This window comes from Pleurodeles waltl, chromosome 4_2 (genome assembly GCF_031143425.1).
Source record: "Pleurodeles waltl isolate 20211129_DDA chromosome 4_2, aPleWal1.hap1.20221129, whole genome shotgun sequence".
NCBI classification, from domain to species: Eukaryota; Metazoa; Chordata; class Amphibia; order Caudata; family Salamandridae; genus Pleurodeles; species Pleurodeles waltl.
The window spans coordinates 142,386,050-143,539,482 of NC_090443.1; the positions used below are offsets into that span (position 1 = coordinate 142,386,050).

Sequence of the window (1,153,433 nt, forward strand, 5' to 3'; positions counted from 1 at the left end):
ACCCTCTTTGTTCCAAAGCTGTGAATTTCGATTCAAGTTTATTAATGGATTTGGCTAATGCATATATGAGGTCTAATTGCATTTCGAGCTCATCCGATTGCCAGGTGAGTGCATTTATTGCAGTTGTGAAAGTGGTATTGATTGATTGATGCCAGCAGGCCGGATTGATCTGTATCCATTCAAAGTTCCAGGATGCTTGCTCTTTCCTGGGCACTTGGTAAATCCATCTGGCTTGAGGTATAAGGTGAATAGTGTTGATTGTTGAAATAATTACTGTGCCTCTTTTCATTGTTGGGCCTCTGCCTGCCTTCTAGCTCAATAGGGGATTCGTGCTCAAAATTGTCCTGTCTGTCCTGACTTGGGATAGCAAGTTGACTTTCCTGGTTGGCATGTATCACCCAGTAGAGTTTGTGGCAGTTGGGCAGTGCAGAATGGAGTGTTGTGTTCTGTATTTTTTTAGCTGGCTGGAGGGCTGCGTCAACTGAATTCCTGGGCAAGGTGGCAATACTGCAGCCATGTTCGATTTGATTCTCATATCGTGTGTAGTCCTCTATTGTGTTATTTGTAGTGCTGTTGGATGATATTTCGATGATTGTGTCGCCCTTCAGCTGGACCGACCAATTGTATGGCGAAGCTTGGTTTTTTTTCTATGCACTATTCACTATTATGGCCTTCAGTTGAAGTGAATTTTTTTGGTGCCCTGTTAAAAAAAATCTAGGATTGATCTTTGAGCTGATCCACCCTGTTTTGTTGTTATTGCCTTGGTGCTGTTCCTATTTAGGCAGTTTTCTTTTGACGAATGATGGGTTTGCAGCAGTTTAGAGCGCTCCTTTAGACTGAAATAATTAAGCAGTTAGTTTTTACATAGGATCCGGTCTACGGGGAGCTGCGGGCCAGATTCCCAGGGCCTCCAAGACTGTATGCTGATTAGGCGTGGAACCCTTGGGGTCGCTACCCGGGTCTTCCCTCCGGGAGGTTTTTGAAAATCTCCTGTGCGGCCCCAGGTTGCGGATCTCTCTTGCCTTGGAGTGCCTTGCATTCAGTTCAGTTTGTCGACAGAAGGAAGCAGGTTCGATATTTTCCAGGTGTGTAATAGTAAGTGTGGCACTTTAAGTTGTTGCGAGAACCTTACTGAACTCAGCCTAGTGCCCCCTGATTTGGCCCCTGTCTTTGCGTTGGGAATTGCTCAGTTGTTGTACTGAGTTGTATTGAGTTGGGGCCGAGGCTTGAGACTTGGAATTAGGCAAGTGAATAACAGTTAAAGTATATTCCGTGACATATTGCATGATTTGATATGGTTTGGTGTACTTTTTTTTTATCTGGCGGCGTGTCAATTTTATGTCAAGAACAGAGGCTCCTATTATGCTTCTCTAACTTGCTTTATTTTAAATAGCAGCAGTCAAGAAAACTACAACTCCCATGGGGCTTAACAGTCTAAAAGCCAATGGGAGAAGAACAGAAAGGAACAGATGCCCCAATCACTATACACGGTGCTACGTAACCACAAAGCTTGTCTGCGATCAGCCCTCTTTCTTGCTGCTCGCAGTCAAGATAAGTGGTGTTTTTATTCTCTCTTACGTTGTTCATGATTATATGTTTATTTGTTTATATATATACGAGCACTTAATCGACTTTACGTTTAAATACTGTCATCTGCATGCGCTTTCCGTTCCTCGCAGCGTTCCTCCCAGCCCTTGGGTTTCGGGAGCTGCGCTCGCGCGCGTCTTGAGGCATTCTGCCTCCGCTTTCTGAACATTTTAAAACGAACGCTCCTTACCGCCGTGTGCCGTTTTTTTCTTTCCACACGCTCTTTCGGATTTCTGGAGCCTCGCCTGCTCTTCCTTGCTGTCGCTTTTTCACGAGTCAACCTTTCTTGATCTGGACACGCCTTAGGGGCGGGTATTTATCTTTTTTCTTCCCAATACTTCCTGGTTGTTTAACCCTTTCTGCAAGGGCTTTTTTCTCCCTGATACAATTGTATCGGTTTATTCCTGTACCATACCCTTTATTATGGATCCTCAGGATTCTTATCAACCAATATGGATGATTTTGGAACCCTCATTAATGAGGCTGTGGTCAAAGCTGTTTCAGCTTCCATGTTAAAAATGTCAAAACATTTTGAGACCACTGTTCAAAACATGGTCCACAAATCATTCCTGGCCCATTCTGCGGGGGATAGCAGAAAAAGAAAATCAAAGGATTTGTACATTCAAAAACCATCCGCTAGCTCTGTTTTGACAGGTGAAGCTTCTTCACCCATGGATGAGGACGAATTTCCTCCCAGGCCTCCTTCTCAGGAGGGGAATAATAATGTTTTCACTAAATGCAAATCTAAAGCTAAGCATTCTGTTACAGCGCCAAAACAAATTGTTATCTCCCACATTTCAGATACCGATGACGACGTCGGTGATGCAGATGAGGCAGATGATGCCTCTGATATATGGGGTTCACAGTCTCAGGCTTCCCCTGCTAAAAAGCCTAAGCTAAATGTTTCTGACCCGTTCTTTGCCAAAACCATTTTAGACGTGGATGGTAACCCCATGTTCGATCCATCACTCCTGCACCACCCTAACTCCACTGAGTGGTCTCCGTCTTCTCACGTGGGTAAATACATTGCTTCCAGGTTGAGAGTTCCTCTTGATAAGCAGACAAGGTCTAAATTGAGATCTGAATGCCCCAGACCATCACTTTTTTCCCATATTACAGCGCCCCCTACAATTGACGAATCTATCCTTACCTTTTTCTCCAAATTCGGAAAGGACCCCCGTAAGGGGGTAGACAAAGCCTGGTCAAATTGCCAGGACAAACTGCTGGATGTAGTGAGTCCCCTGGCTCGTATTCTAGATCTCGCTGAATCAGCAAAAATGGATGAGGCGGACATTGATCCGGCTGAGCTAACCTCACAGTCTGGTGCCACGTTATTGTCAAATCAGCAATGCATTGGTGCCAAAGGGCACTGCGGCCTTTCCAAGCAGTGCCACGGCCTTAATGCGTCGATTTGTAAAGAAAAACAGAGGCAGAGTGCTCTCTCAAGGCCCAGGACTGGATTGGCACCTTCTGAAAGGCCAGGACTCACAGAGGCAGAGTCCAGTACCTGAAGCAGGGTTAAAGGAAGACTTTGATGGCCCGACACTTCCAGAACAGGAGGCAAGCCAGGAACCCCTTGGAGTCACATGGCTGTCCAGAGAATGTAGAGAGCAAAGTACAGTCCGTCTCACTCCGAGGCAAGAGGCAGCAGGCCAACGCAGCAATGCAGCTGAGCAGAGTGGCAGTCCTTCCTCCTGGCAAAATGTCCTCAGATCCAGAAGTGTATAGATTTGGTGAGGTTTTGGGGTCCAGCACCTATACCCAGATGAGCCCTTGAAGTGGGGGAAGACTATAAAGAGAGGCCTTTGACGTGCACAAGGTTCATGCCCTTCCTCCCCTGGCTCCAGACACTCTTAAGCAGGTTATGCAGCTCTTTGTGTCCTGACAGACAAGCCCCATTCAGGTGTGTTAGCTCTTCCCTCTAGCCCAGGAAGGCCTATCAGCCTCGGTGATGGGCCGTCAGGATGTAAAGTCAGTTCAGGTCACAGATTAGCATTTTATGACATCTTACCATCTCTGAGCTCTTCTTGGTGTAGAATTGTCTTGTATTTCAGCTGGTTATCCATCACTACGTAGTCAGGGTGACAATGCAATCAGTGAATACTCCACTGCCTTTATTAAAAGCCCAGCAGACCCACCAATGTTTTGGCACTAGTGGTATGATGCCTTTTAGACATATTTAGGAGCCATTGTGGCATCTAGATTTAGACCAGAGAGGAGAAAATTGTTATTGCTCCACTCTTTAGGATTTAAGAGCAGATCTATATTTAAATGTCTGCCTGACATTCGAGTGGTGGCTGAAGAAGAACTTGATGTTTGCCAGGAGGCTACAAAGAAACTAGTCGAAAGATTTGATGAACTGCCAAGCTTGGTAGTTTGGAGACACAGTTTTTTAAGAGGGAGAAGAAAACGGATGAGGATGTTGGTGTTTACATTTCAGCCTTACGAAAGTTAGCAACAGAATGATACAGTTTATATAGTTTATATATTTTTATAACTGGGGACAATATATAGTATTTTTTGTTAAAAAAATGTTTTTGGTATTTTCATTATTCCTTTGCAAGACAAGTAGCCCCCAAGTTGACAAAGCAAGTCTCTGGTGTCCAAGCCAACCCAGACGGCGAACTCTGCTGCATCCCTGCCTTCAACCAGAGCTTGGTTGAGGATGCCAGTTCCTTCCTCGAGCAAAATGGAAGCAGAATAACTGAATGCACCAATGCATAGGAATATCTGCCCAAGTAAATCAGTGCTCACTGACCACAGGGCAAGGCTGGTGGGAAAACAAATGTGCTTCCCTAAGGTTTCCAGCCTGTTGAATTACCTATATGTCGGTATAATAGGGAATGCACTTGGCTAGACCATTGTTATTGAGGCCTGCATCACTAGTCTCTCAGGGGGCAGAGGCGGGAAAAGAAGGCTGGGTCTCCAGTCTCCTCGGGTGGGATGGTGAAAACGGACAATGAAATGGTGCACAGGAGTCCCTGTGCAAGGTCAGCCCGTGCCCCCAGAAGCACATTGGTAAGGGCTTCATTAAAGGGAAGCCAGCTCCAGGTTGAAGCGCCTCTGTCAAGACATTCGTCTTGACATCGACAACTGGCAGATAGAGATCGAGGACATCGGCATTACATTTGCAAAGGATGCACCTTCCTCCAAAACCTGGCACAGAGGGGAAACCATACGCCTACACCTTGGGAGGTATCCAGACCACTACCATCATCCAGTTCCTTCTACCAGTTATTATCTGGGTCCTCAGGGGACTATACTCCTACTCCTCATCACCTCCTTCAGGAAGGTAGGGGCCAGTGGGAAAGTCAAGAGGTTGTTGAAGCTGGACAGCACCTGCACAGACGTTGAGCTCAGCTGGCGCACAAGGCGAACCCGCTGACAGTGAGCCAACAGGGGCACTTCTCGGCTCTGTGAGTGACTCCAGAGGGAGTCAGTGGCCTAAAGATGATGTGCTCATTCTCAAAGTTCTTTAAGTTGTGGGGGAGTCACTCCGGCACTGGGAAACTCAGGGTAGCATAGAGTGGGCCCAAAGTCCATCTCCACAGGTGGAGAGCGGAAGCAGGGTGTGGATGCACAATGTCAAGAAGGTGAAGTGGAAGACCGCCTCGACTTTATGCTCTTTTTTTAATATAAACTTACCCTACCTCATTGAGTAGGTCCTGGAACAGGAAGACAACCATCCACGAGAACAGCTCTGGGATCAGTTTCAAGATCGCCCACAGGAACGATAACGGGACTGGGAGTGTCATGGAACCTTTTTCTTCTGAGCTGTCATGGGCTTCAGTGCTTGCTCACGGATCCCCTTCAGCACTTGATGCAGTCCTTCAAGTCGTGGCTCAACCCCAGACACCAGAGACAATGGAGGTCATACAAGTAAATTGGCCTTGACAATCCTCCCAAGCTTTGATTCCTGACGTTTTAGCCATGGACAAAATGTCATATGCACAATGAGTGCAAAGCTCAAAAATGTTGACAAAAAGTTCAAAACAAGTTGATCAAAAAGTGACCAAAGTAGGTCTACAGACCCACTATGTTGGTGCAGAACGAAAGTAACTGATGACAGTGTGCCAGGGTGGCATCTCAATAAGCATTGCAACATCACTTCTGATACAGACAACGCCAATGAGGAGCTATACAACACCACCTGCTGGTGTGCAAAGATACTGCTCAAGATTTTCTGGATCCAGTCTGATGCCTTGGGAATATTCTAATGTGAGGAATAAGCAGTCAGAAGTTGCTATCAGAAATGAATGGTGTGCCAGTTGATATTGAGGATTCACAGATCCAGTATGGGACACAATGCTCCATCCTTCTTTGGTTTGAGGAAGTACTTGGACTAGACCTGTTGACCCCTTTGGTGTACTGGTGCTTCCCCTGTCGTTCACTTGCTTAAGAATGAGCAAATCTCTTCCAGCAGATGTGGAAAGTAGTATTTGTTTATTTGGTGTGTTCATGGGGGTACATTTGTGGGTAGGTGATAAGCTCAATGGAGTAGCCCTGTAGGAGTGTGGATACCACCCATTTGCCTATTTTCACTGTCCCCTGTGCTGAACATTTAAGGGTAATCCTTCTGCCTCCCACTGAGCGTTGTGAAGAAGCTCAACGTGAACCAGAGCCTCAGCCACACCATTTAATTTAGCCATTAAACTGTTCTCCCTGAAACAACTAAGGTCGTCGGCTTTGTATTTGAAACAACTCCCGGGGCAGTTCGTTATTAGGAGACAGGCCTTGCTGAGTAAACTCTTTGTTCTGAATCTTCCAAGGCTGCTGAAGAGCATCCTGAGACCTAGTAGCGAACGAGCTGTAATTTTATCTCTTTTTAATCTGCTTGATACCTCATCTACATCTGGGCTTAAGATGTGGCACCCATTAACGGCAAGACAACCAATATTGTTGCACCTCTGATTGAAACCTGTAATTACACAGTAGGCATGGCGATGCAAAATCATGCTGGTATTTATTTGATTAGGCACGTCATTTGGATAGTGGGTGCCTTCTGTCGAATTTTTTTCTCTCGGAGGCAACATCCTTTCTCTTTCTGTACGTTTCTGGGAGATGTTGAAACAAATCCCACCTCTTCCAGAATGGGAGTAATAATACCTGCCGAGGAGTGCTTATAATTTGCTGATGCTTTTTTCCCTGCTGCATGTGATATTTTTTGTATCTGGACAGGGCACATCTGAGTGGCATTCTGAATCACATATCGGTTTTGAACAGTATGGACTACTGAGGCATCCGGACGCAAATGGCTCCTACTGTAGAATGAATCCTAAGAGGCAACTTTTTATATTTATAGGACTCTAGGGTTGCATTTACAAAGATCGTCATTAACAAGGGGAAATGCCGAACTCTTCTTTGTGTCCTGGACAATGTTACAATAAGGAAGTTGCTGTCGTCCTACTCTATGTTCAAGGCTGCATCATCTTGTGATGCAGATCTTTTAATTACTACTGCACAATAGGTAGATGTTTCATCTCAAGAAAATGTTGTAATGGGGAACTGTTGTAACGACTCATTGTCTGGCTCCACTAGTTATATAACACAAGCATCCTCTGTATGTGGGGCAAATTCCTAACCCTCTTGATTGCCCTTGTTCTCATCGGTGTTTGTGGTGGTGTAGATGGGAGAATATGGAATTCTGTCCAGTGGTGGGTAGATTTTCAGTAATGGACACTGTATGCCTTGCTCAATTGCTTTAGGATAGATTAGCATCTTTCACACCAGCAATAAACTCCACAGATGTGCTGAACAAGTTATTCACCTTCTGGATTGCCCTCTCTAGTGGATACTTCATACACACACAGATTCTTCTTCACCTTTACAATATCCCCACTAGAACAGACTGGATCCAGAGAATTCATCAGCAATGGTTCTGTGCGACAGCAGACGGTGATGTGCGACTCTGTGCTGACTCCATACCGCTACGTCAGTTTCTTTCAGCGCCTTCAGCCAAGGATCCAGAGCTCCACCTCATCCCTTGCCTTCAGGCATTTCCAAAATGCCTTTATAGGGTGCTGTGGAACGATGTCCCCAACAAAGATGACAAGATTTTTGTCTTTCTGGGTCCAACATACGGTCAAATTCATGAATGTTGTTCGGCAGCCTGGTTACAAGTTAAGGTGTAGGTAATTCAAATCATAAAAAGTGGTTTAACTAACTGGAAATTTACCTCACCAGCTCTGACTGACTACATCTTCTTATTTGAAGAGATCAAATAAAATATCAGATATCTATATCTAACATAGTTTAGATATTAATTTTCATACTCCGGGAGAAATATATATTGTTAATTGCCACTCATCCTATTAGTGAATACAAATACCATAATGAAACAGCTTAAAAAATATATGTCAAAGAAAATTATACCTGCAGTGGAATTAGCTGCATTTGGAGACTGTGCACCAAAGGAACTTGGAAACGTGAAAAAGTGGAGAGAAGTTTACCTGTAGCCTGCAGAATTCTATGCTACAAAGTTCTAATTATTCATTGTTGAAAGGGTAACCTCAACAGTGAGGAAGGTGGTCCAATTCTGGGGAAGGAAAATGTATTAACTTCTAATCCTAGATCTGGTTATGGTTATCTTCCCTGAATCCATAAGCAGTAATCAAACACCCCTGCAATTGCACAGGATCCACACATCATATTTTACAACATATTTTTCATACAGAATAAGCTTTAACAATATACATACAACATGCTTCCTAGAGGCAACAATCATTTTTTTGTATTTAAAAAATACACCCAAAGTACAACTCATTGTAACCAACACGGTTTTACAATATTTTTTAAATGATAAAAGGGACATTTAACCTCTGAGAGAGGCTGTAATCAGAGTATAAAACTGAACATGCAGCTTAGTGGGGAATGCAGATGCTTGTGCAGCTCCTCTTGTAATACAGATCACCTGAGAGCGATCTCAAAGGTCCTTTCCCGAGTTAGCATTGGAGTGTGGCCCCAATGCAAATAAGGGACTGCTTTGCACATGCACCATATTATAGGCCTAGAGAAAGCTGCAGTTAGGGGGCTAACTGAATGTGCGCCACAAAGTGGAGAATAGTCAATGTCACTCATTCTTGATACTGCCGCTTTAAAGGTGTTCCATGGACCCTGCACACATTCCCATACAGGTAGGTGCAATCATTCACTGAACCTACCCGCAGGGGATCCCTGACCCCCTTCAAGGCCATGTCTTTCCAGGCCATGTTGCTGCCTGCAAAGAAGGACAGACATCTTCAAACAACATGTTCAGCTTTCACTAATTTCCTGTTCCTATTTCAGTCACAGGTTCTCCCCTACACTGGGCACACAGACTTAGGTGTGCTTCGTAGCACAGAGTGGGAGAGTGCAGTAGGTAAGACTAATAAAGATGTAGCCCACAGACTGATATATATGACTTAGGTAATGCTAAAATAGGCTTTGGTTGTGAGTGTGTTCTTCAAAGATCGATAAGATGATGTTTTGTGTTATTCAGCTAATGTCAGGTGACCCATAACTATTTCTGAAAGGCAGTTGGCTATCAACTGCACATCAAATGAGCTTATAGCTTTTAATTCTTGGATAACAGGAAAAAAAGATGGGTTGCTGGTTCTTTCAATGGCTCCAATGGAAAAGGAAACGTACAACAAGGAAAGGAGGTGAGAGTGATCCTTGGTACATGACATGTCTGCTAAAGGGCTCTAGACCTACAAAGGACTAGTTCAATAGGGATTTTCAGGCTGTGGTAAATCAGATTCAGCAATGTAATGCAAGCAACATGCCTTGTGAGAAGTTTAAAACTTGGGGAGTAATAGCGTGTGTAAGAAATTTGGGTTCACTGTTTGAGGGGAGTGAAACCCTCCTCAACCAGCAACCACAATTCTACTCAGGGTAAAGGCACAAGCAAATTGTAAATTAACCTGTGCTCAACCCTTCACCAGTTGGGCCAGAGGAGTCAGGCTTAACTTAGAGGCAATGTGTAAAGCATTTGTGCAACACTCCAAACAGTAATTCAGTTAAAACACACCACAAAAGGAGCCTATAGAAGAGGTAGAAAAGTGGAGTAACTTTTAATAAATAAATGAAAATCCAAACAACAAAAATCCAATTAGTAGAACCAAAGTTACTGAATTTTAGAGGAAATTAGCAACACAAAGTGTAAAAGTGTCAAATGTGGATATCTGGCTGCGTCAGACCCGGACAGTCACAAGTTCAGCCCACCACAAAGGAGTGCGGGCCGGTTACAGAGACCCAGTTAGGCCCGCTGAGCAGGAGTACCTTCAATCCTGGTTTGCAAAGCGCTATGTGGATCCTCTTCAGAGACACATCGCGCAGCTGAAGCGATGCGCTGGATTCGAGATGTGGCGAGGCTGCGGTGCGAGGGCCTGCGTCGTCAAAGATCCCATAGACAGGGCTTGCAATGCAAAGAAGGGCATCGAACATGAGGCATACAGGCATGGCGATGCACCGCTTCCAAAGAACTGCAAGGCTGCAATGTTGACTCCTGAGTCGCCGTCAAAGCTGCTGTCGATGAGAGATGCAAGGCCTGCAACAACGATGCATTGGACAGAGGCAGTTCTGAAGGTGTTGCGAGTTGTGGCGGCACTGTGGGTCTTTGTGACTGTCCAATCCACACAGCAGAGGAGATTGTTGGTTCTGCTCGGAGTTACGCCGTGCAGCAGAGATGCATTGGTTCTGCTCTATCCACAAAGGCAGGTAAAAGCACCTTAAGTCCACTTCCAAGGGTCCAGGACTGGGGTTGCACTACTTAGCAGGGTAGACTCAGAGGTGGCAGAGTCCAGGTGTAGATGCAAGGTTGTTGGGAGCCTAATATGTCCCTGAGGCTTCAGATCACTAGGCAGAGGGCCAACCATCTAAACCTTGGAGTCACTCAGGGTTCAAGCAATGCAGGTCCAGCCCATCTCAGTCAGAAAAGAGGGCAGCAGGCAGGAGGCCGGCACAGCAAAGCATGAGCCCAGCAAAGTAGCAGTCCTTCAACAGCATACCAATCCTTCCTGGCACGCAGAGTATGCACAAGTCCAGAAGTATACTTGGGTGGTGGTGTCTGAGGTCCAGTATTTATACTCAGTGTGGGGGAGGGGGGGAAGATTCTAGAGGTTTCCCCAAGCAACCTTCCTTTCCTATCCTGGTTCCAGACTTAATACAGGGGGTATGCAGTCCTTTCTGTGGAGGCAGAACACAGCATACGCAGGTGTAAGTGAGGCTGTTCACAGCTCCTCTCTCCCATCCTGCCAGTGATGGCCCATCCAGGCACACCTAAGCTCCCTATTTTGTATTGCCTTTTAGAAAGAATACACAAAGCCCAAATGCTGGCAACACCCAGACCAGAGACAGACTAGAGGCACTAAATGGCTAAACCAAGAAAATGCCAAATTTCTAAAAGCAGCATTTTCAGAATTGAAATTTAAAATCCAACTTCACCATAAGTTAGGATTTTTAATTGTGATTCCCGAAACACTAAACATGAACTGCTTATCCCTTACAAACAGGAAATTACACTTATATAATGTAGTAAGGCAACTCCAGTGTTACCCTTTGAAAGCGATAGGCCTTGCAGTTTTGAGAACCAAACTTAACAGGGCATGTAAAACTTAAAAAAGTAGGTCATGAACTTTTAAGTACATTGCACCCTGCCCTCGGGGTGTCCAAGGATTACACCGAGGGTGACATATGTATTGAAAGGAAAGTTTGGGCCTGGCAAAACGTTTAAAACTGCACACAGGCTCTGCAATGGTGGGCCTGAAACATGTTTAAAGAGCTACTCAAATGGTACTCAAATGGGTGGCACTATCAGTACTACAGGTCCACTAGTGGCATTTAACTTACAGGTTCTGAGCGCATGTAGTGCCACTTTACTAGGGACTTATAAGTAAATTACATACACCAATTGGTTATAAGCCAAAGTTATTTTAGAGGAGAAAGCACAAGCACCTTAGCACTAGTTAGCAGTGATAAAGTGCGCAGAGTCCTAAGGCCAGCATAAACAAGGTCAGGAAAAAATGGAGGATTGCAAAAGGTTTGGAGGAAGGCCACAAAGCTGACAGGTCTAACAGAGTGGCTCACCATGTTCTAGCTGTAACAAAGTAAAAGAGCAAATTCTACCTGAGAAAGATATTTATTTAATGGAAAAGCAAATACATGATTAAACAGCAACCAAGTGAAAAGGTAACATGTTAATACATATAAAGTCTAAATTATTTTTTCATAATTTAAGGAACATGTGTGAACATATACATTGCTAAAAATAAACTCTAGTACCCAAACTAACAGAGTTAATCTTACCAATCATTGTTCAAAGCCACACTGAATAGATGCAACTTGAGAGGATACAGAACAAAAGTGTTATTTGCCTGTACTTTTAGTTTTTACCCTGTTTTGCTGTAGATTCACGTTTTGCACACTCCTGTCATCTAGTGTCGGGTGAAAATGCTGCAAGTTGTTTTTCTTCAAGATAAATGTTTTGTTTGAGGTGACTCATAATCCCTCCCCGAACGCACAACTCACCAGGACAAGACTGCACTTTACAATGTTGTCCCACTAAAGGAGGAGAGAAGGTATTTGGAGCACAGTGAAGCAGGATAGCATATGTGTACGGATGTGTAAAGAATATTATATTTATGCATATCTAGTAAGTGATTAACACAAGTGATAAACATGTGAAACAAACTTGAATTCACGGAAGTGGGAGCATGTCCATTTACAGCACTACAGGCTAAAAAACGATAAAGGTAAATAACCTTTTCTGTTTGTAGCATATGTAACTGTAGATCCCAAACTCTATGTACATTGAGCAGTAGTGTTTAATCCTTAAAACAGTAGATGGAAAGCAGATGTCTGCCAGAGGTATGTTTCTAAGGAGGGCCGTATGAGCCCCTTTTTGTGAGTGGAATGTGTTTTAGGTACAATTTAAAGTGTATATTTAGCTTAAGTGCACCACTATCTATCGTGCAAGCACTGACTTAGAAATAGGATTTCCGAATTGAGGTTTAGTGAAAGCGACAAATCTTTTTTTTTGTCTTAAAATGGATCCTGTATGATCACTCTAACATATAAATCCTCTTTTAACATCTTCCTAATAATGGACCGACGTGTGGAAATAAGACTAGTAATTTGACAGTTTGATTTAACTTTAAATTGGGAAACAACTTAGGCAAAAAGTGAGGGTTTGTCTTTTGCAAGACTTTGTGAACCAAATTAAAGGTTCCTCTACTAATATGGCTTATAATTCACTATTCTCTGCAAATAAGTAATTGTGAATAAATCCTACCTTTCATCAAACAAATGTAATTGACAAAATAGGAGGGCTCAAAGGAAGGCCACATTAGAATTAAAAAATCAATTTCCCCACGAAGGAACTGGTGAGGTTTTTGGTGGGACAACTTTTTTAAACCCTCCATGAACATCTTACCCACTGGAATCTTAAACAGATTAGTGCTGCCAACGCTGCATGTGGGCTGCTACAGCCGCAAAAAGTAGCTCATTGGACAAGTTACTTGCCTTCAATAATGCACTTTCTGGTGGATACTCTATGTAACTGCAGATTCCTCATTTAGTGACTATTCCCCCAGGCATTGGACTGGATCCAGAAAGTCGAAAGCAGTGCTCTTGCACCCCGGTAAGTGGCATGTGTGGCACTGCACTGACATAGTTCCCCTCTGGAAGTGACAGCCGGCGCCAGATACAAGTGTTCCTTAGGCACCCGCAAACGTCAGTAGATTTCTAAGGCTTGTCCATACTCTCAGATAGAACACATCAGCAAATTGGGTTGATCAGTGTACAGATCTTTTACGATGCAAAAGAGTCCATCCCATGGAATGAGGCAATGGGATGGTCAGTGAGGAATATGTAGTTACCTGCATAAACCACCAGTGTTACCGAAGATAAATATCTTGTTTTTCTGTTGGATTATTCTAACAGCAGATTCCTCAACTTGCGGATAGATACCAAAACAGTACCTCCCAAGGGGGTGAATATGTTGAACAGCTCCAACCAAAAAGTCGTGCAGGACTGAATGGGCAAATTTCCTATCCTGATGGACCTGACAGTCGAGGCAATAGTGCTTTGTGAATGCATGCACAAAATGCCCACCTAGCAGCTGGACATGTAGCCAAGACAGGCATGATAGTGCAGTAGTAGCAGCCTTGGCTTGATTGAAATGAGCTCTTAATCCTTCAGGAGGCTGCTACTTAAGTAGCACATAACATATTAGGCAGAGAACACTCCTTCTGGAGAGGTTATTTCCTGCACTGCCCTGACATTCTTTGCTCCTGAGAAACTTAAAAAGAGTTGACTGTCCATCCAATGGGTTTAGGAACAAGCAATGTAGAAACTGAAGTTTCTGTTAAGGTCCATCTGGTGGTGTATCTCCTCCTCTTTTGAAGGGTGAGGCAGGGCAAAGGAAGTCTGAAGGGTGACAGCATGCCCAACATGTAAAATTGGGAATGTCGGGTAAGCTGGCTGAACCAAAAGTGCAGCTCACTTGTGTGACAAGCTGATGTTTTCCTGACCAGAAAGGCTGTTTTCAGCATCAAGAGACGTACTGTACAACTGAGCATCAGTTCAAATGGGGTGCGCATTAGAAAAGTGAGCACCAAATTCAAGTCCCGCTGTGGCATAACAAAATGCTTTGACAGAAATGTATGCTGTAATGCCATTCCAGACTCTCATATCAAAAGGTAATTTAAACAAAAAAGGCAAACGAGAAAATAAATAGCCTTTAACAGTGCCCAGCACGAGTCCTTGCTGGGTGAAAGACATAACAAAACACTTTCGATAGCTTAGCTTCTAGTCGGTCAATCTAATAGGGGACGCAAGAAGCCTCAAGCTTGTGCCAGTGATCAGCATACAGCTGTTTCATGGACTGATGCCTAGTTGTTGTCATAAGGACATTAACGAGTTAGGGAGTAAGAGCAAAGGAGATGCAGGACCCTGTCCTATTGCTTCAACAATAGATCCTCCAGAAGAAGTAGCTTGATTAGAGGACAGATGTATATGCCCAGAACTTCTGAACTCTACACCTTCTCTGTGGTGACAAAAAGCTCAAGCCAGGGTTCCCCCCACTACTTTAAAATGCTCAGTCATACCCAAGTGTAACTGCCATACTAGATCCACAAGGGGTCGGCGACAGTTCATACAGGGTGTTTAGAGATCCTGCCACTGGTGTGGCACTTCCACAGCCTCCTGGAACAGGACACAAGACCCCACTTTTTGTTGTTGTTGTAGAACCACGTGGTAGTAGTGTTGTCTATGAGTGCCTGTACTACCCTTCCCCTGAAGCATGGCAGCAAGGCCTTTAGTTTCAAGCAAATCGCTTGTAGCTCCAACTAATTGCTAGAGAGGCAGGTTTGTTCTGGAGACTTGAGTCCATCTCTCTTAGATGGCCTACCCAACCCAGTAATGATGCATCAGTCAAAATCGTCAGCCCTGTGTGGACAAGGAAAAGAGTCTGCGACTAGCCTGGTTGCAGTCTAGGAGCTGCCGCTACAAATGTCTTTTAATCTCCTCGAAACCTGGATGGAATCTCATGAGGTGCCCTGTGGCTGTGCCCACTAGGAACTTAGGTCCCACTGCTGAGCCCCCCCATGTGCCCTCTGATGTGGCTGGCTAGTAGGATGCAGGAGGCCAACAGTCCCAGGAGCTTTAAGGTCATCCTCAATGAGATCGGGATCATAGCTCTGATGTACTAGAATCTCCTCTCCTAGGAGGAAAGCAGATAACTCAACCATATCAAGGATGGCTCTAATGAACGGAGCGTTTGCAAAGGAATCTGAGTCAGGTGTGACTTTGGCATGTTGGAAATGAACCTCAAAGACGGTCCAAGACGGTCCAAGACTGCCTGGGGAGAACCCACCTTCCACAGCCAAATGATGAGATATGGGAAGACTGGTACATCAGACCTCCAAACGTGCTTTGCACCACCGCCATTATTTCTGTGAACACCCAATGGCTACTGGTGAGGCAACAAGGAAGCACCCCAAACTAAAAATGCTCCTGGCCCCTTTGAACTGCAGATAAAGGGGGCCTACAGGATGGGAGTATGGAAACAAATGCCACCACAAAGTCTTCAGGGCTGCTTAGCATAGGCAAGCGTGAACATCTTGAACATATCCTTCTGTGGGAAGGTGCTGAGAGGACAGAGATCCAAAATAGGCACAAAGCCTTCAGTGCTTCTTTGGCATTAGGAAGTAGTAAGAGAAACACACAAATTCGTACTTTTGAGGCCAGAACCCGATCTATGGCTTCTTTGACCAAAAGAGCCTGCACTTCCTGCTGCAGAATGGAGGTGTTCTTTCCTCAGTCACGCACATAGGAGTGGAAAATGCGATGATGAAGAAAGAAATGGAAAGGCACAGCTTTTTTGGCAAGTTGAAGGATCCATGTGGACAAAAAGATGGCTTGCCAGGCTTGAATAAATGCTGGACCCTGACCCCTCCAAGGTGTTTGTGTGTGTCAAAAACTACACACTAAAGTTTTACGGTTGTAATTTTCGGAGGGGTGGGGAATGACCTGCAAGCTGTTCTTGGTGACCTGCACACTGTCTCTGGAAGCCATGGTCTAGACCACAAAATGGTTGAGACGATTGTTGTACTGCCAGAAGGAGTTAACGTTGGCAATACTGGAAACTCCTGTTGTAACCACAAAAGAAGTAAAACTGTTGGTCAAATTTCCTGATAAGAGCAGACAGCCCTAAGGAACATGTTGTGGCATGATTTTCCATAAACCATTCCAAAGCCAAGGATGCTTTCTCTCAGAGACGATAGTCATAAAATGGCATGTCCATTAATTATGCCTGGGCATCCTGGAGAAGCCCGCAGACCTCACCCAAATATGGCACTGAAGCACCACACCTATGGACATTGCCCGGCCCAAGCAGTCAGGTGTGTCGAGGCCAGACCTAATAAGGAATTTTGAAGCATCCTGGCAATCCTATATGGTTTGCGCTAAAGGTGCCTATAGGTCTTCCAGAACTGCATCCCATAAAGCATGACTGTGTTGGCCCATTAGCCAGCAAGCACTGATTGACCACAATGCAAGACTATCAGAAGACAAAATGTGCTTGACAAAGGTCCTAAAGTGTTTCGACTCACGGTCAAAAGGTTTAGTTGTAAATGTGTTAAGGTTGACTGCTGGTGGACGTCTGTGCCACTAGATTCTGTGGTGTAGGGTGCTGGGTCACTAAGTCAGGATCGCCCAGTGTCGGTCTATGGCCACAAGCTACTTGCCTATTAACTAGGAGCCCAGAGAACGACTTTGCGCAAGGGAGTATCCGTTAGTTTTTTGTTAAATGGCCCAGCAGGTGCCTGGCCAGGCTGAAGAACCTCCATGAGAACACTTGTTTTGACCTCCATTGTAGGGAGCTGCCAGTCAAGGACCTCTGCAGCCCTTCACATAACCATGCACTCTTCTCTCTGCCAGGACTAGGGGGGGAGAATAGTCCAGTGTCTGGGTAGGTGTCCAGTCAGACTACTGAAATCCTGTAATTTGGCTTATCAGCAGTCCTTATCAGGCGTGGTAAATTCGTCCCCCTCATCACAGTCTTTATAGTCAGAATCCGAGAAAAAGAGCTGATGTAAACAGTGAACTCTGCCATGAGGTAAAAAAGCAAGGTACTGGTGTCAGAAAGGTTGGCTATAGGCTGCACTCGGGTTAGATTGGAGTGCAGCATTGTTTCAGATGAAGTCGGCTCGGAGTCAGAAACCACTATAGGTAACGGCTCGTCTTCCAGCACTGCTGACGCTGATGTGAATGGAACCAGTGCAGGAGTGGTGATGGAACCAAAGTCAGCTGGAAGCCTGTACAGAAGCTCAAGTGGGTTCAAGAGGTCACAGATAGTTCTGAGGGTGAGCCTGTCAGCGGGCCCCCCAACTGGAGGCCTCTGCAGATCCTTTGGGCCTGAAACCAGAGGGAGCCAGAAATATGCCAAATATGCCTAGCATGACCTGTGTAATGGCCTCCATTTGCTGTGACACATCAGGCCCGCTTTTCCCTTCAAGAGCAGGATGATGTTGGTTTGGAGCCACACAAAGCCATCTACTGGTGCAAAAGAGTAATGCTTTAGAGTTTCCAGATCGAGTCTAATGTATGGGGGATTATTCACAAGGTGAGGAATCTGGGGTTAGAAGTATCCATCACATGGAGGTGTATGTTAGACCTGATTTGTGAAAATACCGTAAAAAAAATAAAAAATAAATGGAAGCCTGAGAGGTTGTGTCTTTCTTGAGACCGTAGAATACAAACCACTTCCATGTGGCAGAGTAACTCTCTAAATCTCTCGTAAGGGGCATATGTACCTCTAGCAAAATAAGCAAACACTCCTCAGTAAGTTGAAGTTAAGCAGATTCCAATCACAGAATTCAGTGCCTCGTGATCTGGGTGTAACAGTTAACCCTGGTGTTAAATTAGAAAGTCTGGACATTAGGGGTAGCATCTGGTGTGAGTGAATGGACATGTCCAAAAGCATGGATCTTTTAAAAAAAAATTTTTTATTAGTTGACTGATATTTGTCAAAACAGAGACAACAATAAGAAAGCTGCCCAGCGAACTGTATTACATAATGTCACCCTGTAAAGTCCCATATCAGGCGCCAAGCGGCCGCAGCCGCACCCAGAATGTTCAGTTATAAGTGCGGCATAAGTCTGTATCGTGCCCAGTCGACTTACTCCAGCAATATCTCGTACGGATATTCGGACAACACAGTAAATCAAAGTCCAGGGGCGAACAAGCAGAAATATGCATTCGTGGGCAAGAATAGCATAATCAACTGAGGTAAAAGAACACAGACTGAAATGGGAAGAGAGGGGGGTGGCAGGACAGTGAGCAAACCCCTCACAGCAGCCACAACGCCAAAGCGAGGCGACAGTGATCAAACGCCATGAGCGCAGCCGACCTATCAGCGACCAAGCAGTGTCACTGCAAAGACTCCAAAAATGAACGCAGCGGGCCCCATCTATCCCGCGGCTGGGAACCCCCAGGTACCAGCTCCCAGAAGACCTTCAATTGCTCATGGCAGAACGAAGTATCACGCAGCCAGTCTGAGCTACGGGGAGCCCGGCCGCGACCCCAGCACATTGCAACCCTTCGCTTCACCAGCAGCAGCAGGCCAACCAACCTCATATGTGCCAGAGGCACCTCGTCTACATAGCCTAGCAGCGCAAACCTGGGGGGAAAAAGGAAGCACCAATCCAGTCATCTCTTCAGTCATATGTATTACCTCCAAACAGTAAGCGTGAACGGCACCACAGAGCCACGCAAGATGCAGAAAATCAGCAACTGGGGCTTGACACCTCTCACAACTTGCATCCACGCGCAAGCCTATAGCGTGTAAGCCCTTCGGGGTATAATATAAGCGGTGCAGGAACTTAAAGTGTATGAGCCGTAATCTATAATTGGGCGACAAAGCTCACATGTGCGTACAGCACTTCCGCCATACCTCCTCCGAGATGGGCTCAACCACATCAACCACGCAGAAAGCTCTGGCAGCCTGAGCAGCTCCGCACCGCTGGACATGTAAACAGGAGTATAGCTTGGTAATAAGCTTTCGCGGCAACTGTGCCCGGAACAGCACCTCCAAAGCCTGACACACCGGAGGAGCCCCCGGAAGACAGGGGAAGCGCGCACGCAGCATCACACACACGCGCAGCACATATAACCTATGCAGCGCAGTGTCACGCCTATTCTCTAATATGGTCTCCGGGGATATCAATCGACCATCTTCAAACCAGTCTCCCAGCTCGGTTAGGCCAGAATCGCAAAGAAAGTCACAAAGCTTTACATCTCGAAACATTCTTTTCATCTGCGACATCCAGCACCGACATTTAGGGGAAAAAGAATACGTCCGCAAGGCTCCCAATAAGCGAGAGCGGCAGACAACGCCACGTCTCTACTTTATCCTCTAACCACACAGTAGCCTTGCCGTAATTAGCGCTCCAAAGGGTTCCCACTTCGCGACTCACCAGACACCCAGATAACGCACCGGGCCGTCCGCCCACTCAATCGGGTAACAGGAGGGAAACGCCACCGTCCCCGCAGTGAAGGGCATCACCACCGACAGACCAGTTGATCGTGATACCGGAAAAAGAACCAAAGCGGACCACCTCATCCAGGACCACATCTAAATTATTCCGTGGCTCACGCACATACAGTGCAATATCATCCGCATACAGAGAAATTAAAATGGGCCGCTGACGGAACGGCAGTCCCCACTCGTTGTGGTGCTGTCTCAGATATGCCGCAAGAGGCTCCATCGCAACAGCAGCGGGGAGAGAGGGCATCCCTAGCGTGTCCCTCGAGCCACCCGGAATGAGCCAGACACACAGCCGTTCAATCACAGTCTCGCAGTGGGTTCAGTGTACAACAGCCGGTTTAATTGGACAAAGCCTGCGCGCTCATGCCCACTCTATCAAGCAGCGCAAACATGTACTCCCACGCCAACGAGTCAAAGGCCTTGGAGGCTTCCAAAACTCCGCTGCCACATCACCCGCAGCATCAATCGTGCTCGTAATCGCAAAAAATGTGCGCAGATTATGAGACGTAGACCTACCGGGCACAAAACCTGACTGGTCCGGCAATACCGGTTTCGGAAGCAGCGGCTGCAACCGTGTGGCGATCATCTTAGCCAGGATTTTATTGTCAATATTAATCACAGAGAGCGGGCAGTACGAGTCGCAGCGGTGCGGATCCTTGCCTGGCTTGAGTATCGTGACTATCAGAGCCTCGTGAAGAGAAGGAGGAAGTACCCCAGTTTCCATAGCCTCCGCACAGACCTCCAGAAGATGAGGAGCCAATATATCAGCTTACTCTTTGTAAAACACCGGAGTCAACCCATCCAGACCTGGTGGACTTGTCTCCAGGGAAACCATGAATCGCTGTCTGTACCTCCTCAACCGAGAAGGGGGCATCAAAATAAGACCTGTGCGCTTTGTCAAACCAAAGCAAGGAGATCTCAGAAGTAATCCAGAGCTGCACTCACCTCCAGACCAATGGGCTCAGCATATAGATCCTCAAAGAATTTAGTGAAGACCCGTAGGACGCCCTCAGTCCCAGTCACTCGCTCACACTCAGCGCTATCTAACTAAGTAATGTAATTGCTGGCCCAGAGCCTATGCAGCATATGCGCCAGAGTGTGCCCGGCCGTCTCACCTTCGCAGTATCGCCACGCCCTGTCATGTCTCCCCATAAAACAAATCTCCCGAAGTGAGGCCTCCTCGTAGAGCGATACAGCGTCCCGAAGCAACGCCAACATAGCGCCCGACCAATCCACCACCAAGCGCCGCTCTAACGTCGAAATCTGCTCTTCCAAGTCCGCCAGTTCCCGCCGCAGGGCCTTTAACACACCATGTTGTTTCGCGAGACACACACCCTGGATCACTACCTTGAAGGCCTCCCACGGAGTGCCCGCCAAACTCACAGAACCAAGGTTCTCGTTGAAATAGTTGATGATGGCCTTGCGGACCTCCTCGCAAAATGCAGCATCCCTCAATGCCCCAGAAGGTAAGCACCACAGTCCCATTCACCCTGGCCCTCCAGGTACCGCCAGCACTAGCTTGACTGGCGAGTGATCTGACAGAGTTCGAGCTAAGTGTTCCATCGACAGTGTCCAAAGCTCTACATCCCTGGAGCCCAACCATCGATCTATGCGGGACCAACTATTGTGGGCGTAGTTAACGCACGTACGCTCACGAGCAGTCGAGTGTTTAGCCCTCCATATATCCACCAAAGCTCCCTCGACCATAACAGACAGAGCCCTAGCAGCGGCCACATGCTGCACCCTGGCAAGGCTTTCACGGTCTGCCGCTGAATCTAAAACCACGTTGAAATCCCCGCCCCAGATCACCGCGCCACTGCCCAGCGACTCGACCAGACGTCACACCTCACGAAAGAATTCAGGATCATCCGTGTTCGGGCCATATACTGTCCCCAGTCTGCAAGCTTTATCCAGCAGCGTGCCATGCATTAGGACGAATCAGCCGTTAGGATCTACGATAACTTTGAGTGTGCCACTGCAGTCCCTTACGGAGCAGGATCCCCACCCCCGTGAGTAGTGTGAAAACACCGCACAGTGACACTCTCCAATCCACCCAGCCTTTAGTCAGCGCTGCGTATCCGCCACCAAATGAGTTTCCTGCAACATACATATATCTATTTCCTGGCGCTTAACTTAAGCCAACATAAGCCACACCTTATGCCCATCATTCAAGCCTCGCACATTCCAAGTAAGACATCTGACCAAAGTCACACCTCCCGTAACCATACCCGCAGACTTATGAAATCGTAGCACGTCAGCAGCACCCCGCCCCGCCAGCCTGCCTCATGGGGAAAGGGAAGGAAGAGGAGAAAAAACAGAAGATGGAAAAAGACCCACGGAAAGAACATACACCCCCCCACCCACGCAGACCCTGCAACCGGTTCAAAGTAGATACACTACCCCCCTGCAGAACAGCAACCCCTAAGTCAACAAACATCAAGTATCTAGGACACATCCCTGAGGCGAGAGCCAAGCCATCCGTTCCGCAATCCCAAACAGGACTGAAGGAGGGAAAGGGCCAACAGCGCAATCAACAATTAAGCGACCCAAATGGTGGGATCTCGGTGTCTGTGTCACCCGCCACATAGAAAGAGGGAATCTCAATTAATAGCACCTCTACTCAGTTAATCATTGTCGCTTAAAGCTGCACTCTCAGTTCCAGGGCCGTTTGGTGCCGCCGCCACCACTCTTTTGGGCACGGTCTTGGCGAACTTAGCGGCAAGCTTTGGGTCTGTAAAAAACAGCTGTTTAACTCGGTGCTGCACCCTAAGCTTCACCGGGTACAGAAGCGAAAATCTGGCGTCAGTCTGGCTCAGGGTGTGTTTAATTGGCAATAATTCTCTGCGTGCAGCTTGCACACCAGGACTATAGTCCGGGAAAAACTTCAGCTCAGTGTTTCTGTAGTTCACACGCCTCCAATCCCTGGCCAATCTTAAAACAGTGTACCTATCCTTGTAGTTTAGCAAGCGGGCGATTATGGGATGTGGGAGAGTCCCAGAAGGGGGCCTGGGCCCCAAAGACCTGTGGGCCTGCTCCACCACCACCATCCGAGAGAGTTCTCCAGGGAAAAGTTCCGCCAACATGTCCTCAACAAAGTCTTCCATTCTGACCATGTCTATGGATTCCGGCAGGCCCACTATTCGAAGGTTATTGTGGCGCGACCTGGCCTCCAAATCTTCGTTTTTACTGCATATGACCTCCAGCACGCGCTCCATTCGGAGCAGCCGTTCCCGTTCGCCGTTCCGCTGATCCTCCAGCTCCGAGGTGCGCGTTTCCAGTTGATCAACCTGGGCATCAATGTCATGCACCCTGGCCTTAATTCGGTCCAGCTGCACAGTCAGGTGGTCAAGCTTAGCATCAATGCCTGCAAGGCTACCCTTGAGGTCAAGGAACATGGTCCTAACAGAGGAATCTGATGCACCCTCCTCACCAGGCTCCTCTCTGGTCAGCGGGGCCAGGGCGCCGCCTCTCCTTTTCCCACCATCGAAGGTAAGTTTGGCCTGTCGTTGCTCCGCCTTACCCATGTTCAAACCACTGTCAAAGCAGAAGCTGATGTCTGTAAGCCAGAGGCCAACACACCAAGAGCAGGTCCCAATGACTTCAAGATAAGGCGATTCAGCTCATTCGCCCACCAGATCCACATACAAGCCCACCAGGGCCCTCGGGCAAGCGACCCCATGCCCCGGAGCAGCCGCAGTCGCTGTCAATGCAGGTGAGTCCAAAGATGGGCAGCCCCATGGGCCATCCAGCGCCCAGCAGTCGAGGGGGTTAACGGGTCTCCAGCGGCTGCAGCCGACCGCGCAGATTCTTGGGCCCACCGACACAGGCACACGGCGGACAGCAACAACCGGGTCCGTGGAGTCTGGTCCAACAACGGCCCGACAAACCACAAGGGGCCTCAGGGCACAACGCAGCAATATCAGGTGCCGTTCACAAGAGGATAAATAAACTAACTCAGCCCGATGCCCAGCAGAGCCTCCCTACGTGGCGGCCATCTTGCTGGCAGGCCTAGCCACGCACCCCCCCCAAAAGCATGGATCTTACTTCAACCCCCTGAAAGACCTACTCATTAGTAGGGATATAGAAGTTCTTTTTCACAAGATTCCACAAACTGAAACCCTGCCAGTTGTGGAAGAGATTCTCTTGAACAAGAATGGGAACCTAGAACAAATCGCCACTTCATTCTTGTGTGTGCTTAATAAGCACTCAAGCAGTTTTATTACATTTGAAGGTTCCCTATTTCTCCAGGTCCACAGAATTCAACGGGGAGCACTCTCGCCTTAAGTACAGCTTGGCTGCATGCTCACAATTGTGAGCAGAAAAGTGTTCAACGTTAACAATCTGTTTAAAAACACAGATAAACACCTGGAAAAGGTACATAGATGCTGCCTTTGTTATATGGCAAGGCAAAATCAGTGAAGTTGAAAGCTGTATGGCTTGGATTAACACCGTCAATGCATACATTAATTTTATATATACTATAAGTGATCAGGAGTTGATTTTCTTTGTGTCGGAATCTTCCATGACAATGGATATCTAGCTTCAGATACCCATAACAAACTCACAGACAAGCACAACTTTATAAGATTTGACAGTTTCCATTTGCAACACTTCAGAAAATGTACCATTTGGCCACATCTAACGCTTACAAATTGGACTTTAAAATTCAAGCAGAACAACTCAGTGAAAAACTCAGTGCAAAAAATACTCTCAGACAATCATTAACAGAGCAATGAAGAGAGCTAGGGACAATTAAAGGGGGACTTTGCTAACCTCACACCCCAAACCAAGAAGGGACAGACTGACCTGTGTCACAACCTATAGCACCATACCATACCAAACAGAGTTAGCAGGGTAATTAAGAAGAACTGGCCCATCTTGAATTCTGAAAGCCTGAACCTAGAAAAAACATGTTCTTATACAGGAGAAAGAGAAATCTTAAAGACATGCTGGTACACACAAGACTAAAAGACCCCACCAGCACACCACAAACATTATGAGATTTGCCACCAGTGATGGGCCATTACCTTTGTGGGTCTTGTAGTAACTGTCACCTCGCTAGTGCCACTAAGGAGATTGCCTTTGGCACTACCTTTATCTGGTTCCTTAAGTGACATATAAACTGTCACTTGGCAAATGTAACATATATCATCACATGCCCAGGTAAATGGAGATGCAATTGAATGGAGAGTAGGAAGGTTAGAACACGTACTAGATAACATGAAAGAGGTAAAAAGAATACAACTAAAATGACCAATTGTTTCATAAATGCAGGTCACACAGTAAATCAAATGAGATAAGTTGTGCTTGAAAGGATTACTGGCACCACCATAAAAGACAAGATCCTCTGTATACTGTTTGAAAAACAACAGATAGGGGTGTACAGACTCCAGACACACAAGAATGGCGTAAACAATTACATAGCACAGATAGCAATGAAAAGACAATAAACCCTACACTAGACCACAATGCACCAGTCTCCTGATAACTCAAACGTGCTTCCCTGTCAATAAAACTTGCACCTGTCTCCAAAACAATCTGTAGTGCTTCCAAAACTGGTTCATCCATTTAAAGCCACTAGGTTCTCAAACCAACTCAATTCTATCTTTGCTTCCTTTCTCAATCTTCTGCTTTCACCCTCTGCAGCCTCAATAATGCAAAGGACATGGAAACACTCACTGCCTGTATTGATGAGGATAGTAAATCTATTAACCTCCCTAGATCTTGTAACGTGAATCACTCCTTCCTCAAAATATGCCGATTCTCTTCCTTTATCCTTTGCAGTTTCCTACCAGGCAATAATAACAGTAAATTCACAGTATATATTTCGAATCCCAAAAATTCCAAATTCTGCATAGAGTTCAATACTGATTTTTCCCTGTTCACAATGAAACAGAAACTTCAGGTCTCTCAGCTGTTGTTGCAAACTCTGCAACATTACCAAAATGTTGTCAAATAAATAATCATCCAAATTCCTCTCTCCCTTTGATAAGACACTACCGCGCTCAGCACTTTGGCGAAAAACCATGGTGCTGATGCAAGACCAAACGGAAGGCATAGAAACTGATAAAGCCAATTCTTCCTTCAGAATTACAGGAATGACTGACTGTTCCTCTACATTGGAATTGTAAAATATGCATCTTTTCAATCTAATTTTTTTATCAACCAGCGGTCCATTAAAAAAAAATATCTTAATAGAATCATAGCTTCCATCTTGACCTGCCCGTATACTAAAACCTTGTTTAGCTCTTAGATTTACCATGTCTCCAACCTCTGTCTTTTTCCACAAGAAAGAGTGTACTTTAAAAAATATCCTTGCCTTCACAATTGCTCCTTTTTCCAGCAATGACCTTACTTCTCCGTCCACTATCTTTTGTTCTTTCCTTAAAAATAATTCTCTTATTTCTCTTACCTAGAACAGTACTTTCAAAAATTCTATCTTTATCTTGTAGCCTTGTACTGTTTCATAAACCCAAGGATCCTGTAGAATACTTTCCCATAATTGGATGTAATGTTTCAATCGACCACCTACATTTTCTTGGAAATAATTCATAGGAGTCAGACTACTCGTCTTGCATTCCTGCACCTCCTTGACCTCATACCCTCTAGGTCTCTATTTACTTCCCCTCAGTTGATAAAAGGCCATTCCTGATTGATATTCTCTTCCTTCGCCTCTTTGACCGGAATGGAATTGGGACCACTGATATCTTCAGGCCCGCAAATGGTCCCCTTTAACCGGCCCTTCCAAAACACTACCTTAAAAAACTCTCCTCATATTATTCTGTGCCTTATCGAAGGCTGTGAAGGTAGAGGCGTATCTATTTAGGCTCTTAACCAAGTCTTCACCAAAGAGTTTCCCTCTAGGACTTTCACTTACTTCTTTCCCTGCTAAATCTCCTAGTTTGGGGTTTATTTTCATTAGAACCACTTTCCTTCTTTCTGCATTTAGGCCTGCGTTAGCACTACCCAAAAAGATTGGAGCCCTCAGACTCCATCCCTCAATAATTCTATATCAACTGTAATACCTTTTAGACTGGCTTCCTCTGCCATATCACTTACCTGTGCCCTGACTTAGCTTTTCTAATGAGAAACCTTCCCCTACCATCTTGTTTTCTGTGGCCACATCTTCTGCAAATAAATATGGTAGGGAGGCCCACGTTGGTTCCCTATTTTAGCTTTGTTTCATATTTTACACGTTTTAGCTGCATCGCTTTCAGCAGTGACATTTTACACACTTTGCTTGCATGATATTATTCTAGGAATAGATTGTACGAGTTGCTCATCTTAGCCTTTTCTTGGCATATAATCAGTACATTCTGTTCCAGGCTAGGAACATAGTACACAATTTCCTAGTGCTTCCACTGCCCATTCATGAGACAGCTTCTATCATCCATACATATCACTGCAACAGAGCTGTGCTTCTAACGTAGTGTTGCTTGTATTATATAAATGGTGCACTGACTCGGAAGGGACAGAGGGTGCACTCTAGCTGCGAACGTACCCAGACAAAGACTGTGTTCAACATGCATCTCTGCTGGTGCTAATCATCCAGCTGCCCATGAGGATTGCTACCCACACTACAGACTGACTACTGACGCAGTTTGCAGGTACAGGCTAAGGCTAATCCGTTCAGGTAGAGGGTACACAAAGTATGCTCTCATTACAGTCTAAGGGTTATGTAGGAATATCTAGAAATCATTTATCATGGTTGGGTTGTTCATTCTCTTTACCATGCTCGTAATGCTGGTTACTTTGCTTTGTTTCATCTGCCTAGTTATTGCAGCTAATTCTCTCTATGAAAGACTAAGATTGTTTCAATAAATGTATTGAAAAACATATCTAGTATCTCTCTTGAGTTTCACCTAGGCATGCATGAGTTATACAACAGAAGGGTTGAGATCTGTTTCCACGACTTCCTTGGGAGTCAGAGGACCATGTTCAGGTTGCCACAATTCCACTCCACCATGCTAGGGTTAGGGGTTTAGGTGAGGCACTGTGGGCTAGCCAGGAATTGGGCCTGGCAGCTCCGGATGGTGTGAATGGACATAATCCTCCACATTCTGAAGTTCTGTTGTCCTAATACGCAGTCCTATTACCTTAGTAGGAACCATATAACAATATCACTAGACCCTCGAAATAAATAAAAAAATAGCTGCCGTCCTCCTCAACTATCAACTGACAAAGCACTTCATACTTAAAAGACAGCTGCTCTGGGCGCGTCAACGCGTGCTCACAGTTCTTTTTTTACTTTGGTTAAAATCTTCCCAATCTAAAATGGATCCCAAATCTCACAAGAACGTTTTCTTTCAGTTCTTAATAGCCCTGCATGCAATAGAGTTAAGTGTGTGCCGCCTGATGCGCTAACAATGGCACACTACACCATCACAGTTACTCCTGTATGTGACAGAGGTAAGGGCTTAAGTGCATGTTGCTTCAAGCATTTTAATTCCACATTAAAATGGCTTACTCACGCCAAACAGTGTGCGTGCTGTGCCTTAAATTCGGAAACTCATCAAAACAAACTGAAAAAGGGGGCCCTCAAACATTTCTTTTAGCACTTGTTTCCAAATAAACCCTCGTACATAAGGAAAAAATGAAAATAAACAAAAAAAGTACCTGAATTCTCTCACACAGCGTCCATAAATAGGAAGCTTTCACAAACACTTAACTCCAAGGAATATAAGATTATTCTACAGAACAAAATGTTCAGGTACTTAACTGTCCCAGGAGCAGGACTTAAAAGAGGAAGAGCATTTCTTGAAGGGTGAATTTATGTGTTGGGAAAAGGTTCTATTCTTGGTTGTTGAAGTTATTGTGATGTTATGAAATTCTTTGAACTTCTGCGGGAGTGGAATTAAAAGCTTTAAAGCAGAACAATATAATCCAGGTCTTGTATTGAAATTCCAAGAAATACATTGCATCCAATTACCTTATTGAGAGGGTTTGGCCCATGCACTCCATTGCCCCGTTTATATGGAGTATACTGCCCCATGGTCATTGCTGCCCTTTTGATATACCACCGATGAACAAAAGTTTGCATGCTAATACTTGATTACACTGCCCCTTTCACAAAGATGGCAGATAAATCTCTGATTCTCCTACACATGACTCAGATTTTTTGTCATGAGTATACCTCGAAGATGAACTATGGGCAATCAGGTCTTTAAAAAAAAAAACAAAAAAAAAAAAACAAAGATGACTGAACATACAACATGAATCTAGGCCATAGGCAGAGAGGTGAGACGTCAGGCACCTAACAACGTTATCACACAATATCAGGTGTTGCGCTACCGCATAAGGAATGAGTCCCAAAAAGCAAGACCAGTGCACCAAATGGTAAGATGCAGGGGTGCCGATGGCAACAAGAAATATCCACTGACTGGAGCTCTTGAGGTAAGTAAGGCACAAACTGCTTGCCATATTACTGCATTTCAGATGGCTAAACTATTCATAAAAACTACTTCAGGCTGTCATTATTTTGTTTAATGTTATTATCTTTGATCATTCTCATGTTTCACATAGTATGTGACTACATACTATGTGAAACATGAGTCCCACCACCCACCATTTGGGGCTAGTGTATACCCCGAGTTGGGGTAAGTCTAATAAAAGAAAAATACAAATCTTCTACATTGAATTGTACTGTGTCGTCCGTGTCTGTTTGAGTGGGTGGCATTTTCACTATCACATTCTCTGAAGCATACAATGCCCACACGTTTGTAACGTGTCACAGATTTTATTCACAAAACAATAAGTTCTAATGATGTTATTTCTCTACCCTGCTACAACTGACGACAAGTGTGTCCTCTGCAATTGTGAGTTTGCATGTGTGTGCATGCTGTTTGACACATTTACACAAGAATCAGAAAAATAAACCGAATTATTAGTAATGTCTGCCTCATATTGAGTAGCGATATCTTTGTCCTTACTAAGGCAGCACTGAGTACAACTATTGTACTAATTGTTTTTAACCCTATAAGGGTGACCATTATTAAAAAAACGGTATGTATGGTGGCATCCTAGATAATTTAATTCCATCTCCTCTCATTCAATACCTAAGAGCCCCCACATCACTAGTGAAGTCCACCCTAATTCAGTCATTCACAGGGTGAGGGACCAATAAGGAAACATGGAACAAAGGTTTGTTGGTGAAGACCATTTTGTAACGTCAATGGTTATGTAAGCAGGGTTTTGACACTTGAATCTTGGGCTTAATTAACGCAGAGGAACCTTGCCGTTGTTAATTAACAAAAGCGTGGAGTACCATGGTTGTTTTGAGCAAGTGGGAGCGATCAGAACGAGCCTCGTGAATGTTTGCTTCACTTTCGTCACTAAATGCAATTTAAGTGGTAGTGGAATAAAGTGTAGGCAAATATCTCCGACAATCATCCACAGAACATGGACTACAGCAAGCTCATGTATGTGTCCTGGAGTCAAATATTGGTTATTTTGTGGGGTTGTAACATATAGAAAGTGGTCCGTCTCCCATTCGTGTATTGTTGATATGCACTGCTTAGCAGTCCCACAAAGTCATTGTTCACACTTAAAATGTGCTCTGCTAAGAGTTGTTTGTGTAAACGCAGTCCACTGGGGCGAATGAATTCCCGTTTCTGAAAATATTACTCTGCAGTTATTTATTTTCTGTGCGTTTTGCACACTGTCTTGTTGCGACTTTGCTTATAAAAAGCTTTGAGTGCTAGTTACACTACTCTGAGGAACGGATGCACATTTGTTGTTTCTGCATCCAGGCGCGTTGAAATGCCAGGTGTCTATATGAACTCGTCACCCTGCAAGGTAAGCATCCCTGGGAATGGTCACCTGCGGTTAAGGGTCAATAAATTATCTGTCCAATAACAATTTGTTGTTACACCGTTTTACTTTGTGTTCGACTGTGAGCAACACTAGGTCCTTCCACTAAACTGTCACCCGTGATAATTTCCTATACAAACACACCTGTAGCAGGCAAATATGAAGGCAAGCATTTACAACTATTGCAATGCAAGATGCCATTATTCTCCACAATTTCCTGAATATTCTCTCAGAAGGGACACCTGCAAAGGTGAATAATCCTTTGAAATGCCATTAGCCTGTCTTGGTTGGGATAGGTCTTTTAAGACACGGTGTTCAATATGGCTCACAGGAAGTGTTGTATTTTTTTTGTCAACAGAAATGAGATTTCTCCGCATTTATCGAAATTCCAATTATGTAGAAGCAACACCATGTGTTTAGTGTATGCTAGACATTTCTGTTGGCTACCACTATCTTCCAGCTGTCCAGATATGGTAAGCCATGAATGGCGCTGCGATGCAGGAGCTATGCACCCACCACTAGACATTTGATCTGGTAATGTGGACAACGTGACATTAACCTGAGGTTACGATGAAGCATCAGACAGATGGAAATATGTAAGAAGGCATCCTTGAGATAGAGGGCCATCGAATGATGATCTGAGTACAGCAGCGGAACAACATCTTGCATAGTGGTCATCTTGAAGTGCTCCGACGATAAGAAATAATCGTAATGTACCATCCTTTTTGGGAGTATGAATTATAGTGAGTATATGCTTTGGTGGAACAGGTTCTATTGCAGCCTTCTGAAGCACTGCCTCCGAGATTATTTCCTCCCACTGCAAAATGTATGTTATACTTCTCCCTACAGTTGTGCTAGCAGGGCACTAGGGGGGCAAGTGCTGTGAAGTCGTAGAACCTATCAAATAACTTTACTTCTGCTGCCCTCCCTGGGGACCCTGCACAGGAAGTCTTCTTTGGTGTATATCTTAGAGGTCTGGCCTTCCTGAAAGGAATGCTGCTGAAGGGTAGGGTGCCTCTGTTGCTACACCATAGGCACCGTCACTTGCCTGTTCGCATGAGTAACAGAACTGTCAGTTTGGGTTTGAAGTGTTCCCAGAGCCTCTGGTTTGTCTCTTTCACGATTTTCTATTGTGGTCAAAACAAATGTTAAATGTCAATTTCTGTGCTTCAAGGCAGAAGCCCGAAATTCGGACCCATTAATTTATTCAGAGCAGGACACAGTGTTGGCAGCATCTACAGTGCAGCAAATATTGGTGTCAAGGTATTATTTCACCTTCCGCCAGCAACTCCTTGCCTCTCCTCCGGAAGGCCTGTGGCAGGTATTTCACCAGTTGTTTAATCTCCTCTTGGTTGAAGCTGGTGAGGAGGGCCCCTGAGTTGGCAATGTGGTGTTGTGTTTGTGTTCCTAGAACCACTCTCTTGCACACTGCCTTAATTTTGTGGCTTTCCTTTTTCAGTGGCAGAGGTTTGCCAGTTCCTTTGGTTTTGTTTCTGGTAATGTGAACCACTACGAAGTTGGGTGGTAACTGCCCTCAGATGTACAAAGGGTCCTATTGAGCAATCTTATACTTTTTGGCCCTCCGGGTCTTAGAAATTTCAACTGAACAGTTGGTCACGCTTTTTCGCATGGACAAGAACATACATGATTTTTCAGTCTTAGCGAGTACTACCAGAAAATCATCTTCATTCTCTATCAAATGCAGCTTCACATAGTGGTGACCTGAAGCCTTCTGAATAACGACATGATATGCTGTGGTGCCATTCAGTGGTGAAACATTTACTGGATACGCCTCTGAAGATGGATCTTACCACGAGTCCACACTATAATCGCACCAGTGATCGTGTTCACCATCAACTGGAATAGGCGCATGAAAGAGACCACGAGGATGTAGCTCATGCTTGTGGTCAGAGGTGGCATACAGCGATGGCTGTTATTCAAGTGACTGTCCTAGTGGCTGCACTAGAGGGTTGGTGCCTCCAGGCCTGTGATTGTTTCATGAGAGACGGAAACTTAATATGTTTTCTCTGATAAAGCCTTATCATGAACTTCTTTTCTTATTTTGTCCTGCCCTAGCTTCTTCTGCAGGGCACAGACAAGTACCTCCTCTGTGTAAGAAGAATGTATACTTTCCTTATTAGGCATTCAGGTGAAGACGTTTGCACACCTGATGTTGACACAGGGATTGATGCCTGTGGCAAAGTAGACTTTGGAGCCGAAGAAGGTGATCTGGTGCATCAGGGACAAGATGGCTCTACCAGGCATCAAGGCTTGGAACCCTGTTGCCAATGTCTTTTCTGGAGCAGAGGTGGGCTGTTGATGCCCGAGCAGGATTGCAGAGAGAGGTCTGCATCAGCTACAGAGACCTCTTTGGCACAGTCTCGTGGTTTGAAGCCTGGCTCTCTCAAAGCTGATACTTACCCTGAGTTTGGGCTCCTGTTGAGGTTGGACCCTGGAGGAAATATCCTCCGAAAGGGTGAAATCCTTAGGTGCACTCTGTGTCCTGGATACAGCATTCAGTGCCAAGGGCAGTGGACCCTCACAGTCAGAGTCTGGTGAAGAAACAGTTTGGGGACACTGATCACTTTGGGCCCCTGGGATACCAGATGGACATCCTCTCTTCATCCTAGTATGTACTCTTGATGCCTGACTGCATCAATGGCTTGGGAAAGATTCAGCGCAGCATTTTGTAGTGATCCTTATGTTCCAAAATGATAGTGGACAATCTTGTTTTTGAAAGCCTAACAGGCCGAATAGTTTGATTCCACATGATCTCTGGGTAGGCAGACACTACAGACCATAGAGCAGTCAGACTATGCAAATTTGCTGTTGCACTTAGGGCAAAACAGGAAGGGTAAGTGCTTCATAACTCATCCCTTACGAGTCAGTCTCATATGACCTGGCCTTGAAGAAAACCCAGGTCCAGGTCAATTCCAAAGTGTGTTCTTTAAATCACTGAAAGTGATTAGGGTGTCCAATGGGTTTTCTACATAGATTGACTGTCCCAGAGCTCTGAAAAGCATGGCAGAACCACGAGGCTGAAAAGAAAAACAATCTAAAGTGGGGTAATTGTCCTGATACATTGTGGGTTTCAGAGAAAGATCACAAATCCCCTCAATATCGAAACTTTTACTATAATGAAATAGAACGTACAACATCTGCACCTAGCACAAGAGGCCGGAGTATCAAAAGAATGTGATGCTCAGCTAGACATGCTACAAACTTACAATTTAAGGGCATGTTTCACATGGATGTTTAGGATGCAAGAGCTTAATTAATTAAAACTGAACGCACTCTGCTAAAATTCCATTACATTATGTAGCTAGAAATACTTAAATTCGCGTAGAAATCACCATTCTTAACTTTATATTTTCAATATTAGCTGGGTCTGTTAATAACATTTAAATATGCATGAGTTTACCATATATGCAACTGCTCATCTAGGATTATAGTTTCTTTTCTCTGCAGCTTCTTCATTAACAGAATGATAATGGCCTGCAAATATAATAAGGTAACATGCAGCCTAGAAATCAAATGTACAGTCTTTGAGGGGCAGTTTAATACAGGGAGTGCAGAATTATTAGGCAAATTAGTATTTTGACCACATCATCCTCTTTATGCATGTTGTCTTACTCCAAGCTGTATAGGCTCGAAAGCCTACTACCAATTAAGCATATTAGGTGATGTGCATCTCTGTAATGAGAAGGGGTGTGGTCTAATGACATCAACACCCTATATCAGGTGTGCATAATTATTAGGCAACTTCCTTTCCTTTGGCAAAATGGGTCAAAAGAAGGACTTGACAGGCTCAGAAAAGTAAAAAATAGTGAGATATCTTGCAGAGGGATGCAGCACTCTTAAAATTGCCAAGCTTCTGAAGCGTGATCATCGAACAATCAAGCGTTTCATTCAAAATAGTCAACAGGGTCGCAAGAAGCGTGTGGAAAAACCAAGGCGCAAAATAACTGCCCATGAACTGAGAAAAGTCAAGCTTGCAGCTGCCACGATGCCACTTGCCACCAGTTTGGCCATATTTCAGAGCTGCAACATCACTGGAGTGCCCAAAAGCACAAGGTGTGCAATACTCAGAGACATGGCCAAGGTAAGAAAGGCTGAAAGACGACTACCACTGAACAAGACACACAAGCTGAAACGTCAAGACTGGGCCAAGAAATATCTCAAGACTGATTTTTCTAAGGTTTTATGGACTGATGAAATGAGAGTGAGTCTTGATGGGCCAGATGGATGGGCCCGTGGCTGGATTGGTAAAGGGCAGAGAGCTCCAGTCCGACTCAGACGCCAGCAAGGTGGAGGTGGAGTACTGGTTTGGGCTGGTATCATCAAAGATGAGCTTGTGGGGCCTTTTCGGGTTGAGGATGGAGTCAAGCTCAACTCCCAACCCTACTGCCAGTTCCTGGAAGACACCTTCTTCAAGCAGTGGTACAGGAAGAAGTCTGCATCCTTCAAGAAAAACATGATTTTCATGCAGGACAATGCTCCATCACACGCGTCCAAGTACTCCACAGCGTGGCTGGCAAGAAAGGGTATAAAAGAAGGAAATCTAATGACATGGCCTCCTTGTTCACCTGATCTGAACCCCATTGAGAACCTGTGGTCCATCATCAAATGTGAGATTTACAAGGAGGGAAAACAGTACACCTCTCTGAACAGTGTCTGGGAGGCTGTGGTTGCTGCTGCACGCAATGTTGATGGTGAACAGATCAAAACACTGACAGAATCCATGGATGGCAGGCTTTTGAGTGTCCTTGCAAAGAAAGGTGCCTATATTGGTCACTGATTTGTTTATGTTTTGTTTTTGAATGTCAGAAATGTATATTTGTGAATGTTGAGATGTTATATTGGTTTCACTGGTAATAATAAATAATTGAAATGGGTATATATTTTTTTTTGTTAAGTTGCCTAATAATTATGCACAGTAATAGTCACCTGTACACACAGATATCCCCCTAACATAGCTAAAACTAAAAATAAACTAAAAACTACTTCCAAAAATATTCAGCTTTGATATTAATGAGTTTTTTGGGTTCATTGAGAACATGGTTGTTGTTCAATAATAAAATTAATCCTCAAAAATACAACTTGCCTAATAATTCTGCACTCCCTGTATATACACGCAGGAAAAGTTCTAAATATTTGAAAAAATACTCATGAAAATTCATATGACTTTTATATTTGTTTCACAATCTTGACGAAGGGCTCATCGTACACCCAAAGTGTTGATCATGCTTAAAAAGAGTTTGGGAAATAAAATTCAAAACATGGGATAGGTATTTGGTGGCTCAAAAGAACAATCGTACAGAAAATAGTTACAGACATGCTTTAACGTGGATTTCTCAAGGAGGAGTGTCAACACAGTTCCCAACATTATAACCTCGATTATTTGCCCATGCTTGCATGGAGTCTGTATTTCTACTTCAGTTTACTAGCTGCAAACATGCATCCTTTCCATGCACTCACACACTGACTTCATCATACAATTCTTTACGGCACTGCACAGAAACACAGTAAACCAAAGAGATGTTCTTGTTATTAGTTTAATGTTACATTTGCAGCATAAATAAAAAGGCACAAAAATATTTTGTAAGATCGGTGACTGAAGGAACAAACTCACAAGTGCCAATTTTTCACACAGTACTGTGTTAGATTAGAGGATATGTGACACAAGTGAGTCTCTCCGGCCTTCTCTAATACAAGGCTAGTATCGGACGCCACAAAATAGTCCAATGCAGCAGTTGTGAGGGCCTGCTCACACGAGCACTTGGGTGACCTCGCTTCTCCGTTCTCTATTTTTTGCAAGTTGAACAAACCCTTACATTTTAGGCTTTACAGGAAGACAAGCTGATCAGTAACCAGTATAACACTCACCCTCTCTTTCCCGTTGGGTGGTGATACTATTCAGGATACTTCAATACTACAGATATAAGAGTTAGCTATGGTTTAAGAACCTAAATATGCTATGAATATATAGATTGATATATACAAATATCTACTTATCAATCTATACATAACCTGCTTTCACTTTTTATTTAACAACATAAGGAAGACTGCATTGTTCACCAGTCAATTTTGCAGAGCCACCCTCTAATGAACCAAAACATATACCCTTCTCTCTCCGATCCCAACCACCCCACCTGCTTGCTCACAGCAAGCATATTGCATTTATGCCACATGATTGGAGTACATGTATTTTGACTTTAACAGTTACTGAAATGGCAACAGGAGGAACATGATTTGATTCATACTTTTCTTCAACACGGAGATCACTATTAAACTTGTGAAAAAAACAGATCAAGTCTGCAATCTGCTGGGAAAAATATCAACAACCTAGTACCAAAAGACCTTTCATATAGAGGAGGTAAGTAAACTCAAATGGATAGTTTTCTGAAGAGTAGTCCGGAGTTTACATGGAAGACAAAAACGTTTTGCAAAATCACTAACAGGTAGAAAAAAAAACTAGATCTTTTAATCAATAAAAGGATGAATCCCTGAAACACATCAACAGGTCAGCTACACTGCATCCTTAGATTTCAGGTTGAAGAAGCCATCCCAGGCAAACTGTATTGTATGGTAAATGACAGCAAGCATAACTGTATCCTAGCAACTTAAATTATTTTGATTTTAAACAATACCCTACATTTAACTTTCTAGTTCTCACTTAGGCCATACGGAATGAACCGGAACAAGAAGACTAGAGCAAATAGGTTATCGTTTGACTAGTAGTTATGCAGAATTCACCAAAGCTAACTTCAAGCATGAGTAGATCTCATTTGGGATCTGCAGAATCTCTAATTTGGTTACACACTTTTCAGGCACCTCTATATTACCAGTCAAGTGAAATCCTCTGCCATTTCTACGCTGGGTACCAAAAGGAGTATGTGAAGAGCTGAAATAATGACTAACAGCAGGGGTTTGTGGCCATTTTGCATCCTGCCTCCCTGAAACAGGTACTTTGCAGGACTTTCCTTTCACCAATAACTATGGGTCTTCTAGTGCATTTGCACATAACCTGCAGCATACACTAGTATACAAAGGATCCCCATAAACACACCTTGTGCAGTGTACCACACTATTGTTCTGCAGCACTGTAGCAATCTGTTAGTCCCCACGCCACATCTTGTACCAATGGAAATATGAATGTCTACCAGCACCCATCTCTCATAATAAAAGAACAGAGACTATGGGGAGGAAAAGACTGTCACTTCGGAAGAGCTCTGAAGCTGGCTAGTTCGTGGCAACCAAAATTATCCCAGCAAAATGGTTACTTCTACTTCTCCCCATGCTCATTTGCAATGGTGACAAGGTATTTATCCATTTTACAACATGCAAAATTTTAACACTGCGGATGCCTTTGCATTTACGTGCTCACTAACAAATGCCTACACAATCTGTGAAACCGCTTCAAAGGTTTCATGTCTTCTTCTGTTTGACCCATATGCTGCAATTCTGCTCCCTAATAAGTGGGTTTCTTTTTTAACAAAGTCATTGAATCTAGTCATCAACCATAAACCTAAGATCCCATGATGGTAAGGGCTAAAAAGAGAGTTTCCAATGAGGGGTGTAGACAGAGGAAGGAGCAGCACATAATATGCATGTGGCTTTTTTTTAACTGCAGTCACTTCCCTCGGATGCTTAGCAACCTCTAAGCTCTTGCAGTCCAAGAACAATTTATTCAGGGCCACAAAGATAGGACAGGACTGCACCCCAACCCGAAACCTTTGCACAATGTTGTAGCAATTTTCCACTTGAAACAAACAACTGAGCTCCCCACCTTTTTTCCACAACCACAGTCTGTAGCAGAAAGGGCCATTCATACTCTGGACTTCAAAAGAGAGCTTATGTACTACATTGATAGAACTGTTTCAGAACGTCTACACAACGTTTTGTGGCCTTCGCCAAACCCCCAAGGGGCTGTGCCATCCCTAAATGCTCACACCCTGTGACCCCTAGAGCTCACGCAAGACAAAAAAAAAGGGTGCCAACATAGCCTTTTTTGGGTAACATACAGTTAACCAATACCTGCACGGCTGCTATTTGGTCAACACAACACACCTTCCCCGAGCATTACTGTGTGGATGTTCAAGCAAGTCAACAGCCTTTGCTTGCTAAGCGGTCTCAATAACACTTTTTTAAAAAGCTAAATCATATGCTTGCTGGCCAAAGCCACGGAAATACTGTGGTATAGTCAGTGCAGAGCATGTGTATCTACAGTCACACATGATACGAAATGAAAATGTTACTTACCCTGTAAGCATCTGTTCGAAGCGAGCAGTGCTGTAAATTCATATGCTGCCACCTTCCCCCCTTGCACTGTCTTCGACATGACACTCCATTTATGCCTAACAGAAAACAATCTGAGGTGTGCCAGGTTGCTGGTGTATTGGGGACAAAGAGTGGAATTACAATAGGTCTTGTGACTCAAACTTCTTCAAATAAAAAACAAGGTGCAAACATGCAGGCCCAACAATAGACGGAAGGAGTATGCAGAGCATGTGTATCTACAGCCAGACATGCTACTAATCAATGGAAACACATAAGAAGTAGGATGATACACTACTCTTAAGGCACGGATATGCTGTACTGCCAGCCATAGCTGCTAAGATGGCACTGCCCTTAAATGAGCAAGAACATTTTTCAAATAGAGTTTCAACCCTCCTTGGGCTAGACCACATAGTCAAGGGTGAAGTCACCAAACAGTGCGGACAATAAATGAAGAGTGGTTGCTAGTGTCCAAAAAAACCTGTTTGGAATTGGATATTGTTGGCAGCTGTGCGACAGTATAGGAAGCAGTTCCAAGAATGAAATGGACACAGTATGGGTGTCAAAGCAGCATCATCTAAAAAAAAAAATTGCCACTTTTGTAAAGGACCAAGAAGTTTTTGCGGTGCTTGAAGTATGCTCTAGTTCATTTAAGAACACAGAATTTGTGTGAAAAGTGAACATTTATCCTCACTGACTTAGCAAAGCTATCTGAAATGTGCCAAAACACCCTAAGAACAGTCTATTGCATTTCAGCTCAATGTTGAAAAGGTGAAAAGAACCCTGCTATGAGGCACTCTTCCACTTTATTAGCAGTTGTATGGAATCAATGTTGCGAATACAACTCTTTTGTGCCTTGGGCACCATGATGTACACTGCCTTGGACAGCTTTTTGGGACACACAATGGGGAGAGAAATCACTTTTTAAGTAATCTGGATGAAATCATAATTATTAGTGGCAATAATGACTCACAGGTATGAAGCATGCAATAACATCACACAAACAGATGGCCACTAGTTAACGGTTAAGAACCATTCCTTCCCTGGGAAGTCAAGAATCAATTTTCATAAAGCAAACTACGAAATATGTGTAAAGTAGGTCTGAGTCTATATACTTCGTGTCTCTAAATTTAAAACGCTTAAACTAGTCTCTCTTCTCAGTCCAAATACTGCCTCTTGAAATCAGATAGATGAGAAGAGGAACACAAAAAAGAACTCAATGTATTTTACATGTAAAAAAGAAGTAAAAGTGAAGTCAGTATCAAAACTGGCAGGACACAGCTACTTAATTTTTTTTTACAAAGTCTTAAGTGGTTGATGGCCTTCTCTACACAAGGAGTAACATGGGAAGTAAGTGTGTCTTGACAAAAACCTTATTTTGTTATAGTCAAAGACAATGAAAATAACCTTATAATAATGAAGAAACCAATGATTTTGATTAACAGTATATTTGTTTTATGAATTGGAAGATTAGAGAACCCTTTGGATAAGGGCTTGTAATAATGTGCACAATAAGACCAATGATTATTTGAACACATTTGCCTGCTAAAAGGGGGCTTTAGATGTGAAAGGGATAGTTTTAAGAAGAGGTCCATCAGGCCTTGACAAAAACATAAAATTATTCAGAGTTTAAAGACTATAAAGTAGCACAAAATGTGTCCACGGTGAAGGGCTAAGGCTAACTAGGTCACAATAAAAAGACTGTCATTTGAGAACAAGGATCAGGAAGCCTTCTAATATAAGATTTGGAGATCGTATTTAAAATGTCATAGTGACTGAATGCAATGTTTACATCCTGTGTTATGTGCTCTGAGTTATGTGTTAACTTCTGTTGAGTTTCTTTTGGATGACTTGTTAAATTGTGTAATATGTATGCTATTCTTTTAAATTAAATCCTATCTTGCTCACAAACTAATCACCCTAACATGCACTCTCACTGAACTGTACGGACCCATATATTCTCTCTCTGTTTTCCTATGAAACTATTCTGCAATGTGTTTTTGGGCTTTCTTACATAGAGTGGATATATTTAGTATTAAGTCACTGCTTTAGCTGATAAATTTTAACTTAGTTCTTAATTTTATATGTTTTAGTAATACCCAAATGAAAAAATAATCCTTTAGAGTTTAAAAAAATAAAAATAAAAATAACACAAAAAAATGTTCATGTTGTCATTTTTCATTCACTTATTTTGAATTATTATGACTGTGCCCTGAAAATTCTCTGTTAACTATCTACAATGAAGTCACAATGGAGTGACACAGGGTCATTGTAAGGAACAAGCAGCTGGATTCAGCCAGGTAGAGGGCCAGTAGGTCTACAAACTAAAACAAGCGTTTGCAACGCAATCGGTCTTGTATTTGCTCCTGTTAGAGCTATTGGCACTGTAAATTCCTAACTGGCCTTTTCTTATCACGCCAGTAAAAAATGAGAAGTAAAACATTAGTTGACAAAAGTGAGCAGATTCAAAGCACTATGTCCGCCATGAGCGTGAAGGAGAGCGACAAAAGGAAAAAGAAGTATGTTCACAATAAAATCTATCGGCAATCGTGCAATTATCCAAGTAGCAGGGCCAGTCTGCAAGGCAGCAACAAAACCTCCCCAAGGAGGAACAAACGTAAAGTATTTACCAATTATAACAAAGGATTTTTGAAAGGTAAGCCTGTGAACAAGTGAAAGTGATGGGTATGCAGTGGGTGTGGTTAAAAGCCCACAATACTAACAACAGGTCAAAGCGCTTGTGCGCTCGGCCTAAACACAAAGGGATGACTTGACGATTCTGATGAAGCAGCTCAACTCTGTGAGAGCAATAACAAGGCAATGGCCCAACAAACAGTTTCAAATACACATAATTATAAGGAAAGAAAACATTCTCTACATTACAGTCTGGTCATTTAGTACAATTTAATCTGGCTTTTCTGAGATACTGTTGTCCTACTGGTGTGTGTATTGATCAAGCAAAGACGCTTTACAGGAGTCAGCATCATCGATATTTAAGATGCCAGAAAGTCATAGGTCAAACACATGTAGAACTTAGAATAAGATAGTCTTCAACCCATTCTTAATCTGATTTAAAGAACCAGCCTGACTATTAGGAATATGGCAATTACTCCATTATGTGGCCCCGGTAATATAGAGATGTTTATGTTCTCATATACCTCTATTTATCCTAGGAAACAACCTCCCATTTGTAGAGCATATGAGGACCATTAGGGAACACGTACCTTTGCTCTGGATTTCCAGTGTGCAAGCTGTTCTTGATGGACTATCTTAAAAAACATCACAGAGAGGGCTGAAATTGACCTCATTCAAGAAACTAGGAGTCATTGGCATGTTCATAACGTGGGACTTACAAAGCCCCACCACTTTAAAACTTTCTCCACCCAGGCAACACCATTTTGGATTTCCCCATGAGACATTGCCAGTAAAGACAATGGCAAATAGTGCAAGTAAATATGACTGCAAAAACATTGTTAGCAAGCTTAGAAACAAACCAGAATCAATTCAATTAAAAAAAATCTGTGAGTTCTGAACCAAAGTCATTAAAGCAGCAGAAACTATATAAATATTTATCAAGGGCTGCAAAATATTGAACAGTCCCAATAAATCTAAGTGTTTGATTAGGATATATGCGATTAAGGTTTATGCCTAATATGATCAGTGAAAATTCCTTTTCTTGTAAGGGAACTGGGCTCAGTAATACAAATTGTAGGTTGTACTGGTTAGAGAACAAATATCTGTCTAAGACTGCGTGTTTTTTCCAGAGTTAGACAGCTCTATTTTTTATACGGAGCATATTTTGTAATTGAGACAGTAGATTTATGCGGCACAAGGATTTCACAGAACTTGTATTCAAAAACAGTTTGCTATATGTCACTAGCATTGAGTTAATTAAAAATCGTTTTTAATACAGTCAAAATAATGCACTGCAATCAGTGCTATAGTAAATATATGTAATGTGTAAAATGTACTGTTCACTGTTTATCGTAGTTGCCTGTGAGAAACAAATATTCAGAATCGGTCAGGAGGGCTTGGTAGCTTTATGAATATAGTGGTTAGTGATTGGTTGAATACATTTTAAGAGGTTCGTAGAATAAAATTGGTATTGGGCAGTGTTCTGGAAAACGGAGGAATTAAGGACTGGATTAATTGCTGTATGTGACGTGAAAACGTGTTTAATTTCAGACTGTTGCTTTTACTGACCGCTACACGTTATGCTAGGTTTTTCACCTAAAAAGAGGTAAAAACGTACTTTACTGTTCTGAAATGGATCCGAAAATAATGCTTCAGACTCAAAGGATGATTATTTGGGAAACCTGCCATATATGATCTAATGGGGAAAAATGATCACCTTCAAGGTCCATTTATCTTTTCTTAACACATTGTTGGACCTACAGTTTTGCTCAAATTGCATCCTTCCTAAAAAAAAAAAAGGGTGGCTTCTATTAAATGGGGAACTATCATGGAGTCACAGAACCGGCTTCTCATTTCTGTTGGCTCGACTACAATTAACTCTTATGAATACAACTTGACAAATGACTTTGCAGTTTTAAATTCAACAACTTCTGCTATTAGTAATGATGAAGTGCATCATAACCTGACCGGGAATGGTGGGAATTATGTTGGCAAGAAAGAGCCTAAAACGTTAACTGAGTTCCAACTTGGATAATCTGTATTCATTGCTACATCTGGTTTGCTCATCTTCCAGATTTACAGAAGACAGAACCTTGCAAAGGCTGAAAGGATGGTTGAACTGAACAGAATGCACAGAAGAGCAGGGATAACCCGAGGATCGGACTGGATGAGTGATCCATAGACCAGTTTGAGAAAGTGTAGCATTATCCAAAATCTTAGTCTCCAAATCCTGCTGGCATAGTAAACATAGATGCTTCCTTGGTTCCGGTGGAAGGTTCACGTATTGCTGAGTACGAGTAGTACTTTTAGTATCAGCTAAATATACAATAATATTATACCATTCCCAGAGACAAGAAGAAGTCTTGCATGTTTGTAGATCAGCAGAATTCTCACCATAACACGTTAAAAGGAGAAATATATAAAGTCCCTTTTCCTGCCAAGGCAGGCAACGAGGCTTAATCTTGCTCTCATGACGAGAAGAGGCTTTCCAGCTCTACTATGGACAAGCCTCAGAAAGAAGATGGGAAGAACAATATCTTGGCTCAGGTGAAAATCACAAAACTATTCAGAAGTACAAAGGGTGATGTAACAAGTACCACTTTGTTTATGTTTAAAAACGTCTAGAGTTCACCAAGGGAAGTGGGAGCAAATATTCCTCTTACATGATGTACTGTAAATAAAAGACTAATTCTCAGATTAAAAGAGTACAATTACAAAAAGTAAATGGCTGAAAATTAAGTTCTGAAAGCTGCCCACACAATGGCCTGATCTGACTAAGGATGGCATTTCCTAAAAGAAAGAAGCAAGTAATCGCTCAGGCAATATTTAATCACTGCATTCAACAAACATTTATCTTCTGAAATATAGTAAAAGTCACTTTTAGAGTATATGCAATTTTAATACATTCTTTACTTTTTAATGTTTTTAAGATCAGGTGGATTGAGTTAAACTCTTTCTGAGCAAAAAAAAAAAAAAAGTCGCCGTCCTCTCCAAAAATATCAGGTGTAATTGTTGGAATGCACTGATGCCAATCACCGCATTCTTTCTTTCTCCGGCGTTCTCAAGTGCACCAACTCGGGAAGACGATGGTTATTGCACCAACCTGACAGAGTCACACCTACTAGCCAAAGAAAAAATGACTGCACTGCAAATCATAATGATTATTCAGACTTCAAGGGAGTGAAAACAGGCAAGTACCAGTACCAAAGTAAAGCAACAGACATAAGGGTCAGGCCTTCAAAACTTCTCTCGTCACTGTTTGGTCCTAAGGCATGCAACTGGACTATTGTTAGGACTAAAAGAACATTTGGTGGCTTCAGAGATCTCTCCAAGCTCAAACGTTCCGATTAAAAAATAAAATAAAAAATGAAAGTAATGGAAAAAAATATTTTCCTGAAATAATCACACATCTGATAGACCTTGCGTGAAACAGAAGCTCTTATTTCACATATGGTAGTTACTGTAAAGCTTGGTATTTCACGTCGACAAGTGCTTTAGGATCACAAGAACTGCTTAAATTATTTTACAAAAAGCTATGAAAAAAACTTAAATCAACACCTTCTATTTGTTCTATTTGTTCCTCAAATGATAGCTGCTCATCAAAAATATTTTGGATTGATGTCCCAGAGGTAGCTCCACAGACAGAGAGCAGACATAAATGTCTCGCGTCAGTGGTTTGTTCCAAGAACAAGCGTTCCTTTCCATATTCCTCATCAACGAAGGGGCACATGATGAGAATACTGTTGGAACTTGTGATGAGATGCTTCAGGATAAGATTTTGCTGAGAAGAAACCTTGTAGAGTCCTCAAGTAACCTGTATAGAATGGATGGAGGGCAGACAAGGGTGACCATCTCGGTCTCTGAAAGCATTGTGACAACAAAGAAAGCATACTATTAATTCACACGGTACTCGAATGCTCTTAGGTGCAACTAGGTGCCACTAGCTTGGAGATATATTTGCTAACAGAATCAGTTTCCTGGACCAGTGTTGCAAAGCAAATTAAAACACGGTGCTGGAAAATAACATCAACAAAAAACAAGAAGATGTATTGAAAAAATTATATTTGGAAGGAGAACTCTCTGAAAATCTACAACTTCAGTCACCTGAATGAATAACAATACAATGCTACTGATTACCAATGAACTAGGCATTTTCGTCACATACAGATTCCAATCCTATGGAAATAGTGACGCACCACTGCACAAAATCAATTTAAAGACTTAGCATAGCTCACCAAAGGTCTAAAATGTATCCCTAATGATAAACTAACAAGTATATGTTCCTTTTGCAGCGTGGACACTATGGATTGTTACCCCTGTATTCAAATGTTTAAAATCAATTTAGATCATGTGTGAAATAATTTCAAACGTCCGTGCCCAACACTAAATATCAGGAACGTACAAAGCATGCGATCTGCAAGAGCATTTGCTCACAAACATTTATAATTACACCAGACAGCAGAATGGGGTTTTAATGCAGCGTACTGCTTGATAGGCAGTTGCATGCGATCCACTTACATCTTAATGATGAAATAAAAAGAATTCTCCACAATAAAGGCCATAAACATCTGCATGGAAAAAACAGACATAAATTCTGTCAATGATCCAATTTCTCAAATCTAAGGCAAGAAAATGCAAAGTTACTTGTATGCACACAAGTAAAATGGTTGATGGGGTAAATGTGTCTCATAAGGCAGTAAAGACGCTCAAACATATGGAAATGAACAATCGCCTTTATCTCCAAAAACATTACAACCGCTCTGTAGGCTATATTAAAATATAACTGTTGAAACATTTTTATTTTTAGTACTTTTACCACTGCTCATAAATCACACTAACAGTGACCTTTCTTCTAGTATTTGCAACACGTATAGCCTTTTCATCCCATTGTTACATATGTGTGCAAAACTAACGTTAAGTCTACATTTCTTATCTATGCCTAGATAAATTGAGTGGCTGGTTACTAGTAGCGAGAAAGCAGAAGTTAAATCGGGTATTTCATGGAAAATCCTATTTTACAGTTGCCCAGAACCTCCACATTTGTTTGTCAATCTATTAATACAGTAAGTATGTGACTTGCTCATTATATAGATGAACAAAAGGCTAAAAGATGCAGTGTTCTTTTCACAGGCATATCACAATTCTTTTCATTTATCACTTAAAAAAGAATGGTTGCAACCTTCACCAAATCTGAGAAGTTCCCCATGCATGCCTGCATAGTCTCTATACACCTATATGCATATGGAGACATAGAGATACACGCAATTTCTCTCTCCCACTGTCCCCATCTCTTTCTTTTCCCCTCCATCGTTTTCTCTCTCTTTTCTTGAAGTCTTTCAGTGGACTACTATAAAGAAATAAACAAACATATTATGCTATGGGGCCAATAAAGCATATGTTTTTAAAAATCCCAGATGAGCCTACGCGGATAACTAGCTACTTTGAACTGCAAAAAAACCTAATGGATGTACAGAAAAAGTGACGTTAGAAACATCTGACGCAATGCTAGCTAATGTGGGGTGGGGACAAGAGCAGTGAATCAAATCAGACTCTGCAGTTTAAAGTGACTTACAGAATAGAACAGAAGTGGAAATTCAAGATACGGCTTGTCCTCACTTTCACCAGTAAAAGTAGTTAGAGCTTTCATCCAGTGGTATAGATCAAGAGATATCATGGAGACAATGACAGTACTGGAGATGAGTTTGCTCCCTAAAACGGGTTCCATCTGTGTTCTTAAGCAACAAAAATATGCAACACAAAATGCCCTCAGGAACCTACAAAGTCACCTTTGTACGTCTCATTTACCAAGTTAATCAGAGTTGATAATGCCAAAACATACCTCACCACAGTCTAAGACAACAGAAATGTGAACGATTTGTTCAGCAAGAGCTTTACATGTCTATCGACTGAAGCTTATTAATCCTGGTAATGCCAACAAATGCCTCCATATAAGAACACTCAAATGATTTAAGAGAACAAGAAGTTACTATTGTTGGCAATAACCAAGATAGGAACCACTAAAAAACAGACTGTGACCAATTAGAAGGATCCGCAAATGTACTGTCCACCCATAATTACCAAAGCATTTAAAGCACGGTCCCCTTCATGTGCTACAATCATCAGTGCCTTCTTCCATTCACAAGCATGTCTTTAAAATATGCCATTGTTACCAAAAGAAAGACTAGACACACAAAAAAATCAAAAACCCATATGCTGCATGTAACTGAGGCTGTATCTATCTCCTGAAAAAATCAACAGAGATGATGAGCAAAAGCTGATAAAAACATCAGCAAATATGTATCCTAAAACCATTTACAGTTAAATTCTCTGACTCAAAGACTAGCAAAAGTAAAAGGAACAAGACCAATGCAGAAGACTCTACACAGAGACTCAGCAATGAGTAAGGGTAGGCTGATCATTAGCAGACAAACCCATTGAGGCATAATGAGGCTGCAAAACACAACCCACCGTCACTGACCAATCCAAGCTCTACCTGTGGACCTTAGACCTAGTAAGATTGCAAACCTTGTTGCTGATTTAAAGACCCACCTTCTTATGACGGAAGTGGCAAAGTTCTTCCTACACTACTGACAAGCAAAGAGTCCAACCAATATGTTACTCAGACCAAAAAGGAGATCCAGCACACCAATGTGGTTTACAAATAGCAATCTTAAGAAAATGGAAATCAAGGGTGAAATGTAGATCTACTGTAGGAGACCCACCTCCAACCAAAACACAAACTGAGCCTAGCGAAACACATAGTTGACAGTGCTAACTGCTGAATAGGTTCTACAAATGGTAGCTCAGCTGGATAGTGAGCACAGTAATAAAGCATCACAACTCTGCCCTACACCGATAAGGAGGATAAAGACATTTTGAACACAGACCAAGACATCTGCTAGGCCACCTTGAATGACGGCCACCTATTACTGTTTTAATGCAGTACTGTAGAATACAGAGCTAGGTGCTTTACCAAAGAATCCCAAATGTTCTGGAGACGAAATGAACCCTAAGCTTGAGAGATCTTGCTCTAGGGTAGCCAATCAGAGAAAGGTAAGTTGTTGCCCATTCAAGTAACCATCAAGCATGGTGTGAAATTTGTTATTCCAGCATAATCTCACATATTTTCCTGCATTTTGCGTTTTGTTGTTCCACGAAATTCTCAAAATTACACCATGCTGAGTAACTGAGATTTCATTAGGGTAAAAGTCCTACTGCAGCAGCACAGGCACAATTCAAATGAACAGAATGCGAGCCACTGCTCAAGTCTTGTGCGATTTTATAGCTTTTTGTAGGGCCAAGTGTGCCCTTGTACCCAAAATGAGCAAAGGGACATATTTTGCACTAAAACACAAAGTAAAATGCCGGATCCACATTTTGTAATTTTATGGCCATTTTGTGCATTTTTCACAAAAGGAATAACACACATTTTGCCCAGGCCTAGAAACAATGACTTTGTAGTAACGTCCCCTACTGAGCACATATAGTATTTAGGCACAGCATGTCACTAAAAGCATATGATATCCTGGATAATCTACTAATGTAAAACATGGTTTCACTCTACAGATCTGAAACTCGTGATATACTGTCTTCAAAGCCACCAGATATATATATATATATATATATGTATATATATATATAAAGCTGCCATTCTTGGAGATACTAGGGGTGGAGTCCAAGAGAAAAAAAATAGATAATTGGAGCGCAGATACATAATGCTACTGGTGTTAGATCCAAAGAAAGGGGTTTACATCTAAGGGCCACCACCCTAAAATAATGGGGTTATTTGAAAGGCAGTTTGGCCTGAGAAATGGGTGACCGCTTACCTATTTGCATAAAGCATACAGAAATGTTCAGGGTTGAACTATAAATAGGTTAGAGGTCCCCCATTTTTCAGGACAAACTGGCATATTTGTATTACGATAAGCCTAATAGTAATAAGGACGTGATTCATTGGTTCCCTCTATGTTCTAAAAGGCAGATAATCATGAAAATTGTTTCGTTCACATGGCCAGCAGTGGAATAATAAAAATGTTCGAATTGACACAAATATCAGCTAAAGAATTTATTTTGACAGTATTAAATAATTGTACAAACTACTGCCATTACTTGTTAAAGAATATATGTACTCAGTATTAAGGTTTTTATTTAGGTAGTTTCAGCACGATGTCTGTCTTTTATGGAAATCATCACGTGGTGTACTAATGAAGGGAATGGTGCTGCGTGACACGTGATCAAGTCCAAAATGTGGCCGAAACATGTCATGGTGGAGAAGCCCTGAACTAAATTAATCTGATAAGGTTAAAATGGCCCGTGCCTATTCAAACCTATGTCGGGAGAAGATATACAAGTTACTTATCCAGTAGACCTCTGTTTGTGGCATGTTGTGCTGTAGATTCACATGCTCTGAATTGTCCTGCCATTTAGTGTTAGGTCCGGAGTGTTAAGAGTTGTTTTTTCTTTGAAGAAGTTGACCACTACCCCTGCAGGCAGATGAGAAAGAGAGTGAAGGAAGTACAGAAAAAGATGTCCATGCAAAAGTATATAAATATATACAGAATATATACAAAGGTAATGCAACTGCAACAGCCATAGGTGTCTGGGGAGGAGGGAGGGCACATAGGAATCTACAGCACTACATGCCATGAACAGATGTCTACCGGGTAAGTAACATTTTCTGTTTGATGTGTGGCTGTAGATACACATGCTCTGCATAGACTGTAAAGCGGTCCCTCCAAAAAAGTGGTAGCTAGCCAGTGGGAGTTGCAGTTGTTTAGAACAGTGTTCAAGACAGCCTGTCCTACATTTGCCTGCTGTGTTGCTTGTACATCCACAAAATAATGTTTTGTGAATGTGTGAGGTGTAGACCAAGTAGCTTCTCTACAGAGAACAGCAAAAGGAATATTTCATAAAAATTCCATAATAGCAACCTTTTTCCTGGTGGAATGTGCTCTAGGAGTTTGCGGCAGCTGTCTTTTTGCCTTAGCATAACATGTTTGTATGCATTTTACAATCCATCTAGCTATAGCGTTTTTGAAATTGGATTGCCCTTCAATGGCAAGGCAGAAATTATAAAAACTTGTGCGGTTTTCGTAAACGGTTTTGTTCTGTCAATATAGTACAAGAGTGCTCTTTTAACATCTAAAATATAAAGCATTCTTTCTGCTATTGAATCTGGCTGTGGAAAAGACAGACAATGCAATGGTTTGACTGATATGAAACTGAGCTACTGCTTGTGTGAAGGACTACCTTATCTTAATGTATTTGAAAGAAAGGTTCTTCTGGAGTTAATGCCTGGAGCTCACTGACACATCTAAGTGATGTGATTGCAACCAGAAAAAGCTACCTTCCATGAAAGGAATAGAATAGGACATGAGTGAAGTGTAGCAAGCAGCAAATAATTTATTGGACAGACGCTTTAAAACACTGTGTTTGAACTGGCAGTAGCAAACAAAACGCTTCCATTTTGCTGCATAACATGCTCTAGATGTTGGTCTGCGAGCCTGCTTCAAAATTTCCATACATTCAGGAGGTGAAGTGAGATAATCAAATTCTATTACTTCAGGAGCCATATCACTAGGTTGAGCGATGTGGGGTCTGGGTGCCTGATCTGTTCACGGTCCTGTATGAGAAGATCCGGCCTGTAGGAGAGCTTCTCGTAAGGAACATGCGAGAGGTCCAAAAGTGTTGTGAACCAAGGTTGATGTGCCTTTGTGGGCCTACCAGTATCATAGTTAGTGATGTCTGTTGAGTTTGCGAAACAGAGACGGAATGACTGGGAGAGGTGGAAAGAGTTACCAAATATTCCTGACCAGTTCATCCATAGAGCAAAGTCCTTGGAGAAAGGGTGAAAGTATCTGGACGAAAAGTTTGGGCATTTTGTGTTTCCTGCTGTGGCAAAAAGATATATTTAAGGATTTCCGAAGGACATGTGGGTGGAGTTCCTATTCATGGACTACTTGTTGCAGCGTGTTGAGCAGGTCTGCAAAGTCGTTGTCAGTCCCTGTGAGATATTCTGCCAGTAGGTGAATGTGGTGTTGATGAGGCTACTACCATATTGTATGTGCCAGTTGTTATAACTGGAAGGATCACGTCTCCCCCTGTTTTTGTAGCTAATACACTGAAAGTCGTATTGTGTGTCCGGACAAGGACAACTTACTGTGAGAGGTGAGGAAGGAAAGCTTTGAGGGCTACAAAAACCGCTTGAAGCTCTAGATAAGTGATGTGCATGGAACAATGTGTGTAGTCCCAAAGACCCTGCACTGTAAAATTTTGAAGATGTGCCCTCAAACCTATCAAGGATGCATCTGTGGTCAGACTGAGTTCAGGTACAGGGTCTTGAAAAAGCCACCCTTTTAAGAGGTTGGTTGAGGTTCACCATTGCAGAGAGTGGTAAGTTTGGCGGTCTATCAACACTAGATCGTGAAGATGACCCTGTGACTGACATGAGGTACGATGGCAATGCAAGATGCCATCATCCCTAGGAGGCGCATAACAGTTTCAACAGTGGGAGTGCGAGTCTGTTGAAACTGAGGAAGAAGATGCTGGAAATTTTGTATCCGAGCTGCATTGGGGTATGCAAACCCCAATTTAGTATTTAGAATGTCCCCTAGAAATGGATAAATCTGAAGGGGTTGTAGATCAGATTTTACAAAGCTGAGGGTAAACCTAACTTTTTAAGAAGGTTCAATGTAATCTGTGTGTGGGACTGGCACTGTTGCAATGTACTGGCTTTGATAAACCATTCGTCCAGGTATGGGAAGATGTGAATCTTTTGTCGTATGAGATGTGCTGCAACCACTGCTAGGCATGTGGTGAATACCCTGGGAGCAGTTGTGACCCCAAAAGGTAGGACTTTGAACTGATAATGTTTTCCGGCAATCACAAATCTTAAATATTTGCAGTGTGCCGGAGGGCTGGGAATGTGGAAGTATGAATCTTTGGGGTCTAGATCTGTCATAAAATTTCACTTCCATGAAAAGTGACCAGGTGAAAGTGTTCTAAAGAATGTATTGTTTTAGGGGCCTGAGATCTAAGGTGGGTCTGAGTGACCCGTCCTTTTATGGAACAAGGAAATATAGTGAGTATACTCATTTTGTTTGATATTTGGAGGGAACAGGTTCTATAGCCCCCTTTGAAAGAACAGCTTGTACCTCTTCTTTGAGGAGAGTGAGGTGTTGTTGCGATAACCTGCAATAACCATGATGACTAATGGAGAGGACCCACTGGTCCAATGTTAATTGAGTTTAAAAGTCCTCAAGGAGTCCCCCAACTGGTGTTATATGGGGGTTGGCAATGTTGTGGAACCTTAGCCCCAAGAGTTGCTACCTCTGAAATTACCTCTGAATGCCCCTCTAAAACGGCCTCTGGTGTAAGAACTTGAGGCGTGTTTGTTTTGAGAGGTGGAAGGATCTGACAATGTTACTGATTTGTAACTCCCCCCATAGAGTGGACGATGAAAAAAATATCCTGCCTATGCTTGGGACTGAATAGCACCCATGGCCCTTGCAGTGCCCATGTCCTTTTTTTTGTTTTTTCAAGGTAGAATCAACCTGTGGACCAAAGAGGTGTTCTCTATTGAAGGGCATATTTAAAACTGCTTGCTGTACTTCTGGCTTAAAACCAGAGCACCTAAGCCATGCAGGTCTTTGAATTAGGACACTTGTGTTTATACCTCCATCCAGTCCACACCTAATAGAGTTGTTGGCAATGGTTTGCCCGTACGACACAATTTGTTGGCCACGCTTGCGATGCTCCTCTGGCAGTACCAAAATGGTGTCCATTCAATTGGGCTTACATTCTTTCCGGTGTCAAAAGTATTGAGGCCTAAAGGCCCGACGGGCCCCCGCCCCAAAGGTCGTACAGTCAAAAAAACGGAAGTAACGAGGCAGAATGGTCAATATGAGAGTTAGAAAACACAATTGAATGTGCAATACCCTCGAACAGAAAAGACGGAGGGAGAAGTCTCTGACTGAAACAAGTTGAAGACTGGGTGAAGAACTACATGTCCAAACCCAATGGCGGAGAGAAAACAATCCAACAAAGGATTTGATGCCCATGAGGGGTATCACAAGAAGGAGGAGTCACTCAATGCCATGACTCGGGGGGGGGGCAACTTATTAGAAGAAAAATACCTGTAACACTCAAGACCCAACACTAGATGGCAAGAGAATGTAGTGCACATTTGTATTTACAGATATATAAATCCGAGCCCTCTAAACACCCCAGAAATTGGTCAGGCCATGAACCATTTAACTATTGCAGTCCACCAAGCTATTGCTTGCAGCATCTTACAACAGATACTCAATTGCCAGCAGCTGTCAACATATCTAGGAGATAATGGAAGATGTGCCTCACCCTTGTAGAAAAAAATATGCAGAGACATGTAGGGAGAACGGCAGGAAAAGAGATTCATAAAGAGTAGGCCACATCCTGTATATATAAAGACAAAGAGGTGGTCCTCGTTATACTAGAAGCATCATTAGTGACCAAAAGGCAGCAAACTGACAATAAGTTGTCAACCACCTTTCAAGCATATGAAACAGATTGAAAGAATGTTAACATACAAGAATTACATTTTCAGACTAACACAGTAACTTGTAAAATGTAATGCACCAATAACTAATAAACACCAAATCCAGCCCTCCAGATTCAAGATGCTTCCATTCACAGCTTGGGAACACCATGTTGAAATTGTAAGTGCATATGCAAGACATCTTAGAGCCTGCTTATCTGACTTATCAAAGCTATGCAACAAAGCCATTCTTGAATCCCTCTGCGATTTAGCCTCTAATAAAAATCTGTGACATGCCATGTTTTTCCTGTCACAGGACTATTCCCTTGGGATATATACAACACCTGGATTCTCTTACCAAAAGGATGAAAGTTAACAAATACTTGACTGTTGAGCCTGGCGAAGCAAGCACATGGATTATAGATGGCAGCAGGTATGAAAAAAACAATATAGGTTTATATTATCAGCGATTTACAGTGTGATCAGTTGAAATGTAGGTCAGTGTAGTGCTCAATGAACAGCGTGATCAGGAGATATGCGGTCTACTTACAAAGACTAGGGACAGAGCATCCACAACAAAAATAATATAGTGAATTAATTGCCTGCTCAGAGATGTAGTCCAGCGGATGGTAGACTAAAGGGGGTCATGCAGCTTACCTCGAGGAGGTGCTAAAGGGGAGATGACCGTAGCCTCTAGTTTGCAATGAGAGATATACAGTCTCCAGTGGAGAGGATGTCCAAACAGAGATGCAGCAAAATGGAGTGTGTGCTAAGGTGGGCACAGCGTACAAAAAATCTCAAGGATGAGGGGAGCTCAGAAATTATTGCTTAGGAAGCGATCAGTCATGTGAGGGGGAGATAAGCTAGATATTCCCTAACTAACATCAGAGCTTCACCTGGAAACTAGTAAAATACAGGTGTAAACATTAATTGCAAAAAACAATTACTGCAACTTTAAGTCTGAAACTGATCATTATTAAACATGCATTTATACAGTATTTGGAACAAGCAAGCCTGATCCATCCTAAAGGCTCATCTTTATATGAAGGTAATCTTAAAAATGCATCTCCTTTAGCCCAAAACAGTCGTGCACTGCACACATAAATGATATTTCAGGTAGATGGAGCATGGCATGTCAATATCTATAGCCTGAGGGAAAGGGCAGGCACATAATGACATTGGGTCAAGTTAGTGTGCCTTTATGAGAAGTACTCTGTGGTTTCTGAGGCGAGTTAGTGCCTGAGTGCATGAATTTCATATTTTGAAACAATTATGTGAATGAATAAAAGATCATCTTTGCATAAGACAAAATAGTGCATAAGGCCTCTTTGTGGTGTGTCATTCAAACAATCAATCTTAGAAAGGCATTGTATATCTGGTCTTACCTGGATTTGCACAAATTACTTAGTATGGCTATTACGAGGTATCATCAGACAATACTAGAATAGTTAAATGAACTTGATTGCCTGTGAAAATAGTAAATGTTGATGTGAAGTGGCGAAATGTAACTTGAAAAGATGCAGTGGTTGAAAGGAAATAGCTTGAGTGTACTACACTCAGAGAGCACAATAAGGCAACATGTCATCTTTAGGCACATAATAAAATATTTAAAACCATAACTGGTGTGAATATGTAATAAGGTGTATGTCACATGAAATTATTTAACCAAGCAGGATACTAGAGAGACCACTTCCTACTTTGGTTTCCACCATATTTCTGAAGTCTCTAAAATGGTGTTAAACTTACCCCATCCAATTTGCCATGCTTCACATAGTGAGACAAATGCAGCAATACACAACTGTAGACTAAAACTACCTGCTCAAAAGTATACACTGCTCATGAGACTACAATTAGACCTTACAATAGAAAAACATGATGGTCTAAATTGATGTTAACTCATTAATGGTTGCTCCACTTCCCCCATGGGTTGGAAGACTGATCTTTCATTCCAACATAACCTCAGACATGGCATTCTTGGAAGAGGTAAATGGTAAAATTGATGGCGCTCACAACTTCCTGCACAACAATTTGAAGGTTAACAATGAAAAAATATGAAGACCTGAAAAAAGGGTGCAAAGTTCACATTGGCTTCAGAAGAACACCTGCTTTTTTTTTTTACAGAGACCTTCAGTCTAAGATATCTTCTCAGTTAAACTGCCAAAGTCTGCAGGCAGAAACAGTGACATATTAAGCTGGTTCTTCAGACTGCATGTGACTCACAGACTTCACCAACTTAAAACAAAATGCTTCTTTTCAAGTCGTTCAGGTCTTTTTTTTTTTTTAGCATTCACAAGTGCTTGTCAAGGGCATTCACACAATAACTGATGGAAGAAGCTGAACCATGAAAGCCGTGCTGCCAGCTGGATAGTGACAAGGGTAGAAGCTCTTCCTCCTCTCATTTTTCCATGATGAATGGTGGTAGTTTTCGCATTTCTAGTTCCTGTTCGGTCAGCACCAGTCCAGAAAGAGCAACCTGAATTCACCATGCCTAACTGTGAAGTCCCAGAGTACAATCCCCGCTCAAACCCTGAAAGATCTGCTGATGATCACAAAGGGTCTGGATGATGCTAAATGTTTCAAAGCCATTTTGAAGCCAACCCCATTTTAGGGAGTGTCTCATATGACAAACAAAATAAAAAAATAAAAAATTCCCCCCATTTTATTTCTCGGTGGGCTAAGAGCATATCCTCTGGCAGGAGCATTCATTTGACAACCTATGTCCGAATAGAGGCATGTAACCTGAGGAAGTGCTAAGGTAGACCAGTGGAAACAGACAGGTGTATGTAACAACACATAGGCAGTTGCAAGCCATAGACGGGGTTGGACAGTCACAAAGAACTGGTGGCTCTTGTTTTCTGTTTAGTCATGAAGTACACTTTCACATTTTAAAGACAATGTGAACTATGGGCTGAGAAGGAGGGTCCTCTCTTTGCACTGGCGGTGAACCATCAGAATAATAAGTAAGGAAAAATAAGCTGACAAGACCCACTCTGGTGAAAACATAAGACATCTTATCACCAGCCCTCTGTCTCCTCTACTGCAACCTCAACCCAATGTTGAAATGCACTGGACTACACAATCATTTTTGGTAAAGAATGCTCACCAAAAATGCTGTTTAGTTGTCAACTAATCGGGAGGAATTGCGCTGAAGGTAGTTTATAAACACTTTGGCAATAGAGGAGCTCCAATGGCAAGTTCTGCTTTCAGCTTCCTAGCTGCCTTCTAAAGAGCAAAAGTATCATTGCTTAAAGCAAGACAACAGTGGAAAAAAGTACAAGGTAGTTATTCAGAGAGACAAAGAGGGTGCACAAGCCACACAGAGGGACGCAAACATAACAAGTGTGCAGGTCAGCAATGGGTGTTTGAGATTAAGAGTGCCAAACAGACCTGGTGAAAGACTGTCACCATATAAGTTTAACAGGTAAGAATGTGAACATGTGAGAGGGTAAGAGCTAGAGAGTAGTCCGAAACCAGCAGCTGACTTAGTGTTATCATAAGGGATACCTGACGTTGACCCACCTCAAGTAACCTTTGAATGAAGTCTGTTCTTACTAATATAAATCCAGAACATGATGTCCACAAGTGAACTGCCAATCCCCTTCCAAACTGCAGTCACATAACATTTCAGAGGGTGTGTAAGTATCTATCTAAAAAGCTCCATAGCTGCCCTTAACTCACTTAAAATTGATGTATATATTTCCATATATAGCCCCATTGTCCAGAGGCTTCGTTATTCGATGTCTCTAAGGCAGCAAGTTGTCATTAATTAGTTCTATATCACATGACCAGGAACATCATCTGCCCGCAGACTGGGAGTGTGGAGACATGATGACGTGTGATTGTATGGGCAAGCTGAGTTCTGTCCTATGATTTGCCATCTGACTGAGGACGGAGGTGGCAACAGCTTCAGCAGCAGACCGGTGGCCATTAGAAGAGGCAGTAACTGAGCTGTGCTGGATGACTGGTGCAGGGGATCCTGTAGGCTCTGAGCTCTCCTTTGGACTTTCTGTTTATTAGGAAGAGAAAAAAAAAAAACGAAATTACCACACCTTCTCTTTTTTACTCCGCGCTCCCAAACACTGGAAATTTATCTTAAGACTAGTCATCAGCATCCACACCATGGGGGCCTTTACCAAATCATTCACCCTGCTGCCCACGCACAATGCAAAATTATAACCAGGGCAATGGGATTCATACAACAAGGAGGGACCAAGTTACGCAGCAAGAAAAGCAGCATATATTGGGACGGTTTTAGTTCAATACTTTGTCATTTTTAAATGTTAACACTGTATGGGGAAAAAAAAACTTTACCTCATTAGTACCAGTATAACACCAAAATTCAGCAACAAGAAACTGAACGGTGACTAGCCAACCTTTGTGAGGGGCCGTTCACTGTATGGCAAAACATGTAGCCACATTTTCAGTAACTTCTAATCTGTTAAAAACTTTTTTGGGTTAAAATATGCAAATTATGCAGATGATGGATTATGTGGACAATGCACCAAATGCATAATTATCCAGAACATCTGCACCAATAAAACAGGCCTGTAAGCCCAGGTCATTTTTGTCCATTGGTTTGCTGGATTAGTAAAGTGCTTGCTTGTGTTTGGTCTAATAGCTAAGGCAGAAAGTCTAAGCCTACTGGAGTAGATCACGATTTTTGCAGACAATGGGGACTCGCCTAGATAACCTTGTGTTTTCTTCTGCAAGGCAGTCACTGGACAGTCTTTGTGGGCCAGAAGCAATTGTTTCAGCTGAGCCACTTCATTCCTGAGAAGGGTAACTTCATTCTGAAACAGAAACAGAGAAGGTGGAAGTGAATATTGAGGGTGGAGTTGGTGTAGGCAAGAATTTACAATACGACTAAGAAAGCATACTTTTTCTGGTGTTACTTCAGATCACCGACTCACAAGTTCTGCAGTCAAGGTGAAAGAAAGCACTACAGAGCACCAAATACTTTCCTTTCCAAATTTCAGAACTTTTTTATAAACATTTTTAGGGAATGTAATGAGCAACTTCTTTTAATGTAATGCAGACCTGAAGCAACAGAGCAGAACTGGATACACTGCGTGCACTGCTAATGAATTCCAATCCCTACAACCATGCTTACCTTCTTACATGTTCAAACACCATTCAATAGAAGAAAAGCTAGCAGAACAGACAAAAAACACAAAGGCAACGAGCAGTAGTAGTTTACAATTTTGCACACAATGGGGCCGGGAAAGTGGACATGAATAAGGGTAGGAGAGTGACCAACAAAACACCTGCCATCCAGTCTCTGCCTACGCACATGAAGCTACAGCACCACATCTCGAAGGTTACAAGCACCGGTGAATACCCGACAAACAGGGGACCATGCACGAAGTTACAACTGGTTCACAGGTAACAGAGAAGCCACTCATTCCCACTCCATGCAAATAAAAATCAAACAGTTATGCCACAGATAGGGTAGCAGGCTTAAAATATTAGCAGAGAACCCAGCAAAAAGGGTTTTTATATATTGATATGCCTCAGGAACGAAGAAGATAGGGTGTCACGATAATGGGGACGATATTGAGGTGTCTCACTTTGTGTCAGGCTACAGAGAACAATATTACGAGGTTCACCAGTGCAGGGAATTTGCTGTGGGGAAACGTGCAGCACTGTTTTTCCCATGCTAACTTTAAGGAGAAGCCTGAAGCAACAGATGGATACAAAGCAGAGCGCTGAAGGGACAGGACAATAAGGGCACCTGAAGTTATTAAAACATTCATGCGAGCTGGAAGTGACCGGAAGAACAAAAGAAACAAGGAGGGTAGAGAAAAAGACCATGAGAAATGTGTGTGGTTGAAAGTTTCACATGGGTACTTCAATACATTAGGGAAATAGGGGATCTGGCTGCAAGTGAGAAGGATGTGGAACTGGAGACGTGAAGGGAAAGGAAACAGTTGATAACACAAGAGAAGCTGGGTGCTTGAAGAATAACGGCAACAGAAAGGTGAGAGGGTGATAAGCGGTGAGAAGGTGACAGAATAAAAGCATTAGAGAAATGGGAGGCAAAAGGTAGAGTCGGAGCATGGCACACCATAAAAATAAGGGAAGCTGAAGCACCGGAACAACAGGAGCACTAGGGGCAACATGAGCATTAGGGTATGATGAATGCACCAAGCAGCAAGAACAGCTGAAGAGATCACAGCAAAGAGAAGCTACAGGAACCAGAAAAAGAGGGAGAGCTGCAAGCATCAGAGCAAGTGGGGGAGCTAGTGACACTGGGTAGCATAAGTACCTGGTGAGACAACAGCAGAATGAGTTGTTGCCGGCAACAGAAGAAATGAGTTACTTACCTGTGACTATAGTACTATGCATTGGTATCTTTCATAGATTCACATGCTTGAATCATTCCCTGTAATCGGAGTGGGAGTCTGTATTATAATAAAGCAGTAAGTGTCATTATCATAAGCTATAATTGCAATGAATAGTCACTGCAATAGCTTATCTATGTCCTTTTAAAAAAAGGACCAAACTTGAACTATAATCAATCAGGCAACAGTGGTGCCCTGTAGAACACTCCCAAGAGAGGCTGAGTCCCTCAGATTTTCAAGCATAAATGTGAAAAGAATCATCTTTAGCTATATAAGGGGAGTCTCTCAGGGGAGAAGGGTGGGTCGCATGTGAACCTATGAAAGATACCAATACTGGAGAACCGTAGTTAAGGGTAGTAACTAATTTTCTTCTCCAGTATTGGATCTTTCATAGATTCACATGCTTGATTCAGAATAGTAAGCAGTTATTTTAAGTTAAAGATTGTAGTAATGTAATTACCCTTTGAGAATGGTGGGTAACATAATAAATATTGAGACATCTACAGTATATTACCATATATTTACATTGATGCAACACCGCCTGTCCTAAAGCTCCATCACTGCAGTGTGCCGATTCCAGGCAGTAGAGATACGTAAAAGTGTTTGTGTTCTTCCATGTTTCAGAACGTCCTATATTTTCCAACGGTAACCTGTAAACAGAGCAGCTGAGGTGGACATTGCTCTTGTGGAATGTGCCTTAGTCTTAACTAAGTGGTTTGCCAGCTTTTGAATGGCAAAACTGGATGGTAAAAGAAATCAATTTTGCAACAGTTGTTTTTTGTGACGGAAGCACATTGTTTGGATTGACCATACAAGACTAACAGTTGGTCAGAATTCCAAATTTGTTTAGAATGCTGCAAATACAATTTAAGACATGATTTAATGTCTACAGTATGGAGAGACCTTTCAGCTTGTGAAGAGGGATCTGAGAAAAAGGTATGAAGTATGATAGGTTTGGTAAGATGGAACCTTAGGAAGGGACCTTGGATTTGTCCCGAGAAGTACATAGTCCTCAGTGAACTGTAGGAAAGGCTCTAGTGTTGTGAAGGCTTGAAGTTCACTGACTCTTCTAGCAGACGTGAGAGCCAAAAATAATGCAACCTTCCATGTAAGGAACACAGTTCTGCTTTGTGGTTTTGTTTGAATGGTGGTTTCACAAGCTGGGAAAGAACCACATTGACATGCCAGGAGGAGCTCGTCTTGGAGGGAAAGCTCTGAATAACTCCTTCGTGAAATGATTGACTATTCTTGTAGAACAGAGGGATATAGATTGCAAAAAAAGTCTGTATCTTGAAATATCAGCATGGTGAACCTTGACAGATGCATGCACTAATCATGATCTAGCAAATGAAAGAAAGTAAGGTAGAAACTGCTCCTGTGACGCTTCCAGCGAATAAAGTTATGCTGTTGACACCATGAACAGAAATGTTTCAATTTCAATTTGTATGTTTTGTTTGTGGAGTCAGCTCTTGCTTTGGATTAGATATCCCTACAATATTGAGGAATGTCTACGTCTTTGAATTTTTTTAATTCAGGAGCCATACATTCAAATGAAGAGGTGGGATCCGGATGTAGGACCTAGTCCTTGTTCATGGTCAACAGTGCTTTTAGTGCTGAGAGGTGAATGGGTTTGGAGTCCGTAAGCAGAAGAAGCTCAGTGAACCAATGCTGTCAGGGCCACTGTGGATCAATGGGGATCAGCCAGAATGGTTCTATTTTTTCTTACAAAGTCTGGGAATGAAAGGAAATGGGTGAAAAGCGTATGCATAGATGCCTGACAATCTGATCGAAAACACATTCCCCCATGACCCTCTCTGCGGTTCCCAGCTTGCACAGAACATAATTTGCCCAATTGCTGGAATATGATGTTAAGCGCTGGTTGACTGAGCTCCCATTCGTGACAGGATCAACTGGTTCTGCTCAAGGTGTCCGCTAGGTTGTTGCTTATGCCTGGTAGATGTTCTGCTTTCATGGGTATCTGGTGTAGAAGAGACCATTTACATATTCTTTGCTCCTTCAGAGACACAATGGAAGACCTCGTACTTCCCGGCTTGCTGAGGTAATGCAAGCTGGTGGTGTCTGTCCGTATTAATACAGATGACCCTTGTATTCTTGGGAGGAAGGACTGAAGGGCTAGAAAAATCGATCTCAGTTCCAGGAAGTTTATGTGCATCTTGGATAGCGAGGGATTACATTAGGCACTTATTTAGAGATCTTCAAGATGGGCTCCCCCAGCCCTCTAAAGAAGCGTCTGTGGTGATTATGTATTTGGGAATCAGAGACATGAACGTTAGCCGTGAAGAGACATTCTTGGAGGCTTGCCACCAAGGAAGTGCAATTCTCAAAGTTGGAGTGATCCAAATGAGATAGTTGAATGAACCGGTCACTTGGACCTGTTGTTTGTCCAGCTCTTCTTGGATGGATCTCATTCTGAGACCGGTGCAGAGCAGCAAAAGAATGGCTGAGGAAATCATGCTGAGAAGCGACTTAAGATGGACAGAAGAGGACTCTTTTTTTAAAGATCATGTGCCAAAATCATGATGTTTCTTTGCCTTTCTGAGCACAAGAATGCTTTGTCCTCTAACATATCCTGGGTTGTTTCTAGAAAGGTTATCCTTGTTGAGGGCAAAAGAAGAGACATTTGGTAGTTGACCACGAGTGGCAGGAATTGAAACAATTGTCACCAGGTTGTTGTAGCCTTCAAAGCTACCTGAAAGGATGGTGCCTTTATGAGGCAGCTGTTGAGGTGTGAAGAAACTTCCAGGCCTTTCTTGTCTAGATGTGCTGCTACACGAGTGAGACATTTGGTGAAAATCCGGGGAGCTGATGTTAGTCCGAGGGGAAGAACTTTGAACTGATAATGAGTGAGTGTCTGCTACCGTAAAGCAGTGGAACTTTCTATGTCTGGGATGGATAGTGATGTGGAAGTACGCATCCTGCAAATCAAAGCTGGCCATACAATCTCCATGTTTGTGGAGTTGTAATATCTCTTGGAGAGTGACCATACAAAAGTGTTATTTTCTGCAGGTACTTGTTTAGTTTTCTAAGATCCAGAATGGGACACCATTCTCCCAATTTTTCCTTTACTAGGAAAAATAAATAATAACAGCCTGTTCCCTTCAGGGAGTGTGGGACTGTTTCTATGGCACCTTTGGTCAACATGGTTAACACCTCCTTCCTGAGCAGGATGAGATGGAATAGTGGTGCTCTTTGTGGTGGAATCGTACGTGGAATTGTGAACTCCAGAGTATGGCCATTTGATAAGATTGAGGACCCACTTGTCCGTTGTAATTTTCTGTCATTGTAGTTAATAACAAGAAATTCATGCTCCCAGAGAATCACATGCTAAGGGGGGGTGCAGCAGGCACTAAGATGTTGTCACTGTTTTCTGAAAGTGTCTCTTGACTTTTGGTTGGTTTTGCCATGGTTGGCCTTTTTAGTATTGCTTGTGGTGCATAACATGATTGGTGCTGCTGATAGGCAGGACAAAAGGACTGATAGGTCTGGTATGATTGGTAGCCTCCACAAAAGGACTCATTACCTCGTCTGCAGGCCAGTCTGAAAAGTGTTTTCCTGAACTGAAGCATACCCAACAACCTTGCAGTGACTGTCTGTTTGTAATGCCTGTAAAGCATCATCAATTTGCTTTCCAAATAACATGCTGCCATTATATGGAATGCCTACGATCTTGGCTGTAGTTCAGGACGGAATGTTATTGCTTTAAGCCAGCCCTGGCGTATGAAGACCGCTGACCCTGCGAGCTGACAAAACCTAAGGGTGCTAGGTCCATAGTGCAGTCAATTTCGGATCTGGCCCTCTCTCCCTCTAGTAATATTTTTCTTCCTTCTGGAGCGATGCCTGATCACATCTGGCGGTCATACCTACCCAGGACTACAGAGTTAGCAACACGTACAGTAGTGCCTGAGACGGTGGAAAATCTTATGCTGATATTATCAAGGCGCCTGCCCTTCTTGTCAGGTGGTGTTGAGATGGGTGCCAAAGGGTTCTTCGACAGGCGCTGAGCAGATTGTTTTATCACTGAGTCTGGCTTTGGGTGTCCTACCAAATATGCCAGAGAATCGTCAGGTTCCTTATATTTTTGTCAATCTTAGCAAGAACTGCAGTCACGGTAGCTGGTGTTTTCATTATTTGTATACCTTCCTCCCAAATATAAGCATTCATAGATATTGCCCTCACTGTCTTCATTGACTGCTCCTTGAAGTCATAGAGAAAGCAATCATATTGCTTGACTGATTTAAAGCTGAAATTTCGTAGCTGCCCTTTCCATTACTGTGTGAAAACCACCAATATCATCTGGTGGAGAGTCTATTGATGGAGGTGTTGGGGGGGAGATGGTGCAGGAATAAGGTACTCATCCCACTTATTTGCAGTTGACTGGGTGGCCTGAAGTCCCCCCTCTATCTGTCAACTTCGGAAGAAGATAGGTCCATCCCTTTGCAGTATGCCAATACTTGAAACCAGTGTAATCCTAGGTATAGGAGGCGGCACAGGAGGTGGAGATACCGAAGGTGATAAATGCCCAGGCGAGGGTGTTGCCACTGCAGGTGAAGGGAAATGTATGTGATAGGCCTATATCATTGCTTGCACTAAAGCATTCAGAAGTTGAATTTGCAGGTTCCCTATATTGTCTGGATTTGTCCCTGTACTGTTGGCAGTGATATGCCAGTTCATAATAAGCAGCCTCCTCCTCATCATGATATTTTACATGTAGCTGAGATGGGCTATGTGCTGGCTCAAAGGGCCGATCACAGCCATAAGATTCTTCCAAGTCCAATATCTGACTACGTGGTAAAGTAAAGATCTGTGTAGGATTCTGCATAAAATGTCTCGTTGATGGTGACAAACCCGGTGTGAGGAGTAGCATTGATCATTTCTTTGGTTTTGTCAATGGTGTCGTCAACAAGGCCTTCGTCAAGGGTGTCAAAGTCGGTCGCACTGCCGTCAATGATGACCATAACATCATCATCAACATCATCAACAACGAGGCTGTCGCCATCAATGCCGTGGATAGGGTCGTTGTCGTCGACGGTGCACAGCCATCATCGATGGTGCTGCTCTTGTCGAAGAGATGGAATAGAAGTATCCGTCGTCACCAGTGATTTTATTTTTGGCGTCGCCGATGATGCTTTCAATGGCGTTGCCATCGTCACTGAGGACTTTATGGCTAGTCTGATCTTTACCAAGACAGATTCTGAGGAGGATTTCGCAGGCCCAGACAGAAGATGGATTTGAAGGGTCAGATTTTACCACTGAAGGAACAGTACTTCGTTTTCCTTTCTGTGAGAAACCTTTGGAATACTCATGGTGTGTCTTTTTAAAGGCTTTTTTAGGTCTTTCTGGTGACCTTTCCTTCTTCTTAAAATTTTCCTGTGAAGTGGTGGAACTCTCACTGTCTTCCTCCTCAGAGACAACAATAGTATAGTATTACATTTTTGTAGTCACAATAACAACCTCCTCTCTCTATCCTTGAGGGTTTTTGATGAAAAATGCTCTGCAAATTTTGCATTCCTTTACCTTGCGTGGTGGATGCATGCAATAAATGCAGTCTTTATGAGGAGCTTAAAAATGTTGCCTTTTCCCACCACAAGTACGACAGAGCAGTAGACGTCTGGATATACCAAAACTGAGGAAAAGCGGAAGAAAACTCCATCTCACAGGATGTGCAGCAGAAAATCTGAGGGCCTCAGCCTCTTGGGAGTGTTCTACAGGGTACAGACATCTGACTGGTTATAATCCAAGTGTGGTCCTTTTTTTTTTTTCATTGCCATCATAGCCTATGGTTATGACACTTACTGCTTTATGATACTGTGGGACACCCACTACAACGACGGCGAATGATTCAAGCATGTAAAATCTATGACAGATCGTGTACTCGAGAACTGCATGGACGGCTGAAGGAGGCATAAGAGCATCAGGGTCAGGTGCTCGCAACAGATCAACATGGAGACCTGAAAGTCCCAGAGGCTGAAGCCTAATTATTAGAGATATAGGGACAAAGGCAAATTGTTTAACAAATAGCTAAAGAGAACAAGGGTGGCAAGGAGATAAGAAAACAGGTGGTGCACTACAGGAGCACCTACAGAGTGACACTGCAAACTAGAGGCACAATGAGAGAAGTTATGGGCCCAACAATCAGAGGTGGATTAGAGCACAGCTGCACATTAGACTTTTGATTAGCAATTGTAGCTTGGGCAGACAGCAAAAGAACAAAAGGATCATTATAGATTATAGACCTCTTCTGGGCAACACAGAACAGATTTGCTGTGCAATCAAGAAAGCACCAGACATATGATGTGATGCCTTGTGCCTCTTGTCAGGCTTAAGACCATATGAAACCATGTTCTCAAAATGGTCAGTACTCATTGAAGAGAGACGTGGAACATTTTAGAGATGCTGAAGCTCCCAAAGATACAGCTGCACAGGCCTGGGAATGCTAGGAACACTGGCAGTAATGCATCCAGAAAGTCCTGTGAAAAACTAAGAGAGCCTGAATAGAGCTTCAAACAGGGTACTATGTTGTAAACGTGAAGAAGTACTCTGCCTGCCGAACCCTCAGTCTGCCTGCCTCGTTTGGAGATGGGACCTTAAATATTCCATTGATGGAGCCCCCATTGGTTCTGTCAATGGAATACTTCCTCTAAAGGCCCAATAGAGTAGGTGCAGTCGGAGGAAAAACAATACACCACCATCTTAATTAGGATGGATGATGTAATAATAACTTTTTTCTGTCTGTCGCCACCAGCAAAAACCTGGCACTTGGTAAGGGACAGGCAAAAGAATGCTGACCCCTCACACCCTGGGAGAAAACTCCCAGGGGATGAGACACATTTTTTGTTTTTCAGACACAAACTCATGCTTTGGGGTTTATTTCTGAGAAACAGAAAAAGAAAAAAAAATATTAGGTTAAGAGCAGTCAATATCGATGGTGGCTATGCCCCACACTTATTGTGCTTAGAAAGGAACCGCCATGATGGTGGTTTTCTCGATGTACAGATATGACCACTGGGCAGCGGTCATCTCTAAGTATGGTGGATGATTGTCTGTCAGGATGGCAGGGGTAACGGCCTTCACTGTTCGACGGATCAGGCCTCAAGTCTATTTGCATCTTAGTTTCGTATGGGTGAATGACTGCCAGATGTCATCATTGCTCAAGATGACCATGACAACCGAGGTAACCATTAACTTTTTTGCACCCTCCAAAATGAATCCTGATGCTGTGATAGCCTTTAGGATGTCATGGGATCTCTTCTATAGATAAAGCTTCAGCAGAACCAAAGTGCTACCTGATTACTAAAGGATTTCTTAATGATCAACAGACAATGAAGACTGCCAACTTTATAATAAATTTGATGTTAAGACATGATCAGACAATGGTGCCTTTTCTCAATACAGTTGACATCCAGGATAACCACAGATGTTGTGCCGTGGTATATGCCCTGCAAATAGTGGCAAACTGCCACAACAGTGCATTGTGAGATGTGGTGCTTCTGAGGTTCTTAAAAGTACAGGCTTCTTTTTAACCTCTTTCAGTGTTAGCCAATTAAGCTGCATTTTCTCCTCATGCTTTGGTATAAAGAGAGCCTTTTCCATAATGGAGTGTTGAGCATTCAAAGGCTATGTAATAGCTTCAAATGTTTTGTTAACAGCATTCAGAAAGAAAATACATCGGACTGACTACATAGAGACTCTATAGAAAATTATTTTCAGTTATAAACATTCTTCAATTACATTTTTCTCAGATATTAAGTATTTTAAGGAAGGTGTTCTGGGGTCCACCCAGGCTGCGGGGAAATTACCAATGTTTATGACTATCAATGAAGATCCTATGATGTAAAATGGTTACCTACCTGTAGGAGCAGTTTTGCAGCTTAAAGAGTTTTATGTATTTGCATGTTGTGCATTATTAGAAAGCCTTGTGGTTGTATCCCTATTTTTTATTTTTGTGGGTGTCACTGTCTACCACTTGGTGCTACGTCCCACCGTGGATGACACATGTCATGGAATGTTTTTTGTTTTTTTTTTAGATCCTCTGCCTTGGCTTCTTTCTTCCTTGAGTGTAACTCATTTTCGTCCTTTTCATCTACCCTTGTCTGTTAAAAATATTTCTCATCTTTTTGGAGGACGGATGGTTGCATGTGACTCCAGAAAACTATCCAAGTTGCAAAACTACTCCTACAGGTAAGCATCCATTTAATTTGGATTCCGGTATCTTTTCAGGATTCACATGTGGTGCATCAACTTTATAACAAGTTTATCCTCCTGAGTGTTTAGGTTACAATGAGTTTGTATTTGCAAACATGCATTGTAACACTTTCTGTCCCACCTGTACTTTGTTGTTAGTGTGGGGCATCTATACAGCTGTGTTTGGTGATGATGTGAGTGGGCGATCATGAGGGTGCTCTGCTTACTATGCATAATGGAGACATTTCTGGGCACTCCACTGTTACTCCACTGTCTGAATGCATTCAATTTTGGGGTGTAGCACCGCCTTGTGGTTGGTGGTCTAGCTTTTCTTAACGACTCCAGGATTCAATCAGACAAAGGTAGGCATCCAAAATCTATGTCCTCAGGAGCAGTGGTTTGGAAACCTGCATACAGCTTTTTAGCATGTTGCATTTTCCAGTGTGGCGAAGTGCTCTGTTGATGGCGTTAAAGTGCTTCTGGTTATCATGTCTACCACTTCTTCTGTTTCAACTCCCACTCGTTCGAGGTGCTTGCTTGCTGTTCTTGGCTGATCTTTTGTGCCCTGAAGCAGGGCCTAACAAGGTAGGCACCAAGAATGATGCCAGACGCTATGAGCCTTTCCAAATAGCAAAATATATATTTGCTCTCCATTTAGTCTAACACAGTGAGACTGCATCTAGGCTGTCGCATCTGAAAAGCAGCTCACCAAATTCCCTCTGGTTTCTACATTACTTTCATCCGTGGAAATGGACAACTGGGTGTCATCGGCACAGGAAGTGATCTTAAACCACCAGACTCTGACAATACCCATCCATGGTGTCAGGTAGGTAAAAGTGGGACTTAAAAATGATCTTTGAGGGACACCAAAGTTGACCGCCACTGGCTTGGATATAAAGGAAGGTAGCTGGATAGCCTGAGACCTGTTGTTAAAAAAAGAACAAAACTATTGCACAGTAATGCAAACAGATTTCCTGCAGCATTTGTAGCAGCAGATGATGGGAAACTATCAAAAGCAGCTGACAGGTCTAAGGGGAAGAAGGCAGCGAGATGTGCCCTCATCCATCAGGACCCTGACGTTGTCCAACAGTGCTAGCAATGTGGATTCATTGCTATTCTTACCCCTCGGAAAGTTTAAGAGATCCAAAATGTTGTTGCTTTCCAACTAAGAGGTAAGCTGGAGACTGACTAATTTTCACAGCATCTTTGCAGGGTATAAGATAAATAGTGCCCTTTGTGGGCTCCACAGGTCCCGTATCTTTAGTTTGTCCATATAGACCAGCTACCTCACATATTAGGGTATCCCTTGTGACGATAACAGTGGGAGATGGGAGTTTCAATTGTCTCCCTCCTATAATAGTTCTCCTGTTAACCATAGTAACTCTCTGTGGACTGTTACAACCACTCAGTAATCTCAGCTTCTTTTTGTTTGTGACCACTGACTCTGTAGCCACTACTAAGGTTGGTTCATGAGCGGTCTTCCATAGTGAATTAGAGGTATGCAGGAAGCCACCATGCCCATCAACTTCCCAACTGTCCTCACTGGTTCTGTCAATGCCAAAATTAATTTATGGACAGGGAAGGTTTTGGCTTCTCTGGAACTTAGCTTTGCTCTCTGTGGGGTGGCAGAAGAGATTTTGAGATGTACTGTGAAACCTAGATGGTGTAGAGTTAGAAAGACAGTGTTTATACTGTGCTCACATTTTTACAAGTCTTAGACAGCCAGTTGCCTAAGCATGTGTAAACATGAAGCCCTTCCTCCATAAGTGAGTGTTCACAGGGCCAAATGTTTTGTAAATACCCTGGGTGGAAATTATATTAAAGATGGCACAAACTATGATATAGTAAGCTACCCTGTCTAGGATTAATGTCCGGAATTTCTTGCATCCACTGTTCATTGACACATAGGTATGCGTCCTTGAGGTTTATTGGGCCATGTAGTCTCCCTTTGGTATTTCTGGAATGACCTCTGGCGAACTGTCATCTTCACCTACGTGTTTAAGACTCTAAGGTCTAAAATGGATATTTGGGTCTCGTTTTGGTACTAGGAAGTATACAGAGTATACTCACTGATATACTATTCTTGCAGGAACTTTTTCTACAGTCATATAGGCACAATAGATCCTCTATCTCCTTTTTGGGGTGACTTTATTCCTCATTTCTGATTTTTCATGACACTAGTCTGATGTTTGGTGGTTGCTTTAAAAGTTTGGTAAGGTATCCATGTTGGATAATGTTTAGAAAACACTTGTTGGAGGGGATTGTACTCCATTGTCACAGTCAGCAAACCTAAGGTTCTGCCCCCAAATTGTGTTAGGTGCAGTTTGAACCCTGGTGTAAAGCCTCTTGCTGAAGGGCCCTGCTCCCCTCCAGGCTGATCCTCTACTTCGTGCTCTCTCATGCCAAGGTATGTTGGAATATTGGCACTGATTTGGAGTACCGTGGGAGGCATTTGGCTTGAAAAAATGAGTGGGGTCACTGTTGAATCAATTCCCTTGTGAAGGGTCTTTTACTTGGGGTTGGTGATCCCCTAAAAGGTCCTTTAAATTGAAGGGCTCCCAAGTATCTTGCAGGATTATAATCTTTCTTCATGTTCTGAAGATACTCGTCCAATGTGCTTCCCAACCGTGTATCTCCATTAAACGGCATATTGAAAACTGCTGCTTGGACTTCCTGATTGAAACCAGATACTGTTATCCAACATGTTTCCTCAAGGTGCTGCCTCTGCATAATTGACTATAGGCAGTGTCTGCCACATCCAACGCTGATTCCAAACATGTAAAAGCAATGGCCTTTCCCTCCATATCAAACTCTTAGCTTTTTTTTTTTTTTAATACTGGTCTGGTAGATGACCATCGAATTCCACTTTTTTTCTCCCATTGCCTATGTCCTTACCTTTTAAGTAACAAATCAATTGGCTATTTGCCACTTTGTTGCGGGGAAGCGTTAAATTTTTCTGCCCATCGTTACTACCCCCTTGCATTCCTTTTCAGGCAGGGGCCCCCATGCATGGAGGTGTGTTAGATCTTTTCCGAGCTGTGGTGCCAATAATGGAGTTCACCTTGACACCACCCCTAATGTAGGTTAGGTATTGTGATAAAGGTTTATACTTTGCTTTGACCTAGGGGGTCACTACTTTAGCAGGGCTGGTTCCTTAGAAGCTTTCCTTCCTAGATCCAGAATGCTAGGCTGCACTGGGTGGTAATGGATCTTCTTTCACAAGGCATTTGTGTCTACAAAAAAAAAAAGGAAAAAAAGAAAAAAAGAATTCTGTCTGATCCTCCTTTAACTTTACTCCTCAGCTCTTTTGATGACTGTACTGTATATGGCAATGCCATCAGGTAGAGAGGGCTTCTTCTAAAGAATGTGCTTGGATGTTCTGCAGTCGTCATCTATTGAGCCTTCCCGACAAAGAACTGGTGTTCAAAATGACCTATAGAGGCTTTCTTTTGTACTCCTAGATTTCTTCCTCTGCAGGTTTGGGAGTGGATGGGGCCCCAAGTTCTGTTGTTCTGACTGGGACCTTTTCTAGAAGAACTTTACCTCAAGGAGGAAGGCTAGGGTTTTTTTTTGTACACCTTTATGGAGTCAGTAAAAGCCTTTCTTTCATCGAAGCAATGTTTCCACTTCTTACTTGAGTCTTTGTTAGATGTCAAGCATAGATGGCCTCTTCTTCAGGGTTGGAGGCTCCATTTGCTGGACTTCCTCCTCCCTCTCATGCTGTCAACCAACTTTTGGAATAAATGATCTATTTGAGCGTTTGATATCTGCAGTGTCCTTGGTTTTGGATCCCTAAGACGCTTTGTGCTTGCACTTTTCTTTGACTGACAAAACATTCAGCGATGGGGTGGTTTTGGAGTGCTTTGACTAACTGTTTTTGCTTGCCGCCCAAACATGCTTGTGGTGTTGCCTGGTTCAACTATGGAAGATTCTCCCTGTGTCAGTTTACATCCCTCTGTGCTCTCCCTGTCATAGGAGACTAAAAGCTCTTCCCCGGGTGTGTGCTTCTTTGTTGGTGCAGAAGCCTTGCAGGCCATGGAACTAATGATCTTTCTATAGACTTTGTGACTGCACTTTTGGGAGAATTTGTGATGGCAGCCAGGGCAGAATGGGAAAGGGGTGTGTGCTACATACACTTTTTCATTCACTGTTCCACGCCATTAATGACCTCATGGGCCCCTTGAAAACTCTTCAGTGTCATTCAACATTTTCCATTGGTGTTGGTGAGCAGCGGAAGGTTTCTCCCATAAATTTGGAGTTCTAATGGTTTTCTTTCCAAACTTCCTTTGCTGCCTTTTGACCCACAGCTCCAATCTACGGTTCCAGATCCAACAGTGCAAAAAGCCAACCTAAAAATAGTGACCTCCTCACAAACCCATTGGCAGAACAAAAACATTAAAGGCGGTGAACAACTATTGGGGCCCTGCAGTCTCAGAGACAGCTTCAGGGAGCTTGATGACATTCAAAAAGTAAAATATTTCCAGTCCCTGCTGCTGACCTCTTCACAACACAAGATTGAATGGTGACCTGAAGAGCGCACAAACACCCAGATATAACATTTGCTTGTACTGAGAATAAAATACTGAATGTGGTGCAAAAAAGGAGTATGAGAGAAGCAGAGGAGTTTGTGAAAATCAAACAGAGCCTCTGTCCTCTAGCAGAGGGAGAAAGAAGTTCTAAGGTTTATCTAAAAAGCCTGATTGCAAAGGTATGTGACATTGTTTTGGGACATGAAGAAAACTAGTACATGATTACCAGAGAAGGCGAGAAGAAGAATACTGAGTCAAGAGTCTTTAAATAAAAAAATGAGCCTCAGAATGGATGGTTAAATGGCAAAAGCAAAGATACTATAACAGACTACTTGTGTGTATAAGCAGTATCTCAAGACAAAAGAGGTGAACATGCTTGCTGCAACCAAGAGTCAGTCGATGGCATAATACTGAATTAGCTGGAAGCACTGAATAAATGGATGAAGGCTGAGGAAAGAAACTTTGCTTACATGTGGTCCTAGCCCTCTGTCATGCATAATTTCTCCAACATCATTCTGAATTTGATTACCTTACATATGAGTAGGATCCCAGGAGCACCACAAAAAAGGAAACATTTCCAAAACCATTTTTTAAAATTATTTGTTAAAAAGTAGTGTGAATCAGACCATAAGCTATACATCTGGTTGAAAGTACTACTACACTACCTCTTTTAGAAGGCCAAAATTAGGGAACATATACCCTACAACAGGCTCGACACAGACAGTACCAAAATAAATCACTGCATCTGTGAGAAAACCAGAGCGTGCTAGCTGTCCCATCATGGAGTGCAAAATTTGTGATGTAGCAGTTTTTGAAGGAGTCTAATGCTAATAGTCTTTTGCAAATATTCTTAGAAAACAGGGAGGTATGAAGGTTCTTGGTGGATTTAGAGAAAATACCCATGAAAAAGGTATGACTACAGGAGAGCAACGTATCCTTTTATGTTAAGGGATTCTCTACGATATGATAAACAACTTTAATACAGCAGCAAGTTCAAACAAAAAAAGACTCATCCTCCAGGAATAGGGATCTATGGGCACTGGAGAAGAGATAACAATTACTGAATAGATAAACTATGCAAAGAAGCCTGCCCTGTCAGATTAGGAGTCCTGGAGTCAAGAGTGTATACATTAATGTATGGAAAAAGTGTGTACAGCCTGTCAGGTTGCTTCATTCGAAATATTTTGAATAGGCACATTTCTGCATAACACCTATAGTAGCTACTTTTCCACAAGCAGAATGAGCATTAAGCTTACCTGGAAGGGGTCTATTTGTGCCTTTTGTTAGCAAGTAATGACACAAAAACAATTCATCCAACTATGGTCTGCTTCAAAGAGGCCGAAACTGTGTGGAATGTAACAGAGTTTAATAATAACTATTCACATTGTCAGGTGGATTTGGTCTTACTGATTTAAAATTTCTAAACTCTTTACATCTAAAGCATAGGGTGCTCTTTGCACTGGAGAAGACTGATCTAGAAAAAGCAGAAAAGCGATCATCTGATTAATATGAAAGTCAAAAACTACTTTAGATAAAAAGGCAGGGTGGGTCCTTGAAGAACCTTTGTAGTGGTGAAAGATAAGACATGGCTCCTCTGCCCAGAGAGCTTGAAGCTCACTTAGCCTTCTGACCACAAGCTGGAGAATGCTTGGAAACAGGATAGGCTACTTTGCGGTAAGTAAATCAGAGATCTACCTGGTGCATTTGTCCAACTGTGAGATCCATCAACTTGGAAATTACAGTGTGAAACTCCAAAGAGGGGAGGGGGGTTCTTTACTGGTGGGGAAAACTTTCTCAACTCTTCTAGAAAAAGGATATCTGAGAAGGACTATTTTTTATAAGCAGGGATAAAGCTCAAACATACTCTTATGAAGAGAACCGAAGACCATAATTAGCTAAGAGAAAAAGACAAGGTAATACTGCCTCTTCTTGACAGGTTCCCAAGTCCACATACTTCTAGAGATTCAGTATGCATATCCTCTTCGATTTAAAACCAAATAAAGAGTGATTAGAGGGTCTCCTCCCTTCCTTTATAACTTTCAGTTGTCAGGAAGAGTCATGTGTCTGTAGGAACTCAAGAGCCAGGTCATCACATTCTGCGATTTAAGGCTGGGGCGCAATATCAAGCTTGACAACCTGAAAGCAGGATCAGTTTGAGCTCAAGTCTCATGTGAGGCTAAAGCGACAGGTGAATTAGGTCTGGGTATCACCCCTGATTAGGATAGTCCGAAGCTATACATATGAGTCTCATTTTGCACTGCTTCATTCTTATGATGACTGGGAAGCAGTGGTATAGGTGGAAAAGCATATGTGAATGTCTTCAACCAATCTATCAAGAGGGCACTGCTCGTGACTCTGGGCACCTGGATGAGAAGGTGTGGAATTTCAAGTTTTCCTTTGGGGCAAACAGATTCATTTCAGGAGTGCCTTAGTTAGAAGATGTTCTGAAACATGGGTCATCCAGGATCCATCCATGATGTTCCAGTACATCTGCTGAGTTTGTCTGCCTGTGGATTCTGTAGACCTTGAAGATGTATTGCCACTCGATAGATGTTCCTTAGTAGGGCCCAGTGCCAGATCCATTGTGAGTCCCTAGGCAGCACTCTGGATCCTGTAACCTCCTGCTAGTTGATATTATGAATACAGGTTATAGTGTCTGTTAAGATGACTACTTTTTCGCTGATAAAGAGGAAATTACTTTGGAGCTAGAAGGACTGATCTCAGCTTCAGCATATTAGCAGAATGTCACTGAAGGAGATCACATGCCCTGGGTTGAAAGATTTTCCATGTAAGCTCCCCAGCCCTTCGGCATTTGTAACAAGTGATGTCGAGGTTTTTGGGATGGAATTCTCTTCAGCATATTTGTTCTGCTGTACCACCACTCGAGAGACTGAATGGTTGAGTTTTTCAGACTGATTGACTAATCCCAGGGCCCCTTCGTTTGACAACACAATTTTCCCAGTATTCTTGTAATGGCTGCATATTCAGTCTGGCATTGCGAAAAAAGAAGGTGCATGGAGTAACGCAGTCCAGAAGAAATTACATCTGCCTAGTTGGTGGAGCTACTTTTGCTTTCAGAGAAGTTTCATATATAAGACTGACAGTATGACAGTCTTTCCTCTGAAGACCTTCGTCTTTCCTGAGTGAAGGATTGATTTGGATGGATTGATAAGAAGACCAAGGTTGTCAAGGAGGGCTAGAATGTTGCTCATGACCTGCGGGAAATGTGATGCTGAACTGCTTTTCACCAGTCACTCATTTAAGTATGGGTAAAGAAACACCCCCCTCCTAGGGCTGACATTATCCCAATCACAGATTTTGAGAAAACTGTTAGGGTTGACTTCATACTGAGAGGTAGGATTTGAAATTGGTAGTCAGAGGTGCCCACTTTAAAGTGCACGGATTTCTGATGTGCCTTGAAGATGGACATGTGAAAATAGGCATGCTGTAAGTTTATAGATGCCATCCAATCTTTTTGAAGATAAGGAAAAATTTGATGGAGAGCCAACATTTAAATTGTTTTCCTCTTCACCCATTTGTTGACATATTTGAGAATCAGCATGGGATAACATTCTAAGGGCCAGATGTATCAAAGGATTTTACCCATTCTGTGCCTATGGGAAAAAGCTTTCGTACATATGGCCCTAAGTTCTTCTTCTGGATCAAGAAATATCACAAGTAAATCCCTTTTTTCTGCTGGGGTTTACTGACTTTTTCTATCGATCTCTTGTTCTGCAGAGTTTCTACTTCTTGTTGTAGATGCTTCAAGTGTAGAAGTCTAGATGCCTTTGGAATGGAAACTGAAAAAGAACAGAATCAAATTTCCTGCGAGCTAGGGTGCTATATGGTGGTAGTAGAGTGAGGAATTCATTGTTTTGTAGGCAGGGCTTTGACCACAGCTGTGGAAGTTTGTGGACAGTCAAATTTTTTATGATTTTTGTCTTTGATAGGAAAACGTTACTTACCCTGTAAACAGCTGCTCTTAGCATGTAGTGCTGGAGATTCACAGGGTATTGATAGTCCTACAATCTATTGTTGGGCTTGGACATTTGCCAGTTGATACTCTTTGAAAGAAGGCTTACGAGTCACGTGATGCAGTGTTATTCCACCCTTACTAGGAAATGCGCAGGGGCACTGAGTCCATGTTAGAATATTTTCTGCACAGTGGGTGAGAGTAAGTATGGAGTAGCAAGCAAATGCAGTATGATGCACCCTGTGTACTCTGGAAGTAGTTAAATAACAGAAGAAGAGATGTACAAGCACAGCCGCACTTTTCTTGGGAAGTGAGAGGGTGCATGCAAGCCTAAAGCCCCACAAGCTATGAACAGATGCTAAGAGGGTAAGTGATATTTTGTGACACGCTCAACGGAGGACCGATCCACAGAACCAGGGGGTGGGGACAAGTCCCCCTTTTAAAAACCGATCAGCGCGCCAGCATCGCGGGACGCGCTCAACGGAGGACCGATCCACGGAACCAGGGGGCGGGGCCAAGTCCCCCTTTTAAGAACTGATCAGCGCGGCCGCATCGCGGGACGCGCTCAACGGAGGACCGATCCACGGAACCAGGGGGCGGGGCCAAGTCCCCCTTTTAAAAACTGATCAGCGCGCCCGCATCATGGGACGTGCCCGGGCGAAGTCCGGGCCAAGAGCGGGCCCGTCCTTCGCCCGTCAGCGCCCGGAAGAGGCTGGGCCACTTCTCTTAATTTTTTTTTTTTTTTGCGTTGTGCCTCTCAGCGGTGCTGAGTGAGTCTTTTTTTGCTATTCAGTATGGGAAAGCGTAAGGTCCGCTCTAGTCCTGAGCCAGCTTCAGCCAAGTCCAAAACCACTAAATCTAACAGAGCAACGCAAATTCATTCTAATTGTGTTTCTAGAGAAATTGATAACTTAATTGAGGAAGTGGAATCTATCCTTAAGGAAAAAGAGGGTAATGTCCGTAAGAGACTGAAACCAGGATCTTTACTCCCTTTTTTAACATCAGGCCCTAACAACTCTACTGATGCTCAGCTTTCAAAAACTTCAACCCAAGTCCCTGTTCTTTCCAGTTCGACTTGTTTGGCCAGTCCTTCTTCTCCGCCTGGTTCTGGTTCCAATTTGGATGTAACTTTTTTGGATCCCATCCTCAATGGGATTCCTTGCGCAAACCGGTTTTCTGTCCTGGATCAACCAGAATTGGCGGGTGCCAATCAGTTTTTGCCTCCTGTGCTTTCTAACCCCAATTGCGATCCTCAGATATCCTAACAATGGTTTCCAGTCTAAAACGTGAAGTTGGGGAGCTTAAGGGTCTACTGTTTGAGGACCTCAAACTCCTCAAAAAATCCGATATAACCCCTTGGTGTACTTTGATTCCAGTGTCAGCACAAGCTCCTCCCGCTCTGCCAGCTGATTCTCCACTGCTACAGGAAGTTGACAAGGGCCCCAGTCACAGACCTTATCATGGAAACCATTCAGCCCCGTTTCCAGCGAATTCGTTATCCTCTTCTCCTAATTTTGATCAATCTGTGGCCCGTCCTACCTACGCGTCCAATCAAAATTGTATTGACATGTGTAAGGTTCCCCAACTTACACACCATATGAGGGAAGATACTTCTTCTCTTATCAATAAGGTGTCATATTGGATTCACTACACTAGGGGTTGTGGCTCCATCATCCATGCTGATATTGTTTTTGCCACACGTCTGCGAGGTTGTTTAGGTGGGCGGGATATCATCAAACTCAACCTTGCCAACCCCACTTTAGTCAAGGGGCTTTTGCAGATGGAAGCTCGCAACCTGCTAAGAATGGATTCTGATATATTTTTTAGAGAAAGCCTGCCTGCTATGGGTCATAAGATCTTGTCTTCTCGTCCACCTAGGGTTAAGACAATTCCTTGCAATGTTCCTGTTGTCTCTTCCGGCTTGTTGTCTTTCCCTGGGGATGGGGCTGCCATGGTTTGCAACATCAAAGATGTTAATACTAGAGTCCCCGTTCCTCTAGGGGACACATCAGATGTGGATTGACTACGCCATCCCAATTCTTGCAAATACAGCGCTCCATACCCCCAGGCAGTGCCACTTCCAAGTCTTGTACTTGGTATGGGTGTCAATATTATAGGGGCTCCACCTTGCATCCCTAATGCGATTTCCAATCTAGCTTCTGATGTCAACTTTTGCACGCCTGTTTGTAGCACCACACCAGGGAAACTATTATCTTGGAATGTGGCTGGCATTAAGAGTAAACTATCTGACCCTGAGTGGGGGGCTTATGTTGAATCATTCTCTATATGTATGTTCCAGGAAACTTGGTCTACGGATTGTGTGTTCAGGCAAGGCTATTGCTGTTTCACCAAAAAGGCGATCCAGTCCCCTAGGGGAAGGGCGACTGGGGGACTATGTACTTGGGTCAAGCTGACTGAGGTGGGCAGGGTTAAGGAAATCACTGTCGACTCTTGTGATATCCTAGCAATAGCAATATCGCCAAACTTAGGCACTCCTGTGTTATGCATTAATATCTATAACAGACCAGGTCCCTCTAATTATCAGTCTGACACTATCCATTTGCTGTATAATCTTTTATCTGAACTCCATTTTAAATATTGTGTTATTATTGCAGGTGATCTCAATGTTCAAATTGAATTTGACTCAGCCTTCACTGAGGCTATTCAGGCAGAAGATGAGGTGTGGAATGTTCCCCCGCTTTTAAACCATTCAGTATTATGTACTCCTTCCCATAGGGTGTCGCAGATAATAGATTTAGTAGTAACATATGGTCTTCGCTTTGGAAATGGTCGATTTCCAAATGACAATCCTGTTAGACCCACCTTTTTCAGAGGCTCTTATAGTAGCATTCTGGATTACATCATTTTTGATCTTCAAGTTTGGCATTTTATAATTGATGTAGAGGTGGGTTCTCGGTGCACTAGTGACCATGCCCCTTTACAGATTGTATTTAACGCAACTCTCTTGAAAGGGCATGCTCCGCCTCATGTCCCGGATGCCTCCAAGGATCTGCTGGCCTTATCCAGCAATAGGCGCGTGTTGAGTTGACCTTCGTTTTTTAAATCTAATCTGCTCAATGATAAGCTTTGCGCCTTAGTTTCCTGTCACCAGCTCTTTGATGATCTTACTATATTATCTCCCTCAGAAGTTTTGTCTTCTCATGTGGCTTTTTTTGCGGATCTCAAGGAGCTTTTTATTAAATCTCCTACAACCCAAAAGAAATCCTCTGTATCTAATTGCAAATGGTTTGATAAGGAGTGTCGGGAGGCCAAGAGCCTTCAGTCTAAAGCTCTAAAGCTAAAGTGCCGGGACGCCATCCTACAAGCAAGAAGAAACTATGGCGGTCATTCTGACCCTGGCGGTCAAAGACCGCCAGGGCGGAGGACCGCGGGAGCACCGCCGACAGGCCGGCGGTGCTCCAATGGGGATTCCGACCGCGGCGGTAAAGCCGCGGTCGGACCGGCAACACTGGCGGGCTCCCGCCAGTGTACCGCCGCCCCATTGAATCCTCCAAGGCGGCGCAGCTTGCTGCGCCGCCGAGGGGATTCCGACCCCCCCTACCGCCATCCAGATCCCGGCGGTCCGACCGCCGGGATCCGGATGGCGGTAGGGGGGGTCGCGGGGCCCCTGGGGGCCCCTGCAGTGCCCATGCCACTGGCATGGGCATTGCAGGGGCCCCCGTAAGAGGGCCCCTAAATGTATTTCACTGTCTGCTGCGCAGACAGTGAAATACGCGACGGGTGCAACTGCACCCGTCGCACAGCTTCCACTCCGCCGGCTCGATTCCGAGCCGGCTTCATCGTGGAAGCCTCTTTCCCGCTGGGCTGGCGGGCGGCCTGAAGGCGACCGCCCGCCAGCCCAGCGGGAAAGTGGCGGGCGGCCTGAAGGCGACCGCCCGCCAGCCCAGCGGGAAAGTCAGAATTACCGCCGCGGTCTTTCGACCGCGGAACGGTAACCTGACGGCGGGACTTTGGCGGGCGGCCTCCGCCGCCCGCCAAGGTCAGAATGAGGGCCTATGTTTCTACATGCAAGGTATCTAAACTCAAACATGAGGAAAACCTATGGGAGCGCCTGGCGAAGGCGGCCAGTGCGCGTGATGCCAAACTTTTTTGGACTTTGGTTTCACGCAGAGATCCTGCCCTTTCATTTATTCCTGAGTGCCACATTGATGCAGAAACTTGGCTCTCCCATTTTGGGGAACTGTATGGATCATGCCCGGATCCGGACAATACATCTACGCCCTATATGGCGCCGAACTTTGGGGCCATTGCAACCTGGCGAATTTAGCAACGGCAGAAAACCAATTCTTGAAACGGTTGCTAAAAGTTCCCTCTAGCACTCCATCTTTGCCCATCCGAATGGATCTAAACCTTTTTTCTATCTCGCAGATTGCCGCCTTAAGGCCCTTGTTATTCTGGATCCGGCTTTAGTCAACAAACGCCCTCTCTCCATTTCGATGCGGGCTTCTTGAATTGGTGGGCCGTAATACTATCATCAAAACCAAATAGTGTGCTTATGTCAAACAATCCTTAATTCATCTTGGCTTAGGGTCCTATTGGTTGGATTCATCTTCCATCCCCAAAAATGCTGTGCAGTCATTGAAAGATGCTTTTTGGCACAATGTCCAGATTGTGCAATTTACTAAGATTGCCCCGTTGTCTATGTCTGATAGTTATTTATCAATCAAATGCCATTATGAATTTGAGCCCTTCATGGATGTAGCATTATCCCCATTTGCACGAGCTCTTTTTATCAGATTTAGAATAGGGTCGCTTCCTTTGTGCTCTTTAACGTACAAATGGCCTAGTTCCACCAGTAGATCCAAGTCCTGTCCGATGGGTTGTAAAAGTGAAGAGTCGGTCTCACATGTTCTTTTTCATTGCCATGCATACCACAAACAAAGAGCCCTTTGGATTGTTCCGCTTTGTAAATATATAGGTGCTAGGTCTTATCGTCATACTGAGAGAATTTTAAAATCAGACTCATCTGTCCAGATAGTTTTATCAGTGGCAAAATTTCTCGAATCTATCTGGCGTTTTAGATTAGCAATTTTAAAGAATAAGATTGGGTAGCTAATTTTTACACTTATTTATGTATATTTATTGATTCTTTGATGTTTGATTTTAGTACTTAACTTTTAGCACAAAGATACGGTCTTACTATATTATTGAGTATTTATGGACACAGGGAATTGGCCTCTTGTTGCGTGGAACCTTTTATTATTAGGGGACATATATTTTGATTATTATACCTGGATCTGAACTTCTCCTAACTTTTTGAATTTTCCATTGTGCTTATACTTCTAGTGTTTTTCTTAATTTCATTTTTTTTTTATGTATGTATTGTATTTTTATGGTGTTTTTACTTACCGAAATAAAGTTAAATGATGATGATGATGATATTTTGTGTTTGTAACACGTGTTGCTGTAGATAACGATGCTCTGCACAGCAGTATTCCCTACAAGTGGTGGCTAGAGTGTAGATGATGCAACTGTCTGAAATAAAATTCTTAGGACTGACTGGCAGGCGTTCATAGTCTGCTGGTGGGCTAAAATATCCACACAATAGTGAATAGTAAAGGTGTGTGGGGTTGACAAAGTGGCTGCCTTACATTTATCAGCCGTCAAGCTATTGCCAAGCAAGGCCATGGTCGCTGCTTTCTTGTGTACTGAGTGTGCCTTGTGTTAATAGGGATGGTTTTTTTTTTTAGTTTTATGGTTGCACGTTTGGATGCCCTTGACTATGAATTTGGCAATACTGAAGTTGTGAATAGGTTTGTCCTATTTGCAGGTTTTGCAAAGGCTGCCAATAACCGATCAGACCTACGGAAGGGCATGGCCCTGTTGATGTAATACATGAGAGTGTGTTTAACATCTATGGTGTGAAGGGCTCTCTCTGCTACGGAGTTAGTTGGGGGAAGAAGAAAGGCATTTCGATAGTCTGGTTGAGTGGAAAGGGGAAAGCACGCTAGGGAGGAAACTTTGTGTTGGTTTTGAGAACAACCCAGTCCTCGTGGGCCTGAATGGAAGGAGTGGGAGGGCCCGCATCTTACTATTCTACCTGAGAGATGCTGTGGCTATAAGAAAAACTACATTCCAGGAGAGGAGTTGTAAGGTGCAAGAATGCAAGCCGTTTAAGGGTAAGTGGGACTCTGTAAAGCAGGACATGTAGGAATTTGGCTCTGTATATACTATATAACAATGAGATTTAGTGTGCACAGTCCAGGGGTTCCCCAAGAGACTTGACAGAGGCAATAATAGATAATACTAATGCTCTACTTGTGGTAGTGTGGTCGAGAAGTTAGGCTTATCAGAGGGTAGTGTTAAGCATTTGTTGCACACACACAAGCAATAAGTGAAAACACACACTCAATGTCTTTAACTCCAGGCCAGTAGGTTTTTTATATAGACAAATATTGTTTTGTTAATTTATTTTTAGAACCATAAGATTCAGATTGAAGGTAAGTACATTAAATGAAAGGTGCTTTGCATAGTAAAACTTAGAACTTTGAACCAAAACAGCAATGTACAGTTTTTCATAAAATGGCTATAAGCTATTTTAAAAGTGGACACTGCAATTTTCAACAGTTCCTGGGGGAGTTCAGTACAGTTTAGTTATTACGGTAAGTAAAGCACTTACAAGTTGTCTCTGGGGCATAGGTAGCCCACTGTTGGGGGTTCAAGTTAACCCCACACACCCAGCACCAGCAACACAGGGTTGGTCAGGTGCAGAGATCAAAGAGGAGCCAAAATAACATGGGCGCCTATGGAGACAGGGGGTGCTCCGGTTCGGTCTGCTGGTAGGTAGGTACCCACGTCCTTGGAGGGCAGACAAGGGGGGTTTATTAGAGCAATGGGGGCGCAGGAGGGGGGAGCAAGTAGGCACACAACATACGCCCTCAGCGACACAGGGGCGGATGGATACAGTGGGCAAACAGGTCGTTGGGTGTTCAATAGGTTTCAATGGAGGGGCCCGGGGGCACTCAGATGCTGCAGGCAGGGCACGTGGGGGCTTCTCGGGCCACCCACCGACTGGGCAAGGGTGAGGGCCGCCTGCTGGTCACTGCTGCACCGATGGTCGGTTTCTCACAGGCCTGGAGGCTGCGGGTGCAGTGCTTCTTCAGAAGTCGGATATCTTCGTTCTGGACGGTCACGGTCAGGGGGGTCCCCGGGATTCCCTTTGCAGGCGTCGGGTGGACACGTCATCTGAGTCACCTGGGGATCCTCTCTGGGTCGTGGGTTTCTCTGGACACGGGCCAGGGGTGTTGTTTGAGAGTGGTGGGGACTCATGCTTCTGGAGTGAGGTGGGAGTCCCTTTAAAGATGGTTTCTTCTTTTCTTGGTTGGACAGGTCCTCTGTCCAAAGGAGTTCTTGATCCTTTTTAGTTGCAGGGCAGTCCTCTGAGTCGGCAGAGGTCGCTGATCCCGCAGGATGTGTCGCTGGTGCAGGTTCTTTGAAGTTAGGAGACAGGCCGGTAGGGCTGGGGCCAAAGCAGTTGTCGTCTTCCTTCTTCTCTGCGGGGTTTTTCAGCTAGGCAGTCCTTCTTTGTAGGTCATCAGGAATCTATAATCCTGAGTTCAGGGTTGCCCCTAAATATTGAATTTAGGGGTGTGTTAGGGTCACAGGGCAGAAGCCAATAGCTACAGTCCTTGGGGTGGCTACACCCTCCTTGAGCTCCCCCCCTTTGGGGAGGGGAGCATATCCTTAGCCCTATTGGGCTAAATCCTCCAAAACAAGATGGAGGATTTTCCAAGGAAGGGGTCACTTCAGCTCTGGTCACCTTTGGGATGGACCTGGCTGAGGGTGTGACTCCTCCTTGTTTTTCTCATTATCTCCCCGGACTTCCCGCCAAAAGTGGGGCTGTGTCCGGGGTGCGGGCATCTCCACTAGTTGGAGTGCACTGGGGCATTGTAACACGAAGCCTGAGCCTTTGAGACTCACTGCTAGGTTTTATGTGAAGCACCTCCACCCAGTGCAGGCTTTGTTTCTGGCCCCAGACAGCACAAAGGCTCTCATCCCAGGGGGTCAGAAACTCGTCTCTCAGTGGCAGGCTGGCACAGACCAGTCAGTCCTGCACTGAAGTATTCGGTAAAATATAGGGGGCATCTCTAAGATGCCCTTTGTGTGCATTTTTTAAAAATAAATCCATCACTGCCATCACTGTGGGTTTATTATTCTGAGAAGTTTGATGCCAAACTTCCCAGTGTTCAGTGTAGCCATTATGGAACTGTGGAGTTTGTTTTGACAAACTCTCAGACCATATACTTAATATGGCCACACTGTATTTACCATGTCTAAGAATGGACTTAGACGCTGTAAGGGCATGTTGCTCATGCAGCTATGCCCTCACCAGTGGTATAGAGCACCCTGCCTTAGGGCTTTAAGGCCTGCTAGAGGGGTGACTTACCTATGCCACAGGCAGTATTTTGTGTGCATGGCATCCTCAGGGGGATGCCATGTCGACTTTGCCTTTCTCTCCCCACCAACACACACAATCTGCAATGGCAGTGTGCATGTGTTAGGTGAGGGGTCCCTTAGGGTGGCACAACACATGCCTCAGCCCTTAGGGACCTTCCCTGGTCACAGGGCCCTTGGTACAACTAGCACCTTTTACAAGGGACTTATCTGTGTGCCAGGGGTGTGCCAATTGTGGAAACAATGGTACATTTTTAGTGAAAGAACACTGGTGCTGGAGCCTGGTTAGCAGGGTCCCAGCATACTCTCAGTCAAGTCAGCATCAATATCAGGCAAAAAGTGGGAGGGTAACTGCAACAAGGAGCCATTTTCCTACACTGTGGCTACAAGGAAAACTACATTCCACAAGAGAGGTTGTAAGGTGCAAGAATGCAAGCCATTTAAGGGTAAGGGGGACTCTGTAAGGCATGACAATTTTGAGGCCCTTCGTGAAGGCCTTAACCAAATGGATGCAAATATGGAGGAATGCTCCTGTTTCTGTACATATGTGGTCACAGCCATTAGGTGCAGCTGTACAGAAGAGTAGGCGAGGTCTGACTTTTGTAGATGGAGAAGTTAACAAAAAGGTGTCCTGGACACTGGGTTTAAGACGGTCCATGTTATTGGAGATGCGATATTGGAGGAACCTTTCCTATATGGAGCATAGTAGGCCTGCGTAGTAGGCATACAAGATTTTCACAGAATGTCTATGTATACTTTTGGGAGTCTGAACTTTAAAACCTCGGGTGCCAGATCACTAGATTGAGCTGCCTGCGACTGTGTTTCTTATCTGGTTTCGGTTGTGTGTCAGAAGGTGTGGCCTGTAAGGGAACTTCTCAGTGAGAGGAGCCATGCAGACCATAAAAGGTAGTACTAAGAGATTAAACTTGCTGAAACCCACGTGAGTGCTTTTACTCAGATCTGAACTGAGGTATAGCAACTGTTTGCAAGTGGGTCTCAAGGAAAAGGTGATACCCAGTCCACACACTGCCTTATAAGCTAGCCTTCCACAAACACTCCAGAAGAATGCTAGGTGAGATGTGTGAAAGGCAGTGAAACAGACGTCCTGTGGGGCTATGTGGCCGCCCCCCACCACTGTTCAATAAAATAACAATCACCTATGAGGGAGGATAATCTAAAAAAAGGTTCATGTTTCAAAGCCTATATAAAGCATTTGCAGCTAGAATGCAAGAGAGCTGAACACTGTACCCTTAGAAAATTTCATAGATGACTGGTACATTACATCAGGAACGTGTATTGTTATTCTCTGTAGTCTCTCCTGGCTTGTAAACAGGTAACGGAGGAGTTCTGTATACTAAAGAAGATATGGAGTAAACATTTTAACAGAGTACTAGTCATGTCCCATGAAAGTGTATTAACCCCCTTTGTGCTGTGAAGGTAACGGTTACGACAAGTGGCACATCACTGCCGGGCAGGGATGGCAGCGGAAGTGCTTCCTCTGCCTCCCCCCACCTTCCCTTGAGTCCAGGGTGGTGTGCTTCACATGCACCCCAAACCATTTTCTTACCACAATGACCTGCAAACCTCCAACTTTGCTTGAAAACACGCATTTTCCCTATATTTTTGTGATGGAACCTTATGGAATCCACAGGAATCCACCAAATTCCTACCTCCCAACACTGTCGAATTTATACCGAGAAAAATTCTGCATCACGTGTCAGCATAAAAACTGTTTTTTTCAAACTACCCTCTCAATTTTTTCATGTTTTTGTCCCTTTCCAGTCACAGGCACTTAGTGAGTTATCATTTTTATCAGGAGGGGAATGCAGGGTGGTCCTAAATTTGTGCTGGTGCGGTGATCCCATACAGAAATGCGAGGAAAATGTGATTTTTTTAAGATACATTCGAGGTTTACAGGGGTTTCTGGATAAGAAAACACTGGGGGATCAAAGCAAGTCACACCTCCCAGGACTCCCTCGGGTGTCTAGTGTCAGAAATGTTTTTTTTTTTTTTAGGTTTCTCTAGATGGCTGCTGAGCTAAGGACCAAAAACGCGGGTGCCCCCCTTGCAAAAACAAGTGTTTTTTTAATAGATAATTTTGAAGTGTCCATGTTGTGTTTTGGACCCTTCCCTGCCCCGGGAACTAAGCCCATCCACACAAGTGAGGTGCCATTTTCATCGGACAAATACTGGGTGGAAGGAAGTTTATGGCTCCCCTCAGATTCCAGAATGTTGCAGCACCGAAATATGAGGAAAAAGGGTTTTTAGCCAAATTTTGAGATTTGCAAAGGATTCTGGGTAACAGAACCCAGTGAGAGCCTCACAAGTCACCCCATCCTGGATTCCCCTAGGTGTCTAGTTTTCAGAAATGCACAGGTTTGGTAGGTTTTCCTAGTTCCCGGCTGAGCTAGAGGCCAAAATCCACTGCTAGGCACTTTGCAAAAAACATGTTAGCTTTCAATGTAAAAATGTGATGTGTCCATGTTGTGTTTTGGAGTGTTTCAAGTCGCAGGTACTAGGGTCTACCCACACAAGTGAGGTACCATTTTTATAGGGAGACTTGGGGGGGCGGGAACACAGAATAGAAGAACAAGTGTTATTGCCGATTGTTTTTCTCTACATTTTTTCCTTCCAAATCTAAGATAGTGTGTAAGAAAGAAGTCTATTTGAGAAAAGCCCTGTATTTCACATGCTAGTATAGGGACCCCCGAATTCAGAGATGTGCAAATACCCACTGCTTCTAAACTCCTTATGTTGTGCCTATTTTGGAAATACAAATGTATGCTTGATACCTATTTTATTTTTCACTCTATATTTTACCAAATTAATTGCTCTATACCTGGTATACAATGAAAACCCATTTCAAGGTGCAGCTCATTTATTGGCTCCTGGTACTTTGGGTTCCTGATGAACCTACAAGCCCTATTACAACCCTATATCTCTGCAACCAGAAGGGTCCAGCAGATGTAGTGGTATATTGCTTTAAAAAAATCTACCATAGTAGGAAAAGTTACAGAGGAAAAGGTAGACATAAATGGCTGTTTTTTTCAACTCAATTTCAATATTTTTTATTCAACTGTTACTTTCTATAGGAAAACCTTGGAGGATCTACACAAATTACCCCTTGCTGAATTCCGAATTTTGTCTCCTTTTCGGAAATGTTTAGCTGCCTGGGATCCACCATTGGTTTCACACCCATTTCTATCACTAACTGGAAGGAGGCTGAAAGCACCAAAAAAAGTAAAAATGGGATATGTCCCAGTAAAATGCCACTGTGTTACAAAAGTTGTTTTTCTGATTCAAGTCTGCCTGTTCCTGAAAGGTGGGAAGATGGTGATTTTTAGCACCGCAAGCCCTTTGTTGTTGCCATTTGCATGGACAAAAACATATGCTTTCTTCAGCAGCACTTTTTTCCCAAATAAACTACATTTTACTTGTAAACTCTGGGTACTTTAGAATGCCTAGGATGCTGGAAAAAAGGATGCAAATTTGGCTTGGATAGCTTATGTGGGCAAAACGTTATGAGGGCCTGAGTGCGAACTACCCAAATAGCCAAAAAAAAGGATTGGCACAGGAGAAGGTGGAAAAGGCCTGGCAGCGAAGTGGTTAAACTGCAGAATCCCATATAATGCGAGATACCATTACAGCTACTGATGTGGGGTAGGAGGACATTGTCCCCAATTTAAGAAGTCGACCTCATCCCACACCATCATTGTAGCCCGTATACAAGGCAAAGGCAAGAGGTCAGCCTTACTAATCTACAATGATATGATCATGCCGACAGACATATGGAAGAAGACTGGCTTGTACCAGGCAAGGTGCCAACGTGTAACACGTTCTGAACTCATTCTTACAGATTTGTGTTTATTTTAATTCTGCATTTAAGTTTTGTAAATTCTCAGAGCCTTTGATAGGGGTGATGGCTGGGCAACACCTCAACATCTAAGCCCTGTAACAGAGGGAAAGGTAACATTATCCCTGGTAAAGGAATTGCTCAAAGGGTCCTCTTCAATATTCAAACAGGTAAACACATATGCACACTATTGGCCTGTGCCACTGCAGGCAGCAGCTGACGGCAACAAATGGCAAAAATGTAGCTTATGAGATACTGATCATGACTTATAACAAGGCTGAAAGAACTGCTATCAGCAGGGTCCTCATGGCAATCGTACATCAAGAGTTATGGCTAGAAACATTATGACTCATGCAGTAGGCCAGGACTGGATAGTGAATGTTACTTTCACTTGGATAGTCCTGTTAAGCAATTCTAAAGACATTGTTCTATCTGAGTGTAAGAAAGGAAGATGCATGCCAGAACCTTATCAGCCAATGTCTAGTTGTCATAAAAACAAGACCACAACTACCAGCAATTAGCAGATAAACAGTCAATGGATTAAGATCCCCAGGCATAAGCATTAACATTGCTTTATTTGCATTTCTGATGACAAACACAAAGGATTGTTGCCAGCTACTAAGGTTGAGAATTAATCGTCTGATAGCACCAGGTGACGCTAGGGTGCTTTGTGATATTTTGCTTTGGCTTTGGGGATACCAATAACAATGCCCTTTGATTCTTCCTGTGGAGGAAGAGGATTTAATTTGCCTGTTAAACGCTCCCGTTGGGGTAAGCTAGCTTTTTCTTGTACTGAATCTCCTAAGGCTTCCTGCCACCGCAGCCTTGGCAATCTTCTCAGTTTCATTGCAAAATGGTGTCGTTCCTATTCATTTTGACTGGTGCTTCTATTTATTTTTACTCCTAGTCAGGAAACTTTACTTTTGTTTAAAAAATGAATGTTAAATTAAAAATCACTATCTTAAAAGGCATTTGAAACCTTGCAACCATAAGAGTTCAACAACAAAAAAATGTGTGCTTCTAGAAACCCTTTTGTCAGTACGCCCCTATGGTAAAATAGAGCTCTTTACTTCATTCTAATATTCGACCTACTTTATTGAGATTCTATGAGCCCCTTTCAAGATACAAAAATGTCACTGTAGCTCAGTTGCTCTTTTAAGATCTGGAGAGCTTTCTGCTGAATACTATGTACTACTATACACTGCCTAGTGATCCTGCTTGGCCCATTACTCACGCTCAGCTGAACATTCTGTGATGTTAATTCCTCTGCTTTCTTTTCTAGCGATGAGACCCATACTTTGCGCTTTTGTCGACAACGTGAGGCAGCAGCTCTGTTTCTCTCCAAGAAGCGCTGGCGACGTTCATCTGCATCTTCCTCAGTGACCCTTCTTCTTCTACCACCAGTGCTGGCTGTGGGCTGAGCTGGAGAGACCTGATTGTGGCAGGAAGATAAACATTATGGAGTTGCTGATGGAAGACTAGTGAAACCGCTTATAAGATAATTCATAATTCATGTTCCACTGAATGAGTGTGAGGTTTAACAGTAAAGCTGTAGAAGCGTAAACAAACGTTAAGAGACACAGACACTGAATACTGTAACACCATGTAGGAGAAGAGCATTAAGGCTGGATTTAAACAGAACCTTTAAATAATATGTTATATTAGTAGTCGAGGTGTACTTCAGACCTGTGGCTGTGCTGGGGATGGCGCATCAGGATGCTGCATCAAGACCTGGCCTTGCTCGGGATGATGGGTTATCATCGTACTCGCAGATGACATCATCATACCACCATTGAGAGTCGATGACACCTGCTGGTTTAGTGTTGCTTTAAGACGCTGTAATAACAGAGTATGTTATTAAAGGAAAACGACTATACTACTTAAGAGTGTTAAATATTCTCATTCCCATTTCCTAAATCTTCTAAGTGAATATTAACCACTTTCCACTATACTTCTAAAAATTCCTAATCTCATAAAATGAAACTGCAGACTGGTGGATGTCTAGGTGCTACCATGTTAGATGGTAATCAATATGCCGATATCTTCAAAGAGCATATGTGCCAGGTTACTGTACACATGAACCCAGTCAAAAACACTGTTGTGCGAGACTGTTAATCAATTTAGTGCTCTTGCTTTGATGTAGCCATCTTAAGACTTTTTTTCAGAAAATCGATCAAGACACCGATAACACATGTATTAAAAAGCATAGTGAAGTTTTGTATCAAGCATCACAAAGAAAATTTCCTACAACCTAATTTGCACAAAATACAAATGAAAATATTTCATATTAATACTAAAGATCAGCATACAATTCTCAGATAACATTTTTGAAAATGTATATTAATAAAGGAACTCATTGTGTGCTTATGATAATAATTCAAAGCTTGCATTCAACAACATACTTTGGCACTCAGCAGGCTACCACCATTGTATGCTGGGCTAGGTTAAATTTTAACTGTTGGCATATTCATTCCAAAACACATCAATTTTTATCCCCCTTACTTTTTCTAACCACCCAGGCATTTGGATACGAGTAGCCTTGATCCTGTATCGGTGTCCCTCACAAGCTACCTGAAATGCACATTCCAAAGGCTGCTACTCCTTTAATGTATTATAATACTGAAGTTCAATTTCTGTCTATCCCTTGGCCATGCTTTCCTTTGCATCCCATTCCATCTCCTTTTCTTGCATTTACACCTAATGACTGACATCTATTTACTTTTCTGCTGTCTGGTACCTTCTGTTTGCCACTTGTTCAATTTGCTAAGCATACACTGCTCTTCCGTCCACCAATGTGCCTTCTGTTGCACTTTCATTGTCCAACTGCTCTTACTAAGCTACTTTTTATTGAGCTTCAATTCCTAACCAGCTTTTTACTGCATTTCCAATAACCCATTACTCTTCTGTTTAATGTTTAATCCACAATGTACCTCTTGCTCCATTTCAGTATACCAAAACTCCCTTCTCTGCCTCACCCCAAGTCTTCTTGAATGGGTAAAAGGTAGTATGCTGAGTTAGCTAGATAAGTTTAATTCATGCACCAATTACTTTCGCAAGGAGACAGAATTAAGTTCTAACAAGAGCGGTGGCTAACTTGGGTCAGCAAGGACTTTATTCATGCCAGACTTTCAGGAAATAAGACATGGATGACATCGTCAAAGGACAAACGCTGATCACTGTGGCACATCACTCCAACAAATATTACAAGACAATGTGTACTAGCAGTATGGAGAATTAGGTGCTCCCTTTTGAATTTCCTATCAGCAGAGAACCAACATGTAAAGACTATGCAGAAAGTGACTATTTGGATAAAGAAATCCCTCCTAAACCAATCCCTTTTCAGTGAGTAACTTGCAGGTACAAAGTGGGTTAGGATGACGGGAAAATTAATGTTTCTCAAATGCTTCTATCACTTTTCTTAAGAACTCACCATTTTTGCATCTGAATGCAATGAAAAACCTGAAGGGGATATGTGGCCACCACCGCTGCTCATGATTGGAGGACCTGGAATCCCAGGAATGTTGGGCACCATGGACAAAGGCCTAGCCAGCTGCAAATATCAGAGACTGGGTTGAATGTTAAATAAGTTCAGATGTATTTACAATTTAACAACAATTCCACGCAGAAGAGTTTAAAATTCACTGTAATCCTATCAAAATAAAGAGGTACCAAGAAAAAACCTAGTACAAGATCATGAAAAATCATTTTAGATGTAAGTTTGCATTTCAATGGCTACATGCACCACAATACTGCCATCCCAACATCAACATCTAAGTTACACCCCCAAGTTAAAAGAGAAGCATTCATCCACATGTTATTCCCCATTTAGAGATATTGAGTAGTAAGTCAGACTATCTTTATCAATACAAAATTAGATGTGTGTTTTACACTTGTGAAGCCTGAGCAAGGGAATGGGGTAGCTATAATGTCCTCTCTAACATATTGCCGTGGTACAAAAACTGAAAAACTAGAAGTAGGGACAATTGTGTCCAATTCATCTAAACTGAAGGTCTCTTTCAATATCGGTGCAAACTGTGGCAAGTAAAACCACAGAAACAGTGCATAATTGAAGTTCCTAAGCCTCGTCATGTGGAATAACATTAACACATTATGCCCCATTCTCAGTTTTTACATTGGAATGTAGTGCAAATTGTGCAGCCCTTAAATATCATAGCCAGGGTTATCTGTAGTTTCCATGTGTGCAATTTGTGGACCACAATGAAGGCCTAGGAAAACAAAGAAAGGATATAACAAAGGATTAAGGGTGATAGTATATGGCATTTACGAATGGTGTGGGGAAGAGATTACAAAGCTGCCTAATGAGCCTCGGGGGACAGGTCATAAAGTAGGGTAGATCACAACAGGCCTTTGCCATCATCATATAAGACACTGGAACAAATCTGTCGAAACATGAATATGAAACACTGACATCCTTGAAAAATGACAAGCAAATTATAATCAGAACTACTGCCAAGAGAGGTTAACATCATTCTAAATTTTGTGGATTATAACACGGAAGTCAACAGCCAATTGAACAACCCTAGTTGCTATTGGAAGATACATCTACTGACTTACAGTAAATGAAAAGTAACTATAAAAATTTAAAAATGGTACCACAATGGGACATTTAATTATGACGCATACTTGTACTTAGAAAAAGAACATCCAATAATAACAGCAATATATTTCCTCCCAAAGATACATACCACCACCCCGGAGGCATATAATCTTGGACACAGGAGCTTTTACTCAGCATTTTTGACAATTTGTGGATAATTTCCCCTTACTTTGTTGCTACATTCCTGTCATTTACTAATGACATTCTGCTAAGAGAATTCGATATCCGCTGGGAAATTGGCTTTAAACTCATAACAATGGATACAAAGGCATTATACACATGTACAGCCCACAAAGATGATCTGGAGGTCATAGGCAGGGCAACTGCAATTATGCAGTTGTGGCGATCTTCGCATAATTACAGAGCTGCCGCATTTGCCACATAATCCATCATCTGCTGCATAATCTGCTGATTTTAACAAAATAAATTGTTTCTAGCTCAAACGGTTCAAAAGTCACTAAAAATGCAGCAATACGTATTGTCTCACAGAGGAAGGCTCTTTACAAAGCTGGACTGGTTACCTTTCTGTTGCTTATTGCTATATTTGGATGTTAAACTGACACTACAGGGGTGCAATAATGATGTTATATATATATATATATATACATATATATATATATTGCTGCGTTCGGACATAATTTACTTAACCTGCTGCATAATTTGGCTCTGTCCTGCCGCATAATTCCAGTGGCCCGGGACATAGGCAGTTTTCTCAACATCCGATAAGACAACTATATTATGCACAATGAGATGCTCTTGCCACTGGTGGTTGATGCAGAGGCAATGCATCCTGTAGGTGTAGTTTCATCAGAGCCATGTGCTAACACACTGAATGACACAGCTGCTTCATGTTAGAAGAAGAGGAGGCTGAGACATTGTCAGATCCATTTAAGATCTCTGGTTTGTAGCAGTGGAAATGTAGGGTTGCAGGCAAATTAAAAATGATTAGCCCCGAGTGGATCACACATCTTTTGGAGGCTCCCAGTTTCCTAAGGCGCCATTGCTGGGCTACATCAGGCCTGAAAAAAAGCACATAATTGCATAAGGAGTAGGAGGCAGGGCTCGTAATGTGGAGCTGCCTTTGTGGTTAGGATTGGGAAGCAATTACGGACAAACCAGCTGATTCCTTGTGAAAGCTCTATTGGAGGATGCTGTTGGATGACTCCATACCAACTGGAAATAGGATGGAAATGGTGCTCAGATTCTCAGAAAGCTGATTAACTGAGTATGCAGTAAGAACTTTATTTCAGGTGGGGTTATTATTGTACTTCAACCCCCAGACAAAGGAACTAGCCTGGTAATTCAGACTTCCTGTCCAATGAAACAAAGTGTTATACATAGCTAGATATAAGAAATACTGTCAACTACAGGACCGCAAACCAAAAATGCACCCGGATCATCAGAGTAACAAGGAATCTGTACTCAGACAAAATTAGAGATATCGCACGGAATTGTTGCAAGTATGTTGAAGAAACACACAGACAAGCAGAATGATTAGGAACAGGGCTTAATATGTGTTGATCATATAGACAAAGATCCCACCAGAAACAGATGTATTAGATGGTCAGCGCAGATCACCATAGCTCAACTGCCCTATAGGAAACCCTCATAATCTTGACATTCTGTGAAGTGTTAAGACTCTATTTAAAGGAAAAGCAGAACCCTGCCTTTTGTATTATTTCGTTTTGTTTTTTTTTAAATATAACTCGGCCTGTTGAATAACAACACTAATATTTCTAACCCAAATGGCACGCTGTTGCACATATATACCAGTGAGTGCCTATTATAGTGAGGTTCCCTCCAGGGGCCTGGTACTCAGAATGGACTCAATAAGAGTAGTCCATTGGTGACATAAAGAAAGGAAATTATTCAGCAAAGGAAGCAAAAAGCATCACCTAAAACTAATAAGGCAAGAAGCTGTTATCCCTTATTTTTGAAAAAGCAGAAAGTAGAGTCTCAACATGACGTCCAACATTTAAATATAGTTGAGGCTCCAGTGACACTGAAGAAGTGGAGGGAGGCTCTTTGGTATTCTGCTGCACAGGCTCTACCTTTTGCCTTCCCCTGTCTGATCCGTATATTTTGGTGAGGCAAGGGGAAGATGGAGGCAAAAGGTGTATTAGGACACTGTCATGTTAATAGCACCAAATACACATGGAACAATCTACTGAACTAGTTCAAATGAAAAGGTGTACAGACATCAGAAGGAAGACAGGAGATTTGGAAATTAGAACCTGCTGATCTAATCTCTGCTTTGTAGGTATTTCTATAAAAGCAAGTGAAACATCCACAAAATCTGAATTTACTCATCGGTGAAAATGAATGTTCTGCCTGAAATCAACGGTGACTTGAAAATTATAAGAGCAGGGTCCCTCCTGGCGCCTACTGGTAGCGTTAATACCCCTTTTAACGATCCTATTGACCTGTGCAGGCTTAAGGACTATAAACAAATTCTCCAGTGGGCTATCAAGTTACATTCTATCAAAACTATTAAAGGTTCTCACTTTCAGGTTTTCTCAGATATGATGTACGAAACCGCCAAACCAAGCAAGAGTTTAAGCTCTCATACAAGAACTTAGCTAAGCGGGAGCGTTACATACATTTTCCAATTAGTCAAACAAAAGGTTTGGTTTAAGCAAAAATTAAATTTCTCAAAAATCTCTACAGCCAGAGACTTTTCAAAGCAGTTTAAATATACTTCTGGATCCTGATCTACTATTTTGTGACTTTATATAGCGTAACATATGCAAAAGTGGCACTACAGATGCATTTAAGATTGAACGTGCACAGTGCTGGCTCTGTGTTAATGAGAACCAGATGCTGCCAAGTTAAAATATGGGGAGGGTCCCCCCTAGGTGGCAGTGGATCTTGTATCTGGAAAATGTTTTACAGGGGACAGGTGAGGTTAGCACATAAGGAAGGAAGGGTACACGTTGGTGAGTTAGGTAAACAAGTAATTATTGAATTTGCACACAGACGGCAAAGTATCTATAAGCACTTTTGATTATGGGTAGTATAAGTGCTGCAGCATTTGGAACTTTATTGAACGGAACAGATGATCTATGTACCTCGGGAATGGGTAGGAAGAGTACTGTAACACCTGTCACTTTAATGAAAATGACAACTCAGATCATCTTACAAAAAATATTTTATCAAACAACTTATGCATTTTGAATTAAGAAGAATGAGTATTGTAGCATTTGGCACTCTAGTACCAGACTTTAGTATTTTTTGTAAATTATATCAATCTTGAAGACCTTTTCATTTAATTCCAATGAGCTAAATAATAGGTGTACATGAATGGAGATATAATCAAGGATTGTTTAATCTAATCCTTCATTAATATTATTACAAGAAAAATTCCTGTTAACGTTTAAGAGACTTAGGGGGTCATTCTGACCCTGGCGGCGGCCACCGACCACGGGAGCACCGCCAACAGGCTGGCGGTGCTCCCGAGGGCATTCTGACCGCGGCGGTTCAGCCGCGGTCAGAAAGGGTAAACCGGCGGTCTCCCGCCAGTTTACCACTGCCCTTCAGAATCCTCCATGGCTGCGGAGCGCGCTCCGCAGCCATGGGGATTCTGACACCCCCTACCGCCATCCTGTTCCTGGCGGGTCTCCCGCCAGGAACAGGATGGCGGTAGGGGGTGCCGCGGGGCCCCTGGGGGCCCCTGCAGTGCCCATGCCCATGGCCCTGGGGGCCCATGCCCGTAAGAGGGCCCCGCAAAGTATTTCAGTGTCTACTAAGCAGACACTGAAATATGCGACGGGTGCAACTGCACCCGTCGCACCCCTGCAACTACGCCGGCTCAATTCTGAGCCGGCGTCCTCGTTGCAGGGGCATTTCCTCTGGGCCGGCGGGCGCTCTTTTGGAGAGCGCCCGCCGGCCCAGAGGAAATGTCTGAATGGCCGCCGCGGTCTTTTGACCGCGGTGCGGTCATTCAGCGGCGGTACCTTGGCGGACGGCCTCCGCCGTCCGCCAAGGTCAAAATGACCCCCTTAAACTTTAATGTTTAAATAATGGTTGCAGGAGTTTTATTTTCCAGTATCAGCCACTGGCCCCCGCAGCACATACATGGAGCTGCTCTAATCAAAAGCATAATACGTATAAAAAATCTGTATTATGATTTAGATCTATGAAGGGAATTGACTTTGGGTCAGTTATTCAATTGGCTTAAGACACCTGATTATCACCAACACGTATGCCCCTTTCGAGATTTCCACTTCCCCATTTAAAGATCTGTAATTAGCATTAGCACCATAGAGAAGGGGCATACTAATGAGATCAACTTTAATTTCATACGAGAACACACCATAAAGACTTCTAAAACCAAAAGGCAAAAACCTCTCCTTTTAGATTCAATCCATAATTTTATGTCAGGACCGGAGGCTCGGATTATGCATGTCCGTTTCCTTTAATTTATTTACCAACCCATAACAATAGTGTTAAACTCAAAGTCTACATATCCCACGAGTCTTTGCTGAAAACTCAGTACAACACAAACCATAGAGTACGTCCCATATATTCGTCTTCCTCTTTCTTAGCTGCTCAGCAGCCAGATAAACGCGTTTTCCTTCATGTCTTAGATATATTTGTGCTTGTTCAGGGAGGAGGTTAGTCTAAATAGTGTGTATTTCTTCCTTTAGTAGGTTATATGCGGTGCAGGATTCAGTGCATTATTCTAGCATCTTGTGGCTTTCCTGCAGCGCTCTTTCACATTACCCTGTACTAATTAGAGGATGCGTTGGGTGATCACTTGCTCGCTTTAAACTCAACAGTGGCTGTCAAACATTACCACTGTCCAACAAGCATTGGCACATACTACTGCTGCCTGTGAATTAGGAAAGGTTTTCCTTGTAGGGCACTACACATATGTGCCGCCTGATCGGCCATGGCAGGTATAGGCAATGACTACTGGGTGTCTGTGGAGGAGGAGCAGACACTCCTTCTCATCCACAAGGAGTTGGTGGATGCTACTGACACCTCTATACAGAGGGCGCTTTCTTCAGCCTTAGAGGTCCTTAGAAGGAAAATTACTGAGCTCACTGTACTCCACAGTATTCTACATCCAGATGGGGACAATAGGAAGCTTTCGTCTCCCAGTGACACTCAGGGAACCTCTAAGGGCATGGGCAAAGGCAGGCCAGCCAACAATGCTGAGGCGGTTTCAACAGCCTTCGATCTATTTGAAAGATTGTGTCAAGCCTTTCTGAAGCAGCGCCCCAACGCCCTAGACACTCAGGAGGATTCCCAACCTGGGTTTACCCACGATTAAGACTCCTATTAACCCCAGGTGATAGATGAAAATGCTGGGGAAAACTGACACCCCTGTTGGGGACTCTGGTGATGAACCAGGTCCTAGCGGACTGTGGTAACCAGAGGGTGGCGCCAAGAAACACAGGCTGGACTATAAGGGCAACCATACCACATAGGAGTCTGTGGGTGCACCGAACATGCTAAATCCAGAGGACATACATCACCCCTGATTTGTGAACTGGGATCCAGCTGATAAACAAGCATAGTATGTGGCCAGCTGCATTAGGATGGATAAAGAGGTACAGGAATGGATGAAGGTTGAGTGTGCTAGACCATCATTAGCCGGTAAGGTGCCTTGTGCACCTGAAAGTGACAATAGGATTGCCATGTTCCTCACCAAATTCATTAAGGATCCAAAGAAGGGCCTTGACTGATCCTGAAGGTCCAACCATGGTAAGTCGTCGATGTCGTGGGGCCCCTTACAATAATACTCAACATGGCAGAGGAGGCCTACGAATCAGGCAACATGATGGACCCTACAATTCCCTCAGGGTGGCTTCAGGTAGCCCTTTTGTACCCTAGGAAACGCCAACTGCACCTTGTCGACTGAACATAGGTGCTTGCTCCTCAAAGATCGACCCCAAGAAGGGCGAGCTGGCTACCACAGAATCTGGCCCAGTAGCTGACGGGGGTCTCTTTGGGGGAACGATTCATAAAGGATTTCTAGATAGGTCATCCTCTTATCCTCACTTGACAAGGCACAGCAGTCTATCCATAAGGCCTAAAGCCAAAAGGTTATTGTAGGGGCAAAAAGAGGTAGGGGGCACTCCTCTGGCCGAGCATACAATTCTAACCCCTGCAAGCTCCAAACCAGGTGCTTCATATCAAGAAAGTTCAGGGGCTTCGTCCCCTTCTGGGGCAATGGCAGAGATCGTAGAAGCAGAGAAGTCTTTCCAGAAGCCATTAATGCACAAGGGGGCACTACCGGCAAGCAATATACCTTTTCCCTACAAAAGGTGGGGGCAGGTTGCAGAGGTTTATTTACAATTGGATGCAACTAACTTGATTTGTGTGGGTACTCCAAACTATGAAGTGGTTTAACAGAGTTTCATGGCACACCTCATGTTTTCACCCTAGAACCCTGGTTTTCTCTGTGAAAGAAATGCAGTTAGTGGACCGGGAGGTGTCAGAGCTTCTCAAGAAGGAGCCTTTACCCCTTCTGTCCTCAACCCCAGAGGTCTCATGAGCAACATCTTCCTGGTGGAAAAGAAGGACAAGGGTTATTTACCTGTAAACAATCTGAAGGAGTTCAAAAAGGGGGTGGTGTATCGTCATTTCAAAATGGAGGGTATACACCTCCTGAGATATACTGCTACCCAATGATTGGTTAGTGAGACTGGATCTGAGGACGTCTAGCTCATTGTCAAGGTTTTTCCACCCGCAGACTTTCTGCAGTTCGAATGGGGGTGGGGGTGTGTGTGGATCTTCGAGCTCACTTGCCTTCCACTCAAGTCTGTCCTCCATGCCCTGGTGCTTCTCCAAAGTACTTTGGCGCACCATGGAATGGCTGTGCGCAAGGGCATGGAGGCTTCATTATCAACATACAAAAATCAGAATTTGTACCAGCCTAACAGCTAGTATTCTTGGACTTCTAGGTAGATACAGTGCAACAATCACTCCGCTTACCTCAGAAGAAGAGGCTCTTCATACTTGGCAGCCAAAAACGTTCCCTGCTCCATGCTCTTGATGATCGGCAACGTTTGGGCTGTATGCTATAGAAATGGCTTGGGTGGTACCTGTTACAAGGTGCTGGCAGACTTGACTAGGGACTTTTGGAATCATTGCCTACAACACAAACTGTCAGTGACAGCAGAATATCTACTGGGCAGACTCAACCAGATTGGGGATTGGCAATCCAGATATCTGAAGGACTCCAGTGCATGTAAATTTGGTGATTCCTCCCTCCTTCAGAGGATCATGGATCAATGGGGTCCATGTAAGTTAGATCTCCTCACCTCACGACTCAATCACCAGTTACCACCCTTCTTCAGTTGGCATCCAGACCCATAGCAGCCACCATAGGTTTCTTCCTACAGGACTGGAGCCAAACCGGGGGGTATGCGTTCCCTCCCTTCTTGTTGTTTGCCAGGCTCACAGCACTGGTTTGGCATCAGAAGGTGGAGGTGATCTTTGTGACACTGTTCTGGAAACCTCAAGTCTGGTATCCAGTTCTTCTGGGGCTTTCCATGGATTTTCCAATCCCACTTCCCTGGACTCCTCACCTTCTGCTGAACTCTCACGACAACTTGGACCTGTTGTTTCTCCTACTGATGACTTGGAAGATAACAGGGGACACTGGAAAGTCCAAGGCCTTTTGGCACAGACTGCATCTCTTATCAAAAGAGCATGGGTGATTCTACGATCAACCGTTATGGTTCAGCCTGGCGTAGGCGGTCATGCTAGTGTCCGCAAAGGAATCGCTATCCTGTTAGGGCAGATGTAGTCTATATAGTCAATTTCTTGTCTGAATTGTCTGGTGGTGAGTTAGCATATCGCACAATCAATGCATATAGGTCAGCGATTTCATCTGGTCATATGCCTGTTCATGACATACCGGTGGGAGAACACCCTCTGGTCTGTCAATGATTACGGGGTATTCGGTTGTCCATCCCACCTGAACTGTATTACTCCTCCCTCTGGGACATCAATGTGGTGCTGAGAATGCTGCGACCCTGGCAACATAAAAAACACTTATCACCCAAAGAACTAAAAGGTAAGCTGGTGATGTTATGTCTCATATCCTGGAAGAGAGTGTCTGATGTCCAGGCACTGGATATTACAGTGCTCAGGTTTTCCTGGATGGGGTATCTATCATTCACCATTTTCAGGAGAACCAAATCCAATACCAGAGCGGTCCATTATCCTGCTTTTCTTTTCCATCTGCCTGAGAGCTTACAAAGCCATAAGAGAAAAGCATCGACCACCGGGGACAGCCCAACTACTCACAGCTCATAAGCACCATTTTAAATTAGTTTCAGCAACTACTATCACCTGATGGGTGAGATGGGTTTTACAAGATGGCGGCACTGACAGCTTTTGGCGCTCATTCAACAAGAGGGGCTGTGGCATCAAAGGCCTTCTGTCTGGGGTGCCACTTAGAAGATATCCTTAGAGCAGCAAACTGGCCTTCTGACTCTATGTTTAAGACCTTTTACTGTAAGCCTGTCACGGGCAGGGCCTCACTGGTTGTCAGCCAGCTTTAAACTAACATAATCTGAGCCTTTGGTCCTGACATAGAATATAAAATGTTCTAGCTATTGTGAAGGAAAGGTTCTATTCTATTAAGGATACGGAGGCGAGCATTATCCCTCCCGATCTTGTCTCATCAGGTTACATTCCCTCAATACTATGAAGCTCGCAATGTTGAGGATAAGTATCTTTACTAATGGTTTGAATAGGTGATGATTTCATTGCAATGGATTGAGGACAATTGTGGTTAACTTGGTTGACGATCTACCATGATCCGAAACTTACCTTGTATGTCCTTTTTCTCTAGTATCAGAGAAAAAGCAAGAATGTTAATCGGAAGGTCTGGATAGAAGCTGTTTTGCACAAAGAAAGAGGCAGTGTTTTTCCTTGAAGACAAATATATGGGACATGCTCTATGGTTTAAGTTGCACTGAGTTTGCAGCAAAGACTCATGGGATATGTAGTCTTTGAATTTAATGTTATTAGGGGTTGCTGGGTAAATAAAAGGAAAGTGAAATGCATGATAATTGCCTCTGTGTCCTTAATGGAACTGAAACTTTCCTTCCCAATAGGTAGGAAATTTTATATTCAGCTGCCCAACGATTTGTTCCAGCTCTCAAATTCATTAGAATACACTGACCAACTATTCTTCCCCAATAGCTTTTCTAACCATTACACAGCAGAATTAAATGTTCTACCACTGAAAATGAATCTCAGTGAGAGGTGGATTGTCAATAAAATTGTTTTCAAAGAGGAAAATTGCATGAAAGGAATAGCAATTTGTATATTTGTTTTTAACTGTATGAACTAGTTAGGTGAAATGTCTGGGATGCTTTTAAAGATAAGCTGTAAGGTTGGACTATTTTGTACGAATCAGATAGAAGAAAAAAAGTGAAAGGAAAAAATACAGAAGGTCTGCCGAGATCACTTTAATTTGACTAATAAAACGTAAACAACACTTTTGGCTACTTTTATCACAAAGTAGTATCACACAGCTTAGTTTAATGTAGATTACATGAGGACACAGCGAAGAGGAGGATGAATTTTGACAGAAAGTAAAGAAACTATTTAAACAAAGGGAAATACCTCAAACCGCATCCCTTATGTTTAGTAGAACAATATGAATTTGTAACTCCAAAAAATGAAAATTTTGCATAATATCCTAATACTATTTCAATAACTGTAAATTTCCACTGAATGTCACTGAACAATTCACAAATGTGTAAACAAAGATTCTTTCCTATTTGCACAGATTTTCCAGACACCCAGGGGTGGCTGAGACTGGCAGAAGTATTTGTTTTATCTAGGTTTTTACTGTTTTTGTAGATGTAGCTGCTCAGGTTAGAATTCTCAACAAATTGCTCTGGCTTTCTAGGAAGGCTCTCCATGAACTTTTGACTGAAGCAGTGCAGTTGTCAGTAGACAGTATAAGTATTTGACAAATCTGCATATCTTGATTGTCAGCATCATGTTGCCAAGTGTGTTATTACCCTTGAGGTCTCTGGTAGTTACAAGTTTGTTCCTTTTTTTGCTCGGGCTATAGAAATACATTTTGTAGCAGCTAGAAGAAAAATACTACTTACCTGTAAGCATCTTTTTCTACCAGTAACAATGTAGATTGCCATGCTCTCTGTACTCGTAACTGATGGGCTGGATCGCTGCAAGGTGCACTGTGACTCTACCCTTAGCTGATAATGCATATGTGCACCAACTCCATATTAGACTGTTTGCTGAAGCTTTGGGCCTATCCCCAGAAATGATGTGTGCCAGTACAATACAGAACTAATTGAATGATCAGTTGCCTGATGGCAATATGAACGGAATACAGAGTTGCTTTACAGCATGCATTTCCCTTTGGGCAGGGCTGCTGCTCCCGCCTATGGAAGATACTGGAGCTTTTCTTCAATCCCCCCTTTTATGGTTCTATGCAGTGTTTTAGAAGAGCAAAGAATTCAGCAGTTTGTCATGGCATGACTGCAATCACTCCTATTTTCTCATCCACATTTTAGCTTTCCTCGTGGGTTGGTGGTGTAGCAGTGACACAAAGTTTCATAGCTTTAGAAACAACTAGTCTGCCCCTACATGTGATACAACATATGCTGGATTTTGCAGGCAAATGCAAATAACATTTTTGTTCCACAATCTAGCAGTGATCTCAAATATGTTGTGGTGTGGAAGCATTGCGCAATTTGACACTTACAATGCAGAGAAGTGTAAGTCTTCAATAAGAAACAAAATCTGCCACCTCTACCCATTGAGGTGTGAAGTCCATTACAGAACAGCATAGTATGCGCCCATCGCACTGGGAAGGACAGGTGCAATGGCTGTGTCATGGTCCTCTTGAGGTTGATTCAGATGCCCCGATTTTCTTTTTCTGTGGTCAATAATCAGGTTTGTAATCTTAGTAGTCCTCTCTGTACTCCAGTAGCAGCACACTCTGTGTTACCAGGGTAGGACTACACCTAGGTACCACTATCATCCAAAATGGGGAGACTGTATTTTCCTCTGTAGGTGGAAGACTCCTCCAGTGGTGTTTCTGGGTGTGTTTTTGTGGATATTATATATGTATGAGGCCTTCCTTGGAGATTGATGGGCCTTATTCACGTTTGGTGCTTCACCACTGGAGTACCACAGCCAAACTGTTAATGTACTCCAACTGGATATCCAAGTAACTCCTTCTAGGCACCTGAATCTATCAGAATGGGGGTGTGCAGTCTAGGCTTACTCAAAGAGGTGGAAAGGTCTAGAAACAGAGATATGGATAGACCCAATAAGTAAGAAGCAATAGTTCATTACTTTGGTAACACACTTTCTGGTAGAGACTATATGTAGCCACTGTTTTCTCACCTTTGAATATTCCCCGGGCATTAGACTGAAGCCAGAATGACTTTTGCAGTACCTCTGTGCATTGACAGGTAGGGCCGTGAGGCTCTGCACTGATGCTGTTCTGCATCAGAAATTACATGAGGATCATATATATGCACAAATCCCATGTGCTAACATCAGTTTCTTTTGAGACTGACCAGGGCCGCAGATGTAGAGCCCAAAAGTAAATTGTTGCAACCAGTTTGCAGATTCCTAGACTTGGCACTTTTAGCTGCAGATTCCTCACTCTATGAATAGGTACCAAAGCAAAATCTATTTTGTGGTGAGCTGTGAATGGATTAAAACCAGAATGACCAGCAGAACATAGCAGGCAAAAAGCCCTTCTCGACAGACCTGACTGTCCAGACAATGGTGCTTTGTGAATATTTGGAGGGCCGCCCACGTAGCCGCTTAGCAAATGTCTAGGACAGAGACTACGCTTGCTAATGCAGTAATAGCAGCTTTGGCCCTGCGCCAACACAAACAGAACTTCAGACAGTTTGTCTTGAAGTCAGTCAAACTGCTTAGCAGCACACAAGGCCACAAGCTTTTCCCAATGGCAGATGCCAACAGATTTGGTTGAGGGATACATGGCTGCTAAGATGACATTCACGACTTCGGGCAGAAGGTTGAAAGTATGTAACAGTTGCTGCTCACTCTATGCATTGAAATGTAGGTTTGCACAAGTATAGGTGCAGAACCCTGCCCTACTGCTGCAACAGGAGATCCTCCAAAAGAGGCAGGTTGATTGGATGCTCTTGCTTAGAAGTTCAGGACACCATACTCTCTGCCCTATCTGGGATCAATGGAATTAATTGGCCCCGGTCCGTCCTGATCTTCTTCAGAACTTAGAGGAGATGTATCGTCAGGAAGGCCTAATGGAGTCCCGTGCACCACTCTAAGTGGAACGCCCTTCCAAGTGAGAGATGACTTGAAAACTGCAATCCGCAAAAGTACTAACATGGCACATTCCCAGAGGCGGCAAAAAGAATGAGCCTGGATTCTCCTCGCTCCTTGGAAAGACCCTGCCCCACTAGAGAAGCAAAGCCTCTTGACCCCAGATCCACGACCCAACCTCACCCTGTTTGTTGCAGTACCACAAGATAGTGTTGTCCATGAGCACCTGCACTATCTTCCCTTTGATGATGGTGGGAAGGCTTTTAATGTCATTTGGATGGCTTGAAGCTCCAGAAGGTTGATATGGAGCTAGGCCCCCACCGAATACCAGGCATCCCTGATCTCCACTTGTCAGATAGCCTCTCCAACCCAGAAGCAATGCATCAAGTCTTCATTATGAGTTCCAGGAAGGTTAGCAAGAGGGGTCTGGCCGCTGACCATTCACCATTCGCCATTCTGCAGCCACCACTTCAAATCTGGTAAAATCTCCTCTGAAATCTGAACCAGATCAGAATGATCCTCAAGATGCTACAATCACTGGGACTTCAGACCACACTACAGAGCGCACATATGCCATTTGGTGTACTTACCCATCAGATGCAGCAGCCTCAGTCTCATCGAGATCAAGGACAGAGGTTAAAATATCAGGATCATAGCACAAATGTCCTGGACTCTCCACACACGAGGATAAGCGCAAAACGACACTGTGCCAAGAATGGCACTGGAGAAGGGGAGCATCTGTAAAGGAGTTAGGTGGGACTCTGGCACGCTGATAGTGAACCCCAATGATGTGAGTAAACTTGCCGTAGTCCAGAAGTGGGGGATGACTACCTGGGGCGAGCCTGATGTCTGCAGCCCATTGCCAAGGAAAGGGAAGACTGCACTGCTGATGATACATGAGGGGGCGAAACTGATGTGGCTGTCGTGGGGGAGCAAAAAAGCACAGGGAGCACACCCAGGCCCTGCTGTCTTTAAAGCACTCCAGGGACAAATCTGCTTTGTACAGAAGACAGGAACCGCAAAATGGCATGTCCATAAAGCTCACTAGAACGTCCCTAGAAAGCCCTGTGGAATGCAGTCAAGCATGTCTGTAAAGGACGACACTAGTGCCGAAAGCTCTCCCAAGCAAGTTGTTTATTCAGCAGATTGCGAGCGTGGCTGCATCACGGCCATCCAGCATAGTCTGTGAAAGGATAGCGCAGGCTTTCTCTGGAGCCATGATTAGAACCAGGGCCACCAAGTTCCATAAAACATGACTTGCATCCCAAGAGTCAACTGGTGTCACACAGAGCGAACAGCCAAACTTGTAGACAAAAAGATCGTTTTCCATTTCTTCCAGAGCTAAAGTGCTTATGCTCCTTCCCTAAAACATGGTCAAAGTGGTTTATACCCAATGGGAATATTTAATTTACTTTTAAATTCCTTGTACAGTGGTGTATTACATACCCAGGGCCTGTAAGTTAAATGCTGCCCATGAGCAGGCAGCACTTATTGTGCCACCCACCTAAGAAGCACTCCAAAACGTGTCCCAGGCCTTCCACTGTAGCCTGAATGCAGTTTCAAACTGCTATGTTGAGTTGGCATTTAACCCCTCTTGTCAAGCCCTAAACTCCCCTTTTATTACATATGTCACCCCTAAGGTAGGCCCTCGGAAGCCCATAGAGCAGGGTGCTGTGTAATTAGAAGGTAGGATATGTACTTTTAAGTTATGCGTCATGGTTGTGAAAAACTCCCAAATTTGATTTTCACTACTGTGAGGTCTAACCCTCCCATAGGATAACACTAGTCATTCCTTATTACATTTAATAAGCTGTATTTCGGTATTGAGCTGAGGAAGATTTATTATGTTTTGGTACCTATAGAATAGTAATGATATACCCTCTTTAAAAGTAAAGTCAGATTTTTCATTACATTTTTGAAAATGTCACTTTTAGAAAGATTGATTTTCCTGCCCTTAGATCTGGGTATGCAACTAGTCTTGGATCACATGACTGGGTGTAGCTGACCGACTTTGTGAATTCCTCCCAGACAGTCACAAAATAGTAGGATTAGCTAAACCTCAATGGGCCAACAACTGATGGGGGTGGGAGGGTCTGAGGCAAGCTGAGCACCTGATCACACTTGCACATAAATTGGCTGTGTTCTGTCTCCTCACAATAGGCCCAACAACCCTGTATTGTCACTGCAGCCAGCTTGGAGCCTGGGCAGGGGAGGGAAGGTGGGAAATCCCAAGAACTTCAAAGAACCTTTCCAGAAACGTCTACCATCTTCTAGAGGAAGGGCACCAGGGTATAGAAACAGGACCTTCAGACTCACTCTTGAGTTCACTACTGGTCCTGCGGAAAGACTCTTAGAGGACTGCCTACGCTGTACACTCTGCCAGACTGCTGCTGTACCAGGAAGAACTGTTTTGCTGCCAGAGCCTGCCGTAAACCCTCAGAGGTCAGCGCTGCTGCTGAGTCCTCCATCAACACATGCACCTAGGATTACCAGAAGTGACTCCAAGGGCCGGTTTGCTGGCCTCCTGTTCAGACCCACAGGGAGATAACAGGCTCAACCATCTTTAACCTGCGCCTGGACCCAGCCTGGGTGAGTCTTGAATCCCCAGAAGTCTCCATTGAACCCTGCACTCTTGGTTGTGCTGCCAAAGTGGCCAGATGGTCATTTTCCAAACCTGATTACATAATTTGGCCCAAAAGACCCCCAAGTACCATGGGGAGACTGAGATGAAATTGCTCACCTAACCACCTGAGGGGCATCACCAGTCGGATTAACTTTGTGGCTTCTCCCACTATGTTTTTTTCCGCAGCAGCAATTCTGTTTCAGTGGCCCTTCACAAAAGGGGTATCTGACCTCAAGGAACTGTCTTTGGCTACAGCCTTCTGCTTCATCCAACTGGAGATTTTCTACTTTTATTTTGACAACTTATTCTGAAGGTACAAATCTTCACCATGGCTTCGCTCCATGGACATTCGTCGACGCCGCCTCCTCCTTTGACATTCCTGCATCCTTGCCCTGCTGAACTTTTACCTTCTCAGATGCTGACCGGGCATAATCCACTTCTTGTATCCGAACCACGGTCCATCGCTGTCAGCTTTAACTTTCGACTATGACCTGGTGACGTGCACCCAAATGTCTGAGGTTGACGCTTTTATCTGGCAAGCACCATTTTGAACCGTAAACTTTAAAAATTCATAATTCCGGTTCGATTTTTGTTGTTTTTATGTTAAATCATGTATTAAAATTCACACAAATTTTCTAAATTGGTTTGGTTTTTTTCTTGTGTTTTCACTTTATTACTGTTTGTGTGCTGCATAAATACTTTGCACATTTTCTCCAAGTTAAGCCCAAGTGCTTTTTGTGCCAAGCTACCCAGGGTTAAGCACATGCTAATTTAGTGACTTTCTGTGGTTCACCCAGCAAGGAATTGTGTCTACTGCCTGGCCAGGGCTCACACCTCAGGCAACCAACAACCCAACTTCCCACAGGCCTGGAAAAGGTTTGGCACAGAACCCTAAAAGTGCATCTGTAATGTCCTCTTTAAATAGAGGGGGCCCAGGACTTGTAAGGCGTGGCTGAAGCACCTCCGTTAAAACACTGGTCTTTACTTACTGAGTAGAAAACTGAAGATCGAAGATCCACTGCCACCTGCCACACAAGCATAGCAAAGGAGAGGTGTTCTTCTGTGGCAGGGCCTGGAGATGAAACTAAACCACAGAGTTGGGGGAAAGTTTGTCCCCAACCTCATAGCTATCACAGTCTGTATCAAACAAATTCTGAAGAGCCTGAGCCCTGTAAGAGGGCAACGACACAGTATCAGAGTCAGAAGGTGATCCAAACGGCTGCAGCTTAGTCAAACCACACACATCTGGGGTCAATGTTAGGACAGTACTGTCTCAGTGTCAGACTGGGTTGGCCGTCCTTGTCCACAGTCAATGGCATCAGAAGATTTCCATTCTAGTGTGGATTGTGGCACCAGAGAGGGGTCTGGTACCAAAGTCGGTCAGGAGCCCTAATGGGATCCAGAGAGCCCAGCTGGTGCCAAAAGTGGTCCCATCAGTGGAAATCCTGTTGGGAGGCTTGTGGCATGTTGAGGCCCAAAAGTGCGCAGGAGGGAGCCGTTAACCTGCCAAAAAGCTGCAGCATCGCATCATGGATGTATGAGATTTGCTTCAGCATTACTGACAGCCTGAGAAATTCCATTTGCCATGGATCAGGGATCAGAATTAACTCTGAAATAGAGTGACTTCGGAAGCATGATCTGAAGGCACAATGATGCCCTTGGGCCTTCTCGGAGACTCAGTGTGGCAGAACAGGGCAGCGTATGGCTTGGACTTCTTGTTGAATTTGCCGGAGAATTTAGATCATGAAGATAATCTATTATTCGAGCATCCTTGAGAGAGAAACAGGGATCAACCTTTGGAACGATCTTGGAGTGGGGTCTTGGAGTGATTTGCTACAAAGAACTTCACTTTCTGGTCTTGAATGGCCTTGGTGTGAATCAAGACACAGTTACTGCAGGCTTTTGAGACTTTGCCTAACCTTAGGGACCACAGCCAAACCACATGTGAGTCAGTCATCAACATTTGTTTGCGACTTCATCAAAGGGCTTGAACCCTCTGGATGTCGGAGGTGATGTATTCCCTCGCGTACTGCATAATATTTTCTCAGACTGTTTTAGAAATTGGATAAATGAGACAAGGGGTAGCTCGGGATTCAGGTTGGTTGGCACAGAAGGAAAATAAATTATGCTTTGGGCACATGGATGGCACATACACAGGTCATCAGCGCAACCTGCTGGCGCACAGGGGTATTGCTGAAGATTTTCCAGATCCAGTCTGACACCTGGAAAATTATTCAAAAGGTGATTAATCTGCAGTAAGAAATGTCTATCAGATTGAAGATGTAACAAACACCATGAGCCAAATAGAAAAGAAAAAAAACAATGGCTATGCTAATTTGCTACATCTGGCACATTCCAAAAGTGCTTAGGTATTGTGAATGATGGAAGCCTCTCACAGACATCACTAAGCACATAGTTTATTTACAGATACCATTGAATGACGAGGTCCCTTACCGATATCACTGAATGCATCTGTACATGTGGACTGGGCAGGAAGGGCGTCGTCTGACCATTGGCAAGGTGCATGACCAATGGCATGGAGCTTCCTGGTGACCTGAAACACAGAGTAGATCTATTTTCAGAGGTACAAATAAACAACAGTACTAGAATTAATACAAGCAAATCCACACATTAACACTGCAATTCAGTCCTCCTTCACAGACATTGAGTACCTCAGCCTAAAGAAACACTGTAAATGAAGGAATGTGTGAATTTGTCTCTGCCATGGGCTGCATACCAGACAATTTTTCACCCTCTATGCTACTCTAAAAGAAACCAGCCCTATGCAATCAGTCTTGGTACTGACTTGACAGGAACAGTTCAGCCCGTGGGGCCTGGGCTGGTTCCTTCAGAAGAGGAACACAAGTAACCTAGATCAATGCTGTCCTTTGTCCACTGGGGCTATAGCTCAAGTGCTAGGGCATAGTGAGCATGATGGTCTGGAACAAGGCTCAGAACAATTATTAGTGGCTGATGTTAGTTTAAACATTTCACCTAACACACCGTTTGTGTACAGTACAGACTGTGAATGAAAAACCTGGGGCAGCAAACCTTTGGATTGATAATCTATCACCTGCAAGCCTCACACAGAAACAAGCCATAACCACGTTTACCAGTGATGGATTTGAAAAATCAAAGAAATCCTCAGATAACAGACGAACCAAGAGACTCACAAACTCAAAATCAGCCGGAATAAGGCACACATTATTGGCATACATAAATAATAATGAGCATATAAAACTATTTTAAAAAGATAACTGTGAGGGTAGAGGGAGTAGCCCTGGTGAAGAAAAAGATGGGTGCTTGGGTGCAAGTATCCATGCCTGGAATTCGTTCATCAGCAATATCTAAGGCTTCGGGTAGCAGACAAAAATGTCTGTGATTTAACCATCAGAAACCCAAGAGTAGAGTTTAAGCAACTTTGGCAGCTTTTTGACATCAGGCAAAGTGGGAGCATTGACATAAACCCACCCCAGCCGAACCCGGTAGATGCAGCAGGAGTGATTCAGGACCCAAAATCAAATAAAAAAAATATATTTATTCGGATCTTTCCTAAAGATCCATAAAAGAGCAAATGTACAAAGTTAATTAATAAGTTAAAAAGAAACATCAATAAATAGCAATAAGATCTATGTAAATAAGATGGTCATTACAGTAATTGGAACCTCTAAAATATGCATACCTGACCAAATAGTCGTTTGTCATCTGAAATATTATTTGCCGAAATGTCCATCAAAAAATAGCAAATGGGATATCTGTACATACGATGATCAGTAAAATAATTAAAACCTCTTAAAATTTGCATTCCTAATCGGATAGTCATTTGTTCATCCAAAAAATTATTTGCTGATGTGCAATTTTTTTAGCAAAGTGCTTAACAGTTAGAATCAAGATATTTCCTTTCTTTTATCGCTGCAGCAATAAATCTATAAATAACCATACATATCAAATGAGACTGGAGTAACTGCAGATTAAAAATAGCTTCCTTACACCTCCTAATATTTAGTGATTTAAGAAGTGGCATTAAATAGACCTTCCTCTGCTCTTTGTACAGCTTACAGAATAAAAACACATGCATTTGTGATTTTTCTGAACGCATATCACATGGACAGGGTATTAGGTCCCAATTGCGGTACACCTTAGGGGGATACACCACTAAAAAATGGGCCAGGCCCAGGCAAAACCTTTTCAGGAAAAATCTATTGTGCTGTGGACAGTTAAAAGATAGGGTTCAATTTTGTATGGTACATAAGGGAAGGTAAGCTATCACCATGGCTTTCCCCAAATCGTGCCTCTATCAGTAGCCAATTTCTCTTGAAATTCATTTTTTACTACTGGGATGTCCTGCTTGCCTAGGGCCCCAGGGTTAAAGAAAAAGTCTGATCTGTTAAGGCTGCTCAGGAACTCTTTAATGTACATAACCTAGGGCCATCTCTGTACACCATCCAGACTCATGCAGTACATAAGCAATGTCTGAGTAAGAGCTGCTTCCATCCTAGTCCAAACATACACCCAGAGGGTTAAAGGGGCTAACTTAATCAACTCCTCCAGAAAAGGGAGACCTAATTCTGCATGTGGAATTGTAGCGGGAACGCTATGTGAGAGTAAAAGTCGCAGAAATTTGTTTTCCCTTATTTGCAGAGATGATGCGCCCATATAGCCCCATACTCCAGCTCCATATCTGACCCCAATTTGTCATCAAACACAAGGTATTCATCGGGTGCCACAGTGCAGCGATTGCAGGTTTTAGTCTGTCAGTTTCTGAAACAAGGCTCAGGCAACATTTCTCAATATACTGCAGTGTCTCCTAACCAAGTTGGTGGCCACTAGGAAATCTCGCCGGAAGGCCAGAATAAAGAACGTACAATTAAAATTCACAGAACAGAATTTTCAAATTCCGCTCTTAATAATAAAAACACATTTGCTGGATTATTTGCAGAATCAGTGAAAATACTGAATATTCGTTATTACAAAACGATTTTGTGTCAACACAAAAGGGCGTCAGAATGCCTTAGATACGTGGCCTTAATCGTAGTACACAAGTAGTCAGTAAAGGATTCTGTGCTTAATCAAGGTTCGCTACTTCAAGGTGTTGCGAAGCTTCACTTGTATAGGTTTACAAATATTTCAAAAGTCATGAAATAAGATAAATGAGGCTAATCAACAAGGAGGCTTGGGGAAAAAGTGATCAGAATGAAGATTATTTAATAATAAAGTGGTCTAATTTAGCACAACTATGTAATTCTAATCAGTCAATATAGTCAACAGTTGAGGTCAAACGAGCGCGCTGAGGATGTTTTATATATATATGGAAACTGTCACTTGCCCAGTGTACATCTGTTCGTGGCATGTGGTGCTGCAGATTCACATGCTGTGTATATATCGCCATCTAGTGTTGGGCTTGAAGTGTTACAAGTCTTTTTTCAAGTCACAAGAGCAGGTGACTTCTCTCAGTGATAGTGCGCATGGGCATAGAGTCCTTTGTTAGATTGTTTTCCCGCGGGAGGGTTAAGTAAGGAGTGAAGAATTTTATATGTACAAAAACGTATATATATATAGTAAGTAAAAAAGATGTCCATGCAACGTATATACATAATAAAGTACAACAATGGCAACAGGCTTCCGGGGAGGAGGAAGGGCGCATGTAAATCTGCAGCACTACGTGCCACAAAAATATGTACACTGGGTAAGTGACATTTTCCGTTCAATGGCATGTGTAGCTGCAGGTACACATGCTGTGCATAGACTGAAAAACAGTCCCTCAGTGGCTAGTCTGTAGGAGTTGAAGTAGTTTGAAATAGTGTTTTAAGCACTGTTTGACCAACATTGGTTTGTTGTCAAGACAAGACATCAACATAGTAGTGTTTAGTAAAAGTGTGTAGTGTGGACCATGTGGCTGCTTTGCATATGTCTGCCATTGATATATTTCCTAAAAATGCCACTGAAGCTCCTTTCTAGTAGAATGTGCTTTAGGAGTTACTAATAGTTGCCTTTTAGCTTTAAGATAGCAGGTTTGAATACAATGTATTATCAATCTGGACAATCCTGGTTTGGAATGAAAATGTCACTTACCCAGTGTACATCTGTTCGTGGCATTGGTCGCTGCAGATTCACATGTTGTGCACAGTCCGCCATCTGGTGTTGGGTCGGAGTGTTACAAGTTGTTTTTCTTCGAAGAAGTCTTTTGAGTCACGAGACCAAGGGACTCCTCCTCTTTGCTTCCATTGCGCATGGGCGTCGGCTCCATCTTAGATTGTTTTCCCCGCAGAGGGTGAGGTAGGAGTTGTGTGTGTTAGTAATAGTGCCCATGCAATGGAATGAATAAGTATGTACAAATTAAGGTTAAGTAATATATATATATACAAATGTACAAATGTTGAAGATAACTTCCAACGGCTACAGGCTCCCGGGGAGGCGGGTGGGCACATGTGAATCTGCAGCGACCAATGCCTCGAACAGATGTACACTGGGTAAGTGACATTTTAAGTTCGATGGCATCTGTTGCTGCAGATACACATGTTGTGCATAGACTAGTAAGCAGTTATCTCCCCAAAAGCGGTGGCTCAGCCTGTAGGAGTGGAAGTAGTCTGAAACAAAGTTCTCAGTACGGCTTGACCTACTGTGGCTTGTTGTGCGGATAGCACGTCTACACAGTAGTGTTTAGTAAATGTGTGAGGCGTGGACCATGTGGCTGCCTTACATATTTCGTGCATAGGAATATTTCCTAGGAATGCCATGGTAGCGCCTTTTTTTCTGGTTGAGTGTGCCCTTGGTGTAATGGGCAGTTGTCTCTTTGCTTTAAGATAGCTGGTTTGGATGCACTTAACTATCCATCTGGCTATACCTTGTTTTGATATTGGGTTTCCTGTATGAGGTTTTTGAAATGCAATAAACAGTTGTTTTGTTTTCCTAACCTCCTTTGTTCTGTCGATGTAGTACATTAGTGCTCTTTTGACATCTAATGTATGTAGTGCCCTTTCAGCTACTGAGTCTGGCTGTGGGAAGAACACTGGTAACTCTACAGTTTGATTTAAGTGGAACGGTGAAATAACCTTTGGTAGGAATTTAGGATTGGTTCTTAGTACAACCTTATTTTTGTGTATTTGGATAAAAGGTTCTTGTATTGTAAACGCCTGAATTTCACTTACTCTTCTTAGAGATGTGATGGCAATGAGAAATGCAACTTTCCAGGTTAAGAATTGTATTTCGCAAGAATGCATGGGTTCAAAAGGTGGTCCCATGAGTCTTGTCAAGACGATGTTAAGGTTCCATGAAGGAACAGGTGGTGTTCTTGGTGGTATTATTCTTCTTAGGCCCTCCATAAATGCTTTAATGACGGGTATCCTAAACAGTGAAGTTGAATGGGTAATCTGCAGGTATGCAGATATTGCTGCAAGGTGTATTTTAATGGAAGAGAAGGCTAGATTTGACTTTTGTAAGTGTAGTAAGTATCCCACTACATCTTTTGGGGATGCGTGTAATGGATGAACTTGATTATTATGGCAGTAGCAAACAAACCTTTTCCATTTGCTTGCATAGCAGTGTCTAGTGGATGGTCTTCTAGCTTGTTTTATGACTTCCATACATTCTTGAGTGAGGTTTAAATGTCCGAATTCTAGGATTTCAGGAGCCAGATTGCTAGATTGAGCGATGCTGGGTTTGGATGCCTGATCTGCTGTTTGTGTTGTGTTAACAGATCTGGCCTGTTGGGTAACTTGACGTGTGGTACTACTGACAGGTCTAGTAGTGTTGTGTACCAAGGTTGTCTTGCCCATGTTGGTGCTATTAATATGAGTTTGAGTTTGTTTTGACTCAATTTGTTTACTAGATATGGAAGGAGAGGGAGAGGGGGAAAAGCGTATGCAAATTTCCCTGACCAGTTCATCCATAGGGCATTGCCTTGAGACTGTCTGTGTGGGTACCTGGATGCGAAGTTTTGGCATTTTGCGTTCTCTTTTGTTGCAAATAGGTCTATTTGCGGTGTACCCCAAAGTTTGAAGTAAGTGTTTAGGATTTGGGGGTGAATCTCCCATTCGTGGACCTGTTGGTGATCTCGAGAGAGATTGTCTGCTAGTTGATTTTGGATCCCTAGAATAAACTGTGCTATTAGGCGAATGTGGTTGTGAATTGCCCATTGCCATATCTTTTGTGCTAGGAGACATAGCTGTGTCGAGTGTGTTCCCCCTTGCTTGTTTAGGTAATACATTGTTGTCATATTGTCTGTTTTGACAAGAACGTATTTGTGGGTTATGATGGGTTGAAATGCTTTTAGCGCCAGGAATACTGCTAGTAATTCGAGGTGATTTATATGCAGTTTTGTTTGATGTACGTCCCATTGTCCTTGGATGCTGTGGTGATCGAGGTGTGCTCCCCACCCTGTCATGGAAGCATCTGTTGTTATTACGTATTGTGGCACTGGGTCTTGGAACGGCCGCCCTTTGTTTAAATTTGTACTGTTCCACCATAGAAGCGAGATGTATGTTTGGCGGTCTATCAACACCAGATCTAGAAGGTGACCCTGTGCATGTGACCATTGTGATCCTAGGCACTGTTGTAAGGGCCTCATGTGCAGTCTTGCGTTTGGGACAATGGCTATGCATGAGGACATCATGCCTAGGAGTTTTAAAACCACTTTTGCCTGTATTTTTTGTGTTGGATACATGGCCTGTATGACCTTGTGAACATTTTGAACCCTTTGTGGACTCGGAGTGGCTAATCCTTTTGTTGTGTTGATTACCGCTCCTAAGTAGTGCTGTATTTTGCACAGCACAATGTGTGATTTTTTGTAGTTGAGGGAGAACCCGAGTTTGTAGAGGGTTTGTATGACATACTCTGTGTGTTGTGAACACTTTGTTAGCGAGTTGATCTTGATTAGCCAATCGTCTAGATACGGGAATACGTGTATTTGCTGCCTTCTAATGTGTGCGGCTACTACTGCTAGGCATTTGGTAAATACTCTTGGTGCGGTCGTTATACCGAACGGTAAGACTTTGAATTGATAGTGTATTCCCTTGAATACAAACCTTAGGTATTTCCTGTGCGAAGGGTGTATCGGTATGTGGAAATACGCGTCTTTGAGATCTAAGGTTGTGATGTAATCTTGTTGCTTTAGCAGTGGTAACACCTCCTGTAGCGTGACCGTGTGAAAGTGGTCTGATTTGATGTAGGTGTTTAGTATTCTGAGATCTAAGATTGGCCTCAGTGTTTTGTCCTTTTTGGGTATTAGAAAGTACAGTGAATAGACTCCTGTGTTTATTTCTGTACATGGTACCAGTTCTATTGCTTCTTTTTGCAGTAGTGCTTGAACTTCTATTTCTAGGAGGTCTAAATGCTGTTTTGAAATTTTTTGTGTTTTTGGTGGGATATTTGGAGGAATCTGTAGAAATTCTATGCAATAACCATGTTGGATAATTGCTAAGACCCAAGTGTCTGTTGTTATATCCACCCACGATTGATAAAACTGACTTAGTCTTCCCCCCACTGGTGTTATGTGGAGGGGTTGAGTGACTTGTAAGTCACTGTTTGGTTGTTGGGGTTTTGGGGCTTTGAAATTTTCCCCGGTTTCTCGGGAATTGTCCCCCTCTGTACTGGCCCCGAAAACCTCCCCTTTGGTACTGTCCCTGGTAGGTAGACGGTGTTGATTGTGAGGTGCTGGCTTGTGTGGCCTGACCCCGAAACCCCCCTCTGAAGGTTGTTTTACGGAAGGTGCCGAAAGTGCCTCTGCTTTGCGGGGAGTAGAGCGCGCCCATGGCCTTGGCTGTGTCAGTGTCCTTTTTCAGCTTCTCAATCGCCGTGTCAACCTCTGGTCCGAACAATTGTTGTTCGTTGAACGGCATATTGAGTACTGCTTGCTGTATTTCTGGTTTAAAGCCAGACGTGCGTAACCATGCGTGCCTTCTGATGGTTACTGCAGTGTTTATTGTCCTTGCAGCTGTGTCCGCTGCATCCATAGAGGAGCGTATTTGGTTATTGGAGATGTTTTGTCCCTCCTCAACCACCTGTTTTGCCCGCTTTTGAAATTCTTTGGGTAGATGCTCGATGAGATGCTGCATCTCGTCCCAATGGGCTCTGTCATAACGCGCTAGGAGCGCCTGAGAGTTTGCGATGCGCCACTGGCTTGCAGCTTGTACAGCGACTCTTTTCCCAGCTGCGTCGAATTTTCGGCTTTCCTTATCCGGGGGTGGTGCATCGCCCGATGTGTGTGAATTGGCTCTTTTGCGATCTGCTCCTACCATGACTGAGTCTGGTGGCAGTTGAGAGGTGATAAAAGCAGGGTCTGTGGGAGGTGCGATATATTTTTTCTCTACCCTCGGAGTGATCGCTCTACTCTTGACAGGGTCTTTGAAGATTTGCTTCGCGTGCCTTAGCATTCCTGGAAGCATAGGCAGGCTTTGGTAGTTGCTATGGGTGGAGGAGAGGGTGTTAAAAAGGAAGTCATCCTCGACAGGTTCTGTGTGTAACGACACGTTGTGGAATTCTGCTGCCCTAGCTACCACCTGCGCATACGCTGTGCTGTCCTCAGGTGGTGAGGGCTTGGTAGGGTATGACTCTGGACTATTGTCTGACACTGGGGCGTCGTATAGGTCCCAAGCATCTTGGTCATCTTGGCTCATGGTGGTGTGAGCCGGTGAATGTGACGGAGTTTGTGCCGGTGATATCTGAGTTACAGGTGGAGGAGAGGGTGGCGGAGTTGCTTTCTTTGCCACCTTTGCTTGTGGTGTTAGTTGTTCAGTTTGGAACTCTAGTCTCCTTTTTCTCTTGATTGGTGGAAGAGTGCTAATCTTCCCTGTTCCACTCTGGATGAAGATTCTCTTTTGTGTATGGTCTACATCAGTAGTCTGTAACTCCTCTTCAAACCTGTGTTTACGCATTTGAGAGGACAATGATTGTTCCTCTGAATATGAGCCGGTAGTGGGTTTGGTTGCTGCTTGTTTTGGCACCGAAACTGTGTCTTTTTTTGTTTTCGGCTCCGAGGGGAATCTCTTCTTTTTCGGAGTCGAGCCTTCTCGGCGTCGATCATCCTCGGTGCCGCTGTTTCTGCGTCGAGCAGCGTCGGCTCCGCTTTCTCGGCGTCGATCTTTTTCGGCAACACTTTCTCGGTCCCGAGAATGTTGCGTGCCTGTGTCTCGACCCGAGTCGGACGTTCTGGGCACCAGTTCGGCCTTTTTCGGTGCCGATGGACGGTCACCTTTATGGGTTGAGCCATGGCCAGTTGGCAGTGGCGTCCCCTGGGCCTTGTCTGTTTTCTTGGGCTGTGTGCTTTTCGACGTCTTACTCACAGTTTCATCGACGTCGAATTCATCCGAGTCCGATTCATGGATGGAGAAGGCTTCCTCCTCTTCTCCTTGTTCCTCGAACTCTCGGTGTTCTGTCGGCGTGGACGCCATCTGTAATCTTCTGGCTCGACGGTCACGGAGCGTTTTTCGGGACCGGAACGCACGACAGGCCTCACAAGTTTCTTCTTTGTGCTCGGGTGACAGGCACAAGTTACAGACCAAATGTTGGTCCGTATATGGATATTTATTGTGGCATTTAGGACAGAATCGGAACGGGGTCCGTTCCATCGGTGTCGATGTTACACGCGGTCGGGCCGCCGACCAGGCCCCGACGGGGGATCGAAATTACCCCGAAGGGCTACCGGAGCTCTTCACGATTCGGTGTTGATTCTAACTATCCCGAGCGAAACAATACCGACGTAGTTTTTCGAAGTTTTGACTATCTTTCCGTCCAGAAACCCGGAGCGAAAAGGAACACGTCCGAACCCGAGGGCGGAAAAAAACCAATCTAAGATGGAGCCGACGCCCATGCGCAATGGAAGCAAAGAGGAGGAGTCCCTCGGTCTCGTGACTCGAAAGACTTCTTCGAAGAAAAACAACTTGTAACACTCCGACCCAACACCAGATGGCGGACTGTGCACAACATGTGTATCTGCAGCAACAGATGCCATCGAACATAGGATTACCCTTATGAGACTGTTGGGAAGCCACAAAAAATTGTGTAGATTTTCTAAAGACTTTCGTCCGGTCTATATAATACATGAGAGTTCTTTTGAGATCAAGAGTGTGAAGAGCTCTTTCAGCAACTGAATCTGGCTGTGGAAAGAAGACTGGCAATTCCACTGACTGAGTAATGTGAAATGGTGAAACCACTTTAGGTAAAAAGTTTGGATTTGTTCTAAGTACTATTTTGTATTTGTGTAATTATAAGAAGGGTTCTTATAAAGTGAATGCTTGAATTTCACTTACTCTTCTTAAGGAAGTAATTGCTACCAGGAAAGCAACCTTCCATGAGAAAAATTGAAGAGCGCAAGAATGCATGGGTTCAAATGGTGGACCCATAAGCCTGGTGAGCACAATTCCATGCAGGAGCTGGTAGAGCTGTAGATGGAATAACTTTTAAGAGCGTCCATAAAAGCTTTTATGACAGGAATTCTAAACAGAGAGGTATGTTGTCTGTTTTGAAGATAGGCTGATATTGCTGTTAAATTAATTTCAATAGATGAATATGCAAGATTTGCTTTCTGTAAATGAAGCAAACAACATACAATATCTTGTACTGATGCTTTAAGTGGATCAATGTTTTTAGGGTGGCAGTAATATACAAAACGTTTCCATTTATTTGCGTAACACTGCCTGGTTGTAGGTTTATGGGCTTGTTTTAGAATGTTCATACATTCTGATGGAAGCTTTAGGTATCCAAATTCTATGACCTCAGGAACCAAATCCCCAGGTTGAGCATACTGCGATTGGGATGCAGGATCTGACCCTTGTTTTGAGTCAATAGGTCTGGTCTGTTTGGGAGCTTGTGATGTGGTACTACCGACAGGTCCAACAAGTGTTGTGTACCAGTGTTGACGTGCCCACGAGCTATGAGTATCATAGTCAGGGAAGTGCGAGGGATCTTGTTGACCAGAAACAGAATTAACGGGAGAGGGGGAAAAGCAAAAGCAAATATACCTAACCAATTGAGCCATAGAGCATTGCCCTTGGATTGAGGGTGTGGGTATCGGGACGCAAAGTTTTGGCATTTTGCATTTTCGCTTGTTGCGAAAAGGTCCATGTTTGGTGTTCCCCCACATCTGAAAGTAATATTGAATTACTTGTGGGTGAATCTCCCATTTGTGTATTTGTTGCTGCGTCCTGATTAAGAGGTCCGCTAGCTGGTTGTGTATCCCTGGGATGTATTCCGCTAGCAGGTGAATGTGATTGTGAATTGCCCATTTCCAAATTGTTTGTGCTAGAAGGGACAACTGGAATGAGTATCCCCCTCAGTTTTTGTAGATTGTTGTCTGTCCTTATTAAGACTGTTTTTTATGATCTGTGATTGGAATGCTTTGATGGCTAAGAACAATGCCAGCAATAACAAGTGGTTTATGTCGTAAGTTTGCTGTATTGAGTCCCATTCCACCTGTACTGTAAGATTGTTGAGATGGGCTCCCCAACCTGTCATTGATGCATCTGTGGTGATTATGGTCTGTGGCACAGGGTCCTGAAATTGCCGCCCTTTTAATAAGTTGGTGTGATTCCACCACTTCAGAGATTTGTAAGTTTGGTGGTCCAACAACACTAGATCCTGTAGTTGACCCTGTGCCTGCAACCATTGTTGCGAGAGACACTGTTGCAATGGCCTCATGTTTAGATGTGCATTGGGCACTATTGCTATGCATGATGCCATCATTCCCAATAGCCTCAAGTCAAACCTTACTGTGTATGTTTGGTTGACCTGCAATTGGGATGTAAGAGTTTGAAACGCTTGGATTAGTTGTGGATTTGGGTAGGCTAATGCTTAGTGAGTGTTCAGCACTACTCCTAGATAAGGTTGAATTTGTGCTGGCTGAAGGTGAGATTTCTGGTAATTGATTGTGAACCCTAATTTGTGTAGGGTATCTATTGTGTATTGTGTGTGTTGTTTACAGTTCCGAATCGTGCTGGCTTTTTTTAACCAGTTGTCCAGATAAGGGAAGACATGTATGTACTGTCTTCTGAGGTATGCCACAACTACTGCTAGACATTTTGTGAATACCCTTGGTGGTGCTGTTACCCCAAGGGGTAGTACTTTGAATTGAGAGTGTTTGCCTGCTATTACAAACCTTAAATACTGGCGGTGTGCTGGATGTATAGGAATGTGGAAGTAAGCATCCTTTAGATCTTATGCTGTCATATAGTCTTGTTTTTGTAACAAGGGAATTACATCCTGTACAGTGACCATGTGGAAATGCTCTGACAGGATATATTGATTTAGATGTCTGAGATCGAGAATTGGTCTGAGAGTGCCATCCTTTTTTGGTATGAGGAAGTATATACCACTGTCCCATGTTGACTGATGGGAACCATCTCTATTAAATCCTTTAAGTAGAAGAGAATCTACCTCTCGTTTTAACAGAGCAATATGCTTGAGAGAAGGCCTGTATGAACAGGGTGTAGTGTTTGGTGGAGTGGAAATAAGTTCTGGGCAGTGCCCCACAAGTCACCCCATCTTGGATTCCCCTAGGTCTCTAGTTTTCAAAAATGCATAGGTCTGGTAGGTTTCCCTTGGTGCCGGCTGAGCTAGAGGCCAAAATCTACCGGTAGGCACTTTGCAAAAAAACACCTCTGTTTTCTGTCAAAAATTGTGATGTGTCCACGTTGTGTTTTGGGGCATTTCCTTTCGCAGGCGCTATGCCTATCCACACAAGTGCGGTATCATTTTTATTGGGAGACTTGGGGGAACGCTGGGTGGAAGGAAATTTGTGGCTCTTCTCAGATTCCAGAACTTTCTGTAACCGAAATGTGAGGCAAACGTGTTTTTTTTAGCCAAATTTTGAGATTTGCAAAGGAGTCTCGGTAACAGAACCTGGCCAGAGCCCCACAAGTTACCCCATCTTGGATTCGCCTAGGTCTCTAGTTTTCAAAAATGCACAGGTTTGGTAGGTTTCCCTAGGTGCTGGCTGAGCTAGAGGCCAAAATCTACAGGTAGGCACTTTGCAAAAAACACCTCTGTTTTCTTTCAAAAAAATGGGATGTGTCCACGTTGTGTTTTGGGGCATTTCCTGTCGCGGGCGCTAGGCCTACCCACACAAGTGAGGTATCATTTTTATCTTGAGACTTGGGGGAACATAGAATAGCAAAACAAGTGTTATTGCCCCTTGTCTTTCTCTACATTTTTTCCTTCCAATTATAAGAGTGTGTAAAAAAGACATCTATTTGATAAATGCCCTGTAATTCACATGCTAGTATGGTCACCCCTGAATTCATAGATGTGCAAATAACCACTGCTCCTTAACACCTTATCTAGGGCCCATTTTGGAAATATAAAGGTTTTCTTAATAGCTATCTTTCACTCTTTATATTTCAGCAAATGAATTGCTGTATACCCGGTATAGAATGAAAACCCACTGCAGGGTGCAGCTCATTTATTGGCTCTGGGTACCTAGGGTTCTTGATGAACCTACAAGCCCTATATATCCCCGCAACCAGAAGGGTCCCGCAGACGGAACGGTATATTGCTTTCAAAAATCTGACATTGCAGGAAAAAGTTACAGAGTAAAACGTAGAGGAAAATTGCTGTTTTTTTCACCTCAATTTCAATATTTATTTTTCCAGTTGTTATTTTCTGTAGGAAACCCTTGTAGGATCTACACAAATTACCCCTTGCTGAATTCAGAATTTTGTTTACTTTTCAGAAATGTTCAGGTTTCTGGTATCCAGCATTGGTTTCACGCCCATTTCTGTCACTGAATAGAAGGAGGCTGAAAGCACAAAAAAATCGTAAAAATGGGGTATGTCCCAGTAAAATGCCAAATTTGTGTTGAAAATTTGGGTTTTCCGATTCAAGCCTGCCTGTTCCCGAAAGCTGGGAAGCTGATGATTTTAGCACCACAAACCCTTTGTTGATGCCATTTTCAGGGAAAAAAAAAACACAAGCCTTCTTCTGCAGGCACTTTTTCCCATTTTTTTTTTTTTTTAAACTAAATTTTCACTGTATTTTGGCTAATTTCTTGGCCTCCTTCAGGGGAACCCACAAAGTCTGGGTACCTCTAGAATGTTGGAAAAAAAGGACGCAAATTTGGTTTGGCTAGCTTATGTGGACAAAAAGTTATGAGGGCCTAAGCGCGAACTGCCCCAAATAGCCAAAAAAAGCCTAGCACAGGAGGGGGAAAAGGCCTGGCGGCGAAGGGGTTAATTTATCAATGGTTGTATCCACCTCCGGTCCAAAGAGTTGCTGCTTATTAAAAGGCATGTTAAGGACCGCTTGTTGTATTTCAGGCTTAAAGCCTGAGGACCTCAGCCAAGCATGTCTCCTAATTGTCACGCTAGTGTTTTTTTCCCCTAGCTGCCGTATCAGCCGCATCTAGTGCTGATTGGATCGGATTATTAGCAATGGCTTGTCCTTCTTCCACTACTTGTTGTGCTCTTTTCTGGTGTTCCTTTGGGAGGTATTGCAGGAACTCCTGCATCTTGTCCCAATGTGCTCGGTCATACCTGGGTAAAAGAGCTTGGGAGTTAGCAATTCTCCACTGATTTGCAGCCTGAGTTGCTACTCTTTTGCCTGCCGCATCAAATTTGCGGCTTTCTTAATCATGGGGAGGGAGCATCCCCTATGGACTGGCTATTTTCCCGTTTTCTGGCTGCATGGACTACAATGGAATCTGGCGGTAACTGCTGTGAAATAAAGACTGGATCAGTTGGTGCCACTTTATATTTTCTATCTATTCAAAGTGTTAATACAACGGCCTTCATTGGTTCTTTGAAAATGTCATCGGCATGTTTTAACATACCCAGTAACATTGGCAAACATTGATATTGTTTGTGAGTTGAGGAAAGAGTGTTAAATATAGAAAATCATCTTCTATTGGCTCAGAGTGCATCTGTACACTGTGTTAGGCAGCCGCTCTGGAAATGACTTGATTATAGGCTGTGTTATCTTCAGGTGGAGATGGTCTTGTGGGATACAAATCAGGAACATTGGGTGGGACTGGGTCAAAGTCATACATATCCCATGGATCCATGTTGTAAATACTATCATATCACCCATAGAGTCCCCATGTGAAGAAGCATGAGATGGTGTGGGTGAAGTTGGTGGTGGTGGAGTATGAGGTGATGGAGAAGAGGGAAGATAAGGTGGATGCGGTGGAGAAAGCTGTACAGTCTTTGGCTTCTCTTTATGTTTAAAGATTTTTGCCGGTGAAGGGCCAGTATCCAGACTCTCCTGGAATGCTAGTTTCCTCTTTGTAATTGGAGGAGGAGAAGCAATAATCTTTCCAGTCTCTTTCTGGATTTGAATCCTCCTTTGTTTTTGGTCCATGACCTCAAGAATGGGTCTAATGTCTGTTTCATCTGCCTCCTGTTCTGAAGATGAAACCTGTTTTCTGCCCCCTAATGAATGCTCCGAAAACTTGGTGGCAGCATGCTTCATACTGGCTGAAAAAATGGTCTGTTCAGTAGGGGACAGAAGAGGGGCTTTGATGTTTTGACTCCGAAGAGGAGCGTGGATGTTTTGGCTCCGATGTGGTATGAAGCCCTCTCGGTTCCGAAGTGGAAGCCTCCATCATCCGACTCGATGCCAAAACAGGCGTGACAGTCTGTTCGTGGCAGTGAGTCTTGGCCTTTTCGGCACCCAACCCAAAGGTCGGTCAATGATCTGTTATTTTTGGGTCGAACCATGGCCAGCAAGCAGAGGTAGACCAAAGGCCTTCTGTGATTTCTTAGTTTGTTTTTGATGGGAAGGGGCTAGTGTACTCCCATACTGCGCCACAGGGAGTACCTGGCTGTCCTCATCTGCATCTCGTTCGGGGTCAGAGTCTCGAAATGAGACTGCAGTCTGTGCCTGTTCCTCACCAAAGATGTTGAGTGTTTGTTCGGTGGACTTCGATGCCATCTCTAACCACCTTGCTTTTCGATCCTGTAATGTCGTCTTTGATCAAAAGTACCGACTCACCTCGCAGGTCTCTTCTTTGTGGTCGGGAGAAAGGCAGAGGTTGCACACCGAAAGCTGATCAGTGTAGGGGAACTTGGCAGGGCACCGAGGACAGAATCAAAATGGAGTCCAATCCATAAGCCTTTGACGCAGTAGGCCCGAAAGGGACCGAGAAGGGCACAGGCACCCAAAAGGGTGTTTAATTGATCCAGACACTACAATCGGATCGAGTGTAGTCAGAAACGCGTTCGAACGATACCGACATTAAGGAAAAGGAAAGAAAAGTTCAGATAGTGCTGAACCGAAAGTACCGGAGCGAGAGGGAAGACGTCCGAACCAGACTGTGGACAGAAAATCATCCAAAGGACTCGATGCCACCCTCCATGCGCACTATCATTGAGAGGAGGAGCCACTCGATCTTGTGATTCGAAAAAAGCTTCTTTGAAGAAAAACAACTTGTAACACTCCGAGCCCAACACTAGATAGCGATATATGCACAGCATGTGTATCTGCCGCTACACGTGCCATCAAACACACACACACACACACACATATATATTATATATATATATATATATATATATGGTCTGTTCAAGCCTACGGCCGAAACGGGTTACCATGTTATTGAGCACCGAAAAATTTAATAAATGGAATACTAAGGATTTTGAATCTCATCCTGGTGGTGCAGCCTTATTTCTCTGTCTTGGATTGGAATTTTCAACCAGCCTCAGGCAAGAGAGGCTCCTGGAGGGTGTGTGTGTGTGTGTGTATATATATATATATATATATATAATATATATATATATATATATATATACACACACACACATACATAGCTAGTAATGTTCCAAAGGGCTCCAAGACTCTTACAAATTGGTAAAAAGTGTTACAATACACACACCCTTTGAAATATTAACTTTAGACATTATTCTGACAAAATGGTTGATAAAGACCACAAAGCAGAATTAACAAGGTCAAAAGCGGAACCACCTGTTTCAGACTTGCCTATATAAGGTACACCTGATTTTACGACCACAATGGATATGACAAAAAAAAAAAAAAAAACTTTCTGATGTACGAGATGAAAGTTAAACCCCCCCCCCCCAAAAAAAAAACAATACAGAAATTATGCAGTGGGACATAGCAGGCCTACGCTCCAATCAAATAAAAAAAACAAAGAAGAAAAATAAAAAACAGTCCAAAAGGGCAAAAAGATAGCCAACAGCAAATGCAGAATAAGTGACCTAGAGGATGAAACCACAAAAACTGAGAAATAGATTGAAATGTGATCAACATAAAATCCTGATACATACAGGAAGATTTTTCTGAGCTCAAGGACAGAAACAGAAGAGGGAACATTCTCCTTTTTGGGGATCTGAGGGAGCAGAGGATCAAATGAGCTGATATACTGCCTGTTAGGAACACTGGATCAATAAACATACATTGTGTTTGCTAAAGATTCTGATCTTAAGAGATCCTACAGAGCACTAACCCATCCAAAACAGTTTCCTCTCACTTTTGTTCCAGACAGATTATTTGTATCCTGCTAAGATACAGACATGTCTAAGCTGATTCTGGAACAGATCTGCAGATAAAAGGAAAATGTTACTTACCCTGTTTGCATCTGTTTGTGGCAGGTAGTGCTGCAGATTCACATGCTGTGGATACTCCTGCCATCTAGTGTTGGGCTCGGATGTGTGCAAGTTTTTTTTAATTTTTATTAAAAAGTCTTTCGAGTCACAACGTATAGTGACTTCACCTATTACTGGTAATGCGCATGGGCATCAGATGTCTATGAAGCACAGGCATACGGGAAAGATGAGTATGCAAAAGAAATAGTACATATAAAAGAGAATAAAGTATCTGCAAAATCGAAGGGAGTCCGGGAAGGAGGGAAGGCGGATGCAAATCTACAGCACTACCTACCTCAAACAGATGCTTACAGTGTAACACTGTCCGTTCATAGAATGTGTAGCTGTATATATACATGCTGTGCAAAGATGTACAGCAGTCCTCCCTTAAAGGGGTGGTTGGCACGAGGACACAGCAGAAGACTGAAAAATTATAAGTAATATATCCTGGCTAACTCTAGCTTCTTGGTGAGCCAAAACATCTGCACTGTAATGTTTAGTAAAAGTGTGGGGAGTAGACTAAATACAGATGTTGGCTACTGGAATATTACTTTGGAAAGCCAAAGAAGCCCCATTTTTATGGGTTGAGTGGGGCCTGAGAGGAACAGGCCAAGGTTTTTTGGCTTTAGCATAATAGGTCTTTATGCATTTGACCAGTCAACTGAACTAAGATCTGTTCTGTCTTTATGAATGGCTTAGTTCTATCAATGTAATAAACAAGCGCTCCATTGACATTTAATGTATGAACAGCTCACTCTGCTACAGACTCTGGGGGTAGGAATAACACTGAGTTCTAAAATTTGATTAAGAGGAGAAACTAGAGACTACCTTCGGAAGGAACTTGGGGGATGGGCTGAGGACTACTCTATTGTGGTCAACTTAGAAAAACATTTCTTCCAGGTTAACAACTGGAAGCTCACTGACACACCTGAGGGATGTGATAGTTACTAGGAAAGTTACCTCAGAGGAAAGAAACTGGAAGGCACATGAGTAGAGTGGCTTAAAAGGAGGTCCCAAAAAGCCTTGTGATAACAATATTGTCGCTCCACACCAGGGCTGGTGGCACCCTTGGCATAATGACCCACTTGAGTCCCCCCATAAAAGCCTTAGTAACAGGAACCCTGAAAAGGGAAGTGTGTAATCTGTCCTGCAAGTAAGCAGTGACAGATGCCAAATGAAGTCTGATGTAAGTGTATGCAAGCAGCATTTTGTCTGCTTCAAGTGGGTCAATATGTCTAGTAAGACAAAAGTGGCCATTTCCACTTAGCTGCGTAGTAGGCGCTTGTTCTGAGGGTCTCTTGAGGGACAGTACAGATTCTGAAGGGAGGTTGAGATACCTCAATTCTAGGACGTCAGGTGCCAAATTACAAAATTGAGCTGCCTGCGGTCGGGATGTCAGTGTGTGTCTTGATTCTTTTAGAGAAGATCTGGCTGTTTGGGCAGCTTCTCGAAAGGCACTAAAGACAGTTCTAGGACAGAGGTGAACTAGGGTTGCTTAGCCCAGATGAGGTTGAGGGTTGTCTGTCAAAACTTGCGAACAACAAATGCAAGAAGTGGGAGAAGAAGAAAACCATAGGAAAACATCCCTGAACAATTCATCCATAGTGCATGGCCCATAGACTGTGGGTGTAGGAAACTGGGAGTGATATCTAGACATTTTGCATTCTCTGCAGTGGCAAATAGGTTTATCTGGGGGAACCCTCAACATTAGAATTACGGTATGAAGAATTCAGGCAAGAGTTCCCACTTGTGAACTTATTGCTGCATCCTGCTGAGCAGGTCTGTGAAAGTTTTGTCCACCTCCAGCACCTGCTCTACCATTAGGTGCACTTTGTGATTTATCATCCATCATCAAGCGCCCTGAGCTAGAAAGAACAACTGCAGGGAGTGTGTCTCACCCTGTTTCTGTAAGTGAAGGCAGTTGTGTTGTCTGCCTGGACGGGTGTCACTTTGTTTTGAATGCGAGCAAGGAATGCCTTGAGGGATAGCTGGATGATCAGGCTCCCACACCCCTTTTCAAGTCAGCTCCTGACGGTGTGCCTCCCAACCAGTGAGCCAGGCATCTGTTGTGATGGGTATTTGCAACACTGGTCTAAGAAGAGCAGTCCTTGCAAGAGGTTGCTGGCATTCCACCACTGCAGAGACCAATGTGTTAGGGTCACAGATCAACACCAGACCCTCTCATTAACCCTTCATTTGTGTCCATGCTGATGAAAATCCCTCCTGCCCCAGATGCATGTGTAAGATGGTATGTGGGACTATAGAAATGCAATGTTTGGTAGATTTTGTGCAAGTTCAAGACAGTACCCCTTTACTATGATATCTAGAACCCATCGATTTAAGGTGGTCTCTGTTCAATGGGACAGAAGCACTTGCAATCTTCCCTCGACAAGTATTCTACGGTTGGGGGAAGGGTAACAGAGTCATTGTTTGGAAGATGCAAGCCCTTTGGGGGCTTCACACTTTACCCTGTCATTGTTGTTCTTATATCCTCCCTGTAATAAGACCAAGAGGGTGTTTGCTTCTTCTTTTGTCAGGGGTAAGACGTGGATGCTTTGGACTAGTGAACTTAGCTATACGGAGGGCAGTGAAAGGCAGATGGGTTCTGGAAGGCACCTATGGATTTGTCTGTGTCAGTCTCCTCCTTAATTCTTTCCAACATCTGAACAATTATGGACTGAAGAGATGTCCATCACTGAAAGGCAAGTTGACCAGATGTTGGGTTATCCCTGGTTTGAACCCAGACATACGCAGCCAGGTGAGTCTGCAAAGAAGAACACAGGTATTTACACTTCGAGTAGCGGTGTCAGCTGCATCTAGGGCGAATCGAATGTTAGTGTTGGATATGATCTTACCTTCTGCCACCAACTCCAGAACTCTCTTGCTATACTGGTCTGGGAGGTTTAGAACTTACTCCTCAATTTCATTCTAATGGGCCCTGACGCACCCAGATAGCAGGCCTACTGAAGTGCAATACACCAATGTGGGGCAGACTGTGCAGTGACAAATTTTCCTGCCCTATGAATCTTTTTACTTTCCTGGTCAGTCGTTGGGAGAGGGGGGCTCATTGCCTGTAGCCTGGGAATTAGACTTCTTCTGTGCAGTGTATACAACCAGGAGGATGGGTGGCAGTTGACTCCTGATGTAAGGTGGGTCTGAAGGAAATGCCTTGTATTTTTGATTTACAGATTTGATGATTCTTGTGTTTATCAGCTCCTTAAAATATTTGGAGCAGGCCTTAGCATAACCCTTAGCACAGACAAATACTGTAAAGACCTATAGCTGGAGGAGAGAGCCGCTATGAGGAAGTCATCCTCCTCAGGCTGCTTGCGCATTTCCACCTTGTGAAAAGTGGCTGCCCTTTGCCCTCTGGTGGGACGGTTTGGCTGGGTAGAGTCTGGGCCAGTATCCCTAGGGGGCTCCACGTCATAATCCTTCCAAGGATCATGGTGTGGATGAGTGTCATTTGACAGGTCATGTGGTTGATAGGGAGACCCTGGACTATCCCTCCCGATCTCCCTGGACAGACGAGAACCCTGAGATGAATGTGGCAAAGGGTCCACGGGCAGTAGTGGCAGAAGTGGTCTAGTAGGGAATGGTAGAGGATAAAAATTAGGATGAGGAGGAAGAGGACGAGGCAATGGAGTGAGAGTGATGATGAGGGGCGGCTGGTGGGAGAGGTTAGTACTCACTGCGACTGCCTTCGATGATGCACAGGTGACAGCTTGTCCATTCAGCGCTGGAGTGGGAAACTCTTTTCTGACAACAACTCCTCCATCTTGGCACTAGAGGCCTTTGTCTCTTGATGGCCCTCCGTAACCTGGTCTCCGAAGAGGTCAGGAGTGTAATTCTCTTGGTGGTGTGCCATTGACGCCGATACAATACAACGGGCTCAGCAGTTTTGTAGCATTACGAAAGGCGTGGCATAATGAACAGGAGCCCTCCTGGTGGTCAGGGGGCAAGAAAAGGTTACTGACTCAAAGATCTGTCCTATGGTATGAAGATCTGTCCTCAGGTATTTAGCACAAAGCTTCATACAGAACGGAATACAGTCCTTTCCATCACAGGGACATTCTTGTAGGCCAAGGTGGAGATAGACGTCTGAAGGGACCAGGCTGCGAAAGGGGTTCCGACTGTGGAGCTGAGAAGAATGAGATATGCAGCAGGTGGAACCAACGAGTGAGTGCAACTGCTATTTCTACTGACAAGGACCGGATCCGAGCAGACCCGGCGAGAACACCATTCACTGTCAAACCGGAGCTTGAAGGGACACGTCTGAACCCGACGGTAGAGCTGAGGTCCATGTGCATTACCAGTAAATAATTTGTTGCTTACCTGTAACTACGTTCCATAGATTCACATGCTTGAATCATTCCCCGTCATCAAAGTGGGAGTCCTGCAGTATCATAATAAGCAGTATATATCAGTATAATAGGCTGTAAAGGGAATACACAGTTTAGCTTAATAGCCGATCAATGCCTTTTTAAAATAAAGGACCAAAGTTGAACAATGATTAATCAGTTGACAGCAGCCTTTAGAACACTTCCAACAGATGCATCTTCCCTCAGATTTTCAAAGCACTAATGGGATAAACCTCACTGGCGAAGAAGGAGAGTGAGTCACATGTAAATCTATGAAAGATACCAATACTGGTGAACAAGAGTTACAGGTAATTAAATTCTTTCTCCAGTACTGGGATTTCTTTCATAGGTTCACATGCTTGAACCAGAATAGTTAGCAGTGCAGTATATATGAATCAAAATCACTTGTACATGATAGTGGATGGAGGGTACAACATTATTGATTATAATTGTAAAAGGCTCACATTATTTGAAAAGATGCTGAAGTTCTGCTTGACCAACAGCTGCATCAGTGGTCTGTGCTGAATCCAGACAGTACTGCTGGGCGAGTGTGCCTGCTCTTCCAGGTTGCAGCACGGCATTTATTTTCAATGGACACTCCAGCAAAAAAAGCCACTGCTGTGGCAATTGCTCTCGTAGAGTATGCTCTAGTATTTTGTCTTAAAGGCCTGCCCTCCTTAGAGTGGCAGAACTGGCTGAGGAAAATATCTTGTTATGGTGGATTTGGAGATTGGTCCACCTTTACTGTTGTTACCATAGGCCACAAAGAGTTGATCGGCATTATGAATATGCTTTGTTCGATGAAAGTAAAATTTTAAACATCTCTTGATATCAAGAGTATGAAGACTTTGTTCCGCTGGTGTTGAGGATAGAGGAAGAAAGTCTTAAGCATAACTGATTGATTTACATGAAAATCAGACAGAATCTTTGGTATGAACATACGATTAGTTCGTAGGATTACCATGGTATCTTTGAATTGCAAGAAAGGTGCTTTGATAATGAACACTTGTAGTTTGCTTACTCTTCTGGCTGAGGTAAGGGCAAGTAACAAAGACACCTTCCAGGTAAGAAACTTTAATTCAGCCCTGTGAACCGGTTCAAATGGACTTTTCATCCACTGAGATAATACAGTATTAAGTTGCCATGCAGTAGGCAGTGACTTTATTGGAGGATATCCTCTGAAAAGCCCATTAAGGAACTGGGTGATTAATCTGTGCGACCACAAGGAAGGAGATCCCAAAGTTTGCTTGTACCTAGACATTGCAGCCAAACGCACTCCGACAGAGTAATGTGATAGACTGGATTTGGACAGAGATAGCAGATATAGTAACACCTGTTCGGGAGGTGATGTAGTAGGATGTACGATAGATTTTTCTCATCAAGGACAAAAATTGTCTACGTTTTAGGCACCATTTTTTGTTGGTGGAATCAGCTCTAGCCTTCGCAAGAATATCCTGACAGTCTTCAGAAATATCTAGGTGGTGCAGCTCATGGTGCTCAGGAGCAAGGCAGATAAATGTACATAAATCGGGTCTGGATGAAGGACCTGCTGATTGTTCATTGACAATAAGTCTACTTGGGGCTTGAGTTGGATGTGTTTGTTCACTGACAACTTGAGAAGCTCCATAAACCAATGCTTTCCGGGACATCATGGATCAAGGAATATTGGCTGGCATGGTTCCTGTTTGATCTTTTGGAGAATCCTGGGAGTAAGAGGGATTAGGGGAAAAGCATAGGCATACATTCCAGACCATTGTATCGAAAGGGCATTGCCCCAGGATCCCATTTGAAGGAACCTGCTGGCATTTGTTCTCTTGCGAGATAGATCCAAGTTGGGTTTACCCCATTTGTGAAATATGGCATTTAGGACCAGCTGAGTTCAACTCCCATTTGTGACACTTTTTGGTCATTCTGCTCAAGGTGACTGCTAGAGTGGTATGTACTCCTGGGAAATGTTTTGCCCTTATGGTCACTTGACGAGTTAGTGACCACAGCCAGATAGTTTAAGCTTCTTGCGACAGAATCGTGGATCCTGTACCCCCGTTTGCTGAGGTAATGCATGCCCGTCGTGCTGTCTGTGCTTATTTACATGGAAGAATGCTTGAAGAGCTAGGAAGATTGCTCTGAGCTGGAGGAAGCTGACCTGCAGTTTTGATTACTCTGGGCTCCCCATCTTTCTAGAGAAGTGACTGTTGTAATAACGTATTCTGGAATGGGAGGTAGGAATGTTAGAACTACAGAGAGATTGCTACAGTTCATTCACCAGGGAAAGGCTGCTTGCATAACAATTGGTATTGATACAAGGTTGCCGAATTGTCCTTCCAGCTGGAGCTATTTTGCGTCCAGTTGTTTTTGGAAGGGTTGCATTTTGAGACGAGGATGAGGTATTAAGAGAATAACTGAAAACAGCAAGCCTAGTAGAGATTTGATCAAGTGAACTGAAACACACTTTCTTTTTGAAAGGGAGCAGGCCAAAAGGAAGATGTTACTTACCAGTAGACAGCTGTTCGTGGCAAGAAGAGCAGTAGATTCACATCCTGTGCATAAGCTCGCCATCTAGTGTTGGGGTTGGAGTAGTACAACTTGTCTTTGTTCTAAGAAAGTTATCAAGTCACGGAATCAAGAGACTCCTCCTCTCGGTAATACTGCGCATGAGCATTGAGTCCTTTGTTAGATTGTTTCTTGGTAGGCGGGAGTGTGAAGTAGTGAAAAATAGATAGTAGGATAGATAAGATGTCCATGCAATGTATTTACATATGTACATTATTTATATATAGGAGTAAATTGCAACGCCTACACACATTCGAGGAGGGAGGGCACATGAAAATCTACAGCACTACATGCCACAAACAGATGTCTACTGATAAGTAACATTTTCCGTTCGACGGCATGTGTAGCTGTAGATACACATGCTGTGCATAGACTGTAAAGCAGTCCCTCCATAAAGCGGTGGCTAGTGTGCAGGGGTTGCAATTGTTTGAAAAAGTGTTTTAAGTATAGCTTGTCCAACGTCTGCTTGTTGTCCTGAAAATACATCTACACAATAATGTTTTGTAAATTTGTGTGGTGTAGACCATTTTGCTGCTTTACAAATATCTGCTATAGGTATGTTACCTAAAATGCCACAGATGCACTTTTTTTCCTAGTGGAATATGCCCTAGGTGGTACAGGTATTCGTCGTTTAGCTTTAGTATAGCAAGTCTGAATGCATTCGACTATCCATCTGGCTATAGTTGTTTTAGATATAGGATCTCCTTTGTGTGGTAAGGAGAAAGCCACAAAAAGTTGTTTTGTTTTCCTAAAATGTTTTGTTGTCTTTATAGTAAATAAGAGATCTTTTAACATCTAGAGTACGTGGAGCTCTTTCTGCTACGGAATCTGGTAAGGGGGGGAATAACTGGCAATTCTATTGTTTGATTAATCTGAAATTGTGAATTCTTTTTTTTTTTTTTTTTTTTACTTTACTCTGTGCAAAAAGACCATAAAAGACATAAAATAAATAAATAACATACAAATTTCACAATCATAAAAATTTCTAAAAACGTTATTAATACATTTTCCGAACACCATAAGCAGCATATATAAAATTTAACACAGCCTGGATTATGTCCATATTTCCCAGATCATGTAAGTGGGAGTAAGCAAGCTGGCTAGTTCTAATACTGTTAGACTGAAATAGCGGACGTAAAAACCTTTTTCTTGGAGCAGCATATAAAGTGCAAAAAAGCATAAAGTGTAATGTACTCTGAGATGTCTTTCCATCGCAACAACAAGGGGGAAGGTTCTTAAACCAGGTTCCAGCAACTGGAAATGCTACCAGATAGTGTAAAGTATTTAGACGTAGTCTTGTGAGTAAAAACCTTTGTCGCTCATGATTAATAATGGTCAGATACAACTTTGGTTGAAGTTGTTGTATCTCACAACTCGTCCCTGGTCTCATTGTACTAGAGGCTGGGTCCATGTCCTGATTTTTCTGCCAGAATATGTCTTTAACCTTCTTGATGTCCTGTCGTGTTAGAGTATCTGGTTTGAGGAAAAAATCTCCTAATCCTAATGATAGGAGAGAGAGATAAACATATCTAAGCCAGGGTATATCTAGGAATCGTGACAGAAGGAGACAGTCCTGTATCACCTTTCTACATAGAAGCGCTTCAGGCTTAGTCCAGATTTTTACCCACAATATGAGAGGATGAAGTTTTATATAGCTAGATATGTATCTCAAACCTACTTCTTTATGACAGGACTTTACTGATGTAGATTGAGGGACTGATAATAACCTTCTTAAAAATTTATTTTCTATAATCTGGAGTCCTGTACATTCTGCAAGCCCCAAAACCCCAGCTCCAAATGTCGCGATAGAGAGACACTTAGAAGTGAAGACAGTCATCATTTCCTTAACAGGTTTATGCCGGAGTCTTCTTGCAAACCTAAAAACAGCTTCAATGGCTTTTTGGAATTGTATTGAACGTATATTAACTAAAAACTTCCAGTTAAAATCTACATCAATGGGGACCCACAGATACGTAAAATGTGGGACCTTAAGTATCTCATGCCCATCTAAAGTACATTTTTTCGTTTTTGCTAATTTAGGACCGGACTTTATAGCAAATGACTTAGTTCTGTTAATTTTAAGACCAAGGTTCTTCATAACAGTATTAAAAGCATTCAGTAAAATCTGAAGGCCATTTGCTGTCCTTGAAATTAGTACTGCATCATCCGCATATAAGAGTACAGGGATTGGAGAATTATTGATAACTGGGGAATCTTTCCCTAATTCACAAAGAAATTTCTCCAACCCATTTATATACAGGAGAAAGAGAAAGGGGGCAAGAACGCATCCCTGTCTAACCACTTTTTGTGAGGGGAATTTCTCTGTCAGACCTCCCTCCCGGGAGTAACGGACCCGAGCCTCTGTGCAGGCATGAAGTTTACTAAGTAATATGACTATATCTTTATCCACGCCCATACCCAGCATTACCTTCCACAATTTCTCCCTGCTAACTGTATCAAAGGCGCAGGACAGATCCATAAATGCTAAGTGTATACAGCCCCTTTTGGCTTTAGTATATTTCTGGACTATAAGGGTCAGATTGAGAGTTTGTTCAACTGTGCCCACCCCTGGGCGAAGGCCAAATTGTATTTCTGAGAGGGAGTGAGAATCAGTCGCCCATTCTTCTAATTTATTTAAAATCACTCGGCCTAAAATTTTAACTGAACTATCCAGTAAAGAGATTGGGCGATAGCACTGGGGGGGTCTGCCCTATCTCCCTTCTTAAAAATCGGGACGATGATCGCTTCTTTCCAAGAATCTACTAGAGGGCCTACCACAGCCGATCTCAGGACATTGGTTAGCAGTGGTCCTCAGAAATCTGGAAGTGCTTTATATAAGTCAGCAGGAATTCTGTCTGGGCCGGGGGCTTTCTCAGAGGGACTATTTTCAATTTCTTGTTTAACATCATCCACACTTATAATATTACTAAAAGCCAAACTTAGCTGATCATTTCCTGCAGGCTTCAGACAATTTAACATTTCTGATTGGATATTTATCTCTGTGGCGAAAGTTTTTTTTAAATAGTCCACCCAAGTCTTGGCTGGAATGACAGTGTCCATGGGCGTCTCATGTTTATCGCCCAATAGTAAAAAGTTAACCATCAATTCCTCCCACGCAGATTCACTTAGTTCGACTTTCCTTTTGGCAAGAACTTCTTTATAGTTTTTCCTAGCAATCTTAATTGCTTGTCGATCTTTGGGAAATGCATTGATAGTTTTTTTTAGCTTGCTTAAGGATGTGGTACATGCGTGGTTAAACCATCTTGGGCCATTGACTTTATTAGCACGTGGAGGCTGTAATTTCTCCGCCATATATTTTGTCAGAGAGGAGAATGCACAAATAATTTCATGGGGGGCCTTATCTTCATCCAAAGATGTCATAACATCTGGCCATTTATTCAAAAATAAATCTTAAAAAAAAATATTACTGTTTATCTTTCCCCATTTGATTGTGAGCCCTTTTTGGGATGAGAGCTTCATAGCAGGGTATCGCTTCCCTCTTCTTGAGTCACTTGTCAGATCTAAATTAATCACAATGGACAAGGGGTTATGATCACTAAAACACTAAATTCAGGGTCACCCTGAAATGTCCTGTAATGGGGGACAGTTCTCTAGAGTAAATTATATATTCAATAGTAGTATGAGTGCCCCCCCCTTACAAATGTTGGTATCCCTCTGATAGCTGGTGAAGGAAAAAAAAGAGAATTTACTGTTATCAAAGAATTAAGGGCGTTCCCATATGGGGAGTGTTTGAAGTGTTGAATGGGATTGTCATTCTCGTCCAGGAGTCCACAACAGTCAAAGAACTCTAACTCACACAGATGGGCATTAAAATCACCAACCCAGACTATTCTTAGGTCCTTTTTGCTGGAAATTGTTACCTTATGTATTAAGGTCTCCAGACTACTGACCACACTAATGTCCGAGTTATCAAAGGTGTTGTTATAGTAGTTGATCAGTAGCATATCGAATGGCTCTGCTAATTTCAGAGATAAGGCCAGAAAAAAAGGGGATATGGCCACAACACGTGCTTCCATCCCTCCAGCCTCCACAGATAAGAAGGTGGCCAGACCGCCCTTCGCTCTACCTGCGGGGGAGTTAGTTGCAGGAACACAATATGTGGTATAAACATTAATATGTGGTGGTTCTGTGAGCCAGGTCTCCTGATAACAGATAAAAAGATTTCCCATCACTAATTCTATCCAGTCAGGGTTTCTAATTTTTGATTTTAGACCTGCAACATTCCAGGAAATAATCCCTAGGGCTGTCATACCCTGTGTATCATGTATATCAGGGACTCCTTTAAATTCTAAGGGGGACTGTGGGAGTTCGTTTGTCTCCAAGGGGCCTTGCAAGGATGGCTCAGTTACTAATGGTCAATCTAACTGCTCTAGTGAGGTCAGGGGCTCATACCTATTAGACAATGTCAGGGGGGTTAGAGAGACCAAGGTTGCTGGGATTCTGATTCCCAGAATAGGTTGAATCAGGATAACATGGGTTTGATAACGGGGGGATACATTTAGTCAGACGTTGGACACTTATAAGCCCTACAAATGGTCTCATAGTTGAAAGGTGGTGATACAGAGCCTTGACAGTCCAGGGGGTCCTAAAGTTTATTGTAATACAGTCGCCAGGTGATGTTTTGGGGGATGAGCCAACCCAGGGTACCCTTCTTACGGTTAAAATGACCCTGTGGAAATCAACCCGCCCTCCCATGTGTTTTCCTACCCAATGAGTCACCTTATTTAACAGTGATATATGGGACTCGGGTGGGTGCTTTCCAGTATAGGGGCATTTTCCAGGATTAAAATATAGGGGGCACATGCCAATGGTATCCTTGGGTAGGCTACCTGAGTTCTTATAGTCTCCTGACCCACCAGGCCTTCCCGTTTGGTTGTACCCCACTGAGACTGTGAGTTTGTAGAATCCTGTAGTGCCTCTACGTTCAGGGGTTTTTGGGTTGGGTTCTGGGCAGGAGATATTCTAAAATGTTTATGCTGATGAATAGGCGGAGCTGGTAAACATTCAGGAATGGAGTGAATGTTCTGAGGTTCTGCCCTCGATGGTATAGGTTTTATATTTGTTATAGATTCAACCTTCTGCTCAAAAATGACCACTCTCTCCAAAACTGATGAGCACAGCTTTTTAATGTCTCTAAGTTGATCTTCAATTTGTAAAAAACAAGTTTTAATTGGATCCGAATTTTTACAGTCTTTTGGCTGTTTCCCTATATTTTTTTTTTTGGGGGGTTTAGAAAGACATTTACTCTTGATCTTTTTAGTTCCTGATAGGGACTCTCCAAAGCAATCCCTATCTACAGGGGATCCAACTTGGTTTATGGGGGTTACTGCCGTATGGGGGGGAATTATTTGCCTGGTTTTTTTGGGGGGTGGACTCTCTGGAGTTGTAGGAGTAATTAAATCAATTTCGGTTATTACACAAGGATTTCCTTTCTTAGTCTTACTCAATAGCGATGTTGCCGGCAGAGTCCTTCCCCCCCCCCCACCCTTTCCTGCTTTCTCAAGAGACGAGATTAGAGTAGCTTCTACTCTCCCTATCTCTGTCTCAATGGCACCCATTACAGACGTTAGGTAGCTTGTTATTAACCTTGGAGGGGGGGCCTCCTGAGTGGGTTCCCTTCCCCCATTGTCTCCCTTACATTTTCCCATTTGGGCAAGCTAATCCCTTTATCCAAAATAGGGCGCCGTATATTTCTTTAACGGATATATCAGACTCAATCCCCCTGATTGGGGGGAAAATAGAACCAAATTATACTCAGAGATCCTGCTTGGTTCAAATGTCCAGCCACAACCTTTTGCCACGCCGAACCCCCTGCAGTTGTAGGGCAGTAGGCCTGACTTACGCCTTGCGCGTGTTTCGCCTATGTCAGTCCTTGCGCAAGGCGGAAGCGCGTCCTTCAAATTAAAGGGCTCCTGCCCTCCTCCTTCACAGCGGCACCAAATTTGCGCGTTCCCGAAGACCCCCTTTTTTTTTTTTAAGGAATAATTGCCGGCACAGTACCTTCAGGCAGCCATGTACATTTAAGCTGCCTAATGCAGACGTCTTTAGATGGATGTCAGGGGGGTGGCCCTGCCCTGACTCTTACTGGCAATGACGGGCAAGGACGGGCCCGCCCTTTGCCCGGGCTTTGCCCGCGCGCGTCCCGCGACGGCGGGAGCGCTGTTTGAATTTAAAGGGCTCCTGCCCTGCTCACTGGTCCCCGGCACTTCAGACGCGCTTCCCGCGACGGCAGGACTGCTGTTTGAATTTAAAGGGCTCCTGCCCTGCTCACTGGTCCCCGGCACTTCAGACGCGCTTCCTTGCTCATTCAATTCTTCCGCAGCTTCAGGATATTTTTAGAGCAGAGCTCAAAATTGTGAAATTACTTTTGGAAGGAATTTTGGATTTGTTCTTAACACAATTTTTTCTTGATGAACTTGAAAGACATTTTCTTTCAAAGTTAGAGTCTGTAGCTCACTGTCTAAGGGAGGTGATAGCAATTAAAAAGGCTACTTTCCATGAGGGGAATTGTAGGGGACAGGTGTGACGTGGCTCAAACGGTGGAGCCATGAGTCTTGTGCGTACTTTGTTAAGATTCCAAGAAGGAGCTGGCGGAATTTTTAGTCCATCAATAAATGCTTTGATAACTGGAATTTTAAACAAAGAAATATGTTATCTATTTGGAAGATATGCAGCTATAGCTGCTAAATGTAAACAAATAGATGTGTAAGCTAAATTTGCTTTTTGAAAGCATAATAAATATTGTACAATGTCGCGTACTGTTGGTTTAAGAGGGTCAATATTTTTTGTTCAGGAAAATATTTAGATTTTGCTGCAAAGCACTATCTAGTTGTAGGTTTGCATGCTTGTTTAAGAATATCCATACATTCCTGTAAATTGTAAATATCCAAATTCTAGGACTTTGAGAGCCATATCACTAGGTTGAGTGATTTGGGATTTGGATGTCCTATTTGGCCCTGTTTTTGAGTCAAGAGATCTGGTTTCCTGGGAAGTTTCTGATGAGGAACAACTGAGAGTTCCAAAAGTGTTGTGTACGATGGTTTACGTGCCCATGTAGGAGCCACTAAGATCATGTTGAGGGAATATTGTTTTATCTTCCGGACTAGAACTGGTAAGAGTGGGAGAGGGGGAAAAGTGTAAACAAATATCCCTGACTAACTCATCCATAGAGCATTGCCCTTGGACTGAGGGTGTTGGTTCCTGGAGGCGAAGTTTCGGCATTTTTTGTTTTGATATGTTGCGGACAGATCTATTTGAGGTGTTTTCCACTTTTTGAATTACTGTTGAAGGACTTGTGGGTTGAGCTCCCACTTGTGTGTTTGTTGCTGCATCCTGCTTATTGGGTCTGCTAAATGGTTGTCTGCCCCTGTGAGATATTGTGCCACTATGTGAATGTGATGATGAATCACCCATTTCCATATGGTTTGTGCAAGATGGGATAGTTGATGAGACTGTGTCCCCTCCTGTTTTTGAAGATAGAGCTTTGCAGTTATGTTGTCTGTAGGTATCAACACTGTCTTGTGTTGCAATTGTGAAAGGAGTGTTTCATTGCCAAGAATATTGCTTGCGGTTCCAGGTAGCTGATATGAATAGATCAATGAGTATTGTCCCATATCCCCTGAATTGTGAGGTTGAGGAGATGAGCTCCTCAACTGTTTTTTGAGGCATCTGGTGTGAGAGTGATCTGAGGCACAGGGTCTACAATGGGCTGTCCTTTTATGAGGTTTGTGATATTCCACCAACGAACAGAGAGATAAGTCTTGCGGTCTAACAACACTAGATCTTACATTTGACCCTTTGCTTGAGATCATTAGACGAGAGATGTTGTTGAAGACAAAGCACACGAAGACTGGCATGAAGCACTATGGCAATGCAAGATGCGATCATTCCTAACAGTGTCATATCAGTTCTTATTGTGTATGGTCGATCCCGTTTTAATGTAGCAATTATTGTCTGAAAAGCTTGAATCCGGTCTGGGTTGGGAAATGCTATTCCAAATTGTGTACTGAGTATAGCTCCCAGATAGGGTTGTATTTGGAGAGGGTGCAGATGAGATTTGATGTAGTTTATGGTAAATCCCAGAGAGTGTAGGAGACAAATTGTGGTTTGAGTATGTTTTTGACACTGTGAGAATGAATTGGCTTTGATGAGCTAATCGTCCAAATACGGGAAAACATGAATTGGTTTTCTTCTGAGATGCAACCACTGCAAGGCATTTTGTGAATACTCTGGGACTAGTTGTGACTCCGAATGCTAATACTTTGAATTGGTAATGGCTTCCTGCCAATACAAATCTTAGGTATCTGCAGTGTGCAGGATGATCAGAAATGTGAAAGTAAGCATCCTTAAGGTCTAATGCGGTCATGAAGTAACCTAATTGTAATAGAGGAATAACATCCTGAAGAGTGACCATATGAAAATGTTCAAATAGGATGTACTGGGTTAAGGGTCTGAAATCTAATATGGGACAGAGACCCGTCTTTTTGGGAATTAGAAAATACAGTGAGTAAACTCCTGTTCCTTGGTATTGTAATGGCACTGATTCTATAGGCCCTTTTAGAAGAAGCAAATGTACTTCCTCTTTGAGAAGAGTAAGATGATCTTGTGAGAGTTTTTGAGTGTGAGGGGGTATGTTTGGTGGAGTGGAAATGAGCTTCAGATAATAACCATTTTGTATAATTTGAAGTACCCATTGATCTGTGGTAATCAGAGTCTATTGGGGGTAAAAGAGTTTTAACCTTGCTCGGACGCAGGGCTCGAAAAATCTACTCGACCACTTGCCATGGTGAGTTTTATTTGATGAGGTCCAGCGATTTTTAGATTCCCCTCGACCCTTCTGGCAGTGGACAAAGAACAAGTGTTGTGTTCAGTCAGAAACTGAATTAGCAATTAAGAAGCCTTTAAATCTTATCCTTGTCACATTTGACCTGTGTTTGGAGACAGAGGTCAAAAGTCAGTCTGTCTTCTTGTTATGCAAATACTTTTTCTTGTGACTGCAGAGTTCCAGGATTTTGTAAGGTGAACTGTTGGACCTATGTGAAATGAAAGGCTTTTGGTATCAGGTTTTTCCTAATACACAAAATTTATATAACTAAGTCAACTTTACAAACATTTTAAAATATATGTCAGTAGCTGTGAATGACCTTTTTTCTACTTGTGTGTGATGAAAAACATATTTTAATATAATTAAAAAAAACAACTCAGAACACTTTACTTGGTGATGTGCAAATGATAAATGTTTTCTGAAACCCAATATTTTACACTATATAGTTTTATCAGTCAAGCTGCAAGTTAGTGGGAAGGTTTTTGAACATTTCTTGGAAATTTACTGTCTGTAAATGACAGTGCACCACCAAATCATGCTTTAGTAATATTTAAAGTGAGAAACACTCCTGCCCTGATGGCAAAGCTATTAGTAAATTAAGAGACATGTTATGCATAGATCATGTGCACCTTGTAGGCTAGATTAATTATACATGGAGCAAACGTTTAATGTTTTTAATCAAACAAAAGAGGATTATTATTTTTTTTTTTTAAACAGCAGAAATGCTGAACTCACATATTTAAAGGTGCACTCATGTCAGAATGAGGAAAAAAGCGACTGTAAAATACAATATTTGCCTAGGATCACAAAATTTGAGACCCGTTTCCGGGTCATGTACATTACAGTTAGGTCAAGTAGATTATTCGAGCTACCCAACATGCAGGTCTAGTAACATTTTTATGATTTTTCGAGGCCTACTACAGGAGTGGTGTGTGTTAGTATTTATTTATTTTTATGAGAGGTGGGTTTAGTTTGATTTGTGGAATGTTGAGGATGACGTAAATCCTCTAATAAACCCTGTACAACGACAATTATCTGTGTGTGCTGGCTTGTAAGGCTCCCATAGCTTTAACAGTTTGATAATCTTTATTTAATTTTGTAAGTGTGGTATCCACTTATGAACCAAATAAATGCTCTTTATCAAAAGGCATGTTGAAAACTGCCTGCTGTACCTCCCGTTTAAATCCTGAACATCTGGGGCAGGCATGGCGCCTTATGATGACACTTGTGTTAATAATGCATGTTGCAGTATGAGCAGCATCAAGTGCACATCTAATTGAGTTGTTGGAAATTGTTTGTCCCTCATTTACAAATTCTACCCCTCTTTTACAGTGTTCTTCTGGTAGGTATTGTAAAATTTCCTCCATAGCATACCAGTGAGCTTTATCATATCTGGATTGCGAAACTTGTACATTTGCAATTCGCCAGTGATTGGCAGCTGACACTCTTTTTCCTGCTGCATCTAATTTCTTACTCTCTTTATCAGGAGGAGGTATGTCTCATGTTGACTGGGTATTAGCCCTTTCGTGTGCAGTGGAGGCAACAATAGAGTCTGGAGGGATTTGTGTTTTTATATATAAAGGATCATTGGGTGCAGCCTTGTACTTTTTTTGTTTGTTTTTTTAAATCAACTCTGGGAGTCATAACCCTTACCCTAACAGGCTCTTTAAACATTTATTCTGCATGTCGGAGCATGCCTGGAAGCATTGGAAGGAACTGACTTTCCATTTGTGTTGCACCAGGTGTGTCAAAAAAATAATCTTATTCCATTGGATCAGTGTACATAGGTACATTGTGAAATGCTGCTGCTCTAGATATAACCTGTTGGTATGATGTGGAATCCTCAGGTGGTGAAGGTCTAGCTGGGTAACGATCCAGCTCATTTGGTGTAATAGGATCTGGATCATACTCCTTCCATGGGTCCTGGTCATCTGATGCATCCCCTATATCTTGAGACCCACTAGGTGGTGAAGTAGGTGGTGTGAACCCTGAAGGAGGGGGAGATGTTGGTGGAGGAGTAAGTTGTGGAGAAGTACGTAAAGGTGGAGTAGATTGAGTATGAAAAGAAGTCTTTTATTTGGTAGTCTTCTTTGGAGGTGTAAAGGAATCAAGACTCTCTTGGAAAGTTAATTTCCTTTTTAAAGGTGGCGGAGGTGATGTTATAATCCGCCATGTTCCTTGTTGAATTTGAAGTCCGAACTGCCTAGCGTCCATAACTTCTAAAACTGATCCCACCTGTGATGTATGGTTTGTTATAGGCTGTCCAGAGTCACTGAAAGTCTTTTGTGATGTTTTTGGTTCCAAAGGTTTTCGTGGATGGAAAAATATTCGTGCAGAAACATTAGCTGTCTCTTTTTCAGTGGGCACTTTCCTTTTTGGGGCAATGGAACCAGTTTTATGGCCCCCTTGGACAACATGGCCAAAACTTTCTTCTGAAGATGAAGGTGAGAAGGGAGGAATTTCGTTGGTGGAGTTCCAGGTGGAATTTCATTAAACTCCAATGTGTTGCCTTTTTGATGAGATCTAGGACCCATGTGCCCTTAGTTATCTTGGACCAGTGAAAGAGCTACTGGGAAATTCTGGCACCCACTGGAGGAAAAAGTAGGAGTTCTAGCCAGAACATTGAGGTTGTCACTGTTTTCTAGTGATGTCTCTGGTGGAATTAGCCTGTATCCTTCTTAGCTGCTGTTTAGGATAGGCTGCTGAAGGTGGTGCTCCATATGGCTGATGTTGATACGCAGGCCAAAAGGGCTGCTAGTAGGATTGTGGTTGGCATCTCAAATATCCTCAATGGCATGAGTAAAATCGCAGTCACGTACATCACAAAAAGGTGTTTTAGGGAACTGGAGGGTTCCAAACGATCAAGCTGTCTTTGTGTCAGTCATTATGGCCTGCAGAGCGTCTTCAACATTTTTCCCAAATAAGGAATCGCCATTGAAATGCATATCAAGTATTTCTGTCTGCACAAGAACAGTTATGAGGCTCGGAAAGTTGTACCAGAATTGACTTTCAACCTTTTATCAATATTCTCCAATTGTCTGCCCTCCTTATGAGGTGGAGTAGTGATAGGGATGGAAGGATTTTCAGATCTGCATTGTGCAGCCTGAACAATGACTGAATCAGGTCTTGGATGTACGATTAAGCAGGCTGGTGAATGAGCTGGTGTTTTTTATTTTTTTGTCAATTCTGGGAAGAACGGCAGTGACAATCGTTGGTGTTTTCATGATTTTAACTCCTCTCCATATGTAGTCAACAATTGGTATTGCTCTGGCTGTTTTCTTGGATTGATCTTTAAAGTCATATAAAAAAAAAAAACAGTCACTCTGTTTAATAATAATGGGGAGTTGCAACCGCTTGGCTGCTCTCTTTATTAGCATATGAAACCCTCCAATATCTCCCAGTGGAGAATCTACTGGTTGTGACACCTGAGAAGGTGGAGGGTTAAGGTAATCATCCCATTCATTGGTGATGGTTTGATTGTCTGTGGTTTCAACTTGTCTGTCTCCATCATCATCAACATCATCATTAATAGAAGAAGGATTGTCTTGAAGAGGCAAGGCAATACTGGATTGCAAAGTCATCCTTGGGGTAGGAGGTGGAGGCAGATGTTCTAGACATTTAGGTGTTGGGGTCGCTTCTACTGGAGGTAATTGATGCGCTTCAGCTGGTGTTGGGAAGTGCCTGTAAGTCTTTAAGCATGCTTTGCAGGTATTGCATAAGGGTAGCCGGAACCTGAACCATGTCTGGTGGTGGTGGTGGAGGCACATGAGGATGATACTGTTTTGCATATCGATTCGTTTGATAAACAGGCTCATATTACTACTGCACCTTGTCTTCATCCTGATATTTCACGTGCAATTCAGAGGGGCTGTGAGCTGCACCAAACATTCCTCGATCATCATCCTCCAAGTCCTAAATATCCAGTATATGGTTAGGTATTAGTAGGGGTACTTCAGAAGGCGACATGAGAGAAAGATGCATATGGTGAAGCAAAACTGTTGTTGACGCCGTGGGCAATAGTAATGTTGATGGTCTCTTGTGTTTTTACTTTGCTAACGACGCGGAGGTTTTTTTTTTTTTTTTTTAAGGCTGAGCGGTCGACTGTAGTACTGATGCAGATGCGGTCATCAGTGGTGTAGGTACAGTCTTTGTCGACATTACTGTTGTAGTCGACGCAGTGATTTTCGTCAACACTGTGATGGTCATCATCATAGTTGATGAGGTAGTCTTTGTTGATATGGAAACTGTAGTCGACGACAGGATGGATGACGATGGTAAAGTCGTCATCCGGCTTCTGTCACTTCTGTTGTTTACAGTGGTTGTGTTACCATGGCCGATTTCTTTGTAGGCAATTGTGACTTCTTTTAGGCAGGTTCAGATAAAGATCTAGTCTTTCGAGAAATGCCTACAGAAGGAGTAGAGGCCTCGGATTTAGAGTCTGAGGAAACCTTTTTTGTTTTCCATAAATCCATGGTGGGTCTTTTTAAATGCTTTTTTTAAAAACTTTGTTAAGGGAACTCACTGTGAGACCTTTCCCTCTTTCTAGAGGTCTGTGAGGAGATGGAATTCTCACTACTTTCCTCCGCAGAAAGTACAATAGGTCTGGATTTAAGTTTCGGTATCCATCATTAAAGCCTTCCCTCATGGTCTTTGAGGGATTTTGTGGAAAAAGTTTTGAAAATTTTGCAGTCTCTCGCCTTGTGGGACGGTTGAAGGCAATATATACAATCCTTGTGACGATCTTCCGAATGGAACCTTTTCTTACCACAAGTGGCAAAAGGTCTGAAGAGTCCTTTCTTGACCAGATATGACATAGTGAAACAGAGAAATAGCTGTTTGAAGATGACCATATTTGGAAAATTCTGAGCAGAGCTCAGGGAGACTCCGTCAAACACGCCATGCAGTGAAAATCTGATGGAAGATGCCTCTGTTGGGAGTGTTCTAAAGAGTGCTCTTGCATGATTGGTCATTGTTCAACTTTGGTCCTTTAAAAAAAAAAAAAAGACAGACAGGCTATAAAGCTAAACTCTGTGTTCCCTTTATAGCCTATTATACTGCTATATACTGCTCATTATGAAATTGTGGGGCTCCCACTTCGACGACAGGGAATGATTCAGGTATGTGAATCTATCAAAGAAACCCCAATACTGGAGAATAGGTGAAGTCAGCACTAGATGGCAGGAGTCTGCACAGCATGTGTATCTACAGCTACGCATGCCACAAACATATTTCAAAGGAAGATTATAAGGTCAATAGCTTTCAAGACCACTCAAAAGATACTGTGCAAACTCAGAAAGGCTTTTTTGCACTATGTCTGAAGCCATGTAGTATAAACTTCACTTTGTCTTTTGCAGGGCTGAATCATTCTAAAATTGTACGCAAATACAAATCACATTTTCTAATAATTGCAAATACCTGTGATCATTCCTGGAAAATATCCAGGACTCAAACATGGACATATCCAATCCAAAAACATCAAACTAAGTGATACATGATTGTCCCTCAACCTATATGAACAAATTACTTCCCTCCAGTAATGCTCTCTCTGGTAGAGACTCTAGCTGCAAATTTCTCACTTCTCAATATTATCCAGACATCAGGCTAGGTCTGGAAGGCTTCACACCAAGGTCAATCAGCACTGTAAAACAGAGGCCATTCTGCTTTGGAAATGACGTGTGAAGTCTAAATAGGTGTCACTCCCACACTGATATCAGTTGTTTTCAAGACTGTTCGTGCCCCCAGACACAGAGGCTCAAAACTGAATACCTGTGACTAGTGTGCATATACCTAGGATTATGACTGTATTATTGGATACAGTGCAATAACAGAATGGAAGATTCGATGAGCAATCTGCGTCTAGAGTCTTTATCAGTAAGAGCGTTACCAAAGGTAAGATACTTGTTCTTCTAATAGGGATGTCTAGCCGCAGATTCCTCAACCTTGGAATGCATATCAAAGGAGTACCTAATTGGAGGTGAGGTGTGAATGGATTCAAACCAATAAGTCACGTACAAGCAAGCAGGGACATTGCCCTTTTCTGCGGGCCAGACTGTCTAGACAAGAGAGCTTCATGAACAAATGGAGGGACATCCACATAGTTACCTGGTAAACGTCTAGGACAGGGAATCCATGTACTAATGGGGCGGTAGCAGTTTTGGACCTGTTAGAAAAAGCACAAAGTCCTTCTAAAGTTTGTTTTAGCCAGTGACTACCAGATCTTAATGCAAAGCACAAATGCAGAGAAAGTCCTTTTCGCATAGTGTTGCCTTTTTTCGCTCCGGAGAACAAAGTGCTGATTGTCCACCCTGTGTTCTTTGGTCCGATCTATGTAGAAAATTGTGCCCTCATGGGTCCAAGCGACGGGTGCTTAGAAGGGTGATGCTGAGCATAGAACGAACTCCAGCAGGATGATAGATTGACAGATGCAGAATGATCTAACACCTTTCAGCAGAAAGGATGGCAGAGTCCACAGAACCAGTTTGTCTGGGAAGAAGGTGGTATACAGCGGGTTGATACGGAGAGTTTGAAGCTCATTCACATGCAGCACTAAAGTTATGATGATGGGAAATACTGTCTTGAGGGTGAGGAGCCTTAAGGGACAGATGTGAAGTGGCTGAAATGGGCATACATTAGAAAGTTGAGGTCCCACTGCGGCATGACAAGTGGAGTGGGAGAAAATAATTTTTAACATGGGTCTTGATCGCTGACCTGGCAGCCACAAAAAACTTGAAAGACCCAAACGTACACCAACTGTGCCTAGGACAAGGCCTTGCTCGGCTATGGACAAAATAAATAAACACTGAATAATTTGGCCTGAAGTGGGTCAATCTGCTGAGTATCGCATCAAGCTGCAAATCTGTCCCAACAACACGTGTATACAGTTTATGGCAAGGGATGCCTGGCTGCCAAGATGACATCCACCACCTTTGGTGGAAGGTCTTAGGTGCTCAGCTGTCACCGCTCAATCTACATGCATAAAGGTGTAGATTTAAAGGCCCAGATGCAGAACCCTGCCCAGCTACTGCAATGGCAGATCCTTCCAAAGGGACAAGCCTGATCTGAGAACAGATGCTCAAGAACAGGGGCATAATCCAGTGGGACTAGGATGACTTGGACCTAGTCATTCCTGATCTTCTTCAGTAGTCAGGGTAGGAGTGGTATTGGAAGGAAGGTGTACATGAGTCCAGAGTTCCACAGCAGAATGCTTCTCCAAGCGAGATTTGCCTTTGAAACTCCAATGCGCAGAGGTGCTGACATTGCACATTCTCAGCAGTGGCAAAGCAAAGTTTCTCCCAATTCATAGAAGATACCCTATGTCAACTCCTGGTGCAACTTCCATTCATGATTCGCTAGGCTCAGGCGGCCTGCCGGTGGTTGGCCATTAGGAAGGGGGTCTGTGACCCTATAAGCCCTATTTGATGCAATACCACATTGCGGTGGTGTTGTCCGTGAACACCTTTACTAGACCACCTCTGACAGATGAACAGCAAAGGGCCCTTAGCTCCAGAAGACTGATGTAGAACCAGGACTCACCAAAGGCTGATCTCCACCTGTGCTAGATGTCCAACTCAACCCAGAAGCAATGCATCGGTCACCCCTTTCAGCATGTTTGGGGTGGGGTGCTGGTCAAGGGGTCTGCTGCTGACACAATTGCGGTCCAGCAACCACCACTAATGATCCATTGCAGTCTCCTCTGATATCTCTATTTAGTCAGGGAGGTCCCTTTGATGTTTCTGTGACTTTAGATCCCACTGAAGAGCTTGAATATGCCACCTGGCGTGCTTGGCCAGCAGGATGCAGGAGGCCAGAAGTTTAAGGGTCGATCTTACTGAAATACAGGTTCGAATGAGAAAGATTGGGTGATAGTATGAATGTCCTGGGCATTCTTTCCTGGGTGAAATACACAAAATCAAACCTTGTCCGGAACTGCTCCAATAAAGGGGAGCATCTGGGAAGGAGTCCAGTCTTCTTTTGGCACGATGACAGCAAACCCCAAACATGACAGGAGGTTTGCTGTAGTCAAGAAATGATTAATAACTGCCTGAGGTGAGCCTGTCTCCAACAGCCAGTCCTCAAGGTGGAGGTAGACTGGCACCCTTGACATTTGAAGGTGTGCTGCGACCAAAAGGGAGCACAGCAACTGAAAATGTTCCTGTTCCACAAAGAACCGCAGGTAATGCCGGTGGGCTGGCAGGACAGGTATGCTGAAATAGACATACTTCAAGTCCAACGCTACAATTCAGTTTTCTACAATTCAGTCTATAAGGCATACAAGACCTGAGCCAGTGTGAGCATTTTTAAATTTTCCTTATGGAGGAAAGCATCTAGAGAGTGCAGGTCTAAAATATTCCAGAGGCCTTCATCTTTTTGAAAAATCTGGAAGATGCGGGAATAACAACCATGTCTTGCTGGCAGGGCAGGCACACTCTTGATAGCCCCTTCGGCCAAAAGGGCTTGCACGTCCTGCTCCAAAACGGAAAGATGGTCCTTAGTCAGTTGTTGAAGAGACTATGGAAGGTGCAGCCCTTCCAAACAATTTGCAAGACCCACTTGTCTGCCAACCAGGAAAAAAAGTGTTGGACCCTCCCCCCTAACGGGTGGTCATGCACCTCTAAGAACATGCTAAAGGAGTTTTATTGGTGGGTCTGCAGGGTGGGGGTAGTAGACTGGGTGGCCGCTGAACTTGGCCACGGGGATGTGGTCACCACGACCCCAAAACTATTGGGTGCATTCATTTGGGGAGGAGAGGGGGTGGTGGTTTTGGAGTGGAAGGTGCTGAGATAGAAAAGCAGTACGACCAGAGTATGGTGTTGCGCATTTTGTCGGCTGACTGGTGGACCAGAGCAAGGTCTGGCCCATGCCCCCGCTCTCCCACTCCCCCATTAATGTGTCTGTTATGGCCTTGTTGAATGGCAGGAGGGGCTCAGAAGACTTTGATCCAGCTGGAGAACTTCGTTCAATACATTTGTCTACCTCCAAGGTGGGGAGATGGAGATCACGGACTTCAGTGCCCTATATATTACCATGACACAGGAAGCAGACTTCTCTGAGGCTGGTTGGGGGGAGAGAAGGACCCTTTCACAGGAGGTATCAAGGCCATTAGCGTCCTGCCAGTCATCATAACAATTATCTTGATAGGGCTGAGCAAACTCATAACCCAAACATCATTGTTCGAGTCCATGCCACAACGTGAATGTAAGGTGTGCAGTCTTTCCTGAGGTGGTGGCAGAGCAATTGGTGGAAGCAGCGCCTTGACGTTGGGTGTAGCATCGGCTGAGGTCAGACCGCCACAGTCTCATAGCTAGACAATACTATAGGAATGTCCTCCTCTCACATCGATGAATTCAGCACCCCCGGGACGGCATGGACTGAGGTGCCAAAGGGTCTAGACTAGGGCAGTCAGTGCTGTAACAGACATGGAGGGCCTGCAGAAGCCAAGGGCAAATCTGACAGCAGTGCCCCTGGAGAAGTCTTTTTAAATCCTTGGGGCCCTAGGGCACTTCAGAGGAAGTCGGCAAGGATCCAAAGAGCTGGAGCATGGTTGTGCGGAACTCTAGGATCTGTGGCAGATGGCCCGGGAAACTATGGATGTGCCAGAATCAGCTCCGAAGCAGGTTGACTCTGGGAGAGAGATCTAGATCCATGGAGTCACCCCTGCACCTGCTCAGGGGAATGCGAGTGGCAAGAAGGGACAGAGTCTTGCTTTGATTCCTTTTTTATTTTAGACTTACCGGATGATTTGAATCGCAATGAAGATCGCCTTGTGAAAGGCTTTGTTGACTTCTGAAGGGGGGCTGAACCTTTGACCTCAACTTTGAATGGTCCCAGTGAAGAGTCATCTAACACTTGTTGATGTAAAGTTTAGCCTTACAGTTATGTGCAGCCTTTGGGTTCATCGATGTGTAGTCACTGCTTACCTTGGAGACAAGGCTTGACAACAGGCAACAAAGGCACACCTGATGAGGATATAACAGAGACATTTGCTTGCGACGGTCCCTACAGGGATTATAACTTGTCGCTTTAATCAGGAGACATTTCTTGCATACTGTTAGAATTCTGGAAAAATATCAAGACAAGATTAGGCCCCGAATTCGTGTCAGGAGGCGTAGAAAGATAGGAACTGACATGGGTGCACGAAAGTGGCACCTTTATAGTGTCTGCACGTAATTTCCGGAGCAGACCAGCTTTCGTAAAGAGCCATATAGTGCCACCTACTAATGTGAAGAGGTACTGCTGACAAGTTTCTGAACCCAGTCTGATACTTGAGATTATGCAAAAGGTAAGGAATCTGTGGCTAGAAGTCGCTATTCGAAAAGCTGTGCATTTCAGTAGGGTTTATGTGGATATATGACATTTGAAGCAATGCAGTAGTGACAACTGAGTGTACTTTGAATAGACATTCCCACAAATTCTTAACTACACTTTACAAAGCTAAATTTGTGCCAGATGATGATTTAAAGACATTCAAATAGGTCTTGGGTCTGCTTTAATACAATTCAAATTTTACTAAAGTTCAAATATTCTCTTGCAAATTAACTAGTCCTATACTGAATTGAGGCTGACTGAGGTTGCTATATATTGATGAATATCAGTCTATGTTTCATTATTGTTTTATATCAGTGTTATATACTACTGTTTTATAGATCTGAAAGCAAACAGCATTAGATTCTGCTTTTGCCTAGTTGGTTGTATGCTGACTGGATCTAAAGTTCTTAAAATCTATCTGCTTGCTTCTCAGACTGAAAAGTTTTGTCTCTTTAGAACGTAGCTATTTAGGAAATCTTCTTCAGTTATATGAATACAAAATATCTTACAGATACATTAGTTCAGTTGAGCAAACTTTTCCTGATTTTGTGTCTTGGATGAGAGGTGCAGGAATTAATGGGTACGCCAAGTACTGGCAGTTCACATGGACATAAAACTGTAATAGTGAGAGTAACGAGGCTACACCCGATCGCCAGCAGTGCAGTACATGAGAACCTGTCTATTACTATCAATAAAAATAGCAGAAAATCAGCATCTTCAATTGCAGAGAGAAGAAAAATAGAAACGACTACAAGAACTGGTCTTGGATAGCAATAGCCCTGGCTAAAGACTCAAGAGCCCCCCCGAAAATTAGATTTGACTGTGTAAAAAAGGATTCTCTACCTCATTCAGCTGCTGCCTCTGTGCACACCCCCTTTAAATCCATTTCTTTTGATAATGCTGATGGGGATCTTATACAAATGTTGTCATGGAACATAGCAGGTCTAGCTAGTAAGATGGAGTACAATGATTAGCTTGAATTTATCAGCCTATACGATATCTGCTGCTTTCAAGAAACTTGGGCTCTTAATGAAACATGTGCAAACGGTTTCCTGGGGGTTAATATTCTTGTTGATATTTTGAATGTATACATCCCGCCAGGCTGGTCTTTGGAGGTTCAGGCACTCTGGAATGATTGCTCCACGTGTATTGGAAGTGTTAAAAGGGATGTGTTAAATCGTGAATTGGAGGATAAGAGAAGGAAGATTTTGATGGTGGTTTGTGGTGATTTCAATACGCAACTCTGTGACACCATCAGTAATAGTGAAACCATGATGGAAGACCTTTGCTTACGAATCCCTGAGTCAGCTATGTCCTGCTTTAAGTTAAGAAAGGTTGAGGCATTTTCCGATTTCTTGCTAAATTGTCAACTTCGCATTTTATCAATGGATCACCATATCGGATAGCGTTGGTAAGACTACGTTCGATAATAGGAGACCTTCATCAGTAATTGATTATGTAAAGGTTAATGCAGAGACTTGGGAGTTTGTACATGATATGGTTGTGATCAATAGAGTGGAAAGTGACCATAATTCCTTGGTCCTTAGCATGAAGATGTGTCATGTAACGAAAGAATGTGTGATAAAACGGGCTGAGGGCAATTATGGGTGTAAGACTGTCCCATCCAACTGTAGAAAGAGAATTAGATGGAATGGCAAGAAGTATCTGCTAGAACATCTGCAGCTTGAACATATAGTGGTCAAGTACGGAGCACCAATCATAGATGCTCTGAGTAGGGATAAGGCTTTGATTCTAACCACATACAATGGGATGGCAAGCAAGCTGATGACCTTGTGGTCAAGGCCTGTAGTATCCAAAGTAGCTGATACTAATAAAGGAAAGTGGCTGGGAGATAAAGGCTGGTATGATGAGGAGTGTGCAAGGATGAAAAGAGTGTCCAACGCTTTAGTGCGTGCAACTGGACCCGCAGAAGCAAAGAAAAATTCAGAGATTGCAGAAGAGACTATAAGTGTTTGTTAGCCGCTAAGAAATTGTTGTTCCAGAAGGAACTATAGGCAGAATAGACAGAAGCTGCAGTCGAGAATAATACTAGAAAGTTCTGGTAACAAGGACGGGGAAGGGAATGGTAAACATTGTTGAAACTTGATTAAGCCCATCTGCTTGTTTTAATCATTTTAGTACCTTATATAGTATCCCCTCTCCGTTGGGTCTTCGGATTCTATGCTGATGGGAAACTCTTCCCCTCTTTTGCCCTAATGCGATTGAAATACTGATCCCTGAAGTGATCAGGACATTGGGTGCTATAATGAAGCATAAGGCCTTGATCTGGTGCTTCTGGATCTTTATCACGAGGCTCCTTACTGCTGGGTTAGCCTCCTCACTGAAGTGTTTAATGCAGCACTTGCAGGGAATGCTGTGCCTTCGTCCTGGCGTTCTGCCATCATCATCCCACTTTTCAGAAAGGGTGATCAAAGCTGTCCTGATAACTAAAGTCTTGCTTAATCGCTTACAGGGATGTGTTGATGACCAAGATATTATGAAAGATGTGCAAGCTGTTTTTTTGGTCCCGCATAGGCACTATTGATGAGACCATTAGCCTTTAATATGATCTCATATAAGGTCACAATAATCAGGAAGTCCTCGTTGCACTTGGTCTTTATAGACATGAAAGCATCCTTAGATTCAGTCGATAGGGATACATTATAGAGGTCATTGCTGATTTAGGGCCTGATGCTGCCTTAGTCAAAGCCCAACCGGCTCTACATTCAGATAACTCGGCCAGAGTGAGATACGGTCCGGGTGGAGAATGTACAGAACCTTTTCAGGTTGAAAAGGGTGTCCGGCAAGGTTGTGTGCTGACGCCATTACTTTTTAGTCTCTTCCTAAACAATGTGGTTGGCAATCTTTTGAAGGAGCAGTTGGATGTTACCATCATGGCTTTTAAGAGGGTCCCAAAATTAGTATTTGCCGATGATGCAGTGCTTGTTGCATGCACAGAAAATGCAATTCATAGGCCACTTAGTCGTTTTGTAAAGTATTGTGAGGAAAAATTGTTGGTTATTAATTGTAACAAGACGAGTATGGTCTTGCAGCCGTCTCCGAGTTTTAGGAAAAAAACAGTGACTAATAGAGCACTTCTTAACACCACTAAGCACTTAGGCTAGCTGGGTATAAGGTTTGCTGATAATTTAAATTGGGGCAGCCATGTGCGGAAGACAGCTACAGTTCTGAAGCAGGCAGCTGGGGCAATCCTAAAGTTCAGGCACAAGGCTGGAGGCAGAAGATTAAGCACTATCTTACAAATATATACCTAAATGGCAGTGGGAGCGGCGCTCTATGGGGCATAGCTCTTGGGGGAATGCAAACAGGATTTTGGGAGTACTCCGACAAGATGCCCATGGCCGGAGCCTGTTAGAGTTAGGCAGGAAACTGCGGACCACATTAAGGATCGGTACCGGAAACTTAAAAAGGTGAGGTTGTACCTGGAGCTTAGGCCTGAAACATTTGCAAGTTACTATTTTAATATTGTCCATGGTCCTGTTTCTACTGATTAGCTGGACCCGATGTACCCTGAAATGACGTGATCTCTGTATACAAAATATAGGCTGGGTATACTGCCAACAAGGGACTATTTAGCTTGCACTTGCAGGTTAGCAACTGGGCTACAGTGTTGTGATTGCAGCAGTGGAGAGATTGATAATAGTGCTCACTTTACTTTGTTATGCAAAAAAATGTGATTTGGATTGGCGTTGGTGGCTAAAACCCCTTTTCACAACCTCTGGGGCAAATTGTGCCGAAAAGGCTCTAGTACTTTGCTTTAGGCCTGGTAATATCAGTGGACATATTTCTGTGGTGTCATATTTGGGTCGCATTGCCCTGCCTAAGAGAACTCCCAGCTACGCTAGGTCTGATTGAATTATAAGAATCTTATAAGTTACTAGCTTTTTTTGATTGTGCACGGCAGGTCTAGCTAGTGCTATTGCTTTTTTAAGGGTGGGTCCTGGAGGCCTGTTTGTTGTAAGCATAAGCACTTTTTCTTCAATCCCCTTCTCAGGGCACCTTTGTACAATGGGAGTCAGCAATAGTATTTGGCATCTAATGTGCTGTTGCAATGCATAGATGATGGTACTGTATTTGTATATGTACTTTATTGGGTGGGACTTTATGAATTAGTTAACTGCTCTGTGAGTTGTTCGAAATTATTTCCCTGCTTACTGCACTTTTGAGCTACACTTTTTTTTATTTCTTTTAAATTTGCTAATTGTTTTTATCTTATTGTTTGCGTGTATTTCAGTTTTGTTTATTGCAAGGCTTGTGGCTGAAACAATAAACAATTTGATTTTGTGTTAAAAAATCATAAAAGTGTACAAAACCAACCAAATTCATAAGAAGGAAAAATGCTGCAAACACTATTATAAGACCTGATAAAATAAAACAATCATTGAGGCATAAGCAACTAATCAGGTCAAAAGGTAGGAACATGACAATAATGCAGAGTATGGATTGTGATAACTTTCCAAGATAAAACCATTACATGTGCAAAACATAATTCTCCCAGCCATCAGGATCCTTTTATCAAGAACGCAGAACTCCTGCTAAAAACAGTGACATAAAAACAAATATTACTCGATTAGAAAAGCTGCAAGTATGAAAATGCAGGCCTAACCTGTCTAAAATTCATAGAGCATAACAGAGGCATAATGAGTGCATGAAGAAGAGAACTGAATCGCGGGCAGATGAGCACAATGTGCTTAGTATCACAAACTGAAAGGATGTCGCACATGCACACTGGGAGATCTGAGCTTTTGTACCAGGCACAATTAAAAAACTGTCAACTAATGGAAAATGCCTAACCTAAAATAGGTCAATAGTCGTTGATGGTAAATGGACATCACCAACTGCAAATAAGGTTCAATGCAGGTACTGACTTGACCATAATGTACTCCTGGACAGACTGCTTGGTTAGGGAAGAGGCCTCCGCTGGGAGTCTGCTCAAGAAAGGCTCTTTCAAGATGTTTAACAATGGGGTCAGGGTCCAGAAAAAGCTACGGTCTTCCAAGCTCCTTAAAATTGGTCTTAATGTTGCGCAATGATGGGATGTGTAGCATCTTGTTCAGGCCCATACAGTCTCTGATAATGTGCCTGTCTAACATTAACTCCTTCTTCACCCATACCGAGAGCCAGAGTGAAAATGGGCGTAACTGTATGAAATCCGAGAGATATCCCATTCACATCACCTCATGAACAGTCACTGCAGGAGTACCTTGTGCAACACTTCTCATAAAGGTATCCTTCACAACCTGGAGTGGGGCAATTGTAGTATATTCTCAAATTTCGCAACCAAAACTAACAGTAGTAACACTTAGCTTTATGTATATGTCAAAAAGAATCTTTATCGGTTTTTGCCCCAATCACCGCAACAAATCCTCTAAGCTAAAAATAGCTCTCTTAAAATGGATTGTAAACCTGTTCATCAGAATGCCAATTAAGGCCGGAGTCTAATAAAATGCCCAAATAGGAAAAATGATCCACTTTACTCAAAATTTGACTGCTGGCTAAAAAATATCTTTGACCAATTGATCCATAGAGCATTGCCCTTGGATAGGAGATGTGGGTATCTGAATGCAAAGTTTTGGCATTTTGCATTTTCTCTTGTTGCAAATAGATCTATGTCTAGTGTTCCCCACTTTTGAAGGTACCTTTGAAGTACTTGGGAGTGAATCTCCCATTTGTGTATCTGTTGGTGGTTTCTGCTGAGGAGATCTGCCAACTGATTGTCTATCCCTGGAATGTATTGTGCTATTAAATGAGTTTGATTGTGAATTGCTCATTTCCAAATAGTTTGGGCTAGAAGGGACAGCTGAAATGAATGTGTCCCTCCCTGTTTGTTGAGATAATACATGGTTGTCATGCTGTCTGTTCTTATGAGAACATTCTTCTGTTTGACATCCCTTTGCCCTTGAATGGTCAGATTGTTTAGGTGAGCTCCCCAACCAAACACTGATGCATCTGTTGTAATTATGGTCTGAGGCACAGGGTTTTGAAACAACTGCCCCTTCATTATATTGCTGCGATTCCACCATTGAAGGGACATATGTGTTTGGCGGTCCATCAACACTACATCTTGAAGTTGACCGTGTGCTTGTAACTATTGTTGTACAAGGCACTGTTGTAAGGGCCTCATGTTTAATCTTGCATGTGGGACTATTGCTATGCAAGATGCCATCATTCTAAGAATTTTCATGATAAATATTACAGTGTATTGTTGATTTGGCTGTATTAGTGGTATTAAATTTTGGAAAGTTTGTATCGTTTGTATATTTGGATACGCTAGTTGAGTATTTAGGATAGCACCTAGGTACGGTTGAACTTGTGCTGGTTGAAGGTGTGACTTTTGGTAGTTTAGAGAGAACCCTAGTGTGTGCAGAGTTTCTATCACATAACAGGTGTGTTTTTGGCATTGTGTAAGATTGCTTGATTTTATTATCAATCGTCTAGATATGGAAAGACATGGATGTGTTGTCTTCTTAAGTAAGCCGCTACTACTGCTAGACACTTTGTGAACACTCTTGGAGCTGTTGTTATGCCAAATGGAAGCACCTTGAATCGGTAGTGTTTTCCTGATATGACAAACCTGAGGTATTTTCTGTGAGCTGGGTGGATGGGTATGTGGAAATACGCATCTTTGAGATCTAGAGCAGTCATAAAATCTTGTTTTTGCAGTAGTGAAATAACATCTTGCAGAGTTACCATGTGAAAATGCTCTGACAAGATGTATAGATTGAGGGGCCTGATGTCTAATATGGGCCTGAGTGTGCCATCTTTTTTGGGAATAAGGAAGTATAGTGACTACACTCCTGTTTCTTGTTGAGACTGTGGAACTAATTCTATTGCTTACTTTAACAGTAGAGATTGTACTTCTTGTTGTAACAGAACTGTGGGGGTCATTCTGACCCTGGCGGTAAATACCGCCAGGGCCGGGGTCGGCGGTAGCACCGCCAACAGGCTGGCGGTGCTCCGCCGGGCATTCTGACCGCGGCGGTACAGCCGCGGCCAGAAGCGGAAAGCCGGCGGTGTACCGCCGACTTTCCGCTGCCCATGGGAATCCGCCATGGCGGCGCAGCTTGCTGCGCCGCCATGGGGATTCTGACACCCCATACCGCCATCCTGTTCCTGGCGGTTCGCCCGCCAGGAACAGGATGGCGGTATGGGGTGTCGTGGGGCCCCTGGTGGCCCCTGCAGTGCCCATGCCAATGGCATGGGCACTGCAGGGGCCCCCGTAAGAGGGCCCCACAAAGAATTTCAGTGTCTGCTTTGCAGACACTGAAATTCGCGACGGGTGCAACTGCACCCATCGCACCTTCCCACTCCGCCGGCTCCATTCGGAGCCGGCTTCCTCGTGGGAAGGGTGTTTCCCACTGGGCTGGCGGGCGGACTTTTGGCGGTCGCCCGCCAGCCCAGTGGAAACCCAGAATGACCGCCGCGGTCTTTTGACCGCGGTACGGTCTTCTGGCGGTTCCCGCTTGGCGGGCGGCTCCCGCCGCCCGCCGAGCTTAGAATCAGGCCCTGTATGTTCAGGGGACAACTTGTGATATTGTGGTGGAATGTTGGGAAGGGTGGATATTAGTTCTAGGCAATAGCCATTTTGGATAATTGATAATACCCAGTTGTCTGTGGAAGGTTTTTGCCAATGAGAGTGGTTCAATTTCAGGCTCTTCCTCAGAAGTCTTATGAGATTCTCTCAGTTTTTTTGATAGGCCTTGTTCCTCTGTATTTTTTCGGCTCCGAAGTGTGTTGTTTTTTCGGTCCCAAAAAGGTAGTCGAAGGTCTCGGCTCCGAAGCTGATTGCTGAATTTGCGACTCCGAAGAATGGGCTCTTTTACTGGAGTCTGAAACTGTGCCTTTAACAGATTTACTCAACTCCGAAGTAGACGGAGGAGTGGCCTTTTTCGGCGCCGACCCCGAAGGACGGTCGCCAACAGTCTTCCAGCAGTAGTGTACCCAAGGCCTTTAAATGTTTTTTGTGCAGGGGTGTAGGGGCAGACGTACTCACAGGCTGGTGAGCTGTGATGGGTCTGTCGTCTTCAGACTCTTGTTCAGAGTCTGTCTCTCGGATAGAGACTGCTGTGTGCGCCTGCTCTTATTCCATTACGTCAAGATGTTCACTGCTTTTCGATGCCATTTCAAGTCTTCGGGCTCTGTGACCTCAGAGGGTCTTCTTTGATCGAAATGATCAGCAGGCCTCACAACCTTCCTCCCGATGGTCTGGAGAAAGGCACAAATTACAAACCAAGTGCTGGTCTGTATAGGGGTACTTTGCGTGGCACAGAGGGCAGAATCAGAATGGAGTCCGATCCATCAGGCTTCCCATGCGGTAGGCCTGAGTCAGGCGCATGCACCCCGAAGGCCGGAAAAAAAGAAGGTTCCGACTGTGCTACCGGTTCGATGCTAGATGAGAAACGCGATCAAAACTATACCAATGAATAAGAAGGTTTTCTGTGGTTTTCCGAATCAAAATCTCAGAGCGTAAGGAAACACGTCTGAACCCGACCACTGAAAGAAAACAATATAACAATGGAGTCGATGCCATGCACAATGGAACCGAGAAGAGGAGTCACTCGATCCCATGACTCCAAAAATACTTCTTCGAAGAAAAACAACTTGTAACACTCAGAGCTCAACACTTGCGGATAACTGAAAGTACCCATTGGTCTGTGGTGATATTGTGCCATTGGGAGTGGAAATGCTGCAGTCTGCCCCCCGCAGGAGATGTGTGGGGTTGTGGGATGCTTAGTAAGTCACTGTTTTGGTTGGGTAGATGACTTGTTTTGAGGCCTGGAATTTGTCTCTGGATCTAAAGTGTTGGCCTCTATAACAGCCTCTAAATCCCCCTCTCTGGTACTGCTGTTGTTGCCCTTGTTTAGACTGGGAGGTAGAAGCCTCTATGGAGTGTGGCTTAAATCCTCCTCTAAATTGCCGACTACGAAAGGAGCCTTTGTAAGGTGTTGTATATAAGACTCCCATTGCTTTAGCAGTGTCTGAGTCCTTCCTGAGTTTTTCTATTGCGCTGTCAACCTCAGGACCAACCAGGTGTTTTTTTTTTTTTCTTTTTCTTTTTTTTTTTTTTTTTTTTAAATCGAAGGGCATATTCAGTACTGCCTGTTGTATTTCTGTCTTGAATCCAGAAGAACGTAACCATGCGTGTCTGCGTATGGTGACATCAAGCAGTATTCACGCTTCTAGCTGCTGTATCTGCAGCATCAAGGGCAGACCGTATTTGGTTATTACTTATGGCCTGACCCTTCTCAACAATTTCTTGAGCTCTTCTTTGGTGCTCTTTTGGTAGGTGTTGTAGTAGCTCTTGCATCTCATCCCAATGGGCTGTATCATACCTTGCTAGCAAGGCTTGTGAGTCTGTAATTAGCCGTTGGTTAGCTGCTTGTGTAGCTAGCCTCTTTCCAGCAGGATAGAATTTCCTACTCTCTGTCAGGGGGTGGGGCATCCCCTGACGACTGACTATTGGCCCTTTTTCTAGTGGCAGTCACAACCACTGAGTCTGGAGGTACCTGTTGAGTAATGTAAGCAGGGTTTGTAGGTACAGGTTTATATTTTTTATCAATGCGCGGTGTTAAAACCCTAGCTTTAACCGGCTCAATGAATATCTCATCCGCATGTTTTATCATGCCAGGTAGCATTGGGAGGCACTGGTAACGTGAGTGCGTGGAGGATAAGGTATTAAAAAGGAAATCCTCTTCCAAAGGCTCACTGTACATAAGTACCCCGTGGTACGCTGCTGCCCTAGAAATGACCTGCGTGTATGCAGTAGTGTCTTCTGGTGGGGAAGGCTTGGGGTCATTAGCAGGTATAGGATCTGGCTCATACAGATCCCAAAGATCAACCCTACCACCATAAGAATGCGTTGTGAATTAGTTGGTGAAGGCAAATGTGGTGGACTAGTGGTGAAACAGAACGTTGTGGTGAATGCAGGGGAAAAGTATGCATAGGTAACGGCTTCTCCTTCAGTTTGAAAATCTTTGCTGGTGGTGGAGCAGTATCTAAATGTTCCTGAAAAGCCAACTTTCTCTTAGTCTGTAGAGGAGGTGTAGTAATAATTCTGCCAGTCTCTTTATGGATATGGATCCTTGATTGTCTCTCATCCATGATTTCAAGAATGGGTTGAATTTCTGTGTCCTCAGAAACAGAATCAGATGGTTTCGACAATTTAGAGGACTGTTTGTCATATGATTGAGAGCTCTGCTTAAGATGGCTCGCAAGTCCTTGTTCTTCTGAATAAGATGACTTTTTCGGCTCTGAAGACAATTTTTTCGGGCCCGAAAATCAAGCTGGTTGTTTCAGCTCCGAGGCAGGACGTCAAGGCTTCGACTCCTAAGAGTGTGGATGCCAGCTCGGTTCGGAAGTTGAGCTTTTGGTAGACTTGCTCGACTCCGGTATCGCAGGAGGTGTGGCATTTTTCAGCGCCAAACCTGAAGATCGGTCGACGAGTATTTTCTTGCGGGTTGAACCATGGCTCTCTGGCAGTGGTGCACCGAAGGCCTTCGGGGACTTTTTAGGAGTGGGCGTAGGGGCAGTTGTACTCACGTGCTGACCAGCAGTGACAAGTCTTTCTTCCTCCGAGTCTTCTTCGGAGTTGGTGTCTAAGATGGAAACTGCTGCCTGCACCTGTTCTTCCTCCATGGTGTCGGTATACTCTGTACTCTTCGACGCCATTTCCAGTCTTCAGGCTCTCCGGCCACGCAGTCTTCTTGGATTGAAACGATCAACAGGCCTCACAATCCTCTTCTTGGTGATCGGGAGAGAAACACATATTACATACGAGGTGTTGGTCTATGTATGGAAATTTTGCATGGCATCGGGGACAAAATCGAAATGGAGTCCCATCCATCAGGCTTTGACGTGGAAAGCCCGAACAGGCCAGAGTTGGACGCACGAGCCCAGAAGGGCGAAATTTGGTTTTCAACAGTACTATCGGTTCGACTATGGGTAGACACGCGATTGAAAGAATACCAAAGGTCAAAGAAAGTTATCTAAAGTTTCCGATTCAAAATCTCGGAGCGAGAGGAAACACGTCTGAACCTGAGAGCGGAAAAAAAATCTAAGAATGGAGTTGATGCACATGCGCATTGTGACTGAGAGGAGGAGTCACTCGATCCTGTGACTCCGAAAATACTTTTTCTTCGAAGAAAAACTTGTAACACTCCGAGCCCAACACTAGATGGGGGAAGCAATGCATAGCATGTGTATCTGCAGCTACACATGCCATCGAACATATATATATATGTATATATATACAAATGAATAATAATTGCACTAACATTATAAGCAATTGTAAAGCAAAATGAAAGTAAGTTAAATTGTAATGAGGCTCACCTTAATGAAATAGATGACGCAGAACAGCCTGTCCCACAACTGAATCGATGCTTTGTGCCGATCCAAACAGTAATGCTGCGCAAAAGAATGAGTAGTCTTCCACGTTGCAGCTTGGCATATCTTGTCTAAAGCGATGCACTGAAATAGAGCAGGAGTGGGTGAGATTGCTCTTGTAGAGTGTGCTTTAGGTCGGTTGGTTAGCTGTTTTCCAGCCTTTGTATGACAAAACTGAAAGGTGGATGCAATCCTTCGTCGACGATTGGGTCGATCTCACGGACTATTCCATCAATGGGAGATTTGTCTTTTTTCATGAAGTCAAATCTATGGTCTCACACACCCGCACTGATGAGATTGGAGTTTTTAAAATCAATGTCGATGATGTAATTGTCGACAAAGGTCTCATCGACGAGACAGTGATTGTGGTAGTCGTGGTAGATATGATCATCAACGGTAATGCTTTCAACTTAAATTCAAGTGGTACGTTTTTGAATGACGACAGCTCTGAAGGAGAACATTGACGGGTTTCCTTCTTGCGACGTGGAGAGGATAGCTGGGAGGAGGCTGACCCAGTAAAGGTTTTTGAAGGGTCTTTGTGGTGTGCTTTATGATGTTTTCTGCCCTCCTCAGACTGCCCCAGATCAGATGATCTAGACCTTTTTTGAGGCTTCGAGTCTACGTCATTCTCCTCACCTGAAGTACAAGATTTTGCATGCAACCAAATTAAAAGTCTTCTTTCTCTGTCCCTCAGAGTTTTAGTAGAGAAGGTGCGGCATATTTTGCAGTCCTTAAGCTGATGCCTGGGATGCAGGCAGTACAAACAATCCTTATGTGGATCAACCACATGGATCCTTTTCTTGCCACAGGTCTTACAAGGATGAAAAAGGCCTTTTTTGGAAGTATCAGATGTTTTCTGAGACCGAAAGTTGTTCTGACAGGAAAAAACTGAGCAGAGCTCAGGGAGACTCCCTTCACACGACGTGCGGTAGAAAATCTGAGGGAAAGAGCCTCTCTTGGGAGTGTTCTAGAGGGTGTCAGCGCCTGATTGGTCATGGGTCAAATTTGTTTTTGTTTTCCAAAAGAACATGGACAGGCTACATGTTTAAGTTTGCTAGCATTATAGCCTATGGTTATTTGTCACTTACTGATTTTCTAAGGTACCGTGGGGCTCCCACTTCGACGACGGGGATGATTCAAGCATGTGCATCTATGAAAGATCCAATACTGGATAACTATAACGTCTAGTAGTCTTGGGGCCAACCACAATATGGGACTTTTTAAAATTGGTGGCCAAGTCAATAAAACGATCTAAAAGACACTGGAGACTCTTTGCTATATGTGCTATTAAGACTGCGTCATCCACATATAAAAGTGTGGGGAGCGGTCTTTCACTCATCTTCAGGACATCACACCCTGACTCACATAAAACCTCCTCCAAGCAAAATACAAAAAAATAAGGAAAGGAGCCAAGATGCAGCTTTTGTGCTCTCCTCTATTTAGTTTAAAGGAATGTGTGCATTCACAGACAGGGCCGTACCTTACCAATGCCAAAAGGCTATCATGAAGAGCCCTCAAAAGAACAATAAAAGTCAGGCTGACCCCCATGGAACTCAGTTCGTCCCAGAGCTTGGATCTATTCACTCTATCAAAGGTCGAATAAAGGTCCTTGAAGGCCATATAAACCACACCCTCCTTGACTTTTGTATATTTAATTACTTACAAGAAGATGCACCGATTATGTTACTTACCCTATAAGCATCTGTTTGTCGCATGTAGTGCTGTAGATTCACATGTTCTGCATACGCCTGCCACCTATTGTTGGGACCAGATGTGTGCAAGTTGTTTTTCTTTGAAGAAGTCTCTCGAGTCTCGTGGTAAAGAGACTCCTCCTCTCGGTGATAATGAGCATGGGCACTGACTCCATTACTATTTTCCTGCAGTCGGGTGAGAATTGAGTGTAAGTGTACGAAAAAGATGTCCATGCATATGAAAGTATAAGAAAATACTGCAATGGCCACAGATGTCCAGGGAGGAAGGCGAGCGCATGTCAATCTTCAGCACTACATGCCACGGACAGATGGTTACATGGTAAGTAACTTAATCCGTTTGATGGAATGTGTGGCTGTAGCTACACATGCTCTGTACAGACTAAAGAAGCGCCCTCCACGAAGCGGTGGCTAACCTGTGGGTGTTGCAGTTGTCCTTTATATGTTGGTGTGCTAATACTTCCACTCAGTAATGTTTATTGAAAGTGTGTGGCTTGGACCATGTCGCTTCTTTACAAATGTCAGCTATTGGTATATTGCCCTGGAAAGCCATAGATGCTCCTATCTTACTGGTAGAGTGTGTTCCAGGAGGGATGGGCAAAGTTCTTTTAGCTTCGGCGTAACAATTCTTAATGTATTTAACTATCCATCTTGAAATGACTGCTTTAGATATCAGCTTACCTGTGTGAAGGGGCAAAAAGGCAACAAAGAGTTGCTTGATTTTACAGAACTCTTTAATTCTGTCGATATAGCACTTTAAACCTATTTTTACATCTGGTTGATGAAGGGCCCTTTCTGCAACTGAAAGAGGTTGCGAAATGAGAACTGGTAGTTCAACTGACTGGTTCAGATGGATAGTGGAAGCTACCTTTGGAAAGAATTTTGGGCTAGTTCAAAGGACTACCCTATCTCTGTATAGTTGGAGGAAAGCTGGAGCTCATTGACACGTCTAAGTGAAGTGACTGCTACTAAACTGGCTACCTTCCAGGATAGATATTGCAGAAGGCAGTTAAGCAAAGGTTCGAATGGTGGACCCATAAGTCTGGTAAGTACAACGTTGGGATTCCAGGCAGGGGTAACCCTGGGTGGAATTACTCGTTTAAGGCCTCCCATGAATGCCTTAATTATTAGTACTTCAAATAATGATAAATGTTGTCTATTTTGCAAATAGGCAGCTACTGCGGCTAAATGGAGGCGTACTGAAGTATACACTAGACCAGAGGTCTGCAAATGAAGTAAGAAACAATATGTTGAATACTTGCATCAAAAGGATCAATGTCTTTGTCAGCAGTAGAAAACAAATCTTTTCCACTTAGCAGCATAACATGCTCTGATTGACGGCCTATGTGCCTCTTTGGGAACGGTCATACATTCGGGGGGAGGCTGAGGTAACCAAACTATGACTTCAGGAGTCAAATTGCAAGGTTGAGTTCCTCGGGATTGGATGCCTCATTTCTCCATGGTTCTGAGTGAAGATCTGATCTGGGTTGAGGGAAAGCTTCATGTGAGGCACTACAGAGAGCTCGAGTAGTGTGGTGAACCATGGTTGTAGAGTCCAAGTGGGAGCTACAGAATGAGTGTGAGAGGCGTTTGCCTGAGCTTCTGAACAACACACGGAAGAAGAGGGATGGGTGGAAAAGCATAGGCAAATATCCCTGACTAGTTCCTCCATAGAGCATTGTCCTTGGACAGGGGGTGTGGGAGCCGGGAGGCGATATTTGGGCATTCTGTATTGTCTACCGTTGCAAACGAATCTATGAGGGGAAACCACCGCCTGTGAAAGTATGGGAGGAGGACTCAGGGATGGAGTTCCAATTCGTGGACTTGTTGCCTCATCCTGCTGAGGACGTAGGCAAAGTCATTGTCCACCCCGGGAGGTGTTCCACTAAATTGTCTTAAATAGGCATGATAACTGTGAGAGTGTATTCCCCCTGTTTCTGTAGGTAAAACAAGGCTGTTGTGTTGTCCATTCGGACCAAGACAACGTTGCCTGTCAGGTGAACTAGGAAAGCTTTCAATGCCAGATGAATGACTTGAAGCTCTAGGTAGTTGTTGTGTAGGACTTGGTGTTTGGAGTCCCGGAGCCCAAGAGTCCCTGGATTGTGAGGTCCTGTAGGTGAGCATCTCCTCCTGTGAGGGATACGTCCGCTGTGATAATGATCTGGGAACAGGGTCTGGGAGCGGCCGCCCCTTTGATATATTTTGTGCATTCCACCATTGCAGAGAGTGATGAGCGCAGCTGTGTACCAGCACTCGATCTTGTAACTGACCCTGTGGCTGACACCATTTGCTCGCCAAACATTCCTGCAGTGGGCGCATGTGTAGTCTTGCATGTCGTACTATTGCAATGAAAGATGCCATCAAGCCTAAAAGTTGCTGGACTGTTATGATTGTTTTGCCATGATTGGGATGAATCTGCTGCAGTAGGGTTGTGACGTTTTGAATCTCGAATGCATTCAAGTAGGCTAACCCTAACTGTGTGTTGAGTATAGCCCCTAAATATGGCTGAATCTATGAAGTTTGGAGGTGTAATTTTTGTATGTTGATGGTAAATCCCAGTCGATGAATGAGTAGAGTGGTCTGGGTGTGATGAGCCAGTCGTCGAGATATGGGAAGATATGAATGCTCTGTCTGCGCAGATGTGCTGCAACTACCTCCAGACACTTGGTGTACACATGAGGTGCAGTAGTGACCCCGAGTGGGAGCACTTTGAACTGGTAAGGTTTTTCTGTATAGTGAACCTGGTATATTTGCAGTGAGCTGGATGGATTGGAATGTGAAAGTGACCGTCCTTTAAGTCCAGTGCAGATATAAAGACGCCCAGTTGTAGCAGAGGCATCATCCTGTAAAGTTACCATTTGAAAGCGTTCCAATAGGATGTAACGATTTAGCGTTTGAAGTCAAAAATAGGCCAAAGTGATCTGTCTTTTTTGGGACTTAGAAAGTATACAGAGGATACTTGTGTGCCATACTGTTGAAGAGAGACAGGCTCTATGGACCCTTTGAGAAGAAGAGCCTGTACACTTCTTGTTTTAACAAATTTAATTGTTTTATGGAAAGTTTGTGTTTGCGAGATAGGATGTTTGGAGATGTTTTGATGAGCACCAGGCAATAAGCATGTTGGATAATGTCCAACACCCACTGGTCTGTTATGATTTTCCAAGAGGGAACAAATGCTGTAGACATCCTGACAAGTGTTAGATGGTCGGGGAGAATGAAAAGAGAGCCACTGTTTGGAAGTGGGAGGATGGCCCGAGTGGAGGCACCTTTTCCACGACCTTATGAGTTGTTTCTCCCATATGTGTCTCAGTAATATCCCCATGAAGGGGAGGTTTGATGCTGTTACCTACAAGAGGTGGTAGAGACATCTGATGTTGTTGCTTTGGTGCCCTGTTTGCATGTGGGGCACAGAAAGGACCCATAAGGAGTGGGAGGCTAAAGTGCCCCTATGGATTTGGCAACTTCTGTATCTTTTTTCAGTTTTCTTCTTGAGTTTTATCCACCTGGGGACCAAAGAGATGCTGTTGGTCAAAGGGAGCATTTAAAAGTCTGCTGCACTTCGGCTTAAAGCCAGATACGCTTAGCCAGACATGTCTACGCAATTGTATGCTTGTATTTATGCCCCTGGCAGCTGTTTCCCCTGTATCAAGGGCACATCCAATGGAATTGTTGGAGATCAGTTTACCCTCCTGAACAATTTGGTGGCCTCTTTTCTTGTACTCCTCAGGGAGATATTGGAAGAGTTCCTCCATTTCATCCCAATGGGCTCTGTTGTACCTTGCCAACAGCCCTTGTGTGTTGGCAATTCGCCAGAGGTTAGAAGTCTGTACTGCCACCCTTTTACCAGATGCATCAATGAGTTTAGACTCCTTATCACGTGGAGGAGCATCTGCTGATGTTTGAGAATTAGCCCTCTTACCGGCAATAAATACTACCCGCAAGTCTGGTGGAAGCTGGCCCTTGATGCAGGGAGGGTCTGATGGTGTTGCTTTGGATTTCTTATCCACCCTTGGTGTAATAATGCATGCACATACTGGATCTTTAAAGATCTCACCTTGCTGGCAGATCATCCCTTTTACCATTGGCAGATATTGGCATGCCCTAGTGGTAGAAGAAAGCACCTTGAAGAGAAAGTCATCATCTATAGGGTCTTTGTGTAATGGGACCTGGTGTTATGCAGCTGCCCTCACTATAAAATCTTGGAATGATGTTGCATCACCCAGGGGTGATGGCATAGCTGGGAAGAGGTCTGGGTCATATCTCAAGGGGGTCAACGTCACAAGTGTCCCATGGATTTGTGGGTGGCTGATCTATGTTACCTCCCCTTCCCTGATCTCCCGTGTAAGATTGTGGGGAGCCCTGTGGAGTAGCATCACCTATATCACTAAGTGAGTGATGTGGTGAAGGAAGTAGTTGTGGTGAGAAAGGTAGAGAAGGTGCAAGAGAAGCAGACAAAGGTCGCTGTAGAGGACTGGTGGCAATGCCCTTCTTTTTACGTGGCGTAGGTAGGTTAATGGTCTCCTCGAAAGAAAGCTGATGCTTTGATGGAATAGGCGTCGACTGCACTGCTTTGCCAAAATTTAGACGGTAGAAGGCTGAGTGTGGATTTTCATTTGCCTCGGATTGAGCCTCTCAGTCAGCCTACCAAGGCCTTTTGGCAGTGGTGGCTCAGGAGCCATAATTTTGGTTGGAAGCGAATGTCTTTTAGTAGGCTGGGCATGGGCATGGGTACTCATTGTGCACTATCCTGAAGGAAGGTCTTGGATCTGCATGCCAAACTCAATTTTGGAGTTCAGTTTGGAGTCTGGAATAGAAAGGGACTCTTCCGCTGAGTCCTCGTGTAGTTCTTTCTCCTGTTCGACATCATGGTGACTGATGATGTTGGGTGTCTCTTCCAGGACCTTGCACTGCATTTCATTCCAACAACCCCCACCCCACCAATCCAGCAACATTTATTGTGACTGAAAAGATTGATAGACTTCACAGTTCTCCTCATTGTGGTCGGGAGACAGACTGAGGATACGAACCTGATGTAGCTCGGTGTGCGGGTATTTTGGGTGTCAGATGGGACAGAACCGAAATGGAGCCTGTTCCATTAGCAACACATCGGTTAGTCAAATCCAATGAGATGAGAAAGAGGGCCTGAATGGGTGAGGCTAGAAGGCCGCGAGTGGAGAACGCCGGATCAACGGGTGACTATTTTCTTCTGCTTTCGAACGGTGAGTGTGGAGCGCAAAGGAAAACAGTACCGACAGGTGTAGAAGTTTACAACAGACCGAAGGGAGCCTGAAAACAGTCTTGAACTCGAGCACTGAAGAACAAGTGATGTCTATGCGGATTATCACCGACAAGAGGAGTCACTTTACCTTGTGACTTGAGACTTCTTTGAAGAAAAACAACTTGAACACATCCGGAACCAACACTAGATGGAAGGAGTATGCCGAGCATGTGTATTTACAGCCACACATGACATCGAACATTTAAATTCTGCTCCACTGTGACTCTACCCGGCCTGAGCCCATACTGAATATCTGACAGAATGTTATGCTTGTTGGCCCAGTCAGTGAGTCTCTCCAGGATCACCCTCCCTCTATCTCCTCCTCTGCGTCTACTATGAAGACTGGCCTACTGCAAGCAGGATCTGCTCTGTCTTCCTTCTTAAACGCAGGCACTATGACTAAGTGATGCCAACCTGTCAGCAGAGTGCCATGCACAGCAGGGTTAGGATGTTGAGTAAGAATGGGTGTCCACAGATAACTAAGGATTTAAACAGATACACCATCGGGGACCTCGTGCCTTACCCTGGAAGGGAGAGAATGGCATTCCTGGCTACTTTACAGAGAATCACTGGCCTTGTGGCCCCATGGGAGAATGACTGATCACACCCCGTGACCACGGTCACAGGGATGAGAAGTGATCATACCAGCCCTGCAAAGAAACTGTGAGGGCCTGATCTGAGCCCAACATTGTGCAACTGAACACCAGCTTTCAACAGGTCCTCCCACATTTCTTTCTTAAGGTCACTCTTTCTATCCCTGATGGACCTCCGGTATAACACCTTAAGTGTTTTTACCTCGGCTCAATTCCTGTGTTTCTTTTGGAAGGTTACTAACTTTCTTTGTGTGCCCTTGAGCAGTTCCTGTCAAACTATCTACATAAAGAAGGGGTTGGCGCCTGGATTGGTAGGGCATATTTAATGTACCTGGACAAGCGAGCATAAGCTGTCATGAGATAATTGTTTGAAGCAGCCTCATCAAGGCAGATCTGAACAACCCTCTGACAAGTGGACAACATGTCCATGTTAAAGGCCTCTGGGATGACCTTGGCCCACTTTAGTATGCACCCTTGATCTTTAGGAGAGACAGACTACCAGTAATAGGGTCCATGATCCACAGACTTCACAACCCATCGGAAAGTAGCCACAATGGGATTATCGCTATGTTCCATGTTAGCACCTTCAGGTTTCTATTAGTGCAGATAACTCCCTCGTGATCTGAGGTGCCAGTATCATGTCCCAGTCAGTCTAGATCATTAAGCCTGCTCACGGTATCATAACAATTGCTCAAAGCAAGTTTAGGTGACTGCCCCCAAGAGTTCACCTCCCCAGGTCCCAACCTCTGCCACCCGTTCCCTCGCCCCAAATTTAATGGTTTATAGAAAAAACCCTGTGGGTATGAGATGATTCTACTGGGAATGTCAGAGTTGGCTACAAGGTCTTTCCATATATAATCCAACCTCCCAAGACTGCAAATATTCACCACAATACAATCACCTTCACATGTTTCGGGGGAATTCCCAAACCAACCCACTCTCAGTGTCAAAATGATCTTGTCGAAGAGGAACTGTTTGATGCTAGGATTAACCCTCTGTGACAACCAGGGTCCAACCTTATTTTTTAGTTGCTGATGACTTTCCCCTTCATGCTGATTTAGGGGAGGGGGGTAGGGAACCTTGGCCAAAACCACAACATTTGTGATGGGTGCAGGAAGGAGTTGAATAATCACTTTGCAAGGTGACAAACCCGAAGTGGGCTTACCAGCAGTACCAGGCAACATCCCTCTCCCTGCTTTTCTGCCCTCTCTAGTTTTTTTTAACTAACAAATGTTACGAGGAGACCCCCTTTATGCATTCTGTCCGTGCGCCAAACCCCATATCACAAGCCAATTTCAAAGGAGCAGCCTGGTCCTGCAGTAATATGGAACTATCTTTGTCCTGCAAGCTGAAGGTGTCTGGCTGGGCATGACACTGACTGCACCCACAAAGTTTGTGACCAAAGTAAACTCGAAGGCAGTAACCAACAATCCCTTAGACATCATGGCATCTTTATATCAATTGTTCCTCTACCCTGGAAATTTCTTCGGTAAGCAAACCCACCACATTTTTCAACAATGATAAAATAGACATACTCGTTCTGGCCGCTTGTCCACCACATTTGAAGATTCCATCCTCCTCTTTCCCATACCACTGGGGCAGGAGTAGGTGCCAAACAGAACACAAAATTAGATCAACTGGTTTTGGTAGCCCCTCAAGAAAAAGACAAACAAAGCTGGACCGCTGTTGACAACACTCTGAGCCAGGCCTAAACACTGATCCCATGACCCCAAAAAAATAAAATAAAAAATAAAATAAAAAAAATAAGCATAAACTAAGGAGGGTGGCCCAGCCGCTTCCAGGTGATTATTGACGCAAGACAGGCCCGCCCTTGGCACGCAGTGCCAGAGAGCGTGGGAGCATTTGATGCACAGTAGGGGGCTCCCCCTCTTGCCTTGGTACAAACGTCTACCGAAAAGCTGACTTCTGGGGCTAGAGGCCCCCAAACACAAGGGATTTTGGTCCCACCTGTGGGAGAGCGTCTGCACTTTTGAAGTATAGTAGACTGCTCCTCCCCCCTTGCCTCTGTGTGTGTATATATATATATATATATATATATATATATATATATATATATATATATATATCACTTAATGTAAATGCCCTCAATGTCAGTGACTTAAAATTCTGGAACCCAATAAATGACTTACTAACCAATTTCCCCAATTGTGCAAAAATATTGCTCAATGTAGTTTCAACTTAGCACTGGATCGAATCTTAGACCTCCTATCTAGATTTAAAACCCACCCAACTCAATCACATAAACTAATTCACAAAATATGTGTCAAGTGTGATCTCAAGGATGAATGACGATTACAAGACCAGATGAAAGAGATTATGTTTTTCTCTTACCCACACCAGATACATTCCAGAATTAACTACCAACTAATCTCCAATTATAAGGTCTATGCCATCTTCAAATCAACTACAGAACCAAAAGAGATTTCTGATTGCTTGACTATTACGCTATCTACGACTAAAAAGAAGATAAAACAGAGTCCGAACCCAGAAATCCCACAAGACCCAAGACCCAAAATAAAAAGGCAATAAACAACGTCTTTAAAGAAAATCCAAAAGTCTATGGTACATAATTACGCTGGAACACTTGCAAGGCCACAATTTGTAAAACAACAAGAAGTATAAGAGCTTAAACGATGAAAGTATAAATTGGTAAGTTAAAACCACTAGAAGAAGACATTAAATAACAAGGAGTATAATTTAGGTCAGAAAAGAGCACCAAGGTAACTGACTTCCTGAATAACAAGAAATATGAATATAATTACATTTTGAGTACCAGAGCAGGACAATGGACAACCAATTGCATTTGATTACAGGCTGCATTTAAGATACACTCCTAGTACTGTATCTGCCGTATTACCTTCACAAGCAAAACAACAACTATGTTCTCTCAATTAAAGACGAAGATGCTATACCTCACTCAGACTCCCAGGAAAAATCAAGAATTGTCTTTGAATTTACTAAAGATTTATATGACGAAAATAAATCTATGAATCATGATGAGGGAATAAACTTTCTAAATATCATTAAACTAACCATACTTAAATAAGATCAAATAAGATTTTTTTAAAACATGAACTGGCTGTTTATTGAAAAGTAGGTATACAAAGTCATTAAAGACCTTTAAGAAGGAAAAGCAGTAGACCTCCAATTAGGTAGATAGCCCAATTACTAGGATGTAGGTATTACAAATATACAGGAAAAAAAGGAGTGATTACAATGACAACAGCAGAGGCAACAATAACGCTCATCCCCACTAATGGGAAAGATTTAAGTCTGCCTAAAAATTATAGGGCGATATCATTAATAAACTTTGATTGCAAACACAAACATACTTGCTATGCGACTGGAGGACATACTGCCCTCACTATGCTAAAGTGTTGGGATACTTCCTTAAGTATAAACCCAAGGTTCAACCCCTCAATATTTTCTGCAGGAGGAGTGTACCGGGAAATACTATTTTTGCCTGGAAAACAGACTTTAAAAATACCTAGGTCTTGAATTTAATGATGACCTAGGACAACCCCTGCTCACAATGAGAACTTTGCAATAAAAAAAAAATAATAATAATCGAAACCATTGATAAATCGTCTCAGAAACTGCTGGGATGGAAGTTAAAATGATCACTACCTCTATAATGAATGGGGAATGATAAGAAAGCACGCATTTCGCTAAAGTTAAGGTAACTCACAGAATTGGGGGAGTACACTTGGTAGAATTCAGGAAAAACAGAGGACTTTCTTATTTAATCAAGGCATTCACTGGTTTACACATGAAGGATTAACCCGAGGAGACCATTTATGGATAATCTTTTAATAAACTCAGCATTCCCCATTAACAAAGACAGTCCTGCTCTGCAAAATGCAATTATTGCTTGTACCAGAGAAACTATACTAACAACGAATTCCCAATTTTCAGAAATTAAACATAAATATTCCAACATAACTTGGTTCTTGTCAAATAAGAAGATTAATGTGTGCAAGCAGCACGCCTTTGGTGGAATATGGAGTAAGAGGAGAATGTTGCCTAAGAGAGAGTTTGGCTCTAGAGGGAGCTCTTTTGCAACTCTACAAGAAATCTCCAAAACTGCAATGAAGAGTTCTGAAACTTCCTGAAATTAAAGGTAACTATCTAAAAACATCCCTGTTTCCCTCGTCAGGATCCTTCAATTAAATTGTTAACAATTAAAGTTAAGAACGTGGTCACATTGAATACAAGGTTTATGCACTTTTTAAACCAACATTGTCCACCTTACTGAAACCCAGACAGAAAAAATTGTCTCCAGATTGGTCGATCGATAACAAGGCACCATTACCAAATAAAACGTGGTATAACATCCAGAAGGCCACTTATACTTATATTTAAAAAACAAATCACTATCACACAAAATTCTTACTTCTTCATAGGACTTTCTGGATACCTGATAAGTTCACAAAACCAGGTATCATGAATGGCAAAAGTTGTTGCCTCTGCAAATCCAATACAGGTGGCAACCACATTACCTCAATGATTCTGGGACAGTATCTATTCCTATAGTCAAGGTATTTTTAAATTCATTCCACCCATGAATTTTCCTGTATGCGTTTCTAGGACCTTCTCTACAGTAGTTAAAGTTAAGTCTACTTTAGAGAATAAAGGTTTGCTGTTGGTAGATCTATTTACTTTAGTATACTTACTTATCTGAACTCATCACACCAGACATCATATACTTAACAATGGCTGCCTGTGACTAGATGCATCACCTTCCAAGCAATGTGCATTGCACATCATGAAATTCAGGGCACTGGGCTCCTACACCTTCAACACATACACTGCACCATGGCTGAATCATGACTCAGTACCTCATGCACCCCCAAATGAACATCTCATATGAAGGAAAAACTACATTTAACAATCTTTCACCCACACTTGTGTAAATAACCAGATGCAAGTCTGAGAGCTTTGTTGCTGTGTCAGGAAAATGCAGTGTTATATAAATTCTACAATGGAATACAGTGGAAACATGACTCTGTGGAATTACAAACGAGACTTAATTCTAAAGCAAAAACAACAAAGCAATGATAGAATGATTGAATTAATCTAAGCCAATGGCAATCGCTCAGGCCGCATTCCAATCCATCGCTTTTTGTCCACTGTGCCACCTCAGTTTGGATCCAGTCATATGTAAAACAGTCTTGAACCTGCTTTTCATGGGAAAGGTCCAGCCCGAATTGCCAGGCCAGATCCTCCTTGAACCAAAATAAAAGCAACCTAGGAACGATTTTGCCCTAGTTAGGGCTCTTCAGCCAGGTATACCTTGGTTCTAGTGGCACAGTGAGCCCGGAACACACATCTAGGCATACCAGCACACTTATGGCAGCAAAAACAAGGTGATGAGTGGAATGCTTGAAATAATCTCAGCCACTAGCAATTACTCGGGCCACATCCCAATCCATTTTTTGCCCACTATGCTACCTCAGTTTGGACCAACCCATCCATCACCTTGTTGTTCTTAATTCTAAAGCAAGCATTTGCTTCTTCGTTGGTTGAGATCACTGTAGTATGCATGAGAGGATAGTAAGAGAACCTTGAGGAGTAGTGTAGAACTGGGTGAGGTCATAGAACTGTGAGGTAGGAGAGGAGGCTGTGAGTTGAGCTGGCAGTTGGATGCTGTTTGGATGGGACCTCTGTCATTGGAATAAACTCATATTGGATTACGTCTGTGGCAATCTTTCTTTCATCTTGGAGCAGCTTAAAGAACATTACACTGGCGACGAGGTGGGATCAGAGTTTTTTTTAACCCTGTGCCTCCATCATTCCATCGTAAAAAGGGGAACAGAGGTCTCAACAAGGAACAAGCAACAAGGAACAAAGAACGGTGAGCGTCTTTCCGCTTTCAAGGAAGTTTTACATGTTTTTTCTGTAAGCGCGTCCATTTAAAACAATTTTTGACGCTTTTTTGGCTGGAGCCGGCAGTTGGATGCGTGCCGGCTGTCTCGCGTCCATCGCCATGGAAACTGTTTAGCTCCAGGCGCGCGTCAGCTGAGCCGCGTGCATTCCATGAATATTTGGAGCATGCCGCGCGTCAGCTGTGCTGCGTGCGTTTCCAGGGAGATGTAATACGCACGCCACTCCGCTTTCTCGATGTGCATAAAACAGAAGCCGAAACTAGATATTGACTTCAACTGAACTGTGCGCCAGCTGCATCGTCTGTATTTTTTTATAGCTGTAGCTATAAGCGGAGTGTCTACTGGGTTCTACAAGGATCTAAGGAGTAACCTGACATGAAATTCCAGAGTGCAGTGAATACCACAAACAAAGCAGATAGTAGTCGGAAAGGGATAATAATTCACGATTTGCACTGTGAATTAGTAAACAAATTAGGAATACATTCCTAATTTGTGAGCCTTTGTTTTTCAACCGTGTTGTCCCAGTAAAAGACTTTTGGAGGCTGCTTTGGAAGCTGCAGTTTCTTTCAAACAGGAAGTTCTTCATGATGCAGAATGTCACTGCACCTTCTTTTTTTTTGGCCATGCCAGGAGAACCACCTATTAAATGGCAAAAGTGGAAGAAGGTTTTTGAGAGATATGCAAAGGTGTGTGCCGCATCTTTAAGCATTGAAAGGAAGACTGCGCTACTTTTACATAGTTTAGGTTCAGAGGGTCAGGAAGTGTTTGATAATCTTCCGGACATTTTTGATGAGAACCTAAATGAATATGAGATTTGCCTAGAAAAACTAGATAGACATTACATTCCAAAAATTAGTACTATACTAGAAAGATATCATTTTGGCAGGAGGAATCAAGAAGAGTGTGAAACTGTGGAAGGGTATGTTACAGCCCTTAGAAAATTGGCTTCATCTTGCAAGTTTGGACCTTTGTCAGAGGAGAGGATAAGAGATCAGTTTATGTTGGGCTGTAACATAGAAAGAGTTAGGGAGGAAATTTGGCAAAAGGATGATCCATCATTGGATGAAGTCTTAGTGTTAGCCAAGAAAATTGAACACTCACTGATGTGTGTTAAAACAATAAAGAAGGAAGAGGACAAGAGGGAAGAGGTACAACTGGTAAAGGACAAACGAGAGATTCCAGCAAAGCAGAATTATAGGAAGGAAAAGAGAACTATTTTTCAAGGGAAGTGTTTTCGTTGTGGCAAGCAGGGTCACATGGCGAATGATAAGAACTGCACGGCAATTAAGGTGGTTTGCAACTTGTGTAAAAAGAAAGGGCATTTTGCTAGTGTGTGCAAATCCAAAAATAGTGTATATGGTGTCAATAATGATTCAGACACCAATGATGGGGACGAATTCGAATGTGGCCAAATTGTCCTTCAGGTTGGAGGAGAGAGAAGAAAAGGACCTGTTGATGAAGTTTTGGTGGATGGGGAAAGAACTAAGGTTCTGTTCGATTCTGGAGCAAAGATAACCATCATTTCAAAAGAGTTGTATTTGGGAAAACTCAAAGACAAAGTAAAGTTATGTAAACCAGATATAACGCCTCATGCATATGGTGGACAACCTATTAAGCTGCATGGGTATTTTTGGGGTATACTTCAATATAAACACAAATATACTAATGCGAAGATTTATGTATCCAAAAAGGGTGACAGTGTTCTGAGTTGGTTCCATCAGAAAGATTTGGACGTGATACTTGATCCAAATAATGACCCCCCTGTAAAAATTAGAGATCAAGTGGGGGTGAATGAGATTGTGGAATCTGGAGGGGCTACTGCTCAACAAACCACAGGTAATGTTGATTTTGTGGAAAAACTCAAATTGAGAGTTCCTGTGATTTTTCAAAATAAACTGGGGTGTCTTCGACACTATGTGCATCATAGTCGCCTCAAAGAAGGAGCAAAACCAGTATGCAGCAAAGTTCGTGGTGTACCAGTAGCTTTGCGGGAAGAAATGAAATTGGAACTCGGGAGACTTCAGAAGGAAGGGATCATCGAAGAAGTCGAGGGAACTGAATGGTTGGCACCAGTGGTTGCAGCCAGGAAACCAAATGGGAGTCTTCGCTTATGTGTGGACTTGAGAGAGTTAAACAAACATGTGATTGTAGATAGATATCCTTTGCCAAACATTTCAGATATGTTGATGTTATTGCAAGGAGCAAAAGTGTTTTCTACAATAGATCTGACGTCGGCATATCATCAGATTAGATTAACTGAACAATCTAAAGATCTCACTGCTTTTATCACTCCATTTGGAACATTTAGGTACACCAGGTTACCATTTGGGTTGATATCTGCAGCCTCGGTCTTTCAAAGGATGTTGGAGAAAGTTTTGAAGGATTTGGAGGGTGTTAGAATTTACCAAGACAATGTCTTGGTATTTGGGAAAAATAGTTCTGAGCATGAAAGAAGAGTATTGGGAGTCTTGGAGAGGCTGGGAGAGTGTGGTTTGACCGTTAAAATGGAGAAGTGTAAATTTCAAAGGGACTCCATTGAGTATTTGGGACATACGATCACTGGAGCAGGTATATCACCAAAGAAAGAACTGGTAGATACCATTAAGAAGTTACAGTCACCACTTAATAAAGAGGAACTGATGAAGTTCATTGGGATGGCTGAGTATTATGGGAAGTTTATCAAGAATTTTGCGGAATTGTGTGTGAATATGAGGAGATTATTACGGAAAGGAGTAGAGTTTGTATGGAGTGAGGAGTGTGAAAGTGAATTTAAAGGAATTAAAGAGGAGTTAGTTAAGGCTCCCAAATTGAAGAATTTTAATCCTAATCTTTCATCAGTTTTGATCACTGATGCCAGTGCGAAAGGTCTTGGAGCTGTTCTGCAACAAGGTGATCATAAGTCTGAGCAAGTGGTTTTGTTTTTGTCGCGAGCTCTAAGAAATGCTGAGTTGAACTACTCAGTAATAGAGAAGGAAGCTTTAGCAGTACACTGGGCTGTGAAAAAGCTCAAGAACTTGCTGTGGGGCACCAAGTTTGAGGTTAGAACAGATCATAAACCCCTTTGTGAGATCTTTAAAAGGAAAGGAATTGATGCGATATCAAGTAGGATCACGAAGTGGGTAGTATCATTACAGGACTTTGATTTTGAGATGAGATACATTCCTGGAGCGCAAAATAGGGTGTCTGACACATTATCAAGGCTGGTACGCTTGACAAAAGATAACCAGTTGGCAGAAGGGAGTGAAGAGGATTTAGATGATGAGATGGTATGTGAAATTGAAGGAAGTGGGTTTGATGACAGTGTTGTGACTAAGGAGAGATGGAGGAGAGAATGTGAATTAGATTGCACAATGGTTGAAATACTTTCCTTGGTAGAGAGAGGTTGGAAAAACAGAAATGAAGGGAGTTTGGAGACGCAGAAGTTTTGGCATGTGAGAGGGGAATTGTCAAGTAGAGATGGTCTGTTGTTTAGGGGTACAAGACTAATTCCTCCCATCACGTTGAGACAGGAGCTTATTTCTCTTGCCCACTCGGGTCATCAAGGTGTTTCAAAAACCAAAGGAAGATTGCGTTTGACATACTGGTGGCCAGGAATGGACAGTCAGGTAGAGAGGATCATTAGAGAGTGTATGCAGTGTGTTATGAGCGAGAAATCTATCAAACCCAGGGTCCAACCCATGGAGATTAGAGATCGTCCCACTCAACCGTGGGAGGAAGTTGCGCTTGATATTTTAGGACCTATTCGTGGAGAGGGTTGTGATGTATATCTCCTCGTGCTGGTGGATGTTTTCTCAAGGTGGCCGGAGATTAAATTTACCAGGGGCATTGAGACAAAGCATGTCATTGGTTTTTTGAAAGAAGTGTTTGGCAGAGAGGGTTTTCCCAAAGTTATCCTCACTGACAATGGTGTGCAGTTGGTGTCGAGGGAGATGGAACAATTTTTAGCGGACTGTTCCATACGGCACGAGAAGTGTGCGTTTTATCATCCCGAAACCAACGGTATGGTAGAGCGTTTCAATAGGGTATTGAAGGAGACTATAGCGCTGGCCAAGGGTAGTGGATTGAATTGGAGGAAAGAAGTGACGAAAAGGGTTGAGGCTTATAGGGTCTCACCTCACTCCACTACAGGTAAAACACCATTTGAATTACTCAGAGCCAGACACCCTAATACCTTGTTGTCTCCCAGGTGGGTGAATGATATGGAGTCAAGGACAGGTGTGATTTTGTCAGATGGATGTTGGAGAGAGGGGGAGCAAAAGAAAATAGAAGCTCGGAAAAAGTATTTTGATTCAAGAAAGTCAACACAAACAACTAAAGTTAAAGTAGGTGATTGGGTACTTATTCGGGGACCTTTGAACAAAGGGAGAGGCATGAATAAGTCTAAGCCTATAAGAGTAGTTAAAGTGTTCAACAATGCGGTAAGAACAGAAGATTCTAAGATGTGGAATCTTAATCGGGTGGTGGTTCTCAGATGTAATAGGTTTAGGAACACTATTAATGATAGTTTGGTCAATTTTGTTAATTAGAACATATGTTGTAGCAATGTTATTTTCTTCATGCTTATTATTGAACAAATGTATATAGTAATTTTTGTTTAATTTTTAGTTATTAATGTTTGGTTTTTTATTTTTAGTTATTATTGTTAGTTGATAAAAGGGGGAGGTGTGTAGTATGCATGAGAGGATAGTAAGAGAACCTTGAGGAGTAGTGTAGAACTGGGTGAGGTCATAGAACTGTGAGGTAGGAGAGGAGGCTGTGAGTTGAGCTGGCAGTTGGATGCTGTTTGGATGGGACCTCTGTCATTGGAATAAACTCATATTGGATTACGTCTGTGGCAATCTTTCTTTCATCTTGGAGCAGCTTAAAGAACATTACAATCACCATAATTGGTTAAAACAAAACGATGATCCAAAGGTTATATAGAGTTTACTCAAACAGGTCCTTATGGAAATTAAATATGGATTAATCCACAAGAGGGCTCAAAGTTATCAAACTGTTGTCTTATTTAAGTAGCTGAAAATAAGACGTTGTTTTGCATGTCAGAAGATAAGGCTTAGGTTTTCACAGTTACTCATTCTTATAAATATACGCACAAGTACATATGCAAAATATGTATAATAAATAAAGCTCGGAAAGAAAGGCCTTTTGAGGGTTTGGTTAACTTTTCATACTCATATCTTTTACTGCCACGTCCGTTTCTCTAAAGAATTAGAGTGACTGCAGGTTTAAAAAACGGTGGGATATTTCCTTAAGTAGGTGCTGATGGGGAAGTGTTTTTACCACAATACTAACATTTTTAGATGAATGCAGCTCTATATTCAGAGGTGCATCCATGAGACATGTTCTTTTATCGAATAAATGTGGAAATACATTAGTTGCACTTCATTATTTTTATAGAACACAACTATGGCTAAAAAAAAAAAAAAAAAAATAAAAAAAAAAAAGAAATGAGCAAAAATAAACATGAACGAAAACATCTTGAAAATCTAAGAAAAAATAAAAATACCATAAATCTGCCGGCCCCACTGGAGGTAAGCGCAATGTTGGTATCCTATGAGAATGTGATCTCTAACACATATATACATGTAGAAGGCGTACTTTATCAGAGAAAACATTCAATCATTCTATGCCATAGTCCACTAGGATTTCTGAATCCACATTGGGTCATTGAAGTCAAACCATTATTTAAATGGGCAATACAATGTTAAATAGGCCAGTTACGAAAGCAAAACTGTTTTCCTTTGAAGTGACATCTGCTAGGGATTTCCCAGCTGTGCTACAAGATAATACTTTATTTTCGACGTGTTCAGGTAAGCACACACTTGTTTTTCAGAGTACACGTTTAAGGTCCTGTAATGGTAAATAGGGTTAGAGAATCATTAGTTTCAGAAATTGTTGCTGGACAAAAAATGAAAAGCAACCAGCCCGAACTGACTATCATTTCTAAGATGCTGACATTTTATTTATTTTTGGAATGCAGAGTCAGAATTTGGTTAGAGGCCATAGAAGAGTTTGTCTGATGAATCCAGGTCAAAATGAATCCCATTCATGCTTCCAGCCAAGAGGCTGAGGATACCAATATTGGCCTTTGGGCCAAATAGGTCTATTTGACAAAAATTCCATGTATTGAGGATATGAGTGAAGATCAGATTGATTTTATTTCCACTCATGAGGAGCATGGTAAAATCTACTTACAGTATATGCCCTGTTATCGCTTTCCACCTCCAGATGCAAAGCGATAAGAAAGATGTTCTTCTGAATATGTCACACTCCTAGCCAACAGCCCACAAGCTCTAATTCTGATCTCGGGAAGATTTGGGGGCCATAGGTCATCGTTTTTTAAATGTATGCATGTAAAGAAAATTTATGAAGCACACGCCTAACCAAGAGACATCAGAGCACTTTGTAAAGAATAACAAATACACAGAAACTACGTGGGGATGCTCATGCAGACCCTTTTACAACAGTCAAAATGAGGGCATCTTTTACAGAACCTTTTTCTGGTACTGCCTGCAGTGTAGGAATTACCAAGTAGGAAGGAGGGAAAGCAAGAATTACAAAACAGAAAAGCGCTGAGGCAAAAACGCAATGAACAATGTATAGGAGCATCAACCTTTATTACAAAATTGACTTCAAAACACTACTGTGAGCACTGATGCAACACATCTTTTAAAGTTCTAAAGATCTGGTGTAATACCCACATGTTTTGTGCATTGAGGCTTTGACGATCACTCAGACAAAACAAAGATAATTTCCTATTTGTTCAAAATGATGTTGAAAAGCTAAAAAAAAGTAATACTGGTACAAAAGATCTCTGGTGACAATGGCAAATACTGTGAATAACGTAAACTAAAGTGCTTTAGATACTTTAGTACTCTAGCTATATTTACTACTCTACTGGGTTTATTCTGTGATTTAGAAGCAGGGTCCTATTAATTGTCATGATGGACAATGCAGGGCAGTGTATGTGGTGCAGTTATGTATCTGTTTATTTTTTGAGTCAACAATTTTAAAATATTTGTTTTGACTGTTTTCTCATAATTACATAATTTGCACTGGGAGCTGTTCTACTAACAGAGACCAGAGGGAAAATGCCTATCTCCAACACTCGTGTGAAGATGCCTACCTGATTGCCTATGTGAAAAACAAAATCATCCATCTGTGTTTTGTGCCATCAGCTGTGGCTTTCTTCGACTTTAGAGCGACAATCTATTTGTCCAGTCAATGCAAAACCATGACTCCCTATAAAAAAAACTAACTGTATTCGGTGCAAGGTACATGGACTATGAGAGCAAACTGAGAAATACTTACTTTGGGCCAGTGTGGGGCAAGGGAGGTATGTGAGAAAACACCATTTATGCAAAATGATTCTGAGCTGCTCTTGTGCACCGGACCATTCAGCAAAACCTCTTCTTTTATTCTACCTAAACCCATTGGTCAGTCGTGGAATGCAGCCCCATCAGGAACCGTGCAAATTAAAGAACAGGCTAACGGCGACTATAATGAAAAATGCATTTAGCAAAACGAGCTCTCTGATACCATCATCAAAATGAAGAGGAGTGATTTGGTTTGCTGAGCGCATTAAGAGTGCCAAGTGCCCACAATAACTCATTAAGGCAGGAGACATGTCTCCAATCAAAGATGAATGGATCCCTTGCATTATTACGAGTGGCCCTTACATATTCAGAAGAGTCATTGGATTAAGTCCATACTAATCAATGTTAAAGCTGCATGAAAGTGTAAATAAGGTAGATGTACACTCACCATGCTGACATCACAAACACTGTGAACTAATGCACTCCCTTCTTTGAAAAAAATGTATATACAGTTATTGATTTTATCTACATGTAGTGGTCAAAGGAAGTAAAAGTACAAAACAGGTTATATCTCACCAAATTAATTTTCACATATCATCAAACACTGACGAAAGAGTGAAAACCAGCTTTTAGGACATAGCCTCATCAGTCCATCTCATTAACCTCTAGTTCGGATTTCTAACCATAGTACGTTCAGCAGAAACACCAGAATGGTGACTGTAAGAGAGACAAAGAAAAAACACACACACACACACTCACACTATATCAGTGTGCAGTGTGTGAAGACACTGAGGCTTCTCACTGTCAACGCCATCACTAAAGCCATCAATTGCCAATTCCTGCTTTCAAAGTACTGGCATGTTGTGTATTCATTGTGCACATCAAGAAGGGAACTCCACTTGCTGAAGATATGAAGTTGCTACTTCTCCAGTTTACTTTTTTGTTAGGTACTTTTGTCCATCTGAAAGTACCTAGTACTTTTCTGGCCAAGCCTGTCAAGTGCTCTAATTGCCAAGGGTGATAAACGCCTTGGCTCCATCGAAAGCAGGCTTTGTTGTGAAATCCATCCATTCAATGAAAGCAGTTCAGAAAATCCTGAACAGGTAGAGGGTAAGATCACATTTCCAAAACACCTAGCAGTAGCTATTGTTTCTGTGTTAACTATTGTCTTTGATTCAATAAATCCTGAAGGTTGGGAAAATATACTCTACGTGGTGGATCTGTACTATATGTGGATCTGTACCCCGGAGAACATGATCGAAGCAACATGGTACTGCAGACGAAATTTGCAGTCTAAAATGACCATTAGCAACGGAACAGGAAAAAAAAAAAACACTTTCATTGTATATAAATTGTAGGCCCATTTAAATCACCAAATGTAATGATGTCCTTTATAATTTGGATCAACTTACTATGCTAGGCACTGATGTACCACAGTATGGAAGTCCAGTGACAAACAAAATCCTGGGCGTCAAAAACAAGACACTCATGCGTAAATGGTGCTCCACTAATATACAAGCTACAGGAGCTCCAAAGCCACAGCATACATTAGAGGTGAGAAGAGCATTACTGTCTCGTTCCTATGGACACACTTACTGAACAATTTACCCTCATTCAGGTCAGTGGTCATGAAGGTAAATAGTTGAATGCTTTAACATCCACAAAAAAACAAAAACGCTACTCCATGCAGATTAAGAGGCACATAATGGAGTAAAGCAATTCTGAAGTGTTATATTGACTGGCGAGGTGCAAAGTGTGTTGGGTCCAGTTAAGCTAGTCTAGGTTTGATGCTAAGTTGTCTGGTACCAACTATTCTAACTCTATCCTTATTGTCAGTATTTTCAGGTTTTTAAGTGGTTGGTACCAGGCACTGAAGGCCGCATTCTTTCCAGTATACAGAAAAGTAGCCGTCAGGATCTCACTGAGTGAAGGGGCAAATTATTTGCTTATGGACCTCCCACCTGGGTATGTAGTTCTTACCAGACGCGGCACGTCCTTTAGGGCGGAGGGGCCAGACCCCCCCCCAACTTTTGCCCCTCATGAAGAGTGTCTGTCAGGCTGAACAAAGGTCAGCCAATGAGGGAAGGCAGCAGTCCCAACCCTCCTGGGCCCTCGAGGCTGAAGGTAAGTGTGTGTGATGTTTTAAAATGAATGGTGCATTTGTTCATGTTTGAATGTTACGAGTGTTGTTAATGGATGTGCAGGCGTGTGTGAAAGAATGATTGTGTGAACTTTTAAAATGAATGTTTGGTGCATGCGTGCATGTGTGTGAAAGAATGAGTGTGTGTCTGTGCGCTTCCTGCCTGCCCCCTCTCTCCTATAGCTGCCGGCCGCCACTGGTTCTTACTTAAACCTCTGTCCAAGCTTGGATATTGACAAAGAGGTATTCTGAGATATCAGATGTAGGAGCCCACAGTCATTGATACATAGTGTTGATTGGTAGCCAAAGATCATCTGGAAACTACCTTGGGTGATAATGCTTCTAATTCATCTGTGATCACCTTGAGTCCTTATCAACATGCTTCCTTTCCAGGTAGGATGGAAAATAACTTTGCTGCAACAATTCTTACCAGCAGCAAGACCCTGCACGTTATGGCTTAATAAAATATTGCCAATAGATGGGAGGCCAGTAAGTTTGTGCATTCCCTAAAAATGTCCTCCCTAAGCCCATCAAAGCTTTGGATCCTCAAACCCATCATACTCTTTTGTAGCTGCTTCAATCGCTTCCAACATGATCAGACGAATAAGCAGTTCACTACTTAAATTGTCTAGGGCAGTGTTTCTTAATCTTTTTAGAATCACAATCCATTTTTTAGAATTACTTTTGTGACCCACAAAGCTTTTATGGACACAAGATATATGATTTTGTTTTATTGTAACTAAAGAGTGGTGTGGTAGTGCAAATTCATTTATAAACAGCACATTTTCATTGAACTGGCCACTAAATTTGCACACATATACAGTTTTACTGATTAAACTATATTGCACACAAATGAAAATGTGTAGAAATCGGGTTTTACTGGATATTTATTATGTGTGCATCACCAAGTCAAGTGTTTGAATTGTTTTGATCCTATTAAAAACTTTGTTCCATCACACTTCAGAATAACAAAAACTTGCTTAATGTTGGCTTTCCTACCTGTTGAATGTGTACAGTTCAGTTACAGGAACTTACATTTTGTTGTGTTGCAAAAAAAAGGACATACAGGAGGAAGCCTTCTGCCCTCGAGTCAGTTCTTGCGTTCTAGCTCCAAGACGCTGGTAGGCAGCTGTGTGCTCCACAAATACGACAGATTGATCCTATAACCTTTTCATTCACACTCCCTGTACCCAGCAAGACTGTTACATTATTCACTTTACTTTTCTTTTTCTGACTTCAAAGTGAAAGGAGTTTGTAAACAGCAACACCCATGTTATAAAACATTGACCTCTGTCTTTGAAGCACAGCAATTGTGACTAGATAAATACAGTTTTTAAAGGCATCTTCATTTATTGCTTGGACTTTCACAATCCACCAAAAATCAGGTTTGGCAAACACTGCTCTAGGCTAATAAGATTGCGTTGTCCCGAGATATCAGATGATAGGCTTCAGAAGCATAGATTTGAGTAGTGGCCGACAAATAACAAGAGACCACCCTGCGTGACAAAACGCATTTGCTCCACCATTAAACATCCGGTTCAACTACAGAAGTGTTTCAGATTGGCAATTTGCATATAAGCATCACCCCATGCAAAATTGACACAGTTTCTTTCTTGTCTCTATCCACAACCTTGAAGACAGAATCTAACAAAAATCAAATGTTTGTAGATGCATAAATTGGGACCTGAAAAAGATTACATACAAAACGGGGAGTAAGGAGGACAATGCAGAGTCTGCCTTTTAACAGAATATTGATCAAAAAGAGCGTTACCAAAGGTACGTAATTTGTTCTCCTGATGAATACTTCTAACTGCAGAGTCCTCACATTTAGAATAGATATCAAATTAGAATCTCCCAAGGGATGGGCCAGTGGAATGGCTCAGATCAAAAAGTCCTGTAAGACGGATCAGGTAAAATGACCCTTTCGTTGGACCTGGAAGTCAAAGTAGAAGTGCTCTGAGAACGTGTAGACTGACCCCCATCATCGCAGCTTGACAGATGTCAAGGACAGGTATGCTATGTTCCAGCCCAGTGCAGCAGTCTTGGTCCAGGTGGAATAGGCCAGCAATCTGTCTGGAGGTTGCTTCTTGGCCAGAACACAGCAAATAAATCAGAGGACAATCCACCTCAAAAGAGTCCTTTTGTACACCGGCCTGCCTTTCTAGGCTGTTGAAAACCCCCAAAAAAGCTGATCATCCATCCGATGTACTTTGGTGCAAATGATGTAAAAGCTTAAATAGGGCTCAAAAAATCTACTTGACCACTCGCTATGGTGAGTTATAATTGATTCAGTCAAGCTATTTTTAGGATGTACTCGCCCCTTCTGGTGAGTAGACAAAGAACAGGTGTTCTGGTTCAGTCAGGAAGTGGAGGGGCATAAAAGATGCCTTTACATATTGCTCTTATGTCACATTTGCTCTGTGTTCACAGACAGAGGTCGAAAGTCAGTTTGTCTTACAATTAATTTCCCTTCTGACTGCAGAGTTACAGAACTCTGTAAGGTGAACTGTGTGACCTGCTGTGTAAAGTATGAAATAAAAGGATATAGGGTGTCAGGCTTTTCCTAACACACAACATTTAAATGACTAAGTCAACTGTACAAACATTTCAAAATATATTTCAGCAGTTGTTAAAGCCCAATTTTTTGTATTTCTGTGAGATGAAAAAATATTTTAACAGGATGAAAACAAATTAGAATACTTTACATGTTGATGTACAAAGGATATGTTTTCCGAAACACAATTTTCGCAGATTCTTAATACACTTTATCGTTTTATCAGTAAAGTTGCAAGTTAGGGGAAAGGTTTTTTGACATTTCATGGAAATTTACTGTGTGTAGATGACAATATGCTACCACATCATGATTTAGTAATATATTTCTTAAAAGTGAGTGTTTAAACAAACTGAGAATACTCCTGCCCTGAATGCAATGCTGTTAGGAAACTAAAAGCAAGTCATGGGTCATGTGTCCCCTATAGGTGGGCTCCATTCATGTGATACATGCAGCAAACAGTCTACTTAATCAAACAAAAGAGATTTTTTTTTGTACCCGAGAAACGCTGGGCTCACATATTTGAAGGTGCAATCATGCAAGAATGAAGAAAAAGGGGACTCTGTAAACTACTTGCCTAGAATCACACAATGAGAGACCCGTTTACTAGTCAAGTACATTACAGTTAGGTCGAGAAGATTATTTAAGTTACTTGACCTGCAGATCTAGTAATATTTTTATGATTTCTCAAGGCTTGTTACAGTTCTTTTGCGATCCAGTCAGTGGAGTCTCTCTTCCACTTTCAAAAGGTCAAATGGAGAAAAGAGTGCGATAGACTGGTCAATGTGAAAAGTAGTCACAACTTAGTAAAAGGCCATTCTTCTCCTCAACACTACAATAGCTGAGAAAAAGATTGTTAAAGGCAGCTGCATTGGAAGGGCTTGGAGTTCACTCAAATGGCAGGACGAAGTCACTGTGATCAGAACTACAGTCAGATGCTGGATAACTGTGCATTTGTTCAAATGGTGTGTGCATGAGCAAAGTGAGGAGTAAACTGTGATCCTACTGTGTCATCACAAAGGGTGATGGAGAAAATACATGATTCAAATCTTCTAGAAACCCAAGCACAATAGGTGATTTGAACAAGTATAGTTGGTCTGGCTAATGTAAAAACTCCTAAAGGGCCAACAGATAACCTTTAACTGTGCCCAATGCAAGTCATTGCTGGGTGATATATAACAGAATGGCATCTGACAGTTTGGTTTGCAATTGATCAGTATTGGGGGTGGCAGACAGGGTTACAAACATGTCCAGCGTCCCGGGTAGACAGAATTAGTAGAAGGGCACGTGGAAGTCAGGATTATCTCCTCAACTTGGTGAAGACGCCTGAATGCAGTTAACTACTGCTGCTCATTCTCCACACGTGGAGGTGCAGGTTCAAATGCAGGACTCTGCCCTGCTGCTGTGACAGGTGGTACTCCAGAAGCAGTAGCCTGATGGAAAGTTAGATGCTGATTCAAGCTTATTCCTGGGCACAACACTGAACTTGGACAGTCCTGGGCCACTAGGATGACTTGGGTGTGGTCATTCCTGATCTTCAGCATAAAGGGCAAGGGAGGCAGCAGCAGAAAGGTATATATGAGTCCAATGCTCAACTCTAACTGGAATGCCTCTCAGAGCCTTCTTGAAAATTCCAGTGCACTACATTTTTTGTTACTGCTCATGCTCCATGATGGCAAAATGATATAGCCACGGTTCTCTCCACTGTCTGATGATGCCCTGTGCCACTTCGGGATGTAACCACCATTCTGGATGTGGTGGGTGAGTGTGTCTGAACTGGAATGTAAAGATCCAATTTATAGAAAAATGTGATGTTCCGTAAGGTTTTCTAATCCAAATTGAGGGTAGAGACCAAGAGGAAAAGTATTCTTAGTAATTTGTATTTCACAGAGATAACCAAAGGTATCCTGTTCGGGATGCCAGATCCTCACTAACCTAGATGGGATGCTTCATCATTAGGTCCTGCTCCATGATGGTCGGTATGTGCAATTCCCAGTAGTCCTCTCAACCGGGGGCTCTTTGGTGAAGATATTTTTCTTGCCCTTAATGGGTTACAGTGAACCAGTGGTTATAGTGGGAAGTGAGTGCAGTGGGGAATATTAAAATTGCCTATAGATTTCCCTTATGTGCTTTGGTTATCCTTTGTTGGTAATCTATGGAAAGAGTAAAAACTAGTGTGGATCAATTAAACATCAGATATTCTTTGGTCCTTGTGTCTGGCCTACATGGTTCATGCTTTGCTGCCTCGCTGGGTCAAGTGGTGTTTTTGCAGGACTGAAATATATGTAACCCTACTATCTTTGTGAGGAGCCCAGTCACTGGCGTTGATTGCTTTGATCTGAAATGTGTAGGTGTAGAAACAAAGCCAAATCTGGGAACTCATTTGTACCAAAATGGTGGACCACTATTATAGTCAGGATCACTGTGGATGCAGGCACTCAGCACACTCTTAGTTTATTAACTAATTTTTGGTGTGCTCGCATTTCAAACTGCCCTGGTCCTCCTCTGCGTTGTCTGTAAATTGCATCATTGGGGACGACATGTGATGCTCCGATTAGCCCTCTCATTCTCCTTTCTGAATTTTGATGATCAAAGATTCCACCAGGTGGTTCACTACCAGGGAGAAACCCTTGTGCTCCCACCAACTTCAGAGACTAAGGCCCTCCTTTAGAACATGGCAGTCTGAACAGCCACGTCGGCGGTCATTACTCCCTCCCACCCCCCAGGAGCCCCTGCACTCCCCATGCACTTGGCATGGGAAGTGCAGGGGCCCACATGCACAGCCCGTTGCGCATTTCACTATCCAAATTACCCGCCGCACTGCTACATTGGCACCGGCTCCATTTGGAGCCGGCGTCAATGTTCAGGCCCTGTTTCCCGCTGCGCCGGCGGGCGGAAACACAGTTTAAGCCCACCAGCCCAGCGGGACGTTAATTATGTGGCAGGCGGGGGTCCTTCTGTCGACCATCAGTGCAGATCGATCGTAATAAGGGCCTAAGTGCCTCTTTGCACTTGAACCCAGGACACAACCCCACCCTGCTTGCTTCAGTACTACATGCGGTGGTGCTGTCGTGAGAATGTGAACAAGCTTCTCTTTGATAGATGGTAAAATGGCTTTCAGAGCCAGGCACATGGATCACAACTCCAACAAACTAATGTGGAGACTGGACTCTGCCAGGGACCAGAGTCCTCAAATCTCCACTGCTCCCACGTGATCCCAAGTCCTAGATGTGACATCTGTCCAGACCATCAGCTCTGGGTGGGGCATGTGTCTTCTGCTGGTCCAAACATGATTGAGCCACCACTGTGCCTCTTTTGCAGTCTACTCCGAAACATGAATGGAGGCATAGCTCACAAGTAAGATGTCAAGAGCCCCAGAGGCCTTAGAGCATCTCTCATCAAGACCCAGAACCAAGGTTGAAACATCAGGATCACTGACCAAAGGTACTGGCTTGGAGGGAAGCCCAGACACTGCAACATATCTAGGATGGCTCCAAAGAAAGAGCCTCAGCGAAAAAGTAAGGTCTCACATGGGCATGTTGACAGTGAATCCCATGTTAATGGTGAATGGAGGTTCACCATTATCTAAAGGTGTTCTACAAATGACTATGCAAGCACACAATCAACAGCCAGTCTTTGAGGTAGGGCAAAACTGGAATTACCAACCTCCAAAAGGTATGCTGCCACCACTGCCATCACTTTGTGAACACCCAAACTATTACAGCATGGCAGCTGTTGCAGCAGTGCCAGAGGACTGGAAAGTGCACTGTTCCTGCTGGCCTCTGCATTGTCTACTTCATCCCTACTCCTCACCCTAAAAGGACTACAAAGCATGTTGTGGGGCGGTGGAACTTGGTGTTGACAATACGTCAACCCTCTGGAGTAGCTGCGAAAGGGGTAAAGCAGTTGAGGGCACTGCCTCACAGGTGTAGAGAGGACTAAGGAACAATTTGTGGCGCAGCGCTCTTCAAGTGTTTCCAATGCTGAATTGTTCTTCTCACCAAACAGGCAAGACCCATCAGACTATGGGGGTCATTCCAACTTCGGCGGGCGGCGGAGGCCGCCCGCCAAAGTTCCCCCGCCAGAAGACCGTACCGCGGTCAAATGACCGCGGCGGTCATTCTGACTTTCCTGCTGGGCGGGCGGGCGACCGCCAAAAGGCCGCCCGCCCGCCCAGCGGGAAAGCCCCAGCAACGATGAAGCCGGCTCCGAATGGAGCCGGCGGAGTTGCTGGTGTGCGACGGGTGCAGTGGCACCCGTCGCGATTTTCAGTGTCTGCTTTGCAGACACTGAAAATCTTAATGGGGCCCTGTTAGGGGGCCCCTGCAGTGCCCATGCCAGTGGCATGGGCACTGCAGGGGCCCCCAGGGGCCCCACGACACTCGTTCCTGCCAGCCTCTTCCTGGCGGTGTAAACCGCCAGGAACAGGCTGGCGAGAAGGGGGTCGGAATCCCCATGGCGGCGCTGCTTGCAGCGCCGCCGTGGAGTATTCCCTGGGGCAGGGGAAAACCGGCGGGAAACCGCCGGTTTCCCTTTTCTGACCGCGGCTTTACCGCTGCGGTCAGAATTGCCCCTGAAGCACCGCCAGCCTGTTGGCGGTGCTTCCTCCGTCCCCGGCCCTGGCGGTCCATGACCGCCAGGGTCGGAATGACCCCCTATATGTCCATTAAAGAGACTTGCATGTCCCCAAGAAGCTTGTGGATTGGTTCTGAAGCATCACACTAGTGCAACTGCTCTTCTTAAACAGTTGGTATTGTCCACCCTAGACTGGTAGATGTACTTTTCAGCATTCTGACCATTTTGGATGGCTCAAGCCAGGATGGCCCAAAAATTTTCGTGGACTGCCGACAAGATCTCTGGGTGAGGGCCAGACATCTAGATGTCTAGATGGAGTAGTTGGGGTTCTGTGATGCATGACGCTTAAAGCACCTTAGAGTGTACACTCACACCTCAAAGGCACACAAGTCCTCATGCTCCTCCCTGCAACCCATGCCCCCCACGTGTCTCAAAGCCATACTCCCGAGAGGGATCTCCGACTGATCACAGGAGGCCCGACAAAACAAGATGCCCCATTTCGCAATTTAAAATCTGGCAGCTGGTGCATGCCCAATGCTCTGATCCTCTTCAATCTGAAATTCTGATATACTTAGGAATAACAAAGGTATACTCCTATTAGCCAGCACACTGTGTATGTTTGGGAGAGCCACTATCAGGGGTGCGGCTTAAGCTTAATTTTAGAACATGAACAGAGAAAATTGGTTCATATGAAAGATTTTGAAAGTAAGATGCTGTTACTGGAGCGAAAGACCATTTGCTGACCCAACAGAGGCCTGTCCTCGCCAGCTGCTCTTGGATAGAGGTTCACTGAGGCAGTTGTCTCCTAAGGAGGCCTGCCAGTGCATGAGGGAGTCCATACAGCATGCATAAGAGTGGGAAGCTACTATACCGGCTGGCAACTAGGAATATTTCGACTATAACAGTTCCTGAAATTCTCGACTCCTCAGAGATCCTTAGATTTACCTTGGTCAAGATTGCAGTGGCTTCGACGACTCCTATGCCAGGCTCTAAGCACCCCAGCATAGACTGTGCTCAAAGAAGGCTAATCCGACCATACTTGATATACCTCTATTGAGGCTAACACCCTCTCTGGCACTAGAGTTTGAGGATCCCCTCCTATTGGAGGAACTCCAGGAGGCTTTTCAGATATGAAAACTGGAAAGACACCTGATCAGATGGGTTTCCCCTTTAATATTTGCCCTCGAGCATTTGGTGAGGTCCTCTGCCCCTACTTGTTACACCTCTTCTTAAAGGCAATCTCCAAAGGCATGTTTCTGCCACAGTGGTGATGCCTAAGGAAGTCAAGCCACTGTCACACTCTTCCAGCTACCGCCAGATTTCCTTGATTAATACAGAATTTAAGATCTACTCCAAGATTCGAGCCAAATGCTTTCAATGATCCCTACCATTCTTAATACACCAAAATTAATGTGGCTTCATGCCCGGCCATAGTCCTCAGTACTGCATTTGCTGGATGCAAGGGGCTCCTGCCCACATTAGCTCCATCCAAGACCTGGTGTGCTGTGTTACTGATTGATTTTAAGAGTGCATTGGTCATGGGTATTGGGCGCATGGGATTTGGTCCGAAATTTCAGACCTACATAAAGCTCACAGCATAAGTTTGGGTAAATTGGGAGATGTCTAACCCAGTTCCTATCGGCAGAGGCACACAGCAGGGCTGCCCTCTCTCTCCATTCCTCTTTGCCCTCGGCCCTGAACTGCTGCGAGGCTTATCCACTGTGGTGCTCAAATGCAGGGGTGGAGGTAGTAAAGGGTCTGACTGAAGAGAGAATTGCGCACTACATGGACAATATTGTTCTTTTTCTTGCTGATCCACTGAGCTCAGGCCTTTGTGCCGTGGAAATTCTGAGTCGCTCCAGGCAGACTTTTGGGGTACAGGTGAACTGGAATAAATCTTTTCTAGTCCTACTACAAAGTAAACTTGAGACGGTTACCTGACCATCTCAGATGTCCCTTCCGGCAGCTGGGCGGCCCTTATCTGGGCATTTTCTTATCATGGGACCCTGACTTAGCCTGCAGCCTTAACCTGCCACCACCTGTAGCAAGGACGAAGAGCAACTTTCAGAGCTGGAGCCATCTCTCGCTTAATTTGCTAGGAAGAGAAACCCTATTTAAAATTATGTTATTGTCCTGCTTTTTATATATATCCTCCAGCACTTTCCAAAGTAGATACCTGCCCACTGGTTCAGGGTGCTTAATGTTCAAATTTGCACCTTTTTGTGTGTGGACCGTCCCCGTGTAACCCTGGACAAATGCCAGCAGATGGTTTACGACGATGGCCTGAGAATGGCAGACATCCGGATTTACAATAAAGCCTCCGTGTTTGAGGTAGTCAAGTGACTGGTTGACAGGTGGCTTGGATGACCCAATATATTGAGCTGAGCTCACCCACTTGGGCTTTGATAAAAATGGTGCTCTTCTATGGAGACTGGCTTCCCTGATGTGTGACAGCGGTGGTCTGGCGCTTTGTGTTATGCTTCCTTGACTGGGACTCGTCATACCCCACTGTGGATGAGCTCCACCACTCAGGATAGCTAAATTCTGTGGACTGAGATGAAAGTCGGGAACATGTGGCATGGTGCACACAAGTAATCCTTTCAGGAACTCCAGTCACAGTTTTCCCTCTAATGGTCACAATTTTGTAAATAATTAGGATTACAGAATGCTCTGAAAGCCACATATATGGCAGAACAGAGTTGCCATAGTACGACCCCATCGAGGTGCACCTCCTTACAAGCAGTTGGGGAAGGGACAAATCTTGTTAGTGGGTCACACACCAGAGATGTCTGAGACCCTGAAAGGGAGGTGGGAGGACTGGGTGGGACCCCTTGATGAGGTGGACTGTCAGGACACTCGTAAGGTCTCCTGGGAGCTAGCTATTTCTTCTACGTTGAAGCTAATCCTGCTGAAATACATGCATTACTAATTATTACACCCCCCCAGTGCTAATGGCAGGCAGGCAAAATACCACATTCACATGCTTCTGCTACTCTCAGGCAGACACAGATTGTTTTGTATATGATATGGAGTTGCCCCTCCATTTCCTGATTTTGGTACAGAATTATACAGACAATTACAAGGGTGCTGGACTGGCTAATAAACTTGAACCCCCGGGTTTAGCTTTTCGAAATGGTGCAGGAAATGGTGCAGGATCTGGGCCGGCCTTGCGGTAGGAGTGGCCACAATAGTTGCCAAGAGAGATACTGTGTGAAAGTGGAAATCCCTCCTAGGGACCCACCTTGGAGGAAGGGACACTGGGAGTGGGCTGGTGTGATAAAATGGAATGGCTGATCTATCAGGCAGGCACTTACCTGCAGAAACTCTAAAAGATATGGGTACCGTAGTGTGTGTTTCCTGGACTGGATGAGGACAGATACTGTATGTAATGTTTTAATAAACATGACTCTGGAAGAGTACGCTAATGAGGTAATACTCCAACAACTATCTGTGTATACTATCATTTTGAAAATTAATAAAACCTGGAGACGGGAAGTTGGAGTATTGCTGCCAAAGGCTGCTCAGGGTTAGACCACAGGCTCGGTGGGGGAGCACAGTGGGAGAGTCTGCCGCCTGCACCGGTTCAGAAGGCTCCCGAAGCACCAACTTGGAGGATGAAGATCAGTGGCACCCGGGTAACTTACCTCTTGAGGAGTGCTTTTTATGCTTCTTTCATCTGCTCAAGGATCTTAGAACCCATGCACAAGTCGAGCAGTGAAAATATATGCTATGTATTTCATACAACAAATATCACGTAAACTATGATAGTCTCTTCAAAATTCAAAAATGTGTATTTCTATAACATGGATAGTTTGACATTAATAGGGCACATTATGGCATTGCACTGAGAAGTACTTATTAAAAGTGACAGTTTATACAACTTGTGGTCTGAACTCACATATTTGAAAGTGATTTAATGCATGATAGTGACAAATAAAGTTTTAATGAAGTAAAATATTTGCCAAGATCACACAATTTAAGTGGGGAAGCAGCGATTTATCCAGGTGCTCTGTTTTCACTTTGTTCAAAACAGCCAGCAAATGGGTATCTATTTCTCGTTCCTTATGGGAAGGCTTGTTTTTACATCTTATTGCAGTTTATAAATATAACATGAGCTCGGAGCACTTTACACAAGCACCAGTTACATTACGTAAGGTCATATTCATTATTTATGGAAATGGAGAGGTTAAGTGATTTGTCCAGGTTCACATGATGTTGAGCTGATGCATAGACTTGAACCTGGTTCCCTAGTTCCACAATAAGAAGGTCTGACTGTAACACCACATAATAGGTAGAGGGAGGGAGACAGGCTGAATCCACATGAGAGCTCAGCTCATTATGGGCTCGGGGTTCCAACAGGACCTCGAACTGAGCCAGAGCTAGGCTTCAAGCTCTGGCCTGGCTCGAGCTTTCAGTGGCTCGCCCACCTCTGACAAAATAGTTGAACACATTAATACCAGTAGAATTTATGTGCAATTTTGGCTTCAAAATGTAAGCCAGTGTGCAAGAACGAACACATTTTGAAAAATGTCCTTTGAATCACATAAAAGTATAGGTAGCCCGAAATTTAGAAGGATACAAACTATCACTAGAATCAGTAACTTTAACACATTGAAAAATGCATAAGGTTCCTTCATACCTATTTTTCATTAATTAGATTCTGGCCTATGAATTGCTGCATGCTCAGTACACAGTGACAAATTATTATAAGCTGCAGCTTAATTAGCTCTGGGTAATGAAAATGTCACTTACCCAGTGTACATCTGTTCGTGGCATCAGTCGCAGTAGATTCGCATGTTCTGCAATAGCTCGCCATCTGGTGTTGGGCCGGAGTGTTACAAGTTGTTTTTCTTCGAAGAAGTCTTTCGAGTCACGGGACCGAGTGACTCCTCCTTTTGTCTCCATTGCGCATGGGCGTCGACTCCATCTTCGATTGTTTTTCCCCGCAGAGGGTGAGGTAGGAGTTGAATTGTAGTAATAGTGCCCATGCAATGGAGTGACTAAGTATGCACCTATTTAAGGTTGAGATGATACATATAGAAATAATTGAAGGTAACTTCCAAACTGCTACAGGCTCCCGGGGAGGCGGGTGGGCACATGCGAATCTACTGCGACTGATGCCACGAACAGATGTACACTGGGTAAGTGACATTTTCAGTTCGATGGCATCTGTCGCTGTAGATACGCATGTTCTGCATAGACTAGTAAGCAGTTATTTCCCCAAAAGCGGTGGATCAGCCTGTAGGAGTGGAAGTAGTCTGAAATAATGTCCTTAATACGGCTTGACCTACTGTGGCTTGTTGTGCGGAGAACACGTCTACACAGTAGTGCTTGGTGAATGTGTGAGGCGTAGACCATGTGGCTGCCTTACAAATCTCTTGCATTGGGATGTTTCCTAGAAAGGCCATGGTAGCACCTTTCTTTCTGGTTGAGTGTGCCCTTGGTGTAATGGGCAGCTGTCGTTTAGCTTTAAGGTAGCAGATTTGGATGCATTTAACTATCCATCTGGCTATACCTTGTTTTGAAATTGGGTTTCCTGCGTGAGGTTTTTGAAATGCAATAAAGAGTTGTTTAGTCTTTCTGATGTTTTTTGTTCTGTCAATGTAATACATTAATGCTCTTTTGACATCTAATGTATGTAGTGCCCTTTCAGCTACGGTATCTGGCTGTGGAAAGAACACTGGAAGTTCCACTGTTTGATTTAGATGGAACGGTGAAATAACCTTTGGCAAAAATTTAGGATTGGTCCTTAGGACGACTTTATTTTTGTGTAGTTGTATAAAAGGTTCCTGTATAGTAAACGCCTGAATCTCGCTTACTCTTCTCAGGGAAGTAATGGCGATGAGAAATGCCACCTTCCAGGTTAGGAACTGTATGTCGCAGGAGTGCATGGGTTCAAAAGGTGGACCCATAAGTCTAGTTAGGACAACATTTAGGTTCCATGAAGGAACAGGTGGTGTTGTTGGTGGTATAATTCTCCTAAGGCCCTCCATGAATGCTTTAATGACTGGTATTTTATATAGGGAAGTTGAATAGGTAGTCTGCAGGTATGCAGATATTGCTGCAAGGTGAATCTTAATGGAAGAGAAAGCTAGGTTAGATTTTTGTAAGTGAAGCAAGTAACCCACTACATGTTCTGGAGTTGTGTGTAATGGTTGTATTTGATTAATATGGCAGTAGCAAACAAACCTCTTCCATTTACTTGCATAGCAGTGCCTGGTGGATGGCCTTCTTGCTTGTTTTATGACTTCCATACATTCTTGGGTAAGTTGTAAGTGCCCGAATTCTAGGATTTCAGGAGCCAGATTGCTAGATTCAGCGATGCTGGATCTGGGTGTCTGATCTTTTGGTTGTGCTGTGTCAACAGATCTGGCCTGTTGGGCAATTTGATGCAGGGTACCACTGATAGGTCTAGCAGCGTTGTGTACCAGGGTTGCCTTGCCCAAGTTGGTGCTATCAATATGAGTTTGAGTTTGCTTTGACTGAGTTTGTTTACCAGGTAAGGAAGGAGAGGGAGAGGAGGAAAAGCGTAAGCAAATATCCCTGACCAGTTCATCCATAGGGCATTGCCTTGGGATTGTTTGTGTGGGTACCTGGATGCGAAGTTTTGGCATTTTGCGTTCTCCCTTGTCGCAAACAAGTCTATCTGAGGTGTTCCCCAGAGTTTGAAATAAGTGTTCAGAATTTGGGGGTGAATTTCCCATTCGTGGACCTGTTGGTGATCTCGAGAGAGATTGTCTGCGAGTTGATTTTGTATCCCTGGTATAAACTGTGCAATTAGGCGAATTTGGTTGTGAATTGCCCAATGCCAAATTTTTTGTGCTAGCAGGCTTAACTGCGTGGAGTGCGTCCCTCCCTGCTTGTTTAGATAATACATTGTTGTCATGTTGTCTGTTTTGACGAGAATGTATTTGTGAACTATTATTGGTTGGAAAGCTTTTAGTGCTTGAAAAACTGCTAGCAGTTCTAGGTGATTGATATGCAGTTTTGTTTGATGTACGTTCCATTGTCCTTGTATGCTGTGTTGATTGAGGTGTGCTCCCCACCCTGTCATGGAAGCATCTGTTGTTATTACGTATTGTGGCACTGGGTCTTGGAAAGGCCGCCCCTTGTTTAAATTTATGTTGTTCCACCACAGAAGCGAGAGGTAAGTTTGGCGGTCTATTAACACCAGATCTAGAAGGTGACCCTGTGCTTGAGACCACTGTGATGCTAGGCATTGTTGTAAGGGCCTCATGTGCAGTCTTGCGTTTGGGACAATGGCTATGCATGATGACATCATGCCTAGGAGTTGTAATACCATCTTTGCCTGTATCTTTTGTGTTGGATACATGCGTTGTATGATGGTGTTGAAATTTTGAATTCTTTGTGGACTTGGAGTGGCTACTCCCTTTGATGTGTTTATTATGGCTCCCAGGTATTGTTGTACCTTGCGTGGCAGAATTTTGGATTTTGTGAAATTGACGGTGAACCCGAGTTTGAAGAGGGTTTGTATGATCTGATTTGTGTGATTTGAGCACTGTATGAACGAATGGGCCTTGATTAGCCAGTCGTCCAAATATGGGAACACATGTATTTGCTGCCTTCTTATGTGTGCAGCGACTACCGCTAGACATTTGGTAAAGACTCTTGGTGCGGTTGTTAATCCGAAAGGCAGTACCTTGAATTGGTAATGTATTCCTTTGAATACAAACCTTAGGTATTTCCTGTGAGATGGGTGTATTGGTATATGGAAATAAGCATCCTTGAGGTCTAAAGTTGCCATGTAGTCGTGTAGTTTTAGCAATGGCAATACTTCTTGTAGTGTGACCATGTGGAAGTGGTCTGATTTGATGAAAGTGTTCACTACTCTGAGGTCTAGGATTGGTCTCAGCGTTTTGTCCTTCTTTGGTATCAGAAAGTACAGTGAGTAAACTCCTGTGTTTATTTGTGTGTTTGGCACTAATTCGATTGCATTCTTTTGCAATAGTGCCTGCACTTCTATCTCCAGGAGATTGGAATGGTGTGTTGTTAAATTTTGTGCTTTTGGTGGTATGTTTGGAGGGAATTGTAGAAATTCTATGGAATAACCATGTTGGATAATTGCTAGAACCCAAGTGTCTGTAGTGATTTCCTCCCATGCTTTGTAGTAATGACCTATTCTTCCCCCCACTGGTGTTGTGTGGAGGGGGTGAGTGACATGTGAGTCATTGTTTAGTAGTAGGGGTTTTGGGGCTTTGAAATCTCCCTCTATTTCTAGGGAATTGCCCTCCTCTATATTGTCCCCGAAAACCTCCTCTATACTGTCCCTGGTAAGTGGACGGTGTTGCTTGTGAGGAGCTGGCTTGTGTGCTTTGACCCCGAAACCCCCCTCGAAAGGGCGTTTTACGGAATGTGCTGTAATTCCCTCTGCTCTGCGGGGAGTAGAGTGCGCCCATGGCTTTGGCAGTGTCCGTATCTTTTTTGAGTTTCTCAATCGCTGTGTCCACTTCTGGACCGAACAGTTCTTTTTCATTAAAAGGCATATTGAGAACTGCTTGTTGAATCTCTGGTTTAAATCCAGACGTTCGGAGCCATGCATGCCGTCTGATAGTTACAGATGTATTAATTGTCCGTGCAGCTGTATCTGCAGCGTCCATGGAGGAACGTATCTGGTTGTTGGAGATGGTCTGTCCCTCCTCAACCACTTGTTTCGCCCTATTTTGGAAGTCCTTGGGCAGATGTTCAATGAGATGTTGCATCTCGTCCCAGTGGGCTCTGTCATAGCGCGCAAGTAGTGCCTGGGAGTTCGCGATGCGCCACTGGTTTGCAGCTTGTGCTGCGACTCTTTTACCAGCTGCATCGAACTTGCGGCTTTCTTTATCTGGGGGTGGTGCATCTCCAGATGTGTGAGAGTTGGCCCTTTTCCTAGCTGCTCCTACAACAACAGAGTCTGGTGGCAGCTGTGTAGTGATGAAAACCGGGTCCGTAGGAGGCGGCTTATACTTCTTTTCCACCCGTGGTGTGATTGCCCTACTTTTGACCGGCTCCTTAAATATGTCTTTTGCGTGCCGGAGCATACCAGGGAGCATAGGCAGGCTTTGGTAGGAGCTGTGGGTGGAGGAGAGTGTGTTGAACAAGAAATCATCCTCGACCTGTTCTGAGTGGAGGCTTACGTTATGAAATTGTGCTGCTCTAGCCACCACCTGAGAGTACGCGGTGCTGTCTTCTGGTGGAGATGGCTTTGTAGGGTAGGCCTCCGGGCTGTTATCTGACACTGGGGCGTCGTATAGGTCCCATGCGTCCTGATCTTGGTCACCCTGGCTCATGGTGGTGTGAGCTGGGGAGTGAGATGGAGTTTGTGCTGGTGAAACGTTAATCACGGGCGGAGGAGAGGGTGGTGGTGTAATTCTTTTAACCACTTTTGGTTGTGGTGCTTGTTCCGTCTGGAACTCCAACCTTCTCTTTCTCCTAATGGGGGGAAGGGTGCTTATTTTTCCTGTCCCCTGCTGAATGAAGATACGCTTTTGCGTATGGTCCACATCAGTTGCTTGTAGCTCTTCCTCAAACCTATGCTTTTGCATTTGGGAGGTTAGCGAGTGCTCTTCTGTATAAGAGCCTGAAGCTGGGTCGCTTGCAGTTTGTTTCGGCGTTGAAACTTTGTCTGCGTGTTTTTTCGGCTCCGAGGTGACTTTTTTCCTTTTCGGGGCCGAAACCTCTCGGCGTCGATCTGTTTCGGTGCCGCTGTCTCGGCGTCGAGCCGTGTCCACACCGGTATCTCGGTGTCGAGGCTTGTCTCCAGCACTTTCTCGGTCCCGAGAAGGCTGCGTGCCGGTGTCTCGACCGGAGTCGGACGATCTCGGCACTGTTTTGGCCTTTTTCGGTGCAGACGGTCGGTCACCGAATTTATGGGTCGAGCCATGGCCTGGTGGCAGTGGCGTCCCCTGGGCCTTGTAAATGTTTCTCTGTGTGTTTTTCGACGTCTTACTCACGGTTCGTGTATCGTCGAATCCTTCGGAGTCTGAGTCTTGGATCGAGAAGGTACCTTCTTCTTCCTGTTCCTCGAACTCCCGTTGGGCTGTCGGTGCGGACGCCATTTGAAGTCTTCTGGCTCGACGGTCTCGGAGTGTTTTTCGGGACCGGAACGCACGACAGGCCTCGCAGGTGTCTTCGCTGTGCTCAGGTGACAGGCACAGGTTGCAGACCAAGTGTTGGTCTGTGTAGGGGTATTTATTGTGGCATTTGGGGCAGAAACGAAACGGGGTCCGTTCCATCGGCGTTCTTCAGCACGCGGTCGGGCCGACCAGGCCCCGACGGAGGATCGAAAAACTACCCCGAAGGGCACCGGAGCTCTTCGATCTTCGATGCGGTGTGGAATCTAAGTACGCCGATCCCGAACGCAACAATACCGACGAAAATCTTCCGAAATTAGCTAATTTTCCGTTCCGAAACTCGGAGCGACAGGAACACGTCCGAACCCGATGGCGGAAAAAAAACAATCGAAGATGGAGTCGACGCCCATGCGCAATGGAGACAAAAGGAGGAGTCACTCGGTCCCGTGACTCGAAAGACTTCTTCGAAGAAAAACAACTTGTAACACTCCGGCCCAACACCAGATGGCGAGCTATTGCAGAACATGCGTATCTACAGCGACAGATGCCATCGAACAGTGTGTTTTGGACAACCAACAAATACTATCTATACAATATAACCCTGCAACCAGGGAGGATTAAATCGGTCTTCAGGACAATAAAATACTGAGGAAAACTTTGACACCAACTGCTATTTGTTTCTACTCGATTTCATTATTGTTTTTATTTCAACGATTAGTTTCTTTTGGAAAAACATGAACAATCTACTCAAAGGACTGCTTGCTGTCTAGTCACAAGAAACATAGCTTTCTGGGTTCACCCATGGGTGTCACATTAGTTTCCACAACAAACTACAAGTAGGTTAAAACCACAAAAAATAGGAAAATGGACCACCAGAGAGAAAAATGCAATGGTGGTAAAAAAAATGCTTTTCAGTTACAACTCTGATTAATTTTGAAAGGTGGAAATATGTGGATCTTAGCACTGCAAACATTTTGTTGATACCTTTTTTAGAAAAAAAAACAAAAAAAAACACTCTCTTATGTAGCTATCAGAGGAGGTGGACTTTGGAGGAGGCGACGCTGGGTCGACCCTGAGAGCTTTGTCGGCAGCCTTTAAGGAGTCAGACTTGACCGCAGCCTCCTGATGTATTACCAGCCGGGGCTTAGACACAAGAGGAGCCCTGTACTGCGATAGACTGTGGGACCGAGGTGAGTCGCTTGACTCTGCTACTTTGCACCGCCGCCCCATACAGTCTGCTACCCCCATTGATTGAGAGACATTTACCTGTAGTCTGGAGTCTCCTGGGGAGACACGTTTATTAGGCCAAGTGGCCCCTCTGCAGAGGGAGAAGGTGTGACACAGGTGGGGCAACTGCCCAGGCCTCCACTTGACAACTTTGACCTGTGGCGGGGACCCTGACTCACCGCCACACACATGAGCCAGGGAACTACTTGAGAATTTGCTGCTCCCCTCTGCTTACGGTCTCACGCAGTGCTTTATAACCCTGCCAGAACCCGGGGCCTTGGACAAGACAGGGCAACTAGCTGCAGGGACGGAGAGGAGTGTGTGGCCTACCTAGTGGGCCGCGTGAGCAGACCCTGACGGAGAGACATGAACATTAACTAGGGTGAACACTGGGGCTGCTTCTCCCACTTGATGCTCTTGATACTTGGCCCCCCTGTCTGTGTGGTGTTTTTGGCTCCTCTCTCTCAAGAGCCGCTGTCTGACGAAGGCCTGACAGCAGCTGCAGACGAGACTCTGGTCTCCTTGCTCGTGGCACACCAACTATGTGTTTCCAACCCCCACCCCCCACTCCCCGGTAGTGCCCCAACCAATGCACTTGTCCTCCTACAAGAAGTACTGTGTATTTCCATTTCTGTTCTTGTACAGGGGTGGGTGGTGGTACAACCTGCTGCCCTGGGGGCTGATGTATTCTTACGCACTTCAATCACTGACAGGGTCCCCTCTGGCCAAGGGCGCTGTCCAGCACTTCTACTGCCCCCCTCTGTAAATCATGCCACATAACAAACCTGCCAAAGAGATGACTGTGACTTTGCTTTGGAACAAACAGGCCATGGGGAAACAGGAGAGGAAAGTTCCAAACCAGGATAAACAGGATGTGGCCCTCACACAGGACTATATGACATAATTCCTCCAAGAAATTTGCTCAAAGATCAGCTCCCTCAAATGTGACCTCAATCCTGTATCACAGACATCAAGAGGGACGTAACTGAAACAGGAGAACAGTTGGACGACTTACAGCGCACAGTGAATGCCAGATTGGAGGACCAGGAGATGCTTTGGAGGCAAATGACAGCCCTGGAGGAGCAACACATCAAACTTCAAACAGGAGGACCTTGAAAACCACAGCTGCCACAACAAAATCCACATATGAGGAATGCCAAAGAGAGCAAAGGGAACAGACATTATGGTGTTTACGGAGACATTCATCCTGTCCATAAGGGGCAAAGCCTATCTTCCCCCGCCAATCCTTGAATGGGTGGACAAAGTGGCATCTGCCTCAGGCAGCTCCCATGCAGTACCTGACATCCTGACATACGTCTACTACTTCACAGAAAGAGAAGCTATTCTTCGGGCAGCATGGAAGAAATCCGCACAGGAATTTCAAGGACACACCTTACAGCTATATAAAGACCTTTCTCCCACCACACTGCAGCGCAAGAGAGACTTTCAAACACCTCCGCTATGACAAAGACCCAAATTAGTCCGTGCCCCAGGAAGTGAAGCAAGATATAATCCAACATCTCCGAAGTATGGATATACCCTTAGCCACTGGCTCCATCTCGAGGGCTTGGCAGCACCCTGGCAGGGAGCTCTTGCTCTGCAGGTCCTGCTGCATGCCTGGCAACTGTCCACATACTGCGATGGTGCTGGGGGTGGGGGGTTCCTCTAATGACTTGCTGTGCTACATCCTGGTCCTTATCCAATGGTCTCCCCCTCCAGTCTGGTTCCCGAGAGGGTAAGCCCTCCTGTCAGATGCAGACACTGCAATGCCAATCTCCGTGGGTACCGAACACACAAGTTGGACCCGGTTGGTCTGCATATGTTGTTGAGTTCTATTTGTCTTTTTTTCTTTTCAGGTCTAGTAATGTAACCACGGACTATGGTGGATATGTACAATTAACCTTACACATTCAACAGCCTATCCCCGCCCTCAGGTGGGACATGTTTTTGCTGAAGTTTGCACCCCAGTGCATACTGTAGCCTTGCCCGCCTAAACCCTGGCATCTATAACTAGGGGCATCAAACTGCTGTCCCTTAATATATGCAGCCTTAACTCCCCGAACAAACGGAAACAGGTCTGGGGATACAACTTGCTACATGAGCCTGATCTATTTTTCTTATAGGAGGCCCATCTCCGAGGCACTGAATGTCCCATTCAAAATACCCTATACGCCACTGGGCATACACATTCTAAAACACATGGGATGGGTATACTATGCAAACTAGTCTTGGGCCACCACATTACTAAACTACTTCGGGACAGGGAAGGTCGCTTTTAGGGTCAAGCGCAAAGTGTTCTGTCCCTGGTGTAATCTCTCTCTGTGCTTTTAACCACACCCATGTCAAGCCCATCTGTTTGGTTGGTTCTTGGCCTTGCCTCCATGTTTTCAGTATGGTTTCTGGACTACTTTTTCTCTTTATTTCGTAGGCAGCGTGATCTCTCTGGGCAGTAGTTTAGTGCTTTGCATGACATCGACCCTGTTACATGGATAACTGCTCTTTTGCCGATACGTCTCACTGCGAGTGAACTTCTGTTTCCTTGCAGGAAAAGTCAGGTTAGGAGTTTACAATGCTAATAGCTTTAACTCAAGAAAACACGAGACCCATTGCATTGCAAATGCTCGTTTAACATTGCACTTGTTTTGTAGTGCACACAGACTCACTATGCTTAACATCTAAGCCCCTTACACAGCGCAAGATGCTTATGTTTGTCGCACAGTGAGGGAACAACTTCAGGGGATTGCGGGTGACATAACAGTAGGAGGGGACTTCAAACTGGTCTGGGACTCAGCAATGTACCAACACTACGGAACATACCTGGGCTCAGGGGGCCATGTTCGCCCAACTAAAAAGGGAGATCACAGCCTTATTGATATATGGTGTTACACACACACCTAGACTTGCGGGATTATTCCTTATATTCCCATGTCCACATCACCTATTCTGGAATAGACTACATCTTTGTCACACATTCTCTACTCCACACCCTTGAGGCTGCCAAGATAGTTGATATTTCAACACAAGGTCACACCCACATTGAGATGAAGTGGTCCTACGCTGCCTCCTCCAAGGGAAGGTCAATACTATGGCACCTTCTGCCACGGCTCCTCCGTGACCCCGACTGGTATAGAAGAAGGAAAATGTTACTTACCCAGAAAGCATTTCTTTGTGGCATGCAGTGCTGTAGATGCACATGCCCTGCATACTTCCACCAATTCGGTGTTGGGTCAGGAAGGTCGCAAGTTTCTTTTCTTCTAAAAGTCTCTCGAATCATGAGGGATAGTGGCTCCTCCTTTAGTATGCAATGTGCATGATTCCTCAACTCCATGTTTAGATCGTTTTCCCGTGGGGTGATGGATTGTAACGCAAAGGTAAGCAAATAAAAAGATAATTTGTTGTAATGTGTATTTATGTACTGTAACAGACACAGGTGACTGGGGAGGCGGGTGGGTGCATGTGAATCTACGCCACTACATGCTGCAAACAGATGCTTACTGGGTAAGTAACATTTTCCATTTGATGGCATGTGTGGCTGTAGATACACATGCTCTGCACAGACTGTAAAGCAGTGACTCCATAAAAGTGGTGGCTAACCTGTGGATGTTACAATATTCTGAAATGGAGTGTGCAGCACTGCCTGTTCTACATTAGCTTGTTGGCGTGCTAAAACATCCACACAATAATGTTTAGTGAAAGTGTGTGGCATTGACCAAGTAGCTGCCTTACAAATGTCAGCTATGTTACCTAGAAATGCCATAGACGCAACTTTCTTACGTGTTGAATGTGCTCTGTGGTAATAGGTAGTGGCCTTTTGATTTTTGCATAGCAAGTCTGAATGCATTTAACAATCCATCCAGCTACACTAGATTTAATAATAATAACTTTAATTCGGTATGAAAAAAATTCATCCATTACAATAAATAATCTCCAATACATTTGTTAAAATTAGCAATAAAACCATAAATAATAAGAACACCCATCAAGAATAAAAACATATATAACCACATGCATAGAGACGATAAAATAGAAAGATTAATTCTAAAAACTCTACATTGTTACGCCAAGTAATAGCTCCCTTCAGGAATGATCCCAGCCCCTTCCACACCAATACATCTGAGGCCATCTGCAGCCACATAAAAGCAGGACGATATTGCACAAAACCCTTGGGCCTTAGGAGAGGTAATAAAAAACGAGTTCTGAATGGTGCATAAAAAACACAAAACAAAGTAAAATGGGGCAAGGTCTGTTGGGACACCCCATCACAGGGGCAGGGTCTAATACATTTGTCCCCATACTGACCTAACGGGAAACACAAATTACATCTGATGATCCCCAAACGGAAACGGGTTATGAAAGACCTTTCCCTCACATCCTTTATCTCTAAGAGATAGCGCTCAGGACCTACCCACATCTTTAACATAATGAAATCCCTGATCTATTTTTTCCCTAAGGCCTCCCCCTCCCGCCTGTTCTTCTGGATTCTTAAAATATTTTCCTTAACCCATTTCTTATCACACCTGGTCAGGCCTTCAGGATAATCAACCAAATCAGGCCGCCCCAAATCACGAGCCATCTTCCTTATGTATATCAACCAGGGAATATTCTTTACATTGTCACAAGCCAGACAATCCTTTAAGATATCCCTATTCAGAGTGGCATGTTCGTTAGTCCAAATTGAGATCCATAGCAGAAGGGGAGCCAACTGAATAGTGTCCTGGACAAACTCAAGCTCCAGCTCCAAATGAAGGCTAAAACCAGGGATATTTTGTCCAACTCCCAATAGCCTTCTACAGAACCGATTTTCTTCCACCGTAAGGGCTCGGGAGTCCCCATACCCCCAAAGTGCAGCACCATACAGCAGGACGGGGAGGCATTTCCGCCTATAAATTTCAAGCAAAGGCTTGATGGGTTTACTACCTACCCTTACAGCAAAGTCAAAAGTTGCGCCAACTGCTGAATGAAAAAGCGCACCCCTTCTGGCAATACAAGGTTTCCAAGATCCTTTCTCATCAAAAATAATCCCTAGGTATGGAAACTCATGGACCCTACTGATAATTTGATCCTCCACCCTTAGCTCCCCCTCCCTACTCAGGGGTCTTCCACACACCAAAAAATGAGATTTCTTAAAATTGACCTCTAAACCCAAAGCTGACATAAAGGAGGCATAAGCTCTAACTATTTCCCGGAGACCATTCATAGTACGGGCCATGAGGACTGCGTCATCCGCGTACGTTAGCACAGGGATATCAGTAACATTCACCTTTGGAACATCCCTACAATGTTTCATCAGAAAATCAGACAATCCATTTGTATATAGACGAAACAAAGTAGGAGCCAGGACACACCCCTGTCGCACACCCCTTGAGAGCTTAAAAGCCTCTGAGCATTCCCCATTCGACCCCACCCTCATATTTGCAACCGTCCCAGAATGTAGATATCGGAGCAACTCTACAATATTAGGATCCAACCCTAGCTGATTTAATCTTTCCCATAATATAGACCGGTTCACCTTATCAAAGGCACAGCTAAGATCCATAAAAGCAAGATAGAGCGTACCTTTCCTAGCCTGCGTGTATTTGCCGATCAGCATCAGTAGGTTGAGACATTGATCTCGCGTGCAAAGGCCTTCCCTAAAACCATACTGGTCCTGGCTTAAGATATCATTCCCTATCATCCAGGACTCCAGACGCCTTAAAATAATCCGTCCCAGAATCTTCACCGAAGAGTCCAGTAGAGAAATAGGGCGGTAGGACTTAGGATCATTTCGGTCGCCCTTTTTAAACACTGGGACAACACATGCCAGTCTCCAAGAGGCAGGGGTACCCACAGTAACTGCTGCATTAAGGACATTTAAATTACTAGATTTAGTAATAGTGTTACCTTTACGTGGTGGAGAAAAAGCAACTAAGGAAAATGTCACTTACCCAGTGTACATCTGTTCATGGCATTAGTCGCTGCAGATTCACATGCTGTGCATAGTCCGCCGTCTGGTGACTCGAAAAGACTTCTTCGAAGACAAACAACTTGTAACACTCCGACCCAACACCAGACGGCGGACTATGCACAGCATGTGTATCTGCAGCTACACATGCCACCGAACAAATTGTTTTGTCTTCCTAAAAGTTTTAGTTCTATCAATACAGAACATAAGCGATCTTTTCACGTCTAACGTGTGGCGGTCTTTCTCAGCTATTTAATCAGGCTGTGGGAAAAAAAACCAGCAATTCAATAGTTTGATTGATATGAAATTGAGACACATCTTTGGTAAAATGTTTGGGTTACTACGAAGCACCACTTTATCCTTATGTACCTGAAAAAAGGGTTCTTGTAATGTTAATGCCTGAAGCTCACTTGCAGGTGTCAGGGAGGTGATTGCAACAAAAAAGGCTACTTTCCACAAAATAAACTGTAAAAGACATGAGTGCAATGGTTCAAAGGGTGGTCCCATAAGTCTGGTGAGTACTATATTCAGGTTCCAGTAAGGAACTGGAGGTAGTTTTGGTGGTATTACACTTTTTAGTCCCTTCATAAAAGCCTTTATGACAGGGTTTCTAAAATGAGAAGACTATTGTCTGATAAATGTAATCTTATAGAGGTATAGGCTAAATTTGGTTTTTGCCAATGAAGAAGGTACAAAACAATATTTTGTGTAGACACTTGAAAAGGGTCCTAGTTTTGAGAAATACAATGGTGAACAAAACACTTCCACTTTGCTGCATAACATGCTCTAGTAGTTGGTTTGAGTGCTTCTTTAAGAATGTCCATATATTCCTGAGGTAAATTTGAATACCCAAATTCTATGACTTTAGGAGCCAAATTGCAGGATTCAAGTCTTAAGGATTTGGGTTTCTGATGTGGCCTATGTTCTGAGTGAGACAGTCCTGGTCTAGGGGAAGCTTCATGTGTGGGACTACTGATAGATCCAGTAGCGTGGTGAACCATGGTTGTCTTGCCCATGTGGGTGCCACTAGTATCTTTGTGAGAGAGGTTTGCCTCAGTTTCAGAACCACATATGGAAGAGGTGGAAAAGCATAGGCAAATACCCCTGACCAGTTCATCCACAGAGCATTCATTGCCCTTGGACTAAGAGTGTGGAATCCTGGAGGCTAAGTTTGGGCATTTTGCATTTTCTTTTCCTGCATATAGATCTGATTGGAACACCCCATTTTTGGAAGTAGAGTTGGAGGACTCTGGGGTGGAGTTCCCATTCGCAGACTTGTTGCTGCTGAGGAGGTCGGCAAAATTGTTGTATGACCCTGGTAGGTGTTCCACTAACAGGTAAATGTTGTAATGAATGGCCCAGTGCAAAGTTGTTTGTGCAAGGCCACACAACTGTAGTGAGTGCCATCCGCATTTCTGCAGATAAAACATGGTTGTCATGTGTCTGTGTGGATGATGACATTGTTTCTGAGAAGTGTGACAAAGGCTTTGAGTGCTAGATAAAAAGCTAGCAACCCCAGATAGTCGTGCAAAAGTCTGTGCAAATGATCCCAAAGACCTTCTACTGTAAGGTTTCGAGGATGAGCACCCCATCCCATCTGGGAAGCGTCTTGTCAGAATGACTTGTGGAACAGGGTATATAAATGGCTGCCCTTTGGAAAGATTTGTTTTGTTCCACCACTGCAGAGAGGGAAAGGTGTGGTTGTCTACCAAACCTAGATCCTCCAAATGACCCTGTGCTTCAGACCATTGGTGTGACAGGTATTCATGCAGCGGAAGCATGTGAAGGCGTGAACGTGGTATTATTGCAATGCAAGAGGCTATCATTCCAAGAAGCTTCATGAGTGATTTCACTGTGACCCGTTGATTGGGCGAAAGTGAAGAAGCTGGGACTGAAAGTTTTGTATCCTTGTTGCATTTGGATAAGATGTTCCCAGGTGTGCATTGATTATAGCCCCATGGTAAGGCTGTACTTATAGTGGGGTATGATGGGATTTCTGGAAATTGATTCAAGACTGGTGAAGCAGGTCTATTGTGGCTTGAATGCGGTTGAGACATTGGTGAAGAGAGGTGGCTCTGATGAGCCAGTTGTCTAGGTATGGATGCAAATGAATCTTTTGCCTGCGTAGGTAAGCTGCTACTACTGCCAGGCATTTTGTAGACATTCTTGGTGTTGTGGTGACCCCGAACTGAAGCACCTTAAACTGATAATGTTACCCTTGAATGACAAATCTGAGAGATTTGTGATGCCCTGGGGTATAAGAATATGAAAGAAGGTGTCCTTTAGATCGGGTGCCGATAGAAAGTCGCCTTGTAGTATAAAAGGTAGCAAATCCTGCAGTGTGACCATATGAAAATGTACTGATAGGATGTAATGGTTTAAGGGCCTGAGATCTAGGATGGGTCTTAGTGGGCCGTCCTTTTTGGGTTATGAAAAAATGAAGGGAGTACACTCCAGTTCCTAGTTGTTGAATAGATACTGGATCTATTGACCCTTTGAGAAGCAAAGACTGTACCTCTTATGGGAGAAGAACTATGTGATCCTGTGAAAGAGTGGGACGACGAGGTAGTATGTTTGGAGGTGTGGAACTCTCCAGGCAATAACCATGTTGGATAATATCCAACACCCATTGATCTGTTGTAATTTGTTGCCAATTTTGTAGGAAGAACTGAAGGCGCCCTCCCACAGGTGTTAAGTAATCGGTGGGAAGCTGTAGAGTCACTGTTTGGAGACAGTGGCAAATGCTCTGGGGGAAGACGTTTTATTTCTACCTCTAACCATTTCCCATATAGGATCCTCTGTAAAATCCTGTTAGAAGATGCACGTGATTGACTTATTATATGTGGTGATGTCTCACCTGCTACAGGTTTAGAGGGTGGTTTATTTTGCGTTTTGCAAAAAGTAGCACAAGAGGAAAGAAGCTGTAGTGCTCCCACAGACTTAAACACTTTGTTGTCCTTTTTCATCTTTTCTAGCGCCTTCTCTACTTGTGGCCCGAAAAGATGTTCTTCGTCAAGTCGAACATTTAGGATTGTCTGCTGCACCTCTTGTTTCAACCCAGAAATACGCACATATGCATGCTGGCATGATAAAATACTAGTATTAATATCGGACTGCTGAATCAGCCGAGTCTGACACACCTCGAATGGCATTATTTGAAATTAGCTGTCTTCATTAAAGATTTCTGGTCTCTTTTTCCTATGTTCCTCTGGGAGGTATTGGAGTAACCGCTCAATTTTTTCCCAGTGGGCATGATCATATCTAGCTACAAGCCCCTGGGTACTGGCAATACCCCAGTGAACTGCTGCTTGAGCAGCTACACGCTTACCAGATGCGTCAATAAGCTTACTCTGCTTGTAAGGAGGTGGTGCTTCCTGAGAAGCTTGTGAGTTGGCTCTCTTTCTAGCATTGGAGACAACCAAAGAGTCTGCTGGAAATTGACTCTTAATGTATATTGGATCTAAGGGAGAAGCCTTGTATTTTTCTCCACTCTTGGAGATATAATGCAAGCTTTAGCTGAATCCGATAAATTTCATCCACATGTCTTAGCATTGTCATAAGCATAGGGAGATATTGTGTGGATCTATGAGAGGCAGTTAGTGTCTCAAATTAGAACTCATTCTCTATAGGATCTTTGTGGCGGGGTACCTGGTGAGGTGTAGCTGCCCTCCCCACTAACTCCTGAAAAATGTAGTGTCCTCAGGTGTTGAAGGTCTAACTGGATCGATTTTTACATCAGTATAGGTGTAGGTGTCAACATCCTACTGAGACCACGGGTCTATGTCCTCTGGCAAATGTGATGTGTCATCACCAGTGTCCTGAATATTGTGATATGCGAGCAGTGATCCTTGTGGAGATGTATCTAATGGGTCCCCTGTAGAGTGTTGAAGAAAAGAGGTTTGTGGCGGTTGAGGAGTAATTGGTTGCTGAGATGTGGGCAGAGGGGTTTGAATCTCCTCTAACTCCTTGCCCACTCTTTTCTGTTTAATTTGAGGCTCAGGTGTGTCTACAGCCTCCTCAAAAGTGACCTGTCACTTAGAAGGAGTGGAAACATACTTTTCCAGTATGTAGCTGGATTTGTAGTTGATACTATTTGGCTTGGAGCTGTTGCTTTATCTTGTGAAGAACTGGCTATGGCAGTGTTTTTGGTTTCAAACAAAAATTCGGTGCGGAAGGGGGTTTGATTTTTGATGACGAAGTTGTTGGTGCTGAAGCAGTCTTTTTGGTGCCAAAGTAGTGGGCACTGATTGTGATGTTGAGAGTTTCGGTGTTGAAGCCAAAGACAAGGCTAAAGACGGAAGTGGTGCTTTCGATTTATGTTTCGTGTCAAGTCTGAGGGTGGGGTACCCAAACAGGTTTTCGATGCCTGCCATGGCCAGAAAGCTGTAGCGGCTTGATTACTTTCACTTCTGAAGTTAGTCTTTTGGGTAGAGCCGGGGGTTATTTACTAACTGCCTGTTGACCCAGAGAGTTCTCCTGCATTTCTAGAGTCATTTTGGCCTTCAAATCTGAATCTTGAATCGAAAATGCCTCTTCTTCAGCAGCTGATGCATCTTGAATCTCCTGCTCCGTGTCCAACATGATGTCTTGGATACCGAAAAAGTCAGGAGTTTCCACCAATTCTTGCCCCTGCATTTATCGATGACAAGCTCTTCGGTCTCGCAAAGTCTTCTTCAACCAGAACGACTGACATACCTCACAGTCTTCTTCTCGATGTTCCAGTGACAGGCAGAGGTCACACACCTGATGGTGATCGGTCAGAGGGAATTTGGGTACGCTTCTGGCCCGCAGGCTAGGCGAGGCGCAGACTAGGTCGCACATCGTCAAACTCCAGAGGTTGGACGGGGGCTGGGAGATCGCAGAAAGCGATAATAGGAGGGGAAATCCATGCCATTATGTCAGGGAGGATGTACCCCAAACATTCATTAGTTATTACCTGGCAGCATACGACAGGACTCCGCTTTAGCCCAGTTGTGAAAGACTTAGACACACCAAACACACTGGAGGAAATCTGTGCAGCTCTTCAGGCTCTTCCACTTGGTAAAACACCTAAGTTGGATGGCATCCCTGTCAGCTTTTACTGATCGTTTCTTCCCAAACTAGGGGAACACGTGACACAGCTGTTTAACTCCTTCACACAGACCACTGGTCTGACTCCCTCCATGGCTGCAGCGGAAATTTCCTTAATCCATAATTGGGTAAAAACCCAACACTATGCTTGTCCTACCGCCCTATTAAACACTGACACAAACCTTTACACCAATTTCTTGTCCATTAGGCTCGACAGCTACCTTCCCAGTCTTATTGGCCCTGATCAGGTGGGATTCATCCATCACCGGCAGGGAGCAGATGATGTGTGTGGTGTGGCACACCTGGTGGAAAAAGTGCACTGTCCCAGATCCCGGCAGGCCTTCTCTCACTGGATGCAGAGAAGGCTTTCGACAAATGGAACTGGGCCTTTCCCCATTTTGTGCTGACCTAAGTCAGGCTAGGCCCCAATATGATCCCCATGACCATGGCATCCTACGTGGCTCCTGTTGCCACTGTTCGGATCCATGGCCGCACTACATAACCGATTTCCATTGATAGGGGCACCAGACAAGGTTGTTCTCGGTCACCACTTTTATTTGCCCTTGGGGTATAGCCGCTGGCTCTTACTAACCGTCGAACCAAGGAACTATGTGGCATTCCTTTTGGAGCTCCGATACAGAAGGTCAATTTCATTTGCCGATGACCTGCTCCTTACTCTGACGCACCAAGCCACCTCACTCCCGGCCATGGTATCTTGTCTTGATACCTTCGCAGCAACCTCAGGTTTTAAAGTAAAAGTGGTCAAATCGAGCATACTCAACCTGATATCCCATAACCTGATGTGCCCTTGCTGCAGGGCTTATCGGCCTTTGACTGGGGCGATTAGATATCTGGGCCTTACTCTGACACCACACTCACTATCTGGATGGCTGCGAATTCTGTGCCAGGACTGGAGGCTGGGATTATGCTTCGTTTTCTTCACTTAATTTTTTTAAGTATTAACCAACCACATTTCCCAGAACCACAGGGAAATTGGTAAAAACAAAGAACAGACAACATAGTCCAGTCAGTCAAATCTGCCAATCAGGAGCCAGGATCCTCCATACTGTCCCATCTCTATCTTGGAAATCCTCTTTCTTTGCTGCTCACAGCCAAGCTAAGTACTAGATTTCCTTCTTCTTATGCTGTGCAGTAATATTATTGATTTTGTGCACTGTTTGGGTGTAGAGTTGTGTGTCGCGGTACAGCTTTGCGCTCTTACGCAACAGTAATTATTGGTCTTTGGTGTTGCAGAGTGCAGTAGGCCCCTCCCACCACTAGGTTTCTATGTTTCACGGCACACGATTTTTAGATTCCTGTCAGGATCCAGAATCACGTGCCGATTGCCTGTGCCAGACCCTAGAGAGTGACGCACTCAATTTGTGAGGGTGTGTACAGGTTTTGAAGCCTGAAATTACATTAGATGCCTTGTGGGGTCTGTATTGTGTTGCAGGTCTTCCTGCATTGTGGGGACACGCTCCCACATGGCAGAGTTACCCTTAATTAGTTGTATTTCCGAGAGAGGGTAATGTCCCCGGGACTTGGACCCCTACTGGAGTGTAGCTCTGCCCAAAATTAATTTGCTGCTCTGACACTGCTTGAAGGCTCTCTTCCCTCTTCTTTCCTGGTCTCTGATTATTGCACCGTAAGAGCGCTTCTACTGTGTGTACCGAGGAGTGTGGTACCCTATTCACCCTAATGCTAAGAGCATGTCAGATCAAAGGGAGGTGCAGTGGGACGAGGATCCCGGGCGCTGTTTCCCGGGACAAGGAATTTTATGGATCAAATCTGTTTATTGATATTTTGGATTAAGGAAAAGAAAAAGAAACAAGGTACACAGCTATGCGCCTACAACCTTACAGTCTGGCAGCGTAGGTGGCTCTCCTTTCATACAATTTAAGACGAGTTTTGGCAGAGAGTGTTGCTATAATCTGTATCTTATGTGCAGTATTACCAGACAGTCAACAATCAACAAGAACAATTAGCAAAAAAAGAGAGAAGTAGCTCCCCCCTGTCGTCACGCCGTGATTCCTTTACTTTCCACCCCACGGGCATCCAGCCCAGTTGTCCACTAGCCCCCAGGATCTAGAGCCCAAACTAAAGGGTGTGGCTGTTCATGTGAGGGTCACACGTCCTGCAGCAGACGCAGGGTCTTTAAGTATGCAGGGCAAGTACGTTTGTTAAATTCAGTGGACAGAATCTGCATAAAGGGTCCCCACAAAGCGGCCGTTTCTTCTGCTCGCAGTCCGGCCTCCGGAGATAATTTCTCCATCGCTAGAATGAACCAGAGTTTATGGAGCCATGAGGTGTAGCTCGGATCCTTGTCCGTGCCCCACAGGGCTAAAATTGTCTGATGCGCCGCACTGAGGGCAAGGGCAATCTGATTTCCTCTCAAGGAACGTAGGGGGAAGGTCAGAGGATTGGGCAGGCCCAGAATAGTATATGTTGGAAATCTGGGGATCTCTGTGTGGAATACTCTATTTCATCTAGGATGTTGCTCCAGTATCTTTTCAGCTTGGGACAGTGCCATAGCAGGTGTGTGAGTGTGCCCATGTTTCCGCACCCCCTCCAGCAAAGCTCAGATTTAGTGAGATCCCACGCATGTATTCTCGCAGGGGTATAGTACCAATAGGTTGCTACCTTAAGGCTGTTTCAGTACCTGGTATGTTGTGAGCTGTGTGATGTGCCCTGTAGTGTATTTCTTCCCACTCCTCTTCTGTTAGGTCGCTCTCCACCTCGCCCTCCCACCTTCTCTGTCCTTTAGATTTGGGGAATGGTGTGCCTGCTTGAAGATGCTTATAGATTTCAGAGATCAGCCACTTGTCATCTTTTTTGGTCAATAGCCATTTCTCCAATGCTGTGAGTGTTCTCGCTACAAGAGGTTTGACCGTTGGTTGGAGCACCCAGTGTTTGACATGGTAATATGTCAATCTGTCTGCCTCTGTTAGCCCATATGCCTCTTTTAGGCGTTCAAAGGGTATTATGCCCTCTGTGTCGAATAGACTCGCCACCCTGCTACAACCCCCATCATGCTATCGCTGAAAGCCCTCGGATTTTAGGCCAGGGGTGAAGTCGGGATTATTGCAAATTGGAGTCATTGGGGAGGGGAAGGTCGTCAGGCTGTTTCTGGTAGCCACCGTGTCCCATACCCTGAGAGTCGCGCCAGTGATAGGTGAAGAGTATAACCCTGTCGCTCTATGTCTGCGCCGCAGCCAGGGTTCCTTCCAAATATGGGACCCCGTGAAGGCTTGGTCCATGAAGCACCAGTGTTTCCCAGTTAACGGACGGCTCCACTCCAGCATGAAACGTAACTGAGCTGCTTGATAGTACTTCATGAGGCATGGGACTGGCATCCCCCCCTCCACTTTAGGGAGGTATAATGTGTGGGGCGAGATGCGTGCAGGTTTCCGGTCCCATATTAATTTTAATATCGCTGTCTGAAGCGTAGCTATGGTGTTAGGTAGTGGGGCAAGGGGGGGGTGTTTAGAACAGATAGCGTATGTGCGGCAAGATTGTCATCTTTATTGCAGCAATTCTGCAGAACCAAGAAAATTTATGTTTTCCCCAAGTCTCCAGGTCCTTTAGTGCCGCCTTGGAAAGGACAGCATAGTTCATATGGGCTGTTTTTGTGGCCGTCGTTGCTAGGTCAATGCCAAGGTACGGGACGTGCGAGGATGTCCAGATAAAGGGGAATCTGGAGCGCAGTTGCTCCTCGTGCTCAGGAAGGACCGACAGGTTCAGAATTTGAGATTTCTATGCATTCACTTTGAAGCCTGAATTGGAACCGAATGTGTGTAAAGAGTAAGTGAGCGCTGGGAGTGAGACCACAGGCTCTGACAGGGTAAGGATCACATCAGTATAGAGACTAATAAGGTGGTAGTCGCCCCCAATTTTTATGCCTGTTATAAGGGGTTTAGCTCGCAGTCTTTGTGTCAGAGGCTCCATGTAGAGAGCGAATGGAAGCGGGGAAAGCAGACAGCTCTGTCTCGTTCCTCGCCTTATCGGAAATGGCAGTGACAACGTGCCAGTGATTCGGACCGCTGCCCTGGGTTCTTGATAAACACACTTTATCCACATCAGGAGCATCGGTCCGACCCCTAAGTGCTCCAACACCTGGAAGAGATAGGGCCAATGCACCCTGTCAAACACCATCTCCGCGTCAATAGTAAGGAGGAGTGCCTCCCTGCGTGATCTGTGCGTTTTGTCTATAAGATGTAAGAGTCGCTTTGTGTTGTCTCCACATTGTCGATGTGGTATAAAACCCACCTGATCAGGGCCAATAAGCCCGGGCAAATAAGGGTTGAAGCGTTGTGCTAAGATGCTGGTGAAGAGCTAGGCATCTATGTTAAGAAGAGAGATGGGTCGGTGCGATCCACATTCCTCCGGGTTTGTGAATTACAGTGATGATCGCATTTAGCATGCTGGGGGCAACCATTTTGGTCTCTGTGAAAGAGTTGAAGTCTCGTGTGAGTATTGGGGCCAGCTCAGGACAGAAGGTTTTATAGAAAAGGGGGGTGTAGCCATCCCAACCTTAAGATGGGAAATAGCTGAAATCACTTCTTCTATCCGGATTGGTTTGTCAAAGAGAGCTGCGTCCTTTTCCAAGAGTGGGGTAATTGTGTAGTCAGCGAGGTACGCAGAGGGATCGAGAGCGATCGCATTGTCTGCAGCGTATAGCTCACTGTCGAATTCTGAAAATGCTTCCGCAATTTGCGTATCATTGAGCGCCTCACCTCGAGAGGGGGAGCGCACCATCTTGATGGTGTTAGCATGGCGTTGTGCCCTTAATTTGTGGGCAAGAAGTTTCCCGCAGCGATTGCCCCGATGTAGTATTTATGTTTGAGCCGTGCTATAGCATACTCGGCCTGATCCCAGTCTAATCTTTTCAGCTGGAGGCGAATTTTCTCTAGTTCCCGCCAAACTCTTGGAACTCCCGTGTGTTTGTGGGAGCGCTCCAGTGCAGCCACCCTCTGCTCAAGCAACGCTCTCTGTTCTCTCCGGGCCTAGTTTTTCTTTGTCGAGATTGAAATCACCTCTCTGCGTACTACTACCTTGAGTGCCTCCCAGAGTGTCTCCAGATGGGCGAGCCCATCATCATTTCGGCTAAGGTAGTCTATAATCGTCTGTCGCACCGCATCTACGACATCCCAAGACTGCAAGATCGTGTCCCGAAAACCCCTGCCAGGACCCGGCTGAGGTTGAATCGGGCTGTTAAAGTTATAGGAGCATGGTCCGCTAGAGCTCGGGGCTCTATCGTGGTATCCTGGACCCAGGATCGGAACTCAGAAGAGGTCAGAAAATAACCTATGCGTGTATAAGTCTTTGTGGCAGCCGAGTAAAACGAATAGCCCTGAAAGTTTGGATGAGCCTTACGCCATATATCCTCTAAATCGCAGTCTGCAAGCCCCTGCAAACCTGCAAGAGTAAGAGCCCCCGTCTGCCCGTGTCGTTGCCCTGACCTCTCTAGATCATTGGCCATAACAAGATTGAAGTCACCCCCCAACGAGTATAGCTCTGTCGGGGTGATTAGCCTCGAATATAGAGCCTGTTTCATGAATGCTTCTTGCTGAGTGTTAGGTGCATAAATGTTAGCTATTGTGAAATGGAATGAGTCTATTTGCACTCTGTAGGCAAGATATCTGCCATTAAGCTCATGAATCTTGGCGATTAATTTCCCAGGGTATGTTTAGAAACCAAAATCCCCCCCCCCCTATGTTTAGTGGGAACTGAAGACCAGTACTGTTGGGGAAACCTTTTGGTATGTGTCTTTGGCCAGCAGGCGTGTCTCTTGAGGTAGTCATATATGGCTTTCTGACTGCTCAAGATAAGAGAGAATCACCAGTCTTTTCGAGGGATTATTAAGGCCTCAGACATTGCGGCTTAGGCACTTAAATGTCGTGTGTATGAATGTGGGGTATAAAGCAGTGGTATCTGAGCTCTGTGAGTAAGCCGGGCTCGGGGCAGCCCTGGGTGGAGTGTGCGTGTGGAGGTTTATAGGCCTATGTGCCAGAAGGTGATTCTTGCGGGGGGAGCATTTTGTTACTAACAAAACGGCACAACAGGTGCTCATCTAACAACGGCCAAGTCCTCTATAGGAAGTCCAAGAGAACGCAAGGTTTGTTACAAGAAGTCGGGGATATCTCGTAAAGTCTAAGTGCGGCGTCCAGAGGCCCCACCGCCCGGGCCCCACTCCAGCACCCTTCAACCCCGGGCTCACAGGGAGGCCCGCAGGTGTCCCCATCAGCGTCTGGCAGCTGACAGTGGCTATGGGCTTGCCCCGGTAGCAATCGTGTTCAAAACAGATTGTCTCTTGAGAGCTCTCTCCGTGGAAGACGGCCGCGGCGGTCTCCGTTTCCGTTCCTTTCGCCGCCATCCAAGGTGACTTTCGGGGGGCCCCCCCAGGGGACTTTGCCCTTTGCTCTGTCTCCTCCAGATTTAGGCTCCGTCGGGCCTTGTGAGGCGATTTCACCTGCTGCGTCTGGTCCCCCCATCGGAATATAAGTCGGAAGGGGTGACCCCAGTTGCAAGGTGTGGAGTTGGCCCGGAGGTAGTCTGTGATGGGCTTGAGTTCCCTACGCCTCTGCAGTGTAAGCAGAGAGGTCCGAGTAGAGCAGTAAGGTGTGCCCTCTAAACTGGATCTGGGGTAGATTCCGCACCTTTTGGAGGATATCTTTGGTCACAAAATTGTGAACACACGTTAGGATGTCGGGAGGGCGCACCCCAGTGCCTCCTGGTCGGCCCGCTCTGTGGACCTGGTCCAATATGATCTCCTGCTTACTTTCTGGGCCCAGGAGTGAGCGAAACAAAGCCGTAGCATACTCTCTGATGTCTTCTCCTTCAGCTCCATGAGGAGCCCCTCTAATGCGTATATTGTGGTGATGGGAGCGATTTTCCAGGTCCTCAGTCGCGATCTGCTGTTGCTCCTGTTGTTCGCGCAGGCGAATGATCTCCTGTTGAAGTTGTTTGACTTCATCACCTCTGGATATCTCGTTGCTCTCTATACTGGACATTCTTTCCCCTAACGAGGTAAGATCAGCGCGTAGCTCACTCACCTCCTGGAAGAAATCCTTACTTAGCTCCTGAAGATCCGTCCTCAGAGAGTTGAATAAGGAGGTGAGGAATCCCTTTATAACTCGTGCTGCCCTGTCGTCCTTCGCATCTCCCTTTTCTGCCAGCCCCTGTGTCTGGGCGTCAGCATCGACGTGTTTGCCCTGCGATGGGTGGGATCAAGTCAACATCTCCCGGACTGACTGATCTCTCTTTGGTTTGGTGGAGGCCATCGCCCCCCGGAGCTCACGGTGGGGTTCCCACTCCGATTCCCGTGGGAGGGCAGCCCCCTGACAAGCTCTAATATTGTGCACTGCCGCGGGCCGATCGATCCCGCCGAGCTCTCGCCTCCCGCTGCGCTGTACTCTAGTCACCGGGACCGCGGGTAAACAGTTTTCAATGGGGCCAGGAGGGCCCAGCACTCCCCGCACCTCCTCTTGAGGACCTTCCTGGGGCCCACATCCAGGGCCATAAGCCTTTCTGAGGGCAGGGGGGCTGGAGCCATGCAACGCAGCCTTGCGAGCCAGACCCCGCCCCCTGTCCCATTACCTCCGCGGCCCGGTCTGTGCCGCTGGCTCCTGCTCCTCGGGCTCCTCTTCAGCGCTGCCGGGCCAGAGTCCTCTCGTCGTGGTCTCATCCCGCCACGTGGGAAGCGGATGTTCGGCCCACATGTGCCTCGGGACTCTCCGCCGGCCCGGCCAGGCGCAGCTCCTCCGCCGGTTCCGCCTCAGCGCTGGACCGTTCCGCTCGGCCCCCTGGGGTCGCGGCAGCGATCTGAAGCATTCAGGAGCGATCAAAGCAGGGGGCCCTGGGCCGCTATGCCATTTCTCCAGGCCTAGGCGGCGGAGCACTACCAGACGCGTTTGTTTAAGCAGCCATCTTGGCCACGCCCCCGGGACAAGGAATTGTAGGACACGTTTGATGCGTCTATTTACAGAGCAGTGGGGGAGGCAATGGTCTCCATGGAGCAACACCTGGCGCAACAAATTGCGCAGCAATGTGCTAAGTGGGCTCAGAACCTGACAGATCCTGTGAGGCATGTCAGGATAACCTCTTGGATGCCCTTGGCCTCATGACTATGATCATGGATATGACAGAAGATACCCAAGCTTTCGGTGCCCTTATTTCCCCAGAGACTCTCTGTAGTTGGGCTCAGGGTGCAGTATTTTTTCTGGGCAACGCCAACTGCACACTCTTTACCGAGCCGAGACCCTCGTTTCTCATCAAGGTTAATCCCAAATTGGGGGATTTAGCAGATTCTGAAGCCGGGGCTGTGGCTCAAGGGAGACTGCGCCCGTCTGCGCCCAGAGCCCAGAAATGCTGCCCTTTCTACTGCATACAGGTTAATCTACTTTCCCTCACAGCTTTACGCGCTTAAAGGGGAAGGGTCCGGCCTATCCTTCTCAGTACCCCCTGGGTCCCATGCTTCTCCCTCTTGCCCAGCCTGTCCTAGTGCCTCCACGGCTGTCTTACCCCCCACCTCCCCCCCTCCACAATTGAGCAAAATATTACTTCTCAATTTTCGCTCTTTACCTGCGCATTCCCTTTACATCTATACCCTCATAGAAGATCTCTTCCCCGACGCTCTGTTTCTTACTGAAACCTGGTTAGGCAGTGACTCAGCTGTTGATATCTGCAACTCCCTACCCCCCACCTACTCTATGGTGCATGTAGATCGACCCAATGGAAGAGGTGGTGGCATAGCCATTATCCACAAAAATACCTTTCGGTGTATCACTTATCCCTCTGATATTTTGGACTGTGAAAGCTTAACTTTTTCTCTCTATCTTTCCCCCACTTTTACCTTTTCCGGTATGCTTCTTTACCGACCCCCAGGGCCATGCACTCGCTTTTTAGATTCCTTGCCAGAAGCCGCAGCTAGTCTTATCTGTAAATCCCCTAATTTTACTATTCTTGGGGATTTCAGCATCCACCTTGATAACGAAAACTGTCTGCATGCCAGGTCCTTACTTGCCACTCTCTCTGCGCTTGATTTAACTCAACACGCAATTGGACCCACTCACACCAAAGGCCATACGCTGGACCTCTTATTTAGTAATCTCCCTGTTCTCACTACTCTGCCGTCCTTGCCTCTAACCTGGACAGATCATTGTCTTTTATCTTTCTCTTTCCCTTATAAGGCCACGCTAGACATGCAGTCCATCTCTTTAACCTCTGGCCGTACCTGGTCAAAATTGGCTCTTAGAGAATGGCGTGCTGCTCTCCAGACCTCCTTTGGGGTCAGCAGCCCCTCCACCTCAGCAGACTTATTTAATGAGCGGATCTCCTCTTCTTTGGATGCTATTCTGCCCATCAAATCAAGATCTAACAAGCCCTCCCATAAGGCTAAACCTTGGTTTTCTCCTCTTCTATCAGAACTAAGAAAAAAGTGCAAAAAGTTTGAAAGATCTTGGAGAAAGAACTACAATCCCACTGATAGAGAAATATATAGGCAATCTATCAGACTCTACCACCAAGATATTAAAGCCGCCCAGTCCTCATACTATGGGACAAAAATAGAAAACTCCTCCTGCTCACAAAAGGAAATTTTTCAGATTTATCAAGATTTAACCACAACCGCTATGCCCCCCCACCCCCCCCCCACAGAGCCCTCCATTGAACACAGTAACCTCTTGGCATCCCATTTCAATGACAAAGTCATTAAGATATACTCTGGGTTCTCTTCTTCTCCTTCCCCAGAGACACTAGAGCACCAAACAACTGATCCTTCCCCCTTCGGAAGTATATTAATTGCCTTTTCACCCCTCACTGATACTGCTACTACCAATCTTCTTCTTCAAATTAAATCAGGCTCCCCCCTAGACCCCGCCCCTCCTTCCATTCTCTCGCGGGTTTCAGATATTATTGCCCCTCCCCTTACAAAAATACTGAATCATTCCCTATCCTCAGGTTCTCTTCCCCCACTTTTTAAGCATGTCATTATTAAGCCTCTTTTAAAAAAGCCGAAATTGGACCCATCTCTGCTGGAAAATTACAGACCTATTGCTCTCCTCCCCCTTTCAACAAAAATCTTGGAGAAACATGTTAACTACCAATTAACCAGCTACTTAGAGAGCCACGAACTTCTCCACCCCACTCAAATGGGCTTCCGAGCCCATCATAGCACAGAGTCAGCCCTCCTCACAGTGACGGAGTAAGCTCTGCAGCTTCTGGACCAAGGGGCTCATGTAGCCGTGATTCTGCTTGATCTTAGCGCAGCTTTTGATACGGTGGATCATAACCTTCTTTGCTGTAGGCTCTCTCAATTAGGGATAGGAGGCTTAGCATTGTCCTGGCTGTCCGCTTTTGTCAAAAGTAGATCTTTTCAAGTTCTGGATCGAGCCTACTTTTCCGATACCTTTCCATTGACCTGTGGAGTTCCTCAGGGCTCCTCCCTGAGTCCAACCCTCTTTAATGTCTATCTATCCCCGCTGGCTAATGTGATCGCTCCCTACAATCTATCTTTGGTCACCTATGCCGACGATTCTCAACTGGTGGTATCACTATCTAGTTCTGGGGACTCGTCGGCGGCCAACCTTTCGTGCTGTATGAAAGACATTGGAAGCTGGATGGTCCAGTCTAAGCTTAAGTTTAATGATGGAAAGTCAGAAGTCATTGTACTGGGCAATGCCCCCCCAGCCGCTCCCCTCTCATTGCACTCAGAGGCTTTCAATAATCTTCCTCCGCTTAAGGACCAGGTAAAAAGCCTTGGTTTTTGGCTGGACTCTCGCCTGACCATGGACTATCAAGCAAGAAAAGTCTCTTCTACTTGCTTTGGTATTTTAAGAGTCCTTAGGAAGATCTTTAATCTTCTCCCCCCTACGGCTAGAAGAATCCTCGTTCAAACTCTGATCCTCTCCCGTCTGGACTATGGGAACTCACTGTTTCTTAGCGCCCCGGCCTATGTCATAAAAAAGCTGCAGATAGTCCAGAATGCAGCTGCTAGGCTTCTCATCAATCTTCCCAGACATTTATCTGCGACGCCTGCTCTTGCAACGCTTCACTGGCTCCCTATTAAGCAGCGCACCCATTTCAAAGCCTTATACATTGTTCACAGAGCCCTTCAAGATAAGGGTCCGATGTTCTTTAGAAAGCGGCTATATCTCTATGCCCCCTCGCGAAGTCTGAGGTCCTCTTCCTCCCGACATGTGACCGTCCTGCGGTCTAAGAGAGCCTGGGGTTCCAACTCCTTTTCCACCAAGGCCGCTCGATTCTGGAACAATCTCCCCTCTGAACTTCGTTTTGAACCCTCAGAGCAGCTTTTTAGAAAGAAACTCAAAACCATTCTTTTTTGTAGATAACTCTCTGAATTCCTCCTGCTGCTAGCACCGGTCATGTCTGGTTAGCGCTGGGATGCCTTAGGGTAACTACGCGCTTTATAAATCCTTAAAACTAAACTAAAACTAAACTGTTTGGAGAGCCTTTTTATTATGCAGCTTAGAACATTTTTAAATACTTTTAGATCATTAATAAGTTACATAACCTTTTTCATCCTGGCAAAAGAATAGGTTCATTTCGTGAAAGGAAATTTCAGCAAAGCTGGCAATGTTCCTCTGTTTGATATCGTGTAGAAGGGTTTTTGACATTAGAGCCCTGGATATCACTCAATCAATCAATCAATCAGAGAATTTATAAAGCGCACTATGTACCCGTCAGGGTTTCGAGGCGCTGGGGGGGGGGGGGGGGTGCTGCTAGCATTCGAAGAGCCAAGTCTTGAGGAGTCTCCTGAAGGTGAGGAGGTCCTGGGTCTGGCGTAGTGAGGTGGGGAGAGAGTTCCAGGTCTTGGCGGCGAGGAAGGAGAAGGATCTGCCGCCAGAGGTCTTGCGCTGGATTCGGGGGACGATGGCGAGGGCGAGGTTGGCAGAGCGGAGTTGACGTGTGGGGGCGTAGAAGTTGAGTCTGGTGTTGAGGTAGGTGGGTCCGGTGTTGTGTAGCGCCTTGTGGGTGAGGAGTTTGAAGGTGATCCTTTTTTCCACGGGGAGCCAGTGGAGGTCCACCAGGTGGAGGGAGATGTGACATCAGCGGGGTATGTCGAGGATCAGGCGGGCGGATGCGTTCTGGATGCGCTGGAGTCGTTTGATGTCTTTCGTTGGGATGCCTGTGTAGAGTGCGTTGCCGTAGTCAAGTCTGCTACTGCGTCTTTCTGGTTCCTGTTGGAATCCACTTGAAGATCCTGCGGAGCATGCAGAGGGTGTTGAAACAGGAGGAGGAGACGGCGTTGACCTGTTTGGACATGGTGAGAGCGGAGTCAAGGATGAAGCCGAGGTTTCTTGCGTGGCTGGCAGGGGTGGGTGGGGGGCCGAGGGCTGTGGGCCACCAGGAGTCGTTCCAGGCCGAGGGGGTGCGTCCGAGGATGAGGACTTCCGTCTTGTCGGAGTTGAGCTTCAGGCGGCTGTTGTTCATCCACTCGGCGATGGATTTCAGTCCCTCGTGGAGGTTGGTTTTGGCGGTGAGCGGGTCTTTGGTCAGGGAGAGGACGAGCTGGGTGTCGTCGGCGTAGGAGATGATGCTGAGGTTGTGTTGACGGGCCAATTGTGCGAGGGGGGCCATGTAGACGTTGAACAGCGTCGGGCTAAGAGAGGAGCCTTGGGGGACGCCGCATATGAGGTTGGTGGCTTTGGAGCGGAAAGGGGAGAGTCGGACTCTCTGGGTTCTGTCGGAGAGGAAGGATGAGATCCAGTTGAGGGCTTTGTCTTGGATGCCGGCTTCTTGGAGACAGGTTAGTAGGGTGCGGTGGCATACTGTGTCGAAAGCGGCTGATAGGTCGAGGAGGATGAGGGCTGAGGTTTCGCCGTTGTCCATTTGTTGTCTGATGTCATCTGTGGAGGCAAGGAGTGCGGTCTCAGTGCTGTGGTTTCGTCTGAATCCAGATTGAGAGGGGTCTAGGATGGAGTTGTCTTCTAGGAAGTGGGCGAGCTGTGCGTTGACGATCTTCTCGATGACTTTCGCTGGAAAAGGGAGGAGAGAGATCGGCCGGAAAAGTTTTTGAGATCGTTGGGGTCAGCCTTGGGTTTCTTGAGGAGCGGTTGGATTTCTGCGTGCTTCCAGCTGTCCGGGAAGGTGGCGGTGTTGAAGGAGAGGTTGATGATCTTGCGGAGTTTGGGTGCAATGATGGCGTCGGCTTTGTTGAATACGTGATGTGGGCACGGGTCCGTGGGAGAGCCTGAGTGGATGGAATTCATGGTTGTGAGGGTTCCGGCGTCGTCTACTTGGGTCCAGGCGGTGAGGTGGTAGGCGTGGGAGGAGTCGTCGGGGTGGGGTCTGGCGGAGGTGTGGTGTTGAAGCTGTCGTGGATGGCTGTGATTTTCTGGTGGAAGAAGGTGGAGAGGTCGTCGCAGAGTTTTTGGGAGGGAGGGACGTCGTTGATGTTGACGTTAGGGTTGGAGAGTTCCTTCACGATGCCGAAGAGTTTTTTACAGTCGTGGGCGTTGTTGTTGAGGCGTTCTGTGAAGTGGGTGCGATTGGCGAGTCGGATCCGTTGGTGGTGATCACGGTTGGCGTCCTTGAGGGTAGCGAGGTTGTCGGGTGTGCGCTCGAGGATCCATTTCTTCTTGAGTTTCTGGCAGGTGCGTTTGGAGGTGGTCAGTTCGTCTGTGAACCAGGCTGTTTTTTTCTTTTCTTGGTTGGCGGTGGGTTTCTTGAGTGGAGCTAAGGTGTTGGCGCAGTCGGGGATCCATTGATGGAGGTTGATGGCGGCGGCGCTCGGGTCGGTGGGGTCGGGTGGTGGGTTTTTGACGAGGGAGCTGGTTAGTTGGTCTTCGGTGACTTTTCCCCAGCGGCGGTGAGGCGGTAGAGGGATGCGGTGGTGTTCGGTGTTTTTCTTGAAGGTAAAATGGACGCAGTGATGGTCGGTCCAGTGGAGTTCGGAGGTGTGGCTGAAAGAGATGTGGTTGCTTGAGGTGAAGAGGGGGTCAAGTGTGTGTCCGGCGATGTGGGTGGGAGCGTTGACCAGTTGACGGAGTCCGAGGTTGAGGAGGTTGGTGGTCAGTGATGCGGAGTTGGCGAGTTTTTTCTCCTTTTACGATTAGAAGACGTACTAATTGTAATACTAGGGTTTTTAAGTACCCAGCTTTTCCCGAGTCTCCTATGCAATGTGCGGTGCAGTGCTTAAAAGTCTATGAGGAGATGTCAGCGGGGTTTTGGCCTCCAGGAGAGGGACAGCTCCTTATTGCTCTTCAGAAACATCACAAGGTGGTTTTGTCACCCACTATTGCACACTGGGTGCAATAGGTCATGCAGGAGGCTTGCACACACCTTTAAGAGGTTTGGGGCCTATTTTGCTAGGGGGGGTCGATGGCCTCCAATGCTTTCAGTCAAAGTGCACGACTAGAGGACATTATGAATTCAACTGATTGGTCCTTAGATTCAACCTTCAAGAGGTTCTATTTTAAGCCTAATCTAGATATGGCTAATTTAGTGGCAATTAAGTTTAAAAACTAGCATTTCTGAGCCTCTGGTCCCGAAATAAAAAAATAAAATTTCCAAGCTAAAGTAACTGAAAGTTATAATTCTATTAAGTTCTCGGAGGCGAGGATTATCCCACCAGAGGATAAATGGTCAGGGACACCCTCATCATGACTAGTAGGTAATGAACTTCTCTTTATGTTTTATGCAATTTGTTCCTATTTACATAATATTAGCTGTTGGATTTCTCTTTGCATGTAGATGTCTCAATAATCCTTGATGGTTGCTTTCTTCTTTTGAGTCCAATTCTAGTACTGATTTAATGTCTTTGTTCCACGCATGGATACTGGAAAGCAGGATGTGTAGGAGAAGACTAATGGCATGACTCGCACAATGAAAGAGGATTTCCAGGACAGAGAGATGGGACAATACGGAGGACCTTGGCTCCTGACTGACGGATGGGACTGACAGGACTATGTTGTCTGTTCTTTGTTTTTACCAATTTCCCTGTGGTTCAACGAAATGTGGTTTGCGAATACTTAAAAAAATGGATGCTGTAAAAATAAAGTGAAGAAAGTGAAGCATAATCCTCACCTCTGAGTCCATAATAGAATTGAACCTTTCAGTTACAATAGCTAGGGAATTTTTCATTGACTGCCGCTCTGCCGCTTTATCCTGGAGGAGGACGTTGGAGGTCTTTGTATGTTTTATTGGTTGGGGCGGGTTAATATGAACAAGATGAATATCTTTCCACAAGACCTATACTTCTTTCAGACTCTCTTACACTAATCCTACAGAACAATATCATGCAGCTTCAATGCAACCTGTACGCCTTTAAATGGAACGGGAAGCGACCCCGAATCTCTACCATGCTCTTGATGCAATCCTGTGACAGAGGGGGCTGGCTTAAACTAACCTCTCGGAGTATTGCTGGGCAGCTCAAAAGCGATTCATCTCCACATGAGTTGCATGAGAGTAAAAGCCACTGGCTCCCCAAGCATGCTCGACCCCGCAGCACCTATGTCGCTACCCTGACCAAGACGGTTTAAGATATGTGGGATAAATTGGTGCTGATAAAGGGACTGATCACCTTCCCCTTGCCTAATACTCTGATCTCCATTAACTCAGACTTTGCCCCTGCCCAGTCACAACATGCTTTCCGCGACTCGACAGACAGGGACTTTAGGATGCTTCTTGAGTCCTACTATTGAATCCTTTGACCAATGTAAGGCAGAATATCACCTATCCGAAACTGCTAGGCTGTAATATCTTCAATCACAGCATTGCGCGTTTCACCCCTCAGTTTACCCTGAGGTCATTCACCCCTACACTCTGTTCGAGACCCTGGATTAGTCATACGGTGGCTCGAAGGAGCTTATTTCTAACACATATCGCACACTGCAACTTTTGACATTTCCCAGTATGCACCTCTACTAAACACTAGAACACGGAGACCCCCAAGGAAATGTATGACTAAACAGTGGGACACATTGTGGGGTGACATGCCTAAACATCCAGTAGCCTCCCCTTAAGGAAAATAGCTTACAAGCTTATGTTGCAATGGTACTATATGCTCTCCCGCCTATCGGTCATTTACCAAGAAGTGTCAGCCCTTTGCTGGCACTGTGGGCTAGAGAGAGGCGATCTTTCACACATTAGGTGGGCCTGCACCCTCATCAACACCTTTTGGAAGGAGGTTTTTAGCCACATAAAAGTTGGCGTGGGTTATCCTATCCCTGCCATTTGTCTTACAATCATACTTGGACCGCGACCCATCAACCTTGCAGCCATGACACGTTGACTGGGTGCTCATTAGCTACATTGCTCAAGCTTGGGGAAAAAATGACCCCTCCCTCAACAGTGCAGTGGTTTGCCACCTGTGGAATGTGATGGTAATGGAACAACTTTCCCAAATATTGAAAAAAAATGACCCCTCCCCTCAATAGTGCAGTGGTTTGCCACCTGTGGCATGTGATGGTAATGGAAAAACTTTCCCCGAAATTGCCAGGTACGGATGCTAAATTCCGAAGAATATGTCCGCCCCTTCTAAACTAACTTTCACGCAAAGATCTTATTTGCTTCAACCTGCCAAAATAGAGCACTGGAGCTCTTCCTTTGATCTCTTGTGGAACAGACTTTCTTACTCTCTTGCATGCAACCTCCTTGATTAAGGTGCCCATAAGAATATGTCCCATCATGCGACAGGCCCCCAACCACTTCACTATATCCTCCACTTTGATCTGACCAATGTTTTTTTCTGGTTCCTATTAGGTTTGTTTCCTCTCTCTGCGGCTTCCAATTTTTCCCATTCCCTTCCTCTCTATACAGAGTGACTATTGGAATCAATACATGGACTACTGGATGGTTGAGGGAGTGTGCTCTCTTTACATTTCTATGTGACGCTTAGCTTGCATGTATGCTTTCAACTATAAGTTACTGCCATAATTATTTTGTCATTATGTCAGTTGCACCTTGTGCCCAATGCCTTTCCTGTAGTAATTACAAATTTCAATAAAGTGATTTAAAATGAGAAAAAAGTTCTAAACACTTAAGCCCAAAGTGCCCCAAACAGCACAAAAGGCGCTCAGCACTAAGGTGTGATAAGCCTCAGCAGCTATAGGGTCAACGACAAAGTGTTGTAATAGTCTCTGTATCACATGAAGTGTAATTAAGGGCATACCTTTTATAAAGAATATCTGAATTATTACCTGCATGCATATCTCATAAATCACTGGACTGTATAACAGTGTGCACAAGTTAGCACCAAATTCCATGGTGACTTACAAATGCTTTCATTTCCAAGTGTTCCATTGAATTGCCCTTTACTGTCTGTAGCTTGTTATCACAAACTGCTCAAATATGTGTTAAAACCATGTAATAGGCTGCATGCACCTTATTCCAGTTTGTAATATGCTGGAGTCTTAATATTTCGCAAATGTTTCATAGTACATAACACCCTCTAGATTAATATAAAAAATGAGCAGACATAACTTTGGCATACAAATTGCTATGTAAAGCAAAGCATGCACTGCTTCCTTACCCGAGCTGCCTGTTTGAAGGAGGTGCCTGAGTGATGACGGATGTGGGAGATGGTAGGGTTGGCTGTAGTGGATCATACCCTAAGTGTAGTGGCAGTGACCCTGGACGCACGATGGTTGGGGTTGGAGTGGAATTTAGAACTGGCTTTGAATGTTGTGCCTGTAGAGGATTAAAAAGAATGAAAATGTAAAATTTAACAGTAACCTGCCATTTTTGGACATGCAAACAGGTTAAGAAGACTGTTGGTCACTTGGAATACCCGTGCCCAAATTTGGAACTCTAAATCACAATTTAACTTTAATGTAAGTGCCAGTTGGGCTATGCAACAGACAAGGAAATTTTATTTACTTACATTCTGAGAAATGCATCATGGATATTCTCTGTGAAATCATAAACAGCAGAACTATACTTAAGAGGATGTAACCTATCATGTACCCACAATCCAAACCCAGGAAGGTGCATCATTCGGGAACATCTCTTATAACTCTTTTGTTGCGCAATCTCAGGCCACAATCTCCTAATAAAATCCCTAAGTTCATTTTTCTACTAAAGGATGTACGCAACCATCTTATGATTGGGGGCATGAAAGTCGTTTTTCGCTCCCGCAAGTGCCTTCCCCAAACATAATTTAAACTCTTTCAGGCCTTGTCTCCATCCTCCTGAACCTTCCTCTTTCAGTTATAATAATTTATAAAGTAAAACCTTCTTGTTTCTAATGTATCTTTCACACACTGACTGTTACTACAGTTAACTTTCATTTCAACTTCCCCTCTAAAGAAATAGAAGACTGCAATATTAAACAGCCCTAAAAGTCTTCCCCTTTGACTGCCAGAATATCATACATCACAAAAACTGCCCATGCCAAGTGTACTCTAGGCCACAAATACTGAAGGCCCCATATTATTCCAAAAGGTGATCAGTTTTACATCTCACCAATCTCTTGTTCCTTACTGTTATCCTTTAAAATTACACACATATGGTGTGTCATATTGCTTTGGTATCAAAGCCTCTCAACTACCAATAAGGTGCAGCTTGGTCTCAAGCAAGACTATTTACACACTGTAGGATGGAGCCCTATTGCACTTGCTACTCTCCTGCACTAGCCTGAGGAAGAGTACTGCACTAGCAAGACATACATATAAATGCACAAATATCAAGCAAAACAGGCAATCTTGCACCTCCTTTGGAGTTATGGCCACACTCTACTTAAGTGATCCATTTCATATACACAGCATATAGCAGTGTCATTCTGCATCTAACCATTATCAGTATAGCTTCACTGATAGCTAAACATACCTTTTCCTCAAATTCTGGTGACCTCGGGCTGGATATGGGGCTGTCGGGAGGTGAAGTATCCACATCAACTGGATCTTCCTCTTTTATTTTAATGTCTGGAGTTGAAGGTAAAGACATATCCAGGGGGCCTGTGCTCTGCAATGGCAAGCAGATCTAGTTTTAGTGCTCAGCAGCTCATTGAGTCCACACTTTTCATTCTCTCCTTAGTGATTTGTTCTGGCAAGAACCCGATGGACGCCAATCCCTTCATCGAGACAAACAATCAAGACAAAGGTAGAAGAACGAGTTACTTACCTTCGGTAACGACTTTTCTGGTGGATACATTAGCTACCTGTGGATTCCTCACCTCATGAATACTCCCATGGCGCCAGCATTCGACGGAAATCTTCTTACTAGTCTCTGCACGTCGACGAGGACGTCACTGTCTCGCACGCGACGCCGTCTGACGTCATACAGGCAATAAGAGGTCCTCGACGACGTGCAGACGTCAGTACCAATCATTTTTTACGTGCATGAGAACAACCAGGCAATGCAATGAAAGAGCAAGGCAACATCCATTATATTGTAAAAATACACCATACACCACATTGTACGAATAACTGTAAATCTTTTTATGTACACATATATATATATATATATATATATATATATATATATATATATATATATAAAACTCTCTCTTTTCAAAATATATACACACACCAAGTATATACATAAAAATATATACACATATACATATATATATATATAAATATATTATATATACATCTATTGCACCCTCAAAGACCAAGAGGAGCGCACTCAAGGATTACTTGGCAAGACCATAAAGGCAACGGGGAGGCGGGTGGGACCGTGAGGAATCCACAGGTAGCTAATGTATCCACCAGAAAAGTCGTTACCGAAGGTAAGTAACTCGTTCTTCTGATGGATACAACTACCTGTGGATTCCTCACCTCATGAATAGAGTCCCAAAGCAGTACCACGCCCGGCGGTGGGTGCCTAAATGGTCAAACCAAGAAATCCTGCAGCACTGACCGTGCAAAATGACCGTCCCTTCTAACCTCAGAATCTAAACAGTAATGTTTTGCAAAAGTGTGAAGGGACGACCAAGTTGCGGCCTTGCAGATGTCGACCACAGGAACACCTCTGGCTAAGGCCGAAGTGGCCGACTTAGCTCTGGTGGAATGAGCTCTAATGCCCTCAGGAGGATCCTTCTTTGCCAAAGAGTAACATATTTTAATGCAAAGAACAACCCACCTGGATAGTGTTCTCTTGTGGACTGCCTTTCCTCTCCTCTTGCCCACGTATCCAATAAACAGCTGATCCTCCAGCCTGAAATCCCTTGTTCTATCGATAAAGAAGCTCAACGCTCTCTTTGGGTCCAGACGGTGCAGTCTTTCTTCCTCTTTGGAAGGATGAGGCGGAGGATAGAACGTGGACAAAGTAATTGCCTGAGCCAAATGGAAGGGTGAAACAACCTTCGGGAGGAAAGCAGCCTTGGTCCTCAACACCACCTTATCCCCATAAAAAGTTGTATAAGGGGGTTTTACTGATAAGGCCTGCAACTCACTCACTCTCCTTGCTGATGTTATAGCTATCAGGAAGACTGTTTTTAAAACCAAATACCTCAAGGGGCAAGAATGCATAGGTTCAAAAGGGGACCCCATAAGGAAAGTCAGGACTAAGGACAAATCCCATTGCGGCATAACGAATGGCTTTGGAGGATATTGATTTAGAAGACCTTTCAAGAATCTGATAACAATAGGGGATTTAAATAAAGATGGTTGGTCTGGAAGACATATGAAGGCTGACAAGGCCGATAAATAACCTTTAATGGTAGCCACTGCACAACCTTTCTGCGCCAGAGATAGAGCAAAAGACAAAACGTCCGATAGATGAGCATGTAAAGGATCAATCTGCCTCTCTCCACACCACGCAACAAATTTAGACCACCTATTAGCGTAGATAGATTTAGTGGAGTGTCGCCTGGCCGCTAATATAACATCCACTACCTCAGGCGGGAGAGAGAAGGAACTCAGGTTGCCCCGTTCAATCTCCAGGCATGTAGGTGCAGACTCTGGAGGTTGGGGTGTAGAACCTGCCCCTGCGACTGTGAGAGGAGGTCTGCCCTGAAAGGGAGACGGAGCGGCGGGCACGTTGAGAGTTGGAGAAGGTCGGAGTACCACACCCTCCTTGGCCAATCCGGAGCTATTAAGATTACTAGAGCCCGGTCTTGGCGAATCTTCCTTAATACTCGAGGAATCAAGGGTATGGGAGGAAACGCGTAAAGCAACTGGCCGCACCAGGTCATTTGAAACGCGTCCCCCAACGCTTCCTGCATCGGATACTGAAGGCTGCAGAACAACGGACAATGCGCGTTCTCTCGAGTGGCGAACAGATCTACCCGAGGAAACCCCCACTTCTGGAAGATTAAACGGACTTGATCTGGATGGAGACGCCACTCGTGGTCTGCCGAGAAGTGGCGACTGAGACTGTCCGCACGCACGTTCAAAACTCCGGCCAGATGGTTTGCTATCAAGCAAATCCGATGGTCCTTTGCCCAGGACCATAGTCGAAGAGCTTCTCTGCAGAGAAGGTACGACCCCACTCCTCCCTGCTTGTTTATGTACCACATCGTGGTAGTATTGTCCGTTAGGACCTGTACCGACTGACCACGAAGGGAAGGGAGGAAGGCCTTGAGAGCCAGACGTACAGCCCGTAACTCTAACAGATTGATGTGAAAAATCTGTTCCTCTGGAGACCAAAGACCTTTGATCTCCAGATCCCCCAGATGAGCTCCCCACCCTAGAGTGGAAGCATCCGTTATGACTGTGGCCACTGGTGGCGACTGCTGGAACGGCTTTCCTTGTGAAAGATTGTTGCTTGCAATCCACCACTTCAAATCCACAGCAGCATCTCTGGAGATCTTGACAGTACCCTCTAGATCCCCTCTGTGTTGAGACCACTGCCTTCGGAGGCACCACTGAAGAGCCCTCATGTGCCAGCGAGCATGCGTGACCAACAGAATGCAGGAGGCAAAAAGACCGAGCAGACGAAGGACCTTGAGGACTGGAACTACCGCTCCATTTCGAAACATTGGAACCAAATCCTGAATATCTTGAATCCGCTGAGGCGGAGGAAAGGCCCGACCCAATGTTGTATCCAGTACTGCCCCTATGAACAGGAGGCGCTGAGAGGGCTCTAGGTGAGATTTGGGCTCGTTCACCGAAAAGCCCAGGTCGAACAACAACTGGGTTGTTGACTGCAGATGACGCAACACAAGCTCCGGGGACTTGGCTTTGATCAACCAATCGTCCAAGTAAGGGAATACTGCTATCCCCTTCCTTCTGAGCTCTGCCGCAACCACCGACATCACCTTCGTGAAGACTCGAGGTGCTGAAGTAAGACCAAACGGAAGGACCGCAAACTGGTAGTGTTGCGATCCCACCACAAACCGGAGATACTTCCTGTGTGACTTGAGTATCGGGATATGAAAGTAAGCATCCTGCAAGTCGACAGACACCATCCAGTCTTCCATGTTCAACGCCAAAAGCACCTGTGCTAGGGTCAGCATCTTGAACTTTTCCTGCTTGAGGAACCAATTCAAGATCCTCAGGTCCAGAATTGGTCTCAAACGACCATCCTTCTTGGGAATCAGGAAATACCTTGAGTAAACTCCTTGACCCCTTTCCTGCTCCGGGACCAACTCCACCGCGCCCTTTAAAAGGAGGACTTCTACCTCCTGTTCTAGCAACAGGAGATGTTCTTGTGAACAATACGAAGGGCGGGGCGGGATGAGGGGCGGAAACTCCCGAAAGGGAAGGGTGTAGCCTTTTCCCACAACACTGAGAACCCAAGTGTCCGACGTAACAGTCTCCCATTTGGTGAGAAAATGCTGTAATCTTCCCCCTACAGGAGAGGAGTGAGTGGGAAATGGTGGAAGCCTAAGGCTGCTTCCCCTGCTGCACCCCGCCAGAGGATGAGGAAGAGGCAGAGTGCTGCTGAGTAGCTCCCCTGGTGCGGACCCTACCCCTCCCCCTAAAAGATCTATAGGGATGGGAAGAGGCAGGTTGCTGATATCTTCCCCGAAAGGAAGAGGAGGAAGAGCCACGCCCAAATCCACGAAACCTCCTGAAGAATCTGGAAGAGGCCGTGGAAGAAGGAGCTTGGAGTCCCAACGACTTAGCCGTGGCCCTGCTCTCCTTAAACCGTTCCAAGGCCGAATCAGCCTTAGCCCCAAACAGTTTGTCCCCATCAAACGGGAGATCCAACAATGTGGACTGTACATCTGCCGAAAAGCCCGAGTTACGGAGCCAGGCCTGTCTCCTTTCCACCACAGTTGTGCCCATTGCTCTGGCTACCGAGTCGGTGGTATCCAGTCCCGTCTGGATAATTTGGGTCGCAGCAGCCTGGGCATCAGAGACAAGATCCAAAAGACCCTGGGGAAGCTCTGTAAACGAAGAGGAGATGTCATCCATCAGAGCATGAATATACCTCCCCAGGATACAGGTTGCATTGGTGGCTTTTAATGCCAGACTGCAGGACGAAAAAATCTTCTTCGACTGCGCCTCCAGCTTTTTTGAATCTCTGTCCCCAGGCACCGTCGGAAAAGAACCAGGCGCTGACTTGGACGAACAGGAGGCCTGCACAACCAAGCTCTCCGGCGTAGGGTGCCTAGATAGGAAACCAGGATCAGTTGGAGCCGTCCGATACCTCCTGGCCACGGCTCTGTGAACTGCTGGGGAAGATGCCGGCTTCTTCCACACCTCTAAAACCGGATCCAGCAGAGCGTCATTAAAAGGTAATAGAGGCTCCGCCGCGGCTGAGGCCGGATGCAACACCTCTGTCAAAAGGTTTTGTTTCGCCTCCACCACCGGCAAAGGCAGGTCCAAAAAACTAGCTGCCTTCCGTACCACTGTATGAAAGGAAGCAGCTTCCTCGGTATATTCCCCCGGGGACGAAAGGTCCCACTCAGGGGAAGTGTCCAGCCCACTGGCCGACTCCAGTCCACGCAGCCCATCACCCGAGTCCTCTAGCTCTCCTTCCTCTAGGGCTCGTTGTTACTCCTGCTCTTCTAGTACCCGGAGAGCACGCCTCCTTGAATGCAGTCGTTGCTCAATCCGCGGAGTCGACAATACCTCCGCCGAAGTCGGAGATCGACGCCGATCTTCTGAAGCCACCGACGCCGCATCCGGCGCCACAGGTAACTTCGGCGCCGACTGAAGAGCAGTTGAAACGGATGGACCCACCGGAGTCACAGGCCGAAATCTCGACGTCGACGGGATGGAAATCCCTGGGGCCAATCCTTCCGAAGCCACCGGAGCGGCCACCGGCGCCGACACTGGCGCCGAGCCCACGTTCCCAAACGGGAGAAAGGGCATAAAGGGTGCTGGCCGAAGAGGCGCAGGATCACCCAAAGAAAAGGCCAAAGGCCCAGCCGGAGAACCCCCTGGAGCCATCTGTTGGAAGATGGCATACATCGCATTCAAGAATGCGGAACTATCGGCTCCAGGGGTGGGAAAAGCCGGATACTGGGGTGCCTGCGCCGGAGAAAACACTTGAGGCTCCAATACCTCAATCACCGACGCCTGTCCAGGCGAAGTTGGAGACGCCGGAGAGGGCAACGGCGTCGAAGGATGCAGCGTCACCGTGGGGCTGACCTCCCATGTCCTTCGGCGCCGATCCGGAGACCTGGAACGAGCCTCCCTTGAATGACGCCGAGATTCTCTACGGCGCCGGGAGTCTCGATGACGCCGATGTCTTGGAGAAGACTTTTTCTTGTGATGCTTCTCCTTTGACTTGGCCATAAACAGCTTCGCCTCGCGTTCTTTAAGGGCCTTCGGATTCATGTGCTGACATGAATCACAAGTCGAGACGTCGTGGTCGGAGCTCAAACACCAAAGGCAATCGGAATGAGGATCCGTCACCGACATCTTGCCTCCACACTCACGACAAGGCTTAAATCCAGACTTTCTCTGCGACATTATTTCCACAGAGAAAGAGTACGCAGCAAGATATACACTGTAACCGCAAGAGTAACAGTTGCTCCCTCGAAGATAACCGTTTCGAATGCACGGAAAAAAGGGAACTGACGTCTGCACGTCGTCGAGGACCTCTTATTGCCTGTATGACGTCAGACGGCGTCGCGTGCGAGACAGTGACGTCCTCGTCGACGTGCAGAGACTAGTAAGAAGATTTCCGTCGAATGCTGGCGCCATGGGAGTATTCATGAGGTGAGGAATCCACAGGTAGTTGTATCCATCAGAAAGAGGAAATTTTACTTACCCAGTAAGCATTTGTTTGTGGCATGTAGTGCTGTAGATTCACATGCTCTGCCATCTAGTGTTGGGTCTGGAAGGTTGCAAGTTGTTATTGTTTGAAAAGTCTTTCAAATCACGAGGTAGTGACTCTTCCTCTTGCTGGTAATGCACATGGGCATCAACTCCATCATCAGATTGTTTTCTCACAGGCAGGTTTATGATTGGAGTGTAGTGAAAGATAATGTAAATGAAATGTCCATGCGTATAAATGTGTAGAAGAGACTACTACAGCCACAGGTGTCTGGGGAGGCAGGTGGTTGCATGTGAATCTACAGCACTACATGCCAAAAACAGACGCCTACTGGGTAACATTTTCTGTTTGATGGTATGCGTGGCTGTAGATACACATGCTCTGCATTGACTGTGAAACAGTGCCTCACAAAAAGTGGCGGCTAACCTGTGGGTGATGTAGTATTTTGGAATAGAGTACGCAGCACTGCCTGACCTACATTAGGTTGTTGGCATGCTAGAACATCCACACAGTAATGTTTAATGAAACTGTGTGGTGTAGCCCATGTAGCTGCTTTACATATGTCAGCTATGGGAATGCTATCTAAAAAAGCCATAGAGGCACCATTTTTACGAGTTGAATGTGCTCTAGGGGGAATAGGTAATGGCCTTTTGGCTTCTGCATAGCAAGTCTGGATACATTTGACAATCCATCTTGCTGTATTGGATTTAGTAACAGGGTTGCCTTTGTGTGGTGGAGAAAAGGCAATAAAAAGTTGTTTTAACTTCAAGATTTTAGTCCTATCAATATAGAACATAAGCGCTGTTTTAACATCTAATGTACGTAGGGCTCTTTCAGAAACAGAACTGGGTTGAGAAAAAAGACTGGCAATTCAATCGCTTGATTACGATGAAATTGAGATACCACTTTTGGTAAAACTTTTGGGTTGGTACGAAGAACTGCTTTATCTTTATGTATTTGGAAAAATAAGGTTCTTGTAAGGTTAATGCCTGGAGTTCACCGACATGCATGAGGAAGCGTATTCCAACTAAGAATACCAAATTCCATGACCGAAACTGTAAAGGACATAAAAGTAGTGACTCAAATGGTGGGGGTATAGTGAGGAACACATTAAGGTTCCAAGAAAGCACTGGTGGTAATCTTGGTAGAATTATTCTTTTAAGCTCTATCATAAAAGCTTCAATAACATGAATTCTGAAAAGAGTAGAATGTGATCTGTTCAGAAGATAAGCTGCTATAGCTGCTAAGTGTAACCTTATGGAAGTGTATGCTAAGTTTGCCTTCTGTAAACGAAGAAGGTACATAGTGATATTTTGCATTTATACTTGGAAGGGTCCCAACTTTGAGCAATGTAATAGTGTACAAAATGTTTCAGTTTTGCTGCATAGCATGCTCCAGTAGTTGGTCTACATGCTTTCTCAAGAATATCTATACATTCTTGCGGTATGTTTAGATAACCAAGTTCTATGACCTCGGGAGCCAAATTGCAAGATTCAACTCCTTAAGATCTGGGTGTCTGATTTGACCATGGAAGGTCCAAGTTGAGGGGATGCTTTTCATGTGGCACTACTGATAGGGCTAACAGAGTGGTGAACCATAGTTATCTGGCCAATGTGGGTGCCTCTAGAATGAGTGTGAGAGAAGTTTGCCTCAGTTTCCAAACCAGAATCGGAATGAGGGAGAGGTGGAAAAGCATAGGCAAATATTCCTGACCAGCACATCCATAGAGAATTACCCTTGGCCTGAGGGTGTAGGATCCTGGAGGTGAAGTGTGAGCATTTTGCATTTTCTTTTCTTGCAAAAAAGGTCTATGTCTGGAAATCTTCACTTTTGAATGTATAGTTTAAGGACATGGGGTGGAAATCCAATCTTGTTGCCGCATACTGCTGAGGAGGTCTGCAAAATTGTTGTGTGTTCCTGGGAATGTGATCTACTAACAGGTATATGTTGTGACTGATGGCCCAATGCCAAATTGTCTGCAAAAGGAGAGACAGCTGTAGAGAATGTGTCCCCACCCCTGATTTTGCACAAAGTACATGGCTGTCATGTAAATGCGTACGAAAACTATCTTGTTGGTGAGATGAATTACAAAGGCTTTGAGTGACAAGAGAACAGCTAGTAACAAGATAGTTGATGTTCAGAGTCCTAAAGAACCTTAGTTGTGAGATCCTGGAGATGAGCACCCCATCCTGTCTGAGAGGCGACCATTGTCAGAATGATCTTGGGAACAGGGTCAAGGAATGGCCGCCCATTTAAAAGGCTGGTTTTGTTTCACCACTGCAGAAAGCGAAAGGTGAGGCTGTCTACTAACACTAGATCCTCTAAGCACTTCTGTGCCTGAGACCATTGGCGCGCTAAAACATTTTTGAAACCGGCACATGTGAAGGCGGAATGTGGTAAGATTACAATGGAAGAAGTCATCATTCCTAGGAGTTTCATGACTGATTTTACTGTGACTGGGTAATTGGGACGAAAGTGAGGTAGGCTATTCCCAACTGTGTGTTGAGGCCAGATAGGGTTGTACCTGAAGTGGATTCAGATGTGACTTTTGAAAACTGACAGTGAAGCCTGATTGATGAAGCAACTTATTGTGGTTTAAGTATGATGCAAACCTTGTTTGAGATTGCTAGCTTTGATGAACCGATCCTCTAGGTATGGCTAGACAAGAATTTTCCACCTGTGCAAGTGAGCTGCTGTGACAGCGAGGCATTATGTCAACACCCATGGAGCTGTTGGGACCATGAAGGGGAGCACTTTGAATTAGTAGTGTTGTTCTTCTATCACAAACCTGAGATATTTGAATTGTGCTGGGTGTATGGGATTGTGAAAATAGGCATCCTTTAAATCCAGTGCCGATAAAGTCGTCCTGTTGTAGCAATGGGATCATATCTTGAAGTGTGACCCTGTGAAAGCATTCTGATATGATGTAATGAATTAAAGGCCTGAGATGTAGGATAGGTATTGAGGGCTCGTCCTTTTTGGGTATGAGAAAATATGGCGAATATACCCCTGTTTAGAATTGGTTCAATAGCTCCTTTTGACAGTAAAGCCTGCACTTGCTGTTTGAGGAGTGTGGGATGGTCTTGTGAAGGTTTGTGAGGTGTGGACTTGAGCTCCAGACAATAACAATATCCAACACCCATTGATCTGTGTTTTTTTTTGTGCCAATTTTGGAAAAATAACTGAAGGCGTCCCCCTACAGGTGTTTGGTAATAGGAGGGAAGGTGGAGTGAGTCACTGCTTGGTGGCAGTGGAAGAGGTTCGAGGGGAGGGTGCTTCTCCTCTACCTCTGCAGTTATTCCCTCTATAGGAGCCCTTGTATAATCCTCTTTGGGAGGATGTGTCAGGTTGACCTTTACTGTATGGTAGTGAAGTTTCTGAAGTAGAGGTCTTAGAGGCTGATTAAAACTGAGGGCTGCGAAAAGTACCACGCGAGGCAGGGAGTTGGAGCGCCCCCATGGATATTGCCACTTTGCTGTCTTCTACATCTTCTCTAGCGCCTGATCTACTTGTGGGCCGAAAAAGTGTTCTTTATTAAATTGTACATTTATGATTGTGTGCTGTATCTCCTGCTTAAAACCTGAAATGTGCAGCCACGCATGTCGGAATAAAAGGACAGTAGTCTTTATTCCTCTCGCTGCTGTCAGCTGAGTCTAAAGCACAGCGGATGGAATTGTTGGATATGAATTGCCCCTCACTAACAATTTCCTGGCATCTTTTCCTGTGCTCCTCTAGGAGGTACTGGAGAAGTTTCTCCATTACATCCCAGTGGGCATGATTGTTTTGGCAACTAGACCTTGGGTATTGGTGATAGGCCAGTGATAGGCCGCCTAAGCAGAAACACGCTTGCCAGAAGCCTCAATGAGTTTGCTCTCCTTATCAGTAAGCGGTGCATCATTAGCAGCTTGTGAATTAGGCCTTGTCCAGGCATTAGATACCACTAAAGAGTCAGCAGGTATGTGAACTTTAATAAAACCTGTCATCTGTATGACTCAACATACCTTTAAGCATGGGTACATATTGAGTGGTAAGTGTTTCAAAAAGAAAATCGTCTTCAATGGGCTCTTTGTGAAGAGGCACTTGATGGTATTTGACTGTCCTCCCAATCAGTTGTTGACAAGAAGTTGTATCATCTGGTGGGGATGGTCTAGCTAGGTCTACCTCCGTGTCAGTGTCAATATATATATGTCCACATCATATTGAGACCAAGGGTCTGTGTCTGAGTGAAAAGGCATATTGCCATTCCCTGTGTCCTGGGTGTCATGTGGGTAGATGTCAAGGGGGTTATCTTGAGATGGTGGAGGAGAAAGAGTATGTGGTGGTGGAGGAGTGGTTGTTGGTGGTGATGTAGGCAGAAGTGGGTGGATCTCAAAAGATTCTTTCTCCATTCTCTTTTGTTTGGAGGCGTAGGTGGTTCCAGAGCCTCGTCAAAGAAAGTTATCGCTTTGAAGGAGCACTAATGACAGCTTTGACCAGCACTCTCCCCATTTGTGGTTGTATATGCCATTGTGAGGCTTGGGGGATGTTCTCGACTCTGAGGCTCCAGGGATAGTGAGTTTTTTTGGGGGGGCCGAGGCACTCTTAGGTCTCAGTTCCAAAGTTGTCGGTGCCAAAGCAGGGAGTCCTTTTGGTGGCGAAAGTCAGTGCTGAATGGGAAGTGAAAGCTTTCGGTGCCTAGGTTGATGGCATTCGGCTCGGTAACAAAGTTAAAGGCTTTTGATTTGGTTTCGGTATCGAGACCGATGGCAAGGCATTCGATTGAGCCTTTTGATGCCTTTCATGGCCCGAGGGCAGTGGCAGCCTAATAGCCTTCACTTCCATGCTTGTGGGCTTTTAGGTCAGAGCAGTGGGAGTTTTACTCACTGTTGGTTGAACTTGAGGAATTTCATGCATCTCAAAAGTTATGTCGGATTCAGAGTCTGAATCTTAGATGGAAAAATCCTCCTCTTCAGCAGCTGAAGTCTTAGGAAGTTCCTACTCTTGTTCGTTGTCAGACACAATGTCTTGGAGTCCGAAAATATCTGGTGTGTCCTTGACTTCTTGCCTCTGCATTTCTCTGTGGCGTGCTCTCAGATCCCGCAGAGTCTCTTTCGACCGGAAAGACTGACAGCCCTTACAGTCCTCTTCTTCTACAACAGGCAGAGGTTGCAGACCTGGTGTTGATCGGTCCTCTGAAATTTCAAGTGACACTTCGGACAGAAACGTGTCCGTTCCATTTGGAATTCATTCTCCAAGGTTTGGCTTGGAGAAAATGGCGGCCCTGAGGGCCTCAATTGAGGCTTGTCGATTAAGATTTTCTTAAGTCCTGGAATGCAAAAAAACAGAATGGCACGTTTGATTAACAATACTGACAAACTGGAAAGGTTTACAGAATGGAAGAGGCCTAGGATGGTCTTGGACCGAGCTTGGTGAAAACACGACCAAACCAGACGGAAGAAAACAATCTAATGATGGATTCGATGCCCATGTGCATTACCAGCAAGAGGAGAAGTCACTGTACCTCGTGCCTCAAAAGACTTTTCAAAGAAAAACAACTTTCAACCTTTCGGACCAAACACTAGTTGGCAGAAGTATGCAGAGCATGTAAATCTACAGCCACGAAGCCATCAAACATTCTAGTTCTATCCAAGATGGAAAATTCAGAGGAGAGGTAGCAAAAGCCCTATGCCCAAACAAAAGAAACGTAGTTTAATTATTTTGTTTGTTACACATCACAAATAGTGCAGGGCTTTAATCATCGAGTTCCTTCCGTCTAGGATCGTACTGGATCTACGAAGCTATAACAATCCAGTGTCTAACCCTGCTAAATAATTCCCACATGAAAATGTTTAAGGGCAATTTTGTATACTAGTGTACTGAGTGTTTTTATCTTTACAAGGCCCTCTTTGGCAAACAAAACATGAACCGGTTTGCTCCATATCATGGTTCTGCTACCTTATTTCTGTGAGGTCTTGAAATCCCAAACCTCAATTCTTTTATTCTGTGCTTCCTTCTGACTAAGCTATAACATTTACATAGGTCCCATGTTATCCCACTAGCTAGCATTAACAATGCTTTAATTTTTTTCCACTATTAGACCACAGCCTTTTTCTGACAGCTTCCTGCAGTAGATGTTTGATGCTTGGTTTCAATGCACATTAGGCACTGCCAATTTCTTTCAATTTCCAATTAATACATTATTTCTAAAAAAAAAAACACATTGCAACATCTTCTCTCTGCTTTCTGTAATGCTGTTGTATGGTCTCTGCATTTCCCTATATGGTTTCCAAATGACTTATGCTTCTTGCTCAATTACTAGTATTTTAATTGGCGAGACTGTCAATGTGCCATCCCAAAAAACATAAGGATGTATTCCTGCAAAATTCATCAGAGAACTGTGCAATTACTTTATCATGTTTTGCTCAAGTGTCACTGAGGTTTTTCCTAATGAAATACCCTTGTCAATTACTGTATGAACAGTCTAATATTTGCAATATGCACCATCGAGTAGACCTAAGGACCTGTATCTAGAAAGGCTCATTTTCTGTCCTAGTAGTCCATACTATGGTAAAACGCTGGAAGATCTAGGGTTAGATTTTTCCTCTATACCATTTCTGCTCCTCAGTCTCTCGTCTATTCATGCCTCTACAGCAATTTGATTCTGCAACAGTACAACAACAGTATAGTGCGTTTCTGTTTAAACAATTTATACATGAATTTCCACCTCCTAGTTGTATTCCTTTTTCCCTGTATTATATATTACGTTCCAGTCCAATCTGAATGCCTGTCACATATTGAGGATTCCTGTCTTGAATAGCAGGCAGAAAGCTATGACATGTTTATTCTCAGTGGCCTCGAAGCTCCAATTCAAACTCTATGGATTGTTTTACACACCTGCTAACACGGGGCCCAAGTTCCCTCTTATATAAAAAAAAAAAAAAGAATTTTTGACTAGGACTGTGCGAACTTTGCACAATTAGCTTTCGCACACGCATGTAAAATTTCAGCAAAATTACACAAAATGCAAACTCAGCATTTTGTGCATTATTTTAGCGAGAAATGCTTCCGCATGATAATTTTTAACAGCATGCATTTGGAGGAGAAAATACAACATAAAAACAAAAATACAGAGCACATCGTGTTTTGTTGCATATAAGCCTGCACATTTTATTTTTAAAGCGAACTGTGCATTTCGATGTAAATTGTTTTTACTAAGATTCGCACTCAATTACACAAAGTAGTGAAATGACGTAATTTCCAAAAAATTCATATAAGAAGCATGAGGCTAAATTGCACAAATTACGCAGCATAATTTAGATTTCATCCAGGCCTAATTTAAACCAGGTAAACGAAATCTCTGGGCCCTGCCTTAAAGGGAAATAGTTAAAACAAGGACAGCAATTGCACAAGCAACCTACTTTTAATTGAATTAGGATCTCAGCAGTAGTAGCACAATTCACTTAATGAAACAGCTAGACTTCCCGCTGAACACAGCGTTTCAAAGAAGCTACTAGCATGAAAGGTCAGTAAGCCAAAATGCTCACCACTAAAGTCTGAATCCTGAAAAGGGCAACTACGACCCTCTTCCCGCCCCCTCCCGCCCCCATCCATTTAATGACAGTACAAAGAGTAATATTACCATTTACAGTTTTTCAAAACAGCAAAACGTAGGCCTTAAGTGCCGTTTAAAAACATATTACTACCTCCCTCTACCTCACCCCCACCTGCCAGACTCTTTTCCTTTCTGCCCTAAGCAAGCTGCGGCATGTGTGAAGGTCACCAGTGCTATTAGATGTGTGAGATGATCATGTGTACAGGAAAAATGTGTACACATTGTTTCTGCAGGTGTGAAAGTTGGTGCTGCCAGTGTCCTTGTGACAACCCATCTTGTGTGGGTATGTCTGTATGCATGTGCAATTTAGTTTTAGTCAGCGAGCCTGTATGTAACTATAATTATAGGAAAGGAACCTGTAAAGGTTTAACAATGTATTTAGATCTAAAAAGGTCTTTGTAAATGTAAGCACAACATACATGTGTACGTATGACCATGCAAAAAACATGTTACTTAACGTGTAGTTATATGTTCGTAGCCTGCAGTGCTGCAGATTCACGTGCCCTTGAGTTGAGCTCTGACATTTGCAAGCTTTGTTTCTTCAGAGAAAGTTTTTTTGAGTCATAAGATGCTCTGTGACTCCTACCTTAGCTGATATTGCACTTAGGCACCGGCTCTATGTTCAATTGTTTTACTAACAACGGGTGAGAGTAGTATGAAATGTTGAATAGAGAAAGTATGATGTGCATGTGAAGAGGTTTGTATTTAGTAAATTATGAGATCTGTAATTTAAACATTAGAGGCTACAAACTGATGCTTACAAGTAACATTTTCCATTCGTAGCAAGTATTGCTGTACATTCACAAGCTCTGCATGGACTGTAAAGCAGTACTCCCTACAAGCAGTGGTTAGTATGTGGATGATGAAGGTGCCTGAAATAGCGCCCTGGGGACTGTTTGGCCAACCAATGCCTGTTGTCTGGCTATAGTGTCTGCACAGTAACATAATTGGGGTAACAGGTAGAGGTCTTTTAGCTTTATGATAGTACACTTGGATACATTTAACTATTCACTTGTCGATGATAGATATGGATAATGGCTTCCCTTGTGAGATTTGGCAAAGACTATGATCAATTGGTCAGCTTTGCAAAAGGGATTGGCCCTGAAACATAGTCCATGAGGGTCAGTTTGACATATAGTGTGTGGAGGGCTCTTTCTGCTAACAGTCTGGCTGAGGTAAAGACTGGGAGCTCCATGCTTTGATTTAGATCAAAGGGGAAACCATTCTGAAAGGGAACTCTGGGTTTGTTTTTATACTTATGAATCTGAATGAAGGGCTCTTGGAGTGTGAGAGCATGCAGCTCACTAATATACTTGAGAGATACCCTAGCTACAAGAAAAGGTAGCTTCCAGGAAAGGTACTGTTGAGCGCAAGAGTGCAAAAGCTGAAAAGGGGTCCAATAAGCCTAGTGAGAACTACTGTATGGCTCAGACCAGTGCAGGTTAAATCTAGGGGTATGCCCCACTCGAGGCACTTCATGAAGGATTCAGCTACTAGTAGGCAGAGAAGGGAGGAATGTTTGCGATACTGCATGTCACGGGCTATGGCTGTTAAATGGAGCCTTATGAAATTGTAGGCCAGTGTGACATTTGCAACTGAAGTAAGTAACGGATGATATCCTGGCCACCAGGTTTCAGGGAATCCAGGTGTTTAAGGATGCATGCAATAATGGAAAATGTCTGCCACTCTGCTGCACAGCACAACTCCTGTAGGATGCCCATGCATTCTTGTGATGGATACCAGTAGATACACTCTAGGACCACAGATGCCTAATTGCAGATTGAGATGTTTCAGGCGTGTGGAGTAACAGGGCTCTCTCACCTGGGTGGGGGGTGTGAGAATGAGGGTCTTGGAATTCTGATGCATGTTCGGGACAATGAAAGGAGTGTAAGAGGTGGAAAAGCACAGGCAATGACCTGGCTAGTTCATTCGTAGTGCACTGTCCCTGGACTGTGGGGTGCTCTGTGGATTACCTAATGATACGTCACCTCTGCCAGTAATGACCGGGACAGTGGGTACTGCCCTGTTTCTATAGGTAGTACATGGCTGTCATGTTGTCTGTTTTGATTTAATACTACCTTGTCCTGGTTGAGAGGAAATAAGGTGCTGAGGGCAAGATATATGGCCACGGACATCTTCGTAATTGATACTGTGCCCTGGTGATGAGGGGCCCACAGTGCCTGTATGGTCACTTGGTCAAAGTGCGCCCCCTGACGACTTGAGAGGCGCCCGTGATGGTGTCTTGTGGAAGGGGTTTGAGGAAGGACCTGCTCAGCAGCAGAGTGTTGCTGTTTCACCATTGCAGAGAGTGATGGGACCTTGCGCTTACCAATACCAGATCTTCCCAGTGACCCTCCAGTTGTGGCCAATGAGCCGAGAGACACTATGGGAGCGGGTCCATGTAGAGCCAGGCATGAGGTACTATGACAATACAGGAAACCAATATTGCCCAGCAAGTGCATAAAAGTTCGGACTATTTGACTGAAAAAGAAGTATGAGCTTCTGGAAGGCACACAGTATGTACTGCTCGAACAGTCAAGGCTTGAGGTGTCTCCTGAAGGTAAGTAGGTCCTGTGTCTGTTGCAGGTGGGTGGGAAGAGTGTTCCACGTCTTGGCGGCGAGGAGGGATAACGATCTGCCGCCGGTGGACATTCTGTAGATGTGTGGGATGGTGGTGGAGGCAAGTTCAGTGGAGCGAAGCTGTTGGGTCGGGTGTAGAAGGAGAGCTGTCTGTTGGGGTATTCTGGTCCGGTGTAGTGCAGTGCCTTGTGAGCGTGAGTAAGGAGTTTGAACGTGATTCTCTTGTTGATGCAGAGCCAGTGCAGGTCTCTCAGGTGGGCTGTGAAGTGGCTGGGGATGTCCAGGATGAGGCGTACGGAGGCGCTGAATGTACAATGAGCTCCCAGCAGCAGCGTAACCAGCCTTCAGTTGAGTTTGCACTCTTTGAAAAAAGCAAATGAACTTTTATAGCCACTCTTGAGTGCTGGCTATGGGTTCACACTCAGTGAGAACAGAGAAATAATGGTCAACATTGATGAAACTGTATTGAACATATTAATGAAATAAAGATTTGTCTGGTGAGAATGTAAAAGGAACAAAAAGAATGAGCCACTAATGGTGTTCTCAGCTGATTTGACTCCTGAATTTCTCGCTGCCAAAATAAGATCACAGAATGCTGTAAAATCAACAGGAACCATTTAAAGAAATGTCAGTAAAGATTTAGATTTTGGATTTATTGATAGATTTTGTGCCGTCTCAGAGCTACGCAAATCATGGGAGTCAACAAGAACGTCTGATGTTGTATTAACATTTATTTTTTACATCATTGTTTAATATTAGCAAAACTGTTAGAAACCAAAGTACTTGAGTTCGGAACAGAAGCTGACAACATTGATGACAGCTTTGAAGATATAAGCTAATAAGTGGAAGACAATCCGATGAACGGATAGGCTTATGCTGTGCAAATGTACTATCTTTTCCAAGTCATGTTTTATTAATACATCACGGCAAAAAGGAATCTCTGTTACACATGATGACTGCCAATGCAATCTATGACAAGTGCAAAAGTAGAGAGTTGATAACTTAAATGATTGGGACTGGGGTATCAACAGGATATAATGACATAGTATTGAGTAGGAACCTGTTAGCAGCTCATGCTGTAAAATCTTGTAGATCCGACAGCACACCACTTCCAAGTCACTTTACCAGGAAGGGATTTACAATTGCTGCCTGTGACAATTTTGATCTTGAAGACAGCTCTTCTTTGTCAGTAATTTCCAGCACACAATACTGCTGTGGTGCTTTTCAAGATTGAACCAATGAAGGAGATGTTATAAAACATTATGGCCTGATTACAACTTTGGAGGAGGTGTTAATCCGTCCCAAAAGTGACGGTAAAGTGACGGATATACCACCAGCCGTATTACGAGTCCATTATAACCTATGGAACTCGTAATACGGCTGGTGGTATATCCGTCACATTTGGGACGGATTAACACCTCCTCCAAAGTTGTAATCAGGCCCTAAGTGTCAGCTGTAGGCATAAATAAACAAAGCTGCAAATTTATAACCCAACTGCCTTGCTAATGGGAGCAAAATCACTACAAGCCATTAACAAGTACCAGTCTATCAGAAAGGATTTCTTCACCCTTATGCTGCGGTTCACAAAGCTGATTTGACTGAATTAGTCATATTGCTTATTTGGTGCGGAGTGAAGGATGAAGAAAAGTCAGTTCCTCCGTGGGCTGGAATTAATATCTGATCTCCCAGAACACCATCCCACTGAAGAAGGTTGGGTTTTTACAAGTAACACCATCTCCAGTCAGAAAGTATACAACAGTATACACAGCTTCAACAAATTTCCAAAATGTGCGTGCTCAGCTTGAAGATCAGCCTATTCTACCAATTTTCTGCGATGAAGGTGTTTTCCATATTGCAGATGACATTTATATGAGAAACCAGTAGAATCTGATTATCTTTATCCAATGATGGGTGATGTCCACATGACAAAAGTTGTGTTGTGGTGCACAGGAAGTTATCTCCGTGGATGTGGCATAGACAATGTACTTATTAAGGCTGAAATCTTTGGAAGAAAAACTGTCCAGTCAGTATTGAGCAGAACTCATATTTGTTTGTTACAAGGTATGCTCATCGTATCTGAGGCTATAGATACATTGCGTTGGAATGCTTTCTGGAACAAGAATGACAAATTAGGTTTTGCATATTTTATCTCAGGAGTGAACAAGGCACATGGTGCACTTCATCCAAAAGACAATGCAAAGCCAGGCAATGTTCAATAAGCTCAGCTCAAAATCAGCAAACTAAGTTTGTAGAGTTTGTCAAAGAATCTGAAGAAAAATCAGAACTTTGCAAGTACAGGGAAATGTTTTACACAATATCTCTAGTGAAAAACTTGGTACATGCTCATCGAGCTGCATGTGAAGACTGTGGAGTTACTGATTATTGTATATACAGGTTCAATTGCATTAACTACCTGAGATATGGGTCCTGGTATTTTTTAAAAGAGTGAAGAGGCCAGAGGTGGAAAAACCATGCCTCTACAGACAATTAAACTAAAGACATTTTGTGGTGAAAGACAGAGATGGAAGGTTTAATGCTGTGGCTCCAGATATGAAACTGTAACAGACGATCCAGAGATCAGAGAAAAGCTCCAGGGGAATTGTTGGTCAGACAGGTAAAAGTGATTATGTTGCTCCGTAGCAGCTAATTTACCATGAAGTCCTTACTATATGCAATGTTTTCAGAGAGATTATGAATTCAAAATTAATGGATCATTGTGAAACTGTTCCACCCCACAAACCTGTGCGAGAGAGGGGAACGTTTTAGTAAACATGTTGACCACCTTCTTCATTTCATGCAACAACAAGCAAACCACTGAACCTGTGCGACTAAGCAACTTCATGACCAAACAATATGTGGATAACGATATAAAGACACATCTATTAGATGCCTGGAACATGGATCTAAACTATATGCAGAACTGAAGCAGGAGAGATTTGTACAGAAAGAGAAAAAGCTATCTGACAATCACTAAAGTTAAACTTCCACACTTTAGTTGGCATAGTAAGAGTTTCGTCCAACCAGCCACTACAAAACAGGTTACAAAAAAAAAAAAAAAAAAAACTTTCGCACGCACATAGAGAGATGGATGTAGCAAAAGAAAGGGGTGAATTTATCAAGGACATTCTGTCGCATGATGTTCTTCCAACAATCGCATCATTTGATGGAGATGCTGCAACCAAACCAATAAAGCACAAACTCGTACAAGAGCTCGAAAAAAAAAACACTTTAACCTGAAGAATTTCAATTAAAAAACTACTGTTGTTGTGGACTATATGTCACAATTGTGAATGGTCAAGATTTAATCCATGCAAAACTTCGGAGAGGTCATTCAGACTATTCTAATGATATTCTACAGCAAGTGGAAGCATTTTGATAGCTCCTGCATGCTGGAAGCAGAGTGTTTACTTTTACCTGGCGGGAGCTGTCACAGCTCTTGACAAGCAAAAGCAAACAGCTATCTCCCAAGGGTGAACACCTTTGGAGATAGCAGGAGCCGGCCCTGGGGGACGGTGGTCCCCAGGGCCATATATGTCTCCAAGAGGGGGACTCCAAAGCCCCCCTCCTTTGTTCTGCACAGGTCGAATCCAGGAAGGTGGTGGTCCCCAGGGCCAAATATGGCCAGGGAGGGGGAGGCCACCTGCTCCCCCCCTCAATATTGGCATTAGCCTCCAGGAGGTGGTGATCCCCGAGGCATTATTAAGCCCTTGGAGGGGGGCCTGTGAGCCCCCCTCAATTTTTTAAAATAAAAACGCATGCCACCAGGACCTGGCCGACCCGGGGACTACAATTAAAGCAAGCCTGGGAGACCGCACTTTTAAAAAAAAATTGAATTCATGCTGATATTCATGAATAGTCATGAATTTCGCACTGAATTATAAACAAATGCTTTTGTTGCCCTGGTGGGGTTCCAGGGGAACCCCAAGTCCAAGGTTAGGGGGTTGGGGTATTTATACCCTGCCCTTTTTTCTTTTATTTTGCGTTTGTTTGGGGGAGGACTTGGCAGCCATTTTGGGACTCAGCCAACGCTTCCTGGTTGAAGTATTGGCAGCCAATCAAATCTGTGTACAAGATCAGGACTATTTGTGAATTATTCGCGCTTCTAGATATAAAAATTTGGATTTTCTTTAAACTCTCAAAAACTACTGAGTGTATTTACACCAAAAAAGAAAAAGAGTGCTTTCTAGACCAATAACTACCTTTCTGCCAAAACTGATGTAATTCCATCCAACAGTTTGTGCTGCAGTCGCGTCTAAAATCCCTATGGGAATTAACACGGGAAACACACTTTTTTGCCCTCTCCCCACTTTTCTCAACCCCCGCTTGACGGATCAACCCAAAACCTTCCATGCACAAGACCCAACCAGACACTTCTTTTTGGAAAATGTCATGATGATTCATCAGACGATGCCAAGTCAAAAATCGCTTTTTCTATGGAAACTAGGTCCTAACTATAACTACCTTCTCGTGACTGCCAGTAGGGGATATAGATATACAAATATTTATGTGTGGGTTTGTCTGTATAAATGTATATAAAAATTAGTTTTTTAGTTCCCATTCCACCTCTGCCTGTCCCTCCACTTTGACTTATCCCAAAGCGTTCTGACTACTGTGGACTCTAAAACTTTCTTCCAAAATGTTCCCTCCTCCTATCTATTTCATCCAACTAACAGGCACATACGTCCACCACTCCCAATATCATATCACATCTACCCTTTATTCATTCACCTCAATTAATCTATCCCTATTCATAACATTACACTAAATGTGTGAGCTAGCAAGGGAACAAACTTAAATTTACCACAGTTAATCCAACAAGGGAAAAGGAATCACATGTTACTGATTTATTACCTATTCATATCTTTACAACCGTGGGTTGTGGAGTATCGTGCTACCCATCACTAAGTGCTTCAACAGCTCATCAAGGGTAAAAAGCACTATATAAATACAATTTTTGTTGCAAAGCCAGTTTCAGTAATGCTCCAGGAACCCACACAGTAATTATTAGAAAATGCAAGCACAAAAGCTCACGTAGCAAGACAATCTTCAGCAAAGAATGATGCTTGACGAAAGCAGTGGCAACTGCTATGAATCTGGTGGAGGGAGCGAAAACACCCTGGGAATAGGGTCCCTTGTAACATAACAACCTAGCAATGCAGTGCATCAATAAACAGAAACAAATTCCTTTGCCATAACCTTTACAACACCATAGCACAAATACCTACAATGCAGCAAAGAAACTCTAGCATTTAAAAAACTGAAAAGCTCTACTGATGCCAACCTTGTGAAACATCCTTGCTACAGGGGAGTATCACACCAATTGAAAAAAGTCAAAAGTCAAAGTATGGTTAAGGTGGAATTGAAAGACCACCTTGGGTTAAAATGTGCTCTCTTCATTAGTGTCTGGCATTTTAGTAGTATCTGGGTCCTCGCTGACAGCTTCTTACACACATTACAATAATCGAAAGGGGATACCTAGCGATTATGCAGGGTGGTAGGTTAAAAACTAAATTAAAGGCCAGAAGCAGGCCAAGTCATATAAGGAAAAAAGATGTAAAAATGTAATACAATTCTTTAATTTTAATAAAACTAATATCAATCATTTCCAATTTCCTGAGACATTAAAACTATGTACCGGTCACAACACCACCACGACTGCTTTCTTAGATCAGACTGATAATGGAACCTCGATTTTATGCTGATAAGTGTGTTAGTTAAAAGGATGCAAATCCTCCTCCGTACTAGTTGGCATGTCTCATCAGGCTGCTTCTCATAAAGGACATAAGACCGTGATGAGACTTTGCAAATCTCTTTCCTCTAAATACGTTAATGACAGTAGGGGTTCTGTCATTTATGTAATGACCTAGCGTTAAAATTGTGCTGAGGTTGGTACAGTGACTTTATTCTTTGCTTTACACTCACTGGATTACAACAAATTTGAGAAAGTTTGATTAAGACTCTTTCTACATTTCAACATTTTGCCAACATAGTTGTACCTATTACGGTAAAAGGTGTTCCTTGGGACAAAAGGCCATTACTTATTTTCATTTTTATTTAACAATGCTAGTGTGAATAATAAGGGGACAGTTATAACAGGAACTAATTTCAGGTCCTGGTGCTTGAAACGGGAACCGAACATGTATGCCCGTATTCCATATAAAAACACATGTATTAAGGACATTTTCATCAGCTGTTGTATGTGCCAGGGAGGACCCATTTTGTCCCATTTCCACACTTCTGGTATCCCCGTCGCCAGCTAAAATGGAAAGTGCATAGGTGATCATGATCAGGAGCAGGGAAAGAAGCCAAACAAAGTCTGGATGATGGAAACAAACCCAGACCCAACAGCCTTAAAGAAATGTACAATCCCCGTAGTGCTCAAGGTGTTAAATATTCTGAAGACCAGCTCTCCAAAGTGCTTTGGGAAGTTGATATTTAATAGGGATTGGATCTGAGCTGATGATCTAACTATCTGGACAGCATACGTCTCTCAGGCCAATGTCAACACCACTTGCTTTTGGAACTGCAGCGCCTTTGGCCTGCTCAGCTTGTCATAATTTACATTAGTAGTATCAAAGTGAGGCCACATTTTTGCTACTCTTATATCTCTTGTGTGTATGAAGGAGGGGGGGGGAATAGAATATGTCCGCAACAAGTTGCAATTTGAGAAACGGAAAATTGTGTAGGCAATTCCTGGTCTCATTTCGCAGCAGTTCTGATTGTTCAGGACCACATATCTTCCTTTCGAAAGTACATAAAATGCTGGATGAATCAAAGGGATGGGAGTCCCCTTAAAAAAGCATGCCAAGTTTACGATCCCGCGTTGTGGAAACCGTGAAGAGACACCTGTTTGCAGATCACTGAATGACTAACAGTAGTCTCACATTTGCTTCCGCTCAGAAAGACCTCTGTTTTGCTGTTCAGACATTTGAACTCGAAAGGCAACTCCTACTCTTCTTTAATGTAGCTATCTCCTAGCTGCCCGCACCCGCCCACAGCAAAATGTTTCAAACATTTTGTGAAACATAAGATGGAAATTGGCAGATTTATAACGCCATGTATGAGCCATATTGTTGTAGGACTTTCTGCTACAGTGAACGGCAGCTTTTCTAACTTCTCAGTTTTGAACATGGTGTAACTCGCTTCCTCTTTAGCAGTTATCACTGGCTCCCTGGACAAATTAAAAGCAGAAAACAAGTCCCTACTGTTAATGTATTTCCATGGGAGGCAGCTATTTTTCAGAATCTGTAACATCCAATCCAACTGCATGATGGCGCGCAGCTGACTCTGTCCATCATGTAAGAGGGAGAGGGCATTCTGAATGATATCTATTGCACAAGACCCTATGTTATTAAGTGTATATATTCTGGTGGAGAGAATATTCATGCCAGTATCGACAACAGCAAAAGCCTTTTCCATAGTTTCCTTATCTATCTGCCCTAAACGTGCAGCTGCTTCAATTTGAGAAAGCTTCCATATTTCATTGTATATGTAATAAAGAAATCCTTTAGAGTGTTGATTTCTTGGACCTAGCAGGAAATCTTGCAAGTCTACTTCCTCTGATAGGAAACTAAGATATTCTCTGACTGGTAGTGAGGTGTTTGTGCTTAACCATTGTTGGCACAGTTTACCCACACTGTATGTGGTAACTATACCAGAGTGTTGACCCGAGACATTGTGAGGGTCTGGCTGGCTTATCATGAAACCCCGAGGAATTTTCAAAATGCGCCTGGCACCCATTTGTGTATCTTGGCCACAATAACCACCCGCCTGGACTTGAAAGTGTAGAATTATAGGTACCATCCTGAACCCAAGCATCCAGTTCTTCCTCTGTGACATTTACAAGTTTTTGTCAATCGGTAAATTTGGTTGGTGTGGGGATACTGGACACATTTATTTCCTTTATTTTTGCTAACCCTAGGCAGGATGTTGGTTGAACTGTCATGTCATTTGGGCAGGAATAAGGCATGCTCTAAACAAAAATTCCCTACCCCTAATTTGACAATTTTGTGTTCCCAATACACTTTTCACATCAGTGGTGCTCTTCAGGTATTCATTACCTTCAACAGCATGACGGGAAAGAAAGGAACCTAGAGTAATTTGGTGTATGTTAGCAAAATCTTCCTCATTTTAGAAGGTGGTAATTTGAAATAATATGACTCTGTATTTGTAGTGCATTGCCCAGAAAAGTATGCAAATTTGTCTATATATGTTTTGGGGCGCCCCACATATGGAGTTGAACAGTGTTCCCACTGTGTGTAATTAAATACTGATCTATGTCTAGGTGCAGATAGTAAGTTCCCCAATGATTATAGCAGAACATTTCCCAATAATTCACTGTGTTCATGTATACATCATCACTGTCAAATACAATGTAATCCTGCAGCTCAGCAAGCACAGAATCAACTGTTAACATCCCAGTTAACAGAAACAATAACGTGTAATTACATCAGTCATTAATAATTTGAATACATATGGAATTTGGATAAACTCAGTAGGCATGTAAATAGCAAAGGGAACTTTATCGCAAACACCCCCATCTGGTATTGGTACTGCCAAAATGTTCACAAGGGATAAGTCTCTTCGGACCTTATGTGAGAAGAGATATCTTGTTAGAACTTCATCCACTGGCACGACAGGAGAGCGTTCAGGAACATAATGATCATTTATCAAGAGAAAGAAAACAGTCACAAAACCAATGCATAACAGAAAGGCAAGCAATGGCAGAAATAGCCACAGGTAATACCATGGATAAACCAAATACTTATTTTTAAGCCATATGTACAGCTTACATGTCTGCGAAACAGTTTCAGTTGCAGATGAAGTTGAAGGAAAGTCATTAAGGTCGATAAAATAACCAGAAGCAGTCTCTGGAGCCAGTGCATTACTGGTGGATGAATCCACTTAGCGTGGAGGTTCATAGTAGACAGTGCTGTACGGTTGTGTTGAATTGGAGTAGAAAACACCCACATCTTGGTCAGTTCTTGTTGGTGAAGTGGTAGCAGGGATTATCTCATTCTCCACCCTCCCCATGATCGAGGAGGCATTTGTACCTCTGTTGTACATGGTGGTATATTCAGAACTGCTGTTTCTTCTTTGAAGAGGTATATCCTGTTGGGTAGTGAGAGGGGACCAGCGACTACCTAAGGGACCTCTGGGACTACTGAGCAGGATCGGCACCATGATGCAATATGATGTCGATGGAGACAAATCTGTTCCCTTTGGAATCTGGCAGCAGTGGTAGAATGACAATTCTGGTGCCTTGTATTCCCAGAACTGGAACCGGTGCTCTGTAAGATGGGCCAAATTCCTTCTTCACAGCAATCATCTCACAAACCAGATCCTCAACTTTATGAATCCAGCCTGTAGAAGTTGTTGGCAAATCCCTTATTCCTAAGGTGTCAGCAGTGGCAGATGAATTATCACAAAATTGCTGAAGCTCCTGTAAGACAGTGAGATGTTCATTTATGACAAAAGGTGCGTCTGCTGCCACCATACCAGGGCCATCTAGATCTGGGACATACATAGGTCTCCCAAAGAGGACCAATGCGTCCTCCCAAGGACCATCTTGGAAGATTATTCAGTGCACTCTGGAACCCATATAGGTGATGAAGCCAACTGCGGCATGAACCTAATATTCTAGCTGTTAAGGTCTCCTTCAGGTAACAACTTCTCCTCTCCAAAACAGAATTACCCTGAGGATAATACGGAGAAGAGTAATGGAGCCCAACACTCATCGCCCTCATGGAGTCTCTGAATGCCCGAGAGGCAAAAGCAGGGCCCTGGTCCGAGTGGAATGCTGCAACCGCATACGTACCAATAAAGACCAGCAAGTCTTTTTTAACAGTGTGAGCGTCACCCAACCACTGAGGCCATACCCACAGGAATCTAGAACAAGAATCAACAGGGACTAAGATGTATTTGTATGCACCACCAGGTTGTAAGTGACCACAATGGTCCAGGTACACACACTGTAGTGGCCTACTGGACACTAAGAGGGATGTCTGCGGTGGGGGTTTGATTTTGGAGCCCTTTATTTTGCTGGCAAATATTGCAGCAAAGGACCTATTGCCTGGTCTGATTGTATAGACCCAGCCACCAGAAGCGTTTCTGTGAAAGTGATATTGCGGCTGTGACACCAGCATAAGCAGATGTGGCGCCCTCATGTGCTGCTTTAATGAGATCTAATCACTGGTCCTGGTTGGGGGATCACTCAATCTCCAACCCCAGGAATTGTTGCAAACGCAACATTCTGTACACTGATGTGGTAGAAATATTTTGTAGGGTATGCTTCTGGAAGAGACTTTTCTTCAGCTTCATTATCCAATCTCGTGTGAGAACAAGTCACTGCAGCAACAGAAGCCATAGCTACTTCGGATTTGGTTGCTTCATCAGCCAAGGTGTTTCCTATAACGTGTACTCCTACACGTCGATGGCCCAATGTATGACTACATGAGCAGCTGGTAGCTTTTCCTTAGGATCAGCCACCCTCCCTCACAGAGTTCTGTTTAATGGTGTTTCCCTTTGAGTCTCTGAACTCGTTCAACAGGCAATGATTCACATAAACATTGTAGAACTGGACCCAATAATACGAATCACATACACTCAATCTGAGCTGTTCTGGATCCATATGTTCCAGTGCCAGGATATGAAGTTTAAGCTCAGCCAACTGAGCTGTGCAGACCCCTAGGGTCTGCGTGTAGGTATTCTGCGGGTGGAATACACCATCCTTCATCAGTCCGCTATCGGCTGCGCAAGCAGCTGAGCATTGATGTTTGGTACCTATATCTAGTTGTGCTAAACCATCAGTGTAAATGACAGCTTGATATTTGTCAAGTGGCAAGATGTTTAGAGGTGCAGGGTATTCCTGTTCATACTGAAGAAATTCTTCCGTTTGAGATCTTGGATCTAAGTTGCAATCAACATCAGTGGCAGTAAGGGAGGTTGCCTAATGAACCCAATGTGGATGTAATTCTTAAGCGTTAGGAACGCTTGCTTTGGTGACAGCCTCTAAGGCTGGCACTGGGGTAACTACAACAATGCATTTCCCTTGGACCAGTGGCCTCTCCTTGATGACAGCCATCTGTACAGCTTTTTTTCTGTGGGTGCAAAGCGTTGTTCTGCGATGGAGTATAAATGTGATTTGTATGCTATGGGTAATGGCACCGTCAATTATTCTGGTGACCAAATTTGTTTTGTTGTTTCATATGTGTAAGTGTTTTACTTCTAGCATGTCTTGCTGATATCTTCTAAGGATGCGTATGTGTTCAACTGTCCAGAGTCTGCCTGAGAAATATGAGCAAATTAAATCATACAGTGGTTTGATGCATTGTGCATAATCTGTAATGTAAGTTCTGCCAACGTTAAAGAAACCAAGTAATGACTGCAGTTTCTTAATAGTGTTTGGAGTTGAGCACATTTTTCTAAAAAGTGCGGGCCAGGCTCTCATTTAGGATAGCTCATATCCCAGGAACAATACACTGTGAAAGTCTTTTTTTAGGTTTCTTGACAGTGAACTTGTAACTAAGGCTGCGAATCTTAAAACAATCCGATCGATCCTGGCAAGATGAATGGTAAGATCGTCATCTGTGAGATAGAGGTCATCCACATAGGACAATGCCTCTGGATCAATATCATGCAATACTGATGTTACACTGACAGAAAACAACCCTGGGCTGGTCTTATAGCCCTGGGGCAAACAACAGAATCGTTTTTGTGAGCCAAATGAGAAAGCACTCGGGTCCCAACTTTCATGAGCTCAATGTTGGCTGAAAAAACGTTAGAAATGTCCAATGTTGTTTTGTATTTTTTTATGCACTATGTTGTTAATTAGTGAGGTGCTGTGTGCGTTTTGTATTGCCTGTGTGTGTGTATAGCTGTTTAAATGTCTGTAATCTAAGACTATTCTATATGAATGGTCTGGTTTTGCAACAGGGAAAAAGAGGTTATTCACTGCAAAGACAGTCTCTATTACTCCCTTGTACTTGAGGCTAGAGAGGATCTCCCTCACTGGAGATTTAGCCTTGTGTTTAACATAATATTGAGGTTGAGGCTGTAGAGGAGACCTAATTGGTATTACATGGTAGGGGGGAGCCCTTATCCCACCCTACATTGTTGCAGTATATTGCAGGTGCTTCCGGAACAAGATCAGAGAAAGAAAGCAAAATTACATCTTGCCCATGTGGGAGCTTACAGACATGTTTGGGTGGCCAGTCTCTTTCTGCCAAAAGGATATCACAATTAAGGTCATCCCAAAAAATTACACTAATAGTGAGCTCTATGCCTCCCTCAGTTTGGATATTTAAATCATAAACCCTGTCAGGTGGGAGAACACGCCTGTCCACAGTCTCAACTGCAAGAAAGTCATTAGTTGCTGTTGCATCCAAATGATCTTTCAGACTCTGGTGACATATCCTTACTTCTGCAGCGTTGTCCATCAGGGTCACTGCCCACATCTTGTTCTTCAGGAATGTTCTCAAGTTTGCTGGCATGTTTAATTGAAATTGCTGCCACCTTTTTCTTTTTAAATTGTGGCTTTTGTTGTGTGGATTTTTTTCCTGTCTGAAGAGCACCGTAATTCTTTCTTCTGTTTCACGTAGTCTGGACGTTGCTCTGACCGGCCCACTCTCTCACTACATCTATCTCGTGTGTCCTGAAAAGAACGCGAATCAATATATCTTTCACGAGCCATTAAAGTTTCTCTATTTCTGAGATTATATTTCCTTTCGGTGTTCCCCAGTTGCGGAGTGTCTGCTGTCTGACTTAATCTATCTTTATTTTGTTTTTGTTTATCCCAGCGTTTTGAAGAACCTACTAGTGCTTGTTTAGTACTGTCCTTACGGATGGTACTCTGAGTTTCAGGCTTCTTCAGCTTGACTCCCAAACTATCCTCATCCTATACTAGTGTAGGTGTTGGAAATAATTTTTGGTAGTTGGCGCTCCTGTTTCAACTGTGGAAACTCCCAGAGTCCTTTAATGTTACTGAGTAATACTGAGGAGACTGTGTCAAAGTTATGCATACGTTTCACCCCAAATCTAGGGATGGAGCAACCCAGTGCTCATTTTGAATTTGTTTTAACACTTCCGGTAAGTTTGTAAGTGTCAGGGTACCATGTTTGGTAGTGTTAATTGCAGTGAAATACCGTACCCCATGTGGGGCAGTCATCCACTGAGGGAGCTATCACAAATGGCAAGCACAATGGGGGAATTCTATGCTTATGTTGGGGTCCCATAAGGGAAACACTGCTTCCAGCTGGTTACTTTTTTGTGCTACCCAGAACGGAATCTTCTCACATTCCGTGGGCGCTTTGCCCATGATAGAATGTACTGTTTGTGGGTTAATCCCAGTAACGGCCAATTGGTGATCATCTGGTGCAGCCCGTGCGGGGGCGGTGTTTAAGGTCTGCATAGCGATTTATACTGATCGTCTGTAAAGTTGTACCTGCTCATTGTGAAGTGTGCGTACATAAGCCATTTGCATAGCCTGTAGGCCAGGATGTGGGGATGTATGTGGCAAACATGGGCCAAGTTGGTCTGTCATTACTTAAGGGACCTAATCTCACAGGTTGTATTACATGCGGTAGGGCACCACTGAACCAATTTTGATGTTTTTGTTAGGAAAAGGGTATCTCTACCGGTAAGCTTGGTACTGCTGCGGTACGTTGGTCACTTTATATGTGTGTAATGTATGTGTTCGGTCACCTTTTTCAGGAATAGTGACCCAGGAACAGAATGTTTCTCTTTGGTAAACTGCATGAATTCCAAGATAAATGTGACTTCCCCACCCTCATCTGTAAATCCATGGACTTCTAGATGTTGTGTTTATGAGTGTCTGTCATTCTCTGAAATGTCTATGGCGTTAGCCATGTTGAATAATGAATGCAGAGATGGAACACAAAATGGGGAGAAGTCCTTTTAGGAGTTCCAGCTTGAACAACCTAAAGCCTTGTTAAGCACTCCCTATTCAGCTGAGGAAGATTGTCCCTAAGACCACAGACGTCTATGTATAATGGTACTTAGGGTACCTGCTGTGTGTGAGATGGTGATACTTGGGTATCCGTAAATTAGTCCAAAACACCATAGTTGGTGGCGCCATGTTGTAGTTGGACTCTCGCTCCTAGACGTGACTGCTGGTTTAGGGATGACAGCACTTTTGTTTGTAGACGACTAAGTCACTCCTACAACAAGTCGCAACTGTTGGCCCAACTCTCCTGGCTCACAAGCAGTACCTCACCAAAAACCTAAACAGTAAAAGGTGATTTCTGGCAGCCTCAATCATGGATTCTAGACTGCAACATCTAAGGGGAGTTGAGGTGCAACGGAAGTTGCCCTTTTGTCTTGTTAGCTATCAGTCTCAGTCACACACAGGCAATGAAGGAGATGCAGGAAAGTTTTCAATACATTTATTGAAAGCACTGCAATCTACGGTAAAACGCATGAGCTGCGATGATTAGGATAACAAACAATAAAAGAAACAGACTCTGTGGTGACACAAAGGCTGATTTCAGGAGCAAGGTGACGCGCAGTGTAGATGGCATCTGTAAGGAATCTCTCTGATAACCTTGTCTGTGTGACATGTATTTATACAGATCATGTAGGACACCTGGCGAAGGTATGTTCCCAAACAATTGATGAGGAGGCAGACTTGTGGCAGCAATTATGTAAACAATCCCCAACAAGTACACTATGTTCCTGTCACACGTAAGTGTGAAAGGGACATGATCTGAATACCTACGTACATCACTTTATTATGACACTGAAAGTGATGCCATCACAGAGTGGCACTGATAAGGCAAATTAAAACATTTCTATAGCTATAAACAACGGCAGACATCTTAAAAGAAATAATAAAATAAATGGACTAAAACAGAGCACCCTAAGTGGGTTAAAAGTCACTAAGCTAATCTCCTGAGTCCCAATAAAAACTAAGATGGGTTCACTACACTGGGACTGGACTGGCCCGCTTCCCGTGAAGAGTTTTCCACACCTTCGTCTTTGCGCTCTCTACCTTACTAGAAGCACAATTGAAGAGGGGCTGGTGGGAATACACTGCACTGTTCTTGGACTTTGGTCGCCTGCCTGTACCATGAACTTCAGTCTGTGATCTTGCTCCTAATGAGGTGGATAAGGGTGTCCAATTAGTTGGACAGAATTGGTTGCATTGGACACCTGGAGGAGGAAAGTGCTTGTTGGGGCAATGAATGGTGAGTGGACCTGTTTTTTTGCACGATTGTGTTCTCCCCAGACTATCAGTCTGATACCAGGACAGAGGTAGTGTAGACTTTTAAAGTATGAATAAGGCACACTACAGATCACCTGCACTGTTTTGCAAACTTTGATTAGGGACTGTATATGAAGCAAAAGTGCATGCACGATATTCAAGCAGCAGTTTCCTGTCTGTGAGGCTTCTTGTTGATGTTCCTCGTTTTCACGTTTCATCAGATTCTAACGCAACTCTATATGGGATATTAGCATGGCCGCCCACATTTCATGGTCAGCAATGTTTTTATCTAGTTAGCTGGGGGAATCGAGTGTTCTGTTTACAAATATAGTCTTTTCTGCACCCTTGGGAAATATTCTACATTTCTGTGTTATGATACAGAACCCATTTGGTTTGTTTCCTTTTGAGTGTTCTTCTCAGGCTCCCTTCCCTCAGTGTAGTGATACTTCTCACAACAGTTAGCACGTAGGCTGGCTCCAGGCAGGCGTGCCCATAAAATGAGCACATTGAAGTGCAAGATCTGTGTCCCTGGCTGTCATGAACCTTTCTGAAGCAGCAATTACGAACAAATAAAAGGCAAGACTGGCCTTCCTCACCTTTAAAAACAGAATCTATAGTTCCACGGTTTAGTATCTACTAAATAGCAGACGTAAGGAATAACTTATCAGTACCACACTGACAATGTTAAAGATAGTGTTGTCTACATCCCCCTATCTTCATTGTCTGGGTCTCCACCTTGCAGCCTCAGGTATGCAGGCAATATACTCCCACTGTCCAGAAAGCTATACTCGGCCTAGTCTTGTGACTCACAACAAAAGGGCCATCCAAAATGGATACAATTCGCTTTCTTAACTAACATTGAGAGCCATTCTTTAAGGGTGAACATTAGAAGGTATTCATTCCAGTGTTTCAAGGAACAAGGTTGTCCAAGAGAAGACCTACCACTGGAGTGGAATATGACATTGGGGAGCTGAAGAATGCTTCCTGTGCCTCTTATGCGCCATTTTGAAAGCTCTCTTCATCCATGAAAAGAATTTGGTTCAAGATTTTACCCCTCAAATGTGAGCCGAAGATTGACCTGGTATGAGACCTAGAGTAACGCTGCTTATCATGGTGCTCATCTTGAGCATGCCCAATGAAATGTTTAGCGATCTGCTTTCTAATGCCCTAGGGGCCCAGTAGGTGTCATGCATGGTTGAAGGGCACAACAAAAGCCCTACAACTTTTGCAGAGACATTTCTCCTTGATTAAGGCTACAAAAATAACTTTTTTTTCCCACAAAAAAACATTCCCATAAGCACTTATCCAGATCTGTGTTTAAGGGTGTGGAAAAAGTAAGAGACGTCTGCGCTGTGTGGGGTGGGACTTGTTTGACATAGTGGCATCACGTCTTCAATGGTTTCTGTTGTGGGAAAGCCTTTGTGGCACCACTTGCCAGTGGATAAAAGCTCTTGCAATGTTTCCAGCCACAGTATGGCGCACGGAGGGCTCTCAGAGGTGAGGAATCTGCAGGTAGAAGAATCCATCAGGGTCATACATTTGCTATAAGATGCACACATTATAGATCTCTTAGAATTACAAACTATCTCCATTTGCGGGTTTATAAGGCTTTAAAAGAACATTGGTGCACTCAATTAAACTCTGATCACTTTAAGTCCTATGCCAAAATTTCCCATCAGGTCGGCAGTGGGTTAAGAATTCTCCAGACTTGGTTGACAACTATGGAGCAATGAAAATTTGGTTGAAGGATCCACATTCAGTCGTGGAGTTACTAATTTCCACACTGGGCATACCGCACTTCGGGCAATTGAGACCATTAGGTCTTGTTGCCCTTGAAGATTTGCTCAATTTGAAGTTACAGAAAGAGAAGGGTGATACATACATTAATAGACAGCCTGCAGGAGTTAACCCTACCTTAAAAAGAGAGAGTACATGTGGTGATATCTGAAAGATTGAATGTCTCCAAGACAATCATGTACGGTTTTTTAATTCCTCAGGTTTCTGCAATAAAAATATTGGTTTCAATAGTATGCTCTTCTGCTAGAGCTCAACTGAATGAGAACTGATGCAAGATTAAGAGAACCCGCCTCATGATGAGACGTCCTGCACTGTATTCCTTATATGCTGTTAGAAATGGGAAAAAAACAAGGTATATAGTTAAGAGCTCCGAATTAAGCAGGTAGGTCTCTGCCTTGGACAATATACCCTTGTAGTAGTAAAAAAACATTGAAAGGAGTACATCTACCACTTGAAGAATCCAGTGATATAAACTTTGTGGAAGTCTTGTGTAAGGGAGTCCCAACTTACACCAAAGAGGATATGCCCACAGCAGTCTAAACAATCTGAACATCCAGAGGGGTCACGTTCTAAGATGGCCCATGTCTCAATAACCATTGCAAAGTTATACCCTGCAGACTCCCAGTTGGCTCCACCTAAATACTTGAATCCATCTGGCCAAAGATTAGGAAAATAACTCTGGAATTAAAGAATGAGACCATCAGAAATGGTACTTCATATAAAAATGTATTTGCTTCTACTGGAAAATAAAAACATTTCATAGTTGCATTACACAACCATAGTATCTGATGTAAATACAAGGCCTTCATCCTTGATGCAAATGTAAACTATCAAGATCGAAATTAAGAGTATTCTTCCACGTCTATAATCTTTTTTATCCTATCTCATTCTGATACTCACGTCACTCCTTACTGTGTGAATTTTCAATTTCAGTGGACCATTTGAAAACTAATTTATTGAAAAAATGCGGACCAAGATAAATATCTTACATCTGACTGGCAAAGAAGACTTGTTAAAGTGGGAGTGCCTACATTTAAACATTAAATTCTACCTAATTCTAGTTAATTTCAATTAAATGGGGTACATTTCTACAATATCTGCAATTTATTTGTGGAACGAATAAATACAACAAACTCTTACTAACAGAGTCATTAAATTGCACTTTTCAATCAAGGATGTACCAGGTAAATAATAATTCATAATCAAAGTAAATAGGCCATACAGGGACCAAACTGCTTACATTTAGCTATAACATATACTGTGTATGTCAGTAATTTTATGAAAATTTATACTTCTGAATAATAATAAACTTCTTAGCAATAACAGTAAAGTTAATGTGATAATATCTGTTTAGTTAGAACATAATTAACAAATTACAATTTGTAACAACCCTTAAAGATAAAAGCAGGCAGAAGTAAAACCAATTCGGTCAGGACCGGAGGCAAGGATTATGCTCATATTTCTTCACTTTATTTATACAGCAGCCTTTAAGAAACAACTACCTTTCCCTGGAAACCATAGGGAAAGAAAACACAACCAATCAGAAGACAGCCATGTCATATAGTCCATCATCTCTTTTCATGCTCCCTTTCTTCGCTGCACAGTAGCCATGACTTGTGTTTTTCATTCTCTCCTCATTTACTGCAGTGTTCGGTAATTTTGGGGGCTTTATAGGTGTTTTTCAAGGTCAAATGTGATTGTTTAATGTTTGTGAATACTAACGTTGCTTTCTTTTCAGACGACTGCAGGCGCGCGTCGTAGCACTCCTCACACAGCTTGTAATCTTTTCCGGTGCCACAGGTGCGTGGTTTCACCTTCTGGCCTCTAGAGGCCGCTCAGTGTCAATGAAGCATCTCCTCGGCCTTCGCAAACAACACAGACCATTTCTGTGGTCACAGGGACGCTGCCTCACATTGCTGTGCCTTGGCCTGTTGTAGGTGTTCCCTCCCAGCCTGGAAGCTTCTATGCTCTGTTCTGGGGTCTAGAATCGAGCGCACTCATAGAAACACTCTGGTTTTCCTCCTAGCGGTGACCACCATGCCCGAAGGGTCGGGTATGCAAAATTGACCCTGTGCTTGTAAATATTGGTGGGCAGACGTGTCTGCGGGCTGGGTCAGGCCTGATTACAGGATTGTAAAGGCTTATTTGTATCAGTGGGGTATATGCCCTTTGTTTCAGGCAGTGTGTACATTTGAGCTTTAAGCTTTTTGCAAAGGCTGCTTGGAAGTCTTGTTCAGGCAATTCAATCTTTTCTGCTGTTCTGTCAAGTCCTTCGGGCACCGCTGGAACCGGCACAGGCTGTTTACCCTTTGAATATGTTATACGGTGTGGTCCCATTTTTGTCCTGAGCCTTTGACTCTCTATATTAAGCTAGACTGCCTAGTGCCATACTTCTCTGCCATGCTGCAAGCAGAAGTTGACTATATGGAAAAGGAGGCTGTGTCCTTCCTTCCTTTTGATGGTGATTTTTGCGAGGCAGTAAACGCCTCCATATAGCAGGCTCTATCCTTGGCATCCCATGAAAGAAAAATTGAGATGCTGGCTGAGGCGCAGCAAAAGAGGGTTCCCCTTCAAGCGCCTTAAGCGCCCTGCTGACCAGGGAGTTGATAGACACTTTTGAGTGTCTAAGTAAAGCTTTCCTACAAGCGCAACCGCAGACACCAACACCGGATCCACTGGTTTTGCCTCCTTCAACCCCCTTACTACTTGGGGATGACAATTCTCAAGGTGACTCTGATGGGGATGCACGTCTTTCCATGCCTTGGCGCCCCTCAGCGGACGACGCTCCAACTCCTTCCACTCGTTCAACTGCCCTGGACTACCTAGAAGCGGATATGCGAGACCCAGATGATCGCCTTTATCCTAGATCTTCCATGTGGTCTCCTAATGAGAAGGTAGCGACCTATGGGACAGGGACGCTTCGCAAACCATTAGACAAAGACGTCAGAGCCCGCCTGCAGGCAGAATGTCCCCACCCCTTCGTGGAAGGCTAGGTGGCCCTCACTCCAGAGATTGAAGAGCGCATGGCTACTTTCTTGACAGTGCATATTAGGGACCCCAAGAAGGGCATAGATCGCTCTTGGCGGTCTTGCCAAGATAAGCTGTTGGATCTGACGGGGCGATAAACATTTGAGATATTGCTGAAGAAGCCAAGCAATCTATCGAGCTCATATCTCCTGAGGTTCTGTCTGGCTGGGCCAAGAGAGCAGTACTATTGTTGGGCAACGCAAATTGTGTGCTCCCTGTGGAGAGACAATGGTCTCTCTTGATTAAAGTGGCCCCAAGCCTTGGGGACCTGGCGATTTCGGAAGCAGGCTGCTTGGCGCATGGAGAGTTGTTCAGGAACCTCTTTATAAAGGAGCTAGGCAAGTCTGCAGCCACATTTAATTCATTGGATAAAGCCCCGGCATCTATTGAAAAGATTAGATCCCCCATCTCCCACTCTTCCCCCTCCCCCCCCAAATGCACACCCACACACACCCCAAAGATTTTTGCTGACGCAGGATGTGGCACGAGGCGCTCGTTCATCTGCTTTGCTTCCAAGGCTCTGCAAAGTTTGGTAACTTCTACCCCTCCCAACGATTCCATTGCTTACGCGGGGGCATGGGAGGTGGACGTGCCCAAGGATGTGCACAAGATAAGAACTCTCTGTTCTTCCCAACTGAAAGTGGGAGGAAGATTGGCTCGGTTTGCAGATTTTGAGGGATGTTCCGATGCGTAGGCCCTTCAGAAAATCCAGGGTTTTTGGCTGGAGTTCATGGGACCCCCTTTCAAGCCTGCTATCCTCACTCTCTGTTTTTTTTTTTCCCTAAAAGTGTGACTACTCTCATAAACCTGGAGTAACAGAACTTTAAAAAAAGGGACGATAGTGCCTTCCGTCCTTAATCAATCTGGTTTTGTAAGCAACATCTTTCTTGTGGAAAAGAGGGATTGGGGTCAACGTCCAGTGCTCAGGTGTCAACAAATGGCTAGTCTATTGCCATTCAAGGTGGTTTCTTCTCCTACCATAGCCCGTTGGATAAAATATGTCATGCAAGAGGCAGATATTGACACGTCAATGTTTGGCGCACACTCAACATGAGGTGCTATGGCTTCCAAATCTTTTTTGTCGTGGGCCCGCCTCGAAGAAATAGTGAATACGGCCAATTGGTCATCACAGTTCACATTTAAGACATTTTATTTCAAATCTGTAGTTAACATGGCTACTTTGGTTGTAAATAACCTTCGAACGATCATAATCCTCACCTCCTGTCCGGACATAGAATAAAAAATGTCCTAACTAACGTAACGTAAAATTTCAATTCTATTAAGGACACAGAGGTGAGGATTATTTTCAGCCAATTAAGGTTGATTTTGTTCCCTCCCCGTTATGTTTTCTTAAGAGTGACGAAGATTGGAAGTTTTTTCTCTTACGGATAAGTATGGGTAGATTTCCTGTAAAGATAATGTTTAGTGGTTACTGTCATGTTTTTGGTGAAATTGTACATACACAAGGGGTTCTGTAGGTTATTTCTAATGATGTTGCATACAACCTGAATTTGATGTTTATATTAAGAGAGACGCTGTTGAGTGAGTTAAATTTTATATATTAGGGAACACGCATCTAAGCAAAAATGAGTCGAAGTTGGAAGTAGATTTGACTGTGGATTGTAGCTCTCGCACTAAGAAAGAGGGCGTGGAAAGAGATGAAGTACTATATTACATGGGTGTCTTCTGATTGGTGCTGATGTTTTTTTCCCTATGGTTTTCTGGGAAAGGTAGTTGTTTATTAAAGGCTGCTGTATAAAGAAAGTGAAGAAAGAGGAGCATAATCCTCGCCTCCATGCATGTCCATAATGGGATTAAAACTTTCTGTTACAATAGTTGGGAAATTCTTTATTCAACCATAATAAACCTATCAGGTACTGAAAGTAAGTACTACAAACATAAAACTGGTGTAGGCATTGGAATGAGCGGAGCAAAACATATTGACAAAACAAGAATTTAAACTACCAATTGAGAACAAGTGTATATTTTAAATAAACTGATGGTACTTACACTATTCTAATGATCCTCTATATTTTCCTCCACCTGCTTTTTCTATTTTTCTGTTCTTTTGAAACTGTTTTTAGGTCAGGCGTGGGAGCTATTTGACCTGTTGTAAGTGTTGTGGAATTTTACCCACGCCCATCACTTTAATTAGTTCCTTGGCTTGCCTTTCAAAAATCACTTGATGCAATTGGTAAATGCTTTACGTTTGTCCCACTTTGAGGCTGTTTTCGTCACGACTTGCAGACTGCGCCGGTTACATGGATTATTTCATGATTTTCCGATATACTTCACTGGGCAAACTGTTTTTTTTGTCTCTCCCCTTCCTGCTGCATGGCGGCCATGGCACTCGCAGCGTGAACAGGCACAACAGCGTGAACTCGATCTGCGGTATTGAAGTGCTAGTCATATTGTTCACAGTTACCTAATCAGAATAATTTCTTGTGGCTCTCCCTTTAAAACACTTGAAATTGGTAAATGCTTTACATAAAACAGAAATCCTCAAAGCGAAAGGGGCTCTTCCGGCACAGCGGGAGAGCCAATATTACAATATTCACTGCACTCAGGAAACTCGCCCCATAATGCTTTGCAGGGCATTACTTTTACAAAACTCAGTCTGTGGTGGTTGTAGGACAATAGGACCACCATCAAAATGTTCACAACAACGTGCTCTTTCTGTCTGCATCATCTTTGGGTCCCCACACTAGGTTAGTGGGGAACCCAAAATAATAATCCCTCCCACCATTCAGTGTCTGTTTAAGCTCTCTCATAGCTAGAATTTTTGTTTTACAGTTCGGTATAGCTTGTGTTTTAAGGGCCTTGTTTGTAATATCATTGCTATAGGACTGCTATTCTTGAAAATGTGTAATGCACTATCCTCTCTAGGGGCTAAATATGTGGTAGCTCTGCATTATTTACTGCAATTTTCTTTTTGTGGGGTTATGCCCTCTAGGGGCTAGTTCTATAGTTCCATGACCATATCTCTTACATATGCTATTTTCATTGCGGTGTCCTCTACAGGCTGTCATATCAACATGTTAAAATATTTGTGGCACGGAAAATTGTCCCACAATGCTTTGAAGGACATTACTTTTACAAAACATTTTTGCTCATAACTCAGTCTGTGGAGGTCCTAGGACAATGGGACCACCTTCTAAACTTTGACCACAATGTGCTCTTTCGGTCAACATCATTTCTCGGTCCCCACACTATGTTAGTGGGGACTCCAAATTAATAACCCCTTTCACCATTCATTCTCCTTTTAAGCTTTCTTATGGTTGGAACAGCTGAGAGAAATTGTGTTTAATGGGTCTTGTTTGTAATATCGTTGCCTTAGTCCTGCTGGCCTTAGAAATGTGTAATGCACTATGCCTTTTAGGGGCTAAATATATAGTTACGCTGCATTACTTTCTCTCATTTATTTTATGTGATTATGCTCTGAAAGGGCTGATGGTATGGTTACATGACCATGTTTCTTCCAAATGCTTTTGTTATTGTGGCATCCCCTAGAGGCTGTTCTGAGCATTGCAGTCAACATACTATAATATCTGCGGCACAAAAACTCGCACCATAATGCTTTGCAGGGCACTACTTTTACAAAACAATTTTTCTAGTAACTCAGCCTTTGGTGGGTCCTAGGACAATGAGATCACCTTCAAAACACTCAATCTACATCATTTCTGCATACCCACACTAGGTTAGTGGGGACCCCAAAGTAATAACTCCTCCCACCATTCAGTGTCTTTTAAGCTTTCTTTTGTTTTACAGCAGAGAGAAGTTTTGTTTTAAAGGCCTTGTTTGTAATATCAGTGCAGTAGGCCTCCTAGTCCTAAAAATGCCTTCTAGGGGATAAGTATATGGTTACACTGCATTATTTTCTCCTGTTTTTTTTCATGGGGTTATCCTCTCTAGGGGCTAAAAATATGGCTTCATGACCATGTTTCCTACAAATTATATTTTTGCTATGGTGCCCTACAGGGACTGTTTTGAGCATTACAGTCTAATACAAAACGTTTATTTTTGATAAAGGTTTATATGATAATTGTATATGTTTTAATAATCTCTCCTTATTACAAATATGACCATATTTCAGGCCAACTTAACATCCTTATTACATTATGACAGTTTGAACACTCATGATATGTTTGGGTGACTCTTTTAGTTTACTTCTCCTCTGTGGCTGTCTTGTGTCTTTTCTGTGGAAATTGTGTCAGCCAGTCAGCATCTCTGATGTTTGGATGGTGACAGTGGTATTCTACTGGAATTAGCATGGCAGATTTAAATTAAGATGCTTAATGACAACATTTCTATTTTTTTGCTGCACATAGAGGAAGAAGGCAAATTAAAGTGCTTTAGTTATATGCAGGACTACTGGAATAATATGGCAGGAAAAGAAAAAAATATGATGCAGGGTTGACCAATTTATGTGGCAAGAAAAGTCCAGTTATGAATATACAATGTCAATAGCTCTAACTCAAGCAAATGTGAGACCTATTCCATTCTGAAATGCTTATGTATTTAAATGCACAATCTCTGTAATGTACTTGCTGAAAAGACTAAAGAGTCTTACCACTAGCTAACTCTGTATCATAAAATAATATATATTTATATGAAGCACCAACAAATTTAGATAGTGGCCAAAACGTGTCAGCAGACATAGTAGGGTTTCTTTTATGCCAGATTTTGGAACTATAATTTAGGACAGGCCCTCAGGAGGCTTTTTCTTGGCCATCTTAAAACAGAGAACTATCCACTTAGAAAGGGTCAGTCCCTGAACTGCTCTTCCCTTGTTTGGATGACAAATCCAACAAAGAGTTGGTCCTCCACCCTGAGCTTCTTAGTCCGATTGTTAAACAAGTTAAAGGCACTTTTTGGGGTTCAATCGTTGGGGCCTCCCCTCCTTAGGGCAGAGATCTTCCAATGTTTTTGCTCTGAGCCTTAGTAAGCAAATTGTTTTGAAGTCAGACCCACCTCCAAACTTTTATGGCAAGGATTGGTGGAGCAGGAGGGACAGGGCTGAATGCAGGGGCAGCAATTCTGAGATCATTTCAGAAGGACTTTTTTGTAGCTCATAATCCACACTAAAGGAGACATAAAACAACAAATGCATAAAACAAAACCAGTAATTGACCTAAAAATACTGCTCCTCGTAACTGGGTTGTTGTTAGCCCCACATACTACTGGGCCGCAATGCAACTATACCTGATGCAATAATGATATGTGAGGCCCTGAGCAGTAGGATATCATGTCTGCCCTCTTCACCTCTTTTCCACAATGCCCAACCATCACTCTTCTTAAACCAGACTCTTCACATGCTGTCCCCCTTTTTCCCCCACAAGGGTCTCCTTGTCCCTAATGCTAGAAAGGAAATTAAGCCCCCATGCCCTTCTTTTGATGTAAGGCTGTCATAATTGTGCTGCAGTGCCATTTCACCTGCTTGACCAATGATAGGTACTGTCTTCCAAAGTCTCCTCTACCCTTTGATAAAACCAGAGCTCCCATCTTGCCGCATCCGTCTCTGCTGTCATCTCTCTAGTCTAAAGGCTAAACTGATGGCCTCCTGAAGGCTAAACTGAGGTGCCTCTTCTTCAATATTTCTCTTCCTTGAGCTACTGGTCTGAGGCCCTTAGAATCACTGAAGCTATACCTGTGCACTGGACCCCAATGGAAGCAAAGAAGAATAGTGAAACAGCCATGACTGGGGTTCAAGTGGTGGATCCTCATAGTGCTGGGCCCTGGTGCCACTGTACCTGCAGCACCAATGCTACATCCTTCCACTTTGTGTATAAAAAAAAAATGTAAGGGTGAGTTGGGCTCTAATGCTAGCGGGGACAAAGGCATCCCCACTCCACTTTTTCATAGTAAGACAGCCATAATTGGGGTACAGTGACCACTTACACCCTTGGCTCCAAGTCGTACTGCACTAATGGCAGTGATGTCCCTTTGCAAAAAACTAACCATAATGCCCCTTCCTTGGGGACATCTCTCTGAAGAAGCCATTTGTGTCCATCTATTCTTCTTGGCTAGATCCTGCATGCTATCAATGGGTCTTGCTTCCTTCTCCTGGGCCATTACTCTGAGGCCCCAGAAGTCCAGATGATTAGGGCTGGGCATCTGAATGAAACCCTGTTGGCCTCCTCCCTGCCACCCCCTGGACTCACCTTTAACAAAACCAGCTGTCCCTTAAGGTTTAATGCTGACCTTAAGGTGTCTCTGTCTGAAAGTAAGGGGAGGCAGAAGTGGGGTACAGAGAGCTAAAGAGGAAACTGGTCTTCTCACCAGTCACTTAAAGCTTCACAGTGACAGATATTTATTCTTTTTAAGAGGTACGTTAGGGGTGTTATCAGATGGGTAACAAAGTCACAAAAATGTTCGTACCAGGTACAATCTGATTACTTATTGCTAAAATATATATTTTGAAAGCACCTTTTTTTGTTTACCTCAAACACTACATTATTTTGTAGCAGCCTAGCTTCTTATATGTCTAACACTATCTCAAAATAATGACTTGCATACTCCCACGGTTTTCTGTCACAGGCTGGGTCCTCTTTGTACTAAAAATATGCAAGTCACTAGTCTCCACTGCGCCAACTCTGATTCAAATCTGTGCATCTTTGGACTCAGTCACAGACATCTGCATTGAGTATTAACCCCTTCGCTGCCAGGTCTTTTCCCCCTCAGGTGCCAAGTCTTTTTTGGCTACTTGAGGCACTTCGCGCTTGGTCCCTCATAACTTAGTCCACATAAGCTACCCACTCCAAATTTGTGTTCTTTTTTCCCCAACATCCTAGGGATTCTCGAGGTACCCAGAGTTTGTGGGTTCCCCTGGAGGAGACCAAAAAATTAGATAAAATACAACAAAAATTAAGTTTTTAAAAAAATAAATAGGAAAAAGGGCTGCAGAAGAAGGCTTGTGGTTTTCCCCCTCAAAATAGCATCAACAAGGGATTTGCAGTGCTAAAATCACCAGCTTACAGGAACAGGCAGACTTGAATTAGAAAACCACATTTTTCAACACAATTTTGGCATTTTACTGGGACATACTCTGTTTTTCCTATTTTTTGTGCTTTCAGCCTCCTTCCAGTTAGTGACACAAATGGGTGCAAAACCAATGCTGGATCCCGGTAGCTAAACATTTCTAAAAAGTAGACAACATTCTAAATACTACAAGGGGTCATTTGTGTAGATCCTACAAGGTTTTCCTACAGAAAATAACAGCTGAAACAAAAACAAAAATATATTGAAATTGAGGTAAAAAAAGCAGCCATTTTTCTCCACATTTTACTCGTATTATTCCTGCGATCTTAGATTTTTTAAAGCAATATACCGTTATGTCTGCTGGTCTCTTCTGGTTGTGGGGATATATAGGGCTTGTAGGTTCATCAAGAACTCTAGGTACCCGGAGCCAATTAAGAAGCTGCACCTTGCAATGGGTTTTCGTTGTAAACTTTGTATGCAGCAATTCATTTGGTGAAATATAAAGAGTGAAAAATAGGTATCAAGAAAACCTTTGTATTTCCAAAATGGGCACAAGATAAGGCGTTGAGAAGCAGTAGTTATTTGCACATCTCTGAATTCCAGGGTCCCCATAATAGCATGTGAATTACAGGTCATTTCTCAAATAGAAGTCTTTTTTACACACTGTCTTAGATTTGGAAAATAAAAATGTAGAGAAAGACAAGGGGCAATAACAATTGTTCTGCTATTCTGTGTTCCCCCAAGTCACACAATAAAAATGGTACCTCACTTGTGTGGGTAGGCCTAATGCCCACAAGAGGAAACACAACATGTACACATCACATTTTTACATTGAAATCGGACATGTTTTTTAGGAAAGTGCCTAGCTGTGGATTTTGGCCTCTAGCTCAGCCGGCACCTACGAAAACCTACCAAACCTGTAAAAAATGTTAAACTAGACATCTAGGGGAATCCAAGATGGGGTGACTTGTGGGGCTGTCACCAGGGTCTGTTACCCAGAATCCTTTGCAAACCTCAAAATTTGGCAAAAAAAAACACTTTCCTCACATTTCGGTGGCATAAAGTTCTGGAATCTGAGAAGAGCCACACATTTCCTTCCACCCAGCATTCCCCCCCAGTCTCCCGATAAACATTGTACATCATTTGTGTGGATAGGCCTAGTGCCTGCAACAAGAAATGCTCCCAAATCACTACGTCGACACAATGAAATTATCAAATACAAAACAACCTGTTTTTGTTGGGGGTGGGGAGGAGTGGGGGGGCTGCTTTTTTGGTCCTGGGCTCAGCAGCCATCTAGGGAAACCTACCAAACTCAGACATTTCTGAAAACTAGACATCCGAGGGAGTCCAGGGAGGTGTGACTTGCGTGGATCCCCCAGTGTTTTCTTACCCAGAATCCCCAGCAAACTCAAATTTAGCTTAAAAAAAATAAAAATCAAATTTTCCCCACATTTCTGTGTGAGATTACTGCACCAGCACAAATTTCCTACCACCCAACGTGCTGCCCCTCAGTATCCCAATAAAAAGGATACCTCACTTGTGTAAATGGGTCAAGTGCCTGTGACAGGGAAGAGCCAAAAACATGTTGAAAATGAGGGGGAACCAAAGCGGGTCCAAAAAGGCAGTTTGGAAAAAAATGTTTTTAGGCCGACAAAAGGGGCAGAATTTAGATCAGTATAGATGCGACTATACTGGGTGGTAGGAATTTTGTGGATTCCTGCAGATTCCAGAAGGTTCCATTACAAAAATGAGGGGAAAATGTGTGATTTTAAGCAAAGTTGGAGTTTTGCAGGGCATTGTGGTTAGGAAAATGGTGCGGGGTGCATGTGAAGCACACCACTCTGGACTCACCCAGATGTTTGGGTTTTCAGATGTGTCTAGGTCTCGTAGATTTTTCTACATGGCAGCGTCTCAAAGTCCAAAAAGTGCAGCCCTCACCATTCCAAGTGGGACGATTTTGAAAGTCAGACAAGCTCTCATGGCCTAAATGTAAAACCAAAATCCAAAATAATCAAATGTCCTCATGCTTGCCGCTGGGATAAGATCTTTTAGTGTGCGGTGGGAGAGCTGAAAGACTGTTACCCCCCTTAGTTGGGGTGAGGGCATAACCATACCCATACTGGTTGGTAGCCACCACCCCACTATTTTCTTTTTTCTTTTTAATTTCCTGGCATCTAGTAGGCTTTTTGCCCCCTTCTCTCCCCCTCCCAAATAATCAAATGTCCTCTTGCTTGCCGCTGGGATAAGATCTTTTAGTGTGCGGTGGGAGAGCTGAAAGACTGTTACCCCTCTTAGTTGGGGTGAGGGCATAACCATACCCATACTGGTTGGTAGCAACCACCCCACTATTTTCTTTTTAATTTCCCGGCATCTAGTAGGCTTTTTGACCCCTTCTCCACCCCCCCGAGTGGATCAGGGGTAACTTCCCCATCTTCCCACCAGTGGGCAGATCAACTTTGTCCCTATTTATCTGGGGTGGGGGTATGGCCATACATCCACCCTCTTTTTTTTCTACCTGGTGTCAGGTGGGCTTTCAGCCCCCCTGGGGGGGACATATAAGCCTTACAAAAGTAGGCTGATCTGCCCCCGCCTAAAAGAAATTTGCCCCCCCAGAGGAACGACCCTTGCCTAAGGGGTCTCTCACCTTTTTTTAAATTGTCGCAAAAAAAATACCCTGGTGTCTAGTGGTTTCTGCCCCCCCTTGGGGCAGATTTGCCTAATAAAAATAGGCTTATCTGCCCCCAAGGGGGGCAGAAATGGCCTAAAAACAATCCCCCCCCATCCCCCCCGCCTAAGGGGTCGAACCCCCTCAATATTAAAAAAAAAAAAATAATAATCCCTGGTGCCCTCAATAAAATTCATTCATTTTTCATTCAAGCTGTGAGTGCATTAGTGTACATTATTTTATATGCAATTACCTGAAGGATAAAAGCAACAAGATACTTGCAGAATATTTTCCTCTTTTTTTGCCACTTTGACCCTGTCAATACACTCATTTTCACACAACTGCATGGTGCACAGATCACAGTTCCCATACTTTTTATGCACTTCTAGAGCTGCTTGTAAATGAAGACAGCCTGGATAAGCGCTAAATAAACAAAGGTATTGCTTCCTAGCCATTTGCATTTATAAGTACTTGCAGAGGCATTAGGGGCCACGGACCCCCACAGTGGTGCGCCCCCCAACTGGAAGACCTCTGTCTTAGATGGAGAATGATTCATACTCCTTAGTCGTACAGAGTATGAGAAACTGGCCTACATGGAAGGGCACATCACTTTCGGAAGAAAGGATGGTAGAGTCTAACTATCAATTTGTCAGGGAATAAGTAGGCTGCATTAACATCACCTGCAGTTCACTGATGTCATAAAAAGAAGTGATTTTAATTATGAATATGGTCTTAAAGTTTAGCAACCTCAAACAGCAACTGTGCATGGCTTAAAAAAGCATGCACGTTAAGAAACTGAGCAATAAGTCAAGGCCCCACTGCAGCATAATAAAGGGGTAAAATGTAAGTAAGTGCTTTAAAAAAACACTACACCACAATCGGTGATTTGAAATGGGAGGACTTATCAGGCAAATGCAGAAAGGCTGAAAGTAGTCTTTAACGCTATTCATATCAAAGCCTTACTTGGGCAAAAACAGAAAAAAACAAGCATCTGCAATGCAGTGGATCTCGCATTTGCTCGAGTTAGAGCTATTTGCGTTGTAAATTCCTAACTGAAATTTTCTTGCCACATATATTGAAATGGAAAAATAAAACAGTTGCCATTAGCAAGTCAATTCAAAGCGACAAGGCTGCCATTAGCGTGAGCGCGCAAGTTATTAGTTCCCTGCATGAATGTCTAGAAAGAATCTTGCCTGGTATGAAACGCAAACCGAAACCGTAAAAGGGGGCATCACACACTGTAACAGGAGGAAGCGTGACGTGGTGTGATGGCCACCAAAAATGTTCAATTAGTGAAATCGCCTCGGAGGGAAATCAACACACAAAGGAGGGACATTTCACAAAAGGCATCAATAAAAATGAAGCATTTAAAACAAGCACAGTAACGAATGAATAGCAAGAGTGTGTGTGGTTAAAAGCCTGGAGAGATTAGAATATGTCAGAGCGCTTGCACGGTGACTCTAAGAAGGAAGAACATCCGAAAGTTTCGACTCTGGTGAACTGACCAGGCAGACCTCAAACTACGATGCAAACTTTCCCACTAGCCAAAAGTGAAAGACTTTGTGGACAAGCAACATGTGGCCCAAAATCACATCCATCACTTTGAAATGCACGTCAAAGCTACTCAACTGGTTTTATTTACCTTTTTACTTTCCGCTGCATGACCAATATGGTATCAACAATTTACAAGAACAAAACAGATAAGTGTGAGGATTTGAGTGTATTAAACGAACCCTTACTGTGAATCCTTACTTTGTAAAACACTTGCAAAACTGTCTAGGGTCCCATCAGGCTCGTTTGCAAAACCTTTAGCACAACATGGGTAGCTGTGGCCTGGAGCAGCAAGGCTTAAACAAAGGAACTAGTGTAAAGCATTTAGAAGCACCAAACAATGAAATAAGGAAGTTGCACAACATAAAAGAAATCCGACAGCAATTTCTAAAAATAGATTATATTTTAATGAATTTTTAGAGCTCAAGATTAGCAAAATCTACTGGCGGGATCAGGAGATAAAGATTTTCAAAGGAAATGTAAATCCCAGTTCAACCACAAACATGCAATGCCATCTGTAAAGTTTGGAAACTTTTGGAAAGTTTGAAAAAGTTGTGTTAAGCTACTCCAGTCCGATTGGGGCGACCAAATCCGTCTCGGGGAGAAGGGCGGGCACGAAGGAGTATTTAGACAGTTACCTGGCCACCAAAGCGCTCATCAGACTTTGTCTGAATATTAGAGCATTAACACTATAGAATTTAATAGAGTGGTCCTGGTGCTGAGGAGGCAAAAGATGGAGGAGGCTCCAGGATGCTATCTGAGCTGTTCGGTTGACTGGGGTGGCCTTGCTGTTACTCCCCAGTCAATGGATGAGGTGGGGCAACTTTAGCCACAGAGGTCCTCAAAGTCCTCTTTCAATCAGTATAAAGCCAGTTGTTGCTGTGCTACTGTTAGGTGTACACAGCAAGTCCTTCAGTATCTTTGGTGGAGGCTTGTGTCCCCTGGGGGTGACCAATTCAGACTAAAACACTCCTGGGTCAGGCAGACTCGTCTTTTGGCCGTCGAAGATCAGTCACTCGGGGCGCCCAGCAGCTGGTGGTGACGATTCAAAGAATGTGGCCACCAACTTGCCAGATGAGGCTTCTTCAGCTTTCACAGTGCTGGTGCTGGTTTCAAGGCGACCAGCAGACTGACCCCTGAAGTCAATTCTTTGGTCAGTGGCTCAGGATCATCTTTCCCTCGAGCCAGGAGCCACAGGCACAGACCTCTCTTTCCTAGCCCAAGCTGAAGCAGCTGTAGTCCAGCATACGGTGAAGCCTCTCTTGCATAGTCCAGGGATCAGAACGGCAGCCCTTCAGTCCTTTTTCCTGTTCCGGCGTGATCTGAGGCTCAGGGTGCCATATTTATGCCCAGAAAGTTCCCTGGATGGATGATGCGGTCAGTAGCCACTGGGCTACCAGGATCCCTCCCACCCTGTGACGACTTCCTGCTATATGTGGCACCTAGTAATCCCAGAGTGCACTACTTTGGCAAATCACAAGATGTCTGAACCCTACATTTGATGTTAGGATCTTGGTATCCCACTCTAGAGGTGTGGCTATCTGTGGGTTACACAGCTACAGGAAAAGCAGCAGCAGCTCCCTCCCTTCCTTTGTTCCTGCCGCCAACCTGTCTACCTGAACAAAGGGGCAACTTCTCAGGAGTGTAATTGTCACTCGCCCACCAAAGGCGTTTTTGCCTTCGAAGCTCCCCCTTTTGGGCTAACACCGTCAGTGGTTTCCTGCAGGGCAGAGGTAATACCTCCCTCTGTACCAGGCTACCATTGTTCCTAAGCCTGGATGTTGTTCACAATACTCCTCTGGAGGGCAGAAAGCGGTCTCGTGGCCAGCAACTGTGTGAGGCCACTGGACAAACTGGGCTGCAGAGTGGCAGCTCTTAAAAAGTTGCTTTACTATAAAAGTGACACTAAATTCGACTTCGGCATCAAGTTGGGTATAATGCCACAATACATTTGATAACTTAAAGTATCAATTTTAATAGTCCCATTCAGAATTAGCCAGTCTGAGGTGGCCAGCTGGTAACTCTTAGCCAATGAGGCTACTCCCTGGTAACTCTGTGTTAGCCAATGAGGCTATTAACTTTTCCACAGCAAAACGACAATTTGGAAGTGTTGTTGTCAGGACAGATTAAAAAGCATATTTCCTACTTAATATATAGCTCTCTGTCTCAGGGCTCCATAGGCCTTCCTTATGGGAGGTTTACATGTATTGTTAAGGGAAGTGGGGGTTTTGTCATTGGTTTAAATGGCAAAGCCGAACTAGCAAGTTAAAACTGCTCTTGCAGGCTGCAGTGAAAGGCTGTGTGCCATTTTGTATCTGGTCCCATGCAGGATGCAGACCTCGGGGAGGGGGGCGGCGAGAGGGGGAAGGGTGGGGGACACTGTTTCACATGCCCTTAGTACCATATACTATGGAAATATAGATAAATCAACTTGTGGTAATTGGGGGTAGCCAATTCAACATATACTTTGTAAGGGGTTAGAACACTGACACTGTTGTCTGGTAAACAGGCCTCAGTGCACGCTCAGATTTGAAAAAGCAACAGAATCAGTCCAAAACTTTGGGGATGCTCATGCAAAAAGGGGCATTTCCTTACAAATGAAGGTAAAAAGATATTACTTAGGTAGAATCATATGACGAACAAGAAAACCAAATGGAATTAAATTCCAGAAGTAATCAAACATATCCATTTCAGCTAGAGCTCACACACAAAATGACTGCTAAAATGTAAGGCAAAGAAAAATATGAGTAAATTACTTTGCATTCATTTGAAGGAGAGGAGGGCTTGGAAGTGCAATAGCATTGGAAAGGCAGGTTTAAAATAATAGAAGAGTGGAGAGGAGGTAAGAGACTAACAGGCTATATTTGATGAACAAGAAGAAAGCACGGAAGAGCAACAGAATTAAAAGGGCAAGAATAAATAGTCAGAAGAGCTTAGTGCAGAAAATACAAGGGAGGAAGGAGGAAAGTAAAACACTAGTGGTTGATTGGTGCTGACATGGTAGAACAATCACTGTAGAAAGGACAAAAGAATGGAAATGGGTAAAAAAATTGTGACAGAAGAACCCCACTAGTCTTTGTGTATCCTTATATCTATTATGCTGAACTACTGGAGAGGAAATCTGTAGAGAAAACCAACAGAAGAAGAGGTAATGGACATTTGATCTAATAGAACATGAATGTAAGAGGATAGGTAGTCAAGAAGCAAATCGTGCTGCAAGGAAGGAGCTAATGATACAGGTGAAACTGATAAAGATGCTGATTTGATTTTTTTAGTGCATCTGATGGCTTTTGCCAACAAATTAAAAACAGTTGGGGCAGCCCGAAGAAAGACTAATTTGTAGTCCAGTGATTCAAGTACTTCTTGGCTTCCAGCTGAACAGTACATTTCCTCCTTTAACCTCTTAGATCTCTACAAGTCATTGTGCAGGTATTCAGACATTTTTTAATCAAATGCTTTGTTATTAATGCATGCTGCTTTCAATTGAATTCTTGCTTCTAGGGGAAGCCCATGCGTTTCTCTTAGAACAGGGGTTATATGGTCAAATTTGTACCAGAGATACGTCTGCTGTTGAGTAACAAACTGTTTTTTAACGCTCCGCATGGTTTTTGACACTACAATCAGAGATGAATGGCCAAAGCCAAAATAAGGCACTACTAAAGGATAACCAGCATGTCCAAAGGAGAAAGAAATGTTTTATTTTTATCACAGATTGTGCTGAGTTGATCTGGCTGCAGAAGCTATGTGTGCCACATTAGATGACATGGTTAGCTGGTTTTCCAGTCAGATGTCCAGTGTAGGGCTAGGTAGTAATCAAGTCAACACACTTGTTAAGGTCACTGGTTTGAGAGTTGGGATGAGTATCGGGGAAACTGTACTCTTGATGTTCATTTTTTGATCAAGTGTGGTAATTTTTGATGGTCCGCTCAAGTTCCACATATGGAGGTGTCACTTGTGGTTATGGAACCCTGCCCCACTGTTAGGACAACAGATCCACCCATGAGGTAGATGAAGAGGAGGGCAGATGTGCAGACTCAACAAGTCAGAATACCAGATTCACCAATCCCATTTCAGGGCTGAATTGAACTTAATCCCTCCTGACCTTCTCCAGAACTTTTGGAAGCAGTGGCAGAAACACAGGAGAAATGAGTTCAACAAAATGTCGAACATATATCCCAGGAGGAGGCCCTGAGATGGATGTTCTATGCACAAAAAGCTCTAGCAGAGGCATGCCTGACTGGGCAAAGACCCGTTCAACTACCTCTGGATGAAGATAATACTAGATTACATCTGCTGAGCTAGTCTGCCCTGGTATTCAGATATCTTGCCAGATGGTTGACAGTCAGGAAAATGTCCTGAATGTCAGTTAGTGTCACAGTCCTGGAGCTCTTAAGCACAACACAGATCCCACACCACCTAATTGGAGCCACATTGTTTGCCAGAACCTAAACTGTTCTGAACCTGATGGGAGACAGGAAGGCTTTGGAGGCCAGTTGGATGGCACACAGCTCCTCAAGATTAATGTGTTACCTTTGTTCCATCGGATACCAAGTAGTCTCCCAAGCCCACAGACAATCCATCCATCACCTCCATGATGTTTGAATGGTGAAGGGATTTAGTCTTGCTGTAAGTCAAGCTGGCATCTATCATTCACCACTGAAGGTCTTGGGCTGCCTGCCTGACAAAGGGGTATAGTGCATAAAGCAACCTCAGTGCTGACCCCATTTAAGGTGGAGCTTCCACTGCAGAATTGCATGTACCAACGTGCATTTGACACTAGAATAATATATTTGGCCAGGAGACCAAGAAGCCTCATAGTCATAAGGGCTGAAACCCAGCAATGCGTCCATATATCGAGATCATAACCTGAATGTTGAAGACTCACTGTGGGGCAGAAAGTCTTTGAAAGACCTATAAAGGGAATCTTCTGCACTGGCCAAAGGTAGGATTTTAGCTTGTTGACCGAGAACCCTAATGAGACTGTCGGCAGGCACGCCTGCAATTAACTGTGGTGAGCCCACCTTTGAAGCTAATCATCGAGGTACAGGAATACATGAGCTCTCAATCTGTGAAAATGAACCACAAAAACTTCCACTGCTTTCAAGAACACTTGGAGAAGGACAGTGTGCTGGATGTGTTCCTGAATCCACACGGAAATTAGGTAAATGCCTATGGAGTTGTTGGATGGGATGTATGAGTCCTGTAGCTCCAAAGATATCTTTTAATCCTGAGGGTGCTGAGCAGAGAGCTCCTGGGTTAAAGTTAGCATTTTTCATTTATTCTTCTTAGGGAAGGTATTCAGAAACTGAAGCTCCAGAATTGGTTGTAGTCCACTGTCCTCCTTCAGCACTAGAGGAAGTCCAGCTGGAGTTCCCAGAAGATCTACGGGGCTAAAGGTTGCTCCAGGGGGAGTGCAGAAAAGAACCAATACTGCGTGGCAGTCCAAAGATACATTAGTTTGAAGTATGTTATTTTTTTTTTTTTTTTTTTTTAATCAAATCGACTTTCTCATAGACTTCACTGGTAAAGTAAATAATAAGCTGATTCACCAAAGATAAATAAAAAAAAAACAACCAGGTTAGAACTTGGTGAACACAGGCAGATTTGACTATGGTGCCTATCTGCCACACTCCTACACTCAAACCACAACTTGGCACAATTCTTAACTTTCTGCCAAGCACCCACACTTCTTGGTTGTGTGTTACTGTTTTTTTCCAGCACACTGAAGACTTACAAGTGCTGAGGCATGAATCATTTGGGCCACCATGGCTCTCTTTAAACTCTATTTTCAGATTTTAAAGATGCATTTTGCTTTTACTGTATTAATGGGGATACAGCTAATTCTCTTTTCACAGGGGAACAGTCATTTAACATCTGAAGCCAATGCAACACCAGTTAGCCATCACTGGGGTCAGTGATGAGAGATATTAAACACATTTCTTACAATGTCCTCTAAATATCTCTATTGTCAGGGAGCCTTTATCAACCCAATACAGAAATAAGACTGGTCACCGGCTTTCAGATGTGAAGCAATGCTCTTGACATATTCTAGGAAGGATCAACTTAAAGAATGTTTTGCCAATGGCTGCCTGACAACTGTCTCTGAACTACTATTAGTGGAAATACATAGAGTACTTCTACTGACTATGCCTTGTACTGTAAACTACCTATACCACCTACACAAAAAAATTGCAGATTCTAATTTTCTATACAGTTAGAAAACATCCTATTGCCAAACAAGCAAAGCAAGTAAAAGTGGATAGTAACTTTTACACTTATGTATCCCTTGGCATTTATTTAGTGCAAAAAGAGCAACGGAAAGCTGTTCATTAGGTGAGGGGTTGAAAGACGATCAAGAACATGTGCATCAAGTAAGAAGTAGAAAACATAATTTGTTAGGTACGGGGAGGTTACATAATTTACTTAGAAACACAGAATTAAGTCAAGCTTTAAAGCCAGGATTCAACTTAGGGACTCAAGGTTGGCAGCTCAAGCCACTAGACTAGGCCCCCTCAGATTACAAAAACTCCTCTCAAACTGTACAGTTTTGCCATATTAACAAATAATCGACCAATTTAGTACAAGCTGTTCTAGTAAAATTACAAAAAACATAAAATGCAGTGTCATTTCAATTGCTGAATTTTCACCAGGGTGTAAATCTTGTTTTGCAGCAAATGCCTATCCTTTAGAGATGGTGAGCATATTCAACTCTAATCCTGGTCAACAAATTTTGCTTGTAGATGATATTTAAACACTAGAAGTAAGGTTCTGAGCTCTCAACATGATTGACAACAATGAAGGACCTGACTGAGGTTTTCCCAAGCTCAGTAAACCTTCTTAATAGGTACCTACTCTCGAAAAACGTATTTTCAACTTAGATCTTATTACACTTTCAAGTATTATTGGATCTAGCACGTAGCTCAGAAAAGGTAAATCAGAATAACCTTTTTCAGAATAACACACTAATAAGATTTTGTGCTGAGCATACGCCTTCAGACATCCGTGAAAAATGTCCCCAATATAAACACTGCACACGGTTAGACCAAATGGAACTGCACTAGGGATCGGAGCCAGTTAATTTTATCCTCCAGATATAAAATGCCTAATTCAAAAACGTTATGACAAATCAAATGAGATGTACTAGCGGAGATTTCAATCATTTATATTAAAAAATCAATAAAGTGAACACGTATTGAACCTGACAAAAGTGAAAAGGATATGGATAGGGTAGCTGGAGTAGACTACACATGATCATTTAAGAAAAAAAAAAAAAGGTTACCATCAAAAAATGTAAACTCTGACCCCACCTGACTTTGGGTGCTTGAGCGTAATGTTTCTTACTGCAGGTGTAGTTTTGCAGCTTGAAGAATGTTCTGGATTCACATGCTGTGCATTATTCCGCCAACTAGTTGTTGTGTCTGGAATTTTTACTATTTCACTAAATTGTTTAGTCTGCCTTCTTTTTCTATTGTTGTTTAGTGGTGAGCGCTGATGAAACCTCCATTTGGTATCTCCTTGTGATGTCGTACTTCCTCTGGATGTTCCAACCTTAGGCAGCCATCATCAGATTCTTTTTTCCCTTCTTCCTTCTATCTTCTTGGTGGAGGAGGGTGGGTCACTTGTGAATCAAGACAATTCTTCAAGCTACAAAACTATACCTACAGGTAAGAAAGATGTTTTGCAGTGTGAATCTTTTCTGGATTCACATGCTGTGCATTGATTTTAAAGCAGTTTTAACTACTCTGGTGGCTGGGTTGAAGACAGGCACTGACTCGTAAACAGATGCTTTAGCACCCTTTGTCCAACCTGAGTTTCCTTGTTCATCTGAAGATTTACTGTAATAGAGTATTTAACATAAAAGCAATGATTGCACCCTTTTTCCGTGTTGAGTGTGCTCCAGGTGCTATTGTTAATGCTTCACCTGCATTGCTGTGACATAACTGAATTATTTGTGCAATCCATCCTGCAAATGTGATTTTTGTAACTGGTTTCCCCAAGTAGCTCTTTGAGAAAGATACAAACAATTGCTTAGTTTTCCTGAAAGGTTTTGATCTTTCAATATATAATGGAGTATCTTGCAGCCAATGTATGCAATATTCTTTCAGCGGGTTTTTGGATTTTGAAAAACTTGAACCTTGAATAGATTGGTTTAATGCGAAACTGTGACACCACCTTTGATGTCAACTTTGGTTCTTGTGACAATTCTGTCCTTGAGAATTTGAAAATAGGGTTCTTGAATTGTGAGTGCCTGTGACTCACTAACCCTGCAAAGGGAAGTAATAGCTACTAAAAAGGCTGTCTTTAGAGTTAGCATCTCTAAAGTAGCTTTGTGTTATGGCTCAAAGGGTTTCTTAATTTTAGGTTCCATGTGGGTACTGCTACCCTTCTTGGTGGTGCTATCATTTTAGCACCCTCTAAGAATCCCTTCACCACTTGTGCTGTGAAAAACCTTCTTTCCATGTGACCTCATGTACAGGCCACTATTGCAGCCAAATGAACCTTTAAGGTTGCATATGCAAAACCCTCTTGTAAAAGGTGTGTTAAATATTTTAACAATGTCTTTTCCCGTGTGATCTTCTTGCTCACACACCAAAGTGCATATTTTTCCCATTTTACCATATAACACTTCCTAGTTATTTGTTTTCTAGCTTCCCTTAATGCTGCCATTGTATTTTCTGGTAACTTCATGTGTCCGAATTCTACGTCATCAGGAGCCAAGCCATTAGTTTGAAATATTCTGGTTCTAGGTGCAGTACCTTTACCCATTTCCACTTACAGCAGATCCTGTTTTAGTATTGTCTAAAAATGTCCTTGACCTAATTGTTCTATCTCTGAGTATCAAGTTTGTTATACCCACTGCAGAACAATTAAAATCAAAGTCATCAAAGTTAGACTCCTTTTGCATTTGTTGATGGCCCTGTGTAACAGTGGAATTGGGGGAAAAGAGAATCCAAATGTTACTGACCAATTTATCAAAAGGGCATTCCCCAGAGACTAAGGGTGTGGCTGAGTGGAGGCAAAGTTTTGGCATTTTGCGTACAAAGGTGTTGCAAACAGATCTATTGTTGGTGTACCCCAATTTTGGAAAATCTTTTGCACCACTTTCTGATTGAGCTCCCATTCGTTGGTGCATGAGGCCTGCCTGCTCAGTCTGTCTGGCTCGCAATTGTCTTTTCCTGGCAGATGTATCACTTGAATGTCCATGCTCCTCTGAATTGCCAATTTCCAGAGTTGAGCTAGCCTGGAGAGGGGTGGAAATTCTGTCTCCCCTTGTTTGTTGATGTAAAACATAGTTGTTGTATTGTCTGTTCAAATGAATGCTGTCTTTCATTGAAGCTTTCAATGCTAGAAAGACAGTCTAACTCCAGGATAATGATGTGCTGGACAGCATCCTGATTCCTCAGGATTCCTCGTATTTTCAGACAGTCCAGGTGAGCTCCCTATCCTATATGTGAGGGGTCTGTGGTCACAGTTACTGAAAGCATTGGTAACAGAATTTTTTTCCTTTGTAATGTTTTCTCTGTTGAACCACCCAATATTCTATTGAACCTTCGATGTGGGGGTGGAGCCAAGCCGGCACCCAACATGACCGTGCGGCGTTGAAGCTCTGGCAAAAGGACTCCCTGAGCCCATCGGAAGAGCGCCTCTGCTTCATCAACCCAATGTGGTGTGATCATCAGAGGTAGATGGGGGCAGCGGGAGGGCTGCTGCGGAGCCATAGCGCCTGGGAGGGCCGTCAGAACATCGGCTTGCTGCTGTGGCTCCCGGTCCTGGCGTAGGCCCTGAAGCAATAGGTGCCGCGGGCCTGGTGCTGGGGCTTCTTGGCCACACGGCGGTGAATTGGTGCTGCACAGCCTGTGCTTTTTACATCCTGGGTCTCCGCTCCACTTCGCGCATACAACTGCATGCCTTTTGGGGTGGTGGGCCTGGTTACTGCAGGACCACCCCCGATTCCCCAGTGGAGCCCTCTTTGCCCTATGACAACGGCGATCTGACCTGAAAAAAGCACCTGGGGTCTACTATCGGCAGTGGCCTCACTAGAAGGATCTCCAGGGGTGCCCTTGTGTAAGTGCTGGGCGGTGACTAACATGGGATGCGGGGACCACAAACAACGCAAGCTGCTATTTGAAAAAAAGATTTTTTTAAAATTGCACGCCCTCACATCGACAGAAACCGAAAAAACTCATGGCAGAGGCAAGGACTGGGGCCATGCCATGGACCATCTTGAAGGACTCGGTCGCCGTAACATCAGAACTGCAGGGGTTGCGGAGACCACAGGTACTGGCTGTCTGGGTACCTTTGTGGAGACATTACTATGGACTTCTGGGGCGCCCAAACTTCATTGCCACATTTGTGGTGGAACGAGCCCACTGCTCCATTGGCCCTCGGCCTGTCCCAAGAGCGCCACTGCGTCCCATGATCGCCAGGCTGTTGAACTTCAAGGATCGTGACACTGCGCTGTAGCTGGTGCGAGAAAAGTGCCCACTACAACATTCTATAGTGCAACCCCAGCTTGAACAGCATCGCCTTGGGTTCATTGAACTTGTGCCAGGTCTACTGACAGAGACATTCCTTGATATTGCACCCAGCCAGACTCAGGGTTCATGATGATGCCAAATCCCATTTTGTCGATAACCCAACTAAAGCCTTGTCGTTCTGCAAGAAATATACCAAGGAACACGCTCCTGGCACAACGTTCCAGAGTGTGGGAGTGGGGTGGGGTGGGGGTTCTGGGTTTTGCTGATGACATTGCTATTTGGGTTCTTGTTCTTTCTCTGACCCATGGTGACCGACCACGCCCCTCCTTACACGTTCATCCACTAATATCCCGATAATGCACACTGCACTGGGGACCTCCACCACGCAATCCATCATATTAATTTCCTGGAATATCAGGGGCCTTAACAACCCCGGTAAGGGCAAGCAGGTGTTGCACTATTTAAATAGGCATGGAGCTGCAAACGCCTTTCTACAGGAGACTCACCTTGCCTCCAGGTCCACCTATACCTTTGCCGCTCAATGGGGCACTCATCGTTTTTTTCTAGTTACAGCTGCTACTCCCACAGGGTCTGTATAATGATACACAAAAGTGTCCCTTTCAACCTCATCTGTACTGTTGCTGACACGGAAAGTCGATACATTTTTGTAGAAGGCACATTAGCGGGACACAGGTTATTGTTGGTCAACGTTTAGACCCCAAATACAGATGTTTTTTTTCCCAACACATTATGGACCCAGTTGGCCCGCACGGAATCGGACTGCATCATTTTAGGTGGGACTTTAACATGATCTAGGACCCAACGTGTGACACCACAGCCGAGACCTTAATGTTACAACCCGAATCACTACGCACCCTGCAACATCTCTGTGACGTCTACCAGCTGTGTGACCCATGGTGCTTGCGACAGCAGACGCCGCTGGCCTACACTCACTATTCAGGTCCATGCGACACGAACATGCATAGATTTTTGGCTGGTGTCTCTAGCGGTGTCCACATGGGTGGCTACTGTTATGCACCTAACACACATTATCGTATCACTCCCCGGTGACCCGACCTGTTTCATTCCCCACCCGGGGGCGCGGGAACATCTTTGGCACCCTCCAGGATGCAGTGTTGCGCTCTGAACTGCAGGTGGCAATTAAGGAGTACTTTGCTCTGAATGTAGGAACTGTCTCTACACACGCTAAATTCTGGGAAGTCTTTAAGGCGAACACAGAGGCATATGCATAGCTACTCACAATGGCGTGCTACAAAATATACGTACTAGCAAAATGTGAGTTGAGGCCACTCTCCGAACCTTAGACCAGACTGATGTGTGCGGTGATGCTAGTCTGGGTCTGAGAAGGCGCTGTGCCCTAATGGAGGAGGACCGGGACCTCGCAGACTGTGAGATTCCCTACCTCGGGAGGTATTTTACTGCCCGCCGTTATGGCGAGGGTGATGATCCTCCTCTCCCCCCACTGCGTGGCGACACATACACGAGCTTTGGGCAGATGAAGGGATGAAAGGGGGGTTGGGTTTGTGCACAGAGTGGGCACACGGGAAGTGCAATCTGAGCTTTTAGGGTGCTATACCGCATTGTATGACAGTCGGCAGGGCTGGGACATGTCACTCCTATCACAATATCTAGAGGAGGTGGCCATGGTTTGGCTTACTTCAGTACAGCAACAATTCATCAGTGAACCGTTTACCTGCGAGGAGATTATGCAGGCCATAGATGCCCTGAATGCCTCTAAAGCTAGCGCGCTACATGGTTTCACTGGCGATTTATATAAAACGTATGAACACATTCTAGTCCTGCATCTTCTAGAAGTGTACAGTGAGGCTCTCGCATGGGGTGTATTGCCTCAGACACTGCAAGAGGCAGTTATCACACTCTTGTCTAAGCTGGCTAAAGATCCCCGATATTGTAGCTCCGACTCACCAATTTCACTGCTGAACTTTGATACTAAGATCCTGGCAAAGTTCCTGGCCGCCAGCCTCTCCTTGCTAGTGGACAGCATCATTTCCCTGTTGCAGTCCGGGTTGGTTTCCTATTGCTATACAGATATCAATCTTTGTACGCTGTTCGCAGTGTTTTATAGGATTTCCGCCTCTATACCCGTTGGGGCGTCCTGTTGGATGCTGAGAAAGCGTTACTCTCTCAAATGGCCCTTCCTTTTTGACACTTTGAACAAACTGGGACTTACTTGCGTCTTTACCTGCCTGATCAAATTACTATATACTGCCCCTACCGCCAGGGTACGGGTAAATGGCACCATAACCTCTCCATTCTGTATTTCTAGGGGGACTTGACAAGGCTCCCTCTGTCCCCCCTGCTTTTTTATAATGGCAGTGAACCCTCTGGGTCGACGACTGCAAGAAAATCATATTCATAGAGGACTGTGATTTCGGAGTGGGCCGCTGCTGGTCTCACTATATGCTTATGACATTCTGCTGTTCGTCGGCCGCCCTGAGGTAAATCTTGATCTTGTTTTGCAGGAGGCTATCATTTTGGTGCTCTCTCAGAGCTGTGGATAAATTGGGTAAAATCAGAGCTCTTTCCACTCAGATGCCATAGTCCCATTCTGCTTGCAATATCCGTCGAAAATGGTGTGAAGACACAGTTAAGTATCTGGACATATACGTCCACCATGATAAAGATCAGTTTATTCGCCTCAACTATAAGCCAGCGGTGGAGAAGCTTGCAGTGCAAATTGGTCACTGGATTAATTTGCATATTTCCCAAGCGGGCCGCATTGCTATAATCAAAAGAGTTGTGCTTTTTATATCTCGCTTTTTATATCTCTTTGTGAACATCCCTATCCCTTCGACAAATTCCTTTTTTGAAACTCTACGACAACTCTTCCCACAACTTATTTGGGTGGATAAACGCATAAGGATTTGATGGGACACATTGGTGCGCTTCCCTATGAAAGGGGCTGCTTCGGGCTGCCCCATTTTCATTTTGTATTACCTTGTCACACAGTGTAGTTTTTCCTTCCACTAGTACCACCCCGATGTGCACCTGCAATATATTATCCCGGAGAAATATCTGGTGTTCTCTGCGCTGTTACGCACACTGCTCCCACAGGGGTACCTCATGGCACCCACAGATATACAGACGGTCTTCACTGCCTGCTGGGCCTGGCGCAGACTGGCCGGCAGGCTCCATGGAGGATGCCTGTATTCACTCACATTGCCCTTGGCTTATAGCCCTTGGTTTCCACTTACATTTAAGGGACGAGTTAAACATACTCTGACAGCCATCTCTTTGCACACCATGGGGGATCTGTTCCCAATTGGGCACCGCTTCTCTAGAACGGAGGATACACACTTTATGGCAGCGAGCCCTATGGACCACTTTGTACTTAGTCTATTACAGAGTAGTCTGCGCGCTCACCTTCCCACCTAGCCGCTTGTGCCTAAGACCTCTCCTGCTGTGGCAGTTTGGATCCATAGCCTTATATATTGTGACAACTAGTGAATTATATGCCTCACTCCAGTCCCAAACGTCCCATCTCCAAAATATTTGGCAGCCTTTGTGAGATATCCTGGTGTAGCACCCTGGCCAATTGGGGCGGGAGGCTGATGGGCAGTGAATGAAACTGAATCGTGATGCTGTAGCAGACTGATGCCAAATTGTTATTATAGTAAACTCCTATGTGATCTCTGTTTGGGAACTAGTAGAAAGAGGCATGCCCCCGCACCCCCTTGGCTAAGTCACTGTACATACCTCTGTAACACCTGTTACTGACTAATGTCATTCCTTCTCTTTCCTTATGAGCCCGATATTTCATCGTGTGACAAGGACTGTGCGTGTCTTGTGTGTCATGTTTTCTTCTTGTTCAGAAAACTAAATAAATAAAGTTGTAAAAAAATAAATTAAAAAAAAACAACCTTTTGTGTGAAAAATACTAGATCTTCCCAACTCCCTCTCGCTTGAGACCATTGATTCTGAAGCCACTTCTGGATTGGTCTCATATGAAATTTCACATATGGGATCAAGGGAATGCTTGATGCCATCTTTCCCAGTCATTTCCCCGACAGTCCTCGCTTTCAGAGCTTGCCCCGTCCAGTAACGGAGAATCTCCTCAAAAAGAGGTAATACCTTTCCCTGTATTGAATTCAATCTTGCTCCCAAGAAAACCTTCTCCTGTTCTGCAGATGACTTCTCTATTGTTAGAAATGGTGTTTCTAGTTGACAGTGGTTTGCACCCTGTCCAAGTAGCAAATCTCACTCTAGTCAGGGTAAGGGAGCTACACACCCAAGATAACTCCTGCTCATCACCTTGGTAGCTTGGCCAGAGCAGTCAGGCTTATCTCGGAGACAATGTGTAAAGTATGTGTACACACACATACAGTAACACAGTCGCAGCACCACAAAAGTACTCCACACCAGTTTATAAAAATAGCCAATATTTATCTTAGTTAAACAAGACCAAAACAACAAAAATATTACATACATAAGCAAAGATATGATTTTTTGAATAGATTAAATCTCAGTAAAGTGCTTAGAAACACAGTAGCTCCAACTAGGTCTATCATGATGTTTGACCGAGTCGCTTCCAACAGTCCAAGCCCTTGAAGAACCCATGGAAGCAACGTCCAATCCTTTCACTCCCAGGACAGAAGCAGCAAGCAGCAGGCCAGCACAGCAAAGCACCAAGCGAAATGTCAGCCCCCCCTACACCATCTAGCTCTTCTTCCTGGCAGAAAGTCCTCTTTTTTGTCCTCTAACTTTGTGGTGTCAGAGGTCCAGTACTTATATCCATTTCTGCCTTTGAAGTAGGAAAACTTCAAAGAAAAGTCTTTGTGGTACACAAGACCCTGACTTTCCCTCTCTGGCCCCAGACACACTCCAGGGGGTTGGAGACTGCTTTGTGTAAGGACAGACAGCACTATTCAGGTGCAAGTGTCAGCTCTTCCCACCACTGTAGCTCAGGAACACCCATCAGGATAAGCAGGGCACACCTCAGCTCCCTTTGTGTGACTGTCTAGAGTGAATTCATAAACAGCCCAACTGTCATCCTGACTCAGACGTGTATTACACAGCCAGGTAAAGGCACAGAATGGTTAAGGAAGACAATGCCCACTTTCGATGCAAATCCCATCGAGCGGCCTTGGCTCTACTTAGGGGTGATTTCCATGCAGTAAAAGGGAAGGTTTGGCCCTGGCAAGTGGGTGCAGTTGCCAGGACCAAATGGCAGTTTATCACTGCACACACAGCCACTGCAATGGCAGATCTGAGACATGTATGGAGGGCTACTCCTGTGGGTGGCACAATCAGTGCTTTAGGCCTATTACTAGCATTTGATTTACAGGCCCTGGGCGCACCTGGTGCACTATACTGTAGTGGATCCTATTTAGATTTAATGGGAATTGGGAGTTTAGCTCAGCCTTCTGGCTTGCAGGCCTGTGCCCCCATCAAATTGTGACTTTTAATTTACTTAAGACTATTTATTTAATTATTTCTTTCAAATTGGCTGCTATGTTTATAGTTAGTAAAATGCTTTGATTTTAAGTTATCAGTGCCCCTCTGTAAAGTTATCACTATTAGGGTCAAATTTAAGTGAGATACGTAGGTATTCACATCATGTCCCTTTCCCACTTGCGTTCGACAGGAACATAATGTACTTTGGGACGGAATTGCTTATATAACTGATGCACTAAGCATGCCTCCTTATCTACTGTGTGAACATACCTGCGACAGAGGTTATCAGAGGGATTCCTTCTAGATGCTATGAATGCCACCTAAGCTGCACATTGCCTTGATGCAGACCCAGCCTTCGTGTCACCACTGAGTCTGACCTAGAGACCTCATTTCAAGGTAACAAGGGGTGGAGGCTGCTTCTCATGGCCCTGGTACTGACAGATTAGGCTTATCGGACCTAGCTCTCTTTAGGTTAGGGATTAGGTTCTCCATGCTTGTGTTTTAGGGATATTTTACATTTCACGTTTATTGCAATATGGTGGGGGTCTTTGCATTCACGACTCATCTTTACACCATTCTGCTTCTTGCATTGTTCATTATTCTAATCATTGCAGCTCATGCATTTGACAATAGGTTGCAGTCATTTTAATAAACCTTTTAAAAAAAACTTACTGTGTCTTCTTCATTGCCTGTGTGTGACTGAAACGTATTGCTCATGTGAGAACAGGGTACTCTCCATTTAACGACGACTGCCCTGAGATGTTGCACTCTAAAGTCCATGCAGAAAGGCTGCCAGAAATCACCTCGTTTTGTTTGGGTTTTTGGTGATGTACTGCTTGTGAGCAGGGAGGGCTGGGCTGACAGTTGTGACTTGGTGTAGGATTGGCCTAGTCACCTACAAACAAAAGTGCTGTCATCCCTAAACCAGCAGCCTTGCTTACGAGCAAGAGCCCATCTACGACAATACTGGGGACTTACTGGTGAATCAAATAAGCCAATCATGGATAAACCAATTACCAATACCACTTAGACAGGGAGCATTTGCACTTTAGCACTGGTCAGCAGTGGTAGAGTTCCCAGTGTCCTAAAGCCAGCAAAAACGAACTGCAGCACACAGTCAAAAACAGGAGATCTGAGGCAAAACGTTCGGGGATAATTCTGCAAAAAAGAGCCATTTTTAACATCTAGAGTTTATAGTGTCTTCATCACCATTACAATATCCTGCTTGCATTTTTGGTAAGAGTGTGCTCTTACTAACCAATCATCGAGGAACGGATATACATGTATACCCATTCTGAGATGTGCTGCCACTGCAACTAGACACTTTGTGAATACTCTTGTTGCGTACTTTACTCCGAAGGCAAGTACCTTGAATAGATACTATTTTATGTTTACCACAAACCTTAGGCACTTTGTGCTTTGCATTCATTGGTATGTGCACGTAAACAACCTTTAAGACTATAGTTGCTATATAATTTCCTTTTTGCAACTGTGGAATTACTTCCTGCAAAGTTGTCATTCTGAACTTGTGTCTTTGTAAACTTGTTGATGAACATGAGATCTAGGGCTGGATGCAGGGGTCCGTCTACCTTTGGTATTAGAAAATATGCTGAGTAATTTCCCTTGTTGATTTCTTGTATAGGCACCTGTTCTATTGCTTGTTTAACAATCCTTTGACCTCCTTAAGAAGTCTAACTGTTTACTCCCTTGAATGAATCTTCTTTGGACCTCTTGTTGCAAGGAATTTCTAGTTCCATGCAATACCTGAATTGTACTGTGTATAGGACCCATTTGCTTGAAGTTATCTTCCTCCACTCCTGAAGAAGGTTTTCTAATCTTCCACCTACTAGTGCGTTGGGATGGTATTCTGATTGTTTGCAGTTTCTTGTCTCTGATGATATTTGTGAAGTTCTTGTTGATGTAATGCAGTCATTTATTAGCGGGAGTTGTACCTCCTCTAGCTAGTTGTCCTCTTCCTCTGGCTCTTCCTCAGAAGGAGTTTCTTCCTTGCTGATGGTACTGCCAGCTTTGTTGTGATGGAGAGGTCTGAGTACCACTGAGGAAGCCTTGAGGCAAACTGACAAGCTGGAATGTACCTCTAGAGGCTGGCCTGCTTGCAGAGAAAGACCCCATTCAAATTCCTCCCTGAACTATAATGCCCCCATAAAAATATCGGTTTCATTGTCCTTTTTTAGTTGGTTGAGGCTTTCATCATCTAAGTTCCCAAACAGCTGTCCATTAAAAGAGGTATTTATTATTTTTGCTTGAACTTTGGGCTTGAGGCCAGAAATTGTCAGACATGAGTGACGCCTCAGAGTAACCTCCATCATTAATTGGCTACTAGATGTGTCCGTCGCATCCAGAGCGATTTTAAGCAAGTGATTACTATGTTTTTACCACTCTTTACCAGATGTGCTGCCCTCTTCTTATACTCTTCTAGGTGATGCTTCATTAATTCTCCTATCCCAATGCTGATATATATGTCTGTTAAGCAAACCATTTGAATTTGCAATGTGCCACTGGTTTGCCACACTCTGCCCATAAGTTCCATTCTTTTACTTTATTTATAGGGGTGGCCCGAAGTCGAGGGGATGTTTGTCCGAAGTCGTGGGGATGTTTACCCGAAGTCGAGGAGATGTTCGCCCTCTTTCTTGCAGTGGAAGTTATAATAGAATCAGCAGGAAAAGTACCTTAAATGTACGCTGGGTCTTTTGAAGAAAAACTTGTATTTTTTCCTCAGAGTGACTGCCCTGCAGGTAGTTGGTCCTTTAAAGGCTTCTCTGCCTTGATCGAGAATACTTGTAGCATGGGCAGATACTGGTATCTTCCCTGGCTTGGCAGCAGTGTCTCTAAAAGTAAAAATGAGTGGGGCTCATCCTCCTCCAGTTGTACATTAAACTTGTCTGCTACATTTTCACTGACAATATTATACATGCCAATATCATCTGGGGGTGAGGGTTTTAATGGATAAGTCTCTACTTTCTCCTCAGGTGAACCCCCTTCAAGATACACTCTAAGCCAAGATTGTTTTTCCAGTGATCGTAACCTTCAATGGTAAGACGGGAAACAAAAGCATCTGAGTATATCCGTTTTGTATTTGTTAGCAAAATCTTCCTAATTTTTGAGGGAGGCAATTTGATAAATATGACTCAGAATTTCTTGTGTCAAGCCCAGAAAAATAAGTGAATTTTTCTAAATAACTTTTTGGGCTCACTACTGGTGGCGCTGAACAATGTACCCACTGTGTGTAATTAAATACCGGTCTATGTCTAGTTGCACGGTGCAGGTAGTAATGTCCCCAATTATTGTAGCAGAATATTTCCCCATAATTTATTGTATTTACATATACATCATAACTTTCAAATACTGAATAGTCCTTCATTTCAGTTAACAAAGAATCAACTGGCTGGACTTCCCAATCATCAGATACATCACTGGGTGTGATAACATCTGTCATGGATATTTTGAATACATATAGAATTTGAATAACTTCAGTAGGCCCGTATATTTCAAAAGGAACCTTGTCCCACACAATCCCATCAGAAATGGGTACTGCTGAAATGTTCACCGGGGATAAGTCTCTAAGGACCTTGTGTGAGGAATGATGTGGGGTTAAAACTTCATCTACTGACGCTACAATTGTGCGTTCAGTAATGTAATCACCATTTATAAGTAAGAAACAAACAGTCACAAAACCAATCCATAGAAATAAGGTAAAAAATGTTAGGCATAACCATAAATAGTTCCTGGGATATATCAAGTAGTTCGCTTTAAGCCATAGATATTGCTTGCTTGTCTTTGAATCATTTTCAGTCGCTTGAGTGGATGAGTCTGAGGAAAAGTCATCAATGTCGATGAAGTAACCAGAGCCAGTTTCTGCAAAAACAGGAGCAAGTGCAGTACTTGTAGATGTGTTCACTTCACGTGGAGGCTCATAGTAAATAGTGCCATCAGTCTGTGTTGTATTGGTGTCTAAGACGGCCAATTCTTGGCAACATGTTGTCGTGAAAGTGGTGACTGGAAGCAGCAAGAGCTCATTCTCCGCCCTCTCTATGGTCGAGGAGGAATTTATAGCATTGTAGGACATTGTAGCATAGTCCATACTAGTGTTGGTCACTCTTTTCTGAAGAGGAATGTCCTGTTGGGTAGTGAGAGGGAATCGGGAACCACCCAAGGGACCTCTGGTTCTACTGTGCAGGATCGGCCACATGGTGTAGTTTGACATTGTCAACTGAAATGAATCTGTTTCCTTGGGAACCAGGTAACGGTGGTAATATTACAGTTCTGGTACCTTGTATTCCCAAGACTGAGACTGGTGCTCTGTAGGATGGACCGACTTCCTTCTTTACAGCAATCTTTTCACAAACCAGATCCCCAACTTTAGGAATCCAGCCAGTGGAAGTTGTTGGAATATCCCTTATTCCTAAAGTGGCAGCACTGGTGGATGATTTATCATCTCAAATTGTTGAAGCTCCTGTAAGACAGTGACATGTTCATTTATGTCAAAAGGTGTTTCTGCTGCCACCATACCAGAACCATCAAGATCTGGGACATACATAGGTATCCCAAAGAGAACCTCATAGGGAGTTCATCCACCCAAGGACCATCTTGGCAGATTCTTCAGTGCCCTCTGGACCCCATATAGGTGATGAAGCCAGCTGCGGCCAGAACCTAATACTCTAGTTGTTAAGGACTGCTTTGGATCACGGTTAAGCCTCTCCACGACCGAATTTCCCTCGGGATGGTATGGTGAGTAATAATGGAGTTCAACACCGATCGTCCCCATGGTGTCCCTGAATGCCTTAGAGGCAAATGCAGGGCCCTGGTCTGAGTGGAATGTTGCAACCACATATGTACTATGATAAAGATCAGCAAACATTTTATAACAGTTCGAGCGTCAGCTGACCACTGCGGCCGTACCCACAGAAATCTAGAACAAGAATCTACATCGACTAGGATGTATTTGTCTGCACCATCTGGTTGGAGTGGACCACAGTGGTCCAGGTACACACATTGTAATGGTCTACTGAGATGTCTGAGGTGGGCGTTATTAGAGCCCTTTATTTGCTGGCAAATGTCACAACAAAGGATGTATTGCTTTGTCTGTTTGTAGAGGCCTGGCCACCAGAATCTTTTCTGCAAGAGTGTTACTGTGGCCGAAATGCCAGCATGAGCAGAAGCGACACCCTCATGCGCTGCTTTCACTAGATCTAATTTCTGGTCTTCGTTGGAGAATGCTCGATCTCCAACCCCAGAAAGTATTGCATAAGCAACATTCTGTGCACTGATGTGGTAGGAGTATTTCGTAGGGTATCCTTTCGGGAGAGACTTGCCATCAGCCGAAGCTTTCACAGCAGTCATTATTTCATTATCCAATCTCGTATGGGAACGAGGGGCTGCAGCCACAGAAGCCGTAGCTACTGCGGATTTGGTTGCTTCATCAGCCAAAGTATTACTGATAACGTGTACTCCTGCATGTTGATGGCCCAATGTATGTACTACATGGATGCACGGCAGCTTATCCTTAAGATCAGCCACCCTCCCCCACAATGTCTTGTGTTTATGGTGTTCCCTTTAGAATCTCTAAACCTGTCCAGTTTCCAAAGATAATCATTGTAAGACTGAACACAGTAATATGAATCACAGACTATCAGTCTTCCTGTCTCCGTTTTTTCTAGCGCTAAAATAAGGGCTTTGAGTTTGGCTAACTGAGGTGTGCAGTCCCCTAGGGTCTGCGTGTAGGTATTATGAGGGTGGAAGACTCCATCCTTCATCACTCCCCTCACGGCTACACAAGCGGCTGAGTATTGATGTTTGGTACCTATAGCTGGTTGGGCTGAACAATCAGTATAAATGACAGTATCATAGTTGTCTAAAGGTAAAAGATGTAGAGGAGCGGGGCACTCTTGTTCATATTGGAGAAATTCTTGTGTCTGAAGCTTCGGATCAAAAATATAATCAACATCAGAAGCTGTCAGAGAGGTCGCCCACTGAATCCAGCGTGGTGTAATGCTTTAGTGTTAGGAACGCTTGCTTTGGTGACAGCATCTAGTGCTTGCACCGGGATAACGACAATGATGCGTTTCCCCTGGGCAAGTGATCTCTCTTTTATGACAGCCATCTGAACTACATTTAGAATTTTTTCTATGGGTGCAAAGCGTTGCTCTGCCTTGGAGTATAAATGTGATTCATATGCTATGGGCACCGTGTCATCCTCATTGAAGGTGACATATGTAAACCCAAGAGCACCAGCAATTATTCTGATGACCAAATTCTTTTTATTGCCACGGGTGTGTAAGTGTTTAGCTTCTAGCATGTCCTGCTGCAAATCCCTAAGGATGCGCGTGTGTTCAACTGTCCAGTGTCTGCTAGAAAAATCTGGATGTATTAAGTCATGTAGTGGCTTGATATGTTGTGCATAGTCTGGAATGTATGTTCTGACAAAATTAAAGAAACCAAGTAAAGACTGTAGTTTCCGTAGTGTATTTGGTGGGTGTAGTTGTGCATATTTCTCTAGGAAGTGCAGGCCAGGCTCTTTCCTTCGTTTGATAGCTCATATCCCAGGAACAATGCACTGAGAAAGGCGATCTTGCTTCTCTTGAAGTTGAATTTATAACCGACTTATGCAAACCCCCAAATTATTTGCTCGACCCTCACAAGATGAATGTTCAGGTCATTGTCTGTGAGATAAATGTCGTCCACATTGTATAACTCCTCAGGATCAATATCATGTAATATTGATGTTACTTGAGCTGAGAACAGCCCTGGACTCTTCTTATAGCCCTGGGGTAAACGACAAAAGCGTTTTTGTGAGCCAAATGAGAATGCACTCAGGTCCTGACTCTCTTCTGCTAAATTCTGGCAGAGGAACTCATTGGTAAATGTCCAACATTGTTTTATATTTTTTGCGCACTATGTTATTTATCAGTGCCGTGCTATGTGAATTTTGTATCGCATATGTACATGTATGACTGTTTAAGTGTCTGTAATCTAAGACTATTCTATAAGAATGGTCTGGCTTTGCAACCAGGAATAATGGATTATTTACTGCAGAGGCGCAAGGCTCAATTACCCCCTGATATTCTAGCTGAGTGAGGATTTCCCTCACTGGAGCTTTAGCCTCATGTTTGACTGGATATTGTGTCTGGGGCTAGGGTGTAGACCTGATGGGTATTATATGACATGGAGAGTCCATGTCCCAACCTACATGATTGTGATATAATGCAGGTGCCTGTGCTAGAGCCCAACTAACAGTGTAGGCTTCCTTTTTCGCCTCTGGAACAAGATTAGAGAAAGAAGGCAAAATGACATTTTCCCCATGTGAGAGCTTACGGACGTGTTCGGGCAGTCAATCTCTTTCGGCCAATAGGATGTCACAATTAAGTTCATCCCAAAAGATCACACCGATGGTGTGTTCCACGTCTCCCTCTATTTGGATCTTTAGATCAAAAAGTCTATTTGGTGGGAGTACGTGCCCGTCCGCCGTTTCAACAGCAACAAAATCACTAGTTGCTGTCGCATCCAGATGTTCTTTCAGACTCTGGCGACATATCGTGACATCTGCTGCGCTGTCTAGCAGTGTCACTGCCCACGTCTTGTTCTTCAGCAGTGTTCTGAAGTGTACTGGCATTTTTAAGCATTAATGCTGCCACCTCTTTCTTTTTAAACTGTGGCTTTTGTTGCAAAGTCTTCTCTTCTTTTTTGACTGTAGCGAGTCTTTCTTTTGTTTTATGTATTCAGGACGTCAGTCAGGACGGCCCCTCTCACTACGCCTATCCGGAGCATCCTGAAAGAAACAAGAGGGACGTGAATCAGTATATCTATCAGGAGTTCTAATATTCTCTGTATTTCTGAAAGTATATCTCCTTTCAGAGTTCTCTGGACGTGGAGAGTCTGCTCTCTGCTTCTGTCTTCCCAAATTGTTCTGGCTTTTCCCAGCGCTTTTTTGAATCCTCCTGTGTCTGTTTCGTACCTTCCTTAGGGGTGGAACACTGTACATCCAATTTCTTTGGCTTGGTTCCAAGACTATCCCGTCCTATACTAATATTGGTATCGGAAATCATTTGTGGTAGCTGTCTCTCTTGATCCAAATGTGGAGTTTCTCTGAGATGCTGGCTTATAGCCAGTGCTACCACTTCCCCTTTAATGATACTGAGTATTATCGAAGATACTGCGCCAAAATTACGCAACAATTTCATCCCCAAATCTAGGGCAGGTGTTGCCCCATGCTCATTCTGTATTTGTTTTAGCACCTCTGTTAAATTGGCAAGTGTTGGGGTACCATGTGTGGTAGTATATAATGCAGCGAAGACTGTACCCCTTGTGGAACAGTCATCCACCGAGGGAACCATCCCAAAGGGCAAGCACATTGTGAGAATTCTATGTTTCTCCTGTGGTCCCGTATTGGGAACACAGCTTCCAGCTGATTTGTTTTCTGGGCTATCCAATAAGGTATTTTGTCCTGCTCTATGGGTACTTTACCCATAATAGTATGCACTGTCTGTGGATTAATCCCAGTAGGCAATTGGTATCCAGCAGGTGCTGGTGATGCTGGACGCGGTGTTGTGTTCAAAGTCCGCATTACGAACTGAACAAGTATTCTATATAATGTTATAATTTCATTATATAAATTTTGCAGATCTGCTACTTGCTAATTTTTTATGTCTGGGTGAGGTGTGTATGTGAAAAACATAGGCCACGTGGGTCCGTCATTACTTAAAGGACCTAATCTCACTCCTTGTATTACATGCGGTAGGGTGCCTTCAAACCACTTCTGATGCTGATTCTTGATAGGTGAGCGGTATTTCATGGTACTGGTATGCTTGGTACCGTTGAGGTACATTAGCAATTGTATATGTGTGAAATGTAAGTGTTCTGCGGTCTTCCTCCGGAAAGGTGACCCAAGATAAAAAAAATTCTGTTTGGTAAGCTTCATTAGCTTCTACTATAAAAGTCACTTCCCCGCCATCTTCTCTAATCCCATGCGCTACTAGGTGTAATGTTAATGCTTGTCTAGCATTCTCCGGAATATCTAAGAAGTTAGCCATATTTGTGAAAATGGGTGAAGAGATGGAACACCAAGTGGGGAGTATATTCCTTTTATGAGTTTGAGCCTAATTAGGTGTTCCCTGTTCAGCTGAGGAAGGATTTCCCAAAGACCACTGGCGTCTCCGTATAATGGTACATAGGGTACCTGTCGTCTGTGAGACTGTGATAGTCGGGTACCCGTAAATTAGTGCCTAAACACCATTGTTGGTGGCGCCATGTCGTAGTTTGGACTCTTGCTCTGGGCAAAACTGCTGGTTCAAGTACTTATATTTGTAGGCGACTATGCCTAGCCTACAACAAGTTGCAACTGTAGTCCCAAACCTTCCGGCTCACTAGCAGTACCTCACCAAAAAGCCAAACAGTTAAAGATGATTTGTGGCAGCTTTTAAGCATGGACTCAGAAGTATGACATCTCAGGGAATGTCGTGGTTTAAACGGAGATTACCCCTTTCTCACAGATGTATCATGTCTCAACCAAAACAGGCAATAATGAAGATGCAGTAATATTTCAATAGTTTTTATTTAATACAATGCGGTAAATTGCATGGGCTGCAATGATTAGGACAATGAATAGTGCAAGCAATAGAATTGTAAAGACGAGAGTCATGATTATGAAGACCCCCACCATCTTGCGTTAGCATGGAAAGACAAAGTGTATAATATGTCCTAGTACCCTATTGTAATATGCCTAACCTTCTACCTAGAGGAGAGCTGGGTATGTTACACCTAATCTGCCAATGCCATGTCCCTGGAAGGAACCCCCAACCCTTGTTACCTTGGAATGAGGTCTAGAGCTCAGACTTCAGAAGAACACGAAGTCCAGGTCAGCGTCAAGGCAACGTGCAGCATCGATAGCAGCGATGGTATCTGGTCGGAATCCCTCTGATTATCTGTCTAAAGTGTGATGCTTTTATACAGATCTACTTGGACCCCTGACGTAGGTTGTTCCAAAACAATAGATAACGCCGCATGCTTGGGACTGTAATTTCTAATGTGAGCACCTTCAGTTTGTTTGCCTTTGTCGCATGAGTTGATGCCTTAGCGCGGTGACATTGATAACATAACTCTAAACAAAAGGGCCTAACTATAAACAAGGCAGCCATCTTAGAAGAATTAATTAAATAAATGGTCTAAGACAGAGCAAGCTAAGTAGGTTAAAAGTCACTAGGTGACGGGGGCACGAGTCTGCAATCCAAAGGCTAAGCTAACTCCTGTTATCCCATTGAAACAAACTAGGATTCACTACAGTTCCTCCCCCAATATTAATACTCTCCGATCGCACAGCTTAATTTATCCCACAAGCTGAGGCTGTATGCACGAGGTGCAGTATGGTCAATGCTGGTTTCCTGCATGAGGCACCGTCCTTGACTATTGGGATCAAGTGTGCCAGACACTGTGGACAATGACAGGCGTTACTTTTATCCCTGATTCACTAACAGCGTTGTTGGGGGCCACTGCAGATGCGCCGAAGAAAGCTAGATGAGTTGTTAGCATGGCCCTGTTATTGACAAAAAGACAGGTTGCTATGTTATGGTTGAGTAAAGTGGTTTCCAAGGTGGGGGGCCGGGTACTGGATAGAACATATTGCAGAGGCCAGATGGACATATATATACATTGAAGGTGTACACCTCAAATAAAGTCCTATGGACTTCTGGAACCCTCTATGCTCCCATTTACTTTCAAAGGATCCATTAAGAGACCTTCTGAGCTAAATATTGTAGTAAAACATAGACCTTGCTGTATAAAGTGACCTAGTGAGAGATGGCAGACTTTGATAATTTTTGTGGCATTCTGAAAACATATCTAACTGACATGCTGTGGCCCAATTATGCTATTACTGCTTGATATGTCTCTCCCTTTTTCATGGATAATGCTGTATTTTTAATTTTTTCTATATTTATTAAAAAGTTTAAAAAAAGACATTTGGGTACTGGAAACTTTAAACAAGAATGAAGACACACCAAGTTCTTCTATATAACTGGACCGTCAAACACAATTTTCCAAACTTTTTCAGGAGCTTTAATAAGGCTGTGGTGTGGCAGCACGCAAGAGCATTTCACCCACATGTATCTAAGAACGGTCACTGTTGTATAATGTATTCTTTGAAGAAGTAAATCTGAAGCTCAAGATTTCAAGACAGTTATTTTTCAAATAATGCTAGTTTGGTAAATTTGTAGCCAAAGTTAGCATGATAATGTTTGAATATTACACACACAAATCTTGGATCATAATGAAAGGTTGATATTCTACTTCAAGTTTTAAGTAAGTTAAAGCGGTTATTCGTAACTATATGAATATTTTCCAAATGATCAATAAATAATAATAATGTCTACTCCTAGAAGGCTTGAAGAATATTGTCACAACCAGCCATGGTTCAACAAAACAGAACAAACCTATGTTTAGCCTGTACTAGACTCCCACCAGACTAACTTTAGGAACTCCCCGAAATGTATTTAATGTTGGGACCTAAATAATATATGTTGTCTGCTTCAAAATGGTCATGATAAATTTTAGGCTAACACTACTACATGGCTTTGCCACACGACAGTTATTTAGTTGGTACTCACCCCTGTAATTACTTTTTTGGTATATTGAAAAAAATGCTTAGGAGGCTTGAAGCATTTATAGCAATCGTCACAACAATCAGTCAAACTGTAGCTGCTCAAGACTGAATGAAATCAACAGCATCTGCTGGTACCAGACCTACTGAGACTGCTTTGTGTTTAATTTTGATGAGGCATTCTATCACTTACTCAAAAAACAGGTGCCTATCATCAAATGCAATTGTTAAATGGAGTAAAAATGGAGTATGAAGTTTCATTCTTGCCAAAGCCTTACATTAACCGGGACCTCCTGTTGCACTGCCGGGGGGGAGAGGTCCATACCCAAACATTAATGACAATCTCTTATAATGATTTCAATAACGATAAGTGCACTAATAAATAAATATACAAGAGACCATCCCTGCATCAATTACATTATTGTAAAATAAATTGTACTTGGGAATCATTTTTGTGCTTTCTTTACTTTTTCCATATCTCTGAGTGAATATAATTGTACTATTTCTGTCATATTTTTAATTTGAAAAATAGCTAAGCATCGAAGGTAACTTAAGTGAATTCCACTAATTTCAGTTGGTTCCCAATGCAGGTGCCCCATCTCTTCTCCATTTTTTTTAAGTTTTTTCTAACTGACATTCCACCCAGCACAGAGCTATCCTTATCAACTGATTGACTTTTGATCAACCACTGATACTCTTGGGTTAAATATTATCTTGTCTTTGCTGAACCTTTGCTGAAGGCAAAGGGAGTGGGCTGCAATTCTTTTGCAAATTGGAGTGGTGGGGGGGAATAGGCCACATTACGGTTCTTGCCTGTCCTACTGTTGGTCAGCTGCAGTGACATATCTGTGATTGAAACAAGTTCTCGTAACAGATGCAAACCTGGTAAGCTGCTGGGTATACAAAATTAGAAATATAAGTAATTTTAAAAACAAAGGCAGCTACAGACAATATAAGCCATGCAAAACAGAAAGTGGGCTTAGTTACGCAAAAAGATCACTTGCATGGAAACACCTCCATAGTTTTAATTTAACAATTTTTTAATACGTTTTCTGTTCCACCACAACTTGTTTCAATTAACATTTTGAAAAGGGAGAGAGACAAATGTAAAAGTGTCTGGCTCGACAGCCGACAAACTGGCCATGCTCCCAGATATAATGGCATCTTTCTTACAGATACAAAGGCTGGCGGCAAAATAAGACCAAGCAAAACCGCAACACAGAAGGTAGGATCACCAAAGGATCAGGCAAGAGATGCCTCACATCTGCAGAAGAAGATCAGTGAAGAACCCACAAAAAATGAGGAAGAAACCAGGGCAAACAACTCTGTTGAATCAGAGTTCATCTAGAACACCGATCGCCATGAATCTGGTCCCAGGCAAACTAACCAAAAGGCAATGCAAGCGGGCAAGAAAGAGAAAGCACAAGCAGACAAAACCAATGGAGCAAGATTCTAAAGATATTTATCCAGTGGTCATGTCATTGAAAGTAGTAAACTCAAGTCGGACAAACCACTTACCAATACATCTCTGGCCGATGCAATCAAAAGAGGGGGTTCATCTCCAGCCTTGCCCCCCACCCCGATCCCCACCAAGATTGACAAAAGAACTTTCTGAGATCCGCCAAAATCAGTTAAATTGGTTCAGGACCCAAGGCCAGCCAACTTGCACACAAAGCAGAGCACTGGTATCGACAACATGCCCAGCAACTTAAGAAAACCACAGGAGATCACTAGGTCAATCAAAGAGAACAACAATTCAAGTGTAAACTTCAGTAAAAGTCCATTGAGATCATACAAAAATATCAAAAGTGGAGAACATACAGAAAATCTGGGCAACATCTACCGGATCAACCCTTCAGTATAATTATGGAGCAACATCAATTAACAGAAATTCAATATGAATTACGACAAATGGGCACAGCCAGGCTTGCATCATAAAAAAATTGGAGGCACCCACCAAAACACAATCTACAAGACTGGGGCAGCAAGTAAGCCACGGTGAAAGCCATAGTGAAGTTAGCCGGGACCAAGCACGGCCCCTCCACTATAACCCAGATACGCGTGGTCAAGACACAGTGCATAAGAAACATCTACTAGACCCATACAGGTTAGTTTCACCCAGTAGCTCCAAGCACAGTCAAACCAAGCTCCTTTTCCATCCTGAATACCCCTCACAAGGAGCACATGAAGTGCTGAACAGAGAAAACCTGCTAAAACTATTTAGGGAGATACCAGAACTAGGAAGTATACGATCATTAGACTTTTTAGCAGTAGACTTTCGGCCAGCAGATATTTGGCAACAGCCCAAACTAATGCTGACAACCTGGAAATCCAATAATATTAGTTGAAGCTTGGGTAATCATGTTGAAAAGATCACAGCCTCCCAAATATCCATACCCCCTGCTGAAAAGGCTAGGTCAGACTCTACCCCTCTCAACCAAAGACCCAGAGTCAAAATCGGTCCTGAGGGATGCAAGAAGTTTCTCACCAGACCGGTCGGCAAGACTGGAAGCAGACTCTCAAATGGGTAGACACTGCCAAATGAACCACAGACAGACGGAAATAGATAATCAGGATTGATCCTGGATTCTCGTGATCCTTGATACCTGTCGCTCTAGAGGAAATCTCGCAGCCAAAAGGAAGTATCATTTTAACAAATGCAAACCCACACAAAGTAAAACAGGAGCACATTAACATTTGGCTCATGGAATGTCCATGGTTTGGAGCTATGCCGCAAGACCAGGAGACAATAGCCTTTCTCCAAAAATTTGGCTTAATATTACTCCAGGACACGTGGAGTTTAACACCCACTCCTTTAGATGGATTTCTGGGACATCATATACCAGCAGTAAAAAATGCAATCCATGGACACCCAAAGAGGGGCATTTGCATCTCCAGAACCTACATGTGAATGTCCGAAGTCATTGAGTTGGGAGTATATTGGCTCCATGGAATAAAACTGATTTGCAAAACAGATGCAGGCAAGTTGGGAGTTGTTCATAATGAATATATACATCCATCCAGACAATGCAAGACAAAAATAAAGGTTTGAGCTATTAATGCATACAATAAAGTTATGGCAAAACCTGTTTCAGGTGGTGCCTATGCCCATCTCAGGGGATTCCCATACACACTCCTATAATCATTGGACCAGGAAATCCACAAGGCATAGGAAAAACAAGGGCTCTATATAAGTGGCTAATCTGCTAAAATTGTTAGAGGACCAGGAGTTGATGATCTTAACGGAAATTCAAGGGCTGACTGCCTGGCACTTTTTCAAGCAACAAGTTACAATCTACAACAGACGACACCTTTGTCAGCCCTGAAAACTGCCCCAGGGTATCCTTGTTCAAAATTCAAGCATGCCCTGAAAGCGATCACTTTCCACAGCTTATAAGTATCGAGTTAACACTGCAAAAAAATGGAGCAACTTGTGATCTAATTCAGGGACATGGAAGCCATGGTTTAAAAATACTGAGATGGCGAGGAGGAACCACAGAACAAATAATACATATGGTTTATCAACATGGGCTCATTCAAGGGGGAACCAAAGTAGAGCACAGATTCCAAACATGGTTAGATTTAATTAAGGTGCTACAAATAGGTTTTTCAGTAAAATATGATTAAAGGCCCAATGCTGCATGTAATCTTAAAGGGGGAGGAGGGTTCAATCCCTGGTTCAATAAAGCATTACGAGATAGCAAAATAAATGAAGCAAGGTAAACCAGAAGATTGGCATTAGAAGGTAAAAAAGGTGTGATAATAGAGCACCGCTGAGTTTAGTGAGAAAAGCATATTTCACATCTCAAGAAAGACTTCAAGAGTGGGAAGCTAATTTGCAGACAGCTTCCAATAACATGTTACTCCAACTAATATATATAGCACAAGAGGATTATGAAAAATATAGGCATGAAGTGGATACTCTTAACAAATAGAAGAGGCCAAGTGGGGCGATATCTCAATGAAAAACTACGACATCCTTAATAAAATCATTGACCAATATGAAGCGGATATTATCCAGAGAAAAAGTAGGAAATTTAGACAAGATCTTACAAATACCAACTTGGCAGAGTGTACACTTTTGGTAGGAAATACAACAATATTAAGACATAAAATTGAATTACAGCACTACATAGCTGCTCTGAAACATTACCTTCATCAGAGATAGAATCACAGGAAGAAATTGAAAAAAGACAACCAAGTAGACCAACAGTAAATTTTAACGAATCAGAAGACACCCCCTAGGAATGGCACAAGACAGTCGTACAAAACCACCAGGTTCTACAACACAAAAGACAAATGTATGAGGTATACAAACACAAGCTCGCCGCAAGGAAGCCAGGCACAAAGATCAAACAAAGAACTGATTGTCAATCTATCTGATAAAATTTTATCGACACCTCAAATTGATATCCTGACCAAGGGCCCTTCATTCTGCCCCAATCACTGCTGGGACCTAGTGCAAACTTAAACAGATCTGTTTAAATTCACCCGAAAACTAAAACTTAAATCCTACTTTTCTACTTTAGAACTAAGAAAAAATGTATCCTTTCAACAACATATCTTGAGTGACTTTACAACTACTTAGCAATCTCTCTAGAACTGAGGAGCAAGAACAATCACTCACCGAAATAGCCAATGAACTCAATATTGACACATCATTTCATAAACAATCCAATTTACCAATTAAATCAACTTTTACACCTATATTACCCTCAGGCAACTCAATTGATTTGTTCTTTACAGCTATGATGGAAGATCTTGACCAAGAATCCCGAAAATATGTCAAAAAACAGAAATATCTTCCCTTCAATACCAATTCTAAACAAAGAAAGGCAATTTCGAGAATTACAAGAAGACAATACAATCCGTATAAAAGAAGCAGTTAAGGGAGGCAACATCGCCATCCTAAATAAAAGTGATTATCTTCAAGAAGTCTATCAACAAATAAATGACACTATTTGTTATAAACACCTCTTATGTAATCCTACAAAGGAGGTTCAAACCAAACTCAAGGAATTACTGGACTATTGGTGCTCGAGAGAAATTCTCACCCCGAAGAGAGAAATTTCTTATTTATTGAACATCCAACGACTCCTACCCTATAACTTTTACCTAAAATACACGGGGGGCGCCCAAGGGGGGACCCATTATTTCAGGCATTAATTCTATTTGTTCTAACTTGGGTATTTTCATAGATTCTGAACTACAACCTTTTATGAAGCATCTACCTTCTTTTATCAAAGATATACTACAGAAACTCCAAAATATTGGCTGGCAACCTGACTACATACTCACAACTATAGATGTGGTCAGTCTCTATACTTCTATTAAACACCATAATGGGATTGAAGCAGTTCGGAGGTATTTATCAACACGATCAGTACACCTACTTGAAAGAAATGAAATGATCATCGATATGCTGTCCTTCTGTCCCACAAATATATTTTTTCCTTTGAAAGGACAATACTTTCTCCAATTACAAGGTACATCGATGGGAGCTCGCTTCGCTCCACCGTATGCCTGCATCCTGATGGGTGCAGTCGAACGACACTGGCTCTGGAACGAAGACCTGGAACATCTCTCACAACATAATATCTTCTGGGGTCGTTACATTGATGATATCCTTCTCATTTGGCAAGGCACAGAGTCACTTCTTCAGCATTTTCTTAACTCCCTTACACCTAACAAATGGAATATTGAAGTGACCTACCAAATTTCAAGAACAACACTTCACTATCTGGACCTTACTTTGTATTTTGATAACACCACACTACATACCCGCTTTCATAGAAAAAGTACAGCAGCTAAATCCATCCTACATGCATCAAGCTGCCATCCACATAGCACAATTTGCAATATACCCACAGGAGAATTCAGACTGGCTAGACTCAATTGTAGCAATTGGGATGACTGAGACAGTATCCTCTAAAATCTCTGAATGTCTTTCTATAAGAGGATATAATCCCTCCAGCTTGAAAAACACCAAGGAACACTTTGCTAAAACAGATCGTACTACAATCCTTAACAAGAACAAAACAACTACTCAGACTATTCCCATCCGCTTTATTATATGTTATCACAACGGTCAACAACATATTCGAAAATGACTTCACACAGACTGGTATCTACTCAATAAAAATCCCTCCATTACTCAGCATATCTCTCCTGTTCCACAGATGGGCTTTAAAAGAGCTCCGAACCTTCGAGATAAACTACGCTTTTCCTTTTATCAAGAAAAGACAACATTCAATACCACATGAGATCTCAGTCTGGTTTCTACACCTGCACAAACTGTTCCATCTGTAAACTTAGTTTGACAAAATCCAAAAGTATTTCAATCAATGATCAACAATTCAAGATACGTGATTTTATCAACTGCGATAGCACTAACACAGTTTATCTTATCATGGTTTATCTAGGAAGCACAACTAGAGCACTCAAAATACGAATACAGGAACACTCCCGTAATATACAGAAGGATGACCTAAGATTTCCATTGGTTGAACATTTTGTTAAATAGCTCCCTCATATACGATCATATATTCTCTGTGGCCTAATTAAAATCAAACAACATCCATGGGGAGGCAACCTTGAACTCAAATTGCGACAAAATGAAAGCAAACTTATCATTCGCTTTGATACGTCCGACAAGGCCTCAATAAGGATCCAGAATGGCCTTACTGGATTCATTGGTGAACTATATCTGTATCAATTAGTTATAATAGCTATATCGTAAATGTTTCTATTTTCATGTTTCCTAAGTAGCTCAAATGTTCTTACCATAACATTGTCAACACATAGGACGTCACATGTGTTTCTTCAAATATAACAAATTGAGGTTTAACATCATCTACCAGTGTTTTATATATATATAAGCATGACGCAATCATGCTACTGCACATTCTTAAGAGTTCGCCTTGGGGAATACATCACATTTTATCAATATCAATTTTACTTATTACAACATGCTAAAACATAGTTAAATATTACGATCTATTTTGCCATGTTCAGTTACCTACTGTTTTCCCAGGCTATTATTATTTTCATTCTATACAGACTTATGAGACTATATCCTCATTTTTGACATAATTTTTTAATTCATTTGGATCCTTCATTCTTGTTGTCGTCAAATACAAGGCGTTTCATCTTGATATTCAATTATATACATGACTGTTTAAACATGGCCGACATAACACAAACTAATCATATGAGCCACATTGGGATTAAGTAAATAGAAGTAGGACCTCATGCTTTACTATTTCATTACAATTAAAGAAGATTACTGCATATTTTTTTTTACACAATAAGAGGCCGTAACTCTGTTTAAGGACTAATCCAGAGACGAACATGATCAATTAAATATGGCCGACACAATTTTATATACTTTCTCCAGTCTCATTGGGGTCAAGGAAATAGCAGTAGCACCTCATCTCCTTCTGTTTAAATAAGAAAAACAGGAAAAGGACTTCTTGAAGCTATCTCACCCAATGTGGCGCCCGACTAGGACACCGCGTAAGTGATCATAGGATTAATCCCGAGACATCCTTTACCATAAAACCGGTAATCGATCCATCCTGGGACATTCTATAACCTATTTTTAATAAGACTAAACATATCTACAAGGCCGAGTTGACTATTTTTCTTGTATATTTCTATAAATTCGTTTTCAAATATGAACTGTCGACAAAAACGTTGTACACTGCATATATCCTAACTTCTCAATGTCTTCTACATTTCACCCTTAAAAATGTGCCTCTATATTTCTATATGTGTATTTAGATAAACATGTACTAGGCTTTGTGTCTTCCTATAGATTTATGATAACATTTTCTGCTGTGTCTAAATAATAACACAGGAAATACCATAAGAGTCATGTTTCCTTTACATCATCCCTGCATCAGGTATTAATGTTATTGAAGGCTATGCCAAACCTATTATGTCTTACTCTCGCAGGCCATGTTATCTATACAAATGGAAAGATACGTCATCCAAGATGCACTTAACCTGATTCAACAGGGATTGTGCTCTGAGACCTCTTTTACTCTGTACTATCCTACTGTGTATAACATAATATTATTTTTGCTTGCCTTGTGATTATAGAAAAGTGAGACCCTCATTTAGTTGTTTTATTTGACTTGATATAATAAGTTCCTCTTTGACTTCTTGCTATAGGATTTGATATACTGAAACATTATTCCTATGTTCTTCCACCCTGTTGATATGGATAAATTGTACAATTTATGAAATGTTTGATGATTTGTATACAAAATCTTCTTACCATAAGGTTATATTACATCTATTACCTATATGTGCAAACATCTGACTATGAGAATGCATACTTATGATTTACTGTTTCTACTTAGGTTAATCGCAATGATTTAAAAATTGACTCTTTATGAGGAACAATATTAGCTATGATATTTCTTCACTATAATTACTATCAGATATTATTGACTAATCCCTATCAATACGCAAACAGTAATGGGATAGAAATCTTAACCTTTTTTTGCCAGCACCAATCATGTCTCTAAAAATGTCAGTTCTATGAGCATGAACCTTGAATATCTATTGCCATGAACACTTATTTACTGCTTCTTTCACCGTATTGGGTTAGGCTACGGGACTATCGCTTGAATAATGATCTCTATTTAAAGATTAGAATACTTTTCATCTTTCTTTCCTTTATCACTACACTGTACTAATGGGCTATTGTTTGTTAGTTTCTTTACTTCACACAATAATCTATTATCCTGACTGTTTCACTACTTGATTTTACTACTATTTATTATTTGCAGCCTTGAAAAAGCCCCGGGTGAATTTACCACCGGGGGCTAAACACTTGCCGGTTGTTTTTCTTCATATTCTTAAGAGATCTTCATTGAACAAGATTTTAACAAATGTTCTTAATGTTCAAGCCAAATTGCCATTAATAAATGCACTTAAACTGAACGTGTTGATTCAATGCATCATTTATTATAAACTGAGGCACTACTGTAACCTTGACATTTCATAAAAGTGGGTTCTCTACGTTTTTGGATCTCCATTTCTGATTTGGGGTGAACTGGTCCATACCCCTATTGACAACCCACTAATTGGCAGACAATTGGGCATTTTCGAGGAAGGGAGAAATGGACCTTCTCAACTCTGCATTTTGAATACTAAAAAGAATGTTTGAGGGGAAAAAAGAGATATCTGGATGAGCTGAGGGCCAGTAAATAACCTAATAGCAAAAACCTTTAGAGTTTAACATATGCCTTAATGAAGGGTGAGAATTAGCACTATAATGTAGGAATAGCAGAAGAGATGTAGATAGCACATGTGCAAGATCTGGAGAGAGTAACAGAAGCAAGCTTAATAAATGTTAAACAACTGGAGGGGCTCAGGGAGCAGCTGGCCCTAATGGGCTACCAAATGCACTGTTCAAACAAAATGTGTGATTCTGGGCTGAGTACTAGCGTCTATTTTTAATTTCATCTACACTTGAAACATTGTGCCAACATCCTGGAATCTTCAAAAATGGAAGTCAGTCATCGCCAGATAATTACACGTTAAGGTGTGGAAGCCAAAATCTAGGCCTCTTGCATAGCACAAGTCCTCCTAGCATGGTCAGAGGAGAAACATTTAATAACGAAAACCCAAACAGGGTTTAGGCCCGGCATTGGAATATCAACCAATCTGGCAACTCGGTTTTCTGAAGGAAAATGCAATAAGGAGGAAATCAAGGCTATTTGCCTGTTGTGTAGACCTCAAGACAGCATTTGACCGAGTCTTGCATGACCACTTATTGGGCAAAATTGGAAAGATGGGGTATGCCAGGAAACATGCTTAAGGCAATAATTGCCCTATATTCCGACACGTGGGCCCAGGTAAAAATCAGAGATGGCAGCAGACTGACTACGAAAATAATTACTAGCAAGGGCCTGAAACAAGGGTATGTTTTGGCACCAAGCTTATAAAACCCTTACTTAGCCGACATGAATAGTTACCTGAAAAAAGCCAACAGGCATTCTCCAATTTTGGCAAACAAAGTAAGTGTATGTCTACAGTACGCAGACGATACAGCCATTCTGAGTCAAACAGCAATCGGCCTGCAAAGATTGATCAGTGCACTGGCAAGCTATATTGACCAACCAGGTTTGGAGCTGAACTTGAGGAAAATCAAAATTGGGTGGTTAATGGACTCAAAATATAAGGCACACAAGTTGTTCCTCGAAGGTAAGCAGGTGGTGTCGGTACAATCATATAAATATTTGAGCAAGCGCCTTGGGCCCAACCTATCATGTAGAAACCACTTCAAGTATATACAAGCAACAGCCAGACTCTGACATTTGCATTCAAACTACTGAAAAAATATCAGAAAGGTGCATCATATAATAATTTTTTAACCGTGATGGCAGCTCAACTGTTATTGTCATCAACGTATGTCTTGAAAATACCAGGGCAAGGAAACAACCATTTAAAATCAATTGCACGTAAGGGCCTATAAAGCGGTTTTCAATCTCCCAAAAGCCTTCTCAGCGGCCCAGGCCTGTTTGGAATTTGGCCTCCAAAATCTGAAAAATCAATGCCTCAAATCCTTTGTGAAACTGTGTTGGTGGCTTAGAGCTGCAGCGCAAGGAGCCCTAAGTAAACTTTTCAGAGTGGAGATAAAAGCTCAATTAGAGCAAAAATGCATGAACTCATGGGGTTCGTAGTTAGAAAGAGCTCTAACTGCATTAGAGGTTCAAGAAGCATGGGGCAGCAATGCAGCTTTTGCAAAGAAATTCAATTACTCATCAAAAAGACGATCTTTCACGCAAGACAAGATTACAATGGCAAAACGTTTTGAACCGCCAGGAAAAGGCTGGCGGTACGGGGAGGCGCGGGCCCCGTGCAGCTTTTCACTGTCTGCTATGCAGACAGTGAAAAGCTCGATGGGTGCAACAGCACCCGTCGCACGGCCGCAACACCGCCGGCTCCATTTGGAGACGGCTCCTGTGTTGTGGCCGAGATCCCCGCTGGGCCGTGGGCGGAAGGACCCAGAGGTGAGGATTCTCTGACCCGAGGGTCCCACAACGATCCTCTCCAGACAGATGGAAATGAGCACAGGGCCAGGTGAAAGCCTTCATATTAAGTTAATCGGCGGCTCTTGAAAAAAGCCGACGTAGAACGTGGTCAAGATTATGTTCAGAATTGTATTGTTAAAGCTGCTTTTGATGGTGAAGTATAACAATTGTTGAAAATGATCAGTTGCATGCACAATCTTATACGAAACAGTAATGCTCTTCCTTTATTTTAAGGTAATGATACTTGCAAGCAGTTATAGCATATGGGTGGTCTGGGCTAGCTGCAGGAAAAAAGAGGAATACAGAGGATGACAACAGACTATTATGGACACTAGTGAACTGTGATTGGCTGTTTTTCACTTGTGATTTTTACCTAGTTCTTCAAGAAATGTAGTTTGTTATCACTGCTAAATGGCTAATGAAAAGAAAATGATGAAGACAGTACAGCGTAATTTTTGCATCCTTGAAAATACTGTAAAACAAGCTATATTTAGAGGGCTTATATTTCTCACTTCTGGTGAAACCACACTGAGTAAACTTAGAACCCTCTCCACTGACCCCGCAATCACCAACTGTAAAGTAGTCAACATCTTAAGTACCCTCTAACACCCCACACCCTTCAAATATATATCCTTTACAGTGGTTTGACAGCACAATGTTGTTGTTAATAAGCTTTGTGCAGAGCTCGGTTAGTAAAAGAAAAGGGAAGCCAGCCTTGCATTTAGAGTGTGGAAGCTGCCGACACAGCCTCTTGCCTTTTTCCCATCCTCGTCATCGATTCCTTTCTTGAACTCCGTATCGAAGGAGCCTGCCAGCTCATTGAACAGCCCCACCTCCTCGCAGTTCTTCAGGAAGCGGGTCGGCGTTGGAGTCTGGTCTATGGCAAGAAGCATGCAAAGAAACAAGAGACGATGAGAGCATGGACAATGGTCTCAGGATAAGCAGCCAGTACAACTGTAGTCTTGAAAGTCAAACAGCAAAGCGCTGATTCGGTCATTTGTTTGAAATATTACAAATACTTAGCAAAAGCCTGCAAGAATCTTCTGTGGCACAGAGACTGCGCACTTGTTTCCTCTAAACGCTAAATTTTCAGCTAAAGAAAATCTTGAAATAGTGGAAATGTTCTTTCTCTTAATCTCACAATTATAAAAAAATTTTTAACATTGCTTAAACGTTCTGAATACTTGCTTAACGTTAAAGTGTTGGATCTAAAAATGCACACTAATCTTAAATTGCCTCCCATACACCAGCAGAATCGTGACAGGTTTGAAAATGCAGTCAACTTTGAATGTTTGTGTGATTTGTAACATTTATAACACGCACACATGCCATTGAGGCCACTCCAGGGTGCTGAAACTTCAAGATTTCAAACAATATGATACTATAACCTAAGTAAAGAATACACTACTGCAGGAAAAAAATGTGCTTTACAGGCAAGCACAAAGGCACCCTAATCGCCCAGAGACGCAATTGAAGCAGCTTTTAAAATTTGGGGATCTAAGGTTGAAGATAACTTCTGCTCATGCTCACCTCACGCAAAGGTTACTCAGCGCTAACGGTTGGGTACTTGAGCAGGTCCCAGACCAGCTCTCCCCTGCTGCTGAATTGCTCTCTGTCTCGTTTTCACTGCGTTCTTCTTCCTTCCCCCCATTTTTCCGAGTGCTTTCTCCAGCCTTTTGCCCTGTTTTCACTGCTTTCTTCTTCCTTTCCCGTTTTTCCGAGTACTTTCTCCTGCTTTTTGCCATATTCATTGCTTTTTCCTTTCTTCCCCCCGTTATTCTGATTGCTTTCTTCTGCTTTTTGCTGTATTCACTGCTTTCTCATTCCTTTCCCCCCGTTTGTCTGAGTGCTTTCTCCTGCTTTTTACCTTGTTTTTTCTGTTCATCCTTTTTCCCTATTGCCGCTTCTGCCTGCCACCAGTTTTCTGGCCCAGCACCACCCACTGACTCCCAGCTGCTGCACTGCTCTCTCCTTTTTGCCTAATTTTCACTGCATTCCCCTCACCTCACCCAGTTTTTCTGAGTGCTTTCTCCTCCTTTTTGCCCTGTTTTCACTGCTTTCTCCTTCCTTTCCCCCATTTAATGAGTGCTTCCTTCTTTGTTTCCACCGTTTTTCTGAGTGCTTTCTACTGCTGTTTGCCTTGCCTTTTCTCTTCTCATTCGTTTTTCCTCATTGCCGCTTCTGCCTGCCCCCTGTTTTCTGGCACTGTCTAGCCCCACTCGCCACCTCCCAGGACCCCTCCGTCCTCCCAGGACCTACTTAATGGAGGAAGCAGCGTGGCCATGCCAAATGCAACCCCATCTACGTCATCTGCTCCTGGACCGCACCCAGCACCAGAACCTGTGGCTCTTCCACCCCATGAAGATACACCGCCGCTGATCTCAGAGCCCTCGACCCCCAGACACACCAACAACCACTGCTGCCGCACATCCCCACGTACCACCAGAGGACCGTTCTCGTGCTAACACTGCCGCCTCACCTTCTGCACCAAAGCAACAAATGACAGCAGCAACACTGCAAACGACATCAGGGGGTGGGTGCTGCTACTGCTCTAGTCTTGAGTAGTTTTCTGAAGGAAAGAAGGTCCTGGGTCTGTCGTAGATCCGGCGGGAGGGTGTTCCAGGTCTTGGCGGCGAGGTACGAGAATGATCTGCCGCCGGAAGATTTGCATCGGATGCGGGGGACGGAGGCGAGGGCTAGGTTAGCGGAGCAGAGATGCCGGGTGGGGGTGTAGAAGCTGAGTCTGTTGTTCAGGTATGATGGTCCGGTGTTATGGAGTGCCTTGTGTGCGTGGGTGAGGAGCTTGAAGGTGATCCTCTTGTTGACAGGGAGCCAGTAAAGATCTCTTAGGTGGGGGGTGATGTGGCAGTGGCGAGGGATGTTGAGGATGAGTCGGGCGGAGATGTTTTGGAGGAGTTTGGATGAGATACCGGTGTAGAGGGCGTTGCCGTAGTCAAGTCTGTTGCTGACGAGGGCCTGGGTTACTGTTTTTCTTGTTTCTGTTGGGATCCATTTGTAAATTCTGCTAAGCATGCAGAGGGTGTTGTAGCAGGAGGAGGAGATGGCGCTGACCTGCTTTGACATGGAGAGGGAGGAGTCGAGGGTGAAGCCCAGGTTTCGTGCGCTGTCGGTGGGCGTCGGTGGGGGACCCAGCGTGGACGGCCACCATGAGTTGTCCCAGGCGGAGGGGGTGCGCCCAAGGATGAGGACCTCTGTTTTGTCCGAGTTCAGTTTTAGCCGGCTGTCTCTCATCCAGTCGGCGATGGCTTTTAGTCCCTCGTGGAGGTTAGTTTTGGCGGTGTGCGGGTCCTTGGTGAAGGAGAGGATGAGTTGGGTGTTGTCGGCGTAGGAGATGATGTTGAGGTTGTGCTGACGGGCCACTTGTGTGAGGGGGGGGGCATGTAGATGTTGAACAGCGTCGGGCTGAGGGATGAGCCCTGGGGTACGCCGCAGATGATGTTTAAGGCTTTAGATTGGTATGGGGGGAGGCGGACTCTTTGGGTTCTGCCGGTGAGGAAGGATGCGGTCCCTTCGAGGGCCTGGTCCTGGATTCCTGCTGCGTGGAGGCGGAATTTTAGGGTGTGGTGACATACGGTGTCAAAGGCGGCTGATAGGTCTAGGAGGATGAGGGCTGATGTTTCTCCATTGTCGAGGTGGCTTCTGATGTCGGAAGGAAACTCCTCACCACGCATGACACCATCTCCATCATGGCATGTGCACTCAGGAATACCCACGGATCATTGAGCCCCCACCAGGTCTTCAACCTCGGAAGCAAGCCAATCAGCGACGAGCATAGGAAGGTCCTTAATACCTCCATCACATCGGCCTCCTTCCCGCAGGACTGGAAACAAGCTGATGTAAGGCCCCTCCGGAAAAAAAACATCTGCCGACCCAGCCGAATTGGAGAACTACCCACCTATCTCCCTGCTCCCCTACAAAACAAAAGCCCTCAAGAAAGCAAACAACCAGGAACACACCCAACTCATAGAAGACCATAACCTCCTGCACCATTCCGAATCTGGATTTAGAGCCAACCACAAAACCGAGACAGCCCTGATTGCAGCCACAGATTACATCAGAGCCCTGCTGGACCATGGGTAAACAGCAGCCTTTATCCTCCTGGACCTGGTCGCCACCCTTTGAGACATTCTGCCACCACATCCTGATCAACAGACTCCACCACATCGGGATTAAAGCAAACACCCTCAAATGGATCACCTTGTATCTCACCAGCAGAATCTAAAGCATCCATCTCCCACTGTTCACTTCAGAGCCCAAGATCATCTTCTGTGGAGTCCCCCAAGAATCATCCCTCAGCCCGACCCTCTTCAACACCAACATGATACTCATCCCATATGAGAGGCATCCGTGTTTATTGTCACAGATGGAGTTGGTTTTGTAAAAGGTCTTCCCTGTATAATGTTTTCTCTGTTCCACCATGTAATTTCCTCTTGTACCTTCTGCGTGAGAACTACTAGATCTTCTCATCTCCCCACTGTCTGTGACCATTGATTTTGAAGCCACTCCGGGATGGTTCTCATGTTAAGTCTTGCATATGAGATTAACAGAATGCATGATGCCATCTTTCCCAATACTTTTGCCACCGTCCTCGCTGTCAAAGCTTGTTCCTTGTAGTAATGGTGAATCTTTTCCAGAAGGGATTGTGTTCTCTTCTCGTTGGGGAAGGGTTTCCCATGCATTGAGTTTAACCTTGCCCCCAAGAAAATCTTTTTCCCTTTCTGGCACTGGATAAGACTTTTCTTTGTTCAATGAGAAACCTACTGTGTACAGTGTCTTCATTACCCATTCAATGCCCTGTTTGCATCTTTGGTATGTGTTTACTTTTATTAACCTGTTGTCGACATATATTCCCATTCTTCTAAGCTGCACAGCTGCTGCTACTAGGAATTTTGTAAACACTCTTAGTGCAGATTTTATTCCAAATGTCAAGACTGAATTGAAAGTATATTCCATCAACCTCAAACCTTAGGCATTTCTTGTACTTTGCATTATTTAGGATGTGCAAGAAGGCGTCCTTTAAGTCTATGGTTGCCATGTAATCCCCTTCTTGTAGTTGAGGTATGACTTCCTGTAAGATTGTCACATTGAATCGAAGGTTTTATGAACATGTTTAGGAACCTGAGGTCTAATATCGGGTGTAACGATCCATCTCCCTTTGGAATTAAGAAACATGTTGAGTAATGAAAATGTCACTTACCCAGTGTACATCTGTTCGTGGCATCAGTCGCTGAGATTCACATGGTATGCATGAGCTCGCCATCTGGTGTTGGGTCGGAGTGTTACAAGTTGTTTTTCTTCGAAGAAGTGTTTTCGAGTCACGGGACCGAGTGACTCCACCTTCTGTGCTCATTGCGCATGGGCGTCGACTCCATCTTCGATTGTTTTCCCCGCAGAGGGTGAGGTAGGAGTTGTACTATAGTAATAGTGCCCGCGCAATGAAAAATGTAAGTATGTACCTATTAAAGGATTAAGTAATATATATACAAATGTACAAAATTGAAGGTAACTTCTGAACTGCTACAGGCTTCCGGGGAGGTGGGTGGGTCCATGTGAATCTCAGCGACTGATGCCACGAACAGATGTACACTGGGTAAGTGACATTTTCAGTTCGATGGCATCTGTCGCTGTAGATACACATGGTATGCATAGACTAGTAAGCAGTTAGTTCCCCATAAGCGGTGGTTTAGCCTGTAGGAGTAGAAGTTGTCTGAAATAGAGTTCTTAATACAGCTTGACCTACTGTAGCTTGTTGTGCGGATAGCACATCTATACAGTAGTGTTTGGTGAATGTGTGAGGCGTAGACCAAGTGGCTGCCTTACATATTTCTTGCATTGGGATGTTTCCTAAAAAGGCCATTGAAGCACCTTTTTTCCTTGTTGAATGTGCCCTGGGAGTAATGGGCAGTTGTCTTTTTGCTTTAAGGTAGCAGATTTGGATGCATTTAACTATCCATCTGGCTATACCTTGTTTTGATATTGGGTTACCTGCATGAGGTTTTTGGAATGCAATAAATAGCTGTTTAGTTTTTCTGATGTTCTTCGTTCTGTCAATGTAGTACATTAATGCTCTTTTGACATCTAATGTATGTAGTGCTCTTTCAGCCACAGAATCTGGCTGTGGGAAGAATACTGGTAGTTCTACCGTTTGATTTAGATGGAATGGAGAAATAACTTTTGGTAAAAATTTTGGATTAGGTCGTAGGACGACCTTATTTTTATGTATTTGTATAAAAGGCTCTTGTGTTGTGAACGCTTGAATTTCACTTACTCTTCTTAGAGATGTAATGGCGATGAGAAAGGCAACTTTCCAGGTGAGGAATTGTATTCCGCAAGAGTGCATGGGTTCGAAGGGTGGGCCCATGAGTCTTGTTAGAACCACGTTTAGGTTCCATGAAGGAACAGGTGGTGTTCTTGGTGGTATAATTCTTTTAAGCCCTTCTATGAATGCTTTGATAACTGGTATCCTATACAAGGAAGTTGAATATGTAGTTTGCAGGTATGCAGATATTGCTGCAAGGTGTATTTTAATAGAAGAGAAGGCTAGCTTTGCTTTTTGTAAATGGAGCAAGTAATTTACTATATGTTTTGGAGTTGCCTCTAGTGGTTGTATCTGATTATGATGGCAGTACCAAACAAATCTTTTCCACTTACTTGCGTAGCAGTGTCTAGTGGATGGCCTTCTGGCCTGCTTTATGACTTCCATACACTCTTGGCTAAGTTGTAAGTGCCCGAATTCTAGGATTTCAGGAGCCAGATTGCTAGATTCAGCGATGCTGGGTCCGGGTGTCTGATCTGTTGGTTGTGTTGCGTTAACAGATCTGGTTTGTTGGGCAGTTTGATGTGTGGTACTACAGACAGATCTAGCAGTGTTGTGTACCAGGGTTGTCTTGCCCACGTTGGTGCTATTAAAATGAGTTTGAGTTTGTTTTGACTCAATTTGTTTACTAGGTAAGGAAGGAGAGGGAGAGGAGGAAAAGCGTAAGCAAATATTCCTGACCAGTTCATCCATAGGGCATTGCCTTGGGATTGCTTGTGTGGGTATCTGGACGCGAAGTTTTGGCATTTTGCGTTCTCTTTTGTTGCAAATAAGTCTATTTGTGGTGTTCCCCATAGTGTGAAGTAGGTGTTCAGAATTTGTGGGTGGATTTCCCATTCGTGGACTTGCTGGTGATCTCGAGAGAGATTGTCTGCCAGCTGATTCTGGATCCCCGGAATAAACTGTGCTATTAGACCAATTTGATGGTGGATTGCCCACTTCCATATTTTTTGAGCTAACAAGCTTAACTGCGTTGAATGTGTTCCTCCTTGTTTGTTTAGATAATACATCGTTGTCATGTTGTCTGTTTTGACAAGGATGTATTTGTGGGTTATGATTGGTTGGAAAGCTTTTAGTGCTTGAAAAACTGCTAATAATTCTAGATGATTTATATGCAGTTTTGTTTGATGTATGTTCCATTGTCCTCTTATGTTGTGTTGATTGAGATGTGCTCCCCACCCTGTCATGGAAGCATCTGTTGTTATTACGTACTGTGGCACTGGGTCTTGGAAAGGCCGCCCTATGTTTAAATTTATACTGTTCCACCATAGAAGCGATAGGTAAGTTTGGCGGTCTAGCAACACCAGATCTAGAAGGTGACCCTGTGCTTGAGACCACTGTGAGGCTAGGCACTGTTGTAAGGGCCTCATGTGCAGTCTTGCGTTTGGGACAATGGCTATGCATGAGGACATCATGCCTAGGAGCTGTAGTATTGTTCTTGCTTGTATTGTTTGGTTTGGAGACATGTGTTGAATGACCCTGTTGAAATTGTGGATCCTTTGTGGAGTTGGCGTTGCTACTCCTTTTGTCGTGTCTATTATGGCTCCTAGATATTGCTGTACTTTGCTTGGCAGAATGTTTGATTTTGCAAAGTTGACGGTGAACCCTAGATTGTAGAGGGTTTGTATGACTTGATTTGTGTGGTTTGAGCATTGTGTGAGCGAACTGGTTTTGATTAGCCAGTCGTCTAGATACGGGAACACATGTATTTGCTGCCTTCTGATGTGTGCAGCGACTACTGCTAGGCACTTTGTGAATACTCTTGGAGCGGTTGTTAAACCAAAAGGCAATACCTTGAATTGGTAATGTATTCCTTTGAATACAAACCTTAGATATTTCCTGTGTGATTGATGGATTGGTATATGGAAATATGCGTCCTTGAGGTCTAGGGTTGTCATGTAGTCGTGTTTTCTGAGCAATGGTAACACTTCTTGTAGTGTGACCATGTGAAAGTGGTCTGATTTGATGAATGTGTTTACTACCCTGAGGTCTAGAATTGGTCTCAGTGTTTCGTCCTTTTTTGGTATCAAGAAGTACAGTGAATAAACTCCTGTGTTTATTTGTGTGCTTGGTACTAATTCTATTGCATTTTTTTGCAGTAGTGCTTGAACTTCTATCTCTAGAAGTTGTGAATGGTATTTTGATAAATTTTGTGATTTTGGTGGTATGTCTGGAGGGAATTGCATGAATTCTATGCAATAACCATGTTGGATAATTGCTAGGACCCATGTATCTGTAGTTATTTTGTCCCATGCTTCGTAATATTGATGTATCCTCCCCCCCACTGGTGTTGTGTGGGAGGGGTGAGTGACGTGTGAGTCACTGCTTGTTGGTAGTGGTTTTGGGGCTTTGAAATCTTCCTCTATTTCTAGGAAATTGCCCCCCTCTATACTGGCCCCGAAAACCTCCCCTGTACTGTCCCTGGTAGGTGGGCGGTGCGGACTGTGAGGTGCTAGCTTGTGTGGCCTGACCCCGAAACCCTCCTCTAAAAGGTGTTTTGCGGAAGGTGTTATAAGATCCTCTGCTCTGCGGGGAGTAGAGTGCGCCCATGGCCTTGGCAGTGTCAGTGTCCTTCTTGAGCTTTTCTATAGCTGTGTCGACCTCCGGACCGAACAGAAGTTTCTCGTTTACTGGCATGTTAAGCACTGCCTGCTGGATTTCTGGCTTGAATCCAGACGTTCTGAGCCATGCGTGCCTACGGATGGTAACCGACGTATTAATGGTTCTTGCGGCCGTGTCTGCTGCATCCATGGAGGAGCGTATTTGATTGTTGGAAATGTTTTGACCCTCCTCAACAACCTGTTTTGCTCTTTTTTGCAGATCTTTTGGGAGATGTTCAATGAGATGCTGCATCTCATCCCAGTGGGCTCTGTCGTATCGCGCTAGCAGCGCTTGTGAATTTGCGATGCGCCACTGGTTTGCTGCTTGGACAGCAACCCTCTTCCCGGCTGCATCGAACTTCCTACTTTCTTTATCTGGGGGAGGTGCATCCCCAGAAGTGTGTGAGTTTGCCCGTTTTCTGGCAGCCCCTACCACCACAGAGTCTGGTGGCAGCTGAGAGGTGATGAAGACAGGGTCCGTAGGAGGCGCCTTATACTTTTTGTCCACCCTAGGCGTCACTGCCCTACTTTTAACTGGCTCCTTGAAAATGTCCTTTGCATGGCGTAGCATGCCTGGGAGCATCGGCAGGCTTTGGTAGGAGCTGTGGGTTGAGGAGAGGGTGTTAAATAAAAAATCATCCTCTACTTGTTCCGAGTGTAGTTCCACATTATGGAATAGAGCTGCTCTAGCCACCACTTGTGAGTAGGCTGTGCTGTCTTCCGGTGGTGATGGCCTAGTTGGGTATGTGTCTGGGCTGTTATCAGACACTGGTGCGTCGTACAAGTCCCACGCATCCTGATCTTGGTCGTCGTGGCTCATGGCGGTGTGAGCTGGCGAATGTGACGGGGTGTAAGTTGGCGAAGCCGGAGTTACAGGTGGAGGCGAGGGAGGAGGTGTTACCTTTTGTGTTGTTTGTTGCTGAGGAGTAAACTGAAGCGTTCTCTTTCGTTTGACAGGTGGAAGGGTACTGATCTTCCCAGTCCCCTGCTGAATAAAGATACGCTTTTGCGTGTGATCCACGTCAGTGGATTGCAGTTCTTGTTCAAATCTATGTTTCTTCATTTGAGAAGACATAGAATGCTCTTCGGTATAGGAGCCAGAAACAGGGTCTGATGTCGCTTTTTTCGGCTCCGAAAGCCCTGTCGATTGTTTTTTCGGCTCCGAGGTAACCTTCCTCTTTTTCTGTGCCGAAAATTCTTGGCCTCTATGGTCTTCGGCGCCACTGTCTCGGCGTCGATCGGTGTCGACACCGAACTCTCGGTGTCGATGCTTCTGTTTAGCACTCTCTCGGTCCCGAGGAGGCTGCGTGTCGGTGTCTCGACCGAAGTCGGACGATCTCGACACTGAATGGGCCTTTTTCGGTGCCGATTGTTGGTCACCGAGAATTTGGGTGGAGCCATGGCCGGTTGGCAGTGGCGTCCCCTGGGCCTTCTTTCCTTTTTTAAGGTTTGATCTCGACGTCTTACTCACAGTTCTTGTAGAGTGTAGCTCGTCGGAGTCTGAATCCTGGATGGAAAAGGATTCCTCCTGTTCTTCTTCTGTCTCGAACTGTCGACGCTCTTTTGGCGTGGACGCCATCTGCAGTCTTCTCGCTCGACGGTCGCGCAGAGTTTTTCGGGACCGGAACGCCCGACAGGCCTCGCAGGATTCTTCACTGTGCTCGGGTGACAGGCACAGATTACAGACCGAGTGTAGGTCTGTATAAGGATATTTGTTGTGGCATTCGGGGCAGAATCGAAACGGGGTCCGATCCATCGGCGTTGTCCTCCACGCGGTCGGGCCGACTAGGCCCCGACGGGGTGCCGAAATCTACCCCGAAGGGCACCGAAGCGCTTCGATGTTCAACGCGTCGTCGTATGTGTCTATCTCTAACCGGATCGCAACGATACCGTCGAAAATCTTCCGTCTTCAGCTATCTTTCCGTTCCGAAACTCGGAGCGACATGAACACGTCCGAACCCGATGGCGGAAAGAAAACAATCGAAGATGGAGTCGACGCCCATGCGCAATGAGCACAGAAGGTGGAGTCACTCGGTCCCGTGACTCGAAAACACTTCTTCGAAGAAAAACAACTTGTAACACTCCGACCCAACACCAGATGGCGAGCTCATGCATACCATGTGTATCTACAGCGACAGATGCCATCGAACTTGCTGATTTCCTGTTTTGGGACTAGTTATATTGCCCTTTTGTCCAATAAGCCTTTGACCTCCTTGAAGACAAGAGCCATTTCCTCTTTTGAGTGTATCTTCTTCTGTGGCCCCTTTATTGGAAGAAATTTGACTAGTTATATGCAATGACCAAATTGAATTGTGTTTATGGTGCATTTGTCTGAAGTTATTTTCTTCCACTTCTGGAGAAAGTCTTAACCTTCCACCAACTGGGATGCAGTGTTTGAAGTTTAATTAAATCTTCTTTTCTTTCACTGAAAGTTTTTGTGAAAGTCTTGCAATTCTTGTGCAGTCACATATTTGAGGGGGTTGCACCTCCTTTGTTTATTTGTTCTCTCCTTCTGGTTTTTCCTCAAAAGTAACGATGCCCCTGTTGCTGATACTGCCAGCTTTGTTGAGCTGTGGTAGTTTGGGCACCACTCTAGAAGCTTTCATAAGAGCTCGCAGCCTTTAGGTTACCGCTTGAGGTTGGTTGTCATGTCGCAAACGCTCCTCTTCGTAATACACCTCGAAACTGCTGGGCGCCCATGGACTTTGCTGTTTTGTTGACTTTTTTTTGTTTTTTTTTTAGCTTTTTGGACTTTCGTCCACTGAGCTTCTGAACAATGGTTGTCCATTGAAGGGGGTGTTTAAGATATTCGCCTGGACTTCTGGCTTAAAACCCGATATTCTGAGACATGAGTGTCGCCGTAGTGTGATCCTCATCATCTGGTGACTAGATGTGTCTGTTGCGTCCTAAGCAGATTTTAAACATGTATTAGCAATGTTTTTTCTGTTTCAGCAAGATGTGCTGCCCTTTTCCTACACTTATCAGGGAGCTGTTTTAACAGTGCTCCCATCTCCTCCCAATGCTGATGAGCAAGACTAGTGATTAGTGCATTCGAACTTGCACTGCACCAGTGGTTTGCAGCACTAAGTTCCATTCTGTGTTCCATGAGTTCTATCCTCGTGCTCTCCTTTTATGGTGGAGGCCCTGAGGTTGAGGGGATGTTAGCCCTCTTTCTGGCTGTTGCGATTATGGAGTCCGCAGGGACAGTGTCTTTTATATGTGCACGGCCCTTGGAGGAATATTATATTTTGTTTCAGTCCTTGGAGTCACAGCTCTACAAGTGGCTAGTTCCTTATAAGCTTCCCTTCCACTGGTCGAGGATGCTTGGGAACCTGGGTAAAAACTGGCTCCTTGCCTGACTTGGCAGCAATGTTTCCAGTAGGAAGCATGATTGGGGTTTATTCTCCTCGATCTGTACATTAAATGTCAGCTTGATTCTTTGTGACCAGATTGTACGATCTAATGTCATGTGGAAGGGAGGGCTTTGATGGGTAAGACTCTACACCCTCTTCAGGTGAGTCTGCCTCTACGTCTTCTCATTGCTGATCAATGTATTCATCTTCCTCTGAAGCATGATACATTCCAGTTTGATCTTCTTCCTCACAGAAACGCTCTTCTTCGAGGTTCTCGTGTGAGTGGAGGCTGTATTTCCTCAACTTCCATCTCAGATGTGCGTTTTGGATCCGAAGTCTTGAGAAATTCTGAATTCTTTGAGGCTTTCGTCAAATTCCGTCTTTCTTTGCAGAAGTGCAGACATTTCGGCCTCAAGTCTTTTCTTCTTTCTTACTGTCTTTGTTTTCAATGTTGAAACCTCTTTCAACAATGATTCAGTTGTCGATCCTCCGTGACCGGCTCTGGACTGTTGCACTTTCGATGTCAACGTGTCTTTTTCCCCAGCAGAGTCCCCCTTGAGGGCTCTGTGAGACTACATTTTGTAGTTGCTGCCTACGGGTGGCATGTGTTTCAACCCAGAGGCCCCCTTGCGTGTTCGCAAGTCTGTTTTTTCGACTCAGAAGTGTTAGAGGCATGCCCAGTCTCTCTCACCTCTGACTTTCAGCTCTTTTTAGACGCCTGCTCCCCTACATTGATGATCTTCCGATCACCCACTGATGTTTTGCCTTTTGCTCCCTCTGCAACGTTGCTGTCATCGTCGCTTAACACCCCCAAATGTATGAGAGACAGTGTGGACTACTGGCCCTGTAACGTGTGGTGGGCCATCCTCTGTCTCGGTCTTACTTTCAAGGTCTTAAGCGCAAACATGGTGCAGGCAATGCAATCCTCACTCCAATGTTTGAGTGAAAGGCAGAGATACACACCGGATGTTTATCCTTTTGGGTGTACTTATAGTGACAATTTTTGCAAAACTGGAATGACGTTATCTCCATTACTCTGAGTATGAGGTCCCCTGAACGGTCATTCTCACTGCTCCATCTGTCGAAAAAAACGTGCTCTCTGTAACTTCCATTTTCGGCAGCTCCGTGTCGACGATCTGTCCCAGTTAGATTAACTTTGCACTGAAAATCTTCCAATTTTTTTCCAATATTTTTCCCTTGTGTCGGAGACCTCTCGGCAAACATCCATCGCCAACATTGGGGAAAAAAGAATCTGTAGATGGTGACCAACAGTGGGAACATCTGGAGGAAGCTAGGCAATTACACAAGGAGACACCAAATGGTGGCTCCCTCAACGCCCACCAACAAATAAAAAAATAAAAAGAGAAGGACTACAAAACAGTGGATAATTCCGGACCCAACCACTGGATGACGGAGTATCACGTTGCAAAACAAACATTCAAATTTTTTTCAACAAAATATTCCCTGCCTGAAACAGATCAAACTTTTGCAAAAATCTTGAAACCAGTGCAAAGTATGCACCAGTTGCTTACCTGTAGAAATGTTAGTCTAATTGTAGCATAAGGATTAGAATTACACCTCTAAACCCCTCATTACAAGTGGCCTGTTAAGCCCACCAGCAGTGGGAGTTGACTTAGCCCTCTGAATTATAAATTTTATGTCAAGACCGGAGGCTCCTATTATGCATTCTTTTCTAGCTTTAATAAAATAGCAGCAGTCAAAAAACTACACTTCCCAAGAGGCTTAGTAACATGCTAACCAATGGGAAGAAAAAACTTAGGCACCAGAAGCACCAATAGGCAGATCCCAAGGACCATAGAGTACAAAGTTGACTGCAAGCAGCCCTCTTTTCTTGCTGCTCGCAGTCAAGATAAGTACTCCATTATTACTGTTCCATGCATTTTCCAATGTTTTCTGACTATTTTATATGTTATATTGCTATTCTGCTTTTGGTTACTGAGCGCTCGCTCTCTTAGTTGTGTCTTCAATTTTATCTGCGCTGCTAGTGTCCCGAAGGGGCGCGGCTTCCAGTCTCTGCCCCCAGGCCTCATCTAGATTCTGCCTCTCGCCTCAGGGGAGTATCTATTCATTTTTCTTCCTGAAGTGAACTGTTTACTTACCAAAGCTCTCATTTATTATTTTCTCTAGTTTCACTATGGAATCTGATAGCTTCCCTTTGATGCCTGAGTTAAATGAGGATGGGGAGTCCTTTAAACAAGGTCTAAATGTTTTCATCCAGTCATCTGTGGAACAAGCCTTACAGGCTTCTATGGCAAAAATTTCAAAAAATATTGAATGTTCTGTAAAAAATCTGGTGTATAATGCTTTACTGGCCCATTCTGCGGAGGAAAGCAGAAAATGAAAATCGGCTCCATTAATCTCTAAGAAAATTCTTTCCTCAGGCGCACAAACGACTAGTGAGGTTTCCTCACACCAGACTGAGGACTTGAATCCTCCCAGACCTCCTTGCAAGGAGGGGAATTCTTCAAAAAATGGTACGGACTCTGTGCCTTCCAAATGTAAAGCGAAATCAAAAAATACAAGCTTGCATCAAAAATTTTAATTTCCAACATATTAGACACCGATAATGATGACGATAATGATGATGACATGGATGACGCTGATCAGTATGCTTTCTCGGGTGATAATTTTCCATCTTATTCTCCTCCTCCTAAAAAGACCAAACTTTCCTCTTTCGAGTCAACCTCCACCATTATGGATGCAGATGGGGTCCCTATGTTCAATCCTTCTCTCATCCATCACCCAAACTCCACCGAATGGTTTCCTTCTACCCATGTGGGAGAGTATATTTCCTCTCGTCTTCGGCTTCCGTTAGACAAGCAAACTCGCTCTAAGCTCAAGTCTGAATGTCCTAGACCTGTTCTATCATCTAATATCACCGCCACTCCTGCCATTGATCAATCTCTTATAACCTTTTTTACTAAGTTCGGCAAGGATCCCTGCAAAGGGGTTGACAAAGTCTGGACAACTTGTCAGGACAAACTACTCAATGTTGTAGGGCCCTTGGCCTGCATTTTTGACTTGGCTGAATCGGCCAGACTCGAGGATACTCCTATCGATCCTATGGACCTTTCCCTTTGGATACAGAGAGCCTTTTGCCTCTTGAGAAATGCCAATTCGGCTATTATTCATGAAAGAAGGAAAGGTTTACTCCTCAAACTGGACCCCAAACTTGCAACTCTCGATCCCGGTTTCCAGGCTTATGGTAAGCTCTTTGGGGATTCTTTTATCAAAGACCTCCGCAGATACGTCACTACTTTCTCTTCTATACACAAAGCCCAACAGTCTTTAAAAAAGATCTTCAGCCAACGTGTTTTTGCACGGGCCGGTAGAGGCAGGAGCCGCTTTACCGGAGGCACCTACCGCAACCAAGGTCCTAGAGGCTCCTTCAACAACGATCAAGACTTCAAGCCACAGTTTTACCCCCAGAGATGCAGAGGTTTCCACGGCCGCGGCCAAAGATATTCCAGATCAAACAACTCTCAAGGTAAGCCAGTTTTCTTGCCTTCCCGTGGGAGGTCGGCTTCAATTCTTCCTCCCAAAGTGGCGTGCAATTACTTCAGACCCGTGGGTATTAAACACAATTCAGGGTTATCTAAGAGTTTCATTCTCCTCCTTTTCAAACCTTTCTCCCTCCTCCTCCAAAAGTTTCTGCCGAAATGTCCGCTCTCATTGCAACCGAAGTACAGTTGCTCATTTGCAAAAATGCTATCCAACCGTCTCTTCCCAATCCGTCGGGCTTTTTAAGTTCTTTATTCCTAGTCCAAAAGAAAAACAAAAAGTTAAGACCGGTAATCAATCTCAAATCTTTCAACCAATTTGTGATTTATCGCCACTTCAAGATGGAAACTATCATCCATCTCAGGGATATTTTACTTTAAAACGATTGCTTAGTAAGACTAGACCTTCAGGATGCTTACCTTACTATTCCTATTCACCCTTCTCACAGAAAATCTTTACAATTTCAATGGCTCTCAAAAACGTATCCCCTTTCTTTTCTACCTTTTGGGCTTTCTTCAGCCCCCTGGTGTTTTACAAAGGTAATGAAACCAGACGTTGCCCATCTCAGATCTCTCGGTATCAGGCTTATAATCTATCTCGACGATATTCTCCTCATGCACCAAAATGTTCAGTCTCTTCACGCCCAACGTCAGTTAACAAGCTCTCTTCTTACAGAGCTCGGCTTCATCATAAACTTGGACAAATCTATGGTAACCCCCTCTCAACAATTAAAATTCCTGGGTTTCCTCATCAACTCCTGTACAGCTACTCTTCACCTTCCCCCCTCAAAAGTGATTTCAATCAAACAAGAACTTATGCACACCCTTCACAAAGACACCATTTCTCTCAGATCCCTAGCAAGGATAGTCGGTCTTTCTTCCTCTATTCAGGCAATATTCCTGGGTCCTCTCCATTATCGAGCCCTCCAGCGATTAAAAACTTCTCCATCCTCGCAAAGGTCTCGCCTTCGCCGATTTTATTTCTCTAGATTCAGAATCTTGTTTAGAGATTCAATGGTGGATACACCATTTAGACACTTGGAACGGCAAGACCATCTTCCCCTCTGCGCCCGATCTTGTATTAGAATCCGATGCAAGCCTCACGGGCTGGGGCTCCCACTGTGGACCAATATCGACTGGCGGTACATGGTCCGCAGAGGAGTCCAAATTGCACATAAACTGTTTGGAGACGCTTGCAGGTTCCTTTGCGATTAAAAGTTTCACAAAAGACAAAGTCAAATGTTCTATCCTCCTACGCATGGACAACGTTTCGGCGGTCCGATACATAAACCATCTTGGGGGTACCAAATCAAAACCTTTGGCTCTTTTAGCAAAAAGTATTTGGGAGTTCTGTCTCATTCACAAGTTTTCTCTCCTAGCAGAATATCTCCCAGGATCCAAAAACTCCATTCAGATTGGCACTCCCGACATCTCAAAGATTACAGCAATTGGAAACTTCATCCTTCAATATTTCAAAAACTTCTGAACAAATGGAGTCCTTTTCATATCGATCTATTTGCTTCGCGTCTCAATGCTCAGTTACCCCTCTTCTTCAGCTGGCGCCCGATCCTCTAACTTTGGCAACAGATGCGTTTCTACAAGATTGGTACTCAGCAACCAACTATACCTTCCCTCCTTTTGTATTAATCAACGGAGTACTATCTTAAGCCAGACGCCAGAATGCCTCTTTAGTCCTTGTCACCCCCTTCTGGAAGTCTCAGGTCTGGTTTCCCCTTCTTCTCGAGTTGTCCATGGATTTTCCTCTACTTCTCCCTCCGTTCCCTTCTCTTCTTCTAGATCCATCGGGTTCTCCTCACAACCTGATTCTCAACAAATCCCTAACTCTTTCAGCTTGGAAGGTTTCAGGTTCTCCCAACAAACCGCTTCTATTTCGACAGAAGCTTCAGAATTCATTAACAATGCTTGGGCTCCCGGCACAAGAAAAGCATACAAATCAGCTTGGTCTCTTTGGACAAGCTGGTGTGTGGGAAAATGTATCAATCCCTTTTCAACGGATCTAAACTTTATTACTAAATTTTGGCGGCGGAAGCCAGTGCGGGTAAATCCTATAAAACTATAAATCTTTATAGATCCGCTATCTCTATGCATCACTAATGTATCAATGGCAAACCAGTGGGGCAGCATCCCCTTATCTGCCACCTTCTAAAGGGAGTTAAACTTGCCAAACCTCCTGCATCGAAATATTCTTTCCTTTGGGATGTCTCAATGGTTCTAAATTTGTTCCTTTCTTGGCCCGAGAACTCGGATCTATCATTGAAAATGCTTTCTGCTAAATTGACTGTTGTTGTGCCTCATTTCTATCAAACGTGTGTCTGATTTAAAATCTTTACTTGTTTCCTCTCACCAGATTAGGCCTACAGGTGTTTTATTCCACATTACTAAACGCACAAAAAACAACTTGCATACTGTTTTTTACCCTTTCTTTCCTAACAAACCTAAACTCTGTGTGGGTCTTTGTCTAAAATAATATGAGAAACTGTTAACCTCAGAATGTCCTCCCTCCCTCAGCTTCTGATCTCGTTCCATAAACCCCATAAACCAGTTTCTTCGGCTACCTTAGCTCGCTGGGTTAAATGGGTCATGTCCCAGGCGGGTATTAATATTTCAATCTTTGGGGCTCATTCCTCCAGGGGTGCCATGGCTTCCAAGGCCTTTGCTTTGGGTTCCAGCTTAGAGGACATTCTGAGGTCGGCCGATTGGTCTAATGATAATGTTTTCAAAATGTTCTATTGTAAACCTGTTAGATCTGCTACTTATCTGGTGGTTGATATGCTTTAAACTAGCATAATCGGAGTCTACATAAAATGTATATTTTCCTAGTAATTTATGAAGAAAAGTCCTAATTTTATTAAAGACACGGAGGCGAGTATTATCCCACCGCTCTCTACTAATATGTTTCTCTATTCCCTCCCTGCCAATCCAGCACTACCCTCCTGCTCCGGATGATGCCAGGCTTCTTCCATTTGCTTCTCCCATCTCTACTCCGCTGGTCTCCCGGAATTATCTCCTACATGACTCTTCAATTCCTTCAAGTTATGCCTGGATTGTTTCCTGTTGCCAAGACTTGTATTCTTTTATCCCCGCAATGGCTATTATTGGTTCTATTTTTCCTTTGTTTCATGACTCTATGTGAACTGCTCACTCAGGAAAAGAGGGGTGCTTGCAGTCAACATTGTACTCTATGGTCCTTGGAATCTGCCCATTGGTGTTTCTGGTGCCTACACTTTTCTTCCCATTGGTTAGCATGCTGCTAAGCCTCTTGGGAAGTGTAGTTTCTTGACTGCTGCTATTTTATTAAAGCTAGAAATGAATGCATGATACTCGCCTCCGTGTCTTTAATAAAATTAAGGCTTTCCTTCATAAATTACTAGGAAAATCTACATTTTGCAAACAGCTCTTGGGTATTTCACCCAGATTTCACCTGATGCAAGCTGCTGAAATCTCAGGATAGAATGTCAGGAAAAACAGGAGAATCACAGCAGGCATTTCTTTCTTTGGGGATGGTTCTTTTTTGTAAGGTACCTGATCTTTAGGCAAGATTTTAAAGAAACTGCAATTCCTAATTACCTTTTAACAAAGTAGTCTTTCCAATTCATCATCCTGGCAATAAAAAGTTTTCAATTAAATAATTGTCACAAATTGTAGATAAAAAAATATTCATATCTCAGATTAAGACCTTCACAAATTGTCAGAGTTCTGCTTTTCTAGCTCATGTGACCGTTCGCAGAGTATGTACTTGGCAGATGTGTGCTCAATTGAACAAAGAGTCTTCTGTTATGTACAGGGTAGAATCTGGCTTGTTTAGGTGCCAAGCAACTGGCATGTGGCACGAACAGAGCTTCTGCTCACTGTTTTACGAAAATATTTACGGCTTCCCTGGACTGCTTTCTGGTTAAAAAAAAAAAAGCACAGGAAAAATAAAGTTATATTACATCAATGTGAAAATTACCAGCTGGGAATGACTAGGCAGAAAGGAAAGACTCAGTTTAGCTATACTACGAAGCAGGTCTACTACTACATATAGATTCAATCATCAGGTTGTTGTTGTTTGTCAGTTGTTGACGATGACCAAGGACATCACGTTGAGGAGGTTGACTGAGTGCGGTGTGTCTGGCTGTGGCTGATCAGTCCGATGCGGGCTCGGAAAGCTCTGCCGCACATCAAGCACAAGTGGTATGCTGGGCTGGTTGGCAAAGAGGTGCCTAGGGGTTTGCGCAGCTCACGCTTCTTCTGCACCTCTGCAGTGCTGCTCTGCTTGTAGGAGGTAGCTCCTTTGCTGCTGCAGCTTCGCTGGGGGGGTGGGCTTGCACTAGGGTTTCCCAGAAGTCTGGGTCACTGCCAAAGCTCTTCAGAGAGACTTTCAGCGTGTCCTTGAAGTGCTTTTTCTGCCTATTTCTTTCTGCTTTGGAAACCTCTCCACAATGGCATTTCATTCTTTAATCCCAACCATCATGATTTCTGACTTTTGTATTTATGCCACTAAGCAGACACAGCCATAACTAATGATGGACTGGTTTTCCCTAAAAGCTCAAGTGTGAACTGCTATTATCTGATGTCTGGGATAATTGGCCATCCATCAAAAGCCCAAGAGAGCTTTCAGCGGAAACACTATCAACTCAAGTGGTAAATGACATAGCTATGCATCAGTTATGTCTGTTGTAGTGCCGTTAAGATATTTACCTCCAATGCTGTCACCTTTAACACGCTGTGAGAGACGCAAATAAACCTAAAACCGAAGGAATGTTAAAGTAAAAACCATCACCTGAAATGTCATCAAGGTTGGTGGCTCCGACTTCAGGGCTTGAAGCATAATTGGGGTCAGGCCATCATGCCTCAATCTTTGAGATAATGCTCTATTATAATTTTACATAGCTTCATCCTTCAGCCCTACCACTGAACAGTTTTGTTTTGGTTCAGACAAAGATGACACGTGGGTGCACTTGCGAGCCACTACCTAGGAGTGACTCCTTCACAGCTTTACTTGCCAGCAACAAATAGTCATGGTGAATATAGGAGAAGTGAAGAAGCAAAGGAAAAGCACTAAAGGGAGAAGATGAGGAGGGAGACTAAAGATGGGAGCCCACAGTGAACTATACAAGTCTTATTGGACCAGTCCTGGCCTAATATGTAATCAACTCTGAACCAACATGCAAGCCATCCTTTATATTAATTTGGTTGATGGCATACGAGTGGTATTATATTTTCAGGGCTGGTTCTCCTTCTTAGTTATGCTAAGGCGATACACAGGAAAAGGACCAAAAAAACGGCATCATTTAACATCCCATTGGATTTTCTGTTAAACCAGCCCGCAGGGAAAAAAAACTAAACAAAAAAAAAAAAAAAAACTTTGGCAAGTTTGACCAGCCTGTCGTTACCATATGCTGCAAGAAAGCAAATACACTGGGTTATGCATAAATAATGGCATTTTCCCAAGCAGTGTATGCAAGTACTTCAGTCAGCCAGAGTCTATTTTCAGAGACATGCTGGTTCTTTAATGGCTTGATTCATTTGAAACGTATGCACATAGAAATAAACAATAGATTTGGCCTCGGACCACTTTGTTTTTTAGTGGAACTCTAATGGTGGGGTGAAAAATTGGGGTTATATAGGCGCTCAGGATCATAAATGGCATAAATTTAATTCAAATAAACATGAAAGCAGAGAAAGCAAGGGTGCCAGCACAAGGGAACACACCCATCCCTTACAGGTTTAAATAACCCAACAAACAATAGTACATAGTGCGGCACACCTAACAGAAACTTATTATAAATAATCAGTAGATCATTAGAAAGAGTCCAGCATCAACTTTTAATACATGTTTGAAAAGTCCATTCTTATTCAGTGCTTTGAATAGTTGTTCCTCATTGGTGTACACATGTCTCTATAATGGTACAACTCAAGCCGTGTTTGGCAACATCTCCATAATGGTACAACTCAAGCCAACACGTGTTTCGTCTTGGGAAAACTCCAATCCAATCCCAAACGACTTCTTCAGGGCTAAAATTGTAAATGTATTCATTGAGTTAGCAACCAAAATACTAGAACTTAGTCCTTGAAAGTCTCAAAAAAGAGATTTAGTAAGAAACTCTTATTAGAGCCTAAACAAAATGGCCGAAGTGTTAACCGCATAGTGTCTCGTGTCTTACAGAAATACCCCAAAGGCGTGGAATGGGAACCGAAGAAATAGAAATAGGTATATCTACCCGCAGGTACATAAAACGTGTGTATACAACTGAAAAAGCATGCTATATGGTCGATAGAACAACAACCACTGGCGTGCACTGGCCACAAGTTCAAATATTCATGCGAGAAGACACCACTGTGTTCATTATCATGCAATAACACTTAGAAGTCATACCTCCTAATCCTCAAAAGGTTGACCCACTTCAACCGTCAACAAACAAAGTCCATGAAATGCGAACTGGTAAGTAAGTGGTGGACTGGAATCCTATAGGCAGTGTATGCACACATTCAAGGCTAAATAATGCAAAATAAAAAAACAAAGAATAATGCTAATCCTTGCACAAAAAGTCCTCAAATTAAAATAGCGAGTTTAGGATGAATTGAGCTATGGCTATTGTTTTCGGAATCTCAGTTCAGAGCCTGTTTTTGCTTCCCAAGTTTGGGTTTATTGTGTATTTTCCACTCGTAGGGGCGTTTTGGATTATTATCTTGCTTATATTTTATATTCTTTAAATAATGGCTTTCATTTAGTGAACTTTGTTATTTTTATGGCTTTTTGGATTCCTAATTTTTGGTCTAACCATGATAACACAGCCGGCTAACAATGGTGCTCTCCCCTGCCTTGTTTAGAGGTTACTCCGACTCCCGTAACTAATGACAGTCTGTTTTTTAGTTTTATGATGTTGTGTGCGTGTTTTCCGTTAGTCCGTTTTCCATTTTTATGACATCCCGTATACAATTTAAACTTGCGGTGCATTTTTACTTCCGGGTCTTAGACGCTAGGCTCGGGAGTCGCGCACTCGCGTTTTTCTGCTTCTCACCGTGAGAGAGTTGCGTACTCGCATCTCTCTGTTCCTTTTATGTTGGTTTGTGGGGCACACTTCAATTTCATTTCGGATGCGGTGAGTACTGGTGTTTCTGTGATTGTTGCATTAAGATATTTGTCTTGTAGGATATAATAATAATTTCGGCAACCTAATAGCCTTTACTTACGACATAGTTTAAGTGATGGTTCAACACTCAAGATGTTCCTTTTATACATATTTATACTTGAGATCAGTAGTATGAGACATTTGGAGTTTGGTCTTGGTCCAATATTATTTCTTAACGTGGTGTTCAGACTACTGTAAGATGTTTGCTATCTAATTATATTCATTCTGTTTGATTTCACGCTAGATCTGGAGGTTTAACAAAGGCTGGTGTACCTGATATTCACTGATTCATGGATCCGACACTTTCACTGATATGTGAAATCGTACCTTTAAGGATATAAACCCTGTGAAAATAGGTAATCATAAGTGTAGCACTGTAGACTCATTTTTAATTTGAGGACTTTTTGTGCAAGGATTAGCATTATTCTTTGTTTTTTTATTTTGCATTATTTAGCCTTGAATGTGTGCATACACTGCCTATAGGATTCCAGTCCACCGCTTACTTACCAGTTCGCATTTCATGGACTTTGTTTGTTGACGGTTGAAGTGGGTCAACCTTTTGAGGATTAGGAGGTATGACTTCTAAGTGTTATTGCATGATAATGAACACAGTGGTGTCTTCTCGCATGAATATTTGAACTTGTGGCCAGTGCACGCCAGTGGTTGTTGTTCTATCGACCATATAGCATGCTTTTTCAGTTGTATACACACTTTTTATGTACCTGCGGGTAGATATACCTATTTCTATTTCTTCGGTTCCCATTCCACGCCTTTGGGGTATTTCTGTAAGACACGAGACACTATGCGGTTAACACTTCGGCCATTTGGTTTAGGCTCTAATAAGAGTTTCTTACTAAATCTCTTTTTTGAGACTTTCAAGGACTAAGTTCTAGTATTTTGGTTGCTAACTCAATGAATACATTTACAATTTTAGCCCTGAAGAAGTCGTTTGGGATTGGATTGGAGTTTTCCCAAGACGAAACACGTGTTGGCTTGAGTTGTACCATTATGGAGATGTTGCCAAACACGGCTTGAGTTGTACCATTATAGAGACATGTGTACACCAATGAGGAACAACTATTCAAAGCACTGAATAAGAATGGACTTTTCAAACATGTATTAAAAGTTGATGCTGGACTCTTTCTAATGATCTACTGATTATTTATAATAAGTTTCTGTTAGGTGTGCCGCACTATGTACCACTTTGTTTTTTAGAGATGACTCCGAATTAAGCATTACGCTAAAAACGCTTTTAATTCAGTAACACTGCAAGATGTCACTGCCACAATACACACCACTTTTCATTCAATGTGTATGATGATATAGTTGTTCATGGACTCAAAAGGGAGACCTGTAAACTTGGAACATTACTCCTTAAACTCTCAACATGGAGTTGGCCATCTTTCTGGGTGATACTTTCTCTTGGATCTTTCAAGACACCTGATTCTCTAAAAGAAGGTAGGATTCCAAACTTTTTTCATACATGCAGTTAGCTTTGCCGGCCATACTCTAAGCATGGTGTGTGTTTTATATGTAATAATGAACTGTGAAAAACAATGTTTTAAAATACCAAAGTCCACGTTCACCATCATACAATTAAAGATTCCAATTAAAATACTGATGTCCTAGTTGCCATTCATTCAGAAAAATCCTCAAATTACTGTTATGGATAAGACCCAGAGAACATAAAGAACCACAAAGTGAAGGGGTTGCGCACAAATTAAACAGCATTAAAGGAATTGCATTTTCAATCTGAAGGCCTCCTTGCCTATCTGGGACTATTCAGATACTCTGAAAGACTCAAATAACCTTAATTTTAATTCCACTTCATTCTCCTGGCTGCAGACCATTACAGGCCCCATTGTGACCTATTCATGTGCATTTGCCTCCAGAACAGTGACATAGCCAAATCAAGAGTCGTTGATTAGGATAATATCACTGACACCACAGCATTCTCCAGTTCATCATACTCAGGTTTTCCGCACACACCTAGGAGCCACAAGCAATGCAGATCACATGCGGTATCATTTTTGAGGTCTTGTTCATCTGATGAGGAGAACAGATCTTCATAAATACCCACTCTGCCTGCAGACTGTCCAGCCAAGGTGTCTCCAGTGGATGATATAACCACTCTTCAAGAAGTTCTGGAAAAAGGAGCATCAAATTTAAATATTCCTGTGCAAGCACTGTAGATAACTGTGCCTCTAATTAGGGAGACCCTTCAATGTTAGGGAACATCAAGACTCCTCGTTTCATTGGTACCACTTTTCTTAGAGTTGAACAAGGAGACATTTTTAAACACTGGCCACTGTTAAAGCGGCAACATTATGGCTGCTCAAGAAAAAAATAAGCCTCCTCAACAAGATCCAGATTTTTTCAAGTCAGACCTCAAGTCCCATTGCTGTTATTTTGTTGTCAGTTAGGAGATATACATCAGGTCCCAAACCTCCCACTACACTTGAAACTAAGACAGGCAGATGGATACAGCTGGGAGAAAATTTGGAGGCTACAGCAGAGATTTTTGGGAGGGTCTAAAATCTTTACTGAAGACCTATGGAGTTCTCATACAAAAGACTGCAAGGAAATGGTATGCAAATGTTCATTAGTGTCCTCTCGGGTCATTAGTGCAAAAAATCAGCGGAATTGCCAGCTCTTCTAGTATTGCCTTTGAGTCAGTTTGTGTCCTGCTTTCTGGTTGTACATCACAACCCAGATAGTTGTCTTCCTTTGAGAGTTCAATACCCTCTCTGGTGCTATCAGCAACAGCATGGCCAAAGATATCCCCGTCAGCAGCATGGTCTTACAACAAGATGGTTCAGACAGAGGCTTCAAACACTTTGAGGCGCCGGCCCTCTAGCAACCACCGGTGATGCCTCAAGGACCCAACTATCTTTTTTTCACTTCAATGAGGGAGTGGTATCTTTACAGCTGGAAGAGTGGAAGCATCACAAAAAAGAAGTGGGTGCTGACTATAGTAAAACATTGCTAATCTCTCTTCTACAGGGCAATACCACCGCTGATTCCACCAGAGTCAATCTGAAGGGTTTAATTAGTCACTCCAAGAAAGGAAACCTCCATACAAGTGTACAATCAAACCCTTCTCAGGAACATAAAAGGGAAAGGAGAACTAAAGATATATGCTGGTTCAGAAAAAAAGCACAAAGAGAAAGTTCAGACCAATACTGAACCTACGCAGGGTCAACAAGTGGATTAAAACGGAAACACTTGATATGTTAGCCCCACTTCACATTTTCCTTCACCTTAATCAAAGTGACTGGATGTGCACTATAGATCTATAAGACATCTACTTTCACATTCCAAAATCAAGAAGGCACAAAAAAGTACCTAACATATGTAGGAAAATCAGAATTCCAGTACACCGTACTTAAGTTTGGTCAAAATGTGCCCCTCAAACGTTTTTAAAATGGATTGCAATACTACCACTACTCCTTTGAGGGCAAGGAAAGAACTGTTTCTTACCTATAATCCCAGTTTCTCTCACAGTAATCTCTATTGAAGTCATAAGCACTAAATAGTTCCCAGAGGGGATCCCAAAGCATTTCTTTACATTATATCTTCTTAAGTGTAGATGTTCAGGAAGGCCTGTAGAAGCATTTACAACATGAACATTGTGCAGCCTATAAGGAAGGCTATATTGGCCAATTTCTTCAGAATGCTTTAAAAAACGTTTGAGAATACCCACGTATATGTAGATTTAAAGCCAAATAGAATGCTTATGTCTGTTTCACGAACCTAATTTTTTTTTCAAGAGAAAGATGATGCAAAAGAGGGCAGTGTAGCCCTATAGGCTGCCATTATGTAAGTTTAAAACAGTGTCTGTGTCTTTAAGGGTCCAGGGACCATCAGTATCCCATCATACCCAGAAAGTGGCAGTTGCTTTAATTCTTTTTCCCCGGATCCTGATGACATGATCTTGGAGCCCTGAGCTTGTCTTTTGGCTTTTTCTCTTCACTAATCTTACAGATTTTTGTGACAACTGTTTTAGTCGACGGTTTTCAACTACCGCTTTCATTTTCTGTCTTTTTTCTGACAGTAATTTGTGGTATTTAGACAAATAAAACGCCATTGTTATTTAACAAGTGTCCTGCCTTTGGAAGAAAAAAGGCAAAGATAGACCCTCACGTTGCCTGCATCATCTGCCTTCATAGAAGCCATGTTCCTGACAAATGCCAGCACCGCTGGACATTCTCCAGACATACCTTGAAGGAAAGGGAGAAAATTAGTCTCCATGGCATGTAAGAGTGATGCAGGTAACAGGTGCAGTCTGAAAGTGGGACATTAGGAGAACAAGGAGAACTTTAGTCATCTACCACGGCTCTTCCACCTTTCTTCTGAGGACTCCAGGTGGGAGAGATCCAAAAAGAGAAGTACAGGCCAAAAACAATGTTGTTCCAGGTCAACGTCGGGAGGACTGGCGTCAAGAGAAGGTACAGCTCCAACTTGTTCTCGAATGATGGCTGGGTCAAAGAGGAAGCGAAGATCGATGTTGCAGGTAACTACACCATCAAGGCATAAGGAGTTCGACATCGAGACAGAGAAGAAAGTCAAAGTTTGTGTCAACATCTAGACATAGTAGAAGGTCAACGTTGAGAAATAGTGTGTGAGCAATCAGGAAGAAATGTCATCTTGTACTGAGGACTTTAAATCCAACAGCACATCAAATCTCAGTCTTCTATGGTTGTTGGTTTCTTGCACCCTTAGCCTCACGACCAGCTCCGACAACCACTCTCCCGGTATGGAACACCTCCACTTCTAGATTCAGATCAACCCGAACACCATCCTCAGCGGCACCATTATCTAGAGACCCCCTCGGACTCTGCCCCCCAAATCAGCAAATACATAGCTGACTTAATAGCACCCCACACCCTCACCTCAATGGACTACACCCTCTTCATCAATCTCAATTTCCACCTAGACAACCCTACCAGTTAGAACACCTCATCCCTCCTAGAGAACCTTGCCACCCTCGGTCTCAAACAACTGGTCAACTCCCCTACCCACTCAGCAGGACACACCCTTGACCCAGTCTTCTCTGCTGGCAACATCTCCATCTCACACACCTCCGAACTACACTGGACCGACCAACACTGCATCCACTTATTCACCAAGAACACCCGACGCCTACACTCTCACCCCAACCCCCACAGAAACTGGAGCAGGGTCTCCAAACCCCAACTCACTGAAGCCCTCTGCCACGCCCCACCACCGGACACCACGGACGTCAACACCTCAGCCCGCAACCTCCACTAATGGATCTCTGACTGCGCTAACACTCTGGCTCTCCTCAGGAAACCCCCAACACTCAACACCACAAGAAAAGCAGCTGGTTCTCCCCGGACTTCCAAGAATTCATGCGCACCTAGAGATGACTCGAGTGAAAGAGGAGGAGCAGCAAAAACACAGAAGACCACAAACCCTTCAAAACCCCCATCACCTCGCAACCACCACCTCATCAGAATGGCAAGAAAATCGGCCATTCAGGAATGCATCAACGCCTGCAACAGCAAGAAGCTCTTCACTGTGGTAAACAAAATTCACCAAACCCAGCATGGGCACCGCAGACATCTCACCCTCCCAAGACCACTGCAACAACCTCAAGACCCACCCACCTCGCCCAGAGCCAGCGCACCCAAAGACCCCACCCCCCTGCCAACTCTCCACCACTGGACCCCCTCACCTCAGAAGACACCCTCAAGACCATAAAATCAATCCACTCAGGGGCACCATCGGACCCTTGCCCGCACCGCATCTTCAACCGAGCCAGCGCACCAACGCCCCCTTACTGTGCTGCGCCATCAACTGCTCCATTGAGGCTGCCACCTTCCCAGAAGACTGGAAACACACAGAGATCAACCCTCTAATGAAGAAGCTTTTGGCCGACCCGATGGACCTGAAAAATATAAACTATCTTGTGCTCCCATACCTAGCCAAAATCATCGAGAAGGCCATCAACGCCCAGCTCACCGAATTCATCGAGACCAACCACATCATGGACCCCTCACAATCCAGATTCAGGAGCAACCACAGTACCAAGACCACACTCCTTGCAGCCACTGATGACATCTACACCTTCAACTGCGGCAAAACAGCAGCCCTCATCTTACTGGACCTCTCCGCCACCTTCGACACTTACTCTCGCACCATCCTCTGCACCATACTACATGACGCCAGCATCCGCAGCAAAGTCCTTGAGTGGATCCACTCCTTTCTCACCGGCCAAATCCAGAGAGTCAGGCACCCAGCATTCAACTAGAAAACAATGGAGACCAGTTATGGCATCCCCCAGGGCTCCTCCCTGAGCCCCACCCTCTTGAACATCTACATGACCCACTCACTAACATCGTCAGACACCATGGTCTCAACATCCTCTCCTACACTGACGACACCCAGCAGATTCTTTCCCTCACCGATGAACTATCAACAGCCAAGAACAACTTTTACAACTGAATTAAGGAAGTTGCCGCATGGGTGAAAGACAACTATCTCAAGCTCAACGCCAACAAGACTGAGGTCCTCATCCTGGGCTCCACCCCCTCCGCCTGGGACAACTCCTGGTGAACTGGAGCTCCTGGGCCCCTCTCACCCACTGCCCACGCATGCAACTCAGCATCATCCTCGGCTCCTCGCTCTCAATGTCCCACTAAGTCAATTGTCTCATCATCGTGCTTCCACACACTTCACATGCTCCAAAAGATCCTGAAATGGATCCCCATCGAGGCAAGAAAAACAGTCACCCAGGCACTTGTTAGCAGCAAGCTTGACTAGGGCTTGACTAGGGCAGCGCATTCTATGTTGGCATCACCAGGAAACACCTAGCAAGCCTCCAGAGAACCCAGAACGGCAAAGCTAGACTCATCCTGGACATCCTCCGCTACAACCACATCACCACACACCTGAGACACCTCCACTGGCTTCCGCTCAACAAAAGAACCACCTTCAAGTTCCTCACACAAGCATACAAGGCCCTACACAACATCGGGCCCACCTACCTTAACCACAGCCTCTCCTTCTACACACCAACCAGACAGCTCTGTTCCGCCCAACTAGCCCTCACCTCTCCCCAAGGATCCGTAATAAATTAGCTGGAGGAAGATCCTTCTGCTACCTTGCTGCACAGACCTGGAACGCGCTGCCTCTCCACCTTAGGCAATCCCCCTTGATAATCCAGTTCAGGAAGGACCTCAAGACCTGGTTCTTCAACTGTTCTGAATCCTTCCCCAAAGGGTGTGGAGACCCTTCGGGTGATAAGCTACGCTTTATAAATACCTAATTGATTGACTACATTTCCATTGTCCTGATTGAATCCAAGGCTGCATTTGAGACCTCTCCAGCAGTGTCTGGAAAGTCAATGGTCTCACAAGAACATTGTTTGGGACAACAAACTCCATTGATATCTGCAAGGCAATCTATCAGATAGTGGCGCAAAAGAGCAAACATACCTCAAGCAGTCGCTTTACAACTGGAACCTCCAATTCAACCTATTGTTTCAGATGTACCTTTCTCAGGATTGTGATGGTCATCTGGGAACTCTGCCTGTTAAAGAGCAGGATGACATTTTTAAGCTTTTATAACTCAAGTATTTCAGGCTGCACTTTTCCTCATTACTTAGACATGTAGGTAAGCAGCAGCCTGTGTCACTGGGTGCTATAATGTACTTTTGAGATGGTCTTATGGTATTACACACGGTTACACTTCAAAAAATCTTAATTTCAATATGCTTTTTGACAGTGCTTTGCAAAATACGGACATATGCTCTGAGGTCCCGGCAAGCAGCATGGAATTATTTTAATGTTTATGACCATCAATAAGGATCCTACAGTGCAGAACCTAAAAAAAATAATCAAAGGGAATAGTATGAAAGCTAGAGCCTTAATCAATCTATCAAACGAACATTCTAGAGGCACCCCAGAGTCTTTCCCTTTATCAATAAAGGAATGTCTTGTTTTAGCACTTCCTGTCTTGATGAAAACAGGATGCACCAGTGCTTGAAAAGGAGGCTACAACTTTTTGGTTTAAGTTCCCATTCAATATAGGACTCCAGCTGTGACTGATATAAATTACAAGTCACATTCTTCTCCTGCTACATGTTCTGTCTTTAGGAACACCTTTCTCTGTAACGCCTTGGGCCACAGCACCTGCCACTTTTGTGAGCTTGACTTAAGTAAAATCATCCATTTCACAACAGTACACTGTTGTGGTGGTATCCATCCAGATTAATGCCTTTTTGGTCAAAATACACTTCTTGCACGGAAGATACTGTTTAGTTACAGTGGTCTTGAGTACAATTTAGTTTTGATTTTGTCTCAATTTACCTACTAAATGAACCCCAGCCAAACTGCAGTACATCTTGCTGGGGAAGCATCTGTTACCATAGTCACTTATAATGATAAGTCCTTTAATTTTGCCTTTCATTAAAATGTTAGCAACATGGATAAGTCACTATCAACTGTCAAAACTGGTAGATGTTCTTCACGCCTCACAATTGTACCTATTGATTACCTAGACATTCTAAGAGAAGTTGGCAGAGCGTGCCGTTTTTGTCACTTCTAATGCACCTAAAAGCACACTGTGGATAATACTTTTACAAGGGTAGCAGACAGCAAAATGGCACCCAGGAATCCTCAAGGCTAGCCCGAGAAACTGTGACCAGCCTTGAAGTGGTGGGGGTAGTTTACTTTCTTTCTGGTTAGCAGGGATTAGCATACTTTCCCCTTCTAAAGGCGATAAAGGCAAATTGTGGGTCATACCTTCACAATGGGAAAGGTCAGCAGGATGGACCAATTGCCTAGGATTCAGCAAGACTGTCCTGAGGCATTGGAAATGGCCTAAATATGGTAGGGGGTGGTTTGGGTTTTAATGGCTGCCAGGACACAGCATGGTTTTATCTTCTACTGCTGATAAGGGCAGATTGCAGATCATATGTACGCAGTGTGAAGGGTCAGTAAGATGCAATAAAGGTTTGCAGTACAAAGTTTAAGGGGTTGTGCAAGGGACTGACACACTCAGGTTTTGCACAAGGCAGACCTCTGGAGCTTGTGCTGAGGACAATAGTTTTGGTTATGCAGAGCTGTAGGAAGAGAGGATTGTGAACAGAGTGCCACACCATGTGGTGCTCAAGATTTGGGGTCTTGAAAGTGATACTCACTGCAGTGGTCATCTGTACAGTCAGAGGTGTAGATGTGCAAAAAAGCTTAAAGGATGCAAGATGGGATGACTGCTGCTGCTTCTTCTGAGCATTCTTCCTCTGCCTGTCAGGTGCTTCCACCCTCTCCCGACTTTTAGAGGCTAATCCAGCACAATTCTCCATGCCTCTAACGTCCTTCTATGCTGTCAGCAGGGAGTCACCACTCTCCCTGGTAGATTCTGTGTCCTAAGCTGCTTTGGTCATGAGATCTAGAATGCCAACACATGGCTTGGTTCCACCAATGGCAGTTTCAGGAAATGCATTGACCACAACAGCAGCTGCAGCACTCTTAAGTGCATCTTCATCCCACCCCCTTCAAGATGAGTCTTTCCTGGCCTTGCCCTGCTTTGCTACTTAGTACTGAGCTTGAGAGAGTGAGCAGGAAGCTGGCAGGTGTTTGAATCTGTCCTGTTTCTAAGCGTTCTGTTTTTGCAGTGAACTTGCAGAAGGCCTGCCTTTCTTTGGACTTAATAGTGGATCCAGACTCAATGGAAGATTGTGAGGACAACAGTGACATCACTATGATCATGGACTCCATAAATAAAGACTGCTTCCGCACAGGCCCAAATTCTGAGGATCACAAAGACCCCAGCCGGAGTCTGGCAGACAACCCCGACGATCTTGATATTCTGAACAGATGGGCTCGTACACCTGTGACTTTGATACTTGGGGTGACATCACTGCCATCACTGAGGAAAATGTGCGAGATGAGAAAGTGTTTTACTGACATTTGAAAAGACAAGGTAATAATGGGAAAAAACGTTGATGGAATCGTGTGGTGGCCTACAAATGAGTAAACTGTTCTTCTTCCTGAGCTGTGTGATTGATGGAAAAGGTGGAAATTAGAACTCCTAAATATAGTCAAGGATAGAAACATCTAACATGGTAATAAAGGTGTAACCGGTCCTCCTCAGCTTACCACATAGCTAAAAGTAAAGACCATACCCTATTTCAAAAACCTGCTTCTGATCAAATGTTTTCCTCCCTTTTCTTGAATATGTTCCACCAATCTTTTCACCTACCACCCTGCAGAACACTTCGGTATCACCATGCTTTTAGGCTGGTGAGTGTATCCTTCCACTTCTGACGCCGGAGAGCAATTTTTCTCTTTGCATGTTTCTAGACCATTTCTGCTCTAGAAGCAGATAGGAGTTATCCTTGAATCCCACCTCCTCCACTGTCACAATCTCTCTATTTCCTCATTCTCTTTCACTTTGTGTACGATAAGGCTTTTTGTGCCTGCTGCTATTGCTCTGTCAGTGCTGTAAAACTGGTTAGCAAACATGGCCTAGGGGAGAAGAGTGACCACTTAACCATAAAACTGCGGGTCTGTCTCTTATACTTCATCATCCACCACACTGCTATACTCTGGGTCCAATAACACGCCAACTGCACCTCAGTCGTCATCAAGTACAACTTGGAAACACTTTCCACATAGGATCAAAAGAAAGACAACATCCTTCCAACCAACACCCTGTAGAGTGTAGTATGCTACCTATGCACACAAGTACTTCAGTGCCCCATACAAGGGTAATAAGCACTATATAAATGATGCAATACTACATATGTGAGAATATTTATGTAGGGACTCAGAGAGCACCTGGGCTTTTGTATCTGGGAATGAGCGGGTGTTTGAAAGTATTTCTACTAGAAAGCCACAATAACTTTGGGTTTCTCAATCTCTGCTTTTTCTTTTTTGCATAAAACATCACATTCTTGTAAACCAAACAAAGCACTTCCATTAAAAGGCTTGTTAGTGCAAAAACCTGGACTGCATGAACCCTCAAGTTCTCAGCAAAGTTTATCTCCTCAGCACAACGTGAGTAGTTGTGTTTAGTGGAGGCTATTTGTCCTCTATAGCATATGGTAACCAGTCTGGTAGCTTATCTTTTAGTTGAAAACCTTGTCCTGTTGAAGCCATAGCGTTTTATTAACACAAATGCCCAAAAAGCCTATACTTGTCTTGTAGGACAGGGGTACTTGAATATGGATTAATCGACTTGGAAGCATATTCAAAATGCTTTGGATCCTAGGATGCAGTGTCTGCTTTCCTTTCCATCCTTCAAACCAAATGGTTTTATAGCAACAGGAGTAGGGAAAATACATTTTGTGGCTCTGCAAATTTTTCCAGTCTATGTTGAAATGAATCAAGCACATATGTAATTTTGTTGCTTCCAGATGCCGTCTCTGACGAGATCCTATGTAGTGTTGTTTTTTGTTACCGCTTATCTCTGTTCAAGTGTGTTGGTCCCAATCTGATCCTCTGGAGACATAGCCATTGACATCAAATGTTCCAAAGCACAGAGTATCTGCCCTGTAATCACCCCAGAGTGTTTAGGTAAATGCACCTTAGAAGTGGACATTCCATAACCCAAATAATCTTCAGGATTCTCTGCAACTTTGTCCACACCAGGGTCCTTAAGGAATAAGTGTGTCTGATAGTGGCATAATACACAAAAAAAAGTATTTTCCATAAGCTCAGAATATACAATGGTAAGGCTTGAACACAGTTGCTGTTGATTTTTTTTTACATCCTTGATGTGTCAAGCATGGGCATATTAGCATCAACATTACTGGGCTTCAGCAATAAAAGGTAAAGCATCAATAGCTCCTGGTGTTTTTTCTTTTATTTAATGTTGGCTGAGGTCAACAAGTTTGTCAATTTGGAGGTTACCAGCATAATCGGAGCACTAGTGTTGGAGGTAACAGCACAGAACAATTGTGGTTTTGGAACTGGCATTGTCTACATCTTGTGTAAGGTAATCATAACCAGCGACAAATATCTGCTTTAATTTGGAAATCACAAACATGAGTCTGTATCCATGGAACGTTGGTTTCTAGGCTCTTAATCACTCAACCTGCCCCCAGACTGGTCTTCAGTAGATATTTATGTTGTGTTTTATATGTTGGCCTAATTGATTCTACGGCACTACCCGGAGGGGAGGATTATGCTCTTCTTTCTTAATTTATTAAACCAGCAGCCATATCAAAACAACATAACATATTTCATTTCCCATACACCAAGGGAAAATGAAGATAAAAGTTCAACATCCAAAGGGACGCAAGGGTATGTCATTATCCATTATTGTCCCTTCTCTCTTTTTCTCTTACTTTGCTGCTCCACAGCAGAGTGCAAGCTTAGTGACGGGACTATGGTTCGGTCTGCTTTTCTTTGGGCCATATTTTACTGTTTTTGGTGTACTTTGACAGCGCTTCTGCTTTACAGTCTCCACTTTGGGTTGCAGTGGGCCACTTCTCACAACCCCCATGGATCAGGGAGTGCTCGGACTTCCCCTACACTGCTGAGTGCCTCCGTCCGCAGTGCAGGGTGAGAATCACTGTTGGACTCATCCAGCCTGGTGTCATGACGCCCGTGGGGTCCGTACATTCCTTTCTAGCCATTTCACATGCCACTTACTGTGCAGACATGGCCCAGGTGGTGTAGCAGTGCCCAGTGGATCCGAGGGTAAGTGGTGTCTGTAGAGGCCTGTAGCCTCGTTTTCTGGGTATAAAACCAGTGTTCATTGTAGTTCTCTGTTACCCACATATTTACTGGGTTCCCCCAGCCATCCTAATTAAGTGGGGTACCACTTCCTTTTCATTCCTGTTCAGCATGTTGACATACTTACCCTCCTGGCCCATAAAAGAATATGAGGACTACTAAAACAAAGAGGAGATCTCCTACTTCCCAGTCACAGATGAGTTCTGTAACACGGTTGATGCCTCCACACACAAGGCGGTATCTGTCACTGAGGAACCCCTGGAGAAGAAACTACTTGAGATGGCGATGAGGTAAAAAGGTTCAGTACCTTATTGATATCCCAAAGGACCAAGTGCCTCAGTTCTGGCAGAAGAGACAAATGAATACCCATGAGCAACTTCTTCACCAGGGGATGTTCCCCGACTGAGAGACCTCCCACTAGAGCATGGCCAGCAGAAATCAAACACTGAACGATATTGACCTATCTGTAGGCCATTCTATCCGAAGACAATGAAGCCATAAAGTTTAAGATATTAACAACGTCCTTCCCCACAGGATCCAAGCCTTGTTGCTGGCATCGACCCAACTATTGAGCCCACGCCGATCTGTAGAGCTTGACAGTACTGTCCGCCCAGGCTCAGGAAAGGAGATCTGCAGAGCCTCTCGAAAGACCCGAAGCTTGCCATCAAGACCTGTGATTCTCCATACCATAATCTGAGTGGTCTTATTTGTCACAATGTGATGAGGATTCCCATAGGGATCGCTGACGAGAGCTGGATCTAGGGGTAGAAGGATTGGAAAATCACAAGAAAGGTCCATCAGAACCGGAATTCATGCTTGTGACTTCCACATTGGAGTCACTACCACCAGATCTGCTACCTGTATGCATGTTTGCTCTGCCAGTCTCATTATCATGGCAAAAGGAGGAAAGGCATAACCATTCCCCACTGACCAATCCTACAGGAAAATGTTGGTCACCACAGTGCCAGGATCTGGCTTCCAACTAAAGTACCAGGGGAGTTGGTGATCGAGCCTGGATTCAAAGAGGTCTGTCGTAAACCGTCCCCACCGGGCTGAGAGGGCTAGAAATATGGCCAAAAGAAATTTCCATAGGTTTGTGTCCCAGTGGTGTCGCGATTGCCAATCTGCAATTTGATTGCCAGTCCCTGGGAGGTATTTCGCCATCACCAAAACCTGGTGCTCGAAGCCATACTCCCAAAGATTCTTGGCCAGATCCGAAAGGGCCCTGGAACAGTTACCCACTAGATGATTGATGTAACCGACTGCCACTACATTGTCCATCTTCACAAGGATGGAACATTGTGCACGGTCCTTGGTCCAGCACCTCACCACAGAAGAACCTGCCATCAGTTCCAAATTGATATGCTGGGACTGTTCTGTGGTGGACCATCCACTGCCGGTGGTGAATTCCATACAGTGCGTGCCCCAACCAGTGCCACTGTCATCAGATTCAATCACGAGGTCCGGTTGGGAGCTGAAGATGGTGTGCCCGTTCCAGGCCTCCATATGGGAAAGCCACCATCATAGTTCTTCCTTGGCTTTCTCTCAGGGAGGAATGCATTGGGAGTGCGGGAGGCCACAGAGCAGATGAGATGGAATTGGTGCTGCATCTTGCTGAGCAGGCCTGCAAAGTCGTTGTCTGTTCCTGAGAGATACTTTGCCACTAGGTGAAGGTGATTGTGAAAAGCCCATTGCTATATTGTTTGAAAGAGACGTGACAATTGGAGTGAGCGTGTCCCCCCCTTGCTTCTGAAGGTAGTACATCACCGTCATATTATCTGTGAGGACTAGGACAATTTTATGGGAGAGGTGATGAAGAAATGCTTTCAGGGCTCGAAATACTACCTGAAGCTCTAGGAAGTTTACGTGCAGCGATGTCTAGGATCCCAATGCCCTGTACTGAGAGATCTCAAAGGTGAGCGCTCCAGCTGGTGTGTGAGGCGTCTGTTGTCAGAATGATGTGAGGCACGGGGTCTAGGAAAGGCTTCCCTTTCAACAGGTTGATGGTGTTCCACCATTGCAGAGAGCAGTGATTATGGCGGTCTAACACAACTAGATCTTCACAGTGACCCTGTGATTGAGTCCACTGACGAGACAGTCACTGCTGTAGGGAACGCTTGTGGAGGCTGGCATGGGGAATGAAGGCAAAGCAGGAGTCAATCATCCCTAACAGGCGCATCACAGTCTTGACTGTGTATGATGAGTTCTCTTAAAACTGAGGGAGGAGAGACTAAAAGTTGTGAATATGAGCCAGATTGGGTAATGCATTTCCCAACGGTGCATTGAGTATAGCTCCCAGATAGGGCCGTATCTGGAGAGGCTGAAATAGGAATTTGAGAAAGTTGAGTGTAAAACCTAAGCTGTGCAGAAGGTCCATTGTCATCTGAGTGTGGTGTTGGCATTGTGACAACGTGCTGGTTTTGATGAGCCAGTCGTCTAGGTAAGGGAATACGTGTACATTTTGTCTCATAAGATATGCTGCTACTACTGCTAAGCACTTTGTGAATACCCTTGGAGCTGTGGTGACTCCGAAAGGAAGAGCCTTGAATTGGTAGTGTACTCCCACAATCATGAATCTGAAATATTTGCAAGGTGAATGGGGATATCGAAGTAGGTGTCCATGAGATCTATGGCGGTCACAAAATCATCCTGTTGTAAAAGGGGGATAACGTCTTGAAGAGTGACCATATGAAAAGTGTTCTGAAAGATTATAGTGGTTTAAGAGCCTTCGGTCCAGAATGGGCCTGAGAGAGCCTCCTTTTTTAGGAATAATGAAGTATAGAAAGTATACTTTTGTTCCTTGGTATTGTAGTGGAACCGGCTTGATGGCACCTTTGAGAAGAAGGGATTGTCGCTCTTGTTTGAAAAGAAGGTGTTCTTGAGAAAGCCTATGATAAGGGGGAATATTTGGAGGATTCGTAATGAGCTCCAGATAGTAACCATATTGGGTAATGGAGAGAACCCATTGGTCCAAACTGATGTTGACCCATTATATGGATATTCTGAAGGTGTCCCCCATCCCCCAATGTGTGTGGTGTGGGAAGACCTAGGTAATCTCTGTTTAGATGCTGATGTAGAGGTGCGCGTGGTGGCGCCTGTGAGGAGGAACTAGAAGGCTGTCTTACCTGAGATGTGGAGGTCTGAGGTTGTGGGTTTGTAACCACCTCTGAATGTGGGCAACAAAAAGTATCTCTTTGGGAAGGGGAATGTCTTGTTTCAGCTTCCCAATGGAGGAGTCCTCTTGAGGGTCGAAAAGATGTTACTTACCGGTTCCTTAAAAATGTCTGCATGATGAAGCATGCCAGGGAACTTGGGGAGGAACTAGATGTCCTTATGTGTAGACAATAAGGTATCAAAAAGAAAGTCCTGTTCAATGGGTTCCTGTAAAGCTCACCATTGTAGAAGGAGGCTGCTCGAGCAATTAATTGTTGGTAGAATGTAGCATCCTCTTGCAGTCAAGGTTGTGCTGGATACAGGTCTGGATCTGTGGAGATCAGGGTCATATGCATGCTGGATCTGTGTCCTGTTGTGTCTCACCCACATCCTCCCCAATCATTAATGGGGAACCCTGTGGTATTAAATCTCCCACAGTAGGAGAGGCAGGTGAATGAGGAGGGGAGGAGGGTGGAGGAGAGGGAGGTGGTGTTGGAGGAGGAGGAAAAGGCTTGTGAATAATGGTAGCCTCATCCTTGGCCTTCTTTGGAGGTGATGATATGTCCAGGGCCTCCTGAAAAGATAATCTCCGCTTGAAGGTAACAGGGGGGAAGCAATGATGTGCCCTGTACCCTCCTGCTGTGGAGTCGGCACTGACAAATATCCATGGTCTCCAAATTGGTTTCAACAAGAGATGGTGTGGCAGAATATTGGCTAGAGTCTTTCGACTCTGAAGAGGCTGATTCCCTTGTTTTCGGGACCAAGCTTTTGGTTGGTGCCTTTTCGTCAATACTGAAGCGGATGTGGTACTTGGTGCCGAACCAGAAAGCAGGGTATCCAAGCCTGTTTTACGGAGCCAACCAGGGCCTGGTGGAAGTGACGGTCCAGCGACCTCGGAAGGGGGCATTTTTTAGAAGTCTCAGAGGGGGCAGGAGGGGCCACGGTACTCACAGGGTGCGCCGATGTCACCTTGTAGTTTTCGATATCCGACTGGACGTCTGAATCCTGGATGGAACAAGACTCCTGTTCCAGCTCCTCCCCAGAGATGTCCAGCGTGTCTTCCAGAGTCTTGTGCGCCATCTGATGCCGACAAGCTCCACGGTGTCGAAGGGTCTTTTTCGATCAGAATGATCTGTAGGTGTCGGAGGTGGGTTCTTGATGGTCTGGGGAGAGGCACAGGTTGCACACCAAAAGTTGGTGAGTGTGTGGGAATTGAGAGTGGCACTGAGGACAGAAGCGAAACGGCATCTGTTCCATCAGCACAGTGTATTGGTCAGTGCCATGCACTAAGACAGGCCGAACAGGCGAGGACGCCCTGAAGAGCATTCAGTCGGTTCTGAGACCTACGGAGTGAGAAGCATGTGAGAATGTGAGAAAACGCAACCAAGAACAATAATGTCAATGGAGTAAAGATAGAAGAAGGTTTCGAACTCAGAGTGAGGGGAAGACAGAGCAAAGAGACACACGTCCGAAACCGACGGTGAAGAGAAAATCTAACAAGGGAGTCGCTGCCCATGCACAGTATCACTGAGGAGGAGTCACTCGATCCAGTGACTTGAAAATGCTTCTTCGAAGAAAAATAACTTGCAACATTACAAACCCAACACTACATGGCAGGAGTATGCAAAGCATGTGTATCTACAGCCACACATGCTACTGAACAAAGTTTCTGATGGGGTCAAATCTTAGCATTTGGTATTCGAGTAATTGGCACAAGGAACCAGGCAAGGGGAATGCCATTTTCAAGCAATGCCTATTACTTCCTTACCTGGTCTTACAACAGATGACTGAAAGCCTTCACAAAGACTTGTTGCAAAAAAGCCAGAGATCTACATAGGCAAAGTCTTTGCTGAAATTGTTAAGTATGTGGACAAACTTCAACATTAGTAAATGAAGGCCTAGGAAAGATAACAACTTGAGAGCTACAGCAGAGTTGGATCCCATGTTAGCTTTAGGCCGTTTAATCGGAAAAGAGGTTAGTATTGACAGTTATTATGCATGCTGTACGGAAGGAGAATGATAAGAAATAAAAACAAACAACATGGCAAGAAAGTGTGGGGGCAGTAAAAGGGTGTTCAGATGAGGGATAATAAACCATATCCTCCCTCCTCTGTCATGATGTTACACTAGCTCCTTAAGACCAGTAATTATTTGAGGGTGTCAAATATGTCAGGTGCCGCATGCAACTCATCTACCTCATGAGAATGAGCTTGGCACAGGTGATATTATTAGCTGTTATTACAGGAAAAGTAGAGCAATGACAGATGGCTGAACTAGCTACTAAGTGTTTGACCACGGAGAGATGCATGCTGTTCAAGAAGAGTATTGAGGAAAAATTAACTCTGCAAGAGAGGAGGGACAGCCTGTAAACATTCATGTCCAGACATAAATGGTGGAGTTGACTGAAACGACAAGGTTGAGAAGGGGAGACACTCTAGGACACTAGCCAGTTAGATGAGAATAATCATAAAGTTTGCAACCAGTGCACTGAGAAGATACATTACAGATACACTTTGTAACACTTGTTTCCAGTTCTGTTTGCCAACAAATGAGGTTGTAGCATGAAGTAACCCACATTAAACTTTGTGGTCCTTATTCTCCTGAAACACAAGTTATTTCATGTTCAGATTATAGTGTGTGTTTCAGACTGACATCTAGAAAGGTAAATGAGTACACCATTGTTGTGGAGGTATTGTTCTGTAGATATTTTAGCCATGCTTTAGACACGTTATTTTAGCAAACTAGGCATGCCATTGTGCACTTTAGCCCATTTACATTTTATTCAGCATTGCTTTATTTGTCTAGCATTAGCCACATTTGTGGTGGTGTTTTATTTTATCTGTTTTTTCTTTCGCCTAGGAAAGCATTACGTTCTTAGCACTGCATTAATTTCACTTTGTGCTTTCCTCAAGGCTGCAGTCAGATAGGGTTGCTGACAAAAGCGGTACGCTGTGTCTCCGACATTCACAGAAACATACACATCCTTACGTGGGGTCATTTTCCTAGAACATCAACTGTTTTATTATAAAACACATCTTAGTCCCATACACGTTAGGAGATTCCAACCAGATGACCACAACTGCATGCTGATTGCTTAACGTCTTCGCTACAGTTGCTTGCTTAGACTGCGGAATCCCTAGCCTACAAGGGAACGTGTCTTTCTAGACAACAGGATTCCTTGCTCAGGTATGGGGATGTCTTCCCAGGGGGGGTGGGGGGGAGGGGGTGTAGGACTGAAGGACGGATTAGGTCTTATCACGCTGTGCTCTAAAATAGATTAGGTAGGAAATCCATATATTATTCCTTGTGACAGTATCGTGGAACTGTTTTGGGGTTTCACTCTCTTTGTCACAATTTTCCTTCTGGTGTGTTTTATCATTCTAGTTATTGCAATACATGCAATTTTATCCAAGATGCTGTTAATTCAATAATCCCTATTGAACTATACTCTGCTTCTGTTTGTCTTTGCCTGTGTGACACCAAGCTAACTGAGAGAAAGGGATGAGATCTGATCAACCACGATTTCCCTGAGGAGTCCTCTCTGTCATGCGCCCGGTTGCCACAATCATCCCCGCCCTCGGGTGGAGGTGAGGCACTGCTAGTTGGCCGGAAAGCCCAGATTGGGTCAACATGCGTCACATGGTTTATGATCGCGCCCAGTATCCCACACAATTCAGGTGATTCTGCCACCCTAATCCAGTAGTCTCATTAGGATAATGAGAACCTGCGCAACAGTATGAGATAGCCATTCAGAACAAACATTGTGTCTTTAACGGCTACCAGTATGGTTGAAATCAAATACTTACACATTCAGGTTTATTTATTTATTAATCAAAAGGGAATCAAAATATACTTCGTAAAATTAAATTCTTCCAGTGTGTCATCAGTGGTAACTGGTTCCTGGACCTTATGGTGGCTGTCAGCATTGCTATAGAGGCTCTAAAAAGACTGGCAGTATATGACGGGAAGGGCAAGAACTGTTTCTCATATCAGCAGAAAAGAACATACCTGCTATGATCACCGAGTCTGTGCGGGCAGGGCCGAACTTCAAGGTCATCTCATGTTTGTGTTTATGAACTGCAAGGTGGTCCTCATTCGTAAACCTCTAAAAAAAAAAAAAAAAAAAAAAAAAAAAAAAGAAAGGCAGAGAAAGTTATCAACTGACCATTCCAAAGTGGCTGTTCACACCGATATGCAGCTGGCCTCGGCTGGAGTATGAAAGTGAGGCAGAACATAAAATCAATGCATGGAAATGACTTTTTCGTCTTTATAGGACACTTCCTACACACAGCTGTAGTTTCTTCATACGGGTGAGGGAGCATCCCACTCAATCCCTCAATTCCCCCCCCCCCTAAGTGTTAAAAATAAAATGGCAATGAAATGATTTCATTGCCATTTTATTTTTAACCAGGAAGCACCATAGCTGCAAGCCCGTCCCCAAACCAGGAGGGAATGTCCACTGCTGCCAGTTTGCAGCATTGAGGACTGCAGTAGTCATGGCCAGACACTTCAAACTGTGCATGTCACTTTGGCCGGCTGTCTTGTGCTGGCCAAAGTGACATGCACCAATTGAAGCTCTCCACCCAGCCGTCTCAGACAGCTGGGTGGAGTGTCAGGCTAACTCCCCTCCATCAAATCCTGGGGCTGCTCTCATGCTAGTTGACAGCATGAGAGCAGTGTCTTGATTGGTTGTTGGGTGGGGGGGTGGTCTTTGTTCCACAGCCTTCGGAAGAACAGCAAGGAGGATGCGGAGTCTGCAGTTAAGTACAATTAAATTTTGAGTAAAATAAAATGCATAATGCATGTACTTTAGTTGGGGTTTGTTTTATTTTGGAGGGAAGGGTTGTTTTTATTTGGGCTTTTGAATGAGGGTTTGTTTAGTATGGGCTGTTGTAGGGAAGGAAACTATGTTTGCTTTTTTGGAGATGGTGAGCCACTTCACTCGCCCCACCACTTTCAAAGGTCACCAGACGCTCCTGCCTACACAAACCCCTGAAGGAATTAAACACTAACACTAGCTGCTGGCTGACAAATGCTGAAGTCGGCACTGCAGAAATACTGCAATCTAAACCGCCAACCCTGAAAGTCCAGTGCTGGCAGGACAGGTACAGTAATCCGATTATCCACAGCACAGGCAGACTACAGAACTGCCTTTAGGTCTACATCCTTGTAAAAGGTCTCAGTCAACAAACCAAAAATACGTCCCTTGGCACAAAGAGTTGAACAATATACACCATGCAGGCCTAAGGATTGATAGCGAACCCCACATTGCAGAGTACACTCTAAAGTAAGTGTTAAAATAAAGGGTGAATGGAAACTCAAGAACAAAAGCCACACAAATACAGGTGGCCGTGGGGCACCATCCAAAATACGGTGACAAAAAAAATCCTATTCATAAAGGGCGAGAGGGACCTCTATGTAGCCGCAAGGCAACAGAGCGCTCTACACAATGTCTCAGGCAAACACATAAATATTGAGAAATTGGAGTGGTGGCTAGACTGAGAGCAGAACTGAACTGTTTCAAAACTGTAAACAGCTCAGTAACATAATGAACAAAGTATACTGAGTCACAGAAAACGGGGCAGGGGACTTCTCCATCCTGCTAAGCTTATCAATTTACAGCATTGGCATACCACATTAAGACAACTTCAGGACAGGTGGTTACAGGTGAAGGAAGCATCTTCCTTGTGCTAGTCCAAAGACCAAGAAAGTGGAAACATGGTGGGAGTCAGTACTATTAATTCCTCACACTGGTGGCACAATCCTGCTGCGCGATGGATGCTTTGTTCCATTTTCCTCAATTGTTTACAAGTCCATTGGTTATAGATGGTGGTTAAAAAGTAAAAATGGGGTTGCAACCTATACAGCCACTCCAGACTTTGCCTAATCTGGCTTCTGCAGAAAGCCTACATCAGGGCCTACCAATACTGCCAATTTATCCACCTAGCAGCAGTACAAGATACAGGCCTTCAAATCCACCGGACATCAGCACTGCCTTTCTGAAGTCATGGAAGCATGCACACTTACTGAGAACATGTTTCGCATAACCCCTCAACAATGCAGCTCACAAAAGACTCAAGGCTTATAAAACAATACCTGTACAACACAAACATTGTACTACCATGTAGAATAAAAGGCAAGCTACACAAAGCCAACAAAGGAACAGCCTTCCTTCCCTCAACTCAGACAACCAAAACAATACTCTGCATGGATACGGTCACACGAAAGAACTCCGACAAAACAGAGATCCTCATCATGGGACCTTCCTTCCCAGCCTGGGGTGAATCCTGGTAGCCCTCAACACTCGGCAGGCCCCCCACCCCCACAGACCACGCACGTAACCTCTGCATCATCCTCATCAACTCAACCCTCACCATGACCAGACAGGTGAACTCCATCGCCTCAACCTGCTTCCACACCCTCAGACTCCAACCATCTGCTGAAAAACCGTGACACACGCACTAATCACGAGCAGACTTGACTACAGCAACACCTTCTATGACAGAACCACCAAGAAGAACCTGAGCAAGCTGCAACAAATTCAGAACGCCGCCGCCAGACTCATCCTAAACATTCCCTGTCAAAAGCACATCACAGAGCACCTGAAAAACCTCCACTGGCTCAAAGTCGAGAAGAGGATCAATTTATAACTCCTCATGCACGCCTACAGAGCCCTCCACGACAGCACACCCAGCTACCTCAACCATCACATCACCAGGTACTCCCCTTCCAGACCTCTCAGCAGTCACTTGCCAACATACTCCGCATAAAGAAGTCCTCGGCTGGAAGAAGATCTTTTATATGCTTGGCAGCAAAAGGGTGGAACACCTTACCCCTTCATCTCAGACAGTCACCATGGCTGCCTCAGTTCAGCAACAACCTCAAAACCTGGCTCTTCAACTGATCAAGGACACACTCCTCAGCGCCTTGAGACCCTATGGGTTAGTAGTGCGCCTTAAAAACACATGACTAATCGAGCTGCCTCAAAACACCACCACACTGCCTCTGGATTCCCCATGCAGCAATTTCCACAATACCAGCACAGAACATAAGGCTACTGCATGGACTTACGATCTCCCACCAGACCCCTAAAAGACAAGACACACAAATTTATACCAAAAAGCCCCATAAAATAAATCCTCTAACACAATAGAATGTCAAAACTAGTAGCTTTGACAATGCTTGTGAGTCACCTGGGGTCTATACTTGATTGGCGAATTCTGCAAATGAGCACTATTTAATGGCAAAGGCAGATGCGGAGTACTGATTTTGCACATACCCCACAAAGTGTTATTACCTATCATCTTTTTGATCCACCAGGTGGAGCCCTGTACATCACAATGCTAACTGGTGAGGCACGGTGTGCTATTCATGAGCAAGATGACATGGCATCACATCCCCGAGGCATTGTCCACCTAGTGCATCTGTGCAACTTCTACCTCTACCAATTGCCGTCTTTGGGCACTGCTAGGCAGCACTGACTAAGTCATTGTACCAAAGCTAAGCCTTTGTGCCAAAATCTGACACTACAGAGAAGCCATCAACATCCCCGGTGCCCAAAAGGCCAGGGGACTCCCTTTTAAAAAATTCATGATTTTTACTTGAAAAACGTAGAGCTGGTAGGACAGGGATACTTCATCTTTCCTCACAGGATGGCAGAGAACTCTATAATGCATTTATTTTCCAGTGCCACTCGTGCTCAGATTCATCCAAAAGTGTTTCAAAGGAGGGATCTATTAGCTGTGTCTGTCAGTACACTAAACAAGCACTTGCAATGCAATGGGTCTCCATTTGCTCAAGTTACAGCTAATAGCGTTGTAAATTCCTAACTGGATTTTTCTTGACACTTAAATTGAAAATGAAAAGTAAAACAGTACACATAAGCAAGCCGATTCAAAGCGCCATGGCCTCCATGAGTGAGAAGGAGCGACAAAAAAAGAAAAATAAGTTTGCTCGCAGTCAAACCTATCGGCAGTCATGCAATTATCCATGTTACAGGGGCAGTCTGCAGGGCAGTAACAAAACCGCCCCAAGGAGGGACAAAAGTAAAGCATTTCCCAATGATAAAGGATTTTTGATAGCAAGTCCACGACCAAGTGAAAGTGATGGGAGTGCAGTGGACGTGGTTAAAGGCCCACAATACTTACAACAGGTCAAAGCGCTTGTGCGCTCAACCTAAAAAGGAAGGGAAGTTACTGTCTGCAGGGCGCTATGATGTCCAAGTCTTGGGACACTGTTATTCCAATCAGAACATGCTGCTGTTTCAAAATCACTGTCCAATACTCAGGAAAAACCCTTTGCTTCTCTCTTTTCTGTCTTCCTTTTCTCACTAATCAGGCAGGCAGTAGTTTAGTCTACCCTCATCATTATTAAAGTTTATCTACAGTCCCTTTTTCCAATAACTATGTAAGAAGAAAGTCAGACACAAATGTTACTCCCTTTGACTCTTCCAATCAATGCTCTCTCTCTAAAGTGTAGGTGTTGTCTAAAACTTAAAAAGGTGCTCACAATGATTCAACAGGGATCACGACCTGACCCACAGAAGGTGAGTCACTCCATCAAATCTTATGTCAAGAGGTATAGGAAGCATAGTCTTATTCTTACAAAACAGGGCTTCCAGCATAGGTCCGCGAGGGCCAGATGCACATAATATTTCCTGGATATCCACCTAAAATTAAATTAACAGTGAAACTATTAGGGCTTATTTATATAGTGTTTATTCTGAAAGACCGGCATAAATCCAGCTTTCCTTGAATCGCTCTAGGAACCTCTGCTGTAAGCTCTCTCCCATTCTTAGCTTGTTGATGTCAAGCAAACTAGTGGCAGAACAGTGCCTGCTTTTTATAGTTGCTCAACCAGAGCATTTATTACCCTAAACCCTGCACGTGGACTTGCTTCACATAAACTTCTTTTTCTTCGGAGGATGTGTATTGCCGCTTAAATCCTTCACTGCGGAGGCAATTGCTATTTGTTAATCGAGGAGTAATGAAAATTGGAGATACTAGGAAGAACAGTCACCCACAAGGTCACTTTAGCCGGCTCTTACACACTGGCACTTTCTATTTCTTATAGTGTTGGTATATGCCACAAAACTGAAAAGACAGGAAGAGGAGAAGACAATAAGTATCAGAACAACTTGATGAAAAGAATGTTTGCACTGGTGGAAACTTCAAGAACTTAAAGTCCAAAAATATATTTATTAGTGGTTTTATATAGCACGGACAATGCCCCTCTGGGCACTAAGTAGCTTTACACAGATATGAAAAATACCAAGAGAAATATTCAAAAAGCTGAGTTACACTAATTAAGCTTCAATTCGTGCAATGAGCTCAGATAAACCTCTTGAGAGCTGTACATTAGCTACAGATAGAATTATAATTTCAGAAAACATTTAATATCTGTATGGAGTCAATAGACAATCCGATGACAACTAGCAGCAAGTCACAAGTGGAACTGTTGTCAAACAGCCTGCATTCGAGTTCTCTTAGCTTCTCGCATGATGGATTTTTCCTGCAAGGAGGAATGGAATCCTATACGTTAAGTACACCCCCTGAGAGAGACTGCTTTTGGATTTCCAGTTAAAGCGTCTTGCCACTCTGAAGAGACTGATGGCCTCCGGAAATGGGTAGTTTTAGGGCTAGGTAATTCTTAGTTTAATAATGCACTATTTTATGAAGACCCAGATTAAATAAACGCCTGGTTTTGATAAAAAAAAAAAGTCCACGCTGCTAACCTACAGCTAAAGAGACATGCAAGGGTTAACACAGACTTCGCTCTGGTGGCGTGCAAAAAAAAAAAAATAATAATTAATGCAAGATCGCTCTTCCTTCCTGAAGAACAGCTTAATTTTCTTTAAGTGAAAGAAACTAATAAAGGAGACGTACTGTTCAATCAAACCTGGATTTATAGTGACATGGTGCCAAGACCGCCAATATGGTGATGATGACATGGTGCTGGAGTTCCCACTCATACAGTGAGGCTGTATGACCCCTGGGTATGAATGTCAGTGTTCGGTGATACACCAGACACATATCCCAGATAATATTTCCTTTGCACATGTCCAATATCAGCAACAGAGCAGATGAGAGTGAAGATTCTGTTTAGGTTTGTTAAAAGAGGTTGTAACAGGGTCTTTGTAGCTCATTACCACAGCAGAGCTGACAAATGGAAGAAAACATTTAAAACTAAAAAGATCACCCAGAACGGTAGTAAGTTTATATGGAGGGATGTATCTGATCTGCCACACAAAGTGTTTATGGGGAGAATTTAGCAGTGTGCCCGACCATTTCGTCTGAGTTCTGATGAGTGGATATGACTGAAATCTTAATGCTGTGTTAAGTCAGAAAAGGCTTCCAACAGGTGCTTGAGAGAACTTGTGCAAATTTTAAGGACAGAAACAGATGACTGGACGGAGATTGGCTTGGGATAGCTGCCTAACACCAATTTTGAATTCTTGGCCTGGAGAAGATGCAAATATTGTGACTGCATCTTTGCATGGGGACCACCAAGATACAAGGCACCTGCAGTAATCAGAAACTGCTAGCATTACCCGGCTGTCAAGGTGGTGTTCTTTTGAAAGGACAATACTATATTGCTGGGCAGGAGGTGGCTGAGGGAGGAGATGGAACTTAGGGTGCTAGAGTGGATATGGAGGTTGGGGGAGGAGAGATGGCTGAAAGGAGCTTTTTGAAAAGTGAAATCCAGAAAACAGACAACAAACGGCCTCATTCTTGATGGGATACTATAATATTGTGTGCAGTTCAGAGTTAACTCAAGTTATAAAAAGGTCCCGGGCAGATTGTTCTGTTAACTTCCATGACATGCTGGGTTAGTAGTGCACTTTCTGTTGCTACAAAAGAACAAGTTACTTACCTTTGGTAATGCATTATCTGGTAGAGACTATCTAGCTGCAGATTCCTCACCTATTCGCATGCGTCAGACTGGATCTGGAAATTCTTTGAGCAATTCCCCTTGCACACTGGTCATTTGGTTTGTTTGGCTACAAGTGGTGTCATCTGCATCAGAAGTGACAAGCACTGTACCTATATAAAGCCACCTTGGCACACTGACCTCAGTTCTTTGAGTATTTGTTTTCTACACCAGACGCCCACAGCCAAGCTGAGGGAGAGTGTGCATGGTGCCAAAAGTGAGGCACAGGAGGTTCTCTTCATCTGGAGAAATCAGCCAGCAGAAAGGAAGGATGGTAGGGTTGATAAGAAATCTACAGCTGGACAGAGCCTCTACCAGCTAAAGATAAGTAACTTGTTCATCTGATAAAGACTTTCAGATGCAGATTCCTTATTTTAGAAGAAATACCAAAGTAATATCTCTCTCGGGAGGTGGGTCTGTGGATTGTTTCATACAAAGAAGTCTTGGAAGACCAAATAGGTAATCTCACCAGGTCTGACTTTTGCTGCAGTAGTGTTAGGCAAATGTGTGCAGTGATGCCCACCTAGCCGCCTGTCAGATGTCCAAGACTGGGACTCCTATAGGTAATGCAGCTGTTGCAGCTGTAGCTCTGGCAGAGTGAGCTCTTAAGCCTTCAGGGGGCTATTTCGTGGGCACTGAACATCAGATTTTTATACAGAGGATGATCCATTGAGAGATGGTTATCTTTTGAAATGCCTTTTCTTTCTTTACCCATGGAAATGGAATGAAGAGTTGGCCGTCCACTCGGAAATCTTTGGTGTGATCAATATAGAAGAAAAACGCTCTTTTTGGATCCAGGCGGTGGAGTCTCTTCTTTCTTTTTTGTTTTGTTTTGAAGGATGAGGAGGGAGAAAAAAATAAGGTAGCAGGTGTGATATTTTGCTCGATATGAAAAGGTATCAACACCACTGGTAAAACAGGATGCTTGAATCCTCAAACCCAGTTGGTCTGGGAAAATGAACTGTAGGAAGAGTTAACTAAGAGTTCTTGTTACTTGCTAACCCTCCTGGCAGGTGGCATCGCCTAAAGGAAGGCCGTTTTAAGAGTTATGACCCACAGAGGCTAGCCACTTCCCCCTCCCAAAAGGGGAACACATGAGGAAGGAAAGAACTACATTTAAGTCCCACTAGGGCATAATGAAAGGTGTGGGAGGAAACCAATGCAGTAAACCTTTAAGGAATCTAGTCACAAAAGGTGAATTGAACAGCAACCACAGAAAGGCAGAAATGGAGGACAGATATCCCTTGAGATTGTCCAAAGAAAACCCTTGCAAGGCCAGGAAAAGAACAAACAAGAGAACTTCAGTCAAGGGTGCAGACAGAGGATCAACTGATTTACACGTATACCAAGCCACAAATTTGGCCCATTCGAAAGCAAAAATAAATTTAGTGGAGGAACACCTGGCTGCCAGGTTGACATAACAATTCAGGAGGGAGATCAAACATCCTTAACTGTTGCTGCTCAATCACCCGTCATGAAGATGGAGAGTGGACAGTTTTGGGTGCAGTACCCTGCCCACCTTCCTGTGACTGAAGATTCTTCCGAAGAGGCAGCATGACTGGAGGACAGATACTAATGCTCACGAGTCCAGGACACTATACTCTATGTGCCAAGTCCAGAGCCACTTGGATGACTTGGATTCAGTCGTTCATAGTCTTCGTGAGAACTCTGGATAGGAGTGGTATCGGAGGAAAGGCGTACAGGAGTCCAGAGCACCACTAATGACCAAATGTGTCTGAGAGCGAGTGCCACCATGGAAACTCTAGGGCAAAGAAGTACTGACATTGTATGCTATCTGCGGTGGAAAATAGATCTAACCAAGGATCTCCCGTATCTTAGAAGAGACATTACACCACCTCTGGATGGTGATGGAATTTGTGAGTTCCTGGGTATAGAAGGTTGATTTTGTCCACTCTGGCGTTCAGAGAAACCACCAGGTGCTGATCCACCAAGGAAAGGCCCGGATGTTCCAGCCATGTCCAAAGGCACAAGGCCTTCTGGTAAAGGGCCCACAACCCCACCCCGCCCTGTTTGCTGCAGTACCACATGGCAGAGGTGAACCCTTGTGCTAACCTTCCCCTGATTGAGGTAATTCAGGCTTTCAATGCCGGTCAGATTGCTCTCAGTTTCAAGAGACTGATGTGGAGCTGAGACTCTTCTAGAAACCAGAGTCCTCTGACCTCCACCTCTCCAAGGTGGCTGCACCACCCAACAAGCCCACTATGAACTCGGGGTAAAGAAGAGAGAGAGGTCTAGCTCTGAACCAGTCCCGGCCCATAAGCCACCACTGCAGGTCTGTTGCAGTTGCCACCGTTATGTGGACCAGGTTGGAGAGATTTCACTGATGCTGTGCCCACTGGATCTTTCGATCCCACTGCAAAGTCTGCATATGGCAATGAACATGTTTTACCAACAGGATGCATGAGAAGATTGGACCCAGCAGCCTCCGAGTCAGCCTCAAGAAATCCTAGATAGGGGCTGAAACATCACAACCATAGCCCGAAAATCCTGAACTCACCGTTCCAGGGGATAACCCCAAAACTGCACTGTATCCAGAGTACCACCAGTGAAAGCGAGTGTCTGAAAGGGAGCCAGGGGTGACTTTAGCATCCATCACTTTTTTTTGCACGAAGAAGGTAGTGGGAATAGCAGCCACAACCTACTTTTGATGCAGGCACCCTCTTGATGGCCCTTTAGCCAGAAGGGCCATCGAGAGGGTGCCTGCATCAAAACGCCAGTGCTGCCTGTTGCAAGAGGCAAGGTGGTCCTCCATGAACTGACCTGGAGATGGAGGGAGTGACGGGCAGAGTTTGTTGGAATGGAATGGATTCACCCGACGGGACTATCTGAAGCACCCATTTGTCTGATACTATGTCCCTCCATTAGTGCAGATGGTGAGGGTTGAGGGAAGCGGGCTGGGCGAACCTATGGCTGTGGGCTCAAAAGGCTTATGGGGCTCTGTCTCCAATTCACACCTTGATGGCCTGGTCAGAGCTGGAAGCAACATCGGTCTAGCTTCGTATTGGAGCCAGGAATCACGATGGGTTCTGCACCACTGATAGGTGGCACTGGAATGCCCCCCCCCCCCCAAGTGGTTGTGATGTCGCAGTAGGAGCCGATCCACCAACTGAACCTAAGAGTTTAACTGGTGCAGAAAGTGAACTCACCAGCAGAGTGAACCTAGTTTCTGACAACAGCTGCACAGGCACCACCAGGTTGGGATTTGTGGTGTCAGTCCCTCGCATCATCTGAGGAATGGAAGCAACACAGAGAAGTCGAAGAGCGCTTTAACTTTTTGGCCTTCTTATGGGACTTACCTGAAGAAGTCCTGGAATGGGACGAAGATCTATGCAAGCAACTCCAGGAGCAGTCCCAAGACCTCCCAAGTGAGCAGGACCCAGAGCAGCACCATCACATGACGAGCAGTCTTAAGTTTCATAGCCCACTCGCATGGTCTTCGGTTTAATTGACTTTCACTCATGACACCAGGTGATCTTTTTCAAGACACCACAGACAAAGTGGGGTCTGTCACCGACATTTGTCGGTGGCAGGCTCCACAAGGCTTGAACCCAGTGGGTTTCTTCAGAGACAGTGACACAATGTCACAAAAAAGGCACATTAGTTGTTAGACAAAAATGTCTAAGTCAGTCAAAAAGTGACTGAGGGGAGTCTCGATCAGAGGGGATGGCGTGAAGAAAGAACTGACGTCAGTGAGCAGTGTGACGCTCACATAGGCATTGCACAGGTCACTTCTAGAGTGGGCCGTGCACAAATTAAACACAGAGTCTAACTACACCACCTACCAGTGCACAAGGGCAACTGCTCAAAAACATTCTGTATCCAATCTGACACCTAGGTATGTTCTAAGGTAGGAAATCTGCAGCCAAATAGTATTTTAAAAGTCAGGATTATTTTAAAGAGTTAAATGACTGTAGTAAGGATGAACAAAATCATCTTATATTGAGAGGGCTGGTCCCCCATCCTGAAAAAAGGTCCTTATTGAAAAGCGAGAATGTAAAAAAATAAAAATAAAAAATACTGCAATGTCTAGTCACCATTGCAAGAGGGGGTAGTAAAAACCCAGAATGGCCAAATCCTGTTTTCCAGTGTGATGTGCACAGGGCTCTTGAGAAGTTGTGAGCGTACAGCAAGGTCACAGGCCATGCATGCCCTGTGGGCAGAACCTGCAGGGAAAAACAGAATCTTAATGGGCTAGAGTTGGGCAAACCAATAAAGCACTAAAAGCCTGTACACAAGTCAATCCCTGAAACTCTTTGCCATGTAAGTCATGCAACAAACAAAGTAGAAGATGATAAAATCTCTTTAAGAATTAAAAAAGCAGATTGTTTTTAAAAAGCGAAAGCGTTGACATTAATAAGTCATGCTTCCATGTGCAGTGGAGGTTTCTCTTGTTAGTATTCCTCCCCATGTTTGTGGGAGGCATAAGTCCCCCCCTTTACAGCAATGCCTCTCACAAACCTACTGCTGCTCATGTTGCGCCACCAGTAACCACTGTGGCTAGTGGGTCTATCCCCGGGGCATAATTTACACAAATATTTATATGTGTATACACACAACCAACTATACATACATTTACAAACTTAGTGGCAGACGTGTGTGTGTAATATATATATATATATATATATATATATATATATATAAAAATAATCTCCTCAGGGGCCCTCCCCAAGGGAAAAACGCATTCCTCAAAAACAATATGGGCCCACCAGGGGGTCAGCCAGTTCAATTTGATGTATTTAGTGAGACCTGTAGTGTTTGTATTCATAGTTGGTATTTAATCTCCTTCATGCGATGAATATGTGTGGCTGGTGCTTGGTTGGGCATGTGTGTGGACTGGCGCTTGGCAGGTGGTGTGTGAGTGCTGGTCCTTGGTTGGCAGTATGTGAGGACTGGTAATGGCTGGCAGTGTGCATGGACTGGCGCTTAACTGGCAGTGTGCGTGGACAAGTGCTTGGTTGGCGGTATGTGAGGGCTGGAAGTGTGCATGGACTGGCGCTTGACTGGCAGTGTGGCCTGGTGCTTGGCTGGCGGTGTGTGAGAGCTGGTATTTGGCTGGTGGTGTGTGTGTGTGTAGTGACTTGCTGCTGGTCACTCAACACACACTGCCAGCCAAACACCAGTCTACACACTCAGTCAGCTGCCAGGCGGTGTGATTTCTGTGTCAGTCCTGCATGCGTATGAAAGTGATGGGCCATGAATGGCTCTGTTTGTTGATGTGGGTGTTGTAATGTGCTGGGCCCGCAGCTGGCGGTGTGAATGGTGTTGTGTATGTTGTGTGTGAAAGGTGTGTAAATGGAATGTAAAGCAGCTGGTGCCTTGTTGTGGCTTTACACCTACAAGCTGTGAGTCATTGGTTGTTTTTTCAGTTTCAATTATCAACAGTGTATTTTGTTTTTGTGAAAGCTCTTGTTAATACAATTTACATTTTGAATCTTCAACTCGCCCTTGTAACAAATCCAACCAATATGTGTGTGAACTTGAAAAATAGATGGTTGTGCAGTAATATTTGTCTTTTCTGTCTTTCTCTGCCACGGTGAACAGTATCTCTAGGGAAAATCTACCAACTCTAGATATTTTTGTGAACGAGACACCAGGGGACTCAAGGGTGTCTCTCGTTGATCCCACAAAGCACTGGAATCGGCTGGGAGCCTCAAACTTCCTGCAACCCAGTTTTTCCACATATCCCCTGATACAAATGATACCTCACCTCGGTTGAGTGGGCCTATTGTCCGCTAAAGTGCAGGATCCAAGACACAATGTGGCAACATCAAAAAAGGGGTAGCTGCAGTTTTTGGGCATGAGTTTAGCGGCCACCCAGGAAACCCTACCAAACTCGGGCATTTCTGAAAACTAGACACCCAGGGTAGTACAGGGCGATGTGTCTCTCGTGGATCTCAAAGTTCCTTACACTTAATGCCTGCAATTTACATTCTCCTTGCATTTCTGTGCCATATTCTTCCAGAATCAGAAGGAATTCACAAAATTCCTACCACTCAGCGTTTCACCACTTGTCCCAATAAAAATGCTGCCCCACTTGCAAGGCTGAGCTTAGTGCCCACGACAAGAACGGATCAAACTAACATCAATGGGACACTAATGGACCTTGGTTTGATCTAGTCTGTCGTGGGCACTAGGCCTACCCACAGAAGTAAGGTACCATTTTTATTGGGAGACTTGGGGAATGACGGTGGACGGATGTTTATGGCTCCCTGCAGATTCCAGAACTTTCCATCACAGAAATATGAGGATGTGTTTTTTTTAACTTAAATTTGAGGTTGGCAAGAGATTCTGGGTTAAGTTAGCCCACCCTGCATATAAATAGGTGTCTAGTTTTCAAAAATGTACAGGTTGGCTCGGTTTCCCCAAGGTGCCGGCTGAGCTAGGTTCTAAAATCAAGAGCTAGCCACATTGGAAAAAAGGGTCAGTTTTCATTGAAAAAAATGTGATGTGCCCATGTTGCTTTTTGGGCCATTTCCTTCGCGGGCACGAGGCCTACCCACACAAGCGAGGTACCATTTTTATCACAAGACTTGTGGGAACATAAAATTGTAGAAAATTTGTTAGCACCAGTTCGATTTTGCTGCATGTGTGCCTTCCAAATGTAAGCCAGCATGTGTGCCTTCCAAATGTAAGCCAGTGTGTAAGAAAGATTCTACTTTGAAACATACCCTCTAAATCATATGCTAGTAAAGATACCCATAAATTCAGTGATGTACAAAAAAGAAAAACAGCTCCTAAACTCTATATCTTGCACTCATTTCAGAAATACATAGCTTTCCATGTCACCCATTTTTCACTCTGCCTATTTCGCTATACAAAGTGCTCTATACTCTGTACTTAATGAAAAAACATTGTACAGAGTAGCTCAGTTAACTCTGGGTACCTTGGGTTTCTGGGGAACCTACAAACCCTATATATCACTGCAACCAGAAGGATTAAGCAGACATAATGGTATATTGCTTTTGTAAACTGGCTATCGTGACAAATTTACAGATAAAAATGTTATCACAAATGCCACTTTTTTCCTACTCGTTTTCATTATTTCTTTACTTCAACAGTTATTGTTAGGAAAGCCTTACGGGATTGACACATTACCCTTTGTTGAATTTGGAATTTTGACTACTTTTCAGCAATCTACAGCTTTTCTTGGTCACCCATGTGTTTTACACTGGTTTCCACCACAACTGGAAGGTGGTTTAGGGCACAAAAAAATAGGAAAAAGGGACTATCTCTTAGAAAAATGTGATAACTGCGGTAAGAAATTAGATTTTATGATTCAGTTCTGCATGTTCCTGAAAATTGGGAAGATGAGGACTTTAGTACAGCAAACGGTTTGTGGATGACATTTTTAGGAAAAAACCCAGACACTTATCAGAAGCACTTTTCCCCTATTTTTCTCAAAAATCTCAAACTTTTGCTATATTTTGCTTTTTTTCGTCTGTCCCTCCAGAGAAATCCACAAACCCTGGTTACCTTTAGAATCCCAAGGATTTTGGAAAAAAAGGACACACATTTGGCTGTAAACCTTAGGTTGAAAAGAAGTTATGGAACCCTAATTTAGAACTACCCCAAATATCCAGCAGGGAGGAATAGAGAGGAGAAGGTCCAGCAGCTAAGTGGTTAAATAACCAGTATGTTTCTACTAGGCCAGGCTGCGGGAAGCAGACTCCGATTCCATCCACTGCTCAGAAAGGCAGGGGGAGTGCTGCACATGGTCTCTGTCTGCAAGCGTTTACTGTTTTATAAAAGGCAGTCTGGGACGCCTGCCATCTGTGGCATTGACCAAGCCACAAAAATGTACCACATTTCTTCCTGGTTTCCTCTGGGCCCGTCTGCGTGGGTGTTAGCTGCTCGCGGGTGCAAGCAAAAACACAAAGTTCATGTCTGATGAGTATTTTGCACAGTTTACAAGAGCAAAACAATCTGTGCCTGCGCAATGGACGTTGGTCACAGAGAACATATACGTTTATTCCATAAACATATGCAACGAAACAAAAGAACGGTTGAATACAAAGGTTTTCTCCAACTACACCTACTAAATTGTTTCTTTTCTGTTTTTTTAAGCTCATAAGTGCTGGCAAGCAGCCATCTCCACTACTGCTTCATATCCATCCCCGCCAGTAGACTTCACAAAAGATCTGCACACTAAAATGCAGCTAAAATGTGTCTATGTACTTCATTAACGGCATATATTTCACTACTGTTAGGGGCACTGGAATTACGTGATTCTGCTGCGCTCTCGGCAGGATATGCCGAGTTTGCCACACAATCCATCATTATCTGCTGCATAATCTGCAGATTTTAACAAAAAAAAATCGCTGTTTCTAGCTCAAACGGATCAAAAGTTGCTAAAAAAATAAATAATAACTCGGTAATACGTGTTACTGCACAGTTGAAGGCCCTTCACAAAGGTCGACTGGTCTTCTTTCAGTTCCTTATAGCTGTATTTGAGTGTCAGATTGGTTCTGAAGAGGTGAAATCTTTGCCCAGATACTATTAACGTCAGTGCTTTAAATGGGACGGTACTGTCCGGTACTGAGTGCAGTCACTTGTTTATGTTGAGAGGGAGAGTACCGGCACTTCTTTAAAAAAAAAAAAATAAAAAAACTAATACTTTTCACTGGAGAGTACCGCCACTTCTCAGAAACAAGCAGGCACTCTTGTTCAGAGTACCTGCACTTCTATTTTTCCATTTCAGGCACTGATTAAGGAGTAAAAAAAAAAAACGCAAAATGAGATAATACTATTAAACAATGTACCGCATAACTTGGTCCTTCCCTGTGGCTTAAGTCCAGTGGACCTGCCTACTGTACATCCAGAACACACAGCTATGCCCTTACAAGCTACTATCACCCAGTGGCGTTCCAGTACTGAGGCCGAAGACCAGTATACTGCGGAAGTACGGCCCTTAGACAGTAAATAAAAGTCGAGACGCACACTTTACAAATATGGAGAGCATGTGTCATGTTCCTCTACTTGCCAGTCCTCACACTACGAACCTTCCAATATTCCAGGCGTAGTAAAGCATGGAATTGATACAGTACACACACTACAAACGACGCTGCCGAGTCCTCTTGTCTAATAAAAATACCGGGCCTTCATCCACTGCACCACAAGAATAGGAATCCATATACACCTGTTTCAATTCTGGTACTTCGTTCCATTGTGCCACCCCGTTAAAACAAAGAACACTGAGCCGCTTTGTATGGTTACTTGAAAATGAGCCTTTGTAGTTGAAAGTATTAGCGGCCAGTATATGTAAGGTCCTATACCTCACAATCAGCTCTGAATTACCATTTCTCCCAAACACCACACCACAAGAGTAGTGGTTTGCAGGAGAACAGTTGAATAATCATTGGATTTGCAGAAAACATGCTTAGATCTCACTATTTTACAAGTAGGCCCTTTCAATTCCGACAGCAGGGCAACAGATTACCTTTCGAAAATGGGGAACGGCATCCGTTTATGCCATGCCAGGACGAGTCACACATTTTACCTGGATTTGCAACTCAGCATCTGCTTTTGAAAAGGCATCCACCGCATAACGTTCGGAAATTGTATATTCTGCAACCCGAATAGCTACCTAACACCCTTTAGACATACGGACACATTTCTGCAAACCATGGTAGTTACCCTTCTTACAGTGGAGTGGGCATAGGCCCCTATGGGGAGCCTAGCCTCTTGTGTGTCAAAGTAACAGACAATACAGGACACAATCCAAGGACAAATGGTAGCTTTGGGTCTTTTCCTACCATTCGCATTCCTAGACATGCTGCAAATAGCCACGAAAAGTCCCAATTCTTGGAAAAATCCAACAAGGCTCCTGCAGACCCCATCTGTGGCCAAAGGGCAGAAAGGAGCTACAAGGACCTAACCATAGCGTTGAGTTAACTCCCTTTCATACTATTGGGGATCATGGGATTTTAAAGACTAAACGGGGTTACGCCCCCACTCATGAATATCACAATATATCACTAGAAAATCCCTAGGTCTGTAGCCAGAATGGAAAAAGGCAAAAGAGGAAAGTCAATGAAAAGTGTATCAGTTATGTGGCCTAGCTGTGAAAGGGTATCCCCCCCTTCATAGAAGGGATTCTCCCACTCACCTAGAGGTGGCATGCTTCATCATAGGGAACCTCTTCACACTGTGACAACACAAATTACACTTCAGGATACAAACCCTTCCTCTAGGAGAGGGGAGCTCTTATGGATGTTTTCAAGAGGTTTTTACAACCTATGTTGGAGAACATGGTGTGGTGTGGATGGCAAAGTATTAACTAGTGTGTAAAAAAAACAAACGAATGTAAAGAAGAAAGCAGTGGAGTGCCTTAAAACAAACTCAAGAGTATGCAAACAGTTTTATTTATGCATCTCTGGGTCAGGATTAAAACCATGAAAGCACAGGATCAATACCTCAGCCTGTTCTTGTTTAATAAAAAAAAGGTCGCCTTGTTTCTGTCTTTCACCCTCAACAGAGGTGTGGCGGCTTTCTTCAGGACCTAACATAAATTTCAGCCCTGCTGTGAACTAGAAAACAAGAGAACCAATCAGTGTACTATAGTGTACTCAACACAGTCCAGTGGCTCCTCGCTGTCATCAAAAAGTATGGCGCGGTTACTGGAGTCCACTGGCAGAACCCGTTGTTAGTCGGGTTGAATACCTCACCTCAGGCCTGTCGAGGAGCTCAGGGGTGCAGTTCACCTCTGACACGCTGCATTGGTATACATGCTTGTACATGCATCTATGATGGTGTGTCTTCAGCAATTGGGCCCTTCAGGGAGTTCTGCTTTGGCAGAGATGTGGCTCCTCTTCCCAGCATCAGGAGCGGCAGTACCAGTCTTTTGAGCACACTTGAGCAGACTGCCAATTGGCATAGTGATCTTGCAAAAGCCTTGGTGGAGTTACCAACACAAAAATAAGTTAAGTAGAGAAGCCCCTCACATTTCAGGTTGGTCCTGTCTTCGATCTCTATGGTAGTCTGCTTTCTTTGGGTGTTCACTACAATGAGAACACGCTAAGCTTCTACCTCATGAGCAATCTTGCTTCCTGCATGGCCAGGCACTCCCTTTCTCAGCAGGCAGACAGGCCTCTAGGCACTATAGGCAGAACCGCAGCTACTCCAACAAAAAGTGCTGACTTCTGCTGACGTTCCCTAACCTCTGGAAGGCTGGCAGTCAGGCATACATCAAGCACGTTCGCAGAACAGCTCTCTGAGTACTTTGGGCAGAGCATTTCCATCATTGGTCAAAAAGAACTTGGAATGATTCACTGATGCTGGAGTCTCAAGCTCTGAAATGACTACTGATGCTGAAGATTAACAGATAGGGTCAACTTATGAGTTCAATTATGATGGCGACAAACTGTGGCTATATTGAAATTCTGGTATGCATAGACTGTTTATGATTTGGTTACATTATGGTACTATCATGTGTTGGGAACCACTGTAATGCTCCTCTTGATAAGCTAATTTTGATATATATTTCTACCTGTGCAAGTAACTCTCCTTAGAGGTTGGTACCTGAAGGGCCTTATATGTTTTGCACTGTATTGTTTTTATTTGGTTCTATTTGTATAAACTCAATAAAAAGAGCTCATTAAAAAACAAAAAGAACTTGGACTGGAACTAAGGTGGGGTGGATTGGACAATAGCTTTATTGCACATTTTCCAGATAAGGCACATGGGCTCATTATCTAAGATTTCAGAACTGGTTTGGGGGGGGTTTCCCTTTCAGGTGCAATTTTATTTTTGTTACTCAGGCACAGTCTTTGCACAAAGTGATGGCTCCCACAAGAAGTAGCAAGGGGACTGGTTGTAAAAACTAATAATCAGACATGGGCATAACAAAGTGTGAGATTTCTGCAACTGGCTGTCATGAGCCATCCTGAAGCAGCAATCAAAGAGGGACAAAAGGGTAGGTCCTGCCTAGAAGGTTCTTCACCATTCACAAGAGAACTGCAGTCCCACTCCTCACTTCTACCATTCACCAAATAGCAGTGCTCAGGAAGAACTATAAAGCAGCCTTTTGCTAGTGAGGTGCTCATAGATTTTTAAAGAAAAGCCATGTCTCCATTTTCCTTCCCTGGATATCAGCACAAGGTTCTTGATGTGCACAGTAGACTACACAGAAAAAGGTCTAATCACACCAAAGATTCAGAAAACACAATAGGCTTTCAACATCAATTTATGAATCGAACACTGGGCATGGAGAGTAGTCATGTGGAAGGGAAGGGATCTAGGCACAGAGGCCTAGATCCCTTCCTGGTAGGTGGCCTGTTCTGTGTGCGACTCTTCATGTCACAGAACAGGCCCTCTACCAGGAAGGGATCTAGGCCTCTGTGCCCACAAACGAGACACTAGGGCCAAACAAAATGCAGCTGAGCACGTCGATGTAGGGTGACAGAGTGGACAGCATCTTCATGTTGCTTCCTGCTAGACAGAATGGGCACTTTGTCCCAAAGAAGCTACCATAGGTATAGAGGTCCCTCCTTCTGTTTCATGCCTTACAGTGTCAGAGGAGGGTGAGGGGAACATATGGGGCTTTGTAGGACAAGGAGAGCAGGTCCTCTTTTGGTGTCTGTACTTATATCAAGGATCAAAGGAACAATGGAGTTATTTGGAGTCTATTTGTTCAGGTGTGATATTACGAACTGCAACTTACCTTTGCGGATTTTCTGCAAGGGTCAGACCATGATTCAGAGTTAGCTTTTGGGGCAAGAGATATTAAGCTGTATCAGCTTTCAGGTTACAGAGTTATCATTAAATGTCCATCTTCCCATGCTTTCTAATTGCACTCCAGCAGCCTGACATTTAAGCTCACTACTGTCTTTCCCTCTATAGGTTTTGCTTGTCGATAGCACATGCTCTGTCGTTGTGAGACTTATTGTTTACTGTAAGAGGCTTGGAGTCCAGCCATTCCATATCGTTCATTGGCTTCACTGTTACTCTTATTTTCTGCCTCCTAACTGGCCAGTGCTTGCTGATCTCAATTCCTGTTTTTTTGTTTGAAGCATGAAGTACTGATTGACTTAGGTTGATTAGTGTCCTTAAGCTGTTCGTCCACTGCTCACTGTTTTCCAGGTACTATTTGTTTTGTCCTCAACCGCCACTGCTTATTCTTCTTTAACCATACCCCCGCACTTTGTCCGTGTTGCTTCTTACTCTCCTACACGATACCCTTGTCTGTGTTGCTTCTTTCCTCCCACTGTCCAAGTTGCTTCTTCCCTGACACATTTCACCCTCTTTTTGTCTTTCTTTTCCCCACCCTTAACCATTTAAAAAAAAAAATTGTAATGGCTGCACCATTTTTTTTTTTTTTTTTTACAGGCCTGCTGTTTTTTTTCTAACAACATTTAGACGTACTACACAGCCACGCTGGTATGTAACATGGCTAAAACAGACTGGCAATGACAATGGCAAACCTAATAGCTTTTGCATAGACAAGACTGATTGGCTTTACCAAGGCTTCTTTTCTTTACCGCCTTTACTCTGCTCCTTGCTAGCGGAGTCAAGCTGATGGTCAGCGGGTCAGTCTAGTGATTAGCGTTTAACTGACTCCCCAGCCAGTCACCACTATTAGCCTGGAATCCTTCTGGCAGTCTACTGCTCGGCCTCTTAAAAGGGTTGTGGTGTTCACTTGTCTGCTTGTGTTTTCACGTTTGCACCAGAGTAAATAAACTGGTGCTGATGTCAGTGCTGCTCTTAAGCGCTGATTTTGAACTCTTTATCACTTGACAATCAGTGATCATTAGGACTCAGGCACTATGATATAATTCTGTAGCAGGCAAATGTATGTCAGATATGGCGTGGAATAAATTATACAGTTTGCAACTTCCTTCACGAATGTATTTGTGTCTATGGGTTTTTATCAACTTCTTCATGTTGAGCTGGGAAACCTTGCTTTGTTCAAATGTTTTACCACGTTTTACTGCGATATTAGGAGATAAATGGGGGAAGACCGGTTTTAAATTGAACTGCCTGACTTCATGGTGAGGTTGGTTCGTCTATCAGAGAACCTGGGGTATCTTCATTTCATTTAACATTTAATGCAATCATTATAATGCAATCATCTATTGTAAACGTCACAGCACTATTGGGTAACTTTTTTTGTATTATGGTGTCATCTTGAAACGTTTTCCCTCTCACAAGCATAGCTCGAAATAGCATGTGATTTTGTTTACACTAAAAAATTCCCCGCAAATTCATGTTGATATATGTCAAGGCTAGGTGTGATCAGGGCAGGGCACAAAGCTCTATTCCACAGCATATTTTGCTTCTTAGTTCTTTCTTGTCACAGACTACCTTTCATGGCTTGGCAGTTTTTAGGTTGAAGCCTACCAGACAGCTGCTCTTAGCTGTCTGGTTTGCTAATGACATCTTGGGGTCATTCTGAAAGCTTCTCTGGGAAGTCATTCCACCCATTGCTTACCATTTGCTTTGTGATGTGTAACTCACATTTGCTTGTTTTCTATTTGCTGGCTTTTTTTTTTTAGGCTCTCCAGCTTGAATTAGTCCCTCCCGTGGAGCATACCCTGTTTACTGTATCCTTCCATGAGTGCTCGCTTACTATGAACAGGCCTTTAAATCTTGTTCTCCACAACACTCCACGCCCCTCTACAACACACTCCTCTACGCCACTAACTTTTAGCCATACTTAACAGCATCCACACTGGTGTACAACAGGGCTAAAACACATTTGCAACGCATATAGCTCTCCCGCAGGTGAGACCTATTGGCTTTCCAAATACCGGTTTAATTTTGGCTGTTGCATCTTTATTCTTAGTGTGTGCAGTTACTAGGGTAGCACAGCTCACCTGATATTACAGAGAAAAAACGTTACTACAGTTGCCATTTTATTTGCCCCCTGCCACCCACCCACACCAGCAGGGATGATGTTCAGTGGGTTTGTGATATGGACTCAGGATTGTTGTGGTCAATAGCAGGAAGGAGCTGGGAAATCCCCAGGCCCTTTTCACACCGTGCTAGTAAGATGGCTTAGTAGGGAAACACAAATATCTTAGAGATCTGTGGGAAGCTTACATTACACAATAAATATGGCATCTCCTTGTTGAAAGAATTACATTTCGTAGGGACAATTACTAAAGGAATTGCATTCATTCTTTTCTTAACTGCAGAATGCTACCATTCTGCATAGAATTTGTGATAGCTGTAGCGAGGTGCAGGGGGAGTCGTTGTGAGAATATATATTATATATATATATATATATTTATATTTATTTATTTAGTTTACCCTGTGGCACTTCCCACTGGGTAGTCATAATTAGGACCTAATTTTCACAGGAAAAGCTTTTTTTTGGTTTGCTTAGGACTTTGGTGCCGCTTGGCGTACATTCGATAAAACATAAAAAAAAAAAAAAAGGGTCTCATCCACCTCAGCTCCTTTCTGGAATGTTTCGGAATGATCCATCAAGTGGGGGTCATGAAAAAGAGGTGGGGGAGGGGGCGGTCCCCAAACACGTTTTCCCCATCATCTTTCCACTGGAAAATTTAACAGATACCACAAAAACTGCTGAACAGAATTATAGGAGACTGAGCTGGGCAAATGTGAAGACTGTCCTTGGTCTCACTCTGACATGACGAAAATATTAGGATGGTAACCCAGGTTAAGTTAAGGAACTGTAAAGAGATAAAGTGGATTGGTGCTGATGCCACCTTTGGACAGTTTCAGCTTTTTTTGTAAGGATTCCAGTAGTTTGGTGAACTTGCGGCTGACACCTGGATCGCCTTTAGGCTAACCCAAACTGAGCAATCGATTAACTTGTGACACAGTTTTATCCACAAAAGAGTTGTCAAAATCATTTATACTGTGTCACGTATGCTAAGATCACCGATGACCTCAAGGGCTAGGCGTAGCAGGATTCACATACAGTCAGGCACTTGGGACATCACGCAAGTGATATCCCTGTTCCAATACCATCTCAAAAACACATGGTGCAAAATGTATTCACTCCCTCAAAAATAAAGCCTAGGAAAGGAACTCTTTCTTGTCTCTTAGAAAAATCTGAAAAGCTACAGACTCTGAAAAAAGACATCATGGTGTGCACCGCTACCCTCATATTCGTTATCACATGCGCTGGTGAGGCATTTTTGAAATCAATTTAATAGCCGTCCTTACAGTTCCCACCCTGAGTCTGACTTGCCAAACTAAATGGAACAAAGAGACTAACATACACAGGATATTTGTGATTAACAAGCTGTAGTTATTTTGCTGGTTCGGACCTTAGAGATAGATTCCTTTAAGGTTAGGACCATCTTGTGGCCGAAATACTGCTTTCACCCCACTATGACTGACAAGAAAGCTGCAGTGGGATGTTCCCAGCAAGCATTTTTGCTGCATGAGCTATATAAAAGGACACTGTAAATTTCATAAAACCTTTATACATATGTATAGCAAGTTGCTTATTTCCGTCACTTAATCTCACCGCTGTATCATTCACCACCCTTCAACGCTGTTCAACGTACCCGACCATACCACATAGCAAAAAGAAACACTCCTGCTTCAATGCAATGTAATTAACAAGCATTTGCAATGCAATAGGTCTTGCATTGGCTTGAGTTAGAGCTTTTGTCGTTGTAAATGCATAACTGGACTTTTCTTGCCACATATATTGGTCAACCCTGCTGCATAATTTGGTCCTCTCTGCCACATAATTCCAGTGACCCACCATATAACTAAAGTACTTCCATTTACCTTCTTCCTCTATCTGCAGCAAAAAAATGAATATACTGCCATTATTTATCACATTTGTTTATATTATTTTGGGGTCCTCCTAACGTAGTCTGGGGACTCATATGACCTAGGCAGAAAGAACAGGTCGTGCAGAGAGTTATGGGCAAAAATGTTTTGAAAAAGGAATTCCATGCAAACCGAGTGCAGTGAATATTGTAGTATCTTAACTCTAATGCTCAGAACAGCCCCTAGAGGACACCATAATAAAAACAACATTTCTAAGAAACATGGTCATGTAACCTATAGTCAACCCCTAGGGGGCATAACGACATAAAAGCAAAATGGCAGAAAGTAATTCAGTGTGGCCACATATGCAGCCACTATGGGGCGCACTGCCTTACACATTTTCAGGCCGAGTGCAATACTATTACAAACAAGGCATTTAAAACGCAAACTACTCTCAGCTGTAAAACAAAAGTTCCAGCCAGGAGAGAGCTTAAAAAGACACAATGTTGGGAGAGGTTACTATTTTGGGGTCCCTCCAACCTAATGTGAGAACCCAGAGATGGCATATATAGTGTGTGTGGTGCTGAACGCTTTGGTGGTGGTCCCATTGTCGTAGGACCACTACGGAGGGAGTTATGTGCAAAAATGTTGTGAGAAAGAAATGTCCATCCAAAGCATTATAGGGTGAATTTCCTGAGTGCAGTGAATATTGTAGGATTGTCTTTCCAGCTGTGCCAGGAGAGCCGCTTTGAGGATTTGTGTATTTATTTTTGTAGTAAGTGCTCCAGTTTGTATATTTTTCAACTGCTTAACTTGTAAAGTGGTCATCATGTAACGTGCTCCACTGATGAAGGTTGCACTATATGAAACTTCATGTAGTCATGTAAGGTGCTTCTTCGATGGAGTTTGTGGGCATGGTTAAAGCCCGCAGAGTAGATCACAACAGGTCGAAGAGCAGCGCTTGCACGCGAAGCTCAACCAGAAAAAATAAAATAGAAATAAGAAGGGTTCACTCTCCACATCTTCCTCATCTCTCCTTCTTACTAGCACCACAGCACTCCTCTCCACCCTGCTGTCATTTTCAGGAATGGGCAAGTGCCCAGGGCCCACATTTACCGAGGGGCCACGTGGAAAAGTGAAAGTTCTCTACATCTTGCCTCTAGATAACCCTTACTTTTTGGAGCTACTATAAAGACATATTTCAATTGTTTTTGTTTGACCGTGACTCTGAAAGTTTTTTTTTCATGTCATGTCAGCGTGAACAGGCATAAAATGGGTAAAACTTTTTTTTAAAAAAAATCTAAGTTGTTCGGAGCAGGGCCCCAAAAGTATTTGTTGCTCTTGGGCGCAAAATTCCTTAAGATGAGTTGGTACATCTCAAACCTATTCTGCATCAGCCCCACCATTCCTGTGGGAAACCCATCTGTAAGGTAATTCCTAGTCCTGCCTAGCAAACTTCATTGTAAAAATCCAACCAGTTTAAACACAGTGATTGGCCACAGTCCAGGCCACAGAATCTGCACAGGGTGCACTGTCACCGTGGGCTTTTCACATCAGAAAATGCTCCTCAACTTCGGAACGACGTTTGACACCGATCGCGTGCTCGTTCATCTCTGGTGCCCGTCAAATAAGAAACAGCAATTTCAACCATAACCTCTACCCCAAGATCCAAAAGTACTGCTAACACAAGCCTGCGCGGTAGTGAAACGCAGCTCCGTGTTTACTTAATGAGTCACGCTTCCTGCTTCGAATGGTCAATGGCTTATGAATGAATCACTGCTCAATCACATCCCCTCCGCGGAGACTCGTCTGGCCAGCCCTCTTGAAAGTAGTGTAAAGGACACAAACATCTGCTCATGCATGGCTTCTGGCAGAGCCATGTCATACATAACCGCAAGTGCAGACATCAGTGGTATACAACAGTACGTGTCCACATGCATGCTGCACTCCAGGCCTGTAGTATCGTACTGCTTGTATGCAGCTTTACATGAAAGCCTGGTGTGCTTCAGACCAGCTCTTAGAAGATTCCTTCCAGGTTCCATTAACCAGGCCAGCAACGGTTTTATTGAGCCAGCAAGTAAGAGTACGTGTATTTCGGATCTATCAATCCAATGAGCGTACTAACGTAATATAATACAATATCGCCTTCACTATTTAAGTATTCAAACAGTTGATCATGATGTCTGTCCATGTACATACGGCTACAACAACACAGGAGCACAAGAGCGAGTGTGGGCACGAATTAAGGATTTTATGCCTGCTTCGACATTTGCGTATCACTCTTGGTAAAGAATACATGCGTCCCCCCGACCCCCCACCGACCAACATCCATTATCCTGTATCCATGACTTTTGAGTGCCTCTCACAATTCACATATCTACATCTGGAAGATGACAAGGCAGTGCACGGCGTTCGTATAGGCCTTCAATGGCATGAACCCGGCATCCCTCAACTGATACACTAGTACTACACACGCTTCAGCATCCAAGACTGAGTGCCATGTCCTTGTAGGGTTTGTCCACTTAAAAGGACAACTGGATATGTCACCAAAGAGACCAATCTTCACCTTGACCACCATCCTTGTGCAGGAATGAGTTAGCAGGGAGTTGGTGTGGCCCGTCCTCCAACTTCCTCCTCACTGTGACCTGGCATGCTCTTTCAGTAAATTGCAAAAGAAAGAAATCACGCCAGACACAGAGTCCATCTTCACTTGGGCCGAGCCTGCAAGTACATGCGCTAGCGAACGTGTCTCGCTTGTGTACAGCAAAGAGCTTGGAGCCCGATTGTCGCTCACAATTTGTTGTCTTGCATGGCATGCTTCTTTACTGCCTCATGATTCGTCACTGCAGGCCTGGCATCATATCAGTTCCTCTCTGTGAAGGGGCCAAACACTGATTGATTCAACTTAATCAGTGCCCGTCCACTGCTCCCGACATGACTGAGGTAATATTTTGTACTTTTTAATTTCTTGTGCACTGCAAACATAAATCATGTGACTGGCAAAAATGTGCAGCGCAGGACAAAAGATACCAAAGCTTACTTTTCATAGCTAAATTTCTTTTACTTTGCCAAGTCGTCTTTTCTCACTTTCCACTCTTTATTTTGCTTTTACTCATGGGCGTTCTTTGCGAAAGATGACTATTATCTTGTTCTAAATACTGCAATGCCACATTGTTTCTTTATTATGTGTAATTTATGAAATTATGCTTTAACACATAATTGTGCAGTACACCCCAATCCACCCCATTATAGTCTGCCCCATTACAATCCACCCCACTTTACCCCCACACCAGTCCACCCCACTCAAATCCAAACCACTCACCCCAATCCAACCCACTCCACACCAATCCTCCCAACGACTTCAATCTAAGCTGCCCCACTCCAATTAGCCCCACTCCAATCCAAAACAATCTGTTCTACTCCAATCCAAAACAATATGTTCCACCTCAATCCTAAACAATATGTCCCACTGCTGTCCAAAACAACCTGCCCCACTCCTATCCATTTCAATTTGCCCCACTCCAATCTGCCACACTTTAATTCAAAACAACCTGCATCACTCCACCCTGCCCTACTCCAATACCCAACAACCCCCCTCCAATCCAAACCACCCTACTCCAATCAAACCTATCCTATTCCAATCCAATTCACTCTAACCCAGCCCAGCCTAGTACAATCTACCCCAGTCCAATTCAATCCAATCCAGCCCAGTCCAATCTACCCCACTCCAATCCACCTCGCCCCAATCCAACCCACTACACAATCCAATCCACCCCAATCCAGTCCAATAAACCCCACTCTAGTCCAGTCCAATCCACTCCAATCTGCCCACCACACCCCAGTGCTATCCACCCTCCAGTCCAATCCATCCCAATCCTACCCACCCTACTCCAATCTAACCCACCAACTCAAATCAGACCCACTGTAATCTAAACCATCCTGTTTTATCAAACCCACCCTACTCCAATTCAATCCACCTCACTCCAATCCACCCACACCACCCGTCCATCCCACTCCAATACAATCCACACTAATCCACCTTATGTCAATCCAATCCACCCCACTCCAAGACACCTTAATCGACCCCAAGCTTCAATCCAGTCCACTCTCTTCAATCAATAAACCCGCCACACACAAATCCAATCCAATCCTCTCTTCTCCACTCCAGTTCCATGCCCCCCTCTAATCCAACCCACCACTATCCAACACACACAATCAAATCCCCCCACTCCAATCCAATCCACCTCATCCCAATATGATCCACCTAAATCCAATGCACCCCTCCAATCCAATACACCTCACTCCAATCCACTCCAGTAAATCTACTCCATCCAAATCTACCCCAGTTCACCCCATTTCAATCCAATCCACCCCACTCCAATCCAATCTGATCCGCCCACCCCACTCCAATCCAATCCAATCTGATCCGCACACCCCACTCCAATCCAATCCAATCCAATCTGCCCACCCCACTCCAATCCAATCCAATCCGATCCGCCCACCCCACTCCAATCCAATCCGATCCACCCACCCCACTCCAATCCAATCCGATCCGCCCACCCCACTCCAATCCAATCCGATCCGCCCACCCCACTCCAATCCGATCCAATCCGATCCGCCCACCCCACTCCAATCCGATCCGATCCAATCCAATCCAATCCACCCCACCCAATTCAATCCTATCCAATCCAATCCAATCCGCCCCACCCCAATCCTATCCAATCCGCCCCACCCCAATCCTATCCAATCCGCCCCACCCCAATCCAATCCGCCCCACTCCAATCCTATCCAATCCAATCCACCCCACCCCACTCCAATCCAATCTAATCCTATCCTATCCTATCCAATCCGCCCCACCCCATCCCACTCCACTCCACTCCACTCCACTCCAATCCTATCCTATCCAATCCGCCCCACCCCACTCCAATCCAATCCAATCCAATGCGCCCCATCCCACCCCACTCCAATCCAATCCTATCCAATCCAATCCGCCCCACTCCAATCCAATCCTATCCAATCCAATCCGCCCCACCCCAATCCTATCCAATCCTATCCAATCCAATCCGCCCCACCCCAATCCTATCCAATCCAATCCAATCCAATCCGCCCCACCCCACTCCAATCCAATCCAATCCGCCCCACCCCACTCCAATCCAATCCAATCCGCCCCATCCACCCCACTCCAATCCAATCCTATCCAATCCAATGCGATCCGCCCCACTCCAATCCAATCCGCCCCACCCCACTCCAATCCGCCCCACCCCACTCCAATCCAATCCGATCCGCCCCAATCCAATCCTATCCGATCCGCCCCAATCCAATCCTATCCGATCCGCCCCAATCCAATCCTATCCGATCCGCCCCAATCCAATCCAATCCGATCCGCCCCAATCCAATCCAATCCAATCCGCCCCAATCCAATCCAATCCAATCCGCCCCAAACCAATCCAATCCAATCCGCCCCACTCCAATCCAATCCAATCCGCCCCGCCCCACTCCAATCCAATCCGCCCGCCCCACTCCAATCCAATCCAATCCGTCCCACCCCAATCCGCCCCACCCCACTCCAATCCAATCCAATCCAATCCGCCCCACCCCAATCCAATCCGCCCCACCCCAATCCAATCCGCCCCACCCCACTCCAATCCGCCCCACCCCACTCCAATCCGCCCCACCCCACTCCAATCCGCCCCACCCCACTCCAATCCTATCCAATCCAATCCAATCCACTTTATGTCAATCCAATCCACCCCACTCCAAGACACCTTAATCGACCCCAAGCTTCAATCCAGTCCACTCTCTTCAATCAATCCACCCGCCACACACAAATCCAATCCAATCCTCTCTTCTCCACTCCAGTCCCATGCCCCCCTCTAATCCAACCCACCACTATCCAACACACACAATCAAATCCCCCCCACTCCAATCCAATCCACCTCATTCCAATATGATCCACCTAAATCCAATGCACCCCTCCAATCCAATACACCTCACTCCAATCCACTCCAGTAAATCCACTCGACCCAAATCTACCTCAGTTCACCCCTTTCCAATCCAATCCGCCCCACTCCAATCCAATCCGATCCGCCCCACTCCAATCCAATCCGATCCGCCCCACCCCACCCCACTCCAATCCGCCCCACCCCACTCCAATCCAATCCGCCCCACCCCACTCCAATCTGCCCCACCCCACACCAATCCAATCCGATCCACCCCACCCCACTCCAATCCAATCCGCCCCACCCCAATCCAATCGCCCCACCCCAATCCAATCCGCTCCGCCCCACTCTAATCCACTCCAATCCAATCCAATCCAATCCGCCCCACTCCAATCCAATCCGCCCCACTCCAATCCAATCCGCCCCACTCCAATCCAATCCGCCCCACTCCAATCCAATCCGCCCCACTCCAATCCAATCCGCCCCACTCCAATCCAATCCGCCCCACTCCAATCCAATCCGCCCCACTCCAATCCAATCCGCCCCACTCCAATCCGCCCCACTCCAATCCAATCCGCCCCACTCCAATCCGCCCCACTCCAATCCAATCCGCCCCACTCCAATCCAATCCGCCCCACTCCAATCCAATCCGCCCCACTCCAATCCAATCCGCCCCACTCCAATCCAATCCGCCCCACTCCAATCCAATCCGCCCCACTCCAATCCAATCCGCCCCACTCCAATCCAATCCGCCCCACTCCAATCCAATCCGCCCCACTCCAATCCAATCCGCCTCACTCCAATCCAATCCGCCTCACTCCAATCCAATCCGCCTCACTCCAATCCAATCCGCCTCACTCCAATCCAATCCGCCTCACTCCAATCCAATCCGCCTCACTCCAATCCAATCCGCCTCACTCCAATCCAATCCGCCTCACTCCAATCCAATCCGCCTCACTCCAATCCAATCCGCCTCACTCCAATCCAATCCAATCCTATCCAATCCAATCCAATCCGCCCCACTCCACTCCAATCCTATCCTATCCAATCCGCCCCACCCCACTCCAATCCTATCCAATCCGCCCCACCCCAATCCTATCCAATCCAATCCGCCCCACTCCAATCCAATCCTATCCTATCCAATCCAATCCAATCCAATCCGCCCCACTCCAATCCAATCCTATCCTATCCAATCCAATCCAATCCGCCCCACCCCACTCCAATCCAATCCTATCCTATCCAATCCGCCCCACCCCACTCCAATCCAATCCTATCCTATCCTATCCGCCCCACTCCTATCCAATCCAATCCGCCCCACCCCACTCCAATCCAATCCAATCCGCCCCATCCCACCCCACTCCAATCCTATCCAATCCAATCCGCCCCATCCCACCCCACTCCAATCCTATCCAATCCAATCCGCCCCATCCCACCCCACCCCACTCCAATCCTATCCAATCCAATCCGCCCCACTCCAATCCAATCCTATCCAATCCAATCCGCCCCACTCCAATCCAATCCTATCCAATCCAATCCGCCCCACCCCACTCCAATCCAATCCAATCCGCCCCACCCCACTCCAATCCAATCCTATCCAATCCGCCCCACCCACCCCACTCCAATCCAATCCTATCCAATCCGCCCCACCCACCCCACTCCAATCCAATCCTATCCAATCCGCCCCATCCACCCCACTTCAATCCAATCCAATCCGCCCCACCCCACCCCACTCCAATCCAATCCAATCCGCCCCACCCCACCCCACCCCACTGCAATCCGCCCCACCCCACTCCAATCCGCCCCACCCCACTCCAATCCAATCCAAACCGCCCCACCCCACTCCAATCCAAACCGCCCCACCCCACTCCAATCCAAACCGCCCCACCCCACTCCAATCCAAACCGCCCCACCCCACTCCAATCCAAACCGCCCCACCCCACTCCAATCCAAACCGCCCCACCCCACTCCAATCCAAACCGCCCCACCCCACTCCAATCCAAACCGCCCCACCCCACTCCAATCCAAACCGCCCCACCCCACTCCAATCCAAACCGCCCCACCCCACTCCAATCCAATCCGCCCCACCCCACTCCAATCCAATCCGCCCCACCCCACTCCAATCCAATCCGCCCCACCCCACTCCAATCCAATCCGCCCCACTCCAATCCAATCCGCCCCACCCCAATCCAATCCGCCCCACCTCACTCCAATCCAATCCAATCCGCCCCACCCCAATCCAATCCGCCCCACCCTAATCCGCCCCATCCCACCCCACTCCAATCCTATCCAATCCAATCCGCCCCACTCCAATCCGCCCCACCCCACTCCAATCCAATCCGCCCCACCCCACCCCAATCCAATCCAATCCTATCCAATCCGCCCCACCCCAATCCAATCCAATCCTATCCAATCCGCCCCACCCCACTCCAATCCAATCCAATCCGCCCCACCCCACTCCAATCCGCCCCACCCCACTCCAATCCGCCCCACCCCACTCCAATCCAATCCAATCTGCCCCACCCAACTCCAATCCAATCTGCCCCACCCAACTCCAATCCAATCCGCCCCACCCAACTCCAATCCTATCCTATCCTATCCAATCAAATCCACCCACTTCAATCCAATCCACCTCATTCCAATATGATCCACCTAAATCCAATGCACCCCTCCAATCCAATACACCTCACTCCAATCCACTCCAGTAAATCCACTCCACCCAAATCTACCCCAGTTCACCCCATTTCAATCCAATCCACCCCACTCCAATCTAATCCGCCCCACCCCACTCCAATCCAATCCAATCCGCCCCACCCCACTCCAATCCAATCCAATCCGCCCCGCCCCACTCCAATCCAATCCAATCCGCCCCACCCCACTCCTATCCAATCCAATCCGCCCCACCCCACTCCTATCCAATCCAATCCGCCCCACCCCACTCCTATCCAATCCTATCCAATCCGCCCCACCCCACTCCAATCCAATCCAATCCTATCCAATCCGCCCCACCCCACTCCAATCCAATCCAATCCGCCCCACCCCACTCCACTCCAATCCAATCCGCCCCACCCCACTCCGATCCAATCCGCCCCACCCCAATCCGATCCAATCCGCCCCACCCCAATCCGATCCAATCCGCCCCACCCCAATCCGATCCAATCCGCCCCACCCACTCCGATCCAATCCGCCCCACCCCACCCCGATCCAATCCGCCCCACCCCACCCCGATCCAATCCGCCCCGCCCCACCCCGATCCAATCCGCCCCACCCCACTCCGATCCAATCCGCCCCACCCCACTCCGATCCAATCCGCCCCACCCCGATCCAATCCGCCCCACCCCACTCCGATCCAATCTGCCCCACCCCTATCCAATCCAATCCGCCCCACCCCACTCCTATCCAATCCAATCCGCCCCACCCCACTCCTATCCAATCCAATCTGCCCCACCCCACTCCTATCCAATCCAATCCAATCCGCCCCACCTCACTCCAATCCAATCCGATCTGCCCCACCCCACACCAATCCAATCCGATCCACCCTACCCCACTCCAATCCGATCCGATCCGCCCCACTCCAATCCGCCCCACTCCAATCCAATCCACTCCAATCCAATCCGCCCCACCCCACTCCAATCCAATCCGCCCCACCCCAATCCAATCCGCCCCACCCCAATCCAATCCGACCCACCCCAATCCAATCCGACCCACCCCAATCCAATCCGACCCACCCCACCCCAATCCAATCCGCCCCACCCCAATCCAATCCAATCCGCCCCACCCCAATCCAATCCGCCCCACCCCAATCCGCCCCACCCCACCCCACTCCAATCCAATCCTATCCAATCCACCCCACCCTGATCCGATCCGCCTCACTCCGATCCGATCCACTCCAATCCGCCCCACCCCACTCCAATCCAATCCAATCCGCCCCAACCCACTCCAATCCAATCCACCCCACCCCACTCCAATCCAATCCAATCCACCCCACCCCAATCCAATCCAATCCTATCCAATCCAATCCAATCCACCCCAATTCTATCCTATCCTATCCAATCCACCCCACCCCACTCCAATCCAATCCTATCCAATCCAATCCACCCCACCCCACTCCAATCCGTCCCACCCCACTCCAATCCGCCCCACCCCAATCCAATCCTATCCTATCCTATCCAATCCAATCCGCCCCACCCCACTCCAATCCTATCCTATCCTATCCTATCCAATCCTATCCTATCCTATCCAATCCGCCCCACCCCACCCCACTCCAATCCAATCCTATCCAATCTGCCCCACCCCACTCCTATCCTATCCTATCCTATCCACCCCACTCCAATCCTATCCTATCCTATCCTATCCTATCCAATCCGCCCCACCCCACTCCAATCCAATCCTATCCTATCCTATCCAATCCAATCCGCCCCACCCCAATCCAATCCTATCCTATCCTATCCAATCCAATCTGCCACTCCAATCCTATCCAATCCGCCCCACCACACTCCAATTCTATCCAATCCGCTCCACCCCACCCCAGTCCAATCCAATCCAATCCAATCCGCCCCACCCCACCCCAGTCCAATCCAATCCAATCCAATCCGCCCCACCCCACCCCAGTCCAATCCAATCCAATCCAATCCAATCCGCCCCACCCCACCCCAATCCAATCCGCCCCACCCCAGTCCAATCCAATCCAATCCGCCCCACCCCAGTCCAATCCAATCCGCAACACCCCACCCCGCCCCAGTCCAATCGAATCCAATCAAATCCACCCCACTCCAATCCTATCCAATCCTATCCAATCCACCCCACTCCGATCCAATCCAATCCTATCCAATCCTCCCCACTCAGATCCAATCCAATCCTATCCAATCCACCCCACTCCAATCCGATCCACTCCGATCCACTCCGATCCACTCCGATCCAACCCACTCCAATCCACTCCAATCCAATCCAACCCACTCCGATCCAATCCAATCCAATCCACTCAGATCCAATCCAATCCACTCCGATCCAATCCAATCCTATCCAATCAACCCCACTCCGATCCAATCCGATCCAATCCGATCCGATCCGATCCAATCCGATCCAATCCGATCCAATCCGATCCGATCCGATCCAATCCGATCCAATCCGATCCAACCCGATCCAATCCGATCCAACCCGATCCAACCCGATCCGATCCAACCCAACCCACTCCGATCCAATCCACTCTGATCCAATCCAATCCAACCCACTCCGATCCAATCCAATCCAATCCACTCAGATCCAATCCAACCCACTCCGATCCAATCCAATCCAATCCACCCAGATCCAATCCAATCCAACCCACTACGATCCAATCCAACCCACTACGATCCAATCCAATCCACTCTGATCCAATCCAACCCACTCCGATCCAATCCAACCCACTCCGATCCAATCCAACCCACTCCGATCCAATCCAACCCACTCCGATCCAATCCAATCCAACCCACTCAGATCCAATCCAATCCAACCCACTACGATCCAATCCAATCCAACCCACTCCAATTCAACCCACTCCGATCCGATCCAATCCAACCCACTCCGATCCGATCCAATCCAACCCACTCCGATCCGATCCAATCCAACCCACTCCGATCCAACCCAATCCAACCCACTCCGATCCAATCCAACCCACTCCGATCCAATCCAACCCACTCCGATCCAATCCAACCCACTCCGATCCAATCCAACCCACTCCGATCCAATCCAACCCACTCCGATCCAACCCAATCCAACCCACCCCATTCCATTTCAATCCACCCCACCCCACTGCCTCAATCCACTCCAACCCACTCCACCCCACTATACGACACTTTCTGCCACTGAACTACTAAACTCTACTCCTCCTACTCCACTTTATGACATTCTAACAAATCCACCCCACTCCAATCCAATCCTATCCTATCCTATCCAATCCAATCCGCCCCACCCCACTCCAATCCAATCCTATCCTATGCTATCCAATCCAATCCGCCCCACCGCACTCCAATCCTTTCCTATCCTATCCAATCCGCCCCACCGCACTCCAATTCTATCCAATCTGCCCCACCGCACTCCAATCCTATCCAATCCAATCCGCCCCACCCCACCCCAGTCCAATCCAATCCAATCCAATCCACCCCACCCCGTCCAATCCAATCCAATCCAATCCGCCCCACCCCAATCCAATCCGCAACACCCCACCCCGCCCCAGTCCAATCGAATCCAATCCAATCCAATCCACCCCACTCCAATCCAATCCGATCCGATCCAATCCAATCCGATCCGATCCAATCCAATCCGATCCGATCCAATCCGATCCAATCCGATCCGATCCAATCCGATCCGATCCGATCCAACCCACTCCGATCCGATCCAACCCACTCCGATCCAACCCACTCCGATCCAACCCACTCCGATCCAACCCACTCCGATCCAACCCACTCCGATCCAACCCACTCCGATCCAACCCACTCCGATCCAACCCACTCCGATCCAATCCACTCCGATCCAACCCAATCCAACCCACTCCGATCCAACCCAATCCAACCCAATCCAACCCACTCCGATCCAACCCAATCCAACCCAATCCAACCCAACCCAATCCGATCCAACCCAATCCAACCCACTCCAATCCAACCCAATCCAACCCACTTCAATCCAATCTGCCCCACTCCAATCCAATCCGCCCCACACCAATCCAATCCAATCCGCCCCACTCCAATCCAATCCAATCCGCCTCACTCCAATCCAATCCAATCCAATCCGCCCCACTACAATCCAATCCGATCCAATCCAACCCACTCCGATCCAATCCAATCCAACCCACTACAATCCAATCCAACCCACTCCAATTCAACCCACTCCGATCCAATCCAACCCACTCCAATCCGATCCAATCCAACCCACTCCGATCCAATCCAACCCACTCCGATCCAATCCAATCCGCCTCACTCCAATCCAATCCAATCCAATCCGCCTCACTCCAATCCAATCCAATCCAATCCGCCCCACTACAATCCAATCCAATCCAACCCACTCCGATCCAATCCAATCCAACCCACTACAATCCAATCCAACCCACTCCAATTCAACCCACTCCGATCCAATCCAACCCACTCCAATCCGATCCAATCCAACCCACTCCGATCCAACCCAATCCAACCCACTCCGATCCAACCCAATCCAACCCACTCCGATCCAACCCAATCCAACCCACTCCGATCCAATCCAACCCACTCTGATCCAACCCAATCCAACCCACCCCATTCCATTTCAATCCACCCCACCCCCTCAATCCACTCCAACCCACTCCACCCCACTATACGACACTTTCTGCCACTGAACTACTAAACTCTACTCCTCCTACTCCACTTTATGACATTCTAACAAATCCACCCCACTCCAATCCTATCCTATCCTATCCAATCCAATCCAATCCGCCCCACCCCACTCCAATCCAATCCAATCCTATCCTATGCTATCCAATCCAATCCGCCCCACCGCACTCCAATCCTATCCTATCCAATCCGCCCCACCGCACTCCAATTCTATCCAATCTGCCCCACCGCACTCCAATCCTATCCAGTCCAATCCGCCCCACCCCACCCCAGTCCAATCCAGTCCAATCCACCCCACCCCAGTCCAATCCAGTCCAATCCACCCCACCCCCGTCCAATCCAATCCAATCCAATCCGCCCCACCCCAGTCCAATCCAATCAGCAACACCCCACCCCGCCCCAGTCCAATCGAATCCAATCCAATCCGCCCCAATCCAATCCAATCTGCCCCACTCCAATCCAATCCAATCTGCCCCACTCCAATCCAATCCAATCTGCCCCACTCCAATCCAATCCAATCCGCCCCACTCCAATCCAATCCAATCCGCCCCACTCAGATCCAATCCAATCCGCCCCACTCAGATCCAATCCAATCCAACCCACTCCGATCCAACCCACTCCGATCCAACCCAATCCAACCCACCCCAATCCAACCCACTCCGATCCAATCCAACCCAATCCAACCCACTCCGATCCAATCCAACCCAATCCAACCCACTCCGATCCAATCCAACCCAACCCAACCCACTCCGATCCAATCCAATCCAACCCAACCCACTCCGATCCAATCCAATCCAATCCAATCCAACCCACTCCGATCCAACCCACTCCGATCCAATCCAATCCAATCCGATCCAATCCAATCGGATCGGATTCAATCCGATCCGATTCAATCCGATCCGATTCAATCCGATCCGATTCAATCCGATCCGATTCAATCCGATCCGACCCGATCCGATCCAACCCACTCCGATCCAACCCACTCCGATCCAACCCACTCCGATCCAACCCACTCTGATCCAACCCACTCTGATCCAACCCACTCCGATCCAACCCACTCCGATCCAACCCACTCCGATCCAACCCACTCCGATCCAACCCACTCCGATCCAACCCACTCCGATCCAACCCACTCCGATCCAACCCACTCCGATCCAACCCACTCCGATCCAACCCACTCCGATCCAACCCACTCCGATCCAATCCAACCCAATCCAACCCACTCCGATCCAATCCAACCCAATCCAACCCACTCCGATCCAATCCAACCCAATCCAACCCACTCCGATCCAATCCAACCCAATCCAACCCACTCCGATCCAATCCAACCCAACCCAACCCACTCCGATCCAATCCAATCCAATCCAATCCAATCCAATCCAATCCAACCCACTCCGATCCAATCCAATCCAATCCGATCCGATTCAATCCGATCCGATTCAATCCGATCCGATTCAATCCGATCCGATTCAATCCGATCCGATTCAATCCGATCCAACCCACTCCGATCCAACCCACTCCGATCCAACCCACTCCGATCCAACCCACTCCGATCCAACCCACTCCGATCCAACCCACTCCGATCCAACCCACTCCGATCCAACCCACTCCGATCCAATCCAATCCAATCCGATCCAATCCAATCCAATCCGATCCAACCCACTCCGATCCAATCCAATCCAATCCGATCCAATCCAATCCAATCCAATCCAATCCAATCCAATCCAATCCAATCCAATCCAATCCAACCCACTCCGATCCAATCCAATCCAATCCGATCCAACCCACTCCACTCCGATCCAATCCAACCCACTCCACTTCGACCCAATCCAATCCACCCCACTCCGACCCAATCCAATCCACCCCACTCCGACCCAATCCAATCCACCCCACTCCGACCCAATCCAATCCACCCCACTCCGACCCAATCCAATCCACCCCACTCCGACCCAATCCAATCCACCCCACTCCGACCCAATCCAATCCACCCCACTCCGACCCAATCCAATCCACCCCACTCCGACCCAATCCAATCCACCCCACTCCGACCCAATCCAATCCACCCCACTCCGACCCAATCCAATCCACCCCACTCCGACCCAATCCAATCCACCCCACTCCGACCCAATCCAATCCACCCCACTCCGACCCAATCCACCCCACTCCGACCCAATCCACCCCACTCCGACCCAATCCACCCCACTCCGACCCAATCCACCCCACTCCGACCCAATCCACCCCACTCCGACCCAATCCACCCCACTCCGACCCAATCCACCCCACTCCGACCCAATCCACCCCACTCCGACCCAATCCACCCCACTCCGACCCAATCCATCCTAACCTACCCTACCCCATCCCAGTGCAATCCACTACAATCCAACCCATCCATCCATCCTACACCACTCCAACCCACCCCAATCCTCTCCACCCCATCACTCCAATCCATCACACTACTCCAATCCACCTATTCTATCACAATCCAGTCCACCCCACTCCAATCCATCCATCCTCTCAAATCTATCTAGCTCACGCCACTCCAATCCACCCTACCCCCAATCCATCTCCACCCATCCACACCCCTCAAATCCAGCAAATCCAAACCACCCCACTCCAACCTGATCCACCCCAACCCACCACACTCCAATCCACCCCAACCCAACCCAGGCATATCACTCCAATCTAATCCACCCCACTCACATCCACTCCAACCCCATTCACCCCATTCCATTTCAATCCACCCCACCCCGATGCCTCAATCCACTCCAACCCACTCCACCCCACTATACGACACTCTCTGCCACTGAACTACTAAACTCTACTCCTCCTACTCCACTTTATGACATTCTAACAAATCCACTCTGCAACACTCTACTTCCCCGCTCCACCCCACTAACATTTAGACATGCTGAACAACTCATTGCCAAAGCCAATAGCTCCTGCATAGGTGAGATCTATTGGCTTGGTCAATGCTTGATTTTATCTTGCTTTGGATTTTTACTGCCAAAACATTAAAAAACGTAAAAAGCACTGCTTAAGAAAATGTTGCTAATGATTTGGTTGGAGTCTACAACTTATAGAATTGATTTTGTACCTGATGGAGGTAGTGTGAAGGTCTGGGCAGCCCTCGTGCTATAGAGATGACGACACAGACACTGCTTCTAAAGGTGCTAAACTGGCCCAGGGCATGTGCACCCGGCTTTTTTTCATTAGCAGTCGCCATGTCATGCGTGACTACTGTGTTGGATGGGTATGGGGTGGATGTAAAGTCAGCCCTTGGGGAGTGGCTGGAAATAGCTAAGTATCTGGCAGGACTCTACGTGTAGTTCTTGCTGAGTCTGTACCAGACTTGGGCTTCTCCAACAAGTAGCTCCTGAGCTACTGGAAGCTCTCCAGCTAGCTTTATGCAGCTCATCAACTAAATCAGAAGCTGGAGAGGAGCCAAGATGGTGACTGGGATGGACGGCTAGTGCGAGCACTCCATCCCGGATCCGCTACAAACATCCTGCAGGACGCCCCCGGGGTGACGGGGGCGCGGTAGCAGCCTCGGTTCGACCGGCAACTCTCGGCGGAACCCGGAACCGACGGGGGGGGAGCTTCCAGCCCGAACTCTCCTTCCGGACTGGGAGCCGGAGTACGGAGCGCCCGCCATTTTGGGACTGCGGAGGCGGAGAGCGCTGCCCGGGGCTACGGGATGCGAGTGTTCGGCACGGAGAGCTGCCGCGGGACCTCCTGCGCAACATAGGAGAACGCGGTGCTCTGGAGCCGGGGAGTGCCTACCGCCTGGAGCTGCCGCTGGTGAGAGAGTTGCGGCCCGGCCCCTCCCTCTGCATCGGGGATTGGAGCACCATCTTGGGGCCGATAAGACTACAGGCGGCGCCCGGAGTCCCGGGGCGCGGGTGACCGGCCTGCGGGACGAGGGGTCGCCACGGGGATCCCCGCATCTGTTTAAAGCCCGTGAAAAAAATTTAAAAAGAATACAAACAAACAAAAGTAAGTGTCGCCCTGGACTCGGGGGGGTGCTCCCCTCCCGGAGCTGGGGAGGATGCGGCCGCTGCGGTGCCGGGGTGCCTCGGTTGGAGCGGGCGGGGACGGGCCCCCTGTCGACCCCCGCGGCACCCGGGAAGCGCTATTTCTGAATAGGCAGAATTGCCTGTCTGAGGCGGGCGCAGACGCCTAAAGACCCGCTCCCCTCCGGGCTGACGGATTGTCCTACATAGCGGGGTGCGACGACAAGAGGGGGCTTGGAAAATCTGCTGTGGCCTACCAACCACAGGTGAGACAGAGAGGCCGGGCCTGCGTCTCCCCTCTCCCTTCCCCTCCCCCTCCCCCTCCCCCCCCCCTGCTCCTGCACCCTCCCCACCCCCCCTGGTGGGGCGCCCCACTTGGCGCCGGACCCGCCTTGGACGTGCGCTAGTGCGGGGGGACCAGTGGGAACGGACCAAGACACTGGAGGAACAAAGGCTGGCACAACTAGCTTCCAGCCAGTATGGACCAGACTCTTCCCCTCTGCATCGGGGGCAACTGAGACCAGGCGGCCCCCCCAGCGCCCCGAAAGCCAGCAGGGGAGGGCTATGAATATCAGGCTCGCAAACTAGTTCCAACTAAAGCCTGCCCCCTGGCATGAGACCTGGCGACAAGGGACCATAAACTGAGCCAGCGAAGAGGGACAAAAGGGGGGGGAAGCCTGCCACAATTGAACACCGAGGAGTGCCTTATTGTGACCCGCAACACCCCCTACCGAATGAACACAATGGCGGGCAGGCTGAAATCAGCCAAGAATCAAGACCGAACCACACAAGGCCCAGCGGCCACCGACCAACAGCCAAATCCGACTCTACAAACGCTGGAGAGCACACTTGCGTCACAATCCGCGCAATTGGAGAGGGTACTACAAGCGATAATGGACACTAAGACCTCCTTGGAAAGTAGAATAGACGTGGTATCGCACGCCCTGAACCTACTTCGCGTGGATCACCGCAAGCTATCGGAAAGAGTCAAAACAGTGGAGGAGGGGCTGACCGAGTTATCTCCCACGACCCAGGATAACCAAAAACAGATCCAACGCATGGATGCGGAATTGAAGGTGCTATGGAAACGAGCGGAAGAAGCTGAGAGTAGATCGCGCCGGAATAATATTCGCTTCCTGGGGTTTCCCGAAAATATGCAACAACAAAGCATGGAAATATCCCTAGAACAATGGCTAATCAAAGAGGTGCTAGGCGGGGCCTCATCCAAGTTATTCACTGTGGAAAGGGTGCACAGAATCCCGGGAAGGCCCCCGCTCCCTGGTCAACCACCCAGACCATTGATCGCCAGATTCTTAAACTTCCGGGACAGAGATGCAATTCTACAACAGTTCCGCAACAAAGGCCCATTCAATTACGAGGAAGCAATCATCAATGCATATCCAGATTTCACCCAAGAGGTGCAAAGAAAACGCAACTCATATATCAAGGTCAAACAACGCCTGCGTGAAATCAACATTAAATACGCATTACTCTTTCCTGCCAAGCTGAGAATGATAGCAGATGATCGCACCCACATATTTAACTCCCCAGAAGACGCGTGGACATGGTTACACGCCAAAGGCCTTGCGCGCATGACCGACGAAGCGGAGGGGGAGAAGAATGGTTGACCTCGGCATCAAGGAAACTATCCAAAAGGCGCACTAGGGTCCAGCCGTTTGCCCAACAGGTAGCGGAAGAAAGAGCAAAAGTCCTGAAAGAAACCCCTCTACTGACACGGAACAACTTTGAAGTAATCAGGGAACTACCTGAAATCAACTCGGACTCGGACACGACCAGCTCTGTTTCTACTATAATAGATGACTCAAAAGGGCCGAAGGTCACCCCCAGAGCGACTGATGATCTGATCACATCCAATAACACCATTTTTGTTCTGTTACTCTGGGGAGATGTGGCCGGACGTTCCGGAGGTCCCAGGAGCGATGCGGATCCCCGGAGAAGCAGCATCCTTTTTAAAAAATGTGTATCTTTTGCATAAATTCATCCTTGCCTGGCGGGGCTGCGGGTTGGGTGGTGGCAGGGCGTGGGGAGGGGACCAGGGGGTGACACACACTCCGGGGGCGGCCACCCGTATTAGCAGACACAGTCTACGGTCTGATGTGAGCCCCACAAATGAGCCACATTAGACTGTCATGATAACACCACCATGGTTATCCAGCAGGATACAGGTTTTTCTATATATATACGAGTTAAGTAGTTTCACATTAATAGATAAGAGTGTGAGGGGATTAGTTGGGGGGGAGGGAAGTAGTAAATTAATAGAAACACACACTATAGATCCATCACAAATATGCAAGCACTGCTGGGATAGGCAAACATACTCAATGGCACTATCAGAGGGACAACTCATCGGAAGACCAACGAGCAAGATTGAGGCATACAAACAGACCCACCCCAGGCTTTCTCATGACACCACAAACTAACCGCAACAGTAATCAATACGACATAATGACATGGAATGTGAGGGGTATGGGCACAAGAAATAAAAGAGCTTGCATTCACGCACGCCTCAAGCGACTGGGAACACACATTGCTATCCTCCAAGAGACACACTTACAGGAACCAGACTTGCAGGAGCTTCGTGCGAAGTGGGGCGGACAACTGGTAGGCACAACATACTCCGCGTTCGCACAGGGAGTATTGATATGGATTGCAGGTAGAGTCCCATTTCACCAAACAGCATATAGAGTAGACTCAGGAGGTAATTTGTGGTGATGGAGGGCCAGCTAGATGGTAGACAACTTTCAATAGTAGGTATATACGCCCCAAATGGTGGCACAGTGGGATTCTTGGGCACCCTCACACCGGCATTACTAACAAACCCATCAGCTCCGGCAGTTTGGGGCAGGGATTTCAACAGTATACCAGACACCACTTTGGACAGATCCAGCGGTCAAGCGAGCGCAGTAGCAAGGAGAAAAATCATAAACCCACTGCAACATTGGGCGGGCGACCTGAGGCTTTACGACATATGGCGCACAAGACACCCCCTCCAAAGGGAATACTCATTCTACTCAGCACCTCATAGAACACATACTAGAATAGATATGGTGTGGGGCACCCAGGACATAGCCGCCTTGGTAACTGGAACGGAATACCTAGCGAAGACACTTTCAGACCACTCACCGTTGAGAATATCACTAGGCTGGGGCAGGAGCCGACGGGAGATCCCAACCTGGCGTTTACAAGTAGATGCGCTTCAGGACCCGGCATTTGTGGACACGTTAAACACCACATTACGACAGTATTGGGAAACAAATGATCTAACTGCAAACTCACGCGCCGTGGAATGGGACGCACATAAAGCAGTGATCAGAGGGCAGTGCATCAATACAAGCTGGGGAGTAAGGCGCACACTTCACACTGAAATTAATAAAATTGAAAAGGATCTAAGATCAGCAGAAATAGCAACTGCACGGGGGAAACCCCCTACACAACATTAAAAGCAACCCGCATAAAATATAACGAAGCAGACAGTAGACTTCAGTGTCACGACTACAACTATCACTTAATGCGCTTGCAAACGGAGGGCGACAGGTCGGGTAAAATGCTGGCTTGGTTACTGTGAGAGGACAGACAGCATTCTCCCATCGGCACCATCCGGGTTGATGCTCACACCACGGCCACCACACAGGTAGAGATAAATGAAAAATTCTGAGACTACTACAGGAATTTATACACCAAGTGCACTTCGTGCACGGCTACACAATTTGAGTCTTTCCTAAGGGGCTCCCCCTTGCCGCAATTATCCCAAGTAGACAGGGACACACTAGAAGCCCCCCTCACAGCGGGGGAAATAGACCTAGCTCTATCACAGATGCCCAGGAATAAATTGCCTGGAATAGATGGCCTCCCAATAGAGTATTACTCCACATTCTCGCCCCGCTTGAAACCCCAACTACTGAAGGTGTTCGAGGAAGCCTGGACCACTGAATTGCTGCCCCCTTCCCAGACGGAGGCCATGATAGTGGTACTCCCCAAACCGGGCCGCGACCCCACGGACATCAAATCCTATACACCACTCTCACTTCTGAATTTAGACTGTAAGATATTGGGTAAAATACTGGCCAATAGACTCGCTCCCATCATTCATACCCTAATCCATGAAGACCAGAAGGGCTTCATCCCGAAGAGAAACACTTTTTTAAATATCCGAAGACTCTTGAGTGTAATAGGGGATACCCCCCTGAAGCATATGACGAAATGGTGATGTCATTAGATATCGAAAAGGCGTTCGATACGCTGGAGTGGGATTTCCTCTTGACTACAATGAGACAGATGGGAATAGGTCCTAACTATGTGCGCTGGGTCCGTACACTATACTCCAACCCGCAAGCCAGAGTGAAAATGGGTGTAGTGATCTCTGTCAGTTTTCCCGTATCAAGAGGCACGAGACAGGGCTGCCCTCTCTCCCCACTATTGTTTGCGATCGCAATGGAGCCACTAGCAGCCAAAGTGCGCTCCATGGCAGATAAATGGGGAATATCAAGAACGGAACATACCACGCAATCTCGCTATATGCAGATGATGCTCTTACATATACTCGGAAGGGCACGGAGTCGTTACCCTCTATAATGACATTCCTAGCGGAGTTCGGTAGGATATCTGGCCTAGCAGTAAACTGGGACAAATCGTGTGTGTTCCCACTGTCTAGATGGCCACTAGTAAGGCAGGAGGTGGCACCACGCGGGCACCTGAAATGGTGCTTTGAAACATTTAAATATTTGGGGGTTCACATATACCACAGCACGGAAGACCTCAGAGATGGTAACCTGGGGAGAGCACTAGCCTCCATAAAGGGATCTTTACGCTTCTGGAACAAACTACCTATTTCCCCACCGGGCAGGGTAGCGATCGCAAACATGCTGATTTTGCCTAGGTTACTATATTACTTTGCGGCATTGCCAAACATCCTTCCACGCAGCTTTTTTAGCAATCTAAACACAATGCTGCTGCAGCTCATGTGGGGGGGTAGCAGAGCACGGGTGGCACTATCCACACTGCAACTACCGGTGGACTTGGGTGGACTGGGGGCCCCCAACTTCGAGCTTTACTATGCAGCGGCGCAACTACAGTGGCTGCAGCTGTGGTTCCACAGACCGACGGCTGCTGAGTCTGTATGGATGCAGAATCAGATAAAAGGAGCTCACCTGTTAACATGGCTGGCAAATAAATACCCCAAAAGTGAATCCACCAACCCATTACTGGTTGTGGCACATGCATGCTGGGTGAGGTATGTCCAGAAGGGGCACGGGGTAGTCCCATACACCCCGTATGTCCCACTGGAGTATCTCCTTGACCAGCAGACACCAACGTTGCACTCGTCTCGAGTGTGGTCAGAGGCGGGAATACGGCTGGTGGGTGACTATTTTGAATATGTCAAACTAATGCCATTTGAGGCCATCCAAGCCCTTACGGATGTGAACCCTGGTCAATTTTTTATCGTATCGCACTATATGCCACGTAATAAAAAAAACTTGGGGAACAGGAGCCCTAGAACCAGAGACGTCCCCCACAATACACCACATACTACAGGACGACACCCAAACAAAAGCAATCTATAGGCTATACAAAATACTTAGCAAATCTCCAAAACCCTACTTAGAAAGAGCCAGGGAGAGGTGGAACACTGTTCACCCTGTCCCGATACCCCAAGAAGACTGGCTGAAAGTACTGACTCACGCCCGGGGGATATCAAGGAACCCCAGATTCCGCTATACCCAGTTCAACTTTATACACCAAACGTATCTGTCACCGGCCAGACTGAAACGCATGTTCCCCGACACAGCACCGACATGCCCTAGATGCACGGAATCAGCTGACCACTTTTATCACATGGTCTGGGAATGCCCCCGGGTGCAAATAGAATGGAACAGGGTGGTGAAGGTGCTATCAGACTGGACGGGACTAGAGCTGGAAGCGGACCCCAGATCTTGCTTATTGGGAGTGAGGACAAGGGCAAAAAAACATAGACTTCTACACAAATTTGTAGACCTAGCCTACGTGATGTATAAAAGGCTGATAGAAATGCACTTGAAAGCACCTAACGTCCGGGACCAGAAATCCTAGCACACCCTCACATTGAGGTGGGCCAGCACAGAACACTAGGTGCTCATAAAACTGACACGAGAAGGCCAGACACACACGGGGTGCGACACCTGGGAAACACTGGTATCCAAACTCGAAGCAAAAAACAACGACAAACCTCCATGAAGGGGTCCTTATACCACTTAAACCACATTCACCAGGAACTTAACCAGTCGCAACAGCAAAGGTTATGACAAAGACCAGAACACTGCGATGAAGTGCGTACCCCCACACCCCTAAAAAGGGGTCAACCCTTGTGAGCACACCGACATAGGAGCATTAGTAAAAACACCGGGCACACCAAGTACTCCCACTGCCTACTGTTAACGAGCGCAAGAATGTACACCTTAAGTCCCCACTGGGGTGCGATCATAAACAGTAGATGTCCCATAGCAACCACATGGGGAGCCTCTCTGATAACCAACACAAGCCCAACATTATGAGCAACGCAGCAGAAAAAATAATATTGTAAGTGATAAATGGCTAGTTAAGTGTGTAAATGGGGGGGTTTGGTTGTTTAAACGAAATATTAACCAGATAAATGTGATCCTGTAGTATCTCCGACCAACGCTTGTATTGTGTATCTGCTATGTAAAACCAATAAAAAATAAATAAAAAAGAATAAACTAAATCAGAAGCTCTTGCATGGCTGAATTGTTTGGATATCAAAACTAAAAGTGTGCATTCCAGACAAAATGGCGTATATTTTCAGAACGTATTAGCAGATCTTGGAAGGAAAATGGCTGAACTTCCAAAATGTATTTAAAGCGGATACTTGAGTGATATATTGTGTGCGTTGGTGGAGAATTTTCATTAATATTAGTATTGTGGTGCCAGAACACTTAAGCTATGGCTCTTACTTATTACACATACAAAAGGCATCCCAAACTAACAAAGCTTTGTTTTGTTTGCTACTAATAGCAGTTAGTGGTATGGGCCCCTTCCCAAAGAACTCCCACCACCTTTTTAGTCACCCGTACCCCACAGATATTCACTGTCCTTGGGATGGAGTATGGCATTCCTGAAGGACTGTAAGGAGAGGCCTGAAGTGATGCTCCCCCCTTTCACCACAGATGGTGCAGGGGTCCTGAGCTACGCTCATACTAGCTATCTTGCTTGATTAACTGAGGTGTCCAACGCTAGTAATCTGGCAGATGGTATTTAGATTAATGTGGCCACTATTACAATGCTAATATTAGAGGTTGGGATTATTTTCATTGAACATATGTAGCTCTTATTACAGAAAAGATTGGAAACCCCCTAAAGATTAAGCATGTGCATGAACAGTAAGTTGTACGTAATGAGATAGTGCACGCAGACACTGGCATGTGTGCACAATAGGATTAGGAGTATTTAAGGAAAATGCTAAAAACAAAACATTTACTGAAAAAAAAAAAAATCACATCCACAAAAACAGCTGGTTGACTGTAACGGGGGCAGCTAAGACTGGCATTCATCCAGTTTGCAGTCAGGAAAACTGGACCAACAGCTGAGGGCGGCTCTCCGGTATAGCACGCAGCATTGCAGGGGCTGGCGACACCACCCCAGAAACAGGTGTGGGGAACTATAAGCCAATTAAGTGTATATAGCAAAGAGCATCCCTCCTGGCTTCGTCTGATCCATATTTTTCCCGGTCCCTTCGTACCGTTCTATCCAGGTCTCCATGGAAGGTGCACCCAGGACATGATCAGCAGCGTGAAGGCACCTCAAAAAAATCTTACAGGAAATGTTAATGCATATCTTACACCCTGGTTTCCTTTTCACCCTCTCTCAATGTTGCCAAGCAGCTTGCTCAGATTTTACATCACTTGTGAAAACAAAAGTTACTTCGCTTTGGTAATGATCTTTCTGATGGATAAAGTACCAGCTAATTTCTCACCTTTTGAATATCCCAAGCACCAGACTGAATCAGGAAACTTTCCAAAATATCTCCATGCCAAACTTTCCAATAGATCTCCATGCCAGTAGTGAACACAGGTTCCATTTCTTCGCCAGAAGGGGCAACATCGTGACATTACTAGAACCATATAGCACCCGTACCAGGACACTAGCATCAGTTTACCATCTACATTTTACTCAACTTCAAAGGTAAGGATTAGAGCACAAAGAGATAGGTGCAGTACGATCTCTAAAAACAGAACCTCATCAAAATGGTAGACTTTTAAATAACTAGCCATGAATTTGGGGAGGAAGATGTGGTTGGTGAGAACTCTGTAGGTAGATAACAGTATCAACCACAAAGATTCTAACTTTTTATTCTGAGGGATACTTCTACTTGCAGATTCCTCACCTTTTGAATAGATTCCCCAAGTAGCAGCCCACCAGGAGCTGGGTTGAATCGCTGGATAAACTAAGACATCCTGGAGGACCGAGCACGCAAATTGACCTTTCCTCCGACCGTCTGAGTCTAAAAAGTAAGGCTTTACAAAGGTATGGTGAGAAGCCCAAGCTGCTCTTTGCAGATTTTTAAAATGGGAATCGCCTTGCCAGGACTGAAACAGAAGATTTCACTCTTGTGCAGTGAGCTCTGATATCCTCTGGTGGTTCTTTGTGACCCAGGACATAGTATCTTTTATTGCATAAGATGATCCACCTTGATAACATTTTCTACTGTATGGCATTGCTTTTCATGTTGCCAGAGTAACCTACGAACAGTGGACGTCGACCTGGAACTCTTTGATGGGATCCAGCCTATGAAGCCTTTATTCCTCTTTAGAAGAATGCAAAGGAGAAAAGAATGTGGGTAAGGTAGTAGACTTTCCTATATGATTGAGAGTAGCCACATTAGGCAGGAAAGCAGCCCTGGTTCTAATCACCAACTTGCTGGGGAAGAAGGTAGTGAAGGTACTTCCATAACACCAACTTTAACTTCAGAGCCACAACCAACTCACAGACTCAGAGTACAGACTCTAGCGTCTCACCAACAGTGTGATTACCAGCAATGCCAAAGATTTCAAAGCTTCTCTAAAGACTTCTGCTTTTGAGGCCGACAGCAAGACTTAAGACTTTCAATATTAACAGCCCCAAGCCAACCCATTATGCCGCAAACATTGAGGGCGTGGCAAAGGTAAAAGTCAATCTTTACCTCTCCCTCCACTCTCATCCTCCTCTTCAGCCAAGGCAGGGTAACAGCTCTAATCCTTTTTATATTGGAACACAGAGAGCCAGTCGGATATTCCTATCCACAAGCCTGGCGGGACGTCACTTCGAAACAATGGGCCTTGTAGGTTCCAGAAAGGGTAGTTTGCCCTACCATTCCAGCAGGCACCCATAACCATTACCACTGCTATGCTCCCCTTCGCTCCTGGACGCCCACCTTCCGATATTTCAGCAAGGAGCAGAGATCAGACTACAAAAAGAAGAGGTGGAACTGGTGCTGGAGCAGGAACGGGGCCAGAGGTGCTATTCAGGTACTTCCTGGTACCAAAAATGGAAGACGGTCTTGTCCGATCCTCGCACTAAGCATTCTGAAAAGGTTCCTGTGAAAGGACAAGTTCAAAATTCTGTCCCTATTACAAGTGTTACTTGAACTGAAAGCGGGTGACTGAATGCTGTCTGTCAACCTACAGGATTGGTCATATACCAATACCAATTATGCAGTTGCTTCACGGAGGGATCAGCAGATTACTAGTTCATGGTACTGTTTGGTCCGACTTCAGCTCCAGGTGTCTTTACTAAGATGATGGCGGTAGTTGCTACCCTTCTCAAATACAAAGGATCCTAGTGCTCCTTTCCTTAGAGGTCTGGCTCTTCAAAGCAGAGTCCGCTGAGATGATGAAACACCAGCATGCACAGTGGCTCGCCTGCCGACTTGGGCTTTTGCGTCAACAAGGCCAAATCTCATGTAATGCTCTCTTAGCGCATCCTGTTTGTAAGGGCAGTAATGGATACTACATTGCAATGTGCCTTTTCACCTCCTCAGAGAAAACAAGATATTCAGGTATGATTCCAATGTTTCACAACAGAGCACAAGTTTCAGGCATGATGGTCTTGTGCTTGCCAGGTCTATTAGCTTCCTCCCTTTTGCTGGTAACACACACACACATTGACAGAAGGGCCCTCCCCAATGGTGCCTGCGCAAGCAGTGGTCTCAACATGATGAAAATCTTTGGTGCTCCATCAGAATCTTCGGGGACACTACAGGGAATCTGACATGGTGGAGTGTGGAAGACAACCTGGTACATGGGAAGCGATTCCAGCCACCACTGGCAATGACAACGGTCATCAGGGATGCTTTCACCTTCTGGTAGGAAGCTCATCTGGAAAACCTGGAAACCAGAGGCCTCTGGTCTTCAGAAGAGTAGTTGTTGCACACCAATCTGCTAGAACTATGGGCAATTCGACTCGTGCTCAAAGCCTTCCTCCCACTCATTTGCAGTCACTTTGTCCAGGTCTTGACAGACATGACCGCAATGTGGTACATTAACCACATTAACAACCAGGGGGGTGTAAGGTTGCATCCTCTGAGTCGAGAAGCACTACAGCTTTGGTGTTGAGTGCACCAGCATCAGATCTGGCTGGGGTTATGAAAGTCTGAGTACTTAGTATTAGCTGGATTAACCCTGCTGACCACAAGTGGCGACTTCATCCAGACATGGTCCAATACATCTTCAACCTTTGGGGCACGCCTCAGATGGACCACTTTAACCAAGAACAACAAAGTTCAGTGCCCAGTGATCTGTGCCTTCCGGTATAGGCTGAAGACAGCCTTTTGGAGGGGGGGGGGGGGGGGGGGACCTGAAGGGTAGGGTGGGGTGGGAGACAGATTTTGCTAGAAGTGGAACTTTACGCTTGACTACACTTTTCCTCCATATACTGGATTCCTCAGGTGCTGAGGGTGATTCACTTCAACATGGCCCAAGTTATCTTAATAGCCCCGGGCTGGTCACGTAGGGTGTGGTATATAGACTTGCTGCATCTCTTCTTGTGCCCCAGACATACACTTCATCTCCCATACTGGGTAGACCCTCTCTTGTAGTCGAGGGGGCAGACATTGCACCCCAAACTACAGAACCTCCAGCTTCATGACTGGGGATTGAGCAGACACTCAACCAAAACGGAATACCGAGGGAGCTGGAGTAGGTTTGTTCAACAATGCACTGGGCACAGTGGAAGGCTACTTATCCTCCCAATAAGCCTTTCTCTGTGGGACAAGGTACTTACCTTCGGTAATGCCTGATCTGGTAGAGACCATATCAAGCTGCAGATTCCTTTTCTTTGAATTCTCCCCAGGAGTCAGACTGGGTCAACAAGATTTTTGTGAGCAGCACCCCTGAGCGCATGTGAGTGGTGTTAATCGGCTCTTCATCCACCATCTACATCGTCCACAACAGATACCACATTGCGGGCCCTATATAAGCGCCACCCAAATGCGCTATGAGTTTTTTTTAACAACTTTCCACGCCACAAGTACAGAACCATGAAGAACACAAACTACTGGTGTGTCAAAACTAAGTCGCTGAAAGGGGAGTCCTTGCCCCTAGAAACCAGTTCGAAGAGCGGGGAGGATGGGTGGGTCAGTAAGGAATCTGCAGCTAGATATAGACTCTAAAATAAGGTGCTACCAAAGGTAACAAACTTGTCCGCCTGATAAAGTCTTCTAGCTGCAGATTCCTTACCTTTGAATAGGTGCCGTGAAATACCATCCACGGAGGTGGGTCTGTGAACCAGGTTCGGACTAGAGAGTCCTGCAGGACTGAATAGGCAAAGTGCCCATTCCTTTGGACCTGACCGTCCAGGCAGTAGAGTTTGATAAATGTGTGCAGAGACGCCCATGTTGCTGCCTGACAGATGTCAAGTACTGGAATTACTCATGCTAGTGCAGTAGTTGCACCTTTAGCTCTGGTAGAATAAGCGTGCAAACATTTAGGGGGTTACTCTTTGGTCAGTGCGGAGCATATCTTAATGCAAAGTATGACCCATCTGGAGAACGTCTGCTTCTGCACTGCCTGACCTTTCTTAGCTAACAAAGAGGTGGTCATCCACCCAGGACTTTTTTGTATGATAAAGGTAGAATGCCAATGATCTGTCAGGTTCAGTGCGGTGAAGTCTCTCCTCTTCCTTAAAAGGATGTTGGGGATGGGGGTGTAAAAAGTAGGCAAGGTGAAGGATTGGCCTACATGAAAAGGAGTGACCACTTTAGGCAGAAAAGAGGCCCTAGCGCTAAGCACCACTTTGTCAGAACTGATGGAAAAGTAGGGAGGCTTAGATGATAAGGCCTAACGCTCACTCACGCTGCAGACAGCTGTAATTGCCACAAGGAAAGCTGTTTTCAAGGTGAGAAGCCTGAGAGGTCAATTGTGGAGAGGCTTAAAAGGAGCGCACAACAAAAAGGTCAGAACCAATTTCAGAATCCATCGGGCATAATGAATGGGGTTGGAGATAAAAGATGTTGTAAGACCTTTAAGGCAGCAGGTTCTCTGACTTCAAAGAAGAGGTCTGAAAGGGCTGAGGTGAATGATGTGGGAACTTATCTTTTGAGGATAGGCACCATTTGGACTACTGGTGTTGCTTCTTTCTATGCTTTTTCTTTGAGGATTTGTATGTTGGTGGTGACGTCAGCAACCTCATCCTGTGCCTCAACTTATGTTTGGCTCGATGGTAGTCCTGCGCCACAAAGAACTTGGCCTCCTGCACCATTATGGCCTTGGGGTGCTTGCTTCTGCATGTGGTACAGGCACTGGCCCGGCCCTAGGCACCACATCATCACCTTCAAATATGCCTCATTTATCGAGAGCAATCTGCTACCACTCAACCATACAGATTTTAATTAGAACATTAAAGAAGTGTGCCACCCATTTTTACATATTGTGATAAAACATACATATTTTCCTAGAAAAATAAATGCCTGCGAACTCTGCATTAATGTTGTTGTTGTTGGACAAAAATTATTTGTAGTATTTGCAAATTCTATGTCAGGAGCAGGGAGGTGACCGTTGTCTTCCTTTGCATTTATTTCAACACCATCAGTAGCACATTAAAACTCAAAGCTATGTTTCCCATGAGCGACAGGGAAAACGTTATTTCCAAACACAAAATCACTTAACAATATGCCTCTCGAAATCCCGTGTGCATTTGGGTTTTTATATTTCTACTGTATTGCCAAGTTTGCTGGATTTACATACCAATTTTTTTTGTTTTTGTTTCATGTGACCACGCACTTGCAGTCCTGCGTGGGCAATTTCACCAGAGGTGGCTCGAGAACACATGCACTGTGAAACCCTTGATTGCCCTGCTGGCACCACACAGGTATCAAAGGAAGAAACTACAGACACTGAGTCGCTCCTTGAGGAGTCTGAACGATGAAATTCAAGAGATATTTCTAATTGCAAATACTAAATAACATTGGCAGACCTTTATACAGCCCTGCCTGTAGCAAGATGCTTCCTGGTGGAGGCCAGTACTATAACTGCAGAAGACATTCAAGATACAGCCAAGACACAGAAAGAGCCACATACATATAGCACTGCATTTGTGCCCATGCCAGCTCAGACACCATGAGTACCCTGTTCTTAGTTTCCATGTGTCTAGGGCCTAAAACATGTCCTGCTAACCGTTCAGAGGGATCACCATAACAGGTAAAGTGACTGTTGCCAAGGGAAAAGAGAGAAGCAAACCAATGATGTTGTCACTTTTGAGAGGCTCAAGGAGGCTGGACTGGTGCAAGCCGATTTGTATCAGACCACTCCAGACACCCTAGGGAAGCTAGGAGTAGGCACCTGCAAAATCTAACCCACTTCTGGAGGTCGTCATTCAGTCATATGACAGGCCTGATGCAGACTAATCTTATGGAAGTTCAGACTGGATATGGATCATTCCAGATTGTGATGGCCAACAACTGACCTTAAACAAAACAAGACCGACAAATCATTGGAACCGAATGCGAAGTGACCGCTAGACATGCTTGATCCAGAAGACATCTACGAACTCCATTTGGCAGAATGGTCCATGGAGAACACTTAACAATATATGTGTTGGGATTCACCTTGGGAAACTAATAGACAAAGTCGTCCGTGGGTGACTAGGGAGAGGAGTGCTATGACCAACACTGAAAAGGAAAGTTGCTTTGATACTAGAGAAAGACAGACGTATGCAACTTTCTTAGCCAAGTTTGTCAAAGAAGGACTTTGACAGATCTTGGCAAGATACACTTCACAACTTTACTGGTCAATTAACCATACTGAACATGCCGAAAAAGAGAATGCATCTAGTATGTATCTAGTACTGCCACACCATCTAAAACAACAACTGCAACTAGTTATCACTGCTCCAGTAGCTTGATTTTGTCTTCAGCGAGTCCAAGATAGCACTGATTCCTTTTTTAAATATGACATTTCTGGAGATCGAGATGGACTCTGAACAGGTGGAGCCAACGCTACAGGCATGGATGATTTCCTCCTGTCTTGGATTAATAATGAATTTTAGACCAGCACAAAGCTATCAGACAAAACATCCATGTCATTATTTCTACTGTCTTGAAGGAGAGTGTTATATGTCAGAGACCTAGACATCTCAGGACAAATGTTTACCCTGGACACTGTCACCTTCAAGATTAACAGAAGGAAAAAGACTAATACCAAGGCGATTTCTTAACCAGCTTTCAGGAATTGTCCTCGGTGGGTCAGATGGGTGATGCAGGAGGCCAGAGTTTTGTCTTGGAGTGCATCTGGAAGATATCATCAACCCAGCCAACTGACTGTCTCTTTTGTTGCAAGTAGCTTTTAACTAATGTTATCCACGCCTCTAACCCTAACACAGAATGAAAAAAATCCTAGGGAGTTTAAGAACATCAAGATGAGGATTATCCCACCCAGATAAATTCTGGGGAAATTTAGAATGGGACACCCACCCATTAAGACATTTCAGAGTAATTAAAATATATGAATGATATGGCACCACTGTTGTTTTAATAAAGGAGCTAATTTTTATTTTAATGATATGTGATTGCTTCTCCAGATAGGAAGTTTAGTGTCTAAAGGTATTTTTTAATATTGTGGCTTAGGATCGAAACAAAAACAAGATTGAGAAGGAAAGTTATTTTTGGAAGAGAGGATGATGCCGCAAGAGGATACATAAGATATTGTCACAAACCTTGGCGGGCATTTTTTTTAGGTGATTGGTTGTCTGGAACTACAATGACGTTCCATATGTTGATAAAGAATATAATTTTGAATTTGAATACGTTACCGCTCCTGTGAAGGAAGCATAATCCGTGCCTCAGATAAATCTACATGAATGCATTACTATATTACCTTGTATCAACAACTTCTAGTTCTACTGCCAGAGAAGAATTCAGCAAGAGTGAACATTTCAGGTAGGTCATGTATGTGACACTCATACCTCAATTAAGGTAACACCCCCTCCGCAGGAGTGCCACAAGCAAGCTAATGACAGGATCTATAAAAACTACCATATCACACCACATCTAAAAGAGGAAAAATCAGGATTTTGTGGTTAGAAGTGTCCATCAGGCGTTTCAGGGTGTTTGCTAATTGGACCACTGAGAAACTATGGCAAACAGAAGGCTTACCTAAGTAAAGTTAACAGACTGTAGCATCTTTGCCCAATGTCTGTAATTTGCAACCAGAGCTCATATAAAAGACTTGAGACCAAGAGTTTCCTAAATTAGCTAAAAGTGCCTGAATTTTTACGCACTGTTTTATGTTGCCTATACGTTCAAAGGTTAGAGTACAACACCCTAGTTCATGAGCGCTATAATTGTTTTTTGGGGTCGTGTCATACAATGAACTGTTCTACTTTTTGGCACATACATTAAGTCACAGTTTAGACTGAAGATATTATTGTAATTCTCGTACAGTATTTTAGTTCTAAACCATCTCCCAGCACCTGCATTAAGCCTTGATTACTCGATTCACTCCCATGGGAGAGGAAAGTATACAACGGAGTTAACGTGTTTATCCGTCTGTAATGCCACTGGGACATCAGTGATAAACTACAGCTATCAACACAGCTACGGCTAGAACCACTGACTGGCCGAGCAAACACAAAACAGGAGTCTAATGGGTTGCCAAAGATTTCCGCCATAAGGATTTGCAGCATCAATTGTGTCGATCGGGTTCTTACCTCAAACGTAACGCTACAAAAAACAAACTAATAATTGTCCTTCACTACCAGAAGTGGGAAATTTCCTAAACAGTTTGGCTGGACGGGTAAAATACTTAATCATGTGTCAAACAGTTCATCCACCTAATTTAACCTTAACGCTGCACAGCATTTTTTATTCCAGGTATTGGTTTTAAATTAATTTTTTATCTAGTACAAGAATTTAGACTGGATCAGTGGAGGGAGACAGATTAAAGCCATAAAACTAGGCAAGACTATCTGGGGCTCATAAAAATCCAGATCTTCAACTTGTTCCGTCCTTATGCCCCCTTCCACCCACCCCACATTCAGCCCATCACCTTTATATGATAAACTAATCATTTTTTGACCAAAAGGCACATAAATACTCTCCCGAACCCGACATATAAAAAAGGAGACAGGTGAAGGTTTGAAGTCCAGACAATTATATCCGTCGCTATAAAAACCTCATCTACTGAGCCCCCAAAATAAACCTTCTGTCGGCAATGGATCAGGGACATATAATTCTTCACACTGGATTGATTACTGTTTATGACCTAGAAGTTTGACTTTAAAAATTTTAACTGAACTTTTAGAAGTACTGAAATATGTGTTCCTGGCAACAGATCAATCGGAAAGAGAAACACCCACCGCTTCAGTTATCGCGGGTATTTTTCAGGTGTGGCCTAGAGACAGCACTGGCTTTCTTGTCAGAGTCATGTAATAAAATAATAAATAAACAATACATACCTATATAGCAATAGAAGTTCTTCTTGTCAGCCCTTTTCAACGACTGGTCTGTTTAAATGTTATTCTTCATTTGGTTCTGCCCACCACGACGCACATCCTTAGGCGATGGGCCTGCAGCTTCAGCCACTGGCTCTTTTGCACTGTGAGTTGACTGCATTTGCTATTGGACATGGACTTTAGAACCAAGGACGGTAGACCAATACTTTACCAGTATATTTTTATTTCCATTCTTTGACCTTTAACTCGTCATTGTGTGTTTAAACTATATTTTCTGATTACAGTTTTTGTAACTGTTTTAAATACATTTACATGCTGGGAACCATATGGTCCTTTTCTACTAACATTATACCCAACAGATATTGTATTTTTTGGAATTTAACCTTTTTACTGCAAACATGTGACCATTGTGCTTGGGGAACAGTATGTTTATTTACTTGTTTTGGTGGGTGGAGGCATATACTTGCATAAAAATACAATAAATTAAAAAAAAAAAAAAAACATTGCAGCAGCTTCTAAAGGCTGGAGGATTTTCCAATGCTTGTTTTAATTCTGAGGAGAGGAAAAAAAGAACAGAGAAACCGGCTACATGTGCACACCTTAACGCGGAGCACCCATCGCTAGTGATGAACACTTCAGAGATAACAAGTCCATCTCTTGACAGAATAATTAGTTGGTTTTGGTAAAGAAACAGGTGCTCAAATACCCTGAACACCTGCATGCTGATCAAAAGGTGTGTCTTGCCTCAAGAGTGAAAACAGTCCCACGCACAATACTAGTTATACATCCCAAAGCAGTGCATGTTCATGAGAAGACAGAGTGCTCAGACATTCTAACTCCTCATGCTCCCACAAAGAGTAAGCCTAGTGCTAGGAGAGGGTAAAGTGTACATGGATCACTTCCACACCATCTCCTTGTTCAAAACATGTCTAAACTCAATTGCCAAGTACCATGCTCATCCCAAGTCCCAATGCAGTGTGTGCCAAGCAGTGGAGACAGTTCACATACATTTCACAAGTCTCAAACTCTAAGGCATGGCTAGCATTAGGTAAGGACAATGCACTGGCACTCTGGACATGTACAAAAATCATGGCCAGGCAAAAACCCGGGGCTTTGGGATCATGAACAATTTACTACACACGTCCTAATGCAGACCTAGAAACACGAGAGGATGCAGTATTCAGGCACTAAATTAATCACCAGAAATTGTACAATGTCTAGATTCAGGAGAGAATCAAGTGCACATGAAACATCCCCATCACCTCCCCATGTACACAGCCTGCCTCGGTTCAGGAAAGGTTCTAGTGCTCTGACATAGCATGCCCATATCCGCCACATTTATAGTACATGCAGACTCAAGTGGATCAGAGGGTGCTCAGGAATCAAGTTGATCACAAACCCACAATCATCCATAGAATCAGTGTTAATACTTAGGGCTCAGGCAACATATTTAGCTAGTTTTCAAGTATGAGGAAGACAACAACTCAGGAAAGTATTAATGTACTAAGTTCATTTTCGCCCCCTACAAAGCATGTCTTAATTCACAAGTAAATCCAGTGTTCATGTAGTACTGCCCATCTCCTACTTACACAAAAAGCACACTTTACCCAAGAAAAAAACATCGTGCCCATGCTTGCAATGCCGCTCTTCTGCTGATGTACAAAGAATGTCAACTAGGGAGGAGCAAATGATTGAGAGCTCAGGCACCGAGCTCATCTCCTACCACGTACAAATCATGTACATATCATGCCTAGAATCTGAGTGCGATCAGTGTTCTTAGGGTCTGTGTGTAAAATTCTGTAGTTTCTTTATTGTTTTTATTTTTGTGAGATTATGGTATCCTATTTTACTTGGCTCAAGCCCTTCCCTGTCCTTTACCGCTGTCTCTCCAAACGTGATTAACTTAGGTGGTATTGACGTGGTCGGACGACTGAAGAAAAATGTCCTTTAAAGTCCAGTGTACCCTGAATAATGGTCTGGTTGAGGGAAGTTTGAGAAAACGGATTTTATCCTCAATTTGCGTAAGGATGCTGCCATCTCACATCATAATTTGAATTTGGCTGTCTAATTAGTAGAGACAAACCCAAGGCCTTTGTTGAGCACTTGTATTTCCCCTTCTGTAAGTCTCTCAGTGGAGAGGTTAACCACTCCATTTGAGTTTCGCTCATCCCTGGTTGTGGTTCCTCCGATTTGCAGCTTGTTCTGACACCCTCCGAGTCTTGTTCTTCCCAGTGTACCTTTCTGTTCCCTGTTTTCCTCTCCAACCTCTAAAAAAGCACGACTTGCCTGAAAAAAGGACACTGGAGGTGGTGGAGGCCCGTAGGTATTTGGTCAAAAATACACGCTGTGGGGTGATATAGGTTGAAAATATTGGTTCCTGATCCTCCTATCTCTGCGATTTTAGAGTTTGTTTTTCATACTACTGTTGGAGCTGACACTGGTCCAGCCGTCGGACTCTAAATTAGACATCCAGACTATGAAGGGGCGTGATCATTTCTCTCTCAAAAAAAGCTCAGATATGACAGGCCTTGCTTTGTGGCCCTATACTTTGGGGGTCCCATGGTTTTGTGTGTTTTTTGTTTGCTTATTTTTCCCTCCGTTCACCTGCCTGAGTACAGCAAGCATGGCGGGAACGTGCACCGCACCTCGGGAACTACATTTATCATGAGGCAACAGGACGTGCGAGCAAATTCCCACATCCGAGCTTCTTTTATAGACCGCCATTACCTCTATCTTGCGGGCAAAACATGGAAACGTGGCATAAGGAGGTCCTGAAGGTGACAGGGCACCCTTGACAGAGTGAGTGTTTACACCGTCCCATTGTGGTGCAATAGTGCTAAGCATGAGGACGGCTGTTTGAACAGTCTGCCTTTTATTTTTCGTCCATTGTCTACTGCAGGTTCCGTGGGACCCTCTGGATGATTTATTTAACGTCTTCCCTACCACGACACAGCAGAGTGGGACTACAAAAGCATGGCCCCCATCCCCTTCCTCCAAAGTGACAAAACAAGATTATGAGTGTATTGCACATCACGATCTGCAGCACTGCTCACTGTGTAGCACCCATATGCTTCATTTGCTATATGTTGTCCTGTATGTATGACCTACCGAAGGAATGCAAGTACATCCAGACTCCCTCTGGATTACTGGCTGCAGTGTGGTCACTACAATGGATACTGTGCTATGGGCATGGAATGCTTGATACCAACACTGTTTGTTGTCATTTATTCCGAAATACAGACAAATACGTTGCAAGGATTGGGCGGGTAGCCCGATTTGTTTCATGTTTTATGTGTTACATGTATCTGTATGTTCTGACAGAATTGGTTAGTAAAACGGACTGATTTCAAATAATAGTATTTCCGGGACAGAGGAAGTGTAGCCCTGATGAAAGTCCAGGACCACATAAGCCATTAAAATAGGAATAAAACATGTCGACAATAGAGAGGGTAGTGTAGCTCCAGAGCTACTAGTAGCTCACCAGCTACCTCTAAGAAGCTCTTGTGTGATCAACCCGGACTACTAAATTAGAAGTGCCTGCTTGGTCAAATTGACATACATTTCCCAAAACTGAAACACGTGCGTTTGAGATGAAAATGTGGGAAGTTTCAGCAATCATGAGCTCATGTGTGAAGAAAATGATTGGATTTCCAAAATATATGGAAATGTGATCCTTGAGTAATAAATTATAAGGCACTGGGCAAACATATTACTAATATTATTACTTTTGTGCCATGGCCATTGCAGCCACGTTTATCATGTATTAAATAAGTAGAGGTGTCATTCCATACAGAGAAACCCTTCACATTACTATTGGCAACCATGCCTGGTGTACTGAGGTGACCAATGCTCGTAATGTTGCATGGGGTGGCCACTAACGTAATCTTGTCTGATATGAGCATTATTAGCACAATATTAATATTAGTAGTTTGGTATTATTTTCATTGAAGGGAAGTAGCTCATATCAGAACAAGCACTGCCAAAGTCAATAGGTCCCGCCTATACAAGAGCGATTTTCAATGTGTTTGTGCCATGTTGTGCACCAGTGTGGCTGCTGTTCAACATAGCTAAAAGTTAGTGGGGTGGAGTGCTCTTGAGCGGAGTTGGGGGGGATAGGAGTAGAATGTTGTAGACTGGATTTGTTTCAGTTACGTGTCGTGGAGTAGAGTTAAGTGGTTCAGTGGCAGATAGTGTTGTAGAATGCAGTGGCATAGAGTGGAAAAGTACAGAGTGGAATAGTGCAGACTAGAGTGGTGCAGAGTTCAGTGGCAGAAAGTGCACTGCTTCTGGGTAAAGTGTCAGTGAGGTGTGGAGTACAGTGGCGCAGACAGCAGTATCGTACAGTACAGTACAGTGACAGAGTAGAGTGCAGTAACAAAATGAAGTTGTGGAGATTTCATTGGCGTAAGTGCAGTGGTTAAGAGTAGAGTGGTATAGAGTGCAGTTGCATAGTAGAGTATAGAGGCATAGAGTGCAGTGACAGAGTGAAATAGAATGCAGAGTGCAGTGTTGTAAACTACATTGTTTCAAAGCAGAGTGAAATGGTGTAGAGTGGAGTGGTGAAGGATAGAGTGCAGTTGTGTAGAGTGGCAAAGAATGTAATGGCGTGGAGTAAAGTGTTGTAGAGTGCAGGGGCGGAGAGTACAGTGGTGCAGAGTAGATTCGAGAGGCTTACAGTGGACTGGCGTAGAGTGCAGGGGCATAGTGTTCAGTGTTACAGAGTAAAGTGCATTGCGTAGTGCTTATTGGCATAAAGTGCAGTGGTGTAGAGTGCTGTGTTGCAGAGTAGCATAGAGTACAATGCCTAGAGTGGAGCTGTGCAGAGTAAACTGGTGTGGTCTAGACTGGAGGGGTGTAGTATGCAGTGAAGAGTGCAGTGATGAGGAGTAGCAAAGAGGGCATTGGCATAGAGTGGCACAGGGTACAGTAGAGCGATGTAGAGTAGAGAGGTGTACAGGGAGTGCAGAATTATTAGGCAAGTTGTATTTTTGAGGATTAATTTTATTATTGAACAACAACCATGTTCTCAATGAACCCAAAAAACTCATTAATATCAAAACTGAATATTTTTGGAAGTAGTTTTTAGTTTGTTTTTAGTTTTAGCTATGTTAGGGGGATATCTGTGTGTGCAGCTGACTATCACTGTGCATAATTATTAGGCAACTTAACAAAAAAAAATATATACCCATTTCAATTATTTATCATTACCAGTGAAACCAATATAACATCTCAACATTCACAAATATACATTTCTGACATTCAAAAACAAAACAAAAACAAATCAGTGACCAATATAGCCACCTTTCTTTGCAAGGACACTCAAAAGCCTGCCATCCATGGATTCTGTCAGTGTTTTGATCTGTTCACCATCAACATTGCGTGCAGCAGCAACCACAGCCTCCCAGACACTGTTCAGAGAGGTGTACTGTTTTCCTTCCTTGTAAATCTCACATTTGATGATGGACCACAGGTTCTCAATGGGGTTCAGATCAGGTGAACAAGGAGGCCATGTCATTAGATTTCCTTCTTTTATACCCTTTCTTGCCAGCCACGCTGTGGAGTACTTGGACGCGTGTGATGGAGCATTGTCCTGCATGAAAATCATGTTTTTCTTGAAGGATGCAGACTTCTTCCTGTACCACTGCTTGAAGAAGGTGTCTTCCAGGAACTGGCAGTAGGACTGGGAGTTGAGCTTGACTCCATCCTCAACCCGAAAAGGCCCCACAAGCTCATCTTTGATGATACCAGCCCAAACCAGTACTCCACCTCCACCTTGCTGGCGTCTGAGTCGGACTGGAGCTCTCTGCCCTTTACCAATCCAGCCACGGGCCCATCCATCTGGCCCATCAAGACTCACTCTCATTTCATCAGTCCATAAAACCTTAGAAAAATCAGTCTTGAGATATTTCTTGGCCCAGTCTTGACGTTTCAGCTTGTGTGTCTTGTTCAGTGGTGGTCGTCTTTCAGGCTTTCTTACCTTGGCCATGTCTCTGAGTATTGCACACTTTGTGCTTTTGGGCACTCCAGTGATGTTGCAGCTCTGAAATATGGCCAAACTGGTGGCAAGTGGCATCGTGGCAGATGCACGCTTGACTTTTCTCAGTTCATAGGCAGTTATTTTGCGCCTTGGTTTTTCCACACGCTTCTTGCGACCCTGTTGACTATTTTGAATGAAACGCTTGATTGTTCGATGATCACGCTTCAGAAGCTTTGCAATTTTAAGAGTGCTGCATCCCTCTGCAAGATATCTCACTATTTTTGACTTTTCTGAGCCTGTCAAGTCCTTCTTTTGACCCATTTTGCCAAAGGAAAGGAAGTTGCCTAATAATTATGCACACCTGATATAGGGTGTTGATGTCATTAGACCAAACCCCTTCTCATTACAGAGATGCACATCACCTAATATGCTTAATTGGTAGTAGGCTTTCGAGCCTATACAGCTTGGAGTAAGACAACATGCATAAAGAGGATGATGTGGTCAAAATACTCATTTGCCTAATAATTCTGCACTCCCTGTATAGTGAAGTGGCATAGAGTGAGTGGCATAGAGTGGAGAGGTGCAGAGTGCAGTGGAGGGGGTGCAGAGTAGTGTGGAGTGGTGCATAGTGGAGTGTTCATGGTGTGGTAGCACACAGCAATTAAAAAACACACTGACTAATAAAACTATACAGTGCACAGACAAAAATGTGTGGAAACTGCATCACCTAGATTAATCCGTTTTGACCATACTGAAGTATGTTTCCAACACAGTTCAGAAATAAAAAAAATAAGTGCTTCATTTGTTCATTCCCAATTCTGATATATTCTGAAATACTGTTAGAAACTGGATCTCTGGTTGGCAGCGGTATGTACCCTGTCCAAAGTAGGGACCACAATTCTAGTAAGGGCAAGTCAAATAACACAACATAAATTGGTCTGTGCTCACCCTCTGGTAGCTTGGTGCAGAGCAGGCAGGCCTCACTTAGAAGGCAATGTGTAAAGTACTTGTGCAACACATACACAATTACCTCATAAGACACACCACAGAAAAAGACTTCACACGGATGTAGAAAAATAAAGCTTGTTTATCTAGTTAGTTTTAAGTTCAGCATAATACAGATCTAATTCACACAGAGTGAAGTATAGACTTTGTAGACTCATAAAAGCAAGGTTAAAGAGTAAATGTAATAGATCAAAGAGGTGGTGCCGGGGACTCCTCAGCACCGGTGTACAATGTCCTGATGGACTCTGGTTCTGTCTTGGTTGCGCTCCTCTTGGGGAGTGGTGTGCGGCTAGGCTGGGCATAGCCACTAAGTTTGACTGAACAGTGAGCGGCGAAGGTAAGCAAGGCCGCACCAGAAGGTTACCAGGTGTAAGCAACAAAGGTTGACGAAGCCGCTCGGGGTGAATTTGAAAGTAGAGAGCAGCAAAGTTTGAACAAAAGCTGCTCGGGTTGAAGTTGAAAGTGGGCAGCAAGTGAGAGCAGGGTCAATCTGGGCAGGTCACAAATGCGAGTGGTGAAGTTTAACAAAAGCCGATCGGGTTGAAATTGAAGGTGAGCGGCAGAGGAAAGCAGGGCCACTCCGGGCACGTTACAGATGTGAGAGGCGAAGTTTGGCAAAAGCCGCTCAAATTTAAATTTAAGGTGAGCGGCAAAGGAAAGAGAAGCTGCTTGGAGTCACCCTGGGTTTGGAGGACGAGTCTTGGACTATTGGGCAGAGATCAGCAGGCCGCAGGGCGGCACAGCAAAGCAGTGCAGCAGTTCCTGAGAGCAGTCAATCCTGGCAGAGTGACAATCCTGACACACAGCAGTTTTTACTCAAGCAACATTTTCTTGAGTCCAGAAGTGTACTGATTTTAAGGGGGAGGGGAGGGGGGGTTGGGGACCCAGTACTTATACTAAAAAGTGACTTTGATGTGGGGGGTGAAGTGCACAGGTCCACCTTTCAGGTCAGCCTCGGCTGGAGACTATCAGTGGGAGGTAATGAGCCACTCTGTGTGGACTCTAGACACTACCCTTTGGGGTGTAAATGTGAGCCCTTCCCAACCTTCTCCCCAGGAAGACCCAGTATGCAGATGCATGCAGATGCAGTTTAGTATCCTATGTTGAGTGTGTCTGAAGGAAATGCACAAGCATAGTTGTCACCTAGCCCAAGCCAGAAGTGAACTGGAATTAGGCTGTGGGCACAAAGGCAGTGAGTGCAGAGAAATGCCTACTTTCTAAAAGTGGCATTTCTAGAATAGTAATAATAAATCTGACTTTAACAGTAAAGAGGATTTATTATCACCATCCCAATCGTACTAAACATGATGCAGTAACTCCTATCAGATCTGGAGGTACATCTTAAAGGTATTATAAGGAATTCCTAATGCTGGCCTATGAGAGGAGCAGGCCTCACAGTAAAGAAAAACAACTTTAGGGAGTTTTTCATTACCAGGACATGAGAACTTTAAAGTGTATGTCCTGCCTTTTGCTTACATGGCACCCTGCCCTATGAGCTACTTAGGGCCTACCTTAGGAGTGACATAAGTAAGAAAAGGCGAGTTCTGGGGTTGGCAACAAGTTTTAAGTGCCAAGTCAGAGTGGCAGTTAGACTGCACACACAGACCTTCCAGTGGCAGGCTTGAGTCGGGTTTACAGGGATACTTAAGCGGTTGGCACAATCAGTGCTGCAGGTCCACTAATAGCACTTACTTTACAGGCCCTGGGTATATGGTACACCACTCTACAAGAGACTTAGAGGTAAATTAAATATGCCAGTTCTGGATACACCAATGTTACAATGTTTTAGGGGAGAAGCACATGCACCTTAGCAATGATCAGCATTGGTAAACTGCTCAGAGTCCCAAGGCCAACAAAAAAGTACAGCAACAAGCGTTGTCATGTGGTAGAAAAAAACTCTTTCCACCCCCAGTATCCATCAAGATTGTCACATAAATCCTCTGGTTTTGAAGTCAGAGAAATAAAAGTAAACACGGGCGCTTGGAAGACAGCGCCTGACTTGAGACCCTGATCTTTGAATGCACAGCAAATGTGATAAGTATAAGATTTGAAGACCTGTTAACAAAAATGTAATTCATGGAAGGATGCAGAAAACACAGCTTAGACAACAGGAGAGACAACCTGAACCTGGATAGCCTAAAGCAAATAGAGCCAGCAAATTGGAGGAGAAAATGTGAGTTACATACCACAAAGCCAATGGTAATCAACGGGCGGAGAGCATTCCTAGATCAACTTTCCTGAAAGTCGCTAAGATGAGCTATCTGTAAGCTGCGACCTAAAAAAGGTTGGGGCCCCTGGTGTGGGGCTATCATTTCCCCATAAACACCCCTCATTAACTGAACTTTTTAATCATACCAGGAACACCACCAATAAAAGGATAGCTGGGTGTTCAGAGGTATTTGTTTTATTAATTAGAAGACCCCAGTAGGAGATTATTCAACGTGCTCCCTTGAAAATGGTTGAGCCAATGATGAAGCATACCACTAATACAATGGGTGAGGGTCTAACAAAGAAAAGTATTGTAGTTTTCTTATAGGGTCAAACATTCCTCATTTATTAAAAATATATATTTTCCATAGTAAGGGAAACAATAGGGTTGCCAGACACAGGCAACAAATACTGTAGGGTACCTGTGGGAGGACTTATCCAACAATCCTCCTCTAGCCCCTATGTTTATCAACTAGGTAATATTGATGTAGGGATACTTTCATGCCTGACTCTGATTAGTTGCTTTACTACTTAGATGTTTAACTGCCAACCAGTATGACTAATACAAGCAAGGCTGGAGTAGAGGGGAAGATTAACAAGTTGCTGTTACTGTAAGGATGTTAAGTATGCGCAGAGATTATAATATTGTAAAAGCTTTCTGATTCTTTTGACATTTATGTTGAATGGAAAAATTACAAATCAGAACTTTCCCACAAGGACAGAAGCGAGGATAGTGGGCCTGGATCCAATGAGTAGATTTCAGAGAATAATCTCTCTAATCCGTTTATCAATTTGTGGTCAGCCTATCAGCCTGAACAGCTGAACTTTTGCCATATGCATAGACAGCTACTCGTAATCGCAGCTTAACGTTTTAAAATAAATTTGTCTGAAAAGCCCATTTTACTTAACCCTCAAAAATACAAAGATGGTAGGAGACCTTGCACAGATATAACCCTTTTCACAGAATAATTTCAACACTGCTCTTTCAAGGAATCCAGATGCTGACCTGTCCCAGAATATGGCAGTATTTGGACAGTTCATTTCGCTGAGAAGATCCCAGAAAGTATCCTGTAAAATGTATTTCCAACTGTAACTCTGGTTTAACATAGATAAGAATGAGTAGATAATAGATTCAAAGAAGACACCCAGACTGGAGAACTATGGCTGAATGTAAGAAAATGTATTTTTTCCATCATGAAGTCTTAAATAATATTCATAAACATTAAAATAAATAGAAGGTTCAGCTCTCAATTTCAGAGACGGACAGACGGGAGAAAAGATGAGAAAAAGGTGAGAATCCAATTATGCTAACTAATAGCACAGGGAGGTCCACTTTAGGAATTACAGTTAATGCAGAATGGTTGTGTGAAGGTTGCGACCAACCTCCAAACAGTGCTTGCAAACTTTAGAGATAATGTCATTTCCTATAAAGACAGCAGCTTATGTTTTACCTCTTGTGAATTTGGCACTACGTTTTGGTAACAGGACATAATGTCAATGGACTACGTTATAATTGCTAAATCAGTAAGAATAGAGCAACATTTCACAATTAGTTGCTCTAATTTCTGTGTTTTATGCAATCTCTCTGTTGGAAAGTTAAAGAAGAATGAAAGCAACAAAATGGTATAATTACAGGGAAAATCAGACCTTCAGAAAGAAGCATGGGCGAGTTCTTGAAAACTATATACCGTGGTGGGATACTAAACACATCAAATACCAATATCCCCTATGGGGAACTGCTGTGACTTAATAGAAATTATAGTAATGAGGTTCTGTATTAAAAAAGAGAAAAAACGAGCCTCTGAATGTTTCAAGAGGAAAGGATACACCCATAGAGACTAACACAAACTCTGGACCTGTTAAAAAGATTACTAGAAAAGGACAACTGGGAAATAAAACTGAAATCCATTGAATGCAAGGTAACTGCATCAGATGTATAACAGTCCAGGGTGCAGAAAAAGAACATTTAAAGAATTCTCAAAATACAATTGGAAATACTGAAACTGGATAAAGATATGGAACGTTATAAAAGACTCCCTCAAATCAAATTTAAGAAACCAGATACCCTACAAAAGATTTTAAGCCCCAGTGATACTATTACATATCTGAAAATAGACCATCTGGAAACTTGCTACTTAGTTTACCAAAAGGGTGTTACAGATGTAACTCCTGCATTTTATGTAAATGGGTACCAAATGCAACACAATCTATCGGCAACTCTAATATACACACAAATTTCACTTTGAAGATTTTATCAATTACAAACACATTGCATCGATCCAAGAATGGATGTTATAAACAATATGTTGGATCCTCCACAAGAATGATAAAGTAAAGGCAGCGGGCCATCAGATTAACAATAGTGATACTTAGCCACTGATTTTAATAATCAGCATAAACTGGAGCAGCTAAAGAACTTAAAATTACTGGAAACCTTCCATGTCAAGATAACAAAAGACATGAAGGAGACATAGTAAAATGTCAATGACAAAAAAGTGACAAGGCAGATAGGAAATTTACAAGGGGAAAAACAAAGCTTGAATATTGAAAATGAACCGCAAGCACTGCTGTGATAGTCACAACAAAGGAGAAGTGACTCACATGCATATTTGTTCCAAAAAAGAAAATAACACAGCAGGGGAACTAACAATGAGAAATAATTGTCAGATTTTCGAAACTCACTGTGGTATTTCTAGCTGCAGGTGAGTCGTACCAAATGGTCTTGTGGGCTCTGGTTGATATGTCATTTTGGAGTGCCAGTACCAGACGATAAGTACTTGAACTAAATCATAATATAAAAAGATAATCCTGAAAAAGACAGAGTTCCTTTATAGACATCTTGCAAATTTAGGATATACAACTCCTTTTTATACTGTATCCGAGTAAAAAAATATTTTCAGCTTTCATATGTGGAAACACTAATGGTTTTTACATTCTAACCTTGCACTGTTGTGTGGACCTCTTCGACCTGCATTGGCCACCCCTATTTTTAACTTCATTTTACATTTGCATACTTTATTAGTTTTAGCTAAGCTGCTGTTAACAATGACATTTACACGCATTTCTTGCATGACAATGTTCTAGGAATCTGTGGTACAAGCTACTTGTTTAGTTAGCCTTTGCATAACATGCAATCTGTACTTTCTATTCAAGGCTAGGAACACCATACACGATTTCCTAATTCTTATGCTGCCCGTTAAGGAGACGGCATCCATCTTCTAGACACAGCACTGCATCAGAGCTGTGCTTCCAACACTGTTTGGCCTTATCTTATAAACGGTGCACGGACTGCAAGGGAGAGAGGGCATTCCAGTCATAACCATCCTGGGGCGCATGCTGTGCAACATGCAGTTTTGTGGGCGTGAATCTACCAGCCTCCTGCAAGGATTGCCATCTACATTGCAGGCCGACACTGGACACTGTTTCCAGGTATGGGGTTGGGCTGATATCTTAGATGGGGCAAAGCAGAAGGGTACACCCACTATGCTCTCAGCATATTTTAGGGGTAGGTAGAAACTTCTAGAACCAAGTTCACCATGGTGGGAGTGTTTATCTTCTTTACCATGTTTGCAATGCTGATTACTTTGCTTTGTTTCCACTGTCTAATCATCGCAGCTCACTCTCTATATGCCAGGCTGCGACTGTTTCAATAAATGTACTGAAAACATATCTCTCATCTGTATCTCGCCTTGGCATGCATGAGTAATACCACAAAAGGGTAAGATCAGTTTCTACTACTTCTCTGGGGAGTCAGTGTCATCTTCTGGTTGCTATAATCACATTCAACCCCAGTAGGTTTAGGGTTAGGGTGAGGCACTGTGAGCTAGCCAGGAGTTGTCCCGACTGATACTGATGGTGTGGATGGTCTCAGTCTCCCACATTCTGAAATTCTGCTGTCCTAAATACACAGTCCTATTATCTGAGTAGGAACTGTATAAGAGCACATGGCAAAGGTAATATAATGGCAGTTGTGATGTTACTTGAATGAACAGGATCTAGGTTTCAATCTTCTACCTACTGGTAGTGTTTTAATTAATACCTCTTACTTTAACGTCAATTAGTACCTAGGCCCGTGGTTCTTCACCTGTGGTCCGTTAACATCTTGGGGTCTGCAAAGCCTACTTACAGAGTCCATGACTGGTTAGACAATTAAATAATTAACAGATTAATAAAGCGCACATAAATAAAAAATAATAAAATGGAGGGGAGACATTAAGCTGAATCAAATTCAACTTGATTTGTGGGAGCAGTGCAAGTGAATCTAAGAAAAATTAGTATGGATGATGAGTGGCCGCAATTGAATTAAGAAAAGCTCCAACCTTTCCATTAACATTCAAATTTACTTTTTTTGTCTTTTATATTTGTTTGTGTATTATTTTGTGATCCAAATAATCAAAAATGTGTAGATTGTGGGTCCCTGGCTTTTAGTAATGACTTGATGGAAGTTCCTGGAGTAGAATAACAATTTAGTGGAAGTCCATGGGTTCCAGTAGTGTTTAATTGGGGTTCCACAGAATTCAAAAGGTTAAGAACCACTGATCTAGGCCACTTAAAGCTGTTTTAACTGTGTAAAGTTGGCTGTAGAGTTATAAGGCAACTGTTGGAAGTATTACCCTTTGAACGTGGAGTTTGGTTTTTCAATTAATGCCTCATGTGGTTGGTTCAAAACTGGTCAGTGTGTACTTATATTTTAAAATAGGCTTTAGATATTATATCCAATAAAATAAACAAGTTTCAAACAAAGAAGCTGCAGTGTTTGAAGCATTTCAAAGACACCAGTGTCAATGTATGATGTAAATCATAGCTCAAATCAAATTTGTGTTTATGTTATAAAATGGCTGCAGTTCCAAGGTGTAGCTACTTTCTATGTCACATAAAACATTATCTCAATATAATGTTTGGTCTAAAAGAGTTGGGGTGTTCCTTTCTGATTTGATAAATGACCGACGACTAACAAACATAAGTCCACTGGTATGGTAAAACGGCAGCGCTATCAGACGCTGAAGTGGCAAGTACATACGCCGTCGTTACTCACTTCCCGGACTCTACGGTTAGAAAGAGACAGGGTCTATTTAGACTTTTTCGTGTGTCTGCATGTCCCATACTGGGGAGCATGCATTTTGGAATTTGAAGTCACTACGCATAAGGAACACCCGGTTTTGATTTGGAAGGAACATGTTCCAGTACTTTGGATCTTTTTACTTTTGTCAGAATTTTTTCATCGTGTGGATGTCTAACTGAACACCATCAGCCACTCTTCTCTAAAAAGTGTATCTAGAGCCTTGAAAAAGTCCGAGAGGACGAAACACGTGTTGGCTGTTTTGTTGCTCATCTATACCTGTTCATTCTGAGGAGTCAGTTTGTTATTGTAACCTGCTATACACTTTCTCATATGTGGACTCAAACATCTTTGAACTATGATTCAACGACCGATCATTGAGGATTAAACGTTTCCACACTAAATCACCCGACTTTTGGACTCTTTTGTTTGGAGTGCCCTGGTTGCTCTTTTCTTAGATAAGTCCACTTCCCTAGTCATCTGTCTGTATAACAAGTTATTTTTAAAAAAACGATAAAGCTGAGGTCTCTGTGGCGCTCTGTTAAAAAAAAAAAAAAAAAAGCGCAACAGTTTAATCTTCAGACAACAGGTTCAAACCAAAGACAACTTTACTTTGACATACTTTTCATGTCAGGTTATTTGGTTTGCTACGTTAATTATTTCCTTATTGAAGGTTTGCTCTAAACCTATAGAGATAAATCTCAAAACATATTTTCTTTAAATCGAAACAGCTACTGGAGGGCTACCAAGCTTCTATAACTTCCCAGCCGTTTTTTACACTGAAGAGCAGGCAGCATAAATAGGTGGCAAGAAATTACAGTGCCTCACAGTATGAGGACAATTCACTTGAAGAACGACTGCCTCTACTGGCAGCTAAGAAGTGCGAAGCTAAGTCCTAGTAGCCTGATCTGTATGAACTATCAGATTGACATAAAGCATTCAATATGCATTTCCTAAATGTACATACCATAGGCTTATCATTTTGCCATACGCATAACAATCTTTACTTATGGGTAAAAAACTGAAAAGACTCTCAGAACTCCTACATTACGCATTCATTAGATGTGAAGGGTGTAAAATACTGAAAAGCTGGTACTTTGCAAATTGATTAAGTATCATCTTTCCCACAGATCTAGACGAAATACAGCTGCATAGATGTTATACAATTTCTGTTTTATTTTAGTCTACCATGTTTGAATACACTCATTTGAAGGCTTGGGAGGAAGCATAGAGAATTTTAATTAGAAGACCAAATAGGAGGACATCATTATTAAGCCCAATATTTAAAGAATGTTTACTGATTTATTCTTGTTATGAAAATTGATTGTTATACATTTTCAGATTCTATGTAGCCCTAAATCATACAGTAATGTTAGTTTTAGTGGTTTCCCCTTCTTTAAGAAATATAGGATTAGGTGATTGAATTCATTAATGGGCATTGATTCACCTAAATATTGTTAGCTGCTCTGTCAGTCCTTTTGAGCTGGCAAATATCACATATATATAATATGTTCAAAATAGAATGCAGTGGTAATTTGGTGCATTTTATGTGTCAATGAGGAGAGCAGCTGTGGACAAAGGAATTATAACATATTTACTCATTTTGAATTTTCCTTGTCCTTTGTTATATGAGTGTTATCATTACTTCAATTGGATGTTTACTGCCTAATCATCCAAGCAGACCTGAGGAAGGAGGTATTCAATACTGGGAAACACATTAGGAGCTCCGAAGGCTGAAAATATGAGTTCACACCAAAGTTATGTCAGATAATGTCCCATAAGACTGCGTCTTAAATAAACAGCAAAGCTGCAATGGCGGTTGTGATATTTGTCACAGTAGAATGGATGTTAGAACTTGACCAATAACACTTTGTGACAACTGCAATTCAGCATTGTGTGGCAAATGTAATTGAGCACTGTGTGGTCATTATTTTTTAGTCAATACAATGCTGTACAATTGGTTATGTTTCACAAATAGAATGAAAACCAAGCTTTTGTCTGCTGTATTCTTTGACTGATCTGAATATTATTGCAGTCTTGGCAATGTGGTGCTCCCCAATAAAACGACTGCCTAAGGGAACCCTGAATCACTTAAAAGTTAGGATTAGCTGGGATACCGATTGGTGGATGTGACCCTGGGGTGGATCATAGTTAGGTGGTTTCGTTTGCACTGTGCTTGTGAAATCTCTTGTTAAAAACAAAAAACAAAAAACAAAAAACAAAAATTAAAAGGGACTTGCAGCCCGCAAATTATTTACCATTGGTTGGCTTCCAGGTCCCTCTTGTTTCCTTGTTTCTGACTGGTCAGTGCCACTTGCTCCTGCTTCCTGACAAGAATTCTGGGACATGTCTGCCATGGAGCATCAACCTAGTACAGCTTCCTGTTAGCGACCAGTGTCCTTTCACTGATTGCAGGCTCCTGCAGTTTTTTTTTTTTGTTTTTTTTTTTTACTTTTGGACATGCACTCTCGAAAAGTGCATGACTCTGGAGTCAGCCTTCCGCTCTTTCATGTTGCTTCCCCCACACCCTGCTGTCTGCTGTTGGTGCCTCCTTCCTCCTCTAAACCCACCTACCAACCCCCTCTACCGCACATCCCTTGTGTTGTTGAGCTTGGTATTTTAATTTTACCAGCAGATGTTGCCTTGCAGTTTCCCACCTAACGGGTGCAAGAGAAGCCAATTGTTAGTGGTGAAGGAAAAGTTACATACCTGAAGTCCTAGTTCTGCATTGTATGCATCTTTACTGAAGTCATAAACATTGAATAATTCCCCACAGCCTGCACAGACCCCGGAACACCTTCTTTAATACATAGTTACACTTTAGGAAAATGAGACTGAAGAATGTTCGTCACTGAAAAGAAATTTCCATAAGGTCTCAGTGTAGTCTGTCAGCAATGTATTTTTCTTCTGAATGCTGCAGAAGAATAGTTGAAAACTCTAACATAGCCTCTGCATGCACAACCCTTTGTAATGGAAAAAGACTGCCTGTGTACAAACAGAAAAATTAGAAAATGCACCCCAAAAGGCTACCACTCATAGGAGCTAAAAAAAAAAAATGAAAAAAAAGCCTTTACCTTTAAGAACCTCAGAAGCACCCTGTCCCACAATGCTGGCAGTTTGCCTGTGAGTGGCAGTTCTTTTTCAAAGTAAGTACACAGTACATATGATCTGACAACTGCGCAGGAGGAATTGTCATTTACGACTTCAATGAAAATACCTATAAAGCAGAACTAGGACTACAGGTATGTAACTTTTCCCTCTGCAAAGTAGGCTGTCTGGTATGTGGATGGGGAAAATTTCTTATGAGCTTCAGCTGTAATAGTCACACTATAGTGAACTAACACCTCAAGCCGAAAACTTGGAACTATTTAAACAGATTACTCAGCGTTTCGTGCCCAAACTTTGCTTCAGCCTGAGTGTCTGTTCTAGACAATAGTGTCTTGTAAAGGTATGCACAGATCTACAAGTAGCTGCCTTATAGATATCTAAGATTGGAACCTGTCTGGCCCAAGCTGCAGCTGCTGCCTTCTCTCTAGTAGAGTGAGCTTTAGGTTTGCCTGGCAAAGGTTTATTAGGATTCTGGTAGCAGAAAGAAATACACAAAACTATCCATCTTGCTATACCTTATTTCTAAGCAGTTAAGCCTGGTCTTAAAAGAGCCACAAATCATAAAAAAAGAAGGTGGTAGGACTTCCTTATCCCTGAAGCAATGGCTCTAAAAAAGGCCGTTTTCATGACAAATGTTGTAATGTTGACTCATGGATAGGTTCGAATAGTGAGCGCATCAGCTTTGATAGAACCGGGATTAATTCCCAGGGAGAGGGTGGTCTCCTAACTGGAGGAAAAGCTAATGTGCACTTTGTTCAGATCCAGTCTTCCCAACAATAAGTTCTTTGAGCCACTGAATCTCTAGGCAAATCTGTAATGGTCTCATGAAGCATGAAGAGTTGTGCATTTGGGACTATGAATATGCAGGATGCCACTGGTCCCAGAAGGGATGCTTTGTGACGGACAGCTGGTTTGACTTGATGCATTAACTGTGCACATTTTGACTGAATTGATAACACTCTCTCCTCTGAAGGTATCACTTTTTCTTTTTGTGTATCTCTTGTTGCACCTAAAAACATGAAACACTGAGCTGGTGTGGAGAGCAATTTCTGTGCACTGATTTGTTAGCCCAGCTTTGATAATAGGGTTGTTGTGAAGTCTTTCTTTGCTTTGCAGAGGGACTCTGCCTTAATTAGCCAGTCGTCTGGGTATGGGTACAGAAAATGCCTTTCTTTCTTAAATGTGTTGCTACCACTGCCATGCATTTGGAGAAAGTTTGGGGCTGACTTGAGGCCGAAAGGAAGCACAGCATATTGATACTGATCTGTTACCACTAGGAATCTTAGAAATTGTCTGTGATGGCGAGTTATAGTAATATGGAAATATGCATCTTGAAGATCCACTGCAAGGACATATTCTTTTTTTCTTATGTGTAGGTAATATTTAATGAAGGTATGGCATCCTGAATTTTTCTTTTCTGATATATCGGTTGAGGAGTCTGAGATCCAGAATAGGCCAAAACTGCTTGGACAGACTTTTCTTTTGGACTAGAGAGTACCTCGAGTAGAAACCTTTGTTGACCTGATTTGAAAGTACTCTTTCTATTGCTCTTTTTTGTAGTAAAGCAGATGTCTCGTTGGGGGGTGGACCCCCTTTTTTGATAGCAACTTTGATATGGCCTTTGAGACTGCTGCTGTTGTTGCGGATTTTAGTAAGGGCATCTAGAGGTGTGAACCCTATGGTTATAAAACCATTTGTCCAAAGATCTGTATTGCTATTTGAAGGCTTTCTTTTGCTCTTGAAGGCCTACAGCCTTCAATGTTTTGGTCTCATTTTTCTTTCTGATCATCTCTTGTCAGTTTGTTTGCCAAATATAGAGGAACCAGAGGAAGGCAAATAAGCGATTTTCAACTGAGCTTCCAACTCTGATGATGTTCGAAACAAGGAAATGCCATGACAGAATGATGTGGCCGAGAGCTCAACAAACTCCACTGCTTTGCCCTTAGAAAATCCAGATCCTGTTGCGGAGGTCTGTTTTTTGTTTTTTTTGTTTTAGGAGCCATGGCATAGTAGACGTCATTGTGACCCAACTAAGGAAGAACTGGATTAGTGTTATTCTTGGCTGCAGTTTGCAAGATCTTCAAAACTGCTGGTTGAGGCGTATCCACAGTAATATTTAGCTTCATGGCACCCCTTATTAACGATCCTGAAAAGAGATATAGTCCACTAGGGAAATCCTAGCAAGAGACTGAGAAGGAGAAGTTGGAGTATAGGACAAAATTGAGGTGCTCTGTCAGAAGGTGTCCTTGGTGGCGGAGTTCTAATTGGCAATGAAGGGTTCCCTTTTCCAATAAGCAACATGGATGTGTCTTTTGAAAACCTTTCCACTGGAGACAGATTCAAAGGGCGTAAAGAAAGGATCGTCCACTAGTATTAAGCATCTTATAGGTGGAAGCATAATGTCCAACTGAGCCAACGCAGTCTCTGACTGTCGAGAGACAGATGAATGTGTGGAAGGAGACCTGGACTATTCTAGAGAAGATAGGCTGACCTGAGGTCCCCTTGATGTAGAGAGAGAGGTGTGATCGATGTTGTGCAAGACTTCTTTGCTGGAACCAGCGTCTTCAATAGGGAATGTTGTCTTTTTGATGTCGAATAAGTCTTCATCTAACATCGACTGAACAGTGGGCTCTCGATGTTGATCAGAGAATTTTCAACGCTGACCAAGAGTGTGACGCTGGTGAAGGTGGCGCAGTCACAGTCTTCAGTGTTGCCTAGGTGATGACAATCTCAGTGCCGACTTGGATGCCGAGCGGTGAGGATGGCATGTCCACATTGACTCTTCCATAGATTGCAAACAAGACGGGCCAAAACTCTCGACTATGACGTCAATGTTCTTGATATCGGTGAACAGCACTGCTGCTGATGTCCAGAAGGAGATTTTCGGTCTTTAGGTATGGACTCCCCCAGAGGGACATCTAATTTCCAACTCTTTTCCACAAAATGGTGAGAGGATGATCTATCCATTCTTTTTATTCGCTTTTCATCTGCCTTCATATCTAACATCAAATCACAGTCTGATGCCCTCTCTGTTCTCAAGCATCCTCTTTGACCTTTGATGTTTTTGGATAAAGCTCACATTCTTTTGTGCAGTTTGAAAGTGAAAGACACCTCACACAGACATTATGAGCATCAGAGGTGGTCAGCTTCTTTCTTCCACACAATGGGCATTTGGTGAAAAGAGAAGGCATTCTAACTAAATAATACTGTCAGAATACAAAAAAAGAATTTACTTGACAAAAGGAATGATTAATTGTCGAGTACAATATTTTTAACAAGTGTTGAATTCCAAGAGAAAATATTTTAGAGGTACAAAACACACCTGAGGTGTTCACAGATCCTGCCTGAAGGAGCTGGAAAAAAGAACTGATGCTCACAGGCAAACTGCTACTACAATAGATAGTGGGATAGGGTGCTTCTGAGGTTCTTAAATGTATAGCCTTTTATTTTTAGCTCATATACGTGAAAGCTCATCAGGCATGCAGGCAGCCTTCTTCAATGACAAAGGGTATGCATTCAGAGGTTATGTCAGAGTTTTTTTTTTAACAATTCTCCCACAGCATTCAGAAGGAAAACTGATCGCTGACTGACTACACTGAGACTTTATGGAACATTATTTTCAGTGATGAACATTCTTTAATTCCATTTTCCTAAATTGTAAATGTATATTAAAGAAGGTGTTCCGGGTCTGCACAGGCTGTGTGGAATTATTCCATGTTTATGACTATCAATGAAGATCCTACAAACTTAAATTTCCACCAATGCTGGGGAAATGGCCCTCCTCTTTTTCAGAGCCTCTCTGCTGTATTGCTTTTAGTGCTGTCGGCCTCCGGATGGGTGAAGGCACATTACATGCTCTACTGTTAAAGCTGAGAGGAAGGCAGGCTTCAACTGGCACTGCGTGCATATGGTTGCACTCATTTGCCTCACAAATGCCTTTGGCCTGTAGCTGAAGCTCTTGTAACCCAACCCTCTCTGTTCCCCACTCTGAGATGGAGCCGGGGATACTGTATTACATCGCTTCGGTTTCAGATGGATGAAAAGTCGCTTAAGCACTAAAGGAATTGAGGTTGTGGAGGACTGTTTCTTTGGCAGCTGGCTCACACAAAGTCAGAGTCAAGAACAAACAGTTTCAGGCCAGTAGAGGGAGAACAGTACCTCCTAGTTCCTATATAAGGGCTGCAAACTGGCCAGGTGGTGCATGGCAAATTGCCACTTTTTGTACGGTTTTCACAAGTTACGTACGTCATCGCATTGCATCTTTTTGCATTTCTTGTTTTGCTCGCTTCCCCGATTCAGGTTCCCCCTGTTTCTGGTTACCTTAACTTTTTTCCTCTGTTTGAGTCCAGCACTCCATAATCCTTAGGCAAACTGGTTTCATGGATAAAGTTGCTTCGCCCAACCTCACTTTTCTTCATCGACATTTCAAACTTCTACTGTTATTCCTCTGTATGCTTCTGAATCTCTGGTTGTTTCCTGGTGTCTTTGGGGCTTGTTATTGCCATCTACTCCAAAGAATCAGGTTTACTCCATAGTCAGGGGTGTGGAATTTATTAAAATATCTACTTGTCCAAGGGACAGGTTGCTTCTCAAATCTACTTGTCCTGTAAAAAGATCTACTTGTCCCTTTGGTACCATGTAGTGTGGCAACAAATTATGGCAGCAATTAATAGCCTCTCTGATTATGCCAGGGCTACTACCATAGTAGGGCTTGAATACTTGGAGTTTCAATCCCTACTGTAGCAATTTCCTTATTTTGCCACCTTTCTGCAGATCTGCATACTGGGGCTGGAGGAAGCAGTAAGCAATAGTTCCAGGGCTGGAATGCCTTTGAGTCTGCAAACCTACTAACCTGCATGTTATAAAGATTTTTACCAGCTTCTCTCTAATATTTTCCCATAATAAGAAAGGTTGGACATTTACTCATGACAATGGCAGAATTAGAACTTCTTCCAGGGTTGGGAAGAAAGTGGCTGGAGGGAAAATGAACTTGCAAATGCTCAATAGATTTTCACATGAGCAAATCTACACATCGTATTTACCCACGCTAAAATACAGTTCACAAATATTTTATAGGGGTACGACATATACCATGGGTGCACTTTTGTGACTTTCTTTAAGAATTTGGGGCCACAAGTAGGTAGGTTCAGATTTGTGACCTGCAAATTGCGAGTCGCAAATCCGAATGTAGGATGGTGTCCTTGACACCATCTGTGATTCGCAAGGGCTTCGCAAATGCCCACATCATGAATAATCATGAGGTGGGTCGCAATTTGCGACCCCCTCACGAATGGTGGCCTGCTGGAGACAGCAGACCACCATGTCTGTGACTGCTTTTCAATAAAGCAGTTTTTTTTGTAATGCAGCCCGTTTTCCTTAAAGGAAAACGAGATGCATAACAAGAACGAAAAATGAAACGTTTTCGTTTCATTTTTTCAGAGAAAGTAGTGGTCCACAGGACCACTGCTTGCTCTGAAAAAATGTTTACAGTGACATTCACAATGGGAAAGGGGTCCCATGGGGATCCCTTCCCTTTTGCGAAAGTGTTAGCACCCATTTGACATTTCAAACTCCAGACTCACTCAGGGCAGGTGCTGTGCTGACGGGCCCCCTGGAGGGCGGCTGCGGGGCCTTTGTTATGCCGCTGGTGGCAACGTGTGCTTTAAGAGTTCAAAAACTTTTTGGGGGGGTTTTGCCAATGTTTGTTACAATGTTGAGGGCCTGGTAGCTCCCACAACAATAAAGTGTTACAAAAGCCATGTCAAAACAAGACACGCATTGATGAAACTAAAAGACTTATAAAAATATGTCAGATTAGTTGGCTTTGTCAGTGTTTGTTTATTTTCATGCTTCCCATAATCGTGTTGAAAATGGTTACACTGATTTTCCATTAGAAATATTTTTGGGAAATACTAGCATGCATCAACACATTTTACTAAATGACACTTCATTTGCATATAATCAGAGAGCATTCTGGGAGCATTATACTTAGCCTCTTAGCCTAAACTTTTCAAACATGTGTGTACACGTTTTTTTTTTTTGTACTGGAACCAACGTCAGTAGTGAAGTGTGACCTTAAAACATTTATTTACAGCACGCACCCTAATAATGAAGGCTTTCAAATAATGAACCATAAATACAAGTTCGAACAGCATTATCTTTTGGAAACACATTACCTCAACTGCAGAGAGTTCAACTCTCTGTAAACAGACAGCCAAAGGGTTTGTGCTGCAGGGGGTTGGGCCTACTTGTCCCAAGGACAAAGTAAACATAAAAACTTGTTGCCCTTGACCACAAACAAGATGTCCCGGGCGATAGGAATTCCACATCCCTGATAGTGCCCTCAAACCATGTTTGTACTTTCATGTGTGCTACCCATATATATTTACTGTCATTGTCACACTTACTACAGGGGCTTCCATCCCTTCTCAGAGATCACTCAGTACAATCGCATCCACTCCAGACATGCAGGCAGGCTCTCCTGTAATGTGTCCTCATATCCCTCTTTCTCTGTTTCACACTGATCTGGGAGGGTGCTCTAACGATACCATCTCTCTGGAAGCCCACAGAAAGAGTGGCAAATATAACATTTCCTAGCTATTGTGAAGGAAAGTTTCAGTTCTATTAAGGACATGGAGACGAGAATTATGCTTAACTTTTTTTAATTTCCACTCAGCAGTCTTAATAAACAAAACATTAACGTATCAAAGACTACAAAGCCCAAAGGGTTTTTGCTGCAGTGAAAACAACTTCAGAAATATAGTCCCATAAATAAAGCCATCCAGGACCACACTTCCTTTTTCTTCGAGTGTGCTTGCTGATCCCGGTGCTTTTCAAAAGGCCTGTTTTTGATCCAATCCTAAGAAGGAAAAACAAAATTTAAAAAAACAGAAGAAAACCAATTCTGGAAACCCATAACCAGGAATCATGAAGCACTACCAATCAAACAGAATCGACAAGAAGCAGAGCACACATTGACACGCTAGAACATCCAACACTGTATACCTATTCCCCAATTTGGACTGCCAGGAGGGTGAACAAATAAGGAGAATGTTCGGGAGGGATAATTATTGCCTCCATGTGCTTAATAGAACTGAAACTTTCCTTCATAATTGCTAGGAAATTTCACATTCTATATCAGGACTGGAGGCTCAGATTATGCTAGTTTAAAGATGATTAACGAGAAGAGCAGCCGTGGTGGGAAGTGGCTTGAAATAAAAAGTTTTAAAGGGATAGTCTGAAGACCAATCAGCTGCTCTGGTAAGATCTTCTAAATTCCCTCTTAGAGAAAAAGTTTTCAAAGCCATGGCACCCCTAGTAGAGTGAGCGCCAAAAGAGGATGTATCAATCCCCGATTCTTTGAGAACCCATCACACCCAACAGTGACACTGGTTTAAATGGTTTACTGAGAGAAATTAACAATTGAGCTTTCCCAGGCGGGCAATACTCTTCGTCGTGGTCTTGTATGCTCTCTAACAACGGACCACACAAGTTAGGATGGTCAGGAAACAAGGTGCAATGAACCACCTGGTATTGGATTTGGTTTGTCCCAAGACCGTAAAAGGAGACTCCTTCCAGAGTAAACATATGTGCTGTGACATCCAAAGCAGGAACATCTGACACTCGTTTGCAGGAGATTAAACATAATAACATAGCCAACTTACCAGAAAGCTCCTTGCAAGAGAGGTACTGACTGTCCTGCCAAGATTGAAGGGTTTGTAACACTACAATAACATCCCAGAGTGTGGAGTATCACGGCTCTAGTGGGATCGATAACCGAATGCCTCTGAGGAGACAACACACCAAAGCGTGTTCCCCTATAGGGGCATCATGAAGGGGAACGTGGGTCGCAGAAATAGTGGCTCTCCATGAGTTTATTGTATGATATGCCAGCCCTTTGTCCGCCAACTCGGAGAGGGAACTGACCACCTGGACTACATCTGCCCCCACGGGATCCAAATCCCATTGCGAACACCAGCATAACCATCTACGCCAGGCAGAGCCATATCGCTTAACTGTAGAGTCAGACCAAGCTCATTTGATAAGGGATGTAGCACATGTGCCGAAAGGCCTAGGACATCCCAACAACCCCTGTAATCTTCCACACCATCAGACTGAGATTGCCTTCCTGAACCAGCTGATATGAGTTGCCGTGTGGATTCTTCAGCATCTTAAGGGTCTGGGGGAGTTGGACTGGAGAAGCCATAGGAAGTTCCAGAAGAACTGGAAACCAGGGTTGAGATCTCCAGAGCTGTGTCACCAGGATCACCTCCACTTTGTCATCTGACCGAGGTCTACAGTCTGGTTTAATTGAAAAGGGGGGAAATGCATAACCCCGAAACTGGGACCAATTCTGTAGAAAATCATTGGTCGTCTCTGTCAAAGGGTCAGGCTGCCAACTAAAAAAAAAAAAAAATCAGGGTAGTTGGTTGTTGAGGTGGGACACAAACAGGTCCTCTTGACAGGGGCCCCACCAGGCCATGATCTGATATCCAACTGCCAGTTGCTGTAGTCCTTCAGATGGTGAGATTGCCAATCTGCCGACTGATTCAGACTCTCTGGAAGATATTCCGCCGTCACCGACAGGTTGTGTTGGAGACAGTAGTTCTAGAAATCCTTGGCCAAGTCTGCCAGAACCTTGGATCGCATGCCCCCCCACATACAATTAATACATCTTACTGCAGAGACGTTGTTCATCTTCAGAATGATGGGCCTGCCAGAAGCTCCAAACAGGTGATATGTTAAGATTGTTCTGACCATTGACCTCCTGTGGTAATATCCCCACAGAGAGCGCCCCATCCCTGCCGACTGGCATCAGACTCTATGACTAGATCTGGAGCGGCCCCAAAAATGGCTATGGCCATTCCAGGCATGCATGTGATCAAGACACAAATGAAGCTCTGTGCGAGCGTCCAGGCAGAGGGAGATCTTCTGGGCACAGGAGAACCTGAATGGATGTCAACAGGAGGCCCACTATCCTGACAAGGTGGCGTAGAGAAATCTCTCTGTCCAGCATTCTCCACAGCTCCCTGCTAATCAACACCATTTTCTATTGGGGAAGACGAAGGAACTGTTGCACCGTGTCTATTTAGAACCCCAGGAAAAGCATTTGTTAGACCAAGTCTTGCAGGAGGGTTTTGGTTGAATCCGGGTGCTGGAGGTGGGTCTCCCTATTCCAATGCACCAGGAGAATATAGTCTTAATAAAAGATGAGTCTGACTCCTCTGGCCAGCAGCCATTCCATAAGCGGTCTCATCACCTTGGTGAAACACCAAGGTTGAGGACAGTCCAAAGAGAAGGCATGTGAATTTGTAAACCTGACCGCGCAATTCAAATTGAAGGAACCGTCTCTGAGGCAGAAGATGGGCAAGGTGAGGTAGGAACCTTTTAGGTTGAGTAGCACTAAACACTTGTTGGGTATAAGGATGTCCCTGAGGAGGTCAATACTTGCCATTTTGAAATGGCGATACACCACCCACCCGCTGAAAGACTTGAGGATGATAATAGGTCGGAAGCCATTGTCTCTTCTCGACAAGAAAAGTTTTACTCACAAACTCTCTCTGGAAGAACATCGAGTGGGCTATTGCACCTTTCCTAAGAAGCTTGGTCTCTTAATGATCCACCACCTGTGAGTCTTCCCTTGAAAACACCATAGGTCGTTAATACGCATTTTGGACTGGGGTCCCGTAAAGTTCTATGTGAAAACCTTGAATGGTTTGGAGGACCCAAGCATCCCCTGTGATAAAGGTCTACTTCTGGGTGAACCACTTAAGTCTCTCTTCTACCACACAAGGGAAAGAAGTGGTATAGCTTACCAGAGACAACTCCGGGTGCGTTGCTTGATCCACGATATTGTCCTCTGTTGCCACGTCCTCTGCTGCATCCTCGTGAGGGGTAGAAACCTCCGAAGGCTTCTGATCCTGCCACTGCATGGATCTCTTTGTCTGTGGCCTTTAGGGGTTTGTGAGGGAGCGGCTGGAGGAGCGCCATCTACCTCTTCTGTCCCTGGCAAAAATTTGCTGGTTGACATTTTTTTTTAACTAGATTGCTGTGCCTTATCCAGAGAGGAAAAGGTATTGACAAAGTGGGTAAGCTCCTCAATAAGGGGATCGCCAAAAAGACCCCCTTTTGCGACAGGACCCCCTCCTCCGTAGAGGCCAATTCGCCCAAACGGGGCTCCGTTTTAATCGACAGAGCCTCTCCTCTCCATGGAGAGGGCGCAGTTTGCACTGCCCAGAAAACACAAGGCACACTGGGCCCATACGGAACGGACTGTGGGGTCTATGAGGTTACCTGACTCAATGGCATCTTCCGCCATATCAAGGATCTTTTCAAGAGTTCCCAGGATATCCAGGACCTTATCCTGGAAAGCCCTCCAGGATAAATCAAGACCTTTTTTAGGGTCTTTAATGAAGTTGGCAATAAAAGTCGGCATCTTGGAATTAATCTCTGATTTGGAGGTGTCTTCATTGACCAGAGAAGGCCTTGGGCATTCCGCCCTCAGGTGGCCTGGTACATCTTGGTCCATGGGCTCGCGAATACGGCCGACAATATACTGTGCCACCTTTTCTGCTGGAACCCAATCTGCTGAGCGAGGATGGTAAACGTCTTCGGGGTTGAGCATCCCCAGCACGCCAGTGTGCTTGTCAGCCTCATCCAAAACATCGTCCAGCCTGACTCTCTTGGCACCGCCTTCTAACAGTCATTATTTACTCAGGTCCGGCTCATCCCCAGAGTCCCTATTAGGGTTGTCTGAGTCCTGCCCGGCATTGTCATCTGTCCCACAGGGGAACAGGAATTGTCTGCGGGGGTAAACATAGGCTGGGTAGACACTCGCCGTTCTCAGGTGTCTTTTCAGAAAGGCCAAGCGAAACTGCTCAAAAGCATAGGAAAAGGGAGTTGGTGCTTTTGCACTGGCATCCGGTATAGCAGAGTTCGAGGGCCCCTGCAGATTGACAGACAGCAGCAGCCTTAAGACTTTCCCCGCTGGGTGTGTAAAGAAACTTCAGACTGCCAGACCAAGCAGTTGCTGACTCAGGGGCTGTAAGGCTTTAACAACCACACACTTTAACAATGCATCAATTACATCCGCCAACTCCTCATCAATAAGTAGGAAGGAATGGGTCTCTTCCACCAATTCTCAACTTTTATTCTGATTGGTCATCTTAGGTATAGTGTATTACAGTCCAGGAGGAGGAAGAAAAACCCCTTGGGCAGGTCTGATTTAACAATTAGATTTACTAAAGCCAATGCTTATTTGCTAGATGCCAGTCAAGTTGCACTAGCAAAACACTCTTGGTTTTGCCAAGGCGTATTGGCAAGAAAACGGAGAGGAAAAAACAAATATCTGCCCTCTAAATAGTAATACGCAGGTAGAAAGTCTTGCTCCGCTAAGGAACCGCTTAACTGGCGCGCTTAATGGGCTTAGAGAGTGAAGGGAGGGGAACTCCGTGGACTGGCGCGCGATTGCAGCTGAAAACAGATGGAGTCAGCATTGACGCGTCAGCCCCGGAAATCGAGGAATGTCAGGGATGTGAGAGGGGCATGTGTCTTGCTTTGCAGAGCCGCGTGCTTCCCACGCCCTCAGGCAGTCGTCGAATGACACCGCCACTGATTGATAGCACCAGTCAAAGAGCGGCCCGCTTCAAGCGCAGCACGTGCCCCTGGGCCGTCCTGTCAGAGAAGAGAAATGCCCAGAGGCACTCCGGCAGCCTCAGCAAAGCTGCCGGTCGCTCGGAGCAATGCGCAGAGGTTGCTGTTGTTCAAAGGACAATGGCCTTCGATCTCATGATAGGGAGCGTGGCTCCCGTAACAGAAGCGGGAGAGAAGGTACTCAAACAGTTTAACAGAATTTACGATTAAAACACCCAATAAACCACAACAATGCGAAAGGGTACACATTTACTTATATGCAAGCTTTCTGCAATACAAAATACACGTTAAAAAAAAAAAGGAGAAAGGCAGTTATCTGTCTGCTGAGCAGCTAAGAAAGAGGAAGTGCGGTCCTGGATGGCTAAATTTATGGGACTGTATCTCTATGGTTGTTTTCACTGCAGCAAAGACCTTTGGGCTTTGTAGTCTTTGACTCGTTAATGTTTTATTATTTAAGGCTGCTGAGTGGAAATTAAATAAAGAGTTAAGCATAATCCAAGCCTCCGGTCCTGACATACAATTATCGTCTGACTCCAGAACCCACCCCTCCCTCCTGACAGTCTGGATTTAATTCTTGGAACATCAGGGATCTTGTGGTGAAGGCATTGCCATGGATGTTGACTAAGTGAAGGCACCCGTATCCACAGTGGTTGCTGGTGGAACCGGGGGTTGACCGCCTTTATTTTTCACAGAAGGGCCAGCTTATCTCTCAACTGAGTACCATCTTTATCATTTAGCTTTTTGCATAGGATCTCTTGACATACAACTTACTGCACATTGACGTGAGAATTTAGAAAATGCACTCTGATTGTTCCTCCAAAAAGGTTATTCCACTGCAAGATAGCCAGCATGCTGGCTACAAAATTAGCTGGGGAGTAAATTAAAAGATTTTCAACCAAATACATTTTACAGGTTGGAACTGAAATTGGTTTTGCTGAAGTGTCAACTCTAGGCACCTTTTTATTAACAGATAATTTTCAGACATTCGTATTTTATTATTGAAATGGTGATCACCGAAAGACGCAGGGGTATTCTTATCTTTGCGAATATCAAAAAAGATTTCCTTATCGACAAGTCTATTTTACAAAAACCACCAGGACTAACTCATGTGGCTACCTTGAACACGAGGTTAAGGACTACATCCTGCAAAAGCTTCTTTAACTCTTGCAATGTGGACATTTTATGTCTCAATAACAAATTATTATTTGGAAAGAGCAGCATTGGAGATGCACAGATTTATTCAGCTGGCGATAAATGTCCAAGAAGCCAGCCAGGCAGGGTGAGGATCTTATACACTATGCATTGCTAATGTAGAAGGTGGAGCTCTTCTAGTGTATCAAAATTGTGAGTTTCTTGTGCCACAAATACATAAAATCACAAAAAGTCACGAAAATTATTAAGTCTACCGCCACAAAACCCAAGAGTAAGGCAATTTTGTCTTATGTGTACCCATGGCCTAAAAAACAGATATGTATACTGGCAACAGCACACTGCTCTTCTACAGGGAACCATGTTCCTTTTAACATTTGATCTAAATACAAACTGTTTCCATACTCAAAATATGGGAGGAAAGCAATTTAAACCAGAAAAACCCTCTGCCAATATCACAATGACGATACACCACTGCACTACTTAGAGATGTGGGGTCAGGTTTTCTTTAAAACGCACAAACATTCATACGTCCTTGAAACCAGTACTTCAGGCTCAGACATTCAAATTTCATTTCAATATGAGGGCTACTTGTAACTCCTAGATCACATCATCTTTAATATCAAATACCTCTATTCTTGCATTACAAACATAGAAAAAGGACTGAGAAGGCTGGAAAAGAGGTAATTTTGAGTTTTTTTTATATGAAAGGACTGACTAAATGTTGCAGTGCTGGCTTACTGTCAACTCTTTCACTAATGCTTCGTGGCGTGGTCCTCCCCAGTTAGCTGCAGCTCATTCACTTTCAGAATATCACCAAGTGACGTTCCAGCTCCAGGTATAGACGTCAACCAACTCTTATTTTTTGCGGTTTTACAATATTCTCATAATGATGGCCAGGATTGTTTTTTCGACCTACGTTTTAGCTAAGATTGGTCGAAGCCTTTGCTATCACTGATCACATAATGCTGTCACTGTAAAAACAAATGGCAGTAAATTATTCTGCCACAGTGGGAAGTAAGAGTACATCTTTGAAGTGGACAGTTTTTATTCTAAAAATCTGGAGTCAAGGACTCATATGTTACCAATGGTTAATTTGTAAATAAAAAGGTGCCGGTGCCCAAAGCCCTCCTCAAACATGCGGCTGATGCAATTAAATGTGTGAACACATAATAAGCAGCGTAATCCTGAAGCCATCTCGGGCCTCTTCAATCCATATAAAGCCACTCCCTGCCCCTTTAGCTCACTCTTGCAGCTTTCTACTTTCTCCCTTTGTGACACTTTTTCGTTCATCCCTTCCTCCGTCTTTCCCATGTGTCTTTTACTCGCAGCAAATACTTGAGGCAGAAGAATAAGCCCCGGGCCACAAAAATAAGTGCCGGTGCTCAGCACCGGAAACAACAAGCACAAATTAAGCACTGTATGTTACCTCCTCACGGTCATCTTTATAGGTTAGGAAAAGTGCCCATAACACCATATTTAAGTCAGGCCTAGACTCCAATACACTGCTGTTTACCCTTGACCAAACTGTTATCAGTGCTATATTGTTACGAGGAGATAGTTCGCTATTAAGCCACAAAGTCTGAAAATCCTCCTGCATGACTTGGTGAGCCTATCTGATACAGATTAAAGCTATGGTCAGTCAAAATGAGATTGCTTACAACGGAACGTTAAATGCACGGAAAAGAATGAATCATACACGCCCACAAATGAAAGCAAGCTCAGACGTAGCTTAAGCAAACCGCTATGCAGTCAAGGCACAGGTTGCAACTGTAACTAAAATATGTGTTCACCCTTCAATTGTGCAGCTGACTGTCCTAACGTGCCAGAACAAATCTCAAATGCCCAATACGGTTACCTACTTGAAAATGAGCAAAAGCTTAAGCAAGAATATTATAAAGGTTTGCCCTGTCCATACCTTTACGTACTAACATAGTTAATTAATTGTATGAGTAATTCATGCTGACATAGTTGTAAGAGACTTAGGGCCTGATTCTAACTTTGGAGGACGGTGTTAAACTGTCCCAAAAGTGGCGGATATACCACCTACCGTATTACGAGTCCATTATATCCTATGGAACTCGTAATACGGTAGGTGGTATATCCGCCACTTTTGGGACGGTTTAACACCGTCCTCCAAAGTTAGAATCAGGCCCATAATTTTTAACTGCTTTGGCTCAGTATTGTGTTCCGTGTTCTCAGATTAAATAGACCGTGTTAATCTTTTTTTTGTGTGAGGTTTGCTCTTCAGAAAATAAAAATAAATAACTGCGTGAGCATGGCATGGGTCCTGGTTAACAAAGGATGTGTTTTTTCACTGTCTTGAGGTTAGGCACTGCCATAACATACAGTTCAGGAGTCCCCAGATGCTTGAGAAGCAAAACTTCTTTCTCTTGGAACTTTCAAAATTCAGGTTGGCCATAGCCAGCAACTATTAATTTGCTGGACTGCTGAATCGACATGGAACACCTTGCCAGCATCCTTCGGAAACTGTTTATTCTCTTGCATTTCACCTAAGGCTGCTGTTTCTTCAACATAGACCCTTACTACTAACTCTTCAATCACAGCCTAACCCAGTAAACGTTTCTATCAGTGGCCTGTAGATCTCTTTAGTTCTGTTGACCATTAATATGCTCTCTGACTGTCCCTTTATTCTTCTCAGAATACTACACAGACCCATCAATTTGGTTGGAAGTGATATAAAATACCCTTAAACGTTTGACCTTCTTTGCGCTATGCAAGTCTCACTTAAACAGAGCTTTATAGACAGAAAGACATTTTCATCTAAAATGTTCCAAAGATACCCTAGTGGACTTGATCTAACTGCTGATTTAGGGGCCTATGGTCTTGTCTCAAATCCAGCTCCTTAAATATATTGTGATTATGAACAAATCACTTCATCTCCTAGTCCCTGGATTTATAAATGTGCTACACAATAAAAGTGTATACAGTGCTCGTTAGTAATGTTCTAATTAACTGAAACCTGGCCTTCATCTGCACCATCTCCTGTGAATGCACAAACATATGCATCTTCCAACATATCTTCCTCAAGATAGGAGTCATGAAAGTGAAGTGCTCTGTTGCCCCTTGTATCGAGGTTTATACGAATATGTGACTTAACAACTAAGTCCTAAACGACGATAGCCTAAACCACAGTAGTGGTTCAGGCAAGTAGTGGTTTAGACCTCGTTCTTCAGGATATTTTCGGGTTTTTATAACCTAGGTAATCTGTGAAATATTATACCAGTGTGTCGAATGTGAAAACCTATGCCCGTCTGTCAAGTCACGAGGAATCTAAAATCTTACTTTGAAACGTCTTGGACCTCAAGTGCTTCTGTGGGATTTGCAAGCAATTTTTGATTTAAACACTTTGTTATACTAACTTGCGAGTATATTAATCTGGTCAGGAGGGGAGCATTACCAAAGTAACACTTTGTTACAAAATAGAACCTTTGTAATTTGGGCATTCCAACAAAGAACTTCGGAAAGACAGGGCTCACAGATTACTGATAAAACATATAGGATAGTTCACAGTATTACAGGGCAACAGAGGTGGGCATTGTCAAAAAGATCAATAAATATTTAAATCATACTACTTTTTTATATTAATTTTAAATTGTTTTTATGCTTTTTTTTCTTTTTAGAAAACATAAAACAATTGATTTTGGGAATAACATACCCGGTCTTTGGTAGTCACATTTTACATCGATGGACACTTTCTCCAGACCACACTGTGGCCCAGCCTATGCAGTCACATTGCACCTTCGCCTCTTGTTAATCCACAGGTAGGATCCCAGCTCTACAATCACCTCTATTAAAAGAATGAGTCAACATCTGTATTCAGCGATACCACCAAGTCTTAATTATGTGTCCCTTGCCCTTCCAAGCTCAATCCGTAGTGTTCAAGTCACCACCCTCCCAACTTCCCCGCATCCCCTAGACCTTCTTGAGCATCCCCAGCTGGTGGGACTACTCATTCTGCTTCCATACCCATGTTCATACCCGTGGTGCACGCTTTTGAATGGATGCTATGGCGATTGCCTCGTCTTAGCCATGCCCTTTTTTGCTACAATGAAGCCCAGACTGCATAAAAACAGGTTGGCCGTGGTGAGATACACTCCACATGGTATCCCCTGTAGGATGAACTGCAACATTATTGGAATAGTAGTGTTTAATACTGTTTTTAGCTCTCCAACAATTTTGGACCAGTAGTCAGCAATGAGGGGACACCCCTAGAGAGTGGGTAAAAAGGTGTGTTCAGCTACCTTGCACTTAAAATCGCACTCCTTGAACTGGTGAGGCTAAAAGATCTGTATAATCTTAGACAAGATGGCCATCTGTGTTCTCAAGAGCAGTTTGTCTAGACAAAAGGAGATGCAGGGCAGATGTGCTGTGACTGAAGCTCGTTCATGCAATGGGCCAATGTAATTGCAATGAGGAAAACAGTCTTCAAAATCAAGAGACACACCGACCCGCTATTTATTGGCTCTAGCGGCACGCCAATGGAGAGGCAAAGAGGGAGTTGCAAACAGTGATAGACTGTTGCAGCATACAGCATAGTAGATTGTTGTAGACTGGCGTGGAAGAAGACGACCGGAGTAGCTTGGAAGGGCAAAGAGTGGTGTGTTGTGGGGTGGATTAGATTTGAGTGTAGTAGAGTTCCATGCGGTAGAGCAGAATGGGGTGGAGAGGTGCACAGTTGAGTGACAGAGTGAAATGTCAGAGTTCAGTGGAGTAGCTTGTTGTGGAGTAGAGTGTCGCGTCACAGAATCAAGTATAGTGTTGTAGAATCAAGTGACGTGACGTGACGTAGAGTGTAAGGGCACAGAGTGGAGAACAATGTTGTAGTGTGGAGTGGTGTCGAGTATAACAGAATAGTATAGAGTATGCATTGTGTGGTTGCACACTGCCATTACAGACAGCACATTTTCAACTGAAATAACAATTACAACTGCAGAGACATACAGATTTACTGATAAAAGTACAGAGTGCACAAACAAAGTGTGCCAATGTCATCACCTAGTGTACTGATCTATTTTATTCGTATTACAATATCTGTTTTCACCACCCTTCAGAATCACAAAAAATGTACTTGATTTGTGCTTTTATAATTCTAATATACTCCGGAATATCTGCACAGTTCACTGATACACATTTAAATTGTGTTGTGTGCAAGAAAAAATCCTTTGTTTTAACAGCACAATTGTCATATATACCCTCTCACTTTGAAATTCACAGATAAGTAAATACCAAGTTCCCTTGGAAGACAGAGCCTGACATTTGACATTTCTCTTTGAAAGCACAGCAAATGTGACAAGAACAAGATTTAAAGGTCTGTTTATAGAAAGGAAGCACATGTGGAAGAATACAGTAAATAGGTTAAGCTTCACAGGAGGGGCGATCTCAAGCTGGACAGCCTAAAACAAGGCCAGCAAATAGAAAGCAAGAAAATGTGAATTACAAAAATCAAATCCAATGGTAAGCAATGGGTTGAATGCTTTCCCAGGGAGGATTTCAGAATCTCCCTAAGATGTTGTCAGCAAACCAGACACCTAGTCTGGAAAATGTAAGATGGCCGAAAGGGCTGACAAACTATAAAAGTGCCCACTGCAAGGAAGTGATGAGCCTAAGACAAAAAAAAAAGAAAGAACAATTAACCCCTTCGCTGCCAGGCCTTTTCCCCTCAGGTGGCAGGCCTTTTTTTTGGGCTATTTGGGGCAGTTTGCGCTTAGGTCCTCATAACTTTGTCCACATAAGCTACCCATGCCAAATTTGCGTCCTTTTTTCCCCAACATCCTAGGGATTCCCCAGAAGGAGACCAAGAAATTAACCAAAATGCAAGGAAAATTTAGTTTTTTCAAACAAATGGGAAAAAAGGGCTTCAGAAGAAGGATTGTGGTTTTTTCACTGAAAAAGGCATCAACAAAGGGTTTGTGGTGCTAAAATCACCAGCTTCTCAGCTTTCAGAAACAGGCAGACTTGAATCAGAAAACCCAATTTTTCACACAATGTTGGCATTTTTCTGGGACATACCCCATTTTTACTTCCAGTTATTGACAGAAATGGTAGTGAACTCAATGCTGGATCCCAGACAGCTAAACATTTCTGAAAAGTAGACAAAATTCTGAATTCAGCAAGGGGTAAATTGGGTAGATCCTACAAGGTTTTCTTACAGACACAGCTGAAATAAAAAAATATTAAAACTGAGGTGAGAAAAACAGCCATTTTTCTTAACGTTTTACTCTGTAACTTTTTCCTGCAATGTCAGATTTTTGAAAGCAATATACCCTTAGGTCTGCTGGACTCTTCTGGTTGTGGGGATATATAGGGTTTGTAGGTCCATCAAGAACCCTAGGTACCCAGAGCCAATAAATGAGCTGCACCTTGCAATATGTTTTCATTTTATACCGGGTATACAGCAATTCATTTGCGGAGATATAAAGAGTGAAAAATAGGTATCAAGAAAACCTTTGTATTTCCAAAATGGGCCGAAGATAAGGTTTTGAGAAGCAGTGGTTATTTGCACAACTCTGAATTCTGGGGTGCCCATAGTACCTTGTGGATTACAGGGCATTTCTCAAATAGACTTCGTTTTTGCACGTCTTACATTTGGAAGGACAAAATGTAGAGAAAGACAAGGTGTAATAACACTTGTTTTGCTATTTTGTGTTCTCCCAAGTCTCCAGATAAAAATGGTACCTCACTTGCGTGGGCAGGCCTAATGCTTGCGAGAGGAAACACAACATGGACTGCGCTAGCACTTACCCCATGGGCCCCTGTCTGGATGTAACGGTTACGTCCTGGGCACCCAAGAGGTGCGGTCCAGGACGTAACCGCGCTTGGAATGTAAAGGGTCAGACTTGTGGTTCTACTAAACCACAAACTTGTCCCATCACCCAGCATATATGGACTTAGTAGCGAGGCATCTGGCGATGAGGATGTCATCCACTACTTCTGGCAGCCAGTCAAACACAGTCAACTGCTGCCACTCAATCTACACCACTGAGGTGCAGACTGCATTGATTCAGGTGGAGGACCTTATGCTGTTGCCAAGATAGAAGGTCATACTGAAGTGGCAGCCACATCGAATGGTTGCTCATGCCTAGAAGCTCCGGGTACCACACTCTCCTTACTCAATCCAGAGCAGTAGAATGAATTGGGTCTGGTCGTTCCTGAACCTTTTTCAGAACTCAAGGCGCGAGAGGCAAAGACAGAAAGGCGTATAGGAGTCCGGAGTTCCATTCCAGCCAGAACTGACTTCCTAGTAAGGGTTATTGCAGAAATTCCAATGTGCGAAACTTTGACGCTCTCGACTGTGACAAAAAAAGAAAAATCATGTCATGGTCATCTCACTGTTGTAACACATCCTGCGCTACCTTGGAATGTAGTTGCCATTCATAATCAGTCAGATTCATGTTTTGATCTCACCAGCTCTGGCATTCAAAGGCACTGCCGTGGTTGGCGATCAGAAAGTGGCCCTGATGCTCGGCACAACACTAGAGTTTTAGAGCTACCCGACATGAGTCCCAGGACCCCTCTCTGCCCTGCTGCTTCCAGTACACATTGTGATGGTGTTGTTCATGAGAATCTGCACCAGTCTCCCTCTAAATGGGTGAGGAAGGGAGCAAGTAACTGGCCAAATATGGTTGAGGATCCACCTCTGCAGTTTGTGGGCAGTCTCTTACGAGATACAAGGGGTATCTGATATATTCTTTTGGTGCTGGGCCCACTGGAATTTTAGATTCAATTGCAGAGCCAACATATGCCATTTGGCATAGTCGACAAGGAGGATGCAGGTGGCTGAAAGGCCAAGAAGCCTCAGAGCTCCTCTCATCAAGATCTAGAACTGCAGCTGAACAATCAGAATCACAGCTCGAATGTCCTGGACATGCTGCAGTGGAGGGAAGGCGATGAACTGTATTGCATCCAGACCAGCTGCAATAAAACAAGGCTTCTGCATAGGAGTTAGGTGAACTTAGGCTCATTCATCCTTTCAGTCTTTTGGAGGTGGTCTACAACTCACTGTGGCAACACTCACTCAGCAGCCAGTTGTTGAGGTAGGGGAAGATTTGATATCCCAAACCTCCAAAGATGGGCAGTGACCACTGCCATCGCTTTTGTGAACAACCAAGGTGCACGGGTAAAAAAAAAAAAAAAAAAAAAAAAAACTGTAAACTTCGCACTTGTATAGCGCACTACTCACCCGTTAGGGTCTCAAGGCGCTGTACGCATACCACTGTGGAACCCCTCCTGGCTTTTCCCTGTGAGACACCCCCAGGGTGAAGCCAGGCATCCAAGCGCTGTCAGGGCCGTTGTGGAGATTAAGCAAGCTACTGCCCAGAGTTACAGAGTGGGACCCATTAATTAGATTAGGCACTGAGGCGAGAATTATCTTGTCCAAGGGAATTGAGCCCAAGACCTGCCTAGGCGGGAATTGAACCCTGGTCCCAGGCCAGATCTCTGCATCAGGGTCTGCTGCAAACTAAAAATGCTCTTGGCCTACACTGAACAGCAGGTATTGTCTGTGGGGCTGTAGGTGGGGTATATGAAAATGCATAGATCGACCTCAATGTGAGGCTTCTCAACGGGAATATGTGTTTTCCAAGCACATCAATCCTCTTAGACTCCCACCTCCCCCCCCCCCAAGGAGTCATGGGAAACTAGGGTTCACCTTGCTGGTTGACACCTACACAACCAAATGCTTTGGGGTAGGAAGTTTAGTAAGAAAAACAGGGTCACCAGCCACAGGTCTGTGCATCTGGCTATCTGCTAATTCACCAGCAAGAAAAATAGGGCTTAGACTAGGTGCTCATTGAGATGTGAGTGAGGGCCTCCCTAAAAGGGAGCAAGGACTCAGATGTGTCTGGTCCAGGATGTAAGATTTCCCATAAGGACATATTTGTCTTAGTCTCAAAAGAAGGCAGATATAAGTCGAAGACCTCAGCTGCTGGTCACATTACCACTGCAAAAGATAGACTCTCTTCTGTTAGTGGTCCAAATAACAAGTTCAAGTCTGTGTTAGCGAAAGTATCAAGCCCACCGCCCTCTTGCAAGTCCATGTGAAAGCTGTCATTATAGTGAGATGGTAGTTCAACCCAATCCCCACCACTGTCATCTCTAAGAGGTGATATTCTTCAGTTAGAATTGTACACAAAAAAGAAAATGGCGTCCCTTAGGACGTATCCGCCCTAGTAGAAGCACAACACCGGAGACAGTCTGTATGGCAATCAAATGTTGTGAGAAATGAGGCTGCTGGTTGACTGGGGTGTGAACCCGGGTTATGCAACAGCTACAAGTTTTAAGGTGCAACCTAAGTGGGTGGCACACTAAGTGCTGCAGGCCCATTGGTAGCATTTAATTTACAGGCCATGGGTATATGGTATACCACTCTACAAGGGACTTGCATGTAAATTAAATATGCCAATCAGATATATGCCAACCAAACCATGTTTATGGGAGTGAGAACATGCACGTTAACACTGGTTAGCAATGGGAAAGTGCACAGAGTCCTAAGGGTAACAGAGCAGAAATCCATACAAAATGGAGGCAAACAGGCATAAGGTTTGTGGAAAACCCACCCCAAGACTGACAGGTTGACTAACTGAGCTTTAGTAATTTCTTATCATAACACCAGTCGGGGTTTGGCAGAAGTTGGTTTGGGCTTAGAGACTGGAACAAGCACCAGACCTTCCTCCAGCACTTGTGACAATGGTACTGGCATCAACAATGGCAGGACCTGCAGAGGTTAACACAACGGTGGAAAGTCTGTACTGGAGTCTTTAAGAAGACTGTAAAAGGTCTAAGGGGCTCAAAATTCAGATCCACCTGTAGTAACACAACTAAGGGTCATTGAGGGACCCTGGGATTCAAGGATTACCGGAGGGAGTCCGAAAAATGCTAGGTATCTGCAGTATAGCATCACACTGCTGAGCTCCTCGTCCCATAATATAATAACTGCAACTCAGTGGTCATCACAGACAATTTGGCAACCCTTCCCACACAGGATCAATACACACAAGAATTTTTTTTAAAAAAAATCCAACCACACACCCAACAGTGTATATGCTGCCCCATGTAGGCTGGCCGTCCTGCACTCCACAGTGGGGCAGTACATGCTATATAAATGGTATAATTCAATAAAATATCAACTCAGAAAAAAACACAGATTTATTATTTTTTTTAATTAGTGCAGAAAGGAAAGGTCTCAAACAGCCATGCAACGCTGACTGGAACACATCCTAATTTCCTTTTAATACAAGTATTATGATAACTTACCCTCACCACATTCACAGCAGAACTCTCAACATTAAGAGGTTTTATTTTTGGGAGGGGTTTAAATTAACCTCTGCCTCTAGCCACCCGCTGACCTTTTTCAAAGAACCCCATTTGCTGGTTTCCACAGTAACTGAAGGCAACTGATCGAGCCAAACAAGAGCAGCGACTAAAGTTTGCTGCCAAAAGCATGCTGAAGTATTTCAGGTTTCATAAAGTACAATATTGCATTTCCCACTGATTAACTTGTGTCAAATATATTGAATCACAACAAAAAAATATTAAGAATCACATACGCAAAACCTAATACATTTACCAATGCTTGTTTGCATCTATTCTTTCCTTTTTGTAATCTTTGTTGAATGTGGCACTGTATTAGGATGTTGTGCACTATACTGAAGTCCTTCAGCATCAATATTTGGTGTTAGTCAGTCTTACCTCTAAATCTGTGACCGTCCTGGTTATGAAAATATAGTCACCCTATTCCAGTGCTTTAACTAATATGTCGGTGTAGTGGGAAGGGGGGAGGGAGGAGGACAAACAAAACAAAAGAAAGACCTTCTGGTTGCCAACTGTCAAAAGTCTGAGCTGCTAGTTTGTCTTCTCATTGGACAATACTTTAAACAACATAAAATTGCACTTGACCCGTGTTCGCATAGTTTTGCTTTAGCGTGTCTGCTTAGAATGTAAATACAGAATCAAAGTAAAATAATAAAAGAAAGAAAAACAGCCCAGAGAGAGATACAAGGCAGTGCAAAAAAGCAACAAAATAAAGCAAAATGTTAGTTATCCCAGTTCATAGAAATTTACCAGAACTTCTCTAAAACCCATTTTGAAGAAAGCCTGGATGTCATCCTGGTGGTTCCGATCAGGAGCAAAGCTTTTCAGCAGCGACGGGAAGTGACATTTATCTACTAATGGGTACATGACGATGCAATGAAACCGCTGTTATGGTTCAATTTGTCTACTAGAAAAACAGCAACTGTTCCCCTTCGCCAATCCCGACCGAAGAAAACATTGCGGGCACACTTTCGGTAGTCGGGATGTAAGAGAGGAGGAGGATAGAGGCAACAGAGAGGAAACATGACAGAGTACAAGAGGATCGCGACCCTGGAAAGGGGAAGAGCGTGATACACAGGATACAGAAATGCCGAGGCAATTTCGTGCCCAGACAGTACGACTGCAGCTGCAGTTGTGAAGGTGCAGCTCATCTGAAGTTTTTTCTGTTCCCTCTGCTGCCCTTTCCATTTTCTGTCTAGAGAACATACGTTTGAACCCTATAAAGTATGAAGGTGGTACATCACCTAACTAGGAAGTCTGATCTTTATACTGGTTTCTGCTGAGTCGCTTCCATGTGTGGACACAAGAAAAGGTCTTGGAAAAAGAACTGCTCTACATGTGAGTTGGTACTCATGCTTTACACCTAGAGTTCTTCCTTTTTTTGTGAGGTGAGAAATCACCAAGTCGTCAAACTAATTACTCTTTTTTTTTTTTCTTCAAGCATCGCCTCCTCTCTACATAAGCAACAGATTACCTATATCTCTCTCCTTTTATGCCCTACATATGTGTGGCTGTTAATAAATCTATTCACCTCTTGCTGGAATAAACATACACTTAAGTACACTTATATGATTAAATTTCAGCGCTTTTGCATATTTCTTCTCTCCTCCACCCCAGTTAGTTGCAGGAGAAAAACACAATCATTCATCCCTTTGTGCAGTAATTTCACCCCAGATTTGTCACAAACAGCATGTACTTTCTCAGTGGGAGCTGCCAAGAAGCAGTTTTCAATCAATCAATCAAGTGGATTTATATAGCGTGACTAATCACCAGAGAGGGTATTCAGGGGCTTGAGGGTGCTGATGGTTCAGGTGGCTCAGTCGAACAGCTAGGTCTTGAGTTTTCTCCGGAATTCCAGTAAAGGTGTCCAAAGCGGTGTCCAAAGCTGCAGCTGGAGGTCGTTTCAGGATTTGGCCATGATGCAGAAGGAGTGTCCTCCGCTGTTGCTTCAGTGGATGCGAGGGGTGCAGGAGAAGGAGAGCAAAAGCAAGGCACAGCATAGTTGTCTGTTAGGGTGGTGAAAACTTAAGTGATGACTGACGCAGGCTGGTCTTTGGATGTGCAGTGCTTTGTAGGCAAGGATCATCAGCTTGAATTGGCACCTCTCTTGAAGAGGGAGCAAATGGAGTTATCTGATGTGGGGGGTGATGTGGGTCCATCTGGGGAGGTTGAGGATGAGTCTGGCAGTGGAGTTCTGTATGGTCTGGAGTGTCTGCAAAAGGTGTGTGGTGATCCCAGAGTAGAGTGCATTGCTATAGTCTAATCGTCTGGTGGTTATGGCTTGAGTGACGGTACATATGGTGTTCAGGGAGAGCCACTGAAGACTTTTTATAATATGCAAAGTGTGTGAAAGCAGGCAGAGACAACTGATTTGATCTGGGACTTTATGGTCAGTTTGCTGTCCAGCATTATACAGGGGTTTCTGGCGTGGCCAGTCAGATTGGGTGATGATCCTAGTTCCAAGGGCCACCAGGAGTCTTTCCAAGGTGTGGTGGCATGCCCAATATCAGCACTTCTATATTGCCCATATTAAGCTACAGGCAGTTGTCCTTAATCCAGTTGGCGATGCTCGTTATGCAACTGTGGAAGTTGGTTCTTGTGCTGGCGGAATCTTCTGAGAGCGAGACGATGTGCTGGGTGTGATCTTCTTAGGATATGATGCTTAGTCTGTGGGATCTGATGGTGGCGAAGGGTGGGAGGATTCATGTAGGTATTGAAGAGGGTGGGGCTGATCTAGGATCCTTGAGGGACTCTACAGATGTCCTCAGGTTCGGAGGTGAATGGAGGTAGGCGGAACTTCTGCGCACTTCCGGTGAGGAAGGAGGCGATTCATTTGAGGGCATTTCCTTGAATACCGATGTGATGCAGTTTTCTGATCAGGGTGTAATGAAATACTGTGTCAAAGGCTCCTGAGAAGTCAAGGAGAGTCAGAGCAGCTGTTTCTCCCCAGTTGAGGAGGGCTCTGATGTCATCTGCAGCTATGATCAAGGCAGTCTTGTGCTGTGGTTGAGGTGGAATCCAGATTCGGAGGGGACAAGGAGAAGGCGCTGCTTCATATTTTTCATAAGTTGTCGGTTGATAGCTTTTTCCAGGGCTTTGGTGGAGAAAGGGATAAGGAGATGGAGCAGTAGTTTTTGAGTTTTCTTGGTTGGCAGTAGGTTTCTTGAGAAATGGTTTGTCTTCTGCATGTTTCCAGAAAAATGGGAAAAGTGGCCATGGCAAGTGAGGAGTTGAAGAGAGTGGTGAGCTTGTTGCTAATCCTGCAGCCTCAGAGGTTGTAAATGTGGTGCTGGCAGGGGTCCATGAGGGTCCGTGGGGGCTCCTAAGTGAACAGAATTTATGATGGTGTCCCTTGGGGGGGGAGGGCTGAGCGGGTCCCATGACGTAAGTCGGTGGTCCGTGTTGATTTTGGTGAGTGTGAAAGTGAAGGAAGTCTGAGGGCTTGGGCTGGGGTTTAAACTTCTTATAGGTGGTGGTAATCTTGTTGTGGGGAAAAAGTTGGGAAGTCCGTCACATAGTTCTTGGGAGGGGTTGACGCTGTATTCAGTTGCTGCAGGGTTGCCAAACTTTGACAGTGTTGAGAAGCTCTTTGCTGAGTCTGGAAATTGACTCAATGTGGTAGGCTAGGGCTTTCCTCTTTGTAGTTGGTGGTAGAGGCTGAGGACGGTATCAAAGGGGGTCCTGTATGAGGTGTCCTTGCTTATGCCCCATCTTCTTTCCAGGTGCTTGCAGTGGCGTTTTACTGTTCTCAGTTCCTTGGTGTATCATGCCTGCCTGGCAGATCTCCTGTGTGTCTGCGGGTCTGGATGGAAGCAATGGTTTTGATGCAGTTGGTGATCCAGCAGATGACGTTTTTGACAGCTTGGTCCAGGCTTGATGCAGTGTTAGTGCACGATGTGTTGAGGGCATTAGCCCATTGGCTCTCTGATACTTTGCTCCAGCTGTGGTGTGGGGGGGGGGGGATGGGGGGGAGGGCACGGAGTGGCTTGGCAATGGAGGTGAGGGAGCTGGAGATGTTGAAGTGGTCGGGCCAGGTGAGTTTGGTGACATGGCTGTACATGGCCTGGTTGCTGAAGGTAAAGATGGGGTCAAGCGTGGGTCCTGCATGGTAGGTTGGCTCAGTGACGAGTTGGGTAAGTCGGATGTAATTCATGATGTCGAGGAAACTAGCGGTGTTGCTGTCACTGAGGTCATTGAGGTGGAAGTTGGTGTTCCATGATCTGGATGGTGTTGTCTGTCTCGGGGATGATCCTTTGTGATTGATGACGATACCTCCTCAGGGTTTGTTTGTGTGTCCTTGCTGTGATCTTGTATCCGTTAAGTTATCCTGTGGCAGTGCCACAGGTGTGAGCCAGGTCTCAGTAAGGAAGATGACATGGGAGATGAGGGTGGTATGAGGTCCCAGATCTCTGTGGCTTGTTCGCAACGTAAGTGTGTGTTGAGAAGGAGGCAGGCATGTTGTTGTGAAGTAGGTGTGTTATGTTGGTTGGTTCATGTAGGGGTGGATGGCATGTTGGTGGGCAATCTGATGATGCAGGAGAAGGAGCTCTGGATGCAGGAGAATTGTCCTATCGTAGATTGAGAGGAGGTGCGGTAGCAGTGGTTGTCATGGCATCTGTGGGACAGGGCTCGGAGTTTGGTGCCAGTGTAGCTGCGGGGTGTAGGCGAGCTAGGGTTACTGGTGCTGGGCACAATCCAGGTGCAGACAGGTGTGCTGCTGGCATGCCAAAGATCTGCACATGTCTGCTACGCTGCCACGCTGTAGCCCCTATCAAGTAGGTCTTGGGAGGAGGGACAGGGGCTTGGTGGCTATGGGAGGCGCTAGCAGTAGGCAGGAAACTGGCAGCAGCATAACAAGTGGGAGAAAAAGGAGGGAAAAAGGGAGAAAAAGAAGGGAAAAAATGAGGCACAGAAAGGCACAAAAGAGAAAGGCACTAAGTCAAAGACCAGACGAAGGAAAAAATGAAGTAGAAGGAGGGCAAGAATCTGGCTGATCCAGGGCTGACAGGAAGAGAGAGAGAGAGAGAGAGAAAAGGGCCTGGGTCCTGCTAATTACATCTTAAAATACATCAAAGCCTTCCTCTTGAACAGAATTTAAGCATCAACTCTTGGTTTTGGTGACTGCTCTTTCTCTCGGAAATAGTTATGGTGTCTGGAAACCAGAACATCAAACACACAAAAGGTGATGGGAGAAATACTTGCACTAAGTTTAACCACAGGCAATCGCTCAGGGTAGCGTTCCAACCCAGTTGTTCTTTTGCCTACAATGCCACCTAAGTTTATCACTCAGCCTATAAATCGGGACACTGCTTCACTAGGAACAGTCCAGCAGAAACCTCCAGCCCTGGCCATCCCTGAACCATACACAACCAAACCAGGACCGGTTTCACTCTGATTGGTGCTAGTCAGTTGGCTGTAGGTTGACTCCAGTCAAGGTGAGCACAGGGACCACCTATGGGCATACCTTCGCAACTTAGGACAAAAGAACGATGGGTTGTAATGCTACTTCGAGCAACTGCCATGGATTAGACTTCTCGCAAGCAGTCATACTATAACCTTTTGTTTCTTTCCTGTGCCACCCTAAGTGGCAAGGGTATGCCCAGACGTCAGTTCATTCTCACTGTGCCACTGGAACATAGTTACACTCGACTGACCAACCTTAATCAGGATGAAACTGGTCTGGAATTGTTTTTGTTACGGTTCTGATTTGGATGTTCAGTCCCAGCAAGCTACATACTATGGACACTTCTTGACATCTCACAATGACAATCAGAAACGGGATGATATTACCAAAGTCTATCCCGTCAAATCGTTCAACCTTACTCTCCCTTACCTATGCCTGCTGAGGACCATACACTTTAACCGGTTCTGTGCCTTGGACGAGATGATCTCGTCCAAGGCTACAGTTCCCCTGTGCCTTGGACGAGATCATCTCGTCCATGGCACAGGGGAACTTGGGGGGGCATTAGCGTGCCCCCGTGCATCCCCCTTCCCCCCCCAAGTCGGGATGGAAGGGGAAGACCTTCTCCTTCCACCCCCGACCCCCCCCACACCCCCCCCTGTGACGTCAGCGCGCGAGCGCACGCTGATTTGTCACAGGGGCCTCCCTAGTCGCGCTGGAAGCTCTGCTTCCAGCGCGATTGAAAAAGAAATGCAAAAGCATTTCTTTTTCAATGACTTGGGAGGCCCGGAGGGGCTTCAAAGGGAAGGAAAAGTATTTCCTTCCCTTTGAAGTCCCTCCAAGGGTTTCAAAAGCCGGATTGCTTGCAATCCGGCTTTTGAAACCCCACTAGACACCAGGGATTTTTTTTTTTTTATTGAAACTGACCAAAGGGAGCGACCCCTTGGGCAAGGGTCGCTCCCAGGGGGGGCATTTTTTTGAGAAGGCCTTTTCTGCCCCCAGGGGGGGCAGAAACCTCTAGGCACCAGGGACCATTTTTTTTTTATGTTTCAATTCTTTTTTTTTGGGTGGGGAGCGACCCCTTAGGCAAGGGTCGCTCCCCTTGGGGGAAAATTATATTTTGGCCATTTCTGCCCCCCTTGGGGGCAGATTGGCGTATTTTGATGAGGCCAATTTGCCCCCAAGGGGGGTAGAAACCACTAGACACCAGGGATTTTTTTTTATTTTTATTGTTATCGACAAAAGGGAGCGACCCCTTGGGCAAGGGTCGCTCCCAGGGGGGGCATATTTTCAGGAAGGCCTTTTCTGCCCCCCTGGGGGCGGATCGGCCTACTATTAGGCCGATCTCCCCCAGGGGGGGCAGAAACCTCTAGGCACCAGGGACCATTTTTTTTTTTTTTTTTTTATGTTTCATTTTTTTTTTTTTTGGTGGGGAGCGACCCCTTAGGCAAGGGTCGCTCCCCTTGGGGGAAAATTATATTTTGGCCATTTCTGCCCCCCTTGGGGGCAGATTGGCCTATTTTGATGAGGCCAATCTGCCCCCAAGGGGGGTAGAAACCACTAGACACCAGGGAGTTTTTTCTTTGCGTGAATTTCACGCAAAGGGAGTGACCCCTTAGGCAAGGGTCGCTCCCTGGGGGGGGAGGGCAATTTATTTTAGGCCATTTCTGCCCCCCCTGGGGGCAGTTTGGCCTATTATTAGGCCGAACTGCCCCCAGGGGGGGGGGGGGGGGGCAGAACCCTCTAGGCGCCAGGGCAATTGTTTTTTGTGTGTTTTTTTTTTTTTTTTGTTTCTTTTTTTAGAGATGGGGAGCGATCCATCAGGCAAGGGTCGCTCCCCTGGGGGGCAAATTGTATTTAGACCATTTCTGCCCCCCTGGGGGCAGATTGGCCGATTTTATGTCAATCTGCCCCCAAGTGGGCAGAAACCACTAGGCACCGGGGATTTGTTTTTTGGCGCCAATGTCACGCAGGGGGAGCGACCCCGTAGGCAAGGGTCGCTCCCGGGGGCGGGGGGGCAAATTTATTTTATGCCATTTCTGCCCCCCCCCTGGGGGCAGTTCGGCCTATTATTAGGCCGAACTGCCCCCAGGGGGGGCAGAACCCTCAGGGCACCAGGGCAAATTTTTTTGTTTTTTTTTTTTTTTGTTTGTTTGTTTTTTTCGAGATGGGGAGCGACCCATCAGGCAAGGGTCGCTCCCCTGGGGGGCAAATTGTATTTAGGCCATTTCTGCCCCCCTTGGGGCAGATTGGCCGATTTTAGGTCAATCTGAAACCACTAGGCACCTGGGATTTGTTTTTTGGCGCCAATGTCACGCAGGGGGAGCGACCCCGTAGGCAAGGGTCGCTCCCGGGGGCGGGGGTGGGGGCTGGGGGGGGCAAAATTTTAGGCCATTTCTGCCCCCCCTGGGGGCAGTTCGGCCTATTATTAGGCCGAACTGCCCCCAGGGGGGGGGCAGAACCCTCAGGGCACCAGGGCCAATTTTTTTGTTGTGTTTTTTTTTTGTTTGTTTGTTTTTTTCGAGATGGGGAGCGACCCATCAGGCAAGGGTCGCTCCCCTGGGGGGCAAATTGTATTTAGGCCATTTCTGCCTCCCTTAGGGGCAGATTGGCCGATTTTAGGTCAATCTGCCCCCAAGGGGGCAGAAACCACTAGGCACCTGGGATTTGTTTTTTGGCGCCAATGTCATGCAGGGGGAGCGACCCCGTAGGCAGGGGTTGTTCCCGGGCAGGGGCAGGGGGGGCTTGGGGGGTCAAATTTATTTTAGGGCATTTCTGCCCCCCCCCCCCTCCCGGGGCCGGCTGAGCTAGAGGCCAAACTCCACAGGTAGGCACTTTGCAAAAAACACCTCTGTTTTCTGTGAAAAAATATGTTCTGTCCACGTTGTGTTTTGGGCCATTTCCTTTCGTGGGCGCTAGGCCTACCCACAGAAGTGAGGTACCATTTTTATCGAGAGACTTAGGGGAATGCTGGGTGGAAGGAAATTTGTGGCTCCTCTCAGATTCCAGAACTTTCTGCCACAGAAATGTGAGGAACATGTGTTTTTTTAGCCAAATTTTGAGGTTTGCAAAGGATTCTGGGTAACAGAACCTGGTCCGAGCCCCGCAAGTCACCCCTCCTTGGATTCCCCTAGGTCTCTAGTGTTCAGAAATGCACAGGTTTGGTAGGTTTCCCTAGGTGCCGGCTGAGCTAGAGGCCAAAATCTACAGGTAGGCACTTCGCAAAAAACACCTCTGTTTCCTTCCAAAACTTTTGATGTGTCCACGTTGCGCTTTGGGGTGTTTCCTGTCACGGGCGCTAGGCCTACCCACGCAAGTGAGGTATCATTTTTATCAGGAGACTTGGGGGAACGCTGAGTGGAAGGAAATTTGTGGCTCCTCTCAGATTCCAGAACTTTCTGCCACAGAAATGTGAGGAACATGTGTTTTTTCAGCCAAATTTTGAGGTTTGCAAAGGATTCTGGGTAACAGAACCTGGTCCGAGCCCCGCAAGTCACCCCTCCTTGGATTCCCCTAGGTCTCTAGTTTTCAGAAATGCACAGGTTTGGTAGGTTTCCCTAGGTGCCGGCTGAGCTAGAGGCCAAAATCTACAGGTAGGCACTTCGCAAAAAACACCTCTGTTTTCTTCCAAAATTTTGGATGTGTCCACGTTGCGCTTTGGGGTGTTTCCTGTCGCGGGCGCTAGGCCTACCCATGCAAGTGAGGTATCATTTTTATCGGGAGTCTTGGGGGAACGCTGAGTGGAAGGAAATTTGTGGCTCCTCTCTGATTCCAGAACTTTCTGCCACAGAAATGTGAGGAACATGTGTTTTTTTAGCCAAATTTTGAGGTTTGCAAAGGATTCTGGGTAACAGAACCTGGTCCAAGCCCCGCAAGTCACCCCTCCTTGGATTCCCCTAGGTCTCTAGTGTTCAGAAATGCACAGGTTTGGTAGGTTTCCCTAGGTGCCGGCTGAGCTAGAGGCCAAAATCTACAGGTAGGCACTTCGCAAAAAACACCTCTGTTTTCTTCCAAAATTTTTGATGTGTCCACGTTGCGCTTTGGGGTGTTTCCTGTCGCTGGCGCTAGGCCTACCCACACAAGTGAGGTATCATTTTTATCGGGAGACTTGGGGGAACGCTGGGTGGAAGGAAATTTGTGGCTCCTCTCAGATTCCAGAACTTTCTGCCACAGAAATGTGAGGAACATGTGTTTTTTTAGCCAAATTTTGAAGTTTGCAAAGGATTCTGGGTAAAAGAACCTGGTCCGAGCCCCGCAAGTCACCCCTCCTTGGATTCCCCTAGGTCTCTAGTGTTCAGAAATGCACAGGTTTGGTAGGTTTCCCTAGGTGCCGGCTGAGCTAGAGGCCAAAATCTACAGGTAGGCACTTCGCAAAAAACACCTCTGTTTTCTTCCAAAATTTTGGATGTGTCCACGTTGCGCTTTGGGGTGTTTCCTGTCGCGGGCGCTAGGCCTACCCACGCAAGTGAGGTATCATTTTTATCGGGAGACTTGGGGGAACGCTGAGTGGAAGGAAATTTGTGGCTCCTCTCAGATTCCAGAACTTTCTGCCACAGAAATGTGAGGAACATGTGTTTTTTTAGCCAAATTGAGGTTTGCAAAGGATTCTGGGTAACAGAACCTGGTCCGAGCCCCGCAAGTCACCCTTCCTTGGATTCCCCTAGGTCTCTAGTTTTCAGAAATGCACAGGTTTGGTAGGTTTCCCTAGGTGCCGGCTGAGCTAGAGGCCAAAATCTACAGGTAGGCACTTCGCAAAAAACACCTCTGTTTTCTTCCAAAATTTTTGATGTGTCCACGTTGCGCTTTGGGGTGTTTCCTGTCGCCGGCGCTAGGCCTACCCACACAAGTGAGGTATCATTTATATCGGGAGACTTGGGGGAAAGCTGGGTGGAAGGAAATTTGTGGCTCCTCTCAGATTCCAGAACTTTCTGCCACAGAAATGTGAGGAACATGTGTTTTTTTAGCCAAATTTTGAGGTTTGCAAAGGATTCTGGGTAACAGAACCTGGTCCGAGCCCCGCAAGTCACCCCTCCTTGGATTCCCCTAGGTCTCTAGTTTTCAGAAATGCACAGGTTTGGTAGATTTCCCTAGGTGCCGGCTGAGCTAGAGGCCAAAATCTACAGGTAGACACTTCGCAAAAAACACCTCTGTTTTCTTTCAAAAAAATCTGATGTGTCCACGTTGCGTTTTGGGGCGTTTCCTGTCGCGGGCGCTAGGCCTACCCACACAAGTGAGGTATCATTTTTATCGGGAGACTTGGGGGAACATAGATTAGCAAAACAAGTGCTATTGCCCCTTGTCTTTCTCTACATTTTTTCCTTCCAAATATAGGAGAGTGTGTAAAAAAGACATCTATTTGAGAAATTCCCTATAATTCACATGCTAGTATGGTCACCCCGGAATTCAGAGATGTGCAAATAATCACTGCTCCTCAGCACCTTATCTTGTGCCCTTTTTGGAAATGCAAAGGTTTTCTTGATAGCAATTTTTTACTCTTTATATTTCAGCAAATGAATTGCTGTATACCCGGTATAGAATGAAAACGCACTGCAGGGTGCAGCTCATTTATTGGCTCTGGGTTCCTCGGGTTCTTGATGAACCTACAAGCCCTATATATCCCCGCAACCAGAGGAGTCCAGCGGACGTAACAGTATATTGCTTACAATAATCTGACATTGCAGGGAAAAGTTACAGAGTAAAACGTAGAGAAAAATTGATGTTTTTTTCACCTCAATTTCAATATTTTTCTTTTTCAGCTGTTATTTTCTGTAGGAAACCCTTGTAGGATCTACACAAATGACCCCTTGCTGAATTCAGAATTTTGGCTACTTTTCAGAAATGGTTAGGTTTCTGGGATCCAGCATTGGTTTCATGCCCATTCCTGTCACTGACTGGAAGGAGGCTGAAAGCACAAAAAATTGCAAAAATGGGGTATGCCCCAGTAAAATGCCAAAATTGTGTTGAAAAATTGGGTTTTCTGATTCAAGTCTGCCTGTTCCTGAAAGCTAGGAAGCTGCTGAGTTTAGCACTGCAAACCCTTTGTTGATGCCATTTTCAGGGGGAAATCCACAAGCCTTCTTCTGCAGCCACTTTTTTCAATTTTTTTGAAAAAAACGAAATTTTCATTGTATTTTGGCCAATTTCTTGGCCTCCTTCAAGGGAACCCACAAAGTCTGGGTACCTCTAGAATCCCTAGGATGTTGAAAAAAAAGGACGCAAATTTGGCTTGGTTAGCTTATGTGGACAAAAAGTTATGAGGGCCTAAGCGCAAACTGCCCCAAATAGGCAAACAAAGGCCTGGCACAGGAGGGGGAAAAGGCCTGGCAGCGAAGGGGTTAAACAAAATATTACAATGGATGGTCAGTGAAGTAACCAGCTACTTGGACTAAGATCATTAAAGACACCATAAAGGGACTTGCAGACCTTCTCAAAGCTGGCAGCTTACTGAAAAGCCATAAACTGCATGCCACTCTCTCTCACTTCTGCATTCATCACATTGCTATGCTCCGAGTCCCATAATACGATAACTGCATCTCGGTGGTCATCACAAATGGCTTGTAAACACTTCCCACATAGAATCAGAACAAAGAAAACACACTTCCATCCACACACCCCGCGTGGGGTATAGTTACCCATGTAGGCAAGCTTACCAGCACTCCACTTAGTGGTAGTAAGCCCTAAAGAAATGCTGCACTACACGTCAGTGGAGAAGGGCTCACTGAATAGGGAATAGCACCAACATGGGAAAGTCATGCAACAAAAAGGTAGAGGGGGAAGGGCAGGTATTATTGAAAACAATGGCAGGAGTGCAATATGCGAACTGGTTACAGGAAAAGGCACAAGAAATTTATAAGGAGAGGAACACAGCACTGTAAATGTATGCAACATGGGAAATGTAGACGGAGATGAACACGAATAAGGGAGTGGAGGGAGAAGAATACAACACAAAATCAAAGAGTAGGACTTTTTAGGTTAAAAAAAACGCAGCTCAGAAATGGATGTGGACGTGTGAAAAGTACCCCACAGGAAGTCACGGGAGAGCCATGTGAAATGACCCGGGAAGAGAAATGAGGCACATAAAGCAGAAGATAAATGACAAGGTGGAAAGGTACACAACACAAAGAAGAATATAAGTGCACAGAAGAAGAAAGTAACGAGAAGCACTTGGAGAGGAAGGGGGGCTGAGGGGAACTTATATCGTATATGCGAAAGGCACAATGAGAGAATAATAGCAGGACAAAATGGTGTAACGGTTTAGATGAAGAACACGATGCATTGTGAAACCGAGTCAAAAACAGAAGTACAAGTTAGTTGGGTATGTGAAGGAAAAGTGAGTCCAATTGTGGATTTGGAAAGTGGTAGAGCATGGCGAGCATGAGAACAAAGTGGAAAATAGAAACAAACTGTCAAGAAGAAGAAAAGCAGAAGAGAGGTGTAGGAGGCTGGACTGGCTTGTAGTGAGTACCAAGGGGTACTTGCACCTTGCACCAGGCCCAGTTATCCCTTATTAGTGTATAGGGTGTCTAGCAGCTTAGGCTGATAGATAATGGTAGCTTAGCAGAGCAGCTTAGGCTGAACTAGGAGACGTGTGAAGCTACTACAGTACCACTTAGTGTCATATGCACAATATCATAAGAAAACACAATACACAGTTATACTAAAAATAAAGGTACTTTATTTTTATGACAATATGCCAAAGTATCTTAGAGTGTACCCTCAGTGAGAGGATAGGAAATATACACAAGATATATATACACAATAGCAAAAATATGCAGTATAGTCTTAGAAAACAGTGCAAACAATGTATAGTTACAATAGGATGCAATGGGGACACATAGGGATAGGGGCAACACAAACTATATACTCCAAAAGTGGAATGCGAACCACAAATGGACCCCAAATCTATGTGACCTTGTAGAGGGTCGCTGGGACTATTAGAAAATAGTGAGAGTTAGAAAAATAACCCTCCCCAAGACCCTGAAAAGTGAGTGCAAAGTGCACTAAAGTTCCCCTAAGGACAAAGAAGTTGTGTTAGAGGAATAATGCAGGAAAGACACAAACCAACAATGCAACAACGATGGATTTCCAATCTAGGGTACCTGTGGAACAAGGGGACCAAGTCCAAAAGTCACAAGCAAGTCGGAGATGGGCATATGCCCAGGAAATGCCAGCTGTGGATGCAAAGAAGCTTCTACTGGACAGAAGAAGCTGAGGTTTCTGCAGGAACGAAAAGGGTTAGAGACTTCCCCTGTGGTGGACGGATCCCTCTCGCCGTGGAGAGTTGTGCAGAAGTGTTTTCCCGCCGAAAGAACGCCAACAAGCCTTGCTAGCTGCAAATCGTGCGGTTAGCGTTTTTGGATGCTGCTGTGGCCCAGGAGGGACCAGGAGGTCGCAAATTGGACCAGGAGGTAGAGGGGACGTCGAGCAAGACAAGGAGCCCTCTTAGCAGCAGGTAGCACCCGGAGAAGTGCCAGAAACAGGCACTACGAGGATGCGTGAAACGGTGCTCACCCGAAGTTGCACAAAGAAGTCCCACATCGCCGGAGAACAACTTAGGAGGTCGTGCAATGCAGGTTAGAGTGCCGTGGACCCAGGCTGGACTGTGCACAAAGGATTTCCGCCGTAAGTGCACGGAGGCCGGAGTAGCTGCAAAAGTCGCGGTTCCCAGCAATGCAGTCTAGCGAGGTGAGGCAAGGACTTACCTCCACCAAACTTGGACTGAAGAGTCACTGGACTGTGGGGGCCACTTGGACAGAGTTGCTGGATTCGAGGGACCTCGCTCGTCGTGCTGAGAGGAGACCCAAGGGACCGGTAATGCAGCTTTTTGGTGCCTGCGGTTGCAGGGGGACGATTCCGTCGACCCACGGGAGATTTCTTCGGAGCTTCTAGTGCAGAGAGGAGGCAGACTACCCCCACAGCATGCACCACCAGGAAAACAGTCGAGAAGGCGGCAGGATCAGCGTTACAGAGTTGCAGTAGTCGTCTTTGCTACTATGTTGCAGTTTTGCAGGCTTCCAGCGTGGTCAGCAGTCGATTCCTTGGTAGAAGGTGAAGCGAGAGATGCAGAGGAACTCGGATGAGCTCTTGCATTCGTTATCTAAAGTTTCCCCAGAGACAGAGACCCTAAATAGCCAGAAAAGAGGGTTTGGCTACCTAGGAGAGAGGATAGGCTAGCAACACCTGAAGGAGCCTATCAGAAGGAGTCTCTGACGTCACCTGGTGGCACTGGCCACTCAGAGCAGTCCAGTGTGCCAGCAGCACCTCTGTTTCCAAGATGGCAGAGGTCTGGAGCACACTGGAGGAGCTCTGGACACCTCCCAGGGGAGGTGCAGGTCAGGGGAGTGGTCACTCCCCTTTCCTTTGTCCAGTTTCGCGCCAGAGCAGGGCTAAGGGTTCCCCTGAACCGGTGTAGACTGGCTTATGCAGAATTGGGCACATCTGTGCCCAAGAAAGCATTTCCAGAGGCTGGGGGAGGCTACTCCTCCCCTGCCTTCACACCATTTTCCAAAGGGAGAGGGTGTAACACCCTCTCTCAGAGGAAGTCCTTTGTTCTGCCATCCTGGGCCAGGCCTGGCTGGACCCCAGGAGGGCAGATGCCTGTCTGAGGGGTTGGCAGCAGCTGCAGTGAAACCCCGGGAAAGGCAGTTTGGCAGTACCAGGGTCTGTGCTACAGACCACTGGGATCATGGGATTGTGCCAACTATGCCAGGATGGCATAGAGGGGGCAATTCCATGATCATAGACATGTTACATGGCCATATTCGGAGTTACCATTGTGAAGCTACATATAGGTAGTGACCTATATGTAGTGCACGCGTGTAATGGTGTCCCCGCACTCACAAAGTCCGGGGAATTGGCCCTGAACAATGTGGGGGCACCTTGGCTAGTGCCAGGGTGCCCTCACACTAAGTAACTTTGCACCTAGCCTTTACCAGGTAAAGGTTAGACATATAGGTGACTTATAAGTTGCTTAAGTGCAGTGTAAAATGGCTGTGAAATAACGTGGACGTTATTTCACTCAGGCTGCAGTGGCAGGCCTGTGTAAGAATTGTCAGAGCTCCCTATGGGTGGCAAAAGAAATGCTGCAGCCCATAGGGGTCTCCTGGAACCCCAATACCCTGGGTACCTTAGTACCATATACTAGGGAATTATAAGGGTGTTCCAGTAAGCCAATGTAAATTGGTAAAATTGGTCACTAGCCTGTTAGTGACAATTTTGAAAGAAATGAGAGAGCATAACCACTGAGGTTCTGATTAGCAGAGCCTCAGTGAGACAGTTAGGCACTACACAGGGAACACACACATATAGGCCACAAACTTATGAGCACTGGGGTCCTGACTAGCAGGGTCCCAGTGACACATAAACATACTGAAAACATAGGGTTTTCACTATGAGCACTGGGCCCTGGCTAGCAGGATCCCAGTGAGACAGTGAAAACACCCTGGCATACACTCATAAACAGGCCAAAAGTGGGGGTAACAAGGCTAGAAAGAGGCTACTTTCTCACAAGAGGCATGTGACACGGATTCATGAAAAATGTGTTGGTAAGACGATCACTTCTAGCATTAGAAACCTAGTGGCTTCAGAGTAGCAAGATCAAACAAACAGAACACTGCAGAAAAGGGACACAAAGAAAACATATTTCAAACGCATCTCTCACCTTAATTTTCACATTCTATCTGTTACACTCCAAAAAGAAAGCAAAAACCTCATTCGTGAATTCTAAATTCTTCTCTTTTCCAGTATCAAGACGGTAGCTAGATGAGTAGAAAGCAGTGCTTAATGTGTGCTTGTTGTTTCCGGTGCTGAGCACCGGCACTTATTTTTGAGGGCCGGTACTTATTCTTCTGCCTCAACCATTTGCTGCGAGCAAAAGACATGTGGGAAAGACGGAGGAAGAGAAAAACGAAAAAGAGTCACAAAGCTAGAACGCAGAAAGCTGCAAGAGTGAGCTGAAGGGGCAGGGAGTGGCTTTATATGGATTGAAGAGGCACAAGATGGCTTTAGGATTAGGCCTCATCAGTATCCTGTGCTCGCACATTTAATTGCAGCAGCCGCATGTTTAAGAGGAAGGCACGCGGCACCGGCACCTTGCCATCTACAAATCAAGCACTGGTAGAAAGTGCACACTTAAATGCAATAATGTCGTTAGAAACCAACAGAGCAGCGCAATGGTACTTTGAGAACCACTGATTCCCAAGAGGATGTAACCAAATAAAACAAAGCAGGCAGCAGAGATGACGAGAGATGCACTTCGTCTTAATACGATGCTTCTACAATGATTGTTTAATACAGGTATGCGTTACAACGAGTCTCGGGTCCTTAGCCCTTCTCTGTCGCATAAGAAGTACTTTAAAACATGTTATGAGGACGTAACTGCGCGTGCTTATTGATTTATAAGCGACAGTCGCTGTTTTTCTTACGAAGTCCAGATAACAAAGGAAAACAGCATCCAGAGAAAAATGGCTAGTAATAACTTGAACTCTGGTTTTTAGGAAAGGAACAAAAATCAACGACCTTCAGCATAAGCGTCTGATATGTGGAAGGGCGGATGGACGGGTTTTGCAAAATCACTTTTAGGTCTCAGCTGTGTTGTCTGGGACGCCCACCATAGCACAGCCCGCTGCTGGGAAGTGATCATGTACCAACTCCTAAAATAACAGCCATTAAAGGCCTAGCAACCACAACATGTTTACGTATCCACGCACAGCGTGCAGGCTGTGGCAGGTAGCAAGCTCGGCAAATCTATTTTGAGGGAGCGCTCCTCTTCACCTACCATTCAGCATCACTAGAAGACCATTGCTAATTCGAGTATCTGCCTGGCAACATAAGAGGAGTGGGAGGGAAGGAAGGTGAGAGGAAAATACTTCAAGGGTCAGTCACAGTTTGTTTTTCTTCTAGTCAAACACAGACTAAAGTATTCACTACGGTGAGATGCCACCACTACCTCCACCCACCTAATGTAGAAAGCTTAGTGTTAGTTCAAAATGAAGATGAAGTAGGTGTAGGAAAAACAAGGACTCAAAGAAAAGCTTCTAACTCTGACTTTAAAAAAAAGTGTGTGACAAATCAAATTAGATTACACAGAAAAAAGGAGTATATTCTTAGGGGTAAGAAACGCTTCCCAAATTTGGTAGGAGTCGGGGAGAGCGGTCCAACTGACAAGAGCTTCAGCACCACCAATTCTAAGAAGTGTCAGGACCTGGAAACTTGACTGGGTGTGCAAACAAGCACACTGGAGCCCTGGAACCCACGTTCCATGCCGAATACGTCTCAAGTACACAATCGCACTCGAATTTAAATGTTTCGCAGTTTCCCAAATGAAGGACTAGTGGAGTAAAAACGTAAAAAACTGCCACTACTTCACTGACATTACCTGTACCCTCCGTCCCCCCAAAATCAATATGGTTTGAAATGTTATCGTTGCTACTGGGTGATGTTGCTTGACCACTTCTATTAGCTTTGGAGAACAGAGTCAACTCACAGGCAAGGGGGCTTGGGATGACAATTTAAACTAGGGACTGAGTAAACTGCAAAGAATGCCAAATGTACATTTCACCCAACTAACCCTGCAGAAGGGGTCCCAACAAAAAATGTTATTCTAATGGTTTTCTTCTATTTTAATAGAATCTTCTTTCTCTATCTGTTTTAATTAGAATTTGGAACTTCCCAGAAATTCACAAGGATTCAGAAGTTTATAAAAAAACATTACGTTTCCGGAAAAGGCTCTTCATCATTTTATGTAATCATACATTGGAAATTTAAGGTAGATCTCTTTTCCATGACCTAGAGAACCATTTGTTTCGATGACATTTCCATTTGATTTTGAAAAACAATCTCACGCATGTTTCCTTTGGAGAAGGGGTGGAATTATAGCTTTACACACAAGCTTTCTGCAGTTTCTAGCCGGTGGGGAAGGACTGTTTCCTTTGGGGCTGGGCAAAAATAATTTGTATAGGTGAGATCTCTTTAAATAATCGTACACAAAATCTAATGAAACAATGAAACGGGGTGCTACATAAAGGAACTGCCAGTAAAACAAGCAGTGGCAAAGATAATAGGGCTTGTCTATGGGAGAACTATTGGCTTTGTAAATTAATTTTAGCCATGTTGTACAGCAGCACAGCAGTACAGCTCCTTTGCATCACGGCTGAAAGTTAGGGGAAAAAAGTGCTATGACGCGCCAGTGCGGACCACGAGGGGCAGTGATCAGTTTTCTTAATATGGGATTATTCTCTGCCTTAACAACAAAAAAATATTCACAGTATGGTCGAGCTGAGGTGGGGGTGACTTTAGGGATCAGGTGTGAATAGAGGAAAAGGGAGGTGAATGTGAGTTGGGGGGTTCAGGAATGGAAGGAGTTAAAGGGAGGTGATGGTGGCTGGGAAAGGTGACTTGAGGGTTTGGGGTAGGTACAGGTAAAGGGAGGTGGCGATTACTTCAGGGTTCACTGGTAGGTAGAGGTAAATGGAGGTGAAGGCGGCTTGTGGGTTCAGTGGTGGGAAGAGGTGAAAGGGAAGTAAGTGACTTGAGGGTTCAGGAATGGGCAGAGGTAAAGGGAGGTGAGGTTGACGAAGAATCAGGGGTGGGTAGAGTTAAAGGGAGGTGAGGGACTTTATTGCTCATTGGTGGGTAGAGGGAAAAAAAGGTGAGGGTGGCTTCAGGAATCATAATGGGTAAAGGGAGGAGAAGGTGACTTGAGGGTTCAGGGGTGGATAGAAGTGCAGGGAGATTAGGTGACTTTAGGGTTACCTGGTGGGTAGAAGTAAAGGGAGGTGAGGGTGACTAGTGAGCCGGACTTTAAGGTTCAGGGGTGGGCAGTGGTAAAGAGGGGTGTGGTGTTCAGTGTTAGATAAAGGGAGGTGAGGATGACTTGAGGGTTCGGGTGGGTAGAAGTTAAGCTAGGTTAAGTGACTTAATAGGGGTACGTAGAGTTAAAGGGAGGGGAGGGTGACTAGTGAGCTGGACTTTATGGTTCAGGGGTGGAAAGACGCAAAAGGGGGGTGGGGTGACTTGAGGGTTTAGGGTTAGGTAAAGTGAGGTAAGGGTGACTTGAGGGTTCGGTGGTAGAAGCAAAGGGAGGTGAGGGTAACAAGGTTTCAGGGGTGGGCAGAGGTAAAAGGAGGTGAGGGTGGCTGGTGAGGGTGACTTGAGGGTTCGCTAGTAGGTAGAGGTAAATGGAGATGAGTGTGGCTTGTGGCATTAGGTAAAAGCGAGGCAGGGGTGACTTGAGGGTTTAGGGGAAGTAAGAGGTAAAAAGGAGTTGAAGGTGATTTGAGTGTTCATGAGCGGACAAAGGTAAACTGAGGTGAGGGTGACTAGAGGTTTCAGAGGTAAAGGGAGTGGATGGTGACTTGAAGGTTCAGTGGTGGAAAGAAATAAAGGAGACCAGGATGATGAGGGTTTGGGGGAACAGAGATAAAGGGAGGCAAGGGTGATTTTAGGATTCAGTGATGAGTAGCGGTAAAGCGAGGTAAGCATGATTTTATGGGTTTAGGTGGGTAGAAATACAACAAGGCAAAGGTGAACTTAGGTCGCAGGAGTGGATAAAGGTTAAACCTAAACCTTCTGAAATTACTGTATCTTTTACCATGAATAAAAACATCCTCTAAATTATAAAACAGGAAACCAACAAATAGGTAGGTAATTAAGACACAGCGTCAAACATTAATTCAGAAGAAACATATACTGTCTGGCAACTGCCTTAAAGGGAGTAAGTTTACGGCTTCATCATCAATAAAAGAGACAGCAGCTGAAATGCGTATTTTGGAAATTGGCCACATGCCACAACGTTTCTTAATTGCTAGCTGTTTGCATTCAGCTGTAGGAAATACTGGGAATTTCGACATTCAAGTCTCATGGTTTAAAATTGGATTGCAAGCACAAGAAAATAAAAAGTACCACAATCTGAGGGGAAGCAGGGCGGAAGAATACTAATCAAAACATTACTCAGTACTTAGTTCATTCTCCAGCGAAGAAAACAAACACACGAGAAGAAGTTACACCGACATGCACTGACTCGTGCCCACCAATTAAAAGGAAGAAAATAACAAAATGATGCCCACCAATGGTAAGCAATGGGCAGGCTGAAAGCCCCTTTTTAGAGTTAAAAAAAAAGAAAAATAATTAGTCGCAAACTCTGACCCAGGAAAGACCTAAAAAAAGATCATACGATTGCATCACTATGCCAGGCTGTTTACACAAATTAGAGCTAAGAGTAACCGGCAGAAAACAAGAGAGTAGTGTTAGCCACTTAATCCCTGCTTAATTCTGAGCTATGGAGCATTAAATATGTTCACTTCAGCAAGTCTCAGAGGTAAAGCTAACATGGCAGAATGGCTTTAAGCTAGGTATGGTTGCCCTAAGATGTCTAGACAAGCAGAATGAGGTGTTCTATACCTCCCAAGGTAACATATAAGAATATAGGTCAGAAGAAAAATAACCTAAATGAGAAAAGAAAAAACAACAAAAGTATCACTTCGAGAAGGGTTATTGGTAGACTGAAAAAGGAGAAACTTCTAATACCACGATAGAAAGCATCCATACAAATATGGTCTAATGAAAATCCCTACAAACCCTAACAACTCTAAAATTATGTTAAAAGAGACAACATTAAAGATATAAAGAAAACATATGAAATGGTTACATGAGAAAGATTCCACTTGAAATGACACAGTTGGGAATGGGTGGGAGACTAACATCTGCTCTGGCGCTCTAGGGAAAAAAAGTAAATTAGAACAGGAGGAAGATGCAGATAATTGGTCCAGGTGTAATAATAAAAACGTGATAAATATCTCTAATTGGCAAAGCATACAAAAGTGGCATCCTATCTGATATGCAAATCCTCAATGCTTGTATGTATCCCAATTGTAGGTAAATCTTTATTTCATTATCATCCATGGATACATTTAACATGTTAGATACATAGGGCTCATCAGGACAATTTAGGCTGCATAAGCAGGGCAGACGCCAAGAAAAATAATAATTTCTTCATTTTAAGTAGAAAAGAAATACATCTTTGCTCCACCTAATAACAGTCAAATATTTTGACTGAAGTCTTCACCAGTACCATAATATAGGATATCTGCAACACCACAAGAGGAGGAAAAAATACTATTACAGAGAACCTGTTCCACTAGACTCATAAAATTGGCCGGCACCCCTACGTTATGTGGGAAAACAAGTCTGTTTTTTTGTTAAAGGCAACTGAGGCATTAAAGGTTCAACTGTGTATAGAGAAGACAAAACAACAAAAACTGAATGAATATCAACAATAAGTGATGTAGATGAACAAGTTACTTATATTTACTAATGCTCTTTATGGCGGATACTCTATCAACCCACACATTCCTCACCTTTACAATTTCCCCAGTTGCCAAACACAAAACGGTCACAGCAACCACTCCTGTGTACCAACGGATGTTATTATAGGCTCTCCAGTGACCTTATGCCACCCAAGGAAGTGACTACATTGACCAGTATATAGGTACCTTCCCTGCACACTGATGACCGTTTTTCCTAGAATGTTTGAAATTGTGAACGTTTTAGAATGAGACAGTGTGCAAAATCTACTTTGGTACATTTTTAACATCCGAAAACCCACTACACAGAACGGAAAGGAGGGAGGGAGGGTAGAAAGGAATTAGTGGCAAGACTGTATCCACCAGAAACAGCATTACTAACTTGTCCTTCTGATGGATATTTCTAACCGCAAATTACTCACCTTCTGAATAGAAACCTAAGTAGTTCCTCTGAAAAGGCAGATGATCTGAGGATTAGGTTTATATAGGGAGTTCAGGCAAAAAGTGGGCACAAAGACCCTCCTTGCGGGACTGATTATCGAGCCAATAATGCCTACTGAAGGGGTGGTAAAATGTCCATGTTGCAGCCTGACAGATTTCTAAGACGTGAAGCTCTCTAGCCAATCTAATCATGGTGGATTTGATCTACGTAGAAGGCGCTATGGCTCTCAGGAAGCTCCTCTGCTGGGAAATGATTAACAAAGTATGGGAGGGTAAACAAAAAGGTCAAGGGGGCTGACAAAAATGTTATAAAAAATTATGTGTCCACTGCAAAACCTTGCTGTGCTAAACACAAAACAAATATCAAAAGATCAACCAGTTTGCCTAGGAGAATGTCAACTTGACTGACTCCACACTAGACCATCAACTTCACACAACTAGCTGAATAAAGATATTTGGTAGTTGAATACCCAGCCACAATAATATTATTAATTACATTGGTGGGGAGTTCTAGCTTATTCAGTTGAAGAAGTTCAAGCTCCATGCATGGAGGTCTTAGTTGGGGTGATTCGGGTAGAGGACTTCGCCCTATTGATCAGACCGACAATCCTCCCAAAGAGGCTGAATGACCAATTGGAAAAGCTCAGGATTAAGAGACTGGAACACCACATTCGCCTGGCCCTATTCTGGGGCTATCAGAAAGATCTGAGCCCCATCTTTGCAGACCTTCTTCAGAACTTGGAGAAAGAGAGGTGGGGGTGGAAAGCAGTACATGAAACTGCAGCCCCACTGCAGGCAGAATGAGTCTCCCATGCAGCAGTTGATATACTGTGCACTCTTGACAGTGGTAAAAAGATATAGCGAGGGCACTTCCTAGTGAGCGAAGACACCTTGAACCCTTTCCAGGTGGAGAGGTCATTTGTGGTATACCAGATTCAGAGCTCAACTGCCCTGGCATCCAGTAAGTCTGCCAAATGGATTGCAGTCATAGCACCCCAGGGAAGTCCAACCACTTCCTCAACTGCTGCATCTGCTGTGTAAGGGCCCCAACCCTGCACAGCCCTGCTTTTTGCAGGACCACATAGTGTCACGTTGTCAATCAAGACCTGAATCAGATTCCCACTGATGAAGGAAGACCTTTTGAGTCACTCTAATGGTGGGAAACTCCAGCTAGCTGAAGTGATTCTTTTGCTCTGAGTCAAAGGCCCCTTTCACAGATGACTGTCCCAACCCAGAGACAATGCATATCACTTCTGTGAGCTCTTGGTCGGGCAGAGCAAAAGGGCACATTGGTATCCGAGAATTACCACTGGAGGTCGCAGACTGTCAAAATACAAATGTTACTTAAAATGCAGTCCCAGTCTTCAGCCAACTGCAGGCATAGATTCTACTGCACAGCTTGCATATGCTATCGGATGAGATGGACCAATAGAATGAACATGCCAAGGAGATCAAAAAGGCTCACAACCTTATGCAATGGGGCACAGGAATGAGCCTGAAACATGTCCCAGACTCCCTGTGGGGTGGAAAGGCTTTGCAAGCACCATGCCCTGGATGGTCCCTGTGAAAGGAATCCCCTGTGTAGTCTACAGGTGGGAGTTCAGCTCATTGATGTGAAACCCCAGGGAAGACAGAAGGCTGACAGTTGTCTGCAGAAGATCAGTGGCAAACAATAACAAACCTACTTTCAGCTTCCAGTCGTGAAGGTGTGGTAGTACATGTATTCCCAACCTGGCACACCCATCGTCTTTGTAAACACCTAAGGGGCTAGTGTGAGAGTGAAAGGCAGGTTGATGAAGAGTTCCCACACCATCACAAACTGAAGGAGTATCTGAGGAACTGCAGGTTTGGAAAATAAAAACACAAACAAGGAAGTTCCAGGAATCCACCCAGTTGCCTGGATCAATGGCAAGAAAATCTGTGTCTAGGTCAACATCTTGATCTTGTCCTTCAAAACGAAGGTTTTAAGAAGATGAAGGTCTAATGTTTTTCTGAGACCTGTGTTCTTTATGGGGACCAAAATATGAACGGAGTAACACCCCTGACTTTCTCGGTTTCTGGGGGCCCAGCTAAGGCACCGTGGGCCAGCACAGAACAAATGTCAAGTGCCAGAGTGGAGGCATGATCTGGTTAATTCTGAACAGAAACGTCTAGTACATATGAGGGCAGAAGTGAAAGGGAAGCTGTATCCCCCGCTGAACATTACAAAGCACCCACTGGTCTTAACTTAAGAATGCCTGCTGGGCAGGATAACATTTATTCATGCCCCTTCAGGTTGCATTTGATATTAGTAGGGGCAATGAAAGCGGCTTAGCCCGAGCTACGGCAAGAGAAATGAAGGAAGATGACTGTTGTTCATGATTGGGTCTACAGCCTTTGGTGTCACAGGATCCTTTTGCCACATGAAAGGGCTGTGTTGGATGCTGTAGGAGTTGCAAAGCCTGCTTCTGACCACAAGTGTATCTTCCGAACTTTCAGTATTGCTGATGAAATTGCTGCGCCATGAGAGAGCTAATCTAAAGAGCGGATCACAGCACAGCTGACCTTAAAGCGCTCCAGTGCACAGTGAGCCTTAAATTAAAAAAAAAAAAAAAGGCCTGGAAGTGTCAAATGGCATACCAATAAGTAAAGCCTGTATGCCATCAGAAAATGTGGTGCCATGCTTGTAGAAGTGATGCCTTATCACAACACTGGTGCCCATCGCATACCCTCACAAGATGTTGAGTCCAGGCCAACCTGCAAGTCTTATTTAGCTGTGTCCTATCCATCTTAGACAGTCTGAATGAAGATGTTCCTGCATTTTCAGGGATGACTGGTAAGCCTACGCTGGCCATAAACCACAAGGCATGTGTACGGTGTCACAGAAGGTAGGCAGTGTTTAAGGAGCACAGCACCAAACTGAAAAGCCAGTTCCTACTGGGGTAAGTCCATGACATATAGCCGCCAGGCAATTTACAGGGAGAGTTGAACACAGCTTAGACCAGGCCTTCATCAATATTTCACTAAAGCCTCACTGAAAAGCAGCAAGGATTTGGCAGTGGTAGGACCGAGACAAAAGAGGGTCCCTGAAGCAAACATAGTAGCTCAACCAGGGAAATGAAAGGTAAAGCTGAAGAAAGAATAAAGAGCTACTCTAGAATTACACTTTATACATAGATACACTCCGAAGGATCACAATATAACAATATTCATCTTATAATGTATGTCAACAATTATTTAGTGGCTCTATGTCCAATCCAGGGCTACATCAATATCATAGCCTTCACTTCAACAAATCTCATTTCACAAAAGCATAAAATAATGTTGTCAATATTTTATTACATAATATCACATACACTAAACAATAATATATATAGCAATATACAAAAATACATAAAAAAATTATATATAGTGTGATGTATTATTAATATATATATATATATATATATATATATATATATATATATATATATATATATATATATATATATATATATATATGGAAAATGTCACTTACCCAGTGTACATCTGTTCGTGGCATGAGACGCTGCAGATTCACATGCTGTGCACATACCGCTATCTAGTGTTGGGCTCGGAGTGTTACAAGTTGTTTTTCTTCTAAGAAGTCTTTTCGAGTCACGAGATCGAGGGACTCCTCCCCTTTCGGCTTCATTGCACATGGGCGTCGACTTCATCTTACATTGTTTTCCCCGCAGAGGGTGAGGTAGGAGTTGTGTATTATAGTAATAGTGCCCATGCAATGGAGTAAATATGTATGTACATAATGTGGTTTAAAGTGATATATTTACAAATTTACAAACGTTCAAGATCAACTTCGAAACGGCTACAGGCTCCCGGGGAGGCGGGTGGGCGCATGTGAATCTGCAGCGTCTCATTCCACGAACAGATGTACACTGGGTAAGTGACATTTTCCGTTCGATGACATGTGTAGCTGCAGATACACATGCTGTGCATAGACTAGTAAGCAGTTATCTCCCCAAAAGCGGTGGTTCAGCCTGTAGGAGTTGAAGTTGTTTGAAATAAAGTTCATAGTACTGCTTGTCCTACTGTGGCTTGTTGTGTTGTTAACACATCCACGCAGTAATGTTTGGTAAACATATGAGGCGTAGACCATGTGGCTGCCTTACATATTTCAGTCATTGGAATGTTTCCTAGAAAGGCCATAGTAGCACCTTTCTTCCTAGTTGAATGTGCCTTTGGTGTTATAGGCAGTTCTCTTTTTGCTTTGAGATAACAGGTTTGAATACATTTAACTATCCATCTGGCAATGCCTTGTTTGGATATTGGATTCCCTGTATGAGGTTTTTGAAAAGCAACGAACAGTTGTTTTGTTTTCCGTATTTGTTTTGTTCTATCAATGTAGTATATTAAAGCTCTTTTGATGTCTAAAGTATGTAGTGCTCTTTCAGCTACAGAATCTGGTTCTGGAAAGAACACTGGTAGTTCTACAGTTTGATTTAAGTGAAACTGTGATATGACTTTTGGTATGAACTTTGGATTAGTTTGTAAAACTACTTTATGCTTGTGTATTTGAATAAAGGGTTCTTGTATGGTAAATGCCTGTATTTCACTTACTCTTCTTAGAGACGTGATGGCAATGAGAAACGCAACTTTCCACGTTAAATATTGTATCTCACATGAGTGCATGGGATCAAACGGTGGACGCATGAGCCGTGTTAAGACAATGATGAGTTTCCACGAAGGAACTGGTGGTGTTCTTGGTGGTATAATTCTTTTTAGGCCCTCCATAAAAGCCTTTATGACTGGGATCCTAAAGAGTGAAGTCGAATGCGTAATTTGCAGATAAGCTGAAATTGCGGTGAGATGTATTTTAATGGATGAAAAAGCTAGCTTTGACTTTTGTAAGTGCAGTAAGCAGCTTATGATGTCTTTTGCAGATGCGTGTAAGGGTTGAATTTGATTATTATGGCAGTAATAAACAAATCGTTTCCATTTATTTGCATAGCAATGTCTTGTTGTAGGTTTTCTAGCTTGTTTTATGACCTCCATGGATTCATGTGAAAGGTTTAGATGTCCGAATTCTAAGATTTCAGGAGCCAAATTGCTGGATTCAGTGATGCAGGATTTGGGTGTCTGATCTGTGGTTTGTGTTGAGTTAACAGATCTGGTCTGTTTGGCAGTTTGACATGAGGCACTACTGAAAGGTCTAGTAGTGTTGTGTACGAGGGTTGTCTTGCCCAAGTTGGTGCTATTAGTATGAGTTTGAGTTTGTTTTGACTCAATTTGTTTACTAGATATGGAAGGAGTGGGAGAGGGGGAAAAGCGTATGCAAATATCCCTGACCAACTCATCCATAACGCATTGCCCTGAGACTGATCCTGTGGGTACCTGGATGCGAAGTTTTGGCATTTTGCGTTTTCTTTTGTTGCAAATAGATCTATTTGTGGTGTTCCCCATCTTTGGAAGTAAGTGTTTAGTATTTGGGGTTGAATCTCCCATTCGTGGATCTGTTGGTGATCCCGAGAGAGATTGTCTGCTAACTGGTTCTGAATTCCTGGAATGAACTGCGCTATTAGGCGAATGTGGTTGCGAATCGCCCAATGCCAAATTTTTTGTGCTAGGAGACACAACTGTGTTGAGTGTGTTCCTCCCTGTTTGTTTAGATAATACATTGTTGTTATATTGTCTGTTTTGACAAGAATGTGTTTGTGTGTTATTATCGGTTGAAAAGCTTTCAACGCGAGAAATACTGCCAGTAATTCTAAGTGATTTATGTGAAACTGTCTCTGTTGAGGGTCCCATTGTCCTTGTATGCTGTGTTGGTTGAGGTGTGCTCCCCACCCTATCATGGAGGCATCCGTTGTTATTACGTGTTGAGGCACTGGGTCTTGGAAAGGCCGCCCTTTGTTTAAATTTATAGTGTTCCACCATTGAAGCGAGGTGTATGTTTGGCGGTCTATCAACACTAGATCTTGAAGTTGACCCTGTGCCTGTGACCATTGTGATGCTAGGCATTGTTGTAAAGGCGGCATGTGCAATCTTGCGTTTGGGACAATGGCTATGCATGAGGACATCATGCCTAGTAGTTTCATCACTATTTTGACCTGTACCTTTTGTTTTGGGTGCATGGCCTGTATTACATTGTGAAATGCTTGTACCCTTTGTGGACTTGGAGTGGCAATCCCTTTTGTTGTGTTGATTGTTGCTCCTAAGTATTGTTGTACTTGACACGGTTGAAGGTGTGACTTGTTGTAGTTGAGTGAGAAACCTAGTTTGTGAAGGGTTTCTATGACATACTTTGTGTGTTGTGAGCACCGTTCCTGCGTGTTGGTTTTTATTAACCAATCGTCTAGGTACGGGAACACATGTATTTGCTGACTTCTGATATGAGCAGCCACTACTGCCAGGCATTTTGTAAAAACTCTTGGCGCAGTTGTTATCCCGAATGGCAACACTTTGAATTGGTAATGTACCCCTTGGAATACAAACCTTAAGTACTTTCTGTGTGAAGGATGTATTGGTATTTGGAAGTACGCATCCTTTAGGTCTAATGTTGTCATGTAATCTTGTTGTTTGAGCAATGGGATTACGTCCTGCAGTGTCACCATGTGAAAGTGATCTGATTTGATGTAGATATTTAATGTTCTAAGATCTAATATAGGTCTTAGAGTTTTGTCTTTTTTGGGTATGAGAAAGTACAGTGAGTAGACTCCTCTTCCTCTCTGATGAATTGGTACTAACTCTATTGCATGTTTTTGCAACAACGCCTGAACTTCTATTTGTAGAAGATTTATGTGTTGTTTTGGCATGTTGTGTTTTCTCGGTGGGACATTTGGAGGGAATTTTAGAAATTCTATGCAATAACCATGCTGAATAATGGCTAGGACCCACGTGTCTGTTGTTATTTCCTCCCAGTTTTTGTAGAACTTGGTTAGTCTCCCCCCCACTGGTGTTGTGTGTTGGGGATTTGTGACATGTAAGTCACTGTTTGTTTTGTGGAGTTTTGGGACTTTGGAACTTCCCTCTATTCTTTTGGAATTGTCCCCCTCTATATTGCCCCCGAAAACTTCCCCGCTGATATTGGCTTTGATAAGTGGGCCTTGCTTGTGATGTTGTGGCTTCTGTAGGTTGACCTCGAAACCCCCCTCTAAATTGTGTCTTGCGAAATGTGCCTCTGCTCTGTGGGGAGTAGAGTGCGCCCATGGCTTTTGCCGTATCAGTGTCTTTTTTAAGTTTCTCAATAGCCGTGTCCACCTCCGGCCCAAACAACTGCTGTTCATTAAAAGGCATATTCAGCACGGCTTGTTGTATTTCCGGCTTGAATCCTGACGTACGCAACCATGTGTGTCTCCTTATTGTTACTGCAGTATTTACTGTTCTTGCAGCTTTATCTGCTGCATCCATTGCTGACCGTATCTGATTATTTGAGATACTTTGTACTTCCTCCACCACTTGTTGTGCCCTTTTCTGGAACTCTTTGGGTAAGTGTTCTATGAAATGCTGCATTTCGTCCCAATGAGCTCTATCGTATCTTGCCAGAAGTGCTTGTGAGTTGGCAATGCGCCACTGGTTTGCTGCTTGTGCTGCAACTCTTTTCCCCGCAGCGTCGAATTTGTGACTCTCCTTGTCTGGAGGTGGAGCGTCTCCCTAGGTGTGAGAGTTTGCTCTCTTGCGAGCTGCCCCAACAACCACAGAGTCTGGTGTTAATTGCTGCGTAATATAAACAGGGTCTGTTGGCGGTGGCTTGTACTTTTTCTCCACCCTTGGAGTTATTGCCCTGCCTTTCACAGGATCCTGAAATACTTGTTTGGAGTGTTTTAGCATTCCAGGGAGCATAGGTAAGCTTTGGTATTGGCTATGAGTGGAGGATAGTGTATTAAACAAAAAGTCATCCTCAATCGGTTCTGCATGCAAGGTGACGTTATGAAAAGCAGCTGCTCTTGAGACCACCTGCGTGTAGGATGTACTGTCTTCAGGTGGCGACGGTCTCGCAGGGTAACAGGCTGGGCTGTTATCTAATACCGGAGCATCATAAAGGTCCCATGCGTTGGGATCATCTTGACTCATTGCAGTCTGAGTCGGGGATTGCATCAGTGGTGGAGTGGCTACCGGTGATGTGTGCATTGATGGTGGTGGAGATGGTGGCGGAGTTGTTTGTCTTGCAACCTTTGCCTGTGGGTGCTTGTCCTTTTCTTGAAAGGCAAGTCTTCTTTTCATTTTAATTGGGGGAAGAGTGCTTATCTTCCCTGTGTCCTTTTGAATGTGGAGCCTCCTTTGAGTGTAGTCTGGCTCCATTGATTCAAGTTCTTGTCCGAACTTATGTCCTTGCATTTGGGAGGACAACCCCTGTTCCTCTTTCGGTTCCGAGGCTGGATGTTTCGTAATCGAAACCTTTGGTTCGCCTTTTTGGGCTCCGACGAAACCTTCTTTATTTTCGGCGTTGTGGTGTCTCGGTGCCGACCCATTTCGGTGCCACTGTCTCGGTGCCGAACTTGCTCGGAGCCGCTGTCTCGGGCCCGAGATTGCTGTGTGCCGGTATCTCGACCGGAGTCGGATGACTTCGACACAAGCGTGCCCTTTTTCGGTGCCGATGATCGGTCACCTAATTTTCGGGTTAAGCCATGGCCTGTTGGCGGTGGCGTCCCCTGGGCTTTTGTGGTCTTCTTATGAGTTTTATGTTTCGACGTCTTACTCACAGTTTTCGGCGTTTCTTCGGGATCAAGCTCGTCTGAATCCGACTCCTGAATGGAGAAGGTTTCTTCTTCCTCCTCGAAACGCCCTTGTCCTGTCGGCACCGACGCCATCTGCAGTCTTCTAGCTCTTCGGTCTCTTAATGTCTTCCTCGACCGAAACGCTCGACAGGCTTCACAAGTATCTTCCTTGTGCTCTGGAGACAAACACAAGTTTCAGACCAGGTGCTGATCTGTATACGGATACTTGTTGTGTTGTAACATTTTGGGCAGAAGCGGAATGGGGTCCGTTCCATCAGCCTTGAAGAGACACGTGGCTGGGCCGACCAGGCCCCGACGGGGGAATCGAAAAAACCCCGAAGGGCCACCGGAGATCTTCAAAAGTCGGTGTCGATCTGTTGTAACTAACCCGATACCGAACGCAAACAATACCGACGATTTTTCCAAAATTCTAACTAACTTTCCGACCGAAACACGGAGCGAAAAGGAACACGTCCGAACCCGATGGCGGAAAAAAAACAATCTAAGATGGAGTCGACGCCCATGCGCAATGGAGCTGAAAGGGGAGGAGTCCCTCGATCTCGTGACTCGAAAAGACTTCTTTGAAGAAAAACAACTTGTAACACTCCGAGCCCAACACTAGATGGCGGGATGTGCACAGCATGTGTATCTGCAGCTACACATGCCATCGAACATATATATATATACACACACACACACATATACAAGGAGCTGTAAGATCTAATATCACAATATTCTTATACAACACTCCAAGAACATAGTAGGAACCAAGGGCCTATGCGCGTCGTTTCGGGGATACTCTGGTAGGGATGCCACCTTCATCAGGGCCGTTCCTAAACTTGTGTTCAAAAGTGGATACAGGCTCCATAGGGAGGACATATATGTTGAACGAAGTGCCAATTTTTTTATATATGCCACATTAGGTGAAGATATCTGTAGGAATATCTAGATAAGCATTGTAATAGGGAGTAGACGGTCTTCCAAGTGAAGGGAAAGAGACTGCTTGGCATACGCCATATAGTCCAAGCTAATATTCCAAGTATTGGGTTACCTCTATTACTAGATGGCTCATTGTGGACAGAAAACTTCTATAACCCACTGTTATAATTTATAGCCGTCACTCCGGCACATGCGTCAGCTGTATTATTCGTGAAAGAGGATGAACAAACACACGTCTTCCTGGTAAACAGTAGGTAGTAGGACCAGGGTGCAATATTTAGGTCAGTAGGTTTGCCCGGCCTCTATTGCTGGCAACTGAAGATCCAAACTCCCTGCTGCTTTGAGGAATACTACTGCAAAGGAAAAGCAGGCAGTGGGGCCCTGATGGAAAGTCAAATTATGTCTCAGGGGACTTATCTAGCACACTAGCAAATTTAGGTCAGCATCTGTGTAATGACCGGGAAGTAAACTGTCCACCTTGTTTTATCTTTATGCTCATTATGAGGAAAATCTTGAAGTTTTTGAATGGCATCAGAATCTGATCCCAGCAAGACATGTCAGCTACAACAGAACTGGCATCAAGGAAGAGACAGAGGTACATCATAAGACAGAAGCTATACCTTGGAAATGTTGCAAGGAGACATGGGCCTGGTGTGGCCAGAAGTCGGCTCTGGATCGCAGATTAGCATCAGATCCTGAGCATGCTGCCAATGGAGTCTGGACTGACATCAGAGCTATCAGAATAGCTTTGCTTTCTGGTGCAGCAGTGAAGTTATGAATAGGCACCTGTAGGAAACTGTCCAGAAGCCCAAAGGAGTCAATCAGCACTGTGAAACTGGTTTGGAAATCGTCAAAAAAGCAACAAATTTGGGAGCAGAGCTCCGGATCCATCTGAAAAGGCACAGAAAGGACCTGACATCAGCGTGCAGAGGTGATGCTTACATACAGCTTCATTACGTCACTTCTGCGGTGGTGTCCTGAACAGCATGATGCCACCTAGAGGCATCCAGGAGCACTCCTATTAAAAAAAATCTCAAGATCCAATCTAGCGCCTGGGGGATATTTTAAAATGAGGACTCTGCGATTAGAAGTTTTCATCAGAAAATTACTGCCTTGTTTAGCAGTGTTTTTTTGTCACTAGTGATATAGTAACAATTTAACATGAACTCCACAATAAAAAATACTATCTAAACGCTGATTACTTTTAATGTAATACTTTTAAATGGAATTTAAAATAACAGTAAATGAGCATAGACTTTAAAATTCAACAAATTTGAATTCCTGATATTCTTTTGTAGTACACAACTAGAAGCAATACAGGACACCCATCTTGAATAAGGGCTTTAGACATGTGAGTCAATATACACCAACCACATTATGCAGTTGCTTACAACAATTGCTTTCTTAGCTTCAAGGTGGATCACCTCACACCCTGAATACAAAATGCTCTCATTTCACCTTGAGTGTTTCAAAACCAAGCTGCCACCCAAACCTACAGCAACAACTCTTTCTTGGATTTCTCAAGATTAAATGGGTCAACTGTTCAATATAGACAATTCTTTATCTGCCCTATGACAAATCAATTTGAAAAAAACATACAGCGAGAACAGACCTGAATTTGGCTAGGGCTGCATTAGGCATATATTTGGTCTCATTTTCATGACTGAACAATGGAATGGTTAGTGGGTTTTTCTGCTTTGCTCTGCTGACCGACCTCCTACTTGTTTCTTCAGACAGAACTTATCTTCAAACACCTATACAATCAACCTTGGAAACATCATAACGAAAATCCTTACATTCAGAAGGCAACGTCCAAGGCAATAAGAAGTGCAATGATAGCCTGCACAGCAAATAGCATGAACAGACAAGTATGTGCTACCTCCCATGTTTGTATAGCAGAGTACTTACATCTCACCTGAATTACTTAAGGTCTTTATCTGCTGGTCCTCTCAAGTCCTCTCTTTCCCTTATAAAGACTATGCTGGAGACAAACAACTCAATCATATAAAAAAATGTTTCCCGTTACCACCATCTTAAGCAGTTAACCGCTGCTATTTCTGGTGGCAATGTTGAAAAATTAAGGGCACATCCCTCGACTTACAAAGTCGTTTCTTTGGACCATTACAAGGGAAACTGACCAGCTATATATAGATGGTTTAGGGCTACCAGAAGCAGGGCCATCCAAATACTAGAAACACTTAAATTCCATCAAATGTACAACCCTGCCTTCACAGCATTGTCATTATCTGTCTTGAACACTCTCCAAATAATACTCAATTGGGAGCAGTTATTGCCGAGACTTTCAATCATATAAAAACATTGCTGGATGCCTCCGGTTTTCAGTAATGTATATCAATTACCTTTCAGTTTGTAAACCAAGTATCGATCAGTTTAGAAAATTGATTTGAACTGTTTTATACTACGTTTTCTTCTACTGTACTACAAAATATGGTGTGTGTGTGGCATTTTTAATACAGTTACCATGCATCAAGCTTAAAAGCTCCTTGCACTCAGTTATAAATGTACTTTAAAACAATATCCGAAAATTAAAACTATAAAACATCAGCAGCCTTATGCTCTGGCCTTAGGACCTAATCTTGCCTGAAACAGAATCAGCTCTTATTTCAAGGCATATCCCAATTCACAGCTGCGGCTTGTCTGTATCAGCTAAAGAGCTCTGTCCCCCAACCTTTTTCAAGACAAGAAGTGACGCTGTCAGGCTGAACAACGGTCAGCCTGACAGACTCTTCTGGTTCAGGTTGGGCAGTCAGGATCTTGACATGCGCTAAATGTGCATGCCCCTGGCTCCCTGAGCTGAACTTTGTCAGGATGAAGAAGTCACAGCTCCTGTGGGCTTGACCTCCTCAGCCTGACACAGGTGCAGCAAGGCCCTTCCCTTCCTAATGAGGGGGTAGCATCACAGGTTGCCTCAGACCTGGGTGCTTCCATTTTATGCCCTGAAGTGACAATCAGTCATACCTCGTCACAGATCTCACTGACCCAATCCCACTCTGTGCAAAACTGGGACTGCTGCCTTACCTTGTTGGCTGACCTTAGGTCAGCCAACAAGGGAAGGCAGCTGTCCCAACCCTCCTGAGACCTCCGAGGCTTCCCCTGTCAGAGCTGCTGATGTTGAGTAAGTTTTATGGGTTTTTTCTGTGTTTGGTGCACGCATGTATTAATTTAAGTGTATTTGTGTGTGTGTGTGTGTGCGCGCATGTTTGTGTGCGCGTCACAAACTTACCAACACTACTTTAAAAAACTAGCCAGATCAAAGCACTCACCTGTCCACAACCGGGGGCGCTGCACAGGAAAGGTCTGTCATCCCCCATGTTTCACAAGAACAGTAACTGCTGCTGCAAAAAATAAAAAACAACATCAAATGAAGGGGAAGTGATAGAAATTAAACAAGGTTCAGAACATAAAATCACAATACTACATTGAATATGTATATATATATTACTTATGAGCATATCCCAAATAACGGCTGAAAAATACCACCAAGTCCCTCTGCTGTACCAGTTTCCAAGCCACTGCAGCACATTAATACCCTATTTAGTCTCACGCTCAACTTCCCAACAACTCTCGCCACTATTTGTGAGTGCTCAAATTTCTCATGTTCATGTGTGTGTTCCTCATCTAATACAGGCTTTTTAGGGTTGAGCCTGTGAGTGCATGCGCAAGCACATGTATCTTGCTTATGAGACACTATTGCTTACAAAAAGGACTAGGAGCCCTCGCATTGTTTACCATTTGTTGGCTGCAGTGTCCCTCTTCGTTGCAGCCACCTCATCTGGCCAGAGCTGGCCAAATGTAATTTCTGATCCTTTCTGTGAGCGGGGACCAAGCACAGATTAATCAAATGTAATCAGTGCCCGTCGGCTGCCCCCAATGTGATGGTACTATTTCTTTCACCCTATGCAAATCTGACCCAATCCAAACGTAATGGAGCACTCTACATTAGCACTAGTTACATTAGAAACGCTTCCGGCCGCACTGTCAGCCATCAGATGCATAAGCCTTTATATGAAGCCAAGACTGAAAACACTGAGTTGTCCTTATCAGCAGCTGACCCTGATGTACATGCCAATGTAAAAAGATACTATGGTACAATAATTGGCTAATAGAGCCCGGTTTTCAATAATGGGTGAAGCACAATTCAATGCCTCCCATATAAATTGCACTGGGCATTGGGACACGTGAGAAGCATGATCAACTTGAACCACAAAAGCCATGCAAAAAATAATGTCAATGAATATGTATGATTGAAGTACTATTTCTTCCTTCTCCTCCCACCCATCCTTTCATTTTTTGCCACCTTTACATTGATGCAACTGTAATCAAACATGTTTTTAAAAATGGAACATTGGTAAGGATATCCAGTTCCTTTCCATCTGCTTGTGTAAAGTTTAATTACTTATTGCTAAAATAATTAAATTTTTTGTTTGCAATCCATGCTGACTTTCCATTTTTTATTCTCTTATGTGCTGCTCATGTGCGGAAACCACTGAGGAGATTTGTGCCTGCAAAGCAAACGACCTCATACATTAGGGTGCTGTGCGCTATAAGGATGTTTCAAACAAGTAATTAAAAAATTGGTGCCAATGGTATAGCTCCTCGCATATGTGACAGTATTCACTTTTCACTTCCAGTCGCTGGTCACAGCCTGGTTTATTTTATATCGTTTAACTGTGCTTTCCCGCCCGTAGAAACTCTCCCTGGAGGAGGGCAGTCCTGTCCCGTAGATACGTATTTGCGGAGTAATCTATATTTGCTTGTGACTTTTGTCTTTTTTATTCTGAAGTATGCCAGAGGTTAGTAGCTTGAGTGAATTGGACCCTTTTTTCCATCGTGTTTTTTTTGCTATCGTAGTACACAGTTAAACACCTTGCGTCAGACAGCATCGGCCCAGCGCAAGAGTGATTTAATTTTCTCTGCATTTGCATTTTGTGGCCATTTGGCGGATATTCAGTAAAGAGTAATGGGCAAAATATGGAGGTAATTGCACTCGGAATTTTAAAAACTGGGATGGAAATTGACCAAATACATCCAAGCACTGTGTATCCGTATATGATAAAACCGCCATGTGGAAAGATTACAAATTGTGCCTTGTGAAGTAAGAACATCTAATTTATTTCCGTTTACTTTTCCTTCGCATTTTACGACAAATATCAGGATGCCAAGGTAACCCGCTCCTCTCACATGGCACGTGACCCTTAAGATGTTCTTAATACGCGAGGGCGGCCCCAGTTTATCTCATTTACTGAACGCAGTTCTGGATTTTCTCTGTAAATCGGCTAATCTGATGCAATTTACCTGTGACTTTAGTATGGCTAATGGTGAAGTTAGAAAAAAGTGCTATGACATTATCGCGTTTTTTTGCTAACTTTATTTATAACCATTCTGCACAGCCATGCTGCTGTATGACATGGGTAAAATACACTGAAAAGCTAATAGCTCTCCCATAGGTGAGACCTATCGGCTTTGCCAATGCTTGTTATTGATAGGACACTCACGTCTAATTTTATGATGGCATCAAATATCCTCATCTAATTCAGGCTTTTTATTTATATTCTGGGACACCTACTTTTACTTTTATAATGACACCAAAGGGACTACAAACCAAAACATCAAAGGGAATGGAATAGATGGCATACTCCGAGATCACCACTATTACTCACTCTCTTACATTGCGCTTTTTAGATGGATGTTGCCTTATTGAAACTGAATAAAAAATAAAGTAAATTCAATTCGTAAGTCCTTGTTCTAAGGCTTCTTTCTTTGTGTTTCCAATATGTGAAGCATTCTAACCCAGCACTCACTGGTTATTAGCCCATACCCTACAAGGCTTAATACTGTGAAACTACAAGGTGAAGACCGAAGACAACGGAAAGGTAAGCTCAACTAACACCGCAGCTGCTCAGCAATCTTCAACTGTTCTCCAAGTCAGAAATGTCTACACTTGTAGTAACCTTTGAAATGGTCGAAACACTTCAAAGGGTACAACACTCCACAACTTTGCTCATCTATGCTTCCTTCCCACGGTAAATTATATCTGCACTAACAATGGCTAGTAACAGACCTGTGCTTGTCTCTTTCGGTGCCAGCACCCACCCCAGAAACCTGTAATCAGTCATTACTCTATCACAGCTTGAAAGGAAACAAGTAGGGCGGTGGTAATAATGATGCAGAACATTAACTTGTGTGATACACATGAGGCATGTTCCCAGCTAAACGCATTAGCCAATGTCACAACAGACAGATAACTAAGGGAAAATATAATAAAACACAGCTAAGGGTTAAAAACGATGTCTATGGAATCAAACTTGTAAATTAAGCTTTGAGAGCTCAGTCATGCATTTATTCACAATTGAATGCATGAGCTATAAACAAATCCAGGAGAAAAAATATTAAACCACACTCTTAAAACTAGTGAACACAAATAAGGAACTGCCCAGTAATAACATATTTGTTCAGAAATAACGTCAGTTTTTAAAAAAAATCTATAATCTCCAAAAAACATTGACCATATTAAACTGGCAACAAATATCATCCAATCTCCGACACCCAAACAAACCATCTCTTATGTGGTAGCGTTGATGTGTATTAGGCATTGAAATACGCTATCTGATTGGTAGTAGGCGCCCAAAAATAAAACACAAAACCTCTTGCAAGCTTGATTTACTCATTCAAGAAGCATCCAATCAGGTAGCTTAATTCCACATTAGGTCCCACACACTGAAATAATTATAAATGTCAAATCTCAAATACGTATAAATCACAGGAAGCAATATATAAACAAACAACAGGAATTTCCATACACAGAATCCTATGTAGAGGAAGGACTGTAACAAATCGAAAGCCAGCATCACTCACAACAAATAATCAATCAGGAACCAACAGGAAACTAATCAGAAAGTGAATGGAAGTCCCACCTAAAGGAAGAATTAAGAGTCAACCCAAAGTTACCACCCAAGCCAAAGAAAGAGCTACAAAAAGTCAATCCATAGCCAGTACCATTAACTAGAAGCAATAAAATATGAAGCAACATGGCTACTGCAGACAAAGGATTCTTAGCAAACAATCCTGAATCAGTGCCACTCTCTTTTAGTAACCAGCCTACAACCACAAACAGGACTAGAAAGAGTCGATCTCGAGCATGCACCCTATTGCCTAAAAACAGCCAATCAGGAAGCAACTGGAAGCATACTCCTGCAGGAGTTTCCACCTACACGAAGTCCTATACAGAGCCAATCCCAGACTAGCATGACTACCTAATAACAAAAAAGAAAAAAACTCCAGCCCAGGAGGTGGGTGATAAAGAACCAATCCCAAAACTGCAGCACTAAGTAGAAGCAACACATCAGGAAGCAAACTCTTCATATAGGAAGGACAACATCAAACCAATGTCACACCATCACCAGTCTTTAGAAGAAACCAATCAGAAGCAACCAATCAGGAGCATATTTCCATTTAATTTCACCTAGCACAAAGTCCTGCTCACAGGAAGTAATAAAAAAAAAAGACAATCCCAAAGCAGAACTAACACATGGAGCAACCAATTATAAAACACAAAATGCCCATCCACAAGGACACTATTACACACTAAATTCTAAAAATAGGTATTCCCAATCCATCATCACCACTATAATTAAAGGATGAAGAAGGATGCTGTAGTGTGGTTAGTTTTACGTATTCTTTGCGCTTTAGCTTCAGGCTTTATGCCTTTGTGCATTTTGCCCTGAATATATTTTATTCATTTGCTGACAGCTTAGAGCCTCTGTGCACTCTGCTCTACATGCTTTTTATTAGGCTTCGTACTGTTATTTTTCAAATAGCCAGTTCTACGGTGTTGTTTTTTATTCATATCACACTGTTTTGCCTACTTCAGCACTGGAGTTCTCCATAACATATTTACTCTGTGCTTCAGTCAAGGATACAGTCTGGTACATTGCCGATAGACGTGGTAAGAGTTTAGACTTGGCATTCCTGCGTAGGGACATTTTGTGATCACGATGACATGTTAGTTATAAAATCACTTCCTTGTCCCAATACACGCAAGAGGGAGATTCCGACCAGGGAACCACAACTTGACGCTGACTGCCTCGTTGCAGATGCTGAACCAAGATCACAGGCCTTTGCTCAGGTATGAGTGTGTCCGTCTCCCTAGTGATACAGAAAGGCAAGCTGAAAGCTTAACATGCTGTGCTCTAAATAGAACAAGCAGAGGGAGAGTAGAAACGGTTAGGAATTATGATAGCTTTATTTCTATGTTTTACTCTCCTGGTTACTATATCAATCCTACTATGTTGTATTGTTCTGGTTATTGCGGCTCACGCCTTAATATCTAAAATACAGTCGTTTTATTAAAACATTATATAAAACTTATACTGTCTTTGTCATTTGTATATGAGACCATATTGTGAATGAGAGAGTTGGTTTGGATCTGAGTGACCACGACTTCCCTGAGAAGTTCCAAAGATGTCATGCGCTCGGCTGCCCAATCATTTCTTCCCCGTGGGAGAAATGAGGCACTGCTAGTTAGCCGGAGCAACAACCGGATTTAGGGTGACAGAGTTCCTTACACGTGGGTCAGACTCAGTCCCCCACACCGTTATCGATCCTGCTGCCTAGAAATCCAGTAGTCTCATTTAGGATAATGAGAGCCCACGCGACATGGCGCCGCCAATGTTTGGTCTGGCTCTAATGATTAGGTCCGATTGCCTCTCTTGGTCTCATATATATTTTGACTCTTCGGTTCCGTATACGGAGACGTCCGTGGGGCTGAGGGTTTCCGCCGCCACGGCATAGGTGCTTCCTATTTCTTAGTGGTCGGTTGTTCAAGCTTGAACTTTAAAGGACAAAACCCCGATATTGGTGTGCCTTCTCTGACCTGCAGCCGTTTTTTATGAAATGGCGAATCCTAATGTAGTGAACATAGCAATTAATATGCGACATCCGCTCACAGGACATCTATTGACACATGGACTGACAGTCCAGGGGGGTCCAGTCACTTTTGTGGTGGACGCCCATGCAGCCTATAGAACGGAACTTTTTTATTCTTGGGTCGCTTTTCCAGCAGTGGATGGGGGAACAAATACTTTTCACGAATACACAGTTGCGAATGCCCCTGGACAATACAGGGCTTACGCTTATTTAGAAATACCTCTATCTTATCAAGAACACCATAATTGGCTTGATGGCGCCCTCCCACACACAATAGCACAAGTAAGGTTAGGTCCACTGAGTAATGATGGTCCTACCTGGCCTTTATTGGCTGCATATACACCACATCCTGCGGTTGCTCAAATGGCAGTGGTTGAAGTTCGTCGTTTATATACAGAATTAATGGCTACATATAGACGATTAGTTCAGTTTGTGATGCAGACATTAAATACGAATGCAGCGCGTGCTGCTCCAGCGCACCCACAGGCGGTGGTTCCGGGTCTTAATCCGGCCACTGTACACTCAGTTATGGGTAAAGCACCGGCTAAACGAGAGGAGACTCCGTTTTGGCTGGCGCAAAAAATTAATACGCTGGAAGCAGTATTTCCCCATACGGGACCTCAGGATAAACATAGAATTTTGACGATGTGTTTGCCGTACGGGATACACCGACATTAGCTAATTTACCGGACGTACTTAAGCAGATACAGGAAGAATATGGGGCTGCCCCTGCCTTGGATTTGGGCATGCAGTTGCTGGGCAATTTTGCCACAGTTTCTTCTATTATTTTGAGTAATCTCAAAGGAGAGGCAGTAGCACTAGCAGTGCGTATGCGTCTTCGGGATGTTCCGCTGCTTCAACAGGAGCGGGAGCTTCCGAGAATAATAGCGGAAACATATTCTAGTATTGGTCGTGATATCCTAGGGGCTAGACCACAAAAACCCCAGTTACAGGGTAAAAATAATAAAGATCATGCTAAACAGCAACAACCTGAGGGTTCGAAAAAGCGCTGGGAAAAGAAACAGCAAACACCTAAGAAGGATGATGGGCAGTCTCCGCAACCGGAGACCCCACAGAATAAGTATAATCTCAGGAATAGGGATACTTTGAAGACGCCTGATAGATATCAATATACTGATACACGCCAATCTCGTTCCTTTCAGGACTCCTCGGAAAAGAGAAGTGAGAGAGGTGGGCGGTCAGAGCGGAGGACGGAGTACGTGAAACCGAGACAGGATTCACAACGCTCAGCGGAGGTTTCTATTAAACAAGAAGAGAAACCACTGCAACAGAAACAGCAATTCAAAAAGAAGAAAGTGGCAGCTGTCTCAGTTAGACATGCCGCTCAAGAAGAGAGTTCTCTTGACGAACAAGACATGGGCGTTAGCACTGTTAGACAGCGCGGCAGAGGTCACAATAGTTCGCCGGAGTCTTCTAGAGCATCTGGAGGTGAAAGCAACTGATGACTTCATACAAGTCGAGACGGCGGATATGCGAGTCTCTGATCCTGATAGAGTATATGAAGTAACTCTGCGATTGGAAGGGGACATTGACCGTGTTATAAACGCCATTTTTTGGGACCATGTGGTAAAATCATATGATGTTCTGTTGGCCGAACAAGATTGGCCACCTGACTTTGTTCGCGACTGTCCAGTTGGGGAGGAGGTTATTACACCTTCCTTCTCACCACTTGTTCCGAGAGAACTCGCGGAGTCCTATAGTAAATCATGGGCTCTAGCACAGGCTCCCGCCTTGTATAGAAATAACGTGGGGTGGGACAGACAATCACCTTATCATGTAATACCGATAAAGGGCGAACCTCAGCCACAACCGCAATATCCTATCAAATTTGAAGCTAGGGCATCGGTTAGGAAAATTCTTACTGAATTGGAGTATCAGGGTGTTATTGAGCCCTGTGTCTTGCCGATGAATAATCCCTTGTTTCCGGTTGCTAAACCGGACCATTCATATAGGATAGTGGTGGATTACCGACATTTGAATAGTCATACACGCACATATGCAATACAGAATTCACATAGCTCAGCGCTTATGAATAATATAGTGCGTAAAAAATACAAAACAACATTGGATATCTCGAATGGATTTTTCTGCCAGAATATAGCGCCCGAGAGTCGGGACTATACCTGTTTCAGTGCGTTTGGCTCTCAGAAAATTTTTTGTCGTTTGCCTCAGGGGTATAAGAATAGCCCAGGACTGTTTTCGGCTCGTGTAACTGAAATGCTGCATGAGTTCGACCCTGAAGCATTATCATATGTTGATGACATATATCTGACAGATGATGAGATTCTGCAACATCTAAGGCGTGTATCGCGCATTGTTGTGGGATTTGCTGATATTGGCTATAAGTTCAATTTTAAGAAATCAAAGATTGCTTTCCTCAGCGTCATTTTCCTGGGATATGAGTTGTCGAGTGAGGGCAAGAGCTTAGTGCCACATTTTTTGGAGAAATGTGCTTTATTGCAGCCTCCTAATACGGTTCGGAAGCTCCAGTCATTGTTGGGGTTTCTGAATTTTGGCAGAACTTACATTCCTGAGTATGCAACGCGTATACAACCATTATACGAGTTGATTCGCCCGAGTTTTTCGAGTAAACTTTGGACGGTTGAACATACACACATACTGCGAGAATTACAGAGTGATCTTTTAGCAGTTAAACACTTACACACTCGGGACAATAAGACACATTTAGTGATCAGGGTAATACCTGGGGCTGTTGGGTTTACTTATGTCACCTTTAATGAAGGGGAGACTGTCCCGATTGCATACAAATCTCACTTGTATTCTGCTGCAGAGCAACGTTTTGCACAAACTGAGAAAATTCTCACTGCAGTACAGATGGCTGTTATTAAAGAAAGACCGCTGGCCCAGGGTCAACGCACTGTTGTCGTTTCCCCGGTTCCGGCCTTAGAGGCTGTTACTAAAGCGAGTGTTCCTAATTCGAAGGCTCGATGGATACAATGGGCTACGTCTTTGACAGCCACTGATGTAGATTATGTATTTGACCCTAAACTGCAGACTCAAGAATTTCTTCAATACGAAATAGAATACCCTGTTCCTGCTGGTACATTACCTATTGACCAATATGAAGTGGTCATGTATACTGATGGCTCTGCGCAACCAGCGGTTGGGACTAAACAACAATATTCTGCTGCATGTGCGGTGGTGAGCGGCACTATGGAGGGGGAAGTGTTCTGCCCCCGACATACTTATACTAAAACCTTGGGAGATTGCACGGCACAGCTGGCTGAGCTCAAAGCTCTATTGTTAGCGTTGGAGCACGCGGATCCGGCACTTTTAACCTTGCTGGTCTGTGACTCCTACTACTGTGTGCAGTCTTTCAACGAATATTTACACTATTGGAAGATGAATGGGTTCAGAGATTCTAAAGGCAACACCATTAAGCATAAAATGTTGTGGGGTAAGGTTGCGGATCTAAAGGAAACGCTTCCTAATGTCCATGTTGTGCATACACTTGGACACCAGCGCGTTGGAATACACGTTGCTGGGAATACTTTGGCTGATGAAGCCGCGAAATCGGCAGTGGCTGTCGCCACAGTAGCCGCAGTGACTCGTTCGAGTTCAAAACCAGACACAGAAATTTCAGCTGCCATAAAGGCTACGGCTGATGGCACGCCTTTTCCTAAAGGATTTCCTTCGAAATATAGTTACTGCTTGAATGGTGCGCTACATGCTACTGTTACAATTCCAGGCATTGGTGTACGTGAAATTCCCAATAAAATTGAGAGACCTCGATTGATTTCTGCAGCACATGAGGGGGTGGCTTCTGCACATGCTGGGGTGGCTGCCACAATTTCACTTTTACAGGCTTGTTACTGGTGGCCTGGTCTCTATAAAGAGACGAAACAGTATGTCCTTTGTTGTGACATTTGTCAACAAATTAAGACATCGTCGGCTAGACGCCCGCAGCAGACGCCCCTTCTGATTTCAAACAAACCATTACAGTGTGTGTACTTGGATCATTGTGGTCCGCTGACACCAGATAGTGCATACAAATATATATTGGTTGCGGTAGATTCGTGCTCCAGATTTGTATGGGTATGGCCACAGCGCTCGGCTGACGCTCGGACTGTTATTAAAGATTTGCGTATCTTTGTCGATACATTTGCAGTTGCGGCTTTTCATTCGGACCAGGGCCCTGCTTTTGCCTCTAAGGCATTCAGGGACACCATGGCTTCGTTGGGGGTCCAACTCCAATTCTCGTCTCCATTTCATCCCGAGGGAAATTCTGTCGTGGAGCGTTTAAATCGTGATTTAAAGCAATCCTTAACAGCCAGGGTTATAGGTACGGGTCATAGTTGGCTAGCCCACCTGTATGGAGTACAGAGAGCACTTAATAACTTGCCTAGAAGGTCACTGGGGGGTCGTACTTCATATGAGTGCCTGTTCGGAACACGAATGTATGTTCCTGATCTAGATGGTCCTGGTGTGGAGGCGGCAGATACGCCCTTTGACATAAATGATCGTGTCACTGTTTTGCAGGATTTACAACAATTTCGTGAAGATAACTCTTCTGCGAGTGCTGCCTCCTCTGGAATTAAGGATGAGCCAGTGACACCTACTGGTTGGATACCCAGGATTGGGGATCTGGTGCGTGAAAAGGTCGCAGTTAAAAAAGAATTTGGTCCTTCTTATCGAGAACCTGTCTCTGTGTTAGGGGTAAGCGGCACGAGAACTGTGATTTTACCGCCGCTGCGAGGGGCCAAAGGAAATCGCTTTGTTTCCATTGATAATGTCAAGTTACAACATGTGGCCGATTCTGCACAGCAGACCAAGAGGGACACCCAGTAGTTCCGGAATCCCTCTCACTACTGGGGATGAGGTCCCGATGCAGGTGATTTTCACCGACACTGTTTCCTCTCCGAGCTTGGGGAGGGTGGATGATGATCTTGCGATCGTTCCACCGACGGCGATTAATATGGAATCTTGTGATCAAATTGCTGTACGTTCTACTGATGTTTCTGAACATGTGGTTTATAGCGTGCCACGGCGGGAGCCTCCGTCTGCTTCTTCGTTCAGAGTTGCACCTTTTGCTAGAACTGCTTCTGGCTGCTTCAACGACGCTGATAATGATGGGTCCGGCTCCTCGTCTTCGATGTCTTCTGTCCACGGTCCACAACGGCTGCTGGGATAGCTTAAACGAACATATTTTGTTTTTCCTTGGAACTATTTTTGGCTATTTTTGGCCGTGATGACTATATTATTATGGTTGGGATTTGTGGTTACTTTTTTCTGATAGTACATGGTCATTTTCTTCCTGATCGATCTGACATTGAGCACGTGGAGACTGTGTTGAAACCACATTTTTCGTCTCATATGGTTCGAAGAGACTTGTCCACAGTGAACATTTCTGCTATACCAGTTCCGGATGGAATTGTGTGGGATAAAGTAATGTTTGATATATATGGTCCCACTGAATTGATTCAAATACCGTATGTCCTCAAATTATCAATGAATGATATTGTTATACCTGGCATTGTTTCTGATGATTGGGATGTGAAGACAGTAGATTCTATGCTAACGGATTTGCAATATTATACTGTCTATGACGATGAAGATGCTTACCAGTTTAGAGATAATCATGGTGACATGTTTTGTTACAACTATTATGGACACCACTTTATTCATAAAGCTAGTAGCCCTAAGTCCATGTTTAATTACGTGCAATGGGAACATTGCTCGACTCCTCCACAAGGGAGTTCAAAAACGTATTATGACAAATTTGCATATTTTACGGGGCATGATCCACGTAATGCTAGGTCCTACTATTTTAAAGTTACACCGTATTCTAATAAGCAAATGACCGATACTAAATTACTGTATTCTAATTTGTTTGTATCTAAACGGTCGGTCGAGGGATATGAATACTGGTTCAAAACTGTTGACTTTAAAAGTGTTTGGGGTACGAAAAATTGGCAAATGCGAGGCAGGGACACGTTATTTAGAGCATGTATTATCCCTGTACAGATGATTTTCCTCAATGACACAGTACAACAGACTAGCTGTTTGGGCTTAGCAACGATTAAGGAGTTAACTTTGCCTAGTATACCTGTCCCTTCTAAATTAACAAATTGGCAGCACTATGTGAATGCTACTTTCAGTGACTTTACACATTGGGTCCAGAATGGTACACTTAACACTTCATCGTTACATCCAGGCGGGTGGTTATTATGGCCTGTAGACACTAATATGTGTCATCAACGTTTTGTCACCTCTTCAGGGGGGTTCAGGACTAGTAGGGCAGACCCTCGTTACGTTTCACCAGAACATGCTGATATTATAACTACGTACAGTGTGGGGAAGCTTTGTCAGCAATGGTTGAAGTCCTCCACGCTGGATGCAGTTAAGTCACATCTCATGTTACTGTCTAATAATACTGATTTACAAGATTTTTTGTCAGGTCCCAGAGTACCACGGAAGAAAAGGTTCTTATACGAGGTTTATAATGAGATTTGGAAGCTTTCACAACAAGAGGCTGCAGCCCGGTTGAGGCAGATTGATCAAGAAAATCTGATGCAGACCTTGTCTGTTGTTGATAATGGCATGCATACCCTTTCTGAACGTGTTTACACGATTGACAGCATTGTTTCCTCTGCCATTGACATTATTAAATCGGACATGTCTTCTTTATATCATGGGCAGAGTCAGACGCGGTCCATCATGCAGCTGGGTTGGACTCTTCAGACCTTGAAGGCGGGTCGCGTTCCATGGCAGCACGTTCGTGCCAGAGAGATCTTTATCTCTTTTAATTTGACTCGTCAACAACAACTGATGGCTAAAAAGGAAGCGACATATGTTATGTTAAATATTGAAAAATTAGAGAAACTGCCTTTCACGGTAGCTGAGATTCCGTCAGCTGAATGGTTGATCCATGGGGTTATTAATTTGCCTATCTCTACTTTGCAATTTACTTCGTGTTTGAAGCACATTCCGGTGGGTAGATATGAACTATTGGGAGACAGTTACATACACGAGGTGTGGGACCTTCCCTTTCAGTACAGATGTGTTAATGGTTTGAAGGAGGTTTTTCTTAGCGGCAGCGAATGCGAAGCTTCTGTCAGCCATTCAATGGTTTGTAAACAGCTGTCCTTGCACGGTGCGTGTAACGCTTCGATTGCTAACTTAGCTTGTTATCTGAAGGGAGTTCCAGTCCCGGTTATTAAAAACACTTTCCAGGTGCTTTCTAACGGCAGTTACATTGTTCTTAACAGCGAACGCTGCTGTGGCATGCGTGCCGGAATAGTTTACATCGTCGTTGTCAACAAGGCCGTTACGTGCTGCGGGAATGTGTTGTTTCCCCCCACTCAAATTAGGGAGGTAGCGGACATCTGGCCTCATATTGCTACTTCCAAGGTTGATTTCGACAAGTTCAGTCGGCTAAAAGCTTTATTGTTTCAAAAGCATGTGGCCCTTACATCTGCTAGCGAGACCTACGCACTTCAGGTGGCAAGGTCATCGGCGGAGATACAGTCCCTTTTGAATACTAACTTTCCGACTCACTTCGGTGAACTTGTGGGACGTATATTTAATGCATCCAGCACTTCTGGTATTGCAAATTTTTTCAAAGTCGTTGGTATTGGTTTTGCTCATACCTTCTCTTCCATATTCGGTTTGATACCTTCGGCTATACATTCTATTTTCGGAAGCATTTTTGGGGGTTTCCCGATTACTTTGGCTTTATTGGCTGGAGTCTTGCTGTTATTGCTGTTTTTTCGCAATGGCTGTCCCGTCACGACGAGATCCTGTACTGCTGCTCCCATCAGCGCAGCTGTGTCGTGAACGCATGATGCAGCATTTTGGAGCAACACTCCTGGGACATTTGGAGTACGACTGGTCTCTGTCATTCAGACCGGTTTTGGATTGTGTGCAACCCGTGTTTCGATGCCTTTGGTGCTCGTTTGAACATGCACTGGCTCTCTGTCTCTCATTGCAGCGCCATCCAATGGTCGATACTGATCTGTTGATGTTCCCGATTAGGGCTCATTCCCAGACTTGTGCACTACGGATGCGCTTGCTTCGTGAGGCAGTCTATGAGATTCCCTTCCTGGAGGAAGATGGTATTGTCTCTTTCATAGGCCCTGCACGGGGTGCCGCCCTGAATGGTTTTGGGGCTTTGGATCACACCTGCTCCATGGTACTTTGTGGCATGGATCTTCCGATATTGACATATATCGAAGTGGAGGAACTCCTGCGTTCTATTGCTTCTATCTGACGATTGGAATTTTACAAAATTGACACTATATTGAATTTGGTTTTATGACCATATGTTATCTAAATTTATGACTTTGTTGTCTTCTCACCTTGTCGAAATACTTGTTTTAGGTATTGTTTATATTTAGGGCATCCTTTTATATTATTGGAACCACTTGCTACCGACAAGGGGAGGGTGTAGTGTGGTTAGTTTTACGTTTTCTTTGCGCTTTAGCTTCAGGCTTTAGGCCTTTGTGCATTTTTTTTTAGGAATTTCCACTCACAAAAGGCCACCACTAGGAGTAACTAATCAAGGAGCAAAAGAAGTACCGCCCATAATGTTTGTGGCAGGCAAGAACAAAAAGATTCACTGGTATGACATCAATTATATCTGACATAGACATCAACTACTTAGAGAACAGCCTCTTCCACCATTTAAGTCTGGCTGTGAAAAGCCTAATTCAATGTAAATCCCATGACCATATAGTCTGTCTTGAACATAAAGAAAAATAAAGATGTTCTCAAGTAAAAGAACAGTTGACTATAGTGAAGTTGACTGATCACGCCCCACCTCAACTCACCAGATGCTCATGTCCCTCAGATTCTACAGTTAGCACCCTCTACTTCAAAACAAAACACACTAAAAAGTCACAGGCAGGTTGCTACCACTTTTCTACAAAGTCAAACCATGTGTTGCACAAGTCAAACTGCAGTAGTAAGTGATACGCATGTTTGAGATATCTGTCCATAAAAGTCCATAAACTATCATTAAGTGAGCTAAAAACTTAAGGTCCTCCCTTAAGGTTAGGGAAGGAGCCCAAACCGGTCAAACACAAGTTGAGAAATGGGACATTTAGTATTTGGAAAATTTGGAGAAAGAATTGGATGTATTGTGTAGCAGGGGCATAATTGAACCTGTTGAATCGTCAGTATGGTTGCCACAGTTAGTGGTGACTTGTAAACATAATGATACGTTAAAGGTCAGTGTGTATCTTTGTTATCTCAATAAAGAGATATGGGCGGATTTACATCTCTTATCCAACATCAGTGAGTTGTTGGCAAGTCTGTGAGAGGCAAAGTGGTTCTCGAAGTTAGTGTTGGCTTCCACTTATCTCCAAAGTGAACATGAACCTTAATCAAGACACCTTACAGCATTTGTATCGCCATTTGGAGTGTACCAATATTGTTGAATGCCCTTTGGTTAGGACTGGGCAGCATTGGCACTGCAAAGAGTAATGTGTAACATGCTAAAAAGTATTAAAGGGTTGTTCATTTTCCAAGATAATGTTCTTTTTTATGCAGCAAACAGAAATGCATGATAAAATTATAGATGAAGTGTTGAAGAGGTTCCAATGTACGGTGTGATACTTAGAAGAGATAAGTGTGTAGTTTGAAAAACAAAATGTTGATTAGGTGGGTCATTTAGATTCGGGAGAAGGATTGAGCCTAAAGCCAATTTAGTCAAGAGTATTAAAGGAAGCCAAACCCCCTGTGAACAAAACAGTACTGAAGCCTTTCTAGGTATGCATGAATGTTTTTACCTCATTTATACAGGAAAATGCATCATGATTGAGACCTCTTATCCATTTGTTGGCAAAAGGAGTTGCGTTTGCCTGGAATACAGAGCATCAGCAGATTTTTGAGTTGGTAAAACGCAATTGGTTTCCCCCAGAGCAAAACAATATGTCACAGATTTATTTCATATATTGACAGCAGACACAAGCAATGTTGGGCTACGCAATGTTTTTACTCAAAAGAAAGATGAATACATAAGTACTACTAGATATGCTTCACCGATACGGTCTAATGCAAAAATACAGATGCGGTCATTGAGAAGGCGTTATAAGCCTGCTGGTGGCTGAGCATGAAATTTTGGAATTATTTGTAGGGCAAGAGATTTGTGATTCAAACGGATTACAAACCACTAATTATTTTTCAGGGAGATGAATGTACAAGGATTTACCCCAAGAAGAGCCACACACTGAAAAGCAATTGCAGTTCAGTTTCGTGTCTAAATATATCCCCAGTGGAAAAAATGTATGCACAGATTATTTACTTCATTTTTTACTAGATTCTGGGGAATCCATGGATAGTAGTAACAAAGAGGATTTGGAGAACTGCATAATTGTGTTAGTTGACATACCATAGATGGGTGCATTCGCAAAAGAAGAAGGAAGACTAGGGATCAGGTTTAAGACAAAGATACCCCTATATGCTAGTATGAAAAGTCAGGTTGGCCAAGGAACATCGGAATTGGCTTACAGACCTTTGCAAAGGTAGCAGATGAGTTGACAGCAGACGATGGATTGTTGTTGAGGGGTAACAAGTTTGTACCTCTCATATCTCTTACAAATACCATAATTGTACAGGCGCATGGTAGGCATTTAGGCTCCACAATGATGAACGTTGCCTTTTTGGTGGCCTTCTATGGACAAGGAGATTGATCAAACTATAAGGGAGTGTGTAATCTGTTCAAACGTTGGTAAAACTATGAAAGTTAGAACTCCCCCCTTGTGTCCCTTTGATTAACTGTCTTCAAGATGGAAGAAATTAGGTTTAAGAAATCCAATAGGGTATGCAGTTCCTGTAGGGTTAAAAAAAAGAAGGGGGGGGCAAAGAAGGTTGACAGGGAGCTGAGAAATCAGATCAGAGTATATGATAGCTCAGAAGCAAGAGCCCTCATACACCCTAATGGGTGCCATGCATCATCCTCGGGCAGCTCCTTGCTGGGCAGGCGCTGCAATTCCCAATGGAGCCCTCGAGGGGGCTCTTTGCTGGAGACACTTATTGAATAAGATGCCGATCAACTTTCTAGTGACTGTTGGCGTAGAGGCTGTCTATACCAACATCCCGCAGGATGCGACTCTGGAGGTGATAGAGAGCACTCTTATTTTCAAAGATTAGTCATCACCCACACCCCATCAGCTTTATTGCTGTACGCGCGACTGACTGTCAAAGATTTTGTTTTCCAATTTGGGGACCAATTATACCACAAGACCCAGGACACTTCTATGGGAAGCATATTTGCGCCACGTTTGGCCTGCCTGTCTGCGTATGGCAAATTTTGAAAAGGAGAATATTTTTGTATTAACAGCTCTTACATAACTAACATTCTCGTATGGCGTTGCTACATAGATGATATTTTGGTATTCCGGCAAGGAGACGTGGAGGAATGTGATAACTTTTGAACCCTTTCTTAAAACGGACGAGAAACATTTGAGAGTCTTCCCTTTCCTGACCTATACATTACTGTCACAGAATGGAAACAGATGATTGAGGCACCTATAAAAAGCCAACTGAATGCAGCTGTTACTCCAGTATAATAGCCATCATCGCAAATCTGTTTTGTTCTTTTATTCCAAGTCACTTTTTAGACATTCCCAGATACACTACATGCTATTACGACTTGGCTTTATGTGATTGGGGATGTACAAGTGTGATGTTAGCAAAAAAATACCCAATCACCAGTAGATTAGGTTTTTCAGTCCTGAAGAATTGCCTTGATCGACAGCGACAACCATTGGCAAGAAACATGTCGATCTTCATTTATACTATTTCGTGAGCTGCATAGGACCATTCCACATTCTGTCACACACTATTTCCAATCATAACAAGAGGCCCATCAGATTAAATTAGGCAGAGTACCTATTAGCTTTTTTTAATTCACATTACACCAATCTACACCCGGAGCACCTCCAATCGCCAATCACACTGCCATCTTATTCTAAAAAGGCCTCTGGCAAAGAGCCCCTTCGAGAGGTCTGTTGGGCACTGCAGCACCAGCCCAGCGAGGAGCAGCCCATGATGAAGCATGACACCCATTAGGGTGTGGGAGGACTCCTGCGTTAGAAATTAGGTATAGACTCTGTGGGTCCATTTAATTTTTTGCTATCTAATTCCCATTTTGCTTTGATCATTAAGGACTATTATAGTAAATGGCTAGAAGTGGAATTTGTGAATGAGGTCACATCTAAAGTAACTGTAGTTTACCCAAACAACGTATCTTTTTAAGGAACGTTTTCCTGCTATTTTGGTATCAGATGATGGAGTGCAGTTTGTAATTTTGAAGGCCAGTAGTATCAAACAAGACTTCCCTGTATCACCATCAAACTAATGGTTTAATGAAACAGATGGAACGGATGGAACAAATCCATTATCTATTAGCATTCACCTAAGTAATGCTGATATATCTATGTTGTGGTTTTATCATCCTACCCCACACTCTTCTACTTTTGTACCTACTACTTTTATTTCAAACCCTTGCATAATCCTTTCACCCCTCAGAAAAAAAGAAAGAAAGCGGAAAGAAATGGAGAGATTGCGATGAGTAGGTGATCAGGTTGGCTAGTGGGGTTCATCAGGGGGAGGGAAAGTCTAGTGTATCCTGGGAAAAATGCAGACTTTGTAGGAGAGGGAGGGCTGAATCTTCAAAACCTAGAACAATATTTTAGCAATGTTGAAATACAAGTAGCATATGAGTGGTCGCTAAGAGAAATCAAACACACTGGTGCACAACTCTGAAATACTTTGCCCTAGAAATTCTGAGCTGGGTGTGCTGCCCTGTACCTACTGACCAAGCAACATCTATTTTGGGTTTGGGACCATAAGCAGTTTTTGGCATGACAAAGGTGGACCACGTACATTTTATCAGCAGCCAAACAAACAATACTGTTACACTGTAAACACCTCCTTTCCCTCTCTTCAACAGACTAGGTGGCAAGAAGTTTGTGAATACCAATTGCCATGATATTTTTTCTATGACTTCCACAAGCGACACAAATCTGGAAAAAAAACTGGAAGCCATTGATTGACCACTTGAGAAGTGGGTCTTCAGTGTTATTGTGTCCTGGATATTTAAGAGCACTGACACTTTCCTGAGACTCATGAATGACTATAACTTCAAGGAAAGGTAATATGAAGTGCTGTGTAAATGGCATTTTCACACTGAATGCCTCTTGTAATACAAAAGAAATGCAATGTGATCAGACTGAAAGAATTATAACTCATGGGGTTCAGGCGGACGGAGGATCCTGAGACTACATACTTGTCAAGACGCTGTATATATGTTATATTGGAAACAATGTATCTGTTCTTTGGAATTTTATGTGTAAAATCAATAAATGTTTAGGGAAACAAATATCCTTCTAGCCAAAATAATGACGTTAAAAACTGAGAAACTGATTATAAACTGGCTAGGCCTTGAAAATTGGATCTCTTAACACTCTTGACTCCATACGCAGCTATTCTAAAAGGCATAATTTTCAACTTCACAAAATCAGGCAATATTTTGGCCATGTATGAGAACCCCATTGTTGTAGTGGGAGTACCACGGCACCATAATAAAGGAGTATGTATCATTACCTTAGGCCATGATGGCAATGAACCATCACTTTAATAGCTGATCTATGCCCTTTTTCAAAAAGAACCAAACATGAAACATAACCAATCAGGCGACAGCACCCTGTAAAGTACAACCAAGAGAGGCTGAGTCCCCCAGATTTTCAAGCACAAGTGAGAATAACATCATCTTGCACTACAAGGGGAGCCTCTCTGGAGGAGGGTGGGTCGTTTGTGAATCTATGAAAGGTACCAATACTGGAGAACTGTAGTTACAGGTAAGAAACTCATTTTCTTCTCTAATATTGGATTTTTCATGGATTCACATGCTTGAATCAGAATAGCGAGCTGTTATTGTCTGTAAACACTGTAGTAAATTAAGTACCCTTTGAGAGTGGCGGGTTAACAACTCAATACATATCTATATCTAAATGAAAATGTCACTTACCCAGTGTACATCTGTTCGTGGCATTAGTCGCTGCAGATTCACATGTTTGGCACAGTCCGCTGCCTGGTGTTGGGCTCGGAGTATTACAAGTTGTTTTTCTTCGAAGAAGTCTTTTTGGTCACGGGACCGAAGGACTCCTCCCTCTTTGGCTCCATTGCGCATGGGCGTCGACTCCATCTTAGATTGTTTTCCCCGCAGAGGGTGAGGATGGAGTTGTTTGGTATAAATAGTGCCCATGCAATGGAGTGAATATGTATGTATGATAAGAGTTTCTAAAAATTATTTACAAATGTTCAGATGTTTAAGGTTTATGATCTACTTCTAAACGGCTACAGGCTTCCCGGGGAGGTGGGAGGGTACATGTGAATCTGCAGCGACTAATGCCACGAACAGATGTACACTGGGTAAGTGACATTTTCAGTTCGATGGCATATGTTGCTGCAGATACACATGTTTGGCATAGACTGTAAAGCAGTTACCTCCCCTAAAAGCGGTGGTTTAGCCTGTAGGAGTTGAAGTAGTTTGGAATAATGTTCTTAGTACAGCTTGGCCCACTGTAGCTTGTTGTGCATTTAGTACGTCTACACAGTAGTGTTTAGTAAACGTATGAGGCGTAGACCAGGTTGCAGCCTTACATATTTCGCTCATAGGAATGTTTCCTAGAAAGGCCATTGTAGCACCTTTCTTTCTGGTTGAGTGTGCCTTTGGTGTAATAGGCAATTCTCTTTTGGCTTTAAGATAGCATGTTTGAATGCACCTGACTATCCATCTAGCAATGCCTTGTTTAGAGATTGGATTTCCTATGTGTGGTTTTTGAAAAGCTATGAACAGTTGTTTTGTTTTCCTGATTAGCTTTGTTCTGTCAATGTAATACATTAGTGCTCTTTTGATGTCCAATGTATGTAGTGCCCTTTCAGCCACAGAATTTGGTTGTGGGAAGAACACTGGCAATTCTACTGTTTGATTTAAATGGAATGGTGAGATTACTTTTGGCAGAAATTTAGGATTTGTTCTTAGAACTATTTTATTGTTGTGTATTTGAATAAATGGTTCTTGTATGGTAAATGCCTGTATTTCACTTACTCTTCTGAGGGATGTGATTGCAATGAGAAATGCGACCTTCCAGGTTAGATATTGCATTTCACAGGAATGCATGGGTTCGAAAGGGGGACCCATGAGTCTTGTTAAGACGATGTTAAGGTTCCATGAAGGAACTGGTGGTGTTCTTGGTGGTATAATTCTTTTTAGCCCTTCCATGAATGCTTTAATAACTGGTATTCTAAATAGAGACGATGAATGAGTAGTTTGTAGGTAAGCAGATATAGCTGCGAGGTGTATTTTTATAGATGAAAAAGCGAGATTCGCTTTTTGCAAATGTAGTAAGTATCCTACTATGTCTTTAGTAGAGGCATGTACTGGTTGTATTTGATTGGCATGGCAGTAGTAAACAAATCTTTTCCACTTAGATGCATAGCAGTGTCTAGTGGAAGGTTTTCTAGCTTGTTTTATGACCTCCATGCATTCTTGTGTGAGGTCCAAGTGTCCAAATTCTAGGATTTCAGGAGCCAAATTGCCAGATTCAATGATGCTGGGTTTGGATGTCTGATCTGTTGTTTGTGTTGTGTTAACAGATCTGGCCTGTTGGGTAGTTTGACATGCGGTACTAGTGAAAGGTCTAGTAGAGTTGTATACCAAGGTTGTCTTGCCCATGTGGGTGCTATCAGTATGAGTTTGAGTTGGTTTTGACTCAACTTGTTTACTAGATATGGAAGGAGAGGGAGAGGGGGAAAAGCGTACGCAAATATCCCTGACCAATTCATCCATAGAGCATTGCCTTGTGATTCGCGGTGTGGGTACCTGGATGCGAAGTTTTGGCATTTTGAGTTTTCTCTTGTTGCGAACAAATCTATCTGGGGTGTTCCCCAAATTTGAAAGTACTTGTTCAGAACTTGGGGGTGAATTTCCCATTCGTGGACTTGTTGGTGGTCTCGCGAAAGGTTGTCTGCTAGTTGGTTTTGTATTCCTGGAATAAATTGTGCTATTAGGCGAATGTTGTTGTGAATCGCCCACTGCCAAATTTTTTGTGTTAGGAGGCACAATTGTGTTGAGTGTGTTCCTCCTTGTTTGTTTAGATAATACATTGTTGTCATGTTGTCTGTTTTGACAAGAATGTATTTGTGTGTTATTATGGGTTGGAAGGCTTTTAACGCTAGAAATACTGCCAACAGTTCTAGGTAATTGATATGAAGTTTTGTTTCGTGTATATCCCATTGTCCTTGAATGCTGTGGTGATTGAGGTGTGCTCCCCACCCTGTCATGGAAGCATCTGTTGTTATAACGTATTGAGGCACTGGGTCCTGAAATGTCCGCCCTTTGTTTAAATTTTTGCTGTTCCACCATAGAAGCGAGAGGTATGTTTGGCGGTCTACCAACACCAGATTTTGAAGTTGACCCTGTGCCTGTGACCATTGTGATGCTAGACACTGTTGTAAGGGTCGCATGTGTAGTCTTGCGTTTGGGACAATGGCTATGCATGATGACATCATGCCTAGAAGTTTTAGCACAAGTTTTGCTTGTATCTTTTGGTTTGGAAACATAGCACTTATTAGCTTGTGGAATGCTTGCACTCTTTGTGGACTTGGAGTGGCAATTCCTTTTGATGTGTTGATGGTTGCTCCTAGATATTGTTGTGTTTGACACGGTTCTAGGTGTGATTTTGTGTAGTTGATGGAAAACCCCAGTTTGTGAAGGGTTTGTATGACAAAGGTGGTGTCGTTTGCGCATTTTTTTACTGTGTTGGTTTTGATTAGCCAGTCGTCTAGGTAAGGGAACACATGTATCTGTTGTCTCCTGATGTGTGCTGCTACTACTGCTAGACATTTTGTGAACACTCTTGGTGCAGTTGTTATTCCGAATGGCAACACCTTGAATTGGTAATGTATTCCTTTGAATACGAACCGTAGGTACTTTCTGTGAGAAGGGTGTATTGGTATATGAAAGTACGCATCCTTTAGGTCTAATGTGGTCATGTAATCTTGCTGTTTGAGCAGTGGAATGATGTCTTGTAGTGTGACCATGTGAAAATGGTCCGATATGATGTAGGTATTTAGTGTCCTGAGATCTAATATTGGTCTTAATGTTTCGTCTCTTTTTGGAATTAGAAAGTACAGGGAGTAAACTCCTGTGTTTTTTTGTTGTACTGGTACTAATTCTATTGCATCCTTTTGCAGTAGTGCTTGAACTTCTAGTCCTAAAAGTTCTAAATGATGTTGTGACATTTTGCGTGTTTTGGGGGGGATGTTTGGTGGGAAGTTGTGGAATTCTATGCAATAGCCATGTTGGATTATTGCTAATACCCAATTGTCTGTTGTAATCTGTTGCCAAGCTTGGTAGAATTGGCTTAGTCTTCCCCCCACTGGTGTTGAGTGAAGGGGTTACGTGACTTGAAAGTCACTGTTTAGGTGGAGGTGTTTTTGGAGTCTGGAATCTTCCCCTACTCCTTGGGAATTGACCCCCCCGATATCCCCTGAAACCACCCCTTTGGAAGGAACCCTGATATGGTGTGGTTCTTGATTGTTGGCTGGTGGTGTCTGTGGGTTGGCCACGAAACCCCCCTCTAAATGGAGTTTTTCTGAAAGAGCCTCTGCTCTGCGGGGAGTAGAGTGCGCCCATGGCTTTGGCCGTGTCTGTGTCCTTTTTAAGTTTTCCAATGGCTGTATCCACTTCCGAGCCAAACAGTTGTTTCTCGTTGAAGGGCATATTAAGGACAGCCTGCTGGATTTCAGGTTTGAAGCCTGAAGTGCGTAGCCAAGCGTGTCTCCTTATGGTGACAGCAGTGTTGACTGTTCTTGCTGCAGTATCGGCTGCGTCTAGTGAAGAGCGGATTTGATTGTTTGAGATCGTTTGTCCCTCTTCCACTATTTGCTGCGCCCTTTTTTGGTATTCCTGGGGAAGATGGTCTACGAGAAGTTGCATCTCGTCCCAGTGTGCGCGGTCATATCTGGCCAGCAGCGCTTGTGAATTTGCGATGCGCCACTGGTTGGCTGCCTGTGACGCCACTCTTTTCCCTGCCGCGTCAAATTTTCTGCTTTCTTTGTCCGGAGGTGGGGCGTCGCCAGATGTATGTGAATTTGCTCTTTTGCGAGCTGCCCCTACTACCACAGAGTCGGGTGGTAACTGTGAAGTAATAAACACTGGGTCTGTGGGTGGTGGTTTGTATTTCTTATCCACCCTTGGGGTGATGGCTCTTGATTTTACGGGCTCCTCAAAAATTTGTTTTGCGTGCCGTAACATCCCTGGTAGCATTGGGAGACATTGATATTGGCTATGTGTAGCCGAGAGGGTGTTAAATAAGAAATCATCCTCTATAGGATCGGAATGCAGTTGGACATTGTGGAAGTCTGCAGCCCTAGCCACCAGTTGCGAGTATGAGGTACTGTCCTCTGGCGGTGACGGCTTTGTGGGGTATGACTTGGGATCATTGTCCGGCACTGGGGTGTCATACAGGTCCCAAGCGTCTTGATCCTGATCGTCATGACTTATGGTAGTTTGCGCTGGTGAGTGCATTTGTGGCGGTGTTTGTGCCGGCGATGCCTGTGGAGGAGAGGGCGGAGGCGTGACTTTTTTAACCACTTTGGCTTGTGGTTGTGTGTCATCCTTTGGAAGTCCGATCTTTCTTTTCCTCATGATTGGGGGAAGGGTTGATATCTTCCCTGTATCTTGCTGGATGCACAGTCTCTTTTGTGTGTAGTCCGATTCTACACTTTGGAGCTCTTGTCCAAATTTGTGCATTTGGCCACTTAGTCCTTGTTCCTCTGAGTAGGATGAAGGTGTGGTATTTTTCGGCGCCGAGAGAGAATGTTTTTTCGGTTTCGGCACCGACAGAATTTTTGTTCCTTTCGGCACGGATTCTCGGTGCCGATGTCTTTCGGTGCCGGTATCTTGTTTTTGTCTCTCGGAGCCGCTTTCTCGGCTCCGAGGTTGCTCCATGGCGGTCCCTCGACCGGAGTCGGGTGTCTTCGCTATGGGCGTGCCCTTTTTCGGCCCCTTCGACGGGTCGCCTGATTTATGGGTCGAGCCATGGCCTGTTGGCAGTGGCGTCCCCTGGGCTTTTGGTTTGTCGATGGATTTACTTTTCGACGTCTTACTCACAGTTTGTTGCTGTTGTTCGACGTCGGAGTCTCCGGATTCTGATTCCGGAACCGAGAATGTTTCCTCTTCGTCGTCGAAACGTTGTTTTGTCGACGTGGACGCCATTTGGTGACGCCTGGCTCTTCGGTCCCGGAGTGTTTTTCTGGACCGGAAGGCTCGACAGGCTTCACAGGTATCCTCCTTGTGCTCGGGGGACAAGCACAAGTTACAGACCAAGTGCTGATCTGTATAAGGATACTTACTGTGACATTTTGGGCAGAAACGAAACGGGGTCCGTTCCATCGGCTTCGATGTCGCACGCGGTCGGGCCGACCAGGCCCCGATGGGGGATCGAAACTGCCCCAAAGTCTTCCGATGATCGGTGTCGATGTACCTAACTATCCCGATACCGAACGGAACAATACCGACGCTTTCTTCCGAGATTCTGACTAACTTTCCGAACCGAAACACGGAGCGAAAAGGAATACGTCCGAACCCGACAGCGGAAAAAAAACAATCTAAGATGGAGTCGACGCCCATGCGCAATGGAGCCAAAGAGGGAGGAGTCCTTCGGTCCCGTGACCAAAAAGACTTCTTCGAAGAAAAACAACTTGTAATACTCCGAGCCCAACACCAGGCAGCGGACTGTGCCAAACATGTGTATCTGCAGCAACATATGCCATCGAACGTATAATTACTCTATATATGATTAAACAATCATGTAGAATACAACAACCTTATATGAATCTAAACATAAAGATCATTAAACTCCTCCACGATCTGAGGCTCACATTATTGGAACAAATGACCTAACACCACTTGACCTACCGCTGCATCACTGCAGTGCGCCAATTCCAGAGAGTAGTGCTGCATGAATGTGTAGGTGCTCTTCCACCTCACAGCACGGCATATCTTTTCCAATGGAACGCCTACAAACAGAGCAACCGAAGTGGACACTGCCCTTGTTGAATGCACCCGTGCCTTGACTGTAAGTGGTTTGCCAGCTTTTGAATGGCATAACTGGATAGTAGCAGAAATCAATTGTGCAATAGTTGCTTTTGTGACTGAAACACCCTATTGGGATTGTCTATACAACACTAAGAGGTGATCAGTTATCAATATTTGATTAGCACAATGTAAAAAGGATTTAAGACATTGTTTGCTGTGCAGAGTATGGAGAGGCCTTTCAGCTGGTGAAGTGGGAATTTGGGGAAAAAGTACAAAGTATGATCGGCTCTTTGAGATGAATCTGAGACTGAACCTTGGGAATGAAACTCAGATTTATTCTGAGAAGCACACAATCATCAGTGAAACGTAGAAAAGGCTCTTGTATTGTGAAAGCCTGTATTTTATTTCACTGACTCTTCTAGCCGAAGTGACAGCCAAAAGGCATCCGACTTTCCAGCCTAAGAAACATTAGGTCTACTTTGTGGATGGGTTCGAATGGGGGTTTCCAGTTGAGAGAGAACTATATTGAGATGATTTCTGGCAGAGGAACTCGTACTGAAGGGAAAGTTCTGAACAATCCCTTCATGAATTGTTTGATTATTCTTGTGAAATGGAGGGGGAAAGAGAGAGAGTGTGAGGAACGTCTGTACTGTGAGATTGCTGCAAGGTGAATCTTGACAGATGCATGCATTAATCCTGATCTAGCCAGCAACATAAAATAAGGCAGAATCAGCTTCGGTGATGCTTCCAATGTATGTGGTTATCACAAACAGAATTGTTTTCATTTCAACTTGTATGTTTGTTTGTGGATTCAGTTCTTGCCTTCGATAGGATATCCCTGCAGTCCTGAGGAATGTTCAGGTCTTTGAACTTGTAGAATTCAGGAGCCATGCACACAGGTGGAAGAGGCTGGTTCCGTATGTAGGACCTGGCTCATGGTCAACAGTACTCGCCCTGTTGGGAAGTGAATATGATTGAATTACGACAGCAGGAGAAGCTCTGGAAAGCAGTGTTGCCTGGCCCACCTGGGAACAATCAGGATGACGCAACAGAGTTCTATTTTCATTTTGTAGAGAACGTTCAGAATGATAGGGAAGGAGGGGGAGAGCATATGCATGAATCCCGGACCATCTGATCAAAAAGGCATTCCTCCATGACACTGGGAGCGGGTACTAACTGGTGTAGAAGTGGCATTTGGTGTTCCTGCCTGTCACGAATAGATTAGATCCAATGCTGGTTTGCCCAAACGTGAGAATATATTATCCAGCTAAGCTTGATCTAGTTCGAACTCATGGCAACGGTCTTTGGTTCTGCTGAGTGTGTCTGCTAAGGTGTTGCTTACTCAGACACATGCTCAGTTCTCAGAGATATTTTGTGGGTTGTGAGCCAATTCCACAGATCCTGAGCTTCTTGGGAGGGCGTTAATCACAGTGTACCTCCTTGCTTGTTGATGTAGTGCATGCTGGTGGTATTGTCAGTACGAACCAGCATCAAAGAACCTGCTATCCTTGGAAGAAAGGCTTGCAGGGTGAAAAAGAAGGCTTTCAGTTCTAGTCTGTTGATATGCCTGATCTTTTGGAGCGCATAACACTTCCCCTTGAATCTGCAGGTCCTGCAGGTGACCACCCCAGCCTTGCATGGAGCATCTGTCATTATGGCGAATTCCGGTATCCTGAGGCAAAAGGCCTCGCCTTTCGAAAGGTGATAGGTCTGAGATCACCACAGTAGCGTTTCCATCGTTTTTGGAGTGATGGTTATGATTTCCTTAAATTACCCTTTTCCTTGGATCCACTGTATTTGGAACTCCTCCTCCAATGGTCATATTTTCAGGCGTGCAAGAGGTGCTAGATTGATTGCGGAGGACACCAAGCCCAGCAGAGACTTGTACCGACGCATTGAAGTGGACTTTCTTTTTGAGGGTTTGACTGCCAGATTTCTTAGTCTTTGTTGTCTGTCTTTAGAAAGATAAGCCTTTTTCTGGATTGCATCTAGATGGGATCCTAGGAATATTATGCTTTGATCTGGAATAGTTGCTGATTTCCGGAAATTGACAGTGAGACCCGGCTTGCGAAATAACATGAAACAAGCTTTTGTGGCTCTGGATGCTTGCAACGGTGTAGCAGACAATCGTCCAGGTAGGGAAAAACCTGATGACATTGATTTCAGAGAGTGGCTACCACCGGTGCCAGGCACTTAGTGAAGATGTAAGGCGCTGACCTGAGACCCAATTCAAGGACTCTGAATTGGAACTGGGTAGCGGCTATGGTGAAGCGAAGAGATCTTCAGTGTTTGGGATGTATAGGGATGTGGAAATATGCATCCTGCAAGTCGAGAGTTGTCAAAGTCTCTGTGGTTTAGGAGAGGCAGGACATCTGAAAGAGTGACCATCCGAAATGATTGCTTGCATAAGAATTTGTTCAATTTCCTTAGGTTTAGAGTGGGCCTCTATTCCCCTGTTTTCTTTCTTGTAAGGAAGACGTGGGAATAGAAGCCTATGCCATTCTGTGAAAATTTTACTTTCTTGATTGCTCCCTTGGCAAGAATGCAGAGGGCTTTGTTTTCCATTAAGTGAAGACAAGGGGGATACACTCCCTTTGGAGGATTGTTTGGTGGTCTCTGTACAAATTCCACAGTATGGCCATCGGTGACCGGGTCCAAAACCCATTTGTCTTATGTTTTAGCTCTCAACTGACAGAGGTAATTGGCAATATTCACACCCACGAGATAGGAAAAAGTGGATGTAGCTGGCACCTGGTGTAGGCCACTGTTTACAAACTGTGTCTCAATACTGGGAGGGTTGCTTCCATTAAGAGTCTTGTTCAGAATAGGCTGCTCCAGGAGGCTGGCGGTATGTCTGTTGGTAGGAACGTCTGTAGTTAGATTGGAAGGGCTGGTATTGTTGGGAGTATTGATATACCCTTCTGTATGTTGTAAATCCTTTTCACAAGCCCTCAAAAAGGGCAACTTTTTTAACTGAAGAGTGCCAAGGGACTTACCAATATCTGTGTCTGTATTTATTGCTATTAGTGCATCATCAATACGATTCCCAAACAGGGTTTCCCCGTCGTAGGCCATACATAAAATCTTAGATTCTACTTCCGGCCTAAAGGATGTGGCTTTTAGCCAACCTGGATGTCTCAAGACCGCTGCCCTCGCCAGTTGACAAAAGCCTGTGGAGGCGATGACCACTGCACAGTCTATAATTTCATAGGAAGTACAATCACCCTCCTGCAAAATTGACTTTGCTTCCGCTTTCTTGTCCTCAGGCACTAGGCCGATGAGGCTGCTGATATTGAACCACATCTGCCAAATGTATCATAGCTTGAGAGTTGGCTGCTCAAACAGTGATAGCAGACATGGCGGAGAATCTTTTCCCTATATTATCCAAGCACCTCCCTTCTTTGTCTGGTGGTGCAGAGATGGGTGTGGAAGGATTCTTGGAGCGATGTTGCACTGCTTGTGAAGTCACAGAATCTGGCTTGGGATGACTTGTGAGGCAAGAAGGGGAATCCTGCCTATATTTTTTTTAGATACGCGAGGTCGCACTTCTGCCACTGTAGCCATGTTCTTCATGATTTTAATTCCCTCCTCCAAGACAAGATATACTCAACTATGGGGATCACTCTAACGTCCTTTATTATTCTTTGAAGTAACAGAGAAAACAGTCTGACTGCTTAACAGAGGGTGGGAAGTGGAATCTTGTAGCGGAATAGTCCTTTAAATTGTGAAAGCCCCCAATGTTCAATAGCGGAGAAACTGAAAGGTGTGGCGGTGGAGGCCACGGTGTGGAGATAAGGTAATCATCTCACTCATACCATAGAGGTTGAGGTTCCGGGATCTCACCTTCTTCTCTTTCATCTTCTGACGAGGATGGTTCATCCCTTGGTGGTGCCAATATGTTGGACGCGGGTGTCATCTTGTGCATGATAGGTGAAGGAATGTGTCTCGGAGTAGCAGGAGAGGCAGGGTGAGGTGGTATTACTGGATGCTACTGCGGAGGTTCAAGGAACCTTTTCCTGTAACCTTGCAGCATAGTCTGCAAATCCTGGAAGACCAAATGGGCACCTGTATATCATCATGGCTGGGTTGTGGATGAATGCGATATTGATAGTGCTCATAATGCCTTTTTGAGGGAGGGTCTTACTAATGATGACAATATTGATCTTCTTCCACGTCGTCATCCTGGCACTTGACCTGGAGTTCTAATGGGCTGTGTGTTTCCCCAAAAGGCTCGTCATTGTCAGAATCTTCCAGATCTAATAGGAGAGTTGGGGGAAAAGGTGAAACCTTGCTAGGAGAGGTTACCTCGAGTGTTAGAGTTGTTCTTGTCTCCTTTGTAATTTTTTTATCATTGTCAGTGATGTCATCGACGATGTTGAGATGAACGTCATCCCTGTGAATGCTGGAGTCTCGTCAGCAGTAATGTCAATGTCAATTGAGTCTTCGTGGATGACAGTATCCTCGTCAACGGCTGTCGTCATCGTCTTCGTAGACGAGGCAGTGGTGACCATCAACTATGCTGCTGTTGACGGTGATATTGCCATTGACGCAGTTTTGAAAGGAGTTTTATTCCTCCTCATCGATGGACCTGTACACTGAGTCTGCTGATGTTCCCCAGTCTTCACAGTTGAAGTGCTGGGTTGAGAAGAGGCCTCCTCTGCTGGGATATGTTTTCTTTTCCTCTGTCCAGATCCACCTTTGCGTTCTTCTTCATTCTTGTCTGGGTCTTGCTTAATCTTCTTCCAAAGTCCTGCTATTGGTTAGGGGGAAAACCAGGTACTTACCTCTGCTCTCCTGGTCGTTGGGGGTCACTCTGGTACTCACCTCTGGGGGTTCCTAGTTCCTCCAGCTCCCCTCTACTGATTCCTCTTTCTTGGTTGGGGGATTGCCTTTCACTTTCCACTCTTTTAGTATATGGTTTGGCCCTCCCCCAGGGTACTCACTGTTTACTATTGCCTTTACCAATGTGTAGGAGGCTGGCCTGGAAGTGACTTCATTGCCATAATAGCCTATGGTAATGATATATACTGCTTTATTATGGTACCGTGGGACTCCCTTTTTGACAACGAGGAATGATTCAAGCATGTGAATCTCTAAAATATCCAATACAGGCGAAACCTGTATATCATTATCATCCTTGTCCAAGGAAGGGATCAAGACTGTTTGCCCTCTGTCACGCTTCATCTCTTTGGTTTAACTCAATTTTAGTCTGGGTCTTTAGTTTAGAGAAAGAGAATGTGGTGCCTATAGGGGGAGTCTGGCCATTTCTAATTATTATTTATTGTATTCTCCCTGCCACAGTACTTCCCACACTTAAATTGAGAAATGAAAAAAATCTACTTGTATAAAAAAAAGCGGTTCAGCATGACTGCTATGGGTGTTAAAAACAAACCCACACCCTGTTACAGTGCTGCAAAAGTTCAAATGTTAAGTAAAAAATGCCATCAAAAAAGTCTGGTTAAGCAGAATTTTTCCTGCACAATGACAAATCGAACAGTCCCAACCTATTCCAAATGTCATAAAGAAAAAAAATATAGTAATTTAAAAGAATCTAGGAGAGAAATAATATAACCTCAGTAGCTTCGCAACAGTACTAGACACCCGAATCTTAGGTTGGACAGATACCGCAACTTCTCAATGGCAGTGAACAAGCAAATCTACGTGGGATCTAAAAGCACAGGAACATTATTTTTCATTATATCTTTTCTTACGTGATATACCTATTAAATACACTATCCAAAGGGTTTCTACGCATAGATTTTTATAAATTTCAGTCTCCAAGGATCTGGAACCAGGCTAAAAAATTAAAAAACTTCAAAATAAATAATTTGAAGAAGGCTGCATCAAAGCTAATGAAAATAAACCAAATAATTATGTTTTGTAATAAAGGGAACGTGTGTTGCACAGATGCTGGGTTTAAATATTTGAACAGGATCTAGAGGAAATAAACTTGCACCACTTACCTCCTTGTGCCTTAAAGGTAATTATTTTTTAGCTCAACTTTGTACCGGTCTGTTGACATACCCGTTCTGTACAATAACAATACTTAAGCGGGCTTTGGGTTAGCCCACTGCTTAACAATGGTTAGCTTTATTGTCAATTTCCTTTGCTTGTTTCTTATTTAATGGTTTTCCTTCCTCTTCTTATGTTTGTCCCTCACATGGAGTGTAGCTTCTTTACCATCCTTCTGACTGGATGACTAGTCTCCTTCCAAGGCAGATATCAGCAAACTAGATTTAAAGACTTACTGGCTGTTGTTTAAACACCTCCTTGCAAACAGAATGAAGTAGCAGACAGCAGTGTCATGATGCATATGTCTGCATGCACGTCACCGCACCTTTGTTTCCCCGGGACGATGCCAAACGTGCAAAAAGTATTGGCAAAGCAGATAGATCTAAAAAGGCGAGTTCGATTGGTTTTCCTGCAATACCCACATGGGGAGTGCATGAATTCTTGGTCTTCACCGCCCACCCCTCAAATTAAGTTTAAAGATACAAAGTGGAGCATTACTAATACTACAGGGTCCGAAATGGGGTGTAGCTCACATCCACACCTTCTTTGTACTGCTCTGCGCCCTCGCTCAACCAGTCCTGCTCAGATCCCCCATCACCCGATCTCTTCAGCTGCTTCTCGACACTCAGAGGTGTTGGCTAGCTCTCCTTCTGCTCTGCTCCCTCACCCTGTTTTATTATTTTTTGTGAAGGCCTGACCGATGCAATTTTCTACCGGTCCGATCCTTAGTCTATCAGCACTTTTGAACACTTAACAAAAAAAAAATACTGCTCAAAGATGGTTATCTGAGATCTTGGCTATTTTTTTTTTTATGACATTTATTTCACAATTCCAAGGAGGCGTCAAAAGACATACGTCAACGGGTGTGGAGACACACGCACACATACATCACAAAACGGCCAGGCATTTTTTCTCCAGCATATGCGTCCTTACCTTGCTCCAAAAGCTCTAAGAAAATGGCTGAGTCTGTGCTGTTACTGCTTACGTAAATCCAAATTATTGTCACTAAAGAATATTTTTAGGTGGGTACATCCTTACCAAGCATGTCACAAAAGCCAGTCAATCTTAGGCAATATTATCAATTCTGTTTTATGTTGCTGAAGAGGTGGCATACGGCTGAAAGGTGAGCTATCCATACCTTTAAAAGGGCCCGTCTTCCAAAAATGCCTAATCATACATCCACCGAACAGATGTGAAGGAGGTAAACGAATGTGTTTCTCTACGGCTCAGACTGATACCAGCCCAAGTGCACGCACTCTAGAGTGATGCGATGCTTTTCACATGAATGCTGTGCAGTCAAGCACAACTATCGAGCTCAGGGATCTTGTCAATTCTTGAACGCCCACGAACTCAGGAATTACTCGTGTACTTAACGAGCACTGACCTGAAACGTACCAACTGAACTACTCACCTGAGTTACAGTGTGCCCACCTTGCTTAAGGATTCAACTTCACAAATGCAAAATAGACTAAAGACAAAATATCTGCTCTGTTGACATTCTTGCAGGCGCAGCAGACACGTTTTTGCCGAGAGAAAGGCTGCGCTTGATCACGGACTTTTCTGCTGTTATAGGAAAGGTAGAAAATGTGACATGTGTCTGCTGTGTGCGGATGGATGTCGGTTCATATACCGTCTAACACCAGTGCTTATACTTCACCCAATCATATCGTAGTTACGACCCTAATACGAGTGCTAACGTCTGCGTGGCACAGGGGCCTCACATTTGCAGTGGCAACATTGGAGAATGTAGGTGTCTTTGGAGCTGGGGAATCGCACGCGCGCGTGCCAGTGCTCAGTTCTGAGCAGTGGTGCCAGCAGTGACATTTTTTTGTCTCTGCAGATAGGCTGAGATGAATGATTACTGTGTCTTTCATTATGATGGGCATACAGTTTAAGAATGTGCAAATGTTTGCCATTAATAGAGGCATGCACACACTGGCAACACCCTATTATGCAACCTTAGGAGGTTAACAAATTCCTTTCAGATACAGATTTTGCCTACTGTAAGGCATAAGTGCTATCAGTGGTCACGAAATCATGGCATTTATCAAACTTTGTTCAGTAAAGTTTCCAGGAAAAGAATGGCTGATTAAGCGCAAGAGCTTTCATGTAGTCAACTGTAATTGTTAATCTGTCTATACATTGACAGGTCACTGTTTAGAATTATTCTTCATGATTTAATCGTAAAAGTATATTAAATTGCATTTCTGTAGTGTAGAAGATCTATGGAGATGTATGAGACCTTATAATTTGCATCGTTTTATTAAAGCTGGCGTAATAAACATCAGTAAAACCTAAAACTTCAATTAATTGTGTGAACAAGTTAGGTGCAGAAGTGGTGAAGTTTACGTATGATACCATGGATATGCAGTTTTTATTCAGGTACTGAAAAAACAGCTTTCATTTTGATAATTCAACATCTCTTTTACACACTGGCATTCAGAGTGTAACAATGTTCACAGTGTATCATGTTTTTCTATCAAATGCATCCGACGTGCAATCTACCCCCTTTCAGCATTTCACTGAGTTTATCAGTTGATTGCCTCCAAGAACAAAGCTAAAAAGAACCAACTAATATCCCTTTTTAACTTTGCATATAACTACTAAGTGGCCCACTATCACGTGTGAAACCTTCACAAATTCCTGCTTTCCAGGCAGCAGCATGTTACATAAATGAACCTGTGGTTTTAACACTACAAGTAAGATCCAAAAATGCAGTTGTGCCTCCCAAAAAGCCACGGACACCAGTAACGCATGCTGGGCGTCTTGAAAGCTGTTCTTTCACACTTCACTGAGTGCTCTTCAGTTCTCACTTTGCTGGTCCACCTACGTTCCCAAAGCTAAGGCAGTGTCAGCTCTAAGGAGCAGCAGTAAGATATTTGTCTTCAAAGAATCCAAGAAGTGAAGACTGTCTAGAGGGTCTAAGGTAACATGCTCGCCAATAAAACAAACATGAGCAAAGCCAAAAGCAATAGGTCTCATCTTTGCAAGAGCTATTTAGTTGCCGTTGTATTTTAGATATATTGTTCATCAGCGTGGCTGCTGCTCAGGAGTTGAGTGTTACAAAGTAAAGTGTACTGGCATAGAGTGTGTTGGCAGGGTGGAGTGGAGTTGTGCATAGCAGTTTGGAATGGCCTAGACCGGAGTGGTGTACAGTGAAGTGGTGTAGAGTGGCGAAGAGTGCATTGGTGTACAGTGGTACAGAGAGGTGTAGCTTGAAGTGGCATGGAGTCCAGTGGAGTGGTGCAGTGGCGCAGAGTGATGTAAAGTGGAGTGGTGCAAAGTAGAGTGGAATGATGTAGAATAGAGTGCACTGGTGTGGAGTGGCATAAAGCAGAGTACACACTTACCCCCCATCTAGACACTAGCAATTACTCTTTTTTAAAAATTGGTGGGGCTGGCAGGTATGGCCAGTTGCCGCCTCAACCCGATGGGGCACATTGGGGCAATTACCCCCCCCCAGTCTAAGGCATCTTATCCCAATGGCAATTGAAAGGCTATTTGATTTTTTTGGGTGTAGTTTTAACAGATGAGGCCAGGAGAGTGTGGCTAACTTCCAGTATCTTCCCACTTGTAATGGTGAGCAGCTGCAAGTTTTGGGCTTGGCTAGGATGCCATCTTGAAAAATCTACTCGACCAAGACAGTTCTGAAAACTGGACATCTGGGGTAGTCCAGGGTGGTGTCCTTCGCATTCATCCCACACCATTTTCATACCCACAATGCCCTGCAAACCTCAAATGTTGATTAAAAACACATATTTTCCTCACATTTCCGTGATGGAAACGTCTGGAATCCAGAGGAATCCATAAAATTCCTACCACCCAGCATTGCCCCACTTCTGCCAATAAAAATGCTGTGCCACTTGTGTGTTTGGGCCTAGTGTCAGAGACAGGAACCGATCCAACCAATGTCAATAGGTGGCCCCACGCATGGACTCTCATTGCTTCTTTGAGAAAACCATGATGGATCTACACAAATTACCACTTGCTAAACTCAGAATTTTGTCTAGTTTTCATAAATGTTTAGCTCTCAGGGATCTACTATGGGTTTCACACCTGTTTCCACCACAAACTGGAATAAGGTTGAAAGCACAAAAAATAGGGACCATGGGCTATCTCCCAGTAAAATGCCAAAACTGTGTTCGAAAATTTGGTTTTATGAATCAAGTCATGCCTTTTCCTGAGAGATGGGAGGAATGTGATTGTAGCACTGTAAACATTTCGTTGATGCTGTTTGCAGGGAAAAAAACTGACTTTCTTCTGCAGCACTTTTTTGCATTCCCCCACCCTTAAAAAAACAAAACGCAGCTATATTTTGGCTAATTTCTTGGTTCCCTCCAAGGGAGTCCAAAAACTCTGGGTACCATTCCTACTAGGTTTGATAATAAGGACGCAAATCTGACATGGGTAGCTTTTGTGGACAAAAAGTTATGGAGGCCTAAACGTGAACCACCCCAAATAGCCCACAAAAAAAGGCTTAGCACATTGTGGGGGGGTGGGGCTAGTAGCAAAGGTGTTAAAGTGCCAATGTGCAAAAAGCATTTAAAGACCACTCCCAAAAGAGATTTCATACCGCTCCCATTATAGCCGCTTGTAGACCTATAATGTGCACTTAGTATAAAGACAAAGAAGCAGAATTTGTCCACCCACAGGAACTAACATACTGCACTATCTTTGGAAAGTCCCTCTTATCGTTAAGTATGAACGTACACTTCCAGCCTAATGCGACTAGGAACTTGCCATTAGGCAAACGTAGTCTACGAGTGTTACATGAATCAGTCGTAACAAATATACATTAATGGCATTCATGATTCATACTATAAAGGATAGCAATATTCAAGCAATGAATGTGTATTTTAGGAGATAGAAATATTTTATATAATAAAGGTGCAAGAGTAATAAAGTGCCTGAAATAAACACTTCAAAGTGTCACGACAGTTAAAGTGCTAACGTGTGAGTTCATCCTAAAAGCATATACAAATAATATTATTTGATACGAGGAATAGCAGGAGCATCAATAAAAATATTACATCCTGACAAAGTTAGCAGCTCCCCCAACCCGCAGGACATACCTGCACCATACCTAATAAAGATGTAAGCGATATATGTTTAATTCATTAATACACAAATATCCAAGGGGTTCAGCCCCAATACAGACCCATTCTTGGCTATTAACTTTAAAATTATGGGGTGCCTAGCTCCTATGATAGGACATCTAACTGTGCCCATCCAGCAATGTACCTTTTTGTGCTGCCAACCTTCTGGGCGTACGTTTCGTCAAAAATGTCCATCCTTTTTAGTTAATCTAGCCAAATCTAAAATCATTGGAACCATAATCGACCCCAGTATTGTCATAATAAAAAAACTAGCTACTGCTAGAGATGCAGCAATAAAATATTAAGAATATTTATACAACTTGGAAGTTTAACCAGATGCATAAAAAAAACTAAAATTGCTTCAGACTGGATTGTTGCATGTAAGCAGTCACTCAAAGCTTGAAAACCTTTACCAAAATTGTGACAGTTTGAGACATTAAACCATTTTATGCAGTCAATTCCCTTCATCATTTTGTACACATCTAAAGCACTGATTTGGGACGGACAGAAACATTTTATGTATTGCCAGCGGACTATAGTATGCCATCCACCTTGCTAAAAAATTAAAGTTAGCTGCTCTGAGAAATTTATACCCTAGCACAGAAATATGGCCCCATTATCTGCATGACAACAAACATCCAAAATCCCTAACTATTTTACTTAGATATTCCCCAATCAGAAAATAGTATGAATATTTCTGAGGAGCCCTGTACCTGTTCCCTATCCCCATCCCCATCAATTGAGTATATATCATAGTTTCACGAGGGTTTCAATAGATTGGCTCATTTTTCTGCAAGTGGCTGCTCAAATCCTCTAATCTGCACAAAAATATGTCAGAACCTATAGTACTCTACGGCATTGTTGAACTTCCTCCCAAGTTAGAATCCTAACTTCAAAACAGAAATCGCCCAATTAGATACCCTTGGGAATTCCAAAACCTACATACCGCTTTTGAGATTGGAAATCCTAAAGCCTGGGAATCCTGTAGCCTTAGCAAACAATGGCGAGATGGTACTTGTCTTTCTCTGAAGAAGTTCTACACCCCATTGAATTTCCTCCAGCACCTTGCATCTTGTTCTTCTTTGGAAATCTTGCCATCTTTAAAAAAAAAAGAAATTTGCCTTTTGACTCTAGCACCATTTTTTCCTAGAAAAAGCCCACCCTCTACCTTGCCACCTCTAACCATAATACCAAACCATGCAGCCTGGTAGTACAAGAATAGGTCAGGCAAGGTCAGCCCACCCTTTTATCGAGCTGAAGAATTGAATACCTAACCCTTGAGTCTTTATCCTTCCATAGAAACTTGACTATAGGAGAGTCTAACTCCTTAAAAAAGCCTTGACATTGACAGGAATATTTGCGGGGAAGAAGGTTAAATTTTTTTTTACTAAAAATAAAATGTGAGCAAAATTGACATTTTGAATTAACTTACCTCTTCCAATTATTGTAAGAGGCAGGAGCGACCATCTAGTCAGGAGACATTTCATATTCTTTAGCATCTTTGTATATTTCATTTTAAACAGCTCAGTGTAATTGTTAGTCACATAGACCCCCCAAGACAGCAAATTGGGCGGCTGCTTATATACCGACCTACTAAATCGAAAGGTAAAACCGATGGCTGGGCATTCAAAAGAAGTGCCTAAGTTTTGCCTTGACTAACCTTATTGCCACCTACCTTTTTATTGTCGTGAAAAATATTGAAAGCCCCTTCGATATTTGTCCTGTCTGCTTTTAGGTTCAAAATCATATAGAATGCAAACAATTTGAGCTTGGACATGCATTGAAAAGGGCGAACAATAGTATCTGCACCACAAATTCTAGCTGCAATGGATCAATGAACAAGGTAAAAAGTTTAGGTGACAGTGGACACACCCAGACGGTTGCCCCACGTAATTTAAAGTGTTCCAGCTATCTTTGCAATAACTATAATTCGAGCTCAGCCCCTTGATATACATTTCCAAGCATATCCACCCTGCCTTCTGGAAATCCAAACCTGGCAAGTGCAAAAAACAAGGCATTCCAGTTGAGAAGACAGAATGCTTTCTTTTCATTGAGCATTACAATAGCAGCATCTTCTTGACTAAAAAGGAAATCTATTGCCTTTACCAAATAATTGGTATTCGTCGCCATTGTTCTATATGGCAAAAAATAATTCTTATCACTATGAACCAGTCTACTCAGCTGCAACTATGCTTGATGCCCAAATCCTTGCAAATAACTTACAGTCTGCATTGAGCAGGCTTATTGGGCAATATGATTTTGTACTCTACGATGGTTAATCCTTTTAAAAATAGGTTACTACCACTGACTCTTTAAAAGGTAGGTGGAATATTCACCCCCCCTTAATTCTATTTAATCATTGCACCAAATGAGGCAGAAGCTCTTTCTGAGACATCTTGTAAACCTCGATTGGCATTCCATCGCTACCACTAGCTTTAGCGTTGGGTATCATTTGCAGAGCAAGGGCAGCCTCTCAGACAGAAATGACCCCCTGTGACGTCTCTAACTGAATATCTGTCAAAAGTGGGACCTTAATAAGTCTAAAAAAAAAATAAAAAAAAACTTTTCCAGACCTGATCTAGGGATTGCCTTGATGTTTTCATAAATGTTTTTATAATGCTGAAAAAATAGTTGAGCAATTTTAATAATACGTGACAATTCCTGCTTAAGGCGCATCGAGCAAGTCAATAAACTACCTATCAACTGAATTTCCACATACTGTTCTTGCTGGAAAGTTCATGAGTTATTATTCTCTTCCAAAACAAAGAAGTCCTTTAATTTCTGCTTAACCTGATGAAACTTTTTTTTTGCCTAGCTCCTTCACCTGTCCCTGGCCTGGCTAAAGCATTTGAGCACTATCGAGGGTTGCCTGCAACTCACAAATTTGGGCCTTTCAAAGCCTGTTCTGCTTTGATTTAAATGCAATCACTTGGCCCCGAAAAGTTGCCTCAAAAGTATCCCATACCGTAAAGCGTAAGGTAGTATTTTGATTAACTTAAAAACACTCTCAAATATTTGCATTTCAACCAGTCAGACCTAACTTGCAAAGAGAGTTCTGTCAAACTGCCAGTTCCAAGGTAATACATATTACCGAATGGTCTAAAAAGGCATTAGCCCAAATATCCATAATGCCCCAGCTTAGAGTTTCTGCTACCAAGAAAAAATGTAATTGTGAAGCCGTATTATATCGATGAGAGGCACATGTAAATGGTGTCTAATCTGGGTGATCCAAACAACGAGGATCCAGCAAATTCAAATCATACCTCACAGAATCAAGAACCGAAGCGGTTTTAGGCTTTTGTTGCTTCTTCATTCTATAAACTGAAGTCTCCACCCCATATCAAGGGAACTTACACTCCCATTGCTTTAGCAAACAGTTCCTCTACAGGGTGAATTCATCTTTGCGAAGGGCCATAACAACTGAGAAAATTCAAAGAAGTAGTTTGCACCCGGACTTTCAACCATATCTACCATCCCTGTTGGTCGCTTTTTACTTTTCACCTTTCAATCTACTGATCTTGAAAGAAATATTGCTACCCTCCGCACAGCCAGCCCTGCTGAAGCGGAAAAAAAAAGTGTGCGTACTTCTTGGTTATATGAAGTTTTGGATTGTTATCTTCGAGAAGGGTGTCCTGCAGAAAAATAACTTCTGGGTCGGATGAAGATAGCCAATATATTATTGCCCCATATGTCTATTTAAAAAGCCATTCCCATTGCACAATACTACACCTATCTTACACATTTTATTTGTTTTGTCTAAGCATTAGGCCCTCTCTAAATCTAACTGCCTGATAAGCTGGATACACCAATCCAATTGCGCTCTCAGACAAACCTTTTCTGCTTGTTTTAAGGTCTATATAGAACCCCTGATGGTGTGCTCTTTTACAAATATAATCCATGCCATGTGCAACCCCTCTCATCACCCCTAACAACCCCCACTGCGCACCTACCCCTGAAAGATGAATGGCCAATCTAACCCCCAACCATCCCTTCCTAATTTGGGTGCTCTGGTATAGCACCCAGACACGCTCCAAAAAGAGAGAAGAGCCTCCCCTCCCCTACGCTACTTCCTCAAACCATAATTTACATAACATAGCCTGAATTCAAAAAGAGCCACCAAACATAACAGCGAAAATATTTACATAAATCTTTACATCTCTCTTCAGGTCTGGACCATTTTCAATAAGCTCTGAGCCTCTTCAAGAGATGAACAAAGAAAAAAAATTGTCCTTTAGACAATGCTTTCAGTTTTGACTGTTCAACTAGAGAGGCCTGGGCTCCAGGCCAGGCCAAGCCTCAATACCTTAAATTGTCCCACCAGGCCAATAAAGTCTCTGTCTACACGCTGAAGCTACTGACATATTGAGGATCCTCAAATCTGAACTTTCTCTGCCAACATGAATGACTTCTTTTGGATAAAGTTGGTGAGGATCAGTTCCTTTATTCTACAGACCGCGTTCACAATGACTGTACGAGGACACTTTGCTTTCGTTGACCTCTTGGCAGGAATCCGATGGGCCCTCATAATATATTGCAACATATTCTAATGATTACTTGTGCTCTGGCTTCTCCGGTAGCCCCACAAAGCGATGGTTCTACCTCCTTATGTCATTTCCCATGTCATCAATTTTGTTCTGTGATTCAAGTAGCCTTTTCCGAGTATTACTTATCTCCCTTTCCCAGACGAGAGAGCGATCCTCCAGCTCTGACATTCTTTGTTCAAGCTCTTACAAATGCACTGAAATTTGACACTTGACCGCCTCTATTTTACCGAGTCTCTCCTGGTGTGCTGCGATTTCCTTAGTCTTGAGTGTCTTTTATCTCTTGTACTTCACACAATGTAGTCTCTAAAAGGGATGGCGGATGGTCTACCCCACCCTGCACTCTGTTTTCGGGCCTCTAGAGAGTTGCCTCTAGTCTGGATGATAGATCTGAGCAGCATCCTCTCGTCTAGCTCTACCCTCAGGCTACGTTGTACGTTCAAAGACTGGCCCTCTAATGACTGAATATTAACTTGTTTTGCTAGATTTGCACCCATCGTTAACTCCTCTGGTACATGATCTTGGGTCTCTTATCTTCCTGTCTCAGTAACTGGGTCAACAGCAGAGAAAAAGTCTGTCACACTTTTTAATTTTTTGGCAAAAAGTAAATAGTCCTTCTTGGCAGCCCTGGAGCTGCTTTAAAAATTTGGGCCTTCCTGGGCCTGTACCTGAAGAGCCCCTTCGTCTACTACATGTTTCCAAATTGCTGCTGCAGCTTCCATTTGGCCACAAGATCGGGCAGGAGAGTTTGCGGCTACCTGTGTTAGACCCTCATTAATTTGATTTATATCTGCACCAGTGGTACGCTCGCCGAGTCATCACTGCCCTCAGCCAGCTGCACTAGAAGTTCAATAGACAACGTCAATTTTGCCATAGTAGAACACTGAAGATTGTTGGCAGCTTTCTCTCTTCGCTGTGCAGTAGTGTGCCAGCATCCTTTTAGTCTGCTGGAGCGGAGACTTTAAATTGGTGGCTGAGTTTTGGGGCCCTTGCCACGCAGCTGCTGCATATTCCACCAGTTACTTCACAGAGAAAAGTGGTTCAGAGCAAGAAGGCACAAACTGGCCAGAAACAGGCAAGCGGTTGATAATGGTGTGAGGCAGGCAGGAGCCCAAACCAGTGACACTCAACTGGGAGTCAGGACCCACGCTACACAAGCCTGGCGAGGTGTGCTTCACTTAGAGCCTACGATATACCCGGCGGCTTACCTGCATAACGTATAGCACTCCGCACCTGGCACCTCCAAACAGCACGCACCTCTCCAGCACTGCACTCGTTGTGGCTTACTTCACGCTCGGTCCCAGTGTCCCCCTCTGCCCATCCGCCTACAAACTGAAGGCGAGAAGGCCTTCCCACATGAATGTGGTTGTCTTCTTGGCCTCTGACCCGGAAGATGACACTGCAAGTAGCGAGGGGGGCAGTCCCTGGAGTGCATCTACCAGCGGATCATGTTGAGTTCGCCCACCGGCAGTTCATCTAAATGTCATGTGGTAGAAAAAACATATTTCCTACCCCCAGTATCCAGCAACACTGTCACATAAATCCTCTCACTCAGAGAAAGAAAAGTAAACAAGCGCCTTTGGAAGACAGCACCTGACATTTGACCACGGCATCTGAATGCACAGCAAATGTGACAAGATAAAAACAAGATTTAAAGGCCTGTTTACAGAAAAGAAGTTAATGGAAGCCTAGAGTAAACAGGGTTAAGGCAACAGGAGGAACAAACTGCACCTGGAGAGCCTAAAGCAAATAAAGCCAGCAAATAGAAAGCCAGAAAATGTGAGTTACAGAGCCAATGGTAATTAATGGGCGGAATGCATTCCTCGGTCAACGTTCAGAAAGTCCCCAAGATGTCTTTAGCAAATTAGTAAACCTGGTAAGCTGCGACCTAAAAACACAGACCAAGTTCCAGCAGCAGGGAAAAGCCAGAAGCTGTGCTGCCTAGATAAACCATGTACAACCATTGAAGTCATACGATTCCTCCCAGAAATCCTCTCAGGGAACTGACTGCCTTCACCTCCGCCTCCTCCTATTTCCAGTCCACTTCATAGAATAAACACACACATTTTCTCCATTCATTTTCTATAGGGATTTTGAAAAGCGATTGCATCTAAAATACCAGACGGAATGTCACCAAATTTGCCAGAAAGGTAAGTCTGGGCCCAGAAAGCGACCTGGTTTGTTTTCGTGTAAATCCATTCAGTAATGTTTGAGAAATTAAGGGAAAAACTAATTTGTATATATAGGGACACAAAGGATTTGCAACCCCTCCTTAACTTTTGAAGAGATCTGATTGGCTGTCAACACTTGAACCAGACAGTGTTGACAGCCATCTTGGGGGCTCGGTAGCGAGTCACAGAAAAAAATGTATTAAAAAAAAAAAAGTGCAGGCTCCCACGCTTTGCGTTTAGTGAGACCCCGGGTGGGCCAAGTCCTGAAAGCACTCTTATTTTGTGTGTGGGGACCTCTCCTGGCAGCCCAGAGGACCACCACCTTCCCAGGGAAAAAAATGGAAATGATTTACGGTGCAGGTGTGGCTTGGAGATGCACTTCATTCTTTGACAGTGGAACCTGTCAAACAGGATTGGCTGTCAAAAACCGAAGCTTTCCTCTCTGTCCCCTTTAAGTGTGCAGGGGGCAGAGATGAAATGCTCCAGCAAGCAGGGCGCTGCAGCTTAAAGCAGCTCCTTGCGTGCTGAAGCAATGGCACCACAAGGTAAGCCAGATAGCCCATGAAAGGCATTTTGAACATTTAAAAAAAAATAAGTATGAAGGGACTGCGAGGGAGCCACTGAGGTCTCCCTCGGTTTGCCCGATAACCCAAAAGAGCTTAAAAAAAAAAAAAGAAAACAATTGCTCAGTGTAAAGGTCGCAGCCAGACTCACTTACCTCTTTTTTTATTTATTTTTTATTTAAAGTACAATTATCTTAATCTTTCAAAATGACAGATGCATTTGTTATTAAATTGCACAGAAATATCTCATTTAAGGTAGATCATACATTAAAATAAAAAAATCTCTCTTTTTCAATCAATTAACGGTAAGTCGTGCCCTTGTCGTGCACTGCTAATGACCCCACAAATTGTGGCACTCATGACATATTTGATAACATCATTAATAATATCAATTTTATATATGCAGTAACATTTATGATGAAAAACTGCATGGTGGGCGTGCGAGTTACTTTAGGGCATGAGTCACAGTTACTCGAGGTAACTATAACTAGTGAATTTCTATGGTTTCTTTTGTTTAAAACGTGAGCCTAACTATAACGTCCCTGTAACATTTGTTTTTTTAAGTGAAAATATATTTCCACTGTGGGAGGGGAAACAAAGGTTACAGGGACGTTCTAGTTCAGTTCTGAATTTACTCGTACAAAACCATAGAAATTCAGCAGTTATAGTTTGAGTTCTTTCAAGTAACTATATCTCGCGCCCTAAAGTAACTATAACTCACGCCTGGTGACGCAAAATTATTTTAACCCCATAATTCGCTCCTAAAAACACACCTATATCACACCCCTGGGGTCACCTTCACCTTGACACCTTATGCTAGTTTCAATTAGGATTTTCACCCCTGGGGTCCGTGTCCCCTGAAATAAAATGGCAGCCGCAACTTTCTAGTCAGGTTGTGATCAGCCAATTACAGCACTTCTTTTCGCAGGTGCATTCCTGAAAATTCACTAATTTCTGCGAAATAATTGTGAAGTTGCCACGGCCAAAGATATACAAATTTGGATTTCCCTAAATTATTCAAAAACTACTTAAAGGATTTACACTAAATAAGTGAAAGCACAATCTGCGTACCGAAAGCTAGCTTTCTGCAGATTTGGTGTAATTCTGTCCGGCGGTTCGGGCTGTAGTCGTGTCTAAAGGTTCTATGGGAATTAAAGTGAGAACTGCAACTTTTTTTTTTTTACCCTTCCCTTTTTCCCAGAGCACCCCAAAACTTTCCGTGTGCAACAAGAATCACTGCAACACTTTTTTTGCAAAATTTTGTGAAGGTCTGTCAAACGGCGCCAAAGATATTGGAAAGTCATAAACGTTTCTATCGAAACATGGTCCTAAATATAACTATCTAGTGGCGACTGCCACTAGGATAGACAGATATATATAAATAAATATATATATATACACACACACACACACACACACACTTTGACGAACCGTCACAAACTAAAAAAAAAAAAAAAAAGTTCCTCCACCTCAGCTTCTTCCTCGAACGTTTAAGGTTCAAGGGTGGTGCATCGAGCAGGGGTTGGGTAAAACAGGCCAGCTCACTCCACAAAAAAACAGGTAAAGACTGCCTATAGCATGGCATTATTTATGTAACAAGGCTTGAGTAGCTGGAGGAACTTGGTTGGACACAGACTGAACACCTTGTGCAGGATAGGTTACCCTTTCATCTGTGGTTCATAGTCAGCATGAACTCAGCTACCCATGAAGCGTGTGGTACAGGTTCAATGTTGCAAATAACACAAGTTTGCTTTACCTATGGGAGTTGTGTGTATGATAGCAGTAAAGAGGCTTCATATTAATCTGAGCTATTTTGCAGTAATGTTCATAGATCTACTGGTATACCCATTTAAACAGCAATGTGTACAAAAGAAGCTTGAATGAGGTCAGTGGTGTCACCAATGTAATATGAGATGTCACTGGTGATGTCAAGCGTGATGTCATACGTGAGGTCATAAGCACTGCATCAGCGGGTGCACAAGTTATAGTTAGAGTTGCTACCTACAGATGGTGAATTTATGTGATCCAGGGGTCTCTCACCAACCTTTTCTGTAGCAAAAGCTACTTATGTTTAATGAAACTCATCCAAACCTATGACTGTTATTAGTATTTTAATACTGACCACATCAGACAAGTTAACATGTTTGCGTCAAATATACACTTTTTAGTTTTTGAGGGCTGGGCTGCGCACAGGAGAGCTACGTATAGGTAGACTAGTAGCTCACTCGCTACTCATTGGAAACACCTGAGAAATATACCTAACTATGTTACTTTAACTTTTGTTTTTTACAGTGGAAAAAAAAAACTTCAAACGGAAACCTCTAGAAGCTTCTCACACTACAAAAGAAGGCTCAGGTATAAATAATGGGCCTCAGACAACAACCCCCAGTACACTTCTGGATCTGTGGAGACTTTACCCGAAGAAGGACTTCTGTGCTGCTGAAAGGACTGCCATTCTGCTGGACTGCTGCTCTGCTGTGCTGACCTGATCAGCCCTCTTGCCTGGGTGAGAAGGACTGAATCTGCAACTGTTGAAAAAGGACCCCAGAGTGACTCAGAGAGCTAGTTGGCTGGTCTCAAGGTTACAGCCTCTTGGACAGAAGGCTCCAACAACCTTCAACAAAGCACCTGGACTCTGCCATCTGCCAGTCCTACCTGGCAAGTGGTGCCACCCAGTCTTAGACCCTTCAAAGTGGGCCTAAAGGTGCTCCGCTCAGCCTATCTGTGGATCCATCAGAGCCGATGCATCCCCACTGCTGTGCAGCGGAATCCTGAGCAGAACCGACGCATAGCCTCTGCTGCAGGGATTCTCTCCGCACAAGAACTCTGCATTGGTCTCGCAGAACCACTGCTGTGCAAAAACTCCCCAAAGCAGGCCCTCACATCACAAATCTCTCGTCGATAGCAGCCCTGATGACGATGCAGGCTCTCTCATCACGGCCTTGCAGCTCTTCAGAGCCAACAAATTGCCCAGGCTGCGCAAACATCCTCGATGCCAGACTTTGCATCACAAGCCTTCATCAACAGGATCCTCAATATGGAAACAGGACCTCACATCTAAACTCTGCAGCCCCTTGGAAATGACACATACTCAATGAGGACCTCACAACACTCTGCAATCAGGAGTTAATATATTGTTTTTCAGCAGACTTAACTGGGTCCCCGTAGAAGATCTGAGCTCCATCACAGTCAGCCTGAACTTGTGACTTTGCCTAGTTCAGCACAACCAAACACCAACAGTTGGCACTTTGTGCTTGTTGGCACTATTTTCACTGAAACCTTTAAAATTGTACATCTCCGGTTCTATTTTGGTCTTATTTTAATTGTTGAAGATTAGTATTTTTCTAATCTGGTGTGGGATCCCTTTTATGGTGTATTTTAATTTTATTACTGGCTGAAGTGTATCACTAATACTTTACACATTGCCTCTAAGTTAAGCCTCACTGTTCTGCACCAAGCTACCAGGAGGTTGTGCAGAGGTTTATGTAGGGTGTGCTTTTGATTTCACCCTGACAAGGATTGTGGTTTCTGGTTGAGGAGGGTTTCGACCCCTTCAACCGGCAACCTAAAATCTTACAACTTAACAATAAATGTTTGGACAAACCACATCGCTGGCCCTCAAGGGTTCTTAAGTTAGCAACGGGTTCACAACAGCATGCTGTTTGTATCACATAAACTAACTAGGAGCATAATCACTGATATATAACTAAAGTATAGAGGCCACATTTAATTTTATTACAGCAGTACACCATAACTAACAAGATAAAACACTGCCTATTGTTTTAATGATTGTAACAATGACTCGACAGAGGAAAGCAACTCCAAGAGTCACAGGACCGAGCTGGTGTGACTATCTCAAGCCATAACAATTCTTTAGTTCATGGTTCTGGTTAAAAACCACTGCGTACAACTCCCATACAATAAAGCAGCATAGATCAAACCTATTTGCAGGTGCGCAGAGTAATTTGTTACTTATTACTACTTCTGGGGAACTGGCATCAAGACCCACTTAACGCTTCACCTCTTGGAGTCATGGTCACTCCCCATACTCCTGTTTTGGTGTTTATATTACAGAAAATGCAGGGTTCTGTGAAATATTTTCCTTATCTGCAAAAAGTACAGCATAATGAAAGACTCTGGAGAGCTCCAACGCTGCCAACTGATTATTTAGTAAGGAAAAGTTGAGCCATTCCTCATTGTTTAATTAGCAGTCTATGTGTGAACGCAAAACAAAACCATAACACTACACGTAATCAAAACAAACTGTCTGCTCTGTCTTGCTGGCAGTAGCTTAAACCATCTCAGAGGTTAGCCCTGCCTGTGCTTAAACAAACCCTCTGTTCATGAAAACTGAACAGCCTAACTGCAGTCAGCACCCACTGTTAGCTCTGCCTTGCTATCAAAGATTTGATGCTGTAAGCGGCATATGTTTAAGAAAGCAAAGTATTTCATTTGAAACCATGTATCATTAGCTATATAATTTGATAGTTTTCTCTTCATTTATGTTAAGAAACTATAACTTGTTGCCTAAAGCTACTTTCCAGCAAAAGTTATAGTTTATTGAGATAAGTATAATAATAAGTATAACTATACCGAATTTCTATGGTTTTGTGCATGTAAATTTGGAACCCAACAATAACATACCTGTAACCTTTGGTTTTCAGTGAATTTTTAAGGAGTTTTTGCATTTGTATTTCATAATCCCTCAGCTCTGGTGCTGGGGTCTGAGAGACCCTGCCAGGGCAAAAAAACATTTTAAAAAATTGCAGGAAATTTGTGGCGACGTAACTATACCTTGCAGCCTTCCAGCGTGTTTTAAACAACAACTAGAGAGCTAACAATCTTACTTATGACAAAAGTGTGGTACACCAGATGCCATTTTGATTGAATCAAACTGGTAAAACATAACACATTTAATTTAGAAAGGAACAAAATGAGGGGTTGATTTTGTCACAGAAAGTATGGTTAGTGCTGTAGAAAGAAAAATTAGGACACTTTAAGTGAGTTCTCAAATAACCTCCTCTTGTATTTCAGTGAAAGATTCTGATATGCAGACTGTAACATGCACTTTCAACACCAGCAGCAGACTGCCAGTTAAATCGCAGGTGATCAGCAGCTTACTACAGTGTTCTAATGAGCAACCACACTGCTAACATTCTGAATTTATGCCAAAAGTGTAGCACATCCAAATGCTATTTTGATGGAATCAAAGTGGAAAACTAAAAGCATTTTCTTCCTGAGGTTACTGCAGTAAATGAGGAAATTAGGGCATTTCATAGCAAGTAAGTCTCCCAAGATGGACACACAAGAAAAAAAGAGCCCATATGCAGCCCAGCTATAGCCCAATGACAGAAGAGTGCAAAATAACCAATTGTTTTGCTTTTTTGCAGTTTTATATAGTGCAGATGACACCCAAAGGTATTGGAGTGCTTTGCATGAGCATCAGATACACTATACGAGGATACATTCATTCTGGTTTTAGGCATGGAGAGCTTAAGTAATTTGTCGCGCTGACGCCGAAACTCAAACCTGGTTCCTCAGTTGCAAAGTCTGCCGCTTTGCCGTTAATGCCACATCATCTCCCCAAAGTGTTACAAATAACCAAGTGATCAACTGGATTAAAAAAACAAAAATAGCAAATAATTTAAATGTGCTTGCCGCTATTGAGAACTCAGAAAATATCTCTCCATTTCAGTTTTTTAGAGCACTAACCATAATTTCTATGAGAATAAGACCCTCTAATTTTTTTTTTAAATAATTCCTAAAGGAAATGCTTTAGGGATTACAGTTTTGATTACATCAAGCTGACATCAGGTGTGCCACCCTATAAATATAGAATGTTAGCAATCTAGTTGCTCAATAGAATCTTCTGGGGAGGCAGAGGCCAGGGGCACAGACTCGGATAATTGAAGGCAGGAAGGAGGGTGCAGAGGCAACAATCTGACCATGATGGGCAGACTGGAAGGGCATTGGCAGCACAACGGACCATGGAGGGCAGGGAAAAGGGGGGACAGAGGCAACTAAAAAAACATGCAGGACAGGCAAGAGAGGCAGTGGCAGTACAAACAACCATGGCAACATACACGATTCAGACAGGAGACTACCAATGTTTTTATGCCGAAAAAGGGATTTATTTGATTTGTCTCCTGCCTAAAATCTCCTCTTGTTCACTGTACGTCAATGGGGAAAATCAATTCCCTAGGTTTTTTTGTACAAAATCTCCCTCTTATCAAGTTGAAAATGTTGGCAAATATGGTACACTGAATCACGGAGGGCAGAAAGCATGAGGTAGGGACATGGTAAGAGAGGGCAGGGGCACCAAACTGACCTTACTGGGCAGGCATCAGGGGTTGCGGCAACCCAATACACCACACATGGCAAGAGAGATGGCAGTGCAGCTCAACGGACCATGGAAAGCAAAGGAAGGGGACAGAGTCATGCACATGGACAACAGAGAGCAGAGGGGAAACAGGCAAGGGCAGCAATCTGACCTGACCGGACAGACAGGAGGGACAATTTCAGCATTATGGATCATGAAGGGAAAGAGGAAGGGGGCAGGTGCAAGACAGCGGACCAGACAAGGCAAGATGGCAGGGGTAGGGGACTGCAGATGAAAAACAGAGGGCAGGAGGCAAAGGGGCAGTAGCAGCAAGCTGACAGTGGAGGGCAGGCAGGATGGGCATTGGAAGCACAACACACCATGGAGAGAAAAAGAGAGACTATAATGGTACTACACACAGACAACGGAGGGAAGGTGGAAGGAGGTTCAGAGGCAGTAGGCTGAACAAACAGGGAGGTGGAGGGGCTGTGGCAGCACAAAAGACCAAGCATGGCAAGTGGGAGGGTTAGTGGCAGCACAACAGCACAACAGCCATGGTGGGCACAAAGGATCATGGAGGACAGAAGTGAGGGGTAGGGGATGGGCACAGACAGGAGAAGGCAGACAGGAGGAGCAGTTGCAGCACAACAGAGCATAGAGGGCAGAAGAGAGCGGCAGCAAAATGTACCATGGAAGATAGGAGGGAGGGGAAAGGGGCATGGAATTTAGACCTGTGGGGTGAAGGGGGGAGGAGCAGGCAGCAGCCATCTGACCATGCTGGGGAGGCGGGAAGTTCAGTGGCAGCTCAACAGAACACTCAGTAGATAGGAGGGACAGTGGCAGGTCCATGGAACATGGTGGGCAAAAAGGAGTGAGTAGGAGCATGCACGCAGTCTTCAGAGAGCAGAGGGAAGAGGGGCACAGGCAGCAAGGTAATCACAGAGGCTAAGCATGATGGCAATGATGGGGCATAGAATTGGGCAATGGAGGGCAGGAGGAGGAGTGGGCAGGGACACAAAGTTAAATGATAGGCAGTGGCGGCACATCAGACCATATAGGGCAGGAGGGAGGGGGCCCGTGCACAGACTCGGATAACAGAGGGTAAGGAGGAGGTGGATGGTCAGCAAACTAACTGTTCAGGGCAGGTGGGAAGGGCAGTAGCAGAACAACGGCCTCACAGGGCTGTAATGAGGCAGCACAGGCATGGACAATTGATGGCAAAGAGGAGGAGGGGTAGGAGCAGCAAGCTTGACTGGGGCAGCACAATGCCAGGCCAGGTCCTGCATTCAACACCCCCACCTCATCATTCATTACGATGGGCATCTAACTTAACATAAAAAAAATAAAAAAAAACGTAGAAATTCACTAAAGATAACCAAAGGTTACATGGGCGTTCTAGCTAGGTTTAGATTTCACACGCAAAAAAAAAAAACATAGAACTTCAGCTGTTATATCGCTATTTCAAGTAACTATAACTTGTGTACTAAGGTAACTATAACTCACACCCTCACCATGTACTAATTACCCCAGATATTACATCACTCATGACATCTTCTATGACATCTTTGATATCACTGTAACATTTGCAGTAAAATTATTGGTTAAAAAAAATCTGTGCATGGGGAGGGTGTGAGCTATAGTTTCTTGAGATAAGTAGAACTGCAACAGCTGAATTTCTATGGTTTTGTGCGTGTGTGTTCTGGTTCCCTCTCTCTCTATCAGCAATAACCGTATTGCAAAGGGATTCACCAACAAAAGATTTTGGTAGAGTACCTAAAAGGAGGAGGCTGGCTAAAGATTCTAGCAAGAGACAACAGCCCCATACTCAACTCAATACACAACCTACAAGAATGACGCAGGACAAAGCCTCTAGTAGGAGACAGTGCAGTCAATATTCAGTTTGTTTTTACCTACTGAAAGGCATCTTTTCCTTTAGAAACTCAACTATAAGTCAAAATGAATGGTCTTCCCTGATTCAATTTGTCTGAGAGGCGGTTTAGCACTGGACAGGAATGCAAAGACTGCTCATTTGAGAATGAGACTGTAAACAAAACAAGAGAAATAGATGAAAGTGTGTGATTTATATGGAATTCAGAAAATAAACTCAAAGACGGTCAAGTTTAGCTTCAAGAAAAATTAAATGTTTGCCAAATTATAACCTGTGACTCTCAGTTTGTCTAGAACACATAACTGCAATTACAGTTAGGGCAACTTACTTTTCTTTTTAAAGTCATATATGTTATCCTACAAGTGGACATTTCTCATTCTGACCTTAAAGTCAGGAAAATAATAATTACTAGGCCAATGTTATGAGGTTTTAGAGGACAAGAGTACTTTGAATTAAAACTATTTTTAGTATCACAACGCCACACAAGGTACATTAAATATCTTCATAGTGGCAGGACACCCACTGAACCAGCATGACCCAGTTACTCCCACAAGAGTCCTGCGGAAGCACAGGGGGCCTTGCACTGGCTGCTCTAGAGTGCATCAAGAGATCAGAAAAACTTTTTTTTTTTTAAACTAAGGGGGGTGTCAGTGTTTGTGGTGGATTGGTCACATACGGGCAGTTGGCCCTGGATCTACTCATGCCAAGCAGTGCAGCCATCCTTATGGAGTGCATGGCAGAAGGCTGTGCGCAGCATATGGTGGCAGCCCAGAGGGACTAAACCCACACTGCTTCTGGCTCTCTAGTAACTATAACTCACTCCCTCACCTTCCACTGCTCACATATTACAATATTCAGGACATGTTCTATGACATCATTGATACCATTACTGATGATAACTAAAATGACATAATTGATGACAACACTATGCACGACATGGCAGAAGTTTTATTTTTTCAGTAAACAATCCCTCTTGAATTGCTGTGTATTTTTTTGTTTAAAATGTTACGTTAAAACTCACATATTCACTTAACTATAACTTCACTCTAACCTTTGTTTTTTTCTGTTAAAATCCATAGCACGTAATTAGCCTGAGCCCTGGTGGTAAGTGAGACTGTGCTTGTTCAAAGTTATATATATGGTGTTCGGTTTACAAATTACTAAAACTTGGGGTTCTACTCCATGTTAAACAAGGTAAAGGCTGAATGCACCTGACGTAGGCTACAGCGGTATGTTTGTAAGTAAATTGAGGCTTAAGGCCAAAACCTGTTAAAAAAAAAAAATCTGTTCTGCTGCTGACAACAGATTACCCTCAGCGGAGATCAGCCCACGTGCCCAAGGTAAACAGTTATAATCTAGTGATACAAATAAATGCTACGCAGCGAGGATGTTTTATAAGGTGTAGATGTTTATTTCCAGAAGAATGCTGCAGCAATATACATTGCTGAATAATGTATGAGTGTTTCATGTAGAGGTGGTTTATCTCACACTGGCTTTGTAATACCAGCTCTAAGGAAGTATGCCACTGTGGATATCTCAGCAATGGGTGCAGTGTATTTTATTAAACCAATGAGGGTTGTATCTAGGGCCAGACATAGGGTGTCTTGTGCGTGGCAAATGTATACATGTCAACCTCTTAACTTAGAATTCAGGGTCACCAGGTCTTCAAGAGGGTAATTCTAATAAGGTAAATAAAAATAAGAGTCCAGAAGTGTAGCATATTGAATAGCGCCATATCCTAAAGGACAGGGTCACAATGATTGCAAGAGATTATCAATGATATCATCTGAGATGTCATCTAACATCTCATAATTGAATTATTATGATAGGTCATGAGCACTGCATGACAAGGGTGCACGTTAAGGTTTGTTCTGTAACCTATAACTGGTGAACTTCAGAGTTTTTCATTAATTTTTATCTAATTACAAAACAAACAAATATAAGATAACTTTAACCTTTGTTTTTCATAGAATGTATGTTATTTTACATCATTTTCAGCCAACTTACCTGCTGTGGACAACAGTCTGCCAACCCACTGCAGATGGCTAATGGCCGTGCATATAGGGGAACTGGCCAAAGGCCTTGCCTCTGGCCAGGCCTCTACATGAAGATGCTCTATGTAAGCTTCAAGAGGTTCAGAAGCCACATATTTCTACGGGCCATTTGTGCCACGTTTTAATGGGATGGGAAAGAGGGCTTATCTTAATACCTTCTCAGCATAGGGCTTGTTATGATATTTCTTAAAATCCATTATTTATGCTATAAGAGTAAGCGGAGTAATGCCTGGGAAAAGGATGACGTTATTGCATATCCAGAGTAGTTGAGAGCTCAGTTTACAATTAATGTATCCCGGACGGCTTCTAGCACTACTACAGTGCTAGGACCATGATCCAGAAATATCCAACGTATTTGAAAAACAAGTTGTTTTAATATCTAGATTTCAATCTCAGCGATTCAGGAGTATGTTTCTTAATTTGTCATCCAGGTATGCATTCTGATCTTATGTCTTAAATAAATTAAAACATTAGAGAATGGAGTAGAAAAATAATCTGCTTAAATGGAAGGCAACGTCTTTGTGCATCACTTTAATTTATGTGTGGGCTCTTGCTCTGTTTGACCAATGATGATGATTCTTTTATTAAGAAAAATAAGATTAGCTCAAACATGGCTGACACTGGGCACACTGGATAAATATAACAAGCACTGGCAAATCCAATAGGTTGCACCTAAGCAGAATCTGTTGACTTTGTCAATGTGTTTTTTACATGTTGCACATCAGTGAGATACACAACAAACAAAGCAGGCAGAAGGCGGGGTGTGGTGGGGGAACCAAAACTAAGGGCAAGGTTAAGGAGAGGGACTACAGAGATTTGCATGTAATAAGAGTGCATCTCAAAAAGTAACAAAAGCGTACGTGCAGAAGTCTGCGGCCAGTGCAAGGACACTGGCCAAAGCCAGGAAGCTGCACAAGTCCAAGCTCCACTGCAGGGACGAAATCTTGAAGTCTAGGAGGAAGCTGGAGTTAAGGAGGAGGTACTGACCCATAAGAAACAAAGAAACTAAAGTGACGTGGGGGCCAACAGATAGTAAGTAAAAATAAGTAATGGGTAACTGAAAGCCCCCTTTGAGATTTTGTTCTCTTTACAAGTTTACACAAACACAGCGCTGAAACCTAAAAAACAGCCCTTCAGACCCTAACCAGGTTCACAAACAGACAAAAAAACAGCTATAGTCACCCTTCTGCCTTTTTGACATCAGCACCTTCCCCAAGTGAGGGCTCCGAATACCACCTTCCAGACCTGAAGGAAGTGCAGCTCAAGGTGAAGGGATCTACTCAGAACCTCCCCAAGCAAGAGCTGTCCTTTCACGTACCATGCAAATTAAGGGTAGGTCAACCGATGAATATCTGTCTGCTCCACCATTCAGTGAAAGATGCTTATAGACATTGATAAGATGAAGATCTACACTGTCAATATAAAACCACCAATCATTAAAAAAAAAAAAAAAAAAATCCACGTCTGTGCAGAGTGAAACAAAAACAATGGCACAGAGTGAACGGCATCTGAATGGGGCCAGCTCCTTCTTGCAGGGAGAACCTGTGCCTGAGGGCACCATGAACTGTCATTCTTGAACCCCTTCAGGTTAGCATTATTACAGTCTCCAGCATGGCAGCACTTACCTCACTCCTCAGTTTGTGACTTGCATTGGCACCACTCACATGTCACGGTCAACAAAAACCATGGGCTTGAAATCTCGCATGTTGCCCTCTTTAGACAAAACAATGGCTGGCTGCAAGGCTCGCCGTGGCCACGTCAGAGAGGAGAAGAGAGTCTTCCTTGAAGTTAAACCAATGCACTTAGGCTACACATCCATTTATTTAACAATGCATGTCTGAGACCGCCAACCAGACCTGTAAATGAGAACATTACCACCATACAACCCTAAGGTTGAACACAACTGCAAATTAGTAACAATGAGAGGTGCAAGTACTTGTGGTGTGGGCACTAACATTCAGGATGCCAGAATAAAATATACCATCTTTAAGCAAGGGGAGAGGTGGGGGTTAGCCTTGAAATCCCACTTCAAATAGAGGCAGTGTTTTAGTGATGTCTGGGTGTCTTTTATAGTCAACGTCCCTGCAGCATCCCTGGTAATGCTACTCAACAGCCAAGGAGAGCCACTAGTCCACACAGTGCTTATATCCACACCCATGATAGTAGCACCAGATTCATAAGCTCACACCCTCCATTGTAAAGAAGCATTCCATGAGCACTAGATAGCAACAAGCTGCAGGGACTACTACAAAAGTCTTTCAGCCATTCATCTCTCCAAGGCCTATTGGACGAGAAGAACCAACACCACCCATCAATTAAGCACTCAGTTTGCAGTGTGAATTTTACTACTGTATAAGGCCGTAAACTAGCCTTATTTCAATAATTAAATCCAATGTAACACACCAAACCGTAATTTGGGCTTCTAGCAGGTCAAAGGTGAGGTGGCTTCCAACTGGTAATACAGATTTTTGTTAGCTGACAATTGTGGTACTTTTTATTATTTTCAAAGCACACCAGCCTACCGTAGAAAACCACATGCTGGTTAACTCAAAACAGGCTAAATATTTTATTTTCGGTGTCAAAAGCTGTATTTAAGAGGCAAGACCTTGCACTCACAAATTATGAAATCAAGAACACACAAATCAAAGTTTGTTGTAACAAAATTATTTACCATTACATTGTGCTTATAGGCCATGAAAATGAGCAATGAAAAATACTTCCACTAAAGGGCACCGTTACCCCCAAAGGGGGAATCCTAAAGCATCCCTCCAGTGCAAGGACACTGACTGCAGAGACAGGAACCTATACGCTCCATGGACAAACTGGAAGAACCGAAGAGAAAGTGAAAGCATCAGGAGGGCCTGACCAATGAGAAGCAAGGAAAGAAGAGCAACGTGGGATCCAACCAGTGGTAAATAACGTTAAGTATGGGGTGTTTTTAGCGCTTTCTTTTCTTTGTTCGCAAGAGATTTTGCAAAGGCAGTGCACATGCTATCTAGGCGATACCTAAACATTGATATTCATTTACTTATCTAACTTATTTAACATATAAATAAATCTCTACTAAAGGACCATGTTTCATTTATGTCAAATTGTGGGTAGGAATTAATTAGACTCTGCTTACATGTTCTAGCTATAAACAATAAACATTATAAGCACCTCTTTCATAGATGTATTCTCACTATATATGTGATGAAAATTATTTAAACTCCAAGTGGCAGTGCTAGGACTGTTTTGATGACCCATGGTTGTGGGTGCTTGCCACATCAGTATTATTCATTAGCTTTGCGGCTTGATAGTGCTGTTATGTCACTCGACCTATTTGTGATTTATGGGCCCTATCTACCAAATAAATATAGAAGTACAGGTGAGTTACATTTACAACAGAATACACTTTTACATTTGTGTTGAATTCACCAACATTCCCAGTAGCATATCAAGTGGGCTCCTATTCCTACTGTGCAGTACTAAGTGCAGAAATCCACACAGGGGGAATGAAGCCTCATGTCCAAATGCACATTTTTTAGGTCTTGCCTACCATCCAGCTTTAAACTGTCTATTTGCAGTAGACCTCTTGTTGACCATCCCAGAAACGTACAGTGGACTTAGAGCCCAGGAACTGCTTACCAGTGGTTAGCTTTGCTGTCACTCATGTGCTTATTCAATGGCTTGCCCTCCCTCTTCTTCCATTTGTCATTCGCTAGAGCATAGCGTTTGCCATCCTTTTGACTGGACAATTGTATACTTCTACTGCTCACATGAGTGCACTGCTTTTCTAGCTCTCTCCCTCACGTGCTGCTCCCAAAAACACCCACCTATGTACTCAATATTGCTCCCTCATCCCTCCTCCAAAGCTCGTCCATTGCTTTCCGCACCATTCCCTAGCTTTTCTTTTTTATTACTTTGTTTTAACCCCGCCCAACCCCTCCCCCCGGGCTCAGCCTCAAAAGCCTCTGTTGCTCCTTCATCCACTCCCTGCTGCTTCTTACCCATCTACGCCCCCACCCACTTTTATGTTGCTCCCCGAGTCCTTTGTGGTCCTATGCAATTTCTTTTTTTTTCCACACACAAAGCCGAGCAGCTGTCAACGATCTCAAGGGTGAAACATGTCACATTGAGTGGATGAGTTCTGTGTCACTTTCAAGAGTTAACTAAGCAAGCTTACATGGTATTGTGCTGGTACATTTACTCAAGAGAGAAGCATCAACCAGCACTCCTCTACTATCTAGGAGCAGAAAATTCTTTAGTTAGCACTACTGGCACGATCACAAGACGTGTTCATGTTCTCAGGACTCTTAACTTACATATAACGGAGGTATAGGCTCTGAGGAATTACAGACCATTCGCAAATGCACATTTGTTTCCTTTTTCCCCACAGGTAAGAATCTTTAACTCTGCAGAGAAACCCCTTTACCTACATGTCATGTACGTTTGTATCAGACTAAGACATCCAACAGTACCAAAAATGGCAAACTGCTGAAGACACTTGAAGCTTTCACTCCTATTCCCAGTTTTAGGAGTGGCTGATTGCTTCTGCATAGCTTCCCATCACAATCATCTTTAGTCTCAGCTACACTGTCTGTTGAATAGACATTGTTTCTAATATACAGAGTGGGCTTGCCAGTCCCTGCTCATGATTGGATGGCTTTGTTGTGTCTCGCACTTCTCTGCTTTTGATTCGATGCTTCCCTTCCAATTCATGTGTTTGTCCCACCAAGAAGTATTTTGGTCTTAGTGTTCCAACAGGCTGACTTTCATCCTTCCAATGCCGACCTTGGTTGCATTCAGGACACTCTTTTATTTCAAAGAGTGCTTGCAGTAAACAGAGTGCTCGTCTCTTGCTGTATTTCCTGTGTGCAGCTGGCCCCTTCCCTTTCCCTGGACTTCCCTCTTCTTGTTGATTGCTCAATTCCCCCTCCTCCCATCAGTTGTTTCCCCACCTTTCCCAACCCACTCCTTTTTTAAGTCAGAGCCTACCAGACAGTGCAGCAGTCTGGGTTGCAAAGACATCCTGTGACATTATGAAAACTTCCAGAGGAACTCATTCCACCCAGTGATACAATTAGCTTTGTGGTTTGGAACTCATACTTGCTTGCTTTCGGTTTGCTGGCTTTATTTGTTTTAGGATTTCCAGCTGCAGTTAGCCCGTCCCGTGGAGTATATCATTGCTCCTTCTATTCTTCCATGAGTGCTCACTTTCTGCAAACAGGCTTTTACATTTTGTTCTGATCTTGTCACATTTGATGTTCATTCAAAGACCGAGGACAATTGTCAGGCTCTGCCTTCCAGGGAGCTTGATGTTTACTTTGCTTTCATTGATCAAAGTGAGTGGATTTACAATCCTGCTGACTACTCGCCTGAGAGGAAAGGCTGTAGGATGTTATTTTTTCTAGCACACAACAACATTGTGAGCAAGTGAAATATGACATGTAATTCTAAAGTGTGGAGGAAACATTTTATTAAGATCAAAACAAATCAGTACACTTGGTGATGCTATTTCTACACATTATCGTTTGTGCACTGTATAGTTTTATCAGTAAATTTGTGCATGCAAATGTAATAGTCATTTCAATTGAAAATGTTTTGTCTGTCATAGATAGGTTTTTTTCTCATCTTAGCTCACAAAAGAAAAATTGTCATTTATGAGCTAAGATGAGAAAAAAATACTCTGTAAAAAATGTTTATTGTATGATTAATTAAAATCTTACAAAGAAGAATCTTCAGATAATAGCAGTTTACGATTAATCAATGATTAACGAAAAATTAAAATAACATTTACATTACAATAGAAAGTGCAAGGGGTCACCAAGTCAGAGTCTGATCAAATTGTGAGAGCGGGCGCAGGTAAGGATATATGTCCAACAAATCTTGTACTGCAGCCTTTAAAAATGGGCACTGCCTTAAAACCTCACATGTTGAAATGATATAAGTGCAATGTAGGCATAAGTACAGCAAAGACTAGCCAACTTTTCTACTTGCATCCAGCAGGTTTTTTAGTTGATGGATGAATTTTATAAATTTTGCAAAATCAGTGAGTTCTTTCATAGTAAAAACAAATTCTTTGCTTGTGCGCACGTCCTTATGCCTTGCCTTAAAAAGAGAGGTTTGAGCAAAGTGCAATCCTCAGAGCTGGGCAATAGCAGAGGAGATGGCTAAACAACTCAAATTTATACCCCAAAAGCCTGCAATTGGTTATCATGGAGAGGGATTGCCATTTTGCGTTCATCTCTTTAATCCTCAGAGCCATGATCCTTGCGGTCATGATTCGCGACAAGCAGACTTTTCCAACCGCACACTTTAAATATGGCTGCACTGCCAGCCGATGCGGGCTAGACTTGTAGGATGGTTCCAGGGCAGCTACCACAGGAGAAGTATTTAGTTTAGCAAGATCTGTTGTCATTGAAATGTGTCTAATCTGCTTCTTCAGAGCCGCTTTGAGTACGGGTTGCACGAGAAGCAGCGAATCTAAGGCTGACTGGTTAATGTGTAAGGATTGCAATGAGGCACCTAGAAAATTCGACCAGGGATTATTGCTTAGGGTGAAGGCACAGCAAATTGCTGATTTCAATGCATTAGGTGGAACTGTGGCAACCTTATAATAGTACTTTAGAAAAGCACCCACTTGGACCCACTTCTGACTTTCTAGTCCCAGCTCTAATCTTACTAGGCAAGCTCTTATATACTGTGGGAGCTTAAACACACTTTTATAGGCTTTAACTTGAAGTTGGTCTGCTCAATTAGTAAACTGCCCTGGAAACGCTTTGTGATCGTAATTTAATGCTGGCATATGAGAAGTTGCAAGCACACGTCGAATGGGAAATGAAGAAGGGCTCTAGATCAAGGTGTTCAACTAACACACTCTTGCAATTATCAAATCAGCCTTAGTTTTAAGATGGCAGAGGTGAACTGTGGCCCTGCTGTTCGCTGTCAGCCACACCCCTAAGTAGTTGTACGACTTTGCCCCAGTGATATTCAAGGGGCCCATAGACCAATAATGACTCAGGGTTTTACAGGCTTTCCCAAAGGCAACTATCTTTATTTTAAAAGCATTTGCCGCCATCTTATTTGCTTTGTTGTAATTATGAAGAGCAGATGGTGCTTTTTGAAGTCCTACTCTAGAGTGATCCAGCAAGACAATGTCATCAGCGTACTGTAGAGGTTTTGTGTTTGCGGTATACAGATTAAAGAGGAGCGGGGCAAGGACACATCCTTGCTTCAGGCCTTTGTCCGGAGAGATCTTCCTGCTTAAGGTAGTTGTAGACAGCTTTACACTTACCCAAGTCTCTGTGTAAAGTAGCTCTATCAACCTTAACAGATTACTGGGTAAACCCCCACCCTGGAGTTTTGCCCATAAATGTTTTCTGTCAACAGAATCAAATGTTGTGCAACAGTCCACAAAGCAAGCTTAGAGTGGTGGGGACTTTTTATTAGAGGTGTAATGCATTAAATAAGAAAGGGCCACTATATTGTCTGTTGTCTCTGCTTTTTCCCTGAACCTTGTTTGACAAGCAGGATTTATATTATTAACTTCTGTTCAGCATTCCAGCTCTTTTAATAGCAGAGAGGCAACGACTTTAGCCTCAATATCAAGAAGGGAGATGAGGTGATCGTTTGCCAGATCTCGTCTATCCCCTTTCTTATGAATCGAATGTAGGATGGAGCCCCTCCAACTCTTTGGAACCAATTGGGATAGAAAGAATGCATTGTACAAAGTTGAAAGAGTAGCTGACCACAAGGTGGTATCATCTTTGAACAAGTAGGCAGGGATGCTGTTGGGCTCAGGCGCACCTGAAGCCCTTATTTTTTTTTTAAAGACAAGGCGTAACATCTGTGGCCGTAAGAGCAGCTACAACGAGTTGTTGCTGCACTTGTTAGCTCCCCTGGTTCCTTGTACTAGCAGGGGAAAATGTGTTATTTATGTATGACTTGCATGGTGTATCCAGTTTTCCTCATTGATCGTACTGGCTTGCGGGCCCACTTGATTTGTCCTCTTTTTAATGAACCTCCATAGGCCCCCATTTTATGTGACATATGGCCTGCAGATGCTCAACTCCATTTGAGAAACCAATGGTCAGCAAGGTGTCCAGCAAGCTCCAAAGGCGAATAGTGGCTGTGTACTACAATGGTGCGCACTTCCAAAAAAGTCCTTGCTAGTATATAAATACAAAACAGTCAATGATATCGAAACCTGAGCAAATAAGTTATGAGGAGTGCCAGGGTAGTTCCACACCCAGCCACAGGGTGTGTAGGTTGTGATCCAAATGGTCCACAATGGATAAATGAAGTTGAGAGAACCACGGCACATCCAATTATTTCAAATATTTGTCCTTTAATCTTCTTTAGTTATTCATTGAAACAAACATCCGCTACAGTGTTCCATGTACAAACAGCCGACACATGTTTCGTCGTAATGACTTTTTCAGGCTTGTTGATATAGTATATGGTATTTAAATTGTGCCAAATCATGTCCATTTTGTGTCATTCAAAGTAGAAAATCCTTTCCATATATGAGGGTCTTTCGTTTTGTGTTCCGGGGTACACCTTAGAACTAAGTCAAAGGTCGTACCTGGACCATGATAAGTCCAAACGTAGTCCGTTTTAGCTCGTAAGTCACTTCGAGTAAGTATCCAGCAAGGCCAGGCACGCACTCAGCTCAATACAGAGAGGTAAGTGGTCACTAGCCTCAATTTTGGGAATTTCAAAGGACTTCAAATACTTGAAGAGATCCGATGAGACGAAGATGAAGTCAAGAGTGCTTGGATAATTTACATCAGGGGAGTCCTCTTCCCGAGTATGTTGAATAGAAACCAAGCTGTGCCCAGCAAGGAAGCTTTGCAGTAGCTTTGTTGGTGGACACACTGGGTGACCGTCAGCTGCGGCCATTCCAAGGGACTTGAGATTAAAATCACCATAGAGAATAACACTGTACCCAGGATGATCACACAATACCCCCTTCTCGGTCTTCGGCTAAATGACACATTTTCTCCAGCCTCCCTGGTCCCAAAAAAATGGGGTATAGGTTTTATTAATAGAATTCTTATTGCATGATCTTTAGTTCTTTTGCCCTCTAGCTTGATTGACAGAAACATGTAATTGTCACCTACAAGTGTTGTTTTTAAGTCAAGGCCAATATTAAGGTAGTTCAAAAGGCCACCAAATGGTGTCCCTAAGATATTTCTCTTTATCGCTGCCTTGTGAATTTCAATAAATACAGTAATTACCAAAGGGTTCATGAGTCATGTTTCTTGCACACAAAGTATGTTAGCGTCCATTATAAGCAAGTTAGCTGGAGTTACCTTAAGTCTAGGTAGGCCAACTACATTCCATGAGATAATTTGTAGATGGGGCCTTGCTTTAAACACTCATTTGGAAGTGCTAGGAGTAGTGAAGGGAGTCGCTGGTTAAGACAGATGGCAGCCATTTCCAATCTGGCACTCTAGGGGCCAGATGTATCAAAGGGTTTTTCCCATTCTGTGTCAATGGGAAAATGTGTTCGTACATATGGCCATAGATTCCTTAAAGGAACTTTACCTAGAGGTGCCTCAAGATGTTTTACAGGATCAAGTTATGCCGGTATTGAGGCTAGGCAAAGTAGATGTAAAATCCTGCACATCTCTTATAACATTGTGTGTTTGAGCTTGAGAATCTAAAGGGGTCTTTTGTTTTTTTAAGTGGAAACAGGTACTTGTGGGGACCTTTTCTATAAATCCCTATGCCCCATTCTTCTAAAGTCAACTTATTTGATATAATTTGCTCAGCCAATTGGGGTGTTCGAATGGACAACATTGTAACTTCTCTTCGATCCTCTGGCAGAGTTCTGAATGCAATGCTCAAGATATCCTCCGATTTTATTGTAACTGATTAAAGGAGTGCTGAAAGAAGAGTCCGAATAAGTTAGACAGTTCAACATATTGAGGTTGCCTTCAGTTTCATATTGTGGCATTAGTACAAGTTTGACAAGCGTTGAGTGATCAACGATTTCACTGGAATGATCAGCCTTTGGTTGCATGTCACTGAAACGCCTATTGCTTGAAAAAAATACTCCCTTTTTCACAGCCACCCACCTCACTCCCATGCTTTAACTTTTTCCTGTAAAGATTTGCATAGAACATGGCCTGTGAAACCTTAGCTGATTATGCTAAGGAAAGATAAATTTGATCATTCATGGTGTCCCAAGTTAAAGGCAAATCATGAAAGCGTTTATTCATGGAGAGTCCAGCTAAACCATAACTACTAAATGGTGACTGCCAATGTGAAATATACATATCACTATTTAACTGAACATCTACCCATTGTCTGACTCTTAACTGTACAACACTCTACTGCTTTAGCACCACTCTTATCAAAGAGATGCTATTAAAATAAGAAAATGTATTTAATTTAATTGTGAGCCATTACACAATAATGACGTTAGATAATGTGGTAAAAAGTAATTATTTAGTAACAACAACAAATGACTAGATATGAGTTTCCCAGAGTTTGTCTAAGTAATTGCATATGAATGTACTAATATCAAAGTACTGAAATGCAAACAGCTGTACCATTGAAGTTAAGATGGTACATAATATTTCCTCATGTTTATGAGTGTAATGAAAACCTACCAATGGTTACACACCTTTTGTTAATTTAAAAGAGAGGCGAATACATTAGAGAGACTTAAGAAAATGTAATTTAAAAAGAGGTGCTTGTCTATAAAGTATAACGAAAATGGTCTGGACCAGTACCCATGTGTATGGTGAAACTTATGTTTTGTGATCGCTGCAGTCATTTGGGCCAGGTTTTGTGTCATACAGATGGCTCTAGCAATCTCCCTAGTCTTAAGATATAAAAACAATACATTAAAAATAAATATATACTAACATAGATGGGTTATGTTAATCCTATTCATTCTCTGGCTGTTTAACTGTCCTTCCCATTTTGCTTCCTCCCAGTACAACATAAAGCATGGGGCAATGGTCTGCCCACTTCATCCATTCACAATCTTGAACTGCGAAAGACAACATTTTCCATTGTCACACTCACACACACACACACATATCTGCCTATAAATAGGGCAGTGAGAGGGCTGCTGGATCTAAACTTTGCCAATGCTTTTCTTCTCATCATGCTTAGTATTGTTAATTTATATTAGTCATCCTTGTGTTTTTAAACTATGCTTCAGGCTACAGTAATACAAAGTCAATAAATAATGTTCGTTGCACCATGCAGAATCACAGTCCCATGTAATGTGTATATAAACTAAAACAAATTTAAAAAAGGGTTGCATACCTGTTTTAAGTACACTTACCTCCTAGGAAGCACTGCTACTGTCATTTCTAATTTAGATTTTAATGTATGCATATGGGTGCCAAGTTTTAACAGCAGCATGTTTTTTTCTTTTTAGTTTTGGGGTGTATAGTTGCAACAACACTTAGAAAATTACACCTGCTTGCACAGGCTAAGCCTAGTTTGTCAAAGCTTCTTGTAAATGGGTGGAGAGAAATAGTAGCCACACTGCACCATAGATTGCCTTCGACCTTCCAGCAAGCAATCACAATGAAGAGGGGAGGAGTTGACACCTCCAATCAGATAGCATGATCCCCACCTCTGCCACACCAAATATCTACCACGTTAGAACCTAGTACTATACAAGGCCTTCCAAACTAGACGTATAAGCAGGCACAACTACACCAGTATGGGTAGATTAAAAATATTAAATGTAATGGGCACACACTAGACCCAAGGACAAGTTTTTTCCTAGAGTCATGAAGTGCTGAAGCTATAACAACGTTTGCTCTCTTTTCTGAAGACCAGAAGGCATCTTTCGAGTATTATTGCTCAAGATGCCCCTGAAGAATTTCCTCCTGCAGAAATACTAATTTCACTTCAGTAAGTCAGTACACAGGCAATCACTTGCAAAACCAATAGGGATGGCTTGCATTTTATGCCACAAGTAACAAAAAGAAAAATGTTCGGATGCAGTGAACACAAATCGAAGAATATTCTATGTGCAGTGCATCTGAGATAAAATGTTAGTGTGTGATGAATCGAGTGTCTTAGTGTTACAAAATAGTACTTGTTGTACTGGAATGCAAGCTAGCCATTTGAAGTGTAATGATATACCAAGCAACCAATAGTATGAGGTAAAAGAAAATACTCCCGTGGGCAGAGCCCATACAGCTTAAAGAACTGATAACAAGTGGTACCTTGACAATTGCTATTTTTCTTCAGCCGTATCACGGACCATGAGAAACCAGCAATCTTACAGCAGATCTCTAGGGAGTTCAATTGTTGAAAAAACAACAGAGCAAGCCGACATTGTTTGCATTTCGTCGAAAGACCATAGCAAGGGCAGTTTATCAAACCGATCACCAATTGTTGACAACTGGAAAAGTGAATAAACGATGAAAAATATCTAACAAAGCGTGTCAGAACATACCTACGCTGTCTATTATGAACGGCAGTGAAGTACGACTGAACACCGTCTGTAACCAGTGTCACTCGTTTTTTTGATAACTCTAGATTGGCACTTTCACTGGAAAGTCTTTGGTCATTAAAGACGGACAAACAGTGATTTATTTTCAAGTCTCTTCTGCTCACATTAAGTAAAACATTGGGTGAATCGAAATATTCAGGATGCTCCAGATTCACGCAGAAGAGTATAACAAACTTAAAACAGGTGAAAGCGCCAGAATAGATCAACTTTGGGCAATCTTTCTAAATCATACCGTTTAAAATAGTAAAATCATTGGTCCAAACCTTGTGCCACAATCAAGTAAAAAAGAAGCCCTTAATTCTGTGTGACAAACAAAAGTGGAACAGGTGCATGGGGCGGCTAGTAGTTACTTAAAAAATGTTTTCTCTAGTATCTGGAGCTGGCTGACATTTTTGAAGACCCAGATGCCCACCTCATGGAGGGCTAGAGATGCACATTTGGAGTTAGAGATAGTTCAAATTTCTCTAACTGGCTTGTCAACTAGCTCACTGGCAAATTTAAAGAGTGCAGAGACAGCTTTGTTCAAATACCAATATAGGCCACGGTCATCAAATAAAATACCAAGATAACAGAAGGTCCAAGTGAGACCTAACTTATCCGAAAATTGCAGCACTTCTGCAAGTGCCTCCTGCACTTCATTACAAACGGTTTCTCTACATTGATGGACAAACCAAGATCAGACATAAAATCTACAAAACCATTAAGTAACTGCTGCAGACCCCGTATAGTTCGGAACATGAGCACAGCATTGTCGGGATAAAACAGATATGCTATGGGTTTGTGGCCAATCTGGGTGGGGGGGGGATCCCTATGAGAACTGCACAGGACAGTCTGTAAGCTGTGATATACAGGGTAAATAATAGGGGTGCAAGCACACATTCCTGTCTAGCCCACCTCCCAAAGTCTAAAGTGCAGGTGCATTCACCTTTAAGGCAATAACATGGCTTTTCCTTCAGAATATAAGTCTGTGAGGAAAGCTATGATCGAGGGATCTACCCCCATCTCTGATAAAATAACTAATAATTTGCAGTGCAGAACAGTGTCGAAGGGGCACGATAAATCTACAAAAACTAGAACTTCATGAGTGCCAATAAGTAAATTAATGTTTGATCCTGTTCTACAGTCCCCAAACCTTTGCGAAATCCACACTGGAGGTCCGATAATATATTGTTGGTCTCAGCCCACTCTTCCAGATGATTCAGCAAAATTCTCCGGGCCACACTGACCATAGAGTCAAGAAGTTAAATGGGACAATAACCGGCACCATCAGCACAGTCGCCTTCATAAGGATAGGTACACTTACAGCCTCCGACCAAGTTTTAGAGAACACCCGAACGAAAACAAGTCCATAAAACCTTGGTTATAATAGGACCCCACAAGAGGATATTTGCCTTAAACAGGTGAATGGGAATTCCATCCAGGCCAGGGGATGTGCGTCCTTTACTTTCTGTTATAGCCCTATTGACTTAGTCCAAAGAGAAACACAGACTACTGGAATCATGGGTCACAAACTCCATGGGGGTGTTATTAGACCCAGAAGACGGTTGGATTGAATTAGAGAACATCTTGAAAAAATGAGTAATCGACTCTGACTTGTTGACTGCCAGCTCTACGTTGGGAGCAGATTTGTCCTTTGAAAAGGGCCATTAATAACCCACCATAAGGCTCAAGTGTCTTTGGACGAACTAACTTTGATCAAAGAATCCCAAGCCAAGGTTTTTATTCACTTCTTCTTATTTTTTTTAATGCTAAATTATAGGCTGATCTGCACCTTCTCAACTCCAAGGGACAGCAAGGTGACTTATGGAAAGCTAACAGAAGAGGTTTGTGGGCTTTTGAACAGTTACTGTGAAACCACTTAGGCCTTTCGTGAATTAGCTTGGGGCGGTGATCTAGTTAAAGTGGCTTTAATGGCTCTCCCGTAATCAAAAGAAAAGCGGAGTTGGTGTCAGTATTGCTAGAGGAAATATCCAGACATATATTGAAGGCATCCATTGAGCAGTAACCAGCTTTTCAAGAAAATCGCCCAAGTTTGTAGTGGACCACCTCAATGAGATACCACTGTGGCCTGTTAGAGCAGAATATCAATAATATGTTTCACATGGATATTTCTGTGGCTGTACTCCAACCTGAGAGAGATTAACAGAGGGAAATGAGATCACTCTCTCAAATTTTAAGGGAGGCCAACTGACAATTGACAGAACATAAAATACAATAGATAACAGAGTTATGCCCACCCCCAAAGTAGGTAGGATTAAAATAGACAGTGGGGGAAAACAAAAAAAAACAAAAAATGACTGAACCTTAACTTCATTCCATTTAATCTCAACCCATAACCACTGTAGAAAAACTAGTTTCATCATCGTTGTTTAGGTTAACCATGCCACAAATCTCCTGGGCTGGAGAAGGACATAGTTGAATGTTAAGAACACTCCCCAAAACAACAGATTTTGTCAAGATCCTGTTCAAGCTGGGACGGGACCAAATTGGTTTCGAGGACAGGAATATTATTATAAAAATCACAACAATGAGATTTAGATTAGGGATGAGAACACAAACAATCAAATAATATATTGAAATTGAATCAACTCTAAATGTAAGATAGGGCAGTCGGTTGGAATGCAAATGGACAAATCCCCCTTTATATACCCTTTGTTAAGGGTACAGGAAGCTGCGTCCTTTATTGCGGCTGTGAAGGGCAACTGGACGCAGTAGTGGCCTCACTGCACTGTAGTGCGGAAGATGCAGAAGGGTGCCCGAGGTGTAACAATGTCCATTACATGAGATTCATGAGATTCCCTGAAAGAGCAGAGGGCCTGAGTGTGGAACTCTTCATAGAGCAAAGGCTTACCAACACTGTGCTTGGGGACTGCGTTCCCAAATGCTTCTCGATAGGAAGAGTAAACAGAATTCCGGGCACACCACCTATTCCTGGTGCTCCTCCCAGACCGCTTATTGCCTACCTTCCAAATTACAGAGATCAGGACCTGGTGCTCCAAATTTTTAGGACTAAATGGCCCTGGAACTTCGAGGAGGTCCACATCACAGCCTACCCTGACTTCACTGCAGAAGTTCAAAAGATGTGGAGCTCGTACATCTATGTTAAACAACGATTTTGTGACCGAAACATAAAGTACGTCCTTATGTTCCCGGCAAAGCTGTGGGTGGAAGATGGTGCAAAAACTCACCTTTTTTGCCACAACCGAGGATGTCTAGACGTGGAGCTATGCCAAAGGCCTGGTCCAACCATCACAAGAGGAAATCGCAACAAAGAGGGGGGAGGGGGGGTCCGCCCGCCCCCAGTGCAGGTGCTGCAATGGGTCCAGGGCGAAACATACCAGGGCCCAGGTTGCAGAGGAACAAGCCAAAGCCTTGCTCGAAACTACTCAATACACGGCAAACCCTTTCACAGGGCTCCACGTGCAACACACATCGGAAAAAGTATCAGATGCGGTGAAATGCAGTGCATCAACTATTGATTCTATTGAGGGCCTCATGATCACACCCCACGCAGCTGATGATCTCTAGGAACCTAACTAGGTGCCTGTTTCAAATGGATGCCCTGACACAGCTCTGCATACCCAATATTGGGACTCAAACACTACTGATCTTCATCGGGATGCAATCGCTGGTCGATAACCCCTGTGCATACACAAGTGCAAATAGCTGGGGGAACAGTTATACTGCCGCCCATGCCCTAACACGGGCTCCTGCTGAACTTGTGGAAAGCCACTGTAATCTCCTGTACTCACACTCACGATGGAGTCCCCGCTACCTGGAAGAAGCTGTTAACCAAGAGGGTGCTGGATGGGGTGAGTTCATATATCCTACAGGCTGAAACCACATCTCATGTTGGCAAATTCGCCCCCCCTCCCGATAGATTACTGAATGGACAAGTACAATCCTACTCATGATTATAATTATATTGCTAGTCATTTTGTGATGATTGATGATAGGCCTGTTAGCCATCAGCCTGTAAGGTTACTTTTAAGAATTATTCTTTTCCGTGTTATATGTTTTCTGATGTGGATTTAGAGCAGGAGGAGGGTTTGGTGGGGGAGGGGGATGGAGGGAGGCGGTATCTCCAAGTTTAGTACATACACGGGGAAGCCGAAGGGGTGCTCAAGAGGGGCACGATTTCTTGTATCCATTCATTACCAAAACTTTAAAAATTATGTGCGCCCAGTTTAACACATTCACAACACATTATAATGTCCTAACATGAAATGTGAGGGGCATGGCGAAATATGACAAACGTCATTGGGTGCATGCTTACCTTATGCACCACCACACACATATAGCTATACTACAAGAGACCAATCTCACAAGTACAGAACTTAAAAACTTAGAACCAGATGGAAAGGTCAAGTATACGGTACTGGTGTATTGGCGTATGCAGAAGGAGAGCTAATTTTGGTGACTCCATTAGTTCCATACAATTAGATGGGCTACAATTAACATTAGCAGGGATATATGAATCCAACACGGGACAGAGGGGGGTTCCTAAACACGCTCACACCTGGCCTCTTCGACTACCTAGCTGCGGTCTATGGGGAGGTGATTTTAACTGCACACTGGACATAGACCTGGATAGATCCCACCGGCCTGTACTATGGGCACTAAGCAGCAAAACATCTCAAGGGTTTGATTCCAAAAGGGCAAACAGAGGACTTGTCGATCTTTGGCGCATCAGACACCCATCTGAGCAGGAATATTCCTTTTAATTCCCTGTCCTTGATTTACACATTAGAATAGATCTGTTCCTAGGCCCAGCACAACTGGCGCAGAGAATGATGAGGTCGGAATATCTAGTCTGCACCCTGTCCGATAACTGCACATTGTGGGGAGTGTTGCAGTGGGGCAGACCATACACAAGCGTGCCAACGTGGTGCCTCCAAACTGAAGCACTCTCTTCAACTCCCCCCTTTTCTGCAAGAACTGGACGAGTGCGTGACTCAACACTTTGAACATTATAAAGAAACTACCTCCCTTTGTTCCATTGAATGGGACACTCACAGAGTGATGGTACGTGGTAATTGTCTGTCGCCAACATGGGGAGTTAGGCGTCCGCTTTGCCGCGAGCTGAGTACTTTAGAAAAAGAGGTGGTGGTGTGTACCACCAGCACTGATAGCCTTCGTACCCTTCAGAAAGCACACAGCCACCAATATACGTTTGTGCAGACATGACTAAAGCACTAAGTAACTAAGTGACCCAACAACACGAGGGTGACCGTGCAAGTAGGCTGCTGGCGTGGTTGGTTCGGGCGGACCACACCGTACCCCAATCTGAGCTATTAGGTTAGACCTGTGGTATTCAAACTTTCTTTATGTTCTGCCTCCCGTCTCCCATCCCCCACCCCCACCTCCTCATGTCTAACCCTATTTAAACATTGCAGTGAAGTTCTGTTACTGTTTTCAAAATGCAATCAAATACATGATGCCAAACATATTATTCTGCTCAGGCAGGCTTTACTAACGTGTCAAAGTATTCACAGCGTGATTATTAGCAGCTCTGGGGAGGGGAGAAGAGTGTATTTGGAGTCCCTTTCCTTTTGACATCTACTGCCAGCTTGGATATAAATAACAAAACATTTTGGTGATGGCCCATTACAGAGTGGTTTACTGCTGCTCAGTTTATTCAGCTTAAAACAAAGCCCTGTTATTAGCATAAATACTTTGTTCGGCTGAAGCCTAGCACTCCCTTTGTGTTCACTTGAGGCCCCCCTGGGAAGTCCCGCCCCCCCAGTTTGAAGACCCATGGGTTACACAATGGCAAAGTGATTAACACACTCTGAACACCACCTTCGGAGATTATTACCAAACAATATATTAGGCAGGCCCAGCCCTCACCTCTGGTGACTGCGTCATTTAACTGTGTTCATAGAAACACTCCCACTGACCCGACTTACCCCACTACACAAATATGACCTGAACAAGCCAACTCTGCTGGAGGACGTTTGCACTGCGATGGGACAGCTAACCAAGTCATGGATGGCCTTCCAGCAGAATACTACTCTGCACACCCTACCCAGCCACTGCTGGAGGTGTTTAAGGAGGCAAAGGCATGTGGCCAACTTCCGGACTCTCAGCGTGAGGCGTTAATAGTGATCTTGCCCAAACCCAGCCAAACCCACTCGACATGCGCTCTTATAGACCGTTATCCCTACTGAACTTAGACTGCAAAGTGCTGGGACGTACTAGCAAATAGACTTCTTCCCCTGATGGGTCAGTTAATTCACGAGGATCAATCGGGCTTTATTCCCAGTCATAGCACGTTCATAAACATCAGAAACCTCCAATGACTGCTCCGTGACAATGCACATGAAGACCAGGGAAGAGTAGCGGTGTCATTAGACACAGAAAAAGATTATGGCACCCTCAGCTGAAAGTTTCTCACAGAGACTCTGCGTTATATGGGCTTTGGCCTGGGATTCTTGGGTTGCATACACACCCTATGCTTCAATCCAGTAGCCCAAGTGAAAACAGGGCACATAATCTCTGACAGCTTACCGATACACAGAGGCACTGGGCAAGGGTGCCCGCTTTCACCATTATTCCCGATGGAGCCACTGGCATCCACCTTACGTCTACACATGCAACAGTGGGGGTGAATCCCAGACCTAAACATGCATCACATGATATCTCTACATGCCGATGATGCATTAATATACCTGCACATTCACACGCCCTCCATGCCAGAGGTCATGACGTTATTGGACTCCTTTGGTGCGATTTTGGGACTCAAGGTAAACTGGTAGGAATCCTGCATATTCCCCTTAGCCCAAATACCAGAGCAACTATCCTTCCAACTTTTCGTTTGCAATGGTGTCATGATACTTTTGTTAGAATTCATTTTGAATTGCTTCGTTTCTTTTACACGTGTAAATTTGAGCTTTTGTTGTCTCTGAACGCACTGTCTATCACATATGTTATCTTATGTATATTTGTTTAGGTAAAATAAGCCTGGTTCCACGCCATAGGCTTGCAGCTGGTTTCTTTCCCTAACTGGGGCACTGTACTCATTATAATTGTGTGTTCAAATGACTAACTGACCTCGGCTGTGGTATTTTGGGGAGGGAAAGGCTGATATCTATACCTTTGAACCACGTAATCCTTTGAAGGGTCTCAAGAATGTGGGGAGTCAGGCAGCTGCAGAAGGGAGGCAAGGACAAAGCTGGGAATGGAACCAGTGTGTGGAAACTGATTAACTCCTTAAAATATCTGTATGACGTATATCATTATTTACACATTTTATGTATCCTTTGATGTATGAGTATAAATATCACTGTTAAACGCTTTATGCTAGCACACTTTACTTCGGGCCTACCTGTCCTCTTTGCTGCAGCAAAAATAAACAGACCTTTGGTCATTGATTTTTCACTCCGGCTCTCCGTGTCAAAACTCCTTTGTAAATGCATTTGTAAGTATCTGCAAATATGTGCATTTGACAAATTTGGCGCCCGAACAGGGACCTTCCAGTGGATATCTTCAGTAGCTCTGTCACGAGACGTGCTGCCAGTGGGGGGACGCCGTTCCGGAGGTGTAGATTCCAGGGGCCCCTGCACAAAGACTTAGTTTCAAAAGCAGCTGCATCTTATCCACCGGGCAGGCCTCTCCCCGCTTTCTCATGATGTCCCAGCGAAGTCCCTGAAACATCGGTGTTTATCTTGACTGATTAGTCTGACACGGGCGGCCGGAGAGAAATCCAGGAAAAAGCAGATAGTCAGGTAAGACTGTTCCTCGCTGGCTATTTGTCTGCTTTAACTTGCATTTGAGAGAATAATTGTTTTTGGATAACTTATCATTTTTGGGAATGATTAGTTCTTGGTAAATTTGCATTTGTACAAGGTACCATTTGACAATTTGTATTACACGTGTTTTTCTTGTTTGAGTAATTTGCCCAGGCCTGGAGCAATTTGTAAGTTGGTAAATATTTGAAAAAAGGGTTTTTTTTTCTTCTTCGGTGCACATTTGAAAAAGGTTTTCTTTGGTGCACATTTGAACAAGGGTTTCTTTGGTACATGTTGCATTTTGAAATTTGGTGTGTGTTGTCTTTTGAAAATTTAAAAGGTTAGATATGGGAAATAAGAAATGTTGGCAAGGGTTATGTCTTTGTTTTCGCCGAAATCATGTGCCACGTTTAGATAAAAAGCAACCGATCCCAAAAGAGGGAACACCAGGGTGGGACATGTTAAAGGATTATGGTTTAGAGAACAATTTGTATAATAGTATATGGCGCAGATATACTAGACATTGTCCTGACCTCCAGTGGCCAGAGGATGGGTCTTTTGATTTAAAGAAACTAACCTACCTACAGGAATGTTTGTTTCATAAAAAGGCTAGACAACATATGTTTGAGGTGTACAGAAAATGGGAAATGGAAGCCAATAAAAGAAAAATTAAATCAGATAAACTGATAGAGAGGGAAAATAGGAGAACCATCATGCAAAAGGCCGCCCTTTATCACCAGTCCCAAACCCAGAAAGGGATTGAATCTGAAGATAGAGTCCATAGGGCTCAGGTGGAGGGAAGTTATGTATCAAAGCCAACAGAAACCAAACATGCATTAGAGGAAGATGAGGTAATGCTACAGCTATTAGATAATAGCCCTACTGCACCTCCACCTTACACACCCCCTGCAGTAGCCCAACCTATCATGGGGGCACAGCAACAGCAGCAAGGGCAAGGGCACAATTTGGGAAATCCAGGTGCACCACTACAGCAGCATGTGCCACAACCACCACAGCCTCTAGCCCAAGCTACCCCAATAGCCCAAGTCCTAATCCCTCCGCCACCTGCCCCACCACTACCAGCCAGCACTGCAAGGTTACCAATAATGTCCCCTGCCCCTAATACCCCAAATGGACAACGCCGACAGTGCAGAGCCACACACTCACTTTCACCCATATGGAGCACACCTATTAAGTCGATTTCGCCCCCTAGTACCCGTTCCACTATTGGGGATGGGGAAAAACAGGTTATCAAGAATCAGTCAGAGAACTGGATGTCACATCCTATTTACACCCACACCGATATTATGGACACAATACAACAGATGTCACATTTTGGACAGCAATTAGCACTACAGTATATGATTGAAAAATTGGAGAGGGATTGGAAGTCTTGTATTACAGATTCTACCCCTCTCCCTTATGAACAAGAATTATACCAATTATGGCGGGACAGTGTGGCTTGTATTCTTGATAGTAACAGCATAAATGAGGGAGTACGCATTTGTGTCATAGCCAGGGAAGATGTTCTCAATGTATATGACAAGGGGTACCCATGAGGGAAGTGCACCCTGATATGCCCACTGCAGCTGCAGTCGCAGCAGCAGCTGCCGCCGGACGACCAGCTCCCGTGCCGGTGGCCCAATTTGTTCATATACCATGGAAAAGGGAGGAGGTAATGGCTATAAAGAAAGACTTGCCAGACCCTCGAAAGAATCCAGCTGGATTCTATCGGGACCTTAGAACTGCCATTTCCACCACAACCATGACACTCAAAGACATTGACTATTTTTTTGGTGTTTTATTGGGTCCTGAAGTTTGGCATAAAATTAGAAGAGTAGATGATGCACCTACTTTGGGAAATACATGGGGGGGTTTAGAAGCACGAGAAGCACAAAGGGCACCAGGAACCCTGCCGCATCAGGATATTTTAGATTTACCTAACCGGATATTGACTAAGTTAGAAACTGTTATACCTCTTCAGACTGTGGATTGGGGAAAACTTGCCACTTATAAACAGAAAATAGGTGAAGATGTCCCAGATTATTTTACTAGAATTGAACAAGCTTTCATAGATTTTAGCGGTCAAGACCTCGCCACCGTAACAGGTGTCACACTATTTGTAGAACGCTTTGTTAATGGCCTTCTACCTGAAATATCACAAAAATTAAAAGCAACAGAGAGTTCGTGGATGACGAAGGGACAGGCAGAGATTTTGCAGATGGCGCAATACTATGAAAGCAGGTACAAGGAAGAATTAGAAAAGAATGAGAAGTCAGTAAAAGAATTGAAGAAAAAGGTATTATTACAGCAGGCATACCCTCAGCGGGATACAACCCCTCAGCAAAGGGGTGGCCCACCAAGGGGACGGGGAAGGGGTCGAGGCCGAGGTGCATCTGCACCACCCCAAGACCGCCGATTAAATATCAACCAATGTGCCTACTGTAAGCAGGATGGACATTGGCGTGATACTTGCCCATTACTGGAAGGAAGACAAAGTATGTCACTTCATAGAGGGAACGCGGCAGGTAATGCACGAGGACGAGGAAGAGGTAGAACTGATCAGAATTCGCAGAATGAGAATCAGGTCCCGCGTAACACTAATATTTTTGACAATGCATTTGAACGACAATATTATGCTGATGATTTCTTTTCTGAATCCTACAATTATTAGGACAGCCACAGACAGGGCCAGGGGCGAGTAAGTATTCCTGTAGATCAAAATGGTCCCTACATTGATGTAAAAATCGAAGGAGAGGGCCATAAGTTTCTTCTAGATACTGGTGCCACCAGAACATCTATTGCACATTCTGCAGTCCCCGGGGCTCCCCTGTCTGGGCTTCATACCACATCAATTGGGATTTCTGGAATCCCCGTGGTGAGCCCCATCTCAACACCTATAAGAGTAACTGTAGGCCCATTTACAGTACACACGCCACTCTCTTTAACATCAGGTTGCAATGAAAACTTGTTTGCATTAGATTTGTTAAAGAAATTAAATGCAGTTATTCACTGTTCAATGGATGGTGTCTATGTAACTATGGATAGTGTTTCCCCAACTCGGTGCATGTTCTCACAGGAATACGACTTACCCCCAGAGCTAAAGGAAATAGACCCTCGCTTATGGGCCAAAGGCAAGAATGATGTAGGCATTATGGATATCGACCCTATTGTAATAAAAATCAAACCAGGTGCCCGGTTACCTCGTGTTCCTCAATACAAATTACCTAAATCAAGCGAAAAAGGGCTCAAGGCAGTCATATCTGATCTTGTGCATGCAGGTGTCATAAAGGAAATAGTGAGCAGCCCATGTAACAGTCCAATCCTTCCTGTTGTAAAGAAACGAAATGATGCTAATAGATTAGATGGTGAGCAATCATTTACTGATAACACAGTATATCGATTAGTTATTGATCTCCGAGAAATTAATAAAATAGTAATTCCCCAGTTTCCCGTGGTCCCAGACATGAATAGTCTTTTCACCATGATTCCACCCTCTGCGTGTTTTTTCACCGTAATCGATTTGAAGAATGCGTTTTTTAGCATTCCAATTGCCGAAGAATCTCAATATTTGTTTAGCTTCGCGATTTTTGGTAGATCATTCGCGATGACAAGAATTCCACAGGGATTTGTTGAGTCCCCGAGCATATATAGTCAATGTCTTAAACGTCAATTAGACCAATTCAATCCACCTTCAGGCTCTGCATTGTTGCAGTACATTGATGATATTTTAATTGCCTCAGATTCCATGACACAATGTAAGACTGATACTGTTGCATTATTACATCATTTAGCACCTCTGGGCCATAAGGTGTCCCTTCCAAAATTGCAGTATTGTAGAGAGGAGGTCACCTATCTAGGACACCTCCTCTCTAAGGAGGGAAGGAGATTACATCCAGACAGAATTAAACTGGTTCATACAATGACTGCACCACGCACCCCTTCTGAAGTCCGAGCATTTTTGGGATTTACATCCTTTTGCAGACAGTGGATTCCAAATTTTTCACTTATAGCAAAACCATTGACTGCTCTGACACTTTCAGATGTGCCCTCTCCTGTACCTTGGACTGACAAATGTGAGGAGGCTTTTCAAGATTTAAAAAAGGCGATGTGCTCTGCTCCTGTATTGGGTAATCCGGATTACAGCAAACCATTTGTTTTATTTGTGCATGAAAAGCATGGCTGTACATTGTCTGTTTTGACACAGGACCAAGGTGGGAGACAACGCCCTTGTGCATACTTCTCTTCCACCTTGGACACTGTGGCGCAAGCTTTGCCTACTTGTCTTAGAGGAGTGGCTTCTGCAGCAGCTGCGGTGAAACAAAGTGAAGGGTTTGTTGGTGGCAATCCGCTCACTGTGATGGTTCCTCATGCCGTTGATATTTTGTTAAACAAGACACAGACGCAGCACCTCACCAGTGCTCGTCTAACGGGTTACGAATTAACATTGTTCAGTCCAAATATTACTTTGAAGCGGTGCAATGTCTTGAACCCAGCTACGTTACTACCCCTCCCTCAGGACAATGTGGAATTTGATCATAATTGCATTTTTGCCACTGAGGAAGAAACCAAGGGACGGGTAGACTTAACAGACACTCCCCTATCTGACCCACAGGGAGAGCTGTTTGTAGATGGGTCTTGCTTCAAGTTACCAGATGGTACGACCACTGCAGCCTATGCCGTCACCACAGTCAAAACAGTGGTTGAATCTCATAGAATCCCGCAAAATACGGCACAGGCTGCAGAATTAATTGCCCTCACCAGAGCTTGTGAAATAAGTGAACATCTTAGTGTTAACATCTACACTGATAGCCAATATGCGTTTGGAGTAGCTCATAATTTTGGGCGACTCTGGGCGAATAGAGGCTTTATCACGTCACATGGCACTACCATTCAGCATGGCAACTTGATTGTGACACTTTTGAATGCTCTCAGCCTGCCCCGTCAGGTCGCAATCATTAAGTGTAGTGCCCACAAAAAAATTACTGATGATATAGGACGAGGAAATGCTTTTGCAGATGCTACAGCGAAAGCAACAGCACGAGCACCAGTTGACAATGCATATGTTGAGAGTAGCATCAAGGGAGAGCCCCAGAACGAAGTATTAGAAAATACCATGCAGTGTGTGAGAGATATTCAAGCAGAAGCAACAGCAGAGGAAAGGGAACAGTGGGAGAAGAACGGTAGACTAGACAGTGAGGGTTGTTACACAGATGACACAGACAGAAGAAGATGGATGTTACCTAATTGTTATGTACACGCTATGGTTACTATGGCCCACAGTCCTGCACACATCAGTGCCCAAGGCATCAAGACAACTTTGGACCATGTTTGGAGTAATCCTCTGATATCCAAAGCTGCTAATAACCTGGTTAAAAGTTGTATGGTGTGTGCAGTGCACAATGCAGGAAAAGGGACCCCTACGCCCCCTGGCCACTTTGCCCCTCCTGATCTCCCCTTTGAAGCTATACAGATGGATTTTATCCACATGGAACCGTGTAACAAACTGAAATACGTGTTAGTGGTAGTATGCATGTTTTCAAAATGGATAGAGGCCTACCCATTAAAAGACAATGGTGCCCTCTCTACCGCCAAAATATTACTAAAAGAATATTTTCCTAGATACGCATTGCCACGATTAGTCTGGAGTGACAATGGCAGTCATTTTTCTAATGAGGTAATGGAGAAGGTCTGTACCGCCCTGAACATCAAACATCGATTTCATGCTGCAAATCACCCACAATCAGCGGGCCTTGTAGAAAGGTATAATTACACCTTGAAGAGCAAAATAGCTAAGATTTGTGCTGAGACCAACTTAAAATGGCCAGATGCTTTGCCCCTAGCATTAATGTCCATCAGGATGACTGCCAGTAGCAAGTCACGATTATCCCCCTATGAAGTTGTCATGGGGAGGCCAGCCAATATCTGGGGGGTACCACGACCAAAGAAGCTTTCTGAAGTGCAATATCCTTTGTTTGTAGATTACTGTAAACAATTGACTAAAGATTTGCGTTTGATCCACCAACAGGTCAAGGCCAGCCTACCGACTCCTCTTGAAGGCCCTGGTCACCCTTTTAAGCCAGGGGATTGGCTTATGACAAAGAAATTTCAAACAACCAACAGTCTTCAGCCCAGGTGGCGGGGGCCAGCCCAGGTACTGCTTGCAACACAGACAGCGGTGAAAGTGGAAGGAAGGAAACACTGGATACATGCTAGCCACTGTAAGCGTGCACCAATTCCACTACAAAGTACTCTAACAGCAGAATTACCATTGTCTCCTGGTTACAGAAAAGTAGGGAGACAGGAAACACCTCCACAGGTTTCAAGTGCTACTTCTGCTCCTGAGGTGACACAGCTGCCCAGTGACGAAGAGTTACTGTTTGAAGATCAACAAACTCATCGATACAACCTGCGTCCTCGCCCATCTAAATGAACAGAATTTTGAAGGTGCGTAAGGTGGTGACCCCTACGAAAAGCTACATTTACATCACCCTGATAGCTCCTAGCTTGGAACTGCAAACTGAGGTCTTTTCTGAATGGCCAAGGAATCCTTTGCTCAGCAGAATACGGCACGCTTGCCTTCATGAAATACAGTTCCCCGCTTTCACCGCCATTTCCGATGCTATTGATGTACCAGCATTAAAACGAGCTATCCTCACTGTTGTTACGCACACTTTGGGCGACGAGGTTGTAAATGACTGTGATGACTAAATTTCCAGCATGAACAGGAACACGGGTGACTAGCCTGTGCAACGACACCAGAACATTGGTCAGAACAATTGTCTCAACGAGAACACAAGTATAGTGGGATGCAGCTTGTGCAACGCTATTCAAGCAGTGGGTAAATGGAGTTAACAGTTCTGTGACTGGCGAGAAAAAAACAAGTACCAGTTCTACGGAAGCGGCCAGCCATTAGGGTTGGTGCGGTTTGTAGTCCCAGCGGTAAAAAAAAAAGGTGCCCTTTTTCTGTTTAATACCCAAGCACATCACTGATCTGGTTGAAAATTGCTGGCCTCCGCCCTCATTTTTGCTGAGACACTGAACGAAACTGACAAACTATACTGAAGACGAACTTTGAAGTATCGCGACTTACTCACTGGGAGTTGAGACTCACCAGGAGTTAAAACTTGAAAAGGAGAAGATAAGGGACCTAGGATCAAGCCAACATCTATTGTCCTGTATTTGAAAAAACTTGTTCATGGACCAACCGGTGCAGCCTAACTGCTAGAGTGGAAAGCACGGCGGTGCTGAACCCTAGTGGGTGTGAACATTGAAGGAAAATTTACTTATCTGTATCTATACGTATATGATTATTAGTATAGTGATATCAATATTTTGCATTTACATATTTGGTAATTGTGTGGGTATATTTTTGAACACGCGTAGGCGGTTGAGACGAGTAAAACGGTATCATAGAAAGGTTGTAGGACCAAGGAGGAGAGCACAATAAAATTATGAAAATATATCCATTTGGCAGGACAAATATCCCTCTAGAGAATAGGGAAGAGTGGCCTTATAACTATTTCTACAAAACAATAATGAAGTACCTAGTGACCCTTATGTTAATATGTATAATGTCCAGTGGTGTTGCATCATTGTTGCAAAATCCTACCTTACATCCATTGATAAAGGTTCATGGAAAATTAGCGGAGACATTAAGTCTCACTGACTGCTGGATTTGCCGGCACTTGTCTAGACACCCCGAGGATCCTATAGGCCTTTATGAAGTACCAGTATCACCAAGCGAATATGAAAGAGGGGAAGTGTGTCTTGTACCAAATACCACTTGGAGATGTGACCAACAAGAATATCAATGGTACCCTAGGTGTGCGGTGCTCCCTAATACCCAGGCAGAATACAAGCTCTCCCCGATGCCTGGAGAGAATGCCACACTTAAAATGTTTCCCATATGTTTTGGTACCTATTTTTATGGGCAAAACCCTGAGGCAAAATACATGGGAAAGATCCCTCCTGAACAGTGTGTTTACACTTTGTTATTTGATATAAAAACAGGGAATTGGGATCTTGAAGGAGAGGAGAAAATAGACAGAAATTGGACAGCGTTAATTAATGGGACTCATCAAAATTACACTGTAAATTATTGGAACCTGACTGTGGGAGAAAATGAGATTCTAGTAGATCCAGAAGGATTGTTATATGATCCCTCCAGAGAACAAGATAGAAATGGGAAAAATTCACCTGTAATATTGTCCCGGGTTTTCCTTGGCCCCCTCTGGACGGCTAGATGTTCATATGTTGCACCCTGGGCAAATGTATCATTGCTAAATACAATCTGGGAAGATTACAAATATTGCAATAATTCTGAGCATGACACCCCAGAGGGTGTAGGATTGCCCCGAATAAAATACAGTATTATAAATTCACAAATCCAGGGAGGCATGTACTTCGTATGTGGAAGAACTGCATATAAAGTACTACCTCTAAACTGGGAAGGGATATGTTCACTGGCATATTTGGCACCCAACATTACTGTGATATCAAATATATCATCTTCCCAGCCCCTTAACATGGGGAGTTTTGCACATAGGTACAAACGAGGGACACCCATACTGGAGGAGCGAAAGAACTGGGTATTTCAAGTATTACATGTTCTTATTCCCGGATTTGGAATTTTCGATTTACAACTGGCAATGATGAATATGTCAGCTGAATTAGCCATTGCATTTAATGCCACCAGAGAGGCCATAGGAAGTATACAGATAGAGATAAACTCTGCAGCCCAATTGGCGATACAAAATCGGCTTGCCCTAGACTTGATTACAGTACAACAAGGAGGAGTATGTGTTTTAATCCAACATCAGTACCAGCAAAAGTGCTGTTATTTTGTCAACAAGTCATCAGAGATAGAATTGGATATTGGGAAAATAAAAGAAGCAGTACAGGTATTTGAAAAGGGGGGCCAATATGAAGGAGGCGATTGGAGTTTATCATGGTTATGGTCTTGGTTTGGGGGGTGGGGCTGGTTGTTTAAAGACATACTTTTTATAATAATAGCTATTGTATTAAGTTGTTTATTAGTACAGTGCTTACCTGCTCTTTGTTCCTGTTTAAAATTGTGTAAACTTCCGCCAGTGAAAATACTAGAAACCAATCGAGCTATGATGCAGAGAGAAGAGGTAAATTCCCTAATGGCTATTGACCCCACTATCCTCACTACAGATACTGGTTGCTCATACCCATCGGTTGTTTATGTCCCCATGAATGCAAATTTCAATGAAGTAGGAGTAAAATTCAACATATATGAGGAAATTTAGAACTATTCAAAACGTTTATTATGTTCAGAAGAAAAAAAACTCAAAAAGGGTCGATTGTTAGAATTCATTTTGAATTGCTTCGTTTCTTTTACACGTGTAAATTTGAGCTTTTGTTGTCTCTGAACGCACTGTCTATCACATATGTTATCTTATGTATATTTGTTTAGGTAAAATAAGCCTGGTTCCACGCCATAGGCTTGCAGCTGGTTTCTTTCCCTAACTGGGGCACTGTACTCATTATAATTGTGTGTTCAAATGACTAACTGACCTCGGCTGTGGTATTTTGGGGAGGGAAAGGCTGATATCTATACCTTTGAACCACGTAATCCTTTGAAGGGTCTCAAGAATGTGGGGAGTCAGGCAGCTGCAGAAGGGAGGCAAGGACAAAGCTGGGAATGGAACCAGTGTGTGGAAACTGATTAACTCCTTAAAATATCTGTATGACGTATATCATTATTTACACATTTTATGTATCCTTTGATGTATGAGTATAAATATCACTGTTAAACGCTTTATGCTAGCACACTTTACTTCGGGCCTGGGATGCCAGTGGTAAACCTGTCCTCTTTGCTGCAGCAAAAATAAACAGACCTTTGGTCATTGATTTTTCACTCCGGCTCTCCGTGTCAAAACTCCTTTGTAAATGCATTTGTAAGTATCTGCAAATATGTGCATTTGACACTTTCAAATACCCTGGGATACAAATATATCACTCTACGATCGACCTCAAGGAGGGCAACTTAGATCAAGTTGTTTGCTACATTCGAGGCTCAGTGTCCTTCTGGTGCTCGTTGTTGCTGTCACCCCTGGGTCAAGTGGCAATGGCTAAGATACTCATACTTCCCAGGCTACTATAGTTTTTTGCGGCACTACCAGTATTACTTCCGAGAGCCTTTTTTATTACACTTAATAGCCTAATGTTGGAACTACTTTGGGAGAAAGTCCGAGCCAAGCTGCCTTATCTACAACACAAAACTATATTATGCCGCAGCATAATTGCAATGGCCCCCATGGTGTCAGGAGGATCCTCCACACAAGGAAAAATCTTCCCTGACAGACTTGGCCTTTCCCATACATACACCCGGTTGACTGACCGGACCTGCCCCCCTCCCTATTGCAGGGAACTAATCTGATGGAGACGGCCCACGCCAGTTAACGCAAATTCATACATGGTAAATCTCCTGCCTGTCTGGTATTTATATTTACTTTTTTAAAGTTTAGTAGGTGTGTCCTGGAGTGTAAAATGCAATCAATTGTTTCAGTAAGTCCAAATGTTTGTGTGACATAATTAAAAAAAATAAAAAAATAACACCTGGCAATGCTCCAAGGTATGATACGCAATCTGTTTTAGTTTAAGAATTAATTCAAAGTTTTTTTTTTTTAATTAAGTAACACAATGCCCCAAAACTGCTCCTGATCTTTAAGACTCAAGTGCACCAGGAATGATCCCGGTGGCCGTATGAAAAATAATGGCCCAGAGTGGACTGTTTTTAGACAACTTCATTTTCCTGTCGCTCAAAAGTTCAACTTCATTGAACCCTCACAAATGCTGCCAACGAGTGCAAGCGTTATATGCTTGGGAATGGTGTTGAAGGGCCTAGTGAAATACTAGCACAACACATTCCTTGCTCACCCTCTGATCAGGTTCCATAAACATCCAGTCTAAGAACCACACTTGTATGACATGACCTCTCCCTAATAAATCTATCTACATTAACACCACTGGATATATTCTGATCAGTTACTCTGGTTGTAGATGCCTAGCTCCTCTGTTTTTTAGTTCTATGGATGAAGTGATTTGTATAGTTGAATGCCCAGAGAATAGCATATATTTGGAAAGTGAGCGAGAGATACAAACATTTCAATTTGATTCATTCAAGCACATTTAAAGAATGAATTAATATATACACAAATCTGCATCCCCAGTTCCGTCTTACTGCAAAGTAGTTTATATACTTCCGAGAAACAACTTTTCACCCTGTGCACTCTTTTTTTATGAAAGAGTGTTAATCTGTTCTTCCTTATGGAGTACAGTACGGAGACGCACTTGTCAAAAATAAATAAATTACCTACGGGATTGTTTACTAACCAGCGATAAATGAACGTGCTTCAACAATTTAGAAATTAATCGCTTCAATCGCTTCATTAATCGCTATTGTGGTCACAGTCCTTGCATCGGATTAGTCAGATACCCATGCTCCCCTTCTTTAGTGCTTTTCCACCTCCAGTTACCAAAGTAAAAAATATGGGAGCCATGGTGGGACACTGATCAGAAGCGTTCAATGTGATCAAGACAAGTTTCATTAACGTGAGAACCATCAAACAATTATTTTCTTATCTTCCAGAGCTGAAAGGGAAAAGCCAAATATCTAGTTTCCCAGCTGGAGAAGATGCAGAACGCTGCAGTGTGGCGCCTTTAAATTATCAGACTTGGCCATGCATTCCAAGTAATCCAATCTCTTAAATGGCTTCATGTCTGGGATAGAATCCAGTTTCAGTCACTCTATAGGGTGTTAAGAAGATCAATAACCATATTCTTCGCTTTCAGAAACGTATTTTGTGCTAACCCAGAAGAACCACCAAACTCAGGTTATCGTTGGCACAATAAGAAAATCACTTATCTTCGGGGCAAGAGACTGCAAAGCACTCTTTTTTAAAAGCTTATACGTACTAGTTTAAAAATAATTCCGTGCAGCAAGCATCAGATGCTTTATTGTTAAGGGGTCACCATGGCAGAGAAAGTGGTGCATAATTAAGAGACTCCTACAAAATGTAAGTCCACAATAATCAATAATGAACACTTCTCCTCTTCCCGGTCCCTCGACTTCCCCCCAACCCTTCTGATAACCAAGACAAAAATCATTTTGTAAAGAGAATAATGCTCTTGGAGCAACACTATCATGTAAATACTGATTTGGCCTTTTACACATTTAAATGAGAGCTGAAAGGCGTGAACAACTGACGAAAGTCGAAACTGTCATTTATGGAAGGTGCTAGTGCTGCTTTAAAATACAAGATATCAAATGAGTAAAAATCACAACAACAACAAAAATAGGCATTCAGGTTCCGTCAACTTCCTGGTTCACAGACTCACTCTGTCATGTACAATGAATGGCCTTAGGTAAGTAAAAATCACTTCCCTCTTGTAAAAGAAACCGGTTCTCCTGGTCTGGTGCAGCAGAGTGAAAAACTTGAAATAAGTACATCCAGGTAATATTTCAACTTATAATGGCAACACAGATAGTCTGTCTACGTCCTTGTTTCAGAAACCCACATAATGCCTATAACTGCATTGCTCTAAATAGACATCCAGGGTTTTGGCCGCAGCAGACTTTAAAGTATGGCACACACATATTCACAATAAAACACGAAAATACAAAATGTAATAACTGGGACCTTTACGAGGCAACATCATGATGTAAGCTGCTCTTTAAACACCTCTGGTTACCTTTAGTGGAAGATTTTGCTGTGGTTTACACCACAAAGAAAACTGTAGTCAGATGTAAGAACGTTACATTCATTTAATGTTAGTCGCTTTTCTGGGTAGTAAAAGAAAACAAACTTACAGACAGAAGACGACTTTGGGCATTAGTGAATCTGGTTGGCTTGCAATTTCTTTTGGTTCGAAAATGTCCTCATTACCAAAGTACCACAAATTTATATCCATGAACCCTCTGGAAAAAACTCAATGAAAATCGCCATCTAATCAGTGCAACTTTGGAAAATTAATCAAAATGTTTTGTTTTCCTGTATGCACCACCTGCAAAGGTATACTTCTGGATGGTCTGCCAGAAGATGCAAACAAATGACAAAAAAAAAATGGTCTGCCCGAAGCTGATCTGGCACGCACTGCATCACCTGAGATAACTTCGGTTATTTAATTGATTTTTAAAATAGTTGCTTCTGGGCTCATCCATGTTCAAAATGTATGATTATGGTTTCAACAATCTCCATTCCCAACCATCGTCTCCTCTATTGTAAAATGTGTGCTAATATCTTTTCCCCCTGTGTCTACACTGACAAGTTTTCATGTCTTCCCCTTTGGAGAGTGTCAAACAACAATTTCTCGTGCAAATATTCTGGCAAAACATCACATGGTGTTTGGCCAGTGCAGTGGCCTATTAGTTCCGACATTCAGTACTTTAAGGAAGTGAGATCACCCAAACCTAATTCATTCTAGCTACTCCTGCTGCACACAGGATTAGACCCACTAAACACAACCACTACATATAAGCGCAGTGAACCAAGGGCCAGATGTACCAAAGGGTTTTTCCCATTCTGTGTCAATGGGAAAATGTGTTCGTACATATGGCCCCAAGTGTTTTATTATCCCAAAAAACAAGATTCAACAGTAGTGGTCATCTTTTTCTTGTTCAGGGCTGGCGGTTTCATGATATTTCAATATAAAAAATGCTAGACTTTGTCCAATTTGCTCTCACTGTGTGAGACTGGCCTAACAAAAGCTGCCATAAAATATACTCAATACTCCCAGACAGGTAATCACACTGAAATACCATATCAGTTTTGGCACGATCCCTCGTTCACTTCCTTCCCCTCTATCCATTCACTCTCCTATTCTCCCACCACCTAAAAACAAAGACCACTGCTTGTTTGAGTCCTAAAATAGAACATTCATAATTGTAGACCACTTGTGTCCACCATATCCTCAGGAAAACGTGTATGCTAAAACTAAAACTTTCGCAGCTTACATTCAAACAGATTGCTCCAAAGTCGCAGCTCCTTTTAGAAGACTATGACACGCTTTAAAGAGACTGTAGAGTGCTGCAGTTCTGTCTCCACAGGATCACCAGAGTCACATAAGCAAATCTTTTTTAGATTTAAAAAATGAAACAGAGAAACTGTAAGAAAGAAGATCCTCTACCTTCTTGCACCAGAAGCAGCAGAAAAAGGTAAACAGAGTCCTCCATATCAGACAATAAACCAACGCACAGATCCAATGCCTGGTGCTCAGCGGATGGAGGTTCTTCTGGGAGAGATCAATATTGGCATTTGATGACGAACTGCAATCATTACCTACACTTGTCACAAAATCTACTTCTAGTCAATGAGGACAAGTAGCCAATTCCCAATGACGAGCTGCAACTGGTTTGAAGCTGTACTAATGTAGATCTCCACTACACTATGAAGCTAATGACTCTTCAGATGATTCATCTATCATCTGCCTGAACGGTGGTAAAGGTTTGAGAAACTGCTAGATTTCTACCATCAGGAAGACGTCACGAGGACTACAATACATCAACTATTTTGATTTCAAATGGCCACCTTCAGTCAGGAAAGTGGGATATAGGAATGTCGAAAAAAGCAGCTGGCAGTTTAGACGGTAGGCTTTATTTATTGAGAACCTGTACATCATAAATCCTGTTTCCTCTTTCCCGTTTACTGCACCAACACAACAAACAAGCATACCTCATTACCAATAAGCTGATTTTCAGAGCACCACTTTTTTTCCAGTTACTACAAACAGACATTTTGTTCAAGGCTCACAGAGCAGTCCCACACCCCACTATTATGAATACAATGTAGAAAACTAGTACTTGAAGCAGCGGAAAAAGGGAAAGGCTGAATTTCCCATAAATATACACTGTGAATATGAGAATAGTTTGTAGGATTCATTTGTCTAGCAATATTCAAACATTACTGCCTCTCTTCTTATGTGTGCTGCACCCGAAGCCTGGGTGCACCACACTATTGCCACAGTACAAGAGGCAAGATCCTACTTGTCCAGCATGGCATTTGAAGAACAAGCTTCTTTAACAAGCATTGGAAAAGCCATGGGTGTCGTATATGCAAAAGCTGTTGGCCTTTCCAATATGTTTTACCTATGTTGCACAACAGTGTGGCTGCTTTTCAGTATGGCTAAAAGTTATTGGGGTAATAGTGAGTGGAGTGTCATGCAACAGAGTAGAGTGCAGTGGTGTAGAGTGCAGTGGTGTGGAGTGTAGAGTGGAGTGGCGTGCAGTGATGTACAGTAGATTGGCTTAAAGTGCAGTGGCATAGAGTGTATTGGTTTTGAGTAAAGTGGTGTAGAGTGCATTGGTGTTGAAGGAGCGACATAGAATAGAGTGGCATATAGTGCAGTGAGGTGGAGTGACGCAGGGTAGATTGTAGTGGCGCAGAGTGGAATGGTGCTGAGTGGAATAGAGGTGTACAGTGCAGTGGCATGGAGTAGTGTGTCAGAGTGCTGTGGTGCTGAGTAGGTTAGAGCTGATTGGCATAAAGTGAAGTGGCAAGGAGTGCAGTAGTGCACAGTAGAGTAGGGTGGGGTAGAGTGCATTGGCATAGACTATAATGGTTTATATTAGAGAGGCACTGACTGAAGTGGCATAGAGTGGAGTAGAGTGCAGTGATGCAGTGTGGAGTGGCATAGTGTGGAGTAGTGCAGAGTAGACTGCAGTGGCGTGGAGTAGAGTGGAATGGGGTAAAGTAGAGTATGCATGGTGTGGAAGTGCACAGCTATTACAGACATTTTCAAGTGAAATGGCCATCACATTTGCACAGACATACAGTTTTACTCATAAACGGTATACTGTGCATTAACAAAAATATGTGGAAATGTCATAAGCTAGTTTATGGACTTCTTTGATGATATTGACATTTGTTTCCACTGCACTTCAGAATTTCTAAAAAGGCTTCATTTGTCCTTTCGCTATTCTTGAAACCCTGCACAGTTCACTTACAGATATTAGTTTTCCTAGCAGAGAACAAAATGTAAATATCGTACAGAACACCCTTGGTAGCCAGCTAGGAAAACAAATCCCATAGCCTTCCTGTCTTATGTGGGTACCCACATAAATCCTTTCACTTTGAAGTCACAGAAAGAGAATTAAAACACCAAGCACCCTGGAAGATGAAGACCTACACTTGACCTTTATTTCTAAATGCAAAGCAAATGGGACAAGATAAGAAGATTTAAAGACCTGTTTACAGAAATTCAGTAATGGTGGAAGAAAACAGTAAATAGGGTTTGGGCATGGGAGGTGATTAACTCAAGCTGGAGAGCCTAAAACAAATAAAGCCAGCAAATAGAAATCAAGCAAATTTCGGTTACAGACCACAAAGACAATGGTAAGCCGAGGGCAGATGCCTGGTAAGCCGAGGGCAGATGCCTGGTAAGCCGAGGGCAGATGCCTGGTACGCCTCGACCTAAAATGCACAGTTGTGAGGCCAAAACATTGACACTTGCCTTTTTCAGCATTCTACTGAACCCACGAGATTTTTTTTTAGTTTTAGTCTGTTCAACAACTACATATTGAGAGACTGAACAAGGCTGCAGGTCCAGATGTCATAGTAGGAAAGTACCTCTGCATTTCCTTTCAATAATGCAGGTTTTGAACATAGGTATTAGAACACTTACTCGAGATCCCACAGCTAACATGTGGGAATCTTGGATTTAACTTTACTCACAAATTAGTTTAAGGCTGGCCAGACTCTTTGAAGAAGGTGGCAAGGTTGGGTCCATGAGAGCATCAGCACAGTACATGATTTCTGACCATATTCCATTTCTCCCAAGTCCAGGTGGGGGAGATGCTGTTTCTGTATCCATACGCCAGAGGCAGATTATGTAAAATTTCTGGAATAACTTTAGAAGTTGTAGACAGGTTCTTAACTGCAGTTACAGAGTGAGGGGTTACTTGCTTCTATCACAGAGCCCTTTACAGCTGCCACTACAATACATGGGTACAATAGGAAACTATTTTGCTGGGTCTTTAGGACCAACAGAGCTGGAAATATGTAGGACTGCCAAAATCCTTAAACTGAACAGGGCAAAAACTAAGTCTTCAACTATAAAAATAAAGTATTACTGGAACTGTTTTACTAGAGAGATTAATATTTCTGGCACAGTGTGCTTCTGGGCGACTTAGATTTTATCCAGGCACAAATGTTCTTCTATAGATCAACTAAACGTTTGCAGAAGAAGTCTAAAGGCATTAGGTATAAAATCTGAATCTACAGCGGGGTATGCCAAAGCTTTCAAGCTCCAAAGATGTAAACTACTTGACTTTGGACCAAGCCTCATCTGTCTTCCTATGAAAGGCTTATACTGTTTAATAGCTCACACTCGTCATACTGTGGAGATGCTTGATGCCATGCTGAATCAATGAACTAAAGGCTTACCACTCTCAACTGGGAGATGGGTCACAGGAAGGGCTTCTTTAAACCTTGAACATGAGATATGCCTGCCAACGTGTGTGAAACGTTTGGATGAGGAGCCCTACCCTTTAGAACTCCCCCACACTTAGCACTAAATATGAAGAAAATATTTTGCTGTGCTAGACCCTGCTTTCTGTACATGTTTAGGCTTTGGCCTCTGAAGAGCTATGTCTGTTTATTATACACACTTCTTACTCCCTAGTGTGACTGATCAAGATTTCCTTGCACAAAACCAATAAAAGGAACGTGGTTGGTTTGGTCGTTGTAGTTAGCACATTGTAGAAGGTTTTATGCAATTGCTAGATGATGAAATATTTGGAATTATAGAAGAAACCACAGCACACTGAGCTGCAAGGTAAGCGCATTGGAGCCCCAAATCCATTAACAGAATAGCAGATCAAAAAGGCAAAAGTTTTCCTTACGTGGACTTTAATGTTAATTCACAAAGCAGAGGAAGAAGAAACAGGAACACAAGACAGCCAGCAGAGTGGTTTCCTACAACTTTTGAGCAGGGCATAAACTACATAGGCAGACTGTTAGAATATTTTTTTATTTACCCAAGAGTAGGTGTTTTCTCTCAGAATTGGGCTATATGCCCTTAAAGACACAGGAAAGTTACTACATGAAAAAAACTCCAACGTTGAAAGAAATTGCTCACACCAGCACTACTACAGTTCAAAGTGTAATAAAAATGGGTTGCTTTATTACATGTAAGACTCCTGGGGCCAAGGGCATGAGTAACAGTAAAAAGAAGGTGAAGCATAGCTCCTACAAGTCTGTCAGTACACATCCAAAGATAGGCCTGACACAGTATGTGGATTGGATAAGTTCTCAAATAATTCCTCATTCCAGCAAAAACGTCCTAAGACAGACTCTTGGGTTTATAACACACTGAAATTCCTTTATATTTTTGAAGCAGAACTTTTCATGCAATTAAAAACCCAAGTTCATTCGTAACCATTATATAATGTATAATGGGAAGTACATCAGCAACCATCAGATGCACAAGGTGTGAAGGCCAGTTCACACCCTGACATATATGCTTGCATATTCTAAAAGAATTTGAATTATGGTAGCTTTAATGACTTTTCTAACAAAATTGTCATATACTGATAGCAACATCATTTCATCGATGAGTGAAGAGGAATGTGCTGTTTCAGAGAAAACAGCAGCTAAATGTTTGATAGGAGCATCATTTTTGAAACATATAGCACCTTGAAGAGCTTGACAACTTTCTAAGCTGATGGCAGCAGCTTCAGATGGCCTCGTTCTTACTGATGAATCACACTAATCCTCTTGGGGTGGTGTCCACATGGCTAGGTGGGTGATAGCATTACCGGCCCTCCACTGTCCCTGCACTGAGATAGATATTTCCTGATTATTAAACAGCAACATTTAGCATTTGAAGATTTTCTTTAAGGGAGATGATTTACCCCCGTTAGAATTAGCAAATCGAAGTTCTATCTACACTGTAGTTCCTTTTTTAGTGGCAGGGCAACAAAAAACCTCACGGGCGACTGCCTGATAAGGACAAGCTGCAGCATTCAAAATCGTAGCACTTCGTACTGTGCAGAAAACCAACTACACAATTCGGGACTAGGAAAAGCTACACAAAAGCAATGCATGGGTCACGCACTTCTGACCCGAAACAGGCTAGAATTCCACAGTCATAAACTCTTATCTACGAACCTAGAGAGGCCTCCTATCCTACGCTTCTGCTATCCACAAATTTTAATTTCAAGCTTTACAGTATACCGCACATTATGTCAATGAAACCGCTGCTGGGACTTCACACTATTTAACACAACATAGTGCTCTTTTCTAAATCATGCAGGGAAAGCACCAATTCCAACTGACCTCACCATCTCAGGTTTTATGCAAACAGTTAAGCCTTCTCTACTTGTCCCCCTGACTTCTCGAAGAGGTCTTTGCTTCACTGCATTTTAAATCATGCAACTGAAAAGCCAATAGGAGTAACTTAACATGACAGAGCATGGAAACTCGGACCAGCAAAATTCCACGTGAAAGCATATTAAAGAAAGAGAAAGGCTTTGGCAATGCTTGGTGGTGGTTATATTGTTCGTAGTCATTGTGGGTAGTGGTGAAAGTGGCAGAGGTATCTGTGGTGGCATGGTTATGAAGGCAATGCTTTTGGTGGCACTGATGGTGGTAGTGTAGACTGTTGTATGGTATGGGTGGATGTAGAATTTGTGGTAGCCTGTGTTTGTCAACCCTATCTCCTTTTATGAAATGGGTTTTAGGCCTATAGAACAAGTTACTTACCTTCGGTAACGAGGTATCTAGAGATTCTATCTAGCCGCAGATTCCTTACCTTAGAATTCCCTGGCGTCCGCTTCTAATCCAGAATTTCTTCTGCGCGCGCCGTCTGGCGCCGTCGTTCGGATCCACATGCGTCGTCAGCGTCATTGGAGCCGTCTATGACGTCACGGTTGTCTATATAGACGCCGTCTCGGCGCGCGTACGTCAGTTCTTTTCCCACAACTTTCCACGCCAGAAGCGCAGTCATGGAAGAACCAGCAGTTATGGTTTTTACCTCTTTATTTGAATGTTTGAAGTAAAAATTCTTTCATGCCTTTAAGCAAGGCAAAAATGCCAAAATCATATACATATCTGTATAAAACAATATCCGCAGAGCGGGGAGGCTTGGGTGGGTGTAAGGAATCTGCAGCTAGATAGAGTCTCTACCAGATACCTCGTTACCGAAGGTAAGTAACTTGTTCATCTGATAGAGACTTCTAGCTGCAGCTTCCTTACCTTAGAATAGATACCCAAGCTATAACCCCTGGCGGTGGGTCTGAAGGAGATTTTTATATCAGGAAGTCCTGCAAGACAGAACGGGCAAAATGCCCCTCTCTTCTCACCTGGCTATCCAGGCAGTAGTGTTTTGCAAACGTATGCAAGGAAGCCCACGTTGTAGCCTGACAGATGTCCACCACAGGTACACCACGTGCTAACGCAGTGGTAGCAGCTTTCCCCCCTAGTAGAATGAGCTCTCAAGCCCTCAGGAGGCTGCTTCTTTGCCAAAGCGTAGCAGATCTTTATACGGAGAACGAACCAGCGCAAAATGGATCATTTCTGTACTGACCGACCCTTCTTTGCACCAACGTACCCCACAAAGAGTTGGTCGTCCACCCGGAACTCTTTAGTGCGGTCAAGATAGAACAATAACGCTCTTTTTGGGTCCAGTCGATGGAGACGCTCCTCTTCCTTAGAGGGATGCAGTGGTGCAAAGAAGGTGGGCAAGGTGATACTTTGACCCAGATGGAAAGGGGTCACCACCTTGGGGAGGAAAGAGGCACGAGTTCTGAGAACCACTTTTTCAGGAAAGATTGTGAGATACCGCGGTTTTGATGACAAAGCCTGTAGCTCACTCACTCTTTTGGCAGATGTAATTGCCACCAAAAAGGCTGTCTTAATAGTGAGCAGCGAAGAGGACAGTTATGTAAGGGTTCGAAGGGAGCACACATAAGGAAGGTAAGAACTAGATTAAGGTCCCACTGGGGCATAACGAAAGGCACAGGGGGGGACAAATGCACAAGCCCTTTCAAAAATCTCTGTACTATAGGTGATTTAAACAAAGATGGTTCATCGGGCAACTAAAGAAAGGCCGATAAGGCAGCAAGATAGCCCTTGAGAGTCCCTAAGGAGGAAGCCTGCTGGGCGAGAGACAATACAAACAAAAGGATATTAGACAAAGAAGAAAGAGGACCAATAGACCTCTCTGTACAATATGAAACAAAACATTTCCAACGGCAGGCATAGATCGACTTAGAAGAGGGACGCCTGGCTGCCAGAATGACATCACATACCTCGGGAGGGAGGTCATAAACCATCAACTGTCGCCGCTCAATCTCCACGCATGAAGGCGCAGATTTGACAGGTTCGGGTGGAGAACCTTCCCCTGCTGCTGCGACAGAAGATCCTCCCGAAGAGGCAGCCTGATTGGAGGAACAATGCTCATTTTGAGAAGCTCTGGATACCAAGCTCTCCGTGCCCAATCCGGAGCCACTAGAATTATCTGGGCCCAGTCGTTCTTGATTTTCTTGAGAATTATGGGCAGAAGTGGTATAGGCGGAAAGGCGTACAGGAGACCTGAACTCCACTCGCGACGAAAAGCGTGGCCTAGCGATAGCCCCCTTGGAAATTCCAACTCGCAAAACTGCTGACATTGCGCATTCTCTACAGAGGCGAACAGATCTAATCAAGGCTCTCCCCACTGCTGAAAGAGTCCTTGCGCCACCTCCGGATGGAGACACCATTCGTGATCCCCTAAGCATTTTCGGCTGAGCTCGTCCGCCCTGGCGTTCAGAGAACCTGCCAGGTGTTGAACCACCAGGGTTATGCCTGTGGTTATGCCCGCAGGTAACACCCGTGGGCTGGCAGGATAGGAATGTGGAAATACACATCCTGCAAATCTAACGCTACCATCCAGTCTCCTTGGTCTAGGGCAGACAAAACCTGAGCAAGAGTGAGCATCTTGAATTTCTCCTTCTTGAAGAAGAGATTGACATCCCTTAAATCCAAGATAGGGCAAAGGCCTTTGTTCTTTTTGGGAATCAGAAAGTAGCGGGAGTAACAACCACTGCTTACTTCTGATATCGGGACTCTTTCTATGGCTCCCTTGGCCAAGAGAGCCGTAACTTCCTTGCGGAGCAAAACCGATGGTCCTCCATCAGCCATTCCTTTGTCGGAGGGATAGAGGGAGGGAAAGACTGGAAGGGAAGGGAGTAGCACTTCCGTATGATCTGCAGGATCACTTGTCCGTTGTGATGGAAAGCCAGTGAGGGAGATGAAAATGAATCCTCCCTCCAACTGGACGGACGTGATCCTGCAGAACCACGCTAGGAGGGCTTGGGCGCAGTGGAGGGGGGCTGTGTGGCGGCCGACCTCTGGCCAGATCCTCTGGGTCTGATGGTACCACGACCACGTCCTCTTCTGGGATGTTGTGAAGACTGAAGACGGTGGCTAAACTGTGGTTGGCGTGGTACCACGCCCCTTCCGAAGCCTCGAAAGGGGCAAAAGACAGACTGCTGTCGTACTGACGCTGAAAGGCCCAAGGATCTGGCCGTAGCTCGAGAATCCTTGAACCTCTCAAGCGCAGAGTCTTCCTTTTCGCCAAAAAGGCGGGAGCCATCAAAGGGCATGTCCATCAAGCTGGACTGGACATCCCCTGGGAAACCAGTTGAACGCAGCCAGGCGTGGTGACGTAGGGCTACTGATGATGAAATCGCTCTGCCCAGCGAGTCGGTCGTGTCCAAACCACACCTGATCGTAAACTTGGCTGCATCTCTCCCATCCTTGACAGCCTGGGTGAGAGTGTGCCTCCGGGACCTGGGGCAGCACCTGTGCCACCGTATCCCATAAAGTATGGGAATAACGGCCCAATAGGCAAGAGGTGTTTACGGACCTCAATGCCTGGCTGGTGGAAGAAAACATCTTCCCAAGCTGGTCCAGCCTCTTGGATTCCCTATCCGGGGAAGCGGAAGGGAAGGTACCACGGGAAGGAGAGGCTTGGACAACCAAGCTCTCCGGAGTGGGGTGCTGAGTGAGGAATGTAGGGTGGCTCGGAGCGGGTCTATGGTGGCGGCCGACCGTCCTATTCACAGGAGCCCCTGTACTGGGTTTGGACCATGTACCCAGAAGGACGTCTGTAAGAGCCTCATTGAAGGGCAACATCGGCTCTGATGTTGTCACCCCCGGCTGAAGCACTTCTGTCAGGATATTCGTCCTGACTGGCACCGTAGGCAAATCTAGGTCCAAGACCTCAGCTGCCCTACGCACCACCATAGCAAATGAAGCACCCTCCTCCGTGGCCACATTAGGAGGAGAGAGCATTCCAGTATCTGGAGACGTGTCCAGTCCACTGGCCTCCCCTAGATCCTCATACCAGCCCTGTTGTAGACCACATTCTAAAGGGTCCTCAGACCCCTCCCATTCCTCTCCTACGTCTGGCTGATCTAAATAATGCTCAGACAATGATCTGGGCCGAACTGGCTCCGTCGAAGTCGACGTCGTACGACGTCGCTCCGGATCATCTGGAGTAAGGATGGGGCTACCACCGGTGGGCGCCGGAATTGTCAATGTCGGAACCGGCGCCGAAGGAGGCCGACTGTGTGAGACCGGCACCGGTTCGGATCAGATATCGGATCCTGGGGTCCCCAACGGTGCCGAGGCCGAAGCTGCCGGCGGCGAATCCGAAGGGGCCCCTGCTGACCCCGCGGACCCAATGACCCCTCCACGGGTGCAGCCCACTCAAAAACGAGACGCATGGCCTCATAAAATTCTTTTATTTGAGCGGGGTCGATCTGGTCCCCGGAAAGGGGGGGGAGACGCGGAGTCGGCCATGGCGACGGCCATGCAGAACCGCACTCAGAAAATCGATGTTCCACAGACTCCTCGTCGGCCAACGGGCATGGCGACAACGAAGTCCGCTTGGACTTCTGCTTCTTCTTGTGCCTCTTACCTTCAGATGAGCTCGAATGCGAGGAATAGGACTTGGGGCTCTGGGAGCGGTGCTGCGACCTCCTCCCAACGCAGGACCGTGACCTCCGCGGAGTCGCGCCGACCGAGGATGAATGCCGGGCCGCAAGAAGCTTGAGGGATCTCTCCCTCAAGGCCTTCGGAGCCATGGCCCGACAGTCGGAGCACGAGGTGGAATCGAGGTCCTTCTCCAGGCACCAAAGACAAACACGGTGCAGGTCTGTCACCGACATGGTGCGATGACACACCACACGGCTTGAACCCTGTCTTTCTCGAAGACATGACTTCAAACAGTAAAAAAAAAGCCTCGACAAACCGTTGAAGAAGGGTATCTCTTTCCGGAACCACGCTGTAACCGGCACAGAAGAAAAAGAACTGACGTACGTGCACCGAGACGGCGTCTATATAGACAATCGTGACGTCATAGACGGCTTCAACGATGCTGACGAAGCACGAGGAGCTGGTCGGCGCACACAGATCCGAACGACGACGCCCGACGGCGCGCGTAAGGTGCTGCTCAGAAAAAATTCCAGATTCGATGCGGACGCCAGGGAATTCTAAGGTAAGGAAACTGCAGCTAGAAGTCTCTATCAGATTGTTACATTCCAGATATTATTTTGGTTTTGCCACCGTTAATATATATGTAAATGTAATGAAGATGCATATGTGTCACATTTTTGAATTGTAAAACAGCCATTGAGAGTTGACATTTTTCCCCACTCTCTTGAGAGCAACAGAGAGACTCTAAACTAGGTACATGGGTCTGTGTGAAACTGGTCCAAAACAACATACAATTCCTAAAGACCTTTAGCAATCAGAGATGCACATCCAAAACCCTACTAGTCAGACTTTATACTGCCAATTTGGTTAGAGAATTACAGAGAAACTTGATATTTTCCACCAAAACCTCTGTTCAGTCCACCTAATGGCTTTACAGCATACTAACAAATCTGTCATACTGGACTGTAGACATACAGGCCTCCACAATGACCACCCCTTCATACAGACCTTCAAAATGACCCTATCAATGGAAGCTTCATAACACACGAATTGTAACCTCCTCACAGCTAAACATCTCAGAATGTGACTGCAAACGCATTTAAAAGAGAGTGTTGAATGCATGGAATATAAGAACTGTATGTTCGTCCACTTGGGTATCTAGCTGGAAGAGCAAAGGAATAAAAAGTGTCATAAGTCATGACTTCAGAGTAAGGAAGTGATTGTGATGTTTCCTTTCAGAAGAGTGTGTGACAAATGTATCTCCCAAACCGAGGCAAATGTTCATGTTCTCAACCCTGATGCAAGCACTCACATATGGGCATGTAGCCTCTTCCAGTATGTTGTCAAAGTAGCTTGATCATGACCAGTGTTTGTTTCACCTGTCATTCAGTGTTTAACTTGCTGGGTTCCTACAGCAAAGTACAACCAACACAGAGTTGAATCTCTATTGGCAATCTCTTTCAAGTATCTAATTTTCTTTATAACTACGTTTGTTTTTTACTTCACTGCATTGAGTCTGCACCCTTAAAGGTGAGAATTTGGTAGTTAATTGCGGGAGTGGGAAGGAGGCATAAACAATTAATCATCTTTTTCCACGAGCAATGATTACAGACCCTGGAAGTAAATGCTGTGTGTGAGACATATTTGGTATAACAACTTAGTGCAATTATAAGGCACTGGTGTAGCTTTTTGTCAGCCCAAAGAGACCCTGAAGAGTTTGAGGGTTAAAAGATTACAAAATGTTCCATCTGGTTATTTGTCTGCATGATCAAAATGTAAGCTCTACACGGCACTATCTAAAGCTAGGAGCCACATATTAACTTGTTTTTTATCTCTACTTCCCTTGGTTGAGTTTCTTAATTCATAGGTCACATTTAATTCGGCGTTGGTTATACGTTTTGTAAAATAAGACCCAATATATATAATCTGCTTTTGCGGGCTCTCGTATTTGAACGTAGATACTGAGACAGGCATTCCTTTTACCTACGGACTTTTCATACATTAAGACAACACGTTTCTCCTGGAGTAGTCAAGATAGCTTGTCACTTGCGAAACTTGTTTAGTTTTTTTATGTGCTCAATAATTAGCTTTCTAAAATCAGCAAGCATGTCCATGAAAATAGTTCAGAAACGTAAGTGTTTGTGGTGAAATTTCCATTATAGGTTGATTAGTTATATGTCTATTACTGCAGATCTGAGAGTCCTATGGTAGAGCTGGAGAATTTTAACGTGTTTTAATTATATTGACAGTTGGAGTACTAACTGCTGTTTGCTTTTTAAACTGGCGTGCCAACTGGTCAATTGTTTAAATGTCTACTTGGTATAAAGATTTAATCTTAACTGTTTTGTAAACTGAATTCACTTCTATAACGAACTAGTACAGAAGTTGGTGAAATTTAAAGTATTTTACTTAATCAATAAAAAATTTATTCATTCATAGTACCTAGTCATGCACCATGCACAATGAGCCAGACAACTTCGGCGTCTCTTCAATCATTACGAATATGAGAGAAGGATCCTACCAAAGACGCACTGCACATAGCTCAATCACTGGTTGAATTTAAATGGCATGAAACTTTCAGTTTTGCTGTACTACAATGGGTAAACATAAAAACATCTCTGTGTTTCAAATGGAACATGTGCACATCAAAAGAAAATCTATGAGAAATAAGGGCCCTAGATTCACTAAACAGCCCGGCAGAAGCCAAATGACAATAATGTAAATAAAAGTTAGGCAGAGTAGCCACAAAATCCGAAGATCACGCCTGCAGACCCAGCTGACATGCACCAGACACCTCAAGACTGGCCATGCAGCGCTCTCTAATGAGCAGGGAAAAACAGGAAAGTTTCACTAATTCAGTGAATAGTTTTATGGGTGATAAATCAGATTGTGTCATGATAGGGTGTGACAAAGTCTGATTACATTAGAGGCTTGGAGACTGAAGGTAATTCTAGTCAAGGTATTTTTAAGCTGATCCTTCTTTTTTCAGAGACTCTCACGGATAGATGTTGAAAAGCTAAAAAAAAAAAAAAAAAATTATTACTGTGCTTGTCAGCATGGTGCAGTATTTTCTTGACCATCACTTGGCTGAAGCACCCTTTTTCACCGAGGTCCACATGATATTTTTAGGTCTGGTAGGAACGTGCGACTGTCTGTGTACCTATTATTACCATTTTTAAAAATATATGAAGATTGAGCTTTGGCTCCACGTCGGAGAGCATTTCTCTTTCATCTCGTTTTGTTGGTGTATCATGTATCATTCCACCTGCTTTGGAATATTTGCACTGGAATGCACGAGGGCTTTTTTCCCCACATCTCACAAGTACACAGTCCCCATCACATATTAAGTTGTTTATCTCCTAAATGCATTTCTTGCAGAAAGCATTTTTTCACCGTAGGATGTGTATTTCTGTAAATGTTTTAGCAAGGACTGAAGCTGCAACACAGACCTAATGACTTGCTAGCACTGCTTAGACTTGTAATGTGTATGGAAACGGTGTTGTCTTTGGTGAAAAGTGATTCCGTTTTAAAAGTGGAAGCTAGTTGGTTTCACTTAGAACCATAATATTCGTCGCACAAGGTGTTTCCAGAGCCCCAGTCATTTAATTGTTAAAAACGGACTCGTAATTTGCAAGTTAGTTTGTTTAGTAGCACTTGACACTTATTGCGGACCCCTACACTTAATGAGGATCCCACAGAGTCCCTCGCACAACTAATATTCTCTGATACTAATTAATCAACTGGTACTTTTTTCTATTCAAAAAATTACAACTTGGAAATCTATCCAGCCCATTTTACTCGCCCCGTTTCCTCAGAAGGTAACCCCAACACAGCTTCACATGCAAATAATGACCAATACTCTCCTCTAAGATTACCAGTCAAGTCAGGGCATATTGCTACACAACAGCAGGCACCGACTTTCACACGTTACTTCGCCAGCCTGCAGGAAAATATCCGAAACTACCAAGCCTCTGGTTGCACACTTAACTCTGTGTTTCTGCCTGTAGTTCACAAATCGGCACATAACCCCAGGCCTATGAAAGGCGCACCGTGGTCACAAGGGTAAAACAAAATACTCAGAATAAAATATTACATAAGATATCGACAACTGAAATGCGGACCCACTTGACACAACAGGACGAGTGATGTCGGTATACAGAAGACTGACTTGCCTTGACAACTAAATCTGCAACCTTTTATTATTAAATAAATGCAAGACAACTTTGTCTACTGGTATGCCCTACATCAAAAAATTTAAACTTAACCCCTAAGTCACAAGAGAATGGCTGGGTGAGGCCAGCCATTGATGAACTCTGCTCTAAACTCAGAAATAGTTGAAAGTTTTAATCTAGAGTGCCCATTTTGGGAATCATTAGCTGCAAGTATGCAGCAGTGCTCCTATATCCAGAATAAGCTAAAGTATTTGAACTTGCTTTCAGACATTTTGACCAATTTGATCGCTAACATCTATGAAACTTACTGAGGAGTCACAAAAGGAACAATTTCCAGTGGATTCTGCAACATTCTAGCTTTCTAATATCTCCTTATCAAATTCTTCTCGGACGTCTGGTGCACTAAAATTCATCTCAGGAAGACAGCAGGAGGGCGAAACGTCCCTCAGTCATAGGTAGAACAGGAACAACAACATGTAGGAGGAATCCCACTCAATTTGTATTGAGGCAGACCTTTAATTTATACTCCATACCTGCATATCATGGAGGCTTCCCGGTGTCCCTTGAATTCTAGAAGTGGTGTGCTCAACAGCTCTTTTTTCCTAAACGCCAGTTCTTTTCAGCAACAAGGAAAATTCTTGTCTGCCATTTTTCTCTTAACTCACACATCTAATAATAGTACAATTATACACCCTTCTCAAGTGTCAGGATGGACCAATATATTATTTTTGCTACTCTCCTACTGTAGTTCAGCCAAAAATCTACTAGCCAGAAAGGAAATTCTGACAGTCTGACAAACTTTTCTCCAACAATAAGATAACAAGTCTGGGAGTTCCTAAGACTTACATAACACCAAAAGTCACATTCATATCTGTATTAAGTTAATGTTGTTAAAAATCCCTACTTTATATACCCATTTCTTGTAGAAAATCACTCAATGGTGTCCTACGCACAGTATCCTTTGTAAAAAAAAAAAAAAAAAAAAAAAGATTTTGCTAGTCTTGGCAAATCAAGTTAATTTATATGCACAGACAAGCAAACAGAAAAGACAAACAGAGAGACAACGGAGTCTTTCAAATTCAATTCCAATGAGTGAAAAAAACACTAACTGGAGGTCAGTAAAATTATTTCTTTACTCTGAAATCATTTTGTGATATGGGGATTAAGAAAAACTAAAATTTTTAATGACTCACCAAAAACAATATAATACATCTCTTTAACAGAAGAGGCACTTGCTAATTCAATTTATAGCTGTTTTTTTCATAATCATCATTCCTCACTCTCGCTCTTTTAAGTGCGCGGTCCCTGCAGACTTAATTTGTGCTGACATAATCAACCATCAATCATATTATCAAGAGCGGAATCAATTATTCTGCTGATAGACCCTTAAGCCCCCCACTACCAGACATTATGCACTGTGAAGTGCAAAAAAGGCTTTCATATGAAAAATAAAATGTGAAGGTATAATAACGTTTTAATTTAAAAGCATCTCAGTTTTGTATCAATAAAAATAAGTGTCACATTGCAAGTACCATGCAAACATGTACATTGTTATCAGAGAACTTAACGCAATTCAACTTCTCGCTTGTTTCTGTAACAAATGTAATGTTATAAAGAAGATACATTTGGAGGCATGGGGGTGTTGTAGCTTGGTGCCAGCTTGACGGGAAGACGCCTAGTCTCTTCGCTCTAGAGGGAGACTCAGCGTTTGACACAGTCTGGGAGGTCAGGCTGAAAATGCTGTCAGAGGTGGCATGAGAGGACCCCGTACACAGGTGTCAAATGCGGAGCCAGGAGCTGGGGCCGTTGGAGCTTTGAAAAGAGGTTTGGCCACCTGGCCCGGACCTTCCTGGGTCTGAGGGCTGGGCCATGGTGGTCGGCGTGGCCCGCGTTGACAAGAGGAGGGGGACCGGTGCTGTGGAGGACTAGTACAGGGCACTTGAGGACGTGAAGTGCCCTCCCTTCCGGTGAGAAGGACACTGCTGCTGGGCCTGGGCTGCAATCAAGCAAGCCCCCAGAGTGGCCTTGAGAAACAGGCGGGCCTTGGGCCCTGATCCAAGAGACCAGATCTCAGAGGTGGGAGATGTAGGGGGACAAACGATCTAGCAGATTAAAAGGTAACAGTGATGCTGTCCCTGTTTAAACGTCATTCATTTTGAGCATTAAACACTTTAGAACCATGGGGACTGAAAAACAAATGAATTTTAAAGGGACTGCTGACTTAAATTCAGCACGTCTCTTTTCCCGAAACCAAACACGCAATGCCCATTACACTAAAAGGGCATCAGATCCCGTGTCCCAACCTCCTCTTGTGTAATAACAGAGGCTGCTGCAGCTTCAATCACACAGAGGATTCTTATCTAAGGTATGTGTGGGACTCAAGTACTTCACAGGTCATTCAAAGGCCTTTCAAAAGTAGAGAAGGCATTGTGTTTTAATTGTTTCTTGTAACCCCTGTGGTCTCATTTCAGCCCACTTGCAAGGTGTCAGTTAAAGACTTAGTGGGGAAGAATAAATAGGGAAGAATGGTTCTATTCGCATACCTCCCCCCATCGACAATTACACAGCAATAGTACCTTGTCACACTCTTAAATATTACAAAGGAGAGGTTACACATGTTTCCTTTAAAACATAAATGAGCAGGACAGTTACATTATATTATAATATCAGCACTTCTACGGCACTTTCCTAACCCTTCTGAGTCGTAAGGAGCTATAACCAAATACTAATGGCAGAATATAAATGTTAATGACTTGAAAGAAAAATTCTTAGCACCTTGAAACCATGACCTAATACACTATTTACACAGAATCTTTAATAAAAAAAAGTAATCTTCATGTCACCAGGCTCAATAAATTTTATTATTTAATGGCTCAGCCCTTCAGATCCATCCACTCTTCTCATTCCAGGTAATTGTTGCATTTAGCGAAGTGTATTGTGGGTGTTATAGGCCCTGTTGCACTATAAAGTGCATGTCACATTTTTCTACTACGAAAACTACTTTGCAGGTAATTGAGTAAACCTACAGGCCTTTCAACTACATGATGCACTGGGTTTGTACCTCTGAAGTTTGGTAGCCTTCATCTCATACCAAAATAGTCCACACAAGCCACTGGGCACTTAAACACTCCTATCCATCCATATATTTGAATCAATCAAAAACAAACTATCCTGCTCCCCCTTTCACCTCAAATGTATGCATAAGAGCAGCGAAACCACATGGTAAGGCCACAGCTCTGATCCCCACAAACAGATATGCAATCTTTGGGCATTAAATAGTACTAATGAGGTGAAACCTTTGGCCATGCAGGGCTAGGATTTTAAAAAAAGGAAATGTAATGAATTAATACCATCACAAAAAGTGTACTACTATGCAGCACAATTTGCTTTTTACTGCTGAATAATTTAGTCAAGGCTTTCACACATTTTGGTCCTCCCTGATCTGTGGAAAATTCATTCCTTTGAGAGTAAATCTCGGGTGGTTAAAATAGAGGTGGGTGAGACAAAAATTAACAGGGCAATCATACTCTGAGCCAAAGGTCTGGCTTTGCTTTTAGAGTCCGTGCATGAGCTGAGCCCTGAAAATGTTTGCCATGAAAATCATACACCGAACAGCACTTAAAATATGATAAAGTATCTTCAAAATATTTTTTTTTTATTGTGTTAACATTTGTAAGTTTTGAAATTGATATGTCCCATTATAGCACTGCACAGCGTTATTAAGATTATATTTTTAAACAGGAACTTAAAACTATTATGTCCTAATAGTTATTATGTGAATCCTTTATGCAACCCACATTCTTATAAAATAGAGCAACATCATAGTCTATTAAATAAAACACGATAGGTTTTGTACAGCGGATACTCTAAACTCTTGAACCTGAAGGTGCCTTCATATGCAATAGTGAAGAAAAAGGAAGTTAGACTAAAAAAAAAAAAAAATAAGTATTTGCCTAAGATCAAACAATTTGGTTTAGCAGGGAATCCATGATTAATCCATATTTTCTGTTTCACTTTGTACAAATCAGCCACTAAACTAGTTTTTTTTTCCCTTTTCACTTTAAATGTCAATGTTGTGTTTTTACCTTTTTCTGTATGCAGGGAGAGAGAGGGAGACAGGCAGAAAATCACATGAAAGTTCAGCTTGTTATGGGTTCGAAGTTCCAACGAGACTCCCATCTTAACGAGGGACAGTCTAATGGAGAGGTACACCATGCAGATAGTCCAGATGATCCTTATTGGCTTACCATGCTTAAATTAATAATCCCAAATGCTCTGTGTGGTAGTGTGAGCGAGCAGATTAGGTTTATTAGAGGGTAGTGTTAAGCATTTATTGAACACAGAATCAATAAACAAGGCACACACTCAAGAAGAAATGTAAGACCAATTTAGAAAAATAACATATTTTAAATGAATTTAGACACCTAGATCTTCCCGATCAGGTAAGTGCTTTTTGAGTAAGTGATATTTAAAAATACAGAAATCACAGCTGTCACATTGAGTCATGAGCCTCAAATGCAATAATCTTATCCTATGGGAGTAACATACACTGCATAGGGTCACTTACAATTGACTTACGGGACTATTCCTCTGGACTTAAGTAGGATCTAAGGTCCAAGAAAGCACCAGCAGATCAAGTTTACCTGCCATGGTATGTTCGGGTGCGTAGGTGCTTCCAGTGGTGGCAGCTTCAAACACTAAAAGTCAATGGGGAAAAGTACCTGTAAGAAAAGGGCTACAAGTGGGGACCAGTAGGGCAAAGACCAAGGGAGGGTTCGGGTCTGGAGGGTCAGGACCACAGAGACACCCTCAGTTTCAAAGGACTCAAGCTGGGGGCTCGGGTGCCTAGGTGTTTTGTCGTGCGGGTCGGCAAGTTTAAGGCTCTCACAGTTCTAGGTGGACATGCAGATGAGGGGATTAGAAACACTGCAAGATAACATCTGGCATGTACCTGGCCTCTCTCAAAGTCCCTCAATGTGTAGGTATGGCTTGGCGGTGGTGTTGTTCGGACTGAACAGAAATAAGCCTTGGTGCTTGCAACTGGCTGTGATACCCCGAATACTGGTGCAGGGAGGCTCTGGGCATGCTCAGTGTCTCAAAGACTGGATGGGTCAAAGGGCTCACCTACTGGACGATCAGGATCCTCCTCCTGGTCAGTGGTTCCCTGAGTAGATCCGATGGTCAGCCAAAAGGAAGGACAGGCATTTGTGGTTGGTGCCCGCTGGCACAAGAAAGTGGCTCCTCTGCTCCAAGGAAGATGCTGACTGGTTGGCAAAACGCTGGCAGGCCTTCAAGACTTTGGGAGGATGCACAGCTGCAGGACAAGTCAGGTCTTTGAAATTGTCAGGACAGGAGCAGGAGGGCAGGGTTTGGCGCCAAAGTATATCATTTTTTCACAGTTCTTGCGCTAGTCGGCTCTTCTTTGTCCTTCTTCGTCTTCTTGTAATCCAATGAATCTAAGTTCCTGGTGTCAGGGGGCCTCAAAAATACTGAATGTAGGGGTCTTCAGGGGAGTGTAGGGTAGTAGCCTATGGACTACTTACCCCTGTGGTGACTACACCACCTATATGACCACTTTCTGTGGGGAGTTGGAATAATGCTGTGCTTGAGTTCCAAGTTCCACCAAAAACAAGACGGTGGAACCCTTCTTTCGTGGAGCACATCAGGTAACCCACCTTAGGGTTGTGCCTAACCTGGTAGTGCAACATGCCTAATGCATAGCTAATTTCCTACCTGTCCTGGTGCCAAATGTGAACCATTGAAGGGAGAGATAAAACTAGTGTCCTACCTTCCTAGATATCGTGCTGTTCTACTCTCACAGATTGATGCTGGAAAGCAACTTTGGTTACTTTGCATCAAAGGTTACAAATTTGCCCCTCAATGTTTAAATGCTTACAGTGCTTTCAAAAATATTTCTTGTAGCATAACACATTTGGACTGCGCCTAGTGCAAACCTTTCCAGGACTGATAACAACCTCAGATTGCCTTTAAAAAAAGAATAACTGACAACAGGAAGCTTTAAATCATTCAATGAATTAAAGCCTGTACTGGCTCCAAAAAAACCTTAGATTTGCTTATTAACCAAGCATCATTCATAAGCATCTTGTTCTGCATATTTAACTATACTGAATTTCTGTGAGCATCTCACAGGTCGGTGCCACATTTCTCATTGTTTTAGGCATCTCGCGATGTAGGGTACTCTGTGTCTCACACAGCAAGCTTTATGCATTTGTATGACCTGTCACACACTGCATCTCGTTTTTGCAAACGTGTTACAGCATCTTTTATGAAGGCATTTCACATACCAGCCTTTATTTATCTTTCTCTTTCACATCAGGTTTTTCACATTTATAAAGCTTCTATTTCCAATACGCACACAGTGCCTCATTTCATGAGAATCTCCTACATAAGGAATGTTTTATTTCTTGTTTGTCTGTGTCTTCAGATACACAGTGTGTGAGCACTTTGCACTCATGGCATCTATCTGCACTCATTCTTCCCTCAGATTAGGCAGCATCAGTTTAAAGATTTTTTTATTGTGCTTTATATTTGTGCTGCATTGAGTGCAGAAAGTGCCTCGATTTTCACCTTCCAGCCACTGGAGGAAAAGCAACACACTTAAGCTGTTTATAGGAGTATATTCACTCCTCCTCCCACATCTGTGCAATGCTAAAGCAAATGGCAGCAGAGGTATATGGTGAAAATATGACTGACCATGAGCACATAGTTTTTCAACAGGGAAGTTGGGAATAATAATAATTCTTCCTGGTTAAACATTGCCCACAGCACTGCAGTTACAGTGGGGGTAGGTTCTGATGTGCCCAGAGATTGCCATTGTGGCAAATGCCACTGCTGGAAGCCTGTGCAGACTTGATTTCAATGCTTATTACATCATACTTTTATTAAAAAACGAAGAAGCTGGGATTAGAAATCTTATAGTTATTTGACTAAAACTTACACCGGACTACAGTTAGTGGTGTCCTGCTGTCTGCTAATGTCAGTGAATTGCCAACTGGTCAAGGGTTTTTTGTTTTGGTAGCACTGTTTCTAAATGCTTTCAGTCTTTGACATGCAGATTGTTAAGATTCTTCTAAAGACCTGGAGTAGTAGGTGGCCACTGAATGACAGATACTGTAAAAAAAATTGGGATTTTGATTGAGTGGGATGAAAAAAATTCTCAAGCAACAACCACAATCCTGGTCACAGTGAGCCTCAAAAGTCACTAACGTAATTTGTGCTTAACCGTCTGGCAGCCTGGCACAAAATCAGTCAGGCTTAACTTACAGGTACTGTGCTAAGTATTTAAGTAGCACACAAGCAGTAATAAAATAACAACATAACACATGAAAAAATCCACACCATTTTAGAAAATAAAGTAACATTTAATAAATAAAACGAGACCAATATGACAAACCTTGCAATCAGTAGAACCGAAGATATGCTATTTTAAAGGTTTAAATGAAAATAGCATCATGAAGCAGAAAGCCCTAACTGTGGGTATGTGGTCGCTAGACTAGGACAAATTAATAAATTCAGGCTAACCACAATGGAGTGCAGGTTGGATACAGGGACCAAGTTAGACCCACTGAAAAAGGTCACCTTCTCAAAGTCATGCAGGCAGAGTTCAAAACATCAAGTTTTCACAATAGGAGCTAAACAAATGCCATGGGTCCATGCTTGCCTTGCTTTTCTAAGCGGAACTTCTACATCTGCGTTTTTCCGTAAATGCCCTTTCTAATCTCCGCACCTTCAGCTTTTTGCTCCCACACTCTTGATCGTACCAAGTGTTTTTATTTGACTTATTTGCTTCTCCCTTCATCTTGCACTCAAAGGCCGTTTTCAATTTTACTTTCAAGCAGCCTACTATTAACTCTATTGCTCCATCATATCCCCTGAACATATCATTGGGGTCTTCCTCTACCTATCCTTAGGTCTCTATACTTTAATAAAAATGTATTAAGCGTTTTTAGGCTACTTTCCGTAATACAGGTCGTTATCCTACGTGGGTAATCCACCTATAGTGTCAGCACTTTTTCTCTTTTTATTTGGGCATTAATTTCTGACCCAATTGTTAACTGTAGGGGTCAATGATCACTGCCCTCTAACTGCACAATACTGAAATCTTCCACTTCTCTAAAGTGGTAGATGTTTATAAAGGCATAATCAATGGGCCATATTTGATAGCCTATTCGAAAGGTTTGCTTTGTTTTATGTCATCTGACTCAATCTTACATAAGCTTAGACACATGGCCATGACTTCTAGCAGGTGTGAGCGATTCAAGGGTTTTAACTTCTACCGACTTTTCTTCCCCAAGGTTCCAAATATACCCATCTATTCACCCTTCTTCCTACACATTCCTTCAGCCTCCCACCTTCGGGCCGGCAGACCTATAGTGGCGAGGCTCCTGAACCTCAGAGACAAAGACACAGCACTACGAGACACTAAACATTCACAGACTACACACTGTCAGTTCAGTGACAGCAGGCCAGCTTTTTGGAAGTAAAGCATAAACTGAGGGAGGCACGATTTGTCTACTCACTACTGTTCCCTGCAAATCTTAAGGTGACTGTGAATCACCAGACTTACTTTTTCAGAGAGCAGCCATAAGCCTGGGACTGGGTGGAGCGGAAGCAGTATGTGCTCTCAAGGTCAGGGCCTACTTATGGAGACTGGCCCTCATTGCCATCCAGGGCCAAACACAAGAGGCAGAGATTGCGGAAGCATGCTGTGCTAACCGCTGGTGGCCCGTCCCCAATGCAGTCGTGGAAGGAGCATGTGCTGGCTTTAGAGACAGCAGCTGAGGTTTAGGCCAAGGAGGGACCTCCTGTCATGGACGCCTCAGGAGAGGACATTTTCAGGGTGCAAGTCGGATTCTAATGCCACCTCAGGTGTCCTTCCCAGAGTCATATCGCAAACTGCTGATGACACTGCTTGATGTTACCTATATATGGTGGGTGTCTTCTCATCCACCCCCCAGTCCCTGTTGGAGGGTCATAGGGGCTTGTCTATTGCACCTGTTTTCTGGCCCGCAATAAGGGGATGCCTTGTGTCTGCCTAGATGCTACAGTTCTCCATCCTGAATACTTGCCACTGGGTCTTCCCTCCCCAAATGACCTTGGGAGATTGAGTTTGCTGCACTGTTGGCCCACTGAGTCACAATTCCTTACACCCCCGCACCATACACCCACCCACCAACACACACACACCCCACCCCATCCCACCCCTGCGCCCCGCCTGTTTATGCCTGTGCCTGATAGCCAAGCACACGTGTGGTGCCTAGATGCCCCACATTTGATTTAATGACAGTTCACTGTTTGGGCAGACAGATGTCACTCTGCCACCCGGAGGATGGGAGTAGGTTTTACTCTTTCATTATTGCTCTTGAGCCTTATGCATTGTGCACTGTGCATTCTTTTGGGGGTTGGAGGGGGGGGGGACTGACAGTAAACTATGCATGTACAGAGTAGAGGCCCCCTCCTATGTTGCAGCCCTCCCCTTCCCATACACACTAGCAGTCCCTACTAAATGTCTAGGTTGTAATTCGCAACAGAATGTCCGGGTATTGGTACTGTTTAAATGCGTCATTCTATTCATCAGTACATTAAGAGTCTGGAAGCTCATATTGCTTTCCTTCAATAAACACAAGCCAATAAGCCAAGGGAGAGGAGGCTAAGCTCCAAAGACGTTTGAAGGGACGCTGCTACAGTACAGTTTTTTCGGGTTATGCAAGGGGAGCCCTGATTTGGGTGCGTCTGTCGCTTTTCAGAGTGCAGTGTTTTTTGTTTTTTTTTGTCCTCATTTCGTCACCCACGCTTTGGTTGAGAGGAAAAAGGCAATGGCCAAGGCAAATAGTAGTATGTCTCCAGGTATGCGATCCACACCTCTATTGGGCCGCCCCACCTGTTCTATTTATTGCTCTTTTCTCAATCGACTGCCATCAACCAAGTCTTATTATTTTCTTCGAGACCTGATAGTAACCAAAGCGGCACCCAATAGGATGAGGGGAGTTCTAATCATTGGACTTAAGTTTCAAGAGGAGGAGACCAAACAAAAAAAACGACCAAACACAAATTTTATGAACTACTGATAAACATTTTCCCAGTCCACCCAAAAGTTGTCTCTTCTAGTAGAAGGACCTCGTTGTTCCATTTTGCACAGTCGATTTACAGATATTTGCCAGTCCTGAACAAGGGGGGGCCAGAGGGTCCACCCATTTACGACATATTTCTCGTCTAGCTAAAAGCATTAATACAAACAACAAGTGCTCCTGATGTACTGACATTCAATGGTAATTTATACCCTGTTCACCAACCCCAAACACCACCATAGAAAGATTTATTTTTAAGTTTACATTAAAGATTACCTTTAGGATGCTTCCTATATCCTCCCAATATTTCATCAGCTTTGAACACTGCCAAAACATGTGAACGTCATCCGCCTTGTCTTCCCCACACCGCGGACAGTTTTTCTTAACTTTCCCAATAGCTGTTAATATAGCCGGTGTCCAATAAACCCTATGTAGTGTGAACAAATGGTTTTTCTTCAACCCTGCAGGTTTAATAGTAAACCACAGTTCTGAAAAAGACCTTTGCCACAATGCTGTAATATCTAGGGTTGGGAAAATCCCCCCCCACTTCAACAAGGGAAGGGATGCACCATTCTCTATAGTTTCCAACAAAGCATGATACCACAAAGCAACTTCTTTTTTAATGACTATCTGGTTTAATTTCCCTTCCCATAAGCTCCTCCCTATTTCTCCTATTCGTCGAGATTTCACCCAACTAGATATCTGGAAATACTTGAATTTTGAGACTGTCCCTCCAGTACCCTCCTGAAAAGCAGACCAGCTTAACAATTCCAATCCTTCAATAATCTGACCCCATCTGATCATCCCACTCGCTCTCAGAGGAATTGATAGTTTGTCGATAAGACATTCAGGGGTACCGGGTGAATCCCAGATGGGAGCAGAACTACAATAATAAGGTATCTCTAACACCTTCCGAAAATACATCTAAACATTACATGCCTGTCTGGGGAGCTTCAAACGTACCTTCTTGAAGTACTTTGGGTGTCCAAATTTATATAAAAAATGGTCTGCTCCTTCCTCAAGATTTGCTGTCAAAGCTCTCCAGACCGGATCATACTCTGACTTCTTGTTCAATAACATTCTGGTATTTTTAAGTTGAAAAGCCAAATAATACCTAAAAAAGTCTGGAGACGCGATACCCCCCCACTCTTTCTTTCTGCTCATCTTTTTCCAAGAAATCCTTACTCCCTTGGAAGCCCATACAAACGAGGATAGATCTCCCTGTAGTTTTTTAAACCAGCTCCCCTTAAACTCTAGTGGAATTGTATTAAATAAAAAGGTTAATTTTGGAAGAATACACATTTTCAAGATATTAGATCTTCCAATTATAGAAAGTGGAAGAGCAGCCCACGCCTTTAGCAGTTTTTTAGTTTCCCTGTAAGTTATGTCAAAATTTAGTTTAGCTACATCATTAAGATCAGTTGTTAATCGAATTCCCAAATATTTGATCTCTTGTTTACCTAAGGGAGAAGCATAAGCCAAGTTCCAACACATAATTTCCGTCTTTTCTGTATTTATACTGTAACCAGAAAATCTACCAAATTGTTCCATCAATGTGTTGACCATAGGTAAAGTAGTCCTGACATCGCTAGTATATAGCATAAGATCATCAGCATATAACGCTACTTTCTTTTCCCAGCCCCCGACCCGAAATGGGGGAATGTTCTTACAAGACCGCAATAAAATTGCCAAAGGTTCAATATATAAATTGAAAAGCAAGGGAGATAATGGACACCCTTGTCGCGTGCCCCGCCAGATCCCGAATTCCTGTGATAGTTGGCCATTAACCAAGACTCTCGCAGAGGGGCATCTATACAGTTCCCTTACGGCCCTAACAAAAGGAATTCCCAAGCCCCCTTTTTCCAACACAACCCTCAAGAAAGACCAGTTAACACGATCAAAGGCTTTCGCTGCATCAAAAGTCAGAATCGCTAATGGAGCCTTTTCTTGTTCCGCCAGGTCCACTGCAGCGAATAGTTCGTGAGTTACCTCGTGGAGTTGCCTACCCTTCATAAAACCCTTTTGATCCAAATGGATCAGATTACCTATGGCTTTCCCCAATCTCCTAGATAAAATCCCTGTATACAATTTGTAATCCGCATTCAACAAGGAAATGGGTCTATAGGATGAACAAGACATTGAGTCCTTACCTGGCTTTAACAATAAACAGATTGTCGCTTCTCTCCAGGATTTAGGTATCTGCGCCCCTTCTACCAGCATAGAGTTAAATAATTCTAATAGAAATGGAATAAGTTCTTCCCCCAAAACCTTATATAATTCACTAGGTAGATTATCTGGGCCACCTGCCTTTCCTTTTTTCAAAGCTTTTATGCCTTCAACAAGCTCAGCCTCATTTATCTTACAATTCAATGAAAGCTTTGCTGATTCCTCTAAGACTGGGAGATGCGCTTTTTCCAAGAATGCTCTGATCGACTCCTCTGAATTTACCAAGCTTTCTGAATAATTTCTTGAAAAAAGGATACAAATGCCCCCTCAATCTCTTCTTGCTCCACACAGATCTGATTTGTAAGATCTGATTTAACTGATAAAATATGCCTCTTAGAAAGGTCCGACTTAACCTTCCAAGCTAACAGTTTACTACAACCTTCTCCATATTCATAAATCAAATCAAATCAAATCAAATCATTAACATTTATAAAGCGCGCTACTCACCCGTGCGGGTCTCAAGCCGCTAGGGGAAAAAGGGGGGGTTATCGCTGTTCGAACAGCCAGGTCTTTAGGAGTCTCCGGAAAGCGGAGTGGTCCTGGGTGGTCCTGAGGCTGGTGGGGAGGGAGTTCCAGGTCTTGGCCGCCAGGAAGGAGAAAGATCTCCCACCCGCCGTGGAGCGGCGGATGCGAGGGACAGCAGCGAGTGCGAGGCCAGAGGAGCGGAGGAGGCGGGTGGGGACGTAGAAGCTGAGGCGTCTGTTGAGGTATTCCGGTCCCTTGTCGTAGAGGGCTTTGTGTGCGTGGGTGAGAAGTCGGAAGGTGATCCTTTTGCTGACAGGGAGCCAATGCAGGTGTCTCAGGTGTGCGGAGATGTGGCTGCTGCAGGGTATGTCAAGGATGATGCGGGCCGAGGCGTTTTGAATGCGTTGCAGGCGATTTTGGAGTTTGGCTGTGGTCCCGGCATAGAGGGTGTTGCCGTAGTCCAGGCGGCTCGTGACGAGGGCGTGGGTCACGGTTTTTCTGGTGTCGGCGGGGATCCAGCGGAAGATCTTGCGGAGCATGCGGAGGGTGAGGAAGCAGGCGGAGGACACGGCGTTGACTTGCTTGGTCATGGTGAGAAGAGGGTCCAAGATGAAGCCGAGGTTGCGGGCGTGGTCTGTGGGGGTCGGTGCGGTGCCGAGGGCCGTGGGCCACCAGGAGTCGTCCCAGGCGGACGGGGTGTTGCCGAGGATGAGGACTTCCGTTTTTTCAGAGTTCAGCTTTAGGCGGCTGAGCCTCATCCAATCTGCGACGTCCTTCATACCCTCTTGTAGGTTGGTCTTGGCTCTGGCGGGATCCTTGGTGAGGGAGAGTATAAGTTGGGTGTCGTCGGCGTAGGAGGTGATGATGATGTTGTGCTTGTGTACGATGTTGGCGAGGGGGCTCATGTAGACATTGAAGAGTGTCGGGCTGAGTGAGGAGCCTTGGGGTACGCCGCAGATGATCTCGGTGGGTTCTGAGCGAAACGGAGGGAGGTAAACTCTTTGGGAACGGTTTGAGAGGAAGCCAGGGCCTGGCCTTGGATCCCGGTGGAGCGGAGGCGGGTGATTAGGGTGCGGTGACAGACGGTGTCAAAGGCAGCCGAGAGGTCGAGCAGAATGAGGGCGACTGTTTCACCGTTGTCCATCAGGGTTCTGATGTCGTCAGTGACTGAGATGAGGGCGGTTTCAGTGCTGTGGTTGGTTCGGAATCCGGTTTGTGAGGGGTCGAGCAGGTTGTTGTCTTCCAGGAAGGTGGTCAGCTGTTTGTTGACGGTCTACTCTATTACTTTGGCTGGGAAAGGCAGAAGAGAGATGGGCGGAAGTTTTTTAGGTCGCTCGGGTCAGCCGTAGGTTTCTTTAGTAGGGCCTTGACTTCGGCGTGTTTCCAGCATTCGGGGAAGGTAGCAGAAGAAAAAGAAGAGTTGATGACGGTCTGGAGGTGCGGGGCGATGATGTCGTCAGCTTTGTTAAAGATGAAGTGCGGGGCAGGGGTCCGAAGGGGCGCCGGAGTGGATAGAGTTCATGATGGATTTGGTTTCTTCCGTGTTGATGTGGGACCAGTTGTTGAGGGTGATGGCCGTGGATGCCGGTTCGGTGGTGTATGGTTGGGTCTGGTGTCCGAAGCTGTCGTGGAGGTCGCTAATCTTGCGATGGAAGAAAGTGGCGAGGGATTCGCACAGATCCTGTGAGGGCGTGACGGCGTTGGCGCTGGGGTTGGAGAACTCCTTGACGATGCTGAAGAGTTCTCTGCTGTTGTGTCTGTTTTTGTCCAGTCTGTCGGTGAAAAAGTTCCTTTTGGCAGCGCGGATCAGGTGGTGGTGTTCGCGGGTAGCGTTCTTGAGGGCGGTCATGTTGTCAGCGGTGCGGTCCTTGCGTCAGGCTTTCTCAAGGGCGCGACAAGTTTTCTTTGATTCTTTGAGGGTGTCAGAGAACCAGAGAGGTTTTTTGGTGTTGGTCTGTCGATGCGTGCGTTTGAGGGGAGCAAGGATGTCTGCGCAGTTGGAGATCCAGTTTGCGAGGTTGAGGGCTGCGTCGTTGGGGTCGGTGGTGAGGGTGGGTTGGTTGGCGGCGAGTGCGGAGAAGAGCTGCTCTTCGGGGATCTTGTTCCACTGTCGACGAGGGATGGGTTGGGTGCGGAGGTGGCGGGTCTCGCGTCGGAATGTGAAGTGGACGCAGCTGTGGTCGGTCCAGTGTAGGGCGGAGGCGTGGCTGAAGAAGACGTGTTTGCTGGCGGAGAAGATGGGGTCAAGCGTGTGTCCGGAGATGTGGGTGGCGGTGTTCACCAGTTGTTTGAGGCCGAGGTTGGCGAGGTTGTCGAGCAGGGTGGTGGTGTTGGGGTCGTGGTTTTGTTCCAGATGGAAGTTGAGGTCACCTTGGAGGATGTAGTCTGGCGAGGCGAGGGCGTGCGGGGAGATGAAGTCGGCGATGGCGTCGCTGAAAGGGGCGCGTGGGCCGGGAGGACGGTAGACGAGGGATCCTCTGAGGGTGGTCCTCGGATCGGTGCGAATCTGAAAATGCAGGTGTTCAGCGGCGAGAGCGGTGTCTTCGGTGGAGGTGGTGACGCTGATGGAGTCTTTGAAGACGATGGCGATACCTCCTCCTACCTGGTTGGTACGGTCTTTTCTGGAGATCTTGTAGCCTTCGGGGATGGCAGTGGCGATGTCAGTGGCTGAGGAGGCGTTCATCCAGGTCTCCGTGATGAAGGCGACGTCCGGTGCTATGGAGTCCAGGAGGTCCCAGAGTTCAATGGCGTGTTTGTGGACGGAGCGAGCGTTGACTAGGATGCACTTGAGGTGGTTGATGGCGCGTGGGCTTGTGGTCGTGGTTGTTGCGTAGTGGAAGGTGCGTTTGCAGGAGTTGAAGGCGAAGGGTCCATGGGTGCGTTTGGGGTGAGCTTGGAAGCAGGTGTTGGAGCGTCCTGGGTTGAGGCCGTGGAGGGTGGTGGGGTCGTAGCGGGGCAGCGGGGCTTGGGAGAGCTGGGGACCAGGGGTCGTGGCGCAGGGCGCGGGCCAGGCGCAGACGGGCTTGCCTCTGGCGCGCTCCGGCGCGCTCGCGCAGTGGCCGCCATATGAGGTAGGGGGGGGGGGGGGGAAGGGGTCAGGTGGGGGCGAATGGGAGCTGGGGGGCGGGGGCGTGCAGGAGGTCGCGGCGGGAAAGCGCGAGGGAGGGGGGGGACAGGTAGAGTGAGAAGAGCTGGAGGAGGGGGGTTTAAGGGTGGAGGGGGGTGAGTGTTAGGAGGTTTAGGAGATAAGGGAGAAAGATAGGAGTAGGGTTGAGAAGATAGGGGAGGGGGGGTTGTAGAGGTGGGTGAGGGTGAGAGGTAGAGTGAGAGGATAGGAAGATAGGTAATAGAGGGGGTGAGGGAGGGGGGGAGAGATAGAGAAATAGATAGAGAAAATAGATAGGGAAATCGATAGATAGGGAAATAGATAGAGAGATAGGAAGATAGGAGGAGGTGGAGAGTGAGGGAGTTAGATAGTGGGATAGAGAGATAGAGAGATAGGTAGATAGGAGGAGTGAGGGAGGTAGATAGTGAACGGGTTAGATAGGAGAGATAGAGAGGGGGATGCGAGTGGGGGAGGGGGATGAGGCAGGAGCAGGAGGGCAAGCGCGGGGAGAAGAGGACGGAGGAGGCAGAAGAGCCGAAGACAAGAAGAGCCGAAGACAAGAAGAACAGAAGAACAGAAGATCAGAAGACCGGAAGGAGAGAAGAAAGGAAGATCAGAAGACCGGAAGGAGAGAAGAAAGGAAGACCGGAAGAACACAGAAGAACACAGAAGAACACAGAAGAAGATACAGAAAAACGAAGAACAGAGGGCAGAAGACCACAGAAGAAGATGAGGAAGAAGAGAAGAAGAGTGAAGACGGGGGAAAGAAGAGTACAGAAGAAGATTACAGACGAGGAGCAAGGAGAAAGAACAGAAGAACAGAGAAGAAGAAAAGAAGAAAAGAATCAGGAGAGAGGGTGAGTAGCGCGGGGCAGAGCGAGGGGCTGGGAGGGGGGGGGTACTTACTGTGAGGTGGGTCTCAGGAACTCAGGAACTCAGGAACCTGGAGGAGCTGCAGCGGCAGGGGGAGCGACCTACCCTTGGGTCAAGGGTCGCTACCACTGTCGCGCAGCGGCCGCCATATGAGGTAGGAGGGGGGGGAGGGGTCAGGTGGGGGCGAATGGGAGCAGGGGGGCGGGGCGTGCAGGAGGTCGCGGTGGGAAAGCGCGAGGGAGGGGGGACAGGTAGAGTGAGAAGAGCTGGGGGAGGGGGGTTTAAGGGTGGAGGGGGGTGAGTGTTAGGAGGTTTAGGAGATAAGGGAGAAAGGTAGGAGTAGGGTTGAGAAGATAGGGGAGGGGGGGTTGTAGAGGTGGGTGAAAGGTAGAGTGAGAGGATAGGAAGATAGGTAATAGAGGGGGTGAGGGAGGGGGGGAGAGATAGAGAAATAGATAGAGAAAATAGATAGGGAAATCGATAGATAGGGAAATAGATAGAGAGATAGGAAGATAGGAGGAGGTGGAGAGTGAGGGAGTTAGATAGTGGGATAGAGAGATATAGAGATAGAGGGATAGAGAGATAGGTAGATAGGAGGAGTGAGGGAGGTAGATAGTGAACGGGTTAGATAGGAGAGATAGAGAGGGGGATGCGAGTGGGGGAGGGGGATGAGGCAGGAGCAGGAGGGCAGGCGCGGGGAGAAGAGGACGGAGGAGGCAGAAGAGCCGAAGACAAGAAGAACAGAAGAACAGAAGAACAGAAGAACAGAAGAACAGAAGAACAGAAGAACAGAAGAACAGAAGAACAGAAGAACAGAAGAACAGAAGAACAGAAGAACAGAAGAACAGAAGAACAGAAGAACAGAAGAACAGAAGAACAGATGACCGGAAGGAGAGAAGAAAGGAAGATCAGAAGACCGGAAGGAGAGAAGAAAGGAAGACCGGAAGAACACAGAAGAACATAGAAGAACACAGAAGAAGATACAGAATAACGAAGAACAGAGGGCAGAAGACCACAGAAGAAGATGAGGAAGAAGAGAAGAAGAGTGAAGACAGGGGAAAGAAGAGTACAGAAGAAGATTACAGGCGAGGAGCGAGGAGGAAGAACAGAAGAACAGAGAAGAAGAAAAGAAGAAAAGAAGAAAAGAAGCAGGAGAGAGGGTGAGTAGCGCGGGGCAGAGCGAGAGGCTTGGGGGGGGGTACTTACTGTGAGGTGGGTCTCAGGAATTCAGGAACCTGGAGGAGCTGCAGCGGCAGCGACCTACCCTTGGGTCAAGGGTCGCTGCACATTCGCTGCACATTCATAGTGTGCAAATCGACTACTTTCCCACTTTAACCTGTTGCGCTTCTCCAAAAAAGCATCTAAATCAATCCGAACCTTTTCCTCTTGGCGTATGAGCTCCTCTAATAAATCATCCTTCCCTTCCAGTCGTGCATTATGCATTAAAACTTGAAGAGTTTTTAAAGATAATTCCATATCTCCCAGCTTTTCCTTTTCTTTACGATGCTTATATATTGCCAGGCTCACAAGCCTCCCTCTAATATAAGCCTTAAACGCGTCCCAAACACACCGTAAACTTGCTGTTCCTTGATTTAAGTAGAAAAAGTCTCTTGTATCCTTTTTTAACACCTCTACTATTGAGTCATCTAAAAGTAAAGCGCGATTGATTGTACTCCTAATACCCTTACTTACGACCCTGATATCCAAGTGTAGTTTTACAGCAGAGTGATGCGAAAGGTGTGCTGGGTTATGGGCTACCTTTCTCACCTCTAGAGTGCAGTGGTTGAGACTGATCCGGAGGGCCATTATGATTTTGTGGAAGGCATGTTGGAGGGCATGGAGGTCTTGCTTGGGTATGCATACTTACCAAATACTTCACAGGCACCTTGCCTGGCCCAGGTATCACTGGGGTTAACCAGATGGGAGCAGTTACCTTGGCTATAATTGTGTGTTGAAACCTGCATTGGACAGGTCACACCCACCACTTCCACACTGCCACTACATGTACCGCTACTTACCTGTCACGGTTGCTGGCACACTGTTTTTGATAGTTGGAGGGCACTGTACCCGGATGCCAGAGAATACTCATAACTCTCCACCCCATGATCTACATGTCTGACTAGATTGCTTCTATGTCATGCTCCTCTTCGGCTCGGGGTCACGAATGGCATACTTGTGAAACCCTGTCAGATTACTGTCCGTTAGTACTGCATATGGAGTAGGGGTAACAGACACTGCCAGTGCACACCTGGTGCCTGTGGCCCTGGAGGACCAAGTCGTCTGTGAAACAATTTGCAATACCCTAATTACTTACATCGCTGAGAATAGTGAAACAGCGCTCAAGACAGTCGTAAGGGGCCAATGTACACACACAGTAATCAGAGCATGGGGTGAGATAATCTGAGCCATCTTGCCGTTAGAATCCTCTTTAGGAGGCCATGAGGAGGCTGCATTAGTGGAACTGAAAGACAAGAGAGCATCATGCCCGTCTACTTGAACCCTTACGATGTATGGACTATAGGGCATATTAGGCAAGACGCCACAAGAAAGGAGATAAGCCAGGTAAGTCTGTTGGCATGGCTTTTGCAGTGTGCAATAGATATAGAGCCGATCCTGGCCATTCGTATTTCTCCATTATCGGTTAACACTCAGGAGGTGTGGCACAATGCTTTTTCGGGCCCTGTACAATTTGGTGTTAGCGCAGTGCCAGCATAGTATGACAAACTTTCTGGAGACTGTTACACTGCTGGTGTAGGAGGTCCGAAGAGCACTAAGGGATTCGCCCAATCATAAAAGACTAGGCCTTTATGGATTACCAATTGAATTCTATAAAATGTATGGGGCTCTGTCAGTCCCTAAACTCTTGGAGGTCTATACCGAGGCCCTTGAGAAGCAATGCTCCCACCCGCTTTGCATGAGGCACTTTTGGTATCCCTTCTAAAGCCAGGTCGAGTCCCTTTGGAGGTATCTTCTTACAGATCATTATCACTGATGAGCAGTGACTATAAAATACTTAGTAAGATTCTGGCAAACAGACTGCTGGGGCACATGCCAGGATTAATCCGCCCTGATCAAAATGGATTCACATGGAGCAGATTCAAGACTCTCAATGTCTGGAGACTGCATGGAATGTTACATGAGGCTCCCCTGCAGTGGAGCTATGCAATGTGTCTGGTGCTGGACAGGGAGAAGGCTTTTGACACATTGATGTGGTCCTATATGTTTGAGGTCTTGAAAAAACTGGGTATCAAGGGCAGAATGCTGCAAGTGATACAATTGCCTCACGCACCACCTACAGCAAGGTGTTAGGATTTGCCACTATATTTTTGCATCTCTGCCAGCGGAAAAGGGTACCCACCAGGGCTATCCACTTTACCCAACCTCTTTGCCCTGGCATTAGAGACCCTTGCGCAGCGACTTCAGCAGGCTGATCGGAAATGTGACGCATGCAGTCTCATTATATGCAGACGATGTACTGGTGTACATCAGAGATAACTGTGTTGGAATTGAGAAAGTTGTAAGAACACTAGAGGACTTCAAGATTACACCAGAACTAGGAGTGCATTTGAATAAGACCTGCCTTTTGCCTCTCAGTCAGGACTGTGTTCCACATCCCCTAGCTACTGGCGACAGAGTGATTAGCTAGGAGCCCCCCACCTTTCGTTCCCTAAGCATAAATACATACTACTCAACTCAGGATAATTTGGATGGCAACCTCACAAGGGTGATATCCTCCTTGCTGCCACAGATAGCTTTTTGGTTCTCTCTCCTGTTGACTGTATAGGGCCGTATTGCACTACTGAAAATAGTTCTGCTTAATTTATCAATTTGCCTTTCTCCTCCCTTGCAGCACCTTTTAAACACTGAATACGACAACATGGCCAAGTTAAAACTGTCAACGGAGAAGGGCGGGCCTTGTATGCGCTGGAAATACAGGTTATGTGCCTTCAAACTGATATAGGCAGGGAGGGCTTGACACTTTGGGAAATCGGCAGGAGTGAGTACAATGGGAGATTTATTTCATGATAGAGCCGGGATCCCCTTTGACCTTCTACCTCTGCAGACCCACATACTAGCCAGGTAGCTTCTGACATTTAGGCAGCTCTGGAGAACTGTGGAAGTTAAGTGGAATATTAACTGGGAGCCAGATGCGCACCCACTAATGCCAGTCCTATACACCATGGGAAGCAGACAGAGGTTGATCAGATAGTTACATAGGGCCATCCCACTACACAGCGTGCGACCCACAGACTCCGCTTTGACAATTATGGGAGAAGGATGTGGGACCTGTGCTGACACAGGTGTGGGATTGACTCTTGCCGTAGCCCAGGAAGGTCTCTTATAATGCCCACTTCCACCATATTCAGTTTAATATATTACACAGGGTAACTCCAGCTAGCTTAAACAAGATGTTCCTCACTGGTTCTCAGGAGTGTCCTCAGTGCCAGGTTCCAGTGGCGGATACGTTATGTATGTTTTGGTGCTGTCCACTGGTATGGGCATTATGGGAGGAGGACTAAGTCATACTTGGAGGTTACGGCCCAGGAGGCCTTGAAGTACATTTTGAGTTGCATGATGGGCCTCTTTAAGCACCACAGATCAGGTGGTGCCACTAATCGCCATATAGACATGCCCTTGTTACTTGATAACAGGAAGGTTACGATGCATTGGAAGTCAGCGATATTATCGGAAGTGAAATCATGTCGCAATGTGACAATACAGTGGGGCATGGCGGAGGCAACTGCTTTGTGCCACAAACAAATAAGGGGTTTAGGAAAGGAACCCACAGCAGGGGAATGAGAAGTGTTGTTTGCTGCCTCTCTCGATTCCTGCTGATTCTGAGGGGGCAGTATCATTAGCCCAACAATATATCTGACAACTGAATGAGTGGTGTCAAGGATACCTCCTTTTTATGCCACTTAGTGTCCCCCACCCCCCCCAATCCACCAATGCCTTACCCTCATTCCTCTACATCCTTTCTGACTGTGGGTGTGTTCTAACTCACACTGTAAAGCTGGAACTCCAATTTATTTACTGGTGGATTTTTCTTTTTTAGACTCCTGTTTACTTTTATTATTTTGTTTATTGTTTGATATGCTATCAAATGCCTGGATGAAAATCCGTAATGCTACCACTGATCGAAGTGTAAAAGTCAGTTAGAAATTTTGATGCTGTTCCAACGCTGTTGATATGCAAATTGTAAAAACTCAATGAAGATGTAAAAAAAAAAAAAAACATCTATGCCATTATTAGTTTTTGTTGCCACCTTTCGGGGCCTCATAAGTCACTTCTTCAGGAAGAACAAATTGTTTTGTTTTTTAAAGCTGCAGTACACCTTGCAGTTCTTTAAAAAAAAAAAAAAAGAAAAATCGGCATGCACCATTTACCATAGCTGAGAGAAGTCTCTTATTAGCTATAGAGTCATTTAAAAAAAAAAATTGTCAACAATTTAGAAATGGTATTGTCCAGAATCGCTCTAAAGAACAAGTTACTTACCTTTGGTAACACATTATCTGGTAAAGACAACATCTGGACGAAGATTTCTTACTTTAGGTGCAAGACTATATCAGGAAACTCCTCCCCCTCAAAAGCACGTCTGTGCATCGGAAGAGAGTCATGCGACTCTGTACCGTCATCGACTACCGGATGTGACATCAATGGAGTCCATATAACCTCCTCTCCGACGCGCGTCAGTTTGTTCTATGACTATTTTTCCACGCAAAACATGGAGCCATATATAGAAATTGCTTATCGAAACAGTGTGCTAAAATAAAACACACCCTTCTGTCAAATAGTCACTGAATTCTCAATTCAGAATATGAATTTCTATAACGAAATCTTTGAGACAAAAGAGGACTCAGTTCGCAGTGCGGAGAGGGCTGTTAAGGAATCTGAGGCTAGATCTTTCCTCTACAAGATAATGCACTGCCAAAGGTAAGTAACTCCTTCATCTGCTAAAGACAGTCATACTAACCCCGGAGGAGGGACTGCAAACTAAGATCATTAAAAAGTCTCCAAGTAGAACAAAACTGGTCTAGAGCATGAGAAAAAGACTGGACATTCATAATTATTTAGGTGAGCAATAACATACTCAACAACATAAAAGCTAGTGGAAAGAATTACAGGTAAATAAAACAATAAGGCATTAAAAAACATGGGAATACAATTATCCATGTTAATATGACAAATGTTTGTCACAAGCGACCCAACAATAGGAATATAAACACTATTCACTCCCTTAATGAGATCCGAACCTATGCATGCTCATCCCATAAGAACTGGTGAAAAGACCACAGTAATACAAATCACAAAGACACTGAAAGCATGGGGATAACGTTACCCATTATAGTAGGACTATTTTGCCAAATGACCCTATGAATATAAACTCATTTTGCTTGTATATCCAGGCCTGAACTGCATGTTTGATACTTGTGAAATATAGATCCGCTGGTCATGCCACTGAACAATACCTCTTTGCCATGTTTGGTCAGACCCGTTTTGGAAAAAGAAAAAAAAAAAACACAGAGAAAGGTCCATCTCCCATGGATAAAGCATCAAAAAAGCTCTCTTAAAAATAAGTTGATTACAACAGTAGCAACTACCAGCATAAAACCAGGAAACTCAACTAGAGATAATACAAATATCTCCAGGATATGTCTTTATATCCATATTGACACAGGAGTAAAATAATTAAATAGCTATGTACTAATAAGAGTAAGCTATAACTTACAGATACAAAAATAAAGCCAAGTAATCATTAGACCATACCGATACAATAGTAGGGGGCCTATAATGGACTCCATACCACTTAGGAAATTAATAGCCATCCAAATCCACAGAGTAATACAAATTGCCTGAGACACTGCCATCAAGCATAGAAGAATATATATGTATATATATATATATTATTTTTTTCTCCACCAAATGACACAAGGTCAAACTCGGCACACACACAGGAAACCTTGCGTTTGAAGAATTTATTCTTCCAAAAGAGAAAAGAAACCCAACGCATTTCAACAACCAAAGGTCTTGATCACGGTGAATGAGTGATCCATTTACCACTCGATTTATACTTTTTCCTATTGTCTGCCATTATGCAGCATTCTGGGAAATGTAGTTATAACCACCTTTTTGTTATTCTATACATTTACTCCTATAACAAATCCAATAAAAAACTTCTATCCCACATACAACAGTGATAAATCAAAGCATACATTTTACAAATATTAAAACAAGAAAAAAAAATATTATTATTAAACTATTGACCTTGTCTTTTTTTTTGGCATACAAAAAACAACCTTTTTTTTGTATTATAGGTATTTTCTGTAAAGTTTTTCCATGTCTCAGAAATTGGAAACAAGGAGGACAAAAGGAGAAGAGAAGGAAGAAAAAAGAGGAAAGAAGAAGGATGAAAGAAGAAAGAAGGGAGAAGAAAATTGATTTATACAAGTTTGTGTGGAAATTAAAATTGGCTAAGCACGTTACCAAAATGAACAATATTAACTCAACAGGACAAATGAAAGAGAATGGTGAACGGAATGTCACACTGGAATCAATGGAAGAAAGTTGGAAATTAAACATGATAACTGAGCAAAAATTTGATTTGAAAACGGCCTATGATCTATCACACAATCTGGAGGATGATATGATGTCGGAAACACAAGTACTTTCGACATTGGGCATTGACTATGAACAACGGGAGAGTACTAATTTCAAACCCAGATCCAAATTTTGTCCAGTTTTAGCACCGGGAAATAAGATTGATATGTTTCACGATTTGTTTGTGATGGATTTGTAAAAAATAAAATATGATGGAAATAAAAGAGCACAAGAGAATTTAACAAAGGAACAATGAGATGACTTGAAGGTTTTGATGGTAAACCAAGAAATAGTGATAAAACCGGCGGACAAAGGAGGAAATATTGTGATTTGGGATAAAAGCGACTATTTAGAGGAGGCCTATAAACAACTTGGAGAAGAAACTAATTATCGGAGATTGACAAACAATCCCATGAACACTTTAGTTTTGGAATTAAATCAAAAGTTGGAGAAGTGGTGTGCAGATGGTCTAATCAGTAGAGATGAACTAAATTTTATGAGAAATGATAATCCGATGTTACCCACTTTGTATTTTCTACCAAAAATCCATAAGACTTTGCACAAACCTCAAGGAAGACCGATTATCTCTAGCTGTGGCTCATTATATGAGAAAGTATCTGAATATGTGGATCACTTTCTGGCGCCAATGGTAACAGATCTTAACTCATATATTAAAGACTCAGGCGACTTTATAATATGCTTGGAAGGCATAACATGGCAGGAGAACTATATATTAATCACCATTGATGTTGTGTCTTTATATACACCTCAATATCACATTATGTAGGTATAAAAGCGGTGAAATATTTTTTACAGAGAAATATTCACCTTTTGAAACATTCGGAAATGTTAGCAGAAATTACAGAAATATGTCTGCATAACAATATTTTCATTTTCAACCATGATATTTACCAACAAACTTGTGGGACAGCTATGGGAGTATCATTTCCTCCAAGCTATGCAAATGTAACCATGGGATGGTGGGAAAAGTCCATAGCTTGGGGAGAAGAAAACAAATGTTACCTGGGACATGTCCCAGTGTGGTTGAAGTACATAGACGATCTATTTATAATTTGGTGTGGTACTGAGGAAATGTTTGTGAAGTTCTTTGATAAATTAAATAGCAATGACATAGGACTCCAATTCACATACAAAATGAGTAAGGTCTCTATAGAAGTCCCGGATGTTGAGGTATACATTGAAGGCAACTCACTGCAAACAACTCTGTATCGAAAACCAACAACTACAAATAGTATCTTGCACGGCTCAAGTTTTCATCCTAGGTTACTCGTTAAGAGTATTCCATATGGAGAGTTTATTAGGATAAAAATAAATTGTTCCAATGTAGATGATATGGAGTCGAAGTACCAGGAAATGGAACTTAGGTTCTTATCCAGAGGATACAAGATCAGAGATATAAAGCAAGGAAAACAAAAAGCAAGACAGAAATGTAGAAAGGACATTTTGGTACAAACATGTAACCAGAAGAGAAAAGAACAAGATAATAAGATACGCTTGATCTTGGATTATAGCAAGGAACACACACAAATCTTGAACATTTTGAATAGACATTGGCATTTGATTAAAAAAGACATAGACATTGGTCAAAAAGTAGATGAATGTCCAAATATAACGTACAGGAAAGTACCATTGTTACAGGATAAGTTAGTGAAAAGTCATTTTGAACTACCATTGACATCTAATTGGCTGTCAGCCTCACAAAAGGGCTTCTTCTGTTGCAACAAATGTAAAGCATTTAGAATTGGCAGCAACAGAAAACAAATAGTAGATCCCCATGGCAGAGCCTTTACAATTGACGAAAGAATCACATGCGATACTACATTTGTAGTATACGTGACAGAATGTTTCTGTGGCATGAGGTATGTGAGCAGTACTATTTGTCCCTTGAAAAAACGAATTTTAGAACACAAAAGAGCAGTTTAAGATGGCAACAGCAATTATGCAATGACTAAACATCTGAGAAATCATGTGGGAGCAAATTGGCTACACAGGAGTTTCTCTGGTATAGCGGTGGTAAAGAAACATGAGAGAGGAGGCACGACAGAGTTCTAAAGCTGCGATGCCTAGAATCAAGGCTGATAGTCAGATTACGGACTAAGTTCATATATGGGATTAATGGGGACGAAGAACTTTACTGTCATCTTTAAGTTGTGTTAGATTCTAAATACATGCAGAAAGGCAATGGTCCATGCATATTATTGTGTGTGGAATTAGGACTAGCAACTACATGAATATATAGATACTGATACATATGGAGATGAATATGCCTCATAGTATAGACACTGTTAAGAGCGGTCTAGGGAAAGTGGGATAGGGGTATGTGGGATAGAAGTTTTTTATTGGATTTGTTATAGGAGTAAATATATAGAATGACAAAAAGGTGTTTATAACTACATTTCCCAGAATGCTGCATAATGGCAGACAATAGGAAAAAGTATAAATGTATAAATTGAGTGGTAAATGGATCACTCATTCACCGTGATCAAGACCTTCGGTGGGTGAAACGCGTTGGTGAAGTTTGGGTTTCTTTTCTCTTTTGGAAGTATAAATTCTTCAAACACAAGGTTTCCTGTGTGTGCCGTGTTTGACCTTGTGTCATTTGGTGGAGAAAGTAATTACAGGGTTGGCCCATCCCTGACACGAGCACCGACTTAATGGAGCGTGCTTTGATTGGGGCCATTTGGAGAAAACAAATATATATATATATATATATATATATATATAATGTCACTTACCCAGTGTACATCTGTTTGTGGCATTAGTCGCTGCAGATTCACATGCTGTGCACATCCCGCCATCTGGTGTTGGGCTCGGAGTGTTATAAGTTGTTTTTCTTCGAAGAAGTCTTTTCGAGTCACGAGATCGAGGGACTCCTCCCATTTCGGCTCCATTGCGCATGGGCGTCGACTCCATCTTAGATTGTTTTCCCCCGCAGAGAGTGAGGTAGGAGTTGTATATGCTAGTAATAGTGCCCATGCAATGGAGTGAATACGTATGTACATAATGTAGTTTAAAGTAATATATATATTTACAAATATACAGATGTTCAAGATCAACTTCTAAACGGCTACAGGCTCCAGGGGAGGCGGGTGGGCGCATGTGAATCTGCAGCGACTAATGCCACGAACAGATGTACACTGGGTAAGTGACATTTTCCGTTCGGTAGCATGTGTAGCTGCAGATACACATGCTGTGCATAGACTAGTAAGCAGTTATCTCCCCAAAAGCGGTGGTTCAGCCTGTAGGAGTTGAAGTTGTCTGAAACAATGTTCGTAGTACTGCTTGGCCTACTGTGGCTTGCTGTGTTGTTAGCACATCTACACAGTAGTGTTTGGTAAATGTATGAGGCGTAGACCATGTAGCTGCCTTACATATTTCTGTTATTGGAATATTTCCTAGAAAGGCCATGGTAGCACCTTTCTTTCTAGTTGAGTGTGCCTTTGGTTTAATAGGCAGTTCTCTTTTTGCTTTAAGATAACAGGTTTGAATGCACTGAACTATCCATCTAGCAATGCCTTGCTTAGAAATTGGATTTCCTGTATGAGGTTTTTGGAAAGCAATAAATAATTGTTTTGTTTTGCGAATTATTTTTGTTCTGTCAATGTAGTACATTAACGCTCTTTTGATGTCTAATGTATGTAGTGCTCTTTCAGCTACGGAGTCTGGCTGTGGGAAGAACACTGGTAATTCTACTGTTTGATTTAAGTGGAACGGTGATATGACTTTTGGTAAAAAATTTGGATTTGTTCGTAGAACTACTTTATGCTTGTGTATCTGAATAAATGGTTCTTGTATGGTAAATGCTTGAATCTCACTTACTCTTCTTAAAGATGTGATGGCAATTAAAAATGCAACTTTACATGTTAAGTATTGCATTTCACAAGAGTGCATGGGCTCAAAAGGTGGACCCATGAGTCGTGTTAAGACAATGTTGAGGTTCCATGAAGGAACTGGTGGTGTTATTGGTGGAATAATTCTCTTTAGACCTTCCATAAATGCTTTTATGACTGGTATTCTAAATAGAGAAGTTGAGTGCGTAATTTGCAGGTAAGCTGAAATTGCTGTAAGATGTATTTTAATGGAAGAAAAAGCTAGCTTTGATTTTTGCAAATGTAGTAAGTATCCTACGATGTCTTTGGCAGATGCGTGTAAGGGTTGAATTTGATTATTATGGCAGTAATAAACAAATCTTTTCCACTTATTTGCATAGCAATGTCTAGTGGTAGGTTTCCTAGCTTGTTTTATGACCTCCATACATTCCTGTGTAAGGTCTAAATGTCCGAACTCTAGGACTTCAGGAGCCAGATTGCTAGATTCAGCGATGCTGGATTTGGGTGTCTGATCTGTTGTTTGTGTTGCGTTAACAGATCTGGTATGTTTGGTAGTTTGACATGAGGCACTACTGAGAGGTCTAGTAGTGTTGTGTACCAAGGTTGCCTTGCCCATGTTGGTGCTATTAGTATAAGTTTGAGTTTGTTTTGACTCAGCTTGTTTACTAGATATGGAAGGAGTGGGAGAGGGGGAAAAGCGTAAGCAAATATCCCTGACCAACTCATCCATAACGCCTTGCCCTGAGACTGATCTTGTGGGTACCTGGATGCGAAGTTTTGGCATTTTGCGTTTTCCTTTGTTGCAAATAGATCTATTTGTGGTGTTCCCCAACTCTGGAAGTAAGTATTCAGTATTTGGGGGTGAATCTCCCATTCGTGGATCTGTTGGTGATCCCGAGAAAGATTGTCTGCTAGCTGGTTCTGAATTCCTGGAATAAATTGTGCTATTAGGCGAATGTGGTTGTGAATCGCCCAATGCCATATTTTCTGTGCCAGGAGACACAACTGTGTTGAGTGTGTGCCTCCCTGTTTGTTTAGGTAATACATCGTTGTCATGTTGTCTGTTTTGACAAGAATGTGTTTGTAGCTTATTATGGGTTGAAATGCTTTCAGCGCTAGAAATACTGCCAATAGTTCTAAGTGATTTATGTGAAACTGTTTTTGGTGAGTGTCCCATTGTCCTTGGATGCTGTATTGATTGAGGTGTGCTCCCCACCCTATCATGGAGGCATCTGTTGTTATTACATATTGTGGCACTGGGTCTTGGAAAGGCCGCCCTTGGTTTAAATTTATATTGTTCCACCATTGAAGCGAGGTGTATGTTTGGCGGTCTACCAACACCAGATCTAGAATTTGACCCTGTGCCTGTGACCACTGTGATGCTAGGCACTGTTGTAAGGGCCGCATGTGCAACCTTGCGTTTGGGACAATGGCTATGCATGAGGACATCATGCCTAAGAGTTTCATCACCATTTTGACTTGTATTTTTTTATTTGGATACATAGCCTGTATTACATTGTGAAATGCCTGAACTCTTTGTGGACTTGGAGTGGCAATCCCTTTTGCTGTGTTGATTGTCGCCCCTAAGTATTGCTGTGTTTGACACGGCAGAAGGTGTGACTTTGTGTAGTTGATTGTGAAACCTAGTTTGTGGAGGGTTTCTATGACATACTCTGTGTGTTGTGAACACTTTTCTAGCGTGTTGGTTTTGATTAACCAATCGTCTAGGTACGGGAACACATGTATTTGCTGCCTTCTGATATGTGCAGCTACGACTGCTAGGCACTTTGTAAAAACTCTTGGCGCAGTTGTTATTCCGAATGGCAACACCTTTAATTGGTAATGTATCCCTTGGAATACAAACCTTAAGTACTTTCTGTGTGAAGGATGTATCGGTATATGGAAATATGCATCCTTTAGGTCTAGTGTTGTCATGTAGTCTTGTTGTTTGAGTAGTGGGATTACGTCTTGTAATGTCACCATGTGAAAGTGATCTGATTTGATGTAGGTATTTAATGTTCGGAGATCTAATATAGGTCTCAGAGTCTTGTCTTTTTTGGGTATGAGAAAGTACAGAGAGTAAACTCCTGTTGCTTTCTGGTGTTCTGGTACTAATTCTATTGCTTCTTTTAGTAGTAATGCCTGAACTTCTAGTCCTAGAAGATTTATATGTTCTTTTGACATATTGTGTGTTTTCGGTGGTACGTCTGGAGGGAATTTGAGAAATTCTATGCAATAACCATGCTGGATAATTGCCAGTACCCAAGTGTCTGTTGTTATCTCCTCCCAATGTTTGTAAAATAGTCTTAGTCTCCCCCCCACAGGTGTTATGTGTTGGGGATGTGTGACTTGGAAGTCACTGTTTGTTTTGAGGGGTTTTGGGGCTTTGGAACTTCCCTCTATTTTTTTGGAATTGTGCCCCTCTATATTGCCCCCGAAAACTTCCCCGCTGGTATTGGCTTTGATAAGTGGGCCTTTCTTGTGAGGTTGTGGCCTCTGTAGGTTGACCTCGAAACCCTCCCCTAAATGGTGTCTTGCGAAATGTGCCTCTGCTTTGTGGGGAGTAGAGTGCGCCCATGGCTTTTGCGGTATCAGTATCTTTTTTGAGTTTTTCAATAGCAGTGTCGACTTCCGGCCCAAACAACTGCTGTTCATTAAAGGGCATATTCAGCACGGCTTGTTGTATTTCCGGCTTGAATCCTGACGTACGCAACCATGCGTGTCTCCTTATTGTTATTGCAGTATTTACTGTCCTTGCAGCTGTATCTGCTGCGTCCATTGATTACCGTATCTGATTATTGGAGATACTTTGTCTTTCTTCTACCACTTGTTGTGCCCTTTTCTGGAACTCTTTGGGTAAGTGTTCTATGAAATGCTGCATTTCGTCCCAATGAGCTCTATCGTATCTTGCCAAAAGTGCTTGTGAATTGGCAATACGCCATTGGTTTGCTGCTTGTGCTGCAACTCTTTTACCCGCAGCATCGAATTTGCGACTCTCCTTGTCTGGAGGTGGTGCATCTCCCGAGGTATGAGAGTTTGCTCTCTTGCGAGCTGCCCCAACAACCACAGAATCTGGTGTTAATTGCTGCGTAATATAAACAGGGTCTGTTGGTGGTGGCTTGTACTTTTTTTCCACCCTTGGAGTTATGGCTCTGCCTTTAACAGGATCCTGAAATATTTGTTTTGAATGTTTTAGCATTCCCGGGAGCATAGGTAAGCTTTGGTATTGGCTATGAGTGGAGGAGAGTGTATTAAATAAAAAGTCATCCTCAATTGGTTCTGAATGCAAGGTGACGTTATGAAACGCAGCTGCCCTTGAGACCACCTGCGTGTAGGATGTACTGTCTTCAGGTGGCGACGGCCTTGTAGGGTAACAGTCTGGGCTGTTATCTGATACAGGAGCATCATAAAGGTCCCATGCATCAGGATCATCTTGACTCATTGCAGTATGAGTCGGGGATTGCATCAGTGGTGGAGTGGCTACCGGTGATGTGTGCATTGATGGTGGTGGAGATGGTGGTGGAGTTGTTTGTCTTGCCACCTTTGCCTGTGGCGGCTTGTCCTTTTCTTGAAAGGCAAGTCTTCTTTTCATCTTAATTGGGGGAAGAGTGCTTATCTTCCCTGTGTCTTTTTGAATGTGGAGCCTTCTTTGAGTGTAGTCTGGCTCAACAGATTGAAGTTCCTCTCCGGACTTATGTCCTTGCATCTGGGAGGACAATCCCTGTTCCTCTGTGTAGGAACTTGTTTTCGGTTCCGAGGCTGGATGTTTCGGAATCGAAATCTTTTCGGTCGCCTTTTTGGGCTCTGAGGCAACCTTCTTTATTTTCGGCGTCGTGGTGTCTCGGTGCCGAACCATTTCGGTGCCACTGTCTCAGTGCTGAATCTGTTCGGAGCCGCTGTCTCGGGCCCGAGATAGCTGTGTGGCGGTATCTCGACCGGAGTCGGATGACTTCGCCACATGCATGCCCTTTTTCGGTGCCGATGATCGGTCACCTATTTTTCGGGTTAAGCCATGGCCTGTTGGCGGTGGCGTCCCCTGGGCTTTTGTTGTCTTCTCGTGAGTTTTATGTTTCGACGTCTTACTCACGGTTTTTGGCGTTTCTTCGGGATCGAGCTCGTCCGAGTCCGATTCATGGATGGAGAAGCTTTCTTCTTCCTCTTCGAAACGCCCTTGTCCTGTCGGCGCTGACGCCATCTGCAGTCTTCTTGCTCTTCGGTCTCTTAATGTCTTCCTCGACCGAAACGCTCGACAGGCTTCACAGGTATCCTCCTTGTGCTCTGGAGACAGACACAAGTTACAGACCAGATGCTGATCTGTATATGGATACTTGTTATGACATTTTGGGCAGAAGCGGAATGGGGTCCATTCCATCAGCCTTGAAGAAAGGTGGCCGGGCTGACCAGGCCCCGACTGGGTGATCGAAAAAAACCCGAAGGGCCACCGGAGCTCTTCAAAAGTCGGTGTCGATCTGTTATAACTAACCCGATACCGAACGCAAACAATACCGACGATTTTTCCGAGATTCTAACTAACTTTCCGACCCAAAACACGGAGTGAAAAGGAACACGTCCAAACCCGATGGCGGAAAAAAAACAATCTAAGATGGAGTCGACGCCCATGCGCAATGGAGCCGAAATGGGAGGAGTCCCTCGATCTCGTGACTCGAAAAGACTTCTTCGAAGAAAAACAACTTGTAACACTCCGAGCCCAACACCAGATGGCGGGATGTGCACAGCATGTGTATCTACAGCTACACATGCCACCGAACATATATATATATATATATATATATATATATATATATATATATATATATATATATATATAAATTTAACAACATGAAATGGATTTACTGGTCTGAATAAACAATTCAGTTGCATGGAGTGCGAGCGTTTGAATTTCGTTTGTGAAACATTAGAATGGGTCCTGCGCCCATATTCGAGCACCAAGACCTTACTACAGATAATCTAAAAAAAGGTCTCCCATACTTAATCCGGAGAATTTAAAGTATTTAATTATAAAAAGAATCCGACTGATTTTGAATATTCCATCTATGGAAAACAGTCAATGTGTAACCCCGAACTACCAACAACCAAAGTCAGTTGATTAATGACAAAATTTGACAACATTCAGCGCCTTGAGACCTGTACTGGTGATTTGCTGCGCTTTACAAATACTGGATTTATTTGTCATTTAGAAGAGCAACAATTCCTTAGTACAGTAGTAAAATTCTACAAAAAAAGTTATGTGGCAAACACCTACTTCTCTCACAAACATATATGAACCTCTCCATAGAGAAAAAAAAGGCACACTATGAGAGGGAAAGTTTCTTCAGAAAAGCAGGAAATCTTAAGTAAAAAGCCAAAGCGCCATAACGACCCCTGAAGAGTCAAGAATATTAAGCACTTTGCACAACAGAATGAATAGACTCTATTGATAGATTCTCTCCTTCAAGACCTCTAAAAGCATGTCATAATCCTAGAAAAAACGTAACAATAATGTACGAAGAACATATATAAACCAACAAATGTCTATAGAAAGGTATAGAATAGCAACCAAACAGTAATGGCTATATGACAAAACATTAAGAACAGAAACAAGTGTCTTAAGGCTCACAAGACAATAACCTTCTGATGTACAATATCCTAAATCTAGCAAAATTAGAGAACTTTTACTAATCAAAGATAGGTAATGTCATGCACCAATCAAACATTATGCACGTACCAAAGGTAAATTTAAGACCCATCCAAAAGAATAATGAAGGTCACAACTGACCTTTCAAAACAAATTTTGAGACAAAAATCCTTAATGGGGTATAATCCCATCAATGGAATATCATTCTGCTGATGAACATCTCACAAATACCACATAGAAGTAAAAGAGACACTTCAATATAATAACAATGATTTATAAGAGGTGTATTTAAGTACACTCTTTTATCAGACGGTAAATAATACACTGAGACTCCCCTGGAGCTGCTAATATCAATACTTCCCTATAAGAGATACCAAGTCTCGTAAGTTAGAAAATATAACTCCATACAGAGGGGAGAACCCTGTACCCGAGAGAGAGAGAGAGAGAGAATGTGTGTGTGTGTGTGTGAGAGTGTGTGTGTGTGTGTGTGAGAAAGTGTGAGAGTGTGTGTGTGTGTGAGAGAGTGTGTGTGTGTGAGTGTGTGAGAGAGAGAGAGTGTGAGAGAGAGTGTGAGAGTGTGTGTGTGTGTGAGAGAGAGAGTGTGAGAGAGAGTGTGAGAGTGTGAGTGTGAGAGAGTGTGAGTGTGTGTGTGAGTGTAAACACCACTAAGAAAGTTGTCTGGAAGCGGCAGGCATGAAAACTCCCATAGGGTCGTATGGTAATATACGCCGCAAGGAGAGCAAAACGACAATAACCGGTTACTGACAATATAAGCATGACTAATTCTTGCAGACAGCAGGAACAACCACAACCGGTGCTATCATTAGGTGGAATAGGTAAAGGAAAGAAAAACCTCACGGTCCTGTCAAAGCATGGCTCACCGATGAGAAAAGGCAAATACAAATTACCCCCATGTAAACCAGTATGGGAGGAACTTGCTATTCAGTGTATGGAGGTACATAGCTAGCTTGCTGCTCCACTCCATTGCAAAAACGTCTCAAAGCAGGGTCAGCATGTGCACCGAATAAATGGGCACCAATAAAAGGCATGTCAATTAAAGTGGCTTGAACAGTCAGACAATCCAGAGGTACGTAACCAGGCACGGCGTAGTAGTGCCACTTAAGAGGCCATGGTCCGACCCACAGAGTCAATGGTATCCATAACACAACAAAAGAGTAATTTAGCAGTCTGCTCGCCATCTCAGAGCAATCGGGCTAGATCATTCCGGGTTTCATCCGGCAGTGATGGCAAGATGCATTCTAATGTCCCGCAATTAACCCCTTCTGTGCCCAGGACGTAATGGTTGCGTCCTGAGGCACAGTGCTCGTGTGCCCAGGACGTAACCATTACGTCCTGGGCACAGAGCCCAGAGGGAGCGCTAGTTCCCCCCACCACCCCAAGGCAGGGATGGGAGGGGAAGCCCTTCCCCTTCCACCCCCCCCCCGTGACGTCACCGCGCGATCGCGCCTCCTCCATCACCCAAGAAATGCAAAAGCATTTCTCTTCCGATCACGTAGAGGAGGCCGAGAGACTTCAAAGGGAAGGAAAGTTATTTCCTTCCCTTTGAAGTCTCTCTCAGCGTTTTGGCAGCCGGATTGCAAGCAATCCGGCTGTCCAAATGCCCACTAGATACCAGCCACATTTTATTTTGTTAAATGAAATTGGCATGAGGGAGCAACCCCTTGCGCAGGCGACGCTCCTGGGGGTGGGGGGTGGGGGGGGGCTTTTTTTTTTTTTTTAAAGGCCTTTTCTGCCCCCCCCGGGGGCAGATCGGCCTATAATTAGGCCCAACCATGGTCAATAGGAGTCTCCACGCTAGGGTTCCCATTGTCATGGTCTGATACCTTTCTGGCGCAACACTAGGCCCTGCCACGCAAGTAGGGTACTGTTTTTAATGACACAAGGGGGAAATGCTGGGTTGTAGGAATTTTGTAGATTCCTGCATATTGCGGAAGTTTCCATCACAGAAATGTATGGAAAATGTGTGATTTCAGGCAAAGATGGAGGCTTGCAGGGCAGTGGGGGGGGGGGGAAAATACCTTGTAAACTGTTTGCCTGCTCCTCAAGACAAGCTTGTATAGCCAGTTGTACAGCCAAAGCAACAGGCTTAGGGGAGACACTGACCTCTACTGCTACCGGAACTTAGCAGGAGCCGAGCATGCAGTCCTCGCAGTAAATGTGCACTGTCTCCCGGCACACCTGTTGGGTGCACACATTTTTAATATGGCCAAGCTTTAGTGAACACATGTCAATAGCAACCTTAATTAGGTGGTAATCGCATCATAAACAACCATGGAAAGAACGTAGAAAACCACTTATCTTAATGCAGAGCAGAAAAGAAAGAGGAAAGTTTAATTCTTATTGACTGCTGTGTCTTGAATTTTAATAAACAGCAAAGAAGGAGAGGCATAATCCGAAGCCTCCGGTTCGGACATAGAATTTCCTATGCAGGGGCATAAACGGGGCCACTTGTTCTTGTCATATGGCCGACTGATCATTTCTACTGATCTGCTTCTTGTGCATGAAAGTGTTTTTGTGGTTGTGTCTGTAAGTGCATGTGTGAATTTAATCATATACGATAAGCCCAGATGCACTGGTTTTGTCAGCCCTTATTTTAATTTCTTTTAACTTTGATGCCTACAAACCATGTACAAAGGCAGCATTTATGACCTGGGTAAGTGAAATTTTTGAATCTGGGTTACTGTGACATGCTTTTTTGGAGTGGTGTGCCTATCTTTATTTCTTAGTGTGTTTGGCATTTTGATGCTACTAGAGCCAACTTAATGCTTGATTTTTTTCCGGCACTGAAGTGGTAAACTGCATCCCATCTGATTGCCGTGCAAAGAGCTAGAAGTAGAATACAGTGTGTTGCCATTGGTGTGCTATACATTCCTTGGAGATGCAAGTACGATCGACTCTCCTCCCATTCTACCGCCACCCCACAGCCCCCATTCCTCCCACTGCACCCTCAGTCCCTGGTGGCTAGTAGTGTTGCATTTTGAAGAATCAATACCTAATTTCGAGGCAATAGTTAACATTTTTGTCATCCACGTCCTGTAAAATGACCATCAGAGCCCCTGCATCCCCTTCCCGACACATTCCATTGCTGCCTTGATAAAGACTTGTACTTTTTTTTTTTTTTTTTGTAGGTCACTGTTCGGTTCTCTGGAAGAACCTTTTAAGAGAGTAAATACTTTTTATCACTGAATAAGAAAAGTGTTATTTCCTTTTAACTTGCAGGCAAAATAACGATTTTAGAGAAGGTTTCCACAGCAAATTTGTGTGTAATTTGAGGTAGTTTTCCTTTGGTGATAGAAATGCATATGCAATAGCGGCTTTCTTCAAAGTATATCTTCCTGACTTGTGGCCTGTCTACTATGCAACACCATCTGTCCTGTTGCCAATGACATGTAGTGGACTTGCGGTGCGCAGATTGCCTAGTAATAGTTGGCATTATTGTCACCCTCATTTGCTTATTTCTTATACAGTGACTTGCCTTCCTCTATTTTTAGGTGGGCTCTGCTGAGCATAGCTTTTTTAATGACCAAAAGCTTTAGATTTGATGATTTGTATCCATACACTGCTTACATTCAGGTAGCTATTTGTTTCTTTTTCATTGCGCACGCAGTGAGAGTGCATGTGTTTTCTGCCTCTCACTAATGTGATGTTCTCCTGCCCAGATGCCCCCTCACATGTTGTGCCCCACCTCTTCCAGCATGTCTGTAAAAGCACAAGAAGAAGGATATTTGTGTTGGTGTGTGGCTGAAAAGCAGACTTTAAGTTCAGGGTTGTTTTTGGCAATTCCATCTATTGCATGAAAGTATAAGGTTTGGTACACAAAGGCTTTTATTGTGCTGGGCATCTGTTGCTTTTACTCTACTGATGTCATAGGCAGATGGTGTACTTAGTAGGACACTTCACCCGGAGGCCATAAATTTAGTCCCCGAGCTACTGCAGATGACCAAATGGCTGAATTCTCTGGAAAGTAAATTAGGCCTTCACATTCAGAGACTTCTTTATTCTTTTTAAATTCTGTCCAGAGTGAAACATGTTTGAAAATATTTGAAAATTAATTGGTGCTATATATATATATATAAAAGGTAAAACATTGAATTCACTGTACAGTTTTGTGATAGCTTATTGTTTTGGCTTACATTTGAAAGGCACAAATGCAGCAAACTATAATTGGTAATAACAAATGTTCTACTATTCTATGCTTGCACAAGTATCCAGGTGAAAATGGTACCTCACTTGTGTGGGTAGTCCTAGTGCCCATGACAAGAAAAGGCCCAAACGCAACTTGGAAGCAGCACATTTTTCCAACTAAAACAGATCCCCGTTTTCCGATGTGGGTAGCTCTAGATTTTGGACCCTAACTCGGCTGGCACCTTTGGAAACCTAGCCAACCTGTACAGTTTTGAAAGCTAGACAACTAGGGGAATCCAGGGTGGTCTGACTTGCATGACTCTCACCACACTTTTTTACCCAGAATCCATTGGAAACCTCAAACTTTGACTTAAAAAAACAAATTTTCCTCACATTTCTGTGTGGAAAGTTCTGGAATCTGCGGGGAGCCACAAACTTTGTTCCACCGGGCATTCCCCCAAGTCTCCCAATAAAAATTATACCTAACTTGGGTGGGTAGACCTCGTGCCTGCAACAGGAAATAGGTCAAGATGCAACATGGATGCAGCACATTTTTCCAGCGAAAACTAACCCTCTTTTTCTGATGTGATTATCTCTAGATTTTGGACCTTAGCTCATCAGGCACCTTAGAAAACCTAGCCAGCTTGTGTATATTTGAAAACTAGACACCTCTGGGAATCCAGGATGGCATGACTTGCTTGGCTCTGATCCTCCTGTGCCTCTCATGACAGAACTTCTACTCCTGGTTTGTCCCCCGTATTAATGAACATCTCTTGGATATTAGATTGATATTAGATTGTTAAAAAGCACCAGCACTGCCACTCATTACAAGTTAGCATGGCAGATAGACATCTGATGATGCATTCTACCAAGACCAGGAAGTCTTACTCGTGTCAGAAGACATTGTGCATGCACTAGACGCCTTCGTTGCCCAGTCCATAAGCAGAGCCCTAGCAGTGACGCAGCAGCCCATCACCAGAGAGTTAAAAAGGTACGCCTTGACAGTGGCCCTCCTATGGCCCAACTACTCCTATGCCATATAAGGAGGGACAATCCCCTCAGACTTCTGAAAGGCCCCATGCAGCTACCATGGTCTGCTTATCCCGGTCCCTCTCCGCAGACGTCAATTACACTGCGCAGCCTTCCACCGGTGCTCAGACCACCACCAGCCCCCATGACATTTATGACCACTCACGCTACCCTCCCTCCGACTCTGATGATGACTTCACCCGCCCCCAGAAGCTATGCCGCTGCTCCACTGACTGTCACCAACCTGCCACCTCCTTAAATAAGATTTCCTAAAAATGCCATTTTACAAGGACCGGCAGGTTTGGAGGTCCCCTGTCCAGACAAGCCTTTTCACAAAGCCCTCAGACCAGTTACAACGCCTCAGGCAGAGGCTTACAGAGGTCGTAATCGATTCCACAGAGGGGGCTTCGCTCCCAGGCCTCCTACACCTAAGGCTCCAACACTCAAACTAAGCCTGATCCAACCCTTCTCAGTGATACTAGGGGGCAGAACCAGGCACTTTCTGACCAATTGGAACTTAGTGACATCCGGCATTTGGGTGCCAAAAACAATAGAGGTTCAAGATGGAATTTTAAAAAAAATTCCCGCACCCAATCCATTTTTCCCTTTATTCAACAAGAGAAACCAACTCTTATCCAAGGATGCACAGGGATGTGGAATTCCTGTCACCCGACGCCTGTGACCTATTGTTTGGGGTCAAGGGCAACAAGATTTCATGGTTTTTTTTGTCCTTGGGACAAGTAGGCCCAGCCCTCTGCAGCACAAAACCTTTGGCTGACAGTTTACAGAGAAGGGAACTGTTGCAGTTGAGGTAATATGTGTGTCCATATATATGTCAATATTGTTCAAACTTGTATTTATAATTCATTAATTAAAAGCCTTCATTATTAGGGTAAGCGCTGTAAATAAACATTTTAAGGTCACACTGCACAACTGACAGTGGTTCCAATAAAAAAATAAAAAAAAATAAAAAGTGTACACACATTTGAAAAGTTTAACAATGTGAGGCGAAATATAATGCGCCACGAATGTTCTCTGATTAGATGAAAATGTTGGCAGAAGCGTTTATGGAAGTGACGATTCTTTGTTTAAAAAAAAAAATGATCAGAAAAAAAAGCACGTAGAATAAAAAACGTTTCGCTACTAAGACATTTTAGGTGCTATTTCTTAAAAGTGTCATTTTGTAAAATGTGTTGATACATGCTAATATTTCCAAAAATATTCCTAATGGAAAAATCAGTGTAACCGTTTTCAACAAGATTATGGGAAACATGAAAATAAACAAGCATTGGCAAAGCCAACCGATCGGACATTTTTTTTGTGAGAAAAGCACCTGCCCTGAGTGAGGTGGGGGGGGGGGCGCACTTCCAGTTTCGTAACACCACTGATTGTCACAGTGGTTCATGGCACTGAACAAAACTACTTTGTGTGCTAATATGCTCCTTGTGGAAGAGCAGAATATGATCACTCACAGTAAAGCCAGCTAATAGAGACAGAAATAGAAGTTTCATAAACTCAAAAACTTTGTCAATGCCAGACCTAATTAGGGACCCAATTCCTAAAGAAAGTCATAAAAGTGCATCCATAGTAGATGTCTTTGAAATAGTGGTTTTCATGAATTCACAAGAACTTATGTAAGTAGACCAGGAAATCATACTCCTAGAAAATATTTGTGAACTGTATTTTAGCAAGAGCAAATAGGAATGTGTAGATTAGCTCATGTGAAACAATGTTCAGCATTTACAAGTCCCTCCAACCACTTTTTTTTTTACCCAACCTTGGAAGAAGTTTCACTTCTGTCCTTTTAAGGAGTACATTTTCAACCTTTCTCAGTATTGCAAAATATTAGAGAAGATCTGGTTAAAACCCCTAAAACATGTAAGTTAGTAGGTTTGCACAGACTCAAAAGGGCACGTCAACACTAACTATTGCTTACCACTACTTACAGCCCCAGTATCTAAATCTAAATCTGCAGAAAGGTGGCACAATAAGGAAATTGATAGTATTCAAACCCCGCTATTTTATCAGCCCTGACACAACCAGAGAGGTGATTATCAGTGCTCTTATATAACGGGATTGCTGCCATAATTTGTCGTCGCACTACATGGTACCAAAAGAACAAGTGGATTTTTTTACAGGACAAGCAGATTTGTATAACAACCTGTCCCGGGGACAAGTGGATATTTTATTAGATCCCACACCCCTGCATACTTAACTGTGAGGCACTGCAAACCCCTGGATGAATGGGTATGCAATCGCCTGCAGGCAAAGGCCCCCCCAAACCACCCCCCCCCCTCAATCCCTGGAAGGCAAAGTGGCCCTCATCTTCAAAGTCAATCTCCAGATGGCTGCCTTCCTAACCAAATATATCAGGGATCCCAAAAAAGGGATTGAACATTCATGGCAGTCAAGACAAACTGCTTGACTTTGCCGGACCTCTGACTAAAATCCTTGACATGGCTGAGGACACTAAAGCCGAGGATCACTCATCTCCCCAGACATCCCAACGGGCCATTATATTCCTGGGTAAAGCTAACTGCGCCCTCACCACAGAGCGGTGTTGGTCATTCCTGATTAAGATTTATCCCAAATTGGGTGATTTGGCCACTTCGGACGATGAACTAGATGCACAAGGCCTTTTTGGTGAGCCCTTCATAAACAAATTGAGGAAATTTGTGGCAACATGTAACTCACAAGACAAGGTCCAGTCATCAGTCAAAAAGATCATCAACCCTCTGGTCTTCTCTGGGGCTGGCCATGGTAAAGGGTGCTTGGCCAGCTGATTCCAACATCAAACTCCTTTCAGAGGTCAAACGTCCAAACAAGGACAGTGGCAGGACAAGACCAGGTTTGGGGGGCCTCTACCCTACTAAAGGTTGCCTCCACCACAGAGGCTCCCAGAGGCCAACCCAGACAAGAATTCTCCAACAGCTCCTCTCACTGTGAGTATTTTCCCTTTGTCCCACGTAAGCTTAGGGGGCAGGTTGACAAATTTTGCACACATCGGAAGGACGGTGACGTCCAATGCTTTGGCCCCTCAAACAGGTCAGTGTTTCCGCATAGAGTTCTACGGGTCTCCGGTTCAACCCTCCTCCCCCCACACCCATGAAGTTTTCCGATGAGGATGCCACTCTGGTAGATATGGAGGTGACAGACCTCCCTTCCAAGGGAGCTATCGCCCCTTCAGTCCCTCACCCAAGAGGTTTCATCAGCAATCTTTTCCTGGGGGAAAAACAAGACAGTGGTCATAAACCTCAGGGAATTCAACGAGAGGTTGGCCTTTCGCCACTTCAAGATGGAGGTCATCCATCTTTGGCGCGATCTTCTTTGCCCCAACCATTGGCTGATGCATCTGGATATCAAAAACACATTCTTAACAGAGTTTATTTAACTGCCACACCAGCACTTCCTGCGTTTCTTCTGGTGCCAACAAACGCTCAAGTTCACTGCGCTTCTATTTCGGGCTGTCCTCTGCTGTGCTTCACCAAGGTTCTACAGCCCCTGGTAGAACACCTCCAAGCTTGGGTATACATATTTTAATATACCTGGACAATCTCCTCCTCATGGAAAGCCCAGGCAACCTGAAGGATGATCTCCAGCTACCAGTCAACTGCTCCAATCCCTGGGTTTCATCATCAACAAGAAAAATAAAATTGGTTTTATCCCCGACTCAAGTCTATAACCTTCTTCGGCATTGTGGTGGACTCGGTCTGACCAAACTTGAGCCTCCCTTCCCCAAAGGTGGCCAAAAATAAGGCCTATGCTACAGCGCCCACTGGCCACACAGTCCACTTTCCTGTGACAAATTGCAAGGGTAGTAGGCCTCTTTCTTCATTCATTCATGCTATTTTTCCAGGGCCTCATGCACTACAGGGCTCTTCAACACCTGAATATTTCCCACCTCAGGAAAGGCCTCTCGTACTTTCAGAAAGTTCCCCTGTCCGACGAGGCAAAGGAGGAAATTCGCTGGTGGTTGGCTCATATGGCAGCCTGAAATGGTCAGGCAATCTTCAGTTCACAACCAGACTTGGTCATACAGTCTGACGCCAGTGGCTCAGGCTGGGGGCAAGGTGTGGAGAACTCTCCACAGGTGGAAGATGGTCTGATCAAGAACAAGCTCTTCACATCAACTGCCTAGAGTTACAGGTGGGATCCTTAGCAGTGAAATGCTGTACCACGGAGAAGGCTCAGTGTTGCTTTCTCCTCAAAATGGACAATGTAGCAGTGGTCTGTTACATCAAATGTCTAGAGGGTACCTAATCCAAAAACCTTTTGGACCTAGCTGAGAATTTCTGGGAATACTGCCTCAAGAATCACATATCAGACATGGCCAACCAACACCCCAGTTCAGTCAACCTGATAGCCAAGACTGGCAGTCACAATATCCCCAAGATCTCAGCCTTTGGAGGATGGATCAATTTGTGTTTCAAGCACTACAATCCAGATGGGGTGCATTTCACTGTGGATCGGTTTACTTCTCAGCTGGATCACCAACTGTAGATGTATTTCAGCTGGAGAGCAGATCCCAATGCTGTGGCAATGGATGGCTTCTAGCGCTACTTGGCAACAGAGGTGGGATATGCCTTTCCACCATTCTCCATGATTATGAGACTGCCCAGGTCTGGACACAACAAGAAGATGGAGAAGTAGTAAGCCCCCGTAGAAGTCTCAAGTTTGGTGCCTAGTTCTAATGGAACTTTCTTGGGATTTTCCAATCCATCTACACCTTTGTCTGGGTCTCCAAAGAGTTCCTGCAGGCAATCATCACAATCTGCTTTTGGAAGCTTCTCTGCGGCTTATGGCACAGAGGATTATCGGGGACAATGGAAAGTCTCAGGACTTTCAAGCCAGGCTGCAGACTTACACATAAAGGATGGGTTGGTGTCACAGGAGGCACCAGGATTCCTGTGGGGACAGGAATTCTCTATTACCTGAATTTTCTGACCTCCCTCACCTCCATGGATCTGGCATACAAATCGGTCCACACCTTCCAATCAGCTCTCTCAGCAGGGCATGCCCCGATTGAAAGCCATTTAATGGGCTAAAATCTGTTGGTTCAGAAACTGCTCAGAAGCATTCAACTAAAACTGCTTCTCAAGCTGCGGGATTCAGTACTTTGGCATGTCAACACAGTGCTTCACCTATTTCTCTCCTGGTCACAGAACAAGTTTTTTCCCCGGAAGGAACTGTCCACCAAATTAACAACCCTGCTATGTTTGGTCTCTTGCAGACGAATATTAGATGTCAGAGCTCTGGACATCATGGACAGGATCTTTACCTCGGACATGGTTAACTTCCACATTACTAGACGAACAAAGACCAAATCTCATATTGTCTCATACCAGCCATTTTCAGAGTCTCCCAAATTATGCGTGTTGCGATATATACAGGCCCTTGAAGCCATGACAGGGTAACTTTACCCCACAGGAGAACAACAACTCCTTATAGCCACCTGAAAGCCACACAGGGGAGTTTCCTTCCCTACGATTGTGAAATGAGTAAGATGGGCAATGCAGGAAGCCAGCAGCGACACAAAGATGTTTAGGGCACGCTCCATCAGGGGATAGATGGCATCTAAAGCTTTTACCTTGGGGGCATGCTTAGAAGGCATCCTAAACGCAGTTGGTCATCAGACTCTATGTTCAAACTATTTAATTTTAAGACACTGTGCAGCGTGGCGGCCCTGATGGTAGACAAGTTTGGAAAGTAGTATAATCTCAGACTCCGATCCTGAAATAGGATGTAAAATTTCCTAGCTTCCGTAATGGCAAGATTCAGTTCTATTAAGGACACAAAGGGGAGGATTACATGCCTGCGTGTCAAAGATCAGCCGTCTCACCCAGTATGAAGAACCCTGTCTATGCAGAGAGGATGTTGTCAAGTTCTCAGAGTAAGTAACCCATGTGAACAACGTGTTATGAATTACTGTTTTATGTAATAACGATGTGGATGTTAAAAACGCTATTTTAGATAGTTTAGTCAGTGGTTTGTCCCGTTGAGGGAAGGACTTTGACTCAATGATCTACCATATTCCACACAAGCGGAGTTGACAAAACAAGACTAGACTGGATGGACTTTTGCTGATGTTGCACGAAAATAAGAGGTGTATGTGGGGGGGGGAGCCAACAAAGGGCTATGAATTGGCCATTACATGCTAAATGGATGGGCTGTTAGTTTCCTATTTTCCACAGATTCATTGGATTTGTAGTTTTTTCTTCTAAAGTTAAATACGGCTGCTGTAAATAAAATTGAAGAAAGTCAAAGCATAATCCTCCATGTCCTTAAAATAATTGAAACTTTCTGCTAAAGAAGCTAGGAAATTTTACATTATCTCTGAATATGAATTAACACGTTGTACTAAAGAGCTGGTGACACGTTGCGGGAGAGGAGCTAGAAAAGATATTGAAGGAACATTGAAAACAGTTACTATAGTATCTAGACACTATGGAAAGTAATTACATATAAACCTGATCATGCCTATTAGGCCAATTGCCCAGATTGAAAAGCCTATGGGACGACTGGTGGCCTTGCCTTCATCATGGTCAAATGCTGAACTGCCATGTCATAGAAATCACTCCCCACACGGAACTTAGCCAAGTAGTTGGTGGATAGAACAACAAAAAGGTCAAAGTGGAAACTAAGTCTACTGCTGTGCCATCTTGAATGAATAGAAAACCAATATTGAATAACAATTAGGATGTATCCATGCCAGCACTTGCTACAAAAGTGTGATATGGCAGCATGATCAAGCTAATCAAACAAGTTACTTTCCTTCGGTAACCCATAATCTGGTGGAGACTAACTGCAGATTCCTCATCTTTGAATTTTCCCACGCATGACATTGGATCCGAAAACTTTTGCATGAGCAGTACCCCATGCGCCGTTGGGTGGCTTTATTCAGTTCGATGCGGCGCCGGAAGTGACGTTGCGGTCACCTATAAAGGCGCCGGCCAAGCATGCGGACGTCAGATATTTTTTGCGGCTTTTCACGCTAGGAGCACAGAGCCATGAAGTGAACCGACATGTGTGTCCAAACTAGGAACCCGAATCGGGGAACCGACAGATCCGTCCCCAGAGTGGGGGCAATCTGCAGCTAGATATAGTCTCTACCAGATAATGCGTTACCAAAGGTAAGTAACTTATTCATCTGATAGAGACTTTGAGCTGCAAATTCCTTTACTTTGAATAGATTCCCAAGCCATATCATCTTGAAGTGGGCTGCAGTCAAATTTAACTAGAATAAAAAGTCCTGCGAGACCAAACGGGTGAAATGCGGACCTGAATGTCCAGGCAGTAGTGTTTCGCAAACGTGTGGCGGGATGCCCACATTGCTGCCTGGCAGATGTCCAGGACTGGGACTCCACAAGTAAACGTAGAGGTTAAAGATTTTCCCCAGGTGGAATCGCCCCTTAAGCCCTCAGGAGGTTGCTTTTTAGGAAGGGCGTAGCAGATCTTGATACAGAGAACAACCCAGCGTGAACTGGTTTGTTTCTGTACTGCCCGACCTTTTTTCATACCAACAAATCCCACAAATAGTTGGTCGTCCCACCCGGAACTCTTCTGTGCGGTCAAAATAAAACGACAACGCTTTTTCAGGCCCAGGTGGCAGAGTCACTCCTATTCTTTAGGAGGAATGTGGAGGAGTGCAAAAGACGGGCAGGATGACAGATTGTCCCAAATGAAATGAGGTCACCACTTTCGGTAAGAAAGAGGCCCTGGTGTAAAGCACCACTTTGTCTGGTAACACAAAGAGATAAGGAGACTTGGATGATAAAGCCTGCAGCTCACTCACCAGCACGCCAGATGTAATTCCCACTAAGAAGGCAGTCTTATTGGTAAGCAGCAGGAGAGGACAGTTGTGCAGCAGCTCAAAGGGAGCACAGATAAGGGTAGGTGAGAACTAAGTTCAGACCCCACTGAGGCATGATAAAAAATGAAAGAGGAAACATATGTACACGCCCTTTAAGAAACCTACTTACAATAGGAGACCTAAATAAAGAGGGTTGGTCAGGCAGCTGCATGAAAGTGGACAGAGCAGAGAAATAACCATTAAGACTGCCCAGAGCAGAGCCCGGCTGGGCAAGGGTAAGCATGAAGAGAAGACTATGAGAAAGAGAGTTGATAGACTTTTCTGTACATATATTAAAAATATTTGCCAAAGGCCGTTGTATACCGATTTGGTGGAGGGCGGCCTGGCCGCCAAGATAACTTAACAGACTTCGGGAGGAAGGTCAAAAGCTATCAACTGTCGCCGCTCAATCTTCACACAAGGAGGCGCAGAGTTGACATGTTTGGTTGGAAGAACTGCCCCTGCTGCTGCAATAGAAGATCATCCCAAAAGGGGCAGCCTGAACGGAGGATCGATGCTCACTTTCAGAGCTCGGGATACCAGACCCAGTCCGGAGCCACAAGGATAACTTGGGGGCAGTCTCTCCTGATGTTCTTGAGAACTCTGGGAAGAAGTGGGATGGGCGGAAAGGCGTACAGGAGGCCTGAACTCCATTAGAGCCTAAAAGGGTCTCTGAGCGATTGCTGAATTAAAAAACGCCAACGCACAATACTGCTGACATTGCGTGTTCTCTTAGAAGGCACAGAGATTTAACCAAGTCTCTCTCCACTGCTGAAAGAATCCTTGCACTACCTCCGAACGGAGATGTCACTCCTGATCCACTAGGCATTGATGGCTGAGTTTGTCTGCCCTGGCGTTCAAACCTGCAAGGTGTTGAACCACCAGATTTATACCCTGCTGTTCCAGCCATGCCCAAAGCCAAGAGTTACTACCACATGGCGGTGGTATTGTCTGTGAACACCTGCAATAACTTGAAATGCTTTTCAATGCTAGCCAAATCGCCCAGAGCTCCAGCAAGTTGATGTGGAGTCTGGTTTCCGCCAGAGTCCTCTGATCTCCACCTCTCCCAGATGGGTGCCCCATCCCAGAAGTGACGCATCTGTTACTACTGTCAGATCTGACTGGTTCAAAGGCAGATTCCTCTGCCTTCCCCAATCGCAGTTCGTGAGCCAGCACTACAGGTCTTTTGCAGTTCCCTCTGAGATCTGGACCACGTCAGAGAGATTTCCAGGATGTTGCGCCCACTGGAACTTCAGGTCCCACTGGGGAGCCCACATATGCCATCTGGCATGTTTTACCACCAGGATGCTGGAGACCATGGGCCCAGCAGCCTCAGAGCCATTCTCACCGAAATCCAGAATAGAGGCCAAACATCAGTATCATAACGTGAATATCTTTGACTCGCTGACCGGGTGGAAAAGCCCAAAACTGCATTGTGTCCAGAACAGCTCCAATGAAAGGGACCATCTGAGGAGGAGTCAGGTGTGACTTTGAGATTTTATAGTGAACCCCAGCAAATTCAGGAGGTTTGCCGTAGTCTGGATGTGGGAGACGACAGCCAGTGGTGTGCTTGCCTTCAACAGCCAGTGGTCAAGGTAGGAGGAAGACTGAAACCCCTAACCTGCGACTACCACCATCACCTTGGTGAACACCTATGGGGCAATGGTAGGGCCAAAAGGGTAGCACAGTCAACTGGAAGTGTTTGTTGCCTACCTTGAACCACAGGAAATGCCCGTGGCCAGGCGGGATGAGGATGTGAAAATACGCAACCTGCAAATCCTGGCTACCAGCCAGTATTCTTGGTCATGGGCAGACAAGACTTTTTGAAGAAGAGATTGACAGTTTGTAGGTCTAGAATAGGGCGAAGGCCCTTGTTCTTTATGGGACTCAGAAAATAGAAGGAATAACAACCACTGCCTACTTATCACATCGGAACCCTTTCTATAGCCTCCTTGGCCCAGAGAGCTGTTACTTTCTCTCGGAGAAAGGTCAAATGATCGTCCACCAGCCAGCCATTCTTGAGATGGCAGTATAGGGGGAGGAAAAAATGGAAAGGGAAGAAGCTGCCCTTCTGAAAGATCTGCTAGACCCATCTGTCTTATGTTATGGACTGCCAGTGGAGGAGAGGATGTTGGATTTTCTTTCCAACTGGGCACCCATGGTCTTACAGAACCCAATCTAGGAGGGCTTGGAGGCTGCAGCTGCTGGGGGAGGACGACTTATGGCTACTAGACCCACGGGTCGGAATTCACAGAACCCACGTCCTCGCATAGCTTGGGAAACTTGCGCAGGACGGTGGCTGGGATAGGGTTGGTGCAGTGGCACGCCCCTTCCATATCCACCAAAGGGGCGAAAGTCAGACTGGGGTGGGGTCTAGCTGAGACGGCCAAGGACTTGACCGTAGCCTGCGAGTTCTTGAAGAGCTCCAGAGAAAAGTCTGTCTTCTTTCTGAAGAGACAAGTCCCATCGAAGGGCATGTACACGAGGTTGGCCTGGACATTCCCAGAAAAGACAGATGTTCTCAGCTGGGCACGGCATCGTAAGGCCACCATCGATTAAACCGCTCAGCAGAGGGTCAGTCGTACCCAAACCACACCTAATGGTGAACTTTGCTGCGTCCCTCCAGTCTTTCCCTGCTTAGGAAAGGATGACTCTGGTCTCCTTCGGGACCTGTAGCAGCACTTGAGCAACAATATCCCATAGTGAATGGGAGCAGCAGCCCAAAAGGCATGCAGTGTTCACCGCCCGCAATGCCAGTCTGGCAGAAGAAAACATTTTCTCCCCAATTGTGCCCAGCCTCTCGGATTCCCCGTCTGGTGGGTGCGCAGGGAACGTGCAATGGAAAGTTGAAGCTTAGACAACCAAGCTCTGAGATGTGAGCTGTTAACTGAGGAAATTAAGACTACCGAGGTCAAAGCGATGGCAGCAGGCAATTGTCATGTCTAGGGAAGCCCCTGTTCTGGGTTTGGACCAAGTTCCCAGAAGGACATCTATTAGTGCTTCATTAAAGGGCAATAGGGGTTTGGATGAGGACGCCCCAGGCTGAAGCACTTTGGTCAAGTGGATAGTCTTGACCGTCACCGTGGGCAGTTTGAGTTTTTGCATAAGACCCTCCCTCCTCCGTAGCAGCAGTATGGAGAGAGAAAGCAAACCAGTATCTAAGGAGTTGTACAGTCCACTGGCATTTTCCAGCTTCTCATACCAGTCCAAAGCCACACTAAGGGTGTATATCTGGTGTTCTAAATGGTCCACAGTTCCCTCCCCACTCTTCTCCCATGCCAGGCTGTTCCACAAAGTGCTCAGGCAATGACCTAGGACCTATGGGCCCTACTGGTGATGGACTCAATAGTCGGGAATCAAAATGGGGCTGGGGATGGAGACGCCGTGGACATCGGGAGCATCAGTGCAAGGATTGGCACCAGAGAAGGTCACGTTACCAAGACTGGTGCTGATCCGGATCTGTGATCCAATCCATGAGACCCCATCGGAGCAGAGGCCATAACCGTCAGTGTAGAATCTTATGGGACCTCCTTTGATCCCGAAGGGCCCGAAGGCGCTCTGAAGGGGTCTGCATGCTCAAATATTCAGTGCATGGCCTCACAGAATTCCCTAAGTTGAGGGGGGGGGGGGTCGAATCTGGCAACAGCTCTGAGGAACCGTGCCTGGAACACACATGTTCCCCACTCGTTGCGTCAGCCGACAGACGAGGTGAAGTCGAAGTCCGTCTGGAGTTTCTTTTTGTGTCTCTTCTCCGAGTGTCCAGAGAACCTCGAGTGGGACGAAGAGAATATGGGGCCCCTAGAACGGGTTCGCACCCTTCTTCTCGATCGAGACCGAGATCTCTGAGGAGTCAGGCTTAGTGGAGTAGACTGCCAGCCTGCAAGCCGCTTTAGGGACCACTCCTTTGAAAGCCTTCTCCAGATCAGCGCTTACGGCATGGAAAGAAAATAACTGATGTCCGCGTGCCTGGGTGCAGGGAAAGTCCTGGAGTTTGTGAGGCCCCAGGCAGAATTGGAACATGCAAGGCCCCTCTAAGATGTGGCATCCCAGTAAAGGCTATCAATTGAACATTCATTTCCTGGAATTGTGAAGAAGATTTGCAAGAAACTACTCACCTAGTGTGGTAAATAGCTAAAGATATAGGGGGTTATTACAACTTTGGAGGAGGTGTTAATCCGTCCCAAAAGTGACGGTAAAGTGACGGATATACCACCAGCCGTATTACAAGTCCATTATATCCTATGGAACTCGTAATATGGCTGGTGGTATATCCATCACATTTGGGACGGATTAACACCTCCTCCAAAGTTGTAATAACCCCCATAATAAGTAATCCTAATAAAATAAGTATTTATATTTTAAAGCTGTATTATGTGGAAATATACTACATTAATCAAACTGGCTGAAAAATCTAGGCCTAGGTCTCTCCGAAACCGATAACTCTAATTGTTTCCAGATTAGGAAATGATTAAAATTCCAAGTCCGATTGACCGAGAACCATACAGCAGGGCTTCAAGTAACTCCACAGCCTCCCTTTAAGCAACTGAAGTTCAAGATGAGGCATTTGGTTTTTAGCAGGCATGGGGAATTAACATAAACGTTTATGTGCTAGATTGGATGAGTGACTTTCAAGGGATGAAGCAAACAGAAAGCACAGATTCCAAAAAAAAGAGAGGAGACAACACAAATGTCATATACAGGTGAGGTGGCTAACATATTGGCATTCTGCACACAAAGAGCTGGCTGGCCGTGAGTGCACGGTCAAATTGGGGTAGCATGGTGACCAAAATAACAATGGATTTAACCCAGGTTTTTGCCTGGGTTGAGTGTTTGAAAAAGTTTCAGCACCCCGCCCAGCTTCCTTTTGTGCTGCGAAAGTTGCCATAAGTGGCCAGGGTATGTCCAGACGTCGGTCCCTTGCTTACTGTGCCACTGGATTCAAGCTAGCCTGGCTGATGAGGGTGATACTCTGAAACTGGTTCCAGGATAAACGTTTCAGGTCCAGGAAGGACCTGACCTGGCAGTTCGTGCTGGACAGTTCCCATGAGGAGCAGGGTCAAGACTGATTTGCATATGGCTGGGTCCAAACTAGGGTGGCATGGTGAGCAAAAGAACGATGGATTTAACCCAGATCTGTGCCTGGGGGTGAGCTTTTGAAAAAGTTTCAGCACTCCATCCATCATGCTTTAGTGTCGCTGCACGGTCAGACTGCATTCACCTACGTTAAGGATGCAGCAGCCTTTTTGGTTGTGTAATAAAGGCCAAGTCAGCCTAGCAAGGAGCCAGTTTATCCACAGCAATAAAAACAATCATTCTATCAGCTGGCCCCAGCCAAAGGACAATTAGTTAATTATGGATTCCACACCTTTCTTACCCAAGCCTAGCCCCTTCCATGGGCCTCACAGCACTTAAGTCTTGGAGGCTGGACTACTGTCCATTATCACTTTGCAGGACACTTTGCACACAGATATTTTAAGATGTTTGCTAGGTATTCCGGAACTATTAGTGACAGAACACATTTTTTGCTATTTCATTCCACAATCACCTGCTGTACATCAGTCGCTTTGGAAAGCACAGCTACGCTGGCTGGATAAGCTGATTATCGAGTATGAGAAATATGTCATACTCTATTTGAGGTCCAATACCTTCATCACCTCATGAAGAAAGTTTTGACTGTTCATTATTGCCACCTTTGGAGAGGCAAGTTTCTAAAAGGAGTAACTCTTAACCAAATGAAATAGTCAGCTGTGAAACTGCAATCGTAAACAGCGGTATCCTCCACAGATGCTGTCACTTAAATCATCTATTGTTTGACCCAAGTAAAGATCTCACAATATAGTTCTGCCTTTCTCCTATTACAGAAATATATTGTGGGACTTACGAGAGAAAGGTAGCAAAGAGGTGTCAGAAGATGCAGAGAGGTTATGAGCCTGCTGAGTGTTTTTTGAGCAGAGGAACAACCAGAGTTTGTTTAGTTTTTAAATAGGTAGGAATATCGGATGAGGCAGGCAAGAAATTGCAAAGGGAGTTTAGGACAAGAGTTACGATCTCCAGTCAGGACGGTCCCACTGGGAGGAAGATTTACCAGAAAGGTCAAGATGAGTAATAGAGTACACAGACAACAGGCTGAAATACAGCAGACACATTGAAGATGTTTCAAGATCACAACCCTTTGTAAAGGACGTTACATGCACCTCAGAACTAAGACATGTTTTTACATGTTGTTACAGGAAAATAAAGATAGGGAACTGTAAACTTCAACAGAAGGCTCAATGGCCTTAGCAGCACACACTGGTTTTTGCAGATTCTGCCCACTTACATCCACCTCTCTCCCCTTCAAGCTCTACTTTTCACCTCATCTCTTGCCCACCCTATTGCCTACTCTTACTGGTTCAGCCCCCTTTTATATCCACTTAACTCCTGCATTATCTCCTGTTCACTTTACTCTCACCCAGCATCTTACATTCTCCATTCGATTCTATCACTCTTGCATCCATCTTTACCCTCAATCCTCTACTCCTGTCCTCCCATTTTCCACCCAGCCTCTCACCTTCTCTTGACTCAATGTTTTTTTTTTAACTGGGTCTCCACCCTTTACATCAGTCTCTCTCTTTTCCACAGCCTCTTCTTGCTGGTTCCGCCCCTTACCTTGACTTCTTGCCTCCATATGCTGCAGTGTACCACTCTTCTCACCCTAGCCTCTTACCTTATTTTAGCTGTTCCTTTTCTTTACATTCATCTCTCCCCTTCCAGACTCACTTACTTTGAACGTTTTTATATTTTTACATGGATTCTGCCCCTCCCAACGTTAATCTTTTTTGCACGCTATTATAGGTGGGCAAGCCACTGAAAACTCGAATCAGATGCCTGGCTCTGCTCAGCTCAAGGTCCTCTTGGAACCTCGAGCCCAAAATGAGCCAAGCTTTCACAGGAGGCGATGTAGCCTAGTGTCACAGCTGCCCATTAAACATCAATGGGAGCCAGGCTTCAATCGCGGTCAGTATCCTGTTAATTCCAGGTAAATCTGTGTGGTGGAAAATAATTACTGCAGTCTGGGTCTGTTGTGAAGCACTCTTATGTCCATGGCCAACATTTGTGCTATATAAACCTATCAAAATACAATGTGGACGCTCTCCGTCACACAGACTCTAGGCTTATCCGCCAAGAATTAAAGATGAAGTATTAAGCTTTAATGCCATAAAGAGATACCATTGTAGTGGCCGACTTGCACAGCGAGAAACTAGAATATCTACGCTCAAACCTGGCTTCCCTGCTTGACCAAATTGTGTGATACTAGGAAAATACTTTATTTCATCAATCTCCATTTTGTTCATTACCACCCATCATAGCACATTCAAATACATGCAGTTAGGGTGTGTGCTCTACAACACCTCCTTGTGTTTAAAGAATATAATGTTGCTGCATACTGAATTAGAATATAGCCCATACAAAGGGTGCACATGAACTCCGACTGTCCTCTTAGTCAGGGCCACTGGCATTATTTGATTTTGTGGTCGCTGCGTTTTCCTCATGATTATGGATTTGTCATATTTGTTACACAAGCCACCTATTGCATAGTCAGCAGCTTTTTAAAAAAAAAAATTGTGTTTAGAGCTCAAATGTTATTAAAAAAACAGCACTTGTTGCTGTACTGTGGAAAAGACTTCACAAAGGTTAACTAGTCATCTTTCTGTTGCCTACTGCTGTACTGGGGTGACTGATAAAATTATTAGGTAATACTATCACAAAATGTGCCCTGTTATGCCACATAATTTGTCTTTTCTTGCAACATAGTTTAGTAAACCCTACAACCTAATTTGGTCTTTTCTTGCCACATAATTCGTGCGGCCCTGCTTTTAGTTCACTAATGCCACCATTATAATCAGGACAGGGATAGCAGAGTTCTCAGTTCACGTTTAAAAACTCTCACTTTTACTAAATATATGTAAATGCAGTGATTTAGTCACATGTACTAAGGTAAATAACTTTTCTATGTTAAAGAAATGTTTTTGTTTTTTTGTTTTGTTTTTTTATACTGATGTGGGCCCCTACGTTCTGAGCAGGAGCGAGCGCTGGACAGCTGCCCACATGGCCCTTGCCAAGCGCCGAGCCTGCTTGGGTGGCACCTATGTAGGTGACCTTTATGTCACTTCTGGCGCCAACGATACCACGCAGAACTGAACAAAGCCACCCGACAGCGCCCAGGGGTACTGCTCACACAAAAGTTTCTGATCCAGTCGGAAGCCTGGGAAATAATCAAAGGTAAGGAATGTGCAGCTAGATGTCTGCTACCAGATATGAACTGTAGTAGTGACTGGAATGCTCATTTGATCTTTTTGATTAAATTTGCCAATAAACAAAGATTAAGAGATTTGTGAAATGTTATAGGTTCTCAATTGTGGTCCATATGTGCCTCTAGATTCCCTGTCATATACCTCGAAGAAGCCACTGAAGCAGGGATGAATTTTTAAGTATCATAATCATTATCCAAAATGTTGCCATCTTTAACATGCCCAGAGTTATATCACATGGTATATCAAAATTTTCACGCTTGGACCATTGTGCTAAATGGAAATTTTTTTCACATTACATCTTATTATGTGTTGTCGTGAACTTAATAACTTATTGTCATTGCTATAGTGGATGGCCTTGTAAAATCTGATTACATGACTATACTATTTCAAAACGCTAGTAAATATCAACTTGAAAGAAACATCAAGTAATCTAATAGTCATGATACTTTAACCACTGCCAGCCATACAGTAATCTTTACTACTGGTTAAGAAGCTTGATTCCCGACAATCCTGGCTGCATCCTACCCACAGTACTGAGCATTGTACCAGGCCAATAGTTACTTTGTTTACTAGACCATAATAGCCAAGCCCTCATTGGATTCATTTTAAGAGCTTGGTAAAATCATTCAAAACCCCTCCTTTTCTGGAACCTTTGCTTTTTAAATCAATGATGGTTTGAAGGATTGTAGTGAAGCAAAAAAAGTGTGATTTCGTGCCTTGTTTGCAACTCCAAAGCCCTGTGCTTCGCCACAACCTATGAGTGGGAATTCATCAGTGGATCGTCTCGAGCAAGTGAGTGATGCAGCAAAGTGAATTCGTCACATAGGTTCCAAGTCACTTTGTCCACATCCAGCCAAATGACAAGAAACACAAGTCCAGAGCACTGAAAATTACAAGTACCATGTTTAAAAAAAATAATTACACCAATGTTTAAGTACTTGCTATCTATAAAATTGTTGCAGGTAATGTTCCAGTATACTGAAACAATGCGTTGCATTTATGTAGCGCTTCTGTGATGAGCAACTTTACAAGGTGTTCATTATTATTCAGAATTCTCATCCTTTTCTAGCCCATCCAGCGTGAAGCTTGAATAAGCGCATTAGAAGATACATGTGTGATGTGGCTAACAAACATAGTGCACTGCTTTAGGCCCCGCTGTTCAATAACCAATGTAAAGAAAACGGAACGATCAAAATGAAACATGCAAACAGCTTTCAACAGTAAGGTACCATTAAAGTACTTGTAAGCTGTAACCTCACCTTTCATTCACTAAAACCACCGGCTCTGTCAGTGGTCTAAACCTTCTGTATACTGGAAACACTTCCCCAAACTAAACAACGTACTGAAAAGCTAAGGCATAATCTCAAGCCACGCTGCCAGACTCCAGCGACTGGACAGAGGCGAGACTTGAACTTTCCAAGCAAAACAGAGACAATGAGAAGGGAGTTTAAGAGAGAGAGCGAGAGAGACGACGAGAAGGGAGTGTAAGAAAGAGAGAGAGAGAACGAGAAGGGAGTGTAAGAAAGAGAGAGAGAGAGACAAAGAGAAGGGAGTGTAAGATAGGGAGACAAAGAAGAGATTGTGAGAGAGAGGGAAACAAAGGGAGTGTGTGAGAGAGAGAGCGAGAGAGAGATATTTCCAGGCGTGTTAAGGCCAGCTCTGGTCAAGACGTAAGGAGCCGTGAAGTGCATCACAGACTGCACAAAGCCATTAACAAAAACTACAGCGCACTGCACACAAAGCCATCAACAGAAACCACACAAGACAGGCATGCTTCCTCAAATGGTTTCTGAAACCACCGTATGACACAGCGTCTTTCAGTTTCACATTGGGGGCTAGTTCCCACTACAACAGATATTTTCTCAAAATCGATAAAGTGATAGTTCCCTGAGGCATTTAGCATGTTGTATTAACTAAGTTAGCTATAAATATACTGTTCTGAAGAATGTCTTGCTCTAGAAGATTACGAACCCATGTGGAAAGCAAAAAATCTTGTAAAGAACACTAGCACTGACAAAGGCAGTATGTTTTTTTGACTCCCAGCTTCCTGTTGTTGAGTTTTTACCTGAGATCCTCTGAACATCTCTTATTTGATCTCTGGGTATTTGCAGAATTCTTGCAGATCATTCAGAGGGTTGATGGAAATGTCCTATCTGCCTTTTCGAATTTTCAAAACTCTTTATCAACTATTGCCGGATGGGTGAACAGAAATTCAGTAAAACTAATTTTTAGTAAGACAGAGGTCCTTAACGTAGAGGTCCTATCACACATTTCTTGTACAGTTGGTGGCATTCCAGTCTTGATGATACCCTTAATCCTATCACAACTGTCCACAATCTGACCCTATTGTTTTACCAGTCTCACACCCTGGCGCCCAATATGAAATCGGTATCTCGGTCTACGTTTTTATGACTCAAGGATACGCTGGATGATTCTGCCACTTTTTCCAATATAGTCATCAGAGTGGTAATTGGCTCCCCTTGAATTAAAAACTCGGAATGGCCTATGGGGCAGTCGGGCAATGCCTGAAAGGCTGATCTCACAGGTCAGCATGTGGGCCGTTTTTTAGCTGTTTGTGGGGCTGGTTTATGGTGCTGGACTGTTTTTTATTGTTAATTTCCCAGACAGTGCAAACGTTGCCTGTACAAACCTCAGATGCATACAGTCGTCTATATCTCGCGGAACACTTATACAGCATGTCTTTAAAAATTCAAAACTGCCCCAATTAGCAGACATAGTGCTGGAATTTGCATGGTTTACAAACACTAGGAGTGGGCAGAACTTGTAGAGTTATATAAAAACTTCGCAAGCTTCTGTGAGCAGGCAGAAACGCCTTGCTGCGTTGATTTTTAGCGCCGGGACCTTGTTCTGTACTGGGAAATCAGTGTGAGCTGCACCAGGCTTTGCGCCAAAGGGTGCTGCTGCCTAAGAGATGCCATCCTACACCCACACACTGCACTAGGGGATGCCAATTCCCGCTCGCCCACTTTCTGTTGGTGAACTGCGTGCAAGGAAAAACTCCACCATGCGGCGGAATTTGTCCGGAACTCCCTCCGCAAACTCCTTGGAGGAGCGGAATTAATCACTCCAACCCTATTAAATACCAAAAATAAATACATGAATGTAATGAAAATCTTTTTTCACAATTTTCTCTATTACATCAAGAAACTGTGCAGGAATCCCAAAAACACAGAACAGGAGTGGTGTCATTACCTTACTGGCACAGAATAAGAACAGCACATGAAGCTGACTCGCAAACCCTACGCACACACACAAACCAGGTATATATGTGCAACAGCAAGCTTCCCTGATACACAGTACAGATAGCAGCAATGCATGCATCCCCAACGCTGAAGCATAGAACTAACAGCAGCAGTTCAATCTTCTCTCACAAAGACACATGACTGGTACATCACCAATTTAATGATCTCCCACGCAAAACTAGTACAGGTTTGGCGTGGACAAGAAGCAGCAGAAACCAGAAAGGCTCTACTTCAGAGATGCGGTCCTATAACTGTGTAAGTGACAGTGCTCAGCCAATTCGAGCTCCAACTCTGTCTCTGCCATATTGCAGAAGAGGGACATCTCACTTTACCCTCATGCACCTAAGTTCCGACCCAAATGTTTTTTTCAGTGTGAAAAACACATAAATAAGCAACAACTACAAAACTGCAGTTGCATCAGGCTAGAGGCAAAACAACTATGAGATGCACACAGAAGGAATGATTACAGCCCATTCTCTTCATTTGGCATTTATAGTCGAAGGGATTGTTGCTGCTCACTGGCAACACATGGCATACTAAAAACTTAATTTGGAACGAAGCACAAAAGAGTTCATTTGGCATTCAAAAGTTGACCAAAGCATATGAAAAGAACATATAATGATAAGACACAGATACATCAGCCTTAGAAAGGCACACAATCCACTCCTTTTTCAGATATTCTTGCATGTTAAAAAACCTTTTGCATACTAGGCTCTGGATGAGGTGATCAAGGGTCTGAGCTGTTGACTGCTGTATGTCCTGGGTCCTCATCATATGATTATAGTTTCTAGGGAAATCTCGAGCTCAGTTAACTAACGTGCTAAACTGTTGATTACCAATAAACTTTCTAGCATTAAGCACTATTGTAACAGATTAAAAACATCGAATTTCTTCCGTCGTCATCTCTGCTACATCAAGAAAGGTGTCACATAGAAATTGTCAAATGGACCGTGGAGTACTTTCAAGGAATATATCACATTAAAATGCGCAACCTAAATATGGCACATGTAAATAGGTTGTAAAATACTCTAAGAAAAAAAAACATCGTTTCCCCTCGTTCATTATGATGATATTAGGGGTTTGCAAAAACGCTCACATTTTAAACACATTTAAGGTTTACAAAAGCTCCATTAGTCGATCGTGGGTTTGCAGTCTTGGACTTAACACTGACCGTAACAAATTCCTTGTCTAGTTAGGATGCTTCAGTAGTTCAACCATTGAAAATAATGCAGCTCTGCTCTTCTGCTTATGACTCAATTTTCTAATTTTTACGTTGACAATTTCAGTTTTTTTGTACTCTGCTGTATGTTTGAGGCCAATGGTTGCTGCATGCAATCAGCTCTTTCCCAGAAATATTTTGTATGCTAAAAGAACTGCAAAGCAGAGTTTTTCAATTATTGTTAGAGATTAACTTACATAAAACATTATCAGTAGGCCATGTATACAGCAACCTTCGCACCAGCATAACGTAAAACTATTGAGCAACTTTTTGAGAGTATGCAGCAAATGTTTTTAGGCTCCTTTAAATTTCCCAACCTGGGGCCGTCTCATGTTATCCCAATGCAATAGTGTCTGTACAAGCTCCTCGAGTTTGTTAACCCAAGCCCTACAAGAGTAGGGCACACCTTCTGCTCAGAACTCCTCCCTGGCGGGTCCCCCTTCTTGCTGCCAGTGGGTCAACTCAGCTAGGTCTCACAGTTCAGCCACTTGCTCAAGTGTAGGTGCCGGGGCGCCCCCTCGAGTTCAGCCTCCTCGTAGACTGCGGGAACTTCTCGGGATTCCTGCGCCCTTAGCCCTTTTTCTTGGTAGTCATCTGGGCCACTATTTGAGGCTCCAGGTCTGTCTGATAACTCTGTCTGGCTGCCATGGACCGAGAGGTCACGCATGCCCGCAGGGATGTGGAATTCCTATCGCCCGATGCCCGGGACATCTTGTTTGGGGTCAAGGGCAACAAGTTTTTATGTTTACTTTGTCCTTGGGACAAGTAGGCCCAACCCTCTGCAGCACAAACCCTTTGGCTGCCTGTTTACAGAGAGTGGAACTCTCTGCAGTTGAGGTAATGTGTTTCCAAAAAGATAATGCTGTTCGAACTTGTATTTATGGTTCATTATTTGAAAGCCTTCATGATTAGGGTGAGTGCTGTAAATAAATGTTTTAAGGTCACACTTCACTACTGACGTTGGTTCCAGTACAAAAAAAACAAACGTGTATACACATGTTTGAAAAGTTTAGGCTATGAGGCTAAGTATAATGCTCCCAGAATGCTCTCTGATTAGATGCAAATGAAGTGTCATTTAGTAAAATGTGTTGATGCATGCTAGTATTTCCCAAAACTATTTCTAATGGAAAATCAGTGTAACCATTTTCAACACGAATATGGGAAGCATGAAAATAAACAAACACTGACAAAGCCAACTGGTCTGACATATTTTTATAAGTCTTTTAGTTTCATCAATGCGTGTCTTGTTTTGACATGGCTTTTGTAACACTTTATTGTTGTGGGAGCTACCAGGCCCTCTACATTGTAACAAACACTGGCAAAAAAAAACAAAAAAGTTTTTGAACTCTAAAAGCACACGTTGCCACCAGTGGCATAACAAAGGCCCCGCAGCCGCCCTCCAGGGGGCCCCTTCAGCACAGCACCTGGCCTGAGTGAGTCTGGAGAGGGGGCTCCTCCATGTTCTTTGCAAAGGGGCACCCTCCAGTTTCGTTACGTCACTGATTGCCACTGTAGTTCCTGACACTGAACAAAACTACTTTGTGTGCCAATATGCTCCTTGTGGAAGAGCAGAATGCGATCACTCACAGTAAAGCCAGCCGAAAGAGAGAGAAATAGAAGTTTAATAAAAACAAAATGTCTTTGTTAACACCAGACCTAATTAGGGACCAAGACCCACATGTAGGTAGCTTTTTGCATGTCACAAACAGCGACTTTCGCTGCTTGCGACGTGCAAAAAGCACATTGCAATGCACAAACCCAGTTATGAGATTCAGTACCCTGGTTACCGAATCGCAAAACGGGTTTGCGACTCGCAATTAGGAAGGGGTGTTCCCTTCTTAATTGCGACTCGCAGTGCAATGTAGGATTGTTTTATGACCGCGGGCGCAAACCAATCGCAGTTTGCACCCATTTCAAATGGGTGCTAACAATTTCGCAAAAGGAAAGGGGTCCCCATGGGACCCCTTCCCCATTGTGAATGTCACTGTAAAAAAAAATTCAGAGCAGGACCACTGCCTGCTCTGAAAAAATGAAACTAAAACGTTTCATTTTTCGTTTTTGTAATGCATCTCGTTTTCCTTTAAGGAAGCAGCCACAGACATGGTGGTCTGCTGTCTCCAGCAGGCCACCATCCCTGTGAGGGCCGCTATTCGCAAGGGGGTCGCAAATTGCGACCCACCTCATGATTATTCACTAGGTGGGCATTTGCGAAGCGCTTGCGAATCACAGATGGTGTCAGGGACACCATCCTACATTCGGATTTGCGACTCGCAAATTGCGAGTCAGTCTGACTCGCAATTTGCGGGTCGCAAATCTGAACCTACCTACATGTGGCCCCAAATTCTTAAAGTCACAAAAGTGCACCCATGGTATATGTCGTACCCCTATAAAATATTTGTGAACTGTATTTTAGCATGGGTAAATACGCATGTGTAGATTTGCTCATGTGAAAATCTATTGAGAATTTGCAAGTTCATTTTCCCTCCGGCCACTTTCTTCCCAACCCTGGAAGAAGTTCTAATTCTGCAATTGTCAGGAGTAAATGTCCAACCTTTCTTATTATGGGAAAATATTAGAGAGAAGCTGGTGAAAATCTTTAAAACATGCAGGTTAGTAGGTTTGCAGACTCAAAGGCATTCTAGCGCTGGAACTATTGCTTACTGCTTCCTCCAGCACCAGTATGCAGATCTGCAGAAAGGTGGCAAAATAAGGAAACTGCTACAGTAGGGATTGAAACTGCAAGTATTCAAGCCCTACTATGGTAGTAGCCTTGGCATAATAAGAGAGGCTATTATCTGAGCTCTTACATAATGGGATTGCTGCCATAATTTGTCGCCACACTACATGGCACCAAAGGGCCAAGTAGATCGTTTAACAGGACAAGTGGATTTGAGAAGCAACCTGTCCCCTGGACAAGTAGATATTTTAATAAATTCCACACCCCTGTGTCCACTCTGAGAACACCAACATTCCCAAGTGCGATCGGAGCTCCACCTCCTTCTAGGCGGAAGTCTTCAGGTCGTTGCCCAGCAGACAGTCAACTGGCATGGTGGGACTCACAGCTACCCTCAAGGAACCCAAGACCCCTCCCACTCAAAGGGAACCTGCACCACCTTACATTGGCACTCCGAATTGTCCACTGCAACTACTTGGTGGAATACCCCAGGGTCTATTTGCTCTTCAGACGCCAGATGACACCGGACCGTGGTCACACTGGGTCCAGTATTTCTGAGAGCCTCTACACTCTGCCCACTGATGGTCACCTACTGCCTGTATTTCTTAGTGTTATCAGGCATTAGGTTTCTCTGGACCATCTCACCATCCCCTAGTGAGACAAGGGTCATCTCTGTGGGATCCCACACCCACCTGGGACCACCTCCTCCCCAAGCGCTACCCTGGCCAACCCCTTGGTCAGCCTACCGGTGGGACACTTTTTATCTCCCTTCATGTGACACTCCTGGACACAAGCAAAGCACTTACGGTGCCCTGCCTCTGCAGGCTTTCCTTAAGAGGCCCATGGTTTCTTATCTACTGCAGGGTGGGATTTCTTACCCGGGTTACTAGATTGAGGCCCTTTGGAAAACTCCTTTGGTTACCCTTGCCCCCCCCACTCTGCTGCTGGAAACATTGCCCACCTTAGGCAGAATCTCCCTCATGTACCTTTTTGTGGACTTCGGTACTCACCCAGCAGTCCGCCTCCATAGCCAGCTTCCTGGGGTCAGTCAGCTTACTATCAGTCAAAATCAGTCAAGTGCTGGCCAGCTCTGTAAAACAAAGACTAGACAAGTGCTCTCACACAATTAAGTTGTACAGCCCCTGAAAATCTGTCACATTACTGCCCTTCATCCAACCATCCAGTGCTCTGCAAAGGGAATTCACACATTCTAACCATGTCTGGGAATCAGTTTGTTTTACTCTGCCTAAACTGATCACTACACTTGTCAGGAGTGAGACCATACCTAGTGAGAAGGGCCTCCTTCATATCGGCGTAGGTGAGGTTGTACCACTTACCCAAAGCTAGCAAAGTGTCCCTCCTCTACTCTGAAGTGGCTCCACAATCTTGCCTCCCAATTCTTCTCAGGGATCGCATTCATGTGGATGGATGTCTCATATCCCTGAAACCACCTCTGTATGTTGTCTCCCTTCTTGTACTCTCTCTCCCCACGTTCTTAGGAATGTTGACAATTCTGTCCAACTGCACTGAGGTATTGCTGCCACCATTGCTGGACCGGCTCCTCACATCCACCTCCTTTACTCTAAGCTCATGCTCAAAGAACATTTTCTTCTCCTCATTTTGAATCCCTCCAACTCAATCTGGTGCCTCCTTGCTTTTCTGAAGTCAGGCTCTTAGAACCACCACTGCTGCTTGACCCTGGGGGTACCCCCCCCCACCCATCCCCCAAGCAGCTCCTGCACCCTAAGTACACTTTCTCTAGGATCTGGGTCCACAGACTCCCCCACTGGATCCACAGACTGCCCACTGGCAGTTCTGGCTGCTACCCAGGCCCTCAGCATCTTTTGTAGTTTCTCCTTTTGGTGAGGCCTCTGACCTGGACTTTGAGGTTTTAAAAACTGCCTTCAGTTCCTTCATGGTAAAGGGTTCCAACTATCCTCCACAAAGATCAAATCCTGGGATGCAACTGACGATGCTCTTGACTGAGACATGATGTTGCTTAAGTTCACTTGAACTCAAGATCAAAAATAGGTCAAAGAAAGAAAAATCAAATCCAAAAATCTGTATGTGGCACGTAGTGGTCTGCGATAGGGTAGTAGCATATACCAATCACTGTAGGTCAAGTGCAAATGCAAGTCCTATCCCGGTCTCTAATTGGCAGTCGGTTGGCACCCTCTCCAAGTAGGGACCCTCACTCTAGTCAGGATAAGGGAGACACTCGCTCAGATAACCCCTGCTCACCCCCTTGGTAGCTTGGCACGAGCAATCAGGCTTATCTCAGAGGCAAAGTGTCAAGCATTTGCACATAACACAAAGTAATAAGTGAAAACACTACAAAAGGACACCACACCAGTTTTAGAAAAATAGCCAATATTTATCTGTGTAAAACAAGACCAAAATGATACAAATCCAATATAAAGCGCTAAATATATGAATTTAGCAATATCTACTCAAAAATACAGTTCCTTGAAGTTGATAGCTCAACCTGAGGCTATCACAGCTTCGTGATCAACAAAAACAACAGTTCATGCGAACCGTGGCTTCGCAGGCCAGCTACGGTGTCGGGAAGACCTGCAAAAAGTACCTTTGGAACTGCAGGGCGTGATGGCTCCGGAGAGCGGTGTCGGTTCCAGAGTCTGTGTAGGGGTTGTCAGGCCCTTGAAGTCACATGCATTGCAGATCAAACTCTGCACTGATGAAGGAGCATTGGCGTAGGGTCTGCGGTGCGAAGCAGGACAATGCGACGTGCGGTGCCCACAGGTCACGGTGCAAGCAGCCACTCGTTGACAGTGTCCAGCGGCATCAGTGTGATCAGGGCTGCGGTGTGAAGCAAGGCAGTGCAACATGAAGTGTCACCAGGTCACGATGCAGGCAGCGGCCTCGTCGCTGCTGAAGCGGCGTCGTCGGTAGGCCCAAGCCGGCGGTGCCGGATGGGAAGGTGATTCGTGACCCTCACGAGCGCTGTACACAGGCCATGTTGCAGGCAGGGATGCCTGGTGACGACACTGGAGTCGATGGTACTGGCATCGGTGGACCGGGGATGCGTTGCGGGGCGGTGCTTCGTGTACCTCGTGAGTGGTGTCCACAGGCCATGGTGCAGGCAGCAGCGCCAGTGTCAGCAGTAGCGTCGTCAGGGATACCCAGGCTGCGGTGCGAACAGGTGATGCTGGAGTGCAGGGCCCACAGGTTGTGGTGCGAGCAGCGACTCAGTGAAGTCGCCTGATGACTACGTCAGTGAGACCAGGGTCAAGGTGCAGGCCAACAGCGTCGTTGACAGCATCAGGGAGGTTTCTCCTCTTGAACAGCACAAAACACACAGTTCCCAGTGTTGCAGGTCGAGGAAACTGAAGTCTTTGGTATCCCTGAGACTTACAACAGGAGGAAGGCTCTACTTCAAACCCTTGGAGAACTTTCTCAAGCAGGACACCCAGCAAAGTTCACCCTTTTAACTCTTGTCAGGCAGAAGCAGCAACTGCAGGCCAGTCCAACAAAGCAACACAGCAAAGGGACAGTACTCCTCCTTCAGCTCTTCTCCTGGGCAGTTGTTCCTCTTGATTCCAGAACGATTCTAAAAGTCTGGGGTTTTGGATCTACTACTTATACCCCTTTCTGCCTTTGAAGTTGACAAACTTCAAAGCAAAGTCTCACATGTTTGCAAGATCCTTTCTTGTCCAGGCCAGGTCCCAGACACACACCAGGGAGTTGGACACTGCATTGTGTGAGGGTAGGCACAGCTCTTTGAGTTGTGAGTAGCCACTCCTACCCCTCCCTCTCAGCACAGATTGCTCATCAGGATATGCAGGCTACACCCCAGCTCCTTTTGCATCACTGTCTAGAGGAGAGGAGTAAACAGCCCAACTGTCAAACTGACCAAGACAGGGAATCCACAAACAGGCAGAGTCACAGAATGGTTTAGGGCAAGAAAATGCCTACTTTCTAAAAGTGTAATTTTCAAACTCACAATCCAAAAAACAACTTCACTAAAAGATGTATTTTTAAATTGTGAGTTCAGAGACGCTAAACTCCATATTTCTATCTGCCCTCAAAGGGAATCTTCGCTTTAAAGTTATTTAAAGGCAGCCCCTATGTTAACCTATGAGGGAGATAAGGCTTTCGAACAGTGAAATCCAAACTTGGCAATATTTCACTGTTAGGACATGTAAAACACACCAGTACTTGTCCTACCTTTTAAATGCACTGCACCCTGCCCATGGGGCTACATAGAGCCTACCTTGGGGGTGCCTTACACGTAGTAAAAGGGAAGGTTTAGGCCTGGTAAGTGGGTACACTTGCCACGATGAATTGGAAGGTTGAAAACTGCACACATACACTGCAGTGGCAAGGCAGAGCCATGTTTACAGGGCTACTAATGTGGGTGGCACAACCAGTGCTGCAGGCCCACTAGTAGCATTTGATTTACAGGCCCTGGGCACCTCTAGTGCACTTTATTAGGGACTTACCAGTAAATCCAATATACCAATCATCGATAAACCAATCACATATACAATTTACATAGGGAGCACTTGCACTTTAGCACTGATCAGCAGTGGCAAAGTGTGCAGAGACCATAAACCAGCATACCATAAACCAGGAGGGCAGAAGGCAAAAGGACAGAGGAGACACGCCAAAAAGCTGCCAGGTCTAACAGGATGTTAAACTTACTCTATATGTTAAATCTCTCCTCCAATCCCAACTCCCCCATTTCACGACTCCCTATTCTTTGCTGTATGGCAGCGCTTAAGCATATCTACTAGCACAATAAAATGACAGCCCAATGTTGTTGTGGCAGGGCACTTGGTTGGCTAAGACAGCAAGGCTTCTGGGTATAGCTCGATGGGACTTAATGGGTATATAACCACTCATGGATGTCTTAACATGCAGTCACAACAAGGAATTCCAATAAGTGGAAGTAGCATTTCATTTTAAAAAATTGAGGTTTTATCCATATTTGAAGTTCAGGTACACCCTAGACAGATACTGGGACAGACTCGCTGTGGTCACCCAATTACAACCCCCTAGAGATTGAACTAGATTGGACAGGCTTGGGAAAGGAGGTATGTCACAGTTATATAAAAATCAATTGTGATACCCTCGCTTGACCCCTTTCTGCAGCTCAGAACAATGTGGGAGGTGGTACTGGGTGCACTTGAGGATGATGAGTGGCCAGAGGTTAAAATTACCCCCAAGTTTTTAGCGTTATCTATGCAATTCCGTCTTATCCAATTCAGATACCTTTACTTGTTTTATTATTCTCCTTCATGACTCTGGCATATGGGTCAGACTACTAGCCCTAAATGTCTTAGATGTGGCTAATCGCCTGGTATCTTATCGTACCATCTGGGAGTGTCTAGTCATCTACAGGTATTGATGTTCCGTCAACAGAGTCTTAAGTGATGTGAGCAGACCATTAGAATTGGATCCTAAAATTGTTCTACTGTGAATCATGGGAAACCGAAGTGCACCACAGAGATTGTGCTCTAGTGGCTATTCGATATCTGGTTTTGAAGAGAGACATAGCAGACCACTAGCGAGATGCACACTCCCCTTCGGTTGCAAAGAAAAGAGGTATCGACCATTGTACCAAACCTGAGAAGATGGTGTACTGTGCCAAAGAACTGTGTTAAATTATAGAGTAACAGAATTCACACAAGTGTTGCCTCTGGTTGAGGCTGCATAACCACATAAACTGTTTGCACTGATTATTTATATTGTGGAACTGTGTTACACGGGGTGTGGAATTTAATGAAATATCTACTTGTCAATGGGACAGGGTTGCTTCTTAAATCTGTCCTGTGAAAAAAAAACTACTTGTCCCTTTAGGGCGACCACAAATTATGGCAGCAATCTCATTATGGAAGAGCTCTGATTATAGCATCTCTGATTATGCCAGGGCTACTACTATAGTAGGGTTTGAATACTTGCAATTTCAATCGCTACTATAGCAATTTCCGTATTTTGTCACCTTTCTGCAGATCTACATACTGTGGGGAGCAGTAAACAACAGTTCTATGGCTGGAATGCCTTTGAGCCTGCAAACTTACTAACTTGCATGTTTTAAGGATTTTCACCAGCTCTTCTCTAATCTTTTCCCATAATGAGAAAGGTTGGAAATTCACACCCGACAATGGTAGAAGCTGAGGTTCTTACCGGTCTGGGACAAAAGTGGTTGAAGGGAAAGTGAACTTGTGAACGCTCAATAGATTTTCACATGAGAAAATCTACACATGCATATGTGCTTGCGTTAAAATACAGTTCACAAATATTTTATAGGAGTACAATTTCCTGGTCTACTTCTGTAAGTTCATGTAAATTCATGAAAGCCACTAATTCAAATACATATACATAGGTGCACTTTTATGACTTTGCGAATTGGGCCACTAATCAGAACTTCAATTTCTCTCTCTATCTTTGGCTGGGTTTGAGTGATTGCATTCTGCTCTTCCACAAGGAGCATACTGCACAGTGCCCAGAACTACTGTGGCAATCAGTGGTTTAACGATATTGGAAGGGCCCCCTGTGAAGAACATGGAGGCCCCCTCCAACCAGACTCACTCAAGGCAGGTGCTGTGCTGGGGGGTGGGGGGGGCTGAGGGGCCTTTGTCATGCCACTAGCAGCAATGTATGCTTTTTGAGTCTAAAAACGTTTCTTCTTTTTGCCGGTGTTTGTTACAATGGTGAGGGCCTGGCAGCTCCCACAAAAATAAAGTGTTACAAAAGCCATGTCAAAACAAGACACATTGATGACACCAAAGACTCACAAAAAATGTTGATTCAGTTGGCTTTGCCAGTGCCTGATTATTTTCATGCTCCCCTTAATCTTGTTGAAAATTGTTGCACTTATTTTACATTAGGAGTATTTTTTGGCAATAGCTACAAAGAAATAGCAACTAAAAAAAATGTTTTTCCTACTTGAATTTTTTTCTGAACATTTCATTTTGAAAGCAAATAATCATCACTCTTGCTTACAAGCTTCTGCAAACATTTTCATCTAATCAGAGAGCATTCTGGGAGCATTATACTTAGCCTCATATTGTTAAAACTATTCAAACGTGTACACTTTTTTTTTTTTACTAGAACCACTGTCAATAGTGCAGTAATTTTTAACTGCAAACATTGTCAGTAGTGCTGTGTACTTAAAACGTTTATTTACAGCACTGACCCAAATAATGAAGGTTTTTCATTAATGAACCATAAATAAAAGTTCCAACAGCATTAACGTAAGAACACACATTTTACCTCAACTGCAGACAGTTCCCTTCCCTGTTTACTGGCAGCATAAGGGTTTGTGCTGCAGGGGGGTGGGCCTACTTGTACCAATGCCAAAATAAACGTGAAAATGTGTTGCCTTTGACCCCCAAACAATATGTCCCGACAATAGGAATTCAACATGCCTGGTTACAGTATGCTACAATGTCTACTGTGTTAGTACTCACGGATGGAATCCAATAACCTTTGTCACATGTTTTCGCACAGTATTTGAAGGTATAAAATTAATGAACAATTATTAAAAATAAACAGAAGGCTCAGTGGGGTCTCCAATATTAAAAAAATATACAATGCACCCTGCAGGACATAACTTTTCAATGCAGAAGATTGAAAGTCAAACTTTCATTCTTCTGAGATATGGCTACTACTCAGTTGGGTTATAACAATCAATAGCAAGTATTCAAAAACAACAGTTTGCATCGAGAGCTGGATAAATTGTCGTTATTGGTGTCATTACACATCACAGTTTTAAATCATACATTGACAAAGTTTGGACAAGTAAAATGATTTAATCTCTCAGTTTATTCCATAGCATTGTTGCAAAGTAACAGTTTCTTGATATGCTGTTGTGTTTGGAGGCAAAGTGTAGCAGGGTGCAAGTATGAGGCCTCTGACGTAAACCAACCGATTACAGCCAGGACACTTTCGCAGTACGCTGCTGCTCAGCATGGTACACACATCACAACGGATGTGCACGCAACTTCAAACTGTGTGCCCGGGGTCAACACACTGCTAACTGGTACATACAGTTGTGAGGAGTCACAAACTGACTCACACCATGTCCCAATTTATGTGCAGCCACTAGGACTAGAGCCTTGCTGGTCCCCCACCTCCCATGCCAGCAGTGCCAAAATTACACTGGTTAACTATTTAACAATTAACAACTTTTCAGTGAACTCTACGCATGTATTCTCTTTTATAGGCAACATTACCAACAAGCAGTGACAAAGCCAATAGATCTTGCCTGTGCTAGAGATATCGGCTTTAGCAATGCGGTTTAGCCATGTTTCACACCAGTGTAGCTGGTGTTCATCAAGGCTATAAGTGGCATAGGGTAGACTGGGGTACAGTGGGGTGGGAGGGAGCCTGGGAACGGATGGAGCGGGGGAGTTGTATAAATTATTGTGGCAGACTGAAGTGGTGAAAACTGAACTGGGATGGAGTGCAATAGATTGGGATGAAGTGAGGGAGATTGGAGTGGGATAGATTGGATTTGAGTAGAGTGGACAGAACATGGCTTGGTCTGTAATGTTAGAACGGGTGTAATCTTCAGAATGATCAACCAGGCTCTCATATAACGTTAAAATACATTTTACAACAAGCACAGTGCATGAGGGGGGCCTAAGAGGCAATGGAAGAGGAGAGGAGTGTGGAGTAGTAGCAGTACTAAAGGACTAAACACAACAGTTTGTAAAACAACCAAACATTTTGAGGACTTTCAAAAACAGAGAGGGACTGTGTGCCCTTTTCTCTGTGTGTATGTAGAAATTCCTTGTGAAATAGGACCACCATCTCACCATAACTGATGTAAAAGCACCTGTACCCAACTACCGATCAGAAACTACATTTATTAGGTGAGGGGGTATAACACCTCATATGTCACCCCACCCTCGAAGCTAAGACCCGGAGAGTGGAGGTGGATATATTTGGATACATTGGAGTCGAGAGAGGCAGAATGGAGTGGGTTATAGTGGGGCAGAGTGGAGTGGTGTCGGCTAGATTGGAGTGGAGTTGTGTCAAGTAAAACGGGATGGAGTAGAGTACTCTGGAGTGGAGATTTGGGTAGACTGGAGAGGAGAAAAGGAGTGGAAGACTATGGGGTCAACCAGGGTGGAGTGGGGTAGCTTGGGGAAGAGTGGATTGGGGTAGAATGGAGTGGAACGTGGTGGAGTGGGGTAGATTGGAATCGGGTAGATTAGGGTGAAGTGGGGTAGACTGGAATGGAGAGGGGTAGATTGGTGTGGGATAGAGTTGGGTAGACTGGAGTGGAGTTGGGTAGATTCTGCTAGAGTGGAATGGAGTATAGTGTGGTAGGGTGGATTAGGGTAGAGTGGCGTAAACTGTGGCACAGTGGGGTAGAGCGGAGCAGAGTAGATTGGGGAGGCGTAGAGGGGGTAGATTGGGGTGGAGTAGAGTTGGTTATATTGGAGTGGAGTTTGGTACATTTGAGTGGAGTGTAGTAGATTGTCGTGGGATAGATTGGAGTCAGGTGCAGTGGGGTAGATTTGGGTGGAGTGGGTTGAATTTGGGTAGACTGGAGTGGAAGCGGAGTGGGGTAGACTGGGGTGGAGAGAGGTAGATTGGAATGGGATGGGGTTAACTGGGTTTGACTGAGTGGAGTGGGATAGATCGGAGCAGAGTGAAGTAGACTAGTGGTGGATCAGAGATGGGGAGATTGTACTGTAGTGCAGGAGATTGGATTGCAGAGGAGTGGACTGGGGTAAATTGGGGTTGAGTAGGGTAGACTGGGTTAGAGTGGGGTAGATTGGAGTGGAGTATATTGGAGTGGAGTAGACTGGGGTAAACTGTAGCGAGTGGGATACATCGGGGTGGAGTGGGACAGATGGGAGTGGAGTGGGGTGGATTGGAGTGAGGTAGAGTAGGGTGTCTGATGTAAAGTGGAGTGTTGTAGAGAGGAGTGGTGTGTTATGTCAGGGAATTAGTGGTGTAGATTGGATTGGTGCGTCAGAGTGTCTCAGACTGGTAGAGAGTGGAGTGTCATGTCATAGAAAGGAGTGGCTGGAGTAGAGTGGAAGGGCACAGAATAGGAGGGAGTAGCGTAGTGTGGAGTATGTATGCTGTGATAGCGCACTGCTAATATAGACACCAATTTTTATTTTGAAATGACCATTATATTTGCAACGAAATTCAGTTTTACTGCACACTAACAATAACATGCAAATGTCATCACTACTGTATTGATAGTATTCAAATATTGGTTTCCACAACACTTCAGAATTACAAAAGATGTGCTTCATTTTTACTAATTCTGGTATATACTGAAAAATCAGCACAGTTCATTTTTTGTGTGTGCTAGGAAAAAAACATCCTACACTCTCTCCTCTTAGATGGAAACTCAGCAGGACTGTCACATAAACTCTCTTACTTTGAAATCAGAGAAAGAAAAGTAAACACCAAGACCCCATGGAAGACAGAGCATTACGTCTGACCTCTGTCGCTGAATGCACAGCAAATGTGACAAGATAAGAACAAGATTTAGAGGCCTGTTTACAGAAAGCAAGCTTGTGGAAGAATACAGTAAACAAGGTTTGTGTAACGGGAGAGACAAACTCAAGCTGGACAGCCTAAAGCAATTAAAAATGTGAGTTACAAACCACAAAGCCAATGATTAGCAATGGGCGAAACGCATTCCTAGGTCAACTTTCTGAATGTCCCCAATATGTCTTTAGCAAACCAGACAGCAGTGCACTCCAGGTTTTTTTTAAGGAAAATTCTTTGCTAAACTGCTGCAATGAAAAAAAAAAACAGATACTAACAACATTTTAATGTTCTATTTTAAAAGCTCAACAGTTAACAGTTATGGCATTTCTGGATATGGAAAATAAACTAAGATCTATTCAACATGCAAACAATAATATTGAGAGGAAAGGCACAGTTTGCAGATTACTTACAATAGCTTTCAGATGGAAAGTAAGCAGGTTAAGGCTCTACTGCCAGAGCAAGCCTTTTTAGATCTGGTGTTACCAAAGGAATTCAGATTTTAATAAAAATATATATGTATAATTAGAGGGACATTCAGCTTTCATTTGTTGTGTCTTTTAAGTTTTAATACCATCCACTATAGCAGTGGTTCCCAACCTGTTGGCAGCAGACCCCCAGTGGTCCATGACACATTCCCAGGGGGGTCCTCAGACCTGGGCCACTGGTCAGAAATACGTGTGTGCTTTTATATTTAAGACTTAATTTGTGCAGCAGTTTTAAAAGCACTGCAAAGTTCCCTCTACACTCCTCAGAATTCAGGCAAAAATAAAAGTGTCAAGATAAGTCTGGTGAATGATGTTCCTGCTGGAGAGAGATAATTTTGTCTAGTGGCAGTTTTGACTCATCTAAGGTAGTACAGGTGGTTAATATACCTGCTGCAAAGAACGTGTATAATGCAAAGAAAAGTATTTTATGTGCATAGCACAATGGGTTACTACTTTTGGCACAGAGAACCTTGTGTTACTCTGCAGTTCATAAGTTACAACCGTAATCTAGCACTCTGATCTATGAACTGCCATCAAAGAATTGCATGTAAACTGCATGGCACAAATGAGAAAGTTTGTGTTTTTAAAAGCAATGCTAACCACTGTGTTATGTTCTGAATCTAGTGTTTGTGCTTCTCCAGGCCAAGCACTCTTAGAAAATGCCTACCAGACATATGAATCCTACACCTTGTAGTCGCCTGTAAAGTGCTCCGACACCCTACACAGGTAAGCAAGGTGCTATAAAACAAATTAATTACATGCAACAGACGCTGTGGAGATTTGCGAGGCCCTTATGATTGTATTTCCTTTCCTCACCACATATTTAGGCGAAAAAGCTTTCTCAGATCTTATGTACCTAAAAAATAAAAACAGAAATTGCTTGGGAAATGTAGAATCTGACCTGAAGAGTCAGCTTTCCTAAATAAAACCAAACATTGAAAAGTTAGTAGCCAAGATGCAGCGCCAACTTTCCCATTAAAATGTTATTGTTTTTTGCATATTTTTTAAATATAAAATAATTATATCGTCAGTAATTTGAGTATATGTTTGGTGTGTACTTGTTTGTGTATTGTTGGGGAATTACTGTTTTAATGCTTGAAATTAAAATTGTACAAATTGCTTGGGGGTCCCCGGCTTCCAGTGGTGATTCAGTCGGGATCCTCAGGAATCAAACGGTTGGGAACCACTGCACTATAGCATACAGCCTGTGATAATGGGTCAGCCCACTTCAGTCATTGGCTTACTTCACTGAGTGACAGATTTCTGCTCTCTCACAAGGAACACATCTGAACACAAAGTTCTCTTCAAAGCCACAAACTGTGGTTAGGTGCGCTTTTTGAGGTTAAAAAAAAATATTTTTGCTTTTAGCCACTATTTTTCCATATTGTTGAGGGCCAAACAGTTCCCCCAACAATAACGTTTTACAAAAACCATTGTCCAGACCTTTTGACTGTTCCTAGCATTGTTTGCTGATGCTAGGGGCAGTCAAACGATAAGCATGAGCGGATACCAAATATCATCAAGGTACATAGGGTCCCGGAATGAAATCAGGGCTTTTGTGATAGATGTTTTTTGATAATTAACACAAACGTTTAACACGGACTGGCAATGCCAATAGGTCAGGCTTATAAATTAAAGTGCCTTTTGTGTCACTATTGGGTTTAGGCACTCGATAAGGCATCATAGATGCACTCTGTCACCCATCTTTGTACTCATGTATCCATTCATCAATCCACACACTCAACAGAATATGCAAGCAGAAAAAAAAAAAAATTGCTGCCATCTACATAAAGCAGGCATATGCTTGTATTTAGAAACTAAACACAGCAGTGGGTATCCGTCTTGCACAGGTACTATACATAGTCTACCTTTGCTTTAAAACTTTGGCATGGTTGCGTCGTTTAGAACCAATGATTTGGCCATTTTGGAATAACAAAACACGGATACACCTTGCACAACAGCATTCCAAAATGATTTCCTGGTTTAGCAGAAGTGGCCATGTAGGGCGTGGTGCAGTGCAGATGAAATGACCAGCCCATAAGAACCGCTTGGAGACAGGGGCGGCTCCTCCATTATGGCAGAGAAGCATCAGCCCCCACCACCAGAAGCAGCTGCAAACCTTTAAAAATAAAGCTATAATAAACTATGTTTATTCTAATTTAATTTTTAAAGGGGCGGGCCCTGGGGGTGACAAGCACTGCAGTGCACATGTATGTTTGGCCAGCCATCTCGGGCCGCCAAACACACATGCACACAGGGCTCTCTCCAATCTGGCACTTTGTTGCCTGATTGGAGAGAGAAGGCAAAGGCTCCCAGTTTGCCTTGGAGCACCCAGCCAGGGCGCTTCAGCCAATTCTAATGCTGCTCTGAGCAGTGTCAGGATTGGCCTCAGCGCAGGCTGGGAGCCTGTGCCTGTAGTGCAGCAGAGAGTGGCGGGGCAGTCAAGGTAAGTTTTTTATATTATTTTTGTTTTGACACCCCTCTCCCGTCACTTTGCCATGTCGCCAGCCGCAACTGCTTGGAGAGTTGTAGTATCCGCTTAAGAAAGAAAGAAAAAAAAAAAAAAAAAGAGAAAAGAGAAGCCAAGAAAAGAAAGGGAAGCTATAAAAAAAGGAAAAAAAACTAAACTAAAGAACCGGCCAACCTACCCTGACACTTAAGTGCAATTATTTTCAGGTGTGTGCGTGTGCGCATGATCAGACAATGCTGTAATTCATAGGGCAAGACAGACAACAACTGATGTAGACAGAACCATTTTCCCCATGATGTATGCTGTCATGGATGGAAACAGAATATAAATGACAGGCAGCCCAGTGGCAAAAGAGAGCTCACCCAAAAGCCCTTTTTTGTGTCTAAATGGATATAAAAGGACTCATGTGTTATTTAATATTTTGTATTACAAGACCTTAGTAGACAGTTAAGTTGGTAGGGCCTACTGAAGGGATTCTGGAGAAAAAATAATTGTTACAATGCAAATCTTCTACCCCTAAGTTTTGTCATAGGCGGTAATCAACACTAAAATCCTTCCATACTAAGGTAATCAATCTGGGATATTTCATGTAACAAAATACCTACGTGAAGGCTTTAGTATACTGAAATAACTAGAGTCTTAAATACCTAATATCCTTAACATGATTTCACAATCAATTCGTCAATCTGATTGCCTTTATTTATCATAACTTTTCAAAATTAATCAATCAGGCCTAAGTCATCTGAAATTGTTTTTCCTAGTGAACTAATCAGGCCTCTTGCTTTTATCATTGGCTTTTGTCACCACAAACTGCTTAGGGCTGCTGTGTCGAGCTTAAGCTTTCCCACAACCGGGGAACCCTCAAACTCAGTCATAAATTACAAAATTATAGAAAATCACAGATGGCAAAATTCTCTCTCTCCTAGAGGGCCCAACAAATTTTCAGATAGTGCAAGTCTTCTATACCTGTCAATTGTCAAATGGGGTAATCAGCACCAAACCCCTTGCCTACTACAGTAGAAGGTGAGTTCCCACATAACAAAATATCAATTTGTAGCCGTTATTATGCAGAAATACTAATCTGCGCTCAAACACTGATCGACCTTAACATAGGCTTTTCACAATCAATATGTCAGCCTAATACTGTAAATGTTCATAATAAACAGATCAGACCAATAGCCATGACCACTGGTTTGCTACCTTAACCAACTTAGTTGTGCTGACCTGAGTGTAAGATTTGCCACAATCCAAAAATGCACAAAAGTATTTTTTGGGTGGAAGCGCACAATTTAAAGTCAAACCCGGTACTCGGGGAAACTAACATCTCCTAATCGGTGGAACCTTGCCACCTCTCAGTAATACTGTGAGTGGAAGGCAGCAATACATTCTTCACGAGTTCCCCTCGCTCCCATAAAAACAAAAGGTCAAGGAAGCCATACTGCTGCTAGCTCAGGCAGCTGGAAAAACAAACAAAAATAATCACATCAGCACCTGGGGGGGGGGGGGCGGTCATTTATTTTTGCTGATGCATAAAATTTCTGCCCAATCAAAACATGTATTTCTGTTCCTAAACATGGGTGGAGCCAAAACCCCTCTCTGCATTATTCCAGAAAACTCTTATTTAGGTTGATACAAGGTAAAAGAGACTGCTACACTGTCAATACAGACCAAAAAATTGAACATTTGACCACTAGGAGCCAAAACCAGAATAAGAGTGAAGTTGAAGCACAACCTGGAAGACCTAGTAAGAAAAGCGTCAGTGTTAGGACACACATTACTGCTCGAAATCTTGCAGACTTGAAATATAATTACTTTATCAATCTTTTCCCCAAAAGCCAAGTAACGCATAGTTACAGAAAGACTGCCCTAACGTTAATTAATCTCCTATAATGACGGTACTCGCTCATATCCTGGTATCAAATACACAATGGGGATTGAGAGGCACGAGGATGGAGCTGCTGTTTTTCTTGCTTCAATATCATCGATGTCATCAAACGAGAGGCAAGAGGCTTTTCTCTGAAGAACCTGACTTAAGTGGCAATATCTTTTCTACACAAAAATAAAAGCCAACTCCCTAAATACAAGCAACAAAGTAAAGTAGCATTAATATACAAGAGAAACAAAAGCTGGCTGCTCTCTTTGGGCACATGGCCTTTCAGGCTTACTTTAAACACACTCCTATTTTGGCTTTCAATAACAAAAATGTAAAAGCACTCCTCTATGCACAAATGAAGTGCATGTCACGGCACGGCTTAACAAACAACTAATGTGGGGGTATATTTCTGCAGCCACCTGTCCACGTGACTTTATATTCTGTGTCAGGACAAAACACTGTTTTTACAACATTCAATACCAGCCTCTGGCCAAAGTATTCGAAGGAGAGAATTATTTCCTTCTCTTTTCTTTGAAACGATATTCGATAATCTTCCACCGTGTTTCAATTTCTTCTCGATGATGGTTACATTAATACAAGAAAGATGGACTCGTTAACTCTGAATTCTTGTAACATTTCTTTCTATAAATCACTTCCTCTTGCAGCTGTTGCAGCAGCCAAGAGTTGTTGCTTTTACTCATGGCAATGGAACCTACTTTATCAACCTCAAAGCGGCTAAAGGAAAAGTAGCTCTGCCAGAATTATAAACGTTAAATCTTTAGACAACACAAACACCAGCACCCCTCAGAACCGGAACTATCTTCCTGGGGATCTTTCAACTACACCAAATACCTACTTCAGCCAGTGCGACTGTGTTTGGTCTAGGGGTCAAAGCATGACACACTGGCCCACGTGCCTGTCTCGTCACCAGCATCCGTTCAGGTAAAAGGGCTTTTTATTACGAGCCTGCAAATACGAGACCATTTAACGCGAACCACTCAACAAGGTAGGGAAAGGAGCAAGAAAGGCAACACTAAACAAGACAGTCTGATTATGGGGGACTTTATAAAGATTTAAAAAAAACAAAAAAGCCTTGAAGAGGAGCATCAAGATGCTTGCCAGATGTTTTTTGACTAAGTGGCAGAGTTCTTGGATGGGGACAGCAAGACTGCAAATTTTATTGAGTTGACTCTATTAGAACCTTAGATTTTTCTTTAGCAGCACGTAAAGGCATGTTTGCCTGTTGAGCGCCACAAAAGTTCCTCTCAAGCGCGGGGTATTTTCCCTAGCGATTCAATCCGTCTTCTATCAGTTGGCATCAAGGTCTGGCGGGTGCGTGGGTGTCTCTGGGCTCCTTCCGTGTTACGGAATTAACTAACCTCTTAAATCTGTCGTTGCTCCACGACTTCCATGTACTACAACATAGTTCACAGACATCCTTCGTACAGATTCATAACATTAACCTTTCAAAATGTACTCGGAATACAAGCCGGTTGATTTAACATTGAGAAACCGTTAATGGAGCAGTCGTAAGAAATATAAGCTGTATAATGTGAACGTACCGCTCCTAACGCGAAAGAACCAAGCACGACTGCACTGGCATATCCCTGTCAAAGGGGCCCCATTAAAAGTCATCCTAAATCACACATTTGTGGCATGTAAGGAACGTTTGGTGTTGCCAATGGCTTGTGTTTGATATTTAAAATATCACCAAGTCACTTTTACTGATTTGGAATGTCTGAAAACTAAACAAAGAACCCCAAACCGAAGAGCAAAGCGTGGAGTGGTCAAAAAAATTAACTTAATTTGTTATATTTTGATGGAGCGCTTAAAAACACATGCTGCCATTTCTAAGGGTTGCAAAAAACAGATGTTAGCAAGGACTAAATGCGCTATGCTTGGATAAGAATGTGTAGTCATAATACTACATTAATGTCTCAACGGGAACCATTCAAAAGTATCAGTAAAAACAAGACATTCAATTAATCAAATTTTCTGGAAGTAAGTACCCAAATACCGAACTGAGGGCCAGATGTACAAACCGTTTTGCATGGCGCAAACTGTGAAATTCGCAGTTTGCGCCATGCAAAACGGCCATCGCGATGCACATTCCCATTTTGCGAGTCGGTACCGACTCGCAAAATTGGAATGCGACTTGCAAATAGGAAGGGGTGCACCCTTCCTATTTGCAATTCGCACCGCGATGCAGAATTGTTTTGTGACTGCGAACGCTGTCGCAAAGCAATTCGCAGTTAGCACCAATGTCAAATGGGTGCTAACTCATTCGCAAAAGGACCCCTTCCTATTTGTGAATGTCGCCCAAAATATTTTTTCAGAGCAGGCAGTGGTCCAATGGACAAATGGTTTAATTTTTTCTTTTGTAATGCAACTCGTTTTCCTTTAAGGAAAACGGGCTGCATTACAACAAAAAAATCTGCTTTATTGAAAAATCAGTCACAGACATGGAGGTCTGCTGTCTCCAGCAGGCCACCATCCCTGTGAGTGCAGGGAATCGCAAGGGGTTCGCAAATTGCGACCCACCTCATTAATATTAATGAGGTGGGTCTTTGCAACCCCCTTGCGATTCGCAGAAGGTGTCTGAGACACCATTCGGCATATGCTTTTGCGACTCGGAAATTGCGAGTCGCACCGACTCGCAATTTCCGAGTCGCAAAAGCATATCTTGCTACATCTGGCCCTGAATTTTGAAACAAATTAGTTAACATCAACCACATTTCACAAAGCCACAATAGTGTCAGTGAACATAGTGAATTAAGTACATTAGAACTGTGAAGTGAAATAATAAATATAGAATATACACAAAAAACAGCGTGCAGGCTATTGTTGTGACCAATAATTTATATCCAACGTAAAATAGATGTCCTTAATGAATTGGTACATTTAGTAGTCCAACAGAAATAGCCACAAACGGCTGCAGGGTAGTCCATGTTTCGACCCTTATCTTCATTATCAGGACTGGAAACAAGGAATATGTGGCATTGAATAAAACATGCCAACTACTTAGGTTTACTATAGCTTGATAAGGTAAAGTGATCCCACAATGGAATCCAGCTGAATCGGCTTCTATTCAAGATTCATCAACGCGTCTCATAAGTGGAACGAAGGTCAGATAGGCTAGCAATGGTATAAAATGCACCCAGATAGCAATTTCAAGAGTACGTCCCTCAAAGTGAATTACTCAGGCATAGCAACAATAGAGACACTGTTGGGGACATTGTTGCAGATATACATTTATACCTAGGTCTCAACTTGGTTTTCTGTGGGTATCCCCTGTTGTTGGTTTCCTCCCCATAACACAACATTATCAGCAATGCCCTAGGAAGTATACTGCCTGTTACTTGCCATTGGCTTTGCGGTTTGTAACTCACATGTTCTTGCTTTCCATTTGCTGGCTTTATTTGCTTCAGGTGGCCCAGTTTGAGTTTGTACCTTCCCTTGCACAAACCTTATTTATAGTCCGAGGGCTCCCTTTCTGTAAACAGTCCTATAAATCTGCTGTGTATTCAAAGACAGAGGTCAAACGTCAGGCAATATCTTTTGAGGGCACTTGTTTAATCAATCAAAAAATTTATTAAGCGCACAACTTTCCCGTTAGGGTCTCAAGGCGCCGAGGGTGTGGGGGGGAGGGAGGGTTGCCGTTTACTGCTCAAAGAAGCCATGTCTTTGTTCACTTTTCTTTCTCGGACTTCAAAGCAAGAGGATTTATGTGACAATCATGCTGGATACTGGGCATAGGGAAAGTTTTTTTCTTGCACGACAACATTTAAAGAAACTGCGTAAGTATTTCAGAATATATTAGAATTCGGAACAAAATGAAGCACATTTTTGTTATTTCTGAAGTGTGTTGGAAACTAATGCTTTAATATGATCAAAACAAATTACACTAGGCGATGCAATTTCCACACATTTTTGCCTGTGCACTGTATAGTTTTACTAGTAAAACTATATGTCTGTGCAAATGCAATTTTCATTTCAATTGAAAATGTGTTGTCTGTAAGGGCAGCGTGCTACCACACCTTGTATACGCCACTCCACATCACTCCACTTTACATTGCTCCAAGCCACTGCACTCTGCACCACTGCACTCTACGCCTCTCTACCCTGTACCACTCTACTCTATGCCAATGCACTCTTTGCCACTCCACATCACTGCACTTTACACCACACCAATCTACTCTGCACAATTCGACTGTATTGCACTGTACTCAACACTCTGCAACACAGCACTCTATGCTACTGCACTCTCCACACCACTTTACTTGACTCTGAAACAAGCTACTGTACGCCACTGCACTCTGCATCACTGTACTCTATACCACTACTCTATGCCACTCTACTCCTCTCTTCTCAACTGCAATGACACTCTACTCTACACAACCACACTCTATGCCACTCAAACTCTACTCTGCACTCTATGGCACTCCACTCTATGCCACTCAACTACTCAGCTTCACAGTCCTTTGCTTCACTCAACATCAGCCACTCCACTCTGCACCGCTCTACTCCACTGCACTCTATGCCGCCCTACTCCACTCTGCCCCACTGCATTCTGCGCCGTTGAATTTAATGCTACTGCATTCTACCCCATTATACTCTGCAATACTCTTTGTTATAGTACTCTACACAACTCCACATTATGCTACTCCAATACACAATACTCTCTGCCACTCCACAACACTCCCTGCCACTCTCCTCTACGGCACTAACATTTAGCCAAGCTGGACAGCTGCCATGCTGGTGTACAAAGTGGCTAAAACACATTGGCAAAGTCAAGAGCTCTTGCATAAGCAATACCTACTGGCTTTGCCAATGCATATCTATCATAGTCCGTTCTTTCTTTGAAATATTTAGGTTTTTAAGTGTGTTCTTTCTAGACAGAGGAATCAAACAGTAATTTTCAGAGACAGGGTCCAGAAGGGAAATGTGCATATCTAGGTATGAGTAGTCTAAAAGTGCCCGCACATGACTATGTGAAAATAGGAGGCTCAACCCTATCAAATGAATGCTCGAGTAATATTTAACAATCCAATGTCCTGCACTTTGGTGCTCTAAGGCTAAATAATCAGATCGAGCAATACATTTTCCAACATAGTTATCCTCAGTATCCACTCACTGACCCGGGATGTTCCTTTATATTCCTAAACCTATTTTCCTAGTCCTCCTAGTTAATCCATCTTTCAGGCTGCCCTGAATAAAAAGGACTGCAGGACATTTTCTACTGATAAAGTAGGTGTGCCTGGTGCTTGGACTTGCCTTGCAGTGAATCTTGAAACAAATCTGCAGTGCACTGCATCAAGGCGGTCATGAATGAGCGACCAAACAGCATTAAGAATGCTTGTCAAAAAGCATTATTTGGACTCATGTGCCGGCCATCATGGAACAGTTAACAATAACAGACCACCTATTAGGAATGGTATCTCAATAACGTAATTAAGTGCACATAAGCGCACTTAGTTGTTAAGCAAAGCTACACAGATTGTTCTTTTTTACAGTGTCGACAGTGAACCCTGCCGCACGGTAGCCAAAGACTGGACTAGGGGCAAGTTAGCAGCCTGCTTCACTGGCTAGTTTCAAGTAAGTATCAAATTTAAGAAACCTTGTGCATCTGAAAACAAATCATTGTTCTGTTGGAAGGTAGGGCAAGATGACTGTGCTCAGTCTTTCTGATGAATTAAGAATTTTTTCCAAGACAGCTTTCTGGTAACAAACTACAAACACAATCTATATCTAAGCTAAAGCTTGCATAATACTAAATTGCATGCATTCTACTCATGAAATATTAAAGCAGATAAAGAACTAAGTCAGAGAAGACATCATGCTTGTCAGAAAAAACAATGATGAAGATTTGGCTGACAGATACCCAGGAATGCCTCAGGGGTTTCGGATTTTGCATTCGGTATGGGAGTCCCTTACCTCAGGGAAAACTGCACTCAGGAAACTGAGTGCTGATGAGCTTCACAATGCTACCAGTTGCTCGGAGTCTGAAACTACGTTCTTTGGGAATATAGGGAGATCAGACTGGCACCAGGTATCACATTTATTCTGCGATGAAAGCATGGTTACAGCCTGTAACATAGCATAATTATCAGGATCCTCCATGCATCCATTGTTCAAGCAATGGAATAAAGACAAGGACCGGTGTATGAGAAACAAAAGAAATATATATGTAGGGTGTGGTTGCATATAAATTTGAGAAAGCATGCAGACCTATCGAAAAGCTATGAAGGTCACGGGTAGCTTCCCCCCACTTATGGGTAATTACCTGACTCCTGAAATGTCACACAATGTACTGAGAACGCAACTGCTTCATTCGTATGAAGTCACTGTTGCCTGTACAAATGGCATGAAACTAATATTTGATAATCATATGGCTTCTGGGCTGCATGCTGATATACGTTACTGGCTTACATTATAATACTACTATGGAAACAGTCAATAAGCCAAGCTGAAGAAAAAATAAATAAACATATCTAGTAAAATAATTGCAAACACTGGAACAACGCAGGTTAAAAAAAACCAAGTAATTTTGTATTGCTAAAGAGAACCCCAGGCTCCTCTCCGCTTCGACAGTCAACCATCCCACCCTTATAAATATTCCTGAGTCTTGAATGGCATTAACCAGCAATGTCTTGCATTGGTTTGCCTCCTACCTTTTCAACTAACACCAGTTTGCTCAAATGGGCACCTACAGGTCCCAAAACATCTCTATTTCCTGGGAAGTTCCCAGTGATCCATTCTGTCCTCTGCCACCTTCAATCTCTATATAGATTGTTGGTGCTCTACTCACGAGAACGGCATCTTGATTCATCAATATGCTGATGATACACATAACTCTACTTTAACCCAGAAAGCTAAGCCCTTTCTTGGCTATCTGGGGTAGTTTGCATTTAGGCATCCATCATTTTTTCCCACACAGGGTATCCAAGACAAATTTGAATCCTTTTCTTCCCAACATCCTGGGGATTCCAAAGGTATCCAATAGTTGTGGATTCCCCTGGAGAGGACTATAAAAAGAGTCAAAATATAGCAACATTTTGTTTTTTGGGGGTGCAAATAGGAAAAAGGTGTTTCACAAAAAAAGGTTTTTTCCCCCCTTAAAAACTGCATTAACGAAAGGTCTGCTGTGCCAAAGTCAACATTTTCGCAGCAATCAGGAACATACAGAGATGAATGAAAAAAACTACTTTTACCACAGTCTTGCATTTTTCCAAAAAGTAGCCCGGTTTTCCTAATTTTTGTGCTTTAACCCATTTCCAGTTTGTGATGGAAACCAGGGTGAAACCCATTATTGATCCGGGAAAGCTATACATTTCTGAAAAGTAGACACAATTCTAAATTTAGCAAGGGGTTATTTGTGTAGATCCCAAAGAAACTAACTGCTGAAACTGAAACATCTTGAAGACAAGTAGGAAAAAAAAACAGCCATTTGTAACACCATTTTCATTTGTAACTTCTTGTCACAATAGCATATTTAGAAAAGTAATATACTATTACGTCCACTAGACCCTCCTGGTTGTAGGGGGATATATAGCATACGTACGTTTTCCAAGGTACCCAGATCCAACAACTGAACTGCAAATTACAATGGCTTTCCATTGTGAACCAGGTACAAAGCAATTCATATGGTAAAATATAAAAGGTGAAAAATGTGTATCAATGAAACCTGTGTATTTCTGAAATAGACACCAGATACAGGGTTTCTGAGCAGTGATTATTAGTACATCTTTGAATTTGTGGGTATTCATACTACCTTTCGATTCATAGAGCATTTAACAAAATATCTTCTTTCTTACACACTGCCGTGCATTTGGAAGGCAAAAATGCAGAAAAATATTGTAATAACAAATGTTTTACTATCCTGTATTCCCACGTCTCCCAATAAAAATGGTATCCCACTTGTGCGGGAAAACGTAGTGCCTGCGACAGGAAAGAGCCCTAAACACAACATGAACACATCACATTTTTTCCACTGAAAACTCACCCAATGTGGGTAACTGTGAATTTTGGTCCCTAGCTCAGCGGGCGCTGTTGGAAATCTAGCAAACCTGTACATTTTGTAAAACCAGACACATAGGGGCATCAGGGTGGCGCAACGTGTGTGGCTCCCACCAATTTTTCTTACCTAGAAACTTTTAAAAGCCCCAAACTTTGACAAAAAAACATTTCCCACAAATATCTGTGAGGAAAACTTCTGGAATCTGTGAGAAGCCTCACATTTCCTACCACTCAGCATGCCTCAAAGTTTTCAGATAAAATGTTACATCAATTGTATGGGTAGGACTACTACACTCCAGAGGAAAGGCCTCAAAACACAACATGGACACACCATATTTGTCAACTGAGAACTGGCCCTTTTTTTGCAATGTGGATTTTGGAGCCTAGATAAGCTGGCATCTAGGTAAATCTAACAAACCTATACAATTTCGAAAACTAGATGCCTGGGGAAATCCAAGTTTGGGTGACTTGTGTGGCTCTCTAAAGGATTTCTTACCCAGAAGTCCTTAAAACCTCAAAATCTGACTGAAAAAAACACGTTTTCCTTACATTTGTGTGGTGGAATGCTCTGCAATCTGCAGGGAGCCACTAATTATTTCTCCAAGTCTTCTGGTAAAAAATAGTACCTCACTTGTATGGGTAAGACCTAGGGCCTGCAAAAAAGCCCCCAAAATACAATGTGGAGACATTAACATTTGCAGTCACAAAAATGATCTGATTTGCCAATGGGGCAGAATTGTTTTTTTGCCTGGGATCGACAGCCACCTACAGAAACCTACCAAACCCAGACATCTCTGAAAACTAGACAAGAAGTTGAGTCCAGGGTGGTATGCCTTGCATGGATCCCACAAAGTCATTACGAAGACTACATTACAATGCATTAACAGACCCCAAGCCAGCTAACTGGTTGACTTTATCCTTGTCTTTGTGTGGATTTGGCTCTGTGTATCTGACTTTGTAGCCCAACAAACCACAAAATGCTGGCTATCCATTGATCAGGTTGCAAAGACTGTCTTGGGGTTCCAGCAGCCATTTGCTTGAAATAAATAATAGAACTTTACATGTGAAAAGGCAATACCATATCATAAAAGGCACAAATGGTAGCCAGGGAACATCATACCGCAAGACCTGTAGTTCTCACAAATTGTATTTTCTTGCTGCTGAACTTCGTAGGTCAACTACCAGATGACCAAATATTGCATTACATTTTTTACACAATAGAGAGGCATCACACAAAATAAAGTCCGCAAGAAGATCAATCAAATTCACAACAATAGTGTGAAGTTTTCTTTATCCTCAAAGCTCTTTATTGTTGATTGTATATAGACAAACACACAGCCAGCACGTTTCACCCGAAAGCAGGCTTCATCAGGGCTGCAATAAAAATATAAATAACAAAATGACTCATAACCACCAGCAGAATTACAAGATGCAACACCATATAAACAAACAAACATATACAAAACTTAAATGTTCAAATGATACTACATTTGTAATTGTACATTGAAAACACAAAATTAAAATCCACAATGCTGTACAAAAATATAACCAACATGGCCATATGAATACCTTCTTGGTAGGCAAAAGAACTCTCTAATTCTAATATTTAAAACCTAATACCCAATTGTCCTGTGTCTACAACACCAGGAAGATTCAAAAGAAACTCGAGAAGAATAATAAAATTAATAAAATTGAACATTCTTGACGCTATAGCTAGAATATTTTTTATTCTGTCAGGACCAGAGGCTTCAGATTATGTTAGTTCAAAGCCGATCCACAACTGTCGACGCTATATCAACAATAGCCTTATGATAAAGCACTTTATACGTATTATCTGAAGAACAATCTGCAGCTGACATGATATCCTCTAGTCGAGAACCAGCCCCAAAAGACTTATAAGCTATAGCTCCCGAACTGAATGAGTGCCAAAAATAGCAGTGTCTTTACCAGCTTCCCCCAGTAACCATTTAACCCATCTAGGTAAGGTAGCTGATGACACTGGATTATACGGCTTTTGCAATGAAATCAGCAGCTGACCTCATGCATCTGTTCAGCGCTCACACGTACAAATTTCATAAGCTTTTAAACATTGTACAATACATAACTTTTGATTGTGGGGAAAAGAAGGGTAAGAAATACATCTAGATTCAGTTTTTGTACGTCTAGAAACAGTGAATGAGACCCCGGTGGGAGTAAATACTCTACCTGTCAAATCCAATGCTCTCACATCCAACACAAGTCTACATGAAATAAGGCATAAGAGAACCGTTAGCTTAGCAGATTACTGCTTAGGAGACAGATCCTCATTACATGGGAAGAATCTGATAAATCGCAGGGCGACATCTACATCCCATAGGACAGAATACCGGGTTTGAGGTGTTCTGATCACCCGAATACCCAAAGGATCATAGAGATCAAAGGATGCTCCCTGACCGGTCAACCTTCCAAGTGCTTATGACTTGCTGAAATAGCCGATCTGAAATTGTTAATGGTTATGTAAGCAAGACCCCGAGTAGCTAATTCAGAGAGAAAATTTGCAATCATGGTAATTTGGGACCCAAAGGGATCAATACTCGGCTCACTGCACCAACCCACCCATCGGTTCCATGAGGCTTCATAATATTTATGGGTGGAGGGAGCACAGGACTGGGAAAGGAAGAACATAGCTTCTCCTGAAGCGCTTGGCATTTGCCAACGTCGCCTGAAAGTCTCCATGCCATGCGGGTTAACTGACCCTGTACTATCAGAGGATGGGACAAGGCCCAACGGGTCCAAGAGCAACGAAGGGAACAATGGAATTAGAAATGGAGGGGCACATGATAGGGACATCGCTACTGGAAACCAAGCCTGAGCTTTCCAGAAAGGTGTCACTAAAATTATCTCTGCCAGCTGTCGCTTGACTTGCGCAAGGACTCTTTGAATCATTGAAAATGAAGGGAAAGCATAAAGGTGACCCTGGGACCAGTCCTGAAGGAAAGCATTCAAGCTCATCGCTAATGGATCTGGCCTCCAGCTGAAGAACTCTGGAAGTTGGGATTTGAGTAGGGATGCAAAGAGGTCTATCAAACACAAACCGCATCTTCCCATCAGGTTCTGAAATACCGATTGGAAACTTCACCAATCTCTGCCGTCCCTCAGAAAACGTGAGTTCCAGTTCCCTACCATATTGGAGCGACCCGGAATGTACTCTGCTACCACATGAATTTGGTGTTGGGGACAAAAGTGCCAAAGTTATTTGGCAATCTCTGCCAGAATGCAAGACCTGGTCCACCCAGGTGCTTTATATACCTCACTGCTGAAATTTTGTCCATCCACAACAGAATACTGCTGCTGGCCTTGATGGAAAAGAGAGAGCGAACCGCGAAAGCTCCCTCTAGTAACTCCACACAACTGAAGGTTCAATTCCTCCGAGGACCACCGCCCTCCCGTCTCCACAGTGCCACAACAAGCTCCCCATCCCAACTGACTGGCATCTGATGCTATCACTATCTCCGGTGAGGATGCAAAAACGGCCCTGCCGTCCCACCCTTCCATGTGGTCCAGCAACCACTCAATCTCCGTCCTGGCTTCTTCTGATAACAGGATCTGTTCTGTGTAAGCCAGACCTCTGCGGAGATGCATGATCTTCAGACGTTGAAGAGCTCGATGGTGCAACGGGCCAGGGAAGATCCCCTGAATTGAAGAGGCAAGGAGCCCTACCAGGCGGACTAAAGTCCGTAATTACATAGTTGGAGAGGCAAGGGCTCTCCGTAACTCTCTTGATTGAGGTTCGTTTCGACAGCTGGAACCTGAGTTGCGCCTGCACAGAATCCACATGAAAGCCTAACGCTTCTATACATTGAGAGGGGGACGTTACTGACTTTTTGCTGTTGATCAAGAAACCCTGATCTTTAAGGAGCTGAATCGCCCAGGCCAGATGACTCAAAGCTAAATCTTTGGATTGGGCAATGATTAAAATATCGTCAAGATAAATAATGAGGCAAACGCCTCGTTCTCGAAGGAATTGCGCTACAGGACGTAACAGCTTGGTGAAACACCAAGGGTCCGAAAACAGACCAAAAGGGAGTACCTTGAATTCATACCATTGGTGTCTCCAAACAAACTGAAGAAAATGTTGGTGCATACAAAAAAGTGGCACCGTTAAATATGCGTCCTTGAGATCTAAGCGCACAAACCAGTCTCCATCTTGCAAGAGGTCTCTTAATAAGTGGATACCCTCCATTTTGAAATGACAAACTATCCAGGAATTGAATTCTTTTAAGTTTAACAACAGACAAAAACCTCCTCCTTTCTTATGCAACAAAAATATAGTGCAGACAAAGCCCGTCAGCTGGGGCCCTGATCTGACTACTGCTTGCTCAGAAGTGCCTTGATCTCTGCATCTAGAAAAGTGCTCTTTTTTTGGATAAAAAAGGAGGAGAGGTAGAGGAGGCCGACCTTGAGAAGGAGTGGAATAAAATTCTATCTGTAACCCGGAGCGGTTTGTAGAATCCAAGGGTCTTGAGTTATGTGTGTCCAAGCCTGAACATGACTCTCCAATAACCCCTCCCCCAAAGGATCACCTCTGCAAAGGGAATAATCCTCACCTGAACCAGAGGGGGTCTGAGCTGCGCTCAGCACCCTTTCTTCTATAAACCACGACCTCTTCTGGCCCTGGATGGATAGAATCCTGAGGAGGGTTGACAGTAGCCTCGACCTCTAGGGACGTAATTGGGGGAGGTCTGTTGAAACCTCAGCCTGACGCCCGACCCCGATAACGTCCCGCCCTGGTAAAAAGGCCCCCACTGAACATTCTTTTCATTGATGTTTGCACTTCATCTAGCGCTGAGAAAGTGGAGACATATTTACTCAGGTCCTTCACAAACATGTCTCCAAATAGGAGCCCATCAGCCAGAGATCCTGGTTCTGTGGGAGCGAGTTCTGCTAGTTTGGGACCAATGCGCATTAGAAACAACTTCCGCCGCTCTGTGGACATAGCAGTTAGCGTTTCCCAGCAGACAAATGGCTCTTTGAGCCCACTTCAAGACGGCCTCCGGATCCAAGGGGGTACAAGTCTCTTTAGCTTGGACCGCTAATTCCAGAATCTTGGTAATAGGGCCCGACAGATAAAGCATTTTATCCTGGCAACTCTTCCGGGCGGATCCAGCCCCTTCCTAGGGTCTTTCGTAAACTTCTTCAAGAAGGTAGCCATACCAGGGTCCAGTTCAGGGGTATTAGCCACTCTTCAAAGTAGCGAGAGACGGGGACATTCGAAGCGCAGCGTACTGCATACGTCTTTGTCGAAACACTTGCGCAATCTGTCTTGCGCATAGTGTGCCACCTCAACACATGGCACCCATTCCGTAGATCTTAGGTGAATAATGCTCTCAGGGTCAAACAGTAAATTTCTCTGCGTCACCGCCTCCTCCGTGACGTGATGAGATTTACGCTTACGTTTTCCCAGTTGTTTAGGTTCTGATAGCTCTGGATCAGAATCAGACTGGGAATTAGATGAATGAGACTATTCCGTACGGAGGCGTGGCGGAGGTGGAAAAACCTCAGTACCTGACCCTAGCCCAGGTCCATATTTGTGATCCTTGAGAACAGCTGTTGCCATTTGCATAAGTATTTCTGCTGAGTATAATGATCCTAAAAGCGCTCTAGGGGTCATGCCCCTATCATCGGACTGATTTTCTCTAGCCAGTGACCCAGAGGATGGGGGTCCCATCAATTCTCTCTGCCCAAATCTAACTAAAGGCAGTGTAAAAGGTTTAAAGGCTTTAATCAGGGCTTGAGTCACCAAATCCTGTACATGAAGGCCTAAGGCCTGTACCAATCTCTCCTCTATCTGATCTTGGAAGGACCCTTCAGCCTCTTCCTGGTAATATTCATCCTCTTCAGTAAAGTATGCCATGATTAGAGGTACAGAAGGAGTTCAAGGGTGGAGGAAACCACTAGAGGCAAAAATAGGACCCGTAAATAACTTTCAAAACGTGACAAACTCACCCTGCACGGACCGGAGCGTTAGGAGACACACTCTGATTGCACGGCAGTTACCACTGTTGTTCAATCTGAAAGGGTTGAAAAACAACAATGGCAGAAGCAGCATAACGGGTGCCCAAATATACGGGGAAAACCTGTCAATCAAGCGCTGCTCAGCCCCGCTCCACGGGCCAATTAGTAACAAACCAATAATTAACATTAGTAAGGGAAAAGACTTAGCTTCGGCTGCACAGCAGCAAAGAAAGAGGACGGACTTTGGTGGTAGTGACTCTTATACAGGACAGCAAGCCTGGGATTGGATAGGCTGGACTACAGGTGCTATTGAGAAATGTAGTTTTTCTGTTTACTGTAAGTTTATTGGCTGCTGTTAATTATTCAGTAAAGAAAGAGAAGCATAATCCGGAGCCTCCGGTCCTGACATAGAAATTTGATTATGTTCAATGTAAGCTAAAACATAACAGTGACATCGTTGTGAAGCCATCTTAGATTTGCAAATCAGAGAATGCAGTTGGAAACACTTTGTTGGTCTACAATGGGAGACAAATGAAAAATGAGAAAGTAAGAAAAACTAAACTGAAAATATATAAGTATAAAATGGAATAAGGAAAAGAAAGAAACATGCCCAGCCAGATAGTCCGTAGCCAGAAACCAGCTCTACAAACACGATGAGAAAACATTCTCACAACAATACAACATACCTTTCCATGAACTCTATGAATAAACAGGTCCCAAACAGAAGTTTAAATGTATTATTCACAAACAAGCCAGCAACCATCCATTAAAAGCACTATGTAAAAAATGGGATCCTAACAGTAATCAAAAACTACATATCATATCCTCGCATAGCACAATAATAAAAAGAGAAGCAACGCGTTTACACCAGCATCTACCAACTGTGCAGTGGCCAAAGGACGAGTTCATCACTTCACATCGTTCCCAGGTGAAGATAGCACAAGAGGTGATACGCCATGGTCAACATTATAGCGCAAACAGTTCTTCCACCATAGTTATTGCAAGTGCATCCAGGACCAAATAAAGTTCCCCAAATCCTTGTCAATGTTCATCAACATGCAAAAAGCATAATGGTTTGCCTCATAAAATGTGTGGACCTTATGTCGGCCAGTATCAAATGTTCATTTAGTTCTACAAATGAAATGCTCAAGTATAAACATTTCAATAGAACTTCAATAGTCCAAGCTGAGACAGGTAACAGAGTACAATGTCACAAAAGGGGCTCAATAAATCAAAACAATCATAAAATGTTTTCTGTTCTTACTAGTAGAAGTAGTACAAAAACTTTATTCGACTTTTAGCAAGTCATAAAAGTATCAAGTAAAACACGTCTACATATAATAACACAATAAATAAGTGTAAAAGATATAAATATAGATGACAAGAATAAAAATACGTATAAGTCAATTTTCCATTCACATATGGCAATATGGCCTCATTTAAATTTACACCAATGCCCCCATAGACCTTCTTGCAGCTAGTACCGAGCATAAAAAATTTGCCAAGGTTCCACACATTTCAATAGAGGTTAAAACCTGTATGCTGATATACGCACTACGGGACTGACGTAAGCTAAGCGATCTTAAAAGAGGAACTAAGAGGGTCTTTCTCTGTTTTGTATAAAATTTGCAGAACAAAACCACATGAATCGTATAGACTGTGATGACGTTGCGTCACAAGGACATGCCCTTAAGACTGGACTCCAATCGTTCATAGTTGGGAAGGTTACTAAACAGTAGAAGGTATCTAACCGTAGTCTTGTGAGAACAAAGCGGTTCCGAGGATTTACCACGTTTGCCAAATAGGGCTGCATACCCTCCACGGACAGAATTAATTGGTTAGACATTACACTGGGGTTTTTTGATTCCGCTTCCCATCGACGTTCTTCAAGATACTTCAATGTTAAAACCCTCAATTCCTTCCTAGTGGTGTATTCCAATGTGTCCGGATTTGTGTAGTAATCTTTCCTACCCATGTCTTCGAAAAAGGTATTGATATATCTCAGCCAGGGGACTCTTAACGAATATGTTAGAGAAATACAATCAAATAAAATGGTTTTGTTTAATCCAGTGTGTTCAGAGGTCCAAACTTTGTGCCATAATAGCAGTGGCTGTATCCTTATCAGATCAGATAAAAACGAGACCCCTAACCCTGCATGGATTATATACGATGATGTACCATTTGGTACCAATAACAGGTGTCTAAGGAAATCATTTTCCACCTTCTGGATTGGCTTACAATTGATATATCCCCAAATACCTGATCCATACATCGCGGACGGAATACACTTAGCTTTATAAATTTTTACCATGTTCGGCGGGGTAATCCCTCCTAGCTTTTTTGAGAAGATTTTTAGCGCCACCGTTGTCTTAATAATCTGGTCCTTTTTTGTTTACATACAGTGTGCCCAGGAACCCTTTTTATCAAACATTATGCCCAAGTATGAAAATGTTCAAGCTATATCGACCTTCCCCCCGTGGGTAGTAATGTTTTTAATCTTGCCCTGTTTCCTACCACAATTCATTATGAACGTTTTGGAGTGATTGACGGAGAGGCCCAAGTCTGTCATAAATATTATGCAGGCAGTTAAAAGTTTTTGAAGGGCTAATGGTGTCCTGGCCATAAGAACTGCATCATCTGCGTAGAGTAATACCGGAACGGCACGATTGCCTATTTGAGGAAGATCTTTACATCTAGTTGTCAGTTCGAAATCTAAATTGTTTATGTGTAGTGCAAACAAAAGCAGGGCGAGTACGCAACCTTGGCGAACTCCTCTATATATGCTAAAAGGCCTAGTGCATTCCCCTCTTGTCCCATATCTTACTCTTGCTTTGCACCCTGTATAGAGGTCCCGTATGAACTGAATTATTGATAAATCTACCCCCATTCTACTTAGAATATCCCATAACTTCTCATGTAGTACGCAATCAAAGGCTGAAGATAAATCTATAAAAGCCAAATACAAATTACTCTATCTGGTCCTTGTGTACTTTCCAATTATGATGCTTAAGTTCAAACCCTGCTCCACCGTTCCTATTCCTGTACGGAAGCCATATTGTACTGGAGGCAAAATACCTTTTTCATCTGCCCATGTTTGTAATCTATTCAGGATAATTCTCCCTGCTATTTTAGCTGATGTGTCAAGTAGAGAGATTGGCTTGTAGCAAACCGGGTTCAGCCAGTCGCCTTTTTTGTATATAGGGACGTTAATAGAGTCTCGCCATGATGATGGAAGGCTCTGTATGCAGAATGCCCTCAGTGTCTGAGTCAATAGGGGGCCCCATAGCTGCGTATTAGACTTATATAAATCTATTGGGACACAGCCAGGACCCGGCGCCTTCCCTGCTTTACTTAAATTTATGGCTTCCACTACTTCCTCTAAACTGAACTTAGGTATTACGATTGGGCGTGGGCTTTCCTGGACAACTAAGTCTTTTAAAAATTCTGGAGACTCTCGATCGTTGGGGTGAGAATACATTTTTGAAAAATGTGCAATCCAATCCTCTTCGGAAATTGCGATTTCCATCCTAGGAGTGTGTCTGCCCCCCAGCATTGGAGTGTTTATTGTTTTCCAGAAAAGAATATTGTCCTTCATTCGGCTGGCTTCATGTAAGGTTTCCCACAATTTTTCTTTCAAGATAGATTTCCTTTTTTTTATGGCTATTTTGTATTCCTGTCTGTACGTGCGTATTTCAGTCTGGCACCTTATTGGGGCACTTAGAGACTTTTTTAATCTCTTGTGTGCTTTTGTGCAGTCATGGTCAAACCAGCCCATTTCCCTTCTCTGTCCTACCTTTCCCGTTCTAATTGTGAGAGCTTCTTTCACATGTTGCGTAATCTGCAAGAAGGCGCTTAGACACTTTCCTTGATCAATATTCTTGCTAAGGCAATCTATAAAGCCTTGTTTATGGTCACATATTAGCTGCTTAAGGAAGGTCTGTGGATCTGTTTGGGCCCATCGCAATGTGTATCCGTTGTGTGAGGCTAATTCGATATCATTTACCACTGTGACCATATCGAGTTCGATCGTTATGGGGTGGATTAGGGAAAGGTTCATACTCTGAGGGAAGTGATCGCTTATCGCAATGTCAAATAACGTATAGTTAGTAAGGTAATGTGCAAAATGGGTTGAAATTAACACATAATCAATCACTGTATCTGCACCCCTTCCATTAAAGGTTGGTTTAAACTGAAATGGTTCCGAAAAAAGTTTGTTTGCAAACGACAGATTATACTTTTGGATTATTAGGTTCATTGCATCTCCTTGGGTGCTATGAGTAAAATGGGGCCTTAAGCCAGTGTTTTCAGTGTCCCAGCCACATACCTTCTCCGAAGGTTCTTTACAAGGCTGGACATTAAAATCTCCGCCCCATATAATGAGGGTCTCACGCCTGTTATTTGCCCATATTTTCTATAAGTCCTCACCCATCTCCGTTAGAATATTGGAAACTTCCCCTGGTGGGGCATTATTATAAAAGTTAATGATCACTGGCTGGGTCTTCTGATCCAAATTACTTTCTATCATTTGATAATACGGTCTCATGGCTTTCATCTTTATATTCCGTAACCATACTTTTTGGAAATATATGTGCATAAGCCTCCTTTTGGCCTACCGTGATTAGTCTGCACAGCTGGAGTGTGGAAAGTCTTATAGCCGTTTATATGAACAGGATCCAATAGCCAAGTCTCCTGGAGACATAGGCTTTAGAAATCTTCTATAAAGTTCGCCCAGAGTGGGTTATTGATCTTATTAGTTAGGCCTGCCACATTCCAATAAAGTAGGGTTATTTCGAGTTTCTGATGGTTTTGGCAGTGCGCATTATTTATAATTATGGGGGGTATGTCACCATCTATTGGGTGGGTTACTGTTGGGAGGGGGTCTCTCTGGTTTATCTGGGTTCCTGCTAAGTTCCTTTCAAATTCCACATCAGCGGGTATATCTTTCTTAGTTGTGAGAGACCCTTCTGTATTCAATTCTGGGACCAATTCGTAGGGTAAGTCTTTCTTATTAATGCTGAGTCAATCTATATCTTCTAAAGTTGTAAGAGGATGGAATCTATTGAAAAAGGGGGATGGGATCTGGTCTGTTTATGGGTATTTTACTTGTTGATTGTGAGATCTCAGCGTAGTGCCGCCCCAGTCTCTGATAAAAGAATCCCAGGGGTAGTAGGGAAATTACTTCGGGGGAGACTTGCCTGGGTCCTAGTTTGCGGATAATTCTATTCACCAGGTCAGGAGATGTAAATGAAAGGACCACACAGTCTCCCTCCAGTACCTTCCTACTACTTCCTACCCACTTGACTCTTCTGATCATTTTAATATCATCAAAGAGGGCCCCCACTGTTCCGGGGCCCAGACGGGTACCTATCCAATTTAGTGCCTTGTTCCTCCGTGCCGTCCACGATTCCTGCTGTTGATCTTCCCCAGGGGGGACATTGGCCAAAACCACTACATATGGGGTGGCCTCCGGAGGAAGGTATAAAAAGTCACTTGGGATGTATTTAGGCTTCGAGGGTCTTATACCACTGGGATGACTCCGTCCTGAATCTAACTGGGGGTGATCTATCCTAGTTGTGGATGAAAAATGATTTGTTATATTTGCTGAATTTGGCGGAATATAACTAGTGTTAGATACTGTTGGGAGTGGTTGTGACTTGGTCAAAGGTTTGAAGGTTGGGTATGATTGCCTAATGTTTAATGCTATTGATGGTGATGATGGTTGTGATTTCCTCTGGGGCTTTGGGTTCAAATATAAATCATCTGTCCTATCTTTCGTGGCAGGTTGAATATTAATCTCATGATTTAAAATCACTGATGATGTACTAGAGGCTTTCATGTAAGTCCTTAGGTTGTAAGGATTTTATGATTCCTAATCCTACTTCGAGATAAGATTCTACTATTTTTAAGCGCTCTGACAAAGAATCCAATGAAGCCCCAATTGATGATTTCAAGGTTTTTACTAAATCATAGAGATTTGTAAGAAGGGTTCGGGTTGGATCTGCTGAGTTACTTGGAATTTTCCTTCGGGCGGTTTCTTTGGTAGCAATTGGCCTGGGATGATTACTGAGTCTTTCTTTGACAATTGTTTGGGACCATTAGTTGCCATTCCTTCCACTGACTTCTTTGAGCGTTTGGCTCCCGGGGAAAGGTCATCCGAGGTGTAGATCAAAATAATTCGGATTTAAATACATCCATTTATGTGCCTTTCTTCTATATTTGCAGGCCCACAATTACTATGATTAACATCATCTAATATCCCAATATAATTCGGAGATTGAGAAGTATGTTCTTTAGGAGTCAGCAATTGTCCCTCTGCGTTAGCAATCTGTTTGTCTATCATCCCGATCGCTACTGAGATGTATTTTAATATGGATGTACTATCTTTTAAATTTGCGGGGTGATTCAGTGTTGAATGTTTTCTTTTGCCCATATCTTATACTCTAACAGGCTTATTCCAAAAAGAAAAAAAGCTGAGTGGGTGAATACGAATTGATTTAACTTGCCAACCAGCCCTCAGTTACACATTACCCCCAATAATCTTACTAAAATTTAAAATAAACCATTCACAATCCCACTACAAGTGTAAAAAAACAAATTAACAACATATCAATTTGGCACTCTCCATGTACTCATATCAGTGTATACATTATATACACCATACAATAATTCAGACAGTTATGAAAACCGTTAGATGACAAAACTGATTCAAAGCAGTTTTATCCTCAAATTCATATACCAGCAGAGGTCACAGATGAATACCCAAAACACATGGTCCGAGTAAGGTAGGCACAAGTGCATAGCCACCAGAGGGACTCAGTCAGTCTGCATGAAACCGCCAGATACACTTAAACTACACACAGTCCCCAAGGACCCAGTCAGTCTGCAAGAAACCGCCAAATACACGTAAACTACACACAGTCCCCAAGCACATGAACCGACAGTCTAACTAGTCTTACCCCCCAACTATTCTAGACATACAAAACGTATCCCAGTTCAAATCAGTCAATTCAGCAATAACATGCACTTACCCGTGTTTTGCAGTGTAAGCACCCAACGTCAAACAGAGCAGCAATCAAACAAGTCCACAGTCCTATCTTGATTTTTATACCTGCTGTATACTTCCACTTGCGTGTAAAACTAGACCACTACATTTAATGAAGGACACATGCCCACCATATTTAAAGTTGCATGAAAATGTGAGTTACGACTTGATTGAGCAATTGAGGAAAATCAGTCTTGATATCCACTGGTAACACAACCGTCATCCCAACGTGTACCCTACAACACCAACGGTGCTCTTAACCAGCACAGCCCAAACCTCGGACACACACAAAACAAAGGAGGATAATTTCTTCAAGTGAGTGTCCCACTGATATTAAAGCATAGTAATGGCGCCAAAGAAGAATTAAACAAAATAATAAAACCTATTCCTAGAAGCGACTAGACAGTGGAAAGAAAATCCCTGTTCATCAATGTTCATAATATGGACACCATCTTGAGAGCGAGTAGCCTGCAACTGAAATAATAGGATGGTACAAACGTCGAAAGCAAAGACTGCGGTCTCAGTTGCATCAAACCCGCAATAAAAATAGGTTCACAGACTAATGCCACCATGGCTATAAATAACCCGCATCAAGGACAAGGTTCAGAGACAATGTAGTCCTAATAATGTTACAAACACTGGAAAACCCCTCTTCGTCACTGTTCATAATACGACGCCATCTTTGTACAGAGTAGCTTACGACTGACATAAAGGTCAATAATAGTATGTTCTAATCAATGATAGGAACATCGGCAACAAAGGCTGCCATCTTAGTTGTACACAACTCACGATGGAAATAGGTTCTAAAACTAATTCTGACTTAGCTATAGGTAACCCTTGACAAGAACAAGGTTCAGAGACAATGTAGTCCAAATAATGGAACAAACATTGGTACCAGCAGCTGCCATCTCAATAGTACATAACCCACACCAGGAATGGGGTATCAGGAATAATGTGACCTAAACAACTGTTAAGTCCCTTGTCCACAGCTCTTAACTTGGATATCGATTTAGCTCGCAGCTGTCCTAGATGTAACATTCTATCACCACCCCTCTGGTGGTGTTAGATCTATTCCATGGAAGTTAAAATTTGCTTTACTCACACTCTAAGGACCACCATGTGTAAACAAACGATAAGTAGCATCACAATTAAGGTAAGTCCTACTATGCTCTTGTATATGAAATCTTCAGGAACAAATATTTAACAGAAAGGCCAGACAAGCATTTATGATATACATTTATCACTCTATTTTCATACGCTTTCCAATAGAATATCGATCAATTTAAGGTCATGTTTAGTATTATTGCAACAAAAAACAAAAAAAGGGGGGGGAACTGAAAGAAAGTAAAATAAACTATGTGTAAAATTAATTCAATAACATCAATGGTTTGTATTTACATAATTAAACAAAAATAAATGTATTTAATTTTGAATTCTCTTTAGAGTAATAATTGCTGCATTTAAATTTATTATAGCGACTTTAATTTTAGTTCACACAATTTAAACTGTTTAAAAGTAAATCAACAGGTTAGCATTAGAACTGGTATTGCAATAAAGTTACTTGTATTTCCATTTTAGCACATTTCTATCTATTAAAACTAGGATCAGGGATTGCATTCATTTACAATATTTTTAAACAAATTAATTTCATTTAAATTTAGGGTTGGTTTAGGCGTACTAGTATGTTATGTGTCCTGGCAAAGGGTATACAATATATCAATGGGGATGGGGCACTTTTGGAATCTAAGAGTAAAGAAGGATATGCCTCCTGTCCCCCAGCAATGTCTAGAGTAAAGCCAGCTACCCTGTCCTCATCACTACACATAATTGTATAACCATAACATGAAGCAGGAGGAGGAAGCTAAAGCTGTGGTTAACATAAACACCCTCTTTCATTTCGCAAGTGCTTTGACTTCTGGCAGGGCAGAGATATCAAGGTTTGAGGACCAATGCTCCTCAGCATGCTGAAAATCCACTCATTTGATCTCACCTAGCTTACAGTGGCCTTAAAATTACTTAGAAATAAATACATGTAATTTAAATATAACTGGTGTAAGAGAAAGACTAATATTAAAAGCAAGTTAAGTCATTACATGTACATTAAAACTAAGGAAACAGCATTATTGTATCGTTTGGGGTGAAGTACAAGTAGAAGCAGAACACAGTAAAGTCAATTTCAACGTTAGGAGCGAAATAAAAGATAGAGAGAACAGAAGGAAAAACAATAACAGTATGGGACCATAAAAGTGATTGAAGCAAAACCTATAACTAAAATCTAGTGGGGTCTACAGTGATACCAGACAGACAGTATTCACAGAAATGAAGGTAACTGCAAGCAATCACATCCCATGAAGGTTACTGAAGGCAAAAATCAGACACAGATTTTTAAAAAGAACTGCTGGACACGGAGGCAAGTGGAATAACAAAGAGCTGTTGAGCCTTCTAAGCTGCAGAAAAGAGCCAGATTGTGTCTAAGGTCTAGAGGCTTATCTGCCAAAGGTCCAATCTATTTATGACAGATGAGTGAATGATCAGGAAGTTAAAATGGTGTGCTCCACTGACACTTAAGCAAAGAGTTTTCAACTTCTTTCTGAGGATCAGGTTGGTAGGACCCAAAGGAGGAGTGTGCACTGTATTGTAATTTGCATTTACTGCAAAGATATACATGTAGGACAATGGGCTATCCTGATCAGTCCTGGGTTTGACAATTAAGGGCATACTGTAGACTTTGTGTCAAGCACCCAAAAACAGGGTATATAAATGATGAGCAAATCATCATTATGTAAACCAATTCCTAACTTGATAGGTGAGCAGTACTGCTATAGGGACTCGCTGGAGGTTGTAGTAAATCTCACAGAACCAAAACAAGAAACGTATGGGGGTAACATATACATGTCTAAGATTTCAGGGTCTCAAAGGATTCTAACTTGGCCAAAACAATGGTGCATCAATTGTACGTGCCATTGATTTTTCTTCCTTACTTGAAAGTGAAGTAAAATAAAAAAAATCCTTACTAACTGATAGAAACAGATACATAATTCTAAAATCAAGATTAAGATTAAAGAAGTGTCCAGCAAATTAACCAGTCATGCTGGTTATGGTTCAACTTCATAAAAAAAATTACTAATGTATATTATGAAGGAGGAAGAGTGAGTCCATGCATCATGGGATTACATGCACGGTGAACCTCATGTAATTATATAGGGGGGGACAAGCACATATGTATTGTTCATCTGAGAGAACACAGGTTAATTAGATCAGGGTATGAAATCTAATTAAATATATATTTGTCCATGGGACAGGTTGCTTCATAAATATTCTTGTCCTGTGAAAAAATCTACTTGTCCCTCAGATGCCATGCAGTGCGGTGACAAATTATGGCAGCAATCTCATTATATAAAAACTCAGATAGTAGCCTCTCTGAATATGCCAAGGCTAATTCTGAAGTAGGGCTTTAATACAAGCAACTTCCTCATTTTGCCACCTTTCTACAGATCTACAAACTTGGGCTGGAGGTAGCGGTTAGCAATAGTTTCAAGGTTGGAATGCCCTTTTGATTTTGTGCAAACCTACTAACTTGAAGGTGGGAAATGTACTCCTGACAAGGGTAGAAGTAAAACTTCTTCCATGGTGGGAAAAAAGTGATTAGAGGGAAAGTGAACATATAAATGCTCAATAGATTTTCACATGAGTAAATCGACACATGTATATTTGCTTGTGCTTAAACCCAGTTCACAAATACATTCTAGAAATATGATTTCCTGGTCTACTTCTGTAAATTCTTGTGAGTGCATGAAATAAATTAATCTGTACTAATGAAAGACATACACAATGGGTACACATTTATGACTTTAAGGATTGGGCACCTAATTAGGCCTGGCATTAATCACGACGTTTTTATTAAAATTCTATCTCTGTCGATCCATCAGTTGGCTGGCTTCACTGTGAGTGATAGTAATCTGCTCATACACAAGAAGCATATCAGCACACAAAGTAATTTTTATCAAGACTAGTAACTACTGTGTTAATGTGTGCTTTTTGGGAGCCAAAAATAGTTTTGATTTTTGCCAATGTTTGATACAATGGTGAGGGCATGGCAGCTTCCACAACAAAGTGTTACAAATGCCATATCAAAACAAGACACGCATTTGACAAAACCAAAAAACTGACCACCAATGTCAGACCTATTGGCTTTGTCAATTATAGTTTGTTTTGATGTTTCCCATAATCTTGTTGAAACTGGTTATTAAATGATGCTTTAAAGAAATTGTACCTAAAATGTCACTGTAGCAGGGGTGTGGAATTTATTAAAATATCTACTTGTCCAAGGGACAGGTTGCTTCTCAAATCTACTTGTCCTGTAAAAAGATCTACTTGTCCCTTTGGTACCATGTAGTGTGGCAACAAATTATGGCAGCAATTAATAGCCTCTCTGATTATGCCAGGGCTACTACCATAGTAGGGCTTGAATACTTGGAGTTTCAATCCCTACTGTAGCAATTTCCTTATTTTGCCACCTTTCTGCAGATCTGCATACTGGGGCTGGAGGAAGCAGTAAGCAATAGTTCCAGGGCTGGAATGCCTTTGAGTCTGCAAACCTACTAACCTGCATGTTATAAAGATTTTTACCAGCTTCTCTCTAATATTTTCCCATAATAAGAAAGGTTGGACATTTACTCCTGACAATGGCAGAATTAGAACTTCTTCCAGGGTTGGGAAGAAAGTGGCTGGAGGGAAAATGAACTTGCAAATGCTCAATAGATTTTCACATGAGCAAATCTACACATCGTATTTACCCACGCTAAAATACAGTTCACAAATATTTTATAGGGGTACGACATATACCATGGGTGCACTTTTGTGACTTTCTTTAAGAATTTGGGGCCACAAGTAGGTAGGTTCAGATTTGTGACCTGCAAATTGCGAGTCGCAAATCCGAATGTAGGATGGTGTCCTTGACACCATCTGTGATTCGCAAGGGCTTCGCAAATGCCCACATCATGAATAATCATGAGGTGGGTCGCAATTTGCGACCCCCTCACGAATGGTGGCCTGCTGGAGACAGCAGACCACCATGTCTGTGACTGCTTTTCAATAAAGCAGTTTTTTTTGTAATGCAGCCCGTTTTCCTTAAAGGAAAACGAGATGCATAACAAGAACGAAAAATGAAACGTTTTCGTTTCATTTTTTCAGAGAAAGTAGTGGTCCACAGGACCACTGCTTGCTCTGAAAAAATGTTTACAGTGACATTCACAATGGGAAAGGGGTCCCATGGGGATCCCTTCCCTTTTGCGAAAGTGTTAGCACCCATTTGAAATGGGTGCAAACTGCGATTGGTTTGCGCCCGCGTTCGCGGTCACAAAACAAACCTACATTGCACTGCGAGTTGCAATTAGGAAGGGAACACCCCTTACTAATTGCGAGTCGCAAACCCGTTTTGTGATTCGGTAACCAGGTTACTGAATCGCAAAACTGGGTTTGTGCATTGCAGTGTGCTTTTTGCACGTCGCAAACAGCGAAAGTCGCTGTTTGCGACATGCAAAAAGCTACCTACGTGTGGGTCTTGGTCCCTAATTAGGTCTGGTGTTAACAAAGACATTTTGTTTTTATTAAACTTCTATTTCTCTCTCTTTCGGCTGGCTTTACTGTGAGTGATCGCATTCTGCTCTTCCACAAGGAGCATATTGCCACACAAAGTAGTTTTGTTCAGTGTCAGGAACTACAGTGGCAATCAGTGACGTAACGAAACTGGAGGGTGCCCCTTTGCAAAGAACATGGAGGAGCCCCCTCTCCAGACTCACTCAGGGCAGGTGCTGTGCTGACGGGCCCCCTGGAGGGCGGCTGCGGGGCCTTTGTTATGCCGCTGGTGGCAACGTGTGCTTTAAGAGTTCAAAAACTTTTTGGGGGGGTTTTGCCAATGTTTGTTACAATGTTGAGGGCCTGGTAGCTCCCACAACAATAAAGTGTTACAAAAGCCATGTCAAAACAAGACACGCATTGATGAAACTAAAAGACTTATAAAAATATGTCAGATTAGTTGACTTTGTCAGTGTTTGTTTATTTTCATGCTTCCCATAATCGTGTTGAAAATGGTTACACTGATTTTCCATTAGAAATATTTTTGGGAAATACTAGCATGCATCAACACATTTTACTAAATGACACTTCATTTGCATATAATCAGAGAGCATTCTGGGAGCATTATACTTAGCCTCTTAGCCTAAACTTTTCAAACATGTGTGTACACGGTTTTTTTTTTTGTACTGGAACCAACGTCAGTAGTGAAGTGTGACCTTAAAACATTTATTTACAGCACGCACCCTAATAATGAAGGCTTTCAAATAATGAACCATAAATACAAGTTCGAACAGCATTATCTTTTGGAAACACATTACCTCAACTGCAGAGAGTTCAACTCTCTGTAAACAGACAGCCAAAGAGTTTGTGCTGCAGGGGGTTGGACCTACTTGTCCCAAGGACAAAGTAAACATAAAAACTTGTTGCCCTTGACCCCAAACAAGATGTCCCGGGCGTCGGGCGATAGGAATTCCACATCCCTGCTGTAGATTAGCAAAACGTTTTTGACTAGTTGCTTTTTTGTGAACATTTTATTTTGAAAGCAAAAAACGACCAATCTTGCTTTCAAACTTCTGCAGATATTTGCATTTAATCAGAAAGCATCCGGGATCATTATACGTAGCCTCATAATGTTAAACTTTGCGAACGTGTTTACACATTTTTTAGGTCACGCGCGCTGACCTAATGTGATCTATCTGTGGGCTTTTAACCAAGCCCACCACATGACTATCACTCATTCATTCATTCATGGGCATGCCTTTCAAAAATCCTTTGTTATCACTGTTATGTGCTTTATGCTTGTCACCCCTTTGGGGCAGTTTTGTTACTGCCTGGGACACCAACCCTGTTAAATGGATAACTGCACATTTGCTGATACGTCTGACTGCGAGCAAACTTCCTTTTCCTTTTGTTTCTCTCCTTCGCGCTCATGCTGGATGTGGCGCTTTGAATCAGCTTGCTTATGTCAACTTGTTTTACTTTTCATTTTCAATTTATGTGGCAAGAAAAGTCCAGTTAGGAATTTCCAACACTAATAGCTCTAACTCGAGCATACAAGAGACCTATTGCATTGCAAATGCTTGTTTTTACTGGAACCACAGTCAGTAGTGCAGTCCGAGCTAACATTTATTTAGAGTGCTCATCCTCATAAGAAAGGCTTTCCATTATTACAACTTTGAACAGCAGTAACATATGAATATAAGTATTACCTTAGCTGCAGACATTTCTCTTCCTTGCTCCATAATGTGATACTACAAACTGGCAGTTAAACGGTTTGCGCTGCAAGGGGTTGGACCTATTTGTCCCAAGGAAAAAGTAAACACGAAATCTTGTAGTCCTTGGCCTCAAACAATATGTCCTTAATGGACATATTTTAATTTTTGTCACTATATATCGGACCAAATGTCCTGTAGGCATCATTGTTTTTTGGGAGGAGGTGGGGTGGGGGGAGAAATCAAAGGCTACTCTAATGAACAGTTCCAGTTGATATCTGGCAATTACAAGCAATACAGCCAGGAACAATAATATGCTGAGCCAGTTTTAACAGGTCAAAAAAGGAATTCTTATCCCCATTTGGGCTGGATGTCGAAGCAGACTTGAACCTGTACCTGATTTTACAGGATGCAGTTCCATCCAGCAAAACCAGGCCTGGTGCTCATGCATCCGGTTATCCTGAGTACATTAACATCAGGCCGGTTGTAACTGGGTAGACTGGTATCCCCGACAGGGAAACCACTCTGTCCAAGTTTTAATGATAGGTACAGAGGAAGGAGTGATAAATAAACTCCTCAAATGATTTTATGGCTGTCAGGAAGTGTTTTTAATAACAAGTTCAGAAACAATCAAAGAAAAACAAGTTAAAAAACAAAACATCTGACACTTCAGAGTAGTGTCCATCTTAACACTTAGAACTGTACTTCTATCTGGGATTAGAAATGAATAAATAAGAATTCAGCTGGTAGGGTGCCATTACCCAACAATGTTTTAAAGCATGAAATCATAACTCCAAATACGACTAACTTTTGAGGCAGTCTCATTTTCCCAGAAAATGAGCAGTTAGAGATGGTCAGGTTTTCAAAACGACATGATTTGTGCATTTATCTCCATTTTGAAAATTCCCTGACTCAGTGCCCGGCCAAGAAAGTCACACTTGCTGTTGAAATTAAAAAAAAGTTGACATATCTATCTGTTCACTTTGACACAGAGATCCCTCGTCCACTGAACGATCTTCACTTAAGTTGTGAGTCATCCTTCCATCATTGCTTGCTGATTCACTAACGAGTACTAAAGAATCAACTAATAAATGAAAAAGAAAAATAACATTCTTTTGATGGACTACAAGGAAAATGTGATCCTTGTTTGTCTATAGAAACATTTTAGAATCGGGCTGCCCAGGTCTCAGAAAGAAGATACCCCAAATTCTAGATACCACATTTGAGAAGGCACATTCTCTCTCATCCTGCGAGTGCTGTGAAGGACTGCCTTCTGAAAGAGGAAACTGCTGACAATAAAGCCAACGTCAGAAGAAAAGTCAAGCTGCAGTGTTTTGATTCTGGCATTCAGTTAAAGTATCCTTTCACACTTTAAATTGCTCAGAGGAAAGGATTTAGTGATCAAAAGTTCACAAACATTTAATCTTTTAAAACTGTAAGTTAGGCTTTTCCAGTGACTCCCCCACCTGCATGATACAGGCTATGTACGGGCTTTTTATGGGCCAACGGTAGCCCCTGTATGCAGAGGGAGCTGAGTTACAGGCCACCAAGAGAGGGAGGTCTTGTCATCCCGAATCTTCAAAGCGAGTATCAGGCAGTACAACTCTGGTTCTTAATTGCGTGGTCTTGGGAGGAATCTAGAAAACACTGGCTGTTTATTAATAGGGCTATAGCGGGCAACAACTTTGGAAAGACCATTTTCTAAATAAAAAATGACCGGCCGAAAGATCTACACCTTTCACCCACTATCAGAGCCTCCCTGGAACTCTGGGACCAGGTGGGCAGGCAGGCCTAACCACATTCCCCTCCCCACTGACACCGATAGTGGGTAGCATGGAGTTTACCCCAGGATTACACTCAAAAGCTTTCCACCATCGACAACAAGCAGGCTGCCGGTCCATATTTTATCTATTTGATAAAGAGAGACCCCACTCATTTAAAAAAAAAAAAAAAAACTCTGAATTGATCACACCCACCCTGAAACTGAGACACTAGCCCTCTCTGAAACGGAGACGACGCTACCTTCAAATTAGACATTAGGTGATGCACCCCAAGGTCAGACCCGGGGCACAACGCTCCCTCACTAGCTTTGAAACGTGGTTGGTCATCAAGACATTTGATAGACGCCTCACCTCTGAACTTAACATCTATCTACGTCTGACTCTCCCGCAGGTCCACTCAGCAAACCAGAAGTGTTGGGAGGCGGAACTCGGCCGTTCACTGACCCAGCAGGATTGGGGGGAAATATACTACTGCGTGCGACATACGGCCTGTACTAACACAGCCAGGATCGAAACGGCTACTAAGGTTGCTACGTATTGATACCTCACGACAGTCCGCCTGCATCAAGGCAACCTTATGTGCAGTCCTGGGTGCTGGTACGGCTGTGGTTTCCAGGGTACCTTACTACATACACTTTGGGAATGCTCAAAACTTACCTCTTACTGGACACAACTGCTGTATGATATAGATAGCCATCTCAATACCCTGCTCCCTCGTTTCCCTACCTACACTCTCTTGGGATAGCCAACTCTCACCTTCCCGTTATAAATCCCGTAGGGAGTGGCATTTCGGGTTGGCCTTGGGAGACCTGACACACAGGGGCACAGGACAGATTCCTACCTACCAGGGTTGGCTTCACCGCCTGTGTTACAAACTAGAAATGGAAAGGTTGACACTTGTCTTTCAAAGGCTCTTCATACTCCGACCTCTGGTGTCCTTTTATCACCTTTCTGCGCTCTGAATTCAGCAAACTCACCTTCCCCAGATATGCCCGCCTTCTTCGGTTAACGGAGCCTTCTACTGATTTTGTGTAGGGGGGCACTAAGTAGGGAGACACAACGTAAGTTACGAGACCATGCTAATCACTACCTGCTTCTGCACTGTAGTTCCCAAGGGGGTGGGGGAGTTTGTGGGAGTTTAATGTTCATTCAGCATCTGCATAATTGATGGCTAGCGATGAGAGCTCATGATACAGCATTGTTTTTTTGTTGTTGCAATCTTAATAAAGATATTTAAACCTAAAACTGCTAATTAACATCAGATCTACATCAGAGTAATATTTCAAAATTACCAGGATAATCAAAACAGAACTTATATTGAAGAAAATATTATTCATGGTTACCGAACACAAACTGAACGAGTTTAATTTAAATTCTACCAAGGTGAAACTAGAAACTGAACCATATGGACACGTGTGATCCTAATATGGATTCTAGTGGGACAATGCCGCAAGGAAGATGTGGTAATATTCTTGGATGATGTTTTCTTTCTCACAGCTAAGATCTATTTTAAATCTTTCAACACTTTTCAAGAAATAAAGGCAGAACACGAGACACAAAGGTTAGCTTACAGATGACCAGGCGACCATTTCACATCCAGCTCAATGTATATTAAATAACAAGCCGCATGAAAATCCAAAATATTGAAGTCAGGCATACAACTAGCCTCGCACTCGTGTACGCAAGTCCTGGTAAGAAGCAAAGCAAATGAAATAACTTTTACACCAGGCTACTCAGATCCTGGTGTTACCAAAACCCACAACACTGTACACGTTGAAGTGAGGTTGGAGTCGAGTCCATGGATTGGAGATATATGTTTGCTCAAGCCATTTGACAGGATTTGCCAACCCAGTCATAACAAAATGTAACCGTTCATAAAGAGGCTCTCTGTCGTGCAGCAGGAGATTTACAGAAACAAACACCGAGAAGCATCTTGGCTCATAACGATTTGGTAAAATAGGAGTACAGAATACAGGCATCCAGGAAAAACTAAACATCTGGGAAGACATGCCCAAAACTGAAGTCCCAGGGGGGTGGGGTCTAATATCAGTCAGACAGTTAGCAAGGAATACCTGAAGAGACAGAACATGAGACTCTTCAACAAGAAAAGACTGCCACAGAGAAATGGGCTAAAAAAGTAGAATAAGAGGGCTGTGCCACGAAAGTCAATATTGTGCTCTAGCAAAGTGCATGACAGAGCTACACAAAGGATATGGGTACTGCAAAATCATGGCACGCCTAGTGAATTAACCATTTTTTGTGATTCGTTGACAACTGTTAGACACCCTTATAGAAAACCTATGTTATGCTACAGTTCAGTTATACCTTGATATCAATAAGGTTAAATCGATCAGTACAACAGTCATGGCAGACATGTATTTAAGTAAACCTTTCTGACATTACAAATGTGCACAAAACATTTTTTTTTAGCAATGCTCTCAGGCACATAGCTATAGCCTATGTGTCACATGTATCCCCGTTAGGTAGACACGGGCCTTTCTAAAGAATATCAATACATTTTTGCACTTAAGGCAGTGTGGTTTCTGCCATTAATAAATCCACCCAGCAATAAAACGTTGTAAGCAAACAGTCAAGTTACAACGATTAAAAGTATAGTTTCTACAGCTGAATCGGTTACTATTTAAACTTTACTTCAAACACTGCTTTTTATAGTCATGATCACCAGTAAAAACAAGAACAAATATAAAACAGGTCTCTAAAACTCTTGGACCAGCCATTAGAGGCAACTAGCTAATATGATGGGGTATATTTTGCTTAAACAGACAAATGGGCTCACAAACAAGATTTAAGGAAGCAACCATAAAATATAGGAGGTAGCTTTTCCCTTAATATTCAACAGAAAACGTCCCAAACAGATACACATAAGATTTTACTCGCCAAACCTAGAGTCATGATAAAAATATGAAATCTGCATCACTTCGTATTACAATTTTGGCTCACTATGCTTTTGCCTAGTCGAGATAAACGATACCGGCAAAAAGCAGTGTGAGGGGAGTGCATTTTGTTTATGGAAACCAGTACGACGCAACACTCCTTGATCTATGCCTAGGAGAAATGAAGTGGGTCTTCAAATGTACTAACAATTAAATTTCCCTTTACCATCATGTGGAGGTGAACAAGCATGCGACTGTCACTCGCCCAAACTCAGTGAATGGGTCAAACTTATTTTGAGGAGATTTAGCAGTGCCGCCAACAACTATCCCAATTGCTTATTAAATGCCACACTACTGCATAAGCTGCTCTTTTTGTATTATGTGTTCATTATGTTCCACTGTTCACCGCAGACCGGACCGCAACACACTCCTTTGCCTCAATCAACTTTGAAAAATGATGTTTAGAACTAAGTGAATATAAATACAATCTGCTTTCAGTGTAGAGGTATACTTGAAATAGAAGTACTCTACATAGTTTTCCAGAATCTGACTTGGTAGCTGAAGAATAGACGCTTTGGGCTATTACACCTGATGCAGCGTAGTGTCCAAATAAACCACTTTATATTTATCTGATGCAGAAGTGCACAAAAATCTCCACAATACTCTATCCTGAGAACGGCAGGGAAGCAAATCACCTCTAGTGGGGTGCTCAGAAACATAAATACCCAAGAAAACCAGCATGTTCAAAAGAAGCACTTGCACAATTGCAATTACGTCTACCTGTGGAAGAATGAGGACCGTAATTGAAAACCATGCAAATAAGTCATAACATGCTGCGTCAAGCACCACGGTTAATCGCAACAAAAGCCTGTCGAAGGTAGGCGAGGCAGTTGAAAAGTCAAGCTAAGCCATGGGGCATCATTTGAACAGAGACAGGATTGGAGGGACCCCGTGGGAAAATACATCACAAAGAACAGTAACATAGAAACTAATGCCCATGCTTCAAAGCAGCTTCGCAGTGCAGTAAATACAATGCTTCAGCCAACAACAAAAAAGTTAACAGAGTATAAAATGCAAACGTCACCTAACTCTGGTGCTTCTGCCTTACAGACCTTTCAAACCCGGGGTGGGGGGTTGTTAACAGAGCCTTCACTAGTGAAAAACACGTTTACAAGTTCCTCAATCCTGAAGCACGAGGCAATCAATCAGGCAGAACTTCCACGCAAGAAATAGTATTTGTATTTTTTGTAATCCTAGTATAACCGTTCAAAGTCCTTCAAAAATGTAGGCTGAGTGTCTTCAAAATCTGGAAACGAGCAAATAGTTCCTCAAGCGTGCACACATCACTTAAATAACGAAAAATAATTAGATATCTGAAAGAACCGTAGCACCTCAATCTTTCTCCTTTGTACCGTTGACTAGTACTTACTCATCTTTCTAAATTATAATCTCCTACCATCTTCTTCGCCATACTAACTAATCGTACATCTTACTTACTAAGCAGCTTCATTTGGTCCACTGACCAAGCACTAGCCCAATATGGTCACTCTACTTTGTCCATCAGTTTGACTTGCTAAATGTAACAAAGGGCTAGTGCTAGACTATGCCTGCTGCAAGCACGCCGATCTCTTGCCATCCACACTTCTCAGGGATTCCTTATATAGACACCCGTGATACCAAATGCAGTTATTTGCATTGCTAATCTAAGGTCTCGTGTAAGCCCCCTGCACTGTCTGAATTATCTGCGCACTAGTAATCATGATGGAAGAACAAAACATTCTTCTCAACCTGCTCTCCACCATAAGGGGTAAGATACCTCAGCAATACACCTGAACAGCAAAACCTTGGACCTTGTGTCACACCCGATAAGTTGCCAACCCCTTGTGATACCCCACCGTCCTTGGTCAGTTCTACATCACACACCACACATTTCAATTCTATGTCCACCAATTATATGTTTTCCTCCGATTCCTTTCCACCTTGCACTCCTTCTAGCCCTTGTGCTTATGTTTTTGGGGATCTTTTAGACATCCGCCCACAAAGATTTTTGGGGAAAAGTGCCATGGACAAAGTATGGGTGAATATTAATACTGAGAAAAATAAAAAGGCACAAAACTGTAGAAATAGGGGACAACCCTTTCAATAAGTTGGCACTTTCTCTTGTGCATTTATGTACATCTGTGGTATCTTCTACACCCCCCACTTCTGCAGTAGTAGCAACCTTTGCTGCACTGGCCGTCTTTGTGATACTACCACTTTTCATCACTAGGACCAGCTATCCTCTTCTACCACCAAAAGCTCCTCTTCACCAATCCCTTAGACCTCTTACCCACCCACCAAGGAAGAGTTCCCTGAACAGTACTAGGGTCTGCAAATATGTCAGGCCTTGGCTATCAACACACACTCCTCTGCCCGCCCACATGCAAGAGGTCATAGTCTATTGGACCAGCTGTGCGCCAGTCAGAAAGATAGTTACCAGTGGTTGGCACAAACACCCATTCGTCCGTCCCCTTGTGGGAGGAGCTAAGCCAACCTTTTCAGCGGCAGGGGAGGGGGCATACCCCGGGGGGCCGCACCCTACGCGCCGTGGGATTTCCCGCAGGCACGGTGTGATGGGGGTGGAGTCGCAAAGACTCCGAGCTCCCTCCCTCCTATTTCTACTAACAAACTTGGCACTCACCTCGCGCTTCCAACCCCGGTGAAATCACAGGCCAGTATACGGCACACACACCAGGCATCCGCCGCTGCTTTGCTCTGCTATCGCTTGGCTACGGCTGGGAGCCCCCAGTGAGCCCGCCCCGCACTCTCCGCGACCACGATCAGCGCGAGGGGAGGAGCGAGGGGGGGGGGGCAGAGACGGAGCGAGCGCACGCGCGTAAATGACTGCCTGGCAGCACGCAGACAGCTGATTGTCACAGCTGGGCGGAGCTGGCTATGAAGAGGCGGGCCTAGTGCGGGTGCAGACTGACCGTGGGCGTGGCTTTAACCCCCGCTGACCAGCGACTGGGCGTGGACTTTCAATGTGACTGATGGGAAATGAGGCCTTCCTCTAGGTTACACTGATGGGTGAAATGGGCGGTTCACAGCGGTGACAGGAAGTTGGGCGTGGCCAACGTATGGGTAAAAAAGCACGAGGACCATTGAGTGAAAAAGCAGACGCTGTATAAAGACAGGAAATAAAATAAATCAAGTTAGAGAGTATAAGTTCCTGTGATTACAAAGCTATCGTGTCAACAAAAATAAGGACGCTCATTCCAACGCCATATCTTCAACACAGTATATTTGTGCATACTTATAATTTAATGTCTACATTCCTGTTTATGTATTTCAAAATATGATTTACTGTTGACGAATTGTTTGGCTTTCAAGTTATCGCCACTTAACTTCTCGTCAAGATTCGTGCTGGGTTTTCTCAGTAGTGGATGAAAACCGCCACCTTCCCAATATGGTGTCCCCTTTTCTATAGCACCAAGGTAGTTTCACGAGTCGCCGCCTACCTCATAGACATGGTTGCCCGCCCCGGGTAGGCCTAGTGCTGCTTGCCATGTAATTTTACAGCACAAGGAGGTGTGGTGAGCTGCCGCTCGTTAGCCGTGTTTCCGTGCAGTTGTTTTTAGTTTTATTTATTCAGGTGTGTTGTGGTACAGACCACAAACCTGTGGCCTCGATGCGGATTCTATAGTAACACGCGTAGAACTATCAGCGTTCTCTGGTTTTGAAGGTCCAGATAGGTTTTCACTCCGCCGTAGAACTTGCAGCTCTTGTTACACCACCAGTAAGTCTGGACGACAAGTGCAGAATGGCTGCCCGTACCTGCCGTTGAAGCTCGAAATCTCTGACTGGGTGTTGGGATGTCTGGTTGTATCGGTGCTCAGGACGTGAAGTTTCCTTATGTCCAGAGATGAATGTTGGGTTTTGTAGATGTCCTGGCTACCCGACTGTTCGAACCTAGCAAGGATGATTTGTTTTGGGCATGCAAACTATTCTCCTCCGCTTGTCGTCACCGAGTCCTCCATTATCCACTCCGAGCTCTCAGTCAGTTTAATTGGGATGCCAATGTTGACCGGAATTTTCTTAAACTAAAGAGATGTGTGGAGTGACAGTCCCTGTATCATGCTGGGGGCCGTGACCATGGTTTTGTTATGTCCTTCTCCTGTCCTGCCCGCTAAATTTGCTTGTGGGGATTCTAAAATAGAATCTGGCTGAGGGAGAAGAAGAGTGGTGGCCGAGAGAGTTGTTGGCAGGAGCATTTGTTCACCTCAGTTACCTTTTTACTTCTGTAATTCAAACTCATGACAGCCGTTTCGACATTAGCGTGGACTGTACCATAAAACAGGTTCCTCTCACTGCTGTTACGGACCAGGAGCCCTTTTCATAGGAAGTGTAGAATGTCCACTCGGAGTGGCTGTGTCTCAACAGCACTTGGTCATGTTACTGCAGCTTCATATTAGGTAGCTCTCCGGTACCGTGCGGCATTGCTGCTGTTCCTGTCCTGATGGGTTTGGCTCGCCTGGATGTCAAGGTGTCTCGGGTCCCTCTCCCATAGAGGGCTGGTGTCATTCAGTGCTTGCTCAGATGGCACACTTTCAGTGGCCCATTTTGTGATGTGGCGAGGCGTGTTCTTATAGGCTCTCATGAAGTTATGTAGGGCCCATTCTGGATCCTTCCCTTGGCCAACTCCTATTCATGCAATCTTGTTTATCGTCCTCAGAACCGTTCCATCTCTCCCCCCTCAGTTCACCTGGGGCCACCGGGGGGGTTGTTTTGCAGTGGCTGAAGTTGAGTTGGTGCAGGTACTTTTGAAAATCCTTTCTCTGGAAGGGTGGCCCATTCTCCATTCTCACTTCGTGGTATGTGGCAAATATCTACTTGGGTATGGGCCCAACAAGTTCAAAGGCTGTGGAGGTTACTAGCTCAACTAAGGGAATCAATTAGATGTTTTCCATTGGAAAACGCCCAAAGTCTGCACACACAGCCACCAATTCAGACAGCAATCCTACATGGTAACAGGGGCAGGATGTTCTGACTCACTGTTTAGGTGGCAGGCATTGAATGAATGAATAATTTATTGTACAGATAATAAAATCCAATACAGGTGAAAAAACAATAAAAAAAATACAATTACAATCGAAGGCTAAAATCATGCTAAAACACACTGTGATTTAAACACACCTGACATATAAAAAATAAAAAAAAAGAGACATTACTGCCTAATAGTATAAAACCATCCTGAAGTATCAAAATAAAACAAAACCAGCCACCAGGCCCAAAACCCCACGCAGTCCATAAAAAAATGAAATACGTAAGACACGTGCCCTAAAGTGCATAGTACATTAAATGGTAAAAATAAGTACCAACATGAGCCATTAAGACTCCACAACCTCACCAATAACGGGAAGTAGGGCAAGAGCGGGAAAAGATTCCAATTATGCTTATCCATTGCTCACAGTGCCACTGAATTTAGATTGGGCAATTTTAATAATTTTGGTCAGTAACACATTCAATATTGCATTGACTGGGTCCAGGGACTGGATGATAGCCTGTCAACAGGAGTGGATTTCCAGTTGGTTCCATTTGCTCAGAAGCAGAAATCTACGCTCCTTTAGTAAAGCTGGGCCCAGAGAAACCACATGATCAATAGTTTCATCTGCGTTGTTGCAGCCTCTACCTTTCACACCTACCCGGGGGATAACTGCCATGGGGGTTGGTGTTTCAGAAAACCCCAATCGCCCATCCTTAAGGCCATAAAGGCCCTTTTCAATCGAAACCCATAAGAACAGGAAAGATAGCTAGAAGGCATACCAAGCTTAAAAGATTTAATTACTGACCAGGAATGCTTTCGTTGAGCTAGTAGGGAGCGATCCGAGTACAGTCAAATTTATTTTTTCACACCTTAAACAGGGAATGAAGGGGTTACTCGCCCAAAGATTGTCAACTTCCAGTTGACTTTTACATTCATCCAAAAAAAGGGAGTAAGATCCCTTTGTTTTTAACTCACTGATTTCATGCCACAAAACTGCCTCCAGGCATCCATCCGTAGCCCAACGCAGCTTATGACAGAGCTTCAAAAAAGTGCCGGCACCAACTACCACCTGATCCGGTAGCCCAAATTTCAACCGTACCTGCGTAGGTGAAGCAAGGCGCGGAACATGGAAGACTCTCTTGTAGGTCTTATTTACCAGCCTATTTAATAGGCAAGAGCCTTTGCCCAGCACAATTTCCTGACCATAGGCCAGTGAGGGGATAATCTTTGCTCTCATAGCTTCCATCAGGGGAAGAAGAGTCAACCCCTTTAAAACTTTGGTTAGTTTAGAGAAGGCCACCTGCAATGCCACAGCTTTCAATTTGATCGCCTTCTTATGATTAACAAAGCTGTCCCTAGAATCAAAATGCACCCCCTAAATATTTATTAGACTGGTCGAACACAAGTTTACTTCTTAATGTTTTTCCTTTCCAAAGGAGACCACTTTGGTTTTAAGCAGGTTAACGTCCAATTGATTTGCGGAAGTATAAGATGCAAGTTGGTTGAGCAGCCGTTGAAGACCAATCTTAGTGTAACTACACAATGCAAGATCATCAGCGTAAAGCAGATGGCTGAGCCTAAGGCCACCAAGCTTAGGGGGGTGAGAATTAACAACATCAAGAGACGTTGACATATCTGCAATAAACAGATTAAAAAGAAGAGGTGCATGCACACAACCCTGTTTCACACCACGAGTGGTAAGAACTTTTCTAGAAAGGGAGTGCCCGTCCCCAAGCTTAATGAGGACTCATGTGTCTGTATGGAGTTCTATAATGACACCCAGGAGAACTGGAGGAATGCCCCAATTTTGTAATTTAGCCCACAGAGCACTCCGGGGGATCCGATTGAATGCTGCCCTGAAGTCAACAAAACAACAATTCAATGTCAAACCAGACAGAATTGCCCTGTCGATCAGAATAGAAAGTGCTAATAAATCCGTTGACGTGCCTGAGCCAGCAGAAAACCTTGTTTGAACAATAGGAATTAGTGCCTTTCATTCGGCTCAGGCACAAAGATCTTGCAACAAAAGACTTGCATAAAACTTGGCCTCATTGTCAAGTAAGACTATCATCCTAAAATTAGCGGGGTCTAACCTTAAACCACTTTTATATAGCGGATGCAGGATGGCACCGCGCCAGGACTCAGGAATTGTTGAAGTCGGAAAGCAATGCTCAAACAAACGGGTGAGATGATTGGCCCAAAAAAGAGGATCCTGTTTGAACAGTGACTGTGGAAGACCATTAGGTCTGGGGGCTCCAAATTGCTTGTCCTTTGAGATGATACGAGGGAGACCAAGTTGGAAGAACTTCTTCGCTCCCTGAGGGGGAATTGAGAACCCAATAGGCGAGGGGCATGACTTAGACAAGGCAAGAGTAGAGCAATAAGCCCCCTCGTCCAACAGTTTCTAATCCTGCCTGCCTGCAGAAAAGTGGGTAGTCAAGTAAGACGTCGAAACTCCTTCTGAGATATTGAGAGCGCCAATGCCTCTTTGATTGCTGTTTAAATTGTTGAGAAGGGACCAAAATTTCTTAGAGTTTGGATCTTTACTAGCACTTAAAAGTTTAACCCAAAACTGATTAAGATAAGTCTGATGGTTGTCGTAGACGACCTTCCTATAATCTTTCCTTGATTGCTTGTATCTAAGAAGTAGACACTCAGGGCCATATGTAAGAAACACATTTTCCCATTGACACAGAATGGGAAAAACCCTTTGCTACATCTGGCCCTCAGAGTCTGGACTCTTCCTAATTGCCCTTGCTAGTCTATAGCGCGCTATCTTTAAACTCCTGGTTTCCCTAGAGATGACAAAAGACCAGGATGGGACTCAACTTACGCGCAGGTTGATGAAACCTTGACCATAGAAGGCAAGAAAGTTGGACCCATAACTTAATTGGGGACACACAACCCAATCCCTCAGAGTCCAAAAATGTAATACATTCAGCTAATACTATGCCGCCAATAGAAGAATTCCATTTTATGCGCTTTAGTGACTCAAAACAGACACAACCACCAACCGCCTGCATAACATCATGCAAGGGGAATCTAGATATTATAGAAATAATTTGTGGACAAAGATTGCTCTCACTCCGGAGGAAATCAAAAACTTTTCAATGAAAGGGAGCAGTTCAGTGTTGCAGATAGTATAATCTAGATCGGAGTGAGATCAGCCGTCTGATCTTGTCCACCAGGGGGGGGTGAGGGAGGGGGGGGCATCGTCGTGTAAATGGCTGTTCAGAACTTTACAACCCATTCTGTTTAGGTGCATTACTGTGTACTCTCCCAGCGGGCAAGGAGAGCAACCCTGAGGCCTCAATTGTTTGGGAATTAACAGGCGATTACAGAGATCTGGGCCATTAAGAGCCTCCATTGTATCCTGAAACAAGTTTGTGTTAAAGTCGCCAGTTTTAAGATAATTGGCACATGGATATGCCCTGACCAAATCGCCACCAATCTGCATCACTCACGACAGCCTGCCCCTTTTTGCCTTTGTTCCAGGAGCAATATAAACATTGATTATTATAAGAATTTGCTGCAAAGTCCCGTTCCTGATCACAATCCCCTGGATCCAATTGTCATCCCAAACCAAAGGAAAAATGCACCCATTTAATTTAACAGTTACATAGGTGGCCAACCCTCCCTTGGCGCGGCCATTCTTACTTGTTCTATGGGAAGGTTTCCATATTTCTAAATACCCTGGCAGCGGTCAGCTGTTCTCCGCCCAGGTTTCCTGAAGGTTGATTACATCATAACTGTTAAAAAAAGATATAAGATCAGCCAAATCGAACTTGTGTACCACTCCGTTAATGTTCCATGAGCATAGGGACAGACATCTAAGTGTTAACACAGGACCTCCCACCCGTAAAGGTCATTGAGGACGCCCCTGCAGGAGGGCAGCCAGTCCCAATTAGAAGCCCCCTGAAAACCAGGACCGGTGCAGGGGAAGCCATTAAAAGCAGAAGTGCTACCTAGAGCACGTTTCAAAATTGAAAAGGGCTTTAATACTGTGGATGCCATTGAGCATTGGCATTCAGATAGTAGCGTGGGATAGCCAGACTCCTTATAAGGAGTAATTGTAATACCCCACGAGTGGAATAGGTCCCTCTTGGCAAGAATAGACTGAGCTATTGAAGCAGAAAATAATTAAACCAGAGTGGATTCCCTTGAATATGCCCCCCCTTGAATCCAATAATTCAATAAACGCAATGTCCTTAGAACCAATGTTATTCAAATCCGAAATAGCGTTAAAAAGTTGTAAAATGTTCCCCCTATTCAGTATATCGTGAGGGCCCCTGGAGCCATATTCTGGCATAAACACAAGTTTAAAAGTTATGCGCTCTGATGGGGCTGTTAAGGGACACGGGGAGCAGGGGCTGTGACTGATCTGCTGCGCTGTAGGCCCAGGAGCCCAGAATCACCCAGGGCCGGAATGTCGGCAGGAGGAAACCAGTGGCTAGAGGGCAGGATTACAGGGAGGCTGCAGTTATTATCAGAAGGCAGCTTAAAGGAATTAAAAGAACCATGACCCTGAACATCGCCATCGATGTCTCCATGAGCAGCTTTGAAATTGCATGATATGGCAGTGCTGCGTGCGGGCATTTCACCACCCCAATGTGGAGCAGCCGGGTCAAACACACTGCCTGTTCTGCCTTCCTCAGCCAGAATCAGAGGGCACTAGGAAAGAATTTCAGTTTCCTGTGCAGCGGTGCAGGTCGAAGCAGGCTCAGTGGGACGAGGACGGCCAACCAATGGAGTCAACGATGAATTACACAATGAAAACACCCTGGGGTCCTCCAGCTGCTGCAGGGCCTGCTGCGCCTCAAAACAGACCAACGGTTGAGCATTGATTGGGGATCCTTGAGGGGGTTGGCTCTACCTTTTGTTCCGTTGTTTACAGAGTCTTTTTTTTCCCCCTTCTTCAGCCGATGCTGGGCCATGGAATCAGCTCCTTAAGGCATTAGATGTGTTATATTAGGTTGTACAGGGATACAGGGGGATGAGAAAGGGCAGGGACCTTAGACTCAGATTCAAATGGAAGAGGAGTCTTGGGAACACAGTTAGCCAAAATATCATGCTCCGAGACTCCAGTAGCAGCTAGCCGAGAGGGATTGATGGAAGTTGTACTCTTGACCGGAAAGAAGTAGTCGTCCAGTGTTTTTGGTTTAGTAGGAATCTGAGTCAAATCGAAATGGGAGCTTGAATTCGGCAAAGGCACCATAGGCACAAGAGCTGGAGATAGCCTTTTGATTTCACATAGAACTGAACTCAAAAAAGTGGGCAAGGATGAAAGGCTTTGAATAATTGGAGAGCAGCAGTATGTTGGTTGCACAAGGTTGGAACTTGTTTGGGCTCTAATAATTAGCTGATTAGGATTTTCTATTTTATGGTCAATACCAGCTACATGGGAGGCGAGTGTATTCAACATATCAACTTGGACGTCAAGCTTATCAGAGTGATAGTTCAAAGCCAACGCAGTGGTTTGGAGAGTTTGCAAAAGCTGTGGCCAGACAGAGCCGCTTACTGTGGTCGAGGGGGTGGGCACAGGGTTGGGTTCCCTGTCAGCACCTCCCGTAAGATCGGATTTAAGGCAGGAATTCCCTGCCTTCAATTGCATTCCCTCATTGTGTCCTCGACTGTCTGGTGCATCCCTGTAAACCACAGTTTTTTCCAAAGTCTGGCTTAAGTCTTGGCAACTCCTGGTGTCGTTGATGAGCAAAAGTTACTATAATGATCTGCAGTGTTTTGGATAAAACTATTTGATGGCCTCGTAGATCAGTCCATTATCAGTGGCACTCAGCTAAGGTTCTCCAAAGCTTATAGTCACTAGAGCTTGATCAATTAACATCTTTACCTTGTTGAGGAATATGTTCCAGGTGTTCTGGTGTATGTTTCTTTTCCCTGCTGCAAGGACTCACCTATGAGGGTTTCCTCAGCAATGTGATTGATCCCAGTGCTCTTGGGTAGGGCTCTCGGGTGACCAGGGTCATGTAATCTTCTGTGGCATATGTTGGTTATACGCTCTCTCTGAGCACCTTGGGTGTCTTGACAAGAAGTCAGTGTGGTTGTCTGCTCCCGGGTGGTAAATCACATCTACATTGTACTGCTGTAGCTACACCACCCACTTTTCAATTCTCAGCGAGCATGATGCACTGTGTTTTGAAAGAGGTTTGCTAGTGGTTTGGGATTCGGGTTGACGTTACAGTTCCTGCCATACAAGTGAAGATGGAAATGTGAGCACCTCTACTTGATTGCAAGCACTTCTCTTTCAGTTTGAACATATCAAGTCTCCACATCTGTTTATGCTCTGCTTGTAAAAGCCATGGAGTGACCTTTTGTCTCGCTATTGTACTTGTACTAAGACCACCCCTAGTCCACCAGGGTAGACATCTACTATTCGTTCTGTCTTGTTTTGGAAGTTGAAGCATACTATGGTTGTGTCATGGAGCATCTTTGAGTTTCCAGAAGGCTTGCTTATGGGTGTTCCCCAACTCACATCTTGATTGTGCGTTTGTGAGAGCTCGCAGCTGTTTTGTCATGGTTGCCAAACTAGTGATTAATTGGAAGCAGTAGTTTCCCATGCCTAGGAAACTCAATACTTTGGTGGTGGGGTGGGCCCTGGTGCATTCTTGACATCTACTCTTACTACATCTTTTAAGAATATGTACTTGGAAAAACTCCACATGATCCTCGAGATACTTGCAGTTTTCACAGTGTAACCTGAATACACGGTCTGAGAGTTGTTCATAGTGGGTCTCATGCTTATGTTGAGTTTGATCTCTAACCCTGATAGTGTCTCTCACTGCATTCTGAAAAACATTGGTATCTCATCTGCAGCAGAAGTTCACCCTCTTATATGTTCAGAGCCCTAGGTGAGCTGAGAACGTACTGATAAATCAGCTTGCTGGGCCAAGGAGTAATTCATGGTATCCTGCATTGATTGACCTTTGAGAACCATTATGCTCCTTTGGGGTCAGCAATTATGTCATCCACGGTTGGCGTGATCTGGCACATGTGCCTAATGGCTATGTTAGGGAGCTTCATGTCTAAACATAGTGATACTGAGCCTGGTTGCTGGGTGTAATAACCATGGCGGTCACCCATGGAGTAGTCCAGGGCACCTTTTTTAGCGCATCCTTAACTTCTAATTGCTTCAGCTTCTGTTCCATTTGAGGATGTAGGTGATATAGCACTCACTGGTGTCGAAGTACGGTTGGTTTAATCGTAGTATCAATATGCAGCTTGAGTGTGGTTTTTTTAAGGCACCCAGCCCGTGACACAGATGTTCAAAGTCTTTAAGGATACTTTTAGTCTGACAGTCATAGACTTGTCAAACAAAGAAGAACAATCTGAGGTCTTGTGCCATGTGGCAGCTCAGCACGGTTTCTCCCCTTGAAATGGTGACATAGAATTTCACCACTGATTCTCCCACTTTGTGTAGTACTTTGTCCTCAAAGGCACCAGCTTTAGCAGTGGTAGTACACCTCTGCACACGTAGATTTAGGTTCTGGGGATAAATTTTAGGTTGTAACTGCTTGGAAGAGCGGGACTTCATGGGCCGAACTGCCTTACCACAGAAAGGTGAGTTAGGCCATACCTCATCGAGGAGGGAATGGTTGCACTTTTGTAGCCACCAGGTGGCGCTATGACTGTAAAACTTGTGTGCCAGGCCGACTTGCTACATTGCGAAAGACCGAGTCCTAACACTCTTTGGCAATTCAGTAGGATGTAGAAGAGTTGCAGCTTGAGTGACCACGGTGTCCTGCTGGACACACATGCACATCAGCACTTAGCAGTTTAGCAGCTCCTCCTAGAGTGCTGGCCTTTACACCCACCCCACACCCATTCAACTCTGGCATCACCAGTAGGTGACCCTGCCAATAAAAGTGCATGTGCTTGTGGCGCATTCTCCACCCTACCTACCAGTGTCTGTGTGGTCATTCATTCCAGCATGTGGGCCTAAGGCCCAAAACTTTACAGATAGGCAGCAGCACCCATGCAAAGAAGTAGAAACGGGTTAACTCATGCGAGTTGGGACACACCTGTTTTCATGTTCTTGATGGAGGATTGGGCGATGTCAGCACAGGTGCTGGGTCCTCGGATCCAATGTTGTGTGCATGTGTCTGGTGCTGACTGTTTGTGCAGCTGAGCTGCCATCGTATTACATCCACTCAGATTCTCATCTGGACCTGGCCACAAGCTGTCCCACCTCCTTTTAGTTATACTTTTGCCTGTCCCCGCCCTCATGCTGCATGATATTGTTTGTACTAAGGAGCTGAGTGGCTCACAACAGCTCCTAGGGAGAAACTTTACATTATCACCCCAGAGTATAATTTGCATTTCAGGAAAGAGTGCATGTGGAAACATACGTAGATATTTGATGGGGAGCGTAGGAACTATATATCATATGGCACATTTTTGTAGTTTCATTCTAAATCTACCTCCTCTAAATCTAGTCGTCTTAAGAGATATAGGCCCTCATTACAATCCTGATGGTTGGCGGAGAAGCGGCGGTGTTACCGCCAACAGGCTGGCTGTAAAAAAAATGGAATCATGACCATGGCGGTTACCGCCATGGTCATCCACCACTTTTCCGAACCGACCACCAGGGCGGAGACGACCGCTGGGCTGGAGACTTGGGTCTCCAGCCCGGCGGCCATCACAAGACCGCCGGCGGTATCATGACCGGGCTGACCGCCATGGGGTTAGGAACCGCCATGAAATCCATGGCGATAAGCACTATCAGTGCCAGGGAATTCCTTCCCTGGCATTAATAGGGGTCTCCCCCACCCCCCACACCCACCCGAGTCCTTCCCCGATGCCCCCCACCACCCAAAGGTGGCAGGACCCCCTCCCCACCCCTACCCCCAACATCACTATACAGACTCACACCCGACACGCATGCAGGCACCACCAACACACATACTCGCACACACACCAACAAACATGCCAACAGCCACATACACAGTCATACACGCACACTCACATTCAGACATACACGCACACATCCATACAGACATGCACACATTTCCAAACACACAACACCCCCGCATGCATACATGCACTCACACACCCCCTCTACATACTCACACGCACACCCCCAAGCACGCACACCACACACAACACCCCCACCCCCCTCCCCTAACGGACGATCAACTTACCTGGTCCGTTGATCCTCGGGGAGGGGCGGGATCCATGGGGGCTGCTCCGCCGACAGCACCCCGTCAACAGAACACCGCCACGCCAAATCCCGTAACGTGATTCGGTGGGCGGTGTTCTGTTGACGGGGCGGTGGAGGTGGAGCAATCTCCACTTCCCTGCCGACCGCAGTATGGCTGCTGGCGGCTCTCCGTCCAGAAAAGGACAGAGGGCACTCTGAAGTCATAATTCGCCAGGTGGAAAACCGCCAGCACTGGCGGTCTTCAGCACGGCGGTCCCTCAGCGGTCTTGTGAAAAGACCACCGAGGTTGAAATGACCACCATAATATGGTTTGAAATTGAGTTTATCTATTAATACTGTTTTTGAGTTCTAATCAGTTTACCACTTCCTGGAGTATGTTCTGACTGTTCGCTATAGCAACTTTTGAGAGACAAGTTTAGAAAATGAACAACTCTGTAATCTGAATAGAATGAAATAGTTTTAACGTCTTGAGTGTGGCCGTTTATATGCCTGCCAACCGCTGATGCTGGGGAGGCTTTTGAAGGAACCTCCTGTGCAAACACTGAGGCTTCCTTTTTTCTTCCTAATGGTCAGGGCTAAAGTGGAATTGCTCCACTTCAGCCTCTACACCTCCTCCCGCCAATTTGTGATACCCATGTGCCAAACCGCGCACTGAAGTCTCAGGTAGAAAGTAAAGTCAGTAGGTGTTATTAGTGCCCACTGGTTTCACTTCCTGATCAGTGCCGCTGAGGAATAACTTTGCGTTCCTTGATCCGATCAAGAGCCACTTTCAAATGCTGTCTCTCCCAGTGGATCCCTGCTTGGGGATCACCTGGAGAGGGTGATCCCCAAGCAGGGATCCAGTCCACTAGACACCAGAGATTTCTTTGGGATGGGGAGTGGCCAAGGCACAAGGGCTTTTGCTCCCACACTCCTCAGCACAATCAGTCTTTTTGCCCCCTCTGGGGCATGGATGGGGGTACATGCCCACAATCTACCCTCCTTAACCGAGAGGCTACAGCAGAAAGCTCACTAGACACCAGGCAAATTATTTAAAAGGGGTGAGGAAGGCCCACCATGGCATAGTACCCTGCCCTCATTTCAGTTGGGCTGAACAGTCTTTCTGCCCCCATCCTGGAGGTAGGTTGTGGGTTCCCCCCAAACTTACCCCCTCCTTGTGGCTAGAATGCCCACTAGAGACCAGGAAATTATTTGTTATAAAAAAAGGGGTGGGACAGTCCAACCTGGCATACAGCTATGTCCCCACGCAAAAGGGGGCAATACAGACTTTCTGCCCATCCACCGGGGAGGCAGATTCTGAGTTTGCCCCCAGTCTGACCCCCTGAGGGGTAAAACGTCACTAGACATCAGGGAAATATTCAGCCAAATTTCTTAAAGGGGTGGTTGCGGTCCACCCTGGCTAAGGTCCATGACCCCATCACAGAGGGAGCAATACAGTATTTATTTTTCCACGGCAGATGTGGGTGTGGTAATACGCTAGAAAGCTCACCAAATAAATTGTGTTTCTAGAAAGAAAGGGGGTGGGGGCACTCCACCCTAGCATAGGGCCATGCTCCTCACCCTAAAGTAGGCAATACAGTCTTTGAATCTCCTCTCCCCAACTTCCCTGGAGGCAGATTGAGGATTTGCCTCCCAGGGGCAGAAAGCCCACTAACCACTAAATATTTCCAAATGACACCCAAAAATCCGGTGCCAGTATACTCTGGCATTGAGCCATACCTCCATCCTAGAAGAGGCAATGGAGCTTTTCTCCCCCTTTTGCTCCTAATCTGCCACTCGGTGGGTCCAACACCCACTAGACACCAAGGATTTTAAAGTAGGCAAAAAACGAGTGAGGCAATCCCTGCAACCCCAGAATGGCTCCAATACTCTTTCTACCACACCCAGAAGTTGCTTGAGGAGAGCCCACTGAACACCAGATATATATATATATATATATATATATATATATATATATATATATATATATATATATAAAGAGGAGAAATGTCCTGACAAGCGTGTTGTGGCGCACTTATTTCACCGGTGGTGCTGATTGAAGGCAGGACGTCCGTATTTCAAAAGAAGGGGATTTCTCTTTCACTTTGTCAAGAGAAAAGAACCGCACTCCATCGTTGTGCAATTAATAATTAAACTTTAATTCCATTTGTGGGATTACAAACAAACCCACGAATGGAATTAAAGTTTAATTATTAATTGCACAACGACGGAGTGCGGTTCTTTTCTCTTGACAAAGTGAAAGAGAAATCCCCTTCTTTTGAAATATATATATATATATATATATATATATCTTTTGTTTAAAGAAAACAATTTGGGATGTGAGCCGGCTGCCCTGGAGTTTTGCTTACCCCCAAGTCTAAACCGCTAACAGACTCTTTGCCTACCTGAAGTGCAGAACATTCCCCTAGCAAACAAGAGAACAATTAGCGTAGTTTTGACATATGGTCTGGCAGAGTTGGTGGGAAATCTAAATTTCCTCTTACCTGTAGTGCTGGATGGCTTCAGTGTTCGGATCCGTGCTTTGCTGCCACTAAGGGTGACCAAAGGAAACCAACTAAACTCAAAAAAATTCTAAAAACTAAACACCTAGTGGAGTCCAAGGTGGTGTGTCTTGTGTGGATCCCACAAAGTTTTCTTATCAACAATGCCCTGCAAATCTCAAATTTTGCCTGAATTCATTAATTTTCCTCACATTTCTGGGACCTAAACTTCCAGAATCCACAGGGGATCCATAACATTCATACAACCCTGTGTTGCCACACTTGTCTCAATATAAATGCTACCTCATGTATGTGGCTCAACCTAGCACCTGTGACACAAAAAGCCCCACAATTCAACCTGAAAACATCACCAGTAGGGGTAGCTACAGTATTTAGGCCCAGAATCGGCTGCCATCCAGGGACAGCTACCAAATCAAGAAATGTCTGAAAACTAGACAACTGGGATAGTCCAGGGTAGTATGACTTGTATGGAACCCACAACATCTTACCCACGGTGCTCTAAAAACCTTAAACCTTATCTAACATCACACATTTTCCTCACACTTCTGTGGCAGAAACTTCCAGAACCTCCAGGGATCCACAAAATGCTACAACCCTGAGTCCCCACACTTGACGTGATAAAAAAGCGACGCTGCTTTGAGTGGCTGGGACTATTGCTTACTACAGGAGCAGATCAAACTATGGACAATGAGTCTTTCGCGAGGCGGTAGGCTACCCTATGAGCTACTCATGCATGGACATGGGGAGCTTTGGATTTCTGAAATATGGATGTACTCGAATAGTAAATTGCAGAACATGGTGGTGGCATCATGTGCCTGCAACCAACACCTAGCAGCCTAATGCTGACCCTCAAGAATGTCAGCAGAAGTTCCATGATGACATTTCTAAATTGCTGGGAAATTGAAGCCGGTTCTGTGCTAGGAATTGCTGGAGTGGTTCTCTACTGGTGGCTAACATTCATTGTGATGAAATATATTGGATTTGAGCTCCAACCCATGCCTTTACTGGCAATGAGCTGACGGCAAGGAGGACCAGCCCATAGTGGTGGAGCAACTGCAACATAGGAGTAGGTCTTAAGAAGAAAAGATGGTTTGAACCTGGCCAACAAAATCAAAATTGTAAACAGGCATTCACAGGTGTGAGTGGATATCACATTCGAAAGTTCATAGACAAGGGTATAGAAAAGAGTCACAAAGAAACAGTTTTGACATATTTAATGAAGCCAATGCAGTGACCTTCAGAGGGGCAGGCTTATACGAGCAAATGGAAGGTTCCACTAGCGCATAGAGAGCAGAGCATGTACAGCGGCTAGTGTAATTCCATTAGCACATGCACTGAGGCCAGCATGAGCAGACAAAGATCCATCAGCGTGTGGCAAGCACGAACGGTGTAAGCTGTTCTTGTTCGTCCATTCAGCATGTGTGCAGCTGTATGAGACTCTAGATGGTGGCTGACTACAGATGGGTATACTGAGTACCATGTATTGAGGAAAGGAATGAGTTCTTTACTTGATGACATCACATTGTAAAAAAAGACTGTTAGGAGGCAAAGGTAATGAGGAAAGCATCAAAGGCATACGTAGCAGAAGCCCCTTACAGTGACACACCCCTTGACTGTACCACAACATGAGTGATGTACACACCATCAAAATAATAGTAAGACCCAACGTGTTACCAGTACAATTCAGTGAGGCACATACATCTAATGCAAACACAACAAAAGGAATTTCAAGTTCTTATGAAAAGCAAATTGGCCTACTCCAGTCCATTGGAATTATGCGGCAGGGTTGACTATTTTTGCTGCAAGAAAAGGCAAATTATGCTGCATAATGTGCACTTTTTTATAATATTACTTCATTGCTTTGTCATTTTTACAAAACGTAATACTATCTAGGCAAACATTTCACCTTTTTAGCCAAGTTTAAGAACCAAATACAGAAATAAATTACATATGATCAGTTAACCTTTGTGAAGGACATTTTACTGCCCATGAACACGTCACCAGTTTTTAGTAACTTTTGATCCGTTTGAGCTAGAAACAAATTTGATAACATCTGCAGATTATACAGCTGGTTGGCAAATGCAGAAAATCCATAATAATGTGAAAAAGGATTTGGCCACAAAAGTGTATAATGATACTGCCCCTGTGTACTGTGCGTAGGAATTTGTAGACATATCATGGAGTAAATGTTTTCACCTCTGATATTTTTACTGTCTCCACAGCCTCAAAATTTAGGCTTAACCATTGCCTGCGGACAGAAGGTAAATAAATTTGAAGCCCCTGTCACCTCTTCTCGTGGATGCTGAGCATGATGAAGAGGCCTGGAGGGTTATCTGACAATCATTACAAAAAAATGGACAAACAGGGGGTGGGCGTGGCTAAGGTGGTGACCCGCAACATCGTGTCGCTGTTGAGCTCTGGGCTGTGGCTCCAGAGGTGGCCGTCTGCCTCCGTTATCAATAAAAAATTGCGAGAGAACTCGGGCATTGTTAGACTAAGAGGGGAAGTGGCAATGGATCTAAAAACTGAAGTTATTAGCGGCAGAACTCCACATAACCTTGGTATGTGTGTGGTAGCCCAGTCACCTGAATTCCCAAGCTGGTCAGTGCTGATGTGAAGCACTGAGGAGGCCATGCATTCAAGAATCGTTTTGGCAGAGAAGTAAGGAGGTGGGCCATTTATGGCGCATCCATAAGAAGAGCCTGATGTAAAAAGAGGGCTGAAGGACATCTCCAAGCAGCAGGGTGGAGAATTGCAACAGCCCTGTATTAAGGTAAAGATGGGCGAGTGACATCAGTTTAAGGGACCCTAATCACTGCCAAAAGCACTGTTACCCCCGTGACTTGACAAGTGTGAAAGGTAGCTAGACATTGTGCATAGAATTCATACAAACATAATGGAAGTGCCACAAAACACAGTGCCCAAGTCTCAAATAAAAAAGAACATGCTGAACCAGCAGAAGAGGGACAAATCAGCCAGCCAAGACCTTCTGTATCAACTTAAGTCAGAGAATGAGGCAAGGGATATTTTAAACATTCAAAATCAAGGGACTTCTTCCTATATATATAGAGTGAAGGGCAGCATGGCCATGCGGCATACAGACGACAGAGGATCCCTCAACAACACATCTGACAAAGACTGAGTTCAAGGGGTTAATCTTCTTTAGCTCTGAGATCAGATTCCTGGGTGTCAGGAGGTTACTTAAAAATGTAAGCCTGGCCAAGGACGACATATTTTTTTAATACCATCATGCTTTTTTTACAAAATCATACCTCATAATATCTGCGGACCAACTTGCATCTCATTGAATTATTATTCATGTATTAACTGATATATTATGTGGGGGTCTTGATGAGCTCTCAGTAGCTGTCTTTAACACACTACTAGGCGAGTAATCAGTTACTCTCGATAGCTTAGCAATGTTATGGTAAATATATGTTTTGTTAACTTTGAACTTTGCAGTTTGGCCACTTATTAGTTTCGTTTTGGTTACTTGTTTTCAGGTAATAAGGTTGCAGAGAGCAGATTGCCAGGTCATAATGGTCGCTGAAAAATACTCGACAATGAGACACCCAATCATGGGCACCTTGAAACAGGCAAGGAGTGGGTCACATCTGTTACCACAGAAGCCCAGTCACATATCTACCAAGTGAGGATTTGCCACCATGACCTGGATACAATAATGTTGCTGCACATGTAAAGCTTTAATTCTCCTATTTAATGGAAAGATATTGTGGTGGTTTAGTTCGAAAGAGGTGGTTATAGCTTTATTACAAGAGACACAGTAAATGTCGACGGACACCCTACAATTACACGTGTGCTGGTTCTCATCTCAAGTCCACCCCACATGTCACAATAAACAAAAGTCAATACAATATTTCTGAGTCAAGGCCTCCTATGTTGACCTACTACACAAACACAATGTTTATGAGGGCAGAATCTTGGATCTCAGAGGCATTTAATAAATTATGTTTTTGAGATTTTAGACAACAATACAGGGTACAGCACTAAGAACCATACAACACGCCATTACACTGAGGAGTCACAGATTCAAGTTCGACCGTTAACAGTTCTGAGGCTGTACTTCAGATCATTACAAGGAAGTAAAAGAAAACCTGGGGGGTTGGGGGGCAAGATGAGATAGCCATTCAGCAAAGCAGCGTGGGACACCTTAATCATGCTCACCGTGTCCGAATTTGCAGCATCTACCTGCTCCTCACCTCGTGCACACAGGAACATTTCAAAAGGTGACCAAATATCTTTGGGGCAGGACCTTGCTGGCATTGGCTCCCAGTAGGCAGTCAAGTGTTCCGGACGGTAGGCTGCATCTCGAAGCCAACCAGCCCGGCGAGAAACTGGGCGGCACCCCCAATGCATCGCCACCTGACGCTTGGCAAGCACAAGTAAAGTGCTGTTAGTTTGCGCACCTCCGGAGGGACCTCCTTCACATAGACTAACAGCGCAAAGCTTGGGGAACGCTCCAATGGGTGCCTTATGATTTCCTCAATAGTATCAAAAACAGCAAGCCAAACCTGACTTACGTCTGGGCAATCCCATGTTTTATGTAGAAAGTCAGTTTGGGAAACGGCACATTGCGCACATCATGCATCCTCAAGGAGACCCAACTTTTGCATTTGTTCCCCTGTGCAGAAATTGAAGATGCACAAATTGCAGTCTGTAGTTGGGCGAGATGCCGGAGACTGAGTTCCAAAAAATACCATTGGTCCTCTGTAATGGAGGTCGCGTGGGCATCAGCTCATGCCTGTGGGCACAGAGGATCCGGATAGGCACCATTTCCTGCATGCCAGGAGAAACACTAGAGATTAGGGGCCAGATGTAGGAAGGCATTAGCATTTGCGAGTCGCACCGCGATGTAGGGTTGATTTGTGACCGCGAAAGCGGTCGCAAATCAACCCGCAGTTACCATCCACTTGAAGTGGATGGTAACTCATTCGCAAATGGGAAGGGGTCCACATGGGACCCCTTCCCCTTTGTGAATGCTCACAATAATGTTTTTTCAGAGCAGGCAGTGGTCCTATGGAACACTGCCTGCTCTGAAAAAACACCAAAACAAAAAGGTTTCGGTATTTTTTTCTATTTGCAGCTCGTTTTCCTTTAAGGAAAACGGGCTGCAAAGAGAAAAAAAACTGCTTTATTTAAAACCAGTCACGGACATGGTGGTCTGCAGTCTCCAGCAGGCCACCATCCCCGTGAGTGCCTAGACTAGCTATGGGGTTGCAAACTGCGACTCACCTCATAAATATTTATGAGGTGGGTCTTTGCGACCTCATAGCGAGTCGCAGAAGGTGTCTGAGACACCTTTCTGCATACCAATTTGCGAGTTGCAAATTGCGAGTCGGAAGGACTCGCAATTTGCAACTCGCAAATTGGTTTCTACCTACATCTGGCCCTAGGCTTCCTGAGGAAGGGCAAGTAATAACAGCCTTAAGTACCTGAAACGGGGGTGGGGGCTGTGGGGAGGGAGTCATGCAGTGAACGGACTCCGGCTCGCAGCTGATAGTAAATGCGCCAATATTTTAATGTTGGAGACCTGCAGGGCCTGCTGTGGTGTGATGAAGGTGCTGTTCAGATAGACCGCTCCCATTGTAAGCTGCAAACTACACAGCCTGCCCCCTGTGCCGGCATCCAGCGTGATGGAGAGAGAGGGATTCCAGAGGTGCTATACCAAGGGGGTGAAAAGATATCTCAGCGAGCCCGCCGGCGCAGCTCACCTCACCAGCCACACTTTGCAGCCGACCAGTGCTTTATTTGTAAATAAAAACGTTCCCGGTGCCAAAGCCTCCTCTTAAACATGTGGCTGCTGCACTTAAATGTCCGAGCACGAAATACTGAGGCAGCGTAATCCTGAAGCCATCTGGGGCCTCTTCAGTCAATTTAAAGCCACTACCTGCACCTTCAGCTCACACTTGCAGCTTTCTCCCTTTGTGACGCTTTTTCGTTTTCTCTTCCTCAGTCTTTCCCATGTGTCTTTTGCTCGCAGTAAATGCTTTAGGCAAAAAAAATAAGCGCCGGCCCTCAAAAATAAGTTTTTACACAGTTTATGGTAATCCCAGTTATGCCCTCGAATCTAGTGAATTCTCAAATCAGCGGGTTCAAGTTATCTCGCAGATAGGTCCCTTGCATACAATGTGACATCATCCAGGTACATGGACACCAGAACGTGAAGGCATGAAGCCGAGGCTGCGGTGGTAATGATGTCGCCTCAGCCGGGCTGCAAGCGATTCCTTAGGGATGGCAAACAAAATGGGAGATAGGGGACATCCCTGTCAGGTGCCTTTTAATAAGGGAAGGGGCGATCATTCCATTAACCCTAACACGAACAACTGGCTGAGCACAGAGGAGATCGATCAGTTGGATGAACCTGGGACCGACACCAAGGCGGGATAGTAATACAATAGGTAGTGCCATTAGAGTGAATCAAACGCCTTGCGTCGAGAAAGATCGCAGACACATTGAGAAAAGGGTCTATGGTATGCGGCATTGCAAAAAAGGTGCACAAATTGGGGGCCGTCGATCACCCTGGCACGAAGCCCAATGGGCCTGATCGAGCTGTGAGCGACAACAACAGGAACATATGGATAGAGGTCTGTGCGATTTACAGCGGTATGGTCCTTATCTGGCTCTAGTATGGTCGGCTTGGGGCTAGAATCTGAACAAAATCTTTATAGAAGGTGGCAGCAAGGCCATCCAGGCCAGGGACCTTATCAACAAGCAGTGCACTTATGATCCTAACCTCTTCCTCCACCATACAGGGCTCAGCGAGGAACGTCCGGTGGCCCCCTTTAAGCCAGAGCAATTGTAGAGAGTCAAAATGAGAGACAAGGTCGAGGGGGACTCCGACTGTGTCGTTATGTACAAGGTCCACCCCAATGTGATCTATGACCTGAATCACATCCTTCAACCCTCTTTCTTATAAGTATTTACTGATTTATTAGACATAAAGAGAATTCTTCATGCAGGCGAAAGGAACTATATTTTGAATGGAGTCCATCCCAATGTGCTAGCCACAGTTATCACAGTAGATCTATGACCCCAATCACAGCATTCCACCCTTTCTCTTTCAAGTATTTACTGATTTAGATTTATTAGACATATGGAGAGTTCTGCATGTAGGTGAAAGGAACTATATTTTGAATAGCGTCCACCCCAATGTGTGAGCCACAGTTATCATTTCGCAATAGAGTCACTGCCCAAGGTTTGGGCAACAGGTTAGAAAACATCTTGCCTGCCCTATTGTGCTTAGGGGTGCTCTGGGGGCCCCTGCACTGCCCATTCCAAGCCCCCGTGCACAGGCCCATTGCGCAGGTCACTGCCTGATTTATGGGCAGTGATATGCGCAACGGGTGCTGCTGCACCAGCCTCACTGTGGCATTAACGACGGCTCCATGTGGAGCCGTCGACAATGTCCAGGCCCAGTATTCCACTGGGCCGGCTGGCAGAAACACTGATTCCGCCCGCCGGCCCAGTGGAAAGTTCATTATTGGGCCGGCGGGGTCTTCAACGGGCTGGCGGTTTGTTTAGACTGCCAGCATGAACACGACGGGGAATCCCACTGTGTTCATAAAGACCCCCTTAGTCTCAAAATCAAATGATAAGCATACAGAAACAATACTGGCTGCCCAAATCGCCTAAAGAATCACAATTTAATCAAAGCTTGGACAACTACACATTCTAAGGTTACAGTACAAATCAATAGCAAGAATAACTGCGCAAAAGAAATGGTATACATTTAGAGTCAGCAAAGAAAATACATAAATTGTTATTACATTTAGAGAGCATCATCAGTGAGAATCCTAACTAAACCTCAGATTCGAATGGCATGTTTGGATTTCATGCAAAAGCAATTTAGTCAGCACAAATTTGGATAGACATCTAACTATGGCTCTATCAAAATTAGTGGTTGGTAACTAGGGACAAAAGCGAATAGACATCACAATCATTAACATTGTCTTATACCTGGCCTCAGTATGGTTCAGCAAGCTGTGATAGTCTTCGTCAATTGGACATCAGCTCAGTCAGCAAGGCTTCGGAATTCAGCATTAAAGTTCAGGAAAAGCAAAGTCTATTCAAGCAGTTCGGAAAAGAATAATAACTAAATGCTCAAGAAGAATGGGGAGAATGGCGCATCTCTTCTCGGTGCAGCCTGGCTAAGTTAGATTTCCTAAAACTACTTCCTTCATTCTCATTGGTTAAGGAATCGTACGTTTACATTTAATCCAATCAAAGTAGAACCCCAAATCTAAGAATTTACTAGTACACAGCTCACATGTCGATGATTGGCTCCTCATCTCCTGTTCCCATCGTTGGGCTTGTCAGGTATCAATATTGTATCAGCTTGTACTCCAGTCAGTGCGTCCATTGTCTGCTCCTGGTAAGGTCGCCTTTACACACACTAAGTAATACATTGCATCCCTAGTTAGTGCAGCATATTCTAGCAAGTAGTTCTCATGAGAAAGAATTTCAGCTAAGAGCATTTGGTCAGTATAGTGGAAAATCACAATTTAATTCTCTAAGCAGCCATTTTATAAGTTGCCTAAAAAATGCAGCTTGACATGAGGCCGTGCAACTAGACCCAAGACCTCGCTAAAGTTAAGGCCTATGATTAATAAAGCTAATACATAATACAAAATCCTTAATATGACATACTACTACATTAATCAAAACATGAGCTCAACATTTTACATTAATAAGCCATTAATAAGTAAACTTGGTGAACAATGACGGCCACTCAAGTAGGCACAATTTCAAATGCATGCATTATTTCTCTAGGTTAACTCATTTTCTATGCAAATTCAACACTCAAAATACATGAATATTCATTAGTACAATTCAGTGTTAACAATCCCTCTTCTGAGGAATAAATGTCATCACACTTACATCTTCCCACACAAAGTTTCTGCTTCAGCTAAAATGTTGTAATCTCTATCCCTCTTAATTTTCGTTCCCTCTCCGAATTTTCCCTAAACAAATTTTCACTTTTTAATTTCTTCCCTTCTCTGATCATTTTCCATCCTCTTTAATGTGATAATCCTACACAATTTACATATTCACCATTCTCCAATTATGCAAATCACAATAATCAACATCCCTTTTATTATTTTCAATATTATCCCTTTCCCAATGTTACTGAGCCAATTTCCCACTGAAACAAATCCTTTGCCAACTTTCTCCCAAACACCTGGTTCTTTCATTTCTTTCAAATCAGCACTTTCATTAGTCAGGTTGGTAAGTAAGATTCTAATTTCTTTGTTATTATCAGGAATATACAAGCAGCAATACATCAAATTAAGCATTTTGCTAACTCCGCCATGCTTTGCTAAAAGAATGTCTAACGCAAGACGGTTCTGAAGAGTCATAGATCTTACCGCAGCCAATTCTGTATCCATTAGGATCATGGCTCCTGAAAAATGTGTCGACATGTTATCAAAATAGTAGACAACTTGCAAATCTTTATAGAATTCAGAACAACTCCTACTGAAGGAATCATTGCTCCAAATATAACTCCCACTATACCAGAAGGAGACTCTCTCTTGTGTTGAATGTGATGTAACTCAGTCATTTTCTGTAATCTTTTCAAGTCCTCAAATTGGAATATCTTTGGGAAAACTATCCTCAAATAACATGTGCCATACCATCCTCTTGGAAGACGGTAATAAGCATTTTCTCCACAGATGTAATATATACCAGGAATCGCTGGATCCTGTCCATTCAACATAAATGTCCATTTACTCTGAAACAAGAACACATGTCTACATTCACTCGTTCCCACAAACAAAGGCCCTCATTTTAACATTGGCGGTAAATCCCACTTACCGCCACGGTGACGGCCGCCAGCATACCGCCGCGGTGGCGAATATCCATTCCTCATATTATGACACACACACACCAATCCGACAGAATACTGCCACACACACAAATCTGCCAGCCCAAAGGACAGTGTTAATCTGACGGTAGCAACACCCATACCGTTACTCCAACAAAACAACGCCCACCACATCATGAACCATGAATCACCACAGTGGACATTCAATGGCAGTAACCCATAGGCGGTACATACCGCCGCTCTAAGAATGGACACCCAAATACAAAACAACACTACGTTGGCCAATACCAAAAAAACACACCTGACACTCATACACCCACCCACCCACAGCACCATAAAACACACACTCAAATTACCCACAACCCTTTACGAACAACAATTACTGCCAGGAGATCGACACGAAGAGCACAGATACATCTAGACACACACACCACATACACCCATACATCCGTCACGCACCCCACATCACACACCCCACCACATTACTCAACACACTCTCACCAACACACACCACACAACACCCATGTCCCCCCTAAGGCACCCCGTTTCACTGATGAGGAGTTAAGGGTCATGGTGGAGGAAATAGTCAGGTTAGAGCCCCAGTTGTCTGGAGTACAGGTACAGCAGATATCCATTGCCAGGAAGATGAAGCTATGGTGGAGAATCTTGGACAGGATGAACGCCGTGGGACAGCACCCAAGAACAAGGGACGACATCAGGAAGAGGTGGAACGACCTACGGGGGAAGGTGCGTTCCAGGGCAGCAAGGCACCAGCTCGCCATACAGAGGACTGGCGGTGGTCCCCCACCCCCTCCCCCACAGCATTGGAGGAGCAAGTCTTGGCATTACTGCATCCTGAGGGACTCGCTGGAGTAGCCAGAGGACTGGACACTGGTAAGTCAACATTTAACACTTGTCACCCCCAAACCTGCATGCCATCACACCCCCTCACCCTCACTCCCATCACTCCACTCCATCCCACACTGTGCACCTACACATCTGACTAACCCCAATGCCAAATCCTGCATGCCATACCAATGCATGGAAAGCACTCCCAGCCTGCATGGACACCCATCACTAAGCATGCACAGAATAGGGAAACTAACCGTCCCACAATACGTCATCATACACAAACAAAGTTGGCAGGGCAACAGCAACGAAAGCGGGGAAGCCAGGGATGTACAATATGTCACAGACATGAAGCATAACACATCACTTACATCCCCACAGGTACCCCAGCCAATGTCAGAGGAGAGGAGGTGCCACAACTATCCAGTCACCCAAAAGAAGATGCCCCCAGTGGTGACAGTACCTCTGGACTTCAGGATCTGGATCAACAACCTGGCCCATCAGGGACCACAGGATAGTCAGTCACCCCAGATCACTCACAGTCCACCACAGAACCTCCCCCCTCAGTATCCAACACCACAGCACCCACCCAGCATACCCACACCTATGTCCCCAGAACACGTCAATCAGCAGTGTGCCCACCTGTACAAGGACCCCTGTCCACACCTCGCCCCCAAGACAATCAGGGACCTGGGGTCAGTGGCAGTGGGCACACCATTCAGGGGACAGAGGCACGGGACAACAGGGACACTGGGAGGACCGCTGTGTGCCAGGGGGAGGACAGACCCAGGGAACAGACTCTCCAGGAGGCTCTCACCGAGATCCTGGGGGCCTACCAACATTCACAGCACACGATGGGCCTGATCCTAGACAACGTGCAGGAGAACAGGCGGCTGCAGGAGGAACAGTTTCAGGGGATCAGGGAGGACTTGCAGTCCATCAACACCACCTTGATCCCCATAGCAGGGGTGCTGGCAAACATGGCCAACATCATGAGGGAAGCAAAAGCCCAGCAGCGGGCCCCTACCACTAGCCAGTCCATTGACCAGCCCTCCATTTCCGCTGCAGCTAGTGGGCAGGAGGCCCCGCCACAGGACCTACAGGCCACCAGCACCCCTCCTCCTGCAGAAGATGAAACACCCAGCAAACGTTTCCTGCAACTCAGACAGAAGCCTGAGACACTTGCCAAGACCACCGTTAGGAAATTAGACTCTCCTGATTGTCCCCCCTGTGTCCCACCCTGTCACCTTGTCCACTTTTAAATGCCTTTGCTCCCCTTCCTATGGCCCTTTGGACAATGGACATGTGCTACAGACTGGAACAATACCCTGCACTTACCTCTACCATCACCATGTTCCATTGTACTTTTCCTTCAATTTCACAGCACTACAATAAACACCCTTGAACACAACTTGACTACTAGTATTTTATGTGTTGAAAATGTGCATTTATGGATACAGCCACATCTAGGGCAAATGATCTGAACATTATGAGAGCATAGGAATAATGACCTGAAGCTGTCTGTAGTCATCTCAACAGGATACTGTTGTCATATCACCAGCATCTGTAAAATGACAAGCCATAGGTGACAGTAAGTTGAGATGCAATGGAAGTTAATGCCATCATGCTACAGCCACACAGAAAACATCAACAGTCTGAGGCACTGTCTCACCTGTGTGTCATTGGAAGTATTGGCTTATAACTGATGTTCTGTTGTCCTCATCCTCATCCTCTGCCTCCTCATCCTCACTGTCCTCAGTGTCCACTGCTGCTACAGGGGCAACTCCAGTCTCCTCCTCCTGCAGAAAAGGTACACGCCGTCTGAGTGCCAGGTTGTGCAACATGCAGCATGCCACTACTATTTGGCAGACCTTCCTGGGTGAGTAGCACAAGGATCCACCTGTCAGATGGAGGCACCTGACCCTGGCCTTCAGGAGCCTGAAGGTCCTCTCGATGATCCTTCTGGTTCACCCATATGCCTCATTATAACGTTCCTCAGCCCCTGTCCTGGCATTCCTCACAGGGCTCAGCAGCCACGATAGGTGTGGGTAGCCAGAGTCACCCGCAAGTATTGAGGGACAACATTTAGCCTCACACAATGCTATGGAGATGACACCTGAAGGCATACACAAATACAGTGGGTGGGGACCCTGGCTCACCTACTAGCCACACCCTGTGCCTCTGTTGTTGGGGCATCATATTGGGGATGCTGCTATTACTCAGGACAAAGGCATCATGCACCGATCCAGGACACTTGGCAGTGACATGGGAGATGTACTGGTCCGCCAGGCACACCATTTGCACATTCATTGAGTAGAAACTCTTATGACTCCTGAACACCTGTTCTTTCTGGCGGGGGGGACAAACGCTATAGGTGTCCCATCAGTCGCCCCAACAATATTGGGGATATGTCCAATTGCATAGAATCCATCCTTCACAGTGGCCAAATCTTCCACCTGGGGGAAAAGTATGTGGCTGCACATGTGTTTCACCAGGGCAGACAAAACTCTTGCCAGCATAATTGAAAACATTGGCTGTGACATTCCTGCTGCCAAGCCCACTGTTGCTTGGAAAGAACCAGTTGCCAGGAAATGAAGCACTGACAGCACTTGCACAAGAGGGGGGATCCCTGTAGGATGACGGATAGCTGAGATCAGGTCAGGCTCCAATTGGGCACACAGCTCTGCGATTGTGGCCCTGTCCAGTCTATAGGTGAGTATAATGTGCTTGTCCTCCAGAGTAGCCAAGTCACAAGGGGTCTGTACACGGGGGTTGTCTCCTCTTACTATCTATCCGCAGCGGTAGGTAACTAGGGGACACAAGAGTGAGTAGGCTGTCACAATTCGAACAATGGAACCACCACCTCAGAGCACATAGTGCATTTATGTGATGGGACAGTGGGAATGACGAGGTATGTGAAAATCTAGGTAGTGATGCAGTTAAGGTTTATATGATCGTTGTCCACCACCATGAAATGGTGACTGCCTGCCCTGTTTGTAGGGACAGGTGGAAGTGAGGTAACTCCGCCGTGGCGGAAGGCGGTCTTGTACCGACATGCAATTCCTCATTGGATAATATGGGGCTCTATGGAGTACAGTGGCCAATGGGGATCAGCGCTGAGGGGGGGTGTACACCACCGTGGAAATGACCGCCATTTTCTATCAGATTCCTCACATGTTTCCTGACCTTCAACAGGAGAACACCTGCACTGCATGTGCTGCTGTGATCTGTGCCTGGAACCTACCATGGCCTGTGTGACTGGGGAAAGGGCCCCTTCCTTCACTGCGGAGGAGTTGGAGCGATTGGTGGATGGGGTCCTACCCCAGTATGGACTGCTGTAAGGGCCTCCAGACCAACAGGTGAGTACACCTTGGGCACGATGCATGTGTGAAGGATACATGGAGATGTGTGTGCAAGCATTGTGTCATCGGGATGTCTTGTGGTGGTGTACATGGTGTGTGCCGGGCGATGTGTGTGCCAATGGTGATGGAAACGGGATTGGTGGGCCATGTGTGTGACAGGCTGGATTGTATGTTTAATGGTGTCCTCCTGTCTGTATTTCCTCTGCAGGTCAGCGCCCATAAAAAGAAGGGATTATGGTGTGCCATCGCCAAGGACGTGCGGACCCTGGGGGTCTATGGCAGGCGGAGCACCTGCTGTTGGAAACGGTGGGCGGACCTGAGATGCTGGGCATGGAGGACAGCGGAGGCCCAGCTGGGGATGGCCTCCCAACGAGGAAGGGGTGCCCGTCGGAACCTGACCCCCCTGATCGCTCGCATACTGCCGGTGGCCTACCCAGAGCTGGATGGGTGCTTGAGGGCATCACAGCAACCACAAGGGGGTGAGTACAGTGGCCGTTACAACTATAATTGGTAGGTTGCATGGGATCCGGGTGGTGGTTGTGAGTTAGTGGGTACCCTTTAATGCTGAGTCAGACATTGCAGGGTGATCCAGCTGAAGGGAAATGGGTGTATGGCAAATGCAGGTAACATAGCTTGTTACCATTCCATGTCAGTCAGGGCTTTGTGGGTCCCAGGAGGGGTGCAGTTGGCAGTGTTTGGCCCTCCTCTTGCTGTGGCATCTAGCCAAATCAATGGCAGTGCAATGCATAGTGCTAAATCCTGATCCCTGTGTGTGACGGTGCTGTGTTTGCCAACTGTGATGTTGGTGCAGTAATTGATGCAGTGTTTCCTTTCTCTCTCTCCCCCCCTTTTTCCTCTACCATCCTGTCCATGTGTGTCTAAGCATCATCTGGCGGAGGAGCAGGGGCACCGGCGACAGATGGAGCTGCATCCCACAGGACCCAGGAGGCAGTGTCCACTGACACCGAGGGAACCAGTAGGACGGAGGATGAGGGGAGCACCACAGCGGAGATAGGAGGTGACAACACAGACTCAGATACCTCCTTCGATGGAAGCTCCCTGGTGGTGGCGGACACCTCTGTAACCGCCCCAGCTGCAGGTACAGCCGCCACCCCCGTACCAGCACTGCCCTCCCAGTAGCCCCTCAGTGAGTTGCCCATGCCCGCTCACCCAGCAGGGTGGCCATCTCCTTCGCCCCAGGCACCTCACGCCCTTCCCCAGTGAGCCCTGCTGCCTTGAGTGAAGAGGCTATTGACCTCCTGAGATCCATCTCCGTAGGGAAGTCAACCATTATGTATGCCATCCAGGGGCTGGCATCCCAGATGCAGTGATGCAGTGCATTCCTGGAGGGCATCCACAGTGGATTGGCGGCCCAACAAAGATCGTTTCAGGCTCTGGCCTCCTCTCTGATGGCAGCCATTGTCCCTGTTCCTACCGTCCCCCCTCCAACTAACACTACCCAGTCCCAGTCTCCTCAACACCAACCCATCCCATGCACACATACAGACAAGCATGCACACAAGACAACACACATGAGTGGCACAATCGAACACAGCGCCACACTTCATCCCACAAGCACTCACGCAAACACCAGACAGTTGCAGACACAACCACATCCACTTCTTCCACTATCTCCCCCTCCTCTTCCTCCTCCTCCACCTTCCTCACAGTCACATCCACACTCACACCTGCATGCACTGCATCAACAGCCACCACCAGCATCACCACACCAAGCAGCACACACACCTCTCTAGCAGACACCTCCACTACATCCATCCACACGTCCCCTGTGTCCTCTCCCACCCTGTCTGCCCCCCCCCCTAAAGGACACAAACACAAGCACTCAGACACTCAACAGTCATCCACCTCAAATCAGTACACTGCCCGTGCACCTGCACCCAAGTCCAGCAGACATATACCTCCAAGAACCACTCCCATCCCTCCTCCCCCCTCCCCCGTCCTGCCCGTAAGAGCAGGGTCCCACGACCCAGCCCAGCACCTCAGCCAAACAGTCCACACGGACAGTGGAGGCACCTCCTAGTCATGGAGGCAAGACAGTGAAGGATCCCACTCCACCAGCCAGGAAGGGTAAGAATCCCACACCTCCTGCCATGAAGGAGAAGGAGCCCTCAACTCCTGCCATGAAGGGGAAGGAGCCCTCAGCTTCTGCCATGAAGGAGAAGGAGCCTGCACCTCCTGCCATGAAGGGGAAGAAGCCCTCAGCCCCTGCCAGGAAGGGTAAGGATCCCACACCTCCTGCCATGAAGGGGAAGAAGCCCTCAACTCCAGCAGAGGCTGTCAGGGTGAAACAACCACCACCAGTGGTCACGGAGCCCTCACCGCCAGCTGAGCCAGTGCAGCCCACTCCTCCTGCAGAGGCTGCCCAGGAGGCACCTTCACCTGCAGAGACAGTGCAGCCTTCACCTTCAGATGAGAGAGTGCAGCCCTCACCACCAGCGGAGGGCATGTAGGCCACCCTCCAGGGACTGCTCACAAAGGGCCCCCTCCAGAACCATCCAGGGGCTGGCATCCCAGGTGCAGCTATGCAGTGCATTCCTGGAGGGCATCCATGGTGGATTGGTGGCCCGACAAAGATCGTTTCAGGCTCTGGCCTCCTCTCTGATGGCAGCCATTGTCCCTGTTCTTACCGTCCCCCCTCCAACTAACACTACCCAGTCCCAGTCTCCTCAACACCAACCCATCCCATGCACACATACAGATGAGCATGCACACAAGACAACACACATGAGTGGCACAATCGAACACAGCACCACACTTCATCCCACAAGCACTCACGCAAACACCAGACAGTTGCAGACACAACCACATCCACTTCCTCCACTATCTCCCCCTCCTCCTCCTGCACCTCCCTCACAGTCACGTCCACACTCACACCTGCATGCACTGCATCAACAGCCACCACCAGCATCACCACACCAAGCAGCACACACACCTCTCTAGCAGACACCTCCACTACATCCATCCACATGTCCCCTGTGTCCTCTCCCACCCTGTCTGCCCCTCCCCTCCGAAAGGACACAAACGCAAGCACTCAGACACTCAACAGCCATCCACCTCAAATCAGCACACTGCCCATGCACCTACACCCAAGTCCAGCAGACATACACCTCCAACAACCATTCCCATCCCTCCTCCCTCACCTGCCCCACCGTCCCTAAGAAGCTTTTCCTTGCCCCACTTGACTCCTTCCCCCCGTCCTGCCCATAAGAGCAGGGTCCCATGACCCATCCCAGCACCTCAGCCAAACAGACCACGTGGACTGTGGAGGCACCTCCTAGTCATGGAGGCAAGACAGTGAAGGATCCCACTCCACCAGCCATGAAGGATAAGGATCCCACAACTCCTGCCATGAAGGAGCCCTCAACTCCTGCCATGAAGGGGAAGGAGCCCTCAACTCCTGCCATGAAGGGGAAGGAGCCCTCAACTTCTGCCATGAAGGAGAAGGAGCCTGTACCTCCTGCCATGAAGGTGAAGAAGCCCTCAACCCCTGCCAGGAAGGGTAAGGATCCCACACCTTCTGCCATGAAGGGGAAGAAGCCCTTGACTCCAGCAGAGGCTGTCAGGGTAAAACCACCACCATCAGTGGTCACGGAGCCCTCACTGCCAGCTGAGCCAGTGCAGCCCACTCCTCAGGCAGAGGCTGCCCAGGAGGCACCTTCATCTGCTGAGACAGTGCAGCCCTCACCTCCAGCAGAGGCTGCCCAGGAGGCACCTTCACCTTCTGACACAGTGCAGCACTCAACTCCAGCAGAGGCTGTCAGGGTGACACCACCAATGGTCATGGAGCCCTCACCGCCAGCTGAGCCAGTGCAGCCCACTCCTCCTGCAGAGGCTGCCCAGGAGGCACCTTCACCTGCTGAGACGGTGCAGCTCTCACCTCCAGCAGAGGCTGCGCAGCAGGCACCTTCACCTGCAGAGACAGTGCAGCCCTCACCTCCAGATGGGACAGTGCAGCCCTCACCACCAGTGGGGGACATGTAGGCCACTCTCCAGGGACTGCTGTACAAAGGGTCCCCTCCAGAACCAGTGGACAAGTCACCCACCTGAGAGACTGTGATCTTGCACTCCCCAGCAGAGAGAAATGGGCATGGAGCCCCCTCCAGAATCAGTGAGCAAGTCACCCACCTGAGAGACTCTTACCTTGCACTCCCCAGCAGAGAGATTGGGCATGGAGCCCCCTCCAGATCCAGTGGGCAAGTCACCCACCTGAGAGACTGTGACCTTGCACTCCCCAGCAGAGAGAAATGGGCATGGAGCCCCATCCAGAACCAGTGGGCTAGTTCCCCACCTGAGAGACTGACCTTGCACTCCCCAGCAGAGAGAAATGGGCATGGAGCCCCCTCCAGAACCAGTGGGCATGTTCCCATTATCGACTGACGTGCCCCCACCCCCATCCCCCTGAGGTGCCTGGCCACTTGCAAACTGATGCCCCTGCAGAGTTCTATCCACATGATGTCAGGTGCCAAGTTGGGCCTTAGAATGTGCCCTGTGGCTATATGAACCCTTAGTATTTTGGACTGGGCATTGGTCCTTTGTGTACATTTGTACATATCTGCTTTTTGTACAATTGGTTCATTTGGTGGCTGTTCACATTCAATACATTCTCATTACTGCCTTCTTGTTGTCCTTGCATTATTTTGCCATGTGTCGTGTGCCATTGTTTTTTGTCTGCAGCTGGTTGTGTGTATTGTATGTGTGTAGGGTGTGTGTCGTGCGTGTGTGTGTCACTCTCCTTTTCCTCCCTCCCTCCCTTGTGTGCTAGGCGGCTGTACTCACCGTCGTCGTGGGCGTTGGTGTTCCAGGTGGAGTATAGAGTAGATGAGCATGGGAAAGACTTGCAGTTCTGGTTCCGTGGAGGCTTTGTCCTTCTCTTTGTCCCTGATGATGAGTCTTTGGTCTTCTGTGTTCTGTTTCCGCCAGGCTGTTGATGGGCTACCGCTGTGGTGAGTGTGGTACATTGGCTGTCTATGGGAGTTCTCACCGCCATGGTCATAATTTGGCGGTAATTACCGCCAGCCTGTTGGCAGTATTACTGGCACTTTAACAGTCACCGCCAATGTCATAATGAGGGCCAAAGTGTCAGTACTAGATTTAGGCCTTTACGGATAAAGCGTTCCTATGTGTTGCACATCTAAAGCTAACCTTCCTTGTGTTTTTATTTCTCTAAATGCGTAATCATTTCTAAAAGTCCTTTGCTGTAAACCCTTTTCTAATTTCTCCTTTAATGCCTTTCTCCTGTCACCTGTCTAATCTAAGAAGCTCTTTTCTAGTGGTGTAAACAAGCATGTCAAATTATTCTTGTGTGCATATGCTGTTCCAAAAGTTAATGTAGGCTCAAAGAATCCTCTCACTAATTCTATATTTTTCTGCTTAGCTACTCTACTCAGGTACTTAATTATGGGGACAAACGAAAACACAACATCATGGTTGGAGTAGAAATACTGAATGTACTACTGGTCATAGCATCTTGTTAGTAACAGACTACAACTTATCCCATAAGTGAGGGGCAAACTATGATAAGTAACTCCTTCTTTGACTGACGAAGGAATCTGCATGCACTCGTCACAATCTCTCGCATTCATCGTCTCAACATACTCAATAAGTGATAGATAACATTAGAAGAAAGTTCCCCTTGTGCACTGTCTACGTGCAGATACTTCTCATCTAACCTAAACTTCTCTCTGTTAGTGCAGTAGTTGTCTCTAAAGCTGAAGTATGCTTGGCTTTACTCCTGTCAAGAACAGTAATTCCCACAATCAATATCAAACACAATATCACGCACACAAATACCATATCAATACTCATGTATTTACAGCACCTATTCTTCATACCCTGACGGCTAACGTTACTCATGATTTGTAAAAATAAATCAGAAAGTAAAAGAGAAAAAATTAGTAACTATGCAGCAAAAATGAAAAACAAAATCTTCAATCTTCTTTCAGCAGTTATTTACAGCTTTTCAGTCTTCACTTCCAGGACCCTTTGTCTAGGTCCCTTTGTCAAAATCGATTTAGCAGCTGGTCAGGTTTTCAAAAGTCTTTTCCGGTTACTTTCAACCGTCTCTTTTTTTCCTTTGTACTTTTCTCAAATTTGTCTCAATCAGCTCAGTTCATTGATTTCCTTCATGTGCCAAAATATTGACCTAGAATGTCTCACTTAGAACAAAAAGACAAAAATTATCTTTGCCATTCACTTGTTCTTGCATACGCCTATTCAGGACCAGCATACCTTCGACTTGCTATTCTCTTTCTTTTCAAGTTTTGATCTCCATTAAATTCCCCTTCACTCAGGCCTTCTCTCCTTGTTGTATCTAGTTCTTACTCAATTGTTGTCACAACAATTGCTTCCTTTCTCTTTGCTTGTGACTCAGGCCACTTGTCTCCTTTCAGTGGACCCTTGGTCAATGCTCTTTACAGTGTTGAACTTGAAACTTCTTCTTGCTCCGCAGAATTTTCTCTTGACGGACCTGCGACAGGTTCAGGAGGAGTCAGACCACATTGGCTTTGATCCACCTCATCTCCTTCCCCCTCAGGGTCTGGTGTTTGCTCTCTTTATCTCTCAAAATCATCTACTTCTGGGAGAGCCCTCCTCTGACTAGACTCTCCTGGGCCCTCAATTGAGATAGGCTTGCTGTCACTCTCTTCTTCCGGTCACTCCTTCGTCTCTCACAGGAGTGACTGAACCGTACTCAACATGCTCAGATCTGGTCTCAGTTCCTCTTTCTTCTCTTTCCGGTTCTGAGGTTGGTCTGTTTGTTGTTGGTACTCTCAACAACTCCTCTTCGCTGTCCTGAGGACATGCCACTTTTCTCGTATGGCTTGCGTGGATCCAGTTTGGAAATCCAGGGCACTTCACAGCTGTGGTAGTGATCAGAACTACCTGTAAAAGGCCTTTCCACCAAAGCTCCAAACAAGTCTTCTTCCTTGTTTTCGGATCACAATCCAGTCACCAGCTCTCAGGTTGTGTCCTTGATCTTGAGACGGTTGCAGTGTGGTAGCTTCCACCTGATGAGAGAAAGAGCAAACCACATCAGCCAGACCTTTGCAGTAGTCCAACACTATATCATCTGTTATGTTCACAAGAGCATTTGCATGAACCGCTGGCAACCTCATTGCTCTGCCCATGACAATCTCATGCGTGACAATCCTGTCTTCCTGTTGGGTGTGTTTCTCATTGTCATCAGAACTAATGGTAGTGCGTCTGGCCATTTCAGATTCGTGAAGGCACACATTTTCGCCATTCTTGATTTCAAGGTACCATTCATCTGTTCCACAAGTCCTGAGGCTTTAGAGCAGTAACTACAATGCAACTTCTGCTAAATGTTTAAGGCTACACATAGTAATTTGACTACTTCATTGTTGACGTGACTCCCTCTATCTGATTCTAAAGAGATCGGAAACCCAAAACGTGGTATCAGTTCCCTAAGCAGTAGTTTCGCTCCTGTGAGGCTACAATTTCTTCCTGTAGGGTAAGCTTCAATCCAATGACTAAAGATGCAGACAATCACCAACACATATCTCAATCCTCCACACACAGGCATCTCAATAAAATCCATCTGCATTCTGGTGAATGGACCTCCTGCTCTTCCAAGGTTGCTCAAATTAACCACTGTCCTGTTTCCCGCATTCATTTGTTGACAAATGACACACCAATGGCAGACTGTTTCAGCAACTTGTGTAAATCTCAGATTGAACCAATTTTGCTGAAACAGTCAAATCATGGCACCCCTTCCAATCTGCGTTTGATCATGATAATACCTAGCCATTTGAGTCAACAATCTGTTCTGCAAAACCAATTGACCCTCTTCTGAAACCTACAGTTCATCCTGTAGCTGTACACATTTCAATTTGACCCATGATCGTTTTTCTCCTCCCTGTCAACATTATTCTGCAGTGTTCTCAGTTCTTCCAATGTATCTATTACATGCAATGCATAACTTGGACATGTTTCATCTTCTTCCGGTAACAATTCCCACTTATCCTTGAACAATATACAGTTCATTGCGCAAAACCTTGCAACTTGATCCGCATATCCATTTCCCATTGACACAAAATCTTGCAATTTCAGATGTGCACTGCATTTCACCATGGCAGTCTTTTCAGGCATTTGGATAGCTTGCAACAACTCTTGAATTTTCTCACCATTTCTTACTGGTGAACCAGAAGAGGTCAGGAAACTTCTCTGTGAACACAACTGGCCAAAATCATGGACTATTTCAAATCCATACTGGCTATCCGTATAGATGGTAACTTTAAGCTGTGCTGAAACATGGCATGCTCTAGTAAGGGCTACCAATTCCGCTACTTGTGCAGAGTATACTCCTCGGAGCAAGGACCTTTCAAGTATACCAGAAATTGTGCACACAGCATATCCTGCTCTCAGTACTCCCTTATTGTCTCTTAGACAGGAACCATCAACAAAGTTAATTTGGTCATTTTCGTCCAATCGTGTGTCTCTAATATCAGATCTTGGTTTTGTGCACAGATCAGTTATTTCAAGACAATCATGCTCAATGTCTTCCAATTTTTCAATTTCAACATTTTCATTTGGGAGTAAGGTTGCCGTGTTAAGCAATGTACATCTTTTCAATGACACATTTGGTGAAACTAAGATGCTTGTCTCATAGTGAGTCAATCTGGCACCTGTCAAGTACTGCGTTTTGGTCCTTGTAAGTAAAACTTCAATAGAGTGAAGGACCAAAATAGTCAGGGGATGTCCCATCACAATGCCTTCACACTGTGCGAGGCTCTGTCCAACTGCGGCAATTGCACGCAAACAGCCTGGTAAAGCTGCTGCAACTGGATCTAAAGTGGCTGAAAAATATGCTACTGGGCGGTTTACACCTCCATGGACCTGAGTTAAGACAGACAAAGAATATGCTTCACGCTCATGACAAAACAACATGAAGATCTTCGTGTAGTCAGGCATTCCTAAAGTGGGAGCTTTACACAAACTCTTTCTCAATTCAGAAAATGCTTTCATACAGGCCTGGTCTAATACTAGGGGATCAGTGACTTCTTTGTGAGTCAGCTTCTGCAATGGCTTGGAAATGACTGAAAAGGTAGGAATCCATTGGCAACAGTAGCCTACCATCCCTAAAAACATCCTGACATCTCTGTGTGTGGCCGGGGGATTCATCTGCAATATGGATGTGACCTTCTCTCTGGATATTTTCCTTACTCCCTTCTCAATCTGGTGACCCAAGTACTTCACTTCTTTTTTACAGTATTGTAATTTAAGTGGGGACACTTTATGAGCATTCTTTCCCAAATGGTTCAGCAAGGCAATCGTGCCATACTCGCACTCTTCCTTCGTTTTGGATGCAATCAACAAATCATCAATGTACTGTACCAATGTCGATTGGAAAGGCATTTAATATGACTCTAGGTTCTTTTTCAAGATCTGATTGAGTATGGAAGGTGATTCTGAAAACACTTGAGGAATTCTACACCAACAATAAACTTGATCCAAAAATTTGAAACAAAAGAGAAATTGATTACCCTCGTGAAGAGGCATAGAAAATAAGGCTTGTGACAAGTCTATGATGGTGAACCATTCAGCATCACAAGGGATTTGAAGCAAAATCACGGCTGGATTGGGCACTACGGGACAACATCTGATCACAATGTCATTTATTTTTCTAAAATCCTGAACAATCCGAATCTTGCCACAGGGCTTCTTCAATCCCATTATTGGGGAATTACATGGGCTGCTCAACACGTCTTTCAAGACCCCTTGGTTTACAAATTCTGCAATTATGCAAGCAACCTTCTCAATAATATCCTGTGCCATGTGGTACTGGAGAATTTGGGGAATCTGGGGAAAAATTGTGTTTGGCTTTATCAGAACTTTAACTGACTCAACTCCCTTTATAGGGCCAATCTCTTTCCCTGTCAAATTCCACACTCTCTCTTCAACTGTTACCTGTAAGTCAGCAAGATCCTTTACTGTGAAACTCGAAAGAAACTAATCACGGGCACTCCTCGTTTATGGTCTCACACTCTGTCTCTGGAGCTGGGGCATCCTTATCATCACTGTTCTTCTGTATCTCGATTCCATCATTTGAGCAAGTAATCGACCATCTGGTTTTACACAGCCAGTCTCTTCCCAAAAGGGATACTGGACTTGAATCACAGACTACGAATTGGTGCAATCCTTTAAAGTTGCCAATTTTAACTTGAACTGGTTCTGTGATTGGATTGGTCAAATACTGATTCGCTACTCCTACAATCTGGACTGTCTTTCCTGAAAGTGGCAGGTTTTGGAACCTTTGCAGTTCTCACTGTAGAGCGTGTAGCTCCCGTGTCAACCAAGAATAAAGCTTTGTGACCCATTACCTTTCCCTTCACATATGGACCCTTCTGATCTACTTCTAAAGAAGCTGCATGCACACATTCCTCTTCATCCGAACTCTCGCTCACCCAGTCATCGTTTATTCCATTCTCACTGTGTAACTGGAATTGGTGTACTCTGTTATTACTCTGGTTAAACTTCTGACCTGTGACCTATAACGGAAGCATAACCTGCTACTGTTTCATTTGGGCTTGAGGTACTTGGATTTGCTGCCTAGGTACCATTTGAACCTGCTGTTGCATTGGCTGCAACTGTGTCATTTGTACACATTGCACTTGCTGCATGGGTTGAAAGTTTTGCATCTGATTCACATTGCTATGAAAATTTTGATTGAGATCTCTCATTCTGTGTCATCTCATATTTTGGAACAAATTTATGTCACTTGTTTGCTGAACAACACCTTCCTGTACCATAATCGGACACTCCCACTTCCAATGTCCGACTGCTCCGCAAACATGACATGGCAACAATTTCTTCATTCCCTGCACATCATTCTGAACCATTACAGTACCCAAATCGGGACGATGATTTCCATTACCAATTCCTCTGTGACCTCTACTTCTCATCTGATTTTGAAATACCACATTTCCCTTCTACTGCTGCTTTTGTTGTGAAAAATGTCCCTGCATCCCTGTTTATGCTGCTTTAATCTGCATCGCCATCGCCTTCTCTTTCAACTTTCCTTGCTTCAGCTCAATCTCATCACTACAGTACTTTGCATAATGCAATACCTCATCAGTCAGCTTTGCAAATCAAATGACTTTTAATCATCTGGCTAACTTCAGGTCTCAATCCTTCCACAAATCTTAATACTTAATGACTCATGTTTTTTGGTCTGATTGTCTCTGTATCACTGTAATACTTAAACGCCTGCTACAATCTCTCATAATACACATGCATCGACTCATTCCCTTCCTGAGCTGCCCTGTCTATTCTCTGGCAGTCAATGTTTTTGGGAGAAATTCTAATTTTCAAAAATTCTATCACTTTGTAGTAATATTTCATCACCTCAGGAGATGGTACACCTGTAGTAAGATCTCTCTCTGGTTCTTTTGTCGGCCAATCTATACTCCCCTTGCTCTCCATCCACAGATCAGCTGAAACTACTATCTCTAATACAGTGTTCAAGTCTTCCCACAGGTATTTCGCAAGTTTCATGAATCTGTCTGTCTGCTGGTACCATTCTACTGGTTTCTCTCTCAGTTTAGGACAATCATTTGTAAAGGATAGAATGTCACTTCTGCTCCAAGGAACATGAATTAAATTCCGTCCTGGAATCTCTTTCATTGGTAACATTTTCACAGGATCCTTACCCTACTGCACATTTGCAGTGAGAGCCGCAGAATCTTTTCTTCTTTTATCTCTCTTCTTTACCCATCTCCCTTCTCACTTGTCTAATAGACACTTTAGAGTAATTCCCTAAAGTGTGCCTTCATTCCTGCAGATCTCATGTGCTCAAAATCCTTTGAGTCAAAATCTAAGCTGTAACTCCTCTTCAAATCCTTTGTTTTCTCTATTTCTATTCTGCTAACTTCTGATGCACATTGCTCACTTCCCTCGTAATTTTCAGGCACATATATCTCAATTCTGCTTCGGTGTGGGATTCTAGTCTGTTCACACCCATAGTTTCTTCAATGAGTTCACCCGCTTCCATCCCTAGTCTTGTATAGTTCAAGTACTCCTCTCTCCTAGGAGCACTCTGCAGGGTATTCAGCTTGTCTAACCATTCAGTCAATTGTTGGGCAGTCAAACCTTTCAGCAAAATGTTGTTAGTCTGGGTATTTGGCAATGGTTGTACAACTACATTTGGAGACTGTAGTGCCGATAATTTCAGGCTGTGACTAACGTTCGACCTTATTACAGTATCCAGAGAAACTCCGAATGGACTGAGGTCTAGCAAGGATCTGGTTCCGCCAAAGGTCTGTTCCACATGAGAAAGTATTTGAGTATTCTCATTGAGCCCTCCCCTCTTTGAATTCTGTTTCAGGATTCCCTTTCCACTTGTACTGTTATTCTCTTGTGCAAACAAAGGTACAAATTGACCAATGATGACAGTACAGATGCATCATCTGGGCTTGGTCTAACATTCAGGTTCTATTGGTGCGAAATTCTCATATTCTGGCTTATCATTACAGACATATATGTCTGAGTCCCTGTTATCAGAGTGTACTTTGGCATTGCTTGTGGATGCACTTGGGGAAGTAAAATTGGAGTTGGTTCTGTTTGAACAAATGTCAGTTTCGGGAAAACCTGTCCTGTTGGTACTATTAGGTTGGTGGCAGTTTCCACGATGGGTACATCCGGGTAAATTCTCTGTACATTCGGCTGTGCCATCTGGTTTTGTACTACCGTTGTAGTAGGTACATTAAGACTGCTCTGCAGTGGGCTTTGTGTTATGCTAGGATTAATCTGAACTGGATTCGCTTCTGTTCAAGTGGAGATATACCAGTAGCTAAACTGCCGATTTTGTTTTCAGGAGCGGTCAAGTTCCATGGAAGGGATGATTTCCTTGAATTATTCTCGATTTGGATAAACAGGTGGTTTTTTCACATGACAAAAGCGACTAAAATTTCAGCCCTGATGAAGTAATTTGACGAAACACGTGTTGGCTGTGAGGTCGTTATGGAAATGATGGACTAATAAATAAGACTGTGAGGTCGTCATGGAAAAGATTGACTAATAACTAATGAAGGGGAATTCAATATGACTATGAAGTTGACTTGGAAATGATGGACTAACAATAATCGAATGGATATACAATTTGGAATTGATGAGAAGTGCGGGAAGAACAAAACTCATATGTGGAGACCTTATGAATAAAATCATGGACTAATTGATTGGATGTAATTGTGATTATTATTTGGGTTTTGAGTGGTATGTGTGATAAGATATGAAGATAGGAACAAGATTTTATGATAAAAGAATCTCTGCAGTGAATTACGTAAATGTTAATGCCTTTCTCTGATGTCATTACTGGTGATTCTGTGTACTTAATGTGATATTGAGGAGGTTTTTTATTTTGCTGATAGAATTAAGTATTGTTAATAACTGACACTAGACACACTTTAGTATAAGGTGTTAATAACGAGTGCCACAGTATTGCTGTATGTTTTATTGATTGACTTGTCAAATCAATGTTGGGGATTTGAGGGTGTAAGCCCCACTGTAGTGCACCGTTGTATACTATTATGTTAAACTAATATAATCCAAATTACTTAGTGCGCCACTTCTCCCTGTACTAGACACCCCTTCCTGGCAGTCGTTGTCATGTTAACCTGTGACAGTTTACACTAGTGTTCAGACCACTCTCTTGTGCTGCATATGGTGGGGGACAGTTTCTCAATAACTGTAAAATAAACTCATCATCATCTGACTCTTCCTCGAGTCTTAAAGATCTCCTAGACTCCTTTGAGCTCCGCTCCCTACTCTCAGACGGTCTTCTGTTTGTCTTTCTGGTGGCTTTCCTTCCTTCTCTCTTGCTATCCTGTGTAATTGCAGGGAACAACTTAATCCCCTGTAAAGTCTTGGTTCTCTAGAATTTCTGATCACAGTCCCATCTAGCCTCGGCTAGTGTCTTCTCTGGCTTTCTCATCTTCCTCTCAAATTTCTGTTGCTGTCTGGCTACTAATTCCCAGATTGCTAAAGCCTCGAACTGTGCTGGTCTCGGAGGAGGCTTCAGATCATACAGCACCCTCCTCAGATTCTCAAAGCTCCTCAAATTAAATGTTCCATGGGCAGGAAACGCTAAGCTCCCATCTTTCTCTGTCACTTTACACCATTGCTTCAGCCAAAGACATGGCGCCGCTCCCTTTTCTTCAATTACAATGTCAGCTGGTGTACCTTCTGGCAGTGCAATATTCCCTATACTCGCTGTGATGTATGTATCTCACCTTATAGCACTCTTTAAAGCTTTGAAAATGTTTATTTTTTCGACCTTAATTTTATTCTAAATCAAATCAGGAAGTGACTTTTAATCCCAGAATCCTCTTTACCAACCTTCTCACCCAATTGCGCTTCACGGTTGTCCACCAATCTGTGCGCGACCCTTCTCACTAACCAACCTATCCCCGAGCGGCTCCAATTACGTCACACTCACATGTACTGTGGCTGACAAAGACTCGCAGCTTGTCCTCCCAAACTCAAATTCACACTAAATTAATGCAAAATTATTGGGAGCACTAAACAAAATCAAAACCCAATTTGTCCATTTACTACAGGTAGGGTAATACAATCTCTTCAGAAACCTTACAGATTTTTCACTGATGGTGTTTCGCTCTACCAGCTACTCCTTCTGCCTCAGTTTCCCTGATTCGCAAGCAAACTTCGACCTGCAAATTTCACTCTCAACTGATCAGTGGGTCTGTCCTGGTGCACATAGGACTCGCCAGATCACAGTTGGAAAAATTACTTCACTCACTTTGACTCACTCTCTGACTTCTCGATCACGTCCGATCAACCTATTAAACCAGACAATGTTCAACAAAAAAACAAGTGTCTCATACACTTTTCAATATACTCCGGAGTCTTAGACCACGCAGGATCCGTATACCAACAACAACGTGGACAACTTTTGAGCACAAAGCGCCACACACATGTGAAGTTCGACAACTTCCCTACTCTCACACTTCGGAGTACACATACTCCTTCTACAACTGCATTTGGAGTACGCAAGCTCCTTCACCCTCACAAACCTCACAATTCACCTGTGGTTTGCATAAGCTGTGCAAGCACGAAACCTACGTTATTCACACTGTCATTAGAACGCCGGGAACATCCTCAAACAATCATTGGCAAGCTTCAAGGTTCTGGGAAAGTCATTCTAAGTACCTAGGGGTACATTTTCTCTCCACTTTGTATCATCGAATCTGAAAAAATTCCAAACTTTCACCATTTTTTAAAATCAAATCTGTGAATTACTCTCCTCTTTGTAGGAGACTAACTGTTACATTTTTAACAATGCTAAAATCACGTAACTTAGGCCCTCATTATGACACTGGTAGTAAATCCCGCTTACTGCCACGCTGACGGCCACCAGAATACGGCTGTGGTGGCAGATATCCCTTCACCATATTATGACACACACACACACCAATCCGACAGATTACTGCCACATACACAAATCCGCCAGACCAAAGGTCAGTGATAAACTGGAGGTCCCAAAACCCATACCGTTACACCAACAAAACAACGCCCATCACATTATGACCCATGAATCATCACGGTGGACATACAATGGCGGTAAACCATTGGCGGTACATACCACTGTGCTCAGAATGGACACCCACATACAAAACAACACAACATTGGCCAGTACCAAAAACACACACCCGACACCCATACGCACACCACACCCAAAATCCCACACCACTATAAAACACACACCCACATTACCCACAACCCCTTCCGAACAACAATTTCAACCAGGAGACTGAGAAGAAGAGCACAGACAAAACTAGACACACACACACCACTGACACCCATACACCCCTCACGCACTCCACATCACAAACCCCACCACATTACCCAACACACCCTCACCACCACACATCAAACATTACCCATGGCACCACAAAGGCACCCCCATTTCACTGAGGAGGAGTTCAGGGTCATGGTGGAGGAAATTGTCAAGGTAGAGCCACAGCTCTTTGGAGCACATGTACAGCAGATTTCCATTGCAAGGAAGATAGAGCTATGGCGGAGCATTGTGGACAGGGTCAATGCTGTGGGACAGAATTCAAGAACAAGGAACAACATCAGGAAGAGATGGAACAACCTACGGGGGAAGGTACGTTCCATAGCAGCAAGACACCAGCTCGCTGTACAGAGGACTGGCGGTGGACGCCCACCCTCTTCCCCTCCCCCACAGCTCACAGCATGGGAGGAGCAGGTACTGGCAATACTGCATCCTGAGGGACTCGCTGGAGTTGCCGGAGGACTGGACACAGGTAAGTCAATATTTAGCACATATCACCCCCCAATACCTGCATGCCATCTCACACCCACGCCCTCACTCCCATCACTCCACTCCATCTCACACACTGCACCTACACATCTCAATAATCCCAAGGCCAAGCCTTGCATGCCATACCAAGGCATGGACACCCCTCCCAGCCCTACATGGGCACCCATCACTAAAGCATTCATAGCATAGGCAAACTAACAACCCCAAAATACATCACCATATACAAGCAAAAGCTGGCAGACCAACACCAACCATAGAGGGGAAGCTAGGGAAGTACAAATGTCATACACTTGAAGCATAATACATAATTTACATCCCCACAGGTACCCCAGCCAATGTCAGGGGAGGGGAGATGCCACCACTATCCAGTCCCCCAACAGAAGAGGCCCCCAGAGATGACAGTAACTCTGGACTTCTGGATCTGGAGGACCTACCTGGCCCATCAAGGACCACTGAACAGCCGGTCACCCAAGCCTACTCACAGACCACCATAGAGCCTTCCCCATTAGGAACCAACACCACAGAGCCCACCCAACTTACCCAAACATCTGTCCCCAGGACACGTCAATCAGCAGTGTGCCCACCTGTACAGGGACCCCAGTCCACACCTCGCCCCCAAGGCAATCAGGGACCTAGGGTCAGTCGCAGTGGGCACACCATTCAGGGGACGGGGCACTGGCCAACAGGGAAACTGGGAGGACTGCGGTACATCAGGGGAGGATAGGAGTAGGGAACCGACTCTCCAGGAGGCACTCTCTGAGATCCTGGGAACCTACCAACATTCTCAGGACACGATGGGCCAGATCCTAGACAACGTGCAGGAGAACAGGCGGCTGCAGGAGGGACAGTATCAGGGGATCAGGGAGGACTTGCAGGCCATTAACACCACCCTGATCTCCATAGCAGGGGTGCTGGCAGACATGGCCAACATCATGAGGGAGACGACAGCACACCAGCAGGCCCCTACCACTAGCCAGTCCATTGAGCAGCCCTCCACTTCCGCTGCAGCTAGTGGGCAGGAGGCCCCGCCACAGGACCCACAGGCCACCAGCATCCCTCTCCCTGCAGGAGGTGAACCACCCCGCAAACGTTCCCTGCGACCCAGACAGAAGCCAGAAACACTTGCCAAGACCACCACCAGGAAATGAGACTCTCCTGATTGTCCCCCTTGTGTCCCACTCAGTCACCTTGTCCACTTTGGAATGCCATTTCTCCCCTTCCTATGGCCTCTTGGACACTGCACCTGTGCTACAAACAGACTGGAACAATACCCTGGAATGTCCTCCATCATTACCCCATTCCATTGCACTTCCCCCTCTTTTTCTTAGCACTACAATAAACACCCTTGGATAAAACTCGACTACTAATATTTAATGTATTGCAAATTTGTATTGATTGAAACAACTACATCCATTGCAAATGAACTGTACATAGTGAGAGCATAGAATGAATGACCTGTTGCTGGCTGTAGTGATCACATCACAGCATTGGCGTCATATCACCAGCATCTGTAAAATGATAATCCATAGGTGACAGTAAGTAGAGGTAACAAGTGGGTAATGCCAGCATGCCAATGCCACACAGAATACAACAATAGCCACAGATATGTGAAGTTGCACGGTCTCACCTGTGTGTCTTTGGAAGTACTGATGGATCACTGATGTTCTGTTGTCCACATCCTCATCCTCTTCCTCCTCATCCTCACTCTCCTCAGGGTAACTGCTGCCACAGGGGCATCTCCAGTCTCCTCCTCCTGCAGAAAAGGCACATGGCGTCTGAGGGCCAGGTTGTGCAACATGCCACTACTATCTGGCAGACCTTCTCGGGTGAGTAGCACAGGGATCCACCTGTCAGATGGAGGCACCTGAACGTGGCCTTCAGGAGCCCGAAGGTCCTCTCAATGATCCTTCTGGTTCACCCATGTGCCTCATTATAATGTTCTTCAGCCTTTGCCCTGGCATTCCTCACAGGGGTCAGCAGCCACAATAGGTTTGGGTAGCCAGAGTCACCTACAAGTATTGAGGGACAATATTTAGCCACACACTATCCTATTTGGTTAACATCAGAGGCATACACTAACATACACTGGGTGGGGACCGAGGCTCACCTATAAGCCACCCGCTGTGCCTCTGTAGTTGGCCCATGACATTTGGGATGCTGCTATTCCTCAGAACAAAGCCATCATGCACCGACCCAAGATATTTAGCATTGACGTGGGTGATGTACTGGTCTGCTAGGCACACATTTTGCACAATCATGGAGTGGAAACTCTTACAATTCCTGTACACATGTTCATTCTGCCGGGGGGTGTGTGCCAAACGCAATATGTGTTCCGTCAATCGCACCAATAATATTAGAGCTATGTCCCATTGCATAGAATCCAGCCTTCACAGTGGCTAAATCTTCCACGTGGGGGAAAGCAATGTAGCTGCACATGTGTTTGACCAGGGCAGACAAGACTCTTGCCAGCACAATTGAGAACAATGGCTGTGACATTTCTGCTGCCAGGCCCACTGTAACTTGGAAATAACCTGTTGCCAGGAAATGGAACACTGATATCACTTGCACAAGAGGGGGGATCCAAGTCGAATGACGGATAGCTGAGATCAGGTCAGGTTCCAATTGGGCACACACCACTGTGATTGTGGCCCTGTCCAGTCTATAGGTGAGTATAATGTGCATGTCCTCCAGTGTAGCTAAGTCCACCAGGGGTCTGTACACAGGAGTATGTCTCCATCTCCTATTCATCTGCAGCTGTAGGTATCTAAAGGACACAAGAGTGAGTAGGCTGTCACAATTAGAACAACTATACCACAACAGCAGTCCACATTGTGCAATTATGTGTTGCGACAGTGTAATTTTCAAAGTATGTGCATCTTCATCCTGTGACGCAGCAATTATCGATAGGCCTATTCACCCACCCCCTGAAATGGCGACCGCCTCTCCTGTGTGGAGGGACAGGTGGAAGTAAGGTAATTCCTCCGATGTTGGGTGTCGTGGCGGTAGGCGGTCGTGAACCGCCGTGCGATTCCTCATTGGATAATGTAGGTCCCTATGGTGTATAGTGGCCAATGGGGATGTACGCCGGTGGTGACTGTGTACACCGTCACAGACGTGACCGCCATTTTCTCAATCATTCCTCACTTGTTTCCTAACCTTCCATAGGAGAAGACCGACACTGCATGTGCTGCTGTGACCTGTGTCTGGAACCTACCATGGCCGTGTGACTCGGGAAAGGGTCCCAGCCTTCACTTCGGAGGAGTTGGAGCGACTGGTGGTTGGGGTCCTACCCCAGTATGGACTGCTGTATGAGCCTCCAGACCAACAGCTGAGTAGACTGTGGGCACGATGCATGTGGCATGGATGCATGGGCATGTGTGTGAAGGCATTGTGTAAGGGGGGGTGATTATCTGTTGCTGGTGTACATGTTGTGCGATGGTCAATGTGTGTGCCAATGGTGATGGAAACGGGCATGGTGGGCCATGTGTGTGACAGCCTGGACTGTCAGTTTAATGGTGTTTTCCTGTCTTTATTGCTTCTGCAGGTCAGGGCCCATCAAAAGAACAGAATATGGCGTGCCATCGCCAAGGAGGTGCGGACCCTGGCGGTCTATGGCAGGCGCAGCACCCACTGTCGGAAACGGTGGGAGGACCTGAGATGCTGGGCACAGAAGACCAATGAGGCCCAGCTGGGGATGGACTCCCAGTGAGGAAGGGGTGCCCGTTGGACCATGCTCCCCCTGATGGCCCGCATACTGGCGGTAGCGTACCCTGATCTGGATGGGCGCTTGAGGGAATCACAGCAGCCACAAGGGGGTGAGTACAGTGGGTATCATTACAACTTTTGGCTGGTGGCTTGGTATCCGGGTGGTGGTTGTGTGTTAGTTGGTGCCCCTAAGGCCAGGCAAGACATTGCAGCAAGGGTCCTCTGAAGGGTAATGGTTGCATGGCACATACAGGTAACCTAGCTTGTTAGTAGTCACTTCTAGGCAGGGCTGCGTGGGTCGCAGGTGTGCTGCATTTGGTGGTGTGTGCTTCTCCTGATGCCTTGGTGACTAGCCATTTCACTGGTAGTGCAATGTATAGTGCGTAGGCCTGTTCCCTGTGTGTGAGGGGGCTGTGTAAGCATACGGTGTTGGTGCAGTCATTGACCCAGTGTATCCTTTGTCTCTCTCCCCCTTTCTTGTTTTGTCATCCTGTCCTTGTGTGCATTAGCATCATCTGGCGGAGGAGCGGGGGCACTGGTGACAGAGGGAGCTGCATCCCACAGGACCCTGGAGGCAGAGTCCACTGACGCCGAAGGAACCAGTGGGACAGAGGGCGAGGGGAGCACCGCGGCGGTGACAGGAGGAGACAACAGCGACTCAGATACCCCCTCTGATGGGAGCTCCATGGTGGTGGCAGACACCTCTGTGACCACCCCAGCTGCAGATACAGCTGCCACCCCCGTACCAGCGCAACCCTCCCAGTAGCCCCTCAACGAGTTGCCCATGCCTGCACACCCAGGAAGATGGGCATCTCCTTTGCCCCAGGCACCTCAGGCCCTGCCCCAGTGAGCCCTGCTTCCCTGACTGAGGAGGCTATTGACCTCCTGAGATCCATCTCTGTAAGACAATCAAACATTGTGAATGCCATCCAGGGGCTGGCATCACAGAAGCAGCAATGCAATGCATTCCTGGAGGGCATTGATGGTGGAATGGCGGCCCAACAGAGATCAATCAGGCTCTGGCCTCCTCTCTGATGGCAGCCATTGTCCCCGTTTCTGCCGCCCCCCCTCCAACCAGCACTTCCCACTCCGATTCTCCTCAACCCCACACCCATCCCAAGCACACATACAGATGAGCATGCACACAAGGCAACACACAAGAGTGGCACAGGCAAACACAAGCACCACACTTCATACCCCAGGCACTCACACAAACACCATACCGTTGCAGAGACGACAATATCCACTGCCTCCACTGTCTCCCCCCCCTCCTCCTCTTTCTCCACCTCCCTCCCAGTCACGTCCACGCTCACACCGGCATGCACTACATTTACATCCACTATCAGCATCACCACACCAAGCAGAACACCTCACTGGCAGACACCTCCACAACAGCCATGCACGCGCACCCTGTGTCTTCTCCCACCATGTCTGTCCCCACCCCGCCTAAAGGACACAAACGCAAGCACTCAGACACCCAACCTCCATCCACCTTACATAAGCATACAGCCCATGCACCTGCACCCAAATCCAGCAGACATACACCTCCAACTAACACTCCCTCATCCTCCACTCCCATTCCTCCTCAACTTGACCTCTTCCCTACCCTTCCCCCCATCCTGCATGTATGGGTAGGGTAACAAGAACACAGCCCAGCATCTCAGCCATACGGTCCACGGGAACAGTGGTAGCACCAGCTACTTGTGGTGGTGATCAGTATAGGGAAAGGTGTGGAAGACATTGTGACGCAAAGGGTTAATTAGCTTGAACAGTGTAGATGAGTGTGATGCCTGCTGAAACCTGAAACAACATGGAAAAGTCCACAATGTCGTTTTCAAGTTTGTTTTCCAACATTCCATAGATAAAATTATTCGCAGCTGCATGTGTAAGAAACAGGATGTGTAGGAGAGAGAGACGAAGGTCGTCTTAACTCTGAGAACGGGAGTACAGGAAAAAGACAGAAAAATACAATGGCTAGGGAACGGCAGAGCAGCCAAGGGACACGTGCTGATAACATTGCTAGAAGATGCGAGAAAGGGATAGAATCCAAGCTTCAGGTTATTTAAGCACGGGAGCGCGGGTGAGGGGATTGAAGCGCGCAGATGGGGTTGTGAAAGCTGCCATCGCCAGGCCCACAGCGCTGCCTCCCTGGTTTTGCTGTTCAGAGACTGTGACGCTTGAGGGGGAGAGAGGTCTAAGAGGGCGGTAGAGGGCTTCCCAGCATTTTGTGGATTAAGTTAAATTCCACCCAGGGATGAAAGGCCTTTGTTTCTCTGCTCTATTATTATGATTGATTATTATGCTTGCACTATGTTTATAATCTGAAGTATTCAGCTTGTTTATATTTTGCTTCCTGAACATCTTCATGTGAGCTTGCTACAGTAATTGAAATATGCATTTCATAAATATAAATAGATGTCAATGAACTCTTTGCTCATATATGAATAGATGCTCTTTATTGCTGGTTTTTCATTCTACTTCGTTGTTGTGCCAAATGCATATATTTACCTGAAATTCTAGTAAAGCTAAATGATGTTCATAATTGGCGTGTGGTCCTTCATTGAGGGTCCTTATTGACTTATATTGAACAGATCAGGTGTCAATCAGTCACCTAGATAAAACAGGTGGTAAGGATACCAGACCTACAACACAGAAAGGGAAGGAGCCAGCACCACCAGGGAAGAAATGGAAGAGTCCTGCACCAGCTGTGAAGAAGGGGCCTGCACCAGCTGTGAAGAAGGGAAAGAAGCGTGCACAAGCTGTGAAGAAGGGGAAGGAGTCTGCACCACCGGGCAGAGAGGGGAAGAGCCCATCCACTCCTGCCAGGAAGTGTAGGGGATCGACAACCCATGGACAGGAGGAGACGAGGCACTCTACGCCAGCGGAAGCTGTCAGGCTAACACCGCCACCACCACCAGCGGTCACAGGGCCCCCACCGCCAGCTGTGGATGTGCAGCCATCAGGGAGTGCAGAGGCTGCCCAGGAGACACCTTCAACCACCATCACAATGCAGCCATCAGTGAGTGCAGGAGCTGCCCAGGAGACTCCTCGACCCACCACCAAAATGCAGCCATCAGTGAGTGCAGGGGCTGCCCAGGAGACTCCTCCGACCACCACCACAATGCAGCCATCAGTGAGTGCAGGGGCTGACCAGGAGACTCCTTCAACCACCACCACAGTACAGCCGTCATCTCTTGCCTCCAGGGGCTACTGTGCGGGCTTTCCCCTCCAGAACTAGTGGGCAAGTCCCCCCCCCCCAGAGACTGTGGCCTTGCACTCCCCAGGACAAAGCAATGGACATGGAGCCCCCTCCAGAACTAGTGGGCAAGTAATCCACTCCAGAGACTGTGGCCTTGCACTCCCCAGGACAAAGCAATGGGCATGGAGCCCCCTCCAGAACCAGTGGGGACGTTCCCGTATTCGGCTGAGGTGCCTCCCCCACTCTCCTGAAGTGCCTTCCCACTTGCAAAATGATGCCCCTGCAGTGTTCTCACCAGCTGTGTCAGGAAACATGTTGGGCCTTGGAATGTGCCCTGTGGCCTTGTGCGCCCTCATGATTTTGGACTGGGCATTGGCCCTTTATGGACATTTGTATATATTTGGTTTGTGTGGTGGATTTTTCTATGCTAATACATTGTTGTTAATCCAGCATTATGGTCCTTGTATTATTCTGCTGTGCGTCTTGTGCGATTGGTTTATGTGTGCAGCTGGTTGTGTGTATTGTGTATGTGTTGTGCATGTGTGTGTCAATCTCATTTTTCCTCCCACCCTCCCTTGTGTGCTAGGCGGCTGTACTCACCGTCGTCGGCGGCATTGGGGTTTCGAGTGGAGCATGACATAGAAGGTCATCGGGAAAACTTGCAGTTCGGGTTCCATGGCGGCGTGGATCTTCCCTGTGTCTCCAATGGAGAGCCCTTTCACTTCTGAGCTCTGTTTCCGCTAGGCTTTTGTTGCTGTTGGTACTGCCCTGGAACAGGTAGCGGATTTAGTGTCATGATATGGTGGGTGGTACTTTGCCTGCCGCCTGGCTGTTGTTGGCCACCGCCGTGGTGACGGTTGTTTCTGCAGTGGCAGTTGGTGTGGTATATTGGCTGTCTATGGGAGTTAACACCGCCATGGTCATAATTTGGCAGTAGTTACCGCCAGCCTGTTGGTGGTATTACCACCACTTTATCACTCACCGCCACGGTCATAATGAGGGCCTTAATCCAAAATCAAATGATAAGCATACAGAAACAATACTGACTGCCCAAATCGCCTAAAGAATCGCAATTTAATCAAAGCTTGGACCACTACACATTCTAAGGTTACAGTACAAATCAATAGCAAGAATAACTGTGCAAAAAAAAATGGCATACATTTAGAGTCAGCAAAAAAAAGACATAAATAGTTATCACATTTAGCGAGCATCATCAGTGAGTTATCCTAACTGAACTTCAGATTAGAATGGCATGTTTGGACTTCATGCAAAAGCAATTTTGTCAGCACAAATTTGGATAAACATCTAACTATGGATCTATCAAAATTAGTGGTTGGCAAGTACCTAGGGATAAAAGCAAATAGACATAACAATCAGTAACATCGTCTTAAACCTGGCCTCAGTATGGTTCAGCAAGCTGTGATAGTCTTCGTCAATTGTACATCAGTTCGGTCAGCATGGGTTTGGAATTCAGCATTAACGTTCAGGAAAAGCAAAGTCTCTTCATGCAGATCGGAAAAGAATAATAACTAAACGTTCAAGAAGAATGGGGAGAATGGTGCATCTCCTCTCTGTGCAGTCTGGCTAAGTTAGATTTCCTAAAAGTACTTCCCACTTTCCCTTTGGTTAAAGAATTGTACGTTTACACTTAGTCCAATGGAAGTAGAACCTCAAATCTAAGAATTTACTAATAAACGGTTCACACGTCGATGATTGACTCCTCTCCTCCTATGCCCTTCGCTGGGCTTGTCAGGTATCAATATCAGCTTATACACCAGTCAGTGCGTTCATTGTCTGCTCCTGGGAAGGTCGCCTTTACACGCACTACGTTATACATTGTATCCCTAGTTAGTACAGCATATTCTAGCAAGCAGTTCTCATGAGAAAGAATTTCAGCTATGAGCATTTGGTTAGTACAGTGGAAAATCACAATTTAATTCTTTAAGCAGCCATTTTATAACGCACCTAAGAAATGCAGCTTGACATGAGTCCGTGCAGCTAGGCCCAGGACCTCCTTAAATTTAAGGCCTATGATTAATAAAGCTAATACATAATACATAACCCTTAATATGACATACTACTACATTAATCAAAACATGAGCTCAACATTTTACATTTTACATAAGCCATTAATAAGTACACTTTGTGAACATTGACGGTCACTCAAGAGGACGCAATTTCAAATGCGTGCATTATTTCTCTAGGTTAACTCATTTTTTATGCAAATTCAACACTCAGAATACATGAATATTCATTAGTAAAATTCAGCGTTAACACCCTCAGAGTATACACCAAATGGTGGTATAAAGGGCAGACCCCCTATGCACCCAGTTCTTTGCAAGCCCCGATGGGCAAACCCGCTGTGCCAGTCGGAATGACTGGGTGCAGCTCTGTCATGCTGGCCATGCAGGGTGGCCTGTGGGCTCACAGACATGCCCTCCGGTCGGGCTGCTGCCGCTCACAAACCTCTGCTCAGGCTGATGCAGAGGCCTCAACTACTCGTCAACAGTAGTCCCAGGCCTAGGACCACCTCCGTCTTTCCTTTGTGGGTAGCCACCTGCAAGGCCTACACACACCAGCAAAGCCCAGCACAAGCCACAGGCAGCCCAGAGGCAAAAGCCATTCTACCGCTACTGCTAGGCACGCAACAAAAGGGCTTCATGCATGCAGCAGGCAAGGTGAGCATGTGCCCTCCTGCGCAAGCTTCAATGTGCAAAACTAGTGAGCCTAAATGGATGACAAATTCCTCTGGTGGTGCCTCACAGAGTGTCGGCCATCTTGCGGCTGGGCCCTCTGGTACCCCATCTCAGAGACGTTATAGCCACACTACTTACCACATCATTTTCCATATACAAAGGAATGAAGGAAGATGCTGGTTCTAAATGGAATACTTCCCGAAAGTGACCCACATTATGAAGAATCAGTTGATAGTACAAATACATTTTAATTTTATTGTAGACCTAACAATAACTTCTATTGCCCGAATCAAAGCATTCAACCCTCTCTCTTTCAAGTATTTACTGATTTAGATTTATTAGACATATGGATAGTTGTGCATGCAGGTGAAAGAAACTATATTTTGTTTTCCAGCATTCATAGAACTCACAAACAAGGTCATTTTTTCCTACTGAATAGATACATACAGCCCTTCATCTTCTATTAGGAACCATACTTCTATCGGAAACCATGTGCTGACAGATCATGCACCATTATGGATAACCTTGGATATAATTCCACCTGTTGCACCCCTTCAAAAACTCTAGTTTCTCAAATAAATCGTTTTTTGATACATCTTCAGTAAGAGAAACATTAAAACACCACTTTAAACAAAATGACCTATGAGAAGTGCCCTAGGGTAGCATATTAGATGCTGTAAGGCAGTAATTATTAGAGACCTAATATCACACAAAGCCACCTTAATGAGGCTTGTGTAGCAATGCATAGCCAGCTTAGAAACTCATTTCACCCAACTAGAAACACCGGAGACTAGATAGCTCCCTCAGTACCCAAGGGACCTCAGGAAGGAGACAGGCGACCTGGAACGGCTAATAATAAGAGATGCAGTTAGCAAAATGCTCTGAACAGAAAGATAATGAGAAGGCACATAAAGCCCACATGATTGTAGTATATACATGTAAACGAATCCAAACAAGGAACCACATATTCATGATTTGCGACACGGAGGGCACACTCCACAACAGTACTGACTGTATAGCAGGTTCGTTCCACACAAAGTATTCTACAATATATAGCTCCCAAAACTTTAACGCTGTGCTCCAAGACACATACCTCCAAGACTTCATGTTCCAGCATGACGATACACTAAACTTGGAGTGGATTGAAGAAGTGTTGAAGCCTGAAGAGATGCAGATAGGCATTCAAGATCTAACGCCGGGTAAGTCCCTTGGGCCAGATGTCTTTTCAGTGTCATTCTATAAAGCATTTACAGATTTGCTGGCTAACCACCACACTAACGTTTACAACTACTTTCTGATTTCCAGTTCTGTCACTAACACTATGACATAGGTCACAATATCATTGCTATTAAAACCCGATAAGAAACCTCGTTCAGTTTGCCTTATACGGGCTTCTCGGTCTAAAATTATGATGTACATTTTTTTATGGTCCTCCTAGTCTCCCAACTCCATTCCATCAGCTCTCCAGGGAATCGGTGCACCAGATGGTCTTTATCAGAAACAGGCACACTAGTGAATACATACGATTCGTGGCGAATGCCATAGAAACGACAGAATAGGAACAGAAACAAATGATCCTTCCCTTGCTTGACATAGAGACAGCATTTGACAGAGTAGACTGGGGTTACCTGGCCAAAGTCCTGGGTAAAACAGCAATAGGCCTTAACACAACGGAGCATATTTTGTCTGACCTGTGGCTTCTGCTGAAACAATTGAAGGTAAACACAAATTTAGCTCCGTAGTCCCCTAACTGTTTGCATTACCTATGGAGCCCCTAGTCAGGAAGAACATTGACAACCCCACTGACACTGGGATAGTGGTGTGACTAACCTGTTATAAACCTGCACTATTTAACAGTGACATCCTATATTTCGTGACTTGACCAAAAAAATCCTGCCCAACTAACCTAATTGTCACCTCTCAGAACCTTCAGGCTGTAAAATAAACCTCCCGAAATAGGAAGGGATGGGAGCATCGACCAACTTAATACTTGTATAGGCCCCTTGCAAGGCAGCAGCCTGAGCCAGACTAAGGGCCCACTCAAATATTTTGGAATTTGTTTGCCTTACTCAATAATGTTTTTGTATCAATACGCTATGCCTCCACTTCTGGGCATCTTTTTCAAGGGTCTGTACAGGTGGGGTAGACTCAAACTCACATGGTTAGGCAGAGCTGTAAGTATGGAAATTAAGGCCCTCATTAAAACCCTGGCGGTCAGTGATAAAGCGGCAGTAATACCGCTAACAGGCTGGAGGTAAAAAAATGGAATTATGACCAGGGCAGAAACCGCTCACACAGACTGCCACTTTAACACACCGACCGCCACGGCGGTAGCAACAAGCACCACGGCGGTAACTGCCAACAGCCAGGCGGAAGACAATGTACCACCCACACTATTACAACAGGCCTATCCGGCACCTTTTCCTGGGCGGTACCAATGACATCAAAAGCACGGCGGAAACAGTGCACAGAAGGGAAACGACTCACCCCTGGAGACTTAAGGAAGAACCACGCCGCCATGGAGCCTGAGTTGCAGGTGTTCCCCATGCTCGTCTATCTCCTTCTTCACCATGAATACCAACGCCAGCGAAGACGACCACAGTGAGTACTGCTGCCTAGCACACAAGGGAGGGGGCAGGAAAAATAGAGTGGAACACACACGCAACACGCAACACCCCCACCCCCAACACCATACACACAAACAGATGCACAAACATTACAAATCCACCAGCACCCCTCAGGAATAATGCAAGGACAAAAGTAATTAATTAAAGTGAGTGTAATAAGATAAAATGCTATAAATACGTCCTTCATAATCAAAACAGTATATACATATATACAAATGGAGGGACACTGCCCAGTGCACACTGTCTGTGGGCCACAGGGCCACATCACATAGGCCACGGCCCCACTTGACTCCTGCAACAACACTGAGAGAACCCTGCAGGGGCATCAGGTCGAAAATACACAGGCCTCTCAGGGGGATGGGGAAAGGGGGACACCTCAGCCGGAGGATGGAACAACACCACTGGTCCTGGAAGGGGCTAAATGCCCATCACACTGTCCTGGGGAGTGCAAAGCCACAGTCTCACAAGTGGGTGGTCAGCCTGCAGGGGCAGGCCCCTTGTCAGCTTGTGGTGCCTCTTTGTACTTCAACTTGGCAGCCCGTGGTGCCTCCTTGCCCTTGTCCTTCACAGCTGGTGGTGCCTCCTTGCCCTTCACAGCTGGTGGTGGTGCCTCCTTGCCCTTGCCCTTCACGGCTGGTGGTGCCTTGCACTTGCCTTTCACAGCTGGTGGTGCCCCTTCGCCCTTGCCCTTCACAGCTTGTGATGCCTCCTTGCCCTTCACAGTTGGTGGTGCCTCCTTGTCCTTCCCTTTGGCAGCTGGTGCAGGCACACTGTCAGTGGTTATGGCTGTTTCCCTGGAGCCTCTCCTACCTGCAGTAGCTGCTGACACTACAGTGGTCGTGGACTGGGTGGCTGAGGTGCTAGCCTGGGTTCTGACGACCCTGGCCCGACGTAAAGGAGGGTGGGTTAGGGAAGAGGTCAACGGTGGAGAGGAAAAGTTTATTAGGGACACTGGGGCGGGAAGAGAGTGAAGGTCTGGGAGTGGAGGAAGAGGGAGTGGTTGTAGAAGGTGTCAGTCTGCTGTGTTTGGATGCAGGTGCATGAGCTGGATGCTGCTGTGAGGTGGATGGCTGTTGTGTGTCTGAGAGCTTGCGTTTGTGTACTGTTGGAGGAGGGGGCACAGACACAGTGGGAGAGGACACAGGGAACATGTGCATGGATGTGGGGGAGGTGACTGTCCGTGAGGGGTGTGTAGTGATAGGCGTGATGGTGATGGAGGTAGTGGGTTGTAGTGTAGCCATTTTTAATATAGCCTTTGCGCATTTGCTTAAAGCATTAGGCCTCGGTGCACTTTGTTCTAGATGCATTTTATTCAGCCTCGTACTGTTATTTTTCAATAACCAGTTTCACGGTCTTGTTTTATTTTCTTCTATCACACTGTTTAGCTTACTTCAGCACCGGAGTTCTCAAACAATACATTCTTGCTCGCTCTGTGCTTCAGTCAAGGATACAGTCTGGTACATTGCCGATAGACGTGGTAGGAGTTTAGTCTTTAGGATTCGTAGAAAGTACACATTCTTACGTAGGGACGTTTCTTAGAACACCGGCGTGTTGATTATAAAAACACTTCCTAGTCCTAGTACACGTAAGAGGGAGATTCCGACCAGGGAACCACAACTAGACGCTGACTGCCCTGTTGTAGATGCTGATCCAGATCACAGGCCTTTGCTCAGGTATGAGGGTTGATGTCCTCCCGGGGAATCTGAAAGGCAAGCTTAGAGCTTAACATGCTGTGCTCAAAATAGAACTTAGAAGAGAGAACGTAATCTGGTAGCACTATGATAGCGTTATTTCTATGTTTCACTCTCCTCATTACTATTTCAATCCTACTGTGTTGTATGGTTCTGGTTATTGCGGCTCACGCCTTGTTATCTAAAATGCAGTTGTTTTATTAAATCAATCTGTAAAACTTAAACTGCCTCTGTCATTTGTATATGAGACCACACTCTGTATGAGAGAACTGGTTGGGATCTGAGTGACCACGACTTCCCTGGGAAGCTCTAAGATGTCATGCGCTCGGCTGCCCAATCATCCCTTCCCTTTGGGAGAGATGAGGCACTGCTAGTTAGCCGGAGCGAAACCGGATAGAGGGCGACCAGGGTCCTTCTGCGTGGGTCAGACTTAGTCCCCCACACTGAGAACGACCCTGCTACCAAAAAATCCAGTAGTCTCATTAGGATAATGAGAGCCTACGCGACATGGTGCCGCCAACGATTGGTCTGGCTCTAATTTTCGAGTCCACCAGTCTCTCTCGGTCTCATATATTATAATGATCCCTCAGTTCCTTTAACGGAGACGTCCGTGGCACTGAGGACTTCCACCACCGCGTTATAGGTAATCCTAGATATAGCGGGTGGTTGTTCAAGCTTGAACCTTAAAAGGAAAAACCCTGTTATTGGTGTGCCTTCTCTGAACTAACGCTGTTTTTTAATGGCGAATCCCCAGGTAATACAAATAGCTCTTAATATGAGACAACCGCTCACAGCGCATTTGCTTCCACATGGTCTTACGAACCGTGGGGGTCCAGTCACGTTTGTGGTGGCCGCCCATGCAGCCTATAGAACAGAACTTTTTTACTCTTGGGTCACATTTCCAGCAGTTGATGGGAATACAAACGCATTTCGTACATATACGATTGCGAACGCGCCTGGCCAATACAGGGCGTACGCATATTTAGAGATACCTCTATCTTATCAAGAACATAATAATTGGCTTGATGGGGCCCTACCCCACACAATATTACCAGTAAGGTTAGGTCCACTGAGTAATGATGGTCCGACCTGGCCTTTATTGGCCACATATACACCACATCCTGAGGTTGCAAATATGCCAGTTCGTCGTTTATATACAGACTTGACAGCTACATACAGACGCTTAGTACAATTTGTGATGCAGACACTAAACACAAACCCAGCGCGTGCTGCTCCAGCTCAACAACAAGCAGTAGCTCCAGGTATAAACCCGGCGACTGTACACTCTATCATGGGTAAGGTTCCAGCCCAACGGGAAGAGACTCCATTTTGGCTGGTGCAAAAAATTAATACGCTGGAGGCGGTATTTCCCCATACGGGACCTCAGGATAAACATAGGATATTAACAATGTGTTTACCGTTTGGAATGGTTCCCACAGTGGAACATTGTAATACATGGGGCATGGTGTTTGCCACGCTCTACACAACTGCACACGGTACACCAACTTTGGCAAACCTACCGGAAGTGCTTAAACAGATTCAGGATGAATACGGGGCTGCCCCGGCCTTAGATTTGGGAATGCAACTGATGGGAAATTTTGCCACGGTTTCTTCAATAATACTAAGTAATCTTAAAGGGGAGGCAGTTGCATTAGCGGTGCATATGCGCCTCCGCGACGTCCCGCAACTAGATCAGGAGCGGGAACTTCCCAAAATAATAGCGGAAACATATTCCAATATCGGTTGAGATAGCCGAGGGGCTAGACCACAGAAACCACAGTTTCAAGGAAAAATTAGTAAAGATAATACTAAACAGCAACCTGAGGGTAATAAGAAGCGCTGGGAAAAGAAATAACAGACACCTAAAAAAGAAAGTGGAGAATCTCCGAGAGCGGAGACCCCGCAGACGAGGTATAATCTCATAAATAGGGATAGCTTGAAAACGCCTGATAGATATCAATACACTGATACACGCCAATCTCGTTCCTTTCAGGACTCATCGGAAAAGAGAAATGAGAGAGGTGGGCGGTCAGAGCGGAGAACAGAGTACGTGAAACCAAGACAGGAATCACAACGCTCTTCAGAGGTTTCTGTCAAGAAGGAAGAGAAACCGATACAACAAAAACAACAGTTTAAAAAGAAAAAGGTGGCAGCAGTCTCTATTAGACATGCCACACAAGGAAGAGAGTTCTCTTGAAGAACAAGACGTGGGCACTAGCACTGTTAGACAGTGCGGCAGAGGTCACAATAGTTCGCCGTAATCTTCTAGAGCATCTGGAGGTGAAAGCAACTGATGACTTCATACAAGTTGAAACAGCAGATATGCGTGTCTCTGATCCCGATAGGGTATATACAGAGACTTTACAATTGGAAGGAGACATTGAACGCACTATAAACGCAATCTTTTGGGATCGTGTAGTCAAAATATATGACATTTTGCTGGCTGAACAGGATTGGCTGCCTGACTTTGTTCGCACATGCCCAGTTGGGGAGGAGGTTATTAAACCTTTGTTCTCACCACTTGTTCCAGGGGAACTCGCAGAGTCATATAGCATCAAATGGGCTCTAGCACAAGCACCTGCTTTATATAGAAATCACGTAGGGTGGGATAGGGATTCTCCATATCATGTAATTCCGATTAAAGGCGAACCTCAGCCACAACCGCAATATCCAATAAAACATGAAACAAGGGCACAGGTGAGAGAAATACTTACACAATTAGAGTACCAGGGAGTAATTGAACCCTGTGTCTCGCCGATGAATAATCCCTTATTCCCTGTGGCTAAACCGGACCATTCATATAGAATAGTCTTAGACTACAGACATTTGAACTGACATACACGTACATATGCTATACAAGATTCACATAGCGCGGCACTAATGAACAACATTGTGCGGAAAAAGTACAAAACAACTTTAGATATCTCGAATGGTTTCTTCTGCCAGAATATAGCACCCGAAGTAGGGACCTTACAAGTTTTAGTGCGTTAGGCTCCCAGAAAAATTCTGTTGTTTGCCTCAGGGGTATAAGAATAGCCCAGGACTGTTTGCGGCTCGTGTGACTAAAATATTGCACGAGTTGGACCCTGAAGCATTGTCATATGTAGATGATATGTATCTCACAGATGACGAGTTATTACAACATTTAAGACGAGTAGCCCGCATTATTGTAGGGTTTGCCAAAATTTGCTACAAATTTAACTTCAAGAAGTCAAAAATTGCCTTCCTCAGCGTCATATTCCTGGGATATGAGCTGTCAAACGAAGGTAAGAGCCTAGCGCCACAATTCTTAGAAAAATGTGCACAATTGCAACCTCCTAATACGATTAAGAAACTCCAATCATTGCTGGGATTTCTAAATTTTGGCAGAACGTACATTCCTGATTATGCTACACGCGTAAAACCATTATACGAATTAATACGTCCTGATTTTTCAAGCAAATTTTGGACGATTGAGCATACACATACTCTTCGAGAGTTGCAAGCAGATCTTCTAGCTGCAAAACATCTACATACACGGGACAATAAGACACATTTGGTCATCAGGGTAATAGCTGGGGCCATTGGGTTTACGTATGTCACCTTTAATGAAGGTGAGACAGTCCCAATAGGATACAAGTCTCATTTGTATTCGACTGCTGAACAACGATTTGCACCAACAGAGAAAATTCTCACTGCTGTACAGATGGCTATTATTAAAGAACGACCTCTTGCCCAGGGCAAACGCATTATAGTCGTTGCCCCTATTCCGGCCCTAGAGGCTGTTACGAAAGCAAGTGTTCCTAACGCAAAAGCATTACACCCGCAATGGATACAATGGGCTACGTCTTTAACAGCCACTGATGTAGATTACATTTTTGACCCCAAGCTACAGACACAGGAATTTCTGCAATATGAAATTGAATATCCAGTTCCCTCTGACACGTTGCCCATTGATCACTATCAAGTAGTCATGTACACCGATGGCTCTGCGCAACCGGAGGTGGGGACAAAACACCAATATTCAGCTGCATGTGCAGTAGTGAGCGGACATATGGAGGGGGAGAAATTCTGTCCCCAACATACTTATACACAAACATTAGGGGACTGTACGGCACAGTTGGCTGAGCTGAAAGCTCTATTGATGGCATTAGAACATACGGATCCGACACAGTTTACACTAATTGTTTGTGATTCATATTACTGGGGGTGATTCTCACCCTGGCGGGCGGCGGAGGCCGCCCGGCAGAGTTCCCCCTCCAAAATACCGCTCCGCGGTCGCAAGACCGCTGAGGGTATTTTGGGTTTTGCACTGGGCTGGCGGGTGACCGCCAAAAGGCCGTCCGCCAGCCCAGTGCAAAACAGCCTTCCCACTAGGAAGCCGGCTCAGAATTGAGCCGGCGGAGTGGGAAGGTGCGACGGGTGCAGTGGCACCCGTCGCGTATTTCAGTGTCTGCAAAGCAGACACTGAAATACAAAGTGGGGCCCTCTTACGGGGGCCCCTGCAGTGCCCATGCCATTGGCATGGGCACTGCAGGGGCCCCCAGGGGCCCCACGACACCCCATACCGCCATCCTGTTCCTGGCGGCAGAGCCGCCAGGAACAGGATGGCGGTATGGGGTGTCAGAATCCCCATGGCGGCGCAGCGAGCTGCGCCGCCATGGAGGATTCTACAGGGCAGCGGAAAACCAGCGGGAGACCGCCGGTTTTCCCTTTCTGACCGCGGCTGAACCGCCGCGGTCAGAATGCCCTGCGGGGCACCGCCAGCTTGTTGGCGGTGCTCCCGCCAACCCTGGCCCCGGCGGTCCATGACCGCCGGGGTCAGAATGACCCCCACTGTGTCCAGTCTTTTAATGAATACCTACATTACTGGCGATTAAATGGGTTCAGAGATTCAAAGGGCAACACCATAAAACACAGACTACTGTGGGGGAAGGTAGCAGACGTGAAGGAGATGCTACCTAAAGTCCATGTTGTACATACTCTTGGACACCAGCGCGTTGGAATACACGTTGCTGGGAATACTTTGGCTGATGAAGCCGCAAAATCAGCAGTGGCAGTTGCCACTGTGGCTGCAGTTACTCGTTCGAGTTCCAAACCAGACACAGAGATTTTGGCTGCCATAAAAGCTACGGTTGATGGCACGCCTTATCCTAAAGGATTTCCTAATAAATATCAATACTTAATGGGAGGTATGCTGAATGCTGAGGTTAAAATCCCAGGCGTAGGCATACCCGAGATCCCCAATAAAATTGTAAGACCTCAATTGATAATGCAGCGCATGAGGGCGTGGCATCTGCACATGCTGGCGTGGCCGCCACAATTTCACTATTACAGGCCTGTTACTGGTGGCCTGGTCTCTATAAGGAGACGAAGCAGTATGTCCTTTGTTGTGACATCTGTCAATAAATTAAAGTTTCAATGGCTAAGCGCCCGCCGCAGACGCTCCTCTTAATATCAAACAGACCATTACAATGTGTGTACTTGGATCATTGTGGTCCACTGACACCAGACAGTGCATACAAATATATCCTGGTGGCTGTAGATTCTTGCTCCATATTTGTGTGGGTATGGCCACAACGCTCGGCTGACGCTCGAACTGTTATTAAAGATTTGCGTGTCTTTGTCGGTACATATGCAGTTGCGGCGTTCCATTTGGACCAGGGCCCTGCTTTTGCCTCCAGGGCATTCAGGGACACCAAGGCTTCGTTGGGGGTCCAGCTCCAATTTTCATCTCCATTTCATCCAGAGGGAAATTCTGTCGTGGAGCGTTTAAATCGCGATTTAAAGCAATCCTTAACGGCTAGAGTCTTAGGTACGGGTTGTAGTTGGCTAACCCACCTTTATGGAGTACAGAGAGCACTGAATAACTTGCCTAGAAGGTCCCTGGGGGGTCGTACTTCATATGAGTGCCTGTTCGGAACACGAATGTTTGTTCTGGATCTAGATGGTCCTGATGTGGAGGCGGCAGAAACGCCTTTTGACATAAATGATCGTGTCACTGTTTTGTAGGAATTACAACAGTACAGTGAAGATAACTCTTCTAAAAGTGCTGCCTCCACAGGAATTAAGGATGTGCCAGTAACGCCTACTGGTTGGATTCCCAGAGTTGTGGATCTTGTGCGTGAAAAGGTCGCAGTAAAAAAAGAATTTGGCCCTTCTTATCGAGCACCAGTCCCTGTGTTGGGGATACACGGAACAAGAACTGTTATTTTACCGCCGTTGCCAGGTGCCAAAGAAAATCGCTTTGTCTCCATCGACAATGTCAAGTTACAACATGTGGCCGATTCTGCACAGCAGACCAAGAGGAACGTCCAGTAGTTCCCGAATCCCTCTCACTACTGGGGAAGATGTTCCGCTCCAAGTCATTTACACCAACACTGTTGCCTCTCCGAGCTTGGGGAGGGTGGAAGATGATCTTGCGATGGTTCCACTAACAACGGATAATTTGTAAACATTTGATCGAGTCACAATGACTACTGATGTTGCGGGTGGTGTTATCTATAGTGTACCACCGCGAGAAACACCTACTCCTCCATTGAATACGGCAGCACCTTTTGCAAGAACTGCCTCTGGGCACTTTTCCAACAACGACAATGGTTTGTTGGACTCATTTGCCTCTTCAACACCTGACCCAGGTCCACGTAAGCTGATTTATTGGCTTAAAGATACATATTTTGTTTTTCCTTGGAACTATCTGTGGCTCTTACTGACTATGATAGCATTCCTTCTGTGGATAGGGTTTGTCGTTACCTTTTTTCTGTTGATACATGGTAATTTTCTTCCTGAGAGATCAGCGGTTGAACAGGTGGAGGAGGTGTTGAAGCCGCATTTTTCATCACATAAGGTTCGAAGAGACTTGTCCTTTGTGAACATTTCTGCAGTGCCAATTCCGGATGGGATTGTGTGGGATAAAGTGATGTTTGATATATACGGTCCCACTAAGATAATTCAAATACCGTACGTTCTAAAGTTATCTATGAATGATATCGTAATACCAGGGATTGTATCTGATGATTGGGATGTGAAGACAGTCGATTCCATGATGACTGAATTACAATATTATACTGTCTATGAGAATGAAGATGTTTACCAGTTTAGAGACAATTATGGTGACATATTTTGTTATAATTATTATGGGCACCACTTTATACATAAAGCCAGTAGTCCAAAGACAATATTTGACTACACGCAATGGGAGCATTACCCAACTCCCCCGCGAGGGAGTTCTAAAACATATTCTGACAAATTTGCTTATTTTTCTGGGCATCCTCAAATGAATGCTAAGTCATATTATTTTAAGTTAACTCCGTATAAAGATAAGCAAATGTTGTTGACTAATACGAAATTCATATATTCAGAATCTTTTGTTTCCCGACTGTCAATTGAAGGCTATGAATATTGGTCAAAAAATGTTGATTTGAAAAGTGTTTGGGGAACAAAACATTGCAGACACAGGGTAGATAAACATTGTTTAGAAGATGTCTCATTACTGTCCAGATGATTTTTTTAAATGAAACTGTGCAACAGACTAGCTGTTTGGGCTTAGAAACGATTAGAGAATTGAATATGCCTGGTATACCTGTCCCTACCAAAATGAAGGATTGGCAGAAATATATCAATGCCACCTTTAGTGAACTTACAGACTGGGTCCAGAATGGTACATTTAACACTTCATTGTCATGTCCGGGTGTGTGGTTATTGTGGGCCATAGACACCAACGGGTGTCATCAACGTTTTGTCACCTCCTCGGGGGGTTTCAGGACGAGTAGGGCAGACCCTCGCTACATATCACCTGAACATGCTGAAATTATAACTACATATAGCGTGGGTAAATTGTGTCAACAATGGTTAAAATCATCTACGCTAGATGCAGTTAAGACACATCTCACTCTCCTGTCTAATAACACTGACTTGCAAGATTTTTTGTCAGGCCCGAAGACACCACGTAGGAAACGTTTTTTGTACGAAGTGTACAATGAAATATGGAAACTTTCCCAACAAGAGGCTGCGGCCCGATTAAGGCAGATAGATCAGGAAAATTTGAAAAAGGCATTAGCCGTTGTAGATAATGGAATTCACACCCTGTCCGACAGAATATATACCATTGACAACATAGTTTCTTCTGCTATAGACATTATACGATCTGACATGTCTTCATTATACCATGGACAAAGTCAAACGAGGTCCATTATGCAGTTGGGTTGGACACTTTAGACACTGAAGGCGGGTCGCGTCCGTGGCAGCACATCAGAGCCAGGGAGATTTTTTTTCCTTTAATTTGACACGTCAACAACAACTGATGGCTAAGGAGGCGACTTATGTCATGTTAAACATTGAAAAATTGGAAAGATTGCCTTATACCGTGGCTGAGATTCACCCAGCTGAGTGGTTGATACACGGGGTTATTAATCTGCCTATTTCTACACTACAATTCACTTCTTGTTTAAAACATGTTCCGGTAGGCAGATATGAAAAGCTGGGAGACAGTTATATACATGAGGTGTGGGAACTTCCCTTCTTGTACAAATGTCTTAATGGCGTGAGAGAGGTTTTTCTTAGAGGTAGTGAATGCGAAACTTCAGTCAGCCATTCAATGATTTGTAAGCAGCTGTCCTTGCATGGGGCATGTAATGCCTCGGCTGCGAATTTGGCTTGCTATCTGAAGGGAGTTCCGGTCCCTTTGATTAAACACACATTCCAGGTGCTTTCAAACGGCAGCTACCTCCTCCTCAATAGTGAAGACTGTTGTGGCATGCGGGCCGGAATAGTTTATGTTGTTTCGGTCACCAAGGTTGTTACTTGCTGCGGGAATGTGTTGTTTCCCCCCACTAAATTAAGGGAGGTAGCGGATATCTGGCCTCACATTGCTACTTCCAAGGTGATTTTCGACAAGTTAAGTAGACTATAGGCTTTATTGTTTCAAAAGCAGGTGGCCCTTACATCTGCGCGCGAGACCTACGCACTTCAGGTGGCAAGGTCATCAGCGGAAATACAGTCCCTGTTGAATACCAACTTTCCGAGTCACTTTGGTGAACTTGTGGGTCGTATATTTAATGCGTCCAGCACAGCTGGATTGGCACATTTCTTTAAAGCCGTGGGTGCTGGTTTTGTTCACACCTTCTCTTCCATATTCGGTTTGATACCTTCGGCTATTCATTCGACTTTCGGAAGCATTTTTGGGGGGTTTCCGATCACTTTGGCCTTATTAGCCGGCGTTTTGCTGTTGCTGTTGTTTTTTCGCAATGGCTGTCCTGCTGCAACAAGAACGAATGTGGACGCTCCCAACAGCGCAGCTGTGTCGTGAACGCATGATGCAGCACTTCGGAGCAACACTCCTGGAACATTTGGAGTGTGACTGGTCTCTGTCATTCAGACCAGTTTTGGATTGTGTGCAGCCCATGTTTCGGTGCCGTTGGTGCTCGTTTGAACGTGCACTAGTCGTCTGTCTCTCACGGCAACGCCCCCCAGTGGTTGATGCTGATCTGTTGATGTTCCCGATGAGGGCTCATTCCCAGACATGCGCGCTACGGCTGCGTTTGCTTCGAGAGGCTGATTACCAAATACCCTTCCTGGAGGAAGTTGATATTAATCCGTTCACAGGCCCTGCACGGGATGCCGCCTTGGTTGATTCTGAGGCTCTGGAACGCACCTGCTCCTTAATAGTCTTTGGCGTGGATTTTCCGGTCTTGTCATCTGCCGAAGTGGAGAACCTCCTGCTTTCAATGACCACCGTTTGAATTGGATTTGGTCTAAATTGACACTATTATATGAATATGGCTCTTCGCCCATGCTTATTTTTAAATTTAGGATTATTGTGCTTTGGTGTCCTCTTGACTTGTTGAAATTATATAAAGTTTTAGTCGTTTTTTTTTAACATAGGGCATTTTTTAAGCTTCGATTAGAACCACTTTCTACCGACAAGGGGAGGGTGTAGTGTAGCCATTTTTAATATAGCCTTTGCGCATGTGCTTTAAGGATTAGGCTTCAGTGCACTTTGTTCTAGATGCATTTTATTCAGACTCGTACTGTTATTTTTCAATAACCAGTTTCACGGTCTTGTTTTATTTTCTTCTATCACACTGTTTAGCTTACTTCAGCACCGGAGTTCTCAAACAATACATTCTTGCTCGCTCTGTGCTTCAGTCAAGGATACAGTCTGGTACATTGCCGATAGACATGGTAGGAGTTTAGTCTTTAGGGTTCGTAGAAAGTACACATTCTTACGTAGGGACGTTTCTTAGAACACCGGCGTGTTGATTATAAAAACACTTACTAGTCCTAGTACACGTAAGAGGGAGATTCCGACCAGGGAACAACAACTAGAAGCTGACTGCCCGGTTGCAGATGCTGATCCAGATCACAGGCCTTTGCTCAGGTATGAGGGTTGATGTCCTCCCGGGGAATCTGAAAGGCAAGCTTAGAGCTTAACATGCTGTGCTCAAAATAGAATTTAGAAGAGAGAACGTAATCTGGTAGCACTATGATAGCGTTATTTCTATGTTTCACTCTCCTCGTTACTATTTCAATCCTACTGTGTTGTATGGTTCTGGTTATTGCGGCTCACGCCTTGTTATCTAAAATGGAGTCGTATTATTAAATCAATCTGTAAAAATTAAACTGCCTCTGTCATTTGTATATGAGACCACACTCTGTATGAGAGAACTGGTTGGGATCTGAGTGACCACGACTTCCCTGAGAAGCTCTAAGATGTCATGCGCTCGGCTGCCCAATCATGCCTTCCCTTTGGGAGAGATGAGGCACTGCTAGTTAGCCGGAGTGAAACCGGATAGAGGGCGACCAGGGTCCTTCTGCGTGGGTCAGACTTAGTCCCCCACACTGAGAACGACCCTGCTACCCAAAAATCCAGTAGTCTCATTAGGATAATGAGAGCCTTCGCGACAGGGTGAGGATGTAGTGCATGCAGGTGTGAGTGGAGACGCTACTGGGAGGGTGGTGGACGAGGAGGAGGAGGACACAGTGGAGGCAGTGGATGTTGCTATGTCTGCATCTGGATGGTGTTTGTGTGAGTGCCTGTGGGATGATGTGTGGTGCTTGTGTTTGCCTGAGTTGTTCTGAATGTGTGCTTGGGATAGGTTGGGGTTCTGGGGAATGGGACTGGGACTGGGTAGAGGAAGTTGGAGGGGGGAGGCTAGACACAGGGACAATGGCTGCCATCAGGGAGGAGGCCAGAGCCTGGATTGATCTCTGTTGGGCCCCCATGCCAGAGTGAATGCCCTCCAGAAATGCATTTGTTTGTAGCAGATGGCCTGCCAGCCCCTGGATGGCATTCACTATGGTTGACTGGCCAAAAGAGATGGATTGCAGGAGGTCAATAGCCTTCTCACTCAGGGCTGCAGGGCTAACTGGGGCCGGGCCTGAGGTGCCTTGGGGGAAGGAGATGCCTACCCTCCTGGGTGAGCGGGCACGGGAAACTCGCTTCGGGCTGCTGGGAGTGTGGTGCTGGTACGGGGGTGGCGGCTGTACCTGTATTTGGGGTGAGCACAGAGGTGTCTGCTACCAGCAGGGAGCTTCCATCGGAGGAGGTATCACTGTCAGAACTGTCCCCTCCTGTCTCTGATGTGGTGCTCCCCTCTCCCTCCGTCCCACTGGTGCCCTCACCGTCAGTGGATTCAGCCTCCTGGGCCATGTGGGATGCTGCTCCCTCTGTCGCCGGTGCCTCTGCTCCTCCGCCAGATGATGCTAATGCACACAAGGACAGGGTGACTAAACAAAAAGGGGGGTGAGACAAAGGATACACTTGGTCAATGGCTGCACACAGCACACTCACACAGGGAACAGGCCTACGCACTATGCAATGCACTACAAGTCACAATGCTAGCCACCAGCCCTAGGACAGGCATACCTAAGGCCAATAGCAGCATACCTGAGACCAACAGACCCCTGCCCAGTAGTCGAGGCCTACTAGCTTGGTTGGAGGACTTTGTCCAACATGGGACCTACCTTCCTATGTCCTGCCTGGCCTAGGGGCACCCACAGGCCCACATCCCCCACCTGGAGACCACCACACCATGCGTAATTTGCAGATTTGAAAACTGTACTCACCCCCTTGTGGCTGCTATGATGCCCTCAAGTGCCCAGCCAGCTCCTAATCGGCCTCCGCCAGTATGCAGAACTTCCAGGGGGTCAGGGTGTGATGGGCACCCCTTCCTCGTTGGGAGGCCAGATGGGCCTCCGCCGTCTTCCGTGCCCAGTGTCTCAGGTCCTCCCACGGTTTGCGACAGTGGGTGCTCCCCCTGCTGTAGACCCCCCCGGGTGTGCACCTCCTTGGCGATGGCACGCCACAAACCCTTTTCCTGATGGCCACTGACCTGCAGATAAATAAACATAGAAAAAGGTATCAGCCATACCGTCCGGCCTCTTACACTCAGGCCCACCATATCCCTTGCATCCCCTTATGCACAGACATTGCCCACCATACATGCAGCACGCTGCCCAGGACCCTTCCACCGCCCCCTTTACATGAGGCCCTCACACACAGCACTCCATGCATTCATGCCCTATGCATCGTGCTCACAGTGTACTCACCTGTTGGTCTGGAGGCCCATACAGCATCCGGTACTGGGGTAGGACAGCATCCACCAGTATCTCCAACTCTGCAGCGGTGAAGGCAGGGGCCCTTTCCCCAGTGATAAGAGCCATGATCGGTTCCAGACACAGGCCATAGCAGCACTTGAAGTGTAGGTCCTCTCCTGTTGAAGGTAGCAGGAATGTCACAGTCAATGTTCTCAATAGTACTAACAAGAGTGTTGTCTGCCCTGATGAAACATATGCGCAGCTACATTGTTTTCCCCCAGGTGGAGGATTTGGCCACAGTGAAAGCTGACATCTATGCAATGGGACATATCCCCAACATTATTGGGGCAACTGATGGTATACATATTGCCTTTGTTCCCCCCCCGAGAAATGAACAGGTGTTCAGAAATCGAAAGAGCTTTCACTTGATGAATATTCAGATAGTGTGCCTGGCGGACCAGTACATCTCCCATGTCAATTCAAAGTATCCTGGCTCTGTGCATGATGCCTTTATCCTGAGGAATAGCAGCATCACATATGTGATGGCTCAACTCCAGAGGCACCGGGTGTGGCTAATAGGTGAGCCCATGGGTCCCACCCAGTATTTGTTGGTGTATGGGTATGGGGTTGGCCCTAAGGGTTAGTATTTGGCTAACAGGTATCCCTCGATATTTGCAGGTGACTCCGGTTACCCCAACCTCTCATGGCTACTGACCTCAGTGAGGAATCCCAGGACAAGGGCAGAGGAACGTTACAGCGAGGCACATGGGCAAACAAGAAGGATTATAGAGAGGACATTCTGAAAGCCAGGTTTCGGTGCCTCCATCTAACAGGTGGTTCCCCGTGCTACTCACCCAAGAAGGTCTGCCAGATCATCGTGGCATGTTGTATGTTGCACAACCTTGCCTTACGTCGCCAGATGCCTTTTCTGCAGGAGGATGAGGCTGGAGATGGGCGTGTGGCAGCAGTGGACCCTGAGGACAATGACGAAGAGAAGGCAGAGGATGAGGATGAGGATGAGGACAACAGAACAGCAATCATACGACAGTACTTCCAGTGACTCACAGGTAAGACACTGTAACTTCACCTTCCATTGACAGTTTTGTGTTGGATATTGTCCCTGGCAGGCTGATTTTCCCACTACTGTGGCCACTTACTGTACCCTTTTGGCAGGTCTATTTTCAGATATCTGTGCCCCACTCTGGCTCCTGGTGTGTTGACTGCAGCCAACTACAGGTCATACCTATGTATACATTGCTGTACAGTTGAATTGTAATGTTTACAGCTTGTTAAACAAATACATATTTCAATCAATTGACAGACTCCATACTTGTATTTTTTACGAGGGTGTTTATTTATGTGCTAATAAGTGGAGGAAGTATTGTGATGGGCTGGGGTGGTGGTGGAGGAGAGCCCAGGGTAAAGTTCCTGTCTATTTGTATCACAGGTGCACTGTCCAAGGCGGCATAGGAAGTGGAGCAATGGCAGTTCAAGGTGGACAGGGTGACAGAGTGGGACACAAGGGTGACATTCAGGAGAGTCTTATTTCCTGGCGGGGATCTTGGCAATATTCTCTAGCGTCTGCCTGGATCGCAGGTACTGCTTGCTGGGTGGCTCTCCTTCTGCAGGGGGAGGGGTGCTGATGGCCTGTTGTTCCTGTGGTGGGGCCTCCTGTCCACTAGCGTCAGCGGAGGTGGAAGGCTGTTCATCAGTTTGGCTAGTGTCAGGGACCCGTTGGTGTGCCACTGCCTCCCTCATGGTGTTGGCCATGTCTGCCAGCACCCCTGCAATGGTGACCAGGGTGGTGTAGATGTCCCTCCGGTCCTTCTTGATCTCCAGGTACTGTCCCTCCTGCAGCCACTGGGTCTCCTGCAACTTGGCCAGTATCTGGCCCATCGTCTCCTGAGAATAGTGGTATGCTCCCAAGATGTTCGTGAGGGTCTTGTGGAGAGTCGGTTCCCTGGGCCTGTCCTCCCCCTGTTGCACCGCAGTCCTCTCCCTGTTGCACCGCAGTCCTCCCAGCTTCCCTCTTGTCCTGTGCCTCTGTCCCCTGGACCGTGTGCCCACTACCACTAACCCCAGGTCCTTGATCATCCTGTGTTTGTGGAGTGGCCTGGGGTCCCTGTAGTGGTGGACACACTGCTAATTGACGTGTCCTGGGGACAGTGGTATGGGCCTGCTGGGTGGGTGCTGTGGTGGTGTTTCCTAAGGAAGGGGCTCTGTGGTGGTATGGGACTGTGCCTGGGTAACCGACTGTCCGGAGGTCCCTGATGGGCCAGGCTGGTCATCCTGACGCGTGTAGAGCTGCTGTCATCACTGTGGGCCTCTTCTGGAGGGGGACTGGATTTTGATGGCACCTCCTCTCGGGTGACGTTGTGTGGGGGACCTGTAGAGATGTAAATGCAGTGTTATTGTTTCTGCGTGTGCCATCTTGTGCATGGATATGTTGCCCTCTATGGTTGTTATTGCCCTGGCAGCTCAGGCTTGTGTAAGTGGTGATTTGGAGGGCTAGGTGATTGTCTCAAGTGTGCATGCTTTGGTGATGGGTGTCCAGGCAGGTCTGTGATGGGTGTCCATGCATTGGTGTTGCATGCAGGACTTGGTTGTGGGAGGGGTGGGTTGTGATGGTGGGGTGTGTGGGAGGTAATGGAGTGATGGGAGTGAGGGTGAGGGTGGGGGTATGTGATGGCATGCAGGTAGGGGGGGTGAAAGTAGTAAAAATTTGACTTACCAGAGCCCAGTCCTCCTGCTACTCCTGTCAGGCCCCACAGGATGCAGTATTGCCAACACTTGCCCCTCCCATGTTGTTAGTTGTGGGGGAGGAGGTGGGGGTTCACTGCCAGTCCTCTGTACTGCTATCTGGTGTCTTGCTACCACGGAATGTACCTTCACCCGTAGGTCGTTCCACCTCTTCCTGATGTCATCCCTTGTTCTTGGGTGCTGTCCCACGGCATTGACCCTGTCCACGATCCCCCGTTATAGCTCTATCTTCCTGGCAATGGATGACTGCTGCACCTGTGATCCGAATAGCTGTGGCTCTACCCAGATGATTTCCTCCACCATGACCCTTGGCTCCTCGTCTGAGAACCTGGGGTGTCTTTGTGGTGCCATGGGTGTAGTGTGTGTGGTGTGTGTGTGAGGGTGTGTGGGGTAATGTGTTGGGGTGTGTGCTATAAGGTATGTGGATGGTGTATGGGTGATGGTGTCTTTTGGCTCTGGTTCTGTGGGTGCTGTTGGTCTGTCTCTCTCAGTTGTTAATATTGTTGAGTCATGAGGGGTTGTGGGTAGTGTGGGTGTGTGTTTTATAATGGTGTGGGTGTGGTGTGTGTATGTGTGTCAGGTGTGTGTAGTTTGAATTGTCCAATGTAGTGTTGTTTTGTAAGGTTGTGTGTATTTTGAGCGCGGCTGTATGTACCACCAATGGTGTACCACTGTTGAATGTCCGACGTGGTGATTCATGGGTCATAATGCTGTGGGTGTAGTTCTGTTGGCGTAACGGTGTGGGTTTTGCTACCGCCAGTTTATCACTGACCTTTGGGCTGGCAGACTTGTCTGTGTGTCTGTATATTGACGGATTGCTATGTGTGGGCCATAATATGGGTAGCGGAAAATCCCCACGGCTGCGGTATGTTGGAGGCAGTCGGCATGGCGGTAAGCGGCACTTACCGCCAATGTCATAATGAGGGCCTAAATTCCTTCTCAGACTTTTATACGATGTACAAATGCACTGGACCCACTTATCCAACTATGTTTCAAATACAGAAGAAGCTTATTGACTTCTTCTGGTGAAATAAAACCCAGACACATCTAGGTCTACCTTATTTCGGCATCCAACAGAGGGAGGCTTGAGCTTTCCTATTATACAGCATTACATACGTGTAACACAAATGCACCCATTGTCAGATTCACCCCATCGCCCTCTCAAAACCGTGAGTAGTTTTGGAACTGGATTGCTCCCCAGTCCCCTTACACAATATTCACTGACCCACCCCCACGTAAACCCCAACCTAAGAATGCTAAGCTGCCCTTGGCAGTCACTATTCTATTAGAACACTATAAGTATGTGACAAAATGTACAAGGGCAACAGCATTCCCTTCCCTAAAGATGCCAATGATCCATAATGAAGACTGAGAAGGAGAGGTGACGTTCAGCAGATGGAGCCCCTTTAGCCTGCCCAAGCTAGGGGCTTTATTTTAAAATGGTGATCTATTAGAGAATAATCGTGCATTGAGCCATTCAATCTCACCCAGGCAGACGGGTGGCACTTGAATTGTTACACTTTGTGAATAAAAGACCAATAAAGGAAGCTGGAGGAAGGGATAAAATCCAGACAGAATTAATGTTTTGACACAAGCAATCACAATGGTATTCCCAGTATATACACTCACATAAATAACTCGCAGCCACATTAGAAACATACCTGTATGACTAACTGGTTGAAAGACTTGAATTGACATAATCCAGAGGAGGCTTGCATATCGTCTATGAGCAACTGTTTGATGAAACATAAAGAAAATGCATATAGAATTCATACAAGGAGGTACTTTACACCCTCCAGGTGTGTGGCACTATTGCACACGTGGTGGCATTAAATATACATAGATTAGCAGAGACTTTATCACATGTCAAATCGATCATGGGTGTTGAAATTCCAGTGAAGCCTAAAGTTTTACTCTTTGGGGCACCTGCAGACGATAATGTCTATCTAATGACAACAATGCTATGGAAGCTGATCACACAGTTATTTTTGGCCACCAGGCACAACCTAGCACACTTCTGAAAACATCAGTCCACTCCATTGTTACCTCAGTGGTACCTGAAAGTCTGGGCGGTATATTTGATCTTTGTGCTCTGGGAGTTATACTTGATGGAAAGGCTAACTGCCACGGTTCACTATAGGGTACATACATTTAAGGAAACATTGCTATTGTTTAAAACATAGAGAAAAAAGATCACACAGTTGGCAAAGATTTAGCCAACATGCCAATTGTTGTCTGCCATTTACACTTTTTCGGCATGGTGTCCTCTTCTGAAAGTGACCCCACAGACGAAGTGCCCTGCTGTCCTGATTTTCAATTCTTGGGAGTGGGAACCTTGCACTGGTATTCTTTATATGTAGTTCAAACGATTATATCATGTGAATCCACAACGCTTCAAGAACAATAAGAACACACAGAAAAATGGTAATAAAATGACATAGGAAAAGTTACTATTGGCCAAAATCTTTACTTTGAACAAGGTAGTAGAAATAACCAGATATTTGGAGTATGTCATAGGATATTAAGTAGCCTGAAACTAGTGGTAAAACTCTAGTAAATGTTCTGGAGGTTAGGTCCTTGGAAATGAGGCAACCAGAATGTGGCTCACATAAGGAAGTCAGGAGCAATGGAGAAAAAAATAGAGAAGCACAAGTGATTATGTAAATGTCAGGTGTGGTATCAAGGAACTCATTGCAGCTGACAAGTAATGCTAGGGAACCTTAAGCAAAATTGTATTTTAAGTATGGATGCCATTTCTGAGGAAGGGTGTGCTAAGGTGCACAGGTGGAGTTGGATTTAAGAAGGACAACTGAATTCAAGTGAGACTAAGAGTTGGGAAGGGTGTTTCTAGATTCTCCAGACCAATGCAATATGTGAGGGCTGGGAAATTTGTGTTGGAGCTCTCTGAGCTGAATGTGTGGAATGGGAGAATCATGGGGTGTGTGCCAGTGTGTGTCACAGAAGAACAAAACACTATAATGAAGGGCTGTGCTACCAGAAGTGACTGCAGTGAAGAGTGTGGCAGAGATGGAAGATTCTGCAACCTTCAAAAAGAATCAGGAAAATGCTGTTTTCATTGAAGGGTTATGATATGACATAGTCTACAAATACTGCAAGATTAAAGATGTACTTTCTTTAAGCTAGCAGTCTTGTGCTGACCATCTACAATGTTGGAGGAATTTCTCTGGTTCATTCCTAGAATGATTGGAGGACATTAATGGCCTATGCATTCTGTCCTTAAAATTGATGAATCTCTGTCTCAATGAAACAAATTGATATTTTACTCTAACTTGTGCCCTCAGATCTCATCATCACTGATGTCCCAGCAGGTCCCCCCAGATAAGGAGGTAAGGGTGACGAATACTACTGATGCCTGGTTACAGGGACAGTTAGGCTCGCATTTTAAATGCACAAAACCACAGAAATTCACCTCTTATAGTTAAAGTTACCTCAAGTAACTATAACTCATGCCCTAAGGTAACTGTAACTCGTGCCCCGCCATGCATAGTTATTCATCAAAAATGTAATTGCAAATAGATGTTATGAGTGGCATAATTTTGTGGGGTGATTAGCAGTGCATGGCCTGGGCCCTAGTTATAGTTACCTTAGGGCCCTCTGGGACCCTAGCACCAGAGCTAGGGGTCAGGGTGTCCCTACTCTGGCTCTTTTTTTAATCTTTTTCCTGGTACTCAGCTGAAGCCGAGTCCCAACATAGCTGCCAACAATTCCTTGTTGAAGTATTGTCAGCCAATCAGATCTCAGCATGAAATCGGGAGGGCTTGCAGAGCTTTCGGGTCCCTATATATACAATTTTTTTTTTCTTTCATTTCTCAAAAACTACTCAACAGATTTACACCACATAACACAAAGGTTGCTTCCTGGACCAAGAACTAGCTACCTTTCTACCAAATTTGGTGTAATTCCGTCTAATGGTTTGGGCGCTTTTCTTGTTCAAAGTCAGTATGGAAAAATGCATGAGGAAAAAGCATTTTGAGACCCCTCCTTTTTCTTGGCCCCTGCTTGATGGATCACCCCCAAAATTTCCAGACAGACCTTGTAGAGAGCATCATTTTTTGGGAAAATGTTGTGAAGATTCATCAAACGGCACCAAAGTTATTAGCAAAACAAAAAATGCTTAAGAAACTAGGTCCTAACTCTAACTACCTAATGGCAACTGCCGCTAAGTGAGATATATATATATATATATATACATATCTATCTATATATATATCTATATCTATATATATATATATATTGTGGTGGGGGATCGGCGGTACAGAGGACTCTGAGTCGTATGTAGAGTGCAAAGGGGATTTATTGTGCTGTAAGATGTTGAACAATAAGTAACAGAAGTTTATTTAATAGCAAAAACAAGTGAAGGTTGATGATGCAACAATCCGGCTAACTTCTCTTCATAACGTCTCTGATCTGTGTCTTTCCTAGGTCTCTTGGATGGCATCGACTCTTATGGCCTCCCAGGTGGAACCGGAAAAATAAAACACAGAAGTGGAAAACAAAGGTAAGTGGTTTGCGGTGTTCTGGGGTAGTTGGTGTTTAGTTATGCAGGGAGAGGGAAAAAATGCGGAAGATAGGGGTAGAGAGTGGTTATAGATAGACCCGTTAGTGAGGGTGTGTGAGGGTTGGGGTATTTGTGATAAGGAACCTCTCTCAATGCTTGCCCAAGTCGTGATTCACTTATATATATCCTTTTTCTCGGTGACTCCCTTCACACATTCCCCTCCTCCGTCACTCCCCTCTGTTCCTCCTCCTCCTCTCCCTTGTGCTCGAAAAAACAAACAGGGAAGACCGCGGCGGCCATTCCAACTTTCCCGCTGGGCCGGCGGGTGACCGCCAAAAGGCCGCCTGCCGGCCCAGCGGGAAAGCCCCTGCAACGAGGAAGCCGGCTCCGAATGGAGCCGGCGGAGTTGCAGGGGTGCGACGGGTGCAGTGGCACCCGTCGCGATTTTCACTGTCTGCAAAGCAGACAGTGAAAATCTGTATGGGGCCCTGTTAGGGGGCCCCTGCACTGCCCATGCCATTGGCATGGGCAGTGCAGGGGCCCCCAGGGGCCCCACGACACCCGTTCCCGCCATCCTGGTTCTGGCGGTGAAAACCGCCAGAAACAGGCTGGCGGGAAGGGCGTCGGAATCCCTATGGCGGCGCTGCAAGCAGCGCCGCCATGGAGGATTCCCTGGGCCAAAGGAATACCTGGCGGGAAACCGCCGGTTCCCCTTTTCTGACCGCTGGCTTTACCGCTGCGGTCAGAATAGCCCAGGAAGCACCGCCAGCCTGTTGGCGGTGCTTCCGCTGCCCTCCGCCCTGGCGGTCAGAGACCGCCAGGGTTGGAATGAGGGCCATAGTCTGTACCGATGACACAGCCTTCTACCAATCTGTCCATAACCCCTACTGGAAGGAAGTCGTGATATTCTCCCCACTCTACCCTGATCAACGCTAGTGGATAGTTTTCTTTATCCCCATGAATGCAACAGATGGTAACCCACTGACTCGGGATCGGATCGGGTTGACTTATGAGGTCGTTGCGTATTACTGACTGGCTAGAGCCCGAGTCGTTCAGTGCTTCTACTGGGGTTCCGTTTACTTTAATGATCTGTTTGAACTTATGATGCCCTCTACCAGTGCACAATACCCCTGCCCCGGGTGACCCCTATTTCCATGGGTTCTACCCGGTCGCCTTTTCTGGGACACATTCTCGCAATGTGTCCCCACTCTCCACAGCTAAAACATTGCGGCTGTTGCATGGGGCTTGTTTCTCCAGGTCTATGAGTCCCTGGTTCTTCTGCTGAGCGTCGAGGAGGATACTTGGGTGGACCCACTGGAGGCTTGATAATGTTCCTGGGACCTAATGTCTTGACATCAACAGACCGGTGATATGCGCAGGCTGGGTCTATAGCCAGTTCTGTGTCTATTTTGGGGTGTTGTCTTATCCAGTTCCTAGTACTGCCTGGGAGGGAATCTAGATATTGTTCCAGGATAACAGCTTTAATGATATCTTCTCAGTCGGTTCCTAATGGTCCTAGCCACTTTAGCCCCAAATCCTTTACCCTGAAATAGAACGTACGGGGATCCTCACTCTGTCCCCATTTCACCTTTCTAAACTTCATCCTATAGTATTCGGAATCATGACCCACTCTTTCCAGAATACTACTCTTAATATCTTTGTAAGGGGTAGTACTCCTGGGATTCGCTGCCTGGTATGCTGTCTGAAGGATGCCCGTTAGGAGAGGGGCAACATACTGTCCCCAGCGCTCTTCCAGCCATTGGGCTGAGGATGCCACACGTTCGAAATTTGTGAAGAAGGAATCAGGGTCCTCTCCTTCTTGGAATTTTTGTAGAACTGAGCTTGGAACATTAGGGTGTACCTTGCTCGCTGCGATGGTGTCAGTTAATTTATGGAGCGCAGTCTCCTTCTGCGCGTCCTCCCTGGTTTTCCTGAGCGTCGTCTGCTTCGGTCTCCTCCTGTCGCGGCGTCTCCTTCTCCTCCTCTCCCGGTGGCGTTCTCCGAGAGAACTCCTTCCCTCCCGCTCCTGAGTCCGTTGTCCCTTTTTGTGATGGGACCCGGAAATCCACGTAGTGCGCGTCTGTAGGCGTTCCCATGTTTCCATGGGAACGCGTGAGTCCTTTGGCTGAGGCGCGCGAAAGGCGCCAGTCCGAGGAGTTGGTAGGCGTGGTCGAGGAGACCCGTCTACATATATATATATATATATAGATATATATATAGATATATATCTATATATATTATATATATATCTATATATATATCTCTCTCTCTCTATATATATATCTATATATATATATATATATATAGATATATATATAGATATAGATATATACATAAAAATAGTGGCACACATATACAGAATTTTTTTTGCCACAACGGAACCCTGCTCCAAACAAAGAGCCTTGTTCACGGGTGGGCATGGCCTTCTTGCATATGATTTTTAAAGGAAAAAAGTGCACTTGTGCTCACAAGTTAAAAAGACATGGAAGAAACACTACATGTGTATTGTTAAATTAATCTACATATTACAGCATTAAATTGTTCAATTATCAGAATATACAAGACAGTAGAAATAATAAGAATACTAGTGATATTTATTTTCTTTTTAATATGAACACTGATTGCACAAAAGAACCAAACACATATGTAGGGTATACATAAGGTCACCAGTCATTCCTAAGTGACCAGTTAGTGCTCGTCTCCTGAAACCATGTAGGTCCATAACTTCAGATGTCCCCAATACATGATAGAATCACTTCGGTGTTCTCGCACAATTCATTGAGGGCCTTTAGGCATACTCTCAATGTCCTAATTTAACATTGTCCCTGGTAGAAAAATATTAAGATTACCTAAGTAACCATCACAGTTTCTCTTTGAGAGTACATGTTTCTCAATAAATAACCCAATTGGTAATATCTTTGGTAAAAGGAATCATCCAAATTCTTCGTATGAGTATCCACCTTTACCTTGATAAGTACATATGTCACAGATATTTTCCAAACACGGTCTAAGGCACACCTTAAATACACACGCAGTATAATTACCTGTCCACAAAGGTAAAGAAATTGTGTGCAAAAAGAATCAAACATATCTATATATCTGCAACTATATATATATATACATATATATATATATATGTACTTAAAAAACAAAGGTTACAGGGACATTATAGTTAGGCTCACACTTTAAACGTACAAACCATACAAATTCAGCAGATAGTTATTTCAAGTAACTATAACTCATGTCCTAAGGTAACTGTATCTCTCGCATTTCCTCATCAATAATTTTATTACGAATGTTGCAGAGATAATTTCAATTATGCCATAGAAGATGTCATGACTGATGTAATATACGTGGTAATTAGCAGTGCATGACGAAGGCACAAGTTATAGTTACCATAGGGCACGTGTTATAGCTACTTGAAATAACTCTAATTATAACAGCTGAATTTCTATGGTTTTCTGCATGTAAAATCTAAACCTAACTATAACATCCCTGTAACCTTAGTTTTTTAGTGAATTTATAAGGTCTTTTTAATTCTACTTCCTAACAATAAAATCCCTGTAACCTTTATTTCTTTAGTGAATTTCTAGTTTTTTTTTTAAAGTTAAGTAAAATTCCCATCGCAATGTATGTTGGTGGGGGGGATTGGATGCAGAGCCTGGCCGTCATTGTGCTGCCCCCACTCAAGCTTTCTGCTCCTGACCCTCCTCCTTGCCATCCATTGTCCAACAACATGCCCTACTCCCTCATTAAATCCCTGTGTGGCCATTGTTCTGCCACTGCCATGAACAGATATCTTGCTGCCCTATTCACTTCCTCCCTACCCTCTGTTCTCTGACTCAATGCACCAGCCCCCTCCCTCCTGCTTTGCACAGTACGATGTGCTGCCACTGCCTTTCATTTAGCTAGGATGTCCCTGCCCACTCCTCATATCCTCTATTGCCCAATTTTATGCTCCACCCTTGCCCTCCTGCATAGCCTCTGTGTTTAGCTTGCTGTCCCTACTCTACTTCCCCCGCCCTTCGATGTCTATGTGCTTGCCCCTACTCCCTCCTTTTTGCTCACAATGTTCTATGGACCTGCCACTGCCCCTCCTAGCTACTCTGGCTGGGTGTTCTGGTGAGTTGCCACTGCCCCTCCCACCTGCCTAGCATGGTCAGATGACTGCCACCTGTCCCTGCCACCTCCACCCTGCCTGTCCAGGTTCCATGCCTCTATTCGCTCCCTCCTGTCATCCATGGTTCATTTTTCTGCCATTCCCTTCTGCTCGCCATGCTGTGTTGTGCTGCAGCTGCTCCTCCTGCCTACCCCACGTTGTCTGTTGTGCAGCTCCTTTCCCGCCCTCCCTTTCCTGTGTCCAGGCACTACCCATCCCTTCTGTCCTGCATGCCCCTGCCCCACTCCCTCTTGCCATGCATGGTCTTCTGTGCTGATACAACCCCTCCCATCTGCCCTGTGTGGTCAGTTTGCTGCTCCCGACCCCCTCCCACCTTCCCTCCGTTGTCTGTGTGTATGCAATTATAGTATCATTTTTGCACTCCATGATGTGTTGTGCTTCCATTGTTCATCCCGTCTGCCCTCCATGGTCGACTTGCTGCTCCAACCCTCCCCTCTTATTTCCATGTGCAGACCCCTGCCCCCTCTCTTCTGCCCTTCATGTGAGTTATGTTGCAGTTGTCCCTCCTGTCTGTCTGGTATGGTCAGTTTGCTGCCTTACCTCTTTCCCCTCTGCTCTTTGTTGTCAATGTGCATGGCCCTGTCCCCTCCCTATTGCTTTCCATAGTCCGTTTTTGCTGCACTGCCATCCCGCCTGCCTTGTGTGTTATATTGTGTGGTTGGAACCCCTGACACCCGCCCTGTAAGGTTACTTTAGTGGCCCTGCCCATCTCCCTCCTGCCCTCTGTTATCCGAGTCCATGTCCCTACCCCATTGCTCCTGGACTCAGTGATCCAATGTACCATACTTGCCAACATTTTGAACTTAGTAAGAGGGAGATTTTGAAAGAAAACCAACATGGGGAGTTGATTTTCCCCATTGACTTATATTGAAAAGGATTTTAGGCAGGAGACAGATTAAATAAAGCCCTTTGGGGCTTAAAACAATGGGAGCCCGCTGCCTGAATTGGGTCTGTTGGCATGTATGGTTGTACATCCGCTGCCTCTACCTTCTGCCCTCAATGGTCTGTTATATTGGCACAGCCTCTTGCCTGTCCTGAATGGTTGGTTTGTTGCCCCTGCCCTACTTTCCCCTGTCCTCTATGGTCCCTTGTGCTGCCACTTCCCCTCTAGCCTGCCCAATGTTGTCAACTTGTTGCCTCTGTACCCTCCTCCATGCCCTCAATTATCCAAGTCTGTGCCCTTGACATCTGCCTTCGTACAGTATTCTGATAAACAACTAGATTGCTAACATTCTATATTTATCACAAAAGTGTGGCACATCTGACAACATCTTGATATAATCAAAACTGTAATACCTAAAGCATTTCCTTTAGAAATTATAAAAATGAGAGGGTCTTATTTCCTCAGACGTTATGGTTAGTGCTCTAAAAGACTTAAAATGAGGACATATTTTCAGAATTCTCAAATAGCGACAAAGCACTTTTTAATTATGTTCTATCTTGATTTTTGACCACTTGATTATATGTTGCACTTAGGGGAGAGAAAGTGATGTTACGGCCGGAGCTGCAGACTTTGCAACTGGGGAACCAGGTTTGGGTTTCAGCGCCAGCTCGACATCCTGAGGTTCTGGGCAAATCACTTAGGCCCTCATTATGACATCGGCTGTAAATCCCACTTACCGCCTCGCTGACTGCCGCTACCACGGCAGACATCCTCTCACCATATTATGACACACACACACCAATCCGTCACTATTCAGCCACATACACAATTCCGCCACACAAAAGATCAGTGATAAACTGGCGGTATCAAAACCCACACTGTTACGCCAACAGAACTACACCCACCACATTATGACCCGCGAATCACCACGGCGGACATTCAGTGGCGGTAAACCATTGGCGTTACACACTGCTGCGCTCAAAATACACACACACATACAAAACAACACCACATTGGACAATTCAAACTACACACACCTGACACACACACACCACACCCACACTCACACACCACTATAAAACACACACCCAAACTACCTACAGCCCCTTACAAATACAAACCATTGGTGCGAGACAGACACCACGACCACAGACAAAACCAGAGCCTCAAACCACCAAAACCTATACACCACCCACGCACCTTACATCACAAACCCCAACACATCACCCTACACACCCTCACCCACACTACTCACACAACACCCATGGGACCAAAAGACGCCCCGATTCTCAGAGGAGGAGCTAGGGGTCATGGTGGAGGAAATCTTCCGGGTAGAGCCACAGCTATTTGGAGCACAGGTGCAGCAAATATCCATTGCTAGGAAGATGGAGCTATGGCGGAGGATCTATGGACAGGGTCAACGCCATGGGACAGCACCCAAGAACCAGGGAAGAGGTGGAATGACCTTCGGGGGAAGGTACGTTCCATTGCAGTAAGACACCAACTCACTGTACAGAGGACTGGCGGTGGTCCCCCACCTCCTCCCCCACAACTAATAACATGGGAGGAGCAAATCTTGGCAATCATGTATCCTGAGGGCATGGCAGGAGTAGCAGGAGGACTGGACTCTGGTAAGTCAACTCTCTATTACTATCACCCTCCCACCTGCATGCCATCACATACCCCCACCCTCACCCTCACGCCCATCACTCCACCTCCCACACACCCCACCATCATATCACACTCATCGAAAAGCCACGCCCTGCATGCACCACCAGTGCATAGACACCACTCATAGCCCTGCATGGACACTTATCACTAAAGCATGCACACTAGAGAGAATCAGCTAGCCCACCACATACCAACTCACAAAAGTGAAAGCTGCCAGGGCGAATACAACCAAAGAGGGCAACCCACCGATGCACAATATGTCACACACAGAAACAATAACACTGCATTTACATCCCCACAGGTACCACAGCCAATGTCAGCGGAGAAGAGGTGCCAACAATATCCAGTCCCCCCACAGAAGAGGCCCACAGTGATGACATCGACTCTGGTCGCCTGGATCTGAATGACCAACCTGGCCCATCAGGGACCTCTTGACAGTCAGTAACCCAGCCACAGTCACAAACCACCACAGATCCTCCCATCTGGAAACACCACCACAGCACCCACCCAGCGTACCCATACCTCTGTCCCCAGGGCACGTCAATCAGCAGTGTGTCCACCACTACAGCGACCCCAGGGCACACCTCATACCCAAGACAATCAGGGACCTGGGGTCAGTGGCAGTGGGCACACAGTTCAGGGGACAGAGGCACAGGACAACAGGGAAACTGGAAGGACTGCTGTGCGCCAGGGGCAGGGAACCAACTCTCCAGGAGGCACTCACTGAGATCCTGGGAGCATACCAACATTCCTAGGATACGCTGGGCCAGATCTCGGCCAATGTGCAGGAGAACAGGCGGCTTCAGGAGGGACAGTACCAGGGGATCAGGGAGGACTTGCAGGCCATTAACACCACCCTGGTCTCCATTACTGTGGTGCTAGCAGACATGGCCAACATTATGAGGGAGGCAGCCTCACAACAGCGGGCCCCTGCCACTAGCCAGACATCTGAACTGCCTTCCACCTCCGCTGCCACTAGTGGACAGGAGGCCCCACCACAGGACCAACAGGCCACAAGCACCCCTCCCCCTGCAGAAGGTGAACCACCCCACAAATGTTCCCTGCGATCCAGGCAGAAGCCAGAGTCTATTGCCAAAACCTCCGCCAGGAAATTAGACTCTCCTGATTGTCACCCTTGTGCGTCACCCTGTCCACCTTGAACTTCCATTGCTCCCCTTCCTATGGCCCCTAGGACAATGCACCTTCGCTATCAATGGACTGGAACTCTACCCTGGACTTTCCTCCACCATCACCCCAGCCCAATGCACTTGGCCCTGTACTTCTTAGCACTTAAACACCCTTTTAAAAAATACAAATATGGAGTGTATCAAAAGATTCAAGTATGTATTCGTTTAACCAGGTTCAAACATTGCAATTCAACTGTACAGTAATGTTCACATTAGAAAGACCTGTAGTTGGCTGCAGAGATCACACCAGGAGCGATAGAGGGTCACCAACATCTGCAAAATGAGTTACCAAAGGGTACAGTGAGTGGGCATAGAAGTGGGAAATAACAGCATGCCAGTGACAAAGATAAATAAGAAAATGTCAATGAAAGATGAAGTAACACTGTCCTACCTGTGAGTCATTGGAAGTATTGTCAAATCACTGCACTTCTGTTGTCCTCATCCTCATCCTCTGCCTCCTCATCCTCACTTACCACAGGGTCCACTGTTGCCACACGGCCATCTCCAGCCTCCTCCTCCTCCAGAAAAGGCACATGGAATCTCAAGGCAAGATTGTGCAACATACAGCATGCCACGATTATCTGGCAGACCCTCTTAGGTGAGTAGCACAGGGATCCACCTGTTAGATTGAGGCACCAAAACCTGGCCACCAGGAGGCCAAAGGTACGTTCTATTATCCATCTTGTAAGCCCATGTGCCTTATTGTAACGTTCTTCTGCCCTTGTCCTGGGATTCCTTACCCGGGTCAGTAGCCATGATAGGTTGGGGTAACCTGAGTCACCTGCAAATATGGAGGGACAACATTTAGCCACACACTAATCCATATGGTCTGCACCATACCCATACACCAACATCCACTGGGTGGTAACCAGGCTCACCTATTAGCCACACTCTATGCCTCTGTATTTGGGCCATCACATTTGGGATTCTGCTATTCCTCAGGATAAAGGCATTGTGCACAGACCCAGGATACTTAGCATTGACATAGGAGATGTACTGGTCTGCCAGGCACAGCATCTGGACATTCATGGAATGAAAACTGTTTCGATTTCTGAATACCTGTTCGTTTTGCTGGTGGGGGGACAAATGCAATATGTGTTCCATCAATTGCTCCAATTATGTTGGGAATATGTCCCATTGCATAGAACTCAGATTTCACTGTGGCCAATTCCTCCACCTGGTGGAAAACAATGTAGCTGCACATGTTTAATCAGGGCAGACAACACTCTGGTCAGCACTATTGAGAACATTGGCTGTGACATTCCTGCTGCCAAGCCCACTGTCACTTGGAAAGAACCAGTTGCCAGGAAATGGAGCACTGATAGAACTTGCACAAGAAGGGGGATCCCAGTGGGGTGACAGATAGCAGATATCAGGTCAGGCTCCAATTGGGCACACAGCTCTGTGATTGTGGCCCTGTCAAGTCTATAGGTGAGGATAATTAACCTGTCCTCAATTGCTGCAAAGTCCACCAGGGGTCTCTACACAGAAGTATGTCTCCATCGTCTATTCATCCACAGCGGTAGTAATCTATGGGGCAAAAGAGTGAGGAACCGGTCACAAACAGAACATTGTAGCCACAACAGTACAATGCATGATGTTAATTTGAAATGTATTAGTGGCATTTGTCCTGTATTTCCAATTGTGAACTGTGGCACAGTTATAATCCAGGGTCTGCTCCCCCCTCTGAAATGGCGGCCGCCTGTCCTGTGTGGAGGGACTGGTGGAATTGAAGTAATTCCGCTGACGTTGTGTGCCGTTGTGAAAGGCGGCTGGGAACCTCCGTGCAATGTCTCATTGGATAATATTGGCACCTATGGGGTACAGTGGCCAATGGTGATGTACGCCTGCAGTGATGGTATGCACCGCCGCAGACATCACCACCATTTTCTATCTGTTCACTCACTTGCATGTGCTGCTGTGACCTGTGTCTGGAACCTACCATGGCGCGTATGACTGGGGAAAAGGACCCTGCCTTCACCTCGGCGGAGTTGGAGAGACTTGTGGATGGGGTCCTACACCAGTACAGACTGCTGTATGGGCCGCCAGACAAACAGGTGAGTACACTGTGAGCACGATGCATGGGGCCGAAATGCATGGAGTGGTGTGTGTGAAGGACTCGTTTAGGGGATGGGGTTGGTGGATGTCCCCTGGGCGGCGTGCAGCTTGTGTGCTGGGCCCTGTGTGTGCAAATTGCGATGTGAAGGGGTATGGTGGGCCATAAGTGTAACAGGCAGGAAGGTCTGACTAATACCTTTCCCTGTGTGTATTTCTCTGCAGGTCAGCACCCATCAAAAAGAAGGGTATATGACGTGCCATCGCCAAGGATGTGCAGACCCTGGGGGTCTATGGCAGGCGGAGCACCCACTGTTGGAAACGGTGGGAGGACCTGAGACGCTGGGCACAGAAGGCGGCGGAGGCCCAGCTGGGGATAGCTTCCCAACGAGGAAGGGGTGCCCATCCAACCCTGACCCCCCTAATGGCCCGCATACTGGCCTATCCGGAGCTGGATGGGCGCTTGAGGGCATCACAGCAGCCACAAGGGGGTGATTACGGTGCCCATCATTACAACTTACGCCTGGTGGGGTGGTATCCGGGTGGTGAATGTGTGTCTGTGGGTGCCCCAAGGCCAGGCCTGACATTGCAGAGTAGGTCCCATGTTGGGCAGGGTTCTAATGTGATATTCCTCCTACATAGCTTGCAGGCATCTTCTACTGGGAAGGGCTGTGTGGGTCCCAGGTGTGCTGCAGTTGGTGGTATGTGTCCCTCCCCATGCCCTGGTGGCTAGCATTGTTACTGGTACTGCCATGCATAGTGCGTAGGCCTGTTCCCTGTCTGTGAGGGTGGTATTTATGCCAACGCTGGTGTTGGTGCAGCCACTGACCCAGTGTATCCTTTGTCTCTCTCCCCCCCTTTTTGTTTTGCCATCCTGTCCTTATGTGCATTTGCAATACCTGGCGGAGGAGCAGAGGCACCGGCGATGGAGGGAGCTGCATCCCACAGGACCCAGGAGGCAGAGTCCACCGATGCTGAGGGCACCAGTGGGATGGAGGGCGAAGGGAGCACCACGGGGGAGACTGGAGGGGACAGTTCGGACACAGATACCTCAACCGATGGAAGCTTCTTGGTGGTGGCGGACACTTCTGTGACCACCCCAGCTACAGGTCCAGCCACCACCCCCGTACCAGCACCACCCTCCCAGTAGCCCCTCATCGAGTTGCCCGTGCCCGCTCACCCAGGAGGGTGGGCATCTCCTTTGCCTCAGGCACCTCAGGACCCGACCCAGTTAGTACTGCTGCCCTGAGTGAGGAGGCTATTGACCTCCTGCGATCAATCTCTGTTGGGCATTCCCCCATTGTGAATGCCGTCCAGGGGCTGGCTGCCCAAATGCAACAGACAAATGCATTTCTGGAGGGCCTTCACACTGGCTTGCCGGCCCAACAGAGATCAATCCATGCTCTGGCCTCCTTTCTGATGGCAGCCATTGTCCCTGTTTCCACCCTCCCACCTCCAACTTCCTCTTCCCAATCCCATTTTCCTCAACCCCAAACTATCTTAAGCACACAGGCAGACGAGCATGCACACAGGACAACATACAAAAGTGGCACAGGCAAACACAAGCACCACACATCATCCTACAGGCACTCACACAAACACCATCCAGATGCAGACATACCAACATCCACTGCTTCCACTGTGGCCCCTCCTCCTCCTCCACCTCCACCTCCCTCCCAGTTGCGTCTACACTCACACCTGCATGCACTACATCCTCATACACTACCGCCATCACCAGCACACCTATCAGAACACACACCTCACTAGCAGACACCACCACAACAGCCAAGCACACGTTCCCTGTGTCCTCTCCCACTCCCCCCCCCCAGGTACACAAACACAAGCACTCAGACACCCAACAGCCATCCACCTCACAACAGCATCCAGCCATGCACCTGCACCCAAACACAGCAGACAGACACCTCCCACAACTACTCCCTCTTCCTCCACTCCCAAACTTTCTCCCTCTTCCTGCCCCAATGTCCCTAAGCAGCATTTCCTCTCCACCATTGACCTCTTCCCTACCCCTCCCCGTCCTTCACATCTGGCCAGGGTGGCTAAAACCCAGGCAAGCACCTCAGCCACCTAGTCCACGGGCCCAGTAGTGTCCACACCCACTCGTGGAGGTAAAGGATCCAGGGCACCAGGCAGCCTCATAGAAAGGGTGCCTGCCCCAAGTGCTGCCCGGAAGGGCCAGGAGTCCTCCCCAGCTGCTGCCCTGAAGGGGAAGGTACCATCCCCAGCTGCTGCCAGGAAGGGCAAGGAGCCTGCCCCACGTGCTGCCAAGAAGAGCAAAGAGCCATCCCCAGCCTATGCCAGGAAGGTCAAGGGGCCTGCACCAGCAGCCAGGAAGGACAAGGGGCCTGGTGCTGGGGCTCAGTCGAAGCCCCCAACAACAACTTTGGTTGTGCAGCCGTCCGAGGCTGCAGGTGATGGGAAGGAGCTTCCCCCCACAACCACCACCAGCAGGAGCACCACCACAACCAGCAGTGGGCAGCCGTCCGAGGCAGCAGTGGATGGGCAGGAGCTTCCCCCCACAACCACCACCAGCAGCAGCAGCACCACCACCAGCAGCAGCACCACTACCACCACTGAGCAGCCGTCACCGCTGGCGGACGGTCTGTAGACCTACCTCCATGGGCTCTTGTGCGTCCTGCCCCCTGCAAATCCTCGGGGTATGACACCCAGCTGAGAGACTGTGACCTTGCACTCCCCAGGATCTGAAGCACAGGGCATGATGCCCCCTCCAGAACCAGTGGGTATGACACCCACTCACCCCATCCTCCCCAGGATCATAAGCATAGGGCACAATGCCCCCTCCAGAACCAGTGCGTATGACACCCACTCACCCCATCCTCCCCAGGATCAGAAGCACAGGCCACTATTCCCCCTCCAGAACCAGTGGGTATGACACCCACTCACCCCATCCTCCCCAGGTTCTGAAACACAGGGCACGTTGCCCCCTCCTGAGCATGTGGGCAAGTCACACACCTGAGAGACTGTAGTCTTGCACTCCCCAGACCAAGCAGCGGGCATGTTGCCCCCTCCAGAACCAGTGGTCTTGAATCCTCTGCCGGCTGAGGTGCCCCCCGTTCCCCGTCCCCCTGAGGTACCTGCCTATTTTCCAACTGATGCCTCTGCAGTGTTCTCTCCGTGTTGGTGCAAGAGACAAGTGGGGCCTTGGACTTTGTCATGTGGCCCTGTGGCCCACGCACATTGAGGACTGGGCAGTGTCCCTTGAACTGTACATATGTATATACTTTTAGATTGAATGTTCATATTTTTACTGTATTTATATTATTACACTTACTTTCATCTATTCGTGTTGTCCTTGCATTATTCCTGAGGAGTACGGGGTCAATATGTTTTCTTACTGCATCTGATTGTGTGTTTGGTGTTGAGGGTGGGGGGGGGGTGTGTTGTGTGTGTGTGTGTCACTCTCTTTTTCCACCCCCCTCCCCTGTGTGCTAGGCGGCTGTACTCACCGTGGTCGGCTTCACTGTTGTTTGTGTTCGTGGTGGAGCAGGACGTAAAATATCATAGGAAAGATATGCAGCTCGGGCTCCATGGCGTCATGGTTGTTCCCTGTGTCTCCAAAGGTGAGTCTTTTTCCTTCTGAGGTCTGTTTCTGCCAGGCTTTTGCAGTCGTTGGTACCGCCCCGGAAAAGGTGGCGGATTGATGTGTCTTAATATGGTTGTGCAACATTGACTTCCGCCTGGCTGTAGGCGGCTCCCGCCGTGGTGACTATTGTTTCCGCCCTGGTGGTCGGTGTGGTAAAGTGGCTGCCTATCTGAGATCTTTACGCCATGGTCATAATTAGGCGGTAGTTACCGCCAGCCTGTTGGCGGTATCACCCCCACTTTATCACCGACCGCCAGGGTTGTAACAAGGGCCTGAATCTCCCCATGCCTAAAGCCCAAAAGGAATGTGTTCTTGTGTAATGTACTGATGCCCATGTAAAGCACACCAATACCTTCGGGGAAAGTATGTGCTATATAAAACAAAAAAACAAAAATCTAAAAGTTTGGGGGTTTGGGTCCACTACTTATACCCCTTTCTGCCTTTGAAGTTGGCAAACTTCAAAGGGAAGTCTCTCTTGTTTGCGAGATCCTGCCTTGACCAGGAACAGTCCTTTCAGGTTTAAGTGACCACTGCTCCCTCCACTCTAGCTCAGAAGGCTCATCAGGATATGCAGGCTACACCTTTGTGTCACTGTCTAGAGGAGAGGTGTAAACAGGCCAACTGTCAAACTGACACAGACAGGGAATCCACAAACAGGCAGAGTCATAGAATGGTTTAAGCAAGAAAATGCCTACTTTCTAAAAGTGGCATTTTCAAACTAACAACCTAAAAACCAACTTCACAAAAAGATGTATTTTTAAATTGTGAGTTCAGAGACCCCTAACTCCATATTTCTATCTCCTCTCAAAGGGGATCTGCACTTTAAAGTTACTTACAGGCAGCCCCCACATTAACCTATGAGAGAGATAGGCCTTCCAACAGTGAAGACTGAATTTAGCAGTATTTCATTGTTAGGACATGTAACCCACATCAGTACATGTCCCACCTTTAACATATACTGCACCCTGCCCATGGGGCTTCCTAGGGCCTACCTGAGGGGTGCCTTACATGTAGTAAAAGGGAAGGTTGAGGCCTGGCAAGTGGGTGCACTTGCCAGGTTGAATTGGCAGTGTAAAACTGCACACATAGACACTGCAGTGGCAGGTTTGAGACCTATTTACAGGGCTACTTATGTGGGTGGCACAATCAGTGCTGCAGGCCAACTAGTAGCATTTGATTTACAGGTTCTGGGCACCTGTAGTGCACTTTACTAGGGACTTACCAGTAAATCAAATATGCCAATCATGGATGAACCAATCAACAGTACAATTTATACAGGGAGCACTTGCACTTTTGCACTGATTAGCAGTGGTAGAGTGTGCAGAGACAATAAACCAGTAAAAAGAGATTCCAGTATACCATAAAAACAGGGGGTGAGAAGGCAAAAAGACATGGGAGACAGGCTGAAAAGCTGCCAGGTCTAACACATGTCCCCTCCAGCTGAGAGTAGGGGGAACTACCCAACCCCTGTGGTGTCCTCCTGATTTAGGCCTAAGAACCTGGACAGACCATCAGCGTTGGCGTGTTCTGTGTCAGGATGGTGCAGCATCGTAAAGTCCATCCCCTGTAGGGAAATGGACCACCTCAACAGTTTTGGGTTCTCACCTCTCATCTGCATTAACCATCTGAGGGGCCTGTCGTCAGTCTGAACCGGGAAGTGAGAGCCAAACAAGTAGGGTCTTAGCTTCTTCAGCACCCAGACCACAGCAAAAGCTTCCCTTTCAATTACACTCCACCTCTGTTCTCTGGGAAGTAGTCTCCTGCTATGGAAGACAACAGGCTGGTCTAAGCCCTCCTCGTTTAGCTGTGAAAGTACCGCTCCCACACCATGCTCTGAAGCATCTGTCTGTACCACAAACTCCTTGGAGAAATCAGGGGCCAGCAGCATGGGTGCGTGCACATGGCCTACTTCAGGGTGTCAAACACAGTCTGGCACGCCTCAGTCCAGATCACCTGTCTAGGCTGCTTCTTAGAAGTCAGCTCTGTCAAGGGGGCAACATTGGTGCCATACCCCTTGACAAATCTCCTGCAGTACCCGGTGAGGCCTAGGAAGGCTCTCACCCCTGTCTCGGTCTTGGAGGGTGCCCAAGCCCGAATGACATCAATCTTGGGTTGTAGGGGCGCCATCCGGCCGCTCCCTACCTGGTGTCCCAAGTACACCCCTGCCCCGTGCCCTATCTGGCACTTACTGGCTTTGATAATGAGGCCTGCGGCTGGCAGCACCTTCAACACTTCCCAGAGGTGGTGCAAGTGGTTTTCCCAACTGGAGTTGAACACTGCAATGTTGTCAAGGTAGGCGGCACTGAAGTTTTCAAACACAGCCAGGACCTGATTGACCAACCTCTGGAAGGTGGCAAGAGCGTTCTTCAACCCAGAACTGGAAGTGCCCCTCTGGTGTTGAGAACGCTGACCTCTCTTTGACCCCATCAGTTAAGGCAATCTGCCAGTACTCAGACGTTAAATCAAACGTGCTGAGGAACTTGGCTGGCTCCAACCGATCAATGAGCTCATCTGCTTTGGGAATGGGGTGGGCATCAGTCTTGGTGGCTGCACTGAGCCCTTTGTAGTCCATGCAGAACCAGAGTTCTGGTGTGGGACCAGGTGCAGCAGCCTTGGGTACCAAAATCACTGGGCTGGACCAAGGGCTGCTGGAGCGCTCAATCACCTCTAATGCCAACATCTTGGAGACCTCCTCCTTGATGCTGGCCTTCACTCTGTCAGCCAACCTGCAAACCTTGTTTTTCAAAGGCAGGCTGTCCCCAGTGTCCACATCATGAGTGCATGGATGGGTGACACCTGGAGTGAGTGAAAACAGAGTTGAAAAGTGTCCCAGTAACTGTTGAAACTCACTCTGCTGCTCTAGACTCAGAGAGGGAAAGAAGACCACGCCTTCTACTGACCCGTCCTGCCCCTTGGCAAACAGGAGGTCAGGGAGAGTTTTTTTTAAATTAATTAATTTATTTATTTATACAAATTTAACACAATAAAAAATAGTAACAACAGCCCCGAGAGCTAGCAAATGCAGCACAAAGAATCCATCAGTGTTCGTACAATATCATTAGGATCAACCAAAAGAGTAGTACAATGCAAATAAGGGTCCCAGCATGCCCAAATCAGAAAGTTCAAGCGACATCCCATGCGCTCGACAAGAGCAAAAACATGAAGCACACCTCTAAGATAAAATCTGGATGCTGGCGCTCTTCAGGTTATAAAAACCCAACAACAACCACAACAATATAATAATGGAGGCGGCAGAGCTGATTCATGTAGCAGGATCCTCAACCTAACAGCACACACAGCGCTGGCGGTGAGCAACGAACCAATCCAATCCACCATGTGCATGGCCACTCATATATAGACAAGGCCCTCACAGTTCAGCTATGAGACTCCAAAAAGGAGCGAAAAGGTGCCCAAATGTCTCTAGGGCAGGAGCACGCAGGGGCCGGCTCCCAAAACGTTGCCAGCTGCTCCTGGCAGAACGCAGCGTCACGCAATCAGTCAGACCCACGCGGGGCCCTGCCCCGTCCCCAGCACATCACCACTCTTCTCTTTGCCAGCAAAAGCAGAATGCCCACCAGATGCCTCCACTCCGACGGCACACCATCCAGCAGCCCAAGCAACGCCAGCACAAGAGGAGAAAGGCAGATCGAAACCGGTCATTCCGGCTATTGCATGCATCACTTCCCCCCAAAAGACGCGCACCTCTCCACAATTCCACGCCAAATGCAAGAAGTTGGCGTCCGGCGCATGGCATCTTTCGCAGTGTGCATCATCGCGCAGCCCCATAGCACACAGACTGCGGGGTGTAATATAAACGATGTAAAAATTTAAAGTGTATGAGCCGTAGTCTATAGTTAGTCGACAGTGTTCTCATGTGTGCGCAACAGCTTCTCCACATTGCCTCATAAATATCTTCCCCAACATCCATCTCCCATTTAACCTTAGCAGCCTCAACCACCGCCCTCCGCTGCTTCTGCAAGCACCCATACAGCTTGGTAATAAGCCTACGCGGCGACTGCGCGCGCCACAGCATCTCAAGCGCCAGGCAGGTCTTAGGCATTGTCGGGAGGCCAGCAAATCATGCACAGAGCATTGCACAGACAGGCAGCACATATAGCCGATGCAACGCATTATCAGCTCAGCACTCCAAGTCCACCAGTAGGTGACATCACTCTTGCACTCCTGCACCTCAAATGGCCCTGACCACCTGTCCTGCAGAGCACAAGGCTCTACGGGGGCCATGACCAACACTTTCTGGCCAGGCTGAAACTCAACCAGGATGGTATTCTGGTCATACCCGCGTTTCATGTCCTCCTGGCTTGCCTCTAGGTTCTCTTGAACGAACTTCCTGAAGCATGCAGTTTGGTTTCTGAAGGCCAGCATGTAACTGAATACCTCCTGGGGTAACTTCCTAGGTCCTTGCTCCCAGCCTTCTTTCACCAGACTCAGAGGTCCGCTGACCGGGTGCCCATACAACAGCTCAAAGGGGCTAAAGACTACCCCCTTTTGTGGTACTTCCTGGTAGGCAAAGAGAAAGCATGGTAAGAGGACGTCCCACTTACACCTCATAGAGTCTGACAGTCCCCCAATCATGCCTTTCAGGGTTCGGTTGAATCTCTCAACCAACCCATTACTTTGGGGGTGGTAAAGAGTGGTGAACTTGTAGTTCATTCCACATTCCTTCAACATGGCCTTTATGTACATGGACATAAAGTTGGTACCCCTGTCAGATACCACCTCGTTGGGGAAACCCACTCGGGTAAAGATCCCCATCAGTGCCTGGGCCACAATGGGCGCTGTCACTGTCCTCACAGGGATAGCTTCTGGGTACCAGGTGGCATGGTCTTCCAAGACCAGGATGAACCTGTTGCCCAGAGCTGTCTTGGGGTACAGAGGCCCTACTATGTCGATGCTCACCCGCTCAAAAGGGGTGCTCGTGACAGGAAATAGTTGGAGGAAGGCTTTAAACTTCCCTCCACTTTTACCACTTGCCTACGGAACATGTCTGAACTTTTTCTCATTTGGGGCCAGTAGAAGTGAGTGAAAAGCCTGTGAAAGGTCTTGCCCTGCCCCAAATGACCTGCCAGAGGCACATCATGAGCCAAACCCAGTAGGAAGGCTCTGAAGCACTGGGGTACCACCAGCACACGGGCTGCCCCAGGCTCAGCAGCCTTAGGCTCGCTGTACAGGAGATCATTCTCCCAATATATCAGGTGTTCCTTGGGCTGCCTGGTTCTCGGCCTGCTTCCTAAGACCTACGAGAGTAGGGCATACCTTCTGCTCTGCACAGAACTCCTCCCTGGTGGGACCCCCTTCTTGCTGCCGATGGGTCAGCTCAGGTAGGTCTCCCAGTTCGGCTACTTGCTCCTCTGTAGGTGCTAGGATGTCCCCCTCGAGGTCAGCCTCCTCCCAGACTGTGGGAACTTCTGGGGCAGGTTTCCCACACCCCTTGCCCTATATCTTGGCAGTCACCTGGGCCACTGTTTCAGGCCCCATGTCTGTCTGATCACCCTGTCTGGCTGCATGGATCAAGTGGTCACACACGTCCACTCTGGCAACCCCAAACTCCTTCCAGGCGGAGGTCCTAGTTCATTTCCCAGCAGACAGTCAACAGGCATAGTGGGACTCGCAGCTCCCCTCACCCTCTAGGAACCTGAGAACCCCCCCATTCAAAGGGAACTTGCGCCACCTTACATTGGCACTCCAAGTTGTCCACTGTATACTTGGTGGAATACACCAGGTCCTATATGCTCTTCAGACACCACGTGACACCGGACCATGGTCACACTGGTTCCAGTATCTCTGAGAGCTTCTACCATCTGCCCATTGATGGTCACCCACTCCCTGTGTTTTTTAGTGTTATCAGGCATTAGGCTTCTCTGGACCATCTCACCGTCCCCTAGTGAGACAAGGGTAATCTCTGTTGGTTCCCCACACCCACCTGGGACCAACTCCTCCCCAAGCTCTACACTGTCCAACCCTTGGCCATTGGTCTGTCCACCGCTGGGTAGCTGTGTCCCCTTGAGACATTTAGGATCCCCCTTCACGTGGCCCACCGGGTCACAAGCATAGCAGTTACTGGGTCCCGCCTCTGCAGGCTTCCCTGAAGAGGCCTATTGTGTCTTATCTCCTGGGGGTAGGATTTCTTACCCGGGTTACTAGATTGGGGCCCTTTTGGAAGGCTCCTTTTGTTTACCCTTGTCCCCCCACTCTGTTGCTGGGAACCCTGCCCACCCTTGCCATAATCTCCCCCATACACCTTCTTGTGGACTCTGGTACTCACCCAGCGGTCCGCCTCCACAGCATGCTTCCAAGGATGAGTCAGCTTACTATCAGTCAAGTGCTGGCAGAGCTCTGCAAAACAAAGACTTGACAAGTGCTCCCACACAATTAAGTTGTACAGCCCCTGAAAATCTGTCACATTACTGCACTTCACCCAACCATCCAGTGCTCTGCAATATAAATCTACAGATTCCAACCAGGTCTGGGACTCAGTTTTCTTACTCCCTCTAAACTGATCCCTGTTCTTGTCAGGAGTGAGACCATACCTAGTTAGAAGGGCCTCCTTCACGTCAGCATAGGTGAGGTTGTACCTCTTACCCAAAGCTAGCAAAGTGTCCCTCTCCTCCTCTGAGAAATGGTTCCATAAGCCTGCTCCCCAATTCTTCTGAGGGACCCATTGATATGGAGAGATGCTTCATATCCCTGAAACCATCTCTGGATATCATCTCCCTTCTCTTACTCTCTTCCTACATTCTTGGGAATGTGTATTATTCTCTCTTAGTGCCCTGAGGTATTGCTGCCGCCATTGCTGCTGGATCTCCTCTGATCCAGCTCCTTTAGTCTGAGCTCATGGTCCAAAAGCATCTTTTTCTCCTCCATGGCTCACTGCTCCCTCTGAGCCTCCATTTTTAATCTCTCCAATTCTATTTGATGCCTCCTCGATTCTTTCCTGTCCCCTAGCTCCTCTGGAATAAGGCCCTTTGATCCATCATTGCTGCTTGGCCCAGAGGGTACCTCCCCCATTAGCAGCTCCTGCACCCTCAGCACATCTTCCCTAGGATTTGGGTCCACAGACCCCCCCCTTTGATCCAGAGACTGCTCACTGGCAGTTTTGGCTGCTACCCAGGCCCTCAGCACCTTTTGTAGCTCCTCCTTCTTGTTGAGACCTCTGACTTGGACTTTAAGGTTTTTGCAAACTGATTTCAGTTCCTTTACAGTGTAGGTTTCCAACCTATCCTCCTCAAAAACCAAATCCTGGGATGCCACTGATGATGCTCTTGACTGAGACATAATGTAGTTGGAGTTCACTTGAACTCAAGATCAAAAATAGCTCAAAGAGAAAAATCAAAAACAAAAATCTGTATGTGGCACGTAGTGGTCTGTGATTTGGTAGCAGTGTACCCCAATCACTGCAAGTCCTATCCTCACCACTGACAACCACTGTTAGAAATGGGGTCTCTAGTTGGCAGTTGGTTTGAACCCTGTCCAGGAAGGGACCCTGACTCTAGTCAGGATAAGGGAGATACCCAGCTCAGATAACCCCTGTTCACCCCCTTGGTAGCTTGGCACAAGCAGTCAGGCTTATCTCAGAAGCAATGTGTAAAGCATTTGCACATAACACACAGTAACACAGCGAAAACATTACAAAAGGACACTGCACTAGTTTTAGAAAAGTAGCCAATATTTATCTGTGTAAAACAAGACCTAAATTAGAAAAATCCAAAACACAGTGCTAAAGGTAGGCATTTTGTAAGCATTATCTCAAAAATACAGTTCCTTGAAGTCGATAGCTCCACCTATGGCTATCACGGCATCGTGATCAGCAAAACCAACAGTTCAGGTCGGCCACGACGTCGCGGGCCAGCTACGGTGTTGGGAAGACCCGCAAACAGTACCTTTGGATTTGCAGGGTGTCATGATCCTCGCGGTGGGCCCGGAGGGTGGCATCGCTACCGTTGCAGTGTTGGTTCTGGAGTCGGTGCAGGAGTTGTCGGGCCCTTGAAGTCACACGCTTTGCAGATCGAACTCCCAGCGGATAAAGTCAGGAGTGCTGGCATAGATGGCGTCGGGGCTGCGGTGTGAAGTGGGACAGTGGGCCGTGTGTTGCCCACAGGCCATGGTGCAGGCAGCGGCTCGGTGACAGTCGTCCAGCGGCATCAGTGAGAACAGGGCTGCGGTGTGAAGTGGGGCGGAGTGACGTGCAGTGTTACCAGCTCACGGTGCAGGTAAAGTCATCGTTGTTGCTGAAGCACTGTCGTCGGTAGGCCCAAGTCGGTGGTGCAGCATAGGATGGGTTCTGTGCAGCGTCCACGGGTTGCGGTGCAGCCAGGGACGTCGGTTGACAATACCGGAGTCGATGGTGCTGGCGTCGGTGGATCGGGGCTGCGGTGTGGGACGGGACGGTGCTTCGTGCTCCTCATGAGCGGTGTCCCCAGGCCACTGTGCAGGCAGCGGCACCGGTGTCAGCAAGAGCGGTGGCCTTGGGGATGCCCAAGTTGCAGTGTGAGAGGGCGATGCAGGAGTGCGGGGCCCACAGGTCATGGTGTGAGCACCGGCTCAGTGAAGTCGTCCGATGACGGCGTAAGTGAGACCAGCGTCACGCTGCAAAGCGGGGCAATGCAGCTCCGTGTGGCGTCGGAAGGTCACGGTGCAGGCCAGCGACTTTGTGACGGCGTTGCTGTGGTTTTTCTTCCTTTACAGCACAAACACACAGTTCCCAGTGCTGCAGGTCGAGGAAACTGAAGTCTTTGGTGTCCATGAGACTTCCAACAGGCGGCAAGCTCTACTCCAAGCCCTTGGAGAACTTTCTCAAGCAGGATACACAGCAAAGTTTCCCCTTTGCTCTCTTGTAAAGCAGAAACAGCAACTGTAGGCCACACAACAAAGGGGCAGTATTCCTCCCCCAGCTCTTCAGCTCTTCTCCTTGGCAGAGGTTCCTCTGGATTCCAGAAAGATTCTAAAAGTCCAGGATTTTGGGGCCACTACTTATACCCCTTTCTGCCTTTGAAGTTTGCAAACTTCAAAGGGAAGTCTCTCTTGTTTGCAAGATCCTTCCTTGCCCAGGCCCCAGACACACACCATGGGGTTGAAAAATGCATTGTGTGAGGGCAGGCATAGTCCTTTCAGGTGTAAGTGACCACTCCTCCCTCACCTCCAGCTCAGATGGCTCATCAGGATATTCAGGCTACACCCCATCTCCTTTTGTATCACTGTCTAGGGGAGAGGACCCAACTATCAAACTGACCCAGACAGGGAATACACAAACAGGCAAGGTCACAGAATAGTTTAAGTAGGAAAATGACTACTTTCTAAAAGTGGCATTTTCAAACTGAAAAAACTAATAATCAACGTAACTAAATGATGTATTTTTAAATTGTGAGTTCAGAGACTCCAAACTCCATATTTCTATCTACTCTCAAAGGAGATGTGCACTTAAAGTTATTTACAGGCAGCCCCTATGTCAACCTATGAGAGAGATAGGCCTTGCAACAGTGAAGACTGAATTTAGCACATGTTCCACCTTTAACATACACTGCAACCTACCTGAGGGGTGCCTTACATGTAGTAAAAGGGAAGGTTTAGGCCCGGCAAGTGGGTGCAGACTGCAGTGACAGGTCTGAGAACTGTTTCCAGGGCTACTTATGTGGATGGCACAATAAGTGTTGCAGTTCCACTAATAGCATTCGATGTACAGGCCCTGGGCACCTCTAGTGCAATTTATTAGGGACTTACCAGTAAATCAAATATGCCAATCATGGATGAACCAATCAACAGTACAATTTATATAGGGAGGACTTGAACTTTAACACTAATTAGAAGTGGTAAAGTGCGCAGACAATAAATCAGCAAAAACAGAGTCCAGTATACCATAATAACAGGGGGTCAGAGGGCAAAAAGGCAGGGGGGAGACACAAAAAGCTGCTGGGTATAACAAGCACTAACCATAATTTATATGACAAAATAAACCTCCTCACAGTGTTCCTTTCTAAATTAAATGTTTTAATTTTTACCAGTTTGATTAAATCAAGATGGCTTCAGGTGTGTTACACCTTTGTCGTAAGTAAGACTGTTAGCACTCTAGTTGCTCCTTAGGATACTCTGGGACACTGCAGTAGAACGCAGGGGAATCAACTGACAGGCTGTAAAGATAGTGTGAAGTTACAGAAAATAAGCTTCCATTTTAGCTGGAAAAATCTTTACAAAACAGTTTTCTCTCAAAATGATTCATGAAATCCCAGCAGAAGGCTTTTTCACAGTGTAAAATCACCTTAGCAACAAACGATTTATATTGTAACTTGTTATCACCCTATATACGTTCTCCTTTTTGTGACCCTCAAACTTGCTATTCACTACAATGAATTTTAATAGGGCGCTACCATGTATATTGGTCCCAAGATGGCTGGTTGAAGCACTGATAGACAATCAGATCTCACCATGAGATCTGTGCTTAGCTTCACCTAGATATACAAATTTGGATTTCATTTAATATCTCGAAAACTACCAAACAAATTTACACCAAATAACAAAAAGCATTACCTGTGGACTAAAAGCTACCTTTCTGCCAAATTCCGTCCACCGTTTCGGGCTGCAGCCTTGTCTAAAGATTCTAAGGGAAATTAACATGGGAAACACACTCCTTTGACCCCCCCCCTTTCTCTCTGTTCCCGCTCGATGGATCATCCCAAATCAAAGACCCTAGGTGGCGCTTTTTTTGTAAACTTTTGTGAAGATTGTCAAGCGGTGCCAAAGATATAGGCAAGTCACAAAACGCTTTTTCTATGGGAAACTAGGTCCTTACTGTAACTACCTAATGGTCTGTGTTTGCATATATATATATAGCAAAAAATGACAAAACCTTAAAAGAACAAAGTTGTGAAAGGTAATGATGGAGTAGGCATGTTTGTCCACGACACCTGACCAGGCAAATCTATGAGGTGCCAAGTGAGAAGGAATAATTGAAAGATCCTTGAATTATATTTTACTTTCCGATGGCACTTAATATGTGAATGCATAGCTGAGAAGTGGACCCACATGTGACACCTTATCCAGTATTTGCGTTTTTGTCTGTGTCACTTGAAAACAGCATGTCCCTTTTATTGAGATCGGCCTTAATTATGACATTGGCGGTAAGTCCCGCTTACCGCCATGCCGACTGCCGCCAACATACCGCCGCCGCAGTGGTTTACAGCTACCCATATTATGACCCACACATAGCAATCCGTCACTATACAGACACACACACAAGTCTGCCTGACCAAAGGTCAGTGATAAACTGGCGGTACCAAAACCCACACCGTTACGCCAACAGAACTACACCCACAGCATTATGACCCATGAATCACTGCAGCGGACATTCATCCGCGGTAAACCATTGGTGGTACATACCGCTGCACTCAAAATACACACACACTAACAAAACAACACCACATTGGACAATTTGAATAACACTCACCTGACACACATACACACACCACACCCACACACCCAGTCCACTATAAAACACACATACACACATTACTCACAACCCTTTATGACTCAAAAACATTGACAACTGAGAGAGAGAGAGACACACCAAGAGCACCCACAGAACCAGAGCCACAGAACACCATCACCCATACACCATCCACGCACCTCACAGCACACCCCCAACATATCACCCCACACACCCTCACACACTACACACACTACACCCACAGCACCACAAAGACACCCCAGGTTCTCAGAGGAGGAGCTAAGGGTCATGGTGGAGAAAATCATCCGGGTACAGCCACAGCTATTTGGATCACAGGTGCAGCAGACATCCATTGCCAGGAAGATGGAGATATGGCGGAGAATCGTGGACAGGGTCAACGCCGTGGGAGAGCACCCCAGAACAAGGGAAGACATCAGGAAGAGGTGGAACGACCTACGGGGGAAGGTACGTTCTGTGGTTGCAAGACACCAGATAGCTGTACAGAGGACTGGCGGTGGACCCCCACCTCCTCCCCCACAACTAACAACATGGGAGGAGCAAGTCTTGGCAATACTGCATCCTGAGGGCCTGGCAGAAGTAGCAAGAGGACCGGACTATGGTAAGTCAACTCTTTACTATTTCCCCCCTACCTGCATGCCATCACAAACTCCCACCCCTACCCTCACCCCATCACTCCACCACCTCACATATACCCCACCATCACAACCCATCCATCCCATTACCAAGCCCTGCATGCAACACCAATGCATGGACCACATCACAGACCTGCATTGACACCCATCACTAAAGCATGCACATTAGAGAGAATCATCTAGCCCACAAAATCACTACTCATACAAGGCAAAGCTGACAGGGCAATCACAACCATACAGGGCAACACACCCATGCACAAGATGTCATACGCAGAAACTATAATATTGCATTTACATCCCCACAGGTCCCCCACCCAACGTCACAGGAGAGGAGGTGCCAGCAACATCCAGTCCGCCCACAGAAGAGGCCCACAGTGATGACAGCAGCTCTGCTTGCCTGGATCAGGATGACCAAACCATCAGGGATCTCCGGACAGTCGGTTACCCAGGCACAGTCCCATACCACCACAGAGCCTCCCCCCTCAGGAAACACCAGCACAGCACCCACCCAGCGGGCCCATACCTCTGTCCTCAGGACACGTCAATCAGCAGTGTGTCCACCACTACAGGGACCCCAGGCAACCCCACAAACACAGGACGATCAGGGACCTGGGGTCAGTGGCAGTGGGCACACGGTTCAGAGGACAGAGGCACAGGACAACAGGGAAGCTGGGAGGACTGCTGTGCTACAGGGGGAGGACAGGCCCAGGGAACCGACTCTCCACGAGCCACTCACCAACATCCTGGGAGCATACTACCATTCCCAGGAGATGATGGGCCAGATACTGGACAAGCTGCAGGAGGCCCAGCGGCTGCAGGAGGGACAATACCTGGGATCAGGGAGGACCTGAAGGACATCCATACCACCCTGGTCACCATTGCAGGGGTGCTGGCAGGCATGGCCAACACCATGAAGGAAGCAGTGGCACACCACCTGGCCCCTGACACTAGCCACACCGATGAACAGCCCTCCACCTCTGCTGCCGCTAGTGGACAGGAGGCCACACCACAGGAACAACAGGCCACCAGCACACCTCCCCCTGCAGAAGGAGAACGACCCCCCAAACGGTCCCTGCGATCCAGGCAGAAGCCAGAGAACATTGGCAAGACCCCGCCAAGAAATAAGACTCCCCTGATTGTCACCCTTGTGTCCCACTCTGTCACCCTGTCCAGCTTGAACTGCCATTGCTCCCCTTCTTATGCCCCCTTGGAAAATGCACCTGTGATACAAATAGACTGGACTCTAACCTGGACTTACCTCCATCACCCCCCAGCCCATTGCACATCCCCTCTACCTCTTAGCACTTAAATAAACACCCTTTGAATAAATACAAGTATGGAGTATGTCAAATGATTTAACTATGTATTCGTTTAACAAGGTTTAAACACTGCAATACAACTGTACAGTAATGTATACATAGGAATGACCTGTAATTGGCACACCAGGTGCCAGAGTGGGACACAGATATCTGAAAATAGAGATGCCAAAGGGTACAGTAAGTGGCCATAGAAGTGGGAAAATCTGCATGCCATGTACAATGTCAAATACAAAACTGTCAGTGCAAAGTGAAGTTACAGTGTCTTACCTGTGTGTCACTGGTAGTACTGTCGTATAATAGCTGTTCTGTTGTCCTCTTCCTCTGCCTTCTCATCTTCACTGTCCACAGGGTCCACTGCTGCCACACACCCATCTCCAGCCTCATCCTCCTGCAGAAATGGCACCTGGTGTCTCAAGGCAAGGTTATGCAACATGCAGCATGCCACGATTATCTGGAACACCTTCTTGGGTGAGTAGCACAGGGATCCACCTGTTAGATGCAGGCACGAAACCTGGCTTTCAGGGGGCCGAATGTCCTCTCCATTATTATCCTTGTTCACCCATGTGCCTCATTGTAATGTCCTCTGCCCTTGTCCTGGGATTCCTCACAGCGGTCAGTAGCTATAAGAAGTTTGGGTAACCAGAGTCACCTGCAACTATCGAGGGACAACTGTTAGACACACACTAACCCTTAGGGCCCACACCATACGCATACACCAACATCCACTGGGTGGGAACCAGGACTCACCTATTAGCCACACCCGGTGCCTCTGGAGTTGGGCCATCACATATGGGATGCTGCAATTCCTCAGGATATAGGCATCATGCACAGAGCCAGGATACTTTGCATTGGCATGGGACATGTACTGGTCTGCCAGCCACACTATCGCCACATTCATGGAGTGAAAGCTCTTTCGATTTCTGAACACCTGTTCATTTCTCCAGGGCAGGGACAAATGCAATATGTGTACCATCAATTGCCCCAATAATGTTGGGGATATGTCTCGTTGCATAGAAGTCAGCCTTCACTGTGGCCAAATCCTCCACCTGGGGGAAAACAATGTAGCTGCGCATGTGTTTTATCAGGGCAGACAACACACTGGTTAGCACTTTTGAGAACATTGGCTTGACATTCCTGCTGCCAAGCCCACTGTCACTTTGAAGGAGCCAGTTGCCAAGAAATGGAGCACAGATAGGACTTGCACTTGAGGGGGGACCCCGGTGGGGTGACGGATAGCAGATATCAGGTCAGGCTCCAATTGGGCACACAGCTCTGTGATTGTGGCCCTGTCAAGTCTATAGGTGAGGATAATGTGCCTGTCTTCCATTGTCCACCAGGGGTCTGTACACAGGGGGATTTCTCCATCTCCTATTCATCCACAGCGGTTGTAATCTAGGGGGCAAAACGGGGAGCGGCATGTCAGTATTCCACGTTTCCAAACACTACACTGCATTGCATGTTGTGACAGTAACAGTATGTTGTTGAATAGACCCAAATGGTGTCCATGTGTACTGTGACGCAGTTAGGTGCCATGGCCTGGCCCCCATGAAATGGCGTCTGCCTTTCCTGTATGGAGGGACAGATGGAAATGAGGTAATGCCGCTGACATTGTGCGCCGTTGCGGGAGGTGGTTGAGTACCGCAGTGCAACACCACATTGGTTGTGTATGGGCCCTATGGGTTACAGTGGCCAATGGTGATGTATGCCGGCGGTGACGGTACGCACCGCCGCAGACGTGACCGCCATTTTCTGTCTGTTCACTCACTTGCTACCTGACCTTCAACAGGAGAGGACCTACACTGCAAGTGCTGCTGTGGCCTGTGTCTGGAATCAACCATGGCTGGTGTCACTGGGGAAAGGGCCCCTGCCTTCACCGCTGTGGAGTTGGAGAGACTGGTGGATGGGGTCCTACCTCAGGACCGAAAGCTGTATGGGCCTCCAGACCAACAGGTGAGTACACTGTGAGCAGGATGCAAGGGGCATGGATGCATGGAGTGCTATGTGTGAGGGCCTCGTGTGGGAGGGTTGGTGGAAGGGTTTTGGGCAGCGTGATGCATGTATGGTGAGCAAAGTCTGTGCGTGAGGGGATGTGAGGGCTTGGTGGCCCATGAGTGTAACAGGCCGGGTGGTATGACTGATACCTTTTTCAATGTATCTTTTTCTACAGGTCAGTGCCCATCAGAGAAAGGGTACATGGCGTGCCATCGCCAAGGAAGTGCGGACCCTGAGGGCCTACGACAGGCAGAGCACCCACTGTCGCAAACGGTGGCGGTTCCTGAGACAAAGCAAGGCAAGGAAGACAGAGGAGGCCCAGCTGGGGATGGCCTCCCAACGAGGAAGGGGTGCCCGTCGAACCCTGACCCCCCTGATGGCCCTCATAATAGCAGTGGCCTATCAGGAGCTGGATGGGCGCTTGAGGGCATCACAGCAGCCACAAGGGGGTGAGTACAGTTCCACGTTATACTACTTGTGCGTGGTGGGGTGGTCTCCGGGTGGGGGATGTGGGCATGTGGGTGCCCCTAGGACAGGCCGGACATTGCAGGGTAGGTTCCTAGTTGGGCAGGGCCTGATGAACACCACCTCCAACCAAGCTAGTAGGCATTCACTACTGGGCAGGGGTCTGTGGGTCTCAGGTATGCTGCAATTGGTGTTAGGTATTCCTGTCCATGGCCTGGTGACTAGCATTGTGACTGCTAGTGCATTGCCTAGTGCGTAGGGCTGTTCCCTGTGTGTGTGCGTGTCCTGTACGCCAACGGTGGTGTCGTTGCTGCCATTGACCAAGTGTATCCTTTTTTTCTTCCCCCCCTTTTTGTTTTGTCACTCTGTCCTTATGTGCATTAGCATCATCTGGCGGAGGAGCAGAGGCACCAGCGACAGAGGGAGCTGCATCCCACAGGGCCCAGGAGGCTGAATCCTCTGACGGTGAGGGCACCAGTGGGAAGGAGGGCGAGCACCACGGCAGAGACAGGAGGGGACAGTTCGGACAGTGATACCTCCTCCGATGGAAGCTCCCTGCTAGTGGCGGACACCTCAGTGCCCACCCCAACTACAGGTACAGCCGCCACCCCGTACCAGCACCACCCTCCCAGCAGCCCCTCAGCGTGTTTCACGTGTCCGCTCACCCAGAAGGATGGGCATCTCCTTCGCCCCAGGCACCTCAGGCCCTGTCCCAGTTAGCCCTGCTGCCCTGAGTAAGGAGGCTATTGACCTCCTGAGATCCATCTCTGTTGGGCAGTCAACCATAGTGAATGCCATCCAGGGCCTGGCAGGCCATTTGCAACAAACAAATGCATTCCTGGAGGGCATTCACTCTGGCATGGCAGCGCAACAGAGATCAATCCAGGCTTTGGCCTCCTCCCTGATGGCAGCCATTGTCCCTGTCTCTAGCCTCCCCCCTCCAACTTCCTCTGCCCAGTACCATTCCCCTCAACCCCAGCCTATACCAAGCACACATTCAGACCAGCATGCACCCTAGACAACACACAGGAGTGGCTCAGGCAAACACAAGCACCACACATCATCCCACAGGCACTCACACAAACACCATCCAGATGCAGACATAACAAGACCAACTGCCTCCACTGTGTCCCCCTCTTCCTCGTCGTCCACCACCCTCCCAGTAGCGTCTCCACTCATACTTGCATGCACTACATCCTCATCCACTACCACCATCACCAGCATACCTATCACTACACACCCCTCACTGGCAGTTACCACCCCCACATCCATGCACACGTCCCCTTTGTCCTCTCTCACTGTGCCTGTGCCCCCTCCTCCCAAAGTACACAAACGCAGGCATTCAGACACCCAACAGCCATCCACCTCACAACAGCATCCAGCCCATTGCCCTGCACCCAAACACAGCAGACAGACACCTCCAACAACCACTCCCTCTTCCTCCACTCCCAAACCTTCACCCTCTTCCCACCCCAGTGTCCCTAAGAAGCTTTTCCTCTCCGCTGTTGACCTCTTCCAACCCCTCCCAGAACCCAGGCTAGCACCTCAGCCACCCAGTCCATAGCCACAGTAGTTTCGGCAGCTACTGCAGGTGGGAGAGGCTCCAGGGAACCAGCCATCAGCACTGACAGTGTGCCTGCACCAGCTGCCAAGGGGAAGGGCAAGGATCCACCACCAGCTGCCAAGGGTAAGGGTAAGGAGGCACCACCAGCTGCCAAGGGGAAGGGCAAAGGGCCTGCACCTGCAGGCCGGATGAACAGGAGGCCTGGTGCTGGGACCGATTCTGAGCCACTACAACCAATCTTGGTGGTTCAGCTGTCCGAGGCTGCAGGAGAAGGGCTGAAGCCTCACCCCACCACTGCCAGCCCCGACACCAGCACCGCCACTGTCACCACTGAGCAGCCATCACTGCCGGCGGGCAGTGTGTAGTCCTACCTTCATGGGCTACACTGCGTCCTGGACCCTGCAAATCTTGTGGGCCTGACATCCAGGTGAGAGACTGTGACCTTGCACTCCCCAAGATCTGCATCACAGGGCACAATGCCTCCTCCAGAACCAGTGGAATAAGCCATCCACTCACCCCCTCCTTGCCAGGATGAAGCACACAAGGCACAAGGTCCCCTCCAGAGCCAGTGGAAGAAGTAATCCGCTCACCCCCTCCTTGCCAGAATGAAGCACATAGGGCACAAGGCCCCCTCCAGAACCAGTGGAAGAAGCCATTCACTCACCCCCTCCTTGCCAGGATGAAGCACACAGGGCACAAGGCCCCCTCCAGAACCAGTGGAGAAGCCACCCACTAGAGAGAATGTGGCTCTGCACTTCCCGGACATCGCACAGGGCATGTAGCCCCTTCCAGGACCAGTGGTGTTGTACCATCTTCCGACTGAGGTGCCCCCCCATTCTCCTTCCCCCTGAGAGGGCTGTGTATTGTCGACCTGATGCCCCTGCAGTGTTCTCTCCGTGTTGTTGCAGGAGTCAAGTGGGGCCTTGGCCTATGTGATGTGGCCCTGTGGCCCACAGACACTGAGGACTGGGCAGTGTCCCTCCATTTGTATGTATGTATATACTGTTTTGATTTTGAATCACAAATGTCTAGTATTTTATCTTATTATACTCACTTTAATCAATTCCTTTTGTCCTTGCATTCTTCCTGAGCGGTAGGAGGTGTATATGTAATGTTACTGCATCTGTTTGTGTGTATGGTGTTGGGGTGGGGGTGTTGCGTGTTGCGTGTGTGTGTCACTCTCTTTTTCCTCCTCCCTCCCTTGTGTGGTAGGCAGCAGTACTCACCGTGGTTGTCTTCGCCGGTGTTGATGTTCGTAGTGAATGAGGTCCACAATCATGAGAAATATGTGCAACTCGGGCTCCATGACGTCGTGGTTCTTCCTTGAGTGTCCAGAGGTGAGTCCTTTGCCTTCTGTGTTCCGTTTCCGCCGTGCTTTTGATGTCGTTGGTACAGCCCCGGAAAAGGGTGGCGGATAGGCATGTTGTAATACAGTGGGCGGTACTTTGTCTTCTGCCTGGCTGTTGGTGGTTACTGCCGCGGTGCTTGTTGCTAGCAACAACAGTGTGTTACAGTGGCTGCATGCGTGGGCGGTTTCCACCGTGGTCATAATTAAAAAATTTTATCACTGGTCAGTTAGCGGTATTCCCGCCGCTTTATCACCGACCACCAGGGTTGTAATGAGGGCCATAGTCATGTATCCTGCACCCACCAATCTGTCTCAAGTGAGTGGACCAATACAACAAAGAAAGTCGGTTTCAGTCCGTGGACGAGCACTTCCACCCAACGACTATATTACTAACAGCAACTTTAAGGTTAACGTCCATCCCCGATTTTAAGTGCCTTTTTCTTGACTGGCCTGTGTAACCTAAAATTTCCCTGATTGTGGAATCAAGGGTCATACCTAGGGACAATCATAGGATATACAACCTTTTCTGGTACACTCCCTTCAAGATCTCGGGCGCGTCCTTCCCAGCCCTGTAGCATGCACAAGAACACACCACACACAGAGCTTGTAGTTAATGTCTTTACATATCAGCGTACAACATTTAACTGAACTCTCAATATCCCAATAACCAAAAGACACCACACCCTAACACCTCCCAGATCGATTATGTAATGCCCTTCATAAGTCTGCCCCTAGATGTGGGGTCCTAGCTCTTGCAGTTCTAAGACACTACGGGCCTGATTACAACTTTGGAGGAGGTGTTAATCTGTCCCAAAAGTGACGGATATACCACCAGCCGTATTACGAGTTCCATAGGATATAATGGACTCGTAATACGGCTGGTGGTATATCCGTCACTTTACCGTCACTTTAGGGACGGATTAACACCTCCTCCAAAGTTGTAATCAGGCCCTACATCTCCACTTTGTTAAATAAAAAGACATAAACTAAAGACATTAATAAATGGCAGAATTACATTTCCTTGATCATCAGTCTAGGTGTCCGCACAATTCGTCACAACTGTATGGTATAAGGTGGTTGAGCTGTGCCCGGGGTGGACCCCAGGGGTACAGGGTCTAATGTCTGATCAGAGTCTTCAGGTAGGGAAGTTTCTTCTTATGATTGACAAGACAGATGTCCGAAGAGGGAAGAGTCTTGTGATAGATTTGCGGCGACGATGCACCGTTATATGTGCCTTTCATGTCACAACTTTTAAACATTTCAACAACTTTTCAACATCAAATGGAGGGTATTTCTTTTGCTTGATGAGAACCAAGTCCCCCTCATCGAACACGACCTCCTGAGTTTGACGACGTCAATCAGCATGTGTCTTTATTTGATGCTTCTGAACACCGTCATAGCACAAACTACATCATGATGTAAGATTTGCTCAGGGGTCCACTGTGGTCTTTTGATCCTCATGGCTCTCCCAAAAATCAGGGTAGCAGGACTCTCGCCTGTAGTGCAATGAGGAGTTGCCCAATAAGCATGGAGGGCTTGGTATAATGCCTGACTCAGATCAAGTCCCTGTATTGATGCACATTGAATTACTCATTTCAAGGGCATCCTAAATCGTTCTGCAACACCGTTGGCTTGAAGCTACAAAGATGTGCTTTTCTGATGTTTGATGTGAAGACCGGCTAGAAACTCCTTGCTGTTGATCGGTGAACCATTGTCAGACTTAAGAATGTCTGGTATACCCCACACGGCAAAGATGTTTTCTAGCTGCTCAATGACTTTTTTGGGGGTTCTGGAAGACATGTCTTCTACCAGACGAAACTGGGAATGCTCGTCATTGAGCACTATCAGGTGATGTCCAGAGGCCCAAAGAAGTCAACATTATTATTCATGGCTGTCTTATTAAGATAGAGATTATTATGTATAGCCTCAAGTCCACGTAAAAAAAGTTAATCCTTTCTGAACAGCACTCCATCATGAACCTACGTTATAAACATTATCAATAAGATACTCCACATATTCCTTCAAGCTGTCACACGTACCAGTGCAAATGATCAGCACATCATCAATGAAGCGTCCCCAAAAAAACATAGCCGATTCTGATATTTGCTGATGAAGCCCAGGCATGCATCCTCGCAAACCAACCCGGGAATACTCATCATTGAGCACTATCAGGTGATGTCCAGAGGTGCAAAGAAGTCAAAAGCAATTTTTTCCCATGCATGCCCAGGGAGATCAGACATTGTCTGGGTCATCTTGAAAGACAGGCAGTTGCATAAATGATACTAAATGACACTCCTTTAGTTCCCTCTCTGCTTTCTCATCAAAGCAAGGGAACCATATGCGATTCCCACAATGCCCTCTTCGTGGCCACAATGCCACAATGGCTTTCATGGGCGAGTTCAATAACTTGCTGTCTCAAACTCGCAAGTATGACAATCCGGGATCCTCTTAGCACAATCCCTTCTTTAGTGACAGACAGTTTGTCTAGAACATTGTGATATTTTTTTAATTAAACATTGTCACTTAAAGATTGAACACTCTGGGGGTCATTCTGACCCTGGCGGTAAAAGGCAGTTACCGCCGGTCAGAAGACTGCCATAACACCGCGGCAGCCGCGGTAACCCGCCAGGGTCATTCTGACCCACAACTGCCAAACCGCCAAAAACCCGACCTCCACTGAAGGCCGCCACATCAGCGGTCAGCGATAAACTGGAGATGACCAAACCTCCACCGTCACGCCAACAGAAATACGCCCATGCCATTACGACCCACGAATCCACGCGGCGGTCTTTCAACCGCGGTATCCCATTTGCGGTACACTCCGCTGCACTCAAAATGCACACACATCTACAAAACACTGCCACATTGGACAATTACAAATACACACACCTGATACACATACATACACCACTCCCACACAATCAATACGATATAAAACACACACCCACATCACCCACAAACCCCCACAAATCGAAATTCAGAGACAAGGCACAATACACAGAGAGAGAGCACAGGGAACGCAAACCACAACACACACAGGAACCCAACATCATCCCCACACTACATCTACGCACAAAACACCACACACCACCACACTCATCACCACAAACACCACCCCACACCTCATCCACACCACCCCATGGCACCCCAAAGACACCCCAGGTTCTCGGACCAAGAACTCAGGGTCACGGTGGAGGAAATAATTAGGGTAGAGCTCCAGCTCTTCGGCACACAGGTGCAGCACACCACAATAGCCAGGAAGGCGGAGCTATGGCAAAGGATCGTCGACAGGATCAACGCTGTGGGACAGCATAGCAGAAATCGGGAAGACATCCGAAAGCGCTGGAACGACCTACGGGGGAAGGTGCGGATGATGGTGTCAAGACACAACATCGCTATGCAGAAGACTGGCGGCGGACCCCCACCCACTCCACCCGAATTCACAGCATGGGAGCAAGAGGTCTTGAACATCCTGCATCCTGAGGGCCTTGCTGGAGTAGGCGGAGGAATGGACTCTGGTAAGTCTAATCTCAACTACTTCACCTCCCCCAACCACCAGCATGCCAACCCACACCCTCCCCCCCAACCCCCCAGCACATATCCTCCCTGCTAATGTCTCACCAGCACAACCCACCCAAACCAACACCAACCCCTGAATGCCAACACAAACCATGGACACCCATCACCTAAGCATGACCACTGCACATACCCATCCTCCCCCCCCAAACCACCCTCACAACTCCTCCCACAAGGGAATGCCAGCACTGGGGGACAAGGGCACCCATAAATCGCACGCCATGGCACACACAGAAGCAATAACCATACTCTTTTACCCATGCAGGGCCCGAACGCCAACACACCGGCCCGGAGGGTCCAGAAATGTCCATCTCACCCCCAGAACAGGCCCCCAGTGATGACAGCAGCTCTGTCGACCTAGAACCTGATGACCAGCCCGGACCATCGGGGACCTCTAGACAGTCGGTTCCCCTCAGGCAGCCACAGGCCACAGCAGACCTACCCCCCTCTGGAAACCCCAGCACAGCACCCACCCAGCGGGCCCATGCCTCTGTCTCCAGGACAGGTTAAGCAGCGGTGTGTCTACCACTACAGGGCACCCAGGGCAACCCACCACCCCAACAACAACAGGGACCTGGGGGCAGTGGTAGTGGGCACACCGTCCAGGGGACAGAGGCCCAGGAACAAAGGGGAACTGGGAGGGCTGCTGTGCGACAGAGGGAGGACAGGCCTAGGGAACCCACTGTCCAAGAGGCCCTCACCACCATCATGGGAGCGTACCACCACTCCCAAGAGACGATGGCGACGGTCCTGGCCAGGTTCCAGGAGATCCAGGCCTTGCAGGAGGGCCAGTACATGGGGTTCCGGGAAGAACTGCGCAGCATCAGTTCCGCAATGGGTACAATCGTGGTGGCACTCAACCAGATTGTCACCACATTGCGGGACCATGTGGCCCCCCCATAGGGCCCCTGCCACTAGCATGGAGGAAGAATAGCCCACCACCTCCGCCGGCGCTAGTGGTCAGGAGGCCCGACACAACAGCAACGGGCCACCCGGACCCCACCCCCTGCAGAACATGAACCACCCGCAAGAAAGGCCTGAGATCTAGGAAGAAGACAGAGTAGGATATCAAGACCCCCGCCATGCACGGATCCCCCCGGATGTCATCCCACTGTCCCACTTGTTCACCCTGTCCAACCTTGAACTGCCCCTGCTCCACCTTCCACAGGCATATGGACAATGCACCTCTGCGAACGAGAGTCTGGACTCTGCCATGGACATGCCTCCACCATCACCCATCACCCTTTTTGAACTATACACCAATTTTTGCACTTCAATAAACACAATTATTGCACAAAAACCATCTGGAGTCTGCTATTTATTTTTTTAAACCAAATGTATTCGATATAACCAACCAAAAATGTCCAATTACATTGTGATGACAACATACCAGTGTCACACAGCGGTAGTCCATGGGGAAATAAACCAGAGGGCACTCCGTGGGGACCAGATCACTGAAATAGGAAGGCAAATTCACAACTAAGTTACCATACATTGGGGTGAAAGGTCAGACAGTAGAGAGCCAGTACTGTTACAGATATAATAAAATGCAGGAGTAGATTCTTACCTGTGTGTTACTGGAAATACTGCAGTATCACTCTGTCCCTGTTGTCTGTGTCGTCCTCTTCGTCTTCCTCCTCTTCACTCTCCGCAGGCTCCACAGGGGCCACAACACCACCATCTGGACCATCCTCCTGCAGGAAAGGCACCTGGCGTCGCAAAGCCAGGTTGTGAAGCATGCAGCAGGCCACAATGATATGACACACCTTCTTTGGTGAGTACATTAGGGATCCACCTGTCATATGCAGGCACCTAAACCTGGCCTTCAGGAGGCCGAAGGTCCGCTCGTTCACCCTCCTAGTACGCCCATGGGCCTCATTGTACCGTTCCTCTGCCCTTGTCCTGGGATTCCTCACTGGGGTCAATAGCCAAGGCAGGTTGGGGTAACCAGAGTCACCAATTAGCCACACACGCTGTCTCTGTAGCTGTTCCATCACATAAGGGATGCTGCTATTTCGCATGACGTACGCGTCATGCACTGACCCTGGGAACTTGGCATTTAAATGGGAGATGTGCTGGTCAGCCAAACAGACCACCTGGACATTCATCGAATGATAACTTTTTCGGTTCCTGTACACCTGTTCATTGTCTTTTGGGGGGACCAAAGCCACATGGGTGCCATCAATGGCACCAATGATATTGGGAATGTGTCCAAGGGCATAGAAATCACCCTTCACTGTAGGCAAGTCACCCACCTCAGGGAAAATTATGTAGCTCCGCATGTATTTCATCAGGGCAGACAACACTCTGGACAATACCCTTGAAAACATAGGCTGAGACATCCCAGATGAAATGGCCACTGTAGTTTGAAATGATCCACTAGCCAAAAAATGGAGTACTGACAGCACCTGCACTAGAGGCGGAATCCCTGTGGGTTGGCGGATGGGTGACATCAGGTCTGGCTCCAGCTGGGCACACAGTTCCTGTATAGTGGCACTGTTGAGTCTGTAGGTGAGTATGACATGTCGTTCTTCCATTGTCGACAGGTCCACCAGCGGTCTGTACACGGAAACATTCCTCCGTCTCCTCGCAAGTCCCAGCGGACGGTGCCTAGGAAGGACAACATGGAGCACAGAGTCAATCAACCCACAGGTAAGTTCCCACAGCCTGCACAGTACACAAATCTCTGGATTGAATGGCTTGTATGAGTGTCGATGCAAGGCCAAGCCATGTGTGACACAGTAGGAATTAAGCCATGTGGGCCCTTGAAATGGCGGCTGCCTGACCTGTGAAGTGTGACAATGTGAAGTGAGGTCATTGCGCTGGCGTGGCACGCCGTGGCGGTAGGCGGTCGAAGACCGCGGCTCAAAGCAGCATTGGTTAACATTGAACCCTATGGGTTTCAGGAGCCAATGACGATGTGCGCCGGTGGGCGCAGTACGCACTGCCGCGGTACGCACCGCCGCGGGCGTGACCGCCATTTTCTCTCTGCTTAATCACACGAGACCTGAGCATCCACAGGAGAGGACCTATACTGCAAGTGCTGCTGTGACCTCGGTCTGGAAGTGACAATGGCTGCTGTGACTGGGGAAAGGGCCCCCGCCTTCAGTTCCGAAGAGTTGGAGAAGCTCGTGGACGGGGTCCTCCCCCAGTATGCGCTACTCTACGGTCCTCCAGACCAACAGGTGAGTACACGGGGGCCAATGCATAGTGGGCAATGCCTGTGATGAGTGGGGTGGATGTACGATGGAGGGGAGGGGAGCGAATTACGAATGCATGGTACGACAAATGAGAGCATGTGCCACATGGCAAGTTTGGGGAGGGGGGGCCACTCACATCGAGCATGCAGAAAAGTGATGATGTTTCTTTTCCCCCCCTGTACATGTCACATAGGTCAGCGCCCATCAGAAGATCGATATTTGGCGTGCCATCGCCAAGGACGTCCGGGCCCTGGGGGTCCACAACAGACGGGGCACCCACTGCCGCAAGAGGTGGGAGGACATCCGCCGCGGGAGCATTAAGACCGCCGAGGCTCTGCTGGGGATGGCCTCCCAACCTAGGAGGGGTGCCAGTCGTACCTTGACCCCCCTGATGTCCCGGATCCTGGCGGTGGCCTACCCCGATTTAGATGGGCGCTTGAGGACATCACAGCAGACACAAGGGGGTGAGTACCAGCACATTCAGCTATATTTGCGCGCAGTGGAGGTGCCTGGGTGGGGGAGGAGGGCTGTGGGTATCCCTAGGCCAGGGCGATTTCTGTAGGCTAGGCCCCTCCGTGAGGTATGGTCCTGTGCCCCCGCCCCCACCTCTGTAGGGTGCCTAGTAACGCTATTCATGGACCTGTGTATTCTGTGTGGGCAGTTCTCGCCCATAGGCTTGTAGGGCATGTCCCAGTGAATGAGTAGTGTACCCCAAGTGCGCAGCGTAGTGCAGGGGGCTTCTGTGTCTGTCCTCTCCGCCAACGGTGTCCCCAATGCATGCACTCAACTTGTCTTTATTTCTCCACCCCCCCCCCCCATTTTCTTTGTTTTTCTGTGAATGTGTGCATTAGCATCATCAGGCGGAGGAGAAGTGGCATCGGCGCAAGAGGGAGCTGCATCTCACATGGCCCTGGAGGGCCATGCAACGACTCCGACATGACCAGTGAGACGGACGGCGAGGGGGGCTCCACCACGGGGACCCGTGCAGACGTCAGTGACACCGACACGTCCTTGGATGGGAGCTCCCTTGCGGTGGCGGCAACATCCGTGCCCACCGATACTACAGGTACAGCCGCCACCCAGCGCACCAGCCCGCCCTCCCAGCAGCCCCTCGGCCTTCGGTCCGTGCCCGCATGGCCAGGAAGGCGGCCATCTCCTTCGCCCCAGGCACCTCAGGCCCTGCCCCAGTCACCCCTGCTGCCCTCAGTGAGGAGGTCATTGACCTCCTGAGGACCATCATTGTTGGGCAGTCTACCCTTTTGAATGCCATCCAGGGTGTGGAGAGGGAGGTGCATCAAAGCAATGCATACCTGGAGGGCCTTCATTCGGGTCAGGCTGCCCATCAGCGATCGTTCAACGCTCTGGCCTCAGCACTGACGGCAGCGATTGCCCCTGTCTCCAGCCTCCCTCTTCTAACTCCCTCCACCCAGTCCCACTCCCCTGTTCCTCTGCCTATCCCATCCACACCTACAGACCAGCCTGCACACACCTCAACACCCAAGGGAAGCTCACCACAGAACACACAAGCATTCACACAAGCAACATACAGATGCAGACATGCCAACAGCCACTATCTCCTCTGTGTCCCCCACCTCCTCGTCTCCCTCCTCCCTCCCTGTGACGTCTACACTCACACCTGCATGCACACCACCATCAGCCAGTACACCCATCACCAGCACACCCTCCAGCCCAGTCCGCACACGTGCAGTCACCACCCCCACTGCCATGTACACGTCCCCTGTGTCCTCTCCCAGTGTGTCTGTCACCCCCGCTTCCAAACCACACAAACGCAGGCAGGCACCCAACCAACAGCCATCCACCTCACGTCAGCCTCCAGCCCAAGCACCTGCACCCAAAGACACCAGACTTGACTCTCCTACAACCACATCCTCTTCCTCCACTCCCATACCCACTCCAGCTACCCTTCCTATTGCTCCTAAAAAACTATTCCTCTCTAAACTGGACCTCTTTTCCTCACCTGACCCACCCCCTCCATCTCGTAAGAGTTCCAAAAACACCTCAGCCACCACCAGCCCAGCAACTCCCAAGAACGTCGTGCCTGGTTTTTGGAGTCCGCCCTTTCCTTGGGCAGGGACATCGGCCAGCAGCAAAGGCACAGCCAGCCCCCCCCCTGGGAAGAGGAGCAAAAAACTGAAGGGCAGGCACGACAGGCCTGATACGCCTGCCCCCATTGTGGGTAGCCTTGCACCGTCACCTGCCACATCGGGTAAGGGAGCCAAGGGCCACGGAGAGTCTGCCAAGGAGGGCAAGGGCAGCAAAGCGCAAAAGGCAGGGAGCAGCCGACCTGGCCATGAGGGCCCCACCAGCCCTATTCCGGGGGTATCGGAGGAGACCCAGGGCCCCAGGACTCCATCACAGGAGGGCCCCGCAACGGAAAGGTCTGATGCTGACTGAGCGGGAAGTATTGGCCAGGTGTGGTTCACTCGAAACACAAGACAGGCACCGCTGAACAGGGCCCCGCCGTGAGGAGCACCGCTGAACAGGGCCCGCCGTGAGAAGCACCGCTGAACAGGGCCCCGCCAAGACAGGCACCGCTGAACAGGGCCCCGCCGTGAGAAGCACCGCTGAACAGGGGCCCGCCGTGAGAAGCACCGCTGAACAGGGCCCGCCGTGAGAAGCACCGCTGAACAGGGCCCCGCCGTGAGAAGCACCGCTGAACAGGGCACCGCCGTGAGAAGCACCGCTGAACAGGGCCACGCCGTGAGAAGCACCGCTGAACAGGGCCCCGCTAAGACAGGCACCGCTGAACAGGGCCCTGCCGTGAGGAGCACCGCTGAACAGGGCCCGCCGTGAGAAGCACCGCTGAACAGGGCCCCGCCAAGACAGGCACCGTGAACAGGGCCCCGCCGTGAGAAACACCGCTGAACAGGGGCCCGCCGTGAGAAGCACCGCTGAACAGGGCCCCGCCAAGACAGGCACCGCTGAACAGGGCCCCGACGTGAGAAGCACCGCTGAACAGGGACCCGCCGTGAGGAGCACCGCTGAACAGGGCCCCGCCGTGAGGAGCACCGCTGAACAGGGCCCCGCCGTGAGAAGCACCGCTGAACAGGGCCCCGCCGTGAGAAGCACCGCTGAACAGGGCCCCGCCGTGAGGAGCACCGCTGAACAGGGCCCCGCCAAGACAGGCACCGCTGAACAGGGCCCCGCCGTGAGAAGCACCGCTGAACAGGGGCCCGCCATGAGAAGCACCGCTGAACAGGGCCCCGGCAAGACAGGCACCGCTGAACAGGGCCCCGCCGTGAGAAGCACCGCTGAACAGGGGCCCGCCGTGAGAAGCACCGCTGAACAGGGCCCCGCCAAGACAGGCACCGCTCTGCTGTGCCCTCCTGTCAAGCACCGCTCCGCTGGGCCCTCATCTCAAGCACCGCTCCGCTGGGCCCTCCTGTCAAGCACCGCTCCGCTGGGCCCTCATCTCAAGCACCGCTCCGCTGGGCCCTCCTGTCAAGCACCGCTCCGCTGGGCCCTCCTGTCAAGCACCGCTCCGCTGGGCCCTCCTGTCAAGCACCGCTCCGCTGGGCCGTCATCTCAAGCACCGCTCTGCTGGGCCCTCCTGTCAAGCACCGCTGGCCCATTGGCAGGCCCGGTTCTGTGTCGGGCAGGGCTTCACAAGGCACTCTGCCCACCATGCCTCCTCCATGACCAGTGGACTCTGTAATCCACCTGATGGACTGTGGCTTTGCACCCCCCAGGATGGCACAGTGGGCAATCCACCCACTGTAGAGACTTGAGAGACTGTGGCTTTGCACTCCCCAGGATGGCACAGTGGGCAATCCACCCACTGTAGAGACTTGAGAGACTGTGGCTTTGCACTCCCCAGGATGGCACATTGGGCAATCCACCCACTGTAGAGACTTGAGAGACTGTGGCTTTGCACTCCCCAGGATGGCACAGTGGGCACGGAGGCCCTTCGTGGATCTGGCGTCGTGGACTCATGTGGCTGAGGTGCCCCCCCTTCCCTTCCCCCTGAGGTGCCAGTATTTTATTTTTGTGATGCCCCAGCAGTGTTCTCTCCAATGGACTCGATCTCGTGTGTGGGCTTTGCCCATGTGTTGCTGCACATTGGCCCACGGACATTTGAACTTTGCAAAACTGTGCCGGACTTTTGCTACTTGTATATATATATAGTTCTAGATGTGTAATAATTCTTTATATATTGCTAAGTTCGCTATACTTACTTATTGCTATAATATAGTTCTATTTTTACAATCATTGCCTTTTGTCTTTGCATTTTTGTTTTGGGGGTTTGGGGGTGTCACTCTGACTTTTTAATCTGCATTGGTGTGTAGGTATTTCGGTGGGGGTCAGGGTGGGGGTGGGTGTGTGGCGTATGTGTGTGCCCGTAACCTTTCCTCCTCCCCCCTCCCCTGTGTCGTAGGTGCAGTACTCACCGTTGTCGTCTGCGGCGACGTTCGTGATCCTGGAAGAAGAGCAGGAAGGCAATGGCTGGGAGGATGTGGAGTTCCGGTTCCATGCTGTCCCGATTCCGCGTGGAGTGTGTCGAGGTGAGCGTTTTCCATTGGAAATGTCTGTTTCCGCCGTGTTTTTATCGGCGGGGCTCCCGCCCCGGAAAAGATGGCGGATTGGTGAGTCGTGATAGGGTGGGCGGTACATTGTCTGCCGCCTGGCTGTTGCCGGTGACCGCCGCGCTGTTTGTTTGTGCCGCCGTGGTGGTCGGACTGTTAAAGCGGCGGCCTGTGTTGGCGGTTCCCGCCAGGGTCAGAATTCCATTTTTTGGACCGCCAGCCTGTTGGCGGGTTGGCCGCCGCTTTAACACTGACCGCCAGGGTCGGAATGACCCCCTCTGTCTCCATGACTGGGCTGTAATGATGTCTTTAAGGGCAGGCATGTCCTTATCATCCTAAGTAGCGATAATGATCTGCTCAATGAACAGAGCTGCAGGCGTGGCGGACTTTACAATGAAGGTGATGTACACCTCAGCAGTTTTCGAGGTTGAACTGTGCCGCTCTAGGGGTACTCATGAGAAATAATCTGCAGGGTTTTGATTCTTGCTTGGCTTGTGCACAATTATACAGTCATACTCTTCCATGCACAACCCCCACCTCTCAATGCGAGGGGGAATCTTGAATTTTGGATTGCCGTAAATGGTGAGTAATGCCTGGTGGTCAGTGACGATCGTGAAATGCTTTCCATACAGAAACACATGAAAGGTTCACAGGGTCATACCACCATCAGACTCTCCTTTTTTGGAATGAATAGGCACTTTCAAACACTACAACCATCACACACATTGAACCCCTTTGGTGGGCCAGGTAACCAATTTCTATTAGTACTTGTCAGAGGATCCAGATAATTCCTCATCACCGTGTCTTTTATAGTCTGACCTCTTCTGTACCTAATAGCAGGTGTTGCCAAAATTACAGGGACACGTTTTTTTGTAGTATCTTGTAGATCTTGTTGTGGTCCTGATTAAATGTGGTCACCAAAGATAGCCTCTTAGGACATTAATTTTGTTTAGATTTGGGGGCAAGAGTACGCCTCCTATCAATTCTGCGAATTCTTTTCTCAGCTTGCATCTGATCATCCTTGTATCCCTGTGTACCCAGTCTCCTCTTCACACCTATCAACCCCCATCTCAAAATCCTGATCACGACTACAGTTCCTGCACTATCTAGTCATTTCCGAATATGGAATATCCGTTATCACAGAATGGGAGTGTGCGCAGTCAGCTCTCAGGATATTATTCATAGCTGTCTTATTAAGATAGAGATTACTATGTATAGCCTCACTTTCAACAAACAAGTCCATGTCTAAAACGTTAAACCTTTCTGAAATGCACTACACCATGAACCACACATTATAAACATTATCATTAAGATACTCCAGATATTCCTTCAAGCTGTCACACAGACCAGTGCAAATGATCAGCACATCATCAATAAAGTGCCCCCCAAAAAAAGACATAGGCCCTCATTATGACATTGGCGGTAAGTACCGCTTACCCCCATGCTGACTGCCGCCAACATACCGTGACCACGGCGGTATACCGCTACGTGTATTATGACCCACACATAGAAATCCGCCACTATGCAGTCACACACACAAGTCCACCACACCAAAGGTCAGTGATGAAATGATGGTACCAAAACCCACACCGTTACACCACCAGAAATTCACCCACAGCATCATGACCCATGAATCACCGCGGCGGACATTCAACCGCGGTAAACCATTGGCGGTACAGACTGCTATGCTCATAATACACACACACTAACAAAACACCACCACATTGGACAATTCAAACTACCCACACCTGGCATACATACACACACCACACCCACACACTCACACCAATAAAAAACACACACACACACACACTACCCACAAACATTTACGACACAAAGAATTTGACAACTGAAAGAGAGACAAGCCAGGAGCACCCACTGAATCAGAGCCACAAAACACCATCACCCATATACCATCCACGCACCTCACAGCACACACCCCAACGCATCACCCCACACACCCTCACACACACCACTCACACTACACCCATGGCACCACAAAGACACCCCAGGTTCTCAGAGTAAGAGCTAAGGGTCATGGTGGAGGAAATCATCGGGGTGTGCCACAGCTATTCGGATCACAGGTGCAGCAGACGTCCATTGCTAGAAAGATGGAGCTATGGCAGAGAGTCATGGACAGGGTCAACGCCGTGGGACAGCACCCCAGAACAAGGGATGACATCAGGAAGAGGTGGAACGACCTACAGGGGAATGAATGTTCTGTGGTTGCAAGACACCAGATAGCTGTACAGAGGACTGGTGGTGGACCCCCACCACCTCCCCCACAACTAACAACATGGTAGGAGCAAGTCTTGGTGATCATGCATCCTGAGGGCCTGGCTGGAGTAGCAGGAAGACTGGACTCTGGTAAGTCAAATCTTTACTACTTTATCCCCCACCTGCATGCCATCACAAACACCTACCCCTACCCTCACCTCCATCACTCCACCACCTCACATATACCCCACCATCACAACCCACCCATCCCAATACCAAGCCCTGCATGCAACACCAATGCATTGACCCCCATCACAGACCTGCATGGACACCCATCACCACAGCATGCACACTAGTGACAATCACTTTGCAAACCAAATCACAAATCACACAAGCCAAAGCTGCCTTGCTAACAACCATAGAGGGAAACATACCCATGCACAAGATGTCACACGCAGAAACAATAAAACTGCACTTACATCCCCACAAGACCCCCACACAACCTCACCAGAGAGGTGGTTCCAACCACCACCAGTCCCCCCCCAGAAGAGGCCCACAGTGATGACAGCAGCTCTGCACGCCTGGATCAGGATGACCAACCTGGCCCATCAGGGACCTGTGGCGAGTCGGCGACCCAGCCACATTCCCAAACCACCACAGAGCCTCCTCCCTCAGGAAACACCACCACAGCACCCACCCAGCATGCCCATCCCTCTGTCCCCAGGGCACGCCAATCAGCAGGGTGTCCACCACTACAGGGACCCCAGGCAACCCCACAAACACAGGACAATCAGGGACCTGGGGTCAGTTGCTGTGGGCACACGGTTCAGAGGACAGAAGCACAGGACAACAGGGAAGCTGGGAGGACTGCTGTGCGACAGGGGGAGGACAGGCCCAGGGAACCAACTCTCCACGAGACACTCACCAACATCCTGGGAGCATACCACCATTCCCATGAGACCATGAGCCAGATACTGGCCAAGTTTCAGGAGACCCAGCAGCTGCAGAAGGGACAGTACCTGGGGATCAGGGGAGACCTGAGAGACATCCACACCACCCTGGTCACCATTGCAGGGATGCTGGCAGACATGGCCAACACCATGAAGGAGGCAATGGCACACCAACGGGCCCCTGACACTAGCCACACCGAAGAACAGCCCTCCGCCTCTGCTGACGCTAGTGAACAGGAGGCCCCGCCACAGGAACAACAGGCTACCAGCACCCCTCCCCCCGCAGAAAGAGAACCGCCACGTAAAAGGTCCCTGCAATCCAGGCAGAAGCCAAAGAACATTGCCAAGACTCCTGCGAGGAAATAAGACTCCCCTGAATGTCACCCTTGTGTCCCACTCTTTCACCCTGTCCACCTTGAACTGCCATTGCACCACTTCCTGTGCCCCCTTGGACAATGTGTCTGTGATACCAATAGACTGGACTCTATCCTGGACATTTCTCCATCAACCCAGCTCATTGCAATACCCCCTACACTTATAATCACAGAAATAAACACCCTTGGAACTAATACAAGTATGGAGTCTGTCAATTGATTGAAATATGTATTAGTTTAACAAGCTGTAAACATTGCAATTCAAAGGTACAGTTATATTTACATAGGTATGAACTGTAGTGGGCAGCAGTAAACACACCAGGAGCCAGAGTGGGGCAAAGATATCTGAAAATAGAGATGCCAAAGGGTACAGTAAGTGGCCATAGAAATAGGGAAATCAGGCTGCCATGTACAATGTTCAACACAAAACTGCAATGGAAGGTGAAGTTACAGGGTCTTACCTGTGTGTCACTGGAAGTACTGTTGAATTATAGTAGTTCTGTTGTCCACATCCTCTTCCTCTACCTCCTCTTTGTCACTGTCCACAGGCACCACCGCTGCCACACGACCATCTCCAGGCTTATCCTCCTGCAGAAAAGGCACCTGGAGTCTCAAGGCCAGGTTGTGCAACATGCAACATGCAACATGTAACGATGATCTGGCACACCTTCTTTGGGTGAGTAGTACAGGGATCCACCTGTCAGATGGAGGCACCAGAATCTGGCCTTCAGTAGGCCAAAGGTTTGCTCAATGATCCTCCATGTACCCCCATGTGCCTCATTGTAACGTTTCTCTGCCCTTGTCCTGGGATTCCTCACTGGTGTCAGTAGCCATGAGAAGTTGGGGTAACCAGAGTCACCTGAAAATATCGAGGGATACCTGCTAGCCAGACACTCAACCTTAGGGACAACCCCACACCCATATACCTACATCAACGGGGTGAGGACCATGGGCTCACCTATTAGCCACACCCTTTGCATCTGGAGTTGAGACATCACATATGGGATGCTGCTATTCCTCAGGATAAAGGCATCATGCACAGAGCCAGGATACTCTGCATTGACATGGGAGATGTACTGGTCCGCCAAACACACCATCTGCACATTCAGAGAGTGAAAGCTCTTTCAATTTCTGAACACCTGTTCATTTCTCCGGGGTGGGACAAAGGCAATATTTGTACCATCAATAGCACCAATGATTTGCATAGAAGTCAGCCTTCACTGTGGCCAAATCATCCACCTGGGGGAATACGATGTAGCTGCGCATGTGTTTCACCAGGGCAGACAAAACTCTTGTCAGCACGTTTGAGAACATAGGCAGTGACATCCCTTATGCCATGGCCACTGCCGCTTGGAAGGAACCAGTTGCCAAGAAAAGGAGCACTGACAGGACCTGCACTAGAGGGGGATACCTGTGGGGTGTCGGGTAGCTGAAAGCAGGTCTGGCTCCAATTGGGCACACAGCTCTGTGATTGTGGCCATATCAAGTCTGTAGGTTAGGATGATGTGCCTGTCCTCCATTGTCGCCAGGTCCACCAAGGGTCTGTACACAGGGGTATGTCTCCATCTCCTATTCATCCTCAACGGTTGAACTCTAGGGTGAAAAACTGTGAGCAAAAGGTCATATTCAAACATACACTCAAATTAATATGCTATGTTTGTTTTACAGAAACAGTATGTGAACTTTTAAGTCAGTTGATGTGCCTATGTCTGCTGTGACGCAGTTAGGTGCCATGGCCTTTGCCCCCCTGAAATGGCGGCCGTCTGACCTGTGAGGAGTGACAAGTGGAAATGAGGAAATTCCGCTGGCGTTGTGCACCGTTGCGAGCGGCGGTCGATGAGAGCAGTGCAACACCGCATTGGTTATCAGTGGGGCCTATGGGTTCCAGGAGCCAATGGTGATATACGCTGGTGGTGACAGTACCCACCGCCGCGGACGTGACCACCATTTTCTATCTGTTCACTCACTTGCTACCTGACCATCAACAGGAGAGGACCTACACTGCAAGTGGTGCTGTGACCTGTGTCTGGAAGCTACCATGGCTCGAGTGTCTGGGGAATGTGCCCCTGCCTTCAGTTCGGAGGAGTTGGAGAGACTGGTGGATGGGGTCCTACCCCAGTACCGTTTACTTTATGGTCCTCCAGACCAACAGGTGAATACAGTGTGAGCATGATGCGTGGGGCATGAATGTATGGAATGCTGTGTTTGCAAGGCTCGTATGGGGGGGCTGAGGGGTCCTGAGCAGAGTGCTGCATGTATTGTGGTCAATGTATGTGCGAAAGAGGATGGGAGGGATATGTTGGGCCATGAGTATGACAGTCTGGACGGTATGAATAATACCTTTTCTGCTGTACTTCTTTCTACAGGTCAGCGCCCATCAGAAAAAGGGTATTTGGCATGCCATCGCCAAGGAGGTGTGGACCCTGGGGGTCTTTGACAGGCGGAGCACCCACTGCCGCAAACGGTGGGAGGACCTGCGCCGCTGGGCAAGGAAGACGATGGAGGCCCAGCTGGGGATGGCCTCCAAACGAGGAAGGGGTGCCCGTCGTACCCTGACCCCCTGATGTACCGCATCCTGGCGGTGACCTATCCAGAGTTGGATGGGCACATGATGGCATCACAGCAGCCACAAGGGGGTGAGTACAGATTCAGATTCATGACTTTGCACACGTTAAGGTGTTACCTGGGTGGGTGGGCTGTGGGTGCCCCTAGGCCAGGGCGAACATGGAAGGGTAGGTTTCCATTATGGGCAAGCTCAGATGCACTCCAACCCTAACAATAATGTTAGTGGGCATCTACTACTTGGCAGGGTCCTGTGGGTTTCAGGTGTGCAGGTAATGGGGTTAGGCATTGTACTCCATGGGCTGGTGGCTAGCATTGTAACTGGTAGTGCATGGCCTAGTGCATAGGGATGTTCCCTGTGAGTTGTGTACGCCAACGGTAGTGTTGTTGCTGGCATTGACCAAGTGTATCCTCTGTCTCTTCCCCCCTCTTTTTGTTTTGTCACCCTGTCCTTGTGTGCATCAGCATCATCTGGCGGAGGAGCAGAGGCACCGGCGACGGAGGGAGCTGCATCCCACATGGGCCTTGAGGTTGAATCCACTGACGGTGATGGCACCAGTGGGACGGAGGGCGAGGGGAGGACCACTACGGAGACAGGAGGGGACAGTACCAACTGCGACTCCTCCTCCGATGGAAGCTCCCTGGTGGTGGTGGACACCTCTGTGCCCACCCACAACTACAAGTACAGCCGCCACCCCTGTACCAGCACCGCCCTCCCAGCAGCCCCTCAGCGTTTTTCCCGTGCCCACTCACCCAGGAGGGTGGGCATCTCCTTCGCCCCAGGCACCTCAGGTCCTACCCCAGTCAGCCCTGCTGCCCTCAGTGAGGAGGCTATTGACCTCCTGAGATCCCTCTCAGCTACTGCAGGTGTGAGAGGCTACAAGGAGGCACCCGTCAGCACAGCCAGTGTGCCTGCACCACCTACCAAGGGCAAGAAGGGGCTGCCAGCTAGCAAGGAAGGGGACACCAGTTAGCAAGGGCAGGAAAGGAACACCAGCTGGCAGAAGCAAGGAGGCACCACCATCTGCCAAGGGCAGGAAGGGGCACACAACACCAGCCATGGCACTGCAGCCGTCCGAGGCTGCAGGGGAAGGGCTGGAGCCTCCCCCCACCACTGACAGCACCGCCACCTGCACCGCAACTAACATCCACTGAGCAGCCGTCACCACCAGCGAGCAGTGTGTAGTCATGACTACATGGGCTGCAGTGCATCCTGGCCCCTGCAACAGCTGTAGGTGTGACACCCAGGTGAGAGAATGTGACCTTGCATCATCCAGGATGAAGCACACTGGGCACAAAGCCCCCTCCAGACCCAGTGGAAGAAGGCATCCACTCACCCCCTCCTTGGCAGGATGAAACACACTGGGCACAAAGCCCCCTCCAGAACCAGTGGATAAAAGCCATCCACTCACCCCCTCCTTGGCAGGATGAAGCACACTGGGCACAAAGCCCCCTCCAGAACCAGTGGAAGAAGGCATCCGCTCACCTGCTCCTTGGCAGGATGAAGCACACTGGGCACAAAGCCCCCTCCAGAAACAGTGGAGAAGCCATCCACTCCAGAGACTGTGGCTTTGCACGCCCCAGGACCAAGCTGTAGGCAAACCGCCCTCTAGAGAGACTGTGGCTTTGCACTTCCCAGGACCAAGCTGTGGGCAACCCACCCACTAGAGAGACTATGGCTTTGCACTCCCCGGGACCAAGCAGTGGGCATCCCACCCACTAGAGAGACTGTGGCTTTGCACTCTCCAGGACCAGGAAGTGGGCATATAGCCCCCTCCAGGTGCAGTGGTGTTGTACCATCTTCTGGCTGAGGTGCCCCCATTCCCTGTCCCCCTGAGGTGCCTGTGTGTTTTTTACCTGATGCCCCAGCAGTGTTCTCTCCGTTATGAGGCAGGAGTCAAGTGTGGCCTTGGTCTATGTGTTATGGCTCCGTGGGCCACGGACATTTTGGAATGGGCATTGTACCTCCTTTTGTATATATTGTACATACTGTTGATTGATTTAAGGATGTATTTATCTTAAATTGTACTACTACACTCATTTTAATCCATTCCTTTTGTCCTTATGTTCTTCCTGAGGGTTATGGGGTGTATATGTAATGTTGTTGCATCTGTTTGTGTGTATGGTGTTGGGGGTGAGGGTGGGGTTGGGGGTGTTGCTTGTTGCGTTTGTGTGTCACTCTCTATTTCCTCCCCTCCTCCCTTGTGTGCTAGGTGCAGTACGCACTGTGGTCGTCTTCGCCGGCATTCGTGGTCCTGTTGTATGAGGAGGTACACCAGCATTGGAAAAATGTGCAGCTCGGGCTCCAACTTCCTTGAGTGTGAAGGGGTGAGCTGTTTCCCTTCAGTATACTGTTTCCGTCGAACTGTTGATGGCATTGGTACCGCCCTGGAAAAGCTGGCGGATTGGCCTGTTGTAATACTGTGAGCGGTACATTGTCTTCCGCCTGGTTGTTGACGGTTACCGCCGCAGTGCTTGTTGCTACCGCCGTGGCATTCAGAGTGTTAAAGTGGCTGTCTGTTGACGGTTTCCGCCATGGTCATAATTCCATTTTTTTTACCACTGGACTGTTGGCAGTATTACCGCCGCTTTATCACTGACCCCCAGGGTTGTAATGAGGGCCATAGTTCATTCAGATACTTGCTGATGAAGCTCATGAATGCATCCTCGCAAACCAACCCATGAATAGTTTGGCTTAAGAGGGTGCAAACCTTGACCACATCACCGTCCTTTGCACTTGATAGTACCACTCTCCCTCAAATAAGATTTTTTTTTTTGCTAGAATAAGCTCAGCCATCTCCAAAAGAATCCTGAAATGTTCTATCAAGCTAGCACTGCTGCTAGACAAACTCTATGGGTTGAAATTGGGACATCTAGTGTAAAGTGTGTTTTAATAAATTAGAACTAGAAAGAAGACATGTGGTTTAATGTGAAGGGATTGGTTGATTTTGGATTTTGGTCACTATGATTGGTGGAACTATTGCTTCCATCAGATTGAGGTGAATATATCATTGGCAATTCCATAGGTCGTACTGTGCACTCACTTGCAGGCCCAAACCTTCCATCTTTTTACCTGTACATCATACATAAGGTAGGCCCAAGGCAGCCCCCTGGGCAGGGTGCAGTGTATTTAAAAGGTCGGATGTGTACTGGTATATTTGACATGTCCTGATAGTGAAATATCGCTAATTTCACTTTTCATTATTGCAAGTCCTAAATCCAAAAGGGTAACATGGGAATTGCCTTGAAATATCTTTTAAGTGTAATTTCCCATTAGGAGCAGATAACTATCTGGGGTTAGGGGTCTCTGAACTCAGAATTTAAAAATACATCTTTTAATGAAGTTGGTTTTTGAATTGTAAGTTTGAAAATGCTACTTTTAGAAAGTGGGCATTTTCTTCCTTAATAATTCTGTGCCTCTGCCTGGCTGCTGAATACACGTCTGGGTCAGGATAACAGTTGGGATGTTTGTGCATTCACTCTAGACAGTCACACAAAGGGAGCTGAGGTATGCGCTGCATATCCTGATGGGTCTTCCTGAGCTAGAGTGTTGGGAGGAGCTTACACTTGCACCTGAATAATGCTGTTCCTGTCCTCACTCAAAGCAGTCTGAAACCCCCTGGCGTGTGCCTGTGGCCATGGCAGGAAAAGGCAGGGTCTTGTGCACTACAAAGATTTCTCTTTGAAGTTTGCCTACTTTAAAGACAGAATGTAGAATCACCACAGCGTGTCTGGATTTTCCTCGCATCGTCCTTGAGAGCCAATTTTTCATCAACCCTACACTACAGTAAGGAACCTAGGCTGCATGTCCAGAAATCGACACATTGCCTTTCCTGCGAGGAAAGAATCGATGCATCACCTCCCCTGCCAGTAAGAAACTGACACATCGTCTCACCTGTGAGGAAATTTCTACCCATCATCTCCCCTGTGCAGTAAGGAACTGACGCATTACTTTGCTTTTCCGGCACCTCCCCTCCCCTGTGGCCCGCATCATCATTGTTTTTGATGCATCCCAGGTACTTTGTGCTAAAAAGATACATCCATTGATTCCTATGGATAAGTCTTGCTTGAACTTTTAAAAAGAGATATTTTGACTTGTGTATGTTGGATTTCTGTTGTTTTGGTCTTGTTTAATCAGATACATATTAGCTATTTTTCTAACCTGGTGTGAAGTTCTTTTGAGGTGTATTCTCTATTACTTTTTGTGTGTACAAATACTTTACACATTCCCTCTGAGATAAGCTGGACTGCTCGTGCCACGCTACATGTTTTCAACTTGGTCATCTTCCTGCTTGGGTGGCATAACTGAGTAACCATTCAGAAAAACAGATCCTCTGAGCTGAATCCTGTTTCTGTCTTTTCTGGCATGCTTTCTTTTCACTTCATCAGCCAAGGTGGAACCTGCATGGTAGCTGGTTTGAGCCCTTCATTTTGTTACTCTATGTAGCGTTCCTGATCTTGAACAACCCTATAGCTCTGTTTACCCCTATCTGCGACATCCCCCCAACCTTTCCCCTCACCCAATTTTTCCTGCAGTTGAAAGTGGTGACTCTTTGGAACTTCCAGGGTTGATAATGTTGTCTAGAGTATTCTTTATTATTTTACAAATAGGCTGCCCATTATTTTAATTGGGGGTATTTCTTAATTCTCCTAGAATTTCTTTAAATACTATTGGAATCTGTGCCAGCTTGTCGACTACTTCCTCACACGAGCATGTAGTAAAACAAAAGTCATTTTGTTCTTTGATTGTACCTGTGTTATGAGAGTGTTTACCTGTTCTAGTTTTTCATCTATGCCTGATACAGAAACTGTCAGCGTGTTAAGAAGGTCTGCTAATATGTCCATTTTGTTGGCATGCCGCTTAAGAGTCATCACCTTGGTTTGCATCCATTTTAGGATAGCCCCCCAGAGCATGTTTGAGTCTACTGCTGTAGTTTTTTAAATCCTTGCCTCCCTCGCCTCCAAGCACATCTCACTGGTGCGAGGCCAGGGTTCCGAGAGATGCTACTTCCCCATGGTCCTGCCCCACAGATTGGCTTTCAAATCTATGGTCATATTCAGACGAAGCTGGGCAACTGGTGGGACCCTTCCTATATGTTGGCAAGGAAAACAGAGAGAATTGTTTCAGAACATCTCCGGTCGTGGCAAATTCTGCTTTGATGTGGAATTGTTCTTGACAGGACTGCTTGGGGTCTTTTTACTACTCGGGGCACACATGACGCTTCTCCTGCAATCAAGCCAACACGCCAACAAGCCAACAAGCACCACAACAACGCCAGACACCAAGAGGAGGAATCGTCATAGTACACAGAAATTCCATCAGGATCTCCACCATCACCAACGACACCCTGGATGCCGCAGTGCCCCTACACTTTCAGATACACATCAACGCCAATACCACCTTGAGAGGAACCCTCTTCTACAGACCACCAGGCCCGACCCTAATTCTACGATGCCATCGCCGACACTATCAGCTCCCAGACCCTCGCCTCCCTGGACTACCTGCTCCTCGGCGACCTAAATTTCCACCTGGAGAGCACCACCGACTGCAACCTGCAACTCCACTGCCCTGCTGGACAACCTCGCAAACCTCGGCCTCAAGCAACTGGTCACCTCGCCCACCCACTCAGCCGGACACACACTTGAGCCATATTCTCCTCCACCAGCCACATCACCTTCACTCACACCACCGAACTCCAATGGACTGACCATCACTGCGTTCACTTTTCCTTCCTGAAGCCCACCACCCACTACCAACAACAACCAATCCTTCACCGCAAGTGGAACAAGATCTCCAAGGAACAGCTGATCTCCAACCTCGCCCAATCCCCACCACCCAAAAGCAGTGACCCCAACACCGCTGCCCTCAACCTCAAACGATGGCTCGAAGACTGCACTAACACCGTCGCTCCACTCAAGAAAACCAACAACACCCGCATCAACAAGAAAGCTCCCTGGTTCACCGCAGAACTCCAGGCCTCCAAACGAGAATGCCAGAAAACTGAGCAAACCTGGCGCCTAGAACAATCAGTGACCAACTTCACCGCCCTCAAATCATCCATGCGCAAACACCAGCAGCTCATCCGGACCACCAAAAGATCCTTCTACTAGGAGCGGATAGACAGCAACGCACACAACAGCAAGGAACTATTCAACATCATCAAGGAACTCACCCAACCCAAATCATGCTCCATCGACCTCCTCACTCACAAGACCTCTGCGACTCCCTCTCCATCTACTTCCACCGCAAGATCGCAGACATATATGGAAGCTTCGCAAAGCCGCCCCCCACCACCACCACCACTGACACGGTCAACCCCATCGCACCCTGCTGCACCAACATACTGAGCACCTGGACCCCCACCAATGATGAAGAAACCACCAAAACCATGAGTACCATCCACTCAGGCTGTCCAACAGACCCCTGCTCTCACCAAGTCTTCAACAAGGCCAGCCAAATCATCGCTCCCCAGCTCCGGTCCATCATCAACAGCTCCTTCGTCACTGCCACTTTTCCGGAAAGTTGGAAACACACCGAAGTCAACACCTTGCTCACCTAAGCCAACCCAGAAGACCTCACAAACTACCGACCTATCTCTCTACTCCCCTTCCCCGCGAAGGTCATAGAGAAGATAGTCAACAACCAACATTCCCACTTCCTGGAAGACAACAGCATACTCGATGTCTCCCAGTCTGGATTCGGCAAAAACCACAGCACCGAAACTGCATACATCGCCTGCGCCGCCAACATCAGGACCAGGCTTGACAAAGGTGAAACCGTTGCCCTCATCCTTCTCGACCTTTCCACAGCCTTCAACACCGTATGCCACCAAACCCTTCGCACATGCCTCTTCGACGCCGTAATTCGGCACAAAGCCCTGGACTGGCTCACCTCCTTCCTCTCTGAAAAAACGCAAAGAGTTTGCCTCCCCCGTTCCGGTCAAAGGCCACCAAGACCAAATGCGGAGTCCCCCAGGGATCCTCACTCAGCCCCACCCTCTTCAATATCTACATGGCCCCGCTCGCCAGCATCGTCCGACCCCAAGGCCTCAACATAATTTCCTATGCTGACGATACCCAGCTCATCCTCTCCCTCACGAGGAACCCCGCAACCGCCAAGAACAACCTCCACACTGGACTTCTTGCCATCGCTAACTGGATGACAGCAAGTCATCTCAAGCTGAACTCAGAAAAAAACGAGATCATCATCTTCGGACCCAACAAGTCAGCATGGGACGACTCCTGGAGGCTGGCCACCCTGGGGGCGCCCCCGACACCCACCACCCATGCACGCAATACTAGACTCTTCTCTCTCCATGACCCAGCAAGTGAACGCAATCTCGTCCTCATGCTTCAACACCCTTTGTATGCTCTGCAAGACCTTCAGGTGGATTCCCGTAGAAACCAGAAGAACGGTCACCAACGCCCTCGTCAGCAGCAGACTGGACTACGGCATCGCCCTCCACGCGGGAATCACAGCGCATCCAGAACGCCTCAGCATGTCTAATCCTCAACCTCCCTCGCCAGGATCACATCTCCGCCCACCTCAGAACCCTACACTGGCCACCCGTCAACAAAAGGATTGTCTTCAAAATCCTAATCCACGCTCACAAAGCCCTCCACACCACCGGACCGGCCTACCTCAACGATCAACTTAACTTCCACATCCCGACATGCCAGCCCCACTCCGCAACAGTCCCTCACATTCACCGCACCACATCTGGTGGCAGATCCTTCTCCCACCTCACTGCCAAAACCTGGAAATCCCTCCCCACCAACCTACGCAAGACCCAGGACCTCCTGTCCTTCACAAAGCACCTCAAGACCTCGCTCTTAGAGCAGTAGCACCCCCCCAGCGCCTTCAGACCCTACCAGGTGAGTAGCGCGCTCAACAAATTTATTGATTGATTGACTTGAAAGGGAAGAGAACAGTATGCCAAGACAATTCTTGAGGAGCTGCTACCTGGTTGCTGAAGAGCTCTGCTTTTGTTCTATCAGAATTATGTTTGTGTATTTACATATAATCCTTGGGGCACATTTGGAGAGAACAGTATGTAAACACAATTCTTGTGGATCCAGTTTAGTTGCAGAAGGAATCTGATTTCTCCTACCAGACGTCTGTCTCTGGGTTTATTGTGGGTACTATGTCTGCCTCAAACTGGATTTTAGTGTTAGCTGTGGGAGCAAACAGCACAGTACATTACGCTCCCCACACTCACACGCCACATCCTCAGATCCAAAATTAGTTGGCATGAAGATTTTCATCATGTTGAAAATGCCCAAACTGGTTGGGTTGGCTCTAGGAACTTTTACCCCATTGGTTAGGGTGTGCCTAGGAGTCATTCCTATCCATTAGCTAGTGCCAGGTATAAATGTGGCACCTTCAGGCACCCACTTCAGAACTCTTTCTGAACCTGAGGAAGAACAGAAGAAGACTGGACCTGATGTCTATGACCTGAGGGGAGATTTAAAGGATTGGACCAGCTCCCCCTGAGTCCATGAGAAGAAAGCTGACTACAAGAGTCAGTTGCCTGACCTCCCATGTGAGCCATAGGGCCATAAAAAGCTGCAAGACGCCTTCTCCTGGAAGTATCCGGCTGACCTTTGGCAACTGGACATGGAGATTGGACCCTGAGTTCCTAAGCCCCTTCCTTGAAGTCCTGCAGGTCTTTAGAAGTGCATTCAAGCGGTGGACTGGCACTTAAAAGACTACAGCCTTCATTATGATATTGGCGGTAAATACCGAATACTCCTGCGCTGCCTTCCGCCAGCATACTGCCGCAGAGGCGGACATCCGTTAGCCAGATTATGACACCTACATACAAAACCGACAGAAAACAGCCACAACCACAACCACAAATCCGCCAGACCCACTGAACCTGATAAAGTGTCGGTATTCCCTCCCATACTGTTACACGACCAATACTATGCCCTCCAAATAATGACCCACCAATCACCACAGCGGACATTCAACGGCGGTAAACCATTGGCTGTGCACACTGCCAAGGCGGATATGGCCACCCAAATACAAAACATGATAACATTGGCCAGAACAAAAAAAGACACACCAGACACAAATACACACACCCCACCAACAGCACTATAAAACACCCCCCATATCACCCACAATCCTTTGCAAACACGAGAAGACGGTTACACTTTGATACACCAAACCCAAAGAGAACTGCACACACACATCACAACTACCTACTCATCCATCATGCACCACACAACCCACCACTTCACACATAACATTGTGCACAACATACACACACCACACAACACCCATATCCCCACAAAGGCACCCCCGGTTCCCCGAAGAGGAGTTGAGGGTTATGGTTGAGGAAATAGTCAGGGTAGAGCCACAGCTGTTTGGAGCACAGGTACAGCAGATATCCATTGCCAGGAAGATGGAGCTATGGCAGAGGATTGTGGACAGGGTGAACGCCATGGGACTACATCCACGCACTAAGTACAACATAAGGAAGAGGTGGAACGACCTACGGGGGAAGGTACGTTCCATTGCAGCAAGGCGCCAGCTCACCATCCAGAGGACTGGCGGTGGACCCCCCACCTCCTCTCCCACAGCTGACAGCATGGGAGGAGCAATTTGTGGCAATCCTGAGGGACTCACTGGAGTATCTGGAGGAATGGACACTGGTGAGTCAACATTTACTACCTATGACCCCCCCATGCCTGCATGCCATCTCAACCCCTCACCCTGACTCCCATTACCCTACTCCATCCCACACAGTGCAGCACCCCAATTAACAAACCTAAATGCCAAGCCCTGCATGCCATACCCACTGCATGCACATCCCTCCCAGGACAGCATGCACATCCACCACCAATGCATGCACAGCATGGAGAACTAACAATCCCACAATCCATCACCATACACAACCAAAGTTGGGAGGGCAACAGCAAACATATAGGGAAAGCTAGTAGTGCTAAATATGTCACTGACGTAACATAACACATCACTTACATCCCCACAGGTGCCCCAGCCACCCAATCCACCACCAGAAGATGTCCCCAGTGATGACAGCAACTCAAGAGCTCTCAATCTGGATGAACTCCCTGGCCCATCTGGGACCACTGGTAAGTCGGCTACCACCATCCCACACCCAGTCCACCACAGCCCCCCCCCTCTGAATCTAACACCACAGCAGCCAGCCAATTCCCCCACACCTCTTTCCACAGGACACATCAATCACTAGTCTACCCATCTGTACAGGGACCCGAGTCCATACCACTCAGGCAAGACAATGCAGGTCCTGGTGTCAGTGGGAGTGGGCACACCGTTCAGGGGACACAGGTACAGGGGGCCAGGGACACTCGGAGGACATCTTTGCGCCAGGGGGAGGACAGGCCCCGGGAACTGCCTGTCCATGAGGCACTTACAAATGTCCTTGGGGCATACCAACAATCCCAGGACAGGATGGGTTAGGTGATCACCATCATGCAGAAGAACAAGCGGCTGCAGGGGTACAGGAGGTCATGCAGCAGTTGCAGGGCATAAATACCAACATGGCCTCCATTTAGGGGTGCTGAGAGACATGGCCAAAACCATGCGGGAGGACAGAGCACACCAGTGGGCCACTTCCACTCGCCACTCCACCAAGCAGCCCTCCACATCTGCTGCAGCTGGGGGCCAGGATGCCCTGCCACAGGACCCGCAGGCCATCAGCACCCCTCCACCTGCAGAAGGTGAACCACCCGCAAACATTCCCTGCGACCCAGACAGATACCAGAGACAGTTGCGGAGACCAAGACCACCGCCAGGAAATGAGCCCCTTCTGAATGTCCCCCTTGTGTTCCACTGTGTCACCTTGTCCACTTAGAACTGCCATTGCTCCCCTTCCTATGGCCCCTTTGACACTGGACCTGTGCTACAAACAGACCGGCCCACTAAACTGGACTGTTCCTAACCATCACCCCACTCCATTGCACTTTGCATAGTTTACCAATTTTTCAAATAAACACCCTTGGACACAACTTGAGTAATAGTGATTTATCTGAAGTAAATGTACAATGTATTTACTATATTGAAATGCATGATCCTGAGCAAATGTCCAGTGATATGTTGATCCATACTACATAGGTGTCTCAGCAGTCTGTACACATAACAGCATTACACTGTTGAAACCACACCAACATCTGCAATAAGGGAAGGCATAGGTGACAGTCAGGTGGGTTACAAAGTTAGTGACTGGCATTATGCTACAGCCACAAAGCACTAAACCTAAAGGTGTAATATATAGTTCAACAGTCTTACCTGAGTGTCAGTGGAAGTACTGCAGTATCATTTGTGTCCTGTTGTCCACATCCTCCTCCTATTCCTCTTCCTCCTCCTCACTGTCCTCAGTGTCCACTGCTGCATTGTCATCCCCCTCCTCTTGCAGATAGGGCACATGGCGTCTGAGGGCCAAATTATGCAACATGCAGCACACAACAACAATCTTGCAGACTTTCTCAGGGGAGTAGCATAGAGTTACACTGGTCAGATGGAGGCATCTGAACCTAGCCTTCAGGAGACCGAAGGTCCTTTCAACAATCCTCCTGGTACGCCAATGAACATCATTGTACCTGTTCTCAGCCCCTGTTCTAGGATTCCTTACAGGGGTGAAGAGCCACGACAGGTTTGGGTATCCAGAGTCACCTGGAAAAAGTGAGGTACACATGACACACATTAGCCTTGCACAATGACATGGGGTATAACACCTAAAGGCATAAACTTACATACTATGAGCCACACTCTGTGCCTTGGTAGTTGTGCCATCAGCTGTGGGACGCTGCTATTCCGCAGGACAAGGGCATCATGCACTGCCCCAAAATACTTGGCAGTGACGTGGGAGATGTACTGGTCAGCAAGGCACAGCCTCTGCAAATTGAGAGAGTGGAAACTCTTCCTATTCCTGTACACCTGTTTATTGGCCTGGTTGGGGAGGGGGGAATAAGGCAATATGGGTCCTGTCAGTGGCCCCAATCACATGTGGTGTGTGTCCCATTGCATAGAATCTAGCCATCACAGTGGGCAATTCATCTACCTGGGGGAATGCGATGTAGCTGCACATGTGTTTGAGCAAGGCAGCCAAAACCCTTGCAAGCACAATAGAGACGATTGGCTGTGACATTCCTGCAGCCAAGCCCACTGTCACCTGGAAAGAGCAAGTTGCCAGGAAATGAAGCACTGATAGTACCTGCACAAGACGGGTATTACTGTGGTGCAACAGATAGCAGATCGGGCTCCAATTGTGCACACAGCTCTGTGATTGTGTTATTGTCCAGACGATACGTGAGTATAATGTGCCTGTCCTTCAGTGTAGCCAAGTCCACAAGGAGTCTGTACATGGATGCTTGCCTCCTCCTCCTATTCCTTCACAGTGGTTGGTGCCTAAGGGACCCAAAACTGAGAAGGGAGTGACAACAAGAACTATGGACACACTACATCAGTGTACACAGAGCATGTTTGTATGTTGGACACTGGAATTGTCTAATTGTGTACAGTTGACAACAATGACGCACTTTTAAATCAGTACATGTGTACTAGCAGTAGAAAATGGCAACTGCCTGTCCTGTATGCAGGGACAGGTGGAAGTGACCTCACTCCGCCAGTGTTAACCGTCATGGCGGGAGGCGATCTGCACCGCCGTGCAATTCCTCATTGGCTAACATGGGCCTCTATAGAGTATAGGAACCAATGATGATCAACTCCAGCAGTGACAGTGTTCACCGCTGCTTCCATGACCGCCATTTTCTTTCTAACACTTCACTTGATTCCTGACTTTCCACAGGACATCATCTCCACTGCGTGTGCTGCTGTGGCCTGTTTCTGGAACCTTTTCATGGCTTGTGCAACAGGGGAAAGGGCCCCAGCCTTCATGTCAGATGAGTTGGAGAGACTTGTGGATGTGGTCCTACCCCTGTATGAGCAGGTGTATGTGCCTCCAGAACAACAGGTGAGTACACCATGGGTACGTTGTATGCGAAATGGCTGCATGGAGGTGTGTGTGTGTGTGTGCTGGCAGTGTGTCATTTGGGGGGTCTGGCTTGTGGCAGTGTCTGTGCAGTGGTACGGACCAGTGGTACGGAGGGCGAGGGGAGCATCATGGTGGTGACAGGAGCTGATACAATTGAATCTGACTCTGCTTTCTCCTCCGATGGGAGCTCCCTGGTGGTGGTGGACCCCTCTGGCACCAACCCAGCTACAGGTTCTACCGCCACCCCCGTACCCGCACCGCCCTCCCAGTAGCCATCACCCGGTTGCCCATGCCCGCTCACCCAGGAGGGTGGGCATCTCCTTCGCCCCAAGCACCTCAGGCCCTGCCCCAGTCAGCTCTTCTGCCCTCAGTGAGGAGGCTATTGACCTCCTGAGATCCATCTCTGTAGGGTAGTCAACCATAGTGAATGCCATACAGGGGCTGGCATCCCAGATGCAGCAATGCAGTGCCTTCCTGTAGGGCATTAACAGTGGCTTGGCGGCCCTACAGAGATCGTTTCAGGCTCTGGCCTCTTCACTGACGGCAACCAGTGTCCCTGTTTCTTCCGTCCCCCTCCAACTACCACTTCCCAGTCTCAGTCTCCTCACCCCCAAACCTATCCCGCACACACATTCTGACAAGCATGCACACAGAACAACAGAGAAGACTCGCACAGACAAATACAGACAGCACACTTCAGTCCACAAGTACTCACACAGCCAACACACAGATGCACACACAGCATCTACTGCCTCCATTGTCTCCCCCTCCTCCTCCTCCCTCACAGTCACATCCACACTCACACCTTCATGCACTGCATCAACAATCCCAGAACCTGCCACCTGCACAGCCTTGCCCACAGTCACCACAACAGCAGACATGCAACCCACACACCACATGCGCAGTCACCAGCACCACCATCACCACCTCATGCAGCACACCCACCTCATTTGCAGACACCACCACATCTATCCACATGTCCTGTTTGACCTCCCCCACCCTGTCTTCCCCCCTCCAAAGACACACACATGCTTGCACTCAGACCCTCAACAGCCATCCACCTCACACACGCACACTGTCCATGCACCTGCACCCAAGTCCAGCACACCTCCTCCTACAACCACTCCTCTACCTCCATTCCCATCCCTCCTCCCACAAATTAAATTTGCAAGTATTTAGTTGACATTTTTTTTATCTCAAACATATTTTAGGTGTACTTTGCTATTACTAGAAATATGTTTTTTTTTTCAAACTAGTAGGTGGCAGTATGTGCAATGCTTTCGTCAATCCCCCGTACATGTATTTTATTCATGTAACGCATTATTTTATGTTTTTCCTTTGTGAGGATTTATGTCTGTTGGGTTTTCAGTTTCAGAGTTACGCTTTTAAAATATGTCTTGTATTTATGTTTCTGTATTTTTAACATTATTTTATTTATACATTATAGTTTACCTAGCATGAACTACACAATCGCAAGAAAGTTGCTACTGCTACACAATTCAAAGGTACTCATTTTATCAGCCGTGCAAGGATAGCCTTGCCAGAAGTATTTTGGAATGTTACAGGTCTAAGGCATAACTGAAGTAATTGAAACTTTGTTTACCACTGGGTGTTTTTGAGGTGGCAGATAGTGCCTTCGAGGAAGGTGCTCATATAGGACCCCATACCCAGACGTCTGTGCTCCTTATGGCTATTGTCTGCAAAAACACCTGCTGGCAGTGGCTTTTGGAGGATTTCTATTATAGCCGCAATTCATGTCAGCAATTTTTTTGCTTCTGTTTCAAAGCTTTCTCTTCTGGATATTCAGATCTGAGTGCTGCCATTGATTTGGCCGTTCCAATGTGACATCTCATTCTCAGATTTGCGAGTCAAATGCTTACTGAGTCAGCTGAAGTGGCTATTTGCTTCATTCCAATGAAGCTATTTTAGATGGAGGTCAAGGTTGTATCAGCGGTTCGAACAAGTCTGCAACAGACATTGGGGGTCATTACAACCCTGGCGGACGGTGTAAAAGGTGGGGTAATACCGCAAACATGCCGGCGGAAAAAAAAAGGGAATTACGACCCTGGCGGTAACCGCCAGCAAAGACAGCCACTTTAACACTTCGCCCGCCACGGCGGTACAGACAAACAGCGTGGTGGTCACCGCCAACAGACAGGCGGGAGACAAAGTACCGCCCACACTATTACAACACACCAATCCGCCACCTTTTCCGGGGCGGATTCACCGTGGATAAAAACACGGCGGAAACAGCCTTTGCTATGGGAAAACGCTCACCTCAACACACTCCACGAGGAACGACGACTCCATGGAGCCGGAACTCCAAATACTACCTGCCCTTGTCTTTCTGCTCCTGTACGAACAACAGCGACGTAGGCGCAGAACATACCGGTGAGTACTGCATCTACGATGCGGGGGAGGGGGGAGGCAAAAGTTAGGGGGACACCCACCAAACACCCCAACCCCCACCCTCGCATATTACAACATACACACCAATGCAGTCAAAAATATCACATTAACAACCCACAATCCCCCCGGAAGAATGCAAAGACAAAGCGAGATCCGTTCAAATATTGTAATGTGCCAATATACATGTCATATAAAAATATACTGAATCATATCTCGAAATCTGTCATATTTATATATACAATACAAGAAGTAGTGCAGATATGTACACAACAATGTCCGTGCACCAACAGTCCAAAAATGCATGGGCGAGGCCCACAATAGATACCTGACCAAAATCCGAGAGAACACTGCCGGGGCATCAGATTGAAACACTACAGGCACCTCAGGGGGAAGGGAAGGGCGGGCACCTCAGCCACATGACTGCAAAGCCAGATCCACGACGGGGCTCCATGCCCATTGATGTATCCTGGGGAGTGCAAAGCCACAGTCTCTCAAGTCTCTACAGTGGGTAGTTTGCCCACTGTTCAATCCAGGGGAGTGCAAAGCCACATTGACGCAAGTAGATGCAGTTCTCAACTGGTACTGGGTGGGACTGGTGGCCAGACTGGATGAGTCTCCCCGTGAAAGTTCCTGTCCTGTCACTGTCCCAGCTGCACATGGGAGAAGGATGCCTGATGTGGCGGCATATTCATACCCACACGGTGTTTGCCCTGATCAGCGGTCTTGGCCTTGTTCAGCGGTGCTTTGCCATGGCTGGCTATGGACTGTTCAGCGGTCTTCACCATGGCGGTCTTGGCCTTGTTCAGCGGTGCTTTGCCATGGCTGGCTATGGACTGTTCAGCGGTCTTCACCATGGCGGTCTTGGCCTTGTTCAGCTGTGCTTTGCCATGGCTGGCTATGGACTGTTCAGCGGTCTTCACCATGGCGGTCTTGGCCTTGTTCAGCGGTGCTTTGACATGGCTGGCTATGGACTGTTCAGCGGTCTTCACCATGGCGGTCTTGGCCTTGTTCAGCGGTGCTGTGACATGGCTGGCTATGGACTGTTCAGCGGTCTTCACCATGGCGGTCTTGGCCTTGTTCAGCGGTGCTTTGCCATGGCTGGCTATGGACTCTTCAGCGGTCTTCACCATGGCGGTCTTGGCCTTGTTCAGCGGTGCTTTGCCATGGCTGGCTATGGACTGTTCAGCGGTCTTCACCATGGCTGGCTATGGACTGTTCAGCGGTCTTCACCATGGCGGTCTTGGCCTTGTTCAGCGGGGCTTTGCCATGGCTGGCTATGGACTGTTCAGCGGTCTTCACCATGGCGGTCTTGGCCTTGTTCAGCGGTGCTTTGACATGGCTGGCTATGGACTGTTCAGCGGTCTTCACCATGGCGGTCTTGGCCTTGTTCAGCGGTGCTTTGCCATGGCTGGCTATGGACTGCTCAGCGGTCTTCACCATGGCGGTCTTGGCCTTGTTCAGCGGTGCTTTGCCATGGCTGGCTATGGACTGTTCAGCGGTCTTCACCATGGCGGTCTTGGCCTTGTTCAGCGGTACTTTGCCATGGCTGGCTATGGACTGTTCAGCGGTCTTCACCATGGCTGGCTATGGACTGTTCAGCGGTCTTCCCCATGGCGGTCTTGGCCTTGTTCAGCGGTGCTTTGCCATGGCTGGCTATGGACTGTTCAGCGGTAGCCTGAGATGGCGGTTCAGATACTGACATTGGTGTGTGGCATGACGAACTCCACACTGGACATTGGGGTGTGGCATGACGAACTCCACACTGGACATTGGCGTGTGGCATGACGAACTCCACACTGGACATTGGACATTGGGGTGTGGCATGACGAACTCCACACTGGACATTGGGGTGTGGCATGACGTTCCATCATCGCCCAGCGGGGCTGTGGGATCCTGGTCCCTCCTGGGCACTGACTCCGGCGGTGGTCTCCTGACCAGTAACGATACTCGGGCCCTCCTGGGCACTGACTCTGGCGGTGGTCTCCTGACCAGTAACGATACTCGGGCCCTCCTGGGCACTGACTCTGGCGGTGGTCTCCTGACCAGTAACGATGGTGCTGGCGGTTGTGTCTGGACCGCCGGAAATGATGGCACACTTCTCCGCCGTGACACTCACAACAGGCTGGGCAGACTTCCTCTGAACCTTCCCCACCTTCTTTGGAGTGACAGCTGACTCACCAATCGCCTTGGATCCCATTTCACTTGTTGTCCCACCAGGAGTCTTGACACGGTCCCGTCATCCACTCTCCAATTTCGTCGGTGCCCTTACAGGGGGTGGGCTGACAGTGCCTTGGCTCCGGGTCCTACTGCCTGCCCTGGTGGACGGTGCACTCCAAAAACCTGGAACACGCACCACTGGTACTGGAGGCTTTTTGGCTGAGGCGCTACGATGGGACTGATGAACTGGAGCGGGGGAGGGGTGGGGGCAAACAGGTCAATTTGACAGAGGGACAGTTTCTGATGGACACTGGGATGGGTAGTTGGAGGGGGTCTGGGAGTGGAGGTAGAGGAGGTGTCACTTTAGGTGTTTTGGGTGCAGGTACTGGAGGCTGTCGTGAGGTGGATGGATGTTGGGTGAGTGATTGCCGGCGTTTGTGTACTTTGGGAGGGGGCGTCACAGACACACTGGGAGAGGACACAGGGGACGTGTAAATGGCAGAGGAGGTGGTGAGTGCAGGTGAGCGGCTTGTGGTGCTGGGTGTCCTGGTGCGAGTCCTAGTGCCTGTAGATGTGGTGCATGCAGGTGTGTGTGTAGACGACACTGGGAGGGAGGAGGGAGAAGAGGAGGAGGGGGACACAGTGGAGACAGTGGATGTTGCTGTGTCTGTATGGGTCTGATGCTTGTGTGAGTGCCTGTGGTGTGTGTGGTGCCTATGTTTGCTTGAGCTACTTGTGAGTGTTGACTTGTGTGCATGCAGGTCTGTAGGTGTGCTTGGGATGGGCTGGGGTACAGGGGATTGGGTCTGGGTGGAGGAAGTTGGAGGGGGGAGGCTGGACACAGGGACAATGGCTGCCATCAGTGCTGAGGCCAGAGATTGCAGGGTTCGCTGAAGGACAGCCTGACCAGAATGAATGCCTTCCATGAATGCATTACCGTGTTTCAACTCTCGTTCTACACCCTGGATGGCATTCACAATGGTAGACTGCCCAACAGTGAGTGACCTGAGGAGGTCAATGGCCTCCTCACTGAGGGCAGCAGGGGTGACTGGGGCAGGGCCTGAGGTGCCTGGGGCGAAGGTGATGCCCACCCTCCTGGGTGAGCGGGCACGGGACACACGCTGAGGGGCTGCTGGGAGGGCGGTGCTGGTAGGGGAGGTGGCGGCTGTACCTGTAGAAGTGGGGCGCACAGATGGTGCCGCCACCACAGGGGAGCTCCCATCGGCGGACGAGTCTGTGTCGCTGGATGGTGATCTGGTGGCCGACGTGAAGCTCCCCTCGCCCTCCCTCCCACTGGTGAATTCAGAGTCTGTGGTGTGGCCCTCCATGGCCATGTGGGATGCAGCTCCCTCGTGCTCCGGTGCCACTGTACCTCCGCCTGTTGATGCTGATGTACAAAAGGACAGGGAGAGCAGGAAAAGGGGGGGGACAGAAGAAAGAGAGTTTTAGTGCATGGCATACCGCTACCGTTGGCGGACAAGACAGACACAGCAGCCCCATGCATTACGCCGTGCTCCTGACCTCTGCACATGCTATTTCTGGGAAATGACCTACATGGCAATGGTAGTAATCTGCCCACATGGATGGCAAAGGGGCAACTATACATCAACTTCCCTCTGTTTTGAGCTGGGGTAGAGATGCCACATGGCCTACATAATGGAGGGGCCTTGCCCACCTAACTCGCCCTGGCCTAGGGACACCCACAACCCACCACCCCCACCCAGACACCTCCACTGCACGTAAAGTCCATATGATGAGGTAGTACTCACCCCCTTGTGTCTGCTGTGATGTCCTTAAGCGCCCATCCAACTCCGGGTAGGCCACCGCCAGGATCCGGAACATCAGGGGGGTCGTGGTGCGACAGGCACCCCTCCCACGTTGGGAGGCCATCCCCAGCTGAGCCTCCGCCGTCTTCTTGCTGCAGCGGCGAATGTCCTCCCATCTCTTACGGCAGTGGGTGCACCGTCTCTGGTGGGCCCCCATGGTCCGGACTTCCTTGGCGATGGCACGCCAAATGTCCCTCTTCTGGTAGGCGCTGACCTACATGACATGCACAAGGAAAGAGGACAGTCATTACCTACTGCACCGTCGTTGTGATTGCCCGCCTCCCAACTCTATCCCTGTGGCCCATTCATCCCCATGAATAACTGTTCTATGTACTCTGCCCCCTTCCCTCATCCACCCAGCCCTCTCCACCCAAGCCTAGCCCATACAACGTGCTCCCTGTGTACTAACCTGTTGGTCTGGAGGAACTTAGAGTAGCGTGTACTGAGGGAGGACCCCATCCACAAGTTTCTCCAACTCCTGTGCTGTGAAGGCAGGGGCCCTTTCCCCAGACGCAGCAGCCATCGTCGCTTCCAGACCGAGGTCACAGCAGCACTAGCAGTGTAGGTCCTCTCCTGTTGAAGGTCAGGTATCTAGAGATTGAAGAGATAGAAAATGGTGGTGATGTCCGCGGCGGTGATGTCCGCGGCAGTGCGCATCATCATCGGCGGCGCACCTGTTCATTGGCTCCTGGGACCCATAGGGTCCAATGTTAACCAATGCAGCATTGCACCGCGCTCTACGACCGCCTACCGCGACGGTGTCCAACGCCAGCGCAGTTACCCCACAATCCCATTGTCCCAGTTTAGGGGTCAGGCAGCCGCCATTTCAGGGGCCCACATGGCTTCAATTACTACTGCGTCCCACATACCGAGGCCTACACTCAAAACCTTTCCCGGATGGGTTAATTGTCTGTTGTAGTCTTGTGTGTGACTGTGGGTACATACCTGGAGGAATGCTGACAGTTTCTTCGCTGTTGTCCTTCTTAGGCACCGTCAGTTGGGACATATTGGAAGATGGCGGAATCCGCCGGTGTACCGACCGCTGGTGGACCTGTTGACAATGGAAGAGCGACATGTCATTGTGACCTACCGGTTTGACCGTGCCACAATCCAGGAACTATGTACCCAGTTGGAGCCAGACCTGATGTCACCAATCCGCCATCCGACTGGAATCCCCCCTGACGTGCAGGTGCTGTCAGTGCTGCATTTCCTTGCAAGTGGGTCTTTTCAGACAACAGTGGCCATGGCATCAGGGATGTCCCAGCCTATGTTTTCCAACGTCTTGTCCAGAGTGTTGTCTGCCCTGCTGAAACATGTAAGGAGATACATCATTTTCCCTGAGGTGGAGGATTTGCCTACAGTGAAAGGTGATTTCTATGCCCTTGGACATATCCCCAATGTCATAGGTGCCATTGATGGGACCCATGTAGCTCTGGTCCCCCCCCCCACAGGAATGAACAGGTGTACAGGAACAGGAAGAGTTATCATTCTATTAATGTACAGATGGTCTGTTTGGCAGACCAGTACATCTCGCAGGTAAATGCTATGTTCCCTGGCTCTGTGCATGACGCCTACATCCTGCGGAATAGCAGCATCCCTGATATGATGGGTCAACTCCAGAGGCACCGTGTATGGCTATTGGGGGACTCTGGTTACCCCAACCTGTCCTGGCTATTGACCCCAGTGAGGAATCCCAGGACCAGGGCAGAGGAACGGTACAATGATGCCCATGGGCGGACTAGGAGGGTAATCGAACGCACCTTCGGCCTTCTTAAGGCCAGGTTCAGGTGCCTCCATATGACTGGTGGATCCCTATTCTACTCACCGAAGAAGGTGTGTGACATCATCATCGCCTGCTCCATGCTCCATAACTTGGCATTGCGACGCCAGGTGCCTTTTCTGCAGGAGGATGATCCAGATGACGGTGTTGTTGCAGCGGGGGAGCCTGTGGAGCCTGTGGCCTGTGATGAGGATGAAGCTGATGAAGATGAAAACGACAACAGGGAGTCAGTCATACAGCAATATTTTCAGTGAGACACAGGTGAGTACATTTTCATGTTTCACATATTATTAACTTTCACACGTCTACCTCTATCCTGTACCTACATTTCACTCCCTATTTGTTAACTGAGTTGTCCCCTTCCATTTCAGTTTCACTATTGTGGTAACCTACGTGTCAACAGCTTGCACCCTTGAAAGACTTGTGATATGTGACATTGGTATGTTGGCCTTCCAATGGGTAACCTTTTTTAACACTGTAATTGACAATACAAAGTTCACAATCATTGACTGACTCCAGTTTTATTAGTGTTTCAAGGGTGTTTATTTAAGTGCATAACAATGAAGGGGGGTTGTGAAATGGGGATGGGTGATGGTGGAGGAATGTCCATGGCAGAGTCCAGTCTATTAGTCTCACAGGTACATTGCACATCTGGCCATTGGAAGTGGAGCTGGGGCAGTTCCGATTTGGACAGGGTAACAAAGTGGGACAGTGGGAGGACGATCAGGGTGGTCTTATTTCCTGGTGGGGGTCTTGCCATCTTGCTCTGTCCTGTTCCTGGATCTCAGGGCCCGCTTGCGTGGTCCGTCTGCAGGGGATGGGGTGCTGGTGTGTTGGTCCTGTGGCGGTGCCTCCTGTCCACTAGCGCCGGCGGAGGTGGTGGGCATTTCATCGTCGTGGCTAGTGTCAGGGGCCCCTGGGAGTGCCACGGTGTCCCTCAAGGTCTTTTGAATGTCCGTCAGCACCCCTACAATGGTGCCCAGGTTGGAGCCGATGGTCCTGAGCTCCTCCCTGAACCCCAAATACTGTTCCTCCTGCAGACGCAGGGTCTCCTGCAACTTGGCCAGTACCGTTGCCATCGTCTCCTGCGAGTGGTGGTATGCTCCCATGATGGAGGAGAGGGCCTCGTTGAGAGTAGGTTCCCTTGGCCTGTCCTCCCTCTGTCGCACAGCAGCCCTCCCAGTTCCCCTGTGTTCCTGTGCCTCCGTCCCCTGGACCGTGTGCCCACTACCACTGCCCCCAGGTCCCTGTTGTTGTTGGGGTGTTGGGTTAGCCTGGGTGCCCTGTAGTGGTGGACACACCGCTGATTGACCTGTCCTGGGTAGGGAGGTTTGAGCCCGCTGGGTGGGTGCTGTGCTGGTGTTCCCAGAGGGTGGCAGTTCGGTGTTGGGCTGTGGCTGGGCAAGGGGAACTGACTGTCCTGAGGCCCACGATGGTCCAGGCTGGTCATCAAGATCCAGTGGGGCAGAGCTGCTGTCGTCACTGTGGGCCTCTTCTGGGGGTGGAGTGGTGTTGTCTGGACCCTCTGGTGTGGTGACGTTCCTTTGGGTTCCTGCGGGGGTATGAGTACATGATTATTGCATGTGTGTGTTTCATGATGTGCAATGTTTGGGTGTGCGTGTACCCCAGTGCAGGCATTCCTGTGTGGGGGCTTGTGTGGTGATAGTTGGGGAGTGTTGTGAGTCTGTGCAGTGGACATGCTTTAGTGATGGGTATCCATGCTTAGTTAGGTCATGCAGGTTTTGGGGTTGGGATGGGTGGTTGGTGTCATGGGTAGATAGGTGAGGATTTGGAGTGATAGGGGAGGGTGTGAAGGTGGGGGGGTGTGATAGCATGCAGGTAGGGTGGGCGATATGATAGTTGAAATTTGACTTACCAGTGTCCGTTCCTCCAACGACTCCTGCGAGGCCCTCAGGATGCAAGATGGACAAGACTTGCTCCTCCCATGTTGTTAGTTGTGGGGGAGGAGGTGGGGGTCCACCGCCAGTCCGCTGTACTTCGATGTTGTGCCTGGATACCGTGGAATGCACCTTCCCCCGTAGGTCGTTCCACCTCTTCCTGATGTCCTCCCTATTTCTTGGGTGCTGTCCCACAGCGTTGACCCTGTTGACTATTCTTTGCCATAGCTCCATCTTCCTGGCTATTGATGTGTGCTGTACCTGTGAGCCAAATAGCTGTGGCTCTACCCGGACGATTTCCTCGACCATGACCCTGAGCTCCTCCTCGGAGAAGCGGTGGTGTCTTTGGCGTGCCATGGGGTGGTGTGTGTGATGTGTGGGGTGGTGTATGTGTTGATGAGTGTGGTGAGTGTAGTGGTATGTGGTGTTTTGTGCGTGGGTTGTTGTGTGGGTGATGGTGTAGTGTGCCTCTGTGTGATGGGGTTCTCTATTCTGTGCTGTCTCTCTCTGGCCTTCTCTCAGAAATTGTGGTTGTAAGGGTTTGTGTGTGATGTGGGTGTGTGTTTTATATTGTATTGGGTGTGTGGGAGTGGTGTTTGTATGTGTATCAGGTGTGTGTATTTGGAATTGTCCAATGTGGCGGTGTTTTGGAGATGTGTGTGTATTTTTAGCGCGGCGGTGTGTACCGCCAATGGAATACCGCGGTTGAAAGACCGCCGCGTGGATTCGTGGGTCGTAATAGCATGGGCGTGTTTCTGTTGGCGTGGAGGTGGAGGATTTGTTTCCGCATGTTTATCGCTGACCTTTGGTGTGGCGGTGTTGTGTGGGTGTCTGAATTTCGGCGGATTCCGAGATGTGTGTCATAATAGCCGTGGCGGTCTACCGCGGCCGCGGTGGTGTATTGGCGGTCTTCTGCACAGCGGTAAGCGCCTTCTACCGCCAAGGTCGTAATGACCACCATTGATTCGAGAATAGGAGCTAACACTGAGCACCCAAAAAAGCTAAGAAAAAATTCTCAAGAAATACATAAAATATTAATATGATGTCATAGAATGATGTTCTTTTGGTAACCATACAGTTACATTTATTTTTAGTTTCAGGCAGTTGAAAAAAATCTGTCTAGGGAACTTCAAAATGTACACAGAATTCATCTTCACGTCTACATCTCGCCCATTTTCATGTTTCCATTCTTCCTTTTCCTACTACGTTCTTCCTTAGGCATGTATGACTTAAAATCCACTTGAAAAGTAACACAAGCCTTTTAATCTTAGGCCATCGGCATCAAAGTGAGGCAGTTATTATAATTCTCTTAAACTAGTGCTACTGCAAAGATTACAAAGACCATACCTGTTTAAAAGGTGACAGGTTACACCAGTTTTAAAGGCACAGGTTTCAGATTTCTAACAGCAGTAACGACAAAGTCATAGCAAGCATTGGCAAAGCTAATAGGTTTCCCCTAAAGAAGAGCTATTGGCTTTGGCAATGTTTTTTTGCCTTGTTGTACACCAGTGTAGTTGCTGTTCAGCCTGGCTAAACGTTGGTCGCATTGATTGTTGTGGAGTGGAGTGTCATAGAGTGGATTTTTTGTTGTAGAGTGTCATAGAGTGAAGTAGGGGAGTAGGGTGTCATTGAGTTCAGTAGAGAAAAGTGACAAAGAGTGTTGTAGACTGAAGGGGCATAGACTGGAGTGGAGTGGGGTGAATGAAGGTGGAGTAGGTTGGAGTTGATTGAGGTAGTGGGGTGGATTGGAGTGGGGTGTACTGGATTAGAGTAGAGTGGGGTGGATTGAATGGGGTAGATTGAGTGATTTGTATTGAGTGGACTGGATTGGATTGGGTGGACTAGATGGAGTGGATTGGATTTGAGTGAGGTGGATTGAAATGGGGTGAGGTGGATTGGATTGGGGTGCATTGGAGTGGGGTGGATTAGGTTGGATTGGGGTAAGTGGAATGGATTGGAATGATAGGCCTAGGGTGGGATGGACTGGATTGGGGTGGATTGGATTGGAGTGGGGTACTTTGGAGTGAGGTGGGGTGGACTGGGCTAGATGGAGAGGATTGGATTAGAGTGTGGTGGATTGCAGTGGGGCGAATTGGAGTGGGGTGGATTGAACTAGAGTGGGGTGGGTTGGACTGGAGCAGGATGGATTGGTTTGGAGTGGGGTGGATTAGAGTGGGGTGGACTGGAGTGGAGTGGGACCGGGGTGGGGTGGCCTGGATGGATTGGATTGTTTAGGGTGGACTGAAGTGGGGTGGGGTGGATTGGAATAGAGTGAGGGGGACTGGATTGGAGTTGGGTGGATTGGACTAGAGTGTGGCGGATTGCACTGAAGTGGGTTGGATTGGTTTGGAGTGGGGTAGATTAGAGTGAGGTGGGGTGGATTGGAGTGATGTGAGAGGACTGAAGTGGGCTGGGCTGGATGGATTGGACTATTTAGGGTGGACTTAATTGGAGTGAGGTGGATTTGAGTAGAGTGAGGTGGATTGGATTGGAGTGGGGTGGGCTGGATTAGAGTGGGATGGATTGAAATGAGGTAGGGGATTGGATTGCAGTCATTGGGGTGGGGTGAGGTGGATTGGATTGGAGTGTGATGGGTTGGATTAAGGTGGAATGGAGTGGGGTGGACTGGGGTGGGGTGAAATGGATTGAGTGGTGTAGATTGGATTGGAGTAAGGTGGAATGGAGAGGGTGGATTGGATTGCAGTGGGATGGATTGTATTGGAGTGAGGTGGATTGGATTGAGTCAGGTGGATTGGAGTCGATCAGAGTGGGGTGGATTGGATTGGGTTGGAGTGCAGTGCTTTGGACTGGGGTGTGGTGTGCTGGATTGGGGTGGGGTGGATTGGATTGGATTGGATTGAGGTGGAATGGATTGTGGTGGGGGATTGGAGTGAGGTGGATTGGAGTGAGGTGGGATAGATGGATTGGATTGGAGTGAGGTGAATTGGATTGAAGTAGGGTGGAAACTTTGGAGTGGAGGGGATTTGATTGGGTGGATTGGATTGGGGTGGAGTGGACAGGATTAGAGTGAGGTGGATTATGGTGGATTGGAGTGGCGTGGGGTGGAATTGATTGAAGTGGCGTGGGTAAAGGCGGTTTGGACTAGGGCGGATTAAAATGGATTGGAGTGGGATGGATTGAGGTAGATTGGATGAGATGGATTGGAGTGGGGTAGGTGGGTGGATTGGGTTGCAGTGTAGACAATTGGAGTAGGGTGGAATGGATTTGAGAGGGTGGAATGGGTTGGATTGGAGGGGTACATTGGATTCGGTTAGGTTGGAGTGGGGTGAATTGTTTTGGATTTGAGTGGGGGAGATTGGAGTGGGGTGAATTGTCTTCACTGGAGTGGGAGAGATTGAGTGGGATAGATTGTTTTGGATTGGAGGGGGGCAGTTTGGAGTGGGGTAGATTTGAATGGGGCAGATTGTTTTGGATTGGAGTGGGGCAGATTGTTTTGGATTGGAGCGGGGCAGAATGGAGTGGGGTAGATTGTATGGTTCTGGAGTGGGGCAGATTGTTTTGTGTTGGAGTAGGGCAAATTGTTTTGTATTTGAGAGGGGCAGATTGGAGTGGGAAAGATTGTTTTGGATTGGAGTGGGGCCAATTGTTTTGGATTGGAGTGGGGCGGATTGGAGTGGGGAAGACTGGGGTGGGGCTGATTGTTTTGGATTGGAGTGGGGCAGATTGTTTTGAATTGGAGTGGAGCAGACTGTTCTGGATTGGAGTGTGCAGATTGGAGTGTGGCAGAATGTTTTTGTTTTGGGTTGGAATGGAACAGATTGGTTTGGATTAGAGAGGGGTAGATTGTTTTGGATTGTTGAGGGCGGATTGTTTTGGATTGGAGCGGGCGGATTGTTTTGGATTGGAGTAGGACAGATTGTTTTGGATTGGAGTTGGGCAGTTTGTTTTGGATTGAAGTGGGACACATTGTTTTGGATTGGAGTGAGGCAGACGGAGTCAGGCAGATCGTTTGGGTTAAAGTGGATTAGACTCTTTTTGATTGGAGTGGGGCATATTGTTTTGGATTGAAGTGGGAAGATTGATTTGGATTGGAGTGGGACATATTGGAGTTTGGCAGATTGTTGTGGATTGGAGTGGGCCTGTTTAGAGAGGTGCAGATGTTTTGCACTGGGGTGGGGCAGATAGGAGTGGGAAAGGTTTTGTGGATTGGAGTGGGTCAGATTGGAGTGGGCCGATTGTTTTTGACTGTAGTGGGGCAGACTGGTTTTTATATGAGTAGGGCAGGCTGTTTTTTGTTTTGGGTTGGAGTAGAGCAGGTTGTTTTGTATGGGAGTGCAGCAGATTGTTTTGTATTGGGGTGGGGCAGATTGTTTTGGATTGGAGTGGGGCAGGCTGGAGTGGGCTAAATTGTTTTGGACGGGAATGGGGAAGTTTATTTTGGTTTGAATGGGGCAAATTGTTTTAGAGTGTGGCAGATTGTTTTGGATTTGACTGGGGAAGATTGTTTTAGTTTGGAGTGAGGCAGATTTTTTTTAATGACGTAGGGCAGATTGTTTTGGATTGGAGCGAGACAGACTGGAGTGGGACAGATTGTTTTGGGTTGTAGTGGAGTAGATTGTTTTAGAGTGGGGCTACTTTGGATTGGACTGAAGTGGTTGTTTTAGACTAGAGTGGGCCAGATTGTTTTAGATTTGAGTGGGGAAGATTGTTTTGTATTGGAGCAGGACAGATTGTTTTTTGTTGGTGTGTGGTAGATTTGAAAGGGGCAAACTGTTTTGAATACAAGTGGGGCAGACTGGAGTGGGGTTTGAATGTCTTGGACTGGAGTAGGGCAGATTGTTTTGGATTGGAGTGGTGCAGATTGTTTTGGATTGAAGTGTGGCAGATTGTAATGCTGCAGATTGTTTTAGACTGAAGTGGGGCAGATTGGAGTGTGGCAGGCTGTTTTGGATTGGAGTGGGGCAGATTGATTTGGATTGGAGTGGGCAGATTGTTTTAGGTTGGAGTGAGGCAGACTGTTTTGGATACGACTGGGTTAGACTGGAGCACTGAAGTGGGGCAGATTGGAGTGTGGCAGACCGTTTTGGATTGGAGTGGGGCAGATTGATTTGGATTGGAGTGGGCCAATTGTTTTGGGCTGGAGTGGGACAGGTTGTTTTGGATTGGAGTGGGGCAGATTAGAGTGGGGCTGATTGTCTTGAATTAGAGTGGGGTAGATTGTTTTGGATTGGAGTGGTGCAGATTGGGGTGGGGCAGGTTAGAGTGGGGCAGATTGTTTTGGATTCGAGTGGGGCAGACTGTTTTGGATTGGATTGAGCAGGCTTCTTTGGATTGGAGTGGGACAAATTGGAGTGTGGCAGATTGTTTTGGATTGGAATGGGTCAGTTCGGAGTGGCGAAGATTTTTTTAGAATGGAATGGTGCAGGTTGGAGTGGGAAAGATTGTTTTGGTTTGGAGTGGGGCCAATTGGAGTGGGAAAGATTGATTTGGATTGGAGTGTGGCAGATTGGAGTAGGGCAGATTGCTTTATGTTTGGGATTTGAGTGAAGCAGATTGTTTTGGATTGTCGCGAGGGCAATAGTTTTGGATTGGAGAGGGGCAGATTGTTTTGTATTGGAGAGGGGCAGATGGTTTCGGATTGGAGCATGGCAGATTGCTTTGGATTGGGTTGTGTTAGGTTGTTTTTGGACTGAAGAGGAGCACATTATTTAGGATCGTAGAGGGGCACATTGTTTAGGATTGGAGTAGGGCAAATTGTTTTGGATTGGAGTGGGGCAGATTGTTTTGGTGTGGGCAGATTGTTTTAGATTGGGGCGGGCAGATTGTTTTAGATAGGAGTGGGGCAGATTGTTTTGGATTGGAGTAGGGCAGATTGGAGTGAGGCAGGTTGTTTTGGATTAGAGTGGGGCAGATTGTTTTGGATTGGAGTGGGGAAGGTTGGAGTGGGGCAGGTTGTTTTGGATTGGAGTGGGGCCAATTGATCTGGATTGGAATGGGGCAGGCTGGAGTGGGACTGATCGCATTGGATTCAAGTGTGACAGATTGTTTTGGATTGAAGTGGGGCAGATTGGAGTGGGGCAGTTTGTTTTAGATTGGAGTGAGGCAGATTGGAGAGAGCAGATTGTTTTGGGTTGGAATGGAGTATATTATTTTCAGTTGGGGTGGGGCAGGTTGTTTTGGATTGGAGTGGGCAGAGTGCTTTGGATTGGAGTGGGACAGAGTGGAGTGTGGCAGAGCGTTTTGGATTGAAGTGGGGCAGTTCAGAGCAGAGCAGATTTTTCTGGATTGGGGTGGGGTATATTGGAGTGGGAAATATTTTTTGGATTGGAGTGGGGCAGATTGGAGTGGGTCTGACTGGAGTTGGGTACATTGTTTTGGATTGGAGTGGGGCAGATTGTTTTTTGTTTTGGGTTGGATGGAGCAGATTGTTTTGTATTGGAGTGGAGCAAATTGTTTTGGATTTGTGTGGGCACATAGGAGTGGGAAAGAGTTTTGGATTTGAGTGTGGCTGGTTGTTTTGATTTGGAGTTGGGCAGATTGGAGTTGGGAAGACTGGAGGGGTGCTGGTTGTTTTGTAATGGAGTGTGGCAGATTGTTTTGGATTAGAGAGGGGTAGATTGTTTTGGATTGGAGCTGGGCAGATTGTTTTGGATTGGAGCAGGGTAGATTGTTTTGGACCTGAGTGGGACAGTTTGTTTTGGTTTGGAGTGGGGCAGATTGTTTTGGAGTGGGGAGATGGTTTTGGATTGGAATGGAGCAGGTTATTTTAAATTGGAGTGGGGCACATTGTTTTGGATTGGATTGGGGTGGATTAGAGTAGGGAGATTGTTTTGGATTGGAGTGGGGCAGATTATTTTGGACTGGAATAGGATAGGGCAGATTGGACTGGAACAGATTGTTTTGGATTGGAGTGGGGCAGAGCAGATTGGAGTTGGGCCAATTGTTCTGGTTTGGCATGGGGCATATTTTTTTATGAGAGTGGAGCAGATTGTTTTGGATTGAAGTGGGGCAGATTGGAATGGGGCACATTGTTTTGAATTAGAGTGAGGCAGACAGGGTTGGGTTGGAGTGGAGTAGACTTTTTTCGTTTGGAGTGGGGAAGATTGTTTTGGATTGAAGTGGGACATAATAGAGTTTGGCAGATTACTGTGGATTGGAGTGGTACAGTTTATAGTGGGGTAGATTTTTTGCATCGGAGTGGGTCAGATTGGTGTAGGAAAGATTTTGTGGAGTGGGGCCAATTGTTTTGGACTGGAGTGAGGCAGTCTAGTTTGGATTGGAGTGGGGGAGATTGTTTTGGAGTGGGCAGACTGGAGTGGAGCAGATTGTTTTGGCCTGGAGTGGGGCAGATTGCTTTGGATTGCAGTGGGGCACATTGGAGTGGGGTAGATTAGAGTTTTATAGATTGTTTTGGATTGGAGTGGAGCAGATTGTTTTAGACTGGACAGGGCAGATTGCTTTGGATTAGAGTGGAGCTTTTTGGAGTGGGGAGGATTGTTTTATATTGAAGTGGGGCAGGTTGGAGAGGTGCCAATTGTTTTGGATTGTAGCGGGGGAGTTTTGTACTGGTGTGGGGCAGCTTGTTCTGGATTGGAGTCTGGCAGATTGCAGTGGGGCACATTGCTTTTTGTTTTGGGTTGGAGTGAAGAAGATTATTTTGAATTGGAGTGGAGCACATTATTTTACATTGGAGTGGGGCAGATTGTTTTGGAATGGAGTGGAGCACATTATTTTACATTGGAGTGGGGCAGATAGTTTTGGATTGGAGTGGGGCGAGTTGTTTTGGATTGCTGTGGGGTATATTGGAGTGGGGAAGATGTGGTTTGGACTAGAGTGGATTGTTTTGGACTGGAGTGAGGCAGATTGTTTTGGATTAGAGTGGATCTGATTGTTTTGGATTGGAGTGGGGCAGATAGTTTTGGAATGGAGTGGAGCACATTATCTTACAATGGAGTGGGGCAGATTGTTTTGTATTAGGGTAGGGCAAATTGTTTTGGATTGGTGTGGGGCAGATTGGAGTGGGGAAGCCTTGTTCTGGACTGGAGTGGAGCGGATTGTTTTGGACTGGAGTGAGGCAGATTGTTTTGGATTGGTGTGGGACAAATTATGTTGGATTGGAGCAGATTGTTTTGTAGTGGGGCAGATTGTTTTGGATTGGAGTGGGGCAGATGTTTTAGATTGAAGTGGAGCAGATTGTTCTGGATTTGAGTGGGGCAGATTGGAGTGGCATAGATTGTTTTGGAATGGAGTGTGGGAGATTGTTTTTGATTGGAGTGGGATACGTTGTTTTGAATTGGAAAGAGGCAGATTGGAGTGGGGAAGATTAGAGTGGGACAATGTTTTAAATTGGAACGGGGCTGATTGGAGTGAGGAGACTGGAGTAGTCCTGATTGTTTTTTATTGGAGTGGGGCAAAAGGTTTTGGAAGAAAGTGAGGCGGATTGGAGTGGGGCAGATTGTTTTGGATTAGAGTGAGGCAGACTGGAGTGAAGCAGATTGTTTTGGATTGGGGTGAGTGGTTTTGGTTGGAGTGGGCAGATTGTTTTAGATTGGAGTGAGGCAGACTGTTTTGGATACAATTGGGTTAGACTTGAGTGGGGCCAATTGTTTTGGGCTGGAGTGGGACAGGTTGTTTTGGATTGGAGTGGGGCAGATTAGAGTGGGCCGATTGTCTTGGACTAGAGTGGGGCAGATTGTTTTGGATTGGAGTGGTGCAGATTGGGGTGTGGCAGATTGTTTTGGATTGGAATGGGTCAGTTCGGAGTGGCGAAGATTATTTTGGATTGGAATGGTGCAGTTTGGAGTGGGAAAGATTGTTTTGGTTTGGAGTGGGGCCAATTGGAGTGGGGCTGATTGAGTTGGATTGGAGTGTGGCAGATTGGAGTAGGGCAGATTGCTTTATGTTTGGGGTTTGAGTGGAGCAGATTGTTTTGGATTGAAGAGGGGGCGATTGTTTTGGATTGGAGAGGGGCAGATTGTTTTAGACTGGAGGGGGGGCAGAAGGTTTTGGATTGAAGTGTGGCAGATTGTAATGCCGCAGATTTGTTTAGACTGAAGTGGGTCAGATTGGAGTGTGGCAGACTGTTTTGGATTGGAGTGGGGCAGATTGATTTGGATTGGAGTGGGCAGATTGTTTTAGGTTGGATTGAGGCAGACTGTTTTGGATACGACTGGGTTAGACTGGAGCACTGAAGTGGGGCAGATTGGAGTGTGGCAGACTGTTTTGGATTGGAGTGGGGCAGATTGATTTGGATTGGAGTGGGCCAATTGTTTTGGGCTGGAGTGGGACAGGTTGTTTTGCATTGGAGTGGGGAAGATTACAGTGGGGCCGATTGTCTTGAATTAGAGTGGGGAAGATTGTTTTGGATTGGAGTGGTGCAGATTGGGGTGGGGCAGGTTAGAGTGGGGCAGATTGTTTTGGATTTGAGTGGGGTAGACTGTTTTGGATTGGATTGAGCTGGCTTCTTTGGATTGGAGTGGGACAAATTGGAGTGTGGCAGATTGTTTTGGATTGGAATGGGTCAGTTCGGAGTGGCGAAGATTTTTTTAGATTGGAATGGTGCAGTTTGGAGTGGGAAAGATTGTTTTGGTTTGGAGTGGGGCCAATTGGAGTGGGGCTGATTGATTTGGATCGGAGTGTGGCAGATTGGAGTAGGGCAGATTGCTTTATGTTTGGGATTTGAGTGGAGCAGATTGTTTTGTATTGAAGAGGGGGCAATAATTTTGGATTGGAGAGGGGCAGATTGTTTTGTATTGGAGAGGGGCAGATGGTTTTGGATTGGAGCAGGGCAGATTGCTTTGGATTGGGTTGTGTTAGGTTGTTTTGGACTGAAGAGGAGCACATTATTTAGGATCGTAGAGGGGCACATTGTTTAGGATTGGAGTACGGCAAATTGTTTTGGATTGGAGTGGGGCAGATTGTTTTGGAGTGGGCAGATTGTTTTAGATTGGGGCGGGCAGATTGTCCCTGAAATGGGGCCCCATACATGGAACAGGGTGCAGTGACCATGCCCAGGGGACCCTGGTCCCCTGTGCTGGCCATTGGGGTGGTGGGCATGACTCTTGTCTTTTCTAAGACAGGAGTCATCTGGTATGGATGGTTTTGTGTCAGAAAATGACTCTAAGCAGGTTAAAGTCAATATTTTTTACTCTAACCTGCCTAATGTCATTTTTTGGTGCAAAACCCCCTTCTTCCACACCACCAGCCTCACCCGATTAACGTCATTTATTTTTTACGCTAGCCTACTCTTTGGACCGGCTTGCATCATTCCATAAATATGGTGCCCGGCTGGTGCACAGAAGCGGTGCAGGCCAGTGCTAAACTTTTTGGTGCAAAACTGAGTTAGTGCAGTTTTGCACCAAAAAGTAGAAATCAGGGCCTAAATCCTGCACATCTTGCTATTGACTGTTTGGTTAGACCAAATTCTAGCCTGATTTGGGCAGGTGAGGTCCTTCTTTATTCTCACTTGATTGACTCTTGTGTAAAGAAGGCCATTTTATGCCAGGAATGGCCAGCTTAAAACCTAGTGTATATCTTCTACAGCGGGCATCTAGAGGGCTAATCTTTTCCCTCCACTGTGTTGGGCAGGGTCCAGGAGCTGTAACTCAGAAGCTATAGCAAGGCTGGGTTCTTTTACAGCTCCTTCACTGAGGAGCTAAATGTTGTTGGGTCAGAATTCACAGTTGGCGCTTTCTTGGTTGTTGCTGTCAGGCAGTGCAGATGGGCGGAGTCATTTTTATAAGAAGCAGCTGTCATGCAAACACCTCTACTGCTACCAACAGAAGTAAACTCCTGCACTAATGTCACAGACGTAGCAGGGACTGGGTTCAATGGTTACTGTAGATTAGTCGAGTTGGGAAAGAGAGCCAAATGGGCTATTAATAGAAAATACCCGATGACGCAGAAAAAGAGGCTAACAAATATTCATGCATCATGTAAACCAAAATCGTATAAGGTAGTGTGATTTTAGCAAAGAAAAATAATATACGTGGGAAATTATGCCCACGGGGTAGTTCGCCATTATTATAAACAAGATTAATTAAGCATGAAGAATTGACAATGTAGTAATCCGTCATAATTTCAAATGTATTCTATGATTTTCTTGTTGAAACTGTTATATGATTAGCTTAAATTTAGCAAAGGCTTTGGCCTAGTTGCCTGGTCTCAAATTTAATTGTGTGGTTTTCACTTGTATTAACAAAAATGTACTTTTAGTTTAAGGTTGTATTTTTCCAGTAGAAATGACTATTACACTTATCTCAAGTTTCGTGCTAGGCTAGTTTCATCCCCTTTGAAGCAAGGTCAGTTTCTGCAGGTGCAGACAATAAAGTCTCTGATACAGAATGAATTGGCAAACTTTCTTGCAACTTGTGTTCCAAGGCTCCAAGGACACCTTATGCATAAATGAGTACTAGGAGAAAGACACTATTCATTGGTCAAAAGGAAGCCACCCTATGAACCCTCCAATGGAAGACCCTGAAAGATTTGGAATGTTTCTTACTTAAACCCACCGGACAAAGAGAAGTCAGCCATTTTCTACGATGCCATTTTGAAGTCTGATTCAAGACGCCATTTTGGGACGAGCCCCTGATGCCTTTTCTCTGTCGCAGAGAAAGAGACTTTAAAGAATTCTCACCCTAGAGACTTTAACTTTAAATTTGCCCCATCCTGCCCATGCAGTAACTTTTGCCTCATTCTCCTTGCTGCCGCAAGGAAACTTGCCCTTAACTTTGGCCCCCCCTTGAAATCTGCCCCATGCAGGTCGAATCGATACCTGAAGGACGAAGACTTTTCTTGAATGCTGATTGTATTTGGTAAATATGAAAGGATAATTGTATTATGCATTGTGTTTTCCTTCCTAGGTACCAACTGCTATTTTGATAGGGCCTAAGCTAGAAGTTTTCTAAATTTGTGTTGAATAAATTCGTTTTGCATGAAGCCCCACATGCCAATGTTAATTAGAGGTTAGTTGAGATATTCACTTGATGCACCATGTTGAATTGAAATCCTGTTATGCTGACCGATGTACGCAATTAGTCAAATTCAGTTACTTATATTAGTGATTTGCATTGCTATAACCGAGTGCATTATAATCCAGATTTTGCGTAGATTGCGTTTTTTCCGCCGTTATGGACAGCTAGTAATGTTCGTATACATATATCATTTGATTTTGAGACTCACATATATTGTGTTAGCTTTGTTAATATAGGGACATAAATTCATTAACTTTTAATAAACTGGTGTGGTTATTCATGACTGAAAGGTCATGGTTCGTCAAAATACGGATTGTTATTGATTTCTAATGTGTCGCTTGGTCTATTGATTAAGTATTGGGTATTGATTACAATGGTTATTGATTATTGATTTGAGTGATCCGACTATTCTTTAATGAGGAGAGCCCAACTTGGTTAAAAGGTTCACCGACCTCCAGCGTGTCCAAGTACAAGTAATTTATAAGGGCTGGACGCGCTATCAGTAGATGGTAGCAGAGATTGATGGTTTCGCCCTTTGGGACCCCATCCAAACAATAGACGGAGTCAAGTTAGAATTTCCTTTGATAAAACAAGTTGGAGAGATGATGATGCCCTAAATCCCCAATGACTTTCCCAGAATCTCGGAGCTTGCGAATGGAGGAAATGGAGGTGTGAGAATGTTTTCGGCGTTTCTAGTGACGGTATGAATGAAGTTAGGGTTTCGCGCTTGCAAAGCTTATGCCGCAGATGAATTGTGAAGTTTGTGAGGATTTTAGGGGGTTGCAAACTCCAGGGAAAATTTTAGAGGAGTGACACTCCAAAGTGTGAGAGTAGGGAAGTCGTCGAACTTCACATGTATGTAGCGCTTTGTGCAGAAAAATTGTCCACGTGGTTGTTGATGTTGAGACGGGCCCTGCGAGGTCAGGAGACTCCAGAGTATGTTGAAAAGTGTATGAGACACTTGATTGATGTTGTAATCTGTTCGGTTTAATAGGTTGATCGGGCGTGGTCAACGAGTCAGTATGAATATTGAGGAATTAAAGAACATTTTCGACTTTGAGATTTGACGAATTCTAAGGCGCGCTAGAATAGTTCATTGATCAGTTGAGAGTAAAATTTGCGGGTCAAATTTTGCTTGCGAAAGTGGGAAACCGAGAAAGATGGAATAAATGCAGAGGCTAGTGAAAAATCCCTAAGGTTTCTGAAGCGATTGTATTACCCTTCCTGTAGTAAACCGACAGATTTGTTTTCTTATTTTTGGTTAGTGCTCGCGATATATTGCAGAAATTCGTTTTGAGTGAAGCTGAATGAAGGAGGACAAGCCGCAAGACTTTGTCAGCCGCAGTGTGTGGGTGTGACGTCACTAGGAGCCGCGCTGGGATAGGTTGGTTGGCGAGAATGGTCTCGCACGGATTGGACGCAGTCCGTGAAGCACAATTGGTGGGGAAAGGCAAGCGAAGAGTATTCTGGGAATTAAAGTCACTTATTGTTTACAATTTTTAAAGAAAATAAAAGACGGAAAGATGACATTTTTCAAAGCATTTAAGAATGCCTTAAGGGGAGATGTATATATTAAAGCAAACGTAGGAGAAGAAACACCGCCTGAGGGTACACCAGCTTACATCGTGATTGAAGAAAAGGGTGTCACACCATGTCTTTGGCTAAAGCAATGGTGCAAATTAACAGAAAAGCATGGAAGTGTAGCGTTCCCTATCCATGGGTCGTTTAATCTAAGGGTTTTGGAGAATCTAAGATTCGCACTATACGACATGAAAGTACCTCCAAGACCAGCACAATTTGAAGCATTACTAATTTGGGAGCTAATAGCTATAAGGCAACAACTGAAGACATTTGAAACAAGAGTCAGAAAAGTAGAAAAGACACTAGCGGATGCTAGATGGGATAGTACTCAAAAGGTTTGGAGATCAGACGTATTGCAGGGAATTAAATTGTTTCCAGAAATTACTGACGAAGCAGAGACGGAAGGAAGGAAAGCTACCTATAAAACAAACAGGAGTCAGTCCAGAGATAGAGAAGACAATAGAAATTCGAAAAGGTCAGACGAATCAGACGATGATGAGTTCATTCTGCAATTGCTAAATGACCGCCCGCCACCATATGTGGAAAGCAAAAATGGCCCAAGCACTAGTACTGCCCCTCCAGAACCAATACAGGGTAATGTAACACCGAATCTGAGGATATCACAGAGGCAGAGCAATCCCGATATGCCTTTTACACCACAAATACCACAAGTTCAGAGAATATATACCGACGTGCCTAATTTGAAACCTGTCAATGATTATCAGCCGCAGGTTCAAAGGCGCTATTGTGATGAGCATAATATGGAAATGATTTCTAATTCTATGGTGCAGGGGGGACAGAATTACCAAAAACCGACATTGATTCAGACTGAATCAACACACATTTTTATGCCTCAAAAGCAGATACAAGAAGTGCCAAGGTACACTCATATAGCAGAAAACCAGTTAGACATGCCAGCAATGATGAACCATAATGTGGGAATAAACATGCCACAGAATTCGGGGAGCAGACAGAATCCGGATGCGATATCTTTGCCTATCACTGTAGGTCCGCCAGTACCATTATATATACAGGCAAAGCCAAATGTATGCGACCAAGGGGTAATGACACAAAATGAGACAGGGAGAAGATGCATGGAAAATACTCCAGAAACAACTCCGGTAGGAACACTGCTAAATAGATCTGGGTCCTTGTTGGAATTCAGCCCAATTCCAGCTTGTGCTCCGTCAACTGTGGTAAGGTCAGGTCCACCACTAACAGTACTGCTAACTTCAATAACAGAAGCGTTACAGAAACCATCAGTGGCAGTCGATGTAAGCGCTACATTGATGGGACTGAACGCGCAACAGCTAACACAATGGTTGAACAGCCTGAACTCTCAACAGAGTACACCCAGCGGGAAGGGAGAAGAGTGTTTGAATAAAATAAGATTGGGCATGGAAGCAGACGAACTAGTAGAGGGAACGATGGGTTTGAACAAGTTAGAATCATACACAGAAGAAGAGCTGAGATACATGTGCTCTAGAATTACAAGAGAAGTAAGTAGCATACATAAGAAGTTACAAGAAATTGCAGACAGAAACAAAATCGACATAGGTAAAACCAAACACTTGAGCAGAAGTTACAGGTTAGACTTTGAGACAAAAGATTTTGAACACATGAGATCTGCAGGGATGAAAACACACCTTAAAGAGATACTGCAAAGCACGCAGGTCTGGAGATGTTCAGACAAATGGGAGAGCAGGTGGGTTAAGAAAAAGGACAAGAAGAAGGAAAGTACCCCAGACCAGAATGAGAAAGTACAACAGAATGATGATCTGATAACCATGTTGCCAATGAGAGAAACAGCAGGGGGAAAACTTGTACATGTACCGTGGCACAGTTGTGATATTCAATCCTTTACAGATGACTTCCCTAAATTAAGAGAGAAACCGATCGAATGGTATCAACAAACGGATAGATTTGTGAAACTCGCGAAATGTCTTTGGGAAGACCTGAATACTTTATTCGAAATTGTGGTTCCGGCAGATTTGAGGGAAGATTGTAAAAGGGCTGCAGGTTGGCAAACAAGTGAACCAGAAAGAGATAGAGACACAGGTGCACCATCGCCTACGGTAATTAGTTTATACCATAAGGTAATTGAGCATTTGAAAACAAAGGTTGCGTCGAAAAATGTGGATTGGCAGATAATTGACAGAACGGCACAAGAAGTTAAAGAGTCAACTCATGCGTACTATGAGAGATTGCTGAAAGCATTTAAAAATTACAGTAGCACCGAGACGATCGAGGCAAAGGACATGCTTCATTTTGTGTTCAGATTTGTGTAAGGATTGAGACCCTAAATTAGCCAGATGATTAAAATGCATTTGATTTGTTGGCAGTCAAAGTCGATCGATGAGGTGTTGAATTATGCAAAATACTGCAGTGATGAGATTGAGACAAAGCAGAAAAGGTTGACAGAAAAAGTGATGGTGATGCAGCTTAGAGCAGCTCAGACAGGTTTGCAAGGTTTGCAAGGTTTCCAACAACAGTTGCCGCAGCTGCAACAGCAGGGAAATGCTATGTTTCAGCCACAGATGAGAGGCAGAGGCCGAGGAGGTTTTGTGAATAAGGTCCTGATTTGAATACTGTCATGGTTCAAACGGTATACAGGCAATGAAGAAGGTGATGCCATGTCACACGTGCGGAATCGTCGGGCATTGGAAACAGGAGTGCCCAATGTTGGTGCAGAAAGGTGTAGGTCACCCAAACAATGATGTCGATTCGTTTCAGAATATGAGAGGACCGAAAGTGAGAGGTCCAAATCAAAATTTTTAAAATAATGTGAATCAGATGCAGGGTTTACAACCTGTACAACCACAGCAGGTTCAAATGCCCTGTGTACAAATGGCACAGTTGCAGCCAATGCAACCGCAGTTTCCTATGGTACCTAATCAGCAAATACAAATTCCCTTAGCACCAATGAATCAGCAACAAGTAATGCTTCCTCAACAGGTCACGGGTCAAGGAATGAATCAAAATGACACAGTACACCAATTCCCGTTACACAGTGAGAATGGAATAAACGATATGTGGGAGAGTGAAAGTTCAGATGAGGAGGGAAATTGTATGCTTGCAGCATCCTTGGAAGTTGATCAAAAGGGACCGTATGTGGAAGGAAGAGTTATGGGTCACAGCGTTTCGTTCTTGGTTGACACCGGAGCTACACGCTCTACAGTCAGAAGTATTGAAGTACCAAACTTGCCACTTTCTGGGAGAACAGTTCAAGTAGTGGGAGTAGCGAATAGGTATCTGACAAACCCAATCACAGATCCAGTGCAAGTCAGAATTGGTAACTTTCAAGGGTCACATAAATTTGTGGTGTGTGACTCAAGTCCGATATCCCTATTAGGGAGAGATTTAGTGTGTAAATTGGGATGTTCGATTATGTGCTCAAATGAGGGAATTAAAATTCAGACAAACAGTGATGAGGAAGAAGAGGACAGTTTAGGAGGGGACGAAGTGGAAACTGTCGATGAAGAGTATCCCTTGATTACTCTTTATCCAGTGCTCACTGAAGCAGATATTCCTGCCGAGTTACAGGAAACAGTTGAAAAAGAAATGTGGGATATGACAGGGAAAGAGGTAGGATTGGTCAAAGGAGTAGAACCAGTGAAAGTCACCGTAAAACCCAATGTAAATTTTCCCCAGACACCACAATACCACATGTCGCAAGACACCCTCATGAAAGTCGCCCAACTCATTGATGAGTTTGTGAAACAGGGAGTACTGAAAGAAGTGCTAAGTAGTCCATGTAATTCACCAATCATGGGATTAATAAAACCGAGTAGAAAGGTCCGAATTGTTCAAGATTTGAGAAAAATAAATGACATAATAGTCAAATGCTGTCCCGTGGTGCCAAATCCAGCTGTGATAATGTTTCAAATTCCATGTGACGCAGAATGGTTCTCAGTCATCAACTTGTCACAAGCGTTCTTTTCTGTGCCTCTTCATGAGGACAGCCAATTTCTCTTTTGTTTCTAATTCTTGGACAGAATCTACAGTTGGTGTCGAATTCCTCAAGGGTTTTCGGAGTCACCATCAATTTTCAATCAGATTCTAAAGAAAGATTTGGAATCATTGGAGTTACCTTTTGAATCAACCTTGGTACAGTATATTGACGATTTACTGATCGCATCCAAGACAGAAAATGACTGTATGGTTGACACTATTGCTCTGTTGAACCATTTGGGAAGAAATGGACACAAAGTGTCCCCTTGGAAATTACAATTCTGCCAGAAGAAAGTGAAATATTTGGGTCACCAAATAGAAAAAGGGTTGAGAAGAATCATGAAAGAAAGAATAACACATGTACTTCAAATGAGTCCACCCAAAACAAGAAAAGAGGTGAGAAAGTTTTTGGGAATGGTGAGCTACTATCGCCAATGGATTCCCAATTTCTCAACTCTAGCAAAACCTTTATTGAAACTGACCCAGAAAGATGCGCTGGATGAAATAGTGCTGAAAAGAGATGAGATGGATGCTTTTATTGAATTAAAAGAATGCATGTGCAGAGCTCCAGCTTTAGGTATGCCTGATTACACAAAGCCTTTCACATTGTTTTGTCATGAACGTGATGCATGATCCTTGTACGTCTTGACTCAAGCCCATGGTGGCGTAAACAGACCAGTAGCATATTTTTCAGCTACTTTGGATCCAGTCGCAGCAGCCTTGCCAGGATGCCTGCGTGCTGTAGCAGCAGTTAGTATAAGCCTAAATCAGAGTGAAAGAATAGTGATGGGACATCCCTTAAGAGTCATGGTCCCTCACTCAGTCGAAATACTTTTGACACGTTCCCGAACACAGCACATGACCGGTGCTAGGTTCACAAGGTATGAGACAATAATTTTGGGTTCACCCAATGTGCAGCTGAAAAGGTGCACTACGTTGAATCCAGCAACCTTGTTCCCCAGTGAAAATGTCGAAATTGAGAACGCTGAAGACATCGAACACGACTGTCTTCAGGTGACTAAATTTTGTACAAAACCAAGACCTGATATCAAAGACACCAGATTGGAAGAAAACGATCAAGTTATTTTTGTTGATGGTTCATGTTTAAGAGATGCACTAGGAATATTGAAAGCAGGATATGCTGTATGTACAATAACAGGTGTTCTGGAAGCATCTTGGCTTCAAGGAGTTTACTGTGCACAAGTAGCGGAACTAGTGGCCCTTACTAGAGCCTGCCAACTTTACGCATTAATGAAAGTCACCATTTACACTGATAGCCAGTACGGATTTGGAATAGTGCATGATTTTGGACAATTGTGGTCACAGAGAGGCTTCATGACCTCTTCAGGATCACCAGTGAAGAATGGTGAAAGAATAAGAGAATTGTTACACGCCATCCAGTTACCAGGGGAAGTAGCAGTGGTAAAATGCAGTGCACACTCGAAATCACAAGACTTTGGTGGTCATTCTGACCTCGGCGGTAAAAGGCGCCTACCGCCGGTCAGAAATCCTCCATAATCCCGCCGCGGTCGCGGAAACCCGCCACGGTCATTCTGACCCGCAGAAGGCAAACCTCCGAAAATCCGACCGCCACAACAGACCGCCAGACCAGCGGTCGGCGGAAAGGTGGAGGTGACCAAACCTCCACCGCCACGCCAACAGAAATACGCCCATCCCATTACGACCCACGAATCCACGCGGCGGTCATTCAAACGCGGTATTCCATTGGCGGGACACACCGGCGCGGTCAGAATACCCACCAACGAACAAAACTCACCCACATTGGACGATTTGAATCCCACACACCTGATACACATACACACACCACTCCCACACACACAATACAATATAAAACACCCACCCACATCACCCACAAACCCCTACGCTTACAAAATCGTAAAGAAGGCAAGAGCGAGACACCAGCATCCAAAACATAACAGCCACAGCCACTCAACACCATCACCCACACACTATCCACACACAAAACAACACACACCACCACACTCAACTCACTTAAATACACATACTCCACCCCACACATCATACACACCACCCCATGGCACCCCAAAGACAACCCCGCTTCACAGACGAAGAACTCAGGGTTATGGTGGAGGAAATCGTTCGTGTAGAGCCCCAGCTGTTCGGCACACAGGTCCAATACACCAGCATTGCCCGGAGGACGGAGCTATGGCAGAGGATTGTCGACAGGGTGAACGCAGTGGGACAGCACCCCAGAAATCGGGAAGACATCAGGAAGCGATGGAACGACCTACGGGGGAAGGTGCGTTCCATGGTATCCAGGCACAACATCGCCGTGCAGAAGACTGGCGGAGGACCCCCACCTCAACCCCCACAATTCACATCATGGGAGGAGGAAGTCTTGAACATCCTGCATCCTGACGGCCTCGCAGGAGTCGGCGGAGGAATGGATACTGGTAAGTTGAAGCTTCAATACTGCTTCCCCCCCACCTGCATGCCAAATCAGACCCCAACCCTCACCCCCATCCTCGAACCCCACCCTCACCCCCACCCCCATCCTCACCCCCACCCTCACCCCCACCACCATCCTCACCCCCACCCTCACCCCCACCACCATCCTCACCCCCACCACCATCCTCACCCCCACCCCCAGCACACCTATTCCCCGCCAATGTCTCACCATCACAACCCACACATCCCAAAACCTAGGCCTGCATGCGTCCACTAAGCATGGACACCCATCACCAAAGCATGCCCAATGCATATACACATCCCCCCCACAAGCCACCCTCACCAAAGCCCCCACACACGAATGCCAGCACTTGGGGACACGGGAACCCACAGATACACCCATATGCCACACATTGAAACTATAACCATACCTCTATACCCCTGCAGGACCCGACCGTCAACACACCGCGGCGGAGGGGCCAGAATTATCCACACCCCCCACCCAAGAGGCCGTCAGCGATGACAGCAGCTCTGTCGATCTGGACACCGATGACCAGCCCGGACCATCGGGGACCTCTGGACAGTCGGTTCCCCTCACACAGGCACAGGCCACTATAGACCCTAACCCCTCTGGGAACACCAGCACAGCTCCCACCCAGCGGGCCCATGCCTCTGTCTCCAGGGCGCGTCAATCTGCGGTGTGTCTACCACTACAGGGCACCCAGGATAACCCACCACCCCAACAACAACAGGGACCTGGGGGCAGTGGTAGTGGGCACACCGGCCAGGGGGCAGAGGCCCAGGGAAACAGGGCAACTCGGCGGGCAGCTGTGCGACAGGGGGGGGAGGAGAGGCCCAGGGAACCCACTCTCCACGAGGTCCTCACCACCATCATGGGAGCATACAACCGCTCCCAGGAGACGATGGCGACGGTACTGGCCCGGTTCCAGGAGATCCAGGTGCTGCAGGAGGAACACTATCGGGGGTACAGGGAGGACATCCGAGCCATCAACACCACCCTGGTTACCATGGTAGGGCTGCTGCAGGACCTCGTAAACAGCAGGGCGGACACTGAACAACACCCAAGGGCCCCTGCCACTAGCCGGGACCAAGAACAGCCATCCACCTCCGCCGGCGCTAGTGGACAGGAGGCCCCCGCACAGCAGCAGCCCACCAGACCCCCACCTCCTGCAGGAGAAGAACCACCCCGCAAGAGGGCCCTGAGATCTCGCAAGACAGAGTAGGATGTCAAGACCCCCGCCAGCAATGGATACCACCTGATGTCATCCCACTGTCCCACATTGTCACCCTGTCCATCCTCGAACTGCCCATGCTCCATCTCTCCACAGGCCTCTGGACAATGCACCTGTGTGACTGTTACTCTGGACTCTGCCATGGACATTCCTTCACCATAGCCCCCACCCACTTGAAACCACCCATCCCATTTTGAGCACTTCAATAAACACCTATTTTGCACCAAAATATCAGGAGTCTGGCTGTGATTTCAATAGATTGTAATTGACATGACAGTGCAAATATGTCCTTGTACATGGTGAAGTCAACAAACAGCTGCCACAAAGCTGTAGTCCATGGGGAAACGAAGCACAGGACTCGTAGTGGGGACCCCAGATCTGAAATAGGGAGGGAAAAGCCAAAACTCAGTCATCATACACTGGGGCAAATAGACAGGCAGCAGAGATGCTGCAGAGTAGTTAACTTTTACTAAATTATCTTTGAAATGTTACCTGTGTCCTATTGGAAGTACTGTTCAATGATTCTGTCCCTGTTGTCTGTTTCAGCCCCGTCGTCTTCCTCCTCGTCACTCTCCTCAGGTTCCACCGCTGCCACAACACCACCGTCTCGACCATCCTCCTGCAGGAAAGGCACCTGGCGGCGCAAAGCCAGGTTGTGAAGCATGCAGCAGGCCACGATGATGTGACACACCTTCTTAGGTGAGTACATTAGGGATCCACCGGTCATATGCAGGCAGCGAAACCTGGCCTTTAGGAGGCCAAAGGTGCGTTCGATCACCCTCCTAGTACGCCCATGGGCCTCATTGTACCGTTCCTCTGCCCTGGTCCGGGGATTCCTTACTGGGGTCAGTAGCCACGACAGGTTGGGGTACCCAGAGTCCCCCACTAGCCATACACGGTGTCTCTCTAGCTGTTCCATCACGTAAGGGATGCTGCTATTCCTGAGGATGTAGGCGTCATGCACTGACCCTGGGAATTTGGCATTTACATGCGAGATGTACTGGTCAGCCAAACACACCACCTGGATGTTCATTGAATGGTAACTTTTTCTGTTCCTGTACACCTGCTCCCTGTCTCTTGGGGGAACCAAAGCCACATGGGTCCCATCAATGGCACCAATAACGTTGGGAATATGTCCAAGGGCGTAGAAATCACCCTTCACTGTAGCCAGTTCGCCCACCTCAGGGAAAATGATGTAGTTCCTCACGGATTTCATCAGGGCAGACAACACTCTGGATAACACCTTTGAAAACATGGGCTGAGACATCCCAGAAGCAATTCCCACGGTTGTCTGAAATGACCCACTTGCCAAGAAATGGAGTACTGACATGACCTGCACCAGAGGGGGAATCCCTGTGGGTTGGCGGATGGGGGACATCAGGTCGGGCTCCAGCCGGGCACACAGTTCATGGATAGTGGCACGGTTAAGACGGTAGGTCAGGATAATGTGGCGTTCTTCCATTGTCGACAGGTCCACCAGCGGTCGGTACACGGGAGGATTCATCCGTCTCCTCGCCCAACCCAGCGGACGGTGCCTAGGAAGGACAACATGGAGCACACAGTCAGGCAACCCACAGGTACGTACTCACAGCTAGCACAGTATACGATTCTCTATGCAGTGAATGGCGTGTATGAGTGGCTATGCAAGGCCTAGGCCTGTGTGACGCAGTTGAAATTGAGCCATGTGGGCCCTGGAAATGGCGGCTGCCTGACCTGTGAAGTGTGACAATGGGATGTGAGGTCAATGCGCTGGCGTGGCACACCGCGGCGGGCGGCGGGCCAAGACCGCGGCGCGAAGCCGCATTGGTTAACATTGAAGCCTATGGGTTTCAGGAGCCAATGGCGAAGGGCGCCGGCGGTGGCGGGACGCACCGCCGCGGTACGCACCGCCGCGGACGTGACCGCCATTTTCTATCTACTTATCCACTTGCGACTTGAACTTTCACAGGAGAGGACCTATACTGCAAGTGTTGCTGTGACCTCGGTCTGGAAGGGACAATGGCTGCTGCGACTGGGGAAAGGGCCCCTGCCTTCACTGGAGAGGAGTTGGAGAAACTTGTGGATGGGGTCCTCCCCCAGTATGCGCTACTCTACGGTCCTCCAGACCAACAAGTGAGTTTAATTCTATCTGGATTTGGGGCCACTGGCTGGCTTGGGGGCCTGGCGGGGATGGGGTGCATGTTGGGCATGGCGGGGGGCCTGGCGGGGGGCCTGGCGGGGATGGGGGGCATGTTGGGCATGGCGGGGGGCCTGGCGGGGGGCCTGGCGGGGATGGGGGGCATGTTGGGCATGGCGGGGGGCCTGCGGGGGGCCTGGCGGGGATGGGGGGCATGTTGGGCATGGCGGGGGGCCTGGCGGGGGGCCTGGCGGGGATGGGGGGCATGTTGGGCATGGCGGGGGGCCTGGCGGGGGGCCTGGCGGGGATGGGGGGCATGTTGGGCATGGCGGGGGGCCTGGCGGGGATGGGGTGCATGTTGGGCATGGCGGGGGGCCTGGCGGGGGGCCTGGCGGGGATGGGGGGCGTTGGGCCACTGGAAAGGAAAATGCTGAGTAACTTGAACGTGGTATTTCTCCCTCCCTGTACGTGTCACATAGGTCCGCGCCCATGAGAAGATCGGGATTTGGCGTGCCATCGCCAAGGAAGTCCGGGGCCTGGGGGTCCACCATCGACGGGGCACCCACTGCCGCAAGAGGTGGGAGGACATCCGCCGCGGGACCAAGAAGACCGCCGAGTCTCTGCTGGGGATGGCCTCCCAACGTAGGCGGGGTGCCTGCCGTCAACTGAGCCCCCTGATGTTCCGGATCCTGGCGGTGGCCTACCCTGATTTGGATGGGCGCGTGAGGGCAGCACAGCAGACACAAGGGGGTGAGTACAAGCATCATCTACTCTGTTGTCGTGCAGTGGAGGTGTCTGGGTGGGGGAGGAGGGCTGTGGGTCCCCCTAGGCCAGGGCGATATCTGTAGGCTGGGCACCCCCGTAAGCCCCTGTGTCCCCAGCCACCACCCTCAGTAGTGTGTCAGTACAGCCATCCCTGGGCCGTGTCATCCATGGGTGCAGTTGACAACTCTAGGCGTGTAGGGCATGTTCCACGGAATGCGTAGCGGACCCCAAGTGCGCAACTTAGTGCAGGGGGCATCTGTGTCTGTCATGTCCGCTAACTGTACCGGAGATCCATGTACTCAATATCCCTTTATTTCTCTCTCCCCCCCCCCTTTTTGTTTGTCTTTCTGTGCTTGTGTGCATCAGCATCATCAGGCGGAGGAGAAGTGGCATCGGGGCAGGAGGGAGCTGCATCTCACATGGCCCAGGAGGGCCATGCCACAGAGTCAGACTGGACCAGTGAGACGGAGGGCGAGGGGAGCTCCACGACGGGGACGACTGGAGCCTGCAGCGACACGGACACGTCCTCGGAAGGGGGCTCCCTTGCGGGGGTGGCACCATCCGTGCCCCCCGCCATTACAGGTACAGCCGCCACCCAGCGCACCATCTCCGCCCTCCCAGCAGCCCCTCCGCGTTCGCCCCGTGCCCGCTCTGCCAGGAAGCCGGGCATCTCCTTCGCCCCAGGCACCTCAGGCCCTGCCCCTGTTACCCCCGCTGCCCTCAGTGAGGAGGTCATTGACCTCCTCCGAACGCTCATTGTTGGGCAGACTACCCTTTTGAATGCCATCCAGGGGGTGGAGAGGGAGGTTCATCGCAGCAATGCGTACATGGAGGGCATTCATTCGGGTCAGGCTGCCCATCAGCGATCGTTCCAGGCTCTGGCCTCAGCACTGACGGCAGCCATTGTCCCTGTCTCCTGCCTGCCTCTACTAACTCCCTCCTCCCAGTCTCCTGTTCCTCTGCCTGTCCCACCCACACCATCAGACCAGCCTGCACACACCTCAACACCCAAGAGAAGCTCATCCAAACATAAGCACCACAGATCACCCAGACATTCACACACGCAACATTCCGATGCAGACATGCCAACAGTCACTACCACCTCTGTGACCCCCACCTCCTCGTCTCCCTCCTCCCTCCCTGTGACGTCTACACTCACACCTCCATTCACCTCACCATCAGCCAGTGTTTCCATCACCAGCACACCCTCCACTCCAGTCCGCACACGTGCAGTCACCATCCCCACTGCCATTTACACGTCCCCTGTGTCCTCTCCCACTGTGTCTGTCACCCCCTCTTCCACACCACACAAACGCAGCCACCCACCCACCCAACAGCCATCCACCTCACGACAGCCTATCCCTCCTGCACCTGCACCCAAAGACAGCAAACGTGACTCACCTACAACCACATCCTCTCCCTCCACTCCCATTCCCACTGTACCTACCACTCTCCATTGTCCCAAGAAGCTCTTCCTCGCCACTACTAACTTCTTTCCTGACCCTGAGCCCCCCCCTCCTTCTCGTCGGGGTAAGAAGAGCACCTCAGCCACCACCAGCCCTGCAGCCCCCTTGACAAGGGTGCAGGGGTATTGGAGCCCGCCAGCCCGCATGTCTGGATCTTCGCCCAGCAGCAAGGGGACAGCCAGCCCACCCCCTGGGAAGAGGAGCAGAAGGCGGAAGGGGCGCCGCAGGAGCCCGCCTTCTACATCCCCCCCGGACACCACCCAGAGACAGTCACCAGCCACAGCTCCAAAGGGAGGCAAGGGCCACAGGCCGACGACTAAGGAGGGCAAGGGCAGCAAGTTGGAGAGGTCAGGCAGCAGGCCTGCTGCCCAGGAGGAGCCCACAACCCCCATAGCCGCTGCCCCGGGAGGAACCGGCACAGCTGCCCCGGGAGAGCCCACCACCCCCATAGCCGCTGCCCAGGGAGGACCCAGCCCAGCTGGCCAGGAGGGCCCCACCACCCACAGCCCAGGTGGGCAGTGAAGGAGCACCATCCCCGCTGCCCAGGAGGGCACCACCAGGCAATTAGCAGTTGGCCATAGACCGTCCGCCGTCTCAAGAACCGCTGAACTGGGCCCCGCCGTCTCAAGAACCGCTGAACTGGGCCCCGCCGTCTCAAGAACCGCTGAACTGGGCCCTTCAAGGCAAGAACCGCTGAACTGGGCCCCGCCGTCTCAAGAACCGCTGAACTGGGCCCCGCCGTCTCCAGAACCGCTGAACTGGGCCCCGCCGTCTCAAGAACCGCTGAACTGGGCCCTTCAAGGCAAGAACCGCTGAACTGGGCCCCGCCGTCTCAAGAACCGCTGAACTGGGCCCCGCCGTCTCAAGAACCGCTGAACTGGGCCCCGCCGTCTCAAGAACCGCTGAACTGGGCCCTTCAAGGCAAGAACCGCTGAACTGGGCCCCGCCGTCTCAAGAACCGCTGAACTGGGCCCCGCCGTCTCAAGAACCGCTGAACTGGGCCCTTCAAGGCAAGAACCGCTGAACTGGGCCCCGCCGTCTCAAGAACCGCTGAACTGGGCCCCGCCGTCTCAAGAACCGCTGAACTGGGCCCTTCAAGGCAAGAACCGCTGAACTGGGCCCCGCCGTCTCCAGAACCGCTGAACTGGGCCCCGCCGTCTCAAGAACCGCTGAACTGGGCCCTTCAAGGCAAGAACCGCTGAACTGGGCCCCGCCGTCTCCAGAACCGCTGAACTGGGCCCCGCCGTCTCAAGAACCGCTGAACTGGGCCCTTCAAGGCAAGAACCGCTGAACTGGGCCCCGCCGTCTCAAGAACCGCTGAACTGGGCCCCGCCGTCTCAAGAACCGCTGAACTGGGCCCTTCAGGGCAAGAACCGCTGAACTGGGCCCCGCCGTCTCAAGAACCGCTGAACTGGGCCCTTCAGGGCAAGAACCGCTGGCCCTTTGGCAGACGTGGCAGGGCAGGATCTATCTCGGGCAGGGCTGCAGGATGTCCTCTGGCCAACTTGCCTCCTCCAGTGGCAGTGGGGTCTGTTATGGACTGTATGGACTGTGGCTTTGCTCTCCCCAGGATGGCCCAGTGGGCAGGCCACCCACTGTATGGACTGTATGGACTGTGGCTTTGCTCTCCCCAGGATGGCCCAGTGGGCAGGCCACCCACTGTATGGACTGTATGGACTGTGGCTTTGCTCTCCCCAGGATGGCCCAGTGGGCAGGCCACCCACTGTATGGACTGTATGGACTGTGGCTTTGCTCTCCCCAGGATGGCCCAGTGGGCAGGCCACCCACTGTATGGACTGTATGGACTGTGGCTTTGCTCTCCCCAGGATGGCCCAGTGGGCAGGCCACCCACTGTATGGACTGTATGGACTGTGGCTTTGCACTCCCCAGGATGGGCCAGTGGTCATGGAGTCCCCTCGTGGATCTGGCGTCGTGTACTCAAGTGGCTGAGGTGCCCCCCCTTCCCTTCCCCCTGAGGTGCCTGTCCTATTTTCTTTCTGATGCCCCTGCAGTGTTCTCTCCGTGGAGTTCTTGTCGTGGGACTGGGCCTTGCCCCTTTGCACAGGACCCCTGTGATCCACGGACAGTGGTTGGACTACATTTAGTAGCTGTATATATTTTGTACATAGTTTATTTATTTATTTGGATTACTGGTGTCCATATTTCAATATATCTGGCCGTTTATGATCTCTTCTTTTGGTCTTTGCATTATTTCGGAGGGGGGTGGTTTGTGGGTTGTGACAGTGATCTGTGGGAATGCATTGATGTGTGTGTTGTAGTGGGTGTGGGTGGGTGGGTGTGTGCCGGTAATCTTTTCCCTCCCCTGTGTCGTAGGCGCAGTACTCACCGATGTCTTCCGCGCCGCCGGGCGTGCTCCTGGTATATGAGGAGGAATAGGAGTGCGGGGATGACCTGTAACTCTGGCTCCATACTGCCGGAATGTCGCGTGGAGTGCGTAGAGGTGAGCGTTTTCCCGTTCGTAGTCTGTTTCCGCCGTGTTCTTATCGGCGGTGCTCCCGCCCCGGAAAAGGTGGCAGATTGGTGGGTCGTAATAGGGTGGGCGGTACTTTGTCTGCCGCCGGGCTGTTGGCGGGAACCGCCGCGCTGTTTGTTTGTACCGCTGTGGCGGTCGGAGTGTTAAGTTGGCGGGCTGTGTTGGCGGTTCCCGCCAGGGTCAGAATGCCATTTTTAATACCGCCGGTCTGTTCGCGGTCCGACCGCCGCCTCTCCGCCGACCGCCAGGGTCAGAATGAGGGCCTTTGTTTCTTTGGGAAATAGATATTCAGATCAAGTCGCAAGGTTTTGTGCATTGAACTGTATATTGCTCAGAGACGAATGGAACCTGATAAATGAGCCGGAACTTGAGCCAAGTGAAGCCTTTCCTTTAAAAGTTGTAGATACAATTGAAGAATTGAAATTCCTACAAAATAATGTCAGTAAGGATGAGAAACTCTCATGGAGCAAACTACAATGCATAAAGAAACCAGATGATTTGTGGGTTTCAAGTGAAGGGAGATTGGTTCTACCAGACAGTCTTTTAACACAATTGGCCAGGTTGTATCATGGACAAGCCCACCTTGGAAGGGATGCCATCATTAGACTATTCAAAATTGATTGGTTTAATCCCAAATTCCGTCAAGTTGCTGAAGCAGTTTGCCATCATTGCGTCATTTGCCAACAAATGAACGCAGGAAAGGGAACAGTAGTAAATTTGAGCCACATTGGAAGAGCTGGTGGGCCATTCAGCAGGATGCACATGGATTTCATTGAGATGCCTACGCATGCAGGCTGGAAGTATGTGTTGGTGATTGTGTGTATTTTCAGTCATTGGATCGAAGCATACCCTACACGCAGAAATGACAGTCTCACAGTTGCAAAACTACTCTTGAGAGAACTAATACCACGTTTTGGATTCCTGATCTCTTTAGAATCAGACAGGGGAAGTCACTTCAATAACGAAGGAATCAAATTACTGTGTGCAGCACTGAACATTGAGCAAAAATTGCATTGTAGCTACCGCCCTGAAGCATCTGGACTAGTGGAGCAAATGAATGGCACATTGAAATCGAGGATGGTGAAAATATGTGCATCAACAAACTTGAAATGGTCTGACGCATTGCCCTTGGTGTTAATGTCAATGAGAAACACACCTGATAGAAAAACTGGACTGTCACCGGATGAGATCCTCATTGGCAGAGCCATGAGACTCCCAGCAGTCCCTGCAAATGCACTTGTAAATATTACCGATGATATGGTATTGGACTACTGCAAAGGTCTAGCTGATGTGGCCCGCTCTTTTTCTCACCAGGTGGAGGCAACCACCTTGCCACTGATCCAAGGTCCAGGACACGCCGTGAAAGCAGGTGACTGGGTCGTGGTAAAGAAACACCTGAGGAAGTTGTGTCTGGAACCCCGTTGGAAAGGACCTTTCCAAGTGATTCTGACAACTACCACCGCTGTGAAACGTGCGGGAGTTCCCAACTGGATTCACGCCAGTCACACGAAAAGGGTGACGTGCCCCACAGAAGAGGAAGTTGAAGCGCTAAAATCACCTGCGACTGACAAAAGAGTACCAGGCACCGAGACAGGACAAAGAGAACCTGGAGGCGAACAAGCAGAAATAGAGGAAGGGGAAATATTTTCTGAGGAAGAAACAGCTGATCCATTTGAGGAGGACCGAGGAGAAGCCTCAGGAAGTGACGAAGATCCTGAAGGTAACAAGGAGCCTGCGACAGGTGAAGAAGCAGGAGAGCCTGATCAGAGGAGGGCTTTCCCAGAAGCAGACGATACAGGAAAAGAAAAAGAAAACCTGATTGACCTCCTAGGGGGAGAAGACAAGACAGGACAGAGTGAAATTGTCCAACCTCTTCCAGAACCGGTTGCAGGTCCGTCAGGTGAAAACAGTGCGAAACGGAGACAAAGCATATCGCCAGTGAAATTAAGGACTAAAGAAATATTAAATGAAAGTGAAGGGCCAAAGTTGAAAGAGAAAAGAAAAGAAGTGTCTGTCGTAATAACATCACCGAGTGAAGGAAAAGACACAGCCAAAGAACAAGACATCAGCGAGAGAGAATCAAAAGGTGATGCAAAACTGAAGAGGAAGAGAATACCGAGCGGAAGATATTCTGGTCCATAGTGGGCATACATAGCCACTAACGATTGGTCAGACAAATTCTTATCTCTCAGTCTTGAGAATGAAGAAGCGGAACGACACTTTGGTACCTGAAAAGTAAAATTCCATGAACATTACAGAATAAGACATTGACAACCTGATTGACTTTGAAACCGATTCTGAGATAAAGCTGCTAAACCGATAAGAGACTAAGCTGCTAAAGAAAACGGTGTGAACATTAACTCGTTCAGCTTTATATATATCTGCAAACCTGATTTGATAAAGATTCTTCAACTTTCTGATTCTATATAGATCATGCCAGGCAATACTACAAAGGGGCATAAAATGAAGTGTTGTAAATACATGTGTATAGGTCTAATAACTGCATGTGTACTAATAATCATAGCAATAGTTCTTGGAATGCATGGGAAGAATGAGAGAGACCCGAATGATGCTTCTACTTCTAAACCTACTACTGAATTAACTCCTTTACAGAAACTCGAACAAGACGAGAAGTATTTACACGACAAGAGAGAATTATCCTCTGACGTATTCTAGTGCTTGCTGAATGAGTATGTTGAGACAATGGTTGTGAAAGATTGTTATGTGTGCACACAAATACCTACCTCAGTAAAAGAAGGAGTAACATATCATAACATGCCTCTTACATATGGAATTTCATGTAGTTTATTAATGACCAGATTTTATGACCAGGAGTATATTCACTACTTTTATTCCAATCATGAAGTTGTATTTGCATATATCCCCATAATTGAGTACCTGAGTAAAATAGCAAGAGATTATTATGTAAAGTTAGTTAGGGGTTTCTTTGAGCCATTGTCACCTTTTCACACAGCTTACGCTCACAGAGAAAACCTTACATGCTTGCTTTCACCGATAGAGAAAAGTTTTTTAGACCACACTGACGATAGGAGGAAAGTGGGGAAGGAGAAATTAGAAAGGGAATTACACAAAAGGACATAACTATGCTTTTGCCGCGATAAAGACACAAGGGAAACTAGCTTTAAATGCAATACACGTAGGGAGGCTTTGTGTATATAGACCTAAATCATATTATGACACAATATTTGTGGGAACGAGTGAATGTAAGCATACGTTTTTGTTTCAAGCTAAGTGGACGTTCATGCTGAATGGACAAGACCCAGTTATTCCAGGGGTATATTATATTTGTGGACTTAACGCCTATTATCGTCTTCCAAAAGGATGGTATGGGAAATGTTATTTGGGAATAGTATTTCCAAAGATTTATCAATTGGATGACTTAAAGAATTTTCCAAAGCTGTCTGAATCACATCATGTTCAGAAAAGGGAGACAGCTTCTGGTGTGGTAGGAGATATATTTGGAGCAATGATTCCTTCAGTAGGAGTCATATTGAATTCAATTAAAATACGAAAGTTGTCTTCTATTGTGGATAACATGTTGACAAAGTTCTCAGGAGCTATAATCCTGATGGATGCTGAACTTGCTGCAGAAAGAGCTATGACTCTTCAAAATCGGCTTGCTTTAGACATTCTTTTAGCAAAGGATGGTGGTGTTTGCAAAATGCTTAGTGCACGTCACTGTTGTTCTTATATTCCAGACAACAGCGGGCTACTTAGGAAAATGCTTACAAATTTAACTAACGAAAGTACAGATTTGAAGGAATTGAAAGAACCAGGAGTATGGGAGAAGGTTGGAAAAGGATTTGCTTCTGTGGGAAATTGGCTCAGCAACATTTGGAACGGACTATTATTGAAAATAGTAAAAGGAATAGTAATAATATTAATCTGCTTATTAGGTATTTGGGGAATATGGAAAGCTATTAAAATATTGAAAACAAGAAACAAAAGGAGAAGAGAAGAGAAAGAACAAAATAAAATGGTAGAAATATACAGAGAAAAAGCAAAGGGAACCAAAAGGAAGAGGGAATTGACTGAAGGGCAAAATTACTAAAACAGAATTTTAATGAAATAAAATTTGTGGGAAGATTTGATGTGATGACATAATTAGTCATCAGAGGAGGGATTGATGACACAGAAAAAGAGAGGCTAACAAATATTCATATATCATGTAAACCAAAATCGTATAAGGTAGTGTGATTTCAGCAAAGAAAAATAATGTTTGTGGGAAATTGTGCCCAAGGGGTAGTTCGCCATTATTATAAACGAGCTTAATTAATCATGAAGAATTGACAATGTAGTAATCCGTCATAATTGAAAATGTATTCTATGATTTTTTTGTTGAAACTGTTATATGCTTAGCTTAAATTTAGCAGAGGCTTTGGCCTAGTTGCCTGGTCTCAAATTTAACTGTGTGGTTTTCACTTGTATTAACAAAAACGTACTTTTACTTTAAGGTTGTATTTTTCCAGTAGAAATGAATAATACACTTATCTCAAGTTTCGTGCTAGGCTAGTTTCATCCCCTTTGAAGCAAGGTCAGTTTCTGCAGGTGCAGACAATAAAGTCTCTGATACAGAATTAATTGGCAAACTTTGTTGCAACTTGTCTTCCAAGGCTCCAAGGACACCTTATGCATAAATGAGTACTAGGAGAAAGACAATATTCATTGGTCAAAAGGAAGCCACCCTATGAACCCTCCATTGGAAGACCCTGAAAGATTTGGAATGTTTCTTACTTAAACCCACCGGACAAAGAGAAGTCAGACATTTTCTACGATGCCATTTTGAAGTCTGATTCAAGACGCCATTTTGGGACGAGCCCCTGATGCCTTTTCTCTGTCGCAGAGAAAGAGACTTTAAAGAATTCTCACCCTAGAGACTTTAACTTTAAATTTGCCCCGTCCTGCCCATGAAGTCACTTTTGCCCCATTCTCCTTGCTGCCGCAAGGAAACTTGCCCTTAACTTTGCCCCCCCTTGAAATCTGCCCCATGCTGGTCGAACCGATACCTGAAGGACGAAGACTTTTCTTGAATGCTGATTGTATTTGGTAAATATGAAAGGATAATTGTATTATGCATTGTGTTTTCCTTCCTAGGTACCAACTGCTATTTTGATAGGGCCCAAGCTAGAAGTTTTCTGAATTTGTGTTGACTAAATTCGTTTTGCATGAAGCCCCACATGCCAATGTTAATTAGAGGTTAGTTGAGATATTCACTTGATGCACCATGTTGAATTGAAATCCTGTTATGCTGACCGATGTATGCAATTAGTCAAATTCAGTTACTTATATTAGTGATTTGCATTGCTATAACCGAGTGCATTATAATCCAGATTTTGAGTAGATTGCGTTTTTTCCGCCGTTATGGACAGCTACTAATGTTCGTATACATATATCATTTGATTTTGAGACTCACATATATTGTGTTAGCTTTGTTAATATAGGGAAATAAATTCATTAACTTTTAATAAACTGGTGTGGTTATTCATGACTGAAAGGTCATGGTGTGTCAAAATACTGATTGTTATTGATTTCTAATGTGTCGCTTGGTCTATTGATTAAGTATTGGGTATTGATTACAATGGTTATTGATTATTGATTTGAGTGATCCCACTATTCTTGGATGAGGAGAGCCCAATTTGGTTAAAAGGTTCACCGACCTCCAGCGTGTCCAAGTACAGGTAATTTATAAGGGCTGGACGCGCTATCATACCCCCCATAAATCAGTAGGCTACCTTTTAAAAGGATCAAAGTCAAACATTGTTTGGCTAATAGTTCGGAGGTGCAGGTCTCTGTACATCAGGATGGCGCTAACTATCAAAAGAACTGTTCATGATGCGGTCCGGTTGATTTGGATGTCAGCACCGGCGTGATCACAGAAGCCTTGCGTTTGCATGAGTACCAGATGACGCATTTCAGCTGTTCTCTGTAAAGAAATAGTAGCGTTCCAGCGTTCCACCTGCTCTGAAGAAGTGGGCATGACATAATACATCATTCGTTTTTTTAATACTTTTATTTTTTGAGTGTGCACACTCTTTAATGTATTCCCTAGTTACTGAAACATCTGGATACAGTTGATTTTGAATTAACAACGCAAGTCTTGTACTGGAGATTTGGAGGGTGAGAAAAATGTATGCAGTATAAGAGATAAACAAATATTGCTTTAGAAGCTACACTGTTGCTCTGATCCATAGGTGAAGTAAGATCAGAGCTTCTGCAATGGCTAAAAAGAGACCGTTCCCTTATGAGGAAAGGCTTATATATCAACACATTCTACTGCAGATAGTTGAGTAACTAATAAACTAAGAGAACTGGTGTTACTTTTCCATCTGGGAGAGCAAAGTATAAAGTCAGTTATAACTAAGAGTGCTATTGTTAGAGAAGCTAATGCTTCAGAGTTTCTAGTTAATATGCATTCTAATATCTTGCAAACAGTTGAAGATTATAATGTTAGAAGAGATAGTAGACTTTGTTTTTTTATGTTTTTAAGTCTGCTGGTTCTGGGAAGAGCAGTCTATCTATCTAAAATCAGCCACCCAATTGAGCATTAGCCATGGTAACATGCTGAGCCTCCAGGAGAACTTATGGGCTTCCAAAGTAGTCTCTTCTCAGCCCCCATCCTCTTTCCCCAGACCCTCTCACACTGCAAAATGCTACAGCCTTCTCGTGTGTACTGAGAGGCATTTTCTTCTGCTGCCGTAGAGCCCTCTGCTCTTGAAGTAACGTCCTGAGTGGACCAGAGGGCGGGCAACAGAACTTGTTCAAATTGTTTCTCCTATGAGCTTTGAGTCGGTCTACCTGGTGCACTCCCTCGAATTACCTGGATTTCTTTACACGAAGATTCATTTGTTCTGTTAGAGTGGAACTGTAACACATTTTTTTTACCAGAGTATCTTCAGTCAGTGCGTTACAGTTTTGAAGAGTTAGTAACTTAAATGTATCTTTTCTGTGCCGAATTCTTTTGGACTTTGAAAAAGAACTGTTTGTTTAAATTCAGTTTGAGACGAGATTTATTGCCCAGTACCTCTCATAAACCTCTAATCTTACTTGAAGCAAACTCTAGCTAGCGACCTGAACAGAATTTAACATGCACCGCATTTCACTAAAGTGAAATTGGAACTACAATAGTTTGCTTTGGATTTGACTGCCTTCCTGTTTATAATATATTAGAGTCTGGAAATTCTGAGAGCCTGTCAGACATATTTCCACCATTTGGGGAGAGCAATACGTTAGGTAGACAGAGTGACCGAAGCAGACGTGACCCCCATTTACTATCTGTTCACTCACTTGATACCTGACCTTCAACAGGAGAGGACCTACACTGCAAGTGCTGCTGTGACCTGTGTCTGGAAGCGGCTCGAGTGTCTGGGGAAAGGGCCCCTGCCTTCACTTGGGAGGAGTTGGAGAAATTAGTGCATGGGGTCCTCTCCCAGTACACGCTACTCTAGGGTCCTCCAGACAAACAGTTGACTACACTGTGATCATGATGCGTGGGCCATTAATGTATGGAGTGGTGTGGATGGAAGATACATGTGGGATTGGAGGCTGATGGCTGCATGAGAGGATGGTGAGTGTATGTGTGTCAGGGCATGGGTGGGAAGTGGTGGGCAATGAGTATGACGAACCGGATGAGGGAGTAATTGCCTATCATGCTATACCTTTCCTCTAGGTCAGCGCCCACCAGAAGAAGGGTATTTGGTGTGCCATCGCCAAGGAAGTGCGGACCTTTGGGGTCCATCATAGATGGAGCACCCACTGCCGCAAGAGATGGGAGGACCTGCCTCGCTGGAGCAAGAAGATGGCGGAGGCCCAGCTGGGGCTGCCCTCCCAACGTGGAAGGGGTGCTCGTCGCACCATGACCCCCCTGATATTCCGGATCCTGGCGGTGGCATGTCCGGAGTTGGATGGGCGCTTGAGGGCATCACAGCAGCCACAAGGGGGTGAGTACAGTCTCATTCAGCTGATGCTGCGCGCTTTACGAGGTTTCTTGGTGAGGGATGTAGGCTGTGGGTTCCTATAGGCCAGGGCGAACTTGGTAGGGTAGGTCCCTTGTTAGGCAGACTCTTTGGCACTCCAACCCCAATAGTGTTAGTGGCCATCTACAACTAGCCATCCTCCTGTGGGTTCCAGATGTGCAGCAAATGGGGTTAGGCATAGTCCCCCATGGGCTGGTGTTTTTCTTAATAACTGCTAGTGCATAACCTAGTGCATAGGGCTGATCCCTGTCAGCTGTGTCCGCCAACGGTAGTGGTGTTGCTGGCATTGACCATGTGTCTCCTCTGTCTTTCTCCCCATCTTGTTTTGTCACCCTGTCCTTGTGTGCATTAGCATCATCTTGCGGAGGAGCAGAGGCACCAGAGACAGAGGGAGTTGCATCCCACATGGCCCAGGAGGATGAATGTCCGTCCCACTGGTGTCTGAAGGCACCAGTGGGACGGAGGGCAAGGGGAGCTCCACAACTGGGACAGGAGGGGACACCAGCGACAGCAAATCCTCCTCTGATGGGAGATCCCTTGTGGTGGCGGGCACCTCTGTGCCCACCGCAACAACAGGTACAGCTGCCAGCCCCCCTACCAGAACCGCCCTCAGCGTGTTTCCTGTGACCGCTCACCCAGGAGGGTGGGCATCTCCTTCGCCCCAGGCACCTCAGTCCCTGCCCCATTCAGCCCCATTCAGCCCTGCTGCCCTCAGTGAGGAGGGTATTGACCCGAGATCCCTCACTGTTGGGCAGTCAACCATTTTGAATGCCATCCAGGGTGTAGAGAGGCATTTGCAACAAACAAATGCATACCTGGAGGGCATTCATTCTGGCGTGGCGGCCCAACAGAGAGTATTTCAGGCTCTGGCCTCAGCACTGATGGCAGCCATTGTCCCTGTGTCCAGCCTCCCCTCTCTAACCTCCACTACCCAGACCCAATCCCCTCTACCTCAGCCTATCCCAAGCACACCATCAGACCAGCATGCACACACATCAACACAAAAAAGTGGCTCAGGAAAACATAAGCACCACACATCCCACAAGCACCATGCCCATGCAGACACACCAACATCCACTGCCTCCACTGTGTCTCCCTCCTCCACGTACTCCACCTCCCTCCCTCCCAGTCTCGTCTCCACTCACACCTGCATGCACTACATCCTCAGCCACTACCTCCATCACCAGCACACCCATCACAACACACCGCTCACGTGCAATCACCACCCCCACAACCATGCACACATCCCCTGTGTCCTCTCCCACTGTGTCTGTGAGCCCTCCTCCCAAAGTACACAAACGCCGGCACAGACCCACTCAACAGCCATGCACCTCACAACAGCCTTCAGCCCATGCACCTTCACCCAAACTCAGCAGACGAACACCTCCTACAACGACTACCTCTTCCTCCACTCCCAAACCCCCTCCATCTTCCCGTCCCAGTGTGTCTAAAAAACTTTTCCTGGCTAACATTGACCTCTTCCCTACACCTCCCTCCCCGTCCTTCCCCTAGGGCCAGAATGTCTAGAGCCCAGACCAGCACCTCAGCAACCAAAGCGTCGTTTACTGTGGTCCCTGCAAGTCCAGGAGGATCAAAGGGGGTACCCATCAGGGCTGCCAGTGTGCCACCTACTGAAGCTAAGGACCACCTGATTCCGCCACCTGCCAAGGTAAAGAAAGGGCGAGCATGCAGAAGGGAAAAGCCACACCACCCACCCACCCAGCAAGGCCTCATCCAGAACCAAAGAGGACAGTGCCAAGGTGCCAGCAGCGACTACCAAGGTGGGGAAGGGACACAAAATTGAAGGAAAGTCACCTCAGGGCACGGAGGCTCCTGGTGAGGGACTGGTACCACAGTGAGCACCGCCGCAACAACCGCCACCTGCACCGCCATCTGCACCGCCACCTGCACGGCAGCTGCCACGACTACAGTCACCATCATCATCCCCAGTAGGCAGCCGTCCGAGGCTGCTGGAGACGGCCTGGTGTCTCCCTCCACTACTACAGACACCTGCACCACGGGCAGCACTGCCTGCATCTCTGCCGCAGCCACCGCCGCAGCCACCGCCACCTGCTCTGCGACATGCCCAGCCAGTGCCACTACAGCGGACATCAGCATCATCCCCTTTGGGCAGCCGTCCGAGGCTGCAGGAGACGTCCTGGACCCTGCACACACTACATGAGGCACCACCACCAGCACTGGCACTACAAGCAGTTTACAGCCTAAGTCGCCGAAGGATGGAGTATGGCTCTGCCTCCATGGAGTATCATGCTACCTATTCCCTGAAAATCTCGTAGCTCAGACACCCAGGTGAGGGAATGGGAACAGCCACACCCCAGGTGCAGCATCACTGGGCACCAAGCCCCTCCAGAACCAGTGGAGAAAAGCATCCACTAACACAGTCCTTCGCAGGATGAAGCACTCTGGGCACCAAGCCCCCTCCAGAACCAGTGGAGAAAAACATCCACTAACACAGTCCTTGGCAGGATGAAGCACTCTGGGCACCAAGCCCCCTCCAGAACCTGTGGAGAAAAACATCTACTAACACAGTCCTTGGCAGGATGAGCACTCTGGGCACCAAGCCCCCTCCAGAACCAGTGGAGAAAAGCATCTACTAACACAGTCCTTGGCAGGATGAAGCACTCTGGGCGGCAAGCCCCCTCCAGAACCAGTGGAACATGTCACCGACTTGAAAGACTGTGGCTTTGCACTCCCCAGGAGCACGCTCGAGACTGTGGCTTTGCACTCCCCAGGAGCTGGCAGTGGGCAAACCACCCACTTGAGAGACTGTGGCTTTGCACTCCCCAGGAGCAGGGAGTGGGCAAACCACCCAGTTGAGAGACTGTGGCTTTGCACTCCCCAGGAGCAGGCAGTGGGCAAACCACCCACTTGAGAGACTGTGGCATTGCACTCCCCAGGACCAGACAGTAGGCATGGAGCCCCCTCAAGGAGCAGTGGCGTCGTCCCATCATCCGGCTGAGGTGCCCCTCCTCCCCTTCCCCCTGAGGTGCCTGTTTTTTTTTCCGACCTGATGCCCCTGCAGTGTTCTCTCCGTTTTGAGGCAGGTGACATGTGTGGGCTTCACCCATGCTTTTTGGGACCACTGGTCCACGGACATTTAATGGGACAGTGTACGGACTTGTGTACTTGCTGTAAATATTTGTATATACTGATTATTTACTTTTCTCTTGGGCTATCTGTTTGTTCGAATATTACACTTGTTAAACTCATTTTGTTTGGTCCTTGCGTTCTTCCAGGGGGTGACGGGGGTGTATCTGTGATGTGATTGGGTATGTGTGTGTGTGTTGTTGTGGGTGGGGGTGTTGCGTTTTGCATGTGTGTGTCACTCTCTTTTCCCTCCTCCCCTCCCCTGTGTGCTAGGTGCAGTACTCACCGTGGTCACCGCCGCCGTCCTTCGGAATCCCCGTAGATGAGAAGATACACCAACATTGGTAACACCTGTAGTTCGGGCTCCATGGCGTCCTGGTTCCTCATTGGGTGTCGAGAGGTGAGTGGTTTCCCTTCCAATTCCTGTTTCCGTCGTGCTTTTGATGGCATTGGTACCGCCTCGGAAAAGATGGTGGATTGGTGCCTTGTAATAGTGTGGGCGGTACATTGAGTTCCGCCTGTCTGTTGACGGTTACCGCTGCGGTGTTTGTTTTTACCACCGTGGCGGTCGGTGTGTTAAAGTGGCTGTGTGTGTTGGCGGTTTCCCCCATGGTCGTAATTCCATTTTTTTGACCGCCGGCCTGTTAGCGGTATTACCACCACTTTATCACCGACCGCCAGGGTTGTAATGAGGGCCTAAATGTAGAATACAATAATTGTAGAATAATTTTCCTTTTTTCTTTAACCAAAAGAGAAAACTATTCTGAAGTAGGAGGGGGATCTTCTGGTTCTTCCTCTTTTGAAGTGCTATTGTTAATCACAAAAGCATTGATATTAGCATTTGTTGGGATGAAGAGCATTGGCTCAACTGGGCTAAAAGACATTTAAGCACCAAATAAAAGAAAACTAACACCCAGCACCTCAAGAAGGCTCCTTAAGAAGACAGGTTGCTCTCTTTGAGGCATCCCCAGTTGGTCGGATATGGTTTTTGACAAGTGAAGGCTTCAGAAATTCCTCTCACCTACTCAATATAGACAGTGCTGTTGGCAGGTGGATGCCTTGGGTTCAATGGAGCCCCAGCACTCTAACCCTGTGGTGCTGAAGTGTGCCATCTGTGGTGTCAATTAAAAGACCTCAGAAATGCAAATAACAGAACGGATATTACTTCCCTTGCAGATGTGTGTGTGCTAGAAGTACAGCCATAGTGCCTCTTGTACACCAGCTTCCTCTCCTGAGCTGAACCCTAAACATGTGCCTAGCCAGAGCCCCTACCCTGAGCCTAACGCTAGACTAGCCCTCTGTACTCACTATAAGAAGAATGAATCCTAACCCTAGGCACCGAACCGAATGCTAAAGCCAACCTGAAACTTAACGCTCATCCACAGCATAATTATAGCCCTAAACCTAATTTTAACATAATTACAGTCCTTGAAACTGGCCATGTGCTTCATTATAAGTGCCCATGGAGTTAGTGCCTGACTAATCCTGAAGAACTTGATAACACAAGTTACCAGTCCATCCAGATTACAAGGTTTGCTGAAACACTGCGAGTGTGAAGTCACCCAATGAAAGCTAGCGAAGTGCCCAGTCAAACTCTGCCCAAAAGGGGGGATGGGTTCCGAAACGCATATTTCCCATGTTGTTGGTCAATAATGTGTAATCAGGGATATTTTTCTCTGAATTGCTGATGCCGATGGTATAGGTAGTTCTGGTGGGGGAAAGCATTGTGTTGATTGCCTGCCAACTTGAAATGAGTCCCTATAATGAATGATAACGCTAAGGCCTGAAAGTATGACAACCTTATTTAAAAAAATATATATTTTCATTTAAACAACGTTTAGTGTCAGTAAATACAGATTAGCACCATAAATATTTGCATAGTAATCAGAACCATAGCAGTAGGTACCAAACATCTTGGCAAGCATTCATTGCAACAGGAGTGTGCTTTAACGACCAGTAACCTCACCTAATGACACAGTAAACCCCGCATCCCCGCAGTTGCGGCTTGTTGAGCCTTGCAATGACCCACCATCCGAGTAGTCCCTGAAATTGCACCAGCAACCACAAACTTTTTCCTATTTCTTGGGGCGACCCTGGCTTTGATATAACACCTTCTCTGCTCTCTGACACCTGTCCAGATCCGACTCCCATTCCCACAGTGATGGTGGCGATGCCCTGCCCCAGGCCCCTGTAATGTTTCATTTGGCGACCCCCAACTGCCAATGTGGCCCAGATTTTCGAGCACTTTCGCCATGCTTCCTCCCCCTTATTTGCAATAGGAGCCACTTATCTGTCATGGGGACGGTAATCTCCAGGACCAGAGTAATCCTGCTAATGATTTCCCTCCAGTAGCTTTGAATCACAGGGCATGCCCATAGGATGTGGAAGCAGGAACCCTCTTACCCGCAGTCACGAAGGCATGAAGGTGTGTTGGCCTTCTGTCTCATGTGCAGGAGGGTTCTAGCATATTAGGATCTATGTAGGATTCTCAATTGTATCAGAAGAAACCTTGCATGAATTGCAATTTCTCATGGGCTCTGTAGTGCCTCAATCCACTCCTCATCCTCCAACCCACCCAGCTCTCAGGACCAAGCCTCTCTGAAAGACCCCAGAGTTTCCTAGGTGTTGTTTATTAATTTCCTATTAATTGTGGAAATAGCCTTTTCTGTTATGGGTTCTGAAAGCAGACTATCCACCAGGGCGGTGGGGGTATGTAACTACTCCCCTTCTACAATGTGGCAGTGCAGAGCATGGCTGAGCTGGAGCTATTTGAACTTTTCAGTTTCCGCCAATTCGTATTCTTGTGAAAGGGACTTGAACAATATGAGGGGCTGGTCCCTCCAGATGTCAGCCAGACTTTCGATGCCAATCAGCTCCCACTTGGAGAAGCCTGACAGATTGCCCACTTTTCGCAATAGGTCACTATCCCAGAGGAGTGTCATTTCCATAAGAGTGCCTTTCCATTCCAGTGCCTTGCTTGCCCCCCTCCAGGCCCGTGAAAACCGATTGGGTGTGGGCTGGCAGCTTGCTCTCAACACGTCGCCTGTTCAGAGCAGTAACATGTTCTCTTCATCCCATCACTGAGCTGTCCACACAGTATGCTGGCTCCTCTTGGTCCGAAAAGACCCAGTCATTTATCACTACCAGTTATGAGGCCAGTAATATTTAATGGCATTCGTAATCGCCAGGCCCCCGTCGTACACCACTCTCTGGAGTTTGTACAGGCCAATACGTGGGGTTGCACCGTTCCATAGAAGGAGACATAGAGCCCGATGGATTCAGTGAAAAAGCTCTGGCACAATCCGGTAAGGTGTCTTCTTTAAGATGTAAAGAAGACAGGGGTTGACATCATTTTGTAAAGTGCCACCCTGTCCATCAAGGATAGGGGCAAGGCCCTCCAGTGTGTTACATCTTTTTCTCAGACAATCTTTCTGCGAGAGGATGTTTTGTTTAAGGAAATCCTGTGGGTCCCTGGTAAGAAAGACAACCTTGTGTCTAACCATCTCCAAAGCCTAGGCCTAATGCCAGTGCTATAGCTAACCTTCACCCCAATGTTGACTGTAAAGTTTACTGCATATGTATGTGCTCATCCAACACTAAGTAAACCTAAGCTCTGAACCTAGGCAGTGTTCTAAATGTAGTTTCAAATGTCAGTAGCTAAAGCATCTTCGACATACAGTCTTTCGGAATTATTTCAAATTATACATTTGTGCAATTAACAACAGAGAAGATTTGAGAAAATAAGGGTTAGGCAAATGGAGCATAGGGATGCAAAGTGTGTATGAGAATGGCACTGAGGTGAAGGTCTGATTTACTTGGACGCTTGTTTGTATAATAAATGCACATCTATTTTATTTTAGCGGAGGGTTGTAAATCTGAATATCATATATAGAAATATTGCCTGAAATAAATCTTATTGTCTAAATATGGTTAACAACACTATTGCCCAGTGGGTAGACATTTTATTTTACTAACTATATTGGGGAAATATTTTTGTAGACAATATTTAGGACCCAATATGTTTGTCACACAATAGTGTGACAAGGATAATCTGGCACCACATCAAGAGGAGTTGTGGTGGTGTAGTGGCAGCATTGCTCTTTGGTAGCAGAAAAGCTAGCATCTTTGCCAAAGCATTGTGTGATTCTAGGCAAATCGCGTAACCTCTTGTGTGAAAAAATTGGAAACGTGTGAAATGGAATTGTGTAATGCAAATGTATAAAACTCCAATTGATGTACTCGATCTTGAATGGTCTCATAAAGCCCCACAGACCCACAGTGCCATGTTGCTCCCGAGCGAGGTTCGTGCTATATGTATAAAGCCCAACGCATAAATACATCCTGCTGACCGAATCAAACTGCACAGGATTACAACAGTAGTAAACATGACAATGGATTTTCCTTCTCTATGAAAGTGACACTCTCCCCCACCGCCCTTACAGTTGGTCTACACACAAAGAAAATAATTAGCAGAATTGGTAAATGAACCGCGTTTAGAATCGGATTACGACAGACCAGAAATCCGTTCAGCGGAATTCTCAGAGAAGGACAAGTCATGCCACAAACAGGTCACATTGAATGCACTGTTCTCCTGGCAGCGTGGGCACTCATGCTCTGCTCGGTGTTTACAGACTCCCCGCTTGTTTGCGTTACGTTGGTGCTCGCAGGCCAGGGATGTAAACCAGATGAAGCCTTGGTATAGTGCCCGGCAGCCTTGGCTGCTACTTTTGTTTGAGCCTTCGGTGGGGCGACGTGGAGGGCGGCTTTCCAAACAACGCAGACGAGATGCGATGAACAGTTGGGGCTGCTTGTCTTAGAAAGCCTTGTAGACCAGAGGCACCAAAAGGGTGTACGTGGTTAAATTAAAGTTCTGGTCACAGATCAACCAAGCAGGCTTAGTTATCATTTTTTTTTAAATCATTTTTTCACGGTGAATTCCTGGTCTGCTTTCTAATGTAAAATTTCCGTATGCACTCCGCACCATGAGGACTTTCTATGAACTATTGCAAGATGTTTCCCCGCCGGCATTTCCCCACACACCCCATACAACCTTCAGTGCGGATGTCACCGCACGTGTTAGCATGCAGCTAGTTGGGCTTGATAAACAGTCTGAAGCATGGTGGGCAGGCCACCTTCACACCTATGCCCTGCATCCACCGTGAACCCGTATTGTATCCTGTGCCAGTAGGTTGTGATGCACTGTAACGTCTCGTGGGAGACCCCTGCATTGTTCCTTATCACAATGATTTAGGTTACCCTTTTCATCTTTTCAATAAAGTAACACGTGCATTTATGGTTGTTATTACTACTTACCTATGACGGTGTAATGATCCCATGGGGTAATGCGGACGATGCAGTAGTGAGACAATGTGTGGATAGATTAAAGAATATTTAGAAACAACTCTTGGTACACATTCAGCATTTTGCATATATGAGGGTGTGACCATGCTCAGAACTCCAAACGTCTTACAGAAGCGCTATGTGCATCACACCAGTACCCTCCTCACCCTTCCCAAAAAAGCTCAGGTATTCCTAGTAAGTGGCCATCAAACAGGTAACAACAACAAAAACGATATTAAACAACGTGAACACATGGACGTCAATTCAGCAAAATGCCAGGGGTAGCGGAAGTGACATCACATGCCCTTTGACACCCAATGTCATCAAAGGATATGACATCACACATCCTTTGACCCTCATGACATTAAATGCCATTTGTCCCAGAAGGCACCTCAAGGAGTGACATAACTGATAAAAATGTATTAAATGCAAGGTGAATTAAATATTTAATGGCAAAAAAGTCACTTAAACACAGTAAAGGGTAGTTTAGTTGCTACTGTAACAGTACATAAGGAGCTGCAAAGATATGCTAAATCGATAACCCAACAAGGTTTAGCTGTAAATTCTACATAGATATCATATCCCTAAGTAGAACCTTAAATGCCCAATTAGAACTGTAATTCTCAAATGTTGGAGTTTAACTATTATATGCCTAGCTAGATTTATATTTGCAAGCATGTCCAATTATTGTCATATGCCAGTATACAACTATCATACTTTGGCCCGCATCATGCTGCAGCATTGAGGCATCCATTGAGTTGTTATGATGCACAGATATTTTATCTGTTCCTACTAAAGAGACACCAAACGAGTTCTTACAGTACAATTCAAACCTGACGTACAAGACACATTAGTTCACCAGTGACAAGACATCTGCAGAACTTTGTAATGCACCTGTTTGGTTTTGCTCTGTGCCCTGGATTCCAAATACTCAAAACTAACATCTATACAGCCACATGTATATCACACTATTCATCAGTAGAAAACGACTTTCAAACATTCGCCAGCATTCTTCGGTATGTCTGGCGGTACTGGGCGCCAGACGGGAGAAAACCTGTCACGCATGAACTGCTTCGGACGTTGCATACCATGGGACATGGTAGACACCTAGTGTGCGGGCTCTATCGTGGACTCCGAGCCCCGCTCAAAATAATATTGGTTTCCTTAAAAACTGCATGGGAGACTGATCTTTCTCGGGAATTCTCCAACAAATAATGAGCGCATCTTCTAGAAATACCCCCAAAAGGTCTCAGTAATTCGAGATTTACATTCATTCAGTTCTCCATATTGCATCAAGCATATCTCACCCTGCATGGGCTTAACAACATGTATCTGATGGCCTCTTTGGTGTGCCCCCGTTGCTATGCCGAGGATGCCTACCTTCTACATATGTTATGCGCATGGCCCTCATTGTCGGCTTACTGGGTGGAGATTTAGTGAGCCTTGATGGAATTAACTGATATAGCCCAGTGGGACACACCAGCACACGGTTTGTTAGGATTACATCCGAGGCCGAAGAGCTCTAAAGTGGCACTGCACTTCATTGATCTGGCCTTATTGCTAGCAAAGCGACTAATAACTAGAAGCTGAAACTCTCCAAGGACCCCACAAGTGGCTCAATGGCAGAAGGAAGTTGCACATTGGGGACTGGCAGACAGCTGGGCACTACGGTGGGAGGAATATAGAGGTCTACATCGGAGGCCAATCTCACTTGCATGGGATGCTCTTCAGGAGGGATTTAAGGTGCAGGTTGAAGAGTCGGAAGGTGAGAGATAAACACATAGGTCTTTTTCATGCCCATTAAGGACATCCTAATCAGACTATAGGCCCCACACCTTCACCTTTTCATTGTAGGCATAGACACACCCACTATCTCTCTTTTCTCTTAGCTCTGTAGGATACCGGAACTGCCCCCCTCCCCCCCCCAATATTACAGTTATTCAGTTATCCTTTTATTATTTCCTACCGTTATGCAGGCAATGGCAGGAATCAAACACTCTCCCACAGACACTTATAAGGTTCATATTGCAGAGAGGTGGCACAGCTTTGTTGGTTGGTGCGGGGAGGGTAATACAGTTTAAAATATGCAGAGTAATTGTTTTTCTGGCTGGAACAGTTTGTGTCATTATTAAGTATCTATCATTTAACAATACCACTGTGTAGGAAGTTGGCTCTGTATGTACTATTTCAAAGTAAGAAATAGCATGTACAGAGTCCAAGGGTTCCCCTTAGAGGTAAAATAGTGGCAAAAAGAGATAATTCCAATGCTCTATTTTGTGGTAGTGTGGTCGAACAGTAGGCTTATCAGAGGGTAGTGTTAAGCATTTGTTGTACACACACAGGCAATAAATGAGGAACACACACTCAAAGACAATTCCAGGCCAATAGGTTTTTATATAGAAAAATATATTTTCTTAGTTTATTTTAAGAACCACAGGTTCAAGATTTACAATCAATACTTTAAATGAAAGATACTTCACTCAGGTATCATAGGAACTATGAATCAGCAAAATAGCATGTATAGATTTGGCAAAAATGGCAATAAGCTATTTTAAAACTAGACAGTGCAAATTTCAACAATTCCTGGGGGAGGTAAGTATTTGTTAGTTTTGCAGGTAAGTAAACCACCTACAGGGTTCAAAGTTGGGTCCAAGGTAGCCCCCCGTTGGGGGTTCAGGGCAACCCCAAACTTCCACACCAGCAGCTCAGGGCCAGTCAGGTGCAGAGGTCAAAGTGGTGCCCAAAACATATAGGCTTCAATGGAGAAGGGGGTGCCCCGGTTCCAGTCTGCCAGCAGGTAGGTACCCGCGACTTCGGAGGGCAGACCTGGGGGGTTTGGTAGGGCACTGGGGGGGACACAAGTCAGCACAAAAAGTACACCCTCAGTGGCACTGGGGCGGCCGGGTGCAAAGCGCAAAAAGGCGTCGGGTTTGCAATGGAATTCAATGGGAGATTCAGGGGTCTCTTCAGCGAAGTAGGCAGGCAAGGGGGGGGGGGGCTCCTCGGGGTAGCCACCACCTGGGCAAGGGAGAGGGCCACCTGGGGGTCGATTCTGCACTGGAGATAGGATCCTTCAGGTCCTGGGGGCTGCAGGTGCAGTGTCTTTACCAGGCTTCGGGTTCTTAGAAGCAGGCAGTTGCGGTCGGGGGCGCCTCTGGATTCCCTCTGCAGGCATCGCTTGGGGGGCTCAGGGGGGTCAACTCTGGCTACTCACCGGGTTGCAGTCGCTGGGGAGTCCTCCCTGTAGTGTTGTTTCTCCACAGGTCGAGCCAGGGGCGTCGGGTGCAGAGTGGAAAGTCTCACGCTTCCGGCGGGAAACGTGGAGTCCTTTTAAAGTTGTTTCTTTGTTGCAAAGTTGTATCTTCTTTGGAGCAGAGCCGCTGTCCTCGGGAGTTCTTGGTCCTTTTAGATGCAGGGTAGTCCTCTGAGGCTTCAGAGGTCGCTGGAACCTGGGGGACGCGTCGCTGTTGCAGTTTTTATTGAAGTGGGGAGACAGGCCAGTAGGGCTGGGGCCAAAGCAGTTGGTGTCTCCGTCTTCTCTGCAGGGCTTCAGGTCAGCAGTCCTTCTTTGTCTTCAGGTTGCAGGAATCTGTTTTCCTAGGTTCTGGGGGCCCCTAAATACTCAATTTAGGGGTGTATTTAGGTCTGGGGGTTTGTAGCCAGTGGCTACTAGCCCTGAGGGTGGCTACACCCTCTTTGTGCCTCCTCCATGAGGGGAGGGGGGGCACATCCCTAATCCTATTGGGGGAATCCTCCATCTGCAAGACGGAGAATTTCTAAAAGTTAGAGTCACCTCAGCTCAGGGCACCTTAGGGGTTGTCCTGACTGGCCAGTGACTCCTCCTTGTTTTTCTCATTATCTCCTCCAGCCTTGCCGCCAAAAGTGGGGCCGTGGCCGGAGGGGGCGGGTATCTCCACTAGCTGGAATGCCCTGTGGCGCTGTAACAAAGCGGGTGAGCATTTGAGGCTCACCGCCAGGTGTTACAGTTCCTGCAGGAGGAGGTGAGATGCACCTCCACCCAGTACAGGCTTTGTTACTAGCCACAGAGTGACAAAGGCACTCTCCCCATGTGGCCAGCAACATGTCTGGTGTGTGGTAGGCTGGTAAACTAGTCAGCCCACACTGGAAGTCAGGTATGTTTTCAGGGGGCATCTCTACGATGCCCTCTGGGGTGTTTTTCACAATAAAATGTACACTGGCATCAGTGTGCATTTATTGTGCTGAGAAGTTTGATACCAAACTTCCCAGTTTTCAGTGTAGCCATTATGGTGCTGTGGAGTTCGTGTATGACAGACTCCCAGACCATATACTCTTATGGCTACCCTGCACTTACAATGTCTAAGGTTTTGCTTAGACACTGTAGGGGCATAGTGCTCATGCACTTATGCCCTCACCTATGGTATAGTGCACCCTGCCTTTGGGCTGTAAGGCCTGCTAGAGGGGTGACTTATCTATGCCATGGGCAGTGGGAGGTTGGCATGGCACCCTGAGGGGAGTGCCATGTCGACTTAGTAATTTTCTCCCCACCAGCACACACAAGCTGGCAAGCAGTGTGTCTGTGCGGAGTGAGGGGGCCCCAGGGTGGCATAAGACATGCTGCAGCTCTTAGAGACCTTCCCTGGCATCAGGGCCCTTGGTACCAGGGGTACCAGTTACAAGGGACTTACCTGGATGCCAGGGTGTGCCAATTGTGGAAACAAAGGTACAGGTTAGGGAAAGAACACTGGTGCTGGTGCCTGGTTAGCAGGGACCCAGCACACTTTCAAATCATAACTTGGCATCAGCAAAGGCAAAATGTCAGGGGGTAACCATGCCAAGGAGGCATTTCCTTACACACTGTATGACACATATTGTGAATTAATACAAGACAATAAAGTTTGTGTTTAAAAAACTGTAGGAAACTACTTAGATCAGTGGTTCCCAACCTTTTGATTTCTGTGGACCCCCACTTTAACATTAATGGAACCGAGGGACCCCCACTGAATCGTCATGGGAATCCGGGGACCCCCGCCTGAGTCATTACTGGAAGCTGGAGACCTAATTTATCAATATTTGTTAATATTTTTTAATTGTCTAGGCTCTCGCGGACCCCCTGAGAAGGCTTCGCGGACACCCAGGGGTCCCCGGACCACCGGTTGGGAACCACTGACTTAGATCGTATTAGAGCTCTCAAATGGAATGTATCAAAACATACTGGCAGCTTTTTGAAAGCATCTCAATCCTGATTTGCATCATACACTGATTTATCAGTACAGAAAGTTCCACTGGGCTCGTATGGCACAAATCTGTATTGATTTGCAGTACACCCTGGTATCCTAATGTTAGAAATTGAGTTTCTTGTTGCCTAGGGTATGCACCTCAGCTAGGCAGAACCCACCACTCTAGTCAGGACAAGGGAGTTACACACCCAAGATAACCCCTGCTCACCCCCTTGGTAGCTTGGCACGAGCAATCAGTCTTATCCCAGAGGCATTGTGTAAAGCATTTGCACAGCACATGCAACACACTTGGCACAATAAATACCCCACAAAGGAAACACATCAAGAAGTTATATAAAAATGAACTGTATTGCATAAATCATCTTTAGATCCAACATGACATGTATCAGTAATGCCTGCTACACAAGCAGTTTTCAGAACGTTAAACGGGTTACTGGTACGCTGCGAAAATAAGCAGTAGTTAACTAAACACATTGGTTACAAGTAATACCCTGCAGAGCAAGCAGTAGTCAGGTTGTAATTATCACCAAAAATGCACATCATACGTATATCAGAGATGCCAAGATATCATCATGTAGGCACATAAAATGACCAGTTCCCCAAATGGCGTAGGTCCTAAAACATTACCCTCCTACTGGCTACAGAGCCGACCCTGAGAATATGGATGTCACCCCAGCATAACCAGACTGACATGTGAGAGAAACACATGTACTATTACCAGTGCTTAATTTGTAAATTAAAAGGTGCCGGTGCTCAAAGGTCTCCTCTTAAACATGCGGCTGCTGCAGTTAAAAGTGCGAGCACGTAATACTGAGGCAGCATAATCCTGAAGCCACCTCGGGTCCCTTAAATCCATTTATAGCCACTCCCTTCCCCTTCAGCTCATTCTTGCAGCTTCCTGCTTTACCCCTTTCTGACGCTTTTTTGTTTTTCTCTTCCTCCATCTTTCCCACGTGTCTTTTGCTCACAGTAAATGCTTGAGACAGAAATCCAAGCACCAGCCCTTAGATGTAAGTGCCAGTGATCCGCACCGGAAACAACAAACACAAATTAAGCACTGACTATTACCCACCCCTTCCATAGGCAAAGCCATACCTTGGTCATTCCCCACTGTACGTATATCTGAGTTACCAATTACCCTCCTAAGTACATAGGTACGGTGCACTGTACCTCTTTTACATGGTAGGAGGCAATTAATGAACTAATGTGTCCCCCATAGGAGACATGAATGCCTGTACTCCTACTACACAATATATGGTAACCCACAACCACCAGAGGGTACTGAGGCTTCTGCGCACCTATTCTAGGTACTACGCTTTCCAGTACCCAGGGATAATCTCAATGGGGGCCTCTGTGAGGACTCACCCTGTGCTGCAACCAACATCTAATGGTTACAAGGCTTGCCCAACTGGGGCAAAGAGGGGGGGGGGGTGGATGTCACACTGAAAGATCTGGTGGGGAGATTTTGCTGGGTCAGCAAAGTGGCAGTCCATGTAGCACAGCAGCCGTTACTCCTGCAGAGTTGCTTCTTGGTCCAGGGATCTCTACAAGTGGGGCCAGCCCCCTGAGCTTATAGCCATTTTTCTTAGCTTCCACAAAGGGGGAGAGGAGGTTTCAGCCAGGACTAACTAGTTCCAGGAGTGTCCACTCTCTCCTCCAGCACTGGCTCCAGACATCAGTGGGGGGTAACCGAGCCCTTTGTGTGAGGCCTGGGCACAGCCTTTATAAATGCTGTTGTGCCCGCCTCCCCCTCTCCCAGCCCAGGAAGACCATTCAATTTGCAAATGCACTCTTGTGACACCTCCACCCTCCCTATGTACAGGCTGTCAGAACAGTATGAACAAAGTCCAGTTATTCCTGTGCTCCAGACAGGGGTTGGGGGCAAGCTGCAGAACACCAGAGTCATAAGCACAGAGAAATGCTCACTTTCTAAAAGTGGCATTTCTATCATGGTAATAAAAAATCCACCTACACCAGCAAGCAGCATTTCTCACTACCACTACAGCTATACCTACCATACCTACGCCACCCCTCATAGATCACACAATACCACTTAGACATATGTTAGGGCATTTCCAATGCAGTCCTAGGAGAGAGGCAGCACTTACAGTAGTGTGAAACTAGATAGGCTCTTTGTCACTACTAGGACATGTAGTACATGAAGACATATGTCCTACCTTACATACACAGCACCCTGACAATAGGGCTTGCTAAGGCCTACCTTAGGGGTTACTTATATATAATAAAAGGGTAGTTCCAGGCCTAGCAAGTGAATTTAGATGCCAGGTCCCTGTGGCAGTAAACTGCATGGAGGCTCTGCGGTAGCAGGCCTGAGGCAGGTTTGAAAGGCTACTTCTGTGGGTGGCGCAAGCTGCACTGCAGGCCTACGTGCAGCATTTAATTTACCAGCACTGGGTACAGGTATACCACTGTATAAGGGACTTACAGGTAAATTGAATGTGCCAAGGGGTGTAAGCCAATCATACCAAGTTTAGAAGGGAGAGCATAAGCACTTTAGCACTGATCAGCAGTCGTAAAGTGCTCAGAGTCCTAACGCTACCAAAAAGGGTAAGAAAAAATAGGAAGAGGAAGGCAAAAAGTTTGGGGATTACCCTGTTAAAAGGGCCAGGGCCAACACCTAATACTGAAAAATCGACAGAACTTTGAAAATCTCAACTTGCAAGATGCACAATATGCCCGTTCTAACACATTCATAGAGCTGTCCCACAGAACATAGCTTCTATGTGTAACCTGCAGCACAGAAGCTATAATAACTGTAAGAGTTCTTCAAGAGCTAATGCGTTTGTGGCTTAAACGTCTTTGTGTGTGTGCCTGCATGCTGCGGACACACATATCTCAGCTGTAGGCATGGTAACCTTATAAGCAGTTTTTCTGTTTTATTGCTGCTTCTGACATGCAGGTTTCACATAGGTCATTTTGTTCTGACACTCAAACACATGAATACTGTATTGGGATTTAACTTTTCTGGTCACTTTGCTATTACCAAATTAGCTCATGCTCCAAGTGCTGGGATAGCAGTGTTTTGTGCAGATCAATATAAAGATGCTCTGCAAGAGCTTTGTAACCCTTTTAATACTGGGATATTAATACATGGTTCAATTAAAGCCTTGCCAATGCTCATATACAGAAATACAGGTGCAATACCACAGTCTCAAAAAATTACATCATACCCATTCTCGGGATTTCTTCTCCTACTCTTTGTCTGTCACCTTGATATCTCCTTATTTTACTCTTACCTCTACATTTCAGTTTTCTCCTCAGAATTCTTAAGTTTCTGTTTCTCCTATCACTTATCTTCCTTTTTATTTCTATGCATCTCTGCCTTTCCCTTTAGCATTCGACTTTCTCCATTCATCCTGTTAAGTATCTGTCTCTCATAACTGCCTTCCTTACACACCTTACTCTGAATACCTCTCCCTTCACCTTTGTCTGTTCTCGCTTGCTTGCCCCTCTCGGATTCTTTCTCCAATTCCTCGTCCTCTTGCGCACTATATAATTACTTCTGTTTTCTTTCCACATCCTTTGCTCCTTCTGATACATTCTTTCTATTTCTGTATTTCTCTGCCCCCATCCTTTTTTACTTTCTTTCCTTTTCATGTCTTTAATTTTTTCATTCTCTTGTTGACCTTCTTTTGACAGTTTTTTTTCTTTTACCCTTTTCTCTCCTGTATTAGATTCTCCCTGATTTCAATTCTAATTTGCTTTACATTACTATTTTTGTTCTACCTTCTGCCTTTTCGGTTTGTTTCTCATGGTCGTTCTTCTGCTCCCTTTCTTTCTTTCACCCGCTTCCTTTCATTCTTTCACTCCACCATTCTTTTTTCTTTCCCTTCTGTTTTTTCTTTTGTCTCATTCTTTTCTACTGCCTTTAATTTTGCCGAGTGTTTTTATTCTATGTCAGGACCGGAGGCTCAGATTATGCTTCTCTTTCTTTACTTCTCAAATATTAGCAGCCAATCAAAACACAAACTACATTTCCCACAAAGCAATGTAAAAAAAGTCCACCAATCAACAGTCTTTAACTCATATTAGAGTCTATCAACGCCTCAGGACTTCCTCTTTCTTTGCTGCTCCTCACTGAGATAAGTGCTTCGTTTCTGTTGTGCTATTCAGAGCGCGCGCTTGCTTTGCTTTGTTGGCATTACTTGTTTCTTTTGTTTCAGGCGTGCTGAACGGAGCGGGCTCCCATTCTGGGAATCTCCGCTCGCGCTTTGGGTTTCGCCTCTGTTACTTCCCTTTGGGGCTTCCCCCGGCAGGTGTTTTTCTCTGATAGCATGTGCCGGGCCGAGCGGACCCCTATTCCGGGAGTCTCCGCTCCCGCGTTGGTTTATTATTCTCCTTAGTGTTTTCTTCGGGGTGTTTGCCCCTGCCCATAATAATTAGCACATTGCGCTGGATCGGTGCCTCTCCCTTGTGCGGCCCGACTTTGAGAGCGCGACAGTGCATGTAGCCCAAATCCTACTAGTTCCACTAGTTGGGCTACATGCATTCCGTCGTCAATTTCTCCTCCTCCGGCCGTTGACAGAACGTCAGGTTCACGCATTTAGCATTCCTGGCGCGTCTGTCATCGGCTGCTCCACGCCTAGCTCTGGCTGCAATAATTGAGCTTGCCCTGCATTCTTTAGCGGCGTGCACGCTATTTGGAAGTTTTCCTGTGGCTCTCATATACGCCCCTGGCTGCGTTTAAAAGGGGCTGCAATAATTATATTACGGCTGTGCCGAGGAGCCTAAGTACTGTTTTTTTCTTGCACTTAGGGGTTGGGCTCCCCCCTTGCCTGCCTGAATTCAGTGTTCAGACTGAACTTGTGAAGTTGATTTTGCATATTGGTGTAACCATGACCGAGAGGCTGCCCTTTGAGGAGGAGGAGATTGAGTTTGGTTTTGAGGACGCCCTCGGTCCCCAGTTGGGAGCAGGATTGTCTGAGGTGATTAATGCCTCCGTACAACAATCTTTGAGCAGGGCTTTGGCGGTGTCTGTACCGCAAAGGATTAACCAAGCTGTTCTTGCAGCTCTCAAGCCCCTCACTCAGCAATTCGATTCATTTGTCAAAAAGCAGGGGTTGGCCCCCTTGCCAGAGGAGAAGGTGAGGGAAGGCCCTGAGACAGCGACTACTCCCCAGGTCTCTTCTTGGCCGCATGATGGTGCCTTGTCAGCGTTGGCCAAGGCTTCCACGGACCATGTGTATTGTTCCTTGCCGTCTACCTCTAAGGGTCCTCTTCTAGAGGTGGCAGATTCATCCGATTCGGACTCAACCTCCTCTAAGTCCTCTCACTCCAGCGGTACTTTATGTAAACGCAAGAGAGCTCGTAAATCCAGCTCTTCTCAAGGCAAGGAAAGGTCTCACTCACCCTCTAACCCTTTCCAATTTAACCCAGAGGATATTATTCATCCTCGCTCTGCGGATTGGGTCCCAGCGCAGGCCGTGGCAGATTATCTCCACGACAAATTGAGGAAGGGTTTTGACAAGGAGGTCCGTAATAGATTGCGGGCTGAGTGCCCCAGGCCGGAGATTCCGGATAAGGTGGCAGAGACACCGGATATAGACCCCAGCATGCTGACCTTCCTCAAGAAGTTCGCCAAGGACCCCAAGAAAGGGATCGACAGGGCCTGGCGCTCATGCCAGGACAAACTTTTGGACCTCGGGGGTCCTTTGGCAAAAATTTTGGAAATGGCCCTCAGAGCTAAGGAGTCTGGCGAGCCTATCGACCCCCATACACTAGCAGAGTGGACTCAGAGGGCAATCTGTTTATTGGGGAATGCGAACTGCGCTATTTCTTCTGAGCGCTGGAAGTCTTTCCTCGAGAGGATTGATCCGACATTAACGGAGTTAGCGGCGGCGGATGCAGGGCCCCTAGCTGATGGCCATCTTTTTGGCGATAAGTTCGTCAAAGACGTTGCCAAGTATGTAACTACTTTTACAACCCTGGATAAGGCGCAAGCGAACCTAAAAAAGGTTTTTCATTCTGTTTTTTTGGGCCGGGCCGGGCGAGGTGGGGGCCGCTCGTCAGGCCGTCCCTCCTTTCAAGGCTCCCAACATGGCTCCTGAGTATAACAGAGGAGGTGCTTTCTTCCCCTCAAGCTCCCGTTTCTCCCCGAGACGCGGTCAACGAGGCAGTGCCAGATCCACCTCCCAATCAACCTTGTCTACAGGTGAGAGCGTTAGACGATTCTTTCATTCAGTTGGGGGGTCGTGTTCAGTTTTTCCTTCACAATTGGTCTCGTGTTACTCAAGATGCATGGGTGTTGCAAACCGTTCAAGATTTCCGTCTGGAGTTTTATCAGACTCCAATGCAGGAGAGGGTACCTCCCCCTCTCCATTTTTCCCGACAAGACGCCAGCATCATGGATTCCGAGATTCAAATGCTGCTCCGGAAAAAAGCCATTGCTCTGTGCGACCCCCATCCATCGGGCTTCTGCAGCCATATCTTCCTAGTTCAGAAAAGGGGAGGAGGCCACCGTTTAGTCATAAATCTTCGAGACTTCAACGCCTTCGTAGTTTACAGGCATTTCAGGATGGAGGGTCTCCATCTTCTACCAGACCTCCTTCAGCCAGGAGACTGGCTGATACGACTAGATCTCAAAGATGCCTATTTGACGATCCCCATCTGGCATCCCCACAGGCGTTTCCTCCAGTTCAGGTGGAGGGGTACTTGGATGGAGTACTTGGTTCTGCCCTTCGGGCTCTCGTCGGCGCCTTGGTGTTTTACCAAGTTGCTCAAACTAGTAGTGGCATTTTTGAGGGAGAAAGGGATTCGTTTGATCGTCTATCTAGATGATATCCTGATCATGGCTCAATCCCAGGACCTGTTGAGGCAACACGGTCTCACAACTGTCACTCTTCTTCAGGATCTCGGATTTGTCATAAACGACAAGAAATCGGTCCTGGTCCCCTCCAAGACTGTAGAATTCTTAGGTTTTCAGATAGATTCCGAAAGATCGCTCCTGGTTCTTCCCAAGACCAAACTTCGAGCCATCAAGAAAGAGCTTCAGGTGGCCTTGTCCAAGACGTCATTGTCCCTGCGAAAGATCGCACGGATTGTGGGTCTCCTGGCATCCTCAGTCCAGGCGATCTTTCCAGGTCCCCTCCATTACAGAGCGTTACAGAGACTCAAGATACGTCATCTCCAAAGGGGCTTGTCATATTCGGACTTGGTCCCTCTGACAGAGGAAGTCTGTGCGGAACTCAGCTGGTGGCTGTCCCAGGTCGACGCGTGGAACGGCAGAGCCATCTTCAGCTCCCAACCCGAGATGGTGATAGAGTCGGATGCCAGCCTTTGGGGCTGGGGCGCGAGATGCAGGGAGGTATCGACGGGGGGAGATGGTCTTCGCAGGAACTTCAGTTGCATATCAACTGCAATTATTGGCGGGGTCATTTGCGATAAAGACCTTGTCGCCCAAGAGAGTTTCATGTTCCATTCTCCTTCGGATGGACAATGTGGCGGCAGTCAGGTATATCAACAAGTTGGGGGGCACTTGTTCGCCTTTCCTTGCGGAGATAGCCAAAGATTTTTGGCATTACTGTCTGGAACATCGCCTACAAGTGAAAGCGGAATATCTGCTGGGTCAGATCAATGTGATAGCGGATTGACACTCTCGCTATCTCACGGACTACAGCGACTGGAGGCTTCTGCCTCAGCTGTTTCAGTTGACCCAACAACTGTGGGGTCAATGCAGAGTGGATCTCTTTGCCTCTCGCCTAAACAAGGAACTTCCGCTGTTTTTCAGTTGGAGGCCGGATCCATTGGCGATGGCGACGGATGCTTTTCTTCAGGACTGGTCAGGTTCCCTCAACTATGCATTTCCTCTGTTTGCCATGATTCCGAGGGTGGCGTCGCAAATCAAACGCCAGAAGGCGGAGATGATTTTGATCACTCCGCTCTGGAAGGCACAACCATGGTTCCCACTGCTGTTGGCACTGGTGTGCGACTATCCTCTTCTTTTGCCTTGGTCGCCGGACATGCTTCTGGGACCGCAGGGCGAAAGACACCCTCTAGTTCTGGACAGGAAGCTGCAGCTGATGGCCTGGAGGCTTTTAGGCAACAGTGGCATTTGCCAGGCCTTTCGCAATCAGCTTGAAAATTAATCAGTGGGGCTTGGGCCCCTTCCACTAGAAAGAGGTATCTCTCCGCTTGGAGAGCATGGAGTGGTTGGTGCCTGGAATGGTCTTTGGATCCTGTAGCAGCCGAGCTTGCCCACGTTGTGAATTTTTTATCGCAGAAAGCTGACGATGGATTCTCTGACAGGTCAGTAAATAATTTTCGTTCAGCTATTTCGGCTGGCCATGTTAAAGTGGATGGTGTTTCGGTAGGTATGCATCCTTTGGTTGTTAAGTTATTAAAAGGAGTCAGGGTTTCTAAGCCTCCTTCCTCTAAGTATACTTCCCTTTGGGATGTGAATCTGGTTCTTCATCTCTTTGAGAGTTGACCAGAGAATTCTGACCTTTCTAGAAAGCAGTTGTCGGCAAAACTAGCTATGCTGCTGTGCCTAGCAGCTTGTCGACGTTCTTCAGATGTGGTCGCCTTGGATCTTGCAGGTAGAGTTTTTACACTGGACGGTGTCTCTTTTTCCATTTCTAGAAGAACAAAAACTATGTCGTCCTGTATAGACTACTGTGTTTTTCCCATTTTCTAGGAAATTATGGCCCTCATTCTGACCTTGGCGGGCGGCGGAGGCCGCCCGCCAAAGTCCCGCCGTCAGGTTACCGTTCCACGGTCGAAAGACCGCGGCGGTAATTCTGACTTTCCCGCTGGGCTGGCGGGCGGTCGCCTTCAGACCGCCAGCCAGCCCAGCGGGAAAGAGGCTTCCACGATGAAGCCGGCTCGGAATCGAGCCGGCGGAGTGGAAGCTGTGCGACGGGTGCAGTTGCACCCGTCGCGTATTTCACTGTCTGCGCAGCAGACAGTGAAATACATGTAGGGGCCCTCTTACGGGGGCCCCTGCAATGCCCATGCCAGTGGCATGGGCACTGCAGGGGCCCCCAGGGGCCCCGCGACCCCCCCCTACCGCCATCCGGATCCCGGCGGTCCGACCGCCGGGATCTGGATGGCGGTAGGGGGGGGTCGGAATCCCCGCGGCGGTGCAGCAAGCTGCGCCGCCGCGGAGGATTCAATGGGGCGGCGGTACACTGGCGGGACCCCGCCAGTGGTGCCGGTCCGACCGCGGCTTTACCGCCGCGGTCGGAATCCCCATTGGAGCACCGCCGGCCTGTCGGCGGTGCTCCCGCGGTCCTCCGCCCTGGCGGTCAAAGACCGCCAGGGTCAGAATGACCACCTATGTGTTGATGCTTGCCTAAAGGAATACGAACAACAGACTAGATCTCTCAGACAGAATTTGACAGGTCAAATATTGATTTCTCTTTGCAAACCTTTCAAACCTGTATCTACAGCTACCATTGCTAGATGGTTGCGCTTTGTCATGGCTCAAGCAGGTATTGATACGCAGGTATTTGGTGCGCACTCTGTTCGGGCGCCATGGCTTCAAAGGCTGTAGGTTTGGGTATGTCGGTGCTGGACATTATGAAATCAGCAGATTGGTCTTCAGATTCCACGTTCAAGCAATTTTATTACAAACCTGTGGGTGATTTTGCATCCAGTGTGTTTCAGGCAGCTTTGAACTAGCATAATCTGAGCCTCTGGTCCTGACATAGAATTAAAAATTTGCTAGCTTTCGCGCCAAGAATTTTCAATTCTATTAAGGACACGGAGGCGAAGATTATCCCGCACTAGGATTGTGTGGTTTGAGCAATCGCTTTCTCGTTAATGCAGTTTTCTGTTAAGATGTGTCGTCATGTTCCCTCCCTAATTTATCCTACGATTAAGTAGATATACTTATTGATGCTAAAGATATTTTTGGTTGTTGTTATCCTTTTTCTCAGTATTATTATGATCTTTCTTGTTTATCTAGAATTGGACCAGAAAGGAGAGTAGGACACAGTACCCCCGAAAGATCGCTGGCTTGCTCTGCGGGTGGGATGTTATCTTCAGCTTAAATGTTCTCAGGCCTTCATCAAGTTCGACTTAAGAGTTCTTACTATCCAGTTCGTGGCGCAAAGAAAGAGGAAGTCCTGAGGCGTTGATAGACTCTAATATGAGTTAAAGACTGTTGATTGGTAGACATTTGTTACATTGCTTTGTGGGAAATGTAGTTTGTGTTTTGATTGGCTGCTAATATTTGAGAAGTAAAGAAAGAGAAGCATAATCTTCGCCTCCGTGTCCTTAATAGAATTGAAAATTCTTGGCGCGAAAGCTAGCAAATTTTTCATTCCTTATTCTATTCCCCTCTTTCTCCCTTTGCCAGTATTTCTTTCATTCATGTCCGTTATTTGTATTCACTACCATTTTGTGAGTTCTTTGCTGGCCTTTTCCCTTGTCCCTCAGCCATGCCAGTGAAGTCCTTCTCCGAGGTTAATTATGACCCTTGAACCGGGAGCAGATGTAGTTGGAAGAGGGCCGAAAAAACTCACTGGTCCACTTGCAACAATACGCAAAAGTGAAGGCGACAACAGCAGGTTTCCTTTTTTTAGAATAATTATGGCACAGGCAATAGCAGTGCAAGCGTCACTCTTTCGCACAACATGTACTGTACGGGTACCTTCCGGTTTCATGTTTCATCCTGTTCAGGATTGCGTCACGCAGACAACAGGTCATCCATACCCATCAGTGGCGCAAACGTATCTTGTAGACACAGTACGGGCACAGCACAGGCTGTGACCGTGTAAGAACTACCCACACGGCAGGTTCAGGAGCAGCAGTGCAGATTTGCGTTATAAATCGGCTTTGCAGACACAAGAAGGTATAGTGCAGGCTTGACCGGCACGTTTCCTTCACAAACAGAACAGGCATGGCACAGGATTTACTAGTACCATCTTTCCTGATGCAGGAAAGACACAACTTGGACAGAAAATGTGAAAGCCATTTTTGCCTAAAACTGGTGCGCTCTAGAAAGCATGTGTGCAAAGCCGCTTTCTAAAGAAACAGCCAGAACGTGGAAAACGGAAGTAAAAGCCTTCCTTACACGATGCAGGCACAACTCTCTTTGGTGAAGCACATATGTCGTGTAAAGCACTTGTCTCCAGGTAATCATCTCCCTCCTGTAATGCATCCCAGTTCTATAAAGCATAGCTCCTGTAAGGCATACGCCTTGTGAAGCACTTTCCTTTAAACAATTCCTCTTGTGTAGAACAGTCTCTCTTGTAAAGCAGTTCTGTTTTATAAAACAATCGTATCCTGTAAATTACCCTCTTCTGTAGAAAACTCCTCTCCTGTTGTGTACTTCTACACAGCAAAACACAATTCCTGAAAAGCAACACTCCCTTTAAAGCACATTTCTTCTATGTTTTTTAATTCTGTTTATTGTATAACATAAGATGTGAAAAGAAAAGAGCATATCACAGCACACTGCACGATCGTCCAGGCAGTGCATTAGTATATTCATTTGGTAAGTCATTATACATAATACAAGGTATTTATGGTCCAACTTAGTGTATATGGGGGAGGGAGGGGATAAGATATAGACACACATTTATGTGTACCTTTACATAACCAGCCGTTTCTGTCTGTGTCTAGTGCACAGTCTTCCTCGGGTTACGTATTGTGACGATATCAATGAGTTGGTGTACTCTTGAGGGTATGCCCGTGTTACGCGCTTATATCTTTCAGTTCTGTGGAGTCTGATCCTAGTTGGTTATGGTCATTATACTGTGGTATTTCTAGTGATTAGTGATGTTATTACCTCACATTGTAGGTTATGGTAGTACGGGATGGGGACGGCTCTCACTGCTGTGCTATGCGCACGTCAACTGTGATTCATGTACTGTGCCGTCATTGCACGGGTGCCATGTCCTAGTGACCTCCATCATGCACTCTTGGGGGGTTGATGTCATCTTTAGCTTCTATTGAGGCTATGTATGCGTCCCATATTTCAACCCCTTTCATCTGTACTCCCTTATCCTGCAGCACATGTGCTTCTGCTTTAGCCCATTTTACCAGGTCACTCTACCAGAGGTGTGTATTTGGTGTGGTCGGTGCCTTGCACTGCATCGCTCATAGGGGCTTAAATAATACAAACGCTAAGTCAATACACTTGTGTAATTGCTTTCCCTTAGCTGACCTCTTGCGAACTCCCAAAAGGCAAGATTCTGGTGTGGGTGACAGTGGACATTCCAGCTCAGCCGTCAGAGAGGTGATGGTGTGCCAGGAACAGAAAATCGGTGGGCATTCCCATACCATGTGGTAAAAATTAGCTTCTTTCTCCCCAAATCTAGGGCATTCATGGCTATTATGGGGGAACATGCGCGTTAGCCTATGTGGGTATAAATAGGTTTGATGCAAATAATTAAATTGGGTGTAGCAGAAGTGTGGATTACGTGACACCATCTTGACCATGCTAAGCGCCATGTTCCGTTCCGGCTGTGACAACGGCTTCACAAGAACATGGTCCCATCAAGCCTGTGTAGTAACATATGCGCCTGCAGTGTTCTCTAGCAAATCCCTATATAACTGGGAGATGGTATACTGTAGTCCTGAGCTCGCTAGCAATGTGTGTAATAGTGGGTGAACTGTTGGTTCGTTGTCACCATTATGCCATATCTTGCGTGTGAGTTGTTGTAATGCATTATAAGTTAAGAATCGCCCTGGTCCTACATCATAGGTGAGTACAAGTTCAGAGTAAGGCATTTGTTTACCCTCCTTGAAGATGCCACCTATTGTTGGTATGCCTAATGTGGTCCATGATTCTAGGTCATGGTGTATGCTCAGTTGCCTTATTCCCTGGATGGCCAGAAATGGGATCCTGGGAGTGTGGGGAGGGAAAGTTCCCCCTTTAAGGATGTAGCGATGCCAACACCGTCTAGCCACTGTCAACAGGATATATGTGTGCCGTGGAGAATTTGTGTTGTCCTGTAGCCAACCCAGTATATTAGTTTGCCCCAATGTCTCACGTACCAACACAAGTTCTATATTGGGGAGGTTTTGCATCCATAGTAGCGGCCTTTTAAATTGTGCGGCCTCATAATATATTCCATAATTTGGTGCACCTAATCCACCCTGTGAGGGCGACATGTAAGTGGTAGTGAGAGCTTCGCGGTTGTGACCTCCTTTCCATATTAGATCCGTCAATAGGCTGTCCAAGAGTTTAAAGAAAGATTGAAGAATGATTAGTGGAAGAGCTGTAAAGTAGTAGAGGAGTCTGGGGAGCACTATCATCTTTGCGATAGCCACCCTGCCATTGGTGATAATGGTAATGAATTCAAGAATGCTAATGAGCCTTTTATGGACCTGACTACATGTCCTAAGTTGCCTTCCCTCAAATTGACTAAGTTATGGTATACATGTACACCAAGGTATTTGAAGGTAGAGTAGCACCAGGGTATTCCATAGGCACTGGAATTAGTTTGTAGGTGTTCTGAAATCAGTGTCATCAGGAAGACACAGGATTTTGACCAGTTCACACATAATCCCGATATGTCTCCGAAACGTTCCAGTAACTGCAGTAAGCCTGGAAGCGAAGCTGTACATTTACGTAGGTATATTAGCGCATTATCTGCATAAAGGGATACTATCTGATGTCTGGCTCCATCGGGGATACCCCACTGCCGTGCCCGCAGTCTGAGCTGAGCTGCAAGAGGTTACATAGCTATGGCGAACAAGAGCAGCGATAAGGGGCATCCCTGCATAGTACCTCAGCCCTACGAAAGCTATCTGAAATGATCCTGCCTGTTTTGACCCTGGCTGTGGGATTGGAGCACAGGGTATCAATCCAATTCATGTACACTGGGCTGAGGTACTATCCCATGGACTTCAAGGCTGCTCTTAGGAATGACCAACCAAAAGTATCAAAAGCTTTTTCAATGTCTAAGGATACTGCAGCCCTGTCATAGTCTGATTCCGAGGTGGCCGAAATGAGCCGCAGTAACTTGCGGATATTCAAGAAGGTGCTCCGACCAGGGATGAATCCCGATTGGTTTTCATGTATCAGGTGGGACATGAACGGCAGTAGCCGATTCGCTAGTATCTTGCCTAATATCTTACAGTCTAGGTTCAGTAGTGATAAGGGCCTATAAGATCGTACATCTAGCGTGTCCCAGCCTGGCTTGTGCAGGACCACTATTAACGCTTTGAGTTGGGAGTCTGAGAGTTGCCTCTTTATTTGGGCTTCCTGGAGCATCTCTTGATACGGTTTGATCAACTGTGTTGTGAAAGCCTGATAATATTCCACCTGTAAGCCATCACCACTTGGTGCCTTATTATGAGCTCATTGTTGCAGGGCTGATTTTATTTCTTCTGCATCAATGGGTCTCTCCAGTTCTTGTTGTTGCAGTGGAGATAGCTGAACGAGGGGGAGTGAGCAAAAGAAGTCTCTTATCTGTGCATCCGGGGGGTCCGGTCTCGCCTCATATAGTGTGCTATAGTATTGTTTAAAAGCATCATTTATGTCCGCCTGTGCATTAACTATTGTCCCGTTGAAGAGCCCTAGTAGGAGTGCGTGGTGTCTCATCCCTAACTAACCATGCTAGTAGTCTACCCAATCGGTCGCCCTCTGAGTGCAGTGTAGCTGTGTAGTGGCGATAGTCAAATTTCCGCAGGCGCACATCCGCTTCATTCCTCCGTTTACGTGGTTCAAGGAGGGCATCAGGTGCCGCGGTAACCTGTGCCACCACACACTCCACCCCACGCAAGTCAGATTCTGCTAGTGTCAATTCCTTCAATAGCGTGCGACCAGTCCTCCCGCTGCTGACAAGCAACACTCTCTTACTACAACTTTGTGTGCATCCCACTCTATTTTTCGCTCGGCTGTTGTTCCCCCATTTAAATCAAAATATGTGGATATATGCTCAGCCATTTCGGAGCGGAAGGGAAGATTCAGCAGCAGTTCTGACTGCAGCCGCCTTGTGGGTATGCGGGTGTACAGTCCGACCCATTCTACAGTGGCCACTAGGGGACAATGATCTGAAATGGACTTAGCCAGATAGGCTGTCAGCGGGAAAGCACCAACTAGCTCTGCCTAACTAAGCAGCAAGTCAATTCAGGTGTGTAATCTGTGTACCGGAGAATAGAAGGGGTATTCCCTGTCCAGGGGGTGAGTAAGACGCCACACATCCCCTAACCCCCTCTCGGATATCCACTGCTGAAGCGCCTTTGTGGTTTTCCTGCTAGGAGCTCCCATTAATGGTGGATGAGACCTGTCCATATCAATGTCTGACACGCAGTTTAAGTCTCCACCCCATATGATGGTGGATGTTGGGTCATTAAATAGCGTAGGTAGGATCGACAAGGAATTTGCTTTGCTTTATGTTGGGGGTGTATAACCCCGCTATGTTAAGTGGTTTACCATCTAATATACCCTCCAAAAATACATACCGACCATTGATGTCCACCTTGCAGTGCTCCACTACATATGGGACCGCCGGTACCACCCATATCAGTACTCCTCTAGCGTATGATGACATGGTTGTACCATGTAATTGCCCGCGCCATTTTTTGTCCAGAGCATGCAGGTCTGACGCCGTGAGGTGTGTCTTTTATAATATTTCTATATGTAATTTGTAACGCTTTATGTAGTTATAAACCCTAAGGCGTTTATTGAGAGTTGCCATGCCCCTCACATTCCATGTTAGTATGTTGTAGGCGTCAATACTCATTTGATGTGAATATAGTGGTTAGATATACAAGCGATGTTGTGCGTATCTTGTGGTGAATCCCCCCTCCTTGCTGTAAGTGTGACGATGTCATGCGGCATGTGCGAACATAAGAACAACAAATTAAATACAAACTTGCCAGGTAACACCTAGCATACAGAGTGTGTGCACAACAGGTGTAACATAGGGCAATAGTGTCAGTCTTGTCTCTACGGGAACCCAGAGGGTGTAGTGGGGGGCGTATGTGAAAGGGGCAGGAACAGCGTGAGTCTGCGGCCCCTTCCACTAGTCCATTCGCCTGTTCCATCTTGTCTGTATAGTTAATCATCGTGCCTGTGGTTCGGCTGTGAACCTCCTGAGAAACAACGGGCAAGCTGATGCCTAGTCACTGTTGGCGGAAGAGCGTGTCCTCAGCATCAGTCTCTCGTACAGCCTCCTTGCTGTACTTGCAATGATTTGGCCAGGGATCCAGATTTGGCAAGCCCAGCTGGGCCCGTAAGGCCACACATGTCAATCAGCACTACAGGTCGTCCGGTACACGTGGGGTAAGTTCAGGGCCAAAAGCCAACGGGGGCGTAGACGCGCTGGAGCGGCCCTGTGATGAGCCTTAGTCAGTGTACGCATCCTCCGGAAGAGGAGTATAATGATTGTAGGAGAACTGGTTAGCTTCCTTCAGGGCCTGTGCTTGGCTCGCAGCTGCCTGCACTCTGGACAGTCGTGCCGTATTTCCGGGTTTTTTCTTGCGACGAGGTTGAGGCGTGATCCATTCATTAGTTTTGGTTGCATCTGTTAATGGGGAAACCAATCCTTTAGCATGCACCCAAGTCCATGTGTCTTCCGTTGAAGGAAAGATGTGTGTCTTCTACCGTTTACTACATGGAGACGTGCTGGGAATAATAGTGAGTAGTTGATATTGCATTCCTGCAAAAGATGTTTAATCTTCACGAAGGATGCCCGCCTCCGCTGTACCTCCAGGGTGTAGTTCGGGTATGCAGTGATGGCGGTGTTGTCGAATCGCCAAGAGTCTTGCGATCTGAACTTCTGGTGGACCTGGTCCCGGTCACGAAAGTTAAGGAACCGCGCAATCAAGGGGCGAGCTGGAGCCCCTGGTCGTGGCGGTCTGCCTGGGATCCGGTGGGCACGTTCGACCACCAAGTAGGGCAATGTTTGGTCTGTCATCACCTTGTCCTTCAGCTGCCGCTCCTGAAATTCTTCCGGGTAGTTCTGCTTGCTCCGGAAACCCTACAAAACAAATGTTGTTCCTCCGTGACTTGCCCTCTGCATCCTCTGCTCTACTTTTTAGTGTCATTACTTCGGCTTCCAGGCTATGCAGTTGACTTTGCAGTGTAATAACGTCTGGTCGGACCGTTGCAATTGAGGTTTCATTGGTTGATACTCTGTCTGCCAGTTTGCGTTGATCGGCTATCAGGAGTTTCACCTCAAGCGCCAGTGAGTAAATCTTGCCTTCCAGGGTTGTTTTAGTATCTAATATAGATTGTAAGAGTTTGTCAAATTGAGAGGAGTGGGATCGCAGCATTTCGTTCAGTTGCTGGAGGGACGCTGTTTGATCAGCAGTTGCGGGTTTGGCACTAAGCATATCCTCTGGAGCAGTCGCTGATGGTCATGCCTGCTTTGGCCTGACATGGCAGTGAGTGATCATGTTGCTGGTCTCTTCTGCGCCCTGGTATGGGGGACTTTGACTGTTTACACCCCTCGCGCCGTCCACTTGCACCTGTTTACCCTCATGCTGCTCTGTCCAATGTTATGAGCACTAGCACCAGCACTGGGGTAGTGTTTTAAAGTTTAGGGCCGGTGCCCTACAGGCTGACCGGCGGTAATTTGTGCAGGTCGACCACTTTAAGTAGCGGCGGGAACCGCTTTCCGTAATAATGTTTTCAGTTCGTAGTGTCACCTCCCCAGGGCGTACCTCAGCGATGGCCTGTTCTCACCCCAGCGCCGCTCCCCAGCACCGCGTCAGCTTTGATTGGTCCAAGGTCCGGTGGGTCGCCCGCGCAATGCACTATTGCCGGTTAGTTTGTATGTCCTTGTGCCATTGGTTAATGTGACGCCTGTGAAGGCACCTCGCAGCACTACTTCGTCCTCTCACCTCATGCAAATGCGTAATATCTCCGGCATCCCGGACCTGGTAACCGGTGCCGTCCTGCTCCGCGCCCCGCTCCGGGAGGTCGCCGTCTTACTGCCGCTGTCCGCTAGGTGGCACGGCATGGGCGGCTCACTCAGCGGCACCACCTTATATCCCTTGGGGCCTCCAGGGTCCCACAGCCGATCTCGATGCCGAGCGTGCCTAAGTTCAGGAGCTCACCTCCTCCAGGGCCCAGGTCGCTGGCCGCCGCGCTCCTCCTCCGAAGGACGCGCCGCTCCCCTAGGCCTCACAGCCTCTCACACACCGCCCCAGCCATCGTGCAATGTGTGTGCGCGTCGATCCACTGCGCGATCTTTCAGGATCTACAGCGAATGCCTGCAAAGGCACCAGGAGGATGCCGGCGAAGTATTGTAAAGGATTATTTAAGGGCCTAGAGTGGAGCGCATTATCGAGCGTCCGCTCCAGTCGACATCTTGGCCACGCCCCCAAGCGCATTTCTTCTATAACACTTCTTTCTTGTTGAGACCCTTTTTTGTAAAGTGCCTGCACTTCTCTCCTGCATAGCACATCTCCTGTAATGCACCTGTCTCCTTTAATGTGTTTTCCACTGTAAAATAACACTAATCAGGGGCGTAGCTTCGAGTAATGGTGGAGGTGTTTGGAGTGTGACACCTCCCAAATAAATGCATTCTATTCTTGGTAGTTGGGTCTTGGTGCCCTGGGTTGGGTCTACCAGCTCTGTCAGTTTACCTCGCCCTGAACCATGAATAAAAGACAAAGCAGTGACTTGTGATGTAAATGTGGGAGAGCAAGAGACAGAGATACCCTCAGTTTGAAAATGTGAAACTAGAAAATCTAGGATCAATACCAGATTCACTGCTTGTCCAAATGGTGTGACCCTAGGCAAATATTTTATTTCACAGAGCATCCTTTTTCTTTATTATCACACATGAGCGTACTTGTAAATACTTGAGTTCGGGATGTGCGCTGTAAAAGTACCTCTTATGCTTGATTTATTAGACTATACTGTTGCTTTATCTATAACAAGAATCTAGGCCATGTTTAAGGTTCACATGACTACTGACTTGCCTCTTAATGCACTAATGGCTTTGTTATTGGGGTGAGGCAAGCAATAAAGGTTCCTAAAAAATATCACTTTTAATAAATGTCTGTGTAGTGATATAATCTGTTATACATGATGAAACATGTCTGCATATTAAAGAAATACACTTTTTGAATTTTGAAGACATATGTTTGCTGCATGATATTGATGCCAACCATTTTCATGGCTCTGCTTGTGTACAGACTCTTAGAGCCAAGCAAGACCTGTGGCCCTGCTCTGGCTTGGCTAGCCCTGTTAATTTGCCTGCAAGCCCTCCTCAGTTTGTAACTTGAGCTTAGTACATGGGCCCATCACCACTCGATAAAATAATTTGTAAAAGGCGAGGACTAGTAACATGGAGTTCAGCCCACATGGAACAATTTAACAACTCTATCTACGACCGAGGCTTCTTGTAGCAGAGACGAAGAAGAGTGCTTGCAGTGCAAACACATTAAAAATAGGTGATCCCAGGGCAGAGACTTTTGGTCTTTGTGATGTTTGTGACTATAGTTGTGAGTTCCTAGGGAGAACTACCAGGGCCAGGTAGGACACCCCTTAAATGCATGCTTGGTTTGGTAGTTAGGGCTTGGGCCCTGAGTCGGATCTGCTACGTCTGTGTCTGGTTTTCTCATCGTTCTCTTTTCACTCAGCTGTTCTAGCTTGTTCACTTTTCGAATCTGGACCTTAAGTGTATGTAGTGACCAGTTTATCAAAAAAGTAGTAAATCTGCACTCATAGAAGTACTCCTTGAATGGATGCAAATTTACTACGTTTTGAAATTCACAAACATTGGCAGTAGTAGGCTTGGAAAGCTGAATCAGCCTCAGGTTTCGAGGCATACTACTGAAAATCAAACACCCAGAGGATGATGAGCTGAATGCTTGCACATAGTCTCACCAGTGACAACTGCTTAAGGGTAGCATCCCAACCCATCGTTTTTTTCCCACTGTGCCACTCTAGACAGAAGCCCACCAAAAGCATATCAGTACTAACCCTGTCGCACATAGGGACAAACCATCCCAAACATTAGTAATTTCACCCGCCCATCCTGCAGCCCACTGCTTTTTTTAGTTGAGAAATCATTCTCACCCCCTGAATCTCAATGACTCTGCTACGCCATGATGTCTTCTATCGTATTTCTTTTTCTGCGTTTCCTGCAAGCTCAGTAAAATGGGACTGCATTTAATGGAACAACAAAAACACCTATCATGATTCCTTCTTTAGTTAAAATCTGTTATTGAGATTTAGAAGCTTGAGAAATAAATTATGGAAATGTGGTTTTGAACAGCAAAAGTACTATTCATGAATGTAACTGCTTTTATCTGATCGTTAGTTGGACAATAGCAATAAAAGGAGTTTAAAGAAAGAAAAAAAACAGACACTCGCTCTCTCTGACCTGCGATAAGTGCGTAGATATAATCGAGGCCATACAAGATTAAACCATGAAGCCAAACATAGTTAGCAACTTCCAGTGTTTTGCAGACCAGAGGGTGTCCCTTCCCAAAAGGTCCCTTTACATCAGCTCTGGTCGAAGACAGGGATCACTCTCCCACTGAGAAGTAGCAGTTGGTACACTGATGGGGCACTGGGCAGGCTGGAGGACACTGCTTTCACATTGTCAGTCCCTTGTGTGACAGTCTCTGACTAGGATGCACAGAGATGTCTCGGTGGGTTTTCCTCATTGGTAACTTTACACTGTCCCAGGCAGACAGCACTAGGGCCCACTGGCAGAGCCGTCTCAGGCTATTACAATGTTGTAACAAATGCACCCTCACCACGTGATGAAGTGAAGTAACAGCATACTTGCAAAGGAGACTGGAAACAATGACCTCCTTTCAGCTTTTTGTACATGGCTTTGCAAAGTTTATTATTTAGTGAGTCAGAATTAGCACCTCATTGTAATTTCATCAGCAATCTTAAACTTAAATGTAGGTAAAATAAAAAGGCTTATTTACTGCACTTCGACTTGCTATTTAACAGAAAGTGGTCTTGTTGACTTTTCTCCTGTGCCGCGATGTACACCATTTACTAGAGCAATGTTTTGATGAGCATTAAAAGTGCTGTGTTTACATAAAACACATTTTAGAGCAGTCATCCCCAACCCAATGTCCCAATTGGATTCCCCAGCCCTGCTGTAATATCCCATTGAAAAAATTGTAACAGGGTAGTCCCCTGCAAGACCCCTGCTTTGTGGTGTAATGTGGTTTGCTCCAGCAGACAACAATAAAAGCATGCAGGGTGTGTCTAACGGAGTTAGTCAAGACCGGCCTCTGAATGTAGGTGGTGTCCAGTGTCATCTGTGCTTCCGCCACACCCCGGTCTGTGCTGATACTACACTGGTGACGAGGTGGGTACAAGCACCGCCCGCACCATCCATCAGAAGGCCCGAGCCTCCTCGATCGGCACAGCCGCCTCAGCTGTCTTGTGCCATGTAGTGCATGCACCCCCACACATCACGCCCGCTTCCAGTAAAGATCTCTGACACGCCCAAGCACCAGGTCACTGGGACGCTGCGGTGCTGCCGTGTACCACACTACAGGTACTCACTATTTGGACTCAATTTATGCCCAGGTGGGTGAAGTGAGAAAACTATACCCGGAGGGGGATTGGGAGGGGGTGATGGGGTAAATCTGTGAAATTTAGGCAATCTGACCCCTGTGCCAGACGGGCCTATAGGTCCTGCTGCATGACCTCACCAGGAGGAATAAAGGACAGGACAAGAAGGACTTGGCCTGGCGGCTGTCCTGACACTTCAGACAGTGCTTGAGCCGTGAGCATATAGTGCCTAGAAACTACATAGAAGGTGGCAGCAATCAGCAGAAGCCTCTTTCCTGAGGGGTAAAACAACCTGGCCACCATTCCCGCCATTGAACCTTTCGCCACAGATGGTGCGCCTTCGGCGCTTGCTCCAAAATGGAAAGACTGGGTGGAGCGGTTGCAGTTCGACTTTAAAGGGGCTTCCATCCCTGCAGAACAATGAAGAGCTCTGTTGCTACATCTGGGGGGCAAAGATTGAATAAAATATGTAAAACACTTACAGGAGAAATGCTGAAGACATATGAAGCTTCGCTAAAAGCCCTGCGCAGTCAGTTTGAACCTATGGTGAACAGAGATTATGAACACTTTGGATTTCGCCAAGCACAACAAGAGCCCAAATAGTCACTAGACGCATTCAAGAGCAAAATGATAGTTAGCTAAAACCTGTGGGTTTGCCAGTGAACAGGAAGAGATACGGGGCCAAATCATACAAAGGTGTTTGTTGACTAAACTATGAGAGACGATTCTCCAAGAACCAGGCAAGTCACTACAAATTATCCTAACTATGGGGAGGTCCAAGGAGCTATCGACAGCCTGAGCCTCCCACATGGAAGTAGCACTACAGCGGCAAATTAAGATGGAACAGGTCAATGTTTTCCACACGTAGCCCCAAGCCATAACCCAAAGAAGTCCCCATGACAGGCCCTGGGAGAAAGGGTCCAGGGCGACCACTCAGAAAGGACTTTCTGAGAGGCGGCGGGAATGTGGGTATGACGGAGGGCCACCTCACCGACCTAACGACTGCCCAGCAAAAGGCTGGCGCTGCATCCCCTGCAGAAAATATAACCATTTTGCGAAAGTGTGTCGCTTGTCCAAGACCCCACAGGAGGTCATTCAAGCAGTCTCGGAGAACCCTGAAGAACTAGAAGACATGGATAATGACACTGAGAGCTACGTTATCCATACCGTTTTGGCGATAGGTGCCAACACTCAGCCTCGCCTACCACTCCCTAAGTGCCAACCCATGCTTGGAGCCCAGCCAATCACAGCCACCATTGACACTGCGGCCTCCATTGAACTGATGTCATAAGACACACATTTGTCCCTACCGAATCACCCCCGCTACGCAAGGCAAAAGTCTGTTTGCTTATGGCCAGTCAAGACCCATTCAGCTTTTGGGATGCTTCCAGACGCCCATATCCCATGGCGCTGCAGAAATCAACAGTTGTGTATGTAGCCAAGGGAGGAACAGGATGCTGATTAGTGGTCAGACAGTAGAGACCCTGGAACTGATATCTTTCGCCCTAAGTGTGCAGGAAGAAGAAATAACGGGCATTCTACATCAGTATTGCAACATCTTCCATGGAATTAGCTGTCTCCGCGGAGGTGAAGTGAAACTCCACATTGACATGTCGGTCCAACCAATCACCTTACATCACAAGCGCATCACCTTTCATCTCTGGCCAAAAGTGGGGGAGGAGCTCCTGAAAGTGGAGAAAGCTGGCATCATAGAAAAGGTAACTGAACCAAAGCAGGGGGAGTCCCCGATCGTCGTCACTCGAAAACCCAAACAGCCAGGGGAAGTGTGCATCTGCTTTGATATGACGCTCTCGAATGCAGCGATCTGTCAGGAAAGACAACTAACACCAACTGTCAATGACATCCTTAGCGAGCTCACAGGAGGTCAATGGGTCTCTAAAATAGACCTGCAAGCTGGATACCTTCAGTTACCCCTCTACAAGGATTTGAAATACATTGCAATGTTCTCCACTCACATAGGGCTCTGATGCTACAGCTGCCTAAACTTCGGCATTTCCAGTGCAGCAGAAATATTTCAGAACACTGTCAGAAAGGTAGTCGCCCGACTCCCCGGAATCCTCAACATCAGTAATTACACCCTTATTTATGCCAAGTCTCTAGTGGAGCATCATGAGTGTCTCCGAAAGGTGCTCCAGCAAATCCGGCATGTGGGTCTTACACTACATTAAAAACAATGTGAGTTTCTCAAACAAGAAATACACTTCTTCAGATACCAGTTATTGGTGGATGGTACTGCCCTGGACCCGACAAAGTAAAGGAAATGCAAACTGCCCCTGCACCCACCAACGTATCAGAAGTAAGACGTTTCCTGGGAATGATCAACTTCTGTGGGCAGTTTATCCCTGACCTCACCAGCCTCACTTTACCACTGAGAGAACTCATCAAGGCAAATGGCATGTGGATTCGGAACAAGCGTTTCAGCGTACCAAAGAGGCCCTGTCAGCCAAAACCACACTGGCATATTTTGACTGCACTTGACCCACGAGCATCGCAGTGGATGACAGACCGAAATAACTGGGGGCAGTGCTTACCCAACAGCAGTCTCATGGGGACTGGACCCCAGTTGCATATGCCAGCAGAACCCTCACAGAACAATGGTTTTCACAGATTGAAAGAGAAGCCATCGCCATATACTGGGCCTGCAGGCACTTTCAACTCTAAGTCTATGGGTACCCTGTCGTTGTCACAACTGATCACAAACTGTTCATACCTGTGTTCCAGGGGTCTGCGTCCAAACCACCCCTCCTATTGAGGAGTGGATGCTGCAGTTGCAGGAATATGACTGTCATGTGGAAAATCAACCAGGCTCAGACAATCCCGCTGACTATCTCTTGCGCCACCCTCGCATAGCCACTCCACATGAGGAAGCTGAGGCTAAAGTCACCGAAGCATATGTGAACTTTATCACCGAACGCTGAAGGCCTCTGCCGATATCGTTAGAAATCATGCAACAAGCTGCCAAGGCAGACGAGTGTCTACAATTAGCCCTGACTGCCCTACGCTCGAACAATTGGTGCCTTCTGAAATCACGCATCTCCCAAAGAACTCCTAAAGTGCGACGAACTTTGGAATCATTGCTTCAAGTATAACAGGAACTGTCAACAGATGTGGGTGCATGTTTCCTCCGAGGGCCTCATTGAGTTATCCCCGCCAGTCTCACCTCGAGTGTTGTGCAGCTGACCTATCAGGAACACCAGGGAATCCCAAAATCAAAGAATAGACTGTACGAAAGTATGTTTCCCTGGCATTGATGACATGGTAGAGCAAGCGGTTCGATCATGTCACTGGTGTCAGGTAGCTAGTCCACCACAACCCCCCCTCTCTGTTGATTATGGAAGAAGGGCCCAGCCATCCTTGGGAAACTGTAAACATGGATTTTGGACACCTCTCGGCGGGTAGGCATTCCTAAGTTGTTGTGGATGACTACACCAGAGGTCGACATTTTATGGTCTCAGGCAGTGGGAAAGATCATTGCAAAGCTGGAAAAGTTAATTGCCAGGCACGGTATCATGCGCCACGTCTGAAATGACAATGGCCCTCCATTCCAGGGGCAGGATTTAAAGGAATACCTACAAACATGGGGCATTCAACACAAGAAGGTGACTCCCAGGTGGCCACAGGCGAATGGAGAAGTGGAGAGGTTCATGCAGACCCTCCACAGGGTAGTCCGCATTGCTAATGCCAAGAACCAATTTGTGGAGAAAGCCATATACTGTTTCCTAGGGGAATACCGCCAGTCTCCGCACACCACGACTGGGTGAGCCCTAGGATATGCCAGTATGGGGCGAATTGTCACAGATACCATCCTTCACCACCCAAGATGGCTGCCAGCTCCCATTGATGACTGTAAGGTATGTCGCAGAAGACAAGGCACAATTTGACAGGCCAGTACTACCCGCAGACCCCGCCATAGCTCCATTCAACCGGGAGATTGGGTCTTTGTCGGAGATCGATACCCCAGCAGCAATTGAGGCTACCCTTCAGGCAACGGCTCTGGAGAGTGATCAAAAGACAAGGTACCATGATAATAGCCGGTCAGGCAGATGACTGTCACCAGGAATACATCCTTTTTCAGAAAAGTGCGTGAAGGGTTGGAAGAGTGTTCAATTCAGGAAAATATCAGGATTGATCAGATGAGCCAGCATGGGGGCCAAGGTTGCCAGACACATCAAGGAATGAAGGCCCAACGGGAGCGTCACCATCATCTGGTTCCATGAGAAAAACCAACATGAGTCCTGAGAGAGAGAGTATCCCAGAGGAGAGTGAGTGTGTGGCCCGGGCTCTCGGACGTGATGCCCATCCCCGGTACTATCTGAGGCAGAATCCGGCCCGTCTTCACGTCTGGCAGAGTTCCTGACTTAAGGGCAATGGAGAAAGACTGAGTTACAGTCTGATCAGGCTATCCAGGTTTTGCAATCATGTTGTGGTGTATTTATCTTGTAATTTTCTTTTTTGTGATAAAGTTGGGAAGGAATGTAATATCCCACTAAACGTATTGTAGCAGGGTAGTCCCCTGTGTAACCCCTGCTTTGTGGTGTAATGTGGTTTGATCCAGCAGACGCAAGAGCGTGAATAAAAGTGTGCAGGGCATGGCTAACAGGGTTAGTCACGGCCGGCCTCTGAACCTAGATGGTGTCCTGTGTCGTCTGTGCTGCCGCCACCAGGCCCTGGGCGCATGTTATAAACCCTGGCTTGACCGGTACTACACCCTTCTAAGCAAAAAGAGACAATTTGTGCTCGGCCTTACTTAAGCAGTAACGGTTGGAGCTATCTGTTTCTTGGGACTCCTAGTACCAGAGGTCATTCAATTTAATTCTGGGACCAAAGGTAAACAGAGCTGCACGCCTCGTTTTCTTTCTGTATTTGGTCATCTGCCCCTGCTTCTTCTGAGGCCAGGAGTCGCAAAGACAGAGTTAGGGGTCGGAAGGAGCAAGCCAGGGTTGGCAACTGCGACCCCTGGTGACCCCTAAATGACGTCCATGCACAGATAACTATGCACTCTTCCTAGAGCTGTACTTGGGGATGAAAGGTTGAGTTCTACTGGTACTTACAAGTAGCTGTCCATTAGTTAACACACAAGATCCAAAATAAAACATGCAAAACAATGAGCACACATACACATGGCTCAGATATCCCGTATAACTGGTACTCATAAAGCTCACTTTTGTATCCTCTCAGATTGTCTTCACCCAGCCTGTGGCAGTCCATATAGACCTTATCATCCAACCGCCACACTGTGTCCTACCTCTGAAATTTCACCACCGAGAAGCTTCTATTGTAGGAGTGATTCTTCAAACAAAACACTATTTGAATATGTACACATATAAACTTTTACATACTTAAATAACAAGTGTTCAAAATCTGATTTGCAACTCCTAATAGTATCCAGAAACTTCCTTCAGTATATTCATTCATCCCCACCCTTGTGGACGAGAGTGGGTGTGACCCAGAATTGTTAATGAATTGTAGAGTAATTTATAGCAAGGAATTCCCAACCCTAAATATGTTCTCGGAGGTCAAGTTGTTCATGCTCTCTTGTCTGGAAGTATTAAGACAACCAATAATTTCTCTTTTTCACAACCGAGAATCGGGGTTGGCATTTCTTAGCATTATGTGGCAAGAAGGGCCTTTTGTTTTGCCTTCTCCTTGATATGTAGCTTAGTGTACCACTTTCTCTCCTGTCTATGGCAAAGAGGCCTCAATTTTCTAATTACTTAGAGAACCAAGAGGCAGGCTCTTTTTTTCTGTTGGGGACCTCTTAGCCTAATATTAATGTTGGGTTACAGCTGGATTGCTGCGGGAGATAAAATATGGTTGATAATACTGACTCTAAATTGCCCAGTAGACTTGTAGTTTCTCACAGTTAATCAACATTCAGGCATAGCTGCCTTTCTCAATGAAATCCAGTGCAATTCTCTTTAATATCTTATCTATATACTATTCATTTGAATAGGGGGAGTGTATAGCCTGGCCTAGTGTAAAACCGATAGTGTTGAATACATGTTGCTTTAATATCCTCATGCAAATACGATAATGCTTTTGTCTAGTTAACACTATTAGACTAAACTACAGGTTCATCACCTTAAACTGTGAGGATGCTCATAATATCTGCCACCCACACAATCAATAGTACTGTGGAACAAAATTAATTTGAGTAAGTTCTGAAATTCTTAAATACTCAATACAGCAATCGTAATCCATTATTAAATTCATAAATTATTAGATACTGAAATATTGACTGTAGATGCATACATTGAAATGTAGTTGCATCAACAAGGGGTGCTCTCTCTAGAGTGATACATTTACTTTACTGTTGTATATGCTGTATTAATCATATACTGGACAATATTTAATTTCTGCTAATATTTGAAAACCTGGATTATCCTAAAGTTGTGGATTTGTTACAACAGTTCAGTCTGCTGTAAGGTGCTAATTCTCTTCCTAAAACGCCACTCGGGGCAGTCCCTTTCTCTGTTTCTACCCCTAACCTAGCTCTGTCCTACACGGTCCCATCCCTCTCTGCATTACTCCATAAAATATATTGTTGGATGTCAGTTCATCTGGTGCCTGCATATTGAAGAAATTATGTGGAAATAAAGACGTTGTTAGTCGTGTTTTCTTTTCTTTCTCTGAAACACTGCTGACTAGAATGGGGACTTGGGGGGAGCACAGGGCTTGCCCGTCTCCCCCCGGGTTTATCGGGCTGTGGTGGAACGTTCCACAGACTCGACTAGGGATTGGTTTGGGGAGGGAACTGGGTTGGTGACGTCAGGGGAGGTATAAAGGGCAGGGGCTGGGTGTGGGCGGCCTCTTTGGCCGTTGTCACACCCAGTGGGCGTTTTGGTTTTCGTGCCAGGGATTATTGCTGTGAGTTTTTGAATTTGGAGGCGGGCTTTGCTGTTTTAGGAGGAGTTTTAGTGTGTATTTAAAAATCTTGTTTCGGTAACATGGAACCGAATAGAGTAGTTCAGGCGCTTAAGGTACTTCATGACGAGGGTAGAGAGGATTTGTTAAAAGAGGGGATTTTGGAGCAAGCGTGGGTGGGTATAAAACGCCCTAAAAGGTTGTCAGCTGATGGTGTGTCAGCTGCGGTAGCGGCGTGTACGTCGCCGGTAAAACAGAGTAAAAAAAAATTTAAAATGAAGAGCGTAGGTGGGAGAAAACTGTCGCGCTCACCTCAGAGTGGTGATGAGCCTTTGTCTTCGATGCAGGCGGCAGCTGTAGGAGTTGCGGGGAAGCGGCGAGGTGTTTGCCGTTTTCCTCGTAGGCAGGGTGTGTCGTTGGCTCGGCGAGTGGCGGCTGGGGGTAGGGGTGCGGCATCCGTGGGTGCGGTGCGCACTACTGGTAGAAAGGGGGCGCGGGCCGTTTTCGCGCATGCGCGAGTGATTCGGAGGTCTCAGAGGGCCCCATCGCCTGTAGAAACAGGCGGGGAACGCGAGGGCTCCTCATTAGAGGAAAGAGCCTTGGGAGGCGCGCGCAAAATGGCCGCCCCCTTAGTTTCTGATTGGTCGGATGACCGGGCTTTAGAGGAAAGGCAGTTAAGAACGGCCGGCAAGATGGCCGCGCCCGTTTTGACCGAGGAGGACGAAGTTTTAGTGATTTCAGATACAGAGGAAGAGGAGTTGGGGTGCCAGGAAGGGGTTGGGGTTTATAGTTTTGGTGCTTTTGGTAATATTGGGAGGGAAGGGGTGGGTAGAGGGAGGCAAGGTTTTAATAGGGGGTTTAGTCCTATGATGCGTAAGGTCCAGACATGGCATTTAGATAATGAAGCTTTTAAGTTGGGTGAGCAGGTGGGGGTTGTAGATTCTAGTGGACGTGTATTGAGTGGTAAGGTATGTGGCGAGTATTCTGGTTATGGGTCAAAGGACAGGGTGATGGTTCAGCTTGAACTGCTGCAGGCGAGTTTTGGTGAGGGACCCTCAGGGTGTGACACGCCTCCTGTTTTGGGCGGGCAGGGGGTGAAGGCGGTTTATCGGCCATCTGGGCGGATGGCTGGTGGCCAGAGCACACCGGTGAAGGTCCGAGCGCCTTCAGCACACCGGCCAGAAGGGAGGGCGCGATCCGGAGCGGTCCGCCTGACTTCGAGGGAGACACATAGAGTTCGTGAGGCGCAGCCATCTACTAGCCAGGGCGCTGGGGATGGTTGGGATGACTGGTGTGACGATCTGCTGGACTATGAAGAAGATGTGGAAGTTCAAGTTCCTTCCAAGCATTCTGAACAAAGTCAGAGTGAAACGTCTGGCGCGGTCCAGGGCGGCCAGGTGCCAGAGCGGTCACATATATTGTCGGCAAGCGGTTTTCCAAGAGGTGAGGAAGGGTTGGGGGTTTTCGGTTTACCACAGGGTGGGAATGTTGGTCGCGGTGTTTCGGGTTGTCCCAGAGGTAATAAGGAAATAAGTCATAAGGTGGATGCTGCAATTCAAGCTAATGTGGTCACGGAGGTCGGTAAGTTGGAGGTAAGTGCTGGGTCTGAAGGGTCATCGAATAAGGCTGAGGAGGGTGAGGGAGCACAGGCGGGGTCTAAGCACACGGGTGGGGAGGGCATCGGGGGAGGTGTTAAGGCAAAAAGGTTGCCTTATATGGGAGTGTCGATGCCTTTGGGGGCGCATCTCACTCCGAATTTGAGGGAGAGGATTTGGAAGGGTGAATTTGTGGACGTTTTTAAGTTGCTTCATCGGGAGGTTCAGGCAAAAGAAGGTTCAAAAGAGGAGGAATGGGAACTAGCTAGAAGACCTAGGGTTCCTACTACGATTGAGAATTGGACGTCAGCCTTTTTAATTTATGCCAGCGTATATTGTGAGAAGCATCAGGATTCTTGCATAGCATTGATGAAGTATATGGATGTAGTACGTAGGGCTCAGATGGATTTTGGTGGTTTTGGGTGGTTTAGGTATGATGAGGAGTTTAGGGCGAGGAAAGCTATGGACCCTTCGAAGATGTGGGGGGAAATTGATCAGGAATTGTGGATGCAATGGTTGAGGTCGGCGAGGAATGCGCCTACAACTCATACCGCGAGTGGGTTACTGGTACTGTATAAGCCCTTTCAGGGGCGTCCCACCCAATTTGGGGTGGGTTTTGGGCACCGAGGGCAGTTTCAGGCGAATGGGGCATGCTGGTCTTATAATAGTAGCACCTGTAATAGACAGCAGTGCAAGTTCAGGCATGATTGCTCCAACTGTGGGGGAAAACACCCGGTTTTCCAGTGTCTCGGAGGTTTACAGTGGACCTGGCATGGGCCGCAGGCTAGAGGCGTCGACAGAGGTAGATTTTCTTCACCGCATGTTGCTGGAAAAGGGCCCTACGCCTATTAATTTTGAGATTGTTGCTTACTGGTTACAATTTTATACACTTGAGGAAGAGGCCAAGGTTTTGTTAAGTGGTTTTTTGGAGGGCTTTAGATTGCGCTATCAGGGCCCGAGATTGAGAAGATGGGCCAATAATTTGAGGTCAGCAAGGGAACATCCTGAAGTGGTGAGAGCGAAATTGAAGAAGGAGGTGGATTTGGGAAGGATTGTGGGCCCCTTTTCAGCGTGGCCTTTGGCAAATTTGACTATTTCTCCTTTGGGGGTGGTCCCCAAAAAGCAGGCGGGTGAGTTCAGATTGATTCATCATTTGTCTTGGCCCGCGGGGGCCTCGGTTAATGATTTTATTGCAGGAGAAGATTCAATGGTACATTATGCTTCCATAGATGAGGCTATTGCATTGGTTCGTAGGTGTGGTAGGGGCGCGGAGATGGCCAAATCTGATGTGGAGTCAGCGTTCAGGCTGTTGCCTGTACACCCTGATGATTTTTCATTGCTAGGTATGCAATTTGAGGATGCCATTTACGTTGACAGGATGTTGCCCATGGGGTGTTCTGTGTCATGTAGTTTGTTTGAAATGTTTAGCTCATTTTTAGAATGGGTTTTTGTGTTTCTCGGAGGTGCTGGCTTAGTGACCCACTATTTAGATGATTTTTTATTTGTGGGAGCCGCCGGGTCTGGTGATTGCGGCAGAGCACTTCGGGATTTTGAAAGTTTGATGTTTGATTTGGGTGTACCTTTGGCGAGAGATAAAACTGAAGGGCCAGAGACTTGTCTCAGTTTTTTGGGCATCGAATTGGATTCTAAAAAAATGGAAGTGAGGCTGCCTCGGGATAAGGTGGAAAAGTTGATTTCTTTGTTAGATGATGCGATAAAAAGACCTAAGTTGGAATTGCGGCAGGCACAATCTTTACTGGGTCATTTAAATTTTGCCTGTAAAGTGGTCAAGGTTGGCAGAGCATTTTGTCGCAGGCTTGGTTTCGCAATGCGGGGAGCATTTTTGCCGCATCATCATATTCGTCTGCGGGCGGGTATAAAAGAGGATTTGAAGATGTGGATTGAATTTTTGAAGGGTTTCAATGGTGTGACGATGCTAGTGGATGAGGACGATTGGTTTTGGCAAATTCAATTTTTTTCTGATGCGTCTGGTGCTCATGGGTTTGGTCTTTTTTGGGATGGTCATTGGGCGGCGGAGGCATGGCCTGCGAGTTGGAAGCAGGCAAAGTTTAGCATTGCATTTTTGGAATTTTTTCCGTTGGTGGTAGCGTTGGCAGTTTGGGGCAGATTTCTGGCTAACAGAAGAGTTGTTTTCAATGTCGATAACCAGTCAGTAGTACACTTGGTTAATCGTCAGAAGGCAAAGGATGTAAAGGTTCTTAAGTTGTTGAGGATATTTTTGCTGAAGTGTTTGAAGTTCAACATTTTGTTCAAGGCTCGTCATGTGCCCGGTGTTAAGAATGACATAGCTGATGCGTTATCTCGATTTCAGTGGCAGAGATTCCGTGGGCTGGCGCCAGGGAGCAGACGCGTTGAAGACGGCTATTCCTCCAGAGTTATGGGCCCTAGGAGATTGAGGATTCTAGAGCTGGTTCAACAGTCGATAGCTCCGTCAACTAGAAGGGCTTATTGGCAAGCATGGTTGGAATTTTTGGATTCGGGTGCGGTAAGGCGTTCGGGAGGTAATGACGTTCTTTATTACAGGCAAGAGGATGCAGTGAATTTTGTAATGCAGCAGATTGAGGGTGGGCTGGCGGCAGTTACTATATCGGGTAAGTTATCGGGTGTTTCTTTTTACGGTAAGTATTTTTGGGGGTATGACCCTGTTGACGGGGAATTATGTAGGAGGATTTTAGCGGGTTGGGCTAGGGCAGGGGGTGTGAGGTGCGATCGTAGGCGTCCTATCACTCTTAGTATGTTGACAGCTTTATTGGAAGTTTTGGGGAATGTCTGTTTCTCGGACTGGGAGGTAGGTTTAATTTCTCTTTGTATGTCATGGTTGTTTCATGGTGTTTTTCGCATTTCAGAGCTTTTAGGGGTGAAGGGCAAAGAAGGTCTTATTCGCAGCAACGTTCAAGTAGGTGAGGGGGGTGTGGCTATTTGGTTACCTTTTTCAAAAACGGACCAGTTGGGGAGGGGTCAGGAGGTGTTTTTGAAGGCAGTCCATTCCATTGATTGCCCGGTGCGCTGCTGGTTTTATTTTGCAGGGTTGGGGTCGTATAATTCCAGGTATGTATTTGTTCATCAAGATGGAACACGGCTGTTAGCTTCGCAGTTGTTAGCAGTACTGAGGATGGCATTGAGGAGATTGGGGTTGGATCCTTCTAAATTTGGTACACATTCATTTAGGATTGGGGCCGCAACGGAAGCATGGAAACAAGGTAAATCTGATCAGTTGATTAAACATATGGGTAGATGGAAATCGGGATGTTTTAAGAGGTATGTGCGTTCTTTTAAATAGGTTCCGTTTTATTTTAATTTTAGATGGTCTCTATTTTTCCTTATACTCATATCTGTTTTTCTTCACTTTATTCACTTGCTGTTTGCTGTTTCTGTTTTTCCTTTTAAGTTTGGTTATTTGCAGGTAAAACATCACTTAACATATTTTCTCTTGTAGGTTGTGTCGGGGGTCCTGACAAGGTGTGCGCCGTGTGGATTGTGGGACACTCATTTGTTCGATGGGCGGAGAAGCAAGCAGCATCAAGACATTTTGGGAGGCAATTGGGGTTAGATAGTTCAAGGATAAGGGTTAGTTGGGTGGGTAAGGGTGGTATGAGATGGGGAGAGTTGCTATATGTTTTAGCCAAGAAAATGGAAAGTGGTATTTGTCCAGATTTATTGGTGTTGCATTTGGGGGAAAATGATTTGGTAGCTCTGTCAGGCATCGGATTGATTAAAGTCATGAAAATGGATCTTTGTCGGATTAAGGAACGTTGGGCGGGTACACACATAGTTTGGACTTGTTTGATGCCGAGAAGAGTATGGAGGGGTGCTCGTTCTTTTAAGGGCATTGAAAAGCAACGGCGTAAAATTAACAGGGAGATGAAAAGTTTTTGTAAAGATCAGGGTTTTTCGTTTTTGTGTCACGTGGATATCGGGCTTTCTGAGGTAGGTTTGTTTCGTCAGGATGGGGTACATTTGACGTTTTTGGGCAATGAGCACTATTTACTGGATATGAGGTTGATGATTGCCGAATTATTGGGGGAGCGTTTGTGGGATAGATAATATTTTGGGTGGGGCAGGAAAACACCTTTGGGTTTTCCTGTGTGGCCTTTCGGGGGGGAAGGGGTAGTTCAGAAAGAGGAGAGGGTAGGGAATTTGCACTGGTCAAGGGTAATTGGAGAAGGTGACTGCAGGTCAGATGGGTTAATGGGGTGGTTGGGTCAAGGTGGGGATGGGACAAAGGGTGGGGCGGTTGGGTCAGTTTAGAGGGAGGGGGAGGGGTTAGGTGATGGTTTTTGTATTAGTGAGGTTTGGGTAGTTTTGTGAGGCTATTATGCCAAGGTTTTATCGCCAGACCTGTTCTATTAAAGCGGCCTTTTACCCCTTACAGTGAGTTTGTGGTCGTTTCATTTTCAGCCCGATGGGGACTTGGGGGGAGCACAGGGCTTGCCCGTCTCCCCCCGGGTTTATCGGGCTGTGGTGGAACGTTCCACAGACTCGACTAGGGATTGGTTTGGGGAGGGAACTGGGTTGGTGACGTCAGGGGAGGTATAAAGGGCAGGGGCTGGGTGTGGGCGGCCTCTTTGGCCGTTGTCACACCCAGTGGGCGTTTTGGTTTTCGTGCCCTCCCGCCCTCCCTTTAGCTTATTATATTTTACCTAAGGTTCTTTAATGGGTCTAATTTTTAGGACAATGCCACCATTAGCGTGGTTTTCATTTCTTTCAATAGGTTTGTGTTTTTGTGGAAGACATGTTTTAACAGGGCAGGTCTGTTTTTTGTATTTTGTGTTTGTTTTGATTATAGGTTTAGGGTGAGGTTGCTAATTAGCTTGGGTTAGGAGTTTTTTGAGGGGAGGGGGGGGGTTTATTATGTTATTGCCGCTGATAGTCAGGTCTGGTATCAATTGTATATTTATTATATTGCTGTGGCCTTTCGGGGGGGAAGGGGTAGTTCAGAAAGAGGAGAGGGTAGGGAATTTGCACTGGTCAAGGGTAATTGGAGAAGGTGACTGCAGGTCAGATGGGTTAATGGGGTGGTTGGGTCAAGGTGGGGATGGGACAAAGGGTGGGGCGGTTGGGTCAGTTTAGAGGGAGGGGGAGGGGTTAGGTGATGGTTTTTGTATTAGTGAGGTTTGGGTAGTTTTGTGAGGCTATTATGCCAAGGTTTTATCGCCAGACCTGTTCTATTAAAGCGGCCTTTTACCCCTTACAGTGAGTTTGTGGTCGTTTCATTTTCAGCCCGACAGCAGTTGTGAAGATCACAGCTCTCAATTACTGCCATTGTCGTTGATCAGCAGGTAACCTGCGAGCGAGGTGGAGCCTCCTGAAGCTATCCTCCAATGGCTTCTACAGCACACCTGATATCCTGCTAGGCGCTGAGTGCAGCTCCCGTTCTACCTTGAACTGTTGCACCCGATGTTTTTCTGCAGTATGCGTGTTAACGCCACATACCTTCTGACAGGCGCTGCAGAGCCTGGCACAGTGGTGACCCGGCCATGCTGTAACACTGTAACTAGAATAAGTGTGCATGTGCACCCTCGGGCGGCAATGTAAGTTGACTGTGGTTGGTGCGTTCTTCTCTCGGCCCTATGTAGAGATTGTGAACTCTGATTGTGGTTTGTTCTACCGACGTTAGTCTTCCAGTTGTGAAAGCGATCCACACCGGCTGTTAGGTGTGTTTTTACTAGTCACCAGCTTGTGAGGAGCACAGTTCATGTTGAGTGCAGTATAGGAGGCCTCAGGGCTTTCCGGGAGCAAGGCGATGCACTCTAGCAATGTTTCCCCTCCAGAACCAGTAGCGCTCGGCCCTCGAAAGACGGCAATCCATATCTCGAGGACTGAAGTGCTTCCTGCCACGTTGCTTTGGTCCCCAATGGACTCTTCCAATCACTACTTCCAGGATCCTTGATTCACAGAAGAAAGGTGAAAATGTCTACGAGGAAGTGTAAAAGGACTGCTAGGACTTGTATGCTAGAAATCAATTGAACCATTTACTAGGACAACTTGCAGAGTACACTGTTATTACCACACATAACGTTCCTTTATTTTTGGCAAAAGGACCCTGATTACATTCCTGCCAATTCTCGTTCCCTTTTTTTTTATCAGTTGAGTAGTAACAACATGCTCTCCTACGATTACCATGACAGAAGCAAGCATGGCACACCCTCTACCTTTTCTAAACAATGCAAGAGGGCCCAACCAACCATAAAGGAATAGGTTCAACTAATTAAATCAGTCACTCAGTCAAGAAGCTTTTATTCAGCAATTACCATAAAAAGAATATCCCATCAATTCGGTAAACGAAAACAAAGTCAAAAAAAGTTAATGATCCAGAACAAAGATAGCAGCATAGAGAAATAAGCAAAGATAAAAAAAAAACAACAGGATTTAATACAATATCCTAAAAAGCAGGTCCTGACACAAAACGGGCTGACTTAAAACCATACAAAAAGAGACTACGTTTAGGAGCAAGAAGACCCTACTTTGCATGTTTATCTCTAATTCTTATTGCCCATATGCTAAAACTGATAAGGCTGTTGTTCTAGGAGCAGGAGATATTGTAAACCCAACTTGTAAGATATAAATTGGTTTGCTCCCAGGATAGAAAGTAAGAATTGTCTTTTGGCGGTTTTATAGACTACAAAAAAGAATATAGTGATTGGTGGATTCTAATAATATATGTTCACAGTGCAGCACAGTAATGAGGGAAACCATGAACCGTTCTGTGGGAATGCTGTCAAAGTGCACAGTGATGATTCTAAAACAACTAAGGTAAAACCCATCTGCAGTCAAGATCGGTAAATATTACAGTACAGTCATTGATAAAACTTTGGCAAATCTGGAATCTTGGCTCTGCTTAAAAAAATTGACAGCCCCCATTAGGGTTTTTCATCTGTGACTTTGAATAATTGTCAATCTCATTTGAATGATGGTAAAACTTTGAAATTCCGAGCTAAAGGAAAGCCTTCTTAACATGAGCTAGCCATTCCTGAGTTATCCTGACTCAAGCAATCCTTGAAGACCAATCGACAAAATATGGCCTCAGTTCTATGCCAGATCTTTGTCCATAAGAGTAATGGTGTAACTCTCACCAATCTTCTAAAAACCAGAACCCTAATTCTAAAATGGGTGATGTGACTCACTGTGCTCTTAGGGATTTCCTTCAACCTGCATAGTTATGTATTCTCTGTTTGTTGCAGCCTTCCTGGATGTGCATAACCTCACACTCCTGCCCCAATCGAAAGGCATTTGCTTCTGTATAATGATATAATTTCCTTGATAGGCTTATGGCTGAGTCTAGTAGCAAATGTAAAGATTGCTTTGATTGCCCCTGCAAGTGTTTGTGCTCTTTGAGTCAGTAACTTATCCCATTTAAGAATGGATTCAACCATAATCCCAAGGCAGTTAAAATTCTGAACTTTAGATATAACAGTCCAGCCGATGTGATATTTTCTTCAACAAGTATTTTTAGGCCCTCTAGTCATAATAAAAGATTTCTGGTGATTCAATTTTAGATGAGGATTGCCCATGAAATTGTTCAATGAATCTAATAAAATCTGAAGGCTGTTGGCTTTATGGGCAGTTAAAACGGCATCAATGGTGTACTAACACTGAATCCAGCCAGGGCATTAATATATATAAGAAGTAAAACTCATTGATTGGTCCTGATAGAAGGGGCGCATTCGCCATCCTGCCCATATCAAATTTTAGTAACCGTGCCCCAATGGAGGCATTTGTGAAAATCTAACAGGTATCCTCAATGTCTGCGCCAGTCATCAAGTCCCATAATTTCCCTCTGTCAACATGACAAAGGCACAAGAGAGGTGCATGAAAGCCATGTGTAAAGAATCTCTCCTGGCTTTGGCATATTTCCCAGATAATAAAAACAGGTTTAGGGATTGTTCTATTGTGTCTATGCTAGGACTTGTGTTTCTTGGGGTATTGTCCAATGGGTGTTTTGTTATTATTTATTGACGATTTTTACAACTTTTCTTGACAGCCCCCATTAGGGCTTCGTTGATATAAGTATCTAACTTAGACTTCGATAAAAGAACCCGTTTTTTGTTTTCTCCCCTTCCAGCCGCTACAGAGTTATAGTCCTCTCTTTATGACCGTGGCTTCCAGTGAGATCGGAGCATTTCCTGATACGCTCGTCCCGGTTACCAGGCAGCGTGAGCGCAAGCGTCACGCACGCTCTTCCGGTTGACAGGTTTTTCTACCCCCTGCTACCGCAGCTTCCTCATTGTTACCGGAGCGCGACCAGGGGTAGGTTACCTGCACGAGACCAGGAGCATTCGAGTAAGTTGAATAATCTGTTTTTTATTTGCTGACGGATGACTCGATCATTTGACTTTGTGCTGTCTTATGCTTTTTATTGGGTGATTAATCGTCAACACACTTCAAGGAATACGTCGCTGCTTCTTATATATACAGATTTGACCGAACAGACTGGGCATTTCCTCTACCTTTGTGATCGACTAAACCACGTGTTGAAGTGCAACGAGAGGAGTATGAATGAGACTCCTTGCATGATTCTAAACGGGTGACTCAGATTATTTGAACAGTGAGGGCCACACTGTTTGAGGAATGTTTATAGCAAGATTATTATCTATCCTGCTATGTCCATGGGGCCTTTTTTGCCTTAGGATATTGCACTGTTGATTTAAGCGACAGACTAGTCCATGCATCACTCAATAACACAAACAGTCTAATATATTGTCATATGTTGCTATCTACTATTATTGTTTCATTAACATATGGAACGGTCAGGTTACAATATATATGTTCAGAACATTGTCTTCACTGTCCGACCCATGTACCATCGCAGTAGACCAGGTCATACTATATATGATTGATGATCATTGTCAAGGTGAACTAAATCCATCTTTTGTGGGGATGTCATGACTCTGGTGTAATATACAATAACAGGCATGTTTGTCTTTTGTTTGTTTGACTATTGGAATTTTTGTGCCCGGCCTTAGGCCTACGTTGTCCCATGAAGCCCATTCCGCAATAGGGAGGGTAAGCTCATATTCACTTTGCATGCGGTGGTTTGTCACTGACGACACAAGCACTGTGTGCCTCACAGTTTGACACCCCTTTTTTCCTTCTACCCCAGTATGAGTATATTCAACCTGGAATACCATTGTGTAATCTGTGTTCATTCCATTACAGGGTGACTTTTAGGAATGACACATTCGATATATACCGGATTAGTGTAAGTGACTGGAGACATTAAAACTGACAGGGTCAGAGTATAGGAGTCTATTCAGTATATAAAGGAGAAGTATTTATCCACCTGGTCCTGAAGAAGCGTCACTGGATCCTGTTAGACCACAGAGAGGCAAAACATGTTGACCCTTTCCAAGGGAGGGTCTGGTAGTTCCTGACCTCCCATCTTCTTATAAGTGAGAGAGAGAGTGATTGATCATTATTTCATTTTCACTCTCCAGTTTAGTTTTTAATCTTGGCCATCACCCACCGTGGACTAATAAAATTGTTACCCTGAGGTTTTGGGTCTTGAGCCAATTTTAGTTTCTTTTCTCTCCTTATCTTTTTCTTCCAAACTCACTCTTGGGGTCTTGGCGTCATCGATAAAAGATCTCCAGCAAAGAGCCCCCCTTCGGGGGGTGCCCGTCAGACATTGCAGCGCCGGTCTGACGAGGAGCATAGCTGATGATGAAGCATGACACCCTGTTGGGTGTATGAGGACTCTTGCTACTAAAATTAGGACTTCCCTGTGTCTACTCTCTTTGTCATTTTTCTCTGGAACAGTGTATCATTACTTTTGTCATGTAGTACTTATCAAGGGAGGCTATACACTGGACCATTAACCCTCCCAGTCCCCCTTTTTTGATTGATATGCTAGGACCAATCCATATTGCACATCTGAAAAAATGTATTTGATTCCACCCAGTTCTCCAGTTTTTGAAGAATAACCCTCCCTTAAATTTTAACAGATTAATTGAAGAGGGATATGGGATGATAAAAAAGTCGGAAGGTTTCTATCCCCTTTTTAAAAAGTGAGACAATGGTGGATTCACTCCATGAGCTTGGTAACTTCCCTTTAGTGGCCACTTGACATATGTTAGTAATGGTGCCCAAAACTCTGGATTTTGTATAAACACATTGATTGGGGCACCGACAGTGCCTATTGGAAACGCCAATACAATTTATAGACTTAATATTGAGTCTTTTGAATCCATCTGTAATGCTCAGAACAGCCCCTAGAGAACACCACAATGAAAATAGCATTTGGGAGAAACATGGTCATGTAACCATGTAGTTAGCCCCTAAGGGGCATAACTACGTGAAAAAATGTCAGAGATTAATGCATTGTAAACATACATTTAGCCCAAAGAGAGCATAGCATATTACACATTTTGAGGGCCACCAGGCCCACTGCAATGAAATTACAAACAAGTCCTTTAAAACACAAACTACTCCAAGCTGTGAAACAAAAGTTACAACCATGAGATCACTTAATAAGACACTGAATGGTGAAGGAGTTATTATTTTGGGGTCCCCACTAACCTAGTGTGGGGACCTAGAAATAATGTAGACAGAAAAAGCACATTGTGATGAACGTTATGAAGGTGGCCCCATTGTCCTAGGACCACCACAGGCTAAGTTATGAGCAAACATGTTTTGTAAAGGAACTGCCCTGCAAAGCATTATGGGGTGAGTGTTCATGCCTGCGAATATTGTAGCATGTTGACTGTAATGCTCAGAACAACCCCTAGAGGACACCTCAATAAAAATAGCACTTGTAAGAAACATGGTCATGTAACCATATAGTTAGCACCTAGATGGCTTAACCACATGAAAAGAAAATGGTAGAAAGTAAACAGTGTAACCATAAATTTAGCCCTTAGAGCAGAGGTCTTCAAACTGGGGGGCGGGCTCCTCTAGGGGTGCCCCAAGTCATCCTAGGGGGGGCGCCAGCCTCTGGCCAAAAGAAGCATTATACAGATAACAGGCCTTTGTTTTAAGCATAAGCATGTTATTGCATTTTCAAAAAGGTAACAGTACTTAACTGCAATGTTTAAATAGGCCTAGACATATTTAAACATTGCCATCTTTATAAAATATTTGTGAAAAATTCTGAGGGGGGGCCAATAATTTTTATTTTCCAACTGGGGGGCGCGGCATTAAAAAGTTTGGTGACCACTGCCCTAGAAGGTGTAGTGCATTACACATTGTGAAGGCAATAGGCCTACTGCAATGATATAACAAACAAGGCCCTTTAAACAAAATTACTGGCAGCTGCAAAACAAAAGTTCCGGCCATGAAATAACTTAAAAAGACACTGAATGGTGGGAGGGGTTATTATTTTGGGGGTCCCACTAACCTAATGTGTGGACCCAGAGATGATATAGACAGAAAGAGCACGTCATGGTGAATGTTATGAAATTGGTCCCATTGTCCTAGGACCACCACAAGCTGAATTATGAGCAAAAAAATTTCTAAAAGTAATGCTCTGCAAAGCATTTTGGGTCGAGTTTTCGTGCCGCGAATATTGTACTATGTAGATATGTTGACTTTAACACTTAGATCAGCCATGTACCCATGGTCATGCAACCATATAGTTGGCACTTAGAGGGCATAACCACATAAAAAGAAAATGGCAGAAAGTAATGCAGTGTAACCATATATTTAGCCCCTAGCGGACATAGGCCCATATTTATGGATGGTTAGCGTTGCCTTAGCGCCAATTATTTTGGCGCTAAAATGGCGCTAAACTGACTCCATATTTATATTTTGACGTTAGACCCATCTAGCGTCTAAATATTGGAGTTAGCGGCATGTATAGGATGCGTGAACCCACCTTGCGTCAAGGAGATGCAAGGTAGGTGTTCCCATCCTAAACATGACGATAGCCCCCAAGTGCCATATTTACCTCCTGGTGCAGAAACGACGCGGGGCGGGAGGCGGACCGAAATAACGCACTAAGCGGGCTATGATGTGATGTAGACAGAAAGAGCATGTTGTCTTGAACGTTTTGGTGGTGGTTCCATTATCCTAGGACCACCACAGGTTGAGTTATGAGCAAAAAAAAAATTTAAAAGGAAAGGGGAGAGTTTCCCGAGTGCAGTGTAAATTGTAGTATTGGCTCTCCCACTGTTTCAGGAGAGCCACTTTGAGGATTTCTGTTTTTCATGTAATCATTTAACAATTACAAGTGTTTTTGTGAAAGCTATGGAGCATGAAGGGGAGAGGCAAAAGAACTGACTCTGAATAAAGTAACAGTGTGAACAATGTGAACAGCGCTTCGATACCGTCGATGGAGTTCGCGCTGCTCTGTGCTGTTTGTGCTGTGAGCGCCATGCCCACCATGGAGCATAAAGGGGAGAGTCAAAAGAAAAAAAAAGTTTGTCCACGCTGAAGTATATCGAAGTCGTGCAATAATCCATGTCACAGGGTCAGTCTGCAAAGCAGTAACAAGATCTCCACAAAGCAGTACAAACGTAAAGCATTTACCAATTACATCAAGGGATTTTAGAAAGGCAAGCACATGAACGAGTGAAAGTGATGTGCCTGAAATGGGCGTGGCTAAAAGCCCACAGAATACTTACAACAGCTCAAAAAGGGATTGTGCGACTGACCTAAAAAGTAGGCTCAGATACTTTTTGTTTCAGCCATTGCACATGAAAAGGTTCCAGCATCACAGAAGTGGAGCACTGCAAATACCTTAATCATGTGAGTTGGTGTTGATGCAGATCAGAGGTTCAAGTCAAGAACATAAAATAGCTGTCAAACCCATGATAGTGACAAGATTCAGTCTGTACGCTCTGATGTGTTCCTCTGTCATATCATCAATAGCAATATGTGGCCCCTTATGTAATTTACCTTTATAGAAGCTGGTCTCTGGGGGTGCTGCTGTCTAACCCACTGATATTTTAATTGGACACAGTTTCAGTCATCCCAGGCTAATTCATTAGCAGCTGAGATGGCTGATAATAAGGCGCCTCACATCTTGTGTGGAATTAAGCAGCGCAAGGCTCATCTCCTCCCCTCCCCATGTAGGTTCATGCTCTCAAAAGAGAAGCTTGTGTTCTCTTTAAACACCTAGCAGTTTTTTCCACTGCAGATTCAGGGTTCGGCTTGCATTATTTATTCTGGTTTTACCGAACTCTAGTACAAAAGATAAGTTTGTCCCGCAAAAGGTAATAAGTACAAACCTCTCTCATTCCCAACTAATTATATCATATATCATAGCAATAGGTGGATGCAAATTCTCGCCCCTGGGAAAGCAGCATGTTCTATTGCTCAATCCACGCATCAAGGAGAGGATGTATAAAATAGACTATCCAAACCTACTGTTGAAGATTGTGAAGGTGGAAAACCGTGGCGTGATATGTACCAAGCAACATTCAAGGAATCAGAAGATCATTTTGGAGGAAAAATGAATGTAGTTTTGGCAGGACATATTTTTGCGATGCACACAAAGGAAAATGAGATTTCTGTGAACTATATCGCTTTGTTAGAAGGTTTAGCTGAGCGATTTTGTGAGTGGTGTGACACTCTTTGATTTGAGATAAACTTGTGCACTGTACAAAGAATCCTCAAATTCGAGAAAGACTTCTTACTCACAACCCAGATCTGGGTGAAGCATTGATACCCCCAAAGATGTTGGGCATACTGTTGATTGAGTAAAAAAGAGGAACTGTTACTGAAAAAAAATATGTGAAGTTAAAGAAACAAAATATAAAAAATTATTACCAAATTCAGGAAGTCATATAATCTTAAATCTAACACAAATGCATTAAGAGAAAAATGTTATTGTTCCTGCAATCTAAGCCATTTGAACAAGTATTAACTCATTCTTGGCCAGAAACTCTGAATGTTGCAGTTGTGGCAAGAAAGTACAAGATGGCACAGCAAGTATGGAAAACTCTATGCCACAGGTGAATACTGTTAGAAATTTGTAAGACAGTATGAACAAGATGGTGTTTTAAGTCAAAGACAACTTTGCAAATATTGAGCTACTGAATTGTGATGTAGCCTTGTTGGCCAAGTTATTAAAGTGATGACTGATTCATGTTCCCTCTATATTCTAATAGACTGTGCTGTATTTCTAGAAACATTTGGAACTGACAAATACACACTACAACAGCCAGACATTAGACAAAGTGGATGCAACCAAGACCCCATCCCTTTAAAAGGAATAATAGAGAAGCAAATGAAGTCTAAATTGAGGCCCACCGAGGGGAAAGTCTGCATAGCGAACAAAAGCCCAAACCTCCTTGGACGGAGACATCAATATGAACTTGGGATCAAGCTTGCCTCTCCCACGTACACCATGCCCCGCATCTGTCAGGCGATGCATGCATCTTGGTGTTTTTAGATATTGAACAGGCATTCGATTCAGTTGACTGGATTACCAGCGGCTGGGTAAATTCGAGAAATTGGGTCTATGTTCCAAATAGATAAAATAGGTGAAGCTATTGTATATGGATCAGAGGGTGAAAGTGTATACGGATCAGAGGGTAGACAGAACAGTCTAGGAGAGTTTATCACTGTACAGAGGCACGTGACAGTAGGGCCCACTGTCACTGCTACTGTCTGCGTTGGGGATGAAGCCAGTGGCCAGTAAACATCGACAAACACTCGGCACCTGAGGAATAATGGTGGGGGAGACCAATGATGCGATCTCTTTTTATGCAGACAATGCTCTTGTCTATCTGCGACAGCCAGAATACTTTGTTTTCATACTGCTGAGCACAATGACTGAGTTCAGGGAAATCTCAGGACTCCATGTCAACTGTAATAAGTCTAGGCTATTTCCTCCGGGGGAGTTGAAAGAGGCCCCGGCTAATGGGCTGCCGGCGGCGAGACTGCCCTGTGAGACAAAGAGTATGAGCTATCTGGGAATTAGGGTTGCCCACACTGAACAAGACATTACAAATCTCAATATCAGTGGGGTGGTTGACGGGTAAAGGCAAGTGGTTTGGTTTTGGAAAACCCTGTCAATGATGGGTAGAGTCACCCTTGTGAAAAATTATACTGCTACTGGGGTGCTTAAACACCTTGCAGGGCACAATGTACAAGAGCCCTTGCCTTTACTTTCTTGAGATTGATAAGCTCATAATAGAGCGGTTGTGGGCAATAAAAGAAAATGGATTGGTCTCTCCACACTCGAAAGGCCATGGTGGAAGGGGGAGAATAGAGATTCCTGATACAGAGCTAATATTTTATGGAGACCCACTAACAGCATTCGATACATTGATACATTGGTTAGATGGAGATGATGGTTGGAAAAAACGTCTCCTGCAAGGCACCTCTGGCACAGAGATGCTAACTACTCTATTGATGAGGGGGGCTGGGGTACCATAAGATATGCTTTATGTAGTGCAACAGGTGTGTAGAATTTGGGAGATGGTGGTGAAGCGTGTGATCCGATGAGCATATCTGGTCACTGCAAACTTTTGTAAAAATGGCTAAGGCCATGTCAGTTAAAAAGTGACTGAATGGCAGCTGTGACATTCTGGGTGACCTTTACCCTAATAGTCGATTTGTTAACAGATAGGATGCTATTGCGTCCATTGCTCTTGGCATCGGGCCAGCTCGCAAGCTGTGGCCTTGCTTCTCAGAGGCACCGCCCCCAACACAGGCATTATTCGTGATGTTGGCCATGGCGAGTGGAAGGCGGCCGATATCAATAAAAAATAGGGCTCTGCGAGATAACCTTCCAGCCCAACCGCTAAAAATACAGGACATGTGGGGTGGGGCAACGACGAACCCTATCAGTGCTGCAGAATGGGAGAAGGTGCCTGGTGGCGTATAGACAGTTTCTTCTAATGTCTGTTTCACATTGACACAATATAATTGTGTTCACCAAGCATACCTTACACCCACAATCCTACACACCATATACGCCACCTGCACAGTTTGCTGCTCTCGATGTGGAGAGGCTGAGGCAGACTTCCTGCACGTGGCTTGGTCCTGCCCGTTATTGACACCTTTTAGGCAGGAAGTAATAGATAAGCTGAATGGGGCCACTGACAGGAATGCAGAACTCACTATCAAACAGATCCTGCTGGTCATTCTCCCGTCCCCGGCAAAGAAAAAGCTGAGTAGGAAGTTTCTGCTTCTAGGGCTGTTGCTTGCTAAGTGCCACATTGCTATTAGATGGTTGATGCGCGAACCTCCATACTATAGAGACTGGCTTAGAGACATTTCAGAATGGGCGATGGCTGCGCCAACGCAGTTGTACACAAAATGCATCTAGTAGCTCTCCTAGTTAGAGTACCACTAAGAATCAAACTCGAAAGACGCATAGGCCCCAAAGTTATTGACATAATTCTCCTCAATCATGATTTCCGTAGCAGTGGTAAAATGTATACTGGTATGAGTTGAACATCAGTCCAGATGTACAGTAGCTAAACTAGTATATAACCCTGGAAACAGACAAGCATGGAGCATGGACAGACTGAGCAGAGCACGTTTGGGCAGAGGATTTAATGGATGTGTCACCAAGTCACAATCATGCACTTTATAGCACAAACTGTTGTTCTAATAGGATAAGAAAAGTACCTCCAAAGATTTACTAATTGTCAGATGTACTGAAACACTGATTCTCATTACGCTACTTGTGCATTGGTCTCCTGTTCTTTTGAATTATTCTGAGGGAAGATGTGCTGTAAAGTGTTAATTCTCTTCCTAAGATGCCACATATACAGCGCCGTTTCTCTGTTCCTTCCCCACCACCACGATTCCTTCCTATATGGTTCTATCCCACCCAAGAGAACTCCATATCACATAGCATTAGATGTCAGTTACTTCCGTTAAGAACACAACAGTTCATCTGATGCCTGTAGCTTGGTGATGTTATGAAGGAATAAAGAAGTTATTACTTTCCTTGCATTTACTTTACTTTTTCTACAACATAGACCTATATGAGGTGCTTCTGATATATTTTCCTGGGCATTTCAGCAGAGGATTTCATTTTTTATACAAAATAAATTTAAGTTAATGTATTGAATCAAGGGTTTCACATCTTGGATATGCATCACTGTGTCAAGACACCTTACTGATATTGCAAAAAAAATATCATTTCCGATCTTATTCTCACCATTCTCCCTTTTCTCTTTTTTGATTAGTGGACGTGCTTGTCTGTGGATATCTTGTGGGGGGCGGACTACAAGCCCAAGGCTGCCCTGAGAAGGAGGAGGAGACAGGCATCGGCCTGTTAAGAACAGCGCTGCACTCCCACAGCGCGGGACACGCTTGTCTGTGGAGATCTTGTGGGAGGTGGTTTACAAGCCCCAGGCTGTCCTGAGAAGGAGGAGGAGACAGGCATCGGCCTGTTAAGAATAGCCCGGCACTCCTGCAGCACGGGACGCGCCCGGGGCGTGTCAGTGCAAAGACCGGGCCAAGACCTGGCCCGTCCTTGCCGGTCATCGGCCGGAAGAGGTCGGGTTGGGCCCTCCCTCTTTCCCCTGTGTGGCTGAGTAATCCCTGCCGTGCGTTGAATACTTGAGACTCGGGGGGAATACCTTGAACTCGCCCTTCCAGTAGCAGTTGCGGCAGGGGCATGCCGCTCACCAGCAGAAAAGCGACAGGAAGCGCCTATAATCAGCATACTTTGTCCCTGGGACGCGCGAGGATGTGCTGGGCCGCCGCCCTTTTTTGTTTTCAGATTAATCCTCGGAGAAATCTTAGTGATTGTTTGGAGACTAACTGTTTGAGGGATCTCCTTCTTTTGCATGACATTAGTAAACATTGGTAGGCGTAAGATGTCATAATTTGCACCGAATTCCAATTCCACACTGGATGGTTACCTGCAAAGAGTGGTGGGTGCTCTCAGCAAGGAGATCGAAATGGCTGAGAGAAGACTGTCCTTGTGGTCTTCTCTATTGTATAGTCCGACCTCAGCTCAGGCTCCTGTATTAGCTTCTAGTTCATTGCAGGACTTGGGCAATGAGGAGGAAGGCGTGCGGCATCCCATGGAGGCAGCATCCCCATCTGATACATCTGCTCCAGATGTTAATCATGGACTTCCACCGACGGTCTGTGACCCTCAGATCTTAGCAGGGGGGTTAACACCTTTAGTGAATCCCAAACCTACTATTACGAGAAGGAAAAGAGTGGAGAGTTTGACAAGATCTAAAAAGTAGAAAATCACTGCCCATAAGATTGACCTAAATCCTGGTAGCGAGGAGGCCTCGGGGACTTGTCTGTCAGCAAATGTGGCCAATGGAAGGTTGCTGTCTGTGCAGGAGGTCCTCCTATCGAACTTTAGGAAGATGATTATTGATGCTATGCACCCAATAGTGGCGCCTAGAGCAGATTGAGACCGAAATGGATCGACTGACATCTGTAATTCTCGGTCCGATTTTTCTGTGTTAGCAGGTCCGGCCCTCCCAAGTACTACTGTTGATAATCAGAGGGACCAGGCTAATGCAGACCCCTTGTTATTTGTTAATTCCACTGTTACCACTACATTTTCTACTAATAGTCCTGGTGAGGAGGCTGAGCCTTGCTCTAACATGCAGCACGAAGAAGTAAACTATTCATCTAAAGGTAAACCTTCACAGTATAACCCACAGCCTGTCCCCCAGGTTAAGGGGTCTTCTGTTTGTCTGCATATACACCTTGAGTGCACCCCGTATACAAGGGTGTTAACTGGGGTCCCGCCTCTGGCTGTTGATTTACCAGAAGACACTCAAAGGCTGATGAATAAAGAAGTGGATTGGTGTACGAAAAACGCTAAATGTCACCACATAATGAGCGACAATATTATTACGGCCGGTAGAGTAAGTTGTGTGGGCCTACATTAAACTCTATTGAAGGGGACTGTATCGTGTTAAACTTTAAGAACCCCAATTCGGTTAATTCCCTCTTATCTCGGTTGAGTCATATAGACAGAATACAAAGTAGGATAATGGTCAGACCATTAGGTTTCTTTTACCCACCCCATCAGATCTATTCCGGAGGGTTGAGTATAATGGTCCACGCAAGTACAATAGGCCGCCTAGTCGGCTAGATTTTGTAGATCCATGTGTTAACTCTAACCGTTATGAAGCCCTCTCACACCTACTGGATATTGATTGACGTTCAACTTCGTCAATGTCCAGTGATCTTAGGTTTGCGACCAAATCACTAGAGATTGCCTCCAAAGCTAGCGACCCCCATTCTGGCCCTGGCAACTCGCCTTCAGGGACTTACTATGATATGAATAATTCAGGAAATATGTTGGGTCTGCAGTTTTTATCCTGGAATGTGGCTAGGATAAGAGATAAACCCGATAATTAGGATTAGCTGAAGTATGTTGCTAACTATGATATTATATGCTGTCAAGAAACATGGGCTCTTAATCCTGTTTTGTTGAATGGGTATATGTCTTATTGTTCGCCCACCACCACCTCGTCGTCGGAAAGGGGAGTTTAACAATTTTTCTTTCTTGTGCCTTAGATAACCCCAAATCTACTGTGGTGGCGTCTACTCACAACTTTCAAATTGTGTATTTACAAATAGTTAAAACCTTAAATCTAATTTTAGTAAATTATTAGTATAACCAGTTCTCATCCCAAAGTGCGGAGATTGTTGAGGATTTAGGGGAGAAGCTTGCAGCCTTCTGCAGTCCACATTTTATGACCATTTCAGTAACTTGGACAAGCAATTTTAATATTGTGAAATGTCAATTCAGTGGGGACCGTGTCTGTGGGTTTTCTAACCTACATGAGAATCTTAGTGGCCACTTTTACATACTGTATATGGTGAAGCTGTAAATGGATTAATCCTGTCTTATAGGCTGGTCGACACTTTAGATGTAATGGTTGAAGATGATAACAGACCCCCTACTTTCAAAGGAAGAGGTTGAGGAAGTACGATTGATTTTGTTTTGATATCTTCTAATTCGGCTTACAACTTGAGTTGCTTCAAAGTTCATCGGCTGCCATTTAGTGATCATAACCCTATCCATATTGTCCTGACTGGTAATATTCTGTAATACCAGCAAGAACTACTTTTCCCCCTATCACTCACACAAAAAAGGGGCTTGTCTAAAATGGAATAATGTCAACCCGGATACATTTTTTTATAATTTAATTACAAATATGGAATCTGACTTTATCTGTTGCCTGTCACTGGATAAACCCTCAGAAGACATCCTTAAGAGTTTTTGCAATATCAGTGGTGTGGTAGCAAGCCAATTAATTTCTAAAAAGCAGATAAAAGAGCGCTCAATGAAATCTTGGTTTAATTATGAGTGTACTAAGGCGCTCAAAGCGCTAAAAAGGCTACTGCGCACGTACCACGCAATCAAGAGGCCATAACTAGCTCAAGAAGGGCCTATAAACAGGCCGTTTTAAAGAGGAAGTCTGAGCTGAGGATCAAGGCCTGGGAAGATTTGGCTAGAGCGGCCAAACAAAAAGATGGCAAACTCTTCTGGGAGACTGTTAATCGCCTGTTTTTCACTGATGATTTTTCCTCTGGAATTGAGTGTTACATTAGCAGCTAGGACTGGACTGACCACTTCTCCGATATTTGTAAATCTGGGGATTTTTTTTCTACCCAAAGGGAAGTTGCAGTCTTTCCGTCTTATTCAGCTGGGGAGAAATGGTTAGCCGATCTCATTAAGCTAGCCTCTGTAATAAATGCAATTCAGAGTGCTGCCAGTGGCAAGGCTCCAGGCCCAGATGGGATCCCAATTGATTTGTACAAACATAATATTGAGTCATGGGCCCCGGTATTGTCTAACATCTTAAGGGCAGCCATTAAAGGCTACCTAAGGGATTTATGGAAATAGGCCATTATTGTCCTGATTTTTTAAAAAGGAGATAGGAGTTCACCTGCCTGTTATCATTCGATCTCCCTATTAGACTCTACAGTAAAGATTATTCGCCGGGTAATCCTTGATAAACTAGAAACCTGGGCAGAAGCCACTACCTTTTTTTTTCTCCGCTACAATACGGCTTCAGAGCCAGTTTAGGGACAGTAGAGCAGGAACTAAATTTAAATCTTATTTGGGGCAAGCATGTGAAAGCCAGGAGAGGTGCCCTTCACATGGCATTCATGGACCTCTTCTGTGCTTTTGACTTAGTGGACTGTGCAATTTTATGGGATCTAATGGATCAGGCTGGTATTGACCCCGCATTGGTGGACTTGGTTCAAAGATTGCATACAGACACAACTACCAAGGTGCGTTATACACTTTCTGGGGAATGCACAAGCCCAATTAGGGTGTTTAGAGGGGTAAGACAAAGCTGTATCCTCTTATCCACTTATTTAGATTATCCACTTATTTAGATTCATATAGTTCAGACATCCCACGTCTTGGCCATCAAGCAGTCCCAGTCCTCCTTTACGCAGATGATGCTGTCCTTTTAGCACTAACTGCTAATGGTTTACAAAATCTGTTGAATGGATTTTATAATTTTATGTCCAAATTAAAGCTTAGGGTCAATTTCCAGAAATCATTTATACTGACCAGTGGTCCGAAAACCACAAAAACAAGGGATTTCCAGATATGAGGAACCCAGCTGATGAAAAAACCTTCCTTTAACTATTTGGGTATCCTGTTTGATGCCTCTGGGTCTTTGGAGAGGCCGATCTGCCAAAGAGCTCTTAAAATGGGGGCAGCTTCTGATGTTCTCTTTTTAGATTTGCTAACAAGCTTGGTCCCAAACCCTTTATGGAATTAATCCAGTTGTATAAAAGCAAATGTATCTCTCTTGGGACCTATGCGCAGGCGTGTGAATTTGCTCTTTTTCTGGGTGACTCCAAGTCGTAGAAAATAAATTTTTATCCCGCCTGCTGGCTTTGCCCCAAAATACAGCTAATCTGATCCTCCATCTTGAATCAGAAGTAGATTATATTGAGGACCTTGTTAATTTGGCCCCCTTGTTATTATGGATTAAAATTTGGGCCACACCAAAGGCTGCATTTTCCTATTTAGTTTTAGCAGATTGCTTAAAATTGGACAATTGGCAAGCCATCCCTTGCTTGGCGTATGTTAAAAATAATTTTTATGGTCTCAAATTAAATACCCTTTTTGACTTCCCTGAAGAGATTTGTCTTCTAAAGAACATCTAATCTAAAGAACATGTTAAAAAACATTTTCTATCTCATACGGAGGAAGGGCAGATAGTAAGGGTCCTTAACATGGTTTCTGTGATGAATTTTATGCAGCTAGACAACATTTCAGGGGTGAACACGTACTTGTTATGGCTAACCAATCCCCAGCACAGATTTTATATAACAAAGTTAAGGCTTAATTCAATCCATCATTTGGTAGCCTTCCCAGTGGTTGGGACTAGAATAACCACCTGTTCTTGTTGCCCATGCGATAAAACCTCAATCCAATCCACAGCACATTTTATGTATTTTTTGCAAATTGTATTCTGTATGTTGGGCTCATTTTCTTTGCCCTATTTTTAAACACATGCATTTTTCAACATATAAAGATTGTTTGTGGTATTTGCAATCTGCTGCCTTACCGGCAACCTGTTATGCTGTTGTGAGCTTTATTAGCTCGGCCATAAAATTACGGAAGGCCTATGGTAATGATATTTGATTCTTAAGACTGTTTCATTTTTATATATATATGTGCTATCGCCCAACTAAATGCACACTGCACTTTATGTAGACAGAACCAGAATGTATTTCATTGTGAATGGATTTTCCCAAATTTGTGCTTTTAATGTTATCTAATTTTGTTTTATTTTTACATTTATGTGCCATCGTCCAACTCAATGCACATTGCACCTTTTTATAGATGGAACTGGAGTGCTTTTATTGTAACATGATTTTGCTGAAATTGTGTTTTTTTATGTTCAATCTTGATCATATTGGTCTTGAGGTAACATATTGGGAAGGCTTTTTGCTATTTCGCACAATTATATTGAGGAAATGGCTTTAATAGCTTACATTATCTGCTATTTTGCTCACTTTGTTTGCAATGTTGTTTTTATTGTACTTTTATGGTCTAAATTTAGACCGAATAAAGATATTTTTGATGATGATGATTAGTTTAAAACTTATATTAGCGGGGGCGTGGCCGGGCCACGAAGAAAGATGGCCGCCTAATACGAGAGCTCCGCGTCGCGGCGAACACGGGGGCGGCGGGGGCGCTGAGATGGCAAGAAAACATACGGTGCACGGCGACACCTGCTCCGACAACCGTTGTGCCCCGGTCTGAAGCCTGGAGACACCGTGAGGGCGACCGGGGAGCCAAGATCTCGCGACCTGCCCAAGTCCCTTCCTTCCCGATGGAGAGGGCCTGGCTGGAGGGGCGCAGCTGCGTAAAAGGAGAGCTGTACATGGTGCGGCCGTGGAACAGACTGACGAGCCGCGGGACCGTGAGGAGTAGTCTACACGAGATACTTAGATCTCCCGAGGAGATCCGCCGAGGCGTCAAAGACCCGCATTCTACACGACGGTCCTGCAGAAGAGCCGGGACGACCGAAAAAGTGCAAACCAACGGAGACGGAGGTACGATCTCTCTCTCACCTCCATCGTCACCCTTCCCCCCGCTCTCCATAAACCGGAAACCACCGGAAGATCAGAACACCCCCCGCCCACGGAGATATTAAGCGCAATTACCTCTCCTCTTCCCCCCCATAATCATTGAAGGAATAAGAGAGGACAGAGGAGACGCTGGAGGGGAAAAGGGGAATAAATGGGGACGAACAGGATGAGGTGGAGAGACAAAAAGAGGGGGCACGGTGGAAACGAAAGGAAAGTGTAAAGTGGAGAAAAAAAGGGGCAGAGAGACAGACGAGGAGCAGAGAGGCGACGACAAGCACATATACCGCATTCAACCCTCTCCCCACAGGAACGCAGCCACGTGTAACCCCGACCAGCCCAGACGACAGGCGAAGGGCTCAGAGGAGGCCACACTCCCCCATCGCTCCCTGCACGTAACAACAACCACAAAAGAGTCAGGTACAGGGGAAAGCGACCAAACCCCCATAAATACTCTGGGCTGTGACAATCTCCACACCAGTTCTACCATAGCGGAACCGACAAGGATGTAACTGAAAACAAAGTCAGGTCGCTGAACTTTGGCATAGCAGCTAAAGGGGGAAAAGGCAACGGAAGAAAACGAAGAACCACAAATAAAAGAAAACGCTCAGAGGAGGGCAAGGAGACGGGGGGAACAAAGGGGAAAAAAAAGGAAGGGATAGAATAGAAGTAAGAATCAACGGCCAAAGAAAAGCCCATGCCCCAACTGGACTTAGAGGAGGGAGAACAGTACACTAAGCAGAAGACTCGGGCGGACTATCGAGGCGATGCCCGGTAACAAACTGAATCAAAAATCCGCCAGTAAACCCGCACAACAGTTATTATTCTCGGAAGCACTCCAACACAAACGCTTAGCCTCCACCACAACCAACCCCCAAACATTATCACCTCCAACTGAATCCACCACAATGGCAGAAAAGAGCCACTCCACAACAATGGATAGGATATTACAGGAAATCACCACTGTCAGTCGCCGCATAGAGGGGATGGACGCCTCTATAACTTCACTAACGCTAGAGACTAAATCCATGCTAGCTGAAATTGCAGGCTTCCAATCCAGAGTGACTGGACTGGAACAACGCATGGGATTGGTAGAGAGACAGACCCCCATGTCTCGGGACCGAGACCAAGACCTCCTCTATCTGAGGAGTAAGTTAACGGACATGGAAGATAGGAGCCGGAGAGATAACATACGTCTACATGGGATACCGGAAAATGAAGAAGGCGTGGACGTGCAATCCTTCCTGAGATCTATCCTTCCAAAACTGACCTCATTGGACTTTGACCCACCAATAGAATTCCAACGGGCGCACCGAGTAGGACCAAAGCGCCCCGGCAACTCCTCAAGACCTTGACCAATCATTGCGTGCTTACTACGGCACAACCAGACTCGTCAAATACTTCAAGCGGCACGCAAACACGGACCCTTCCAACTGGATCAGTATGACATCCGCATAACCGCCGACTACTCTAAGGGAACAAATGACCGCAGAAAGGCCTTCCTAGCTCTACGACCCCGACTGCGCCAATTGTAGATAAAATACGGCCTCTTCGATCCCGCAAGAATGTGGGTCACTAAAAACGGAGTGTCTAAGGATTTCTACAACCCGAAGAACTGCAACTATTCCTAGACTCCTTCCAACCCCAATCAATGGACTCTACCAGCACAAGCGGCTCACATGACAACGGAGGCGACAATGAAGGAAACCTACCCCCAGGACAGGAAAAGACGGACACAGCCCAATGTGACACTGGAGTCGGACAAAGAGGCAGAGACATAGAGAGAATGGTCAGATCTCATGATGACAGGGGCCAAGTATTGCACGCAGTGGTAACTCACACCCAGCTGTCGGAAAGGGACAAATCTCGCTCTCCATTGAAACCAACGGCTATGCCCCCCTGAGAAGAAGACATGATCCCACACACAAAAAAGACATTTGCCTAAACCAAGACAATCGTAGAAGCTCTTGAACTTGGAGACGGATGAGTACCCAATTAGTTCATACAAATGCGTGCCTTCTTTATAATTGTTTATAATTGCTTATGATCGTTAATATAGTCGTCTACACTTGACATTCCAAAAGCACACATACACTGTAACCCGGTATAAGGTCTTACAATGGGTAAAAACTGTTACTCGCCCTGGGTGTATGACAGAACACACATACCTACGTAAGGACTAGACTCCCTCCCCTTCTCCCGGACTCCATAAGAGCCTAGACCAGGACCTACAGGACCGCGACTGGGATATAAAAGGATATTCTAATTTATCCCTCGAGACACATGTAACATAATACAACCCATTGAATATCAATAGACCTGTTAGCACCACACACCAAACCCACACAACAAAAAGACGCAATATAGCATAGTACAACTACACGGGACCCCATGCATCAAGGTATCGCAACAAATATAAGGTACATACCCCTCCATCCGGGATGTACTCAATCGCTCACAGATCATTCACCACGAACGCCTGCGAACTCCTTCTAGAAAGAACGACTATAAGGGCAATAAGCACCACATTACTAAACGGTCGGCACCTGTTTATCATACACCCCATAACAGTATTATGAAGTAATAATACCTGATAGGACATCAGCAAGGAGGCAGGCCACACAATGCTCTTGCACGCCACGGAACTATGCTGCATTCACTGCCCACTGCACGACACATAGACCGATACCCAGATCCACAGCTCATAACATAACAAAGTAATAACAGCCACAAGAATGTGTAATGTTAATAAGAATCAATAGGTTATAAAAATGTTGAAACAGATAAAAATGTGATGTTGGGGCGAGGGAGAGGGACCCGGGGTATACTGTGTACCTGAAACTCTCTGCATCTCTATCCACAAAGGTACTATCGCTATATAACTCCGCCCGCCCCCCCTTGCTGCTCCCACTCCCTCCCCGTCCCAATCTTCCTAATTGAATACTCTCTCCTCTCTGTAAACCCTATCCTCGTCTGACAATACCACCGCAGGACCTCTCCCCCCCCATTACACCATTCATGTACACCCTCACCTCCCCCTATTTCCAGAAACACCAGAAATCATGTAATATGCACCAAGCCCCACCCTGTACAAACTTTTCCCGTCCATCCCTTCCTCCTCCCCTCCAGCCGGCTGCCACCTCTCACAAACAGATAACCGTAACCTACGGCAATACTACCTAGCCACAAGATAACTAACTACCCTTCCACCCTCCCTACCCCCAATACCACATAACCATCACAACCCAACGGCAACATGCGTTAGACTTGCCCCCTGACCCTCAATACACAGCTAAGATCCCTACGCACCTCATTGTCATTAACATGCGGATAACCGACTGTCAACTGCCCTTCCCCTTCCGGCACTCCCCTCCGCCCCCCGATAGGGACCATCCCGTCGACGCGTGAGCCCCGAGAGGAACCGGACCCGCCGTCTACAGAACTAGCTAAGGAGGCAGGTCCTCCAGCCTTTCTCCCCTTTCTTTTCTTTTCTCTTTTCTTTTCTTCTCTCTTCCCTTTCTTTCTATTTCCCTCTTCTCCTACATATTTCGCCTCTTCCCCCCCCTCTCCAACCTCTACCTTTTCTCTCATTTTCTCTTCCATAGAGTGCATTTCCGACCCCCGCCAGCTGCACCCCCTCCTCCCATAACCCATTGTATCATAACAAACACAACTCTTATTTGAACAAAAGAGTTAGGTGACACTCCACCCCCCCTGCCAGGGTTGACACTGAAACAAGTGTGACCCCGTACACCTGTTCAAAGATGTCGAGAAGAACTCTCCAAGGGATACGGCCACTACGTATCCTCTCATGGAATGTACATGGCATGACGAGCTATGTTAAACGGAAATAAATATTATCTTACCTTCAATCCAAAAAAGCAGACATTGCCTTAATACAGGAGACCCACCTTGATACTTTAGAATCCGACAAGCTTAAACGGGACTGGGTAGGGAGGGTCGTTCATAGCTGCTGCCAGGCGAACCAAGAACCTAGGAGCAGTACACCTCGCAAGTGCGGGGTGGCTATATTAATACGAAAATCTCTCCCGATTACAATCATTAAAACATGGAGCGATACAGAAGGAAGATACACATTCGTTAAACTAAAAATAGGGAACACTTTCTTATGTGTGGGCTCCGTCTATGCACCAACCGGTTCAAAATGCACATTCTTCCTACAACTAAATCGCATCTTGACAGAAATCGGGACAGCACGGTATATAATCGGGGGAGACTGGAACCTAGCCCAAGACGCAATACTGGACAGGATAGGTCCCATTGATATAGGCAACAACCATGATAGAGCTCTTCTGACAGACATAACGACGGACGTTGGCTTAGTGGACTGTTGGAGAATACAACACCCGAAAGACAAGGAATACACTTTTTTATCGGCCGTCCACGGCACCCAATCACGCCTGGACTATTTTCTGGTGTCACACACTGTAATCCCCGGAGTGCTGGATTCCAGTATTTTAGACAGTGGCCTTTCAGACCACTCCCCAGTACTAACTCTGATTCAGATAGGCTTGTCCCCTCCGGGCCGAAAACCGTGGCGCCTGGCCGTGCGCAGATATCGCTCCCCTCAAGGGAAGGAACAATTAAGAGCACACGTATCTACATATATGACAGAGAACAAAGATACAGTGACCTCCAAAAGGATCTTATGGGCAGCTGCGAAGGCGACACTGAGAGGCAATATGATGCGAGACGCAGCATTGGCCAACAAGGACAGAATTGCCCGTCAAACCATCCTGGAGACCACAATCCAGAATCTCACTAAACAGTACACTACCCAACCATCCCCTAGACTACGCCGCTCCTTAGAACAAGCCAGAATAGCACACAATGAACTCTTCACATCCCAGGCAGAATTCGCACTACAAAAACTGCAAGACCGTCATTACGAACAAGGAGAGAAAGCAGGACGCCTCCTAGCGGCCCAACTCCGACAAAGAGAGGCAGCTTCCGCCATTTCGGCCATAACATCCCCATCGGGGGCAGTGCTAACTCGCCCACAAGATATCGTGAACGAATTTGCTAAATACTACCGGCACCTTTACACGCCGGAAACGTCGTCCGATCAGACACAGATAGAGACATTTCTTAGGACGGCCAATCTACCCCGCTTGTCGGAAGCAGGCAGAACCCTCTTAGACGGTGATATAAGCAGAGAGGAGATAACACAAGTTGTAACAAACCTCCCCTATCATAAATCTCCAGGAGAGGACGGATTTCCTGCGGAATTCTATAAGTGGGCCGGAGAAGAGGCAATCAACGCAGTCCATGGAGCACTAACCGAAGCATGCCAGGAAGGCTCCCTAGGAGCCTTATCCAACAGGGCCACAATTGTCGTTCTACCTAAACCAGGGAAAGACCCCCTTCTCTGTGGCAGCTATCGCCCCATCTCCCTCTTGAATGGAGACGTCAAACTCCTAGCTAGCATTCTAGCAGCACGCCTGCGTAAAGTGATACCATCTTTGATCCATAACACCCAAGTGGGGTTTGTACCCGGCCGCTCCTCCAGAAACCACATGCGCACTCTCTATCATACACTACTGGAAGCTCTAAATATGCCCAACGAAGCCCTTGCATTATCCCTAGACGCAGAGAAAGCATTCGACCGCATCGAATGGCCCTATTTATTCGCCACCATGAAACACTTTGGCCTAGGAGAACAATTCATCTCTAAAGTCTGCTTATTATATGACCACTCTTCAGCACAGGTTAATTGTGGAGGTTTCTTATCAGACCCCATCCCCATTGGAAGAGGCACTCGTCAGGGCTGCCCCCTGTCACCACTCCTATTCCTACTTGCCATGGAACCCTTGGCAGCTACTATACGGAACTCCCAACAGATAAAAGGTATCCAAATAACCGGGGGCTTATCTAAAATCTATCTCTACGCAGACGACATCCTACTAACCCTGACTGACCTAGAAACATCCTTACCCACACTGCTTTCCACCATAGAGGAATTTGCGCCTATATCTGGATACCGGGTAAACTGGGACAAAAGTGAAGCACTGCCTCTATCCCGCATGACAACGAGAGCAGCAGTGCATGGTCTGCCATTCCAATGGACGCCAACTCGCCTTAAATACCTAGGAACGTATATCAACTGAGGCCTGGAACATATAGTTAGAGATAACCTAGATCCCCTTATATCAAAAATGAAACTGGATTTTGCTAAATGGTCACTACTGGGTCTGTCGATGTGGGGAAGGACTCAAGCAGTTAGAATGACTACATTACCACGCTTTACATATGTCTTGGGCATGCTCCCCCTACAGGTACCCCTCCCGATACTTCGTTCGATTGACGCATCTATGAGGGCCTTTGTGTGGGGCTCCCTCCGCCCGAGACTGAAGCCGGCAACTATCCTAGCCCGACGCCCCTATGGAGGTTTAGGCCTACCCTCAATAGAACAATACTCACTAGCTTTACAACTTTCACAGTTAGCATACACTCTCCCAGATACGCCGGATCCACCACAATGGGTGGTCACAGAGAGACTACTAAGAGGGCAGCACACGATGGGAGGGGTATACACCGACCATCCCTCCCTGCCTAACCCCATCCTCAAAGCAACCGACACAGCATGGCGCAGAGCCCATCGCCTGCTGGACATACATCCCTCTCTACACGCCCAGGCCCCTATAGCGGGGAATAAAAACATAAAAGTAGGAGGGAGAACCCTCTCGTGGCCCCAATGGACTGAGGCAGGAATCCATAACATATCCCATATAATAGACAGAAATAACTTACGAACTTTCGCCTCTCTTCAGGAAGAGTTCGGCATCCATAGTAAGCAAGAATGGAGATACCTACAGCTCAAACATTGTATGCTCAGCTCACTAGGGGCTCCCCCATGGACCTGTAAAACCTCACCCATTGTTACTTACCTTCAGAAATGGGGCCGACACAAAGGCGTTATGGTGGGCCTTTACGCCGAACTAACAAATCATCTCTACTCGCAACCCCTCCTTGAACGTTTATGGTTAAAATGGCAGGATAGACTTGGGTTGACCTACACAGAAGAAGAATGGTCAGACATACTAGAAGCCCTTGATAGGGGAGTACGCGAAGCCCGACTAAAATTCTGCCTATTTAAAGTTCTACAAGATTGGTACTGGACCCCCGTCAAACTTTTTAGGGCTGGATTGCTAACACATGCAAAGTGCTGGAGATGTATAGAACCCCATTGCGACTTACTCCACATCCTATGTCACTGTCTGACGATTCAGCCATTATGGGATGCAGTACGTCATACCCTGCTGGATATTATCCAGATCCCAAACCCGACTCCTCCATCACTTATTCTCCTACATGACATACGCCTATTCCCCTCCCTAACACGTGCCCAAAAAAGGTTACTCTACACCTCATTTGCCACGGCCAAAATATGTGTACTCCGGCACTGGAGGGCTAGCACTGCCCCCACGCCGACAGAATGGATGACTGCCATGTATCAAACAGCCACCCATGAACGAGTGATCTATAACTTACAGGACCAAACAGAACAATTTGAGGAAGTCTGGCATCCATTTTTGACAGTCATAAAACAGCTGGCGGAGGGCCAATGACCAAAGGTTTGAGAGAAATAATGATCCCCCTTATAACCCATATCGTTTACTTCCTCACACCTCCCTCCTCTATCCCTCCCCTCTCCTATATGACTGTTCACCCCACTCTCTCTCCTCTCTTTTTTCACTTCCCAGTTGTCCCACTTAGATAACTACATTAGACTCAGGATTGAACAAGCAAACATCTTCTCCCGGTCCCCCCATATAACCTAGGCCTAAACCTGCATAGGGGAGTCGGGCTAGGATAGTTGCCGGCTTCAGTCTCGGGCGGAGGGAGCCCCACACAAATATGCAAGAAGAACGTACAACTTAAAATAAGACTTTGTAATAATGAACAATCCGCTACGGACGGCCTCACCACCCCCTCTCCTATGCAGTCTCTTCTCAGCACCAATCCCCAATAGAGGCAGGAACCCTTACCCTCATGTCATCCTATATAAAAAAAAAAGGGGGCTCAAACCTTAAAACCGATCGTCCTCAAGGGAGAGCCACGACGGACGGAGCATAACGGCTGACACGGGGACAATAAACCCCCCTCCCCTATACATCCAATAGTCCTCACAGTAAGCAACCCCTCTCCCTCCCCTAACCCTCCTAATCCCCCCTTTCTCCCCCTTTTCTTTTTATCTTCCACCACTCTTAACCCATAAGACACCCCTATTCATCGCTCCTTTGCTGCAAGACTACCATCCCGAATGTGCTTATGATGTCACACTTACTGGGCTAGAAATTGTCGTTAGATTGCATTCGTGTATGTACCCATTACAGAAATATTTAATGTGAAAAAGGAAAAATTTTGAAAATATTCACTATTTATATTTGTACTGTTTTTACCTTTAATAAAATAAATAAAAAATAAAAAAATAAAAAAACTTATTTTAGCAGGTTCTTTTATTGGCCCGAATTAAATGATCTAAAATGGAGGAGCAAATTTAGATGAAGGATCAAAGCTCACAACAGCACCAACCATAATTACAAACAATAATAACCTCCAAAGGGAAGGAGTCAAAACAAAGCACACATAACTAATACTGCTGAGATGCACCATACAGGTGGGCCCTTAAAAGCACACCAGCACTCCATTTTGTCAAAAACTCTCCAGCAAGTACTTTTTTCACTCAGGGGCGTTCACACTCATATCCAGGAGGAACAAAAGGAAGGCTTCTCCCACTCTTGCCACCTTCATCTGTATGGCCATATTAATATTATGGTCTATTGTGTCCTGCGATTGCACACCACCATTACTGCTCTGCTGGCGGAAAAACCTCCTCCACGTCTTACAGATTGCCTGCAGACTCTCCTTACTACAAAGGGACCTTCACCTTCCACCATGTTCAGTAAGCAACTGAAGACAGCCTTAATCTAGTCACAGAGAGCCCACTTAGTATCTCCTCAGGCACCCCCAAGTAAACTGAAATTAATTCCCCTATGCAAATTATCCAGCGCTTCCAGTTTAAAGTAATGTATCAGCAAGGCCTCAGTAGCCTTAACTTTGAAGGTTGACATTTCATTCATCTCATTGATATTTTCATCCTTCAGATTTAACACTTGTGTTCTGCCCTTCGCATGTCAGATCTCTGTTCACCATTAATACTCTGTAACTGAGGTACATCAGCCGCATCCCCATGGAATGAGACACAGTTTCTACAGAACTAACTTTCTCCAGCTCAGTCTTCAGGTCTGAGATTGAACTCAACAGCACACGTTTGTGACTCATCAGTGGAATTTCTGAGCAACCATACCCATATCGAATAAAAACATCTCTTGTTTCCTTTCTTGCTGCCATCTGGGCCCCAACCACTTAATCACCAGTCTTCACCGTCTTCACTTCTATGTCATCTCACGTGGATGTTTCTCTGGGCCCTTGCTGCAGTGTGTACACAAGTTGCAAACACTACACATCAGGCCTGCCGGAGGCCACCGACAAGTGAAGCAACAGGGCCTCCACACTCCTCCAGTGCCACAGCTCACTGACTTCTGTTCTGCAGGTAGGCACACATCCCTGGCTTGTCTTTTTGCCAGATTCTCTTCCCTGGAAATTACATTACACCTTGCATCCCCAGCTAACTGCAATGCTCTGCAAATCTCCACTACTACTTCGCTTGGCTAACTTCACGCCTAGTGACACCCCAGTCTCGCCTAGCCTCTCTCTCCTTCGGGAAGGGCATCTGGGACTTGTCACTACTGGCACCACTCATTACTCCACACTTCAGCATGGCAACTTGACCAGGATCAGAGGTTTGTGGCCTGGTCACCTGAATTCCAGCCAAGTTCAGAGTCAAAGTTCAACATAAGCATGCACGGCTTCACAACTTCTACTGTTACCCACACTGAGGCCTCATACTCTCTTGGGGGGTCACAGTGGTCAGAAAAGACAGGAATTTAACCAGGAGCACTAAGTAATGGCTGCCACCTTGTAACCCGGCCAGCCCCGCCACCACAAACACTAATTAAGGGATTCTTCTGACCCAAACAAGGCAACATAATCTCAATTACCTCATACGCACATCTCTAAGTGGATAGTGTACTTAGATAGCATATACCTGAACTAGTAAGTGTCTTTAGCAAAAAAACACTAAACAACATTGCACCAAACATGCACAAAGGATTAACCAACTACCCTTCCAAAACAGATTTTGCTCTGTGTTGGAATTGGGAAGACCAGGGCATGAAGATGCTGAAATTCAACAACACTGCACAGCTATAATAATGGAAATACATGGCTGTGCAAACCTCTGTTAACATAACATTTGTGACACAGACTTTTCTGTAAAGTCCTTTCTGTTTTTTGCATTTTGACTCATCCATGGGAAACAGCACCTAAATACGCACCTGGCAAAATAAAGGAGGACTGGCTCCACTGCCTTTGAGGAAACATTATTGGGTATCTGTGGTTACCCATAGAGTTTACTGTATGATGACAGATCATGGAGGTAGTTTTAAGACCTTCTTACTAATGCACTCCTATCATTTGCTGCAAGCACCAATGAAAAAAGATTGCCCTGGATGTAAACTGAAACCGTCTTTGCTGCTACCAATATCCAGCTATCTATTTCAGATGATTTTTGTTAGAAATGGGGTCTCTAGCTGGCAGTGGTTTGCATCCTATCGAAGTAGGGACCCTCACTCTAGTCAGGGTAAGGAAGTCACACAGCTAAGATAACCCCTGCTTAACCCCTTGGCATGAGCAGTCAGGCTTGTGTCAGGTGCAATTGTAAAGTATTAGTACACACACACACACACAGAGTAACACAGTGAAAACACCACAAAAGTACTCCACACAAGTTTAAAAAAATATCCAATATTTATCTGAGTAAAACAAGACCAAAATGACAAGAATCCAACATACACAAGTAAAGAAACACATTTTCAAAGAGTAAATTGAGTAAAGCACTTAGAAACACAGTAACTCCAACTGGGGCTATCACGACGTCTTGACGGAGTCATTCCCAACAGTCTGACACCACTTGCGGAGTGTGGGCTGGTTACGAGGTGGCACGGACCCTAGGTACAGTACCTCGGAAGACGAGACGTTGCACGGAATCAGGAAGGTGAAGCATCGTTGGAGCTAGTTTGCTGTCGGTTCCTTACTGGGGAGGTGAGGTGTTGGTTCCTTACTGCTAGGCAGGGGAGGTGAGAAGTCAGTTCCTTATGGTTGCAGGAGAGGTGATGCAGCATTGGCGGCGAGGTGGCGGTTCCTTACGACAAGGTGGAGGTCGATGAATCCAGCAGGTCAAGACTCGGAGTCGACTTCACGGTGTCGCAATCACATCACTGGGCCACAGGTGCTGTGGCAGAGTTGGGCGTCATTGACACAGCGCTCAAGACTCCCGCTGTGGTGAGATTTCAGAGGCCCTGCGGCAGCATCGGGCCTGCGACGTTGGTAGCGGTCATTGAACTCAGCGGGGACCACGCCTCTGGTGTAGGCAGCAGCATAGGGTCAGAGAGCGGCACCAGTTCTGAAGTTGTTCTGGAGGTTGATGCATTTGTTTCTTCCTTGGTACACCAGCACTCACTCCCAAGGGCCCATGCACTGGATTTGGAACCACTTGGCACCACTTGGCAAGTCAAGACTCTCAGCAAGAGAGCCAAGGTTCTGGCAGGTGAAGTCTTTGATGGCCCTCATACTTCTTAACAGGAGGCAAGCTCAGTTCAAGCCCTTGGAGAACCTTTGGAAGCAGGTTGTAGAAAGGCAAGTCCAGTCCTTTCACTCCCAGGACAGAAGCAGCAAGTGGCAGGCCTGCACAACAAAGCAACAGGCAGAGTGGTAGTCCCGCCTTCTGCATCCAGCTCTTCTTCCTGGCAGAATGTCCTCAGTCCAAAAGAGTTCTAACTCTGTGGTGTCACTTATCGTGGGACCTGTCTGTGTCTCCCTTGACCTCACTCTCCTCCTTCTGTTGGGGACAAAGTTGACCCTTTGCTAAGTCTCCCATATACAACCTCTTTTAGACCCTGGTGCTGAGCCAGCGGTCTGCCTCCTTGGCAAGCTTCCTGGGGTCAGTAAACTTGCTGTCAATCAAGTGCTGGCACAGCTCTGGAAAACAAAGACTAGACAAATGCTCCCATGCAGTCTAATTGTACAGACCCTGATAGTATGTTACCTCTCTGTCTTCACCCAGGCCCTCAGTGCTCTGCAAAAGGAATCAACATACTCCACCCAAGTTTGAGAACCAAGTTTAGTACTCTCCCTAAACTTTACCCTGTAACTCTCTGGAGTGAGACCATACCTCCTGGTGAGAGCTTTCTTCATGGCAGAGCATCTCATCCTATCTTTTTCGTCTAAAGCCAACAAGGTGTCCCTCCCCGCCACAGAGAAATACTTCCACAGGCCTGCCCCCCAATCTCTCTTAGGGACCCTGTTCATTCTCAGTGTCACTTCATAACCCCTAATCCATGACTCTGTGTCATCCCCCACAACAACATCCTTTACCACATCTTTGGGTATATGTACCTTTCACTTAGGCTACACTGTAGATCTGCTGCCACCATCTGTGCTGGACCACCTCTTTAAGTCCAGCTCCTTCAAGCTCAGCTCTTGAGCTAAGATCCTTTTCCTTATTTCTATGGCCAGTTTCTTTACCTCTGTTTTGAGCCTTTCAAGCTCCAAATTGTGCTTCCTAGCTTTCCGCCTGTCCTCCAGTTTCTCTAGGGTCAGACACCTTGACGAAACACTGCTGCCTATCCTGGAGGGCACCTTTCCCTCAGGCAGATACAAATTATCCACAAAATCACCATGCAGGATCTGCTCCTTTCTATCCACAATAGCATTCTCCTCCTCCGTGGGCTCACCAGCTTCCGTTACTGCTAACCAGCCCCTCAGCACCTTTTGCAGCTCCTCCTTTCTAGTGAGCCTTTTAATAGGACATTCAAGCTAGTTGCAGAACTTTTTGCAATGAGGCACCGAATAGGTCTCCAACCTCTCCTGCTCAAACACCACATCTGCAGCTCCAACTGATGGCTCACCAGACCACGATATGATTGTGAATAAAACTCAAAAATTGTAGAGTTTCAAGAAGGCAAAAAGACCCAAAAAGAAAACGAAAAAACAGTATGTGGTCACGTAATAGTATGCAATATGTAAGTACTGTACACTAATCACTGTATGTCAAGCACACATATAAGTCCTATCCTCACTGCTGATCACCAATGTTAGAAATTGGGTCTCTAGTTGGTAGCGGTTTGCACTCTGTCCAAGTAGGGACCCTCACTCTAGTCAGGCTAAGGAGTCACACAGCTAAGATAGCCCCTGCTCACTCGAGCAGCCCAGCCTATATTAGAGGCAATGTCTAAAGTATTTGTACACACACACACACACACACGCAGTCACATAGTGAAAACACCATAAAAGTACTCCACACAGGTTAAGAAAAATAGGCAATATTTATCTGAGTAAAACAAGACCAAAATGACAAAAATCCAACATACGCAAGTAAAGATACACATCTTCGAAGAGTAAATCTTAGTAAAGCGTTTAGAAACACAATAGCGCCAACTGGGCTTATTATGGTGTCTTGACATAGTCATTCCCGACAGTCCGACACCACTCGCGAAGGAGTACGGGCCGGTCAGGGAGTCGCATGGACCCCAGGTACAGTACCTTGGAAAAGGAAGAGGAAACAAAGTTGTTGCACGGAGTCGAGGAAGTGAGGCGTTGGTGGTGCGGAGTAATTCGCAACAGTCTGACGCCATTCGCGAGGGAATACGGGCTGGTCACGGAGTTGCATGGACCCCAGGTACAGTACCTTGGAAAAGGATGAGGAAACAAAGATGTTGAACGGAGTTGGGGAAGTGAGGCGTTGCTGGAGCTGGTGCAGCATCGGTTCTTTACTGCTAGGCAGAGGAGGAGAGGCGTTGTTTCCCTACGGTTGCAGGGGAGGTGGTGCGGCGTTGGCGGTGAAGTGTTGGTTTCTCACAACAAGGTGGGGGGTCTATAAATCCAGCAGGTCCAAAGGTGAGACGTCGACTTCACGGTGTTGTGATCACACCATGGGGTCACAGGTGCTGCGGCAGAGTCAGGTGCCATAGATGTTGGTGACACAGTGCTCTGGACTCACGCTGTGGCGGTCCTTCAGAGGTGCTGCAGCAGCATCAGGCCTGTGGCGTCGATAGCGATCACTGCACTCAGCGGGGACCACGGTTCCGGTGCAGGCAGCGGTGCAGGGTCAGGGAGCGGCATCGGATCCAAAGTCATTCTGGAGCTCGATGCACCTGTTTCTTCCTTTGTACACCAGCACTCGCTCCCAAGGGCCTAGGAACTGGATTTGGCATCACTTGGCAAGTCACGACCCTCAGCAAGAGAGCCCAGGTGCTGGCAGGTGAAGTCTTTGATGGCCCTGAGACTTATTAACAGGAGGCAAGCTCAGTTCAAGCCCTTGGAGAACCTTTGGAAGCAGGATGTAGAAAGCCAAGTCCAGTCCTTTCACTCCCAGGACAGAAGCAGCAAGCAGCAGGCCAGCACAACAAAGCAAAAGGCAGAGTGGCAGTCCCTCCTATAGCATCCAGCTCTTCTTCCTGGCAGAATATCCTTATTTCAGAGGTGTTCTAACTCTGTGGTGTCAGAGGTCCAATACTTATACCCATTTCTGTCTTTGAAGTAGGCAAACGCCAAACATAATTATTGTAGTGCACAAGACCCTGCCTTTTCCTGTCCTGACCCCAGACACACTCCAAGAGGTTGGAGACTGCTTTGTGTGAGTACAGTCACAGCCCTATTCAGGTGCAAGTGTCAGCTCCTCCCACCACTCTAGCTCAGGAAAACCCATCAGGAAATGCAGGGCACACCTCAGCTCCCTTTGTGTGACTGGCTAGAGTGAATTCACAAACAGCCCAACTGTCATCCTGAGCCAGATGTCTATTCCATAGACCGGCAGAGGTTCAGAACGGTTAAGCATAACATGCCTGCTTTCTAAAAGTGGCTTTTTCAAACTTACAAATCAAAAACCAACTTCACTGAAAGATGTATTTTTAAATTGTGAGTTCAGAGACCCCAAACTCCATATTCTTGATTGCTCCAAATGGGAAACTACACTTAAAAGAGTCCTTGCAATAGTGAGAACCGAATTTAGTATTATTTCACTATCAGGAGATGTAAACCACACCAGTACATATCCTACCTTTTCAATACACTATGCCCTGCCCATTGGGCTGCCTTGGGCCTATTTTACGGTTGACTTACATGTAGTAAAAGGGAAGGTTTGGGTTTGGCAAGTGGGTTCACTTGCTAGGTCGAAATGGCAGTTTAAAACTGCCCATATGGACACTGCAGTGATGGGTCTGAGACATGTTTACAGGGCTACTCATGTGGGTGGCACAATCAGTGCTGCAGGCCCACCGGTAGCATTTGATTTACAGGCCCTGGCACACATGGTGCATTATATTAGTGAATTACTAGTATACCAAATATGCCAATCATAGATAAACCAATCACCAATACAATTTAGACAGAGAACACTTGCACTTTAGCACTTGTCAGCAGTGGTAAACTGCCCAGAGTGCAAAAGCCAACAAAAAGAGGTCAGACAAATAGCAGGAAGAAAGTAAAAGGTTTGAGCATAACCCTGCAAAAGGGTCAGGTCCAACAGTCTTATACATCTGGGTCTCCAGGACATCGAGAGTAGTATGAATAATATTAGTTAGGTCTACAGTAAATGTAATAGCATGATCCACTTTAGGTCGTTAGATTGAGAAAAGATGACTGTTTTGATATTTTGAAGGTTGTGCATGAAAGGGGTTGGATACATTAAAAGTGTTAATTCTAAATTAACAGTTGCTAATAGCCCTGTTATTTTTTTCTAGTCGTTTTAGACATCTGGGTTCTTTGATTTTTGCGAATAATATGCATAATGTTAATATAGTTTATTGACACTGTACTGTCATACTGCATTTGATGTAACCTGATGGATACATTAAGTTGTTGATTTTTATTATGGATATTTTACATCGTTTTACTGCATGTTAAAAATGTCTGGTGTATTATGTAAATATGGCTTTGCTGTTTTATGGGTTTCGTAACCGAAATAAACCAAACTACTACCACTGCCCTGGATGTCTGCCTGGGCATTCTACACGCAGATGTTCTTCAAATTAAACTTTTCTGTCAGGCATTGCCACAGAGTGAAATGTACCCAAGCTACACTGTATGGTGCAGAACAACCTCGGCTTATTTGGATCTGAAAGCGTGTACCTTATGCCAAGTGAGAACATGCAGATTCATTTTTATAAATTCCATTTTATACATTTTTAAACACTTAGGGGGTCATGGGCCGGCGGGCGACCGCCAAAAGGGCGCCCGCCGACCCAGCGGGAAAGACCCTGCAACAATGAAGCCGGCTCCGAATGGAGCCGGCGGAGTTGCAGGGGTGCGACGGGTGCAGTTGCACTCGTCGTGATTTTCACTGTCTGCAAAGCAGACAGTGAAAATCTTTATGGGGCCCTATTAGGGGGCCCCTGCACTGGCAATGCCATTGGCATGGGCAGTGCAGGAGCCCCCAGGGGCCCCACGACACCCGTTCCCGCCATCCTGTTTCTGGCGTTGTAAACCGCCAGAAACAGGCTGGCGGGAAGGGGGTCGGAATCCCCATGGCGGCGCTGCAAGCAGCGCCGCCATGGAGGATTCTCCGGGCCAGGGGAAATCCGGCGGGAAACCGCCGGATCCCCTTTTCTGACCGCGGCTTTACCGCCGCGGTCAGAATGGCCCTGGAAGCACCGCCAGCCTGTTGGCGGTGCTTCCGTGTCCCTCCACCCTGGCGGTCCATGACCGCCAGGGTTGGAATGAGGGCCTTAGTGCAAAAGACATTTTGTAATAAATAATGAGTTCTAACTTGGTGAGTGGTCCTTATACAGCAGACACACCTCATTCAAAGAACAATAAAACAATATTGTAGTTTCCACCAGATGTAACATGTAACATCCTACATTGTTAACTGTACGTTTCTATAAAAGTTGACCTAATACTTGAAAACCTGTAAAATGCCACTGGTTTTAATTACTGTTACTCCCTGATGCAACGTTTATACTTAGCTCGTTCAGCCAGTTACCCATACTAAATTTGCTAAGGTTTTCAATTTTCTTTTTACTAAATCTCTTATTGTTTTACAGTTTATAAGCAGCAACGAATAAAGTGCTCCATGTCTGCATTTCATGCCCCACAATTTGTAGTAGTTCTTTGGCACATATACATTTGATCACACTCAAAACCATAATATATTCACCAGTACATTTTGGAAGTCGGGCAACTACCTTTTGGTGTTGCTTCTCACATCCTCTTGTCCAGTACGCCTTTTCTTCAGCTGCAGGCATAGTTGTCCATGCCTCGTAGTCACTCTCCCAACAGAGGGACCTCTGTGCCATTCCGGTGCTGTGCAATGTCCCGCTGTCACCATCACTCCTGCTGCTAGGAATGGCGCGCCTCAGGGGGAACTCGCACTCTTCTTTAACATGCAGAATCCACTGTTTGGGTTCCCATAGGATTGTTGGCCCAGTACCTCATGTAGTGTTTAACATATCAATTGCCAAAAATGACCACGACTGGGCTTTCCCAAATCCTATCAAAATAGGGTGGCATTGTGGACAAGCTGGGTTATACCTCCTGATGTGCTACCTGTTTTACAGGGACACACAGCATGTTCTGTGACAGATGTCAAACTGCATTACTCTGACTCTGGAGGAGATTATCGAGCATGTCCTCGCCATCATGGCCTCAGCCTACTCTTTATCATCCGTTCTGAGGCTGCTGTGCGCTGATCTTTCTAAGGTAGGAGGGCATGGTGGAGCTGCAGGTGCCTCTACAACCGGGACTTGTACACGGTATACTCAGTGGTTAACTGATCTTAGGACTTGATGTGACTACTTATGCAAACGTCACTCAGTTTAGACTTTCCTATTACTTCCCAACGCTTAAGTCCCATGAGAATGGCCAACTTTGAAAGCCAAGGGCCACACTGAAGTTTCACTAGTGAGTCGTATTCGAATGTAATGTTTTAGGGTCTGGTGCCAGCTTAAACATGGAATTATAGTTAATTTTAGGAGAATCTGTGGTATTGAAACGCTATACAGCAAAACCTGTGGGTTCAAGTCTTGAAGGAGGTCAATCTTCAACCTGAAGGCTGTGTTACCTCACGTTCCCAAAATCCAGTCATTAATAGTGATAAGTTGATACACCCAGTCAGAGAGATGAATATGCTGGACTCCGAGCCCATCATCATACGACGTGAGGTTACATTTAGAAGCTAAGACCCAGGAGTTGGGCCCATGACCAGAGAAACTTCCAAAGAAGTGATTGCATATCAAAGGAGACAGTAGGAGGGAGTATGTGTGAGTAGTTTATAACTGTGTATAAATATCTAGGAAGTGTGAATGTTTTAAATAAGGCAGATCTGCCTGTGATAAAGGTAATGCCCCCCATAGCTCCAGATCTATCCTTGTGTTTGCTAAAGTAAGGCTATGTTTAGGTCTTTCACCGTCAGGGGTCCCAGGGGACATTCACGTGTAGGTATCCGAAACGGTCTTGTGCTTGGCTCGGCACAGCTTGTGCCCGGTAGTCTGAGTGCCCCCCCGGTGAGCAGTACATATATGGACTTTGACCAATTAAGACTAGATGCACCACCATAAATTCACAAAATGTCCATTAATCTAGGGGTCAAGCACTCAGCCCGGTGTACGTATAACAGTGTGTCATCTTTGTACAGCAACACTTTGTCATCTTGATCCGAATGCCACCTGAAACCCCACACTTGTGTGTCATATTTAATCCACTCAGCGAGTGGCTTTAAGACCAGCACAAAAAAGGAGCAGGAAGGTAGAGCATCCCTAACAGGTATCTCACTCAATTGGAATGGGAAAGAACAGCACCATATTAACCATTATCTGCGCTGGTGGGTCAAATAAAGAATTTGGACGTTGTAGTACAAACCACAATAAAACCTGGTTTGTTTATTTAACATGCGGTTTAATCGACCCACTCGAGCGGTGACGTCTCCCTCGTTAACCACTCCTCCTTCTTCAAAACATTACATTCCTTTTAACTCGCACAAGCCCATTCGGGACCCGACTAAACGCTCGAGCTCCCATAACCCGCTCGTGCTCACAGTAATATAACACATCCCCCTCCGTCATCACACATTTGTTTTTACATTTTTTTTTCTTTTAACAAGGATACGACAATAATAACCATATATTATAAAATAATGATAAACCGTTCAATTTAAACAAAAAGCATAAAAATTAATCGATAACTCGACATAAGCTAAGAGAAATACATTTCCAGGAAAATTTTCATTACCATTTCCTCATTCATTTTTTTTTTTTTAAGGTCATTAGATTTCATTTTATTTTCTTACATCATCTCTCACATAGTCATTCAGATAAGCAGGTGGTCTTCTCACTCTACTACCACTCCTGAATTCTATCTTATCTCCTTCTTTCTCCACACCCGTTTGTCCCTCCAAAACCTCTACCCCATTCTCATTCTCATGCGAAGTGTCAGCACCTGGTCTCTCCACACCTCCCTCAGATAGCATAAACCCACTGCATTCTTCATCTTTATCAGTAACATTTACGTTTCCTGCACTTCCACCGCCTTTCTCATACAAGGCCACCCTCCTTTTGTTCCATTTAGTGTCATTGGCCAAAACCACATAAAAATTCCTTACATGTTTAACCTCAAAAGGGCTGCGAAACTTTGTCCATCCTGCCCCCACACGTCCATCCTTGACTTTCACCCAATCGCCAACTTGTATATCGGAATAACCGCCTGTCCGTGGCATCTCCACTTGATTCCTTAGTTTGATCCGATCACCCTCCAACCAACCAGGCACTAACTTCGATCTGGCCTTACGCCCTCTCATGAACTCAAATGGCGTTTTTCCCTTATCTCTCAACTGTGTGGTACGATGAGCCCAGATCGCCTCCTGCACAACAGAACCAAAATTTTGGTTCCCTTGCTGAGCCAACTGAATTGTACCCTTGACCATACGATTCATACGCTCCACAATACCATTGGCTTGAGGATTGTAAAGTGCAGTACGCCTATGAGTGATACCATGGATTAACAGAAACTCCTTCATCCCCAGGGAGGTCAATTGTGTACCATTGTCGGTAATGAGTGTATGGGGACAACCTTCCCTTCGAAATGGGACCTTTAATACAGAAATAGTACTTTTTTGTCGACACTTCCCTCATAAATTCAACCTCCATCCACTTAGAAGACATGTCTACCAGGACTAAAGCAAATTTTTTATTGTGACCCACTCCAGGCAGTGGTCCAATAAAGTCCATACAAACAGTGTGCCATGCTTCACCTGGATCTTCAATATGCCCCATCTAAGATTTTTTTCCCAGCTTTAGCCTTTTTTCACTCTCCTTACACTGAACACACTCTTCCACCCATTGAGCAGTTTGCAAATCGACCCCCGGCCACCAAAAGTTTTCCTTAACTCTTCTTTGAGTCAATGTTTGTCCCAAATGCCCTTCATGTGCCAAATGTATGATTTTTCTTCGCAACTTTTCCGGAGGTACAAATCTGTCACCCCTCATTATTACACCTCCGTCCCCCAACGACAACTCATCCAAAACCTTGATGTAGGGCCTTACCGACATTGCCACAGCACTCTCTCACCTTCCTCCCTCAACAATCATTTTACTCACGTACTGTAGTACTGAGTCGTCCCTAAAACCTTGCAACCACTCTTCTTTACAGAAAGCCGCCACTCCATGTTGCACCAAGTCTTCCACCAAAGCCACCGCTCCTTCTTCTCCCGTCAATAGTTGTGCCTCCCTGTCAACCAACTTCCAATCCATGGCCATCCGTGAGAGAGCATCAGCCTGTATGTTCCTCCATCCCTGAATGTATTCCACATTGTATACATACTCATGCAAGCGAGCTGCTAATCTGGCTAACCTCGCAGAACCCTTACCGGCACCACCTGCTGATAACACCTTGACTTAAGGTTTGTGGTCAGTTCTTAACTTGAAAGAAATGCCCCACAAAAATGTTCTAAAATACTCTACAGCCTATGCAGCTGCTAAAGCCTCCCGCTCAATCACCAAGTAATTCCTCTCACTCTCAGTGAGAGAGCGTAAGCAAAAGCTACCGTCCTCTCTGCACCGTGGTGAACTTGAGACAGGACAGCACATACACCAGACACACTAGCATCCACCGTCAGTATTGTGGGAGAAGAAGTTTCAAAGGGTACTAAAATCTTTGCAGCACACACCCCTTGCATTATATTATCAAAACACTCTTGCTGCACTTCTGACCACACAAAATTGCAACCTTTGCGCAACAACATTCTCAAACCCTCTGTTTTATCAGCGAAATTCTGAACAAATTTAGAGTAGTATTCAACGAGACCCATAAAGTACCTCAGCTCATCTTTGTTCTTTGGTGATGGAGCGAGTTTGATGGCCTCCAACAAATCTTTTTTCGGTTTAACTCCTTCGCCCGAAATGGTGTGTCCTAAATATTCAATCTCTTTAGTTAAGAAAACGCACTTCTCTTTTCTTAGTGTTAGTCCCACCTCCAAAAGTTTCTTTAAAACTTTCCTCAAAATTTGATTATGTTCCTCAATAGTTGACGCAAAAATTAAAATGTCATCCTGAAAGAATAGGACATTACTGAAACCCTCAAAAACATGTGTCATTATACGCTGAAAAACACTTGCAGCCGATGATAACCCAAAGGGCATTCTCATGAAACGTAAAGTACCATCCATGGTGATAAATGCTGTAACATTGCGCAAACTGTGATGTAATCGTATCTGATGAAAGGCGCTTTTGAGATCTAATTTGGAAAAATGTTTTCCTCCATTAAGTAACATAATGAGTTCATTGATTTTTGGTAGAGGGAAGTTGTCTGTCACAATGTTCTGATTGACGCTGCGGAGATCTACACAAAATCTCAATTGGCCATTTGATTTCCTCGTGATGACCACTGGCGAAATCCATTCCGGAGCTTCAACCGGTTCAATCACCCCCTCTTTCAACATATCCTTCAACATTTTGCTCACCTCTTCTCTAACAATAATAGGTACTTTCCTCACTTTGTGTTTCACCGCAACGGTTCCTTGCTTCATATGAATCTTATGGACATAGCCCTTTAACTCTCCCAACTCCTCTCGAAACACCTCTCCCACTTCCTCCAAGATCACATTGACATCTCCGTCATCCACTATAAAAATTTGTTCTTTGCCTCTGGGATTCACAATTATATTCAAGTCGTACTGGTGCATCCAACCCAAAATTGGTGGCCCGGACTCGGCCACATACACTTTGCCAAAGGTTTTTCTCGATTTGAAGCCTATGACCGTTGGAAAGAAACCCAGGTTCTCAATCTCCTCCCCTTGATAGCCCCCAGGACAGATGTCTTTAGACTTCAACTCAAGCTGAGGACAATTTTTCATAAAGATATCTTTGGAAATTATTGTGTACTTAGATCCAGTATCCACCATCAACTCAACACTCACTTTTCCAAAAGTGAACCATGCTTTGGGCCTACTTTCCCTCTTACCGCGGTAGACTTTATCATCCTCGCCTAGGCTAAGTATGCTGTCCACCACCTCACCTCTATCTTCACACACCGACACCCCTTTTGACTTTGACCACTCGACACACATATGCGTTTAATGGCCTTTGCGCCCACACTTTCTACATTCCTTCCCCACTGCAAAACACCCCTTAAAATCACTATTGTGAAAACTGCTACCACATCTGTTACACTTCTTCCTGTTCACATTCATTTTCTGGGTTTTCATAATATCTAGTGTTTTCTTCTCTACCACAGCCACACTGTTGCTTTTGGTTTCCACATCTCCCACAACTTCCTGCAGGACTTGTTGCTCCCTACTCCCATTGCATACCTTCCCATTTCTTTCATGCACAATTCTGACTCTTCTACAACTTTTGCCATGTCAACAGCATTTCTCAAACTGGGATTCTTTGCAGCCCACAGCCTTTCCTGAATCTTTTTGCTCTTACACTGAACCATTAATTGATCCCTAATCATCTCGTCACACATCTCCCAAAAATGACATTTAACTGACAACTCCCTCAATCTGGATACAAACTCTTCAATAGACTCTCCCACCCTCTGCGGTTGGGTATAGAACTTGTACCTTGCTAAGACCACATTGGTTTCTTTAGCAAACCTACTGCTCAGTCTTAATCTAGCTTCCCTATACTCATCTGAAATGCGTGCCCCATTGTCTCTAGCAACTGGCATAAACTTGAACAATCTCTGCGCTTCTGAACCTAGACAGTTCAACAAAATATCTTTTTTACGTGCAGCAGTAAACTCTTCGCTCTCCAATGCCAACAAATAATTGTGAAACATGTCTATCCAGTCTTCCCACTGGATCGTTGGTGTACCTGGATGTATAAGAAAACAAGGTGGTGCAGTAATTGAAACGTGCTCCATTGCTCACGAAGATGGTGAGCCCACACTTCAAAAACAAAGGTTCAGGAGCACCATACAAATCCCAAGCGACTAAGATATTCGCAATGCTGTGAAGGATTCCACAATTATCCACGGTTGATGACTCCAACACAAGAAGAATTGTGTAGCTGTGTATTTTATCACTGCGCCCCATTGTCAGTTTAAGTCACAATAAAAGTATACATAAACATTCACAGTCACAAATTAGCAGATTTAGAGGTGACTTCTCCTTAAAATTCTTGGTAAATGACAGCTTCAACCATGACTTCTCCTTTAGCAGTACTCCCCTTTAATTGTAAAAGCACAGGAGCTTCTCCTTTAAGTCCTAGGGAACTGGCAGCTTCAGGAATGACTTCCCCTTTAAAAGCACTCCCCTTCAATATACACAGCAGCTTCTCGGATAGGTAACATGCCACGCCTCGACCTCCTGAAAGGAGGCGTTGTTCCAGGAAGGGAAGGCAGCTTCCTCCATCACCGTGTCTTGACCGACATCTGCCTGCTGAAATGAGCGCCGCTCGGTAGGTCGATGAGTCGGGTTTTCTTCGTCACCAAAATAATGTAGTGCAAACCACAATAAAACCTGTTTTGTTTATTTAACATTCGGTTTAATCGACCCACTCGAGCGGTGCCATCTCCCTCGTTAACCGCTCCTCCTTCTTCAAAACATTACATTCCTTTTAACTCGCACGAGCGCATTCGGGACCCGACTAAACGCTCGAGCTCCCATAACTCACTCGTGCTCACAGTAATATAACAGATGTTGATTAAGAAAAACGGGCCAACATTCATTTTAGAGCGGGCTCATATCATGAAAAGCAAATGAACAGATTCAAACGCCTTTTCAAAATCAATAAAGACCAAACCAGAAGATCCACCTGTTTGTTGGCCTTGGTCATGACAACGTGTGGAGAAGAAATATAGTGGCGGGTACTATTGTACCATGCCAGTGCTTAATTTGTGCTTGCTGTTTCTGATGCGAAGCACCAACTCTTATTTTTGAGGGCCGCCACTTATTTTTCTGCCTCAAGCATTTACTTCGAGCAAAAGACACATGTGGGAAAGACGGAGGAAGAGAAAAACGAAAAAGCGTTACAATGGGAGAAAGTAGATATCTGTAAAATGAGCTGAAGAGCAGGCAGTGGCTGTAAATGGATTGAGGAGGCCCGCGTTGGTACCAGGATTACGCTGCTTCAGTATCCTGTGCTCGCACATTTCATTGCAGCAGCCGTGTGTTTAAGACGAGGGCTTTGAGCACCGGCACGTTTTTATTTACAAATTAAGCACAGACTATGACCCAGCGTGCAACCATTTCGATCTGTGTGAACCAACATCCATACCATTTTTACTAGTTTTTTGGAAATAATTTTTGCCACAAGTTTAGATTCAATATTATTTAATGAGGCTTAGTGATACGAAGAGCATTTGATTGTCTTTCTACCAGGTTTTGGAATAACTGTTATTGTGGCACCTTGATTATCCCAAGCCAGGGAACCTGTATCCTGGACCTCCTCATAGAGTGCCAAAAGCTGAAGAGAGACAAGCAAAGAATATTTTTTTTTAGTTCTGAGAGAAACCGGTTAGGGCAAGGTGTTTTGCCAGCTCGCATAGCAGTAATTGCATCCCGAATTTCCAGTATAAACATTAGGATATCTAATTCAAGCCTGTCCTCAGGAAATAACGTGTGTATGATCAAGCCTCTGATAATTGTGTGTTCTCTCCAGATTGGGAGGTGTCAGCCATTTGTATAATTTATGATAAGGGCCAAGTAAGGATGCTGCAACTAAGTTCACTTCTAGTATGAACCCTTTATCAGGGTCAATAATGGTAGAGAGCAGTCTAGCTTCCAAAGCGTAACTTGCTAACCAGTATAGTGACATAGGGCCTTGCCACCTGGTTTGTAGATACTGTGCTGGGAGGCTGCTCTGGAAAGCTTACAAATAAAAGTGGGGCGGCTTCAATGCCAACATAGCTACTGCTTGCTTCCAAGGGTTTTTGTCGGCATATGACGATTTTAGGAGCTTCTCAAAAAGCAACTACTTAGTCTTAAGCATTGACTTCTTGAATTCTATCTCTTCTTACAAATAATGATGGTATTAATTTAAGGGTAGTAGTGGTGTAGAATATTGCACCTCCTGGAGGTAGTCACAATGGTAAGAACAGGAGAGTACCCAAGTTTGTGGATGGTGCACGTGGTCAGGTGCCTTACTACCCGTAGGCACAGAGAATGTGTATGGACATACACAAATGACAATGAACAGAAAAGACCACAGCACACAGCGTACAGAACAGTAATACAAAAACAGTGAAATCCAAAGTATGAAGATTCCATCGGCAAGTGAAGCGCATCAATATTTCACGTTTCTCATAGGAAACATCTTTTATTTTGAACAGCTGTTTAGTAAATGGAACGACGCGTCCATCAAGCACAGCCAACACTTTTTCAAGGCTAGAGTATAGGCAAAATTGTAGAAAATTCCGAGTTGGGAATTTTTACAGAAAGTATACAGCTGTCTCGACAAGTAGATAAATGCGGCCAGTGTTTAGTTCATATGCCCTCAGGTAGGAAGTGTAGAGAACTATGACCATAGATTATGTATATATAGGGAGACCTTGGTAAGTCCTGGTATAGTCCTGCCAAGCAGAGTGCCGCGTAACGCTCGCTATGGGGAGGCAGTTGAAAAAAATTGAAAAAGATGTTTCCTATGAGAAACGTGAAATATTGATGCGCTTCACTTGCCAATGGATTCTTCATACTTTGGATTTCACAGTTTTTGTATTACTGTTCTGTACGCTGTGTGCTGTGGTCTTTTCTGTTCAATGATGGTATTAACACGGCCATGAATAATGGAATTTAATGTCTGCAAGAGAGAGGTTTTGCCTTTGTTTAAATGAAATATGTAATTATTCCTCTGTAAGTAGGCAGCTGATTCCACCTCTGACAGACACCGTGCGGTTCAGGTGTCACCCATCCGTAGACCATGCAACCCCCTCTGTAGTATCTGCACGTTATGTAGCGCTGTTAAAACAGCCGCAGGCATGAAAATGTAGTCTAAGCAGCAGATGGAGGAGTGCAAGCGTGAAGAGATGTATTTTTTTTATCTTTTGCATGCTAACTTCTACAGAAATCAGTCAGCCCCATATCACCAGGCAGTTGTCCTGTATGTCATCCTAGTGCTCTGCACATTAGAATGGGGCCCGTGATGTCATTAAAGTCACCCACTGTTATAGTCTTGCTCAATGGGTTATGTACGAAGAGTTCATAAGAGCGAAGAGCCCTCTGTCAGTGTGAGGCAACCACAGACAGTACTAAGTGTCCAGCGTTGTCCCACCAGGGTCCCAGATATCATCACATAGGATCCAAGGAGATCAAAGTGAACTGTAGAAGGTATAAGCAATAATAATGCCCGCCGAACAGCCACCCTCCTGAATCCTTTACTAAATCCAGCATGGTAAATACGGCTATAACCACAGACTCCTAAAATTTACAGTTAGTACCAAGCAAGTGGGTCTCTTGGAGAAAAAGCATGCCAAAAGTATGATTTCTGGCATGAATGAGGACCTACTTCTTTTGATCTTGTAGTTGAATCAGTTTACATTCCAGAACATAATTTGGTACTGCCTATCTTGATTCGATTGTGCATTGGTAGATGACTTGATGTACTCATGTTAGGGGGACTGCGCAGTGAACTAAACCATACCAACTATGCACCTCGTACAAATACTCGTACACTGTTACTCAAAACATCCGTCACCCAACAACCCCTCCCTACACTTCTAAAATTGAAGTTCTGTCATCCTATAAACAACTAAACTACAAACATAACCCTTAAATCGGAGAGTGGCATCGCAACACATTCAGTCTTGTGAAAACTTGGCCTAGTAGTGCCCTCTTACTTGGACGTAGGAGCACACGAGGGAACCTTCCATGTGAATACCCTTTTGCACCCGTGTCACCTGTAGCTTGTGGGCACAATCAATGGAGGAGAAAGACCACCAGTTTCCTTCTCTAAAGAAAGTTAAACCATTTCTTTGAGAAAGTGACTTAAGACATTTTCAAGACCTTGTGCTCTTCCATCTGGATTGTGCTTGTAAGAAACTGAATTCGTATTTGGGGCGGGCACCTGTCCACTTATAGCAATAATCACCACCCTTGTCAGCATGAACTTTCAAAGTAATTAAATAAACCTGACCACAACCCCCTGGTAGCAATGGCAAAGAGCTGACAGGCTTAACGTAGGGCAAATCTGTAAAAAGAAAACCGTTATAAAGTCAAAATGCAAAACAATAAAAACCCCAAGCCAAATGAGAAAAATAGAATAAAATCTAGTAAACAAAGTGACATAAAATTGAAAAAATTCAATAAGGTGAACCAGAGAGATGAATTTTTTATGTTTTAAGTAGAAGTAGTGTCAGAAAAGGCTAGGTGCCAATGAAACTCTATGGCCATAGTAGAAAAGGACCTAAATAAAATTAAGGCGGACTGTGATAGAGTGGGGTTGGATACACCAACCAGGTTTGTCACGGTCAAACATTTTAGCTTCTACTTAGTGTTTTAAGTCTCAATCAGCAACAGGAATACACTTCTAAAGCCACAGGATCTCAGGGGAGGCGCTAGGAGACTGACTCACAGGTTGTGAGATGGAGGTCAATAGCAGGGTCCAATTCAGGTCCAGTTGTCACTTGTAAGTTGAATACTTCCAGAAAATGCCTCTTGTCGCTTGTTGTCTCCCTGTAACCACACAGCAAGTTAGCCAACTGACCCTTGGAGTCCACTTAGGTACAAGAGGGCGTAGCACCAGCCTTTTGGTGCTCCTCTCATGTCACGGACAGCAGTCCTTTACTCATCTTCCTCTTCTGATCTTCAGTCCTCTTCTGATCTTCCACAGGTCCAGAAAGTGTTCTGAAATGGGTGTCTGGAGCTATCACATTTGTGCCTGGCACCAGATGGTGTGCAAAATGTGGAAGGAAGGACTCTTGTGGGCTCCCTAACCAATAGGGTAAAAGTTCATGGGGCCAACATTACCCACTTTCTCAGTAGATCCTGTTAGCTTTACTGCATACAGATCCAAAATGCCATGTGTCAGGACATGCTGCAAAAAGTCTTTAGCCACACTACACATGTACTTTGAGGGCTGAGGGTATGTCTGGGAGTGTCATAGGGAAATCCGTTCGTTCGTTAGCTTTATTTCGGTACAAATAAATACCATAAAAGCACACCACAAATTCATAATTTACAAAACAACAACCTCATATAAAATAAAATAAATAAATAAATAAACAAACCTCAGAAGTAAAATGTTACATTACATTAAAAGACTTTAAACATAAACATTTTCCCTCTAAAAATGTGTGCCATATTATGGGATCATGCAAAAGTGCAGAATTTTTCATGGTGGGTATCAAGAGTCAGATGCGTACCTAACTAAACGCAGTAACTAAAATAAGGATAAAACATTTCTAAAAGGTATAAAAATATATGAACATTGAAAAATTTGTTAGACAATAAAAAAGTGATAAAATTAGTAAATGCATACATTAAAATTCACAAGTGAGTTCGTCAATGGCCACTCCCAACATCTATTGTTGGATTTTCCCCTATTTTTTTGAGCTGTTCATTCTGCAATGCCAAATGGAATCTAAATATTTTGCCAAACAACAAGCCACTAAAACAGATGGATCTGATTTAAGAACTCTCAGAACCAGCAGACAATTCCTAAAACCCATTTTCCTACATAATGGAATAATCCAACGAGCCCTCTGCTTGTAGTATGCAGGACATTGGAAAAGGACATGGGTTATGGATTCTTCTCTGGCACAGCCCATCGGGCACATCTTAGAGGTACAACTAGTATTGATCCATTTGTGTGTTAAGATGTGCAAGGGAAGAGAACCTATCCTAAATCTGATATACAATGCACATGCGCGTGGAGAGAGTACTGTATCCATATATTGCTCGGATTCATAGTGGCATTTGACTTTTAGAAAGCTGCCAGTCATAGATGATGAGAAGACTGCAGACAGTTGTGTAAGTTGGACATTGAGCCAAAATGCATCCTTCAGGGTCTGTGATGCATTTTTTGGAATAGATGACGGATCCTTCCAATATGACCCCAAACCAAGTATGTACACACACCACTTGATTTTTAGACTAGTGCCATTCGCCATAGGCGAATCCAGTACAACAAAGGCCTAAGAGCAGCTATCTGGCTAATGGGAGGCAAATTTAGATCCATTCGAACAGGAAGCATTGGGGTACTAGGGGGAACTCTTAACAACGACCTTAAGAAACAGTTTTCCACCCTTGTCAAATTGTCTAAGTTGCAATGGCCCCACAGTTCAGCTCCATAGAGGGCCCCCCCCCCCTTGCTTGCGATTTGTGAATTTCAATAGCGGGCGTCATGGCAAAGCTAGAAGATCTAGCTGCAAATCTTACGATGCCACTCGTCTGCTGTTTCAGGTGGAGGTTTGCTTTCTGAAGATGGGAATGCCACTTGTGTGAGTCTTCTAGTACCAGACCTAGGTTCTCGAAATCACCAACTCTTTCCAGCGCGGCACCCTCTAAGTAAATAGGTCGCCGCATCCTGCCTTTTTTGTCCCCAAACACCATGCATTTGGTTTTAAGTCGATTGATTTCGAGGCCATGGTCATTACAAAAATCCATGAACCGCGAAAGCAGGATTGAAAGGCCTGTAGCTGTTTGGGATATCAGCAAGGTGTCATCGGCAAATAGGAGGCAAGGAATCTTCTGCCCTCCTTTTTTGGGGGCATCGTTGGAACACTCCAAAAGATAGGGGATGCATGCATTTATAAATAAAAGGAATAAGGTAGGGGCGAGTACACAGCCTTGTCTCACACCACGAGCGGTAGGAAATTCTTCAGTTAATTCACCTTGCCGACCCCATCTAATTCTGGCATAATTTCCAGTATAGAGATCTTGAATGATATTTAAAATAGGACAGGGGACTCCCAGTTTGGTCAAGACCTCCCACAGTTTGTAGCGGGGTACTAAATCAAAAGCTGATTTTAGGTCGACAAATGCTACGAACAAATGGCCTAGGTCCACATCAACAATTTTCCATTTAATAGAAATAAAACGGAAAATCTGGCCTATTGTACTGACTTTTTCCCTGAAGCCCGCTTGGAGGTGGCTTAGGATTTGATTTTCCACTATCCATTTCTTCAGCCTACTCAACAGTTGGTAACAAAATATTTTTTTAAGATTATCGAGAAGGCTGATAGGTCTATAGTTTCCCGGGAAATTCCTCTCTCCTTTCTTGTAGATGGGCACGATGATTGCCTCTTTCCATGAGTCAGGGTAGGATCTAGTAGTCAGAATGGCTTTGGAAAGCCTACTAATATACAGACTCCAGATGTTCTGATCCGCTTTGAACATATCAGAGGGGATCCCATCCGACCCTGGGGCCTTCGCTGCTTTTTGTGCAGTAATGGCCAGCACAGTTTCATTCAATGTGAAAGGAGGCAAGGGGGAGATAGACAAATAAGGTGCCGTCAGCTCTCCCAAACTTGGTGCATCACAGGCCAATGGGGAGCCGTACAGTTCCTTAAAATGGGAGAGCCAGGCATCAGGAGTAATATGGGACTCCAGATAAGGTGCTCGGTTCTGGTCGCTACGAGAGACCAGAAGCCAGAACCGTTTGGAGTCATGGACCCTAGCTGCCTCAGATAGTTCACTCCAAAGCCCCTCCTCATACTCATGTTTACTCTTGTTACATATAGAGACATAATGGCGCCTGGCATTAATGATTCCTAGTCTATCTTTTGTCCTTAACACATTGACCAAGGTATTTTTGCCTCTCTGCACCTCTTATTGAACCATTTGCTGCAAGGTTGGGCACAAAAGTTAGTCAATGGTCTAACACATTTAGAAAACAGCTCTTTCAGGATTGCAAAGAGGTCCAGGTGTAAGGCCGTAACTTCGGATGGGGCAAATATAAGACTATCGTCGAATAGCTGGTGGGTAGAAATTAAAACACACAGTTTTTCTCGAAGCATATTCGATCTCTGAAAGGAGTCCCATCTTACTGTGCGCCTGTTGCTAGACAGCTCCATGTTACCAGAAGGAGCAGAAGAGAATGCAGCTCCTGCTAAAAGAGATCTCTTATACGTAATCTGGAGAGGGGTGTGGTCACTGGTATATGGATTGCCCACTTCCACATCTAATATGTGGTGCCAAACTCTTAAATCAAAAAGAATGTAATCCAATTTATTACTGTATGAGCCCCTGAAAAAGGTTGGTCTGGCAGGAGTATCAGCTGGAAAGCGGCCATTACCAAGACGGAGACCATGGAGTATAATAAGGTCTATTGTCTGCATAGCCCTAACACAAGGTTTATATGAGTTTTGTTGTATGGGATGGGGGGAATATTCCATATGCTATCTTCAGGCTGCATGACCTCTATGAGGTCTAAATTAAGTTCGAGTTGAACATTAAAGTCCCCTGCTATTATGATGTGATATTTTAAATGGAGGTCCGGTATTAAAGTATTCAATAGCTCAATAATGATTGAACGATGATTGGAGGGACCCGGCCTACTGTAGATGTTTATGCAAAGAACAGGGGAGCCAGAGATTGGTTGGATAGCAATGGCCAAGATATCAGGGGAATCTACATATACCTCCTTAATTCCTCCCACCTCTGTCGATTTTACCCAGGTACATAAGCCCCCTGCTGCCGTACCTGCTAAAGATGGCTTAGCTGGTTTAAAAAAGGAGCTAAACCCCTGTCTATAAGTGCAGTGTGTTGCCCAAGTTTCCTGGAACATACAGACATTGACATTTTCAACATATGCCCCCCACTTAGTGTCAGGAAGTTTGCCATTGATGCCAGCCACATTCCTGGACAGAAGTTTTGCTGTCGTCTGAGTGGTGGAACAGCTTGATTTCCTAAAGATGTCATCTGGGGGATGGCTGTCAGTAAGCTCCACCGGAGGTGAGTTTGTAAGATTGTTGGTAGTATCAGATTGAAGTTCCAGGGATGGCACAGCACCTGGACTAGGTAAATTAAGTAAAGGACCTGTGCCCGGGGAGTCTGGGCTGAAAATGGAAATATAAGAGTTAGGAAGACATAGTCAATCAATATCAGAGGTGGCCCCCTGGAAATCAAGTTTGCATGCTGTTTGGCCACTAGAAGCAGGACCGGCGCTAGTCGTGGGAGCTGGGTCAGATGGTGTGCATTTGGAAGCCTGATGGCCTAGTAGTCTGGGAACTTGATAATCTGCAGAACGGCTCGAAGCCAAATTGGCTGTTCTGGGAAAAGGATTCACCTGCATGTGGTCAGCAAAAGGGCGGCTATCGCTAAGAAAGATAGCAGAAGACTTCCTATTTGTGTTACTTGCTTCTATATCTAGAAGGCCTGTTACCAAATGGGCATTTTTAAAATTAAGTTTTATATAGTCCCAGCTACCTGGTAAGCCATTTACTCGTTCGACGGATAGAATATCATCATGAATTATTGAACCACAACCTCTGACGTGTCTCAACCAGTGCGAGACCTTATTAACAAGTGAGGCTTTGTCTTCCCGTGTCCTTGGAGACAAAGATGGAACATTACACATATATATATATATATATATATATATATAGTTGTTATTAGTTAGATATGAGTTCCGACAAAAAGCCTTTGTGGTGTCCCATTTGAGAAGAACCTTAGAAGGAAGAGAAGTGTTATTTTCGGAAAGGGGCCCATGCCGGCTGTAGAGACACTGCCTTTCCCTAGGACCTTCTGCACTTACTGACAGTGGCAGGGGCCCAGTTGTCGAAGCGCCTTTTGTGAGCGGATGTTTAATTGGCACAGGGTTTGGCTTAGGCTCGCGAGTAAGGGGAAGATGTTTGCTTTTAAGAAGGGTGGTAATTTCAAGCAGTAAGGATTTCAACTCGCCTACTTCGTTCTTAAGGCTAGACACCAGTGCTAGCAGGTCGTCTTGCAGGGAAGCGCCCTCCGTATGTGGCGAAATCATGGGAGTTAGTCGAGGATTATCCAGATCTTGGGGGGCCAGAGGGGAAAAACGGTTAAAGCAAGGAATTGTGAGATTCGTTGCATTGGCTTTTAGTGCTTCAGATTCGAGATGAGATGCAGAGAGAGTAGGAGAGCTGATGATTTTAGTAGAGCCTTGGGAGGCTAACATCTGGTGAGGAGGGGTGACAGTTTGCGAATTGAGAGCAGTATGGGGTGTTAAAGATAGGAACGGAATGAGAGTGCCGGTTTTTGGCTCCTTCCGTCGAACTCTCTCCTTATTGTTTAAGATCTGTTCCACCTCTTCGATCAGGTCATCGATTTCCTTAGCAACACAATTAGTGTGGGGTAACACAGCCTTGTTGGTTTTGGGTATTTTGGATTTGACAGAACCCAATGCAGGGCTGCCTTTCGCCTTGCGCTTCCCCATTATAAAATGGATATACAAAACAATGTAAAAAGGAAGATTTTGAAAATAATATCCAGCACTAAATGGCCTGATGCCGTACCTTAGGGCTCTGAGGGGGGGCCCAGCCCGGCCTCCTTCGGTCTCTGACGGGCACAGACGGGCCCGCCATTGGCCCGGGCGCATCCCGCGCAGCGGTGGTGTGCGGCGCGCTATGTAGCACCGGCGAAAAAGTCCAAGTGTCCCCAGGTGAGAAGCAGCAGAGGAGAGGAGCCTGGGACTTGGAGTCCCACCAGGCTCGATATGGAGTGCAGCAGCGGTGGTGCGCAGTGCGCTATGTAGCGCCCGCGAAAAAGTCCAAGTGTCCCCAGGTGAGGGGCAGCAGAGGAGAGGAGCCTGGGACTTGGAGTCCCACCAGGCTCGATATGGAGTGCAGCAGCGGTGGTGCGAGGTGCGCTATGTAGCGCCCGCAAAAAAGTCCAAGTGTCCCCAGGTGAGGGGCAGCAGAGGAGAGGAGCCTGGGACTTGGAGTCCCACCAGGCTCATAGGGAAATCACTGTAGTCTTCCTTCGTCAAACACTAAAATCTAGTTTGAGGCAGGCACTATACCCACAAAGAATTGAGAGACAGAAGCCTTGTAGGACAAAAGCAGGATCCTTCAGTAACTAGACAGGGAATACACATTACTTTTCTAGGCACTGAGGCCCATATTTATACTTTTTGACGCTAAACTGCGCTAACGCAGTTTAGCGTCAAAAAATTTAGCGCCGTCTAACGCCATTCTGAAGCGCCATGCGGGCGCCGTATTTATGGAATGGCGTTAGCCGGCGCTAGCAGACCGGCGCTGCCTGGTGTGCGTGGAAAAAAACCACGTAGACCAGGCAGCGCCGGCGTAGGGGGAAAATGGCGTTAGGGCGTCTTAAAATGGGGCAAGTCAGGTTGAGGCAAAAAAATCGCCTCAACCCGATTTGCGCCATTATTTTCGACGCCCAGACGCCATTTAAATGACTCCTGTCTTAGTAAAGACAGGAGTCATGCCCCCTTGCCCAATGGCCATGCCCAGGGGACTTATGTCCCCTGGGCATGGTCATTGGGCATAGTGGCATGTAGGGGGGCACAAATAAGGCCCCCCTATGCCACCCAAAAAAAATGAAAAAATATAAAAAATTATACTTACCTGAATGTCCCTGGGGTGGGTCCCTCCATCCTTGGGTGTCCTCCTGGGGTGGGCAGGGGTGGCAGGGGGGGTCCCTGGGGGCAGGGGAGGGCACCTGTGGGCTCATTTTGAGCCCACAGGCCCCTTAACGCCTACCCTGACCCAGGCGTTAAATAGTGGCGCAAATGCGGGGTTTTTTGACCCGCCACCTCCCGGGCGTGATTTTTGCCCGGGAGTATAAATACGACGCATTTGCGTCGCCGTCATTTTTTTAGACGGGAACGCCTTCCTTGCATCTCATTAACGCAAGGAAGGCGTTCACGCAAAGAAAGGACGCTATTTGCCCATACTTTGGCGCTAGACGCGTCTAACGCCAAAGTATAAATATGGCGTTAGTTTTGCGCCGAATTTGCGTCGAAAAAAACGACGCTAATTCGGCGCAAACGGAGTATAAATACGGGCCTGAATTCTTTCCCTCTCAAGTGTGCACCAAGTGCTACATGTAGCTCAACAGACCTGTCAAGGATTTCATAGTGTGATGTTACAGGATGGCCTCAGTCCCCAATTTGAAGATTCTGTAGAGTTCGGGGGAGTCATTTCTGCCCATTCGGGGCAGCCTGTTTATTCCTGGGAGGCACTTCACACATTTCTCACACATATTCAATAAGCAGTGGGCTACTGCTGGAGAACTAATTCAAATTAGTCCACAGGAACTTTAGGCAGGGAAAGGGTAACTTTCTAAAAGTTAAATTTTCTTAACATTTATTAACAATTCGACTTCACCACTGAATTGGATTAATAATAACTATAAAAAATTGTGTGTAGGAAAGTACCCTCTTTCTTGGCATGGTTTCCCCCATTTTCTGCCTGGTGTCAGTATGTTTGACTGTGATTGACTGTGTCAACTTGGTCGCTGCTAAGGAGGACCCCAGCTAGTTTTGCTCACTCCTCTAAATTGTACCTTTTTTCTTCCCACAATTGACATACTGGCCCCCCCAAATAAGTCCCTAGCATATGGTACCTAGGTACCCAGGGCATTGGGGCTCCAGGGGATCCCTATGGGCTGCAGCAGTTATTCTACCACCCATAGGGATCCCATGCCCCTGTAGGTTTCATTGCAGCCTGCGTGAAACTGGTGCATGCACCCGTTTGCACTACAGGTCACTACACCAGGTAACTATAAGTCACCCCTTTGGAAGGCCCTCTCAGCCCAGAGGGTAGGGTGCAGGTACCTGTGTGTGAGGGCACCCCTGCACTAGCAGAGGTGCCCCCACAAACTCCAGGTCCATTTTCCTGGACTTTGTGAGTGCAGGACGCCATTTTACCTGTGTACTGGGCAAAGGACACTACCTATATCCTGCTACATAATGGTAACTCCGAACCTGGGCATTTTGGCATCAAACATGTCGAAATCATACCCCAATACTGTTGCAAGTATTGGAAGTATGATTCCATGCACTCTGGGGCTCCTTAGAGGACCCCTAGAATTGCTACCACCAGTCTTACAGGGTTTTCCGGGCAGCCCAGCTGCTGCCACCCCACAGACAGATTTCTTCCCTCCCGCTGCTTGATCTGATCAAGCCCAGGATGGCAGAACAAAGGATTTCCTTTGGGAGAGGGAGGTAACACCCTCTCCCTTTGGAAATAGGTGTGACTGGCTTGGGAGGGGTAGCCTCCCCAAGCCACTGGTTTGCTTTGAAAGGCACATTTGGTGCCTTTTAGGCATAAACCAGTCCACATCGGTTCCGGGACCCTCAGTCCCTGCTCTGGCGCGAAACTGGACAATGGAAAGGGAAGTGACACTCCCCTGTCCATCACCACCCCAGGGATGGAACTCAGAGCTCCTCCAGAGGGTCCCTGGGTTCTGCCATCTTGATTCCAAGGTTGGCAGAGAACTCTGGAAGCATTTGAGTGGCCAGGACAGGCAGGTGACATCAGAGCCCCCTCCTGATAGGTGCTTACCTGGTTAGGTGACTAATCCCCCTTTCAGGGCTATTTAGGGGCCTCTCTCTTGGGTGGGTCCTCAGATTCGGCTTGAAAGATTCCAGAAGGACTCCTCTGCATCCTCTGCTTCAACCTCTGGCCTCCAGAACCATGACTGGAGCCTCCAGGACCCGTCAAGCTGCTTCCAAGAAGAAAGGACTCTTCAGCAACATTGTTTCCAGGGCTCCTCCCAGCTTTGCAACAGTTTCCTTGCTGTGCATCCTCAGAAGACTACATTCCTGGTCGCTGAGGGGTACTGCACTACTTACCTCTGTGGTTTTCTAGTAGTCCCAGCTCCCCGCTACACATCTTACTTACCTAGGTGGGGGTACCTTGTTCACAGTCCATTTTTTTAGTATATGGTTTGTGCTCCCCTGGGTCACTATTGGTTATTACTGTTTGCACTGTTTTCTAAAATTTTCTATGCCTATTTCTGATTGCTAGTGTGTATATAGGCCCATATTTATACTTTTTCACTCAAAACTGCGCTAACGCCAGCGAGCGATGGAATGACACAACCCGCCGCACAGGGCGGGCTAACATCAAGGAAAATGACGTTAACCAGGTGGGGGTGGCGGTATGGGAGAAGGTGGTTTTGCACCAAAAAATGACGCTAGGTTGGTTAGAGTAAAACATGATGACTCTAACCAGCCCAGAGTCATTTCTTGACGCAAAACCTACCATACCACATGAGATTCCACATGAGTCTTGTCTGATAAAAGACAGGAGTCATGCCCACCATCCCAATGGCCAGCACAGGGGACAATGGTCTCCTGGGCTTGGCCATTGCACCCAGTGCCATGTAGGGGGGCCCATTTCAGGGTCCCCAATGGCACTTTGAAAAAAATAAACAAAATACTTACCTCCACTTACCTATACTTACCTGGGATGGGGTCCCCCATCCTCCGTTGTCTCTGGTGTGGGTGAGGATGTCCCTGGGGCCTGGGGAGGGAACCTGTAGGCTTATTCCATGGTGTTCCACAGGTCCCCTAACGCCTGCCCTTACCCAGGCATTGAATAATGGCGCTAAGCAAGCTCAGCGCCATTATTTAGGCCCGCCTCCCTCCCGTGCATAATTTTTGCACGGGAGGATAAATAAGGCGCTAGGGCCTTAGAGTTATTTTTTGCCAGGAACGCCTAACTTGCATCTCATTGATGCAAGGTAGTTTTCAGCTAGCAAAAAATGACTTTAACTCCGTAACTTTGGAGCTAGACAGGTCTAGCGCCAAAGTATAAATCTGGAATTAGGTTTGCACTGAATTAGCATAAAAACAAATAATGCTAATTCAGCGCAAAGCTAGTATAAATCTGGGCCTTAGTGTATTACTTACCTCCTAATTGTGGGTCACCTGTCAATTATTTTGTGGTTATTTGTGCCAAAAATAAAGTACCTTTATTTTTGTACAACTGAGTGTTTTCTTTCATGTGTGTAAGTGCTGTGTGACTACAGTGGAATTACATGAGCTTTGCATGTCTCCTAGATAAGCCTTTGCTACTTATCCGCAGCTACTTCTAGAGAACCTGGCTTCTAGACACTGCCTACACTTACCCAATAGGGAATACCTGGAACTGGTATAAGGTATAAGTACCATAGGTACCCACCACACACCAGGCCAGCTTCCTACATTGGGTGTGCAGCGGTGGGATAAGCACTTGCAATTGCCTTACCACTCTATCACTTGGTACTTTCCACAGGAAAGACCACTTACTAGCTAGGGATATACACCTAGTGTCAGGACATAGGGGGTCATTCTGACCCTGGCGGTCATGGACCGCCAGGGCCAACGACCGCGGGAGCACCGCCAACAGGCTGGCGGTGCTCCCATGGGCATTCTGACCGCGGCGGTACAGCCGCGGTCAGAAACGGAAAACCGGCGGTGTCCTGCCGGTTCTCTGCTGCCCTGGGGAATCCTCCATGGCGGCGCTGCAGGCAGCGCCGCCATGGGGATTCCGACCCCCTTACTGCCAGCCTGGTTCTGGCGGTTTTGACCGCCAGAACCTGGCTGGCGGTAACGGGTGTCGTGGGGCCCCCTAACAGGGCCCCACTAAGATTTTCAGTGTCTGCATAGCAGACACTGAAAATCGCGACGGGTGCAACTGCACCCGTCGCACCCTTCCCACTCCGCCGGCTCCATTCGGAGCCGGCTTCCTCGTGGGAAGGGGTTTCCCGCTGGGCGGGCGGGCGGCCTTCTGGCGGTCGCCCGCCCGCCCAGCGGGAAACTCAGAAGAACCGCAGCGGTCTTTAGACCGCGCAGCGGTATTCTGGCGTTCCCGTTTGGCTGGCGGCGCCCGCAGCCAGCCAAACTCAGAATGACCCCCATAGTCTCTAGGGTGTGGGTAAGAGAGGGGTCTAGGCATAGCCCTTGCTCCAAACTTCTGTGAGAGGGACTACAAGTTAGGGAGGTTAGGCACACCCTACACCTACACACTCACGACATAACATGTCTTCAGTACCTAGCACATCTCAGAACATGGGTTCTCACTATGAGGACCTTACCTTTCAGGAACTGAGGGAAGTGTGTAAGAGTAGGAAACTGAAGAGAGGAAAGAACCCTAATAAGAGTATAGTCTTAGGACTTCTCCTCCAGGATACTGAGGAGGGTCAGGAGGGTCCCTCAGATGATCACAGGGTCTCTAGAAAGCCCCCTAGTGTTGCTGGGAGCACTACAGGTAGTGCCAAAGGTGACCATGTTAGTAGCCCCCCTTTGTTCCCAGGGGACTAGATCAGCGGGATACTAAGCCTAGGGACAGATACTCACACTGACACTCTCATGTCACCTCTGTATCACAGGGGACTAGCTGCTCAACTCCAGAAGATGACTCCTTAGATATGGAACTTAGGAAACTGAGGCTGGAGGAGGCCAAGCTGAGGATGCAGCAGCAACAGTTAGCCCTAGAAAGAGAGGCCTTGGCAGGAGAGAAAGAGAGGCAGGGATTGGTGTTAGCACCCCATGATGGCAACAGCTTTGGTTTCAAAGAACTTAAGGTCAGGGAGAACTCTTTTGATTCCAGAAATCTTGGCAAGGTTGTTCCCCCATAGAAGGTGGGGGATGACATCCATAAGTGGATCTCTGCACAGGAAAGGGCCTGGAAAGTTCAGAGGATCCCCCAGAGACAGTGGGCTGCTATCCGTTGCCTCTCCTTCTCTGACAAAAGTAGGGATAGGCTTCTTACTGTCAGAGAGGAGGATGCTGACAATTACACAGTTTTAAAGTCTGCTCTGTTAGATGTATTTTGGTCTTACCACTGAACAGTACAGAATTAAGTTCGGCGGGATCAGGGAGACCAGGAAACAGTCCTCCCAAAATTGGGCTGATTTGTGGACTGCTCTGTGAAGGACTTGGAGGGCTAGTTATATGGTAGCAAAGTCAGTGATTATGAAGACTTGTACAATCTGATTTTAAGAGAGCATATGCTGAACAATTAAATGTGTGTCTGATTTGTTGCACCATTACTTGGTAGACTCATGTTAGAATTCATTTTGAATTGCTTCGTTTCTTTTACACGTGTAAGTTTGAGCTTTTGTTGTCTCTGAACGCACTGTCTATCACATATGTTATCTTATGTATATTTGTTTAGGTAAAATAAGCCTGGTTCCACGCCATAGGCTTGCAGCTGGTTTCTTTCCCTAACTGGGGCACTGTACTCATTATAATTGTGTGTTCAAATAACTAACTGACCTCGGCTGTGGTATTTTGGGGAGGGAAAGGCTGATATCTATACCTTTGAACCACGTAATCCTTTGAAGGGTCTCAAGAATGTGGGGAGTCAGGCAGCTGCAGAAGGGAGGCAAGGACAAGGCTGGGAATGGAACCAGTGTGTGGAAACTGATTAACTCCTTAAAATATCTGTATGACGTATATCATTAGTTACACATTTTATGTATCCTTTGATGTATGAGTATAAATATCACTGTTAAACGCTTTATGCCAGCACACTTTACTTCGGGCCTGGGATGCCAGTGGTAAACCTGTCCTCTTTGCTGCAGCAAAAATAAACAGACCTTTGGTCATTGATTTTTCACTCCGGCTCTCCGTGTCAAAACTCCTTTGTAAATGCATTTGTAAGTATCTGCAAATATGTGCATTTGACAATTTGGCGCCCGAACAGGGACCTTCCAGTGGATATCTTCAGTAGCTCTGTCACGAGACGTGCTGCCAGTGGGGGGACGCCGTTCCGGAGGTGTAGATTCCAGGGGCCCCTGCACAAAGACTTAGTTTCAGAAGCAGCTGCATCTTATCCACCGGGCAGGTTTCCCCCCGCTTTCTCATGATGTCCCAGCGAAGTCCCTGAAACATCGGTGTTTATTTTGACGGATTAGTCTGACACGGGCGGCCGGAGAGAAATCCAGGAAAAAGCAGATAGTCAGGTAAGACTGTTCCTCGCTGGCTATTTGTCTGCTTTAACTTGCATTTGAGAGAATAATTGTTTTTGGATAACTTATCATTTTGGGAATGATTAGTTCTTGGTAAATTTGCATTTGTACAAGGTACCATTTGACAATTTGTATTACATGTGTTTTTCTTGTTTGAGTAATTTGCCCAGGCCTGGAGCAATTTGTAAGTTGGTAAATATTTGAAAAAAGGGTTTTTTTTTTTTTTCCTTCTTCGGTGCACATTTGAAAAAGGTTTTCTTTGGTGCATGTTGCATTTTGAAATTTGATGTGTGTGTTGCCTTTTGAATATTTAAAAAGTTAGATATGGGAAATAAGAAATGTTGGCAAGGGTTATGTCTTTGTTTTCGCCGAAATCATGTGCCACGTTTAGATAAAAGGCAACCGATCCCAAAAGAGGGAACACCAGGGTGGGACATGTTAAAGGATTATGGTTTAGAGAACAATTTGTATAATAGTATATGGCGCAGATATACTAGACATTGTCCTGACCTCCAGTGGCCAGAGGATGGATCTTTTGATTTAAAGAAACTAACCTACCTACAGGAATGTTTGTTTCATAAAAAGGCTAGACAACATATGTTTGAGGTGTACAGAAAATGGGAAATGGAAGCCAATAAAAGAAAAATTAAATCAGATAAACTGATAGAGAGGGAAAATAGGAGAACCATTATGCAAAAGGCCGCCCTTTATCACCAGTCCCAAACCCAGAAAGGGATTGAATCTGAAGATAGAGTCCATAGGGCTCAGGTGGAGGGAAGTTATGTATCAAAGCCAACAGAAACCAAACATGCATTAGAGGAAGATGAGGTAATGCTACAGCTATTAGATAATAGCCCTACTGCACCTCCACCTTACACACCCCCTGCAGTAGCCCAACCTAACATGGGGGCACCGCAACAGCAGCAAGGGCAAGGACACAATTTGGGAAATCCAGGTGCACCACTACAGCAGCATGTGCCACAACCACCACAGCCTCTAGCCCAAGCTACCCCAATAGCCCAAGTCCTAATCCCTTCACCACCTGCCCCACCACTACCATCCAGCACTGCAAGGGTACAACTAATGTCCCCTGCCCCTAATACCCCAAATGGACAACGCCGACAGTGCACAGCCTTACACTCACTTTCACCCATATGGGGCACACCTATTAAGTCGATTTCGCCCCCTAGTACCCGCTCCACTATTGGGGATTGGGAAAAACGGGTTATCAAGAATCAGTCAGAGAACTGGATGTCACATCTTATTTACACCCACACCGATATTATGGACACAATACAACAGATGTCACATTTTGGACAGCAATTAGCACTGCTGTATATGATTGAAAAATTGGAGAGGGATTGGAAGTCTTGTATTACAGATTCTACCCCTCTCCCTTATGAACAAGAATTAAACCAATTATGGCGGGACAGTAGGGCTTGTATTCTTGATAGTAACAGCATAAATGAGGGAGTACGCATTTGTGTCATAGCCAGGGAAGATGTTCTAAATAGATATGACAAGGGGTACCCAATGAGGGAAGTGCACCCTGATATGCCCACTGCAGCTGCAGTCGCAGCAGCAGCTGCCGCCGGACAACCAGCTCCCGTGCCGGTGGCCCAATTTGTTCATATACCATGGAAAAGGGAGGAGGTAATGGCTATAAAGAAAGATTTGCCAGACCCTCGAAAGAATCCAGCTGGATTCTATCGGGACCTTAGAACTGCCATTTCCACCACAACCATGACACTCAAAGACATTGACTATTTTTTTGGTGTTTTATTGGGTCCTGAAGTTTGGCATAAAATTAGAAGAGTAGATGATGCACCTACTTTGGGAAATACATGGGGGGGTTTAGAAGCACGTGAAGCACAAAGGGCACCAGGAACCCTGCCGCATCAGGATATTTTAGATTTACCTAATCGGATATTGACTAAGTTAGAAACTGTTATACCTCTTCAGACTGTGGATTGGGGAAAGCTTGCCACTTATAAACAGAAAATAGGTGAAGATGTCCCAGATTATTTTACTCGAATTGAACAAGCTTTCATAGATTTTAGCGGTCAAGACCTCGCCACCGTAACAGGTGTCACACTATTTGTAGAACGCTTTGTTAATGGCCTTCTACCTGAAATATCACAAAAATGAAAAGCAACAGAGAGTTCGTGGATGACGAAGGGACAGGCAGAGATTTTGCAGATGGCGCAATACTATGAGAGCAGGTACAAGGAAGAATTAGAAAAGAATGAGAAGTCAGTAAAAGAATTGAAGAAAAAGGTATTATTACAGCAGGCATACCCTCAGCGGGATACAACCCCTCAGCAAAGGGGTGGCCCACCAAGGGGACGGGGAAGGGGTCGAGGCCGAGGTGCATCTGCACCACCCCAAGACCGCCGATTAAATATCAACCAATGTGCCTACTGTAAGCAGGATGGACATTGGCGTGATACTTGCCCATTACTGGAAGGAAGACAAAGTATGTCACTTCATAGAGGGAACGCGGCAGGTAATGCACGAGGACGAGGAAGAGGTAGAACTGATCAGAATTCGCAGAATGAGAATCAGGTCCCGCGTAACACTAATATTTTTGACAATGCATTTGAACGACAATATTATGCTGATGATTTCTTTTCTGAATCCTACAATTATTAGGACAGCCACAGACAGGGCCAGGGGCGAGTAAGTATTCCTGTAGATCAAAATGGTCCCTACATTGATGTAAAGATCGAAGGAGAGGGCCATAAGTTTCTTCTAGATACTGGTGCCACCAGAACATCTATTGCACATTCTGCAGTCCCCGGGGCTCCCCTGTCTGGGCTTCATACCACATCAATTGGGATTTCTGGAATCCCCGTGGTGAGCCCCATCTCAACACCTATGAGAGTAACTGTAGGCCCATTTACAGTACACACGCCACTCTCTTTAACATCAGGTTGCAATGAAAACTTGTTTGCATTAGATTTGTTAAAGAAATTAAATGCAGTTATTCACTGTTCAATGGATGGTGTCTATGTAACTATGGATAGTGTTTCCCCAACTCGGTGCATGTTCTCACAGGAATACGACTTACCCCCAGAGCTACAGGAAATAGACCCTCGCTTATGGGCCAAAGGCAAGAATGATGTAGGCATTATGGATATCGACCCTATTGTAATAAAAATCAAACCAGGTGCCCGGTTACCTCGTGTTCCTCAATACAAATTACCTAAATCAAGCGAAAAAGGGCTCAAGGCAGTCATATCTGATCTTGTGCATGCAGGTGTCATAAAGGAAATAGTGAGCAGCCCATGTAACAGTCCAATCCTTCCTGTTGTAAAGAAACGAAATGATGCTAATAGATTAGATGGTGAGCAATCATTTACTGATAACACAGTATATCGATTAGTTATTGATCTCCGAGAAATTAATAAAATAGTAATTCCCCAGTTTCCCGTGGTCCCAGACATGAATAGTCTTTTCACCATGATCCCACCCTCTGCGTGTTTTTTCACCGTAATCGATTTGAAGAATGCGTTCTTTAGCATTCCAATTGCCGAAGAATCTCAATATTTGTTTAGCTTCGCGATTTTTGGTAGATCATTCGCGATGACAAGAATTCCACAGGGATTTGTTGAGTCCCCAAGCATATATAGTCAATGTCTTAAACGTCAATTAGACCAATTCAATCCACCTACAGGCTCTGCATTGTTGCAGTACATTGATGATATTCTAATTGCCTCAGATTCCATGACACAATGTAAGACTGATACTGTTGCATTATTACATCATTTAGCACCTCTGGGCCATAAGGTGTCCCTTCCAAAATTGCAGTATTGTAGAGAGGAGGTCACCTATCTAGGACACCTCCTCTCTAAGGAGGGAAGGAGATTACATCCAGACAGAATTAAATTGGTTCATACAATGACTGCACCACGCACCCCTTCTGAAGTCCGAGCATTTTTGGGATTTACATCTTTTTGCAGACAGTGGATTCCAAATTTTTCACTTATAGCAAAACCATTGACTGCTCTGACACTTTCAGATGTGCCCTCTCCTGTACCTTGGACTGACAAATGTGAGGAGGCTTTTCAAGAATTAAAAAAGGCGATGTGCTCTGCTCCTGTATTGGGTAATCCGGATTACAGCAAACCATTTGTTTTATTTGTGCATGAAAAGCATGGCTGTACATTGTCTGTTTTGACACAGGACCAAGGTGGGAGACAACGCCCTTGTGCATACTTCTCTTCCACCTTGGACACTGTGGCGCAAGCTTTGCCTACTTGTCTTAGAGGAGTGGCTTCTGCAGCAGCTGCGGTGAAACAAAGTGAAGGGTTTGTTGGTGGCAATCCGCTCACTGTGATGGTTCCTCATGCCGTTGATATTTTGTTAAACAAGACACAGACGCAGCACCTCACCAGTGCTCGTCTAACGGGTTACGAATTAACATTGTTCAGTCCAAATATTACTTTGAAGCGGTGCAATGTCTTGAACCCAGCTACGTTACTACCCCTCCCTCAGGACAATGTGGAATTTGATCATAATTGCATTTTTGCCACTGAGGAAGAAACCAAGGGACGGGTAGACTTAACAGACACTCCCCTATCTGACCCACAGGGAGAGCTGTTTGTAGATGGGTCTTGCTTCAAGTTACCAGATGGTACGACCACTGCAGCCTATGCCGTCACCACAGTCAAAACAGTGGTTGAATCTCATAGAATCCCGCAAAATTCGGCACAGGCTGCAGAATTAATTGCCCTCACCAGAGCTTGTGAAATAAGTGAACATCTTAGTGTTAACATCTACACTGATAGCCAATATGCGTTTGGAGTAGCTCATAATTTTGGGCGACTCTGGGCGAATAGAGGCTTTATCACGTCACATGGCACTACCATTCAGCATGGCAACTTGATTGTGACACTTTTGACTGCTCTCAGCCTGCCCCGTCAGGTCGCAATCATTAAGTGTAGTGCCCATAAAAAAATTACTGATGATATAGGACGAGGAAATGCTTTTGCAGATGCTACAGCGAAAGCAACAGCACGAGCACCATTTGACAATGCATATGTTGAGAGTAGCATCAAGGGAGAGCCCCAGTACGAAGTATTAGAAAATACCATGCAGTGTGTGAGAGATATTCAAGCAGAAGCAACAGCAGAGGAAAGGGAACAGTGGGAGAAGAACGGTAGACTAGACAGTGAGGGTTGTTACACAGATGACACAGACAGAAGAAGATGGATGTTACCTAATTGCTATGTACACGCTATGGTTACTATGGCCCACAGTCCTGCACACATCAGTGCCCAAGGCATCAAGACAACTTTGGACCATGTTTGGAGTAATCCTCTGATATCCAAAGCTGCTAATAATCTGGTTAAAAGTTGTATGGTGTGTGCAGTGCACAATGCAGGAAAAGGGACCCCTACGCCCCCTGGCCACTTTGCCCCTCCTGATCTCCCCTTTGAAGCTATACAGATGGATTTTATCCACATGGAACCGTGTAACAAACTGAAATACGTGTTAGTGGTAGTATGCATGTTTTCAAAATGGATAGAGGCCTACCCATTAAAAGACAATGGTGCCCTCTCTACCGCCAAAATATTACTAAAAGAATATTTTCCTAGATACGCCTTGCCACGATTAGTCTGGAGTGACAATGGCAGTCATTTTTCTAATGAGGTAATGGAGAAGGTCTGTACCGCCCTTAACATCAAACATCGATTTCATGCTGCAAATCACCCACAATCAGCGGGCCTTGTAGAAAGGTATAATTACACCTTGAAGAGCAAAATAGCTAAGATTTGTGCTGAGACCAACTTAAAATGGCCAGATGCTTTGCCCCTAGCATTAATGTCCATCAGGATGACTGCCAGTAGCAAGTCACGATTATCCCCCTATGAAGTTGTCATGGGGAGGCCAGCCAATATCTGGGGGGTACCACGACCAAAGAAGCTTTCTGAAGTGCAATATCCTTTGTTTGTAGATTACTGTAAACAATTGACTAAAGATTTGCGTTTGATCCACCAACAGGTCAAGGCCAGCCTACCGACTCCTCTTGAAGGCCCTGGTCACCCTTTTAAGCCAGGGGATTGGCTTATGACAAAGAATTTTCAAAGAACCAACAGTCTTCAGCCCAGGTGGCGGGGGCCAGCCCAGGTACTGCTTGCAACACAGACAGCGGTGAAAGTGGAAGGAAGGAAAAACTGGATACATGCTAGCCACTGTAAGCGTGCACCAATTCCACTACAGAGTACTCTAACAGCAGAATTACCATTGTCTCCTGATTACAGCGAAGTAGGGAGACAGGAAACACCTCCACAGGTTTCAAGTGCTACTTCTGCTCCTGAGGTGACACAGCAGCCCAGTGACGAAGAGTTGCTGTTTGAAGATCAACAAACTCATCGATACAACCTGCGTCCTCGCCCATCCAAATGAACAGAATTTTGAAGGTGCGTAAGGTGGTGACCCCTACGAAAAGCTACATTTACATCACCCTGATAGCTCCTAGCTTGGAATTGCAAACTGAGGTCTCTTCTGAATGGCCAAGGAATCCTTTGCTCAGCAGAATACGGCACGCCTGCCTTCGTGAAATACAGTTCCCCGCTTTCACCGCCACCGGCATTTCCGATGCCATTGATGTACCAGCATTAAAACGAGCTATCCTCACTGTTGTTACGCACACTTTGGGCGACGAGGTTGTAAATGACTGTGATGACTAAAATTCCAGCATGAACACGGGTGACTAGCCTGTGCAACGACACCAGAACATTGGTCAGAACAATTGTCTCAACGAGAACACAAGTATAGTGGGATGCAGCTTGTGCAACGCTATTCAAGCAGTGGGTAAATGGAGTTAACAGTTCTGTGACTGGCGAGAAAGGAAAAAAACCAAGTACCAGTTCTACGGAAGCGGCCAGCCATTAGGGTTGGTGCGGTTTGTAGTCCCAGCGGTAAAAAAAAGGTGCCCTTTTTCTGTTTAATACCCAAGCACATCACTGATCTGGTTGAAAATTGCTGGCCTCCGCCCTCATTTTGCTGAGACACTGAACGAAACTGACAAACTATACTGAAGACTAACTTTGAAGTATCGCGACTTACTCACTGGGAGTTGAGACTCACCAGGAGTTAAAACTTGAAAAGGAGAAGCTAAGGGACCTAGGATCAAGCCAACCTCTATTGTCCTGTATTTGAAAAAAAAACTTGTTCATGGACCAACCAGTGCAGCCTAACTGCTAGAGTGGAAAGCACGGCGGTGCTGAACCCTAGTGGGTGTGAACATTGAAGGAAAATTCACTTATCTGTATCTATACGTATATGATTATTAGTATAGTGATATCAATATTTTGCATTTACATATTTGGTAATGGTGTGAGTATATTTTTGAACACGCGTAGGCGGTTGAGACGAGTAAAACGGTATCATAGAAAAGTTGTAGGACCAAGGAGAAGAGCACAATAAAATTATGAAAATATATCCATTTGGCAGGACAAATATCCCTCTAGAGAATAGGGAAGAGTGGCCTTATAACTATTTCTACAAAACAATAATGAAGTACCTAGTGACCCTTATGTTAATATGTATAATGTCCAGTGGTGTTGCATCATTGTTGCAAAATCCTACCTTACATCCATTGATAAAGGTTCATGGAAAATTAGCGGAGACATTAAGTCTCACTGACTGCTGGATTTGCCGGCACTTGTCTAGACACCCCGAGGATCCTATAGGCCTTTATGAAGTACCAGTATCACCAAGCGAATATGAAAGAGGGGAAGTGTGTCTTGTACCAAATACCACTTGGAGATGTGACCAACAAGAATATCAATGGTACCCTAGGTGTGCGGTGCTCCCTAATACCCAGGCAGAATACAAGCTCTCCCCGATGCCTGGAGAGAATGCCACACTTAAAATGTTTCCCATATGTTTTGGTACCTATTTTAATGGGCAAAACCCAGAGGCAAAATACATGGGAAAGATCCCTCCTGAACAGTGTGTTTACACTTTGTTATTTGATATAAAAACAGGGAATTGGGATCTTGAAGGAGAGGAGAAAATAGACAGAAATTGGACAGCGTTAATTAATGGGACTCATCAAAATTACACTGTGAATTATTGGAACCTGACTGTGGGAGAAAATGAGATTCTAGTAGATCCAGAAGGATTGTTATATGATCCCTCCAGAGAACAAGATAGAAATGGGAAAAATTCACCTGTAATATTGTCCCGGGTTTTCCTTGGCCCCCTCTGGACGGCTAGATGTTCATATGTTGCACCCTGGGCAAATGTATCATTGCTAAATACAATCTGGAAAGATTACAAATATTGCAATAATTCTGAGCATGACACCCCAGAGGGTGTAGGATTGCCTCGAATAAAATACAGCATTATAAATTCACAAATCCAGGGAGGCATGTACTTCGTATGTGGAAGAACTGCATATAAAGTACTGCCTCTAAACTGGGAAGGGATATGTTCACTGGCATATTTGGCACCCAACATTACTGTGATATCAAATATATCATCTTCCCAGCCCCTTAACATGGGGAGTTTTGCACATAGGTACAAACGAGGGACACCCATACTGGAGGAGCGAAAGAACTGGGTATTTCAAGTATTACATGTTCTTATTCCCGGATTTGGAATTTTCGATTTACAACTGGCAATGATGAATATGTCAGCTGAATTAGCCATTGCATTTAATGCCACCAGAGAGGCCATAGGAAGTATACAGATAGAGATAAACTCTGCAGCCCAATTGGCGATACAAAATCGGCTTGCCATAGACTTGATTACAGTACAACAAGGAGGAGTATGTGTTTTAATCCAACATCAGTACCAGCAAAAGTGCTGTTATTTTGTCAACAAGTCATCAGAGATAGAATTGGATATTGGGAAAATAAAAGAAGCAGTACAGGTATTTGAAAAGGGGGGCCAATATGAAGGAGGCGATTGGAGTTTATCATGGTTATGGTCTTGGTTTGGGGGGTGGGGCTGGTTGTTTAAAGACATACTTTTTATAATAATAGCTATTGTATTAAGTTGTTTATTAGTGCAGTGCTTACCTGCTCTCTGTTCCTGTTTAAAATTGTGTAAACTTCCGCCAGTGAAAATACTAGAAACCAATCGAGCTATGATGCAGAGAGAAGAGATAAATTCCCTAATGGCTATTGACCCCACTGTCCTCACTACAGATACTGGTTGCTCATACCCATCGGTTGTTTATGTCCCCATGAATGCAAATTTCAATGAAGTGGGAGTAAAATTCAACATATATGAGGAAATTTAGAACTATTCAAAACGTTTATTATGTTCAGAAGAAAAAAAACTCAAAAAGGGTCGATTGTTAGAATTCATTTTGAATTGCTTCGTTTCTTTTACACGTGTAAGTTTGAGCTTTTGTTGTCTCTGAACGCACTGTCTATCACATATGTTATCTTATGTATATTTGTTTAGGTAAAATAAGCCTGGTTCCACGCCATAGGCTTGCAGCTGGTTTCTTTCCCTAACTGGGGCACTGTACTCATTATAATTGTGTGTTCAAATAACTAACTGACCTCGGCTGTGGTATTTTGGGGAGGGAAAGGCTGATATCTATACCTTTGAACCACGTAATCCTTTGAAGGGTCTCAAGAATGTGGGGAGTCAGGCAGCTGCAGAAGGGAGGCAAGGACAAGGCTGGGAATGGAACCAGTGTGTGGAAACTGATTAACTCCTTAAAATATCTGTATGACGTATATCATTAGTTACACATTTTATGTATCCTTTGATGTATGAGTATAAATATCACTGTTAAACGCTTTATGCCAGCACACTTTACTTCGGGCCTGGGATGCCAGTGGTAAACCTGTCCTCTTTGCTGCAGCAAAAATAAACAGACCTTTGGTCATTGATTTTTCACTCCGGCTCTCCGTGTCAAAACTCCTTTGTAAATGCATTTGTAAGTATCTGCAAATATGTGCATTTGACACTCAGATCTGACCTCTCCCCAAGAATTGGGAAAGAAGGCAGACAAGTGGGTCAGAACAAGGGTGAGCTGAAAAGCTCACACTGGGGGTGACAAGGGAAAGAAAAAGGAAGCAGGTAAGTCTCAGGACAAGGGTGTGGACAAAACTAAAACTAAAGAGTCTTCATCAGGCCCACAAAATCCCTCTGAGGGTGGGTCCAAATCCTCTTCCACATCCTATAACAAGAGGCCTTGGTGCTATGTCTGTAGGAATAAGGGCCATAGGCCCAGAGACAGCTTCTGTCCTAAGAAAAACACCAAACCACCCTCCACTACAACCCTCACCTCTACCACTAGTGCACCTAGTAACAACAGTAGTGGTGGGTCAGGCAGTAATAGCCATTCCAAGGGTGTAGCTGGGCTCACTTTAGGAAGTGTGGTGGGGCTGGCTTAGTTAGGAAAACTACTGAGGCTGTTTGAGTCTCAGATGTGGGCATTGTTTTTGCCACCCTTGCTGCCTGTCCCCTTAACATGTGTAAGTACAGGCAGCTGCCCTTGATAAATGGTGTTCAGGCAGAGGCCTATAAGCACACAGGTGCCAGTGTCACTATGGTGACAGAAAAACTGGTGTCCCCTGAGCAACACCTACTTGGTCATCAGTACCAAGTGACTGACGCCCACAACAACACTGTATACCACCGCATGGCAGTTTTAGCTGGTGGGGGGGTTACTGGCCCAAGAAGGTTGTAGTGTCCACAGACTTAACTGTAGAGTGTCTCTTGAGGAATGTCTTGGAGACTTCAGCTTGGGCTGAAGTGGAGTTGGAAGCCCACGCAGCAATGCTGGGTATCCCAGGGCATATTTGTGCTTTGACCACAGCTCAGGCAAAGATGCAAAAAGAAAAAGGCATCTTGGAGCCTGGAACAAAGGCCCAAGAGGCTGCCAAAGCCAAGGGTAGGAAAGGCACAATTTGCCCCCCTCCAGTGAGAATTCTCTCTTTGAGGAGAAAGAATCCACTCACTTGGTAGAACCTACACCTGAAGAGTTGAAAGCTGACACAGCTGAACTTGAAGGTGCAGGGGGGCTGTCAGGGAGGAGTTCAATAGGGCACAACACACCTGTCCCACACTGGAAGGGTTAAGACAGCAAGCTGTACTTCAGGAAGCAGGGGATGTCAGTGGCACCCCCCAAGGTGTATTGGGAGGACAACCTCTTATACTCTGAAGCAAGGGAACCCAAACCTAGTGCCACCAGGAGGTTGGTAGTACTTCTGCAGTATAGAGAATTGTTGTTGACCCTGGCACATGACATACCCCTGGCAGGTCACCAGGGGCAAGGCAAGACTTGGGACAGACTTGTCCCACACTTTTACTGGCCCCATATGTCTGAAGATCCCAAGAAGTGTTGTCACTCCTGTGTCACCTGCCAAGCCAGTGGGAAGATAGGTGGCACCCCAAAGGCCCCCCTAATTCCACTACCTGTATTTGGGGTTCCCATTGAGAGGGTTGGAGTGGGTATTTTTGGCCCCCTAAACCCACCCACTGCCTCTGGAAACAGATTCATACTGGTGGTGGTGGACCATGCCACCAGGTATCCAGAGGCTACACCTCTAAGGACTACTACAGCTCCTGCAGTGTCAAAGGCTCTCCTGGGATTCTTCTCCAGGTTGAGCTTTCCAAAAGAGGTTGTATCAGACAGAGGTACACACTTTATGTCTGCATACCTTAAAGCCATGTGGAAGGAATGTGGTGTTAATTACAAGTTCACCACCCCTTACCACCCCCAAACCAATAGTTTGGTTGATAGATTTAACTAAACTCTCAAAAGGCATGATTATGGGACTCTCTGAAAAACTCAGGAGGAGATGGGATGTCCTATTGCCATGCCTCCTATTTGCCTACAGGGAGGTTCCTCAGAAGAGAGTGGGCTACATCCCCTTTGAACTTCTGTTTGGACACCCTTTATGGGGTCCACTTGCACATGTAAGGGAAGGATGGGAGCAACCTCTCAAGCCCCCTAAACAGGACATTGTGGATTATGTACTTGGCCTAAGATCCAGGATGGGTGAGTACATGAAAAAGACCATTAAAAACCTTAATGCCAGCCAAGAATTGCAGAAGCAATGGTATGATCAGAAGGCTGTCCTAACTGTGTACCAGCCAGGACATAAAGGGGGTCATTCCAACCTTGGCGGTCGGTGTTAAAGCGGCGGCTAAACCGCCAACAGTCTGGCGGTAAAAGAAATGGAATTCCGACCCTGGCGGAAACCGCCAACAGAGACTGCCACTTCAACACACCGCCCGCCACGGCGGGACAAACAGCGCGGCGGTCACCGCCAACAGACAGGCGAGAGTCAATGTACCGCCCACCCCATCACAACCTACCAATCCGCCACCTTTTCCGGGGCGGTAGCCCCGCCGATAAAAACACAGCGGAAACAGCCATTTCGAACGGAAAACGCTCACCTCCATACACCCCACAAGGAATCTGGACAGCATGGAACCCGAACTCCACATACTCCCAGCGATTGTCTTCCTGCTCCTCTACCAGGAGCACGAATGCCGGCGCAGAAGACAACAGTGAGTACTGCACCTACGACACAGGGGAGGGCAAACATTACGGGGACACACATATGCGACACACCCACCCCCACCCTCACCCACTACAACACACACATCAATGCATAGCAACAACTCAGAGTTACACCCCCCAAACCCCCCGGAAGAATGCAAAGACAAAAGGAAATGATTCTAAACATTGGAATATATTGTATCACTGGCTTAAAAATATATCACACATCTAAAACCCTTATATACATAAATTTTAAAGTCCGATCATTGTAGCAGGCATTGTCCGTGGACCACTGGGCCCAAATCACATGGGCAAAGCCCACACAGGATACCTAACTCCAACGGAGAGAACACTGCAGGGGCATCAGATAGCAAAACTACAGGCACCTCAGGGGGAAGGGAAGGGGGGGCACCTCAGCCAGATGAGTCCACAACGCCAGATCCACGAGGGGCCTCCATGGCCACTGTTCCATCCTGGGGAGTGCAAAGCCAGTCTCTCAAGTCTCTCCAGTGGGTGGGTTGCCAACTGTTACATCCTGGGGAGTGCAAAGCCACAGTCTCTCAAGTCTCTCCAGTGGGTGGGTTGCCCACTGTTACATCCTGGGGTGTGCAAAGCCACAGTCTCACAAGTGGATAACAGTCTCCACTGGTTCTGGAGGGGGACTGGTGCCCAGAGTGCTTCGTGCAGCCCTGCCCGACACAGAGGCGGGCCTGCCCCTTCCGCTAATGGGCCAGCGGTGCCCTGTTCAGCGGTGCTTGAGACGGCGGTGCCCTGTTCAGCGGTGCTTGAGATGAAGGGCCCAGTTCAGCGGTGCTTGAGACGGCGGTGCCCTGTTCAGCGGTGCTTGAGACGGCGGTGCCCTGTTCAGCGGTGCTTGAGATGAAGGGCCCAGTTCAGCGGTGCTTGAGATGGCCTTGCCCTGTTTAGCGGTGCTTGAGACGGCGGTGCCCTGTTCAGCAGTGCTTGAGACGGCGGTGCCCTGTTCAACGGTGCTTGAGACGGCGGTGCCCTGTTCAGCGGTGCTTGAGATGAAGGGCCCTGTTCAGCTGTGCTTGAGATGAAGGGCCCAGTTCAGCGGTGCTTGAGATGAAGGGCCCAGTTCAGCGGTGCTTGAGACGGCGGTGCCCAGTGCAGCGGTGCATCGGATGAGTGTCCAGCTCAGCGGATCCGGCCATGGCATGGAGGTCATTTGCCACCTGACCTGTGGCTGGCGGGGCCCTCCTGGGCTGCAGTACCGGGCCTGTGGGTGTCCTCCTGCCCACTTGGGATGGGGCTTGCGGGGCCCTCCTGGGCTGCAGTACCGGGCCTGTGGGTGTCCTCCTGCCCACCAGGGATGGGGCTGGCGGGGCCCTCCTGGCTAGCTGGGCTGCTGGCGGACTTGTCGGGTGTGCTGCCCTTCCCAGCCTTCCCTGTTCGCCTGTGGCCCTTCCCCACCTTTGGCGGTGTGCCAGGTGGCACCACACTTCCTGCCGGAGCCATGGTAGGGATTTTGGTCCCTGGTATCTTCGGCCTCTCGCGCCGGCCACTGACAATCTTCAGATGTTTTACCGGGGTGGGCTGGCCGTGCCTTGGCTCCTTACTGAACTGGCTGCCCTTGAGGGTGGGGGACTCCACAGTCCATGGCACACTGTCATTACAGGTCCCGCTTTTGTGGTGGCTGGGGTGCTGACTGGAGTCCTATGAGATGGACGGGGTGGGGGAGTTGTTGGAAAGAGGTCAAGTTTGGAAAGGAAAAGCAATTTAGGAACAGAGGGACGGTAGGTGTAGTGGGTATGGGAGTGGAGGAAGAGGTTGTGGTTGTAGGAGTTTTCAGTCTGGTGTCTTTGGGTGCAGGTGCTTGGGGCTGGATGCTGTCGTGAGGTGGATGGCTGTTGGGTGGGTGGCTGCCTGCGTTTGTGTAGCTTGGAAGAGGGGGTCACAGACACAGTGGGAGAGGACACAGGGGACGTGTAAATGGTAGTGGGGGTGGTGACTGCACGTGTGCGGGGGGTTCTGGTGGGTGTGCTGGTGATGGACGTAGTGGCTGAAGATGTTGTGCATGCAGGTGTTAGTGGAGACGTGACAGGGAGGGAGGAGGGAGACGAGGAGGAGGGGGACACAGTGGAGGCAGTGGGTGTTGGTATGTCTGTATGTGGATGTTACTTGTATGAATGCTTGTGTGATGTGTGGTGCTTGTGTCTGGATGAGCTTCCCTTGGGTGTTGAGGTGTGTGCAGGCTGGTCTGATGGTGTGTCTGGGATAGGCAGAGGTACAGGTGATAGGGTATGGGTGGAGGAAGTTGGAGGGGGGAGGCTAGAGACAGGGACAATTGCTGCCATCAGTGCTGAGGCCAGAGTGTTGAACGATCGCTGCTGGGCAGCCTGACCAGAATGAATGCCCTCCAGGTATGCATTACTCTGGTGCACCTCCCATTCTACACCCTGGATGGCATTCAAAAGGGTAGACTGCCCAACAATGAGCGTCCTCAGGAGGTCAATGACCTCCTCACTGAGGGCAGCAGGGGGGACAGGGGCAGGGCCTGAGGTGCCTGGGGCGAAGGAGATGCCCACCTTCCTGGGTGAGCGGGCACGGGCCAAACGCTGAGGGGCTGCTGTGAGGGCAGTGCTGGTGCGCTGGGTGGCGGCTGTACTTGTTGGTGTGGGGGGCACGGATGTTGCCGCCACCACAAGGGAGCTCCCTTTAGAGGACGAGTCCGTGTCACTAATGTCTACACGAGTCCCCGCTGCTGAGCTCTCCTCGCCCTCCGTCCCACGGGTGTATTCGGAATCCGTTGCATGGCCCTCCAGGGCCATGTGGGATGCAGCTCCCTCGTGCTCCGATGCCACTTCTCCTCTGCCTGATGATACTAATGCACACATGAACAGGAAAACCACAAAAAAGGGGGGGGGAAATAAAGACATGGTGAGTGCATGCATTGGCGACACCGTTGGCGGAGAGGACAGACACACAAGCCCCCTGCACTACGCCGCGCACTTGGGGTCCACTACTCAATCCGTGGGACATGGCCTACAAGCCTATGGACGACAACTGCACACATAGATGACACAGGGCCATGGATAACTGTACTTGCCACCCTACAGAGGTGGGGGATGGGGGCACAGGGCCATGCCTTACGGAGGGGCCTAGCCTACAGAAATCGCCCTGGCCTAGGGATACCCATAGCCCTCCTCCCCCACCCAGACACCTCCACTGCGCGCAAAGTCAGCAGAATGAGGTTGTACTCACCCCCTTGTGTCTGCTGTGATGTCCTCACGCGCCCATCCAAATCGGGGTAGGCCACCGCCAGGATCCGGGACATCAGGGGGGTCAAAGTACGACTGGCACCCCTCCCACGTTGGGAGGCCATCCCCAGCTGAGCCTCCGTCTTCCTGCTCCAGCGTCGGATGTCCTCCCATCTCTTCCGGCAGTGGGTGCCCCGTCTGTGGTGGACCCCCAGGGCCTGGACATCCTTGGCGATGGCACGCCAAATGTCTATCTTCTGGTGGGCGCTGACCTATGTGAAATATACAGGGGGAGAAAAAGAGTCATCACCTTCTGCACCCTCAATGTGAGTGGCCCCCCATCCCTGCCCTTGCCATGTGGCACATCCTGTCATCCGTCGTCTGATGCATGGCTCATTCGCTCCCCTCCCCACCATCTTTCATCCACCCGACTCAACACAGGCATTGGCCACAAAGCATGGTCCCAGTGTACTTACCTGTTGGTCTGGAGGACCGTAGAGTAGCGCATACTGGGGGAGGACCCCATCCACGAGTTTCTCCAATTCCTGAGCAGTGAAGGCAGGGGGCCCTTTCCCCAGTCGCATGAGCCATTGTCTCTTCCAGACCGAGGTCACAGCAGCACTTGCAGTGTAGGTCCTCTCCTGTCGAAGCTCAGGTATTGAGTGATTAAGCAGATAGAAAATGGCGGTCACGCCCGCGACCGCCGGCGCACATCGTCATTGGCTCCTGAGACCCATAGGGTTCAATGTTAACCAATGCTGCTTAGCGCCGCGGTCTTCGACCGCCACAGTGTGCCACGCCAGCGCATTGACCTCACATCCCATTGTCACACTTCACAGGTCAGGCAGCCGCCATTTCAAGGGCCCACATGGCTTACTTTTAACTGCGTCACACATACCTAGGCCTTGCATCAACACTCATACAAACCATTCAATGCATTGGGAATTGTGTTTTGTGCAACCTGTGGTTAAGTACCTGTGGGCTGATTGACTCTGTGCTCGCTGTTGTCCTTCATAGGCACCGTCCGCTGGGATATGCGAGGAGATGGAGGATTCTTCCCGTGTACAGACCGCTGGTAGACCTGTCGACAATGGAGGAAAGACATGTCATACTGACATAAAGGCTTGACCGAGCCACTATTCAGGAACTGTGTGCCCAGCTGGAGCCAGACCTGATGTCACCCATCCGCCAACCCACAGGGATCCCACCTCTAGTGCAGGTGCTGTCAGTACTCCATTTCTTTGCAAGTGGGTCATTTCAAACAACAGTGGCCTTAGCATCAGGGATGTCCCAGCCTATGTTTTCCAAGGTGTTGTCCAGAGTGTTGTCTGCCCTTCTGAAATACATGCAGAGCTACATTGTTTTCCCTGAGGTGGAAGATTTGCCTACAGTGAAAGGTGATTTCTATGCCCTTGGACATATTCCCAACATCATAGGTGCCATTGATGGGACACATGTGGCTTTAGTACCCCCCAGCAGGAGTGAACAAGTGTACAGAAACAGAAAGAGTTATCATTCGATGAATGTACAGATGGTGTGTTTGGCAGACCAGTATATCTCCCATGTTAATGCCAAGTTCCCTGGCTCTGTGCATGACGCCTACATCATGGGGAATAGCAGCATCCCTTACGTGATGGGTCAACTCCAGAGGCACCGTGTGTGGCTAATTGGTGACTCTGGTTACCCCAACCTGTCATGGCTACTGACCCCAGTGAGGAATCCCCGGACAAGGGCAGAGGAACGGTACAATGAGGCCCATGGGCGAACTAGGAGGGTGATCGAGCGGACCTTCGGCCTTCTGAAGGCCAGGTTCCGCTGCCTCCATATGACAGGTGGATCCCTATTGTACTCACCAAAGAAGGTGTGCCAGATCATCGTGGCCTGCTGTATGCTTCACAACCTGGCTTTGCGACGCCAGGTGCCTTTTCTGCAGGAGGATGGTCCAGATGGTGGTGTTGTAGCAGCTGTGGAGCCTGTGGAGAGTGAAGAAGAGGAAGCCGAAGAGGACGACATAGACAACAGGAACACAGTAATACAGCAGTATTTTCAATGACACACAGGTAAGAGTCCAACCCGTCATATTACATATACTTAACCCCTACTACCTCTCTACTGTCTGACCTTTTCCCCCTGTGTATGGTAACTGAGTTGTGACTTTCCCTTCCATTTTCAGAGATGTGGGCCATACTGCGTGACATCTGCTTTGTTTCCCCATGGACTACAGCTGTGTGACAGTGGTATGTTGGCATCACAATGTAAATATGCATTTTGGGACGGTAATGTCTAATACATTAGTACAAAATCACAGCCAGACTCCTGATTGTTTTGTCGAATAACTGTTTATTTCAGTGTCCTATATTGGTGGGTGGTTGCAAGTCGGTGAGGGGTGATGGTGGAGGATTGTCCATGGCAGAGTCCAGACTATTAGTCTCACAGGTGCAATGTCCAAATGCCTGTGGACAGTGGAGCATGGGCAGTATAAGAATGGACAGGGTGTCAATGTGGGACAGTGGGATGTCAATCAGGGAGGTATCCTTTCCTGGCGGGGGTCTTGGCATCTTACTCTGTCTTCTTCCTGGATCTCGGGCCCGCTTGCGGGGTGGTTCTCCTTCTGCAGGGGGTGGAGTGCTGGTGGCCTGTTGGTCCTGTGGCGGGGCCTCTTGTCCACTAGCGTCGGCGGAGGTGGTAGGCAGTTCTAGGTCCATGCTAGTGTCAGGGGCCCTTTGTCCTGCCACAGTGTCCCGCAATGTGGTGACTACCTGATTCAGAGCCCCTACAATGGTGGCCAGGGCGGAACTGATGTTTCGTAGTTCCTCCCTGAACCCCAAATACTGTTCCTCCTGCAGAAGCTGGATCTCCTGAAACCTGGCCAGGACCGTCGCCATTGTCTCCTGGGAGTGGTGGTAGGCTCCCATGATGGAGGAGAGGGCCTCGTGGAGAGTGGGTTCCCTGGGCCTGTCCCCCCCCTGTCGCACAGCAGCCCTCCCAGTTCCCCTGTTTCCCTGTGCCTCTGTCCCCTGGACCGTGTGCCCACTACCACTGCCCCCAGGTCCCTGTTGTTTTTGGGGTGGGGGGTTAACCTGGGTGCCCTGTAGTGGTGGACACACCGCTGATTGACGTGTCCTGGGGACTGAGGGATGGGCCCGCTGGGTGGGTGCTGTGCTGGTGTTGCCAGAGGGGGGAAGGTCTGCTATGGGCTGTGGCTGTCTGAGGGGAACCGACTGTCCCGAGGTCCGCGATGGGCCGGGCTGGTCATCTAGATCCAGGTCGACAGAGGTGCTGTCCTCACTGTGGGCCTCTTCTGGGGGTGGAGTGGACATTTGTGGACCCTCCTGCGCGGTGACGTGGCGTTCGGGTCCTGCAGGGGTATAAAAGTATGGTTATTGCATTTGTGTGTGCCATAGCGTGTAATGGGTGGGTGCCCTTGTACCCCAGTGCTGGCATTCCCGTGTGGGGGCTTTTGTGACAGTGATTTGGTGGGGAATGGGTATGTGCAGTGGGCATGCTTTGGTGATGGGTGTCCATGCTTTGTGGTCGCATGCAGGGCTTGGTGTTGGGATGGGTGGGCTGTGATGGTGAGACATTTGCAAGGAGCAGAATGTGATGGGGGTGAGGGTGAGGGTGGGGGTATTAGTTGGCATGCTGGTGGGGTGGGGGGATGAAGTAGTGAAGATTTGACTTACAAGAGTCCATTCCTCCGCCTACTCCTGCGAGGCCCTCAGGATGCAGGATCGCCAAGACTTGCTCCTCCCATGTTGTAAATTCTGGGGGAGGAGGTGGAGGTCCGCCGCCAGTCTTCTGCACCGCGATGTTGTGCCTGGATACCATTGAACGCACCTTCCCCCGTAGGTCGTTCCACCGCTTCCTGATGTCGTCCCTATTTCTTGGGTGCTGTCCCACAGCGTTGACCCTATCGACTATTCTGCTCCATAGCTCCATCTTCCTGGCAATGGTGGTGTGCTGCACCTGTGTCCCGAAGAGCTGTGGCTCTACCCGTACAATTTCCTCCACCATGACCCTGAGTTCATCCTCGGAGAACCTGGGGTGTCTTTGCGGTGCCATGGGGTGGTGTGGGTGATGTTTGGGGTGGATTGTGTGGTGATGTGTATTGGTGTGTTGTGTGAAGTGCGTGGAAATATTGCTGGGTGAAAGTAAAATGCGCGTCTGGGTGCTCAGTTCTCTTTTTCTCAGTGCGTGGTCCCGATTATGTAGAAGTGGGGGTTTGTGGGTGATGTGGGTGTGTGTTTTATATTGTGTTGGGTGTGTGGGAGTGGGGTGTGTATGTGTATCAGGTGTGTGTTTTTCGATTTGTCCAATGTGGATGTGTTTTGTATTTCTGTTGGCGTGACGGTGGAGGTTTGGTCATCGCCAGTTTCTCGCTGGCCTTTGGTGTGGCGGACTTTTGTGGATGTCTGCATTTTGGCGGTTTGACTGTTGTGGGTTAGAATGACCGTGGCGGTTTTCCGCGGCCACGGCGGTATGTTGGCGGTCTTCTGACAGCGGTAAGCGGCTTTTACCGCCAAGGTTGGAATGACCCCCAAAGTGTGGATCCTGGAGCCTGTGGCTCCCAGGGCACTCCAAGACAAATGGAGTGGTTCCCACACTATAGTGGAGAAAAAGGGTGACGCACCTATTTGGTGGACCTTGGCACTCCCAAAAGCCCCCTCAGGGTGCTTCATTTGAACCACCTCAAGCCCTACTATGACAGGGCAGATCTGACCCTGCTCATGGCAACTGAGGAGGGACAGAAAGAAGAGAGCGACCCTGTCCCTGATCTCTTCTCCACCTCTGCAGCTGATGGTTCAGTGGATGCAGTGGTCCTACCAGACTGCCTTTTCGAGTCTCAGAAAGAAGACTGCAGGAACCTCCAGGCCAGGTCTCTGATACCTTGTTAGACAACATGGTGTGAACACACCATTGACACAAGGGACAGTTTTCCTGTTAAAAGTACATTTTCAGGCAACCTGGTCATGTTAGGAATTGCATCAAAGCTAAAGTGCAAAAGATGCTTGACCTAAGAGTGATAGAGCACTCTGACAGCCCCTGGGCTAGCCCAGTGGTGCTGGTACCAAAACCTCACTGCCAAAATGGTAAAAAGGAGATGAGGTTCTGTGTAGATTATAGAGGACTCAACACAGTCACAAAGACTGATGCTCAGCCTATTCCTAGGGCAGATGAGCTGATAGATACACTGGCATCTGCCAAGTATCTAAGCACCTTTGACTTGACTGCAGGATATTGGCAGATCAAATTGTCACAGGATGCAAAACCAAAAACTGCATTCTCAACCATTGGAGGGCATTATCAATTTACTGTTATGCCCTTTAGTCTGAAGAATGCACCTGCCATTTTTCAGAGGCTGGTGAATATAGTCCTCCAAGGTGTGGAAGGCTATAGGGCAGCCTAGGTCGATGACATAGCTGTCTTTAGCTCCACCTGGGATGACCACCTGGTCCACCTCTTGAATTTTTTGGAGGCCCTGCAGAAGGCAGGCCTCACTATCAAGGCCTCTAAGTGCAGATAGGGCAGGGGAAGGTTGTATATTTGGGCCACCTGGTAGGTGGAGGCCAAATTCATCCATTACAGGGGAAGATCCAGACTGTCTTAGAATGGGCTCAACCCATAACACAAACCCAGGTGAGGGCCTCACTGGATACTACAGGTGGTTCATCAAGAATTATAGCTCCATTGTAGCCCCTCTTAATGACCTCACATCCAAAAAGATGCCAAAGAATGTTTTCTGGACACCTAGCTGTCAAAAAGCTATTGAGGACCTTAAACAGGCCATGTGCTCTGCACCAGTGTTAAGAAGCCCTGATTACTCGAAGACATTCATTGTCCAAACTGATGCTTCAGAGGTAGGGGGGCAGTTCTTCTTTCTCAGCTCAACACCGAGGGCCAGGATCAACCAGCTGCCTTTATCAGCAGAAGGTTGAACCCTAGAGAGAAGAGTTGGTCAGCTATAGAAAATGGGCAGCCTTTGCTGTGGTCTGGGCCTTGAAGAAGCTGAGATATCTGTTTGACACTCACTTCATTGTTCAAAATAGACCACAAGCCCCTTCTATGGCTCAAGCAGATGAAGGGAGAAAACCCCAAACTGTTGAGGTGGTCCATATACCTACAGGGAATGGCCTGTACAGTGGAACATAGACCTGGGAGTAACAACTCCAAAGCAGATGGACTCTCCAGATATTTCCACTTAGACAATGAAGACTCAACTGGGCACGGTTAGACTTCTTGTCCTTCGTTTGGCGAGGGGGGTTGTGTAGGAAAGTACCCTCTTTCTTGGCATGGTTACCCCCATTTTCTGCCTGCTGTCAGTATGTTTGACTGTGTTTGACTAAGTCTACTGGGTTCCTGCTAACCAGGACCCCAGTAGTTTTGCTCTCTTCACTAAATTGTACCTTTTTCTTCCCACAATTGGCAAATTGGTCCCCTCATGTAAGTCCCTAGTATATGGTACCTAGGTACCCAGGGCATTGAAGTTCCAGAGGATCCCTATGGGCTGCAGCAGTTATTATGCCATCCATAGGGAGCCCATGCAAAGGGTTCTGCAGGCCTGCCATTGCAGCCAGTGTGAAACAGGTGCATGCACCCATTTTCACTACAGGTCACTACACCAGGTGGAAGGTCTTCTCAGCCCAGAGGGCAGTGTGCAGGTACCTGTGTGTGTGAGGGCATCCCTGTACTAGCAGAGGTGCCCCCACAAACTCCAAGTCCATTTTCCTGGACTTTCTGGGTGTGGGAACGCTATTTTACTTGTGTAGTGGACATAGGTCACTACCTATGTCCAGCTACATAATGGTAACTCCACACCCAGGCATGTTTGGTATCAAACATATCAGAATCATAACCCAGTACTGTTGCAAGTATTGGAAGTATGATTCCATGCACTCTGGGTGCTCCTTAGAGGACCCCCAGCATCGCTACCACCAGTCTTACAGGGTTTTCCGGGCAGCCCAGCTGCTGCCACCCCACAGACAGGTTTCTGCCCTCCTGCTGCTTGATCTCATCAAGTCCAGGAAGGCAGAACAAAGGAGTTCGTTTGGGAGAGGGGGGTAACACCCTCTCCCTTTAGAAATAGGTGTGACTGGCTTGGGAGGGGTAGCCTCCCCAAGCCATTGGTTTGCTTTGAAGGGCACATTTGGTGCCCTCCAGGCATAAACCAGTCTACACCAATTCAGGGACCCCCAGTCCCTGCTCTGGTGCAAACTGGACAATCACTCCCTTGTCCATCACCACCCCAGGGGTGGGGCTCAGAGCTCCTCCAGTGGGTCCCTGGGTTCTGCCATCTTGATTTCAAGGTTGCCAGGGAACTCTGGGAGCATCTGAGTGGCCAGGCCAGGCAGGTGATGCCAGAGTGCCCCCTGATAGGTGCTTACCTGGTTAGGTGACCAATCCCCCTTTCAAGGCTATTTAGGGTCTCTCTCTTGGGTGTCCTCAGATTCGGCTTGCAAGATTCCAGCAGGACTCCTCTGCAACCTCTGCTTCAACTTCTGGCCTCCTAAACCGCGACTGGAACCTCCAGGACCTGACAAGCTGCTTCCAAAAAGAAAGGACACTTCAACAACATTGTTTCCAGGGCTCCTGCCAGCTTTGCAACAGTTCCCTTGCTGTACATCCTCAGAAGACTGCAACTCTTCAGCCTGCACATGAAGAATTAGGAATCTCCCTTGGACTGAAGGACTCACTCTCCTGCAACCGCTGACACCCACAACAAGCGATGACTGGCTGCGTGGATCCCCTCTCCTGCTGAGCTGTGTGGATATTGCATCACGGGTGGTGGTCCGCAGTAGTCCCCTTGGTTCTCTCTGCAAGCTTTCCAACTTTGGTGGAGGTAAGCCCTTGCTTTCCCACGCACGGCAGTACCCTCGTGCAACACGTCTCTTGCAGCTGCCAAGGCTTGTTTGCATCTACTCCAAGGGATCTTCAGGCCCAGTGTAGCTCCAGCCCCCAGCACTCCATCCTGCAAAGCACAGCCTCCTGCATGGTTGGCCTGCGGCGTGGGATCCTCTTTTGTAGTGCTGCATGGGCTCCTTCTGTGACTCCTGTGTCCCTCTCTTGTGGGACTCCTGTGGGTGCTGCCTCTGCTTCTGTGGACTCTCTGTGATGCTGAGGGTCCCCTGTAACTCCCCCTCCTGGGTTGAGTCCTCTTGGGCCTGGCTGGTCCCCGGCAGCACCTCTTTTCTGCTAACTGCAAGTTTGCTTTTGCCAAGTCTTGTTGGTGAAAATCCTGAACCAACACCCGTCTGCAATCTTCCTTCCGGCGTGGTACATCTTCTGCATCCATCAGGAACTCTTCTCCGGCTCCAGTGCTGACCTGTTCTTCAGTACTGTCGACCAACTCCTGCATCCACAACTGGGTGGGGAGTACCTTCTACTCCTCCTGGACTCCAATGTGACTCTTGGACTTGGTCCCCTCCCTCCACAGGTCTTCTTTCTTCAGGAATCCACCACTGGTTTTCTTGCAGTCTGCTCTGGGTGTCTTATTTTTCTTCTTTTCCTCCTGTTGGGTGGTTTGGGGAACATCCAGTGTTTTACTCCTGCATTCCTGGTCGCTGGGGGGTACGGTGTTACTTATCTCTGTGGTTTTCTAGTACTCCCAGCTCCCCTCCACACATCTTACTTACCTAGGTGTGGGTACCTTGTTCATATTCCATGTTTTTAGTATATGGTTTGTGCTCCCTCTAGGGTCACTATTGGTTATTACTGTTTTTCTAAATACCTATTTCTGATTGCTAGTGTTTATATTTACTGTATTACTTACCTCCTAAGGGTGGGTCACCTGTCTAGTATTTTGTGGTGATTTGTGCCAAAAAATAAAGTACCTTTATTTTTGTACAATTTAGTGTTTTCTTTCATGTGTGTAAGTGCTGTATGACTACAGTGGTTTTAAATGAGCTTTGCATGTCTCCTAGATAAGCCTTGGCTGCACATCCACAGCTACCTCTAGAGAGCCTGGCTTCTACACACTGCCTACACTTCCCTTAGAGGGGATACCTGGCATAAGGTGTAACTACCATAGGTACCCACCATACACCAGGCCAGCTTCCTACGTTGTGGTTACATTATTTTTCTAGTTGGTCCCTTTCCTGAATTAGCAGTATAAGTAATTTTATCAACACTGTGGATAGACAGGCGTACCACAAAGAAAATAGCTTTTTGGACATTGTCAGTGTAAAGACGTGGTAATATTAACTTTCTACATGTCCCACTTTTAAATACCATGAACCATATCTTGTGGGATACCAGGCGTACATAGGGGTCATTCACTAATATTTAAGAGGGAGTTTTATCTGTCAAAAAGGATTACATGGGGGTAGGCCTGAAGCCATGATTGTATTTGTTACACTAGTAGATGGCACAGTAAGTACTGCAGTCCACAGCTGACAGTTAGCTTTTCATGCCATGGGTGTATCTCCGCACCTTGTACTATTCCTTATAGAAAAGTTAAAAACTCTAATCAGAGGTCAGTCAATTTCGCCATTTTATAGGAGTCAAAGCACATACACCGGACACTGAACAGCAGCATCCTTGTGTGCAGAGTCTAAAAACTGGCCATAAAATATTATCCAGCTAAAGTAAAAAAAATAGTGGTACCCACGCAGACCTGGAAGATTTCCTACAGTGGTAACGCCATGTTCCATGGCCTTCCAAACTCTATACTGGCAAACCTTATGGTTATTCTGTGCACTGCAGCACATCTCATTCAGGGCCTGAAGAAACAGGATGACATCACCCACATCCTGATAGAACTTCATTGGTTTTCCTTGCCGGCTCACACAATAAAAAACAAATAAACAAAAAGGCATTTACAAAGCCATCATGATCAGCACATTTTCTTATGTTGCAGACAAGCTCACCATCACTGGTAGTTCTCGGTACACCCACAGCCAGGAAGCCATCAGATTGCATTATAAGAAGTATAAAAACAAAAAACAAGGAAGCAGGCCCTTTTTTATCTATGCACCTAGGATCTGGAACAACATCCCAGTTCCTATCAGGACCACCACAATGCTGCTCCAATTTAACAAAGAGTTGAAGACTCACCTCTTTAAAGAACACTACATCATAATGCATTCACTATAATAGGAAGGAACAAGGCTAACCAACCTGTGACTCATACCTCCCAAAAGGCTATGCATTATTTGTGATTTGTTGTAATGCCAGAAATGTGATTTACCACTAATCCCACAAAAGCAATTACATTTAGGCAATTTTAGGGTAGACAGTGTATGTGGAATATTTGAGATACATCTCTTGTTGTTCACCCTTAAAATATAGACAGATACTGTGTTATTTTAATTTGGAGTTTATTATAGGAGCTTCTCCTATAGTACATATGCCTTGTGCAAAAACACACACGAGGACAAGGAACAGCGACCACGTTTTCGCCCCATGGTCGGTGTGCAGGCCTGAGGCTTTTCCAAGGCTGTACAGGGGTTAGTTTTAGTTACATGGACACAAAAATGATATACTTATGACACAGAGGCAACAAAAAGAGAGAACATGTTGCACAAAAATAATAGCAGTCCACATAAAATCAACAAAAGATTTATCTTGAATATTCCGCATACCCCTACCGTGCCTAGCCTACAACTGCCTAAATGTACAATGCATTAACTGTCCACAACCCAGGTATCTCTCCTTTCATTCGCTGAGCTCTGTGACCCTGGGAGGTGCTCTGCTACATTTTGGTTAGGTTTGTGCTATAGAAATATCATATACATAGAATAAATAAACAAGGGCCAGTTGTATCACCCATTTTTGCATTCGCAAATGGTGCGAATGGCCGTTTGCAAATGCAAAAATGCCTTTCAGTATTTATGAAAGGCATTTCCAATGCAAATTTAAGGAATCGCTAAAATAGCGAGTTGCGATTCTCTAAAAAGAAATCGCAAATAAGGAATCTTATTTGCAATTTCTAAACCACAAGTAACAAGCAATTCCTTAATGCGAATTGGGCATTAAGGAATCGCTATTACCACCAAGTTGAACTTGGTGGTAACCATGTGCAAATTTTAAAAATACATTTAAAATGCATTTTTAAAATTGACATGTAACGCACTCATGCCCCTTTGGCATGTGTGCGCCTTACATGTCCTTAAAAACAATCTTGGAGTGCAGCAGAGGGGGCCTTAGGCATTTCCCTGGGTTTTGCATTTCCCAAATTTGCGAATTCCAGTTAGGAATTCGCAATTTGGGAAATTGCACAAAAATCACAAATATGGGCCTACAGGCCCACAGGTGAGAATGGGGCCGGTATCGCAATTTGCGATTCGGTAATAGCATTTGTGATTTTTAAGAAATAGCTATTACCGAATTGCAAATATGATACATAGCATTTTGCGATTCAGAAATAGCGATTTCTTAAAAATCGCTATTACCGAATCGCAAAAGGCTTTTTTGATACATGTGGCCCCAAGTTCCTTGTCGAGTAGAAGGAGAAATTGACTACATGTATAAAACAATCTTTACACTGATATATTTAAAATGCCAAATATTTGTAGGCAGTTTACATCTTGTGTATACCAGGAACTTTTTCAATGGCATCTGATACAGAGGTCACTGCAACCCCGAACTACCTCAATGTCATCAGATGCAGAGGCCTCTGCAACTGGGTCTGCACTGTGCTTCTCGTGCATAGATTTGTAGCATTTGACAGTCTCGTTCATCTTGAATGCCTTTCTTTAGAGGGAGGTTGTCCATGATTGTGTTCATAGCCAATGACTTGTGCAGTCCAGTATTTGGTTGTGTGTTTTTTCCTTTTCTTACCCAGTTTCAGGTGCATCAAAGAAGAAAGTCATTCGTTGATACATTGTTATAAGATTTATATGGTATAGCAGCATGTTTTTTAATCTGCATGGCGCATAGTTTGATTTCCACCTAACCAAATTACTTCCTTTGATGCACCTGGGATGTGTAGTCCAGGAATATCATCACTTTCAATGATTCAAGGTTAATGTCTGTTTGTTGTTTGTTGTTCTCAAGCTAGTGTCTTGGTTTAAATAGCCAAGACTACTTGGGCCCATATTTATACTTTTTAGCGCCGTATTTGCGCCGCATTTACCAAATACAATTGTATTTTGTAAGTTTTCGCCGGTTTTGCGTCACAAAATGGCGCAAATGTGGCGCTAAAGAAGTATAAATATGGGCCTTGGTATTATGCGATAAGGGTGCGCTCCAGTTTGGGTTTGTTTTGTCTATGGCCAAAGGGTCGCTTTCAGACACAAAACATGCTGAAATCTTGTCTTCGAACTCCGGTTCAAACCAGTCAGTGAAGAATTGTTCAAGAAGTTGGCCCTCCAAACCCACAGGGATATCACCTGACAGTTTTGGTTGTCTCCTTCATCTTGAATGCCTTTCTTTAGGGAGACGTTGCAATTGATTGTGTTCAGCGCATGTATGTTTGTGCAGTCCAGAGCCGGCGGTGTGTGTTTTAATTTCCTCCACAGTTCCAGGCGTTCTCGAGCTTATCTAAATTGCTATAAGCTTTTTAGGTTAGAGCAGCACATTTGTGACCTGCATGCTGCGTAGTTTGCTTTTGACTTTTACAAATTGCTTCTTTGTTGATGCACTTTGAATGCGTGTTCTGGGAATATCCAGATTATTGAGGATTGAAGATGAATATCAGTTTTGTTCTATACCGTTTCCATGATGGTGTGTCAGTGCAAAAAATTCAGACAGTCTGCGCATGAGCGGGCGACTCCGGGTTGAGCTCTTTTGCCAAGGCACAATGAGCCCTCTTCATCACAAACATAGTGAAAGCTTCTCCTCAGGAACGCAAGTTCAAAGACTCGGTAAATAATTATTTTGGGAGGAGTGGCTTCCAGTGCTCTGGAATCCCAACCAAGTGAAGACTATTTCTTCTGGGTCCACTCTCTGTGCCTTTGGCCCACATCTCAAACAGTGCTGTTTGTGGTGTTGGGGCAGATCAGTCCTGAAGATCTTCAGCTGTGATTAGATACGATCTTATACCTCTGACATTCCCGCAACCACTGTGCAGGGGGGGCCGAAGAGACGCTTCCACCACACCCCTGTCTAGCCTCTCCTCAAGCCACTCTAACATGCCCAGATTTCCTGCAGAATGGCAGCCAGCGGGACCAAGGCCCCTCGAACAAGAATGCCACTCCACCAGAACTTTATCTGGGCCAAGCACACACCAGGCAAGGGCAGCCTCACAGGCCGTCTTTCTAATAACTTCTAAATTGTCCAGGAAGGGTGATAGGGAAGAGGACAGTGGAAAGGAAAGGGAGTATGTTCTGTATTCCTTCCTCCTTTCCTTGGTATGACACTCCTCCTTCCAACCGGGCTGCTGAAATCAACACTACGATCTACTGTGCAATGCAGAATCTGCTCCTGAGTCTCACTTGGTAGTGGTAGGCAAAGCACATCTCTAGTTATTTTCAGGCTGCGGTCTGGTCCAGTCACAGGCAGGACCACTGTCAAGGCAATAGCCGCCCCGTGTGGTGGCACACCATCCTTTACATTGTACAGAGCATTAATATTTTCATTACTGCAGGCTACACCTCTCAACTTCAAGGTCAGAACTGGAAACGGTGACATTAGAACTAGACCCCCCACAGAAGCCCCGCTAGCTGGCGACAGCTGCCAGCTGTTTTGACCCCTCAATATGTGGGTCCTGACAGGTAAGTCTTGTCCGGCGCAAGTGCCAGGTGGTTAACTCTCGGTTCTTCAAACTTTCTCCTCATGTATGGGGACAGAATTTTACAGCCCAATGCCCCTAGCTCGCCTCCTATCCCCCAGGGGAAAGCGATTACCTGCACCAACTTACCTCAGGCACCGATATCGGCAGTGCGACTTGCCGGCTGGGCTTTACTTTGGCAGGCCCGGTGAACTACTTACTTACTACTAGGGCTCCCCATGTCTTCTGCCCACTTCGCTCCGGGGGTACGAAGTTTGGGTTCTGATCGGTTTTTGATTGGGCAGCATACTGGAGGATTTGCAGAGCTCATTAAGATGCGGCCGCCATTTTAGGCCCACAAGCCACGGCCCCTAAAGTTTCCAATTATAAATGACTTAACTACTGCTGCTAAAGGTACCATTTCTGTCCCTTTGACGTCTTATTATCTGTGCATATCTTAACCCTTTCGAAGCAATCTCCATTTTGTTATTTAATAGATCAGAAAATACGGTACCCATTCCATTTATACAGAGACATTCTTCTAGTAATCCTGCATGAATCAAATGTTTTCAGGATATTTTTCCATTTATTTTCCAAATAGTTATCACTCTCCATGCATACTTAATCAGTTCTTTATTATGAGCTGACTTGGGCCCGAAAGGGTCTTACATTGTTTTGCACTGGTAAAATTGGAACAGTTCATGTATTTTGTTGCCAAAGAAAGCTCTAATTACAAGCACTAACAAAACCAAAAGGTCTCTCATATGAGAGTTACTGGCTTTGGCAATGTTTTGTAACCATGCTGTACAGCAGCGTGGCTAAAACAAATTTTAAAAAGCACTGTGACGCAGCCAGAGTTTTTTTCCCAAAGTGCATTAGCACTGGATGCTACTTAGTCCTTTTATTAGTATTAGATATATACATATCACAAACATCCATGAAGCAGGCAATGCCCATGCTGTACAGAATGGCAAAAGGCAATCGCAGAGCAAATAGTCCCTAAAGGTGAGACCTATGGGTTTGGCCAATGCTTGTTAGGTCTCGGCACAACACCTCTGTGTTTCTGAGCAAGTCAGTTAATCTCCCCATGAGTAGAAAAAAAATGACAATCCTATCACATCTATGAAGCAATTAAACCAATGTCCGCATCTTAGTGAAAATCCATTTGGAAGCAGATAACATCTATTGTCACAATAAAAAGCCATCTCAAAGGAGAAAAAGGCATTCTTTGAAGTGTGTATGGCTTCGTAAAACGTAGCTACAAATGAAAGAGGTTCAACAGGGAAGATGGGAAAATAAACGTAGTACCTCAATCACTGCGCGATCAGCTGAAGGACAACATTCAAGCAGAAGCAATTAGTACTTGATCCATGCTCCAGCCAAAAGATGACGAATGAAGCCAGAAGACGCTGGCCAAGTAGAATGCAGCAAATAAGAGTGACAATGAAGCCAACAAATGTTAACCAAGGGCAAGCTGTGCCCCTTGTAACAGCATGTTTCGCAAGCGAGAGCACAGGCACTGTGGAAGGAGACCAAAACAATGTAGCTATAAACAAATGTTCAGTTTCCATCCAGTCAGAATCAGCATTACGTCTCTTTGGAAAAAATGTTGCCACCTGACACTAAGTCAACATCTATATTCTTCTTAACAGCCATCACTTTTTACTCCCCTTAAAAAGTCTGCAGCCATTTTAATTAATTGTATAGAAAACTCTTCACAAATAATAGGATTCGGGGCACCAGTCATGGGTACACAGGGCCCTGCCAAGAAGTTGGGCCCCACTAAAATATGCTGAATTTGTCCCAGTGTAAGTTCCAGACAGTGGGACACTTTCAGCAGTCCCTGCGTATCGTCTGCTTTCGTTCCAAGCAGCAATGTGCAGGCGGAGAGGAGGCTTTCTTATTTTCATTTTTAGCTGCTCCAAAACAAAGACCGAAGTTAAGGGGCCATCAGGCCACCTCCTGTTTGAGTGTCCTGGCTGGGGCTATCTGGAGCCTCACACCTAAATGCAATGGGGGAGAAACACAAAGGCATACAGCTTATTACCTCACAGGTACTTAAGAGAGTCATGATTTCGACTTTGTTCTGTTCCTGAATTTGAGAGATCTATATGCATGCACTGTAAAAATGTCACTATGTGCTGGTCTGCCCCAGTATTAACACAATTTTTTTAATGATTTCTTTCTTTACTCGGTTAGCATAATTGAAACCATAAAATACATAAAAAATAGCAGTAGATACCTAATAATAAATACAATAACAAAGTATATCAGAAAATAAAAACAGTGTTAAAAAGAAACCCCTTCCAAGGTATGCCTGATTAAAATAGCAGCATTTAGAAATTCAGTGACGTTAGCTATTACCCAGGCCCCTGTCAAGGTTTGCAAGTATAAGAGATAAGAGTGCTGGCCTAACTTGACAAAAAACACATCCTTTGAGGAGGGGAATAATGTATAGGATCCTTGGTGCAAGATAAAAATTACAGTACAACATAAAATGTAAGGTAATCTGGGGTGACATATTATCACATCTACAGGGATTCAGCAACTTAAAATCATAACATCCAAGTGGAAAGCCTAGGGACAGATGCAACAGGTTAAACCTCAGATGAGTTAGTAAACTTCTGTCCCTATTGTGTTTTTTACCATTATTAAATATGGCTCAATATCACAAGTTGTAGGGATGAGCACATATAGGCGAACAGAGGATTTAGCCATCTCAACCTCATCCCTTAGCATTAATAACCTTTCTCAGTAAGAATCTTTGACCCACTTAGCGTCTGTCTTGCATATGCCCTCTGGCTTAAGGAATACCCCTGCCCTAACTAGCCAAGTAAAAGACTCCTTCACGTTCTTTAACCAGGGAATTTTGAGGGCTTGATTCATCTCTAGGCAATCTTTAATAATTAAACAATTAAAGGCCAACTACCCCTTGGACCACTCCCTAATCCATGACAACAGCAGATGCACTGCACAGATATTTAAGCCCCTGTTCCTCATGGAAAACAATGGTGGGGTGCTTAGTGGTACACATAACAGACACCTGAGGAATCTGTTCTCTTCAGTCTGGAGTTCCCCAACAGGAGAGTAACCCCAAATTTCACTACTGTACACTACTGTACACAACCTTTGATATGCACTTAGCCTCATAAATTTTAGTCATGGCTTCAAGGGGTCTACTCCCCAACCTAGTCGCAAAATTAAAGATGGACCTTCTAAAACCCAACTTCTTTCAAGGGTCTCCAACCTAATTTACTATCAAATTGAACCCCCAAATAGGGAAAACTCTCAACTTTAGCTAGAGGAACCCCTTTTAAGTTGAAGGTCCTGTATTTTGACAGCTTGGGGCCCATCACCATGATGTATGATTGTCAGTTTGACTGAGAGATCCAGTTCCCCCATGAATTATCAAATGCATCCAGCATCTTTTGTAGACCATTTGCGGTTCTGGCCATTAGTACCACATCATCCGCATATAGCAATACTGGTAAAGAACGTGAGCCAATTCCTGGGCGGTCCATCTTAGCCTCCACTAATGACTACCTCCCTGTTTCACCCCACATCTCGTGTTAATACACAAATAAGTTAAATGCCTGTATTTTCTTTTATTTCTTTTATAGTGCTACTCATCCCAATGAAGGGTATCAGAGAGCTATAAATCACACATTAACATTATACATTGACAGTAAATCATGTGTGCGTAAAGCAATGTACAGGATGTTACATAAGACAGTGAGTGTTACATGGTGTAGGAGTCACGTGTCCTTCATAGCTCACTGTGCTCTGTTAGAAGGATTACAACTTATGAATTTCAAATAACAGTGTTAAAAGTAGTAACTCACTAACTTAGCTAAATAAAATTAGAACATTGGAACGTTGGCAGCTCCATTGAAACCAATGGAGTGCTGTGGGCTTTTACTGGCCGGTAAAAGCCCGGAGAGCCAACATTCCAATGTTCGCTTTGTTCACAGCAACAGCTGTGAACAAAGCCTCACGGAGCCCGAGGGAATTTTAATCCCCTCGGGCTCCGTGAGCAATTTGTTTTATGTAATAGAACATTCTGCCCTGAGTGGCAGAATGTTCTAATAGCCTTAGAACCCGCCGAAGCGGGCAATACCGGCTATTAAAGGCCATTTCCCTTGTTAAAAACCCGGGAGCGGGCCTTTAATAGCCGGTAGAGCCCGCTATGGCGGGTTCTAAGGCTATATTAAAATGCCATCTGCATGGTACATGATGTGCTTGGCAGGAGACCTATTAACTTCCTATGTGGCTTTGATTCAGAACCTGGACTAGATAAAACACACATTTTTCCAGCAGATGCATACATCTCCAGTTATCTTACCATCCTTATTATTCCTTGCGTTTTACTGGGGACACAAATATCTCTTCAGCGGGTGTCTTAACCCAATAACAAATACAGACTTTGCAACCAATTAAGCAGAACAGATTTACTCCCATGTTTTTCCTTGCTTTCAATTTCTTTGTGGCAGAGTTGTTAAAAAATAATTGTATAAGTTGAGGGCCAGATTTTGTATCAGGGCACTTTTTTGGCACAAGCTTGATGCACAATTTCACTTGTCTTGTAATGTGCTTAAATATACTCATGATAAAACTGCTAAACATGTCTGAGGTATTAAGATCTGATGTCTCGTCTTGTGTTACTTCATGCGAGGTTATGGATTGTGATGTCCTATGCGCTGTCATGTAAGTTGGTTAGTGCCCCCATTTTTTTTTGGGGGGGGGGGGGGGGGGGAGGACTTGTGCAGTTATACGAAAATGTTAGTATCTCTCATCATGAAGGTGCTTATTTTTAATTCCTTCAATAACTTCTGCTACGAGAGAGTTTAGAGTACCTGATCACCCATAGATTCCTGACTTCAGCAGAGTAAGGTGGTGGGGGTCCTACTCCCAGACACCAAATGTTTGATAGGTTACCATTGGCCTAGTTTCAGTTTTCAAGAATCTCATTTTTTGATGTGTTCAGCTTGAGGAAAGAAAGCATCGAGGGGTCAATTGCTTGGAGGCATTTTACCGTTGAGGTTAGAAAAATTTTCAGGATTGATTTTGAGCGTCACCAGCACAGTTGCAGCAGGTGAAACTGAAGGAGGATATGAGGTCAGAGAATGGTGTTGGGCAGATATTGAATAGGACAACAATGCTTGAGTCTTCTGGTATACTAGCTGTAGGCCCGAGTGGTTTAGGTAAGACAAAGTGATATGGCAAGTGGGGTGGAATGCTATCTATTTGACGCAATTCCTTGCATTCCCAGCAAGCAGTCTTTATAGGAGGCTTAGCAACCAACTAAGTGCACCATTTCCTTGATGTCATCTAATAGTCCTCAATTATGCCTCAATCTCACCCATCAAGAACCATTCTTGTGCGATATTATACAAAGTGCCGTGGGCGCAACTAGCACGTATGCTTGCTTTGCGCATCCTCGGGGCACTTTGGTATTACACAAAGGGTCACAGACGCTTCTGCAGCCTTTTCTGTAATACAGATAGCGGTGGTGCACATATAGTGTCAGCGCTATCAGCAGAGAGTGTTCCGTCATTTGTATGGGGGCCCCCATGAAAATGAGGAAATCCCTTTGCCTCAGTGCCCTCGCTCTAATATAGCCACGGGTGCAGCAGCATAGAAGCTGTCAGGAGGCGCACTGAGTGTGCTACCTAAAAAGTGGCACTCTGTCAGTGAGCGCCCTGATGGCAGCCCCCTTCATGGGGTAAGTGGCCCCCCCCCAAAAAAAGCACAGGCAGTTGCCACCTGCACAGTGAAACAATGAGCAGCTGCTTCAAAGCCGCTCCATCTTGCACTTGAACGCACTACTCCCAGGGCCGCGCAAGTTCACGGCTGCCCTGGGGGCAGTGCATTCAATGTAATGGGGCACACATTCTCTGTTTGCATCCGGAGTACCTGTTTTAAGCAGCGCCATGGAGCAGAGAAAGTGCACCCTGTATGTAATTGGGCCCCTGGTGTTCTGAAGAAGAAAAACAAAGGTAATTTTCTTCCAAATGATGGGGGTGTTCAATTGCTCCTCTTTTGATGAACGAACCTAAAGAAAAGGAACACTGTTGTTTGTGGAAGCTAGTTTGTTAATGTTTCAAATTGGTTTAATAAGTGTCATTTTCAGGTCTTTAGGGAACGTTCCTGATGCAAGGAAAATGATTTTTGTAGTGGCTGGAATAGTGGCAGAGGTTTTGTGTATCAAATCTTTGAAAGTGGTGATCCTAATGATGATCCAAAGGCTATTGCTGTGTTGAGACAATTTTCTGCTGGAAGAGGGCTGAAGTGGATCAACAGAGCACCCAGGGAAGTATTTTGCTTGCTGTCTCTCAGCATTGCCAGAAGAGGACAACTGGCACTCCACGTCATATATTACTCCTTCCCTGCTACCAGAAGACCCCCTCTGGCACTTCTCGCAGTGCAGGAGTAGTACACCTGCTTTGAACTGCTAAAGAGCAGCTGGACTTCCACCACAATGTAGAAGATTTTTTTTTTTTATTTTTTTTTTACAATAGTTCTTTATGTATGATTTATTAGCACTAATGATTAAAATAACCATGTGGTTCTTTTGTATTGATTATTCTGTTTTCAACTGTAGGACCAGAGTTTCTTGTCCATGATTCCAACAAGAACTTCTTCACACAGCATGTTCAAGAGAAAAGTTCTAAGAAAGTGAGATTTACACCATTATTTTTCATGTTAATAGAGTGGTATAACGCTCAACATATTCCAATAAAACATGACTGCCTAACTGATAACTTTCAGAGATGAACTCTTATAACACTGTTTTAATAGTAACATTATCTACCCAATTATGAAGGTAAGACTATTTTACTCTCGAGGCAGTATCTGCACAAAATGTGAAAAGAGCAACCTTAGGTGACTATGCTAAACCACTGCCAAATGTCATGCAAATTCAAGGAACAGGGCTCAAGGTAAGCAAATCTAAAACAAACAAAAAAAAAAGCATTTGCCATGACTGAGCGTCTAAAATATAACTTGTTCCTACTGTACATTTAAAAATACACCCAAACTAGTTATGTTTTCCCATTTACCCTGCCATCGCTCCCATACCGATCCACCTACTTCTCTTGTACATTTTTTATGTCACCTCAACATGTCAGAAGGATGTATTCTTGCACAAAGTACTCACACACTATTCATATTCCACTGCACGCAGTACAGTTATTTATTTCTGACACTTCATGAGATGGGATGTGCTTTGTGGGTACACAGCCTGTTTTGTAAATGAGGCTCTCTGCAACATCCAGAGCTTGTGAAGACAAAGTTGTGTCTTGGTCATCAGCGTGGTCCTACTGAGACAGTTCCAGATGTCTGTCATCTCTGTAAAATTGATCTATATATGAAGGAAATTCATCCAACAGTTAACCGACTCCTGTTAATGCATTTCGTGGTAGGCCTATACAGGGAGCTCTCCCAGCTGATCATGTTAAATCCCATGTGCCAAACTCACGGTTGTGGTGAACCACTGAAGTCCTTCCACCTTCAATGACCAAATGCCCCTTCCTACAGGAATGTTCTAAGACTCACTAAAAAAGGCATAAGTTCAAATTCTTTAAAACTACACATGTGGATAATCATTATCCTTCTGAGGATTTTTAGATTTTTTTGTTAATCGTAACATATTATATGTAATGCAATGTATATTTGAATCATATATTGTTGGGGGAACAGCATCTGTGGGAGCTTGTAATGGCTTTTAAGTCTCTACTGTTTGACCTGATTATACCACATTGAAACCCATGTCGTGGTGCAGAGCTACCTAGTAGGATATGATTAAGGGGCAGATGCTGGTCACATCAAGATGGACCTGTCCAAAAAAAAAAAACATTATTAAGTCTCTGGGCCGTGTTGTTATGAAGTGGTGCCCAACATATTAATGCTCATAGGATGGACAATAAGTGCCCATTAGCAATCACTTTTGGCGGCCCAAGGAGACCTCCCTGATGTCTAATGCACAAAGATCACAGAGAAGTATGTTGGAAACACAGTCCCGAGTCTAAATTTCAGACACTTGTATTGGAACATCCATCCCTGTCAAACTGGAGAACGACTGCTGGATAAATAAGAGCGGGCAGAGCTGGAACCCACACCGGATGAAACCAACGAAGTCATCAAGCAGGCTGGGTTTGAGGGGCGGAAAATCGGATCTAATAACAATGCTTACATGGAATCCACCCCGATGTTCACATCTTTCTATACCGTTTGAATGTAGCCCAAGAATTAAGTCCCAGACAGCAATTGTAGCAAATGCAATGTGCTAAATAGACTCGTTTGTGCTCAAAACTATGTGCAGTTGCCTAATGAAGGTGCGGACAAGCTGAACTACATGCAGCTCTTCCACATGTCAAGCTAGTGAAAAAAGAACTGCTTAACATCAACAGCTTGGCACCTAATTCAAGCATGACAACTTATCACAGTTATCAATTGTGTTGTGGAGAGAATCTCATGGATTGGGAACAACAACTTGCCATGACAAATAGCCGTTTACAGGTGTACTACCAGAAATGAAGGGCACACAGTCCAGGGGTTCTCTGATTAGTTTTTATTCACCTTCCCTCGGGGTAACAGCGGGCCAGCTGATGCCCCGAACACAACAGCTGAAATGTAGACAAATATTGTGGGATTATAAATGCCCCTGCGGTAATGGGAGGAACGATTGAAGTCACAGACACCTGAACATTTCGGTAAAAATACGACAGGGTTGTCGACACCCCTCACATAGCAAACAAGATGAGGAAGGCGACCATCAAACAGAAGAGGCCCATGGCTTCGGAGAGGGCAAAGCCCAGGATGGCGTAGGAGAAAAGCTGCTGTTTTAGGGATGGGTTTCTGGAAGAGAGGAACAGATTATTGGAGAACAGCATCGCAGTTAACAGACTTTTGAACTGCAACTCACTAATGCACAAGCTTTTTGCCCATTTATATCAGTAGGAGAAATAGGATATTGAAAATGGCAAAATAATGGTGTTTTAATAACTCCCATTTCAATGTAGATTCTGTAAAGATACGACGGCAAGCACTGACACAACAGATTCCCTGGTGTTGGGATATGGATTACAGACTAGGACGGCTGGAGGCTCCCTGTGCTCCCACTGATGGCGTTTGCAAATGTTGGACTAACAGGATATGATGGTGTTAATTTAATAAGGGGCACTCGTGCTGCCTTGGATAAGGAAACCTACTAACGTTGGCCCAGGAAAGGAGACCACAAATGCCCAGTGGCGCATTTTGGGGGTAGTCTAGAAGTGCTGACCGTGACAGCAGCCTAAAAGAGGAGCTGGAAAGGGGTTGGACGTTACAGCTGGCCTAGCATAGGAACTGTGAATGTTGGCTCTTCATTGGGGCGCGTAGCTGGTGGCTTCAGGACTTTCTTACCTGGCATAGCCAATGATGAGACTCCCAAACACGGTACCAATGCCGGCACCGGACCCTGCCACTCCTACAGTGGCAGCACCAGCGCCGATGAACTTGGCTGCAGTGTCAATATCTCGGGAAACAGCACTGGTCTGAAACCCTCGGCGAGCGACTTGGGTCAATGCATTCTGGACTGGCAGCACAGAGAGAGTCTGACAAAGCGAAACAGATGTCAAAACATACAGCAGAGGACACCGACAGTCAAATAAATCTTTAAGGAGTCTACAAAAAGTAGGACTTCAAACCATGCATAAATGGGCAGGAGTTTCAAGACTTGCACTTTAAAGAGATACCAGAGCCACACCAATTGACAGGCTTAAGGATGCACCAACACACATTACAGATAACAGACGTACACACAATTCTCACCAACATCAATCTTAACACTCAGATCTGTATCACTTAACTTCATGTGAAACAGAAAACGGGTTATAAAACAAACGTGTGGGAAGAAGTAAAGGCAGGTTTTTGCAAAATATTGTGAAAGTAAGACTGCAAGTAGAAGATATATAAACGTACACGGAACAAGAGTGTGCGGGGGAAGCAAGGTCTAGACCCAGCCATGGAGTAGCAGCGCTTTCGTGTTTTCTGCTAACCTCCCCGTATGAAAATTTATTTCTCTACCTAGCCCACAGGCAAGACCAATGGAATTATGCAATTCCACAGATGTTTTAAGAATTTACATCATAGTCTGCAGATTTCACAAAAGACACATTTGATTGTAGCTTAAACTGATCACAAGTTACTAAAATGCTGAATATAGAATGCAGGAAGCTCAATGTATCGTACAAAGTTAACTGGTTAACTTTCACTAGCTGGTTTCTATATTTAAAAAAAATAAAGAATTATGAATTTTGCCTCAATTATAAATTGCGGAATTATAAGTCGTTGAAAACATTATTTCACGAAAGTGTTGTGTTTCAAGGTGGAGGGAGAGGGATATCTACATCACAGTGTTTTGAAACTAGCACGCGCCGTGCCATGCAAATCCTGTTGAGGAGGTGCAGTAGAAGGGTCGCCTCTGCAGGCTGCATCACAACATGAGTTCCGGTCTTAGACTCTCACCCAAATCGAGTCAGTTTAATGCTGTACTCTTAGAGTCGGGCACTCTTATTCTGCACGATACTAATGCACATTCCGGGTGTTTGTCAGATGTTTGCCTTCGTGACATACTGCAATGTATTTGGTTTGTTGTTTTTCTATGAGCATTTGAGCTGATCTTTCAGTTACTGCAGTATGACACCGGGGTTAAGTGCGAAAGGTATTCACGGGTCCTGTTCACTATGCCACTGTAAATGAGCTGCTCCAGACAGAAGAGTTCCTGATCGTCTTAAACCAGTCTTTTGTTGCTAGTGCTCTGAATCACTGAAGTCCTGCTTGGCCCTATAGGAGCAGAGCCAAGGTTGATTTGCATATAGTTGGGTCTAATCTGAGGTAGCAATGTGGGCCAAAAATGGTGGACTGGAATGCAGCCTAAGTAATCACCAGTGACATAATTCAAGCATTCCACCAATCGCTTTTTTTACTTCAGTCGGAAGCCTCCACTTACGGCTTCGGGGCTGATGTTTTGTTCTCTTCCTGGACTTACGTATATATGTGTTGACTTGGCCAGGTATGATCCCACTCGACCTACATGGGCAATTGTTTAAATACCTAAAGGCTGCAACTAGCTTCAGTAAAAAGTATTGGGACGTTTCAACTTTACCCTGGGCCAGCACTAAGAACATGCAGAGTGATAAATCTTTAAAGCAAGGATGCATTGAAAGGCCATTCAATAGGGCGAGCCCACAAATATACCCCTTCTACCACACACCTCCCCACCTCAACAGAAGCTGAATCACAGGTCAGCGTGTAATGAAATGCAACTATAGTTTAACATATTGTTTTTTGCGGCCGCTTCTGTAAAACAGGTTGCTTTGTGGTGGCAAACCCCATCCATACATTAACAATATTTTTAAAGGAAATAAAAAAATAAATAACTCAATAAGGCAACGTATACAAAGAAGTCAGATTTTTTTTATTTTAGGAGTCCTACAACTTTTATTGCTCGTTGCCCTTTTCCATCTACCGTTTGATGTCGTATCAATAATTGTTATTGGTCTACGACTACTTTATACATTTCAAAACACTATAAGCCGTATTTAGTATTAATTCGAACTTAACTCTAGGTGTTTAAAAGCGAATATTAACATTAACAAAGCACGCACCATGGTTGGCGCTTAAAGCCCGAGGCAGGGATTAGTTTCCAGCTTTCGAATAGTTTGTTCACCCTCGGGTCGTATTTGACTGAGCTAGACAAGATCGCCATCTGCTGGTCTGAGATGGAAACTGAACTGCAGCTGTCATGCATTTAGCACACAAACCAAACACACTTCCGTGCTGTGCAAGATATTTGGCCTTCTAGTTTAAAATGTTTGGTCTACTGCGGGGCGCCCGCCAGATGGGTACATAAAGCGCCACACATCCGTGAAGCCACTGCGTCGAGAGCAAACCAGGATGACGAAGGACTCTCAAGTAGGAAAAGAAAGGAGTGCAGTGCCAGAACGTGGCGAGAATGATTCGAGGCTTCGAGCTATCACAAGCTATTGATGTGATGATCTTGTATCCAACACTGCTGCCACGGCTAACATGGAAACCATTTTGTGAGCAAAACGATTTACACCAAACTATTAAACAAAGTTGCTTCCTCTACATCTTTTACAACCTATCGGGTAACATACCAAAATGCTATGCAGTGGGCAGCCAACTTTATGTGGCATAACCATGGCAATTGACAACACACATTTCACTGGCTACTTTACCTGCTCTTTGTTGGCTTCAGGTCGGTTCAGCACGGATGCCGAGAGGGGTCGACAAAGCAGCCTGGAGCCATTTTTCACCTGTATCAAAGAATGAAAATTAGCATGTAGAACTTCCAGTCTTTTTAAACATACAGACCTCTTAAGGAGAGGCACACATTGCCCCCCTCCGCAGTCCTCTGTACAAAGGCTTGTAACGTATGGGAACTGCAGCTAACGAGTGTTCTACTGCCCATGACATCGGCCCTTCAACGAAGGGCTGACAATCTGTGGTCTACTGACATGTCATGATCCGGTCGCAATATCTTTTCTTCACACCAGCTACTTATACTCTCAAGACCGAAATGGGGTCCATGGATTTACACTGCTAAAAGACACCTCTGTTGCTCCAGTTACTTAACAAAAGAAACTTGCTACTAAAACAATCCGATCAAGGTTTATTAGAAATGTTGCACACAAAATGAAAAGACACCGCAGACAACTTTCAGCTGCTGGTTGCTCAATTTAAACATTTAGACAATGACCATTTTGGACAGCTTGCTTTATGCTTAAATTAGAGGATATTGAGGGATGTGTTTGAAGCAGGAACCAAAACATTTACATACTTTCATGCACTTCAAAGTGGAAAGGACCATCGTTTTTATCATGAGAATATTTAGACTATTAATATAAATTTAAGTCACTGACTTTGTTAGAGTAGAAGTTTCACACTCTACTTTAAGAGGACACACGGTTTACAAAAATCCCAAAAGATGTTGCTTTGTTTTAATGCACTGTAACTGTAATTATGTAGCTTTTGGTGAGACATTGAAGCGCTCATAACCCTGTGTGGTGAATCCTAAGGTGATTGACGTAGCAAGATACGTGCATAATACATTTGAAATCTACAAAACTATTCTGCTTCTGGAGCTCTATCGAGAACTTTAGACGCAATAAAAGAGGTACACCCTTTATTATAAGAACTGGGTATATAATCAGGTGTTTGCTGCTAGGTGAAGACTGTATACTCTTCACATAAGCTATTTTAGGCTGGTCAGTGGCATGGGCCGTTCATCAAATACATTTCCGTTGCTTTAAACAAGACAATTACTGGCAAGCAAAATTCTGAAGAGGGTGTGCTTAGTGTGTACGTTTTTCATATATAAGAAAACTAGACATTTTCTCTAAGATCAAGATCTATTTTATAACCAGTGTTTGTTTAAATGTCAAAAAGTTAGATAGCTCGTAAGTGAGAGTTGTGTAATTTGCCTTTGGTACAACAGCATTGCTTTCCTTCCTTCGGTAATGAGCCAGAAAAGCTGGGTGATTCGTTCATCTGTTGCTGCATAATGCCATTAGTTCTTGGCTATGCTAAAGCCAGGCTAGTTAAGAATGCTAACACAAAAAAAAAAAAAAAAAAAAAAAAAAATCAGTGTATTACCTGTACAATAGCGATGACAATACCTCATTCAAAATAGCAATGACAATAGCTCATTAACATTGTGCCTGCCGTTTTGATTAACAAAATAACAAATAAATGTTGTAACAAGGGCAGATTCATGCCCGTTAAAAGAACGCTTGCCAAGGAATCAAACATGCTGTCCCCAAATAAGCAGGTCCAGTCTTGCTATTAGGAGCACAATACGACACCGCCCAATATCAAGCAGGAAATCTTTGTTACTCGACTTCATCACAAGTTCTAGCTCACAATTTCAGCTAAGAGGTACTGTTATGGACCGTGCAACACACAGTCATCCTTGCTGGCAGCCAACCGTATTCTCTATACTTCTAAATACAAACCGAAGCTCCCTGTCCCGTCCCTTCACTCCGTTTCACTGCCATACATTAAGGAAAACTCACTCCCGCTAACAAGCATAACTATAGCACCCAATTACAAAATATAAAAAGCACAAAATAAATGGTTGTTGCTAGGGGGTGTAGTGAAATCCGGTCTTCAGATTGTTCAGCTAAGTATTCATAAAAGTTATTTTGCCTGAATATAATGTCTCTGTTGGGCCCTTGTAGCCAGACGGTGCAGGGCCCTGGCAGAGGCCTCATGTATCACGGCACAGGAGCTGGCACAGAGGTACTCCATGGCCCAACGAGGGAGGCCCTGAAGACGAAGCAAGAAGCACTATTACTCCAAGCACTAACTGCACAAAACTACAAAGTCCATGGCAAACAACAAAAAATGCGTGGGCGGGATTTTCATTCATCTGCTCAAAGGCGCCAAGAAGAAACAGATACAGTTTTACAACGAAAACACACATAGAACGTCACATGAACAAGAAAAATGGAAATTAACAGAACTGAAATGATAGTAAAAGGTTCAGGTGCTCTGTCAAAGAGCAAGGAAGAGATCCCCAACGATCAGAAAAGTAAGCTCGGATAGTAACTAGAAGACCTTGCTAAGCAGTTTACTGCGTTAACCCTAGCTGGGGTACTTCACAGAGAACGAATTTAAACTAGCGTATCAGGAGGTTCACTTTAAGATGGGTTAATTTTATTGAAAACCAGAGGGGTGGGCTTTCAAGACTTCTCCGACTGTCTACACCAGTATACCGGTAGACACGTTTCCGGAGTAAACCGGGGACAAGTTTCAATCCGATAATCAGCCCCTAGAGAAGCTTTCCTAACTCATTTGTATTAGTCGGTTAAAAGTTACTGTGGAAATCATAAACTGGAAGATCTACAAAAGCGAGAGCGCAGCAGCTGTGTCTATATGTAGTTATGGCAGATACCGTTAAAGGACACCGAAGGTGGAACATTCTCCTTGAATAATACTGCGCCAAATTCCTGTAAGAAGTTCTGATCTTCGACAGATAGCATTTACCAGAATTCAGAATCTGCTTCCTGAATACAAGTGTCTCTATTTTAAGGACGTGTTTATTGTTCCCCGTAAGGTAACACACCTCCCAACCAATGTGTTAGACAGGTGTTTTTAAACAAAAAGGGACAAGAACCAGTGCTTGAGTAAGGCATAGGCTTACGACTAGTTTGCAATATTTACAAAGTCCCATAGTCTTAGTTTAAATTCTAACCATGGAGAGATTGTAATGTCAGGGAAGGTTGTAGAACCCACACAGAACTGAAAACTCCAAGGGAGTAATGTATTTATCTCTAGTATTTCTACTGCGTGGTCATAGCCACAGGGACTTGAAATCTTTATAAATAAAGTAGCAGAACTATTAAAATACATTAACAGTGATAATATGAGAGAATAGCTTTGAGAGTTTTAACCAGTAGTTGAGTTTAAAGAGATGGGTTTTCAAATCCTTTTGGGATGCGAGGAGAATTGAAGGCATGGACTACAATTATAAACACATCCTATGAAAATCCCATCGACAGGTAGGTAAATGTGTGAAACTGGATCTCCATTTCTACGTGACCTTGGGCCAGATGTAGCAAAGGTTTTTACCCATTCTGTGTCTATGGGAAAAAGTGTTCGTACATATGGCCCCTTGTGTTATCCCATGGCGTTAATCCACAGAGTGAGACTCTAGAGGTTGACAGAACCTATCTATATTTGTTATAACCTACAGACCCTACTGACAGGTCCTGTCATGAATCAGGCTTGGAGGATCTGTATGTACCAAGGATCTATCATTCTGGGGGCTTGAGCCAATCCTAGATTATCCTCTCCACGTTTGCTACTATCAGCCTAAGTGAGTCCCCATGCCTCTGAATTATAAAAAAACCCAGGTTGGAGCACTAATGGTACCTTTGGAGAAAATCGCAGAATACATGTTTTATACATAAGAAGTGGCGACTGCTACTGTCCCCCGATAAGTTGAAAAATCGGAGTTGCCCTTGATGAAGGTGGTTCCAAAATGGAAGTAACACCTAAACGCACGCTGGAATGACGTATTTATATTCTCATCTAGTCAGCATCATTGACCCTTTGGGTTGGATAAACATTGGCGCATGACTTCAAAATATGGACTTTTGAACAGTAAGAGTCATTGGACTGTCTTTATCAAGGGCACTGACTTGAAATAATATATATCGAAAGAACAGATAGAATTGTTATATATTAGGCTATGAACTTTGAAATATTTTCGAATTTTGGATTTTATGGTTATTTGTGTGAGTCTTGGTATGTCTCGGTATGAATGATATTCTACTTTTATATGAAAGTTTTTTCTATAGGCAAGGTGTTGGGGCGACCGTCTGCATTCATTCATTCATCTGTAGATATTTGCCCTTGATGTGGGTATGTCACTATTAGTGGAATGAATCAATTTTAGAATATAATTATATGAAGTTGAAGACTTATAAAGAAGATTGGAGTTTATAAATAAGGAATGTCATATACAGACTCGAGACATTTATTGTACCTATAAGAAAATAATAATATATTCATCTATATATGTTTAATTCTTGAGTAGCCTTGTGTTTATGTTCAATTAACAGCTGCTATCTAAAGACACAATTTCCATATTTTTCTGCTACCCCCGCATCAAAGGGCAGCAGTATCAAATGCACTTACCAAGGAGGGGGTGGACACAAACTTGGCGCAGGCGTACATGTTGAGGGTCAGCAAGGGGTGGATACACAAGCAGCTGCAAGGAAATATCAATCAAGACATTATAAAGTGAATTCAGTCACGACACACACAGGGAATATCTTCTCTGGAAGTCCCAGGTGGTTTATTAAGTGTAGAGAAAGTGTGGTGGAAGGACATCACTGAAGGATGTCTCGGAAAGTATTTGTTAAACTAAAGGGATGGCTTCATCACATACTCCTCACTAGGTACTGTTTTACGTTTTGTACTCGCTGCTTAGACCCAAAAAGGAGTATCAGAATACGTTGCTCAATGCACATGTTGCCTAAAAAAACAAATTAAACTGACATCTCAAAACCCAATGGCACTGAAAAGTAAAACCACCACCAAATTATCAGTGCAGCAATAGAAGAGCTGAATAAACCTCTAAAAGTTTCCTTATTTTCCCTTACCCGACGTAGATGCAGGCAGCACATTACATATGTTAAATAAAAAGCAAAACAATCCCCTGGAGAGGACGTGGCAATCTTAGGCATTGCGAGGGCATTATTGGTAAGAAACAGTGATAATGTGAATTCACCACGCCATCTATAGCCAAGCAGAAATACCAAGCGTGCATCTCGTCCAACTTGGAGAGGATGGCGCTTCTTGTAGCAATTGTCCTCACACTGGGAGCTCTTTAGATAGTTACACCAACCCACTGGTGTAACCATCTTTTGAGTAAACTACGATACAGTCCCAACTTTCTTTATAAGAACTTCACATTTTAAATTACCCATCCACACTTGAACTAATCAACTGCGTTTGCAATAAAACTTCTACTGTAGCAGATAAGTTCTTCTGGAACATCTACCCACATGAAACGAGCCACTGAAAGGTACAGTCCACATCTATGATGTATTCTCCTCAGTCGGATAATCTTTCTTGGGGAAACAGAGAATACATTGCTCCGCTGCACATAGTTGTTAACCTTTCAAGATATATTAACGAGAATTTAGGCTTGGATAAAATTATTACCTAGCTTTAAATTTCAACTGAAATGTATGACAGATGAATGGCTAGTTGGAAATCAGCGCATCACGTTTGTCCGCAACTCAAATAAGAACCACTTGATAGATAAGAATACAATGACCCCTCCCATTTGCAGCACCCACTCTCCCAACAAAAAGCAACCCATGCAGTAACCTTCTCTACAGCGATCGCGTCTCCTTGGTTGTACACCCCTTAGAAGCACTCTTACACAAGCAGTAAACCTGCAACAAATGAAATGCTGTCTTGGGGTTCTGGGCTGGGGCCTGCTGTAACCTACCTGCTCAGGGACACAGAGGGAAAGAGAAGAGAGAAATGCGCATGCGCAAGCACGGGAATGGTGCCAGCCAATCGCGATTTAGGCTGCAGTGAGAAAGGAAGGAAAACAGACTAAAGAACTAGCGTGTCGCACAAAAACGCCTAGAGTCGTGAGGCACACCAAACGACATTTTGGAAGGATACTTTTTTTCAGCGATAGGGTAGAGAAACAGCCAAAAGCAAAACAAAGTTAGAAGAACAGACAGAAAAACATTATAAAAGGAACTCCGAATGCAAATTCTTAGTTTACTTTTTTTAAAGCAAATATTAACTTCTTAAATGGTTGTTTATCTGCTTTTAGTTAAAAAAGTAAACATTTACGGTACCGAATTTAAGAATATTTTTCCGCCTCTTCGTTCTCACAGACAAATTTACTTGCAAAAGTTCTCATTAGCGAATGTTGGAGGTGTTTTTCAAAGATGGTTACCGCATTCTGTACCATCAAGGACAGTGACTTCCGCCACTGTCGGTTGATTTTCTGCGTTATCAACAGACATCTTAGCATATGCATAGTTTTAAGGCAACGATGCAGGCGGGATCAGTCGCTTTCTCTTTCGCAACATGTCAGAGCTACAAAGGAAGCAGGAACATGATTCAAAAGCTCGTGCATTATTATGAGCATTCACTGCAGACGTAAATATTTTATACTTAATTACTCCATTCGATTGCATGTAAAACAGTGATTAAATATAGCCTTCACCAGGATTAACTACATTCCGAAATGAACTTCTCATTACTGTGGAAGGGGACCTTGTTGAGTTTCGATTGTCTTGTTCCCTTACAAAATTTGCTATTTCAAGGTGGCCGATAGATTGACTTGAGACCTAAGGAGGAGCGCTTGGGCTATAATTAATGCTAGTCTCTCTTCTGTTTCTAAGGACACCTTCCGTCCCCTTCCCGACTCTAGGCTGCCGCTAGGAGCGAAAACCCGCATCAAGCCGACACTCAGAGGTCGAGAAAGTCTGCGACTGCGTGGGGCGTCCGAGTGCACTGTCTACCCCACACAAAGTCATAGATATATTGCGTCGCAACTCAGCGCCCTCTGCCGTTGCTCTATGGTAGAGTGCAGGATGGGACCGCTTCCTATGGAACTAGGGTGACCACCTGGCATTGAGGCAAATTCTGGACAGGACTGTAAAAAATTCAGGACAAAGGGTCAAAATTCAGGACAAAAATTCAGGACAAAGGGTCAAAATTCAGGACAAAAATTTAAGAACAAACGTCAGTTTTACAGACACACGCAAGAGAGGCCATGCCTCGCTATGTTGTCAGTGCATTTATTTACTCTTTTTTAGCATAGCTGTATTTATTCACTGTGGTCTTTTTGTGATTGCCTCATGGTATTCTAAATTTAGGTGTCACATTACGTCCTTGTTCAGTAGTAAATTAATGCCCTTCAGTACTGCGGCAAGGCCATCACCCCTACCCAAATCTACCCGATCTTTCCTGAAGAGAAAGTAACAGCAACATTTTGATTATGTTTCTGAACATTTTAAAACCCCTGGCAAACAGTTTGGGAAACATTAAGGCAAGTAACCTTATGCTAGTTTAAACAAATTGAACAAAAACATCTGGCTTACCCAAACCACCCATGGACTTTCAACCTATTTTTTTTTTAAAGAGGCAGGGCAGATGGTGTGGGCGACAGACTCACACTTAATGTCAGGATGTAATGTACCCATAACTTGTCTGTAGTCTCACTGCACTAGAGTGTATGTCTGGGAGTTTCCATTTATCTCTGAAATGCAAGCCCGACCTACCAATCAAAGATATTAAAAGAGGAGGATGAAATCGAGAGCAAATGGGAGATCCACGGCAAGTAATTCAAAGGGTTCTTGCTAAAAACTGGATAAATAAACAAGAGAAGTACAAGGTGGGACAATTCCTTCAATCAGACAAGATGGGTCCACCAAGACTATTTGAAGGTATTGGGTACCTGGGGAGTTGTCTCTGCACACAGGAGCGAAACAGAAGGGGCACTGTCAAGTGGTTGAACAAGCAACACCCATCCACCTTGGCAAACTCTTCTGGTGCAATGGTCCGCTGTTAGTGCTTTTGAAGGGTGAGCAGGGGCCAGACCCCTTGCAAGGTTGTGCAAGGCAATTGCCCGCTTTGTCAATGTCTTTATATGGTTTTGAAAATGAGCAAAAGCCAAACTAGAGATCTGGGTATCCCTAAGTGTCAAGTACACATAGAATCTTCAAAATATTTGGGATGTAAATTGCACAAACACAATTTACAAATTTTAAAATGTAATTAGTGTTTCTTTAACATGTGGCACTGTTTTGCCTTTATATACAATTAGATCTCAGATTGAACTGGGAACCAGTTACCTTTTGATACCAAATGATTAATATCTACCATTCTTACACTGATTTCCAGGATGAAAATCTCGGCAGAGCGAACGGTCACTCTAAGCCCAGTTTGCTTTGTGGTCTTCTCTTCTGCTTTCTGTAGAGGCCATGTGGCACTAGTGAAGATGGTGTGCTACCGCAATGATAGTATTATTTTGCAAACCTTCCCCTGCTCGTCCTTCATTCCTTCTTCAGACAGGCCACACATCTGATTTGGTCACTGCGGCACCATCGGGAGCTCTTTCCACTCTAAAGCTAACTGTGACTGCGGGTGGATTAGGTCTTCTGGACTTAGAATGCTATTATTCAGCTGCACAGGTCCAATGGGTCGCTCGCTGGCTTTCTGCCCACCTCCCTGCATGAGATGGGGTTTACCAGTAAAGACTTTTAAGAAAGGCTTAATGCACTGCTCATTGTTTCCTACTGACCATTCTATGGATCACCATCTGGGGTTATCATGCACGGCTTTCTCTTGCCTTGCATGAACCTGTAAACTCACTGACACGAAGAAACCCTATGCTCCTGCACTACCTTTGCTAAGCCTTCCCACTTGCACAGTATGGCTGTGCTCAGAGCAACTCCATCAGTGGCATGCTGCAGGTGTCTTAAAAATGGGGACTTTGTTTCTGAACAGTGAGCTACTAAATTTTCAAACCCTTGTGGCAGACTACCATCTTCACCCCGGTCAACTCCTTACTTACAACCACCTTAAATAATCATGAAATGCCCTATTTCATGTCTGCCACCTAGCACTAACCCTACAAGAGGTGTGCCAGAAGCTCTACACCATGTGAACTGGTGGCAAACTGATAGAATGGGTGTACAGACCTTTCCTGCAACATGGAAACCACTCCAGGTCTTCTGGTCATACTACGTGGGTGATTGATACTGCCAAACCTCTGCAAGAAGTGGACAGGACTGAAATACTGGACTTTCCCCACAAAGTATCCCACGGCTGGCACTTTAAGTACATTCATAGTGCTTTATTATGAATGCATTCTGCCCGTTGCTTGCCATTGGCCTTGTGGTTTGTAACACACAATTTGTTGCTTTCAATTTGCTGGCTTTATTTGTTTTAGGCTATGCAGCTTGAATTCGTCCCTTCCCTTGCCAAAACCTTATTTACAGAATCCTGCTGAGTGCTCCCTTTCTATAAACAGGCCTGTAAATCTTGTTCTTATCTCATCATATTTGCTGAGCATTCAAAGAACAAAGTCAAATGTCAGGCTCTGTCTTCGGTGGGAACTTAGTGTTTGCTTTCCTTTCTCTGACTTCAAAGTGAGAGGATTTATGTGACAATCTTGCTGGATACTGGGGTTAGGAAAGAGTTTTTTCTATCACATGACAACATTTAAATAAACTTCAGAATATATCAGAATTAGAAGTACAAATCAAGCACATTTCTGTTAATTCTGAATTGTGCTGGAAACAAATACCTTTACATGATTAAAACAAATCATTGCATTAGGTGATGCAATTTTCACACATCATCGTCTGTGCACAGTAAAGTTTGATTTGAAAAACTATATCTGTGCAAATGTAATGGTCATTTCAATCAAAAATATGTTGTCTGTAATGGCAGTGTGTTAGCACACCATCCATACTGCACTCCACTCTGCTCTGCACCACTCTACACCACTGCACCCTACTCTGTATCACTCTACTTTACTCCACTCCATGCCACTGCACTCTTCTCTATTCGGAACCACTCCACATTATGCCACTGCACTCTATGCTACTTCACACTATGCCTCTCTACTCTACTCTGTACCACTCTACTCTATGCCACTGCACTTTACGCCTCTCTACACCACTGCGCTCTGCTCGTCTGCATGCCATACCACTCCAGTCTAGGCAACACCAATCTAATCCGCACAACTCCACTCTCTGCCACTCTCAACACTGCACTGTATGCCACTGCACTCTAAGCTAATACACTCTGTGCTTATGCACTTTACTCTGTAACACTCAACTCTATGCCCCTGCACTCTACATCAATACACTGTACATCACTATAATCTACTCTGACCTCTGCACTCTATGCCACGACACTCTACACTACTTTAATCTATGCCATCACACTCTATGCCACTTTATGCAACTCCACTCTACCCTGCACCTCGCCCCTCTAAGCCACCTCACTCTACTGTGAAATAATCTACTTTATGCCACTGTACTCTGTGTCACTGCCTTCTATGCCACTGCACTCTACCCTGCACCTCTCCACTCTATGCCACTGCACTCTACTGTGAAACAATTTATTCTACGCCACTGTACTCTATACCACTCTGACCACTGCACTCTAGTTCAATGCACTCTACACCACTGCAAGCTGACACTCTGCAACACTGCACTGGCTGCCACTATGCTCTACACCACTCTGCTCTGTACTATTGCACTCTGCACCAATATACTCTATTCCACTGCATTCTATGCCACTCTACTCTGCCCAATGCCACTCTATGCAACTGCACTCCACACCAGTGCACTCTAAACAACTGCACTGAATGCCACTGCCCTTTACTCTGCACCACTGTACTCTATGCCACTGTTCTCTGTACCACTCTACACCACTGCACTGACACTCTTCTCTGCACTCTACACCACTCTACTCTATGCCACTGCACTCTAGGCACTATACTCTACTCTACACCACTCTACAATACTCCACTCTTCACCACTCTACACCACTGCACTCTATGCCACATGAGTCTACTCTGACACTGCACCACTCTGCATTACTGCACTCTCTGCTACTCTATTGTATGCCACACTACTCCACTGCACTCTATGTAACTCTACCCCATGCCACTGCACTCTGTGCCAATGCACTCTAAAAACTGGACTGTACGCCACTGCCCTCTACTCTATACCACTGTACTCTACGCCACTGCTCTCTGTGCCACTCTACTCCACTCCACATCGTTGCACTGACACTCTACTTTGCACTCTCCACCACTGTACTATACACCAATGTACTATGTACTACTACATTCTATGCCACTGCACTCTACCCTGCACCTCTCCACTCTATGCCACTGCACTCTACTGTGAAACAATTTATTCTACGCCACTGTACTCTATACCACTCTGACCACTGCACTCTAGTTCAATGCACTCTACACCACTGCAAGCTGACACTCTGCAACACTGCACTGGCTGCCACTATGCTCTACACCACTCTGCTCTGTACTATTGCACTCTGCACCAATATACTCTATTCCACTGCATTCTATGCCACTCTACTCTGCCCAATGCCACTCTATGCAACTGCACTCCACACCAGTGCACTCTAAACAACTGCACTGAATGCCACTGCCCTTTACTCTGCACCACTGTACTCTATGCCACTGTTCTCTATACCACTCTACACCACTGCACTGACACTCTTCTCTGCACTCTACACCACTCTACTCTATGCCACTGCACTCTAGGCACTATACTCTACTCTACACCACTCTACAATACTCCACTCTTCACCACTCTACACCACTGCACTCTATGCCACATGAGTCTACTCTGACACTGCACCACTCTGCATTACTGCACTCTCTGCTACTCTATTGTATGCCACACTACTCCACTGCACTCTATGTAACTCTACCCCATGCCACTGCACTCTGTGCCAATGCACTCTAAAAACTGCACTGTACGCCACTGCCCTCTACTCTGTACCACTGTACTCTACGCCACTGCTCTCTGTGCCACTCTACTCCACTCCACATCGTTGCACTGACACTCTACTTTGCACTCTCCACCACTGTACTATACACCAATGTACTATGTACTACTACATTCTATGCCACTGCACTCTATGCCACTCTAATCTGCATCACTCCACTCTACAGCTCTTTGCTCTACTCTGCACAACTCTACACTACGCCACTGCACTCCCTGCAACGTGAGTCTACTCTGCAATCTATGCCACTGCACCACTCTACACTACTGCTCTCTCTGCTACTCCATTGTATGCCACTCTACTCCACTGCACTCTATGCCACTGTACTCTGTCCCACGCCACTGCACTCTAAACCACTGCACTCTACGCTAACGCACTCTAAACAACTGTACTGTACCCCACTGCACTGTACTTTGCACCACTGGGTTCTACGCCACTGCTCCTATGCCACTCTACTCCACTCCACACAATTATGCCACTAACTTTAAGCCATGCTGAACAGCAGCTACTCTGGTGTACAACATGGCTAATGGCTAAAACACATTAGCAAAGCCAATAACTCTTTCGTAGATGAGGCCTATTGGCTTTGCCAATGTTTGTTAGTACTATTAGGTACCGAGGTACCTGAAAGAACTGTGAAAAATACAATTACCTCATAATAAAGGCTGCTACAAAATGCGCAAATACATTTCGGTTAAATAAAAAAAAAGTGCTTCTCAAATACAGATTTGAATAATATACAATTTATACCTAGTACTAAAAAATGTTATAACACTTCATTAAAACCACACACTCCACATCTCACCTTGGAAAACCATTACAATACCTCTATAAAAGAAATATCTTTGCCACCAGAAAACTTCAAGTGACTCCTTTTAGTAAAGTCAATGCAGGTTTTCAAGCCCCTTTGTATTTGCAGATTTACCGTTTGGGCACATTTGCATGTCTTTAAGGACCCCCTGTCAAGAAGGTCTGATTCTTATCTGTCTGCCCCTCCCTCAGAGCACAGGAGACTCCCTGCCTTCCAGCCCAGCTGGGGAAACTGATCTGCCCATAATTTCGCCCTGCCGTCCTTTGTCCTTTAGGTGAAAGTCTAAAATTACGGACAAATGCCGTCCGTTAAGGCTTTCATCACGGACAACGGACAGCAGGGCGAAATTACGGACAGTCCGTGAAATTTACGGACGGGTGGTCACCCTATATGGAACTCTGGGCTGGTCAGAGTTAACCCCTTCGCTGCCGGGCTTTTTCCCCCTCAGGTGGCAAGCCTTTTTTTGGCTATTTGGGGCAGTTCACGCTAAGGCCCTCATAACTTTTTGTCCACATACGCTACCCACGTCAAATTTTCGTCCATTTTTTCCAGCATCCTAGGGATTCTAGAGGTACCCAGACTTTGTGGGTTCCCCTGAAGGAGACCAAGAAATTAGCCAAAAAACAGCGAAAATTTAGTTTTTAAAAAAAAAATGGGAAAAAGGGCTACAGAAGAAGGCTTGTGTTTCTTTTTCCCTGAAAATGGCATCAACAAAGGGTTTGCGGTGCTAAAATCACAATCTTCCCAGATTTCAGGAACAGGCAGACTTGAATCAGAAAACCCAAATTTGGAATTTTACTGGGACATACCCCATTTTTACTATTTTTTGTGCTTTCAGCCTCCTTCCACTTAGTGACAGGAATGGGTGTGAAACCAATACTGGATCCCAGAAAGCTAAACAGTTCTATAAAGTAGACAAAATTCTGAATTCAGCAAGGGGTAATTTGTGAAGATCCTACAAGTGTTTCCTACAGAAAATAACAGATGAAATAAAAAAATATTGAAATTGAGGTGAAAAAAAACAGCCATTTTTCTCCACGTTTTACTCTGTAACTTTTTCCTGCGATGTCAGATTTTTTAAAGCAATATACCGTTACGCCTGCCGAACTCTTCTGGGCTGCGGGGATATATTTGGTTTGTAGGTTCAACAAGAACCCAAGGTACCCACATCCAATAAATGAGCTGCACTTTGCAATGGGTTTTCATTCTATACCAAGGGGCCGCTCACCTCATGTCCATTTCACCTGAAAAAAAAAAGTTTCCCTGGATGTCTAGTGGGCATCGCGATCGGGCAGCAGAAATGCTTGCAGAGACATGAAAGGAAAGGAAAGGCCTTTCCTTTCCTTTCATGCCTCTGCTGGCCCCCTCCTCCCGAGCGGAACAGAAATGCTGAGCATGTCTCTTCTGCAATCGCGCTGGAAGCATGTTTCCAGCGTGATGGGAGGTGACCTCTGATGAGGTCAGCACGCTCTTGCATGCTGATGTCATCAGACGTCACTGGGGGGGCATGGGAGGGGGTTGGGGGTTGAAGGGGATGCAATTCCCCTTCCAGACCTGACCTGGGGGGTGGCCCTCGGGGGGAGCGCTAGCACTTCCTCAGAGGGCCGGTAAATGGACGTAATGGTTACATCCATGGTGCCTGAGAGGCGCAGCCATGGACGTAACCATTACGTCTATGGCCCTCAAGGGGTTAAGACATCCTAGAGTGCTGTAAATAGGCGAAGCTCACACACAAAATAAAATGAGATAAAAGCGCGCCAAGCAGAAAGTTATATAATCAAGTTTCAGGATCAGGATTAATGGTCATTAAGCCTGCACGTTACAAACAGGTGTCAGAAGCGAGCGCTTCTTGCAGGTGTAGAGATAAGTGTTCCAGACAAGGGGACAGACAATCAATTCTGTCCAGACCGGAGGCTCGGATTATGCTAGTATTTTTGCCCTGTGCTGCACCCTCAGTGCAGCATTTTTTGACATTCAAAATTACTACTTTTTAACTGTTCCTAAAAATATTTGAGAAAATGTATAACTTTCCTTAAAATATTCCAGGCGTGGTGTTAAAATTCTCAATAAGCCCCCAGGAATATTTGTAGGAAAGTTGCTCTTTTCCCAGATATTCTAGGACTGGAGTTACAGCTTTAGATTTAATCTTCCAGTGTCTGTCATGACCACTGCTAGCCTGAGGGCACATTTCAGGGCAAGAAACTCTGAATGACGGATTAGCCTTCATTTTTCTGTACTGAAAAAAACACACAGCAGCCAATCAGAAACAGTTAAACACAAAAACGATACATTTCCCATCTTCCAAGCCCTCCCCCCATATTCCACCAATCACTGTCTTTTAGTCTTTTTAAGTACGACGGGCACCATTTCGACTGCTTCTTTGCTGCTCACTGTTCATCAGTCAAGATAAGTAATATATTGAATAAGTACTGTAGCATTGAGTTTATACATGTGACCTGTCAAGTTATTGTTGTAGTTTATTGTGACATAATTCAAAAGTTTCATCATTACAACACGACCCGAACACCTCAAGCGTGTTTGCTCAGGAGGTTGCAAGTGTCTGTTTCTGCGTTTATCACATCTGCAGTGACGTGTGGACTAAAGCTCGGTGCACGCGAGAGTTGTAGTGTTGAAATGCTGAGGACTACATGTGCTAAAGCTTATTATCACTGTTCAGGGGGGCCCCGTATCGTTTGTAGCTTTGGCCTTGATTAGGAAAGCATCCTAGATCTTGTGACCTGCCAGAGCCAGACTCCTGTCTCTCAAGGAGCCGAGTGCCTGTGATTCGGCCCTGGTCCATTACAGCAGTGCACCCAGCCAAGTGTTGACATCTGGAGTGGAAGGCCCCTTCCATTGCATTGCTATGATGCGTTTAAATAAGACAAAGGCCAGGTCTGTGAACCTGTGAAGTTGTATGTCCCCTTTAGCCTTAGGGTCGATGCCAGGTACACAGGACTCACAGGTGGGTGAGAGCTCATAGTCCGACAATTCCCCCATTACTGTAGTGATTTTGTGCCAAGTACATTGAATGGGCAGGCAGGCCCATACCATATGGTAAAAAGTAGCATCCCAATCCCCACAGCATGGGCATTCGTGTGTTGTGTGAGGGAACATGAGTTGGAGAAGGTGGTGGATAAATAAGCTTTGTGGATATAATTAAACTGAGCAAAGTGAAATCCTGAATTGCGAGAGACATTCAAAACCTTCATACTTGACTGCGAACAGCCCTCTTTTCTTGCACTTGCAGTCAAGATAAGTACCATTTTTATTCATGGTGTATCATTTTCTAACATGTTTAAAGTATTATGACATATATTATATTTTTCTTTATTGGCTTATGAGAATTCCATTATATATCTCGTTATGCCCACATAGAATGCTGCACGTACTCTGCGACATTTTATTATTGCATGCGTCCTACTGCACTTTCTCCTCACATCGGGACAGTGTCTTACATTTAGACACTTACCATTGCTCGCACGGTTGCAGCTTACTTGGTACTGAGGCAGCTTAGTTTCTCCATCTACCTTCTCCATTTCCTGCATTCTGAGGCCAGTTTCTTACTCACTGGGTCAGCAAAGAGTGCAGCCTTCAGCTCCTACCTCGCCATTCAATATCGGTTACTAGGTCGAGAGTGTACATGCCTCAGGGGAGTGTTCAACCTTATATCTTTGCCTCCTTTTGATCTCTTCAATATTAACCTTTTTCTGCCTGAACTTTTTTCCTGTACTGATTAAAATTGGAATTAGGCAGCTCTCCTTTATTGCCTGATGCAAAAGATGATGGGGAAGCTTTTAAACAGGATTTAAATGACTTTTTTCAAACATTAGTAGAACAAGCCATTGCGGCTTCAATGGATAAAATGTCAAAAATGCTTGAAAATTCAGTAATGAGTATGATGTCTAAGACTCTATTGGCCCATTCTACGGGGGAAAGCAGAAAATGTAAAAGGTATCTTTACCTATTAAAAAGAAAAATGTATGGAACCCATATCCCTGAAGGTGCAATTTTGAACAGTGAGAGTTCCTCACACTAGCCTGAGAACGTCGTTCCTCCCAGGCCTCCTACTAAAGAGAGGCATACTGTAACACATTCTAAATGCAAAAGAAAATCAAAACACATTCAAGAGACACCTAAAAAATAATTATTTCCAAAATGTTGGATACTGATGATGACTTGAGTGATCTAGATGGCAATGCAGATAATTTTGGGTACAATGATCCATCTTATCCTCCAGCAAAGAAATCAAAAGTGCTTCCTTCCACACCTGACTCCTTCCTTTTCAATACCATTTTGTACTCAGAAGGAGGTCCTATGTTCAACCCATCTCCTATTCAGCATCCCAACTCTACGGAATGGTTTCCCGCTGCCCATGTACGGGACTATCTATCTTCTAGGCTTCACCTTCTTCTAGACAAAGAAACAAGAGCCAAATGGAAGTCAAAATGCCCCAGGCCTTCCCTGGCTTCCAACATTACTGCTACTCAAAAAACTAATCAATCTCTACATAGCTTCTTTTTCAAAATTTGGCAAAGATCCCCTTAAGGGAGTTGATAAAGCCTGGTCGACTTGCCAGGACAAAATTGCTTGACTTGGTGGGTCCTTTAGCCCGTATCTTTGTATGGCACAGGCAGCCAGATTAGAGAACATGGACATTGATCCTCTAGGTCTTTCATTATAAGTCCAAAGAGCATTTTGCTTTCTTGGGAACGGCAGTGAAGCAATGACACATGAAAGGAAGGGTCTATTATTAAAAATGGCTCCAAAATTAGCAAATCTGCTGACTCTTGATACAGGCATCAAGGAAGATGGTCTTCTGTTCAGCGATTTATTTATAAAATACCCTAATTGTTATGTTATTAGTTTTTTATTAATTGATAAGACTTCAACAGTCCCTGAAGAAAGTATTCTCTCAGCATGTTTTTGCATGATCCGGTACAGGCAGGAGCCGCTTTACCAGACGTTTCTACTATAACCAGGGAACCAGAGGCTCCTTCAACTACTGATACCAAGACTACAAGCCTCAATGCTACCCTCAAAGAGGTAGAGGATTTCAAGGGTCATAGCCAACAGAACTTTAAATTGAACAACCAAAAAGGTAAATTTACCTTCTGGGCCTCCTCCAGTAGGGGTCTGTCTTCAGTATTTTATCACAAAATGGCAAACAATAAAAGCAGATCTTTGGTTTTAAACACAATGCAAGGTTATCTCATAGAGTTCTACGCAGCTCCTTACCAAAATGTGTTTCCCACTCCTCCAAGGTTTTCATCAGACATGTCTAATCTAATCTCCCTAGAGATTCAGGCTATGATTATGAACCTGGCAGTCATGAGACCGCCAGAGCAGTGGTGGAGGTCGGACCGCCGCCAAAGCAGCGGTCTGGCCTCCACATTATGACCCTGGCAGAGCCGCCGTGGTCTGACCACCAGCACCACCAGGTTGCCACCAGTCAACAGCCTGGCGGTGCTGGCAGTCTTAATCCACCAGGACAGTGCTGCAAGCAGCGCTGCCCTGAGGATTACAACTCCCCTCTCCGCTGGCTTTTGCATGGCGGTTCCACCGTGCAAAGGCTGGCAGAGATGGAGTCCCGGGGGTCCCTGCACTGCCCATGCACTTGACATGGGCAGTGAAGGCGCTCCCATGGACTGCCCCATCGTGCTTTTCACTGCCCGAATTATGGGCAGTGAAATGTGCGACAGGTTCTGTCATACCCGACGCACTGCAACATTGCTGCTGGCTCGATTACAAACCGGCGTAAATGTTGTGGTGAGTTTTCCTCTGAGCCAGCAGGAAACTCACAATAGGGCAAGTGGGGAGAAAACCCGAGTGGCGGTTTTCCGACCCAAAGATTTTGGTGGGTGGCCTCTGCCTCCCACCAAACTCTTAATAAGGGCCAAAGTCTGTTTACTGTTCACAGTGACAGAGGGTGTATTCGCCTCCAACAAATCAACTGCAAACAGTGCCTTCTTATGACCTTAAAGTGATGAAAAGTAATACTCAACCTTACCAGCACAAATAAAAGGATTTGTCTACCTCAATTGATAAATTGTAGAGGATAATAAATGCAACTATCCTTTTAGCCAGTAGCTAACATATGGGGAAAAATAGGTTCAGGAACATTTTTGCTACGCCACAATGATGTCTAATTTCCAATCTTTTTCATTAAGCTTATCATGCGAAATGCCCAGCATATCCTGCAGTTTTCGTTCTGGGAAAAAGATCTATTACAGGAGCACGGGAAGAACACAAACAAACAGTACAAGAGTGGATTCTGTTCACCTTTGTTGCATTTTAGGGCTTTTTTTTGCCTAAAATGGATGTGATGATGCATTTAACAGCAACAAAATAGTGCTAAATGGCAAGTTTGCAGTTGATATAATATCATGTAATTATCCCAAAAAGTCATAGGAAAATTACGCGAATTTCGCTCACCTCTAGAAAAATGCCTTGCTCTCTCAGTCACAGTGGAGCGTACTGGTTTGTATACACACACTCTGTGCTGAGCAATACTTGCACCCTGCAAGTAGGCCAGTCCCCTAAGACAACTTCGCAACCACTGTTTCCATCATTTTTCTCGGTGAAGATTACAGTTTCCTAAATGTCTGGTTTACCAGAATGCCTCTTTGTAGGACCACAGTACCTCAATCTGTGCTCACACTTACCTCATTAACTTTTGTTGTACATGAACTTGGGGATCAATTCCGTCTGCGGGGTTATCTGTGAGTCATGACTAAGGGCGGGTTCTACCAAAACATTGTACACTGGGGAGTGTACTGGCCTAAGAGCCTTTGACATCAGCCGAAAACGACCTGGACGTCCACAGAGCAAATGTATCAGAGGTAAAGGTAAGGAATTCGGAGGACCCATACTTACGCACTACATACCCTTGTCAACTGCAGGCAGAGAAACCAAACAGATGAAGGAACTGGGTGGTCATTTGGGTCCAGACAAATTTCCAAAGAGATAGGAACAGCAAGTCTATGATCGTGATTCAAGATCATTGAAATGGTTGGAAGCTGACCAAGGATTTGCTAGGAACATTCTACTTCCAGTTGTATCAAAATATAGGCTTGAAGGTTTAAGACACGCAGCAATCAATGGCAGCGCCTACAGATGCTAAGGTAGCAAATTTCCAAAAACCTCCATCCCTGAAGCTTCTATGCATCTGAAAATAGACCCTTCTCTGAGTCCAAAATCCATATAGGAACTCTTAGTTTGGAAATACTTTTCCTTTCTTGTGCGTAAGAAATATGACACTTTCATCCATTCATGTATAAAGATAAACTTTGCCAGATTCCAGAAAATAATAATAACACGTATCTACAAGCAGGTCTTTTAGCTGTATGGTTACCCTGGCTCCAAAGCCCCAAACTGAGCTGTGTAACCTCCTGAACATGAGTGCCCAAGGAACGCTAATAGCAAAGCAAAATATCCAAATATCCCAAAATACTTCAGGATGCCATGAGTGGATTGGGTGACAACATTTCCACCTTCTTATAATGAACACTTGCAAATCAGTACTTAAAATAGACGTCATTGACAATTAAAAAGTGCCTGTTGGAAATATTAGTAATCAGGAAATATTACTAATTGGGGAAAATTCGGGTGCCACCGAACCCCTCGAACTAAAGGATGATATATTACATGGGGTTCACAAATCTGTTGCTTAAATGTATGATTTGCCCCCTAAGATGCATCTTTCAGAAGTGTGAAAATCAATAAAAACGTAAAGTAGTCTGACTCTTTTTTTTAACATTAGAAATGTTCAAATCTCTGGGTTATTTTTGTAATTACCTTGATTACCAGATAACTTTTTAAATAGCAATCGCAGTTACTTGAATTGACAGACACCCTTCAACTGAAACTTAGAAAAGGGTGAAATTACTTTCAAGTACCTCAAACACCATTTCTTGTAACCTAAAATTATAATTAAACAGTAATTCAAATCAACACCATACTACATATGTTGAATCCTGTTACATTGCTTTTCTAGCAAACATTGTCTCTCAACTATTACAAAAAGAAACCATTTTGATAACTATAGACTTATCAGTTCTCAAAATGGTTATCATATTACTCGATTTCGCTTGTCGTACACATGACAATAATATTCCAGCACCTCGCTGTCGTGGCCAATCTGCCCATACCTTTGCAGTGTGTTTTATAATACTGCACATGTCAAGGACTGTCAAGTACTGGACGCACAGTAGGTCTGTACAGTGTCCTTGATGATTGCCTGAGGATAGGATGAATCCTCCTAATAACTACACGCCACCCGCACAGAATGCATGTCTAGTAATGAAGCTACATAGTCTTGGAAAAGAGGTGTACATTCTTACACACTTTTGCCTCAACCACATGTACACTTCACTCTTATACTTATTAATGCAAAAGAAGTGGATCACGCCCAACAGCCCTGCAAGTTTCTCCTGCTTTCTCCAGGAATGTAGTGGGTGGTGTACTTAAGGCAGGTACGCAGTAACCGATCTCCACCAACTTTGAGGCGAAATGCCATCTTTCAGGACCAGACATGAAAAAAGCTATGCATAGGTCAAACAGGTGAAGAAGGAATTGGTGTTATAGTTTCAAAAATGGTGAGACTTCTCCTTTAAGGGCAAGGAATCTGTTTGGATAATTGCCTGGGAGATGATACCTTGGCTGAGTCAAAGTCGACCCTTTGCACCTGGGCCCTCCTCTTCCCCAGCCAGAACAGCGTTTCCCAGGAAATGCTCTTACCTTAAGTGGCTGCTCCCATTAATTTTATTTTTCAAAATTGTAAATATGGTTCCTCGAGATCTCCACAAAATCAAATGATAGGATCTCCCGCGTGTACCATGCATTGTACTATTTTAGTTAGTGCTTTGTCCTTGCATTCTGAATGTTCGGACAAGAATTATGCTAATGTCCAAGAGTAAACACATTTTCTTTAAGACTAGGATGACAGCTGCACAGAGCTGTCTCCCTTCTTCTCTCGCAGTACCCTTGGATCATGTACTGCTCGTGCTACCTACCTTTTGTTCTTTAAACTGCAGGCAGGGAGAGTCCTGTTTATAATGTGGAAGCAAAACGCCTTAAAAATGTCAGTTTAATTGATTTTATTGAATGTTTATACTCATTGAATGTTTCTTGCGCAGTATTATGGCTTTGTTACGATTGTTTATTAGCAATCTCATGAGCCTGAAACTGCAGTGAGGGAATATCTGAAATTTACAGCCTCGTTATTACTATGAATTGCAACTTTAATGATGAAATATGTTTACTGCAGTTGTGTATTCTTCATGGAAAAATCATTTGTGCCACATGTACCATAAATATCTATTAGGGGACTGTTTGTTTCTTTTCTCTATGAGGCAGTCAGGAGTGACTGAGCTGCTTCCACAGTTTACCTCTGGTGTGGTAGTTTCTGAAGTGCTGTTTCACTCTGTTGGATAACCATTCCAGTCCCGTGACTGGTTTCACATCAAGGAACAGTACTAAATGCATGCCAAATCCGAGCATACATTGGATTCGGTGGTGGAGGCTGCATCCAGTGAGTTGAGGGATTGAGGGAGAACTCAAAGAACGCCAGGCGAAATTCCAACCCGGAAGTCAACCTTTTAGGTGAGTGGGACATCTCTTAAGGACAAAATATTTAATGGCTCTCTTTGCAGACCAGGGGTGAAAGATGAAGGCAAGGTGAGGAGAGGAAGAAGGAGGAGTGCATGTGAGGGAGGAGTCTCGAGTAAAAAGAGAAGACAATCCTCATACTGTGGTGGATGTGAAGTAGCTGTGCAGAGTGATGAACAGTAGTTTGGACCAAGGAATACTGAAGCAGTGGTGCTACAATTTTCAGAGTGGGGGTGCTGCCATCAATGTTACATCACTGAAATCATAGGGATTGTGAAAAATCCAAGTGTCACACAAAGAACAAGTGTTGCAAATGAGCCATGAGCACGCCCATTCTTGGGAAGGTGCAGCATGTAGCTCATGATGAATTTGGGAGTGCACAGTTGCAGATACATTACTGAAGCATGAAGACACAGCACACTGTCATTTACGGACAGCACAGTTTCCATTTGCATTCCTACAAAATTTGCACCTACGTGCAGTTTAACTGCTATGACTATATAGCGCAGAATTGATAATTTTTTGAAGTTAAGTTTCAGGTACTATTTACCATTTACACATCACCAAGTGAAGTGTCTTAATTTTTTTTTTAGCTTATTAGAATCTTTGTTTTAACATACTTCAGAATTACAGAAAAAAATGTGCTTTATTTGTGCTTTCCTAACTGCTGGTATGTTTTGCAGACTGTGTACAGACGTTTTACAGAGATTTAACTGTTCTGTGTTAGAAAAAAACTACATCCTACATCCTTTTCTTTACTACTCCCTATACACCAACAAGATTGTCGTATAGTTCACTTTACAAATGCTTAAAATTTGGAGTCAGAGAAAGAAAAGTAAACACCAATCTCCATGTTAAAAGTCATCAGCCGCCATTTTTTCAGAAGACACAGCCTAACATTTGCTCTGTTTTTAAAGACCCAGCAAGTCTGATAAGATAAAAATAACATTTAAAGGCATCTTTATTGCTCATTCACCTTGTGAACTACAGCAAAGTTTTTTTGCTGGTACTGCAGCATACGCCGCACCCCTACTTGCAGCGCCTATGTACTAATTTTGTCAAACAGGAAATGGAAGCATTCAACATTGCCCTCTGTATACCCAAATGTTTCATCATTGGTTTTGCAAGAGTACCAGGTAGAGGAGATCCTGATTTTTTTCCCGCTAACTTCGAGAAGTTAGCTACTAATGCGGATTTTCTACAAGAATGTTTGCAGCATTATGTTGCACCCCTCCTTTCTGGCTTTTCAGGCTGGCAACTCATCTAGAATTATGGCTTATACTGAAGTGAAAAAGGCAACACTAGAGAGACAGAAGATAGATGCAGTGTCTAATAGGATGCAGTTTAGGAAAAAGAGATTAGTACTAGGAGAAAGTCCTAGGGCATTGCTTTTTGTATAATAGGAGGAAGATGATAACATCCGACTGTCCCAACTATAGAGATTGTCACAGACTGTATTTATCTAGAACAGTTTCTGGAAGCACTGCCTAGTAAAAATCAGAAATGGATTAGGCAGCATCCAGATGTGACTTTGAAGAGGACCCACTTTAGCCTGTGCATACCACTGGGCTCCTGGTTTTCGTCCCCATAAGGATGGTAAAAATATAGTTATTTACTCTGGGTAGGTTTCAGACTTGGAAACATGCCCATCAGTATTCAGAAGCCTAGAAATTCAGATGGTAATAAAAACTCCTTCACTTCATACCGATCCCTCTGTATTATTTTAGGAGTACATGGCATGGAACAGGTGGAGAATTGGGATTGTCGGTTATACCCATCTTGGCGATAACATTTTACCCTTAAATCTTTAGAGTTTGCTAGGACGACTATCCTCATTTCGGAGTGAGTGGACAATCCTATAAAACAGTGGTGGAAGTCATCTCAAAGATTCAAAATAAGCTTGACACCGCTCAAAAAGGAATGAGCTTTTCTTATAAGCCAACTGTAACACTTAGTATTTCTGACACTAGAGAACGCCAGTTCGTGACTAACCCCCTTGTGGAAGGTAAGTGCAACGGGTAGAACGATTCCTCCACGCCGAACCCTTGCTCTCAAGACATTCACACATCTCAAACGTTCTTAGCTCAACAGCAATTACATTTTGTAGTAAAGGTGCAGCCCTTTCCTACGGATATTAAAAAAATTATGCCAATTCTCTCACATTTAACCATGGCTTCATTTTCGTTATTTCGGGTAAGAATCCTTATTTTAAAGAAAAGTCCCTAATTACATGATTATGATAATTTATTCGGCAGTTTTATTCTGTTTTTTAATAAAGGTAGAGTAAGCTGGCCACTCACTTTTTTGAAAGAATGTTTGAAATAAGAGCTGAAAGACACATTAACACTGACGATTAACCATCCGGTTACCACTGCTGCTTTAATAGAATTAACTCTCCAAATTGATGCTAAACAGAAGACTCGTAAGAGGAAGAGACGCAGAGGAACTCCTAAATTTTAACTGAATTTCACCTCCAGCAATAGAGGGAATATTCCAACTGAAACTGGACCAATTGCAGTAAAGAGGAATGAGGAGGACACTATTGGTGGAATAAAGGAACTTCGGCAAAAGGAGTAACTCTGTGACAAGATATATATTTCTGAAAAATATCATGGGTCATCAGGAAATGAAAAAGTGTGTAATTAAACATTGCAAATTCCTCTGTTCACTTGAAATCAAGTTTATATATAGAGGTGGCCTTTTCTAACCGAAAAAAAGGCATGCTACATATTTGTACATTACTCAAATCCGGAGTTACAGGGTGCTCCATGGATACAAAGGTTTAGGAAAACATTTCAATAAATTAACCTGAGCATAACCCCCTGGCAGCTATTGCACAGAGCAGACAGGCCTAACATACAGGCAGTTTGTATATTTATGCAGTAATAAAGACAAAACACAATATAACAAAATTCCCAAACTCATTTAAAAAATAAAGAAAGTAACTTTAAATAAAATAAATGACATCACAACCACAAAAATCAAATAAGGGGAACCAGATATATGAATTGTTAAAGCTACACAAGGCTGCAGTGCCGACGGACAAAGCCCCGGTGAAGCTGTTGGTTTTTGACAGGAAAGCTCCAAGTGAGAGAAATTCAAATTTCGCACCGTAGAAAGGTCTCATCAGGTGCTTACTTTTAGACCAGCGTCTGGTCAAGATTTCTTTGTCTGCACTTAGTAACTATTTTGGAGCTCTGATTCGTGCAGCAGGGCAAGGCAGTAAGCTGTAGCCGAGGAGATCTCCACGAGGCCAGACACTTTCTCTGCCAGGTCCTGCTGAATCGGATTTGCTGCTGCGGAAAACGTCCAAGTGGGAGAAACCTGAATCTTCAGCCCAGTGCAGTGCACCTCAGTTGAATCATCTTGGTAGGTCTGTCTTGGTACTCTGGAGGTCTTTGGAGCAAAAAAGTCTCTAAAGCCCAGTTTTTCCCAGATGGTGGAAGTCCTGCCAGACACATGCAAGCTTTCCAGCACCTCAGGAACAGCATTTGGGGGTCAGGACACTTTCCAGCAAAGGCCAACAGCAGGCTCTGGGCCAGTACAGTAGTAACTTGTTCTCTGCACAGTGCGCAAAAGGTCTCTTGTAGCTTGTTGTGCACTAGCCTGAGCAGGGTTTGAGCCTTATGACCCTTGAAGTCAGTTTGTTTGTCACGGGTACAGGAGAGAGAAGGTCAATTGCATCAGGGCTTTTCTCTGGTCTCAGACAGCAGGTTCAGTCCTCTTCTGCTCTTCCTCATGTCCAGTTGGTTGCTGAGGAGGGTATTGGGGATGCCACATTAATGCCTCGTAATAGCTTATAGGAAGGGGTGACTCCTGACTCCTCCATAACCGATGGGCTAATCGTTTCCAGAGGTTACCTGCCCACTTTAACATTTCCTGTGTGCCCCACTGTAAACAATCCCAAAGTGCTCATTTCTGCCTAAATCACAGCTAGATACACCCTTCTGCCTTTGAGCAGAGCCTCTGTGCCCACCACAGAGGTGTGGCCATGGAAACCAGTAACCCCTTCTTTGTGGTCACTTCAATCTAGATCTGGGGCAGATCTCTCTACACTGGAATTGGAGCCTGGATGAGTAGGGGAACAAAGGAAGAAGCCTGTTCAGGTGTCATCTAACATCTACATGTAACAGGGAAGGTACCTCTGTAGTTATGTTCTAGGCCACTGCCCAAATGGTCATCCTGCCAGAGGGACAGAGACACTGCCCCATAGTAAGGACTTTGTTTCGGCCCCAGGAGTAGTTTTCACACCTTATTAAGGGACTGAGTACTCAGAAAGTTGAAGCTAGATTCTAATGCAAGTTAGCCTGAAGAAGCTTTAGGCACGGAAAAGGTAACTTTCTAAAAGTACCTTTATCCTAATATGTATTAAAAATCCAACTTCACCAGTGATTTTGATTTTAATAAATATTATGAAGAGTCTAAGAATGACATTTCACTAGTAATTGTAAGGACATGTTTAATAATACATATCTATATGCCCTACTTTTATATATATTACACCCTGCCTTTTGGGCTACTTAGGTGTGACTTATTAATATTCAAAAAGAAAGTCCGAGCTGTGAAAAATGGGTCTGTTTTGACGGGCCAAATTGCAGTTTTAAAACTGCTCCAGTCAGGCTACAATGGCATGTTTACACTACCACTGTATTTTATGACTCAATAGGTGATGCAGTCCACTTGTTGCATTTAACTTCCAACCCCTAGATACACTTTATACCATATACTAGGGATTTAGAGGTAAATCAGATATGCCAATTAGGATTACACCAGTTGAACCATGTTTAATGAGGGAGCACAGGCACTTTACTACTGGTTTGCAGGGTAACAAGGCACAGAGTTATAAAACCAGCAAAAACAGATACAGCAAAAATCTAGGGTACACAAAAATCTGGGGTACGCCTAGCAAAAGATGGTTATTTCCTCCACCCACTTTACAGGAATCTTATATAATAAAATCATTTTAAAAAGTCAAGTACAGGGCAGACGAGAAAAGATCAATGGAGAACAAAGGTTTCAAAACAATTTAAAAGATCAGATTAAAATGGGATGTCAGTGGTATCAGAAAGATTTGGTATATTTATCTCAACAGAATTGCAACAAGTCAAAGAATGGTGCCATGGTTCATCTAAAGTATGGCATACTAAGGGAAGAAAGATGGAAGATCTATTGCAAAGACAATTTTGGTGGCATGATATGTCAAAATCTATTCAACGACATATTTTTCAATATCCAGTGTGTGCTCAGGTAAGACAGAGAAAGTCAGACCAATAGAAACATTACAACCTCTTACAGAGCCTTCACAACCTTGGTAAAGAATATGTAGGGATTTTATTGTGAAACTCTCAATTCCACAATGATTTAACATATTATTAGTAGTTGTGGATTATTTCACTATAATGGGACATTTCATACCCCTCGAAGGACTACCAATTGCTGCGGAACTTGCGCACATTTAAAAAAAAAATCCTTACTCTTTTTATTTGATCTCACAACGTATATTTATGTTCACACAGTACATTAAAGCTGTATTGTGTACAACATCTTTCTCCCTTTTGGCAAGTATGAGTCCCACTGCCCCAGCAGTCTAGAGCATCAGCTGCCTCTCCATCTGCCCATTGGGTGTGTGTGTGTGTGTGGGGGGGCCTCAGGCAATACTGAGAGCTAAGCTCTGGCATGATCCAATTTTGATCAGGATGTATCACTATTCGGGTCTCTTTAAGTAACCTGCTGGCCAGCATCTTTGCAAGGAGTTTTCAATTCCAGGTTAATAATTTAAATGAGCCTGTACAATGCTCATTCATCTGGGGGCTTCCCCTACTTTAGAATCACAGAGAAAATGGCCAGCAGAGATTGTGGGGTAGCTCCCCAGAATCAATGTCCTCAGAGTACATTCCTTTCAATAATAGGGCAAACGGGAAAGAGTATTTCTTAAATAGTTCAAGCGGGTAACCATTGGGGCCAGTATTTTCCCCGGTGGGAGCAACTGGATAGCCTTCTGGAATTCCTCTTCAATCAGGGGTTCATCTAAAGTCTGTCTATCAGGATTGGAGAGTCTGGGCAGGATGAAGTCATCTACAATTGGGTTTTTGTGTTTGGCCGAAGAAACAGGTTGCCTACTTTAGAGCCGGGCACAGTTATCCGTGAAGTGGCAAGCAATCCGTTTGGGATCCATGAGCCTACGCTTCTCTGCCACTTTAATAACAGGGATTTTATGGAGTCCCTGCTCTCTATTTGCAAGCCAGTATAACAATTTAACTGCTTTGTTCCCCATTTCCTATATATTTTATTGAGTCGCTGCTTAGGAGAGGGATGCTGAGTCTAGAAATTGCTGCATAAGCACCAGCTGCATCACTAGCTTGTGCTGTATGTGTTCCTCTGTCTGTATCACTTCCATGTGGATTGCCCACTCATGCTCTATCATTTCATTGTATTTGCATTGTTTTGCCGCTGTTTGTTAGGGTATAACCTGCCGCCTTATGACTGACTTCAGCACTTCCTAGAGCACTATCTGGCATTAGACTGTACCCTTATTAAGACTGACATTATCGTCAATCTGCTACCCAAGGAATTAAGTGAAGGCAGCTTGCAGCCACCAAGCACTCGGTCTTCACAACTCATTGGGCCGGGTGCTGAGAATTTGAATGAAATGGTTAACAGATAGCTGGTTAGGGAGGTCAAATTTTTCTTAAGGAGATATATACATTCAACAAATTACCTGATTTTTTCAGATCAAGAGGTGCAATTTATTGCATATTTCTGAAAGGAACTAATGAAAGCCACAGAAATCAAACATTTCCCATCAATAAGCTATCTATCGCAAACAGATGGACAGACAGAAAGACTGAACCAAGCAATAGAACAGTATCTTAACTGTTTCCTAATGGAGTATCCAAAGAAATGGAGTAATTGGATCTCGCTGGGAGAGTTTGCATACGACAACTGTTTACACTGTTTCTTGAGAGTTTTTCCCTTCTATTATTCTTCTAGTTTCCATGCTGGTAATTTTCCTGCCTCTTCCTAAACGTGAACCAACCATAGCACATCTTCCCGCATTCATTAAGGAAGTAAGAAGATGGATTTGTCAGCATGTTTTAAAGGCAAGGACAGCATTTTACTGAGAAAGCTGATACACATTGTGGACCTGCTCCCAAGCATAAGAAGGGACAGATGGTTTGGCTATCCATCTCCCTAAGTTTGCTTCTTGGTTTGAGGGTCCCTTCCCTATTCTAAAGGTAGAAGGACAATTGCCAGTTTAATCAGAGTTGGCAAAAATGTTGTAAATGTACTCAACATTTCATGTGCCTATAGCAAAGCCAGAGATTACAAACACAGATGCACCTCCCCCTCCAATAACAGCAGATGGCTCACAAGAGTATGAGCCAGAGACCACCCTTGTTTCCAGCATTCATTTTCGCCAATTCCACATTTAATCTCTTGTAAGGGTTACGTTGCAGCAGAGGACACGCCCCGCATGAATCTGGGCTGGTGTGCGCTGCATAGGTAAAAATAAAATGGCAATGAAAGATTTTCATTGCCATTTTATATTTGCCTGTGCGCCTCGTAGCGGGTGGAGGGGGAAGTGACGCTTCCCCGCCCTCGAGAAGAAACTGCTGCTGGGTAATGAGCAAGAGCAAGATAAAAAGAACAATAAAAACACATCCATTTTAATACAATGGTGTCTCTAGGAAAATGTGGCATGAACTAAGCTACTAAACACAAGTTACTAAACACACTTTTAAACCTCTAAATAATACTGTTTCAAGTGCAACAATAATAATTCATCAGTTAACTATATCCATTGTACAAATCATTTAATTTCAAAAATAATTTGTCACTCAAAATTGCACATTTAGAAAAAGCTCTAACACAGACTTCAAGTCCTCATTCAGCTTTAGAAGAGATCGGGATTGGTGTATTTGCAAAACAAGATCCCCCAGATTAGTTCTTTGGCCACTTCTGGGTTAAGGGATTGACGTCTGGGAGGCACTGATTATATAAACTCAGTGCAGACACTGGGTTAGTGGCAGGCAATTTCAAGTGGAAGCCTCAACAATGTCAAAGTTGAACTCATGCAACCTAGGAAACAGCCACACTAATCTTAGTCATGCCTTCCGCATGCCATTTTCTGTCGAAGGTATTGCAAAGACGTGATCAGTACATACCATGAATCCCCCCCCTTAAACACGTCCCAAAATGTTCTGTAGCCCAAACACAAGCCAGACACTAGTGTAACAATAGTCCCTTCAGAGCAGTGGGCGAGCTTCAGGGGGCTCCCTCAGCACAGGGCACTGTGCACAGGTGGCAGGCCCCGGGCCTGAGAGCTCCTGATTGGGAAGGGGAGTGGGGCCCCTCCATGTAATGTGCAGGGGGGGCCACCTCAAGTTTTGTTACGCCACTGAAGCCAGAGTATTGCAATTGATTGTGCTGCAGTGTAGTTCAGTGAGATTGTGGGGTAGCCAACCCCGTGGAGGTCTCCCCTGGGATTATTGGGAATTAGAGCTGTCCAAGACTGCGTGGGCTACCTTTGGGCTACTTGGGCTTTATAATGGGCGTTGGTTATATAACCGGCCATTTCGTGCCACCCGCCTCCTTTTTGGTGAGGTGACACGGTAGTTGGATGTAGGACAGGGTGCCAAGGTTCTTCTTCCCTCCTGCCCACCCCTTGAGTCTCAGGTTGGGAGGTTCAAGCTTTTCCAGAGTTAATTTGGGACGCTTTCTTGATTACAGGTGCACTAGGGAGAACTGTTGTAAAGAGCGGTCGCTTGGAAGCAGGTGCATTAGTGGGAGCAGGTCAAGCTTGCAGGGTTTGCACAGTTTTAGGCTTGAAAGTGACAGCACAGGTGGGAAAGGAGAGGGTACACTGGACTAGGCCTGGACGAGCCACGTTGTTTAAATGTTCAGCAGGAAGTTATTCTAGTTACAGTTGCAGAGTACTATCAACTGGAAACGAGTTTTAAAACAGCAATCACTCAAATACAAAAGGAAGAGGACAGGAGGACAATACTAAAAGGGGGGAGGGGCTGGTAGAGTAGGGTCTGGGGATGTGTTACAGTTAAATTATATGGATATCGAGGTTGTTAGATTTGTGAGGCAAAGGCCTAGGGTTTTTGATTGCACCTGTTTGCAATAAAGCGGCCTTTTTCACACAGCCTGGTGTCAGTCTCGGTTATGCTCCCCTCTTTCCCCAGTGTTCTGAAGACATCTAGAAGCAAAAGCCACAGAATATTTACAATGAGGGCCTTATGATCACACAAAAACAAGAGGCATGATTTGGTGGTTCATTTACTGTGCTTACAGCATACTTCTCTCACAATGCTTTCCAACTGCAATGCTAGACCACAAATGTGTTTCAGCAACAGTCACTGTGTAATATGGACCCAAAAAACTGCTCATAGTGGATTAAATGACTCATGTATTTCTGAAGAGGTTAACTTAGGACGAGGATATTGGAGTACAGAAAAGGCAAGATTGTCTGTTCAGCAGGAACCGGCTCTCATCAGGTGTGCTCCATTTCCTGTCATCATCATTTAACCTCCACCAAATCTCTGAAGCCGCTGACTCTTCAGATCACAGATGTAAATCACTCCCTCTCTTCACGCCATAATGTTACTCAAGACGCTCAGTCGAAAGAGTAACCTGGTGGCGCCTCACATGCGCGTCGTCAAGTGGAAAGCAAGGCTCAACACTGCATATATGAAAAGGTAAATTTATATTTCAGTCAATGCCTCTGGGACCGTTGATTGCCAACAATCGGGATTTTGCTCCTCTCACTACAATGACAGCCACAAATGTCATCCGCATGACAGGACATGTTGCACTTATCCTTTTGTACTTCTCTGAGCCTTTTCACATGATCTCCCAAAAGAATCTACTTCCACGTCTCTCCATATTGGAGGGACAGGGATTGCATGAAGTGACTGTCTGTTTTTTTGGAGCATCCTCAGACAGGCATTCTTCCTGTCCCTGCGTCACCGCTCCTTCAAGAGCCTTCAGTGTGGAGTTTCCCATCGGTCCAGTGTGAGCAACTACTCTTTTGCGTATCTGCATATCCCCCTTGGCCAATTTAGTTTGACCACTTTACCTCAAACTCTATACCCATGCAGGTGACACCAAACGGATCAACTTGATGGCAACAGTTCTTCATTCCAAAAACAATTCAAATTCTACCTCAGTGCTATTATGTCCTGGATGAGGACCAATTCCTTATACCTAAAAACCAACAAAACTGAAGTGCTCCTCTTCAGCAACCCCTTGCCAGGATCCTCCAACTGGAACTCGGAGCTCCACTCAACCTGCTTGTAATTTAAGCATTATCTTTAATCTCAATCTCTCTATTACAGAACATAGACAACCACTACTCTTCCCGCTTCTCCATCCTCTCAGTAATCAGAAAGATTATTCCTGCCCTCCCTGCACTCTTCCGCTTAACTATTGTCCAGACCCTTATCCTCTACCAGCTAGACTGTAACACATTCAGAATACAGCTGCAAGCATTATTCTGGGTGTTAGAAAGCGCTACAGAATCATGGCACGCCATCGTTCTCCATCTACAAACAGCATGTTCACGGCCCTTTGCTGCAGCCGCAAAGCTATTAGTGGGACTTTCACCCATCTACAGCAAATCCATTCCTTCAGGCTCTATCACATATGGAAGCCTTGACTCTAGTTTGAGGCACAATGTGACAATCCTTAAATTTCACAGAGCGCTCCACTGGGGCAAAGCCTTCTCTGCGATCTTTCCAAAAACATCGATCACTCCAGCAAGTCTACATGAGGTCAACTGCCGCCAATCCTTCTGCAGGGTTAATGTTCACCTTTTCTTAGATTAGATTAGGCTACGTCTTTCTTAACAGCTTTAGGAAATGTTATTCCCGGGTAACGGAGTGCCTTGGAAGTTTATCTTAATTCCTGCATTCAATGTGTCCTTGGGCTGTACTTCATCTTGGGTCTGCCACTTGCTCCCCAGGTATTCTTCATGGTGTCTGGTTGCCCCTTCCCCCCCCCACCACCTTAAAAAGAATCACCCCATCCTGAGAGAGGAAAGCGTCTAGGTATAGTGGCCGCCATAGGTGTTCATCTAGACTATGCTAACATTAATAACAAGGCATACCCAAAATTTGTGTTGTCACTCTTAGGTTCCTGCAGTCCAATTTGAAGCACATTGGTGATAGGGTTTGCAATATAATTTAGCATACATGGGATGATGGGTGGGGTGCCTGCAGATCAGATGTACTCCACCTTTAATGTAGTGACAGGTAGCTTTGCATTAGCATCATGGGTTACAGAAAAGCGTGAGAGTAGTTGCTACTGCACATGTGCATGTTAAGAGCATCATTTCATTATTTCCATCCTAACTAACAACGTGGACTGCAGCTGGCCAGTAGAAATTAGCAAGGCAAGTATTTATCAGAACACTTAAAAACAAAATTATAAATCTTAATGCTTAAATATTAAGTCTACTGTATGCCTTGTGAAAAGGTGCAGTTCATGTACGTCCTTCATTTTCAAAACAAACCGGATAGTATTCTGTAGCAGATGCTTTGTTCGTAAAGTTGATTTTCTTCCTCAATTCAGGGGGACTAGACGTTTTTATTGTAGCAGCTGTTGATTTGCAAGGAGAGTTCATCTACTCCCATTAGTGCGCACATTTTAGATTTCATAAGCGTGCCCGAGAGTACAGGCTTATATATAGGAATTTCCTCCAGATGGATAGTGTATTTCCACTATAATCAGCCAGTTGTTTTAAACCTACCACTAGAATCTACAGCTACTTAATCTATTGCCACTAGTGTGAGGCCGTTACGTTCAATAGTACATATGTGTGAAGACTGCAGTACCTCCAGACTTAGATCTAGAAACTTCCCAATAAGTTAGTTGATCTTTTGCCACTAGAGTGAGGACGAGCTTTTAGATTGCGCAAGTGTGTGTGAGAATGCAGCACAGCGACGCTTGCATCTAGATACTTCCCAAGGGGTGTTCATGTATTTCCACTACAGTGAAGCAGTTATTTGATATGACACACGTGTTAGCAAGCGTGCAGCACATATGGGACAATTGCTAGGAATTTTAGTCCATTGCCTCTAGAGTTTGGTTGTTTATTTTACATTTCAACTGTGTTCAAGGACGGAGCACATCAGGACTGATCTTAAAAAATGTGTCAGGATGCAGCATAGGATGCACTTCCCATTATGTGCTTGTTCTGCACAATGCGCCACCCTGAGGCTCATGGGCGACCATGACTTCAGGATCAGAGAAGAATGGAAGGGGGTACAGGTTCTAGATGCTGCGTGGACAGAAGCCTCAATTCTGCGGAGGATGCATTTCATAAAATGCCCTGTATGTCCTATGAGCCTGTAGGACTCTGCATGACTTTCTGAAAGAGGCAGTCATCTTGAAGCACAAAGTACAAGTTCTTCGTGGTCCACTGCATTCTTGCTAGGGACTCATAGTACATAGTTGCTGCAACCAGTACTTATTCTTGGAATGCTATTATCTGATCTCCTGTAAAGTCAACAAAGATATACGGGAACCACAGAAAACTCTTGTAAAAATAGGCTTGCACAAGTTTGTCACCCTCAAAGGGTCACCCATAGGGATTACACACTCTATGGCACTTGTTTATTTCTAAAGTTCACCCACAGGTTTATTACTTTTTTGCACGGTTTAATTCACAAGGAATAAATCATATGGATTATGAATTTCCATCTCAAATGACAGTATATCAGTACCAAGGTATTGATGTATGGCATACTGATATATATATTACCTAGTGGCGGTCACCACTCAATAGTTATAGGTTGGATTACGTTTCTATACAAAAAGCGTTTTTTTACTTGCCTTTATCTTTGGCACCGCTTGACAAATCGTCACAAAACTTTCCAAAACAATTTGCCAGTTCTGTCAGCTGCTGCCTAGAAAGTTTCGGGATGATCTGTCCAGGGAGGGGGTGGGGGGGCAAAGAAAAAAGAGGGGGTCTCAAATCTCATTTTCCCCATTAGTTTTTCCATAGGGATCCTGAACAGCGATAGCGCAAAAACTGCTGAACGGAATTACACCATATTTGCCAAGAATGTTGGTCCTGGTCCAGAAAGAGTGTTTTCTTGTTTTGGTGTAATTCTGTTCAGTAGTTTTTGAGAAATGAAGAGGAAAACAAATTTGTATATCTAGGGAGACAAAGGATTTGTGACCTCTAACGATCTCGTGCTGAGATCTGATTGGCTGATAGAACTTCAACAACAGAAATTGAAGTGTTGTCATCCATCTTGGGACTCAGCTTCAACTGAGTCTCAAAAAAAGTTGAAAAAAAAAGCGGCTTCGTTAGTCTAATGCCCCTGGGTGGGCCAAGCTTAGGGGGCTTTTAAAAAAAAAAAAAAAAGTAGGGGGCCTCCTGGCCCCTTCCCACTACCCAGGGGACCACCACGTCCCAGGGCGATCTTGTAATTAAAGCAGGGGGCCCAGTAGCCCCCCGCTGCCCCGGGGACCACCAACTCCCGGGGCTATTTTGTAACTAAAGTGGGAGGGCTCTGTGCCCCCTTGCTGTCCCAGGGACCACCACCTCCCCGGGGCGATCTTGTAATTAAAGCAAGGGGCCCTGTGGCCCCACTTCTGCCCTGGGGACCATCACCCCCGGGCAGGACTGTAGTCGGAGCAGGGCGGCTGCGTGGCCCCGTGCCCCGGGGAGAACCACCACCGGGCAAATGTTTTAAAAAATAAAGGGGAACCCTATGGGACCCCTGCGCCCTGGGGACCACCACAACCCCTCCCCCGGGGCTAAGATCTAGTTGGAGGGGGGGCCCACGTCCCTCTCTCATGAAGCCTCTGATGGCCCTGGGGACCGCCACCCTCCAGGGTCGGCTCCTGCTATGTCGCAGGGGTGCCTACCTCAGGGACATAGCTTTTTCCTGTGGCTGGGCTGCAGCTGCAGCCAAGACACAGCAAACACTTTGGGTTTTGACAGCTGGACCTTTAAAGTAGGTCCCGCTGTCAAAATCCGAAGGTTTCATCTCTGTCCCCTGCACATGTGCAGAGGACAGAGATGAAATGCTTCAGCAAGCAAGGAGTTCCTGTCAAAGCAGATTGGTGCTTGCTGAAGCATTGGCACTGCGGGGGAAGTCTCCCGCAGTGCAAGGTAGCATGTAAGGGCATTGTTCTAAAAAATAAAAAAAAATAAAAGTAGGGACCACAGGGGGAGACCTTGAGGGCTCCCTGGCGTTCCCACATATCCCATAAAAAGCTTTATATTAAAACTTACATATATTTAAAACATTTTTTTTTAAGTAGGGGCTGTGGGAGAGCCCTTAAGGGCTTCTCTCGTGGTCACTACTTTGTAATACATTTTTTTCATTACAAAGCCCACAAAAGGCTAAAAACAAAACAAAAAAAAACAACAGAAAACCCTTGTAACTCAGTGCGATGTTCACAATAAGCTACGGGGGTTCGAGTCCAGCTGGACTCGTTTTTTTTTTTTTTTTTTACTTTTTAAAATATATTAAATACATTTATTTTGTTAAATCTAACACATATATCTCATTCTCTCTCACTTTCTTTCTCTCTTTCTGTCTGCATAGTAGTCCTAACCATGCCCAACCCCCTTAGCGCTTCCGAGATAGGGCGCATTCAGGCCACGGTGGTATGCTGTAGGCAGTGAAAGCTGCTGTTTCAGGTTCCTCGATACAGCCCATCGGCCTGGAGTCTGCTGCTCTCAACCACACCTGCACACTTCCCTTCACTAACTGCCCTCCTTTACAAACTTGCTACGGACGGCCAAGCACACCCCTTGTGTTGCAGCAGCCTTGCAATCGCTTCCTCTGCATTTACATATATCCTCAGACCGCCCTTTCTTTAGGGCCCAGCACCACAAGTAGCCAGGTATTTTCACAAAGTGCCTAACCTTGCTTGCCACTGGGCCCTAAGGTACTCCCGCAGGCCATAGACATCTCTATCTGGCGGGGCTGCCGGACTACTACTCAGCAGCTGATGCTCCCCCAGTCTCCAGCTCTCCCAGTCGGCCTCAGCACCAACCCCATAACACCACTTCCTTTCCTAGGGACTCTGGGGGGACAGGTTCTTTTCAAGTGGAGCTCTGACTGCAAGTTTCCTTTTTTCCAAGCATGTACTCCCCTCATATGTAAAAATCCTACCCATGCCCAGTTCCGGCACCCGTGTACAGATAGAAGAGAATGCGAAACAAGGGACGGGCCTGAATGCTGGGTCCAGAGTCCTCGTTGCCATCAGCCTGGCTTTCTGCCCCCTGCTACATGGCTACTGAGAACAGTGAAAGAAGAGAGGCCTGGATCCGGAGCTAGCACCAGTGCAGCCCCTCAGCAGCAGCTCCACGCCGCCGACCGGCAGAAAGCAAAGACTTTGGCCCTCATTCTGACCCTGGCGGTCTTTGACCGCCAGGGCGGAGGACCGCGGGAGCACCGCCGACAAGCCGGCGGTGCTTCAATGGGGATTCCGACCGCGGCGGTAAAGCCGCGGTCGGACCGGCACCACTGGCGGGGTCCCGCCAGTGTACCGCGGCCCCATTGAATCCTCCGCGGCGGCGCAGCTTGCTGCACCGCCGCGGGGATTCTGACCCCCCCTACCGCCATCCAGATCCCGGCGGTCGGACCGCCGAGATCCGGATGGCGGTAGGGGGGGTCGCGGGGCCCCTGGGGGCCCCTGCAGTGCCCATGCCACTGGCATGGGCATTGCAGGGGCCCCCGTAAGAGGGCCCCTACATGTATTTCACTGTCTGCTGCGCAGACAGTGAAATACGCGACGGGTGCAACTGCACCCGTCGCACAGCTTCCACTCCGCCGGCTCGATTTCGAGTTCGATTCCGAGCCGGCTTCATCGTGGAAGCCTCTTTCCCGCTGGGCTGGCTGGCGGTCTGAACGAGACCGCCCGCCAGCCCAGCGGGAAAGTCAGAATTACCGCCGCGGTCTTTCGACCGCGGAACGGTAACCTGACGGCGGGTAGTGGGGTAGAGTGTAGTGGTGTACAATGTAATAGCGTACAGTGGAGTGGCATACAGTAGAGTGTTGTAGAGTCAAGTGGCATACAGTGGAATAGTGTAGAGTGGAGGGGCATTCACTGGAGTAGGCATACACTGGAGTAGAATACAGTGGAGTGGTGTACAGTGGAATAACGTTGAGTGTTACTGGTGTACAGTTTAGTGACGTGGGGTGAACATGCACAGTCTTGTCATCAATTATATTATTTCAAATGATGCAGTGATGTTATAGAACATGTCGGGGTAATTAGTACATGTAGTATGTGGGGTAATTAGTTCTGCATGGCAAGGGAGAGAGTCATAGTAACCTTAGGATACGAGTTATAGTTCCTGGAGAAAGAGAGTGTTTTTTTAATTTGAAAACCTTATGCTGCCACTGAACTTTTCACCTAACTATAATCACACTTTAACCTTTGGGTTTTTTTCTGTGAATTTTTTTTTTTTTTTTTTTAACATAACATAGTATTTTATTACCATATGTAAAGCCAACTACTCAGAGGTTGGCCGCAAGCCAGACCCTGTGGCCAACCTCCAAAGCCAAGCGACCCCTTGCCACGCATGGCCATCAGCTGTGAGTGGCAAGGGGTTGGACACAGGGCCTGGCCTTTGGCGAACCCCCTGCGGGCAGCCAAAACCCCGCCGCACATGGCCTACTGGCATGTGTAATGTACAGTTGGTCTTGCAGATCCTGGCCACACTCAGGCAGACACCATCCCCCTATGGCTGAACTGACCAAACAATTTCAGGGAGGTGTGCGGACCCCTCCCGAGTTTTTGCAGGCCCTGTGCTCTTATTCCGCAAGGCTGTATTTTTTTTTTATTAAGGGAAGGGGGCAAGCAGCTCTCCTCTACGAGTCTTTGCAGCCCGTGGTCCCCATTCCCTGGGCCTATGTTGTTTAATTAAGGGGAAACGGTGCGTTTAACCAATCCCGAGCCTCTACAGGCCCAAAGGACCTAATCCCATGGGACCGTATTTTCTTTTGTTAAGCGGAAGGCGGTGCCTATGTGGCCCCGGAGACTCCATCCATCCTGGGGCTTTTCCTTTCTGTAAGAGGAGACCGCCCCCCGACCAAAGCATTAGCAGCTTTGGGGGCCATCCCGCCGGGCAGATGCAATCTGAGTTTCCCTGCCTGCAAGACTGCAGGCAGGGAAACAAAAGTGAATCCAGCTGGATCATTTTTAAAGCTCCCGCCAGGTGGGAGCAGACAAGTTTCCTTGCCTGTACTCTTGTAGGCAGGGAAACAGAGTTCTAGGGGTGGGATCCCCAGAAAATCACATTAGAGCCATCCCCAGAGTGTACGGCGCCCCGAGGAATTTAGGGGCTCTGGGAGCCATACCACGCACCCTCTCCCCTATAGTTAGATGTCGACCCTGGAGGGTGGGGTCCCTGGGGCCTTTACAGACTTGGTGGTGGCCCCACCTCCCCTTTAATTTACATCAGCCCCTGGGAATGGGTTTCCTGGGGCCTCAGTAAGGCTCGAGGAAGCAGGCTATGCATCCCCCCCTTTGATATTCTATGAGTCCCTGGGTCATAAAGTCCTAGAAAGGGGTGGTGCGCTCCCCCCTCCCTTATTCTTTAATGTTGGCTCTGGCGGTGTGGTCCCTGGGCCACGATGAGGCTCAGGGTGGTGGGCCACGCACCCTCCCCTTTTTTATTTCTGATGGTCCCAGGCTGACATTTAGTTTTTCTTTTTAAAAAGCCACGATCCCGCAGGAGTCCCACTAGACTAGCAGAGGATCACTGCTTTTTCTTTTCATTAAAGAAACCACCACACAAGGCCCCACAAATATAAGGGGGCATACCTACCCTGCCTCCTTATATTTTTTTAATGAAACTCAGAAGAGGGGACTAAAGTCCCTGAGTACTGTAATGGCTGCCTGCAACATTTTTCCTCATGTTTCAGGCAACTAATCAAAGCACTCAATCTAATGGAAGCCTGACTCCTGTGGGAGCAAATTAGTCAAGGAACAAAAAGCCACCTGGGCCAATCAAAATGTTGAATTTTTCTTTATTTGGGTTTAAAGGACTGTCGCAAGAGTGCCTCAAAGCCAACCATACAGACATACAAATGAATTTGATCCCTAATTTCTCAAAAAATATTCAATGGGTTTACACTAAATGACTAAAAATACACTTTCTGGACCAACCTCTAGCTTCTGAATGGAGCCAGAAAAGAGCCAGATTTAAAGTAAAGATCTTCCTGATGGTTTTTTAGAAGTTTGAAACCTGTTCATGTTATCTTAATCTGCTATATAAAAGACAAATCATATTCCCCTCAAATTCTCAAGTTATGGGCCTAGTGGGAGGGATTAAAGCTCCAAGAGATTCTGGTCACCATTCTTGTGACCAGAAAGCATCTTATCTACAAAACCTGTATCTAATTTTTTTCTTGGTTCAACACAAGAGAATTAAAAATCATCCAGTCAAAAACGTCTACCTGGCAGTTCCTAACATTGCTGTCTTTTCCGAGTAAAAAATACTAATGCCAAATGATTCTATCTGGTTCGCCAAGTGGGCAACATAGAAATTAAAGAGAGTGGGATCCAAAACCGATCTTTGCGGGACTCCTGCAATAATCAACGTTGAACTTGTGCAACTGCTTACATATGCTCTGTTAAAAAAGAAGGGAATCAGGCAAATACCCTGCCTCTTTGGCCAGCGGATTCCAATCTCGGTAGCAGGGCGGAGAGGGAGATCGTGTCAAACACAACTATTAGATCTAATAAAATCAGAGCTCCCACTCCTCCATCGTCCATGATGTATCTAATACCTTGGGTTGCTTCTGCTAACACGGTCTCTTTAGAGAGTCCCTTAGGACAGCCCTATTGGGTTTTGTGCAAATGATGGTAAAACTCCAATAGTAAAACAACATTTTATTTCCGCTTAGAAGAAAGGCTGACTTTCTAATTGAATACAAAGTGGAAGAACACAGCTTCTATAGGTACGTCATGGGCAACACTTCATGTTAAAACCTCCTAATGCAAGCTATAGTTACACTGATGCTCTCCTTTGCTTTTCAGACATCAACACTCTGGTACTGCAAATTAAACCCAGCTCTGCGATGAGGCAGGAGAGGATATCTAGGGTCTCTGTTTCTTTTGCTTGTCCCATTTAAAAACTTAAAATTTCGAGTGAGATGCCTACATAAGCCCAGCATCCCTTTCCACATCTATTTTCTCAGAATATGCGTTCTACCCGTTGCCTAATACCACCTTAGTTTTAAAACACCAGTTTTCCCATCTTGAAATTTCATTTGAAACCTAGGGCCTCATTTACTAGGAAATGGCTCAGCTCAGTGCCACAAGCAATTTTGCTGCGCCAAGCTGCGCCATTCCCAAAACGCAAGGATGTGCCATATTTACAAGTATATGGCGCATCCCTGTGTTCTCCCCTGTACCAGCGCTAAATTAGCTGCCTATCACCAAAGCAGACACCCTTGCACCATAGTACAGGGGTGCCTTCATTTCAGGGAATTATTGTTTATGGGCAGGAAGGTGTGCAGGAATAATTGTATGCAGAATGCAGCACACACAGAAAAAGCAAAAACGAGGCAAAATAAAAGTATTTCTCCTTGTTGTGCCACTGGTGTGCCATTAGTTTTTGGAGCTACCTCAACTCTACGATTCCTTGTAAATCTCGGGCAGCGTCTAAATGCAATGGCTGTTGCAGTGGAATTATGCGAAAGTGATGCGTGTGAAGGGGCTGTATTTACAAAGTGGCATTAAGCCACAAAAATTGACTTAGCACCCATTTGTAAATATGGAGCAGGGCATTGTGCCACCAGAACATTGGCAAAAGTGATGCTCCGGTGGCGCAATGCCCTTGTAAATGAGGGCCCTAATGCATTCTGAGGCTGTGGTGTAGGTGGGCTCGCATCAGATCAGCTAGATAAATTCACCTGATAAGGACGATTTCTAACATAAGAGCCCAGGAATCGAAAATAAATGGCCCACCCACACTGAACGTGATGTCACCCCCAATTTCAGAGCTTAAGGTCATGTGCTGTATGAATCTGCACTCTGAGGAACCTGGCTGTTTAGCCTCATGAAACGTCAGATGGAGGCAACTGCTGAGAGAAAGAACTCTTCACATGCTAATAGCAAAGTGTAAATAAGATACATTTTCTTATGTCTTTACATGAACTCACTTCTTATTGGGTGCTCACTGACTGTCTTTTGGCTCAGCCATTTGGTTGATCATGAAAGCGTGTAAATCTTTTCTTATTACTGTGATTCTAGTTTTGCTTCACTATCTTCAGTTCTGATTCTTGCGCAAGCCTTACCAATTGACAACCAAGCCTCTTGCTGTATCTCAACTGTGACGTTTGTCAGAAATAATCCATATTAATGAGGTGCACACATTATTGACATTGATTAAAAGATCTATGTAGGTCAGTCCAAGTTTTCTAATTAGGCCTCTTCTGCCACCCTAAACCCCCCTATTCTCGTCTTTGGAATTCTTCATGTATATTTTCCAGGGGCACTCGTTCACCTGTGTAAGATCTCATAGAGTGAGTGTGCTGTCCTTTTTTGCACTAAATATGTCAATTCAATGGTGTACCATGTATACCCTGAGTGCCCAAACCGTATCTTTGTGTATCTATTGATATCCAGCGGGTTTCTGGCTCTCTCCGGTGATCTTACAAGCAACAGATGACCTTCTCCCAAATACTGCATTACAGGCCCAGGAAAAATAGAGTGGAGTCCAAGCCTATACTTGAATACCCTTTGAAAAATGTTCCAAAAGGATAAGGCCTGTTAACATGCCGTATTGCCACTACTAACAGATTGTTTCTAAAGCCCAGCGAAACAGAAGGTGTTGAAATGTAGAATGGAGAAGTGAGGATGGAACTTCCTGCACCGTATTGGATTGGCCTGTTGCCAGATGTAAACAAGCATTTGCAATGCAACGGGTCTCGCGTTTGCTCATGTTAGAGCTGATCGCGTTGTAAACTCCTAAACCGACTTTTCATCTATCGGCAAAAGTGCTTTTATGTACGTAAAAAAGTGAAATTAACTGTGTAAGCGCTCGACTTCTGCCAAGCGAAATCGCGCTAGGAAAATAGAGAAAAAGTAGTCCACGAGCCGACAGAAAACAGTGAGCCTCGCATGTTTTCTGTACTTGGTCGCTGCACTCGAGGAGGGCTAGCCACCGGAAAAGGCATGACGTATGCGTGCCTTCGACTAATGATAGCAAGCAGATTTTACTAGGCAAGCCCACGAACCAATGAAACACACTGACGTGACGTCGACAGGGCTCTGAGCCCTTTTCTAATAACTAAAGCGTCTCGCTGCGATACGCATGCGTGAGCGCATGCAACGCAGGCTCGACCCTAAAAAGGGACAGTCAGTCCTGTGCGCTGATGAAAGGGGATAACGGGTCACATCAAAGGGTGATGAGGGGATTGCTTGCAATAAGAATAACCAGTGGCAATCACTCAGGCTAGCATTCCAACCCATAGATCATTTTGCCCTTCATGCCCCATTAGCCTGGACACAGCCATATCCAAATCATTCTTGACCCTGCTCCAAAAGGAACAGTCCATTCCGAACTGCCAATCCAGGTAATTCCTGAACCAGAACACAAGCAACCCAAGTCTGGCGTTGTGCTGATTGAGGCTTGTCAGTCAGGTGCAGCTTGGTTTCAGTGACACAGTGAGCCGAGAACCCATGTTTGGGCATACCCTAGCCTCTTGGGGCATTACATCAAACCCACTAAAAGTGATGGGAGAAAAGCTTGCAATAAGTTTAACCATTAGAAACTGCCATGGGTTAGCATTCCATCCATCGTATTTTTGCCCACCATAACACCTTGGTGGCAAAGGACAGTCCTGGGAGTTGTTCCAGCTCTTTGAGCAATTGGGAGGCAGTAGTTGCAGCAGGCTTGCTGACATAACGGTCTCTGGGATTAAAGTTTCCTAAACGTCATGAGCATGTCAAACTGGTATCAACGGTAATGACAGCAGGTAACAGTCTCATTCAAATAGTCAATAATAAATATCCACTGTTCAAAGTGGATCAAAAACCATGGGCTTGTTCCCATGAGGGTGTATGGACAATCCATATGACAAGCATCCACATTCCCAGGCCCTCTAGAATCCCAAATCGAGGTGGAACTAAAAGTTGAATGGTGAGCTGAAGCACTGACAATGAATTTCAACTGTCTTCGTATAGGGGTGCTTTTTTACAGATTTTCTGACGTTACAGAATTTTGCATGTATGTTTGAGGGAGTACATTTATTTATTCAAACCTATATCGTTGGTTTCTCACTAGAAATCATAGTACTTTGGAACATTTCTAGAGACTCTTACAAGATATATCTAAGATTAGGGGTTCAAATAAGAATGTTGAAAAATTATATACATTGATTTCTAAAATTGAATTGTGACAGATTTGATCACGTGATAACTTTTTGTAGAGATAAATTCTATAGTTTATTTTGGGGTATTTGTGGCTTGCTATAATACCTCTAATATAGGCTAGAAATTGTCTATAAAGGACAAATGTAATTTTACTTCATTTAAGCAGCTTGGCAAATGCAATGGAGTCTTAGCACGATATATTCAAGATCAGGGTTTGATTCTGATTGTGTGGATTAGTGCAGCCCAATGTTTTTGCTGCCAATATGGTTACCACCTTCTGCAGTGGCAGAGCAACAGGGGGGAAGGTATGCCAGGCAAAATTGGTCTTGGACTTGGATGGCGGTAACATGAAGGGCTGGAGAGAAAAGTAGCAGTCCCCTAAACTGAGCTAAGTCCCCTATGTAAGGGATCAGCCACTTACCTAAAGACAATTATAGTGTAGTAAAATTTAATGATCCACCCCAAAGCTTTCACAGGAGTGGCAGGCCATAGTCTTAAGATTCATCTCAACTATGACTACTCTTTCCATGTAGGAACACGGGTCATCACCCTGAGCTCTCGTCCGTGAAAGTCTACTAACCAATATCAGACCCTTTCTTAAGGGTCACTGGGGATTCTTGCTGCCTTAAACCCGGATGACCCTCGCTGACAAAATAGGCAAAAGTCAACCAATGAAGGGTCGGTAACTTGTCAACTGGCGGAATAGTATCTGTGCTAGAGGTGCCAAACATCTGGATCCTGAATCACCCTAGGATGTCAGTTTGCTATTATGAGCCCTTTTGGGGATTCTCCTCCATAACATTTTTCAGAACTGAGGATCGAAAATTCTGCTTTTGGTGTCAAATGTGTGTACTCCTAAGCTGAACTAAGCTAGTATGTGCATCCATGTGTGACACACGTTTATTTTTCTTGGCATATAGAGTTCTTTATCGATGTAAAGAGAGTTTATTTGGGTTTATTTTTCTTTTTTCAATTAATTATTTATAAGGAGAAAAAGAAGAAGACATTAGTAGTTACCCAAAATATCCCACTTACACACTAATTACATATTGTGGTCACCAAGTAGAATCTCAATCTTGCTTAACTTATCACATTACTTCCGTTTGCACTCAAGGTCCCCAAATTTCGTGAGATTTTTCCCTCGCCTTCTTTCCATTTTGTTAATTAATAATAGCTCCCAGCTGATAATAATGCCACAGCCGTTCCCACCATTGTGCAATTATAAGTACTGGTTTGATTGTTATCCGGAAAGTACAGTGTCTAATACCTTTCTTAGCACAGGGGCCTACAGCTTGGTTGTATTTTTTTGTTCTTTGTGGGCCTGTTTCAGTTGAGTTTAGCTGAAAGATTCTTGTATACCCTCCTCCCCTGGCATGTATGCTGGATGGGGAAAATCTGGTCCTTTTGGTTTAGAATGAGAAAGGATGTACAGCCTCACACTGCTCTTTGCCTGATGAGTGCAAAACTCTTCAATTCATCATGCACTTGGACCATTTCATAGGTGTCTCAGAACTGCCATGTGTTTATGTTTGTGCTACCTTCCTCCTCCCCACTCATTCCCTGCCCTCCAAGTGCCCCATTGAGAATGGTTTGAAGGTGATAGAAGAGGTTCACTGTCCGAGGTAAGTGTGAGTGCCATATTTTATTTTCACATTACCCTAGCCTTTCATGTTAGTTTTTTAAAAACAGATATTTCACATCTGAAAACATTATTGGTAGACAAAATAGACTGGTGAATTTTACTTTCTGGTTAATTGGTGTAAGCCAACTCCTATTAAATGTTTTTTAACTGGTTTCACTTTAGTGTTCTACGATCTTGCCTTGTATCTACCCTGTATTGAGAGATAAGTATTTCAGTGGGTTCAGTCCCAAAAAAAAAAGTTTCATCCCTTCTAGACAGCTGCACTGTTGTGACTTTGCCCTTCAGAATAAAGCACACATACTTTTGCATCCATGGGATAAAGGTAATTATTTTAGAATGATTTTATTTACAAGACAGAGGCTACGTAAGCAGTATTTCGTTGCATGCTGTTAGTTCAGCCTACTAACTTTGCATACAAACTCCCTCCCTCAGATCCAGCAACGAAGCAATCCTCATAGATTTTCCAAGATGGCAGCCTGAACAAGTGGTTAGGGGTGGAATTCGAATAGGAATTAGAAAACCCATTTTTTGGGCATTGTACTTGAATGAATGAATAAAGAAAATAGATTTGTGTTTTACCTCTGTTACCCAAAAGATGATGCCTTGGCACTGAGGAATTAAGGAGGTAATTAAGCAACAAAGGTAACACTGAAGAGCCAAGCTGTTAGCCCCTTTCTAAATTGAAGATGGCAGGACATATCTAGGAAGCTGACCTGGTGTAGGTGGTGGGTACCTAAGGTACTTACACCTTATACCAGAGCCAGGTATGCCCTATCACTGAGGAATTAAGGAGGTAATTAAGCAACAAAGGTAACACTGAAGAGCCAAGCTGTTAGCCCCTTTCTAAATTGAAGATGGCAGGACATATGTAGGAAGCTGACCTGGTGTAGGTGGTGGGTACCTAAGGTACTTACACCTTATACCAGGGCCAGGTATGCCCTATCATTGTAGTGTCTAGAAGCCAGGCTCTCTAGAGATTAGCTGTGGATGAGCAGCCAAGGCTTACCTGGGTGACATGCAAAGCTCATGCAATACTGCTGTAGTCACACAGCAATTACACACATGGAAGAAAACACTCAGTGTTACAAAAATAAAGGAGTCAGTGAAGAGTTCCTGGAGGATGCAGTCGACGTCCCATGCTGGATGGATGATTGCAGTCGTCAGTGGCGTGGAAAAGCTATCAACAAGCATTGGCAAAGGCAGAAGTCGCAGTGAAGCAAAAGTGGAGCTGCTGGGGACCAGCAAGGTCCAGGAGGACTCAACCCATGGGGGGCAGTCCTATGGGGACCCTCGGCAAGACCGAGCCCACAGAAGAAAAGGCAGCCCCCACAGGAGACCCACTGGAAGAGGAACCAGGAGTCGCAGGGGAGCCCACGCAGCACAACTGGAGAAAGGTCCCAGGCCACATGAGTAGCACGCATAGCACTGTTGCCTTTTACAAGGGACTTGGCTGTGTGTAAGGGGTGTGCCAACTGTGGAAGCAGTGGTACAGTTTAGGGAAGGGACACAGATGCTGGGGCCTGGATTAGCATGATTACACCTTTCCCTCTCATTCCATTTCTGGTTTGGAAGCTCAGGCAAACGCCTCACCATGATCTTTGTAGCTCCCACTTGGGTGCGTCAGCCCAGGTTAACAACACTACTAGATCTCGCAGTAGTTCCTGATGAGACACCCAGACGCAAAAAAATGCTCAACCTAGCAATTTGGCTCCTGAGGGTATCGTTTGGCTACCTTGGCTTACCACCAGAATGTATGAACATTCTCAAGGAAGCCAGCAGACCTACCATTAGAACCTGTTAGAAAGCAAAATGGAAGCGTTTTGTTTGCTACTGCCAACCCAAACAAATTGATCCTATGAAAGCCGCGGTGCAAGACGTTGTCTGCTACCTGCTTCATTTGCAGAAGGCATATGTAGCATACACTTCTATACACTACTTGCTGCAATGGCTGCCTATCTTCAGAATAACAGCATCTCTCACTGTTCAAAATTCCAGGCACTAAAGCTTTTATTAAATAGTCCGCCTCTGGTTTCTCCAGCACAGTCCTGAAACGTTAACATTGTTCTCACTAGACTCATTGCTTCCCCATTTGAGTCTCTTCCCTCATGCCGACTTCAGTTTGTCATGGAAGGTGGCATTCTTAGTCACCATCACCTCACTTAGGCATGTTAGTGCGCTCCAGGCTTTAACCTTAGAAAAAACTTTTTTCCAAATACATAGTCAAAGTGGTTCTTTGCACTAATCCTAAACTCCTACCCAAGGTAGTTTCACATTTTCACCTCAATCGGTCCATTGAGCTCCCAGTCTTTTTCCCGCAAACAAATTCTGTTGCGGAAAGGGCTCTTCATACTTTAAATGCAAATCCAGTACATCCAGATTAAGTCACAAGTGTATACACACTTGCTACACTAAGACCTTTACCTTTTTCGCCCACAGCACACCCTAATTGTAAAAAGTGAGCCACTATGACCTTTCTTTAACTTTGTCTTAGCGGACATTTGTAAGGCAGCTTCATGGTCTACACCACACACCTTCACTATTGAATGGCTGTCTTAGTACACCAACACGCCAGTGTGGGCCAGGCAGTGCTAAGAACACCTTTTCTTACACATACCTTTCACTTCTTTCTCACTTGCCTGTGGGAAAAAAATCTAACAGTGGAGTTGATGCACATGCGCAATATCGCAGAGATGAGTCACTCTACCTTGTTACTTGAAAGACTTCTTCGAAGGAGAAAAACAACTTCCACAACTCCGGACCCAACACTAGATGGCAGAAGTATGCAGAACATGTGAACGTACACCTCTACGAGAGTTAAGGAATGCTGGTAAGGTGGTGGAGGTTGGTTAAGGATGACTTTTAAGAATGTTGGGGGAAGATTCTGCAATGATGATGGAGGTGAGGGGAAGAAAACAATGATATGATGTCTGACATGCCAGGGGTTGTTGTAACTGAGTGGAATAAAAGTTCAACTTTATTTAAACAGCATCTAGTCACTTCTTAAAATGTTCAGAGTGAACCCAATGTTGATCGGTTACCCGCCACCCCAGGACTAATCATCCTCTCTTCCATTACCTAGTCCATAAGGATACTAGTTGTGTTTCAGTGATGACGGGCACGTGCTACTACCATGACCTCCCAAACAACCCTACTAAATTCGCCCTCATTTATCTCACCCTGCTACTAGGATCTCCCTAACCCTTCCACAGAATCTTCCCTCCTCCATCCCACTTTACTTATCCCAAGCCCCTGGGATGAGTAAATGAGGGATATACACCCAATTAACACTTCTGGATTTCTTTCCTCCTCCCCCCCTCCATTACTCCTGTCAGTATAACTAACAAACTCTCATATCCACGGCTCAAATTAACTCATAATAATACTAAAACTGTACTCATATTTCCCGATACTAATCCATCACTAATTCTAGTTGGGTTCCGGAGTAGCGTGCTACTCGCCAAAAAGCGCTTTGACGCCTCGTCAGGGGTAGTAAGCGCTATATAAATACTATTACAATACAATACAATACAATACAATGAAGACTGTGGCCTTACGGTCTGGTGGCAGCAGGAGCAGCTTTCCAGGGTTGGGTTACAGTAGGTGCAGGGCACTACATCCTGCAAGCATGGATAACTGAAAAGGCATGCCTAGTTCGGCTGAGGTGGTTTTCCTGTAAACACACCACCTCCCACGGTTGTGGCGGTGTTGTGCTTGAGCAGGTGTGGGAGTTGATCTGCTAATGTGTTCAGGCAGAGAGATAGAGGTTTCTGGTTTCCCTCTGCAACCATGACATGGCGCACATGTACTCGTACTAACAGTAAAAGGTGTGGCAGCTCAGGTGGAATGGTAGAGGTAGTTGGCAGGTCAGGGAGTTGGCTCCCACATAAACATTTAACACATTGTCACACTCACCTCCAAAGGTCTTTCGAGTAGGCGGCAGGAACACGAGGCAGATGCCAAGCAGGACATTATAATGTTTCTCCCTCAAGTACCAATTTATTGACGCTGAGAAGCAGGTATGTGGGCTCAAACACTATAACAAATTCGATATCATAGAAGACACAAACGGGGCTAGCATTAGAATCCACCAGTAACAGAAAATGAAAGAGGCAGAGCTGACTGAGGCCCTGGGTGTGTACAAACAGCACTTCCCAGCCAGTGCACAAAATGCTGTGGAGCTGACAGAGGGCATCGTGACAATCTCTGTTTGTCTTCAAGACAAGCGGGACTATGGAGGAGGGGAACCATGGTTCTTGGCAGAAGCTGTGGAGCTGACAGTGAGTATCTTCACCTCTCTTTCGGGAAGGATCAGACGTGGCCCTCATTTATTCCAGAGAAGACCACTTCTAAAGCTATTTTCCAGAAGTAGCCCAAAATGAGTGAAACGAGTACAGACTGTATTAGATATGTAGAAGCATATTCCCCAACTAATAATTCTGCACACTATTACTAGAAAGTCGCAAATGCATGTTATTACTGTCTTTAATATACCGATATTGTTTAGATTCACTTAAGTAAGCCTTGTCGTGTTTTCAAACTTGAAATTTAAAAATGTGTGCAAAGTGTAGCTTGGCAGTGCTTTGTTTTCTCTTTCTCTCCCTGTGCACTAAGGAGCCTCAAGTGTGACCTTCAGCTTCTTAATTCTAAGAAATGCAGTTAGTTCAATGGTCTTGTTCTTGTGCTGTGTTTTCTGTTGTAGTATTGGATAGCTCAATGTAACTTTCTTCATCCTACCAAAGTAACAGTTTCCATTTCTTAAAGTGTATAAAAACTCCCAGTTTGAGAGACGAAAAAGAGACTTCCCTCTGGTCCTTTACAGGCAGACTTCATGTTGAGCCTTTGATTGATTGGAACTTATTATTATTTTCATGTTTTTTCTCTTTGGAGTTACTGAGCAGCCCTATGGCAATGCACCTGAAAACTGCCCATCAAATTAAATTCCAAGGCAGATTACCTTGTGATTATTTTCTAGACACCCGATGAATGGCCAGGTTTCAGGTGACCATGCAGAAAGTAGCTCCAGTCTGTGACACCATGTTTTAGGAAATGTGGCTTCATAGAACTAGGTGTAGCTGAACACACTCTGGCCACTATCATCCACTGGGCATTGGTCTTCCACAAACATTAGGTACCAAAGGCGCGCTTTGACTTACGGCTGTCCTGCTGCTAACTGAAAGCTATCCATCGAGCGACCCATGATAAGATATACAATAAAATTTCGTTTTGAAACACCCAGACACCACCTCCTAATGAGAACATTCTGTACCCTACACCTCCACATGACGAGGGGCAGTTTAAAAAAAGACTGAGCTTCTGGCTCCAGCCCTGGTAGATTACACTCTGCAGAATAGGTACCCAAGGTGCAGGAGGCTGGCCTGGTTTGTAGTGTGTACTTTAGGTACACCTTATACCAGGTCCAGTTATCCCTTGTTAGTGATATATAGGCAGTGTTCTAGCAGCTTAGGCTGTCTAGAGGTAGCTGTAGCAGAGCAGCTTAGGCTGATCTAGGAGACTTGCAAAGCTCCTGCAATACCACTATAGTTACACTTTACGTATACACAATAAAAGACAATATTCAGTATTACCAAAAATAAAGGTACTTTATTTTAGTGACACTAGGCCAAAAATATCTTAGAGGCAATACTCCTTTTGGAGATAGGTATTATACACAATATATACACTAGAACTCAAAATCAGGTAAGTAAATAGTCACAGAATAGTGCAAACAGTAGGAAATACAATAGAATGCAATAGGATGCAATAGGCCTAGGGGCAACAAACCATATACTAAGAAAGTGGAATGCGAATCATGAATTCCCCCCTAGACAAGTGTAGTGTGTAGAAGGGCCCTGGGAGTGTAAGAGAACCACAAAGGTGAGTAAAATACCCCACCCCAGAGCCCAGGAAAGTAGGAGTAAAGTACTGCAAGTTTCCTCAGGACACACTACAAGTTGTAATAAGAGTTACTGCAAGAACCAAGTAAGACTGCAAGCCACAATTGGTGGATTCCTGGACCTGAAGATCTGTGTAGAGAGGAGACTGAGACCAGAAGTCGCAGACGATTCCAGGAAGGACAGGAGCCCCTGCCAACCTAGAAGATGGTGCAAAAGAGGATTCTCCTGTTAGAAGAAGTCTGCAGAAGTGCACCAAAGAAGATGGCTGTGGGTTCCTGCATGATGCAAGAGATGCCCCACGTCAAGATGTTGGATGCAGGCGAGTTGCACCACTGGATTCGTCAAACAAGCCTTGGTTCAAGCAAGGTCGTGGTTTGAGTCAAAATGGCGCTGCCTGGGCCCAGGAGGGACCTGAGGGCCTCAACTCGGACTGAGGAGGCAGTGGGGGCTCCTAACACTGGAGGGAACCCACAGATGACCAGGCAGCATCCACGGGAGTCCCAGGACACGGGGACAAACAAGGTGCAAATTGCAGTTGCTGCAGCACTACAAAAGAAGGTCCCACGCCGCCGGAGAACAACTCAGCGAGCTGTGTGTCGCAGGATGGAGTGCTGGGGACCTGGGCCACGCAGTGCAGGAAGGATTCTCTCAAATTGTGTACAGAGGACTCAGGAGCTAGAGATGACGCAGTGCACAGGGGTACAGTCACAAACCGGGAAGGCAAGCTCTTACCTCCGCCAAATTTGGACAGCTGGACCTCAGGACAGTCTGGGTCGAATGGGTGCACCACCTGTGTTCCAGGAAGCATGCTCGTCACCAGGAGAGGAGTCCCAGAAAACCGGTCGTCGTCTTGGTAGGTGCCTGCTGGAGCAGGGAAGTAACTCTGTCACTCCATGGGAGATTCCTTCAGTTCTTCTGGCGCAGGGTGAAGGCAGGGAGTCCTCAGAGCGTGCACACCTTGGAAACAGTTGCAGTTGCCGGCTGGAGCTGAAGTTGCAGGGTCACAGTAGCCTTTCTGGATACTTTGTTGCAGTTACAGCGGTTCCTGGAGCAGTCAGCGGTTGATACGACGGACAGAAGCTGAAGCAGAGGATTCCTGGAGGAAACTTGTAAGCTGAATCAGAAGAGGAGAGACCCTAAATAGCCCTGAGAAGGGGATTGGCTACCTAACCAGGTATGCACCTATCAGGAGGGGTCTCTCACGTCACAGGCTGGCACTGGCCACTCAGAGATCTCCAGAGTGTACCCACACCTTGGAAAACAAGCTGGCTAATGCCGGAGACACACTGGAGGAGCTCTGGGGACCACGCCTGGGGTGGTGATGGACAGGGGAGTGGTCACTCCCCTGTCCTTTGTCCAGTTTCACGCCAGAGCAGGGACTAGGGGTCCCTGAAGCAGTGTAGACTGGCTTATGCAAGGAGGGCACCATCTGCCCCCTTCAAAGCATTTCCAGAGGCTTTGGGAGGCAACCCCTTCCAAGCCTGTAACACCTTTTTCCAAATTGAGAGGGTGTAACACCCTCCACCCAAAGGAAATGCATTGTTCTGCCTTCCTGGGATTGAGCTGCTCAGACCCCAGGAGGGCAGAACCCTGTCTGTGAGGTGGCAGCAGCTGTAGCGGCAGTGCGAGCCTCAGAGAGCTGGTTTGGCAGTTCTAGGGGGTCCATGGTGGAGCCCCCAGGATGCATGGGATTGACCCCCAATCCCAGATTTGGAATGGGGGGACAATTCCATGATCTTAGACACCTTACATGGCCATATTCGGAGTTACCATTGTGGAGCAACATATAGGTATTGACCTATATGTATTGCCCATGTGTAATGGTATCCTCGCACTCACGAAGTCCAGGGAATTGGCCCTGGACAGCGTGGGGGCACCTTTGCTAGTGCAAGGGTGCCCTCACACTTAGTAACTTTGCACCTAGCCTTCAGTAAATGAAGGTTAGACATATAGGTGACTTATAAGTTACTTAAGTGCAGTGAAAATGGCTGTGAAATAGTGTGTGCACTAGTTCACACAGGCTGCAGTGGCAGTTCTGAAGAAGGGTTTGTCTAAGCTCCTTATGGGTGGCAAAAGAAATGCTGCAGCCCATAAGGATCTCCTGGAACCCCAATTCCCTGGGTACCTAGGTACCATATACTAGGGACCTATAAGGGGGGGTCCAGTGTGCCAACTGGAATTAGGATATGAAGTCACTAAACTATGGTGACTAATTTGGAAGCAGAGAGAGCATAGGCACTGGAGTTTTGGTTAGCAGAACTTCAGTGACACAGTTAAGCACTACTGACAACACACCCATTAGCCACAAACTATGAGCACTGGGGTCCTGGCTAGCAGGATCCCAGTGAGACAGGCAAAACACACTGACAAATAGGGTTTTAACTATAAGCACTGGGGTCCTGGCTAGAAGGATCCCAGTGAGACAGTAACAACAAACTGACACACACTCACAAACAGGCCAAAAGTGGGGGTAACCATGTTGGAAAGAGGCTACTTTCTCACATAACCCCCTCCCCCACGAAGCACAATAAGGCTAACCTTGGCCAGTTGAGACTTTATTGTCTAAGTGGTTATAAGTGAAGAGTTGATCTGCAATAGAGTGGTTACTCCCTTTATCATCCACTGTATGGTTACTTCCCTGTGGGGATGTAAGCCACCCTGTTTGGAGATTTTTTACCTAACCAACAGTGTGAATGTAAATTCTCAGAGTTTCTATTAGTATGTTTTAACGTTGGGCAGTGGGATTGGTTCACAAGGCCTACGTCAAATGAAGAGAATGCTAGACAGGGATGCTGTCTCAATAAAGCCATAGCTGGGCAAAACGTTAGTCCATATGGCTGGAAGAGAGAACAGGGTTGCTGTTTCTAATGGGTTGGAGCAGGGCAGGTCTGCTGTCCTATAAGCTCCACACTAGGGCAGGGTTGCTTTCCTAAGTGTTCAGAGGTAATGCAGGGCTGCTGCACTAAAGTTTCTCTGGGAGGGCTGGAGGTTGCTCCATATTTACTAAAATGGTACAATTTTGCACATCTGCTTTAGTGGTTCCGCAGAGAGGTACTTTTACCTCTAGGAGTCCAGCTGTGATAGCTGAGGGCTCCTTTAGTAGAGGTTCCACCCCAGAAGTTTCTTCCTCCTCAGGAATGGTATTCTTAGTGGCACGGTGGGGAAGGGATACTTTGATACCCTTTTAACCTGTTGGGGGAGAGGGATCCTGAATTTTCAGGCCTTTTTTCTCCTTTGTTTTTTCATTTCACCAGAAATGAGAGGAAGCAATTCCTCAGGGATACCCAGCATGGATCTTAAACTCCACCTCAGCCCAAACTGAGGCCTCTAGGTCATTCCCTAAGAGACAATCTACAGGTAAGCTAGGTGATACCACCACCAGCTTAGAGCCAGTACCGCCACCCCAACTAAGTTGAACTACAGCTAAGGGGAGAGACTGAGTGGCGTTATTGACATCAGCAACTTGGTACTTCTGTCCAAGGAGGTGTTGTGCAGGTGACACCAGGTTTTCAGTCACCAACGTGATACTGGCACCTGTGTCCCTGTAGACCTCGGCCTCAACACCATTTATTAAGATTGACTGCCTGTACATATCCATGTTAAGGGAACAAGCAGCCAAGGTGGCAAGGCCAATGCCACCAGGTGTGACAGAAACTGTCTTGGAACTGTCTACCCCAGTTTCTATTATGGTCCCAAAAGTGAACCCATTTACACCCTTAGTTTGACTATTGCCAGTAGTCCCTCCACTATTACCGCTACTGCTAGGGGCACTAGAGTTTGATGTATTAGTGGTGGTAGGCTCAGGGACTTTACATGGGCAGGACTTATCTCATGGCCAATGGCCTTTAACTCTGCACACATAGCACCAAGGCCTTTTAGTGTGTGTAGAGTGAGAAGAAGATGAAGAAGATGATTTATCCCCACCCCAGAGGAGTGTTTTGAACCTGAAGAAGGATTTTTGTGCTTACTTTTATCCCCATGCTTGTCCTGAGATTTTTCACCATCTTTCTTTTAGCTGTCCTTGTCACCCCCTGTATGAGCTTTTAAGCTCACCCTTGTTCTGACCCATCTGTCTGCCTTCTTTCCCAATTGTTGGGGAGTGGTCAGATCTGAGTCCACAAGATACTGGTGCAACAAATCAGTCACACAATTGTTCAATATATGCTCTCTCACAATTAAGGTATACAGGCTTTCATAGTCAGTCACCTTACTGCCATTTAACCAGCCTTCTAGGGCCTTCGCTGAACAGTCTACAAAGTCTATCCAATCATTTGAAGACTCCTGTCTGGTCTCTCTGAACTTTAATCTATATTGCTCAGTGGTTATGCCCAGAACATCCAAGAGTGCACTTTTGAGAATGTGATAGCTGTCTGAGTAATCCTCCCTGACAAATAGGAGTCTGTCTCTCCCCTTGCCAGTGAAAGACAACCACAGGATAGCAGCCCACTGTGCTTGAGGGACCCTCTGAACTTTACAGGCCCTCTCAAGTGCAGCAAACCACTTATATATGTCATCCCCATCCCTGTAAGGGGGAACAACCTTGTGCAGATTTCTGGAATCAGATGTAGGTTCCCTAACACTGGAGTTCCTGAAATTAATGCTGCTGCCACCATGAGGAACTAACCCCAGCCCCTGCCTTTCCCTTTCCACAGCCAGGGATTCCCTGTCTAAGGACAACTGTTGCTGATGTAGCCTCAGTCTGGCCTCCTCTATCCTCAGCTTTCTGAGTTCCCTATCTCTCCTAAATGGTCTATCTTCCTCTACTTCCCCCTCTGACTGTACCTGACCAGTGCTAAGTCCCTGGTCATCCTGCAGGAGGAGATTTAAGAGGAATTCCTTATTGGGGTTCCTCCCAATCCCTAAACTTCTTTTAATGCAGAAACCCCTCAAACGTTTAAAATTCAAACTTTCATAAGGTGTTTTCACAACTCTGGGGGTAGCCTCTACACCAGACATTTTGACAGAAAGAGTTTAGGAAAAAGAGTAAAAAGTTATTGAACTATTAGGCCTAACTTTTTAGAGAAAAGAAAAAGAAATTCAGAAACGTTTGAAAACTTTTAGAAAGTTTAAAGAACCTTTTAGAAAGTTAGAAATGATTCCTTGGTGCATTTATGCATAGCTCTAAGTAGTGGAGTAAACTTTTCTTGTGAAAGGCACTAGTAACAGAGTGGTAAAGCAATTGCAAGTACTTATCCCACCGCCGCCACAAATGTAGGAGGCTGGCCTGGTTTGTAGTAGGTACACTAGGTACTTACACCTTATACCATGTCCAGTTATTCCTTATTAGTGAAATGTAATCAGGCTAGGCTGAACTAGGAGACATGCAAAGCTCCTGCAATACCACTATAGTTACACAGTACTTATACACAATAAAAGACAATACTCATGCCCTCATTACAACCCTGGCGGTCGGTGATAAAGCAGCGGTAATACCCGCAACAGGCCGGTGGTAAAAAAAATGGAATTATGACCACGGCGGAAACCGCCCACACAGACAGCCACTTTCACACACCGACCACCACGGCGGTAGCAACAAGCACTGCGGTAGTAACCGCCAACAGCCAAGCGGAAGACAATGTACCGCCCACTCTATTATGACAGGCCTATCCGCCACCTATTCCGGGGCAGTACCAACGACATCAAAAGCACGGCGGAAACAGAACACAGAAGGCAAAGGACTTACCTCAGGACACTCAAGGAAGAACCACAATGCCATGGAACCCGAGTTGCACATATTTCCCATGATTGTATACCTCCTCATTCACTACGAACATCACCACCGGTGCAGACGACCACGGTGAATACTGCTGCCTAGCACCCAAGGGCTGGAGGAGGAAAAAGAGTGACACACACACGCAAAACCCCCACCCCCAACACCGTACACACAAACAGATGCAGTAACATTACATATACACCCCGTACCCCTCAGGAATAATGCAAGGACAAAAGGAATTGATTAAAGTGAGTGTAATAATATACAATACTAGAAATTCGTGATTCAAAATTAAAACAGTATATACATATATACCAATGGAGGGACACTGCCCAGTCCTCAATGTCCGTGGGCCACAGGGCCACATCACATAGGCCAAGACCCCACTTGACTCCTACAACAACACGGAGAGAACACTGCCGGGGCGTCCGGTCGAAAATACACAGGCACCTCAGGGGGACGGGGAATGGGGGACACCTCAGCCAGAAGATGGTAAAACACCACTGGTCCTGGAGGGGGATACCTGCCCATCACTCTGTCTTTGGGAGTGCAAGGCAAAAGTCTCTAAAGTGGGTGGTTTGCCCACTGCTTAGTCCTGGGGAGTGCAAGGCCACAGTCTCTCTAGTGGGTGGCTTCTTCCACTGGTTCTGGAGGGGGCCTTGTGCCCTGAGTGCTTCATCCTGGCCAGGAGGGGGTGAGTGGATGGCTTCTCCACTGGTTCTGGAGGGGGCCTTGTGCCCTGTGTGCTTCATCCTGGCAAGGAGGGGGTGAGTGGATGGCTTCTTCCACTGGTTCTGGAGGGGGCCTTGTGCCCTGTGTGCTTCATCCTGGCAAGAAGTGGGTGAGTGGATGGCTTCTCCACTGGTTCTGGAGGGGGCATTGTGCAGATCTTGGGGAGTGCAAGGTCACAGTCTCTCACCTGGGTGTCAGACCCGCAGGATTTGCAGGGTCCAGGATGCACTACAGCCTATGGATGTAGGACTACATACTGCCCGCCGGCGGTGATGGCTGCTTAGTGGTGGCAGTGGTGGTGCTGGTGTCGGGGCTGGCAGTGGTGGGGGAGGCTCCAGCCCTTCCCCTGCAGCCTCGGATGGCTGCCCACTGGGGCTGCTGCTGCTGGCAGTGGTGCTGGTGGCGGTGCTGGTGTTGGGAATGCCAGTGGTGGGGGGAGGCTCCAGCCCTTCCCTTGCAGCCTCAGACGGCTGAACCGCCATGGTTGGTGGTGGGGGCTCAGAATCAGTCCCAGCACCAGGCCTCCTGTCCGTCCTGCCTGCAGGTGCAGGCCCTTTGCCCTTCCCCTTGGCAGCTGGTGGTGCTTCCTTGCCCTTCCCCTTGGCAGCTGGTTGTGCCTCCTTGTCCTTCCCCTTGGCAGCTAGTGCAGGCACACTGTCAGTGCTTATGGCTGGTTCCCTGGAGCCTCTCCAACCTGCAGTGGCTGCTGACACTATTGTGGCCTTGGACTGGGTGGCAGAGGTTCTAGCCTGGGTTCTGACCACCCTGACCCAACGTGAAGGATGGGGGTTGGGAGGGGTAGGGAAGAGGTCAACGGCAGAGAGAAAAGGTTCTTAGGGACAATGGGGCGGGAAGAGGGTGAAGGTTTGGGAGTGGAGGAAGAGGTAGTGGTTGTTGGAGGTGTCTGTCTGCTGTGTTTGGGTGCAGGTGCATGGGCTGGATGCTGTTGAGAGGTGGATGGCTGTTGGGTGTCTGAGTGCTTGCGTTTGTGTACCTTAGAAGGGGTGGCACAGGCATAGCGGGAGAGGACACAGGGGACGTGTGCATGGATGTGGGGATGGTGACTGCCAGTGAGGGGTGTGTAGTGATAGGCGTGATGGTGATGGGGTAGTGGATGAGGATGTAGTGCATGCAGGTGTGAGTGGAGGTGTTACTGGGAGGGTGGTGGACGAGGAGGAGGAGGAGGACACAGTGGAGGCAGTGGGTGTTGTTATGTCTGCATCTGGATGGTGTTTGTGTGAGTGCCTGTGGGATGATGTGTGGTGCTTGTGTTTGCCTGAGCCACTCCTGTGTGGTGTCTTGGGTGCATGCTGGTCTGAATGTGTGCTTGGGATAGGATGGGGTTGAGGGGGATGGGACTGGGCAGAGGAAGTTCGATGGGGAGGCTAGATACAGGGACAATTGCTGCCATCAGGGAGGAGGCCAGAGCCTGGATTGATCTCTGTTGGTCCGCCATGCCAGAGTGAATGCCCTCCAGGAATGCATTTGTTTGTTGCAAATGGCCTGCCAGCCCCTGGATGGCATTCACTGTGGATGACTGCCCAACGGAGATGGATCGCAGGAGGTCAGTAGCCTCCTCACTCAGGGCAGCAGGGCTAATTGGGGCAGGGCCTGAGGTGCCTGGGGTGAAGGAGATGCCCACCCTCCAGGGTGAGCGGCCACGGGAAAGTCCCTGAGGGGCTGCTGGGAGGGCGGTGCTGATACAGGGGGTGGCGGCTGTACCTGTAGTTGTGGTGGGCACAGAGGTGTCCGCCACCAGCAGGAAGCTTCCATCGGAGGAGGTATCACTGTCCGAACTGTCCCCTCCTGTCTCCGCCGTGGTGCTCCCCTCGCCCTCCGTCCCACTGGTGACCTCACCGTCGGTGGATTCATCCTCATGGGCCCTGTGGGATGCAGCTCCCTCTGTCGCCGGTGCCTCTGCTCCTCCGCCAGATGATGCTAATGCACATAAGGACAGGGTGACAAAACGAAAAGGGGCGGAAGAGACAAAGGATACACTTGGTCAATGGTGGCAACAACACCACCATTGGCGTACCCGACACACACACACAGGGAACAGCCCTACTCACTAGGAAATGCACTACCAGTCACAATGCTAGTCACCAGCCCATGGACAGGAATACCTAATGCCAATAGCAGCATACCTGAGACCCACAGACCCCTGCCCAGTAGTGGATGCCAACTAGCTTGGTTGGAGGTGGTGTTCATCGGCCCCTGCCCAACATGGAACCTACCCTGCAATGTCCGGCCTGGCCTAGGGGCACCCACAGGCCCACATCCCCCACCCGGATACCACCCCAGCACGAGCAAGTAGTATATTTGGAAACTGTACTCACCCCCTTGTGGCTGCTGTGATGCCCTCAAGAGCCCATCCAGCTCCGGATAGGCCACCGCCAGTATGCAGGCCATCAGGGGGTCAGGGTTTGACGGGCACCCCTTCCTCATTGGGAGGCCATCCCCAGCTGGGTCTCTGCCACCTTCCTTGCCCAGCGTCTCAGGTCCTCCCACCGTTTGCAACAGTGGGTGCTCCGCCTGTCGTAGACCCCCAGGGTCCGCATGTTCTTGGCGATGGCACGCCATATACCCTTTTTCTGATGGGCACTGACCTGCAGAAAAAGTTACAGTGAAAAAGGTATCAGTCATACCGTCCGGACTGTTACACTCATGGCTCACCATGGCCCTCACATCCCCTTACGCACAGACATTGCCCACCATACATGCATCACGCTGCCCAGAACCCTTTCACCAACCCCCCCATACGAGGCCTTCACACACAAACCACTCCATGCATTCATGCCCCATGCATCGTGCTCACAATGTACTCACCTCTTGGTCTGGAGGCCCATACAGCATTCAGTACTGGGGTATGACCCCATCCACCAGTCTCTCCAACTCCAGAGCGGTGAAGGCAGGGGCCCTTTCCCCAGTGACACGGGCCATGGTCGGTTCCAGACACAGGTCACAGCAGCACTTGCAGTGTAGGTCCTCTCCTGTTGTCAGGTAGCAAGTGACTGAACAGATAGAAAATGGCAGTCACATCCGCGGCGGTGCGTACCGTCACCGCTGGCGTACATCACATTTGGCCACTATAACCCCATAGGGCCCATAGACAACCAATGAGGTGTTGCACAGCGGTACTTGACCGTCTCCCGCAAGTGCGCACAATGTCAGCGGAATTACCTCATTTCCACCTGTCCCTTCAAACAGGACAGGCGTACACCACCATTTCAGGGGGGGGGGCAGGCCATGGCACCAAAGTGTGTCACAGTACACATAGGCACCATTTGGGCTTATCCAACAACATACTATTACAGTCACAACATGCAATGCAGTGTAGTGTTTGGAAATGTGGAATACTGACCATCTGCTTCCCGTATTGCCCCCTAGATTACAAATGCTGCCGATGAATAGGAGATGGAGACATCCCCCCATGTACAGACCGCTGGTGGACTTGTCAACAATGGAGGACAGGCACATCGTTCTCACCTATAGAGTTGACAGGGCCACAATCACAGAGCTGTGCCCCCAACTGGAGCCTGACCTGATATCTGCTATCCGTCACCCCACCGGGATCCCCCCTCTTGTGCAAGTCCTATCTGTGCTCCATTTCTTGGCAACGGCTCCTTCCAAGTGACTGTGGGCTTGGCAGCAGGAATGTCACAGCCAATGTTCTCACTAGTGCTGACCAGAGTGTTGTCTGCCCTGATTAAACACATGTGCAGCTACATCGTTTTCCCCCAAGTGGAGGATTTGGCCACAGTAAAAGCTGACTTCTATGCAATGGGACATATCCCCATCATTATTGGGGCAATTGATGGTACACATATTGCATTTGTCCCCCCCCAGAGAAATGAACAGGTGTTCAGAAATCGAAAGAGCTTTTACTCAATGAATGTGCAGATAGTGTTCCTGGTGGACCAGTACATCTCCCATGTCAATGCTAAGTATCCTGGCTCTGTGCATGATGCCTATACCCTGAGGAATAGCAGCATCCCATATGTGATGGCTCAACTCCAGAGGCACTGGGTGAGGCTAATAGGTGAGCTCTGGTTCCCACCCAGTGGATTTTGGTGTATGGGTATGGCCTGGGCCCTAAGGGTTAGTGAGTGTCTAACAGGTGTCCCTCGATAAATGCAGGTGACTCTGGGTACCCCAACTTCTCATGGCTACGGACCCCTGTGAGGAATCCCAGGACAAGGGCAGAGGAGCGTTACAATGAGGCACATGGGCGAACAAGGAGAATAATTGAGAGGCGATTCGGCCTCCTGAAAGCCAGGTTTCGGTGCCTGCATCTAACAGGTGGATCCTTGTGCTACTCACCCAAGAAGGTGTGCCAGATAATCGTGGCATGCTGCATGTTGCATAACTTTGCCTTGAGACGCCGGGTGCCTTTTCTGCAGGAGATGGGCGTGGGGCAGTAGTGGACCCTGTGGGCAGTGAAGATGAGGAGGCAGAGGATGAGGATGAGGACAACAGAACAGCTATTTTATGACAGTACTTCCAGTGACACACAGGTAACACTGAAACTTTACTTTGCATTGACAGTTTTGTATTTGACATTGTACATGGCAGGCAGATTCTCCCACTTCTATGGCCACTTACTGTACCCTTTGTCATCTCTATTTTCAGATATCTGTGCCCGACTCTGGCACCTGGTGTGTTGACTGCAGCCAACTACAGGTCATTCCTATGTATACATTACTGTACAGTTGTATTGCAGTGTTTAAACTTTGTCTAACAAATACATAGTTAAATCATTTGACATACTCCATACTTGTATTTTTTCAAAGGGTGTTTATTTAAGTGCTAAGAGGTAGAGGGGGATGTGCAATGGGCGGGGTGATGATGGAGGAAAGTCCAGGATAGAGTCCAGTCTATTTGTATCACAGGTGCATTGTCCAAGGGGGCATAGGAAGGGGAGCAATGGCAGTTCAAGGTGGAAAGGGTGACAGAGTAAGACACAAGGGTGACAATCAGGAGAGTCTTATTTCCTGGCGGGGGTCTTGGCAATGTTCTCTGGCTTCTGCCTGGATCACAGGGACTGTTTGCGGGTGGTTCTCTTTCTGCAGTGGGAGGGGTGCTGATGGCCTGTTGTTCCTGTGGCGGGGCCTCCTGTCCACTAGCGGCAGCGGAGGTGGAGGGATGTTCATCGATTTTGCTAGTATCAGGGGCCCGGTGGCATGCCACTGCCTCCCTCATGGTGTTGGCCATGTCAGCCAGCACCCCTGTAATGGAGACCAGAGTGGTGTGAATGTTCTTCAGGTCCTCCCTGATCCGCAGGTATTGTCCCTCCTGCATCCGCTGGGTCTCCTGAAACTTGTCCAGTATCTGGCCCATCGTCTCCTGGGAATGGTGGTATGCTCCCAGAATGTTGGTGAGTGCCTCATTGAGATCCGGTTCCCTGGGCCTGTCCTCCCCCTGTCGCACAGCAGTCCTCCCAGCTTCCCTGTTGCCCTGTGCCTCTGTCCCCTGAACCGTGTGCCCACTGCCACTGACCCCGGGTCCCTGATCATCCTGTGTTTGTGGGGTTGCCTGGGGTCCCTGTAATGGTGGACACACTGCTGATTGACGTGTCCTGGGGACAGAGGTATGAGCCCGCTGGGTGGGTGCTGTGCTGGTGTTTCCTGAGGGGGGATGCTCTGTGGTGGTATGTAAATGCAGTGTTATAGTTTCTGTGTGACATCTTGTGCATGGGTGTGTTACCCTGTATGGTTGTGATTGCCCTGTCAGCTTTGCTTTGTGTGAGTAGTGCTTTTGTGGGCTAGGTGATTCTCTCTAATGTGCATGCTTTAGTGATGGGTGTCCATGCAGGTCTGTGATGGGGGTCCATGCATTGGTGTTGCATGCAGGGCTTGGTATTGGGATGGGTGGGTTGTGATGGAGGGGTATATGTGAGGTGGTGGAGTGATGGAGGTGAGGGTAGGGGTGGGAGTTTGTGATGGCATGCAGGTAGGGGGGGTGAAAGTAGTAAAGAGTTGACTTACCAGAGTCCAGTCCTCCTGCTACTCCTGCCAGGCCCTCAGGATGCAGTATTGCCAAGACTTGCTCGTCCAATGTTGTTAGTTGTGGGGGAGGAGGTGGGGTCTGTACAGCTATCTGGTGTCTTGCAACCATGGAACGTACCTTCCCCCATAGGTCGTTCCACCTCTTCCTGATGTCATCCCTTGTTCTCTGGTGCTCTCCCACGGCATTGACCCTGCCCACGATTCTCCGCCATAGCTCCATCTTCCTGGCAATGGATGTCTGCTGCACCTGTGATCCACATAGCTGTGGCTCTACCTGGATGATTTTGCCCACCATGACACTTAGCTCCTCCTCTGAGAACCTGGGGTGTCTTTGTGGTGCCATGGGTGTAGTGTGTGTGGTGTGTGTAAGGGGTGTAAGGGTGTGTGGGGTGATGTGTTGGGGTGTGTACTGTGAGGTGCGTGGATGATGTATTGGTGATGGTGTTCTGTGGCTCTGGTTCTGTGGGTGCTCTTGGTGTGTCCCGCTCTCAGTTGTCAATTTTTTTGAGTCGTAAAGGGTTGTGGGTAATGTGTGTGTGTGTTTTATAGTGGTGTGGGTGTGGTGTGTGTATGTGTGTCAGGTGTGTGTTATTCAAATTGTCCAATGTGGTTTTGTTTTGTATGTGTGTGTGTATTTTGAGCGAGGTGGTATGTACCGCCAATGGTTTACCGCGGTTGAATGTCCACCGCGGTGATTCGTGGGTCATAATGCTGTGGGCGTAGTTCTGTTGGCGTAATGGTGTGGGTTTTGGTACTGCCAGTTTATCACTGACCTTTGGTCTGGCGGACTTGTGTGTGTGTCTGTATAGTGAGGGATTTCTATGTGTGGGTCATAATATGGTTAGCGGTATGTTGGCGGCAGTCGGCATGGCGGTAAGCGGTACTTACTGCCAATGTCATAATGAGGGCCTCAGGGTTACCAAAATAAAGGTACTTTATTTTACTGACACAAGGCCAAAAATATCTTAGAGGCAATACTCCTTCATGAGGTAAGTATTATACACAATATATACACTAGAGACCAAAATCATGTAAGTAAATTGTCACAGAATAGTGCAAACAGTAAAAAATACAATAGGATGCAATAGGCCTAGTGGAAACAAACCATATACTAAGAAAGTGGAATGCGTATCACAAATTCCCCCGTAGGCGAGTGTGGTGTGTAGAGGCACGCTGGGAGTGTAAGAGAACCATGAAGGTGAGTAAAATACCCCACCCCAGAGCCCAGGAAAGTAGGAGTAAAGTACTGCAAGTTACCTCAGGTCACACTACAAGTCGTGATAAGAGTTATTGCAAGAACCAAGCAAGACTGCAAGCAACAAATGGTGGATTCCTCGACCTGAAGACCTGTGAAGAGAGGAGACAAAGTCCAGAAGTCGCAGAAGATTCCAGGAAGGACAGGAGCCCCTTCCAACCTAGAAGATGGTGCAAAAGAGGATTCTCCTGTTAGAAGTCTGCAGAAGAGCACCAAAGAAGATGGCTGCGGGTTCCTGCATGATGCAAGAGATTCCCCACGTCAAGCTGTTGGATGCAGGCGAGTTGCAGTGCTGGATTTGTCCAACAAGCCGTGGTTCAAGCAAGATAGCGGTTTGCGTCAAAATGGCGCTGCCTGGACCCAGGAGGGACCTAGGGGCCTCAACTCAGACTGAGGAGGCAGAGGGGACTCCCAACACTGGAGGGAACCCACAGATGACCAGGCAGCACCCACTAGAGTCCCAGGACACGGGGACAAAGAAGGTGCAAATTGCGGTTGCTGCAGCACTACAAAAGAAGTTCCCACGCCGCTGGAGAACAACTTAGCGAGTTGTGTGTCGCAGGATGGAGTGCTGGAGACCTGGGCCATGCTGTGCATGAAGGATTCTTGCAAATAGTGCACAGAGGCCTCAGGAGCTAAAGATGGCGCGGTGCACGGGGGTACTGTTGCAAATCAGGAAGGCAAGCTCTTACCTCCGCCAAATTTGGACAGCTGGACCTTAGGACAGTCTAGATTGAATGGGTCCACCACCTGTGTTCCACGGAGCACGCTTGTCGCCAGGAGAGGAGTCCCAGAGAACCGGTCGTCGTCTTGGAAGTTACCTGCTGGAGCAGGGAAGTGACTCCGTCACTCCACGGGAGATTCCTTTGGTTCTTCTGGTGCAGGGTGAAGGCAGGGAGTCCTCAGAGCGTGCACACCTTGGAAATTGTTGCAGTTGCTGGCTGGAGCTGAAGTTGCAGGGTCACAGTAGCCTTTATGGATACTTTGTTACAGTTACAGCAGTTCCTGGAGCAGTCTGCAGTTGATCTGATGGTCAGAAGCTGAAGCAGAGGTTGCAGAGGATTCCTGGAGGAAACCTGCAAGCTGAATATGAAGACGAACCCACAGGAGAGACCGTAAATAGCCCTGAGAGGGGGATTGGCTACCTAACCAGGTATGTACCTATCAGGAGGGGTCTCTGACGTCACCTGCTGGCACTGGCCACTCAGAGATCTCCAGAGTGTCCCCACACCTTGGAAAACGAGATGGCTAACGCAAGGGACACACTAGAGGAGCTCTGAGCACCACCCCTGGGGTGTTGATGGACAGGGGAGTGGTCACGCCCCTTTCCTTTGTCCAGTTTCGTGCCAGAGCGGGGACTGGGGGTCCCTGAACTGGTGTAGACTGGCTTATGCAAGGAGGACACAATCTGTGCCCTTCAAAGCATTTCCAGAGGCTCTGGGAGGCTACCCCTCTCAAGCCTGTAACACCTATTTCCAAAGGGAGAGGGTGTAACACCCCCCTCCAAAAGGAAATGCATTGTTCTGCCTTCATGGGACTGAGCTGCTCAGACCCCAGGAGGGCAGAACCCTGTCTGTGAGGTTGCAGCAGCTGTAGCTGCAGTGCAAGCCTTAGAGAGCTGGTTTGGCAGTACTGGGGGTCCATGGTGGAGCCCCCAGGATCCATAGGATTGGCTCTCAATACGGGATTTGGAATGGGGGGACAATTCCATGATCTTAGACACCTTACATGGCTATATTCGGAGTTAACATTGTGAAGCTACATATAGGAATTGACCTATATGTAGTGGATGTGTGTAATGGTATCCCCGAACTCACGAAGTCGGTGGAATTGGCCCTGGACAGCGTGGGGGCAGCTTTGCTAGTGCAAGGGTGCCCTCACGCTTAGTAACTTTGCACCTAGCCTTCAGTAAATAAAGGTTAGACATATAAGTGACTTATAAGTTACTTAAGTGCAGTGAAAATGGCTGTGAAATAGTATGTGCACTATTTTACGCAGGCTGCAGTCACAGTCCTGAAGAAGGGTTTGTCTGAGCTCCTTATGGGTGGCAAAAGAAATGCTGCAGCCCATAAGGATCTCCTGGAACCCCAATGCCCTGGGTACCTAGGTACCATATACTAGGGACTTATAAGGGGGGTCCAGTGTACCAATTGGAACTGGAATATGAAGTCACTAATCTATAAGGACTAATTTGGAAGCAGAGAGAGCATAATCACTGGAGTTCTGGTTAGCAGAACTTCAGTGACACAGTTAAGCACTACTGACAACACACACATTCGCCACAAACTATGAGCACTGGGGTCCTGGCTAGCAGGATCCCGGTGAGACAGGGAAAACACACTGACAAATAGGGTTTTAACCATGAGCACTGGGGTCCTGGCTAGCAGGATCCCAGTGAGACAGTAAAAACACACTGACACACACTCACAAACAGGCCAAAAGTGGGGGTAACCATGCTAGAAAGAGGCTACTTTCTCACATGAGGATAGGTAAATTACTTAAACAGTGACACTCAGGCCTATGGACAAACCCTGGGTCCGCAGTGTGCTGATTCTGCAGCTGCTGCACTTTCTGTGTAGTTATGGATTTATCAAACTTGCCACATAATCAGATAGCAGTATGTATGATGCAATTTGTAAATACAGGAGGAAGCGCCATTCCAAGTGACGGTCCCTACTGAAACCAAAGAGAAACCAATCATATTATAAAGCATAAAAATCACTTGCTATTAATGAGGTAATTGCCCGTCGCCCTCAAAATGCAGGTTTCACTGTATTATCAGACTCGTAATTTGGGTGGAAGTCAGTTATAGAATAATGCCCTATAAAAAGTACATTAAAGCTATATAAACAAGGGCTACTAGAGTTATGTGACAAAAGAGAACAAAATCACGCAGCATGCAATGACAAATTACGTGGCAAGAAAATGAAAATTATGTGGCATAACGCAGCATATTCTGTGACATTATTTGTTAGCTATTTTGACATTTTGAATACACATTAACATTGCTTGGGCAAACGTTTCACCTTGTTTGTACTCTTTTATTATCTGAATACACTAATCAGCAACTGAAAGGGCTCTAGTTAACCTTTGCAAATGGTCTGCCACCATGTGTGGCACCATCTTGCTCTGTCTGAGCTAGAAAAAGACAGTTTTTTTTAGATCAGTCTAAAGACTAAGCAGCAGATGGTGGATTTTCCTCAAGCACACTCCCAATGTTTTTAGGTAAATATGGCCACCATGGTATTGAGAGGGGGTCATTTGCCCTGCATCACTCAGTTTTGTCAAGTCAGGAAGCCAGAATTTAAACTCAGGTGTCCAGGTTCTAAAACCTGAAATTGAACCTCCAGATCAGTGCTTCCCAAACTGTGGGTCACGATCCACCGGTGGGCGCAGGACGATTTTTGGTTGGTCATGAAAGTCTAAGCAATGAATATGTTTTTAAATTCTCTATTTATCTTTTCACATTTGCTGCTCTTCAGTCAAATGTCAGACTATGGCCCTCATTACAACTTTGGCGGGCGGGCAACCGCCGCTCAGCAAGTTGTAACTGCTGTGCGGCCGCACTCCTGCAGTAGCCATTATGACATCCCCGCTGGGCCGGGGGGGGAAACAGAGTTTCCCTGGCCCAGCGGGGATGTCGGCCGCAACATGGGAGCCGGCTCCAAATGGAGCCGGCGATGTTGCGGCCGTGCAACGGGTGCAGTTGCACCCATTGCGCTTTTGTGTGGGGCTATGCCAGGGGGCCCCGCGGCTCCCTTTCCGCCAGCCTTTCCATGGCGGTTCCTACTGCCATGAAAAGGCTGGCGGGAAAGGGACTCGTAATCCCCTGGGCAGCGCTGCGAGCAGCGCTGCCATGCCGGATTAAAACCGCCGGGAACAACGTGGTGGAAAACCGCCGGTCACCACAATTCTTTACAAAATAATATGCTTCGTTTGTGTTTTCGTAAATCTGATATATTCTGAAATTTTTGCACAGTTCATTTACAGACATTTAAATGTTGTTGTGTGCTATAAGAAAAACTTTTCTTTCCCACTACTCAACAACATGGTCAAATGAATCACACACCAAACTCCCTCAGAAAACAGAGCCTAACATTTGATATCTCTCTTTGAACCCACTGCAAGCCTGACAAGATAAAAACATGTAAATGCCTTTTACAGGAAGCAAGGACTCGGAGTAGAAGGAGTGCTGTGAGGAAGGTTTGATACAGGCGAGCAACGAGCGCATGCTGGACAGCCTAAAACAAATAAAGCCATCAAATAGAAAGCCATAAAATGTGAGTATAAACCACAAAGTCAATGGTAAGCAACGGGTGGAATGCATTCCCAGGTAAGAGCTCTCAGAATGCCCACAAGAAGTATTTTCGCAACGAGCTGTCTGGTAGGCTTTCAGTCAAAATGAATGTGACCTTGTGGAGCTCATGTAAAAACAGCAATACTTTCAGGTGGAGTTCGCGCTATGCAAAACTGCAGAAATAAAAGTTGTGCCCCAGATTCCGTAATAAAAAATAACCACCGTCCTGAAGGTGGAGGGGTTGGTCAATCCATGCCAGAAACCGGGCCACTCCAGTTTCCCAATACTTTGTATTTGCAGCTTGCGCTCATGTCTTCCTAGTTAGGGACCTCCCAAATAGGGTAGGGGCGCTACAGTACGCAGCGTTAGAGCGGGATTTCAGAATTTTATTTTCAGAGCACTCTAACGGACCCAAAAAAGCGGGCCGGCAGGACAGCGCAGAAATCCTACATATAATCGGCTTCGGAGGGCGGAATAAATCAGCGCGGCAGGTTTACAGTCTCGGAGGAGGAAAACTCTCCGTCAGGCACACCCAGGTGGGTGATAAAAAGGCTCCCGCTCGGCCCTGGGAGCCATCTCGCAAGACCCGAAGCGCTGGTATTACAGGAGAGTAATTTAGCTGCGGAGCGCGGCCGCCTTAATTACCACTGCGGAATTTCAATGTGGCCGATCCGTCTTGCGGCGGGCGGAGGCGGATTTATATGGGCCGTTATTTCATGCCAGGCCTCGCATCTGCATTTTTATGCGGCTCTACAGCCGGCTCCCCAGCTGCCCGGGCAGCGCGTGTGTATGGAAGGCAGAGCTGAAATCTGTGGGTGCCGAATATACAGCAGGCGAAATATGCAAACGCTCGTTGTCAACCCTTTCCTACCTTCTCTCTGTCGTACTACCTGCTGTGCTCTTGGACTCTTTCTCCCGGTCCCCTCTGTCTGTTCTTGTGTGCCTCCCCCCTACTCCTGGGTACCTCTATCCTTTTCATGCGACACTTCTAATTCGCTTGCTGTTCTCATATTTCCCATCAATCCCCACTTCAGTTTCCTTCTCTTCCTTGTTTTTTTTATATTGTAACTTGATTTATATAACGCTTCATACTGCAAAAGAGGAGCCTAAGCGCTTTACTGCACAGGTGTGTAAGTGCGGTGTTTGCACTCTTCTACTCCTCCTTCACATTTCTCATCTCCCATTTCTAGTTCCCTCCTTTCCTTTCACTTCTCTTTTCCCAACTTCCTTCTTGTCCCTTTCTTGCTGTCCTTTTGGGTGACGTAGGGCGAGTGCTACAGGCCCAATGCAAATAAATGGCATGCCCCATTAGATCGTAAAAACTTCTGTAAGAGAGATGCACCCCCTACTCCAGTGCAACTGCTCCTCTTGAAGTAATGACAATTCCTCTTTCCATTTACCCCTTCACCAACCAATCCCTACATAATTTCTGAATATCTGTAACCCCTTCCTCTCTTGCTTTTCCTCCATAGCGCGCTACCTTCCACCTTTCACTCTTCCACACTCCTTATACCACCCCTTGCCTCTCTCCATTGATATTTCCATTCCGCTCTGCTTATCTGCCTAGCCTTATCTACATTTTCACCTCCTGTTTCTTTCACGTTTCCTTCTCTGTCCATCCACAAGTGCGCTTTCCCGTGCTTTTCCCCACTCTTCCCCTATGTCCACCTCATTCCTGGTTTGTCCCCAAACTCCCCTCCTCTTTCATTCTCTGTATCCCACCACCTTTCACTCTCCATATACTTCCACCATTATCACTTAACTTTCGCCTACCTCTCACTCTGTTCTCCACTGATGTTCCCATTCTACACTGTAGTCACTCATATCTTTTTTGTTCAGCATCGCACATTCCTTTCATTAAACCTTCTTCCCACTATTTCCTTGCTTCTCTCATACTTCCACCTTTCTCATTCCATATCTGCATCTAGGTATCTTCCACCGTTCACTCTCCCCCACCTCCGCACATATCTCCAGTTTCTGCTTCCTCTCTTATGCTTCTTCGTGGATCTCTACATTATCCCTTTTATATTTCTACACTCCCCTCTTCTCAATATGCTGCTGCTTATTACCTGACCACCTCCATCCTCTCAGTATCTCTCTGTTGTTCTTCGTCTCTTGTTGTGCTCTCCTGCATTCTTCTATTCAGTTGTTTTCGCCACTCTTACCTCTGCCTTTATCTTATATATTCTGGACTCCCACTTCCTCCCCTTTTCATCTCTCCCATGTGGTTTTCCATTCACCCTTCTATCTTTCCATAGTCCCCTGCTTTTCTTACACTGTATCTCCTCATTCTTCCATTTGCTCTTCTATGTAGCTACCTATTCTCCCCTTTATCTACACTACTCTATGTTGCTTTCTCTCCTATATCTGTCTACCCACTTTCATTCCCTCTCCCTTCTAAGTCTCCGTTTTCACCTGTATGCCTCTCAACTGTCATGCATCTCTTCTCCTCATCCTTCCTTGTACTGTCCTATATCTCTATATTCTCCCCAAGCTTCTTTGTATCTCTACACTCGCTCCTGTTTCTTATCCACTACACTTTTCCGCCACTTCACTGCCTAAAAATCCTCAGCCCCTCTGTAGTGTGGCGAAAAGGCGACCACAAACTCGAACGGGCGTCTTTTGTTGATAGTAGATGGAGTTTATTTCAAAAAGGAAAAAACCCACAACAAAGACTACAACCTCCGGCTCCTGGAACAACGTCCGCTGGCAGCCGTGACCAAAGCTCCAGAACCCAGAGCAGTCTACCAATGAGCATGAATTCCAATACTACATCAACAATAGAACATATGGAACACAGAGAAATATTACATCACCTATTACATCATCTCCCTCCTTAATACAAAATAAAAAATTAAAAAATCCTAAGCAAGAACAAAATTATTAAATTTAGAAGGCACTCTGACAATTCTAGAACTACGAGCTGTTGTTGGTCTCGAAGAAGACTCAGAAGAATTCACGTCTACAGTAGAATCTGAATTATCATATTGCACTTCTTTAGACACATTGGCCCTCATTACAACCCTGGCAGTTGGTGTTAAAGTGGCGGTAATACCGCCAACAGGCTGGCGGTAAAAAAATGGGATCACAACCATGGCGGAAACCGCCAACACAGACAGCCACTTTAACACTCTGACCGCCAAGGCGGTAGCAACACACACCGCGGCGGTACCCAACAGACAGGCGGAAGACAATGTACCGCCCACACTATTACAAGGCACCGGTCTGCCAGCTTTTCCAGGTCGGTACCAACGCCATCAAAAGCACGACGGAAACAGTACACAGAAGGGAAACCACTTACCTCTCGACACCGAAGGAAGAACTAGGACACCATGGAACCCGAATTGCAGATCCTACCCATGTTGCTGTGTCTATTAATACACCACGAGGAAATAAGGCGGTGGCGGCGACGACAACGGCGAGTACTGCACCTAGCACACAGGGGAGGGGAGGAGGGAGAAGAGAGTGACACATACACGCGGCACGCAACACCCCCACCACCACCTACAACAACATACACACACACATATCCAATAACATCACAGATACACCCCGGCACCCCCTGGAAGAACGCAAGGACAAAACGAAATACGTTTAACTAGTGTAATATTGGAACAATCAGATAGATATAGAGAACAGCAAATAAGCAGTATACACAAATATTTACAGCAATTACACAAGTCCGTACACTGTCCCATGAAATGTCCGTGGACCAGTGGTCCCAAAAAGCATGGGCGAAGCCCACACATGACACCTGCCTCAAAACAGAGACAACACTGCAGGGGCATCAGGTTGAACAAAAAACGGGCACCTCAGGGGGAAGGGGAGGGGGAGCACCTCAGCCGGATGATGGTACGACGCCACTGCTCCTTGAGGGGGCTCCATGCCCACTGCTCGGTCCTGGGGAGTGCAAAGCCACAGTCTCTAAAATCTCTCAAGTGGGTGCACTGCCCACTGCTTGGTCCTGGGGAGTGCAAAGCCACAGTCTCTCAAGTCTCTCAAGTGGGTGCACTGCCCACTGCTTGGTCATGGGGAGTGCAAAGCCACAGTCTCTCAAATGGATACCTTTCTCCACTGGTTCTGGGGGGGGCTTTGTGCCCAGAGTGCTTCATCCTGCCAAGGACTGGGTGAGTGGATGCCTTTCTCCACTGGTTCTGGAGGGGGCTTTGTGCCCAGAGTGCTTCATCCTGCCAAGGACTGGGTGAGTGCATGCCTTTTTCCACTGGTTCTGGAGGGGCCTTTGTGCCCAGTGTGCCTCATCCTGCCAAGGACTGGGTGAGTGGATGCCTTTCTCCACTGGTTCTGGAGGGGACTTTGTGCCCAGTGATGCTGCACTGGGGGGTGGCAGTTGACTATGTCTCACCTGGGTGTCTTAGCCACGCAATGTACCTGGAACAGGTAGCATGATACTCCATGGAGGTAGAGCCACATGCCATCCTGCGGCGACTTAGGTTGCCAATTGCTGGTTCGTGTCAGTGCTGGAGGTGGTGTCTCAAGTGGTGTGTCCAGGGTCCAAGACGTCACCTGCAGACTCTGACGGCTGCAAACTGGGGATGGGGCTGGCGTCCGACAGAGTGGCATCGGAGGTGCAGGTGGCAGTGTCTGCGGCGGAGATGCTGCCAGTGCTGGCCGTGGTGCAAGTGACTGTTGTGGTGGATGGAGACCCCATACCGTCTCCCGCAGCCTCAGATGGCTGATCCTCGGGAAGGATGCTGCAGACTGACATTGTGGCGGTGACGGTGCAGGTGGCGGTCGGAGCGGTGGTGGTGACTGTGGTGCATGTGGCTGCTGTCCCTGATAATATGGTAGTCACCAGCCCCTCACCAGGAGACATCGTGCCCAGAGGTGACGTGCCCTTTGGCTTGTGGCCCTTCCCCATCTTGACAGTCGCTGCAGGGACCTTGGCACTGTCCACTCGGTGTTTGGGTGAGGCCTTGCTGGGTGGGTGGTGTGACTGTCCCCTGCTGGAAGCCGGCACCTTTTTGACCTTTGCAGGAGGTGGAATAAGGTGGTTCTTCTTTTCTGTCGGTGGCACACTGGCAGCTCTGACGGGTACCCCATTAGACCGTACTGGACTAGCAGGCACCACAGCGGATGCAGATTTGGTGGCTGGGGTGCTGGGCTGGGATCTAGACATCCTGGCCCTAGGGGAAGGACGGGGGGTGGGAAGTGTAGGGAAGAGGTTAATGTTAGCTAGGAAAAGTTTTTTTGACACACTGGGACGAGAAGATGGAGGGGGTGTGGGAGTGGAGGAAGAGGTATTGGTTGTAGGAGGTGTACGTCTGCTGAGTTTGGGTGAAGGTGCATGGGTTGGAGGCTTATGTGAGGTGGATGGCTGTTGAGTGGGTGTGTGCCTGCGTTTCTGTACTTTGGGAGGAGGGCTTACAGACACACTGGGAGAGGACACAGGGGACGTGTGAATGGTAGTGGGGGTGGTGATTGCACATGAGTGGTGTGTGGTCACGGGCGTGCTGGTGATGGAGGCAATGGCTGATGATGTAGTGCATGCATGTGTGAGTGGAGACGAGACTGGGAGGGAGGTGGAGGAGGGGGTCATGGTGGAGGAAGTGGATGTTGGTATGTGTGCATGGGTATGGTGCTTGTGTGAGTGCCTGTGGGATGTGTGGTGCTTATGTTTTCCTGAGCCACTTTTGTGTGTTGTGTGTGTATGCTGTTCTGATGGTGTGCTTGGGTAGGCTGAGGTAGAGGGGATTGGGTCGGGGTAGTGGAAGTTGGAGGGGGGAGGCTGGACACAGGGACAATGGCTGCCATCAGTGCTGAGGCCAGAGCCTGAAATGCTCTCTGTTGGGCCGCCACGCCAGAATGAATGCCCTCCAGGTATGCAGTTATGTGCTGCAAATGCCTCTAGCCACCCTGCATGTCATTCAGAATGGTTGACTGCACAACAGTGAGGGATCTCAGGAGGTCAATAGCCTCCTCACTGAGGGCAGCAGGGCTGACTGGGGCAGGGCCTGAGGTGCCTGGGAGATGCCCACCCTCCTGGGTGAGCTGGCACGGGAAACACACTGAGGGGCTGCTGGGAGGGCAGTGCTCGGAGGGGGGGTGGTGGCTGTACCTGTTGTTGGGGTGGGCAGAGAGGTGTCCGCCACAGCCAGGGAGCTTCCATCGGAGGAAGAGTCGCTGTCGCTAGTATCCCCTCCTGTCCCCGTCATGGAGCTCCCCTCGCCCTCCGTCCCACTGGTGCCTTCACCCTCCGTGGATTCACCCTCCAGGGCCATATGGGAAGCAGCTCCCTCCGTCGCCGGTGCCTCTGTTCCTCCACCAGATGATGCTAATGCACACAAGGAGAGGGTGACAAAACAAGAAGGGGGGAAAGACAGAAAACACACATGGTCAATGCATGCAACACCACTACCGTTGGCGGACACAACACACAGGGAGCAGCCCTATGCAGTAGACCATGACCTAGCAGTTAGTAGGAAATTCACCAGGCCATGGGGTACAATGCCAAACACAATTTGCTGCACACCTGGAACCCACAGGAGCCTGCCCAATTGTAGATGCCCACAAAAAATATTGGGGTTGGAGTGCCTCAGAGCATACCCAACAAAGGACCTACCCTGCCAAGTTCGCCCTGGCCTAGAGAAACCCACAGCACATCCCCCACCCAGACACTTCGTAAAGCACGCAGAGTCAGCTTATTGACACTGTACTCACCCCCTTGTGGCTGCTGTGATGGCCTCGAGCACCCATCCAACTCTGGATATGCCACCGCCAGGATCCGGAACATCAGGGGGGTCATGGTGCGACGGGCACCCCTTCCACGTTGGGAGGCCAGCCCCAGCTGGGCCTCCGCCATCTTCTTGCTCCAGCGGTGCAGGTCCTCCCATCTCTTGCAGCAGTGGGTGCTCCGTCTACGATAGACCCCCAGGGTGCGCACTTCCTTGGCGATGGCACGCCAAATATCCTTCTTCTGGTGGGCGCTGACCTAGAGGAAAGGTACAGGAGGAAAGGAAATTATTCACCCATCCGGACCGTCAGACTCATTGCCCACCAGTTCCCACCCATGCCCTGACGCACATACACTTACCATCCTCACATGCAGCCCTCAGCCCCCCCACATGTATCTCCCATCCACACCACTCCAAACAGGCATTGCCCACGCATCATGCTCACAGTGTACTCACCTGTTCGTCTGGAGGACCATAGAGTACCATGTACTGGGGGAGGTCCCCATCCACCAGTTTGTCCAAGTCCTCCGCGGTGAAGGCAGGGGCCCTTTCTCCAGACACTCGAACCATTGTTGCTTCCAGACTTAAGTCACAGCAGCACTTGCAGTGTAGGTCCTCTCCTGTTGAAGGGCAGGTATCAAGTGAGTGAACAGATAGAAAATGGCGGTCACGTCCGCGGCGGTGCGTACTATCACTGCCGGCGTACATCGTCATTGGCTCCTAGAACCCATAGGGCCAAATGATAACAAATGCTGAATTGTGCGTCAGTCTTCGACCGCCTACTCCAACACTGCACAACACCAGCGCAGTTACCTCATTTCCCCTTGTCCCTCCTCACAAGTCAGGCAGCCGCCATTTCAGGGGGGCACATGGCATGGCACCTAACTGCGTCACACCACATTTTGGCACATATATGGACTAACTACACCACACACGGATTTACTCACATTATCTGCAAACACACTTGTGCAACGTATGTGGTACATGACCCTCTGCCCACCATTCTTCTCCATGGGCCACATCCGCTGGGGCAGATGATGAGATGGCGTCATCCTCCGGTGTACAGACCCCTGGGGGACCTGTTGACAATGGAAGACAGACACATCATTATCACCTACAGACTTGGTCGTGCCACAATCCAAGACCTGTGTGCCCAATTGGAGCCAGACCTGATGTCAGCTATCCGCCATCTCACAGGAATCCCCCCTCTAGTTCAGGTCCTGTCAGTGCTCCATTTCCTGGCAAGTGGCTCCTTTCAAACAACAGTGGCCATGGCATCAGGGATGTCTCAGCCAATGTTTTCTAACATGTTGAGCAGAGTGTTGTCTGCCCTGCTGAAACACATGCACAGCTACTTTGTGTTTCCCCAGGTGGAGGATTTGCCCACAGTGAAAGCTGACTTTTATGCTCTCGGGACATATCCCCAACATCATTGGTGCCATTGATGGTACACATGTGGCATTTGTCCCCCCCTGCAGAAATGAACAAGTGTACAAAAATAGAAAAAGCTACCATTCAATGAATGTGCAGATGGTGTGTTTGGCGGACCAGTACATCTCCCATGTGAATGCCAAGTATCCTGGCTCTGTGCATGACGCCTACATTTTGAGAAATAGCAGCATCCCTTATGTGATGGGCCAACTCCAGAGGCACCGGATGTGGCTAATAGGTGAGCCCAAGGTCCCCACACAGTATGAGTAGGTGTCTGGGTATGGGGTAGTCCCTAAGGGTTAGTGTGTGTCTAACAGTTATCTCTCGACATTTGCAGGTGACTCTGGTTACCCCAACCTCTCATGGCTACAGACCCCAGTGAGGAATGCCAGGACAAGGGCAAAGGACCGCTACAATGAGGCAAATGGGCGAACTAGGTGTATTATTGAGAGGATGTTCAGCTTCCTGAAGGACAGATTCCGGTGCCTCCATCTAACAGGTGGCTGCCTATACTACTCACCGAAGAAGGTGTGCAAGATAATCGTGGCATGTTGCATGTTGCACAATCTGGCATTGCAACACCAGGTGCCTTTTCTGCAGGAGGATGGGCCTGATGATGGTCTTTTGGCAGCGGTGAAGCCTGTGGACAGTGAGGAAGAGGAGGCAGAGGAAGAAGATATTGACAACCGAACAAACATCATCATGCAGTACTTCCAGTGACACTCAGGTAAGAGACTGGAACTGCTCCTCACATTTCTGAATACTGTAGGACATTGTATAAGTCTGCCCTCTTAACCTCTGTCTATGGACACTGACAGTTCACTTTGCCTTTCAGTTTTTCAGATCTGGGTACCTTATTCTTCCTTCTGCTATATGTACTGCTGCCCAACAACTGTCATACATTGGTATGAGCAAATGAACATTTACATTGATATTTGTTGGTGATGTTGTAATAATACATTTGTGAAAGATCAGACTGACTCCAGATTGGTTTGTGATTCAAGGGTTTTTATTTAGGGGCTAATGTTTATAGGGGTATGTGGAAGGGGCTGGGGTGATGGTGGAGGAAGATCCATAGTAGAGTCCAGTCTCTTGGTATCACAGGTGCAGTGTCCAATGGGGCATAGGAAGGGGAGTAATGGCAGTTCAAGGTGGACAGGGTGACATAGTGGGACAGAAGGGTGACAATCAGGAGGATCCTATTTCCTGGCGGGGGTCTTGGCAATGTTCTCTGTCTTCTGCCTGGATCGCAGGGACCGTTTGCGGGGTGGTTCTCCTTCTGCAGGTGGTGGGGTGCTGGTGGGCTGTTGTTTCTGTGGCGGGGGCTCCTGTCCACTAGCACCGGCGGGGGTGGAGGGCTGTTCATCGATTTGGCTAGTGTCAGGGGCCCTTTGTTGTGCCACTACCTCCCTCATGGTCCTGCCTATGTCAGGCAGCACCCCTGCTATGGTGACCAGAATGGTGTATATGTTGGTGAAGTCCGCCCTGATCCCCATGTATTGTCCCTCCTGCTGCAGCTTGGTCTCCTGAAACTTGGCGGTGGTGGTGACTGTGGTGCATGTGGCTGCTGTCCCTGATAATATGGTAGTCACCAGCCCCTCACTCCTTGACACCGCTGCCTGGATGACAGCCAACCACCTTAAACTCAACTCCAACAAAACCGAAATAATCATCTTTGGACCACACAAAAACACTTGGGACCCCTCTTGGTGGGCCACCACGTTAGGTCCTGCATCCACCCCCGCAAACCACGCACACAACCTCGGCGTCATCCTGGACCCCTCCCTCTCTATGGCCCAACAAATCAACGCCCTCACCTCCTCATGTTTTAACACACTCCGCACACTAAAGAAAACATTCAAATGGATCCCCACAGAGACCAAAAAGACAGTCACCCACGCACTCATCAGCAGCAGGCTTGACTACGGCAACGCCCTCTACGCCAGCACCACACTAAAACTCAAACGCAAACTACAGCGAATCCAGAACTCAGCAGCACGACTCATCCTCGACCTGCCCCACCATGAACACATCTCACCACACCTCAAATCCCTCCACTGGCTCCCCATAGACAAAAGGATCACCTTTAAGATCATCCACGCACACAAATCCCTCCACAACGCCAGCCCAACCTACCTCAACGAAAGAGTAACCTTCCACACTCCCACACGCCACCTCCGCTCCGCTGACCTCTCCGTCGCCACAGTTCCTCGCATCAAACACACCACCACTGGAGGCAGATCCTTCTCCTATCTGGCCCCCAAAGCCTGGAACTCCCTCCCCACCCACCTCCGCAAGACCCAGGACCTATTCTTCAGGAAGAACCTTAAAACCTGGCTTTTCGAACAGTGATCTCCCATCCCCTCCCCCCCACCCCCCCCACCCCCAGCGCCTTGAGACCCTCACGGGTGAGTAGCACGCTTTATAAGTCTCTTTGATTGATTGATTGATCTTTGATTGATTAGCTCAACCTGGTTAACATTGCTTCTATTGTCATAGTACGTCTTTTGCTTAAGTTGTCTGTCAATCACTCTTCCAAACCAGATGAAGAACACCTCCTGTGTAAAATTTCAGACATCCATTTATGACAAAGTTTGGTTCTTGGATCTCTTCCCCTAAGTAACTTAAAAGGAGTGACCCCGGTAGTATAATGAGGGGGGTTAAATAAGCCCAAATTTGTTCTTGTAAAAACCTTGCTTCATCAGTATTTGACGGCAAAGCTGATTGAATTCCTTCTTTGAAAAATCGATTGACCCTTTCTACCAAACCATTTGAAGACGGGCTGTATAACGCTACCCTAAGGTGTTTAATGTCATGTAAGGTCAAAAAATCACAAAATCTCTTTGACACAAAATGCGTACCGTTGTCAGTAACCACAATGCTGACCGGACCTTCCAATCTAGACAATTTACTCAAAAAATTGACAACAACATCAGAATCCGGCCTAGACACAAAAGCATAATAAATCCACTTCGAAAAGCTACTAAAAGATACCTCATGTTTTTCGGTAATAGATGAAAAGGACCTGAAAAATCCAGACCTATTTTATCCCAGGGATTTTGTGGAAAAGGAACTGGGAACAGAAGCTTAGTAGTGGTTCTCCAGTGTTTGTCGGAAACTGTGCATTCAGGGCACCTATTGAGAAAATTAAAAAAAAAAATATCTAATCATGGCCATCAGTAGGACAACTTTAACCTCTTAGTGGTAGTAGAAATGCCCAAATGACCCTCATGAGCTAAACTGATAAGTCTGTCCCTGAGTTCAATAGGAGGAACTACAAGATCGCCCCTTAAACAGATATTACCTTCACCTGAAAGTTCTTTGGACACTTGACTGAAACAACTGAGTTGATCTGATAACTTCTTCTCAGGTGGCCACTTAGGCGGCCGTGTTCGGGCTGGCATTCTTTCCACCGACCGCCAGCCTCCAGGAAAACCCGCTGGCCGTATAATGTTTTCCCCGCCAGGCCGGCGGGCGGAGACAGTGTCTCTGCCCGCCGGCCTGGCGGGGAACACGGCCGAAACATTGAGGGCGGCTCCATGAGCCGCCGCCAATGTTGGTGTGCAGCGGGTGCAGCAGCACCTGCCGCGCATGTCCCTGCCCGTAAATCAGGCAGTGGCATGCGTGAAGGGGGCCCCCAGGTGTGCCCCGGGGCACCCCCTCCGCCAGCCTTTTCTTGGTGGGATACCCCACCAGGAAAAGGCTGGTGGCATTTGAAACATTATCCGCAGGGTAGCGCAGCTACCCTGGCGGATGGCGCTTCATCCCGCTGCCAGGCTGTTTGGCGGCGGGAGCATGGCGTGGGTGACGGCTGCCGCTGGCGGGCATCATCCATTTCATAATGTGGCGGTTCGGCCCACCATGCCAGCTGGTGGCTTCAGCCGCCACTGCCGGCATGGCGGGCCGAACAGCCATGTTCAAAATGACCTCCTAAGTCTTCAAAAATATTACAACTTTGGACTAAACTTCATCATTAGACATCGAAGTCACCCACTCTTGTTCCGTTATATGATTATCAGACACAGCCAAAACATCCACCAATCCCACAACACATTCAAAATCTGAATGTGCATCTATTGAAACATCATATGGTAAAGGTAAGCGAGATAAAACAATCTGCACAAAAATTCTTGCCACCTTGGATGTATTTGGTAATTAAGTTATACTCCTGTAGTTTTGATAACAAACAAACTAAACGTGCTGTCGCTTTGTCTAGACCATCGCTATTCAACAGAAATACAAGCTGTTTATGATCAGTATATAAATCGCAACTGGTCCCTCATATGTACGTTTTAAACTTCTGAACAGCCCACGCACATGCTAACGCTTCTCTCTCAATAGTGCTGTAGTGTGTTTCAGCCTCAGACAAAGTCCTGGAAGCAAAAGCTACAGTATTTTCTTTACCTTCAACCCACTGACTGAGGACGATACCTAGTCCTCTCAAACTGCCGTCAACCATAATAAATGGTTTTCCAGATGGATTGAAATCCTGCAAAGCAGGAGAATTAATGACCAAGGGCCAGATGCATGAAAGCTTTTTGCATTCGCAAACGGTGCGAATGCCCGTTTGCGAATGCAAAACGCCATTTCAGAATGTATTAAAGGCATTCCGAAAGCAATTTTAAGGAATCGCTAAAATAGCGATTCCTTAAAATTGCGACCCTGTTTAGAGAGTCACAAATTGCGACTCTCTAAATAAGAAATCGCAAATAAGGATTCCTTATTTGCAATTTCTAAAGCACATGTAAGAAGCAATTCCTAAATGCAAATTGGGCATTTAGGAATCGCTATTTACCACCAGGTTGAACCTGGTGGTAACCATGTGCAAATTTTAAAAATGCATCTAAAATGCATTTTTTAATTTACATGTAAAGCACACATGCCCTTGTGCACATGCACATGCACACATGTTGTAAAAAATTATTTTGGGGTGCAGCAGAGGGGGCCTTAGGCCCCCCGCACCCTGAGGTTTTGCATTTCCGAAATTGCGATTTCCAGTTAAGAAATCGCAATTTTGGAAATGCAAAAAATTCGCAGATATGGGCCTACAGGTGCGAATGGGGCCGGTATCACAATTTGCGATTCGGTAATAGCATTTGCGATTTTAAAGAAATTGGTATTACCGAATCGTAAATGTGATACATTGCATTTTGCGAATCAGAAATAACGATTTCTTAAAAATCGCTATTTCCGACTCGCAAAAGGCCTTCTTGGTACATCTGGCCCCTAGTCCTTTTCTTTCCCCCCCAAAAAAAATTAAGTTCTTGTTCCACTCAAACTTGATTCCTTTCTTGAGAAGGGATCTCAAAGGCTGTGCCTCCGTGGCATACCCAGGAACAAACATAGCATAGTATTCACAGAGTCTTAAGAATGATCTCAAAGCATCTTTGTCAGTGGGAGGGCATGCGTTTCCTACAGCATCCAAATTGCTAAACTGAGGCCTAATCCCTTCCCCTGAAATGATGTGGCCTAAATATTCCACTTCCTCAACCATCAATTTAAATTTGTTGGGTTTGACTGTCATGCCTTTGTTCTTGAGAATAAATAGAACGTTATTCAAAACTTCCATGTGTTTTTCTTCTGTATCTGTGTGAATCAAAATGTCCTCCTGGAACACCTGCACTTGTTGTAAGTCACAGAAAAGTTCATCCATCAACTTCTAGAAGACACTTGCTGCTGAAGCAAGACCAAACGGTAACCGCAAGTACTTATACGCACCAAAGGGGGTTACAAAAATAGTTATATCCTGAGAATTGTCACTTAAAGGGATTTGGTGGTAAGCAGGGTGTAGATCAATAGCAGAATTGTTTTTTGAACCACCCACCTTAGGGATCATCTCTTGAATATGTGGGAGAGGATGACAATCTACTAGTATATTTTTATTAACATATCTCAAATCTACACACAATCTTAAAACCCATTTTTTTCTTAGTGATCACAATGGGAGAAACCCATTCTGAGGAATCTGTTGGAGTGATTATACCCTCAGTTTGTAATTTGTGCAGTAAAGCCTTCAAATCTGTCCTGACGCTCAAAGGAACAGGCCTCACTTTGTGTTCTACTGGAACCACGTCCTTCATTAATTTAATGCAGTGTTCATGACCACGCACAGTGCTCCTGAATCAACTAATACAGGAATTTTTTTAGAACGAATAAAAATGTCACATTAAGCACCCTTAATGACCTTCTCAGGTTTACCACAAAATACGTCTGGAAGTTAATAAGACATTTGAAAATTGACTAGAACATTGTACAATTTCATCACCAATATCCACATTACTGATTTTAACTTTGTTAGAGAAATGTTTGTTGGTGTTCTGAGCTAAACAAACACCATGGAAATTACCCACCTTACGACAAATATTGCACCTTTTGCCAGGTGCAGGACAAGAAGGATCATTACCTATGTGCAATTTGGAACCACAACGGAAACACATTCGTGAAGGTTTTCCTGATCGTCCACGAGACCAAGATTTACCCATTATTTCTTGTTTGTTAGAGACTGCACAAATAGTTCCATCATTAACCATACAATCAACAGTGGAACATTGATTAGCTAAAGCTCTGGAAGTAGTTATTGACGTCTCAATACCTTTCGCTAGGTCAATCACTTCTTCAAGAGTAGGATTCCGGCAAGCTAAGAGTCTCTCCTGTATCTTTGTAAGGAAACAATAAAACATAAATTGATCACGAATATACACATGAACATTAGATCCAAACTCGCATTTAGATGCTAGAACCTGCAAATTTGCTACATAATCTTCAACAGTTTCATCGAATGAGTCATTTGACTAATTAAACATCAATTATATAACAAACAAAAAAATGCCTCAAAGAGAGAGATCAGACCACAACAATATAAGAAAAAATAGATGTCAAGTTTTGTTCTGTTTGGAAGTGTCCATGAACTTCACTTTGTGCTCCTGAAGAAAAGCTTGCAAACGGACAGGGTCCTCATAGTTGTAAGTTTTATTATTATAGGTGACTTTGAATAGACATGGATGGAACAGACCAAAATGTGCTCCAAGGGAATGAAGTGCAGGTCTCAAGGAAAGAATATCTTTATGCCTGTGTGCCGCATTGTTGTTGCCAATCCATAAAATCTGTTTCCTACATTGAGAGGCTGCCAATACTTTAAGCAGATCTGTGTATTCAAGAAAATACAGTATAACACCTTGAGGCATTTTGAAAGTAGATGCTGTATGAGGCATGGTACCAAGTCTATGGGCACGTTGAATGTTCAAAGGAGATGACTCCGGGATCTGAAGTAATTTAGGAAGAAAGGTTAAAAAAATGCAACTGGATCAGATCCCTCTGTTCCCTCAGGCAAGCCATAAATGCGTAAATTGTTCAGGTGATTTCTGTTTCTAAGTTTTCACCTGTTTATGAAGCAAGGAGATCTGAGACTTAAGATGAGGGATTGCATGAACTGAGTGGGTGAGGTACGAAATATGCTGTTCAGCTAACACCATCCTGTCTTCTAATCTAGACCACTTATCATCTGGATTTTTGAGTTTTGTATTGGTCTCCTCTATGCATGGGTGTGATGCCCTAATCTCCTCCAAAAAGAGATTCATGAAAACTGAAGAGGTAGATTTTGTAGGAGAAGTACTGTCTTTTTTTAGTCTTTTAGTTGAAACATTTCCTGTTGCATGCAACGGAATAACGACTCTTGAAGATGTAGATGAGGAGGGACTTCGAGAGGTCAAGGCATTTGTGTCCTCCATCTCAAATTGTGCTGAACAAGAAGATGATGATGCAACATGTGATTTAGAAAAGCCAGATAATGCTTTAGAGTGATGTTGAGCTCTTCTCAGTCTGTTCATACAGCAATGCACAATAACTCAATGGTGCGCTGCTTGAGGAAAGAACGGTAGTGCTTGCAATGACTGACAAACAAATAATAGATATCCCTGTTATGTTCAGAGAACAGCACCAACCGTTCCCTGACAGGGGCTTCATTACAGGATTATTTTTGGCTGAATGACAAGTTTAATACTGTGTTATAAAGTGTGATTCTTCGCTAATGATTTCAAAGAAGCCAAAGAGGAGGCACTATGGAGAAGCACTGTGCTACATCAGGTTTAAGCCTTCACAATAATTATATTAAATTCCAGAGTCAACAATCCTCAGTAGCGTTTAAATTAAGCTATGTGACAGGTTTCATGTTATTCAAGTACATAAGTCACAAAATGGTGTGGTTGAGGTGTTTTGAGAAGAAATACTTACTGGTAAATACTTGAAAATATCATTTATAGACTCCGTTTAGCAGACATTAGAAGCAAGAACTGGCTCCTCACGAACATTCTATTGATGCCTCCTCCTCTCACAGACTCGCGTACCTGTTCAAGTACATACATTTTCAAAATGGTGTGGCTGAGGTGTTTTGAGAAGAAAAACTTACCAGTAAATACTTGAGAATATCATTTAGAGGCTCTCTTTAGCAGACCTTAGAAGCAAGAACTGGCTCTTCACGAACATTCTATTGCTGCCTCCTCCTCTCACAGACTCGCGCTGCAGCCGAGGGAAGCGATCTACAATGTAGATTTTCCATGTAAACTATGAAGGAAAGTCTTAATTTTATTAAAGACACGGGCGAGTATTATGCTTTCTTTTCCTGCTTTAATTTAACAGCAGCCACAGTCAAGAAAAAATTAACCAATCCCAGAAGGCTACCGAACATGCTGTCAATGGGAAAAAAAGAACGATACAATGAACCAATCAGATATGTGTAGCACATATAGTGTAACTAACTTGACTGCAAGCAGCTCTCTTTTCTTGTGCGAGAAAGTCATGAATAAGATTTAAACATTGGAAATATACAAGCGATAACACAGATAGCCAAGATTAGTGTTAAAAATGTCTTGAATCCAGTCCAAACAAAAAACTTTGCCAGTCATATCCAGAGTTGAAAGACATGAACCCTTAGGCGTCACGGAGCAGCCAGGAAATCTCATCTTGGAGAGGAGATGGAACAAGGAATCTTGTTAGGTGGGATTTGATGTAGCAATTGTTGAAACTATAGGGTGGGAAAGAGACAAAAAATCAGTTCAAGAAATCATGAGGTGGGATAATACTCCCCTGCATGTCTTTAATAAAATTAAGACTTTCCTTCATAGTTTACTTGGACAATCTACATTTTATGTCAAGACCGGAGGCTCTTATGCTTTTTTAAAGCATATCAATTACCACAGAAGATGCTGTATGAATAGGTTTGCAATAGAAAGTGCAAAAAATAACATTGTTAGACCAATCAGCTGATCTCAGAATGTCCTCTAGACGGGAACCTGCCCAAAAGGCTTTGGCATCAATTCCAGCTAGGGACATAACCCATTTAACCCAACGATCCAGCGTGGGGGAAGAAACTGGTTTATGGGTTTTTCTGATGGATATGAGTAGTTGGTTAGGTGACAGAGGATGTTCTGAGATGAATAAGTCTTTGTTCATAAGATTTTAAACAGTTTTCTACGCACAATTTTGGATGATTGGGGAAGAAAGGTTAAAACACAGTAGAAATGTTGGTTTTGGTACGTCTTGTAGCTTTAAAAAGAACACCATTAGGGGTAAAGTGACGGGACGAGATATCAATGGCCCTGACATCTGAGAGTCGTTTTATAGAGATTAATCACAATAACATTGTTAGTTTAGCAGACAGAATTTTGAGTGATAACGAGTCATTATCCTGCCAAGACAAATACAACTGTAAAATGAGGTTAACATCCCATAATGCACTATATTTGGGAATAGGAGGATTAGAAAATGTTACTCCCTTTAACAAACGGCAGAAGAGAGTATGTTCGCCAACAGGTTTGCCATTATGGAAAGGGTGATTTAAGGAAATGGCTGAACAATAGAGATTGGTAGTCCTACAAATTTGCCTGAACTAGCCTGAGAGGCAAGAAAGTTAGCTATTAGGGTGATATCTGCTGAAAAGGGGTTACCAGATTTTTCCAGACACCAGATGGACCAAATTGACCAGGCTCATTTGTATGCCTCTGTTGTGCCTGGAGCCCATGACTTGTTGATATAGGATGAAGCTTTGATTGAAATTCCTGGATAAGTTAGGGGAGACCTGTTACTTTCCAAACTGAAAGATGAAGGGAGCTGTTGAGAAATAGGTTGTGGAATAGACCCTGAGGGTTGAGAAGGAGTTCGGGAAAGGAAGGAAGAAGGATTGGGAAATCCATTGCTAACTCTAGAAGTGGAGGATACCAGACCTGAGTCTGCCAAAAGGGCACTATTAGAACTAACGTGGCCATCTGTCATCGCACTTGGGCGAGAACTATGTTGATCATCAGGAATGGAGGGAAGGCATAATTGGTCATAAATGACCAGTCATGAAAGAAGGTATCTGTTGCTAAGGCCTGGGGAGCCGGTCCCCAGCTGAAAAATTTAGGAAGTTGGGAGTTCTGTTGAGACACAAAGAGATCTATAGGAAGAGGACTCCATTTGGGGTAAAGAGAGTTGAAGATTGATGGAGTTTCCAGTCGCTGGAGTCGTGTAGGTGATGGGAATACCAGTCTGCTACTGAATTGAATGTTCCTGGTATATATTCCACTGGTACCGAAATTTTGCGCCAGAGGCAAAACTCCCAAAAACGTTTGGCGAGTTCTGCCAGAGGTCTTGATCTGGTACCGCTAAGATGATTGATATATCTGACGGCGGTGAGGTTGTCCATCCACAGAAGTACTGAACACTGAACCTTTGTTTTTTGTAAAGCTTCTGATCACAAAGGAGCCTTCAAGCATCTCTAAGCAATTGATGTGCAATAAAGACTCCAGAGGAGACCATGTGCCTCCAGTCGATATTTGACCACACCTTGCGCCCCAGCCTGTTAGGCTTGCATCGGATTCTAATACAAGATCTGGGGCTGAAGCAAAGATAGTCTTGCCATTCCAAGCGTCTAGATGATCTAGCCACCATTAAAGTTCTATATGGGATTCTTGATCTAGGGGAATAGAATCTGAATAAACAAGACCATTGCGTAAGGGTCGGATTTTCAATCTTTGAAGAGCCTGATAATGGAGGGGTCCTGGAAAAATCACTTGAATCGAAGAGGAAAGTAGACCTACAAGCCTTGCAAAAGACCTCAGGGAGAGAGAAGTCAGACGTAAAGACTGGTTTATCTCTGATTTTATTGAGTTTACTTTTGACTCAGGTAATTGAAGGGTGACTTGTGTAGAGTTCACGAGAAACCCAAGGAACTTCATGGTTTGAGAAGGAATTAGGATAGATTTCTCTTTGTTTACTATAAAGCCCAAGTCTGATAAAAGAGAAGAGGTGTAGGAGATTTGTTTGTGAAGAGTTTGGAGATTTTGGTGCATGAGAAGGATATCGTCCAGATAAATAATTAACCTGACACCCTGTGCTCTGAGATGTGCAACTACCGGTTTCATTAGCTTGGTAAAACACAAAGGGGCTGAAAAGAGATCAAATGGAAGACAAGAAAATTGATACATTTGGTTTTGCCATTGGAATTGGAGAAATTTCCTGTGTTTGTGGTGAATAGGGACCATAAGGTAAGCGTTTTGGAGGTCGAGGCGAACCAAATCAATTGTTTGGTAATAAAGCATCCCTGAGATGCAATATCGTTTCCATTTTGAAATGACGATAGACAACAAATTGGTTGAATTGTTTTAGGTTTATGACTGGACTCATTTTTTTATTTTTCTTGATGACAAGAAATATGGAACTTAGAAACCCTGACGGATGTAGGTAAGTGAGTTGAATCGCTTGTTTGTGAAGGAGTGTTTGAATTTCTTGAGAAATCAGAGAAGTCATATCCGTAGACAACTTTAGAGGAGGTTGGAGGGACCTTTGTAAAGGTTTTTTGTAAAGTACCATGGAATAGCCCTGGACTGTAAAAGGCCCAGGGATCGGAACTGATGGTTTTCACCTGTGAAGAAAGAATTTTAGGCGACCCCCTACCGAAAGATGGCCAAAATCGGGAGTTACCTGCATATTGCTAGGATTTGAAATTTCATTGGTTTCGACCTCTGAAGCCTCTTGCTCTTTGGGGATAGAATTGTGGACGAAATTCTTGTTGAGACGGATTGGAGGAACCTCAGTAGCCTTGGTATTTGGCATAACGTCCGGTAAAGCGACTCCTACCTTTACCGGCCCTGCCAAAAACACGAATATTGAAGGCTTTTTTAAGCGACTGCTGAGCTTTATCCAATGACGCAAAAGTTGTTACATATTTGCTTAATTCCTTTATGAAGGAATCACTGAATATTAAACCATCAGCTTTGGGGCCTGGATCCAACACTGCTAGATTAGTTAGTTTAGAGTCTAACTTAAGTAGTAGACCTTTATGTCTCTTGTGAGTCATCAGAGAGTTTGCGTTCCCTAAGAGGCAAAAGGCTCGTTGAATCCAAAGGGAAAGTTCTTCTGAGTCGACTATATCATTCTGCAATCTGGCTGTATCCGCCATAACGAAAACGCGGGATAAAGGTCCTACAGCATCCAACATTTTGGGGGTTATTCTAACTTTGGAGGAGGTGTTAATCCGTCCCAAAAGTGACGGAAAAGTGACGGATTTACCACCAGCCGTATTACGAGTCCATTATATCCTATGGAACTCGTAATACGGCTGGTGGTATATCCGTCACTTTACCGTCACTTTTGGGACGGATTAACACTCCTCCAAAGTTAGAATAACCCCCTTTGTCTTGATAGGCAGACCAAGCTCTGTCCACACTTTTAGGAGGAACCTTGCCAAACTTAGAAAAGAATGTGATCATAGAAGGATCTATAACAGGGGTAGAAATTATGTGAAAAGGAAGGGAAGGCTTGGACATTCAGAGCGGAGTTTTGATCAAACTTGTTTGTCAAGCGGTAGACGTAGTTTAGCAGTAATGTAATCTGCAACATGATCTGAGGGAAGCCATTCTGTAGAGTTGGGGTGATGAATCAGCTTAGAATCAAACATTGGATTACCTTCTGAATCCAGAATGGAAGTAAAAGGATCCATAGAGGAAACTAGTTTTAGTTTTTTGGAAGGAGGTCCAAACCGAAAACCAGAGTTACTCATGCTGTCTGCATCTTTGTCTGAATCAGTGTCATCAAGGTCATCATTCGTATCTTTAATATTTGAAATCACAATCTTTTGGGCTTTGGACTTACTTTTAGTGCCCAACATTTTCCCCTCCTGACTAGGAGGCCTGCGTCCTCCATCCTGTGTGAGGAAGATTCACTGTCCAAAAGCGCAGAATTCAAGTTAGCTTGAGTACTTTGAGAAGCCTCCATGGCTTTGCCTTTTCTGCTTTCCACCTCAAATAGGGCCAGATTGGATTGTGAGAGAAAAGATGACACAGTATTTTCAAATTGTTTGGAAACTTTATTCAATGAGGCTGACACAGCCTTTGTGACATAGAAATGTATACATTTATTTATATTGTTTTTTAAATCCTCTTCGAAATCATTTTTTTCCTTGAAAAATAAGTAAACATCTAGTTTAAATATAAATGAGACAATAAACTGGTGGGATTAAAACACAAAGAAGAGAAAGGGAGGAGGTTCCAGAACTGAGAGGCAGGGAGCAGTATTGAAGCTTCCGACCGGGCGTGAGGACGCTGTTGATGCCGCACCCCCTGGCCAGGGAAACCCAAAGCGAAGCAGTGAAAATGGACTGCCACGACAATGAGGAAAAGGCACCCAAGCCATGTTTCTTGAAATGAAATGAACCACACAAAGCAAATCGAGCGGTCTATGATGCGTGCTTGAACTAAAGAGGCGTCTGAGGAGAAATGTGTGGTAAGCTCCAAACAAATGTTTGCGGCGACCGAGATGGTCCGAAGGGGAGGGGGACCCAAAAGGACCGAAGGAGTACAGCCAAAGATAAAAAAACGGCTGCGAGGGGAATGGGAACTAAGAAAATAAGTAAATATAACAATATGAAGCAATACTGAAATAAACGTGAAAAGCAGTTGTGTATAACAAAAGATATACTTATCTTGAATGCGAGCAGCAAAAAAAGAGGGCTGCTTGCAGTCAAGTTAGGTATACTATATGTGCTACACATATCTGATTGGTTCATTGTATCGTTCTTGTTTTCCCATTGGCAGTATGTTCGCTAGCCTTCTTGGATTGGTTAATATTTTCTTGACTGTGGCTGCTGTTTAAAGCAGGAAAAGAAAGCATAGTAAGAATAAACAAACGTGACTGAGAGAGGTCACGAAAGTTAGCTCAGGAAGGCCTGCATTCCTCGCATTGTCTCCAAATCAGTAAACGTCTGGCGGTCTGCAGGAAAACTGCCTCCGTAGTGCTAAAAGCTCCCGTCAGTTGGAGAGCTAGCGGGACACCGCCATCACTGTTGAGCGCAAGCCACACCCACATTATTATATTTAAGCGCTAGAGTTCCACGAGTGTAAAATCTAGCTCAGGTGCATTAGACAGACAACTATGTCTTGATGGGACATAACATTGAAACGTCAACACCCCTCCTCTTAGTTGTCTTATGACTAAATTGAATAAGCTTATTTTGATCAAACTGGATAGCCTTATGATTGTTCTTATACAATCTTGGGCTTCAGTGTCAGTATACATGATCACATTTTTTAGCACTGTGTTGTCTGCCCCATTATTTCAATATATATTATGCACTTAAATCTTTTTCCAATAAATAACAGTACCGTAAACTAAGAGAAGAGTATTGTGATTTATTCCATTCCAGAATTAAATCTTGTTTTTTATGATCATTCAGATATGCCAAAGGAACATGTATTAGTGATTGGATCATCTAGGAGTTATACAAAAGATTATTATTCAAATGAGTCCCACTGGACAATTGTTATGTACTCTCAAAAATAGATGGCCAGCACCAACGTGTGGTAAAATGTCAGAAATAAGTACTGGTGTTTAGAAATAAGTGCCGGTGCACAGCACCGGCAAACACTTGCACAAATAAAGCACTCTCTGCTCCTAAGCTGCCTCATCGATTTCTCTAGAGATGTTTTGTTGCCACTCTTCTGCCTTGGATGACGTACTAGAGTTTCCCAAAATAAGAACACAAAACCCACCTCCTATAACGGTTCCAAAGAGAATCCAAACAATAATTAAGTTAACGTTCAACCTTAAAAATATATGTCAATATATATGTTGTATCAAATATCTCTTTATGATAATAGTTCACAAAAATATACCACACATATAAATATATAGACAAACACTTTAGGACAAACTGGAAGACTCTCTTTCAATCAACATTCATACTCATTTATACCCCGCTCAACCATGAAAAGAATAAAACAATAAATAACAATGGCAAATTACTGAAAACAGTACACGTGTCAACCCATATTATTATTCTTAAAGATATTCTGTTCATAATGTCATGATTACATGGAATCCGTTACTAATAAATCAATTTCCTGTAATAACCAAAAATTATCAATAATTCAAATAATTCTTCAAATAACTATTGTGATGATTCCTCCTTGAATAGTCTTTTAATATGTCAGTTGTAGGCATCTAGTACTCCAAATTCGCTGATCAAACAATTGGACTCTTCACCTTCGCCAAACGTGCCGTCGTATGTTTCGGTGTAATGTGGCCAACAGGTCACACACCCTCCTCAGGCACGGTATATTGTCCAAAACTAGTTAAAATATGTAGAAAGTGAGGTTCCGTCTAAAAAGTCAAACTCTAAACGAATTAAAACACAATAAATGGAATGCTCAATCAAAAATTTAAAACATGTCCCTGCATCACACACCCAGTGATGAACTCCAACACAACAGAATGTTAAACCCACAAACCTACAGTGTGAGAAAAAAAAAGTCCTTTTAAAGATAATATAAATTACAAACCCTAAAGTGCTTCTCCGAGTCAAGAAAACTAGTTGGAAATAGTGAGCAAATAGGATGGAGCTTCCACTAATATAATTATATCCAAAAATACTATTACCACTAGTGAAGCCAAAGATGAGCATGCAATAATAAGAATAATAAACAAATACAAAAATTAAAACCAGTAAGGAAGGCTATGGGAACTCACCCCATGGATGTCGGTAAATCTACATAATATCCTGAATCCCAACATATGGCCTCTAGTCTGTATCCATAACATGGTTCTATATTTTATACAGCAGATACTAGAGGGGACCAAAAACAAAAAAGAAGGGCTTATGAAAAAAACACAAAAAAACACTAGAAAAAACACACTTGTGACCTCTATAGCTCAGATACCACAGAAATGTAATACCGAGCTCAGTGAATAGAGATGATTCCTAGATGGCTCAATTAGATAGAGAGCCTCTAAAGGAATTCATTCTAACTGCCCTAAGACTATATTAACGAAAGCCTGCCCTGTATATTGTATTGCGGTGGAAAATGGCAGTACAGATATGTAGGAAGTTGGCTCTGTATGTACTATTTCAAAGTAAGAAATAGCATGCACAGAGTCCAAGGGTTCCCCTTAGAGGTAAGATAGTGGCAAAAAGAGATAATTCTAATGCTCTATTTTGTGGTAGTGTGGTCGAGCAGTAGGCTTATCAGAGGGTAGTGTTAAGCATTTGTTGTACACACACAGGCAATAAATGAGGAACACACACTCAAAGACAATTCCAGGCCAATAGGTTTTTATATAGAAAAATATATTTTCTTAGTTTATTTTAAGAATCACAGGTTCAAGATTTACAATCAATACTTCAAATGAAAGGTACTTCACTTAGGTATCATAGGAACTTTGAATCAGCAAAATAGCATGTACAGTTTTGGCGAAAATGGCAATAAGCTATTTTAAAACTACACACTGCAAATTTCAACAGTTCCTGGGGGAGGTAAGTATTTGTTAGTTTTGCAGGTAAGTAAACCACCTACAGGGTTCAAAGTTGGGTCCAAGGTAGCACACCGTTGGGGGTTCAGGGCAACCCCAAAGTTACCACTCCAGCAGCTCAGGGCCGGTCAAGTGCAGAGGTCAAAGTGGTGCCCAAAACGCAGAGGCTTCAATGGAGAAGGGGGTGCCCCGGTTCCAGTCTGCCAGCAGGTAAGTACCCGCGTCTTCGGAGGGCAGGCCAGGGGGGTTTTGTAGGGCACCGGGGGGGACAGAAGTCAGCACAAAAAGTACACCCTCAGCGGCACGGGGGCGGCCGGGTGCAGAGTGCAAACAGGTGTCGGGTTTGCAATAGGTTTCAATGGGAGACCCAGGGGTCTCTTCAGCGAAGCAGGCAGGCAAGGGTGGGCTCCTCGGGGTAGCCACCACCTGGGCAAGGGAGAGGGCCACCTGGGGGTCGCTTCTGCACTGGAGGTCGGATCCTTCAGGTCCTGGGGGCTGCGGGTGCAGTGTCTTTACCAGGCGTTGGGATCTTTGAAGCAGGCAGTCGTGGTCAGGGGGAGCCTCTGGATTCCTTCTGCAGGCGTTGCTGGGGGGGGGCTTAGGGGGGTCAACTCTGGCTACTCACGGGGTCGCAGTCACCGGGGAGTCCACCCTGTAGTGTTGGTTCTCCACAGGTCGAGCCGGGGGCGTCGGGTGCAGAGTGGAAAGTCTCATGCTTCCGGCGGGAAACGTGTGGTCTATAAAAGTTGCTTCTTTGTTGCAAAGTTGCAGTCTTTGTGGAACAGGGCCGCTGTCCTCGGGAGTTCTTGGTCCTTTTTAGATGCAGGGTAGTCCTCTGAGGCTTCAGAAGTCGCTGGATCCTGGGGGACGCGTCGCAGTTTTTCTTGAAGTGGGGAGACAGGCCGGTAGGGCTGGGGCCAAAGCAGTTGGTGTCTCCGTCTTCTCTGCAGGGCTTCAGGTCAGCAGTCCTTCTTCGTCCTCAGGTTGCAGGAATCTAGTTTCCTAGGTTCTGGGGAGCCCCTAAATACTGAATTTAGGGGTGTGTTTAGGTCTGGGAGGGCAGTAGCCAATGGCTACTGTCCTTGAGGGGGCTACACCCTCTTTGTGCCTTCTCCCTGAGGGGAGGGGGGCACATCCCTATTCCTATTGGGGGACTCCCCCAAAATCAAGTTGGAGGATTTCTAAAGGCAGGGGTCACCTCAGCTCAGGACACCTTAGGGGCTGTCCTGACTGGTGGGTGACTCCTCCTTATTTTTCTCATTATCTCCCCTGGACTTGCCGCCAAAAGTGGGGGCTGTGTCCAGGGGGCGGGCATCTCCACTAGCTGGAGTGCCCTGGGGCATTGTAACACGAAGCCTGAGCCTTTGAGGCTCACTGCTAGGTGTTACAGTTCCTGCAGGGGGAGGTGTGAATCACCTCCACCCAGAGCAGGCTTTTGTTTCTGTCCTCAGAGAGCACAAAGGCCCTCACCACATGGGGTCAGAAACTTGTCTCTCAGCAGCAGGCTGGCACAGACCAGTCAGTCCTGCACTGCACAATTGGGTAAAATACAGGGGCATCTCTAAGATGCCCTCTGGGTGCATTTTTTAATAAATCCAACACTGGCATCAGTGTGGGTTTATTATTCTGAGAAGTTTGATACCAAACTTCCCAGTATTCAGTGTAGCCATTATGGAGCTGTGGAGTTCGTTTTTGACAAACTCCCAGACCATATACTTAATATGGCCACAACTGTACTTACAATGTCTAAGAATAGACTTAGACACTGTAGGGGCATATTGCTCATGCAGCTATGCCCTCACCTGTGGTATAGTGCACCCTGCCTTAGGGCTTTAAGGCCTGCTAGAGGGGTGACTTACAAATGCCACAGGCAGTATTATGTGGGCATGGCATCCTGAGGGGGATGCCATGTCGACTTTGCCTTTTTCTCCCCACCAACACACACACTCTGCAATGGCAGTGTGCATGTGTTAGGTGAGGGGTCCTTTAGGGTGGCACAACATATGTTGCAGCCCTTAGGGACCTTCCCTGGTCACAGGGCCCTTGGTACCACTGGTACCTTTTACAAGGGACTTATCTGTGTGCCAGGGGTGTGCCAATTGTGGAACAATGGTACATTTTAGGTGAAAGAACACTGGTGCTGGGGCCTGGTTAGCAGGGTCCCAGCACACTTCTCAGTCAGTCAGCATCAGCATCAGGCAAAAAGTGGGGGGTAACTGCAACAGGGAGCCATTTCCTTACAAGATAACTAAAAATAAAGTAAATAGCCCAGTCTTCGAAAGGGCTTGTTGTAAAGAGCCCGTCTAGTCACAAAATATCCACTGCCCCAAATAAATTTCGCACTGCAGTAGTACAAGCCGAAATGTAGTACTCACTGTTTTTATTTGTACCAAGGATCCCGGGAAGCCATCAGTTTACCAAGGCGTCCGCCTTTGATGCATACTAAGGCACTAGGCCTCTATATATACATACACGGTCCGTTGTGTCTCTGGGCCATAAGCCGCCAAACAAACCAAATGATTGCTATGGCCGGAGATGCAAAATACGTATATTCCGGTCAGCAAAATAGAGGACGGACTAAAATGAACGTCCTGAAGTATAGTAAACAAGGCGGCCGCCATGATGGAAAGAGATATAGAGCCAGCTTAATGTATACAAAATTGTGTAACAAAGAGATATAAATAAAATATTAGACCACAGAACAACAGCGATCTAGGAAAAATAAAATGCATAAAAAAAAAAAAAAAATCATGATACAAAGCATTTATCAATGATATAACAAAGAAAGTTCAGCCCCAAATAGAATATTAACTAAATATGTGGTCCTAAAGATAATAAGCCAAAAAGGCACCTATAGGTGAATGAAAAATCTGGCTCTATAGTAAGTGAGAACTTATAGAGGCCGCCCTGATGTTAAGTAATGAACAGAATATCTGCGAACAAATCTGACTGTGGTATCACTATCTAGTTTAGAATGAGAACTCACTCAGTTTGAGGAAACAGCCTTTACAATGCGGGCATTACATTGCAATGCCTTCACCACACATCCATTGCCACGCAATGCCTTTACCACACATTGGCTTTACCACGCAAGCCTTTACAATACAAAGTAAGTATGAATAAGGTAAGAGTGTGTGTGTGTGTGTATATATATATATATATATATATATATATATATATATATATATATATATATATATAAAATTAAGTTTAGGGGTTGGGGTGGGTAAGGGTATTGAGTAGTAAGTAAGGGTGTTTTTAGGGTTTAAAGATGGGTAAGGGCATAGTTCAGTAAGGCTGTTTTTAGGGTTTAGGGGTGGGCAATGTTATTGTGCGGTAAGGGTGTTTTAGGGTTTAGGGGCTGGTAAGGGTGTTTTTAGGGTTTTTGGGGAATAGGGTGGTAAGGTTTTTTTAGGGTTTACGGGTGGGTAGGTATATTGGATGGTAAGGGTATTTTTATGGTTTACGGTAGTTAAGGTATTGGGTGGTAAACATGTATTTAGGGTTTAGGCGTGGGTAGGGGTAGGGGTATAGGGTGGTATGGGTGATAAAGGTGTTTTTACTGTTTAGGGGTGGGTAAGTGTAGGAAAGTACCATCTTGCCTGGCATGTTACCCCCATATTTCACTGTATATATGTTGTTTTAGTGTATGTGTCACTGGGACCCTGCCAGCCAGGGCCCCAGTGCTCATAAGTGTGCCCTGTATGTGTTCCCTGTGTGATGACTAACTGTCTCACTGAGGCTCTGCTAACCAGAACCTCAGTGGTTATGCTCTCTCTGCTTTCTAAATTGTCACTAACAGGCTAGTGACCAATTTCACCAATTCACATTGGCATACTGGAACACCCTTATAATTCCCTAGTATATGGTACTGAGGTACCCAGGGTATTGGGGTTCCAGGAGATCCCTATGGGCTGCAGCATTTCTTTTGCCACCCATAGGGAGCTCTGACAATCCTTACACAGGCCTGCCACTGCAGCCTAAGTGAAATAATGCCCACATTATTTCACAGCCATTTTACACTGCACTTAAGTAACTTATAAGTCACCTATATGTCTAACCTTCACCTGGTGAAGGTTGGGTGCTAAGTTACTTAGTGTGTGGGCACCCTGGCACTAGCCAAAGTGCCCCCACATCGTTCAGGGCAAATTCCCCGGACTTTGTGAGTGCGGGAACACCATTACACGTGTGCACTGTACATAGGTCACTACCTATGTACAGCGTCACAATGGTAACTCCGAACATGGCCATGTAACATGTCTGAGATCATGGAATTGTCACCCCAATGCCATCCTGGCATTGGGGAGACAATTCCACGATCCCCCGGGTCTCTAGCACAGACCAAGGTACTGCCAAACTACCTTTTCCGGGGTTTCACTGCAGCTGCTGCCAACCACTCAGACAGGTTTCTGCCCTCCTGGGGTCCAGCCAGGCTTGGCCCAGGAAGGCAGAACAAAGGACTTCCTCAGAGAGAGGGTGTTACACCCTCTCCCTTTGGAAAAAGGTGTCAGGGCTGGCGAGGAATAGCCTCCCCCAGCCTCTGGAAATGCTTTGATGGGCACAGATGGTGCCCCTCTCTGCATAAGCCAGTCTACACCGGTTCAGGGATCCCCCAGCCCTGCTCTGGTGCGAAACTGGACAAAGGAAAGGGGAGTGACCACTCCCCTGACCTGCACCTCCCAGGGGAGGTGCCCAGAGCTCCTCCAGTGTGCTCCAGACCTCTGCCATCTTGGAAACAGAGGTGCTGCTGGCACACTGGACTGCTCTGAGTGGCCAGTGCCAGCAGGTGACGTCAGAGACTCCTCCTGGTAGGCTCTTACCTGTGTTGCTAGCCTATCCTCCTTCCTAGGTAGCCAAACCTCCTTTTCTGGCTATTTAGGGTCTCTGCTTTGGGGAATTCTTTAGATAACGAATGCAAGAGCTCATCAGAGTTCCTCTGCATCTCTCTCTTCACCTTCTGCCAAGGAATCGACCGCTGACTGCTCAGGACGCCTGCAAAACCGCAACAAAGTAGCAAAGACGACTACTGCAACCTTGTATTGCTGATCCTGCCGCCTTCTCGACTGTTTTCCTGGTGGTGCATGCTGTGGGCGTAGTCTGCCTCCTCTCTGCACCAGGAGCTCTGAAGAAATCTCCCGTGGGTCGAAGTAATCTTCCCCCTGCAACCGCAGGCAACAAAAGACTACATCACTGGTCCTCTGGGTCCCCTCTCAGCACGATGAGCGTGGTCCCTGGAACTCAGCAACTCTGTCCAAGTGACTCCCACAGTCCAGTGACTCTTCAGTCCAAGTTTGGTGGAGGTAAGTCCTTGCCTTCCCACGCTAGACTGCATTGCTGGGTACCGCATGATTTGCAGCTGCTCCGGCTCCTGTGCACTCTTCCAGGATTTCCTTCGTGCACAGCCAAGCCTGGGTCCCCAACACTCTAACCTGCAGTGCACAACCTTCTGTCCTCCGGCGTCGTGGGACTCCCTTTTGTGACTTCGGGTGGACTCCGGTTCACTTTTCTTCTAAGTGCCTGTTCAGGTACTTCTGCTGGTGCTGCCTGCTTCTGTGAGGGCTCCCTGACTTGCTGGGCGCCCCCTCTGCCTCCTCATCCAAGTGGCGACATCCTGGTCCCTCCTGGGCCACAGCAGCATCCAAAAACCCTAACCGCGACCCTTGCAGCTAGTGAGGCTTGTTTGCGGTCTTTCTGAGTGGGAACACCTCTACAAGCTTCTTCATGACGTGGGACATCCATCCTCCAAAGAGGAAGTTCCTAGTCCTCTTCGTTCTTGCAGAACTCCAAGCTTCTTCCAACAGGTGGCAGCTTCCTTGCACCCTCAGCTGGCATTTCCTGGGCTCCTGTCCACTCTCGACACTGTCGCGACTATTGGACTTGGTCCCGTTGTCTTACAGGTACTCAGGTCCGGAAATCCACTGTTGTTGCATTGCTGGTGTTTGTTCCTCCTGCAGAATCCCCCTATCACGACTTCTGTGCTCTCTGGGGGTAGTAGGTGCACTT

General features: G+C 45.2%; 2 protein-coding genes and 1 long non-coding RNA gene across 8 annotated transcripts; 1 reads left to right on the plus strand and 2 right to left on the minus strand.

Moving 5' to 3' along the window:
• Nucleotides 1-35,960: 35,960 nt before the first annotated feature.
• LOC138292399 (cyclic AMP-dependent transcription factor ATF-7-like) lies at nucleotides 35,961-715,559 on the minus strand. Of its 5 annotated transcripts, none has more exons than XM_069230980.1 (13): nucleotides 715,337-715,541; nucleotides 537,093-537,244; nucleotides 499,285-499,353; nucleotides 365,905-366,001; nucleotides 323,809-323,966; nucleotides 236,820-236,954; nucleotides 235,525-235,682; nucleotides 111,122-111,221; nucleotides 92,590-92,709; nucleotides 90,846-90,995; nucleotides 90,394-90,591; nucleotides 58,528-58,636; nucleotides 35,961-57,852 (listed from the first exon to the last, which is right to left on the minus strand). In XM_069230980.1, exons 3-13 carry the CDS (start codon nucleotides 499,330-499,332, stop codon nucleotides 57,641-57,643), a joined length of 1,485 nt encoding a protein of 494 aa, XP_069087081.1. In that variant the 5' UTR covers nucleotides 499,333-499,353; nucleotides 537,093-537,244; nucleotides 715,337-715,541; the 3' UTR covers nucleotides 35,961-57,640. The 5 variants fall into 5 exon arrangements, with proteins under 5 accessions (XP_069087081.1, XP_069087080.1, XP_069087079.1 ...); XM_069230979.1 differs by having other exon boundaries at nucleotides 499,285-499,356; XM_069230978.1 differs by lacking the exon at nucleotides 537,093-537,244 and having other exon boundaries at nucleotides 499,285-499,356; nucleotides 715,337-715,559.
• On the plus strand, nucleotides 271,900-342,093 carry LOC138292401 (uncharacterized). The gene is made up of 3 exons (XR_011202671.1): nucleotides 271,900-271,951; nucleotides 291,999-292,183; nucleotides 341,845-342,093. It is a non-coding gene; the product is annotated as an uncharacterized lncRNA (long non-coding RNA).
• Nucleotides 715,560-1,048,666: 333,107 nt separating the features above from the next.
• ATP5MC2 (ATP synthase membrane subunit c locus 2) lies at nucleotides 1,048,667-1,058,209 on the minus strand. Of its 2 annotated transcripts, none has more exons than XM_069230983.1 (5): nucleotides 1,058,144-1,058,209; nucleotides 1,056,820-1,056,892; nucleotides 1,052,355-1,052,432; nucleotides 1,049,515-1,049,705; nucleotides 1,048,667-1,048,968 (listed from the first exon to the last, which is right to left on the minus strand). In XM_069230983.1, the coding sequence occupies exons 2-5, from the start codon at nucleotides 1,056,856-1,056,858 to the stop codon at nucleotides 1,048,854-1,048,856; spliced, it is 423 nt and encodes a 140-aa protein (XP_069087084.1). In that variant the 5' UTR covers nucleotides 1,056,859-1,056,892; nucleotides 1,058,144-1,058,209; the 3' UTR covers nucleotides 1,048,667-1,048,853. The 2 variants fall into 2 exon arrangements, with proteins under 2 accessions (XP_069087084.1, XP_069087085.1); XM_069230984.1 differs by lacking the exon at nucleotides 1,058,144-1,058,209 and adding an exon at nucleotides 1,058,020-1,058,115.
• Between the last annotated feature and the right edge of the window lie 95,224 nt (nucleotides 1,058,210-1,153,433).

Excerpts from the sequence above, each read along its gene's own strand:
- ATP5MC2 (XM_069230983.1), bottom strand. The coding sequence starts at position 1,056,858 with ATGTACGCCTGCGCCAAGTTTGTGTCCACCCCCTCCTTG. Across the intron at positions 1,052,433-1,056,819 it reads TTGTGTCCACCCCCTCCTTG|GTGAAAAATGGCTCCAGGCT; the intron begins GTAAGTGCATTT and ends TCTTTGATACAG. Across the intron at positions 1,048,969-1,049,514 it reads CTCATCATTGGCTATGCCAG|AAACCCATCCCTAAAACAGC; the intron begins GTAAGAAAGTCC and ends CCTCTCTTCCAG.
- LOC138292399 (XM_069230978.1), bottom strand. The coding sequence starts at position 499,332 with ATGGGGGATGACAGACCTTTCCTGTGCAGCGCCCCCGGTTGTGGACAG. Across the intron at positions 366,002-499,284 it reads GCGCCCCCGGTTGTGGACAG|AGGTTTACGAATGAGGACCA; the intron begins GTGAGTGCTTTG and ends TTTTTTTTTTAG. Across the intron at positions 90,996-92,589 it reads TGCATTCAGATGCAAAAATG|CGTCTTAAAGCAACACTAAA; the intron begins GTGAGTTCTTAA and ends CTGTTATTACAG.